Source organism: Ciconia boyciana, chromosome 9 (assembly GCF_034638445.1).
Source record: "Ciconia boyciana chromosome 9, ASM3463844v1, whole genome shotgun sequence".
Taxonomy (NCBI): domain Eukaryota; kingdom Metazoa; phylum Chordata; class Aves; order Ciconiiformes; family Ciconiidae; genus Ciconia; species Ciconia boyciana.
Genome location: NC_132942.1, coordinates 23997379 through 24994695, shown reverse-complemented (window position 1 = coordinate 24994695; position 997317 = coordinate 23997379). Strand labels below are relative to the sequence as shown.

General features: G+C 49.8%; 35 protein-coding genes and 12 non-coding genes across 124 annotated transcripts; 32 read left to right on the top strand and 15 right to left on the bottom strand.

Moving 5' to 3' along the window:
• Nucleotides 1-5501: 5501 nt before the first annotated feature.
• BCAR1 (BCAR1 scaffold protein, Cas family member) lies at nucleotides 5502-12803 on the top strand. Of its 3 annotated transcripts, none has more exons than XM_072872645.1 (7): nucleotides 5502-5656; nucleotides 6757-7443; nucleotides 8734-8895; nucleotides 9120-9224; nucleotides 9695-10843; nucleotides 11075-11164; nucleotides 11539-12803. In XM_072872645.1, the coding sequence occupies exons 1-7, from the start codon at nucleotides 5645-5647 to the stop codon at nucleotides 12052-12054; spliced, it is 2721 nt and encodes a 906-aa protein (XP_072728746.1). In that variant the 5' UTR covers nucleotides 5502-5644; the 3' UTR covers nucleotides 12055-12803. The 3 variants fall into 3 exon arrangements, with proteins under 3 accessions (XP_072728746.1, XP_072728744.1, XP_072728745.1); XM_072872643.1 differs by lacking the exon at nucleotides 5502-5656 and adding an exon at nucleotides 5842-6279; XM_072872644.1 differs by lacking the exon at nucleotides 5502-5656 and having other exon boundaries at nucleotides 6600-7443.
• Nucleotides 12804-17098: 4295 nt separating this feature from the next.
• On the bottom strand, nucleotides 17099-19696 carry LOC140656637 (chymotrypsinogen B-like). Of its 2 annotated transcripts, none has more exons than XM_072872588.1 (7): nucleotides 19627-19696; nucleotides 19404-19507; nucleotides 19196-19275; nucleotides 19004-19082; nucleotides 17940-18120; nucleotides 17337-17470; nucleotides 17099-17260 (listed from the first exon to the last, which is right to left on the bottom strand). In XM_072872588.1, exons 1-7 carry the CDS (start codon nucleotides 19694-19696, stop codon nucleotides 17099-17101), a joined length of 810 nt encoding a protein of 269 aa, XP_072728689.1. The 2 variants fall into 2 exon arrangements, with proteins under 2 accessions (XP_072728689.1, XP_072728691.1); XM_072872590.1 differs by having other exon boundaries at nucleotides 18995-19082; nucleotides 19648-19696.
• A 1013-nt stretch (nucleotides 19697-20709) lies between these two features.
• On the top strand, nucleotides 20710-23303 carry LOC140656647 (chymotrypsinogen 2-like). 2 transcript variants are annotated; one of them, XM_072872614.1, is made up of 7 exons: nucleotides 20710-20758; nucleotides 20899-21002; nucleotides 21131-21210; nucleotides 21324-21411; nucleotides 22283-22463; nucleotides 22933-23070; nucleotides 23143-23303. In XM_072872614.1, the coding sequence occupies exons 1-7, from the start codon at nucleotides 20710-20712 to the stop codon at nucleotides 23301-23303; spliced, it is 801 nt and encodes a 266-aa protein (XP_072728715.1). The 2 variants fall into 2 exon arrangements, with proteins under 2 accessions (XP_072728715.1, XP_072728714.1); XM_072872613.1 differs by having other exon boundaries at nucleotides 20710-20779; nucleotides 21324-21402.
• Nucleotides 23304-24532: 1229 nt separating this feature from the next.
• On the top strand, nucleotides 24533-28354 carry LDHD (lactate dehydrogenase D). Its single transcript, XM_072873821.1, has 10 exons — nucleotides 24533-24591; nucleotides 25026-25167; nucleotides 25268-25409; nucleotides 26167-26326; nucleotides 26391-26590; nucleotides 26669-26797; nucleotides 27579-27706; nucleotides 27792-27882; nucleotides 27963-28074; nucleotides 28149-28354. Exons 1-10 carry the CDS (start codon nucleotides 24548-24550, stop codon nucleotides 28312-28314), a joined length of 1314 nt encoding a protein of 437 aa, XP_072729922.1. The 5' UTR covers nucleotides 24533-24547; the 3' UTR covers nucleotides 28315-28354.
• A 1592-nt stretch (nucleotides 28355-29946) lies between these two features.
• On the bottom strand, nucleotides 29947-49226 carry ZNRF1 (zinc and ring finger 1). The gene is made up of 5 exons (XM_072873822.1): nucleotides 48302-49226; nucleotides 31209-31304; nucleotides 30396-30501; nucleotides 30201-30291; nucleotides 29947-30063 (listed from the first exon to the last, which is right to left on the bottom strand). Exons 1-4 carry the CDS (start codon nucleotides 48747-48749, stop codon nucleotides 30234-30236), a joined length of 708 nt encoding a protein of 235 aa, XP_072729923.1. The 5' UTR covers nucleotides 48750-49226; the 3' UTR covers nucleotides 29947-30063; nucleotides 30201-30233.
• A 347-nt stretch (nucleotides 49227-49573) lies between these two features.
• WDR59 (WD repeat domain 59) lies at nucleotides 49574-99628 on the top strand. 6 transcript variants are annotated; one of them, XM_072873818.1, is made up of 27 exons: nucleotides 49575-49749; nucleotides 53769-53818; nucleotides 55749-55884; nucleotides 59409-59494; nucleotides 60408-60488; nucleotides 60664-60825; nucleotides 62456-62493; nucleotides 64495-64583; nucleotides 65029-65145; nucleotides 66102-66179; nucleotides 67221-67377; nucleotides 69103-69182; nucleotides 71373-71505; nucleotides 74646-74770; nucleotides 75663-75827; nucleotides 76654-76749; nucleotides 78161-78317; nucleotides 79603-79672; nucleotides 79965-80118; nucleotides 89908-90041; nucleotides 91487-91568; nucleotides 92953-93065; nucleotides 94161-94308; nucleotides 94400-94472; nucleotides 96046-96172; nucleotides 96612-96754; nucleotides 97249-97873. In XM_072873818.1, the coding sequence occupies exons 1-27, from the start codon at nucleotides 49696-49698 to the stop codon at nucleotides 97293-97295; spliced, it is 2895 nt and encodes a 964-aa protein (XP_072729919.1). In that variant the 5' UTR covers nucleotides 49575-49695; the 3' UTR covers nucleotides 97296-97873. The 6 variants fall into 6 exon arrangements, 5 of the variants coding, with proteins under 5 accessions (XP_072729919.1, XP_072729916.1, XP_072729918.1 ...); XM_072873815.1 differs by lacking the exon at nucleotides 97249-97873 and adding an exon at nucleotides 97886-99628 and having other exon boundaries at nucleotides 49576-49749; XM_072873817.1 differs by lacking the exons at nucleotides 60664-60825; nucleotides 97249-97873 and adding an exon at nucleotides 97886-99626 and having other exon boundaries at nucleotides 49577-49749.
• Nucleotides 99629-104441: 4813 nt separating this feature from the next.
• On the top strand, nucleotides 104442-116177 carry FA2H (fatty acid 2-hydroxylase). Its single transcript, XM_072872942.1, has 7 exons — nucleotides 104442-104702; nucleotides 110697-110792; nucleotides 112527-112669; nucleotides 112784-112890; nucleotides 114188-114360; nucleotides 114839-115091; nucleotides 115907-116177. The coding sequence occupies exons 1-7, from the start codon at nucleotides 104442-104444 to the stop codon at nucleotides 115984-115986; spliced, it is 1113 nt and encodes a 370-aa protein (XP_072729043.1). The 3' UTR covers nucleotides 115987-116177.
• A 1503-nt stretch (nucleotides 116178-117680) lies between these two features.
• On the top strand, nucleotides 117681-123873 carry MLKL (mixed lineage kinase domain like pseudokinase). Its single transcript, XM_072872833.1, has 11 exons — nucleotides 117681-117704; nucleotides 118502-119071; nucleotides 119264-119377; nucleotides 119481-119655; nucleotides 119764-119861; nucleotides 119994-120129; nucleotides 120651-120735; nucleotides 121163-121311; nucleotides 121526-121575; nucleotides 122059-122199; nucleotides 123319-123873. The coding sequence occupies exons 2-11, from the start codon at nucleotides 118615-118617 to the stop codon at nucleotides 123369-123371; spliced, it is 1458 nt and encodes a 485-aa protein (XP_072728934.1). The 5' UTR covers nucleotides 117681-117704; nucleotides 118502-118614; the 3' UTR covers nucleotides 123372-123873.
• Nucleotides 123874-124131: 258 nt separating this feature from the next.
• Nucleotides 124132-148110, top strand: RFWD3 (ring finger and WD repeat domain 3). Of its 4 annotated transcripts, none has more exons than XM_072872990.1 (13): nucleotides 124132-124172; nucleotides 126525-126903; nucleotides 128321-128523; nucleotides 130286-130386; nucleotides 130495-130692; nucleotides 133032-133123; nucleotides 135307-135421; nucleotides 140479-140707; nucleotides 141924-142074; nucleotides 144318-144494; nucleotides 145097-145311; nucleotides 145575-145792; nucleotides 146445-148110. In XM_072872990.1, the coding sequence occupies exons 2-13, from the start codon at nucleotides 126527-126529 to the stop codon at nucleotides 146586-146588; spliced, it is 2220 nt and encodes a 739-aa protein (XP_072729091.1). In that variant the 5' UTR covers nucleotides 124132-124172; nucleotides 126525-126526; the 3' UTR covers nucleotides 146589-148110. The 4 variants fall into 4 exon arrangements, with proteins under 4 accessions (XP_072729091.1, XP_072729089.1, XP_072729087.1 ...); XM_072872988.1 differs by having other exon boundaries at nucleotides 128318-128523; XM_072872986.1 differs by having other exon boundaries at nucleotides 128288-128523; nucleotides 146445-148109.
• A 6643-nt stretch (nucleotides 148111-154753) lies between these two features.
• On the top strand, nucleotides 154754-242611 carry GLG1 (golgi glycoprotein 1). Of its 2 annotated transcripts, XM_072873784.1 has the most exons (26): nucleotides 154754-155111; nucleotides 194347-194379; nucleotides 197141-197227; nucleotides 201200-201415; nucleotides 208092-208295; nucleotides 208949-209020; nucleotides 211230-211413; nucleotides 213253-213467; nucleotides 219441-219562; nucleotides 221128-221229; nucleotides 223133-223286; nucleotides 224963-225100; nucleotides 225933-226019; nucleotides 226922-226984; nucleotides 227669-227782; nucleotides 228172-228260; nucleotides 229143-229260; nucleotides 230255-230347; nucleotides 230897-231034; nucleotides 232365-232488; nucleotides 232843-232985; nucleotides 233223-233324; nucleotides 233967-234074; nucleotides 234715-234835; nucleotides 236705-236811; nucleotides 237303-242611. In XM_072873784.1, the coding sequence occupies exons 1-26, from the start codon at nucleotides 154797-154799 to the stop codon at nucleotides 237468-237470; spliced, it is 3417 nt and encodes a 1138-aa protein (XP_072729885.1). In that variant the 5' UTR covers nucleotides 154754-154796; the 3' UTR covers nucleotides 237471-242611. The 2 variants fall into 2 exon arrangements, with proteins under 2 accessions (XP_072729885.1, XP_072729886.1); XM_072873785.1 differs by lacking the exons at nucleotides 236705-236811; nucleotides 237303-242611 and adding an exon at nucleotides 234945-235039.
• Nucleotides 242612-242763: 152 nt separating this feature from the next.
• On the top strand, nucleotides 242764-271337 carry PDPR (pyruvate dehydrogenase phosphatase regulatory subunit). 5 transcript variants are annotated; one of them, XM_072872226.1, is made up of 18 exons: nucleotides 242764-242824; nucleotides 243803-244102; nucleotides 246502-246635; nucleotides 247584-247665; nucleotides 247757-247920; nucleotides 248948-249069; nucleotides 249928-250045; nucleotides 251449-251598; nucleotides 254390-254582; nucleotides 256140-256264; nucleotides 257903-258058; nucleotides 258161-258294; nucleotides 258689-258837; nucleotides 260166-260278; nucleotides 260646-260740; nucleotides 261379-261468; nucleotides 261749-261931; nucleotides 262912-271337. In XM_072872226.1, the coding sequence occupies exons 2-18, from the start codon at nucleotides 243876-243878 to the stop codon at nucleotides 263314-263316; spliced, it is 2640 nt and encodes an 879-aa protein (XP_072728327.1). In that variant the 5' UTR covers nucleotides 242764-242824; nucleotides 243803-243875; the 3' UTR covers nucleotides 263317-271337. The 5 variants fall into 5 exon arrangements, with proteins under 5 accessions (XP_072728327.1, XP_072728328.1, XP_072728329.1 ...); XM_072872227.1 differs by having other exon boundaries at nucleotides 242776-242798; XM_072872228.1 differs by having other exon boundaries at nucleotides 242803-242824; nucleotides 243806-244102.
• A 651-nt stretch (nucleotides 271338-271988) lies between these two features.
• Nucleotides 271989-285571, bottom strand: ST3GAL2 (ST3 beta-galactoside alpha-2,3-sialyltransferase 2). 3 transcript variants are annotated; one of them, XR_012044093.1, is made up of 9 exons: nucleotides 284762-284873; nucleotides 277287-277559; nucleotides 276775-277200; nucleotides 276462-276655; nucleotides 275832-276011; nucleotides 275589-275634; nucleotides 275299-275418; nucleotides 273014-274923; nucleotides 271989-272908 (listed from the first exon to the last, which is right to left on the bottom strand). XR_012044093.1 is itself a non-coding variant. In XM_072872220.1 (8 exons), the coding sequence occupies exons 3-8, from the start codon at nucleotides 277105-277107 to the stop codon at nucleotides 274750-274752; spliced, it is 1047 nt and encodes a 348-aa protein (XP_072728321.1). In that variant the 5' UTR covers nucleotides 277108-277200; nucleotides 277287-277559; nucleotides 285553-285571; the 3' UTR covers nucleotides 271989-274749. The 3 variants fall into 3 exon arrangements, 2 of the variants coding, with proteins under 2 accessions (XP_072728321.1, XP_072728320.1); XM_072872220.1 differs by lacking the exon at nucleotides 284762-284873 and adding an exon at nucleotides 285553-285571 and having other exon boundaries at nucleotides 271989-274923; XM_072872219.1 differs by having other exon boundaries at nucleotides 271989-274923.
• Nucleotides 285572-285742: 171 nt separating this feature from the next.
• Nucleotides 285743-293544, top strand: FCSK (fucose kinase). 12 transcript variants are annotated; one of them, XM_072872213.1, is made up of 23 exons: nucleotides 285744-285858; nucleotides 285951-286108; nucleotides 286240-286290; nucleotides 286409-286534; nucleotides 286736-286808; nucleotides 287097-287194; nucleotides 287344-287424; nucleotides 287514-287633; nucleotides 287835-287976; nucleotides 288224-288351; nucleotides 288457-288555; nucleotides 288903-289073; nucleotides 289147-289214; nucleotides 289376-289746; nucleotides 289992-290202; nucleotides 290297-290463; nucleotides 290564-290791; nucleotides 290949-291092; nucleotides 291267-291386; nucleotides 291459-291646; nucleotides 291853-291952; nucleotides 292520-292743; nucleotides 292922-293544. In XM_072872213.1, the coding sequence occupies exons 1-23, from the start codon at nucleotides 285789-285791 to the stop codon at nucleotides 293036-293038; spliced, it is 3255 nt and encodes a 1084-aa protein (XP_072728314.1). In that variant the 5' UTR covers nucleotides 285744-285788; the 3' UTR covers nucleotides 293039-293544. The 12 variants fall into 12 exon arrangements, 10 of the variants coding, with proteins under 10 accessions (XP_072728310.1, XP_072728311.1, XP_072728316.1 ...); XM_072872211.1 differs by having other exon boundaries at nucleotides 288454-288555; XR_012044091.1 differs by having other exon boundaries at nucleotides 285743-285858; nucleotides 288224-288555; nucleotides 291853-291912.
• A 374-nt stretch (nucleotides 293545-293918) lies between these two features.
• On the bottom strand, nucleotides 293919-309705 carry COG4 (component of oligomeric golgi complex 4). The gene is made up of 19 exons (XM_072873764.1): nucleotides 309533-309705; nucleotides 308858-308940; nucleotides 308021-308135; nucleotides 307088-307262; nucleotides 306273-306466; nucleotides 305826-305931; nucleotides 304391-304548; nucleotides 303759-303817; nucleotides 302237-302370; nucleotides 301603-301721; nucleotides 301043-301209; nucleotides 300207-300372; nucleotides 298643-298705; nucleotides 298039-298155; nucleotides 296288-296380; nucleotides 295893-295976; nucleotides 295467-295568; nucleotides 294943-295071; nucleotides 293919-294687 (listed from the first exon to the last, which is right to left on the bottom strand). Exons 1-19 carry the CDS (start codon nucleotides 309677-309679, stop codon nucleotides 294553-294555), a joined length of 2346 nt encoding a protein of 781 aa, XP_072729865.1. The 5' UTR covers nucleotides 309680-309705; the 3' UTR covers nucleotides 293919-294552.
• A 209-nt stretch (nucleotides 309706-309914) lies between these two features.
• SF3B3 (splicing factor 3b subunit 3) lies at nucleotides 309915-340222 on the top strand. Its single transcript, XM_072873763.1, has 26 exons — nucleotides 309915-310072; nucleotides 310857-310969; nucleotides 311407-311733; nucleotides 312901-313073; nucleotides 313371-313512; nucleotides 314566-314678; nucleotides 315456-315593; nucleotides 316648-316751; nucleotides 317985-318150; nucleotides 318690-318785; nucleotides 319321-319393; nucleotides 324905-325056; nucleotides 325470-325625; nucleotides 326050-326205; nucleotides 326873-327016; nucleotides 327954-328076; nucleotides 329533-329687; nucleotides 330831-331005; nucleotides 331628-331833; nucleotides 332751-332907; nucleotides 334319-334444; nucleotides 335599-335811; nucleotides 336743-336841; nucleotides 337290-337433; nucleotides 338166-338270; nucleotides 339304-340222. The coding sequence occupies exons 2-26, from the start codon at nucleotides 310900-310902 to the stop codon at nucleotides 339442-339444; spliced, it is 3654 nt and encodes a 1217-aa protein (XP_072729864.1). The 5' UTR covers nucleotides 309915-310072; nucleotides 310857-310899; the 3' UTR covers nucleotides 339445-340222.
• On the top strand, nucleotides 312054-312135 carry LOC140657176 (small nucleolar RNA SNORD111). The gene has a single exon (XR_012044234.1). It is a non-coding gene; the product is annotated as a small nucleolar RNA SNORD111 (small nucleolar RNA).
• LOC140657177 (small nucleolar RNA SNORD111) lies at nucleotides 314869-314948 on the top strand. Its single transcript, XR_012044235.1, has one exon. It is a non-coding gene; the product is annotated as a small nucleolar RNA SNORD111 (small nucleolar RNA).
• Nucleotides 340223-343101: 2879 nt separating the features above from the next.
• On the top strand, nucleotides 343102-350524 carry IL34 (interleukin 34). Of its 4 annotated transcripts, none has more exons than XM_072872669.1 (7): nucleotides 343102-343196; nucleotides 344317-344499; nucleotides 344597-344700; nucleotides 345001-345078; nucleotides 345175-345348; nucleotides 349347-349482; nucleotides 349573-350524. In XM_072872669.1, the coding sequence occupies exons 2-7, from the start codon at nucleotides 344472-344474 to the stop codon at nucleotides 349590-349592; spliced, it is 540 nt and encodes a 179-aa protein (XP_072728770.1). In that variant the 5' UTR covers nucleotides 343102-343196; nucleotides 344317-344471; the 3' UTR covers nucleotides 349593-350524. The 4 variants fall into 4 exon arrangements, with proteins under 4 accessions (XP_072728770.1, XP_072728767.1, XP_072728769.1 ...); XM_072872666.1 differs by having other exon boundaries at nucleotides 343110-343196; nucleotides 344158-344499; XM_072872668.1 differs by having other exon boundaries at nucleotides 343113-343196; nucleotides 344172-344499.
• TRNAG-GCC (transfer RNA glycine (anticodon GCC)) lies at nucleotides 345707-345777 on the top strand. Its single transcript has one exon. It is a non-coding gene; the product is annotated as a tRNA-Gly (tRNA).
• TRNAG-GCC (transfer RNA glycine (anticodon GCC)) lies at nucleotides 346393-346463 on the top strand. Its single transcript has one exon. It is a non-coding gene; the product is annotated as a tRNA-Gly (tRNA).
• On the top strand, nucleotides 347146-347216 carry TRNAG-GCC (transfer RNA glycine (anticodon GCC)). The gene has a single exon. It is a non-coding gene; the product is annotated as a tRNA-Gly (tRNA).
• TRNAG-GCC (transfer RNA glycine (anticodon GCC)) lies at nucleotides 348218-348288 on the top strand. The gene has a single exon. It is a non-coding gene; the product is annotated as a tRNA-Gly (tRNA).
• TRNAG-GCC (transfer RNA glycine (anticodon GCC)) lies at nucleotides 349204-349274 on the top strand. The gene has a single exon. It is a non-coding gene; the product is annotated as a tRNA-Gly (tRNA).
• Nucleotides 350525-351603: 1079 nt separating the features above from the next.
• LOC140656754 (C-signal-like) lies at nucleotides 351604-354142 on the bottom strand. The gene is made up of 6 exons (XM_072872830.1): nucleotides 354005-354142; nucleotides 353476-353527; nucleotides 353056-353243; nucleotides 352820-352978; nucleotides 352598-352708; nucleotides 351604-351717 (listed from the first exon to the last, which is right to left on the bottom strand). The coding sequence occupies exons 1-6, from the start codon at nucleotides 354140-354142 to the stop codon at nucleotides 351604-351606; spliced, it is 762 nt and encodes a 253-aa protein (XP_072728931.1).
• A 1119-nt stretch (nucleotides 354143-355261) lies between these two features.
• MTSS2 (MTSS I-BAR domain containing 2) lies at nucleotides 355262-368077 on the bottom strand. 10 transcript variants are annotated; one of them, XM_072872615.1, is made up of 15 exons: nucleotides 367903-368077; nucleotides 364163-364224; nucleotides 363990-364063; nucleotides 361951-362035; nucleotides 361698-361789; nucleotides 361538-361612; nucleotides 361260-361328; nucleotides 360634-360791; nucleotides 360449-360556; nucleotides 360278-360375; nucleotides 359540-359750; nucleotides 358608-358682; nucleotides 358112-358288; nucleotides 357852-358017; nucleotides 355262-356850 (listed from the first exon to the last, which is right to left on the bottom strand). In XM_072872615.1, exons 1-15 carry the CDS (start codon nucleotides 367969-367971, stop codon nucleotides 356078-356080), a joined length of 2292 nt encoding a protein of 763 aa, XP_072728716.1. In that variant the 5' UTR covers nucleotides 367972-368077; the 3' UTR covers nucleotides 355262-356077. The 10 variants fall into 10 exon arrangements, with proteins under 10 accessions (XP_072728716.1, XP_072728717.1, XP_072728722.1 ...); XM_072872616.1 differs by having other exon boundaries at nucleotides 359540-359747; XM_072872621.1 differs by having other exon boundaries at nucleotides 359540-359666.
• Nucleotides 368078-370019: 1942 nt separating this feature from the next.
• On the bottom strand, nucleotides 370020-436547 carry VAC14 (VAC14 component of PIKFYVE complex). 3 transcript variants are annotated; one of them, XM_072872529.1, is made up of 20 exons: nucleotides 436395-436547; nucleotides 432751-432901; nucleotides 430147-430314; nucleotides 429431-429493; nucleotides 428275-428382; nucleotides 427372-427481; nucleotides 426271-426377; nucleotides 425053-425187; nucleotides 424619-424771; nucleotides 423702-423770; nucleotides 422543-422603; nucleotides 415375-415519; nucleotides 415004-415069; nucleotides 404319-404469; nucleotides 393404-393536; nucleotides 376166-376340; nucleotides 375302-375420; nucleotides 374350-374429; nucleotides 372520-372670; nucleotides 370020-370914 (listed from the first exon to the last, which is right to left on the bottom strand). In XM_072872529.1, the coding sequence occupies exons 1-20, from the start codon at nucleotides 436496-436498 to the stop codon at nucleotides 370752-370754; spliced, it is 2412 nt and encodes an 803-aa protein (XP_072728630.1). In that variant the 5' UTR covers nucleotides 436499-436547; the 3' UTR covers nucleotides 370020-370751. The 3 variants fall into 3 exon arrangements, with proteins under 3 accessions (XP_072728630.1, XP_072728631.1, XP_072728632.1); XM_072872530.1 differs by lacking the exon at nucleotides 423702-423770; XM_072872531.1 differs by lacking the exon at nucleotides 430147-430314.
• TRNAG-GCC (transfer RNA glycine (anticodon GCC)) lies at nucleotides 433736-433806 on the top strand. The gene has a single exon. It is a non-coding gene; the product is annotated as a tRNA-Gly (tRNA).
• A 280-nt stretch (nucleotides 436548-436827) lies between the features above and the next one.
• HYDIN (HYDIN axonemal central pair apparatus protein) lies at nucleotides 436828-599535 on the bottom strand. Its single transcript, XM_072872234.1, has 87 exons — nucleotides 599420-599535; nucleotides 598135-598213; nucleotides 584711-584842; nucleotides 583436-583561; nucleotides 581646-581765; nucleotides 578081-578215; nucleotides 570963-571162; nucleotides 563237-563361; nucleotides 550867-551068; nucleotides 548002-548185; nucleotides 538764-538863; nucleotides 534188-534306; nucleotides 531929-532152; nucleotides 527465-527532; nucleotides 525246-525481; nucleotides 524309-524409; nucleotides 522883-523018; nucleotides 522241-522405; nucleotides 518821-518973; nucleotides 510093-510331; nucleotides 507455-507710; nucleotides 505353-505496; nucleotides 503453-503596; nucleotides 502282-502595; nucleotides 488971-489163; nucleotides 487099-487116; nucleotides 486928-487044; nucleotides 486013-486222; nucleotides 484988-485125; nucleotides 483172-483349; nucleotides 482528-482658; nucleotides 481647-481780; nucleotides 480603-480739; nucleotides 479618-479745; nucleotides 479309-479500; nucleotides 478761-478910; nucleotides 477339-477578; nucleotides 476893-477061; nucleotides 476158-476349; nucleotides 475154-475324; nucleotides 474340-474513; nucleotides 472963-473171; nucleotides 472346-472498; nucleotides 471861-472044; nucleotides 471235-471376; nucleotides 469827-469992; nucleotides 468420-469064; nucleotides 467714-467926; nucleotides 467088-467290; nucleotides 466725-466907; nucleotides 466357-466476; nucleotides 464837-464996; nucleotides 464559-464731; nucleotides 463891-464089; nucleotides 462837-462936; nucleotides 462195-462294; nucleotides 461523-461691; nucleotides 461000-461238; nucleotides 460579-460693; nucleotides 459720-459924; nucleotides 459121-459356; nucleotides 458342-458493; nucleotides 457169-457361; nucleotides 456193-456301; nucleotides 455338-455598; nucleotides 454613-454755; nucleotides 454065-454283; nucleotides 452696-452856; nucleotides 451737-451849; nucleotides 449904-450150; nucleotides 449138-449350; nucleotides 448320-448458; nucleotides 447820-447985; nucleotides 447245-447392; nucleotides 445762-445969; nucleotides 445282-445503; nucleotides 444547-444716; nucleotides 444154-444352; nucleotides 443821-443979; nucleotides 442967-443247; nucleotides 442401-442620; nucleotides 441351-441563; nucleotides 439772-439935; nucleotides 439304-439454; nucleotides 438658-438888; nucleotides 437812-438036; nucleotides 436828-437307 (listed from the first exon to the last, which is right to left on the bottom strand). The coding sequence occupies exons 3-87, from the start codon at nucleotides 584828-584830 to the stop codon at nucleotides 436828-436830; spliced, it is 15384 nt and encodes a 5127-aa protein (XP_072728335.1). The 5' UTR covers nucleotides 584831-584842; nucleotides 598135-598213; nucleotides 599420-599535.
• Nucleotides 599536-622177: 22642 nt separating this feature from the next.
• Nucleotides 622178-631321, bottom strand: CMTR2 (cap methyltransferase 2). Of its 4 annotated transcripts, none has more exons than XR_012044183.1 (3): nucleotides 631204-631321; nucleotides 625019-629208; nucleotides 622178-624749 (listed from the first exon to the last, which is right to left on the bottom strand). XR_012044183.1 is itself a non-coding variant. In XM_072873325.1 (2 exons), exon 2 carries the CDS (start codon nucleotides 629187-629189, stop codon nucleotides 626895-626897), a length of 2295 nt encoding a protein of 764 aa, XP_072729426.1. In that variant the 5' UTR covers nucleotides 629190-629208; nucleotides 631204-631321; the 3' UTR covers nucleotides 622178-626894. The 4 variants fall into 4 exon arrangements, 2 of the variants coding, with proteins under 2 accessions (XP_072729426.1, XP_072729427.1); XR_012044184.1 differs by having other exon boundaries at nucleotides 626809-629208; XM_072873325.1 differs by having other exon boundaries at nucleotides 622178-629208.
• On the top strand, nucleotides 630912-650909 carry LOC140656972 (purine nucleoside phosphorylase-like). Of its 2 annotated transcripts, XM_072873329.1 has the most exons (8): nucleotides 630963-631012; nucleotides 631396-631443; nucleotides 631536-631648; nucleotides 643424-643593; nucleotides 643894-643997; nucleotides 645394-645569; nucleotides 649049-649239; nucleotides 650180-650909. In XM_072873329.1, exons 3-8 carry the CDS (start codon nucleotides 631584-631586, stop codon nucleotides 650395-650397), a joined length of 924 nt encoding a protein of 307 aa, XP_072729430.1. In that variant the 5' UTR covers nucleotides 630963-631012; nucleotides 631396-631443; nucleotides 631536-631583; the 3' UTR covers nucleotides 650398-650909. The 2 variants fall into 2 exon arrangements, with proteins under 2 accessions (XP_072729429.1, XP_072729430.1); XM_072873328.1 differs by having other exon boundaries at nucleotides 630912-631012; nucleotides 631396-631648.
• Nucleotides 650910-657048: 6139 nt separating this feature from the next.
• CALB2 (calbindin 2) lies at nucleotides 657049-663328 on the top strand. Of its 2 annotated transcripts, XM_072872767.1 has the most exons (11): nucleotides 657049-657147; nucleotides 660270-660346; nucleotides 660553-660642; nucleotides 660733-660813; nucleotides 661714-661770; nucleotides 661875-661952; nucleotides 662100-662155; nucleotides 662359-662398; nucleotides 662492-662545; nucleotides 662717-662788; nucleotides 663038-663328. In XM_072872767.1, exons 1-11 carry the CDS (start codon nucleotides 657057-657059, stop codon nucleotides 663152-663154), a joined length of 813 nt encoding a protein of 270 aa, XP_072728868.1. In that variant the 5' UTR covers nucleotides 657049-657056; the 3' UTR covers nucleotides 663155-663328. The 2 variants fall into 2 exon arrangements, with proteins under 2 accessions (XP_072728868.1, XP_072728869.1); XM_072872768.1 differs by lacking the exon at nucleotides 660553-660642.
• Nucleotides 663329-664800: 1472 nt separating this feature from the next.
• On the top strand, nucleotides 664801-676596 carry GOT2 (glutamic-oxaloacetic transaminase 2). The gene is made up of 10 exons (XM_072872766.1): nucleotides 664801-664940; nucleotides 670007-670163; nucleotides 671721-671849; nucleotides 672226-672285; nucleotides 672407-672568; nucleotides 673218-673322; nucleotides 674239-674389; nucleotides 674655-674820; nucleotides 675809-675959; nucleotides 676378-676596. The coding sequence occupies exons 1-10, from the start codon at nucleotides 664873-664875 to the stop codon at nucleotides 676498-676500; spliced, it is 1272 nt and encodes a 423-aa protein (XP_072728867.1). The 5' UTR covers nucleotides 664801-664872; the 3' UTR covers nucleotides 676501-676596.
• Nucleotides 676597-678410: 1814 nt separating this feature from the next.
• On the top strand, nucleotides 678411-686225 carry SLC38A7 (solute carrier family 38 member 7). 2 transcript variants are annotated; one of them, XM_072872958.1, is made up of 11 exons: nucleotides 678411-678498; nucleotides 679758-680199; nucleotides 680432-680630; nucleotides 680719-680863; nucleotides 681589-681687; nucleotides 682437-682494; nucleotides 682860-682974; nucleotides 683201-683348; nucleotides 683432-683631; nucleotides 683881-683935; nucleotides 684029-684272. In XM_072872958.1, exons 2-11 carry the CDS (start codon nucleotides 679930-679932, stop codon nucleotides 684129-684131), a joined length of 1392 nt encoding a protein of 463 aa, XP_072729059.1. In that variant the 5' UTR covers nucleotides 678411-678498; nucleotides 679758-679929; the 3' UTR covers nucleotides 684132-684272. The 2 variants fall into 2 exon arrangements, with proteins under 2 accessions (XP_072729059.1, XP_072729060.1); XM_072872959.1 differs by lacking the exon at nucleotides 683432-683631 and having other exon boundaries at nucleotides 684029-686225.
• A 1187-nt stretch (nucleotides 686226-687412) lies between these two features.
• On the top strand, nucleotides 687413-748548 carry CNOT1 (CCR4-NOT transcription complex subunit 1). Of its 12 annotated transcripts, none has more exons than XM_072871863.1 (49): nucleotides 687413-687568; nucleotides 693955-694230; nucleotides 698498-698605; nucleotides 699308-699406; nucleotides 699952-700020; nucleotides 700121-700175; nucleotides 700614-700817; nucleotides 702263-702431; nucleotides 704500-704626; nucleotides 704924-705034; nucleotides 706192-706362; nucleotides 706915-707042; nucleotides 708059-708299; nucleotides 709882-710001; nucleotides 711073-711195; nucleotides 711426-711577; nucleotides 716202-716352; nucleotides 717712-717913; nucleotides 718342-718470; nucleotides 719632-719756; nucleotides 720612-720898; nucleotides 722250-722328; nucleotides 723594-723824; nucleotides 725188-725328; nucleotides 726204-726383; nucleotides 727461-727577; nucleotides 727981-728091; nucleotides 728686-728763; nucleotides 729084-729261; nucleotides 729799-729929; nucleotides 730487-730783; nucleotides 733108-733248; nucleotides 733338-733442; nucleotides 734047-734166; nucleotides 734723-734917; nucleotides 736681-736823; nucleotides 737424-737532; nucleotides 737624-737793; nucleotides 738912-739143; nucleotides 741284-741532; nucleotides 742163-742326; nucleotides 742608-742725; nucleotides 743193-743294; nucleotides 743564-743737; nucleotides 745136-745285; nucleotides 746396-746576; nucleotides 746968-747100; nucleotides 747204-747338; nucleotides 747483-748548. In XM_072871863.1, exons 2-49 carry the CDS (start codon nucleotides 694129-694131, stop codon nucleotides 747559-747561), a joined length of 7116 nt encoding a protein of 2371 aa, XP_072727964.1. In that variant the 5' UTR covers nucleotides 687413-687568; nucleotides 693955-694128; the 3' UTR covers nucleotides 747562-748548. The 12 variants fall into 12 exon arrangements, with proteins under 12 accessions (XP_072727964.1, XP_072727958.1, XP_072727961.1 ...); XM_072871857.1 differs by having other exon boundaries at nucleotides 738912-739164; XM_072871860.1 differs by having other exon boundaries at nucleotides 718342-718485; nucleotides 734726-734917.
• On the top strand, nucleotides 716671-716806 carry LOC140657181 (small nucleolar RNA SNORA50). The gene has a single exon (XR_012044239.1). It is a non-coding gene; the product is annotated as a small nucleolar RNA SNORA50 (small nucleolar RNA).
• LOC140657180 (small nucleolar RNA SNORA46) lies at nucleotides 726905-727043 on the top strand. Its single transcript, XR_012044238.1, has one exon. It is a non-coding gene; the product is annotated as a small nucleolar RNA SNORA46 (small nucleolar RNA).
• Nucleotides 748549-750503: 1955 nt separating the features above from the next.
• SETD6 (SET domain containing 6, protein lysine methyltransferase) lies at nucleotides 750504-755691 on the bottom strand. 3 transcript variants are annotated; one of them, XM_072872431.1, is made up of 9 exons: nucleotides 754842-755687; nucleotides 754511-754609; nucleotides 754266-754434; nucleotides 753430-753571; nucleotides 752942-753136; nucleotides 752665-752788; nucleotides 752180-752360; nucleotides 751806-751948; nucleotides 750504-751268 (listed from the first exon to the last, which is right to left on the bottom strand). In XM_072872431.1, exons 1-9 carry the CDS (start codon nucleotides 755088-755090, stop codon nucleotides 750957-750959), a joined length of 1614 nt encoding a protein of 537 aa, XP_072728532.1. In that variant the 5' UTR covers nucleotides 755091-755687; the 3' UTR covers nucleotides 750504-750956. The 3 variants fall into 3 exon arrangements, with proteins under 3 accessions (XP_072728532.1, XP_072728534.1, XP_072728535.1); XM_072872433.1 differs by having other exon boundaries at nucleotides 750505-751268; nucleotides 754266-754410; nucleotides 754842-754982; XM_072872434.1 differs by having other exon boundaries at nucleotides 751130-751268; nucleotides 751806-751980; nucleotides 754842-755691.
• Nucleotides 755692-755835: 144 nt separating this feature from the next.
• Nucleotides 755836-755907, bottom strand: TRNAH-GUG (transfer RNA histidin (anticodon GUG)). The gene has a single exon. It is a non-coding gene; the product is annotated as a tRNA-His (tRNA).
• A 377-nt stretch (nucleotides 755908-756284) lies between these two features.
• Nucleotides 756285-756357, top strand: TRNAK-UUU (transfer RNA lysine (anticodon UUU)). The gene has a single exon. It is a non-coding gene; the product is annotated as a tRNA-Lys (tRNA).
• A 988-nt stretch (nucleotides 756358-757345) lies between these two features.
• LOC140657017 (SNF-related serine/threonine-protein kinase-like) lies at nucleotides 757346-762584 on the bottom strand. Of its 2 annotated transcripts, none has more exons than XM_072873428.1 (6): nucleotides 762537-762584; nucleotides 761384-762006; nucleotides 759742-759883; nucleotides 759355-759567; nucleotides 759106-759243; nucleotides 757346-758948 (listed from the first exon to the last, which is right to left on the bottom strand). In XM_072873428.1, exons 2-6 carry the CDS (start codon nucleotides 761970-761972, stop codon nucleotides 758120-758122), a joined length of 1911 nt encoding a protein of 636 aa, XP_072729529.1. In that variant the 5' UTR covers nucleotides 761973-762006; nucleotides 762537-762584; the 3' UTR covers nucleotides 757346-758119. The 2 variants fall into 2 exon arrangements, with proteins under 2 accessions (XP_072729529.1, XP_072729530.1); XM_072873429.1 differs by lacking the exon at nucleotides 762537-762584 and adding an exon at nucleotides 762243-762328.
• Nucleotides 762585-765794: 3210 nt separating this feature from the next.
• Nucleotides 765795-768361, top strand: AGRP (agouti related neuropeptide). 2 transcript variants are annotated; one of them, XM_072872951.1, is made up of 4 exons: nucleotides 765795-766041; nucleotides 766896-767086; nucleotides 767377-767471; nucleotides 768107-768361. In XM_072872951.1, exons 1-4 carry the CDS (start codon nucleotides 765950-765952, stop codon nucleotides 768296-768298), a joined length of 570 nt encoding a protein of 189 aa, XP_072729052.1. In that variant the 5' UTR covers nucleotides 765795-765949; the 3' UTR covers nucleotides 768299-768361. The 2 variants fall into 2 exon arrangements, with proteins under 2 accessions (XP_072729052.1, XP_072729051.1); XM_072872950.1 differs by having other exon boundaries at nucleotides 768104-768361.
• Nucleotides 768362-769095: 734 nt separating this feature from the next.
• ATP6V0D1 (ATPase H+ transporting V0 subunit d1) lies at nucleotides 769096-806493 on the top strand. The gene is made up of 8 exons (XM_072872363.1): nucleotides 769096-769282; nucleotides 779785-779956; nucleotides 794657-794835; nucleotides 797942-798021; nucleotides 801851-801928; nucleotides 802560-802736; nucleotides 803698-803775; nucleotides 804633-806493. Exons 1-8 carry the CDS (start codon nucleotides 769153-769155, stop codon nucleotides 804792-804794), a joined length of 1056 nt encoding a protein of 351 aa, XP_072728464.1. The 5' UTR covers nucleotides 769096-769152; the 3' UTR covers nucleotides 804795-806493.
• A 309-nt stretch (nucleotides 806494-806802) lies between these two features.
• HSD11B2 (hydroxysteroid 11-beta dehydrogenase 2) lies at nucleotides 806803-823970 on the bottom strand. The gene is made up of 5 exons (XM_072873123.1): nucleotides 823700-823970; nucleotides 808826-809038; nucleotides 808370-808555; nucleotides 807937-808074; nucleotides 806803-807575 (listed from the first exon to the last, which is right to left on the bottom strand). The coding sequence occupies exons 1-5, from the start codon at nucleotides 823968-823970 to the stop codon at nucleotides 807220-807222; spliced, it is 1164 nt and encodes a 387-aa protein (XP_072729224.1). The 3' UTR covers nucleotides 806803-807219.
• A 7835-nt stretch (nucleotides 823971-831805) lies between these two features.
• FHOD1 (formin homology 2 domain containing 1) lies at nucleotides 831806-847815 on the bottom strand. Of its 3 annotated transcripts, XM_072872954.1 has the most exons (23): nucleotides 847607-847815; nucleotides 841434-841540; nucleotides 841234-841298; nucleotides 839782-839849; nucleotides 839570-839675; nucleotides 839276-839370; nucleotides 838743-838854; nucleotides 838556-838650; nucleotides 838317-838460; nucleotides 837983-838197; nucleotides 837718-837828; nucleotides 837434-837457; nucleotides 836176-836420; nucleotides 835132-835976; nucleotides 834710-834862; nucleotides 834367-834549; nucleotides 833974-834093; nucleotides 833603-833764; nucleotides 833312-833502; nucleotides 833039-833231; nucleotides 832806-832959; nucleotides 832544-832720; nucleotides 831806-832231 (listed from the first exon to the last, which is right to left on the bottom strand). In XM_072872954.1, the coding sequence occupies exons 1-23, from the start codon at nucleotides 847775-847777 to the stop codon at nucleotides 832149-832151; spliced, it is 3819 nt and encodes a 1272-aa protein (XP_072729055.1). In that variant the 5' UTR covers nucleotides 847778-847815; the 3' UTR covers nucleotides 831806-832148. The 3 variants fall into 3 exon arrangements, with proteins under 3 accessions (XP_072729055.1, XP_072729056.1, XP_072729058.1); XM_072872955.1 differs by lacking the exon at nucleotides 837434-837457 and having other exon boundaries at nucleotides 836176-836396; nucleotides 838317-838481; XM_072872957.1 differs by lacking the exon at nucleotides 837434-837457 and having other exon boundaries at nucleotides 836230-836396.
• A 2442-nt stretch (nucleotides 847816-850257) lies between these two features.
• On the top strand, nucleotides 850258-863994 carry SLC9A5 (solute carrier family 9 member A5). Of its 8 annotated transcripts, none has more exons than XM_072873028.1 (16): nucleotides 850258-850426; nucleotides 855349-855651; nucleotides 856307-856470; nucleotides 856759-856837; nucleotides 857103-857280; nucleotides 857412-857632; nucleotides 857808-858010; nucleotides 858598-858687; nucleotides 858819-858889; nucleotides 859591-859720; nucleotides 859893-859981; nucleotides 860140-860266; nucleotides 860396-860566; nucleotides 861180-861249; nucleotides 861459-861590; nucleotides 861875-863994. In XM_072873028.1, the coding sequence occupies exons 1-16, from the start codon at nucleotides 850294-850296 to the stop codon at nucleotides 862339-862341; spliced, it is 2628 nt and encodes an 875-aa protein (XP_072729129.1). In that variant the 5' UTR covers nucleotides 850258-850293; the 3' UTR covers nucleotides 862342-863994. The 8 variants fall into 8 exon arrangements, with proteins under 8 accessions (XP_072729129.1, XP_072729127.1, XP_072729124.1 ...); XM_072873026.1 differs by having other exon boundaries at nucleotides 861417-861590; XM_072873023.1 differs by having other exon boundaries at nucleotides 858544-858687; nucleotides 861417-861590.
• A 12380-nt stretch (nucleotides 863995-876374) lies between these two features.
• Nucleotides 876375-966092, top strand: PLEKHG4 (pleckstrin homology and RhoGEF domain containing G4). 4 transcript variants are annotated; one of them, XM_072872499.1, is made up of 24 exons: nucleotides 876576-877026; nucleotides 892232-892429; nucleotides 899268-901434; nucleotides 906423-906638; nucleotides 910590-910713; nucleotides 911849-911942; nucleotides 917004-917090; nucleotides 918884-919000; nucleotides 921794-921892; nucleotides 922970-923118; nucleotides 936290-936428; nucleotides 938915-939037; nucleotides 939583-939774; nucleotides 955678-956627; nucleotides 958285-958534; nucleotides 959247-959336; nucleotides 959673-959897; nucleotides 960832-961002; nucleotides 961499-961676; nucleotides 962292-962408; nucleotides 962495-962758; nucleotides 963400-963596; nucleotides 964158-964241; nucleotides 965522-966092. In XM_072872499.1, exons 1-23 carry the CDS (start codon nucleotides 877024-877026, stop codon nucleotides 964197-964199), a joined length of 6192 nt encoding a protein of 2063 aa, XP_072728600.1. In that variant the 5' UTR covers nucleotides 876576-877023; the 3' UTR covers nucleotides 964200-964241; nucleotides 965522-966092. The 4 variants fall into 4 exon arrangements, with proteins under 4 accessions (XP_072728599.1, XP_072728601.1, XP_072728600.1 ...); XM_072872500.1 differs by lacking the exon at nucleotides 964158-964241 and having other exon boundaries at nucleotides 876568-877026; XM_072872498.1 differs by lacking the exons at nucleotides 964158-964241; nucleotides 965522-966092 and having other exon boundaries at nucleotides 876375-877026; nucleotides 963400-964113.
• Nucleotides 966093-968077: 1985 nt separating this feature from the next.
• On the bottom strand, nucleotides 968078-989418 carry KCTD19 (potassium channel tetramerization domain containing 19). The gene is made up of 17 exons (XM_072873122.1): nucleotides 989391-989418; nucleotides 988876-988892; nucleotides 985805-986101; nucleotides 983993-984143; nucleotides 983477-983668; nucleotides 982426-982548; nucleotides 981982-982204; nucleotides 980557-980717; nucleotides 977614-977717; nucleotides 977105-977247; nucleotides 975657-975740; nucleotides 971427-971884; nucleotides 971229-971291; nucleotides 970145-970336; nucleotides 969559-969713; nucleotides 968499-968600; nucleotides 968078-968176 (listed from the first exon to the last, which is right to left on the bottom strand). The coding sequence occupies exons 1-17, from the start codon at nucleotides 989416-989418 to the stop codon at nucleotides 968078-968080; spliced, it is 2592 nt and encodes an 863-aa protein (XP_072729223.1).
• Between the last annotated feature and the right edge of the window lie 7899 nt (nucleotides 989419-997317).

The following is a 997317-nucleotide window of genomic DNA, read 5'->3' as shown; positions in this document are numbered from 1 at the left end:
AGTTGAGAAAATCAGTGACCCCAGGGTAAGGGATCCTGCCTGCCAGCCCAGCACTGCTCTCCAGAAGCGCTCCAGCCTCTTTCTCTGGGGTTTTTTCCTTCCCTTCAGCTGAGCAAATGTGGAAAATTTTGAGATCTTGGAAGCAAGCTGACCTGCTGGAAAAGTGTGGTTTAACGGCAGTGGCCGAGAGCCTTGGCTCCCCTCTCTGCTGGGCTCCCCAGCTCACGTCAGCATGGCGTGCCGGCTCGGCTCGGAGGATGCCGGGCTGCGGTGCCCGGCAAGCTGGGACAGGCTCAGCAGGACGGCCGGGAGGCAGCCTCCAGCCTGGGGCTGATTCCTGGCTTCCTCCACATGTGCTCCCAAGCGTCCCGCGTTTTTGCTTGGTTGGATCATGTATTCCTCGCCTCTCTTTCCTGAAGACGAGGAGCGATTTACAGGTCTCCAGAAAACACAGCTTGGCTGCTTAGAAAGGAAAAAAAAAAAGCCAAAACCCCACTCCGCTTGCTATTTCCATCACCTGGCCGCTTTCCCACAAAGGGGGGTGGCCCCAGTACCCGCCAGCCCTCGGCATCCCTGCGAGCCCTGAGCTTTCTGGAGGGAGCAAAGCTCCCAGGAGATATGGATCCCTCTTTCAAGATGTCCCCATCTTGAGCTGTCTTCTCTGGGAAGCTCACGTCCTCTGTGGGCCAGGACCCACTCGGGGCATTTTCTCGGGCTAATTTTGGCCCTGCAAGGAGTCCCTCATGGCCCGAGCATCACCTCACCCCGAGGAGCTCCCCCTTCCCCAGCCGCCTGACGGGGCCCCTCATGCGGCTGGGCCCTGAACAAGGCAGCGATTGTGTCTGTGTGCCCCGACCGTCGGGGCTTCTGCTGCAGCAGCCGCGTTCCAGAGGCACAGCAAAACTGGCTGCGTCTAACCCGCGCCCGTGGGCTCGCCTTTATTGAGCTGTTCGGCGGGGTTTGGGGAGGCTGCCTGGGGGAGGCTGTTATGGGGTCGGGGGCATCGCAGATGGGGAGGTAACGTCATGCCTTTAAAGCTGCTTTGGTGACAGGGATGCTGGAATAAACGTCCGGCTCTCAGCGTGGGAGGAGGTTGAGAGCTGGCTGCCTGGGGCTTGCATCCCGTGGGCCCCACCAGGCCATCCCAAGGACCATGATGGGATTTGGGGCCAGCCGAGCCACCATAGGGCAAAGCGTGACAGTGTGCCATGCCACAGCTGGCAGGCGAGAGAAGGAGGGAGCAGAGTGCAGGGCTGGCCCCAGGAGGCATCTCCCCGCAGCCAGGGCAGCAGTTCCCCGCGGGGGCCAGGGCCAGGAAGAGCTGCTGCCTGGGAGGTGATGCTGGGGGCACCGCATCCTCTTCTCCAAGCTGCTGTTTTCAGCCTCTCCCACCTCTTTTCCTTGCAGCAGTGTCCCATCCGGCAGCACAGCGGGGTTTCTGGCTGCGGTGGGTTCAGGACTAATGGGGAGTAATGGGACAGCTTGCAGGTCTCCCACCCCATCCAAGTGAGGGTCCCCACCCTGGGGCATCCTCGCACTGGTGGTGGGTGCTGGTGCCAGCGTTTGAGGTTCAGCCGGCGGCAGCGGCACAGCCAGCCCTTCCCACTCCCAGTGGCGAGCCCCAGCCGGGGGCGAGGATCAGTGCCAGCCCTCACCGGGGGATGAATGGGGAGACGAACAGAGCCGCTACTGTTGGGGCAGCCCGAGGCCCGCACTCCGTCTTGGCTTTTCTGGAGATGAGGGCGTGCCTCGCCATCCTGCTCTCTAGAAAGGCAAGCGGTATCTCCCGCCGTCTCCTCTCCACAGCTTAAAACCAACCCAGCGCCACGAAAAGGCATGAGGATAAATCCTTGTTGTGATCCTGTTGGGTCCCGTGATATTACAAGCCAAGAGAAATGTCCTCATTATTTCCAGAATATTGAAGTCTAATAAATCCCATCCTGCCTTATAGGATTTATTTCTCCATTCATTGCTAGGCGACTCAGTCCCGGGTAATCCTATTGCTGCTCCAGGAGGCGGGAGGCAGCTTTCCGAAGCACGGACCTGGTGGGGCCGCAGGCAGGTGCTGCGGGCAGGAGCAGGCAGTCCTGTCCGGAGCCGCTGGTCCCCACTGGGGGTGGCTCCAGCCCCGCAAGTGTCCCAGTGCCATCCCCTTTCCCAGGATGTCCCGCTGTCCTGGAGCTGTGCCCCTCATGGGTTCACTGAAACGCATCCCATCCAACAGTTGGGGAGTGGCTGGGCCAATGGGGCATTAATTGGCAATTAGCCAATTAACACGGCATGGCAAGGCATGGCATGGCAAGGCATGGCATGGCATGGCACAGCCTGCTCCCCCAGTCCCATGCACGCCCACCGTGCTCCCCCGAACCCCCCATTTGGGGCCTTCTGAACCTTTCCATGCCAGGACCCAGCAGGAAAAGCCGGGCCCGGCACATAGTTTCCTGCAGATGTGGCAGCAGCCTACCCGGTGTGGACTCAGCCGTGCCTCGCTCACTGGACGTGGGGGGACTCTCCGGAAGACAATGACGGACACATGGATATGGCCGGAAATTTCACCAACACGGTGAAAAGCCACAGTGCGGGACCTGTGGGGCCCTCGCTGTACCCCACTGCCCTCGCCGTACCCCACTGCCGGTGGCATGGGGATGCTCCGGCTGCACCAACCTGGCTCTGAGCATCCTCAGCACCGCAGGGCCCCCGAAATGCTCCACTTTTGATCTTCTTTTTGGCATTTCATTTTCTTAGAGGTGGGAGAAGCCAAAGGGAGACCTGTTGGTGCCTGTCAACCCCCGGGGCACTTGGCTGTGGAAGCAGGGGGGCACGGGAGTCGTTGCCAGCTCAGGGCACTCAGCAGATGCAAGCAGTGATTTTGGCTCTGATGCACTGAAAATGGCTGGGATCGAGTATCGACAGGAGATGCTTTGATCTCAGCATCACCACGGGGAGGGGGAAAAATAAAATCCCTGCTGCTCTTAAGTACCGAACTGGGGAGCTCGCGGCCCCTTGGCGCCCACCCGAAGCTGTGCGGCGGCAGGTTCACCCTGGGGATGCCCTGGGGATCCCAGGAGAGACCCTCGCTGCCGGCCATGCGGGCCCTTTCCGGGCTCAGGGTCTCTGAAGCAAACACACCGTGGCCTTGTGGGCTCAGCTGCAGTGGCAGGAGAGGGCCCGGGGAGCTCGGAGCCCATCCTGGGAATGCCTGTGGGGCTCAGCCCCTGCGCTGTCACTGCTGCCACCGGCAAGAGGAAACCGCAGTCTTCCGGCTGTGCCTGCCAGGGTGGCTGTGGTTTGTGGGCGCGACCACAGTCCCTGCTGCAGGATAGCTGCTACCCTCGGCTGTGCCTCAGTTTCCCCATCCACCAGCAATGCACAGGGGAACCTGCCTCTGAGCAGGGGACAGTGCAGAGAGGTTGCTGGTGCCAGGGGATGGTGGTGGTGGTTCTCGGGGAGCCTAACGAACCCCACTTTTTGGGGAAGGGCATGTGTTTGCAATCTGGCCTTGACTCTGCCGCCGCACACTGGTGTGGCCCAAAGGTAATCCCCGAAGAAATGCCATGGCGGGGGAGTGCGGACCCCGCAGCCAGGAGGCATGTTCATGGGCAGAGGTACGTTCCTGGCCTGCCTCAGCAAGTGCCACTTGCTCACTGGCCCCATGGCTCTCACGCAGGCTCGCTCGCTGCCTGCTCGCGTGTGTGCCCACGTGGCCCTGGGCACCCTTCGCACGCTCCCTGCACGTGTGCGTGCTTTGCACGCTCACTGGGCACCACTGTCCATGCTCACACGCAGCCCTGTGCTCCCCGCTGTGCACATCCAGCTCTTGCACGCTGCTGTGCTGGGCCACACTCGCTTGGTGAGCAGCGTGTGTGTCCGTGTAGCTCACGCACGTCTATGCAGCTCACGCACGTCCCTGCAGCTTGTGCATATCCTGCAGGTCACGTGCTTCCATGCAGCTCACATGTCCTGCAGCTCATGCACGCCCATGCAGCTTGCATGTCTGGTAGATCACGCAGGCCCATGCAGCTTACCACGTCTTGCAGCTCATGCATGGCCATGCAGCTTGGAGTCCTGCAGCTCGCACATCTGTGCAACTCGCACACGTGCCTCCCACAAGCTCCCAGCTTGCAGGGAGCCCTGCAGCCGCCCTCCCAGCCTGCTCCCAGCTCTGTGCAGATGCCGGCAGCACCAGAGCTGTGGGCCGGGACTGCGGTTCAGCATGCAGCGGCATCAAGCCTGGGCTTGCCGGCCGTCAAGGTGCTTGCGAGCCACGTGGCCGGGCTGTTGGAACAGGCCAGGCGGGCAGCGTGCCGGCTGCCACGGCGTGCCGTGGTGTGCCATGGTGTGCCACGGTGTGCCGTGTGTGCCATGGTGTGCCGCCGCCCCCGAGCAGCATGCGAGCTGGTGCGGGATGTGCAGCCATGGGAAAACAAATGAGAGGGGAGAAGGGTTTAAACCCAGGGGTTCATTTCCGATGCCGCCCCCAGGTGGGACTGGGGTGACCCCCGACCCCCCCCAGCTGGGGAAGGCGAGGGGCTGTGGGGGAGCAACGCCGCTGCCCCTGCCTGCCTGTGCCCCCCCCCCGCTGTGTGGACACCCCGCCCTAGTGTGCGCTGCCCTTGCACACACGCCTCCCATTGCACACATCACCCCTCCCACCTTACACATCTGTCATACAACCCCTGCCATACACACCTGTTGCACACTCCCCCTACACACCCGTTACACGCCTCCTCTTACACACCTGCACCCACCCGTTACCTGCCCCTTATACACCCCCTTACACACCCCTGCCCATTACACACCCATTACCTGCCCAGAACACCCCCAGTTACACACCCGCTGCACACCTGTTGCACACGTGCCTGTTGCACACTTATCACACACACCTCCCCCTGCTACACACCCATTACACACACCCGTATGCGCCCAAAGCCCATTGCATGCCTGTAACGCACGCCCCTGCCCATTAAACCCCTGTAATGCGCCATTACACCCTTGTAACCCCCCCCATTACACTCCCCTGCCCGTTACACCCCTGTAACACTCCTGTTGCACCCCTTGCCCGTTACCCACCTAGGACACCCCCACTGCACCCCCGTTCCACACCCATCAGATGCCCACTTACCCCGCTACACCCCCGGTGCTCCCCCACCCCCCCGATATCCCTGTTAGACGCCAAACACATCCCAGTACTCCCCGTGCCTGTTGCACGCCCTTTGCACACTCGTTACCCTCCGCACCCCGTTGCACCCCGTTACCCTCCGCACCCCCGTTGCAGCCCCGGCACACACCCGTCGCGCCCCCGCTGCACCCCGTTGCACGCCCGCTGCACCCCGTTACACCCCGTTGCACCCCGGTCGCACCCCCGCAGCCCCCCGGCTGCCCCGCGCCGCTCCCCCCGGGCCGGGGCCGGGGCCCCCGGTGCCCGCCCCGGCCCGGCCCCGCCCCGCCCCGCGCAGCCCCGCCCCCCGCCGGGCGGGCGCAGCCAATGGGGGCGGGCGGGGCCGCCGGGCCCGGGCGGGCACGGCGCTGCAATGATCCCTACAGCGCCGCCGCCGCCGCCGCGCCGCCCGCCCGCCCCGCCGCCCCCGGCCCGGCCCCGGCCCCCGGCCGACCGGCGCTAGGGCCGGAGCAGCCCCGCGGGAAGATGAACTACCTGGTGAGCGGCCACCGCGGGCGGGCGCCGACCGGGGAGGGAGGCGGGGGCGGAGAACCTCCCCGCGGCGCCCGGGGACGCGCGCGGGGACGCGGGACACGCGCGGCCCCCCCCAGGCAGGACGCGGGGCCGCGGGGTGACGGTCGGGGGGGGGGGGTCTCCCGGCCTTCGCCCCGCCGTGGAGGAGGAGGAGGAGGAGGAGGATGAGGAAGGCCGCAGCCCGGCCCCCCGAGCGCGGACAGGGCCCCCCCCCCACCCCACCCCCGCCCTGGGGCGGCCGAGCCCCCTGGCGTGACCTTGGCCCAGCCCCGCCGTGCCGCGGGCGCCGAGGCCTTGCCCCGCAACCCTCCTGGCCTGGCGGGCGACGGCGCTCCGGGGCCGCCGGGGAGACCCCACCGGGGCCGCCGGCCTCCCCGGGCCGCGGTCTCCCTGCCGGGCGGGGCGGGCGCCGGCAGCAGGCAGGGAAACCCGGCAGCAGGCAGCAGCAGGCAGCAGCAGGCAGCCACCGCCTCCCTGCCCGGCCGCTGCGGGGAGGCGGGAGAGCCTGCGGGTCCGGTCCCGCCATCCCGGGCGGCGGCGGGAGCCCACGGCCGGCTGCGGCCTGTCCCGCCGCCGCCACGGCACCGGTAAGTCCCGGCGGAGGCCCGAGAGCTCCGGCAGGTGCCTCCGTGCCGTGGCCCGGGCGAGACGTCGTGGCACAGCCCGTGTCCGCCGTGGGGATGGCCGGCACCGCGGGCCGGAAGGGGCCTGGGCCCAGCGGCGGCTGGCGTGGGGATGGCTACGGTGACGGCTGACTCACCGCCCTGGCACTTCCTCCCCGGCGGCGGCGGGAAGGGGAGGGAAAGGCAGAGGAGGTCCCCCCGAAAGCGGGGAGGCGGAAGGGCCCGGCCCCTTCCTAGCACCACCTCCGGGAAGGATGGGTGGAACTCCAGCGGGGAAGGAAAAGGCGGCTGGAGCGGGGAGATCCAGCCGGCGGGACCCGCTCAGCAAAGCCCCCGGCCCGCGGGGCTCCGTCCCGGTGCTGGGCACCGTCGTCTGCCGGGATGACTCCCCACGGGCCGGCGGGGCCCGGCTCACCGCACCGGCGCGGGGCTCTCTTGCAGAACGTGCTGGCCAAGGCGCTGTACGACAACGTGGCCGAGTCCCCGGACGAGCTCTCCTTCCGCAAGGGCGACATCATGACGGTGCTGGAACGCAACACCCAGGGGCTGGACGGCTGGTGGCTCTGCTCGCTCCACGGCCGTCAGGGCATCGTCCCTGGGAACCGCCTCAAGATCCTGGTGGGGATGTACGACAAGAAGCAGCAGCAGCAAGCGCCTGGCCCGGCGCAGGGGCAGGCGCCGCCGCAGCCGCCGGTGCCCCAGCCGGCTCTGCCTTACCACCACCAAGGGGGTTACACCCCGCTGTCGCCCGCCTCGCAGTACACACCCATGCACCCTGCTTATGCCCCCCAAGGGGACAACGTCTACCTGATGCCGGTCCCCAGCAAGGGGCAGCCAGGTCTCTACCCGGGCTCGGCGCCCACCGGACAGTTTCCGCCTGCCCCGGCTAAGCAGCCACCCGCCTACCCGAAGCAGACACCTCCCCATGCCTTCCCCAGCCCCAGCCAGGAGATCTACCAGGTGCCAACCTCCCTGGGCCAAGCAGTGGAGGCGTACCCCGGGGGCTCTGCCAGCCCCCCCCAGGACGTCTACCAGGTTCCTCCCTCGGCCAGTCAGTCTCAAGACATCTACCAGGTGCCCCCATCGTTGGACATGAGAAGCTGGGAAGGGCACAAGCCCCAGGGAAAGGTAGGATGGGGGTCCTGGGGGGGTGGCGGCACAGTTGCGGGGTGCTCTGTGGTCCATGGTGCCAGGGCTCTGGGGCTCAGGCTTATCTGCCCGCCACTGTCTCTTGGAGCGGGAAGTCCCTGTGCCCATCGCGGGGGGTGTGTGGGCATCCTTCCCTGCGCCACTGGCAGGAGCAGGCACACCGGGGGTGTCCCGGCAGTGGTTGAGGTGCCCCAGTTGGTGTGGGCTACCCAGCTCAGGGCTGGCGCAGCGTTTGGTGCTCGGGTCCTCTTGGTCTCTCGCGTGGGCTCTGCTGGTGTCACAAAGGGCATGGCAGCCGTGCCTGGGGTGGGCACGGGGTGCTGGTAACCCAGGAGCTGCTTAGAGATGCCCCTTGGCTAGACCCTGCAACTATGGAGGTAGCTGTGGTACCTGGCGCAGTGCTGAGGTGTTTCCTCCCTCCTGGGAGTGCGGGCAGGGGCAGGCAGCCAGTGCCAGTGTGTCCCAGCCGTGCCAGGGAGTCTGCCAGTGCTTGCCAGTGAGGCAAGGGTGAGCCACCAATCTGTCCCCAGCATGGGGATCCCAGTGTGGTGGCCCTGTCTAGGGCAGCCTAATGGTTACATCCCAGACACTAGGCTCCTCCTGGCTCTGCCACTTCCCTGGCACGTCATCCTAGTGAAGCACCTCGCTGCTGCTTTCAGCATCGTGTTTTCCGGGAAGGCTACCCTGACTCACGCCCCTGGGAAGCAGCCACTGAGGGGGGGGCGGGGGTGCCAAATCACAGCCAGGGCACGGGGAGCATCCTAAAAGGGGGGACCAGCCCAGCACCTCTGCCGGTTGCTCAGCCCTTCTTGCCCCCTGGGCAGGGTGCCACAACGCTCTGGGTTTGGTTATTTGCCGCTCTTGTGTCCCCACGGTGTGGCAAGGTGGGCACTAAGCCGCAGGCAGGGATCTGCCAACGCCCGCAGGGTGCTGGCAGATCCCTGCCCTCGGCTCGGTGCCTGAATCGGCTGGTCCCTTCTGCACGCTGCGGCCGAGCAGGCTGGGCTTTGTCTCTCACCGAGGCTCGCTGCTATAAATAACCGGTGATATCATTCCCCGTCCGCGGCGTTGCCGTGAGGAGCGTGCACGCCCGGCCGGGGAGCGCCCTCCCGTGGGCACCGGTTTGCCCGGTGCCGGATGGTCTGGTACGGGATCCGGCACCCATCCACTCTCCAGCCCCATCGCTGGGTTTTGGGGGGGCTGATGTGGGGTGGGGGGCAGGCTGGGGATGCTCGGTGATGCCCACCTCATCCCTTTCCCTCGTGCCAGGTGCTGGTGCCCACCCGTGTGGGGCAAGTGTACATCTACGACTCCCCCAAGGGCGAGCAGGATGCGTACGATTTCCCTCGCCACCTCCACTCTGCTGGCTCCCAGGAGATCTACGATGTGCCACCTGTCCGAGGGGGTGTCCCGAGCCAGTTCAGCCAGGAGGTGAGGCTGGTCAGGGGGCAGGGAGGGGTCGCTGGCTCTATCCCCTGATGTGGGAGATGCTCTGGCACAGCCTGGGATCCCAGCCTGGGCAAATTACACCCAAAGTTGGGCATGTTACGGGCCTCGGGGCTTCTTCTGGTGCCTTCATCCTTCCCAGTCAGTCCCTGGGAGGAGGTGGGTGCTCTCACTGCTCCTGACACACCGTCCTGTGTCCCTGCCTCCAGGTCTATGACACCCCCCCCATGGCAGTGAAGGGTCCCAACGGGCAGGACCCAGGGCAGGAGATCTACGATGTGCCCCCCAGCGTGGAGAAGAACCTGCACCAAACTGTAAGCGCTGCTGGGAAGCTCCCAGCTTCTCCATATAAGAAAGACACATTTTACAGTGGGAACAATTGTTCACTGGGACAACCTCCCCATGCATGTGGTGGCATCCCTGGCACTGGAGGCTTTCAAGACGTGAGGGGACAGGGTGCTAGATGATCTCATCCAGGGGATGAGCTTGGACCAGATGATCTTTTGAGGTCCCTTCCAACCTGGACTGCTCTAGGATTCTGTGATTCCCACCCCAAAGGGGACACGGGAGACTGGGCGTGCTGTGACAGGGCTGTGCCAGCCTCCCCAGGAACAGGGGTGCCCATGGGGTGCACAGCTGTCCTGGTGCACACCCAGCACCATCTTGTGCACCCGGGGCTGGCATTTATGCTCACTGCAGCACGGCGCAGCCTGCCTGTGCATGCAGGTGTGATCCGGGCTGGCTCTCCCGGTGATGCTGACGGTGCCTGCTGTTGCCCTTGCAGGTGTACGACATCCCCCCCTCGGTAAGTAAGGATGTGCCGGATGGCCCGGCGCGGGAGGAGACCTACGATGTGCCCCCCTCCTTTGCCAAGCAGAAAGCCTTCGACCCCTCCCGCCACCCCCTCGCCCTGGCCCAGCAGGAGCCCTACTTGCCGGAGGATGTCTACGACGTGCCACCGACAGCTGGGAAAGGTGCCCCTGAGCCGCCACTCTCCCATGAGATCTACGACGTGCCCCCCAGCCTCAAGAAGCTGGGTGGGTCGGTCTTCCCCTCCCAGGAGGTGTACGACGTGCCCCGGGACCTGCACACCCTGGGCAAGGGCTCCGTGGACACAGAGGGCGAGTACATCTATGACGTCCCACCGCAAGTGGACCGCGAGGCCAAGGGCGCTGACGCCAAACGCCTCTCGGCCTCCAGCACGGGCAGCACCCGCAGCAACATCTCCACATCCTCGCTGGATGTGGTGCCCGTGAAGGAGCCGGCCAAGGGAGCCGGTAAGGAGTTCTCCCTGGACTTGGATGCTGCCATGGAGACACTGGCCAAGCTCCAGCACGGTGTCGGCGGTGCTGTCTCCTACCTCATGTCCTTCATCGGTGCCAACTGGCGCAGCCCCGAGCACATGGAGGCCAATGCCGCCAGCATCCGCGGGGCAGCCGAGGGTGTCCGGACGGCCCTCCGGGACCTGCTGGAGTTTGCCCGGGGGGCAGTGGGCAATGCCGCCCAGGCCTCCGACCGCTCCCTCTATGCCAAGCTCAGCAAACAGCTGCAGAAGATGGAGGAGGTCTACCAGGCCCTGGCACGGCATGGCCAAGCGCTGGACGCTTGCCACTGGGCCCCGAGCGCCCTGGCCGGTGGCAAGCTGGGCACGGATGACTTGGAGCACTTTGTCATGCACTCACGCGGCGTCCCCGATGACACCAAGCAGTTGGCCTCCTTCCTGCATGGCAACGCCTCCCTCCTCTTCAAACGGACAAAGCCGGCGGCGGAGAGTGGCGGCCACGGGCCCCCTCACCCCTCCGACAAGGCCAGCAGCATCCAGTCACGGCCCCTGCCCTCCCCGCCCAAGCTACTGGCCCAGGAGTCACCCGATGGGCCCTATGAGAACAGCGAGAGCGGCTGGATGGAGGATTATGACTACGTCCATCTCCAGGTGGGCGCGGGCCGGGGGGCTGCTCCCCATGGGTGGGTTTTGTGCTGGTGGCTCTCTGGCACAAGGGCATCAGGCAGCTCTGACTGCGGTGGTGCTTCTGCCACCCTCATCTTGCTTTTACCCTCCGGCTTGAGGACTGTGGGGACCAGGGATGTCCCAGGGCAGGCAGGGGCTCGCTCCCGAAAAGGCCGGGGTTGCTGACCCCATGTCATGCCCCTTCCTTCCCTGCAGGGCAAGGAGGAGTTTGAGAAGACCCAGAAGGAGCTGCTGGAGAAAGGCAACATCATCCGGCAGAGCAAGGACCAGCTGGAGCACCAGCAGGTAACAAAGCTGGGGTGGGCAAGTGCCACTGGGCATAGCTCTTGGAGTGGGCAGGGGGCTTTGGGTCCTGCTCTCCTTGTACCCCCCCACTGCCAGTCTGGACCACGGCCCCCTCTCGTGTGGCTGTCCCCATGGTGGGTTCTGGCTTGCCTCCCAATGCCAATGCTGTGCCAGCAGAGAGGGGCATCGGCACCTTGCTCCTGGAGGGGAGCCTGGCCTGACTGTCCTGGGGCTGACGCTGTCCCTTGCTGTTTTCCCTGGGGCATAGCTGTCACCCAGGGCTAGTGGCCATGGCCACCCGTGCTGGTGGCTCCAGGGAGGGGAGCGAGTGATGGCTCGATGGCTGTCCTGCCTCACACCCGTCCCTCCCACAGCTGAAGCAGTTCGAGCGCCTGGAGCAGGAGGTGACGCGCCCCATCGACAATGACCTGTCCAACTGGAGCCCCCCCCAGCACTACGGCCTGGCACGGGGTGGTGGGGTCCTGTGTCCTGCCGACCGCCAGCTCCTCCTCTTCTACCTGGAGCAGTGCGAGGCCAACCTCACCACGCTCACCAATGCCGTCGACGCCTTCTTCACCGCCGTCAGCACCAACCAACCCCCCAAGATCTTTGTGGCCCACAGCAAGTTCGTCATCCTCAGTGCCCACAAGCTCGTCTTCATCGGGGACACACTGTCCCGGCAGGCCAAGGCCCAGGATGTCCAGCACAAGGTGATGCACTACAGCAACCTCCTCTGCGAGATGCTCAAAGAGATCGTGGTGACCACCAAGGCAGCCGCCCTCCACTACCCTTCTCCCGCCGCCTCTAAGGACATGGTGGAGCGTGTCAAGGACCTTGCCAACAGCACGCAGCAGTTCAGGATGGTGCTGGGCCAGCTGGCGGCCATGTGATGGCCCCAGGCTGCTGTCCCCTTCCCATGGCCCCCACCCTGTCCCCAGACATGCATCCCCCTCCATGAGAGCCCTCTCTGCCTGGTGTAAGCGGACATGTACATAGAGACTCCCACGCTCACCAGGGGCCTAGGGTGGTGGAGGGGTGAGGGGGTAGAGAGCTGAGGGGCTGCAGCCATCATCCCCCTTCCTCTTCTTCCTCCTTCTGGCCAGAGGCCAGGATTGGTTTCGGAGCTGTGCCAGTGATGAAGCAAAGTGGGGAGGTGGATTCGTGCTTGCTCCCTCCCCACTGTCCTCTCTCCGTACAAAACTGGCATGTGTTCCTGGCCGGGAGGCAGGATCCCTGTTGAATTAAGACAGGGATGTGCCTGGCAATTTGGGGTGATGCTGTGGCTGCTCCCCTCCTAGGGGGGCTCCTGAGCAGTCTCCAGTGGATTTTAATGGTGTGGAAGCTGCTCCTCACAGTGGGACAGCCTGTATTGGGGAGCAGTGTGGGAGGGATGGGATGTGCTGTCCCCCTGTGTGCTGGGGGCTGTGGATAAGGGTCCGCAGGGGGGTAAGGGGTGATGGGGGGCTGGGGGCAGGAAGGGTCTGAACTGTACCAGCTGTAACTGAAACGTGAACCAAAAATGGTGCCTTTTGAACACAGGGGAAGCTTCCGCTGGTTCCCGGAGCTATGGAGTCACAGCCCCCCGAAACTCAGCCCCCTGCCTCCCAGCAGCATAAAGATTTGCCTAGAAACCCCCCCAGCTCCTGGGTGTCTGTGTGTGCCTACTCTGGGGAGCAACTCCATGGGAAGGGAGCTGGGGTGTCCTCTCCCCACAAAAGACATCACAGTGCAGGGAGGGTGTGGGTGCAGAGGGACCTATTGGGGGTCCCTGACCCACAGTTGTGGGGATGGGCATGTTTGGGGCAACAGAGAGGGTGGCAGCACAGGGCAGCTGGGCCACCCCAGCCCTGACGCCGGGGGGCTGCCGTCCCCCCACTGCCTAGGTGCCACGGGTCCCCTCAGAGCACCTTGCCGGGGTTCATGAGGTTGTGGGGGTCCAGCGCGGCCTTGATGCGGCGCAGGGTGTCCAACCCCTCCTGGCCCAGCTCCTCCAGCAGCAGCGCCCGCTTGCCCAGCCCCACGCCGTGCTCCCCGGTGCAGGTGCCCCCTGCAGCCAGTGCCCGCCTGTGGGACGGGGGGGTCAGGAGATGGCACGGGGCCATCTGTCCCCGTCCCCCCCGGGGGGTCCTCGTCCCCACCTGCCCAGGCGCTCGGTGAAGGCATGGACACGCTGGGCCTCAGCCGGGTCCTGGGGGTCGAAGACGAGGAGGCAGTGGAAGTTGCCATCGCCCACGTGTCCCACCATGGGGCTTGCAGGGCTGCGGGTCAAGCAGGGAGGACGGCGGCCCCCCAACCGACCCCCCTGCCCCAGGGGCAGCGGCCCCGCTGACTGGTGAGGCCGGAGTCCTGCAGGTCCCGCTTGGTCTCCACCACCACGTCGGGCAGGCGGGAGATGGGCACGCAGACGTCCATGGAGTCGCCCTGGGCCGGGCAGGGCAGAGCCGTGGCGCCTGCAGCTCCATGGGGCACTGCCGCCATCATCCCCGTGCCCATGCCTGTTCCTCACCTGTCAGCCGGGCTGCAGGGCCAGGATGGCATATGGCGTGTGGCCCAGAGCTGCAGCAGCCCCAGGCACCCAGCCCTCGCCTGGGACCCCCAGTCCCCATCCTGGGTATCCATCCCACACCCCAGGACAACCCTGATCCCCCTGTCTCCTGTCCCTGGGCACCTTTCCCTTGCTCTGGTCCCCTCAGCAGAGCCCCAGCCCAAACACATTGCTCACCCTGGTGACCCACCCCATGGTTCCCCAGTCCCCATCCTGGGCACCCATCCCTTGTCCCGGGGTGCTCATCATGGCCCCCAGCCCCAGGCACCTCATCCGCCTGTGGGCACTGTCCCTACCTGCCTGCCGCTGCTGCTCAGCCAGGCCGTGCTGGGAGCCATGGAGCTCCAGGAGGAGCGTGGCCACCGGTGGCAGCTCCAGCCTGCTGAAGCAGCCGCAGGCACCCGCCATCACCTCGTCCAGGAACTCTGGGTGGGAGGAGGTGGTGCTGAGCCCCGCCACCAGCCCCTGGCCCCACTGCTGGCCCCCAGCACCCTGCGTGAGGCCAGTGAGCCGGCAGCTGCGCAGCCCCTGCCCAGCTCAGCCCGGACCCCCGGTGCCCACCTGGCCTGGTGCCCGGGGCCTGCGGTGTGGAGCAGGCGCCCGTCGGGCAGCACCACACGCAAGTTGAGCACGTTGGGCCGCATGGTGCCATAGCGCACTGCGTTGGTGCCCGAGGCGCCTGTGGCCGCCATGCTCCACAGCAAGGCGTCCACACCGGGGTCTGCAGGCAGGGGACAGGCAGGGGACAGGGACAAGGATGGGGACGGGGACAGGATGGGCAGCTGGCATGGGGATGGGGCCCTGATGCACCCCTGAGGCCATGGCACCCCATGGGGACCCAAACACTCCCAGGTACCATGGCACAAGAGGAACCCTGGCATGCCTGCAACCACGGCACCCCAAGTCCCCTTGACACCCCTGATACACCCCTGGGACCATGGCACCCCAAGCACCTTTGGGACCACTGCACCCAGGGAGGACTTCCAGTACCTCCGGGATCACGGCACCCCATGGGGACCTCAGCACCCCTGGGACCCCAGCCCCATGGGCTCCCCACCATCCCCTGGGACCACAGCACACCCAGACCCATGTGGACCCCAGCAGCACTGGGGCCATGACACCCCCAGTCTCACAGGCATCCCTGCTACGCCCCTGGGACCATGGCACACTTGGCTGTATGGGCACTTGCAGCACCCCCAGTGCTCCCAGCACCCCCAGCTCCCAGGTGTCCCCAGCACCACCGCTTCTGCCACCCCCAGCCCCAGGGTCCCCCCAGCTTCTCCCCAGTGCCCCAGCGCCCACGGTACCGACGGGGAACCAGAGCCCCGTGCCACGCAGGTGGCTGTTGAGGGCCTTGCGGGTGACGCCAGGCTCCACCACCACCGAGAAGTCCTCGAGGCTCAGCTCCACGATGGCGTCCATGCGGCTCAGGTCGAAGCAGACACCACCCTGGCACAGGGGCACCGGAGGGGCTGGTCACGGCCAGGCACCAAGAGCCCCCACGCAGGGGCCGTGCAGGGAGTGCCGGGGGTGCCGGGGGGGCCTGTACCTGCACGGCGTTGACGCCGCCCTCGAGGCCGGTGCCGGTGCCGAAGGGCACCATGGGCACGCGACAGCGGTAGCAGAGCGCAGCCAGCTCCTGCACCTGCCCCACCGCCTGGGGCCACACCACGGCGTCCGGGGGGGCGCAGCTGGGGGACAGGGCGGCACCGCCGCCCCACGGACCTCCCCTCCCCGAGACCCTTCCCTCCCCAGCCTCTTCCCCTATCCCATGACCCTTCCCCTCTGCAGGCCCTTTTCCTGCCCAGACCCTTCCCTTCTCCATGCCCCTTCCTCTCCCATGCCCCCTCCCTTCACCATGGCCCCTCCCCTCCGCAGACCCTTTCCTTGCCCACACCCTTCCCCTCGCCATGGCCCTTCCCATCCCCAGGACCCTTCCCATCCCCAGGACCCTTTCCCTCCCCATGGCCCTTCCCCTCCCCACATCCTTCCTCTCCCCAGACCCTTCCTCTCCCATGCCCCTTCCCTTCCCCATGACCCTCCCCTCCCCAGACCCTTCCTCTCCCCAGGACTCTTCCCCCCAGGGGTCGCAGCCCCAGGTACCCACTCGTGCATGGACTCATCATGGCCGTGCTGCTCACGCACCGCCATGGCCGTGGAGACGTTGTTACCCCCAACCACGGCCCTCAGGGCCTCCACGAAGTCGGGGGAAGTGGGCACTGCGGGGGAGGCAGGGCGGGGGCGCCGTCAGGGCGGGGGCGGGAGGGTTCGGTCTGGGGGCCATGGCTCTGGGACCCTCACCCGCAGCCAAGGGCATGGGGCCACACCGGGAGCCCTGGCCCTCAGTGCCCCCCCCCGTCCCTCCGTGCCCCACAGGAGCCCTGTGCCCCCATCCAGCCCCACCTTGGAGCAGCAGCTCCGGCGCGCCAGGCCCCCCCCCAGCCCCAGCACCCGCCGCAGAGCCATGCTGGGGACAGCCAGCACCCGGCCAGGGCCACCACCAGGACGCTGCTCTCCCCCCCCCCCCGCCCCCGCTGGCCCTTCCCATCCCCTCCCGCTGCCACCGGCACCGTCACGTTAAGGTGGCTCCGGCTGACAGGGCCGCGGGGCTGGAACAAGCGTCCCCTCCCAGCCGGGGGGGCCCTGTACCGCCAGCCCTCCTGACGGGGGTCCCCATGCTCGGCCAGGTGTCCCCACAGCTCAGCAGATGTCTCCACGCCTGACCATGGCCCCACATGTCCAGCCAGGTGTCCCCACACCCCCCCACGTGTCCTCACGCCAGGCCCTGTGCTCCCATGTCTGGCCAGGTGTCCCACTCCCCAGCCACATGTCCCCGTGGGAGCTCACAGACTCCCACACCTGGCCTCGTGTCCCCACACCTGGTGTATGGCTGGGTGTCCCCGAGCCTGCTCAGGTGTCCCTGCACCTGGACGTGTGCCCCTGCCTGGCTCAAGTGTCCCCAGGGGAGGCCACATGTCCCCAGGCCTCCTGCCCTCCTTGGCCAGGGGTCCCTAAGCCCAGACAGGTGTCCCCGTGCATGGTCTCAGTCCCTGCGCTCGGCCATGTGTCCCCACACCTGGCCAGGGGTCCCTGACCCCATGGGAGGCCACACATCCCTGTGCCTCCAGCCTTCCTGGCCAGGTGTCTCTGTGCCCAGACGGGTGTCCGCATGCCCCCCCAAGCCTCATGTCCCCGTGACGAGGCAGGTGACCCCGTGCCTCCAGCCAGGCCAGCCAGCTGTGTCCCCATGCCTGGAGAAGTGTCCCCGCAACCACCGCGTGCCCGGCCATGTGTCCCCCAGCCGTCCGGCTGCCCCACGCCCCCCCTCCCGCCCATCCCGGTGCCAGGGAGGAGGCAGCGTGGTGGGGGGCAGCGCTTTATTGCCGGCCTCAGTTGGCCGCCAGGATGGAGTTGATCCAGTTGCGGAGCATGGTGACGCGAGCGTAGACGCCGGGCACGTTGGGGTCGCAGGTGCTGCTGCCCCAGGAGACGATGCCCACCAGGGTCCAGGCGCCGTCCTTCTGGCACACCAGCGGGCCCCCGGAGTCGCCCTGCGGGCAGCGGGTGAGCGCAGGGGCTGGGGGCCAGGGGGGAGCCGGGTGGTGGGGGGGGCCTGGGGGCACCTACCATACAGGAGGAGGCGCCGGCGGCGCCGGCGCACACCATCACGTTGGCGATGCGGTACCCCCAGTACTGCTTGCACTGCGCGTTGGTGAGCAGGGGCAGGGCCACCTGCTGCAGCACCGCTGGCGTCTCCGAGGCTGCGGGCAAGCGGGGCAGTGTCAGCGCCAGGGACGGGGACAGGAAGGGGAATGGGGACAGAGCTTGGGACGGGGATGGGGATTGGGATGTGGACAGGTATGAGGAGGGGGACAAGGCCGGGGATTGGGATGGGAGTGGAGATGAGGACAGGAATGGGCCAGGGTTGTGGACTGGGGATGTGGATGAGGAAAGGGATGGGGATGAGGATGGGGATGAGGAGGGAGACAGGGATAAGGATGGGGACAGGGATGAGCATGGGGATGAGAACAGGGATGGGGATGGGATGGCATGGGATAGTGATGGGGGATTGGGATGGGGATGAGGATGAGGACAGGGATGGGGATGAGGAAGGGGACAGGGATGAAGACAGGGATGGGAATGAGGATGAGGACGAGAATGAGGACGAGGATGAGGATGAGGACAAGGACGGGGTTGGGGACGGGGACGGGCACAAGGAAGGTGCAGTACCATTGGGGTCCGTGAGCCCCCAGCCGGTGGTGACGCAGGTCATGCTCCCCGGGAAGTCATCGGTGGCCTGGGGCAGGCAGACAGGGGACACGCGGGCCGACAGCCGCGCCGGGGTGGCCAGTTTGAGCAGCGTGATGTCGTTGCGGATGGTCAGCATGTTGAACTTGGGGTTCTTGAAGACCTGGAGCAGGCAGCACCGCTCCCAGCGCCCGCACCTCCAGCCAGGGCGCTGGGCACCAGGAGCTCCACAAGGAATGACAGCGACCCCAGGGACTGATGAGGACCCCGGGGAATGGCCCCGTGGGTCCCAGGCTGACAGGGTCCCTGGGGTGCAGATCCCAACCCCTGGGGCACAGGGTCGCAGAGTCGCAGCAGGGACTCATGGGGACCCAGGGAGCAGACTCCAAGTCCTGGGCTGATGGGGACCCAGGGAGCAAACCCCAACCCCGGGGACGGATGGGTGGCAGGGACACCCTAGGGACCAAGGACGCCAACAGGGACGAGGGACACCAACAGGGACCTAGGGGGACCCCGGGGGAAGCAAACCCCAACTCCCCAGCTGAGGCGTACCCACGGAGCAGGCGACAACCCCAGGTACTGATGGGTGCCAGGGACCAGGGAGCAGGGGCCAGGCCCCAATGCTCAGGGCAACGGGGCCACCAATGGGCCCATGTCCCACCCACGGTTGCTGCTGGCCGGGGACCTTGGGGCTGCTCGGGACCTCACAGGGCAGACCCCAGCCCAGGGGCACTGGGGAGCAGGGACACCCCAGGTCACATCACCCACAGGGACTAATAGGGAAACTGGGGACATAACCCCCATCCCTTGGGGGTCCTGGGGATGGGGTCCCGACTCCCAGGATGAGGGGGAACAGAGACTCCCTGGGGGACCCAAGCCCAGGGATGTGGGGCACCATGGACACCCCAGGGGACCTGCCTCTCAGGATAAGGGGACCAGGGACCTCCTGGGGCCCCAACCCCCAGGACAAGGGGGACCCGGACCAACAGGGCTCCCTGTGGTGGCCATGGGACCCCACAGGCACACGGACCCCGCACTGGCAGTACCTTCTCGATGGCCAGCTTCTGCTCATCAGCGGAGGGCAAGTCCTGGTCGTATGCACCCACCACCACAGTGTCAGTGGTCCTGGGCACAGGCAGGCGCTGAGCACCGGGCACTGGCACGGGGATAGAGTGTTCCTTGGACACCCCGTGCCCGTGCCCAGACCCGGGCCAGACGGCAGTAGAGCCGGTGCCTACCTGACACCGCAGTGGGCAGCGGTGACCACCCAGTTCTCGCTGATCAGCGACCCGCCACAGAAGTGGAAGCCGTTGTGGCGCTGGCAGGGAGAGCGGCCGTCAGCACCCGGCACTGCTGGCACCGCCGCCGGGGTGCTCTGTGCCTGGCCCCAGCACCCACCCTGGCACCCAGCACAGCACCCACCCTGGCCCAACCGTGGGCACTCACCTGGAGGGAGACCTGCCATGGCCAGGACCCCGGCACCGCCGGCTCCCCATTGACAATGCGGTTGTAGCCACGGATGACAGGCGTGATGGCGGGCACGCCACAGCCTGTGGGGCACAGGCAGCCGTGGGATGGGGGTTCTGGCTGCCCCGGCCCCATGCCCCCGCATCGCTGCCGCCCCCCCAAGTGCTGAGCCCACCCCGCCGAGCCCCGCAGCCCCACGCACTTGCCAGGGAGAGGGTGGCACGGGCAGAGCCCGCCAGCGCCAGGCAGCTCAGCAGCCACAGCAGAGCCATTGCCTTCGTGGGGACAGACCCTGCCTGGGGCTCGGCACCTCTTATACCTGCCCCTGGGCATGGCCCTGCCACTGGACTTGCCGCTGCAGCCTTGGCAGATAGCATGGCACCCAGCACAGCACCTGGACAGGGCCTGGGAGCATGGCACCTGGAGCTGGTGGCCTTGGCCAGGTCTGTGGGACAGCACTGGTGGTGTCTGAGTGCTGGCTTTAATGTGCTCCTTGGCCTGGTGCATGGGGCGGGCTATCACCAGGTCACGGGGTGGCTGAGGCTGAAAAGGACCTTGAAGCTCACCTGGTCCTGGTCCAGCACCCAGTGACCATGTCCAGGTGGCTTCTGAGTATCTCCATGGATGGAGACTCCACAGCCACCAGGAGCAACCTGTGCCAGTGCTCAGTCACCCCACAGTGAAAACGTGTCTCCTGATAATCAGAGGAACCCTGCTGCCTGTCAGGTTGTCCCCTCACCTCTGCTCCTGGCACTGGGCACCAGTGGAAAGAGCCTAGCTCTGTCCCATTGCACCCTCCCCCCATTTCCATCAGAGGTGCTCCTGTCTCTTCCATATCTCACTGGACTCTCTCCAGTATGTCCCTGTCCCTATTGTACCGGGCAGCCCAGCACTGGACCCTAGCGCTGAGCAGCGGGGGTAGGGTCCCTCCCTTCACCTGCCAGCAATGCTCTGCCTTCTGTGGCCACAGCTGCAATGAGGGGCCAAGGCTGATGCCTGGGCAACCTGGTGCCCACCAGCACCTGGGGTTTGGTCTGCAGAGCTCTTCCCAGCTGGTCCCCAGGCTGGGGCACGGAGTCCCTACCTCTTTCCTGCGGCCAGGCTCCCGGGGCACCCAGGGGTTGGGCGATGGCCATGGTGCCAGGGCTGGCATTGTGCCGGCAGAGCTGAGCTGAGTGCCATGCTATCTGCCAAGGCTGCAGCGGCAAGTCCAGTGGCAGGGCCATGCCCAGGGGCAGGTATAAGAGGTGCCGAGCCCCAGGCAGGGTCTGTCCCCACGAAGGCAATGGCTCTGCTGTGGCTGCTGAGCTGCCTGGCGCTGGCGGGCTCTGCCCGTGCCACCCTCTCCCTGGCAAGTGCGTGGGGCTGCGGGGCTCGGCGGGGTGGGCTCAGCACTTGGGGGGGCGGCAGCGATGCGGGGGCATGGGGCCGGGGCAGCCAGAACCCCCATCCCACGGCTGCCTGTGCCCCACAGGCTGTGGCGTGCCCGCCATCACGCCTGTCATCCGTGGCTACAACCGCATTGTCAATGGGGAGCCGGCGGTGCCGGGGTCCTGGCCATGGCAGGTCTCCCTCCAGGTGAGTGCCCACGGTTGGGCCAGGGTGGGTGCTGTGCTGGGTGCCAGGGTGGGTGCTGGGGCCAGGCACAGAGCACCCCGGCGGCGGTGCCAGCAGTGCCGGGTGCTGACGGCCGCTCTCCCTGCCAGCGCCACAACGGCTTCCACTTCTGTGGCGGGTCGCTGATCAGCGAGAACTGGGTGGTCACCGCTGCCCACTGCGGTGTCAGGTAGGCACCGGCTCTACTGCCGTCTGGCCCGGGTCTGGGCACGGGCACGGGGTGTCCAAGGAACACTCTATCCCCGTGCCAGTGCCCGGTGCTCAGCGCCTGCCTGTGCCCAGGACCACTGACACTGTGGTGGTGGGTGCATACGACCAGGACTTGCCCTCCGCTGATGAGCAGAAGCTGGCCATCGAGAAGGTACTGCCAGTGCGGGGTCCGTGTGCCTGTGGGGTCCCATGGCCACCACAGGGAGCCCTGTTGGTCCGGGTCCCCCTTGTCCTGGGGGTTGGGGCCCCAGGAGGTCCCTGGTCCCCTTATCCTGAGAGGCAGGTCCCCTGGGGTGTCCATGGTGCCCCACATCCCTGGGCTTGGGTCCCCCAGGGAGTCTCTGTTCCCCCTCATCCTGGGAGTCGGGACCCCATCCCCAGGACCCCCAAGGGATGGGGTTATGTCCCCAGTTTCCCTATTAGTCCCTGTGGGTGATGTGACCTGGGGTGTCCCTGCTCCCCAGTGCCCCTGGGCTGGGGTCTGCCCTGTGAGGTCCCGAGCAGCCCCAAGGTCCCCGGCCAGCAGCAACCGTGGGTGGGACATGGGCCCATTGGTGGCCCCGTTGCCCTGAGCATTGGGGCCTGGCCCCTGCTCCCTGGTCCCTGGCACCCATCAGTACCTGGGGTTGTCGCCTGCTCCGTGGGTACGCCTCAGCTGGGGAGTTGGGGTTTGCTTCCCCGGGGTCCCCTAGGTCCCTGTTGGTGTCCCTCGTCCCTGTTGGCGTCCTTGGTCCCTAGGGTGTCCCTGCCACCCATCCGTCCCCGGGGTTGGGGTTTGCTCCCTGGGTCCCCATCAGCCCAGGACTTGGAGTCTGCTCCCTGGGTCCCCATGAGTCCCTGCTGCGACTCTGCGACCCTGTGCCCCAGGGGTTGGGATCTGCACCCCAGGGACCCTGTCAGCCTGGGACCCACGGGGCCATTCCCCGGGGTCCTCATCAGTCCCTGGGGTCGCTGTCATTCCTTGTGGAGCTCCTGGTGCCCAGCGCCCTGGCTGGAGGTGCGGGCGCTGGGAGCGGTGCTGCCTGCTCCAGGTCTTCAAGAACCCCAAGTTCAACATGCTGACCATCCGCAACGACATCACGCTGCTCAAACTGGCCACCCCGGCGCGGCTGTCGGCCCGCGTGTCCCCTGTCTGCCTGCCCCAGGCCACCGATGACTTCCCGGGGAGCATGACCTGCGTCACCACCGGCTGGGGGCTCACGGACCCCAATGGTACTGCACCTTCCTTGTGCCCGTCCCCGTCCCCAACCCCGTCCTTGTCCTCATCCTCATCCTCGTCCTCATTCTCGTCCTCATCCTCATTCCCATCCCTGTCTTCATCCCTGTCCCCTTCCTCATCCCCATCCCTGTCCTCATCCTCATCCCCATCCCAATCCCCCATCACTATCCCATGCCATCCCATCCCCATCCCTGTTCTCATCCCCATGCTCATCCCTGTCCCCATCCTTATCCCTGTCTCCCTCCTCATCCCCATCCTCATCCCCATCCCTTTCCTCATCCACATCCCCAGTCCACAACCCTGGCCCATTCCTGTCCTCATCTCCACTCCCATCCCCATCCCCGGCCTTGTCCCCCTCCTCATACCTGTCCACATCCCAATCCCCATCCCCGTCCCAAGCTCTGTCCCCATTCCCCTTCCTGTCCCCGTCCCTGGCGCTGACACTGCCCCGCTTGCCCGCAGCCTCGGAGACGCCAGCGGTGCTGCAGCAGGTGGCCCTGCCCCTGCTCACCAACGCGCAGTGCAAGCAGTACTGGGGGTACCGCATCGCCAACGTGATGGTGTGCGCCGGCGCCGCCGGCGCCTCCTCCTGTATGGTAGGTGCCCCCAGGCCCCCCCCACCACCCCGCTCCCCCCCGGCCCCCAGCCCCTGCGCTCACCCGCTGCCCGCAGGGCGACTCCGGGGCCCGCTGGTGTGCCAGAAGGACGGCGCCTGGACCCTGGTGGGCATCGTCTCCTGGGGCAGCAGCACCTGCGACCCCAACGTGCCCGGCGTCTACGCTCGCGTCACCATGCTCCGCAACTGGATCAACTCCATCCTGGCGGCCAACTGAGGCCGGCAATAAAGCGCTGCCCCCCACCACGCTGCCTCCTCCCTGGCACCGGGATGGGCGGGAGGGGGGGCGTGGGGCAGCCGGACGGCTGGGGGACACATGGCCGGGCACGCGGTGGTTGCGGGGACACTTCTCCAGGCATGGGGACACAGCTGGCTGGCCTGGCTGGAGGCACGGGGTCACCTGCCTCGTCACGGGGACATGAGGCTTGGGGGGGCATGCGGACACCCGTCTGGGCACAGAGACACCTGGCCAGGAAGGCTGGAGGCACAGGGATGTGTGGCCTCCCATGGGGTCAGGGACCCCTGGCCAGGTGTGGGGACACATGGCCGAGCGCAGGGACTGAGACCATGCACGGGGACACCTGTCTGGGCTTAGGGACCCCTGGCCAAGGAGGGCAGGAGGCCTGGGGACATGTGGCCTCCCCTGGGGACACTTGAGCCAGGCAGGGGCACACGTCCAGGTGCAGGGACACCTGAGCAGGCTCGGGGACACCCAGCCATACACCAGGTGTGGGGACACGAGGCCAGGTGTGGGAGTCTGTGAGCTCCCACGGGGACATGTGGCTGGGGAGTGGGACACCTGGCCAGACATGGGAGCACAGGGCCTGGCGTGAGGACACGTGGGGGGGTGTGGGGACACCTGGCTGGACATGTGGGGCCATGGTCAGGCGTGGAGACATCTGCTGAGCTGTGGGGACACCTGGCCGAGCATGGGGACCCCCGTCAGGAGGGCTGGCGGTACAGGGCCCCCCCGGCTGGGAGGGGACGCTTGTTCCAGCCCCGCGGCCCTGTCAGCCGGAGCCACCTTAACGTGACGGTGCCGGTGGCAGCGGGAGGGGATGGGAAGGGCCAGCGGGGGCGGGGGGGGGGGGGGGGAGCAGCGTCCTGGTGGTGGCCCTGGCCGGGTGCTGGCTGTCCCCAGCATGGCTCTGCGGCGGGTGCTGGGGCTGGGGGGGGGCCTGGGGCGCCGGAGCTGCTGCTCCAAGGTGGGGCTGGATGGGGGCACAGGGCTCCTGTGGGGCACGGAGGGACGGGGGGGGGCACTGGGGGCCAGGGCTCCCGGTGTGGCCCCATGCCCTTGGCTGCGGGTGAGGGTCCCAGAGCCATGGCCCCCAGACCGAACCCTCCCGCCCCCGCCCTGACGGTGCCCTCGCCCTGCCTCCCCCCCCGCAGTGCCCACTTCCCCCCGACTTCGTGGAGGCCCTGAGGGCCGTGGTTGGGGGTAACAACGTCTCCACGGCCATGGCGGTGCGTGAGCAGCACGGCCATGATGAGTCCATGCACGAGTGGGTACCTGGGGCTGCGACCCCTGGGGGGAAGAGTCCTGGGGAGAGGAAGGGGCTGGGGAGGGGAGGGTCATGGGGAAGGGAAGGGGCATGGGAGAGGAAGGGTCTGGGGAGAGGAAGGATGTGGGGAGGGGAAGGGCCATGGGGAGGGAAAGGGTCCTGGGGAGGGAAAGGGTCCTGGGGATGGGAAGGGTCCTGGGGATGGGAAGGGCCATGGCGAGGGGAAGGGTGTGGGCAAGGAAAGGGTCTGCGGAGGGAGGGGCCATGGTGAAGGGAGGGGCATGGGAGAGGAAGGGGCATGGAGAAGGGAAGGGTCTGGGCAGGAAAAGGGCCTGCAGAGGGGAAGGGTCATGGGATAGGGGAAGAGGCTGGGGAGGGGAAGGGTCTCGGGGAGGGGGAGGTCCGTGGGGCAGCGGTGCCGCCCTGTCCCCCAGCTGCGCCCCCCCGGACGCCGTGGTGTGGCCCCAGGCGGTGGGGCAGGTGCAGGAGCTGGCTGCGCTCTGCTACCGCTGTCGCGTGCCCATGGTGCCCTTCGGCACCGGCACCGGCCTCGAGGGCGGCGTCAACGCCGTGCAGGTACAGGCCCCCCCGGCACCCCCGGCACTCCCTGCACGGCCCCTGCGTGGGGGCTCTTGGTGCCTGGCCGTGACCAGCCCCTCCGGTGCCCCTGTGCCAGGGTGGTGTCTGCTTCGACCTGAGCCGCATGGACGCCATCGTGGAGCTGAGCCTCGAGGACTTCTCGGTGGTGGTGGAGCCTGGCGTCACCCGCAAGGCCCTCAACAGCCACCTGCGTGGCACGGGGCTCTGGTTCCCCGTCGGTACCGTGGGCGCTGGGGCACTGGGGAGAAGCTGGGGGGACCCTGGGGCTGGGGGTGGCAGAAGCGGTGGTGCTGGGGACACCTGGGAGCTGGGGGTGCTGGGAGCACTGGGGGTGCTGCAAGTGCCCATACAGCCAAGTGTGCCGTGGTCCCAGGGGCGTAGCAGGGGTGCTCATGGGGCTGGGGGTGCTGTGGTCCCAATAGTGCTGGGGTCCCCTGGGGGATGGGGGTGTCATGGTCCCAGTGCTGCTGCGGATGCCCATGGGTTTGCCCAGGGGTTGCTGGGGAGCCTATGGGGCTGCGGTGCCGGGGTCCCAGGAGTGCCGCGGTCCCAGAGGTGCTGGGTGTGGGTGTGTGTGTGTGTGTGTGTGTGTGTCACCTTGGGTGTGCCATGGTCCCAGCAGTGTGAGAGGGGTCCCCATGGGGCTGGGGTTGCCATGGTCCCAGGGGTGCTGGGGTCCTCATGGGACTGGGAATGCTGTCGTCCCAGAAGTGCTGGGGGTGCCCATGTGTCCACTGTGGTCCCAAGGGTGCTGGCGTTCCCCACTGAGGTGCCGTGGTCCTAGGAGTGTCCATGGGGGAGTGGTTACCATGGTCCCAGGGGTACTGGGGTCGCCATAGTCCCCAGGTGTACTGGGGCTGCCGCAGGGCCTGGATCCCGGGGTGCCTGCCAGGCATGGCATGAGGTCCCATGGGGACATCCCCTGGCCCTGTCCCCACGCCAGCTGCCCATCCTGTCCCCATCCCCTGCCCGCAGACCCCGGTGCGGACGCCTCACTGTGTGGCATGGCGGCCACAGGTGCCTCGGGCACCAACGCAGTGCGCTATGGCACCATGCGGCCCAACGTGCTCAACTTGCGTGTGGTGCTGCCCGACGGGCGCCTGCTCCACACCGCAGGCCCCGGGCGCCAGGCCAGGTGGGCACCGGGGGTCCGGGATGGGCTGGGGCCATGCGGGCACCAGCTCACTGGCCCCACGCAGGAAGCGGGCAGCCGGCTACGACCTGACCTCGCTCTTCGTGGGCTCTGAGGGCACCCTGGGCTTCCTGACCCAGGCCACGCTGCGCCTGCACCCCCTGCCCGAAGCCACCGCTGCCACCACCGCCGCCTTCCCCAGCGTGCGGGCAGCCGTGGCCTGCACCGTCCAGGTGCTGCAGGCCGCTGTGCCCGTGGCCCGCATGGGTGAGTGCTGGGGGCCGGCAGTGGGGCCAGGGGGCCAGGGGCTGGTGGCGGGGCTCAGCACCGCCTCCTCCCACCCAGAGTTCCTGGACGAGGTGATGGCGGGTGCCTGCAGCCGCTTCAGTGGGCTGGAGCTGCCAGCGGCGGCCACGCTCCTCCTGGAGCTCCACGGCTCCCCGCATGGCCTGGCTGAGCAGCAGCGGCAGGCGGGTAGGGATGGTGCCAGCACGGGGACGGGCTGACTGGGGTTGGGGACAGTGTGCCTGGGCCTTGGGACCATGGTGGGCACCCAGGGGTGAGAGACAGGTGCCCAGGGACAGGCGACGGGGGACCAGAGGTGTCCTGGGGTGAAGGACAGGTGCCCAAGAACAGGATCTGGAGTACCTGGAGGGTCACCAGGGTGAGGGATGGGTGCCCAGAGCTGGGCGGTCAGGGTCTTACCAGGACAAGGGATGGCTGCCTATGGAAACGGGGGCCAGGGGTGTCCCGGGGTGAGGGATGGTGTTGGAGGGCCATGATGTGGCTCTGGGGTATGGGATGGGTGCCCAGGGACAGGGGACGGGGGGACCTGTGGTGTCTTTGGATGAGGGCTGGGTGCTCAGGGCCATTGACTGGGGGAACCTCGGGGTCACCAGGGCGAGGGACAGGTGCCCAGAGCTGGGGACCAGAGGGCTGAGGGTCTGGGGGTCTTGGGGATGGGTGCGCAGGACAAGGGAAAGGGGGACCAGGGATGGGGGCCCAGGATGGGGACTGGGGAACCGGGAGGGAGTGGGGGGTGTCACCAGGGTGGGGGATGGGTGCGTGGGCTTGAGTGTCTTCTGAGGGGCCCAGGGCAAGGGACAGGTGCCCAGGGACAGGAGGACCAGGGTTGTCCTGGGGTGTGGGATGGATACCCAGGATGGGGACTGGGGGTCCCAGGGCGAGGGCCGGGTGCCTGGGGCTGCTGCGGGTCCCGGCTCGGCCCCGTCCCAGGGCTCCTGGCCGCCGGCAGAGGAGATCGTGCGGCTGAACGGTGGCTCCGGCCTGGCCTGGGCGGAGGAGCCGGAGCAGCGTGGGCAGCTCTGGGCCATGCGCCACAGCGCCTGGTATGCTGCCCTGGCCCTGCGGCCCGGCTGCCAGGTGAGGGACAGGCATGGGCACGGGGATGATGGCGGCAGTGCCCCATGGAGCTGCAGGCGCCACGGCTCTGCCCTGCCCGGCCCAGGGCTACTCCACGGACGTCTGCGTGCCCATCTCCCGCCTGCCCGACGTGGTGGTGGAGACCAAGCGGGACCTGCAGGACTCCGGCCTCACCGGTCAGCGGGGCCGCTGCCCCTGGGGCAGGGGGGTCGGTTGGGGGGCCGCCGTCCTCCCCGCTTGACCCGCAGCCCTGCAGGCCCCATGGTGGGACACGTGGGCGATGGCAACTTCCACTGCCTCCTCGTCTTCGACCCCCAGGACCCGGCTGAGGCCCAGCGTGTCCATGCCTTCACCGAGCGCCTGGGCAGGTGGGGACGAGGACCCCCCGGGGGGGACGGGGACAGATGGCCCCGTGCCATCCCCTGACCCCCCCGTCCCACAGGCGGGCACTGGCTGCAGGGGGCACCTGCACCGGGGAGCACGGCGTGGGGCTGGGCAAGCGGGCGCTGCTGCTGGAGGAGCTGGGCCAGGAGGGGTTGGACACCCTGCGCCGCATCAAGGCCGCGCTGGACCCCCACAACCTCATGAACCCCGGCAAGGTGCTCTGAGGGGACCCGTGGCACCTAGGCAGTGGGGGGACGGCAGCCCCCTGGCGTCAGGGCTGGGGTGGCCCAGCTGCCCTGTGCTGCCACCCTCCCTGTTGCCCCAGACATGCCCATCCCCACACCTGTGGGTTGGGGATCTCCAACCCCCCCAATAAACCCCTTTGCACCCGCAGCCTCCATGCGCCTTGATGTCTTTTGTGGGGACAGGACACCCCAGCCCCTCCCCAGGGGTCCCTGTCCCAAGCAGTGCACACACAGACACCCACAGGGCAGGGGAACCGGAGGGACCCACTTTAGACACCTCCCCAGAGCTGCGGTGCTGGTGGTGCAGGGCTGGGAGCCCTCTGGGACGTGCCAAGCACCACCGTGGCCATCTCCACACCAAGGTGGACATGGCAAAAGGGCACCGGCATGGGTGGGGGGCTCCGGCACCCTGCAGGCATCGCCTGCTTCACCAAGAAAGCCAGTGAAATAAAATAACAGTGAATATTTTATTGAACATTGTTTTAATACCATATCAAAACACCTTGACTAATGAAGGAAGCTCCCCCCAAGCTCTGAACTCAGTTTTTTCCCCCCATTTTTTTTTTAATATATAAATACAGAAAGGTTTCCTGCAGGGGCACGGCCACCGGCAGGGGAGGTCTCACCAACAAAAACACACCCGCCGCACCAGGAGGGGATGGGGATGGGTTGGTGGGGGTCACTGCCATGAAACGACTCCGTCTTGGCACCTCCAGCAAAGGCACCCCCATGGCCAGGGGCATCCGAGGGGCCATTGGGGGCCTTCCCCCGTACCCTCCTCGAAAGGGTTCGACTCAAAGGCAATGGAAAGAAAGGGGGGGAGCGATTTTGGCAAGAAGAGCCTGGTGGGGGGAGCGGCGGGAGGGGGCGGCGGGGATGCTGCGGCTCTCCAGTCTCTGAGTGGTTATAGCTGAGTTAAAGAGTGACCAGTCTGTAAACATCACCGGGGCAGGGAAGCTCAAATCGAAGAACACGCCAGTCAACACGAAGCTTCAGTTGTGGTTTTGGTTTTTTTGGTTTTTTTTGTCGGTTTTCTCTTTTTTTTTCTTCTTTTTTTTCCTTTTTTTCTTTTTTTTTCTCGTTGTAAACACTTGAAAGACGAACCCCTGCAGCTTGGCAGGGGGGAGCAGTGGCCCCGCTCCCGGCGTGGGGCAGAGTCCCCGTCTCACGCTGCCGGGGCCAGGGTGGAGATCTCCAAAAGGGAGATGGGAGAGAGGAGAAAATTCCCATTTAGTCAGTGCAAAAAAACCGAGCAGAGCCCCCGGGCAAGTCCGGGTGGGAGGTGGGGGGGTTGCCGGTGAGAAATGGCACCTGCTCCGTTTGGCCGGCTGTCCCCTGGCAGCTTTCCCCTTTGTTTTGGGGAGAAAAGCCAAACATCATGGCAGGGTTTCGGCCGAGGGCGTCCCCGGGGCCTCCCTGGCAGGCACAGCTCTCCTGGTGACCAGCGGCTGTGGAGGGGAGAGCGGGTCGCTCCGCTTTTCTCACACTGTCTTCTCCTGGATGTTTCTTTTTTTTTTAAATCTTTTAAATTAAAAAACAAAAAAAACCCAAAAACAACAAAACAAATAAAAATAATAAAATAAAATTAAAAAAAATCGCCATTGTCCCAAGTGGATTCAAGTTTCTGGGTTTTATTTTTGTCTTCTCGAGGAATTTAAAGTCAGCCCAAAACTCCAGGCAGGGCGGGGGGGACAGGGAGAGGAGGTACAGCAGGTATAGCAAGGTGCCCTGCAAAGGCAGAGAGAAACAATCCCAGGTGAGGAGTGGGAGCCACGGCCACCCCATCCCACCCCATCCTCCCCTCCTGGCCCAGGATTCAAACCCAGCTGGGTAAATTCCATTTGGACAGCCCGCCACAGGCTCACCTTAGAGAGAAGTCAGCAAGCACGCCCGGCGGGTCAATCAGAAGGATGCTCCGGGCAAGATCTGTTCACTTCAAACCATGAGTCTATACAGCTGGAGAGAGGAGAGTGTGTCACCACCATGCTGCTGAGCCTCAGGATATACCTGCCTGTCCCCCTGCCACCCGCCTGGCTGTGTCCCCTCGCACACGGCGGTACCTTTTGTGATAAATGCAGAGGCAGGGCAGCCTGGCTATCGTGTCCCCCTGCAGCAGCTCCTCCAGGCAGATCACGCACTCGCCAGCATCCTTGGTCAGCACGTCATCTGGGAGAGGAGGAGAGGGCAGCGGTGAGACACAGTCCACCGCAGCGTCCCCCTTCCCAGAACGGAGGGGAACCCACGGCCACCTCTGCGGAAGCAGCTGGGATGGGGCAGCTGAGCAGCAGCAACGCCGGCAAATGCTGGCAGGAGGCTCAGGTGGAGGCATGGGTGGGGAGATGGGGCTGGGGCGGCTGCAGCGAACACACCCCCTACCCCTGGCTTCCAAAAAAGCACCACCGAGTAGGGGGTGAGCATCACTCCCCCGCAAGCGGTCCAGAGAGAGCATGGGAGATGCAGGAGCTTGCAGACTAGTGCTCAGACCAGTAAGCTTCACTGCCAGCAATGAGAGGAGGAAGGCAACGACCCTTCAGAGGGGCAGCCCAGGAGTACACGTCCCATTCCCTGGCCAGGCAGGAAGACCTGGCCAGGGCAGCTCCCTCTGGCACGGCACACGGTAGTGAGCAACACGAGGAGGGGGCTGTGTTACAAAGGGTCCCAAGGCAAAAGCAGCGCAGTTGAGCCATGCTGGGGGAGCAGAGCGTAGCAGGGACCGTGAGCTGCACTGGTCTGTTGGAGCACAGCCCTCTTGGCAAGCCCAGCTGAGCTGCCTGCCCGCACAGCCTGCGGCAAGCGTCCCTCCAGTCTGCCCGGAGCCACCCCAAGCCGGCAGGACGCTGTGTCCCCCGCACAGCCTGGCCGCCAGCCCTTACCATTGTAGGAGAGGCGAGGTTTGCTCAGACACATGATAAAGTGCATTTCCATCTCGTCAGAAGCCACAGATTTGGAGCAAATGGGGCACTTGAAACCTGGAGGGAGAGTGGAGAGACAAGCCCTTAGCAAGGGGAGAAGAGCCTATCCCGCATCCCGGGGAGCCCCCGAGGCCATGACGGGGCATGGCAGTGGGCAGCGCCTCACCTGCTGCCTGCATGGTGGCACACACACCACGCAGCGCCCGCTGGGCACCCGCTCATCCTGTGCCAGCCACCAGCAGCGCCGGCGCAGGGGACAGCCACCGGACAGGGGACAGTCGCCTGAGCGGGCGCGCTGGTCGTCCCCGTGCCTGCCGCGCAGAGGGCATGGAGAGCATGCCAAGGCAGCGCACACGTGGCCATCAGCTGCTGCCAGGCCTTAAAGGGCGAGGAGCAGCCTAGGGCACACAGCACCCCGTGGCTGGCAAGTGCAGGGGCACATCCCCATTCCAGGACAGTGCTGTCCCTGCTGCCATAGCTCAGCCCCACACGGCTGAGCCACAAAAGCTGCAAGGAAAGAGGTTTTTCTGTAGGGCCACAGCAGAGGTCAGGCAGGCCGGAGCCACGAGCCCCAGTTGCTGCTTTCTCCAGCTTTTTGCAGGAGTGAGGTGGGTGCTCGCCCCTCCAATGCCAGCCAGCAGCCCCAGGAGCAGGGGGACTCCGCAGGCTGACATCCCAGCTTGACCTTGCCCCTGCCTTGTCACCCGGACCTGTCTGGTGACCTGCACCCTTGGGTGAAGCTGGCCATGATGTCCAGATTTGCTCTGCCTCCTTGCTTGGGCATGAGGATGGGGCCCAGCTGGTGCCAGGGTATCACACTGGTGCCACCACCTGCTCGAGCCATGCAGGCTGCCATGGCATTTTCCCCAGCGCCACCGAGCAAGGCTGCCCCAAATCCAGGTTTCCAAGCCCCAAACTCCTGGGGAGCAAATCCCCAACCAGCCCTGCAGGTCACTCGCCTGGGACTCCCTGCCCTCCCACCGCAGCCAGCTCAAGGCTGTGCGGTTTGTCACTGCCCAGCGCAGTGGGGCTCAAGCCAATGCAGCCAAACATGCGCGTGCCACCACCGCCACCATGGTTTGCACCAGAATATCTAGCAATTCCCTGCCTGCAGAGAGGGAGAGGGTAATTTAAGGACCTGTCTTCTAAAAGCAGATCAGGTTTGACTGCAGTCAAAAGCTTAAGCACTCTTTGACTGCTTAAGAGCTTTCTTCATATATATGCAAAGGCTGCTCAGGAAAGAAAAGGAACGTACACAAATTATCTCAGGATGAATCAGGTTCTTGTTTGCCACCATGTGGACGTGGCGAGGGCATTTTTTTTTTCTTATTGGAAGGGAAAAAGTGTGGGTGGCTTTAATGGGAGGTAGCTCAGACCTTTGCCATGCAAACAGTCAGAATAACTGCTCAACACCCAAGCACCCTCTCATTAGCAGTGCTGATAAGTACAGATTACTTCCCAGCTCCCCGTATGAAAGCCTAGGACAGGGATGCCAACTCCTGCCCCTCTGGAGGGTGGTTATTTCCCAGGAGGACACAGCAAGGACGAGCATCATGGATTGTGGGGGACTGGCTCTAGAGGGACCTGCTAAAACAAGGAGCCCTCGAGCCCAGGGGCCCCTCCGGCAGCGTGCCAGGCTGGCCCACAGCATGCCACCGCAGGGACACATCACTGCCGCAGCCAGGCTGAGCCACAGGGTCTCCACTGCGAGTCCGGCCCCATTTGCACCAAGCCTCAGCCAAAAGGGCAGCACCAGCAGCCAGAGCCTCGCAGGCAGCAGCACCGATCTGCCTTCTCCTCTCCAGCCTAATTTTACTCCTGACCGATTTATACCTTGTGGCAGCAGTGCCCATTAGCTGAAATAGTTGGGTTTTTTCTCCTCCCAAGTGTTTACCCGCCTGGTGTATTTATAGAGCGGGCTCAGATAGCCTCACAGCCTGCCTTCTGCAAGACCCAACTAGCCTCCCCTTGCGAGACATCTTCCCCGTCCCCTGGCTCCCCTGGCAGCCCGCCTGCCCCTGTCCCCGGCTGAACCGATCCTGCTTGAACATAGACAGTCTGCCAGCACCACAGGCACCCGTCCCTACCAGGGAAGCTCCAGGGACCAGTTTCCAGTGGCAAGCCCCTGGCACGGGGCAGCTGCAAAAGGCTCCCTTTGGAAAAGGCGTTTCAGCTGCAAACTTGGTGTCAGGGCAAGGCATTTGCAGAGGTTGGGTACCATCCCCCATGCACTGCACAGGAAGACCTCGTTTCCTCTGGTCCCCCCTTTTTCTGTGCCAATGTGTTATTTTAAACAGCTGCCCCAGATCCGCTGGCTCCGGCAGCACCCAAAGGGATCACACGAGACATGCAACCGGGGCAAAGGGAGAGGGCCCCAGATGAGACCGCCTGGCCTGTGGCCACTGGGGCACAACCGCCGGCTGCCAGCAAAGCAGCAGGAGCTGGGGAAAGAGTAGGGCCCTTTGCAGGCTCCAGTGAGCGGCTGTTGCCATCTCTCCAGGCCTCTTTGCTAGCTTTATCACGTTTATAAATAGCCAGCACAAACACCCGTCGCGCTCCTTGGTGCTCCCTGGGCAGCTGGCTGGGGGACGGGGACCCCCAGTGCCGCCACAGCCCCGTAGCAAGGACGCAGGGACTTTGCACAGACAGAGGGGCCCGGGCTCAAACCCCAGCACGTGCGCGCTGTGCTCCAGCCACAGACACTGTCTGCCACACGGGCCTGGGGGCTGAGTCAAGCGCAGGAGCACACACACTTTTCCTGGCTCTGCATTTTGCAAGATGGAGGGGGAAAAAAAAGAAAAAAAATATGAAAATGCAATTGCAGAAATTCCTGGTTCTGAGCAGGAGTGAGGAGCTGGCGTGGAAAGGCCCCCAGGGTGGGGGGCCACCCTGCACCCCAGCTGTCGGCACAAATACTTGGTATTGCAAGAGCAACTGCTGGCATCCCCCTCCACAGCAGGCACCGGGAGTCGCAGGGAGTCCACCGCCAGCGGGAAAGAGAGGCAGAGAAGGGGGTTGGGCTCCCTTGCCCCTTCTCCGGGTGACCTTTGGGGGAAGGTGGTGGATGGAAAACCACTAAGGCCAGGGGACAGCCAGCATCCAACAGTGGCAGGTGTCAAGCCCAGCGTCTCAGAGCATCCCTCCGCAGTTCAGGCAGGCACTGGGGCCCGGAGCCGGTCCTGCAGGTGAAAGGGCTGCTCCCCACGTGGCTGGCCCCCTCCGGGCCATGGTATTTTCCATGCTCCCCGAAATCCCCGTTAATTTATCCTGCCTAAGCTGCCAGCCCAAGCGACGCAGGAGATTACATTTTGACAGCTGGTCATGGAAAATTCAGCTCGCCCCATCCTCCTCAAGCCCTTTCCGCCCTCCTCCCACATGCCTAAAAAAAATGAGAGAGGAAGGGCCCAGCCATTCCTCCTCGCCTGGGCCTCCCACACCCATGGGGAGGCTCAGGGGATGCTCCAGGGAAAGGCCATGGACCTTTCCTCGCTCCCAAGGCAGCCAGGGCAGCTGGCGATGCTCCTGCCTGTGGCATGTTAAACCTGAAGCTGGCACCAGCTCCACAAGCAGAGATGTGTAGGCAGGCACCAGCCCTTGCCAGGAGCAAGTGAGGAAGAGGAGGGTGCTGCAAGAAGTGGGCTGGCCCAGAAAGGCAGGTTCAGATCCAGACCTGGGCTCTTGTGTCCTGCAGGAGACTTTGAGAAAGCCGCAGGCTTTCCAGGGCTGCGAGACACACGTTGCCAGGTGATCTCATCTCTCCAATGGCTTGGTCTAGAAACCGGGAGCAAGCAGCACTGGTGCTCTCCAGGGGCTACTGCCCTCTGAGTATTTTTAGGAAGGTTACATGGTTAATTTTAGAGAGCTGGGAACCTTGGAAAACCTCCACCAGGTCCTACACAGGCTGAAAAAGCTGTTACAGTGCCAAAAGCACCACCACACAAGCTGCTGGGGCTTTGGTGGTGGCGGGAGGGTCAAGACACATTTCCAACCCATCTGCAAACATCTCAAACACAGCTGCCTCTGCAGCTGGGATAGGAAATTCCCATCACTTGTGTCTACAAGCGATATCCACAGCAAGCTGCGCAGCTTGGGGAAGCCATCGAGCACTACAGTGGGGTCAACCACACCATATGCTGCGAGTGGAAGCGGCTGCTCCCCTCGGGGACAGGTGAGACAGCGTCCATGGGACCTGCAACCTCGTCCCTGACCGCAGGGAAAGGCACATGCCATGTCCGCATTCACTCGCCAAACCCTCCGCTAGCTCGGTGTGCCTCCAGACAGACCACTTACAGGCTACGGTGCCACCAGGAGATGCGGCATCACCCCAGCAGTAGAAGACCCTGGCTCTATCGTTAGCAGATGGCCGAAACGCAGGGAGCAGCAGCTTCACCACTGTGCAGCACCTCCAGCAACAGGAGGAAGATGCTGGTGGGGGATGACGTGCCCTGAAGGCAGGGGGAAGCAGCAGCCCAGGTACAAGTGAGCGGGTGCAACCCCAGCAACCCACCCCATAGCGAGTAGCATTCACCCAAGGGATCCCCAGCTGCCCAGGACCCTGCTACTGCAGCAGGATAAACGAGGAGCCCTGTGTGAGGGAGTGGCTACACAAACTCCCCAAGACACACCTGCCCCAGGAGGGGTCCCTCCCCTGGTGCCCAGCCACCTTGCAGGACACCCTGAGCACCAGGGAGCCCAGGGGTAAGCCCCAGGCTGCCTAATGTCCATGGGAGATCTAGAAACCTCAGCTGCACAGCCCACCTCTGTGTCTCCAGAGAGCATCCTGGGCCTCCAGCCAACGGAGCTGGCTTACACCAGGTGAGGATGCGGCCAAGCGCAAGATAAATGCAGGGAATATTTGGTCCAAGCACGCAGCTGGAGCAGAGTCCTGGTGCCTCCTCCTTGCTGAGCAAACCCTGAGCATCCCACCTCCTCCCACAGCTTCCCTAACATCACCAGCTGAACCAGCAGCAGGTGGAAGCTGGAAGAGATGGATCATCTTTAAAAAAATCACAACACTAGTGATTGAAGCGGAGGGCAAGACCAAAAGACCAGGTATATAGGTCCAGTCCGGTCAGTCTGAAGCAGAAACACATGGGGTTGGGTAAGGAGAAAGGACACCACGCCCTCCACTTCCCTTACCCCTCATGGGCTCCAGCGCAGCCCCAGGAGGGAAGGGATCACAGAGGAGTTGTCCTCCTTGCCAGCCAAGCAAAGGAAACGTGCAGAGCCAAGATATTCAGACCTGACATATGGAAAATAAATTCCCTACTGGCTTAAAGCAGCCTTGTTGTTTGAAAGCGATGGTCGCAGGACAGCACATTGGAGATGGCCTATGGGGTGCATAGAGCACATCTCCAGCACTTGGGCACCACAGGGACCTGGTAGCTGAGGACCTCCACAGGTGTCCTCTTCTGAGAGGATCACCCACTGTGGAAGATGGCATCTACCAGCCTCTGAGCAATGTGGCTGGCAATGCCACCTTGCACCAGGGGCAGGAGGCAGCTTGCAGCTGCACCAAGGACCCGTCCCACCAAAGACCATGCTCCCTCTGCCAGCAAAGCATTTGCATTGAGTGCCTGGAGGCCAGGGCACCCAGCAGGATCAGGCCCGAACCCACTTCCCCTTGCAGAAGGAAACAGCATCAGCTGCATAGGCAGATGCAGGAGCTGGAGCCCAACACAGCCCCACTGCCTGCTGCCCTGGCAGGACACAAGGCGCCGGGTGAATGCCACAATGGTGCTCAGCTATTGTGCAGCACAAGGGTTGACAGGAGCGGGGACACGTAGGCAGGGAGGAGTAAAGCACTTAAGTGGCCTCATTTACTGGCTCCGAAAAAGGGCCATATGAGGGTCCTTCCTCCTGATTCAAGGCTGCAGGGAGGTGGGGAAAGCATAAAGAACGGGTCCAGGGTGGAAACAAGACATTCCACCTTCCTGGGGGCGGAAGGGAGGCAGGGCTGGGGAACACCAGCAGGCCAGCCTCAGAGGACGAGCCAGGCAGCAGGCATGTGGCTGGGCCAGGACGTCCCTGGATGGCAGCACTTGGAGAGAAACGCAACAGTGTGGGTTGCTGCCTCAGCAAAGGGACAGTCCTGCTCCATCCCCATCCCATCCCACCATTTCCTTGCTGATCAAGTCAGTTTGGCTGGCTGAGCAGGAGAAAACAAACTCTTGTAATGTGAAGCAGCACCCCAAAAAGAAGCCAATCCTGTGCAACATCTAAGAACAGCTGTCCCTGGTTCACAGTGGCTCCTGGCAAAGCCCCCACACTGCAGGTGTTTGCTGTCAGGTCGGCCACACACCAGCCAAGGGTAGCAGAGATGTGCCATGGACCACAAAGCTGGCCAAGGCCAGCACTGCTGTAACGCTCAAGGCAGTGGGTTTTGGAGACGCCTCTGCCCGCTCCCATGCAACTCAAGCCATGAAGAAGACACGCAGCAGCAAGGAAAAGGCATCAGTGCTCTGGATGTGACGTGGGGAAGCCACTAGGGCCAGAGGGATGCAGGAGAGGCTGCATGGCATGACATTGCAGCAGCCCAGGGCTGGCTTGCTGCAAGCTGGGAGGCAGAGATATTTTTTTTAGCCAGCTGGTTTCTTACAGGGGCAGTGGGGGAGGACAGGAAGAAGCAGAACAGATTGCAGTACCGGGTCTGAGGGAAGCTGGAGACTTGGGAAGGGGCAGGAGATGTGAAAGAGGGAGCCCCACAAGGACATTTTCTCCAGAGCGCCCAAAGCCATCAAGCCTCAGCAGATGGACACACCAAAGCCCTGCAAGACACCTCCAGCACAGCCTGCAGGCACCGAGAAGCAGGAGGGCGAAGAGGCCTAGCTATATGGTCACAGCACGTCCAGAGCCACCCTCCTTGCACACACACCCTCAGGGAAGATGTGCAAACAGCCTCTGCCCCCCAAGCATCCCCCCTGCCTGTTGCTGTTTGAGTATTGCCCCTTTCATGGCTGCAATTGCAATTTTTGAACAAAAGTACCTATGTTACAGGTAGAAAGCATCTCCCTCCTATAGCCCAGGCCATGCTGCAAGATCAGTTCCCCCAGACCTGGATGAGAAAGGCAACCTCCCGGGGTCACCCTGCCTTCCAGCTAGTCCTAGTTTACTGCAGAAACACTCCCCCAGCTGCTAGGAACAGGCTTCATAAGGAATAGCGTGTAGCCCAAAGCTAATTTTAGCATCCTGGAGAACAGCAAAGTTAAGCAGAGGGGTCCTGGGTGACAGCCCAGTGAAGGCATTAACACCTTAGACTCCTGCTGTTGGGCTGCAGGGCTTGAATTTACTGAGTTACAAGCTCATTCAGGGCTCCTGCTAGTCACAAAACCAGCCTGGGGCCATGTCATTGCACAGAAGAGCTGCAGGGATGTCCCAGAGTTGTCTACCCACCTCTCAAGGGATGCTCGGGGTTTCAAATTAATTGCCCAGAGAGGAGAGGGATCCTGCAGGCATGCCTGGGAATTTCCAAAGGGTTTGCCTGTGTGCCTGCTTTTTTCCTCACTAATATTTCTTGCGCAAAGGAGAAAGCCCAACCTCAAGCCCTGCTGCGGGCAGCAATCATCTGCAAGATGCATGGAGCCAACAGGGCAATGGGGGGGTCCCAGGTGCCAAAATGAATGAGCGCAGGGGATCCTCCGGCAGCACAGTGGGACACAGCAACTCGGAAATCGGAGCAGAAAGGCCGAGTCGGACGTTTCGGCTTGGCAGGGGCTGGGAGGGAGCAGTGAGGCAACGTCATGCGGGGACCGGCGGGGTGAGTCACTTCTGACTAAGCCATCCGTTGGGGAGGCACCCACGGAGTCCCCACTGCTGGGCTCCAGCCGCCGCCAAGCTGCCAGAAGAAATCCCACTTTCGGAAAGGCTTAAGGGCAAAAGCCTGACCTGAGTCACTCCAAACGCAACTAGATCTGACCCCGTGGGGTGAAGCGGCAGCTTCCTGGCTACCTCCCTCTTGACCCCTGGGTTTTTCCAAAGCAGAAAACTCATGCCTTGATGCTGCTGAGGCTCCGTCACACCTCAGCTGATCTCGCTGGGAGGATGAAGGGACATTCCAGAGACACACGATGACATGTCCCGGCTTTGCCATGCTAGCAGAGGCAGCAGAGCCCACCACTGATCTCACCCGAGTACCCGCTCCTGCCAGGAAGCAATCCCATCCAGCTCCTGGGACACCTCCTCCCCAGGCATCCCATGGCAGCACCGCACAGAGTGGTGGAGGGTCGCCCACAGCACTTCGTGCCCAGGCCATGGGACACACCGTGCAGGTGGCAGGAGTTACTGGGGGTATGAGCCCCCCAGCCCCCAGGGTTCATGGGAAGAACAGAACACTGCTTTTCAGGGTAGAGAAAGGGCAATGTTTATGTAGCAGGCAGCAAACAGAGCATGAAAGGCACATGGAGCTATGCCCACAGGAAGTGCATGGCTGTGAAATGCTTACGGCCAGTTAACACGGCCTGTTTGTTTCTGCAGGAAGAAAGACACTGTTGGAAAAAAATCCTAGGGAGGAGCACACTGCAGAGTAAGCCCTAACCTCACCTGCCCCCAGCTCCTCACATGGTAGAAAGAAATGCATGGCAGAGAGCATCTCCCTGCTCCCCAGGAGGGTCTACAACTGCCAAGGGATGCCTGGTGAATGCCCCAGGCTACCAGGACAGTAGGAAGGGAAAAAGTGGGGTGCAGACCTGCAGGATGATCACACACCTCTGCTGTGCATGGTGCAGGAGGGGAGGGATGCTCGACAGCACCAAGCTGCCTGGCAAGGCAGCATGAGCTCTCCCTCTCCAGCCAGAGGCTGGGGATTTGGGAGATACCTCTGTGCCAGGGATGGGGCCACACCGCATGACTCGCTCTTGCTCCGGAGCAGCCCTGCACTTCCTGGCTGCCTTTGCAGCACGGAGGTGGCTGGCAGACAGAGCGGGCTTTCTGCAGCTCTGGGAGCTAAACCTCCGAAACACAAAGCACGATGTCTCAGAGGAACAAACTCCTTGGCGAGCGGCAGGGTCTGCCCACGCTGGATCCTGCTAGCAGAGGCAGGAGGGGCTGCACACTGGGCCACAGGCAGGAACAACCCTGCCTGGCTGTCCCACCTTCTCTGCTCCTGCCTCCCCTTCACTTCAACACGTGCCACCCACGAACATGGGAAGGGCCGAGCTGTCTCGCGGCCAGTGGCCACTGGGAGCAAGAGGGGAATAGCGGAGCTGCAGGTGACAAAAAGCCTAGCTGTGGGATCTCAAGCTCTCTCTTCCCCAGAAGAAAGGAAAAACACCAAGGCAACACCCAGAGGAGCACAGTGTACCCCCACTTCCAGAGCTGGGCAGGGCCTTGGCAGAGCAGAGTCCCCCCATGAAACACTCACCCAGGACACCCCAGGACCGGCTGCAGGGTGCTGTCTGCTTCATACCCTTCTATGGGGAGCAAAAAGAAATCAAAGGCATCTACAACCGCCCTTGGAAGGGTAAGATCCAGGCAAACAGCAGACTTCAAGGGCTATGAAATCAACATGGCAATAAATAAGCGGATAGACAATAGCTTCAAAGCAGCAAGATCCGGGTGGGGATAACCTGAAATGCTGAGGCAGCTCAGGCAGGGTGCTCAGCCTCACCCTGTCCCGCTCAGCACCAGCTTAACAGAAGGCTGGCCCCAAAACCGACCTCAACCCATACTGACTCGACCTCCCTGCAGACAGTATTTTAAGCCATCTGGGTGGAGCTAAACCCCCCCATTCTCCCCAGCTACAGATGTACAGGCCTTGGATGGATGGATTGAAAAGTGGATCTAATTCCCCTGCAGCACTTCCGATGAAATGCAGCTCCATCACCTTGTAGGGAGAGCTCCCAAACAAATTACTGCAATTACCCCGGCTGCAGGAGAAACTGCGGGTTTTCCCTTGCTGGTGACAAAGACTTCTCCAAAAAACAATCCCCAAAATGCCCACCACACCAAGCTGTAATGCAATCATCTGGGATGCGCAGAGAGGAGTCCCCAACACCACCCTTGAGCTGCTGAGCCGTGATCAGAGAAACACACAGCTGTGGCAAAAGCCTAGGGGAGAACGAAGCCAGCCGCCTTTCAAGGGAGGAACAGGCAAAGAGGCAGGGAGGACATGGAAACTCCTTAATGCTAGCAGCCCCAGCCCGGGAGGAAACAAAATGCTGGGCAGGGATATGGGACAGGGGGAGCATCACTCAGTTCTCCTGCCTAACTGCTTCTTTCCTTCTCTTGCGTTGCAGGCAGCTGGCCTCTAAAAATACCCGCTGTTGTCACGCTGTCCTGCCTGCTAGGGCCAGGAAACAGCTCTGAGCGGCTTTTCAGTTCAATTCTTCATTCGTGCTGCTGTGCCTCCCTTGCCAGGGCCTATCCCAGCCCCATTTCTGTGCCTGGTAGGTGACAGTCTCTCAGGAACTGTGGCCATAACCCACCACAGCCTCAATGAGCTGAGGGTGCTTGCTGGAAATATACAGCCCTGGGAAATTTCTGCTAGCATTGCTAAAGCTAGCAAAAGGGTAAATATTTCCACTGCATCTCTCTGCTACTCTATAAAGCGCCACAAGACCATTGCACAAGGTGCGTGGTCTTGTTTCCGTGCCACTGATGGGAGGCCCACAGCTGCACAAGCGTGCACGAGCAGAGAGAGCCAGGAATTTCCCGAGCTAATTTGGCCCGCGCCCTCCCGAGTGGCACAACACCGCAGCTGTCCTGGGGGCCGACCTGCTGCTGACACCAGCCAATGCAGCTTGGCTCCATGGGGAAGGAGGGGAGAGAAGAGTCAGCTCCACCTCAGAGGTGAACTGCAGCCTCTCTAATGGCAAGGCACCACCCCTGCTGGCAAAATATGCCTTGTACCAAACACGTCCAGCTGCCCATAGACCTGCCATCAAGGCCTGGGGAAGGACAATGCCAGCACCAAGCAATGCATCTGCTCAAGCTCAGCTGGCTGCATGCAGCACAAACCCAGCTGCACACAGGCACGGGGACCACGCTGGGGAGCACTGATGGACTGAACCCTGTGCCAGCAGCACAGAGACCAGCCATAAGGACCTGCCTACCGGCTCCCCAGCTCTCCCTGCCACCCTCCTCAAAGCCCAGGCTGTGCGGGACCCACAGCGGGCTGGAAAGCTAAACCACACCAAGAAAAAAGCGGCCCCTGTTCCCTGCTGCAGGCACTCCCCTCTCCTGCCCATAGCCCGGCAGGGCAGGAAACCCGCCAGCAGCCAGGCTCTGCCCACGGGAAGCACTGTGCAGCAGCACGAGAAGAGGCCCCAGGCCAGCAGGGCTTCCTGCAGCTGCACCTCCCAACGGCCTCTCACCAGAAAGCGCTAAGCAAAAGTGTTCGGCCAAGCAGCGCCCACAAGGGACAGCAGGAGCATCCCCGGGGGGAGACCCAAGCCCCCAACGGGTTCACCTGCATTTGAAAGCTGCCTGGTGGGACCAGTGCTGGCGAGACCTCTAAGGCCCAACTTTAACTACTCCTGCTCTATCTGAAATAAAAAATGGGTCTGCCTCTACAGAGAGAGGCTTGTTGTACCACGATGCACAGCCACCCCAGAGCAGGTGGGTAAAATGCTCTGCATCGTACCAGCAGCAGAGGCAATGAGACGCGCCTCGTGGTTGCCCACTGGCCAGCCAGGGTGCCACGGGACCAGTTCCTGCAGAGGGAATTCATTCATTCAAAGATCTCTTTGCTGCCTGTCTGATTTGTCCCACAGGAGATTACATCAGAGGAAAAAAGCTTCCCTCACACCCCCCAAAGTGGGTTTTTCTCCCTCCCTGCATTTCTCTTGAAATTAATTTTCGGCATTTAGCAGCATTTTCCCATGACTCTCCGCAGTTCCCTTGGCTGGGTGCCAGCCCTGGTACTGCTCCTCCACCAAAGATGTCTGCGTCTGATTGATCCTCTGGCCAGCGAACGAGAGAGAGAAAGAGAGAGAGAGGAAAGGAGACCTAATAGCACATTAATAAGAGAAGCCTTTACAGTTATTCCAGTCACCGGAACAAACATCTCAGCAAAATAAACCAGCATGGGATAAACTTACGTCACGGGCCGGGAAGACAATCCTGGCTGGGAACTGGGTCAGCCCAGGGAGCACGAGAGCATTGTTCTCAGCATCTCTAGAGCGTACACGTGTGCAGAGGGAGAGAGGGCTCCCAGCTCCCCTGTGCTGATTTATGCACAGGTTTAGAGAGGAGTGAACCCAGACAAGCCAGTTAGCACACACAGCAATTAGTGCCTTGATCCTGGGTAAGGCAGCTGAGAGATTTCAGAGGGCACCAGAGTGGCAAGGCAGCACAGCGAAAGCCTGTGCTAGCCCTTGCTGTGGAGACTGAAGATAACTGCCGCCACTGACTTCTTGTGGTTACACACAATGCCAATGTTGACACACTTAAACTTCATCTCCAGGCTGTGGGTCTGGTATGCATTAAAGCTGCCTTCGAGTCCCCCACCTTCTGGTATTCGGTGTTTCATTCCTCCAAGGTAGCTGCTGCCTCTTCCCCTGGCCCCGGACGTATGCTGTCTTGTGGCCAGCTCAGAGAAGGCAGAAGTGGAAGAGCAACCCCTCCAGACTCAGACAGTCCAACAGCTGAGTATCTCCAGCCTAGGGAGTCATCAGGACTGTTCCTGCACCTCTTCCCAAAAATCTGCAGGCCTGGCAACACTGCAGGTGCCCAACCCAGCTGCCAGGCAGTCACCAGCACCAAACCCACAAAAAGATGGTTAGAGGACAGTCTCCTTTGGAAATTTCCACTTGCAAAAATAGATTCACAGTGGCAAGTTCCTGCAGACCTTGGGGCACCCTTCCCCTGGCCTAGCCCCTCTAGAAGGGGGAGGGAAGCATGTATGATGTCTGCATGTTGAAAAGTTGGTGGTGGGAAAGTCAGGGCTGAAAGCGGACTCCCTCCGGCAGCTCACTGACTAGCCAGCTAGAATTAAGCCTTCTGGTTTTGGTGTAGAGATTGAATGGCAGGACTAGCTCAGGAGTAGGGATCACCAAGCACCAGCGAGAAAAGGCTCAGGACTCGAAGCTGTTGGAGCACAGCAAGAGTACACCACAGACCTGCCTCTTCCCCTGCCAGGCAGAGATGACACAGGGGTTCACACACACCTCCAGCTCACTTTCCAACAAGTGATCCCTATTTCACATCCCTTACTCCAGAGCCAGATCAAAGAGCACTGCCAGCTTGTTTCACTCTCTAACCCTGCCTGGAGGACCACCCAGCTCAGCACCCTGGCTGCCGTCTCTGTGCCAGACACTCATCTGCTCCAGGCTGGGCCCTCCTGCTCCAGGCACGGCACTGCTGAGAACGAAGCAGCTCACTTGGCAAAGGAGACCTCCTAGCCTTGCTGCTGCCAGCATCCAGGACAAACAGCTTGTTTTGTCAGTGCATGGAAAGCCTGCAACATTCCTGATGGCTCCGCACAGAAGAATGAGCTAGGCATTTCCTTGGGCTAGCCAGCAGACAGGGAGATATGGATTTATTGGAGCTTCAAACACTCAAGGGCTTTGGGTGATGAGGGGGGTTTCCAGATAAACTTTAAGCTACTTACAGCCTCTGCAAACTCCCTGAGATCCTCTGATGAAGATGAATAACACGAGTGATACTAATGGAACCACACAAAGCTGGAGACATGCAGCATTAAACCACGTCTCCTTTTTGTCCCTTCTTCCCGCCAGCCTTGGCTTTGCTGAGAAGACCTAATGGTCATGAAGCTACAGGGACAAGGTCAAGTGCTACAAGCAAACTCCAAAGTTGCAAAAGATGTTTTGTCATCTTCTACCAGCATAGGCCAGGAAGCGAACCTCAGAAACCCTGGGCAGACAGGGAAATCCCAGAGCAGTTTCAGGTGGAGCTGGAGCAGTTATTTCACTCATGTGGATGGGAAAATCCTGGGAAAATACCTATCAGGAAACAGGATCCACTTACCCAGGGAGACACTGTCCCCTCAGAGGGAGGAACAAGCTCCACCACAAAGGTCAGAGCCCCCTCACCCACCCCATTTGAAAGATGCATTTAGGCTTTGCTATTTGTAAGAGCAGCAGCTCTCCTCCCCTGGCCCTGGAAGGGCTAGAGGCCATCAGTACGTAACTGCTCCTGCTGTCCCTGCACCCCAGCAGCCGTGGCAGGGGCCGGAGGGATTCGGCAGTGGGCTCTTCTCACCAGGCGTCATGACGCACGGCACCCCACAGTGATGCTGCAGCACATGCTGGCCCTGGGGACCACTTTGCAACCTCCCTCTGTGCAGGCTTCCCAGTGCAGCCCTCCTCTCTCCCTCCCCAGGCGTGCCTGGCTCTTCTGCAAGCCTTTGACTGCAAAGAGGAGAAGCGTGACACCAGCCAGGGAAAAGAGCTCAGCCCGCCCCAGCTCACTCCTCAGGGTCCGTGCTGATGGGCCAGACGAGCCATGAAGCAGCCAGAGAGGCACACAAAATCAGCATCGCAGATAAAGGGAGTAGCAAGGCGCCAAGCCTATCTGCGTGCTCCCATTATCGCGGACATGCTGCCGCAATGACAGCACCTTGTCACTAGCATTGAGCCAGGGCTCCTTGCTGTCCCACTGAGGTCCCTGCAGAGCACAGGTTGCACTTTGAGGCTCCTGGCTCTCCCTCCAAACCCAAGTACTCCTGGAAGAGCAAGCCCATGAACACAACCTTCCCCACGTGCCAAGATCGGCACCATCCAGGTCCCCAGCCTATGCAGAGGCAGGAGGAAAGGGGCAAGCAGGGCAAGGATCCACTCTCCAGACCTGTTAGCCACAGAATTTGGCTCCTCTCCTCGCAGCAGTACAGCAACTCAGGCGGATCCCCAAGACCCCCAGGCACACGTCCTCCTGAGAGGGTTCAGTGCGTCGGCGGGTCCCCTCATCCCCACGCTCAAGTCATCCTTCAAAAGGAGCAGGGACAGTCACATACAGCAATGTCAAAGCTCCTCTCCATTTACCGGAGCACAGCTGCTTCAGCACTTTCCAGTGGCTAATGGAGTGGCTCAGTGCCGCAAGAGGAGCGGGTCAATGGGGAGGCAGGGGGGAAGAAGCGAGTAGCTCCTGACTGCTCTGCTGTAGGTTAACCAGCTGCAACAGGAGATTAGCAGGAATTTTAGCAATCTTGAGGTGGCTCACTTCCCCTTCCCCTCGATCTCCAAATCCTCCATTAACCTCTTATGCTAAGAGGAAGAACGCAAAAGTTTAATGAGCTCTGACAAGTTTTCAGAATGGTTTTTAAGCATCCTCCACTCCTTTTACTATTAATTAGTGACAAGGAAGAACCACCACCGGGAGAGGCTTCGGCACGGACTCAACGGCTCTCGCTGCTGCCCACGCATGCTTCAGCACAGCTCAAATGCTCTCGGAGGGCCACAAAAGAGGCCAGAGAAACCCAGTTCTTGCAGCACTTCCCACAGCTCACACTGCAATCTTCCAAGGGCACCGGGTTTAACTTCACAGCGTCACACTAACTTGCATGAGCAGCCGGAAAAAGCTTAACTCCATTTTGCAGCTGGTTTATTTTTATGAACAGGTTTTTGCCTCTCAGCATTGCTGTTTGAGAACTATCATTTAATGTAACTGATACTCTCTGACTGACCGCCTCTACATACAGATTAACAGAGTGGTGTTTCTGTAACAAAATCCTCCTTGCTCTAGCGCCAGCCTCAGCAGAAGGCCCCGTGGCACTCATTTGCACAGAGGCTTGTGGAATACCTGGAAGGATGCTACACCTTTGTTTCCTTCTATGTTTAAAAACCAGAGCAGCAGCACAGTGTGCGCAAGGTCACAGAGCAAGAAAGTTTGCAGAAACGCTTGGTCTCAACTCCAGCGCCACATGCCAGCCAGCCCTCTCCATCTGCCAGGGACGACTGCAAACCCAGCTTATCCGGATCAATAGGAACTTGGCCTGGAGCGTTCTGCCACTGAGAATGCAATGCAAGACATACAGCTTCGATCTAACTGAGAAGAGCAGCCCCCGGAGACTGGGTAAAGGGGAAAACCCCAAGACAGAAGTAGGAAAATGGGCCCCATGAGCCTCATTTTGCACTTTGTTCTTGTCCACTGGTTCAGTTTCAAGCCTTCCTGAAAACGAGGCATTGTCCCAAGACGTATTACGAAATTCCCAGACCACGTCATGCAAGGAGAACGCTTACAGCGTTTGCAAGGGGGCTGGGTGGGAGAGAAATCCCAGACTATTCCAGGAAATGCGAGGAGACATCCCTGAAATGACTTCCCCTCTAGCCAGGAGGCGAAGGGAGGACCTCCCACCTCGCTCCCTGTACCCAGCCAAAACTAGGTCAGTGACACAGCCCTGCTCGCAGCCAGAGCTCCTCTCCAGACACCAGGACACATGGAACGGTCCAGCTGTAAGGGTTAAGATGGGGGCAACCTTGCACCCTCCCTTAGCCTGACAGGTTTCCTGCAAGAGAGCCCAGCCGGCTCCCCAGCCCTGTTAAAGAGGCAGGCAGTTCCTCCTCTGCTTCCTCCCCAGCACCGCAACAGTGCCAGCTGGCTTGAGTAAGAAAACCCTCTTCAGCCTCTCCCTGGCCCTTTATCAGACGAAACAAAGGAGAAAAATTCCCACACCTCGCTTTCAAAGGCTTCCTCAGCCCCTTTCCCAGTTTCTAAGGCATAGGGACCCCTATACCTGACTGAAACCCCCCAAACACCTTCAGAAGAGGAGCTCAGCCTGGTCTTCAAAACCAAGGGCTCAAGCTACAGCACCCTCAGACCGCTTTCCCCCAAGTCGAGGGAAAGGTGCCACATCCACTGCTTTGCATCCCAGAGCAAAACACCTCCCTTCTAGAAAGCCTCCTCCCTCCACAGCCCCTTCCTCCCTTGACCTTGACACAGACACCGGCCCTGGTGCTCACTCACCCACCCACCCGTCCATGCCGGGGAGGGGATGGGGGTCCTTCCTTCAGGCTTAGCATAACGGGTCTTGACCAGCCGGCCAAGGTGGGGACAGCCCCTGCTTCCCAGCCACCCCTTGCCGGGTGAAGCGTGCCCACCGCCGCCCCCGGGCACCCACCGACGGAGAAGCCGAGGGAAGGCTCCGGGGAGCCGGCACTCACCGCTGTGCGAGCTGAACCACCGCGGTGCGATGTGGAGGGGCAGCGCGTCGGCCAGCGAGGCCCTGGCGCCCAGGTACAGCATCCCGTCTCTATGGTGACCGCCTCCCGTCTCCTGGTAACCGTTGCCATGGGCGTACGTGGAGTCGGAGCCCGGGCCGCCGCCGCCGCCGCCGCCCGGGGCCCGCTCGGCCTCCCCCGCCGCCCGCGCCGCCGCCGCGTACAGCCCGAAGGGGACGGCGCCGGCCGCCGCGGGGTCCATGCCCATACCGGCCACCGAGCTGACGGAGCGGCTGCGCAGCCCCATGGCGCCGCCGCCGCCGCCCGCCCGGTAATGGCCGAAGGGGGGCGGCCCCCCCCCTCCTCCCGGCGGCGGCACGGCGCTGTCATCCGTCGACACCCCCGGGAAGGGGCCCCGCGAACGGGCCGCCGTGCTCTGCTTGCCCCCCATATGGGCGCCGCCGGGCCGGAGGGAGCCGAGCGACAGCCCCCCGCGGGGAACGGGGCCGCGCCGCCCCCGCCGCCGCTGGGAGGCGAGAGGGGGCGGAAGGAAACGGGGGGGCGCGGGGAGCTACGGGCGAAAACCCATCCCCGCCCCAGGCATCCTCCCCCCGCCGGGCCCGCAGGGGCGAGGGCGCCCCGAGTCCGTCGTCGTCACCCCCGGCGGGGGCCGCCGAGGGCTCCGGGGCCGCGGGGGGGGGGGGGGAGCGGGACGGCGGAGGAGGGGGGAGGTGGACGCCGGCCGGGTCGCTCCGCCCGCCTCGCTCCTGCCCGGGGCGCGGCCGGCAGCCGGGCGACGATCAGCTGCGGCCCATGGGGCGGCGGGGGGCGGCGGGGGCGGCGCGCCCCGCTCCGCTGCGCTGCGCTGCGCCGGGCACGGCCTCGCTGCCGGCCGCCGCCAGCCGCCTGGGTGCTCGGCGCCGCGCCGGAGACAATAGAGGCCGGCAGCACGCATGCTCCCGCCCCCGGCCCGCCGCCCTTAACCCCTGCGCTGCTGCCGGCCGCCGCGGCGAGCGCAGGCCCGGGCCGCGGCGGCCTGCGGGTCCCTGAGACGCCGCTCCCCGGGCGGGCGCTGCCCCGCGGAGCAGAGGCCTCGACCCCCCGTCCACACACACCCCCCGCTCCGCAAGGGCCTGCGGCGGAGCCGTAACCGCCTGGAGGCCGCCGCAGCGAGCCCCTCCGAGGACGCCGGGCCCCGCTGCGCCGCCCGAGCCGTGAGGCCCCGCGGGCTCCTCGGGACACTGCCCCCGGTGGGGTGCGGGGGGGGTGGGGGTGGGTGTGAGGGGAGGACTACATTTCCCAGACGCCCCTGCGCGGTGCCCCCGGTGTGCGCAGGCGCGCTGTCGCCGGCTCCTCCTCCGCCCCGCCGGCGTCGGGGGTTGCTGGGGCGGCCCAAGATGGCGGCGCGCTGGAGCAGCGAGAATGTGGTGGTGGAGTTCCGCGACGCCCAGGTCAGGGGGGCTGCCGCCGCTGCTGCCGTGAGGGCTGCTGCTCTGACCGGCCCTCGGGGGACCGCCCCGGACGGGCCCGGCCGTTCCTGTGGGGAGCGGGTGGGGGTCCCGGCCCGGGCGGGCGTCCCGGCCCGGGCGGGCTCGGCGGCCCCGCGGGGCCTTTCGCCGGCTGTGGATGGGGCTGAGCCGGTCTCGGGGCCGTTTGCGCGGAGATAATGCCTTAATTCATGAAGCACTTTACTTCTCATCTTAAATAGATCTTGTTTTTTTTTTTAACTATATTGACAGGCCTAACAGAAGATATTACTACTTCCCACACATCTTTCCTCGTTTTTTCCTCTAAGACCATTATAGCTACTTTCTCGGCTGTGATATAAATTGTTGAGTATTGCTCGATTAGCAGGAGAAGGGTTAGGTTTTTTTATAAATAGCAAAAAGGTCAGCTTTTGTTTTTGAAGTTGCTGGTTACAGTAGAATTCCCCTCAGAGTTTGCTTACTTGCTTTCTTAGAAGCTATTTTGAGAAATGTCATTTTTTAAGACTTGGGCAGTTGGTTAGCAAAGCTGGATGTGGTGGGTGAACTATGAACTACTTCATCAGGAAATGCAGAAAGGTTAAAAAAATAGATCTGGAAACTCTCATCTTCTAGCCTGTCCTCTTGTGCCGGAGCAAAGTCAGCTCAGCATTCACCATTGCAAATAGGGGCATTGAATCCTGTGTGCTACATCCAGCCTACCCTCTGTAAGCTAACAAGGCTTTTCACTGTTATATCTCAAAAGCTTTACACTGGTTGTGTTTTCCTCCTGGAAAAAACGTTAAAGCAGTCTTGTCTGCTATTGAAGATTTGCTCTCAGGAAACTGGTAATGAGATACGAAGGTATTCCTAGATCACAGATTCAAATTGCGTCTGGCTCAGGATATATGTGGCCTCCTGATTTGATTGCTTATTCATAATGACTGGTGTGTGGGAGCAGAGAGAGGAGAGAACAGGTATTTCCATCTTCTTCTCCAGCAGTTTGTTTCAGTCTCGCTGTTGTGCAGGCATATACCTTAATAGAGAGGTTAACCACTGGTATTTTGGTCACTTTGGTTTACTCTGGTGTGATCTTTCTAGAGCTGTTCTGACCTGTCTGCTTTCTCTTATGCAACCAGAGAGCTTCAGTAGCTGGGGCTGCTAGACTACTGCTTCAAGCTAAACTCATTTATATATTTGTGCTTGAGCTTTTTTTAGGAGTCTGCACGAACGTTTTTGCAGATGGGAAATCCGAGCTTGAGAAATTGAAACACCTTGGCTGTAATCATCCTGTACCAGGCTTGAGCTCTGCCTCTAGGCCATGATATCTCCAAAATTGCTACCCCAAAACCAACTTAAATGGAAACGAGTCAAAAGAGTGGGCAGCTGTTGCATTTCTGCAAGCACTGCCGTTGTCTTTGTTCACCATGCCAGAGTGTGTCATGTGAAAACTACAGCACCCAACCTATAACACTTCAGAAAATCTCTGGGTAGTTTGGGGCCAGTATTGCCTACACGTGTCATCTTTCTGTACAAGCTGACAGAGGTGGCAGTCTCTGTACTCTTCTGATTTAGATGTGACTCACAGGCTCTTGTCAGGCTGTCCGCGCTATCAAAAGGAGAGTAAAGCTCACCATGTCCAATGGTGAAATAATACCATTTGTAAAAACTCAGCGTGTAGATGGGAAGTTAGCTATGTAGGGAACTGGTCTTTCTTGCTGAGAGTTTGCAGCTCTTGAAAACCAGTATAGCCTCGGCAAATTGGGTTGGTCTGTTGCCTTTCAGGTGGAGAGAATGAAGCTAGATTCAAAACTAATGTAGGTTCAGACATGAAAAGGTGTTTTCCTTGGCTTGCCTAACAGAAATCAAGTTAAATGCCAAAGTAGACATTTGAAGTCTGAGAAGATGCTGCCTGGGCTGTGGGCTCAGAGCTGGTTTTCAAATGTGCGGTACTCCTACTGTGCTTATTCACGTAATTGTTACTCATAAACAGCGATTCTAGCTAACCTGATTGTTGTTTTAGGATAAAAACTGTTTTCAGGTTGGTTTATTCAGTTTCAACTCCCCCCTTCTGGAAGGTTGTGCTGTGAAGACTGACATATCAATATACCAAGCACATTAAATGACAGCTGTTTGGTTTTTTTCCTGTTGCCTAGATAAGACTGTAGTATTGTGGGGAACTGTTTATTGCCATAAAATGACTTTCTTTGTAACCCACCAGAGTAGCAGCCTCACATGTGAAGCTTTTTACTTCATTCTGATTACTCATTACATTTTATGATGTGCCTGGAAAAACAGTTTACCAATGTTCATTATTAAAAACAATTTGTGAGGATTTACAAGATCCTGGTGCCAACACTAGAAAAAATAAACTTGTATATCAAATTATCAATCACTTTAAATTGAGGTTTTTTCTGCCTTGAGGAAAGATGGCCACAGGTCTATGAAATAGTCAGCTGACTAGCTCTTCATCACATGTAAAAGTTCTGGTTCCAGTAATTGCTTTAGTGATCCTCATTTTAATTCCTCACAAGTGAAATGTGTATCATCTGGGAAAACTTCCTTCTCCTACTTGCCTTTTTTTTTTATAAATTTAGTAACCCACTTTGTTGTTTTGCAAGGTGCTGTGAAATCTAGGAAGCTGGAATTATTTCTTTACCATTTAGAGATTTTAAAACTGGCTTCTTATTTACAGCATTAGTTTTAGGAATAGGAAAACCTTGGCAGAAGACTGGATTTGCTACCGAGGAAAAAACAATGAAAGAGGGTTGTTCCTGGAACAGCAAAAGCAGTGAAACTCAGCTTGGTTAGGGTATAGATGTAGGCCTGAGGTTTACTGTGGACTCCTGCTGAAACTCTGCTCCTGTCTGTGGCATTTGTAGCTCTTTCCCATGTGGACTCTTGGTCTCTAGTGAAGAATGAGCCCGTGATGCTGTTTGTCCCTTAGTTGGGGTATGTGCAAGCAGGGGATGGGGCCCTGGCTGAAAAAAATAGGTTTCTGTGATGATTATTCTCCTGTCAAATCTGATTGAAATGGAGTGGGATTGCCATATTGTCTGTCTGGTTTTAGTGATGCTTATAAGTAGTAGCTGTGGGACATCCTGAAATCCTGTTACATCCATGCTGAGAGTACTTAGCAGAATCCTGAACAGCAGTAGAGAGATCCTGAGCCTTCAGAGAGGTAGCTTTGAAGATGACAGCCGTTAGTTTGAAGAATACGGGGCATATTCTGATTTTGTACTGTGAATGCTAAAAACTGCATTGAAGTCATATCTGTGTTTATGGGCCAAACAGTTCAGCTTTCCAAGTAAAACTTTCCTTTATTCTCTTGGCAATTAAATGAGATGATCGGCCAATTCCATTCTGAATGAAAAGAGGGGAAGACAATGTTCAAACAGTCTATTTTTTTTTTCTTCTTAGGGCATTTAAGTTATCTCTTAGCCTTCTTTACAAGCAATACCAAAGTAAATTCTGATGCCTCTTAGCCATCTCTCATTTTTGGAGACGAGCCATACACAAATGGTTGTACTTCTGTCTCCCAGTACATGTATAATTAAATCTGGCCCTGCAATGGAAGAGAGAGAGACTGAGAAAGCTCCTGAGCAGGAGCAGAGGCTGATTAATACGGATTATTAGAGACTGCTGATTGAAAGGCTGCAGCTGTGATTGCCATAGCAGGGAGAAGGGAGCAAGGTCTTGGTGCTTGTAATGGTGTCTGCCAAGTCTTGTCTTCAGTTTACTGTAACAAACTCTAACAAAGATGTTTTCTGTGTGCTATCCTGCACCCCAAAATCAACCGCTACACCCCATCACCCATCTGTGGTTCTTTAAGGGGATGTTACTTCTACCATCCCTGACAGATATCAGCCTTGACTCTTACCATAGCAGTTTATACCTTGAAGATGAGCTGGCAGGTTTTCCTGAACTCCTCCCCAAAGCTGTGTGTTTGGCTGAGAAGCTTACCTGACAGGTATAATTTAGTTTTGTTCTCTGTTTCTCTTTAACAGGCAACTGCGATGTCAGTGGATTGCCTGGGACAGCGCGCAGTCCTCTCAGGGTGAGTGTGACAGTCCCCATTAGAAATGTGTGACAGTCATTTCCACAAGCCAAATCAGCAACCTTCAGGCTGACCTCAGTTGAAGGGCTGATGTATTGTTTCAGAAAGGTGCAGCTGAATTCTGTTCAAGGCTTGATGAAAAGGATTCTGGGTCACATTTCCAATGGGATACAGAGTGGAAAGCAGCAACAACAGCACAATAAAATACTGGCTTTCCTGATGCACGCTTTCCCAAATCCACTTGTGGGAGGTGGAGCATCATGAAGTACTGTTTGGATTCTGCTTGAAATACAGATTAAATAATTTCCTTAGGACAAAATTTGCCCCAAATATTCCTGTGGTGTATTTGGGCAGAGGAGCCAAGGTCCTCTCCTGCTCCTCTGTTGGTTCAGTGCAGGATGATACTCAACGAGAGCAGTAGGTGCCATAGACTCCAAGCTGCCAGAGCTCCTAGGAGCGCTTGGCATTATGTAGCCATCTCCAGGGCAAGTCTTCAAACAGCTCAGCAGTTGCCTGCCCAGCTGCCGCCTTTCAGTACTAACAGCTATTCCTGTCCCACTGTCAGTGACACAAATACCACACCAATTAGGCTGTTCACTTCAAATTCAGGATCGCGTGGGTGCAGCTGACCTTTGGTCAGTCTTAGAGGAAACAGGTCCTTTGATACAACTTGGAGGCCCGCTTGCTTCCATGTAAACTCTTAGTCTGGCAGCCCTGCGCAGGAATAAGCAGCTTAGCAGCTGGTTTGGGTCTAACTTGATGCCTCTTCCTCCTTACATCTGCCCAGTTTCACAGCTTGCTTATTTGGGCCAACAGTAAGCTGGGGACAGCCTGTCTGCAATTCAGCATTGAGTCCATGGCCCTCTGCTTTTCAGGCTTCTCCTGCATGCTCAGCTGCCCTTCAAGGTTTGCCTCCTTTCTTTTAAAGCTGTGTGAGAGCCTCAGAGGGCTCAGCATCTTCACTCTTCAGAGCAGGAAGCCCTGAGGACTTTGATCTGGAAAGGTAGCAAAGATGTTTGTGTTCCTTCTCTTGGGAAAATTCACAGTGCTCAGAGCAGCTTATGCTTGCTACGCAGCTGACATATGTGATGCTGGTGTGGTTAATTATATATGGTTCAATATGTCTTGGTGCTGGCCTTCCATTAGAGTTCAGCTGGCTCACAATTATTTCTGGGCGGTTTATCTTGCTTGTAAGATGAATCACACTGTGGAGGGAATGATACCTTGCCTAGCTTTGTGGGGAGTTGGCCACATCCAGCAGGACGTATGAGCTCAGGTTTAGCATCATGCAAATATATCTCTGCAGCATATAGGGTTAGCTCAGGTAAGTAATATAACCAGACCAGTCCAGTGTTGTGTCCACCCACATTAATAAGCTGCTGCAGCTGAGCTAGCTCTGTGCAGGTGTACTTGTACTGTCTGCAGAACCAAGCCCCCCTGACAGTGTGGTGTGGAAACACGCAGCCACATAGAATCATCTTATGTTTGTCAAGGCTCATTAACTCTTGCTCAGAGCAACCTCTGCAGGCTGATGCTGGCTCCTGTGAAGCTATTGTGTTGCACTCCCAGCCCTGTGCCACCTTGGCGCTGCTGCTGCTGTGTTAGGCCAGCAAAGCGTATTTGGATGTGTTTGCACCATTTCCCAGCGTTTCCTTTTGTATCCTAGTTATCTGGGGTTTTCTGTGGTCTGAGCTACACATTGAATTTGCAAATCCTGTCTAATTTCAGTGTGTCTTTTCATACATTTTTTTTAAATGTAGCCCTTTTTGAAGTGTGTGGTCAAATGTAGTGTTCTCAGGAATAGTATTTTTATCTGTCTTGTCAAATGCTTCTCTTCTTTGGTCCTCTAGGCACAAGGCTGTGAGCTCCATGTGAGCTTGGGGTTTTGAGATCAGTCCTGTGCGATACAGCCTCTTTGTGTGTCTTGCAGCCGCCGTTTCCTCTACATAGTCAACCTGGATGCACCAAATGAGGGTCATCGAAAGATCTCCCGACAGAGCAAGTGGGACATCGGGGCAGTGCAGTGGAACCCACACGACAGCTACGCGTACTACTTTGCAGCTTCAGTAAGTTCACTCATTTAAAAGCTGTAGCTCATCATCTTCTCTGGTCTTTCATGGGTGGAATTCTACAGACTTGGGAAGGCTGTATGGAGCTGGCACAGGCATGCCCCTGCAAGTCACGTTGCAAGATCAAGGCCTAACTCTGATTTACTGCGAGGGAGGTAGTTGGCTTGATGGTTCTCAGTTATTGGTCGGTCAGTGTTGAATTTAGTTTTGCTTGCTTGTCTTTTATAAAACATCTTGGCAAATAAATTGGGCATCCAAATGGTCCTTTTCTGGAAGAAAGGGAGGATATGCTCTCTTTCGAACTTCCATTCTGTTATGAGATTTGCGCACTTATTGAATTTCTTGCTCTGTGCTGTTTTGTTTTCACGTCCCTGCCTTCCTGGTGGGATGTAGTGCACCAGGCAGTCTGTAAATAGCACTAGTCAATACTGGCTCCCCACTGTAACAATCTAGGTTTGCAGATGGGCAGGGACCGAGTCAGCAAGGAGTTCTTACTCAGTGTGTGGAGAAGTAAATAGGCTGGTCTGAAGAAGCAGTAGTGGCCATCTAAGACTTGAGTGCAGTTTTTAGCTCTGATCTTTACTCAGTCTATCATACTCCGTAGCTTGTTCATCCAGAGCCCTGAAGTTCTGCTAGCAGCAGTCTTGGCTATCAACCACAGCGCTGCAGCAACCGGCGCTAGGTGGGTGCAGACTATTCTCATGGCGAGGTGCCTTTGCTGCCATGTTGTATCTGCTTTTATAGCCTGAGAGTCCTGGAATAGCTGGGTTTTGAAAGTTTTCATCTATTTTTTTGAGAAAACACTTAGCTAAAGGTGGTTTCCTGGGATTTTTGTTCCTTTTGCTTCCTGGACTGGCTACGATTGAAATTAAAGGCAGTCTTAAAAGTGGACCAATGTTGCCAGTTAAGAGCCTTTGCTTGTTTGCTCTCTGACATTGCCCATCCTGTCTCCTCCCAGCTCTGGTACATGACTGACATCTTAAAGGTGCCTTCACCAGCTGTCTGCTTCTGAGTGGAGAGTTAGTAAAACTTGCAAAAACGTGTTCTTCAGTGCCGCTTCTGGATACAGTCTGTGAAAATCAAAACCAAATAAGGAAATGTGCTGTGCAGGCCACAAGTAGAACAGGAAAGCTTCTTTTCAAACACACTCTGAAGGCAATATCCAGTGATTGGTTAATGCTGATCTGAGCAGGACCCTGCTGCAAAGGGGAGCTGTGCCCATCTGAGCACTCCTGTTTCTTGCTGCCCTCAGTGGATGCAGGAACCCATCTTGTTCCAGACTGAAATGAGGTGTAGTTGGCATCAAACCTTGCTGCTCCCATTTATAAATGAAGATACTAAGATGCTCTGGTGATTTAGACATAGTTGCTAACACGCATCAGGTGAGGAATCCCCAAGATGAGATCAAGCAGCATTTCCAGTTTGGGTCAGAAATGCCTCCTTTCCAGCCATCTCATAGTTGGCTAGCATTTTGGTGCTGATGCAGTACATCCCTGTCCTAGGACTAGAATTTAGCCTGTCTTGTTTAGAAGTGGAGAGCAGATTTACAGCATGTGCTCATGTCTGTGTATCCCAGGTCAGGTCTGCAGGCAGTGTGGATGTGTTTGAGGGCCATACCTAAGGGGGAAAAGATGCACTGGGAAGCTAAATCAGCTTGGATTGAGCACTGTGAAAATGTGATTTGCTGCTTCTGGACTCAAGTTGGCCATCAGTCCCCCATGAATTTGCTGTTGAGGTTGTCATATGTTCAGGTATACCATGTAAGTGTTGTAGACAGCTCTGAGGGTGCTATCCCTCTGCATCCCTGTGGATGGAAAGGGAGTGTAAAAGGCTACCATCCTGTTTGCCAACAGCTTCACCTGGTTTGCAGTGCCAGTAATTGGAAGTGGTGCAGGCAGAGGGGAAGTCTGCCCTTGTGTTAAGGGCTTCTTATTTTTCTAGCTTCTTTCCAGAAGAGCTGAAACATGTCCTCTTGCTGTGCTTGGCTGTGTCTCCCCTCTGGCTCAAGCACATTTCTGGGGACTCCTAAGCTGTTGTTTCAGAAATGCCATTGTTTTCCATCCTAGATCCTTGTTATTTCTTTTGTGTGGTCGCAAATGCTTGAACAAGAGGGTGATTAAATTGTTGGAAGCATATGCTGATACTTATCACAAGAAGCACATTTTTTAGAAAATCATGCTGGGAGGAGCTGTCATTCTCCCACACCTGGTGCTACAGGCAACACTTTCCATGTGAGATGCCCCTCTAAGAGTCTGAGAAACTTCTGGTGATCCTTATCTTGTAGCATCAACTCTGGAGTCCTGGATAAATCCCATTGGGTAATTTCACTCTACCCCCTTAAATCCTTCTGTCAATGAGAAACATGCAAGGAGTTTTCCTTGCCCCGAGCTCTTGTGCAGCCCTGCTGTGAGCTATTAGAGAAATACCACATATTATTGCTGAGTTGGGAGGAGACCTTCCATTTCAGGGAAGGCTGGAGTGTTTTATCCATCTGCAAGTTGAAATTCATATCAAGCAGCTTTGGGGTAAAAAAATGAAAAATACCACCACAAAAACCTGTCACAAAAAATGTAAAATAAGTCTTTTCTCTATTATCTTTTCCCTCATCTACCTGTAAGTTTGAAAACAAGCGGCTAATGCAGATCAAATTTTGAAGTCATGTTATTTCTGTTTTTGCAAAATCAACACGGATTTCCAGTCATGGCCCAAAACCCACTGTGCTTGGTGCTGTATATGCACACAAAAAGGCAATTCCTGCCCCAGAAAGGTTAGAGTTGGCCTGGGCTGAAGTGAACCTTGATTGAGACAGAACATGAACTTAAAGCACAAGAACTAGTTTCAAGTAACTTTGTGTGTGGCTGCATTTGGGGGAGGATTTATTCCTGGAATGAGTGAGGAAGCCCTAAATAATGTTTTCATTGATTCATCTGGTTTGCTCCTGTGATTTACAATTAGTGATAAGCACTTAAGGCTTTTTTTCCTGGGCTGGCAAGGACAGAAGTACCCTTGAGGAGGTGACCTCGAAGCCATGAGACTATTGTTCATGTTTGGCAATGGCCCTGATTATCCCAGAAGGGAGTCGAGGGAGAGTTGAGGAGGACCAGTGGTGATCCATCATCCCCCTCACTGAAAACTCCAGTTGTGAATCTGAGCAGACTGGCAGGGTATTCCTGCAGAGAGAACTTGGCTGCCTGTTGCCTGCAGTTACAGCATGTTGTTAGGAAATAAAAGCTCTGAGAACATAATTTCGTGGAAACATTTTGCAATGTGATTTTTTTTTTTTCTCCCATTCTTGTTTATCTCCATTTTTAAGTGGATGTAATTGAAGTATAAGTTTTTGGGAGTCCTTGCAGCCTGTAGGTTCATCTTTGCTCTCCTGCTTTGGGCAAGGACTTTGCAAACTACAGTGTGACTCATTGGTAACTGAGGTTACCAAAGAGAAGGCAACCTCGTCCTGACACATGAATTCCTGTCCTACCTTGTTTGCCTGACACTGTCTCCTTTCTTCCATCTAATTTCAGAGCAATCAGCGAGTTGACCTATATAAGTGGAAGGAAGGTAATGGTGAAGTTTGCACATCACTGCAAGGGCACACACGTGTAATCAGGTGAGGAGCAAGCGATGCTGCAGACTGCTGGGTGGAAAACGATGGGTTGTTTCATAGAAGGTGAATGTTTCGGTCCTGGCCCCTCTCAGGCTCTGCTCTGAGCCTGTTCTTACTCACTTTTCTGGGCTGTACTGGCTGCCCCTCTGTCTTGCCTTCCCATTTGGAGACAACATCAGATGTGAAGCTGCTCACCCTCTCGTGGTTCCCCCCAGTATATCAACTTAGCCTTTGATGGCTCCAGTGTCATTGCCTTAGGCTGCTGTCCTTGTAATGAACAGCAACCATCATCTGGGAAACAGATAGCAGCATGTTTGTTAAATTGAATCCCAGCTGTGTTTCTGTGTGATAGCAACTTAATTAAAGCAGGTAATCCTAAAGATCAAGTTCAGTGTGTTACGGTGGTGCAGGGGAGATTTCTGCCTCTGGTTTTAGGGGTGTACTTTAGTGCTGGGCTGGAAATGCAGGTGAAGGACTGTTTTTACTCCAGCTCCTGACTGTGGAAAGTAATTGCAGCCCTTGAAATGGCTGGCTGGAGGCTGTTTGTGTCCCAGGTGCACCTGGTGAGCCCAACAGGAAGGCATCCCAGAGTGAGGGGTTGATTCCAAGAATGCATGGTAACTGGGAACTTGCTGAGACAGTGTCCCTTTTGCTGTGGAGAAAAGAGCACACCCATGATAGCTGTAAAGTTCAGGGTTAGGAGGATGCTTCACTGGAATTTACTTAGAAGGATTTCATTGCTTCTTGGAATTTACTTAGAGAAATGATTAAGATCTTGCTTTTTACTTAAAAAGTTTCAGTAGATGTCATGGAGTGGCCGTGAATTTCTCAGAGAAATGTAGTGGGGGCTTGTGAGAAGTTGTTGCAAACCATGTGCGCTTTTCTTTGCTGACCTACTATGATTTTCCATTTCCAGCGACTTGGACTGGGCAGTGTTTGAGCCAGACCTGCTGGTCACCAGTTCTGTTGACACATACATCTACATCTGGGACATCAAGTAAGAATCAGTATGTTTCTGCACTGCAGGGAAATCTTTGGATTCCTTTCCATAATTAGCAGCTTGCAGGGCAAAGCATGCACTGATGGGTGCTGCTCTTCAGCTGTGCTTGCAGGGGCTTCATCTACTTCCCATAATCTCAAAGATGGCGTCTGTTCCCCTATTTTCAAGCCAGTTCAGAGTCAATGAAGGGCAGTAGAGTTGGTACGGTTAAGCCACAATCATGCTCCTGTTTTGAAAAAATACCGATTGGCTTCACTCCCTGCCCACTTCACATCTTTCCTCGGGAGCTGTTCCTGGAGTCCAAGGGTGTTCCTCAACCTGTTGGGTTTTTTAGGTGAGTGAATGAGCACCATTTCATGATCCTGCAGCCATTTTCCATTAATTTCAGTGATTGTTGCTGGCTCTCCCTCAGTAGTGGGAAGACTGGCAGTGGTATTCAGGAACCTTTTCCTGTTCATGCCTTCCCTTGCTTCCTGGTGCTTTCTATCACGAGTAATTTCAGGGTAACAGATCTTTCCAAACCCACTAATATTATAACCCTGCATTTTACACCTGAGAAGCAAGGAGCTGGCACTGGGACTGCAGGGTTCTCTTGCTGGCTGTACAGCAACTCTTTATGACTCCCGGCAAGTCACTTTGTTCCTCTCTGCCTCCCTTGCTCAGTTATAATAGGAGGATAATTATATAACTCCACTGCACCAGGCTACCCTGAGGCTTGTTTAGCTCCTATGAAGCACTTAGATCCTTGGTTAAATGGTGCTTAAGAATGGCAATATATTATTAATGTGTAATTAAAAGACATAGAGAGACAATAACTGCTGGTTGTGTTTTCCTGTGATACTATCTTAGTGCCAAGCAAAAAACAGAGTTCTCTGAAGGGTGTTATCAGAAGCCCTGCTTTAACTCTATTGTGCCCTTCCATCATTTTGTGTCTGCCTGTATCACTTGTCCAGAAATGCTTGCTTAAGCAATCTCTGACTACAGCCTCTACATCCCACTTGGGCTAGTAAGATCTCTGCTGGGGTAGTGAGGTCCTGGGGCTGCTGGCCTCCAGCAAATGAACATCCTGATGAAGCAGCTGTCTCTAATGACATGCTAGGGAGGTAGCCCTGCAGTAGGGGTAGCTGGAAATTCCCCACTTAATTTTTCATACAAAATAACTTTCTGTTTAGGCAGAAATTCTTAGAGGAAGAGGTGCCGTCCATTCCAGAAAATGTTCTGCTTTTCAGCAAACACAAAAAGCTGTAGACAATATTCTTCATTTTCACTGGCATTTTTCGTGAAAGGGCAGGTGTCTTCCTGAGGAGCAAGGTCAAAGAGCAAATTATTGCCTTGATCCGTGTCCTGGCTGCTAGGAGTTGTCATGGTGCCGCACTGGCTTCTACCACTGCAGAATTTGGTCTGTAGAGTCTGCACACAGTTGGGCTTATTTCCTGCTAATTTTGTTGTTATATGCTAGACGTGAAGTCTTTGCTCTGAAGTCACTGCTCCATCTGCCTTGAATCAGGGTCTGCAAAGGCTTGACAAACACATCAATGGCTTTTGTCAAGTTTTTCCACAGCTCTGTTTGTTCCTTTTAATCCTCCTGGGAAAGGCTGTTTTGTTGCTTCCTGCAGCAACCCTTTGTGAGCCCAGTGTTTCCTTGCCTGTCCAGTTGCAACATGCCACACTTTGTATGTGTTTCTCCTCCCTGTTGGAGTTGAAGGGGGATGGAGCCCCTTCAACTCCATCCTGTGTCCTAAACTTGCTGCTGTATGTGGTGGCAAGCCAGAATGGCTGTTGTCCTCCAGCTGGTCACCTCTTTCTTTATTCTGTTTAACGTGGTGTATTTTGGTAAGCAGAAGGCACATTAGCTCTCAAGAGGCAGCAATAAAATTAGTCCTGGAATAGCAAGGAGCTCACTGGGGAGGCTGGACCTGCTGGGCTACGCTGTGGGTGCTCATATTAGCCATGTTGTGTTCCAGAGACACCAGGAAGCCTACAGTCTCCCTCTCGGCGGTCGGTAAGTATGACGTGTGTGTGTGACGTAGGCATTAAACGAGCCTATTGTTGTATGCCCCTGCTGTTATTCCTCCCTCCCTTTGTGCTTCAAGGCTGAACATGGCAGAGTACAGAAGTGCCACCACGTGTGATTGTCCCATGCAGTAGCAGCCTGAGAGGCTCCAGTTCACAGCTCCTTTTAGAGGAACAGAATGCATAAGGGATGTGAAGCCCTTGGAGGTTCCGAGGCATGGAGGGCAGTGGTGGTGCTTGGACTGTCTGTCCTAAAACTGGTGGACAGTCACGTGGCATTTGTGCCTTCTAGATATGAGTAGCTTCTTCCCTGCTAAACCACCCTCTTGCACTGCTTGTCCTGTGTTGTCTGTCTGCAATTTTTCCATGTCCTTTTACGTTTGATTGAATCAGCTGAGAAACTAAATTGCACCACAGGCAGTGCTGTTGAATGCTGCCGACTGCCAGCCTGCCCCCTTACTAACTGAGGGGCTGGGTACATTAACTGGCTTCCCTGGGGCACCTTGAACGTGCAGGCAGCTGCAGCGGTGGCACAAAGGTGCTCTCTTTGGGCTGTGCTTGCTCTGGAAAGACACTTGTCATGGCTGTTGGCACTGCGACTGTCCAGTCACCTGTAATACTGCCTGCTGGCAGGTGCTGTGTGTCATTCCTCACTGGCTGCATCTTGGGACTGGGTGAAGTACAGATGATGAGCAAAATGTCCTTTTCCTGAGTTACGTTCCCAGTACTATAGCAGTCCTCGTAACATGTATTTTTTATGCTCTGCTGCTTAGATCTCCTTAGGCTACACATCTGCAGTGGCTCCCCCTTCCCTCCCAGCCAGCAAACCTCTCTATCACAGCGATGCAAAAACCTTACTGAATCAGAAGCAGCTTCAGTTCTGGTGCATAGGGTGAGGTTTCATGGGTCAGCTGAGCCACCCTAGCAGCTAGCTCCCCAGAAAGCTTCCTTCCTTCCATGCCCAATTCTGTTTGGTGCTGGTGCAGACATTTGTGTACCCTTCAATGAGTGGATCAACTCAATCAACTGGCAGCCTGTTTGCAGCTTTTTTCCCCTCTGGACTAGCTTTTTGCCACGCTGTCAGGATGAATCTGCTCACGGTGCAGCAAGAGGTGGGTAGTGAGGGTGGGGCATAGCAGCAGGCTGAGATCTGTTTAGCTTTCTGATGGACCTCACCTTTCTGATAGCTTCAAGTGTTTTGACAATACTGGCAGAATAAGAATGAGCAGAATATGTATTTCTCTTACAATATCTGAAAAATCCACATAAACTGAAGCTGTATTTTGCTTCTTATTAGAAATAACCAACCAGCTTCTGATTTTAGGCCCTTGACTGAGTCCCTTGTGATGTCTTATAATCATATCTGGGCCATCATCCAGTTTCTTTACAATGCCATTGATGTCTTTGACTTCTGTGGTGTATTTTGACAGTTGGACCTTCTGATCCAGCCAGTGAGTCTAACTCCAGCTGGCTGGACACAAGGTCCACCTGCACTGCAGCCTTCTCCTACACCTCTGTGTTAATAATAGATCAATAACACTGATTCCCTGTATAGTATTAGATAGTATAGAAGGTGTTGGGGAGACAAATGGATTGATCCTTAAGGACCTGGAAGTAGCTTGAATGAAAACAGTAGGGATTTGGGAGGGGGGGTGATGAACGTGCACCACTTGTTTGGAGGAAGTTGCTCCATCTGAGTTAATGGACCTGAGTATTTCAATCAGGTACAACCCATGGCTAGAAATTACGATGAAGATCTCTAAGCATCTAACTGGAACACCCTTGCTTTGAGGTTTTCAGGACAGAAACACTAAGCTGAGGAATCAGGAGTTAGTGACTTTCATGCCATCCTTCATGCTGGCTTCTGAGATATCTTTCCTCTGAACTGCCTTTTCTGTGCTAAGAGGAGCAGCTCTAAGCCCAGGTCAAGGGTCTACTGTGCCATTTACTTTTTAATTGCTTGTTTTGACTGGCTTTGTTTGTGCTACAGCTGGAGCTTCCCAGGTCAAATGGAACAAGAAAAATGCCAACTGTTTAGCAACAAGCCATGATGGGGATGTCCGAATATGGGACAAAAGGGTGAGTTGAGGGTCCCTTGAGCAGCTGGTGCATATTCCCACCTACCCAATACAGACACCCCTCTGGTCACAGATAAATATGATAAAAATGTACTACTTTATCCCAAATCTCTCTTGTGAGTCGATTTAAACTAGAGAGAATTGGGAGCTCACGAGCCTGAAGAGAGCATGTAGATAGCCTCCTTCCCCAGAAATTGTGCCCATTAACATTTTGATTTCATAGTACTTAACTGTTTTACTGAGTATAAAGTATGGTTCAGGGCTGCACTTGGTTTGCCACACCTTCGCAGGACCTTTCCTTCAACTGCTTTTGCGGAGCTATTTGCCCTTCCCCAGCAGGAGGGTGTTCTACCTCTTGCCCTTGTTAAAGTGTCTCTTTTTATGACAAAGAACTAGACCAAATTTTGGGAGTCCTGTGCTGAGAAGGAAAATGTCTCTCCTTGCAGAAACCCAGCACTGCAGTAGAGTACTTGGCAGCTCATCTCTCTAAAATCCATGGTCTGGATTGGCATCCTGACAATGAGTATACATTGGCCACTTCCAGCCAGGACAACTCTGTCAGGGTAAGTGTTGCTTCTGGGACTCCTGCTTGGGAGACGTCAGGATGGTGGAGCAGATCCCCTTCTACTACTGCTGAGGTCTTGTGGAGTGCTTGCCATTGGCAAGATCTGGATCCTTATTTTTTGGTTTCTGGCAGCCTGTGTGTGTTGAGCCAGGGGTGTGCTTACAGAACCAGCAGAGAAATCATTGCGGGATGGGTGCACGTATGTTTGCCCATGTATCTGTGGTGGTTTGGGCAGTACTGAAGCTGAAAACAACCACCTCCACCTGTTGCTTGCCAGAAGGGAGCTGGCCACACATGCCAAAAGAGCCTTCTCCCCAAAATGCAGTGTTGCCAGCCTCAAGCTGATTACAGCAACTTGGGGGGAGGCATACTCCAGCCCCTGGGGTTCCCAAACTTGTGTTGAATTGGGTTATCAATGAGAGACTGCCTGCAAGCATTGCTATGCAGGGCCTTTTACTTGCGGGGGAAATAGTGTGCTTTATATGTCAGCCAAATGGAGTTCATTCACATTTAGCTAAGCTCTGAGGCAAATGCAATTGATGTGTATTCTTGCAAAGCAAAAGGTTAGATTCTTCATTACAAAATTACCAGTAACAGCAGGGTGGGCCTGCCTCCAGTCTGGACTGGCACATTGGCTGGGAGCCTGCAGGTTACCTTGTAGCTCTGAAAGCCCAAGCAGGCTGCCTGTCTCCCTGCTCTAATTACTCAAGCTATGATCACTGTGAATATGACCCCAAGTCACTTGTTGTCTAAGGGATGCTGCCAGATGCTGATAGCTTGATATTTGTCCTTTGGGGCCATCTCTGCTGTTAATGAATGGGATTACTAACGATGCTGTGGGCACCCTGGCATGTTTTTTGCTCTGTTATATCTGCAAGCCGCATGGAAAACTGCAGCCTGAAAGTATAGCCAGCTGACTCCTGCCTTTGCTTGTCTTTTTGTTTTTTTTTTAAGTTCTGGGATTACCGTCAGCCTCGGAAATACCTCAGTATCCTTCCCTGCCAGGTTCCTGTCTGGAAGGCAAGGTACACGGTGAGTGAGAAACTCCCACCAGCCCCACTTGTGCTGTGAGAGCAAATGCACAGAGACATTAAATAAAGAAGAACTGCTGAAGTGCTTCTCACCAGTTCTACTGCTGGATATGATTAAGTTGATTTTAAAAATCCCTCTTGGTGCTTAAAAGGCCTAGAAAAACAATGTCCTCAATGGGGGCACTTGGGAAAAGGAATGACTAGTAGTGTGAGATCCCAGGCTTTGGCATTGTCCTCCTGGGGGGGGGGGGGCGGAACCCAGGTGCAGGTGGTTGGCTTTGGGAGCAGGAGGCTCAGAAAGTGGCTGCTGCTCTTGCTGTCCTGTTTTTTCTGCTCGGCTCCAGTATCGGTACCTGTTGCACAGAGCAATGCGGCCGTCTTCTGCCATCTCTGAGTGCTTCCTCTACCCCTAAGGTTTCCAAGTGTGCCACAGTGGGCTCTTGCAGCATATCAAATCCAAGAACTGTTGCCTTTTATAGAGTAAGCACCCAGCCATGTGAAGCTAAGGCTCTTAACATCAGTGACATCCGTTCTCTTCCCCAGACATCTGAATGTGGCCTGAAGCCAGTGCTGTACCTTGAGCCTTTGATCCCCTTTCCCATCCCCCTGGTGGGGGGTGTAGGACTGGGTTCCAGTGTTCCTCTAAGCGTCGTGACCCTGAGCAGCTGCTGGGACTCAGTCCCCAGGCAGCAGTTCTTGCAGCTCCAGGCAAATTGCCATAAGGATCCCATGTGAAAAGTCAAGGGTGAAATCCCTCTAGCCTCACAGCTGAAAAGTGAGGAAGCAGCAGAAAGAAATTATTAATCTTAAGTGAGCTGCATTGAATATCTCTGTGTACTACATCTCATCCCTTGTAAGACACTGTTTTTGCACAGCAATTGCCTTGGACCCTCCCAGGACCCTCCCTGGTTCTGTTTTGTGTTGAGCTCTTTTAAAACCCATGCATTCTTGTTGGTGGGAAAAGGGGAAAATTAGAGTATGATAACAGCAGCATGGGAGCATAATTCCTCAAGGCTAACTGGAAGGGTGTTTCTCTCTCAAGCCTTTCAGCAATGGACTGGTGACAGTGATGGTCCCCCAGCTCCGGCGAGAGAACAGTCTCCTTCTCTGGAATGTCTTTGACTTGAACACACCTGTCCACACTTTCGTGGGACATGATGACGTGGTGCTGGAGTTTCAGTGGAGGAAGCAGAAAGAAGGTGAGTTCAGGGCTGGATGTGTTCTCTCCCTTGCGCTGTGGCCATCGGCAAACCAGGGGTGTGGAGGCCTGGCTCCTGGCTGCGATACTTATGCTATTGCCATTTGACTCTTGTCTTTCCTTGGAGTAGCTCCTACCCACTTTCCTGCCCCCCCCAAGTTACAGCTGTTTTTGTACTTGTTTTATGGCACTGCCCACAGAAGCATTGCCCTGTTGTTTCCATGCTAACAAAGCAACTCTACCGAATGCTGAATGGGTCAGTGGTGACTCTTAATTGCTTCCATTCTCCTGTGAATCTATTTTTAAATGGATCTTTCAGAATAAATTGTACAAACTATTAGATGGGTGCACGAGTGCAGGCACCCTCCCCCTGCTCAGTTAACAGGCTAACCAGTTAACCCCTCACATCACTGACTAGATCAGCAGCCTCCAGCATATCCCAGACCACAGACCCAGTGAATCCACCTTATCTGTGTGCTGGCAAAGGCAGGAGAGGAAGAGCGTGGGATAGAGAGGCTGCTGTTAGAGTTCAATCCTGACTAAATTTCCAGTGTAGGCAGCTAAATATAGGAGATTACATATTAGAGGTTGGATAACGACACAGAGCACAGCTTTGTTTCCAGCACCTTAGCTGCCATCAACAGAACAAGCATGTCTGGCTTTGTCATCACTTGTGGTACGGCTTTGCAGTGCCGTGTAAAAGCTCTGGTCCAACCCTCTGCCACCAGCTGCTGGGGCAATTCAGCTAAGTCACCTTCTTCTCTATACCTTGCTTTTCCTCTTTCAAAAAGAGTAGAGCGATATAGAACCATGTTAGGATCTGGAGGCGCAGTCTAAGACAGTTTGTGAATGAACATTCAAGCAGGCTTGGACCACAGTTGTGTTGTCTTAGCTGAGTTAATAGATATATATCCGAGGCTGGAAGTCATGCTAATCTCGAGCAACATAAATCAATCATACAAGCATTCCAAGTCCACTTCAATGTGGAGACAACTAAGATAGCACAAATCTCCTTCCACAGTGTCTGCTGTGCTGTATTTAGACAGCCCCTGTGCCTCAGCAGAGGGGTGTAGGAAGCAGCTGTGCAGCAGCAAATTCTTAAGCGTAGCAGCTGTTTGACAAGGGAAACTTAAACTGTATCACAAGGCCTAAACATGGGCATAAATAAGTCTGTGTACATTTATCTGTTCGTATATAGTATGTGGCTAGATGTATTTCATTACAACCTGAACTTGTCTTGGCATCATCCAAGTCTTTCAGAAGGAAAAAGAGGGAGGGTAGAACCAGCTTTCCTTAGCTTAGAAATGTTTTAAAACATCTGCATCTTGAAACAGATATGATGAACTAAAAGATATTTTGACTTTACAGTTATTGTAAATATATATCTGTGTCTCAACTATATTATTTCTTCTATTTAAATAAGTATTGCAGTAGATCTTGTTCATTCCTAGCTGGAAAACTTGCATCACATTCATTATACTTACTTTGTGCTTTTCGCCTGTAAATTATACCCCATTTAGAGGTGTGGTAACCATGGTACAGGGAGGCATAAAGGCTGATGCACCTAGGTCAATTCAAAGCAGAAAAGGACTCACTCTGGCTTTTGGTTTAGAGCCTTATCCATTGGATGTCCCTGCTGGCCTGCTTGAATCTGTTTACACTAAATGCAGGGCTGAGATAATCTCTGTCTTCAGCAGGGTCTATAAGTTGTTTCTGTCCTTTTTAGGTTCTAAAGACTACCAGCTGGTTACGTGGTCCCGTGATCAGACTCTGCGGATGTGGCGGATTGATTCTCAGCTGCAGAGGGTACGTAAACACTTTGAACTGTAGACAGTTTTCTTACAGGCTGGTTTCACCTCCCTTTCCTTGCATTCCCAGTCACTCCTCTGACATCCTAGAGCTGCAGATGCAGCAGCCAGCTGCCATTTCACTTTCCTCTTCGGCTCCAACCCAGAAACATCTCCAGGGAGACCTGTGATGGGCCCTCTCTGTGTCTGTGCCTCAAAAACTTCTGTGGAAGTGCAAGGCTTCTTTTGTTGTATAACAGTAAGCGTAGAAGTCATTTGGAAGGAGGTGGAGATCAGTTACTGCTTGCATTGCCTCTGAAGATGCCACCTCCATGGCTGCAAGACTGTATGACTCTTTCTTTCTTGGCATTTTAGATATCAGGTAAACGTAGGGATTGTGCCCTCCACTTCCTCCCCTTGTTTCCTTTGCCTTTTACCGTGGTGCAGGCAGTGTGAATCCTGTTGTTCTGCTGTCTGGCAGCAGTTACAAATCGCTGATGCAATTACTAGAACAGCTGTGCTGGGTCAGACCAGAGGTTCATATGGCCATGATGGCCCATATTGCCCTGTCTCCAGCTGTGGGTGTCTTGGAAGAGGATAAGAACAAGGCAAGTATGGAGTGATGTTTCTCTCAAATGCCCTCCCAGGCTCCTGCAGTTTGCAGCTTAGAGGCTCATTGAGTCTGGCGTCTTTGTATTTGACAGAGCTAGATGAGTTTCACTTCCATAGACTTGTTCTGTCTTTTCCTGGACCTGTGTAAATTTTTGTCATCTTAAACATCCTATGAACAAGGAGTTTCATGGCTTTTCTGCATGTTATGTGGAAAAGCAGCTCCTTTCATTTGTTTATTTTGCAACCTGCTAGTTTCATTACATTGAAGGTGAAATGAGCAGCCATCTTGTCTGTGCTACTCATGATTCTGTAGACCCCCATAATATCCCTCCTCAGCTGCCTCTTTTTTCAAGTCAAAAGGTCTTGATTTGCTTCATCCCTTGTACAAAAACTTTGATTGTCCTTTAGTCTATCATGACCCTTTTTCAGTTCTACTGTATAGTTTTTGGTTTGGGGATCTGGACTTTGTTTTTTCCAAAGAATTCCAAGTACTCATTTTGTTTTTAAAATTGTTGGGCATAATTCCATGAAAACATCAGCTTAGTCTGGCCTCTACATCTTGTTCCCTCAGTCAGCTTGAATTTGCCATTTTTCCCCTGTATGCATTGCTTTATATTTATCTGAACTGAAGTTCATCTTTCATTTTAGTATAGTTACTCCTGTAAGGTCCTTCTGTGACTGTTTGCAGTCTGCCACTCTTGTTACTAGCCTGAATAACTTGGTGGCATCAGCAAACCTGGTCATGTCACTATTCACCTCCTATTCCAGGTTTTTAATGAATATGTTGAGAAGCATGTGTTGCCAGCACAGATCCTGCAGGAGTCCTGCAGGTCTGTAACAAACCTTCTCTGTGAAAAATGACCCTTTACTCCTACCTGATATATTTGTGAATATTGTATTTCTTTCCTGTCTTTAAACCAATTGTTCATCCATGTCAGAGCCTTTACTCTTCCTTTGCTGGCTCCCACTCTTTTGTCTTTGTCTGGATCAAACTACACACGTGATGGCACGTTGCTGGTGACCAATGCTGTAATTTGCTACATTGCACCCTTATCCTTTCTCCTCCCTGTGTTTCTTCTCTTCATCTCCCCTGTTTTCTTGTGCTAAACTTAAAATACAAGTTTTCATGGTGTCTTTTTGATACAGGACCTAGAACACTAGGGCCCCTAGTATGTACCTGGGTCTCTAGATCCTACTGGAATGTAAATATCAAAAGCAGAAAGTGTGCTACTATTATATCTGATCTAAAAAATTAAACCAGTTTTGACAAATTAATTCAAGGAATTAAAGTCATATCAGCTTTAGTTTTGAATAAAGTAAAACCTCTGTTACTTAGACTGGCCCTGTCAATTAAGTGGCTTTGTAAGTGAGCAGGAGATTTGGCCAGGCTGTCTGAGGTGACAGAGCTGAGGATGCTGGAAAGTGGAAGATCATCTGTCTTTGTCACAGAAACAATGCTGAGGTCTTAGTTATGACTGTTGCGTGGACAGACTTACCTTGCAAATCCAGCTCCCGGGAGAAATGAGTTGTTCAGTGGTGGCTCTTTCCACGGTTTGAGTTCTGTTGTGCAGCATGGGGGTGTGTTTGTTCTTTTCAGCTGTGTGCTAATGATATCCTGGATGGAGTCGAGGACCTCATTGATGGGATTTCTCATCTGCCAGAGCCAGACAAGACCCTTCACCCCCAGGACTCTGAGCCCCAGCATAACTCTGGGCATGGAGATGAGGAAGGTGAGACAAGCAATGGCACTTCAAACACCATCTCTCTTTGTGTTGGGAAGGAGATTTATCTTGGCATAAGAAAATAACATTGTAGGCAAAGCACAAACTGGTGCTGTTTCAAAGGTTAATGGATTTCCCATCTGGGAGGAGGGAAAACACAGGCATTTCTCAGGATTTTTCTCCTCTAAAATCTCAAGTTTTTTCTCCTCTAACACAATGATGTCATTCTAGCTGTAAAACAGAGCTCTTCGTTGTCACTAATATCATTTAGTTGCATTCTCTTTAGGTCATGGTTGTGGCTTACTACCAAAAATAAGTCAATCGGAAAGTCAGATCTGGCTCTTAAGAAGGTAGTTCAGTTTAAGCTGAGAGATGAGCCCACAGAAGAGGGGAGTGCATGGGTAAGGCACTCTGACACAAGCTGCTTACATCATACCTGCTACCTAAATGCTTCTGCTGGGGTCACTATGTGAACTAACATGGAGATGCTTGCTGGTGTCTTCCCCCATCCACCAGAAGTAGTATGGAGAGAGCTCGTGAATTTTTGTTCAAGTATTGATGAGAGGTGGCTGAAGGCTGGCAGAGCAGAGAGGGAGGGATGATCTCTCTGACTTCTGCATACCAGATGGGAATGGGTCAGAGGCTTTAACAGAAAGCATTTTGCAAATCGTAGCTTCCAGAAAGCACAGATTTGGCTTTATGGAAGAGAAGGCATACAAGAAAGGAATGCAAAGGAGAGTTTGTGTGGTTAAGGCTCTGGCCAGGTTAAACATTCAGGGTGTTAGTGTTTGAAGAGTGCAAGTACCAGAATAGAAGAGATCGCAGCAGCTGAGACCCATGGTGATGATGTGCATGTGAAAAAGCTATCTAAAGAGATTTCTATGTCTAATACTGAGGGAGAAGAAATGGGTGCTCCCTTGCCTTTGTATCAGCTTGGGTTTAAATTCACAGGTCCTTTCTGTATTGTAGTAGGGTGCCATGATGGATCCCCATGTGAGAGGCTTACTGGGAAGCAATGTGATTCTCCCTTTGACTTGCCAAGAAACTGGAGAGAAGGGGAAGAAGTGGTCTAATATGTGTCCTCTGAATAAAGGAGCCAGCTGCGAGGTTCCTTAGGGAAGGCATCTCTTCCTAACTGGAAGTTTCCTGCCCAGCAAATCCCAGTGAAGTTCTTCTCTGCTGCCTGTCCTGTATGGCAGCAGAACAAGTTTCTAAAAATTGTCAGCACCTCTGTCTGCATGAGGGTTTTATAATATGATAGAAAAAGCCCCAGTTACCTGTGCTTACCATGTGCAGTACTGTGAACTGAAGCACAGCCTCCCTTGCTCCAGCTGGGAGCATTAAGTGTTTTCATTCTGGGTGCCTGACCTCTGTTTTTCCACAGGAGAGAGTTAACTCTTTCACTGTCCCTGATGAGGTCACATTCATATGTCCTATGTGGTTTCTGTGTGGGTCTGGCTTTGGTTCGGACTGTTAAAGTTTCCCTTGTGGCCAAAGGGAATGAAAATGGCTTTTCTGTAGCAGGGTAGATTTTGCTGCAAATCCTGTGACTGCAGGATCAATGCACAAGCAAGTCCCTAGGTAGGATTTTCAGTTCTTTCTAGGCTAAAAGCTATTGTGGACTGTTGATGTTTCACCCTGGAGGTGGCTGCATTTCAGCTGCAGACAAAGTCTCCATGTTATATTAGTAAAGCACTTTGGGGGATCTTTGAAGAGAACAGTGCTCTGCAGATAAATCAGAAAGCCCACCAGCTGTCTTCAGTCTACAGCTCTCCTCACTGGCTGCTGCCTATAAAGGATCTTTAGGAGTCTAAACAAATAATGTGGGCTTTTGGGGATTGGAAACTAATTGGAAGAGAAAGGGAGGAGAAGACAAAGGGAGGGTACTGCCCATATTTGGAACCTCAGAGATGGCTTTTCAGTAAGCTATGTGGTGTCTTGAGCTAGAAATAATGATCTTCCCTGAGAGCCACTGATCTTCTAATCCCTTTTTCAGCTCCCTTCTGTGAAGTATATCTAAGCACTACAATAAAATCACAAACACGAATGAGTAGCTAAGCATCCTACCTATCCAAATTCAGCAACCCACTGGGCAGCAGTAAAACCAGATACATTTGTCCCAGCAGCAAAGTCAGTAACTTTTAGGCAAACGCCTGTAAAAGGACAGCTTTTTGCATTTCTTGTCATTTATTTTTTTGGTAGGAATAGTCTGTGCAATATGATATTGCAAGCGTGAGAATGACAGCTGAATAATCAGGACTTCCCTTGTGTCCTTGGAACCATCATCAAAAAATACATTTGGTCATTCTAGGAAGTGGTGCCGCAGCGAACCCCCCTTCAGATGGAGCTGCCCCTGCCCTAATGGGGATCTATAGCGAGATAGGAGGCAAAAGCCAGGCATGACCACAGGCAGAGACCAATTCTTCTGAAACTCAGTCAGGTTTGCTATCTTAACCATAATTTCTTGTGTCCTGCAGTGCTTGCCTGGCTGTCTAAATGTCTTCTGGCCTTCAGGGGTTATTGTCTTCCTGAAAACGGTTGGAACTGGACAGCTAGACCCAGCATTTAGATGAGTCTTTAAAGACCATTAAAGCACTAGGGTGCTTTGCAACATTAAATGCAAACGGCTGCTACAAATGAATTAAGCCTCTACTAGGGCCAGAAATACCCTCTTCTCTCTCCCAAAGCCTTATTGTGCTTTGGAAGCATTCCCTGAAAGCCAAGAACGGTGGGGTGTGAGTCCCAAAGACCAGAGCTCCTCCTGGAGACTGCTTTGGCAGCAGTTCTTTCCTCCTGAACAGAGAGGCTCCAGTTCAGCTGTTTGTGACTCTGGCAGTACTGTGTAGGGAGGAGAAGGGGTCTCAGATGAGTAGAGACAGACCATTTAGGGCTGTACAGAGTACAGGCAGCTTCTGTAACTTTCCTGGGAAACCTGTGTGCAGACAGGTTTGGTTTTTTGCAGAGCAAGTCTCAGAAGCCTGCCTCTAAACAACAGCTGAGACCCTCCAGCTTGCAGGTCTTTGCCAGGTAAAACTCATACCTCCATGTGTCAGAAGTGCAGAGGAAAGTCTTGGCTGCCTCCTGGCATCAGGTGCCAAAAGTCTGTCTATTATAGCTTGTCTGAACCTGTTCTCCATCTTTCCTGTCAGCCTTAAAAGAAGATTTCCTGAATGACCCCCTGGTGGGAAAGAAAACGGACCAGCTGGGGCTGCCTCAGACACTGCAGCAGGAGTTTTCACTGATCAACGTGCAGATCCGAAATGTCAATGTGGAGGTAAAGAGTTTCCTTTTTCTGGCTTGTTAGGAGGGGATGTGGGCAGGTTGGCTCACTGGATCTTTTTGAGGGGAACCTTTTTTGCTGCAGTGACTGCTACCTGTAAACAAGGTCTATTTTGAGCTGTAGAGATCCTTGTGGCCAGGGTTAGTAGGAAAGAGGATAATCCCAGACACTGGGAGTGAGGGAAGTATTTCAGCACAGTAAGTACACTGGTGCTGGTCCTGAGAAGGCTGGACGGTGTTTTCCCCTCTTGCTAGATTGCAGAGTGGAAAGTGACTTGTTCCACTACGTGCAGCTGATCTCATTTCAACTGTTTCTGAACCTGATCTGCTGAGCCCTCCCTGTCCTGCACTCTCTCCCTCAGTTTTGGCATCTGCCTTGCACGCCAAACCCTCCTCTGTGCACAGAAGCTGGGTGGAGGCATAGTACTGTACTGGGATGAGAGGCTTGAGGCAGCTGTCTGTCTCCTTTCCCACCCCTGTGGTTTCACAGCTCATGGCATGATCCTGATGTAGTTTCCTGAGACAGTGCTGTATGATCTTAGATGGTGCCTATTACTGCAACACCTGGGCCTGGAGCTTTCCACAGCCAGGTGAAGTGGGATGAGGTGCAGTGGCTGTTGGGAGCAGAGCCTGATTCCTGGCACAGCCTGGGCTGGCTGTGGTCTCCAGATGTTGGGATGCTGGACTGGCAGTCTGCTGGTGCGAGCTGAGTCTGTCCCCATCTGCCTGGTGCTTTTTGCTGTCTCTGTGTTCACTGCCTTTGAGAACAGCATGACTTTGTCTTATGGGTGTGCAGAGGAATCAGCCCCTCAGCATGAATTTAAGCCACTATAAGTTTAAAGGTCCTTGGAGATTTAACTACAGAGCAATTGCTTTTCCTCACACAGATGGATGCGGTGAGTCGTAGCTGTACGGTGTCAGTGCACTGCGGCAACCACAGAGTCAGGATGCTGGTGATGTTCCCTGTACAGTATCCCAATAATGCTGCACCATCCTTCCAGTTCATCAACCCGACCTCAATCACTGCCTCCATGAAGGCAAAGCTGCTGAAGGTGTGTGAGGAGTGTACGCTGTCTTTATAAATATACAAATGCTGGACACTTGATGTCTAGTTTACTGACACAATAAAACATTTGACCTTGCTGAAGACATACCACAGGTCACTTTGAACTGATACATTGTGGAGCTCCTAGGATGAGGTTTTTGTTGGGCTTGGAGCCTAGTGTTTGCCTTTCTCCACTGGTGCTTTTGAACTTGCATCCTTCACTGTTACTGTAATCCTGTGTGATGTGTATTGCCTGAGGATCCCTAACATCCTTCTCCTCATGCAGTTGCCCCCAACCCCATAATAGACGAAATCACCAGCTAAGCATCCAGGTGCAGAAAGTTAATATTTTTGAGCTGAGATGTTGCTTCCTGCTCTCCTGCACAAACTGTTTTAAAAATGAGGAGACTTTTTACACAGGCCCCGCTAATTCCAGGCCAGGTGTTTGATCATCTGGTATAGGAAGTCTTATTGCTGATGAAATCCATTCCCCAGCAGCAAGTAGATGGATCAATTTGGCTTCCTTCCTGGAAAAAAAACTGATTCAATCTGCCACAAACTGGTATGGAGCGTATGGGCTACAGTAATATAGAAGCCCAAATCCTGGCTCAGAGCGTGCTCAATCTAGGTGAACCCTCAGTGCTCTGATGAAAGCTCACAGTCGTTCTTCAAAGCAGACAGCACACCAGTAGGTCAGTGTGGCTCCAGTGGATGTTATGGGATGTCTTTGGCCTCTCTGGATCCTGGCATCTTAGTTGTTCTGCAGACAAAAAAGGATGTGGGGAAGGTGTGGTTGTAACCATGATTCAAGCTGCATCTTGTATGTATTCCAGATATTGAAAGACACTTCTCTGCAGAAAGTGAAGCGGAACCAGAGCTGCCTGGAGCCCTGCCTGCGTCAGCTGGTCTCCTGGCTGGAGTCTGTTGTGGTATGGAGAACTGCGTGGGCTTTCTGCCCTAGTTTGTTGTCTTCTCCCACGTCCCACACTTCTGACTCTGCAGTGAGAGTCCAGCCTCATTAGATATGTAAATAGACCCCTGTGACTGACTGTTACATTTGTGTAAGCATTTCTGGTTAATGTTGAAGAAAACTGAGCAGATTATTAGATGTGTTTTGTTTCTGAAAATCAGGCCCTGAAGGTTTGCTGCTTTGGGGAACTCTGCATGCTCACTGAGTTTCAGGTTAGCAGGAATGACTGAGGGTTGGAGCACCTTAGTGGTGCATGGTAGCTTCCCAGCTCAGAGTATATCTCACTAAGTGCCAGGGCATGGTTATCATCTGTGAGAGAAGATGAGAGGCCTCAGGTAGCTGATGGATTCATTCTTGTCTGAAAGGCAGTGGCAGATGTCTTTACCTCCTCAGTTCTAGTCAAAGATCCTGCTAGTCCTATTCTAGGGTCTTTGTGTTCTTCCCTCATAAAAAGAAACTGTGAAAGTCTGTTTTTTCTGAAGCCTTGAGCTGAGGTTTTGTAGAGATGATACTGCAGATAAATCCAAGTCACACTCTGCCCTTAGCTGAGAGATCTGTGATACCTACTCAGCATCCCAGTGTCAAGTATTAGGTTTGTGTGTGGGTGAAGTGTACCGGAGTGGGTGTTTTTAGCATTCAGGAAAAGATTGGAGAGTCTCCTCGGGTTTCTTTTCTGAGAGGCTTTGTTTATTCATCACAAGTAAAGGGCTTTTTTTACATGGAAGGGCTTAATTCTGTTTGGTTTCAGCAGTAATGTTGGAACTTTCTCCATTGTATGGAAATCTGATGACTCAAGTCAGGCGCTGCTGCCTTTAAAGAATTCCTTTAAACCTAAGCCGTAGTACTCTTTGTCCAAATAAATGCAGATTTCTGCCAAAATTCCTATGGATAGGCCTGAGGTCCCCCAGTATTTCATATCACCTGCCTTCCTCACTTCAAGTCTCCCAACCTGCATTTGACCCCCCACAGTTGTGTGATATTCCTATTTAAGGAGACTTTGTCTCACTTGCATCATTGAGGTATCAGGTTTAGCTCAGTTCCCTGTGTTGAGAGTCATATCCAGAGTCTGAAGGTCAGATTTTCTGTATAGTTTCCCACTGTTTCACCCCAAGTTAAGCTCTGTATTTCAACATGGCTGTGGTGGGAGAGAAATCTCTGGACAAGCAGCCAGAGAAGCCCTTTCCTCAAAGGTAATAGTGCTTGCAAGTGCCTTTGCAGCCAGAGCAGTAACCATGCTCTGCGCTTGATCTGCTCTGGCTCAAAGGACAAGCACCTTCCGTGAGGCTGCTTGGCACTGTGGTGCCCAGTGCTCCTGCTGGGTTTCCTTCCTGTGGCAGCAGGAGTGTGACCTTGGGTAACTTCTGTTTCAGAACCAAGAGGACAGCACGTCCAGCAATCCCTACGCTTTGTCAAACTCCGTAACACCCCCTTTGCCCACGTTCGCCCGGGTCTCCAATGCCTATGGCTCCTACCAGGACTCTAACATCCCATTTCCACGGACCTCTGGAGCCAGGTTCTGTGGTGCAGGTTAGCCCCATCGCTGATATGTTACAACAGCTACCAGGGGAATGGTCCTTTTAATATCTTGGGGAACACTTGGCTCTGAACAAGACAAGGCTTTGGTCCCTGCCATGCAATGAGTAAGAAATGGTATTAAAGTAGCGATGTTGTGATAAATTTATAGATAATGAGTCTAGTTAGCAACTGTTTGCAGTTGGTGTTGCATGTGGGATTTTAGGATTTGGAAATGCAGGACTAGTTGAAGAGATGGCCTTTGGCTAGTGGTATGCCAGAAGGATTGACAGACCTTTTACAGAAGACTGGGAATAGCTATTTTCCTTGCCTAGTTCTCTCCATCAAACTGCTGGACATATTTTGGCTCTCAGTCTTCACAAAATTACTGTGATTTAGGATTGAACTTAGGCCTTGCTGAAGCCATACTCTTGTTACTAACCACTCTTTTCTCATTCTGCACCCTTTCTGTTGTTCAAAATAGCTTTCCCAAGGTCATTGGAAAACTTCTCCTAAATGGAAGATGGGGTATAATCACATCCAGGTTTCCAGGAGAGTATGTACAGTGCAAAGATCATCCTTAAAAAACAGGTTAAGGTCTGAGTAAGAGCTGTTAAGTTTCACTGAGCTGTTTCAGATGCAAGCATGCCTCCTCTAGACCTGACCGCATCCTGGTTCAAGCATGTTTTTAAAGCTGCTTTTCATACAGGCCTCACTGAATTCCCAGCAAAAGTACAACAGAGTAGTATTGCATTGAATAGGCTCAGTGAAACCTGCTAAGTCCTGAAACTCTTGCAAGAGTGGGTGGTCGAAGACACTTGAGATGCTAACTAATCGGGTAAGGCTTGTGAGAGAGTGCTTTGGAGTTGGCTTCAGATGGCTTGGGTTATCCTTTTGAAGAGGATAGTTGTACAAGCTGCAGTGGTTTCTCTGCATAGCCAAACATCACTCACTTGCCTCTGGAGTATGAGTGCTTGACAAGTTCTGGTGAAGAGTTAAAACATGAGTATGTATTCGCTCATTTTCTTTTACTGTCTTTTGTCTAACATCTGTGAGCCACTTGAGATGGTGCTTTTCAGACAATCATCTCAACAAAACACACTCTTTAATGGGTTTGCAGGGAGTGGATTTGGGTTGAGAAAATGTGGTTGCCTACTTGTAGTTCAGAAGCGCTCCAGGTAGTGGATAGGCACCCAGCCCCTTGACTCTGAGGCTCCTTGACCAGGTTTCCCTGCGTAAACCACCCCTGGGTTATCTGCTCCTCATTGCATCATCTTTATGCCATGTCCTGCCTCTTCAGGGTACCTGGTGTATTTCACAAGACCCATGACCATGCACCGTGCGGTGTCTCCGACGGAGCCCACACCCAGGTGAGTACCCTGCATCCCATTTGAGGTGTGCTGCTGTCATGGGCAGGAAAGAAGGAGAATATCAGATCCTACACTGGAGCTACTGACCCTCAGAAAGTACTGACCTCTAGTGTTAGCTGTGTCCTCAACACAAGAGAGGCTGGTCCCTTATGTCACTGGCACTCAGCAGAGACCCTTTCCTTCAACACACCTGAAACATTGCTAGCAGCTTGAGTGAGTGGAGATGTCAGTGTGAGCCTCCAGAGCAATTTGGTGGGTGAAGGCTCCTGAAAGTGTATTCTCTTGTTTCTAGGTCCCTGTCAGCTTTATCAGCATACCATAGTGGCCTCATTACTCCAATGAAGATCCGCACAGAGACTCCAGGCAATCTGCGTTTGTACAGTGGGAGTCCAACACGCAGTGAGAAGGAGCAGGTCTCCATTAGCTCCTTCTACTACAAAGAGAGGGTAAGTACCAGACCAAAAAGCCTTTCCTAACACTTCAGCTTTTATGACCTGTATTCCTTTCATATAGCTATGAGCATTGCTGGTAACAGAAGCTTCATATTCCTCTCCAGAAGGCATCCTTTTATGGGCAGCTCTGTAAAAATGTCGCATGGATTTATCTCCTATTATGACTTCTTTACTGATCCTCTCTAGCATTTGACCTGCTTATTTCGATATCTCTCTACACTGACCATCACAGTTTCCTGTCTTCCTTTGCATTACATAGGGTTAAAATCTCACACTTAAGAAGTTGTAGTCTCCAGATAAGTACATATAGTCAACTCTGCTTTTCTCTGCACTCCCTGATGTGTGTAACTGCAAAGGGTTGTGGCTCTCTGCAGGTTATTGACAACCTCTCCTGGGTTATGGGTTATATTTGGGTTATTTCTATTACAGATGTCTCTTTCAGGGTTATGTGCCCCTTTGGACTGTTTTAAATGAAAATCATTCCTACATGATTCTCCAAAGATCTTCCAATCCACATACTTCTGGTTTAGGTGTAGGTCTTGCTGTTGTTGCTGTTTACAAGCAAGGCTTTGGGGGAGAGTGGGATTGTTTCCTTCTAGGATGTAGCGGATGAGGAAGACCCGTTGGTAACTGTAAGGTGGCCATAGGGTAGTTCTGAAGCAGCTGAAGGCCTGGTGTGCCCAGAGCAGATGCTGTGGGAGTAAAAGGCTGTGCAGCTCGCTCAAAAACAAACTCTCTGTGCTTCTGCAGGGGGTGAAATGGCTTGCAAAATGCCTGAGAATTCAGGGCATTTGGGTAGTTTGCCCACTGTCCATGCTGAGAGCACTCATCTGCTGCAGCAATGAAGAGCTTCCAGGTACCCCAAGGAAAGCAAAGAGCTGTCTGCATTCTGCTGCAGTGGGGCTTGGGAACTCCTGTCCTGGGAGCAGAGGGAAAGTCAGAGCCTTAAGCTCTCATCTTTCCTGGGCACTGAAAGTGGTCTTGATTTTCCAGTACTGCTGGACATGACAGTTGACCCCTCTGGGACTGTGTCCTGCTTATGTGATGAGAGTTAGTCATTACATCTACCAGCTGTGGGGAGAGCCTCTCTTCCCCGTTGCAAGCTTTGCCTCCATACAGACCCCAGAAGACTCTTGGAGTCCCTGTTCTGGTTTGTCTACCCACACAAACTTCTTTTTGATGAGAAGAGAAAATGGTGCTGCCTGGTACAAGAATTACAGCCTGTTCTACTCTGTGCAGGAGAGTTTATTTGAAGAGCTACCTCTGTCCTCTGCAGCGTGCTTGTCTCCGACTTGCAGCTCTCTAAGATGACAGACAAGGCTAAAAATAACATATGGAAGCAGCTTGGTGCAATTTCATGTGACCTGTCTCCCCAGCCCTTTTATTGATGGCGACAAGATTTTTGTCGGGGAAAACAGTCAAGAGAACAAAGCATGTGTGTAGCCATGTCTGCCACAGAAAATTCCTGTGTTCCCCTTCCCCGTGCCAAGCTATCTCCTCGCACACTGGGTTGGAAGAAGTGTAAGGGCCCTAGCAGGGAGCTAGCTTAAATGTTCTTGCAGATGAAATAGTTTTAAAAAATCCAAAAAAGCTGTATCTCCCTTCAGCAAAGGTTTTCTGATTCTTCAGGAGTTGATGTCATGGCATCTATTAGATCAATGCTATGTGTTTTTATGTCATTTCATTGTGAGGATTTTAAAAAGCTCAGACTCTGAATCTAGTTAGCTCCTTGCTCTGAAGCTTGGATTTTATATTTGCATTAAATTAACACACAAAATTTCAGTTTTTAACTCATGTTATATAACTTCAGCCCCAAAACTGAATTTGTCAGCGATAACCAGGTATTTAAATCCCATGTAGCAACCACTGGCATCGCTACCATTAGCAAACAAATGGAATTTGCCCATTTCTAGACAGGAAATATGTCATGTTCCCATAAAGGCAGGGGATCTGCTGAACCCAACAGAGATCTCCTTAGGAAACCAAAATGAAACACAATCTGGCACTGAGCCTTTCTGTGCTCAGTTAAATGTGTGTATATATACACACACACACACACACACATATATATATATCTTTCTAACTTTTTATTCACACATGCACACTCCTCCTTTCTTCCTCCCTCTTTTTCACTCCTCAAAAAACCTCCACTAAAGAATAGTAATCAGCAGAAAGGAGAAGCTGTATCTATACTGTTGCAATGCCATCAGTGTTTCAAACCTGGATGTCTCTTAAAGAAGGTGCCATGGCTGTGTTTTTCTCCCCCCAGTTAGAGGGTTGTGCCATTGGGGACCTGGGGACAGGTCAGTCTTGCCTGAGGGACAGCTGTACACAGGAGTGGTGACAGCGGTGTCCTCATGCTTCCCATCAGGGAATTTGGCAGGGCTTGGAAACTGCTGCTTCTCAGGATGTCCCTCAGGCTTTGCCTAGTGCCCACCTGGTTGCAGACCTCTCAGACTCACAGCACATGGGAGTGTAGGCTGGCAGCAGTGACTGCCTACAGGAGAGAAGGACTTTGTGGGGGGACTGAGCTTAGTTTTGTTGCTTCTCTGCTATACTGAATTTCCTTCAACTAACCCTTTTCTCCTTCTCTTGTGAGGCCTGGTGGAGGAGCCTGTACCACAAGGCTTCAGTCTTCTCCTCTCTCTTTCTGTGAGGCCCCTGCAGCCAGCCTCACCCCTCGGCTCCCTGACTGCAGGGTTCTCCCAGCAGTGAGATGCAAGGGAAAGTAGAGGCTGAAGGCATGGCTGATGGTCCTGACTGCCTATCATCAACTGGAAATAAATGTAAAATACATTGCACATGACACAAATTTTTATTGCGTTGACTCTTACAGAACTATAACAAAACTTTTTTTTTCAAGTGAGTGCACAATAATGTGCTTTGAGAGATTCCATTTATTGTTGCTATAATACTGCACTGAGTATTTAATGAAATGTCTGCAAGTTCATAATGAAAGCCTACTTTGGAGGTATTCTGCATAGTCAATCAGTGAATTTGATTGCTCACTCAACCCGAATGAGTTCCTCAGCCCATAATGACAATTTCCACGTGGCCCTGCCAAGTAGCAGGGTCTCTGTATCCCTTCTAATATCCTGACATGTGGCTTTTATTGTTTAAAATGAAAGTGAACGGTTACAGCAGCTTCCAGTGAATGAAGTCCTGGAGGATGCTGGATGTTAAAGGGATATTTGAGTAAGCAGGAGTGTTTATTTAGCTTCCTGCAGATTTCTGTGCCATGGCACTGGACAGCTGTGTTAAAAATGATGCAGTTTGCACTTAGCTGCCTTCCTCTTCAGCCAAGAGGAGTAAAACTGGTTGGAGTAGGAGCCTGGCATGTGGGGCACCAGCGTGTTGTCCTCTGCTCTGCTGTCAATTCATGGTATGAACAAGGTCACGTGAAGCACGTAATACAACTCCATGTGGAAGACTTGTGGTGTTCAGATTTGTGGTGGCCAAAGTCTTCCACAGAGGCTGGTGTGGGGCACAGACACAGCAGCCCTTGCTTTGCCAGGGCCTTAGGTAATGCGTAGTACAATCATGTGTGGATGGAAGGGAGGGATCGTGGTTTGCAACTGTTCGTTGTGTAACAGAACCATTGGGAACAGTATCTTTTACTCTGCTGGTTCAGGGCACTTTTCATTTCAGTTTATTTACCTTTGTCTTTAATTTTCTTGGTGTCTTTCTTCCCTTTTCCTGGGTATAACGTTTTCACATGCAGATGTCTCCTCGCTCTGCCCGGCGACGTTGGTCCATACAAGCAATTAACGACTTCCCGGTACTGTGCGCTGTGCTAATACTGTCCTTGATATAACCCTGTCTTCTGCCCAAGGGCCCAAGAATAAAATGCCACCTGCCTGCCTTTGAGTAACCTGCACAGAGGTGGGGGACTTGCACTCCACACAGGACCTAGGGATTTAGTAAGAGTGAATGCACGTGTAAGTGGACAGAAGCAGACACTGGTTTGCAGGGTACAAACATTGACATGCAACATGCCTATTTTACCTGGCCTAGCAGTCAGGAAAGGATGCCAAGGTGTAGTTTGAAGTGTAAGAAAAGATCAACCTCTAAGAAACAGAGTGCACTGCAGAGGAGCTGAATGATTATTATGCATCATCAACCAACTGATGAGACTGACATTAGAGCACCTCGTTTCTGAAAAAGATAAAACCTTGCTGGAGAGGGAGGATCACTTAAGAGCTGTGGAAGAAACAAACTGGTTGAGCTGCTGACAACAGTCTGTCATCTCATTAAAATGAGCTGCCTATTCTCAGTGCAATGCACCATAAAGTCTTATTTCCTGGAGCAATAAATAGAATTTCTCCTTAATTTGTGATCTTCTCCCAGCCCTTGGAATTGCACCACCCTGCATTCAGTTCAAGTGGTTGCACTTCCAGCCATCCTGGCAGGTACTCCCTCCTCCTGGCACATGCCCTTCTGAGACTGCTTTGACAGTCATTTTCCATTAGTCAGGTCCACGTGTCCCTCAAGCTTGAACATCATTCATGTGAACATCTTGATGATATCAGCGTTGCTCAAGCTGTGCTGTAAATTTGGGCAATTACTATCTCATCACTCATCTGCCAAGCATGGGCAAAGCTTAGAAAACTCCATTTCAATTTAAAGATGATCTCTTCAAGTTCGTTTTTCTTAATGTCTGTGTGAACAACTGGTTTTTCGCAGCTGCTGTCCTTCATGCTATCTCTTCATAAGACAGCAGGGAATAAAATAGAATCCTGTAACACCTAATTTAACTTGGTATAATAGGATCAAGCCTTCCTAATTACAACAGCTCTAAGACTATACTAGCAAATAATAGGTGAAAGACACCAGAAGTAATTTACTTGACTCCATCAAGGCTTTTTGCAAAGAGCTAATAAAGAAATGTGAGCAGTGGAGGCAAGAAATTAAGTTCTGTCTTGGATCAGGAATAGACTGAAAGAAAGAAAACCAAGCAAGGAACTTTCCAGCTTGTGGTGTGGTAAATTGTGGTGCACAAAGGGCCACAGTTTAGTTCCCTTACCACTGGCTTGGAAGGAAGAGGAAGTAGTGATGTGATAAAGTTACAATTTTGTGTAATGCATATTTAAAAATGATACATGAATTAGTCTAAGCCTTGAAGGATTGATTGTATTTGTGGATAACCTTTGGAAGAGGGCTAATTCTGTTCTCTAAGGTGGGCAGTAGTGCCCAAGGCAAAGATGCAGGCATGCACAAAGAGAGGTGTGGATTATTTGTGCAGACCAGGTACCTTCCTTCTGGAAGAAGAGCTCAGCATTGCTCAAGGTGCTCAGGGAAGCAAGAGCTTAGCAAGTCTAGAAGAAGGAATAATTCCTCCTTCTTTCTAGGTAATGACTAGTCTCCACTTCTGAAATGCCTGTGCTTCAGGGCAGGTGCCAGCTATTAATTGGTGGATGTTATAAAGAAATATTCCTGCTGTGGGGCACTTGATTCAAAAGTGCCTCAGACTTTTTAGCCCTTTTGTGGAAGGTGCCTGGTACTGTGGGAGATGCTGGAAATAGTAAATGTTGATTATTTTGAAGACAAAATCCAAGCAATGCTGCATGACCTGCATGGGAGAGTTAATGTAGGCAGTTGTTCAGAATAAAGGAGCATAGCTTTCTGCAGGGAGCCAGCAATTTTTAAATTTTATTTAAAAAAATAATATTAGAAGCAGCTTGAACCTGACTTTGAGCAGGTTTAACTCTTTATTTTGTACACACCTTATTGCAGCTTAATCTTTGGCATCAAGTCTGTTCCCTTCTATCCGCAACCTTTCCCTTTGCCCTACTAACACCAGTTTATACCACGAACCCTGAAATTTTGCATATGTTTATGCGAAACAGGTGCTTTACTTTTCACGATGCTACTTACAGCACTGCCTGCCTCAGCAGGATCCAAAGACACACACCCCCAAATGTTGAGCATCCTTTCCAAGCAGGCATGCAGCATTTTGTAACTACTTCTGCTGAGTATGCAGTGATGATGGTGGTTGCTACGAAGCAGTTGGTGGCTTATTCTTGGGCTATCTGTTTCTACATGTAACCCATTTACTGCCATCGTTATCACCTCAGATTGCAGCAAATTACAGCCTTGGGTACAGTAGTGCAGGTGCAGGCTGGCTTTTTTAGTCATTATTCAGTGCTGTTCCCCGCTGTCACCTTCAACCCCATGATTGTCATAAATGCTCTGGTTTCTTTCTTTCTTGTACTCTGAGGAACTGATGAGTCTTAATTTACTATCACTGTAGCTATTTTCTTTCTTTTCTTCCTCCTTAAACTCTCAGGAGCAGCTGGGTAGATGCAGTTCTCCTTGGCAGGGATTCTAGGCTGCAGAAAAGGCTAGAAATGTCAGGGGCAGTGCAGAAGACCTGTGTCTCTTACCTTCAGCTGTCAATAGTTAGCTTGGTGCACGCATGTTCATTTCTGCTTCAGCTCCAACCTTTATGTTCCCTGCTCCTCCTCGTGACCTGTGTTCCAGCCCCTAGGAAGAGACTTAATTTCTGTTCTACCCTAATGCCCCTGAGCCTTGATGACACCTTTTGATAACACCATAGTGGGAGCTTCTCCTGGGAGAAAAGGTGAAGCAAAAGGGAGAGAGGAACCTTGTGGTAGACCTTGCCCAGACAGACCCAAGCTAGAGCTCTCCTTGCCTCTGGTAATCCCTATTAATTTGCTCAAATACTGCCTGGTGGAGAGCTACTCCTGTAATTAATGGTAGCAATTATTTGATTCAAAGTAGAGCTGCTGCTGTCAGTGGTGATGAGCTTTACTTCATCCATGATGGTTCCCATACTTCTGATCATAGTTTTTTCTAACACTTTGTTGCTGTAGCTGAGGCAAACCTGAATTGCAAAAAACCAGATATTTTTAATGGTGACTTTACATGTAGCTTTGTGATTTTCTTCTGCCACAGCTCGAGGGGCAGGATGTAATGGTCATGGAAGTGTAGTACTGGCAGGGCATATGGCCATTGACTGACTCTACTCCAGGAGCTGCACCAATAAAGAATTAGGGCTTCCCTTTCTGCCAGTAAATAGGCAGTGCTAAGAGGAAGAAAAAAGGGCAATTTTGTTGTGAGTCCAAGTTTTCAGGGGGTTCTGATACATTTAGTGTCTTCATTTGTCTGGTGATATGCTAACAGCAAGCAGTGGAAACCATTCATGGGATCTCTTTTCCATTCTCATCCTCATTTGTTGTCATTCTCCTCCAAAAAAAGTGACTGAATTAACTGTGGAAAGTGATATGTGTTGTCCATGTTTCTAGTCTTTGAAATGCCTGTTGGGAGGCTTCTTCAGTCCGCTCTTGCAGAGGGCAGGAGCAGGTTGAATCTGTTCCTGATGACAGGGCAGAGAACCTGCCTCAGTCAGAGGGAACTCTCCATCGGCTGCAAGTCCTGGGAGCAGCTGGCTTACAGATGGTCAGGAGGTGGCAATGTGGTTCTGCGTCTGCAAGCCTGGGTTCAAATACCTGCTCGACACAGCACAAATAACAGGTTTTGTTGTGAGAAGCCTAGTAGCCCTTCCAGAACAGTGCCTGAGCTCCTGCCCTGATGGCATGTCGTTGTGCTGGGGCTCCCAAGCTTTGCTCAAGTATTGTTTTTGGCAGCATCAGCAGCTCCTCGCTGCACCTAGGAGACAGCATTTGGCTGCCCTGACAAGGAATGAGGTACAGGTGCCACTGTTATTTGGGAACCTTGTTGTAATACAGCCCACATCCTTCAGCACAGGAAGGGTAGCTATGTTTTTAGGTGTTATCAAAAGAGGTATAGTCTGCCCGACAGCACGAGAGCCAGAGCTGATCCAGACAGTGCCTTGATTAGGAACTGATGGACTGAAGAGAGTTTGGTCTCTCACCTGACCACGTTCTAGCCACCTTCCACTGCATAGTGCTTCTCAGCTTCAGAGTGATGTAGCAGATAAACACTGCAGGCAAATTCTGCTTGGACGAATTAGGACTTGAGGGGATGTGGCAGAGAACAGAATCATGCCCTCGTCAGCCAGCTTTTCCATAGAACTGAATGCTGACAGCCCTGTTTCCACCAGCATTTGGCACTTCTGAATGTTGGGCAGCATGCACACTCTGCTCCTCTTTACTCTGGGAAGTGGTGGAGGATCAGGGGAACTGGTGATGCTCTGTCACATGGGCATCTCTGGAAAAATCCACCTTCACCTCCTTGAAGTCTGAAATGCCTTCTTCACTTACTGTCAAGCCTGTGCTTGAGCCTCTGAGCCTTGGTCACCCAGTGTCCAGAGTGACTTCAGGAGCACATCCTTTTTGCTTCTTGTGGCATGTGCTAGTAGTATGCTTAGCATGGCAAGACCTACTCAGCACATTGGCCTAAGCTTGGGCCAGAGAGGCAGTGAAGGAGGAATTAATTTCTTAAGGTTATTAGTGTGTGGAGGTTTTTTTAAGGGCATTTTGTGTCTGTGATAAGCCTGCCCAGGCTCTCACAGGACTGTATGATCATGGTCAAAGGCAGTTTGGCACCCAGCCAGCCCAGAGCTGGCCTGACATCCACAGTAGAGGTGACCTTGCTTGCAGGCCAAAGACTTGCCCTTCCTGTAGGCCAGCCTGCTCTTCAGGAGCACTGATCTGTTGCTTGTGTGAGCTCTGCCTGCCTTGCAGAGCTATCAGCACAGGGATCTTTTGCTGTCTCCTTCAAAGGGGCTGTTCTGCTTCAGATAGGGGTGTAGGAAGCCCCACCACAAGTGCCTCAGGACACCCACCGTAGCAGTATGACCAGGAGACACTTCTGCATAGGAGCACGGACTCCGTGTGTCAGTGAGAGAACCTGCCACAGGGGAGCAGCATTGCAAAGCATCCTTCGCTGCACTTGGGAGCCCTGTGTAGCAGCCAGTGCTTCCCTCGGTAGAGCTCCAGTGCCTTCTGCCTGTCGTGCTGCCACACGTCCTCTCATCCCTCTTCTTCACTATCCTAAGAGCGAGGAGCTGGAAGAGGCCAGGATACTAGCCAAATACTCTACGGTGTTTCATACAGTCAAGGTAGCTTTATGCAGCTTGGCATTAAGATGGCCTCTGTGTCTATTACAGGGAGTATTTGGGAATCTTGGCTTCTTGTTTTTGTTCCCTTGTGTTGATTCCTCTCCTTTCTTCTCCCCCCCACCTTATGTCCTGAGCCAGCCATAAGCAGCTGTGAGCATGGTAGTTAAGGATCCTTGCTAGGAAAACTTGGGCCCTGCTTTATCATCTGCCAATTATTGGTTTGAGGCTGTTGATAAAGCAGGAGGTGGGAGCCCCGTCCTGGCGCTAAACAAGGGTGTACTCAAACACTGAAAGAAGGGACCAAAAGAGACAGTCTGGAGCTGTCAGCTTGCCCTGAAGCTAAGGGCAAGCAGAAGTTGCCTCCCACATGTCTCTGTGCTGATTTTGGCTGAAGTCAGCGGTGGTCTGTGTGCAGAGGATTCCCAGACCAGACCTGTAATGAGAATGATAATTGAACAGTCCTCCTGCCAAACCTGCCCAGGTTTGATTGGCATCCCGATGCTGATTTGTTCTCCTATTGGCTTTCACGGGGGAACTCACAAAATACTTTTTGAGTGAGTTTGACCTTGAGCTCGCTGCCTTGACCTGCTTTTCACTTCCTACAGATGGAGATGCTTGTTCTCCTGGGCATGTCATGGATGTTTTCCAGGGTAACACAGAGCCTTCTGAAAGGCAGGTTTGGGTGCTGCTTGCATTATTCCTGACCCTAGTGCTTTGTTCCCTGGCCCAAGAAGCCTGCTGTCCTCCTGCCCAGTAACACATTGCCATTTGTTCTGCAGAAATCAAGGAGGTGGAAAAGCAAACGAGAAGGGACAGATGCCAACAACCGACCCATCAAAGCCGCCGGGAAAGTTATTATCCAAGATATTTCCTGCTTGCTGCCTGTCCACAAGCTGCTGGGAGAGCTCTACATGTGAGTACGGGCTGGCATCCTTTCCCAAATGAAAGCAGCCATCTCTGGCATTGCTGTGCTTTAATCCTGAAATCAGTCAGCACTGATCTTTGAATGTTTCTGTACCTTCTTCCTCTGTTCTTGCCTTGCTGCTTTTTTACGGTATCCCTCTCTGCCCGTGAGAGGGGACTTGTCTCCTATAAATCTGAAAAGTGTGATGGAAGAAATTTGTGATGGGGTGTTGTACACAGAGTTTGAACCGGTGATCCAGCATCATCACTGCAGGTTCAGGTTTTCATCAGCTAAAGAGAGAAATTATCAGTACAAAATCTTTTTCAAATCACATGCTAAACTCCACGCTTAAATGCACAGGCTTAAAAATCCCAATAAATGCACATTCTCATACTATAAAACTGTTATTAGCTCATAAGGCTTTTTAATTTCAGAAGTGTTTGGAGTACCCCATTTACCTGGAGACTTGGTTGTACATGACAGTGTCTGTACAGCAAGTTCTTCTGCTTTAATGGAAAGGATGGAGAAGTTATGTTTGTTTTGTTTGTTTTTGGGTTTTTTGGTTTTTGTTTTTTTTAAACAAGGAGCTTCTTTTTCCAAACTGTCTAATTCAGATAGTTACAAAATCTCTGAATTTTTGCTTCCTTAGCTTTGGTAATACTATCTGATCCTTCACAGAATTTCCAGTCTATAGACATTCAGGGAAGAAGCAGGCTTCCCTTCTTAAAGGAGGGGGAGGAAAAAAGAGAGAAGAAATCTTCCTTGTCTCTTTTCTATATTATTAAAAAGAATGTTCTTCAAAAAGACCTGTTGGACCTTTTTCTCTGGGTATCTCATGTGTAAACAGCCTGACCCTTTTCCATTTGCTCTAAGATCTTAAGCAGTAAAAGTGTCAAGTGTCTCAGGAAGATTTCTGACGATAAGCAGGAAAGCCCACGTGAGTTTCCTCAGCCCACTTTGCCAGCCCCTCAGAGACTCCCCAGTGGGTGTGTTGTCCTACTCGGGAACAGGCTGAAGACCAGCCTCCTTCTCCACAGCGTACCACCGTCTCCTTCCAGGTCAGTCAGAGCAGACCATCAGGCTGAATGAGAACAGGACCATGTAACTGATGGCATCAGCTTCTAGGGACAAGAATGAATCTTGGCTTGGTGGTATCCTGGCACAAGTTTGGTCCAATATCTCCTTGGAAGCAGTGCATCTTAGGATCAGTCCCAGCTAGTTTGGAGCTGGACTTGATGTGCAGTGTGTTAGGGAAGATGAATAGTGGGAGTTGCCAGAAGGATGGCAGTGATCCCTGAATAACAGGGGAGGAAGGGATGGGATCCTGGCCATGCTCACAGGCTCATACTGATCTGGAAGTTCTGGGCTACTCACTGCTGCCAGTACCACTTTCCCCCCATGTACCCTTGTAGGCAATGTGCTAACCAGAGCTGAGCTATCTCCTTTCTTTTTAGACTAAACGTGAATAATATCCAGGAGACTTGCCAGAAGAATGCTGCGTCAGCCTTGGCTGTGGGTCGGAGGGATCTTGTACAGGTACTGCGTTGAATCAGACCTCTTCCTCAGCATGCTGTGCTACCCTCAAATGGCTTGTGCTGTCACCTTCATACCCCAGCAGCCACCTGTGTTCAGCAGTTGTTCCAGGGAGTCTCTCGTTGGTGAACCAAGGCCTGTGGAACAGCCACAGAGGTGGTCTCTGCCTCATTGACTCTTGGCATCGAGAGATTCCTTGCCAGGGCTGCAAGCAGATTGTGTTATGCCCTTTGCCAAACTGAGTGAAGCACATTTTTCAGGGAATTCCCACAGGCAAAGCGAGGAATGCAGCTTACTTTTGAGTCAGCAAATTGAGTAAATGTGCACACAGTTGCCTAGCTGCTGTCAGCATTTTGATCAGTGATTTTGTCTTACTTATGTAATTGTTCCCGTTTTTTGGTATTCGTCTGCACTGGCACTGGGTGCTAACTGCAGCTAGCTTCTCCCCAAGAGAGTATGAGCCCAGGGACTCAGCCCCAGAACAGGGCTGGCTGCTTACCTTCAGCTAGCAATAGGACAAAAATGGGTATTTTGGCCCATCCTTTTCCATGTGACTAGTCCATCGCAACAGGCAGAACATTTGACAGGACTCAGGAGTGCCTGAAAGAGATGGGAGCAAGCTGGCACTGCCAGAGGAGCCTGTGCACCTCTCCTGAGCATTTGGCTCTTCCTAGACCTGGGCAGGGAACATGCATAGGCTTACCTGATTTAAGCAGAAGCAGGCTCGAGCTGTTGTCTTGTTTCTTGGTGGGTTCTGCTAGACCAGGAGAGAGAAGGTAGGTCTACTTCCTCTTTGTCTGTGCTTCATCTTGCTGTCTGGTTTGCCCATGTTGGACCAGAGCTCAGGTGGAATAACTTCAGTAAGATTTCTCTGAGATACCTCTGTTTCTTCCTTGTTTTTCCTTGTCCCATGTAACTCTAGCCTGTAATGCAGCTTGCCTTGTTCCTAGCAGACATGGAGGCTTGAGTTGCAGGTTACATGTAAGGTGTGCTCTATAGCAGTGTAGGAAGTGGCATCTTTTCATTTCCTTTCTGTGCTCTCTTGTACTCAGCCCTGTCCTTGTTTCTGTTTCTCTCCTGTTCCTTTCTCTCTGGTTTCACAGTGAGCAGCTGTGGGACTACTAACGGGTCTGTTAAACTATAGACTATGCTTCTTCAAAGTTTAACCCAAGCTCAAAGCCAGTGGGACAAGGAAAGCTTCAGTTTTGTGTTACTCTATATATTATTTGTGGCACAGAGGCTGAAACTGTTCCCCACTCCTGGGGAGTGTGAGGGGGAAAGCAAGCTCCATTATTATCTCTCTGTGAGTGAATTTGTGCACACCTATGCCCTAGGAGTGTGGTTATTTGTAATTGTAGCTTTGATGCTTTTCCTTCCTGTCTGCCAGGTTTGGTCACTGGCCATGGTAGCCACTGATCTCTGTCTTGGACCGAAGTCTGACCCAGATTTGGAGATACCTTGGGCACAACATCCATTTGGACGTCAATTACTGGAATCCTTGTAGGTGTCTGAATGCTGAGGAGGGGTTGGGGAACAGTTGCTGAAGCAGAGCCCTCCATAACTACGTACGTTGTATGGCATCATTTCAGACTTGGAATAGTGCCACAGCTTCTGTTTTCTTCCTCTCTCAAGCCTGAGATGCATCAAGAAGGGAAGCTGCAAGTGTGTTTATGACATGCAGGAGGCAGCATTTGGCCTCCCATCTAGCACCCAGGTCTTCTTTGGCTGACATTGAGCAATAGGCCAGGTGCAGTTGGAACTCTGCTTTCCACTGTGCCCACAATGCCTGACTTGGAGATTTTGGTTTTCTGCTCCCCACCTCCTAAATGAGTGTGTTAGTGCAGCTGATTTGTTCACCTTCAAATTCACTGTCGCCATATAGCATTACTGGGAGATCATTCCAACTGGCCTGAAAGCCAAGTGTTAGCTGCAAACATCCTCCTGCTGGTAAATCTGTTCAGGAGGGGACATAATTAGTAATTGATATTATCTGTTGATATACCCTATTTGGAGGCACAGGATTTGTGTGGTGGACTTTGCATACTGTTGCTTGACCTAGCTCTTCCTGCTGTGTGGCAGCAGTGGGAGGGGAGCACAGGTTGTTCTTTGTCACTCTCAGTCTTCAGAGCAATCCAGGAACTTTATAGCCACCCAGAAAACCTGTGGTGGGCTTTTGCCTTGAGATCTAGATGCAGGATGCTTGCGTGTAGAGGGTTTTGTCAAAAAGACATTGCGGCTGGGGGGGTGTCTAATGGCTCCAGCTTTATATCAAGTTAAAATCAGTTCTGTTGGACATTGTTCCTGAAGCTGCACAAACTTGGGATAATCAGGCCACGAGTACTGCTGGATTCCCAGAGCTCCCATCTTTCTCCCACCTGTTAGGCCACAAGTGTTTTCAGGAGAGGGGGACTTGGCTCCTCAAAGGTGTGACAGAAAAGACAACCCAGTCCTGCAGAGCGCACATGCCTCCTGTGGGCAGTAATGTGACCCAAATTGATTTATGCAACAGGCTCGAAATCAGTTGCCCTGGAGTCTCGATGCTTTTGCCACTGAACTCTGCCCAGTCTCATACTGTCTGTCTTTTTCATTTGCCAGGCTGGCTCATTACTCGCAGCTCCATGATGTGCAGACCCTGGCCATGCTATGCAGTGTGTTCGAAGCCCAATCCAGGCTACAGGGGTGCCCAAACTCCTATGGCCCCTTTCCTCAGCGTGCCTCCAACCTGGCCTCCCACAGCCGATATGTATGACCACTATTTCTTTCCCGCTTTCTTGGATATCTTTGAACATCTCTCACGTAGATGACATGATTTCCTCTCCTTTCCCCCTCAACAGCCAAGCTTTACTTCCTCTGGCTCCTGTTCCAGCATGTCAGATCCTGGACTTGGCACCGGAGGCTGGAGCATAGGTACCAAGACCCGGCTAGTAAATAGAAGAATCTGCCTCCCTTCTGGCCTAGGTTTTAGGTGGCTCCTGTGGTGGGGAAAGAAGGGAGTTAGTACTGGCTGTGATTGCAGATGTGCTCTGCCAGAGCAGCTTTCCGGAGTTTGGCCAACGTGATGTGACTCCATGGCTGGAAGTGAGCAGGGCTTGCTGTAACTGTGTCAATGCTCCGGCAGTCCTGCCCCTTCTGACTTCTGTAGCGTGTTGTCCAACTGGGAGAAACTGTTACAAATGCCCTAGACATACCGAGCTAGGCCCCTGGATCGCAGGTTAACCCAGAGCCAAGAGCTCCCACTGCTGCCTTTTCCTGTTGGAGACAAGTAAAGAGAGAGACCAGTTTGTACCATGTTGTTTCCAGCCTGGCTATAGCAAGCACTCGGGGTGACTGCCTCAATGCTGCCTGGTGCCATAAGCTTTCCACAGCCCTAGCGCTTTGCACAGTTTGAGGCTGTTATCCATGCCGACTACTCCTGATAATTTCCTTGTCCTTCATGTGCCTGGAAATGGCTCCCAGGATTAGCTGCTCCGTCACCTGCCCAGGGATTGAGGTGAGGCTGACTGGCCTGCTGTTCCCTGGGTCCTCCTTCTTGTCCTTTTTGAAGACAGGAGTGACATTTGCTTTCCTCCAGTCCTCAGGCACCTCTCCCAATCACCGTGATCGTTGAACTGTTATTGAGAGTGGCCTTGCAGTGTCATCAGCCAGCTAATTCCACAGGGTTCAGGGGAAAAAGCAATGTTGTGCTTTCTCCTGCCACTGGAAAAACAGCAGCAGTTGGGAAGGCTGGGTTCTTGGCGGCATGAATACCCATGGGCCTGAGGACATTTTCTGATGAGCTGTGAAAGTGTCAAAGACAAGTCACTCTTAAGGGCTCCAGTGTCAGAGTTGAAGCTGTTGGCTGATTCCTAGCGATATATATAGCCTCAGGGCAGCATCAGTTCTGTTAGCATCAATGCTGTAACTTTTCAGTGCGATATCAAGGCATCTGTGACATGGGGAAGAGTGGAGAATGGGGGTTAATGGAGCTGATGTTGTCTTGTAGCAGTTATTAGCAGTCTTCTCCCTGCCCCCAGGGCAATACCTTACATACAGAGGCCCCTTTACGTAACAGCAGCCCTGGTGATGAGAGTCCTCCCTGTCTAGGAAAGAGGAGCCCAGGCCTGCCAGGGGTAATGTTCCCAAGCAAACTCCATGGGATTGATTCCCTAGACACTTTTTGTCTGAAGTGGAAAGCAGAAGGGATTCCTCCATGCTAGATTTCTCTGCCTGATGATCCTCATTCCCATCCTGTCACCAGAAGCGCAGTAGGAGCACTGGCAAGTAGAGGTTGGCTCTTAGTTTTCTGAGGCAGGGCAGTGTTTGTACAAATGCAGAAGGTGATACGACCATGCCTTAGAGAGAAAAGCAGGGTGTGCGAATGTGTGGTCTTCCATGTCTCCTTCCCCACCCCAGTTTTGATGAGGTTGGGCTCAAAATGGGCTTTTGATGAGGTTGGTGCTGTGCTTTCTGCGGTATGCTCACAACCTTTTGATGCTTGCAGCAAACAAAGACACGGAGCAGACCTCCACTCCCTGGTGTGAGTCTTCTCCAGATGACTTCCGCTACGGAAACCTAATGTATCCCGATCATCGGGAGCGTGAGAAAGACCAGCATGAGAAAAACAAAAGGTAGGTTATAGGGTGCCTCAGGGATGTTCAGGGATGCATCACTCTGTGCCAAAGTCAGATGGAGCTCTATAGCCAGGTCTCTGTTGATACTGTGAAAACTAGAAGGGAAGTAACATGCCTGCTCCTAGACCTATTCCTTCAGATAGTTATTTGGAGAAGCTTCATACTGTAGATCAACTCTGCTGGGATTGCACATGCATCTATAAGTGGCCGTTGTGGGGGCCCCAGAGGGTGGTCCACCCATTCATCACACCCTTGAGTGTAGAACAAGTGAAGGCCAGATGAATTAGTGTTCAGCAGTGTTTCAGCAACACGTGGGAGGTAATCTGCTGCTCTTCTAGCAATGTGAGCTGGTTTCATAGCTGTCACTGGGAAGAGGATTGCAACCAGAGTCTCAGAGAGTGAATCAGGTGGATGACAATGCTGTTTGTTCCTCTAGGCTCCTGGATCCTGCCAACACTCAGCAATTTGATGACTTTAAGAAGTGCTATGGAGAAATCCTTTACCGCTGGGGCCTGCGAGAGAAGCGGGCTGAGGTTCTGAAGTTTGTCTCTTGTCCTCCTGATCCCCACAAAGGAATTGGTGAGTCCCTGCTTCGGTCTGCTCCAGCTGCTCAGGCAGAGTCATGGCTCTGCCTCAGGGGCTTAGGAACATGCAGTCAACAGGTGGGATGAAAAACATCCATTTATCTGCCCAGAGGTTAGCTCTGCCAGCGAATGGTTTTAGCTTCTTCACCCTGGGTGGAGATGAGGCTTGCAGATGTCGATTCAAGGGCTTTGTAGTAGCTGTAACAGCTCTCCAGCAAAGCTAGAAACGCACGTACTGCCATGCGAGCAATGTTCAGCTATTTATGCTGATGGCTGTTCTATTCCCTCTGAATAAGAGCCCAGACATGCACTGTCCTAATCTCTGATCCTGGGCTGAAGTGTCCTTATAGTGCATGCATAAAATTGCAAGATCTCTAACTGTGGGTAGCTAGCCAAGAAATAGGCAAATAGAACGTTTCTCCCAAAATATTTTCAGCAGTGTAGCTGCCAAGAACTGCCACTTAAGGACAGCTTCTATCTTCTTCCTAGGCCTCTGGGAAAAGATGCACTTAACCTGGGAGGAGAGAGGTGGGTGAGAGATGCCAGAGAAGCAGCAGTTGCTTTCTTAGCTCTTGTTACAGTCTCATCTTGTCACCAGGGACGACTCGTGGGGAGTAACTGGACTGAAAATTGGTGACTTCGACCACTGCCATTGCCCCTCCATGGCTAATAGTCACGGCTGACATAGCACGCATTGAGTGAGCTCTCTGCTCTCTCCATGATGAGAAACAAAGGCCGTTCTCGTTTGCTCTTAATTACACTTCATAGTGATGTGAGGCAGACGAGACCAGCAGGAAGCCTTCATCTCCGCAGCATGTGTCATCGTGTCCCGAGCTAGAAATCTGACACACATTTCCAGCCAACAGCAGTTTAGCCATCAGGGGAATCAGTGGGCCACTCTCTGCACCAGAACGCCGATTGCCCGTGTCTTTGCTCCCATATGGAGACCAAACTAAGGCCTCTATAAGATACCATTCTCCCACCTTGAAGGAGATTTGAGGCAGATCTCTTGGGCATTGGGTTCGGGGAACTCATCTGTTGAATGGGGGGGCTGTATGCAGGGCTTCTTCATCCACAATTCTGCCAGCACTAACTGTCTTGCTCTCCATTTCTTTCCTCTGGCCAGAGTTCGGCGTGTACTGCAGCCACTGCCGCAGCGAGGTGCGCGGCACCCAGTGTGCCATCTGCAAGGGCTTCACCTTCCAGTGCGCTATCTGTCACGTGGCAGTGCGAGGCTCCTCTAATTTCTGCCTGACCTGCGGACATGGAGGCCACACCAGCCATATGATGGAGTGGTTTCGCACCCAGGAGGTGTGTCCCACGGGTTGTGGATGCCACTGCCTGCTCGAGAGCACCTTCTGAGCAGTGGTGACAGCAGGGTGCCTGTGAACTGGATTTATTATTTAATTCCCAAGCCATGTTGAATCAGCTCTGCTCCACAGTGTCTGGAGGAGATGCCACAGGGAGCTGAAGCAGAATGTCCTGGTGGTGCGCTGCAGTGACGTTTACAAGTGCTTCCAGTATTCCTACACTTCCCAGGTTGCTTTGAGACTGATTTGACCAAACTCCCTGTGTCCATTGCTGGCGATGGATGCCAGACCAGAAAAATTGCTCTCTCCTGCAGAAGGGTGTGTCAGTACTGGCCAGTCTCCATTGGGATGAGGAGGTGTTAAAAAGCTCCATCGGAAAGGGCTCGCCTGGCAGAGCCAAACTCGCTCCAGCTACGTAGTGTCTTTCCAGGCGCCTCCTTACAGGGGCTCAAACTGAGCAAAATAGTCATCTTTGCACAGTTAAGGCAGAAATAATTTGCAGACAACAGTTAGCTCTAAAGGCGAACTGTAATCTGCGCTCGAAGAGCAAATAGTCCATGGGACTGTGCTCAGAGTTACTTTTGGAAGCAACAGGGTCCTTATTTTGAATGGCTGTTTATGTTGTTTAGATTACCCCATAAAGCAAGAGAATGAAACTACGTTTTTCAGGATTACTTCCTAAATAGCTTCTTACTCACTGGTCAGTATCTGCAGCTGGTTTGAAAAGCCCAGCCATGCACCCAAGGTCACTAGGATTAGTTGCTTTCTTCCAGCATTTTTAGTACCATTACTTTTAAGGTGTCTCCATCTCCTGCTCTGACTGGGTGATATAATGCACTTTAACTTGCCTGTCCCTGCCTTGTCAGTGACATCTCCTGGTGACTGGGAAAGGCATCTGCCTTTTCAGTTTAGGATCCACACAGTGTTTCCATGGATGGTGGCATCTGAGGGTGTTTCAGAAGGCCTTTGCTTCCTTACTGAGAAAACACAAGGAGGACGCTTGCTCCCTGCAACTCCTTTTGGCTGTTTTCTCCAGGCTCTACAGGGGGAAATCAATGAATAATTTGAGATTTGCTGCCAGTGTGCTTGAGTGATGAGCCAGGGAGGCAGCAATTTCTAGGGGAAAAGGGGTTTTGGAAGGGTGGTGGGATTCACGGAGGCAAAAGGTTTGTGCCTTTTCTCCATGTGGAGCTTCAGTTGCAGAATGTACCGGATTGATCTGTCTGTTTGGGGCTGCGCCTGCTGGGCGCTCCCATCCCAGTGACACTGCTGTGCCACTGCCTGCGTGGTTGTGTGCACACCCTGAGCACGCAGCCTGTGCCTCTCCTGAGCAGGCTTCAGCCTCAGCTTTAGTTTTGGGCAAATGTGTGGTCAGGGATGAGCCTGCTGGAGTTACCCCTCACCCTGCGCCAGCGCTGATCCCTTCCTCCCGCGCTTGCCTGCTGGGCAGGGCTGCGTGCCATGCCTGCTCCCAACCTTTGTGCTAACTCAGGCTGTGGGATCCTTCTGTGGAATAAACAGATGGTGTATCTTAAACATTAAAACATTAAAATTATTTTTTTAAGTGCTGTACTGATAGAACTTGGTGTCGCTGTGCTAGTTCTCCCTCTGTGGGGAGCCCCCAGCAGCTCTCCTTCCCAGCACAGCAGTCAGTGTTGCACCCCACGGCTGGGCACCCCACGGCCCTCTCCCTGCACCCCAAAGTGGGGCTCCTGCTCTGGATACCTGTGCCCAGTGGCAGCAGAGACCTGCAGTAGCTGTGGGGCTCACCAGCTGCTGCCGGGACTCCCAACCCTCGCTCTCACAGTGGCTGCGTTCGTGCAGGGACGATGTGACTGCACGCGGCACTGCAATGCCATGCCAGCCTGGCAACCGCCCGTGGGTCATGATGCACCTCTTGAGAAAACGAAGCTGGGTGGTGTCTGAGCTGCCGGCGAACCAAACCCCGCGTCCTGCAGTTCGGGGAGGCCGCGGGCAGTGTCTGTGCCCCCAGCAAGCAGGCAGGTGCGCTTGGGTCCTGCCCGGCGCTGCGGCGGGTGCTCCGGCAGATGCCACACTGGCCCTCGGGCGAGGGTGCTGTCAGCCAGGAGCCACAGGGAGAGGGCTCCCGCCCTCTGCCTTCCTACGTGACAGCCATTCAGCTCGGAAGTATTTTGATTTCCATTCTTGAGTCCGTGTGTAGGTTGGAAGGGAAAGGAGACTTGTTATTTAAAGGTGACGGACCAACAGATTGTGGCCTTTATGTGTGTTATTACCGTTCATGACAGGCTATCTCCATAGTATCTGAATACCTCTGAGGTGGAGGGTGGCTGGTGCTTCAGAGGAAGGCAGAAAAGCACTTGCTGTGGCTGTTTGTGCAACCCTGCACAGGTAGGTGGAATTTCTTCCTGGACGCTGCAGGCGTTTGTCTCACACCCTGCAGCATGTGTGGTGGCTGCTTTGGGAGTGGTATTGCTCAATGCAGAAGTGACTATTGCAAGGAAACAGGAATGGCTTACTCTCACCTGCCTGGAGCCCAGCGAGAAGAGAAATGCATTGCCTTTGCTGTGCTCGGCAGCCCCTGTCTGGAATAAATGATCAGAAATGGGGTGTGCTGCTGCACTGGTGACCCATGCCAGCACCTTCATCTGCTCTGCCCCCCAGCTGCTTCTCCTCTTACCCACCTGCTCTTTGGAATAACTTCGTAAAGTGCAAAAAGTTCCTAAATCTGGCTGAACCTTGCTCTGAATTTCAGGCTTTAGAGGAGGGAGCGGGACGGGGAGAGGAGGCAGGCACTGCTCAGGAAGCGGCTCTCAGCGCAGAGTGTGCCAGCGTGGACTGAACCAGCTCTGGGGAGACTACTGTGGTCAAACCAGGCAAATCAAATAGAGCATCCAGCCAAAGGACAATGCCATAGACCATGGTCGGTCTTGCGTGCTGGGGAGGGGGGTGACCCCTTCATGGTTTCTGCTGGTGCAGGAACGAGGGGGCCTCGAATTAAACTGGCTGCTCAGTGCGAGGCAGGAGCAAGCTCTTTGCATGCCACGTGGGAAGGGTGTGAAACAGCTTCCGTCAGGGCATCGCACTCTGCGGAGATGCCACCGCACCTCCTGCCTGCTCTTGCACCCTTCCCTGGCCATGGCTGCTGGCCGTTGCAGAGGATGATGCCAAGCGCAGGGGGCCTTTGGGCCAACCCTGAGTAGCTGCTTTGGCAAGGCTTGCTTCAGCTGCCTGCTGAGCGTGTCCCCGGGGCTGTTAGCAGTGCATCTGCACTGGCTTTCACAAGGACAGCTGGAAGAGAAAGCTCCTACGACAGCCCATGCTGTGCCCTCAAGGCCACTGTCAGCTTTTTAAACCCTTTTTGTGCTCTGCAGAGCTAGCAGGGGTGTAACCAGCGTTGGGTGCCTTCCCTGTCCCCGCCGTACACAGAGAAGGAAGTTTAATCCCTGATGATTGGAGTTTGGCAGAGAAACAAGGAATGATGATATCGGAGAAGGTGGCAAGGAAAATGTTTCCTCATGGATGCTGCTCCTCTCAGTGTCTGTAGCAGCCCCCTCCTCCTCTGTGACCACAGCCCCATTAACCCAGCATCAGCCTGTGCCAGTGCTGCAGGGCCTGATCCTGCCCAAAGCCCAGCAGCGCATTCCTGCCGTCTCCCTCGCGCCGGCCCCAGCGTCTGTCTGTCTGGTGGGTAAACCAGTTTAGGAACTGATGAGCCAAAACCATTTGGCTGCTCTCGTTTCGGCCAGGCTGATCATCAGCCGGCTCCACTCCCTGATGCTGCTTGCCCTGGCGGCCAGCACGAGGACAGGGATGGGGCCAGTGCCGTACGGGGACGGGTGGCCATCCGGCAAAGCCCTGTGCAGCCAATTTGGTGCTGTTACGGCAGTGTCTGTAGTGCTGTCGGCTCAGTCCCAGCACCATCCCTCTCCCACTGCCACCAGTGCTCGGTGCATCCCTGCTCCTGGGGGTGACAGAGTCCCCCTGATCCCCCATCTCCATCCTTGCTGCAGAGCTGGGGTTGGCTCATCCGCTCTGGGGCCACCCCTGTCCCTTGCGTGGGGGACAGGGCCCCCATCACGGAACCTGGGAGCTGTCAGCACCCTGTAATGAGGGCAAGTGGGGTGTCAGCTCACAACAGGCTTGCTGACGTCCCCAAGCCCTGCTGCAGTGGAGCTGGGGACAGCAAGTCCCGTGTTCTTGGGAGAGGATGGTAGCAGGGACCCACCAGTGCACCCGGCAGCTTTGCACCCTGTGCCGTGCCGGGGAACCCGGGGCTGGCAAAGGTTGGACCCCTCCCTGCCCCGAGCTGGGACCACGAGCGAGCCCCTGGTGTGGCCCTTTGCAGCACGCGGCGCCCAAGGGACGTGCACACCCCAAAACCTGGGCGTGTGGCGCATCCCCACTGCTCCTGGGCCATCGTCGTGGCGCCCGGCCTGCCCTCCCTCACCCTCCTTGCCCGCAAGCGCTGGTCGGGGCGTGGGTGGGAAGGGAAGGGAAGGAAATGCCTTTCCCTGGTTTGGCCAGCCCCTGCGGCTGTGGGGAGAGGCCGGGACAGACCGGGAAGTGCTGGGGGCCGCTGCTCCCAGCACCACCGCGGCCATGGGATGCCATGGCAGGGCTGGGCTGCACAGGACGTCCTGGACCCACACCGCTGGCAGGACCGGCCAAGGCAGCAGGGAGGCGGCACAGCTGGTGGGGACGGCGTGGGGGGTCACGGCCAGAGGTTCCCCCTGCCTCCTCTAGCACCCCACAATGGGGTGGCGGCCATTGCACCTGCCCCGGGCACACTTGGGGGCTGGGGTGCCCACCGGTTTGGGATGTGGGTGCAGCAGCCTCCAGCTGAGCACCTCAGCTTGCCCGGATCTGCCTCTGTCCCCACCTCGCCCCCAAGCTCACCCAAAAAACCTTAATCCCCACTCGGGAGCCGCCCTGCCATGCCGGAGGGCTGCGCTGGGGCTGAGCTCACCCAGCAGGACCTGAGCCAACCCCAGCCATGGAGGGCATCAGGAAAGCCCCCCAGGAGAGCGGGGCGTTCCACCCCTTGGCACCTCCTTTGGGGTCTCCTGACAGCCTCTTGGGGCTCCTCCATCCTCCAGCCTTCCCACCTGGCCTCCAAAGGATGTTTTTGACCACCATGCCACAAACCCCTTCATGGGACCCCTCTGCACCCGTCTGGTGATGCACCAAGGATGCACCACAGCAGCCCTGGCCGGTGACGTGCCCCCACAAGCCCTGCTGCTCCCATCGGGGTGGAAAATTAACCCATCCTCCCCAAAAAAAGGAACTTTTTCCCCTGGGCTGGTGGCAGAGCGATGCTGGGAGCCGGGTGGGGAGGTGGAGCCGACACCAGCTGCCACAGCGGGTTTGGCATCTGTCTTGATTAAAGGCCTCGCTTAACGCCCGGCCGGCTGTGCCTGCCGGCACCCTGCAGCACCCCAAAGCTGGGGGGCCGGGGCAGGGCCGGGGGGGGTCCCCATTCCTAAGCCAGCCAACCTTAATCACTGGCTGCAGCCCGGTGTGGCCGGCAACACCAGAATTTGCCTGCACGTGGCTGGCCCCTGTGCTCGAGGGTGTCACCCCAAAGTACCCCTCCCCAATCCCAGCGGCTGTGTGCAGGGAAGGCTTTCAAAAAAGTGGGGAGAAAAGCTCCTTTCTTGTCATTCTTTGTGATTTATTTGTCCGTGATTCTCTGGGGGGTTTGGGGCTGCTTGGCCCGGCCCGGCCAGCCGCAGTGCCACCCGCCTGGGCTAACTGCATGCGTGAAATTTAATTAAATATTGAAATAAATCAGCAAACAGCCAGGGGCGATATAGTGCCTCACGGCAAGTAGCGCCGGGGTGGGGCTGCCCCGGGAGGAACCCCAGAGGGACCCCCACTCTCCTGGGGGTTTCTGAGCAGGGACTGGGGTTCCCTCTGCCTTGGCCACTGCAGAGCTTGGGGGGAAGGGTGATAGCCCCGGGGGTGCCCTACACCCCCCCGATTACACCCCCGGGATGCCCCCACGCCCCCCATCCCTCCCCCGGCGATGTCCATGCTCCCCCTTCCCCCCCCCCCCGGGCCCCAGTGCCCCCCATAACCCACGCGGGGTTGCCCAGCTCCCCGTTGCCCCCCAGAACGTGCCCATGTGCCCCCGCTTCCTCCCGGGGGTGCCCAGTCCCCTGCCCGGGCATGGCCCCCCGGCTGCCCCGTACCCCCCTTCCCCCGCGGAGCAGGGCACCTGCCGCGGGGCGGAGCCTCCCCAACCCAGGCCCCGCCCCCCCTCGGCACGGTCCAACGGGCGGCGAGGGGGCGTGGCGCTGGGGGCGTGGCCGGGCGGCATATGCATGTATGCAGATGAGCAGGTGTCGGCACAGCGCGGCGGCCCGGGCAGCGGGGCGGGCAGCGCGGGCCATGGCGGCGCCGCGCTCCTTCAGCGCCGCCGAGGTGCGGGCGCGCTGCGCGCAGGGCGCCTGCCTGGTCCGCTGCCGCCGCCGGCTCTACGACCTGAGCGGCTTCGTGCGGCTGCACCCGGGCGGCGAGCAGCTGCTGCGGCGGCGGGCCGGCACCGACGTGAGCGCCGCGCTGGACGGGCCGCCCCACCGGCACTCCGCCAACGCCCGCCGCTGGCTGGAGCAGTACTACGTGGGAGAGATGGAGCCCGGCGAGGAGCAGGTACCGCCGGCCGCTCCGGGCTGCCCCGCGTTCGGGCTGGACGGGGTCTGTGGGGCTGCCCCGGGCCCGGGCTGTGCGGGGTCCGGGATATGTAGACTCTGTAGGGTGCCCCGGGTCCGGGATGTACAGAGTCTGTAGGGTGCCCCAGGTCCGGGCTGCGTGGGATCTGAGCAGTGCGGGATCTATAGAGCACCCCGAGTCCAGGGCGCATGGGGTCCGAGCCGTACAAGGTCTATAGGGCACCCCGGCTCTGGGCTGTGCAGGGTCTGAGCCATACAGAGTCTATAGGGCACCCTGCGTCCGGGCTGTGCAGGGTCCAAGCCGTACAGGGCATGCAGAGGCTGTACAGGGTCTGGGGTGTACAGGGCATGGAGTCTTTGGGGTGCATGTAGCGTATAGGGTGTGTAAGGCACCCAGGTCCCGGTCTGAGCTGCATGAGATGTGGTGTGTGTTGGGTCTGAGCTGCACGGGACGCTTGGCATCCAGGCTGTGGAGGGTCTGGGGCGTCCAGTGCATGAGAGGTGTATGGGGCAGGGGGTGTCTGAGGCTCCCGGGGTCCTGCATGGATGGTGCCTGAGGTGTACGGGGTGCAAAGGTCCTGGGTGTATGGGACATGCTGGCTCCGGGGCAGTCTGTGGGGCTGTCAGCGTCTATGGGGCTGGAGTCTGTGGGGCCTGAGGTGCAGAGGATCCTGAGGTGCATAGGGTCCAGCCTCCTCAGGACCTGAGATGGACTGTGTCCCAGGTGCACAGAGCCTGGTATCTATGGGGTCCCACCCCACGGTCACGTCCCACCCTGGCCATGATGGGAGGCAGGGCTCATGGGTGACCCCGGCATGTCAGCGTGTCATGGAGGTGTTGGGGTCTCCGAAGGGGTGTGAACGATGGGGACGTGCAGCTCGGTGTTGGTTTTAGCAGGGCCATGTGGCATGGGGTGGGTGATGGGACAGGACACCCTTCCTGGCACCGCCGGCACTCGACCAGGGACTGGGGTGCTGAGCACCAGAGCTTGCCGGTGATGAGTGGCTGCTGCTGGGGAGAGAAGCCCAGCCACCTCCCTAACCGTCTGGGCACGGGGCAAGGGTGGCCGTGACTCAGTGCCGTCCCCGCAGCACCAGCCCCACACTCAGCCACTGCCCAGGTGGAAGGGAAAACACCCCAGCGAGGCACCGCCACCACCACCGGCTGAACTTCCAGGAGGCAGCATGGCACCGGGCGCTGCTGCCCCGATTACCAGCCCTCACCAGCGCAGGATGCTGGAGCAGCAGCCCCAGTCCAGCTCCCTTTGCCAGCCCAGCGGCCACTTTCCCCTCGGCACTTCCCAGCAGGGTTGGTGACCGGTCAGTCCCTCTGAGCTGGTTGTTTGTACTCACTGGTTCTCCTCCCTGAAGCACAGCCTTGGCCCTGGTCGGTGGCAGCACCACAGACGGGGCTTTGTTCGGCCTCGGTGTGATGCCTGCTCTTCCCCCAGATCCCAGCGATGGCACCTCCTCTGTTGGGACACTCGTTGCTGCCGCCTCCTTGCAGGTGTGACGAGCCCGACGGGTTGGGGCGAAGGAAGGTACCGGACAAACGAGTTCTCGCGCCGCAGCCTGTGCCGAGGGGAATTGCCACCGTCCCAATGCAAATACATGGCGTGATAACGCCAGGAGATCAGACGCTACCTGGCACTAGATAAACTGTCCCGGGTTGTAACATGGGGGGGAGGGGAAAAAAGCTGCCTGCTGTACGGTGAGGCTGGCCATGCTGCATCCTGCATGCACCTTATGTGTGAGCTGCTCTTCCAGGCTTGCTACCCGCCAGAAATCCCCTTTGGAGGGAGACGGGGGGAGTCAATGACCTCGGTGGCACTTGGGTTCTTGCTTTGTCTTCTTATGGGCAGGTGTACCCCAAGCAGCTCTTCGAAGGAGGCATTGCATGGCCCCGGTCTGGCTCCAGACCCCCGCAGCTTTGCTGCTGACTCTTCTTGCCCATTGGAGGTCTCAGGGCGGCACCATCCCCGTGCCGAGGCATCCAGCATCCCCCCTGCTTAGGCCCAGGGACTTGGAGGGCTTTGGAAAAGGGGAAAAAAAATGTCTTAAAGCGGGAGGGGTGAAGAGAAAGATGAGAGCCAGTGTTCATCCCACCAGCACGCCTCTCCGCAGGGGAGGCTCTCAGGAGCTGTGGCTCTCAGGAGCTCAGCTCTGTCCTTCGGCCACAGGTCCCTCTTCTGCGTCACCCAGCCCCGTTTGGCTAAGGACAAATTAACCCCCAAACTTTTTATCTATGCAAACAGAATGTATAGGGGAGATCAAAGTGAGAAGCAATAATTACTCAAACTAGACAGTGGATTTTGACAGCCTTGCTGGAGGGAAACTGGATCATCTAATTACCCCTCCAATTTAAGCAATGAGAGACTTTCATCACAGCCTCTTTGGGGTGCGTGATGTGGCCGTGAGTCACGGTAAATCCCCCATCCTTCTCGGGGTTGGTGTCCTCCCCTTCCTCTCGCCTGCATCTCCGTGTGTTGGGCTTGCCCTGGCTCTCTGTCCCAGGCTGAGCTTCCTTGGATGTAGGCGCTCGCGTGTTATTCAGAGGTGTTGTAACAAGAAGAGGCTATTTTTTATTATTATCATTAGAACACGTTAAATTCAACCTCCTTTTAATAGTCCTGCTGCACCCAGTGTTTAATGGGCTGAGACACAGCCTTGTGGGGCTCTGCCAGCCACTGCCTGGGGTCTGCGATGCTGGTGGGGTGGTGATACTGGGAGCGTGCCACTGTGGGTGGGGACCTCGCTCGGGCTCCCTGTGCCTCGTGGGGTGTCCTTGTCCTACATGCCTGAGCCTGCATTGCCAACACAGCTTGTCCCATGTGGACATCAGCAATTTGAGCCGTTTAGGAGCTCGGTGAAGGTGCTGGAGGCTCCGGGGCGATGCAGAGGCACGGCAGGGCTCTTGCGGCATTTAACTCACTGGGCAAATGGGCACAGGTGGAAAAACTGGGTCCAGGCTGCTGGTGGAGTGGCTGTCTGCAGGCAGTATCGCCCTGCTTGGGCCAGGAGGAGGTTTCCAGCTCTTCCTCCTGCCTGCATCCCAGCACATGAGACCCTGAGCCGGACCATCCATCCTGTCTGTACCTGCTCCTATTGCAGCTGGATTTTGTTTTTCTTTTAACACGCTGAGCACTGATGCGGGGCAGCACCAGGGCGGCATAGCTGCAGGACTGGTGCTGAGCTCCCCATGGTCCTGCCTGACCTGTGCAGGGCAGCGGGATGCTCGGAGGCGGATGCCAGGTCACCCAGTCACCGCATCGTGCCATGCCCTGCGTGTCTGGCCCCGTTGCCTCCCAGCAGGAGAGCCGGCACCTCGCCGGTGCTGCCACTTGCTGGGGTGGCATTTCGTAGGCATTAACTTTCCCTTTGTTACATCAGGCCTCTTGCGCATCTTGCCTGGCAGGACCTGTTTGCCTGGGGACGACTTGGATGCATCAGCATCACCCGCAGGCAACAGGTAGAGCCCGGTGCTTGCAAAGACCCCTTCAGCCTCCTTCGAACCCACCTTTTATTTTTGAGGAGGAGGAGGACAGGCAGAAACCCCAGCGCTGGTCTGGATGCTGGTGGGGCTCGGTCCCCGTGGGGCCCCTGCGTGCTCGGGGCAGGCAGGAGCATGCCGCCGCTCTGGGGAGCGAGTCGGGGCATGCAGGCATGGTTCGCACCCTGGTTGCATCACGGCTGCCAGTCCTTTCGGTGCCAGTCCCGGGGTGAAGAAGAGGAGAGCTGTCCTCCTGCTCCCCAGCCGAGGAAGGGGAGGAGGTGACTCAGGTGAGGCTGGGCGCTGAAAAGGAGCTGCCGTAGCACGCAGGGCAAAGGCATCTCACTGGTGGCACCCATCCTCCTCAGCCTAGGTGCTGCCAGTGAGGTGGGGTCCGAGCCCCCCATCCGCCTCCCTGACCTGGGAGGACAGGGAAGCCTCTGGCCATGACGTGGTGCTCGGGCATCCGTGGGCAGGAGAGTTGGAGGTGTGTGGACATTTCGGAAAAGGGAGGAGAGGTGCTGGGGTGTTGCATCAGCCTGGCTTTCCTAAGCATCCTTCCTGCTGCCAGCAAGGCTGCGGTGCAAGCGTTGAGGTGGAGAGCACAGGCTCATTTCTTGGGGGATGGAGAAGCTGTCTCTCTCTTAAAGCCAAATTTTCTTCCAAAGCACCCACAGGGAGGAGGCAAAACCATATCTTCACCATCCCTGGCTGGATTTCAAGGCATCCCACCTCCCCTGGGGCTTCAGGATGTCCGTCTGAAGGACGGAGTGTGCAAAGCTGAAAATAGCGGTGGAGACCCTTGCAGAGGGAGGTGTAACGGTCCACAGCATCAACTTGCGCTGGTGCTCTGCCTGCAGTAAAATTGATGCCTGCTCAAGTCCAGCCTGGCTGGAAATATCCTCTGCCCTGCCTGCTCCCCCAGGGCGAGGGGCTGCCTTGGGGCTGGGTAGCACAGCTCCCGTACCAGTGGGATGAGGCTTGAAATCTGGCTAGTTCAGGAAAGGGGGGGGGAGCCCGGCCAGCAACGAGTGCCCACTATCGGCAAACAGCACCCAGGCCCTGCCTCGGCATCACCAGTGCGGCACAGAGTAAAGTCCTGTCCGCCCCCGGTGAGGTGACACCAGTCCTCCTGCAATCCCAGCTCCTCCTGTGGCTGCCAGGGGGGGAATTTATTCCCATCAGGGATGCGATGCCCTTGTGTCCCTCAAGGGAACCTCATCCCTCTTGGAGCAGCACGGAGAGCATCCATCGAGGAGCCCCGCTTGTGCCATGGCTTCTGGGAGAAAACCCTTCCTCACTGCAAGCAGCACAGCTGGAAACCCCGGGGGGCATTGCTGTGCCGGGGCTGCTGGGCCACGCCGTACCCTGCTGCTGGGTTAATGGGTAACTCAAGGTGACAAAGCGGGAGAAAAGGCATGTTTGGCACGTCCTGCCCAGGGAGCCGGTGGGCTGCTGGCGCTGCTGCCGGGGGGCATGGCTGGCTTGGGGCTTGCACGGGCACGCTGCGGCCTCACCAAGCCCCCGACCCGCAGCAGGGCCAGTGCCGGAGCTGGCAGGGCCACGGGAAGGAGGCCGGTGCTGGCAGCTGGCAATGCGTTTGCTTCCAAGCATCAGACAAGGCAGGTTTCTCCTGTTTCTCAGCCAGCCCTGGCAGCGGGACCGCAGCCTGGGCTTCATCCTGCCGCCACCATACCAGCACATTCCCTGGGCCTTGGCGTGCCCTCTCTAGCCAAAACCAAACCCCCACCCCATCTTGCATAGCCTGTGGCGACGGTGCCTGGCCCAGTGCCGCCCTGCAAAGGGCCCTTTGCCTTTTTCCCCGGGGTGAGCTCCCTCCCGCTGCATTTTTTCCCCTGTGCCTGGAGCCAGGGTGGTGGCACTGGCCATGCCACGTTCCCCAGCTCTGGCAGCCCAGCTTCCTCTGGGACCGAAGCGCCGAGCTGGGCTTTTGCTGGAGAGAGCAGGGTGGGGAGGAGGGAGCTCAGCGCTGGCATTGTGAGCACTAACCTGGCAATGCCCCTCACTCTGCTGGCAGTGGTGCTGGCTCAGGCTGGTGCTCGCTGGGCTGCTGGCCTGCGGGAAGGTGAGCTGCGCTACGGCACTGCCCGTTTGCAAGGGGAAACGCTGGCCGAGGGCCTGGGAGCCTCCGCTTTGCAACACCCAAGCACCAGCACCCAGTGCCCTCCCGGCAGCACAGTGGGGTGGTCTGAAAAGCAGGCTCGGGGGGAGGTTTCCAAAAAGACCCGTGCACGCAATGCTCGGTGCGTGGTTCAAAGGGCAGCACAGCTTGCCAGCAGCCGCATCCCTCAGGAACCTGCTCTGCAGGAACTGACTGACTTAAATTCATCAGATTTTTTCCCTTATTTATTTAGCAGGCAGGCACGAGCAAGCTCTGCCCGTGCCCCTGGGTGGCATGGCCACCACCGTCCCCAACCACATCTGCTGCTGGTGTTTCACCACAGGGTTTTCCTTCTCTTTTCAGAGCCACCCCGAGCTGGCGGATGAGAAGGCGGTGGATGCTGCAGCCCAGACCCCAACACGGATGGATCCCCGCTGTAAAACTGTGGATGTGGAGAAGGTAAGAGCCAGGGGTTTCTCCAGCACGGTGTTTGCCAGAGGGCTCCTGGGGAAGACCAGGTCTCCTCTTCCCCGCAGGAGGGGGCTTTCTGCTGACCCCTGGGATGGCAGGGATGCTGGGAGGGAGCCGATCCGGCTGCTCCTGCCCTTTCTCCTGGTACAGACGACATTGCTCGCACTTTATTGCCCAGGTGTGGCCACGCTGGGAGGCTCCTGCTGTGGTGGCTTGGGTGGAGATGGCTTTCTCTGACAGCAGCTGTGCCCTTCGAGCGGGACATGCTGCCAAGCTGCACCTTGCTTGCTTGATTGATTTTTTTTCTTGCTTTATTTTTTTCACTTTTTCCTCTTGACTGAGCATCCATAATGAGCACTAAGGGATCCCCCGGCCCGGGCAGGGCAATCCCCGTGCACACTGGGTGCTCCCTGCCCTACCAGCTCCTCTCTGAGTATGCCACAGGAGTGGGGGTTTGTCCCCAAGGTGCCTTTGGATGTCCCCGCTGTTCATGGGACCTTGTGGCCACTGTGCCTTGCACAGTTCTGGCTCGTTGGTAAGCGTGCTTTTATCTTGCAAAAGGATTTTTTTTTTTTTTTTTTTGAGCAGGAGAACACCTTTCACCCACATCTCTTAATATTTTGCTGCTGACCACCTTTAAAAGCAAATCTGCCATCCCAAAGTGATCTTTTTGCTCTAACTTTTCCCCTGCCTCCCCGATGGAGGGTGTCTCCATCTCCATCCACGCACCCGCTGCTGGCTGGGGTTGTTTCCCCTCCTGGGCGATCATGTCTGTCCCTGCCTGGAGCAGAGCCCCAGAAATGCCCGTGGCCACCTCGGCTCCTTGCCCTGAAATGCCCCAAGCTGAGCTGTTCCCCCACCACCACTGCCAAATGACCGCCGGCACAGCCTCGGGCACTGGGTTGCCATGCTGGCACTGCATGGCACAGGACAGCCGATGCAGAGCTGCCAGGCCTGGAGCTTGGGTTTCTGTCCTGGGGCAGGGGTGGGACCAAGCAACCGCCTTATCTGGCCAGGCCAGCAGAAGATGCATCTGGGGATGCTGAGCGGCGGCAGAGGTGGTGCTGCCGGTTGGGCGTCTCTTTTCGTCCCATGCAGACACGCGCGCCTGTGCAGGTCCCTTCTTGCTCTTGCAGCCATCTGAATGCAGCCATGCACTGGAGCAGTGACTGGTGTTTGTGTTCCCATCCTGTATCCCTGCTCTCCATCCCTTTCTGCTTTGCTCCTTGCTGCCAGAGCGCTCGAACGGCTCCAGCCGCTCCGCGAGTCCTCTCTGCAAGGAGAAAAGCCCTTGGCTGGGACAAAGCCATTGTGTCCTACTGGCGGCTCGCTGGCACGGCTAGTGAGTAGGGAGTATCGCTGCTCACTATCTAATCTTGGCAGCTCCCGGGGGGTAAAAGAGCCTCAGTTATCAGGGTCTGATGCTGACCCAGGTCTGGGTACAGCAGCCTTCACCTTGAATTGCCGGCAGGTACCCGGTGGCACAGGGGCAAGCTCAGCCCTGCGTTCATGGGTAGATGGGGCTGATGTGTGTCTGGCTCTGCTTGTCTGCCCTGCACCAGTGCTTAAGGGGAGCTCAGGGCTGCTTGGAGCAAGAAGCTGCTTGTGGGTCATGGGAAGGGGCTTGCAGCCCAAAATCCCACAGCTGCGGCACAGCTTTGTGCCCAGTACCAGCGTGGTGTGTGGGTCCCATGGGGGTACAACCACTGTCTGCTCCCTCAGGACCTGGTGGACTGGCAGAAGCCCTTGCTGTGGCAGGTGGGCTACTTGGGGGAGAAGTACGACGAGTGGGTGCACCAGCCCGTGGATCGGCCCATCCGCCTCTTCCACTCGGATTTCCTCGAGTCCCTCTCCAAGACGGCATGGTGAGCCCCTGGGGGTCTGCACCGTGCCCTGGCCAGTGCCTCCATGGGGAGGGAGGGACAGATGGCTTGCCAACCTGTGGGATGCTCCCTCTGACATCTCCCTCTACCCTGTAGGTACGTGGTGTTCATGGTGTGGGCCCCCGTGGTGCTCTATCTCAGCTGGGTCAGCTACACCTCCCTCGCCCAGGGCAACACCAGGCTCTTCTCCTCCTTCACCACAGGTACGAGCAGTGGCAAAGCCTTTCGGCTTGGCTCGCTGCCCTGCCTCTGGGTCCAAGGGCAGGACAGCCATGGGCCGCGGGAGACCTCTGCATCCCTTCCGCATCCCTCCCTCCATGCATGCTCACCACAATCCACATGCAAGAGCAGTGGGTGAGCCCCTGTCCCTGTGGCCACCGGCATGTCCCCTGCACGAAGCCGCCTGTGCTGCTTTAAAGCCTGAGCTTGCCCGCCTCCATCCCCTCCTCTCACCCACACAATTTGGTCCCCCAGGGGGATCAATGGAGGCAGGGAGCCTGCTGGCCCGGGCTGCAGCCTGCTCCCTCTTGCCTCCCTTCCCTCCATCTCCAAAACCGAGCCCCACCGGCGCTGCGGTGTGTGCCACCCCCCGCTGACGCCCACCCCGGGTCACGGCTGGATGCCGGCGCAGCAGCAAACAAACCCGGCTCTCAGTGCCGCTGGCCTCGCACAGTGTGGGGCTTGTTTGCCCGAAGCGCCTGCCCTTGAATCTCCCACTGTCTGCTCCCCCGGGAATAACAAGCGTGGCCGGGGCAGGCTGTCTTCTTTGTTGTGCTTTTTTTTTTTTTTTTTTTTTTTTTTTTTTGCTGGGCTCCCTATTTTTTTTGCAAGGTGCCACCCAGTGCCAGCTGTGCCCAGCCGTGGGGTGGAGCACCCACTGCACCGGCACCCCCCTCCACTCCTTGCAGCATGGGGCACCTTGCTGCCAAGGGGTTGTTTTTGTTTTGTTTTGTTTTTTTCCAAAAACGAACAGGTTTAGGGGGGGTCCAGCTTCTGCTAGTGAGGACGCTAGGCTGGCAGCCAGCCCTGAAAGGAGGAGGTGGCTGAAAAATGCTCTGCGGGGGAAAGTGCCCAACAAACCTATTATTTTTCCTAAAAAATAATAAAAAAAAACAATGCCAGCAATACTGTTTAAGTGTCGCGAGTGCTGCCTGCACAGATAAGGTCCCTCCTGCCTTGTTCTGGTGGGTGAAGCAGCTTTGGAAGGATGGGGCTGTCCCCAGGGTGCGCGTCCAAGCCCTGACTGGCATCTGGGATGCAGGGGCAGTGAGAAGCTGACGGTTTCCATAAAGAGTGTAAATTAACGGGAATCAAAGGAAAATGTGGTTTGGAGCGGTGCTTGGGAAGGTAGCTCCCTGGGGAAGCTCAGGGCAGGAGGCGGATGAGAGATGAGAGGGAGGGAGAGCCGAGCTTCACCCAGATGCCGATGGGAGGATGGTGATGGATAAGAGCATCCGTGTGTCACCTGCCCTGCTGACCACTGCACATCTCGTTGTGTAGAGTACTCCATCCCTGTCCACAAATACTACTTCCCCTTCATCTTCCTCCTGGGGATGTTCCTGTGGTCCCTGCTAGAGTACCTCATCCATCGCTTTGTCTTCCACATGAAGCCACCCGCTAGTAACTACTATCTCATCACCCTGCATTTCTTGCTGCATGGGCAGCATCACAAGGTGAGTCGCAGCTTACGCCTCCGCTGGCACCCGCCAGGCCATGGGAACAGTGGCCTTTGCTCAGGCAGAGCCTGTTTCTGCGTGTTCAGCATGACTCGTGGCATCATTGCCCCAAGCGGGGCCCTTACCTAATACCGTTGAGGGCTGCAAGACGGGCTTGGAGGAGCTGGAGTTAAACCTGGGAGCTCCAGTTGGGCAAGAGGAACACCAAAAAAGCCATGGGCTCCCTCTAGCTTTGCTGGAGGAAACGTCCCCATGGAGCTCAGGGACCTGTCAGCCAAAGCCACCAGCTACCCGGCCACCTTGGTGTGGGTGCGGGGCTGCTCTCACCACTGTGTGCATCTTTTGGGGAGGGTTTCTGGGGGCCACTTTGGTGTTGGCTTTTCCCAAATGGGCGTCCCCAGTGCTTGTCAGGGATGCGCTGGGGACGTGGGGTGATCTAGGAGCTGCCCATCCCACCATCCGTCTCTGCTTCCAGTCTCCCTTTGACAGCTCCCGCCTGGTCTTCCCTCCCGTGCCGGCCTCACTGGTGATCGGCTTCTTCTACGGCGTCCTGCGGCTCCTTCTGCCTGAGGTGCTGGGGCTCTCGGTGTTCGTCGGGGGACTCTGCGGCTACGTCGTCTACGATATGATGCACTATTACCTCCACTACGGCTCGCCGAAAAAAGGCACCTACCTGTACGGGCTGAAGGCTTATCACGTCAAGCACCACTTTGAACACCAAAAAGCAGGTAGCGCCGCCTTTCCCGCGCATGCTGGCGGGGATGAGAGCTGTCGAAGCCCAGCCTGCCTGCACGTGTGCAGCCGATGCCCTGAAACATTTGGCGTTTGGGATTTGGAATGGGGAAACCCAAGCGCTGCGTGGCTGGGGAAGCGGCGTACGAGGTGCTGCAGCCCCATGGGGCCCGTTTCTCGGCCCCCAGGCTGAGGATGGGGGCCGGCGCGGCGCGGGGCCGAAGGCAGCAGTCCCTCTCGCCGCCGGGGTACGCCGGGGGGGAGGCGGAGCCCCCGCGGCGCCGGGGTGCGGGTGCCCGTCCCGGGGCAGCATCTCCCTCTGCCGGCAGGCGCTGGCGGGTGCAGGATGAGGCCCCCGGCTTCCCCGGGCCCGCCCCACACCTTCCCCAGCCCGGCGCTTGCTCAACCTGCCCTTTGCCCGGTTTCCTGGGAGAAAACGCCCCGTCCTGATAAGCTATCATCCATGGGGCTGGTGGCATGGCCCAGCCAGCTCCTTCTGCTCCCTCTGCTCTTCCTCCTCGCCCTCCCCTTGCCTTCCTCCCTCCCCGAAACGCAGGCGCTCCTCCCTCGCCAGCCTCTCCGGAGGGACCGCCTGGGCCCGGCATCGCTGTCAGCCGTCGTCACCTTTGCACCCGGCCGGGTGACATGTCCCATCTCGGCCATGTGCCCCTCGTGCCGGCTGCTCCCAGCCCTGCTAGTCTCTGCGACGGTGGCACCGGCTCTGTTAACGTCGAGCGAGCTGTGCCCTGTCCCTGGCGGCATCCTGGTGACGGCGGCGCCGTAGGCTGAGTGCTCTCTCCCCTGCCTGCAGGCTTCGGCATCAGCACCCGCTTCTGGGATCACCCCTTCCGGACGCTCATCCCTGAGGAGACCTTCGAGAAAGAGGACTGACGGCCCCAGCGCGGTGCCCGGCTGCCGGCTCCATCCCTCCTGGGCTGGGGCTGGCATCCCTCCCCAGCCCTCAGCAAAGCCGGCTGGCCCCTGTCCCCTTCCCAGGGGCTGTGCTGCAGCGGTGGCCCCACACCAGAGCATCCCCATGGTGCACTGTGGTCCAGCTGCAGCACTACCAAGGGGGATGGGGGGCGAGGATGCGAAGAAAGGGGAGGAGGAGGTTGTGGGGCTCCCTGGGGGGCTCATGCCCCTTCCTTGCCACCCTCCCACTCCAGGCCACGGATGCGCGGGCAGGTCTGCTGCCTGAGAGATGAAGTGCCCAATGCTGCCCTCCCTCCTCCACCCTGGCACCTCACCGGAGCTCCCCCGAGCCCCTGGCCCTCCCAGGGTGCCCAGTCCCCGGGGTGCCCAACATGCTGCAGTTAACCCCATCACCTAACTCGTGCTGAGGAGCTTCCATATCCCGGGTCCTTTTCCCGGCCTGATCCCAGCACAGGGTTTTCTTGGCCTGTGGCCCTTGGGATGGGGATCCTGCAGGTCTCGATTTTGCCTTTTTCTAACCAGTGCACCCATGTCTCTCTGCCAGATTTATCAAGTTCAAAAGTTTTTGTAGACATTGGCTGCTTGAAACTCAAACTCCAATGAACAGAATTGCTATGAGATGCCTTTTTGCTGATCCTGTGATTTTTTTTTTTTCCCTAATGTTTACTGCAGATATTTAAAGTTTTGGAATAAAGTTATATGTAAAACTGTAGACACTACAATTGTAAATAAACTGTATATTTTGAAAAATAAAGCCTTTTAAAAAGGGTCTGGCAAACATATCCCTCGGGGCTGCTGCCACATTATCCCACCCTTGGTGCATCCCTTCCCAGGTGCCAATGGCCCTCGGTGCCATGGTACCTTGCGGTCACCTTTCTCAGTGCCCCACACTGATGAAAGCCATGCCGTCAACCACAGTGGTGGCGTGGGAGATGCTCTTTGCAGGGGGGAACTACAGCAAACCTGTGTGACCCCAGGCTCTCGGTAAGCGGAAGCTGGTTGGAGCCACAGCTCACTTCTCCGAAGTTGGGCAACAGCATCATGTGTTGCCCCACGCTTCTCAAAATCAGCCTGGCCCCCTGACGAAGCCAGCCACAAAGCTTCCTGTGCTCCTGGCAGAGGTCAAGCACTGTTTCCAGCACTTCCTTTGATGCTGGGGGGTCCTGGGGCTGCAGGGATGTGGAGGGGAGTGGAAGGTCCCAAAGGACCAGCATCCCTCATGCGGACAGGTGTACCCGCTGCCTGGCACAGGAAGCTCAGTGGGGCACAGAGCTGATGTCGAGGGTGTTACTGTGTCCTGGGCAAGCCTTGCTGGAGCTGATGGCACAGCAGAAGGAACTGGGGTGCTCAAAATAGCAGCAAGTGTCAATATGGGAGCACAGCCTCCCCCCATCCCCTTCTTCCTGAGGCACTTCCTGCAGGCAATTCCTTCTTCCAGCTGGCAAAACCCAGGACGGGGATACAGCCCACCTGGCCCCTTCCTCTGCCACCCCAAGCAGCTTTCTGGGAACGGGGAGCCAGGGCAGTGTGGGAAGCTGCAGCAGGTTGTGCAATGCCCCTTCCGCTGCCTGCAGGAGCAGCAGCTGGGGAAAGCACCCTATAAATGCACGCTCATCCTGTCGTGCCTCTCCAGTCTGCACGGGCAGCCGAGGCGGAGGCAAGCGAAGCGGGGCCAGGTAAGCCCAGATGATTTCTCTTAGCAAGCGGACGAGCTTCTTTGTTGAGGGCCATGCTGGAGAGAGCCTGAAGAGGAAGGGAGAGTGGCTGCAGCTTGTTTCTGGGTGCATTTCTGTCTTGTTTCCAGCTGGTAGAGCCTTGTACCCCTCTCTCGGTGCTGGCTGCATCAATGGCATGGGTGGCTGCTGCTAACTTCCCCACAACCAGGGCAGTTTTCTGTCCCTGCTGCCTGGGTGCAGGCTGGGGAGCAGGGATTGTCCCTGTGGGGATGCTGAGCACATAGAAAGAGCTTGATTTAAAATCTTAAGTGGGCGATACAGGGCTACAGGGAGAAAATATGGAGAAATCAGGTATGCCAGGGCTGTGAAGGTGTGAAAGCTTTTATTAGATGGGTGATAACAGAGAGAGATGTTGGCTAGAAATGAAAATAGATCTTTATGGTAAAAAATGTAGGCTCTGTGGGCAGGACCCCAGGGTGGCGTGGGGCCAGTGCCAGGGAGCGCTGCGTGGGGGATGCTCCTTGGATCATTGTTGACCCTGCTCGTCTGTGTCTAAGCTCTCTGGGTATGGCTAACACTAAATTAATTTACCTAAATCAAGCCAAAACATCTCTTGCTAATGCGGAGCGAGATGTGCCAATACTGCTGCTACCGATGTCTCTGTTTGCAAGTGCCTGCTCCTGTCTGCATAAGGGGCCACGGTGCCAGGCAAAGCAGAGAAAGCAAAGCAGCTAGAGGAGATATAAGGGGCTATAGGAGACCTGGAGGGTGGTGTGCCATGTTAAGGCTGTCCTTAGGGTGGAAGTCGTGGAAGAGCTGCATCCGACTGATCTCTGAGTGGTGCTCGAGGCTCACCTCCCCAAGACGCTGCCAGACCCTGTCCCCAGTGGCCAAGCCCTTTGCTGCAACCATGGACATCGTGGACAGGGTCCTCTCTGTGGCCCAGGCCATCCACGCCCAATTCGAGCAGGTGAAGTGCTGTAAGCACCAGTGCCAGCGCCTTGTGGAGCGCATCCAGATCCTGCTGGAGCCTGTGAGGATCCTCAAGGCTCAGCCACCGAAGCATATCTCTCACCACGAAGAGGAACTGTTGAAGAAGCTGCTCTGGGCACTGGGGCAAGCCCAGAAACTGGTGACGAAATACAGCCAGACCAGCTGGATCCAGAAGTTCCTGAGAGCCCACAGTGCCGGCGAGGAGTTCGTCTGGGTGAATGAGAGCCTGGAGGACATCGCCCAGGGGCTCTCGCTCCTGCTGCAGGCAGAGCAGAAGCAGGCTTTCCTGGAGGCTTTCCAGGCCAAGACCTGTCGCAGGCAGGACGCCGAGGACCTGAGGGATGACAGGGCTTTCTTGGACCAGGTGATTGCAAGTAAGTGTGCATTTAGCAAACCCTCTTTCCCTGAGACCGGCAGTTGGCATCTCTCCCCAGCTGCTGCCCAGCTTTGACTTGATGGCCATGGCCAAGGAGAGCCAAAGGGACATTTAAACCGCAAGAAAAACTAACTGCATCAGTCCTGCACATTCATCCAGCGGCCCCACCTCTGCACATTTCTCTCCCCAGGTACCGAGGAGCCTGAAGACATGGCCAGGGAGATCTACATCGACAGACAATGTATGGAGAGCAAGGTAGACTGGATGCAAAGCGAGCTGAACAAAATGGTGCGCGTGATGGAGTGTAAGTCATTGTCGCACCTCTAGGCACCCTGTGCGCTGTGTCCTTTCACCCCAAGCCCTACCTAACGTGTTCCTCGTTCCCTCCTGGTGCATGGCGGAAGCAGGCTTGAAGAAGGTCAATGTTGGTAAAAGAGAAGACATCACTGAGATCGAGCGGGACCACCTCACCTTCTACAGACATCTGCAGGACACTGAGAGCTATGACCTCTACGAGGGCGAGTACCTCAAGTACCCTGTCGCCATCAAAACCTTCAAGAGGCCGCTGACCACCAACCCGGCGTGAGTTGTCCTGGGTGGGAGCGACACGGGGCAGCCCGGAGGGGAGGGTGGCACAGTGCCATGTCATGCCTTGTTCCAGGGATCTCACCGTGCTGTCCCTTTCTGCAGGAAGGTGAGAGACATCTTTGAGAAGGAGATTCAGACCCTGAAGAAGTTTGAGTCTCCAAACATCCTGCGCATGTACGGGATCTGCATTGAGGAGAAAGGTAGGAAGTGTCACATTAATGTCATCCTTTCCCTCCCCTGCCTGTCCCCGACACTAGTGGTGGCAGATGGTTTGTCGTGGTCCCCTCCCAAGAGGTGGCACAAGGTGGGATGCTCAAGGTTTTGCCTTGCAGATGGGAGCCCCTGCTTCTCCATCGTCATGGAGTACTGTAAGCACGGGACGCTGCGGGATGTGCTGACCAAGCAACGGCATCTCTCCTGGGAGGTCCGCATTCGGATGGCCCTGGGAGCTGCCAGAGGCCTTTACAGGTGAGCTTCTGCCTAAATCGGTGAGTAAGTTCACCTGACGATCCACGAGCCATGCTCAGCTTCCTGGTATATCTCAGTAAGCAGTGGTATCCTGATACTGTTTCTGTCACCTTGGGACACTGGGATGGGATGCTGGTGAAGAGGTAGGCAGTGGGTTTGGATGTAGTAGCGCCCATCTCTCCTGGTCACTGGCCCCTACATCTGGCTTCAAGCCTGCAAAGGGCTAGAAGGGAGAAACTCCCTTCCCCACACCCATAGGACAGCTTCAGGAGCACCCTACAGCACAGCCAGTTCTCCTTGCAGGTCCTGCTCATCCGCAAGCCTCGTTATTTTGCCCACAGCGGCTCTTTCAGCAGCTGCTGGAAAGGTTGGCTTGGCAGGGCTGGTCCACCAAGACAGGCAGAGAGCTACTGGCTTCTCTGGATGCATGTCAGTCCATCCCCTACACAGCAGGAGGGAGCCCCGAGGTGAGGATGGGTCCATCACCAGCATGTGTTGCCCTTGGTTCTGTCTGGCTGCAGGTTGCACCAGACGGAGGAGAAGTCCCGACTCCATGGCTGCATCTGCAGTAGCAAGTTCCTGGTGGCCGGGGATTACTGTGTAAAGGTAAGGACCATGCTTGGAGAAGCTTTTGGAAGTTTTGCATGTTTTTGTGGATGTCTTCCCCCACCAACACCAAAGGGAATTATGATGGTCCAGAAAAACACCTGGGGTAGAGTCATCTCCCTGTCACCTTAGAGACTTAACATCTTAGTTCATCATTATCTCTGTTTTATCATCAGCAAAGTGAGCGTTTCTGAGCCATCCACCCTGGGATGAGCTGAAGCTAGGGAAATTCACCTGCCTCCTATGGTTTCACTTGCAGAAAGAGCCATGTACTGGGCAGTACATGTGGCTGTATGCCAGCCTTTGCTGCCCAGAGCACCTCACTTCATTTTCTCCAGCTCAGGGCAGTCCCCAGCTGTGCCACAGGTTTCTGCAGACTGCTTTTCAACCACTTCTCCCTCTCTCTCTCTCTCATTCTCTCAATCAGCTGTCGGGATTTGAGCTGTGTGAAACTGAGTCATCCATCAAGAGGAAAGCCAAGAAGAACTGGAAACAAGTCTCTATGTTGGCTTACGTCGCCCCTGAGAACCTGAGAGACATCAACTACCCCTACAAAAGGCCCTGTGAAATATACAGGTGTGCCTGTCCCTCCCGGGGGAGATGCCCATAAGCAGGCAGATGTCTGGCAGAGTAGCTGTTGAGCTATGGAAGAAGGCCAGGTTTAATTGGACACATAAGCAGCCATTTCTGGCATAGCCCCCATGTTTGGCATAGCCCAACATTCCCCTCCGTTAGGAAGAAATAGAAGGTGGTAAGATCAATGCTGAGACTCTTGCTTGTCTCCTTCCAGCTTTGGGATCGTGCTGTGGGAGATTGCGACCTCCAAAATCCCATTTGAAGGTGAGAACAGAAGTATCTCATCCCCTGCGTAAAAGCCACATGTCCTGGTGAAGCTGCTGGCGGGCGTTGGATGCTTCCTGCTCCTTCCTGGAGCATCCCATGTTGTGTGGGTCCCAGTGGCAGTGCCTGGTGTGCCTGGCTCTGCACGACAGCTTCATGGCTTCTCCTGGGACTCTAATACAGTAAAGCATTTCAGTTACATGCTTAAACCACAAACATGCAAGTAATTTTTGTTTCTATTTGATGTTCCTGTACATTGAAGCATAAACACATCTCCTTGCTCCACTGGAGCCCAACAGTGTCATGCCAAATACCAGGGGGGTTCACTGCAGACACAGTTTGGGTGGCTTCTCTGCTGGCTTCTCCATGTCATAGGCTGCAGGAAGGCTCTTGGCATGGCTTTGCATTGGGTTTCCTCCCCAGCACCCTTCTGTGGCAGCAGAGCTCTGTCCTGACACTCCTGTTTGCACGCGTGTTGTCTAGGCTGCACTCCCCAGGAGATCATGGAGGAAATCTGCAACCACCATTACCAGGACCCTGTTGGGGAAGATTGTCCTGCAGACCTGCGGAAAGCCATTGACCAGTGCCGGGCCTTTGACCCTTCCCAACGCCCTTCCGCTGAGGGTAAGTGTCCTGGACACCTGCTCCCACTCCACAGGCCTTTTGTATTCCTCAATCAGCCACTTCAGGGGTCCGTTTGCCCCTTATTTTCCATATGAATTTGTCTGGCTTTGTGTTTTGGGATCAATCCTTGACCTTCTTATGCTAAGGAGTCCCCTAATACTAGACCTCTCTTTCTCCCATGGTGTGATGATTCATGCAGTTAACGTTTATCCATGCCTTGACAATAATCACCAGGCTGTTCATTTGGCATCACATAACACTAAGCTTTTTCTCTCAGACAAGTGCTGAAGTGGGAGCAGGGGTGTGTGGGTTAATCCCCACCCAGGTCCTGCAGATCCTGTAAGCTGGAGGAGCAGACACAACACAATGCAGGAACATTTCCTGCCTTGGGCTTTGAGCAATAAATTGCAATCTTGGGAATTGCTCCACAGCAGGGAAGATTTCACTATCTTTGAAGTTGGTCTGGGTCTGATCAGATAAATAATTGGTTTCCATTGGAAGTCTTAACAGAAACAGCAGGAAAAGATAGAGGAACCTTTCCAGTGTGCTTGAAGGCACAGAGATTGTACCCTTCCCTCAGCTCATCTCTCCAAGGGGAGAAAGCTTCCTTCAAATTCGTCCGCCCCGTCCTATGGAGATGGTTTCCATACAAGAGATACAGAGACTGTGCTTAAGAAACTGTGCTGTGCTCTCTGTGCCTCTGTGTCCCAACAGCAGCTCCCCCAGCAGACCCTGCTGCAGGGAATCACCCCGGCTGAAGTGAAAATACCAAAAAATCATCAGAGACAATGGCAAAGCCACACTGAGGATACAGCATGTCTTTATTACTCTAATCCAACGGCCAGCCATGCCTGTGTGGCGCTGCACTGGCAGAATGTCTTCTCACAGCTGTTTCCAGGCATCTCTCCATATACATGGCTGCTTCTCTTTGGGCTGTACTCACCTGTGTCTGCTCGGGGCTGTCACCCGCTAATAGCTGCCCAGTCATGCTGGCCTGAGGAGAGAGGGACTTCATGTCTCGGTTGTTATCAGTGAGGGAAAGCTATCTTCTCATCAGAGGCGGGGGGAAGCCTACAACAAATATTCTGTTTTGATCAATGCCATCCTTGTGTTTTGCAGAGATTGTGGACTTGCTGGCAGACCTGGAGAAAAGCAGAAACCAAGGAAGTTAACTGTGGAAAGCAGGGTTGGGTGACCAAAAGCAGCCACATGTCTCAGAAAGCAAGCCAAGGGAAAGCAGTGGGCCTTCCTCCTCCAGGCTGGAGCATGCTGCTTGCCCATCTTCCCCACCTTCGCAGAGACTGATCGTTCAATACACGTGTATTTGTTTCTGTAGGCCGAGACTGTCATGTCACCTCTCCAAGGGGCCATGCCTGGGTTTGCCTCAGAGGCAGCTGGTGGGTGAGGGCACCCAGCCACAGGCTCTGCCCCCGAGAGGCCCTCCCCGGGAACAGAATGGGAGGTCGGCAGAAACCCCGGCGGCTGGGGGACCAAGGGGAGGCGACACCGCTAGCTTCTCCTCAGCCCCGCCGCTGCCCGCGGGGCGCTGGGGCCTGGCTCCCTCAGGGCTCCCTCAAGGCGCGGCGGGCCCCACCGCCATGGCAACGCCCCGCCCACCTCGACCCCAGTTTGAAGCCGCTCGAGTTCCCGCTCATTTCACCGCAGCGGCGGCTCCCCAATGGAAACACGCTCCCCGGCGCTTGCCCCGCCCCCTATAGCCGTCACGGGTTTCGCCGTCCAATCAGCCGGGCGCTCCCTACAGCTGTCTGACCAATCAGAATAGGAGGGGAGGAGCTCCCCTCCCCTTCACCCAGCGTTCCCTCGGACAGACAGACGGAGAGGCTGGCCAATGAGAAGGCGGGCCTGGCCCCGGCTCGCCCAATAGAAGCGGGAGCAGTGATCGTGGCCAGCCAGTAGGGCGGTGGGGGTGGGGCGGCGCGGAGCTCGAGCGGGGCGGTTGGGCCTGCTGGCAGGTGAGCGAGGGGCGGCGGGGACAGTTCCCCCCGCCCGGCGTCCCCTGAGCACCGCGGGTGCGGCTGGGCCTCCGCGGCCGGCCGCTGGGGAGGGGTGCGGGGTCCTGCGTCCTGCCGCGGCCTGGCCTCTCGGGGGCCGGGCGGCGGGAGGCCTGGGTGATGGCGGGCCCCGGCCTGAGGGGCTGCGAGGCGCCCGCGGGGAGATCGGGTATGGCGTCCCGAGTGCTTGGGGTGCCTGTGGCTGTCAGAGGAGAAATCTCTCCCTCCCGCACCGTTTATGTGCCTGGTTCTTAGTTAAAATAAGCGAGCCCTGTAAAAAGCCAGAAATAAACCCATGCTTGTGGAGCTTAATTTTGGGTGGTGTTTGGGTTTTCTTGGTTAACTTTATGTTAAAGCAGGTGCAGCATAATAACTCCTGGAGATGTAGAGCAGGGCCTGGGTTTGCCTGAGCAGTGCCGAGTGCTGTGGGGTGAGGAGGCCCTCTGCAAGGGGAAGCTTGTGCTTCAGTGTTCAGCTTTCTGGTTAGTATTGCAGAGGCTTCTGTGAAGCTGCCTGCTGCGCTGCTTCTCGACCTCTGCCCTGTGACAGCACTCTGGTTTTTCTCATCTGGGCCCAAGAAGCTTGTTTCTGCTGTGGAGACCTTCCATCTGCAGGCTCCTCCAGTAACTGCCGGGTGGGCAGCTGGCTGTCTCGAGGAAGCACTGGCCTTTGCCCCTTTCAGGAAGACTCCCAAGATTTAGTGGTGAAAATGCCAGTATTAACATTTTTTATTTTTTATTAGGAGTTACGCAGGGTTATTTAACCCACAGTGGTAAATGCGTGCAATATTTTTAAGTCTCACAGTTATTTTATGGGGAAAATAAAGAGTCTGTTATGCTTATAGGTGACAATTTTATCATAAACATGAGTTTAGTGCTAGAGAAGCAGTACTTGATCATTGAATATTATTATATCTTGACTGTATGACTGTTCTGATGGGAGGTGGCACTTAACATCTATTTTTGGCCTAACTTAGGCTGAATTGGTAATTAGGATAAGAATTATAAAATGATTCACAAGTTAGAACCTCTTAAAAGCTCTATAAAAATATGTGAGCATTAGTACATCCCCCTCTGGTAATTCTTTTATACATTTTCTAGTTAGTCTTTGTACTAAAAGCAGCCTTTGCTCTGTTTCCACAGCGCCTAGCCTAATAAGTTTTGGTGTGTGCTTTGGCCTCTTAAGTTATGCTAAAGGTCTACAATTCCCAAGGCCGTTCAGGTTTGTGATTGCCTAAGTATTTTTTGAGAATGTGAGTGACCTTCAGCAGCTTGCAGAATTTAATCCACACACCTCCTCCAAAAAAGGACTATTTTTTTTTGGCACACCTATTTATTCAACTAATAAAATAATCTTGAACTTTTTTGTGTTGTAAGACTGCCTGTAGAACAGGGTGACTAAAGTGCTCTAATTTGGTGGCTGACAGCAGCACGATGATTAGCAATGCACAGACTGTTGTCTCCTCTGTTTTTCTTCAAAATCTAAGGTAGTACTTCTATTTAGGAGGTAACCTGAAATCTTTGTCCCGAAGATGTTTGCAGGGCAACCATCCTTAAATAATATATGTGAGGTTTTACTGCAAATTTCATGTTTATTTAGTCTCAGGCTGAATATGGATCCACAAATGCTGATGCTGTAGGTAACTTGCTACCCATAATGTCTCAGTCGTGGGTTCTGCTGTGATACCCTTTCTGGGTTGGCATGGTGTTGGTGAATATAAAGTAACTGAAAGGCCTGTTAAACGAGTTGTGGGAAGGGGTTGCGGTGATCTGTTACAGTAATGGAATTTTATTCTAAGAAACTTGAAAATAAACCCACCTCCTGAGAGCAATGTGATGGACAAAGGACTGCATTGTAGAGCTTGTTTCTGGCTGTATATGTGGGTGTTAGTGCATTGCTGCTCACCATGGGAATCTCTAGAATATTTCCAAATTCCTTTCTCCAAGATCCACGTGAATTTACAGGCAAGTAAATGATGTCAGCAAGAAATCCTTAACCTTCCATATTCATCCAAAGGCTTAGTTAAGTTGATCATGCAATGTGCCTTTGGTGCTAGCTGCTGTTGAGCCGAAGACTTTTAGTCCAGGACTCTGGGAGGGTGCTGCCTGGTATGCTAACCAGCTCACACACCTGTATTGACTTGAGACAGTTTAGCTCTGCTGCATGTCTAAGGCAAAAGGACAAATTGTCTCTCCAGTCTGAATTCTAAAGGCTTTTGTAGTCACTGATCACTGCACCTGATTCTTGCCACCGTCAGGCTAGAAGCAGGGCGCAGACTTGCAAATACTAGTTGTTTACTTCAACTCTTTGCAGAAATGGCTCAAGAAGAGATGGAAGTTGATCTCCAGCCAGTGGCTAGTTACTCTGTAGAGAACTTCAGGACGCTTCTCACGGAGCCCTCTGGTCATGCAGCGCTGTCGTCCCATGCTCGAGTACCCAGTGAAGGAGGAGGCAGTGTTACGGTTCTTCCTGATGATGACGCTGTTGTCATACCAAATGCTGGTACAACAAGGACAGCAGCTGCTGAGCCTGACCCGCAGTTGAATCCTGCCTCGGCTCTCGACAGACTGCAAAGGCTACAAGGGGTGTTTGATCCATATCAGCCAGTACCACAGGTCACGCAGCGTCTGGGAGTGAGGAGAGCTCGCAGGCAACGGAGAATTGGCGGTTCCCAGAGGACCGTCAGCGCCAGGTAAAGCAGAAATGAAATTGGGTCTGAACTGCACTCTTATCAAGTCTGGCATCAGTTTAAAACTGCCTTGCTTCCTGGCTTATAGAGCCCAGCTCAGTCCAGGTGTGTGGTTGTGGCCAAATTCTGGGCAGCTTGCATGCTGTTTAAGCTCAATAATGGCACAGCGCTTTCTGATCCCTTCTGGCAGGATCTTTGCTCTTGTTCAGTGAATCCCCCTGTTTCTTATGTTGGCAGCAGTGTTGTTGACTTATGAGCCCTTCTATGCTTTCCATCTTGCCTGCAGAGCTTCTGCTTGCACTGTTCCCTCTGCTCTGCCAGATTCCTGTTGGTGCTCCCTGCAGCAGTGCTGACTCTCGGTAGTTCCAGCCAGCATTTAGCTCAGTGGAGCTTGTGCTCTGTTTTGCATTTCACCTTTGATTTGGAGACTGCCTGATTAAGTTTTCTGGTGATAATTGCTGCAGAAACTTTCACAAACATGCAAACTAATATTTTTTTCTGTAGGGGTTTTTTTTCGTTACCTCAAGGCAAAGAAAAAAATATTCTGTGTTTAATACCATTTCTGATGGGTTTAAAGGGTGATGAGTGGGGATGCTCTCCAGCCAGAAAGAAATCCCCATTTCTGGTTTGTTTGGTTTTTGTCTCATCTTTGTAGCTTTTGTAAATGTCAAGGGTGAAATTATAATGAACTGGAGCATTGCCTTTAAATTCAGTGAGACCAAGAACTCCTCCCAGATGATTAAACATAACTGTACTGTTTGCCCTTGGATTGTGTGTGAAGGTCACTGTAGTTCTCGGGGCTAGAAGGCAACCTGACAAACGTCTGCTTTGAATCTGAAGGATAATTGAGATGATAGCTGAACTGATGGTGGCAGAGGGGAGGATGTTTCTATCCAGGGATGAAGTTCCAGTAGAAAAGAAGAGGGAAAGTAGAAAGTCTAGGCACAAAGTAGTCAATGGAATGAGACTGATACAAGCCTCGTGCATCTAATATTACCAGTGGCTATGGGAACCAGGTCTGAGTTAGGGTTGGAAGTACCAATTAGGAGCTTCTTAGGCTATTAGTGAACAATACTTCTCTGCTTTTCTTCTCTCCAACCCCACCACCACCCCACCCCAAAAGAAAACAATATCATCATTGTAAGGAGGAGATTTTCTTTGAGCTGAGCAAAATGAATGGTTGCTCTATGATACTGCTGATTGTTCATGAAGTGGGCAACTGTATGGGATTGCCCATCTTACCAGAGGTCTGTCTTGATAATTTTGATACCTTCCTATTGCAGCCAGAGTCTAGGAATTTTAGCACAAACAAGCGTGGAGAAACATGCTGAGTCTTTAGTTTACCTGAAATAACTGTGGTTTTTATTTCTTGCTTTTCTGGACTCAGGGCAGCATTGAACACTTACTTTCAACTCAGCAGGATCCAAGAGCCAGCTACAGGACCAGTTCCACATCTGGAGCCCTTGCATATTGCGAGAGACAACCAGGAACACAGCTCAGGTGAAACAATAGAAGTGAGCGACTCTGACAGCAGCACTTCTGCTGAGGAGGAGGAAGCAGTGGAGGCTGCAGCACCGCTGTTACCATCAGCCCAGGAGACACCTCCAGCAGATAGCTCAGGAGGTTTGTGCTATATTTGAGCTGTGTAGAGACTTATTTCGGAAACTCATGTTGCTGCTTCAAAACTCAGTGTGGAAATCCTTTCAAGCTTCACAACAGACAGTGCTAAGAGATCATTATGCCCCCAGCTGATGGGAGCAGGTTGCTACCACAAGGCTTTCTGTCAAGCAGTTCCTAAGAGCAGTAGTAGCAATGGGTCATTGCTACTGTAACATTAAATACAATCTTCTTGCTATATGCAGGCTGCTGCTTGTAAATAATCCTGGAGATGTTCAGAATAACCTCAAGTTTAGAGATTATTACTTAGCACACTTGCGCTGTTATATATTATCAAGGAGTATTATTGAAGACATCAAGTCATATCTCTGGAGATCAGCAGTACTTTCAGTTTTCAGAGAAGGATCTGATTCAGTATTTTTTAATTATTTGTGATTTCAGTCTGCTTCGGTTTAGAGTTTTCTTTTCATTCCTGTAACTTCTTGTGACACTTAGCTGAGGAAGTAGAGATACTTAGGGCAGTGGGCTTTTTGTTTGTCTTTTTCTTTCCTTGGCTTTTTCTGGCTCACAATCCATTATCCAAACTCACGTTCACAGGCTGCCACACACTTCCGTGACATTGTTTGTGATTAACATATGCAGTTTATGTAAGAGTGACAAATAGTTAAGTTGCTATTCAAGGTTATTGATGCCCAGAGAATATGAGAACAAGCTTTTTTTTTTAATTCAGTCTCTAAGGAATGTCCTTATGTTTCACCCTCTGCCCTTAGGTTTGGTTTTGATTAGCCAGCCCACCCTGACATCTTTTTTTGAGGGTACATCTATGAGGTGTCTTTTGAACAGATTCATTCCGCTTGCTCTGAGCTAGTCTTACACGTGACAGGAGCTCAAGCTGTTAAGTGCTGTCTAATATTGTGTGAACATATGCTCTCTGTTGGGTTTTCTGGAATCCCCTTGTCTTTTTTGCTTATATAAGGCACTGGTTCCTGTTCAGCCCTGAACCATAGAGGCTGAAAACTTTATTGACGTTAGGTGATACCTCTCCACTGGATTGAGAATGTCTGCCTCGAATACTAACCATGACTAATAACTCTTCTGTTTTGTCACGAGATGGGAGGAGACAGTGATTTCTGTTCCTTTTTTAGTATTCTAGTGGTGGTAATCCAAACATAGCATTTCTGTGTGCCCATGCTTCAACAGAAGGGCTAACAGAGGCCTGCCACAAAAACATATGGCCCAGCAGAATTGATAGTTCAGATAACTACCAGCTGGAAAACTGCTTAAGTCGGGGTGAATGGACAGATACCATACGGTAAATGCTTTCTTGGCACATGAAATATGCATGCTTAGATCCCTTGGCAAAATAACTTGCGTATTGGTGTTTGTCTGTCTTTGGGCGTAATGATGCGGGGGTGTAACCTTACATCAGCCTAACTATAGACCTGTATGCAGATATGCTTGTTTCTAGCAAGTCAGAAAATCCTGATAACAATGGCTGTCTTTAAAAGACCTCTCCTTTTTCACTGAAATTCTGCTGCTTTCTATAAAAGAAAACATGAAGTTCTTTAGCACTACTGTTGATGAACAGAAGGGCTTACACATAGACTGCCTGACCTTCAGTATCCAGGACACTGATCTGAAGCTTTGTATGTAACCTGTGCTGTTGTTGCACTGCTTACCTTACGCCCTGATGATTTCAGATCAAGTCAAGGAGAACTCCTTTTTCCCCTTGTTATGTATCAGTTCATTTAAGCAATGCTTGCTTTAGTTTCCAGTCAGGTCCAAGCAGAGCCACCTCAAGCTTTGTCTCAAGCTTCTGCAGAACATGGAAGTCATGAAGATGAAGAGGCTGAAGTCCAGCAAAAGCAGGTAAGGTGACCTAAATGCTTTAGGAGACAGATTAAATATGGTCAATGCTGCATTTGTCTAAAAAAAGTTGTGTGGGTTTTTTTAATTTTTTTTAATTTTTAATCCTAGAGAACTCCACTAAAGAAACTGGAACCATCAGTTCCTGTTGCACTGCTGGATGAGGAGGAAGGGGATGCCTGTGCAATCTGCTTTGAGCAGTGGACCAATGCTGGGGACCACCGTCTCTCAGCATTGCGGTGTGGGCACCTATTTGGTTACACCTGCATTGAAAGGTGGCTCAAGGGACAGGCAGGGAAGTGCCCCCAGGTAAAATGGACACTTGTGTACACTGGAAAGGACTTGCTATCGGGTAACTTCTGCTGCAGGCATGAGCACCATAACTGTTACAACTGCTTGCTTCATGAAGAATCCACCTTTGCCTGCTGTCAGAAATAACAAAACTCACCATTATTTTGATGTAACTAGGCCAGGAACAACTAGCACTATTTTAAAGGGAGGATTCTGACTTGAATTTTTCTCCTGAAGTAGAGCATTTGTGAGTAGCAACTCGGAAGTTTGAAAGTTCAAGTGCTAAAGTGGTTTCAGAACACTGCACTGTAGTCCTGGAGTGTGGGAATGGCAGACAGGTTCCTAGAAGCAATTAACTAAGCATAAAGAATATGTTATTGGAGAAGAAATCTGTATGAGAACTGTTTTCAGACAGTTAATCTTCTGTTTTGAACTGCATCTGCTTTTGCAGCCTTTAAGCAGATCAGGTTGTTAAGGTAGCTTGCAGAGAGTGAACTGAGAGACAAGTTGCATCCTTTAATGTCCATTTGCAAGGGGTAGATCTGCTTTTTAAGGTGCTCTTTTTGGTTTTGTTTCCATGGGTAATATTTATCTCTTTTGATTAGGTCTACATTTCTTAGTGATGTGCTTCCATTCCTTATTCCTTTTTTCCAGAAGGAATGTTGACAAAAAATAGGTCAATGAGTACCTTGTAAATAGGATTCAGTTCTGCTGCTTTCTGCATCAGTGGCTGGAAGCCCAGGATTTCTTTGGCTTCGTCATTTTGAGAGCTTCCATGGTCTTGCTTGACTTTGTGCAGGATTCACTTCTCTCAACAAGAAACTTCCTGTTGATGTGCACTGTCATTAAACCTAAAGAATCACTGTTGCCATAGCAAAGACCCAAACCTTATTTTTCTTATCCCTGTCAATCCTGCGTAGGCTTTTCTTTACCCACTCCAGGCCCAGACAGAATTCTCAGAGACCTTCCTGGCATCTTTGCTCTTCAGAATTTTGTGACTGCTTTCTTCTTGAACTGTAACAACTTCTAAGGGGAGCTTGCTCCCTCTTTTTCTTCCAGTGATGTAATTACTGAAAATTTCCTGGGAAAATTTCTACTTGCTCTGGAGAGAACCTTGCAGCTAAATCATCCTCCCTTCATTTTCAGTCGCTGTCCTTTGCAACTGGGCGTTCTCTAATTGAATAGCAAAGAGTTGCTGTGTGTGGTGCTCTGTTTACTAAGTGGCTTGAGTGCACGTTGCTGTGAAATTGCAGCGTTCCTGTTCCTGCCAGTGACAGCTGCTGGCTGCCAGGAAAGCTGTCTTAGCCACTTACTGCTCTGCAAGGCAGTTCTTTACAAAGGGAGGGGGGTTGTCTGATCTGAAACTGTTGCCCATGATATCTTCGTGCTACTAAATAATAGAGAAGTCTGCATTTTAAGTGCACATAGTAATTTAATGTTCAGCGGAGGTTACTTGATCTGAGTATTCATTGCCTCTTTTCTGATCAACAAAGTATATTTGCAAAACAGTAAGCTTGCAGATTTCTAATTTTATTCTGATTTCTAATTTTATTCTGATTTCTAATTTTATTCTGATTTCTAATTTTATTCTGATTTCTAATTTTATTCTGATTTCTAATTTTATTCTGATTTCTAATTTTATTCTGATTTTCTTCTAATTTCTTCCACGTCTCAACTCAGGGAGGTATTAGCTCTTCTTTTTAAGGCGAATCTAAAGTACTAAATGGTCACAGCCAGACGCACAAAGTTACTGAAATATCTGACTCCCTGTTTATCACTGAAATAAGTGGGATTCAGTGTTTCATACTGACATTGGAATGCTTTTATGGGTTTGGGCCTGTAGGATTTGATCAAAGGAATATAGTACATAACAGAGTTGGGAGTATACTCAGGGGTTCCCAAATCCTTGTCTGTTGGCCAAGCAGCCAGTCTTGATGTTTTCAAAATAGAAGTTGGGCTGGTGTTTTGTTTTAGATCTCTTTTCTCCCCCTTTATCTGATTTTTTTTGTTTGTTTGTTTGGGGTTTTTTTTCCTGTCCTTGGAACTTACCTGACCATTTTGCATCGCTGGTGCTTTAGCAGAACAAATTTAGTGGGAAACAAGGAGATGCCTTATTAAAGGTGGAATAGGATACATGACCTAAACTGTTGTTGTAGCCCCAATTACAGCTCTAGTGTCTGTATGAGGGAGTGTCTTGCCAACATGCTGTTTGTGTTTTTGTGGTCTTGTTTTCAAGTAGACGTCTCCTCCCTTCAAAGCTATAAGGATTTTTCAAAATAATGCCTAGCAACTTGTAGGGATGCATAGTTTGGATAGTTAAATTCTTGTAGATGAACTGATCTTGTCTTTTATTTCAGTGCAATAAGAAAGCAAAACGTTCTGACATTGTGATCCTGTATGCTCGTACTTTGAAAGCGCTGGATACCAGTGAGCAGGAACGCATGAAAAGGTATGGAGTCTCCATGTAAAGATACAACCTCACTGACTGCGTGCCATTGAAAGCTGCAGTCTGGCTTCTACTTCTTGCTTTAATTTCCTGTATTGTCTGAAGCAATTTGTGCGTTCCCTTGGGGATTACCATGAGTATGGCTGGCTTAACAAACCAAGGCCTTGCTGGGTTGCACGTGTCTTACCTGGAAGGACGATTTTCTTTTGGAACAGAATTCTTGAGTTTGCGCTTTGTGGCACTGAAATAGCAAAAGCTATCTTGTGCTGTATCCTGAAATGTCATCACGGGAGAACATGCAGAGTTGTTGCCAAAAGGCCATATATTGCTAATTCATCATTAGATGAGAAAAGTGAGGCATAGTTAGAAATGCAAGGGGGTGTGAATAGCTGACCTTTTCTGCCATCTTTTCTGCATGCATTAAACAGAGTAATCTCTCATATGAATCACTTTCCATCTTGCTTTGTCAAATTCTTCATGTAGCTTTACTTACAAAAGGTCACCAAACATTACTATGACTCTACTTCCCCCTCCAACTTAAATGTAGACTTCTTATTGAAGAAAAGAAAAAGCAGGTATGAAAATGGGGACTAATTTATTTTCAGTAAGATGCTGTCACAGATACTATTCTGAAATTAAAAGGCTGCAGATATCTCAGTTCTCCTGAATCTTGTAGTGAATAGAATTTAATTGGGGTCGTCTTCACATGTCTCTAACTATACTGCTGTTCCTTCAATGCAGTCTTTCAACAGAAACCTCGCTATCCTGGTAATTATTAATCAGAAGTGATTGAGGAGTAACTGTCATGAAGGGAAAATATCTCTTCTGTCCATATTGCTACTGCCTGATGGTGTTTGAACTGTACCTTTAGAAGGATCACGCTTCTTTGACTGGATCGACACTGCAAAACAAATGATAAATAAGATTTTTTTTTTTTTTTCAGAAGTGCAGAAGGCACTTGGGTGTTTAAATCTTGTTATCTCCCATGGAGAGGTAGTTGTCTAACTGCTGCTTGTGTCTCAGAATCTCACTGCAGCCCCTCCCCACTTGCCCTACACCTCTGCCTCCTGTTTTTGTTGGGAGGCAGACAGCAATGACTGCCTGTCAGTCCCCTTAAGTTGCTGGCAGGCAGTGGCTGCTTTGTGGCACACAGCTGCGAGTGGAGGACAAATGTGAACACTGATGCATGCATCAATATTGCTTGCACATAGCCTTGAATTAGGTTTAAGATCATGAGTTTTGTTCCTCACATTGCCAAAAGCTAGCCTTGAAGCTCTGGGTACTTGTGTAAAGAATGTGTTCATGATGGTTAAATAAAGCATTTCACCTGTTTCTTCTGCAGCAAAAAAAATTGTGTGAAGACACTATAGGGAAATGGCAGAATTCTGTGCTTGGTAAACGTGCAAGGCTGGGTCTGTATATTTAGAAGGTACTTAGGCAAGATAGATCTCCCTGCACCTGAACTACTGAAATAACTGCAATATTGCAGCTTTTGAAGTGCAGAATGCAGTGGTCAACATTACAGACCAAACATGCGGATAATTTTAAGGAATACTGGTGTTTCTTTCCCCTCTTGAACTATTCCTTCGTATGTATAGCATATATGAAAGAGAAATTGAAGTATGTTATCAAAACTGCTGCTAAATTGTGTGTATGCACTTTTAGGCTCAAGGCAAGGTAGTAAGTATGGCTTCTATATGGGCATTCACAGAGAATTTATCTGTGTCTGTCTATTTCTGATACAGCTATATTTCCTGAAATACAAAATTAGTTACTGGTAGTAGAAACAAGCTTGAAGATCTTACTGTGTTATGACTTGCTGTATTACTGACATTGTATATTACACGGACATTAATGGTATAGAATTTGCTAAACTGTTTCTGTAGGAAAAAAACCTGATTTCTCTTTCACTCCCCTGTCCTAAATTGGCACATTTGGAGAGGTGAGGAGAAAGGCTGTTGTTTCTATGGAACAATACTTGAGTGAGTCATTCAGTACAATTGCATAACTGAGAACGTTTCGAGGTGAATGTACTGGATGAGTGTGGTACAAGATTTTCTGTTACTCTTGAATTTACCTGAACAGGACTTGTGTTGGGATGAAGTCTGGGGATAGGAGTAGACAGTCCAGAGAAGCATCCTTAGTAATACCTAGTTGTAAGGATTGCTTTTCTCTCATTCTTCCAGCTCTTTAGAAAAGGAGCAGATGTTGCGTAGACAGGCGGAGCTGGAATCTGCACAGAGCCGTCTCCAGTTGCAGGTTTTGACAGACGAATGCAGCAAACTCCGCAAGCAAGTTCAGGTGAGTCTCATGCTACTAATACACAGAGGATTCCCTTTCTTCTTCAACCTGTCTTTTGCATGTTCCCTTAGAGGACAGAAGACAAGCTTCCAGTTTTAATAAGCAGCAAGATTTAGTAAACTCAATTAGTGAATCATCAGGAGTATCCTAAACATCTCAGGCTGGCGTATTCACGTATACTACGTAACACTGACTTTTTTTTTTGTGGTTATAAGACTTAATCAAAGTTGCAAGTACAGCTTAGCAGTAGAGGCTTTTTGGCTGCTGATGTTGCAGGTTCCTCCTCTGGTTTTGTGGTGCTTGGAAAGGCCTGGTAATATATCACCAAACTTACTCTCCTCATCTTTCTCTTAGCTGCATCAAATGTTTCCTTTGAAAATCTCTATAGTAAACCTGTAATGGGACCTGTTATCACTAGTTGGTCAAGAGCCTTTGAGAAGTAGTTTGTGAAGAGGCATGGCTATTTGCAAAAAACAAAAGAAAACAAAAAAACACCCTTACTTTTTTGTGAAGGTCAGTCAACATTCTACTTAAGCACCTTCTGGTACCATGAGACCTGGCTTGTCAATAGCTAGGCTGCATGCATGGGCTGAACAGCTGCTAAGAGACACCTCTGTCCCCTTAGAATACAAATTACTGAAAATAAATGACTGGTTGCTAAACGACTGCTTCCTTTCTGGCTCATGCAATACTGTGATATTTTGTAACCCATTACAGCTGCTTTTGCAGGATTCCTATAAATTGTGGACTTCCAACTATGAATTAACTGGCATGTTCCACCAGTGCTAGGTTTTCCAATAGCCTGTTTCACAGCCAGTTTGCTACTTTTTTTGTTGTGTGAAGTAGATGATATCTAATCTCTTACTGTCTAGTAACTCACTTAATTTTATGCTTTTTTTTCTACTTCTGGATTTTTTTTATAGCCTTGGCTATATGTGTCTGTACATTAAGCAACATCCTCTTTGCTGAAGTCTTCCTGTGTGATGTAAGATAAGGCTTTATAAATTGCTTGCCTAAATTCTTGCATGAAGCTGCATGCTAATCAGAGGTAGTAAGAAAATTGGTCCACTTTAAACTTTGGCTTAAGAAAAATGTGAGTAAGATAAAACTGCAGGTCCATAATGTCTTCCTGCAATTCTTTTGGTGTTAAATGATAGAGTATCCAGTCTAACTGAATTGAAGTCACGTGTTATAAAGATTAAGTACCCTGTGTTCTTTAAGCTCTGTTTCAGTATTTATACTGCATTCATCACTGTCCTGTAGTGGTTTAAAATTGCTTCCAGCATTCATGTTAAGGCGCTTGTTTATACTATGAATAAAATCAAAGTAAAACAACTTGCTGGGGAGCAGAAAATCAGCAGGAAGTCTGGAATAAGCCTCTAAGATGTTTGATTATATTTTGAACATATGCCTAATGAGCTCCTTGTCTTATGAGAGGTCATCTGGTGAAACAAGTACTTGCATAGAATCATTTAGGTTGGAAGGGACCCTAGTTGGGTAACTTCAGCATTGGGTGGCTCAGGGCACTGTCATGCCAGGTGTTGAGTGTATCCAAGCAGATCACACAGCCTCTCTGGATACCTCATTGTTTGACCATCCTCATTGAGAAATTTTTTTTCCTAACATGTAATCTGAATTTGCCTTGTTACATCTTGAGTCTGTTGCCCTGGTCCTTTCAGCAAGCAATGTTACTGATGGCACAAGAAAACATGTTTAATTGGCATACAAAGCTGTAAGTCAATATAGAAAGCAAAGTGCTGTGGAATTACAAAAAATGTGTGAAAAGTCCATACCCTCAGGGGGACATTCAATATGGCAAAATTCAGTTGTATAGAACTTTATTGGAATAGTCATGATGTTCATTGGTTGCATACAAACCTTGGTGTCTAAAGTCTTATGGAAAGCAAATGCCATTGGTTTCCCCCCAAAAGTCATTGTGTGAACCCTTTATTTGTTGCTGATGCACTTGAGAGCTGTGCCTCATCAGCTATCATGTCACTAGTTATGACCTTTTTTAGATTTGTATGCATTTTTCCCTGCTCTTGTCCATTAACAATCTTGTCCATTGTACTTTGTTATTGAAGTATTTAAGATGATTGAGGCTAGAAAAGGGATGGTTTTGAAGTCTTTAGCTATATGAAAATATGAGGAAAGGAACTTGAGGGGAGAAAGGGTAGATGGCTAACTAAAACTCTGGAAGAAAGCTCTCAACAGTGTTGTTTCTGTATGTAAACCTGCAGTGTGTGCTGTGCTGAGCTATATGCTGCACACTGCATGGCAGGTCCAGACTTGCATTTTGGAAGCAGTGCTACTGAAGCCTTACTTTTGCCTAAAGTTTTTCCTTTGTGAGCACGAAGAACTTAGGAATCAGATGTGAGCTACTGCAGTACTTCTCCTGAATCTGCCAAAATTTTCAATAAAAGTTAGCTAATGATAAGCAAACCATCTCTGGCTTCTGACATTAATACCACTGATCAACTGGGGTAAGAGATTAATTTTTGCAAGTGGGAAATAGTAGCTCTGTTTGCATATGGAGCAGTAAAGGGAGGACTGGCAGGGAAATGACAGGAGATTGCATGCTGCTGTGGAGAAGAAAGCGAGTGTAATTGTGAGCCTTGCAGAGGTCAGTTTATATTGCTCAATGTATTGGAAAAGCTTTTTTTTAAATAGGATTTTCAGAGCATCCAAAAAGAATTGGATGGCAAAATATCAATAAAAATTTGAACATAACACCTTTAGAAAAATTTTAGGCTAATGGTTTTATTGCACAAAAAATTTTCATCTTTGCAATCTTCGTGTTCATCTCCAGTTGCTGTCTGGGGAAGATCTAGAAGAAGTAAGTAAAACCCGATATTTCATTCAGCTGTTACTTATAGTGAAGCCAATTAAAAATGCTCTGTGTCCCTTTGACTGAATTTGAACCTGAACCAAAGAAAGGTGGAATACCTGTAGTGCTGCACCGTAGCTTGAGGTTGTACAGTCATGTGTCTGTTAAATGCAAGGCTGGGGCCACGTAGTGCAAGACAGCAGGCATGACTCCTGTAAGAGATCTGTGGGAGCACAGCCAGAGAGTGACAGTCATTTGATAACTGCCTTTGCCTTTAAAGCTTCATATCAGCTATTAAGACCATAACCTAATACTCAAAAGAAAACTGTTCTGAATTTGTTGTAGCTGGTGGTTTTCCTTTCCTATTCATTGTGCTCTCCTGCTTCTACTTCTCATGCATACTCCTCAGGAAGGCTCCTGCTGTATATCCTCTTCTTTCCCCAACCTGTGTGACTGTTCATTTCATCACTGCAATGGCAAGCTGAAATCTAGGAGGCAGTCATAGCATGTGCAGAGAGACGTGTGCCCTTGAGGGCCTTAGTCAACGCCAGGCATCAGTAAAACTCTGCAGGCATCTTTTAAGGAAGGTGCAAGCTTACACTACCAGAAGAGTGTTCTTTGTGCATAATTAGTGGAATTTGTTCTGCAGTACAACACTTTTAATCACCTTGGTAATGTGTCTCCAGTAAGACTTCCTGATTCTGCTGGGTTTGTCCATTGTGTTTAAATGTAAACATTATACTAATAGTCCTTGTGGTTTTAATTGCCTGGTTTCCTTTTTAATAACTTGTGTAAAAGTTGAATGTTGAGTGCAGGTGACAAGGAGAGTTTTGTAAACTCCTCAGAGGAACAAATAATTTTAATATCTTCTGACCCTTGGTGGTGGTGGTATCCTCCTGCCTTTCAGAAATAATGAGTTTAGTAAATGTTTGATTAAAAGTCACTTTCTTCTAAGTTACTTGTGTTTTCACTGACTGCTTACTCTAAGCCCGAATCATAAGCATCCTGGCACCCCCCACACCTGTTCTTTCTCCCCAGGTGGTTTTGTATTTCCTTGCTCTAATGGGGTTATCTTGAGTCTTTGCAATGAGCTTGATGCAAAACAGACCAGACCTCTGTAAAATGTCAGAATTGTTCTCCTCCTGAGTGGTTTCCAAAAGTTATAGGTCTTGATGATAACTATTAATGTAGAGCTTGATCTTTGACCTTGCCTCTTTGAGAACTGCTGCCTTTGCTTAGACGTGAGTTAAGTGGTAGTGGCTGGTTCAATATTGAAGCTATCTTGCAATCTACTAATATATTCATAGTATTACTCTTGTAGCCCTTAATTGTTTAAAAATGACATAGTATTTGAAGCATAATCTATGTTGCTCAGACAACAGAAAGCAAGTAGCAATTTCCTTAATATTTACACTCCCTCTAATATCCCTGGTACTGTCTGGGTTTGCCCTTGGATTACAAGTTGGTCAACATGCTGGGGGGGGGGGGGGGCATTTTTAGTTAACTCACAATATGCCAGTGCCACTACTTGCATACCCACCTCACCCCGTTGATCTCTGTGGAAAGAGGAATTCTAGGAATACCTTGTTGCTGATGGAAGCTGTCTTTGGCCATGTCTCTGCTGAGCATCCTTGAGCATTCATCAGTTGAAGTTGAGGAAGAGGGGGGAGGAGGTGGCAGAAAACAGGGCTGGAGTTCTTGAGAGTTGTGTAGTTCCTGGAATTTGCTGCCCAGGATTTACAAGAACAGGGTCATCTTCATTAAATAGACTGACTTGTTTCCTGCAACGCCCTTTATGTTGAAACTTGGGCTTTTATTTTTTTATGGGGTATTCTGGAAATTCTGGAAGATGGTTCTAATTGACGTTCCCTTGTGGTTTAGCTGCATGTAATATTTGGCAGTTCATTCTTTTCTAAACAGCACTGATCTGGTAATAACTGTTGCTGGCTTTTATGTGTTGCCCAAGAGCCCTCTCTTTCACAGGGTCTAATACATACAATAACAGACTTTGAGTACATTCTGCCAGAACTTGCATAGCATTTTCAATGCTTTTGTTGCTCACTGTCATAGTCAGTGGATTTGGGAATCCAGCACTTCAGGAACAGCGTGGAAATTGGACCATATTCTCCCTCTTTATCTGAGAAGTACAGTTGGGACATCTGGAATAGATAGCACAGTAGGATACATGGCCAGTTATGCATTAAAGCTCTTTGGGTCTTTTTCTTTGCAGGAGCTGAAGGCTCTAGTGGCCCAGCACAATATGAGTGCTTCTCAGCAACCTGGCAGCTCCCGCACCTGCCTCCCAGGCAGCCTTCCCTCCAGCCAAAGCCAGCGCACGTACCACTTGGAAAAGGTTTTTGTGGTGTCTCAGACTGGGAACTGCAGAGTAATGGCATACTGTGACTCGCTGAGTTGTCTTGTGGTATCACAGCCTTCTCCACAGTCCACTTTTATTCCAGGTAATTAAGCAAATCAAGATTTGCGGGTTCATAGGTGAAAGTTGGATGTGTGTTTTACTTGCTCCCTGCTCCCCCCCTTCTCTTGCTTGACCTTTCCACATGCCTTGTAAACTGGGAATACTCATAAGACTCCCTATGGTTCATCTGGCCCCTGCATTGGTAACCTCTGCCTAGTGAGGTAGCTTGTTTCCCCCGTCACTTCTATGGCAGAATCCTAGCAGAGGGTCTGTGGCTCTTCTGCTGAAGTGCCACATCCACAAGAAGGTAAAAGGTGTGTCTGGTACTCCCTGTAAAAGTGAGTCTTCTGAAAGAACAAAGGGCCAGCACACGAGGGCATGCAGAGAACCTTCCAATGCTTGAGTGAGAAATATTGCTCCCCAAATGGTAGGTGGATTGATCCACATGCAGCTGATTTGTCAATACTCTTTAAAAAAAAAAAAAAAAAAAAACAACCGAAAAGAAAAACCAAAAGCAAAAAACTTTTAATATGAATGATAGGAGCACTGTTTCCCAGTGAGGAAATGGGAAGCCAAGAAGTCACGGGCAGCCCTGTTTCTGTTGTACTGTTATGGCCAGGGGCAAGTGACCTGACATCTGGACCAGTGCCATCTTGCCTTTTCAATGAAACAGATGTAGCAGTAGGAGTCTGAGAGTTTATTTGCAAAGTACTTCGATGCTTTCTGAATGATTAAACTTACTTTATTTATTTAATGGTTTGGAGATTAATATGCCTTATCTAGGCATAACAAAACTGTTTTCTGCATTCAACTGACCTTATTTTTCTGGCTTTTGGAGCCAGGGAGTGAATCTCTGAATGGAAGCTTTGTGGTGATTCTTGTAGCACACAGGTTAAGTTCACCTGTAAGCATTCTTTGCAGTGACACTTCTTCTTTTAAATAGCCATGTAATCCTACTCTGTGTGTTTTTTATCTAGGCAAGAATGTCTTTGAAGAAACTGGCTAAAGAGCAGCAGGCTCTTGTAACAAGAATTGTAACACTGAGTTTGCTTGTGCCGGGTGGGATCCTTAGGGATTTAGCCCTGTTGCCATTTGAACTAAAGAATGATTTGTGGCAGTTCTTAACCAGAACAGCAAATAACTTTTACGTGTTCATCCCACCACAGGCTTCAGTACAGACACTGTAGCTCTGGCATAGAATTGCTAGTTCTACACGTATGCCACTTCACAATAACCTGCTTTATCCTTCTCTGTAACAGGTTGTGGTGTCAAGATGATGAGCGTGGCCAACCTGAAGAGTAGTCAGTACATCCCCATCCATAGTAAACAGATTCGGGGACTGGCTTTCGGCAGTCGAGCAGATGGCTTGCTGCTCTCTGCTGCTCTGGACAACACTCTCAAACTTACCAGGTGAGCCCTGCTGGGGGGAGCAACCTGTCCCAGCGAGTTTTGCTATGTGCAAGAGACTGGATTGGATTTTGTTCTGTCTTTGCTAGAAATGTCTTGCAGCACTTGCTATTCTGCTTTTCAAAAGATGCTACTAAGATGAGATCAGGTCTGTATATTCTTCCTGCATGTGGGAACTAACAGAGGGGAAGACTTGTTCATGCTTTTGGATATTTTAGGTTGAGGTGTTATGGAGCTACCTGTCTGTGATACTCTTCCTGTGCAGAACAAGTAATTCAGCACAGATTGGCCAAGTTGTGTTGAGAACAAATGTAGCAAAATGGATAGATGTGAAACTTACTGTCCACTTGGTTTTCTGTTGCTGGAGGGAAATGTGAAGCATGGGAACTTGCATGGCATAAAACAGAAACGAGGACCGTTTAGGTTGAGCACTTTCTTCCCTGCACTAATGTTGGCTTCTCTGACTTTAAACTTCTTGCAGAGCATGGAATTCATCTGGGATATGAAATGTATAGACAGCATTGTTGAGTACGTGCTAGAGGAACACAGGTTCTCTAGAGCTAGCAGAGACTTACAGCAGCAGGTTGGAGACTAATTATGCAGAGGCTGAGAGAAAAATGTCTCCAATTCTGGTAGAATTTACAGCCTATGAGTGTATTTTTCTTGCTACTCCGTGCTGCTCTTCAATCTTAAGCTTAAGCTGCTTCAAAACTTTGTTGGCTGATGGATTCTTATTGAGTTCTATTAACATCTTTATGCACATCTGTGTCAGTTAGTATAGGGTTAGGCAGGATATGTGTCTGATATATAACGTCATATGTGCTGTTATATATTATGACTGATTAGTCCCAATTCTTTCCCATGAGTGAAGCAATGAAGAGAACTTAATCCTGCAACAAAAATGTAAAGAATGTTGCTTTCCTGTTACTGTATTGAAATGTTTGCTAGACTAGTTAAAAGTAAACAAAACTGTCTGTCTCTGATGCTAAAGTCAGCATGTCAGACTTCTAACTGATGAGGTTGATATTCTTTTCATGGTTTTATCTGGAGAGCGACTTTTTGTCGCAGTATCTGCTCAGACACTTGACTCTCATATCTGCCTGGTTGGCTGCATTGGAACTTGTGACCTTGTGCTTGATCCCAGAATGTCTGGAGTTAAGTGTTTGCTTCAGCAGCATCCTCGTACTTCTTTCAGTCTCCCTCTGAAAGAAAAATCCTCCTTTAGTCATCTTTCTTCTCTAGTTGCCAATTTCATAGTCATCCTACCAAAAGGAATTATCCAAGATGTCCTTAAGTCTCGTGTTCTGGCTTGCAAGTGTTTAAAATAGCACCATGACTTTGAGGTTTTTTTTTTTTCATTGTTGCTTTGAACCAGTCACTGTTCTGATATCAAACTCCCTGTTTCCCCAGCCAGGTTTGTCTTTGTGGTTGTCCCCCTTATACTTGCCTGGGAGCAATTACTTGCTTCTCTGGAGTTCTGAGCATAATTACCTTCCCCAGGGATAAACCCATGTGTTGTAAAGGATATCCAGAGTTACTTGATATGTGCTGTCTTGTGTCTCACACTGTTCTTAATGTGCTGAGCCTATGTTGACAACGCTGCCCTCTGCAAATACGTTCTAATCTGACACTAACTTCATCTGCTATTCTGGGTTGTGCCCCTCTGTGTACTCCCCTCTGCTTCCTTCGTCAAATTGAGTTTCTAAAGAATTAACACTATAAATGTGCTTTTAACTGTCTTTACCCCACTTACTGTCTCACTCTTGCTTAAATTGGATTCTTTTGAGGCATAAGCACCGTTCCTCTCATGTAAAAAGAGGGAAATAATTAGTGAGAGATGTAATCTGAAGAGATGAGCCCTGTGATCTCAGGAATATGCAATATTACGGGATTACACTAGAGTCACTTCTCCTAATTGTTTCCAGAAAAGTAACTTAGCTTTCCCTTTCCAGTAAGGCAGCTGAGACCCTGCTCTGAGACTTCCTTTCCAGTCTCCAAAGATCAATCTGGAAAAAGAAGCATTGGCCTGGAAGAATTATAAGTCACTTGGCAATATCCAAGTGATTATTCTGTCTAGATTTTCCAGATTCATGTCTGGAGTAAAGGAGGAGTTAATTCAGAATTCAGTTTAGAGAGATGCTTCTGTCTAAAAACTTAAAAAAGCTAGATTTGCTTACCTTAATTATGCTATTTTCTCATCAGTAGATGCTTGTGCAACAGGCCAACACTTTGCTTTTCTTCTGCAGCTTGGCAACAAACACCGTGGTGCAGACATACAATGCTGGCCGTCCTGTCTGGAGCTGCTGCTGGTGTCTTGATGACACAAACTACATCTACGCTGGATTGGTCAATGGCTCTATCATGATATATGACTTGAGAGACACGAACTCTCATGTCCAGGAACTAGTCCCTCAGAAGTCCAGGTATGGCATAAGGATTTTTCATTCCTCTCAACTTCACTAATATACATTACACTAAACATAGCTTCTTCCATAAATCACACAGCAATTGTAACAGTTTAAATTGTTTTATGTGAATCTCTTGTTCAAAAATTCAAATTTCGCACAGATGTGAGAAGTGTCTCATAAGGTTGCATGGTATATGTATAACTTAGTACGAGTGCTTGGCACCAGCATCTCTTTAAGGTGTGCAGTGGTCAGCGGTGGATCCACTGGTGCAGCCTAAGCAGAACTGAATTTGTTTTAGAGCTGGGTTTAGTATTTAATTTGGAAAGGACAAATTACAAAGATGTGAGATGCTGGTACTTCCATCTTTTTTACTCAGAGAATTGGACGCTGATTTTACACGCATCTGATGTGTGCTGTCTGATGCTTCTTTAAAACATAAGGCTCAGTAGTTAAGTTGAATTTAATTGATTCTTGACAAACCCATTGGGGTTCCTTGTAGCCTGCTTAGGCCCTTTCTTTGCAATGTGGTTGGAAAGACTGGAGCTCTTGAAGCAGTGAGGCAGAATGCCAGCATGGCTGCAGCTGGTAGCACTGAGTCTTGCCAATCACACTTTCAGGTGCCCCATGGTATCGCTGTCCTATCTGCCCCGGATGGCCTCAGCGTCACTGCCTTACGGTGGAATATTAGCTGGGACCTTGGAAGGAGCCTGCTTTTGGGAACAGAAGGCTGGCAACTCCTACCAGCCTCATCACCTGCCACTGGAACCTGGAGGATGCATCGATATTCAAACAGAGATCAGCACACGGCACTGCCTTGCGACATACAGGCCTAGTACGTGATGGCGGGCATCTGCAATGCGCTTTTCATTGCCGCTCTGGCCTGCTGTTTGTTGAGTTCAACAGTGGCTTTGGTGCTGAGGGCACAGCAGAAATGTAGTACCTGCCCTAGTCAGAGCAATGAGCATCTGCACATAGATGAGAATTGGGTGAGGGCAAAAGGGGGCAGCTGCAGAGTGGTGTTGCTTGTATTCCTACAGTTAAAACTCGTCTGCAATTAAATTTTCCAAAGGTTACCTTTTTATTTCTGCCACACAGGTAAAAATAACCCATGTGTACGTTGTGTGATGATGGAACTGACTTGCAGTCCACTGACAGAGGCCTCTGAAGATGTGGTGTGGTGTTCTAACCCGGTTCAGACTTTCAGTGCTGGGCCCACCTGCAAGTTGCTGACCAAGAATGCCATTTTTCAGAGCCCAGAGGAGGATGGCAGCATCTTTGTGTGTGCTGGTGATGAGGCATCTAATTCTGCCCTGGTATCTCTCATTCCTTTTAGTGTGGTGGAGGGTTTTATTGCAGTTCTTAGGAGAGAAGCCTTATCAGTCATAGCATCAGTGTGTTTTGGTGGGAACTGTCTTGTCACGCACGTTACCCTGCGCAGGTTGATCTGCTGTACTTGCTATAGCAGGTGTAACTTTCCAATAGCATGGGGGACACTCAATGTTAGCCAAGGCCTGTGGTCCACATCCATCAAAAGGAATGCAGGCAGCGAGCCCCTGTTGTCCACCAGAGGAATGCAGTTGGGCACACTGGCACAACTGGCCACTGTAAGTGGTGTAACAGACTTGGTGGGATAGCTAATGTGGTAAGTGTTGTGTGGGATGGATGCAGGCTCTTTAGGTATGATAGGGAAGATGACAAAGGTTGCCCTTTATATGAAAAAGCAGCTTAGATGCAGAGGATGGACAACAGGCTGCATGACAGCTCATGAGTTGGGGTCAGAGGAGAGGGCAGTCAAGGTGACATCATGCTGCAAGTCTGTTAAAGACCATCCAAGCAGGGTGTGAAAGTAGAGAAAGGGTCCTGTAAGTAACTTGAGGAAAGTCTTTTCTCTAGAGAGAGGAAGCTCTGCTTTGGATGGGATGGGAGGGGAGGATCCTGCAGTCTTTGACCTTGTCTGTCCCACAGCTATGGGATGCTGGAAGTGGCTCCTTGCTGCAGAAGCTGCAGGCTGACCTGCCTGTGCTGGATATCTGCCCCTTGGAAGTGAACCAAACCCACCTCCTGGCTACTCTGACTGAGAAGATGGTGAAGATCTACAAGTGGCAGTGAGTGGTCCCTACGCCTGCCACAGAGGCTTTCCAAATATGCTGCTGATTAACCCTACACAACTGCTCAGTCCCAGACTCTGCTGTTCTGCACGTGCTGCTTACGGGAGACGGGAACCACTACAGCACCGTTCTGGCAGTAGGCAGGAACTGGGATGTGCTGGTGCCTGGAGCAATTCCCTTCTTTCTCCATCTTCCTTTTTAGCTCTGCCCTTATTTCTTCCTTGGTCAGTTTTCTTCAGCCAAACTCCACAAGCTGCCTCAGCACATCAATAATTCTTGGACTGTCTTCAGCATGTGTTGCTGCACTTTTTTCCAGTGTGAATACAGCACAGGGACTTGCAAACCTCTTCTACGAATCAACAAAATAAGAGGAACTTGAAGACCCAAGACTCCCACTGCACTTTCTCATGGAGTCCTGCTGTGATTACTGGGTGATGAAAAGGTGGCAATATTGGCATCTTGCGAGCATTGCTGATAGTCAGCGTAAAAGCAAGTTCACTGCTTTAGGGAACATACTCCATGTTCTTTGGAAGCTCTAGGGTCAGTTGGCAGTTATTCCCTGGTGAGGACAGACTCCGTTTTGTGGCCATGGAGAGAACAGGCTTGGAAAATCTACAGAGAACCTTTTTCTTTTGTGTTTTTTTTTTCCATGAGCGTATAATTTGCACTGTATTTCCTTAATTCTCTGCCCCCATTTCCTTCCCCTTCTCTCTTCCCTGCTTCACCCACAAGCAAACTTGGACAGTTTGGTTGTGGAAAATGAAACTAGAGAAGTACAGGTAAAGAGGAGGAGATGATTCTTGTACTGTTGGCTGCTGAAGTCCATGGTGTCCTTCCTTAGAGACAGCAATGTACTGAAACGAAGTACCTTGGAAAAGAATGCTGGCTGCCTTTTTTCTTTAGTTGTTTTTTTTTTTCCCTTTGAGGAACCTGTGGAAACTTGGGTATTTCATCAGCTTGCTTTCACTGACCTTTTGCCTTCCTTAAATCATAGTTGCCAGCTCACTGGCTGGTCACAGACAGCTTGCAGTTGTATTTGTGTGCAAGTGTGCTGCAGACTCGCTGGTTTATGTAAATCTGAGCCCATGGGGTGGGATCACAGGTCAGATTACAAATGTGTGCTGGCCAGGTGGGCTCTTAGCACCCTTGCCATAAATACGCCGAGGGGTGCGAGAACATTTATCTCCAGGTCAGATCATGAAAGAGGACTTAGGTTTCATTTTATGTTTAACAAAAGCAAACTTGCAAGGATGTTGGAAGCTGCAAGACAAGTTCCCTGTGCTGGAAACGTATCCCTCAGCACACCTCTGCCTCTGGCTGTGGTAAGCAGCATCTGTCCTGTTCGCATTGAGTGTGCGACCACTTAAACTGCCAGAACAATTTTATTTTCTGAAGTCTGGGGTTTGCACAGTATGATCCTGTTTGTCTTCCCTCTTAAAAATGAGATTGAGAAGATCTCTGCTTAACTTTATATTTTTCTGTATAGTATTTTGTTCCTATATTTTTATACACTGTAAAAATAAAGTGTTTATAGTTATCAAACATAACTGGTGCTGCTGTACTTTAAAAATATGTCTCAGCAATATATACTGCATATCTTGTGAACATAAACAAGCATCCCTGTATGGCAGGTAAGGTTTCTCATGCTTTGTGTTACTTCCAAGTCACGCTCAGCTTCAGACTGAAATAAATGGAGGCTTTTAGTGAATGAAGAGTCCTCAGTGAACCACACTGTGGTGACCAGGTGAGGGAAAAGGAAAGGGTTGAGCTAAGTCAGGCTGTGCACCTGGGACATCCTTTTAACTGGAAATAAACTCATTGATGTGAGACTTTTTGGCATTTTAACAATGATCAGGAACAAAGGGCTAGTAGAAAAAATAACATTGTGAGAAGGGCTCTAGTAAGGTAATGCCAGCTAAAACCAGAAGGAGCAGGCTGCTTTCTGCCAACTTAGTGCAATGAGCTGCTTGCTCTCAGTCATTTTGAGGCATCATTTATGCTCAATCAACTCCAACCCCTTCTTCCCACAAGAAATTTGGAAAATTTTAAACATACATGGGAAAAGGAATTGAAAAGGCCTCTCAGCTTTTGATTTTCTAGGTAGCACTTGTTTTCTATTTTATACAGCCCTACAGTAATAAGAGGTACAAACTTAAATGCTATTAAAATAATAATGGAAGATGACACTTCTATGTTTTCTCAGTTTTCAAATCCAGAGTTTAAGAAAATTTTCAAAGACTTGAGATGTGAAGAACCTTGTAACACTGTCCTAGTCACAGGTTTGCAGCAGGCTCCAGGAAAGAGCACCTAAATTGTGGGCAGAAAGCCATCAGCATTGAGGGCTGATAAAAGGTCAAATGTGTTAATTAAATATTTGCTCATCTCTGTCTGGAGTGAAAGGGACAGATTCTGGGATGGAAGGAAGAAAAAAATCTGTGTCTCTGCACAATGCAGGGCAGCCGTCATTATAGGCTGAGCTGTTTCACTGGTGTTTTGGGCAAGAAGCCACTATGTGGCTATTTCTGCTTCTGTCTCTGGGAGGATTTTGTTATTGTGGAGCAGGGCAGCCCCTTGGCAATTCCTGTAGTAAATCTAATGTGAGGTGATAGGTAAAGCTGGGCAGCACTGTGGCTCCTGCAGACGGGGTCTTGCTCTTAGCTGTGCACAGGCATTTTAAAATATTTTTTTTCCAGGCTGTTGCAGGGGAGCACCTTTCCTAATTTTAATTCTTGTAAAACGAGGCCTGAGGGACAGCACAGCGTTGGCCACAGCTGGCTCTGGTGGCAGCTCGGCAGAAAACCCAGGGGCCGCATGGGCACTGAGCGCAGTCCAGCCTGTGCAGCTGCCGCTGCTCCCTGCGGAGGTGCGGTGTCAGGGGGCGGCAGGCTGGGAAGGGGAAGCTGGAGTCGGAGGGAGCCCTACTTTCCGGAGGAGGGCTGTCCTCCACGTGTCCCTCTACCAGGAGTGATCCAGCCCTAGGCTGCGGTGATCTGTGGAGTGAGGAAAAGCCTGAGCAGGGGAGGGTCAGGAGGCAGCCAGCTCCCTGCCTGCCCCTGGCCTCTGCACCATGGGGACTTAGCTGCTGTACCATCTACCCTTGTGCTTTAGCCGTTCGGTTTGTAGTGACTCGAGTGAGATTCCCATCATCAAAAACGTTGCAGATGACAAAAGGTAGTGCTAAAAAAGTGTGAGAAAAGAAGTGAGCCCAGCTTGTGAGTGCGCACAAGGCAGGACTTGCCAGCGCTTTGCCTGGCTCTTGCTGTGCCTGCAGCTTCCTGGAGGGCAGAAAAGCAGCTATTTTATGTGTCCCGAACCAAACTGAATTAAAACCAGGCAATGCAGCAAATGAAACAAGCAGCTTAATCTGAACCTTGTTACAGTGAGGTAGCCAGAGCATCCCAGTGGGATTTCATTTAGTTCTCCTTTTCAGTTTGCAAGAAGATGTGGCAAGATTTTCTGCTAATGTAGATTAACAGATTTTCTACTAAGGCAGTAAATTCCTTAACAGACCTGGCTTTCTGCTGGTTTATGAAGGAGAGAAAATATGAGGAAAAGGAGTTCAGGGAGAAGGAAGAGAGGGGGGAAACAAAGGAACGAGCAAGCAAAAACTAGTTTTCTGTTGGGTTTGATTTGCATCAAATACCAGAACTAGTAAATGTGAAAGAACAGATTTCACTGCTGAGAGAGGTAGGGAGAAAGGGGCAAGGTCTCCCCTGCTGGGATGCACTTTCAACTTTCTATTAGCAAATCTGCAGTAAAGACTTTTCCCAGCTAAAATGTGAATTAGCTGAGTGCTCAGACACCCTTTGAGTCTAGCTGCATTCCTAAATGTTGCAGTTGCCTGCAAAATTGAGCACAGGGGGTCGCAGCACCTTGGCAGAAGGACTGCCCCTCTGCCTCGCTACTGTTGTCCCCTGCGAGCACTCTCAGGCTGCAAAGTCAAGCATGTTGGTGTAAACAGCCTCCATCACTTAAGTTAACAATATTTATCATTGTTTATTTGTATTTGAGATAGTTAAAGATATTTATAGATGCTGCTGAGAAGGCAGAAATGCCTTGTGCTTGCATCACTTCTGTTTGCTAAAGATGACGGGCTGTGCTCGGATGGCAGAGCTGCGGGTGCCCTGGTGTTATGGAGCACTGGGTGCTGCAGGGTGGGTGCCCATAGGAAACTCATGCTCTGGTACAGGGGAGTTTGTTGATAAAGTCTTGGAACCGTAGCAGTATCTCAAGAACACCAAGGGGATGTGGGATGTTGCTCCTATCCCATCTCTTGCAAAACAGTGCCTCTAAGTAGCAAAAAATTAGCGGAGTTTGGGGAACTATGCCCTAAAACGCTTATCTAATCCTTGGGACAAACTTAGCAGGTAACAGGCCCTGTTCAGCCTATGCTGGTCAAGATAAAAAATGCCTCAAACTAATTTCACTGATTATCCCACCCTTTGAAGCATAATTAATTTGAGGGTCCATGGGGTTTAGTCTTGCATCAAGTCCAATTTGGTGCTTCTGCTAATGGCAGAGGTTGCAGAAGGTGGAGCAAATCCCCTGTGCTTCAGATGGTGTCAAGCTGGGAGCAGCACCGAGTGCTTGGGAAGGCAGAAGCGGGATTGGGAAAGAATTGTGGCAGGTTGGAGGAAGGGTTGGAAAATTGCCTGGGTTTTTGGTTTTTTTTTGTTGTTTTTTTTTTAATGGTAGGTGCTAACTGCAACACAGAGCTGCATAAATACAAGGGGAGCAACAGGCTCAGCAGTAATGACCTGGGGCTTCCGATGCTTCATGAAGCAAAGATGTGTCAACATCATCGCTCTTTCGTGAAAAACACAAATGTCACGTTGGGCTGGATGAAGAGTTGTGCGTAAGAGGCACAAAGCTCCCCTTGCGCCTGACACTCACAAGGTTATAGCTGGAATATTGTCTTCTGTTTGTCCACAGCTTCCTCGGAAGCTAAATACTGCCCTGGCCATCTGGTTGTTTCCTAACATGGATGAGCAAGGGTGCTGCAGGACTCTGACCTACAAGAAAAGCTGAAACAAGTGGGGCTGGACCTGTGCATGTTGTGCAGATAAAACATGAAATACCAGGCTAGTGTTGCTGCCTTAGCCATCAAGAAAAAGCACTGAATGGTAGTGGTAATGAAGCACCTGACTAGGTTCTCTGCAACAGCATTTGTTGGTGGAGATGATCACCAGTTGGGAAAGGCAGTGCTGAAGTTTTGGGGGACCCATAGCGTTGGAGGGAAGCAGCTGACAGTCTGCATGCAAGGGAGAGGGCCTCAGTGCGCTGTGTGGAGGCTGAGCTGAGATTCGGAGCGGTGCCCATGGCCACATGGGAGCGAGCAGTCTGCATCCAATTAAAAATTGGAGCAGCTCCTCTGCATGGATGAAGGAAGAGCTTTTCTTCTCCCCAAGCGGTAAGCTGGAGGGCGAGGATGCTGCTGGGAAGGAGCGAGAGGCATCCCAGCAGCTCAGCTCACCCCTGCTTCGGTCTGCAAAGCTGGGGACTGTCTATAAATGCATTTTATTGTTTTAAGTGGTGAGACTTAAATGTGCTGCCCGCTACAAAAGCAGATGACTGCAAGCACTTAATGCAGCACCCAGAGTCTGAGAGCCTTGCTGGTAAAATGCTTAAAATGTGGCAATAAGGGAATTTCTACTGAGCCTGTGCCGAGGGAGGGGGGCTGCAGTTGTGATGAGCCACTGGGGTTATTGCACGGGCAGAGATGTCGCTATGTACAAAGAAATACCTCTTCCTTGTTTAACTTGCTGCATGGACACAGTGAGCGTAGGGGTCTTTTTATGAAATGCTTATTTAACGGCAGATTATGCAGGATAGTAAAATCCAAGGTTGGGGGGAGGATTCCTGTGAGCACGGGTTGCTCGGCAGGAGCTCATAAAAAAGTTCTGCTGCTCATCAAAGTGAGTCTTTCGAGAGCTCCCAAGGGTGTGGGAAGGAGAAGGGAGCCGTAACCCAGCTCCGCTGCTCACCTCCGTCCTCGTCCTGCGATGGATGGAGGAGCAGAGCCAGCTCTCGTGCTGGGTGAGCTCTTCAAATAACTTCTACTAAGCCAAATGGGCTGCTAAGCATGGGATGGATTTTGCTGGCTTTTGTTTTTAAGTGTTCCCAGCTGCGCAGCCCCTGGGTGCCAGCACAAAGCCACTTTCCTGAGCCCGTGTCCCAGCACGACACTTGAACACAAGAAGTGTGGGGACTTTGCCAGCTGACCCCCCTCCCTCTCCTGCCCTCATCTCCACCTGGACGAGGCAGCTGCAGGTTGGTGGCCGAGGTGGGCTCCAGTTTTGTCATGGTGCTCTGGTAGCTGCTTGTGTGGGTAAGATGGCTGGTGGCATCCTCAAAAGAAAGGCTTGGCCCAGGCTGGACAAGGCAGCCTGGAGCAGGAAGGGAGCAGCCCTGCAGCTCTGCTTCACCCCGGCTCACCGAGCCAGGGCAGATCCCTGGAGTGCCCTGGCATCCAGGCAAAAGCTTCCCACTTTGGACCGATGCTGGCTTGTGCTGGGAAAACTGCTCCTGGAATCAACCAGGCAGAGGAATTGAGATGGGATTCTCCCTGTCCCCCATTTCCATTGGAAGCAAAGCTGAGATTCTGGGGCAAACCCATCCCGGGAGGGTGCTGTGAGCTGGCTGGCCTGGTGAGATCCTGCTGCTGGGAGGCTCTGAGGGCACCCAAAAAGATGTGGTTGCTGAGCTGGTGGCAGACCTGTGTCCCACTGCTGCTGCCGACCCAACACCTGGACAGATATTTTTTTACTATAAAATTCAGAGGTCTGGCTGCTGGGGTGGAGGGGGCTGCAGCATTACCAAAACGCTGCTCCAATGGAGGCTGCGTGGTTGGAGACACTGCTTTTGGATGATCCATCACCAAATTCAGCATCTAACTCCTGTTATTGCCCTAGGAGGAACTTCTGGATCCCATGGGATCAGCCATTGTAGATCCTGCTTTGGGGACAAGGTCACTTTTACAGGAGCGCCCGTTTCTTTCCATCCCCATGAAGAAAGCCCATATGGAGCTACAATCGAGTGTGACATGCCAAATCCCAGCCCCAAAACACTGGGCCCTGCACTGAAAGGGCAGGAGGTGCAGCCAACCCACCAAACCCTAAAACAAGCAGCCTCGTGGCACCCCCAAAATGTGATTTTTCTGCCCTTGTACAGCTGCCTGCTCCCTGGGGGGTACCCCAGGGCTGGGCTACCCTGGCACAGTGGGATAAATCCCGTCCCCTCCTGCCAGCCTGGGCGTCCTGCCCCACAAGGGGCCGTGGGTGCATCCATGCACGGGCAGATCACCCCAGCTGATAACTCAGCACCTGGCGTGGGGAAACACCAGCATGAAGGTCGTCTGTGTCAGTGGGGTTTGCTGCCCATCTCCAGGATGATGCAACCTTTAATTGCATGATCCCGTGCTGTTTTGTTAATGTGAGCCCTTGCCCATGAGCATCCTGGCTGGCTGGCAGTCACTATTCCACATTTTGTGTTTTTTTTCCAATATTTTAGTCAAGTTTTTGTTTTTTTTGAGCAGCTATTCAATATTTTTTCTTCATTGTTCCATATGTGGCCCCACGTTTTCTTTACTGCATGCTAGTCCAACCCTGCTCTGAGCACTGTTTTCTCATGGCCTTTCCTATGTCCTCCATCACTGGAGCACCCAAGAGCTTCTCAGGCTTTTAACAACTCTCCCCAATGTCCCTCTGAGGAGGACGGCACTGCAAGCTCCGTTTCACGGGTGGGAACTGAGACATTTAGGGGAAAAACTGGCTACAGCTTCCGGATACCTGCTGTGGGAGGCACGGGGCCAGCCTGCCTTCCCAGAGGTGTGAGCGTGCCTGGGGCATGGCTCCTTACGTCCCCTGCCACCAATGCCGGCTCAGCAGTTTGGCAAGCACCATCCTGCATGGCTGACAGGCAGTGGGGGCCACCGTGGGGCCGTGATGGCGGCCGGGGGCTGTAATGGCGACTGGGGGCCGTGATGGCGCCGGGGGTCGTGATGGCGCCTCGCCCTCCTGAAGCGACGGCGGACGGGGCGGAGCCACGGGACGCGCTGAGGGCGGGACCAAGGAAAACCTCACCCCCTCGCTTGAAAGGGGCGGGGCCGGGGAGGGGGCGGGGCGCGAGACGTCAACCGGCGCGCTGATTTGCATACGGCGTGCGTGCCGCTGGGTGGGCGGGCGGCCGCGCCGGAGGTGGCGGATCCAAGATGGCGCCGTGCGGACGTGTCCGGAGCCGCTGGCCGGGCCCGGCGCTCCTCCTGCTCCTGGCGTTGGCGGCGCGGCCGGCGGCGGGCGGCCCTCCTCCCGCCGGCCCCGTCGCTGGCGGCGGCCTGGTCTTAGCGGGGCAGGCGGCGGGGCCGGGCGCGGCGGGCCCGCGGGGTCCCCGCGGCGGCGGCGGCTCGGGCAGCGGGTGGAAGCTGTCGGAGGAGGCGGTGTGCCGAGAGGACGTGGTGCGGCTGTGCTCGAAGCACAGCTGGGCCAACAACCTCGCTGTCCTCGAGTGCCTACAGGACGTCCGCGAGGTGAGGGCCGGGCGCGGCGCCGGGCCGGGCCTACCCGCGGCGGCGAACAAAGAGCGGGGCTCCGCGCCGCCCGCGCCCCTCGGCCCCGTCGCCGCTCCTCAATGGAGCCAGCGCGGCCCGCGCCGTCGTTCCTTGCTTACCTCATGATTTTTGTTTTTAAAAGCGGGGTTTGCGTGCAGGCCGGCGCTGGCCGCGCTTCCCGCGCTGCGCCCCCGCCGTTGTGGAGCTTCGTGTGAGGGGGCCGGGCCGGCTGGGGGAGCCGCCTGCGGGGGTGACGGTGAGGGCAGGGGGCCCCGGGAGAGGAGCCTCCCTCCTGCCGGCACCCCTCTTTGTTTGCACCTCCGGGCTCGGTGCTGCCGCCCTAGCAGCACCCTCCTGGGAGGGAGGGGTCTCGGTGGGATGGCTTTGTTTTGGCTGTGGTGCCTTACAGGGTTATTCGCTTTCAGATGTCTGGGGAGAGTCCTGCCCGCGTTGTGCTGAGGAAAGGTGCCTTGCTGGTAGCAGCAGTGACCTGAGAAGGTTTTTTTTCAGGTTCAGATTCCCGCCTTCGTATAAAGCTCAGCTGTAGAGGTGGTTGGTTTCCAGTGCTTGCTTGTGCGTGTATGAAACTAGATACACAATCTTTAGATCCGGCTTAGTTTATGCGGGAGGTTGGCTGGGCAACCTGTGTTGTTCCCAAACATCTGTTGTGAGTGGTTTAAGTCTAACTCGAGAAAAAACTGAGTTGCTACCTCAGAGTCTTTTCTAGACCTATCTTTTCATTCATTCCGTGGTGGTTCTTGCTTAGTTTGAAGAAGCCTTTGGGAGAAGTGTCTTTGGTGAGCTGATTTGGTGTTGAGGTCTGTTTAGTTCTTGGCTTCTCTGCTGTGAAGTCCAGGAGTGTCAGGCTGGGTCAGTTTTAACGGTGTTTTATCAAGTGGAAATGCAGTCAGGAAAAAACCTGTGCCTATTTCTCATCTGTTATTGCAGAGACAGCAGATGGCAGTGACTTAATGGTTACTCTCATCAAGGGGAGTCTTCGACCAATAACCATCAGTGGCTTCCTGGCTTAAAATCCAAAAATAATTTAGATTTTTTAATTGAACTTCATGTTTTCATTTTGGACAGGTAGTTTGGTAAGACACTCATGGCACACTTTTTAAATGAGTCCTGATGCAATGTCTGTCACAGTTATAAAATGCTCTGATATTTGCTTTATGAATAACTTGTCCCTTACTGTTTTTTCCACCTGTCTGGGACCTTTTGGACACCCTGTTAGGGAGGCACCATCTCTGAGATGATCTCAGAAGCTGCGCTTACAGGCCGTGGCTCACAAGCTACCAGCCTGCCAAAAAGGCAAGCTCTTATTGTTCCTTTCTTTACAGTTGGGTGGCCCCTCCCTTCTCTTTTCATAGTTCCAGTGCTTATTGGTTTTCTGCCATTTTAGTGGGGTGGACCTTTTTATCATCTAGTTTATCAGCTTTCTGCTGGAATAGTTTTGTCATTTTACTGAGTTAAACACAGATGGGGGTGAGTGCAGGGCTAGGATACAGGGGTGTGCAGGGAGAAGCAAAAGATGAAGGAATGCTTTGCAGCACCCTTTATTTTCAGCAAGTACAAGCCCTTATGTTGGTTCTGCATATCTCATGAGAACTCCACTGTCTTTTGAATGTTATGTCTTGCTTGTGGCTTTCCTTTTCCCCTTTCAAAGCCTGCCTTGATGTCAGTAGTTTGCTGGCTGTTGGTCTTGCCTAGCTGTAATACTGTCTGATATCCAGTGCTGAAGGTGAATCTTTTCCTGGGGTGACATCCCAGGCACTGATAGAACATCTTGGGATCATTTTGGGTTGAGTTTTCTCTATGAAGGTGTCCGTCTGCAGCCTTGTCCTTATTTGTCTGTCAGCCTGTAAAAAGCACTGTCAGCTGGTCTTAGACTCAACAGTTCGTCTGCTGTAACCCAGATGTGGTGGGCTGTATCCTGATATAAAAATTAATTCCCAGAGTGCTGCTCTGAGAAATTAATTAAAATAACTGACTTCTGTGTATCCCTACTGCGTAACTCTTGATATTTAGACAGAGTAGAAGTCATGAGTTGTGAACATTGGGTGGCACATTGGGTGATAGGGAATGGGGTCAGATGTTGTCTCAGACATTTCCTCTGCATTGGAGGTGACAGCAGAGGAAATAAGTGACATATTAGCTGTTACTGTTGTCAATACAACTTTTAATTTTGACCCTAGAGCATCTGACAGCTTGTTTGGACAATACCAGAAAAGAGACAATTAAATTTTAAAATGGGTGGGGAATTAGTCTAAGTCATACAAGTCCATTTAAAAAAAGTTGGGCTATAGTAATGGAAGATTTGGGGGAGTTGCTGTGTGTGATAGCATCAGTGAGGACAGTATTTGGACACTGCTTCACTACAAGTAGCAGGTAAGATTTTTGGATGCAATTAGGCTGCAGAAGCAGCCTTTTTTCCACAGGTGTTTAAGATGATCGTACTTTTCTCATAACAAATGTTCCTCTACAGTGGAGAAACTTTCAGTTTGAAACTAGGAACATTACTGTTAAGATTATCCATTGATTTTTCTTCTTAGTGTGATACAGAAAGGCTAGGACACTTTTTAAAATTTTGAATAAGCAGAGGAGACAACTGCTTGAAACCTTCCTTTTGAGTCCATAAAGTATAGAGAAAAGAAAAGATGTACTTGTTTTGTTAGCCAGTGTGAATGTGATCACATTATTTCAGTATGTGCTGGTTTGTTAGTGTGGATGTCTTTAAAGTAAGTCCTCCCTTGCTTTTGCTGGTTAGTTCTTCTGAATCTAAAGAAACAGGAGTGTTGTGTCTGTGGCTGACTAGTACAGGAGCCTAGCTTGTAGGGTGAATGTTGAGAGAAGCTGTTTAACACAAATATTCAGTAAAGAGTAGTTTGAAACAAAAGAAAACAGTAAAAAAAAAAACCAACCCCACAAAACCAAAATCGTAAATTTTAAAGTTTTGCTTTTGAGATGTTACTTGTAGACTGTCAATTTAAAGTATTATCAACACAGGTATTTAAGCACTGTGTGTGTTTTAGAATTCTTAAAAAAAAAAAAACAAAACAAAACAAAAACAGACCCCCAGACTGAGATCAAATACTTTACCACTGATTTTCCACCAAGTCAATAAAATGCTTAATTGATGTAGTGCAGAGTCCACTTCTGCAGGTGCAGAACTCTTCTCTATTTCATGTTGTTCAACTGTTTGAAAGATAGAAATCAAGGGACAATCATGCTTTTCTGCTTCCCTTTCAAAGTATAAGAATGGGAAGGATGCTCCTTAACTGGAGGAGGTAGTGGTCAGAGCTAGTCAGCTTAAACATCTTTGACTGTAATCAGAAAATAGAATCAAATGCATGTTTTGGTACATTTTCCAGATGAATTAATTTCCTTCTCGTTAAAATTATTTGTGCACTGGATATGTTACTGGTTTGAGTCACTTAAGTTTTGTCACCAATGTTTTGATTGTTATCCAAATAATTTTATGCCAAGATATAAAAAGAGTAGAATGGGGTGGTGTATACTTCTGTTTTTCAAAAATGTGTTTTAAAGTGCTTTTTTTCTGAAACTATTGTGGTTGCTAGCCTGTTTCTAGAGAGACTTCAGAGCTTGCATTTCATTTAACATAGACTACAGCCTTTAAGCCCTTTTTTATGGCCTGCCTATTAAACTAATTTTCATGGTGGTTATAGTATAAACAAACCCATGAAATATTAATATATTTGCTAGGAAGAAGATTTTGCATGATTAATGATGATTTGCATTTAAAGCCTGACTGAGTTGTTGAACTGGAGGTAGGAAACATTAGCAGGTATGAAAATATCTTAACCAGTGTAGCTCTCTTATCTGGCTTATTAGTGGAGCGTAATTTTACTGTTAAAACATACCTTAGATCTGATTAATCAGTGAATTAACTTGCAATCATAATTGTTGAGCTTTACTTGCATTGCACTCGTAAAGATTATGTAATATTTGTAGGATATCCATCTATATAATGCTAATGCATTATAGGCTAAATAATTTTTCTAAGATCAAGTGGTCATGGTTAAGTCGGGATTAGAGATCAAAGTTTTGGCCTCCTGCTGCTCTCTTCATCCTGAATGGTTCAGTTTCTTTGGTAGCACCTTTATGGCAGGGACGGTATAATTGAGCCCCAATGCTCTGCTTTCTGGAAAAAATAAGGCTTTCTTAATGTTGAGGATTGGGTTAAGAACAAAACGAATTAATGTCAAAGCTGTGTATTTTAAGAATAGTATTTTTCCTATTATTTCAGATGCATAGTCAGTGTAAAAGGACAGAAAATTCATTTGATATGATTTACAGACTAGGAAGCATGTAACATTTGGCAGGTTGGGAACTGGCACGTTTCTTACATATAAATGTTTTATTCCTCACTCGGTATGTACCTGAGCTACTTAAGTGGTCTGATAAAATAGTGCCAGTGAAATTACCTAAGTTTTAAAATTATACATGGAAAAGAGAAACCAGACAGTAATGCATGCTTGGAGTCTTCATCTCTTTTGGTAATACTGTAGTTGTAGGAAAAGTCATGTGTGCTCAGTCCCTGTGCTTGTTCTCTAGTTTTTCTACTTTCTTGGTAAGGGGATTGGAAATGTGAAAGCTTCCCTGAAGCTTTTTGGTTGCGTTGAGATGGTTAAGTGTGATCTGTCACGGTAGCTCGATTCCACTCCATCCCTTCCCCCCCCCATCTCTGTAATTTATGGAGTTGAAGGATGAAGATTTTGCTTTGACTCAACATGCTACATTATCTCGTATTTGAGCATGTACTCATGTTATTTCCATCTCTCACAGCTTTCCCATGCACAAGTGGAGGCTGGCTTTTAAAGTACCTTTTTTGAGATGTCTGGACTGGGGCAACAAATGACTGTTTACCTGTCCAGAGCTGTAAATAATTGAGGGCTGTGGATTAAACATAGCACAGGGGTGGGCTAGTTTTTAGGAAATGCAAATAGTGAAGACACTGTTTACTGAGTTGGCCATCTCCTTCAGTGCTTATAGTTTGTTTTCGTCCCACAAAACCTCCAGGCATTCTCCCTGGCTTTCAGGTGGGCTGTTTTGATTGGGAACTGCCTGTTTCTCAGGGTGGTATGTACATAGCTGTGGGATGAAGGCTGTTCTGGTTCTCTAATCATTACTATTGCAAAGGAGTAGGCAGTTAGTATTCCAGGGATGCTCTTACAGTGCCTACAGCCTTATCTGGTTCAAATATCAACACGCAAAGGGATTTTTTTTTTTAAGGCAATGATCAGAAACCTGGAAAATGTACCTTAAGCATTGCCAAGGGCTTTGCTTACATTCTCCTTTATTTCTAAGGGATATTGACCTGGTAATGATTGAGCCACCTGTACACGGCACAGGAGTTTAAGAACTCTTACATCCTTAAGGAAAAAAAAAAGGAGGATTCTTACCTGTAGTTGAAGTTGAGCTAAGTTAAAGTAAAAATGTGTTGCAATTTTAAGAGATTGAGTTAATTATTGGACTGTAACTGAATGGTGGGCTCTGTATGAGTTGAAGCCTGTGCATCTGTATTAGAAATTTCCATTACCATTCTGTCTCAAACTGAATTTAATGAAGAATTTACAGTGGTTTGTGGCAGATGCAGATTAATTTGAATAGTCAAGACTGGTCTCTTCTGCTTCTAAAATTCATAAAATGGAAGATGGATCTATCAAAGTCCATGGAAGGGAATGCTTGGACCTAGGAGGAAGGTATTGAGATAATTAAGTTTTTTGTTTTTTTTTAAAAAGAGCAACAACAAAAAATGATGGAGACAAGGCTGGAACACTCTCTGAAGCTTTTTCTCCTGAGGGTTGGCTTCTTAACCAGATTAGCCACATTTTTGTTCTGAAGTTTTTGTTTTTCCTTGTGTTCAGATAGTGTAAGCCCAATTTCCTCCTGGCTTTTGTAGTTAAGTCTTAAAGTAAAATTCTGAATACACTTTAGAAGTCTAATTTGTGCTTGGGTTGGTCTCTGTCCTGCTAGGTCCTGGACTTACTGTCTTGTGAACAGAGCATTAAGCACAGGTTCTTAGTTCTCCATATCCTTAGCCATCTTAATAGTCGCTGCACTTCTGCTTATCTGAGAGAGTTATTTGTGTGGTTTGGAGGGCGTGGGGTGGTGTTCTTTTGTTTTCCCCAGTTTTGTGCTGTTCCTGGCAGGCTGATACTTGTGATAGCTGGTTATGCATCAGTTTGGCCTGGGATATTTGGCTTAATAAAAGGGATTATTTTACAATTCTGCTTCCTCTAGTGAGTTGGCACTGCTGGCCTGCTGCAGCTCTGAATACCGAGGAGAAAAGGAACAGAAATAAAAGGGGAGAAGTAAAGTTTGATGCAGGCTGCGCAGTCTGAGCTTGGCTGAGGATGAACTGAGAAAGCTACGTTATGCAGAGGTCCGGTTATGGGGAGGTGATTTACTGAGCCAAATAGCTGAATATATTGAAAAGCAAAGACTCGGTCAGTTGTGATAGTAGACAGGTACAACTAGATTGTATTTTCCGTGCTTGCATCCTCTCCTCCCTCATACTGGAGGAAAGGAGATCTCTCTAGCTCTGGTGCTGCTTTGGGTTGTCATGGTTGGAACGGAATTCTTTGAGGAAAGATTATTCTAGGCAAATTATGTGCTTTTTTTTCTAGTGTAGAGATAATGTCTAGAAGTTCTTTATAGTGTAGCTTTCTGGCATGCGAGCACCACTTTCTTGGGGGACTCTGGTTGTTTGGTCTTTGGAAAATGTACGCTTACTTTTGGAAAAGTTTTGCAGTTATTCTGCCTAATAATAAACCTCAAAGAATTGGATGAGTAAAAGGTCTAGGTAATTGTCTTTTTATTTGAAATCTTGCCTCAAAATATTTTTTTTTTGATCTTCTGCCTAATTTAGTTTTAAGGTCTGTGAAGTTGGTTGCTATGCCACTAAAAAATTTCAGTTCTGTTGATAATTTTTTTGTCATCATGGGATACTTTGATTTTCTGGATGTTCACTTTGTCAGTATCCATAGCAGTGTGTTAAGTGAGGAGCAGAGATCCTCCCTTCCCCAGGTACCAGCTTGTAGCATAATTGCTCTCTTGCATAAATCTCTCTTCATCAAGGCAGTAGATGAAAACCCATACTGTTCTACTCCTGAGCGGAGGTGGCATTCATACCGGCGTGCCAGGACGCAGCTTTTATCTGAATGTCTGCAGCTCCGAGCTGAGGCATTTCCTTCAGCAGTTAGAGGGGTGTCCGTTTTCTCCACACTGTCTTTTTGGGGGTGTAGTGCCTGAGTTTGTTTTACTTTTTTCTTTGGATAAGTGTATCTAGTAGCTCTTACAGCTTTGTGAGCTTAGATTTCATGTGATTTCATGTTTCATTAGAGTGCATTACTTGGTTGTAATGTCTAAAATTTTACCTTAACTCAAACTGTACATTTGATGTCTTTATTATTGTCAGTGCTGTGGCTTAAGACTAATGGTTGCATCTAAGATCTCTTGCTAGATAACAACATAGGGATAGATGAACATTAATCATGCAGGACAGGAAATGATTATTTGCTGCGTTTGTTACTATTTGCATCTTTGCCTGAAACAATGCATAAGAACTGCAGAGGTGACAAAAAGGTAGTATTTAATGTAATAAGTATTCATGGTTTCTCTACATGCCTGAAGGATTTTGGTCTCTTGCAGTTAGTGGTAGAACTGTGTGCTCTTCTATGAAAAACTTATTGTAGTTTCCTTATTTGATTCTCAGGAGTTTTGAGTGTCTTCTAGAGAACGCAGGTGGTTATATTGATATAATTAAGTACTTGTATGTAACAGGGTAGGTTAATAACAAGTAAGCTATTCCAGCCCTGCTATGCAAAATCATTCAGGCAAATGTGCTGTCTTTTGTTTAAAAAGTAATGCCTATCTTAATCTGGTGGCAAGTTTGCTGTCTAGATCTCTTGAATCTTAATAGGAGGCTCACCAGCCTTCATCATGCTTAGTAGTTTGCTAATTGAGACTTTCTTTTCTAGAGTGACCTGTTAGTGCAGGGTAAAATACTTTCCACTAAGTGAACTGCAAAACAAACTCAGCAGAGCATGTGTTCTTTTAAGTGTTGAAGTAATTGCCCTACAAAAAGTTTTGATAGAATTAAACAAACAAACAAACCTGCTTGGTGTGTAGACTTTCTGTAATGGTCCAGGCTTGATTTGAGCTGAGTCAACTTTTGTTACACTGTTCTCAGCTGAGTTCATATAAGATCTGGAAGAAGCTTACAGTAAGCTCTTTCATTATCAAATTGATTTTTTTGGTTTTGTCAGTGTCTGTGGAGCCTATCTACATATGTCATAAAATCAGAAAAACTAACCACCTTCAAGTAAAATCACTGCAACACCACAGCTGTCATAATTTACAACCTGAATTGTTCATGAGACTGCAGTTCTTTAACCATGTTCATGGTGATTTAAACAAATCGATATTAATATGATCCTCTTATTGTTGAATTCAGACAGGCTAGTCAAAATCTGGTCTCTATAGATACAAGGTTCTGAGTAAATGCAGGTGGAGGGAACTGTTGACCATTTTATTTGTGAAGCACTTTATATTGCTATTCACCTATGACATTGTGTTGACCCTGCTGCTTTTTTTGATTGTTACTTTTGAACTGATGCTATGAGCACTATATTTTTGGTGTTTCAATATTTGAGACACGTGAGGGGTGAGATGCTGGGTCTCTCACCGTAACACAGCTATTCAAATTAATGATGACATCTATCTTACCTTATTGAAGTCTGTAGAGTCAACTCTGTGTAAGCAACAAGTATGCTGATGCAGTCTTTCTTGCTGCCAGTCTTCAGACCAAAGGTTCAGTCTCCTTTTCAGTAATGTACATACATTGCAGTTGGCATCATTAAAGAAGTGTGGAAAAGTCTGTGTGTTATAGTTGGCAACCGGAACTGTGTTCTTAATGAGTAGTGTAGAACAACATACAGGAAAATCTTTTTAGTCAGCATGGAACTAGAGAAACTCAGTGTGCTGTAAAGTGTAGTTTGAATGGGAGATTTCTTACAGCAACCTTAATGATCCATTTTTTCTGCTTAAAACAGTGAGATGAAGTTTCTGCCACTCCTGCTGAATCACTGCCTGAAAAGCAGACATACCAGGTCAATGCTTACTGGAGGGAAGTACAGGTTAGAAAATACTTCACGGTGGTCGCTGCTGGAAAACATGGAGCTGTTTGAGTCACTGTCTGCAGCAGAAGTCAAAGATCTCGCAAATGTAGTAACATTGCTTACTTTTTTAACTGAAGGCTTCCAGGCAGTGATCAGCACCCATCTTCGCTTATTTGTTTCTGAATAGTCGTATGAAGCAATGTTATATTTTAAAGCCAAAAAAGAAAAAGCTGAAACACTAGTTTATGGTGTAAGTCTTCCCTGCATTTTTATTAAACTGAGTACTGGAATGGGACTCCCATGGCAAATGCTTGTCCTGTCTCTAGGAATCTCAATGGTAACAGATAACAGCATCATCTGGGAAGGTGTGGTACTAGGGAACATACTTTTCCCTCAACTGAATCACAGCTCTAAAGGTGTATGCTCATTCTAGTGTTATTGTTAATAGCCTTAATTAGAAGTATATGTGCAAAATAGTAGTTGTAGGAGGGATGTGATTCTGCGCTTTCCTCACAGAACACAAGCAAAGCCTTGCTGTGTTTCATATTTTTGCTTCATGACCCGTGCTTTAGCAGGCACCGAACATATGGTCAACCATCACTGGTAATACCCTCATCTCTGACTGCAGACATAGCAGCAGTGTATAGGGCAGACTTCCCTGGTATAATGCAGAGTTTGTTCTAGCTCAGGTACTCGTCAGCGTGGCTTGAGCTTGTCCACATCAAACCCCTTTCATGTGCTCTGAGGCTACATTGACTTCCTTTCTACGAGCAGCTCACTAATAAGGCCTACAGAAAGGGGAAAAGCATACAGCAAGCCACAAACTATAGGGTTTTTTGTTTCCCTCCTCTCCTAGAGGCATTTGTGAACTCTTCCAGCCTCCTCTTGTATAAAACCATAGTCTAAGCTTTTTCTGCTAGAGGAAGTGCTGATGGAATTTAAATTCTTATCTTTGTATGTCAACTCTTCCAAAAGTAATTTCCCCAAATACTTTCTTCCCTTGAGACATTCCAGTGAAATCCATCACGACTTTGTGATGCCATCAAAGATGATTTAATAAATGTTGTCTTCTAATGTCTATTTTACTCACTAGGGTTCACAGTATCTTAAACTTAGAATACTTGCAAAAGGCATTTTCTGAAAGCTTTCTAAAAATACTGGAGATTTCAGGTAGGCTGTGTGGTGCTGGGATACAGTTGGGAAGAGTATTGAACCTAGATTTCTCTGTTGTGTAGTTAAAAGAGAAGGTGAGAATCAGTGCTCCAGTCACTTTACCTGAGGATTGTTGGCTCACCACAGGTGTATTATCCAGTGTGTTGTCTGAAGTGGCTTAGGACCAATGGAAATAGGCAAAAACCTTCCTATGGCTTAGAGTTGTACATCATGAATAACTTTAGTATGGTAGCATGTTGTTGCCATCTTCAAGTGATCTTTGGTCTGTTGGGAGATGGAGTTCGATCTCTGACTGTAATCACTTCTGCATTACCTAGTGGGACCACTAATTTGGAATTGGGATTCTGTTTTGGAGATCAAAGTTTTGGCTGGGGGAAAAAAAAGCGCCCCTTTGTGAACCTAATATTGAGCCATTCAAGCAGAATGGGTAAAAAAGGAAGATGTTAAGAGCAAGGTAGTAGAGTAGCTTATAGCCTGTTAGATATTAAAATGTTTGAAAACCTCTGTGTATCTTAAACTTTATTGCCTCAAGTTTAAGGCAGAGTATTATTTAATATACCGTGTTTGTTCTGATCTTAAATTGGACCAGAAGACTCTTTCCCAGCTGAACTTTTGTTCTCAGGAACCATTTAAAATAAACTTGTGGTGGCCGGCTGATATTACAATTCACTACCTTGGGAACCATGTTGCTGAAAGTACTTCTGAACAGCCCTTTTGGGGTTTGGCAAGGATTTTCTGTAAGTTGTTTGTTTGTATGTTGTGCGCTTTTCATAACATTAAAAGCCATAAAATAAAGTTAATCAAGAGGTCATCTATGGAAGATATCTAAAATAATGCCTCAGAGCTGTCAAAACATTGCACATGAGTAAAATTTGGGCAGTGCGAGTATGGTGCTGTTTGCTTCCGTATTTACAGAGCTCATTGTTTTGTTTTGCCCTCTGTAAGTTCGTTAATTTGGGTCCTATCCCTTGGTAGCACTATTTTGGGTATGTTTTACTGCACGATAGACGTGAATCCAGGACTTCAGTAGTGAGATTCCTTCTATGTATGCTGGTGAATCTGAAACCATATGGACAGGTGAGCCACATGGGTTGTCAGTAGATCAGCATCTTTATAGGAAAAGGTTGGAGTAGATGGAGAATTGAACAGCACAGGTACTTTCCCAGTCATGAAGCCACCTGGAAACAAAGAGAAGGATGACAATGTCAGGGTTATTCTCCTCTCTGCTTCTAGAAGCTGATGTGCAGAAGCTGAGAGGATCCAGTCTCAGGCAGGCAGTGCTCTTTGCCACTGTTTCCCAGCTGGGACTCTTAACTTCTCATGGGATACTAGAGCAGTAGGCTTGTATTGAGCATCTGGGCATGTAGCCATACTTAATAGTCAAGGTGGACACTCTTCTTGGTGTTTTTGTTTGTTTGTTTTGGGGGTTTTGTTGTTTATTTTAACATGGAATTTTTCATATCCCTTATTATTCGTATGTCAAACCAAAGCTATGCTAGCCAAATCATCTTAATTAAGTCTTTCCAGGTCAGGGTACAGGAACTATTATTCTAGCTTGCTCTTGTGTGAAAAGTATTTATTTTCCTATAAAAAGACTGTAATATTCCATAATACTGATAAAATCACAGAATTGGCCTGATGACAGTGAATACAGTAGCTGGGAAGAATGATTGATTTCATAGAGAAGCAAATAAGAGGTTTCTATTAGAATCTCTTCTTGGATTGTGTGGCATATTGCTGGGATTTTGACCATGGAAGTATTTATCTTGAAGTTCTGATGTTTTTGGATGGATGTGATAACAGTAGAAAGATGCTGCCTTTCCCTGGAAGAGGTACATGATCAGGTGAATCTTCCAGAAAAACACTGACTTAGAAAGGATTTCTATCCTTTCCATCCTGGTGTTCCAGGTGGTGGTAGCTGTTAGCGGCCACCTTAGTAAAGCACATCTCTGCTCTTGTTCTGAGCACTGCTACAGCCCTGGTGCAAGGGGAAGAAGAACTTCTTCCTCATCAGTTGCCATTCCTGTAGAGTTACCCCCATGGATACGCTCTTAATCTGCAGCCTTGTCTGTTTTTTGTCTTAGTGGGTTGCTCACATTTGCTCATACAGACCTTTTCCAGGTCTGGCTGTCCAAGCTGAAAAAGGTACTGTAAGTCTGACAGGTATCCTGTAAATCTAACAGGTATCTGAGGTTGATGATATCTTGGGCTTGGCCTGGGTGAGAACCTGTGTTATGATCCTGCATCACTTTGGGAGCTGCTGATTAAAATAACTCTGCTTTGGTTTCCTCAGCTACAGTACTTGGCAACAGTAGAATAGTATACAGGCTGAAAGCGTGGGCAAAGCAGTGAGTCTGTCTCGGTGCCGTGAACAGAGGTGAGGGGTGTTTGTGTTTGGTCCCGTCCCCCCCCAGCATTACATGTTCCATAACAGTTGAGCTTTGTCTGTATAATCTTGGGAATGAGTAACATCTCTTAATGGTGAGCAAACGGCATATTTTTTTTAAATTAGTCTCTCACCTGAATGAGACATAGCTATGTTTGTTCTTCCTTACAAAAAAAAAAGAACACATTTAACATTTACTGGCAAGACTTGCTGTATCAAAAGATAACAGTGTACTGGGCGTAGATCTGAGTTACTTGGTGTTTCACATCCTTTCTTACTCTCTGTTGCTAGCTCTAATCCATGGAAAGTGCTTTGTGAAAAATATGGAAGAGTTTCTTTTGCCTGTAGCATCTCAGAGTCTTAAAAACATTGTGTGGGATTGAAATGTTGCTTCATCCTTCTTCTGGAGCAAATCTGCAACTTGTTTTAGTCCAAAAGGAATTCTAGGACTATAAGAACAGCAATATGCTGTTTCTGTACCAAAATGCCCGAGGGTCTTGTCAAAGAGAAGTGTAATCTGGAAGTGGGATATTACTGCCCTGAAGAGCTTATTTGTTCTTAGATTGGATATTCATGTGCCTGGTAAATACTCAGGATTTTATTGCCCTAGACATTCATCCTTCATGAAAACTGGAACTCCTCCTTTTAATGCAACAGAGACTGGGAGCAGCTGTGGAGGAGGGAAGGGGCACAGCCGGCTTGTCCTCAGATTCTCTAGATGATGTGTCCTGCAAAGTTTCTTGCATGTGTGATGAATACAGCTTGTGACTTTGGGAATATTGCAGTGCTCTGTCTTACCCTTGGCTGTAAGACTGTGGAGACAGTTGGGCAGTTTTATCAATGAAACTCACTGCTTGCTATTGAGAAGGAAGTGTTTATTGAGGAAAACAACAGATAAAAGTTATCAAAATAACCCTTGCTCCCTGGAGACCTGCTGATGGAGAGGGAGGCCTATTGGTCACACTTGCATTTGAATAACATAATATGAAACAGTTTAGGATGAAGGAAGCAGGGGGACTACACTTCTAGCCCATCAGACTTGCTTTGTGTTCAGAGCTTGTTTGCTTGGGTAGGGTGTATGGGATCTAAATGTAAAATTAAGCTTAATAGCTTTAAATCTTGGCATGTGTCAGGCTTGTCCAAGCTTAACTAAATTGACTGCAGAACTAAAATGATCCACATCTCTTACATGGATGTGTTATAGTTGACTACTTGTTACCTATGTGATTGGGGCCTATTTTTTATAAGGTGTTTGAATTTTTACAAAATGTCCTAGTGAACCTAAGCTGTAATTTTCTCTCTTAAATGTTTAACAAATTGTGAGTAATCTGTTTTGGTTTTTTTTTTTTTTTTTTAAAAAGGCTCCACAGTTGACTTCATTTAGACTGTTTGACCATTTACTTAATGTTGAGGTACCCATGTCCCAAATAGTGATTTTAATGGGTATTTCAAATAGTTTATGCTGTAAATTTGGGGCAGTGCTATAGCAGATAAGAGAGGCAGTGGCTCTGTCTGTGGAATGGCGTGAAGGGGCATGTTAGCCCATCCAACTGTGTAGCAGAGGTCTACAGCAGGTGGGGAATATATGCTAGAGGTATGTCAACAGATACAGCTGAATTGCTGTGTGAGGATTTGGGATTTCCCTTTTCCCATAAGGGGAAACAGCTTTAGCTTGGATTTCTTTATTAACAGTCTCTTCTGTTTATGGAATAAGCTGGCCTGTCTGGTCACTCATTCAGAAATGTTCCAACATAACAGTTTCTGGACGAGGTGGTCAGCTCTTCTTCTGGGAGGGAATTCTCTGGATAAAACAGTGTGTGTTCAGTATAGCTTTCAAGTACTAGATGCAACTCTTGCACCCTAAGATCTTACTGCAGTTAATTTGCCTCATTGGTTTCCAAGCTGTTTGGTTACAGAGCTTTTCTCTGTTTAAATGCTCATTTTTGAAGGGGTCATCTCAGGAATGTATTTGGCTGGCTTGGGGGAGGAGTGGATACGTGTGTTTCTACTGATAGAAAATTTAGTTTGTCCTCTAACTACTGCACACTGTGGCATTCAGTAATGACAGTAATAGTATGGACTAATTATATGTACATTTACGCTTTTCCTCTCTGAACCAAGCATTTTGCTTATTGGGTGTCAGGGGAAGGTGATTAAAAGGTTCTAATGAACCTTTCCTGGAGGTTTTTTGTGCTTTTACAGCTGCCTTGTGTGTAAGGCCAGTATTCCCTGGAGGCTTGCATGCCTCCACTAACCCTTGATGCCTAGCTATTGCCCCAGTGTTTATGCTGTCTTTGTGATGTGTTAAAACCTCAGCAGAGTACTTCAAGGGATAGCATTCTCTGAGAAGTCATGTCTCACTTTATTCTGTCATGCTTTATGATACTCCTAGGAAGAGTGTTTTCAGGAGAGGCTGAAGTGTGATGGCTTGCTGGCCAGGTAAGGCTGCTTCAGGTGCTCAGCGCTCTGGTTAAGAGTCTCGGAACTGATGGGATAAAGATACTCTAAAAGAGCATGTTAGCATGAGCATCCGTACATAGGGAGGTAGAACTGAGGCATGATCTCATGATTATGCACTGCATGTTATTAACATAAATCGCGGTGATGGGTAATAGTTGGAGGTCTAGGCAATTGATGAAGTGAGCACTGATTTGACTCACAGAAGCAAATTAAATCTGGGAGTAGTAAGTTTCTAACAGTCGTCTGCTTCACTGCTAAAGGCTGCTGCTCCTGTGGCCAGGGTGGCTGAACAAAACATGGAGAAGTTCTTGTACAGGGAAAACAGGAGCTGGTTTCAGCATGTTTGGCTGTGAATGGCGGTGCTTAGGAGTAGCTTTGTGTGTTTCAGTGGTACCTGCTCCAGATACCTGCTCATCCTTGGAGAGATTTGGACAGTGTCAACTCATCCAGGTAAAACCTTGGTGGCTGAAGTTGCAAGTCAAGACCCCTTGGAGGACCTTGATACTAAAGTCAGGAGGAGAAAATATTTTGGTTCCATGTAACAGGAATAGGGCGAAGACTTGGTGAAGCCTTGATGGGAGATGATGTCCATGTTATGGGAAACTGGGCTTAAGGGGGTTAAAATTTTGCACCTGTAGCACATGGCTGTGTAAATGAATTCAGATTAGATATCTAGGAAGGCTAATGGAAGCATGTTTTAATGAACCCTGGCTAATTACTCTAAGTTCTTGATCAATACCCAGGAGACCTCAAACTGCTTGCAGATTGTTTTTTAAAAAACACTGCTATATATATATGTTTTAAATCTTCTGCATATAATCAAAACAACTGGAGGCACTTGGTTTGCAGAGTTCTGGTTCACCAGGGCTTTATATATTTGGAGGCTGTCTGTAAATTAAAGCTGAAGACTTAAACACTTCCAAAAAGTATTAATTGTGAATTTTGATGGGAAGTGCAGATGAATAAGTGGGCTTGAGAGAGCAGATAGTAGGGAGAGAACATGAGTTTTTGGAATAATTTTTTCTATAAGTGTATTGAAATGTATGGGACAATTAGTTGCGTTACTTTAATGTGGTCTGTTTTTTGCTTTAAGGTTGGAACCTGTTTCACATGCTGGTGTAGACCAGACAAGGCAGATTTATGTGGTTTTCTAAAAGAGGAAAAAGTTCTCGTACATACTTGCTGGCGTATGTATGTTCTTAAAGTGACCTATATAAGGACCACCTCTTATGGCATCTCAGAAACTTGGTTTTCTCCAGAACATTGTGTATGAATTTCAGTGGACTCAACATTAATATTAAAAATGTCAGGCAGGCAGCCTTACCCTTAAGGGATAACATACTGTTTTTGAGTTGGTTCATATTAAGGAAGCTGGAATATATTTAGTCTTTTCTGATTGAGCTAATTAGCAAAACTGTATTGTGTGTTGATAGTTAATACATCGCTGCGTGTGTGCAAATGGATAATGAATGCATAACTGAGATTAGGAAAGACAACCCTTCAGCAAACAGCCTGTGACACCACCTCCTTGAGTTTTGTCTCATGAATTCTTTGCGGTATTCAGTGAGAAATGCCAAGTCTGTCAGATGGATGGCTTTTATTCTTGTGTATATTCAACCCACTGCAGCTTCTGGTCTCCGTTGGTAGCAGCACTGATTGTATCAATGGAACAGTATCTGTGCAGCCTACTTTGACTTGCATAGGGAGGGCGTGACTACGCACACAAAAGACTTTAGGCAGCCTGTCAGATGCATTAATGCTGTGCCACTTGAAGGCTTTTCCTCTTCCTATACTTTGGTGGCAAAGGGGTATGAGAAGAAGGATGTGCCTTGTAAAAAGAAAGTTAGGAGCCTAGTGATCTCATTGAGGGAATCCCAAGTAGAGCATTCTCTGTATAAATTAACATCAGGTGGTACTAACTTAAAAACACCCACAAACCCCAAGTTGTAGGTCTTGCTGAAGATGGTAGACCCTCACTGATTCCCACTGAAATTATTTAGTGGTTAATGGGCTAACTGAACAGATCCTGTGCCCAGGAGCTTTTCAGACTTGAAACTGGCAGGCAGTTTGAGGAGCCTGTTCCTGAAGTATGAGCAGTCTGCTTAAAAGCTTTTTTTATTAGACCCCAAAAATATGTTAACTTGGTAGAAGCCTTGAGAGGGATGTTGTCACTTGCTGCCAGAGAAACCAGAGCCCAGTTGGGTCTTGAACTTTGTAAGAGAGAAGTCCCTGGAGCAGGCAGTTAGCAAACAGGGTTAAGAGATAATGTGGAAATCATGGGACTTCTGGAGGCAGAATGCAGCTCTTCCCCCTCTTACAGAAAACCAAACATACCCTTTTCATAAATTTGAAGTCTTCCATCCTGTGCTATCTGAAAGCAGCAGTTGTGTAATGTTGTGTTAGCATATTGTTTCCTTGAAGTTTTCAGAAAGATCACAAGATTGAAAAATAGCCAACAAACTTTGTTCTCCATATTCCTTCAGAAATGAGCAGGAAAGTTGGAATTTTATGCTTCAGTGTAATTGTAGAGTTTGCTTTCCATGTTCTCTTAGCTTCCATTTAATGCTGTTGTTTTTGTGCGTGACGCTTGTCTGCTTTGTTTCATTGTTGATACAGCTCTTGTTTAAAAAAGGAAAAAATCCCTGTTACGTTATCAAGAGATTGTTCAAGCATGATTAAAGATAAAATTAATTAGCAAGTCAGTGCTGTGTGCTCTGAGGAGTGGCTTCACATGATGGCTCACATTCCTGTACTAAAAATGACCTTAGGCAGTGATATAAAAAGACAGGGGTGGGCAAGGGATATCAACTGGAGTGAAACTTTTCATCCAGTGGTGCGTATAAAAGGATAAGATCTAACCTTAACGGCGGGTCAGTGGAAGATGGCTTATTTTTGTATGCAGAAGTCTAACAAATAATTATTTTACAATTATCACTCTTCAGTGCTTTCCGTGTTCATATAAGGCATAGCTGATCTGGCTCATGGCCTTTACAGAGCCTTTACTGAACAGCTTCAGTAAATGATTGTAATTACAGTGATTCTTTCCTGCAATCTTGTAGTTAGTCTCTGGCAAGAAGGTGGGGATCAAATATGGATGAGGTTTCTAACTGCTGGGCTTACTGATTTTTTTTTTTTTTGTTAATACCCTTTTCACCTAGGTTCTCCTGGCTGTGCTAAAGGAAAAGAAACTGCTATACAGCTGTGGATTGTATCAAAGACTTCAAATATACTAGCAAATCTTTTGAGAATAGGCAAACATGTTCTGTAGTTTTACTGCAGATCCCATGCACTGGCTGAAGGATTTTCTCCATGTGTCTGCTTGGTGTCTGCTTGGATTTCCAGTGGCACAGCTGTGCTGGTGAAAGATCATGTGTCTGGCTGATGTCATCCTAAGAAACATGTAGAAAAGGCCATAACCATTCAGACTTCCTAGGAGCCAGAGTGATGAGTTAACACAGTAATAGTACTGGGTTTTCATAATTTACTGCTTAATTTTCTGTAGTTCCCTGGCTAATAACATAATTGAATTCTAAGTTTTCCTCAACCTCTTAAACACAGTTTTTTTTAATGGGTCAGCTACTGGCAATTATATTCATTGATGTAAGTATTATTAAAGAGGCAACACAGCTGGTGGTCCACAGCTTGGTATATTGATGGTTGTGTTCGGAAGTCTGCTTAATTCTGTGTTAAAATCGTATGTCTGGCTGTGTTGCTGTACGCAGACTTCTTTGCAGGCTGTCTGCAAGTAGTTCAAAAGCTGTTGCTTCTTAAAAATCAAAGAGAACCTTGCAGCCAGCTGAGCTGATATAAAATCCTTTTCTTGATTTTACAGAAGCTTTACATTCTCTTGCAAGGATATCCTGGACCACATCTTTGGAGCTTTAGTTATTCAATTAGAATGTGTTTACATTAAATGCTTTCTTTGCTGTTGCTGGTTTATGAGGAGCCTCCTGTGCCCCAGCTTGTTACTGTATGCTTAGTTATGCCAGCTGAGTTGCGTGCAGGAGTGAGCAGTGAACTGAATTACTGATTGAGCTGGAAGGTTATGGGGTAGACCCAAACCTTTGATCAACCATTAACTTGTGCAGCTCCTCAAACAGTTGTGTTTGCGATGGCCTTCAGGGTGCCAGCGCGAACGAAGGGCTGGAAATTGATAGGGGATGTGTAAAGAGTGGAGCAGGGTGGATCCTTAAGCCCAGTTTGAACTGCCATGCTTCAGTGTGTTTGGTCTCCAGAGTGGCAGGAAAGATCTAGCAAGTCCTGCGGGCAAAATGGTAACCATGGTCAAGGAGCTGGGCAAGACCTCTTAAACAAGTCTCTCTCACTTAAGAGCGCCTGTTAAAGCATGAAAGATATACATGAAACTTAACATCTGGAAGTCTTAAATCAAGTTCATTGCCTATGACTTTGCAGTAACAACAGAAAATTGAAAATATAATGTAGTGTTAAACTGAGGTATAGCCTTGTAACAGTATTGTTCTCTGTTTTCAAACCATGCAGTTATCTTCTAATAACTTCAGTTGATCAGTCTTGGAGGCTCTGGAGAAAATGCAATGAAGTCTCAAAAATTGAGGTGTCCGTGAGTCTCATGTATGAGGAACAGCAGCAATAATTCAGTTTTATTACACTTGGCAACATAAGACCCCTAAAACTAAGCTGAAGGGGTATTTGATTTAAGCATAATACTTATAAGTATTAGTATATAAAAGAAGGTTCAAAGAGAAAGGATGCTACAGAGTGCATTTCCAGGTAGTTAAAACGTCCATAACACCTTCTTTCCTCGCCACCTCCTCTTTTCTTAATCCTGCCATTGCCAGTGAATGTGACCAGTGAGTGGAACTGGATGAACATGCAGACTTGGGAGCTGCACAAATTTAACCAGTCGCTAAGCTTTCTCTCTGGCATAGTTCACCTATGCTTTCCTTTCAGACTTAATTCTGTTTAATTTTGTAGTGTGGTAAAAGGAGATTTTCTGGTTAGACTCATTTGCCATTGTTTTCTCTAGCATTGCTCAGATTTGCTTATTTGTTTTGCAAGTCTCAAAAGATGTCTGATCTTAAACCAGTTTTAGTGATCTGAGATACGCATGTATTGAAATGGATCCTCTCGGTCAACAAAAGGAGCACCTTGATTTACAGTGAACTTTTAGGTGGCTCACAGACAGATGGAAATGTGCTTAAAAGGGATATAGACTTTATGGAAATGCTTCGTTGTCCTTTCTAGTCAATACAAAAAGGTTGTCTGGTGCAGTTTTCTGGTGACCTGTTTCTAATTAACATGCAAATTAGCTGGAGATCAGGATTGCAAATACTAAGTGCTAATATGTATTAGGCTGGGAAATCCCCGGCATCTGTTAAAGCTCCAGCACTGTCTATCTTGTGTTTGCTGCTGCCTGCAGAGTGGTTCCCTCTGGAGGGAGAGAGCTGCTGCAGCCTTCTATCAAATGGCTCCTTTGTTTCACTTTAAAGAGAACAGGTTTTAATTTTGTGATGTTGATGCTTGTTGCCCCTCGTAGGGAGTCATTTGAGTGCATTTACACCCTGGTTCACCAAAACTGGCTGTTATGAAAATGGGCAAGATGAGTTACTTCAGATATTTCCCTGGAGGAACTGCAGTGTTTTGTGAAGTAACTTATTTCTTCATACTAGTGTTACAAATGCCAACTAAATGAAGAAATTAACATATTTATTAATGCTTGTCATCACTTAAGATTTAGTTTTTCATTAAATGCTGCTGTACAATTTATATTTAGAAAGCGGCTTTGATCAACAGGTAGAGATGATTAATTTAGTAAAGGTCTGGTCAAAAAGTGAGGTTGTACCTTTGTCCTTGAGGCATCTGCTTATTTTGATGTCACAAAACATCTTCTCTTTCCTCTTCAGCATTTTTGTGCCAACATTCCCTATTACCAATTATTTTAACAGCTGATTTAGTAACACATTTTGGCACAAGCTGTATAAGGTACAATAAAACGCTACTTGATTTTCGGATCGCAGCTTATTTCTGGTGCTGGCAGTTAAGAAGATCTTTTGTGCAAACTGAGCAAATCTGAAATGGAAAAAATGAAGCAAATAAGTACTCAAAAGCCCTTCTCCAAAATGCAACTAAGGCTTAAACTTTGTAAGAGAATTACATTGAAACATCGAACTGTCAACAAAATTGGGTCTATTTTAAAGTGGAGGAAAAATGACTTTTAGTTGTATAAGTCAGTTCAAAGAGTTAATGAAACCAAATGGTTTTATTGCAGATGGAGTCAGCTCCCTGCTCGCTTGGCTTCCTGAAGCACATTGTCACCCAGTCTCCTGTGAGCTAGCCCCAGTAAAGATGGTGGGAGCGTGTGTGGTCAGTCCTAAACCACTCTGTCCTAAACAGCACTAAACTGCACCAGCAAAGGAGGCTGGAAGTGAATCTGCCTGAAATTTTGTGCTAACTAGGTTAGGGCAGTGTAGTAACAAAATTAGTTTTGTAAAAGAATTGTAGCTTACTTTAGCATGGAGGCTGTTAAGGAGCCTAACTAAAAGGAAAGACTTCTGAAAAACCAGCATGAATGACTTTAAATTCAGCGGTGTTCTTGCATAGGCTGTACTTCATTTTTTTCCAGAAGATACTGTAAATCTGCCTTACAGGAATTAAGCATTTCAGCAAACTGCCTATCGGCACCTTACATTTTGGTGCTGCTGTGTAAAGCCTGAATGCCTTGCACCCTTCCTGGCTCATGCTGTAAAGACAGGAAAAGCCTCACTCTGCTAATCCTACTTCCACCAAAACTTTAAATAGAAGATGAGGAAGAAGGATCAAGTCTTCAGTTTGAGTAATTGATGGATTAACTCAGATTTGCTTATCTCAAAGGGCAGTAAGAACTGGCTTCTAGCAGTGAGCCCACCTGTGCTAGTAAGATCTCGCTTGTTCTGACAAGGTTTCCCGCTGCATAGCAGAGTCATTGAAGGAGGCAGTCTTCCAGAAATGTGTGGGAAACTACTTGGGTGGTGTAGAGGGTGTCTTACTGCAAAAAGTCAGCAAACTTAGTGCCAAGTCTGTGCAATTGTCTGCTCTGTTTTTGAAGTGACATGTAGGGAAATTTGCTATTCCAGATGTTTTGTACCTCCATGCAGAATCTCTTCCTCCAGTTCCGAAGATGAACTGAGCACTTGTGATAACTTGCTGAGCTGAAAATAGTGGAGTTAGTGTTTGTCCCCTTAGACCAGACAAATCGTGTTGCACCCACCTCCCCCTTCCCTAAAACCAAACCATAATTAGCTTCTGTTTGCAGAAGCAGTTTTTATTTATGTAGCCATGGAGCTCTCAGCCGCCTACTGCTGTGGATGCTGTGTTCAGCAGGTTATCCTTGTTTAGGAATGGGGAGGCTGGGATCAATCAAGGACAGTTCACTGGAAAGCACGAGAGAAGAATATATGCTTTAATAATACATTTTCTTCCCAGTTTTGCAAGAACAAATGGAACAACTTATTTTTCTGAAGGCCATTGTCTTCTTGTGCAGTAACAATTGGTTACTTGGGTATGTCGGACAGCCATTGCTGAAATGGGGTAGCATCACTTGTACTCTGAGAAGCAGCTTTGCAAGTTCAAATGGGCAGAAGCCTGATAGTTCTTAAATTACTTGCAAATGTGTGAATCTGTGGGAAACTACAGTGCTAGTGCTTGTGGTAACAAGCCTGGGAAGCTTAGTCAGAGCAAAACAGCCTTTCTCACAGTGGTTTGAGTTGGGTTTGGTGTAGGGGCTCCCTTGTGGTTGGTTGTTGTGTGTCTCGAACAACTTGGTGGTTGCGTGCAAAATGCTAGGTTTGCAAGTCTTGTGCTCTAAAATGTAATCACAAATGTAAGTGATAAGGAACAAATTAGCTTTTTTGCCTGTGTTGGTTTTTTTAAGAGAAACACAGTATATCTACCACAGGAAGGTGTGTGCAGTACAGTGAAGACTTCAGAATAAGTCCTGAGATTTCCTGATATTAATCTGTAATTCACTCTCATTTCTCATCCAATTTGCCTGAAGAATTGGCGGCCACTCTGGCACAGTGGGAGGAATTTTTTTATTTATAAAAAATTACTCTTTTGAGAGTCAGCCAAGCTGTTCTGTCAGCCCGCAAGCGTAACGTCCTCGCAGGTTTGTGTCCTTCTTTGGTTTCTTATGGTAAGAGCTGCCCCCAGGACTTCAGATTGATAATCTCACTGGTCCTGGGGAGAAGAGAATATAGAGATGTTTTGCTAGCTCCTGGCCTGCTCTCAGGTTGAGCTGGGGCTGAGGATTGGTTTTCAGGGAGCAGGTCCATGATAGCCCAGGTTGACCTAAGTTAATCTTGCACTTATCTTGTGTCATCCTTCGCCCCAGCAGCACTGCCCCTTGAGGCTGTTGTGAGGGCTTCAGCTCAGTGGAAAGCAAGAAACCGGCAGAAAACTCCTTACAGAAGTTCTTAAGGAGAAGCAGGGAAGGTGGTTTGGGTTCGTTTTGTTTTTTTTTTTTCTCACATGGTCAACTGATGCATGTTATAATTCACCAGCTGTTCATCTGCTTTCTCAGCTGTGATAGACTTCACCTGAATGACTTTGCTTAAGTATACCTAAAAAGTACCAAAAAGCTTTTGCTTTGTAATACAGATGCATGCAAAGCTCTTTATCACTGTGAAGGGTTAGATGGACGCTTAATTGTATTGCCCCTCTGTGCATTGTGGTAGTGATCCTTCTGTTGTTCTCTGCTAAATGCAGGTGATAGTGAAATGTCTTCAGTGAAGTGCTTCAGCAGCTCGAGAGGTGTGAAGATGATAGGCTTGCCTAAGTGGGGATTCTTTGAAGTACAGTTACACCACTGTAGTTATGTATAATACTTCATGAGTGTTTTATTTTGGAGTTAATTGTTTTAGCTCATCCTTTTTCCAAGACAAACCCTAAACCAGGAGAAGTTTTCTTGTGCAGTAACAGGTTAAAATTAAAGTTATTCTGCAGTATCTTCCCTTCTTGACCTCAGTGTTAAGGCTGGTTTGGTAATTTGCTAGATTATCCATTATAATAATATCCTTGTTCATCTGGTTGCCTCAGGTCATCTGGTAGATGCTATGTTATAGCTAGAAATTTAAAACTGAGTTTACTAAATTCAATTTTATGGGCTTCAGGAAGCCTGAAAATGTTGCTTTTGGAATGCCTGGCCTGTGATTAAATGAAGATTGTCTGAACATGGCAGTTCTTAATTTGCTCTAAGGCTTTTCTGTCCTTGCTTCTTGTTTCCAAGGGCAATGAGGATGGAGGTGATATATTGCTCTGCCCTCTAGATTGTCTGGGCAAAGAGCAGTGAACCACTCATGTGGTGCCAAGCCTGGCACTCACCATGAGCTACGTATTTTCAAAATACAGCTGATGACAGTGCACATACACAAAAAATATCTTTCTCTTGCTGTGTGAAGTCATGTCTCTTCCTTACTGTGCAATCTGAGTTCAAATGTAGTTTATAGAAAACTGTACAATAATGTCCCATTTATTGAGGGGTTGGAAAACCCCTAAGGATTGCATCTGAATGCTGAATAGTTGCTGGAGAAGATTTTGCTCTTGAGTTCCTTCTCCATCTGCCCTCGTTTTTCAGATACCTCAAACTCTTGCTATGTCACATTTGGGCTCTTGCCCAAATGATACCACTGGAGCTTTGAATGCTCATTTTCAGTGTATATTTTGCTAAAGTTTAATTTTCACAAAAAAAAAAGGTGCCTCATAAGAGGTCGTATCAGTTGCTACTGTGCCAGGTATTTGCCTACACCTACGAGGGATGGTCCTACCTCTCAGGGCATTGCTTGGAAATATCTGATTTGTTTCTGGAGATCTGTTTGATGCATCTAATACCTCTGATATTCTGGGTTTTATCTTCCATTGAAAATTGTCATGGGCCAATCATATCTCCAGCCTCTTCTCTACTCTGTATTCTATGGTAATCCTAAAATGCACAGATAATTTACCCACCAGGTTACCAAATAATGTAAGTTTTCTTTTCCTTTTGTATGGAGACTGACAAGTTTTTTCACTCAGCAGAGTTAATTCTCACCCTGAGCAAGAACTGTTCAAGGCTAGTCAAAGACATCGTGGGAGACCAAAATAGGTGGTTTTGGTTGCAATGTTGACCTGTGCTTAAAGCATTCAGATCTCACCTTGTTGTTGCAAAAGTTGCACTACCCCAACATTTTTTTCCTATCACTCAGATAGAAATCTGCATGCAAAGGATTTAAACGCTAGCACTGGGTGGAAAACTGCTTACGTGAGGGTACTGCTGTCAGCTTTTCCCCTGAATGTCCCCAGAAGTATGCCACTGCCTTTTTGTGGACATGCAAACCACTTCGTGTACCTGTGCCACTTGGATAAGAACAGATCAGACTCTTAAAGTCCTATTCTCAAGTGTTATCTGCTGGGGAAAATGTTTATTCTGCTTAGGGGTCAGGACAAAACAATCTCCCTGTGTTACCAGGTTCTGCAGCGAGGACTGTTTGGGCTTTGCCATCAACATACTAGAAGTAATCCTGAGAACTAGGTATTGTCTGTTGTGCATTTCTGTGCCTGCACAGACTAGAGATTTATAACTTCATGTTTATTTCTTCAGCTGCAACTGGGCTTCAGATGGTAGAAAAACCTTGTAGCTTCAAATAGGTTAATAGTGCATAACTGTATACAGACCACCACCATTGACCAGAGACTAGAATCAAGTATTTTCTATCAAGTGGCAATTGTTGCCTACTAAATACTTGAACTCTGAAGTTCTCTTTAGATATAATTGAAAATTCAAGTTATAGCAAGAAGAAGGTGTAGTGCTGCCTGTGTACTTGCCTGCAGCCCTTCCCCCCTGCCCTGGCTGGTGCAGGTGGCTGGCTTTTAGGTCTGTATTCCTGAGCCTTGTAATACATTTTGCTGTTTGTCAGAAATAATCAGGAGGAAGAATAACAAGCTGTTACTAGAGCAGTTGAATTGTTGATTAAATTCCTGTATTTTGACAGGTGAAAATTGTTCAGCAGTGATATTGGTGGTGGTACTGCACGGAGCGATGTGTTGTGTGTTGGTACAGAGCTGTCTGTGGTGGCGGTGTAGTGTGGCTTATTGCTTTTCTCTCCTCTCCCTCCTTCCCCCGTTATTTTCTCTCTGTCGTTATTAGCAGAGAAGCTGTAGGTGTGCTCAGTCTTTTTAATTGCAGCTTGTCTTTATTCATAGCTTTTTAAGTAGGAGTTATGGAAACAGTAATTGGAAAGATTTGCGGGCAGGTGTCTGGCTTTCCTGCATACCGCTAAGACATCTTTCTACTAATGTTGCTTTCCAGAAAGCTCTTCAAGCTCACTTTAAAAAATAAAAATAAAAAGACATGTTTGATGCTGGATTTTAAAAGTTGCTCATCTGTGCAAAACTAGTCAGCTATAATTTCTTCGTTTGGCTTAAGGGAAACTGTTACTGATCTGGCTGCTTACTGTGGTATCATTTTAAATCCTCTGAATTACCATCACAGTCAGAATTTTCAAGCAAAATGCTTGGCTTAACAACTCTATATAGCTATTGAGCTGAGCAGTTCAAGCTGAAAAACCCTAGTGCTTTTTTGAAAGGAGCTCTCAAAAATAAAAAATGCATTAAAAGCCAAGCTTCTATGGCAGAGAAGACCAGTACCTATGGAGAAGTGTGCTGCAGCTCAGTGCCCCAGGCTTCTCCTGGGAACAAGGTTAATTTAAACCCGTATCTAACCTCGTGAGGAAGTGTAGAGCTTAAATAAGGTGTGTGCACAGTTTGTCTTGTTTTAATCCTTTAATCACTGTGGTGAACTGAAAAAAGGTACTTGGTTTGGTCCTGTAACAGGGCTTTTGTTTGCATGTTCTGAAGGCAAGCAGAATTTTTATTTGGTAGTTTGTTACTAATCCCATGGAAACCTTGCCTTAGCAGTGACTGTAAAGACTTATTCATGTTGATTTTTCTGTTGAACAAAATCCAAGTGGTTTTATCCAGGGTTAAAATAAACATTAGATTTTGCTTTTCTTCCAGTTATATAAAGAAAACATTATGATTCATCCAGGTGAGAAGTTCTGCAGCTGTGTACAATACTGTGCTGGTCCTGTGCTTTTGAAGAAATTATGCCCAAGCAAAGGAGGAAAAAAAGCATTTAAATTAGCTGATGTTTTATATCTAGTGTCTTAAAATGACTTGTGGCTTGCATATGCCTTTCCCCTGTATTCTGTACACAGATTCTTAAATAGCCTGAGCGCGCAGTGTGCTGTGAATCAGGCCTGCCAGTGGGTTGATGACTCATTTCCTTATTGGTGCAGATGTGTATAGTAAATGTTTCTGGATAACTCTTTTCATATGAAATACAGCTCCCCTGTGAGAAATGAACAGACAGCAATCACTTTCATTTGGTGTGCAGAAAAACTTGGTCCTGAAGAAAAGCTCAAATGGCTTTTCTTGCTGAAGACCGCATGGTTAGCTTGTAGCAAAGGGTAAGTCTTGGAAACTGCTGTGTGATGCTGCTTAGGGTTTTTGGTTTTGGTTTTGGTTTTTTTTCTTTTCTTGTTTCTCTGTCAAGCTTAAAAACAAGCTGCCATTTATACCAGCACAATTCTTTGGGTAAGTGCTCTAAGCATTTATTTAATCAAGTATGTCATGGTTTTCAATAAGACTTCTTTTGAATGGCATGCTCTACCTTTTGGCCAAGCAGGAATGAAGCACTACTATATTTTTCACATGAGTAAAGGCGTTAACACTGTAGGTTTGCTGAAAATCTGTTTCATACACTTGCACATATAAAATCTAGGTGTACATTGCTGAAGTATAGCAGAGATGAGGTAGTAAAGTAAAATAAAGTGCATTAGTCATGCTGCATTGCATGAATCTCCAAGAAGAAAAATGGCATTTCTGATTTTGATGCTGGTGCTGAGGTCTGTGACTGAGCGCTGCGCCTAGCAGCTCCGGTGTGAGTCACTGTGCCTGGCTGCCTTTACTTGCCAAGACTTTTATAACTTGGTTTAATGTTGTGATGTATAATCTGTCTGAATGCAGAATGCCTAACGATGTTGTGAATCAGCTGGTTTCATCTTGTCTTTCTGGTCGTCTACTTTTTCTTGTCGTGGCTCTTGCGAAAGGAGAACCAGACGCTAGGGAAATCAATTTACCACAACAATTTGTGTGGCTCCCAGGTAGATTGATTTAAATAAGCAGGAAGCTTAGATTTGAATAATTTCAGTCTCGCTTGAACACTCTAGTAGTCTTTCTAGAGCTTTCTATTCTGGTGATACTGTTTTGCAGCTAATTTTAGCTTTTATTGCTAAGCTTGGTATGTTTCCTGACGAAATTGATATGATCTGTAATTATTTAAATGGTTGCATCTTAATGTTTCTGTCTTTTTTTTAATAATGTTTAAAAATGGCAAGACATTATCTACTGAATTACTTTTAAATGTGCCAAGCTGCTTTTGGATAGAAATGGAAGCTTAATTAAAATGCAGAAGATGAGTATTGTTAAAGTAGAATTGAAGTACTCAAATACTGGATCAGAACAGTTGTTTTACACAGAAAAATTGTTAATGCATCAGTCTAGCTTTCCTGGTCATTATGACCTTTGAGACTTGAGAGTAAGTGATTTTTTTTTTCTAATGATTAGAAAAAATTATTCTTGTTTTTCAGTTCCTATTCAGTGCCTCAGCTTCAAGGTGTTGAAGTGAATGCAGTTGTAATTGGGAACCTATTTTGTCCTCACATGCAGAAAAGGCTCGTTTCTCAGAAGTGGGTGATGAGTTCCCACAGGAGGAAAGGAAAAGTTTGCTGTGGCAGTGTGTTACCAGGTTCCTGAGCTGTGTATTGATGGCTTCAAGAGCAGAAGCACCCACCGCAGGTCCCCTGTCACACAGCAATCTTGTGACATGATTTCACCAACATCCTTGTGAATTTTGAATTTGGTGCATCTTGCCCAGTCTTGTTGCTTGATGGTACCATCCATGAGATGGACTCTGTGGTTGTTTTGGTTCTCCAGTGTGTGAGGAGAGAGGACTCAACTTCTGGCTGCTTGCGCTCTCTTGAATTTCTTCAGTTTCTTGGTCAGAGAGGCTGGTGGTGAGAACCTCTTAATGACTAAGGCTTTGGTTGGCTTATCCTGACTGGTGTTTTTTGGCTGACCCAGATTGCATTTAACCATAATTCATGTTTCTGAGGAGAACTGCAAAACAGGTAACTATAGCTGTTTAATTGCGAGTGTAACAGGATGGATGCCCTACCCAGCCACCTTAAAGAAAGTTTTGAAACTTATTGCTGAGTGCCTTCTAATTGTTTTTTATAAAGGACATAAAATTGGTGGTAGATTGCTGTTAGCTGTTATTTGGGAAGCACAGCTCAATACTGCCTTCTGAAACACGGGGTAGCGTAGGGAGCAGGGGCTATTTTGGACATGCATCTCATGGGCAGCCCTTCCTGTACTGGAGGGACTCAAAACAGCAGGGCACCATGCTGTTTCTAGGACTCCCTAAAAATAGCCTGTAGGCTTTTCCTGCTGAGTTCAGCAGGTGATGGTGAGAATCCAGCAAAACAGATCTCACAGGGGAAACTCATACAGGGCTGGAGAAGTCCCCTGGCCTGCCGAGGCAGTGTCCTAATTCTCTGTCAGAGTGATGCTGCTTGCAAGCTGCTGTTGTGGGCTGTGCTGTAGACCTCAATATGCATTAACACTTTGTGCTTACTTGCATGTATTCCCACTGCATACAAAGGCAGTGCTGTTCCTTAAGTAAATTTATAATAGCCTCTCTCTGTGACTTTTGCCTCTCTAGTGTAATGGGACGTGCTATTTTGAATAACCAGAAAGTTTTCAACAGAGAATTTTCTTTGGGAGAACTGGAGAATGAATAACATAGCAAGTCCAGCTTTTTTTCTGACATAGGCTGATCTCTTAAAGTATTTTAAAATCCAGACTTCTGGCCCTTGTAAGTCGTGTCAACTCAAGAGCTTGTGTGCAGCATGGCTCTTCTCAGCTCCCAGCTTTGACATAACAAACTTACGTTGGAACCTGTCCTAACAGTGTTTTAATTCCTGTCACCCTAGCATCAGGAAGGCTCAGGTCGCCATCGGGTTTTCCCGGCAGTTGTGGTGTACCTACAGCTTTTTCAGTGAGCTTGTGAGTGTTGTAACGAAGAAAGAGAGGATGGACGTAGCTGAGGAGAGGGTGGTGGCTGGGCATGGTAGCTGAGCTTTTGTCATTTTTTTTTTTTCATGTTCTGAATAGTACTGTGATAAAGTTGACACATACAGGGGATGATAAAGGTGGTGAGTGTGGTTAATGCTGAAGCGTGAGAAGAACTGAAATGGTTTATTTTAACAGCAGGGAGTTGCCTGGCTCAGGGCTCTCATTCTTCACCTGCCTCTTACTGCAGAGAAGAAGCGAATGATGTGTTGGGGCCCAGCAGATCTTCTGAAGAAAATTCCAGTGTTTTATTTCAAATCCAGCTGTTAGAAGTGGCTGAATGCTGTCTGTGCTGAGGCTGCTCTTGCGATGGGGAAGTCTCCCTCAAAATCACTTCATCTCTCAGGAAGGCAGCTGGACTGACAGCCGAGGTCCAGGAGACTTTGTGCTTTCAGGAAATCTCTTGCAGGGTAATAGCACCGCAAAGCTGGTGTGTCGGGTCCCTTGGTACATCCTGCACTCCCTTTGGGCATTTTAAGGTAACAAAAGAGATGCTGAATATCGTGTGGGAATTCAGGAGGACATAAGCCATGCGGAAGGCTAAAATAGTCCTTTTGTTGTAACAGCAAGGGACTAGTCCTGGGTGTTGTGCAAGAACTTTTGCAGGCCAGTTTATCCATGTGTAACATCCAGCACTTCTTAGAAGTACTGATGTTGAATGTAATTGTGCCTCTGTTGCTCTGATCTGAGATACTGACAGCTGTGATAGAGGTAACTCCAGGCTTATTTTGTCTCTATCCTTAAAAAATTGGGGGGCGGGTGAGGCGGAAGAGTAGGGCTCTCGCCACTGTCCTGAAGGAAGGAGGGAAGACTTCAAAATAAAACTGTTGTTCTTGTGATTTGTGGTTAAAAGGCTGAAGAGACTTCTTTGAGGTATTTGATTTTTATTGCCTCTAAATAGAACAGCTGGCAGGAGTTAAAAATAGGTGAGTCTGCTTCCCACCTGTTGGATGCTCATCTTACTTTGATTCAGAGGTGGAATGTGTGAATGTAAACCATCAGGATTAAAGCAGTGCTGCTTGTGCCCCTGAACGATGGGCATGAGATGCTTATTGCGCCTTGGTGAGGATAGGCACCGTGATTGATGTGACACGTGCATTGTTGAAAGAGTGGGAGGAAAATGCTCCTGGGGAAGAATCTTTGGGAGCACTGTATGGCTTTTGGTGTGGAAAATTGGAGTCATGAGTCCGCACGCTGAATAACAGACAAATACAAATATTGGCTGGTTGAGTCTTTAGAGCATTGTTCTCTCTTCATGCTGAATGAAGCAAGAGCCCTTGGTGGGGGAGCCTGGTAATGATTAGAGCTACTACCCAGCACATGAGCAATGGTAGTGTAATGAAGCTGCCTGCAAGTGGGGAATGTCAGTGCTCGATTGCTTTGCTTTGCAGCATAACACTTCATTAACTTGTGGGAGTGGGGAGATGAGTAAGCAGTGTTTGCTCTGAAAACTGTGCTTGAGTGCTGTGCTTCTCATGTGCCTTGGGATGCAGAGCTTTTGGTACGAATTTTTTTCCTAGCTTCTGTACAGAGCTAATTTAGAAAGGATTTCTCTAGTTCCAGGCCATGTGCATCCAAAACATTATTCTCTGAGGAGCAAAGCATGGTTAGGACAACGTGCTCCTCTTGGAAGACGGGGGCTCTACCACGCCGTGTACAACAACCTTTTATTTTGTGTAAAACTGAATCTTGCTTGTGAACTCTTCATGGCTTTTTGGAAGTTTTCTGTAAAGTTAAGCTCAACCAGGGGTATGATAGAGTATGTATGGTCAAAAGATGTGAAGTCTCTGTATTGAGAATAAGTGATGAAATTTCACTTACTAAGAGGTGATGAACATGTTTGATAAAGCTTTTTCATTAGCTGTTGCACTGGAATTATTTGTTGGGGCCTCCATTCCTTTCTTCACTCATTTCTCCTCTGCATCCTGCAGCAGATGCTGTGCAGTACTGCTGAAACCCATGCTGTTGATTTTGCCTCTCTACTGGAATACTCTGCAGTTATTCTGGGATGTTTCTGGCTGGGGTTAAGGCAGAGAGTTGTCCAGGAAGGGAGTTTGAGAGTTAGGTTGTCTCAGTATAGCTTAAATAGATGTATGGGCTGGCTGATGCTGCAGGTGGAGATGCCACTGTGCTTTCCCAGTAATCTGACTGGTGCTGGTGTGACTCCTTCGTAAGCCCATTTGTAATAGCCTGGCAGAAAATTCTAAACCGGCTAACAACTTTTCTGTTGATTTGCTGAGTTTTGGACTCTGCCATGAGCTGGAGCCAGTGGCAGGGGTGAGGAAGACAGCAGACTCCCCTTCACCTCGATCGGTGGGATATCAGGTCGGTTAAGCAGTCTGCTGTGGTTTCACCTGGCTCTTTCTAACAGCTCTCCTCCTTTCCTCCTCTGTTGTGACACTACCAGCATCCCTGCATGCCTTTCGGTCTCTTAAGTTTTTTGCCAAGGTTTGTGAGAGAGCTTTCCAGGAGCAAATCCTGAAACCTGGCTGGATCTGCAGCTCGGTGTCAGTGCTATGCCTAGTAGCAGAGCTCTGTTGTGGAGGAGTGCTATGGGAAACATTGTATCTGGCAGCAGTGCTGCTAAACTTATGTGGCAAACACATAATTTCAGGGTTTGTCTTGCTCCACAATGCATTGGGACTGGCTGGAAAAAGCCTCCAAGAGGAGGAAGAGAGGGGACTAAGGGAAGAACAAACAAACATCTGGGGCAAATTTGCTTTGATTGTGCTGACTGTTAGAATGTGCTCTGATGTGTGGATCAGCATTGAAATAAGAAAGGTCCCTGCTAAGAGGGCTTAAGGGCTTGAGAGTCCCCCATGCAGGGTGACAGAAACAGCAGGGACAAGAATAGCTTGTGTAAGCAGGCTGTTCACACAGGCATGGCACTTCCAGCATGGAGCAGCTGTGCAGCCTCCAAGCACCTGCCTTGCAGCTTTGCACGGGAACAGCCAGCTAGGAGAAAGTGATCTGCTGGTAAGAAATAACCAGCAAAGATATTTCACTTGTTAGGTGAATGGAATCGGTGTGTTTCCTTTTAAGTGTACCATGATCTGTGGTCACTTTTGATGCATCAGAAATAAAACTTGAGCGTTTTGTGTTTTACTGCCTATGGTATTTGCACAGGAGATCTCTGCTATGGAGAAAAGGCACGCAGCCTGCTAAAGACTTTGTTTCGTGTCAAGCAAATGTGAAACAAGCAAAACATGACAATTACTAAAATTCTGTTGACTTCTTGTCAAAGCTACATAGGAAAAGGTAAGACTTGCTGAACTTTCTTGGTGTTTGAAGCAGATACTGAACAGTGGATCCTCAAAGTGTGAGTGGACAAGGCCTGCTTCATCCTTGGCTGCTTTTTCCCTGGCTGCTGGGCCAGAAGGACACACAACATGTTGTGCTGGGTTTTTTTCATCTTGCTTTGTAATGTCTTTTCTGAATGAACACACTTGTCTTAATGGTGTCATAGCGATGGAAGATGTAAAATGTTAGCATAGGTGGAAAAGTTTGTGGAATCTAGAACTTGGTTAAAACAGTGAAAAACACAGTTGCAGAACTTGGTGTTTGGGGTGATTTGCTCCTTGTGCTTTATGTGTGCAGGGTGGCTAAGGAAATTGCTGCTGGTCTTGATAATTTGACTTTCATACACAAAGTTCTGTGTATGTTTTGGAGGCAGTTGTTAAGTGTTTGTGTATAACTTGTATTGTTAAGTTTGCATAAACTAGGAGTGCCTAACCAATGTGGGAACAATTTTTTGATCAAATGATTCTCAGCATTGCAGACTTTGGTGCTCTGTTTGTAAGTGGGGGAAAAAATTATTTATGTGAAATAAGCAAAGTATATGGAAGCTAGGAGCTTGAAAACTTTGGTGCATGATATGTGCACAGTACCATGCTTCACACTGGCTTTTTTCAAAGCATGAATGGTAAGTGTAGAGTTTTTTTGCTGACATGACAACACTGGGTTTGTTTTTAGTACTAACAGTTCACTGGCATTAGAGAATATTTCAAGCTCAGCTTAACAAGTTTAACTGTTAATGCTTGCTAAATGTGTAATTAAATTACGAAGTCTTCTCATCTGTTTTGAACTTAAATTATCACTGGTTTTAACTTTTTTATCACACATGACACTTTCAGGATTGCAGGATGTGTGAAAACGGTTTACTGTAGCCATATGCTTGTTGGCAAAGAACTGCAGGATGTTTCAGTAGGTTTGAAGCATGGGTGGTTGTGTGATGTGTGGTTTTTCTTCTTTTACAAAAGCTGTGTTGATTCTTGCCTAGACTACTGTATCTGCTCTTGTTTCCACAGACTGTTTCGCAGAATCATTTCTAGTGGCTGCCTTGGGAAGGGATCAGGTTTGCAGAAGGGTAGCTTCCCCAGATCTCTCCTTGATCCCTGCTTTGCTTCTAGCCTGTGCTGTTTTCTGGCATCCTTAAGTCTAGCTAGCTTGATACCTGGGAATTGAATCGCCTTATTGTGAGTTTCCTGTCCCGGCTGGGTATGTTCAGTATGAAGGGGATTGCTGTTATCTGTGGGAAGGACACAGCTAAGAAGTAATTTTCCTTTTATCAGCCTGATAGCCTCCTTGTTAGAAGCTCCTGGGTCAGCAGGCCTGCTCTACTATATCTCTACAGATATTAGTGATAAATGTGTTTAGGTCAGAGTGGAAAACTTCCAACACTGTGGCTAGGAACCATGAGCTGCCTGTACTGTGTATACATATGCACCTTGCTCTGTAGTGTATCATACACATGACCATGCAATAAACTGGGGAACACCTGCAGTCTGGCTGGACTTCTGCCTACCTTCTCTTTCATGGGAAGGTAGCCGCTTTAATTAACATCCTTTCCTAATTGACTTGTTTGATCTTTTCGCAGTCTGTTCCTGAATTTAGGGAGAGAATATCTTCTGGGTTCCTCCCATCCACAAGCCAATTGCCTTTTTATTTTGCTGGTTTGCTCCATGCTGGTTCTTGGTGGTTTTTGCTTGAGTAGGTCCAAAGTCTGTTGTCTTCAATGCCTGAAGATTATCCATAGTTAGTATTTGAGATATGCCTGGTCCTTACTTTTCAGCAAGCGTGCTGCTACTCCTGTCTTAAAAGAATAGTGGAAACATCTACTGTTATCCCCTGTTCTGGTCTAAGGAGGGATTAAAATCTGGGAATAAAGGCATTTGTGCAGTTGACTTCAGACTCTTCTATTTGCATGACATTTGCAAGGGAGCAAAGGAAAGGAAGGTCAAGCAGCTGCTGGTGATTAAAATAATCCCTGCAGAGAGTTCTCCCAAGACCTTGAGTTTCATCCACAGTAGTTGATTAGGATTCTTACCTTGCTTTTCAAAATCCAATGGCGTGAATTATTTTTTTAGGGTGTGATGAAATAAGACCAAATCAAGTCTGTCTTGTATACTCAGCTGAAAGGGGCTCTGACTCAAGCTGTTGGGGCGACAGTAGTTGCGCCCCAGGCAGTGTGCTCTTCACTAGATGGTGGTGCATAACACTGGTTCGTGATACAGTTACGACTGAATAAGTATTGCTGGGAACCAGCATGATGGTGGTCTGTTTCTGAAGCTAAAACATCAATGCCTTGTGCCTTCTTGAGCCTCAGTAGTGGTGGTGGGTTGCTCATTTGCTGTATAGTTTTGACCTAGTTTTATACTACTGCTGAAGCAGAGAAACTTAGAAAGGGATGGCTGTCGTGGCTTGTTTCAGTGAATTGAGATCTGGTGGATGAGAAAAGGCACTTTTAAACATAATGGTGTTGATGACCTCATAGTCTGGTGGTGATATGACTTCATACAAACCTTTGAATTTCTCTGTAGAGTTCACAATACTAATGCAGTATGATTTGTGTCTGTTGTATGTAGTTGAATGGAAGGAAATGCTTTTTCTGCTTAGGTTTTCTTATAGCTGGTACTTGTTCTAAACTCCGCTTTTCCTAGGAGGTAGGAAGTGGTGTTCATACTCTGGAATGTGAGTGTTAGTGTGCGAAGGAGTTTGGCGAGCTTTTTAGAGAACTGCAAAGGGAGGCAATATATTCCCACCGAAGCTGCTAAACAGCAAGAGCTTCTGTGAGCCCAGAGGCAAACGTACTTTCTGTAAAATCTGTTTTTAATCCTTCAATTAGGAGATGTAAGATGAGTCCTTCTCCCTCACTAATCCATGGAATGTCCTCCTTGCTTTCAGCTTCCTTTCCTAAAATGCTTCAACTAGCATGCGGTGCCGGTCTGGGCTGCTCTCCTCCTTCCCCCTGCCCCAGGGGTCTCTGAGCATCCGTGTTCCTCAAGCTCACCATGTGGGAATGACACAATGCAGCTTTTCTTGCTCCTCAGCTTCTCTTAGTGGTAATTTGAAACTTACCTTTTTTTCCCATGACACTTACTACACAAGCATATTTTTCTGAAACTGCTCTTGTTTGAAAGGTTTCTTGGGTGGGTGTAGTGGATAGAGGGCCACAGGCTGCCTCCTTAGAAAGGCAGAACTGGTGTGGGTTGCGCTGGGGAGATTTTTCTTCCCCTTCCTCAAACTCAGCCCTTCAGTTTATCAGACACAAGATAAAAAGGATTATTTTTCTCCTTTTGCTTCACTTAAATTGAGAGAAGCAGGTCAGCATTGCCACTGAACCCTCCTCTCCTACACTTGTGATGGTAAGAGGGAAGAAGGATCATAGCTTTTAGGTAGCAGGTGGTCATCTTGTTCCACATTTAAGGGATTATTGGCTAGATCTCAATGCTTTTGCATATTTAAGTACTGAACTGTGAATGTATGCAGTACTAAAGCTTAGTTAAGTTCCCATTTAACTTCCATTACTCTTCTCAGAAGAATGAGGCTTGATTTCTCAGAGCTGAGGTTTGCTGCAGAGTGCAGGGAAGCCTGGTATTTCAATGTGCAGTGTTTTAATGTTGTGTATTTCAAGAAAAGCTTGTTTAAGCTTCCCAAGTCACTGGTTCTCATGAACCAGGCTGTTATCTTCTTGGGCTCATCTTTCCAGAAAAACTGAGCTTTAATCTTTGGATCTGAAGCAAAGTTTACTAGGTTGGAGGATGCAAAAATAAGTGAAGCAACCAAGGAGGGTTTTGGGAGAGGGCTTTCTGGCCCTTACAAATTCTTCTGCTTGCAGAAGTGTTAGCAAGTCCTGTCCTCTAGAGGAGAATTACAGTGCCAGCATATATATTTTTATAAAGAAACTATTCCTGACTAAAAGACTGAGACAGCAACTTCAGTGGAGGGCATTCTGACTCTCAGCTTTTGAAATTAGCTTAGTCTAAAACCTCTGTCTGTTGCTGAATGATTAGGATGGGTGCAGAAAATTAAGGACAAACCACCTTGTAAGTCATGATAGTGTTGGTCTTAGAGGCTGCTTTAAAATAGTGTAATTTGGATGTCATCTTAGTTTTCGGTTGTGAGAATCAGTTCTGCAGTCAAGGAGATAACAAGCAGGCATCTGCTAGCCTTTTAAAAAAGTTGATGTACTAATTTTCAAATTTATGATTACTTTGGGAGATATGGTTTTAGATGGTGGCAGTCTGACCAAATGGCAATTAATTACTGTGATCCTTCAGGTACCACTTTGTTTTTTATGTTCAAAGTGAAGAGGCAATTTCTGCCACTTCCTGCTATACAAAATAAAAGTGCTTTAGTTAATAATGGCTGTAATTAAGGACTTGGAAACATTTCCCATGCTGTCTTTTTCCCATAAACTTGTGTTCGTGCTCTCTGAAGCAGTAATGGTGCAAGTGTTGGCATAACATGTTGTGCAGTGGCAAACACTTGCACTGAAAAACTCTTTGGGATTAGGCTGCTTGCTTGCAAAACTGGTGAAATGCTAGTTCTTGTATGTCAAATATCTGAGGTCTAATGCATTAGTGTCAGTGATGTGTTTAAGCTTTGAGTAGTTTTGAGTGTCTGTGGCTCTTAGAGCATGTCTGGCATCCTAACTATCAGCAGAAGCAGAGACTTTGTGAGTCAGGGTTGTTTTTTCTGTGGGTGTGACAGGCAGGTGATTTTGTCCTGCATTTGTGCTGTTTTGCTATAGAGATGAGATACAGATTTGTATGATTAACTTGTTTCAAGGCATTCTCCATTGTGAGAGCTACTCAGGCTGGAAGGAGAACAGGATGGTTTGCAGCCAGAGCACTTTCCAAAGCGGCTCCCTGTGGAGTGTGGGTGTTTCTCTCGAACACATTAACTGGTCTGGTGGAGGCTATGCGTTAGGATTTGTCAGTTGGATTGTCATGAGGACATAGCAGTACCTTAATTACTATAAAATAAAGAATATAGAGAATATTTTGAAACTGTGTATGAATATTGGATGTTAGCAGTTTCTCATGGTTGAAGGCATAAATCTCAGGGCTGCTTTGAACCAGCCCCATTACGTACGGCTGAAAGAAAAGACATTGCTTCCCAAATGGGGAATGCAAACGCTTCAGTTTGGGGGAGGGAAACGAGTCCCACCTTTCTCCTTCAGTTGTATGCATGAAACTTATTTTTCTTTAAAACTCTACTACCACATCTTTGTTTTCCCACAGATGCTTTTTTGCCTTCTTAGTTTGGGAAATTGGGCCAAACACAAGTGCATTCATTATGTTTTTGCAGCTTGCATATAAATGCTGCTACTCTTGTGCCATTTATGTTCTGTAGAGTTAAGACAGCATTGTGTCTAAAGTACCTGTTATTTTGATCTTTTTGGTACTTAGATATCTATCACCACTCTTTTTATGCAGCTTTTAGAATTTCCTATTGCTATGTCAAATTTTTTCTTACAATGAAAACAAGTTGACAGTATGTTAGTTTCTATAAGTTTATACTCTTCTGTGTGTTAAATGCGTCACATCGGTAGTGAACTGACGCTCCTTTTTTCTCTTTTCAGCCAGATAATGAAATCTCTTCAGACTGCAATCACGTAAGTATTGCTTTGTTTTATTCAGTCTCTAGCTATGGCATTTGCACCTCATATCCCTTATCAACTTTAGGGATTTTGCATAGTTTGCTAGTTTGCAAAAGGCATTAATCAGGACACATCTGGGTTTCTGTACTGGCCTGTGGACGAAGAACACAAGGCAACTTCTTTAACTCAGTATAGCCACTGTGATCTTACTGGAGACTTCAGAGTGGAATATATCTAAGAGCTTTATAAACTGTACTTCTTTATCAGAGGAGGATAGCAGACATCTTTCCTATTTTATAGTTGGGGGATGGTTCCCGTGAGTTACTGGGAGTGATGTGATATGTGCTCCTTTTGGGAAAGATGTGAGCAGTACTGAATTTAAACTCTTAATTTCAGCTATTGAAGCCTTCTGTATTACTTTCGCAGCTGCTGAATTCTTAGACTCGATTGGAAAATGCTGTGGGGGTGTGATATTTAGAGGCAGTTTGAACCACTTGGCTGGTTTTAGAACAGATTTCCTCTCAGCACTGTGTTTAACAGTGAGCAAACTGTTAGCCAGTTTTCAGGCTGTCAAGCGGATTCTTCAAATCCCGAGACTCTTTAAATAAAAAAAATCAGAGCTAAGGTTGGTATTAGGTTTCCTTTGGTTTATCTCATTTGCGTTCTGTTAGAATACACCATATCAAGAGCCTTAATTGTTTGGTTAGCCCTGGACACAGACAAGTGCATGCCTCAATGATGGTCTTGGTTTCAGATGCTTGAGAAGCTGTGTTTTGGTTTATTATTGGAAGATATATTCCAGAAATGAAACCTGGCCATGCTGTACAACTAGTAATTTCCAACTGTGTTTATAAATTAACCTTTAGCACTGCACTGCCTGACTTCATGGCAGCTGTAATTCTCTGTTGTGCATGGTTGGATCAGATGAAGGGCACACCATGTTTCTGTTTAAGTCTTTTCTTTTTTCGAAAAAGAGAAAAATTCAGTAATTAACAGGTATCTACCTGACATTTAAATGTGCCAACAGAAATTACCTGAATGAAGACGAAATTGAGAATTGTAGAAATCAAAGTTGGACCTTTCCTCTGCTAGATTAAATGACAGCGTCTCTGCCACAAGGCAGATGTCAGGCTGCTGTGGATTATAGAAGCCATTCAGGAATAGGAAGTGCAGGCAAAGTCTTATTTTCCCAGGCAGAAATTGAAGTGCAATGATCGAAAGCTAGACCACAGAGAGGCATCTCATGTCGAAATGTTTCTCTTGCCTCTCTCTGCAGTCTTTTGTAGTACAACTGCTGATCATCGTTGCCTAGTGCTAAAATCTGGATTTTTAAGCTGCAAGTTTAACCTTCCTTCTGTCTGTGGGAAGGTTCCTTTGGAGAGCATCTCATTTCGAGACTCTCCAAAGTTCGAGATGACAAATGCAGAGGTGTATTCTTATGGTGTTGGACCTCATTCTCATCGTTCTGATCCTGGCTGGGAGAGGTCTACAGCACTCTTTGCGAGGACAGGTTCCCTGTTTATTCACTTTTATCTATTAAACCTGTATATTTACAACTTCTTACTTCCTCTGAAATACCCTAGGATCTAGGATCCCATCATCTCCTCTTTTTAACTTTTCAGAACTCCATGATATGAGGTGTGGAAGACAGTGCAGCTGTGCCGATTCCGTTTTTAGTTCTCTGTGCGTGCTTCCACCCTCTTGGAGATGATGTAAAACTGCTTTCTTTGTGTACAAGCATGTTTTTGTGTTTTCCTAGTGTTTTGTGTACAATTGAAACTTCAAAATAAAGTTTGACCAAACTGTTTATCTCTTTGATATTAATTTGATTTTGTCATAAAGGCAGAGTATTTGGAATAAATTTTTAAAACAGTTTAATCTTTGTTAATGAAAAATGGTTAAATGCAACTTAAGTTCCTAGAGAAAAACAGATGAGCTAATAGAGCTTTTCTTGGGCAACATCTCAGCTATTAATTTGCTGAGGTTTTGCTATGTTACCCTGCATTTTTACTTTATGGTGCCTCAGGAGGACATCCAGGATGTGTATATATCTGCAGAGTGTGACTTGCCCAAGATTGATTCTTCCACAATGATGAAATGCATCTAGGCTCCTATGTGAGCTAATCTTTGGCTCCTAGAAGAACAGTTATCCTTACCAAGGCGTTTTGCAGTCTAACCTCTAATGCATCATTGTGCTTAGCAAGAGAGAGAACCTCCTATAGGTTTGAAATATATCTGCATCCAAAAAGTTGTCTGGTTGTAGCCCCTCACAGAAGGAAGTGCATAAAGGATCAGCTGCATTGTCCTCCTTCCTTTTTTGCTAGGCTTTTATTAGGTTTTCAGTATGAAATCTGCTCATACTGAGGATTTCATTTTTGTTAGATCATTTGCATCAGGCAGACAAGCCATGGCGCAGAAAGGTGTGGTGGGCTAAAGATGTTGCTAAATATGCAGCAGGGTAGCAAGTTACAGCTTTCATTGTTTTATCCTTCCAGTTATGAAATTGTCTTCATTGGATATATTTCCTTTTAATGAGTCAGCTCATGACCTTATGGAGAGATTTTTAACAGTCTGAATTTGTTCAAGATGAGAAAATTATTGTAGAAATGAAGGAACAAAGTTGTTGTCAAGGAGACTTTGCATTGGTTGTTGTACTGTAGAAGGATGATGATACAGAGTGGGAATAAATAATGTTTCATTCTTTTCTGAAGCAAAGTATTTGTCATTCTCCATGGGAAACTCTTAAACCACCTTTCTACAAATGCTCTTTCTATAGCTCTTGTGGAACTACAAGCTGAACCTGACTACAGATCCGAAGTTTGAATCCGTGGCCAGAGAAGTCTGCAAGTCCACTATTGCAGAGGTAAGCCAGAAGAAAAGCATGGCTGCTATTGTGGCACTAAGGATTTTTTTTTTTTTCATTGTGATAGTGAATTAGTGTTCGAATAATGTTTTGGGTTTGGGGAAGCTCTAATCTTATATGCCAAATTACTAGGCGTAATTAATGTGATCTCCTTGCAGAGAAAGCCACTTACCTTGGTGATGCCAGGCAAAGGGGCGAGGGAAAGAAATGATAAACTAACAACCCATCAGCTCTTACCTGACCTTTTGTCAGAAATCTGCTGTGGATTGGATTTGTCCCCTCTCTATCAAGTGTTGGACAATTGTAGCAGTGTTGGTGTAGCAGGGGTTCCACTGAATTTAGCATAAGGCTGGTTTTGAATTGTCTTGTTAGCAGACAGGATAAGCACATAGACATCAAATGATGAATCAACTGTTTTTTTTTCTTTGAGGCTCAAAGTTTAATTACTCCAAGGACTCTGTTAGGAACTTCCTCTTTTTAGGTTGCACTAGGAGTTAGTCCTCTGTATCTCAAGTGTCAGCACACCTCAGTCCAGCTTCAAAGATGACTTGATTAATCATTTCTTTCCTTGTGCTCGTGCTAGAGCTCTTGAGGCTGTGTGCTCAGCCATGCAGGAGCTGACTGAGCTGAGGTTTTTTCCCTTTGTTTGGGGTAGTTTTCAGCTAGACTTCAGGGGAAGCAGTGGAACCAAGGCTCTTTGCAGCAGTACAGGCTTCAGCTGACTTAATTCAGTCATTAAACCATGCTCTGAAAAACATAATTTATATATCCATCAGAATAACTTCACCTACCCATAAGCTTGCTCTTCAGAAAAATTCAGTTTGCTCTAGATGATGGTCCCTTTGTGGCTTTTAAAGTAGGTTTTCTTGAAAGACAATCAGTCACATGAATAGCAGATTGTCTCTCCAACTCCAGTTTGTGTTGGCAGTTTATTTTCCATAGGTCTAGCTTTCAGTGGTGCAGACTTGCTTATTAGGCAAGAGGAATATGTTAGTGCTCAGAGCAGGTTTAAGATGAGTTGTTCCCCAAGTCCTCATGTTTTGATGGAACCATCTACGTGGTTCCCCATTCTTTACAAAGTTTTCATTTGAGAGGAACACACAAAGATCTGAGAAATTGAGGATGTCAACAGCAGCCTGGCTCCCAAAAGTTTGGGAATTAGTAGTGTTGTTCAGGGGTACTCGATTGCTTTTTCTTCATGGCCTGCTAGGGTTCTGCTTCCTCTTCTCAGCACCAGCTGAGATGCGGTAAGAATAGCATTAGTGGGAAACCATTATTTAGTATAAGGAGAGATCAGTTAATACAGGAAGGCTAGGATATTAAACAGTGGAAGGAAAACAGTTTGCATCGAAGGGTTACGTTGTGTTTGGAGTTCAGTAACTCCCAAAAGCAAATATTGTGAACTCCGTCAAATCTCACTTTTTGCAGTCATAGGGAAGATTATATTTTTATGCTTTATGTCACACAGCTTCTGTAGAATTTTTACAACCAAGGCGTTCTTGAAAATGCTCTTTTAACAGTCTGTTTAATTACCATTTTTGTACAGTGACAGTCTGGCATTGTTGTAAAAGATGCCCTCTAGATCTGGGATGTGATGTCTAAAAGCAGTGGGAAGAGCATAGCATTTTACCTGTACGTTAACCACCAGTGTTCCTCTTAGAATTGTCGTGAATGATAACATGAACTGCTGGTATTTTGCCATTTGGTGAGTGGTTTTTATTTAAAGAAAAAGAAGTTGTATAAGTAACAATAATCTCATGTGTTTGATCTTCTGATACTTAATACTGAGGCAGGTGCATAAACTATTCCACTAATTTTCAGAAGTATTTCTAAAACACTCTTTAAAACTAACATACGTAGTGGGAATATACTGCTAACATACCGTATTACCTTTTAATATTTTTCTTTAATTCACACTAACAGGTAGGTGTTTTCTTGCTGGTGACTGAGCTCTGATTTTAAGTATTGCTTTGTGTTAAGAACAAAATACAACTAGAAGAGTAATTTCTAGAAAAAGTCATTTGGGAATTGGTGACTGTCCCAACCAAGTGCATTCTGAAAAGCCCACCTTTAATTTTATTGGCTAAATATAGATTTAAATATCAACTTTTTTCTCAACTGTTGCGATTTTGTAAGTTCTGGCAATAATTTTAATCTGGAATTATAGTTGGCTACCAGATAATGGTGGTTGTTTCAGAAGTGGCCAGGCAATAACATGATTGCTTGGTCTTTTACACAGTTCACTGGCTCAGGCCATGGAGCTCTGGGGCTGTTTCCAAAGCCAGGCTCTTCCAAAAACAGCATGTTGCTGTTGTGTGCTGGTTTGGCTTGTGGTACTTGAGCTGAAGCACGGCCAAACTGAAGATGCAGCTTTCTCAGAATACTTGCTCAACTCTCTCCCTTTCACCCTGCAATGAATCATACGTGTTTTCACTTCAAAATGTATTTTATGCCTTATATATAACAGTTATGGTGACCCTAGTAACTATGTTTTTCTAATAGCTATATAGATTAAATACAAAATGTTCTACCAGCCTACATCTGCCTTCAAATAATGGTGTTTAAAATGTTGCATGTTTTATTTGCTATATAGAAATTAATGGCCTCATAAGCTGAGGCAGAGAGAAATCTGTTTTTTTTCATCTAGTCTGACCTGTGTGAGTCTGTCACAGGATGCCCTGAGTTAATTCTTGTTTGAATTAGAATATCTCTTTCTAGAGATGGCTCTCCATTTTTTAAAATTTCCAGTATAAAGATTCCAACTTGGTATTTGAGAACTGATAAAATGGTTCCCTGCCTGTTCCCTTAGTGCTGCCCTTGCTTAGTATCTGAACCTGCCTGGATTATTGATTGCCGTGGTTGTCCCTTTAGATTGATGAGCCCTTCAGTATTTGTACAGGAACAAATCTTTGATGTAATCAAGTCAACCCATGTATCTATTGCTTGAAAAACTGTCACCACTGAACTTTAGTGTCTGGCTGTGAAGCATGCTTTCTGCGTCATTATGGCTGCAGTTTTCAGCATACTCCTGAATGGGGGACACCAGAACTGGGCAAGTATTTCAACATGGACTTCTTAGGGTTAAAAAGAGTCTGTGTAATCTCGGTACTCCTTGGAGCAAGGCATTGCACAGCTCCTATTGCAAGATTCCTCGGGAAGCATCCTTAACTGATAAGTAACCATGTTTTCCACTTCCTTTGGAAAGACTCTGTCAAAACTGCCTGCACCTTTTACTTCCAAAGGTGATGTTTTTTGGCCTTACTGTCTGCTTCCCTGAGCAGTGCAGACTGTGATTTATATTGGGGACCTGTTTGTTCATGTACTCTGCTTTTCCAATCCCTGCACAGCTTTCAGCTTTTGTTAGCTATGATTTTTATTTTTTTAGACCACTGAGTAAAATGGTTTAGTACCAACAATCAGTTCCTATAAGAGCCTGATAAAAATGAATTTGTTGAGGATTTTGCTTTATAGTAATTTTCAGCTTCCAGCAAGTTATAAACAGTTTAATAAATAATGTGCTGACTTTTGAATCAGTCTCACTTCTAGCCAAAATGTTATATTATACGAGGTCAGGTGGCTAATGGGGGATGTATGATTTAGTGATGTTGTAGTATGCTCAGTTTTCTAAATAAAGGTTTGTCAAACTAGCATTTTTCCTACAAATCCACTTGATTGCTAGCGTTCAATGTGATTATTATGAAAGATGATTATTGAGCAAGAGGGTTTATAATCCTCAAGGTCGCTGCGTTTGCTTTCTTCAGATACTGGCACACAAGAGGTATTTCTCATTTCTGAAATATTTTCAAGTATTCTGACTTACTGAAAATCATACTAAAGCCTAGAGCGTTTCTTTGCCAGCAGATTTTGAAGCTACAGATGCAAGTTTCTTTGAGGATGTTTTTTTTTTTTTAAAAAAAAAGGTTCAATTCAGTAGCTGCAGCCACTGTATTTTTCTTTTTTTTTTTTTAACAGATCAAGGAGTGTGCAGATGAGCCAGTTGGTAAAGGCTTCTTGGTGTCATGTTTGGTGGATCACAGAGGTAACATCACTGAATACCAGTGCCATCAGTACATCACTAAAATGACAGCCATTATCTTCAGTGATTATCGGTTGATCTGTGGCTTCATGGATGACTGCAAGGCTGACATCAATCTCCTGAAATGTGGCAGCATTCGACCTGGAGAAAAGGTATCCAGAGAACATGTAGATTGTTAATAGGCTTGTAAAAGTCATTCACTTAAGGAAACTTACATGGAGGCTCTGCAATAGTATTATTGTCTTACTTGCAACTGAGAAAATACATGGTGTATGTCATCTGTCTGAAAAGGGTGGTGTCCTGATTCTGTATAGTTCCTTTTCAATAAATAAGCATTCATTCCTCTATGAGGGACTGCTGTTCAGAGATGACTTTAATTTGTCTTTCCTTACCACACTACAGGTGATCTGGTAGGTAGTTGTCTTTATGATCACGCTCTGTCAGGCTTGACTTGATAGGATGAATCCAAACAATAGATGTAAGCAGACCTATTGCTAGGCTTATTTCACAGTCTGGTCAGGTGTGGCGCAGGAAGGTTATCAAGGTGATGTGGCCTGTGCTATAACCCTTTCTGCTTTCTCAGGCTGTAGTTGGTAGACTGGATCAAGAGCTTTTATCTGTTTGCTTCCCCTTTCCCCTGCCCACCTGAAAATGGTTGAAGGGTATTTAGTACCTAGTGTCACATTTTAGTACAGACTTACTAATACTGTACTGGGTCTAGTAAACCAATGTTCTTTTGCCATATGAGACTTAAGCAGAGGTTGATGCAAAGCACAGTTTGTGGTGACTAGATGTGGGGGTATTTTCAAGGCACTGTCTTTCCCTGTCTGCTTTAGCATAGCTAATGCAGGCAGCAATTATGTAGTGCTGCAGGAATGAGTGGCTTCTTTTATGGTAAGTTTTTACGTTTAGGGATAAAGTTAAAATCAGCCTATCAACTTTTTACAGTGCTCTTTAAATTATAGCTCTTATGCTTTTAAGATTTAGTCTCTTAAATCAGCTATTAATGAGGAGGTATATAACAAAAATATACACCTCTTGGTTTTTAAAAAAAGTTTTCCTAGTTTGAGATGTTTGCTGCTGTAAGCAGCTTCCACATCCATAGTGTGTTAAATTGAAGTGCCTAGTGTATTCCAGAAGACTTAGCTGAACAAGAGAAAGCACAAAAGGACTCACTTTCAAGAAAAAAAGCAACCATAGAAGTGGGAGGAACTTGCAGGCACCATGGGTTCAGACTAGTAACAGCTTAGTAACTTGCTTTCTCCATAAAGTAAAGGCTCTCTTTTAATACTGGGCTGAAGGACCTCATGAAATGAGAAACTGCTTTTAACAATAAGTATAGAATTGGAAGTATAGAATTGGAAGTCCTGGGTGTCAGGTCTGCATATCACCTGTGGCTTGACCAAATTAAAATACATTAAAATACTTAGGGTAAATACACTGAAGGGTACAGTAGAGTCGATTTTGTGAGCGTAAGCCAAATCTCATATAGTAGAAGTGAAACCAACGCTGGCAGGCTTGTGTGCATAACTGTGCATAACCTGCCGTGTTGGTCGCAGAAGTTAAGATGGGTGAAGGGTGAGGATGGCAGGGGTGGCTAAGGTCACAAGGCATCTGGGAGAGGGAAACGAATGCAAACTTTGGGTCCCCAAGTTTCTGTGGGATAGCAAAGCAAGTCACTACCCAAACTTTTATGGGGGTTAGTGCGGTTTATGCATATTCCTCACTTTCTTGTTACCCAATCCAGAATATTTTGCCTTGGTTTGTGAAAGTGTCACAGCCTGTCATATGATGTCTTTTGTTATGCTGTCATCCTTGGCACTTAGAGCAGTTGAAGAATTTTATACTGCTATGGAAACAGCTATAAATGGCTATGCAAGCATTTATTTTGTTGGTGTTCTGTTCTATCCCTTTTCTGCTTTGGAGAAATCTCATCTGATATACTTCTGTCATGCTGGTTCAGGTTTTATTTCCATGTTGTAGCTTCTGAGAGTTCCATATAGAGATGCAACTCTACATGCAACTCTCAGAGTTTTTGGGGTTTTTTTTAAATGGAAATAAGCACTGCTATGACCACTAACTCCATCCACATCAGGTGGCTAGTAGATTGCAGTATGACAGCTTCATCATAGTAACGGGGATAAACTGGCATTTTTAACTGTAAAAGGCACTTTAGTAGGTATTCTGGAATTACACTGCCTCTTGAAGCCCCTCTGCTAGCTAACCGTTTTCCTTTTCTATGCTTCCTTTTTTTTTTAGCTTGCTTTCTACTTCCTAATTGAATTCTGTTCCTGCTGGGTTTGTTGCTTCTGATGTGGTGGTTTCTGTGCTTGCCTTTTCCACGTTTCTTGTTGGTTTTCTGCTCTGTAAGAGCAATAAAATTCAGCTTAGAAGTCTCGATCTGACTGTAGACTTCATTTTGCTGTGAAGTCTATAGCAGAAAGGCTGTAGATGCGTCATTTGAAACCATTAAGTTTTGTAATATGCCTGTGTTGTGGAGTTATTTTTCTTTGTTTTCTTCTTCCAGTTAATGGAGAAATATTTAATAGTAGTTTCAGTCACCTTTCCAGTTGGCTGTTGTGCTTTATAGCAAATTTGTCTCCTGGTATTTAAAGCTTTCTTTGTCTTCGTGCAATAGGGTTCTAATTTGAAATTGAAATTGGTAATTGCAACGGAGCTTTTCTTCTTGGGCTGCCTATCACAATGAGCTGCTTTCCCGATCCTGGTTATGTCCAGGATTGTATCAAACTAGTGGGTAGTGTATAGTTGCCCAGGTGCTGGATTTAGCCATGATGTCCAAACTGGAGTTGATTATTTGCAATGATGAAGGCTACATAAGTGTCAATTGCACATTTGTTGTAGTACTTTACCAGATAATAGTATAGTATTTTTCACATTCCTGAAAAAAGGCACATTAGGAGACTATTGTTTTCTTGCCTTTTTTCACCCGAGTGCTTTGAGTACAGTTGCTCTCACTCTTTCCCTAGTTTCATAGAAGTACTGGACACAGAGGGCAAAGGAGTCTAAATGGGAAGAGGTGATAACATTCATCTCCGTCTTTGTTTACTTAGTGTAGTATTATAGCAGTGTACTGTCAGCTGAAGTACTGGGAATTAGCTAATCTAAGAGCCATCCCTGTAACTCTGGTGTCTGGGTTAGGTGGAGTGCTGAACTGGAACTCATGGTTGATGTGCTGGGTGGTTTTCCACAGCCTGACTGCTCTGTGTCCAGCAAGTCAGCACGGCCGTTTACTGCAAGGTGCTGTGCTGATAAGACAGGTTATGTTTTACTCTCATGCCTGCTGCTCCTTTCTACTCCTGACTCTTTTCTGGCCACTTTTCTAGCTTCTCTCTGCAAGTCTGCAGCTAGAACAGTCATGAACTGGAGGCATGTCAGGTTTCAGACAGAATAAGGTCTTTTCTGGGGGAGCTTCTGGAAATGACAAAAAAACCCCCCTAAGAATTGCAAAGCCTAAACTATACTGAGGTGGGGGTGGGAATCTCTGGACAATGAATAGTAAGAACAAGGTTTTTAAAATTCTATCCTGGCCTAGCGCCATGTGCCTGGAGTTTGAATTTTGGTCATAGGAATTAAAATCTCCCAAAGCGTTGTGCGGAAGGGGGTTTGCTTGGGCACATTTAGAACTTAGTTCCATTTCTCTGTGGCTCAAAGTGCTGTAGGACAGTATTGGAAAGCTGCTTGTGTCCTTTGTGGATCTAAATGTGTCCTTTCATAAAACTACGCAGAGTTTCAAGGCACTCCAGACTAGATAATTATCTAATATCTTTAACAGATCTTTGCAACTTTCAGTTAAAATTCTCCATTTAAGATTGATAGTGCTGGTGAGGCAACAGTTCCAAGAAATGTGTGTGGTTTTTAGATTTAGCCTCTTGTATTTCAATGTGTTTCACTGGAGAAATGAGACCTATACTCTGTCAGCCCCTGCAGCAATTTTGGGGAGTCCTGACTTGTGGAGTGAACTTAGAGGTCTTCCGCTCTAAGGTGGAGGTTTTCTGACAACAGGGGGCTGGATAGAGGAAAAGTTTTGTTGGGATTCATTCATTCAGCAGGGCCGCAGCAGGTGTTTATACCCATGTACATACCAGGCAGCCAGCGCTGGAGCAGGACTGGGAGAGCTCACTCCGTGGGATGCCAACCCTCGGCTTTGGTGCCTCCAAAGCTGAGCTGGCCCCACAGGACTGGTGGTGTGTGGAGTGCAGGTGGGAACAGGCAGCTCTGCATGACGTAGAGCTGCAAAGTGATGCAGGTACCGCAAATGTGTGTCAAAGCTGTCCTGCTATCCTTAGGATGCGCCTGTCAAACTTTTGTTTGCCAGCTGTTTTAGAAAAAGATGGTTGAGTGCAGCTGTACAGACATTTGTTTTCCCCTCCAGTCTGCAATAAGAGATTGTACAATCTTAAATACAGTAGGTGTTAGCCTATAATTAAAGCTTGAAGTGATATTTCTCTAAACCACATTTGTAAAGTCCCATCTATACTCTGTTTGGCCCGTAGCGTGGCTGCCTTCATGACCTTTTGAAGAAATGAAGAGTTAGGACCTCCTTAAGCTGGCTTAACTAGTCAGCACTAGCACTCAGGGACCTGATTTGCCTGAAAACAAACCCCCAGATTAGGTCAGTAAATCTCCCAAACAGTGTCAGGTGGGTACAGGAACACTAATGGCAGCACAAGAAGGCATGTAAATGCTTGGAGGTGGGAGGAAAGGGCAGGACTGCATCTTTCAGGAGCCGGCTGTGTTGACTTTTGCGTGTTTCTATTTCTGTTAAGTCTGACATGTTTTAAAATTACTGTAATACAGGGCAGCAGAGTAGCCAGCACTGCAGGGTGATCTACCCAAATGTAAAAATTGTATTTGCAAAGTAATGCAATAAATGAGTCATTTCATGTTGTGTCCCTGAAATGCAACAGTAAACATTCAGCATCCAGCATGTGGAAATCCGCTTTCACTAGACTATTAAAAATAGGTTTATTTTATATATAGTATGACTCTGACCAGGAATCTAGACCCATGCTGCAAGAAACCAGGAAACTTCTGATTTTCCTAGTAGGAAAAGCTTGCCTTGTGCCCTCCTTGCTGGCTTGCAAGGGGAGGCTGCAGGTGAATAAGAGTAGTCTTGGTCTGCCTTGCCTCCCAGCTGTAACCTCACGTAGGCTGGAGCAAAAAAACTGCCGGAGGGGCTTAAAATGGTTGTTTTCAATCATTTACACTTGCCAGCTCCTCGGTTGTAATTACAACCTCTATGACTGACCACAAGGATTTGCAGAACAGTGTTTGTGTTTGGCGTGGTTATGGATAAATGGCAATTTTAAGTAATGTGGCAAACGTACTGCTAACTAGTATTCCTCAGATCCCTTTTGGGTTCAGTCCTAAAGGGACTGTTGATACATAATTCTGTTTCTTCAAAGATGCTGATATCTGGCCAGCATGTGGAGTTGGCCAGTTCCCACTCAAAGAAAAGAGCAAACCAAAATAAGGAGTTTTGGGGTGTGTGGGTTTTGGGTTTTTTGCCTTTTTTAAGGGGAAAACTACTTCTAGCCCTTTTAAACTGATTATACCTCTGGGTTGTGTTTACAACATTGTAATTGGCCAATTCTGCTTGTGCTCCAAGTGTAGCAGAGTTAAAACAGGAATCAAAGGCTTCTTGCCCGAGGAAACATGTCAGAACAAAAAGATTTGGAAGAGTTGCATGGCTTTGAATAGTCATGGTCATGTTTTACAGAGACTGCTCTCTTACTCATGCTGCTGCAACAGCAATGGATGAATCTACTTAACAGAGCGAGCTGGAGGGATAGCTCCTAAATGGTTACTGCAAACGCCAGGTTGAGTAATTCAGATGTATGCAAATATGCATGCCTTATTGTATACTCCAGATAGTCTGATAGAAGTTTAGCAGCAATATCCTATCACAGCAGAGCAGCATAAATTAAGGTGGTCTTCACAGGAAAAACTTGCAGAAGCCTTGAGAGATCTGTTCCAGAAAAGTTCTTGTTTATTAGAGGAATCAGACCCTCTACAGAGGTATAGAGGGAGTATAGTTCCCTTTCTAAACATGTAAAAAGGATGTAGGAAACTAAATGGAGCTTTGATCAGCTTTGCCCTGCCTCTTCTGGGCTTTCATACAAAGCACAGGCTCTCTACATTTATTGGCAGTTGCTGGTCATAGTCCAAAGCTGTCTTCAGGCTTGTAGGACAGTGAATGTGGCATACAGTATTGGGCCAGAACTGCTTTGTCTTAGACTTCATCTACTCTTGAATGCTATGAAATTTTTTTTATTCTCTTAATGGAGGAATTAGTATTGAGAAGCCTACATTGGTCAAAGCTCCTTTGTGGCCTCTTTAGCATCACTAACTATCACCACCCAAACTGAAGGCTTGTCTCAGCATGGAGGAACTATGATTTTTCTCTCCCCCAAGTATGTTCTTAATGTGATGCTGTTGCTTGCTGTTGCCATGGTGCGAAGAGAGCTATGTCAGATTAAAGATAATTTGGCCGTTTTGGTAAACTGCTCTGAGCAGTGTGACTAAGTAGTGATAATCTCGTTAAGTCACATTAAAACAAACCCAGAGCATTGGAGGGGAGGATTTCATGGTGACCGTCAGCAGGATGGTGATGTATAAAGTGTGTGGGTAGTACAGATATTAACTGTTGCCTCGTCTGAATGTAAATGCAGTTTAGGCTGAACTTTTGGAAGTCTATACGTAGATTGTTTGTTTGTTGCTTAATTTATGTGGTGCTTATCCAGAATCACAGATCACTTGATTGTGTGAGTGCTTGGTTACAGGTGTTGTCTTGTTCTTCTCATATAGGATGCCCACTCACAAGGAGAGGTGGTGGCATGCCTGGAAAAAGGCCTGGTAAAAGAGGCGGAGGAGACTGATCCTCGAATTCAGGTTTCTGATCAGTGTAAGAAAGCAATTCTTCGTGTAGCTGAACTCTCTTCAGATGACTTCCACTTGGACCGGCATCTCTACTTTGCATGCCGAGATGATAGAGAACGATTTTGTGAAAATGTGAGTAGTTTCCTCTTGCCTTCTCGTCTACAGTAATGCATTAAAAAACCCAAAACCCCATTGGAAGAAGGAATAGAACAGTAGAGTGGAGCCTGAGTGAGATTGTGTAATACTGAAAACAGACACCTTGTAGCTGTCGTTTTGCAATAAATCTTGTATTAAATTCACTCACCCAACAAACAAACATTATTTCCAGTGGGTTAATGAACTGAATTGGCATAAATGGTTTAATGGGCATCAGAGCTGGTGTGATGGGGAGTGGAATTACTCGAATGGGGAGGAGGCAGCAAAGGTAAGTGACTGCTCCCTTCTGCAGCAGTCAGCTGTTGCACAAGGTAAGCCTGATCTGACTCTACTCACAGCACTCCTTATCCCTGGAGTGATGAGCTGGAAAGCTGCATTGTTCAGTCTGAATTAGCTTGTATCAGCTGAGTGTCTTCTCACTAAAAGGGTGATGAACATGACCAGATTTTTTTTTAATGCAATGAAATTTAAAAGATTTTTATAGTATAGAAGCTGTCACTGTCACTTGAAATATTAACTTTAATATATTTCTACTTTAAAAAAAAAATCTCTTTAGGTGTAGTTTAGCCTGCTCGTTAAGCATTACAAGTCTTATCTTTAATGGTAAATGTGACTCTTCTGTTTCACAGACTCAGGCTGGGGAAGGCCGAGTCTACAAGTGCCTCTTTAATCACAAGTTTGAAGAATCAATGAGTGAAAAGGTAGGTATCTGTCTTAGTGAGACAAATCCTTAATGTGGAGATCATCAGATCATTCATCAGTTCAGGCTACATTATTCTTTTCTAGTGTTGAGGAAAATCCATCATCTACATGGTCAGATAACCGACTGCTTTAACAGATGCTTTTACTTTGATATGTTTGTGTTTCCAGCTACGTGCTGATGGCTTGAATTAATTATACTCAAGTTACAGCCTTTAAAGTTAAGGATTTAAATAAATCAAAGCTTTTGGGTAGGTAATTTGGGAAGGTAGATGTGGAGCTCAAGTGGTAGCACTGTGATTGAGTGTTTAAAGTAGAAGTCGCACCATGCTGGGGTAAGCCTTGGATAAATGCTGTCATAACATACAGATTAGAAACAAAGTGCCCAAATGCCTCAGCACAGGAAGCTGTGTGTGTTTCACTTTAGTTTTCAACGCTATGAGCGTGACTATGAAGCAGCAAATTCTGTGGGAAGGATGCACAGTTCAGTTACTGAAGTTTTCCTTAGGTTTTTCCTGAAGATGTGGTTTTCAACAACAACAAAAAAGTTGTTCTGGAAAACCAGTCCTGAAAAGAGTTTGTATTGGTGTATGTGTTTTGGGAAAGCAGCAATGCCTTCAGTGATTTCAGAAGCAGCATAATAGTGTTTGGGATTATATGGAATTATATCATCTGTCTGAAAGGATACGAAGATGGATATCTGTAAAGCCCTCCTTGGAGAAGCTCCGCTGAAGGAGCCCGATTCAGAGGCCTGGAGGGATCAGACTCATTTCCTTTTCTTTAAATGCATTAGCTATCTGAAAGCTTGGTTCCAATTAACAAATTCAAAACTGAGAGAGTGATCCCTGAGGGCTTGAAACAAAGCTTCATTTTGTACAAGCACGTTACTGAAATGGACTGCTATTTTTGCGTAACCTGTTTTTGGTTGTACAGGGACAGTGGTGGTTTTAGAGGGGTCTTTTCCATGATCAGCTGTCTAAGATATGAGTGTAAGATGTTGAGAGGTTAGACAAAGCTGTAGCAGATGACTTGGTAGGGAGAGAGGGGTGGATGCTCTGAGGGCACAGTCTGCAGAACAGGAAGAACACAATCTAGTTCTCACTCTTGTAGCTGCCAAGGTTAGACCATCTGCAAATCACTAGTTTTGTAGAAGCTGTTACCCAGTAAAAAGTCCCTCCTTGCTGATGGCATTGGCTGCTGGATACACATGTAGCCAACAATAGCTGCCTAGCGCGTGGCTTGCTTTGTGTAATCCAAAACTGGTTGCTGGGCTCCCTGGCTGTACCTGACCTTCCCCTGCTTTGGGGGAGGAGGTATCTGTGAGCCTCTATCTCCTTGTGTCCAGAGCTTTAAGTCTGTCCAGTCCCAAGGTCCCAGTTATGGCACAAAGATGGGAGCATGAAGGAGGGGGTGGGAATATCTTGGAGTAGGGATTTCCAGGTCCTGGAGTAGGTATGGGAAGGAGGGGGAGAAAAGTCAAAATCCTCATGTAAGGAAGGGGAGATGGCTATAGGGCTTCTCTGTTCCTTGTTTCGAGGTTGCTCCCTGTTCTTTCCACTGGACACATGCAAAGTTTTCCTTCCTTTCAAATAGGCCAAGAATGGACAAATTTGCCTGCGCTATTCTGAATTATCTGCCCCCCTCAGATTTAATTTTCATATAACTTAAACCAAAAGCTACGAAGCATAGCAGTGTTTTTACAGGCCCTTTTTTGGATTAAATTTAGAGTGGTGTTCTTGCAGCTGCTGGGTTTGGGTTTGACCACAGTGCATCCTCATGAGCCTCACCAGTTGTGGAAAATGGCTAGAAATTCCCATGGTTAGACTACTTTATCTGCTGTCATCTGTTCAGCACACTGCAGAGCAAATCCAAAGAACACACTATTTTGTAATTGCAACTGGAAAAAGTTACCAAGAATGAGTCATGCTCTCAGCCATGGCTCTTCACAAAAAGCTGGATGAATGTGCAGTTTTAAGTGCTCTGCAGAGAGCTGCTGCCTTTAAAACCCTTGATCTGTTGACCTCAGTGTGCATTAACTGTGTAGTTTCTATGAGACAAATGAAATTTAACTGCAGTCCAGCTTAAACGCGTGAAATTCTAAAGCATCAGTCGTCTTTTGAAACAGAACTTGAAAACTTAACAGCAGCAGGTCTAGCTCTCTGCCACTGGCGCACGGAAGCTCATTCAGCCATCCCAATGTGTCTCCTGCAGTGTCGTGATGCGCTGACAACCCGCCAGAAGTTGATTGCCCAAGACTACAAAGTCAGTTACTCGCTGGCAAAGTCCTGTAAAAGTGATCTGAAGAAGTACCGCTGTAATGTGGAGAACCTTCCCCGGTCTCGGGAAGCCAGGCTTTCCTATCTGTTGATGTGCTTAGAGTCTGCTGTGCACAGAGGTAAGTGGAGTTGGATCAAGAGATGGGACCTTGATTTGAAGTTTCTCTTGGACCTTCAGGTTCAACATGTATTTACAGTCCCCTTCTCCAAGTAACCTTTTCCAAACTTTGGTTCAGAGGCAAGTTTCCTCATCATAATGCTTTCATCGCTGTTGTTTTCAAGATCAGAATAGCTGAGTAAACCTCTGATGCTGACTCCTATTGTGTAGGCAAGAAGTTTAAAATGCAAAATAGCAAATCCCACTTGGACTGATGATGTGTAATTGCAAATCCTTCTATTCACTGTGAATTCAAGCAGCTTTTTCCCTCTTTATGTAGTAAGCATTAAATATGCTACTAGGTTAAAACACAGAATAGAGAACCTATTTATCATCCCTCAGGGAAAGCCAGGGATACTCAGTCCTCTGCCTCTTGTAAGTAACATTCTTTTCTTGCAGTTTAGTAGCTTGGGTAAATACCCTAATTTCTCTAACTCTAGTTTTTCATATATAGAAGGAAGGTAACTGTGAGAATATTCTTTTTGTTCCTTTAAGTTAGTGTAAGCTGGAGATGTCCTAACACCAGTGGCTGTCCCAAAGGCATTAGAAGGCCCTATACAGCAGGACCATGCTAAAGGTTCTCTGTGAAATTGCTATAACGTGTAAAATGACATGTTATATCCTCCAGTTCTGCACTGGAGAATTGTTTGGTTTCCCCCTTGGCATGTAGCTGGGTGGTTTCTGATTCAGCAGCAGGGCTGCATGCTGCAGTGCCCCTGGCACGTGAGGGAAGGGCTGCCGTAACATTGTAAGCAATCTGTGCATTTGTGAGTTTGAATAACTCATTGCTCCTGATTGATGTGGAAATGATATGTGCTGTTTGTGGAAAAGCTGTGTGTTTTTTTTCCTCTCCCTGCAGTAGGGTGGGTGCTTTCCTGAATTACATGCAGAAAACTGCTGTTCAGTTATTAACTTCCGCGGTGGAACAGGTTCTGCAGTGTGTAGCTCATGCACCAAGCATAGCCCAGGAGGAACACTACTTATTCCATGCACTTCCACGTGTCTGTATTATAATACCTGGGAGCCCCTGTTGGGGTATAGGGCCTCTGTTGCATGGGGCATTGTATACATATGAATAGGTTGTGATGGGGGCTAGGGGGAGGGCATAGCAAAAAAGATGTGTTCCTTTTGATTAAAAAAAACCCAACAAACTGTCTACATGGGGACTGTAGGAAAGCTTATAGCAGATCTAAGCATTGATTAAAGTTAGATTTCTGTGCAACTACAGTGGTTTGTTAGACACTCCATGTATACTCTTGGTAACATACTCTATTCTGTGTTTTGGCTTCCTGAGCAAGTAAGTGCTATTGCTCTAGAAAACCTTTTCCTCAGAAAATGTTTAACCTGCTGTCCAGACAAGTTCCTTCCCCAATTACATATCAATCTGGTAAATTACCAGAGGTTACTTCTGTTTCTACAGTGGAAAAATGAGCCCTTGAGTGTACAGGGAAGAGCTGACCTGTACCATAGAACAGCAGATCCACTAGGCATTTTCAGCTGTTCTTCAAAAGCACCTCCTGTAATGTGAAATCCAAAATAAAATTCTAATCCTGCAGGAATCCTTTTTTCAAATCCATGCATTGAATCCATAGACTGACTATTTTACAGGTTCAGTTAAATGCTGGGAGCTACCATAACAATTAGTTTAATCCCCAGCATGTCTGCTCTAGCACATTTGTGGCATCCTAGTGTTGTCCAGAGCATGGACATTGTCCCTATTCTTCCAGCATGATGGTAGCACAGGTCAAGAAGGGCTCTGCTAAGCATTAATACTAAATCAAGTCATCTTCTCTTGGCTCAGGTCGACAAGTGAGCAGTGAGTGCCAGGGTGAAATGTTGGATTATCGGCGCATGCTAATGGAAGACTTCTCACTGAGCCCAGAAATCATCCTGAGCTGCCGAGGGGAGATCGAACACCACTGCTCAGGCCTGCATCGGAAAGGTCGCACCCTACATTGCCTCATGAAAGTAGTACGGGGCGAAAAGGGAAACGTCGGGCCGAATTGTCAGCAGGCAGTAAGATGCTTTTCTATCGCTTCGCTTCTAGGTTGCTTAGTTGGTAGAAGCACTGATTTGTCTGTTAATGTTTTGCCTTGCGGTGGAGATTCCTCCGAAGGTAGTCTGTCTCTGCCAGGTACCAGTGAATGCTGGAGGCAGTTGTGTAACTGTCATGGTATGGAGTGTAACTTGGTATCTAGCAGCACTTCAGTAATGTTTGTTTTTTCTCAACAAATACACTTTTGGATTGTTTTGCTCTGGATTTTGTACTGGATCTCCAGTAGTTCTTCTCCAGGAGCTCTCAAGTCATGGAATTCTCTCCTGGGTGCAAGATGTAGGGAAACTTGCTTTTTTAGAAGTGTTAAAACATTCCCCCTCCTTCCCTTTTCTCCCTATGCCCTGTCCTTGGAAATGCACTAAATCTTCTCGAAGCACCTTTCCACTCAGTTTTATTTTTGCTGTTTCATTCAGCTTAAACGATGGAAATGGAACTTCAGGGACAGGTAGGTACAACATACTGCTGCACGTCGTTGTAGTTGCAGCCACTGAAGGAAATGTCGTTCTTCTCCAAAATACCTCTTTAAAGTGGGATGATTCTTTTCCCTTTTTTAAACTTCATTTTGGCCCAGAGGCATCCTGTTTGTAGTCTCTTTAAATTGAGAACAATAGTTTAATATTTGCTCAAACTTATTAGTGCTTTTAAATGTAATATTACATTTTTGTGCTTAATATCTGCTTTTAATGACCCATGAGCTTGGAAAAGTGACATCAGCACTAAAAATGGCTAGGGGGTGTTAGTGCTGATGTAGGAATTTGGGGAGGTGTATGCTCTTGACCTCCTGCAATATACGGAACCACTGTAGTCCATTTTCTGTGTAAATCTAGCTTAAAGCCTGAGCCCAAAATGTTGCCAGATTGTGTATGTTATCAAAGATAAATGACTATATGTTAAATTTTTGTAAGGAATATGATGCTTTTGTGATGGAGCTTATTTCTGCATAAATACCAGGTGTATTGGTGCAGCAGCTGTACAGTTTGAGTAATTTCTGCGGTAAGCTGTAGTGCATGACTTATGCTTTGCATCATTAGTGTGAAAAACCAAATACTTCTTTCTGTTTAAATATGAAATTGAACTTGCTGCCTCAGAACTTGGTTATTTGCAAATTGTTGGAAGATCAGTTCGTCCTGGGAATAACTTCCAGATCATGAAGTGCATGTTCAGAACAAGTCATAAGTCAAGGCAGGGGACTCCCAAAAGTGATACGAGATTTCAGATTTTGGGGGAAAAAGAATGTCTGTAGAAATCTATAGGGTTTTTTTTCAGTTCTTATATTTAAGCTTCTGCTTTATTTTTGTACAATAAGTTGATGCAACAGCAGGGCTTGTCTGCAACTCCCCTTCAAGTTAAATGTCCTGTGTTCTGTTTTCTGTGCAAAAGACAGCAGGAGCAAATTAAGTGTTGATTTTATAAAATATGATTAGTTTGTCCATGTTTTTATGGGCAAGAGGAAATAGATGATTGCAAGAAAATAGGATAAACATTCCAATGCTTTGGGTTCCTGACGACTGGCATTGTGCTATTATATAGCTGCCTACAACTTCTGAGGTACTAAATAATTTATTGTTGATATTTTTGTATGTGAATGGTAATGGTTGTCTCAGCTGTCACTGGCTCTGTTCCATTTTGATTTATTGTGTTAGAATGAGCTTCTTGCTTTTATCTTCTATGGTAGGTAGATTATCTTTGTAAGGAAGAGAATATGGTCTGAAACCCTTCCAGATACTATGCGGCTTGTGCAAGAAACTCAAACTCATCTGTCATATGAGATTGGCCCATATGACAGGTTGTGAAGAAGGCAAGTTAGAGGTCTGTCCCTTCATAGTAGCTGGAGCTACTTCATTTCCTTTTGGACACCTAGAGAGCACCTTTGATGTATGCTTCTGCTGAGCCACTGATGCTCTTCTGATGCTGATTTCTCAGCTGCTTCATTGCCATGTGTCAGTATAGTTCAGTCTTTGAGACATGGGGATGGTCTCAGAAGTGCTGCTTCAGTAAATTCATTCATGGGGGAAAGATTGACCTGTGTTGTGGTTTCCAAAAACTAGTAAGCAGACTGCATCAAAACACATGGACTGTTTTGTTTGAGTTCTTCTTTTTTTTTTTTGTCTAAAATGCAATGTTTGTGAGATGCCCTATCACTTTGTATCTCCAGTGACTCCACATCTGCAGATAGGATGGCTGCTTCAGCCATCTCCTGCGTGCTTGCTTCCTGGCTACTGCTTGGTCCACATGGCTTCAGCCCAAGTCCAGCTAGACCAAAGCTGACTGATGTTGGTCCTTGCTTTCTGATGTTCTTGGGCAATTCTTATTTCAGGAACATGGTGCTGATGCTCTCAGATTGAACTTTGATGTGGCTGTTGATAGTGGAACTACTGATCTGTGGCATCTCTACCTTATCGCCTGTGGAAACAGAGGAAAACAACACTGTTGCTCTGGAAAACAACACTGTTGTCCAAGCAGAGCTGGCTGCAGAGCTTTGGGCCCATATCCAGACATTGTCTTTTCTGTGTGGAGTCAAAAACTTGTGTCCCTGTGCTTTTAGTAGCATCAACGCTAATACAGCACTTAAATTTCTTGGCTAGCTCAAAGCAGTAGGACTAGTCCTGAAATTCTTCAGATGCGCTTGCTTAGACAGTTTGCCTGAGGAAATTGGAATGGGAAACATCTAATTTGGATCTGTTTTTACTTACTGTCCTGTCTATCAAGGTTTGCTCTGATTCTGCTTGCTTTATGAAAGGAAGATGTTTGCCCGTCTGCCAAAAACAACACAAAGAATCCCAAAACAACAAAACATAACCAAAGAACCCCCATGATTTTATTTTCCTGCAGGAGCAGCTGCTTGTACCCTTTCCTGCAGGAGGAATACGAGTGATTCTTTGTATTTAAAACTGTCAATTAACTGTGTTCTCAAACCTTCTCAAACCCCAATTTCTTCATCCGAGGGGTTTCATTTCTTGTGAGCCACCTCAACCAGAATGGTCTTGCATATGAGACTCTGCACTCACGATTAACCATGCTGTTGTGCAAGAGGCATGCCTAGACCCAAATGTCTACGAGCTGTGTGGTTTTTTGTCTTGGTTTTGATCAGTGAACTTGCCAAAATGCCCAAGTTCTGTAAATGGTAGAGGATCAATGGCTTTCTGTGTAACATAAATTGTTCAGCCTAAGTTCAAAACAAACTCCTGGGTGTTTGGTCAGCCTTACCTTGTCTAACTGTAGGCTTAGGTACCTTCTTCACCCTAGCATATCACAGGTATGCTCTAGCAATGTGCCCTCTTAAGGGCTGTTTGCAGTTTGGCTTTGCTGTCTCGGAGAGCGCTCTGCCTGTTCTGAAGCAAAGGATAGGGCTCCTATTATTTATACTATTAATGTACTTCTGTAGGGGCATGCATTTTATTAAGGAAAAAAAAAAATCATTGGAACGAGATGCTACTTCAGGAGCATGTCTTCCCATGTAAAACAAACTCTTTGCTTTGGGGAATCATACACAGTTTGGATATGTTCCAGTCATTAAATGGTCTTCTGCAAATATCATTGTTGTGGTGTTCTTCAAAGATGGAGATCGTGCACGTAGGGAGAGGGGGTCTGTGATGCTCTAGGTCATCAGACGGCAGATATGTGTCCCTTAATTGTGAGCATCAGCTCTTAAAAGACCTACAGCTGTACTGGCAGTGTCTAGCACCTGTGGCGTTGCTCAGTGGAAGCAATATTTCGTACTAGAGCTGCTGGGAAACTGTTTCTCAAATACATGACTTTTATGTTGCCCTGATCTCATCTTTGTTTTTTCTGTTCAGTCCCTTCAGAGCAGGTAAAACTATAATCCTTGCTAAAAGGGCAGATATTTCTGCTTTCAATTTCTAGTACAGATAATAAATCAATAGTTCATTGTTAATTTAGTTCCACATCAGGATAAAAGTTCAGAGAATTATAAAGGTTATCCAGCTGCTTTTCAGCTGCAAGGGTTTGTTGTAGGAGGGAGGAAAATGCTATAAACCCTTCACTTTTATTACTGGTGCCAAATTATTCCCTCACCCCTGCAGTCAGGGCAGCTGGCTCGCTGCTGCACATCTTGCACTTGGTTGAGAATCAGGACTGGTAATCCTGCAGTAGTGCCCAAAACAGGACAGAGAGACTAGGAGGTGATCTGGTTCTTCTGAGCTGTTGTACCCAGTGCACTTTAGCCTCTTCCACTTGATAGCAACACAAATATCACTTAAACTGAGACCTGAGGAAGAATCCTGCCTATATAATATTCTGGCCAGTTTATTTAATCTGTATGTGTAAGAAAGTGTCAAGTTTGAGGTTTTATTCACCCATTTGTCCTTGAGGGAGTAATTCCAGTAATCATACTTGATCCCTTTTTATATGAAGTGACATGAAGTGAGCCCAGCACTTTGTGTACAGTATTGTCTGTCTGTGCAGGCTGTGTGTGTGTGTGCACGCCAGCAGAATGACCATATTCTTCTTCTTGCATTGACTCTTATGAAGGTTGTAAAGGACTTACCACTTCTCGCTTCTCCTGCTGTTTAAGGTGCAGCTCCCTGTTGTGAACTGGATCCTGTATTGGCTTCTGTTTGACAACTGTCAGAGTCATATAAAGTGTTTCTTTTTTATTATTAATTTTTTTGGTGAAAATACCCAAGGAATTTTTGAATCAACAGCTTGTGCCAGCACTCTTCCGAGCTGCCTGCATCCCTTAGAAACTGAGGCTGGGCCTAATTAACTTTGGCCAAGAGTGAGTTGCAGGAAATCCTGTGTTCCTCCCAGGCAGTCTGTGGTCTGTCCTCTTGATTACAAGTTTCCTATTGGATAAATAGTGCTAGCTTGTATTTTCTCCAGTTCTCTGATCCTTTTTTCTTCTCTGCGTTTTGTGATGTTAGAGCTTTGCCCCTGAAAGTTTCCTGGGTGGTGTTTAGGTGCAGACTTTGAAAGATAGAGGATAAAATTGTAATTGTGCTTTTGATTTAGTTGGGCTGGGGGCCAGTAACAAAAATCATTAAGTGTCAAGATGTTAACAGCATAGACCATTTGATGTCAGTGTGCAGTTGCCTTCTAAGCAAGCTCTCTTTTTTTTGCTCCAAATTTGTCAGCTAAAAATGTTTGCCTGTTGAATGATGATACCAGTCTGCCCTGTGTCAGTCTTTGGGAATTTGCAGCTTAGTGGGAAATGAAGTGGAGCGTGGGGATCCTGGGGCTGAGCCCAGAAAGCTACCCTTCTCTCCAAAACTGTAGATTAAATGAGACTGAGATTTACCCAAATTCCCTTCATCTATATATATATGAAGGGAAAAAAATACAATATAATACAAATAATAAATTGTGTGCTGTAGACCAAATTGTGATTACCCTGGTTTCCAAAAGCTTGAGCAGGCATACTTGAGGAAATTATATTTCATGGGCCAGCAGAACAGGACATTTTATCCTGTATTTCAGTGAAACTTTTGTGTCCTCTCCAGGCAGTTCAAAAACGTTTTTAAGCTTTGTTTGTAGTTAGGCAACTGGTCTTTAAACATTGATTTGGTTTTCAGTTTAGAACAGTAGATAGTCTTCATGGAAATGTGATAAATTTGCATGTTTGGTATCATCAGCCTTGTGGGATGAGGATGGATCAAAAAATACAATATTCAAATTTTACTGTTTCTGTTTTGTAAATCAGTATATAACCAGTCCAGGTTTACAGTTGACCTTCAGTGTGTGACTGGTCTTCTCCAATGTTGTTGGGCTGCTTCATAAGGATAATTAGGGTTCAGCAGTGCTGGACTCCCATTTCTGGTAATTGAGTTGGCAGCACAAGCACTTAAGCAACTGTAGAGCAGAGGTCATACCTGGTAGTGTTGTTATTGGCATAGAATTGTCATGCTGAGAGGTTGCAAGCGCTCTCATTTTGATCATTATAATTTGTTTTCCTAGCCACAATTTCTTTCTTCCAGCTTCAAACACTGATTCAAGAAACTGACCCCGGTGCAGATTACCGCATTGACCGAGCATTGAACGAGGCCTGTGAATCAGTGATACAGACTGCCTGCAAGCACATACGGTCTGGAGACCCAATGTAGGTGGCTCTCAGTTACAACTGATTTTTGTTTCTGTTGGGCATCCATGAAGGTTGTGTGGCTGACCAATATAAATACCAAAACCTGTCCAGAGATGACGGGACTCCAAACTAGCAATTCATACAGGGTTGGAGGTGTCAACAGAGCTCTGTCTTCATTCCTGCTGTGTAAGTAGGTGTCATGAATGAGTGATTTAGATTGCTTAAAAAAAATCACTGTCAAAGGTATTAACAAAAGTGGGTTTAATATGATTTATAAAAGTGTGACAACAAAGTTCGATGGCAAGGTTCACTCTATTAATTACTGCATTGAAGAAACATACACGGGAAAATTGGGTTACACTTGAGTTAAAATGATTCACAGAGAGACCGAGGATACAAAAGGGAACCTCCCGTTGAGTTGCGGGGTTCAGAATAGACCCCCTTGCTTTCTAAACTCCTGATGGAGCTTAGGTGCGGCTAGGTCCAATCTTAGTCTCAGACTTGGACAATGGTTTATGTCTTAGGGATTATATACGCAAACTTTATCAATTCAGCATGCAATCAAAGTTACGAAGACAAAATCAAAGTTACCATACTACAAGCTTATGCACAATATTGGTTGCTTACCAAAGATCTGTCATTGGTAAAAGGTCTCTCTGCCTCAAGGAGCAACCTTGAGAGGTGTCCCAGCTCAAGGGGAGATCACTGCCATGCAGCCACGCTGCCTAGCAGGGAGAGCTCAAAGAAGGCTCACTTTAGCTGTCATATTTATAGATAAAGTAGTTGGCTCGTAGTCAAATTACATGCGATAGGAAAGATATGCATGAGGCTCCTTGTACCCACAACTTTCTTTGTTCCTTGATAAATGACTCTTGGAAAAGCCATCAGCTATTCATGTGTCAATCACATGATCGGTGTTCCAAGCTCATATGCGTCAATGCTCACTGTGCCACTCAGCTTCTTTGTGGGTTCTCAGAGAACAGATCGGGACCAAAGGAGTTCTTGGCCTAGCCACGGCTCAGGCCTTTACCTCCTTTGGAGCCTGCATCAAACTACTGCTAGTTTGGTTAAAAGGTAGAGTGCATCCATCACAGCAGGCTAGTACTTTTGTAACAGGGCTGGTTTAGCACTAGTGAAGGACATAGCTATCTCAGGTGCTTAGATTAAATTGGGACACTTGATGTGCTAATTTCTCTTACTACATAAGTCTTTAGTAATATCACAGAGAAAAGTAACAAGCCTTAAAAGGCCAGTTAAGCAATCCCACACTGCAGAGACAAATGTCTCCTTTATCTTTAGGATATATATAGTCTCCTGAGCCAGATTTTATATAAAATATTCTTTATGGTTTTGTCGTATATAGAACTTGCTGAGATAACTAAAATAATGGAATTTAAGAGGGTACAAATGAAGCATACAGTTGTTTTAGATGTAAACTTTTTGAAGGAAGAGAAAGATCTTCACTGTGTTTGAACGTCTTACTACAGTTCATTGGAAAGACTGATTTGGCAACACCAACTGTTACAAGGAAGCTCAGCATGATTATAAGGGTCTGTTACCTAACTTTTTTCTTCTGTTTGCAGGATTCTGTCTTGCCTGATGGAGCACTTGTATACTGAGAAGATGGTAGAGGACTGTGAGCATAGGCTCCTGGAGCTCCAGTATTTTATATCTCGTGATTGGAAGTGAGTACTGTAAAACAAGATTTATCATCACTTGATGATTGTATTTAGTGTTTGTATGCATTAGCAGCTCCTTGTAAAACAGTATAGCTTATGCTTGTTCAAAAGAGGACTTTTAAGCATGCCAGGTCTGTAGGGCATTGATGCCTGTCTAGAACAGTAGGAGGAAGAGCTGCTTAGAAGTAAGTGTGACACCCACTTAAATCAGGTACTCACTTAGAAATGATGCAGCCCTAAAAAGCATCTCAAGTTTGAGCTCTGAAATTCAATGCATCTTTAATTAAAAGAAGTCTCTGTGGCCATATTGAAGTTGAAGGTTACTTTCTGTGGAGGTGGCAGCCAGTTTTATCTGCTCTGAGTGCTATAATACGGGAGTTAAGAAAACCAAGCTACTAAGTATAACAAAGAACCACTGTGTGAGAGGCTCCCTGCTTCCATTTCTGCCTTTTTTCAAATTCTGTAGGTGTGATTACAGCCTGTAGAGCAGATGTAATTCCCTTTGGAGCACTGCTTTTCCAACTTTTTCATCCAAAGATGGCAGTGCTTTATTTTAAATATGTACAGAGCCCCTGTTTTTGTGTGGGTTAAGATGAGGAGTGTATAAATTTGATAAACATGACCAGTGAGGAAAGAACAAGTGTTTTGGCTTTTCTTCTGAAGAAGATTGAGAGGTGAGGAAGTAGAGTACATCAAATGGGGTTGCTGCAAGAAATGGAATAATTGTTCTCGGTGACCACAAGGAGTGTAAGGCAAGAAGTCATGGGCTTAGATTGCTGCAAAGGGTATTCAAATCAAACATTAAGAAAATCTGACTCATAGCTGTATCTGTGGGCAGCTTTGCCAGTAGTTAAGAGCTGACATGCTCTGTGAACTTTCTGCTTCTAAAATACATGGGGCTTTATGGACCAGAGAGTTTAGGGCTTTGTGGCTGTTTATTGAGTCATCTCAATAACTGTCTCCATAGGTAGACAAGAATACTTAAATTTTTTTCTCCTCCCCTTCCTGTTTCCCTTCATTGCTGTTTCTCCTGCCTGTGCCATGTTTCCAGCAGGTAATTCATTGCTTGAGCCAAACTTAAGTGATTGGAAGAAGGAAGACTGAGTATTTGCATTTTGCTGGAAGTAAAGATAATTCTAATTCATACTGCAGGCTTAGTTCATCTTTCTTGTTTCACCACTGTTTCCTAAAACTAGCGCTTAAAAACTGTTGTACTGTGCGCATAGCACAGATGCACAGAGTAGAAATGATTTTCTTACTACTTTTATAATTATCTATGTAATTGTGTCCACTGATACCACTTGATGTTTGCCTTCTAAAGTGTTGTAGAAATGAAATTTCCGTTTTGGAAAGTTGGCGATATCTCACTTAGCTTTAATTAGACGTCATCTTAAGAGATCTACACTTGCAGATTTCTTGTATGCAAAAGCAAGGGATGCTGAGTCTTCAGTTAGCTCAAATGCAGAGCAGACAATAATTAATCTAACTCAGATTTTTATGAAACTGGCATTTCAAAATGGCAGCAGTACAAAGTACATGTAAGATGATATACAAGCAAAACATGGTATGTACCTGCCTTTCTGCTGCTTTAGGACATCAGGGAAATGATTTCTCAGGTGTCAGCATTTGGCTGGCATGCTGTGGAAGGGAATGGGAGGCACTTCAAGAAGTGTTGAAGATTTAATCTGTAATTAAAGATCTTAGTGTATTTTTGCAACATTAGGGAGTTGATGCCAAATTGAGTGACAGGCATTTTGCCACCTGTTGGTTCAGTTGGTTAGACACCGCTGCTAAATGATGTGGTGGTGTATGAAACTTGAAGTAGATTTTGCTGCCTTAAAAGCATTTCAGAATATGAAAAATGTAAAAAGTTTGAATAAAGTGCTAGCAATAACTTTTCTGTTTGCAGATTGGATACAGTCCTTTACCGCAAGTGTCAGGGAGATGCCTCCCGTCTCTGCCATACCCATGGCTGGAATGAGACTAGTGAGCTGATGCCTCCAGGGGCTGTTTTCTCCTGCTTGTACAGGCATGCGTACCGCACAGAGGAGCAAGGAAGGAGGGTAAGTGCTAGAGTGCAACTACTGTTCTTTAATCTGTGATAGAAGGGTTGTACATAAGTTTGGAAGTTGGACACGCTGTGCTAAAACTGCAAGAACTCACAAAAGCTACTTAAAAGCATTTACCGTAGGTGGTACTTGCACTGCTTCAGATGCCCAGCTCTTCCTCAAGTGTGACTTGAAGGTCTATGTCCTTGTTCTGGTAAGGCAAAATAGCCACATCGAGATGTGACGATTGCCCGCAGGGGGAACTGTGTGCTGACAGCAACTTATGTATATCGGTTTAGACACAATGCAAGTCCTCCTCCTTGCCTTTCCGAAGAGGAATGTGATTCCTTATAGATAGCTAGCATAGCTGCAAAATTGGTTTTATGCAAAAAGAAGTTCCAAGCCCAGCTTTCCTAGGCTGTTTCTAATTAAGTTTTGATTTGAGTACAACTTCAGATTATACCCCATTAAATTCTTCCTATTGATATAAAGCATCCTTTCAGTTCTTTGGAGCATACTGTACTGGTAAATGTGCTTATGCTGTCTTTAAAGAAGACAGCAGGGATCTGACTTGCTGCCCTGGAATCTGGAAATCCACCATAATCACATCCATTTGGTTCAGAGCTACTCTTTTCAAGCTTGCTGCCCTCTCGTGCCTTTATTCAGGCACTCCCTTGAAAGCATCTGGGTATTCAGTTCCATTTCTTTTGGCACTGTAGTGTACACAGCCCCTAGGAGTTAGTGGGTTTACACAACGGCCTGGCTTAAAAATTAATTTCTACAGGTTGATTTAAAAGGCCTTTTGTGGCAGAGGTCAAGTATTGATTGAAAGCATCTCTCTTTTAGGAATAATTTTTTTTAATGCAGCTTCTTAGTCTGCTGAGTTGAGACTTTTTAATTCCATTTTATATTAGTGCTGACCAAAGAAATCAATAGCCAGCCTGCAAATAATCTATCAGGGAAAGAAGAGGCTTTTAAATGTATTTTTCTTGTGGAAAGTAGGCTAAGGGAGCAGCTGTCACTTTGAAATTTAGTGTTTGAAAGCAAACTCATCAGAGGTTAGATCAGTACTTTTTTCAGTGCTGTCCACAAAATGTTAGGTAACTTCCAGCGGTTTGGATTTTTAAATGTATGAAGTTTTAAGCTTTGACCAGTGCATTTTAGGTCTGCAGTATCCCTGGATTTCCTACAATTTGTCTCTTCCTCAGTCTGGACAAATGCTGGCTCTGATGTGCTGCAGTGGGGATTGCTGGGAAGAAATTACAGCTGGACTATATTGCCTCATTCTGGGCTTCCCCTTTTGGTATTTTGGGCATGAGCTCTTTTGACTTTCTTCTCCAGAAGCAGTCTGTAGCTTTGAATGAAGGGGGCAGTGCAGCAGATGATCTAGGGCCTGCTTTGAGATCTCATTTCAAAAGCAAAGTGAAGGTTTAAGAATGTAAAATTTATTTTAGTGGAATGAAAGGAGCCTTCCTCCAAACTAAATGACTAAGCTCCAAACTCTTCTGGAACCTGGATCATTTGTGGGGGTCTCAGCAGGCTCGTGCTGAGCAGTACAGGACTTGTTCTGTATTTTCTGGGATTGCTGATGGCATTTGTGGTCATACTCAGTGCTTCACCTGACAACATTTTGTTTGCATTGTATGGATTTAGAGACCTGATATGCTAAACGCTCTTTGCCCTTTTTGCAGCTATCACGAGAGTGTAGAGCAGAGGTCCAGAGAATCCTCCATCAGCGTGCCATGGATGTGAAGCTGGACCCAGCCCTCCAGGACAAGTGCATGATTGACTTAGGGAAGTGGTGCAGTGAAAAAACAGAGACAGGGCAGGTACTGTACACAGTGACACTACTACTTCGTTTGCAAAGCTGGAAGGGTAGGAAGGGCAGAAAGGGGATAAAGGGACATCTTGTTGTTAGCTGTCTCTGTATAGCTGAGAATATATTAAAAATGCATGCAGTTTGAAACATAATCTACACTAGACTGAGAGATGGAGGTGATACGAAGAAGCTTTGCACCTAGTGCATGGCTTCAGTAGGTTCAAATGTGTAGTGGAATGAGAAGGGGGAAAGGGATAGTTAATAAGAACGACTTTATTGAAGGAACCACACCCCACCCTGACCCTTATTTGTAATATTCTATTACAAGCTTGACATTTCCCACATAAACTTTACCCCATTTCCATTTGGCAAATACTGACATGTTTCCTGTGTTTATACAGAACTGAACTAACATCTGCTGCTACTTAAAGTTTCAACAAATACTTCGATGGTAAATTGCTGTGCCCTAGCATAGCTGTAGGGGAGGAGCCATTTTACAGCAGATGCAGTAGAGCATACACCACTGTCTTTTTGAAGTGTCTGTCATAGGTTGTAGTTTGGGTAATTAGCTTCTCGTGAAGGTAATGCAAAAGGCAAATTAAATGTGATATTCCAGAAGTGAAAGTACATCATGCAGCTTTGAGAACAAGCGGTAACATCCTAGACCAACATTCTCAACTGCTACTACATATATGTGTTCTGGGAGTGCCAGCAGAAGTGTGGGATTAAATGAGACTTAAGACTTTACAAGGAGGAGGGCAGTTTTACATGTGTGGCAATATTTCAGGCACAAATTTCTACTTGGTTTCTTGGATCACACACTAAAATGTCTGTTTTTATAGGAGCTAGAATGCCTTCAGGACCATCTTGATGACTTGGTGTCTGATTGCAGAGACATAGTGGGAAACCTCACTGAGCTGGAGTCAGAGGTGAGCAGTTTTCAGCCTGGGATAAAGGGAAGAGTTGAGCATGTCTAGTTAAGCATGTCATTTTGACCGTGATGAAAAAAGTGAGTTTAGAGTAGCTGCAGAAATGCAGCGCTCTCTGGGATCAAGCAGAGACCATCCGTTTTACCCTGTACAATATAAGTTTTAATGTGGAGTTTTTGAGGAAGAGAATTGAACAATGGTTCAGGATTTTAGGCTGGTGACGACATTTCTCCTGCTTAAAATCGGTTATGGTACTGAAGCTAAGATTTCTTGCACAGTTAACCGAGTTACCTTTAGTACAAGTCAAGATATGTCATGGGACTTCATTTTTTTTGGTCTTCCTTGCAAGTAGTTTTGAGTACCATATTGCAACTTCCCTCCCACTGTCCTAAAAATTTTGCAAGAAATAACTGCCAGGTGCATCCTTAGAAGTTTTCAGTGAGGTCAGCAGCTTTACTTATTTTATGAAGCTGCATATTTGACTGTCTTGCCCCAAACTGTTCCCTGTGTCTCAAAACTTACATTGTGCCCTAGGGAAACCTTCCTTCCAGTGGTTACCAAATGTTTTTTTCAGAACTATCATTAATCTTTAACTCCTGCCTAGGTGTGAGGTGATTTCTAGTGCTGTAGCATCCAGTTCGGAGAAGATAGGCTGAAATATCCAAGCAATGAGTTTCTGTGGAGACTAGGCTCTTCCCTTAAACTGGAAGGCTTGTCTTACATTTGCCACATTGACAAGAGTGAACCCTAGGATTTCTAGAACTGAAGGGAAAGCTGTCTGGATTGCATCTTTCAAAACCCTGTAAACTGGGTTGAGTTTAACTTTTTATCACAGGTTTTTTTTCAGAGCCTTTTTTCTTGTCCATTCACTGTGAAAATGAAATATTGCAATTTTTTTGCAGGACATTCAAATTGAAGCCTTGCTGATGAGAGCATGTGAGCCCATTATCCAGACATTCTGTCATGTGAGTACTCCGTAATAGCATGAGTATCTTTGGGGAAAAAACACTGTGTGGGAAAGGTTAGAGGTTTTTAGTATTAGTTCTTTGTGTACTTGCTACACTTCGGAAGTAAAATCAGGCATAAGCAGTTACAAAAGTCTTTAATTAAAAAAAACACCCTAAACCAGAAATTCTTAGGTCCATCTAGCACTTCTGCTGTTGTCAGACCCCTAGCATAAAAGCTGGAGTTTTAAGATGAAAATTGCCCTGTAATTGGAAAAATCACTCTTTACGGTGGATTGAAAATGAAACTTTTTCCTTCCCCCTTGCCTGCAAGCAGTGTGTCTAGCCACTCTACTCTGTGCAGCTGCTCAGTGTTGCTGAAATAACTTCTTACATTGCTCTAGGATTGAGTAGTTAAATAGCAATGAAGGCACCTAGCTGTAATACTTCATGTAAGCATCGAGTCTCTGCAGTATGTTCTCCTGAGTGTAAAGTGTGCGTGTGCCCGAGGTGATTTTTTTCTGAACTACATCTATAAATACTTGTGTGGTACAACTCTCAGGTGGTCAGTTAATGGTGAGCGTAAGCTCACAATAGAGTGGCACTGCAAATTCCATTATTTCCTGGTCACAGTGGGTTAAAGGAGCATAAAAATCATGACTTGTAAGAGTTAGCTCATTTTTAAGCCTTTCATCTCTTCTTCAGGAGGTTGCAGATAACCAGATTGATTCTGGGGACCTGATGGAGTGTCTAATACAGAACAAACACCAGAAGGAAATGAATGAAAAATGTGCAATCGGAGTTACTCATTTCCAGCTGGTAAGTGGCGTGCTTTTCCACTGTCAATGGAAGCTTGTTCTGTTTGAGGGTGTTGACAGGAATTAGCTAATTATGAAATCCCTCCTTCTTTGAGATTGATTCCTACTGTATTTAAAGTGCTTTTGTGAATTCAGACAGTTGTACTTGCATGCCTGGTCATAAATGATCACTTCTGGAGATGATTTATTTTCAGGCCCTCCTTGCTTCCTGGTGTATGATAGATAGGGTCCCAGCTTCTTCAGCAGTGCAGCATCCCCCTCGCTTCCACGTTAATAAGTTGTGGACAAAAGCATTTGCTGATTGTATGATTCAACAAGTGTTCTTTTGGGCAGCGCTTTTTTTTTTCCTCCAGGTGACTAAAGTTGTGTTTTCTCATTTTTCTCTTGCAGGTTCAAATGAAAGATTTTAGGTTCTCATACAAGTTTAAAATGGCTTGCAAGGAGGATGTGCTGAAACTTTGCCCCAACATCAAAAAAAAGTATGTAGCACCTGACCAAACAGCAATCTGATTGTATAAATATGTAATAAAGTTACAGGGTATTTCATGATAGGACAGACAACGCTGGACATTAAAGGCTGATTGTTTTGTGTGTTTTCCTTTAGTGACTGTGTTCTGCACATGCTTAAGGTAGAGGCATTGTCTGCCTCTTTAAAATTACTTCTGCTTTACACTTGCATACAGGCCTGTCCTCTTTATTTTTCTTGCTCTGAAAATAGCTAATGATTACAATTAGTAGACTGCATGTCCCAGGATGTTTTATATCCTTGCTAGATTCATAATCTTCTAAGATGCAGGCTACCGTTGTTCCAGTTGCTGATCTGGGAAAGGAAAATATCCCACTTGTTTTAGCTGGTTTTTTCATTTCAGTATAAGGGTTTTTTAATGGCCTACTGCAATGACATAAGGCTAAATTACACACAGGGTCAATCCTGTTTGTGGATAGCAAGACTATTTGCATTTTGTGATGTAAATGCCCTTGCCATAATGCTAAAAGAATTGTTTGCAATGCCATATAGGTATTCACCTTCATCTATTTCTGAGATATGAAGTAAGGCTTTTATAAAGTGCTCACATGACTGAAAAGCAGAGGTCTTGCTGGGCAGGGGTGTGGTGGGATTTTGAGTATCTTCCTGTCTGCTGATCTAGACTCCAGTTAGATAGCATCAGAGTTAGGTTTTAATTGTGATCCAGTTACTCTACATAGAGCTGTACCCAGGCTACAAGTAAGCATAAATGCACAAGGACTTCATGTTGTGTTTGGATTCTTGGGGTCAATTTCTCTGATGTGGTGATCCAACACCAATCTTGGCTGGTCTAAGTGAAGGGTATATGAGTAAAAAGCTGTTTTCTTTTCTGCAGGGTGGATGTAGTGATCTGTCTGAGCACAACTGTGCGTAATGATACTTTGCAGGATGCCAAAGAGCACAGGGTCTCTCTGAAGTGCCGCAAACAGCTGCGTGTTGAGGAGCTAGAGATGGTAAACATGCATGAAACTCTAGATCTGCCTACTCTTCTAGCGAGGTCATTGAGTTAAAGCTTCCTGGTTTGTCCACCCTGGAAAAAAAGGGAGCTCATTTGTAAGATTATCCAATTTATTTTTTCCACTCCTACAATGCGAGGCTCAATTGCCCTTCATGGCGAAAGTAATGATTGTCTACTTTAATGCCTTAAATATAGTGTCATGAAGGCTAAGTCAAGCTAAGTGGTCATTAGAATTTCAGCTAGAAGTGATTACTTTTAGTGTTAGATAGCAATGTGCTACACATGCTGATGTCCTTAAAGTCCTCTAGGAGAGAATAAAAGCTTCATTTTACAGACTGAGGAAACAAGCGCAGATGAAGCAACTCGACTCCAGCTGCTCTAAGTTGCTCAGTGGATAAATAAGAGTAGTATTTGTTCTGGTAGGCAAGGGTGCCTCTCAACTTCCTGCTGCAGTGCTTGCAGCAATAAACTCATGAGGTCTTTGTCCAGTAGATACTGTTTGAGTGTTAAAGCTTCACCTTAAGTAGGCCCATATCAGAAGACGTCGCACTCTTGCCTTTGTATGGAAGAATTCAAATGCTGGGCATCACTAGAAGCAGGAAACTTCATTCACATCCTCCAGATCACCCAATAGATGAGTGGTTATGAATATGTCCTTTAGCTTCCACATGAAAATATTTTGGCTGTCTTGGACATTTGTGTCGATGCCCTTTTAGGAGGAGCAGTGGAAACAACTTGCCAGCTCTGAAATTTGGTTTAAACCCTTTCTTCAGTGTAAAAAGCCAACTGATCCGCTGCATGGATTTGCAAAGTTGATTTCCCACTAACACCACTTCTCACACCCAAGACCCTTAAATTCAAAGAAACTGACCTGCCTGTTGTGAGAGTTGCTTGCTTTTTGTGAGTAGAGAGCTCTAGTTAATAGATTAACAAAGTAAAATAGTCTTTAGAGTCCTACTTAAAAGTTCATATTGTAATTTATCCTGCAGACTGAGGATATCAGACTTGAACCAGAACTGTATGAAGCCTGTAAAAGTGACATCAAGAATTACTGCCAAAACGTGCCCTATGGCAATGCTCAGGTAATGGATTTTATTAATAATTTACAATTTAATTTGTACTTTCATTTCAGAAAACTTTTGAAGAACACTTTTGCCCCTGTGAGTGCAGTGTTAGATTGTCATCTTGATACCACTGAAATCTTTCATTAGTATTTTGGAGCATAATTCTGCTTCCCCCCCCCCGGTTCACAGGCATTAATATTGGGTGAATGCAATGCTGTGAGCAGTTCATTCCTCAGTTAATGCTAGTTTTAAGCTTAGCAGCTGGTTACTGCAAATGTTGCTAAAGATTTTTTTTAGGCATAATGTTTGCAAGATGAGGTTTGGGATTTTGGAGTAAGTCTAGGTGGCCCTCCATCTCATTAAATCTTTGTGACAAAAGATGAGCTTAAAGCAAGTCCTGGAAAATAAGCATTGGTAATGACTTGATAAAATCTAGGCATTGGGAACTTAACTGCATAAATCAGGTGAAGATAGCCATTAGGGGAACACATAGCTGTGCATTTTGAGCAGCATATGACAGAACCATATCAACAATGTGTCTGTTATGGTTGTAATACTGTGTTATAGATTATTGAATGCCTGAAAGAAATCAAGAAGCAGTTGAGTAACCGGTGCCACCAGAAGGTGTTTAAACTGCAGGAGACAGAGATGATGGATCCAGAACTGGACTACACGCTCATGAGAGTCTGCAAGCAGATGATCAAGGTAATGGCAGTGTGCTGCTTTAAGACGGTGAGGTTGGGATATAAGAGCTCTGTTGGTTTTGAGCTTCCCATAAAGGCTTGTTTACAAGACTGCTGTGTTGTTTCAGAAGTATGATTACTTTTTTGCAAAGTAATCAGTTTAACTCTGAATCAGGCTGAGGTTTCTTCAGGGCTCTTCTTTTCAAATTTACTTCCTCCACATATCTGATCAAAGCCTGTGCACTAATAAATTTCTTCCCAACTGCCAACAGAATTGAGGAGGAAGTCTGTGCTGAGGCTTCTAATACAGTTTTCATCCAGTCAGTTTGGGTTTGGATTGGCTTTTAGCAAAGGTGAAAAAGTTATGATTACAGAGAGTAGTAACATTGTCAGTTTACTGCTGACCTGGTGCACAGAGACTTTCATCAAACTGATAAAGCAGGCAAAATCATGCAAAAATTACAACTAGAAATGCTGGCTTAAAGTGGTACCACGTGGAAACCAGCAGTGAATGTTAATACAAGACACTCTTGCACAGTAGCCAGAACTGCAAGCCCTGAAACACTAGTATGTGTGGTCTGGATGCAGTACCCTGACTCCATATTGTGGCTGAAGCAGAACATCTTGACAATTTACTGCTCTCCAGTACAGACTCATGCTTTTAAAAAAAGACCTGTAATCTCACCAAAATGGTGAGGATTAGAAGATGCAACAGCCTTACCTTACACCCACAGAATTAGTTTTAACAAAATAAATTAGTACCTTCGTCTCAATTTTGGGTAAACTGGTTCACTTTTGACTATCTAATTCAGGGCAGGAATGGACAAATTAGTATTAATGAGCTGTTCTGTGCTTTCTTGTTCTTTATGGTCTTACTTTGTCCTGAGCGTTACTAATGAAGTCTTTACCTGTTGTTTTGCCCAGCCAGTATTTATGCAGAACAGCAGTATGTGTATAGACTTAAAAGATTCCCTTTTTAGTTTCTAAAATAAAGGGGAGCAAAAGTAATTGGGTATGAGACCTAATTTGGTGTGTACTTCTTGCAAAGTTTGCTGTAACTTAAGAATAGAAAATAAAGGCAAATTGCTTTTGATACTGCCAACACAAGCTGGTGTCTAGAAGCCAGTCAAGACTGTACGGCGTAGTGCTCACTCCATAAGCAGAGATATTCATGCCCATAGTCAATTTGGAGAGTAGCACTGTTCTTTTTAATAGGTGTTTGGGCTAGGGAGTGTGTCTGTATACCTCTGGGTTGGGCAGGTGGTTATTCTCTTCCATGAATATAGTTGGTGTCCCCCCTGTCCCGTCCCCCCCAATTGCTTAGTGATGAAACTTGGGTTTTTTTTTTGTAGCGGTTTTGTCCAGAGGCAGACTCAAAAAATATGTTGCAGTGTTTGAAACAAAACAAGAACAGTGAAGTGATGGATCCTAAATGCAAGCAAATGATTACCAAGCGCCAGATTACACAGAACACAGGTATCCTCTTCTGAAAAAAACTTAACTTTCCTGCCTGAGCTGTTGAGTGGTCTGCATGGCCAAAAGAATATTCATCTTGTTTTATTCTCCTTCATGGTTGTCAGTGCACACACTAACTTTATTCAGTCAAGTTCTTGAGAATCAGCATGCGTTATTACATCCACTTTATTCCTGAAGCTCTTACCTCACAAGGTAAAATTCTGTTGTGGAAAAATAGTATTTTTTCCCAAAATTAAATTTCTTGGCAGTACAGTGTCATCCAGGAAATTTCTGTCAAATTTCTTTTGGAGTGTTATGCTCTGTAATCTGAAGAGATGTGTACTCTAATGAAGTTCTGTCATCTTTCCCGGTTAGATTACCGCTTAAATCCAGTGCTCAGGAAGGCGTGCAAAGCAGACATACCGAAATTCTGCCAAAATATCCTGAATAGGGCCAAAGATGATACAGAGTTGGAAGGACAAGTCATCTCATGCCTGAAGTTGAAATATGCAGACCAGGTGAGTAGAGCTGATACATGCAAATGAGAAACTGTGCAGGACTGTGCTGAGCAACAGTTACTGAATAACAAATCAAACTTGGACTTGCGGTGTGTTCAATGTATGTAACAGGCTGTATGTAAATGAGTTTTTACGCTCCTCTACAAGTATTACAGAATACACAGGTTAAAATGCAAGGTGATTGATGTATGAAAATAAAGGTCATTGAGTGGGTTAATGACTTTCTCTGCTTAATAGCGTCTCTCTCCAGACTGCGAGGACCAAATTCGAGTGATAATCCAGGAATCGGCTCTTGATTATCGGCTGGATCCCCAACTTCAGATGCACTGTTCTGAAGAGGTAGGAGAAGTGTCTCAGCAGCAACTTTTTCAAGATGAAAACTCCCTTCATGAAACAGATTTTGTTTCTTAAAATGTGAACTATCCTGATAATTGAAACAAACAAAAACCCCCTTTGAACTGCTTCTAGCTAGTCAGGCTCTCTGCTTGTAATTTTTGTCCAGTGTGCAAGAATTGCAATTTGCTGGGCAGTGCTAATAAGTTAATTTTTTCATCTGGGATCTCATCAGTACTCGTGACTGTGGAAGAATACTGCTTTCCTGTTGTAAAAAAAAAGTGTGCTAGTTCTCTGGTCTTGTCAACCTTAACTGGAATACAGTCAGATTTTGAGCTTTCACTTTTGATAGCTGAATCAGCCATGTCTCAATTATTGGTTATTTCATATCTCAACATCATTTCTATGCTGTTTCCCTCCCTGCTTTCCTCTCAGTACAGTAATATTGACTTGCTGTTGAGTTTTAAAGGGTATGCATATTGCATGAGCCAGGCTGCATTTGGCTCTGGGAATTTGGGAGGGGAAAGTATCTCATCGTGTGTTCTCTAGCTGCACCCTGTGATGAACTAATGTATTGAGATATAAATGTGCTAAAAGGCAGAACAATTGTTTTGAACTACTTATGTTAAAATACCTTTTTCAAAATAGATTGCCAACTTGTGTGCGGAAGAAGCAGCAGCTCAGGAGCAGACTGGGCAGGTGGAAGAATGTCTGAAAGTGAATCTACTGAAAATAAAAAATGAAATGTGCAAGAAGGTAAAGGAAATAAATTGAATGTACTCTAAAAGACATCCCGTCCCTGCAGAAGTTGGTCATTTTTCCAGATCGCAGCCCAGGCCATGTTCTAGCTAGGATGAAGCCAAAGCTGTGCAAATTTCCTTGTGCATCTCAGTTCTGGCCTGCAGTGATTCAATTCAATTTCAGTTTGCCAGTGAAAATTGAGCCGACAGTGCCTCCTCTGCAATTCCAGGCTTCGATCCTTTCTTGATTATGGTTGCCAAAGTTTCTTGTTACTAATCTGTTTTCTGTTGCTGTCTCTGTTGCAGGCTTCCTGAGTGCTGGATATGGCCTAGGCACTGGCTACGATCAAGGGCTGTACAAGTTGCCCCCGTGGCTATGGCACATTATTTCAGTTCTAACTGAAGTAACCCTGGCATATTGACTTTGTATTTTAAATTAATATGGGTATTTTAATGACCATAACTATGGTAACCTTTATAAACCAGGACATTTAATCCAGCCTAAACCAGCATTCATAGCCTCATCCAGGGACAGTGGTGTCTTTTCTTATGATCCTGGATTTAAAAGGATGGTGCACCTTTCAGAAACATTAAGCAGTCTAAGTTTTGTTCTCTCTCCTTTTTTTGATATGTGCTTGTAATTTCCCCCTCCATAGGAAGTACTCAACATGCTGAAAGAAAGCAAAGCAGATATATTTGTTGACCCAGTACTCCACACAGCCTGTGCCCTAGACATCAAACACCACTGTGCTGCCATTCCACCAGGGAGAGGACGCCGTAAGTACTCGTGCTTTACTCACGCAACCTCTCAGTTCTGAGGGCCTTGATGCTGGTAAGAGAATGCAGCTTACCTTAAGTACCAGATCTTCCCACCAGTCCTTTACAGGTAATGAAGTGGAATGGCTGCAGAGGTGGTAGATGCCACTAGAAGATGGCTGTCAAGAAGTCCTTCCTTGTGTCCAAGGTGGGACCAGTTCTTCAATCCTGATATAATATCCTTGCAGCCTTATCTGCTTACTGACAATAGTGTGTGATACCAGATTTGTAACCCTTCTGTAAAATCCCTCCTCAGTTAAATCCTGTTGAAAACGAGCTCTTAATACACATGGACTGAAGTACATGGATTCATTTTTCAGTGAGGTTTATCTCCTACCCTGTATCAGCTTCACACAGGATACAGCTCCCAAGCTTACTTATGACAGTGTTGTATCAGACTGCATCAAAAGCTTCCCTGGAACCAAGCTGCTTCTCTTACAGAAGCAAATCAATTTGGTTTCACAAGATTCATTCTTAGCTAATCCCCTTGGTCCTTCTTTCTTTATGTCAGTCTTTGTCCATGGTTGGCTTCTTTGTTTCAGTATTTTTGACAGATAAAATTAAACTGAAGTCCTTTGATCCTCTTTTTTCTTCTCTGCTTAAATACACCAGTTTTTCTTTTCCAATATTACAGAGGGTAGGTAATCTTTACTACATTTTCTAAGTTCACATAGCAACTAAAGGCTTTGAGACTTCATCAGCTGTTCCAAGTCCCCTAAGACTAAGTTCATCAGGTTCAGACCACTTGAAACATCATTTATTTAAGTATTTCCTAGCCCGTTCTTTTCCTGTTTGAGGTCAAGTTCTTGCACTTTGTTACTGCTGTTGCGTTAGCTAGCTGGATAGTATGTATGGCAGTTTAAGGAGAGCTAGTGGGGAAAAAAGTTCTGAACTTTCCCATCTTTTTGAGTTGATCTGGCATTAAAAATAGCAGCCAAGTATTTTCCTGATCATTATCTTTCGTGCTGGTTACTGAATGCCTTTCTGAAATTCTGGATATCCTTTATTTATTCCTGTTTCGTTGTAATTCTTTTGATGTGTGTTCTGACATGTTTGCACTGAAGGTATGCAGAAGTCTAGCTTAGAGAGGGATCTGCCTCTGAGTGTTTGAACTGACAATTGTGTTTAAAAAGTCTGGAGTTAGTTTAAAGTTTGCAGCCTGTTTTCTATGAACAAAATAACTCTTCACTGTGAAGCAGAAAGCATCTAATTAGGGATTATTCAAGTAAGGCAGTAGAAGTATAAAATACAAAATTTTATGTCAGTGTCTCATATGAGCATATAAAAGAGCTTATGAATTAGCCAAGGCGCTCCGTAGGCACCCAGAACACTGTGATCCCATTTCCTTTGCACAGGACTGTGCAAAAACTCAGGAAGTTAAACCTTTCCAAAACATTTTGTTGATCAAAAGAAAGATCTAACAAGCCTAAGGAGATACACGCTGTTTTTTCCTGAGCTGAATTTGGTCTTGGCTCTCTCTAAAGAGTAGTGGCATGGAATGTAGAGTACAGCTCATTGAAGGTGCAAATTTATAAGGCTGTAAAATCTCATGTAAATCACATGAATTACATCTTGGGTACATACTATAATCTCTTTTTGGAATTCCTTGCGCCTCAAAATGCAATATTTATCATGAATCTTGGCAAAATTGCTAGCTTCAAGGGTACAATAGGGCTTTGTATACAGTCTATCAGGCTGGCTGGTCTGGTTAGAAAGCTATGTAACCATCAGCCTTTAGTAGAATTGAAGTGTCCCTTTCCAGCAGCCTTTCCACAGCATATTGTTGAAGACACTGTTTCTATTTTGTAACACCATCTTCTCTGCATACAGAAATGTCATGCTTAATGGAAGCTCTGGAAGATAAGCGTGTGAGGTTGCAGCCTGAATGCAAGAAGCGCCTTAATGATCGTATTGAAATGTGGAGCTATGCTGCAAAGGTGAATATGTAAAGGATTTCAGTAAACTACTTCCTTTTTTTGCATTGGATCTTTCTGTTGCAAGCTATTTATGAAAAACTTCAACTGTAATGAAATTCTTGTCTCTGAAGTTTAGCATTTTGACTTTGGTCCAGAAAAATTGAAAGTGGGTCTCCTTGTTTGAACTTGTATATCTTATTCTCTCAGTGTCTGGGATGCATCCTAAATGGTGCAGAATTAAACTGTCTTTTGTGCACACAGGGCATGGTCTCCTGTAGAGAAGGTCTAGGGCAATGAAAATAGGGTCAGCAGAATTTCCTGTTACAAAGCTGTCCCCTCAGCAGCAGTTCCTTCAGATGGATCATTGCAGGCCCCCTTGTTTGTGGTTCACGCCATGTCTGATGATGACAGGAGGCGCAATAGCAGTACTAGAGACTAAACCTGACAAATACCGAGGCTGAGGGTCGCATGGAAAGCGCAGCTTGGCTCATTTATTCCCTTCTCACCTCCAGGTTGCCCCAGCGGAAGGCTTTTCTGACCTTGCCATGCAAGTTATGACCTCTCCGTCCAAGAATTACATACTGTCTGTGATCACAGTCGGCATCTGTGTACTCTTCCTGATCGGCCTGATGTGTGGACGCATCACCAAGCGGGTGACAAGAGAGCTCAAGGACAGGTAGAGCCTGGATTGCCTGCTGAAGAAATGCCTGCCCAGTGCCCAGTTTTGTACAGCCCTCCTCTGTATAGTCTACCCACCCCCTCTTGTGAGAGGAGAATTAAAAAAAAAAAAAAAAAAATTAGAACAGCAGCAGGTGTTGGCTCAGTTTTCCCATCCTGGATCTCATCCACAGCATCTTCATCCTATGAAAGTTTGTGTGCAACATTGGCAGCCCAGCCAGCAGCTTTTGTTACCCCTTTGTTAGCAGACTCTCGTTTACCTGCCTGTAGACAAGTCTCTATTGTACTGTTGGAACTGCCTTCACTCTCCAAATCAGACTGATATGACCTGCAGCTCAAGCAGTTTTTAAGTAAATTTTTAAAGAAAGACATACCGACTATATGATTTAGGTAATGGTTCATACTGAAATCTAGTCATCCTCTGTGGCTGGGTGAAATTGAGGCAGGAAATTAAAGGGTAAATTGCATCTTACACCACAGTTGGCCTTGTTTTGGACATCTTGCTCATCTTATGTAAAGCATCTTCAGAGCATAGTCTTGGACAACCTAAGGACACCAGTCATTGGTGTCATCTTCTAGTGAATATTCTGCTTTTGTTACTGTGGATTTTTTTGGCTGAAAAGATGTCCTCCCTTTCTTCCTCTGCCACTCGCAAGATAGAATAAAGTACTGACCAGGATCAAATACTCATGTGAGCTGTACAACTTGTATTTCAGTAGATTAAAGACACGGTGTAGATGCAAGGCATGTAGAGCCTGTCCGTAGTGTACAGTGCTGCTGTCAGCAGGCATTAAGTGCCCTGATCAGTTACTTGGCAACTTCTTTATTAGCAACAATGCAGTAAAATTCTAACACTCCTTTTATTTTACCTTGCTGCTGCTAAGCCATTACCCTTCCAAATTAACTATCTAGAGATGGTGTTGACACGCTGGCAATACGGTGCTTTGTCAGTGATGCAGAAAGCGACTGAACACTCAACATGCTCTATCTGTAAAACTGTTATTTGTGGGCTAGTGCAGTGGTTTGTAACTGGCCTGTCTGGGTCTTAATGGTTTGAATGGTAGCACTGAAGAGTGGTTTTCATTTCCACAACTACAACAGACAAGGGATAGCAACTGGTATTTTCTGGGATGTAGGACACAGGTGCCGGTCCAGAAGGCCAAGCAGGAGTGGATCAGAGGATGATAGTGTTGTATGAAAGGCAGAAACATCTGGATCTTTAAGGGGAGTAGCTTTCACATTGTTACCATCAGTGTGTGCACTCACGCTGTGTATAGTTACACTCCCAGAACGTGATACTCACACCCGAGAGCCCGAAGAAGGCGATTTAGAAAAGCTGCACCAGTAGTTGTGGCCTCTTCTTCCCATCAGCTTTGTTCCTCAAGTACTAGGAGGCATGGAGGTCATAAGCCACGTGCTTTGGCTGAAATGTTGAGTGTGTTGGTGAAATCTAGAAGTGACTGCACAAGAGTCCATGTGTACAGTAGGATTATTCACCTTTTAGATGTCCTCACCTGCGTGTGCTGCAGTAAAAATCATGTGCCTGAAACTGTCCAACTTAGGCTGATGCTTGAACCATAACTTTATTTTCCCACTTAGTGCACTGCTAGGTAAGACCTGACACTTCCAGTTCTCCACGTTCTTCTCTAGAAGAACAGTGGAGGTAGTTTTGTGACACTTTGGAGTGTGGACCAGCTGATTCTGATGATACTGTCTGTACAGAATGGCATATACAAAATACTGTGAGCTTTTGCTGCAACTGAAGCTTTTTGCAAGTGTACCTTCATCCCACTCTGAGGTTGAACAGCAAACTATTAGTGATATGGTTTTAGACTTACTATGCTAGTGAGTCTTTCACAAACACTTCTGGTTTTATATCAAAGTCTTATGAACACAAGGCAAGCAGTAGAGAATGTCTGAGCAATGAAGGTTCAGTGGAGAATTAGTGCATGGTAGGATTCCAGTTAAGTGGTTAGGTAGAACAGAAATTAAGCCTGAAATCTTTCTCACCCCTCTTCCCTGGTGCTAACGGAGCTTAACTGGCCCTCTGTCAATGTGGAGCAGAAGAGGAATGTTTGATCTTGTCTCTTGAGGTAGCACAGGTGTATAACACCACAAGTGTTAGTTTGGCAATTATAAGTGTGTATTGTTTCACTTGACAGAGTGCTGAAATTACTGCTGTAGAGATAGGTGTGTTCGCAGAGCTACTGGCAAGGGAAGTGGGATCTTTGTGCAGCCTTGCTTGCTTGGCACACATCCTGCTTCTCAAAATGTCTATCAGGCATAATTGCTATTGGAGGGCTTTTTTAAACTGTTGTGACTTTTTGAAAAGGCATTTTGTAACCTGATTAGCTTGAAAAGCCTAATTAGATGGTTTATTGTCTAGAAATAGCATCTTCCACTAAATTACAAAAGACATTGCAGTGAAAATTGTAGGTTTGTAGCCATAGTTCTGAATGTAAACCCTGTTCAGCTCTGAAGGTGACTTTCTTTACTTTCAGATATAAGGCTTTCTGGTTTTTTTTGCTTTTTAATTTAGAGAAGGTTATGGGAAGGGTGCCTGGAGTGCTGTGTTAGGAGTCTATGGTGGTGTTAGTCTATGGTCAGTGGTGTTTCTGACTGTGTCAGCAGGCTCACCTGGGAACTTGGTTGCAGTGCAAGTGCTCTGGGATGGTGTTACAGGTATGTGTCTGGAGGCCCTCTGAAGCAAAGGTAGGATACTAAATAAATTTCTGCATGATTCCCTCAGATACCCTTTGTCACTGTAAGGGCACAGACCCACCTTTTAAAGGTATGACACTGGCAAAGGGTCCAGGCCATTTTATCATTGAGCATCATTATCTCTTCGTGTTCTAAAATGGGGCCTCCTGCCACTGACAATGACGAAATTTGCTTTTTTCGTGACTAGAAGTCTACCAGTCCCAGTCTGGAAACATCTTCCTCCTTTTCACATATACCTAAAAATCTAGAGTTCTCAAAAGCACAGAAGCCCACACAAGTACTCTTCCAAAAATAACCTGCTTGTGCTGTTGCCAACACAACCTCTTGCCTGCAGGTAACCATTTTCCATTGCGGGGAAAGAAAGAAATAGTTGTAAGAAACACTGCTGTTGCCTTGAACTTGAGGAAGCCTTTTTAACTTGTCTGATCTAATCGAGAGTGCTAGAAATAGCTGCGATCAGCCAAGAGAAGAGTGTTGGTGTGGCAAAACCTGGAGTACCCCTTCCTCTTCATGATCCTCGCCCCTCAGTGGAGGAGGCTGCCTTCCACAGAGTGGTTTGGGAGGTTTTGGTTTTTTTTTTCTCCTTGTCATCACAAAACCTTCTGTTGGAGAGCTTGTTCTAGACATAGCGATGCTGATGCTCCTGGGGGTGTATGGAAGGGCTAGATGACTGGCATGCAGCTCTCCGTTTCCCTCCTGCTGCTGCGAGGGTTAACAAGTTATGTTTCCTAAATGATGGCATGTGTTTAGATGAGACAGGTAAGGGGGCTGCGCATGATGTGCACCTCATTACTTCACTCCTGCTAGCCTGTTAGTGTTCATTCTTGTTGACCTTACTAAGCTTATTTATTGTTTATCTAGTGGGTCTAATCAAGTCCTTTTGCTGCGTTTCAGCTTGGGATTCTCCTGCCTCACCTCTGTCATTCAGGCTGCTGGAGAAACTAATCTGGGTAGGAACAAAATTCCTGGCACCTCAAGTACTGTCCAGCGGGCTGAGTACCCATATGTCTGTCTCACTGCAAAAGGCTGGAAAAGCCCTAATGAAGTTCAAATAACTCTGTAACAAAATTTAGGCATTTCACCTAGAATCTGACACTTTAAAATCCATGCAAATAGAATCAGTCTTGTTCCGAAAGAATCCACAGTAAGTGCATTATATGAAAAATAATGGAGAGAAATGAATGTCTCTAAGTACAGAAACTAACTGCGGGTGGGTACAGAGGGAAGAAATGTGACAAGCCAGAGGGATCGCTCGAGTCCCGTAATGTTGTAGAGGAATTGTGTTCAAGTTGAATGGTGACTTATGTTAAAACACAACTTTATTTAGTTGAAAGAAGGTTGTAGTACTTTTTTACTTTATCAGTTTTGTTTAAAAGAAAGTAGTTCTGAGGTATGTGTGAGTGCATGAGTGTGGTATGAAACCGGAACATTTCATCTAGCACTTCCGTCCCTATTTAAAATATAACTCTGTGGACTCAAACAGCTGTAGTGTCGGTTTGTATAAAAGTACATTCTTAACCATGGGGTTTAAAATCTTCAAGGCAGCTCCCAGGTACTGATCTTTGTGCAGTCTCCCTGCTTGCAGGCCAAACCTGCTGGCTCACTTCCACTGATAGATCATGGTTAGAGGGGACCCAAATCACACGTGGATGGGAAAGAATTCAGCTGGTGCAGCTGTTTGTCCCATGCTGGTGGAATTCTGCATCATACCCGCTCTATCGAGTTCCTGAATGTTGCCTGTATGGGACAGGGAGGAGTAATAACATGTTGCCACTCACTGGCCAAAGGCAGATTGCTGTTTTCTCCTTCCACAACACCCGAATTTCATTCTGTAGCTGACCAAAAGCAAGAGATCCTTTCCTGGGTGGATTGCTGCACCCTGAAATCCCATCCCACTGCCCCCCTGTATTTACTTGAGTAGAAATGCTTGCGTAGCTCTCGCCTTGGGAAATACTGAACATGGGGAAAAGGGAAAGGTGTGACTATCGCCCGTAGACACTCGTGCCGAACGGAGGTGATGAGAAGCTGTGACTGATGTTTGTGTGGGACTGGACAGCGTACCAGAGAAACCAGAGCCGTGTTTTTTTGGGAGGTAAGGGGGTACCCCAGCACACCTGGCTGTCCCCCTCGGGATGGCACTGCAGGCCTCCCCCCACAGTGTACAAAACAGACCCAGCAGATTCCTATTGTACAGCAGAAGCTGTTTGAACTTAGTCTCTTTTTTTTATTTTTAAATGTGACATTAAGGAGACTTTTTTGTAAATTGTTTTCCCTTTCTGTGTATAAATCCTGGCCGGTCCTTGTTTTGGTTTTTTTTTACATGTTCATGCTGTGTAATTTTGAGATGTTACTGAGATTCTGAACATAATAATGTGCATTTTTTTCTGTACAGATGAAATGGGAGAATTTAATAAAAAGAGTCTGCAGGTTTTTACTTGTTGTAGTTTATTTTTTAGGGCTGGTCGCGGCCGCCTCCTGGGGCGGGGCGAGGGGCGGGGCATCGCTCGGCCACGCCCCCAAGCGCCGTGCTGGAGATTGGCCGGCGGGCGGGTGACGCAGCGCGCAGGGGCGGCTGTCGCGCCGCGGCTGGCGGCCGTAAAGCGCGGAAGGTCAGTCAGGCCTCCCTCTGCCCCAGGTGAGCCGGCGCGGCCCCGCCGTCCCCGCGGCCCCGGCCCGCTCCCCCGGCAGTCGCCGGGGCTCGGCCTGCGCGGGGCTGCCCGCCGGCACCGCTCCTTGCCCTGACCTCCTCTCCCGGCGTCCCCGCAGCGCTCGGCCGCGGGCCTGCCCTCCTCCCCGGGGTCGGGGGCTCCGGCGGAGGCAAGCAGGCCAAGGCGGCTGCTCCCCCGCCTCTGGGGTTGCCAGCGGGGCTCCACAGCTGCTGGCCCGCTTCCCGCCCTGACACCCTTCCCGTCAGGTTCGGAGTGGGAAGCGTGGTGGCCCGTCAGGCGCCGTGCCGCCTTCTCGATACGGATCTGTGGTGTGTGTCAGGCTGCGGCTAAGAGAAACTACAAGCCTACAGCAACAACCTGCTTAGAGCAGGCATAGTGTTAAATTCCAGCTTTGGTCACTGGGCTGAGCTGCTGTGTGGTGTTACCGCAGTCAGAGAGGTCCTGGGTAACGTCTTGCAGTAAAACTAACGTTATCAGAGAGCGCGTCTCTAGTTCCTTGTTCTAGTTACTCTCATCACAGACTTTGTTTCCTTCCGCGGGTAAAGGCCCGACAACATTAATAATCAAGCTTATTTGCGCACTGTTAACCTTAGCCTTTATGAAAGATTTCAGAGCATGTTCTGTGCGGGCTGGCTTTGTCTAATCTACCTGTTGGTGTGAGAGCATTTTCGCCGTTCTTTCCCAGCTTTCCTCTGGTTTCTTGCTCATTGTCAAGTTATGCTGCCATCAAAAACGAAGGTGTAATGCTCTGTACCCATTGTATGATCTAAGTTTAAATCTTAATAGCAAGACTTGTTTCGGGACAGAGTAACTGCGCTTCTATTTGTTTACTCACCAGCTTTCCCATGTCCACTTATACCCGACGCACCATGTGATCTTTGCCGCTGCCAACCTTGTATATAATAAGATGAGTGGTAACGTGATTCTCGTCTTTTCCTTCCTAGAAGCCGTGGTACTGAGTTAACGTCTGAACACATCTAGGTGGGGCTTTAAGAAAATTGATAAATAGCTGCCAGGATGTTTCTCCGATTACTGTCAGATGTCCGGTGGCAGGTGGCTAACCCAAAATGGAGAAGAATGACCTGCTCCTGGCGAAGTACCTCAAGTACAGCAGAACCTCACCCGGTTTCCTTGCCGGCACAGGCACAGGTTGTCATCTGTGGTGGTGGAATCATGGGCACCTCCGTGGCATATCACCTTTCCAAGATGGGTTGGACAGATATAGTCTTACTTGAGCAGGGCAGGTAAGGTTTTCTGGTAGCAAAACCAAAGAAACAGGACTTCCGTGCGTAGCAGCATTTGCTGTCATGTGTTATTTCTTCCTCTTCACCTGGACTTGGACCTATGGAATAAGCTTATACTGAACATTGGTAATGACACTTACTACTTCTTCCCAAGCACAGGACAGACCTGCAAGGTGAAGGGTATCCCTTGTGTGACTTTGGTGGGTTAGCCTTGGTTAAGGGCCAAACTCCCACACAGCCACTCACTTTCCCTCCTCAGCAAGATGGGGAGAAAGTAGGCTGAGAAAGCTTGTGGATCAAGATAAAGACATGGAGATTGCTTACCAGTTACTGCTGTGGGCAAACCAGACTTGCCTTAGGGAGAATTAATTTAAAATAATTAAAGAATTACTTTATTTCATGCCAGTTAGAGTAGATTCAGGGAGCAAGAAACAAAAGTTAAAGATTAAAACACCACCTTTACTTTCCTGTGGTCAACTTCACTCCTGCATTCCAGGGTCTTCTGCCCCCCTCCCCGCCCCAAGAAGCGCAGGGGCTAAATGATGGGGGTATGGTCAGTACTGGACTCCAGCGTGGGTCCTCCATGGGCTGCAGTTCCCATCAGGAGAACTCTGCCCTGGTGTGGGTTTTCCATGGACCACAGTTCCTTTGGGAAATATCCATCTGCTCTGGCATAATCGCAAGTAAACATGTAAAAAGCAATGCAGCTGGCAAAGATGGACAATTTTAAGAGAATTAAAAATATGTGTAAATCATCCAGCCCCTCATGACCATCTGTAAAAGTAGGATGTGATACGTATATAAAGTATTACACCACTAGCAAAGGTCAAAAGAGATTGCAGGAGATGTGGAGGTTATAAGCAGACTTCACTAAAACATCACCCTGTAAGCTGGTTAAAGGTTCGGATTATCTAGTTTGTCTGTTGTAGGATTTAGTGCCTATCTGTAAAAAGGCTAAGGCCATTACAGTTTGGCTGAATGCAAGCTTTTGTGTGCTCCTTGGTGAGTTGGATCTGCAGTCTGTGGCAGAGTACGTAGATCCCGTTGAAAGTTGACTGTGTGGCCCTTACCTGTTTGGATTTCTGTTTTGGAGGTGGATTCATGGTGTTTTTGTTAAGCAATTTGGGGACCTTGGGCATGAGACAGTGCTAAGACTTTGGGGCTTTGAAGAGGTGTTTATCGCAGCAGCTTCTAACACTCTAAATAGGTACTGGACTGAGAATATTTACTGTCTAGCTTAGAGCTTCCCACCTGATGCTGCCTTCAAGAATAGTTAGCTGTGACTCCTTGACTTTGCATGGCTGGGAGGCAGGTAGTATCAAGTTCTTTATAGTTGCAAAGAGAGGAAATTGGGTAGTCTCATCTGAGACCTTGGGAGTAGTGTCCTGAGTGAAATTATCTGCTAGGCTTCGTTTGTCAGGAAACATAATCATTACTAGCCTGGAGTGGGGTATGGATACCCCGTTACAGATCTTCATTGAGCTAGATGCTGTACAAGCTCAGTCCGCATGTGTGCTCAAGCAAAAAGAAGAACATTGCATTAGCAGAAATGTCTTCTGTGAAGCACAGCATGGTGAGACCACGCTTCAGCTGTTGCGCTTGTGATTGAGTAGGGATGTAGCAAAAACAATACGTTACTCAACTGATTCTTAGGTTGAATTTCTGAGAGAATATGGACACACTAGGCCAAAAGCAGTCTTGTCAAAGGCTTGCATAGGCAGGTGGAAAAATGCAGGCCTGCTTTAGCAGCAGGAAAGATGACTTAGAAATATTGTGGAAGCAGGTTGTGAGAGAGATGCTTAAATGTAACTGTCTTGTCTTGTCTTCACCCATCTATGTTGCAGGGAGTTTTTAATAGGTTTCTATCTCTACAGCAGCCCTTCACCAAATAGGTAGATGGACAGTAGTTTAAGGGCAGTTTAAAAAGGGACAAAGAAATATGTGTACAGACCTATGGCAGTTGCTGCACAGTAAGAGGGACTTGTTCTTACTGTAAACTGCAAAGATGCAAGACTCAAATCCAAGTTAATTTTCATTTGAGGGAAAGCCTGCTTTGGAGAAAAAAGAAAGAATCAGGTAGGCATGTCGACTTAAGCATAAGGTAATTTTTTTTTTAAAGTGCTTTCTTTGAAAAATTTCAGTGTTTAGGACTAGTTAAAGGGAAATGGTTTTGGAATACAGTGCATTTTCAAAAGTGAGCTAAAGGAAAAGCATTCTAGAGGTTGCATTATCCCTGCATCATCCAACTTACAGCTTTTGGTCTGATATGTTTGGCAGAGAGGTTGCTGTCTGGTTTGTGCTGTCAGCAGAACTGCTGGAGCAGCCTGACTGGGGGTGGGGGGGTGCTTGCCTCTCCACCTGTCAGCCAGATAGGGCCTTCCTTGCGACTTCTCCTGCAGGTTGGCTGCTGGTACCACTCGCTTCTGTGCTGGCATCGTGAGCACAGCCAGGCATGTGTCCGTAGAGCTGAAGATGGCAGACTATTCAAACAAGCTCTATCAGCAGCTGGAACAAGAGACGGGAGTAAAAACAGGTACTAAAAGTGTAATCATTGAGTAATCTGTGGGAAACTGAATCAAAGTATTGACACTGAAACATGAATGTAATTTTACAGTGTCTTAAGTGTAGGTGTTTCCTGTTCAAAAATGATACATTTGGACTGAATCAAATGTAAAGGGACATTACTAATGTAACCAGAAGAGTGGGAAGAAAGGTATCAGATGGGCAAACTGAAGGCAGACTACCTGCAAACTGTGATCGTTTTTTATGTTGTCTGTAACTTGGGCAAACGTAGGTGAATTTTCACAAGGACACTAAAAAGTATATTGCAGTGACTGGAGCAAATGGCCCATATCCTGCACCAATTCACTTCTCAAAGAGAGATGATGATTAACAGAAGCACTAAAGCATAGGCAAAGAAGGATATCTTACTCTAGTCTCACCCTGGAAATAACAAGAAAATATTGTGTTGAAATTGTGCCTCCTTCCAAAATGCTCAGGCATATACCTGATAGGAAGAACTTGGTCACTGAAAGTTTTCTGCTGACAAGGACTTGTGATATATGTCAGACTCAAAGGTTAATAACTGTGCCTGTAATTAAGATTAGTATTACTCTATTGCAGGTGGTGGAGTCACAAAATGTCTGCATTTAGTTGTTGAGGTTTTATTCTTCTGAATAGTTATTATATCACTACTTAATAGGTACCATGTGTGAAGTTTAATTTTTTTTAATAAACATGAGTAAATGTAGTAGAAAGAGTTAGAACACAAGTCATAATTAAATTGCTTTTTTGAAAAGTTGACTAATGCAGTTTTTAATTACTAGCTGATAAGTGTTTAAAGTTACTGGGGGATCTGGGATTTCCAGGGTCCTGAGTAGTGGAAGCAACAGGTCTGCAATTATATTAAAGCAATGGGTCTGAGATTAAAAGGAATTCAAGATCCTGTCCAAATCTGACTTGACTTTGGTCATTGCCATAGGGTACATGAAGACAGGCTCTATTTCACTGGCTCAGACTCAGGATCGACTAATCTCTCTGAAACGCATTGCTTCATCGCTGAAGTACGTATAAGCAGGAAATATAACTGATCTTAAGTTTGCACCAACTCTCTTGCAAGACTAATGATGTCATTTTTCTTATGTTCTGTGGCAGTGTAATGGGGATTCCTTGTGAAATTATCACCCCAAAGCAAGTGGCACAGCTCCACCCACTGATCAACATCCATGACCTTGTGGGGGCCATGTATGTGCCAGAAGATGCACTCGTGTCATCTGCCAATGTGAGTCTGGCTCTGGCAACTGCTGCCTCACGGAATGGTATGAGGTTTTTTTTTTATCTATAGAGTGCTCTCCTGCATGATAGTTATCTTCTTTTGGTAAAAGAAAATTATGTTCTGCATCTCTTGGAATTCTAACTGAGCACTGAAGACCAAAACCTGGTTATTTCTGTAAGGTTCAGATTCTTTAAAGTCTATTTTTTCTCAAAAAACAGGCTGATTTTTTTTTTAACATACTGAATCTTTACAGATCTGCCATGATAGATCAAGCACCAGTTTGTTGTCCTTACTGGTTATGTATTTCTCTGAATAAGCACACACTCTTTTATCAGAAAAACAATCCTTTGTAGGACCTGACTCAAAATTACACATCAAAAGAGTTTTAATTACCTACAAATGAAAAGGTGTGACTGAGTCCTTGTGGAATATTTCATTGGGCACATACACTTTGGAAATGGGTTTGGAAGTGTAGTAATAAATGCTCTTTGCCCAGCATTTTGGCAAATTTGGAGTGGTCTAAAAGTGGGAGAAAGGTTAGATATAACAGAGATGAAGCTCACTAAGGATGAAAGTCCATCAGATTGGAAGAAGCTACTTAGGAAGATACCTCTCTTAGTATCTTTTAGTCCAACTTTTTTTGCATACTGTTAATTGATTTTTTCCACAAAATGACTGATTTCCCATAAAACCAACTGATTTCCCATAAAACCAGTCTTGCCACCTGAAACAAAAGATTTCATTGCATAAAGGAATTGTAATGGAAAGAAATCCATAATTGTCACTCTTTTTTTCATGTTGTTGATACTAGGGTGTATTTATCACCCAGATTGTCACATGGCAAAAAGTACTGTAACTCTTCACAGTCTCAGCCTTTAAACTATGTACAAATTGTATGCATGATGTTTTACAAATAACAGGGTTTTGCTTAATAATTACTGGGTCAAGAACAGAAATTTTGTCTTAAAGAGAAAATAAGCATTTAGGTTGAGTTTAAGGGTTTGGTGTTAGCAGCCTGACACATTAGAAAGAAGGCTTGTGGTATACTGACTTTCTTATGTCCTCTTCAGGTGTCCAGATTCATGAACGGACAAGTGTTAGTCATGTCTCAGTCCAGAAGGGTTGTGTGACTGGAGTTGAGACCGACAGAGGACAGATTCAATGCCAGTACTTCGTCAACTGTGCTGGCCAGGTTGAATTATTAAAATTTTTCTTTTCTTTCTTTTTTTTCTTTGGTTAAGAACATGTGCACTTTCCTCAGAGTGTTTTTTGGGGTTTTTTTTTTAATGATTTGTGCTTTGGCTTGGTTTACTGGAGTAGATCAAAGTCATGTTATTCAGCTTCTTAGACCAGCAGGGGTGTGAAGGAGGAAAGCAGTGCTTGCTGTTTGCTTGGCACCGAAGACTGGATGTTAACCTGCTGAGGAGTGCCCTGCAGCTTGTTGGTACAGCTCTGCCCATGGTCTCTGTCTTGGGGTTGCACCCTTCTGACAGGAAGAATTTTGCTTTGGCTCTTAGTGAGACAGTTAAGTCTCTCTCTACCCTTCTCTCCCTCTCACACACATATTGAAAATTCCTTTTTTTGTTGTTTTTCTTAGTGTCATGTCTTCTCTAGTCTGAAAATACATCTGACAATTGCTATTTCTCAGCTTGCAACTGGCTGTCTTGTTAGTTAGTATGGAGTCTTAGCAGTACAGGCACCTAAATCCTGACTATTCTGCTTCTAAAAGCTAAGCCTACTGTTGACTTTGGTGTACAAAAGCAAAATAAGCTTTTGTATTGTAAGCTGATAATTCTTAGTCTCGAATCAGGGCCCCACTTTTCTAGATCTTATGTGAGGAACAGAAAAACAATCTTTGTCCTAAACAGTTCAAATTCTAAGCAAAGAGAAAAAATGTATGTCTGTTTAAGATTTAGGGGACTAGACCAAATCTTATATGGCCTTCTATGAAAGCAAACTCACAGAGAGGACCTGTGCTTTTGTCCTACCTTTTTTTAATTGGAGTTAGTTTTCTTCTTTTGCATTCTAACATGCATTTTTTTTATTTCAGTGGGCCTATGAGTTGGGCCACTCTGGGGAGGAAACAGTCAATATCCCACTCCATGCCTGTGAACACTTCTACCTGCTGACCCATCCTTTGAAGGAACCTCTGGCAAGCAACTTACCGAGTAAGGATTTTTCAGCTCTACCTCACTTTTCTTGGTGAATTGTATCTGCCTTTTCAAGGTGATGCATAGTTTATGACATAAAGGCCAACTAAGGGCTATCAGTTCTCAGCTCATTTGGGATTGTGAAGTACATTCTAGCTGAATTGCTCTGAATATCCTCTTTCAGTGGCAGAATCTCTTTCCTTTCTCTTGGGAAAGCTTTTGCTGCAGAAATTGATTTTCAGAGTTGGTCATCTTAGCAGAAGAATGACCTTGACTCTAGCTTGACTCGTAGGTGTGTCTGAGACTTGGATTGTTGCATTTGTGGGCTGGAGAGGGTGCTAGCCTTGGCACTATGTTTTCCTTGCAGGCTGCTGTCCCCAAATGGCCCATCTATTCCTTTCCTCCAGCTGAAGCTAAGGCTTTACAATGGCATTTACATGTCTATGAGCTGTAGGGGCAACCAAAGCACTTGAGGTAATTGCTCCTCCCCCATGTTCTGGCTTTTGAATCTCTTAAAGAAAAGCCCTTGTGTTTGAGAACTGTGATTGGGAAGTAGAAAGCTTTGATTATTTGCTCTCTGTCTTTAGCAAAAGTTTCTGTTTCTGGTGAATAATGTATATACTCTCGAGGGAATTCAGCTCTGACCAAAGTCCCCAGAGTCCCTGAGTGCTTCACTTTACTTGACTGAGGTTTTTTTTTTAAATATATATATATATATATATGTAAATATATGTAAATATATAAATATATATATTCACAGATTTTCTGTACATGGGAAAAACTGCTATGGAACATGTCAGGTGGAGTATCATAAATGCTTCAAGTTGACACTACCACTGGAAGAAGCAATCCAGACCTGACTGCTTGTCCTCACCCCAGTGCTGCCCGCCACCTTTGTGCTGGTGGCCTGCAGCAAACTGGATCAGTGATGCATCCCCATTAAAATTAACTGTTCTTAATATAGGAAGAGAAAGAGGGGGAGGGCAGGACATCTCTTGGTGGAAAGTCTGGTCTTAGATGCAGTTCCAGTGGAACTAAGCCAGTATAATAGCTTATCGGTGCCACAAGGGATCTGACTCACTCTTGTGTCCTCCCACTCCTGGTAACACTGTCCTGCTGGCTTGGGTGCTCTTCAGGTTCAATTCAGTTTACTGTGCCACCCAAAAGTTGACATGCATGGTTGTGGTGGGAGTTAATGCTGGTTTAGTAATCTAAACTGGCTCACCAAGGTGTCACGTGAGAACCAGAATGGTGTGAAAAGTGTGGGGCTGGGGGACTGAGACTGTCCCTTCTCATGTCAGGGGGCCGCTAGCTTGGCCCAGCCTGTCACCAGACCCCATCGTTGGTGTTTGTGGAACAACAGCCTGAGACAGCTATCCCTTCTCTCAATTCCCTTCCCACCTCTTTTCTTTCTTCTGCAGCTATTGTAGACCCAGATGGCAGGATCTACATACGCAACTGGCAAGGTGGCATCCTCTCGGGAGGCTTTGAGAAAAACCCCAAACCTCTCTTCACGGAGGGACGGAACCAGCTGGAGATTCAGAACCTTCAAGAAGACTGGGATCATTTTGGTATGTTAGGGAGGAAAGATTCCCACAGCAGTGAAACACGTGGCTTCAGCAGAAGGCAGAGTTAGCAGCAATGCAAGCTGTTGTTGACCAGCTAGCATGTGTTTGCCTTTACCTGAAAAGTGTGAGAAAGATGAACGTTCTCTCAAATTCATTCATCTCTTCATTTGTCAATAATTTGTGTAAAACCCCTTTACCCAGGATACATTGATACCTGTGTAGTGTTTAAAAACACCCGCTAACCCTCAGCATACATTAATGTCCTCTAGTGCAGCGAGGTACTACATAAACTTTCCAACGCTATTCTTTCATTTCATTTGATTTTTGACTCAGTGCCACATGCTGCTCCTCTTGTGACGCTGTAGATCAACACTGTTGACCTGCCATATAGACATGGTATTTTGTTTCTGCAGCTCTCTCCCGCAGTGACTGCCAAGTGCATTTCCAATGGTGGTGGTTGCTTTGTGGACAGAACTTGATATTGTTGCTTCCCAGACTTCATCCCACCACTGACAGCAGTGGTTTATTATATTCCAAATGTTCTGTCTTTCTCTTCCCATTTTTTTTAAATTCTATTTTTATATTCTGTATGTACTTTTACATGGAGGGCTCTTTCTGTAGGAAAGAACATAGCATGATCTATGAGCCCCTTTCTTCCCCCCCCCTCCCCCCCCCCTTTTACACCTGGTAAGTTTGTGTGTGCCCTCTCATGGTCAAATTTGCCTTTTTTTCAGGGATTCAGTTTTCCCTTGTGTCAGAGCTCTTTGCATCCCTTGTGAATGCGCATGCCTCTGTATATGACTCTAGGCACAGATGGATTTTCACTGATTTCTTTCTGCAGTGGTAGTATGTTCTTCCAGCTAATCCCCAGGTTAAATTGATTAATTTTACTTTCATTTCTGTGAGATACCATATCAATACCATGAAAGTTTAAACTCCAGGGGGTGGAGCCAGGATGGGGTGCAGGTTTGTGCTGGCATATGCTAAAGGTTTTTAGATCTATAGATGCCTACAGACTTGCTTGAAGATATTAGCTTCACTAATGAGTTGCTTGAGCTCTGCACCCACTTCCTTTTTGGTTTTCTAGGTACTACTGAAATGAAAAGGCACTGCTTGCTGGCACCCACAAATTGCCCAGTTTCAGAAGCAACTGCATGCTATGTTCCAGCATTACCGTTTTATCAGTTCAAACATACCGAATAGTTGAGCAGAGTCAGAGCTTACTCAGCCAATATTTGATCCTTTTCTAGGGCTGCAGTTCCTGTGGTTTGAGCTCTTGCATTACTGCTTTGATCTCTTTTGTTGGAACACTTTTTGATTTTAAAATAGCCTGCACAGTTGCTTAAATGTTGGGCTGGATATGAGAGCAAATCTAACACTGATCCCTCTTTTTATCAGTAAGAAAAAAAATTTCTTTAACTACAAGCTCTCACTCTGGAATTCTAATGCATGAGAGAGGGAAGAAAAAGAGCAGGTCAGAAAGACTGTTTCTCTTTGTAACTTCTTAGGCAATGTGAAATCTGATTATTTTAATGCTTGTGTGTAAAGCTGAGGAGTGTTACTAGTACTGAATCTTGAGGGCTTTTATCTGGAGTATTATGCAGAGGTAACTCCTGGACAGGGAAAACAAAGTAGATAGCTTATCCCTTTATTAACGCTCTCAAATGTCAGACTGTGAAGAATTGCTGAAGGACCTTTCCAGCGTGATTGGGCAATGAAGTGGCAAGGAAATTTAGTGAGGATAAACATGAAGTGACGCAAGCGCCTGGGGGTGTGTAGGAATGGTCTTATTTTCACCATACAAAATGATGGGCTTTGAACTGACCTTGGGGTTGTATTAGTTCTGTGAAGAAATCAGCTCAGTAGCAGTCAAAGCAAAAGACAGGTTAGGAATTAGTAGGAAAGGAGCAGAAGACACAGTCATGCAACACTAAATCCTTGGTTTGCCAGATAGTAGCTGCTGTTCTAGGCTCCCTATCTCCAGAGGGTATCGTATGACTGGAGAAGTCCTGGTGAAAGAGCAGCAAGAGGCTGATCAAAGCTTGGAAGAGGTTCTGAGCAAGGAATGACTGAGTAAGCTGGGAAAAAGAGATGACAGAAGGGAAATAAACAGAGGTCTATGAAATCTTGAATGAGATGGCAGGATAGATGGGGATCTCCTGTTCACTGTGTCTTCTATTATGCCAACTGGGAGGCATCAAAAAAAGTTAATTGAGTGTGAATTTCAAAACAAAAGGAGGTGATTCCCATAAAACAAATACTAAACGTGGAACTCCTTGTCAGTGTCTGTAGGATGTTTTCATGAGTTTGGGGAAGACTGGTCAAGTACTTAGAAGAGAGTTTGATTTAGGGGTTACTAAATAGGAAAAACATACCAGGTTTTTAGGAAATCCTCTGAGCTGATGGTAAGTGGAGGCTGGCAGAGTGTGTGGAACAAGCGTCTTATACATTTGCCTGTTCTTATTCCTTGCTAGGTATCTATTTGATGTGTGTTCCTATTGTTTTCCCTAACAAAACTGAACATGCTCTTGTGCTGTTGAGAACAATACTGGGCTCTTGGTCTAGATCAGTATGGCTGCTTTTATGGTATGCTGCGTGATCCATTTCAAGTAGTTTGATTCCAGAAGGTAAGTGGTTTATCCTGCGACTGTATCGAAACATGGAACCAGTTTTTGTCTGTTCAGATAACAGCATGCCTCTGTCGTGCTGTCCAGTTTGAAGGTTGAAGTAGCTGAAATGTGTAGAGACTGAAGGCTGTGACTTTTTGTCTTTTTCTGTTTGTCTTGGGTCCTAGAGCCGCTTCTGAGTGCCCTTCTGCGCAGGATGCCGGATTTGGAGGCTCTGCAGATCATGCAGTTAGTGAATTGCCCAGAGTCCTTCACACCAGATATGCGGTGCATCATGGGAGAGTCTCCCACTGTGCGGGGCTACTTTGTTCTGGCTGGCATGAACTCAGCTGGTATCTCATATGGTGGGGGAGCAGGCAAGTAAGTAGTTTATCACTGTTATATGTGTAAGTAAGGTTTTAACCAAGAAAAGAGACTGCTCAGGTGATCTTTCTGTGTAGAATGTTCTGGTCAGTATTTGTCGCCTCCACTCTGACAAAGACTCCTCTTTCATTTCCAACTTGAGTGAAGGTGAGGAGCAGTTGCCAGGTTCTGATTATGTTCTCCTGTGTGCATTCCAAATCTGTGTTGGACTCTCCTCCCATCCTGCACACCTCTCCTCAGGCATCACATCTCGGTGATCAGCAGCCTGCTGGGGATCAAGTAAGCTTCCTTAGAGTTAACTGGTCCGATTTTTTTTTTTAATCTACCAGGAAGAGATAAAAGCTTAGCGAAGCGTAGATTCATTCTGTACTCCATGTTACCCTTTAATTTATTATTTGACTGAAGTCCTTAGATCATTCCAGTTGACACAACAGTTAATTTCTCTGAAAGCAGAGTGAATCTGATGCAGATGAAGCACCGTGTATGTGATGCCAGTGCTGCCAATACTGTTAAAAACTCCTCTGTCAGTGAGCTAGGGATGTAATTGTTTCTCAGTAAAATCCAGTTCCTGTGTTAATGCAAATACTTTGACAGGCATATAAGTATGATCCCAGTAGCAAAGTTGCTTGCAGAATGATCATCACTCCCTCTGATTGCCATTTGGTTTTGGCAACCCAACATCCCTTCTGCCATACAGCCTTCTTAACAAGCTGCTAATTTTTCATGGCAGGTGTTAGTATCTGCATTTGTCTCTACTAGTTTCCGTCCGTTGTCTAATAATTTAACTCAGCAGGGAAACAACTCATGATTTTTTTCTTTGTCATATAAATTATAGAGAATCTTTGCAGTGAGGTTCTCTAAGAATCAAAATCATTTCTGAAGGTAAAAGCACTATTTGTCCATTTGTTGCTACAGCCTCAAGATAAGCAGCTTAGCTTGCTAATGTAACTTTTAATGATCAGTCTCAAACCCCTTTGTTTTTCTGTTTACTGACTGTGAACAGATCCTTCTGCTCTGCTTTGGTCTGAGCTGCCTTTGTCCTTTAGCTCTGGAGCATGCCTTCCTCCTTCACTGCTAGAAGTGTAGCTAAACATAACTTGGCTGGCACCTCGTGCTGAAATGAATGCTGTCACTGATGGTTTGTGGCTGAGCCTACACCAGGTACTGAAAAATGACAAAGCAGTCAGCCTCCTAACTCCAACCTAAACATACTAGGCACCTCCTTTTGTAGCATAGCCCAAGGACTTGACACAGTGTCAGCCAGGCTACCTGTCCAGGCTCTGGCTTAATTTATCACCTGTCCTTAACTTCCTGCTGCCCTGTATGTTTCATCCTAATGGGAAATTAGTAATTTGGAAATCTGGTGGATGGGTTTTTTTATAAAGGGAAACCTTCCAGATTCTGCTAGTATTTAGAATACCATGTTAGTTGTCGTCTCTCTCCCTACTGCAAGAAATTGTCATGTCCAAATTGCCTTTCTTCTGACTTCAAAGCTAGACTGTTTCCCTTAAGACATTGGCTGATATCTCAGTCTTTCTTTGCTTCTTCCATCAGGTACCTGGCAGAGTGGATGGTAAATGGATATCCATCAGAAAATGTCTGGCCTCTGGATTTGAAACGTTTTGGTACCCTTCAGAGCAGTCGCACTTTCCTCCGTCACCGTGTGATGGAAGTAATGCGTAAGTGAGGTCTCTGCATTCAGTGCTGGCCAGGATGTCCAAGATTTTCCTCTTTGCTACACTGTATCTCCTCTGTCATCTCTCTGAGAACCATTTTACTTCTTCCTGGCCTCCTTTGTGGCAATGCAGCCTCTTCCCAGGAGAAAGGAAAGGATGGGATTTTTTTGTATTAGCGGTATTCTTACTAACTTTTCTTAAAGAAATGCTGTCGGTACCGTGGCTCTCCTATTTCTGTGCTTCACCTCTGGTATGGGGAAATTTGTGCCTATCTTTGTAGAACTCCAGCCTGATAAAACAATACCGAGGTCTTAACTGGGAATATTACGCTGTCTCAAACATTGTTGTTATTTGCACATCGTTACAGTGTGGAAATACCGTCACTTCCAACTTACGAGTATGTGATCCAGTTATCTTATATCATTCAGGAAGACTTCATAGACATATTCTGCTTTCTGCTGTCAAAGTTTGTGATAAATACCTTGCAGAATAGATATGAGATGCCATTGTTCCTGTCTAAAGCCATACTTGGTTTCCTCCTATTGTTTGATTATCTGTCCTGAGATATTGTGGACAACTTCTTTTCAAGTTTCAAATAGAAGTATGAAGTGCTCCACAAGTTGCAAAACAGGAATGATTATTTGAATACCAAGTCTAAACTAAAAACGTGTTCAGGTGAAAGCAGAGAAGTTGGGTAAACCTCTTAGCCCTGCTATATCCAGAAAATAAAAACTTTATGCTTTCGCCTTCCTCCCAGAAAAATCACTTTATACTCTTGGCATTATTTGGCAGTTGCTTTCCAATACAAATCTTGAATCTGATAGCTACAGAATCACTCTAGTTTTTACAAGATAAGTACTGTATTCAATTTCTGTGGCGTTATGTTCCCATTCTAATCTATTCTTCCCTCTACCCACTCTTTCAGGAGTACCAATACCAGATAATGCCAATAAAATCATTAAATCATTGGGTATGAGGCAAAAATGATAAAAGCATTCAGTAAGAAATATTCAGCTTATCTTCAGTTTTAAGCAGTTTATGACCTACATAGAAACTTAACATTTATAAAGAAGTATTCAAGCATCCTTGAGTTATTACTCCCCCCTGGTAGCCAGGGAGGATGCTAAATATTTATTAGGGTAACTTGTTTTCTAAATAAAAATATTCTATATTGGCTGAAAAGGTACAGGAGCCATTTGAAAAAGCTTCAATAATTAGAAAAGGCTGAGCGGCCAATATTTAAGAAGCTGAATTACATGATCCTTGGTAGCTGTGGGCTGCCTACCCCAGCATTAGTATTGTCAAAATGATAAGTGTCTGATATAGTGCACTGTCAGGGAAGAATCAGGCATAATTAATGCTAGTCAACATGACTTCATGAAAAATAGAGAGTTTTTGTTATCTTGACAGTGTTGTCATGAGACCATAAGTATCTATAAATATAGGCGTTCTGTGCAAATATTGTTACTCAGATTTTGAATAGCTATAAATGGATGAAAACAGATTTGCCAATTTCCAAAAATGGAAAAAGAAAGTCAGAACTGTTTTGAGGTTCAGATATTACTAAGTGTGTAATCTGGAAGAAAATTTCAGATAAAAATAATCACTTTGCCTAATAATCGATCTTTGTGACTACTGCAGCCCTCATGTGTGATCTGAAAGTTCCCCGTTGGGACTTCCAGACGGGCAGGCAGCTGCGTACTTCACCATTGTACGACCGTCTGGATGCTCAGGGAGCTAGATGGATGGAGAAGCATGGATTTGAGAGAGTCAAGTATTTTGTCCCACCTGGGAAAGGTGAGATCGTATTTTCTTCTGCCTACTGCATCCCTATTGGTCTATGTAAGATCTTAGTTCATCCAGTTTATGAATTATCCCTTTGATTCTTCTTTACATTAGATCTGCTGGATTTGGATCAGAGCAAAACCTTTTACAAACCAGACTGGTTTGATATTGTGGGTTCCGAAGTCAAGTGCTGTAAGGAAGCGGTTTGTGTCATTGACATGTCGTCTTTTACTAAGTTTGAAATAAGCGTAAGTATCTAGGAATTGACAAAGCATCAGCCTGGTAAAGGTGGCCTTTAGTTTATTATTGGCTGCTTTTGCAAAATTCTGTGTGTCCTATTGAGGATAGATAGAGGAAGTGAAGCTGTATGATCAAATTCAGGTTGTGCCACAATATTTAGCATACATTACTTTTTGTCTGTGGACGGCCCAGTTTATAGAAATACCAGCTTAGTCTATAAATAGAATTTCACTTCTGGCACTGTGTCACCATTGTATCCTATTATGCTCGAGACATCAGTGTCACTATCATTACGAATTGAAAGAATTTGGGCCAGGACGTCGATGTGATCTTAAACTGCCCCAGTGGATTTGTATGGCTCAGACAGCTTGTCTGACTTTCTCTCCCTTTCAATTCATGTAGTCCACAGGAGACCAGGCCCTGGAGAGTTTGCAGTACCTCTTCTCAAATGACCTGGATGTGCCGGTTGGGCATGTTGTGCATACAGGCATGCTTAATGAGAAAGGAGGTTATGAGAATGACTGCAGCATAGCACGATTGAGCAAACGCAGGTAGGTATGCAGACAGCATCTTTATCCATCACCCTTTGGGTGTTAGAGTCTTTAAAAACCTCTTAATGGAGATCATAAACTTTTTTCCCCTCTGTAAAGAAAAAAGTCTTGATTCTCCACTTATGTTCCTAATTCAGTAACCCAAATGAGAGGGAGCTCCTGAATTTACCAATATTGGGGGAAATATGCCTTTTTCTGGGACTACAGATTAACATAGATTTCTACAAAATGTTAGGCCTTCAGATGTTTAATTTCTCAATTGAAAGACAAATTGTTTTCAGCAGTCATTAGAGTTTATTGATTTAGGTAATCATTTAAAGCACAAACCAAACAGTTTCTCATTGGCTCCTGGCCAATCTCCTCATTGGAATTGCATGCTGAAAATACTACTTTTCAATTATTTCAACTTTCATTGCAGTATGGGTACTCTAATTCCCAGCTCTGCAGTCTCTTATAGTTCTTTGTGCTCTCTGGCGCAAACTGACATGATCGCAGGATCTCATCCTTAGACTCAGCAGTTTGGGCTCTCTTTGGCATTTAATAAAAAAACCTTCTCATTTTTGAAAAGTTCTTCATGGGCATGTGCCAGCTGAATGTTGGTTTTATTTCTCTGGACCATTTTCTATGTGTGCTTTCACTGTATTGGTGTGAAAGCATTCTTTGCTGCTCTTTCAATTAGAAACAGCTTGTCTTTCTCTTCCTGTTCTGTCTGCATTAATGTATTGCTTAAAAGTATTGTTCTTCTCTGTGTGAAACCAGTAGCTTTCCTCCTTGCCTAGTCATTTCTGCAGATGTTATCTCTGTCAATAATGTACTTTAACTCATAGTTTATATGAAAGAGACTTACACAACAAGTAGCTCATTTTCACATATCAAGTGGAGTTCTGTTTCTGGAAACTGTTAATAATAACCACCATTGTGTGTGAAAAGACTTTTGCTGAAACAAGAAATCGCTGTGTGAACCAAGCACTCTTCTGACTGTCAGAGTAGACAGAATCGCTGGTGGTGAAGAGCTGTGAATACTTTCTGCAAAATGATTGTGACTTTTGGGATATGCTTTGAACTTTCTGTAGAACTGCCTGTGTTCTCCTTCTAGTCACTTGTCACCAGACTACTGCTAATGCTGGAAGGCTAGGGTTTCTTGTCGTGACAGATGTGATGGCATTGATCCAGAGACTTTAGCTGTGGTTTTCACAAACCAGCTTGTTTTGGTCTCCTGTTAGCTTGGAAGCTGCTGAATGGCTCCAGGAGTTCGTGGACAAAGAATGAACTGAATCATGTTGTGGCTGCCCATTCATTGTTTCTTCGTTTCAATTTGTCTGTTCCAGCTTCTTCATGATTTCCCCTACTGACCAACAAGTCCATTGCTGGGCCTGGCTGAAGAACCGCTTGCCCGATGACAGCAACCTGACCATGGAAGACGTGACCTGGAAGTACACAGGTAAGAAATCACTGAAAGCAGACCTCCTTATATGGCCTGAAATCACAAATGGTGTCTTGTGCTGCATGCCAATTAATTGTTTAAGGTGTCTAGAGTGGTGGCTGGGTCTCCTTTCCACACAGTTGGATGAAAACAGCAATTCAGAGACTTCCTTCTAAGCAAGCCATGAGCTGGGAGAAGCTTTCTTTTCCTGTGGACTGTCAGGAGAGAGAGTTTGATGACTCTTTCCTCCATTCTTAAATGTAAATGTACCTATTAGTTCAATAAACACTAAGACTTTAGAAATTGGGGCATGCATATATGCAAGTTAGACTCCGGGCAAGATCTATTCAGTCTCATCCTAACACTGCTATCTTTCCCTCTTTAGCTCTTAATCTGATCGGCCCTCGTGCTGTGGATGTCTTGTCAGAGTTGTCATATGCCCCGATAACTCCAGAACACTTTCCGTCTCTCTTTTGCAAGGTATGTGACTGTGCTTCCTTCCTCCTCACCCTGCTAGGTTTTTCGAAGCAGGTGTGGAAGGAGGGGAAGAATTACGTTTTGGGTAATTAGAAGGGAATTTAGATTTACATATAGATTTAGTGCAGTTACTGAGCTGGGTTGGTAATGTACTCACTAGGCTCACTTTAACTATTTCTCTTTGGGTTCTGCTTGCTAAATATATAGGTTAATATGCATTTGTTTTCAATATTCCACTCACTGTAGACTTAGTGCCATTTGATATCTTGGCATATTTAATATAATCAATTATGAAGCTGTTAGAGGGGCAGCTGGGATCGGTGGTTCAGGAGTCATTGTCTCCTGTCACATTAAAAGGCTAGGCAGATAACTGCCATTCAACTTCTGTCTTGTATCTAGAATATAAGCCTTTCCTGACCTAGTTCCAAGGCTTATTGCCAAGTGTCATGAAGTGATTAAGAAGTCTGGATAACGTGGTATCACTATTTAAATTTAAATTCTTCACAAGCATGTGCCGGTGGTGAACTGCAGTGAGGAAGGGGAGAGGGCTGGCCAGTGTGGTTTGCGTTATGCATTGTGCTTCTTCTGGATCTCTGTGCGGTGTTCCAGTTTGGATTATTTCATCCCCTCTGATTCTGCAGGAGATGAGCGTGGGCTATGCTAATGGCATCCGTGTGATGAGTATCACTCACACAGGAGAACCTGGATTCATGCTTTATATCCCCATAGAGGTAAGAGTGCACTGTAGCCTTAGCTAATTAAAAGAATTGCTTGCATGCATAATCAGAAACACTTTCCAGGTTGACTCAGAGTAATGAATGTCTGGTCTGTACCATGGAAAAGCTGCCTGCAGGCACCGGGGTGGTTTTCCCTGCTTTGTATAGCATTTGAGTCAGGCAGACCTCTTGTGCTCTGGAGGCAGGGCACAGTAACATCTATGGTGGTATGTCAGATGCTGTTGCTTTCTCCTGGTGTTTGTCTGCAGCTCTGTGTTTCACCCTTCCTTTGCAGTATGCCCTTCACGTGTACAACGAGGTGATGAACATGGGACAGAAGTATGGGATTCGGAATGCCGGTTATTATGCGCTCCGCAGCCTGCGCATTGAGAAGTTCTTTGCATTCTGGGGCCAGGATCTGGATGCCTTTACTACTCCTATGGAGTGTGGACGCGAATTCCAGGTCAAGCTGGAAAAGGTACAGTGGAAAACTGAAATCACCTCCTGCAGTGGGGTCTGCTATTGCAGCAGGGGTGGGTGAGAGACCAGTACTGAACTGAAAAGACTTCCACCCAAGTGGGTAGATATATCAGTTTTTTGATGGGGCTGTGTGCAGTGTGTAACTATAACCTATATTCTTGCATTTCATAAAGGTGCTAGAAATACCAAAAATATTCTGCCTTCTTCCTTCCTGGGCAGCATTTCCAGTGATCTGTGTAGCGCCCTGTGTTGCTCATGTGTGCAATGCTCAGTATAGTGAGGGTGCTGAGTACCTTACAGATGGCCAGAGTTCCTATTTCTCCCAGCTGTTTTCCCAATCTGATGAAGCAAAAGCCAGCCTGTGCACCAAGTGGCATTTAATGAAGTTAAATATGAGGATAGGTGCCAAGACCAGGTGTTCTCTATTTTTATTAAAACAGGGGAGTTCTCTATTTTTATTAAAACATAGAACAGCATAGAGTTGTATCCTGCTTGTTGTGGTGGCGTGGCAGGTGCCATCTCTGTCACTTCCTTGTTGCCTTCTTTCTCACATCTTTGCATGAGCCAAAACAAATGCTTGTATCAAATAATTCAGAGAAGGGAATGTAGTGATTAGGGACACAAATTTCATATGTTGTTACAGTTTCCCTCTGGTTTATAAAACATGGTAGACTTCGGGAACCAGAAAAATGGCAAAAACTAGAATGGTGACATGTTTTCACTACAGTGAAAATTAGAATGAATTTTTTAAAGGCCCGCTTCACAAATATTTTTGTGTCTTTTTAACATCTGGAACAACAAACATGACAGGAAAGCTTCTGTCTGAGCTGGGCTTCTTGCCTATAGAAGCAGCCTGTCTTGATAGGGCATGAGTTCCAAGCACAAATTCACCTTGTGTCAGTAAGCTCGTCTGCTGAAACTCAGCAGCTGTTACAGTTCATGTTCCTTTCATCAGCTGATGCTTCCTTTTCTCCACAGGGAATGCAGTTTGTTGGCCAGGAAGCACTGTTGGAACAGAAGCAGAACGGTGTGTACAAGCGCTTTACCATGTTCATTCTTGAGGACCATGACACAGATATGGACCTCTGGCCCTGGTGGGGGGAGCCCATTTTCCGCAATGGCCGCTACGTGGGCAAGACCACCAGCAGTGCCTACAGCTACACTCTGGAGCGCCACGTCTGCCTCGGCTTCGTGCAGCACTTTGACGAAAAGACAGGAGAAGAGCTGGTGGTAACAACTGACTTCATCAACCAGGGCGAGTATGAGATCGACATTGCTGGGCAGCGCTTCCAGGCCAAAGCCAAGCTCTACCCCTTCAGCTCCCTCTTCACGCACCGTCGCCGCAAGGATGAGGTGGAACTGAGTGGCTACCAGAGGGAGTAGTGCTGACTAGACCTGACCTGCTCCTTTTCCCAAGCTGGAGTCTTCTCCCACCATCTTCCAGTCCTTTCTCCTCACCCCATATATTTCTTTCTTTTCCTTTCTTGTCTTGCAACTTTTAAACTTTTCCCAGTGTGTTACATTTTGTATATTTTAAAACTTTAATTTTCAAGCTTTCTCAACCCTGTCTGTCTCCGTCCTTCAACCCTTTGCTTGCCAGGCTCCCCCATGTCCCAATGGATGAAGCACAGTGCTGAGCATGCATCCAGAAGTCCATGGGAAGCCTGTATAGGAATGAACCCCACCAGAGGCCCTAGCCTTATGGTGATGGGAAGGGTTCAGGTGAACCCCTGAGGACTACAGCCTTCCTCTCTCCTCTCCAGCATAAGGCATGGGACAGCAGGTATTTGCTGCCTGTAGTTCAGATGAATGCTGTGACTTCACCCTGCTCTCCACATACCACATTGTAGAGGGGTCAGTGTGTCAATGCACACAGCAATAGAATGATCAGCTACCTCACTAGCATGAGACATAGCGTTGTGTGAGCAGCAGCCAAGAGGCAGGTTTTGGTATAGTCCAGCCTGTCACTGCCCCCCTTTGTCCACCATTTTTTTCCCCTAACAGAGAGTCAAGTAGATTTAATCATCATATCATTGAGATGACAGTAGCACTGGTAAGTTTGTTGTTGGGATTGGATTTTTTGTGTGGGGTCACAGAAACTAAATGGCTTTCTGTAAATATAATTGAAGATCAACATGGGTGTTTCACTTCTATAAAGGAATGGGATCTGGGGTTTTTTTAATTAGCAAAAATACTGATTTCTAACAAGGATGGACAGGTGTTAGTGTTTAATGTTTATAGCAGTGTTGAAATGCTGCTTCTGTTTCAGCTGCACAGTATACAGTCTCTTTGGGCATTTTCTTTCACTTTGTTTATGTGACTCAGTCAAGCTCATCTGGCAAGGTTTATGCAGCGAACAAAAGTTTCATGTAAAACTTGTGTTGGTTTGGGGAACTTGAGCAGCAGAAGGGGACAACATCTTGTATTTTTAGCTGCCCGTGGTTATTTTGAAATTAGAGGAAAAGACCCAGCATTTGTCTCACCTGTGGTGCTGGAAGTATTGCAAGAAACACTGGTTTTTCTTCTGGTGGTGAGAAAGCATCTCAACAGCTCCTGCTGGACTCAAATTGTCGTCTTCTGTTTTTCTCCTCAAATCTGTAGCACTTCTTTCTTCTCTCTCTTGGTAGTACCTCATCTGAAGAGGGATTGAATAGAGGGAGTGAAGGGAGTGTGGCAGTGGGATTATAAATTGCTTTCCTTCAGCAAAGCTCTTTGCATCATGCTCCTCATACAGATGCCTCAGACAGTGCAGCTGGGATTCACCCCTTCAAGTGTCAAAATGTGCTGATTCAAACACTGATGGTAAATGGTAAAGTGGAGGGATGCTGAATTGTATTGCACACATTTACATCATCATCTTTTTCTTCTTCCCATTGTGAGCACAATCAAAAGCAAAAATTCTCTTTATTTACTTGAAAAGATCTGTTAAACGTTTTCCCTGCCTCTGCCACCTGCATACTCGTCGTGGTCTTTCTGCTCCAGCATCTTTCTGTCCGGAGTTCAAACACAACCTTGCACTGATGTCTGCCCTATCAGCCATGATGAACACTTTCTCTGTGGTCTAGAACCTTTTTTGGGCACTTTCTTTTCCAGTTAAATGGTGAGCATCGGTAGTGTAAATATGAGCTCAAAACTTTGCCTGGCTCTTGTTTTAAGTTTGCTTTCGGCTGCTTAAGTTGCTTCAGGTCATGCCTTCAGTTGAGTCTGTGGTCTGCCAGTTCATGATCCAGGTGTTCTCAGCATGCAAAAGGAGTTGGGTGGCCCTAAGGCAGCAAAGGTGAAAGTCCAAAACCTTTATACCTTAAAGCAGGTTATCAGAGCAACCTCCCCCATTCAGGGTGAAACCTAGGAGTCAGGAAAGGGTGTAAGAGAATTAAGGATTTGAGCATGTGGTGTAGTAGGCTGAACATGGATGTCACTTCTTCGAGCATGCTCTTCTTTGTGAATGGTGAATTTCTTTGTAGCATGTGACCTCTTCAAAGATTTCAAACTTACTTTCAAATTGACATGCAAAAATTCCCCAGTCTCTGAAATGTAGTGACCATAGTAGGACAGCTATTTGGGATCTTGCAGCTGAGATTACCCTGCATGGCTGTTGAAGGCGGAGATTGTAATTTATTCCAAATTCCACTATTATTGATCTTTGAATTAAAATTTTGTCTGATTGTCAGGATTAATTGCTTAAATGAAAGGTTCGTAAGGCAACTAATAGTTTAAAATCCAATCGCTTCTTGCATGTCTTTCCTGCATAGAGGGATACTGCGATTCCATTATTCTTGTGCTGGATGTGCATACGAAGGAGGACCTCTGGTCTACGAGCCTGTCACCTGGGAGTAGTGCACCAGGTCACTCAAAAATACTTGTCCATCCTGTTGTCCCTCCACTGGTTTTATGGGATGTTGCTGTGCCTTCGTTGTCCAGGGAAACAGGCGTTCGACCAAACAAAGGGTTTATATGTGATACTTAGGTTGTATCTTAGAGCAGCCCTTCTCATTAGAGTTCAGTGACCATTTGTCATCACTGGTGAGGCATGATACTTCTTCAGGGGAAGACAAAGTATAGAGCTGAGGTGAGCTAAAGTACTTAATGCAACTCCTGAAGAGAGATTTTAGCTCGAACCATTCAGTTTGTACTCTGCAGAGTTAGAACTAGTTAAGACCAAACTGGAAAGTTAGCAGCATGCCGTCCTTTACCAACTGCTCATTCCTGAAGTATCATTTAAGTTGCAGCCTTGTGATTATGTTTTCTTTTCCCTAATTTATAGGTGCCTGTTAGTTCCTCAGACAACTTTTGATACGGGTGTCTCTTCCCACAGCAGTTCTAACAATAAAATTGTGTGTTATGAGCTACTTTTGTCATTATGTCTGCTTAGGTTGATTTTATGTCTAGATCTATTGACTTTGCAATACCAAAAATAGAGAGTGAAAATAATTTTCCATCATGCCAATAGATATAGCAACACTGTCTGTAATGTTATGTTTGCTCTTTGAGACTTAGAGATAGGTGGTTTGATAATTGTCAGTCTTGCAGCTCATTAATGCCTACTCTGGCTTTCCCTGCTATGAATTCTAATTCTTGTTTCTTATCCAAATCTGTAGTCTTTGGCTGCTGTTCAGGCTTAGTCGATTTATTTTTTGGGAGCTATTTTTAACCTTATAATGTTAAAGAATAGTTTGCCTTCACCAACTTGAATACCCATCCAGGGGACAATTGGATAGCATGTTTTAAAATAGTGCTAGGTACCGAGACCGAGGGAGGTCCTTCTAGTGTCATGTTTTCTTCCAGAGGTATTAAATGGTGATGCAAGAGACTAATCCCTTTATCTGATGACTAAAAGTAGAGTGCCTAAAAAAAGAACAACAAAACCAGTTCAAGAGTTACCACCTTTAGTACAACTTCAAATTAGAAAATTAGAAATCAGATCTTGGAAGCTGCTATGACACAGTCTTAGCATCTAAGATGGTAAATAATGTGGACTATAAAATTATACATCATGATTCTCATCCTTAAAACTGCCTTAAAATGCTTTCTGCTGAGAATGGCAGTTTGTTCTCATTCTGCATGGTAAGACTATGAACCTTGGATGGGAAATACTAAAATAGCATCCCCCTCCTCTGCAGCGAAAGGGCTAACAGCCTCATTCTGTGCTGAAGCAGCATCAGCAGGTCCGCCCTGTGCACCTTGTGCGTAGCAGTTGCAAGGGTGTTATCAGTTCTCTGAGTCTTGCTGTCCAGAATGGGAACATTCCTGTAGATTTTGTTCATGCAGGCAACTTTGCAAGAGAAACACTTGAAGGGAAGTTAACTGGAGTTTAGTATGATAAATTATTTTCTCTTTTTGGCTAAAATACTGTAGGTTGAGCATAACCCATTTTAGAGTAAACTTATTACCCACCAGTGACAAATGGTAAGGAAAGCATGGCGTGTGGGGAGATACACCACTGTGGGTGGCATGCACTTGGCCACTTGTAGGCTTGTTTTTTTCTTACCCCAGAAGTCAACATCTGAGTGGGTTTGCTGGCGTGGCAGTGGTGAATCCATCTAAATGTACAGCATTCCTATGTGCTGGAAGGACTTGCTTGCCCAAGTGTCGTCTGTACTGTGGGGAACCTGTGTGGCAGCCTCTTCCATTAAATGATTTCTCCAGAGGCATTTCTGTTGTCTTACCTTTTTGTGTCCTTTCCTAAGTTCTTATGTTTTGTTAGTCCTTGAGTGAGTACTGAAAGGCTTGAGTAAAAATGGTATTAGAGAAGAGGGACTTCATTGTTCATATTTAACGATCTGAGGATAAAATTAAAGCAGTCTATTTAGGAATGATGTTTTCTGTTTCAGGAGGGTGTGTTATAGTGATTTTCACATCTGTCTTTGCCAGACCTAGTTTCTTCTTGTTTTCTCTGTGCTGATGCCAGTGTCTGGATTTGATGTGCCTTGCTGGAGAGTTTCTTCTTATTATTTTGTGGCAAGGAGGGGAGGCTATGTGAAACTTGCACTGCATCTCCAAGTCTTGGTGTAAGCCTGGATTCCTCCTTTCTGCTGTTGCATTCAAGCTGCCACCAATCTTACTGCTTTTCCTGCAACACCTCCAGCCTGTGCTGCTGTAGGACCTCTCGTGCGCAAGGTTCCTCTCTTGGTGCCACCAAGTGCTTCATCATCTGGGCCGGGTTCGCTCTAGATCTGTCTCTCTGCATTGATTTAAGCTTTTCAGCTCTTAGTTGGTGCAGATACCAACATCCAAAGCCTCAGGCAGGTTTGTGGCCGCTGTATATTACATCGTTTAACCCTCCCTCTCCCTGCGCCAGGATTTTCCCACTGTCCTTAACGCTTCCCAATCTCCTTCCTCAGACAACTGAGCACATTAGTTCCTTTTGCACATCAGAGAGTGAGGCGTGCAAAATGAAAACAGGCAAGGGGATGGCAGAGCAGCTGAGCTGAGGTGGAAGGAGAGGTGTGATAGTGATTTGGTCCTTTGCCCATTACTCAACCACTTAAGCCCAGCCTTGAAGAGTTGATCAGCCCTGATTCCCAGCTCAGGGAGCATCTTCCTCTGCAGCCTTAGTGCTGGACACGTGCTGAGTGATAGCAATGGCTCTGGACAGAATCAGGACAGCACTATCGAGGAAGCAAGAGCAGTGGTGGCACTCGTTTTGCAACATACGTTTCCCTTTATCGTTTCTTGTTCCGATGAAGGAAACCATGCCGCACGGAAGAGGTGGGGAGTGTGCACACCAGATTGCTCAAAACACTTGTCTGTCTCTGGCACATTCTTGCAAGTGGTGTCTAACTGTACAGCACCGACATCAGCGTGCTGGGGCTAACTTTGTCCTTCCAGCACATTTTAACCAAAGTGTTCTGGCTACGTTTTGGGAAGAAATCTATAAAAACAAGGTAGTTTCCATGTTTGGGGCGGGGGGAGGAAGTTGCTTGCAAGGGCAGAAGTCGTTCTTATTTCAAACAGAACACTTAGCTGCTGATAACATCCAACAAAACGTTCACAACCTTCAGATTTGTCTTCCCAAATGATTTTATAATACTTGGTCAGGTTGATTTCCGCCCATTTCAGGATACTTTTCTGTTTAAAACTACCTTTTCCTTAACTGATTGTTTGTATTTTTGTTAAAAAAAAAATCAGTCAGGGACCAGGACTTGGGGAAGGAGGGGTTAATGTCATCAGGTGACTTCAAGCTTTCTCTAAAAAGTGTTTGAAAATTTTCTTTGCACTTTAAACTTTCCTTAAGCATTATGATTGTAGCGTGCTTATAGCCCTCAGCAAGAGCAGTCTTTGCATTTGAGGGAGGAAAAACTTTAAATAGTTGTAAATGCCTTAAAGCTTTAGGTGAGGTGTTTGGGCACTGATTGTGCCTGCCATCTGATTTTCTTCCTGGAGAGCTGTGTGCTGAGTGTACAGAGCAGACACAAATGTTGGCAGATATTTTTGAGCAAGCACTGGGGATGGTGGAAGCTGCTATTGCAGTATGCTGCTTGGTCTGAGGCTGGAATTTGTATCAAACTAAACTAAATGATCTGGGAGCCCCCATGCCTGTAGAGCTGTCTGTGCTGACACCTTCCCTTCCTCCCCCCCCCCCGCCCCCAGAAATGGATTTATTCACTGTATCACTCATGCTATAATGGGTTTTCTTCTTTCTTTAAAGAAAGAAGCCTGGGCTGGTGTAGAGTACTCTGAGTGTCCTGTTGCATTAAAGGAAACAAAATTCTCTGCTTGAACGCTTCCCTGCTGTACCAGCTGACATTTGCAGGCAGGAGTCAGGAGAAGCAGGAGCAGAGGGGATCTTCTGCTGCCCATAATGTTTGTTGAGGTGGCTCTGAGACTTCTCATCTCCCATTTGTCTCAAAGCTCTGCTGGATTCTCGATGTCAGGCTGGCTTCTGAATTATAGCAAACATCAAAGCGCTGCTTTGCAGGTATGACATGCGACGCTGATTTACTTTGTTCAGAGATATTGCCTGTTTGGAATAAGGTATCTCCATGAAGAGGAGTGGTAAATTATAATGAAAGAGGCACCGAAGAAAGGTGTTCACATTAATATTTATTGATTTGTCAATGCTGGTAACAGTTGATCTTCCCACATGGATGCTTGACACCTGCTACAAGCAGAGCAGATACTTGGGAGTCATCAGCCATCCCAACTAGGGCATGATCCATTTTGTAGGTACGGAGAAAAGTCCTACGCTGTTGCCTTTCACCGTGGCACCGCTCAGATTTCTTCCACACTACAAATAATTTTTCCCTGCTTTTCCCATAGTGGGACAGATTTCACTTACACCTTTCTTCCAGTATAACTGGAGGCAGATTAATGTCCTTGAAGTTGTTGATGGGTTCTCCTGCACTTTGTGGTCGGGCTTGCAGCCGGGCACGTCCCTGCTCAATACATGCTTCTGCCAGAGAAGCGGCCTAAGCCATGCCTGGGGGAAAGGAGCATGCCTGTGCTGTGGGTGCAGTTGTTTCCAGACCACCTGGCAGGCAGCTGACTGATGGTAACGTTTCCTGCATCTTTGGGAGAAGTTGAGGAAAACCCTTTTTGGCCCAGATTAGCTTGCTGCTGCTCCTGAGACAATGTGCTTTCTTTCTGCCACTTTCTGCTCTGTTCCCAGCTGTGCACACATGACGGCTCCCGGCATCACCAGTTTTACAGGAGACCTGAGCTCTGTGGGAGAAGGGCTCCCCGCTTCTTGGACAGGTACCTGGTGGAGGTCTCCCGAGCAGAGACTGCCATCTTGTGAACTACACCAGTATGTCCCTTCTCCACCATTGCTTCTGGTTATCAGGTGCACCAATTCACTTGTCCACAGCCCCTTCATGCTTTTATCAATCTCCTGAGACCAGATTTTAAAGGCCTGGGAGGCTTCTGAATTGTGCTACTGCCCAAACTTTAAGAACAACTGAAGTTTGAACCTGTGAAAACGTTTTTTTTAGTGCCTTACGCTTGTGAATGCTGTGCAGTGGATGTAGCTGAGGTGGGACAGAGCAAGGAGCAACTTCAGTAGCGTGGTTCCCTGTCCACTACAGCCATCTCCCTCTCCCCTCACGGGGTCTCGGCAAGCAGGTGCCAACGGATCATCTCTAGCAGCACGGGGATGCTTTTTAATCCCTTTGAGATCTGGAGTTGTAGAAATGTTAAACTGTAAAACCTTGCGCCAGGTGGTCTGCCTTTGAGAGGTCTCACTTCTGCCGGTTTTGGATTCAAAGGGGTTTAGCAGAGACAATGCTGCTCTGATGGCTAGACCCTGTGGTGGAGGACATGGACGGTTGTTCCCAAGCGCACAAGTCAGGGTGAGTTTGCTGCTCTCCACTGAGGCCATGTTGTTATATATGCTGTATTTATATCATGCTTTAGTTTGTTTAATATTTTGGTTGGCTTAAGTGTTGCTAGATTTGTATATTAATAAAGAGGCGTTTTAACTACTCCTGAATTTGGCAGTTTGTTATGCAAGAGCCTTGTGTGTCTTTCAGGATCCAAACCCCCCGGTCATCTGGATGGATCCTGCAGGGACACCGGGCCTGTTGCAGGGTTCAGCCTTTGGTGGTGGGAGCTGGAAGCTGGAGCAAGCCCTGGCCCTTCTGGGAAAGTCGCTTCCCCTGCCTGTGCCTGCACCCCCTTTCAAAATTACATACTCCAAGAGTTTGTCCATGTCCTTCCCTGCACCCGTGCAGGGGCTCAGGGGCATGGGCTGTGTGGGACCTCCAGAGACTCTTTTTTGGGCTCCAAGGATGGTCAGGAGGGCTGTATCGGACACGGATGCAGGGTCTAGGTGAGCAGTGCCATCACCTAAGGGCAGGCTCTGGCCGGAGGGGTTGTGTCGGGGCTCTGCCGCTGGGCACCCAGGCCAGCATGGGGTCAGGCTCAGCTCCTGCTCCAGTGGACGGTGTTAATTGCTGCCGGTGGCCAATGTTCAGCCCAGCTGTAGCCCGAGGGGAGGAGAGGAGAGGATCGTCCCTGGCCCCACAAACCCTCCCGCTCCCTTTCCCTCCTCTCCCGACCCCACCGACGCCCGGGCTAGGGTGCAGGCGAAGGCATAGCAGGCAGGGCTACCAGAAGGAAAAAACAGAGCAGTTCCGATGCATGGTTTTTATTGACTTTAAAAAAAAAAAAAAAGTTGTTTTAAGACAGTTGTGTGCAGAAGTACCCATGTACACAGAGGCTATGGGCAAAGCCACCCGCCTGCTCCTAGCCCTAGGTCAGAGCACTGGTCTCTCCCTCTCCCAGCGGGGCGGGAGGCGATGGGTGCTCCATCAGGCACGGTGTGATGAAGACCACCTCTGCCAGGTGGGCAAGCCTGGGCACCTCCTCCCTGTCTGCCCCCCTGCCTGTAGCCTCTGCCTACATCTCCTCTATGTACAGTACAGTGGTGCTTGTCGGTGCCGCGCCTGCGGCCCCCTCCCTGCCGGGCGTGCAGTATGCTCCTCGTGCATGTGGCTGGCAGCCGCTCTGCCAGAGAAACAGAAGTGGTTGTGAGTCCCAGTGGGACAGCTTAAATTAAAAAAAAAATAATAATAATATTTTTTTTTAAAAAAAAAGGGGAAGGGAAAGGAAGTGAGCCAAAAAAATACTGTCAGGGCAGCAAGGAGACGCGAGCGTGCCCTTTGCTGGATGCCAGCACTGTGCTGGCGGTGCGTTTGGTACCCGGGTTTGGTACCCGACGTCTCTGCTCACCCCGTGATTGTCTGGCCTGGCCCTGCTCAGCCAGGACAGGAGCTGGTCCAGCCTCGTCATGCTGGATTTGGCCTCCCCAGCCACTGGCGTGGTGGCTTGGATGCATCCCTGTCTCCCCCAGCAGCACTTCCCAGCTAAGAGGCAGCCCGGTGCAAGGAAGGAGGTGGGTACGACTGCCAAGATAAATCAGCCAAGCCCCTACCAGTGGCACGGGAGCAGGCACAGCCCAGTGTAGCCGACAGGAGATGGTCAAGGCACTCGTTGTTGCTCGTGGTTTTGTGTTGGTTTTCTTTTTAGTTTTCTTCCCCTAAAAAAAAAAACCCACCCAGGAAGGTGGAGACCAGGGCTCGCTATAACCTGCCTCCGCATCCTGGGGAGAGGAGCGGGGTTCGGGGCTGGCCCTGGCACTCACAGGTTGCAGGCGGGCTGTTCTCGCTGGGGCAGCACTGCTTCTACCAAAACCTGCCACAAAACTTAGTTTTAAAGCCCTGTGGATAGAAAAGACAAAGGTCCCCAGCCCAGGGGGATGCTCAGTGCCTGCTCCAGGCGACCCAAACCCTCATGTTTCACGATTGCAGAGAGAAACCTCCAAAAAAAAAAAGAGAACAAAACCCTGAAAAACAAGAAAACCAAAGCAGAGAAACAGGTAAGAGGCTGCTACAGAAAAGCCAGATACAAAAGGGTAAAAAAAAAACCTCCAAGCCCAAAAAAACCTATGGTGATTGTTCTTCAAATAACTTTTGCAACCAGTGGTGTGGGCAGGGCTTCCACCGGTCGGGCTCTGGCCCTGCAGCTCCTGCCCCAGTCTCAGCACCACGGGGCTTTGCTGTCACACCGGGCACCCACCACTGTCACCGGCTGCACAGGTGGAGGGTCCCTCTCTGGGGGACCTTTTCTGTGATTGCCTTTTTCTTGAGCTTTCCAGCATCTCCTAAAAAAACCCCACCTGCCTGATTGACCCAAAGAAAGTGGTTTTAATTACACCTCTGGGGAGACAGTTTCCTTCTGCATCTCCCCGTCCTGTGCCCTGGGGCAGCCTGTCCAGCCTGAAAAGCCCTGGGTACCCCGAGGGTACCGGCTGTACCAGACTGATGTAAACCAAGCCCCCCTCTCACAAACAGAGCAAAACTTTGGGATTTCAGCTTCTCACCAGAGCTGTCTGATTATAGCAACACAAAAGCCAAAGCACGGTTCATTCACCCACTACAGCTATCTCTAATCTGGTTTTTCCCAGCCCGAAAGTGAAGGGAAATCTCATCTCCTTCCCTCTGGCAGGGCCAGACCTGCTGCCACATCCCTCGAGCATCCTGCAAGGAAGCCCAGCCAGAGGGACTAGGCTACCGCTCCTGTGGGTTTCTTAGCTGCCTTTTGCCCGGTCGCCCCTGAAATCTGTCCTACCCTTCCTCAGTCCTTGGGAAGAGGAGTGGGGATGCCTGGCCCCAAAGCCAAGGTTCCTCTCCATCTCCCAGCCCGGCTGCGCCAGCAGCCGCCAGCCTGCAGCGGAGCATCGGCGATGGTCAGCTTCCCCCGGGCTGCTGGCTTCCTGCGACGGGTCTATGTGCTTGCAGCTGTGCTGGGACCTGCCTGTGTGCTGGGAGCCTTCCCTGGGGAAGTGACGGCGGCGGCTGCCCCAAGTGCGTAAAGAAAAATATATCAAAATAAAGGAAGAAAGAAGCAGCTGGTTCCACTGGTGAGGCTGCTCAGCCACCACGTCTCCCTCAGCCTGGATGCGATGCTCGGGCATTCCCCAAAGTCACCCAGCTTCGGGGGAGGGGGGTTGTCTTGTTTTAAAAAGAGCAGCATTTGGTTTGACTGTAAAGAGATGGGAGGTGGATGCCCCCGCTGCCCGGTCAGTCGCTGATTGTGTTTACAAATCCTTTCTCAGCCGGGTTTCTTAATAATAATAATAATAATAATAATAATAACAACAACAATAATAATAATAAAAAAGCAAGAAGTCTCCTTTAGGTCTGAACCTGATTGGCTGCTGGAGGCACCAAATATTGCCGGGGTGGCTCCGTCAGTGGCATGGGGCCGCGCTGCCCACTTGGCGCTCATCGCCCAAGGCTGCCGGGGAGACCCTTGCCCTCTGCCCCCACGGGCAGCCGGGACCTGGCCAGCGCAGGGGAGCCAAAGGAGGTGCAGCCCTCAGTTCCCCCGGTAAACCTCAATCTTGCTGGTTTTGGCCAGCATGTCGATGATGTGCGCCTCAAAGTCGGCGTCGTGCACCCCCGTCTTCCTGAACTCCCCAGCGTAGCGGTTGTTCTCCCAGTAGTGGTGCCAGTTGCCCCGGCTGTCAGCACCGAAGCCAAAGACGTTCACCTGCGGTGGGGAGGAGGGGGGTAAGCCAGCCCTGACTCCCCTGCCGGGCTGGGGACCCCCTCGGCTGAGCACCCACCACACTGCCGGGGGGATTTGGCACCGTACCGAGGGCATACATCCCCCTGCACAGCCTTTCCACCATTCAAGGATGCCCATCACCATGGTGTTAGGCAATGGGAGCAAGTGAAACTGCTGTGGTTGGACCCAAAGAAGCCACCTCCCTCCTTAACCCCGCAAGGTTCAGGATCCCAGCAAACCCATCCCATGCTAGCTGGGACCCTGCAGCCCATCTGCGACCCTGCAGCTCATCCAGGACCCCATAGCCCATCTGGGACCCCACAGCCCATAGGAGGACCCTGAGGAGCCATCACCCACCTCATCGCAGATGTGGAGGGCAAAGAAGAGCACCAGCATGCCGGTGGAGGGGTAGCGCCCGTGGTGCTCTGTCCAGCGGTCGTGGATGTATTTGAAGAAGGCAGGGTTGTAGATCTGCACCTGGGAGTATGGGCTGGGGTTAGTGCCGGAGCCCCAGCCATGCTCCCTTCAGCATCGGCACCCCAGGAAGGAGTGCCAAGACATGCAGGGGGACCCCTGGGAAAGATGGGGTGACAGGGGTCATGGCCAAACGGGTGCTCATTGCAGCAGCTGGGACAAGCTCCCCTTACCTTTTCTTTGTCCACCCGCAGAAAAGGCTTCACGGGCGCGTACGTGCTGGGGAAAAAAGCGGAGAGGCAGATGAGCTCCCGGGGGTCCTGCACCCCCCAACCCCAGCCTGAGCTGCCAAAGGACCAGCACTGGGGGATGCTCCGGGAGGGAGGAACTGATGAATCCCCATTGCTCCCCTGGGAGCTGCCCCTGCAGCAGGACAGTGGCCAGCCCTGTGCTGCTGGTGCCCACTGAGTACTTACAACCTGATCTGGCCGGTGGAGAGGGCACTGGCGATCCAGAGCAGGTCCAAGGTTTTGAAGGGCACCAGCACGAAGCTGACATTGGCTGGCAGGTTCTTGGCACTCTCGGGGTACATGAAGTGGTGTGTGGTCCGACTGCCCACGTCGCCCTCAAAACCCACCGTGGGGGCCTGGTTCATCCTGAGGAGAGAGCGGGGAAGGTGGTACCCCTCCCTCCCAGCCACCCTCTTCCTTGCAGACAACACGGGTGTCCCCCACCAGCTGTTGAATGGCACCGAGGAGCAGTTTCCCAGCTTGCTGGTTGTTCAGGGTGCTGGGATAAGCTGAGGGTTCCTCCAGCCAGCCCAGGGAAGGCAGCAGGGCTGGACCCGCTCCCATCCATCCCAGCACCTGACGGGACCCATGATGGGCTCCTTGACCAAGCAACTGGACCCAGGCTGTGGCTGTGGTGTATGGCACAGGGATGACCCCTCCGGCATCTCCCGACCCACAGCAGACCCAGAAATGCTGCTGCGGTGCACAGTGGGAGCTCAGCACCCACTGGCGTTGCCAGCATCACCCCATGCCTCTGCGCTGCCCATGGGGCTGAGTGAGCAGGCAGTGCACCCAGCAGTGGTCCCCTGCCCTCACCGCATGATGAAGTCATGCCCGTCGATCTCCAGCCCATAACCGGAGCCACGCAGGTTGCCCGAGTTGCCAACCACAGCGCAGCGGCGGCAGTGGTGCGGGTCGCGGGACCGGTAGGGATCCTCGCCCGGCACGATCTGGAAGAGCTTGCTCAGGACCTCGTGGGTGTTGTGGGACTTGAACTGGGGCTGCAGCATCTGTGGGGGCAGAAGGAGGGTGGGGGACATCAGCCAGTGGCCCCCTCCTTGCCAGTGGAGAAGAAAGCTATGCCCCCCGTGCCAGAGCATGCCGCTGGGGGACCCATCCCCTCGCTCACCATCCACCACCTCTGGACGTCAGGTGGCAGGTCCATGTTGTCCTTGGTCCACACTGGGGAGACGGTGCCATCGTAGCGCCCGTCAAACCAGTCGGCAGCCCCAGCCTCCTCGGCTGGGCAGCGGTGGCAGGCACAGCCCCGGGGGTACGGCCCCCCCTTGCTGAGCCGCTGCATGCCAGCATAGCCGGGTACCAGCTTCACCCGGTGGATGCCGCCCAGCCCGCCGGGGTCCAGGTAGGTGATGCTGTGGTGGGAGTAGGTGAAGAGGAGGGACATGACGAAGACAAGCAGGAAGGCGGTCGAGAGGAAGCAGAAGCGCAATGAGCACTTCATGGTCGGCGGGCGGCTGAGCCGGGGAGGGCGCCCACTCCGGCATAGGGCTCGGGCATGGGGCACGGGATGGCGTCAGCCGGCCAGCGAGGCTCCCTGCAGGACCAAGAGCTTTAAATCACTGCTGCCACAGCGGGGGGGGATGCAGAGCCTCCCCATGAGCCGCCGCATTGGGCTCCTACCTGCCGGGCTGCAGCTTTCCATCCGCGTGGTCCGGCCGCGGTGAGGGCCCCCGGCGGCTCCACGTGCCGGGCAGAGAGCATCTACTGCCAACCACGGTGGCGCGGGGGTCCGGCACAGCTCGGCAGACCAGCCTCAGCCGTGGCACTGCTCCTTGGTGGCTCCTCCAGGTCCTGGCCCTGGCTGGCTCTTGGTTGTGACAGTGCTCATCGTCCCTGGGCTTTAGCTGATCCGCTGGCACGCTGGCTCAGGAACACGGCCACGACGATACTGGCCTGGAGTGAGAAGGAGGGGATGGCTAGTTAAGGGACAGCGGATGCACACAGCAGAGCTGGGGGGGCTGTACCGAGCAGGAGGAGGGTGCTGGGGGGCCAAGGAGCTTGTTTATTCCCCATTGAGCTCTGCAAAACGCCACCCGGCCCATCCCTGGGGCAGTGCTGTGGGGGATGAGCCATCCCCAAAGGGGACAAGCAGGTGAGGGGTGCAAAGAGAGCCGAGATGCCGGCATCGCCTGTCCGTGCTGGCTCCTCACCGGTGGCGCTGGGGAGTTCCTGGCAGCTCCCAGGCTGTGCCCTCCCTATCTCTGCCAGACAAAGGCTCAGCCATGAACTTGCCTCTGGAGCCAAACAAGCAGCTCCTTTCTGTAGGTGCAATCCTCTTTCTCTATCAAGCCACAAGCAGCCCTCCAAAACCCTCATCACTGGCTGCCACCGCCGCCGAGACAGCCGGGAAACAGCCGTTTCACAGCCTGACGGCCACCCCGGGTATCGACGCTGGTGGCTGTCCCCCCCCCGCGTGGCAGCGTCCCTCGGGGAAGGTCACCTGCTCGCTCGTGATCCCGGTGGGTAAAAATAGCCGGGGCAGAGGTGCCGGCGCCTGCGCCCGCGGAGGGACAGTAGGAGCGGCCGAGCCCCCCATGCCGGGGTGGGGGGCAAAGCCAGACCCCACTCCTCAGCCAAAAAAAAAAAAAAAAAAAAAAAGGCTGAAAATCCCCTTTTAACACAGCCACTGAGCTGGGGCAGGATCCATCACCCCGGGGGGACGGAGACATGGCCCCCCTGGGGCTTTTCAGGGAGGGGGATGCCAGGGTATGACCCCCCCCAAGGCCAAACCCTGCAGCGGCATTGCCTCTGCAGCTCAGCCCTGGCCCCAATTAGGCCAGCGCCAAGGCCAGCAGTGCTAATTAGGAGCTGGCAGGCACCGGGATGCCTCTTCCCTACAAAAAAACATCCTCCGGAAGACGCTGGCTTTCTTACTGGGGACGGAGGCTGCCAAGCCCCCAAAAAGCTCCTTGCCGGGATAGGGGAGACCTAAGCATGAACCAAAAAAATCCCCCCCCCCCAGCCCATCACACCACCCGGCACGGACGGCTCCTGCCGAAATCATTAACCACTGTCAAATATTTGTCCAAGTGATGACAGCCTTTAAAGGAAAGAGCCAGAAAATGGGTGCACATCCCAGGCACGATCGTTGTCCAAGTCTTTTCCCCGGCTCAGGGGGGTTTTAACACGCCTACGCAGCACATGCATGGCCGGCGAGCGACTGCATCGAGTTTCTTGCGTTGCTGCCAGCGGAAAAAGCAGGGGTGGCTGTTAAAGGGAGGTTTTGCATCTAGAGGAGTTTGAGATAAAGCCAGTAAAAAGCGATAAACACCCCCCCCGGATGCACAACGCTGGAAGGTTTTGGAGGTAAAAGGCGACTCCGGGCCCTTTTAGCAGTGACGTGGCAGGGACGCCAGCAGGATGGGCTGAGCCCCTTCCCCTGCTCCGCCGCTCTCCGTCCCACGGGGCTTTTTAAAGGCTGAAGGAAATCGGCTGTCACGTGCTCATGGTATTTTTGTTCCCGGTGAAAGGGGGAAAATCCCTTTCGGGTTCCCCAGCCCGGGCCGGGTGCTGCCTGGCACACCCCGGCCTGCTGGCATCTGGAGTGCGTTCTGTACGACCCCATCCCGGGGCCTCCCAGAGCTGCCCCTGACTGCAGGCGGGGAAAAAAACATCCTCCAGCCCAGCTCATGCGCGTTACAGCATCCTTAAATACCAGCGGCTTATTTGAGTCATCACTTTCCTAGCAGGGGCTGGCGGCTACTTCCATCTGCACTGGTCCTTACAGACCCCAGCATCCATAATATAAAAGCATCAACCATTCCCCCGCTGCCAGCTCCCAACCTCAAACCCAACCTGCCTCTGCCAAATACAGCCCCCCCGGCCGGGGGCATTGTGGGGGCTCTTTGCACCAGGTTTTGATGTCTCCTTCTTAAAATAACAGGGGATTTCGGGATTTATTCTGTGGTTAGCAAGTCTGGCTACTCAGTGATACCGTTAAATACCCTCCGGTTCCCAAATTCATCCCCTGCGCTCCTTAATCGCCTCCTGAAGACCATGTGCTCATCAAACATGAGATTCTCTTTGATTGCAAGAGGTAACAAAGGGAGGCTATTAAAGGGTCCTGGCAAATAGCTCCACTGCATTTGCAGCTGGATGATTTTGCCAATCATATAATCTCTAATTTCAGGTTGTATAATCTTTCGGGATGAACACTGGAGTGATGTGACAGCCCTGGGGTCTGGAGGATACCTTCCCCTTCCCCATCGGCCATAACACCGCCGGGCACATCCCCACCCGGCTTTTTTAGGTCTTGTCGGTTTTGTTTGCTCATTTCTAAGATATCCTGAGGTTGTTGGCACCAATTTCCTTGCCAGTAAATGACGGGGTGGGTGCAGGAAGGAGCCATCACCAGGAGATGGGATGTCACCCTGCTCGGGGCAGGGAGAGAAGGGGAGCAGAGGAGCAGAGGCGGTGCTGCCTGCACTGGCTGCTGCTCCCCCTGGGGATGCTGGGGCTGAAAATTCCCCCGGGAGTCCCCAGGAAATGCGCCTCTGGGTGTCCAGGTGCCACCCATCCCATGGCCCCTGTGCAGGGACATCACTTCTGCCACTGCTGAACCACTGACTGGGTGCTGGAGCAGCGCCCAGCTTGTGCAGGTGGAGGAGAGGGAAGCGCGCAGGGACCCCCCCCCCCTGGACCAGCATCCCTCCTACTGTCATGGGTGGAAAAAATGAGATTTAGGGTTGGTTTTTTTTTCAACAGGGAATGGAGTGGATGCGAGTTGAATCTTCTCCAACCTCCTTTAGCCCCAGGCAGAAAGAAACGCCACATGGTGGTGTGCCTTACCCGGTGGTTTCAGGCCAGGTTTCAGCAAGTGAGATTACTACAAAAATTCATAAAACCGCTCAAATTTGCTTTTTTCCGTGGCCCAAGTGGCTGCCTGAGGTTGCAGCCCCCCCAGGAGCTGATTTAGCCAGGGAGCGTGCCGAAGAGCGTGCCCGCTCACCTCTGCTGGGGCCGTCAGCTCACGTTAGCTCGCTGCTCCGCAGGGAACGGCGAGCAGGAATCTGCCAGGGGCAGCGCGGGAGGGGACAATACTCCTGTCCTTCTGCATTACTTGGCTTCCAAAGCCAAACCGAGACCCAGCAAGAAAAGCGCAGTTAATTAAGAAGGTCCTTTCCTGCGTCACCCATCCAGAGGGATCATATTTTTCCCCTTGATTTTTTTTTTCCCCTCCCTGGAATCTTGATGGGAGAGGGAGCAGGGAGCGAACCCAGTGTTGGCATATATATGTTGATGTTTCTCCACGCTGTTAACTGATACCATGAAGGATTGACGGCCAGCGGTAGCCGGGCACCAGGTATTAACAGGAGAAGTCAATTTCATGGGTTAAGCCATCACCACACCTGGACGGCAGCAAGGACCCAGTAACTTATTCTTCATCCTTTTAATTAATCATACTCTTATCAGCCAGCTCAATCAGCTAATGGAGTTAATTGGGTTTCCCATGCTTTAAACCCTTCTCCACCCCTGGCTGGCAACAGCAGCAATTTCGGTGTTTCCTCATGCCCAGCATCCGGAGGGGTTATTTTGGGCTCATCCCTTGGCACTGGGACGGGGTCAGGAAAGAGCACGGGAGGCCAAATCCCCAGCGTGGAGCTGGATGGAGCCAGCCATTGCCGAGGTCGTTTCCTATGGGATCTGGGGGCGCAGGGGAGGTCCCAGCAGTGGGAAAGCTCAAAAAGGGATGCTCCCACCCTTGCTGGTGGATGGGGCTTGCAGGGACCAGTCCAGCAGCATCCCAAGCCCCTCGGCTCGACTGCAGCACAGCGGGAACCCTGTAGGTACCCACTCCATCCTGAACACCCTGCACTGTCCGACGGGGCAATGCTGGGTGTGGAGGCTTTGGCTGCGGAGCCCATCTGGCCATCCTCCCCCCCCAAACACACACTGGCAGAAGCAGCTGAGGTAGCTGACTGCCCCCGCAGCTCACATGCATGGACTCATCGGGACAGGCAAGCCACGTGTGCCAGCCCACACGGCTGATGCCCCCATCCCCAAGAAGGGACACGGCTTGGCCATCTGCCAGCCTCACTTCCCCCTCATCTCCACCAGCCCCCCCACAGCCCCCTGGCTCTCCCCAGGCTGCCACGGGGAAAAGGGGACCCCCAGCTCCTGCGCCTGCGCTCCAGGGGGGCTGATAAGTCCAAGGCCACGCTCACTGCGTGGCCTCCTTACGCCCAACTCCCTGTGCCAGGAGCAGCAGCCTCCTCCCCAAAGCAGGACAGGCGGGGAGGGGGACTCGCTGCTCACCTGATACTGCGGGGAGACTCTGTCCCCCCGGCCCCGAATGCCTGCAGAGCTGGCCAGAGCCAAGGGGCAGACCCAGCCGTGCTGCCCTGCACCCCCAGGGAACACGACTTCTCCTCTCTGCTAGCTGGGGCTCTGCTCGGACACTAAGGGAGAAGGGGGAGCATTTGCATTTTCCTAATTAGCCCAATTACTGCTGCAGATCAAAAGTCCCTTGCTGGGGACATGGTGGCACCTGGAGCAAAGTGACTGAAGCTTGCTCTGTTTTCCCAAGAGCAACTGTTGGAGGAGTTATTTTAGAGCCCCAGCACTGAACCATTCCTCCAGTTAAAAAAAAAAAAAAAAAAAAGAAAAGACTCATATATCACGTGCATATATATATATACATATACACAAACTCATTACATATATTCACCATTCATTCATGTGTGTTCTTGGGGGTATCTTTGGGGACTTTGCCACAGAGCTGGGGCCCAAATCTCTTGCAGTCTCCGAAAAAGCTTTTGGGAGATGCCAATGGCAAAGAGCAATGCAGAGGCGAGAGATCCCCCGGAGCCCGACGTGGAGCGCAGCAGGGCAGGAGAGGAGGTTCCCAGCCTCTCCCGCCGCATCCCAAACCCCCAGGGACTGATGGGCTCTGATAAATCACAGCTCATTGAGAAGTGCCGAAGCCAGCCGAGCCGCTGGAGAGCAATTAGCAGTCTGCACTCTTGCAAGAATTAAATGCAACGGGAGGAGATGAAAGCCATTAAGCTGCCGGGTCCTCGGCATGGGCCAAGCTGGGCAGCATCCGGCGTGCCAAGAGCCGGTGGGGAAACCATCATGCCCTTGGTGCCACCGGAGCCTTTTGCCGAAAAGTGGCAGTTTGGAGCTTGTTTGGGCATGAAAATTCAAGCCCGAGTCGGTTCCCCCAGCATGCAGCTGCTGGGGCTCTCCCTGCCTGCTCTCCCTGCCTGCCTGCCTCCGGCGCCAGTGAGGCGTGGGCAGGCGAGTGGAGCGCATCTTGCCGATCCTGAAAACCGCCATGAGCTCCTTGGAGGAGAGGGAAATGCTTTTGACAGGCAGCTGCCACACACAACCGGCAGCAGGGCTGCTGCTCGTTGCCAGATGGGGACAGACAGACAGAAAGGCACGCGCACGGCAGGGGGGGATGGCAGCCAAGGCAGCCCCCCCCCCCAAGCTTCACTGCTGCGGACGCGACATCTGGCTCCGATAAAAGGAGAAGAAAAAAGAAAACCAAGCCCAAAGCGCTGAGCAACTTCCCGTCCCCACTCACTGCCCTGGCCAGGATGCAGCCAGTGCTGCCACTTGGGGCGGTACTGGATATGGGGGAGCCCCTGGCCCCGGTGAGGGACCCCCAGATTGCAGGGGGCACAAGCTCCTCCACCAGCTCAGAGCCCAGCCATCTTCCCAGAGGGGAGCTCAGCAAGTTTTGTGGGGTTGATGTTATTTGGTTTCACCGAGCCATGATTTTCGCTCACTCGCAGGAGGAGGGGACATGGCCCTTCCTCTGGTCCGAGCTCTCCTGCTGCCCAAGCACCGTCCTCCCCCCAAAAAAGTCTACCTGCTGGAATGGGGAGCCTTCGCTCCAGGGAAATATTTGGGAGCTTTGCAATAAGTGCTCCAGCTCTGCAGCTGGAGCCTGAGCAAAACCTCGCCTTCCCCCTGTGCCAGCAGTACCCGAGCCACAGCGTGTGTCGGGACCCTGCGCATGGCCAGGCCCTAAAAGCCGGGCTCCGGGACCAACCCCGCTCTGGCAGCTGTGCCTCATCTGGGGAAACATGCCACAATGCTGGGACAGGCACACACCCTGGCGGGTTGGACGCTGATCGGATCCCACGCCAACACCCGTGCTGGCACCCCGCACACACAGACACAGGCATGGGACGTTTCCCTGCTCGGTGACACAGTTTCCTACCCTTTCCCCAGGGATGCTCGTGCTGTGTTTGTGAAATCCTGGCTGCCACTACACAGGCAAGGGACGCCATGTGTCACACGGCCATGTGTCACACCACTGCTGAGGGACCTTATACACACACTGGCACCAGTGGGGACTGGGGGCTCCTGCTGGCTCCCACACCCCTGGGCACCTGCAGCCAGCCCTCCCACCCCCGTCCCCTCTGCAGCCACGCCAGCCCTGCCCCCAGCATCCCCCCGGGGTCTGGGCCCCGCAGCAGCACCCCGGGGCACATGGCTGGAGAGGGCAGCAGCACCAGCCCCAGCCCTGGCAACCCTGCCAGGGCAAGCATCCTCCCCGAGGCAAGTGCATCCTCCCCGGGCAGCACCCTGGGGCTGCACCCCAGGGCTGTGGCCGGTGCATCCTGCCGGGCCCAACACCCCAGGACCGGGGCCACCACCCAGGGCCAGCACATCCTCCCGGGGCCAGCACATCCTCCCGGGGCCAGCACATCCTCCCGGGGGCCAGAACCCCAGGACCGGTGCCAGCGCCCGGGGCCAGCGCATCCTCCCAGGGGCCAGAACCCCAGGACCGGCGCCAGCGCCCGGGGCCAGCGCATCCTCCCAGGGGCTAGAACCCCAGGGCCGGGACTAGCACCCGGGGCCAGCGCATCCTCCCAGGGGCTAGAACCCCAGGGCCGGGACTAGCACCCGGGGCCAGCGCATCCTCGCGGGGCCAGCACCCCGGGGCTGAATCCAATGCGTGCCGGGTGCACGCTCCCCGAGGCCAGCACCCAGCACCGGAACCAGCACCGGGACCAGCACCCAGCACCGCGGCAGCTCCCGGCCAGCCTCGCCCGGCCGCAGCCCGCGATCCGCCCCCCGGGACCGGCCCCCCGAGCCGGGCCGTGCCCGCATCCCCCCGGGCCCGCTCCCCGCTGCGGTACCTGACTCGGCTCCGGCACGGCCCCGCCGCCGGGCGCACCCGGGCCCCGCCGCCGCCGTCCCCCGCGCCGCGCCACGCCACGCCGCGCCCTCCGCGCCGTGCGGGGCCGGGCCGTGCCGCGCCGTGCGGGGCGGGGGGCCGGGCCCGGCAGCCCGGGAGATGTAGTCCTCGGCCGCCCGCAGCGGCTTGTGGGACTTGTAGGAGGCCAGCGGGGCCGCGCCGCGCCCACCCGGAGCACCGGCAACCCCGGTATCGACCCCGGTACCCAGCCCTGTACTCACACCGGCACATCGGCATCCCCGGTACCCGCCTCGCTACCCACCCCGGCGCATCGGCATTCCCCGGTATCCACCCCGGTGCCCCGCCGGTCCTCACCGCAGCACATCGGCATCCCCGGTACTCACACCGGCACCCACCCCGGCGCACCGGCGTCCGCCGGCACGCACCTCGGTACCTCACCCCAGTGCCCATCCCGGTGCATCGGCATCCCCGGTACCCAGCCTAGCGCTCACACCGGCGCATCGGCACCCCCCGGTGCCCACCCCGGTGCCCACCCCGGTACCTACCGGGCACCCACGAGCCGCCTACCGCGGCACCCACCCCCGCACCCACCGGGCACCCACCGCGCACCGACACCAGCACCCACTGCTCGCACCCGGGCACCCCCACCCTGCTGCGAGGAGCCGGGCTGAGTCCGGGCGGGCTCGTGACAGGGATGACCCAGGGCACTCAGGGGTGCGCGCCGCCGCCGGGTCCCGTTTTGGGGCAGAAAAACGTCAAAACCCCCATTACCCCTTTGCAAGCCTCCCGGGGGGAGAACAGCGCCGGGGCAGGCGTGCACTGTGCCTTTAAGCGGCCCGGGCCTGCCCGGCCGCGCAGTGCACGCTGGGAGATGTAGTCCCTCACCCACGGGCCTCCCGCAGCGGGTGCGGGGACGCTGGCGGGGGCTGGACTACATCTCCCAGCAGGCACCGCGGCCGCCGTGCAGGGGGCGGGAGGGAGCGTGTCCTGGACGGTCCGGCGGGGCGATGGCGGCGCAGTGGAGCGTCCTCCTCCTCACCTGCCAGCGCGGCGGCTGCGTCTCCGCCTTCCAGCGAGGCAAGCGGCGGGGCTGGCGCTCGCCCTCTCCCTCTCCCCTGGGCGGGGCGGGGGGTGCCAGCCCTCAGCGCCGCCGGCCTCTCGCTTGGCAGAGCTGGAGGCCCGCCGGCTGAGGGGCGGCCTGGGCCCGCGCCCCCCCCCGCTCCTCCTGGCCGTGGAGGACCCCTGGGCTCGCCTGGGCAGCGGCGGGGCCACCCTCAACGCTTTGCTGGTGGCGGCCGAGCACCTCAGCGCCCGGGCGGGCTGCACGGTGAGGGGCCTGCCCCGGTCTGGGGAGAGGGGAGCAGGGTGGCAGCCTCTGGTGGGCCCGGGGAGGCTGGAGGCTGGAGAGGGCGGCGGCTGTCCCGTCCCCGCTGAGTGTCCCCTGCTCTGCTCTCCCAGGTGGTGAGCTCCGACGTCCTGAGGGAAGCCCGGATCCTCATTCTGCACATGGTGAGAGCTGACCTGCAGCCCAGCTTGGGACCCCTCCGTCACACGGCTAGGAGCCGGAGCCACCTCGCACCCTCTCCCTCCCTGTGACACACCCCCCCTGCTTTCCCTGTCCTGCCAGGGCCGTGACTTCTCCTTCGACGACTGCGGCCGGGCCTTCACCTGCCTGCCCGTGGAGGAGCCTGGCGCCCTGGCCGAAGCTCTGGTCTGCAACCTGGACAGCCTGCTGGCGACCATGACGCACCGGGTCTGTGTGGCCTGTGGGATGGGGCCCTGGGCTCGTGCCATGCAATGCTGGCCACCCTGGCATGGGGGTGGGTTTGGCTCCCCCTGAAGCCTTTGGGGTGCCTTTAGCAGGCTCCCAGAAGGGTGGGATGGGTGCTGGGTGCCCCACAAGGGCCGGCCCCCTTCTGTGCCATCCCTGGGCACATGGCCCTTCTCTCAGCAGCTCTGCGTGGGCTCCCCGCCTGGCGTGTGGGTCTGCAGCACCGACATGCTCCTCACCATGCCCTCAGCACCAGGTGAGTGGGTGCCAGCCTTGCCTCCAGCACCCGCTTCAGCTCGGGACGGGGGTCAGAGCTTGCAGTGGCACAGCCAGTTCAGCCCGTGCCATGCCCACATGAGGGCGTGGATGCACAGGTGTTGCTGACCCTTGTGCAGTTGGGAGCATTCGTTGTGCCCGCAGAAAGGTGGCTGAGGCTGGATGCTGCTGTCACCGCCTCTGCCATGGGCCCAGTTTTCAGGTAGTTGGGCCCAGTGCAGGTACTTTCTCTGCCCCAGCGGGCACTGGTCTCTGTCCCTCTTCCCAGGGATTGACTGGGATGGCTTCCAGGGCGTCAGAGTGATTGCAGTGCCTGGGAGCCAGGTGTATGCCAGGAACCATGGGGTCTACCTTGCCGATGAGCAGGTCAGGAGCAGCTCCCCCTTCAAGGGACATCCCTTGGAGGCACAGGAGTCCCCACCCCTTCAGTCCCCTGGGTGCCAAGGTCCCAGCCCTGACACAGCTGCTTGGCTTGAGGCGCCCTGAAGAGCTCATCAGGGTGGTCTTGGTCCCAGGGGCTGGTGCACGACATCATCTACAAAGGCACGGAGGCCCAGATCCAGCAGTGCGCGGGGCCCAACGGCACTGTCCCACTGGTACGACACAACTTGGGCGTCGGTGGCCCTGCCAGCCCTGTCCCTCATGTCACCATGGCTGTGGTCTCAACCCTGCTGTGCCCTGGCAGGTCTGCGGGGTGGTTTTCTTCTCCTCGGATGCCGCTGAGCAGCTTCTGGCCACCCATGTCATCCCTCCTCTGGATGCTTGCACCTACATGGGGCTGGACTCAGGGGCACCACCCATCCAGGTGACAGTCCCTCCATGGGGGACGGGACCCCTTTCCCCATGGGTGCTGCTGCTGGGCATCTCTGTAGGGCCTGTTTGCCCCTGTGCTGCTGGATTTGGGCAGGAGAGGTGGTAGGAGGGGAGCAACCCAGCAGCAGGGTGAGGGTCAGGGTGGCTGCACTGGCTGGCCCGGCTGCACACAACAGGTCCCTTCTCTCCCCAGCTCTCCCTCTTCTTCGACATCGTGCTGTGCATGGCAGGGGGGATGATGGAGGAAGATTTCGTGAAGGGTGGTGGTGACACCCGCGTGAGGAGCGCCCGCTCTGTGCTGTGGACAGCTCTCCGCGCCTTCCCTCTTAGCATGGGTGAGTGATGCTGCGGTGGGTGCGCGCGACGTGACCCATCCCTGAACCCTCTTCCCCTGCATGGGGAGAGATGGGGTGGTCAGGGCCTGGCACCTGGCTGTTTCTCCCCACAGCTGCAGGTCCCCAGGTGTTCTCTCCTCACCCCTTCGACTGGGGATGTTCAGCCTGGCTGCCCTTGGATCATGTGGGTGTCAGGCACACCCACATTTGCCATCGGTGTGCTGACAGCTCTCCTGCCCCCCTGCAGCCTGCATCCCTGACGCATCCTACGACTACATGACCACCTCTGCAAGCAACCATATCCACAGCCTGACGCTCCTGCCCCGCTCTGCCAGCCACCTCCGCTTCTGCAAAACAGCCCATTCCCATGTGGACGTACGTCCTTCCATCCCCAGCCTTGCTCACACACGTTTTTTGGGCGTCGCTCCAGGCTGCGTGGCCGGACCCCGGTCCCACGTGCCTCTGTACCCCCGGCAGCAGCCCTCTCTCCTGGAGGATGGCTCTTCGGTCACCAACTGCCTGCTGGAAGGAGCCGTGCGGCTGGCGGCTGGCAGTGTCATCCAGCACTGTCACCTCCAGGTATGTGGCCAGGGGGGACCCCCGAGTCCTCAGTGCACTGAACGGGCAGGTGGGGTGGGATGGCCCTGGCTGGGATGGGGTACCCATGGCTGTGAGATTTGGGGTGCCCTTCCTCTTCTTGGCTGCCTTTTGGCTGGTGCTGGGGACCCTGGTGGTTGTCACCCTCCCCGGGCAAGGGGAGGAGGCTGTCACCGCTGGGCTGTCCCTCCCTGGGGACCAGGGCAGACCCTCTCCCTGGGGGCAAAGCCCGGGGTGGTTGTCCACTTCTGAGGTCAGGGTCTGGCTCTGGTTTGGGGGCTGCTCTGGGGCTGGCTGTGCCACTCCATGCACTGCTGCCTCTTCCACAGGGTCCCCTGGAGATCGGTCCCGGCTGCCTCCTCTCAGGCCTCGCTGCAGGCTCCTCACCAGCCCTGCAGGGCTGTCCCCTGCGCGACATTGTCCTGCAGGGCCACCACGTCCGGCTGGACAACCTGCCCTGCCGTGTGTTCACGCTCACAGGCCGCCTCGACGACTGGCAGGTATGGGGGCAGCGAGGTGGCACGAGGCCCCCCGTGAAGCCGGGGTGTAACTGTCCCCTCTGTCCACCTGCAGAGCCCTGCCGATGCAGCCACTTACCTGAACGTGCCCTGGGCTGAGTTTTTCCATCGGACAGGCATACAGTAAGTGCCATGTGCCAGGATGGGACAGGAGACCTGGCTCCCCTGGGGATGGCTGCAGTGCGAGGTGTTGTGGCCACCGCAACCCATCCCGTGTCCTGGCTCCCCTCCTGGAAGGTGTCCTTGAGTCCTGGGGCGGGGCTGATGGGTTCTCCCTCCATCAGGGAAGGGGACCTTTGGGATGCCGAAATGCCGAGGAGGAGCCGCTGCCTGCTCAGCGCCCGGCTCTTTCCAGTGCTGCACGCCTGTGAAGCGCTGGGACTGGAGGACGTGCTGTGGCTGCTGGCCCCAGCAGCAGTGGCTGGCGAGCGGCTAGCACGCTGGCGGGCAGCCTGGCGCATGTCCTGGCAGGAGCTGCTGCCCTGCCTGGACAAGGCAGCCGAGCTGGGTGCCCGCCGGGCCCTCTTCTTCCTGCAGGGCCAACGCAAGGTACGGCGGGTGCTGCTGGGGCGCCAGGACAGCAGCCTCCTGCCGCTCATCCGCAGCGCTGTCCATGAGGGCTACCACGAGGCTGTGCTGGGCACGCTGGACGACGGTGAGCTGGACTTGCACAAGCTGTGTCTTACGTCTCTGGGTATCGGCACTGTTTGGTGCTTCCCAGCCCCTCCAATAACCTGCCATTGCAGGAACCCATGGGGAGCACCGCGGCATCTGACTAGCCGGGGTGGGCGCAAGCCATGCGAGTCCCTCTCCCCTGGAGCTGGCTTATTGCAGAAGCGGGCTGGTTTGGGGCAACCCACAGGCCTGGCTATGGCTTTGCAGCCTCCTTTTGATTTCTAGTTGCCTCCACGGCTGGTGACACTGGCATTGCAGCCCGGGCACTCGCCTGCATCGCCGACGTCCTGGGCTGCATGGCACGAGGGGAAGGGGGCTTGCGGAGCGGGCCTGCTGCCAACAGGGAGTGGGCCTCAGCTTTCAGGCACCTGGAGAGTGGGGACATTGCCAGTGGTGTCCAGGAGCTGGCTGCTGAGCGGCAGAAGTGGATGAGCAGGTGAAGCTGTGGCTGATGAGCAGCTGCTGCCCCATCCCAGGCCTTGGCAGTCAGGGAGCTGCGGCAGTGGACTCAGCATCTCCTGTTTTCCCAGGCCAGCTCTGCTGGTGAGGGCAGCTCGGCATTATGAGGGGGCCGAGCAGATCCTCATCCGGCAGGCAGTGATGTCCTCGTGCCAGTTTGTCACCGTGAGGCAGGTGGAGCTGCCACCCTTGGGGCACTGGGTGCAGGTGACGTGTCCGGCTCGCCTGGACCTCTCTGGTGAGTGCATCCCCCCAGCCAGATGATCCATGTCTCTCCCCTGTGGTGTTGGGGATGAGAAGTCGGGGTGCCATGGGGAGCTGACAGTAAGCCTCGGCAGGTGGCTGGAGCGACACCCCCCCCATCACGTACGAGCATGGGGGGGCTGTGGTGGATGTTGCGGTGCTGGTGGACGGGTGCCGGCCCATTGGTGCCCGGGTGCGGCGCATCAGTGAGCTGGAGCTGCGCCTCGTCAGCCTCGGTGGGACACCACAGAGCGAGGCAGCGGTGGAACTGGTGTGCCGGGAGCTGGAGCACTTGCAGGATTACTGCCAGCCGCACGCGCCAGGTGGGGTGTCACCAGCTGCACAGCCTGTCTCCGTACCCCCGATGTCCCCTTGGGTGTCCTGACCCCATGGTGCCAGGGTGGCCCTTTTTGGGGATGATGGGGTGAGGGAGCAGGTAGCGCAGCAGGCATCAGCTTTGCTTTCTCCTCTTGTTTCCAGGAGCCTTGCTCAAAGCTGCCTTCATCTGCACCCAGGTCGTGCAGTTCCCCTCGCAGAAACCCTTGCGGGTCCAGCTGATGGAGAGCTTTGGGGGTGGGTTTGAGGTGCACACCTGGTCCAAGCTGCCCCACGGGTCTGGCCTCGGTAAGTCGGCGGGGAAAGGGCTGGGGAGTCCCTCACTGGTGCCGGAGAGTCCTTCCTGCTGCCAGCACCAGGATGGGGCATCCCCCTCGCTGCCCTGCAGCCGGGAGCCCGGCCGTGGCTCTCACGGGCATGTGTAGTGTCTCGCTGCCCTGGCCCTGCCTGTGCTCCCTGCAGGCACCAGCAGCATCCTGGCGGGAGCGGTGATGGCATCACTGTACCAGGCGGCCGGGAAGGCTGCCAGCACCGAGTCCCTCATCCACGCCGTGCTGCACCTGGAGCAGAGGCTCACAACAGGTAGCGGCTGTGGGGAGCAGTCAGCCTGTGGGGTGGGGTCCTGGCAGTGGCTGAGGACCCTCTGCCCTGCAGGCGGTGGTTGGCAGGACCAGGTGGGCGGGCTTGTGCCCAGCATCAAAATCGGGAGGTCGAAGGCCCAGCTGCCGCTCAGGGTGGAGGTGCAGAAGATCTCGGTGCCCACCGGTTTTACCCAGACCCTCAACAATCACTTGCTGCTGGTGTACACGGGGAAGACTCGCCTGGCCCGCAACCTGCTCCAGGTAACGCCTGGGTGCCCCTGGGTGCCACAGGCTCTGGCTTCTGCTCCCCCCACGGTCTTTGGTGCCTGTCCCCTTCGTTGGTGTAGAACTTTACCACCCCCATGGGAGCTGGCACCAAAGGCTGCAGGTGCAGCACTACCTCCCCAGGTGCTGCTGGAGTGCTGGAGCCAGCCAGATGGTGACAGGGACGTTGTGGCCTTTTGCAGGATGTGGTGAGGAACTGGTATGCCAGGCTGCCCTCCGCAGTGCAAAACGCCGACGCGCTGGTGAGCAATGCCGAGGAGTGTGCGCAGGCCTTGAGGCAAGGTGTGAGCCCCCTTCCCTGGAACAGGCTGGCCCTTTTAACGACTGAAGAAACACAGACTTCCCTGGGGAGACTCTGTGCATTCCTGGGGGGCAAAGGCTGGGGCAGCTGCAGAAGCCTCAAATCCTTCCCCCAGGCCTGGCATATTACTGGCAAAGCCCGAAACCCAGCACATTACAGGCAATGCCCCAAAATTCAGGCTTGAATGAAGTCTTTGAGGAAGGGGGGATTAGACATGCCAAGTCTGGTTGATTTTCTATGAGCCATCCATGATGGGGCTGGGGGCTGTGCCTAGCCTGTCCGGTGGATTCATTTGGCCTTTGGCTGCTGGGATGCTGGGGAGGGTAAGCCGAAGCATTAAAGCAAGCAAATTCTCCGTCTGTGGAGGATTAAAAATAAACAGCAATGTAACAGGGCTAGGTTTGCTTGCTCAGCAGGCAGAGCTGGGAAGAATTGGGTAGATGAGAAGGTGGAATTTAGCATGGGCTGAGCAGGAGAGACAGGGACAGGTTTCTGCCCCTTGGGCAAGAAATAGAGGCAAATTGTTTGCAGTATCCTCTCCCCTGTAGGTAACCTGCTGCTCATCGGCAAGTGTCTGGACCGCTACTGGCAGCAGAAAAAATGCATGGCCCCTGGGTGTGAGCCGCTGGCCGTTGGGCGCATGATGGATGCTCTCCGGCCCTATGTCTACGGGCAGTGCTTGGCTGGGGCTGGTGGCGGTGGCTTCCTTTATGTCTTAACCAAAGGCCCACAGCAGAAAGAGGCTTTGCACCAAATTCTAGCGAAGACTGAGGTGAGACTTGAGTTCCCAGGAGGTTCACTGTCGCAGGTGGCTTGCAGAAGCTTGCTTTATATAGTGCAAACACTAGGAGTATCTCATCCCACCATAAGTGGGATGAGATTGCTTGTTGTCCCCTTAGCCCTCCCCAGGACCTTGGAGTCCTGCCCCAACCTGTAACTTTTTTTTCTAGGGACTGGGCAACTTCAGCATCCACAGCATTGAAGTGGACACAGGTGGTTTCTCTGTGGAGGTCGTGGGATGTGATCCAAAGGACAGTGCTCACCCCAGAGAGGATGTGGCTATGTGAAGGCCTTCACCCCTGACCCATTCATGGCAGATATTGCAGGACAGGGGAGGGAGCAGCCAGCTGCCTTCCAAAGCAGGGAAATCCCCGCTGCTTTAGAGGCGGCTCCTTCAGCTGGCTCCAGCAAGTGCCTTAAGTCTTGATGTGGTCTCTTTGTGCTGCTACTTGCCCCAAAAGCCACACAGGCTGGAGAAGCTGTGATGAGCTGGGCAGGCAAAACCATCCCTGGAGGGTGGCCTTGCTGAAAGGACAGTTTGCTAGGGCCTCCAGTCTGATTTTGGGGTTTCACTCTGGTTTTCATGGTTCTCCAAAGGGAAAAGAATAGCATTTGTGATGCTGCCTCTAGCAGGAACCTTCCTGCTCTTCCAGCAGCAGGGGCCTGCGCTGCCTGTTTGGTATGGTGCACCAAGGATGCACCTGGATGTGGAATGAAGACCCTCTCCTGTGCTGAGAGACTACTTCTGCAGTGAGTTACTAGTCCCTGCACTCTCTTTGAATAAAAAAAGCTTGTTCCCAGCATGTGTTTATGCCCTTCTGTCCCTAGCAGGGCTCCTCCCTTCCCACGGGATAGCAAGGGCCCAGCAATGCAGAGGCAAAGCCCTTCCAGGGGTGGGTGTGGCAGAACCCACATGCAGGGGCTTGACATCACCCTCCACAGCCCCGGCTGCCAGGGGAGTGCTGCCGCAGGAGGCAGCCAAGCAGCGGGCTGGCACCATCTCAGGGGTGTTTGTACTTGTGGTGTGCCAATGCCAGCTGGGGGAAGGAAGATCATCTTGATGCCGTGGCACAGGGTAGAAAAGGAGAAATGGCAAATGGCTCTCATCCCTCATCTCTCCCACCTCCCTCCTGGCCCACAGGCACACACACCACCCAAGGTTGCTGCTCTGCCAGGCGAGGTTTATTTACGGAGTAGCTGTACAGGGCACAGCGAGCCAGCAGGGACACAGCCCTGCTTCCTACAGCAGCTTTCTAGAGACTTCTGAAGCACCCTCCCCACAAGGAAATTGTTCCTTTTCCATTCTACAGAATGGTCCCCATCACCACCAGGAGAGAACCAGGGCTCAGGATTTGTAGGACTGCAGTAGCTGCCCCTTAAGCTGGTGGCACAGAAGGAACACAACTGCGGCCAGCAGCGCAGGCAGAGCGCTCTCTACAGACGCGTATATGAACCACACCACAAAAGCCCACAACTTTCCTGACCTGTGGCCTCCCACAGGGCAGCAGAATGAAGCATAAGCTTGTCCCTCAGACTAGCACGTTTGCAGAAATAGTGTCATGCTGTTCTCAACGTGAGAGATTCCTCTGCTGCCTTGTTTCTGCTCCCACAAAAGGATGGCGGCTCTTCTTCCCAGGCCCCGGAAAGCCCTTTGCTCCAAGGAACATGAGCAGAAGGGCATACATCACCCCATCCCCAACACTGTGTAACAGCCAGCCCCAGAGCAGGACCTGGGCAGGCTCCAGGGCTGCAGCCATCCCGCCATTACCTCCAGCATGTTGCTGACCCAAGCACTGACCAACTACAAGCGCAGCCGCTTAATATCCTCGCTGCGGAAGTCGATTCGGAGAGCCAGCACCTGCCGGACCTCGGCGGGAGTAAGGCGCCAGGTGAGTGGGCCAGAGTTCGGGCCCCAGTAATCCAGGATCTCTGTCACCTGGAGAAAGAGGAGAGCTGCAGGAGACAACTTGGCACCAACTGCCCTTGCAGGCGCATTCAAACTCCAGCTACAATCACAGTATTTCCCGCCACTAATCCCTGCAGGCAAACACCCATCAGGCATGGGGCAACTTTTCCAGCTTCTCCATACCCCATAGGTGTGACAACAACTGGATGAGCCCAGTTAAATCCAAGTGGAGTCCAGCTGCAGCTCCCGCAATCCCCCAATAAAAGCAGACAAAGTGCAGCTCACCCTTTCCAGATTGAGGATGGTGGCCATCTGGGAAAGACGGGCAAACTTGTCGCGGATAGTCCAGGTGGTGACTGTGGTGAGATAGGCTATGAGAGACCTCAGCTCCTTGTCAAACTGCAGACCGCCAAGCTGTGGGGGCCAAGGGAGCTCTGTTAACTCTCCAAGCAGGCCCAGGGGTTGTGCCAAACACACAATTAACAAAAGTTACAGGGGAGCAAGGGGAGGTCTCTGAGCAGGAGGGTTCCAGTTAGACCATTTATTGCAGGTTAAACTGGCTTATGTTTAGACACACCTTAAAAGCCAGCACCCTTATTGATGCAAGCTCTTCCCAGCCCCATCACAAAATACACTTTCTCCCTGCATGTGCTAATGCAAGGTCACCCTGAGCCCACCACCAGTGGTGGCAGAGCTTATTTGCCGGTAACATTTGCCTCTGCCCTGCCCCCATCCCTTTACTGAGGGTTTCCTGGTGGAGGGTTTGCAGTCGAGCCAGATGACAGGGTAGAGGACAGTGTTTTGCTTACCCTGCTGAAGGTGGATTTGAGCAGCACTTTCTCCAGTTCGATGGCTATGAGACTGGTCATAAGACCAGTGAGGGTATCGTAAATCACTGGAGACAGTCCAGCCTGGAAGCAGAAACCTGTGTCATTCTTGTCAGGAACAACTGGGCAGAAGTCCACAAAATCCAAGCCTACGAGAGCTTTCAAATAAAGACCCATCACTTGCAGGCGCAGCGAGTGGAGAGTGCCACAGAAGCGATCCAGGTATGTGGGGCTTGCAAGCAGGCTTTGAGAATTGCAGGAGAAGGGGGTGACTGGGTCTTTAAGAGCCCTGCAAGGCACCAGAGGACATCTCTGTCCGCTGTTTCCTTGAGCAGGGGAAGAGTTGGGAGAAGCCACATGAAGGTCTGGCCAAAGCCTGGCAGGCTGCCACATCCCTCTCTCTCTCACCTTGAACTCTGTCATCTGCTGTTCCAGATTGACGATGAACTGCTGGACCCAGGGGTCATTAGCTTCATAGTCACTGAACTCCTCCTGACGTTGAAATACAAAAAGGGTTGTTTATGTGGCCTGCTGTGAACAGCAGCAAACGGCCCAGAGGTCAGGAAGGGAGGTCCCTCCTGGAGCAGCACTGCACCACTTCCGTTTTCTCAAGCTCCTCTCTAGCGAAATGCCCCTTTCCAGGCTGGGATGCAGAGCAAGTTCTGGGTATTTTACTGTTGCTCTGTGCTGAGGAAACAGCGGAGAACCGAGGGGAATAAGACAGGAGTTGCTCTGACTGTGCTGCTGAGCAGAGGACGGAGAGTGCAGAAGTACAGCTGGAAGCAGAGAACGCTGAGCCTTACCTCCTCGATGTTGTGTGAGACGGAGAGGAATAGGTTGATCCAGGGCTTCACCTGGGGTTTGATGGCTGTGCTGTTCAGCTCATTGAGACCTTCCTGAAGGGGACAGGAAGAAGAGAGGAGAGTGACTGAGCACAGCTAACATCCAACAGCACACAACCTTTACAGCCAGGCTGTCTTGATGCTGCCTCCCATCCTCACTGCAAGCTGGGGAAACCGACCCACAAACTTGCACAGGGAACCGAACCCAGAAGTCCCAGATCCCACACTCTTCTAGTGCTGGAGGGCTCCGAGGACACCACAATGACAAGAAGAGGAAGGATGTTGGTCTGGAAGCTGCCACTGTGCCGACTTGCAGCCTGGTCTGAAGGGTTCATGCTTCCCCCACCGCTGCCCACATAGCTACAGAGGTTTCCTGGCAGGAGAGAGGCGTTCAGTTCACATCCCGACCAGGGTACGAAAGGACACAAACACCAGCCTTTCCACTAGCACCAACCAGGACGATGCTGTGATTGGACTCAACTGATGCCTCCCACCTCCAGTGCAGCTTAACTCAGTAGGAGAAGCTAAAAAGGAGGATAAAAGCTGTAACCACAGTTAGTTCCCTGAATTAATCATAACCCCAGCACACACCATTCCCCCTGAGCAGCAGGTTGTCAACAAAGGCTGTTCTGCCTGCTTCAATGCTAGAGAGCTCTCTAAAAGCCCTCTCCTGCCAGCCACCCCCATTTGGCTCAGCAAGATGTCAAGAAAGCTCACCCAGCATGAAATTATTCAGGTACCGATACTGCCTGGCATTTGATTGAAGTTTTTAACTAGAATTGGCATTTCTGAGCAGGCCCTGCTGTCAATTGTCCTTTTCCAAGGCAAATTCAGTGCGTGTGATTCAGGCAGCGCAGGAGCTTGCTGCTCAACCTCTTGATTGCTTTGCAGCCAGTTTTAATACTGCACTAGACCTAGACTGGAGAGTTTTACTTCTTACTGATGAGCTCTTTTGTTTTGATACTGACCACAAGCCTCAAGAGGGTTCGCTGGCAACACTGGTCTGAAGGCATCTGGCTGCAGTGAACTGCAGAGCAAAACGAAAAATAGCCTGGCCCCCCTGTGAAGTACAAAGCTGATGGCAAACCTGGTTCAAAATATTCTCTTTTGCTTGGTTTCTTTCCACAGGAGGTATTAGGTCTTCCTGCTCCTCTCCCTGCCAGAGACCACTGTGAAATTTTAGGGCAACAGGCCCCAGCATGCCACACGAGACAGTGGATTTAGCCAGAGAGCCTTCTGCCCCATGCCAGGGAGTATTTCCATTTGGGAAAGGAGGAGAAACCTGAGAGAAGAGCAGCTCTTCTCTACCAACAGCCTGTCTTCAGCGTTACCTAGTGAGGCTCTGGACAACTTGACAACGTGCTGTGCCACAAGGGAGAATGGACAAGATGGAAATGTTATTAATATTTATTCTGAAAATGCTAAACCAACTACAACTCTGTGCTGAGTGAAGACAAATGGAGCAACATTCCTTCTGGCTCTACAGCTGCTTCCAGTGCTTTTTATGCAGCCGCCAGCTGGTGCGGCTGTGCAAACGAGCTGGATCTGTTTCCATGCCTCAAAGCTGACTGATTTACTCTCTTCTGCACCCCTACCAGCACTTGGAGTCAGATGTGGCCCAGGCCTTGGGCTGAAATGATTCCTGCCCGAGCTCTCCCTGAAGACACTGGCCCGCCAGTGTTGGAGGCCAGCAGTAACTCAGCAAGACTCACCTGCAGCAGGTCACGAAATTTGTTGGAGACAGCAGCCATGTCAGAGAGGCAGCTGTCAATCTTGGCCTGTGCTTGCTCACCCCCGAAGCCTTGACTAAGCAGTTTGCTGCAGTCACTCTGCAGGGAAAAGATCCGTGAGCAAGTTGCAAATTAATAACCCGGACAGTTTCTATCCCTTCATGTTGCTGAGCTCTGGCTGCCCACCAGCACGCTTGCAGGCTAGGACAGGTGCCAAACTCTTGCCCCTGTGAAGGCAGGGGCTGCTGGCTCCACCTGAGGAGAGGACAGCAAGAATGGGAGCCAGGGGCTATCTAGCCCAGCACCAGAGAACCACAACCTCTCAATGATGCACATTTTATTCCACTGGCTCCTGGCCTGTGCCAGGTTGGTTCAAGGTGGAGGAACTGGTATTTCCAGCTGATGATGATGTATCAGCTGGACATTGCTCTGGCAGCTCAAAATTGCTTTCCTAAGGCTGGAGGGCAAAGACCTCAGGAATTTGGGCATAGCGAAGTCCAAATGGTTTATCTGACCCACCCTGCACCCACGGGAGGATATTACAAATTTGATTACGGAAAAAACCAGTAAAGAATCCAGACCGCACCTCTAAAGTCTTCTTTAGGGTCATGATGTTTTCACTGCAGACTTCCACATTGTTTAAGGTCACCTGGAAAAAAAACAACAAAACATACCCAAGTAGAATTCATTGGAATTTCCCAGCACCTCAGCTCCAAGTCCTTACATTTTCTCCATGTAGATCACACTACAGGCTGAAATGCAAATATTTAAGGGGACAGAGATGCTACTGTGTGATCAAAGCACTGCAGATTCACAGAGCTGCATGAAGCTGAACTACAGTAACAGAGCACGTGTGCTGCACCTGCAGCTAGTACAAAGCCTGAGTTAGTTTACTCCACTTCTTTTCCTCATCATTCTGTCCACAATGTTGCAGCAAAGCCCCAGTTGTGGGTCACTGGTGGAAAAGAGGATATACCCCCAACTTTCTGTGACTGTGTCATGAAGAACAGACCAGGAGTGGCTGGAGGTCATGGTTTATACACTATGTCCAGAGAAGCAGGGGAGGCAGAAAGGCATTCATATCTAGGCAGGAGAAATCAGCACCCCTCCTGCCAGATGAGTATCTGTTCTTCATCGAACAGACTGTTCTCTACCTGCTGAAGCTGAACCAAATGTCAGTATAAGGCTGGGGTTTGTGCAGACAGGGAAATGAGGCAAGCTGGCAGGTGAATGAGGAATTCTAGTGGGAGAATTGACATTTTAAGCACTTTGCTTCAAGAAATGCAGAAACCTGTAACCAAGAATTTAATGAAATGGAAGAGTTGTCCCTCCTGCTCCCTTTGTTGCCTTCTCTCCTTGTAACACTGAAAAGTCCAAAGGAGCCTGTTCAGTACTGGGTGTTCACAGCCAGCCCCTCTCCAGTGCTCTCAGGGTCTCTGCCCACAGGTCTGCTCAAACAGCAGGGCTGGCTGAGAGGAGAGCAGATCCAGAGTTGCTCTCCCAGTGAGATCTTTTCCACAATGCAAGGTTTATACAGCATCCCACCATGGGGAAGGATGTGTTATGCTGCAGAAGACAGGAGTGACGGCCCTTCAAATGCTCTCCAAGGGGTCTCTAATGCTCACTGCCATGTTCTGGCCTGCTCAAGCATGCAAGGAGTTGCAGTGCTGCTGTTAGGAGAAGGCAACAGGAGGATCTTGCAGGCCAAGCAGAGCAGACAACCCTGCTCTAATGGAAACTCTCCGATCTGTTAAGGGAGAATGAAGGAGCCCTGAGCTTGGGACAGGAAAGTTTCTCATGTAGAGGAAGGTGTGGATGAGACACTCTCCCACCACCTTTGTGCAGAGCCTGTGAAGAATAGGATTGGGGGATACCTCAGAAGAGCACAGACTCTTCCCCAGCCTGGAGGGAATCATCATCACAGCAGTCTAAGAGACAGTCACAGGATCATACTTGGACAGGCCTGATGTGGAAGCCCTACAAACATGAGGTGAGGTAGAAGCATCTACCAGACATCCAAAGTCAGGCCACCCACCACGCCTGAATGGTTTTCCAGTTCTCTGAACATGTGATAGCCTCACCAATCCTGTTCCCAACAGCTCCCCATTGTCTTTCCCCTCACCCCATACCAGAACAGCCACCAAACCCACCAGAAAGGACTGCTTGGCCTCATCGGTGCTTTCAATGCCTTTGGTATCAAACTTGCCCTGCTGCAGGCTGCTATGCATGATGTTCACGGCACTGGTCACCCCTCTCTGGAAGTCCTGGAAGGTCGTGGCTGGAAAGCCCTGCTTCAGCTTGTTGTAAAGAACCTCCCTATGGGGCAAGGAGAACATACCAGGGCTTAGAGCAAATACTGCAAGCCACAGCAGAGTTGTGCTCTGTGACAGGGGACAGCACTCTGGCTGAGCTGTGACCTGAACAAAGTGGAACTTCACAGGGACAAAAGAGGGCTGGCAAATATCTCCTGACAGCATCTAAAGGACACAAGGCTGAAAGAAAAACACAACCACCCAGTTTCTGAGCTTTCCCAAAAATCCTGCCTGCAGCTGTCTGCTGTCTTCACAGTTCCCCACTCCCAGGTTGGGATGAAAAACAGGAGCAGGACAATTTCTGCAGGCTCACCCCAAGTTCAAGTTACTAAGCAATCTCACAGGCAACCCAGAGAACAATTAGGGGTGACCGTGCACCATCAAGCAGGATAGCACTCCAATGCTACGTGGTGACTCAGGCTTATAGGGATTTTGGGCCACGAGGTTCCTTTCTCTGTTTGTCCTACAGGTGACCACCACTACTGTGAGAAAAGTATGCCCAGCTCCAGCTTCCCATGCCACACCTGACGCTGTTTCCTACGAGCATCTTCCATGGAGATCACAAACCAGAGGTTCAAAGGCGAAGAATACAAGGAAGACCATCTGACAGCAAACACTGTTTGCAGAACGTGAGGTGGAGAAAAGTTACAATGAACCTCATGTATTTTCATTACCTGAAGTCAGACTCCAGCTCAGTGGTGGAGTGGTTGATCATGGCACAGAGACAATCTATGCTGGAGCTGGACAGAGCACGCCCAATGCACTTCTTCACTATATAAAACACATCATCCACCATGCTGGAGGTGAGCTGGCCCTTCTCGTAGCTGTCCATGGCAACAGCCTGCAAGGAAAGTGGTCTCAGTGCCCTGAGCTCAGCAAGCGAAGGTGCCCTCAGAGCAGTGCTGTGAGACCAAACTGCCAGCCTGCTCATTTCAATGTGAGCTGAACTGTACCATGTGTGGGCTGGCACCACTCATCCTAGTTTTCAGTAGCCCATAGACCTGGAAGATCTGGCTCTGGAAGATACTCAGGGGTATGTTTGGAGCCAAAGTTCAGAAACAAGCACTTGCTTTTCAAAGCCAAGGGAAACAAAAGACCTTCCCAACAGCTGCAAACCTGCCACATACTCATCTCCCTCCCTAGGGATGCTCAGCAGAGGACTGTGGAGCACCTGCAGAGGTCTCAGCCACTGGCAGAGAGTGCAGGGTATTGCAAGCAGCAGTCTGAGCCCTACCTTGTTGACAGTCTCCCTCATGAAGTATTCCTCCATGGTGATGTAGTAGCCAATGAGCTCTTGCATGGTGCGGCTCAGCAGACAGTTGTTGAGAAGCATGTCCAGGTATTTTTGATGTTCTACAGAACACAAGAGAACCATCAGCAGGGACCAAGTGCCAGAAAGCAGTTCCACCTAATCCCCTTGCTGCCTGTCTCATGGGCACCCAACGGACACAAACCTGCAAAGCCCAACGTGGAATAAATCACAGGCCTCAACTGTGGAACTGAAATTGCTGAGCTGACTTTTGCAGGTGACAAAAGTGATTTCCAGAGCTCCATGGAGTACCAAAACCCTGAGCCTGTTTTCCCTGTGGCCTCCACCTTTAGGATCTGTGCCTGCAGTGACCAAAGGGCCCTCCCTCTCTTTGGGAACCTTGTTTATTATGCTCTGCAGTAATTCCTAATGTTAATTTCCCTGTTAGAGGGAACAACCAGTGCTGAAAACAGGTTTGGGGAGGCCAGGCTACACAATCCACAGAGTGCTCCCAAAGCATCTTTGCTCTGGTCACTCTGCTCTGCCACTAACTGAGATATATCTCCACTTCTGGCTGCAAGGAACAGAGAGCCTGCAAGTATTGATATTAAGGTGTTACCTTGCTTTACCTCCTCTGAGGCCATGGAGTCTCCCACCTCAAAATCAGATATTATTCGTCTCTTGATGAACCTCAAGTAGAGCTCACTGCGGGCATTCATCAGAGTGACTTCTGTTAAAATAGGGTCAAGTTCCCTGGAAGGAACATAGCAAGAATCAAGGTAGCAAGACTACAAAAGGAGAGGCACTAATTTAACTCAGTTAAGTAGTGTGTTCTCTGTTCTCTTACTATGAGATCAATACTGCCCCTTTCCATCTGTGCCATCGAGTGGCAAAGCTCAGCAGAATAACTGGTATGTGCAAAGAATGCACATACAATCAAAATGTCCTGAAAAAATCATTAAGAGAAGCTTCTTTTTTCCTCATGGATGTGAGAACAACCACATTAAAATCATAGCAGTAAGGACTGCAAGACTCTAAGCAACCTGATATAACTTCAAAATTAGCCCTGTTTTGAGTGGGAGGTTGGACTAGAGACCTTCAGCAGTCCTTTCCTACCTCAGTTTTGCTATGATTCTGTGAGCCCTACATGGCCAGCGTTAGAAATGCCTGGTCCCTGCCATCTCCATATATGTGCTTTTGTGCAAAGATTCATGTGTTTCTCTGAAAATGATGAAGAATCTGTTTAAGCTCAACAGCTCAGGAAACGTGAGACCAAAAAAGCATGTGACAATGCAGAACACAGTGTTCAGATCAGAGATGACTATGAAAAAAAAGACTGTCACATCAGCAGCTTTTTCATCAGTGTGCACAAAAAAGAACTTTACAAATCCTGCTCAAAGCCTCACAACACACGAGTAGGACAAGGAACTGTTATTTTTATTTTACAGATGAAAAAGCAAAAGCTCAGAAAACCTGGGATGCATGCACAGTTACTCAGAGCAAACAGTAAGTGGATCTCTATATTACCACTCAAATAATTAGTCATGCAGGCTCACAGACAGATCTTGCTTGAGAAGCATAAGTTTTCTTTCAAGGCATGTTTAGAAGTCATGCAATGCCAGAAGGGCTGGGTGCACTTTCAAACGGCCTTACTTAAAGGCTATGCAAATATTTAAGAAGAAAAGGAGGGAGATTGAACCGAAGCGCTTTCATTAGCAAGAAACTGATGTTACAGAGTTGCTGCAGCAGCAGTACAGATTAAATAAGACTCAAAGATTTATTCCTGATTCTGTCACGAATTATCTGCCCAGGGAGCTGATCCATTTCGTGGGGTCCGAGGACCATATTCTGACCATCAAAAGGTGGTAGGCACAGGCAATTAAAGTCTCAGTCCTTTGTATGCAGTGATATTGCCAGCCCTCCAGCAATGTTTAGGGCCAAGGCTTAAAAGTAACAAGTAAGCAAAATAAAGCACACCACTGCCTTTATAAAAGGGCAGTGAAGGGCACCTAACAATTCGATTTTATGCTTTAGTAGCCACAAAGCCTCTGGAAGACCGGGGGAGTTATCTAAATGCTAAGTAGTGTTAATAGCAGCTCAAGAGTGGAAGGTTAGAGAGCAAAAAGAGGTTTTGTTTGTACCTTGGTTCAATCTTCTCTGCAGAAGAACTTCTCATCATGCTATTCTGAACTTGCTGGAACTGCAATCACAAAAAGAGGGAGAGTCCTCAAAGTCTTTGTTGATGACTTGGAGTTAACAGCTGCTTCTCATGCTGTAGCCTAAGGAGGTGCTTACTCGGGGGGGGGGGGGGGGGGGGGGGATAGGAATGCTTTGCAGGAAGCACTGCCAGAGAAGGGAACCGCATCAGTTCACCTCCTCCTCCAAGACAGAGCTCAGCCTGCCAGGAAGGGTGGTGGGATGGGAACTCCAACAGAGGCACCAAGGTATGTGACCATGAGACAGTTACAGCAGCCCTGCATCTAACAGACAGAAGCAGGAACAAGACAGTGGGGAAGGTGTACTGAAAGCGCCCTACAAACCTGCAGAGCAAAGAATCCTGTGCCCAGGGTCCATTTACCATGCTCCCAATGAATCCTCTGCAACAGAAGGGATAGCTACAGGCTGGACCCCTTCAGCCATCAGCACGAATATACACAAGGTCAAACTTTCAATACACAAGGTCAAACTTTGCCACCTCTATGGCAGTTGGAGCCCCATGGAGCTGGATGGAAGTCACAGTTGGCTGCGTCAGCCGGCATCACACCCCTCTCACCTGCCTATGATAGTCCCTCTCTTTGATGAACTTGTCCACCACTTTCTCCACCTGCCGGTCGCACTCCACTTGCAGGTGCTTGATGAGGGTGTACAGCCTCCCTGGCCCGTAGTAGGTCTCCACAATGGGCTGGTGGGTCTCCACAATGCGAGCAATCCCTGCAGGGAGAGGGAAAGCACAAGAGAGACTCAAGCAGGAGTTTGCATCCAGTCCAGACCCAGAGCAGAGCTACACAGGTCCACAGACAGGACCTAACAGGGGATCATTCACTCCCCAGATAAACAGTTTAGACTGTCCAGCCACTCCCTAGTGCTGCACTGAAGGCCTGTCATTACCACCCCTCGTTCCATGCCATCTTATCTCTGCATATGACACCTTCCATCCTCTCTGCTGTTTATTGCAAGGCTGCAGTGCAAATCTCCTGGAGTAGAAGCCATCTCTCTTCCTAAAGAGAGCTCCTGCCATGTCATGTGTCAGCTGCCCTCCTAGATACAAGGTATGAAGGTATGAAGCTTCCACAGGAGAAAGCTGCATGAGCTAAACCTGGCACGGGGCATAACTGCCATCCAAACAGAGTCTCAGCTTTCAGCACCTGCCAGGTTACAGGAGAAGAGCAGTGCTCAGCCTAGGAAAAGTTCTGCTCTTATCTGTCACACAGATGCCCAAGAGAGCAAGCATTAGTGAAGGCAAGACCTCCTTGGAGAAAAAGCTCATCTCCAATGAGGTATCTCTACAATATTGCTTTCTTCTCACAAACTCTCTACTCCAAGAGTTAGCAACGCTCCCCCTCTATTGACGCTACTGCCAAGAAAGCCTTGGCGGCTCTAAGGACCTTCAATAGCAGCAAGGGTGCCAGGCTAGGAGAGCGATTTGGCAGTGGTGCAACCTGGAATTATAGCAGACTTAATCGAGAAGATGGTTAATCACCATGGGATCTCAATTACTGTCTTTGGCAACATTCCCACAGAGCATTCATATTCCCTTCTCTCCCTTCCCTCTCTGCTTTCAAGCTCCCGTGGTCCTCCTTGAAGAGCCAGGCCTGGCGGCATCAACAGCTGCTCAGTCTTAAGGGATGTGATTTATTTGTCTGGAGAGCTGCATGTCTGAAGAAACCTTCAGGGAATACCCATTTGTTTTGAGGAGGCAGAGAACAGGAAGAGCCTGATTCCTGGAGGAAGCCAACAAATCCTTTGCAAATCCACTTTATGCCTGCACAAGCTGTATGTAGGAAAGCTTGCTTATTGTAATGCCCTCTTCTGGCTGGGAAAAAGTCTATTAGTTGTGTCCTTGTCCCTCTACTGTGACACTCCCATAGCTCAAAGGGCAAGGAGGCATTTTGTGATCTCCTGGAGATAAAATTAAAAGCATTTAAACTGATGGACAATCTCATCGCAGACTATTTTCAATCCATCGTCAAAGAGGAAAGGAAGATTACCTTCAAAGAGGAGTGTCAGGGTGTCTGCAAAGATGACAGCAGCCCGACGGTCACTCATGTCTGTCCCCATCACCAGCTGCAGGTTCTCTTCTGCTTTGTTGGCCACCTGCATGACAACAGGACCAGTCAGCTGGTAACACTCAAAGATATTCTTCGTCCCATTGGGGGGTCCACTGTCCCTTGCCCTATAGAGCTTTTGCTGGCCTTCCCATTGCAAGAGCTATTGCTGCTGTTCCTCCTTTGAATAGGAATCCTTTCCTCTCTCGTGGAAAAATCAAGGATCAAGGAGAGGCAGAAACTTGTTCTTCTCTTTCCAGGCTCCCTTGCATGAGCTTTAAGCAAGCACAAAGAGCAAGACACAGAAGGAAAAGCCAGTTGACAGGCACTGGGCTTTGCTTTCCCCTAGGAGACCAGACAGGTCACAGTATGTTTCACAGAACCTGTTACCTGCTTGCAGAGGTACTCCGAGAACTTGCTCAGCCCCTCTTCATGTAAGCCTAGCAGAGGAAAGATCTTGAAGAATCGTTCCACCTGGGGCAGGTCTCCCTGCTTCATAGCTGTGTCAAATTTCTCTGTGACAATTGTCTTCAGGCGCTGCTCTGCTTCCTGCAGGAGCTTCAGGTTGGCATCAATTATGCCCCCTGGTCAAAAGGACAGAAAAGAAAGGGAAAAGTGACAGCACAATGTTAGTACTGTATCAAGGGCTATTTTTTTTCCCAGGCGAGAGACCAGGACTGTGCAGCCCTAGAGTGAGAAGTCAGAAGACATCCTGGAATTCCCCTACAGGCAAAGAAAGATAGGTACACGTGTGATGTACACACAGCTAATGTCATGGTCTTGCATGGAGGATGCAAACACATCCACTAGGACGTTTCTTTTAGGTGTCAGGCAATTTACTCCTTAATTTCCTGTTGCTCTGCTTGGTAACATACCGTAACACTGCAACTATTCTCCCTGACAGAGTCTTGTCCCTCACTTCTTTTGTCCTGCACATTTTGTCCTTCACCTAGTTAGCACCTATTTAGCATACTATTAAAGCTGTGTGCCAGGAGCTCTCCTTTCAATTAATGATAATTCAAACCTAATAACACTTCAAAAACGTTAATCTCTATGTTACCGTATAACATACTAACACCTTTGGCTAGCATTAGGTCTTCTGCTTTGTCTACTGAGCCAAGGCTATCTGCCATGGGAAATCATGCAGCTTCTAGTTATCTACTGGAAAGGTGACTTATCAGCTTCTCCTCATGAACAGTACTTACCTTCCTTGCCCTGACGACTGAGCTCAATCACCGATTTGTCTAGAGACAGATAGCGATGGATATGAGCTGCTGCTTGTTCATAATCTTCATTTCGCAGGGCTGTTTGAACTCCATCCGTGCAGAACTTCAGGTCAAGGATGTCATCAGCTCTCTGAATGGCCTGATAGAGTCGATTCTGCAAGAAAGGCAACCAGTAAGGCTTCCTGCAGCAGGCTGGACCAGGGAAAGAGAATTATGAGGAAAAGACAGCATGGAGTGAAAAAGGAAGGAAGAAACAGACCGAAGCGATACTTCTCTACACGATAAACAACTATGTAAGCAGAAACCCCAAACGACTTAAAAAGTCATAAGACCAATGACTCCAAAAGATGAACAGCATTTACCTGTCAAAACTCAGATTGAACTCAGAGGCCATACTCCACTTGAACAAACAGGCAGAGACCAGAGACACAACCACGCATCATCTGTTTTGATTTAAGCAGTTGTGCTGAGCGCTGGGACTTGACGCCTCTTAGCCTATCTCTGTACAAAGAATATAACAGCCCAGATTCCTGAGCGGTCTTGGGTGACAACTACCATCTCCACTGTCCTCAGCGCTGCAACAGTTGACAAAAGAGTGCTAACGAGGACTAATCTCAGCTTATTCACCATATTCTACCAGGAGCTGCATGGACAAAGGGGGATGCTGGAGAACCAGCCACTATATGGAATAGCATATGCATTATTTTCTCTTGTACCCTCCAATATCCAGGAGCCCAGCAAGATACCGTTACCTAACAACACTAGAAAATGCTAAAACAAAGAATGAAGCAGTTTCCAGTGCACCTTCCCACTGAAGAAAAGAGCACATTTCTCTACTGTGCTGTGAGCATGTGAGCAGACAGAATATGGCTTGGTGGTGACAAGTTCCAAACACCCCCACAGTTCAGTTACCTTGGCAAGGTCAAGCTGGCGGACTTTACTGCTGACATTCTCAGCCAGGTTACAGGTGAAGGTGATCATCCCCGCCAACTGCTGGGCATCCCCCTCAATGAGCTGTAAATTAGGGCTGGGAACACAAGCAAATTGAGCATGACATGCAAATATTAAGTAGTCGGATGGTCTGCAACAGCAGGATGGCTCTTCCTCCAAACTCAAATGCTCCTGTCAGCAACAGTATCTCTCATTTCATGCCCCTCCTACAGGAGCAAAGAATCAAAATCAGACTGCTTTGGAAGAGGCTGCATAGACAGACTAACAACTGTCTTGCTACCAGACAGGGCATGAGCGAGCCACTGAGGCTTTAGGATACTCTCCACTTCTGAAGTGGAAGATGAAGTCTGTAAACCTGTGCTAAGCATCTACTAAGAAATGAGACCACTTAGGATGACTTTCCAGATTGCATGCACAAGCTCACCATGAAGAGGCAGTAATATTTGTCCACACCTGTAAGCAGCCTGACACAAGACATCTGATCCAAGCATTGATGCTGAAACCTGACAATCTCTAGAGTGAGACCTTCAAAGAACTGCTCAGCCTATGCCAAAATGGGTCAGTCAGTATGAGGGCACAGCAGTTCCCTCTGTTAGTGCTGCTGAGAAGAACCAGGCGCCTGGGGATGAAATCCAACTACTGTTCTCTACCACAAACTGATTTTAAGTCTGACATTTTCTGAGAATGAATGTGCTTCCCTCACAATACTGAAACGAATTTTCACGTCATGCAGTAAGCAGGGAGGTATTGAACAGTGCACAGAAGCAGAAATAAGGGGAGAAGGTGGGGACCACTAACCCCATGCGATGAAGTGCAACCATCTTGTTCTCTATAGTGCTTTGCTGTTCCAGGAGGGCATCCAGCTCTTCCTGCATGACTTTCTGAAAGAAAAGGATGAAGGAAGTTTTGTGTGACTTCAGCTCTCCTCCGGGTGAGCAACTTATCACAGACCCTACATCCAAGTCAAAGACATGCAGCTTGCAAGGCGTTAGCACTTCCAAGAGCTCATATGACAATTAAATCCTTCCTAATCTCTCATTTTAATCCTGTAAATATTTATATCCATGCCATTTTGAAGCATCAGTTATGCAAACCTCATCACACAACTTTTAACTCATGAACTCCTCCCCTGGCCGTGGTTTCAACGCACGAGGCCCCTTGAAGGGGTCTGAGCAGGCTGCTCACGATTTAGGGACACCAGCTCCGCGGAGGCGGCACCGTCGCCCCACCGAGCCCCAGGGATGGTTGAGCCCGTATTTAATATCTCTGAAAGAGATCCGGACGACTAAGGGAGCCGTTACAGCGAGGCACCCGTTCTCATTGTCACCACAGCAGCGGGCCGGAGGGGGCTGGAGCAACGAACACCTCCGGGGTGCCGCGTCCCGCACCCCCCGGACTGCCCCAGCCCGCCCCACCGCAGCCGATCAGCCACCGGGGGCCCCGCCGCCCTACGGGGGGGCGCCCCCCACACACCTCCTCCTCACACAGCCGGCTGTAGGCGGCCTCCAGGTCCGCCAGGTCGGTGAGCGACTGAATCCGCTCCATGGAGAGGGCGCAGGCGGCTGAGCCACCGCCCTCCCCCCCCGGCGCCCTCGGGCCCGGCGCCGTGGCCGCCGCCATCTTAGGGTGCAGCTGACGCGGTCGATACCGCCCTGAGGCCCGTCGGGGCTGTCGAATGCGGTGCCTGAACGTTTGCGGCCGCTCAGCTCCGCCTGGCAGCGGGGGATACTCACGCTCCCGCGGCGCTCTACGCTAAAAGGCATCTGGGTTTTTTTTTTTGGAGGTTCTCGGTACGTGGAGGGGCTGCCATCGCCCCGTGATCATTCAGGCGCTGCTCTGGCCAGCCTCTCTCGCCACACAGCCCGCGCCGGGCCTCACAGAAAGTCCCTGCGAGGAGGCGCGGGAGGGCCAGGGCGCAGGCGCGGGGCTTATGGCGGAGCGGGCCGCCGGCGCGCCCGCCTAGGCAAGAGTAGCATCTGCTGCCATCCGCCTCCATCCAGCTCCATCTGCACAGTAAGGGCTGCCCTGCCGCCCCGCGCCCGCCCAGTGGCGGCCCATCGGCTGGAGGGAGGCGGTATAGGCTGCCATTTTGGTGGGGGGAGCGGCCACAAGCCCGAGTGCCCGGGCCCCTTGGGGCCGGGCCTGTGCGGGGCGGCCGGGTCGGGCGTTGATCCGTGGTCGGTTCCCGGAGCTTGCGGCCCCGCTCCCCGCAAGGCGTGGGGAGCCCGCCCGGGATGCGGGGCGGTGCTGGGCTGCGGGCTCTGGGAGGTCCTCGGCGAGGCTCGGAGCGGCTGAGGGCCGGTTCCCCTGGCCTGCGGCCTGCAGCACCTGGCGGAAGGAGCGTGACGGCCTGTGTGCAGCTGGGGTTCCCTCCCGCGTTAGCCCTGGGGAAAAGAATCGACTCAGGCCCTCGCTCCAAGCTGTTGTGGGTAGCTTGGCTCGTGTTAAATGAAACGGCGAGACCAGTGAGGTGTAACGGCGTAGGGCACCTCTAGAGGGATTTGCTAACTTTCTTTGGTTTCTGAACAGCTAAAACCGTAAGAGGAGTAATTAGCTGGAAGTTCTGATCAGGCATGCGGCAGCAAGGAGCTCAGCTGACGCTCGGTAGCCTGGTTATCTTTGGGAGAGCCTTTTGCCTTGTAGCGTTAATAAATACCAGTAATTTTAGCTGAGTGGCAGTCAGTCTTCTAATATAAAGCGATACATGCAGACAAACAACAGGGCAGCAGTTCTCTCTCTGTGCTGTATGGAAGGCTTTGGTTTTGCAAAGTATATATTTTTGTTCTACTTGTTGCAGACTCAGTGGAGCTACGATAAGGTGAAGTGAACCTATTGCCAACATGTTTCTCTACAACCTGACATTGCAGCGTGCCACCGGCATTAGCTATGCTATCCATGGCAATTTCTCAGGTAATTTTCTCCTTCCTTCACACATCTTGACTTGAGCTCTTTTGGGTAGTAGAGGAAAAAAGGTGTTTGTTTTTTATTTCGTTTGGTTGCTTAAGCTAGTCTGCTTCAGTGTAGCATTTTTTTCACTAGTATGTTATCATTTGTTCTTGAGCGTGTTACTTGAGCTATTGTAACTTGTGGAAAGATGAAGAGAAGTTTGGCTTGATTATCTATAGATTTAATTTAGTATTTTGTCCACTTTCCTGGTTTGTTAAAAGATGCTCAAACAATAGTGGCACCTAATGTGGTGAATAAGTTGCTTTGAATTCTTCCATAGTAATCATAAAACTCTTTGGCATTTAGTAGTCATGAAGTTTTATCTTCTTTCTTGTAGTGCTTCTTGAAATTATGTTCTGCTGTTTTGTTGCTAACTCTTCTTCATGTTTTGGGTTCTTTAGGAACCAAACAACAAGAAATCGTTGTTTCCCGGGGCAAGATCCTGGAATTACTCCGCCCTGATCCCAACACAGGGAAGGTTCACACCCTGCTGACCGTGGAAGTGTTTGGAGTCATTCGCTCCCTCATGGCCTTTAGGCTGACAGGTGGGACCAAAGACTATATTGTTGTGGGCAGCGATTCGGGACGCATTGTTATTCTGGAGTACCAGCCCTCAAAGAACGTGTTTGAGAAGATTCATCAGGAAACCTTTGGCAAGAGTGGATGTCGCAGAATCGTTCCAGGCCAGTACTTGGCTGTAGACCCAAAGGGCCGTGCCGTCATGATCAGTAAGTCAGTTTGTTGGCTTGGTTTTTTTGCTTATTTTTTTTCTCCTGTCTCGGGGATATTTGTTTTGGAGCGAGTTTCTGCCAGGTATAATTGGAAGTGTTCCTTCTCGGGCAGTTTGTTAGGCTATGAGATGTGTCAAGGAGAATGCAGGCATTCAGAATAGTTCCTTGACGCTGATGGAATTGCACAAATTAATTGTAACACTGGGCCAAAACAATTTGGAAAGAGGCCAGCTTGCTTAGTGGTGTGCAGAGCCCTGAAGTGTGATGTCTGGGAGAGAAGGTGGCATCTGTGCTACAGCATAGTCAGTCAGCTCCCATAGCCTGAAATGATGTTATGAATTCATGTCTCTTCTCTGAGATGTATCGTGGAGACAGCTAGATGCATTTCTGATCAGGCTTCACAGGTAGAAGGACACGTGGGTGGTGATTTTTATAAGATTTACCATGAGATGTCTTAGTTACTTGGTACATTTTCAGAACTTTCTCAGTTTGCCATAGTGAGCTTTGTGTGATGCTGCTTTCCTGCATGCTGAGAGCAGGGACTTGCAATGATAGGTGGTTTAACAGTGCCCCTTTATATTGGGAGTAACAATAAATAATATTGTTTTCTTTCTAACAAGTCTTGTTTTCATGGGTGAGAAGGTAGCACAGTCACAATTGTGCCATTCACATTGATAGTTAAAGGTGATAAGTGTTTGTTGTGTTGTGGATGCTGTGTATCAGGCAAGAATACTTTTTTTTTTTAGTTAAAATATTTCTGAGGAAAGGTCTCTTTGCCAAATTGCTTTAAATGGTGGAACATCTAGCTGGTTTTTTGAATTTGTTTTTGTTTCCCTGCAGTTTGTCATCTCTTGTGTGGTGGAATGAGTGAGTAGATCTGCCTGTAGCCATTGTAGATTGAATATTGGGCTAGATGGGCGTAGCCTGAAGGGTCAGTCTTCGGCTTTAAAGAGCTGGAGTTGTCATTTATGCTTGTGGTCTGAAACATTAAAAATGAGACATTCGAAGTTAATTGGTGGCACAGAGATAAATACCAGTGGTGAACTTCAGCAGAAGTAATGCTGATGTTATCTTGCAAAGTCTTAGATTGATATTGGACTGCAGGTGTGATCAGATTTGATCATCAGGTGATGTGCTTCATGTGCTGTTGTCCTTTTCTTGCAGGTGCAATTGAAAAGCAGAAGCTGGTGTATATTTTGAACAGAGATGCTGCTGCTCGTCTCACCATTTCCTCCCCACTGGAAGCCCATAAGGCCAATACCTTGGTCTACCACGTGGTGGGAGTCGATGTGGGATTTGAAAACCCAATGTTTGCTTGCCTGGAAATGGATTATGAGGTGAGAAGAACTTGATCTCCCTTTGCTGTCTTTTGAGCTTTGTCGTTCCTTTTCTATTCTTACTCTGTCTGTGGAGGCAGGGAACATTGGCTGCTTCTGTCTTGGTGGTTCTTAGATTCTTGCTGTTCAACTGCAGAAGTGCATATTTTCTTGCTCTGAAACTTCTTATGCGCATCTTCCAGCAAGTCATCTTTTGGACTTTCATTCTAATGTTATTCGAAACTGTTTCCTGATGCATCAACATTGCCTCTCCTTTAATACCTTTCTTGAAAGACATCTTCATGTGTTCTGCTTTAGGAAGCAGACAATGATCCAACAGGAGAAGCTGCAGCCAACACACAACAGACGTTGACATTTTATGAACTGGACTTGGGTTTGAACCACGTTGTTAGGAAGTACAGTGAGCCCTTGGAAGAGCACGGCAACTTCCTTATAACAGGTACTGGCCACTAAGTAATTTTCCCATGGACCTACTTGGTTCCCATTCCCCAGGGAAACAGAATCAGTACACTTTACATCTTAGAAGTTGTTTCGATGGTAGTCTGAGACATTAATATAAATTAGTTGACCTTGGAGTCAGTGGTGGTTCACACATGGAAATATGCAAGAATTCATAGACATAGCTGCAGTTTGAAAGTGCTCCTCATCTCTTCTTTTTAGATGTATTCTGGATATTCTCTGGATTCTGAAGCTCAGAGAGATTAACTTAAATTAGCTGGTAGCAGATGCAAAAGCATGTATTTTTAGGTAATGCATAGGTGCTGTTGTACTCTCTTGCATGGGATTCCAGCAGCTAATATGCGTTTAAAAGGTAGTAGATGAATCTGTAGACTAAAAGCCCACTTACAGGGATTGGATGCAAAGCTAACCTAACACCTCTGACTTGGAAAACCGCTGAACCACTGCAGATTCCTCTCCAAGCACAAAGGAAGCGAAGCTAGGAGAGCATCCTTGTATGCTTGCCCTGTTGTTGCATCTTCCGTAGGCAGCTGACAGACACCAAATATTGGGCTGGATCTGACCACTACTACTGTTTTGATATCTTTTGTTATGTTGGGATTTCAATAGAAGCCTTTTAAATAAACATACTCTAAAAATGAAAGATATGTCGGAAAACCATCTGGCAGATTTTTGTGACAGCAGGCAAACATGCCAGTAACCCAAGGGTTGTGTTTAACTGACAAGTTGCTAATGTCGTGGCTTTCTAGATAAGAATAAGCCATGAAGTATAAAACATAATCAATGTCTCAGGTTGCATCCTTCCTTTTTCCCCTTCCTGGTCCCCCAGTTCTATCTGCTCTGTTGTTACACCGACCCGGGAAGCTGTACTCAGTGTTTTGTCTTCCCCTTCAAAAAGAGTAGATTTGTATATGCAGGGTGATACAGAGCAGTGGAAACTGTTGCTTTAAAGAAAACCAAAATAAATGTTCTGCAGTCAGTCAGATCTGTGGTAAGGGCTTTCTCATAATAATGTTTCTTTTTTGTGTTTCAGTTCCTGGTGGTTCTGATGGACCTAGCGGGGTGCTGATCTGTTCTGAAAACTATATTACTTATAAAAACTTTGGTGACCAGCCTGATATCAGATGCCCCATTCCCAGGAGACGGGTGAGAATTTTGGGATTCCTACCCTTATTTTAAGGTTATCTTTGGTGCTAAATGATTGCTTGGTATTTGCCTTTCAAGGTTAAAGGTGTCAGGGAGGTTTTAAAGTAAGGAAAAAGGAGTTAAAAGTCTGTTGGCCTATCATCTACCTTCCTGGCTGCACGTTACTTGTGAGGGAAGATGGGGGTGGGCATAGCCTGAAGTGATGAGCTTGGTTCATGTCTCTTCTCTGAGATTTATGCTGGAGATACTCCAAAGACTCTGATCAGGCACCAGAGTGGCAGCGCTGTTGGTGTAAGATAGGCTTACCTGAGATGGTGAGTCATGGTTGCCATCATGTATGCAGGTGAATTTGACAGCTGCTCTGTGGCATCTAAGGCTGCTTCCTCCTCCTTAGGTATTGCAAATCATTGTGTGCTTTCACAGTGCTTTGAACACCTGCCCCAAGGGTCAGGTGCTCAAAACCAGCTGTATGTGGATTGCAGCCCATGCCTCTGTGTTTGCTTTGATAGGTGAGAGAGTTGTCTGGGGAGGAGGGCAAAAGAGATAAGAGGGGGGGATGTTTAGGCACAGTGTCTTAAAAATGTATTTCCTTCTGGGGCAGAGATGTACCAAGGGTAACTATGGGTGTAATGGAGGGGGATGTGCTTTGTGTTAAAAGCCTCCTTGCATGCTGTCAGCTCCTGAGGCACCTGTGAAATGGAAATACTTCAGTCAGTGAAGTTACATCTGCACTTGCTGGGTAATTCCACCAATGACCTCTGCTTTTTTTCTTGACAGAATGACTTGGATGACCCAGAGAGAGGTATGATTTTTGTCTGCTCTGCTACACATAAGACCAAGTCCATGTTCTTTTTCCTGGCCCAGACAGAGCAGGGAGACATCTTCAAAATTACTCTGGAGACTGATGAAGACATGGTAAGCATCACGTGAAGAACAACAAAAGCATTCATTGAGAAGAGTCCTTAGTCAATTATTTTGATTCTCTAAAGTGATAAATATTTAATGTTGTGGTTTTAGCTGTGTAATGGCATGCGTTTTGTGTGATTTGTAATACAGTTATACCTGCAATTGTAACTGCTGTTTACTCATATGGAGACATAGCGCAAGGTTTGCAAAATCCTATGAGAATTATGGTGCAGAGTCACTTGGGCATATTTTAGATGTTCTGCAGGTGGTCCTTTCTTCAAATGATGTATTGTAAAATGTGGTCCGTGAACCTGCTGGAGGGTATTCCAGAAACTAATTCTCAGGAACTTAGTTTCTCTTGATCACAGTAGGTGCTCTCTGTTTCATCTCTTCATTGAATATTTACATGCTACAATGAATCTTCTTGCAAATTGAGGTAGGTAGCTTGGTACAGCTGATCCATGAGTTGAAATAACAAGCTTGAAGTGGCTTGCTGCTGCTTGTCCTAGTCTGTTGCAATGAAAAGATTTCTGCAGCAGTGAATCAGTTGGGTTTTTTGAGTAAATGTTGAATGCTAGTTCCTCTTTAATCTACATATGTCAAATTTGGTACAAGGGATGACTAGCTGCTTTAAGTGTCTTAAGATTGTTCTTGGATGTTTCACCAGGAGCTATTGCAACCATATCAAATGTAGAAATTTGCTTGGCAGAGTTAATTTATCATGTGTTGGGAAATAGCTGGTGTTCAGTGAAGCAAATTTCTTCTTTCTTTTAGACAGCTTGCTATTTTTGCAGCTGTGTTTTTCCAAACTGACTCAGTGTTACCGAAGCCAGAAAGTCTTAGAATAAAACAGGCAGCCTGACTTGCGTGTTCAAAATAGTCTGCTGGACTTTGTGATTTATAACCTGCTGCCCCAGACTACTGATGTGGTTATGCCTGGCCCACTCGTGCTTCCTCTCTTTGGAGACGGTATCTAGGCAGCTTATTTTTTTCTTTTGTATTAAATTGTGCATGTACAGCTCTAGTACTTTGCTAGTACAGTCACGTCTTCCTCTGCTTTCAGGTAACAGAGATTCGACTAAAGTACTTTGACACTGTTCCTGTCGCTGCTGCCATGTGTGTGCTGAAGACGGGGTTTCTCTTTGTGGCATCTGAATTTGGAAACCAGTGAGTAAACGATTTTGTCGTCACTTTTCCCCTGAAACAGACTGTTTCTGTTCAGGAGTGCAAACTGACTCTTGAACTTACTGAACATATAAAGACACCTCCTCTGTTTTAATGGGTAAATTAAGGCTTTGTTCACATGGCTTGAGCAGAACAATTGGTTTAGACTATGACCGAATGGGGGAATTTTCTTGTTGTTTGAACCCAGATTAGATGTTATAGTGTAGAGAACAAAGGATTACATGCTGTTGCAGTAGGTTTTGGAAGAATTGAGCACTTGTAGGTCATATAGGGTCCATCATGTATCCAGATGAATTCTCTTTTGTGTGTTTCATTGAACTTTTGTGTGTTATGGCCCACTCAGAAGTAGAGTTTATCATTAACTGTGGTCCTTTCCTTAATAGATATATACTTGAGGGCTTTCTCAATTCATATTTGGGGTTCTAAAATATTCTAAAGACTCAAAGAAGACTGCACACCTTTGAAGATGGCTTAACAGTGTCTAAGCAGGGCATTCACAGGAATGGAGAGTAATACTTTTTTCTGACTACATCTGCAGTCAGCCACCTGGGGGAGCTCCAGCCAGTTTACTGGAGTGAATCTGAACTGGCTTGTATAAACCAAGCTCTTGAGGAAGCCATATTCGTTTGAGCTTTATTAAAACCGAGAAGTATATATTTCTGGGGTTTTTGTGTTTGTGGTGGTGTTGTTTTGTTTTGTTTTTCTCTGAAGTTTAACTTGATTGTTGTGCTATTTAGGCTCATAAAATGGAATAGGGAATGCGGTTAAAAATAGTGAGGTGAGAGTATTCCAATAAAATAGATAACTGCGGAGTTAGTCTTAGCCATTGTCCTTGTTCTTGGCCTCACCTGTCAGTTGGTGCCTTTGGCTCTACCACAAGAATATCTGAATGGCTCAAGGGTAAACAGAAGACACTGAAACTCTGGGGTACCTTGCCAGTGACAGCTACATATGAGAAGGTTTGGAGGGGGGAGGTTGTGGAGGGTTTTTTTATTTGTGGGTTTTGTTTTGGTTTTTTTTCTTTATGGGCCTCTGATTCCCTTTAAACATTTTGTCACCAAGTCGACAATCCTTAAGGCTAAATTTTAGTAGCTGTATAATGTAGGGAAGGGTTTCTCTCCTCCTTGCTGCCTGAATATCTGGCTAAGCCTCATTTAGAGAAGGCTACATGATCTTTGTGCTGAACATGCTGTTGCTCTTGCTTTCTGTCTCAAGTTACCTGTACCAGATAGCTCACCTGGGTGACGATGATGAGGAGCCAGAGTTCTCTTCTGCCATGCCTCTTGAGGAAGGAGATACGTTCTTTTTTCAGCCACGACCTCTCAAGAACCTGGTGCTGGTAGATGAGTTGGACAGTTTGTCTCCTATTCTGTGTTGTCAGGTATGTTGCCATCAGCAAGCTCCCATTCACTACATAAGTAAGCCTTTCTCATTTACAGAGGAATTGATCGTAGATGCATGATTTTTTTCTTTCCTTTTCTATGGAGTATTTGTGTGTAAGCACAGTCACAAAAGCTACATCATCCTAAGTTTCCAGAAATACTGCGCTATACTAAATGCTGATAGAAAAGCAAGTCTGCTAAGTTCTCAGACAGCTGCCTAAGACTGGAACCTGGCCTGGCAGCCTTTGATTCCTGTGGTGATAAACATATATCTGGACACAGGGTGTCAGACAGCAGGCCTGTGCTGCTCCTCTGACCATCAGACCAGTTCTCCATTCTGCAGAGAGTTTGGTTAAAACTTGGCATTATTTCAGGGCAGCAGATGGTACAACCTATGGCATCTTCACTGTTTTCAGTGTTTGGAGGAAAAAACAAAACAAAAACCCCCAAAACATTCTTAAAGCAGTAGTGTGGCATATATAGTTTAGTTTTATTTTCTCTTCCTGTAGATATTGTTTGACACTATTTCTCCACGCAGATAGCAGATTTGGCCAATGAAGACACACCCCAATTGTATGTGGCTTGTGGTCGTGGGCCCCGGTCATCTCTGAGGGTTCTAAGACATGGACTTGAGGTAAGACTTCCAGCACTTTAGAAGAACAGTTTGAGAGGTGAGGACAGTGGGAGAAAATCTTTGAAATAAGGGTACTGAAATGAAGGGATTCTCCTTTTGCCATAGTCTGGAGAGCAACTTTCTCTAGGCTTGCTTCTTGGAAACAGAAGGGTTGGGATGTTTACTCTTACAGTATCAAAGGCTTTTTGTTCAGTTGACTCCAGCCACCTGCATTTTGTCTCTTCTAATACGTGAGTGTATTGAGCTGGAACATTCCTGGTGTCTCTGCCAGCTGCTGCTGCTGATCTCTTTGCTGGGGGTGGGTGAGTGACCTTGCTTTAAAGCTGATCATCCAGAGCTCTAATGTTGCCGTATCATTGCTGAGTGTATTCTACCCTGTAGCACATCTGGCACGGGGACAGAACATCAGAATTGTGAATTAATAGCTTTCCTGCCCGGTTGTGGGAAAGCTTAAAAACTGCTGGTGGTTTGGTGACTTACTGTAGTAAGTCTAAACATCTGTTTGCAAAACATCCTTGTTCCTGTTTACTCTTAGGTATCTGAAATGGCTGTCTCGGAGCTGCCTGGTAACCCCAATGCTGTATGGACAGTTAGGAGACATGTTGAAGGTATGCAGTATTTTCCGAAAGCACAGCGAGGTGATAATGTTTTTTGGTGTGTTTTGTTTGGTGGGGATTTTTTTGTTTTTCTGTCCAAGGAGATAGGAAAGGTGCTGCATGAGGTTGTGTGCCATCCCCAGAAGTTATGTTTTGAATCAGCAACCACGTGTTTGTACTTGGAAGGCACTGTCTGGTCCCTTAGAATTGTCATGTTTCCCTTTGACAAAGAAGCACCTGCCTGCAGCTGCATCCATCACTCAATATGCTGCATCAGCTGTACGTTTGCAGCCTGAAGCTGCTGAACTTCTCATCCTTTCCCACTTCCCATAAGTTCTTGCTCTGACATCAGCAGGCAATCGTTATGCTTTTTGTTGGAGCATACTCGCTATTGTTTATGTGTGTTGACAACTACAGTAATCAGCTCTTTGTGAGAGAGTGGGATACAAATTATGGAACAAAGAAGATAAATTGGCAACAGCGTCTGTATTTTATTACTTCCCTCTATGCATATCTGCAAAGAAAACAGTCTATTTGGGCTGGGACACACTCCCTATTCAAAAACCCAGCAGTGTATAGAATGCTGCTGATTCCAGGAAGGTCAAGATTTGAAACTGGCAGAATATACTGGATTGTGGGTTTGGTTTTGTTGTTGTTTTTTTTTTTCCCTGATCTGAAATAATGGGTTTTGCCTTACTTTAAGTATAGGAGGAGATGCAATCCCTTGTGCTGCCTTTCTCTTGAGGGCAAGAACAGAGTTCCTCAGAAACAGTTAAAAAGCCTGAAATGAAACTATTCTGGGTACTGACAGTATCAGTGATTATTTCCGAGGCAGTGCTTTGTATAAATCTCGCAGTTCCTGGAGGTTTTATGCGCTGGAGGTTTTATGCACTGGACTTCCTGTAGGTTTATGCACTAGATGTGGAAATGCCAGATTGTTGCAGTGGAGACCTTAGCCTGCTGAGGTGACATAATATCTTGTTTTTAAGCAATCAGAGTAGTGTGTCTTCCAGGGAGCCAGTAACCCTGTGGGAATTTCAAATGTTGTTGGATTTGCCTTGCCATCTGAGACCTGCCACCAATTCCTGTGCTCATGTTCTGAGACTCATGTACTGCCTAAGCAACATGGAAGGAGCTTTGAGCACAAACTGCCTTCATGTTCCCCAGAAATAAAAGGGTCAGAAGAGAAGTATTTCCACAGTTCATATCAAAAACACGGGCTTTTCTAAAAAGAGGCATACCAGTTTGTTAGAGACGAACCCATGCTCCTGCCTTCTGGACAGGGAGTTGGTAACATTTGCTCCCTCTGAGAGATGGAGGCTTCTGACATCACCTTACAGTTTTAAAACCTTTTCTCTTGGGGTTCCAGAGGACGACTTTGACTTTTCAGGAGATGGAGGACCATTGCTAACCTACATGAAACAGACCAGTCTTGCTGCTTCTTTTTAACTCCTTCCAAATTCTCCAGGTTCCAGCATGAAGATCTTCTCAATGATTTCAGAAAGGCTAGAATCTGTAGCTGTTGTGAACCATGCTACTTTTTGAATATAGTTAAAAGTCATGTGAAACCGATCCCCAAGTTACAATTCTCTGAATTCAGAAACGGTTCTAGTGGGTTTTAATCAGAAAGACTGCAGAACCTTTTCAGACATGTTTCTAATCTTGAAACTGCCCAAGTGCTGTTTTCTGAGTGTTCAGTTTGCAGTGTCGGGCTGCCTGGCTCTGCCTCGATGTCACAGTGTGCACGTGCTGTGCAAGGCCTCCGTAAGACACATACGGGTTTGCAGCCTTCAAAGCAAATACTAACCTTGGCTGGTACGTAGTGATACACACTACCAATACCAAGCCTCTTTTTTTCTTCCACAGGTGGCTGGTGGTGGAGGTGCTGATCACCACAGGTGTGTACCTACTGCTAGGGGCTACTGCACTGTCCCACAGGTTAACCACAGAGAATCCCAAAATCATGGGGCTGCTTTTATGCTAAGCTTTTCAGTAAATGAATTCTAGAAGCTGTTGTGTAGTTGGAGATTGTTGCCTTTGTAGTTTGGTAGCTGAGGAGTAGAAGGCAACTCCCATTCCATCTTACAGTCTTTGGGGAACAAAATGTGTCAACTGTGTCTCTGCAGAATGGTCAGTTCTTGCTGAAACAGGAGGTGCGTGTTTCAGAGGTGTTTTCAGCTCCCTTCTAGTCTGAGGATTGGCTCACAGCTGCTTTGTACAGACCTTCAAGAGGAAATGATTGTGTGCTTGAAGCACTTGTAGGTATTGCTGGCATGGGAATGCCTTGTGGTTATGGGATGCGTCTGCCCATCGGACAGAAGCAGATGGGATTTGGACCAAACCCTCTCTTGCAGTTAAATATCAAGGTCTGGGGAGCTAGATGGTTGTGTGCTTTGCTGTGGAGATAGTCATGAGCTGAGACCTAACAGTCTGCATTTCCTACCTGGCACTCTTGCATGAAAAGCAATGTGCCATGAGTCACAGCTGCAGACTCTCTGTGCAGGAGTAAACAGAAGCCCAGGAAAATGTGCTGTCATCCCATCAGTATCATTTAAGTGAGAAGAATCCTGAATTTTGTCACTGGTCATCTGTTTTTTTCACCGAACTCTTCTGAGCTAGTGGTGACTACATTTGTATTGGTGCGAATGCAGATGCTGTGGAGCGTGAAAAAACTCTTACCAGGCATGGACTGGTGTATAGGCATGGAATTCTCATGGACTAACTCAAACTGAATTCATGACAAATGACTAAAAGGACAGTAGTATAGAGTGCATGAACTGAAATGTGATGTTTTCATAGCTGGTCTTGATGTGTGCGTGAAGCTGCAGAAAACTTGTAATGAAGGCACAGGAGAGTGAGTCCAGCTGTGGTTCTTCAGAGTCATTAAAATGTCTCTATTACTCGCTGAAAGGAGCTAACTGGAGCAATTGGAACGGTAATAAGCATCTCTAAAGTCTTTTGTCTGCAGACAAAATAATATCTATCTGTTCAAAACTCTGGGCAGCCTGATGTTATGCTTGGGATTGTGCAGAGCTAAGTAGATACCTTTTCATATTAAAATCTGTAGATCTCTTCTTTTTTTAACCGAGAATACTTCTCAGTGTGCCCTAGGGATTTAGTCCTCTTAATTTCAACTAGGCTGCTATATTTTCTAAAGCAAAATTGTATTGTTTGAATCTAGATGAATGTGTCTTATTCACTGACTTCATTCTGGTAAATCAAACCCTTTATTTCAAAAGTTCCAGCAGAGGCATTAAGCAGCACTACTGGACTTCAAGCAAAAATGCACTTGTCACTATTATTGACACAGACTTAAAGGCATGCTCTAATATAACTGTAAGCCAGTGAAAAGAAAGAGCTAAAAAAGTATTAAGAGGTAGGAATGAGTTTCGTTTAGAGTAGGACTAAGGGAATCTGTTTCGCTTTCAAATGGGTGTTCTTTGTCCTGCTCCAAATCACATGCTTAAGCCTCCAGCTGGGACATGGTGGTTTATCATGAGAATGACAGCCCCTAGGGAGGAAGGCAGCAGCTCTCAAGAAGTTTGGAAAGCAATGATGGTCTTTGAAATGGAATTTTTAGAACATCCTGTCTACAGGATATTTATGAATTAAATGCTTAGCCTGTGAACTGCTAGAATCTCTGTTTAAAGCAATCGAGGAACTCTTGTAGACTTCTGGTGTTAAAAAAATTCATGCAAGTTTGTAGGAGAAGCTGCCAAAGCTGCCATGTAGTGTAGAAAATAACCAGTGTGTAACAGTGTATGTCTTACTGAACTCTTACCAGCTGCTGTTAACGTTAGAGAAATTGTCCTGTTAAGCCAAGTATTTAAATAGTTGGCCTTACTAATCAGTTTCTGTGTGCAGGTTCAGTTCTTGTTTTCTCATTTCCCCAAGTGGACCCACTCCTGTTAGTGGGGTTTGGGAGCATGCTGGAGGTTATAGGCTGTGACCACATAATAGAGTAGTAACAGAGTTTATGCCACAGACTAGTGTTGGAATTGCTTTAATTGTACAAAGCTCTTCAGTTTGATCAGAGCTGTGGTCTGTATACCAGATGTTGCAGAGAAGAATGATGTTTTTTTTCACTTGCATATTTTCAGCTGTATGTAAGAACTTTGTTATAAACGTGACACAGCAGGTTTGGCAATGCCTCCCTCTAAACAGGGTGGATAAGAAAAGGATCCCTTCCTGAAGTGTTTGTTTCGGTTAACCCAGTTCAGTTTCTTTAAGCTGCTGCATGGTATTTGCTGGCATCCTGTATTCATGCCAGTGAGTTCTTTATTTTCTTTCTCTACTTGGAAAGTCATTAGCTACTTCTCTGTGTCTCCCACATTTGTGAATTATGGAGAAACTCAGCTCAAGGGCCAAAACTGTGACAGCTCTCTTACACCCTCACCTCTGCTAATTGTCTTGTGCTTTGGTGCATAAGTCTGAGCTTTGGGTTGAGTTGGGTTAAAATGGGGAATTTTTTCTTTTTAAGAAATAGCACTTGCATGACAACAGCAGCAGAAGTGGAGTTGCTTCTCTGAGTCAATCTTATTTCTCCACCGAGGCTCCTGGCTCCGTTTCCCAACAGACTTCATTGTTTCTGTTGCTTTTATTACTCTCTTTTAATGAGACTCTCCTCTCCCCCTCTTTAATGCCTGTCACTTTCTGCAGAATGAAAATGGACAGCAGTAAACCGGGGCATTCCCTTTACCCAGTCTTACTACCCTTGTTTCCCACAAAGTTACCCTACTTCCAAATGAGCTCTTAAGACTATTTTGATCAGCATAGCTCTCCACATCCAAGCTCCTGGACTCTCCCCTTTGGGAGAGGCCAGTACTGGAGATAATAGTTGCAATACTGTCACTTATTCCATAGAAGTAAAGGTCAGTGTTCTGTCTTACAAATGTAATTGTTTCTCATCCCAGGAGACTGTACGGGTGGCTGTGTGAATGTCAGCTAGCTGAGCTTCTAGCTGAGGGTAGAGCAGACTAACCCCGAGCTCCTCTGCTGCAATGCACCCTAATTGTTCTCTGCAGCCTTTTATTATGTGGATACTAGATAGAGATGTGGTCCTTGAACCTCCTGTTTGCAGCATCCATGGTGCAGTTTCTGCAGATGGGTTCCATGTGTTCAGATTATTGGAGCAGAACATCTCATTTGACTTCATTGGGTGTTAAATCTGCATTCAGCTCCTCGTGTGAGGTGGGGCAAGTGTCTTAAAGGCTTCTAGACCTTGTGCTGTCTTTGAAAAAAGTAGGCAGGAGTCTTGCTTGCCAGAATCCAGAGTATCATGAATTGACTCTGTATCTGGATCATTTGATCTCTGGCTCAGTCTTGCATTGTTTGGAGTCTAGCAGTGGCTGGCTTTTGGACAATGTGTCCTAGAATGAACTTGCACAATACTGCCAGCAGATGTAATTATCAGAGGAATTCTGCTGAAGAGTAACTGCCAGACACCTGTCAGACTGCTAATTTTGTTGGGAAGGCTTGCATTTATTTCATCAGCACCCTTTTTTCCCTGTCTCCCTTGACCAGATGAATTTGATGCCTATATCATTGTGTCCTTCGTAAATGCCACACTGGTGCTGTCTATCGGAGAGACTGTAGAAGAAGTGACTGACTCTGGATTCCTGGGTACTACACCCACCTTGTCCTGCTCTCTTCTTGGTGATGATGCTTTGGTACAGGTAATGGAAAGCTGCTTCTGACATGTCTGCTTATGTCTGCCACTTTCTGCTTGCTCCGTGGCCATGATTTCTACAGTAGTGCAACATATGTCATGTCTAAAGGTGTGGATTGGCAGAGAATGACACTTATTCAGCCTTCCCCTTTTTATATCCTGCTGAGTGAAACTGGACCAGCTGAAGATGGTCCTAATCTCCTTCAGTGCGTGCTCAGTAGTTCCTTGCTGTAGTTCAAAGATGCAGTGCTTCCAGCTGGTGAGTGGCTTCGTGCTAGTTCAGCCTCTTGCATAGCTAGTGGATCACTGCTGCCAGGAGCGGTGCTTGCCTTTGGCTTTTTCTGTGTCAGAATCACCAGTGAGATGGGAGTTGTGAAAGGATGGTAAATACAGAATTAATGTGATCTTTTTTTCCTTTAGGTTTATCCAGATGGGATCCGGCACATCCGAGCAGATAAGAGGGTAAATGAATGGAAGACACCAGGGAAGAAAACCATTGTAAAATGTGCTGTGAACCAGAGACAAGTAGTGATAGCACTGACTGGAGGAGAACTGGTTTACTTTGAGATGGACCCGGTATGTGTGTTAATGTTGTGAATGAGTTCGGAAGAGCAAGGCAGAGTATGGGGCATGCCAGAGATTGATCCTTGATCAGACCTGCAGAAAAGGATTCTGTAGTGAAGTGTCCCTCTAGAACAGAGAGATCAAAGCCCTGCACATCTGGACTGTGTCTGTCTGAGATTATTTAATGGCTAATTAAAGTCTCTGAAGTTCATAACTGAGGCTGGAAATTGTGTACTTATCTTATTGCTATTCTGGTTCTTGCAATTGTAGCTGAAATAAGGCTGTAAAGAAATTATTTTTAAAAAAATACAAAAAATCCAAAGCACTATCTTAAAAAAAAAAAAGAGAGAGAGAGGTGGGGGGGAAGGTGTGGAGAGACATTTTGGTGCTAGTTTGCCCCATTGGCTGGTTAATAAGTTTCTTGTGTTTTTCTTAGTCAGGACAGCTGAATGAGTATACAGAGAGAAAGGAGATGTCGGCCGACGTAGTTTGCATGAGCCTGGCTAATGTTCCCCCTGGGGAGCAGCGCTCCCGGTTCCTTGCTGTTGGGCTGGTGGACAACACTGTCAGAATTATTTCCCTTGACCCTTCGGTGAGTAGCTGTTCTGTTTCTACCTCTTCCATTGGCTTGAAATGTTCAGAAGGGTACTCGAGAGGTGGGCTGTGTCCATCCAAGCTGTCTTTCTGTATTCAGGTGGATGACCACGAATGAAGAGCTTGCATGGCTTCTGTCTGCTGGTTGGGAGGAAGCATGGCCCTTGATCCTAACCTCTAACAGATTCCCTTGTTTTATCTAGTCTCACGCATGCCTGGAGGTTCAGCTGATGAGATACGAAAGCACTTTCTTCTTCCCCCCCTCCCCTTTCACTGTTTATACCTGTACTAAAAGCAGACTCATTCTGCAAGCAGGTCAGCAGCAAACCAGCATTACCATTCCTGCAACAGCTGAGTGTTCAAAGGATAACTGAAGTAACATAAACTTTGCTCAGGTCTCTCCATGCTAAATAGCTGCAAACTGTGCTAGAACAGTTTGGAAGCATCCAGTTTATCTTTTCCAAACCCCAGGGCTGCTACCACTCCTGCTTGCCAAAATCCCTAGAGCCAGCATCTATTGTGATTTTTTTTTTTTTTTCTGTGCTGAATACTTCTTTATGGAGATGTAAAAGGACATCTTTAAGCTCCTTAGATGGAGCTTGAATCCCCTTTTTCCATGCCAAGCCTTGCTGACTGGCCTAGTACCTCTTTTCTGTCTCCCACAGGATTGCTTACAGCCGCTGAGTATGCAGGCCCTTCCTGCACAGCCTGAGTCGCTGTGCATTGTGGAGATGGGTGGCACAGAGAAGCAGGATGAGCTGGGGGAGAGGGGCTCCATTGGCTTTCTGTACCTGAACATTGGACTGCAGGTGAGAGGTGCCTGCCTGGTTCTGACAGGCATTTCTTGGTAAGCCTTCCCTTGAAGGATGGATTGCTAAAATAGCCTTGTCATCATGCAGTGCAACAACACAGAGCCTGACTCTTCCCCCTTCGTTACAGCATGCTTAACAACTGTGACTGGGGAATTCACTGTGTGATGTAGTAGAGGTGCAAGTTTCTCTATGCATTCCTAGACTTGAGACTAGTCAAAAGACAGCATATTGTCCCAGACTTCATGTAGGACAAATTGTGCTTTTTCCCCTTCCAGAAAGAAGGCATGTTCTAAAAAAAATTTCTGGGTGAAATGTTCGGCAGTTCTTTAGAAAGTGCCTGTAGGGCAGAGTATCAAAGAAGTAACTGCCCACAACCACAAGCTCTGCTCTAATAACTCTGCTGTTGCACAGCTTTTTGTTGCATCCAGTACTGACTCTGTGATCTCTGACCAAAAAATGTTGTTTTGACAATTCAACATGTGGTAAAAATAATCAGAGCAGTCTAGGTTCTTTCACATGCCTTGAGTTTGATGTCAGAATGCAAGCTCTCTTTAAGCAGCAGGAGTTTTTGGGTAAATGCTTTGTACCAAGAGGGATTAGGATCTGGAATCAGCCCTCAGGTTTTTCATGGCTTATGTGATGTACCAAGCTTCTTGGTCTGTTTCTTGGCTTTTTTTTGCTGGGGGTGTGTGTGTGAGGGGGTGTGGTTTATTTGTTTTACAGTAATTTCTGCCCCACAGGAGCATGCAGGAGCTATGCTTTTTAATATTAAGAGCCAATTTAGATACAGCATGGTTGTAGAAGGGAGTTGTGCCGGAAGCTAAGAAAACAAACCCCTAATTCTTCAGAAATTGCCTCTGTTTTGAATAATGACTGTAGCTAGTTATTTCTTATCTGTAATCTTGATCTAACTTTTTGGTTTGCTAATGTCAAGAATGGTGTGCTGCTGCGAACTGTCCTGGATCCTGTTACTGGCGACCTTTCCGACACCAGGACCAGATACCTTGGCTCACGGCCTGTGAAACTCTTCCGAGTCCGAATGCAAGGCCAAGAGGCGGTAAGCGAGGCGAGCTCTCAGAGGGGTGCAGATCCAGTCCTCAGGCGCAGCATCCCAGTTTTCCTTATTGATGGGCAGGGTGGGGAAGCATCCTCTCAGCACAGCAGGACCCTCTGGGTAAGGGTGGGAAGTAGAATGCATTCATTATGGAGCTGCTTGGCTCGCAGCTTGCTCTTTCACAAACAGCCTTGTTCTTGTTGGTATTCCTCTTGCTTCTTAGGAAGTAATGTGTAGTGCTGCCCTGCCTTCTTTGAACTAGGACTCATCTGACCCATAGGTTGCATTTGCAGCGTGCCTGGAAAGCTCTGAGCGGATTCTTGGGCTTAGAGACTCTGAAAAACCTCGTCTTGCCTGCCTCATCTGCCTCTACCTCAGAGACAGAAATCTTACCCCTTGACTGCTTGATGCAGTGGATGGTCGTCTCCTGTGCATGTTGAGAATGGCTCAGCCGGGAGCTGGACAGCTTCCATGAATGGTTCAAGGAAAATATTTGCAGGATTTGGCATAGAGGGAAGAATGTGTTTCATCAGAAGTGCCATTTTCAGCCCTTCTGATGTGGCACTGGGGAGATCAGCCACCCCCTGCTTGACTCATTTTTGGATGACACCTTCAGAGTTGAGAAATATTGCCGGTCAGTGTAGGGAGCTGGATCTGGGAATCTGAGCTCTGCTTTAATGTTAAGGTACACTTGGTGAATCTCTTAAACTTCCTCCTGCCAGTCTGCCAGCTGTAACTTGGAGAAGAGGTGCTTTGCAGCTTTAGCAGAGAATGCTTATAGAATAGCTGAGTGCTTTTCTACTTTGAGACCAGTCTTAGTTCCTTGTTTTACAATACGGGGAGAAAAAACATACTGCTTATGGCCAGTCAGTGATGGGCTTGGAGTAGCCTGTGAGTGTTTCAATGTAATTCCAGCTTTTGTTGCTCAGGCAGAAAGTAAGGTTGCACTGAAATTGATTTAGCCAGATGTATAAAGCTGAAGGGTTTAGAAGTCCATCTGTTTCCTTTGTTTCCCTTAACTTGATTGAAAATAGGTTACTGATTATTTTAAGTAAATTTCACTTAGAGTGCTACAGCATTTGGATTGTGACAAAGCAGTAAATACTTATTTTAAAATAAGACCTCTTCCCATTAGAACAGGTTATTGTTTTAAAAAAAAAAAAGCGTTTGTGATCTTGGCTTTTACAGAAAACAGTTTTTATTGCACCTCAGTTTGAGCATTCATTGTCTTGATAGTGCTTTAAAGTTCCTCTTCATGCCATACACAATTTCCAGATAAAACTGTCTCTAGAAAGCAAGCAGTATCTCTGAAGGTATGCTCTGAGCTGGGTGGAGTCCACCCGCAAGAATTCACTTGTTCTAGTGAGTAAGAGTCTGGCACTGTACAGCCATTCATATTGCAAGGAGTGAGCTTGCCTCCATCCCCAGACCTAATAAGTTTGTTGTCTGTCTTTCTCAGGTGCTGGCTATGTCAAGCCGTTCCTGGCTCAGTTATTCCTATCAGTCACGCTTCCACCTGACTCCGCTGTCTTATGAGACACTGGAGTTTGCGTCTGGTTTTGCTTCTGAGCAGTGCCCAGAGGGCATTGTGGCCATCTCCACAAACACATTGAGGTAAGAACTGATGGGGGAAAATGAATACTTCTGGGCCAGGATGCCAGGCAGAGGGAGGGGTGGTAGATTCTCACTAGACATTCAAAAGGAAAGAGGTAAAGTGACTTACCTTTAGAATTAAGGGGTTTTTGAGGTTATTTGATTATGGATAATGATTTAATAGAACCACTTGGATGGATTTCAGAAAACAAATGGAATACAAGGATATTCCTGTCAAAAAGAAATAGGGTGCACTTCTCTGATTTGTGTTTTTCAGCTTTTTAAAATAACAAATGTAATTCAAGTTGTCCTTAAATTCTCTGATGCTTAGAGAGGAGGGAAGCTTTTAATAAATGTGAACCTGTTGTGTATTAGGATCTTGTGGTTTGTGATCTGAATTGGCTACTTTGCAGAAAATAAGCCACGTGATTTAAGAAATCAGAGGCATGACGGGTGTATTTGTTGCCTTTCTAAAGTTCAGCTTAGATTTTTAAAAGATACATGAAAATAATAGGGGAACACAAATTCAGGAGCTCTGCTTTATGGACTTGAACAGGCGCTTTTTTCATATCTGTCCTCATTGAAATATTACAGCATTCACTGCTTTTAAAGGAGTCATTCTTTCTGGAGAGACTTGTGGTTTTTAGTCACCAAATGCTAGAAGAACTGGCATTTCAGCTGGCAAGTCACAAGGAAGAAAGACTTGGCATTGCGTTCTTCATACTCTTTGTAACTAAAGTGCCTCTGAGGAGCATTTGATTACGTGTCAAAGTCTGTGTCACGTTTAGATTCAGAGTCCCAGTCCAAATGTGCACTTTCCGTCTTCTGTGTGCTCTTTGTTCCTCTCGGGATAGACCTGCTTCAGCACCACAGAAGCCCATCCAAAAGGGACAGGCACTCTGAACGCACCCTGGGCCAGTGAGAGTGCTCAAGTCAAGGACCCCGCACTGCAGAGCACACCTGTGCCACAGCATAAGCTCCCATTTAGGATGCTAGTTTTGCCCTCCTCTCTGGAGCTGTTTACTGGTTGCTGTCTGGCCCGAGAAAGGTGCTACTTGTCTCCAGCACTAGCCGGTTTCACAGACATAGAGCTCAACTACAGTTGTGTTCTCTCGGGCAGTTGCTTTCAGACCTTATTTAACACATCACATCTTTGTCACCCAGGATTTTGGCACTGGAGAAGCTGGGGGCAGTGTTCAACCAGGTTGCCTTCCCATTGCAGTACACACCCCGAAAATTTGTCATTCACCCAGAGAGCAACAACCTGATCATCATTGAGACAGACCACAATGCTTACACTGAGGCCACCAAGGCACAGAGGAAGCAGCAAATGGCTGAGGTAATTGGGGTGGGGGACAGGTACACACATCCATTCCCCAGAGGTGACTTCTGCAGCTGGAAATCCTCCCTGCTCACTAGTTCCCAGCTGCCATTGCCTGCAAGTTTTTGTGCCCTGTGTGAATGCAGGGACTGAAGGGAGCAAAGGTCTGCCTTGAAACAAAAATTTCAGCAGAATACACTACTTCCCAGTCCTCCTTTCTTTCCATGTTATTATGGCAGGCTTCAAGAACCACATATTGGAGGACAATCCTGCTTGTGTAAGACCATTCTCTGGGTTTTCTGTGACTGTTTGAGGATGTTTGGATTTCAGTGGGTTATTTTCTTCTCAATGTTGTTTCCAGACTTGCTGATTTGGAGAAATAGCTCCCAGACAACTGCCACTTGGGCAGGGCAGAGCTGATGCTGCTGTTCTCTGAGCTGCAGAGGCTGCCTTGGGAATAAGCTCAGGACAGGTGGAAGCTTTAGGATTTGGTGGCTTTTATGTCTTCACAGGCAGTACCTTGCCCTGGAATACTGGGACTTAAGGGAAGGGGGGGACTATATTTTATGCAGAGCATCAGCATGTCTGGAAAGGAAATCCACTGAGCTGTTCTTTTCTCCTGTCCTTTAATGTGCCATAGGAAATGGTGGAGGCTGCAGGTGAAGATGAGAGGGAGTTGGCTGCAGAGATGGCTGCAGCCTTTCTGAACGAGAATCTTCCCGAGTCCATCTTTGGTGCTCCCAAGGCAGGGAATGGACAGTGGGCCTCTGTTATCAGGGTGATGAACCCCATCCAGGGAAATACGTTGGATCTGGTCCAGCTAGAGCAGAATGAAGCTGCCTTCAGGTAAGAAGCGTTGCCAGATGCAGCAAGAATCTCTGCTTGTGATGAGTATTGTGTGTGTTTTTCTTTCTTTTGCTCAGCTGTTACTGAGTTGAAATCCAGATGCAGCATGTTATCGAGAGACTGGCTTGAGATTCCAGAAGTGATTGCCACATGCTTAAAGCTTTTTTTTCTTGCCTTTCCTTTCCTTCCCTTCCCACCCTGATCTGTCTGCATGTGACACTAAGAGCTGGTGCTCCAGAGCTGTTTGCTGGACCCCAGTGCTTAAAGAACAACACGGGGATGTAAATGACAGATAAGATAAGAGAGGAACAAGAGAATGTGCTGCTATCTCTCACTTCCCCTTCTCATCCAGATAAAATGAGCATAGATTAAATGGAAATAAAGTATTAGAGGGACTGGAGGGGAAGACCAACACAATAACCACAAAGAATAGTGAGTGCTTCAGCAAGTGAAGCGGAAGTAGGTCATTCTAGTCCAAAAGGCTGACTCTGTCCTGTTTTGTCCGGGATTCCCAACCTGGCTGAGCTAGGTACTGGGCAGGAAATAACACTGGAAGGTGAGGAGAGTTATGTGTATGTGTCCAAATTGGAATAGCCTTTGAAAAACAGCTTCTGGTGGAGCTTTGCACGTTGCTCAGCAGTGTCCAGCCTGTGAAAGCATAAAACTAATGCTTTGGGCATATGTGACAGCTGGAGCACATCTTTATATGGGGAGCATGGAAGAATGAAGGAATATGCATTAAACATTTCTGCAGGGAGGAAAATGACCACTGAAAATGAAATGTCAGTGTTGGAAGGGTGGGTTCCCAAATCTCTGCCTGGCTAGGTGCAAGTTGTGCTGTCAGGGAATCCAGTTCGTATTTGCAGTGTCGGTTTGTGTTGTGATCATGCTGATCTGGCATGTCTTGTGATCCCCAGTGTGGCTGTGTGCCGGTTCTCCAATACTGGTGATGAGTGGTACGTGCTAGTGGGAGTCGCCAAGGACCTCATTCTGAACCCACGCTCGGTTGCTGGGGGATTTGTGTACACATACAAGCTGGTGAATAGTGGTGAGAAGCTGGAGTTTCTGCACAAGGTGAGAGGGATGAAAAGGCCTGTTTGGGTGACTGGGTCATTTACAGGCAGTATTGGAATAGCTGTTACTTCACCCTGAATGCTATAATGATACTGCAGTACTCAATGGATCCTGAGCAAGATCATTATGCTGATGTTACACACTGGAAGCAGCCTCAGAGAAAATAAGCTGCCTTCTCCAAAATCACTTGGGACATCTTTTGCAGAGCTGAGAATTGAACACAGATCTCCTGAGAGTCCCAGTCCTTTGCCTTAGCTATACTCTTATCCGTCTAATTGGGTAAATAGGAAAGGAGCAGTTTTTCATGCCCCTGTTAGGGAGGGGAGAGAAACAGCTCTGTTTCCTTTTTGGAATATGAGCTCAGAGAGTTGCTCTGAGCACTTGTTTACAAAGTGAATTCATACTTGGGTCACTTGAACCCTGGTGCTAAGGCTCTCAGTCCACATGAAGCTGGTGTGAGCTGTCATCTTTCCTCTGATGCTGTTTTTGTTGCATGTAGAAATGATTAGTCACCTAGTGACCAGCTTGCTTGACAGGTCTCTGGGGCTTTAGCGAGGGTTTCGGCAGAACTCCGTTAAAACAAAATTCTGTTGTTCTTCCCTCGTGCATGGCTGACTTGAGCAGATGAGCACGTGGACAGGAACGTTGTGGCTTATTCACTTCCTGCGGTCCTGATGTAATGAGTGGGTTCTGTTCTGGACCAGGGCCTCTTCTGGTGCCACTGAACACCCACTTGGAAGTTGACAGAGCTGATGATATGAAATAATTTCTCTTAGCCAGTGCAACCAATCTGGGAACGCTGTAACTGGAAGCTCTCTACATGTTCCTGTTCTCTGCTGTGGCTGATCCTTCTGGATTGATAAGTGGTGGGAGATTTTTCAGCCCTGTCTGAGTTACTGGAATTGTGGGCACACTAATTATTCAGATGTAGCACTTCTTCAGTGGCAGCTTCAGAGTGTCTGTGGCAGATGGTTGAAGTAGGTTCATGCCTTTGTTTTAAAAACAGACAATCTGGTTGGATTTAGGCAAAGCATAAAATCTTTCTGTTGGGGATAAAGGAAAACTAAGAAGCAAGGCAACAAGATCCTTGCCGTCCTCTGCTGCCTGCCCAGCATGGGGTTCTTCTAGCAGTCCTACGCTTCAGTTAAGGTGCACTGCCAGCAGTGTGTTGTCTGTGTAGTACCCAGAGCTCTGTTAGCACCACATGTGGTATATGCTGCTGTTGAAAGGCCTATGGAGGACTGACCTTTTGCCCCTGCTGTAGAAAAAGATTGTGATTAGCCTTTTGCATTGAAAGCGTTGGCACAGGCCAACGAGCTTCAGCCGCATCATTAGCTGATTCCATTCTGAAATTTGGTGTAAGGTTAGCTCTGTTAATGGGGGTCTCACAGTCATCGTCTTCCCTCTCTAGACCCCTGTGGAGGAGGTTCCTGCAGCCATTGCTCCGTTCCAAGGTAGAGTCTTAATTGGAGTTGGAAAGCTCTTGCGCGTTTATGACCTGGGCAAGAAGAAACTGCTTCGGAAGTGTGAGAATAAGGTACTGACTTTTGTTCTTGACCACGGCTGTTAACTTGGAGCAAGTGATGCTTTGCAGCAGGAGTGAAACAAGGGTTAGCTGCTACTCCAGCCTCCAGTGTGTCTGTGCAGTTGGACCTCAGAACTGTGTCTGTGCCTTGCTGGCGTGCGCTGGGTGCATGCACCTAGAGCAGTGTTGGCAGCTCTGGCTGGATTGAGCTGTTGTGCTGCACCTCTGCACCCTGAGCACACATCGCTTTTCCATCACCATTCAGATAGTAGTGTTGCAGGTTCCCTTTTTTTACCAGCTCAATGCAGGCTGGTAATGAACGTGTGCAGGAGTTTCACAAGCCTGTACAGACCATGCCTTTGGCTGTCTGCTGCAAATGTGAGAGGTCTTATCCAGATAGGAAATGACATCTGCTGGAAATGTTTCCTTAGGTTAGGTGATCAGCAGGTGGGGGACAGAGTTGGAGGATGCATATGAGCACCTCTTCAGATCCCCAGAATTTTGAAAAGGGTATTTTCTCCTTGAAGTAGATGACCCTTCTTGCTCAGCATCTCTGGTACTTTAGGAAAAGAAATTGCAGAGCATGGTTTTCTAAATCTTAACTGCCTGCTCCTCCCTCTCTCATGCAAGCTGCAGAACCTGTGCCAGTTGCTCATTACTGCACAAACAAACTCCAGCAAGCTCACAGGCAGACTAGGCACTCGTAGGGGAACATTTTTGTGTGTGTGTTGGGTGTTTTTTGGGTTTTGTTTTGCTTTGTTCCTAAAATATGACTTGCATAAAAAATTGAAGCTTTGCTTCTTGGGTCTTTCATGACCACAGCAGTGAGGGGACACTGAAGCAGCAATGCCTGCTTACAGGAGTGTCCCTGTCATCTCACTTCATAGGCTTACCAGCAGTGCTTGTTCTCTGGACATTACTCTCATTCAGCAGGCTGAGAATGATGCGTGCTGGGTGTTAGGTTGCAAGGCCCTGTATTGACAGTGTATTTAGATTGGGGCTGTACCGTGCCAGAAATGAGATGTAGTTTTGGAGGGAATGATGGGAAATGAGGAGTGAGCCATAGCTCACAGGGGGAAATAGTGTTTCAGTTGGAATAGGGTGGAGTTAATGGGTTATGCTTCCCTGTTTAAAGCACTCAGGTTTTGTCCTTTCTCTTTCAAAAGCACATTGCCAACTACATCTGTGGGATCCAAACCATTGGGCACAGAGTAATTGTTTCAGATGTTCAGGAGAGTTTCATCTGGGTGCGCTACAAAAGGAATGAGAACCAGCTTATCATCTTTGCTGATGACACTTATCCCCGGTGGGTTACTACAGCAACTCTCCTGGATTATGACACTGTGGCTGGAGCAGACAAGTTTGGCAACATCTGCGTGGTGAGTGTGCCTCGGAGAAGTCGGGGCTTTTTGGACACGATGTATTTTTCCTTAAAACATCCATGATTTGTCTTAAAAGAATGAGAATCTGTGCTTAATGGAGACAACGCCCTGTACCATTCACTTGGTTTTACGGTGTGACTAGCTGTCATCATAGTGGATGGCTGCAGTTTATCAGTTTGTTAATTAAAGCAAACAAGTTAAAGCATCAGCAGGTCAAAAAACATATTTCTGAAGCATTCAATAACTTGTGTTGAAGTTGCCCAAAACTTGCTGTGAATAAGCCTTGAAATGAAGCTTGTGACTGTGAAAGGGCCCATGAGAACTTGCCATCAGGGTTATCACTCTTACTTTCCCTGGCTAAACCTCATCGCTGGCATTTAACTTTCTCTGTCACTTCCTCTCGAAAGTTGGCTTTCAGTGCTGACACTTCCCCTGTTGGCTGGATTTCAGCAGGGGAGGAGGAAAGAATAGATGGTCTTTCTGCCAGAGCTTTGATCTCTTTCTGAAGCGTGCTCGGGTGCTTTGGAGTGCAGAGTTCAGCAAGTGTCAGACGCTGTGCCTGCAGGATTTGGCCAACACACACAAATCAATCCTCCTTTGGTTTTCCTGCCTCACATCAATCAAACTGTTTCCTTAGTGGGAACCACCTTCAAAACATTTTGACCATACCTTCCAGGGTGACCTGCAAGTGCCAGGCAGAGGCCAGTCATGAGGTTGTGCCCATGTTTTTGAGCGATAGGCCGTTGGTCTTGACAACACGGTTGTCGTCTAAAGGCCTTGTTGGAGGGGAAAATGGATGATTTTGCTGTAAGCGTGAAGTGATTCTTGTAGAGTCCACAAAAGTAGCCTTTCAAAGACCACAAGGATTCTCCAGAGATAATGTGCCGCTTCTGCAGCTTGTTGACTCTTTCTTCCTCTTTCAATGCAGGTGAGATTGCCTCCAAACACCAATGATGAGGTAGATGAGGATCCCACAGGCAACAAAGCTCTCTGGGACAGGGGGCTTCTTAATGGAGCATCACAGAAGGTAATGCTTCGTGGGAAGCACATGGTTATTGTGGGAAAATAATATGCTGCTTTTCTGTAAAGTCCTCTGCAGTGTTGTCCAGGAGATGTATTGGCAGTTCTGCTCCTACACATCTACTGTGCTGTGGGTGATCGGTTTTCACTGTCACTGGGAGCCAAATTCAGTTTCTGAAATCACGGCTGATGCCTATTCAGTGATGTTTGATTGAAGCAGCACGCTCATTTTCTTTTCCTGCTTTCCCTCATTACTTGCATCCGTTTGTCCAGCTCAAGAGTGATTTGGTGGCATGCTGAGTTTTGCCATCTGGTCCCAGGTGGAAGGCACTTCCTCTTCAGAAAAGTATTTCAGAACTAGCAGGTGGCCAAATTTATTCTGCTTTCCTCTCTCAAGCCTTTTGATGCTTTGATATAACCTAAAGAAAAAACATGCTTCTGTGGTTGACTTTCAGGCTGAAGTGATTATGAATTATCACGTGGGAGAGACAGTGCTGTCCTTACAGAAGACCACACTGATCCCAGGAGGCTCTGAATCTCTTGTCTATACCACCTTATCGGGGGGGATAGGAATCTTGGTCCCTTTTACTTCCCACGAGGTAAGCAAGCCCCATCATTATGCTGCAGAGCTGCTGCTTTTCTGTACACTCATCTGCAGCCAGTATATTACTGTGCTGCATCTCTTGAGGGTAACTCTAATGCTCTGCAGTATGTGAAATCCTGGGCTGAAGGAAGGCCTGTGGCTGTGGGACAGGCTCCAATGCAAAGGGGAAGAGAAGGAGCTTATTAGCTCCTCCTTCTGCATTGGTTCTATGAAGAGTTGAGAGCTTTTCTTGTTGCACTGCTGTTCTAAATCTGTGGATCCCAGAGAAGCTCTTTGGTGATTTGGTGTCTATGAGGAGGGATCCTTGGGCATGCTTTGTGTAGCCTGTAAACCGTATTGATCAGGCACTGATGCTTCAAGTCCTGAAGATGGTATTCTCCTCTCTGTTTGCTGTGGTCTTCTGGAGCAGCAGATGTCAAGCTTTCACTCTTTGAGCTGCACCTCCGTGCTGCACAGCTGCTATGTGCTCCAGTTCCTGAGAGGCAGATCCTGGCCAAGGCGGCACAGTTGGCTGCTTAGCTCTGCTGTGGGTGTTCCCAGGGTGGAAGTGGTGAGGGGGTAACTGTGACCAGACCTTAGCGGCCATGTGCAGGGCTGCTCTAGCAGAACCTGGTAATGGCAGTGTTTCAGCCAGTGCAGGAGCACCTGGCTAATGGGTGTCATCTTGCCCCACCAGTGGCACTGATGTGCAGCAAACCATTCTTTTACCACTTCTTAATCTCCCCAGGATCATGACTTCTTCCAGCATGTGGAAATGCACTTAAGGTCTGAGCACCCTCCTCTCTGTGGACGAGACCATCTCAGTTTCCGCTCCTACTACTTCCCAGTGAAGGTAGGTCTGAGTATTTAGGATCAGCTGGTCATGGGGGTGCAGAGACTTGCTCTGGGACACAGAAATGCTTTGAGGCCTGGTAGAAGCAAGTCAAGGTTGCTGTTGAGTGGGGAAGGCTGGGGCAACGTAAACCATAGCTGGTGTAGTGACTGTGGCAGGAGCTGAAGCTAGCTCTTGAATAGCACTCTAAGGAGAGCAGTATTTGTCACTTAATACCGGGTCTATTTTGGTTTCTTGTAATGAGAAGGCTCATTACAACCCTTGTAATGAGCCTTCTGAGGGTTGGTCTTGAGACCCAAGCCCAGAGGTGCTGTTGCTGCGCTTCTTTACTTGCCACAGCATCTCCTTTTTCCATCAGGAGAAGCATTATTACGTAGCTGCATGGCTAGGTCAAACTGGGTGTTGCCTGGGGGATATATTTTTTCCACCACCATTGAAAAGGGAAATCTCATAAGACTTCCTGTTCCTGCCTATTTCTGCTTTTGGGGAATTGTGAAGCTGTCAACTGCTAAATGCTGTGACCAGAAGGGTACGGAGTACTGGACTATAATAACTATGTGGTAACCCCTATCAGAGTCACGTATCTGTCAGAAAAGTGTTCCAGCAGCTGAAGCTGTCCAAGTGCAGAGGGTGTTCTTGCTCTTGATGATCTTGGGGCTGACTTGTAGGAATCAAAAAGATGTTTCACATCTGACTGAAGATGCTCTTCAGTCATCTTTTGCAGCCTCCCCCAGCCTTCCCAGCACAGAGCTTGGACCCAGGTCGGATCTGTGTTCCCTTCCTTTCCCTTGTGTGATTCTTCAGCTGCACCCAGGCTTTTTGGGTTTCTCCTTTGTTAATAAAGCTGGCCAGTAATTAATTTGATGCTAACTGCTGCTATTCAGCAGATGAGGTCACCAAGCATGGTCTTGTTTCCAGGATAGGATTAAGAAGCTCCTGGGAACAAACTCTTTGTTGCCATTTTTCCCCATTTAGGCAGGGTTCAGTGCCTCTGTGTTGTGTCGATTCAATGCTCTCCTCCTTGCCCCTCCAGAATGTGATCGATGGGGACCTGTGTGAGCAGTTCAACTCCATGGAGCCTAACAAACAGAAGAATGTGGCCGAAGAGCTGGACCGGACCCCACCCGAGGTGTCCAAGAAGCTGGAAGACATCCGCACACGCTATGCTTTCTGAGCAGCAGCTGGCGGGAGCAGAGCTTCTCACTGGGCTCCTATGGATGCTCTTCCAAGCACAGCTGGGAGGAGGAATGTGTGCTTTTTTTCTCTTTTTAAATATTGGTTTGCTCATCTTGGTTTATGTTTCAAAGTAATGCGACTCCAGTAAATGCAGTATCAGGTATTAGGGCTCCCAACACATCCTGCTGCTTATGTGAAGGCTCCTGACATTCCAGCTGGAGAGATTCCCTCTTGGCGAAGTGCCCAAGGAAGGGCACAGACTGACCCCCAGCCCCATCTCCTTGGCCCCCTGTTAGGATGGGGGAGCCCAAGGGTGTCTTATGCTGGCCTTGCAAAAAGCCCTGTAGGGCAGATCCAGCTGAGCCTTTGTAGGATCAAATGGGTTTTGCAATTTCCTAGCTTTTTGGTAAAGAAAACAGCTGTGGCGTAACTCAGGATTACCAGGCTCCTTTAGTAGTCAGTGGCGAGAAGCTCTGGGCTTTCACCAGCCCTGGGAGCAGCCAGTGGGCAGCCTGGCTGTATGGAGGGCGTAACTGTCACACTTGTCTTGAACATTTTCTTCTGAATTGCAGGGGGGTTTTGGACTCACCATTTCTGACTGTTTTCCCTGTAAATAGAGTTTTGTACACTGTTGACTCTCTTGGGGGTGGGGAAGAGCGAGGCCTGAGTCTGGGACTTGATTTGTTTCATAATAACTTTGGCAAGAGCAGTGTCTCCAAGCTGTGACTGTGAGCAGCACATGAAGAATAAAAGCCTGTTTTTTTTAACTAGCCTGATTCTGGGCCTCCTGTCCTTCGCAGCAGCTGTTGCTGACCTGGTGGGAGCAGGAGGAGTGGAGGAGGAGTACAGAAATGTGCGCACCCTCAACCCTGCGGCCCGTGTGGATGCTGGAGCCGTGCTGTGGCCCTGCAGGTGTTGGCCTGCAAGCCCCTCTCCACCTCCCTTCCCTGCCTGCTCTGCCTGGAGCTGGCCCCAAGCCCAGCAGTGTGTCCTGCAGCCAGAGCTGCTGCTCTCCAGCACCCGTCTGCCCCGGGGGACACACAAAGCAGGGTATTTGGAGAAAGGGTGGGAGGGAAGGGTCCTTCCCCCAGCTACTGTTTCTCCAGCCCTTCCAGGGCATGGCTGCAGCTCAAGACTCCTGTTGCCTTGTGAAGCAGCTGCAGCTCTGGGAGGTGTTTCTGCCCTTTAGCTGGCTGTGAAGGCTCGCTGCAGGTGCTTTCTGGTCTTGCCTCCTGGCTTACTGCTGTGAGTAGGTCTGTGTCTATGCAGCTGAAGACCTCCCTTGGTGCATGGGATCCCACGAAGGGCCCTTGCCCTCCTCACTAGCCAGCGCTGCTCCCCACCCAGGGCTCGGAAAGGCAGGTGGCCCCCGGCCCAGTGCCACGCTCCCATCAAACAGCCTCTGCATTCCTCCTCTAGCGCGTGTGCTGTGCAGGGTGAAGGTGAACACGTGCCCTCCTGCCCTGTCCTTTGCACCCTCCTCTCTGCTCTCCGGCTTGTTGCTAGCGGGCTGTGTTGGCAGAGGCTTAACCCAGGGCTGCACCCTTTGGCTCTGATGTGGCACCCAGCCACTGCTGCTTGCCTCACCCATCCTCTGCCTGGGAGTGAAGGGCTTTGTGCTCCCTTCCTGCACTTACCTGGGATGGCTGCATCTGGGCAGTGGTAAGTCCGTGCGGTCCAGCCTGTGGATTGTCAGGGACGAGGGGTGCCCACCCTGTGGTCCCTGCATTCCCTATTCCCTCGTCCTCCCCCACGGTGTGATGCCTGCTCTGGATCCAGGAGAGCTCCAGCAGAACTTGGCATTTGGCATGTTGTTAGTCCTAAGGCAAGGGTGAGATTGCACCCAGGGAGGCTCGGGGTGTTCCCGGACTGGTTCCAAGCGCAAGGTTTTGCTTCCTTGGCCCAGCCTGTGTAAATAACCTGTCTCCAGTGCAAGGCAAAGCCTGGGAGGGGCTGAGCCCCAGCCTGGAGGAGCAGGTGTGCCGCTCGGGGGCTGGCTGAGCCTCCAGCCCCCCTTTGTCTGGGGGGGCTCCAAGCTGGACCCCCACCAGCCTCCCAGTGAGGGCAGTCCCTGGGCCCCTGCAGCTGCAGGTTGCTGGGCTCCTGCTGACACATGGGAGCAAAGCTCCTGGGGTCAGTGCCATGTGCTGGGAGCTATTTGCCTTGGGCTTGCACCAGTGGTGATTTCCAGCCTGGCACAGCTAAGGGAGGGCAAACAGCCTCCAGCTGCTGTGCGGCTCTGTGCTTTCCCTTCTCCTCACCCCATCCTGGCTGCCAAGCTGATGACTACGTGGGCAGGAAATGCTATTAAATGGCTTCCTCTAACGCCTGCAGCAGATGTGGGCAAAACCCTGTAGACACTTAAGTGCGGAGCTGGACCAGCTCCTTCCCCTGCTCGGAGCTGGGCACCTTGCCCCCAGCCTGGAGCTGGGAGGGAGGCGAGGGCTGTGCCCAGGAGCTGGCTGGGGCTGGGGGGAAGCTTGGCAGGAGAGTGGCCGTGGCCCTGACTCTGTGCCAGGGGAATCCCAGCGCACTTTCCTCGCATGCAGAATTGCATTCCTTCCCACGCGTTTCCCTGGGAGCGCTGACCTGCTCTTTGATAGCTGGTTTCTCTCGCTGACCCCTTGGATGCCCAGCAGCCCTGAGCACAGAGGCTGCCAGCTCTCCCAAGGGGCTTTTCGGGGTGGCGGAGGGGAGGACAGTGTCCCGTCCCCTGCCGCTGGCAGGGTTTCAGGCCCGAAGCATCCTGAGAAACCAGCGTGGGCTTGGGCCAGAGGGAGCAGGAGTGCCCTGGGGGACAGCCAGGGATCCACGGGCCCCTCTGAGAGGGCTCTGCACAGCCTCCCCTGCCCACCGTGCGGGCCTCGCCCAGGCGCGTGCCAGGAAACGCTGGGCTGACACCCCCTTCAAGTGCCCTGGAACACACCTGCGGGTGCCCAGCCTGGAGGGCACCCTGGGACATCCGGCCCGGGGAGCCCAGCGCCCTGGGGTGCCGGTGCTGGCAAAGGAGAGCACGCTGGGGAGCCTGTGGCTGTGCAGTGTGGTTAGCTGAGCACCCCGGGGTGCGTGTGGGCACCCAGCTGGGCTGGGTGAGTGCCCTGGGGTCATGCTGCAGGGCTGGCCCAGCACCCTGAGGAGCATGGGGGCGTGCAGCGTGGTTAGCTGAGCACCCCAAGGGGCACCCAGCTGGGGCAGCCAAGCACCTGTGGGGCACCCACCTGGGGTAGCCAAGCACCCCAAGGAGCAGGGAGGGACAACTGAGCACTCTGGGGACACCCAGCTGGGTGAGCTGGGCACCCCAGGGACATCCGGCTGGGCTACCTGTGTACCCTGTGGACACCCATCTGGGCTAGCTGAGCACCCCGGGGACACCCAGCCAGGGCAGCCTGGCGCCCTGGGGACACCCGACAGCGTGAGCTGGGCACCCCGGGGACATCCGGCTGGGCTAGCTCCCCACCCCGGGGACAGCCGGCCGGCGCAGCCGAGCACCCGCGGCAGGGCAGGGCAGGGCAGGACCGGGCCGGGCCGGGGCGGGCGGGTCCCCGCAGGGCCGGACCGGGCCGGGCCGGGCCGGGCCGGGCGGGGCGGTCGCTCGGTCCCCGCTCCCTGCCCGGCCCCCGGCAGCCGCCCCGCCCGCTCCCCGCGCCGCCGCCCCCCGCCCGCCTCCCGGGAAGCGCGGGCACGGCCCGGCCGCCGCCGCCGCCCGCGGGGAGACGCGTCCCGCGCCGGCGGCCCCGCGCGCCGCGCCAGGTGGGTCCGCGGGCGCCTCGCGCGTGGGGGCGCGAGGGGGCGGGTCCGCGCGGGGGTGGCCGCGCTGCGGGGGCCGCCGCGGGGTGTGCGGCGGGGGGCTGCGGCTGGTCACGCTTGGCCCCGCGTGGGGACACGGCGCGGCGCCCCCCGCGCGTGGGGACACGGTGTGGGGACGCGGCCCGGCCGCGTTTGCGTGGGGACATGTCGCAGGGACATGGCATGCGGGTCCGTTCACGTGGGGACGTGGGCTGGGAACATGGCGTGGGGACACAGCATGGCCCCCGCGTGGGGACGCGGTGTGGGGACACGGCACGGCTGCTTACCCTGGGACATGGCGTGGGGACACAGCGTGGCCCCCTTTGCACGGGGTCGTGGTGTGGGGACGTGGGAGGGGCCCCTTTTGTGCTGGGACATGGCATGGCCCCTTCTGTGTGTGCCACGCTGTGCGGGGATGCAACACTCCCCCCTTTGCGTGGGGGCACGCTGTGGAGGACACAGCACAGGGACACGCTATGGTCCCCTTCCTGTGGGGTGACAGCGTGGGCACATGGCACAGCCCCCTTTGCATGGGCGTGGGGATACAACACGTCCCCGTCTGCATGGGGACCCAGCGTGGAGTGGCCTGGCCACTTCACCAGCCCCATGCCCCCAGCACTCCTTGGCTGTGCTCCTGCTGAGGCCGGACAAACTCATTGCTGGGATAACAGTGCTGGGCTGGGCCCACCCCACCCTGGAAATCCCCTGGGAGTGGCGCCGGGGGAACCCCCGGCAGGCCTGCCCCAAGCAGGGCACAGGCACCCACGGCTCCACGGGGACCCACAGCCCTCTGGGGCCACCCGGGGCTCATGTGGTGCCGTCCCTGTCCCACAGCCCCCGGGGCACGGAGCAGGTGCCCTCCCTGGGGGCTGCAGTCCGGGTGCCCGCCTGCCCTGGGGCTGCAGCCGGGGCTCTCTCCCCCCAGATCCCTTTTTGCAGTGCAGGGGGGTCCCGCAACCCCTGGAGCGCATCCCTGCCTGCATCCTGTGATGGCCCCGGGACCTGCTGCCTCCCTGCAGCCAGCTGGAGAGGAGAAGCCAGCGGGGATGGCCAGGGAGGGGGACTGACCCCCCATCCATGGCAGGGGGCAACCGCCCGGGACTACTGGAGAGCAGCCCAGCGCCCAGGGCCCGCACCTGTCCCTTGTCCCCCTGCCGCGTGCACCGCTGCCCAGGAGGCTCCGGGTGAGCTCTGGCCATGTAGGTGCAGCCCGGGGCTCCGCCGACAGCTGCCATCAACATGCAGCAGGGCTACGCGGCCGTCCTGTGTGAGTACAGCTTGGGGACCCGGGGGGGATGGCCTCGGGGGTCACCCCAGTGGGTGTCCCTGGGGGGGGCTGACACCGCTCACTTTTGGCTGCCCAGGTATCCTGGCTGCGCTGGGGCTGGAGGCTGCTGCGCTGGGCGAATGCGAGCTCACCCGCCTGCTCCAGGACAAGCTGCAGTACAAGATGCGCCTGCAGTACATGGTAACCCCCAGTTTTGGGGGGGGTGAGGGGACACGTGGCATTGCAGGGCCTGGGTTTGCGGCAGGGGGGACATGGGAGGGCAGCACTCACTGCCTCTACAGTGGCCGGGTGCTGGGGGATGTTTTTTTTACCGGGGGCAACTTGTGCCAAAAGGTGCCCAGAGCTGCTTCTGCTGGTGCATCTTTGGGGGTTGACCATGTCAAAGGGCTTTCCCACCGGTTCCCCAGTGTCACGCTGAGACTGGCAGGGATGTCCCCGTCACTTTGCTGCCATCCCCTGTGCTCTTCCCTGCCTTTCCAGAAACACTACTTCCCCACTGACTACACGGTCCAGGTCCAGTACGAAGAGGTGCTACGGCCATCCAACATCACCCGCCTGGTAAGATGGCAGCAGGGTACTGCTCCGTGATGGGGATGCTCTGGGGACCCGCAGGGGCTGCCTTGGGTCTCACCCGGGGCACCCTCTCGCCTGCAGCGCAACAGGACAGTGTCGGAGGTGGCACTGCGGTACCTCTGGTTCCACGTCAGCTCCCAGGCGGTGCTGCGGATCCGTGAGGTGCTGCCGGAGAAGCACCCGTCCTGGAAGTACACCCAGGAGCTGTTCCAGCTCTTTGATGCCCTGGGCAAGGAGTACAGCAAGTACCGGCAGGTGGGGAGACCCTGGGGCTCCCCTGGCACTCCCAGCCCGGCCGCACGCTCGCACGCAGCCTTGCACACCCCTTGCAGAGGTGCTGCATACACATGTAGTGTGCAAGCACCCGATGCCTGTGCATGCAGACACGCGTGTTGCATGCTCACATGGCACACGCACAGATGTGGGGGGCACAAGCGGTACACGCAACCACATGGCACACAGATGTGCTGTGAGGACATGCACCCACGGGCGTGCGCAGCCCCCCTGCATGTGGGTCTTGTGGGAGGGCCAGCACGGGCAGGATGCTGCGGAGCGGAGGTTGGCACCCGGGGTGCGGGGCCGTGGGGCAGCGCCGGGGGATACTCCACATCTGGCATTGGTGGTTCAGTGGTAGAATTCTCGCCTGCCACGCGGGAGGCCCGGGTTCGATTCCCGGCCAATGCAGCATGGCTTTTTCTTGCCTGCAACCCCCCTTGGGGGGCCGGCGGGGCTGGGGGCGGGGGGAACGCGACCGTCACCAATACCGCCATGGGGTGGCAGTGCCACGGACAGAAGGGGGATCCTGCAGAAGGTGACCCACAAATTCATCCCCGTTTTGCCGGTGGTGGCACCTTGATGCAGCAGTAGTAGAGGTCCTGCCTCTCCTCCCAAGCCTCTGCAGCCTCAATGGAGCTGCTGCAGCCCAGAGGCAGCTGCGTTTGGGTGCTGGGTGGGGATGCCCTGTCACAGCTGGGTCTCCAGGGTGAACCCAAAGTGGAACTGGGGTGTCTTGTGCCATAGGGCAGGTTCTGCAGCCTCTCCAAGGAGAGCGTGAGCTTTGCTTGGTCTTCTCATCAGAGTGTTAACTCTGAAGGCTAATGACAACCCCTCCTTGCTGGAGGTGATGTCTGAGGCAGCAGGAAGAGGTGCTCTTGTGGCCTGATCCCTGTCACGAGAGCTGTCTGTTGGGGTCCCCTCTCTGGGGGGGATTCACAGCCGGCAGTGCCTGTTGCTGCTGCTCCCACCTGCCCACGCTGGGTGTGGGGCCGTGGGGCAGGGCTGTGGGGTACCCCACATCTGGCATTGGTGGTTCAGTGGTAGAATTCTCGCCTGCCACGCGGGAGGCCCGGGTTCGATTCCCGGCCAATGCAGCAGCTGCAGTTTTTGCAACCTGGTGTCCTGGGGGGTGTCTCGGGGGCTGCCGAAAGGAGCCCAAAGGTTCTCCCTTGGGCACCCCCCAGCACCTCCATCACTGGCTGGGCAGAGCAGAGCCAGCACCCCTTGGTGACTTCTGAGGGGCTAGGGGGCTTGGTGGCCGTGAGGGTCCCTGGCTTGGTGGCAGTAAGTCACCCTGGCTTTCAGTGGCAGTGAGTGTCTGCATCTCGGAGGCAGCGAAGCGAGGGTCCCTGGCCCAAGGCAGTGGGGGGTGCTCGGGGCTGGGAGGTGCAGCTGCACCCCGGAGGCAGCTGCATTTAGCTGCTGGGTGGGGGTGGCCTGTCACAGCTGGGTCTCCAGGGTGAACTCAAAGTGTATCTGGGTTGTTCTTTTGCCGTGGGGCAGGTTCTGCAGCCCCTCTGAGGAGAGAGCGAACTTTGCTTGGTCTTTTCATCAGAGTGTTAACTCTGAAGGCTAATGACAACCCCCCTTGCTGGAGGTGATGTCTGAGGCAGCAGGAAGAGGTGCTCTTGTGGCCTGATCCCTGTCATGAGAGCTGTCTGTTGGGGTCCCCTCTCTGGGGGGGATTCACAGCCGGCAGTGCCTGTTGCTGCTGCTCCCACCTGCCTGCGCTGGGTGTGGGGCCGTGGGGCAGGGCTGTGGGGTGCCCCACATCTGGCATTGGTGGTTCAGTGGTAGAATTCTCGCCTGCCACGCGGGAGGCCCGGGTTCGATTCCCGGCCAATGCAGCAGCTGCAGTTTTTGCACCCTGGTGTCACCAGGGGGATCTTGGGGGCTGCTGGGGTGCCCGTGGTGGGGGCTCAGAGCTGCTCCCTTGGGCACACTGTCCCTTTGGCCGTGTCCCTGTGGCCCCTGTGCGGGTGCTCAGGCTGCAAGGGTGGCAGCACCAGCTCTGCAGTGAGTGTCCCTGGCTTGGTGGCATTGTGGGGGCAGTGGGAGGAGCTGGTTTGGTGACAGGGAGCATCTCTGCTGGGTGCCAGGGAGGGACACTGTCTTTTTGGCAGTGAGGGTCCATGGCTTGGTGGAGGTGAGGGTCCCTTGCTTGGTGGCAATGAGGGTCCCTTGCTCTGTAGCAGTGAGGGGCACTGGCTCAGGAGCAGTGGGGGGTGCTGGCCCGTCAGGGATGCCCAGGCCACAGAGCCATGGGGTAGCTGTGGGCAGCCCCAGATCTGGCATTGGTGGCTCAGTGGGACAACTTTCTCCACGGCCCCCCCCCTCCCCCCCCGAGAGCCCAGGTTTGGTTCCCAGCCAATGCAGCCCTGATGTCCTGCCCTTCACCTCCACAGCCCCCTCCACTCCTCCACTCAACTTGGGCTCCATGCGGCCGCAGGCTGCTCGGGGCTGGGAGGTGCCACTGCACCCTGGAGGCAGCTACATTTAGGTGCTGGGTGAGGATGCTGGGTCTCCAGGGTGAACCCAAAGTGACTGGGGTGGGGTGTCCTGTGCCATGGGGCAGGTTCTGCAGCCCCTCCAAGGAGAGCGTGAGCTTTGCTTGGTCTTCTCATCAGAGTGTTAACTCTGAAGGCTAATGACAACCCCCCTTGCTGGAGGTGATGTCTGAGGCAGCAGGAAGAGGTGCTCTTGTGGCCTGATCCCTGTCATGAGAGCTGTCTGTTGGGGTCCCCTCTCTGGGGGGGATTCACAGCCGGCAGTGCCTGTTGCTGCTGCTCCCCCCTGCCCGCGCTGGGTGTGGGGCCGTGGGGCAGGGCTGTGGGGTACTCCACATCTGGCATTGGTGGTTCAGTGGTAGAATTCTCGCCTGCCACGCGGGAGGCCCGGGTTCGATTCCCGGCCAATGCAGCAGCTGCAGTTTTTGCACCCTGGTGTCTGGGGGGGGGGGCTCGGGGGCTGCTGGGGTACCCTTGGCGGGGGGGGGGTGGGGGGCAGAGTTACTCCCTTGGGCACCCCTGGCACCGCCGTCCGCTGTGGCCCCTGTGTGGGTGCACAGCCCCCCAGGGGTGGCATTACTTGCAGGCAGAGCCAGGACCCCTTGGTGACTCGCAAGGGTCTGTGGCAGGGAGCTGCCTGGGAGCTTGGTGGCAGTGAGGGGCACTGGGTCAGTGGCAGTGAGTGCCCCTGGCTCAGGGATAGTGGAGGACACTGGTTTGGTAGCAGTGAGGGTCCCTGGCTTGGTGGCAGTGAGGGGCACTGGTTCAGGGCCAGTGATTGTCCATGGCTTTGTGGCCATGAGAGTCCCTGGCTCAGTGGCAGTAAGTCACCCTGGCTTTCAGTGGCAGTGTCTGTGGCTTGGTGGCAATGAGGGTCCTTGGCATGGTGGCAATGAGGGTTCCTGCCCCAGGGCAATGGGGGGTGCTTGGGACTGGAGGGTGCTGCTGCAGCCCACAGGGAACTTCATTTGGGTGCTGGGTGGAGGTGGCCTGTCACAGCTGGGTCTCCAGGGTGAACCCAAAGTGTGGCTGGGGTGTCTTGTGCCATAGGGCAGGTTCTGCAGCCCCTCCAAGGAGAGCGTGAGCTTTGCTTGGTCTTCTCATCAGTGTTAACTCTGAAGGCTAATGACAAGCCCTCCTTGCTGGAGGTGATGTCTGAGGCAGCAGGAAGAGGTGCTCTTGTGGTCTGATCCCTGTCATGAGAGCTGTCTGTTGGGGTCCCCTCTCTGGGGGGGATTCACAGCCGGCAGTGCCTGTTGCTGCTGCTCCCACCTGCCTGCGCTGGGTGTGGGGCCGTGGGGCAGGGCTGTGGGGTGCCCCACATCTGGCATTGGTGGTTCAGTGGTAGAATTCTCGCCTGCCACGCGGGAGGCCCGGGTTCGATTCCCGGCCAATGCAGCAGCTGCAGTTTTTGCACCCTGGTGTCCTGAAGGGACATCTTGGTGACGCCCAGGTGACCTGTCCCTGCAGACGGACGTGGAGGTGGTGGTGGCCGACCTGGTGAAGCTGGTCCACAGCGTGGGCGCGGAGAGCCGGAGGAAGGCCGTGCGCCCCAAGGCGCTGCTGGACAACTGCCTCAAGGTCATGCGGATGCTCTACGCGCCCTGTGAGTGGGGACTGGGCGGGGACTTGGGGGACGGAGGTGCCCCGCAGGGGGGTCCTGCCCCACCTGGTGACACCTGTCCCCTCTGCCCAGGTCGGTGGGAGTCCACCTAATGCCGCGGAAGACCCCTTGCTCGACGCCTTCTCCTTGCCCTGGGGCCCAGGATGCTGCCTCTGCTCTGCCGCTCCCAGCAGAGCCCCTTGGGGGTCCCCAAGGAAGGTGCAAAGGGGGACCAATGCCACCCCCTCCCGGACCAAATGCCACCCCCTCCGGGACCCTGGGACTGTGCACGGCCACGGGGTCGGCCCCATCTGAAATGGCAGGCACCTTCTGCACGGGTGTGGGCTGGGGGGGCTCGGTTCAGCCCCCTGCAGGCAGGCAGCTGCCGGCTGCCTGGGGCTGGGACGCTGCCCTGCCCTGCCTGCAGCGAGGGCAAGGGCATCACCGGGTTCCTCTCGGTTTGTATTTTTTCCTCAGCTTTCATTAAACACCAGGTAATTCTCTAGCGCTCAGCACTGCAGCTCAGCTTCCATCCGGGTCCCAGGAGCGTCCAACCTTACCCGAAATAAAGGACCAGCAGAGAGAACCCCAGCTGCCTCCGCTGCCTCCTCATTTGGGGTGTCAGTCCCCTCCTTTGGCTGTGCAGGGGAGATATTCGCCCTGATATAGGGACCCCCAGAGCCGCTGCCTGCCAAGCCGCTGCCGTCAGCCCCAGCCACTTCCCCAGCAAGAAAACATCTGGATTTGTTTGTTGTGCTTGGCAGCATGGTGTGGGCGGCTTGCCGGAGGGGCTGGGGGCTGGCCAGCTGCCTTCCCCCATTCCCAGCTTAGTTAATTACCTTAATCAGCTATTGTGGCCCTTAACTGGTGTGTTCTTTGCTGCAGGCTACTTAGGGTTACAAGTCTACAAGAGCGTGCAGATGAGGCTGTGGGCACTGCAGCATGAGCGGATGCAATGTCTTCCTCCTCCTCCTCTTCCTCCTCCTCCCCACTTCATGCCTAGCCATGGTTCATGTATATATAAAGCCCATGCAGAGCTCATATAAAGCCCACCAACTATGATCTGCTGCTTGATAAAGGGCTTTAATTCGAGGAACCCCCTTGCCCATCCCTGCTGCTTTAACAAACAGCCCACGGGTGGTCCAGAGCCCCACCTGGGGCTGCCCAATATCCCGGGGCTGAGCTCCCACCTCCCATTCCCTCACGTCAAGCGTGGGAATGGTCCCCTGTGCTCCTCCATCGTGGGAAAACTGAAGCTGCCCCAGCAAAACGACCCTGGCCGTGCTTTCTGGAGCATGCCTGCAGCAAACAGCTGGGCTCAAGGCATGCCAAAGCCCTGCATTTCCAGCCCAAGTGCCCACTTGAGATGTTTTTTTTTCTGGTCCCTCTTTCAATGGATGGCTTCAAAAATGTCAACTGAGAGCGGCCACGGAAACGCACTCACGTGATGGGGAATTGGAGCCTGTTTGCAATATCTTGTGATATACCGTGAGATGGGATGGATGCAGGGAGGGTCAACCCAGGGCGAGGTGCTGAGGTCCCAAAAGACATCCCTAGGGACACACTGGGGCTTGGGACATGCTCCTGCTGTGAAACCCCCAGCTGCTGGAAAAGGAAGAGCCTTTGCTGGCCTTGAGCCAGCAGAAAAAAGCCCGTTGGCATCCTTGGGGCGAGCACAGAAAGGCCGACTGCTTTCAGACAGCTGTGTTCAGCAGGGTGAGAGCTGGGCGCCGGTAAGGATGCCCCATGCCCACGGTTTTGGGGCTGTCTGGGATGCCCCCAGGCCACCAACCAGCATGGCTTATAGCCACAGAGTGGGGCCGTATCCAGACCTGCCCCTTGGGCAGTGTGAGGATGCCCGGGCAATCCCTCAGCCCCAGGGGATGCCCCGGCAGAGCCTGGCACTGGGATGCAGGACCATGCTTGGAGCACCCTTCCCTCTGCTGCCCTGCCCTGGCCCAACTCAGCATCCTGGGGGGGGGGGGAGGGGGGAAGTGACACCAGCTGGGGGGTTCCTGTTCAGCAGGGGGTTCCTGTTCTCATCCCACAGAACCAGAGTGAGCCTGGAAATGACAATTAATTAACTTTACTCAGCTCAGCAGCCACCATGTCCAGGTGCTGCTCTCACCAGGGCAGGCTCTGCCCTCTCCAGTCCCAGAAAGTGCCATTGCTGGTGTCTGAGAGCTGGGCTAGCAGCCGCAGAATGCCCCGCACGCTCTCCTCCACTGTCACCGGGCCCTGCCAGACTCAAGGGCACAGGGAAAAAAAAATCAGCCAAAAACCTCTTCCCGGCACCACCAGCTCTGGGAGCAGTGGGATGCCAGCTGCAGCTGGGGCAGGTTGGGAGAGGCTGGAGATGCTCTAGCAGGCAAGGGATGCAGCTTTGCACAGATTAATCATCCCTAATTTGGGTGCTATAAGGATGGAGGTTAATTTTACAGTTCCTAATTAAAAAAGTGATTCATTTGTTCACTCTGCAAGCCAGTGTGGGGGTAAGCCCTGCCTGGCTACACTGCAAGAGGCTGCTCATCTCCAACCTCGCCTGCCTCCCCTTGACACGGTCAGAGGCGAAGACCAATTTGGAATGATGATGGCCCCGGGGTGCGTGGGGTGCTGGGGAGGCAGTACCCGGGATGCAGCTCCTGCCGGAGCCGAGCGTGGGGCCGGGGTGCCCTCTGCTGACACGCGATTGGGATGGGAGGTGAAATAACAAAAAGGGAGGAAACGGGATGGTTTAGGGGAGAGGCTGGAGTTGGCCCTTTGCTGCAGTGGCACAGCTCCCCTGGGACAGAGGGGCTGCATAAGGGCCTGTGGGTGCATCCAGGAGGGGATGCACCCAGGAAGGGATCCCAGTGGGAAGGGATGTCCATGGGATGGGATGCCTGGGATGCCCACAGGAAGGGATATCCACAGGAGAGGATGCCCCTGGGAAGGGATGCCCGTGGGAAGGGATACCCCCGAGGAAGGGATGTCCATGGGAAGGGATGCCCCCAGGGAAGGGATGCCAGTGGGAAGGGATGCCCCCAGGGAAGGGATGTCCATGGGAAGGGATGCCCCAGGAAGGGTTGCCTGTGGAACTTTGTTGAGCCAGGGTGGCCATGCATCTCCTGTCACTCACCGTCCCCCGTCCCAAGGGAGGTGTCACACAGCCGGGGTCCACAGACACACAGAGGATCCCGCTGCCCCCGTACTCCAGGGCCAGGCACTTGGTGAGCATGTTCAGAGCAGCCTGGGGGCACAACCACCACTGTCATGGGGTGGCACTGCCATGGCCAGAGGCGGGGGATCCCACAGAAGGAGACCCCACCCAAATTCCTCCCTCTTGTCCTGGCGGTGGTACCTTGCTGCAGCGGTAGCAGACGTCCTGCCGCTCCTCCCAAGCCTCCACCACCTCGATGGAACCCAGGATGCTGGAGATGTTGACGATGGCAGCTCTCCTGCAGCTCATCCCATGCTGCCCTTCGGCCTCTGATGCCTCCTTCAGCAGGGGTAGGAACGCCTGCGGGGGACAGGCGCTCAGGCATCACTACTCCCCCCCCCCCAAGTATTTGGGACAGGGGGTGTGAGTGGCCTCACCTGGCTTGTCTGCAGGGGTCCGATGGTGTTGGTGGTGTAGACAAGGGTCATGTTCTCCGCCGTCTCGGTGGCCAGTGTGCTGTGGCGCATGGTGCTGGCGTTGTTGATCAGGAGGTTGAGACCGGCACTTCCCACCTCCTCCTGCACCTTCCTGACCGCTGCCTTGATGCTGTTGGGGTCTGTCACATCTGCAAGGGGACAGGAGGGCTTGGGGACAGGCTGGGGGCCATGTCCCAGGCAAGATGCCGTAGGACATGGTGGGAGACAGCTCCTGGCCGCCAAGCACCCTGGTCCCAGCAGTGGCCTGGTTGGGCTGAGCCAAACCGAGGGATGTGCCTGCTTGGGTGGCATTTCCTGGAGCCACCCACGGGTACCATTAAATCCCGAGAGGCTATATCCCCTTCCCGCCCCAGCACCTACCTAGAGGCAGGACCACAACGTTGGGGCACCCCAAAGCCACCTCGTTGATAGCCTACACAGAGAAGGGGAGGGGGAGGTGTGTGTCAGGTGGAGGGGCTCGGCAGGGGTGGCCCTATGCCATGCCGGGGTGGGAACCGGGCAGCCCCGCGTGCCATGGCTGACAGGTCTTGACAAGCCCCAGTGGGAGAGTTTCAGGGCGAGTCGCTGCTTCTCTGCACCCGGCTGAGCCCTCGGCGGTTTCAAAGCCCCCGGCGGCTTCAAAGCCCCCGGCAGCGATGCCCCTGGTGCGGGGGCTGCCGGCAACTCCCCTCCCCGCCCCCCCGGCACCCCCCGCCATGCACTTATCTATGCCAAGAGTAGCAAAAAATTTAAATATGTATAAACATACGTATTCTTCCATGCCCAGTCGCAGTGCGGGGTGCGGACGCTCAGCCCCCCAAAGGCAGGTGGGGATGCTGGCACCCCCAGGCCCTGCGTTTCCCAGCCCGTCCCGGGGCTGACCCCCGTCCGCCCCCCGCGCCCTCCCTACCTTCCCCTGGGGGTCCAGGCAAGCGGCGAAGAGGTGCCGGGGGGGGCTGGGCTGCTCCAGCAAGCCCTTCAGCAGCGCCAGGCCGAGCCCCCCGTCGCAGCCGGTCAGCAGGACGCTGCCCGCGCCCGGTCCCTCCATCCCCGCCAGCCGCCGCAGCCGGTTGTGCCGCCCCGGCGGGTCTGGCAGCCCGTCCTGCTGGCCGTGCGGGAGGCGGTGCTGCGGGTGCAGCCGGGAGGGGTGGAGGGGGCACCGCCTGCACCCCCTTTCCCAGAGGGGAAGGGCAGAGGGATGGTCTTCTGCATCGCGGGAGTCACCCATCACCTCCCCTGCACCCCCCAGCACCCGCCCCCCCAGCCATGGGCACCCCAAAGGGGCGATGGGACCTTGCCGCTTGTCCCCCACTACTGGGGTGACCCCAGGGTACCAGCACATCCACAGGACCGCAGGCGAGGTTATTAATTACAGTACAACCTTTATTAATACTGGAATCTTCACAGTGCATTCGTTACTTGTAGCAGTGACTATGAAAATCAGGGGGGCGGGTAGGAAAGAGGGGAATTACCACCAAAAAAAAAAAATTTAAAAGAAAAAAGGGAATGAAAGAAAGAGAAAGAAACCTGGTGGAGAGATGGGAGGGGGGAAGCGGCGGCAGAGGCGGGAGCACGGAGGGGAAATAAATTAAAAAAAAAAAGGACCAAGTTAACAACAGCACCTGAAACGTTACTTCAGTTGAAAGACAGGTTGGTTTTTTTTTTTCTTTTCCAAGGAATTTTTGTTTTCTGTACAAAATAAGAGACCCGTCCCCTCCCCCAAACCCAAACATTTGTCACTTGGCATCAGCGGTTCTGGGCAGAAGGGGTGTGGGGGGGAACTAAATCGTTATTCCTAAGGGGGAGGGAAAGGGGGGCTGCGATGTGACAGACAGCGGGGCGGCGGGGGGCTATGTACAGTGGGGGGTCCTGGGGGGTTGTGCTTTCCTCCAGCCACAGGCAGAAATCAGCTGCTTTGCTTTGGGGGGGGGGGGGGGTCTGGGTGAAAACCCCTGGACCCCTCCCCCAGCAGGACCCTGCACAGGGTCTGCGGGTGCTGAGGGAGAGGGTTTAGGGGGACTGAGGGGGTCCCCAGCGATCGCTGGGAGGGCAAAGAGGAGGTTCGGCATCCTCAGCCACTGCATCCCTGTGTCCCCCCAAATTGGAGGGGGCTGTACTGTCCCCCTCTGCCCGCCCGCCCTCTCACACATGCCCCCCTACCCTCTCTCCCCCCCGCCCCCTCCCTGCTGCTCCTGACCCCCAAAATGGGGCTGAGCTGTGCTCAACCAGGCAGCTGGTGGGGGGACGGGGACGGGGACCCCCCCACTCCTGGTGCTGCTCCTGCCATGGCCCCGCTGGCACCGTCCCCTCCTGCTGGGGCTGGGGACACCCGCCTGCACCTTGGGAGGGAGAGGGGGAGAGAAAAGAGAGAGAAAAGAGAAACAGAGAGAGAAGAGGAAAAGAGAGAGGGGAAAAAGGAAAAGAGAAAAAGGAAAAGAGAGGGAAAAAGGAAAAAAGGAAAGAGAGAAAAAAGGAAAGGAGAAAAAGAGGAAAAAAGGAGGAAAAAGAAGAGAAGAAAAAGGGAAGAAAAAGGGAAGAAAAAAGAGGAAAAGTAGAGAAGAAAAAGAAGAAAAAGAAGAAGGAAAGCAGAGAAGGAAAAGAAGGAAAAGAAGAAGGAAAAGAAGAAGGAAAAGAAGAAGGAAAAGAAGAAGGAAAAGAAGAAGGAAAAGAAGAAGGAAAAGAAGAAGGAAAAGAAGAAGGAAAAGAAGAAGGAAAAGAAGAAGGAAAAGAGAAAAGGAGAAAAAAAGGAAAAGAAAAATAGAAAAAGAGGAGAAAAAGAGCCAAAGTGAGAACAAGTGAAGGAAAGATGTAAGGAAAGGGCCGGGAGGGGAGGGAAGGAGGAGACAGAGGAGCAGAAAGCGGGGCAGCGAGGGATGGGGGGCAGCGGGTGCTGGCGGGTGGGGGGGCTCCTGGGGAGGTGCAGCGGGTGCCCCTGGGGGGTCTGTCCACCGCAGTGGGCGCATCCCTGCTGGCCAGGGCGTCATCACGATATCCGCGGGGCCGACCTGTCGTTGGTGACGGTCCTGCGCAGGCGCACCCCACGCCGGATGGCCACCAGCATGTCTTCGGCTGGGGGGTCCATGGAGGCCGCTGGGGGGGGCACGGGGGTCTCCTCGCTGGGGCCGGACCCTGTGAGGGTGGTGGGGAAGGGGAACTGGCCTTCCCCCAGGGCATGAGCGCCAGCCACCAGCTCGCCGATCTTCTCCACCAAGCTGTGCCGGTTGGCAGCCAACTGTTGGTCCTCCTCTTCCTCAGTGGAGAGGTGCTGGCCGGCCCCAGGGTAGACGGAGATCTCCATGGCACCGCCACCCCAGGCGGTGTTGGGAAGGCTCAGCCGCTTGGGCGAAGCTTTGGCAAAATCCAGGGGGTTCGGCGAGGTGTCGTCGGAATAGAAGACACACTCTTCACTGCCCACCCGTGTGGGGCCAGCGTAGCCGGGGGAGTCGGGCACAGTGGGGGTCTTCACAGGGACGATGGGGGGTCGGATGGGGATGGGGCCAGCGTTGGAGAGGGTACGGCGGACTGAAGGCTTGGTGGAGGGTGTGCGGCGGATGGTGGCCACCCCTGGGGTGGTGCTGGCCGGTAGGTTGGTGCCGGTGGGCAGCCCGGCAGTGGAGGCAGGACGCTTGGTCTGGATCATCCGCCGGTAGTTCTGGGCGATGTTGCTGTTGCGTGGGATGGTGGAGGACTTGTCGAAGTCACTCTGCGGGTCGCACTCCACGTCACCATTCACCGAGTAGCAGTCGTAGTCAGAGCCTGGGGAGGGGGCAGCACAGTCAGCGCAGCTGGGTGGGCGGCACAGCTGGCACTGCCAAGCCTAACCACCACCTTCACAATGCAGTCACAGCCAGCCTCAACCACTGCTGTCGCAGTGCAACCGCAACCAAACTCAACCACCACCATTGCAACGCAATCCCAACTGGCCCCAACCATTGCTGGCACAACATGCTCACCATCAAGCCCAACCATCACCATCAGAAAACAACCACAAGCAAACCCAACCATCACCATCAGAAGGCAACCACAATCAATCAAGCCCAACCATCACATTGAGATCACAACCAAACCCAACTGTCACCATTGCAATGTGATCACAACCAGCTCCCGCCACTGCCAGCACAACATGGTCACAACCAAACTCAGCCATGACCATCACAACTGGCCTCAACCATCACCACCACACAGTCGTAGTCAAACCCAACCATCACTATCACAACCACCCCAACCACTGCCATCACAGCGTGATCACAGCCAACATCCACTGTCACCATCATGTGCTCACAACCGGCTCAGCCATCACCATGCCAACACAATCACAGCACAACACAGGGTGGTTACTCAATCTCTAACCACCACCTCCGCTGCCATGAGCCACCATCTGCCACCGTCTCCACCTGTACCCAACCACTGTGCACAAACATGTCATCGCAAGCCACCACCAACCACACCCCACGTGATGCTACATGTTATTGCACTGCCCGGAACAACTGTAGCCATCAAGACCCAACTAACACCCAAATAACCAGGAAGCCCCGTGGTTACTGCGTGGCACGATGCCTGTGCCGCATACCAAACCCCCAACACACATTAAATCTTCACCCCACTAGCCCCTATATGACGGACCACAGCCTGATGCTACGACACCCAGCACACACAGATGTGCCCCAGGACCACCAAAGCCTCTGCTGTCCTCTTTCCCCACTCTGGGTGCCATTTCAGGTGGCCCCAGGTGCCCCTTGCTGCCGCGGAGCGGGTACCTTGGGAAGGGATGGTGTCCTCAGAGCAGGAGGGGGTGGTGGTCTGCGTGCTGTAGCCGCTGGAGTACTGCAGCGAGTCCCGGCTGCTCTTCTGGTGCTCCAGGCTCAGCCCCCGGGTCAAGACCATGGCCAGGTCGCTGGCGGCAGGGGACACCTCCTCCCCATGCTGTGGCAAGGGGGCACCATCAGCACCCTGGCTCCTCTCCTAGGAGCCCCTCAAAAGCCCACCACCTCTATGTTCGCCCCACTGGAGCCAGTACCTTGGCGGCAATCGTAGCTGGTGACATCCGGGGCCTGGGAGCATCCTCTCCGCCGATGCCTGGGTACCCGCCAGCAGGCGAGCCCATCTCAGCTTCCCGCAGGTGCTCCACACGGTCCTTGCGCCGCTGCAGGGTGGGGACCACCGGCTGGTCATAGGGGCTGGCCTTGGACCAGTCCTGCAATGGGTAAGGCATGGGATGACACCAGGGACACCGGGGCCACGAGCCGACAGTGGGTCAGGGTGGGAGGGGACATGCACCAATGTCCCCTGAGCCACGGGTGCTGCCTGGGATGCTCTGCCCCATGGGGAGGCAGGATGGGGGGATCTGGGGGCTGAACCCCATGAGGTGTGGGGGGGACCCACGTGTGAAACGCAACCCTGGTGGGATGGGAGACAGCAGCAGGGAGGGGACGAGAGGAAGAGGAGGGTGCTGGTGATGAAGGCTTCACCTTTCCGCCACCTGCCCGTGCCCCGGCGGCGGAGCAAGAACTAACCGAGGTGGGGGAGCTGCACTCGCTAACCGACTGGCAGGTTTCAGAGGCCTCCGAGGATGCCGAGCTGGAGGACTTCTGCCGTGCCGTGAGGCCAAGCCGTGAGCCGGAGGGGGAGAGAAGAGGTGGTTAGCAAGCACAGCCAGAGCCACGGCCCTGGGTTAGAGCAGCACCCACGGCTTCCCCAGCCAACCAAGGTCCCCAGCCCACCCCCGCCATGGCAGCAGATGCAGGAAGGAGAGCAGGATCCGACCCAGTGGTGGGGGCTGCAGAGCCGGGGAGGTGCTGGCTTGGTGAAGCTGGGGTGCTCAGCCCCAACCCTTCCCCCTGCTCACCCCAAGCCCTGCAGAGCCAACAGTCATTCTGGGGAGTGGGGACGGTCCCTGCAGCCATGGCCTTGGGATCCCCAGGGGCTCTTGCCAGGTTGGTGATGCTGAGTTAGCATGGGCAGGCAGTGCTGGCAGTGCCGGGCAGCCCAGCAGCACAGACAGCACGAGGGATCGGCAGCTCCCGGGGGGTGCCGGGCGGTCCCAAGGGGTCCTGGAGCATCCTCGGCACTGGGGAGGATGCAGGGCAAAGGGGAAGCTTTGCTCCATGCTGCCTGGTGGGGAACTGGCACAAACTGGGTATTACGGGGCTGAGGTGACTGGGAAATACTCCGTTCGCCTAGCACGGGGCAGGGATACCTGTGCCCCATCCCTGGAGGTCACAGATGGGGTTTCTCTGCAGTGTGGCCCATGGCTCCCCCGAGCAGGGCAGGCATCGCCCAATATTCCCAGTATTTATCTCCCATGATGCCAACGCAGCTGGAAACATGCCTGGAGCGCCCCATCACCTCCATACCGGACCCTTGTGTTGCACCCAGCAGCACCCACCCATTCTACAGAAGGGGAAACTGAGGCACAGGGGTGGGTGGCGCTGACCCCTCCCTGTACCTGGCTGGTGATGTCCGAAGGCATGGGGGAAGGCGGTTTGGAGTAAGCGGCATCCTGGGAGATGAAGCCAGAGTCATGGGAGGAGACGCTGGAGAGGCGGGTGGCGGCGGCGGGGGGCTGTGCCAGGCTGCGGTAGCGATAGGTGGAACTGGGTGAGCAGGTCTGAGCCCCGCCGGGCCATGCCATGCCACCCTTGGCACTGCTAACGCTGCTGGGGGGGCACCGGGGGACGGGGACATGCCAGCGGGGAGGACAAAAGAAGGAAAAGAGAGTTTAAGACGGAGGATCAGAGGTGGTGGGGTCCCTGGGCAGCAAGCCCAGCACCCTGCCCCACACCCCAACCTGTGGAAACTGAGGCACGTGGTCCTTTTGGGGCATCCCTTTCCCTTCTGGTGTCCCCCAGTGGCAGGGGATAGGCTGGGGCACATGGCAAAGGTGACGTTTGCCTCCAGACCCCTCTGCACAGCTCACATCGTCCCCAAAACCTGGAGGACGGGGCATGTGCTAGGCACCCATCCTGCCCCATAGGTCCACCAGCCCCAACCCCGCAGTCATCCCAGTGCGCCAAGACCAGTTCCTCCACATTACTGGGAACCAGTTGGCCGTATGGACATGTGGAGGTCGACATGCACCTCATGAGCATCCCCAAAAGCCGTAACCATCATTAGCATCCCCGGTGTTAACGAAGGGGGCTGGATTTCCCAGCAGTGGTTAGGCGTGGAGCCCACCCCACCATACCTGCACATGCTGGACTTGCGGGAGCTGGAGCTGCTGGGCGAGGACGGGGGGGTCTGGTAGGACCAGCTGTAGTCAGAGCCCTTCAGGTCCTTGATCACCTGCAGGAAGGATGGGGTTTAAGCCCCCCAAAGGTCCCCCTTTTCCCTGTCTCCCCCTGGTTCCCTCGCTGACCTGCTCACTGGCGGGGGGCAGCTTGTGGGGCTCAGCGGTGAGCACCACCAGGTCCTCGATGATGCCCTGCAGGTGGGTGATCTCTCCCAGCATGGTGAGCTCCCCGTTCTGCAGCCAGACAAGGGGAAGCATCAGCACCCATCGGGCAGCAGCTACCTCCCAAACGCCCCGCCCCCGGCACTCACCACCACAGGCTGCAGGAAGGTGATGAAGGTGCAGAAGCGGCCCCGCTCCTCGATGAGGGCTTTGCGGACTGCCTGCTTCTCCGTCTCCTCCAGCAGCAGGTACATATCGTTGACGTCCTGCAGTGCATTGTCCAGCTGGGGCTGCAAGTCCCCCTTCCCTGCAAGATGGGGTACCATCAGCACCGGGCTCCCCCGACACCCCCCTCCCAATCTGCTGGGGGTCCCATGGCGAAGCCAATGCCACCCCCAGACTCCAGCTGGGAGACATTACCCCATCCTCATGTCCCAGCAGGTTCCACAGGGTCCTCCCCGTGCCCATACCCCAGGAGGGTCCGGGAGCACCCTCACCCCATGGCAGCCCCAGGGGGGAGCTCCTTCACCACCCTGTCCCCATCCCTGCTGCTTGGGACCAGGGGACCCACAGGGGTGCCACCGCGATGGGGCTGGCATCGCCCCGGGATGTGGGGTGCAAGCTAAGCTAAGCTAAAAGCAGGGCGGGTGGCGCAGGGAGCAGATGGACGGATGGACGGACAGACGGAGGCAGCCCCGGCCCAGGGGAGACTGGGGGAGGGCGAGCAGATGAGGAGGCAGAGAGGGGGCTGGGGGGGGGCCAGCAGTTCACTTACCAAGTAGCTCTACAGGAAGGATGTGGAGGGGATGGAAGAGAGGAGACAGAGAAAACGTGTGAAAAGAGGCTGAGGGACGGGGTGCGCACCCCCGCCTCCCCACCACCCCCTCCGGGCCGTGCTGGCACCCCCCTTTCTGCAGGGGGGGCAGCGGGACCCCCTGGTGCCTACCATCCCCGAGGCAGCCAGGGTGCCCCACCTGGGATGCCTGCCCCGGCCAGGGGTGCCACGGAGGGGCTGGCAGGGGCACCCCCCACCCCCATAAGACCCTCCCTCACCTTTGCGAGCCTTTTTCTGGAGCTTGAGGGTGTCAGAGGATTTTTTCTTGATCTCGTGGCGGGCTCGCTTGTACTCTGGGGGCACAGAAGTGCTGTCAGAGGAGACCCCCCGCCGACCGGCGCAGCCCCCTGGCACAGACCCTGCCCTTCCCACCCGTACCTTTCGCGTGGTCCTTGTCGAGCTGGTTGGCAGTTTTCTTCCAGTCCTCAATCCTGTCCTGCAAAGGGTTTATCAGGCTCTCCATGAGGGCGCTGGAGCAGGGAGAGAGAGGTAAAAAGCGTGGGAGAGCGCCGGAGCCGGGGGGCAGCCATGCCCCCTACCCTGGGCCTAGCTGACATCCAGCATCTCCTTCTTCAGACAGGGAGGGCTGAGCCCGGCCAGCTCATGTCACTGATGCCCTAGGCGTGCTTACTTGGTGAACTGCCGGAGCTTGGCCTCAATGCTGCGGTGCCGCATGCACATCCGGGTCAGCGCGGAGCCAATGTCCCTGGTGGCACCTGGCGGGAGCGAAACGCCGCTGACGAGGGGCAGGGGACACCCCCACACCAGTCTCAGCCCAGTTTGTATACTGGGATCAGGCTGGCTCGTGGCAGGGGCGACTAGTGCTGGGATGCTCTGGGCTTTGGGGACACTTTGGGTTGGGGGTGGCTTGCTTTTTCCCCCGATAAACCCACTAAATAAATAAATCAACATCCACTAAGTAATAAATAAAGCACTAAATAATCCTTCCCTTCAAATGAAAACCTTCTCCTGTTCTGCTCCCATTTTTTCCTGGTTTGTCACAAATCCAGCGCTGGGGGTGGGCAGGGAAGGGTGGGGGTGAGATACCGTGCAGACAGCCAGGCACGGACTGAGACACTGGCTGGCCAGAAGCAAAAGACTGCGGGACCGGCTTCCCTCCCTGGCTTCAGGCCAGGCAGCCGGATGTGTCCCTCACCTCCAGGCACTATCCCAAGCATATAAAAAGGGAGTCAGAGCTCCCTGGGGGCATATTGACCAGCAATGGAAAGCAGGAGCATCCCTTTTTGGAGAAACTGCTGTTGACTCTGAAGCCTAAGGATGGCCACATGGTGGCAGTGCTGCTGGCAAACCCCGGGAAAAGCAGCAATCCAAAATCCTTGGGTGCAAGCTAGTGAGTGATATTCTGCCTTTCTCTCCCCAAAAAAAGCCTCCAGAGCCACCTCCCACCCTTTGCAGGAGTTTTGGGCATCCCCCAGTGCTGCGGAAACAGGGGAGCCCGTGGGCCAAGGGCCGTCTCCTGCGCCGGGGTATTCTAATCCTGCTCCTAATGCTCTTATCCCGGCTCCTGCTGCTCATAATCCGATTCCCCCCGTGCGCTCATGCACTGCATGCAAGGCCGCCAGCCGGCCCCCACCCAGTGCCCTGCCTCAGTTTCCCCACACCGCCACTCTGTCTCCCAGCCCCCCAAGAAAAAAGCAGGGAAGTCTAGGGGCGTCCCCAAGATGCCACTGCCTGGTGCAGGACTACAGGGTGGCCCCTGTCATGCTGATTCCCGTGGTGGTGGTCATCAGCTGTCTCCAGCATCCTGCCCATGTCCCCTCCCTTGCTTTCAGTGCCTGGGCTGGAAGGGAGCTAGGGGAACCCTAATCCCCCTGGCACAGTGGGCTAGTGGGTTTGGAGGCAAAGCTGATCCCGGCTCAAGCTGCTGCCTCCTCCTCCTCCTCCTCGTCCTCCTCCTCCTCCTCCTCCTTCCCGTGCAGCTCCAGATGGCCTGGATGCCGCCAGTCTGCAAACCAGCCCAGGACCATCTGCTTGTCAGAAGCCAAGCGGTGGGAAGCAGCTCCTTGCCGCCAGCGAGCACTCAGAGAGGGTCCGGGAGTCTGGCCCCCCACCTCATAGCAGCATGGGGATGCCCCACCTGCAGCCTCAGCTCTTCATGTCACATCCCTGGCAGATTGGGGTTTGTCCCTGAAGCAGCCGAGCATGGGCTCCTGCATCTCCCTCCATCTAATTCTTCTCCGGAGCCCCCCAGAGCAGCCAGGACCCCTGGGCAACTCCCAGGTGGGCGCAGGGGACAAGGGGCACTGGGAGGACGGCTCAGCCCCATACCTGGGTGCATCCCGGGGAGCAGAGATGGGTGCAGGGGACCACGGCATGGGGCTGCATCACCCCAAATCTCCCTACAAGAAAAGTAGCCCTACCAGAAGATGGGGCTGGCATGCATGGGTGGTGAGGAGCAGCACCCACATGGGTGCCCACCCCAGCCATTCCCCAGCCTCAGCTGCACCCCATCTTTCCAACCCTGCTTCCCAGGGGATGCTCCACCTTGGCGTGGGGACAGGTTGGACACATCTCCATGGATGGTGGAGTTTCTGCTTGAAGTCCACCCCAGCCACGTGGGCAGGGGACACCCCACAGGGGACATTCGCCAGCCATCCCCTGGCCCGGCCAAACCCCAGGACACCCACCCCTGGGCGGGGAGGACCCTACCTCGGGTGTTGGTGGCCATGTCGGCCACTTTCTGGAAGGCATCCAGGAAGGCAACTGCGGCCAGCACCGTGGTCCTGGGGCAGAGAGAGCGAGGGGACAGCTCAGCGGGCACTGGGCACCCCACGATGTGCCTGTGGGGAGGGGGTCCCCCCCATTCCCCCCTGGCCACTCACCTGAGCTGGGAGTGCAGCTTGGTGGCCTTCGAGTTGAAATCTTCCCAGATGGGGTAGGAGCTCTGCAAGGAGGGAAGGTGACACTGAGAGCCCAAGCCCCGAGCCCCCTTGCGTCCCCTCCCCGGGCAGGGCAAATCTCCCCTTCACTGTTCCAGAGAGATGGGGCAGCTCGGTGGCCGTGCCTGGCTAGGTGTGGCTTCTCTGAGGGCTAATAAAGGCTGAGCACAACCCCTTTCCCCTCCTGGGTTTTTCCCCTTCCAGTCTGGCCATGCAATATTGTGGACCGTGGAGACCTCAGGATTTTGGGTGATCTCTTCCTCTTCCTCAAAGGGGTGAAGGCAGCTTATGGGTTTGGAAATTTGAGGGGAGGAAAGAAGCTGGTGCACAAGCAAGCTTTGAGACCCTGGCCAGCAGCAGAGCAGAGCCCTCCAGAGCCCACGGCCTCCCCCAAAGCAGCGATGGCCAAAACCACCATCATAGAGAGCTCCAGCCCCGCAGTGGGTAGCCCTAGTCCCCAGCTCCCCTGAGCCCACGAGGACCAATGGGGCAGGAGGGGAGGTCTGGGGTCTCCCCAGCCCTGAACAGGATGGTCATGTGGGGACACGGACAGGTCACAGGTGCTGGGGAGGTCACCCTGGTGCTGTCCCAGTGAGGCTACCCTGGGGCCATCCTGGCCAGGCGATCCTGATGCCATCCTGGTGAGGCCATCCCAGCAAGACCAGTCCCAGTGCTCTTGTGGCGAGGCCATCCCAGGGCTGTACCGGTGCCACTGTCCCAACGAGGCCATCCCAGCGCTGTCCCACTGAGGCCAGTTCCGGCAAGACCAGTCCCAGCAGTGTCTCGGAGAGGCCAGTCCCAGTAAGACCATCCTGGTGCAGTCCCAGCGTGGCCAGTCCCAGTAATGGCAGCTCCAGTGCCATCCCAGTAAGGCCAGTCCTGGTGCCATCCCAGCAAGGCTAATCCTGGTGCCACCATACGGCGAGGCCATCCCAGTGAGATCAGTCACAGTGCTGTCCTGGTGAGGTTAATCCTGGTGCCGTCTCGGTGAGGCCATCCCAGTGCCAGCCTTGGCACAGCCAGTCCCAGTGCCACCATCCCGGTGAGGCTATCCAGGTGCCACCATCCCCGCGAGGCCATCCTGATGCCATCCCAGCGAGGCTGGTCCCGGTGCCACCGTCCCAGCAAAGCCATCCCAGCAAGGCCAGTCCTGGTGCTACCATCCCGGCGAGGCCATGCTGGTGCTGCTATCCTAGTGAGGCCAGTCCCGGTGCTGTCATCCCAGTGATGCCATCCCGGTGCCACCATCTGATGGCAGTACCAGCAGCTTGCAAACCCTCCTGGGGTGGCCACCAGGCTGGGATACAGGCACCGGAGCTGGCTTTGCAGGACATGGGTCACTGCACATCCCCATGAGCCCAGCTTGGTGGCACCTCTGTTGACAGGGTTTGCACCAAGGGGGCACGTGACCAGCCCGGCGTTGATTTTGGGGACCATGAAAACCCCCATTTCCTCACGAGTCTGTAAAGAAGGGGTTTGAGGATGCCACTTCATGTGCCACTTGTGGCAGTGCCCTGGCTTAGGGCCGTGAGTCCCTGGGGACTGCCGGAGGCCAGGGCCACTGTCCCAGGGCCACCTTCCCCCAGCCACCCCAGCAAGGGCGAGCAGAGGATCCCTGCAAATGAGGGGGCAAGTCATGATGCCCCCAACCCTCCGCGATGCTGGGCAGGAGGAGGATGGGGACAAAGACAACAGGGACAAGGACATGCCAAGGTCACCCAGGGACACCAAGTATGCTGGAAGAGAGGCAACAGGAATGAAGACAGCTTGGGGACGCTGCCGGCTCGGGGACTGCCACCAGGCTTCACTGCCTGAGTCCTCCCCAACGGAGGCCAATGGGTGCCGAAAAGCCACCCGCCACCAAAATAAGGTCCCTTTGTGCCTGTGTCCAGCGCAGGGTCCCAGAAATGGGATCCTAAGCACATCGCTGCCGTTGAATGCTGTCAGCTCTTTGGGCAGGGGATTATTTTTCCCCGTCCCCCAGCACCTGTGCCAGGACACGCACGTGTCTGGGAGATGGGGACAGGGACAGGCACAGAAATGATGTGCCCTTAGGGGCCACCGGGGCTGGGCCAGGGCTGCACAGGGTATGAGCTGAGCGCAGTGGGGCTTTTTTCTTCTTTTTTCTTATTTTTTCTCATCTTTCCCACCTACAAATGGCATGAAAATGAATCCAGCCTGGTCTCCTAAGGCACGCTGGCGTGCGACACCATGGTGAGGGGCTGCTGGCCCGACCATGTCCCAGTGGGGCTGGGCATGCCACTGCATGGCGGTGCTGGCACCAGCCAGGGAGGTGATGACTCCGGGCTGGCTCATCCCCCCCTGCAGCCTCAGCGGGGAAATGGGGAAACTGAGGCATGGGCTACCCCCACCTCTACCCTGGGGACGTGGGGCTCAGCCGGGCTGCCAGGAAGGGGTGGCTGGGTTGAAGGTGTCTGGGGGGGCTGATCACCCCAGCACCCTTCCCCACCAGCCCTGACCACCACCGCTGTGGGGCTGGCGCCTGGGGATAGCCGGGATTTTCTCCCTTGAGGGCGTTTCTCCCAGCCCCGAGCCAGAGTCTGGCCCCGCAGAGCCACCACCACCCCTCGAAGGGGTTAATCTCCTTCTCAGCAAGGCTTTTATTTTTTTTTTTTATCCCCCCCTCCCCTGCTTTGGCAATGACAGCATTGTCTGGACTGGGCTGCAGCAAGAAGAGAGGAAGAGGAGGAGGAGGAGGAGGAGGAAGAGAGCTTTTGCCTCCCAAAAACGACTGGGGCTAAACCCCAATGCTGGGGCCGACAGCGGGAATTTCAGCCCCCCGAGATGAAGAAACCCAGCTGGTCCCCTCCTCCCTGCTCAGCCCCCAGGCAAAAATGACCCCCAGCATTTTTTAGTTATTCTTTTAAAATGAAAACAAACAAAAAAAAGGCTTTTTTTTAAACATGGCCCCATCCTGCTCCCAGGGAGGGTGGAGGCGATGTCCCCTCCCTGGGTTGGGAAATGGGATCGAGGAGCCGAGGGACCTTTTTGTTCCATTGGTGTAAACCCAAGTGGGTCCGGCAGAAATCCAAGCGGGGGAGCGGAGGGTGGCGGGGGCAACGCGATGCCCCAAGCAGGCGGCAATGCCCAATGCAGGGCCAGTGGTACCCGACGTGGGGCAGCGATGCCTGGTCTGTGATACCCGACATGGGGCTCCAGTACCCAGTGATGGATATGGGGCCGATATGGGGCTGCGATCCCCAGCATGGGGTCTGATGCCCAATGCGGGGCCCCAATGCCCAATATAGGGCTGATATGGGGCTCTGACTCCCAGTGCCGGGCTCCAATGCCCGATGTGGGGCTCCGACAGCCAACGCCAGGCTCCGATGCCCGATGTGGGGCTCCGACACCCGACGTGGGGCTGATGTGGGGCTCCGACACCCAGTGCCGGGCTCTGATGCCCGACGCGGGGCTCCGACACCCGACGTGGGGCTGATGCAGGGCTCCAACACCCGACACGGGGCCGCGATACCCAGCTCGGGGCTGGACAGCGGAGCCCCGGTACCCGCCGCGGGGCTGATGCAGAGCCCCGGTACCCGCCGCGGGGCCCGATGCCGGCCGGTGCGTGCCCGCAGCACCGGCAGCGGCGGAGCGGAGACTGCCCGGCGGGGGGGTGCGGGGGGAGCGCTGTCACGGCAGCGGAACGGGGTGGGGGTCCCTACCTTCATGTCGTTGATGATGGCTTGGAAGAGGCCGCCGAGGGCTCCGCACTCCTTCTCCGCCGTCTCCATCGCGGGGCTGCGGCAGCCCGGGGCGGGCGGCGCCGCCGGGGGAGGCCGCGGCGGCGGGCCAGGCTCAGCGGCGGCAGGGGGCGGGCGGCGCCCGGGCGGCGGCGGCGGCGGCGGCGGGGCGGCGGAGCGGCGGGGGGGCCGGGCGGGGCGCGGCGCGGCGCATCGCCCCCCTCCCCGGGGGCTGAGCGGACCCGCCGCCCCCCTGGGCCGCCCCCCTGGCGGCGGCGCGGCGCGGAGCGGAGCGGAGCGGGGCGCGGAGCGGGGCGCGGAGCGGGCGCGGAGTGGGGCGCGGAGAGCGGCGCCCCGCGGCGGCGGCGGGGGCGGAGCGGGGCGGGATCTTGCGCGGCACATGCGCCGCCCGCCGCGGGGCCGAGGGGGGAGGCGGAGGCGGGGAGCCGGGGGGATGCTCGGGGGGCAGCAGCGGGCACCCGGAGGATGCGCTGGGATGCCGGGGCGGGGGGCAGGCCCGGTGGTGCTCGGGGACGCTCCGGCAGCTGCTGGGGAGTGTCGGGGAGCAGCTCCGGGAGCCCCAGGGCTGCAGTGGAGGGAGCCCCGAGGGATGCTTGGGGATGCTGGGACTGGGGTGCAGCCCCGCTGGTGGGGTTTGGCCACAGGGCAGCGGAGGAACCCCCAGGGATGCTCTTGGGGTGTCGGGTGGGGAGCCCTGTTTGTGCGCTCAGGGATGCTGGGCATGGGGTCAGCAGTGGATACTCAGGGGCAGCCCCCAGATCCCTGGAGGTGCTGGGGGGATGCTGCCTCCAGGCCAGGGCTCTGTTTAGCCTCTCTCCAAGGGCTGTTTGACCCCCACTGCCTTCCTTACCCGGGGAAGGCACATGCCTAGGCCTGCTGCGGGCAGCCGCCCTGGTGCAGGTTTACTGCCCTCCAAGGTGATTATACAGCAGCTCTGAGAGGCCTTACGGCACTCGATTACCGGAGAGCCGTGGGAAATGCATGGCCTGCCAGCAGACGAGCCCTTCCCTGTAGCCATCCCAAGGCCCCATCCCCAGCCTCCTGGGATCTGTGGGGCCGGGCTGAGCCCCCATGCACTGAGCTGCACCAGGCAGTGAAATGATGCTCAGTTGGGGCGAGGCGCTCCGCCTGAACTGCCTATTCCCCCTCCTGCCAGAAAAGTAGCCTCGATCCCCCGCCGGCGCTGCCCTGGCAGCACTGTGCTGCTCTGGCTGGTGCTGGTCAAGAGCCACCCATAAGGAAATGATTACGGCTCGGCGCTCCAGCAGCCGGCTGGAATTTCTCCCCATAAACCCCGTCCCTCGGTGTGGAAAGAGGCCGCTCAGCAGCATTGAACCCAGCAGGAGTGATGGGCAGAGCCCTGGGACTGGCAGCAGCCCTGGCCCATGCCAGCCATGTCCTGGCAGGGGTTGGGGACAGGCAACAGGGACCCCCCAGCACCCCAATCAGTCGGCAGGCTGGGGAAGCCACCACTCATCCATCCTAAAGGGTTGGCTGTTAAAATTAACCTGCCGTGACCGGGTTTGGAAAGCCCTTTCCCGGGAATGACAGGAATGTCTTTATCCCAGCCAAAGCAGCGCCGGTGCGGGGCTGTTTGGAGAACCTGCTGCCAGAGCCCGGCTCCACTGTAAACAGGCCAGGAGCCATAAAAACTCCACGAATTCCTCCAACCCCCCTTTCCCTGGGATCAGGTGAGGGCCTGAAACACACTGGGGATGCAACGGCAACCCCCCGAACTGCAGCAGCCCAGCACGTGCCGGCAGTGACAGTCTCTCGGTGCTGTGGGACAGGGCGAAGGCAGTGCCGGCAGCTGCTCGGGCCAGGAAAATGCCTGTCACCGCACTGCGGTTTCATGACCGTGGCCTGGAAGAATTTCGGCGGTGGTTTTTTTTTTCCTGCTGGGAAGAGGAGCAGGCGGAGAAGCCCTGCTTGCCCGTGAGCCAACGTGGCAGGACTGGGCCAGCCCAGGGGTCGGGGTCGAGCAAGATGCTCCATGCCATCCCCTGCCCTTGCTGGGTTTTTGGCTTCCCTTGGAGCTGGATCCATGAGGATGGGGAGCCCAGCTACCAGGAACAGCCTACTCTGCATCGCTCGTTTATTTTATTGTGGGGAGCTTAATGTAGGAACAAAGAATTGAGTCTGGGGCTGGGCACGATGGGGGTCTCCGCCACCCCTCATGCCCCCGGTGCCGGCTGGAAGTTAAGGCTGTGCTGCCATCCATGCCAAGAGCTGGGGGCTCGGGGAGGGTGCATGGACGCAGGGAGGGGACCGAGTGCCACGCACAGGAGGGTGACTCCCTGGGCGAGATGCCACTGGCAGCCTCCAGCGCGGCCTTGGAGCTGGCGGGTGGAAGCCGGGGTGGCGAGAGGCGGCCGGCAGCCCCATGTGCTTGTTTTCCAGGGCGGGAGGCCAGGGGTTGCTCCCGTCTTCCCTTCCCCTCCGGTCTCGCTGGCAGGAGGCTGGGTGCTCAGCTGACAGTCACGGGGAAAGCATTAGCAAAGCAAAGGGAAGTTTCCTCGCCCTATTGCAAGAGAAGACGAGGTGCTTTCCCCTGGCTCTCTCCTCCTGCAACCCTTCCCCACGTCCCTGCATCGCCATTGGAGAAGTCGGGCACAGCTTCAGGGTCCCCCACCACCCACACACACAGCAGGGAGGAAAACCAGCCCCACGCCGAGTGCTCACCCATCTCCCTCTGCCATTAAACCCGCTGCATCCTCTGGCGGCCAGCAACCAGTGTCCCAGTCCCCTGGTCCGCGTCCCCTGGTCCCTGCCCCAGCAACTGTGCACACCCGCGGCTGCTGCGGGGATGCTCAGAGGACCACCCGCCGGTCCAGCTGCTCTGCCCGCCCTGCTCGCTGGTGCCGGGCTTCCAGGTGCTTGTTTTGCACCTTCTCGAAGTGCTGCAGCAGCTCCGTGTAGTCGATGTTGGAGGCTGATGCCCTCTTGAAGCTGGTGCTTGGTTTGGTGCCGTCCCTGCAGGGAGGGAGCGGAGCATGAGGGCAGGAAGGGGCAGGAGATGCCCATACCCCGGGCATCCATCACAGGCAGCACCAAGGGCTTGTCCTGAAGAAGCCGAGCCCAGCAAACCCTAGTGATGCTGGTGCCTCATTAAACACCCCCAAAGCCCTGTTTCCCTCCCCCAAAGGCATGAGATGGAGCCCAAGAAGTCCTAGGACAGGAGAGAGGGGACAAGCGACATCTGCCTCAGCACCCTGGCCCCACAGGGGAGGTTTAACCCCCACAACATGGATGCTCCCCCCTGTCCCAACCCATTCCAGCCAAAAGCAGTGAGACTGGCCGGAAAGGATGCCAGCGCCACGTGCCTCAGTTTCCCTGCTTGGTTTTAGGAACAAGCAAAAAATATCTGTGTGCTTTGGCATGGAGGAGGACTGGTGGCAGCCAGGACAGCCCTGGGGGATGAGCACCCATAGCTGGAGCCCCGGGGAGCCCACATTTGTGGGCTCTCTGGGGCTCCAGCCATGGATGCTCATCCCTCAGAGCTGTCCCCACGGAAGGGAGGGGGGGGACACCAGCCACGGGAAGCCCGTCAGGGGACATGGAGGAGCCCACGGGAGGATGGCAGGTGGCTCTCGAGGCCCTGGAGTCCCCCCGGGGAGGGGGCAGCTGGGGCTGGCCTGTTATGAAAGCCAGCTTCGGTGTTTGAAGGAATGTAGGTCAGAGTTAATCAGATGTTCAGGCCGTCTGACAGCTCCGGTTGCTTGAAAACCCTGCTGCCACAGCCAAGGGGGGGGGGGAAAGGCAGGGGAGGAAGCACATGCAGCCCCCCATCCGCCCCCCCAATTAAAATCAGTGCCGGGCTGTGGGTACGAGCTCAGCGCCGGAGGCCACGAGGGATAAAAGCCAGCCCAGGGGAGCTGTTAAAAGCCAAGGAGTGGTGGCGGTGGGGGCTTAATTCAGAAACCTGCCCATCTTGGGAGCTCTTCTTTTTGTTCCCAGAGCTTTGCAAAGGCAGACCCAGCTTTAACAGCGACCCTCCCTGCTCATTAGCCAAGGGTTGGAGAGCAAATCCCACCACAGGCGTCTAACAAGCCGGGCGGGCAGCACCCTTGGGCAGGGAGCATGAGGATTTCGGCTGGTCCCCAGGGAGATGCCACCTTTGCACATCGCTGCTCATGGCTCTCTGAAGGCCAGGGGTGGGGATGGAGAAGCAAGCCCCAGGCGTGTATGGGTGATGGGGTCCTTTTGGGTGCCGTGAAGGCTGTCTGGGCTGGGGGGGGACGCTTTGGGAGCACCCCCTGGCTGCCGGAGTCTTTCTCCGTAAACCTCCTTCCTGGCTCTGCTCGTTTCCATAGCGACCCCACAAGTGAAATTTTCCATCCCAGATGCCAAATGCCTGTGGATGAGGCACAGCCCTCCCAGGGTTACCAAATATAGACACAAAAAACCCCCCGAGCCAACGCTTCCAGCCACGGGGCAAGGAGCAGCCGCGGCCGCAAAGGAGCTGGGGCTGAAAGAAGAGCATGGGGCTGAGCCCGGCATCACAGGGATGCTCGGCTGTGGGGGACGGCTGGTCCAGCCCCGATGTCGATACCGGGGGTCTGTCCCCACAGCACTTACGTGGTCTGCATGAGCTCGGGGTTGGGCACGCACTGCAGGCGGTGGGAGAGGAGCTGGAAGGCGCTGCTCTGGGGCAGCAGCATCAGCAGGCCATAGAGAGCCTTGATCAGGTAGGGGTTGTTCTTCACATCCAGCAGCTGCAGGCGGAGATCTGGAAGAGGGGAGAAAGAGGATGGGGAGGCAGCTAAAATGCATTTTGCCTCCAGCCCCAATAGCAGGTTCCTCCCAACCCACCTGATGGTCCTGGGGAGGCTGTTAAGCCTCTGCCAGCCAACCTGAGGGGCACCTGCATGGCACCAGCAGCCTCTCCCATTGCATTAACCCATCCATCTTTGTGTCCTACACATGCCAGAAGCCCCTCTCCTCACCACAGCCTCCAGCTGCCAGCTAGGGAAGGGGGCAGAGGCTCCCCAGTCTCCCATCCCTGCTGCCGCTCATCCTCAAGCCTGTCCATGCTGTCTGCCTGAGGACATATGTGCAACATGAGATTGCTCCTCAGCTTCTGCAGAATTAGCAGAAATACTCCCCTGGGGCATCACACGTCAGGAGGGCTGGGTGACACCCTCCCGGGGACTCTCTGGAGCAGAAGGGATCCTGTCCGCTCAGCCTTGATGGTTACGTGTGCTGGGCCATGGCGTTGCTCAGCAGAGGGGAAACCACCTTCCTGCTCCATCCCTTGTGGTGCTCAGGGGTAGAAGGGTCTTCTGGAGCCCTATAAACAACCAAGGTCCCACCTGGGGCAGTCCAGGGGATGGGGCAAGAGGTCCCTGCCCCTGCATCTCACCTCCTGGTTGGCACTAGCACCTCTGGTGTCTCCCTGCAAAGGGACCCATGCCCAGGGATGCTGCCCTATGGGGGGCATGTCTGTGCCCCCACACCAAGACTTGGAGATTAAGGTGAGTGGGATGGGGAACCCTCAAGGAATCGTTTGGGGCTGTGGAAAATCACCTCGCATGGTGGGAAGGAAAGTCATCCTCCAGATGAAGCACAGAGCACCACGGGAGGAAGCGTGACCAAGGGCCAGCCCACATCTCCATTGCCTCACTGCTCTAACCTTCTTCCCTCAAATATTCCCCCAAATATTCCTCCAAATATTCCCCCAAATAGCCCTGGACCTATCAGTCCCCTCCCAAAGTCCTTTCCAGGACATTTCCCAATGCCCCACCCAGCTCCACCTCCAGGCAGAATGAGGCCAGGGGCAGCCGAACACCATCACAAGAAATCCCCCAGCAGCCACAGGTCACCCTGCCACGTCGCCACCTCCCTATCCTGTCTCCTACCGCCATGTCCCCGAGCCCCTGGCCAGGCCCTGGCTGTGTTACTTGATGGGGGGGACACATTCCTGGGGCTGGGGGGCCAGATCTGGAGAGAGAAGCAGCTCTGTTTTTTTAGGGCTTATTCTCCTTTTCCAGAAGAAAACCACCTTTTTTCTTGCTAAGGGCCCTAGCAGTGCCTGCGACGCCACCCCACATCTCCAAGGGTGGCACATGTGGCTCCCTGCAGCCAACACCCTACCCACGCCTCCCCAGAGATGCTTGGTGTGGTCCAGGCCCCCACCATCCTTCCGCCATCCCTTTGTTTGGTGCCAGCTCCGCTCGCTCCCTTAACCTATATCTGGGGGGCAAGTGGCCCCCCCGGTGCTGCCAGCACGCCCGTCCCCGGCAGGCAGCTCCAGTGCTGGGCAAACCTCCCAGCAAGAAGTCTCATAACTTCTGCTCTATTTATTCGTGCGGCGGCTGCTGCTTGTGATGAAGAAACAGGGAGGGGGATGCGCCTGGGGTGGGAGAGCACCGCACGCTGCCCCTTCCCCATGCAGGGTTTCCTCCTTACATGTGAATATGGGGCACTCGATGAGCTGCACCAGCTTGTCCACCTCGGTGAGGAAATCCACAGTGACCTCCAGATCCCCGCTGGATGTGGCCGTTAAGGATATTACCTTGGAAAAGGGTGGCCCGGCAGCAGCAGATGGCTTGCCTGGGTGATGCCCGGCGTAGACCGTGGCTCTGCCAAACCCTCCCTGAACCGGCAGCTCCCGCGGGAAGCGAGCAAGCAGGGAACAGGCAGGGCTTACATGCAGGCAGGGCTGAAAGGTCTGCAGGGTGACCAAGGGACGATGGAAGGAAACAGGACAAGCAGGCAGGGATGGGGAAAAGGCAGGCTGCCCAAAAAGCCAGCAGCTTGCCTAGCCAGAGAGCAGGCAGGAATATGATGCAAGGGAGGACGCTTGCTTTTACCCCCCTGGCCCGTGGGGATGGCACGGAAGCGATGCTGAGCGCTCCCATCCCCCAGGAGAAACGCTGGCATGCCCCGGGAAGGGAACCCGAGCGCGTTATTAAGCTTCTTCGTATGGAAAGCTACTCAGGGAGGCTCGGGGTTTGCCAGCACATGAAAATAATCATTCTGCTCCAGGCAGACAGTGAGCTCACCAGGAACCGCACCACACCGGGTGCTGACTGCTCATCGGGCCAGGAGGCCAAAGCCTTTGTCTTCCTGGGAGGAAGAGGATGCTGAGGAGCCTCTCCTCCCGGGCAGGGGAAGGTCAGCACTCAGCCAGCGCACGCCTTCCTCTTTTTACACCACAAAAAGTAAGGATGACACAAGGGGAAGGGAGCTGGCGTGCACCCAGCACAGGCTGCCCTGCCCTCTCACTGCGGGTACGCCGCCCCGGTAATGATGGGCTGCAGGCAGGAGGCTGGGCTGGCCCACAGGGTGACCTCGGTGGCCACAGAGGGACCAGGGTCCAGCCCAGGCACTGGCCTCGCAGAAAACCCTCAAAGGATACAATTTCTGGATGAGGTCATAGGCATGCTTGTAGTTCTGGGTAAGGAAGCAGAGGGACACGGTTGTCACAGGGTTGTGACACCAGGACCGGTACAGGCAGCAGAAGAGGTTACGGCTTTCCTGGGGAAAGAGCGAGCCATCGGGGTCAGGTCACCAGCAGGAGCACGGATGTGGCATGGAGAGTCCCGGGTCCCTGACACCAACCCGCAGGGCTAGCAAGTGCCACCGAGACACGAAGGGACGTTTCTGGACCCACCAAGTCCACCTGGCACTGTCATGAGCCCACCAGCCTCAGGAGATGGAGACCAGGCGGGTTTTGGGGTGGCAGCATGACGGGGTGGCCCTCAAGGGTGCTGTGTCTACCGCAGGATGAGGGGCTGGAGGACGGTGGCTGTCCCACCCAAGGAGACACCAGTGCATTGCTGGCGTTCAGCATGAGGAGCAGGAGAAGTCTTCCTCCCTCTCCCCGCCTTGCTTGGATGTCGCTGGTGCTGGTGGCAGCTGCTCGGCAAACGCTGTGGGCGTGTTCCCGGCAGGGACAGCTGAGGGACCGGGGGCTCTGCTCCTGCTGTCACCTGTCCCCTGGTCCATGTTGGGCAGAGGGAGGGAGGCAGCAGCTGCTTTAGGACTTGTGGAGCCCGTTCCCATCCCGGGGGAGAAAAGCAAGAGTGGGGCACATCCCCCAAGCCCCCCTCAACTCCCGAAGAGAGGAGGAATGAAGGGGCTGCCCTGGGTGCCCAAGCTCCAGCCCTGGGACCTGCCAGACAGGGACCGAGCAGCAAGACATGTCCCCAGGTGGCTGCCAGGTCCCCACCACCCCCATTATGTCCCCCCCAGCAGCTGAGCCTGCTCCTGCTGCCCATACCGGGGTCTTCAGGTCCTTCAGTTGGTTCCTCAGCTGGAAGAGCTCGGAGGATGTCAGCAGGATGGTGTTCAGGGTGTGGACCATGGTAGAGGCGAACTTGAGGTCCTCTTCGCGAAGCAGTATGTCTGCCATGGAGTGGAAGATGTTTTCTGCGTTCAGAAGTAGACAAAGCTGCCTGCGTACCACAGAGGAGAGAAACCACGGGGGAAGGATAGTTGATGAGCGCAGCCGAGACCCTGACCTGAGCCTGCACATCACCCCCTTCCTGCAGAGAGGACCAGGGATGACAGATATGGGCACACTAGAGGCTGGGCGAGTGTGGTGGCACCAGAGCGGAGCTGGTGTGGGGTAATACCAGGCTCTGCATTTGGAGGGTGCAGCTATTCACACCAAAGCAAGGCCAAAAAAAATAGCTGGGCTAAGACACATCCCTGGTTGTGCTGCTCTGGGACCTCGCCGGCACCCACCACTGCGGCTTGCTGCCACCCAAGCCTCCTGGTGACCTCCCCTCGAGAAGTTTCAGCATCGCTTTCCACCCTGACAACTGCAAGAAGTGTGCAGCAGTGTGGTTACAGATGGCATGTGATGGCCCAGTCAGACCAGTATCACCCCGACACCAGGCAACTGGTAGGGAGTGAGCGTGGCCACTGGGACAAACTGCTCCCTCCCGGCGCTGTGCAACCGGGGAGCCCTGGAGCCAGAGGCTGCCTTTCCCTCTACAGCCTCCCTTTCTTCCAGTAACCTGCCCCATTGCTCTTTGAACCCCTCCATGCTCCAGCTCCCACAAGATCCCACAGGCCCAGCGGGTCACAGCAGGAATGTTCTGCTTAACAGACCTTGAGGCATTCCCAAGGTTTTCAACATTTTAGACAAGAAAGCAAAAACCAGACTTTTTTTTTTTTCTTCTGCATTTGTTTGGATTTGGGGATTTCCTGTTTTTCTCCAGGCTCCTGCCTTCTTGGGCATTTGTCTGAGGACACCTGAACTGCTGTGCAGCATCAGCTCAGCTCTTCAGTGCCCACATCAGGGAGACCCTGGGGAGCCCACCCAGCTCGCCAGCATCCCCAGCTTCTCCTGAAACTCGGATACTCCCTGGGTCCCCACATCTCCCCCATGAGCTGATGGGGAACCTCGGCATGGGGGGAGATGCCGGCATCCCCCAGAGCATCTCTCCTTTCCCCCAACTCCTATCAAGCACTGTTGCCCACCAGATAATCTCAGCTGACAAGCAAATGCCTCTCAGAAGGGTTTAGGAGGCAAAACAAGAAGCACCTGCTTCAGTGGCCAGGTGGGAGGCATTCGCGAGCTGCTCGGCGGGTCTCAATTTGGCTGGGAGGTGGGAGGCACACCTGAACCCCCCAGGGTCACGTTTTCATCTCCTGGGGTGAGGAAGAGGAAGGACGCAAGTTTCCAGCTCTTGTCCCCGTGGGGAAGGACCAGTGGAAGACTATATGGCCACAGGAAGACACCAAAGACCACACGCTAAAGCCTGGTGTTTTAGGGACGCAGGAGGTGGACAGGGAATGAAGAAATAGATTTTCCCTCCCAACACATGGAGGAAGAAACCCCCCATCTTCCGCCCAGTTCTGCCAAGCAACCCGTCCCCTCCTCACCCAGCCCCAGCTCCTCTCCATCGGCAGCTCCCGCATCCTGCGTGGCCGCCGGCGGACAATGAGATGCTCTGTGTGGGCTTTTACGTAACCCAACCCGGCGATCGCCCTGGACCCCGTTAAAATGGAACAGGCCATGATAAATAAGCTCATTTATCCCAATTATTCTTACGTAACTGGCTGCATTCATGGGGATGAAAACGCTTCCCCGATTTCTCGCCGCTTGGACGCGGGCTGGCTGGAGGAGGGAGAGCGATGGGAAAGTGAAGCATCGAGGGAGGGAAGGGGAAGGCAGAGGCTTTTCGTCTAGCCTGATGGAGCCAAAAGCAAATCAATAGCTCAGCATTGCAGGCAGGATCCGGTCATCGCCAGCTGCGGCAAAGCAAGCCCAGCCTGGGCAGGTCCAAGCCCAGCCCAGGAGTGAGCTGGCTCTATCCTACCCTTCTCCAGTAAGAGGGGATAACTGGATGCCCCATCCTTGCTGAGCTTCCTCCAGCAGTCAGGCCAGAGCAGGCGCTGGGCACTTGGACTGTGAAGAGGGATGATCTACCGAGCCCAAAGAGGGGACGGGTCCTCCGGGGACAAACACCAGGATAGTTTTACCCCCAACTGCAAAGTGCCTGGCATGCCAGTACAGCCAGGGCCCGGCACTTCTGCGCCGCTGCCGGCTGTTCAGGGCCAACGAGGAGCCAGTGTTTTATACCTTCCAGGCAGAAAGGCTACAAAAAGAGCTCAAACAAGCTCAGCCAAACCAAAAACGGTGCCGGCGAGTGTCAAGGGCAATTCAGTGACCTCCGGAGCTGCCCTCATCCGCCCATGGCAAGGACATCGGTCGGGTCCCCCCGCTTGGATGCTCCTCTGTGGAAAAGGAGGGGTCTTGCTTTCCATAAATAGGAGCTCTGACATTTGGCTGGCTAACGCTGTGCTCCCAGTGAGCGGGGGACTGAACGCGAGCCGCTTTCTAATTTCAGGCCTGGTTTTGATTAGCGGGGAAGGGTTGGGTTTGTTCCCCCTCCTTTCGGTGGCACTGGGAAACTGGAAACCGTTGGGGTGTTAAAGGAGCAGCCGTACAGAGTCCGTCCCCCCGCTCCGAAGCTGTGCCACCCCCTGGGGATGCTGCCCCATCAGGGTGCCCACCCCTCCAGCTGCCCCTGGGTAGGGACCCTCTGGGAACCACCAGCAGAATGAGTTTGCCAGTGCTTAGCAGCTCGTCCCAATGCATCCAGAGATCCCAAACGCCCTGTCCGAAGCCCAAAAGCAGTCCCCAAATGAGGGGACAACTGGCTGACCACGCAGCTGCCGGCCTCCGTGACAGCAGCCAGCAGCTGAGCCTGACTGCTCAGTGCCAGGCGGCTGCCAGTGAGACGGGAGGGGTCCGCTGGAGCTGATCCCCCGGGAGTCTTCGATGGCATGAGGGGAACGCGAGGCTGGGAAGAGGCAGGACACGGGGCTGTACAGGGGACAGGTGGCTCCAAACTAACTAGGCAGCAGTCAAGATGCCAGAGGGGTGGCTGCGGAAGGGGACGGGGCAGAGGGGACAGTGAGCGGGAGCCATACCCCAGATATGTACACCCCAGACATATACACCCCATAAATATATATATACAGCCCAGCTGTAAGACCTAAAACCCCAGTTACTAATGGGGCTGGCTGCGGCTCACCCATCCATCCACCTGCCCGTGCTTTGATGTGATGATGGAAGGAGCCAGCTCATCGCCCCCGAAGCACCATCCGAGTGAGATGCCTATCCCCAGGGCTCTCCCTGCATCCCCATGGGTGACACGTGCCTCCCCTTGCCCGCCTCCTTGCCCAAGGGGACCCAGCGAATCCCTGAGGACCTCCTGGCATGGGAGAGGAGGGGAAGAAGAAGTGTCCCTGGGGAGGCAGCAGCCGCAGACCATCACTGCACCACATCGCCGAGACGTTAGGCAGCCATCGGCGCAGGCACATGGCGCCGATAATGAAGTGCGGTATTTAGGCCATTAAAATTTAACTCCTTAAATTAAAAGGGTTATTCAAGCCTTTCCAACAGAGCCAAGGAACGTGGCTGCGGGCAGATGGGAGGCAGCGCCTGCCTGCAGCATGGCAATGGGGTCACACCCCTGCCCATTGCCTCGGATGGGGCCGAGCTGCTGTGGGGCTCCCAAGGGACCCAGCGGGTCACCTCCAGTCCCCTCTAGCCTCAAGAACCCCTTGGCAAGCCGATGCTGACCAAGGGAAGAGCCAAGGAGGTCACCACCAGCTTTGCATTGCCATGCCACCCTGGGGACCCCCTGCATCCGCGAGCTGCACCCCAGCTGCACCCCATTAAGCACCAGAGCTGCCCCTCAATCTGGCAGCCACCGAGTCGCCAGTGCAGCAACGTCAATCGCAACGAATTCCCATCATGCTAACGATTGGTGGGGCAGGACAGGGTGGCCTCGTACGGGGACAAGCCGAAAGCCCCGGGGCAGGGAGCTGCTGCGGGGCCGCGCGCTGGAGCCCAGGGGACGTCAGAGCAATGGGGCGGCTTCAGAGCCACATCTCCAATTAAGGGCAAGCCCCGGCATCCCTCCCAGCCCTCTTGCTTTGACAGCACGATGCCTGGAAACCCAGCTAATCTAAACATCATAGTTACATGGAGCTGTTGGAGCTCCCATCCTGCCTGCTTGCCCCTTTAACCGCTTCAGCCCCGTCCCCTGCCCAGAGCCACCATGCAGGAATGGGGCAGTGAAGGGTCGGGGCAGCCTGATGCTAGCTCAAAGGGGGTGAAAGTCTGGTTTTCCATAAAATTAAAAAAAAAAAGATGAAATCCAGCCCTGCTGTGGATGGATACACTGTCTTCTCCACTGGGACCTGCAGGGAGACCTGGGAGGGGAGCACTGCTGGCCCCCTCTTGTCACCTGGCCATGCTGAGCACCATCCCGCCGCATTCAATTAAGCAGGTGTTTCTTCATTAAGCACCAGTGATTTGCTTTATTAGCTCTGGGCAGACACGGGGCCCCAGCAGGGAGAGGATCGTTCCTTGTCCCACTTCCAGCAACTGGGACAGAGCCGAAGGCGGGGAAGGAGCTGGCTGAGGTTGTGGGGAGCGATGCTCCGAGGGGCTCTGCCCTGCTTTTTGGCTTGTGGGGCCGGACCAGTGCCTCTCCCATGGCTGTGAGGAGGGCAGAGCCCCTCAGTCCTTCCTCCCCACCCTCCTCTTCCTCCGCTCCCTTCCGTTCTCCTCCCCAAGGCTTTCCACCACCCTTCCTCCCCGTTCTGGGCTCCCCATGAGATGCCCCGGCTCGACCTGCCTGCCCAGGGGACCTGCAGCCCCCACAATGCCCATCCCTGTCCCCCTGAAATCTTCCTGCCAGGAAAAGCAGCATCCCCAGCCTGGCCCAGCAGCTGGGATCCTTTAGGAATCTGCAGAGGAAGCAGTCTCACAGATAAAATTAGGACGGAGGGGAGAGGGAGGAGAGAGCGGGGAAGGCAGGAGGGTGCTGTTCCCGCGTCCTTCCCCACGACAGCAGTGAAGAAAATCCCAGTTCTCCATTTTTCTCCCTGCCTCTGCCGAATCAGGGCTCTAGAGCATGCTCCTCCGGGCAAGGGAAACCATGGCAACCCCGGCAGCTCCCGCTTTCAAAATTCATAGCGTTTAATGTAAGGGATTGCAAAGGGTTTGGGAAGTTTAGGAGCAGCGGGGCTCCGTCTGCAGGAGGCAGGTCTGGGGAGGAGAGGGACCCTCGGCCTGCTCCATCTCCTCTCTCCCAGCCACCTGTTCCCATCTCAAAGCAAGCCTCTGCTGGCACATTTCCCTAACGAGCTTGAGTCCTTGTCAAGAGACAGAGAGGACCTGGTGGGGTCTGTCTCCTGGGGATGGGCTTGCAGGCACCGAGACGGAGTGAGATACACAGCGGAGCATCAGCATCTGCTGGGTGTCGGAAGCCGTAAAGTACAGCACGGCCAAGGAAAGCCCTGGAGAGCATGGACAAGTCCTTGGCAAGGGCAGCTCTGGAGGCAGGAGCTGTTACAGCTCGCCCCAGGTGAGCAAAGAGCCTGCTCGAGCCAGGAAGACAATGTGAGCAAAAGCTGGACTCGCGCCTCCTTCTCCATGTGGCTTTTGGACTCTTCTTGATGTCCTGATGTTCTGGTCCTGCTCTTTGAGACGTGAGGTCAACCAGGAATGGGAGCATCGGATCAAAGGGTGTCCATCAGCGAGAAGGGCGAGGGCGTTTGAGGGAGACCTAGTTTCATGTGCAAAAAAGCCTGAACTTTCTTTTCAACCTCGTCAGCCCCCGTTTCTTGTGATGGTTATCAAGTTCCCCCGGGAAACTTGGTGAAAGCCACGGACCAGAGATGTGCAGATCCCGGGAGGAGAGGTGTGGATCCTGGGAGGAGACGTGCAGACCTTGGGAAGCTGGAGACAAGCCCTGCGATGCCTTTGCTTGAAAAGGGAAAGGTGCGGAGTGTTTCACTGCAAACAAGAAAACCCTCCCACGAAGCATCTGCTCGGCAGAAGCCGTCAGCGTGACAACTGCTGAAGGAGCCATGGTGCCAGCTTGGCACTGGGCCGGGGCTGTCTCCTCCATAATGTGCTCCCCAGGGACTCCCAGTGGCCCCAGAGCAACCGAGGGGGATCCCCGAGAGGAGCACAGCGCTGCTGTAAGGGCTAATCTCTGCTCCCGTCTGGAAACCAGAGTCCCTTTCTGTTTCCGAAGCAACATCAAGCCAGGAGAAAGCCAGCAGCTCCCCAGACCAAACACTGCCGGGCTTTGAGAGACAGCAGCCAGGGCAAAAAGCCAGCTGGGGGACATCGTGGGCCACTCATGCATGGGGACTTCCCAAGAGGTTCTTCTCACTGGATGGAAAATTTAGGACTGCCAAGTTGAAACCGAGGGGTCTCTATACTAAAGTCTGGTGAGCTCACAGAAACCAAACCTATTGCATACTTATACTGCCAGGCTTGATTCTAACAGTCAGGAGATATCCACAGGATGGGGAAAGATCAAGAATCCCAGGGTGCAATTGCACAATCCCAATTTCCTGGGGAAAGCAGCCCAAACTCAGCCGCCCTGAAAACTCTCTGTACTGAGAGCCACTTGCTGCCCCAGGGATGGCTTGGTGATGCTGGGCTGGGCACAGACGATGGGCCGGTGGTTTGAGAACTGACATGGACACAGGCAGAGTCAAGCTCAAACCTTCTTCCCTTCAGCTGGTGAAACAGCATCTCGGTCCTGGAGAGCCTCAGCCCTCGGCTTCTGCTCCTCGTGATGTTCCCCTCGGACACTGACACTGCCAGGAGGTCCCCGTCCCGGCTGGCAGGATGGCTTCCCCACTGCCCACCCACCTACCAAAGCGGTGAGTCACCTCCTGGGCATGTCCACCTTGACTCGTGATGAACCCAGCCTTGTCCCCATGCCGGACATTGGCTGCCTGGAAAACAGTGCCCTTTGAAGAGGTCACCTTCAGTTTATAAAGTAGATATCCAACACCTCCGAGCACTTACATGATCAGTGAAATACCCACAGCTCCATACTGAAGAGGAGGGGGAAACAGGACTGTACCAAGGAGAAGGAAGAGTTTCTTCAGAAGAAGTTTCTTCAAACTTCTTCAGTGTCTTCCTCTGATCACCTTCAGCACAGAAGATGATCAACCGCTACTATCCTCTGGGATGGGCCAGAAGCTAAAAGATAACTAAATTTGGAAACATAATGGTCCACTCAGCCCCAGGCATTGCCCAACTCTTAACGCATAATACAGATGAATGTGACAACTCCTCCAAGGGGAAGCCCACATCCAGCACAAGCCTCCAGCTGCCCAAGTTAGTGTGTCCCAGGAGTTTCCTCGAGGAAACCTTATGGTCACCCATGGATAAAGCTATCCTGCCCGCAGGCATGCAGTCAACGAGGACCTGCAAAGCTTACAACATGCTGTAGGAACACCTGAGCATCTACAGGGGGCTCACCTGGAAAACAGGCAGCTTTTACCCTCTGAATCCTCCAGGAAAGCAAAAAAATATAACCCCCAAGGCATCTCTTCTCCTACTTTTAAACCTGCTGATGACTCGACAGCAAAATGGACGGCAAATGCAAGTCTTGCCCTGGATTCTTGGGGCTTCAAGCACCAGGCAGGAGGCACAGGCAGCAGTGTTACAGCATGTGCCCGGCAGCACTGAAACTCTAGCTCCACCACCACCTGCCTGCAAGAGCAGAAGCCCTGGCTCCAGCCCACCTCCTCAGCTGAGGGGAACGACGCACATTCAGCCGAGCCCTCCAGAGCCTGACCCCAGAGGGGGACTTACACCGGGCAGTGACGTTTTCAGGCAAGCATCCTCTATTTTGAAGGGGAGGAAGGGTAAGGGCTGGCTGGGGAGGGGGGTAGATGCATAAAGCAGCAGCAGATCCTTCCTTTGAGACGTACGCTTCCCTTTCAGGCTGACAGCTGTGGCCTAATTTTCAAGAAAACTGACAAGCGCCTTATTTCTCCCCCTATAATTTCTCTTTGCTGCAAATAAAATAGGTTAAAGGAGTGGGCCCAAAGCTGTGACAACAGGAGCTGGGAGAGGCTGATCCGGTTCAGGGTGTGCACAGCTTGCAGAGAGACAGGAGCCATGTCCCTGTGCTCACCCTTCCTCTTCCCTCCCCATCGCTTTGCTTTAACATGAAGAAATAAAAGTCCTTTTGCTCCTAAAAGTGCGGCCAAGGACCACGCTGCTGTCCTAGAGGTGGATGAGCTTTTGCATTCCCCCATAGGGACAAATTGTATTTCTCCCCCATAGGGAACGCAAATTTGAGGCAAGACAGTCCCGCTGGGCATCCCTAGACCTCTAAAAGCAGAAGGACCAGCTGGGGGCTGGAGGACGGCAGGAATACACTGCATGTTTGAGGGTGAAGCTTTCCAGAAGAAAAGAAAAAAGGGACTGGAAGGGGGTGGCAGCATCCCACGGGTGGCAACAGGTGGGGACCCGCCAGCTCGGCTTGGGGACGAGCATGCCCTGGGGTGGGAGGTGAAGCTGCCTCGTCTCTTCTGCCAACATCTTGACTCAGACCCGCCGCTGACTTTTCCCTCGCATTGCTTGAGCAAACTGGCTGTATTTTGCTCACCCGGCTCAAATCCAGGTGCAGATGCACCCAAGGCAGGGCTAATCCTTGTGTGACTTTGGGGAGAAGGGACAGAAGGAGCAGGAGGAGCGGGGACACTCGAGCACATCCTAGAGCTCAGGAAAGGAGGTGCCTGTGAGTAACTCAGTGAGCCCGGCTGCACTCTGGAATCAAGAGTGTCAGCTAAAAAAAATACCATTTATGCTGTGGTTTAGATGTCCCAGATGTTATTTTGGCTTTACTGCTGGGCTTGCCTCCATGCCTGCCGCCTCTCGCTGCCTTTCAGCATCGTGGGGTGGATCCTGATGCCCGTCCTGCCTTTGGAGCTGGGATCCCTGGGATCCCTGGAGGGATCCCAAGGGGGGATGCAGCCTGAGGAGCCTCGCTCCCTCTAACCCTCCAAGGCCTGCAGACATGCCAGAAGAGAGCAGCTGGACGCTCCCTGCAGTGCCAGCACCCTAAAAGCAGCCAAAGCTACAAGGGGACCTGTTCCAGGCACCGCTGAGCACCGAGAGCAGCTCATGCACCGAAGGGAAGGAGCTTCAACCAGGGTGGCTTTTGCACAGCTCCATGCTTTCAGCGGGGAGTTGAAAATGTCCCATCCTGGGACATCCCATCCTGGGAGCAGAGCGCCTGGCTGCACCCAGGGAGCTACAGAGCCTGCAGCTGGGGTGAGCGCTTCCCGGGGCAGCATCCAGCCTTGAGCATCTGTCTTTGATGAAAACCTGCAGCAAAGCGTGACTGTGGGAAGTGCCGGAGCATCCTCGCCTGCCTGCCGCTTGTGCCTGCAATTGGTGGGCGGCGCGTGAGGAGGGAGGGCTGCGTGCCCACCACCGGTGGAGAGCGATGGGCTGCGAGAAGCTTGAAAGCAGCCAGGAATGGAAAAACCCCTTGATGAGAGCAGTAGGAGGCAAAACACTCAGCCCTGCCTTGAGGTTTTAACTGAGCATGCCCTGCGCCTTGGGGATAATCCCGGGCAAGATTCCCTGTAAGAGAGACGGGGGAAAAATGCTGTTATTCAGCCTCTCCCAGACTCCCTGTCCTGGCTTTTCCCTTCACAGAGATGAATAAACTGAGATGTCACATTTGCAGAGCAAGAGAAGGAAACACCACCAGAACCCCCAAGCCCCGACTCATGGGATCAGATGGGTTAATTTAGCAGCTAATGGCCAAAACCACCCCCCTCGCCTGCACCGACCGTCACGTCCCCACGACGAGGGTCCTCATCCCATCGGACGGGGAAGGAAAATTTGGGAGACACCTTGGCAGCTGCTCGTGCTGAAGCCCTGCTCCGGGGAACGCGATGGTTAGCAAGCACGGGAGCTGCGGGCTCCTCTCCCCGCCGCCCAGCCCACCTTTTCCCGGCTCCCCCCTTCCCTAGCCTGCCTTTCCGGCCCCAGTGCTGCACTCCTGCTGGGATCCCAGGGAAAGTGCTGGGACGGAGCAAACATCCTCCCCGGGGACCTGCCCTTTGAAGGAACTGGGCCATTTTGGGAGGATTTTCCTCCCCTACGCACACTTCCCCTTCCTCCCCTCCACCCTCTCACTGACCCGAATTAGTCCCAGCCCACTCCGGCGCTACCGCTCACATGTGGTTCCCATTTTTCTACAGGAAAACCCATCAAACCCTTCCAGGCAGCTCCGAGTACAGCCGGTCCTGGAGCAGCTTCGGTGGGTAGGACAGTGAGCTCATTCCCAGGGGCTAGTCCCCCCTGGCTTCTCCAGCTCCCATGGCTCAGTGGAGGCATCTCCCGTCCTTCCCTGGGGGGTCCAGACCCAGGAGGGGCTGGCAGGGGCTGGCCCAGCTCCTGCTATCCCTGCAGGCACATCCTTAGGCAGAGCAACCAGGCTCCTCCATCGCAAAGGTCATGCTGCTGACGGCTCCCAGTGTGTTGCAACCCTAGATCCAACCTCTAGCCTGGGAGAAATTGGGTTCCCCCCCACCTCCAACCTCCAGCTCCCACTCCATGGGGCTGAGGAGGGTATTGGAGAGCCCAGCATGATGCCCCTTAGCCTCGGTAAATTAAAACCTCATTAAGCACATGCTCCCTTGGGCTTGTGGAGCCTATTGCATGATGTAAAATAGGCAATTTGAGAGCTGGGGCTTTTCAGAGGTACAGCGGGGTTGCCGGCTCCCACCCCAAATTCACATCAAAGCCTGAGAGGAGCCCGTGCCTGGCTGGGGCAGTGGGAGACACGTAAAAGCAGAGCCTGGTTGTCCCCACGCCACTAAAACACCACTCTGGATCTCCGGCCACGGTGTTTCCCATGGCTGGGTGGAGGCAGAGCTGGGGAGAGGAGATTTTGGGGAGTGGGCAGGAGGTTAAAGGGAGGTGCAGAGGAATGATCCGGAGATGAGCGAGGAGAAGCCTGCAGACCTTGGTGCACAGCCAGGGATGCTTGCCGCCCTGCTCCATCGCCCTGTTCCCGGAGGGGGGCTTGGGTGGGAGGAAGCCCCACTTTCTGCTTTGCAAACGGGCAGAAAAAAAAAAAAAAAGCTTTCTCCAGTTCCTCCTTTCTGCAAGGCACGAGGGAGGGATGGAGAGCGCGCAGTTCATTAAAGCAGAAGGGCAGGCGGCCAGCGAGCATCCTGGCAGGCAGAGCAGTGTATTTTCGCAGGCTCGCTGCCTCCTGACACAGAAGCTTCCCTTGTAGTGCTCACAGCTGTTTGGATTTTACCCGAGTTCATATCACAGTTTATCAAAGGGGCTGCATTTTTTTTTTCCTTTTTTTTTTTCACTTTGCTGTGTACGAGCTGAACGGTTCCCGTGAAAACAAACACAGGTTTTGTTCTGCAATGCAGCGGCATGGAGGGTGGGAGAGAGGAAGAGGCGACACGCACTCCCCCCCCAGCCCTGAATGACTTGCTGGTGGAGGGATTTTTGGGGCACAGGTTTGGTGCTGGGCGCTGGAGGGGGCACGGTGGCACCAGCGCACCTGAAGGAAGGAGGAGCAGGATGGGATCCCGCATCTCAGCCCTGGGAGCATCCAGCTCATCGGGAGGTATCAAGATGTCTGGCCAAGCAAATCTCATGTCCAGGGGAGCCCAAGAGCATCCAGGCCTGGGAGAAGAGGGGGATTGTGGTTAGTCCCAGCTCCTGAGCATCACCCAGCAAGAGAGGGGAGAGCATCGCCCGGGACAGTGAGGCAGGAGGAAAGGATGAGCTTAAGGATGGGGTGGGGGGGCCAGGATGGGGCCTGGGGACAGTGAATCACTGCAGGATGGTGGCACCCTGGGACTTCGGCATCCCTTCACCACCAAAGCCGGCACCAACCAGCTCCCTATAGGATCCCCAGCGTATCCCTCATTATCTGAGCCTGTGGCTAAACCCCCCATCCCACTCCCTCCCCAGAGCCCTCCCCACTGGGATGCTGGCAGGCCGCCCTTCCCTTCCCAGCCCCCCCACCCCCCCAGACAGAGAGCACAGCCCTGGGAATGCTAGGCAGGCCAAGCAAAAAGCAATTTAACATGCTCCTCACTGCCTGCCTGCCAAGAACATCGGATGTCTGTGCTCTGCAGGACATGCCGGCCCTCCGCTCCCCCCGCCCTGATTTCCCATTCTGGTTAGCAGGTTCAAACCCACTTTGCTTTTTCCCCCCCTACTTTTTGGGGAGAAAAGGGTGTCGCACAGTCAGCCCCAGCCTCTCTCAGATGCAGGAAAGTCCCTTCTCTGTCCAAAAAGAGGGGACCGGCCACCCCAGCCCCATGCCAAGGGCATCACTGTACAGCCCTTCATGCACCCAAAGTGACGTGCCAGTGTTTGTCCCCAGCTCTGCCCTCTTTGCTATGCAGCTCTCGCTGGCCTCATCCCAGCAGGACTTTGAGACTTCAAGGAAAAGGCAGGATTTCCAGCCAGGTGAACTTTTTCTGTCTGCAGGAGCCATAAACCCGCGGCCCCATCACGAGACTTGGGATTTTCCAGCTCCCCAGCTAATGCCATAAATGGGCCGAATAACCTTATCTGCTCCAGCCTACATCTTGGAGAATGAGCCCACCCTCCTGGCTGCTCCCCACGGGGTTCAAACATCCCCCAAAAAGCCAAGGACCATCCCCAGTCAAACGGCCAAGCCCTGCCGTGTGCATCGCATGGGATGTGGCTGAAAAGTTGCCCCAGGGCCCCTTCCACGCAGCTTAACCTCATAAAATGCCCCGTGAGTAGGTGCTAGGCAGCGGGGAGTTTTATTTAATGCCTCTATAAAACAAGCTGAGGCAACCCCTCCGCACGGGCCCCTGCCTGGGGAGCAAAGCGCTGACTCAGGCGTCCTCTCACACCTCAGGGTGCCACTGCTCAGCAAATGGTCCCTCTGGGCTTAAAAGTCAAGCCTTGCACTTCAAAGCAGCCGCACAATGCGCATGGGGATGTCTCCAGCCACTCGAGCACATCCTGTAGCCCAGAGGGTTCATTTGCCATCCTGGCAAGGCACATCAGCCATGAATGCCTGAGCTGCTCCATCTCAGAGAGCAGCAAAAAGCCAGCTGCTTTGATGCTAGGCTCGGCTTAGTGAGCTAAACCGGCTCCTGGAGCTCAGACAGATCCTGGGGACAGCACAGGGGCAGCACAACCGGCCCTGGGGAGAGACAAGGAGGGAGAAGATGGCTCCTTCCAAGGGCAGCAAGATGCTAAGGCAGCTAGCCCTATCCTCAAACCGTGCTCTGAGCAGCAACACTGATGTCCATGGGGTAGGGCTTGGCCTTTCGCTTAATCCCCCCATCCCATAGCGCTGGTACCAACAAGCAAGCATTAAATCCAGCCTGTAAACCTTGGTGGGGGCTGAAAAGCTTGGTGCCGCTCTGCTGCTTGCCTCCTGACCGGCTGAGCAGCTTTCCCTCCACAGGGTCCTTGCCCAGAGGACGGCCGTGCTGCTCCAAGGAGCCATGTGATGCTTTGGAAGCTCCTCTGCATTCTTCTGCTGCTCCAAGCCATCGTCAGGAGGCCAGCAGCTGAATGTGAATATTTGCTTCTTGCTTAAGGGCTCCGTTGAGTCCAGGACGGCCACGTGCCAGCTAGGGCAGATAGCTCTCAATTAGCGAGAAAGCTGGAAGGTCTTGGGTCTGCTCATCAAGGTGAGAGGTAACACTGAGCAACGGCTGATGCTCCTGCCTCTGACAGACTTTTGGGAGTTACCTTTGACTGCAAACATGCCTGGCTCGAAAGGAGAAGGCAGTGCTTTGAATCCTGAGTTTCAAAGGTGGAATAACTTTACTGGCTTCCAGCCTAAAAAAAGTCACAAGTGACAGTGAGAGAGACTGCGCCGCCAAAGGAAACCCTTGTCTGCTGCGATGCAGGAAACTAACACCAAGCCAAAAGAATCCTTGGAAGAGACCATGGGAGCAGGTTTGCCACCTCTCCGGTTCCTCAAGTGGAGAGGAGTAGAAAGTGTCAGATGGCTTTTTCCCCCAAGAGATGGTGATGGGCAGGCGAATATCCCAGTTTGCTCCGGAGGACTCTGGGTGATTTGTAGCCCTGGAGCTTCCTCAGCACACTGCTTCACAAGGAGGGTCCCTCTCCCAGGCATTCATGAGGCATCTAAGCAGCTTTGAAGAGCCTTTTCCTAGATGCTTCCCTTCCCTTCTCCTCCTGCCGGGGCTCAGTGCAGTGTGTGAGCTCCGCCGTGGCCATAAGCTCTCCCCCTGTGAGGTCCCCTTGGGTGGTGGCATGGACGAGGCATCACACCATGGTTTGATCTGGTGATGGCATGCTGGATCCCACCGGGGAAGGGCACCTCTTGGATGTACCAGCAGCACTGGCAGATGGACCATGTGCCAGTGCTGGGTTATCCCCCAGCCCAGTGGCCTCAGGCAAGGGAGAAGAAATGATCTGGGTTCTTCCTTATGAACAACAGAAGCTTTTGGAGCTCTTTGCCTGTTATTTTAAAGGCAGACTGTGTTTTTATTTAGCTCCACCCTGTCTTCTCTGGCAAACCATCTTGAGATACCCAGCTTGGGACAGGGGTCACTGATGGTGAGACCACTCATCACAGCCCCCACCTCTGCCCAGGAGGGCTGTGGGTGCTTCTCCCACCCATTTCCCCACAGTGGGCAGGCACCGGAGCAGCTCTGCATGTCTCGGGGACCACACGTCCCTACAGAGCAAGAGGCAGTCCCACCTCCACAGGCTCCTGCAGAGATCACTGCTCAAACCACACTCCCGTCCTCAAGCACATGACATACCATAACCTCTGCCTCCGGGACTCCGAGGACATATCAGGAGAGAGACTAAAGTCCTTTCAGAGTCAGCAACCAGGCATAAACAAGCCTGAGCTGGGTTAGAAAATAAACTACCTTTAACTGCAGACCCTCCACCTGACCTCACAGTCTTCGAACTTGCCCACTGGCAACGTGATGGGGAAAACTGCTGCGCTGTGCTTTAATAAAAACCCTGTCCCCTGTTTCCCTTTTCCCTGAGCACTCATCCTTCAGCTGGAAATCATTGCCTAAACTTAACAGGTCTATTTTCCTTCCCTGCTTTGCTGTTCCCGAGCTGGCCGGGAGCAGAAAGGGCAGTGGTGGTGCCGGAGGGGAGGGGAAGATGATGGGTACAAAGGGAGCAAAGGGCTTGTGCCAGTGGTGGGGGAGGACCATGCTTTAGCACATGCTGTCTAGGTCTCTCAAGCATCCCCCCTCATGCTCTCCAGCCCAGGATGAAACATCACCAGCATCTCCCAAGTCAAACATGAGGCCCAGCTTCTCACCCCGCTGTGCAAAACAGCTGAGCTGGCTTGTGGACAGCGGAGGGATGTAACGTGGGAACGTGCATACGGCTTCAATTTGAAAAGTGGCTAAAAATAACACCACGGGGCTCCCACGTTCACTGGGTCTCTCCAGCAAGAGACCAAGTTTTTCCAGAGAGTTCTGTAAAAGTTTTCCTCCTCTATTCTTATCTTGCTTTTTCTGGAGGCAGCAGAGATGTAGTTAACACCAGCACTTCAGCTGCCATCAGTAGGTTTCAGAGTTAATCACTAGTACCTGAGGGCATGGCTCCAGATCTCCACCCCTCCCAGAACCACCGCCTTGGCTCCAGACCTGCATCTCCCCCAGGTGAGCTACAACATGACTTGACAAAGGACAGTCTTTTTTTTTTTGCTTTACTGAATTTTTTGGGGCATGACTCACCATAAAAAGCCCCGGCTTGCTGAGCTGCTGCAAGCCAGTCCCACCACACCGCTGGCTGGCTGCTGGGAAAGCCGGCTCCGCCAGCCAAGGTTCATCCTGCCAGAGCCGGAGGGAAAAATCTGAGTCTCCGCAATACAAGAGAGCTTTTAAATGGGACCCTGCCCAGGCTCACTACTGCTCTAATTGCCCTGCTCCCTTAATGAGAATAGGGCTGCTTCCCCTGCCAAGGGCTGCTCAAACCAGGGGCTGTGCAGACCGGGGAGAAGAGAGGGGACACTACAAGTGGGATATTTTCTCTGTCTTATTCTTAGATCCCCATATGATTAAATCCAACATTTTCAGACTCCTATCGGAAGCAAGAAAACATATGCTCAGCTAGATTTTTTTTGAGGAGAAATGTAATGTATTACATTAAAATTTAATGCAAGTGGGGGGAAACCTCTGAAATCCTTGCACTGCAGCCCCAACAGCGGCTGCAACCATGCTCTGCCCATGTTTCATCTCATTTTTAAAACCTGCCATGCTTTGCCTCGACATTTGCCTCGCTCACGGGATGAATCCAGCGGCAACTTTTCGGTGCGCTTGTGGGCTGCCTGAACACTTGGGCACAAATTGCTGCCCAAGTGGGTAAAACTCAACACTTGGCTTGGCTTAGCAGATTTTGAGAGTTCTGCATGCTTTATTTTCCAATTGCAGTGATGGGACTCCCCATCAGTACCTTGTGAACCCCTCTGCCTTCGGAGAGGCAGCTCTTTTCTCCCACAGGAGCATGGCTTGGGTTTCTTGCTCTCCCCATGTTCATTTTGATGCCATGTCCCTGAAAGCAAGGGAGGAAAACCCAGGGTCCTGCCCTCTCCTCCCAACAACCTCCTCACTGATTTTTCCACCTTGCCTTGACCGTTAAGCTCATTATTTCCTAGTGAGCCGAGGAATTGGTGTCCCTTGCCCCAGATTTCATTGCATTAAAGATGATGCCCTGCTAGCTGCCAAGACGCTTGGCTTTCCAACCTCCACTGCAGCTCCTTAAAAAGCCGAAGCAAAACCTACCAACTCTGAGCATCGAAACACGCAGCTTTGGAGGACGAGGCTTTTGCTGGGCAAGCATCACGCCGAGCCGGGTGGAGGGATTCACTCAACTTGGCACCTCGAGCCCAAGCCTGTCTTCATGCTCCGGCTGGTCTAGTTGTTTCTTAACGAAACGGGCTCTGACAATGCTATTTAATAAGGAGCTACTTTGCCTCCAGGGATGGGAGCAAGAAATATGGTGCCTCGACATGTGAAAGGCAAGTCCTGTTTGCTCTAAAACCATCTGCTGGTGAGTGAGAGGGGCTTGTAGAAACAGTTTTGGCTCCGAGGGAGCTTGGTGCTTGGGCTGATCAACCCCGTCATCCCCAGCCCACCCTGCCTAGGGTGCTCGGGGGCTTCAGCGAGGCTCGTGGGGTGCTCTGACCTGATGATGAAGGCTCCTCTGGTCTCCAAGAGTTTCCGTTCGCTGCTGAAGCGCTTGAGCAGGTTGATCATGAACTTGTAGAAGTAGGAGTTCATGGTGGGGGTGGAAGGTGAGCACTCCAAGCCTTTCGTACCTGGGGAGGCAGGGGAAGGGGAGAGCAAATTAGAGCAGCTGGGGCCCTCTTGCAGTCTCAGTCAGAGAGCAGACACCCAAAATACGGTCACAGCACTCAGAAGAGGATGGTTGGGGCATGAAAAGATTTCCAAGCCTCATATAACTGCATTTGCTTGGTCCAAGCAGAGCCAGCCCTGCTGCAGCTCTCTCCATCCCAGGGGAAAGCATCTTGCGGTGGTCCCAGCCCCTGAAGCAGCACATGGGATGAAATGGGCTTTTTGGGAGATCCTCCCAGAGCCATTCAGCTTCAGTAGCTGGTAGTAGAAGGATGCCCGAGGCTCTAGATCAATAGGCAATCCTGTCTCCTCAGATACAGCATATACACTCATCCCAAAAACCAGATTGCTGGTGAGTTGAGGAGCCTTTAATCCAGTCCCACATGCCACAGATGCCCCGAGCCCAGCGCGCGTGTAGCGGCAGACACACATGCTCAGCCCTGGGTCACGGCACAGCCACTGGTTTACGCTTGGTGACGTGATTTCCCCCCAGCAGGAACCACTTGCTGCAACAGTGTCACATACAACATGCCCTGGGGCTAGCATAAAAAACTGGTCAAACCACAGCAGAGCTCCAAGCTTAGAGATTGTACCAAAAAATTTTTTTTTCTTTATTCTCTGCTTGCAAAAACCCTTTATAGCAAAAGCAGCTGAAGGTTGGGGAACAGGGACTGGCACGAAGGAGCAGCTGTCCCTCCAGCCTGCAGCATTCCTGATCCTGGGGTGCCTGCTGGGTCAGGGCACAAACCCGCTCGCTGCTTCTGCAGCAGCCGTGGTTTCTGCCCAGAAGGCAAACAAGGTGTCATTTTGAGGCAGCAGCTATCACTGATCACATTTATAAGTCTCAAAGGCAGAAAATGACAGGTGATGAGAGTGGCCAGACTCTCCGAGCAAGGAAGGTGTGGGAAGTGCCCCGGCTGGAGGGAAGGGTGAGGGACACACCCAGACCCCATGCACTTCCAGGATGCAAGGCTTTTTTGTGTTTTCTCCTTAGGCACTTCACTTGGGGCCAGAGGATTTCTAGCAGTACACTGAAGGGATGCTCTGCACCCTCCCGTTGTGCAGGGCACCCAGAGCTGGCAAGTCTCTGCTCACAGCCTCTGCGCCAAGCGGCCAGCATCCCCCTCTGCACCTCTCACGGACATAAATTCACTCTTGATGGGCTCCTATTCCTCGTTTAACAGCAAATGGTGCTCCAGGTTGTAAGGTGCATGGGCTGCTGCTGCAGGCACCTGCTTGGTAAGGTATCCTAACTCGGTCTGAGACTATTTGCAGGTAGGCAGGGAAGGCTGGCAAAGGGGCATCTCCCAGCTCAGGGTACGCAGAGAGCATTAGAGAAAATATCTCTTCACACCCACAAGTACAGGGAGCTGGCAGGTAAAGATTGCTTTTCCCACAGTGAAACTACAGGGGACATGGTTTATTTAGCACGCTCAATGCAAATGTTTGGAGAGAGAGTTTTAAATGCGACTTTGCAACAAGGGGAGCCCTCTCCCTTAATTTCTCCTATGGAAAGACCATGTCTAACTGTGGTAAGGAGGGAAGCTGGCACACACAAGCCCCCCAGAGGTTATTCCCCCCATCCCGAGAACAGCCAGTATTTCCATCAGATTGCCGAAGGAAACCTGAAGAGTTTGATTTATGTATGTTGTCTGCTTCTACCGAGACTCAGCAGAGCATGGAGCAGCCAATTAAAGATGTAATCAAGCTGCCAAAGCCCAGGAAAGCTGATGGAAAAGCCACTGGGTTGATTTCCACCCTGCCTGTCCTGGTGACACGCAGAGAGGCAGACACGGGCTCAGCCAGAGCAGCTTCCCTGGGCTTGGATTTAGCATCCAAGACAACATACACAGCCAAAGAAAAGGAAAATAAAATATGAGGTCCTCTGGACCAGAACATGGTGTCTCCTCCCGTTGAAGCCATGTGTTCACCCTGCCTTGGTGCTCCGAAACCCCAAACCAGGCTTTGAAGCAGGCATCTCCCAGAGCACAAGTGTTCACCATAGCATCGCTTTTCCCCTCAGCTGTGGGGAAGATGATCTGGGCAAAAAAAATAGGACCTAGCTGAGCCAATGCGCTCCAAAACAAAGATGCGTTTGTTCGAAGGCAGGGAGTACCCTGCGTGAAAATACAGCCGTGCCCCACGTGTCATCACTACAGCTGCTCAGCACTGCTCAAAGCAGGTTGAGAAGAGATGCGGTCCAGACAAGGCGACATGGAGCAGCTCTGCTTGCCCATCGTGCCTGCCTGCAGCTCAGCCTTGCATCTCCCAGCCTGTACCATGGGCAGAGCCTCAAAAGCAAGCACTGGTTCTCTTTCTGGTGCCGAGGGTGGGGAGGGGAGGTAAAGAGCAGATGGAAACCGTCTTTCAAAGCTGCAAAAGTAGTATTTTTTTGTCCATTTTGTCAGCAGTGCCGAGGCATCCAAACCAGAGCTGCGCTGCAACCCAAGAGCTAGGAGCAGGCAGGACATCACACTTTCACCCCCCACCAGCCTCAACATTGTAGCTTGTCCAGGGGAAGGTCTGATCTTGGAGTTTCTCCCTTCTCAAGATCCCCAAAATTGTCTCTCTGACCCCCACAGCGTCAAGGACAGCACTGCTGCCGGGGCTGGTCTCTCTCAGCAGGAGCACGGGCAGCAGCTCTTGCCCAGTGCCTGCAGCGGCTCTGCCATTTCTCCCTCCGCATGGCAAAGCCAGCTTTGTACACTGCCTCGCATGCCTTCCAGTGACAGCCCAAACCATTACACATCCTAAAACACATCCCAAGAGAAAAATAGGATGAGGCAGCAACTTTTCTGCTCCCTGAAAAGTCCAGTGCTCCTGTTGCTGGGGTGCCAGCAGCGATGTGCACAGGACAAAGCCCAGGAGCCATGTGGCTGGGAATGCTGGTGCAAGACAGACCAGCCAGAAGCACCCTCAGATCCGCGCTCCCGAAGTGGTGCAGCATCTCCCACATCTCAGACCGGAGACTCGGAAGGACCTGCTGGGTCAGCTGGGTGTCCAAAAGCCAGAATTGCCTCAGAGATCAGATCCCAGCTGCAATCTGCAGGACGATCAGCCTCCAGCCTCCCATCCTGCTGTCTTCTTCCTTTGACTTGCTCCTGAACCTCTGATCCTCCTGCCCAGCCTGGAGGAAGACAGGCAGTGGGTCAGGGAGCTGGGAGCAAGGAGGGACCAGGACACAGAGAGCAAAACCAAGTCTTAGCCCTGTTTTTTTAGGAGAGGAAAGTGTGATGTGACAGTCTGCACACCCCAGGGAACTTCATCATCCTTTGATTCTGGGAGCATCAAGACCAAACTCAAAAGGGATCACTTCTCCATCCCTTGCCCACCCGGTGCCCAGCAGCTACGCCTGCGTGTCCCTAAGGAAGGTTTCCACCATGGCACACTGTGCCGGAGCAGCCTTGCCAGTGCTCTCCAGGGGTAACGCCGGGGGTGAGAAATCAGCATGTAGGAGCCTCCCAGGCTGCAAAAGGCTCAACCAAATTTCAGCTGGAGTTTAAAAGGGCAATACTTCTTCCAAGCAGGCAAAACATTTCTCTTGCAAAACCTCCCAATCCTCCACACTTCCCATTTGCTCTGCATTTACAGGATGTCTAGGAAGCGGCTGGCACCTCATTTGCCATTGTGTAACCCTTCCCGGCATAGCCCAGAGCTCAGCTCGTCGCCCCGTGGGTTATGGCTCAGCGCAGCGGCATCCCCAGCTTGATAGAACCATAGGAGCAGCTTGTCAAGTGTTTCTACGAAGCACGAGAGACAAGCAGAGAGAAGTGTGATAAAAACTGTGGCTTAACTAATTGAAGCTTGCACCTCTCCCTCTTCCCCCAAAGCGAGACTTTGCAGATCCGTAACCTGCCAGATCGGCTGTTAACGTACCCCAAGCGGGGCTGGTGGCATGTCACGGCTCTGCTGCTTTTTTACTGCCATGGGGGAAGGAGCTGGAAGAAAAATCCTTGCTCAGAGGAATGACAAAATGCAGCCCAGATATCAGCTATAATAGGAACAAATGGGAATTTTGGGCCCATGGGAGCATCAGAGCAGTGAAACAAGAGTTGGTAGAAACAGCCTGCGAAAGGCAGGTGGAAATTGCAGGTCCGTGGCTGAAATGAGTCTGCACCATCCAGCCAGCCTGGACCCTTCTCGATGACTACAGTATCCTCCTGCATCCCTGGGATGCTGGGCTAACAAATCCTTTCCTGAGGCAAGCTTCGCAGCCTGGAGTAAAGCCAGGGTCAGGAGTGGGCTTCTCGCACCACCTAAGCCAGTGCCAGCATCCGTCCCACCCACCCATGGGTGCTAGCTCAAGTGGAGCATGGCAAATGCCTGCCGAAACACCCAGTACATCCCCAAGCGCTCACCAGCAGTTCATGTCGTTCCCGTTGCGTGGCCACGCTATAAATCAACCAAGACAGGCAATTAGGGATCTGTATTAAGGTTCTTATAAATATATATTGTATAGCAGCCTGGAGCATTCAGGCTGTCTGGCTGCTTGATGGCCTGAGCCATCTCAAGACCTGCAGTGGCCAAGGTGTCCCCAAATTGCTCCAGAGGGGCTTGGCAGACTCCGACACAAACTTGCCTTTTCCTACCTTGTCTGCAAAGTGCCGAACTTCACCCTGGCATAAAACGCAACTTCCACTAATTTACCATAATTGGTTTCAAACTGGTCTTAATTAAAACTGGTGTGGACTTGCTTAACTCCATTTAAACCAAATTAAAATAAGATTGGACCAGAATTGATTCCTTTCCGAAGCAAGCTAAAGCTGGGTAAGCTGTTTAAAGAGTATCCACAAGGGCATTTGCAGCGGTTTAGCTAAAATGATTTACCACAATCCCTAATTGAAGCAATTTCAGCTCGGATATAGGGAGGGCAAGCTAAGAGCTGGAGGGGCTGAGCATCCTTCCCACCCGAGCGCCTTCCCTGGGGCATCACATTTCGAGCTCAGCCTGGAGAAGGATTTTCCTCGGCTCCTCTGGGAGTAGCTGGGATAAACCTGGCGGCAGCTGGAGCTGGTCCGTGAGCCTTCCACCCGTGCAGGGCTCAGCTCGAGCTGGTGGCGTGGGAGTCGGCGCTGCCAGATGGTGCTCGGCGAAACCCCGGGCGGCAACGTGGGAATCTGCACGGCGTCTCCCTGCGGCAGCCTTCCCCAGGATGTTTTGAATTTTAGCTTTTGCAAACACAGGGCAGTGAAGCCTCGTGGAACGGGATAAAAATAGAGCCATAAAAAAGGCAAATCGCCCCCCCCCAACCCAGTGCAGGGCGTAGCTGGAAACAGATGCGAATGTGTTGGCAGCTCAGCTGGGCTCTGCAAAACCTCTGCTCTCCCCTCTCCAGAGCACAGGATGCTGCTGAGGAAATAAAACCATCGAAATTATGGATTGCACGGCCACAGGTTGTGCCTAGCCTGCTTTTGCAGGGCTGCTCAGGCACACGGATGCTTCTCCCCTTCCTACCTGGCTAAAGAGCCGTGGGTTTGCAGTTCCCGAGACTTCAGCATTTTGCCAGAAAGGGGGTTCCCAGATGGGCTGGGGTATGTATTTTGATGCCAAATTAGGCTTCTGCTGCACTGATCCTCTGGATCCCCCCACTCCCACACAGGGTCTGTGCTTGTGCCTGCCTTGGAGGAAGGCAGCAGGCAACAATAGTGCTGATAGGTTTCCTGGGAAGGATGGGAGTCCATCACTACCTCGTTTTTCTTTGTTAAGGTAAATCAATAAGCAAAAATGCAGCAGGGGCATAGCTCAGCCAACGTACAGGAGAAGAAAATACCCAGCAGAGCTGCAAAACCGGGAGCAGTTAAGCTTGGTGGTGAGTTTAGAGCAGGCTGAGGCTACTGCAAGGGAAGGTGAAGCATATCAAAGGTAACCTGCAAGCAGGGATGAGCAGCAACGGGCTTTGCCAGGCCATTTCTGCACCAATATTCCTTGCAACATCTTGGGGAAACCGAGGCAGCCCAGCAAAGTAACTACACAGGAGGTGTTTGGCTTATCTACACCATTGACTTGTCCTGTGTCAGCCCCTACAGACCAATAATTCCAGCTTTTATTTGGGAATCCCCAACCTTTCTGGCCAGCCATGTGCTGTTAACTGTCTCAGGAGGGATCTAACCCTGAAGGGACGGCCGGTGAATTACGGCTACGGTCTGGATGGTCTCTCCTGGGGTTTTCCACGGCATCCCAGCACCACCGTTGCAGAGCATCCAGGAAAAAATCCAAATCATCCTCTTCTTCTAATTGTCCGCCTCTCCAAGAGGTGGTAGAGCATTTTTGAAAGTCAACCCTCTTGCACAGCTCCATGCCTGTACAGAAGGAGATGGCAGAGCCACCAACCATCAGGAACCAGAGCGCTGAGCTCAGAGCACTCAGGAGCAACAGGTCTCTCCTCTGCTCCCTGCTGTCGTACTCCTGATCCTGTGAAAGCTGTTGGAAACTGGCTCCCTTGTGCAACATCAGCTGTCTCCTTACCTTCTGTGGAGAGGATGAGTATGGAGGGGTTTCCCTTTTATCTTTGCCAGTTTCGCAAATCTGAGCCATCTGACAACAGCTCAGCTTTTCTTTCCTACCTTTCACAGACCCCCTGCATCCTACAGACTCTCACCTGGTGTTTTCAGAGGCTGCTCTAATGTTTTCCAGACCATTTGGAGGTGGGACCTTGTCCTACACTGCCATCTCTGCAGATCTATGATTACACAAATGAAGTGATAGACAATGTAAAGGGCGCAGTTTGGCTCACTGAGAACAAAATCCCTCAAAAAGATGTTGACAGGAAGCCCCTATCACAGCACATCTCAAGTTCGGTCCAGGCTCTGGAGCGCTGCACGTTCTCCACTGGGGACACAGCAAGTCTGAACTCAACAGACTATGTTTCTCAGGGACTTTTAGCAGCCTCCTCCGGAGTAATCCACCGACTCCTGGGATATCCATGGACTGCCGGTGGAAACCAATGACCTCGGGTGTGTTAGCACACCCACATATGGATTCAGCCTCCCGGAAAATACCCTATAGCGTGAGGTGCTCAGAGGGTATGATACTATCCCCATGACCTCTGGCAGGAAGCCAGGCAGGAGAGACCAGATCAAGTCAGAGAGGAAAGTGCCTCCTGTGAAACAAAGGGTCATAACTGCTTCTCCTTACAAAGCTGCAGAGAAAGGAAGAAAGAGATGTGTGCAAGAGCTACCCTGTACAAGGTGGCAGATTCTATCCAGCATCCTTTTGGAGGGGGCTTTCTCCTCCCATGCAGAGCAGAGCTGGAGACTAGGCTGGAGGGCCTGCAACTATGCTATCACAGAATCATAGAATATTTTGATTGGGAAGGGACCTTTAAAGATCATCTAGTCCAACCCCCCTGCAATGAGCAGGGACATCTTCACCTAGATCAGGTTGCTCAGAGCCCCGTCCAACCTGACCTTGAACGTTTCCAGGGATGGGGCATCTACCACCTCTCTGGGCAACCTGTGCCAGTGCCTCACCACCCTCATTGTAAAAAATTTCTTCCTTATATCTAGTCTGAATCTACCCTCTTTTAGTTTAAAACCATTACCCCTTGCCCTATCACAAGAGGCCCTACTAAAAAGTCTGTCCCTGTCTTTCTTATAAGCCCCCTTTAAGTATTGAAAGGCCACAATAAGGTCTCCCTGGAGCCTTTTCTTCCCCAGGCTGAACAACCCCAGCCTTCTCTCAGCCTTTCCTCATAGGAGAGGTGTTCCATCCCTCTGATCATTTTTGTGGCCCTCCTCTGACCTGCTCCAACAGGTCCATGTCTTTCCTGTGCTGAGGGCTCCAGAGCTGGACGCAGTACTCCGGGGGGGGGCTCACCAGAGCGGAGTAGAGGGGGAGAATCGCCTCCCTCGACCTGCTGGCCTTGGTGACAACCACTCTTGGGTCATCTGCTACTTGTCCCAACCTCTACACAGTTGGCAAAACACTCCCAAAATAAAGCAGGCAGCTGGATTCCCATCGTACAAACCACATAGGCATTTGCACCATCACCCCAAGATCTTGGGCACAGCCCTGCAGACCTCGTCCCTGAAAAGTGGCCAGAAGATAACCAAGGACAGACTCATGGACCACATTAAGCTCAGCTGGCCGAGGTCAGCACCCAGCCACCCTCTCCCAGGGCAGCCGGAGCAGGTCGGGAGGAGAGATGTCAGGTCTCCCAGGCAGCGCTGGGCTGGCCCCGACTCATTGTGTTTGGAGAAGGCGTCGAGGGCAGCTGACCTTATGTAACTGGAGAACAAAGCAGCTAAATAAAAACTGGAGCTGGGAACGGGCTGCGGAAGTGGGACATGGCTTTCCTGACTAATCAACCAGCATCTGAAGGAAACCAAACTCAATGGCAGGGAAACAACTGCATAAACACATTCTGAGGGAAGAAAGGGAGAGAGGAAGCGGGGGGAAGACCACAGGGGCACTGGCCCCTTCCGCCTCCCCTCCTGCCCTTGCTGCTCGGGTGGCAAAGCCTGGAGCACCAGGATGGAGTGTGCAGCATGGAAACCTGCTGCAAGCTCAAGGGTTTTAAGGGTGCCCACGCTTGTTAACCTGCAAAGTCACCAACTGTATGCTCAGACGGGCCTCAGAGGTAGGAGGGGAGCGGACCTGAGATGGCTCAGCCAGCGCAGCTGTCCTCCCACTGCCAGCTCCAATGGCATCTCAGTCTAAAGTGTGATGAAGGGAATGGAGCGATTCAACCCTGGGGAGAAGCGCTGGTACCCTGCAGCCTCTCCTCCAATGGTGCAACAGCATCCTACCACCTAGAAAGTGCTGTCCGAGCCAGGGTGCGCTAGCTGGGAAGGTGTGCTTGGGGAACACTCCCATACATCCCAGTACAAAACCAGTGACCCCAGAAGGGGTACACCCTCTCTTTGGTGCCAGCACCTCATGATTTTTGCCTGGGAAGGGCTGCACTCACAAATGCATCAGCCTGCAGGGCAGAGCTTGGGTTCACTCGCTCTCACTGTACATCACTACCCTGGGACCACACAGACGTAGGGATTTCTAGTAGCCACCCTCTCACTCAAAAAAAAGCCCCCCCCAAAGCAACCCTCCAACAAAAAGAGTCTTTTCCAAGAGCCTCCGCTTTTCCAGGTGCAATCCAGGAGCGTCCTGGCCCAGCTGTGACCCTTCATTCCCCCAGGAGTCAGAGCCCAGCAGCCGATCCACTCTCAGCCCTGGGTGGTCAGCGCCAGATGGGACCGGGGCCACGTCCCTCCACGCTAAATGTCCAAGGCCAACGAACCATCTCCTTTTCCCCTCCCCCAAAACATTTGCCTTTGGGTGAAAGCCAATGACCCCGCAAAGCTCATCCCCAAATAAATTTCCAAAGAAACAATTTTCTGGTGCATTACAAGGAAGAGGAAAGTAGGTGAGGAAGCCAGAGCCTGGTAGGACCTGCTTGAGGGCAGGTTGCTCCACGCTGGGGTAACGGGAGCTCCGGCTCCAGCAGATCTGCTCAATGTGGGGAGAGCCAGACTCTTTTCAAACGTTACACTTGAATAAGCGAAGCCAAGTTACTCTTCCAGATAGCTAACAGGGGCCACGGCAGCCGTTAGGATCCATGCCATCCAGCCTGCTATTTTTAGATCATCCACAAGGAAGGAAACCATCAGTGTGAGCTGAACTGCAGCTCCTCAGCTGCTTGGCCAGCGCCACAGGAGCTACTCCACCCAGGCGGTCTCACTTCTGACACTGGGAGGATGGATGAGATTTGCAGAGGGCCTGGGGAGGTTGCCAGCATTGCAGCCCCCACCCCTCCACTGCAGAGCCTGGCGGCTGCCAGCGTGAAACAGGTAGATCTGCAAAAAAACCCCACCCAAACAATCTAAAACCCAAGCTGGTTGCTGGTGTGGACCTTTTGTAAGCCCAAGGAGGGGTAAGTGAACTGGGATCTTCAGAGAAAACAAAGCCCAGGGAGCGGAAAGCAAAGCTTCCCTCTCTGGTGGTGATTTTGCAACGCCCCGTGGCTGCATCCTGCACGGGGAGAGGCAGCCTTGGCTCTGTGCTCGGGTTGCAATCCAAAGCTGCCATGAAACATGCTTTTGGCCGAGATGACCTGGCCTGGGGAGTACAACTGGGAGGCCCTTAAACAGCACCAGTGGAGGAGAAGGGGTAGCCAAACAATTGCAAAGGATGAGCCACAGACAAGGGAAGGTGGAAAAAACTTCCTCATGTGCCAGGATGATTAATGAAAGGCTTTTTTCTATCCCCCGAGTCCCCAGAAAATAGGACTGTCCCTCTTCATCTCTCTTCTGAAGTCCTACCTGACACTCAGAGCTCCGTAGCAGTTCATAGTCAATGTGGGCAGCCTTGAACAGGTAACAAGGGCACAGACTGAATCCTCTGCAGATCCATCTATGTTTTGGACACCTGGGCTTGTAGCCAGCATCCTGTCCTGAGCTGCTTTTAGAGGCTCTGAGAACTTTTACGAGGTGAGAAGAGGCTGGCACGCAAGGTCCCGTAAAAAATAGCACAATAATGACCTCCCTCCACACCAGCCTCTGCAGCATCCTGCTGCTAAACAGAGTCCTAAATCCCCGAAACAGGAGCTAGACGAAAGAGCAATAGAAATAAAAGCAGTGCCCTGGTCTGTGCCACGGCAGACTCGATCCCCAAGCGATGCCAGGTGGGGATGGATACATTGATTCATTACTGCAACAGAGGCTTCTCCTTCTGCTCAAGCAAATCTGACCAGTGCCACCAAGCATCAAGTGAGACCAGGGAGAGGGGAGGCACGGAGCTGTGGCACTCACCAGAGGAGCTCAGCTGGCCAGCCCTGGCCGGGACGTGAAGCTCCACCGGGCCAGGTCGCACATCAGAGCCGTCGGAGGGACCGTGACCCTCTGTCTGTCCCGCCGGGGAAGAAGCGATCTCGGCCAGCACTTCCAGGTCCTTCAGGATAACCTGCAGAGAGAGGGACAGCACGGGGTGAGCACGCACAGGGGAGAGGCAGCTGGCAGGGTGAGCTTTCCTTTCCAAACCCACGGCTGGAGAGGGTGAGATGGGAAGCAAACACCAAATCCCAGCACATCAAGGAAGGCGTAGGGAAAAGAGGGCTAGCTGTGAAGTTCAAAGTGGAAATTTCAAATGAATACAGAGGGGATGAGGCAGGAAAGAGAAAAGGGGAGAAAAAAAAGTTTCTGCTCTGCGAGTCCCAAAGGAGCATGTGAAATTAAACCAAATTTATGCAATCAGGAGCAGGGCTTGCTTCTCCCTCTTCCCACTTCGGGGAGGTCTGGATTTTGCTTCCTGACTCCCCCTCATAACCGCAGATTTGGGACAACCCCAGCAAGAGCGCGGGGTTGCTCTTGGGGGCAAACATCGGTCTGCCTGCCTGCCCCCCTGAGCCCCCAGCTTGCCCTGTTCAGGGCAGCATCTGAAAGCAGGCTCGGCTGCCTGTGCTCAGGACAGCGAGGCAGAGCTGCCATTCGGATTTCATAGCTCTCTCCTTCCAGAAGTTGCTGAATTAGTCTATATATAGCATTTCTGGAGAAGTTATTACAGGGTGGCTTTTTTTTTCCTTCCTCAACCCTTCTCCTGTCTCAGGCTATTTTGGGTCCCCCTTCATTCAAATGTCCTTGGGTCTACATGTTTCATCAGCCACCCCTGATGCTCTGAGCATAGCAGGGCTGTGCAGAGCAGAAAGGCTGCCAAAAAGGGCTGATTGCCACGTCTAACCCATCAGCATCCAGCATAGCACATCCCCAACCACCCGTTGCCCACCAGCACAGCATCCCAGGCTTTCCACGTGTTCTCACAAGGCATCTTTTTGAGGAGCTGCAGTTATATGGGAGTTCTAGCTTCTCAGCTACCAAAACAACCCCTTACCCCTGAAAAAAAAGCCAATTACATCTTTTTTTCATCATGCAGAACTTGAAAATACGACCCCTGAAAATCAGAAAAATGAGCCCCTGGGTTTCTCTGTGGCAGACTTCTTAAGCTGTTTTGGTTTTTTTTTTTTTTTGTAATTAGGGCTGATTTTTAAGCTCCCACCAGCCTTTGACCAGGCAGCGAGGTGTCCAGGCTTTGGTACAGAGCTGGCTGTGGGGAAGCAGCCTGCTGCGGGCACCACGAGGCTCCAGCACACTTGGGAAGACCTTGTGCCTACAAACATGATTAAGTCCCAGCCCATGGCTCCCCCGGGGATGAAAAAACATAAGATAACAACAACTTGTGCAATGAGGAGCTATGATGCTGCTGTCCCTGAAGAATATGGCACCTCTGTGATGCTGTCAAGGATGGGACCTCGTTGCCATCATGTGACATCACTGCCATCGCCAGCCTTCACCCTCTTCCAGGGAAGCAATGCTATGGTCCTCAGCAGAAGAAAGACCTTGTTCCTCCCTCTCTGCCTGGCTTTGCAGGGCTTTCAAGCATTGGTGGCTCAGATAAAGCAATGTTGATGGTGTTTCGTTTCAAGCAGAGGATACCCCTGAGCAGAGCTCACGACACCTGGTCTCCTGAAGCCCTGTGCAGATTCTCTGGTGGCTAATCACATGGCTCAGCTGAACTTGCAGCCTTCAAGCAGGGGAAGGCACTAATTTGGGTCTTAAGCTCTCACAGCTGGGGAAATAACACCCGTAGAGGTTTCCAAGTCTCATTGACTTTGGCTAAAACTGCAAAGAGACTCAGGGCTTGGCTACTGGGGCTGGCAGGCAGGTGAGAGCCAGGACTCTTGTTCATGCTACTGATTTTGCCGAACCCAGCATGTGTGCCAACACAACCAGGATGATGTATCCTACCATGCCAAGGCCGTATCAACACATGGCTGACGTACCGCACAAACCAGCCACCCGTGATTGCCACCCTGCTGCATTTGCTGCTGCCATGATCCCCCCCTAGACCCACCCATCCAGCTGAATGCTTGGACTATCATCCAGCACAGACTTCACCAGCAGCTCCTGAAGCATCAGAAAACAGGACCAAGACCCTGGGCTGGGCAAAAATCACCCCTGCTGCCTCCCAAAGCATTTAGAGCCACGTCTTTGTCATGGTTTAACCCTAGTTGGCAACTAAGCACCACGCAGCTGCTCACTTACCCTCCCCCCTCCTGGTGGGACGGGGGAGAGAATCAGAAAAACACAAGTAAGAAAACTCATGGGCTGAGATAAGAACAGTTTAATAATTGAAATATAATAATAATAATAAATAATAACAATAATAATATAATATAATAATAATAGTAATGAAAAGGAATAATGAGAGAGATAACATAATCTATATATAAAATATATAAAAATAACGAGAGAGAGGGGAACAAAACCCAGGGAAAAACAAAAAAAAACCCCAAGTGATGCACCCGCTCACCACCTGCCGACCGATGCCCATCCCATCCCCGAGCAGCGATCGCTGCCCCCTGGCCAACTCCCCCCAACTGAGCATGGTATCATATGGTATGGAATAGCCCTTTGGCCAGTTGGGATCAACTGTCTTGGCTGTGCCCCCTCCCAGCTTCTTGTGCAGCTGGCAGAGCATGGGAAGCTGAAAAGTCCTTGACTAGTGTGAACAACATAGCAACAACTAAAATGTCAGTGTGTTCTCAACATTATTCTCATACTAAATCCAAAACACAGCACTATACCAGCTACTAGGAAGAAAATTAACTCTATCCCAGCTGAAACCAGGACAGTCTTATCCCATGAGGTCGGATCCTTGAGCCAACCTTCCAGAGCCATGTGCTGAGCCCCATCTCTGAGATGCTGCTTGGGCTCAGGATGCTCCGGCCAGGCTGCCTGGGCAGCAGTGATCGGCACCACTGAGGGCATGGCTGGACCACTCAAGCTTTGGAGAGGTTAAGAAGTGTCCCCCAAGCCAGCCATGTAGGTCACAGGCAGGAGGTGGAAAAAGCAGCATAGGCCAGATTTTGCAATTGAAAAACATGGAGGAAATAAGAAGCAGGAGGGATGGGTGCACGAGCACCTGGAGGAAGAGGAGGAGCAGGCAGCCGCAAAGACCCAGGGTTTTCCAGCCGTGGGAAAGAGGCAGGGAGCTCCTGCTGCTTCTTCCCCGCATGCTGTGGAGTGGGTTCCCAGCCGGGGACCGAGGAAAGACAGGAGCACTTGGTATGCGCTGCACATCCCTGTGCTAAGTAAAGCTGGAGCTGGCGGCTGGCTTTGTGCTAGCGAGGAGGCTGTAAGAAAGCAATATCCTGCCATTGCCATGGCAACGGGCCGGCTGCGCCAGGAGCAAGCCGGTCCCATCCATCAGGAGTGGAGTGGCCATCGGACCTGACAGTGCTGGAGCACAAGGGCTGGAGCCATTCCTGGCTGCTGGGCAGGGGCGCAATCCTGACGGCTAGCCCGGAGGAGCAGCCACCAAGGATGTTTTCCCACCCCGGAAGGGATTTCTGTGAAGGCTTCCCAGCAGTGATGAGATGTAGGGTGGTGTGCCCCTGCTCTGGGTGAGCACCGGGCTGGTTAGCGTGAACTGGAAGGAGCAGGGAAAGCAGCATCATGACGGATGGGGAGACCCGGCTGACATCGCAAGCCCTTCCCAGCACAGGGACGAAGAGCAGCATAGAGAAGGGCAAGCTCTTTGCACGGCCAGGGGACAAGGAGCAGGTTGTCAGACAGTTATAAATAAGCGTTTACAAATAAGCAGCTATTTCTCCTCCCTGGGAATAGGCAGGATTTCTCCCTGTATTGCCTCCAGAGCATGGATTTTGAGGGCACACAGAACTATCAGTCTCTCTGGCTTCTCCAGATCTAGGTCAGGTTAATTTGCCGCTTGTTCTTGTTGAACAGAGCTGAGACCAGCTCTGCCATCAGTAGTGCAGGGGAAAAGCAGGGGAAAAGCAGCCCCTGAATGGCACATGGTGGATGGACGCACCTCCCGTGTAAAATGCATCACCTTGATGCTCCTGGGGAGGACTTTGCCTCTGGCCAAAATGCTGGGCTGGCCCTGGCCTGTTGCAGAGGAAGGGGAAGTGACCTCAGATCTGATGTAGACCCCTGGGGAGCGAGACTTAGCACCCTGCAGCACATGCTGACTACCAGGACACCAGGGCAGGCTGCAGCAGCAGCTCCTGGGGTACACACGATGGCAAAGATAGGGACTGAGCTTCTGAAGATGCTGTCCTTGCTGGTATTTATGGAAAAGTTAATTAAAAAAAAAAAAAGTGAAAATATTAAAATGCCTGCATGCAGCAGGGAGGTGCTCGTGGGTGGCCTCAGATGTGCCAGCGCAATGAAACAGGGCACGCAACACTAGGGACAAGTGGTTGTCCCTCACCAAAAAGATGGGAATCCAGCTGAAGCATGCCACCAAGATGGAGAACAGGAAGGTTAAGGGCTGCAAAGCACTTGTTCAAAGGGGACCAAGATCAGAGTGGCTGTGAAAAACCCTACAGCACTACCAGGATCAGCAAGGCAGTGGGGTGGAGGAGCGACCCAGTGGGGACCAGGAAAGCCAAAGATGCTGCTGGGTGCTTCCTCCTGCTCCACCACTCCAGTGCAGCCCCTCGCTGCTGCCGCTTGCATGAAGGCTTCCCCAGAGCACTTCATTTATTTTGTTTTATTTTTTTTTCTCCCTCCAAACCTTTTAGCCAGGGGAGGGGAGGCAAGCATGGGCAGACAGTCCCAGAGCCAAGAGTGGCCAGCAGCCAGGCTGGCTGAGGCCCAGACACACACGGTGTGAAAAGCAAACTTGCATCCCCCCCACCTCCACCAGCTTTAAAGACAGAAAAAGAAAAGAAAAACCACCATTAATCTTCCCACACCAATTTAACTGGACCTCTTTTCAGGTCCCCGGCACAGCAACTTTTATCCTCTGATCTTGCCAAGACCTTTTTTCTCCCCTTTACAGCCGCTGGATTTCAGCCTGCGGCCGGGAGGGTATGGGGAGCGGAGGGAAGGCAGCAGGGCTGGGGGCTTCTCCTCTCCTCCCCAGGGCAAACCCTGACAGGTTGTGCTAACACATGCTCACAGCATCAGCAAATACAGCAGGCAGTGGGCGGTCACTTGGTAATATGGCCATAACCACCCGAAACCAAGCTGCAACCTCAAAACTCCCTGTCCTCCCTCCTGCATTTGCAAATTCCCCATTTGTCCCTGCTGCAGGCATGTGAGGGCCAGGCCTGCAGCACCCCAAGCAGCAGGAGCACAAGCACTGTCACAGCTCAGAGCACCTCTTTAAATGTGTTTAATTAGCATACAGGGAGCTTAACACGCACGCCACCTGATGCCAGTTGCAGGGCAGGATGCCAGTGAGGTATTTCTTCATGCATTAGAGGGAAGGGAAAGAGGCAGGACAGGTCCAGCCAGTGGGATGGGGCTGGAGGAAGCCAGAGCTGCCCCAGAGCATCCCCACAGGCCACGCTGCAGCAGGCTGAATACCTTGCAACCCCTTCAAATTCAGCACCCAGAGTCCCAGCGCTTATGACAGGCAAAGGGTTTGCTTTCATTTGCTACCCTGTCTCCCATCCAGTAGCTCCCTCCACACCCCAGAGAGCCAGGCACCCAAAGCCAAGCTCACCAAATCCTGCATCCTACACCTTCAGCCCACCCTGGACCCACCCCGAGCCAGCTCCCCGGGACAGGGATTGCCTGCACCTCCACAGCAGGCAAGTTTTCTATGGTTTTAGTCTGCTCTGTGATTTCATACATGGTTTAACCTGGGAATGCTGCAAGCGCTTTCTGGAAATCGCCTTGAGCCCAGACTGCCAGTTTACCACTGGCAGTATACATTCAGTATACGTATAAACTGTATATGTATACAGCAGCCATGCAATTATGGTCCAGAACTGGTGGTGAGCCAAGAAGCTCCCTGCAGATCGTGCTCCCCCCAAGAAACTTCCTATTCCTGCATGATGCAGTGCATAGATTATCTTTCAACCCAGTGCCCCTGCAATGCCTCGAGTCCTTGGAGAAAGTATCACCCCACCCTGCTTTAAGACTTCTGCTTACGGGCTGCTTCCACGTATGGCAAGCTGGGCTGACCACATTTTCCACCATCCAACTGAAATTACATACCTCGCTCTATACCCTACCATTTCAGTCCTAAGCTCATCCTCAGTGTAACTCCCCTCTTGAAAACAAGTAGCCTCCCTGCTTCGGTACCTTGTAGCTTTGAGTCCCTCTCCAGAGAAGCTTTACCACCAAAAAATAGAATAAAAGCCAGGCATAAGTACATTAGAGTTCTCCTCTTTGCAGTCTTTAGTTTACACCCTCTGCTTTGCATGGGGTCACAATATTTCGGCTGTGGTGAATTAAAGGCTGGGAGCTGGAGCACAATGGCTCTAAAACCAACAGAGCAAAGCTCCAAACCAAACCACACTAAGACAGCTATTTGCTTTGGCACAACCTTTTGTTCAGCTTCATTGTACTGGGAATTGGGCACGATGGGAGAAGTTTGCCAGGATTTAGCACGACAGCACAGCTCAGAGAGCAGGGCAGAGACCTGGGCTTCAAAACCCTGCAGTACTGCAGCAGGACATGCAGGAGGGGTGCAGGACTTAACAATAAAGCAGAGAGATGAATATCAGTATACCACCATTCCTGGGGTTCCTCCTCTCATAGTTCGGTACTGGAAACCCAAGAGAGGGGCAAAATGTTTCATCTTGTCATGGAGAAGTTGGCTTGAAGGTCATGCAGACATTCAAGTCCATCACTATCTCCACAGGCAGTGGTAGCCCAGGCTCAGCTAACCCTCTCTAGGGAAGGGTACCAACTCTTGTCCAGTGCCAGGAGGAGACTTCTAACGATGCTCTAGGAGATACAGTTGCAAACAACAAGCTAAGAAACCATTTGGATCTTCTTGCTGTATTCAAAGCCTTGCCTGGCCACTGCATAAACGCAGGTAGGTTTCCACATTAGCAGAGTTGAGAGGAAGCTAGAGTCTATCCTGCTTCACATCAGACACCAGCTCCATCTCATGCGTCATTCCTGCATGAGTCAGACAAAAGTCCCAGCACAACTTCCAACCCCCAGCAAGATTGAGAGGAGCAGATAAGGAAACAGGAACATGTTCATTCAGCCATAAAGAAATAACTCCATTCTGGAGCTGGAGGAAGGAAAACAAAGCAAAGAAAGAAATCCAGCAGCGTCACTGCTTCATGGTTTTCTCACAGATGCCCTCACCGCCTGTTGTGTCCACCTGAACTCAGCACCTGGGTCCAGCCGGGAAGGACCTAGGGAACTGAACAGCTAGATCAGAAGCTGCCTTTGCACCAGGAACTTGCAGAGGGAGATGACCTGAAAAGCAGCTCTTCCTTTCAGCAGTGCCTTCCAGCAGCAGTGCTTTTAACCTGTGTGTGGAAAGGTCCAACCCACTGCTCCCAAAGGGCACTTGGGCTTTGACTTTTCACCTTTTCTAACATCAATTCTTCAACCAGGTGTCAGGGCTGCGAGACTTGCACCAACAAAAGGAGCAGCTTGTGCAGAAAAACCCATTCGCAGCAGGATCCTGTTAAGTCTTGGAGCTGTAAGGAAGTTTTTAAGCACATCAAATTTTAACCAGGGCTTTTAAAGATTGCCTTCAAAACCAGGTCTCAAATGCGGGACAGAGCATCTCCCTACCAGGGAAGCACAGGAACCTGCACGAGGTGACGCAGTGCAGCAGTACAGCATCTGACAGCCAGGGATCCTTGTATCCCAACTTGTCTACATATCAAAGGGAACTGCTTGCTTCAGCTTCGCTCCAACTTCTCCGGCTGCCTTTGTGAATCTTAACTAGGTCTCTTGACCATTTGTTTACTGGCGCAGGAGAACTGGGTAGGAAGGGGAACAGGAGAGAAGGCAGAGATGACTCAGGACGCCACAGATGCATCATAAGATACTGGCCTCTGTTCAGCACGGTGGAGGTGGTGCAACACCTTGTGCTACTTGAAGGATAAAAACAGGCGTGACAACTTAAAGGGCATGGATCCAGCTCCATCCAGCAAGGAGTCTCTCCTTGCTTTGGGCTTGATTATTTATGGCAAGTGCACAGAGAGACTACTCTGAGCAGTTCAGCAAGACCAGACCTTAAAAATAAGGTGCCCGAGCACAGTCTTTCAGTTTGACGCAAAGCCCTGACTAGCACTGACCCTCCAAAACCATATTCTCCTTGGGTGACAAGCTAGTGAGAAACAACTGCTCCAGGACAGCTTCAGGGTGCATCAGGAGAGTGACAGCTAGCCTCCAAACCATGCACGGGGACCAGGGGCTCTGCAGGCACTGCAAAAGGACGTTCAGCCTTGCTGGGAAGAAAGATGGTACTGGCACTGCTGCCCTGCCAGGTTCCCTGGGAGGGCAGCATCACAGGATGAAGACAGCAAAAAAACTCTGAAAATGTGTGTACACCTTGTGCTGCACCACACAATGCATGGAGCGCTACCTGGAAAGGGGAGAGAGATGCAGAGAACTGATGGGGAAGCTCACACAGGACCCCACACTAACCCAGCGATCCCCAGCCTGTTAGCCAAGAGCTTCTGGGGATCCCGATCTACTCTAGGACAAACATGCTAGTATTTGTGTGCAAACGTGCACACAAATACTGTACCGAGCAGGGAGTAATGGCTAAGAGAGCACCTCGTGTCCCCTGTTCTAACAGGCATTGACACTGCAAGTTAGCTAGCTCAATCTGTCCTCAACGTTCCCAGAAATGCCCAGCTCAAAAACCCCCTACTATTTCGGTCATTTCTATTTCCTCTGCAGAGAGCAGCAAATCTGGTTGGGAGCCAGCTGAGCAGTGGTGTTTAATGGATTGACTCGTCTATGGATTTCCTTAAAAAAAAAAAAAAAACAACCTCCAAACATTTAAATAAATAGAGGACAGGATTGAATAAATCAGCTTAAAATTACTGTTGAGCCATTCCCAGTTATGTCACATGGAGGAAATGCATCACCAGGGTCCTTTCTTCACTGCTTTTTTCAAATATTAATAAGCAGTGTAATTGCAACATGACTCACTGCGATCTGCTGCCAAGCTGGAGAGACTATCTGCAAGATGCAGGCTTTCTAGAGCGTTGCAAAGGCAGATGTGTGCTTGGGGACTCTTTTGGAAAGGTTCGCATCGTAAGCAGCAGGGTATGGAAAATGGCCAGGCAGTTGCTTGCCTTTGCAAGCGCAAGTCATTCCCTCGCTTGCTTATTCCCTTCCCTTCTCTCTTAACAACCCTCTCGCACATGGGAGTTATTGTGAGGTTGGGGTTTGATGCCCTGAGCGTATAAAGCAAAGCAGATAGCACGTGATTTTTATTCCATGAGGAAGGTCTGGCTCAAAAAACCAGCCAGGATCATTCGTAGCTCCGGGCAAGAGATATCCAGCTGATGGTAGAAGCACTACCACTGCCTGGGCCAGCTGTGTGCCAAAGCTGCCAGCCTCCCACCCAAGCACTAGAAATGCTCCAGGGTGCAACAGAGAGGGGGAGAAGATGACAAAGACACCAAAATTGAGATCACTGGAACCAGAGAAGAGGGGTGAAGAAAAAGACAAGGAAACGGGAAAATGGTGCAGCACCTTGGGAGGGGAGCAGCCTGGGAGATGAAGAGCACTGCACTGGGAGGGCAAGGCGCAGGCAGGAGAGTGAAGGCAGAGCAAGCTGGCTCACTCATCGTTGCTTGATTTTCTTTGCTCACTTCCAAGCTGAGCGGTTCCCAGCCAACCTGATGCCACTGGGCATCTACTGCAGCCCCACCAGGCAATGCTGACACTGCCCTGCTAGCGGTGGGTGCTGCTTAACCGTCTCATGACGTGGATTTTGCAGGGCCGGCTGGACACAATCCCCCTCAGCATCCCTACAGAGCTGTTGCAAGGCACCCAAATTCCCACTCCCCAAGGATCTGACCATGACCCAGCTGCAGGGGAAAGACATCAGCTCTGGGACCTGAAGCCCCAGCTGTCTTCCCAGGCAGGCAAAAAGGATTTTTAGGAGTTGGCTTTGAAGGATCAACTCTCAGAGATGGAGAAGAAGGTTTATACAGACAGAAGGTCCCAAACACGCCAGCCTAACTGAGACAGCAGGGCTTTCAGCTGGGCAGCTACCTGCAGGCTCTGCATTGGGCCTTCTTCAGTTTAGCCAACAGGGTTAAACTCCTCAGTGCCAACACTGGCCAAGCCTCACAAAATCATACAATCATAGAATCGTTTAGGTTGGAAAAGACCTTTAAGATCATCAAGTGCAACCGTTAACCTAACACTGCCAAGTCCACCACTAAGCCATGTCCCTAAGCACCACATCTACATGTCTTTTAAATACCTCCAGGGATGGTGACTCAACCACTTCCCTGGGCAGCCTGTTCCAATGCTTGACAACTCTTTCGGTGAAGAAATTTTTCCTGATATCCAATCTAAACCTCCCCTGTTGCAACTTGAGGCCATTTCCTCTTGTTCTATGGCTTCTTACTTGGGAGAAGAGACCGACACCTACAAATCCCTCAGTTCAACCCAAAAAATCCAAAGCCCAGCTAGATGTGGAAACAGTAAGCTTTCAGAACTTCTGCAGCAGCTGCAGCACTTACCTCATCCGACTCGTCTGAGAGGGTCCGCAGCAAGATGGGGAAGAGGCTGTCGGTGTGTCGGAACATCTAGAACCGGAAGACAGATGGCATCAGTCCTACAGGGCCTGGTCACCCCCTGCCACAGGACCCCTCGCCGTGGGGGAGGCTGCCGAAAGCTTCACCAGCATTTTCCATCTGAGCTGGAGAGCTCTTCTTCCTTAAGCTACTGGGTATCCAGCAGCCAAAGCCTTCTCAGAAAAGGTCTATGGACACTTGGTTGCAATGCTACCAAGATAATTACAGCCAATTTAAAGGCAAGGAGCACCCTGGGAGCGGACAAGCTCAGTTCCACAGAGGAAGCAGTAGGCTCACCTGCCGAGTCCCTGACCTACCTTACGAGGAGTCTTGATGTACAAGTGGTAGAGCCATTTCAGGACTGCAATTCTGGTCATCATCCCAATGGATGTGTCATGAAGGTGGCAGTCCAGCACCTGAACTATTCCATCCAGGTTCAGGGTCACCTGGATCCTCTCGGAGCTGCATGGAAAAGACAGAGGCTGGTTCAGTGCTGTAATGTCCAACTCACTCCTCCCACAGTGGGGAGGTCTACAACACACCAGAGGCTGCATGAAACATCTCAGCTCAAACCCTAAGAAACCTCAACTGTCTCCTTGGCCTGCTCCTGCCCCACTCAGCCTGGCCACCCACATTTCTTACTCTGCGCATCCAAATCTGCTCATGGCAAACACAAGAACTGTGCTCAAGTCTTTAAGAGTTATGACAGCCAGGAAGCAAGCTCCAGGCTTGCAAGCCTGCAGGGTCATGGCTGGGCATGGCCAGGTTTGCCCATGTGGCATAGGTAGCTTCTGAGTGGTGTTACGAGATGGGGAAGCACAATGAGAGACACAGTAGTGCACCAAAAGCTTGCTTTGGAAACGACAGAAATCTTCCAGCCTTCAAGGTTTACCACTTTCCCAAAACAGCTGGTGCCTATGCATGACAAGACACCACGCTAGATGAATCCAGTACCATGGCTGTGTTGATAAACTGGTCCGTACTGCAGTCACCAGGTTTGGGGTTCAAAGAGCCATAAAACGCATTCAGACTCCAATTCAAGTTTTACTAGTTCAAACATCTCCAGAGAACATCAACCCACATGTCCTCAAACTCCACTAGTTGGGGCCACCCAACCAGGTGAGGATATCTAGTTTCCACTAATCCTAGCAGACTCGTGCTGAGGACTGCAGATGGTGCCCTGGCTGGCAGTGTTTCTGGGATGCAGCTCTCTGCTACAAGGCTGCCTTAAGAACATCATCTTGTTTCTCAAAAGACATCCCAAAAGATGAGGATAACTCTTGGTCATCAACCAGGGATGAAAGCAAACAACTCCCTTAGTTCACCAGGACAGTGCCTTTTTTGTAACACTGACAGCCTGCTGACCCTTAGCTCTTACTATGGTGAAAAACTTCCCAGTTTTTCCCCAAATAGTTGTGACCTGCACTGGGACAGGAGACCTCAATGCAGAAGAGCTCATGTTATGGCATTTTTTGTCCTGTGTGTGATCCTGAAGTTTACCTGATGGCTTCCCACCTCCTCAACAGCAAGGATGTGGGAAGTACCTGTTGCAGGAGACTAGGCTAAGGAGAGATGGTTGTACCCGAGACAGTTGGAGCCGAGATGGTTGAAGCAGACCTCCAAGAGGTAGCTGCATTGAAGAGCTACCTCACTCCTGTTCTACCCAAGCTACTGAATTATTCAAGGCTGGACCAGACTCTCGCCGATTTTTCTAGCATGCGCAGAGCTGCTCTGCATCTCATTTGATAAGAAATCCTAAGGGGCAGATTTCTCATGGTTTAATTTGAAAGTAGAGCTGCGGCTTAATAGGATTTGATCTTCCCCAGGACACACAACGTAAGGGCGAGACGAGGAGGCTGAGGCCCCTCACAGCCCTGCAGATATCCAACTGATTGATCTGCCTCATGTAACAGATGCTGGGGTCTGCAAACTGCATTTCGAGTTGGACTAAGTTTCACTTCGATGTTGCAAACAACCACCAAGGGCCAAATGCTCAGACATGCAGAACCAAGGGGAAGGAGGGATCCAGAGCACGGCGAGTTTGGGAGAGGCGATGTCCAAGGGAGCAGCATCCCAGGCAATGTAAGCCAGCCTGAACCAGCCCCATATCTGGTTTTCCTGCAAAACCAGCTCCCGCTGCAGCAGTGCAGCAAGCTAGAAGAGGAGCACGAATCCTTGACCCGATTACATCTCCACGCCGAAATATGCATCGCCTGTGCAGGATGGGGAAAAAACCTCAGGGTATTGTGTGTTTTCAGAGGGAAGCATCTGAAAGGATGGTGCAGAGAAGCGGCGCGCGAAGCTGGCCGGTTCAGAGGTGGCCTCGACACTGCCACATCCACCAGCTCTGCACTGCCACAAGGCAGGCAGGGAAGACACGGGGTGGTATCGTTAGAGGAGAACACTGGACTGCTGCCAGCACAGCAACAAGCCATTTCCAGCCCGGTTTGTGCCAAAGTTGCTCATGAAAACCACTTCCCCGGTGATGCAGCACCTGCACGGGAGTGGGCAGAGCCTGGGTGGCTCAAGTCAAAATCCACCCAAGCTGACCTCAGGAGGTAGCTGGCAGCGCCGGGCTCACCTCGAGTCAGCCAGACCTCAGCCACGCCATGTCCCACCACTCTGCGGCTCTGCCAGGCTCGGCTCCTGCTAAAAGGGATGGTGGCCGGGCAAAGCTCCTCGTCAGCTATCCTCTCCCCGCATCTGCTGAGATAAACCTTTTAGGGGGGTTACCGGTGGCAAAGCAGCTAGTTTACTCAGCACAAAACCAGGGCACCATCCTGAAAGGCAAGAATTTTTATGAACATGTGAAATTGGGCTAAAAATCTTCCACCGACCATGCTCCTCTGCCTCCGAGATGGAGTGGCACCAGATTCCCGTGGGCTGCCGCCTTTCCGGGGCAGCAGCTGAGCATGGCGAGAGCTGCCACGGCTCTAGCTCCAAAGCGGGCTCGCAGCTCGTCCCAGCCCTCCTTAATCCCCAGGCAGTGCAAAGCAGGAGCAGTGGTAATGGCATTGCGTTAACGCGATTCTCTGGGCCTGCCACGCCGGCTCCCAGCGCTTGGCATCTGCGGCAGGACAGATGTCAGATGCAATCGTTTCCATCTAACCCACTACCCCAGATTCTCCTCTGGAGGATGAACGCTGCCCTGGCACCGCCTCCATGGTCCGCCTGTGAGGGTGAGAACACATTTTTAAGGCGAATTGAGCAATGATGGGGGCTGTACCAGGCTCTCACCTCTGGATACTGGTATCCTTTGCTCAAACTGAGTGGTGGGGCAGGAGACCCACCCCCCAGCACAAACCCCCCATCTCAGAAAGCATCCTCCATCATGAGAACAGAACTTACTTTCCCACTGCGTTCAACCCACAGTGATGCTTTTCACCCCATGTCCCTTATCAACTCATTTTCTCATTTCTCCGCTTTCTTCAACGGCTTCTGCCATCTCTCTCCTCAGCAGTCACCTTTTCTCTGCCAATGCTTGAGCTGTCATCTCCCTCCTGGCCTCCTGCCCGGCCCAGCTGCTTTCCTGACCCCATTTTCAGACAAGGTTAAGGTCTAGGCCAGGCTCTAGCCTTTAAGCAGCCTTGCCAAGGGTGGAAATATCCAGGTTCTTTCATTGTTGTCCAAGTCACAAGGGCAGCTCCCATACGGGCTGGCAGCTGTGCTGCTCAATGGGCTCAAGCCAGCGGCCAGGAGGTAAATAGCTCCTCTCTGCTATTGGTCCCACAAGCTGTTGCTTTCTTGTCCTCCATCGGTCTCATTTCGGCGCTCTTGGCTTCCTTCTGCTTACTGCGGTTTCCAAGTACTGGAAGTGCCCACAGCACCAGCGCAAGCTGATCTCCCAGGGAAGCGATGAGGCTAAGGTCTAAGCAGAGGCATCCAGTCCAACAAGCTGTAGATCACCGCGACAAGGGCTGGGGCAGCGTTCCTGACGTCCCCCTCCAGCTCACCCACCCAACGACGCTGTGGGAGCAGTGAAGGGACTCAGTCTCCTCGCTTCAGGCTGGAGAGGAGGGCCAGGAGGAGCCTCCCCAGGAGGACACCCTGGACCCGAAAGCTGCAGCAAGGCAGACTCCACCAGACAAGCTGCTGGAGAACAGGACTCCAAGGCAGGCTTGGTACGTGAGCTGAAAACAAGCCATCACGCTGCCTTCAGCCAACCATCCCCTGGGTGCTGCAGGGCACCCAGCACCATCCCTACCCTCCACCCAAGCGTTCACCACCTCAATGAGCTCCCCAGCTCACTGGCTGCACCCCCAAGGTGTGTTGGGCTCTCCGCTACGGTGACTTCCAGCACGAGACAAGCAGCAGCAATTTTAGCTTTGTACTAAGCCCTAACTACCACCTTTAAAAGTCCTATTTAAAAGCAGCCTCGGGCAGTTTAGCCACGTGGCAGCAAACTGCCCTTTCTGCAGAGCAACAGGCAGCTTTAGGTGTCCATGTATTGCTGAAAATCACCCAAAACAAGAAGCCTTCTTTGCATCAGGAAGGACCACAAAGGCTCTTCTGAGCCCCCATGTCCCTTATCTAGTTTGGTGAGGGACTGTGGTCCCGTCACTCTTGTCCAACTGCCATGCACCTAATGCAGGCAGCCCTGCTGACTACTTGCCAGCTGTGCCTGACCATCCACCTGGCAGGAGAGTTGGGAAATGGTCTCAAACAGTCCAGGTCTTGTATTGAAACACCGATGCAGTTACAAGGGCCTAAAAGGCACTTCACAGCTGTTTTGGTCCAGCAACACAGGACAGACATCTGCATCTTCTCCTGCAGCAGCTCAGACTGACAGAAGCCCGGGCTCCGCTCCAGCAGCTACGCTTCTACCTCCCCTTCCTGAGCTGGGCTCGCACCAGCAATCGCAGCATCGGCGGGGTCAGCTAGGCCACGGGAAGGCTCCAGTGCCTCTGAAACACAGTTCTGGTCCACTTCCAATGACGGTTTTTGCAGAAGCTGGAAGTGGGGACCCCAACCTGTACGGGGAGCCCTGCAGCCCCTCCAGCCCTGTGCAGCCAGGCTCTGCCGGGAGGCAGTTTCTGTCCTGGCACAGACACAGTCCCCATTTCCTAGTGAACACCACCAGGAAGCTGGCAATTACCCTGGAAGCATTTTGGATGGCCAACAGCACGTTTTAGGAGTGGGGGTGTGTGCATGTCAGTTTGTGGCCGTAAGAACGTGCCCAGCATCCATCTATCAAGCATGCAGACCTTGTCATCTTGGATGGCATCTTCATGGAAGACATCCCTCTGCAGACGCCGGGCCGTGAGCTCCTCCGCCCCTGCTGACCAAGGTCCTCCTCCTTTCACCACTGCTGCAGTGCTATCCCTCTGCAGACGTCCGCGCAGGGAGGGCAGGAGAAGGGGGCGTGAGAGCTGGATGCCTGGCGCTGGGCCATGCTCCATCACTCGCTCGCCGGGGGAGACTGGGGGAAGCAGGCGGGGGAACGAACAAAAACACAAGCAAAGAGTGACTTCATCTTAAAAGGCAGCTGCAACTTCCTCCGTTTGCAGGCTTTCCAGCTTTTCAAAGCAATGCAATGGTTTCCTGTGGTCTTGCCTTGACACCCAGTGGGCGTTCAGCATGCAGGCAGCTGCCCACTCCCAGGTGTGAATTACGGCTGCCAGCTCTAGCCTTCCTCTGGCTCCAGGGCTGAGCCAGACAGCCTGAGCAATAGCTGGAGCACTGGGCAGATGTCCAGGGCTCCTGTCGGCCACATACAGCCCTCCAACCCCATGCCAGTCCCCCACAATGGGTGCCATGGCAAAAATCTTCCAGGTGCTGATGCTGGGCCAGCAGAGAGGTCACACACGATGGGGAAAGAGGCTTCAGGGCAGGCAAACCCCAGGATAAAACCTGGAGTCTCCTGTTTAAAAGGGCTTAGGAGAGCTCAAGAACAAGTCCCTCTGCAAAACCAGGTCTCTTAGAGGCACAAAGGGTCTCGCCTGCTGTCCCGAATGGTCTTCCCCGGCACTTGGGGAGCTGGCAGACCGCTTCAGCTTGGGCAGCTGTTCTCCTGGCTCTCGGTGACACTGTGACCAAGTCACTCCAGCTCTCCCTGCTCTGTCCCCCTTTGGTCTTCATTCCCTCTCTCCCTCAGGTGCAAGCTCTTCAGCACAGAGCCACAGTTATTACTTGTCCTCCTGAACTTAGCACCTCTCTTTTTCCTTCCCCTTCCCAATTTCAGCCCTATGCACTTCTGCACCTGCTGAACTTTAAGGGCTGAGCAGGGCCAGGATGCAGCAATCACAGGAAAACCAGGGAAAACCATTTAACAGTCATAAAATGAAATCTAGGCGCAAACGAAAAGATCTGTACTTTCAAGAGAGGAAAATATTAAGGGCATCATTAAGACAAGGGAGTTGCTGGTCTTTGCAGAAACGCAAAAAAGGAATGGAGGGGTGCAGACCATCAACCTGAAAAGCTGACACTTGCATCGATCGCTCTGGGATGCGTTACAATGGGCATCATGTGTCAGCCTTGCTGGTAGGATGCACCTAGAGTAATGCATCCTATTTTGGGACCACAACAACAAATAAATATATGCATCAGCACAATAAGTGTGTTGGAAATCATGACCTCTGAGGAAAGGGACTGCAGGCAGCAGGAGGAAAGGAAAGATGTGTTGTAAGAGCAGATAGATTTGTCCCCAGATTCACCAACAGCTGGATGGAAAGAAAGGTATTTGCAGGAGGGATGATTTAGACGAGATATTGGGAGAGACCGTGCTGGGCATGGAGCTGCTCTCTGCTGGCGCGGGCCTGACTAATGTCACAGAAGGCTGGCAGGGGGACAGGCTGGCAGCAGGCGCTGCCAAGACCCCTCGCCTCTCCGGCTGCTGGAACTGGACAGTGCAGCCCAGACACAGCCCCACAGCACCGTTCCGTGGTGGGCTGCCAGGACTGCAGCACGGAGGGCTGCAGTGCCCAGAAGCAGGGTCAGCGCTCTCCAAGCTCTTCTGCCAGCCCCAGACAGTTCACGTACACCTCCTCGTGAGGTCTCTGCACCTCTGGCAGACCAGCACACCGCTGTTGCTCTACCACCATCCCTCTGCAAAGGCAGGAGGGAACCATATGCCTCCTATTTTGGCCAAGCTAGAAGAGCCATAACCAAGACAACCATCCACCTTCTCCCCACCTTCACCCTATCTTTTAGCTGGACTGCCCAGCCACGGGGGCTTGAAGACAGGTGAGGTGCAGAACTCCAAGTGCACAGACACTCACTGCCTCACCAGACCTCCAGGGGGGCTTTGCCAGGTCTCCTGGGGGGCAAACACCTCTGTTTACCATAAAATCAAGACATTTTGGGTGCAAAAGCATCAGAAAGAAGCAGTCAACTCCTAGGACGTCCCCAGTGTGACCCAGGAGACCCCAAATGCTTTCCAGCCCAGACCACCCTTCCCTGCAGCTTTGTCAGCATCTGTCAGTTGTCTGTACCCTGAGGAGCCCTCCCTTCTTCTCAAGCCCTTCTGAAGCAACGAACAGACCCTACCTGGTTACCATGAAGACACTGCTGCTGCTGAAGTTGGAGTCACTGGATGCATCCAGAGACCCTGGGGGCAGATAAAAAGGAGCCACAGTTAGTGGGATGGCAGGGAAGGCAGAGAGCAGGACTGGGAGGCTGGAGAGCTGCATGACCTTCTGCAAAGACATCACCAGCCATCGTTTGAGGCTCTGGGAACCCCCAGGATCCCTTGTGCCTGCAGTGACCTTTTTACATTCCTTGTCAAGCTCTTCTCCACTGCCAGAGGTACTGGATGAAGCTGCTATAGGACTGCACTTACCTGGCAAAATGCAGGCTGCACAGCTTCAGAACTCTGCTCCAAAGTGGGTCTCCTCCTCTGTAAAGGAGACCCTGACCCACCCTTCTAATGGTTTCAACCATTCTTGAAGAAGGAGCTCAGAACTGCAGAGCTGCCTTCCATTGTCCAGATTTCAACACCCAGAGACAGCACACAAGCACAGGAAAGGCTGAATCCAACCCAGGACATCTCCACCTGGCCAGCTCTCCCACAGCATGACTCCATGTGGAAGCCAAGCAACCTAAACAGCTTTCCAACCTCAGCTCCATGCTAAAACTGGGTCTTACACGCACGGTGACAAAGCATGACAGGACGAACTTGACTCTTCATGCCCCCTTGTGCTAACTGCCTCTACTCACACACAGATCAGCACAACTAGGGAGCAGAGCTGAGTTTGTGATGCAAAAGCATCACAGGTTTATCTGATCCTGCCTGCTTCAAGGTGCAGTCTGACCCCAAAGGGGAAGAGATTAAAGCAATTAAATTTTCTGTTGATGTTTTAAAGCTCTTCTGCAATAGATTTTAATAAAAGGAGGTATTCTTAGGACAAACAAGGAATAAAAATTAAAACGTTTCACTGCTGTGCTACAGCACTACATTTTTCCCTTCCATCCCTTCCAAAAAGGCTACTGCATTGGCCAGGAATCAAACTCGGGCCTCACGCGTGGCAGGCAAGAATTCTACCACTGAACCACCAATGCTGCCCTGAGCACTGCCTGCACGCCCCGGCTGCCTGCTGCTGCCAGTCTCACGCTGCTGCCCACCTGCTGCCCCATGCAGCTCCCTGCCTCCTTGTCTTTGACCCGGCTGCTGTTGCACAATAAAACCCTTCAGCCGTTTAATTCTCACCTTCTTGCTCCCTCTCACGGCAGGATTTTCCAAAAGCCGCTTGCTGATGTGTTGCAGAAAAGCACTGGTCTGAACGTGCAGCCCCAGAAGAATAAAATGGATTAGCTCATGTAATTTAAACATTATATATATTTCACATGCCCGGACAACAAGGATGTGCCAGAAGTAGCATCTAGTCATCCCACAACAATAGCATCAAAGGGATGCTGGAAGGCTAAAGCCGCTGCTGTTTTCAGGCATCAGTCCACCAGGACCCTCTCCATTTAGTTTCTTCTCACTTGAACACTCTTCCAGGTCTCCCATCACATTTGCAACCTTTTGCCTTTTCTGTTCTGGAAATTTTAGGACTGGGACAATACCTGCATGATGGTCTCAAGATCACCATGCATTTGGAAAGGACTCAAAATTCTTCTCATTTCTATTCTCTACCCTTCCCCAAAATAAGCATCCTCCATGCATGTGTTGATGCTCTCCCAGGACTAACACAGCTCTCTGAGCTCTCCTTTGGGTGATGGTAGCTCCTCCCAAACCAGCCACTGCAGGACAGGTGAGCTATTCTCTTCTCGTGTTATGGACAGACACTAACTTTAACTATAAATGATCTTTTTCAGGTCAACTTAATGACTAAGTTTAAGTGAAGCCTGGTGAGGGGATGGGGATGCTCACCAGGGAATGCAGCACTGCAGCACTGCTTGCGCTCCAGGCTGGATCAGTGACCCTGCTATGCAGACAGCACCCAACATGTCTGTCTCATCAGAGGATCATCTGTGAAACAGGACTCCAAGGCTCAAAGAAAACACAGGGGTCCCATGTGCCCTGAGCTGTCCCAGGACACCAAACCAACTCAAGAACTTCTCTTGAGGACCTTCCCTTGACCTTCCTCACTTCTCTAATGGCTCAGACCATCAGGGACTCACCACTGGACACTGCCTCTGGCTTGGAGAGGGACTCCTCCGAGGTGGGCTCTGCTGGTAGAGTCATCGACTGCTTGGCCTCATCCATTTCATCGTCCTCTGGTATGACCAGCTTCATCAGGCTCTGGTTGCACACGTTCGCCACCTCCTTGATGTCTGAGTGAAGGCAGTGTAAGGAACATGCAGTCCCACAGGTGGCTAGGTGCCACGTCTGGCCAGCCATGGAGGAGCCACCGCAGCCCCACCAGAGCTGCCCCAGCCCAGCTACTGCAACCCCCCTCACATCCAAAGGGCTGGTGTGGGTTTTAGCACTTGGTGGGAGGACTTCTGGCCCTCTCCAGTTGTATAGCTGGCCCTGCACCCCAGGGGCAGGAAAGAGGTGCTTCCCTGAGGGTTGCTGTAGCAGGAATGGGAGCAGCTCCGAGTTACAAGGATACTCTTCTTGCGATCATCATAGGAGAGGCACGGCAGGACGGCAGTCAGGATCCCTGAGGAGTAAGGCAGCATCACCCGGCCAGCCAGCTGGATGAACTCCCTCATCCAGCACATGGCTGTCAGCTGGATCAGGTCATCTGGAAGACATGGGACAAGCAAAGGTAAGGGAAGGGACAGCACTGGCAGCTGAGCAAACTCCACAGGCCAATGACCACCTGCAAGTAGAGAGCTGCCTCTGCTCCATCCAGAGTCACTAGTCCAGAGAGACCCTAGTCTGGGACAGTTTAGTCCCAGAGGAGATAGATAAGACCTGATCTGCAGTGAGGTTGAGATTAACCAAAATAATTAGGTTTCAGAGTTAACCCAGTTCAATCCATAATTCAGGTTTCCTCATTTACAAGTATTCTGTCAAGCTTCCCAATGCATAATTCCCAAAGCATTCCCAAGCTTCCCAATGTGCTCTGTCACACCTTATAGCACTTGTGTGTCTGGATCAAGCATCACTTCTAGAGCTGGGGTTTTATTAACCTCCCCAAGTTCTGAAAAAGGGAGCACTGCTGGGGCAGTCAGCTGATGCAAGGCCAGATTTTAGGTTTAAACAGTGCAAATTAATTGGGCATCAGTTTAATCAAGACCAAGCAGTCTCGGTCTATTTCTATTTTTATATCTCATAAGAAACTCGCTCCCATTCAGCAACATTTAAAGAGCAGTTTAAGCTCGATGAGCACAGCTCAGGGACAAGATCCTTCTCAGGAAACACATCCAACTGCAGCTGTAACCCTCTGCCACTGCCTACATGGCAGACCCACAGGAGCTACAGTGCAGCACTAACACAAAGCGCCAGGCACATCATGTTTAACTGTCCAGCTAATGCACCTAGTGCCATCAGAGGTTAAAATAAGCTCCAAAGGAGATTCTTCTAGATGTGCTAGATATCCAGAGGTGCCCTTCACAGCCAGATATTTTACTTTCAGGCACCTCCGCTTCGACAGGTTGCCAGACCTGTATTTGAGTCTGGGGGATCAGCAGTACAAGAGCAGTAGTGTCAACCGTGGGACAGCTGCCTGTCCTCCCCTTTCAGCAGGGTTTGCATGCATGATAGCAAAGAAACTGCAAGTGGGCAAGCTGGTGATCAGCCCACAGGAAAACTCCTGGCCTGAACCTATGGCTGGCACCGCAGACCCAGAGGTGGATGCTACAGCTCGGTCCTGCACACTCACCTGCTGCTTGGCAGTGGATCACCAGGATATTGGCCATTTCTGCAAACTTGACGGTGGAGGGGTTCTTCTTGATCTCCTTGAGGAACTCCCCGAGAGCCACCTCACACCTGCAGAGAGGCAGAGCAGCTGGTTAGCGCTCACTCGCCTTGGATGGAGAAGTTACAGAGAAGTTACGGAGACCAGCCTCCTACATGCATGCATAGAAAGGATGCTCGTGGCATGGCATGCATGCCTCTGCACAGGGGCAGAGCCAGGAAGGACAAGGCTGACAAGCTCGTCCCGCTCCAAGGCAGAGACTGCACACAGCTGCAAGGATGGAGGCAATGACTGCCTGGAGCCCCCCGCACCTTCCCACTACTCCCCTAACAGCCACACAGACTCTGTTGAGATTGACATGAGCCTGGGACGGGGAGCACAGAGGGGAGCAGGGGCCAGATGATACCCAAAGGTTTCAGCGCTTGTTCCTCAACATGTGGACACTGGGAAACAAAGAAGCAGGGAAGATCCATTAGGGCTTGGTAGCGGGATAGACCCAGGCCAGTCTCACCACTTGCTTGTGCCCTACAAAACAGGTCCAGTTACTCTCTCCCAGTGCAAGGAGCCAAGACCCTCTGACCTCCCTGAGAACACCCAGCCACTCTGCTTCAAAATGCCTCTCGGTCTTGAGACCAGCAATAGGTCTGAAGAGCAAGCTCACAATGCTTGCTCCTCTTCTGCATCCAGGAGATGCTGGGATGGTGCTGTACCTTGCTGAGAGAGGCTTGCAAGCTGCAAAGCCTGTACACAGAGCTTATACCCCATCCCAGAAGCACACGTGAGCCTCTACAGCTCTGATATGGGGCACAAGGGCTGAACCGAGCCAAAACAGTTTGTGCCACAGCACAAACAGACCACAGTGTCCTCCACAGCCACTGCAGCCACAACAAGCCGGGGAAGGGAGGCCCTTGCCAAGGACACTTTGATCCACTGACCAAGCTGGCCAGATTGCTCCATAACCCACCACGCACATGGGGTTTCACTGCAGTTATACAGAATATTTGCAAACAAATGAAGACAGTGAGCAAGACACAGCCCTCGTGCCTGGCCAGCCTCCATACTCACATTTTCCGTATCTCTTTGCTGTTGTCTCCCAGGATCTGGAAGAGCCCGTCCAGGATTTCTGGCAAGTAATCCAAGAGGTTGATGTCAGGCACAGACTCTAAGACCAGGATCTAGCTCAGGGGAGGAATAAGAACGAAGAGAGGTGAGTTTTGGAGAAGCTAACTAACATCACCAGCACAAATCTGGTGCAATACTGAGGAATTCAGAGCTGAGCTGTGTGGGATGGGGGGGAAGGACAAGAAGACAGCATGGAGTTGCCCATCTCGGAAAGAAGATGGGCTAGCACAGGAGGCAAGTGATCAGTCTGCAGCATTGCTACATTTCCAATCACAGCTCTGTAAAACAGAGCAGGGATCAGGAACGACTGTCAAGATGCATGCAGGCAGACCTGGGATGGCAAACAGCATAGCTGAAAGAGTGCAGAGGCACGCATCTCTCCCCAGACTGCAGCGAGGCACTGAGAGCTCCTGCCTTGCACAGAAAGGAGAAAGCAAGTAGAGATACCTTGCCTCCTGGAGAGCAACATCCCTCCATCACCGCTGGGCAATGGAAAGCAGTCTAGCGCTGTCCCTTGGGAGACTGTAACGTCTAGACCACAGTGTATCTATTTATATAAGTAACGCTTTGACCGTATTTTCTAACTTGGTGTGCAAAGTCCTAAACCAGGTTGGCAGAAGCGCAGTATGATGCCCCTGTGACTGCAACAGCGAGGCGATAGGGAGCTGGCATTTTAAAGAAGCAGGTGAAAAACTCTGCTGGTTTAAAAAATCTGCCCAAGTAAATTCAGGTGCCTGAGTTCACACATTGCTGCGCACATCTACTGTTTGCAGACACAGGATGCTGACAGATCACGGTATTTTGGAGTTCGGATAGGCAGGCACATGTGGGGCCGTGCATACCTACCCAGGATATGATGAACTGGCGGGCATACTGGTTGTTGGAGTAAATCCTCTCGCGCAGCAGTGGGATGAAGCCTACCAAGTCAAACTGGTTGCTCTCTGTCACAATGTCCTGCAGAGCCCAAGCAGAGGGAGTTAGGAGGGATGGTCACTACCCCACACCCATGCAGCCACCCCCACCCGTCCTTTTTTAAGGCACATGACAGGAAAAAGATGACAAGCAGCTGATGCATGAGTCTGCAGGTCAGGTGACCTGGGGAGAAGGAATCACGAGGTTTGTTCAGGCGATCAGTCAGTAATCCCCCTTGGGCAGGGACTAATGCTGAGTGGGACCCAGAGAGGGAGGCTCCTGCCTGCTGTGTGCCAGCCTGGCTGAACAGGAGGAGGGTGGGAGCATCTCTGATTCATGCCTCAGTGGTGTGTTGCACACATGAGCAAGCACTTTTGATGTAACCACACGTGTCAGGGGTGGGAGAGTCCCCTGGCTTTCCTTTAAAGCTCTTCCTACACGCTTGATGGATTTTGCTGCACGGCTAAGTCTCTTGCACCAGCGCAGTGGGGCATATCTCCCAGCAGGAAGGTTTGCAGCAGGCAATGCAGAGACTGCATTAACCGCTGTGCTAACGAGGAGGAGCAGGGGGGCAGGACATAGCAGGGAGCCACTTACCTCCGAGCAGCAGAAAAGGAACTGGGAGGTCTGTGCAAGCAAAAGCCCTTCGGCAGGCAGAACAGGAACAGGAACCAAGCCCCCCACCCTGAAGCAGCAGCTCTGCTCCTTGCAGAGCAGCTCTGCTCACTTCTCTTCACTACTCACTTAGGCAAGAGAGGAAAAGCAGAGGAATAGCCCTTCTGCTGCCTGGGATGGGGCTGCAACCCTGCTTGGACTAAAACCTTGCTTCCTCAGACACCTGGCTCCCAAGAGCTGAACATGCACATGGCACTGCAATAACCTACCAGCCCCTCAACCCAGCTGCCTGAGATCGCCACCAGATCCTCAATCTAAGAGGCTACGGTCAGTGAGAGAAATAAATGTTTTGACAGTAGCCACAGGACTGAGCTGGGATGGTTTTAGCAGCTGCAGCCTTGGGGACTGACACATCCCCAGACATGACATGCCTGCAGCCTGCACCAACGATTCTCAGCTGGAGGGGGAAAAATACCTTGAGAAGCCGATCGAGGAGCTCAGAGCCACTTTTGACGTTCGGGTCAGGATCAGCAGCCAGCTGTGAACAACAGAAACAAGAGCCATTGCAGCATCGGGTCCCAGGTCTGTTCCCTGCTCTGCAGTGGACTGCGGTCCCAGCAGGCTCACGGGACTGTTGCTCTCCTTTAGCTTTACAGGGGCGGACACAGAGAAGTCCCTTTATCTCCAACTCCTTATTAAGCTCCAACAAATTCACCTGAGAGACTTCCTAAGGGGGATATCAAGCACCCATCACTTCCCCCAGCTACGCAGGTTTTCATGGGCCAGCAGCCACATCCTCAAGTGGCAGAGAAATACAAGTTTCCAGTGATAAGCTGCAAAGACAGGCATACATAGACATGGTTCTGATGGTACAGACCCCACAAAGCCACAGTGCTGCTGAGCCACCTCACCTACAGCAGTTCTGTCAGTCTCATTTCCTAATACTACTCAACAAGGAGCAGGAAAATACATCCTGGAGGTAAGGACAGAGAACAAGGTATCTTACAGCGATCTCCAGCATCCACAACATCAGTGGCCACTGTGCTGCTGCAGAAACTGCTCATTAGGTCCCTCAGACCTGCCTGGGTCAAAGCAAACCAGTTTACTTGGAAACAAGAGAACCAGAAAACAAGGCTTACTTCTCCAGTGTGGGAAATAAAGACACACGAGATTTCAGAGGAAGCTTCGTACCTTGCTAAGGCCATCGAAGAGCACGTTGAAGTGTGGGAGGACAGAGCCCCTGGCCACCTTGACAATGTTATAGAGGGCCTCGCAAGCGTAGTACCGCAGCCGACTATCGGCATCGTTGAAACACGTCAGTACTGGCTCAATCAGCTCTTTCAAGTAGAGCCCAGAGTCCTGGTGGACAGGAAGAGACTGGTTAGTTGAGGACCATGCCACAGGGAGAGGGAAGAGATGGCACTGTCCTGGAACATACTGCAAAAATTCAGGCCCATGATAGCTTAGGGCACCTATACTGGACAGGATTTATTAATGAATTTTGAATTTTATTATTGAAATTATTGAATTTTATTATTCAGGTACAGTGACAGTCACCCGAGCAGGCTGAGAAATTGTTTCAAGGGAGTCTACACCAGCAACTGAAGGGATTACTGCACCTGTACTCATCTGGTTTTGGTTCCCAGAGATGTGGAAGACGCTTGGGCAGTTATTCACCACCCGCTCCAAGCACCTTTCAAAGCAAAAGGGGCTGCCTCCTGCTGCATGCCACTCATCTCTGCTGGAGACTGGCCCACAGAGAAATCCATCCCTGCCTCCCTCTGCCCTGCAGGCAGGAGATGAGGCAGATCCCCAGCAAAGCCAGTGGTCACCAGCCCTCACAGCAGTCAGCTGTCGGCCAGTATTTATCCTGCTCCACCAGCTGGTTTCTGCACAAACCTACCGAGGTTTCCAGAACCAGGGAGAACATCCCAAACAGTGACAGGCTGAGCCTACCTGCACCTTCAGTTAAGCAAAGAAGCCCTTGGTCTGTTGGGCTATTCTTTCTAACGTCAGGAGCTGGGGACCACGGAGGAGATGATGATACAAGCTTCACAAAAAGAAAGACATTCAGCAGTCCCCAAAGCACCTTCCTGCCCTGCTATCTCCAGAAACACCAACTCAACCATGGTCCCAACTACCAGAAGAGGAGCGGCTTCAGCATGTGCAGCTGCTTATGGACTAGGAGCTACCACAGCTGGTGGAGTTAAGCTGGACACACCTGTTAGATGAAGTGATTGCAGGGCGCTGATTTGCAGGCAAGATTCATTTTACTTGCTGAAGTTTCTCCTCCTGCACCATGGAAGAGCCACACTAGGCTGACCTTGACTCTGCCCACTAGCAAATATAGTCATTAATGAGGCCACTCCCCAGCCCAAAAGACTTTTGCTTAAGGATTCATTGGCACAGCAGGAGTTTCAGACAAACTCAGAGGTGGAGGCAGGAGGCTGGCTTGTTTTGAACTTAAAACCCCATACTTTGGGGAAACAGGCTGGCATTTCCCGAGCGTCTAGCAAAGACGATGGTGAGAAAATCAACAGCACGCGAATTAGCAGATTAGAAGAGTTGAACTCTAAGTTTTATCAGTGGCCCTCAAGGCCACCTAAAGGAACTCCTCCATCCCCCAGAGCCAGCTGCACCAGCAGCTCTGGCAGCACGGAGTGCCTGTCCCTGTGCTGTGCAGGAGGAGAAGGTGGGTTATGTGCCCGGGCCAAGGGCAGAGCAGAGCATTGCTCATCCTGGGGAGGAGGGTTTTGCAAAGAGATTCTGCATTTTAACAAGAGGACAAAGACAGAAACACTGCTCAGAAGCCCCTGGCCACCAGCATAAAGGCAGTTAATGTAAAAGCCATCAGGCTTCAAAGCATCCGCTCAGACCGATCATGACTCTCATTAGAAGGAGAATAAATGAATTAAAATCTACCTCATAGCTCTTCCAACAAGCACAGCCTGCTCTTCCTGAGCCCTCTGCTTTCTTTGACGTACACCTTACTACGGACCAAAATGACTCCTTCCGTTGCAGGCACTTTCAAAAACCAGCCACGTGGTTTGACTCAAAAACCATGGAGATGGAGCCATGAGCCTGCAGAGTCCATGCTCCCCTCCGCAGGGACATGGATGTTCTGGCATAACCCTGGAGGCAACTTACTGAGCTTGTTCTTGTTAACAAGAGGAAAGTTATAGAAAAAGACCTTAATTGGGACTGAAATCAGCCAACTTCCCGTGCAAGGGGCATCAACATAACACCTCCAGAACTGGACTGACTGATCCATGCGTTCAGCAAGTAAAACTTCTGCCAAGCCCAACAGACAGCTGCTAGCTCAGGCTAATGCAGCTTGACACCTTATGCCACTTGTTTACTTTGATTACGATTCTGCCACTGTTTAGCCTGTACCTTGGCCCCGCTTCCCAAAGGCTCTGCCCAGGCTGCCAGAGCCAGTTGATCGGGAGATGGGAGATGGAATGGCTGCGCCTCTTCTCAGCTCCATTAACACAAATTAGTACTTGACTGAGTCTAGTCCAGCTACTGGAGACAGAAGATGGACAGATGCACTTAAACCATACCTAGGGTGCTGCCAAGATGGGACCCAGACCAGGAAGCACTCCTGTGCCCAAGGGATGTGGCTGGGTGCGATGGGGAGACTCAAACACAACCCAGCCATATGCTGCAATGCAGGGGAGGGAGCCAGGGAGCTGCGGGACCACCAGCCCAAGTCTCCCTATCACGCTGACCCAGGAGGAGTCGCCGTTCTCCCACTGCAACCCGCACAAGCCAAAAAAACTCACCCAAACCTACCTTGCCCAGGGCAATGGAGCAAGCAGCCAGGCCAATGAGTCCCCCTTTCCGGCTGTGGGGGTGCTGGGAGAGCGCAAACTCCTGTGACAGGATCTGGATCACGTGTTTGATTTGAGATGTGTTGTTCTGAGCCACAAACTCTCGCACCAGCCTGCGGAGAGAAGAGGAAAGCACCCAAGGGGCTTTAGGTTCTGCCTGATACAAATGCTCAGGAGCTCGGCTCCCCATGGCTGTCAGAAACAGGGATTTTTGGCCACGACAAATGCCAGAGAAAGTGGTACTGAAATGGGGAACACCCAAGGAACCCACAAGTGAAACCACAGCTCTCCCCTCCTCCCCACTCACATACAACAATGGCTCACTGCCCTCGTCCTGCTGCTCCCAGCCTGCAGCCTCCTACACCATTCATGAACTCCCAGCCCAGGATGGACTCTCAAGGGCTACCTCACCAGGGCTGCATGCTGGCAGAGAAGAAGTCACCAGGTCTTCAGACAAACACCCTCTACAACAAGGCAGGTTACAAGGATCATTTACCCCTGACACAGCACAAGACGGCAGCAGAGAACCGCTCAGCACACACCAGTAGCATTGGTGGCTCGGTAGGGAATTGTTGCCCACCAGACCCATGCCCAGCGCCAAGATTTTGGACCTTTCCAGCCACCCACGCATCGCTCCAGCTTATATTCCATATATCATATGTACTCTTATACAGCACAAACCTTAACAAAAAGCAGACAAGGTTTCCGCATGCAATACTTGCTCCTCCTCAGAAACTTGCAGCTCATTACCCAGAGATGTTTAACACATCAGCTGCACTTAAATGAAGAGACCTGTAGCCCTGCTCCAGCCTATGCAACCGCTTCAAGGTCCCGGGTCACCCGACCAGGCCTTCAGCACCGGCTCTCCCTGCAGCAGAGCCGCCGGCCAGCTGGGGAGGCTCAGGCAGCTATGCAGGCAGCTGTGCAGGCAGCAGCACACAGCTGGAGCATTGGTGGTTCAGTGGTAGAATTCTCGCCTGCCACGCGGGAGGCCCGGGTTCGATTCCCGGCCAATGCAGTAACCTTTTTTCTTTGACTTCTATCCGTAACATGGACCCATGCATCTCAAAATCTCAGCCTAAATAAGGAACTTTACCTTAATCTTTGATAAAGGTGCAAAAGCTTTCACTGCCTAACTCCATACAGTTACTTTTTTGGCACTATACTGATCTTGCACTGCCCTCCCTAGACTGGTGCCACCAGCCAGTCACCCACTTCATAATCCAGGAAAATCATTATGGAAGATGTTTATGAACTTCTTCCCCCAAAATGATTAATGCCAGCTCTGTTCTCACCCTGCTGTGAGCAAAGCAGCTGCACCCCTGTCTCCCTGGAGGCGTCACACAGGCCCCCCTCGCTCTCCCCACTCAGGAGACGAGTTCTCCAACAGCTACAGCCCAACCTACTCTCACAAACGGCTGATTTAGGGCAAACAGCTCCGATCTCCAGTCCCACCGCAGCAGCAGGCTCCAGCAGGAGGAACACACCGAGCTCAAGCAGCACGGACCGACAGGGCGACCCTTTTACTGCCTGGATTTAACAAACAGAGCTTTGTTTGAACAGGAATAACTTTACAGACTTCCTTCAAGAGTTTAAAGAGCTCAAGATTTAACTAATGAGGCAAAAGGCACCCAACAGCAACATGCAGCATCAGAAAGTCTGCAGGCAGCAGGAGCTGCTCCCACGTTACTGGCCAGAGGACAAGGAGGCACCTGAACTGAGAGGCAGCAAGTCCCTCCTCGCTCGATGCCATAGATGTGGGAAAGATGGTGCTGGTGCCGTTCTGCAATGGGTTTAAGCTGATCTAAAGGCGCGTCTCTGTAGAAAGGGTTGGCCCTTACCTTTCTCCTCCTTATACCATTCCTGAACTGAGTTTCCAGCTCGATCAGCTGAATTGGCTGATCCCAAAATCAGACTTTGGTTGGCATAACCCAAGCACGAAACCCTAATTCTGGGGCAGAATAAGTCAGAGCAGAGCTGCTTAGCTAAGGAGCATCATCCCGCACAGCAGTGAAGGGGCAGTTACTGAAGCATCGCCATGACTAGAGCTGTGAGGACAGTGCAGCACATCTGCCGCAGCCCACCCTTAAGAAACTATTCCCGTGAAGAAGACAGAAAATGAGCAAAAGATAAACACTCTGAAGAGAAGAAGGGGCTGGATACGTTGGCTTTGTACGTGAGCAAACACTCACCTTATCCCAAGAATCATTTTTCTCTGCTGCCCAGGTACATCCTCCACATTTGAGGCACGTGGCTCCCACCCCACATCTGTCCTGCACCTCCCACCAAAGCCTGAGCAGAGCAGCTCCATCCCTGCGTGGGGGCTGCCATGGGCGGCTGGCTGCTCCCCTTGCAGGGTCACCACAGCTGCATCTCCCACCTGAAATTCACACTCTGGCTTGCGTCATGGATCCCAGCCCTGCCCTGCGCTGGGCTGGGCTATCCCCTGAGGGGATGCTTCAGATCATCTTCACTAGCTGAGCTCTCAGGTAGTGCCTGGGGAGGACACAGCACTTCCCAGGCAAAGCTGTGGACCACAGCAGCACAAAGCACCCAGACCAATGCAGCCAGAGTGAGAAGACACAGAGGGAACGTGTACAGGCAACACTAGAGGGGACGCAGCCATGCCAGCAGACGCCCACAGACCTTCGCCTGGGATGCTCTGAAAGGAAGGCCTGAGCTCTGCCGAAACAGCAGCGATACAGGAAGAAACAAAGGCAACGCCCTAAGGCTGGGGTGACAGCAGGTGCTTCCCACCTCTGCAGACGGGATTGAGTGTCGGACGAGCTCCGGCGAGCCTTTGAAAGAGAGGTGGAATGGCACCACAAGGCAGATGAACCCAGACTGATGCGAGACAGGCCCTGGACAACAGGCACAGCCACCCCAGCACCAGCCCGCTGCCCAGTGAGACCCTCGTGTCCCCCAGCCATGGTCAGGGCTGGGCACAGAGCCGGCCACCTCCATGAGCATTGCAGAAGAGCAAGTGCTGCGTTTCCAACGAGTTTCTAAAGTTACGCTATTCCGGCGTTTATTTCACGCAGTGCTGCACAACAACACTGGGGACCCACCGTCAGAGCGGGCTTTCTGTGAGGGGCTCGCCGGCATGATTGCTGCCCTGGGATACACGCCCTGAACCGGCAGGTCCCCACTTATGCCCAGAAGCTGACAGGCTCAGAGATAAACCTCAGTGACCGGCAGTACCGGGGACACGGAGCAGCTCTGGGGGAGAGCCCCTCCTGCCCACCACTGCGCAGGCTGCTGTCCCCTGACAGGGTCACCATGCCACCTGAGTCCCCTCCCTAGGTTCCCGGGCCAACAGACCCCCAGGCCTGCAGCTCCCTGGTGCCCCGGACCCCCCGGGGTGACCCCCTCCCCCGGACCCTCGGGGTGCCCTCGGGTGTGACCCCTTCCCCCAAGTCCCCCAGTTCCCCCTGGAGTGGCCCCTTCCCCCGGACCCCCCGGGGTGATCCCGTTCCCCGAAGCCCCCAGCCCTCCCCGGGGCGCCGGGCCGGCCTCCCCCTCCCGCCCCCCGGCCCCGGTGCGCTGGGGTAGCCCGGAGCGGCACCACCCCCGTTCCCGGCAACCCCCGCCTCTCCCGCCGCTCACTTCTCGATCTCGAGGGCCGCCACCTTCCTCTTCTCGTAGAGCTTGTCGTTCAGCGCTCGCACCACGCTGGGCGCCAGCGGCGCCAGGTCCCGCTCGGCGTTCATGGCCCCACCGCCCCCCGGACCCGCCGCCGCCACCGGCGGCCACGTGACCCCCTCGCCCGGCGCGGCCACGTGACCCCTCCGCCACGCTCCGTAGCGCCCCCGCGCGGCGCGGAGGCCGCCTGCTGCGTCCCGCCCCGCCGCCAGGGGCGCCCTTCCCCGGATCGGGCCCTTCCCCGGATCGGGCCCCTCCCGTCCGGGGTGCGCTGTGTTTATTCCGAACAGAGGCTCAGACCCCCACCACCTTTAATTACCCCCTCAGGTAATTAACAAACGCCCACTGTGAGAAGCAGCTTCGCCCGGGGGGGGGGGGGGGGGGGGGAGCGCACAGGTCACTTGTGAGGGGGCAGACCCCTGAGGTAGTACACCCAGGAGACACCCGCGCCCCCCCCACCGGCAGCCCGGGGACAGGAGACCACCATCTTGCTGGTGACAGGGGCCGGGCCGCCCTCGAAGGAGACAGTGATGAAGGTGGTCTTCTTGGAGCGCAAGCTCTCAGGGCCCCTGACGGCAAAGGCCGGGTGCTCCACCGTGTACTGGAAGGTCATAGGCTGCAGGAAGACGTTTTTGAAAGGGATGGAGGTGGTGCTGCCGGCCTTGATGGTGAAGGGGCCCTGGGGCTTGGGCGGGAGGGCGAGGCCGAAGAGGGGGATGCTGTACTCCCCCCCAAGCGGGGAGGAGAGCTGCAGTGTGGCCCTGGCTTCGCCGAGCTGGCAGGGCTCGTAGGTCACCTCCACGCTCACCTCCGAGCCCCCTGGGCTGGCAGAGGTCACGCTGATGTTTTTCTCTGTCTGGAAGTCGGCGCAGTTGGTCTGCACAGAGGAGAGAAGAGACCATGGGGGGAGCGGGTCACAAAAGCAGAGCCAGCACCTTGGGAAGAAACCGATGGGCCCCTGCCATCACATGCTGGCTGGGGTCCCTTTCCCTTGCCTGTCACTGCACCTGTCCCACCCACACCATACCCCTGGTGAGTGCCCATGATGAATGGCCATAAGGACTGCCCAAACGTGCTGAGCAGGGACAACCCTGTACCCAAACCCCAAGAGACCTTACTGCCAGAGCTGGGGTTTAAGGTGGAAGTCCAGGCACCATGGAACCTGCAAAAGCAGCTCCAACAAAGGCAGCAGAGACAGATTGCAAGTGAGGACAGTCCAGCTCGGGACAAGCCCAGCATTGGTGGGAAGACCCCCGGGCTCACATGGCCACCCTGGCTATGCCAGGCTAAGCTAGAGGGGCAGGATCCCTCGACAGAGACGGCTGATGCTGGCCAGAGGCTGCCTCCCTGCCTCCAAGAGCTCAGGGCAGGCTGGGGTCACCTGGAGGAGGTAGTCTGTCTTCTGCCGGGCATAATTCATGATTGTGGTAGTGATGGTCTGACTAGAGCCCAGAGTGCTGCAGAAGTAGAGGGGCTTCTCTGGCCGGCTCACGGTGGCTTTCAGGTGCAGGTTGTAGTAGAAAGAGCCCAAGTCGCTGCTGTGGAGCACCAGGCGCCCAGTGCTCTCACCCATTTTCAGGGGCTGGTACTCAAGGACAAGATCGGCCTGGGAGGAACAAAGGGAAAAGCCACTGGGTCAGGCAGAGACAGGGAAGGCAGGGCCCAGGACAGGGGAAGTCAGTCCCTGGTGTGCTCACACAGTGCTGGAAGGCAGCCCAGCACACGCCCTCGCTTCAACTCCTTCTTTCTGGGTCAGAGCCCTGCTGCATGTGGGGGACAGTTCACTTGGGGGACTGTCCCCAACAGCTGAGAGCCCTCCAGCACTATCGCAGAAGCTTCCCACCCTACAATGCCCCTATACCCCCCAGGGCCACACAACACCTCCTATCAATCCAGGCTGCAAACACCCTGCCAGTGGGGTGAGGCATGCCCTGCAGCCCCTCTCAACTGAAAATACCCACACCAAATAAGGAGCATGTGGCACAAGGACCTGCCATGTGAGGTCTGACGGGAGCGTATCACAAGGGGTAGCATGGCAGACTCTAACGGCGCAGGGCAATTCCCACTGGGGATATTCTCACACACTGCTTTCCCTCCAGATTATTAGCAGATGGGAGCTGTTACCCTTGTAAAGCAGCCCCAGATGGTTCATGTAGGGCACCACCCTCACCTCTTCCCAGAAAGACTGCAGGGAGAGGAGAGCGTACTGGATGAGCTTTGCTCCTACCTCCGACTGTGCAGGAACAGTGAAATGTGGGGGAACATTGACGCTGGGCACTTTGCAATCTATGGCAAACGTCACCGGGACAGGCAGGGGGTTGTCCACCTTGACGGTGGAAGACACTCTCTGCCGAACAGCAGCAGTCATTTCAACAGTGCTGATGGGTCCTGAAGCAGTGGCCTTGAAAGTCACCATGTAGAACAAGTACTCCTCGGTCACCTCGTTGAGGAAGGTCACCTGAATCAGAGAAAAAGAGAAGCACTGCTCATTCTGCACATAAAAATATACCAGCTGTGCTAAGCTAGCCCAAAGAGCCCCCCAAGCTCAGCACCCTACTTCCAAGAATGGCTGTAAGCAGCCACCTAGCAAGACTGAGGAAAGCATGTGTGGTATTTCCACTTAGTCTCCTGATTGCCTGTTGCTTCCAGCTTACCAATGTCCTGACCCACCTGTGCTTAGCAGCCCCCAGTGCGATGCTCACAGAGAGACGGACACGTGAGTGGGGCGTGTGGAGACATGCCTGCTGTTCAGTACCCACCTAGGACACCTAGGATCCCACCAGTGGGCACGTGGAGGTATGAAAACAGGTGTGTAGCTTCTCTGTGAGCAAACAGCTCCTGGAAAGGCCCTGCAGCCTCATGTCCACACTTACCATTGTGTTAAAGACTCCCTCCTTGTAGGAGAGGAACGTGAGCTTGTAGTCCTTCTTGGCAGAGCCTGGCACATCAATGTATTCCAGTCCCTGCAGCACAGAACTGCTTTCCAGGTTTTCTGGTTTGAGTATGTCCACTACCACGAGGAACCTGTGCGTGAGAAGGGTGCAGTGAAGGTCAACAGGAAGGACTGCCATAGGATACCCATCGTGTGGGGGTACAACACAGCCCCTCTCATCCTCAATGCCTCAGGCAGAGAGAGCCAGCTCTCATTGACCTTGGAGGAAAGCCCTCCAGGATGGGTCTGCATAAGCAGAACGTGGGTAGCGTGATCTCAGACACCTATGGCCAGAAATGGCAAAGGAGAGTGAAAAGCTTGCAGGAAGGAGCTTCCAGGCAGTGGGAAGCTCTTCCTTGTGCTGCTGCAGGGACTGCTGATGGAAGGAGACTTCCTGGGCTGGACTCACCTCTGTGGTCTGTTCAGCCAGTTGGAGACAGGAATGAGCTCAGTGTAGGAAGTCCTACACGGTACCTGCCGGAAAATGGTCCCTGAACACTTTGGGGCCTCAGCAGTCCCTTGCAGAAGGTAGTACAAGCCTGTCCCATCTGGCAATGGGAAGAAGATGGAGCCCTAGAAGACAAGTAATAGGATAAGTGAGCTCTCCTGCTCTCTGTCTGGACGAGTTACTGGCTCTCGAGCACACCTAGACAGTCCCGTGTTTCAGGCTGTCAGTTGAGGAGCTTTGAGCAGTTCCAGCTGGCAGAGCTGTGACTGCAGCCCTGTGTCCTGCGCAGATGGAGATGGCAATGTTGTACCTGCTCGGGCTGGCACAGCCACAGGACACAGAGGCAGCATGTCTGGGCAAAGCAAGGAAACACCAGCCCTACAGCAGAGCTGATCTGGCCATCCTAACAACCTTTTACGTGCCTTACTATCTGGGGCACATCAGCTGCCAGACCTGTGCTCATGCAGGGGCAGCCATGGTAAGGGGGTAGCAGTCCCTGCTAAGCCTGACTGCCCTGGCAGTGCCTCAGCATTGTTGCCAAGAGAGCAGCCTGTAAGCTAACGTGGCAGGGTCCCACCAGCCAGGGTGGGCCATGAAAAGCTCATATCCAGTACTCATTTCGGGTGCCAGTGGGTCACAGCCACCCGCCTGTGGCATCTCCTCTGCCTCCAGAGCAGCTGAAAACTGCAGGACTGTTCATGCAAGGCTGTACATTAAAGAGATACTGAGCATATGCAATCCTACAGGGCACAGATCTGCTCCGCACCCTGGAGACTGAGCCCAGAAGTCTCTGGCCTCCACTCTTGCTCTGGCCTAAATTCTGGCGTGGTGTAAGATCAGCTGGAGGGGGACAATGGGCAGGTGTCCGACACCCACCTCCAGCATCCCAGAGCTGTTCTGAACTGACCCCCATGATTTAAGAGCTTGTCCCTGGTGTGTCTCAGAAATAGTGCCCATGGAAACAGAGGGGCCAGTCACCCCACCTGCCCAGCCTGAGACCTGCAGGAAGGGCTCTTTCCAAAGCTCCTGCATTACTGAAGGTGATGTCAAGAGAGATCTCTGTGTCATTTCCCACCTGACTGCTCATGGTCAGGGAGGCACTGAGAAATGGTGGGGCAGCTTCGCCCCTCTTGTTCCCTGCACACTGCAAAAGGACACCAGCAGGGCAGTGCTGGCAGAATGGGTCGCGCCCAGGGCTTGGGGAGCCTGTGTGAGCACGGGGGTCTCTGAGCCCCTCTGGGCTGCACAGGCAGGGACAAGGAGCTGCACAGAACACTTTTCATTTCCTGGACCTTCAGACAACCTGGCTTTTTAGGTTAGCTGCTCCAATACGTTTAGTGGTCAGTCCAGACTTCCCTCGTGAACTCTCCTTACACCTGGCCTCCAGCCACCAAGAAATTCAGCTTCCAACATAGGATCGCAGGATAATTTCAGTTCATAGGGGACCTCTGAAGGTCATCTTGTCCAACCTCCTGCTCAAAGATGGGTGAGCTATGAGGGTCATGCTATGAGGGTCAGCATGCTGGCACAGCTCACATACCTGATGTTTCTTGTTCTCAGAGCTCATGGTTAGGGGTTTGTAAGTGATCTTGTAGGGCTTGTTTTGTTGATTGGCCTCTAGATGGAAAAATTCAGGCCCCTTCCAGTGTTCCCCCTCAATGACAGGTTGCATGGTCCAGGCCTCATTGCTTGGGTTGGACAGGAGGATGGTCTGGCTGTGCTTCTCACGCACGTCGCATGTGAAAGTCAGCGCCTGCAACAGAGGAGCACAGAGGCTGCTTGGTCATACTGAGGAATCCTTGCCACTCAGACTCTGACTAGCTCTACGCACAGGGAGCAGCTTTTCCTTATCATATGCAAAATTTCCATCTGAGCCATAGCTTTTTGTGTAAATCAAGTTGTCGGTTCTTAGAGAAGGGAGAGGAATGAGTCTTCTGCATGCTGGGTGAAGGGTGCTGCCGCTTCCCAAGGATGGGAGAAAGAAAATGGGAAGTCCTGGAAGGATATCTCTCCTGTGCAAGGATAAGACCTGCAGCCACACAGCCCCTTCATGGGCAGGCTGAAGAGCAGCTCTGGGCTCTCTTTTGGGAGCAGGAGCCAACACCCCACTGCACCCTCCTGCAATGCCCGTGAGGGCCAGGAGTCCTCCACACTGCATCCCTGTGCCCCAGGAGCTGAATGCAGATGCCTTACCCACTCCTAGTGCTGAATGCCATCCCCTGCCCCGACAGGGAGGAAAATCATGGCTGCTGGTGCAATACTGTGGGTATAGCTGGGTGGCTCTGTGGGGAGAGTCTCACAAAAGCCCTGCAGGGTGTCCCCACAGCAAGGGTGCTGCAGTGCAGAGCCAAGACAACTGAGGTGCTTCGCTGGAGGAGCATCACCTTTAACAGGGGAGGAAAGCAATTACAGGGCTCAGAAATTTTGGGAATCCTGCCCAGCGGTTTTCTCAGCTCTCTGGGATACCCAGGCAGGATGATAGGCAGGAGTGAGTCTATGCACATAAATATCCTCCAGTCCCTGCCCTGGGAGAGATGTGCTGCAAATGGTGAGGTAAGGGGGGGACCCATCCTATCTCTGCTCCAGTTACCTCTTTGGTCACAGAGGTCTCCATGCAGCATCCTGCCAGCGTAAGCCGGAGTGGCTCACTGCCCTGGATGAGACACTGCAGGCCCTCGTACTGGATAGCATGGCTCAGCTTAGAGGGGTGGAAGGTCACAACGAAGGGGACATCCATTCCTGGGGAGATGTAACCCTTTGTGGGGCTGATGGAGAAATCTGGCTTGAAGCTCTCGATGTCCCACTTAAACCTTGCCAAGGAAAGCACAAGGACAGGAAGGAAGGATTAGCAACTGGGAGGCTGCAAATACAGTGTGCTGTTTCTATGCCTCTTGTGGGCTTTTCCACCAGATCTCAGGCATGACACTGAGCCACCTGGCAATAAGGCTTCAGGTTGGGCAGGACTCAGCTGCACCCATCTGTAAACAAGCTTTTGGTTGTATCCCTTGCTAACTTCCAGGGCCTGACTGCACAGCGTTGGCTGCACGACTCTCCACTGGGATGGAAAAGCAGAGGGGAACTATCTGGGCAAGCTACAGCTCCATCCAACCCTCATCCAAGCTCTCAGCCCTCAGAGAGGACAGGGTTCTGCATTACTTGACTCCTATGTCGCCCGTGTTCTGCATGATGATGCGCTGTGATGTGTAGCTCTGCTGCACCACCGCTCCAAAGCTGAGGTGTTCCTGGTCCAAGCTCACATGGATGCCATGGCAGGAGCCCCGCACCATGAAGAGGGAGCGCACCAGGCCGTTGCACTCCAACACCACTTCTTCGGTGAACTGCTGGATGCGGCACTTTGGGGAGAAGGTCACTTCTACTTTACAGGTATCTCCTTTGGGCTTCAGACTTAGTCTGCTGGTAGGGTTCAAGCAGAGAACCTGCCCAAAGAAATGAGTGGAAACTACTTCATCTGGCAACTGAGCTGTAAATCCTCCATTGCTAGAGTCAGAGAAGAGTCTTCCAATTCCTATTCTGTCCCCACCAACATTGCCCCAATCCCACTCATTCCCTGATATGCATTCCTAGGTACCAAAGGTGTTTTCCTGCAATGTGTCCATCTGGCCATGGCAAGTTGAACTACGTCTTCTAAAGTAATTTCATGTAAGCTCCAAGACAGCTGTAACTCCTGGTCTTTAAAGATTCATTTATCTCCCTTACCTTTCCATATCTAAAATACATGGCCACATCCTAACGTATCTGTCTAAAACAGGTTAGAGGAATTGTGCCTACTTCTCACTTCTGGCTATTAGGGGAGTCCTGACACCTAGCTCAGATGAGGCATTCACATTGCAAGTATCTGCTGGTAGAGCAGTCCCACTAGGGAGGACAGCACAGCATACAGGCAGCCAGGACAGCATACAATTGTAATTAGCTACTAGCTCCCACCCAGAGCAGCTCATAGCTACCTGCAGGCACACCAAAGTGCTCTCCAGTGAAGGAAGGGGCCTTACCCCAGCTTCTTGCAGCTCTGGTGTGGTGGACATGAGACTGAGCTTAAAAGTGAGAGGGGCAGCACTGTTGTTTGCTATGGTGACAACCTTCTTCACTGTCTGTCCAATGGAGAGGGCTCCCAGCTTCACCACCTTTCCTTGTGGTTCCAGAACATCAACCTGAGAGAGGAGGGTTTAATATAAAGTGAAAGAAAAGAAGGAGAAAAGGTTTTCTGCCACCCTTGTGGCAGAAAAACCAAAACATGGTAGGCTGGGGAAGAGATGAAGAAAATGAGAGAGAAAGCCATGCTGGCTGCCTGCCACCTGGAGTTTTAGGATTTGATTTCATCTCACCTTCATTTCTGTGCCCCTTCCTCGGACCTCAATAGCCTGCTGGCAAAGACCATTGATTTCAAAAGGGATGAGCTCATGGTAAGACACAGGCTCTCTGGGACAGAAAGTGATGGGCACCTCCACTGTCCCTCCTGGGTGTAGGACGTACCCTGGGAAGTCCACCTCCAGGTGCGCGGTGCTAGTGAACAAGCAGTTCAAACTGGCAGAAAGCACAGAAAAGAGGAGCAGAGGTGTCACAAGTCTGTGTGCTCAGACAACAACTTCAGGGCTATTTGGGGCTCTCCTGTCTCCTCTCCCTGCATCTATCTTCAGGATTTCACCCACAGTGGTCATGAGGACATGGAGCAGGCATGTGCTAAGCAAGGGCCGAAGGAGTGTGCGGAGAAGGCCTACCTCACATCCTTGTCTGCCTTATTCTGGATGACGAGGGTCTGACGGGCAGGCAGCATCCCAGCGTGATAGATGAAGCAGGCTCCAAAGTCAACTCTGGTGGTGGAGAAGCGGACAGTGGGCACTACCACGGTGGCTAGGAATACGCAAGTAAACGTGGGACCCTTGCTGATCTGGTGGGGTGAAAGACAGCGTGAGCCAGCTGAAGAGATGGGAATTACAACTGCAAACACCAGAGACCGCTAAGGAAGAGGATGGGGGACAGCTGGCTGCAGTAACAATAACAGAAAATAAGTGCCAAAGGACCCCAGAATGGAAATAGAAGGTGGAAGGCTTGGGCTGAGAGGGAAAGGTTTTTGGAGAGTCACATCCCTGCTTTGTGCAGCCATGTGGCTGGCAAGACCATTCTGAGCTGTGGGACCCAACTCAGGAGGGGCCTGGCAAGGAGAAACAGCTCCATTCCTGTGCACATCTAGACACCCCCACCCCCTCCAAATTAGGGGTAGAGAGAGCCTGGGGGATATGTCCTGCCACAAAAGCGCTTCCCAAAGTGGTCCTGGATAAGCACTTATTAAAATATTCCATTTAGAAGCTGTCAGGCTCTTTATTTCAGCAGCAGGAGCCTCTTTGCCTCATTCAGGCTCTTTAGTGATGGAGCTCACCTGTAGCTCCGGGCTCCTGCTGCCAAGCTGCTGTGTAGGGAAGGCAAAGGTCCTGTATTGAGTACTGGTGCCTCACCTGCAGTGTCAGCTCTACATCCTTTAAAGAGCACATCTTCTGTGGGTGAAAAGCCAGCTGGGTCTTTGCTTTCCCCTCCACCCGCACGGCGCCTGTCCGAGGGGTGACGGTAAGGACCTGCTTATGGGCTGCAGGGCCACTCAGTTCCCATGAGAAGGTGAAATTGAGCTTGCCGTTATTGTGGATGCTGAAGATGCGCTTGATGTTCTCATTTAGCTGTACCTGTGGGGAGAAGGTGACGAGGACTAGGGGTTGGAGCACATGCAAAGTGTCAGCTGGCCCAGCAGGTGCTCCTTCCTAATGTGCTCCTGCATCTTTCACATTTAGCTAATGACCTGTGTGAAAAATCAACCTCCCTCCCTCTAGAGACCCATAAATGAAGAAAAATATTCCCTCTTGTTCAAGTGTATCTGCAGAGCTCCTGGTTAAGGCCCAATCTTGCATGGCTTCATGGGGCAAATGTTTCAGGGAACTGCTCACCTCCTTGAAATCAATGACATTGATCTCCTGTGCGCTTAGCTCAGTGACATGGCCATCACTGTCCTCACACCTGACAGACACGTTCATGCTATAGCCAGTGGCCTTGATATTCAAGGAGAGGGGCTGGGTCTTGCTCTTGACATCGCACTTGAGGTTGAAGACCACCTCTCCTTCTAGTGTTGGTGTGAAGAAGACTGTAATGGGAAACCTGGGGAGAGAAGACTCCGTTTACTCCATTCACTGTCTCTTAGCTTTCTTGGCCCCACATTGCCTGCTCTACGGGAGAGCAGCTGTGCAATGGCTGTGGCAAGATCCCAGGCCTGGGAGAAACCAGGAGCAGCACTCTGCCCTTCCAGGACCTTCCACTATGGAGCAAGCCTTGGTGAGAACTGTTTAGGGTATGATGATCCTATGCAATGAAATGGCAGAGGATACAACAAGGCAGCAAACCCTGAGCTAATGCTGACCTTACTACCCTGCCCATGTGCTACAGGGCAGCATTGGGTTGAGACCCCACTTCTGTCCCAAACACAGAGGAGGGCACTCAGAGACCCCCAATCTCTCCGATCTATATGACAAGGGTAACATCCTCTTTGCAAACAGGAATCATCCAGTTCCCGTGACAGCAGTAGAACACGGGCGCCACCAAACTACCTCTTTGTAATTTTTGTGGGTAATTTCTGGGTACGTTATCAAACACAACCAAACTACAGAGATTTAAGGAACTACCACTTCTCAGGTGAGCCACAGTAACTGATATAGGATGCTCTCTTATCTTGCACCCCATGGCAAGCCAAAATTCAGCATCTTTTTAGCCACAGCAAAGCTGCCTGGAGCTAATGCGTTCTTAAACCCAGGCAGGCTATGAGTGGGCACAGGGACATCCACGGTGGATCAGCAGATGAGCTAGTGACCTGTTATACTGCTTGAACTCATGATCATGTCTGACAGCAAGTCATGGCTGCAGTTTACAAGAGAAGAACATCCATTTTCTGACAGGTCATCCTGCAAAACACAGCTAGTTGTGTAAGTCCGTTGCTGTCCTCCATGATGGGCTTAAATGCTGCCTGCAGCATGCTTGTGTGCTTTGCTGCTCTTGGTGGCTTGGCACAGACCATGCATGGTGGGCTCTGTCACTAAAGGAACACAGGAAAGAGAGAAGACCTTGCACACTTAAGGCTGCTGGCTCAGGGGATCACAAGGTTAAAACCCCCAACATGCTTTTGTCATCAAAACTAGAAGATCCAAAGCCTGAATTTCTCCAGGAACGAGGCCTAGAAGACTGGGGTAACCCGGACACAGCCACTTTATGGAGAAATTTGCAGTTTCATGGTGTCCTCACTGGGAAAGAACGAAACAAGGCAGATGTATGCTGTTGCTGAGAGTCACCTGGTGACTGCAGAGGGGAGAAAGTCTCAAAAGCAAAATGACAGTGCAACGTCTGGCATGCAGGAGAGGGAACCTGGCCTGTAAGACCTGTTACCTTGAAAGAGGAGCGATGGAGCCTTCCAGGGGCTCTATTTTCACAGAGGCGTTGCATCCCTCTGAGAAGAGAGAGCTTTGTCTGAAAGCAAAGCTGAAGGCTTCCTTCTCACTGTTGATCATATAGATAGTCTGGTGTACCTCATGCCCTGGGGAGAGGACAAAGCAGCTGCTGAAAACTTTTTTTCCTCTGGCCACTGGGCCACACCACTGCCCACTGCACTCCTGCCTGTTGGCTGAGCCCCACAGGCAATCTGTAGCGAGGATCACTGCCTGCAGCACGGCACGCTCAAAATGCCAACATGGAAACATGCTTCTGACCCCCCGGACTCCCCTGCATCACCCTCAAATCCCCTCTTGGAAACAGCCTCAACCACATGCCATGTCCCTGACACATGCCTTCCTCCCTTCCCCCTCCTCTCCCTCATACGCTTGGGTGCCAGGAGCTGGATAATCTGCTCACAAGAGCCCATTTCCATTTCCAGCTTCCTCGTTGGAGCCTGCTGGAACAACAGGACTGCTGGACGCCTGGAGCTGTCCATATCTGAGTGTGTAAGGAATATCCAAGGTGCTCACCGATTAACAGCAAGTGGAAGTTCAGGTGGGATCTGTCCAGAGTCACTAGTGGGTCAGTGGCATTGCCCACCAACAGGAACGGGACTGAAATGCTCTGCTCAGGGATTGTAAAAACCCAGAATGATTCTGTGATGTCCAGGTGCTGGGGGATGAATTCAAACTTGATCTGGGGGAGAAAGAGGTGAATGAAGGAAAGTTGCTGCCCTTGGCAGGGGAAGGGGAGGGGAATGCAGGCTGTACCACTGAGAAACCCCAGGAAGCTCCATCTTATGTTGCTGCCAGCTCAGAGAGAGGCTGCTGTGCCACTTACAGCCCAAAAGCATGGCAGACATGGGTACAGCGTGAGAACAGGGTCATCTGCCAGTTCATTTACGCTGTAGTCAAATGTTTTCATGGTCTTGGCTAAAGCTCAGAGTGAGATGGGACACCCAGTAAGCGCAGGCATAGCCGGTGTCAAACTGGCATACACGTGACCCACCTTCTTCATTTTCTGCACCCACCTCTGCTTTCTTCCCTGGCTGGATCTGACCTCTCTCTGTGAGGCAGAAGAAAGCCACCTGTTCTGGTGGTGCTTCAGGGTCTTGGCAAGTCCACTGGAAGGAATACGCGGAACGGGTTGGGTTCATAACCATGAAGGTCCTGGGCACACAAAGCGGAAAGGACTACTAAGGTGACATTGGGATGTTAATGACTCTGTCCTGTAGCAGACATCAGGCACTGCCAGTCCTGGACACCATCTGGAACGAGTTATTTGGTATAGGGGAACAACGCTTGGAGCACAAACATTTCACCTGCTTTCCAAGGGCCCTGTTTGTTTCCCAGGTGGCTACAGATTAAAGGCTATCAGCAAAGAAATTAGCAAGGATATAGCCAAACTCTTGTATGCTAAAATGGTAAGATTGAGTGAAAATGGTAAAATCAAGTCCATTAAGACTCCTTTGGAAGATGGTACACTCTGTTGTGGTTGCAGCCTTCACCAACCATGTCTGACTGGTATCTCAAAGGAGCTAGCATGTGCCGAGGATGCTCTTCAAAGGGACAAAGGTTGTACTGGCCCTATTGCACAGGCTGGGGACACGTGGTCCTCCCAGACTCACCCATACCTTATTGAAGAAAGGGACAAAGAGAACAAAAAATTGGCCAGTTGGTTTTCCGTGACCAGCTTATTCCAGCCCCAAAATAGACTGGTGACCAAGTGTCAGCAGATCACAGACAAGGTACAGCTGTGCCTTGGGGTTTGGAAGAGTAGCTGGAGAGGTCTCCGGTTAAGGGGGATGACTAGGAGACCATCAACAGGAGAAGCCATGCCCGCACCTACCTGCTGTTCCTGCTGCACACTCCAATTGCTGCAAACTCAATCACTCTTGTGTTGAGATTGAACGTTGCCCCCTTTGGACCCTGCAACTCTGGGTTGCGCTTTTTTGCAGTGATGTAGTCAGAGTCTTCCAGTTCAAAGTGGCAGGTTGGCATCAGGCTTCTCCCCTTCACAACCACTTCTGGGCCCTTCTGATTTGGTTTCAGGTTAGGAATACTAGGAAGAAAGGGACTGGTGTTAGCCAGACTAATGTTTCCAGACAGCTAGATGCTTGCCTGTCTCCTTGTACAGCACAGAGTGTTGCATCTTCTCTCCGTGCAAGCACTGATCAGCAAATTAAACAGGATTGCACTCCCTGCCACGGAGGCAGCGGAGGTGAAATGGCAGAAACATGAACAGTTACGTGTCTAGAGACCAACTGGAGCACACAGGTTTCTATGTAGATAAGGAGGCTGTGCTTGTCTGATAAGGAAGCATAGCTAGGGACTGGCTGGCCCCTTGACAGCTTTTCTGGACCTCTCATTCCAGATTTTGCAACCCTCCAGGAGCTTAGTATTTTATACAATGTCTTTTCCCAGTGTCTCCATACCTGCTTCTACCAAAGCCAGATGATCATCTTTCTTTGCTCCTGTATGTTCATTGTTTCTGCTGCCTCTCTGGGGCTGGCTGTCCCCAGGTCCGCACTCCCACCCACCCCAGTGAGAGGCATTACCACGACTATCCATCAGTAGCATGAGTTGAAAAGTGAGCAAGCCTGGACGTTTCCTACCTGCAGAGCATACGGCTCTCAAAGTCCCCCAGGTACACCGGAGAGAACTTCATCTGGAAGAGCTGCTCCTGGCCAGCAGGGATGGTGCCGCTGCAGGGCTCGACAGAGAACAGTGGGGTGGCACTGACAGCGTTCAGAGACGAGGTCAGGGAGGAAGACACATGCTCCAGAGCACGTCCCAGCTGGCTTGAACAGCAGCTAGACTGGAGCTTCACAGAGGCACCAGAAGTGGAAGAGAGGAAATCCCCTGCGGTAAGGAAGAGATTAGCAGGACATCTTATTTCAAGGAGAAAATCCTCTGTTCCCAGCAACTCTGCTTCCTGCTGCAGGTGGACAGAAGGAAGCTGGGATGCACTTGGAGCATCCCAGGCCAAGCACTTTCAGGAGGACTCCCCCCAGTGAAGAACAAAGAGAGCGGTCAGGTTGCTTTTTGCTTTTTTGTGTTACTGCTTGCTAAATTGTAATCCCAGAAAGTCCTGGGGACAGGTGTGAAAATGAGAACAGACAGGAGGGAGAACTGAGGGTGGGAGACAGCAAATACAGTGAAAAGGCCCAGCAGAGACCAGGGAACTGCTTAAATCAAAACACACCACTGAACATCAATCCACACTAGATGCTCAGATGAGAGCCAGGAAGGCTATGTCTATTAGCAAATTAAATGGGCCCAGGAGCTGCTTCACTCCATGCTGTTAAACTCTCTCCATCTCCACGACTGAGTAGCTTGATGCAAACTTCTCCTGCAGAACGGTTTCTGGCCAGTGTTCATTCCCAAACCATATCCAAGAACTAACAATAGAAATGTCTGTGTTACAGCATCTGGGAAAATTTCTGGGTGCTGTTTCACATCCCAGTACAGCCAGCCTCAGAGCTTAGCATTAAGGACAGCGTTAAGTCCTGCTCCCCTGTTGCCTACAGAACTGAATTTTGCTTGCTATGCATGGCTTTGGGGAACAGCGCTGCTCCGTCCTTCACACCCTTTCCTTCCTTCCTCTTTGTCAGGCTTTCACAACCGACGACCAGACAGCTAATGGCACAGCCCAGCAGACCGGCTTCAGCACAAGTGTGCCCTATGCCAGGGAAGAGCCAACACCAGGACCCACGAGGGAGGGAGTTAAACACATTCAGAGTGTCAGGGACTTGGTTGAGGTCTCCTGTCTTGACCATCAGGCAAGCTGCCTATGCTAAGAAACAAGGCCTGACAGCTCTCCCCACTCCTGTTCCTGCTGAGACCTCTTGGACACACAGCCCTGTTTCCCTGCAGAACCACGCTGCTCCCAAGGAGACCATGCACTCAGGCACCAACACATTACTGCAGGTTAATGAGTCACTGCCCTGCCCTCCGATGGCTGCTGTGAGCAGGGTCTCCATCTGCAGCAAACACTCCTGTGTCTGAGTTACGAGGGTTAATTTTAGACAGTGACTTTTCATTTGCCCTGGACTGGGGAATTGCACACAGACAGTGACTGCAGGTCAGCTAAATCATGGTTACAGCATCAATTTTCCCAGTCTCAGAGACTTCCCAAAAAGGTGCCCTGATGTTCCCGTTCCCCTTCCCAGTCCTGACCCACCAGGTGGCTCTCCCCTGATCCAGGCTCAGCTCCTGCACAGAGCACAAGTGTCAGAGCAAGCATAGGAGGGTCTGAAAGGCAGAGAGGGTGCAAGGAGAAAGTCTCCAGGTGCAGCTGGGAAGATGCTGATGAAAGAGGAATACTGGACAGTGATGAAAAAGCAATTCACATTTTGGGGTGAAGTGGCATGGTCTTCTCCCCAAGCCCTCTGCTACCAACCAAAACACCCCGGGCACCTCCAGCTGCCAGAGAGCTAGTGTCTTACCATCCAGACTGGGCGGGAGCAGCTCCCCAGTATGGCTCACTGCCCTTTTATCCTCCACAGCCGCCATCCAGGTGTACTCCAGGGCCACATTCCCTGTATTGGACAGCTGGAAACTGAAAAGCAAGGAGGAGGAATAAGAAGTCCAATAAATACAAAGCAAGTAGAGAAGTACCACTGTATGGTGGGCTCCTGGCACCCCCTTCTGTATGCTGAGTAGCATCTTCTTCCCCAGACAACTCTGCCATGCCTAGATCACTGCCCTGGGCTGCCCCAAGACAAAGTGTTTCAAAATTTGGAAGTCAGAGGAAAGGGCAGACATGGTGCCCAGGAGACTTAATCCAAGGGTCTTATTCTGGTCTTTATGTCTCGGTTTGACATTATTTTGACTGCAAACTCGTCCTCAAGCAGATGAGGACAGGCAATATGCAATGAGAGCAAAACCATGGCTGTTCTCAGCAGAAAGCACTGCAGAATTGAACCTCTCCTGGCATGTCTTGGCAGGATGGCAGCCACCATCTCCTGCTTGGCTTTGTGTGTAGATATATGGGCCCCAGCACCCAGCCAGGACTCAGAAAGGATGAAACAATAAATTATTTGTTTAAAGGGATGAACAGCAGGTGAGACTGAATGTAAAGCCCTAGAAGGGACTCAAGTCCACATGTGGGAGATCTCCAGGCCCTGGGATGTGCCAGATTATGTGTGGAAGTTGAAACCTCAGACCCAGCAGGCAGCAGCACCCCCCTCCAAGGCTGATCGGCCTGTTAGAAATTAGAAGAGGTTTATTAAGTGGCCAAGCAATGAGCATGTCAGTGTAACCTCTGCCGGCACAGGACCATGAGTAGAAGGAAAAGCAGAGGCCACTGGAGAGCACAGTTTGTCTCTGGGGAAGCAGACACTGGGTCAGCCCTGGGCAAAGTCAGCTCCGACTTGCAGGTCCCTGCCTGGCCTCCAGCACTCACGTGAATGTCCTCGTCTGGAAGAGCAAGGTCTCCTTGAACTGAATCATGTCCGTATCCAGCTTGAACTCGGCATAGTCAACGACAGCACTGAGGTGAAGCTCCACCTCACGGCTGCTCTTCTCCAGGACAGTGTGAGCTGGTTCTGGGTCTGTCTCGATCACCTCCAAACAGGAGAGGGAAGAATTACTGAGCAGAGCCCAGAAAGCCAGACCGAGCAGGGAGTCTTTCAGCCTCCAAAATCAGCCACATTATAAGGGCTAGGAAGGAGCATTCCCATTTATTTCCCTGGAAAGATGACAAAATTTGACCCTTCCGCTACAGTATTTGTTTCTACCTACTGATCAGAGCAATAATCACCATGACTGCGAATACACCCATGGGGACTATGGCTGGCTATCAGTCCCTGTGTTTCAACCCTGTAGAGCGTCTGACCTTTTTCCTGGCTCCCTATAAATCCAGCAAGCCTCTAAATTAGGATTAAGTTCCTCTGCTGGAGCTCTGTGGATGAAGAACCCCAAGAATGAACAAACCTAGAAAGCACCTTTTCCTTCTTGTCTTAGGAGAAAGTGCTTTCCAGATGTCTCGTGTGGGGCAACAGCCATGCTGGTGGGGGCTGGGGCTGGGCATTTTGGGATGGGAATGAACTCACTAGGAAAGTGTCCGACTGCTGATGCTCTGATGGGGAAGAAGTTTGGTTTACAGGTCTTACAATGGTTCAGAAACTAGGGAAGAACCATCACCCAAGATAAGCGTGTTTGGCAATAACGATAGTAAAAGCAAGAGTTTCTGGAGATGGTACTTCTCCAGACTCCTGCATGACTGCTACACAGTGCCTGGACTGCCCATAATGAGATATCCCACACGATATAGAGACCACAACCAAAATCTCCGGTATCAGTGTAGACAGAGCTCAGAGCTCACCCACAATGTGCTGGTGGGCTAGTCAGCATACATAGAAGAACATTAGCATTGCTCTCCACTTCAAAACAAGAGACAGAGTGCAGTGGATTTAACTCCTTGTTAGTGAAAAGGTACTGAATCAGATGAAGAGATTTTAACACTATAAAATGTGTCATCTTAAAATGTGACCTCCCATTCAACACAGGCTGCAACACTTCAGCTTTTGGCAGAGATCAATAGTTTGCATGTGGCTAAACGTCTCTTGTCAAAAAGACTTTCCCATATTGTGTGAGTGTATCAGGTTACCGTGCATCCACCCCTCCCCTAAAACATGCTGCTCATTAATGTCACAGATGGATTAAATGTCAGGAAGAAGCAGGAGCTGCTTGGCCAGCAGAGATGGCTATCTGCTGCCATCGGCAGCTCTTTTTGTAGAAGCTAGGTTAGCTTTTGCTACTACGCTTCTTACCTTCTTCTTGACAGGCCACGTGGCTGCTGGGCCCCTCGTGGCATCCACCCACTTGACAGTGCGCAGACGGTCATCCCAGTCGGTAACGTGCTCTGGTGGCACCTGGAAGGCAATCCTAGCCACCTTACACTTCACAGGGTGCATTTTGAAGGCGACCGTGACATCTGATTTCAAGGTCACTGTGATGTCCTTAGCACAGCCAGCATGGAGGTGTCCCACCTACGGAGAACCAGAGAGCCGAGACCAAACTGGAATCACTGGCAAGGGCAGGATTGACAGCAAATGGACTGATGTGGTGAGCAGCCGTGCCAGGAATCTGCATCTTACTGTGCATTTATCCGAGGTTTGATAGAGAAAAGTACAAACAAAAGATGCCACCTCCTATAACACAAAGCCTTTTCTGCGGGGCTGACAGCCCTGCCCCAGAAAAGCCAGGGATTGCATCTCCTACGTAGCACTGGAATGGGTTCTCACCAGTACGTGGTGACTCCCTGCTAGCTCCTGGCAGGGCTTGAGCAGCAGGGAAAGGAAAAGCCATCCAAGCTCACCTTGGGGGAGAAGTGAAATGGGGCGCCTGCCAGCCACTCAAACCGCATCGCCTCCACCCTGCTGCGATTGGTGATCGTGAAGGTCACGGGGTAGGGTGTCCCAATGTGACAGTCCCCAAACTGGATGTGATCCACTCTGGCAGCTGTTAAGAATGAGAGCAAGGGATCTCAGTGTGCAGTGAGGTCCATCCGCCCCCCTCACATGCAGACACATGTATGTCCAACTCCCTTCCTCACTTCAAGCCTTCCTCCCTCTGGGATATGCAGTTACCCATCCTACTGCTTTCAGAGATACACCCTGACACATCCCTAAACACATGGCTGTGTCTGTGCAGAGGGACATGCAGTGCAGCATGCATTGCCTCTATGCACATGGCAGGCATGCTCACAGACCACCAGGTGTCTGGTGGGTGATAGCACAGGCCTGGTTATATAGAGGACAAAAATCATCATACATGGTTTTCACGTCCACAGTATACTGTGGGCTGGCAGACCTCCTTTTAGAGATACTCAGCTGAATGCTGGTATCTCTGACCCTTCCTTGCTAGCCTGCAAGCTTCTCCCTTGACAGAGGATGTTCCCTTGTGTTCTCAAGTGTGGCTGCTCTTCAGGCTACAAAAGGCAACTGTCCACTAAGCCTGGATCACACCTGCACTGGCACAGAGTGAGCAGAAATGTGTATTTCCCTGTTCCTTGCTCCATCTTGGCAGCCTCTCCTCTCTTACCCTCAATTATGTCTTCCTCCAAATTGCCCTCAGTGTTCTCCTCCTTGCTGTCTGCCACTAGTCCATGGATGTTATCCAGCGTGAAGTCATCCTCATAGCCTTCACCCACCAGCTGAATGTTGGTCTCTTCATAGGGGTTGTCCACCACTGACAGGTGGATCTTCCCTTCCACACGTTGGGCCAGGGTGGGTTTGAAAAGCACGTCAAACTCTGCTAATTCCCCATGATGCAGGACCAGGGAAGCGGTGTGGGGCTTCCTCTCTGCACAGCAATGGAAATCAGAGACAAGTCATACAGCTGTACAGAGGAAGTATTTCTATGGGGTATAAGAGGAATAAGAAGTTGAAACCCATCTATCTCTAAGCACAGGTTCTCCCACCACTGGTTCCAGACCCTCCTCCTATATTCACAAGACCATGACACTACCATGCATATCACTGCTTAAGTGTCTTAACCTCAGGTTAACACCCAGCTTTCACTTAAACTGCATCCAGCCAGCTCCCGCCACATGTAAAGTGGAGTCAAAGAGTGGTTTTGGTTTTTGTTGGCTGGCTATGGGCTCAAGGGCTGCCTCTGTTCAGGCTGGTAACTCCCCACAAGCATCAGAGACTTCAGATGGTCCATTCAAGTGCTGACAGTTCCCCACAACTCAACCCACCGTGTCCAGAAGAACAGAAAAACTTCCTACAACTTGCTAGGAGGAATCCCTGCAAAGAGTCCACATGAAAAACTAGGGGTACAGAGAGCCCCAGGAAAGAAACTACGTTTAACATCTGGCTGCTGCTTGGCCAAGCCAAGAGCAAGGCACACATTTTCTCTGTGTGGATGACCACACTTCGTGGTTAATGAATTTACCTTCTCCAGGGGAGTCCTCCTTCATGCCCGCAGCTTGGTAGATGCAGTGTGTGGTGGCCCTGGCTTTCAAGAAGAAAACTCCCCCTTCATCCAACAGGTCTATCATCAACTGAGAAAAGGGAACACAGAGCACGACCACACTGGTGTGGGTACAGGGAGGCATGTGGATCGACACCGTACTGTGGCTGGTTCAGCATGCTTCCCCACTTCAAACACAGCTCTTCGCACAAAGTTTAAGTGAAATCAGACGGAAAAAAAAAAGTGTTCAGAGGCATTGGGATATAATTAAAATATAACCAAACAGGACAGAAAGTACTAAAAGTAATGAACAGAATGTAATTAAACTACAACTGAGTTTAATTAAAATGTAGTAGAATGTGATCAAATACAATCTAATGTAACTAGGACCTCACACATTCCCACATGAGAACCAAAGCATGAGAAGAGAGATGGGGAAAAATACCCCATCGACTTTCTTGTGTTGTGTTGAACTGAAAAGGATAGACTGCTCAGAAATTCACATTTCCAAGAACACCACCATTCCTGGAAAGTAGAAGTCAGTCATTTGCTTAAAAAGAGTCTCTGAGACCCATTCCCATGCAGTTCACTGAGGCACAGAGTGGAAAGGGTAACTGGCATAAAACCCAAGGGTAGGTCAAGACTAGCAAAGACAGCAGCAGTGGTTGCAAAGGAGACGGAGACAAAGGTGAAGGGCTGATGGAACTTTCCTAGAGGGATCTGTCTGAGAAATGAGACTCCTCCCACTGGTTTGCCAAAGCATCTTCCAGAAAGTCAGAGAGGGTTATTCTCCTGCGACGGAGTGGCTCTGAGCACAAGGAAAGGGTTTCGTTTGGTGTTCAATTGCGTGCATAGAGTAGCAGTGCGTCTGTGCATCTCTACCATGTTTTCTGGCACCTTTCCTCCATGACACAAGGAATTGTTCCCAGACCAGAGCATTCCCTGAGCGGGTCCTCACCTGGACAGGTACGATGCCACCATTATGAAGGACCAGAGGGAGTTTTTCTGAATCACCCAGCAACAGCTTCTTGAAGAGGAGCAGAGGGTTTCCTCTCTTATTCTGAAGGACTGGGTGCAGGACTGTCACCTGAGGCAGATTCCCATCTCCACTGATATCGAAGGTCAGGCTTTGTGCTTTAATTGCTGCAGGGCTGCAGGAGAGGCAGAGGAGAAATCATTACAGCTGGTACTAACCCATTTCCCACTTGCCAAGCAATGAAGTGAGTGCCACCTGCTGCATTTTTCCCTGGCTGGTGTTCCTGTACCCCACGATACAGCTCGCCCTCACCCCTTCTCTTCCCAGACCAATCAGGGCCATTCACAAGAGGAATCTGCTCTGAAGAGCCAGAGCCTTCCAGAATAACAATTAAAACTCATTTCACTTAATCAAATCATGCAGTACAGCAGGTAAATAATGAGGCAACAGATGAGACATGGCAAATTCACTGGCTGCAGTGATGTGAGACATATGCAAAAAGCACAAGCACAGCATGAAAATAAAAACAAGAAGGGAAAAGTAAATAAATAACACTGTCAGTAAAGATTATTTCCAAGGACACTAAACCAGGAGTTGCTTATTAGGGCAGAAAGCTGACTTATCTTGTCCCAGTTCAGCAACTAAAGGGTTGGGGAAGAGCAGGTCATAGCCCCTGTACAAACACAGGTCCCAGGACAGAGGCACGGGGCTCCTCTTTCATAAGAGGTCCAATCACTCCTTAACATAAAATATCTTAATATACCCCAGGTAATCATATAGGATCATCTCATTTTAACATAAACAAGGAGGAAATAATGCATGCTGACTTGCTAGCACAGAAACCTCTTCATCTAACCCTCTGTCCTTGGAAAGCCCCAGCTCAGCTGTTGCACATCTCCATTTCGTTCTGACTCAGTAAATTCCATTTGGCTACCTAATGTTGCACTGTCTTCATAGTCACTCATATAGGCTAAACTATGACCCTTATTTTTCTGCTCTGCTATATCTAGTAGTTACTGCCTCCTGTATTATCTAATGCTAAGTACTCTACCTAAGGCTACTGAAAGCATTAGGGTTAACAAGACGTCTAAGTCCTCCCAGAGCTATCAGCTATCAGAAAGGTCCCCCCTGCCAAGATTTCACAGGGTGAGTTACCTTCCCTGGACATCAAGGGAAGCCTCAAAAGTGCACTGGTAGTTCTGCATTGTTTGTGGAGTGAAGGTCACTGTAGCAAAGGCGTGGGAGTGGCTGGGCACGCACATCCGAACGGGATCCACCTCGAAAATGTCGCTAACGCGGCTGTTAAGCTTGGAGGAACCCAGAAAGCAGTGTTAGGAAGAAACATCCTTCAACGTGATGCAGTCTTATTCATATTTGCATCATGGGGAACAGCCCCAGGCAGCATGTCTTTCTTCCTGCTTCCCTGGACAGGCTCTTTCCATCTCAGGGGTGACTCCAAAGTGGTGCTGACCTTGCACAGGGAGCTGCCATAAAGCCCAGGAGTGCAAAAGCTTGCTTTGAGCACTGGGCAGCCACCCCAGCATACATGGGAGGCGAGGACTCCAGGGAAAATTCTGCAAGTAACCTAGAACTGGCCTTTGAAGAGAAGGAAAAGACCAGGGAGCCTGAGGAAATGGTCTGCTTTGAGCCCTGGCACATCAGTCCAGTAAAAGTCCCCCCTCTGAGTGTGCTTCCAAGAGACGTTCAGAAAAGTTCAGGTCTCCCACCAAAGACCTAGAGGGGTGAGCCAAAATCTTGCCTAAGACATGCTGAATTCAACCCAGCTGTCAGCCCAGCATTGCTGCTCTCCCGTGTAGTTTGACCTGCACTGACCTGGAATAGTCTGGGCAAGAGGAAGCAATGAATCTGGAGAACAAGGCAGGCTATCACACAGCCTTTAAAAGGCAACAGTCACCTTGGCCTCTTGTTCTTACCTTACCAGGGATGGGTTTGATGGAGAGGACCACGTCACAGGGGACTTTGTCCACATTGCGGATCTTGAAGCGAGCTGTGGCCTGATGCCCAACCAGAACATTGGTGAAGATAAACTTGTTCTCATCTGTGATGAACACGCCCCTGTCTTGCACTGTCTGTAGGATCTGGCAGAGGTTGATGTTGCTGCAGATTCGATGCTCCTCAAAGATGGACTCTATGTCGTCAACCACAAATGCTGTGAGCAGACCAGAGGAAGGGCTGAGGATGGAGAAGCCTTCCTGCTGAATTTATTTGGACCCTGTTGGCCTCTCAGAAGGCTTGATAAGCCCTTTCTGCCCAGGCCACTGCAAAACCCAACCTTGGGTGGGAGAGTTGGCTGTGAGGATGGAGCTCAGTCACCCTCAGTCCTCAATACCCAAAGGGTATTGCTTTACTTTTATCCTTCCATGCATCCCTCCCAGCCTCTCGCCACTAGCAGACTTCAAAAAGGACTGGAACCTCTCTATCTAAGGTGTAAGGGTGCCTCTCTATCTAAGCAGTAAGTTTAGGTGCTGATCAGCAGCAGATCTGGCCATGGGAACCTCTGGCTGGGGCATACCTGGGAGGCAGGACTCAGCAAACAGGGTATAGGGGATGCCAAGGGGATTGTCCTTGGGGTCTCTGTCACTGATATCAATGGACAGGTGCTCCTTGCACGTCCCCAGTGGCTCTGCGTAGCAATCCACCATGATCATCTGCTGGCCCCCAGGAGGGATGGAGCCGAAGCCAGGGTACACCGTGAACATGCCTACAGTGAAGCGAGCCTGCAGAAAGAGTCCCAGGAGAGGCTGATGTCTAACAGCCTTACCTTGAGCATCCCCAGCAAGGAGTATGCCACTCCTTGTCCTCCAGCTGGGCCCAAGCCCCCAGTCCCAGGGCAGGGAGGGATGACTCCATGGCCCAAAGGCAGCCCCAGGATGAAATGAACAAGCCAGGAGGAGCTGCAATACTGTCCTGAGTGGCACAGAGAAAGGAGTTTGGGTGTAAAGGGTGAAGGTGGTAGCTGGGATCCTTCAACCTCCAGGGGTAAAACAGGAGAGCAGAAACAACTGTGAGAAATGATGGGAGAGAAGAGAGGGGACTGGGAAGAAGAAAAAGCAAGGTCATCTGATATCTATTGACTGGGAGTTCAAACAGGGACATTCTGCATCTGTGGTATTCACAGACCTATTTTGGCTAGCAGCTACCAAACACAGGACGTGCTCCCCTCTCTTGACCCCACAACCCCAGGTCTGAGCCAGAGCATGGGACTGTCAGTGGGACTGAGCAGCTCCTGCCTCTGCTTGTGGCTGGGAGATGATGGACTTCCATCATGCAGACCATATCCCATCCTGTGGTGATGAGCCCCCAGCCTGGGCACAGCGGCATCCTCCCACACCACCTGCAGCGGCACGTGTTGGGGAGCAGGAGCCACCCACCTGCATGAAGGGGTTTGCATCCTTTTGCAGCGAGTGCTTGCTTTGCTTGACTGAGGGAGTCATTTTGCTTAAGTTTTCACTCTCATGGGAGTGGGCAGATTTCATTTGATGTGCACTGAGAGGAGAAAGCAGAAAACATCCATCATGCTGAGCTCCCCCTGCCTTTCTCTGAGGCCAAAGCTGGCCTTCCTCTCCATGGAGGAAAGCCTTCCTGCTCCTGGATGGCTGCCTGCAGCACCTATTGCTGCGGCTTATGGATAGATTAGCTATATCACCAGCTTCGTCCTACGCATGGGGATACTGAGGCATTTTTCTGCTCCCTGTTCACAAGCCAGTGACGCAAACAGACAATAACCTGTCACACACCAGCCATGCTGAGGTGCCTCCTCAGGCAGAAAGGGTGGTGCTGGTCTTCTCTCACCTTTTCCCTCGCAATACAGGTGCATCCTGGTCTGCTCGGTAGATGAGGAATTTAAAGTCAAGGATGCCTTCATTCTCTAGCATGAAGGTGCAGGTTTTCCTAGTGCCGTTCATCATGGCACCAAAGTTGATGAGCGAGGCAGGGTAAATGCTGTACTTGCTGAACACAGCTTTTGCTGACACCCTCACTGGGATGATGGCGATGGTCTCGCCTCCTTCACAGATGCTGGGCTCAATCACCTGCAATTGGAGGAGGGGTTGGTAAATATAGCAAAGAGGCCAGCCTCTATCTCTATCCCCTGACCCCATCCCAGGTCCCCATCAGCTCACCCTCCCTGTTTAAACGCCTCCTGCAGAGCCAGATTTTCAGCTCCACTTAGGAAGCAACACAAATGGTTTCTGAAAGACTTTGTTGTATATGTATAACAGAGGATTCCCCAGCTAAAGCCTTCCTTCCAGAAGACATGACCTGCTCATGCTCCCGAGACATAGTGTGCTAACAATGCCTGGCCCAGGCAGCACACCTGGCAGTGCAGGATGGGTTTGTACTCAATATTCATTTCCATCTTGGGGTGGAAGAGCAGCTGGACCTGCACAGGGCGCTCGGAGACAGTCAGCACGCCCTTCTGCGGCTGGATAGTGAAGTGGGATGCCAAGTCGGGTATGTTGGTATCTGCGCTTTCCAGCTTGAAACTGGGGAGGAAGGGAAGGAATGAAGACGTCTGCAGTTAAAAGTACAGGTGCCACCAGCACAGCCAGGACTTTGCATAGGACCATAAAAAAAAAAATAAAAGGGAAAGAGTCCAGCTCTGCTTGGGGAATCCCAGATCTTGACACAGAGTGCAGACAATCACAAGTGTTGCAAGCTAACCTTGACACCGAATTTTTTCATTCCCTCCTTTAAAGAGTCTCATAAAGAGAAATGAGCTGACCCTCAAAGAAAGAAAATGAATCTCAGCAGTGAGCGGCTTAAATTTCAGGGTCCCTCCTTCTGGTTCCTGCTGAGCTGTGAAGAACTGCTAGTGTGTGGCTGGATTCTCTATTAAAATATTTGAGATTAGAGAGCCCAGGTTTTGTATTTATCCAGACCATGAGGTAGCCAGCATGGGAACAGGTTCTAGCCATGGACAGAAGGAGAATGCAGGCCTGGGCAAATGGTGGCACCATGCATTCACAGACCAGGCAGCTGGACCCACCTGTACATAGTCTCGTACTTCCCTTTGTTCTTCAGAGTCAGCACTTGCTTCGCGTCATCCAGGACCTTAAGGATTCCAAAATCCACACTGCCATCTGTACCTGCAGAAAACCCGCAGAGCGAGGTAAGAAATGGTGAATATTTGTGAGCTGCTGCAGACTACGCCAAGTGACAAGATACATATTTGGAGTTCTCAGGAGGCACAAAACCCTTCTCAGCAAGTTTCCGTTCTTGGAAGTTTTCTCTAGCTACTTTGCTGACCTTTCTCTTCTTACTCAGACAATATCTGCAGGGTTTAGCAGTTAAGGAGCTCGGTTTCCATCTCCTTGCTTCCAAGCACAGATCCAACAACTTTATGTACCGTACCGAGCCTTCAGGAGTTGCCAACTGCTCGTTCACCTCACTGTTGTTTCAAAGCCCCCAAATCAATCTGCACATGAAGTTGCACACTTCAAAGTTCAGAGGTGAGAGACTCAAGGCTGTCTGTGCCCTGACAGTGCTTCACGCAGTTTGCAGAATACATGCTTTATGTATCCGTGCCATGCTTGCATGCTATCCTGTCCCCTCCCAAGTGCTTTGGTTGCACACCTGCCAAGGCAATGCAATGCACCTGGACTACTTTGTTTTGGGGGCATCCACTGACCTTTAGAAATGCTGATGCTCAGAGCAACATCATAGGCCTCTGCAAGGATTTGGATATTTTCAATCTGAACAATCCCCAGGACGTTTTCTGCGTCTGAAACCTGAGGCAGCAAGAAACAAACACTGCTTAGACCATTCTTCTAAATTCTTCTGGTAGACAGCATGAGTCCTTGTCTCTGCCAGCTGCCTCCACTATGGCCTCCCCTGCTTGACAAGCATTTGTGGACTCCCAAGCTTTCCTAACCTGTTCATCTCATGGGCTGACCCAGCGGGATTCTGCTGCAGTGAGAAACCCTGTCAGCCCAACTCTGCACTCCTACAGGAGGGAACACTGCTGCTAAAGTACCCTGGGAGGCACAGTCATGTAAAAACAACCACAAGAAGTGTGAGGTGTCCCAGACCAGGTGGCATGGACAATCAACCCTCACCTCTTCAGTCACCCAGCATCCTCACTGAAATACAGCCTCTAAACCACGGGGAACAAAATCCCAGGGCGAGAGTTTGTTGCTTGACGTTAAGAGCCCCAGACAGACTCTAGGATGGGTGCAGGGAACACGCTGAAGTCTGGACAACCAAACAACGGCATTCAACCATGCACAGCAGCAAGGTGGTTGTAATATGGGCTCAGGATGCAGCCTCATAACCCAGGTGTAAGCCTCGCAGAAGCAGCAGCTGGTTATCTGAGGTGACGTGGATGCTCAGGGATGTACCATGTATTCTGTCGAACCCAGTCTGAGGAAGCAGAAGTTGGGGTCATAGCACCCTTATGTCCGTCAGGCACATCTCTTCCTGACTCCACAATGTACTTGCCTGATGAAGCTCAGCTACAAGAGCACCCTAGCAGTCACTAAGTTTCCAAACCATTATCCTTCAGTGAGAGTCCCTTGCTGCTAAGGGCCTGCCCCCCACCAGCAATGCGGATAGAAAGTAATCTCATGAAGGCTCATCCTTTTGCCCTCTTTGCAGGGTATCCTTTCAAGCACAGACTTCATCCCTAGGAGCACAGGGCTGATGACTCTGCCCTGCTCTGCCAGGGATGGGACAGTCCCCCTCACCTCTAGTCGGATCATCTTCTTAATGCTTAGAGCCTTTGTGGCCTTGAAATATAGATGCACACCAAACTCCGTGCGGGGACCAACGATGCCCTCAACTTGTGACACGGAGAAGTCCTCGCCAAGGTTTTCCAGCCCACTGAGCCGCCAGGCCATGGGCAGTGGGGTGCTGTTTCGCAGGACCAGGGTCTTGCTGTCCCTCCTGTAGAGACAGGAAGACACTCAGCACTGGTTGCTCGACAGTCATGCTAGCCTTGCAACTGAATGCAACTTGGAGCAGCCCTATCCATGCATATGAAACCATAGTTAAATGTTTTCTCTATGTCACAAGTCTAAGAGGTGAGGTCCTTGGGGGAGAGCTTGGTGTTAGAAGTGTATCCAACAGAAGGGAGATAAAGAGGAGCAACTGGACTGCTTTCTGAACCAGCAGATAAGATACAAATGTGTCGAGATGCTCATCGCACAGCATTGCTGGGGGGCTATGGAGCTCATGGCTGTTACAAGATATTTAAGCCAGTGAGGAATGGTGAGCAAGAGACCGGGAATTGCTGGGAGAAAGAGGGATGCTAGCCCAGCCTTCAATCTGAGTGGTCACACAGCTAGCAAGAGAAGCTGAAGGGGAACTTGCTGAGAGCTCTTGTCCCTGGCAGAGTGGCTGTGGGATGACTGACCTGTGCAGAAGCAGCTTGTCGAAATGCACCTGTTTGGGGCTGACCCCCAGCTCCACCTGCACCCCCTGGCAGCACAGGTGGAACACCACTGGCTCTGGGTTCTCCTGAATGCAGCAGATGAGGTTGTCTTCCACGAGACCAGCTGAAGTGGGGTACGCCCAAATGCTCAGCTCCTAGTGCCGTCCCCGCAAAAAGAAATACAGAAGAGCATTCAGTGAGCAGGAGGAACAGCTTCTGGGCACTTCTACCGGTGCCTGCCCTACCTGCCTGTCCCCTACCTGCTTCTCGTTAGGTTTCAGGCTCATGCTGGGAGGGTCTAAAAGGAACGTGTCCGCTTTGAGATCGTGCTCAAAGAAGAAATGCACCTCTGCTTCCAAGGGGGTGACATTGAGGATGGTTATCTTCTCGCAGTTGCTGGGATAGTGCAGTGCCTTGTACCTGCCCACAAAAGGGGAAAAGGCTGCAGAGGAGACCCGGGGACCATCATCTTTACCACATATCGAGGAAAGCACTGTGCCCTGGCAGCAGGAGGCTGCACTGGAACACCATGGTCTAACAAGCAGGCTAAGAAAAAGGATCACTTTCAGGGGCATGCTGCATGGGATGTGTATTCATCCTTGCATTACTTTGATGTCTGCCCCTATACCTGGTGCCTCCATCCCAGAAGCGTGACGATGCACAGACCACTTAAATAAAGACCGTTTTACAAAATATAAATTCAAAGGCACCTGGAAAAATAAAAGTATGCCAGGCACATGGGTTCTTTTCCCTTCTTTGATGGGTTTCCTTCCCTGCAGGGTATATAAAGAAATGCTTCTGAAAAGAGTTTTAAAAATAGTTTAGCTTATCTCTTTCAAAAAAGTCATGAGATTGCCTTGTATTTCATGGGTTAGCTCCAAGTCTCAGGGAAGGAAATAGAAAGGATTAATTCCCAAGAGGAATGCTAAATTTAACAAATGTCCCTTCTCTCAGGTGTGGAACAGAATTTGGAGTTAAAGGGTTAAAAAGGCAAACAGAAACCTGAGACCATTCATCAGCCTGGCTAAAGTTCCTCTTTTGTTTTTTAAACTGTTTTGATTTAATTTTCTTGGGTTGTCAAAATACCACTAGCTCTCCAGAGCTCCCACTAAGACAAGAACTTAATTTCTAATATTAAAAAAAAAAAAAAAGGCAATGTTAAAAATAGAAATATGCCAGCAGCTACAATGACAACTTTTTCAGGCAGACTTTACCCAGCAGTGAGGATCAGAAAAATGTAAATCCCATTTTTATTCCTCTGCAGGTTCCCCCCCAACACACACACTGGCAGATCAAATCATAAAGTCTTACTAATATTACAGATTAATGAATGGTTTACAAAACCATCAGGACAATAATTGCGCGTTCAGTCTACCCATAGAACTCAAAGCACTTTAAAAAAGCACCATAAAGTTCATTTTATAGGTGGTGAAGCTCAGATGTGGAAGGGGGACACAAGTTGCCCCAAGTCACCTTCAAGCTGGAAGCAGCAATGTGGCTCTGGCCACCAAGGCACCCATCGGGTAGGAAGATTATCTCTATCTCTCCCCAGCTCCTCCAAGACTCACGTGCCTGTTATCTGCTCAAGTTCACAGATCCATGGCCCTTCAACCCCGTCTATCTCCAAGGTCTCTGCCTAAGCCTGCCCTGAATTGTGCCACTGGGACAGCATGTCTCCAAGCATATCCATGAAAGCACAAGGCCCTGGAGATCCCATCCCAACATCTCACTCTGAGCAGGGAGCACATGAGGATGCTCACTCGGGCTGGGGAGCACGTACCAGTCTCTTGACTTCCCGCACAGCAGTGGTCCAAAGTGGAATACACCCGTGTTCATGACATACTGCTTGAAGATGATGTCATCATCCGCCTTGCTCTTCCTCCAGTGACGAAACACCAGCCTGGGGAGAAAAAACAGGGAATGAGGAGCTGTGAGATGGTCTAAGTAGAAAACCTGGTCAGAAAGCCATAATCCTTACTGGTGGATGAAGTACCAGTACTGGTTCCCAGCTCCAAGCATGGGAAAAGATGCTGGGCTGCTCAGGCAGCACACTCTGCCCAAGCCAGAAGGTCACAGGGGTACAAGGGGCAGCCCTGGCTCTGAGTTTAGGGGAAGGCAGTGTGGGAGGCTCCCATGGGCCAGCCTTACCGTGGGTCCTGGCTGATGGTGGGATACAGGCAGGTGCCCCTGCAGTGCAGCTGGTACAGACGGTTTGTCCCCAGGACCTCAAAATGCAGTGTCTGATCAAACTGGCCCAACACTGTGGAGCTAAAGTGAACCTTCAGTTCCACCTCGCCACGGGCACGCACTATCCACCGGCAGCTGCTCAGCCTGGCAATTAAAGAGGAGGCTTCAGACATCGCTAACGAGCAAACGTGACAAGGAGGAGGCCCATGGACTCGCCATCCCATGGAGGCACCAGCAGAAAGGCCCTGCAGAGCTGGGGATGATGGACCTCGTTTGGCAAGATGGCCATGAAGCAGAGGGATCATGTCCTCCCTCACAGCTCACCTGACGGATCTCCCTGGGGACGGGACCATGTCCGCACCACTTTGGTCCACCTTGGGGGAACGTGTGGGTCCTCCTGTGCCCAGCACCTGGAGACCTCTCCTGCCCCGGCTAGAGCTCCGCTTCTCCCTCGCAGCCTCCCGGCTGCCTGCGGCTTTCTCCTTCCTCGACTGGCCCCTGGTTGGGGTGACCTGCTGCTCTGACATCTTCGCACCAAGGGGAGAGAGAAAAGGGAGAGAGAGGTGAGCCCTGCCCTGAGACATCCCCATCCTGGAAAGGAAGCTGCGCATCTGTTAACAAACAGGAGAGAGAATAAATAAGTAACCAGCACCTACTGGTTTCATGTCTGCCCAGGGACTTGGTCTTCCTTACTGGACTTTGTTTTGCCTATGACACCTCTCCTCACCCAGGACCCTCTCTTCAAGGGAAGTTAAGGGTTTAGGTGATTTTTTTTTCTCTTGCCTTACAGAACTGCCCTATGTCTCAAGCAGAGCTGTCTCTTTTGGACAGACAAAAGAGATGCCTGCAGACACAGGACCCCATCATGTCTTCACTGCCCTTCCCAGTGACTCTTCTCCATCCCCCCCCTCCCATCATGCCTCCATCCAGCCTGGCCCCTGCCCTGGCACCTTCACTGTGGGCATGATGGGGGCATCCACGAGACTTTCGGTATTCTTCTTTTCATCTTCCACAGTGGCACCTTCTGGCACAACAAAGACGAAGTGCTTGAGGGCTTCTCCTGCTGCAGGGGCCATTCGCTTCTCTGGGTAGCGGATCACAGAGTAAAAAGCAGTAGGGGGAATGGGAGGCCCTGAGGGACCCAGTCCCAGGTCATCCAGGATCTAAAGCATAAGAGAAAACCTTGTTTATACTCCCGTCACCTTCATCCTCATACTCCTTCCTTAAAGGCACTGAGCTTTTGGCAATGTTTTTTTGTTTTTATATGGAATACAATGCTTTTTTATGCCCAGTGGGGTGGGCAGGCTCCAGAGCAGTGTCAGGACCTACAACTGGGACCTAGAGAGAAACCTCTCTCTTGAGTGACTCAGCTGAAGGAAACAATGACCATGAGCTGCCCTGCCCTGGGACCATCTTTAATGATTTCCAGACTGGGAAACTCTCTGAACAGACAGGATGCTTGAACAGAGAGCACTCCCTCTTTCCACCCATCTGAGGGATACTGAGAACTTCCCCAGCCATGTGGCTGCTGCAGAGCCATTGTGGAACATCATCAGTGGCCTGGACAAGGCTCTGTGCCGTTGTCACCTGGCGGGACACAATGCACCCCGGCCCAGACCATGGCAGGCTCAGCATCTGAGCCCCACAGGGCTTTACCTGCTCCACTGCTGGCAGCTTGCTGCTTTCCAGGATCTTCCTAGTCACATCTTCTGAGCTCAGTACCTGGATGTCCAAGCAGGGCACCCCGACATCCTGGCCTCTGACTGACCCTTCTGCACCTTCCCCTTCCAGCTGAGATAACTTGGAGTCTTCAAGAGCCTTCAGTTTTTCCAGCCACTCCTTCTCCAGGCGCTCCTTCTCCAGCCTCTCCTGACGCTCCTTCTCTTTGTCCTTCCGGCTCCTGCGGCTCGATAAATGCTGGCACTGGTCCTCTGCTTGGTGCCGAACCTCCTCTTGGTTCAGAGGGGACAGCAGGATACCCTGAACCCTGTCCCAGGATGACAAAATATGCATGACATCCTTCTGCAATGACTCATAGATCTTAAACCTCAAGGCCAAGTTCTTCTCACTGTCACTCTGGGTCTCGTTTTTCGTTTCCCCGTTTTCTGGGTCTGCGGGTTGCACAACCACTGCCGGGCTGGCATTCGTCAGGGGAACCTTGCTCTGCTTTTTCTTATCTTCCTTGTCGCCTGCAACAGAGTCTGGGTGCTCCTTTACAGATCCTTTCTTGTCTACCCCCTCGGTGACATCCAACCGGTTGCTGGTGGATGCATTGGTGTTGCTGGTGGATGTGTTCATGTTCTGGGCAGGAGGAGCAGGAAAAAGCAGTGAGCATTTCAAAGCACTGACTCAGATGCTGTAGGACAGTGATGATCTTTGCAATAGCACCACAAGCCTCATCTGAGACCTGTGCTAGGTGCTGTACAAATCCCAATTCAGAATGCAGCTGGTACCCAGTTTAGCTCAACTGAAACCAAACTCCCTGGTGCCACACTGACAAGGAATCATGCAAACCAGCTGAGAAACAGAACAGCTTCCCAAACCAAACAGGGAACTTAAGACACCTCCTTACTCCTGTGCAGTCCTCTGGGCTTGTTTCTGGTGTGCTGAGCATCCCTGTGGCTGGCTGACTCTTTGGGAAGTCTGGATGCTAATGAATACCTAAGACCTGGTGGTATCCTCTGCCAGACATGTAGGAAAAGACACCACAGCCCAGACAGATCATGGCTCAGAGGTGTAAGTCACATGCAGAGTGGGGAGAAATGCTGGATTAAAACTATCTAGGGCTTCACAGTGAATGCATGGAGTTACATGAAGCCATGACCCAAAGGCAGTATGATCCTAGAAGAGCAGCACTCCTACAAACCCATGGGAAAACACCCCTGGTGAAGCAGCAGCATGATCCAACACCAGCTGTTGTTTCCCAGCACAGCCCCATGTGTTACTCATGGCCAAGTACTCATCCCCAGCACAGTGTGTGGCTGCTGGCTTCTTGGGGAACAGCACAACTCAGCGGGAAGGTCCCCAGGGCTTTTACTCATCTCTGTAAACACAACCACCCACCTGCCTGACTCCAGGCTGGCTTTTCTTCCCCGAAGCATAATCTTTGTCTTTTCCAAGCTCTCTCTTCCCCCGCTTAGACTTCTTCTTCAGCTCTTCTTCCTCCTTCAAGCGTTCTAGCTCCCGCCGGTGCTTTTCCTCAAGCTCTTGAGCCAGCTGCTCCATTTCCCTTCAGCAAGCCAAACAGAAAACATCCCTGAGAGTCACCACCACAAATCTGGGCTCACTGCAATCCCAGCTGGTCCTGCACTTCAGTCATTGATGCTGAAAGCCAGGTAGAACCATTAGACCATCTCCATGGACTTCCCTCAACCTGAGGAGGCTAAGAACATCCAAACTGAGGAAAGGTGGGAGGGGACCTCCAGGACCAGGCATACCTAGGCTTTGCTGTCATAAGGTCTAAATTGTACTGCTTCTCCAATAAGGTCCACCTGGACACCTCCAGCACACTGCCAAAGACTGATCCACCATCTCTCCGCACTGATGCCTGAAGCCCTCTCTTGATTTCCCAGTGTAACTCAGCTCACAAATCCCTGCACCAGTACTTGGCTTATCCAAGCCCCCCTCCTCCCTGGGCACAGCCTGCTCCTTAGTGAGAATAACCATATCAATCAGAAAGCAAAGGCTGCAGTAACTCCCCTCCTGCAAAACAGGCTCTGAACAACCAGGTTTCCTGCTGGAACCCAGTTGTGAACCATGGGAAATTTGTCTTGGAAATCATGATTTGAAGCAGCCCTAGTGATCTCCTCCCAGGGAAACAAACTTCAGCTGGGGCCGAAAGAAGTGCTGAAACACACGCTCACTTTAAGCAGGTCCATCCCCCCCCGTTTCAGGCAGGGATTAATACAGACTTACAATTATCCTATGCATCTTTCTGAACACAGCTGCTTTGCTGGATCAGAGCTTCTCCGAGGCTCACCTGCTGCTGCAGCTGAAGGTGAGCCTAAGAGACACCAGCTTTTATGGCTGGGGTCACTCAGTAAGGACAACTCTGGGAGATCAGCATTGCAAGGACTTCACGTACAGCAAGACTGGTATCTAAACCAAGCCAGCATAGCTGCACCTCACACCAACCCACACCGCAACCCCTCTGGTTTGGTGAAGAAGGGAGATGAAGCAAATGAGAAACAAAATAATTAAGTTACAGACACTGATGTGCCACTGCCACTTATGTGTGGCACATAAGTGCAGTGGCAAGGCAAGCACAGAGTCCAGCTCCCTGCACCTCACCAGAGGAAGGTTCTTCCTCTGTTGGGAACCAGGGAGGTGGAACTGGCCATCCTTGTGCTGCTTGTAATAGACACTTTTGGCCTGTGCTCTGTAACCCCTCTGAGCTCAACCAAGGTCTCCGGAGCAGGCAAACCCTTCAGGGACACTGTCCTGGGGAACTACCCATGGAAGGCTTACAGACCTCTTCTTCCTCTCACGCTGGACTTGTCGTATATCGTTATTAAACTGAGCTTTCTGCTCCTCAGTGAGGGCATCATACTCTTCCTCATCCATCTCCCAGAGACGTGCTTTCTCCCTTCTGGCAGCTTCTTCCTGCTCCCGTCCTTCAGCACAGACCAGAGGAGAAACCATTAGTGACTGCAAACAGGGCTTGCTGTTCTGGGTGAGTTGTGAGGCTTCACAACTCTGCCCTGACTCAGCTTGTCATCCTGCCAGGAGATACTGGGGAGCCCATATCCCTGCTCCAAAATTCAGATAATCCCCTGAACTCAGCGGTCAGCGAGTTCCCGTGCTTTGCCTGGCTCATGTGCACCAGCCTTGTCGACAGCTGGCTGGTGGCTAGTTATTGAGCCACAACAGCTTGCACTTGTGCCCAAGCTTTAATGTTGGAGACAAAGGTAAGTCTTACAGCCTCAGCTCTGCTGTATTTTAAGCAACCGTGAGCTGAGTGCTGGCTACACTGAGGCAGAAGGTGGAAGGATTAATAAAATCACTTCTTACAAGCTCTGCTGGTAACCCAGATACACACAGATAAGGTTGAGGGCTTGGGAGAGAAGATTTGAGAGGTATGGAGATGAAGAGTCTTACCTTCCTGCTCTTTCGCAGCTGTCTCCCTGGCTTTCAAAGAAGCATAATCCTGGAACAGGTTCACAAAATAGATGTAAGGCCGATTTCTGACAGCTTTGAGCAGGCAGAGGAGAGCAGATGCCATGTTGTGTGCGAAGAGGGTCTCCAGGCCATCAAACACCACTCCCTGGTAGCAGTCACTCAACTGCGAATAAAGTTGAAAAGGAAGATGAAGTCAGCTGTTGCACACATTGGACTCTCAGCTAGTCAGTAAACCCAAGTGTTAAAGGACACCAGGCATCGTTGTTCCAAGTGCAGCAACTCAGACAAGGTCTGATCTTTCCCTGCACTCTGCCAACTTATGGCATGTGCAGCTTCACCCAGGGATCCCTGCACGCAGCCCAGGACTCCTCCAACAGCAGATACAGACCTCCTTCTCTCCAAATTGTACCTTGCTGCCTGTCTCTCTGTAGCAGGAACATATCATTTGCCCCCACCACACGTACCTGCAGCCTTTCAGAGAGGATGGCCACCAGCAAGTCCTCAGGCAGCACGCAGCTCATAAAGCCCAGCTCTCCCACTGTGCTGCCACTGATGCTCAGCCATTGCTGCACAGGAACACAGGGAAGCGGAGAGATGAGATGAGAACTGGATGAGCCCTGCAACATTGAGCACCACAAGAAAAATAAAACACTTTGGAAACCCCCAAAGAATTCCAACTGCTGGATTTGGAGCTGGGATCTCTCACTAGGGGGAGACTAGAACAAAACTGCAGGCCAGCAGCTCCAGAGGACAACCCTGGAGGGCACATCCCTTGGCCAGCAGAAACTCAAGCTTGCAAGCCCCCGGCGCAGCATCCTGCAGCTTTGCCCTCTGCCTGCAGCCACGTTAGCCAGGACTGCACTTTGCCAACAAACCCTTAAGACCCAGTACAGTTTTTCTGCCAGAGCACAGGGTTTTGTTCCCACCCTGAGCCATGCCCAGCCTGCCCAGCTAGCTCTCTGCACTATATACCCCCGCACCAGGCTCTGAGTGACACGGAGCCTCCACTGTAAGCAGCCCCTTCACTTCTCAAAGGCAACAGAAAGGTCCCAGGCATTAACCAGTGCAGATCATGCTTCACCTGGGAGCCTGTCAGATCCATTAGATGCTGTTTCTGGGATTGGGATGTGTGGCCATCTGTCTTCCTCTTGCCCGCTGCAGTGCTTGCTCGGCCCCGGGAACTGACGGACTGCAGGCTGACTTTGTCCCCAGAGCTGGTCTGGCTCACGTCTGGGCTGTGCTTGGCCTCGGCACTGAACTGCAGGCTGAGGGAGACATCTGCATTTTGACCTGTGGAGGGGGCAGATGGCTCAGCGGGCTGGTGACAGGCACTGCATGGAGCAAGCAGGCACCTTCCAACCCAATGGGCACAGCCCTGTGCCCTGGTAGGGACACAGCACTCATCCCCCAGCCTGCCAGGCACTAGCAGCACTGCTCTCCAGAAGCAGCTCCTTCCCCGCTTCTCTTATTAGCATGATAAAGCACACCATCTGATACTGGATTTTAAAGCCAGAGAGTTTTTAATGCACAGCCCTGTGCCCCTTGTAACAAATGTGCACACAGGTGACACTGTTGCACAGCAGCTCCCCTATGGATCAAGCCAAGGATTCATTCTCCAGGACCATCATTTCCATGCCTTGCACCCATCCTGCATTCTCACATAGAGACTGTAACATGCAGCCCTGCCCCAGCTGCATCACCCATTTCCACTGGAGCTAAATCCTCTGTGTGGGATAATTCCACCTGGGACCCAGGCCTCTCTTCCCTCCACCAGCTCCCAACCCAATCAGGTTCAAAGCTGAGCAATGCAAAGCTTCCCCCACCAGAGCCAGGGTCTGGCCTCACCCTGCAGAGCTCAGGGCACCAGCTGCCCAATAAAGTTTCCTAAAAGTCGCCAGTCTCGGATGGAGAACAGCACAACATGCATGAGCTGTGTGACCTGACAGCGTGTATAGGAAAATCTCTGGAGAAAAGAGCTCATCTGCAGTGTGTCTCTCATCTGAAACTCCCTGGGGAGGTTATTCTTCCCTTCCTCTCATGCTTGTGAAGCCACACTCAAAGTCAGTCGTCTAGTGCTTAATGAGCCACTTCAGAGGGCTTTTTCCTTGTTAAAGTGGGCAGCAGTTCCACCTGACAGCCATGAGGAGCAAGCTGGATTCAGCTTTGAGGAAATACAAAAAACTCTGAGAAAGATAGAGGTGTGCTACACCGCTCCTAGGAAAGGGAAAATGTGCCGAGAAGCCCAGGGGCAGTAAAAGTGCCCCTTTCTGAGGCCTTAAAATAGAGATTTTTTTTTTTAATAACCAGAGATGCTTTATGAAATGGCTTTGCATTTCTGCACACCGCACCCATGTTCCCTAAGAGACCAAAGGGCTGTCAAACTTCTCTGGAGCAAGCAGAAGTGGATGGTCATGGTGGGTTTCTGAAGTGCTGCTCTGGGTTCAGCATTTCTCCTTACCAGCATCCTCTGTCTCCTTGTGGCTCTGCTCAATGGCAGCCCTGATGCACAGCTCCCGGGCGCGGAGCCCTGCCAAGCTGCTCCTGTCTGAGATGGCTTCTGTCACCACGGTGTCGATGGACAAGCAGGCAGCGCCATAGTATTTGGACAGAGCAACTGCTGCCGATGTCTTGCCTTGAGAGAGAGGAAGACTGCTTGGTGACACTTGCATGTGAGGCAATTTCAGGGAAAGGCTCTGGAAAGCCCCCAGGGGGCTTTCAAAGTCTCAGGGACAGTCAGAAAGCAAAGTGCCACTTTAGAGGAAACCATGAGGGAGGCAGCCTGAGCATGGTTAGAAGCATTGTCCTCTAGAGCCACGTGGATCATCTCCACCTCATGTTCAGCTGAGGACTTCGTCCCTTGTGGTGACCTCAACCCTGGGCCAGGGTTTCAAGCCCTGTCCCACCACCATTCAGACCGTTTGCTAGCCTGTGCTGGTCAGTGCTGCCTCAGGCAACATCTGGGCATGGTCTGGGGGTCAGTATAGGCTAGGGACTGCTCCCACAAGGCAACACGGACACTAGGCAGCGTGGTCTCATGAGACAATGGGGACATAGCCACTCTGTCTGGGGGAATGAGAGCCTAGCTGTATGGACACAAGATGAGCCACACCACTTGCACCAGCTAGGTGAAGGCCTGGGACTGTTTCACCTACCAGCAGAGCTGTGGCTTACCTCACTTTGCTTCAAGTGATCAACCAAGCACCATGGTCCACCAGGATATGTCTCTCCTGCTTTCCCCACCTCCTTGCAGCCAAGGGCTGCAGCTTACATACCTGTCAGGGGTGCCCCGTGGACAATGACGACAATCCCTCTGCGGTTTTGGGCTGCACGTCCTTCTGCAGAGATATCGATGCCAAGGTGGCGGGCAATGGCCTTATAGACAGGGCTGTCGTCCAGTTCTCCTGTGGCCTCTTTGCTGCTGGCGGTGCTTTGCCAATGCTCTGCTGTGCAGAACCAGGTATAAAAGTCAGCCTCCTGCCTACCTATGATCCTGATCATCCTCCCCATCCCCTCAGATCCTGGGAGAGAAGACTCTGCTGAAACCAATGCCATGCCCGGGGTCTCCCCATGCCCTTCTTTTAGTCTTGTGCAGATCAGGGTCTGTCCTAGATGCTGGTAAAGGTTCCTGTTCAGATTATAGTAAGTAGGGTGGCAGAAAGGAAAGAATGAGCATCCCATAATACCTAAAAAGACTGGGCCAAGTCTCCTTCCGTTAACTGTCAAGATGGTCCTCGTGGGAGTTTGGCCCTGGGTCCTGCTGAGTAAGTCAGAGACACACAGAACTGGGCATTTTACACAGTCCCAAGGGAGAGGCTCCATCTGGGGCCAAGCGATTATCCAAAAGCTGGATGCTTTAGGAACATTACACCAGGAGATCTGGCTGGGCTCTGAATTCACCATAACAGCATTTACAAAGAGCTCCCACCTTTGCCCTTAGAATATCACCAAAAGCCATCTGGCTTGCAATGTTGCATAGGACAGAGTGCGCACTGCCCTGCCTAGGAAAGGGAACAACACTATCCTGATCCCAGCAGCTCCTGGGAGCAAAGGTGCTAATTTGGCAAAGCTGGGGAAAACCTCTCTGGCCTCTCGCTTGCCCCTGCCCCAGACTCTTCTCAGGATCCTACAGACTTCATACGCAAGAGTGGATTCAGGGCCTACAGAAGTGAAGATGGCACCAGGCTGCAGTGAAGTGATGGAGGTGACACTGAAGTCCTCCACTGAGGCCCTTTTGCCACAACAGACATAAAACAGGTGAAGAGCTTAGGGTTATTACCCGTCCTGTGTCTTTTCTCAGCACCTTCCTCCTCCTCTTCTCCACATTCAGATTTAGAATCCACCTTGTTGGGCTGGCTTTCATCAAAAATGGAGGAGGGAATGGCTGAGCTATGGGATGAGATGGTCTGAACAATCCCAGCAGAGTGCTTTCCTCCTTGATCTGACAGAGACTGGACATCTTCAAAGTTTGCTGAGGAGGAAGGACATGGAGAGGGAAGAAGGGGGTGAACATGGCCAGGGAATCTGCTCTTTGCCATTCACCACTTTGCGCGGCCACATGCAAAAGATGGAAAATTTCCCAAGGAGGGAAACTCCCAAGGCACTGAGAAGCCTGTCCAGGCTGTCTCTGTCTTCAGGGAAATTTTGAGCTTGTGCTTTTGTTGCTGGGAAGGAGCAAATATAAAATAGCTAGTGATATTAGACCTGGTTCTACTGGCTGAAGAACTCATCCAGTCCTATTCTTCATGGTTGAGGGACACAAGGGGATATCCTGATTATTTCCCCAGTCCATGGTAGACAGATATGAGCTTGCTTTGGCTGCACTCAGGGCTGGTAAAGGATGCGTGTTACAAGCCACAGACCTTCACCCTGGAATTCCTCCACCAAGCTGGGGAATGGGTGGCTGCTAAAAGCATGGGCTTTCCATGGAGAATGAGGTCATGGAGAGCTCAGGGTAGGTGGGCTGGACTCCCTACTGTGTCCACACTCAGGACAACCAATGCCAAACCCTCACCATTGTCCTGGCCTGCCGGCTCCCCAGTCTTGGACTTTGCCTGCTCATCCTGCAGCCTTTTCTGGTCCTGATAATACTCCAGCACCTCTGGGGGAAGCTTCTCACCCGGGGCCCGTGGAGGCAGCAATAAGGTGTTGTGGCAATCGTAGTCTTTCAGCATCCGCAGGATCTGTGCACATAGGGAAGAGAAGCCATATACAGGATGTGTTTCATCTCCATCCCATGAACAGACTTCCCAGCCAACCTATCTTCTCCCTCATTTCTTCCTCCCAACAACATGGACTATCCAAGCCCCTCCACAGCCTGCCAGCAGAGCTGGCTAACCCTGAAATGCCACCTGACTTTGCCCTGGGGACTGTCTCCATCTCTCCAGCACAAGCCTGGCAATGCTGGAGCACTGTGAAGCTATGGGAGCATGCACGTGGGGACCAGACCTTCCTTCTCACCTGCTCCTCAGCAAGGTACTGCTGGTCGAACTCCAGTGAGTAGAATTCGATGGGGAACTCGCATGGGTTCTTCACCACCACTGTCCCCTCTGCCCCAAGGCTGTACGGCAACAGCGGTCCCAGTTCAAGCACTGGGGGGCTGAACTCCAGCTGTGGCTCCAGCCCGTGCCCCGAGACCTGCAGCTGGAGGTGCTGGGTGCTCTGGCAAATGTTAATCTTCAGCTTACTTCTGTAAGACTTCTGAAAAGAGAGAAGTGCAGAAAGCTCCTCCACAAAGTCCCAGGTGACAGGGCCGCAAATTCAACCCTTTCCCCAAGGTCACAGGTTGTTATCAGGATGTCAACATCCTATGTTAACACCAAGGATGTTATCAGTACCTCTAAGGTGAATGGAAAACAGATTATTAACTTATAGCAGGGGCTACAGCACCTGCATGCTGGCTCTGAGTAACTGAGATGAATCCTGGTGTGAAGTGTAACTGGATATTTGGGTATCAGATGGATCTAAAATGGACTATCAGATGTTTTCACCTAGTCATGAGGGAGTGCAATGCTTGTAAGAAAGGTCCTCATGGGTGGACTCAGCTCCCACAGGACTCAGGAGCTGCTTCACCTCCTTCTTCAGGGTTATGTTGCCCAGACACAGTCCTGGCACTGCTGCATCAGGCAAACATCAGCTATATGAAAGAGGCAGATGAGCTCTCACTGGCTAGAAATAAGGATCTTCCTCCTCTGCTCAGTGCTTGGCCCTGGTCAAAGCCAGAGACAAGACGGTTACATCTCTGCTAGCAATTAAAACATCTCTGGGACAGTTCCTAGGCATGGAAGCACTTGTGTCCATACTGTTACACACCGCCAGTTTCCAAGTCACAAGGGCCACATGCAAACTGCCTTTGGGAATGCTCTGTCGTTTATGCTGACTCCCAGACTGCCTGGGAACATGCAGGAAGGCTGGGCCAGAGCCACAGGGACCACTGGCAGCACACCACTACAGGTGACTGTCCTGTCATGCTCAGGAAGGTGCCTGGTGGCTGTTTTTCTGCTGGTAACAGCAGCAAGATTAGCCTAAATTGGCCCTTCCAGGGTTATCCCCTGCGAGCATGCCAGCTGCTCTGCACAAGAGCGTTGTAGCCTGCAAAAACACCCACGCAAGGCGGAAGACGAGGGGAAACAGGCAGATTTCCCCCAATGCACCGAGAGGGAGCCACACCGCAGTGCCCTGATGCTCTCTGTGCAAGCTCCCCATAGGGATTTCAAAGTACCTCTCAGAAGAGTGTGCTGCTGGGGAAACTGAGGCACAGTGGGTACAGGGCTTGCAGAAAGCTCCTTGTGGAGGTAGACCTCATCTCCTGCTCCCTGAGCTGGGCTCTCATTACCATACTGCCCTGCCAGACCTCCTGGGGGTGACACCCACCAATCTTACCTCTTCCATGGGCGAAAACCTGACTCGCACATTGCATCGCTGTCCTGGAGTGAGGGCTCCAGCTGAGGGCAGCGCCTCAAAGACACAGGGCTTGGCCTTCAATTCCTGGAGCAGCTTCCGACGCATGCTCGCTGGCAAATGTTTGTCCACCTGAGCACAGAAACCAATCATGTGAGGTCTCCTTGGTCTGCGAGGACAGACCCTTGGTTCCTGCAGTGCTCTGAGATACTGTCATGGTGTTGAGAGCACCCACATCCAAACCAACTGTGGCCACCGCTGGCCTAGAACTGGAGGGAAGACATATAAAAGCAAGGCAGGCAGACGGGGAGGCACTGTCCTCAGAGGAGGAGGAATGGGTGAAGATGGCAGAGAAGTGAAGCATCAGCTAGTGAACAGGTTCAGGTGAACCAGCCTTGCTCTGTACCCTCAAAAGCTTCCTCACACGAGCTGTAGCCCAAGTGCTCGGGCAGCCATAGGTGCAGAAAAGGCAAGAGAAGCAAAGAAAACCCAACCAAGAAGTTCCATGTTACACGTTGTCTGTGCTTTACCTTCTTAATAGGCTCATTCATGGTGATGAACCATTTACAGGGGACCTGGAGTTGATTGTAGAGCTGGACAGTTTCTTCCTGGCACTGCCCACACTGAACAGCGGAGAACTCCAGTCTGTCCCTGGAGAGGCAGAGGGACGGCACAGTCACATTGGCACGGAGGCGGATGTGAAACATGGGGCCTCCTGCTACCTAGTGAAGGACAAGAGCATCCAGCTGAGAGCCCAAGTGACATCTGCTGCTGTCTCCGACCTGCTGCCTGCCCCGAAAGGTGGTGCGGGCACAGGGAGGTGAGGCACTATGTGGTACCTTGATGGGCAGGAGCACATCCACCTCTCCCAGTGGCAGGTTGGCACTTTGTGGGTCGAAGCGCACTTCGAACATCTCTGTCTCGCAGTAGGGCAGGTGCTTCACGCGGTCCAGCTCCACGCTGAAACCTTGAACAGATAAAAATAAAGCAGTTGAGACACTCAAGCAACATGAAATGTGTCACAAGCACATTAAGGCCATACGTTAAGCCAGGTGCCCTGGCTGGCAGCTCTGTGAAAGACCCCTTTGCATCTCTGGAGAAGCCTGCCACTCTTTCTCCTTTGTCACGGCACAAGGAGAAAGGGTTTTCACAGCCAGAATTCAAGACCCACATGGTAAAAAGAAAACATGTCAGTTGAGGACCTCCAGCAATTCCTTCACCAGGCATCCCAGGGAAGGACATCTCCAAAGGAGAATTTCCAACTATGATTCCCCCATGCCATGGTGTTCCCTGGAAAACAACTTGGAGGAGACACCTGACCACTCCTCAGACACAGCAAGTGACCGTTTGATGGCACTGCAGCCTTACCTCAAGGCCTGTTTTGGAAGCCTATTTCGATACAACAGAGGACCTCACAGGCTGTTTTCTCAATAAAGGCTGAACAGAAGTGCTATGACATTATGAATGCTAAACAAAGCACTTCCAAACCACAAAGAGTCCATCTGTTTGCAACACAAGCCCACAGAGTGCACAAAGAAGCTCTGATAATGCTCATGGTAGCCAAGAGCAGAAGATGCTGAGAGGTGACCAAGGTGATCAGCCCATCTAGCTCCTACAATGAAGTGTTAGGACAGTCATAGGCAGGCCAGGCCTCTGGGCACTGCTGGCCAGAACTCAGGCTCTAAAGCAACGAGCAGGGGGTACTAAGGAGGAAAAAGCTATACAAACAGGCACTCAAAAAACCTCTCCATGTCCAGTGGCTTAAGCTAATCTGTCAGAGACAGCTCCTTCAAGCCCACGTGAAGTCTCTCCAGCACCGGTTACCTGTGTCACACAGGACCCGTCCATCGGCATGGAAGGACACAGGGAACTGCCCGGTGTTGGTGATCTTCACGATGTGTGTGTGGATGTTACCGAGAATGACATAGCCAAAGTCCAGGACATACTCGGGCAGCTCAGCTCTGAAAGGAGGAGTAAAGAGAGCCCTTAAACCACAGCCTGGCTACGTTTCCAAGTGGACGGAAGATGCAAATAAAGGGGATATTTCTGTATTCGCTGCTCTAAAAACTCAATTCTAGCCAGTGAAACCCAAGGCCTGACCACCTGGTAATGAATCTTGGTAAGTCATGGGGAGTGTAGGTCCTAGGTTTTATTAACTACCAATGGGACCTTAACATAAAATTGGTTAAAATCTGGTTGCACTGCTCTGCAATCAGATCCGTCCCCAAAGGAGCACTGGTAATGCAGCAATCAACACCTACAAGATTCACGGGAAGGTCCTTTTCCAGAGCAATCCCACTCGGGAAAACACATAAACAATCTGTTTTGGAGAGCATCTTCTTCCTGAATTGGAGCCTACAGTGCCTGTGCCTCATCAAGAAGGAGCAAAAGGGAGGACCAAGTTACCTAGGTAATCCCTGCAGTCCCAGCAGCATCCAAGCCACCTGATTTAGGGTTTGTCAAGCTAATACCTATGCAACTCCCTGCTCTTTTTGCTTAGCATGATTTGTTTGTTGGAAAAAAGATGCCAGCTTTGAGTTGCCTCTTTGAGAGCTGGTAAAAATAGGGATGGTGTCCGTGCTGTCTGGATGGGCTTGATGGTCTGCACTGGACCCCCTCAGTTCTAAGAACAGAACCCATCATCTGTGGGGAGTTGAGCACTTCCAAAGCTCAGGGTGGCACTGTGGAGGTGAGGAGACATGCCTGCTCACCAGGGAGCATGTCAAAGCTATCAGGATCAGACCCTTTCTGAAGTCCCCAGTTATTCCCAGCTCTGCAGACACAAGGAGCTCTCAGGAGCAGGGGTGCACTGCTGCTGAGTGTTACCCTTGGGGTGCCTGGAGATAGGGTATGGGAGTCCCCACTAACTTGAGAAGCCTCCAGCGAGCACACTGGTCAAAGGCAGTGTCCTCTGGGGGACTGGAGGCGAGAGCTTTCTGCTGCTCCAGGGCGTGTTCCTCTATCAGCATCTGCTCCATCTGCATCTGCAGCCGAGTATCGAACTGAGGAAAGCAAAGACAGTGGCTGGTTAGCAAAAGTCTTTCCCAAAGGACAGGCTTGTCTGTGAAAGAGGATCCCATCCTGCTCTTGTTGAGAGGGGTGATGGGGTCCCCCTGTCTCACTGCTCAGTGTCTGTGACACCTCTTGCTCTCTTATCTAGGACCTTATCTGAAGGGAAACGAACTCCAGCATCTTTGCCTGCCCAGTCACTGTTATAAGAGCTGATTTGGCCAGACAAACAGACAGACAAGCCAGGAACCCTCCAGTGCTCCAAGTATTTGCCTGCCCCCAGCCACTGCCAAAGCAGCTTAGACAAAAGCTCTCTTGAAAAGGGAACCATGATAAAGCTCGTGCCTCTTGGAGATGAACACTGACAGCATGGTCCCAGGGCACAGTCAGGCTACTGCTATTAAGCTCTGTAAACCTGACAGGACTTGGGTTGTGAGCAACAAACACCCCAGTGATGACCTGCATCTCCATCAAAGTACCATAAATCCAATCACTTGAGCATGGTATTCAGGATCTCTCCATGGGGTAGTCAGGAAGCTGGTGCATCTATGGGAGTGACAACTACCAGAGTTGGGCAGCCCCCTGGGGCAGTGCTGAATTGATGCATGATCATGGCCAGGTGTGGGCAGGGAGGTCCCAAGTGCCAGCAGGGCACCGGGAAGCCTGCTGCAGGGTGCAAGGGGCCCAAGTGACACAGTGGGAGGGTGGCACGTGCCAAACGGGGCATCAGCTGTTCTCACCACGGTGCCCAAGTCGTCTGTGGGCGGCTCTGCGGCCGCAGCCTCCCCCAGAACAACTGCTTTGTCTCTCTGGCTGTCTTTTTCCATCTTTTCTTTCGCCTCTTTGAGGACCTTCTCATATTTTTCATTTCCTGCAAGAAGAAAACATCCACAAATAGAAGTATGGGCACAGCGCCATTCCCATTTAAGCTGGGAAGCCCCACTCCCTCGATGCTGGCCTCTCCCAGAAACATACTCCTCAAGCAATGTATGGAAAGTGGATGCTGCTTTTCCTCTATGAATCCTGGTGTTCACTCCCACCGATCTTCCTCCCACATAGGAGCATCTCACCCCCTGCAATGTGATGCAAATCCAACCCTGCCAAAATCCTTGCCAGCCTGCATTACAGCTTTCCCAAGCACTTCTGTCTAGCCATCACGTTTCCAGGCCACAAACAGATACAATGGCAAGCTCTGCAGGATGGTTCCTGGGGCAAAGCCCACATGGACTTCTAGAGACTCAGGAAGCAAACAGAGGGCTGAGTGTTGGTCTGACAGCCCTGAACCCTCCAGGCTTGGTGGAGGTGGGTGTGAGCTGCCCTATGGGAATATAATATGGGGGAAAAACCAGGGGACCTTCTTGGGGAGCAGATAGGCAGTGCTCACCTTTGATGTTCCTGGGAAGGTCCAAGTAGATCCTGGGAAAGCTCCCCTCTCCTTTCAGGGAGATCTCTTCTGGTTCCAGGTGACCCACTTGGATCTGGAAAGTCCTGCAGAAGACTCCAGGCACTCCCGGCAGGTAATAGACTTTCAGCACTTGCTCCTTGCCAGGTCCAATGTAACCCTGCAGGGTGCGGGAGAGGAGGGAGGGAATGCAACCAAAGAGGGTTTGGTGGAAGGATGGGTCAGATGACAGACATGCTGAGAAGGCAGATTCTCAAAGATAAGAAAGTATCAGACAACATTGCCTTCTAGCTTTCTTTTATCTAAAAGCTCAAGTCTCCTACACCAGGATACAATATGTCCTTCAGAGGGCTTGTAGGGATGCATTCCCACAGCACAGACTGCCCTTTGCTCAGCATGAGCACAGGTCATCTGCTAATGGTGTTTAACCTCTGCTAGCAAGAGCTAGACTGAATAAATAAAAGCTCTTTTACCAGCCGCTATGGAAGATAAGTGAAATGCCCGCGCTCTCAGCAGAGCCGGCAGCTCCTGTCACAGCACGTCACTGGTTCCCAGGCTAGTGTCAAGGGGCCTGACCTCTTATTAATGACCCCAACCAAACATCTCCTGCCTGTGCAGTTACACCAAGGGCACGTGAGCCTATCTGTACTCACGCTGACCTGCAAACATACATCTCTGGAAAAGCAGGAGCAGAGACTAAGACAAGATCCAGGGAAGAAGGTGTTGCCAGGAAGGTCACCTCCTCTCTGGGCTTCCAGAAGGGCTGTCCAAGCCCTGGGCTGGGCTCACACCAGCCAGGTTGAGAGCAAATGCAAGCAGACAGCAACACAGCTCTGGGTGACAGGACACAGCTGCAGCTTTCCTTGGCTCGCCCTCTGCATGCTGGGCTGGACCCTCAGCTCCCCGCTCCCCTCCACGCTGCTGAGAGAAGCTGCTGAGCAGGACAGATCCTGCCACTTGGTCCCCTGAACCCTTACTCCAGCACACAACACAGCTGTAGTGAAAGCAAGCCCTGCCAAGCTGCCAGGGCCGATGACACTGTTACAGCAACAACTGCGCGGGTCCAAGAAGAGCTGTGTCTTTGGAAGCTCACAGGAAGAGGGCATCAGTGTGTCATCCCTTGTAGGAGACAGGCATGAGGAAATGTGAAAGACATTTGGCTTCCTCTTCCCATTGCAAAAAGGGACAAAGATAGGAACACTGCTTCAGCTCAAAGACATCCATTTAGGACTAAGAAGATGGGATGCTGCAAACTCCTCTCCTTGCTATTCCAGCCCCCTTCCTCCCTAGCCCCCTCACTGCCCCACAAAGCTGCTGCAGAGCAGCAAAGCTGGAAGAGTGAGGGGCCAGTACAGCGGCTGTTACAATTTCTGGCAAAGAAGCTTCATGCCCATGCAAGAGAGTATTTAAGTCCTGCTTAGTGCTGGCAGGGGACAGGCAGAGTTTGTTACAGGTAGGGACAAGGAGCAAGTCCTGTCCGATCACGCAGCCTGGGTAAGGTGACCCTCAGGAGAGCCTGCACCGTCCAGCTCCAGTATCCGCATAACCAGAGAGCTCAGCAGCTGGGCTCCAGAGAGCTACCGAAGCACTCGTGCCTCCCGCTGGTGGTTGCTGTACGATAGCACAGCCGTCCGCCGGCAAAGACTGTTAAGGCCTTGCTTGACCTTCTCTGTCCCCCAGCAGCAATTCCTTACAGCCCTGTCTCTCCTGGCTGTTTTTGTGGTTTTTTTCTTGGGCTTTTTTTTTTTCCTTCTTTCCCCATAACAGGGTTAATCACTTGTGCTACCTCCATACTCACCGTGCTGGGCATGACCAGGGGCACGCCGGGCAGAGGGTTGTCTGCAGTGGCCACGCTGGGGCTTAGCACCACATAGGTGAATCCCACCTTCCCGCTGTTCTGCAAGGTGACCTCTGCTTTGGTGACTTCGTTAAACAGCTGAAGAGAGGACAGAGGAGTGGGAAGTTACAGACACAGGTCTGCTGCTGGGAATCTCCTTCCTCTTTAATTGGGTTGAAAGCAAATGAACACAACACAGAAGCAGGGACCGCAGAGGAGATACAAGCACTTGACTCTCCCAGGTTAACCTGGGGAACCCACAGCCACAGGGTACCTCTTAGCCCTACATAGGAACAGATATTTGTGGCAGCACACAGAGGTGCAATAACAACCACGTAAAGATCAGTAATAAAAAAACAGGGGATACAAGCCCTCTGCACTTTAAGGTGTCATCTAACAGCTAGCCAAAACAAAGAAGGAAGCATCAAGGCATTTCAGAAGAAAAGGCACCCACATACAAGTATTTGCAAGCAAAATATAAGCAAAAAGGGAGACAGAGAGTGCAATACATACGGGGCCAATATATGGAAATATCTGTGAGGTTTTTAACTGAAAAGAAGTAAAGCAGGGATTATTCTGGGACATTCTCTCCAGCTACAGTGACTGGAAGCCCAAGTTAGCTTCCTCCTTGGTTTATTTTGTTGATTAATCAAGAGCATTGAAAAAAAGCATCTCCTTGGACCTCAGGCTTTAGGAGTGGATCAGTGGATGGATGTCTCAGGGCATGTCCCTCTGGAGATCACCACTGGGATCCTGCCTGCCCCAGGAAGCAGCATTAGTATCCTTGAAGAGGAGGAATTCCCAGCTTTAGTGGGGGGTGGAGATGGTCATTAAAAACCAGCTTGGATGCAGGATGTATCACTCAACGGTTGTACTTCCAAGCCATACAGCTGACAAAGTAGCTGGGGAGAGAGCCCTAGACCTAGGTGGGCAGCAACCCACCAGTGATGGTTTCAGGGACCTCTGCCAAGAGAAGTGCGCGGTACCTGTAGCCCGCAGTCGATCTCCGTGATGTCTAGGAGGTAGCTGATGAGTGAAGCCTCCCCACTCAGCACTATCTCGTAGGTTGGGCCTCCCTCCACCCTGCACAGCGCCATGATGCGGGCAACGATGTTTGCATGGCCAAAGAAGGTGAATGTGACCTGCTGGCTCTCGCCCGGCTGCAGCACACCATACAGTGGCAGGATGTCGAAAACCTGGAGGTAGGGGAGGAGAGATCAAGATGTCGAGCATCAAAACTGATGCAGAAGAGCCGTGGCTTGGAGCAAAGGACAGACACGGCTGGAGGGGCCTCTTCTGCAAGCACAGGCAAAATCATCCTAATCTTGTCCTACATCCATTCCACCTACCAGTGGAGGGACCACGGGAAAAATCTTCTCCCATGCTCACTAATTAATGCATTAACTAATACACTACATTAAAATAATATGGGAGGTCTCCTGGCAGCAACAAATTCTCTCTGCTGCGGAACTTGCTTTTAAAAATGCTTTTTGCTGCCTTCAGAAAAACACGAGACTCAGAGATAAGAGCCCTTGGAGCCGGGGGGAGGACTCCAGCCCAGCTCATCTGACTTCTGATGCTCTTGACTCTCTCTGATTTGCATACTGCTCTCTCTCAAGATCCTACAGCAAAAGCTACTGCAGAAATTTCCTATCGACCACTTGATTAGTAACAAGATGAATAATGCCCTCCATAGGTGCTGCACAGGTAGTGTCTCTGGTCAGCCCTATGACATGTCCCACATGGCCTCTCCAATGACCAGTTGTTTCAGCAGTACTGTGCGATGTGCTTGGAGGGGTGAGGCCACTCTGTGAGCAGTGCCGAGGGCCGCCAGTGGGAGAGAGGGCTACAAAACTGCTTGCCACAGTGGAAATGCAGAAGCAAGACAGATTCCCACTTACCTCCTCCACTCCCAAGGAGAGGGGCTCTGCCTCCACGAACTGCATCAATTCCTTGATCCTCACCGGGCTTTGAGTCTCTGCAGCACCTTCCAGCTCCACAGCAGTAGATGGTAGCGGCTGGAAAACAAGCACCATGGGCTGCAGTAAGCAGCTGGCTGGTCTGGGTGAGACCACTGCAGGCTCCACCACCTCCTCAAGCCAGGAGCAGCTGAGATGGGACCTAGGCGCAAATCAAGTAGGGGTATGTCCATGCCATCAGTTGAGTGTGTGTCCAAGCACACCCACAGATGAGACACGGGCTCCATCTGCACTTCCTACAGGCAAGTTTGCACGAGGAAGCTGGGTGCACCCAGCGCTTGCTCCTGGCAGAAACTTCAAAGGCATTTTGCACCCTCGTGCCAGCCCAGCTTCGCTCACTCCTGCCCAAGGAACACACTGAGAATCCCACACCTGGACAGGTTAGGTTTTCTGTGAGAAAAATAGAACACAGCTGCAAGTAAGATGTACCAAAACCAGGAAAATAAGGACTTAGAAAGTGCTTGGCACAACCATCCCATTTCAGATGGTGCTTAGGTTTCATCTCATGCACTTGTCAGTGCTGGAGAGCTGAGGATCTCTGCTGGGTTGTTCTTCTCCAACAGCACCTTCCTGAAGAAGGCAGCTGAGATGTTTTTCTGTCTTGCAGCAGCTGAGAGCTGGTATTTAACCTCAAAGGTGCCATCTTTCAAAAGGAACCTCATCCCTGGGTTTCTGATCCCTATTTATAAGTGAGGGCTTTGTGATTACTCTTCAAGTTTAAGAATACCCGCTTCTTTACTAATGTGAAGAAATGCTTTGTGTTGTGGCCTTGATTTCAGCAGAATCTGCAATAATATTTATGGGACATCCTTAGACCTAATCAGAGGCTACATCTGCCCAGTAGATAAAGACTGGGAAGGGCAGTGTCTTCTCACATTTCGATGTCCTTTCTGTCATCCCCACGTTTTCAAACCCAGCAAAGCTTTGCCAACCATATATTCCCAAAGATGCTATCCATACCTTTCCTAGGCCTGTGGTCTCCTACCTCCCCAGGGAGGTTATACAGCTATCACCTTGGTACAGAGACACAAGCAGAAGATGAAACTGCAATCCAGATGTATTCTCCGAAGCAATTTTGGATCCTACTTAGCCGTGTCCACTTGAATTTCCCTGGTTTATTTGTGCATACATGGTAACAAAGCAGGAAATAAAGATGATTTCATGCTTCTACCCGTAAACGTTCAGCCACGCTATTCTTTATGTCTACAAGGTATCATTTCTTCCGATTCAGAAAAAATTTGCAGAGTTATAACATTAAAACTGTCAATATTTCCATGTGAGCAGGTGCAACCCCTCTCCTTGAACTTAATGCCAATGCTGGCACTTCCTGAACTTCTCCTGCTTTCTTACATCCTTTTTTATTGCCCTAGGAGCAGCCTCTGTCCCACATGATGCAGAACAAGGCGCCAGTTCCCACTAGCACCAAGGTCAAGCTCCAAAGCACCGAGGTTCACCAGGAAGGTCAGCAGACCAAAGGCTCTTTTCCATGCTAGGAGGAAGAGACAGCGACTTTGCAAAGTCTTGTTTTATAAAAGACAGCTCCGTGGCTGTCACTGCAATACCGGGTCTTGGATGAAGGCAGAGACGTGAAAACGGGTGGCTCTAGCTGGGGCTGAGAAGGAGGTACGTGGAGATCAGTACTTGGCACGGCTTGATACAGGAAGGGAACTGGAAGCCTTCACATCACGATGCAGATAAAAGCCTCATTTTACATTATAAAAAAAAAACAAGCCAAAAAAATCCCAAACTCAACATAGGTCAGTAGGATCTGAGTGGGCTTCTCCAAGCAAAACTATGCCATTCTCCCTCCTCAGAAGCCCTGTGTCCAGCCACTGGCCCTGCTGCCCAGCCCACTATCAGGGCACGTGACAGCAGGGCAGCAAAAAGGGAGGTTGGCACGAGCACAGCTTTTTGGTGGCAAGCTGGGGAAGGCAACACAAGTGGTAGGTGTGCAAGAAAATCTACCTTTGCTTCCAGGGAGTCATCTGCATCTGCTGGCTCTTGGGCAGGATCCCCCGCTGCTCCCAGGGCTTCTGCTGGCTCCTCCACACCTCCATCCCTGGAGCTGCTCTCTGCAGACACCGAGCGCTCCGACCAGGCTCCCTCCTCCTTTGGTGGCTGGGGTTTGATGAAAAATTTAGGTGCTGGAGGGCTGAACCTGGAAAATAACATAACTTTGGTCACGGACCTGCAGTGGGAGGGAGGGAAGCCTGCATGAGCAGTTCCTCAGCAGGATGCAGCCTCTGGGTGGGCACTGGTGGTGTGAGCTCAGTGATGGGTCTGACCCAGCAGCTCTGAAACCAGGATGGAGCAAGTCAATGCTTGGGGCTGCCCAGGGACAACATGCCTCGCTGCTGGTAAAGCAGTGGTGCAGGCAGCTGGCAACTGGTTGCAACAAGGAATGGAAGAAGACAGAGGCGAACGCCTTGTGGGGAGGCAAAAAGGAAAAGGAGGAAAGGAAAAGACAGACAAACTGTGCAAAAAGGTGAGACAGAACACAAAGGGGCAAATCCGAACAGTGATGAGCCAGTACAGACCCACCAGTGTCCTCTTGGAAGCACCCACCGCTGCGGACTGTGCCTTCCCCATCCAGAGGGCCAAAGCGAGAAACTGTGCAGCTCTACTAGATACTTAACCTGAATATTTTCCCTGACAATTACCTGCAGCCATAGGTCAGTACAAGCAAGCGGCAACACTGGTGGCTTTCTCGAAGTGCGATCAGGCAGGAGCAGGGATGGAGCCTGCAGCCTGCTGTGCCCTGACCAGACAGAGCCCAGCACAGCCTCAGGGACACCCATGAAGTCCATCATGGGACACCCTTGCACACACAAGGCCACCAGCAACACGGAAAGACATGTCAATTCCAGGCAGAGACTCACAATTAAACAGCCCATTGATCCCTGATGAGCACCAAAGCAGCAGCAATTAGTACTTTGGGGAAGGAAGTTTTGGTCCTTTTTAATCAATATGCAGCAAATGTCGATGACAAGATTCAGCTCCCTGTTGTGCCGCAGGTATTCCCCGGTTGCAAAACAACAGCTCTAACTGCACCTCATGCTAAAAGGCAGCAGCTCTGCTAAAACAAGGTTATAACCTATGTAGCACTTACCAACGGTGTGATTACCTCCCCAGCAGTTTCTAAATGCAAACCGTTTGAGGACCAATTTGGCAAATGATTCAGCAAAGCAGTTCAACGGCTTGTTTTACGAACAGAGACGAGTTTATAGTTTGACCAACATTCGTCAGTAAAAAGTATATGGTTTAATATTTTCAAACATTCCCAGGTGACTCAGATCACGTTCCCTGTTTTAAATCACAGCAGGCGCTCACAGTAACTCTGCTCATATTTCTATTGCCACATGGAGGGACACACTCAAACCATGCCTGCCTGTCACCATGCCTGTTTGCGAGTGTTCCCCATAGGCAAACAAGGCAGATTTTTACAGCAACCTAGGTGCTTCATTCCCAGCTGGAAATTCAGTGCCTTTAACAATATGCTCCCAGGTGAATATCTGTCTTCAGCTTTGTAGCTTATTATCTAAGGCTGGTTTTCATTTCTGGATTAGAGGCTCTGCTCTTCATAACCTGAGAGGTCCCACCTGACTTGTCCTTCCTGCGACCACACACAAGAACAACGCTTGGCCCAGGTGAGCTCCTCCACAGTCCTCCCTCTGCCTGCTGCTGGGACCCTACGGGGGACCCTGAGCAAGACCTCGGCACTGTCCATGTGGAAGAGCAAAGCAGGACGGGAGGGGACAAAGGTGTTTGCTTGCCCCTGCAGAACTTCACCCATCTCCAGTCCTATCTGTGCAACCTTCGCTCCTCTCAGCTGAGGCACCTTAATATGGGTTGGGGTGCACTGATGGGTGACCAAACTGCTCAACACCTCCAGCAGCTGCTAACTTGGGCATCTGTGTAAGGATGAAATAAATTCAGCTCAGCTGTGACAATGATGCCTCTGGGCAGCCCGCAGCTGAACACTACTTCTGGGTGATAAGGAACATGCCTGCAGCTATAGGGGTACAAATATCCAGGGCCAGGGGCATCTTGAAGCCCTCCAGCTACGCATCGGTCCACACACCAGTTCAGCACATGAGTCTGGCCACCATCACGGTGGCTGTCCTGAAACTGCTAGCTGCAATCCATCCTAGTGAGGAAATGAAAGCATGGCTCTTAGAGCTGCTTGTGATAAATACCGCGGGTTACTAACAACTCCTGAGGAGAGGTAAACCCCCGAGATGGAAAATCCATAACCATTTATTAGATTACCTTTAGTTTTATAGAATGGTTTGAGGCAACTTCACAGGACCGCGGTGCCTAGACCACAACAATATTTTTCACTCTAAAGTAGAAGCCCTGTGGGACCCAGTGCTGGGAGATGACGTGATTAGCGAGTCCTGCTGCAGAGAAGCACAAAGCACTCTGGGGGACACACAAAACACGAGGGACTTTTTCCAGTGGGGTAAAGTCAAAATGAATAACAAGAAGTGTAATGTGAAAAGGAAGGCAGGGAGGAACCCAAGGTGTCAATAGAAAGCTGACCCCTGGGACAAGAAATCTTCCTGCCACTGAAGGAAAAGGGGTTCTTAGAAAATGAGAAGGAAGGGGAAGATAACAAGATGTTCAGCATCAGCCCAGGCTTCAGGCAGCTCTTTCTCTGATGTGAATCAGGACTTTCTGGGCATCCTCCAGCACCTTCAGGTTAAGGCTGTGAATGCAGGGAGGAAGACAAAGAGCAGAAAGCACTGTCCACCTGCAGAGAGGACCCAACCCAAACCAGAGGGGCCAAAGGGCTGTGGAAGTGCTTCCACCAGCACCGTGGAGCTGAGACAAGGAGCCTCCTGACATAAGCAGGTCAGCCGGGAGCTGGAGGGGCTGAAAGCAAGGTGTCAACCCCTCTGGGTCTGTCTCACCCAACCTGGCCACCTCTCAGATGAGACAAAATGCATCCAGGAATTAACAGTGGGGATTTAATGGTAACATGGGCAGATTGACATCAGGGAGAAAGGAGTCCTTCCTGCTAGGGCCAGGACAACCTTCTGCCACCCACCGTCCCCAGCCTCTGAGACATTAGAAAAAAAATATCTCAGCCTATATCCTGTTTTCCGAGCCTGCTAGGGACACAGCTTCACATCACTTCCCACACCCGCCTCCCAAAATAGAGGAGCTAGAAATCACACCACTTCTGCAAACTACCTGTGAAGATTCATGCGGGATGACATGACTCTGCCAGCTCAGGCTGTGCGAGAGTCACTCCAAAATTGTAACGGGAATGCCCAAGGTCCCTGCAGCCTCTGCCAGCACCAAGGACATGTGCCAGAAACCACCACCCCTTCACATCAAATACAAGAGTTTTAACAGTGCTGAGACTGCTTCCTTAGTGCATGGTACCCACATGCAGAGCATCCTTGCCCAGGCCCCCAGGGACCACCCACTGGTGCACACATTAGGCACAGCCACAGTATCGGGTGAAAACAAGCCTCCCAACAAAGCCTGAGCTCTTTTCAGGTTATCACAGGGTAAAGCACCAGAGACTGCATGCCCATGAGGCATCTAAACAGGCTTACAGGCCCCCACGATGCACTTTCATTTCTCCTTCAGGCCATCAGATGTATACTAAAAAGGCACTTTGGAGCAAGCTACAGACAGCTCAAGGGTGTTTGCAACTGAAAGCAAAATAAAATAATACAGGAGTAAACTGAAAACCTTCCCAGTGCACTGTGTGGGAACACTGGACTTGAGCTGGGCCACCTGGTCAGCAGCTGAGGAAGGTGGTGGTGATGGTCTGCCCTCATCAATAGTGAATATTAAACTGCATTTTGTCCAAATGGCCCTGAAGCCTATTTCTTTGCTAGGATAAATTCCTCTGCTAATCTAAGGTTTGTGTATTTACTGAACCTCCCATTGAAATTCAGACCAGGCAGTAGAGAGACAGAGAAGAGAAGCAGTATCACTGCAGTGAGATCCGACACCTCCAACTTCTGTTTTGCACATGCTGGAAATGATTAATCTGGATTCGGCATTCATCTGAATGCAGCGAGTGGTCCTGGGGACATCCCACTGTGACCAAGTATTAATTAGCTTGCAGTTAATATGCAGTTTTAATGGCCACTTACTTATTTGAGTCAAAAAAATGTCAGTTTTGAGACATGAGGGAGAATTTTGATTTCTTGTTTGAAAGTAGAAATTGTGCAGGGATGCTACTATGGAAAAGAAGTGAAGTATCCCATGTTCCTGGGGCAGCAATCAAAACTCTCCAGCACCTTTCAAGCAGGAGCCACAGGATCTGATCTTGGGGAGCACCGAAAGTCCTTGGCTCCTGCTGAAGCCCACAGACCTCAACTGTACCATCACTTTTGACAAAGAGTCAGAGGAGGGTCTGAGGCCCCTCAAGCTCCTTCTGACATAGTTCATGCCTCTCACAGAGTATTTCCATGGGATGTGGCTGGTCTGGTTTTGCAGGGTGCAGGTGCTAAAGCTCCTCAGCCACTTTGGTCCAACTTAAGCTGGATCAGGGCCAGCCAGCACCGCAGGCACAGCGGTTCTTCATGGAGATCACTCTTAGGCAGCAGTACTTGCCTCTCTTGACAAGTTATAGCCCTGGAAGAAGTCTGCACTGACTTTACTGGAGTTATTCTGACTTGCACTGATTTTACAGACAGCAAAACATTACCCATTAAGTCCTCTCCTTCCTCATGCTTTGCATATCAGCCAGGTGATTTATAAGCATCAGGTGAGGCAGTAGGAAGCTCCTGATTCTCTATCAGACAGAAAAATACTTCTCAATCAGACTCTGGCCAAAGGTTCCTCTGGAAGGAGCTCTAACAATCAAGGAGCTCTAACAATCAGTAGCTCTAACAATAAATACAATTCATAGTCTTTGTTCAAAATTAAACAAGCCCCAACAGCTGTAATTTGGAGATACTATTTAAAGTAATCAGCATCAATTACAATCTTACCAGCTACTTAAAAAATGAGCTCTGCAAGCAGACAACTGTATTGATTCCCATAACTGATAGCAAAGGAGAGATGTGCTCCAGCCATCTTTGTGGCAGGGATTTGGACATTCACCATTTTAAGATGTCTTCATGGGGGCAAGCCTGAGGGCTTAGCAAACCACAAAGGGTATGGCTGCATGGGTTAAAAATATTAGGAAGCAGTAGGGAGCTAAAGAACTGGTTGAGCATAACCAGCTGAGAGCAGCAGGCTGGTCCTGCATGCATTAGACAGGCAATCAGAAGGCTCCCAGCCATGGGAAGAGAGATATTCTTGATCTATGTTCTCCTTAGGGTAAAGGTTGCAGGAGACCAAAGCTGGATGTCAACAAGTTTGTGAAAGGAATGACCAGGACACAGCCTGAGACGGTAGGGAGCAGACTGGGTGGGCTTGGCAGGCCAGCTTCACCCTACAAGAAGCCAAAAAGCAGCTCAAGCCTGAGCTGAGGCACCCTGGGGGTCGAGGACATCCGGGGGCTCTGCCCAGGCACCCCTGTGCTCCAGGTGCCTTGCTGCACCCCATGGCAGCACGCAAAGAGCTCGCAACCCCTGGCCAAGCAACCTCCAGAGCACAGGGGCTTGCAGCTGCACCACAGGAAAACCAAATCACGAGGACAAGCTCACAGCACAGCTGCTGGCCTCTCTGCCCACCAGCTAGCATCACTGTCCCTCCGTGGTGCCAAGAGCAGAGGGAGGAAAAGGAGGGAGATGAAATGACAGAGCACGACCTGAAGTCCTCACCTAGAAGGAAATGTCCCTGCTAGTCTCGACCGCTTCTGCTGAACCCCAGAAGGTGTCTCCACCAGCCCATGCTGATGCAGGCTGCCCAGCACTTCCTGGGCAGGCAGCAATGCCACAGCCCAGCAAGCCCTCCCAGCAGGACTCTGCAGTGGGTCACCACGGGGAAGGGCAGGAGAAGGTAAAGCAGCAACGATAACTAACACAGAAGAAAAAACAAACCAAAAAAAGCTTCAGTTTAATATATTTCCTAGGGTTGCATCCCAAAATAAATCAGACAGATGCTGAAGGTCCACTCCGCTGAGTACGTCGGCATCGCCATCCATCCCCTGTCTAGAAAGAGCAGGGCTCCTCACACCAGCAGAAACCACACATTTGAGGCTGTGCATGGCTTTTACCCCGTGTAAAAGGCTAGTTAACATCACTGCTGAGTTATTATTAAAGGTCACTCACATGGTACAACATAATTACCCCCTGCTTTACTGAGAGCAAGGCAGACGTACTTCCAGGAACATGCCCACAGTCCAATGGACCCACTGAGCTCCTGCTGACAGGGCGAGGGATGACCAGATAGAATTGGCCTGGTCCAGGCGACACTGGGGACAGCTGAGGACAAGTGTGGGGTGACAGCTGTAGAGAGCTAAAGGCTTCCCCTTCTTTGCCCCTGGCTGCCTCCCTCCAAGTCAGGAAATATAGATTTATGGTGATACATCCTCAACATCCCAAAGACCTCACCTGGGCTGTTTGAACACAGGGTCCATACTTCTTAACCCAATTGCTACTTGTTCTCTGAGATGGGAAAGACAATCCACCTGCTTCTGTGAGCAGCATGACCATCAATGCTCCTGCACAGCTACAAGGGCAGTAGTAACAGCAGTTCTTCATACTGTGGCTATTTTCAGGGTTGAAGAGTTGGACCAGCTGGATGAGAGAGCATTTTTCTTTTTTAAAACGGGGTCTTTTAACAGAGTCTATCACAGTACAGGGCAGCTCCTCACCTAGAGCACGTGGAGCTGGTGGCCATGGCAGTGCTCCCCTCCCAGCACAGGGCAGATTTCAGCACAGGTAGGCAGAGCTCTTGCATGAGGTGCTCTGTAAGCATCACTGGCAAAGAAACCATTGGGGGACCAAAATGTTGGCTTTGGCCATTGCTTCTGCTCCACTCTGGGACAATCTCCTGCATCCTCTGAGATACAACAGGAAAACAGAGCACCAGCACGTGCTGGGCAGATCCCACCCTTTCTGAAAAAGAAGTATGTTATGATGTCTTGGGAAACTATCTCCCCGACTGGTACTCTCCTTGTCTGCCTTAAACCAGCCAGTAAGCAGCAAGGGACCTGAAACCCACCCAAAACCATGCTGTCTGTCCATCATCCCAATATCAGCCTCTCGAGTGGACAGAGTGGCTGTACAGAAGGATGAGCACCAGTTTCACTGTCTTGTGAGAGTCCAGCCTCACACAGGACAAAATCCCCATTCTCTGGAAGGGTTTTTGTTGTAAATCCCTATCTTGGCAGCAGCCAGCTCAGGGCTGAAGACGGGATCCAGCAGGAGCGCTGGGCACTCCATCACCTCTGCACTAGGAAGCACCTTGGACTAGAAGGAATCAGCACAAAAATCCACAGATTTATACCCGAAAACATGTGAAGATCTGACACATGGATTGAAATGTGGCTTGAGCCCCTAATCGTAAGAGTTTAAAGATTTCTCAGCTACCCTGTGAAGACAGGGATGCACCAGGAAAGAGCACAGTGATACTAAAACGACACTCTTGGGCACAGCGATGCCAGTGGGTTCAGAGGGATTTTCCCTTAAGGAAAGCTGTTTGATGCATAGCTTGCAGGAAGCAGGAAAACACTGAAGGGTGAGAAACAGCTGGAGAAATTAAGAGAAACAAGGTCTGGAAAATTATGTCACCTTACTTATCATTGCCACATGCAGTGACAGCAGGTCAGCAAATAAACAGGAGTAAATAGCCTATCCTGCCACCCAGATTTCATCTGACAGCTTCCCTACTCAGTGCTCTGCCAGAGAGACGAAGTGGAAGTGACAGCAGTGGTGCCCGAATTGACACTCTCGCTCTGCCCCAGCCAGGCTACGACAGTGAGCTGTTCCCACAAACCAAAAAAAAAAAAAAAAATCAACACTTTTGTTTCATAAACAGTAAAGCTCTGCAGAGATGGGCCTTGAGCAGCAGCCCAAAGGGAATTAAAGCACAAGCCACCCAGGCAGCACAGGCATAATGTAATTTATAGGGTGAAAGATGCTGTTTGCAATGCAAACATACCTCAGGTTCCCACTGTGTGCCTTAGGTAATGAAGATGTTCAGAAAGAAAAGAGAAGTCAGCTGCTCCCCAGGTTTGCTAGCTGAACATCACTGGCAGAGCAAGAAGTCACCTTCCATCCAGCGTTTGCTGACCAGCTATAAAACCAGAAGGCAACCCCCTTCCAACCGCAGCCTGGTCGGGGCCTGGATGACACATGGACATCTCCCATGCTTTGTCCTGATGGTACAGGACAAAGCCAGGGAGACAGTCAGCTGCCTGACAGCACCTTGGGTGGGACATGCAGTGCTTTTCACCCAAGCAATGCTCTCTCCTTCGCTTCCTCTGCCCTCAATCCACTCCTCCAACACCCTGGGGCTGCTCCGCAGTCTACCAAGGCAAAAGAAAGCTCTCGGGGTCTGTCACCCTTGTGCAAAGGAGGAGGCTGAGTCTCTGAAAACCCAAATGTAACAGTTAAAGTGATTCCCATTCAGCCATTCTAGGCTCCAACCTCCATTGCGATGGCCCAGGTAAAAGTCCTCCAGGTGTTCAATAGTGTAAGCACTGGTCAGAAGCCCTGGGGCAGCAGAAGCTGTCTCAAACCTGCAGCTTCCCAGCAAATGAGCTGGGAAAAAGCAGTGTCATGCTGGAAGGCACAGAGGTGGAGGGTGCATGGTGAGGGTCACCATGCTGAAGGTGAAGGTAGAGAAGAGAAGCTTACAGACATGCTGCAAATGGGAAATCATCACCCCACGGCCTTCGTCCTGATAAAGCATCACCGACCCCCACACAATATCCAGGTTTATGTCTCTAATATAGACTTGGTAACAACATATGCTCACTTACTCCTGGCTCCAAACCCCTCCTTGGCACTCACTGTATTCACTTTTCATCCTTTCTGCGGGGGGGAACAAGTTGCAAATTTCCCAAAGTCTCCCTTGCTTCAGCTCCCCAGTGTCTCTGTCCACAAGTACAGAGCCTCTCCATAAGCTGTTCACGGCAGCCAGACTGCCACCCCAGAGGTGAAGCCTGCCCGGCACCCAGCCCTTGCTCCAAGAGACTCCATCTCCAAGAAATGAGGCCACTTCTCTGTTACACTGACCAAACCGCTTCTCTGCTGCTGTCAAACCACACACAGCTGAAGGATGCATTCAGCAGCACATTTCCATCACGATTCAGCCCTCCTTTTCTAAGTCACCCACGGGATTTAAGCAGTTAGCACCCATGGGGCTACCAAAGCCCAAAACGTACTGCCCCAAGGAGCTGATAGCACTGGGAGGTAAGAAGGGGGTATGCTCTACTGTCACTCATCTGAGACTCCCCAGCATCAGGGGCATGGTGGATGTATGTATTTCCAATGTATATTCTCACTGCTGATGTTGCTACTTCCCCTCCGGTGGCTGACAGAGCACTGCTGTCAGATTTTTGCCTTTCACTGTTTTTCACTGTCTGCATTTTCCATTTCTTCCTTGTTATAAAAACAACAAAGCAAAAACCCCATCAAATATAACAAAGAAATGGGGTTTTTTGTCAGTAACAAGGCTGGGATCTGGCTCGCAGGGTCCCTGCAGTGCAGCCTGCCAGGGGACATGGAAGGAGAGTAGGCAGAGGCATGAGAAATTACTAATGCTATAGGAAGACCCACGTGGGAGGAGAAAGGCTCCTGGTTTGTTCAAAACAAATTGGCCAAGAAAATCCTGGATGGAAAGGAAAGACTAATTTTCTACATGTTTAGATTTCTCCTTTTCCCAAAGAATCTACTGGCAATTCATTACACTGGATTTGTAGCCAAGAAGTTCCAACTCTCCAGAGATGTCAGATCAACACATGAAGGGGGTTTGACATGTGCCACGGAGGTGCAGAGCTCCCTGCATCCTGGCACATGGACCACTCAGGATGCGTTAGCTCTGTCCCAGGGAGGGAATATGTCTGGCATGAAGGGGACAAAGAGGTCATGCAGGAACAGCAATGCTCAAAGTAAATGACAAGGCGTGGATCCTTAATAAAGGATGAAAACTCTAGAGAACATCTAAGTTTGGGGATAAGCCTTTGGCAGCCTTTGTCACAGATCTCTAAGAAAATCCTTGTATATCCTTTGGATTTAATGTCTTCCTTTTGATGGGAATCCCAAAGCTGAGGAGGTGGATACTGCCCTTAGAAAGTACAAACCAATCCTTGCAGAAGAAACCTTTAAGGTAAGAAACATGATGAAATGTTTGAATTTGGCTCCATATCTACTATCTCCTGATACATGATTCTGGAGATCCATTCCAACACTGCAGAAAACATCTTGGTGCAAAGGCTTAACTCAGCTTTGAGCTACCAAAGGTCCAAGGGGTGAGGAGAGACTATTCTCAGTCTGTCTTCAACCACACAGGTCTAGAAGAAGAGTAACCGCAAGAGATTTATGGCTCAGTAGTGTCAGAGAAGGGGGATGGATTGGCTTGAGTTGGGCATGTCCAATCACACAGCAACAGTTGGACTGTGTTGCCTATATGATTGCTCTGCTCAAAGTAGCAGCAGTGACTAAAGAGTAAGGAGGAAAAAATGGGTTGAACAATTAGAAGAAAAAAGATTTATCACACCAAGTCTTGACCAGGCAAAGAAACAACATTTTTCTCTCCTGGCCAAAATAAATGTATGTGTCTGATTGATGCTGGGAGTCTCTGATGATGGGCTCCAGCAAGGGTAGGTGTATGGATAGTTAAATTCTATTGATCTCACCTTCATGAGACCTGGTGTTTGATTACCTCGATGTCAGACTGAGTTAGTTTGATCTGATAATTTAGAATACCAACAGTGCTTAATGTGGACCAGAAATAATATCTGACATGCTGCCCTTCTGTTGGGCTCTTAATGAGCAATTTGAGGGGTTAATAGCTTGGAGACCATATTCATTTCCAGCTCTGCCACGGAAGATCACATGGTGTCTGCTGAGGGGCCCAGAGAGAGTACATTACCGTTTAATTAACATGCAGAGCAGAAAAGGGAGCTGTCGTAACGTCCACAGTGCTAACGAGCCAGCAAAGGGGCTATGCCAAACCCTTTGGAGCAGAGGCTGCTATCTCCTCCCAGATGCTCAGGACCCTCAACTGCTACTGACTCAAGCTGAGTCAGGTGACTCAGCATCCACTGGAAGAATGAGCACCTGCAGGCTCAGGTCCAGCAAAGCCAATTTAGGTGGTGTCCTGGTTTCGGCTGGGATGGAGTTAATTTTCTTCCTAGTAGCTGGTATAGTGCTGTGTTTTGGATTTGGTAGGAGAATAATGTTGATAGCACACTGATGTTTTAGTTGTTGCTAAGTAATGTTCACACTAGTCAAGGACTTTTCAGCTTCCCATGCTCTGCCAGGTGCACAAGAAGCTGGGAGGGGGCACAGCCAAGACAGTTGATCCCAACTGGCCAAAGGGCTGTTCCATACCATATGATACCATGCTCAGTATATAAACTGCGGGGAGTTGGCCAGGGGGCAGCGATTGCTGCTTGGGGACTGGCTGGGCATCGGTTGTCAGGTGGTGAGAGGTTGCATCACTTGGTTTTTTGTTTTGGTTTGGGTTTTTTTTGTTGGTCCTGTCCGCATCCCCCCACCCCGTGTTTTGTTCCTCTCTCTCCCTCCTGTTATTTTCCTTTTCAATACAATTCATTATTATTATTATTTTATTTCAATTATTAAACTGTTCTTATCTCAGCCCACAAGTTTTCTAACATGCTTTTCCGATTCTCTTCCCCATCCCACCAGGAGTGGGGAGGGTGAGTGAGCAGCTGTGTGGTGCTTAGTTGTTGACTGGGGTTAAACCACAACAGGTGGAGACAGGGTAATTAAAAGCTGAAAACTGATTCAGCATTCACATTTCAAAAACCCTAAATTGGTTCTAAAAAAAATAAGAGTAAAGATAAACAGGCAACCGGCCAACAAGTGGGGCCAGAGGAAATTAATTCCACACAGGCTTCGCTGTAATGTGCTTGTTTCTCTGTTATTATAAAATATATGCATTGTTCTATCATCAAAATCAGATTTTCCCTTTAGCTTGTAATTAAACCCTAATCCAATTTACCAGGAGATGACAGGGGCCTCCAAGCAGAGCTTACTGCCCTGCTCCCCTTTCCCTGCCCACCTCCCTTCACCTGCTTTTGCAGACTTTCCTCTGCATTTTAGGGTCTGTTCTGAAGGTGCCGTGCATCAAGAGTCCCCACTAAAGACTTTTTACTTGGTGAGATCCAGCTGAGAATGGGCTACCCCAGTGCCCAGGTCTTCTCCCCCAAGCCCTCCTCATAGCCATAGCTGACTTCCAGTTCCCAATAGGTTGTCTCCTCTGAGCCAGACCCCAATCCTCTAAACAAAACTGTTTATTGATGATCTCTATTATTTGTAATAGCAGCACTTCAATGTACAATGGTTAACTTTGCTCATTTTCCTAGGGCATTACGGAAAAAGCACTTGCTACTGTAATTAAAACTGCCCAGACTAGACTTTTGTACTATGCAGAGAGGCCACAGAGGAAGGAACTGCTAGAAATGTGTTTATAGATGTGCTCCAGCATGACTGCAAGATTGCTCTTGGGCTTGGAAACCACAGATCAGCACTGGATGGCCCTGCTCCCCGCCAATGTTCAGACAAGTCCTCCCACCAACGTCTACAGCTGTATCCGAAGCCACAGCAGAACCTGCCGTTTTGCTGTAAAACCCTAAATAGCTGTTTTGTGAATGTGACGTGCAGTTTAACAGATGAAAACTCACTTCACCAAGGTAGTGTTTGCCTCAGTCCACAAAGGACTGAGAAAGCAGCTTTCCACACCAGCTTTCCTTCCCAGGGGAACCAGTCTGGGGGCTACAGCAAAGCAGCAGCAAGAGACTGGGACAGCAGCACATCATTCTGGTGGCAGTGCCTGTGTAGGTTCTTAGTATGAGATGACAACAAATAGGGTTGGCAAGGAAGGAAAAGAGGTCACATTATATATCTGCTTGTCCAAGTGCCTAAGCATGGCTTTGTAGCTCCAGAGACAAAGCAGGATTCTAGGTTACGGGCTATGCAAAAAGTGTTGGTAGTGCCTTACAGTCCCAGCTTGGCTGGAGAACGTTGCTCCCTCCCCAGCATCAAACTGGTAGAGATCACCTGTTCCCTGAGCATCTAGCCTGACCATGGCTGTAGGTGTTATTTCCACAAGGGAAAGTTGAAAGCAATTTGTCAGATCCCAGGCAAACAGCCTTGGTCTTTGCAAAGTATAAACAGGACACCAGGAAGGAGAAGAACTTTAAGGAGAGGGCAAAGGTGCACGTACCTCATCTGGTGCATGTGGCTGTCTGTCAGGAATGACCAGTGGTACTGTACAAGAAGTGGGCTGCAGTTGGTCATCTCAACATAACGCACATGTTCAGTGTCATTCAAGATGCAGCCAAAGTCCAGGGCCATGGTCTGGATACGGAGATTCGGAAAGTAGACTTCTCCCCGAATGGTGACCTGCTCCTCATGAGGGTGCTCGAGAAACTGTATTTTCAGAGCCTTCTCTGCTACCCGGATATTCAAATCCTTTTCATAAGCAGGGTTAAATCTGATGGACAGATGAAGTTCCTCCCCTATTTCCAGCTTCAGGGGCTGTAAGGAGATGAAGAGTATTAATCACCAGTGTGATGAAGTCCCAAGGTCTGATGGCATGAAATGTGTAAATATTCAAAGTGTGACCCCAGTATGGCCTTCTCAGTTTGTCCTTCATTTTCTTTACAGTGTGCACCTAACCACAAGCACCACAACATTCTTGTCTGAGACTATCTCAGCTCACGTCTCTGTGCTCTGCATCAATACAAGAGGGAAATAAGCATTGTTCTACTGAATTCTGGACCCACAAAACCTATATGCTAAATACATAACCAAATCAGCACTCTGGCAAGCCAGGGCCTTTCGCCCTGACTCTAGAGGAACTCCTTTATCCTCACAGCACAAGTGCAACAGCATTGCAGCCTCACCCTTGCAGGTGCTAGTCACAGGCACGGCACAGAAATGGTGGCTGTGCCTACATCAATATGTTTAGCAGAGCCCATATCTGACACCTTCCACCGACAACGGGGCAGGTGCCAAGCAGCGGCTGGAGGTGCATCCTTGGCCTTCCTGAAAGCATGGCTGCCCTTGAAGGGAGCAAGCTGCTCTTGAGGTTATCCGAGGATGGCTGCTGGAGAGCTGGGATGGTTTCCAGGAGACACCTTTACTACATGGCTTGCCCAGACCTAGGTTTCCTGCTCCCCTCTCCTCATGTCTTAGACGCAGGACATATTTCCCCAATTCAGATGATATTTTGTTTCCTTCAGCAACTCGTTTTGAATCTGATATAGTTCAGGCCAGCGTACTGCTGACTCATAAAGAATAAACTTCTCTACTAGAAGACCTCCCAACAGAAATGCACCATCAAACTCCTCCCTCTTCAAACCCCACCAGCAGGAAGGTCCACGGCTGCTCACCTGAACATCTGCGGGGAGGGGCTGCTGGTCCACATCACAGATTAAGAAGGGTTGCTCTAAGGCCAGGACAACGCTGAGTGGCAGGGAGGAGATGTTTTTTAAAGAAAGAGGCTTGTATTGAAGAGTTAGGACATCACTGGGTTGCTACAGAAACAGGAGACAAGGAAAAAAGCCAGCCTGAAATGGCCATGGACCCCCTTCCCCTTCTGATGCATTTCAAAATTTTCAACCCCAAAAGTGCATACATCTCTATTTACTGTTTTTATTAGTTACGACCCTTTTAGAAGGTTTTTCTCTAAGTAATATCAGATGCTTTTCATGTTTAGAAACCACAGCATCCCCCAGGGGCAGGGAAACAGTCTCGCTTACAGATGAGGGAATAGGACCCTGAGAGGAGGCAGCCGCTTGAACAAGATCAAAATCAGAAAGTGAACCCAGGCCGTTTGTGTCCAGTTTTGTGGGACATTCTCTTGGGAAGAATGGCACAAGATGATTTTCATTCACATACAGTAATTTCTTACAACCTTATCGGCTCTAGTAGCCTCATAAAAGCAGTGATGCTAGTCAGAGGAGAAAAGTAAGCAGGATTCAGCCCATAGTGGAGAGCCTGCAGTAGCCTAAGGTTAGCTTTGAACATTTACATGCATGTACAGCCAGCTACAAACCTCAACAGTCCGGTTGCAATGTGTCTCCTGCTGCCCCTGCTACAGTGACAAAGTGTCTGTAGCCTCAAAGCTAAGCTCAGCCTAAACTATTTCTTCCTGTTTATGCATTGCTCTGGGCTTCCTGCATGGCTTATATAAACTAGACAGTGTTTGGGAAACTAGTTCTGGGTGTATTGATATCAAAGAGCTGCAGTGTCATAGCACTCAATAAATCGGAGTGCGTGGCATCCAGCAGACCACAGGCAGACATCAGGGATAGCTGAAAAAGCTTTTAATTAAATCTGAACTGCCTGTTCACAGGATTTTGCACTTCTCTGGATGCCTGGGAACTGGAGGAGAGACCTGAAAACACAGAAACTAAATAATGAAATATCTTCTCTTTTTCAGACACCTCACAGGAGAGGGAAAGATGATGCAAGAGTCAGGATCCAGAGACTAAAGGGCACCTGCTTTGCATTGGTGCTATCATCACTGCAGCTGAAGGACATCTGTGGGTCCTTTGAAGGAAGCGAGGCTTGAGGAAATACAAAGAGCTAGCATCCATACCAACAGCAGAGAAGGCAAAGAGAGACAAGAGATGAGAGTTCTTCCTCATCAGCCTGAGGACTTGACAGGAATCTCAGTTTTTCTCAGCTTCCCTATAGGATCAGTGTTCAGACATCACTGTGCCTTGGAGGATCCTCAAAAACCTCCCTTTATACTGAGTACAGAAACTGGTGTCTCTCTAGAAGTGGCCATGATCCCCCTCTGCAGAGCAGCAGTAATCTCAGTTTTACTTTGGTGAAGTTAAAAAACAGTCCCATCTCTAAAAACATCCTCACTTACTTTACAAAGCACCTCAGGAAGGGTGAGGAGGGGGTTTAGCATTGCTCAGCTGCAGTGATCTGCTCTCCCACCTGCAGCCGTAGCACACAAGGTGGCTGTGCAAAGCCCACACTGTTCTCATGGGTCCCACACATCTCACCTTGTGCCCTTGGCTCAGCACCTCAATTCTGTCTCCACATCAAGAAAGGCAGAATAGAGCTGGTGAGACTGTCCCCAACTTCAGAGGAGCGAAATAATTATCTCAGTGTTAATGGCAAAAGCTTGGTCCTGCTAAAATCAGTAGCCAAAGCCCCATGGACTTGGAGAAGCTGTTTAACTTCCTCCGTTGAACACAAGCGCACACACGCACCCCATGGGCTTTCAGTCATCAGCCACACTATTAAATGCCAGGATGCAATCCACAGACTTACCTTCTCCACCCGGAAAGTGATTTCTCTGGAGGACATTTGCAGAACGGGGGCAACAAACTCGCATGTGACATCCACTTGCATTATCTGTGCCTTCCCTGCCTTGCTCCCCACAATGGCATGACACAGCAGCCGCTCCTTCACTACCTGCATGCAAGAATCGCACGTCACCCAGCAGGTGCTAGCAGGGCATCCAGAAAACACATTGCATTTGCTAGCCACCCAACCGTCGACATAAAGGATTTTGGTAGCCTGGGTAAAAATCATGCCATGGGATCTTGGTCATCAACCATCAGCAGGTATTACTGCCATAAAGTTACAGTCACTGGTCTCCTCAGTAGCCCCCTTTCTTTTTATGCTGCACCCTATTTATTCTGCATTCAAATGTCCATACCACTACACCCTAACATCCACAAAAGGCACTTGTGAGTCATGTGCTGTCTACAATTATTATAATTACTGCCCCAAATGACTAATGTTTTAATGTGCCCCATTGCTAAGCATAATGCTTACAGAAAGCTGTAGGAACTGATTTAAAACATAGATAACTATATTAAGGGAAACAGGTGATAGAAGGGCCAATGCCAGCAAACCCTCCCTTGGAAGCTTAGTGGAAAGGATACATGGGAAAAACCCAAACAGCCAGCCTGCCTTCAGGTAAAGAGGGGACCACTTATTCCTAGGATGTACTGTGCCCTCCTAGAGGTGGTTTTAAAAGAAACCTCCCCAGGAAAGACGTCTTGCACTTCACTTGAAAACCCCCTGCTTAAGCTGGGTGTTCTTACATTCAGGACTTTTTCCTGATTTCTCATGGTTTCACTTCCTCTGATACAACACCACAACCCAACTCCTCCTCAGAGCCTACAGACTCCAAAATCATCTGTGTTGCACTTGCAATACAGGGAGCTGGACTTCTGACCAACCTGAAGAGTATGAAGTTCTCAAGACCCAAGGAAGGTGGAAAGCCTGCTCCCAGGGTCTTGGCTTTGACTCCAGGAGCCAAGTAGCCACAGCTGAGCTCACAGATCCCCTTTCGGCCTTCCAGGCCAGACACCCTCACCAGTGCCCTGATCACTTTCTGGTACACTTTCTGGTACCTTTTTCCCTCTTCAGCAAAACCTTTGGGCTCAGAACTGCACGGGGACAGTCCTATCGCAGCCAGCTACGTAAGTAATCAAGTCTTCCTCAAGCTACCACTGAGGCAACCCTTTAAAACACTTTTCAAAACACTAGTATCAGCAGGAGCTTAATGTAGATTTATTCCACATTCGCTTAAACATCTGTGCCCAGTGGTCCTGGAGCCAGGGAACACGTGCCAGGGTTAGCTGGCAGCTTCTCTGCAGAGTTGGATTTCCCCTGGAAAGAAGGGTCCAGGGAGGAGAACACCCAGTGACCCTGCTGAAATCTCTCCCTCTGAGCTGCCATCCAGAGGTGCTGCAAGACCTGGCTGCCCTTGGGATACTGGGGCTGGCTGAGAGCCTGAGGCAAGCTGTTATGGAAATATCGACAAAAGTCAAGCTGTCAATTGTAATGATCCCTGGGAACAGTTTCCCATGTGGAGAACATCATTCTGGTCATTAGAGCTGACACACTGTTCATTTTTCTCCTTGAGGACTCAGTGCTAGACAAGCCCTCTGCCCATGTTTGTCTACAGAGGAAAAATTATGCTGCTCCCAGAAACTCCCTCCCTTCACAGGTGTTTTGTTTTACTCACCGCTTCCCCCAGATATATTACTTTGCATTTTATTAATTAACTTTCTGCCTGTACTCCTAGTCTAAGTGTAACTTATTTTCTCTGCCCTTCATTTCTGCCTCAGCTCGCAACACCTTGTAACCTGCCGTTTGCCCCTGAATTAGCAGTACTTCCTGCAGCCCGTATTTTGGTAACAGCAAGTTGGGTTTATGGTAGCTATGGAAACACGAAAAAGCCTTAGCAACTGATGGTGGCCAGCAAGGAAAGCACCGGTGCTGCCATGGTAACTTGTGGCGTTAAAGTTTCTTGAAAGCACTTGCTTCTTTTCTCAGGCAAATGTCAAGGGGCTGCAGAAGAAGTCCCAGTGGAGGTAATCTCATGGGGAAGGCTCAGCATTCGTGGGGGACCTCACCTGGGGAGTGCTGGAGGAGCCTTCCAGCATCATCTCCACAGTCTTGCCCGGCATCAGCTCTGCCCTCAGTGGTCTTAGCTTAAACACGGGGCAGGCAGGTTTGGGGCTCTGGGAGGAATCTTTGCCCTTGGTGTTACCAATGGCAGGGAGACGATCACGCTGGCGAAACGGGGTGAAACCTTCTGTTGTCCAGTAGAGCTGATGGGTGTGTCGTCCTTTGTTTGTTATCTTGAAGTGGTAACAGCAGGGATCCAGGCTAGAAGAGAAGCAGAGATGGAAAGTGTCATGGGAGCTGCTACTTCCCAGCGGTCACTCAGCTTCAGCACCTTGATGGTGTTATCTTACTGCACCCTCAGCAATAAAACCACCTCCAAAAAGGCTGACCTAGCTCAAAGCTTCAGCAAAAGCCAGACCTTGGTTGCCCCTAAGTTTATCACCATCCAGCAGCTGGTCTGTTTGTGTACAGCAAGGAAAAGCTTCATGAAGATCATCATCTCAGTTGCTGCAGACAGAGCATCACCAGCCTTTGGTGCTTAATACTCAGGGTGTTTTTCCAAGGTGCTTCCTGCAGGTCTCGCTGCATCAGATGCTAAGCTGGCCTGTCCTGGCTGCAAGTGGATGGAGGAACAGCTTCGCTGCCATTTCACCTTGCCCTTGGGAGCTGCTGCCTCAGATGGCCTCCTCTGAAGATGCTATTGTGGAGCTGCAGGGTATATAGACTCATCTGGTGATCTGGGCACCACCTGTCTTGCTGGTGGGGCCCCTGCCCTGGCACCCATGTTAGCCTCCTCATCCCCCCATCCCTTAGGGAGCATCCAACCCTCATTGTCCCCAACATATCACCCTTTGCCTGAACAATGCAGCTGGCTTTGTGTTTTAGGAAGATAAATGCACTCTGAGAACATAGGATTAACAGAGGCTTCCCTGATACAAACACGGCAGCAAGACCAGGTCTAGCTGCTGAGGGAATGGAGCGACAACAAGAGATGAATAACTAGAGCCAGATATAAAACAAAATGAATATTCAGTGGAAATTGATTCCTTCATGTAAAGAAACACTAACTGCAGGCTAGTCTGGAGTAATTATTTTACCCTCTATAAATCTGAGCATGACCAGGAAATGAATTGTTCCTGGAACTGTTATTGCCTTTTTGAAAGGTATGGAATACGTGGCTTACAAAATGCATGTCTACTGTAAGCAGCTAAATACAAACACAGAAGTGACAGTATAGAACAAACTAGTCTTTGAAACACACTGTTAAAAAACGATGTATACAAGTTTAGTATGAAATGGTTTATGTTGTGGACAGCAACAGATGAGAGCATGGAGCAGCTCTGGGTAGATGCAGAATTTCTGGTTCTGGGAAAGCCCAACTCATCCGAGATGTTACCTGGGTCCCACCTCAACTCACTCCGTGGCAGCTCTGCAGGAGACAGCAATGGCAACAACTCCAAACAGAGCCTGCAGGCGAAGACGTGAAGGGGGGCAGAGGACGATGACATGAACCACTCCGATATTGTCCCCTGCATTGTGTAGCCAACTTGTAGCTGCACAGAGCACAGGAAATGCTGGACAAGCACCAACCTCCGTGCAATGTCCCTCCTTACGTGGATGGCTTGTGGGTACATATTTAAACCCCCAAAATCTAACCTAAATGCTTAAGATAAGAGTAATCTGCTCTTTCTACCCCAAAATTTAGGTATCGGAGCACTGTGGACCCTCTTTGCAGCCAGGGAAAGGAACAGGCACCTCGAGAAGATGGTTCTTCTCGTCCCAAGAGGTCTCCAACACAAGGCAAACAGCACTTTGAAAAGGCTTATTTTTCTCCCATTTATAAGGAAGTGCCTGGTTTCAGACACACGCATTAGGATCAGTGAATCCCCTCCTCCAAGCTAAGCTCTTTCAATTAACACTCTCAATTTATCCTGCCCAACCTCAGTGGACTTCTCTTCTCCCTTTCAGAGCTGGTCCTGCAGCCACCTTTGCTTGCCCATGCCTCGGGCTGCCGCTGCAGTGTTGATGGAGGAGACAGCAAGGAAAGCAGGCAGAAGAAACGAGGAAAGAGTGAGTAAGTCTAGTAAAGAGCAGCCCAGCAGGGAAGCCAGGGAAGACAAGTGAACTGAGGGATGATACAGGGCAAAGACAAATTCTGCTGCTCCTCCAGGACTCCCAGGCAGAGGGGAAATAAAACAGCACCATTAATTTAGTTGAGGACTTGCTAACAAGCTACCGCCAAGGTTTTTTTCTGTTGTAAGATGGTATTCCATAGTGAGTGGAAAAGCAAGCAATGTTATTGCAGAGGGAAATATGTTTATACTTGTAACGTAGTGTTTTCCAGCTGGAGGCTTCTGGGACCTGCTGTTTTCCTCCAAATCTTTATTTGATAAACTGAGGAAATAAATGTATTACAACTAAGGGCAATTCAGTGACAATTTAGCAAATAGTTTCCATTTTGGTGGCTTTTGAGGGTATCTAACGACTTTCAAATGGCCATAAAATGTTTCTAAAGGAATTCCTGTGGCTTCAGTGCAACGGAGCCAGGACCTTCAGCACTGAAGGAGAACTAGCCTGAAGGACTACAGCAAAACTCCTCCTTGCTGAGCCCACGGGAGAAGAGGGAGCTGAGAGATATCCTACCTGAAGTGGGGTCCCAAGTTGAGCTCCGGAGCAAAGGGTTTGTCGGTAACAATGGTAGTGCCAATGCCAACAGCCCGGACAGGGATGACATAGGCATTGCTGTTCTCTATGAACAGGTTCACCTCGTCCTTGAATTTCTCAGTGTCATCCAAGTTTGCTATGACAGTCACAGACACCTCGGTCTCGGGGGGGATCACTCCTTTACTGGGTTCAATCCTCCAGTGAGAGCATTTGCCAGCCTGTAAAACAAGACAAACACTAACTTAGGATGGAAACCATGGACCCTGGTCTCTTGTGGGGTGCAGGAAAAAGAAGGACTAAAGACATGAGGGTAAAAAACATAAAGGCTTAATTTCCCTAAATCTAAGCTACAGTGTCTGGAAACAGCAACTATACGGGAGCTTATACAACCTGTATTTTACCCTCCTTTAACAGACTCACTTCATTAATCCAGTTTTGCCCAACCCAAGGGAAGTTCATCCTCAGGAGAAGGCTATTCCCCCTCCAGTCTCTCTTTTGGAGTGCGTGCCAAGGGAAGCTACTTTATCTCTCCTGGCTTCCCGACAATGGTGGCCAGGTTTGCATAAAGGCTCAAGGCCAGAGGAAGCCAGGACTGCCCAAATCCCACCGTGGCAGCCACCCGGCTGGGGGCTACTGCTGAAAGCCTGAAGAACAACCCTGCACAACCAGTTGATCAAAACCCCAACACCACAGTCTTCTTTCCCAAGAGTTAGGCAGTGCTTCTCAACAGCCTCTGAAGGACTGAAGCACTCGGTTCCCACTGATCATCAGCTGCAGCAAGGTGCCCCGCTGTCTTTGGCTTTGGAAAATTCAGCTATAAATGTTTACAGCAGGGGATTAAGGAAATAAGCAGAAAAAAAACTGCAAGACATCTGCCCTATGGCCATGGCCCAGGCTTCCCAAGCACTCTCTTCCTCTGATTTCTCATGGACCTCCCTCTACGGATGGGGCAATAAGGGCGCTGGACCCCCGGTCCATCTAAAACCATATTCACAGGGATCAAGCTTGCAACAGACAGAGAGAAATGCATGCAATGCTCCCTGGCCAGCACAAAATGCACTGGGATGTGCATTAGAAGTGTCCATCACAGTGTTGGTGGTACCCGCACCCCACAGTTCAGTGCTGTGTTTGGGACGACAGGCACTACTCACCCAAAACACTGCAATATTGTAAGAGAAGGGTGTTTTTTTTCCTTTTTCTAATAGAAAGCAACGATGTGCTTGGAGGCCTGAGAGGATCCAAGCAAGTGCCTGATCCAGGTGAAGTTAGCTTGAGTTTCCATCCATCAGGCTGAAGGCACTGAGCTCTAACAGGACACCAGACAGCCCAAGGGAGAAGAGCATCAGAAAACCAAGCAGCACTTCAAAGTCGTGGAAAGCATTTTAAATACCCCCCCAAAATGACCTCTGCTAATGAGGGTAAGACTAGCTGGAGGCCAGGGAAGCAATAACTTGCTGAGCATTCAGGGTCCCAGCAGCATGTGTAGGTGCCCCAGCTACAATAACTCCTTAGGCTGACTGCGCCCCGCATGGAGAACAGGTCAGGTCTGCATGCCTGCATCCCAGGATGGAGCATGCCAAAGGCATCAAAATTATTCCAGGCACTGACAACATTAATAAACTCAGCTCCACTTAATTTGTCCTCTAGAGCTGCAAGAGAACATCTTAAAAAAAGCAAGATGATAATGGGATGGAGTAAGGTAGTCGGCACAGGCTAAACACTGGGGCTCTGCTTCTCCACAAGGACCAGGCTAGGCTTTTTTCACTCCCACATCTTCCACATTCATTATTACCTGTAACCTACTCTCCACTCTTCTTGTTTAGGACTTCATACTCTGTTAGGGAATATTCTTACATTCCCTTTGAGGTCTGGCTAATTATCATTTTGTTTTCTGCACCCCGGACACTCCTTGGTTGCAGAGGAGAAGCAGTGCTCAAAAACTAGGCTGAACCCAGGGTGTCTAGCTAGACTGGAAGATGGCACAGCAAAAGCTGTCAGCAGAGCTCTGCTTGCTTACCCAGAGAGACTACAGTCATTGAGTCTCCTGAAACCATCAAAAAATCAGCACCAAATTCATTTTCATCTCAAAGGCCAGTGATGCACACAACCCCAGGCAGGTAGACAAGAGAAGACTGACCTCACTGACCCCATAGGATCCCACCAACCCTCTTCTGCTGTCCCTGCATCCCATGCAGAGCTGATCGCTAGCCTCAGAGGCATCCACTGCGCTGCCATCAGCCAAGGGCTACCCAGCCAACATGTTCATGCCAAGCTGGTGGGTGTTAGGTTTTCATTGACATTAACGTACAACTTTTCCTCTGATTCATGCTGACACAGGGTAGCTCACTTGAAAAGGAGACCTGATAGCTCTGCTCCAGAGGTGAATCTACAAGTCTGCTATCTGACAAAGCTCATTTATCAAAGCTTGGCAACAAGCCAGGCAGTAAATTATACCCAAGAAACTATTACTGAGGAATAATTATAGGCTGTCTTGATGGAGCCAGACTTTGAATTTCCCAGGGTGACCCAGTGCAGACCCACCATGCCCTGCGAGGCCAACAGCCCACTCCGGAGGAGCATGATTTTCATTGTGTCCTCATTCCTTCAGCTAGCATTTGGTGTGGGTCCAAAGGGCAGCACAGTGCATCACTGAACAGGAGACCTGCCAGGACCAAAAGGCTCTGCCAGGCCAGATTCACTCAGGTTTCTAGGTCAGCTTCTGCCTACACCTATCCAGGCTGTGTACCAGACACAAGAAATCTCATGGAGCCATGCTAAAAAACTCAGTCGCTTTAGAGACCAAGATCTAACTTCTGATAACATCCCTGCTACTTGCTTATCCCTGAATGCTCTGAAAAATGATGCAATAGCTGTATGTACTGGATAGACAAAGACGGTCGCTATTTTTGTCCCTGTAGGAGCTTGCACTGCTGGACATCAGAGTCCCTGAGTGCCTAGGGATCAATCATTTAATCAAGAAGTTCAATGCTGAGATCATTAGCTTCTCCCAGGACAGAATTCCACTGTGAATAAGAGCTGCCAAAATTTGGTTATAATGGACACCAGTGTGCATCTGAGAGATGGATGGATGGCTGCCCTAAAGGATGACTGAGGAGCCACCACACTCGCTTCTCTCAAAGCTACTTAAAGCTAGTTAATTAAAGTGATGTGGTCATTCTGGCCTTGCACGAGTGAAAGAGGAAGCAGAACTCTAATATTAAAAATGCAGCTGTACTTTACCAAGCCATAGCTCTAGTGAGAGAGCATTCACACCTTGTCAGGCTGACCCATCACTCCTCACAGAGGTTGCATATGAAGGGGAAATAAAACCCCATCCTACATCAGCTGTGCACAGAGCCTTGTCCTAGTTGTTTTAGCAGTCCCAAGGTGGGGGACTCTGCATTCTTCATTTCAAAGCTACTCTTTATCCACACAAACTGCCAGTGGCAGAAAACAGCCCAAAAGCACCCGGAGCCCCAGGAGGAGGTGGAGATAAGCGTGTGAGGCTGGCTAGGTGCTCCCACCAACAACCAGCCTCCTCCTGGCACCTCAGCACCAGCATCTCCTTGGAAAAAGCATGGGGACCATTTTGGTTTAGCCTCTGCCCCAGAGCACCCTCAAGGGGATGTTTTATGAAATCAAGAGGCAGAGCCTCTAAAGCTAGTTAAAAAAAAATAATAATAATTTAAGTGTGGCACTCTCTGCCACTGACAATGGAGCCTAATTTGTCACACTTGCTTCAGCTAATAGCAGACTGCTGAGTGAGCTAACAAAGCTTGTCTCCATCTGTGTCCCCTGTCCACAGCTCACCCCTCCAGATCCCATCTGCCCTCCCTGCTGTGCCGGGGAGACCAGTGCCACCATTCCGCCACCGCTCTGTGCATCAGGATTTGCCAGCCAGGACATGGGCATGGCTTGGCTGGCTGCTGCCAGGCACAACATTTAATAACCAAACTCCTCCTGCTTTTCCTTTGGGAAAAGCACTCCACTGAATCACTCTTGCTCGTAGGAACACAATTGCCTTGAAGACTTCTACCCTTCCTTAATTCAGCTGGCCAGCTGGTGCAGCACAATACGACGAGCTTAGTTTCCCTAAATCAGCAGAATAACAATTTGATTACTGAAATACAGCAATTTTGAAAGGCCATGAACTCATATAAGATACCTGACGTCATAAAAAAAAACCAAACAAACTCTTCCCTGTGGCCAGGTTTCAGGCACCTTTTCCAAGGTCTCCTCCAAACCTCTGCTCCCCTTTTTAAGAGCTACATGCCCTGGACCTAAGCCTTTGCAACACTGGGAAGGACACAGCCTTCCATCTTCCTCAGGTTTTCATACAACCGGTTGCCAGCACAAGACTGGATGCTCCTGGCCCTGCCCCCTGTTCGTGACCGATGCCGTGAGTGTCCAGGCATGGTCCAGCTCTGGCAAGACCAAACTGGGTGGAAATCAGCAAACTGGTACTGCTGTATTAGCAAAAAACAGCCTTTTAAAACCAAACCAATGGTTTAAGTCTAAAGGTGAGCTTTCAGAGCACCATGAGGCTCTGGTAGGACAGCTCTGGAAAGAGTTAAACCTATGCATCTTATCTTCAAAAGCTCTGCTCACCTTGGAAGAGACCACATATTCAGGGCCAATGCTGCCCATACCCTGGAAAGTTAATTTAAGACTCATTTCTAAATAGCATTGCAGATATCACTTGAAGGGCACAGCACTTTCTGCCTGTGTCTTGCTATGAGCAAACAGTGATGGGCTGGCTAATTATTCAGATGCTTGGGGGTGGGGGGGGCGGGGGGGGAAGTAATTTACAGTAGATTTAAAAACCACCCTCTTGCCAATTCAAGTCTGCTCTGACTTAAGTGAGAGCAGTTGGAGAGAGCTACGAACAATGCTGACACGTTCTTCAAAGCCTTCCCTCCCCAAAGCCTGCACAATTCGCTCAGATAACAAAATCGCCCATCAGCCAGAACAAGAAACAGAATCACTAAAGCAGCATCCCTTTATCAGCACTGTTTTTAAGTTTATCTCCATGTTTTGCTGTCTCTCCATATGGCCATTTCTTTAATAAAGGGAATGTCATCAAAAGCTTGAGACAATAAGCAATGAAATTAGTCAATGCAACAAATCATGCACTAATGAGGAGAGAAGCAAGTATGGGAACGGGAACTGCGTGTTCTCTCCTTGCTTACACCAAGTTTGACCAAGAGCCTTTATCCGCTGCCTGAAAATCAGTTGATTTTCTCCAGTGAATCCCAGTGAAAAGATAAACAGTTACAGCTTTTTTTTTTAAATAAATAAAACTTGGTCTCTTCTGCAATGTCAGCTCCAGTTGAATCTGATGGCAGCTCATCCCTGGGATCATGGAAGGGGATCTGCTCGCCAGGCACTCTCCTGAAGACACCACCACATCTGGCTGTACAACCGCTGCTGGAAACCAGGCGGCAGCGAGCTCCATCAGGGGCACAGGGCTCTGGATTAGGGAGGTCAAGGATCAGGTCAAAGGAGACAGGACCTCAAATTAGGAAATAGAGCACCTTCACTAGAAGAGGAAGTCCCAAGAAAGGTTTTTCTCTCTCCTCCCTCATTACAGGGCACCAGGAAACCACCATCTGCTTCCCTGCGGTAGCACATAACAGACCCAGCATGGTGGTTATCCAGGCAGAAGAAAGCTGCCACTGATTAACAAAAATTACACCCTAGGCCTGTCTTTTCCTTCCTGATCACACAGGCATGATATGCAGCTGCCTTCCATGACACTGAGAGATGTCATTCTCAGTAGCCAAATAAAAGATCCCTGAGAAGAGAGCGTAACAAAGAACAAGTAAAAAAATGATCAAAGAAAGATGCTTTTTCCTCTCTGCAGGGAGAGCAAACACTTCCATTAATCAATACAACTCGTTTGCGTTTGTCAATATGGCAAAAATCAGACACTTAAGGAAACAGGAAAAGAAGATGACAGCAGCAGCAAGGAGGAGAAACAGCTATTTTTTTCATTAGGCCACGTCGGCCCTCAGCTAAGCTGCAGCAGTTCCTCCATGTTGACCTATTCCTCCAGTCTTTTCCACCCACGAAAAAGGCAAACCCTCCCCTTGCTGGATCCAGAGGATGCTCTAACAGGGCTGCCTGGCAGCTGGGAAAGTGATCTGACAAAGAAAAGTACATCAGACAGGCACAGGATTCAGTGGATGAGCATGGGATGACACACTGGTCCCAAGGGTCACAGACCTGCAGATACCCTGGCAAGCAGGGGTAAGCCAACAGAGGACTAGGGTATGAAGTCCCTACACTCCTCTTTGAACCCAAAAAGCCCCATGTCAATGTACAGCTTTGGAGGCTTTTTATTTATTTCCCCTGGCAGCAGAAATGCTCAGTGCTGCTCCCCGCAACTCATCCAACGGAGAGAAGAGAAGAGGGGTACGGGGAAGACTGTGCACGAGGGGTACTCCAGGTAATTCCTTAAGTCACTATCCCAAAGTGAAGTTATCCACAAAAAAGCATCTTGGCTTGCTCAGATAATGCTCTTTTCTCCCACAAAGCTAGAAGAAAAGCTTGACTTGACAGGAACAGCCATTTGCATGTGATGGTTAAGAACACCACCAAGGTGGCAGCATGGCCATCTGCATTACAGCATTTTCCTTTTCTGTTTCAAACAAGACACCAGCCTTTTACTTGCCCTGTTGCTGCCCCTTAATTTAATCTCATTCAGTTCGTTGAGCTGCCAGTCAGCGTGCTGTAACATTGCTGATCTAACACTGCTGTGAAAATTTCAATCAATAGCTCTTTCTTTCAAGTGGGGACCATGATCCATAAGCCTAACTGCAAACAGTCATGGTCTTGAGACTAGCCATCAAATAGGAGACAGGGAAATCATGGCTCGCCGTCCTGCAGCAATATCCAAGCAGAAAATCAAAGCAGCAGCTTTGGCATCTTAGAGACACAAGACTTGGGTTCAGGGGCACAAGTGAATGAAGGATGCCCAAGTCACCCACCAGCTAGGCTAAGGGACAGCCAGAGCCAGTTCTGCTCTCAGATGTACACGTGCAGTTCACCCTGACACCCAAATGCATCTCAAATTTTACCTCCAAAACTATTCAGTCCTCTCTTCTTCCCATCAAAAAACTGCCAGGCAGCCTAAGGCAGCAGCAAAGGGCAAAACTTCAACTGAAGCAGCAAAACAGCACCAAAGTAGGCAGCTGCTGAGGGCAAGGGAGTAGCTCAAGCACATCTCGCCTGCCACAGTGCTGCTCCCATCAGACAGGATCAGCATCATGGTGTTGAAGAGTCTGAAGAACCCTTGTTGAAACAGCTGATCAAGCAGATTCCCGGGACCTGCCTCCTTGAACATCTCCATGATATCAGCAGCTATCCTGAGAAGCCGAGATGCTCACCATGGGGTAATTCAACCCTGTGAAGTCGGCAGGCAGGTGGGACTATGGAGCAGCAGAGTCCATCTTTACCACAGGAAAAGAAACCATGCTTGAACCATATCATATTATTGCTCTATCTATTGATTAGCCACAATATTTGCAGAGATTGCAGTGAAGCACGATAGGATTTATTGCCCAATCCCATAAATTAGGGCACTGAGGCAATGGAGAGGCAGATATACCCCTGCAAGCCCCCTGGGTACACTGCAAGCAGCCCAGGGGAGGGAGGGAAGTCGTTACACCTGGACAGCAGTATCTAAACAGAACTCTGCAGGTCCGTCTTGGGTACAAGCATGCAAACCCCATCATTTATACACCAGTACCACCCATCTGAGGTGGCCTGCTCTCTGCAGAGATGGAAAGCAGATTTTCATTGTGGAGTCAAAGAAAGCTGCCCTGGGAATCCCCCACTCTGAGGTTACGTTTATCCTCCTGGGCACAGAAACTGGAGTTAAACAGCTGGAAAAGCACCAAGAGGGAAATTCAGCCTGGGTTAACCAGCCCCAGAAGTTCAACCCACCTAACACAAAGAAGCACAAACCTCCTCCAAACCCTGTTTTCCTGCCGTGATCTCCCCTCCAGTGGGGAGCACGTCCCACCCAGCCTCAGCACACGAGTCCTTCCCAGCCGCATGATCCCTGCTCCCCCTGCCAGGGAAGCAGCCAAGCTCTCCTGCTATGCAGCTTGTCACACTATGCAGCCTCCATGAATTAAATAGCCTTTTTCTGCAGCTACTGTCCAGAGATGCTCTGCAGACTCCATAGGTACACAATCCTTACAAGTATATTTTTGTGCAACAACCCACTTGGTTTGACTCCCAGTAGATATGAAACTCACCTCACCATGAGCAGTTTGAGGACAGACCTCACACCCTAGTCTCTAGTGTTAACAGGAGTTTGAGGCAAAGCAGATGCAGACGTAACAGGGAAAAGGCAGGGAAACCCATGCCCTTTCAGGAGCAAAGGGCCACAGACTTCTCTTGATCTCAGAGCTCCAAAAACATGACTCTCAGAGCTAAATACCTTCCACAAAATAAAGGGGGAACTTGTAAAACATGATCCAGACTAATTTCTGCTCAAACTTCTATGCAAATTCTCTGTTTTACTGAGGGGTCCCCCAGCTAAAACTGCCCCCAGAGCCAGGCTCCTCTTGCTGCATTGTGATGGAATACCTTGCTTTCTCTCTCAGATAGCGATATGGAAATGCTGCATATAAAAATCAAGTCACAGGCTGCTATGGACCAGTCATTTTTGTTGGAAAATAGCCCCACAGATACTTACCATCTCTGCCCAGAATGATGCAGGGATGACAGTCTGATTGGAGAGGTGGAGGGTTTGGGAAGCATCTTGTAGAACTTGGATACTGCCGAAATTTATCTTACTCGGATGCACGTAGACAACTGGTCCTTCTCCAATGCTCACTAAATGGATTTTCTGCTCCAGGAAGCAGGTAGGAAAGAAAAAATAAAAAACACAAAACAGGGAAAGTTTGAAAAGATTAGAGAGCTCTAAGGGTGCTCCTAGACTGGGGGATAATTATGGCTGTTTGAAGTTTTCAGTGTTGTAACACTGATGCAGAAGGCCTGGAGCAAGTGTGGGATCTAGAGTGATCCCATCTGAAAGCCACAAGCTCCCGTTATCAAGGGATAAAGAATCCCAGTTTCCCATGCTTGCTTTTTCACACCTCCTCCATGCTGTTAGCTCTCCTTCCTCTACCCTGTGCCTGCTCCCACTCCTTTCCCTGCTCAATCTTGCCCCAGACTACCCTCCCTGGCTTCTGCTGCTGCACCACCACACTTGGACAGTAACTTCTTTAACATTCCCAAAGCTACACATGTGAAAACCAGCACAAATCAGCAACAAAGCAGGCTCTTCAGAGTAGGGATCATGTAAGTTAGTTGCCTCCAATTTGTGCTTATATGTATTCCTGGTATTATATGAATAACAGACATTAATTCTTAATTATGTCATTCAAGAAGTATTTTTTTTCTTTTGACAGTCTGAGACACAAAAGTTTTGTTCTTGCAGAACTGGCACAGACTACTGGAGGAGGAATGCAGATCTCTTTGCTAAACCACCTTCTCACATCATTAAAAACAATGAGAATTTATCCAGTCTGGCTGGATTTCACTAGTTCTAAACACCCCAACTCTTAAACAGGATCTGAATGCATAAAATTCCCAACACTGACAAGCTGCTGTATGATTCACTGGAGGGCATGGAGTATGATTTAACCACAAAAGAAACTAGCCTCCATGACGTAAAACCTTTAATGATGTCTGACTCAAGGAAATGGCATTGACAGCTGTCAGAATCACTAGTTCAACTCAGCCAGAAGGAACAGCATCCAGAAATGCTCATCCCTTGACAGGACACTACTGCATGCAAGTATAGCCAAAACTCATGTACCAAGGCTGGTACCTCAAAAATAAGGAACTGAAGCCATACATGATGATGGATCTTTTATTCCTCCGGGAGAAGAGAGGCATGGAAAGCTGCAGTCTGGGTGATGCTGCCCAAAGCTCCTGGAAAGAAGGAGCTGGAGGGAAGAGCTGTGCCTCGCCAGCTGGCTTTGCCTCCAGGTGACAGCGGTGCGGAAGCAGCAAAGGCAGGGCAGAACCCTTTGGAGGTGGGCAGAATAACATCTGGAGGATGCCCAGGCTAGGTGGTTTCAATTAGAGTGTGTACTAACACGATATATCCTAGCCAAGGAAAGGGCTTATAAAAAAACCCCTTCATCTACAGTCTTCTTAAAAGGGACAAGAAAAACCCCGTTCAACAGGGTTACAGGCAATGTGACACACAGGGAAAGGCAGTAAAAGGAGATGGCAACTTTGCCATCAATAATATTGCCACACATACACACACACCCCCAGCAGCACTGCTGGCTTTGTCGATGGGTATGTAATGTCACATTTGATCATTTAGGAATGAAGAGCATCTGTCCCTGGCAGACAGCCGTGGTTTGAGTGACCGCTTATTCTGATAGCAGCCAGCTGCCAAATCCCCTGCCTGTGGCACATGAGACTGCCTTGCCCAGCAAGGGTTGGGTTTTACCAGCTCCTTAATGCAGGACATCACATACACCAAATTAAAGCTGGCATGCAGTCACTGGCAAACAAAATACCAGGCAACAGACCCATGGAGGGACTCTACACAACCTGGATGAAAGATCTGTATGATATTTCACCTAACTCTGTAAAGACCTGGTATCAATTCCAGACAGCATAACCTACGGCAACAAGAGTAAGCTAATATTTGGCTTTATTGAATACATTGCAATGATTCCCCTGAGGTCAGATTTACATCATATGATCCATATGGGCAGGATTTGCCACCAGTGCAGGATGTATTACAAGATGGATAGCTGTTCTGCTAGCCCAGAAAGCTCTGGACCAGGGAACAACTGAAACAATACCCAAACTATAGGGCAGTCCTATAGAAATAGCAAAGAATCTCACCTGACAGCCAGAAACTCACATCTGTACTGCCAGTATACCCAGTGAGGTTTCTAACAGCACTCGCTGGGTGCTAGGAGCAACTGAACATAAACACGGCATGTTAAAGATCAACTTAATGGGTGCACACACTCGCTCAATCTCAGGCTGGTCGTTTCTTTAGGGACAGCTAGGATTCTCCAGCTGAAATGCTCACCTTTTGGGCAAAAAATTGTCAGTTTTCGTCAAACTTCAGACCTCCCTGCACAGCCTGCATTGCCTGGCCTTCCTGTTGACTGGTTTACATGCACATCCACAAAGGCCTGGGTTGAGATGTTCAGTGGCATCCAGGGGATTTAGCAGCATCATTTCCATTCTTTTTAATGAAAGTTTAAATCCCTTAGACTGCTTTCAAAATGTCAGCCTTCCTTTCTGTTACAGAAAGCTTAAGGTTCCCAGCAATCCTCTGACATCCTCTTTCATGCTCAGAGAGATGACAAGACATTTTAAAACAGCTGCTTCAAAAGTTAATATCACTTTAATTTAAAGTTTAATTAACTAAATTTGTTCTAGATTTCAGCTAGATGAAGCCAGGACACTAAATACAACGTTCTCTTGCCTACATTTTGTTGTTGCTGCTGTTGTGTATGCCTGAATGCAAACAACATCTTTTAGGAGGCTTTAGTCCAGGAATGCTTTGCCTCTTCCATTTCCAGGCTTAGTAGAAAAAAAGTCTCTGTGCTCCAGATGCAAGCAGTGCGGAGACTCATGTATCTTTGTCTGGGACTTCTGGCAAAGATATTTGATGGATATTTCTCAGACATAATGGGCCTGACTTTCAGAAAAGCTTAAATCCAGCTTTGCACAAAACATCACTTCAGCATGGTTTCTTACATAGCGCTTGCTTTAGCAAGATTCAGGGAGGTCCTTGAACAAAAGTCCTAACAAAGCAGCAGTTGCTGTTCATCTAAGAACACGGCAGAGTGTGACACCCAGGGATTGTGCTGGGTTTCAGACTGGGCTTGTTATCCCGTCTCACATATCCATAATTAAATGCTGTATCAGACACTTACATTGTCACTTAAGAGGATACCATCCTTCCTCTTCTCTAGGCATTAGCTGTTGCTCATGCCATGAATCCCTTCTTTCCTTGTCCACACCAGCCGTATATTACAAGTTCTTGTTTTCCCAGGAAGAATCCCTGTACACTTTACGCCCCACCAAGATGGGTTGTACAAAGGCACACATCTCCCCTAGCACTCACCAGTGGGGATCCTTCACTCCCAAACACCGCGACACAAGCAACAGTGTCCTGCTCTCCTGTCACCTGGACTTCCAGTGTAAATGGGACCTCCACCAAGCCGTGAGGCTGGATGATCCCACACGGCACGGGGCTGGAGTACCACACAGCAGCATCCTCCTTGTGTTCCTATAAGGGACAGAATCAAGCCCAACTTCAGAGTGACCTTTGAGGAAACTTCAAAATCCTTGACATCTACCACAATGACAATTCACACACATTTTTAAAAATCCCTAGGAGAAAGCAGAAAGGCACAAAAACAGATGCCAGACTAGTATGGGCTTAGCATCCTGAGGGCGTCTGAAAGCTGCTGCATCCACCAACACCCACTCCTGTACTGGCAGCCTCCTTGCAGCAGCTTTTCATGACCCTCTAAGTTCTCCTGCATGAAAGAACCCCAAAGACTAGAATATAAACTGCTTCCTAAAGTTTATATTCAGGTAGGTTCCTATTAACTGCTTCCTAAAGTTTATATTCAGGCAGGTTCCTGTTCTCAGTAAACCTTTAGGTTTGAATATAAACCAGCAAGGTCTTATCCAAAACCCTTTTTTTCCTAATAAACCCCTCGATAACATTTGAGGGCAAGAGGCGGATGCGATGCCAAACCTGAGGAAGAACCCCGTAGCAGCCTGGAAGATCGCTGTCGTTCACAAGGGTCAGCATCTGCCGATAAGGGAATTTTAGAAAGCACCGTCCAAACGCCACAATGGGGTTGAGCACTCGCAGCGGAGGAACTACACATCTAGGCAAAGAGATGACCAAAAGGGAATTTAGAGATACCAAGAGAAGGTAGAATTTGTTTACTCCTCAAATAGCATGAAATGGAGCATAATACATTTGTCACTGTCAAATAGACATTCAATAACCCTACAGTGATAAATCACCTTTAACTTCTTTTTATTCACTTTTATTCAACAACCTCTTGTAAAGGAGGGGCAAACCCCAAGTCTCAGCACCACAGAGGCTGCCAAGTGCCCTGGCAGAGCACAGTGCCCTGTCCCAGAGCTGTCTGATGGGCACCTTTGCCCCAGGAGGCTTGCAAGGACCCTCCCAATGGCCCCAGCAAGGGGTGAGCTCTGGTGGAGCCTTCCCACCAAGGACCAGTGCTCAACAAGGCTCAGGGAACACAAGACTCCAGTATCTCAGTAAAAATGACTCCCTCCTCTCCCATACTGCTGTTGCCCTGCCTGAAAACTCAGCCACTTGTCCCAGCAATGGAGGGCACAAGCCACCACCTGCCTTACACAGTGAGTGATCACCCTTTCCCCATTTCCGTAGCTACCTTGGTCCTTCACCTCCACGGGTCCATACACTGTCTGTTCCCATTTGCACTTATTTTACAAAATTGCAGCCCAGGAACTGACTGGACAACTCTGCCTGGGAGAGGGAAACTGCATCCCTCTTGTAATTAAACTGACACCCACTGCAGCACAACAGGATTGAATCTGGCCGCAGCAAGAACAACTTTTGGCTTAAGTTTGAGAACTTTAATGCTCAAAAAAACCAGAGGAAAGCAGAGAAACCTGAGCTCACCTTCCACATCAAGGACTATTTTTCCCTTCGTAAGATCTTGCCTGTATTTTTCCCTCACCAGTCCCACCATAAGCCCCTTCCCCATTTGCACATGCCTTCATTAACTGAACCAGACACCAACTTTCAGGAGGTTGCTCGCTGCATCCCAAACAAATGTTGCATTTTGGTCGCAACCCAGCACAAGTCCACCACTTGCAGGAAGGAGAGGCAGCCTTTTGGAAATTTGTTACACCTCAAGCACCAAAAAACAGGCCAACAATGAATATAATTACCATTCCCTTTAGAAAAAGGCTCAGAGCCATCCCTGTCCATTGAGCACAGGTGCTTCTCAACGTGGGCTGCTTTCAAAGCACTGCTGTTCTCATATCTAGATGGGCAGAACTAGCTTATTAAGCAGTGCTTCTTGTTTGGAGCTGGAGCCAGCAAACAGCATGCAAGGAAGCATGATGGTGGTGGATGCACGAGGAGAGACAATGAGCTGCAAGGAAAGTACTGATACCTGGCTGTGAGAAGCAATGCCAAGACCTCCTTGCCAACACCATCCACGTCCACCACTAGTGCCAGCTCGTATCTCTTCACAGTGTTGGAACATAGGGTGACCTAGCAGAAGAGAAAAGCATCAAATATTTCATCACTCCCAAAAGCCATCATCCATGTGTGGTGTCCTCCAGTTCTTGTTCCACGGTAAGGAAAGGGAGGATTTTGCCCTAATTCTTCTGCTGGTCCATGTGTAGAGCAGAGTCTCTGGGAGTAATAAAAGTCTTCTGACAATATCTGCTTTGTTAAATACACCACGCAGTTATCAGGGCACATGTAAGATAAATTAAAGCACAATTAGACTAATGCTCTACTCACCACTGTATTAAAATTATGGGACCAATTTTTAATCTCAACTACAATAGCATAAATCCAGAGGAAATCTGTTGACTTGAACAGAATGAGTTCAGCTTTACAGTGGGAAGCTGAGGGCAAAACGTGGCCCAGCAGATGCTGTGCAGTTCACGGCTGCCAGAGCTTTTTCAGTCCCCATTGGAGATTGCTGCAGTGAATACAGCTCCTTCTGCTCAACAGGAGAGGAGAAATAAGACCAGGAAGAAAAGCAAACAGCTTTATACAATGACATCTCTTTCTAACAGCCACCTTCTGTCCTCATCCTTCCTCTGCCTGCTTTAAATCAAAGAAATCGCTCTAAGCAGCTCTCGAAAACACATGAATGGCTTTTGTATTTGACTATGCAGTACAAGACCTTCAGCTTATGACTTTGGAAACAAAACGTTGCTCCTTCAGAAATGTCCCAGAGTAACCCAGCCAACAAAAGCCTAACACTAATGCATATATCTTACTCGCGTTATGCTAGCAGCACTAAAGCCCTCTCATACATCAGTGAAGCTTCAGCTCCACCTGCTGAAGCATGCATGGCTGGACTCTTCCCATACCTGAATATCCAGGAGTCCCTGGGAGCGGATGGTCCCTCTGCAGGGCGTTATGGTAAATTCGGTTGCCTTGACATGACCTTGAGCTCCCTTTCTCCAGGACAGGCGAGTGTTGTCTGACATCTGAACAAAACTGGTAACACTGGGCTCTCCCGAGCCATCCCCAGGAATGCGAAGGTTGAAAGTCATGGGCACCAAGGAGGTGTTAGTGAGGCGACATGACAAGGTGCAAGGAAAGCCTAGGAAAATGACACAAACAGGAATTTATGCACCAATTATCCCATGATTCCTGGTATGAATATCTTGTTATGGACTTGGAGTTTAGCTCTTTTCAATCTGAATTATAGATAATTGAGAAGCTAAGCAAGGAACTAATCGTCACTTAAGTTCCCTTTTATGCTGATCACAGAGACTGCTTCCTTGGCAATGCCTACTCTTAGCGATGCTGAACACCAGAATTTTTTCTCTCTTTAACTGAGGAGCTCTCTCACATGCCCCAAACCAGCACCAATTATTTCTCACTTATGAGTGTGCATCCAGACAGATCATTTATTCTGAAAATTCAACCCATAAAATTCCCTGTTAACTCCGTGAACACTCCCACAGTTTTCAATATATACAAGTAGTGTATTGTCATCAAAGAGAAGCTACAGTAAAAGAAAGGATGAATGAAATTGGCAACTATAGCATGATGCAAAGCACTCTAATGCAGTTTCTCTAGGCAGGATCCTTAAAGCATCTCCTGGGGCAACCAGACTGAGCACATGACCATTTGCAGCCCGCTTCACAGGAGGCAAGCCTGATGCTTGTTTCGAAATCAGCAGGAAACCCGTCTCACCTTACCTAACAAATGGGGACATCACATCCACACTGCACATTGGCTTTGATTACTGCCCACAAAGGTTTACATCACTTTAGCTTTGATACTAGCTTTCCATTATGCACCAGTGATACAACCACACCTGGTGGGGATGTTCTGCAGAGACAGGACATCAGCCCACAACCTGCTCTGGAGTGGACATCTGGCTTGTCTCCTTCTCACAGAGCTGGCCAGCCATCTCCCATGCTTACCAAGTATTATTTGAATACAGATGGGGAGGAAAACCAATGCAGACACAACAGGTAGTTTCTCCATGCCCATCAACAGTGACCACTGCCCACCTCCAGCAATTACTCCAGCAGGGAGGCAGGAGGTACACAAAAAGAACAAACACAGACTTCACAATCCCAAATGAGACAGAAGTCTCCAGATGCAGACAACAATTAGCAGCATAGCTAAAAGAAGCAAAAATACAATAGGTGTGCCTTCAGCTGAAAAGGCCTTACTAATGAAATCAGATTAAGTAGGATGAATCTCCTATTACATAACCATATTCCTGCCTGGTGGGTTTCTTGTTGTTTTATTTATTCAAAAGAAAACAAAGAAGTGGCAGAATGGTGATGCAGGGAGGGGAGGAAGCAGCTCAGGAAAGGTAATGAGTTTTCTTTAAAAGTCCATGAACAGCATGAAAACACAGAGGCATCCTGGGCACAGAATGATAATGGCCCTTCAATCAATCCACAATTGATTTCACATTTAAACTTTAGATCATCTCAGTAAAAAGCCTTTTGTGAGACTGAGATGGAGAACCAGAATCTGCATTTCAATGGAGATGCTCTGGATGCTGAGCCACCAGCTCTGTCAGCAGAGCTGGGCTTTTGGTGGGGAAGGAGAAGGAGCCCACGTCTCTGAGGACATAGGTGCCTGATGCAGAACTATTGCTTGGGCACATCACCTGGTAGGTGATAATGAGGTGCCCTCACAGCACTAATTAACATCTCACACTAAAGGTCAGGTGGGTAAATGGTGTCCTTGCCTTCCAACAGTAACATTTACCCAGAACCGCTATAGGCTAGTAACGTGGCTTAAATTCCTTTCTCCTGTAGTCCCATCCCCTGGGCCCTTCTGGGACAAGGACTTTCACAGTCATTCTGCTGCCAAAGATTAGGAGGTTGGGGCTGAACAGACTATAAGGGACACCAGAAAATACTGACTTTCTATTCCTTTGGTCTATTTGATCTCATCATGGCAAAATACTGCCTAAGCAACCAACAGCCCTGGTTTTAACACCCTGAAGGCTGCTATGGAGGAACAGAAGTGACAGATGCTCTTATATTCAAGTGCTCCATTTTAGTAATGCACAGAACTCTCAAGCTGTGGTCCAAGCCCAGGGCACACTCACCAAACGAGACGTCACCAAAGCGGAGGGAAGGTACATTGAAATGAAAAGTCGGTCCGATGACACAGCCCCTGTGAGGACAAAGACAGGCAGAGGAGGCATTGGCGTGGTTAAAGAGAATTGCAAAGCGTTCAGCTTTCATTACCGCTCGGATGCATATAAGCTGGTCTCAGAATCACAGTGGATTTCAAATCAACCTGTCACCCTCATGCTCAGCATGGCATCCATGTGGACAGGAGGCAGCCAAAGCAAAGTGGTCAGCAGCTGATAGCTGCTGATGTGGCCATGTCAGGCAGGGTATGCCCCCAAGTTGCTGCTGGCCCAATGAATGACCCTGAACAAGTGATGGCTCTGTGCCTCAGTTTCCCCATCTGCAATGTGATGGACACAGAGGTGTCCACACAGAAGTGGACTCATTGTAACTAGCCTTCCCAGCCACAGGTCTCCTGCTTTGGCATTTCATAGCTGGAACTGGTGTTTCCATGGAGTATATGAACATCTTTCTCAGAAGATCTTGGTCCACACAATCATTATGCTTGCAGGATTCTGAGGCATGAATCCAGGGGAGCCCCAAATATCCATTGAGAAGAGCAGCAACAGTTCTACACAATGGACAGCTGAATCTTGGAGGAAAGTATCAGCTTGTCACCAGTGCACCAGCTGACACATCCAAGAGTGACACACGTCTTAAACCACTGAACGTGCGTGTCCTTGAACCCACTACACCACCTCGGCCGTCCTTAAATTCAGCAGACAGGCTCCAAACTCCAAAACTCACCAACATCCACTGAAATCAGCACTTGAAGCTGCACAACATTCATTAATTTATTTCATGGTTCATGCCAATCAATGCCAGCTCTGTCTGTTAAACATCAAGGACCACAGTGAACTGTGCCATCTAGTTTTATCCACAGGACTGCCATTGGCTCTGTTCTGCCCATGAACAGACCCCAGCATCCCGCAGGAGGGACTGTGGTTCATCTGTGGTGTCCCTTTTCCAGCATCCCTTTCTAAACACCAAAGAAACAAGCATTCAGGACCTTGTAAGATTGTTTTCCAAGTAAAGAATAATCACCTATGGTTTGGGCATCTTCTGATTCCATAGTCAAAAAGCACTCAAAACCTGACTTTCAGGGGTTTCAATCCAACGCTAATTCTTGATTCTTGGAGCTGAATCAGTTCCTGAGAATAAGACAGGTAGCAAATCCCTGCTGATGATGAAGTTCCATCTCCAAGTACCTCACATAATCAGACCTAACCTCCCAAGCCCTAACAGCTTACTTTGGATGGAGCAAAGGGAGCAGGCACGCTTTCCGTCACAGCACTTGCCAGGAGACGATGGAAAACTACCTCCAAACTAACCACAACTGGGGATCACACTGGGAAACTGCCAAGGATGAGCCTTGCCAGGCAAGTGGGGAAATGACTGCCATTTCTGCTGAGTGCACTGTATCTGTGCTCAAGTAAGTTAAACCTGAATGACTGCCCAGAAGGCTCAGGCAAGGAGCCAACCCAGAGCTCTGTGCACCACAGATGATAACAGTACAGCTTGCAAGAAAATGGGGGGAAAGGCAGTGTTTTTGGCAACAACTGTGTTTTACAGTAGCATTAAGTAATGCATTTGTGAAGGGAGATCAGGGTCCTTGCAGAGCAGGAAGGACAACACAAGGTGGGAGAGGAACCACTTGAACACTCATCCCCGTTCCTTCCTTTGCAGCCCAGTGTCCCACCAGCCAGCTTGCTTCCATTCAAAAGAACTGGGAGTTTTTCTCCATGGAGGACTAAATCCAGTGCTCAAAACCTCCCGAACAGGGAGGCTCAGCTTGACGGGGTGGGTGGACATCTTGAAGGACATACTGAAGGACATCTTTGAAAACAAACAGCTTGAGTTGTGGGGCTGGAGAATGAGAGATAAGGGCTAGATAGGGATCCTTGAAAAAGGCAAGACAGAAATCAAGGAGGCAGATGCCATCTCAGGGAGGAGTGGTCTGCAATGGGAATTACTGCTGAGGGACAGCTGTATGGGAGCAGGTGGGAATGCTGGGGTACCATCAGATGGGCTGCATAGGAGCCACCATCCAGGAAGGAGGAATACAAGGATAGGGAAGAAATAAATAAAAAAGGACAAGCAATCCTCCTTCTCTGAGATGTAAGGTCTGCACTGAGCCCAGGGTGGTGCTGGCAGAACAGGGCAGAGAGTAGCCACAGAGAAGCGGAGGACATGCTGGGCACTGTGAGCCAGGGCATCAGTGGGGATAAAGGACCACTTCATTTGGTTGTGGGGAAGCCAAAAGACAGCCATCCTGCTGACAGCTGTTTCTTTCCCCAGAAGCAAGGCCATTGCAGGGCAGAGGCAGTGGGTACTATCCAAGCAATACTGTATTCTACCTGTGATAAGCACATCTTCACAAGCAAAACCTGCCCTTGCTCAAGGAGAAAGCCGCTTATGCAATAACATCCCGTGACCGATCTGGGGGACGGACAGAGGAGAATAAATTATTTGATTGTGAAACGTTCCCTCTTGATTTCCAAAAAAAGCAGCACTTTCCCTCCAAACACAAAGACAACATAATTGTTTCTCTACTGAGGTCAACAGACCTACTCACCACTCTTCTCTTGCAAAGGAATAACCTTATTGTTCTTTTTTGTCCATTTCCCTTACCTCATTGGTAAAATCAATCGCAGATTCCTTTCATTTCTCTACGACTTTGATCTAGCACTTCCCAACAGCAGCAGCCCAGGAGGCTGGCTGCCGAGAAGGCACAGCCAGCCCCAAAGCTCCAGAGCACCCAGCATCAGCTTTCCTGCCTACACCACATTATCCCACCAGCCCATGGTTAAGACCAGGTGGGGACAAGTTCACATGCTGCTGTGGTCCTGAGAAGTGAGCTTTGCCTCTCCTATCATCAGCTTTTTTTTTTTCCCCTTCTCCCCTTTGCTTGGTGAGGATTATCTTTTGCAATGGCACCAGCCCATGGGATGATGCCCAAGTCCTTGTGACAGTACTTACTGCAGAGCTCCCTGTCTCCCGCATCACCACTTTTCTGGCTTCAGAAAGGAGGTACCGTAGCACTCCCTGCACAAGAGCCGGGAAGACAGCTTGTCCCAACGCATTAGCATGAGAGATGATGCTGAGGCTGCTGCTACCCATTTTGTATGGATTAACAACAGAGGATTTTAAAAACACAGCTTCTGGCCACAGAATCACCCAGGCTGGGCCATCTCCAAAGCCCTGTTGGCTTTGCTGCATGTTCAGGTAGGACATCCCAGACCATCTACTGCCCAAAGCTGATACCATCACGCTGTCTGTCATGGCCCAAGGGGGAATGAGCTACCTGTAGGAAGGAGTCACTCCAGCTCCTGGGTACCCAGACGGGGCAGCAGGCATCTCCACACCCTTCCTGTACAGCCTCCAGTCAACATTTTTCCAGCATGGGCAGTCACTTAAAGCCCCAGGGTCCTCACACAGAGATGTCAAAGGGTCACAAAAGGAACCTGCTACTGCCAAATTCTGTACAGTGTCCTGGAAAGTCACAGAGCTCAACCATGAGCTCAACCTGGCTCAACCATGAAGGCAAAGCTGCTTCCCAGAGGAACCCACGACTTTGAAAGTTAAACTGGGTATTGAGAGCATAGGACGCATGGTCTTACGTGGCCAGCAGGTCAAGGGAGGCGATTCTCCCCCTCTACTCCGCTCTGGTGAGCCCCCCCCCCGGAGTACTGCATCCAGCTCTGGAGCCCTCAGCACAGGAAAGACATGGACCTGTTGGAGCAGGTCAGAGGAGGGACACAAAAATGATCAGAGGGATGGAACACCTCTCCTATGAGGAAAGGCTGAGAGAAGGTTGGGGTTGTTCAGCCTGGAGAAGTGAAGGCTCCAGGGACACCTTATTGCGGCCTTCCAATACTTAAAGGGGGCTTACAGATGATGATGATGACAGACTAGATGATGACAGACTTTTTAGTAGGGCCTCTTGCGACAGGGCAAGGGGTAATGGTTTTAAACTAAAAGAGGGCAGATTCAGACTAGATATAAGGAGGAAATTTTTTACGATGAGTGTGGTGAAACACTGGCACAGGTTGCCCAGAGGGGTGGTAGATGCCCCATCCCTGGAAACATTCATAGCCAGGTTGGACAGGGCTCTGAGGTGAAAATGTCCCTGCTTATTGCAGGGGGGTTGGACTAGATGACCTTTAAAGGTCCCTTCCAACCCAAACCATTCTATAATTCTATGATTTCTTCTCGCAGACAGTTACACTTCATTTGCTGCTGCAATTGCAAGGTTCAAAGTGGAGTAAAGGTTAAAAAGCCTGGGCTCTTACTGTGGGGATGCTAGGATCAGAGCCAAGACTAAGACCTTAGACAACACCTTTTTTCTCTGCTCCATCATAAAATGAGGTAGGTGGGAGATGATTATGCAGAGATAGCTACAGATGTGCCCACCAAGCTCCTATAACCCTCCTCACCTGACAGTCAAGGTCACAGGCTCAGGCGATCCATTCACACTGAACCTGAATTCTTCCGTGAACTGCCCCAGGATGGTGGAACTGAAGGAGATCTGGATGACTTGGAGCCCGTCCGGCAAAATGATGCCCTGCCAGGGGAGAAAGGTGAAGCAGGAGCCCAGAGCTGTAGCTGGAGGGACCAAACTGAAGAGAGCATCAATGGCTCCTTTGTTAAACAGGATCGCCTGCAGCAGCAAGAAAGCAAAATAGAAATACATAAGGAATCTTCCTTTCTTTACAGAAGGCTGATTTGTTTTCTGATTAAACAATTAACATCTGTAAAAGGCAGAAAATTCTGTGTGCTGCTGCTTGGCAGAAGCCAAAGAAAATACAACAGGACAAGTTGTGCCTTTGAGTTTTTTCATGCAAAGCGGTGATAACTTCATATAAACAGAGTCACCCTGGGTTTATTCCACTGACACAGACCAGTCCACTTCAACTTGCAGTGCAGAGGACCTGCTCTGCATCACCAAGTTGATTCAGACCTGTCTCTAAGAGCAATGAAGGGCGGTTGCAGCATTACTAGTGAATCATCACACAACTGATTCTGCTCCAGATGAATCCAATCCTGCGAAGGGCAGAACACATTCAGCTTCCATTGCAGCCAAGTTTACTGCATGTAGAAGACACCTCAGGACAGCACTATAACCAATTTCAGAAGCAATCCCCAACTCTGCTACAGTATATAATTTAGGTTTCTTTTATTTTTTCTTTAATATGATAGTTTCTTAGTCTTTGCTCAAATAGACATGTCAGGAAAGGATGAGTGTGAGCGCACAGCAGCTCCATCTATTCCAAATAATTTATCTTTCCTAAATATTCACAGCTACCATCTAAGATTTTACCATTACTAGAATAAACGGGATATTTAGAATCAAGCCATATTTTGTTGAACACTCGAGAGATCTACTGCCTCGAACAAGTGACACAATTCCACAGCATTTGTTGAGATTCAGCTCTTTCCATGCTGGGCAAGAAATGCCCACATCTGCCTGTGAGTACCAGCATGCTGTCAGTCATGAACAAACCTACCCAGAGCAACGCTGTAAAGTTTCTGATCGCTGCAGGGTGAAACCCTGCTATTTCCATGGACTGGACTATCTGCTTTGGATTTCTTTTCCCTAATTTTGGCCTTGCAAAACCTGTAAGAAAAATTGAGACAGCAGCAGAGAGATGTGCCTTATTTTTAAATTTTGCAGCTGCTGTTGAAAATATTCACTTATTCAAACTCTGCAATGGCAACTTGAAAACTACTCTCTCCTCTCATGCATTTTACACCTTAGTTACAAATTGCACTTAGGGATCCTACGCTGAGCTGAGGTTTACCTCCAGTCTAGCTGCTTAGGACAGCACTAACAGCATCATCTACTTATTCACATTTTCTCAAGTAATGAAAACAATAAATTGATACAGAGAGCATCAATAAAGTATCAGCATTAAAAATGCATAGAGAGCACAATATTTTGGTAAGAAAACACCTTAATGTGTCCTTCCCTGCCAAAGTCAAGCTTTTGAAAGTGTCTGGCATGATGTATTGCCTCATTTTCTACCTCTTTTGCTTGCTCTCTCATTTTTTTTGCAGAAGACTTGACACCATTGGGGGGAAACAAATATATAGAAAGTTCCTTTACTTCATTTCAAGAAATGCTTTGCTCCTCATAGAGCCAGAGATGCACCAAGTCTGAAGTGTCGGCAAGGGAAGCACTCCCAATTTCTTTGCTAGGGACAGGTCTGAGCCAGGAGGCTGGACAGCTTTCCTCTGACTCCCAGGAATTGGTAGGATGCGCTTAACTGAAAACTGCAATGGACTTGAGTTCAAACACAGTAAATTTGTTACAGCTGCTTTTTAACAGCCAGAGTACAAAGATGCATTGCATCTAGGGCTGAAACAAAAGCCTCTGAATATTTACCTTTTTGACCCAGTGTTGCTTTCATGTGTTTTGTTTTTTTTTGGGTTTTTTTTGCATGAAGCCTCCCAGCTGATCTCAAAGGGAGGTTGCCAAAAAGCAGGGATTAGGGCTTCATGAACAACATAGACACCTTTCAGACCCCATCAAAAGTATCCAGGTTCTGTGAAACCCCCCAAATTTGACTATTATGTCAAATACTCCCTGCTCACAACTGCCCGAGTTGCCAGAAATCCTGCAGGTCCACAAGGCTCACTGCTGCCCCAGGAACCATCAGGATCCACCCCAGCCCCTGAGAACCCCTACTTCTCACCTCATAGCTGTGGGCTGATCCAACAAAAACCTTCCCGATGTCCAGCTGGTCAAAGCTGAAGCAGAGCCGGGGCCCTATGCCTTCCCCTTTGACACGCAGGGGCAGCCTGGTCTCTCGGCCTGGGGAGAGATTTCCATTTCAGTACAACAATTCCCTCTGTTGCCCTGGATTTTCCAGCTGCCTCAGTGCTAGTCCGGGCTGGATGGGACCTGCTCTAGATGCTCCAGGAGAAGATACAGGACCGTTCTCTTCCCTCAGGAGATATGCCCTTGGGCTGGTTTCTAATTTAGCAATCAGTCTGCACCCTGAAAAAGTGACACTGAGTTTAAAACTTGATCTCTGAATTTCTTCCCATGCAGTTCGATGAGCTTTGAAATCCATTCAAGTGAAGGCACAAAGCTCAGGAAACAGAAGTGAAGATAAAAATCTGCTCTCTATACTGATGCAGTCAGAGATGACAGCACAGGAGCTGAGAAGTACTAGCCCAAGCAAGGCAAAGCTCCCTGCTAACGGCGATACACACATCCAAGGGCTCCCTAGAGCAGGCAGAGCATCTCAGCCACCGCCTGTGCCTAACATACAGCTCCGTACCTGCGTGCTCCAGGGCTCACCTCCTGCAGCAGCGCCTAAATAACACAGGGCTTTATGATCTCCAGGGAGGAGAAGCACTCATTCCCACCATGATACCAAGAGCTCAGCTTTGTAAAGACTCCTTACCTGAAGTGTGTTGAGCAGTTATGGAAAGCCAGCCTCCTCACTACTGAGATCAGATAAGCTGTAAATATACTGATAATACACACATCCCTTGCTGCAAAGGTAACTGAGACCGCAAGACTTATAGCTAAACTCTAAGATGCTAATTTTCTTCCATAAGTCTGCTAAGTGCTAAGTCCTGCTAAGTGCAGGACCTTTCAGTCTGAAGGCTGTTCTGAACCACTGGAGCAGGCCACAGTACCTGAATCCTAGCTCAAATTTCAGCTTAGGTCTCCCTGCCATCCCATTCTACTCTGCATGGAAAGCAAGTAGCGCAAGGAGGAAAACAGAGCCCCAAAAGCTGTACATAACCTTTGCTGTAGCTTTTGTGCAAAAATACTCCTCTTGCCTTCAAGCTCCTTTTGTGCAATGCTCACCATTTATTAAAGATTAGGGATTGAAAATTGCTTTTAAAAAAAGTCTTTTGCATAGTTATTCCAAAATGACTTCTTATTGCAAAGAGCAGCCTAGGTGTGACAAGACAGTGACTAGATCACAACTTGAAAAAACTGTCCTGGAACAGCTTTTTCAACGATTACTGACTTTTTGATTTTGCAACCATGGGATGAGGATGTTTGATAATGTCCAAAGCCAGAAAGAGCGAGCTAGGGAGCTTTTGTTGAATTCAACATTTTTTAAGTGAATCCAGCCAAAGCCTAGCTGATAGCAGAGATGAGAGTTATGTTTCACAGCTCAGGTATTAATTGGAGGGCTGTGTATTTCTATTCCACAGATATTATAAAAGAGGCAGTATTGGGTGCTCACTGTCAAAAGATTTCTCCATCTTGCACCATGTGTGGCTTAATTTTCATTAAAATCTCTAGGTCTAAGCCAAAGCTCTTAGGAAATGGCAAAGATTTCCAAAGGACAAGTTTTTGTCCATGATCATGCTGAGACATGTCCCATGGCCATCGTGATCAAAAAATCAGTGGCAGTTCTTCCCCTTCTGCAGTAGGTCCTCATCCTCTCCTGAAGGTCCATGGCAACCATCCTTTCTTCTATCCCTACACTGCACTTGAAACTTTAGGAAATGCCAGAAATTTTGCTCTTCCTCCTTCCAGGTGAACCTCAGAGTGGGTTCTTCCCAAAGGAGAAGGAGCAGACTAAACTACGCGCAGCATTCAGGAGAGCTGAGAGGAAAAAAAGAGAGAGTATGTCCTCCTCTTTGCTAGGGGCTGGGGCTTTCAGGAGCATCCAGCCTTTGCCCAAGGCCTGGGTATAGCTGGGCTGTAGCCCTGAGATGCTCCCACCATAACATGTCCTGGAGCACACAGACCAAGGGCATGGAGGGGCTACAGCCTCCTTGTCCTCAATCCCAAATCCATACCTGGTACTGTGGAGCGAGAATTTGGATCTCAGTAGGAATAATACCTTGGCACGTCATGCAGGGTGTACAACTGGCATTGCTGCCTTGCTTTCAAAAAAACAGGGGTGTAGGTGGCCCAACAGCCCAGGACTTTGTTGCCAAAGTCCTTAACTTCTGCTGCTTTCTGACATTCAGTTTCTTGTTCACAGAATGTCCCCGTGTTTTGCGACTGTTTTTGAATGTGATTCTCATCTGACCACATCAATAAACAGTTGTACATGATGCAGAACAGTTCTGTCACAAGGTAAGGGAGTGATTATCATTTGGGGTTTTGCTTCTCCCTGCAAGAGTGGCTTAGAAAGGGATTTTGCAAGGTGTGATCCAATACAGTTCTGTGTGCAGACAAACCTAAAAATGAATTTTAGGTGTCTGAGTCCCCCACTGCGTGCTCCCTTCCAGCACTCAAGAGCCACGGCTCTATTTGCATGAATAACTAAGAAAGTTCATTTTAAGCTTAAATATTTGCCAAGAGCAAATTTCAAACTACTTCTTAACTGCCAGCTTTGCAAGTTGCCCAGTGCTGATTAGTTCTGTAAATCACCTGATCCAGAAGCATCTGCTAAGCAGTTTATGGAGGCACCTGCAAAAAAAGTGGAGGCCAGCAAAGCCACTTTCCAGTGGGGCATGAGATCCAGCTGCACAATTCACAGTGCTGCACTGGGGCAAAGCTTCCAAATATTCCCAGCAAGGGGCAGGCATGCCATCTGCACATCACACTCCAAAGGGATTTGTGACTGGCATGCAAATGCATGAGGAAGGCAGTCACACTTCTTAGAGGAACCAAGAAGCAAAATTGACTCCCTAGTTAAAGATCGTTGTTTTCTTTAAACTCTTTTTGCACCCAGGGACCTTGACTGTGGGACAGTTTCCATCCTGACAATGCAGTGGATCAGCTCTATTTTGTAAGGGATGAGGGGTAGGTGCATCATTTAAATGACCTCCTAGAGGTCCTCTTCCAAGGAGCCAGTGGAAGAGTTAAGCTCTCCTGAGGGCCCATCAGGGCCTTTCAAGAGCAGGATCCTCTTTCTAAACACAGATCATTTGCCCAGCTCTGTTTCCTGTAACTCCCAGACCTGCTCAAGAGTTGCATGCAAGTAGTTTCCCTATTTCTCTGCAACAAAAAAGCTTTCCTGGCACAACCCTGGAGATCCCTGCAGCAAAGTGATGGACGCCCCCATCACCAAAGCAAGAATCCCACAGCCAGGAGCACAGCACTGAGACAGGAGTCCCTTGGGAGCAACTTTTTAAATCAATCCTTCCACAGCTCTAACAACTGCAGCTGGTGGGCAGGAAGACAGTTTGTTAACACAAACCTTGTGTAATTACTGTAGGTGGCATTTGCCAAGTAAACCCTACGCAATTACTGTATAAATAAAAAGCTGTTTCATGACATTTGTATCTGTCAGCTTGGAGCCGTGAGGAAAGCAACAAAGCAACTGGGTTAGTGATTTCAGCACCCTCCAGAACAGGAGCCTGGCTGCTGGAGGACCACGGGTCTTGCACCTCTTCCTCTTAGATGGGGAAAACCATAATGTTCCCTGGATGGAAATCTGACAGCTATCTCCCACTCTTGAAAAACACCTTAAGCAGCACCTTGCAGAGATGCAGAGGAAGGACAAGGTAATCCGAACCACGCAGCTTGCTGAAAGCATTCCCAGCCCCATGCTAGCACAGCAAAGCGATCACCTCTGTAAGGGCAAAGATGGTATGACTTGGGTGGGTCAACGATAACTGCTCCCAGAAAAAGATTTGACAGCACTTCTGTAAGACAGGATGAGCATAAAGCTTATCTAGCAGACTGCTCAGACTCTGATCTCCAGGGAGGGTATTCACCCTGCTGAGTACAGCAAGCCCTGTGCAGCACTACCCATATGCACCATAGACTAGGAGCGCCAGGGTGACAATTTCCACACAGGGAGAGAAGCACACGCTGGCCAGAGGTGGTCTTTTTGCAGACACCCCATACTCAGGAGGGCTCAGCCACCTAAGCTCTGGCAGCATCTGGGTAGCGAGAGGTGATCCAGGGTCTGGGAGCATATTTGGAACTCGGCTCGTACCGCCTCAGGAGTCTGATGATGCAACCACATAATAAAGACTCATCTTGGAGGTAAATGGTCTATAGGGGCTTAGTGCTGACCCACTAAAGCTATTCTGCTGTGCAGCTCTTTGGTCTTCACAGACACCTCACAGCAGAGCAAATATTGGCAAACCCATGGCATGAAAACTTATCCCTTCACTGCCTTGGTTGTTTTGGGATCAGTGATCCAAGCTTGTAGCCAGGCATCCTGAGGGCTGACCTTGGACAGGAGACCACCTGGAAACCACAGAGACAGTAGGCATGTGCCAGCACTGCCCTGCTGACCACTGACCCTTCCTAGCAATTACACAAGAGTGGGCTGGTTCTATTTGTGCCTCGCCTTCACTGTGGGTAACGGAAGCAGAAGAAAGGAGCTGTACCTGAGATGTCACAGTAGACCGTTTGTTGATAGACTCTGGCTTCTCGGGGTTTAAAGATCACATTAATTTCAGCAGAAGAATTTGGCCAGACATCTCCCTCCTAAAACAGAAGCAGACAGCAAACCATTTATCTCTAAATGTTACATTTCTTGTTTTCAGCCACAGCCCTGTAGCCTATATTTAGAGCATCAATTAAGAACTAGGAGCAAGTAACACTTAACAAAATTTGTAAGAGTTTGGAAGCAGCTGCAAAAAATCTTTCTAAGTCCCTTACCTTTACTGGCACCTGATAGAGGCATTTTGTTAAATTAGGACTATAACGAAGCAACCAAACTGGCTCACACTCCAGCAAATCAAGCAGGATTTCTTCAGAGGTACCAGTCGGTCTAAGGAAAAGTTACCTCTCTCCTGCAAACCTTCCTGTATATCCCTGTACCACTATGGCTATGTGAACACTTCTGCTCAGATCAGAAGAGATTTAGAAAAATCAAATGGATTTTTTCATTCTTAGTTACGAAGATGCTGCCTCTTATACCCTTCACCTGTACATGTATTTAAGTATATAATGTACTCCGGTGAGTTGGGGCACTCAGCACCTAGCAGAACAAGCCCTCCTGCCTGGGGATCAATGAAGAACAAACTCCTTGTTGATGGCTGCTTCTGCCCTGTGCCGCGAGCAGTCAGCCAGCACGTAGGTTACAAAAGATCTGAGAATGAAGTTGAGAGTTGGATGTGTCCTGTTTATCTCTGCAAGGTGCATACACTCCTGTTTCCTGAACACAGGCTCAAACAAGAAGAGATGGGATTTGTTTACAGCTCCACACCTCTTTCAACCAAAAATCAAGTAAAATAGTTATTTTCCTTGTCATGCTCAGAGATTTAAGTCTGGGCCACGCTACCAGTGCTTCTGCAACTGTCTGCTGCTTCCTTGGGGTCCTTCTCTCTCTGCTTCTCTCCCAAAGAGTCCTGGCACTGGCACTCAGTTCCAGGGGGCCCTATCGCTCATTTTTGGAGGCATCCCTGGTTTGTAAAGGCTCTTACTCACTTCTTGCAACTGGTTTAAACAAAGGTACCACTTACATCCCCTCAACCCCTACCATTACAAATGTGTCTCTGTGCATTTGTTGACATAAATATATGCATGTCTGACAACTGTAATAGTACTCTACAAGGAATGAAAAATTTAGCTTATAGAAGGAGACAAAAAGAACAGTTATTTTTCTGTCAGCAAAGCGAGGCTTTGATTCTGCTTGCGGCTGGGTATCCTCAGTACTTTGTCCAGAAGAGTCTTGAACTGACTGGAGCCTCCGGCACTCCTGCAGCATAAATATTAAATAACTCTAATACTTCCCATCGACTTAGCGCTTATAGCTCACAGGACAGTCCCCACAAAAATTAAAGAGCTATGACATGGTGACTTATTAGACTGCAGCTACAAATAATTCCCTAATGCACAGGCTGCTCAGAGTCAACAGAACAGAGGGAAGAACAGGCGGAGAAAACTGTTTAGAATACCAACAAACCATCACCATGACAATATTAAGAAAAGGGAAGTCTGAAAGCATAAAATCACTTGGATTCTTCTCAAAACCTAGAGCAAACACATTTGCCAGATCAAATGTACTTTGTGTTTCTATCCAGCAAGCAACTGGATGAAGATGAAACCTTATTATATGACAACAGACTTGCTTGAGGAAGCAAACTGGGGACATCAGCCTGCAACCCACAATCAGCATGCCAGATATCAGAGCCTTTGGGTCCCATAAGGATGCTGCATGGACTGAACATCCACAGAGTTATCTTGGATCTGCAGGAATAAAAGCATTCAGGGTGCTCCAAACAACATAAGCTCTGCTACGATGCCTGGAGCTTGCCTAAGCCAAGCCAGTGAGAAAAAAAAACACAAAAAAAACACTCGGATGATAGATTTCCCTGGCTTGGCTAATTAGAGTCTAATAACTCACCAGTGCTCATCACCCAGCTGCTCGCTGTGTGTTTAACAGACTGAATTCAGTGGTCTCACCCTGGGCAGACCATCCCTGGGGAGGGGGGGAATGCACTAGGCAGCTGCTTGCATTTGCTTCAAGCCCAACGGCTGTAGCTGAACACACATCTTGGCTCAGCAGCATTCTGCGCTTCTCCTTAAAGGGCGCTGCATAGGATGAGCTGCCCAGCAGTACCGTTTGATCCTCCAGCTGCTGTGATCCTCTGCCCAGAGAGCTGCAGAGACCCCTCGTTCAGTTCCTGCACAGCCAACGGTGCCTTGCCAGCCTTACCAGCACCATCAGCTATGCAAACACTCACTTCTGCTATGCTGAGAGCAGTGGTGATGCCTGAGGTCTTCATCTTAAAGAGGGGCATAAACCAGGGGAGAATAGCGCATCCTGAGCCTCAAAACCAAAACACAGGGGTGCAGTAAAAGGGAGGGGAGTTCAGCAACAAGTGGGAGTGAGAAGACCCCAATTTCAGAACAGCCACCCAGATCACTCCAAGGAAAAGTCTCCATTTGCTCTGTAGAGTCCCACGTGCCAGAGAGCAAACCGGGGAGAAGGTATTTGAATGAGACAGGGCAGGGCCAACGAGGCTGAGGGTGAAAACTGATGCCAGGATTTGACAGTAGTACTGCAATCAGGCTTATGAGGGCTGTGCACAGACGGATTACCAGGGGCACACAGCTTAGAGTTTGTGCTGGCTGTAAGACAGACAATACCTACCACAAACTGAGCATTCTATTTGCTGGGACTGTGTTATTTCTTATAAAACTTTGGGATCTATCTAAAAAAGCAGAGTGAGATTTTTTTATCATGTCATCATTCAATGCAACACTGGCTGCTCTAAAGCAGAGTTCATACAAACAAGAATGAGGTCTCATAGAGCCAAATAATTCCTGGGAAACTCAGAGAGTACCCCTCCTTCCACTGAGACCAGAAAACAAACTTCTTTGAGCCCAATGCAGCAGTATTAGTCTTTCAGGTCAATTATCTAACAAAGTATTGTTTTGCTGCTTGCTTCTGCTGGATTGCAGGCTGATGGTACTCACTGGTCTATTTTATGTGCCGCAATAAGATATGTTGGCCGTGTGGACACTTTGGGGTAGTTTGGTTATTACTCAGAGGTTGACAGAGGCAATACATCTCCCGCTAATGGACGCAAGTGTTACACAACTCATAAGCAAAAATGAAGCTAAGCAGGAAAGGAAGAAAGTTAAAAAGAACCATTGGCCTGATGAGTATGTATCTGCTAACAACAGTGAGCTTTTGTAGCTGAGTGAGTTTAGCTGACTTTGGGATTTGATGAACTCCAAGGCCAGCACATCTGTGACAGAAATATAACCAACACTGTGACCTTACCCCACTATTTTGGAGCACAGTAACAGCAATATATCATGGAGGCAGGGATAGGAACAGACCTGACAGGGCAGGGAACCTAGGAAGGTGGTGCAGAGCCAGAAGGCTGGGACAAGAGTGGGAGATGGTTCAGAAACAGCACGTGCTTGATGCTCACGACAGCTCTGTCTCGCTACGAGCTGCACCTACATCGACTGTTCTGATCTGGTCACTGCCAATTGAGCTTTGGGTGAACAGGACTAGGGTGGCAAACTTACCTGTTCCCCCACTAAGCTCTGGCAGTCAGACAGACTGATACTCTGCATGCCTGAGTCCCTAACGTGACTTGCACAGCAATGATCCCAACTGCAGTGGTGAATACCCACAGGGAGACATTGTGACTACAACAAGGAGGAGATAACAGAAAAAGAACTTCATAAAAAGATATTTCAGTAAATTCCACTTTCCCATTTTACAGCATACAGAAACGGAGGCACAGCAAGGCTTTCAGCCACCGCAGAGTCCATCCAGGCTACTGTGGTACTTCCAAAGCTCCTCTCAGGGCAGCGAAAACCTTCCAGGAGCTCCTCTGGCAGAGCAGCACCATCAGCCTCAGTTTCTCCAAGGAGGTCCCAACATACAGAAGGAATAAGGGCTGAATCTTCAAGGCCTGAATGCCCTCAAGTGTTCAGGAGATATGTGGGAGTATTCACACTATATAAACTTTAGATATCTAACTTGTATCATCTACAGGGAGCCTTGGGCTACAAAGCCTACATCCCCTTGAATACAGAACCTGAACTGCCCAGGTTCTTCCACCAACCTATGACACCTGACTTTTGTGTCAAAGGCAGGCAGTGAGGATACCCCTCCTCCCCAGAGTAATGTAAAAACCTTTGATAGTCCTCACACCACACCAGTGGTGTACTAGCCCTAGGACTGCATGGCTACATGCTATCTCATAGTCCAGAGAGCAGTCTCTGTACATGCCCTGGGCTCTCTGCAGACACTGAGCTCAATACCAAGAGCTGCCCCTTGGAGGAATCCCTTCTGGTCTTTGCAGCTTTGGATTAACCTTGTTTGGGATAACAATGCCCACACTTATCCTGTTCTCAGGGGACACTGCCTCTTACCACAAAACTGCCTTGTGCAATATCAAGTCCACTTCAATATCCTTTCTCTCTCTCCACCATGGGACCTGTTCCTATTCAACTGTTGTCCCCACCTAACCACTGCCCCCAGTAGCCCATACACATCTGTAATAGGCACCAGGTAGCTGGACCCTGGCAGAGCCTGCAGTGATACCCTGCCTCCCACTGGGTTCCAGGGTTTGCACCCAGAAGAACATCTCACATCAGCTCCTGGAGAGAAAACTGTGCCTGCCTTCGTCTTTGCAGGTAAAATTTGGAAACCAGCTCACAAATGAAGGCAAGGCCCTGTCAGAGAGCTGGCTACCCCAGCCGGGACTCACTGTCCAAGGCTCCGTCTGCTTACGGACAAGTGGGCATAGAAGGCAGGAGAGCAATATCAGGGCTTTGCAATCTGCTCTGGCTGCCTGCTGGTCTCCATGTGGGATATGAGATATGGCTCACAACACAGAAAGCCCTAGTTGTCCTGGCCTCCTCCCATTCCTGCATCTCTGTTGCTATCAGAAGGGGAACTGGAGCCGGGTCAGTGCCTGCATGGCATTTGTCTGACACTAGAATTTGATCCTGACCCAAGATAACCCAAACTGAACATCAAAACAGTGAACTTCCACTGCACCAAAAGAATACAGCTTCAGCAAGAACCTGGGAGAACACTGCAAGTGTACATCTCCCAACAGCGAGGGAGTGGAAAGGAGTCCCTGCAGGCATTATTCAGAGTGGCTGAGCTCCTGGTGGGATGATTTGCTCAATACCGCCGAGATCACAGTGATTGCTGCAATGTTGCTGGGATCTCTCTGTACACTGTGTAATTAACCAGTGCGGGAGGGAGCCTAGAGCTTTGGGCAGATGTCATTTCTTCTTTTACAACCTAAACAGATGAGGGTGCAGCACACAAAGCCCCCTTGCCAGGAATGATGTCCTGCCATGCTCCAGGAAACCACTCAGTGATGCACCAAGATCCTGACAAGGGATGTATCTCCCTACCTCTGAGGAGCTGCTGGATCCCAAGGCACAGTCAGATGAGACTCCTCTAAGGCACCAGAGGAAACAAGCCTACAGACTAGCAATAAAACCCATCATTTTATATGCATCAGCACAGCTCTCTGGAACAATCCTAATGCAGCATTATTACTAGAGCCTTGTACTCATATCCTCACTCCCAAGAAAACCTGCACCAGCAGTTGATAGACTCAAGTCTCTTGAGCTCCTGATATGAAATCACTATTCTGCAGGATTCAATGTATTTGCACACAAACTTTTGGCAGTACGTCCACAGATAGCTTCTCTGTATTGTCAGTGAAGCTATAAGCCAGACCGTTTGACTCCAAAGGTGGAGGGCAAGAAGAAATAATCAGTTACACTTTATTCTACTACTCCATGACTAAAACAAATTATTTAAAGAAATAACTATTCTGGGAAATTTCTGTCATTTCTCCCTTCATTACTGCTGTACATCAGACTATAAAACTAGAAAATATTGTGAGTTATTTCTCCTGGGAAATTAAAATAAGCTGTTGAAGAGGTTCCTCACATTCCTGCCACCCTACAGGGAAAAAAGAACTGCTGGTTAAAAGGATATGCTTCATTACCCACCCTTGCAGGCTACTGCTACATGCGTATGAGCCACAGGACACCTCAGGAGCAGCGGTCTGCCTGGGCTAGCATGTTCTCTATAGGATAGCAGTTGAGTCAGAGCATGGAAAATTACCATGGATGCTAACCAGGACAGAAATAAAACTATGCAGTGCTGTGAACATAATATTGCAACACTTCTGGCTTAATGTCCGCCTCAGACAGGCTGCAACTGGCAGGTGGCATAAAATACTGATGATGGATGTATGATGATACAGCACAAAAACTCCAGCTGCTGTGCCCTGGCTTTGCTACAGCGTAAAGCAACATGATACAGGAGGGGATGGCACACCATGACTCACAGCTACAGAAGTGATCTCTATGCAAGAGCCCAACTGTAAACACATGCAGATACTATTTTCCCTCCCTCTGCCCCTAAATAGTAAGAATCTACTAGATATCCACCAGCCTGAATAAGAAAAAGCCAGTCTTGAAAAGTTGGGCACCACCAACTGTTGGCCAAATCCCCTACTTTGCTTTGCAGAGGGGTAAGGTGATCCACGGAAAGGAAATCACTGCTCAAAGTAGACATAAAGCCAAAGACAGAGCTGGCAACAGAAGTACTGAAATGACACCCAAAGTGCATCCTGCTAGTTCGGGGCACTTTGGAGAAAGGCAGTGCCAAAGCTAACACCTGCCTCTCTCCTTAAATAACTGAACCTACAGTGAGCTGTGGGACAGACCATAGCTCCCACTGGAGATGGTGCCTTCTGCCAAAAACTGAAGTGCTCTGTAGTAACCTCTCATTTGGATGGGGACCAGCTTGGTTCCCCAGCTGAGGTGGAGATTTGCAGGAACAAACAATGCTGTTACCTCCTAGCCCAACCTCTGGATCAACAACAGTAGCAGTTTCATAACATGGACATCTTGAAGACCACCTCCATCGGCTCAGAGTTAACACATGGCACTGAGGAGTCACTAACAGGCAATGACAGGACAGGGATGACTTGTCAAGGTCAGTGCAATGGTAACAAATCCTTGTCCTCCCTTTCCTCTGGTTTCCATTTCCAAGGAGTCAGCTCCCACGTGTCTGCAATGTGACTTACAGCTAAGCTGTGGTGGGGAGGATGCCGCAAAAAGCAAGGACTTTGTCCTTTGGTAGCCACCTGGGCTTCTATCACAGCTGCTTCTGCTGACATATCATGTGTATTTGCAAAAATAAATTAAACCAAATTTGAGATGCGCTTAGAAAGTCAGAGTTGCATAACAGCTTGTTTCCCACAGGCTTGGACGGCTGCTCAAAATGTTCATGGTCACATGGTAATTCCAAAATCACTGCCACCTCTTTTTTGTTATTATTTTCATCAGAGAGTTAACACTATACAGACTGAAGTGACCTGCTGCAGCTTCTATGGATAGCAACACCCGAAAAAACCGGCAGCTAATGGTCCACTTACACAGCAAGGCTTCTGCACAAACCCTGCAAAGCCACTCTGCCCAGAAAGCGTTTCCAAGACTACTATCCCTCCATCAGCTTCCTAACCTCTGGAAGCAATTGCTTCCTCCGGTCACTTGTTACAAGGGTTTGATTATTTCTATAAGGTGCCCTCGGACAACACAGGTGATAGGTAGGAAGAGAGCAGCTGCTTTTGGCCAGAAGGTCTGTGAGGCAGCAGGGTCCCAGCTTTGGGGGGCCTCTTCAGCAGATTTACATGGCAGTGCAAGAAGGGTCTCTATCACAGCTAAAGGTTATGGGGCCATCACCGGAGAGAAGGATATGGAAGTCAGTGGCAGTAGATTTTTAGATTATACATTTGATAAAGAGGAAAAAATACTTGCTATCATTTGATCCATATGTCAGGGGGAGAAGAAAGACATGAGCACAAGTCTGAATGTGAAACTGATTATTCCATAAATAATGGAATTAATGGAAATCAAAAGATTGATAATGCTGGCCAAGACAGAAGGGGAGAGACTCACGTAGTAGCACACTTATATTCAGTCCTGGAGCAAACTGTGTAACATTAACATAGCCGTTCAGGAAAGGTTTCCACTCAAGACTTGAGGCCAGGCTACACTTCATGTTCATACATCATTACATGGAGTACCAGGACTCAATACTGTGGGCAGTTAGACTTCTGGACCTCACTTTAATGGAATTCAGGAGCTCAAGGGCAGGTTAAGCTAATTGTGGAGAAATAGTCTGACTGTAACGAAGCAGGAGCCCTGGGACACACTCCAAAATCAGCTCTAATGCACCGCAGGATGCTCTTAATGCTCAGCTGATCAGCTCCCGCTCTCTACAATATTCCTACTGCTCTGACACAATCTCTTGGTCACACCATGCTGCTGTCAGCTACAGTGGTGTGAAACTGCAGTTGGGCTGACATTGGTGGCTCTCAGCCTTATATGGGCTATAGGAATAACCAAGAAGAGAACATGATCGCTTTCCTTATTTTAAAAAAAAAAAAAGTTTCACCTATTTAAAAAAAAAGAGCAGGTTGGGCTTATTCTAGGGTTTACTCCAAGATGAGAAGGGATTTTGCACTGCTCAGACAGCAGGCATTCTTCATCTCAGACCATCCAAATATTCAGAATCAGAGCACTGGCTGATTGAAGGACATGGGGTTTTGCTTGCATAAATAGAAAAGCAAAAAAAATTCTGTACCTATGTGCAATACAACTCAAAAAGCCCATTTACACCTTCCAGTCTTGTGTCCAGGCTCACAGATTATACTGGAAGGGAGATTCAGATGTGGTATAAGTCCAGGTTATATGAAGGGACTGGTATTTCCAAGATTAAACTTAGGCTGAATTTGGCCTGCTTTCCACAGAGGACCATTTCATTCTTCAGGTCAATATGTGAACTGACAGTGCTCTAATATCCTTTGTTAATCCCCATACAGTATGTGTAAGGTGTGCCCTTACATATAATAATCAACACTTCTGAACACTGTAAGGACACTTGCTTATAGCCCTTGTAGTAGCTCAGCTTTGGGCAGGCTCTTGCTGCTTGTCAGGAGCCCGCAGTTCAGAAATGCTTTTTGCAACAAGCTCTCCCATCCTCACTAGAAATGTGATGTTTTCTCTCCTTACACTTCAAGCTAGCTGATGCAGGGATCTGCCAAGTGACCTCAAATCAGGGAGGAGAAGAAGGAAGAGGAGGAAAGGAGGTTCTCAGCTATTGCTTACCGCCGGCTCAATGGTGAAGATATCATCGGAGAAAAGCATGGAATCTCCTTGCACCTTTGCCCTATGATTCTGGAAGGTGCGGGAGAGAAGGGAAAGGCGTTCTCGGAGAGTAGGGTCCACCATGCACTCCTTGAGAAAATAATCCGTCTTGTCCTCTTCCTGCCTCTGCAGCCTGCGACACAGCCTGCAGCCACGGGGAGAGACAAACCAAGCAGAAAATTTAATAAGCAACATATTTGCAGAGACTGTTGTCTAAGTGCAGGGGCAGCAGCGCACTTGGGGAGGAACAGCAGCAGCAGCTCAGCAAGGGGCTGACCCCGAGCCATGGGGTCCCAAATGGATCAGATTATCACTTCTTGTTTGCTGGCATGGCACGTAGTTTTACTCCACGCTTATAAGCTAAGAAGAGGTTTTTTGAAAGCTAGCAGCCCTCAGGAGAGCGACCTGGCTCAAAGCCACTGCTACAACTGATGGAAAATCCACCAACAACCTCATCTGGTTTTTCCTACCATAGAGCTAATAACAGATAACAACAGCTAATGGCAGATAACAAAGATCAAGGAGACCCACTGCAGTGCTTCACTGGGAAGGGGAGAAGCAGCTGGGTTTCAGCTGCAGGTTACTAGCATCACTCTCTTTTCTTCCCTTTTGGACCTGCAGGGATAAGCAAACAGTATCTGTTCTCTGTTCCCTTTACTGCCTTCCACCAGAGGATCCCAGAGCACTTCAAAAGCAAACTAATGAATTCAGGCATCACATCACCTCAGTGAAATTAATGGTTTTATATGCATGAAAACAGAGGCCCTGAGAAAGGAAGGGACTTTGCCTAGCATCACTCAATAAAGGACCAGCACCTCTGAATCCAAACCCTGAAGTCTAACCTTGAACCACCTTATCTTTTTCCTTTTTGGCCTTCTCTGCAGAGCTTTGACACAGTTAATCTCTCCCTTACTTGGAAGTTGTAGCAGAAATCATTCTAGTGTTTAAAGATCACAACCAAGAGATGAGAAGGGAGCACTGCTACAGAGCAGTTGCTTCCTAGCTGGTATATTGCTGTCCCCCCTTCATGCTCCAGTCCCCCGGCCATGAAGAACCAGCAGGTGACAACTCTAGGGGGATGAGTGGAAGGCTCCATATGCAGCAAATCGAGGCAATGTAGTATAAACAGGATAGCGATCATGACCCAGCTAAATTCAAATACAATTAGAAAGGAAATACAGTCATGGACGTTACTAGATGCACACAGACAGAGCCTCGGGCAAATGCTGTCACCAGCGCCAAAAATACTTGCTTTGGCTAGCTCCCCACAGAGTGCAATAGGAAATGTTTCTCCATGTCTGACCTACAATGCTGTGCATTAGGGGGGCTTCCAGCCACTGAGATGAGCAACCCTCAATTCAACCTCCATCAACAGACAATAATTCCACCATTACATCCCAGAAAGTCCTGCAAGAGGGAGACAGAGCAAACCCCTGGACAGACCTTCTAACAATCCAGGTCTTTTTGGGTCACATCCCAGTGCACTGTCTTCTCGCATGAAAAAGTCCTCCCTGCTCCAAGACCTCAAAAGCTTCTCTGACAGCAGGACACTGGCCTTGGAGCTATGATCACCCTTAAGATTGCAAGTAAGGAAGAACAAAACGTCCTGGTCAGTGTCTAGGACACAAACTGGCACAAGATCAAATTAATTGGAAAAAAATCAGGTTGAAGTCTACTGTGGGGAAACCCTGTTGCTTCTGAGGGGAAAGAGGATCACTCAGGGTCCAGTCTGAGACAGGCAGGTGGGAAGAGATGGTAAAGGAATGGTCCAGGGAAGTACCAAGAGACGGTCATGAGATTTTCTTTTAACACACTGAGCTTGCACAGAAGTCACATGCTGTGTAATTAAAAATACAGAACAGTGGAAAACTAGTTTTGGCCTTCAAGGCATTTCTGACCTAATTACGCTGAACTTTATTTGCTCATAAGCCCTTAAAAACTGCTCCAGTTTAAGGCAGTTTCCTGATCAGCTATGGGTTCAGACTAACTCCTATATACCTACATCCATCCAAGTCTGAAAAGTCACACAAGGATTCCCTAAACCACTCAAGCTTTTAAGTGTAATTTCCAATTCACCCTCCGTGGGCTGTAAGCGTTTCTCTGCTGTCTGAAATGGGAATTTCAAAGCTTCACCAAAGACATCCTTTGAAGATCCTGCCCCATCTCTCACCACCATGAAGACACGGGTTGCTGAAGCCCAAATGCACTTCCAGATCCTGTGCTGCCCTGCCTTCCCTGCAGAACTCTCCACCTCCAAACTCTCCACAGTCTCTAAGAAAGGGCAGAAATACTGCATTGTGCCGGTAACCAGGACAGTGCAAGGCAGTTCAACACCCTACAGCAGGGTTGGCCTCAACTTTCTGGGCCAATGAAGCACTCTATCCTGCATATTGCTGGAAAAGGAGCCTGCCATCTTATCAAAGCTGGAGTGGAAGAAACTGCAGTGACGATCATAATAGTGATGTTATCTGCAGCTACATTAAGTCCCAGGTAACGAGTGCTGATGTTTTCCTCAGCCTCATGGACCCTCTGTAGCCCAGGGACCTCTGGACCTCAGTGGTTTGTGCTCCTACAAAACACAAACTTGCTATCCAGTCGTTGCAATGATCCTTTCCTCCCCAAAACATCATTCTCAGCTGGAGTATGGGTGGAACTGGAATGGGAAGTGTTGAGCTCCATTATCCTAAAGCTCAGTGACACATACCCTGACACTGTGGATTATTTACTTGTCCTAAGCCATTCAAAAGCACCAACACCCCTCTGAGGCCATATGTTAGTTTTACCCTTGGGCAGTGTATCCTACTGAAATGAATCTTTCAAACGAACCTCAGCTTCTGCTGATCCTCCTCTTCCTGAGTAACAAAAGCCTTCCACTGGAAGTGGGCTATGATTTCACTCCGATTGTGGATGACCACAGATCTGTGGTTTGACAGCGTGAGGTAAGTCTTCTCAACTGTCAAGGAGTTCCTGTCTAGCCTGATGTTGACATCTACAGCTGCTCCATAAAGGCTTGTGTGAATATCTTCACCTGGAACAAAGCAAAGGGAAGTCTTTGCTCATCTCATTTGCTGACGGAAGTACAAGGAACAGAGCAAACCACAGGTAACCGAAGAAAGTGTTACAGCTTTTAGCTGTATTAGCAGTTCCACAGATCAGTACATTTATCACATCCTGATAGCTGCGTGCGTACAGCATGAGGATGTCCTGGACACCACCTTAAGCACCTTATTTCTGCGTGCGTTTGTAGAGATTTATCCCCAAGGTGACAAGTATTTACAGCGAGATTTTTCAGATGTGCTCAGGTGGCCTTTGGGTTGCCATCCCACTCAGGTCACAGGAAATTCTGCATCGAAGTCATTAAGGTGACTCTGAGGAGTCCCACCTCAGTCACGGCTTGCTCAGGGTCTCCGGCAGGTACACCACCAGTGCTGTGTCATTCCTGATCCCTTGTTGCTGACAAGCAAAGATGCCTGCAGGCATGTGGACAGAAAAGGGAGGTTCAGAGGAACAAGTGAAGTGACAGCCCACGACAGGATGGGATGCAGAAGATAACTTCACTATGCTGTAGAAGCAGTGCCCTCACTTGCTATGGGTTTGTGAAGATACTGTCAAAACGAGACTGGTGGGGCATGGCCCCACGCCAACCTGGCCATCACAGTCCTGCAAGGCCATTTCTTTAGCCTGGATCCTGTTGCCTATGCCTGAGTGTGCAAGTCCACACTGAGCATTCCCAAGCCATTCAATGACAAGAGTGAGGACATCTTTGCTTTCCACCTCAGACTGAGCTGAAGAGGAGAATGCCCCTGGCTGTGCACACCAACTGCTTAATGACTGGAGTCTTGCTGGAATACCTGCCAGCATTTCACCCTCCAGAACAGGCTCCCACCAAAGGCTCCCTCATTTCCAGAGCTTTTAGACCTTCATTCTTCCCAACCAAATAAGTCCTGGGAGTCAACTGAGCTCAAACTTCAGTACCAAGCCCACTCTTCCTGTTGTGAGTGAGTGTTTCCCAGGTGAGATGCAAACAGCGAACATCAGACATGCTCTCAGAACTGGCATTTCTTAAAGCCTCAGGGCCAGCCCCAACTGACAAGTGTAGCAACCCAGCCATATCCTGGACAGCATCCCTCTGCAAAGGCAGAGCCTTCTTCTCGCTGCACAGGTTACAGCAAGGCAGCCAGTGCATGGACCTGCCTTTAAAAGACTACCATGCAACAACACAAGGAGAGAGCTGGATGTGTGCTGGATGGACTCCTTAAATCCTAAGCCAGACAACACAGCAGAATCACATTTGTTCTGGGACTGAGGCTGGGGAATGAAGCAAGACTCACCTTTGAGTAGAACTCTACAGTCATTCATTCATCTCCATACATGGAGAATTCAGCCTTCATGCCTGTATAACCCTCAATTTCTTTGCTCTTAAGGGATTCTGGAGTGGTAGGGATTTGTGGCCAGAGGTGAGTTATGTTGTGAGAAAAACAGCAATGTTTCCAATGACTGGACAATCTGCTTCATATAATGGACAACTTAGCATATGAATATAACTGAAGTTCAGAAGAGTTACAGAGGCAGGTATGCTTTGTAAGCATTACCTTTCCCCTCCACTGAATCCTCGGCATACATTGGCAAGCAGAGGAGTCAGGACCCAAGAAATGGGAGACACGCACAGTGCTTCGAGCATGCACAACTCAGGTTCACGGAAATGCGAGCTAATGCTCTACAACGATCAAGACTACAAACTACTACAAAATAAACACCACAAAAACTATCATCATCTCACTGTCTAAAATATTGGGTATAGTTCTGATCTCAAAAAACAAGCATTTGAAATTAAATAGAGAAGGGCAGAAAGTACAATTAAAAGTATGGCGCAGCTTCTATATTAGGACTGAATAGGATCCCTCAACCTAGAAATCATATGGGAGATAGATGGGAGAGGTTTGTAAAACCATGAATGGCCTGGGAAATGTGAATAAGGAAAAATTTGTCATGCTTTGTCATAAAACAGGAACCCAAGGGCCTGAAATAATGTTATTAGTCAGAAATTACACAAAAGTAGTAGTACTTTTCCAGGGAATATTCCTTCCTTTGGAACATACTGCCATAGGAGTCCATAGAGGCTAACAGCTATAACTCCAGAGAGCAACTGGACAAATTCTTGGAAGATAAAACCATCAGAAGCTATTAAACAAAGATGAGAATAAAGCCTCCAGCACAGAAAAATGCTAACTCCAGAGCCCACAGGGGACAAAAAGCATATGCACTGCCTGTTTCTACACGCTTTGGTAAACATCCCCTATTGCTGCTCTCCTGAACAGGAGCTGGGGACACAGCCACCCTTATGCTCCTGGCTGCAAGCACTGAGGACTCTTTTGAATGCTGGAGGCTTTGCCAGAGCACCTTCTACCACAGAGAGAAGTATTTGGCATCGTGCTGAATACATAAACCTAGAAATCGCTCAGTACAGTAAAGCATGCACAGATGCCAGTGAGTCAGGAGGAAGCCGCAGATCTGTCTGCCAGGCAGATGAACTGACACAGAGAGTGGAGCTGTCAGGGTTGGCCAAGAGCAGCTGCAGACTTCATGTCTTGGGTGCCAAAAATTAGATGTGACATTTCATTTAAGACTCTTGGTTGTTTAATATATAAGTTTAAAAAAAAAAAAACCTCTGTACTGTAACAGTGATGTAGCACTAGGCATTGCACTTGACAGGGTAATGTCTATGGTGCGTAGTTTGGGATGCTTTGCTGCCATGAAAGCACGTTTACTGAATCTCGATGTATCTGCCCTATCATTACTTACACAACACGATCTTATTACAGGCTGTCAATTCTCTCATTCTTACATGCTACATTTCCTACAGATGGCAGGACACAGGTCTCACTCTGCAACCCAAACAAAGCAATGCCTGAACTTGAAATTAAAAGCTAGACTTTTTATAAAGCAGTAGAGCAGATGCTTTGGGTTGTGCACTCCTGAAGGATGCTCTTTGACACAGCAGAAACACCACTGTGTTTTATTCCAGCATCCATCTGCACTACTATGGACACAGGTATCTTGGCACATCATAACTTTTCACTATCTTTAAGTAAGAAATCTAGCATTGGGTCATCCTCTGTGGGACCTATTGTGCACGGAAAAAAGAAAATGAGGGAATTTACAGAAGAGCTAAAACATCTTTCTGAATTCTTCTACTACTACATGATCATCCTGGTGCAAGAGGGAATAGTTTTCAGAGCAGGACAAATTGTTCTTAAATAGAATGACAAATTTTGTTTAGCCTGAATGGATAGCTCAATGAACAGATGGGCAAACCCTTGAACAAGATTTCAAAACAAATTTCAGGTTTTATGAAGAACGCTGTCCTAGTATTCGCCAGCTAGTACCTTCCTTCATTGATTACTGCTCTAAATATTAGGAAGCTCGTAGTCAGATTGATTAGACTGAATAGAAACAAAACAGCACCCTGCCGCATCTCGTCTTCACTGAAACATATTCTTCCTTTATCCCTGTCACTCCCTCTTTACTGAATTTGGATTTTAAACCTTTTTAGGAGTGCATGACAGTCAAATTTGGAATATCTGGGTAGCATGGAAAGCAAGTTTCATTTCATTTGCACAGTTTGGCAGAAGACTGGGCCTTGCTCTCATCTATTCTATGAATGCAGCTGAAGAGAGACAGGTCCTGCTGTTTTTTCACTGAAAATACAAGCAAGCGATGAAAGCAGAGCTCTTCATTCAAAAGGGTATTACTATACCTCCATATCAATCTGCGATAAGTAATTCTTTTGCTCCTGCTACTATCATACCCAACTGCCTCACCACTGCTGGCATATTCTTTTTTCAACCAGCACGCAAAGGACTGCTATTACCACTTCACCACCGGAGAAGCAACTCACTTCACCAGGCAAAGTGATCTCTGGAAAGCTAGAGAAGTCACCTACGCCTGGATCCAGCCCTCCCCACCATATGCTTTTTGCTGCGTCTCCCACAGAGCTACCACTAGATCAGAGTCAGGAGCATTGCTCTGAGCTGTTTGGCTGTCAGGAAGCTAATGTCACCACCTACGAGGTGCGCTGGTCTCTGCCGGCCTGAGAAAGGCCATCTGTCAGCCCCACGCTTGTATTTCCAGCACTAGAGCAAAACGCAAAGCAGCGACAGTCATTTTTAAGTGTTTCTCTGAGGCGGTGTTCATAAGCTACTTTCAGACACTGTTAAATCATCATGTTATTTACTCCAGCCCTAAGAGCAGCTTCTTTATAAACCTCAACACTAAATAACTGCTGCTGCTAACATGGGTGTTTCTAAAAAAATCATTCCCAGGCTACAACAAAGCTCAGAGCATCCTAATCATTACTGTCGCCACAGTTATTGCTGTTAATGGCCAGAAGTCCCCAGTATGGCTCAGGCCTCAGCAAAGCACCCTCTGAGCCCCCATGCAGCACATCGCAAGAAGAGGGTCTCTACCCCAAAGACATTGCAAGGAACCATAAGACAACAGATGGGCATGAACAGGGAGATGGAAAGCAATGACCAGCCAGCAGTGGTCTATGGGACAGGTTGCAGGCTCTTCAGACAGCTCTCTTGCACATTAAAAGTCATCTCACTGTCAATCAAATAGGCTCCTCATTGTGCATCCATCTGTAATGGAGCACCCAAAGTACTCCCCATTACCTTCTCTGCACCATGCTTAGGCAGATCCGTTTGCCGCCTTCTAAGATGAAATACGCCGGCACAGGAGTATCTGGGAGCCAGCACAGAGGCTTTGTTCTGCCCAGCATGAAGGAGCCTTGCAGAATGTATTGAAAAGGACAATGAAACCATCGGATGATGAAAGAGAGCGCTGCCACATATCCAGGATGCCGCAGGCTATTTTTAATCATTACTGCTACTACAGTAATGATATGCTGGGGTACCTGATCGGCTGAAACACTGCTTTTGGCCCACGGGGAAAACAGTGCAGAAACTTTCATTCTGATTGCCTGGCAAAGACATGCCCAATATATCACTTAATAAATCAATCCCCCTTCAAGCTGCTCTTCTGCTTCTCAGCAGATGCTGATTGATCCACAAGGAAAGGAGGCTAATGAATGGTCAGTTCTGCCCTGAAATGCATCCAGAGTTAATGACACTTAAGAACATATTAGTGATTTCCACTGATGATAGAGTAGACAACTTGTGGTCAAGGATGACCCGCAAAGAGATGAAACCATATTCTTCCAGAAATCTTTCATGTGCTAAAAATGGGATACATGGCGTCACATGGAAGTCTCTTTCTGTGCATACTTGGGGATGAACAAAACAGCCAAAAGGAGATTTTTAACTTCCAAATTACCCTCCTAGTACACACACCCCAGTCTGTGCTCATGCAGTCAACTCTGTGGGTTGCTTTAGCAGGGTTTTTGTCAGGAGGGGTGTTACGTAGTTGTGGAGCTGTATAGCTGTGCAAATAAACCTCAAGCACAAATGAAGCACAAACTTAATTCCCCTTCATCTACGCTCAAAGTGGGTAGATAGACCATCATGGACCATCTGTCTTGAAACACAAGGCCCTGGATAGGGGGCAAAGGCCATACTCTGTTTGCAAGAAGTAGAACAACCTTATCTAAAACAGTATGAAAAAAATCATTATTGCAAGCAGTTCTAGAAAATGGAAATAAAGACAGGAAACAGTTGTTACCTATTATCTGTTTTGACATAAATGAATGCTTTGGAGACCAATTAGACTCACTCATCAATCTAATTGATTTGGACTATAAAAGCCTATAACCAATCAGTTGTATAAAGTATTAGTTACCAATCCTCGGTCTGTTGCAGTGCTGCTACTGTTAAGATGCAAAGTCAACACATAACTGCACGAACTCCTATTTACACCTTTTTTTGCCTACAATATATGCCTCCCTCCACTCACCTAGTTCCCAGTGACTTTGAAGCAGACATACAAGAACATAAAAGTCAGTCAGAAACCAGCCACACTGCTGGGAATTCTCACAAGCAAAGGAAGAAAAGCACAATCTGCACTCACCACCTGCAACAAGCAGAAAGACAAATCCCTTTGCAAAGTTTTTAAATGCCTGATAGTCCAAGAAAAAGCTAGAGAAGCCTCTTGTAATAGCTACAGCATCAGTCTGGCTTACACCTTAGGATAACATGGGAAACAAGATCTTTATAAACTCACTGAATAGAATAAGTTTCTAAACATCTGCCAGCACTAAACACAAACTAAAAAAGCTGTGTCAGTGCACTACAGCAAAGCTTCAGAGTAAAAGAGGCTGCTGCTTAAGAAGCAGAAGATTTCCCCAACTCTTAGCACTTGTAAAAAGCTACTATAAATCTGGCTGGTGTTGAAGGAACAGAGAATTGCATGAAGATGAACAACTACAGAGGTGAACAGCAATGGCACGCAGCGGTGGCAATCAGAAGCTCGGTCTGTTCCGATGAATTTAGCTCAATAGTAACTTACTGCTATTCACAGCAACATCAGAGCCCCTGTAAACACTCACACAAGACTAAGATTAAAACCAGAAAATGGTTTTGGTATTCCCCCCCTGGTATCTTGCACAACACAGGGACGACTCAGATAAATATCTAACGAGGTAGTGAGTTTGCTCAGGCAAGTATTGAGCCTCCTCCATTCTGTCTGAAGTCAGTACAAATTGAGAGCACTCAGCAACTTGTTTGAGTGATCTCAGGAAAGTAAAACGCAACACAACAAGGGCTAAACCTCAGTTAAACCCTGCTGCCTATGCACATCCATCAGTGGATTTACAAAGAAAAAAGAGAAAGGAAAAGGCTTGATCTAGAGACTAAATCAATAGGATTTTCATTTCAATTTCAAACAAGTTCCTGGAAGCCATTGATTGCAATGCCAGCCTTGCAAGACAGATGACAAGACCCTTGGTAGAAAGGGGGTTCTTAAAGGAAAGAGAACAGAGCTATGCAAAAGTGGTTGTGTTCTCCAAAGTCTACACAAAAACACAGATGAATATCACAGTAAGGCAGTGCTTTTCTCAAGATGCTTTATCCTTGTGGGTAGCTGAGATGTTGTTCAGAGGTGCTGGCACATCCATGCTACAGTCACTTGTTCAGCCTCGAACAGCAATAAACAACCAGGGCTGGGATTTAATGAGTTTCCTGCATGGACACAGTGATCGCTAACACACTGCCAAGCCCTTGCATGGGTGGCCTCATTTACTGAAGTAAGCTGATTCAGCTAAACCCAGCATCAATTTTACCTGAAGAAAGGGGTTCAGCACCCCGACATGTTTACACTCCCAGCTGGCAACCCTGTGCTGATCCACACAGGAGCTGAACAGTCACTAACATGGTTGACAATTGCCCCTGGCCCGTTTGCAATACTGTGGCCAAGATGCACAGGCTTTGCTCCTCTTGCTGCCAGTCAAGCACACCCAATCCTGTAGTTACCCATCATCTTCAGCAAACCCAAATGGCTCTAATACATCACGTCAAACTCGCTGTCATTCTATGGGTGACTAAAGAGCTCCACGTCAGCTCCCTAATTAGTCGTTTTTAAATATGCCTTAATTTTTCCAGTGATCTCATGCCTCATTTTCCCCATTTGAGATTAAATGTCAGTGTTTTCTCAAGCTGGCAGTTACCACTCACTGCTCCAGAGGCTTCTGCTGCTGCAGACCAAGAAGGACAGAGGCACCTCAGGGCAGTGGGTCAGGGCATCCTATGTAGGGTACAAGACCTAGATCCACCTCTGATACCCCCCTGTAACCCTGAGCATTGCTGCCACACTAAGAGCAATTCCCATTCAGTACTTTGAGACCTACCCAGGAAATTTTTTATTGTTGTTTTTGCTTCTTACATTGCCCTAAGGAAATCACATCTATCCTACAGGTGTTCATGCTGGCTCAAAGGAAGGGGAAGATCACAGATCTTCTAATCCTGCTTGCTCCAGACACCAATATGGTTAGCAACCATAGAGGTAGTTCACACAGGCACATACTGGTCAACTGAAACCACATGTCATGGTAGCTCTCCAGTGCTCCTAGCGTGCTGCACTGGAGAAACATATTCAGCTGTTCTCTTCTCTTGTACAGGAATAACCTGAATTTGGCAGAGAGCAAGTCTTCCTCCCTAGGGGTCAGGAGGGGAGACACTACTTCACCCACCTGCTATAGGGACAGTAACTAACCTAGTGCAGGAAAGCTCAATCTGATTGACAACTACAGAGCTGGAGGCAGACGCTGCCTGCATCTTCTACCTGCCCTTGACGTAATTAATCAAGGAGCTGAGGCTGAGCTCTCCCTTCCTTGCCCTGGGTGTGCAGAGCCACAAAGGATGCTCTGAGCCTGGGTGTGTGATCCACAGCAAACAAGCTGATACTTGCTTTAGGAGAGCTCCTGCTCAGGAACTGTCAGCCCTCCTGTAAGCTGTGTAGGAAGTCGAGGGAAAACAGGAAAATTAATCTGCCAAATACCCAGATGGTTCCTCAGCAGGCTTTTAGCATGAGGCTGGAGGCTTCCAGCGGGACTAAAACCACTGAGAACTATTCCTGAGCCACTTCTGGGGAAGCTGCTTTTGGGGGCTCTGCACCAAGGGGAGACAGGACAGTAATGGAGTAGACATTCCTCTTTGAGGGCTGGCTCTTCTTGGATATGCTGTCTCCTAAAATTCACATATGAGTATTGGCTCTGATCTCTCCCCTCAAAGAGGGTGAGATCCTGCCCCTAGGCTTTTGCTTCCGCTTTACAGTCTCACAGAGCCACTGAAGGAAAACGATCTGCATAATCACTCTTTATTACTGACAGCAATAAAAACATCTCAATATATAGTGTCTGTCAGACACGCACAAGCTCAGTGAGGCTTTGCTAATTACTGAAGTTTCCTGTGCTGACAAAGGGATCCCAAGGGATGTAGCAACTGATTGGAAAAAAACCTGTACAGAGGACTTTCAGCACTGCACAACAGATCTCCTAGACTAGAAGCATGTTGTAGCACCTTGCCACAGGGTCCCGTGGGCACTGCAGGCACCCACATACAAGCACAGAATGTGATCTTACACCTTGAAGACCACCCATCATACCATAGTAGGTACTTCCTGAAGACAGGAGTCTTATGTGAGTCAGGATTTAGGGAGCTCTGAGCAGAGAGGTGATTTTCCTTCCACAATTCCCAGCATCTCTCCAGCACCTCCTGTCTCTGGTAGCCTCCTTTACTTGCACGGAGAATCTGCCGTAGATGCTATTGTTTCTGGGTGCTATAGGACTGGTGAGTTTATTTTGCACCTCTGGCACAGCTCTGGGAAGCTGTCACACATCTCCTTAACCACGTGTCCCTGAGCAAAGCTCACCCTCCCGCACCAAACTTGTGCTATACTGTCAGGCTGCAATGAACGTTATGACTGCAGCAAACTGGGTTTGATGTACAAACAGCAGCACTCAGGGCAATCAGGCTGGGCATCTCACTTGAGAACTGCTTGAGAGCTAAAAGAATATCTAAGCTTTATGAATTCTGACTTGGTTGAAACTAGACTTAACTCCATAAGCTTATTTTCCCACATCCACATGGGGTGGGCTAAAAGTCACCTGGGAAGGGCCAAGCCACCAATCAGACCTTCAAGTGGTCCTGAGTGCAGAACTCGTTCCACGCCAGTATGTGCGCTCGGCATGCAGGCTTCAGAAACCCCTTCTGATACCATCATCTGATGTTAAGGTGATGAATTGGGATGATGAGTAGCCCAGAACATCCCAAGTCACCTTCATTTCAGGATGGGCTGGGATTTTTCACACCCAGACACATGTGCATGGGGCGAAATGGAGGAGTTTGGACATGTAAAGCGCTGAAGGTCAAATTTTCATTGTAAATCATTATTCTTTAGGTAGCAAAGACATTTTCTTCACACTCATCTGTAAAGTTTGTAGCAACAGGACTACCAATATATGTACTGTCTATCCAGGGGACAGTACCTACATTCCTAGCCAGGACAGTCTAAAGTATGCACAATTTAAATCAACCAATTAATAGGCAAAGGGAAAATTGTGACTTACTTCACATCAAAGAGCTCCATGTTTGCTTAAGCAATGCTAGGGACAGATTTGACCGAACTTGAGCAAAAATTAAACCAATGCAACATGCACCTGATCCTGCGTAAGTCACACTAACATCAGCGTGATTTATTGAGAACTACTGCCACTTGTGAGCTGAGCAAGTCAATACAGATACACAGTAAAGCAAGGAAAATGCCTCCCAACATCCTAAACTGCTATTTTGCTCTTAGCACTTCTGTTTTGTAACAAACAGTCTGTTGGTGGCTCTGAAAGAGCAATGCAGCTGCTTTTTGTATGTGAGTCACAGGGAGTCTGACTTAGTGCAGGACAAATTAGACAGGGCTTGCCATGTGAGGTTGCGTAATATTGTCTGCTGCTCTGCACTACACCTGCAATAAGCAGCTTTTAAGACTGATTAAATGTTTTGGTTTCACTTTAGCAATTAATCTCAGCAGCCTTTTACTTATTTGTATGCTTCAAAGCTAGAGAGATAAGCCCTTAATTATTCCCCTGCTCTCCTTCTCAATCCATGGTTTATTTAAAAATAACTGCAGTGTTGTACTGACAGGCAGGAATGAATCCTGGGTTCATCTCCCAGGTAGCTGCACACGTTCTTGGGAGGTCGCCCGTCTCAGAGCCAGCAAATAGCTTGATCCCCGTGGCCTATCCATGCAAATCACTTTTGCAAAGATTAACCATGGAGGAACCAGGTGTTTCAGTCCAGTAAGAACAAGACTCAGGTTTTCAAAGCAAGCCATGAAGATCCTGGCCCTGATTCTTCTCTTGGTCTTTTCCTTCACATAGTATAAACTCCACAGCCCTAACCTCTAGTGTAGTTAGCCCTGATTTACCCCAGAGAAAGATCTAGCCCTCTGAATTTTATCCTATAGATTCTCTATATGCATACAAATAGGGCACTTTTTGTGCTCTCTACCTGGAATTTCACTGTTTCTTTTAAGAAACAGTGTGCTCCAAACCCATGAGCTTCTCTGAGTAAGCATGAACCATTCTCTGTGAATATGTCATTCACTGTCAAATACTAAACAAAGCTGTGATAACTCAGAAGGCTACAAAGAGCATTTGGAAGATACAGGAGCATTTTCACAACTTTTGCAAACTCAAGAGAACTAAAATGTTCATTGCTGGGCTAAAGCATCACAGTAGCACCTAAATTAGGACATCATGCTTCCCAGGACTGAAGTTCAGGAATAGGGACAAAACAAACCTCTCTTTCAGGCAACAGAAAATGCACACAAAATGCATTCATTCAACTGAGAAAGTGTCTCGTTCAGCATCACAAGGTACCTCTGCTGAACCAAGGCTGACAGAAGCATTTTAATGTCGCAGCTTTTTCTTTAGTTTTCCCCACTTACTCTTAAAGTGACTTATAAAGCTGACAGTATTTCTGTGGCCTAACCTTGGTTTCTCATACCTTGCTATAAATTTTACACCTATCTCGGGAAGCAGTGAGCACTTCCTCCCAAATCCCAAGAGCCCTCAAGCCCTGGCTACTTGAGTCCTGATGTTGTGAATTGTGGGATGTAGATGGGTAAAGGGCAAATAGAAAAAAGAGTCTGTGGCAAGACAGCGCATATGGGACAGAGGTGTGTAAGAGACAGGGGGCATTGGAGAGAGTCTGATAGGGGTTACACTTTAAACATAGCATTGTCTAGGAATAAAACTTCACACATGCGTACGCATACTGCAACGGAGAATCAATGTTTCTCCTTCTTTACTCAGCAACTCCCAGCAAAACAGGATTCCAAAATCTCATTCCTCTTTGATGGGATCTACTTTAAATATCCCCTCATCACCAACTATTTTTCACTTTTATTTGGGGTAAAGCTGGGACAGGGGAGGTACACCTGGAGAGGGAATTAAGGTGGCTGGGACAACAGGGAATGATGGTAGATTACCGTCATGGGGGAGGTTCTGGGTGGAGAACACCTTGCTGACACCAGGGTCCCCCAGGGATGGACCAGCACACAGGACATACAGAACAAGGACAGACTCAGCCTTTGCCCCTTATCTGCTCATTTCTAAGCACTGAAACATGCAGAGGTTTTGAAAGAAAAGGTTTTAGAAGTCGTTTGCAAAGCAAGCTTAACATTATTCTGCTTAGAAAGGCCTCCGTTTTGAAGGATGCAGAGAGCGTGCACCATGCAGTGCCCAGCTTACCTGTGTCATAGTGAACTCTCAGGGACCTGGAATGATCCCCAGTCTTCAGTGGGTGAAACTCCACTGTTACTTGCATGGTGTCACCAATCCCAAGAGTCCCGATGGAGAGATCGACAGAGAAAGGGCTGCAACACAAAGAGATATCAGGACTATTGTGGGACATTTGGGGACTATATTCCTTTGGCAGTCTAGTTCACGTCAGCTCACCTGTGCAAGCAAGGAGCAAACAAGCCACAGTCAGTAGAAGAAAAACACAATGTACAGGATCAGAAACAGAGCTACTGACTCTCACTTCTGAAGAGATCCAGTCCTCAGAAGACCCTATGGTATAAAATGACCTCGTCTCCCCTATATGCTGCATGCAATTCTCTGCAGCAAGGCTCAAGAGTCTGACTGCTAGCAATACAACCAGAGAATGGTTTTTGAAGAGCACAGAGATGGTAAGAGCTATTTGCATGCACAACTTGACACTGACTTTCTCAGGAATCTGTCTTTTCCTGCCACCTATAAACCTCACCTCAAGAGATGCAAATGTCAAGGCAATACCTGTTCCCATGAGATTACAGCCTAGAAATCAGACAGGGAGAATAAAAGTCTTTCCTGAAGACCAGAGAATTATTATGGTTTAATTTGGAGAATTCATTTTTTACCTTGAAAACATGCTGTTTTAGTTTAAGAATAGGCACATTTTATCAGCATTTCAATGAAAGCTGCTCTAAGAGGAAAAGGAACACTCAGAAAAATCTGAATAAGTGCAAATGCAGATTAGAGTGATACAATGACATGGAAGCAAGACAAAAGGAATATCCTATCCCATTTACAGCCTGAATGATTAAATCCCTAACTAAATGAAGCGCCGTTAACAGGAGCATATCAAGGCAAGTTTAACAGTAGGTTTTCTGTGTATTCACAAGCAATGCAATCTGGGACTCTGGGTTGTAATCCAAACTTGGTAACTGTTTGCTTGGCCCACCAAAGTCTGTGCAATGTGTTGGGAATAATTACAAAAATGTGTTGGTGTACTTTGGATTTAATATGAGCAATTATGATTTGTCGCCAGGTAAACAGCTCATGGCTGATACACACAAAACTCAGTGCTTTAATGCTTAGGGACAAGTCAGATGAAACATGCTTCTGCACAATGGTGGCTAGGCTTCATGGCTCTTGTACAGCCCCACTTGGAAAACAAAAGTTATTGGTTTTAGTGCTTTCCTGGTGGTCAATTTGTCACCTTAAAAACATGTTCTGGAGAGTTTTACCATGATTAGAGAATGCAATGTGCACACGAAAATAATGAGAACAACTGGAGCCATGCACAAGCTCAACTTCATTCACATAAGTAGTGACAGCTGGTGAAATTGCTGGAGTTTCTGCTCATTAAGGAGATATTGCTGCAATTAGGGGCCTGACCTGTTCCCATTACAACTAGTGAGAACATTCCTGCTGACTCTAATGGAGAAGCATTGGGACTGCAATGTTTACATGCTGGACCTGAGATTTTTGAGAGAGAGGAGGAAAGACAAGGCACCACCAGCCTCAGAACTGGATTGCTCTACGTGGTCCTGCATCTGCACTGATGGTTATGCCAGGACTGCTGCAAGTCTCTGCTGGTGCTTGGGTGGGATCATGGCCTGCTGTGGGAAAGGCACAGATTTCCACCACCCCCCCACCCCCCCTTTTTTTTTTTTCCTCAGAAATGTTGCCAGAATAGAAAAGGTGCTAATTAAGGAAGGGGATTTCTGGTAACACTTCAGCACTACCTCCCATCCCATCATCTTCCTACTCCTTCCCCATGTCTATATACTCCTGCCCTTGGATGGCTGGGATGGGAATGACACTCCTGGGGGTGACTTCAGGGGATGCCTGAGAAAGAAGATATCTTCATATCTTCAAATTATAAGAAGAAGAGGATCCAAGTTCAGGACTCAGTTCTCAGGACTGAGAGACCGAGCACAAATCAGACACTGCATCTCCTACATCCCACACCATGCTGTACCCCCAAGACAACTTCTGTTACTGCTGTAGCAGGAGCTCATTATCCCTCACATAGACCTGGTTCTCCAAGACCCAAAGATGCAAGCTCCATGGTTAAACTTAACTCCTCTGAATTTCAGCCAACGTCACTAAGCTGTTCCCTGCAGCCTACAGATAAGAAGAGATGCTAAGGAGACATCCCTGACACATTGTAATAGCCAAATGAAAAGCACTGCCAAAAGATGAAGCTGACAGGCTAAACTTTGGCATTTTATCCATTAATTGTGAGCTGTTCTTTACAATAAATCTGGTTCTGTTAGATCTATCCTTTTAATGAATCACCACTGCTCCTGAAAGACAAAAAAGATAAGGTTTGGAGTTTTTTAATAGCTTGTTTTCTTCTGACATGCTTTTTAACTATGTCCATTTGGATGTTTGCTTTGTTGTACAACATCTGAACTTTCACAAGTCCAGATCTCCCAGTGGTATCTTGCAATCCCCAGCTTATATAAACTCATCTAGCCACACAAATTTAGGAGAGGCCTTCCCACTAGTACCTGCTGAGCTCTTGACTATTATTGCCCTTTAGAAAGAGAGCAACACTAGATTTGTAAGCAATTTAATAATGATAGATTTTGGCATTTCCATCTTGCTTGCTTTCACCAGGCATCAGCTCCCCATCCTGACAGAGCTGGGCAAAAGTTCTGTCCCATGAGGATACCAAGGGCCAAATACTCCTGACATAATTTAAAAACACAACTGACAAGTGAACAAAGCTGACAATTCTGACTCAGGCTCTCAAACCACCATGCCACCTTTTCTCCTGCAACCATACATTTAGCAAATGTAGTGTGCAAGGAGGCTACAATACCCTTCCTCAAGTCCCATAGTACATTTAGCTTCTATGACTAAACTTTCTTTGGTCTACTGGTGCCTTAACTTGCATTATAAAATCATTTGAATTTGGGAGAATCAATTTCATTAAAAGCTACCTCCAAGGAAGGCAGTAAAATCTACTGGTGATTGAATTGCCTCATCTGTCCACTAAAACCTACTGCAGGAAAAACCCAAAGATCATTTCATCTCAGCATATATTACTTTTTAGTAATGGTATAGCAGCCAAAGTCAAGCAGTGTAACTATTCTAGTAAATCCAGTCTGTTGGGTCAAAGCATCTAAGACTCCATCTCTGTGCTGAAAAATCTTGTTTAGAGTCAGCATCTCACAGCTTTATCTCTCTCTCTTTCACTGCGCCTAGGCTCTATTTTCATATTCTTGGATGGTCTTTGTACCCTATAATGTCTCCAATCCCATGCCTCCATATAGTATATGGGTACTACAGAGAGGGATGCAAGGGGGCTCCAAGCACTGTGCCTTGTAGGATAATTTCCTGAGCTTTCAGAGCTTAGTTGGGACATTCCAGAACAGAGGTGCTTGTCTCGGACTGGTCCTCTCTAGCCCCATAGCATGGCATCACGCAATGTCTGTAATGTCAGGAAAAGGCAGTGCTGCACTGAGATCTCCTTCCAGACACCGTTTTCAACTCAAATGTACTGGAATGACATTTATCTCCCTGAATGTCACGGAGAAGAAACTCATTATCCCGCCTTAACAATGAGAACGACAGGAAGAGACTTTCTATATTTATACTATTATTATTCTTTATTACCAAGCTATGCAGTTAAGAGCTGGGTATGGACATGCAGAGGCAGGACAGGCACAAAGCCAGACTGTGTAATGGGGAGTACTTTGGTGGTTTTTTCCTTTATGAAAACATGGTCAAAATGTGGCCATGTTTTCTGGCAGATACCATGGCAAGGGAGAGCTCTGAACAGGGAACAGCAGAAAGATGCTGAATTGGCCCCATGGATTCACTTAAGAGCTCTTCCCTGGAGTGAAACGCACAACAGAAAACATCTAACTCCTTAGATAAATGAGTAACAGGCAGGGAATGTCATCATGAACTGACCAGATGTAAGAGCTGAGCTCTCAGTACTGAAACGTTAGGATTGGAGATGGGCTGAAAAATGCACTGAAAGTGAAAGCAGATAGGTTACGCTTGATGCCACAGAGAAGGGAATCCAGAGAAAAGAGGCAAAGAGAAGTGACATAAGCAGCATATTGGACTAGGAAATGGTGGCGTCTGCAGCTGACTTGTGAATGGGCAAGAGCCTGAATTTGCTGAGGTCAGAAAACAAAAGTTGCAGCAGCTAAGACAGAAATTTCAATTGTGCAGATAGAGAATGAAGGACATAGAGGGCAGCTGATGGGTCTATAAACTTAGACAGATCTCTCATTCCCCTCTACTCCATTAATCCTCCTCCCTCTCTCATATGCATGCATGTGTGCTTGTACATAACACAAAAAGCTATTATATGATATTAAGATTGGCTTTAACACAACACCACATCCTTACTCAGCAAAAGTTAAGCACACATTCAACTTAAGCTACTTAAATTCTCCACTAAATAAGAATAGACTGAAACAGTCCTGAATTTCAGTCTGTAAGGCTGGCACTCCTTTCCCCTAGCACCGATGCCATAACTCTTGATTACTGCATCTCATATTTACACTTTAAGCTCTCCAGGACAGGGAATATAACTCATTCATTTCCAAAGCACAGTTTTAAGCATTCTGTGATAATAATTAATCATCAAGTTATTAGGGAAGTCATTCAAAAGAATTAGTGACATTAAACTAAATCTTCACTACCTCTGTTGTTAATAATGATGCAGCCTTTGTTATAGCCTCTACAACAGGGAAATTAATCCCCTAACATTAGGAGGAAAATGGCCTCTCTCGTGAAAGCCTCTGTAAATACATCTGTTCAAAGACAATTACCAGCTAATGATCTACTAGCCTGTGGAGCAGTGTATTGGTCTGATTCTCAAGCCAACTCAGCATGCCAGCTGGGAGGCAAATTCTTTTCTGCTGGGGTTGCTAGAACCACAGGGCTCACCTGGGAGCTCAGTGGTAGGTGTCTGAGCAACTTCTCATAGCACAACAAGCACAGAACCAACCATTGGTCACTGCTATGAAGAGACTCGGTCATTAATGTGAAAGTTGGCAGATACGGTAGAGGGTCCCTGAGGCACTCAGACAGTAAGAAAAGAGTTGGTGCAATGCAGTGATGATATGTCACACAGTATGGTCCCCAGCACTGGCTGGAATAACCACTCCCTGCACACCATGGCCTCATCACATAGGGAGAACATGGTTGTTCAGGTCTTGGGATAGGTCTTCAGGGATGGAAAACGCAAACTCCTGTATTTGGGATGGAATAACCCCTGGCAGTACAGGCTGGGCATTGATGGGATAGAAAGCATTTCTACAGAAGAGGACCTCAGGGGCTGGAGCACAGGATGTGCAGGGAGATGCTGAGATAAATGGGTTTGTACAGCCTTGACAAGGAAACATGAAGAGTGATCTTAGTGCTGTCTACAACCATGTAAAGGGAAGGTGTAGAGAAGATGGGGCCAGGCTCTTCTTTGATATGTGCAGTGACAGGATAAGGGAAAATGAACACAGGTTGCAGTAATGGAAAATCTCAGTACATATTAAGAAAAAAATTGTTATCATGAGGGTGGTTGAACACTAGAACAGGGACCCAGAGAAGCAAGGGAAACTTGAAGACATTCAAAGCTCAACACAAAAAGGCCCAGAGTAGCAAGTTGTGTTACTTGCAAACCTGATCAAACATTGACACTGGTCTTGATTTGATCAGGGTGTTTGCTCAGATCATCTCCAGAGGTCCCTTCCAAAGTTATTCTATGATTTTATGTTCTAAATCAGCCCAACTCCATTTCACATATTCCACAAATTTCTCCTATTTCCTATACATCTGTGCCTATATGTATAGGCAGATGGTAGACAGGCATTAGAGGAACTCAACCTTTAAGAAAGTTCCCAATGAAGAACTCATGATGACATTTTGCTGAACACTTGAAGGAAAAAAAAAAAAAAAAAAAGAGAGCAGAAACACAGGAACTTCAGAGTATTTAAAAAGAAATCTGAATGAATGTGGGGGCAACCTAATTAGAATAAAATGCTGCTTATATTCAAAGATTTAAATCATCTGTTTGAAATTTCAAACTGGCTTTCAAAAGTTCGTAATGAAATAGAAGAGATGACTGATGCCCTCAGCTGACAAGGGAAATCATATCAGCTTTTGATCTCCGTACACATGAATCTACTTATTCAGAATTCTACTTTTTTTGTGTAGTTTAAAATAAAACTTTTGTAATGGTTCCCATTTCTTTACTGCAAATCAGGACTGAAATATTTAATTGCCGAAGTTCAGAAACTCTTAAAATCCACATCAAGCGGGATTCAACATACACTGTATCACCCAATAGAATATTTGGCAAATACATTGCAAAAAGATGCTAGACTTTACTAGGTATTTATTTTGGTGGTGACAACCAGATCTGGAAATCCCAGAGGAAAACTGTAGGGTGATTTACAAGTTCCTGCCTACATGTTTTCCACAGTGAAAAGCAGCAGCCTGCTTAAATAGCATCCTAGAAGCCTGCTTAAATAGCTTTGCCAGGCTTTGGTGGAAGCTCCTCTTGGACCCTCACGTTTCACAGGAAAAAAGTAAAAAGTCTTCTTTTGAGCCCTGTGTTCCTGGGGAAGAAATTGAGGCAACTCAGGTGCACCAAGTCAGACAGTGGGTCTTTGCTGCATTCTTGACCTTAGCTCCTACACTGAGACCTCTGGGACCAAGCAACTCTCAACTAATTACCAGCCAACTGAACTGGTTTCCTGGCAGATGCGGTGTCAAAAAGGCATTACCCTCTCCAATTCAGCAAACTGGAAAACCAGTGACTGTCTTCTGACACTAAAAGGAGCAGCACAGGCTGTCCGCAACACAATTCACATCAGGCATTTGATTAGGGTACCACTGGAATACCACATGCTTGTGGGCCCCCAGAGAATGGGTATATTTGGCTGATAGTGGTATGTAACCATTTCAGAAGGTACTTACCATCAGGAGGTTGCAAGGTAGCTACTAACATTCTAGCACTCTTCAGGAAATCTGGGAGAGATAAAGCTCTAAAAGAAAATGCCCCCAACTCATGCACCAGATATTTGCTGCATCTTTTGCCTGTGCCCTAGTTAGCATTCTGATTTGGGGCTGTAGTGCGGTTTTGAAGCCAGTGTCTGCTCATCTCCACTTAAGAGCTCATTCTACTTACTTAAGAATATTTGGCCCCAGGGACCAGACCAAACCTACTGCAAAACAGTTCCTGGACCACACAGTGTTATTCTCAGGGCCTCAATACCAATTGCTTTGATCTACAATCCGACTGCACTTGCTAGTATAGACACAGCTGCTGATAAATTCTTAAACATCTCTTTCACCAGCTCATAGCTGGCCATTTCCTAATACTACATTTCATCTACATGAACTGAGCTCCTACAGCTCTCATCTGCCATGCAGTATCCTATACAGCCTAAGGGCAGTCAAGTTGCCTTCCTATATTTGTTCTTTCAAACTAACAGAATTGGTCTTGCAAGATGTTGTGTTGGAGACATCATTGCAGTACAAAACTTTGCTGCAGCTTGCAGAGTTTTATCAAAGGTTGCATCATGCTTAAAACACTAAGCAATTGCAAAACCCACATGTCTTACCCATTTCCAGCTATGGCTGCAATACAGCAGCTTAGATGCTCTGGTTCCTTTTTGTTTACTGTTTACCAACTATATTGTCACTCAACAGTGTTTTGCACAAAAAAGATGAGCTCCTTTACCTCTGAGTGCTGATGCAGTAGCGGGCCTCCCGATTACCAATGTTGCGAACCAGCAGAGTTTTCTGGGTGCTGTACTTGACTGGACAGACAGAGAAGTTCAGCTGGTCAGGGAAGTCCAGGATAGCTCGGGCACCTATAGCTCGGATTGGCACAATAAACTTTTCCCTTTCTGTGATGCAGGTGAGCTGGTGGAAGTAATCCTGAGAGGAAAGAAACAACCTCAGCATAGTGCATTTAGTACCATTCCCATGGCAGAAGAAAAAGTGCTGTTTTCTATGACTCTAACAGTAGCATTCAATAATGTAATAGTACTTTTTACCTTAATGACCTTTCATTCCAGCAGCATGACTTGGACAGGGCTGTTAACTTGCAAAGAAGAAACAACCTCATTGATTCACCTGCTTTCGCAGCAAGCTGGCACAACCAGACAAAATTATCTGATACTTTGATTCTGAGGCACCAAAATAGAGTAATTTCACGTAAGGGATTACAGCAGTAATAAGAACCTGCTTTGATCACCACTGCAGACTATTAAAGGCACCACTAAGAACTCAGTTGTGCCACAGTGCTAACTCCAATCCCAGCAATGCAGCAACATTGTTGAAGCTTGGCACGGGATGCTCAGGTACATTTTCAAAAGGACTTTGCCACAGGCACGATCAGCAGTCAGTCTTTGCTGAAATACTTAACAAGCTGGACACAATAATTGTTTTACAGTCAGGTGAGCGTAGGGTACATCTGTATTTCCCACCCCTTCCCGCAGCATTATAGGGACAAGACTGGGGACACACACACCCTTAAAATCTATCTGATCTATCTGCCCACCCCAGAACTGGCTCAGCTCTGTACCCAAACTATTCTTAAGAGATGTTTCACAAGTACTTAAAAGCACTAACAATTCCATCCCTGCCCTCAGCAGCCTATTCCAGCTCTACCCTAGACTTAAAGAGAGCTCTTCCTGTGTCTAATCTCAAATTCCCTTTACATCTCATCCTAGCCTCAGAGGATGCAGGCAATAGCTTTGCTTTCTCTCTGCTGCATATTCTGGCATGGTTGATGCCTTAATCACGTCTCTCTTGCAAGGTCTCTAGAATAAGTGACTTGATGCCTTGTTAGCATGCCTACCTGAGGCAGGTGGTATCAGGAGCTGCAAATGGGAGACACTCAGACATCCCTACCAGAGCAAACTCAAGTGTGCTACTCCCAATCATTAGCTTGTTCAGAAAAGAGCCAGACAGTCCCCCACAGCAGTAGCAAGGTGAATCAAGCCACCAAAATCATTTTACTGGATTAGGATGGAGCAGATCGATCTCCAGATGCACGGTGTGGCATTGCTGGGCTGGAAGTATTGCCTTGTCCCCGCTGAAATCAGTGGTAAAACTGTTGCAGTAGGGCCAGGAGCCATTACCTCCAGCAGCTCTCTTATTGACAGGTTGATAAAAGCTCTGCCTCTTATCACTCACTTGCTGTCCTGATCTTTTTTCTCTGTGCTTTCAACTCATTTGATATTTTTATAATTGTTGAAGCAGCAAGCAGACAATTTGATTTAGGAATTGCACACAGCAGTAAACTCCCTTAACCAGAACAGATTCAGATTCCTCTGCACTTGGGATTTCCTGCTCCCACACCCATCCTCTCCAAGCCTGGAAGGGGCCTAAGGCAGCCAGACGAGGCACAGACACATAGCTATTGCTTTAACACAACAACTAACACCCAGTGCCTACCAACCACCCGCTCAGCTGGGGTTTAAGGTTGCAGTAACAGATGCTGTCACATCCAAGCTGTAAAAAGAATAAAGAAGGATCTTTTCTTCTAGACATCTCAAATATTCACACTGGAAATTGCAGAAGGGGTTTTGCTTCTTATACTTGGAAGGTAAAATACCAGGAAGGGAACTGCAGCAAACGACCTACAGAATTGAATATCACGTTTCAGGAGAGCATTTCATTTTCAGCAAGTCTTTCTGAATTAGCAATTTTGTACTCAATCGTGCAGCCTAAGCCCTCTAAAATAAAAGCTATGGGCAGCCCATGTGAATAAAGCACCTATTATCTGGGTACTTCACATCCTGGACTGTTTAGAACCTCAGAAACTGCACTAGCACATGAAGAATGCTATTTACTTTTGTTATTTTGGCCACACTACTGTAACAAAGCCATTGTAAATCCCACTGAAAGCTGCATGCCTTATTAAGTCTTGGCATGCCATATTTACTTATCTCTCCCTTCCAGATGCCAGGTAGACAGAGGAGGATGCAAGGAGTTCAGATCAGCAGGGGGATAAAGAAAAAAGAAACTTCAACAATTTGAGGTATTTTAGGGAAGTAAAAGGAAATAATTTTCAAGTCATTGTCATTGCTAAGGAGTGAGTGGATCAACAGCAATGTAAATAAGAGCCCAAGGAATAAATCCCCCCAAAAGCAACCACAGGCAGCCTTCCCAGCTCTGTTGCCGGTGAGGGGCACTGGGACTGCCTGCACAGCAATGCATGGGGAAAGGGACTTCTCCAGGTATGCAAAGGCAAGGCTAAAGCAACAAGGATTTGGCCTCAGAGAGACAACCATGACGTTTGAGAGAGAAAGCTGCCTCTTGCCATTCATGCAAACGCATGTTGTGTGCTGAGCACCTTCTCCAGGGATGCCCTGGGACACTGCATCCTGTACAAGGCTTGACTCAAAGCACTTCAGCATGGGCTGAACCTTCAACCACACTCTAGGACCCCAAAGTTGGACCTTGCATCAAAGCTGAATGCTCTGTCAGGCCAAACAGGGGGAAACCCAAGGAAAGAGGGGTGCTAGGCAGAAGCTGGCTGCTCATGCTGCTGTGAACCCACGGCTCCTTAAGCTTTTGAAAGCTGAATCTCCCTGCCCTTGGAGAAGATAAAGGCTAAAATTCTCCACTGCAGCACTGTCCTGTGTTACCAACTCTGCCATGTACTTACTCACAGTCTAGGGCTACAGTTGAAACCAGTTTAAGATCTTGTTTTACTTTGCAACTGCAAACCCTCAGCAGACTGTTTAAAACCAGGTTTCTAAATAAACATGCCTGGGTGAGAGAGGGGTTGCCTCACCGCTATGCTTTAAAGATTGTTGCGTTTAGACACAGCTTCAGCCTATAGATTTTCATGAAAATATGACTTCATCCTTCATACAACTCCACTCTCAATTTCAGGGAAAATACAGTTCATTGTACAATGGTTCCTCTTCTCTTATCCCCTTTTGATAAGCAGTAAGTTACAAGCTCTGGCCTGCAAAGCATCACCACTGGCATTTGAACTAGCACCCACTGAAATTAAAGCAACTGCTTGTATCAAAGGTGTCATTTCAGACTCTTTGCAAACTCAGGCTAACATTAATTACTGTCACAGTGATATCAACCTTAACTGCCCAGTATGCCAGCAAACTCGGATGTCAGTTTTACTGTATAACTGATCCTAAATACTTCACTGAATTCCTTGCAGCAGGCAACTGCAAAGAAAAAAGACCCTTGTAGCATGAGGTAACATAGTAAGTCAAACAGGGAAAGCTCCCTGCTGAAACCATGATACCATAAAGGCTGGAAAATAAGGGCCATTAAAAGAGAGGGGGGAGGCTGGAGGATGAAGATAGCTTCACATGAGAAGGGGTACCCCTTCTCCTGCCTCCCTCAGCTACCAGTTCACAGGATGCTTTGAAATCAGTCCCTTTGCTCCAGGTTCATTTTGCACAGGGCCAATTGCCTTGATCTTCCGCCCCTTTTCTCCTCCCAGGAGTCTTAAAAATATATTGGAATAGCTTCTATGTGCTACAAAACATCTAACAGGGCTGCACTGAATTTTAAAGGAGTTAATTTCAGTAATGCAGTAACTCATCGTCCTGTCATATTTCATATTAAACAATGAGCATTAATTTAGTCTCCACTGAGCATCAGTAATGAATTTTGCAAACCTTACAGACTGAACTTGTATTGCCTGAAAATATTGTATTGCTACAGTGAAAAGAGCAGAAGGACAAAACAGAATAAGCTGTACTATGTTTTCATAGGCTTCTTGCTTCCTTCTTCCTTTAAGATAATCTATTAATAAGCCCGAAGGACACACAAAAAAGTATTTCTGTCTGTTGTTTATTTGTCAGTCAGTTCCACAATGGTTTCCCATTAGGCAGAGACTGTCAGACTATAATGCACGGACACCCGGGAACAGAGGGTGGCATGAGAACACCCACACTGTACAATCGGAGCCATAAAACAGAAATGTGTAAATCAGAAACAGCAAGAGTAACTAACTGGAAATGTTGCCCAGCAGAAAAATTAGCATTTCATATTTATAACGCAAGTGCCAATAAATAAAGAGACGTCAGCTATTTATTTATTTTCTGACAGACCGATCATGTGGCATATTCCCAAATGACTGCAAGACAATAGGGAACTGCTCATTTTTCAAGAAAGGGCTACGTGGCACATGGCATTTCAGCCACTAACAACTCACATGATCCTTTTATTTAAGGCTTAGACACAATTTTACTCCTTTGAATCAGGAGTGACTTTGCTGAAGTCAGACTTACCCCAGGGAAGACAGATTCAAAGCAAGAGAATTACATAAACCAACTCCACATCAGGAGGACTCTCCAACCCTGACAGAGGGATTTGTACCTGCATCCCAGTTCACTGGGTTACCCACAATCCTTGTGGATCATGGAGCAGCAGAGGCAGAGCTTGTTCAAAGGTAGCACTCATAAGGCTTCCACAACTAAAAGGCAAGTATTCTGCATGCAACCCACTGCAAGCCCAACACAGGTGGCTTTAAAGAACTATTTCCCAAAGCCTGCCTCTTTGCTAAGGGGTTTTCAAGGTGCTATGCACCTCCTGACCACGCTATTGATGCATTTCTAGCTGAGCTACAGCACTCTGGTACTTCACTGACTCACACTCCATCAAGTACAAGACAAAGTGTTCGATTTGTACAAAATTCTGATTGTGCTGTATAAATTCCTATATGCTCCTCATGGAGTGGCATATCTCCTCTCCTGATGCCCTGCGCAACCCCTGCAAGGAGCACAAAACCCAGTTCAGCAGAAACCACTGGGGTGTCGCTGAAGCTGTGCAGAGGGCCTCTTGCTGGTCGAACTCGCTATGCCATACACTCACCAGTTCAAGGGCAAGACAAGGGACAAAGTATTGGACATTAGAGCTCTTGGGGGTTATCTCACCCTACTTCTATTTGTGGTGATGTTCATGTGTAGCTCTGCTGCCTCTCTAAATTTGAAGAGCAGCACTTTGCCTTTCATGGGCACCAATTTACCTCTTCCACCCCAAAAATGGACACTAATTAATACTAATAAATCACATTTTAAAGGCACCAGTGTACTTTGCAAAGCCTACCTCAGTGAGATTAAGCTCTTGTGTCACTTGGGTAGTTTGGAGAACTGCCCTAGGCCAACATAATTTTTACCCTAAATATTAATGATGTTAAATAATTTCTCAGTCCCTCCAGAGGAACAGATTATTCCACAAGCATGGGGAGCTAGGGACCACAGGGCATTTCCTCTTTAGTTTTCTATATCCGTATTGTCTGAGGATAGGACAAAGTGTTAAACTAAACCTAAGAAGTGAATGAAAGATAGAAAACAGCTATAGCCAAAGACATCTTGCACCTCTGGCCTGGTGCAGAAACATCTGCTGGCTCAAAGCTATCCCCTAACCTTGCCTCTCCAACAAAGTCATGCTAAGAGGTAGCAGGATGCTTGTGGAAAGAGTCAGCCTGCCTGTTTTCAGTTCCCTGCAGTGCTTCCTCCATTCCATGCCACATACTAAATCCTTCTATATTAACAAGCCTCCAGGTAACAGCATCGATCCTTCACATCACAGCACTGAGAATCAGACTTGCCAGGGCCACAGCACTGATGTTCTAAGCAAAAGCATTGCATGCTTGGCATGGAATAGGTGACAGCTGACAGAGCAACCACAATAACATGCACAAAGACACAACCACACCAGTATTACTGCCCACAGGCTCTGGGGTAATGTGTCTGCCTGCAGATTGTACCTGCCTGCTTATTCCTATACATGCTCTTTCAGGCAGGTGTCTCAGCACACCGACCTCCTGCTGAGTTAAGGACATCTAGAACGCAGTGCATCTGTGCCAGGCTGGCTCCCTGACACATGCACAGCACTCCCTCTCCCCTAGACTCACGGCTGGATCACAGGCAGACAAGTATCCCCAGGGACAGCACAGCTGCAAGGTTTGAAAACAGAGGGTATGAAAAAGCATCATCTTTGCTCCAGTCCAGGGTGTGGCAGGGAAGTGGCTGCCAGATGGGAAAGAGTGCTCTCTGGATCTATTTGTTCCTCTAGTATTTTCCATAATAATTAAACCCCTACCATTGAGTAGAGAGATGGCTAAACATCTTATCAACACCCCTCCCTGCCATTTTCCTACTGTTCCATGTGCATCTTCCCTCATGAACACTCAAGGAAGTGCAGGGAGGGAAAGCGTAGCCTGTCAGTCCCTGCTGCAGCAGCTAACAGCACCATGCAATGCCAAGATGTGACTAGCTGCAGACTGCCTGATCACAGGCTGAAGCAGACCTCACAGCAGGGTGTGGGCTATAACCAGTGTGCAAAAAAAGTGACAACTTTAGAGATAATGTTCCGCTGTCTCACTACTGTGTACAACATGATATACATTAAGGTGACTCCAGTTTTCAAAGGTGGTAGTCCTCACCCTGATCAGGCTCACTTCAGATCCTCCAAATAACAGGTCACTTTTAAACAGACTTTTGTATTTATAATTAGTGGAGCAAACCCATAATTATGCAGCAATGGCCAGATACTAGAAACCAACATGTTCAGAGGCCACCCCAGCACAGATACTAGACTCTCTTATCCCTGAAGCCAACAGACATTACATTAAATTTTCAAGCACTGAAGGATAAAAGCAGTCTGAAATGTGTAAGAGCCTCCAGCCTAAGAGAGCATAATCTTCACCATGGGGAAAGAGTTTCCCCCAGTTCTAGATCCAGTGCAACCTCACTGAAACCAGGACAGTTCCTCAAAATCCACACCAGATGCCCTGTTCTGAATCCAGCCTTGCACGTTCACCTTCCACTGAAGGTGCCGACCTCTTGGGGCCTCCAGTCTCACCTTGTTCTCCTCAGGGGTGAAAAGGATGCGGAAAGTTGAAGACATGCCAGGTGCTACCTTACGGCACACAGCATTGGGGCTGATCAACTTGAAATAAGGTGAGCTCTCCAAGATGACCTTCACCAGCCGAGGAACCTGCAGGAAAGACATGAAACTATGATTTTGCCACTCGTGGAAACATGAGGAGAAGAGACTTGGCCATGCCTTGGTCACATCCTTCCTTAACCACCTTTCCAAAGCACTTTTAGCTGCGGAGGTACATGCACATAATACACAAGGGTGGATTTGAATCCATTCTGCCTAGGCCAAATAGCTCTAGGCCAGAGGCAGCTGGGCAATGCCCTGCTGTGAAGGAATCACCAAGCAGGTAAGACACCAGCAGTATGCAAATATAATACCTGAATCAAGTCATCCCCATATTCAACAAACTCAAAGAACCTGACTACACCCATGTAGTCATGCCTCTAGAAGGGGAATGTATTATCTGAAGGCAAAACAGTATGTTATACTGGGAGAAGGAAGAAATTCACTTCTAACATACTCTGTTTGAGTGGGCCAGTCAAGCTGCGGTGCTACAGAGTCACGTGGGCAGACCAGCAAGAGAAGGAGACCACAGACATTGTGGCCTTACTGGGAATAAAAGCAAACCTGAAGAGCAAAAGGAGGAACATAGAAAGACAAAGAGAAAACCCCAGACACAAGGAGGAGATGGCTAGGAGGATTCAAAGGGGGCTGTAAAGAAGCAAGGGAGAAGCCCGACACTCCACAAGGAAAGGCTGATGCAGAAGATGAGAGCAGTCAACTTGCCAAAATGATGGAAAGCCAGACTACCCCTCAGACTGTGCCTATCAACTATTGGCTTCAAAGGCATTTTCTGCCTTGAGATGCATGACCAGCACTGACTCAGTGTGGTTTCATTATTAAAAGCCAATCTCAGCTCTCCAGAGGCTCTTGCTGCCTGGTGATTGTAGCCAGGCAGCTGCCAGTGCAGGCACAGCAGATTTCTGGGTATTCCTCCCCACAATCAGGAATCCCTGCAGGCACCTTGCTGCAAGTTTCTGCCCTCTGGGATACCACAAGCACAGAGACAGCAAACAGGCATTTTCTAGCACACAGACATCAGCCCCTGAGCACCAAATCTCATCTCAGAAAGTCTAATACAGGTGATTTTGACTGACAGGCAGCTTCACTGATAAACAACGAACCCACACGAGGCTTGGGAAAAACGGAGATTCATTCTGCACCATCCACCCGAGCCTGATAACCCATGGCCAAGGCAGTCCTGAACTCTCCAAATGCCCTTTGCTCCATTGCTCCCAGCAATGCCCTGGGGCAGCAAGTTCTAGGAGCCAATATCACACTGCAGACAAACGTTTTGGCCACCAAGTCCCTTGGGAGATGAGCATAGGTGGCTAAGACCTTCAGCAAAAGCCACCCAGAACATCTCTGAAGATGATGAGGAGCAGCCTGAAGACAGACAAGCAATTTTACAACACACAGGTAAGAGCAGTAAGTATATAGCTAAGCACTTCTGTATTTGAATGATTACAGAGCCTCTATTTGGAATATACTTTGCTGTTAGCTGGATTTTTATGGAGCAGACAACCTCAGGCTACCGTGCAATATAAGTCAGCATGATTCAGAGGAAGCGGGGAAACTGGTGAGAAAACTTTGAGACAGACCACCATGTTGCTTTTCTCCAGGACATGATCAAAAGCCAACAAAATTAGAATATAATAACCTCTATTGGGATTATCATCTCTATCTTTGTGTACTTAAATATGCCAAGGATTTTCCTTAGAGCTGATCTTACTTTTACACCAGTGGTGTCCAATGGTTGAGATCTTACTAGCTTCAAAACTAATTCATCGGGGGGGGATCAACAGTTCACACATTGCCTCTCCCTTGTAGGGCATACAAATCCCAAGATGCAGCTGTACAAGTTTATTAATTTTTACTGGGAAGGGCAGAAATGTTGATGCAGATGTTCCTTTCCACTTGAGGAAGCATGAATAGATCAAATTAACTGTTTGCCTGTTGGCTGGTACTTGGCAAAGACAAACATTTTGAAGTGCCGCATGGATAGTGGAGTAGCTGAAGCCAAAAGACTTACTGGGAACAAAGCAGAGCAGTAGGAAAAGAGAAACTGAGGCACATTTTAGTCAGCAAAGAGGATACCTACAGCAAAGAGTGTCCAAAATCAGTGACACACGAATGGTATCCCTTGGGCATGGGCACCCACACTGCATCTTCCCAATATTCCCAAGCTAAATCCAGACCAGGAATGGCACAGTACTCTTCCAGGAATAACTGAGGGACCATACCTGCATCTTTCCTTGCCAAAGGGTCTTCCATTTTCAACCATGTCCCTGTCAAAACCTGTTCTATCTCAGAATATACTTCGACTTCTCTTGCTGTTCCTCCACCTGCAATATGCCGACAGGTTCTTTTGTCCACTTCTTTGTTTCCCCCAACAGGTAGATTTGGAGACGGGGTTAATTCACCTGCTCTCATGCACACTTCCATCTTCCCATCCTGCCCTCCTCTCATGTATACATTTTACTCTTCATTACAGAACAGTATCTTTAATTACACCTTCTTTTTTCTGACCTTTCTCTGCTTCCAGTACACTTACTGTTACGCGTCAAGAGAAACCCTTGAGTGCACAATGTTCTCTCCCAAAGCACTTTCTAACTCAGCTCCTTTCCTCCCTTCTGTCTTTTCCCACCAGCTTGCTCTTGGCACATGCCTCATTTGAGCAAATGTTTCCCCTGCTGAAATTCAAAAGGTCTCAATTTTCCTCTTTACAGTGGAACAAAATTGCTGACATTTTTCAACTTTTCCCTTCTCAACTTTCTTGGGAAATCTCAAAATTATCACAATTTTTTCAAGTAAAAGTGGAGACCTTCAAGAGTACATTACTCTGGATGTGCTGTGGTTCTCCAAAGGGAAAGCAGAGAGCCATGTTGCCTTAGAAAAACATGAAAAGAACTGAATTCAGCTTAGCAGGACCCTAAAGTGGCACCTAAAGGCCTCCCGCTGCCTCTGCTAAATCAGTCTGTTTCCACTACTGTTTCAAAACACCTTTCCTGGAGTGCTAATGCCACTAATTATAACTTATTCCAGCATAAAGTAGAGAAGACTCAACCCCTGTGCTTTGACAGTGAGCTGCACAGAGGCAGCTAAACAGGCTGTGAGAAGCAGAGATGCCCTGCCAGAAACCAAGATTAACCAAGGAGCCATCAGGACGTGGTGCACACTCAAGGTAAAGCATGAGAGCAGATAAGAACTGCACAACCCTCAACATTCCCATCAATCCAGGGCTTTCAAGGGGAAGGATGCTGACTAAAAAAGCTCCTTTGGGTTAGATACCACCAATGTGGCCAAAATCGGGGAGAATCCCCAGCATGGGAAGATGTCCAGCATCTTGCAAAATAAAGGTGGCAAGACATTTTATTCTGGATGTGCTGAGCTGCAGTAGATTACTTGCTATGCTGTATACCATGTGAATTACACTGCTCTCCTCTTCCAGCACAGTGTTAAACCTCTGCATCCCAGCACTTACCTTGTCATTGTTCCTTAGAACCAGTGGCACTTCGTAGACCTCACAGGGGACGTAGCTCTGAAATACCACCTCTGATGGGAAAGGCTGAAACAAGCTCTGTTCCAGGTCAACTGCTGAGAACTGGAGATGCAAGACAGAGCAGTGAGAGGTTCAGCTGCTGGAAGAAAGATTCATCAGTGAGAATCCTACACTGATCTCCAGTGAAGTACAGTCTCTTGGTGAGTACGTCTGCCCAGCTCACACTAGGGAAACAGTAGCTCACCCACCTCTGTTCTGAGCTGATCAAAAGTTTCTGGACCACGCTGAGCAGGCTCAAGCTAAGAAGCTCTTTTGGTAGGTGTTTCTCCAGGTTTCCTTCTCCAAAATGCAAGGCAGCACTTACCTCCAGCAGAGCCCTGTGCTAATGTGGTCACACAGCTCCAGAGCACTTACTGAAAGAGCCATGAGCATTCATGGAGCAAGTGAAACCCAAGAAATTACATGAAATTCTATGGGAAACAATTTTGGGATGATCTTTACTCTGAGACAGAGAGATCGAGTCCGACACATCCCCAAATATATTTTTTTATATAGAGCCTAGAAACCAGTAAGAATAAAATAGTACCAGAGGAGGTAAGGCCAAAAAGAAAGTAACACAGTAGTTAGGAAAAAGACAAATCAGGTGAATGCTGCATGGTGATAAGGTTCAGCTCTTTTCTCAGCATTACTGTGAAACTTGAGTAAGACTGGACTTGGTATCTCCTTTTTCCATGAGCTTTAAATGGATGCTTTATTGTATTCTATTATTGCTGTTTTATTTAATATCACTGCAGAAGTATGTCTGAAAATATACACAAACAGCAAATGCTTACAGAGCAGAGAAGTTACTTTGAGAAAATTCCTCCCTGCTTTGTCTCCCCTCTTCCAGCTGCACTGTTCCCACTTGAAAGACACAGGCAGGTCTCCTGTTTCTCCACAGAAGTCATGGTCACACTGAAGCTAGTAGCTGCAGCACACTGCCAGTTATTTGTGCACTCATCTGATATGTTCCCCACCTCCTGTGCTGCATAGGGCAATCCTTAACCAATTTGTTACAGGTCTCTTGCTGGCAATTTTCCACTCAACAGCCTACCTCAGTAATTTACCCATTTGGACTGTGTGTTATACTGAGCTGTCCTGTAAGAAAAGCAGCTTTAAACATACATCTGAGTAAACATTGATCCAGATAAAGCACATCCACTCGCCTCTGCCCAGGGCAATTCCCCTGTATATCTGGAAGCCTGCAAAATCTAACACCCTGTAAGGGTCCCACACTTTGTTCCAATCCAAAGCATTAATGCAATTGGTTTTGTTAAATCTTGAGTAATTACCATAGGCCCTCAGCCTTCAAAGGACAATGCTGCCACAGTTGAGGGAGTCCTATGATCCCAACCATTTGACAGTGACTACACAAAGCAAGAGATGGCTATTTCAGCAGAAGGGTAGAAAACAGCAAGCTCATGCCCTTGTGTCCTGCCCCAGCCTTCCCCCAGTATCGTGCTTTAGCGATGGTAGCTAAACTCCAGCAAAACCCACCAACTTCAGCAGAGGTTATTTATATTGGCTTAGCGCAGATCAGGACTTCAACATCTCACTGGGGAAAAATGTTTTACCTCTCCCCCAACAGAATGAACTCCACGACCACCAGCAGTTTGAAAGGACAACAGGACATAGTCACCAAGGTATTTAGGTAAGCTGAAGGCATGCCTGTCACAAGCACTCACCCTCTTCAAATGTCACAAACAGCAAGGAAAAGGGCAGGAAAAGGCTACCTTTTGATGGGAGGTTTCACTCATGTCTAGAAGCTGGATAATTTGTGGCCGCCTCACCTCCCGAGTGCTGGCCAGCCTCTGCTCAGTGGTAAGAGACATCTCCTTCAGGAAGGCAGAGGGAGTCAGCTGAAATGCAAAAAAACAGCAAGAGCCACAGAAATGCCTTTGTTCAGAAAGGCTTTTCTTGTTCAAGTGTGACTGATGAATAATTTGTGATCACAGCCACTAGGATAGTCCTGGAAGTCCCGTAAGTTACCTGCTGAAATATTTAACATCAGTAAATTAATGATATAGAGCGGAATACACATGCTCTAACCAAGTGGCTCTGTCCCATTTGCTCCTCCATCATGATTTGATGTGACATGTTTGGGGATTTCTGCTCTTCGGGCATTTGTTTCCTCTTTAGTTTTGCTGGATTGAGCCAGTGACCTTTGAAGAGAGTGGGGAGGGGTTATAGAAATCCCCTAACTCCATCCTTGCACAACGCTCACAACCAACACACGTGTTGAGATGTCACTGCTGAATGAATCAGAGGAAAGCAGAAAAGTAGTGTTGTGCCAAGACTGAGGTGGAGAGGAATGGGTCCAAGTTTTTGTTATCTCTTTCTAATTAGCACTTGTTTTCTCTCTGTTCTGGCCTCACAGACCCCTCCACAGAAGTATACAGAGATATCTCCTTGACTGAGCCTCAGCACTAGGTCATCTCCAGTCAAGTGAGCTCCAGTCGGCAAAGGGGACGTTTATGGATGGGAACAAGGAATTGCCCTGACTGCATTGCTGTTTGCAGGGCTGGATCTGTGTTCCACACAGGATATAAGATATAACAACTGTTTTGGAACCTGTTCTATATGGGACCAGCCATGTCTCTCAAGTCTTCAGGCAAAGTTTGAGCAGCCCACCACATGCCCAGCTGCCTGGAGGGCAGGTATGGTGAGAGCAGCACTGGCAAGTATGCCTACATGTCAGAAGATATTACTGCCCACACAATGGAAAAAAGCACACACTTATTCTTCAGCTATTCCAGTGCAATGCCCAGTACATTTGTTTAACTTGGCTCCAGTGGCACATCCAGGAAAGACTCTGGACTTTCCCTGAAGCAGCTCACAGTCCATCCCCCACTGCACCACCTCCAACAGAAGCATGGCCGCAAAGAGATGGGGAGGTGGTGTCTAGCTTCACAGTGCTGCTAGACAACAGGAGGGGAAGACAGAGGAGGGACACAGGGGGAGTTTTCCAGCCTTAACACAGGTCCTACCTGGCCACAGCAGATACTTACAGTTACAGACTCCTCTGCCTCTCTGACTAGCTTCGGATTATGAGGTGCTACCACTTTGCTCTGGAATCCATCAGCCATTTTGGAGGACCCCATGGACCGATGGATCTTGCCAGTGGCCATGTCTCAGCTCACCTGGAAGGAGCAACAATGGAACTTCGAAAATCCAGAATCCCATTCACAGCAGACCCAAAGGATACACCTGTGTCTCCAGGCTATGGCATCCTTCACAAGTGGAAAACATAAGGCCTCCCCACCCTGTTTCATGATTAGACCATATTTAAGTGGCAGAGTTAAGATTCACAGAAGTAAAACCCCAGAACAAACAGTTCCTGAAACAAAACAGCCTTTTGCTGTGGGTGCAGTCCCACGAGCCACAAACACACACCAGGGCCTGCTGGCATTTCTCACCTTCCCTCCGCTTCCATTACTTTTCGAACCCCATTTACTTGAATTATTAACCCAATCTCTATTAATATCCAAACTGTCCTGTATTATTCTTTAAAGGTTTTTTGGTGGGAACAGAAGGAAGGTAGATGTCACTTAGCTGCTTTATTTTGCAAGAGCAGCTGACCTGATGTGACTTTATGCCTGACCCTACTAAATGCTCAGAGTATTATGAACAACTTTAAACCCAGGGATTGCTGCTGCCCTGAGCATTAACAAAATCAGACCACTTTCCTACTTCACAAACCAAATGTCCACCCTTTGTGCAAGGAGCCTGGTGATGTTTCTAACGGAGCATAAGAGTTCAATACTCTGATTAAGAACTATAGTTTCTCAAGGCTAATTTGGTTGGTTTAAGTTACAAAAATTATCCAGCAAATATGACTCCTTCCAGGCATGAAATTACCACAGTGCCCAAGAGCATTTCTCCATGGAGAATGAGGACCCTAATTTTCACTTATTAAGACCCAAACTCAAGGCTCCCTACAGGCATTAGAGGCTCTAACAGCAGATATAAAAGCATGAAACCATTAAAGGAACATGAGCAATTAGCTCAAATATAAATGCAACATGTGAAAGCAGGGCCACTTAAGACTTTATCCTAATGGCAGTTCTTCTCCAGCACCCATATCCTACAAGTAGCATGGGTTAACAGGTCCATGGGCCATTCTTCTTCCAATCACCAGCCTGCCGACCACCTCTCTTCATCTGTGTCACACACATGGGTGTGCAAGAAAGGGCGAGAAGAGAAGAGAATCCCAGAAAGTGGGTCTCAAGCACCGACAAAACTCAAAGATAAACATGTACAGTATTTGCTAAGCATTACTTTGGACTAGAAATAATTTCCCCTCCCTTTCCGGCTAACTGGATTAAGGAACAGATGGATTTGCTCAGTTCTTATTTTCTGGGACTTGAAAGACCAGTGCTCTCAAACCCAGCTTTACCCTAATTTTTTTTTCATCCTGACAATAAGTAAAATCACAGCTCGTATTCCCTCCTGCTTCCTTCTGTTCCACGTTATCTTTTTTGTGTGGACTTGCTGTATACAGCAAGACATCATCTATACAAAGATGACCATTCCCTTCCCCTCAAGTTTTACCCACATCCTGCAAGCAAGGCAATAACTTCATTCCTTTACTCCCCAAACAGCTACAGTATTGTACATGTTCGTGGTACTGGACCCTTTACAGTGTTAGGAAACAACAAGGTTGCTGTTACCTTTTGTTCTTGCAAGAAACACAAGAGCACAGCACTGTCCTATGGACACGAGGACATGCTAAAGCAAGAGCTAGGATTTAAAGCTAGAAATAACTATTTTTCAAGAGAAATCTAATTGGGATGATACAACATTAATCTGGATTTCAACGTTTTATTATTGGGTCTTGAGAATAACCAGATTATTTGTTCCAATTTTCTACCTGTAATTTCACTTCACTTGAAATTAATCCTGTTCATCATGCCCACAATGCTTATTTCCAGAGGGCTTCCAACCCCCACACCCCCATCCCAGTCTTACAGCTTCCCCCACCCTCCAGCCCTGCAGTGAGGCACTTTCACAGTCCCGTGGCTCCACTTCCCTAGAGCTTGCAGGGATCAGCCTCCCAGATTAGGAGGAAAGGTGCAGAACTAAGAAATTGGCCACATCTTCCTGTAGAGGCAGGAAAAAATAGCAACCACAACACAGTACTTCTTCCAGCCCACCACCCCTGTCTGGTGGAGGGAGATCTCATGTCCTCCCCACCTCAGACAGCCCTCTACCCACCCCAGAAAGGTAAGGAAGGATTGCAATTCCCCCTCTGCTCCAGGCTGAGGGCACAGACAGCTCTGGCACCTCAGCTTTAGGTTCAGAGCACAAATGCCCTGAGCCTGGGCAGAGGAACCAGCTGTGCCAGGATACAACACCTAAGACGACCGAGACAAGCAGTGAAGAAATATGCCCAGGGCTGGGGTAGAAGTTCCTGACTTGTCTGAGGAAACCAAGATGTATCAGAACAGAGTGCCAAGCTGAAGATCACCAAGGACATCCAAGCTTCAGCCTCTTCCCCAAGGCTCCCTTTACTCCAATATCTACAGCTAAGCTAGAAGTCTCTACCATCACTGCAAGTTGCAGAGCAATTTTAGAACCCATTAAAACCCCTTCTACCTCCCCAGACTTACTCTGAGACCAGGTATATAGTTAAATTCTGCTGAGTATCACATGGCTGCTGCATCCCTGCTGTTGGCCCTCCTGCCAACAAAACTGCCTCCTTCCTGCCCAGTGGCCAGACACTACCTTAGGACAGGTAATTCATGCTTCTCTGGGAGGATTCACTTTGTGTAGTGCCCAGTCTTGCTTCCTGAATCACCATGGGCTATTTGGTGGCTGTGGACAGCCTGGAGGGACAGGAGCCAGCCAGGGAACCGTTGGTGTGACTGTGCTCCCACCAGTGCAGCAATAACTGTCACTGGGCTGGTGGCTTCTGAGAGCCCGGTGGAACCTGGAAGGCAACTGACAGGACTTGGAAATTGGGCTGCCCAGCATCTCCTCTCCTCAACTGTTACAGCCTTGCCAGGCAGAGCAGGAGGATTTTACCAGGACCTCAAGGAAGGAGAGAGTTCAGAGCTTGACGTTAGCTAAAGTCTGCTTGTTTCTCTGCTGCTGAGCTCCTCCTGCTCTAACGTGGGGAGAAACTGCACTGCGCAGGCTCAGGGTGCTGTGCGGAGAAGCTTCTCAAAACAACAGCATATCATCCTGTAAGTAGCATGATAGGAAAGCTCCACTAACCCAGTGAAGAGTGGGGGTTTACCACCTTAACCTGTTCCACACCAAGGGAACAGATGCATGTTCAAGCATTTGTGGCTTTGGGATTTCTTCAGCTCTAGGCCGGAGTGGAGACTTATGCTTTCTGCTTTGAACTTTCTCAGTATCATAACTGATCGACTTGGTCTCTACTCTGGTGGTTACAATGCCACTGAAATGCCTTGATAAAGTTATAGCCTTGCAAATCACTGCAGCCCATCTATTTCTTAAACATCTCACTCCGCAGTGAATGACTGCGGCAGTATTAGAAAGTACACCTTAGAGTAGCATTTGTTAATGTTCCACGAGCTTCAGATAAATTAACTTAGATACTGCAGACAAGCTAATCATTTCTTTGTTTAAGGAGTAAAGAAAAAGTTTCCAAGCTGACTTACAAAGCAAGAATTTCTATTTTGCTCACCCAGGGAGGACCCCAATTACAGTGCAGAAGAGAGCAGGCAAATCACCAAGTTGCCACAGCTCTGACAATGCCTTTGGGGGTGTCCTCTGTTGTTGCACCTGATGAACACCTATCTGATGAGCTTGTTCCAATTAACTGTGCATACATATACACACACACCAGCCAAGGACACCCAACTTACAACAGCATCTCAGCTGCCAGGGAGCTTCACGCATTTTCAGGACAGCATATGCTATAAACAAAAGCTTCTCGTGAGACTCTTGGCTACAGGCGAACCAAATCATTCCATCTGCTTGGCAGGGAGCAAGGAACCCTCAGTTTGAAAACCAACATTCGTTATGTGGGGGTTTACAATACAGTCAGGGAGGATCCGAGCCCTGAAAACAAACTGGCTCTCCAGCCAGCTAGCCTGTGGAAACTCGCTCCAAAATGTATTCCACATGGTGTCCAGCCACAAATCTGAGTGGAAACTGGAGAGCTCAGGCAAAAAAACCTCAGATATTACATCCTTGGGCGCTCAAGGCACCAAGACAGAAGTGCTATAAGGAAAGGAAACTGGATGGTGGGTGATGCTTCCTGCCTCAGAAGGCACAACTTGGAGACGGATGTCAAGGTGAGACCCATCAAGTCTCTCTTGCTTGGTCTGAGATGCACTCACAGGGCTGCCACCTTGTGCTCCTTCCCACAGCTCCAGCACCTTAGAAGCAATGTTAGAGCCTCACCTGCTCAGCACAGAAGCAACTCCTGGCTGCTGCAGGTAAATTGCATAGCTGGAGCCAGGTTTCATGCTCAGAAGACTTGTCAGAGAAGCTTCAGGTGCTTAGCGAGGGAAACTGCTAGCCACAAAGTATCTTCATGGAGCTGCATGGTAGAAGTGACATGAAACCCATACAAGGCTTGCAAGCACCTCAGCACCCCAATGCCAAACCCAGTGCTGGTACCTCGATCTGCTCTCAACAACCTTGCTCCCATGGCTTGGCTGGGGGGGCTCTGCTCCCTGGATTACAAAGTCTTTTAGCTAACAACTATTTAACATGCAACATAAGCAGTCTCCAGGGGAAAAAAAAAAATCAGAGACCACGATCATCTTCAAAGTGAAGCAAAAAGATTTGTTTCATGATGTGGGCTCACAGCTACTACAGACTCCTTGCTTCACACTAGGCAGAAAAGAAGGGTCTGAACAGGATTGCTCTGCTCCCAGGTGAGTATTTTTAGCCAGGAGCTACATTAGGAGTAATGAGAAGCACCTTCACCTCTTCTCTTTAGGGCAGCAACATTAATCTCTGAACACTACCTGGCTCATAATATGGGGTAGGGTCATACAGCCAAAGTATCTGTAGGCACAAGGCAGGGCTTCACACAAGCTCTGTCGTGCCAGGACCTGGAAAATTCAGAAGGCTCAACAGCACAAATACAGGCACAGGAGGGGCCCTCCAGGGCCTGTGAGCTTGGCAAGCGCTGCACTGAGGAAAAAGTTGATGTGAGCACTTGGATATGGCCCTAAAGCATCCAAATCCCTTTGTGCATAAGTCCAACAGCTTCCCTCTGTAAAATAAAACTGAACAGCTCTCTGATGATACTGTGCTGAAAAAGACAGGAAATTAAGAAAAAACAGCAAATTTCTTAATGGACATTAAGAAAAAAAGGGAAGTTTCATATAAAGGCATAGATTCATGTCTATACAGATCCTGTGGCTGTCACTATGCCACGTGCCAGTGCTCTTATTTCAAGGGACCCCATGTCACTTGTGCTGAAGCAGCAGCACCAACTTCTGAGCTGGTCTGATACCAACCGATCACCCTCCAAACTTAAAGGCTGGAGATATATTGGCACCCTCTGCACTACAATACACTATACCCAGCTTTTCTTGTAGGAGCACAGACTAGTGGCTGAATCTTGCTTCAGTATACACAATAAATCCTCTTTCTTCTTCCTTTCGCAAAGATAAACCATCTCTCCTTGGAGTCATTGGTTAATTTGCCTTTCTATTACACTTTGCTGGAAGAGTAAGACAGGAGATCTGTTAAAAGTGAGAATCAGGATGCTATTGAACAATTTTGTTCAGCTAAATCATCTCGTCCTGTTCAGGCTTAAGTAGCAAGATCACATTTCTGGCCTAGAAATCACCTGCTTAGCTATAATTACCATATAAACAGCATCTCAAGGAAGCCAGGAAAGGAGAAGCAGAATTTCCAGGACTAATCTCTTGTCCCTCCAGCCCACTGCTAAGTGGCCAAGTGCCTTCTAAATCAAGTCTTGCTACCCAGGAAGCCTCACCTGTCACCTTTATATTCCAGTCCCTCTGTATTTTATCACTTCAGTGCTGTCATCCTGCAATTTATTACAAAAGCTCTACCATAGCTGAGATAATTAATAGGAGCCTAGTGTTATACCTTCCTGTTATTTCTTTTAATAAACTTCAACTCTCAGCTGACAGTGAGGTGGACCAAGCTCTCTTCCAAGGGTCTGTTGGAGATTCCACATCTCTACATGCTATAATTTACAACCGTGGCTCCTGCCTTAAGTATTTACAGTACTATTTTCCCTTTCCCAACTGCCTCACCCAGGATCTGATCTCTGCTATCCTAGCTTTGCAACTTGCATCAACTCTCCCCTTTTATTTACTCTTTTTCTGGCACCTGAACCACATTTCATTTTGGTTCGCAATGCATCAGAGCTTCCATGCAGCTAGCAACTTTGGAGTGGAAAAGCAGAAACCAAAGGACTATTAATGGAACCCCGGTCAGGAGAAAGCAGCCATACATGGGGTCAGAGCTGACTCTGTAATGGTGAATCCAGAGTAGCAGGTTAGAGAAGCAGTACCACTCTTTAGCAGCTACTGTCAAGACCTCACCCAAAGTTCATGGAAATCATAGGAAGACTCCTATGGATATCAGATTGTTTCCACATGTGATATCTTACTCCACAGAAAATGCTTGGACATGCCACTTACACTACCCATCAAGCCCTTACAGACCCATCAAGCCACTTCCTGCAAAGGAGAGCTAAAATGAAATGAAAAATTCCGTAGTCCCTGGGGGCTTAAAGCATATGAACCTCTGCTCTGCTGACATGCAATGATTTGTTAATCTACCATTTAAATGCACACCCATGCTGGAACAAGGGGCACTGCCAGCATCCCTAAAAATCATCCTCTCTCCCTTTCTGAACCATCTCTTAGCTTCTGCAGCATCAATTCACAGTGCACAGCACAGGCTGCACGGTGTTCACATCCTGACCAGCTGCCTTCACCAGCCAGGACCCTGAGAGGTCAGGCATCAGCCAAGTTGTCTGAAATGCTCCTGTGAATCTCAATCCAAGCCAAGCTGTTTTAATCTCAATCTTCAAAACCTTCTCAGTGAAACAGTTATGTCTATTCATGCCCAGTTCTCACAAAGGAGTTTCAGTCTCTGTAAGAACATAAACATTAGTTGAATTTAAAAGATGCCAAACTAGAGACAGGTAAACGACCAAAAGCAGGGGCAGGAATACCACCCCCAACCTCACCTTGGCTGGCTCCAGCCTCGTATCCAATTATCCAGCACACACACACACACTACTGGCTGCCAGAATAGTAAATATTCCATATTTACTGGATTACTACTGTAATACTACAGCACTGGCTGTAACCCTGAGGTGTTATAGAGCAGGCTGTGGCTTCACCAAGTTATTTCCCACCCTTCAGCCAAGGTGCAAGGCTTGACAACCTGTTAGGAGCAATCTGCACAAGCCTGGAGTAGTCTAGCCTTTGTATTTTCCCTAGATATATACAGGAATTGCTTCTTCTCAGAAAATCACCTATGGCTTTAAAATGCAAGGAAAGAATAGTTAGGGTGAGTTAGCTTTGCAGTCATTTCTAGCTAGGCCATCTGTTGCATTTTTCATCATAAACCTTCACAGCATTTTATAGACAGAGCAAGAATAAATAATCTCATCCCTCATTTACAGACTGGGCAACACAAAGATTTAAGGCCAAAACATCCAAAAGCCCATGTGCAAGACGAGGACGACAAGACCAGCAGCAGCAAGGCAGGCAGCCTCCATCCCCTCCACGTTTAATCCCCAGCCTGGATGCAGTCACATCTGCATCCCATGGGAAGAAAGGAAGAAATTTAGGAAGTTTCTCTTTCAGGGAGCAAAGCTTGCTCCCTGTCCAGCTCCGGGGGGCAGGGAGAAGGGGCTCCAACTCCCAATACCCAACATGGAAAGTGCTGCAGCCTCCAGGTGCCTCTCAGCCAGCACGAGAGCCCCCACTTTGCTCCACAGGCAACCTCATCCCTAAACTCCTCCCTAAAAAAGCTTCCTTACGAGGAAATGGGTCCCGCAGGCGGGCGACCACAACCTACTGCCACAAGATGTTTGGCAGGACCGAGGTTGTCCTGCCGCACACGCACCCCTGCCTCCCTCCCTCCCTCGCACAAAGGATGCCCCCAACACCGCTGTGTGGGGCAGCGGGTGTCACCCCCCTCCGAGCTCCCCCGCAGCCCCGGGTCTCTGCTCAGCCCCGCTCCCAAGCTCCGCCTCCTGAGGCTGAGCAGCCTGGGCGCACCGGCACCGAAAGCCGGCCTCCGTACTTCAGCCGGGAAGGGGACACAGCCACCGTCACCCCAGCGTGGGGGTGGTCACCAGCACTCCTCCCCTTTCCCACTCCTCGGGGGACGCGAGGGCACACTCACACGCCAGGTCCCCGCTGCCAGCCGGGCTGTTGCCCTCGTTCCCGAAGCAACAGGGCCTCCCGGCCGGCCCCAACACCACCATGGCAACAGCCGGGACACCAAGAGGGAGGCGCGGCTTCGGGACGCCACGGCGGGCACGGAGGCAGAGGGGACGGGGCTGCTCAGCGCCCCGCCAGCCCCCGCAGAGCAGCGGCGGCCGCCGGCGGCCCCCATGCTCCAGCGCAGCGCCCGCCGGCTCAGCGGAGGGGAGACCCAGAAAGCATCACAAGAGCCCAGGCCCGCCAAACTGCTTCCAAAGCTCACACAGCTTCGGCAGGGAGCTCCTACCCACCTACCCCTGCCCCAGGATAACAGAAACCAGCTGCACTTCCCTCATTTGTCGGGGCATGGACACCAGAGACGACTGGCTAGCAGTGCCTCATCTCAAAGCAATAACAGCAGCTCAGGGAAAGCATACAACGGCCACAGCAAGCATGGAGTGAAATGGCCTCCAACGCACCCTCCCAGCTTCATCACAGCCACATCCCCATGTGTGTTACCCTGAAATAGAGCAGTGATTAGGGAAATTCAAGGCAGAATCCAAAGTGTTTCTCCCAGGTCTATCACCTGTGCCAGGTCTAAGATAAAGCAAGCTAGCATGCAGGACTGATCATAAAAAGAGCCACACACCACCTGGAAACACCCAGTATGTCAAAATGTCCTAAAAATCAAGGTGAGGTGCCAGCACTGCCCTCAAAAGGGACTATATGCTCTTCTCGCCTACACACGTTGTGATAACTTGCACCAGCTCACCAGCTTTGCTGGCATCTCACACCTTCCAGCCTGCCCATAGCAGGGCTCTCAGTACAGGCTGACACCAATGCACAAACCAGCACAGCCAACCTTGTAATTTCTCAGTGTAATAAAATGTCAGAAAGAAATGTCATTTCTCTGCTGTAATAAATAAACCCCAATAACCACAGCCTAACAGACACAGCTCTAAACTCTTTACTGAACCCAGGCTTCTCCCTCACTGAGGAGCTCCAGATGGACTCTGAGCTCCATCCACCTGTGGTCCACTCAAACCTGAGTGCCTCTGCCCAGTGCTCTTGTGCAGGGTCTGACACAGGGCCAAAGGGACATCAGCGCTTTCTGAGCTTTGCTCAGATCCCTCATGTTCATTTCAAGGCCAGAGATGCTTCTGCAACTAGGAAAACTGAACTGGTTGTTTCCACCACAGTGGAAAACTGAAGCTGCATAAGATGTCAAACAAGAGCACTTCCAAATCAGGTATCTGGAGATTAATTCGTGCTTCACAGTGAGCATCACCGGTATTTCATTAAGAATCAGTCCAGGACACCTCAAACTCTGAGCCTTGGGCAAATGCCATGGGACTGCAAAGTGTAAAATAATTATCTAAAAGAATATGACATCAATTCATCTTCCCCACACTTCCTCACAAACAAAAAGGCTCCTGCCTAAATAACTAGACCTGAGAAGACCCACCGTCATTAATGCACTTCACCTGGGAGCATGTGCATTGTGTTCCTGGGTAACAGCAAGCCTTCGGGCAAGGCTCACCCTGTGCCACAGGAGAAAGGTACATCGCAGAATGTCTGATTCTCATTGTACAGTCTCTTCCAAGGACTGAGCAATAAAATACAAATTCATGCAATAAAGAGTCACCCCGGTATGCAGTACATCACCTTCTGGTGCCTTCAGCACGAGCACAACTTGGGCTCATCCTCCTCCCACCATACTTTGACCTTGGAGTTACATGCTATGGGCAGGTTCATTTTTTCCTTATGTTCCCTATGCTGCTACAGAGATGAGCCAGTCATTAACTGACAGAGGGAAACGCAGGGCTCCGAGGTCAGGCGAGCAAGGGAAGATGTGACCTGCAGTTCTTCCCAGCCACTGCTTTCTTTCCATCAGCTTCAGATCAGCAGACAAAGGTCAGCTTATTCACCCCCATTTTACCAGGTGGACATTGTGGTATGGATACCATAGCCTAGCTATTTCAATGTATTTTCTCACATAGATTAAGACCCATCAAGATCTTCTAGATGTTGCACAAAGTTTAGGCAGGTTTTTTGCCTCGACAGGTTCAATCCAAAGTAAAGCAGAGTTCACAGTACAAGAGAAGCCTGGGACAGAGGAGCTCAAGCACGCTGGACAGGGAGAAACATACGCCCAATTTTTTTTTATGAACATGCCTTGACTCCAAAGCCTTTTTCTCCTTGGCTCCTCGTCCCACACCCCAACTCCCATACATAACTCCCTTATTTCAACTCCAGGCAAATCTCCATCTGCTACTGCCAGACGCTGGCCTGGACATACCCAAGCCCATCAACTGGAGAGCAACTACACCAGCACACACAGCAATGTGGTTTATCACTGTGGAAATTCCAAATTACAGCACTGAAGAGGTCACTGCTTGGTAAGAGCACACCAAGACAGTCTGCAGGAGCTAATTTCAGCCACCTAGGCTAGAGAAGCACAGCACTCAGAGGGCCCCAGCTCTATCCCTGGCTCAGACAGGCTCTTCAGCCTTCCTGCAGTGCCCGTCGCTAGAGGGAGAGCCTGGGTAACCCTTGAAAAACTGCTCCCAGGCTGGAGAGAGGTAAACTCCCTTTGCAGGGCCTTAAACACCCAAAATCCTGGCAGGCAGCAGGGAACAGCTGATGCAGCCCCGTGAAAGGGGAGCCACAGAGACCCTGGTGATGAAGCAGAAGGGGACCAGTGCTCTCTGCAAAAATCAGCTTTATTAGATTCTCCCAGCTTTTGCACACAAAGCCCTTGGGGGTGTCCTCATTTTGGCTGGGATAGAGTTAATTTTCTTCCTAGTAGCTAATATAGTGCTGTGTTTTAGATTTAGTATGAGAATAATGTTGATAGCACACTGATGTTTCAGTTGTTGCTAAGTAGTGCTTATACTAGTCAAGGACTTTTCAGCTTCCCATGCTCTGCCAGGTGCACAAGAAGCTGGGAGGGGGCACAGCCAAGACAGTTGATCCCAACTGGCCAAAGGACTACTCCATACCATATGTCATGCTCAGTATATAAACTGGGGGGAGTGGGCTGGGGGTAAGTGATTGCTGCTCGGGGACTGGCTGGATGTCGGTCGGCGGGTGGTGAGCGGTTGTATCACTTGGGTTTTTTTTGGTCTTCCCTGGGTTTCGTTCCTCTCTCTCATTATTTTACTTTTCATTGCAAACCATTATTTTATTTTATTTCAATTATTAAACTGTTCTTATCTCAGCCCATGAGTTTTCTTACTTGTGCTCTTCAGATTCTCTCCCCCATCCCACCAGGAGGGGGAGGGTAAGTGAGCAGCTGGGTGGTGCTTAGTTGCTGACTGGGGTTAAATGATGAGAGTGGGCTCCAGCGTTTTGCAAAACAGGTTCTGCCAAAGCTGCTTAATTTCTGATGGTAGAGAAGGTGAACGCTGCAGATTATTACTTCTTCTAGCTAACAGGGACTTTGAGGGATAGGAATACATCGCACTCCCATAAAGTACACTGGGGAGATGTCACTGCAGGTGTACACTATCAGCCAGACTGCTGGCAGCTGAGCAGGGGGAGGCCATAGCCAGCTTGTCCTGTAGCTTCTTCACCATAACCATGGCTCTTCATGGCTACAGACACCAGGCAGCCCTGCCAAGGTGTCATTTTTGAACAGCAACGGAGCTGAAATTAAAATCAATATGGGTGTACATACTTTGCAAGCCTACACACACGGTTCAGGACGCCCTGCAGGATGTAGAAGACTGCAGCCACTGCTTTCTGACCCAGTCCTGGGCTTCAATGTACTTGAAGCTGGAAAAGTCATAAGACAAACCATCCCTCACAGAGCTTGCTGCCTAGATACACAGGTGTAGCTGAGACAGGGAAGTGGAGGGAAGACCAAGACTCTTCCAGGCTTCTTCCTCAGGACAGGGCTTATCAGTTCAAAGAAGGCTTGCAAGCTAGCCATAAAATGAAGCATCAGCCATCTCTCCCAGGGGAGACCCACACTTTCAAAAAGAGAGCCCAGAAGCTGAAATTCACACCACCATGGATGCTCAGGACCATGGACTCAGAGGAGGTACAGGGTTTACATCACTGCCCCCTCTCCATTCCTGGGGTTGTACATACCCATCCCTGCTCCCACAGGGACCAACAAGCCCCTCTTCCCTTGCCAACACCTTCTCTGCCCCATGAGCTCACCTGTGTTTTCCTTCACAATATCCAACTGTCACCATTAAGTTCAGCTTGGAGCCATCATTCCCAATTCACACTTGGCCGCCTGCATTTCTGACTCAAAGCAGCACACATCTGAAGCAGCACAGACTGCAGCTAGTCCCAAGGAAGCGGAGAGGGGATCACACATGCACACAGCCCAGCACAGAAGCAAGCCAGGTACCTCAGCACTTCAGACAAGCCACCCTTCTCCATCCTAGCAGGGCCTGACCAAACCAGGCTGTTGGCCCTGGTCTCTTTAGAGGCACAGGTAACTGTTAGTCCATGCAGAGAGCTGCTCTACAGGGCTGAAAATCCTTCCATCCCTTGGGAAATGCTGTTTACATAGCTCTTATCCTCCTGCAGAAACAAATGAGCACACAGCCAAGGGCAACAGGCAGGCATGTTGCATTATTAACCTCTCCTTTGCTGTAGTGCTAGAAGGACACAGAGCACTATCAGCCAGCATTCCCCAAAAGCCCTGCTGCAGGCTCTGAGACAAGACCTGACAGCACAGGCACACTGCCTAGCTTCTGAACACCAAAACCAGAGCCCCTTGGGGGGGGGCATTGGAACAGGTACATCAGAAACACATCTTTCCCGTCATCATTGCTGCACTCACCAGATCAAACCCACAGAAAAACTGGACACGTATGGTGTCCTGCAGAGGACACACAGCCATAGCAAAGACAAGGGCTGCAATGAGTATCCAGGGAGAGGAGGGAAATGCTGGCACAAACAGCTTACACTGTAAGGGATGCAGATGGGAGCATTCACTACCCCCATTTTAACCCATGAAGGAAGAACTCCAGTGCTCAGTTAAAGAAAGGACTGACTGCAACACTCAATCATTTTAGATACCATCAAAATATTTCCTACTGAATAACTGCAGTGAGATCACTTACCTAACTGCAACCTCATGAAGTCCCAAACAGGTGGCACATGATCCTCTTTAGTCCAAGCAGGGTTCATATTTGTTTTCTTCTGAGAAAGAAGGAAAATAAAGTTGGCTCCTTTCAGCCATGTTTCCCTGCCTTCCTCTGAGTAATGCAATCCCAAATTGCAGGGGAGAACATGGATTTTTTTTTTTTTTTGGTAGCACAGACCTCAACACACAGCCCTGGGTTTGCTTTCTCCCTTTTTATTCCCATGCTGGGAATCAATTTTGTTTCCTCACTTTTTGCTTATTTTACATCTCACTTGCAAACCCTGAACTGCTTTTCCACTCCTTTTCTAAATCAAGACAATATTTCAAATGCCTACATTTTGGAGACCCTGACATTAGCTGTGCAGCCATGAAATCTGAAAAGAGTAAATTGTTTTTTCCCCGCTGCTTTTTAAAACAAAGCAAAGTCCTTGGCCCCAACAAGTGGAATGCCTCCTAGGTTTTATTTTTCCTTAAATACTACGAAACCATTTAATCCTCTCTTTGTGTAAATGCAGAAGAAAATTTACAAGCCTCAAGAAGTTAATCACAGTTCAAGGGGAATCTCTGACATGGAGGTTAGCAAGGCAGTAACTGAGGCTGTGATTCCCAGGAGACAATGCCACAGGAAGACGGGTAGATTTTGGATGGAGGTTCAGACCTGACTCAGCAAGGTATGGCACAGCATCTCAGCCTAAACAAGAAAGTGGACAGACGTCAAGGGCACTGATCACCTCCACAGTTATAGGATGGTTCGACAGTTATTCCTGGGGCTGACACTACCTTAACTGTCTTGGTGGTGTGTTTTCTCTGGCAGCTAAAGACCATCTGAAGTCCCTGTGATACTGAGGACAGAAGCATGCTGCAATACCACCACACTGTAGGACCAGGGCTTTGTAGTCTTTCACGGTCACAGAGGCAGAGCAGGGGTCAGTGTCTCCTCCCTCACACCCAGCTTTTCTCCTCAGCTGGCAGGGTCCTGCCAGGGCATTCTCCATCCCACCGTGTGCCATGGGGCACCACAGAATGGGGAGTAACAGGCCCTCCTCTCCTCCACCCAAGATACAGAACTTCCTTCAGAGCCTAAGCACATAGCACCTCTCTACTACTTGGCATCACACACATTTAAAGTCACAGCAATACCTGAGCACCCATAGCCCAGCAAGATCCTCCCATGGTCAGCTCCAAGGACCACACTAAATGCTACAAGCAGTCCTTCCCTCCAACTTCTCCAGGCCAAGAAAAAAAACCCTCATGTGCTTAACCTGGTCCACAACAGCTTGGTTGGGATTTGCAGCTTCTGGCATCACTTGGCAGCTCCATTTGCATTAGGCCTGGTCTCCTTGGCTCCTGGCTTCGCGGCAAGTCAGTCATCCACAACCCCAGCAGGTCCAGTATCTCTCTTGCAGGGCACTTTCAAATACCAATATCTGCTTCTGTGATTTGAAGCAAGGGAGAGAAACATTAGAACACACAACAGTTGTAAGTGGGACACAGAGAAGGGACAAACCCAGCCCATGACATGCGTTTCAACCTGAGCCCACAAGAGCACCTGGCATAATCACAGCAGCTACAAAGCACCATAGGGTGTTCAGAAGCAGTGCTGTGAAAAGAGTAGCTTGTTTTATTTATCACTTGTGAAGCACTGAAGGCACAAACTGGTCTCCTTGCTGCTGCCAGGCCAGCTGGTGGAGCTCCCTGCAGCACACAGGGCTGCACTAAGAGGCGCTGGGGCAGTCTGCAGGCAGCAGCTCTGCTGTGCAACGAAATTACAAACTGAAGCAGGCACCAAGAAAAAAAAGCAAAGCTGAATGTGGCTTTACCTGCTCTGGGCAGTTGCCTTCACAGGCCCAATACAACCACGCAACAGTCACAATTGCTGAGTTTGAAGTCAAGCAAAATCCCGAAGCAATTGCTGGTTTGCTTAAGAAGGGACTGCTGGATTACCTTTTGCTCAGTCAAATATTTGACTGCTTTTGTATCCAAAAGTCTTTTGCCAAAAAGACTGGGAGTTTTTGTTAAAGAACAGCCATGGAGAGGCCATCCTAGGCTAGAATCTGAGCCAGGGCTTTCTGATTCTTATACAAGGCACATAGTGCATCCCTAAAAAGAGCCTCTACTCTCTGCCATGGAGGTATTGTCAGACTCTACAGCTTTTATGTGATTGAGGTCTCCATGCTGACTCCAAGCACATCACATTTTGGCAGTGGGAGCAGAGGGGCAGATTTTCATTTTCCACATAGAGATTGTCCAAGCTGAACTGTTAAATGAGCTCCTCAGGTTCTTCCTTTGAACCTCTTCCCATCCTTCACACGTCCCAAGAACCACCATGAAAGCAAAGAGCCAACAACAGAAACAGCTCCAAACATCTCCTGCAAATTCTCCTTGAGAGAAACCTTCCTGCCCATGAAAGACCAGCTTTGCAATAAACATATGGCCTGAAAAGCAGAGGGGAAAACCCTTCAAAACACAAAGCAGGCATGGAGCCACTCATGAAAGTAGAGTGGTTGATCAGAAAAGATGATAGGTCTGTGTAGGGAGCACCAAAGACCTGAAAGAATGAACCTGTCAAGCCACTGATATCATTCAAAACAGTTCGGATTTTAGAAGACAAGACAGTAGCCACATTAAAAAAACAAAAATGAGGATAACAAATTAAAAGATAGGCACCCCAGTGGGTCCAGGAACAGACAGGTTTGCATCTCTGCGACCATCAGCACAAGCATCTGTGAGTTGCAAGGCTCAGAGCTGCAGGACAGACCCACCCAATGCAGGGCTGTCAGCCTCACTGCAGAGTTTTGGTCTCCCATTACTGGGTCTGTTACAGGAGCAGCTCAAGAGGGTGCAGCTTTGATTTGAGCAGCCTCTCTCTGCCAAAGATGAAAGCAAGGACCCGAGTACCCCATTTGTGACTTCCTCTCACATTGAAAAGTCTCCCCAGTGCACTCTGGCACCTGATCTCATTAAAAGGGGAGAGAGGGAACAGATGGAAACATAAAAAGAAACTGTCAGCTGCCAACCACTGACTCCATCCTGACTCCATCCCTCTCCCCACTGTGGCAGGAGCACAACTGGCTGTTCTTGGAAGGACAAGGCCAGCAGAAGACGAGGAGGATTTCAGGTGGGCAATAAACAGCAGGAGCAGATGAAATCTTGGTAAATAAGAGCTTCTTTTGTCAGGAAGAAATTAATCTGCAATCAGGAAAGAAAACACATGGGGACTGTGCATGTCTGGGAGCCCTCCTGTCCCTGCAAATAGTGAGGAGTGGTGTGCTGGCTGAAACAGCCACGATGTCCAAAGCCTTTCCAGCATGCCTCTGCCTCCAGGCACCAGCAAACCCAGGACCAAAGTCCAGTACACAAGCTTTGATCCTAGCAGGGCCTGCAGGAATCTTACACTCCTTCTCACAGCCTGTAGTTCAGGTATTCAAGAATTCTAGGAAGCCTTGGCAGACCCAGGTGATGTCCTATAAACCAACTGTGTAAGAGAAGGTACATACATCCACCACCCTTCCTTTCAAGGTGTTTGCTTCATTCCTGTCCCCAGACCACCCCCCTTGGGCTCCACCACAGAGACAGCCCTGCAAATTTCCCTTACAAAGCATCGCAGGGACTCCCAGGGCAACCAGGCCACAGAGGAGAAACCTCCCCCATTTCCTTAACCAACCCAAAACCTTTTCCTCTTTCCCTACAGATAGAAAAAATTCCTTCCAAGCCAGAGGCAGCACATAAGATGGACCAAGGATGACATCGGTCACAAATTTGCACTCACCTAATTACAGCTCTGCCAGGGACCAGGCAAGGTGTTTGATCTCACAGGGACTCAACTTTCCTACCTGCGAGGCAAGTCCAGCAATACTTATTTGGGAAAAGGCAAAGTCACAAGGGCTAGCAAGCAACTTACATTCAACACAGTGCTGTGAATACTGTGGAGAGGCTTACCTAGCCTCTCTGTGTAATTAGCCCTTCTTTCTAATGTCTGAGCAGCCCAGTGTTTTTAGCAATATAGAATAAGCTTGCTTAGTAGAAAATGGTATCTTTTACCAGTCTAACTTGATGGAAACAAAAAGTATTACTGACAAACCTTGTCTTAACCATATCCTTACAGCATGCTGGCTAGATCAACATATCTTTCAAACACGCACCTGCAGCAGTCCTGAAAGGCAGAGAAAAAAAAGCATCTCAGCTTTGTGGATAGAACTGTGATGCAGATGATACTGCACAGGAAAAATTAAGGTATAAGTTTATCATACATCAGCTGTCCTCCAGCAACTGCCTACAAGCAGAGTCTTGTCCTATAGAAGATGCAAGGTGTCATACTCCACATTTGATGCCCAGCACATCTGCAGTCAGGCTACAGCTGCCTGCCGCCTGCCTCCTGCCTTGGTCACTGTGCTGGTTTTGTCTGGGATAGAGTTTTCTTTATAGTAGCTAGTATGGGGCTATGTTTTGGATTTGTGCTGAAAACAGTGTTGATAATACAGAGATGTTTTAGTTGTTGCTAAGTAGTGCTTATACTAAATCAAGGACTTTTCAGCGTCCCATGCTCCGCCAGGTGCACAAGAAGCTGGGAGGGGACACAGCCGGGACAGCTGACCCCAACTGGCCAGAGGGATATTCCACACCATATGATGTCATGCTCAGCACACAAAGCTGGGGGAAGAAGCAGGAAAGGGGAGGATGTTCAGAGTGATGGCGTTTGTCTTCCCAAGTAACCGTTATGCATGATGGAGCCCTGCTTTCCTGGAGATGGCTGAACACCTGCCTGCCGATGGGACGTAGTGAATGAATTCCTTGCTTTGCTTTACCTGAGTGCACAGCTTTTGCTTTACCTATTAAATTGTCTTTATCTCAACCCATGAGTTTTCTCACTTTTACTCTTCGGATTCTCTCCCCCATCCCAACGGGAGCAAGTGAGTGAGTGGCTGCATGGTGCTTAGTTACCAGCTGGGGTTAAACCACAACAGTCACCCACCTAAAAACCTTGAAGAGGGAAATGGAAGGGCACTGGGCATCCAGCTGGTGCCTTCAGCCCTCAGCATCCTCTATCTCTAAAGAAAAACAGAACAGGGCAAGTAAAATTATGCCCAAGCACCATGACCTTCTAGAGGCATCCATCAGCTGAACTTCTGAGAAACAAATATCTACAGTTTATCTTTACCTCATTTCTCCGAGCCAGGTTCACAATAACTTGCCAGGCTGAACACAGAAAGATGGCTTCAGTTTAATTTTCCTATGACTAGAAGACAGAGGTTTCCAAACCTGCTTGGAAACTCATTTTTTTTCCTGGCTGGTCTCACCAGCGCTGAGAACTCCATTTACAAATGATATCTCATTAAAGATACATCTGGGATTAACCAAGCTAGCTACATCAAACCTTCACAAGGAATAGCTGGGCTGCAATGGGGAACTGATGAATCTCCTTATGGAGCGGATCTGGGCAATTAGCCCAGCAATGAGACTGGTCAGGAAGCCAGCCTGTGAATAACACTTCTTCTCCATGAGCAAAAGCAGCGACAGCTTTGCAGGCTGACTCTGGAAGTCTCCAGCTGCTAACAGAGCACAGCTCCCTCCTTCACTGGTTTGCAAGCCCTCCGTCCCCAGACAGAGGCAGCAGATTCGACAGCAAACCTCCCCTCAGACAGGATATTTGAGTCTATAATAGCAGCTTCGGTCCCTGGTCTTAGCTTTGCTCCTCTCCACAGCTCAGAAAGCTTTTCTGCATCATTGGACACACTGGTCCCTCCCTGCCCTGAACTTGAGAGGGGACCCTGGAGAGGTCAGACCAGCCCCTCCACGCTTTCAAGCTTGCTGGGCTGTATCTCTGTGCAATCCACACTCCCTGCACGTAAGGGCTGCCCTTTTTTTAGTCTCGCTGGCACAGTGAGCTGAAAAGCAGTCAGAGAGGAGCATTCACTTGGGAGGACAGGATTTCTCCTTCCTAGCAAGCAGCATTTGCAGGGCAGCAGACAAACTGGCTGACATTTGCAGAGAGCTCTGAAGGCACATAACCCTCTAGAAATGCCCATCATTAGGGCATGAGGAGTATCAAGAAGGATTACAGAGCCTTGGGAGCAGCAGTAAGGGACTCTGGAGTACAGGTAGTTTTTTCATCAATCCTCCTGGCCAAAGGGAGGGGTTTTGAAAGGGCCAGTCGAATCTGGCAAATCAACAAATGGTTACAGGACTGGTGCCACAGCCAGGGGTTTGGCTACTTAGACCATGGGACTCGCTTTGAGAAACCTGGTCTACTGGGGGCTGATGGGGTCCAGCTGTCAGAGAAGGGGAAGAGCATCTTCAGTCATAGGCTTGCCAGGCCGGTGAAGAGGGCTTTAAACTAAAGTTGCCAGGGGAGGGGCAATCCATCCCACTCCTACCAGTTTGATGCCAGTGCCAGCAATAGATGCCCAGAGCCTGGAGAAGGACCACAGGTCAGCAGGAGAGCACCTGAAGAGCAGCACAAAGGAATTCCAGCTACTCCAGCCTGTTAAGTCAGCTTCATCAGGCGCCCAACTTAAATGCCTCTATGCAAACACACGTAGCATGGGTAATAAACAAGAGGAGGTAGAGACATGCGCACGCCTGCAGGGCTGTGATCTTATTGGCATCACAGAGACATGGTGGGATGGCTCCTATGACTGGAGTGCTGGAATTGAAGGATACAGGCTTTTTAGGAAGGACAGGCAGGGGAGATGAGGAGGGGATGTCACCTTCCCTGTCAATGACCAGCTGGAGTGCATGGAGGTCCACCTGGGGATGGATGAGGAGCCGACCGAGAGCTTATGGGTCAGGATCAAAGGGAGGGCAGGGACAGATGACATTATAGTGGGGGTCTGCTACAGGCCACCCGATCAGAAAGACCAAGCAGATGAGGCCCTCCACAGACAGATAAAAGCAGCCTCATATTCACAAGCACTGGTCCTCATGGGGGACATCAACCACCCCAATATCTGTTGGAGCGACAACACAGCAGGGCATAAGCAATCCAGGAGGTTCCTGGAATGCGTTGATGATAACTTCCTTCTCCAACTGATAGAGGACCCAACGAGGAGAGGACCTTGTTCTCACCAACAAGGAGGGGCTGGTGGGGAATGCAAAGCTCAAGGGCAGCCTTGGCTGCAGTGACCATGAAATGGTGGACTTCAAGATCCTTAGGGCACCAAGGAGGGCACACAACAAGCTCAATACCCTGGACTTCAAGAGAGCAGACTTTGGCCTCTTCAGGGATCTGCTTGGTAGATTCCCATGGGATAAAGCCCTAGAGGGAAGAGGGGCCCAAGAAAATCAGTTAATATTCAAGGATCACCTCCTCCAAGCTCAGGAACAATGCATCCCAACAAAGTGGAAGTCAGGCAAAAATGCCAGGAGGCCTGCATGGATGAACAAGGAGCTCCTGGATAAACTCAAACACAAAAAGGAAGCCTACAGTGGTGGAAGCAAGGACAGGTAGCCTGGGAGGAATACAGAGAAATTGTCCAAGTAGTCAGGGATCAGGTTAGGAAAGCTAAAGCCTTGATAGAATTAAACCTGGCCAGGGACACCAAGGGCAACAAGAAAAGCTTCTATAGGTATGCCAGTGATAAAGGAAGACTAGGGAAAATGTGCACCCTCTCCGAAAGGAAACAGGAGATCCGGTTACCCAGGATATGGAGAAGGCTGAGGTACTCAATGACTTTTTTACCTCAGTCCTCACCAGCAAGTGCTCAAGTCACACCACCCAAGTCGCAGAAGGCAAAGGCAGGGACTGGGAGAATGAAGAATCACTCACTGTAGGAGAAGATCAGGTCTGAGACTATCTAAGGAACCTGAAGGTGCATAAGTCCATGGGACCTGATGAGATGCATCTGTGGGTCCTGATGGAACTGGCAGATGAAGTTGCTAAGCCACTATCCATCATATTTGAGAAGTCATGGCAGCGTGGTGAGTTTTCCACTGACTGGACAAGGGGAAACATAACCCCCATTTTTAAAAAGGGAAAAAAGGAAGACCCAGGGAACTACAGGCCAGTCAGTCTCACCTCTGTGCCCAGCAAGATCATGGAGCAGATCCTCCTGGAAATTATGCTAAGGCACATGGAAAACAAGGAGGTGATTGGTGACAGCCAACATGGCTTCACTAAGGGCAAATAGTGCCTGACAAATTTGCTGGCCTTCTATGACAGGGTTACAGCACTGGTGGATAAGGGAAGAGCAACTGATGTCATCTACCTGGACTTGTGCAAAGCATTTGACACTGTCCTGCACAACATCCTTGTCTCTAAATTGGAGACATGGATTTGATGGATGGACCACCCTGTGGATAAGGAATTGGCTGGATGGTCACACTCAAAGAGTGTGATGTTCAAAGAGGCTTGGTTTTCAAGTGGAGACCAGTGATGAGTGGCATTCCTCAGGCGTTGGTATTGGGACTGGTACTGTTTAACATCTTTGTCAGCAACATGGACAGTGGGATTGAGTGCACCCTCACCGAAGTTTGCTGACGACACCAAGCTGTGTGGTGCAGTCAACACACCGGAGGGAAGGGATGCCATCCAGAGGGGCCTTGACAGGCAGGCCCATGCAAATCTCATGAAGTTCAACAAGGCCAAGTGCAAGGTCCTGCACATGGGTCAGGGCAATCCCAAGCATAAATACAGTCTGGGCGGAGAATGGATTGAGAGCAGCCCTGAGGAGAAGGACATGGGGGTGCTGGTGGACGAGAAGCTCAACATGACCCAGCAGTGTGCACTTGCAGCCCAGAAAGCGAACCGTATCCTGGGCTGCATCACAAGAAGTGTGGCCAGCAGGTCAAGGAAGGTGATTCTGCCCCTCTACTTCGCTCTCGTGAGACCCCACCTGGAGTATGGCATTCAGCTCTGGGGCCCCCAACATAAGAAGGACACGGACCTGTTGGAGCGAGTCCAGAGGAGGGCCATGAAGATGACTGGAGGGCTGGAGCACCTCTCCTGTGAGGACAGGCTGAGAAAGTTGGGGTTGTTCAGCCTGGAGAAGAGAAGGCTACGGGGAGACCTTACAGCAGCCTTCCAGTACCTGAAGGGTGCCTGCAAGAAAGCTGGAGAGGGACTTTTTACAAGGACATGTAGTGACAGGACAAGGGACAACGGTTTTCAACTAAAAGAAGGTAGGTTTAGATTAGATATAAGGAAGAAATTCTTCACTATGAGGGTGGTGAGGCACTGCAACAGGTTGCCCAGAGAAGCTGTGGATGCCCCATCCCTGGAAGTGTTCAAGGCCAGGTTGGATGGGGCTTTGAGCAACCTGGTCTAGTGCAAGATGTCCCTGCCCATGGCAGGGAAGTTGGAACTAGATGATCTTTAAGGTCCTTCCAACCCAAACCATTCTATGATTCTATGATTAGTCCTGCTATTCTTGACCCACAAAGCTTGTTTGTCTCCCACAAAAGCTACAAGAGAGCACAGTTCTTGCACACATGCCATCTCCCTGGGAACTAATCCAATCTTGTCCTCCTTGACTTAACTGCCCATTTGAGCCCATAGCAAAATTTCAAGGCCTAGAAACACCTGGCATGAAATGAAAACAAAGGTCAGATATAAAGTGCAACCTGTCCTGGGGATGTATGCCCACAAGAAACCCTCTCTCATTATGGTCATAATCTAGGTAAGTCTGAAACAGCTGCTCTTGAAGAGATAAGCAATACAAGGAACTCCCCAGCACATGCCTCCCAAAGCCCTGCTCAGTACCCTGGCAGGGCAGGGGCTGCTGCCAGCATGGGCTCCCTGCCTTCTGAAATTTCCCCCTTGACATTCCCACTTGCCTCAAGTCTATGTACATGTCCATCTGGCAACTTCACAGCAACAGCAGTTGTCTTTCCAGTAAAATAAATTCATCTAGGAGACAAGAAGCAGCTAGCATCTGCTCCCCGGCAGAGCTTGCAGCAGACAGGAATATTGCTACATTTCTACATGTTTTATAACGCTTTTTTCTCTTCCTTTCACTCCTCAAAGCAGACCGCATGGGTCATCAGCAGGATCAGGCACAGAACCATGGAAAAATTTAGGTGGAAGGGACTTTTGGATGTCTCTGGTCCAACCCCCACGCACAAAACAGACACTTTCAAAGTTAAATCAGATTGTGCAGGGATGTGTCCAGCAGTGTTAAATATCTCCCCGGATGGAGATTCCCCACCTCTCTGGGTCACATAAGCCTTTATCTGCCTTTGAAGTTACCAGACACACACATTTGTCCTCAACTACAGCACAGGCTCCAAGAGATTTTGTGTTGTGATCCTGCAGCCCATGTTCTGGAAGTTAACCTCAGCACACGCCATCAAAGTCCTTGGCTCCTTGAAAAGGAGAAAAAGTCTCCTGTTTTGGGTGTTTCTTGTTTTTAAGCAGCCATCTGTTGAACTATGGTCCGAGACCAAAATGCCAGCTGCTTCATACCAAAGAGGAAAGCCAGTGTACAGCAGAAAGGCACTGAGGTTATCTGCCTTGTGCATATGAGTGCCAGAAGATGTGCAACAGACCAATAATCCCATGGACATAAAAGCAACCTTTTTTAGCAGCCTTTATCTTTGGTCCTGCAAATGTAATCAGATACCTACCTCTTCTTCACAGTCTCTTGCAATCCAACAGCACCAAGAAGGCCAGTCATCAAGGCCATGGCATAAACACTAGCATATTCCTCTGTACATGGGGTGCTGCCAGGGAATGGTGGGCAGAGAAGCCCCTGATTACAGACCTGTCAGACAAGCTGAGTGTTAAGATGGAAGAGCCACCAAGGCTCTCAAAACTAAGAACAATGTATAGTTGGTAAAGTAATAGTAAGTGCCACTGTTTTAAGGAACTGCTAGATCTTTAACTAGCAGCAGGAGACATAGTATGGGCTGGATTATCCAACATATTCCCATGACAAGCCTTTGCACCTTGCTCTGAAAAAGCTGGATGCATCCAGCACATGGGTTAAGCAGACCTTTAGCACCACCCAGACTGGCAACTCTGTGCTCCTTGGGGTGGGGAGACAGATGATGGTGGTACAACGGTCATCCCTGTGGCCAATGCTACACATAGGGAGTGAGCATGTATACCATACCCTAAAGCCTGAGAGCAACAATAATTTTTGAAAGGGCACTTAATTCAGCCCTGTTGCTACTACAAGGTGAATAGGTACCACTCGCCTTTAAATATGGGCGACTGCAACAAACTGGTACAGACTTATCTGCTCCAAGTAGATAAGTTCTAATGTCTGCCTTGGCATCTTTTCAGTAAGAAGTACATGAAGACATAGGCTTCCAGACTTGTGCCAGTGAGAAGAGGAAGGGTCAGCATATCAGTGATTCTTGCTGAACTGGCTCTTGGAACAAAGTCAGAAGGAAGAGTTTGATTTTTTTGGCATGTTGTGCTACATCTCTTTGTGCTTCTCCTCTTTCGTGGAAAAACTAAAGGTGATTGTTGGAGCAGTAACACAGAAAGGGCACATCCCAGACTCAGTCATGGTTACTTATGCTATAGGAATGGTAAGTTCTGGTCTCCCAAAGCCACCCAGAGCTCCCTGCAGTGGTAGGAGGGGGTTAACTGTGAAGCACTGATGTCTGTCCCTCTTCCTGGTCTATCAGCCAAATACAAACATAGCAAGTCAGAGATGGACATCCAGACAGTTGCTTATACAAACCAAAGGGTTTCAGCCAGAAAATAGTACAGAGAGGCCAGAGTCCCAAACACCCTGATAAAGCATGTGGTAAATGGGCTGATCAAATGGGAAGAAGGGAAAGGGTTCCCAAAGCACCCAAGCCCCACAAGCAAGGAAAAGTCAGAAAGCAGGTAACATTCCTCAGAGTCAGGCCAGCTGTAAGTGAGCTCATGGGCTCAGAAAAGCAGAGCCGTAACATGTACTGAGCACCAAGATTTGCTCAGCTAATATATTCCAAACACTCTATAAAACAGCACCTCTTCTTTTTTTTTCCACTGAATGAATAATCTTTTCTATCAGGATGCAATCAGGAGCCCAGCTTCAATGTGGCTGGGATAGCCTTTCCTCCAATTACTAAACTAGAAACCTCAGCTCAGTCACTCACAAGTTTCTTGCTTGCAAGGCAGATTGCTTGTAACAGCCCAGCAGACTAAATACAAGCATTCACTGCAAAAATCAAGGCAAAACCAGAGCTGCTGCTTGCCTATTCATATAGTTGCAGAGCATTTTAGTTGATGGAACAGATCAAAGGATCATTCTTTCACTGGTCCCTTAAAATTAAAAGTAAGCAACTGCTTTCCATCACTCGTTTCCATCCAAATTTAAAAGACTGAAGGTGTTCATTTCTTTCTGGAGCCAGGGTAAAATAATGGGGACTTGTCACCTCCACACATCTGCACTTTAGGACTTGTCCACACATGACTTACACAACCACTGCAATAAGATAGTGCAAAAACAAAAGTCTATCCTAACACTTGATAACCAAGCCTAGGAGGGTACAGCTCATGAAACAGCAGGGCCAAAACCTGAAACAAAGATCTGCCCAGGACATGGGGAAGAACAGGGAGGAAGATGCAATGCTGGAAGCACTGGGTTCCTGAAGCTAATAGCAGCACGGATGCAATCTAGACAAAAAGCTCTACATGTTGCATTCCCATCAAGTAATTAGTGGGAGGTTTAACTTGCTTTATTTTTAAGGTTGTCCTCTACCTTGCTAGAATATGGCTTGCTAGAGGGGTACGTCTCCTACAGATCTGCAGTAGAGGATGTCTTAATTCACTCAGCCTTGGCAAAACAAAGCTGTATCCTAATGACAAAAAGCAAACCTGAGCTGAAAGATGGGACCACTGTGAAAGCCACTGTCTGAAGTCCAGGACAGAAAAGCAGAGGTCTCAGGTCTTCATCAAAAGGGGCTACTTCCAAAGTGCCTCCTATCTTCTGGTCAGTAAAGCAGTAACTTGCAGACCAATCACGTCTTTGAGAAAGTCTGAAACCTCCACTATGAACCCCAGACAAGCCCCAGATGTCTTCATCACAGGGTTGGCTGAATTATTCACAGCCAGGGAATCAGCTAAATGCAGTTTAACTCATTTGCCTGCTTAATCTAGAGCACTTTTAAATCCCCATACATTGATCCAAGTTGCCAGAGGTATTTTAAACCCTCAAGACCCCAAGATGCTAACCACTGGTTAAGAAAGCAATTTTAAATACACAAATCTAATTTCCTTCAGTGTTTAAGTGACTGTGAATGAACTGCTTATCCATCCTTACTGCCAGCTCTTTCTAGAAGGAGGACTCATTCAGCTCCACCTTGCATGCGACGCCTGCTTAAAATAGTGAGCTGAATCAGCAGATCCTGTCCTGGAGGAACAGGTAACTGTGCCCTGAACCTCTGTGTATCAGCAGCCTTAATTTGTCTCTGCAAATTAAGGGCCAGAAGCGGGCCAGAAGCAGGCCAGAAACAGAACAATTAATAAGCTGGCATAAACTGCTGGATTTTGAGACCTGGTATCCCCCTCCCCAAAGACAGGTCCAAAGACACCTGGGATAAAGGACTGTTCCTTCAAGTACAAGTAGTAATAAAGTAGACCCTCTGTTTTTCTCCTGGATTTGGTCACCAGAGAGCTGTCCATCATTCCCTGGACAAAAAAGCACACATCCTAATTAAAGGCAACATGTAAAAGCCCAAAGCAACAAAAGTAGAGATTCATTGGTGGCATTTGGCAAGTGACAAAAATACAGAAGCTTTTGCTAAGAATTCTTTGAAGGGAGGAGTCCTCTCAGACCAGTCAGGTTAGTGCTCCCAGGCTTCCAAAGCCTGGCTTGCTGGGAGCTGCACTCAGCCCATTTCGGGGGGGGGGGCGGAGGGAATTAAGACATTCCTTAACTCCATCAGGAGACTTCCAGGAATTCTCCCACCTCCAGGTCTCATTCAGCCCTAGGTTGGTTTTCTGAAATGGTAACAAAAGCAGCTTCAGCAAGATCAGAGTTAGACCACAAAACCTTCCTTCCTTTATAGATCAACCGCTGCTGTCTGTCTGACCAGCTTGAGTCCCACAACAACCACTTGGCCTGCAGTAAGTGAACAGCTCCAGAGCCCAACCAGGGGCTGAGGCAAAGCCTGGGGAAGAAGGCCAGCTGTGAAGAAGTTTGACAAAGAAGAAGGAAGACAGACAACGTGGGGCAATATACCTTCCAGAGGAGATTAAAAGAATCAAGGCTTCATGAAACCAATCCATGATCTAGACATTTTTGTATCTGTACAGATGTTGCTGTACTTGGAATGGCAGAACACTAAAATCCATTGCACAGGGAGAACGGAAAAGCTTTGGAGATGAGCACTAAGTACAGCGCTGCAAACTTTTTAAAAGCCAGCGGAGCACACCTCCTCCTGGGGGTGGCCAGCTCTAATTGCCACATTGCTTCCCAGTAATGATAGGGGGAAGAGAGTCAGGACAGCTGCAAAAAGTAAATGAGACTTCTCAAAGGGGAAAAAAGGAAAGAGAAAATAACCAAGATCTGTTTACCACGCTATTTGTGACAAGAGCCACCAAAACATGACAGTTGGTGATGGACAGTTGGGGAGAACAGTCGGGATTCGACAAAACAGTTCAGATGGCATGAAATCAGAATGAAAATTAACATTTGTCAAAAAATTACTTAGTATTTTGTTTTGCCCTAAAGGTACCTCTGTGTCACACGGTAAATATTCCATTCTGCTGCCCAGATGCAGACCAAGACCACTCCTTTCCTGAAGGCAACTGCCATAGCTCCAAGGCAGGGTGAGGAAGGGACACCATCTCTTTTCCAGCTGGTGAACCTGGGGAAGAGGAGCTCCCTCCCAATCCGACATGCTGACTTTGACAGGTGTTAGAGTGGGCTGTGCTGCTCATGGTCATGTTTGGTAGCATGGGCAATTGCTCATGGGCTTGTCAGAGCCACAGCAGAAGCTAAATCCAAAGCTCAGTCACTCTAACCTTCCTCTTCTGCTCTGGTTTCATAGAGGTAATCCAAGTTTTGAAAATAACTCCACACGACTCACCTTTTGTGCCAGTGGTCCTGTCTTCATTAGGGTTTGCTCTCTTTCCTTAAGAAAAAAGGAGAGGACAGGGGGGAGACTGAGCAAATGGTTTCCTTTCCATGGGGAGCATTTGCTCAGCCCTCCAGCACTGGGAGGCAAATTATCTTTTGGTGCAAGGGCACAGAGTTCACCAGAGTTCTGTGAGCAAAGAGCTTGGCCCAGGTCTCCCTTCTTGATTCCTGCTTTCTAACAAGCATCCCATTGCTGAGCGAGGATAAAAAAAAGGGGGGGGGGGGGGGGCACCTGCACAGCTGAGGAGACCCAGGCTCCCACTCCCTCCTCCTGCCTTCCACAGCAGACCTAACACCCAGGAAAAATAAGATCTGGGAGTCATCAGACATAACATCTCATTTATTCCTCACAGCTGCCCCTGTTCTTTCCCCCATATCATTATGGTCAAAATACATGGCAATTACAGTCCCCCCTGCAGACTGTAAGTGTCCCGTCCCCCCGCCGCAGACATGGCAATTACAGTCCCCCCCTATTCTCCACAAGGTTTTGAAGTGCAGCTCTGAAGCAGAGCTCCATCTAAATAGGGCCAGCTTTGAGATCTGCATCCCAAAACTCAGTGGGAAGCAGGCAAGTCAAGTCCTTGACAAAACGTCAGTCTTCCCTGACAAGCCACCCAGGACACAGATATCCGTGCCCTCTGCCCTATGCTCTAGCAATTCCCTTTGTCATATCAAAGGTCTGCAATGTCTGACAGTGTAATTCGACAAATTGCTCCCACTTGTTGCTTTACAGCGCTCCTGTTGTCACAATATTGCCTCCAAAGCTTCCCATTTCCCCTACAGAACAAGGTTACCCCAGCATTTAAACATCAGACAACAAGTTTACCTGATGCTTTACAGTCAGCTAAGGTACAGCTAAGCCCTGCACAGTTTATGGTGCTACTGGAAGCTTGTGGCTACAGTTCAGGTAGTTGTGCATTTAGACAGATCCCCTCTCCAGGCACAGCCTCGTCCCACCTGCCATAGCCCCTCCCACTCAGTTCCCTGATCCTGAGGGCACATTTTTCACTGCTCCTCTGAGTCCCAAACTCCAGAAGTTCCCAATCTCCCCTTTCTCCAGACCTCCATGTGCCTAGGCACTTTGCAGCTCCAAGCATTTGAAACTATCGTTACCCACTCAAATCCCTACTTTACTGCCTGGACTGTGCTCCATCCCCCTGATTCAAGGGGACACACCTCTCCCCTTCTTTTACTGCTCAGGCATCCCCAAGTAACCAACGAGCACTGGGCTCACATCTGTTTTAGAGAGCCCTCTCCTTCCCCCCAGCTTGCTATAGACACTTTTCTAGCTCCCCTAGAGAACAGAGTTCAGCCAAAAGCATGCAGCTTTGCTCATTTTCTTTTCAAAAGAAGTTGCATCCCAGATCCAGGGGTGATCCCGCACCTTTCACAAGACCAGCTGTGATGTGACAGTCCAGAACTAGATGTCTGTACCACACTAACACAGTGGATATCTAGTCCCCAACTAGTAGCCCTGGCACACAGTAGTAACAGACAATTCTTAAATAAGTAGAGATTTCCCATTTCTTCTTAGCAAGAAGGGGTGTGTTTTTATACAACAGCTTTCCAGCCAGCTCACTACAGCAGATCAGTGGTTTACACTTAATGCACTTCCCAGTACTTGCTGCCAGATCACACTGGGAACAGATTTCCTGGGTCAGAAAAATCAGAGCCAGGTAAGATTCATTTGCTTTTAACGTCCTGCCTCAATAACTCCTTGTGCAAGGACTGCGTGGTTAGAACTGATCCCAGGTTCATGGTACGGGGTGTCCCACTTGGGGTCACAGATGGGTAAGCAGCAGAGGACATCACCGATTTCCAGAGCTGTGGTTGCCCTGACCAGGTACCAGATTCTGCAACAAGCACTGTAATAGCATAAGAGACAATCCCTGCCCCAGAATAATCATGAACTATGTTATCAGCATGAACTCAGATGAAGAGACATCTAGTTTTCACCATGAACTACCTTATCATTAAGGAGCACAAAAATTTAGCAGATGAACTTCAGACAAAAGGCCAACAATAGAAAGGAACACCCTAAGGACAGAGTCAGAGTGACCCTGGCTGTAGTGAGGGAATAAAGAAGTCAGACAGAAGCATAACACCTCTTCCATTTAGTTTCCAGAAATCCTCAACAAGAGAGAATTATTCCACTAACGAAGTGCTTTCCTACACACTAATTTCTGCCGCTTGGGACAATGCAGCTGTGCATTTGAGTATATGCACACTCGGTGTGTACAGGCTTGTAGTTGAAAGTTTTGCATCCTTCATTGCTGTTGAAACATTTTGACTTCCCAACCCTAAACTCTGGTTCTGCAATAATTCCCTATACAGTCAAACTACAGATTCAGGCATATCCCCTTTACCTGCTGAGGATGTGATCCTGAAAGTGCGACTGTTCACAATTCAATTTTTTCCCGTAAGAAACAATGGGATAGAGAGGAATGTGTGCAGACACTTCAGAAATCCGCCCAACCTAAATACACAACAATAGCATGTGTGACATGGAAGATGGAGGGACAGAAGCAAGACCGCTGGGGTTGTCAGCTGCCAATTCAACACGTGGTAATGGCAAGAGTAGTAAAGGAGATTCTAACTGCTTTTAAAATACCAAGAAATAACTGCTTACTTGCCTGAAGTTTAGAGTGGAAAATCCCTTTATAATGCAATATTAAACTTCGTGATGTCCTGGTGACCCTCTCTGACCCATCTTCAAACAGATCACCATGTGAAAGATCTCAGCTGCTTCACCTGCGAGACTGAACATCTGACAAATCTCTCACTGCCAGTGGTCCTGCTGCCTCTTCTGATCCATTACATTTTCATCATCACCTTCAGATGCCTGCTGCTCACCAAGGTCAATTAAGGATGAAGGATGAAGGAAAACAGGACAATGACAACAACCACCAGAGTAGGGTATTAAATAACTGACAGCAGAGGTCTGAAACAGAAGCAACAGATAGCAAGGCATTACTGTACACGAGCTTTCACAATGCAAACGCAGTATGGACAGGGCAATGATCTGCTCCCCAGGTCTGGAAAACCCAATCCCCTCAGCAGCACTACTCTCACCTGCACTCTCACCTGCATCACCAAGCTTCCTTCCATAATTTTTAAGGACAGAGGAGCTTCACCTTGACCCAGATCCAGCCCACCTCTGAGTTGTACTGCCATTTTGAGGTGTTCCCTCTGCTATGGAGCATTCTCAGTACCAAGGCACAAAAACTGAGACCATCATATATGCATGGTTGGGTGCAAGGCATCCAGAGATACTATTCCAAACAAAACTGCAGAGCAACAAAGTCTGTCTTATCCTCAGAGAGACTGCAATAAGCATTAACAATACTTGCACTACCATTTTTCCTACTTATAGGAATCCTTCCCATCCCCATGGTCTGGTTCCCTAAGTAGAAATACCTGCTCTGGATCAATCCCTCCTTATCGTCTTCCTTCTCCAGCACTGCAGTTCCAGGTTGGACATCATTGTTCTCCAGTCATGACTTGTTTTAAAAGTATTTTTGTCTTGTTTTTTACATTCTTTTTTTGCTGTCATATTTTATGCTTTTAGGTTTGCATTTTCAAATTCTTCTTAGCAGTTACAGGCACTAACCAAAAAAAACAACCAAAACAGAACAAAAAGCTCTCCTAATTGTGACACGAATAGCCAGGGATTTCATGAAAAGTCTGATACTGAAAGAAAGCGAAGAAGATTCGAAAGACTGTTCTTCTGCAGTTCAAGCAGAGCCCTCAAAAATAACACAGCAGAACTGTGGAGGGTCCCATCAAAACATGCAAAGCCCTAATTCATGCCTTGCTGGTTTTTTAACCCTCAGCTTCACATAAAGATCAGAGTCCCTATCCATGCCTGCCACATCTCCTCAACAGCAGCTTTCAGATACATGTACCTCTTCCACTTGCTTTGCCAGTGAGGCCCATCACGGCACCCTGCCCCGCTTTAGGGGGCGAAAAATGAGCATATTAATTTGTCCATGCTTATCACCCAAGGTTGTATTGCAGAGGCCCAGGAAAGCTTCTTGGTATAAAGACAGCTCCTCTGAAATTAATGCGTCTTGTACCAACAGAGGCTAGGCCTTAATATTTCAGTAGGAACCAAGATTTCATGTGTTGGCCCTATTCCAAAAACTTATGCTTGTTACATCACATGCGCTAGAATTAAACAAAGCATTATGGTTTAATTAATTTTTTCTGCTCCATATACCTCCACAGGCAAAAGAAATAGGCTTCTGAATTTGAAAAGGAGTCTCTGAAGTTTCTGCAAAGCTTCACTTCACAAAAAGCAAATATTTACATCCACTAGCAGCAGCTGTCTCTTTTCTTTTCTCCTCCATTTCATTTCCAGATGCATTGTTGGTGCATCTGCTCTATTAATTAAAACTGATTTACACAAGACAAAATTGAATCCTTAATACAACCGTTCAGTGGAAACAAGTGACATCTAAAATTGCACTTACATCTTCCAAAATTCCCATGTCCCATTTCCTCACCTTTGCTGCTTGAAAAGCATTTTGCTCTCTTCAAGCCCATAGGGCATTCCTATAGCTGAAAACAAAAAAATAATTCAGCCTAACCTGACTCTCCCGACCTGCTGCTATCTCCTGCCATCAATGATTAACATGGCAGGGGCTGAGGGGAAGGCAGGTGTTGTTTGGCTATTTGTTTTCATGATCTGACCATTTTTCAGGCTCATCTTTAGGAGAGCAAGGACTGGTGATGTAGTTTGGATTCTGACCTGAGCGGACCTTCCAGTGCTCAGCAAGGCATAAAACAGCACGACTGGTAAAGCAAAGCAATACAACAGTTCTGAGGAGCAAGCAGCTTTGCCACTGTGCATCACCACCGCTACAGGTGTCCTTCTTCCTCAGGAGAGAATTATTGGCCTCTGACTCTGGGGTTTGCCTGTTGTTAGTAATCCAGTGGTAACTTCAGGTCAGGAGGGTTACTTAGCAATCCTTGCCTTTCATTATCATAGCATCTATAAGAACTTGACATCTTCCAGACATTGCTCAGAAGGACTTGAGGCGGGAAGGGGAAGAGAAGAACGTAACAGACAGCACAGTCTCAATTTGTACTCCCTCTGGAAACAAGACTAAACCCTCTGCAAGCTACAGAGGAAGTTCTATCCACGTTTTTCCCAGTTCCTCTTATATCTGAACACCTTTCTGAGACCCTGCTGGCTATTTTAACAGAACTTTGCCCTCTCCATGATACAACAGCCACAAAGGCCATCTCAGCCACCATACCTTAATCCTGGCTTCAATTTAATCTCTGCTGTGAAAAGCCACAGAAGTGGAGTCCTTAAAACCTCATCTACCTTCAGGGGGAAAAAATAAATATACAAGTTGGCTCTAAGAGCAGATGGTGTCTAAAGGAAATTATGATAATTAAGCTTCAGAGTTGTAGATTTCCAAGGGACTACTTCACTCCAGCACCAGACCTCTAGGCCAGTGCAGCAGTTATTAAAATTATAAGTTTCACCACATTTTATTAATTGCTAATTACTGCTTCATTACTTCCACTTATGCTTCTGAGACCCCTGCTGTCACCGTTTCCTTCAGGAAGCGGTTCAGGTCACTTTAAAACTGCAAAGAGTGATGTGATGAGCAAAGTCAGCTATTGACACCTAAGTAGGTAGGTTCTGAGCCACTACATGTGCTTAGACCCAAACCTGTTCTGAGGTCTGTTACACACGCTAAACACACTTTTTATCAGGATCACACTAGAGGACTTGGAACAGGCCTGTAACTTCTGTGCCAGCTCCACTTCAGCAAACCCCACTGCCCCAGCCTCCAGCCTAAGGGGCAATGGCTGTCCTGTACCCTCTGTAACCCACTGAGAAACTAGTCAGACAATTTCACACTTGAGCCTAATCCTCTTCCTACTCAAATTCCCCTCAGATGTTTGATCAAGTACAGTTAGGATCTGGTCTCCATTTTCTCACACAGAGCAGTGATACTCAATCTACATGGAAGGTGCAGGAACTGAAAGCTGGACAATATCCAGAGCTTTGAACAGGTTTCCAAGCCTGAAAAACATATTTAAATACAGAACTTTCACAAAACTAGTCACATCATTAAGAGCCAAACCACTTACATGAATATAAATTTATGGGCTTATACTACCCTGTTTCATAATGGAAACAAAGCCAATTTAGGTTTCATTCAGGGCCAGTGCTCTTAACTGTGCATCTTAGGCATAACTGTACTTCTCCATAAATCTAAATTTCATTAACACCCAGAAATCAATTACTTTGTGATTCATAGTTAAGGCCATAGTACTGACAGTTACTAAACACCCAGCCTACTCTGGTATTCCACACAAAGTGCAAACTCACCCTAGTTGAGGACTAGCCTCTCCAGCATTCCCACAGAGCAGAGGTAGGTTTTTGAACTAGCTCTCAATACATTAGCTGGATCCAGGTCCCTCTCAGTTCATGCTAACACTCAATGCCAGTTCCAAGAGATGCACGGCTGCAATGTTATTTTCAGGTATGACCGCAAGCCTTCACTGCTGAACGTCACCATTTCTACGAGCCAGGAATCCTATAGCCATGCCAGTACTAGGCGCACTAATACCAAAACACATCATGTGCTACTGATCTATTCCATGCAGAGCTCTATATACTGTCTACGTGGCTTGCAGCATGGTTTACTCAAGCTACATAGCTGGGTACCTTCTATCAGCATTGCTGCAGCAATGAAGGCAGAGAGCCACAGCTGCTCAGACAGCTCCCGTGATTCGGATGTCCCCAGCAGCAGCAGTCCTGCCCGAGACCCGCACTCCTCTGCTGAACACTCATTTGTCAGAGAGCATCATTATTTGAGGGAACATGTAGCTATTCAGCAGCCACCTTGGAGTTGAGTTTAATTGTGACCCCAAGAGACATTTCATTACATTTAAACTCAACGGCACTGAGTTGTGCTCTGTCATCAACCTGGGGCAGTCAACCAATTATAAAGCAAGTATTTAATCACCTTAACTCTCTAGAGACTTAAATTAAGGGACTTCACCACCACAGTCCCTTCATTCCTTAGTCTAATTGAGGTTTCATTACCAACTGGCTACTGGGTCATCGTTTTGAGGCACAGGTACCTGACAGCTTAGGACCCAGGGGTACCTCAGCATGAGCTTTCATTTATATCAGGCAGCATTCATCCATTCATCTCTTAGCTATACAGATAATCGTCTCTGGCTTCAGCAACAAATAAGATTTTAATATTGATCCACTTCTCTCTGCTATCCCCCAATTTAGACAAATCTATTTGCCAACAAGTGACAGTCACTTTTCCTTGCTATCCTCCAATTTAGATAAATCAATTCTTTAACAAGCAACAGTCATCCTCATTTAGTAAAGCACTATGAAGATGCACTTTAACAGATATGTTCAAGTTTCCTATGGAGGAAAAATATTGTTTTAATAAAAGGAGCTGCTAACTGTGGTGCACTAGTTCAAGTATGAGTTGTATTACAGGTAAAATTTCATCTCCCCAGTCTTCCTGGGGGACACCGAGGACCTGACACAACCCAGTAAAAGAGAATTTGCTAAATATCTGTTCAGCCAGGGAGAGAGCTAATTTGCTTTATGCTCAGTGATCTGGCTTAGCTTTCAACACCAACTATGTAAACTTAAAAACTGGCAGGCATGCTAAAATATTAAGATCTATGAAAATTCAAATAAAATTTATAATCAACAATAAGTGTATAAATTGACTTTAAGGACTGAAGAAGTCACATACACAGTTTTTAAGGTCTGTAGCAGCAAAATGAAGACATCCACATTTTCCCTTTACTTTCTAATCTGCCATTTCATATGATTTTAGGCACTGTTTTTATACTGTTATATTGGGAATACAAGTATTTCATAGAACTGTTTGTGTTTGAATACAATTCTGAGCATTGACATTTCCCTATAATTCAGTAAAACCACCTTAAACAACATTTCCACCAAAATCAACCTGACAATCTTTCTAATGGGCTCTTCCAAGCCAGCCCCCATTTCAAAGACCACTCACTTCCAAATTCCTCATGTCCCCTGAAGTACATTTTGACATTAACAGCCAATGCTTACAGTCTAGAGCTTCACTAAAATCAAGTAAGACAACACTGTCCTGCATTTCAGCATACATTCAACACCACTTCTAGTTTAAAGATTTCCCCAACAAATGCCTACTAGCTGCAAGGAAATTAAGGTATCGGAACAGTATCCATTTCTTGTGTCACCTCATACCTCTAGGACACAGAACGGTTTTCCCCAGCTCCCTAATCTGGAGTTCACTTCCAAAGCAGAAAGGCAATAAAAAAAACCCATTAGCATTAATAACTGCAATCAAAATTAGTTAGCAAGCAGTCTCAAGACAAATCAAATAGCCAAGCCAAAGACAATCAGCTGGAACCCCTGCCAGTACAGCAGAGCCAACCCTGAGGAATAAGGCACACAGCTCTTCCTTAATAATACCATTCAGTGAAGGCAAGCACTTAGAATTAAAACATTTGGATAAGGATTAATAATAGACTTTGCAGACAAAAGTAGAGTGTGTAACAGCCTTGTCCTACCAGAGTGGCTGCCATAGCCAGGAGAAACTGAAGATCCTTAAGACAAAGTCCTTGCTGTTAAAGTAGGTTACAGCAACCACACAAGGGGACATAGATTGTAAAGCTCAGTGACAAGGGCAAGGGAACTGTGTGCAGGCCTCCTACACGCTGCTTTGACCACGTTTGCAACTGAAGTCTCTCTTTAAACTGGTAAACAGCAAAGGTAAAGATAGTTAAAGGAAACGAGAACCAAACACCACCCCCACTGAACAGGCTGCTCCAATGCCCCTGTATCCTTCACTCATTAAGGACGGATCCAAACGGCAAGATGAGGGAACTGTGGCTCAAAAAAATGAAATATTAAACCTCCCCAGACTTCTCCCTACTGTGCTTCATTGTTTTGTTCCACGTTTGGTAAAGAAACATGTAAACAGAAACATTTAAAACCTACAATAAAATACTTTATTTTCTCCAAATAACATTTATTTTCCTTTCCTTTTAAAAAAAAGGTCTTTTAACACTTATTTGCAGACCAAATGAAAATATGCAATAGCCATTTAAACCAACATCCCTTCATCTACTTAGAAAAATATATACATCCTTCAAAACAAAAGCACACATGGATTAGTTACAAAGCAAAAGCTCCACAGCTGTACAATCCTGGGGGTTTCCACACATGCAAACATGAACATATCTGAGTGTACAAGAAAGGCAGCACACAACTGGTGAACTGTTTGTTCAGGTGGTTATGCCTCAAAGCCTTTTTTTAAGAATTTTTAGCAAGGAAAGGCTAGCAAATCCTGTCAGCCACATGTTATATTACCCTCCCCTGGCTGGTGGAAAAGTTTCCTGCATTTAAATGTCTCCTAAAGTTTCTGCTTGTTATGAGCATAAATGTCTACAGCCACCAGCTAATTCTTTTAGCAAATTTCATTCTTAAGACTTGAAATCAGCTCTGGACCCATAAGGAGTCACAAGAGAGGGCTCGATGGAAATCCAAATTATTGCCTAAAGAGCAAGCAATGAACAGCCACAGGCTGAGCGCTTTTCTGGCATAAACAGCTCCATTCGATCTTTCTGTCAAGTGACTGAAGTGCACAAAGAACTGGAACTAAGGATATCAGCATGGCATTCATGAAAGTAGTTGCACAAATAAGACGGAAAAATCATTACCAGAATTTGGAAATTTTAATCTTAGTCTCCACTCACTAAAGTGCTAAAAAAAAAATAAGAGACTGATATTCAAAGGCTACAAGGTGAAATTTTAGAGGCTCTTGTTTAAAAGTGGGAAACGGAGGCAAGTACTGATAAACAAATCCATTTCATACTACCCAAAATGGTAAGACAAGCTACAGGATTTCCCCCACTTTACCATTAGGAACTAACATGCTGAAAATCAACCATAAATTAAAGAGATGTCAAAAGACAGTTTTTAGGGATGGTAACAGGAAGCTACAAGGCTCTGACGCTTCAGCTTACTGGTCAACCCTTGCTTCCAGTGAATCAAAGACTTGATGTTATTCTGCATCCTAAAGCACCCAGCCCAGTGGCCAGAAATCAAGGTGCATTTTTCTTTTCTCCTACTTTCTACATAGGCAATATTAAACCCTTCCCATTAAGTCCCAAGTTGTTTTTCTAATAGAATACAATTCTGCTACATATTCTACTTTTAGAACCAGTAATTTGATAGATCCAGCTTAAGATGAATAGACAGCAATTAGTATCGGTTTAACAGACTACCAGATTTCATACTATAAATCTCATTATGTTTTGTAGAAATTAAATTGGAAAGACAGTGGCAAGAACACATACAATCTGTGCACATCCAAATGAATCTAAATACAATACAAAATTAGTAAAAATAAGTAGCAAGTCTCTTAACTTTAATGGAACTCAACTTAAAAAAAAAAAAAATCAGCATTTTCATTTAGTGGAGTACCCAATTCATTCAACCCTTATGCAACTGATTTCAAAATGTTATGCTGGCTTAAAACAAAAGATCCAAAAAGTTTCAGAATAATAATGCAGCTCATAGCTAATCACTGGGCCTAGGTATCGGTCCTTCATTGGAAACCTGAAACAGCAGGGCTGCAAAACTAAATTTACCTCAAGTTTGCATGAATCTCAATCACATCATAACCAACTTATTCTCTCCACCCCCTCTATTTTCCCCTGTGTGAAACCTTAAGCTCCTAATTATGAAAACCAACACCCAGTTCATCTTCAAACAAGTAAAAAACCAACTTAAAAGCAGCCAGGATACTGAGACACTTCATCAGGTGTCACCCAAAATCAAATTGGCCAAAAACTGACAGCCTCAATGAAGGCAGGAGCCATCAGACCCTCTCCACAAAGGTTAATACATTTTTCCACTGCATTCTTACATATTCCAAAAGTCACAACATAAATTAAGTGTCACTTCTCTCAAATAAATCTTTGGTCTAAAGACAGCTAGGACAATGCAGGATTCTCACAATTAAAAGGACAAGTGTCATTCCTAACTTCGAAACTCCTGCCCTTAAAATAACAATAATAGAAAAAAAAACCCTCTCCAAACCACAGCCTTTCTTTTTAACAGACATAGCTGCTGTCAAAGCATTTCTCCTGTCATCTCCCCATGTCTACCAACAAACAAAAAAGCTCCAGAGCAAATCGAGCATCAGGATCCACAGGATATTGGATTTCCTTCAGTTTAGAGATCTGGCTTTCCACAGGAGAGCTTGCACACCTTTTTTTTTGGGTGGTACTTCCAAACAGATGGATTGTGTTTCCCCACCACCTCAGTCTAGTGTACCTTGAAGTACACAGTCCTAACTCCCCCCAAAGTTCTGTGACCATCTAAAATGTTTTCTCCTAAAAATAAATGAAAAAGGGGAGACTGATGATATGGGGATCGATGGTGTAGGAGGAATCTCATGTCAGTCTGCATAGTTCATCAGATGTACAGAACAGACCAAGGAAATCTTGAAAAAATAAATGCATTTTCCTCTCACAGTCTGTCAGTCACCTCAGGATTTTACTTTACCTATAAAATAATAATTTAAAAATATTAGACTAATGTTTGTAAGAAAAAACCCAAGTTATTTAAGGACCTACTAGATGAGATGCTGCTGGCTACTCATCTCTTCATGGCAGAATATCACAGTGTAAGCACACACATGCACTTGAAATATCTCATTTACCCCCACTTCAAGAGATGTCTTTTCAAATGCTTTGGCTCAGTGGGAGTTTCAGAAGCATTAATCACCTCTGAAACACTGTCAGAGACATAGGGGTGTCTTTGGTGGACAATACCTTTATCCTGCTTTTTGTTTCAGATAAAGATGACTTTTACAGGTGATCTTCGATACTGTCTCATCATCCGTTCTTCTACAATATTTCTTCCCCCCTTATTTATTCTGGTTTTCAGTATTTCTTTTTTATTTCTCAGTGAAATTAATCTGTGGCCCTGCTTGCACTCTTGAGTTTACAGGTTCAAAAATTATTTACAGGAGAAGCTATTACTACATATATCTCCCAATCTGTAGCCTTTGTTCCCTTCCTTCCTGGTCTGAGAGAGGAAGCATGACTCAGCTCACAGTATAAAGAGCAAGTTCATTTAAATAAATTTAAATGGACAATGACCAATCCCAGAAGCTTTTGTTAGGCTTCTATTTACATGCAACTGTAAAAAGCAAGATTTTTAGAAAATGTTATGAATTAGTCAGACCCGAGCCACCAACTCATTCACCTATGAAGTTCTTAAATAAAAAATGAACTGTTAAATGCATTAAACTCTGCCCGATCAACGTGGCAAGAAAGCCTATTAAATGTGCAGCACCTCCAGACAAAACAGTTTTTCAGCAGTGCTTTTAATCCCTTACCAGTAATCAATTATCCTTCAAGCTCCCACATTATATAACTAGAAGTGCTTCCAGAAGGTGACTGGTAATTCATCAGGAGACTATATTTTCCTTCTAACTCCACTCTTTCGACCTTTTCTACGAGATCTTGCACATATCAACAGCAAAGCCATTTTTCCTTTAAACATAATTTCTCCCTCTGAGCAGGTTTTTCCATGTACACTACAAACTTAAAACTAAATGTTAATATACACAAATTAGGCCTCAAAATTTAGCTCTCAAAGGAGCAATATGGAAAATAAAATTTTACTCCCTTAAAGGAACAGTCAGTTACCAATTTCATCATTTTTATCCTTAACGGGAACCAACTGAAATCTTAATCATACTTTCCCAAAGAAAGTTATCACATATTTCTTCAGCTTAATGCTCCTCCAGTGGTACCCAAAGCATTTCTTGATACACGAATCTGCACACGATAATGTTTTTAGCCTGAAAAACTTTTGCAGTTCCTCATTAATAGCTGCTGCCATAGACAGATGCAAGTCTTCACTTTCACTCAGGAGTCTGAAATTATTTTAAGGAGGACCCATAAGCCACATAAAAATAACATTATAACAGCACATTCCTTGATGGGGAGACAAAGCCACACAATAACCTGTCAAAAACCATACACAGCCTGCTGCTCTTCTCACAAACAAAATTAAAACCAAAGAGCATCTTTCCCTGAACATCTCTGCTACTGCTTAGAGGCAGTCAGTTTTAACCCAGTCTTTGTGAGACAGCTACCTGCTCACAAGACACTCATCCCTCAAGTCTTGTATCAGGCTTGCACACCGCTGAGCATTCTGGCCCAAACCTCACGTTTCCACTTCTACAAACCCTGGAAAAGTACACAGGTGTGTCAAAACTCCCACATTTTGTTCCGCAGAAGAGGGCTAATGTCACACAACAGGGTCCCTCATCATCTGGCCTGATCCAACAGGTATAAATCACCATACCACCTCTCATCATAAAGACCACAGTTCTGACCTAGGTGGCACACAAATAAGTTTGCTCAGGGAGAGCTGTGACAGAGGTGAAACAGTTTCTCTACTTCAATCGCTGTCCCTCCGAAGTTCCCCAAACCTGAGATTAAGCCTCAGGTTTCTGTACAACAGGCCAATATGGTGCAAGTGGAATTGATAGCTCAAAACATCCTCCCAACACCAACAATGTCACACCAGGGTTTTACAGTAACATTACCTTCACATTAACAATGTTTTTAACACCTTCTACCTGCCTGTGAAACAAGGTCTAGCAGCAGCAACTTGCTCAATTCTAGAATTATTCTAAAGTGAAATATTGCTAGTGGTTTGCAGCTGCTTAGCTTGCACAATTAAGTGGAGTTGTCTCTTTGCAATGGCTGTGTTCAAATCCCATAAGAACTCCAACAGTTTGCCCTGGAGGAGAACCTCCATAGGCACAAACTGCAAAACTTGCTGGGGAGAGTCCGTGTCTAGTAAAGAGCTCATTAGTTTACTCAGATGCTGCAGATATTCAACAACTGGATTTGGGAGGCCTCGGTAACCAACGCATAGCAAAGCAGCACTAGTCCTCAGAGGCTCATGGGAGGTCGGACAAGCGAATGTGATGCATCTGAAACAGCAATGCAGTATAAAGACCAGGCCAGCTGTGAAGCGTGTAAAACAAGAGAGAATAGGCAAAATCAACGCATCTCCCATTGTAAGCTGATTCAACGAATGCAGAATGCACTCCAAAAGCTGCTGCTGGTACTTTGGTTCTCCATCATAAAGCAAAGAGAAGCTAAAAGTCAGCAGTGTGGCCGAGTCCAGGAGCTTTATTTCCATACCGGGTTGACTTTCAGTATCACAGAGGGATGGAAAGTCCACCACAAGGCACTTGAATTGGTCACTACATTTTTCATTTAGGACTTCCTGATGACACCTGGAAAGATCAGACACTTCTGCCAGTAACAGTTTCCCAGGAAGAACTTCACATGAGTGACAAGGCTGCAGCATTTGTCTCCTTTTCAACATCCCCCCCAGCAATTCTTTCAAAGCTTCATTAAGATTTTCCAAGACCTGACCATCACAAAATGGAGAACATTTTACTATGGGGAGTCTTTTTCCTTCCAAAATGTACCACAAGCTACACTCAAGGTTAGAAGACAATCCTTCCAAGATGCACATTTTACCAGCATTATTTAAACTATGTTCTTCAGCCCAGTGATTAAAATAGCCCTTTGCCACTTTATCATTCCATGTAAGGGTTTCCAGAATCTTCCTTTCATTGTACGTACTAAAATACTTGTTTCTTTGCCCAAACCATTTTGCATTCATGCTGCAACCAGTCTGAGATTTCTTGACAAGCCAGTTATTTCTGGCAATGGGTTTCATATGAAGTCTTTGCATGAAGAACTCTACTGCACAATCTCTTAACTTGTTCAGTTTCATCTGCTCTGCTTCTTCCATGTGCTCAAAGAGATGGATGTTTTCAGAGATAGTCTCTACCTGGCACTTGTGGAAGAACATACAACATTCTTCATGTGTTTTAAGAAAAGATTCTGGTAGCATATGCTGGGGAAAAAGTGCTTTGTTGACCATTTCTGTTCCAAAGTTCTGCATCATCTTAGAAAGCAACAGATGAATGCTTTCTCTGCCCATATAACGAAGACAAATCACATAGGTCTCTGAGTTTCCAGCTTTACTAGTGGCTGGCTTAAAGACATGGACCTCCTCAAAAGAGCAGTTCAGCAGAAAAAGCAGGTTGGTAGAACAGTGTTCAAACAACGTGAACATCTTCAAAACAAAGGATCCCCCAGTGCCCAGGATCATTAAAGCAGTGACTGTTTCACAGTAATGAAGGGGTGAGACAAGAGCCTCCTGTTCACCCGGATTTCCCTGGCAATCAAAGCTGCCATCAGCAGTTACCAAGTGAACTGTGGCCATATTACTTACAAAGTTCTGAAGTCCTGTTAGATGTTTCAGTGTCATCACATCACCGGTGTTATCTGGGCCAAAGTACCACCAAGGCAACGTATTTGCTATAAGACGGTCATCCATGATCATCATAAGGGTGTCATTTGCTTCATGATAAGGGTTTAGAGTATTAGCTACCCAATTCCAGTCGCAAGGGATATGGTGGGATTTCAAGTAGTGATTGAGGCTGGCTATAAAAGCTCCAGGTGCTTCACAGAGGTGGACAGAATTCAGTTCTCCATCCTGAAGAGCTTCTTCAGGGAGAAGAGGAAAACTGCACAGAATCTCATGAAACTTGCACCAGGCCTGGGTGCACAGCTCAGCATTTACAGATTTCTTCACATGAGGAATTATTTTCCCCGCTCTATTGGTAAACGAGGTGTGCTGATGCCATTCATTCAGGTTCTTATCACTCAGTTGATTCTTCACTTCATTCATCGAGTCCTTCAGAGCCAGGAGTGAGTTGAATTCCCTGTGATCACACGTAAAAGCATCACTAGGATCTGGTAGATGCCATTCATTATTCATTGGCTTAGTGTAAGTAAACTTCTTTGCAAAGAGCTTCTCAATTTCAGAAAGAATTTCAGGACTGAACTTTTCAAGGTTTGTAGTCTGGTCAACATAAGGCTTCTTACATTTGTTCATTCTTGGATTGATTCACAACCTAGAGAACAGTGGGGGAGAAGAAACAACGTCACTCCAATCCCAAATGTATATAAATAAGCAAAGCTTTTTTTAAAAAATAAAAGTTTCTCCTGCTTAACCTCTGTATTCTAGATTGAGAGAGAGAAACGCTTCACAGAATCATATACCAATGAGGAAAATAAATGAGGGCTATCCTGAATAAAGCAATTTGGAAATCAGGAGGTTCACAGGTTCAATCACCCCTCATGCTATTTACATAGAAAGTGAAGAAGAGTTGGCTGCTGCTTTAGCTCTTCACCGACCTCTGAATACTCTGCTCGCTATATGGGTCCTAAACACTTAAATACAAATATCTCTCTCAGTCATAAAAGAGAACATTCCGCAGCTATACAAATCAAACAAGTGGCCCAGAAATCTTTTCATCTGATTATGGCAGGATTTCTCCATCTCCCTCAAAGTACAGAGGGTAGGAAGCCACAAGCAAAGGCAGCTTTGAGAGGGAGCACAGCTGTTCCTCCTATTTCCTCCTAACTCACAACAGCTAACCCTCACACCTCTTGCACCAAACCCTGTGTGATGCTGGGAGACTCCCCTCAATAGCAGCCCTTTATCTGAAGAGACCATTGTGAGAGGTTTAACACCAGCCTGCAAGCAAAACCTCTTTTCTGTACTCAGCATTACAGCTCTCTGCCAGGCCACTGCAAATCGTTATGCCTAGCTTTCCCTACTGGAAAAACAGTGATAAACCTGAAGTGGGAAGAGACCTTCTTGCATCTGTGGTCAACGCTAACTCATGCTTTATGTTGAAGAAGAAAGTAGTGCAAAGTGTTGTGCTTTGAGTGGATAAAGGCAGACTAACACAAGCATACTCAGCACAAAGCTAACAAACATGTCTGCTGCCATCTGCTCCAGTGCACAGCACAAAGCACACAAGGCAGAAGTTAGGTTCACTAACCAGAAATCAGTCAGCAATCTATTCAAAACTAAGATGTTCATTTAAGCAAAATAATTTAAGCAAAATTACCACAAGACAGGAAATCCCTCAGCATATCATTTTAACCATCCCCCAAACCATCCCATTACCTCAGAAGCAAAATGCAATGATCTTAAGTGTTACTAAACAGTTTAGTGTGAAAAAATAACGGATTAAAATAGAAAGAGTTGAGAAACTTTGGAAGCAAACGGGACAAAATATGGCCAACCTAAACACTTTACTCTTCCCCTTGAATACATGTAGCATCTCAGGCCACAGCTCCACAACTGTCTCCTCTCATAACCATCAGCCCTCTGAGGAGAAGCACATGGTTAAGTATACACAAGTGAAATTTCATTTCTCATTTCCCCAATTCGGTTGCCTTTCAATAAGCATATTTAGTTTCACTTTCCTTTATGCTAGATGTATTTTTGCTTTAATCTAGTCCTTTCTCACTACGGGTGCTGGGGAGAAGGGGAAAGCTGAAGGAAACACAGGAGAGCACTGTACCCTAAACTAGTTTTACTTCATTTTTAAATACCAACTATAAGCATGGCCTTTTAATTACAGCTCACACCAGCAAATCCCTGAACAATCTACCATCCAAGGCATGACAAGGAAACAGGCAGGCAGTCACTTGCTTTTTCTTTTTTTATAATTATTTCCAGCTCCCATTGGCCTGGACTCAAACCTGCTTAAGGACTCTGGGCTCCTCCCCACCCCGCAGCTCTTCACACAGCCCAGCGCCGGGGGAAGGCCCGCGCCCCGCACGCCAGCTCCCTCTCGGATCAGCCCTACCCAGCAGCCAGCCCCGGCACACGCTAGGGCCTCATAGGGCCGCGGCGCCCGGGTAAACCCGCTCTCCCCTTCCCGCCCGCCACCGCGGTACAGCCCGCCCCCCTTCGCCACAGCGCGGCCCGGCCACCTCCCTCCGCCCCGGCCCCTCGTAGTGGCGCGCCCAGCCGAGGCGTCGCCCCGCGCCGCCCGCTCGCTACGCGAGGCCGCGGCTCCTGCGGGGCCTAGAGGAGCCCCCGCTCTTACCCGGCGGGCGGAGGCGGTACGGCGGGAAGCGAGGCAGGCCCGGCCCCTTCGCTCCACGGCCCGGCCCCGCAGCCTCGCCCCGGCCGCTCCCCGCCGCCCTGCCTTCTCCTCAGCGGGGCGCCGCAGGCACCTCCCCCCGTGCCAGTCGGGCTTTTATTTATTTTTATAAGTAAACATGGAGGGGTTTTTCAGCAGGGGAAAGCCTGGAGTGCCACCCATCGCTGTTACTACTGAGAGAGGGTGAGGAGCAACAAGGGCCCGTATTCCCCAAGCGAAGGCTGCTCGGGCAGGAGGCAGGTTGCCCACTTGAAGCCACACCGTTTCATTCACAGGAGCTAAAAAGCAGGCTGCTTTTCACTAGAAAACCCCACTGATTTGAGATGGCTGGCTTCTGCAGGAGGGGAGCAGAGGAGCTGCCTCCCAGCAGTAGCGCACCCCAAAAGAAGTAAGAAACGTTTATAGAAGTTATTCAACTAGCATTTACCACACAATAATACTTACAGGTTTTTTGGAGAAAAACAGGGAGAAAAGCTTTGTGGCAAACTGCTAGCATCCCATTGGAGAGGAAGGGCTGGGGCTCAGTGCCCTGCATCTTTCTGCATGAAGACTTGAGATGCTTGCCCTGCAGAACCAGACATAGCTGACCAAGGAACCAGAGCAAAGCACCATCACCTCCCAACCCTGCAGATGCCACGTCTCAGCACGTGCTCTCCAGGCCAGCATCCAACTCTGGAGTCAGCAGCAATGCTCCTCAGGAGTTCGTTTGCTTTGGCCTCTGTAACCCATAAGCAGATACTTGAGAAGACTTGTGCACGTGATAACCTGCTTTGCTGCCCTTTTTAAATCCCCAGGAGACTCATTACACCCAACTTGGGTTAGCAGGAGGCAAGAGCCTTGAAATATTAACAGAGAAATAATGAGCAGAATCGAGCACCCATTGCAGCATCCTGGAAACACACATACACTTTCTAGACAGCATCTAATCTGCAAGTAGAGGCAGGAAGGTCAAAGCAGATTAATTACTATAGCAGACAGAGGGTGCAAGCTGCTCTTGAGGTTTTAAGCATGGTGGGGATTTTCCTATACGCAGGTTAGGGAATGAGGCACTTGCCAGCCCATTTGGGAGCAAACATCTGACAACATAGCATGAGTTAGCAGAAATCCTTTTGCTTTAATACCAGGTTTGCTGTTATTGACTTTTGTGCTCTCACATACTTCTCCTTGACAAAACATGATCCAGCCCTAAGCCAGAATTAGTTCTAGCACAGAAATTCAGTGCTATGAGTACAAGGGACTCCAGAACTAATATAACTAGGGAAAATTTTGCTAGAAGGTAAATAGTTGGTAAAAAAACTTGGCATATCTATTTTAAAGATGTAATAATGATGCATAGGTAAATCATCTTTTCTCCTGCTCTGGATATGTTAGAGAACTTACATATCAAAGTTATAACTAAATACATAAACCTATAAACAGTCAACCTTCCTCCCCTCCTCTTAAGCTATTTATTTGTTTTCTAAATTGAAGGAACATTGTCACAAAATAGAAGGAACTTTAAGTATAGAGAAAACCCTATGCTACCTGCAAACATGAATACAGGACTAAAACTTACTCTTTAAATCCCCTGGAAAAAAGAAAATGTATTTTTAAAGCTAAAACTACCGTGTTCATCTCTGATAAACACTATAACAAAAAGTTACTTACTGGCTGCTTCGTCAGAAAGAAGTTTTACCTAACAAGAAAGAGCTTAGGTAAGGATGGAAGATTTGTATGTATGTCTGCAGTGCCTCTTCAGCCTTTGGTTGGCCTGTTTGAAAATCACTTTCCAATCAGTCAACATCTTTGGCTACTTAAAGGTGAGGGGGAAAGCTGGGGTAAAGCAGTTGTGCAGCTAGTAAGGTAGGTAGCTGAGGGTATTGTGTGTTCCCCAGTATCTCTTATGGTCTCTATTTAAATTTGATTGTATAGAGCATATAGTAACATCATTGTTAAATTTTTTTCTTATTCTTAGCTTAGACAGACTTAAAGCCCCTGTGAATGTAAAAGGTATGTTATAGTCTGAAATGTTTTCTTCTTGTGTTTGTAGTAAAAAACTAAGTGCATTATTCATTTAGTTTGGGCTTTCCTTCTGATATCTCCAGTAATGCTGTGATATTTGTGTTACTTTCCTTTTGTTGTTCCTGCATGCTCACATACCAGCCACAAAACTTGCACTGACTACATTCTGTAGACAATAGGTTATTTAAATCATTGAGTTCAACAGCTGATTCTTTTTAATCTCTTCTTAAATACTTAAATTACCTTTTGCACATGCTCTTGGGTTCTTAAGTGTTTGGATAATATCAGCAAGAGGACAACTACAATTTAGCATGTGGGGGAAAGCAGTATGTGAGTATGACTCTTACCTTTTCAGTCCTACCCTGCAAGGCTTTTACTATAGCTTGTAGCTTTGCAGTTTCACAATCTCCTGGACTGGTGAAGATAAGGCTCTCCCAAAATACAGGGGAGAACAATTCATCACTGAGCATGCAACATCACAAGATTACTAGCTTAAAAAAAATGCAACTGAATAGCATGCTTAAGAAAAATATGATGCTTTTTCTGTTTCCTCCTGTGTTTTCCTGAATCTCTTCAAGTTAAAGCAGAAGTTCAAGTAGATACTTCTATCTTATGCTAAATAATCTCTTTTCTGTCCATGCGAGACACTCAAAATGGGAACATAGCACTTGCTTCCTGGATTAGTCCTGCTTTTGTGGAACTAATATTCTAGCAGCTGATAGATAGCTGATCTTCTCCCTATCAGATTGTGAGATGTGTGCACAGCTGTGGCACCAAAAGCCCCAGGCAGAAGCATCTGTCTTTAAAGGAACATTGTACAGTTAAACACCACAAGTTAAACATCTAATTAAGAGCAAAGTAGTCTTGTTTATTCCTTTCACTTTTTTTTGTAGTTAAAATAGCAAAATGCACATATAGTATAAGCATGCTATGTGATGGAGCTGAGGAGTGTTGCTGGAGTGTTTGGGAGCTCTTTTAATCAGACCAAATATGCAGGAAGGCTGCTGGGAGGACTATGCTGAGCCCTAGAAGATGCTTCATAGATTTTACAGGACACCCAGTACTTCTCACCCTGCTTCTAAAGATCAGCCCCAAAAATGTGTGATTTTGCATCAAGTCTCACCATGTTTTTAGCTATCACTGTGCAGGATGCAAGATGTTTGAAAGTTGGGGAGATAGCACTGGTCTCTTAAAGGCAGGCAGGTAACAGCTTTTTTTTAATTTTTTTTAAAAGTTCAGATTGAATACCAAAGGTGAAGAGAAGACTTATAGGGATACTTTTAGCTAACAGTTTCCCCACAAGGATTTGCAATGGCCCATCAGTCGCACAAACCCCACCTAGCTTCAGGTTTCCTGAGATCTCTAGAGGATCTTGTGTGTTTACCTGTAGGTCTGGCTACATCAGTGTGTTTTTTAAAGCTCACTGTAGGCAATTCTAGAGGAATACTTTGGATTAAAACTGAAAGGACACCATGGGGCTTCTGAAGGGCTCAGCTGCGACTTCCATGCTGGGGTTATGTTATGATCTGGGTAACCTGAGTCCATGCCAGGAGGAGGCAGCCATCCAAATGTGTCTGTGAGGTTAATGCTGCTGATTTGCCTAGAACTGGTTGCACATATAGCTGAGCCCTCTCCTGCAGTGGAGAAATGAGACTACTAAGGAGCTGTTGCTATCTTGTACCCTTTGAGCCCCATCTGGGGCTGTCTCTCTCACATTTTACATGTCTTGTGGCTCTCAGCTGTATCAAGAAATGGGTATGTGGTGTATGAGGCTGGGAAGGTTGGTTGCCCTTAATGTAGTGGCTTGGCATGACCTTGGGGACCAGTCTATAAGGACTCTTGTTCGTCTCCTGGCTTGCAGTCCAAAGTCAGGCAGGTTTGCCTTTAACTTTCCTTGCTGGAGGAATTGCAACCACAGTCTGCTATAGTGAAAGTGAGTTGTGAGACTTCGGTAAACAATGTCTAATGTAGACAATCAGTAAAATGATCTACAGTTGTCTAACCTTTGCTTTATTTACACAAAATCACTGAAATGGAAATTAAAAGGAAAAACCTATAGACTATTCAATATTGTGGCATTATTGCATCACAAATGAGATAATGAGAAAGCATTGATCCTGTTGGGACAGCATAAATACATCCTGATGGACCATGGCTACAAGGAATAGTATGTTTGCCTGCTGACCTCCAGAAAGCAGTATTTTCCAAAGAGGGGTTTTGGGGAAACAGGAACATGGTCCTAGAGACTCGTGAAAGGTCTGGCTTCATGCTCCACTGTGTGAAAGTATTATCGATTATTGAGAGAAAACCACATCACAGAACAGAATAAACTGATCCTGTGTGCTCTCAATATGGGCAAGTGTCCTTATTCTCATGGAGAAGTCTTATTCTTCCTGCAGAAAAGCATACTCGGAGCTCCAGGCCAGCAGTTGGCTGTGATGCCAGGATACGAACTGTATTTACCTGTGTCAAATAAGGGAATATATCTCTTTTCAAGAGTCGTTCATGATGTATATAGCTGTGTAGTACTATTTGAGAATTGTTTTCTTCTGTGACAGGGCTGAAAGCATTTCTTTCTTCTTCCTTATTTTTAGTTCTTTTTTTATTTGTATTTATTGTAGGCCAGGGGTGTATCTGGCCTTTTGTAGTCTCTAGTTCACCAGGATCCATAGGATCCATGTCTTTTCCACTTATCCTCACTAAAGTGTTGTTGCAGTTCTCCACTACATTTTCCTCTGAGATCTGTGATTTTTCTGCCTACCTCAAAGCACTTTCACAGCACATAGCCCATCCATTCATCCCAAGCCTGCCGTACTGCTGATCGCCGGTTGTGCTGTTTCTACCACTTCAGAAAGTACAACTCCCTTCCCTCAAATCCCCAAATTATCCTTTTCCTTATACCCTTTCTCTACTGAGTTCCTTGACACAAACTTCGTTTACACAAGCTCCCATAGCCACAACCCCAGTCTTATCCTTTAGCCTTTGACACTTCTCCTAGAGCTGGAAGATGGAGATGTTGGCTGGTCTTAGGACATCTCTGCTCTTTTCCTGGTTTCTATGGTATCATTTGTTCACAGATTTGGTCAAGTTCCTTCCTCATTCTGCCTGAGTCTTACAAAGCTGGTGAGTCTTTTACAGAGCTTGCACACAATTTATGAATGCTGTGTCTGCTTCCCTGCCAGTGAACATCATGCAACCCTTCATGTTAACTGATCTCTACCCTAAAAGCCTTTTCCCCACTGCCCTTACAGGAGGACTATTCAGGACTGCATATTTTGGGTAGCTAGAAGCTTTTTTCTGACATCTAGCCTAACTGAACACGCATTTCCCCAGCTCCCTGGTGCCTGTCTTAAGTTTCTCTATCTTTCCTGCCTCCATGGCAACATTTTCAGGCTGTCATTGGAGATTGCTTAGTTTTCATTTTGCTCAGCTAACTATGACAAGCTTTTTGAATGTCTGGTTTTCTGTTCCCCTGGTCATCCCTCTTCTGTGTTCACTATGGTCAGAGGTCTCTTTCCTGAAGATGTACAATGAGCAGCACACACATCACTTCAGACAGAGCCTCCTAGAGATTTCTATTAAAATGTTCTGTAGGGGAAAAAATATATCTGGTATATAATTGATTTTATTTACCTTCCTTGTAGCTTGTAACACTGCACCCATGAGGACATGGTAATGCCTGTAGGACTTTGGGGGGATGCTTTCTTCTGGACTAGGCTGACATAAGTTGTCTCCACTGTGTAGACACCCTGCTAATCTTTCTTCAGCTCAGTTCTCTTTCCCAAAAGGGTGATGTGCAGTACATGTGAGAAGACTACAAGATAATTTGATGCTGTGATAATGTGAGCACACAGGGAAGTGGGAGACTTACCCTAAAGCATTAATTAAATGTTTTGATTAAATGCTTGCAAAATACTTCACAACACTTCTTTAGATAGAAATTGCTGTAGGAATGTAAAGCATTGTTATAAAATTATTTCAGGTGATTGTATCTGCATCCTGTAGCAGTTGAAGTTCTAGCTACAGAAACTGGACTTGAATGACACCCAAGTCAATATGAACTGGATTATAGATATAATTTGCTGCAGACACATGCATACAGAAAGACATGACTGAGATTCTTTCAGGATGGACAACTGCCAATACTCTTTCTTAAGGATTATGCAATCTGTTCAATAACTTATTTTTTTAGATAGATCTGCTTCAGAGTACTTGTACAGGAGCTGAAGCTTAATTAGTTTTTTCTCTTCCTCTCTACAGTGTTATTGGCATGAATGCCCTCAATGCTCAAATTTTTTCTAGTAGGGCGAACCTTTATCTAGTACTTATCCAGCCAGTACAGCATTACAGGTTAAAACTCAAGTAATTTTTGTTGCTGTTAAATAACAGACACTGCAGAAAGATAGATAAAATGGTCCCTTTTTGATAATCCTGTTTTCCATGTAAATCCAAACTAGGGAGGAGATGAGAATAAATTGGGAAGAACTCTCGGGCTGTCTGATCTCTCTTGTCTGCTTTGCAAGAAAGAATCAGATTAATGAATGTAATCAGATTAAGGCTAAACAAGGGAACATATCTGGGGGGCATCAGAACTCCACTGATACCAAAGAACTGTATGGAAAATCAACATTAAGGGCCTAACATTGCTCTATCATTTAATTTAATGGGAGCAAATAATGGCTTTTAAAGAACTTCTGAGTGCTGGCAAGAGGGGTGTGGGTTTCCAGAGGGCAAAAAGGCTTGATGGAGCTGGGAAGTGGCTCTAAGACCCTGGCTTTAGGCAGATGTTGCTTGGGTGTCAGTGACTTGCTTGTGTCCTTTGGCACATTGGCTTGTGTAGGAAGGCAAGCAGCGTGGGACCTTTTTAGATACAGGGTTTGATGCAGTTAAATCTACCTAAACCATCTCTGCTATCAGCCTACTGTGTTTTGTATAGAAAAACAATGCTGAATGGAAAGAAGAATATACACCAAAGAGGCACAGGGAGATGGCTAAGGTTCAGAAAGACAAGAGTGAGAGAATTACAAAAAGATATATCTGAAAAAGGAGGGGGAACATGGTAAAAACAGAATGAGAAAGAGGGCATAAAAGGGAAAATGATAGAGCAATATTAGACCCTTAATGTTGATTTTCCATTGCCCCCAACAAACTGAGAGCAGGGTGCACCATGCCAGTGCAGCAATGTACCACTGATTCCTGAAGTGGCAGCATGCATAGCTGCTAATCTTTGTAGAAGAGGCATTTTAAGTTTTCTGAGAGAAAGTAAGTAAGTGGAAGTGTGACCATGAGAAAGAAAGGGAGAAGGTCAAGAACTTAAGGGGAAAGGGCACTTATGGTTTCTGTTCAGATCCATTTTCTGTTTCTTCAGTGCCAATTGTATCTCAACGAATACCTTTTGTCAACAGAACTTGCTGCTACACATGATGCCTAAATCACGTTGGTTGTTACAGACTCACAGCCTGTGCTGGAATCAAGGGGGACATTGTGGGTTTCTGCTTTCCAACATGAAGTATCTCTCTCTAAAAATGCCCAGGTTTTTCTGGCTGCATTTATTACCTTGTTTGACTTTGAAGTTCTTTGAGAGAGTTTCCTGGGGCAACCAAGGGGATGTTTGATGTGGGGTCTTCAAGACTAAAAAGCAAACATGAATAATAAGTAATAAGAAATATTATGAGACCTGAAACTGGTGTAGCCCAATTTTCTAAGTTGTTTTTTTGTCTGGCTGATTTGTCTAGGAATTGACAAGTTCTGATTAAGGTTTTCTCCCTTCTTGGGATATTTATGAATTCTATTCTCATGTGGCCTCTCTGGATCTAGTAAGCTATGAGTACCTATTGTAGCTGTAGCCTTCCACCTGAGGCACGTAAAGTCTTTACTCATCACCAATTTTCATAAATCTTTTTTGGCATTCAATTGTCTTGGAAACATCTATGGCTCTGTAAAATGAGGTTCACATCAGTTGTTGGGATCAGACACTTGCATGGACACACACATAAGACAAGGTTCTTTTAAGCTTTATTTCTGTATAAAACAAAGCTAAAATTAGAGGGGCAGATGGTGTAACCCCTGATTTTTTTTCCTGTATCTTCCATAATGTAATCAGCTGAACAGAGGTTTAGCATATCTGAAGTCAGTATTTCCTTTTGAGATGGGTGAGGCAATTAAATGTGAACAAAAAAACTGAGGGGAGCTAATGGGACATCACCCCTGGTTGCCATGAAAGAATGGGAAGAGAATGATGTGAGATACAGGAAAGTCTTGTTGCAGGCAAAAATAGGTGGTACAGGTCATCTTGCAGAGTCTGCACACTCCCAGTGAGCTCATGCCATGCTCCCAGGGGTTTGAATTGCAAAGGAGCAGGTGACTCCAGCTGGTTCCCAGTTGATGCAAGAGTGTGCAAATCTATGCAGATCTATTGTCAGCTGCTCCTCTCTGGGGGGCTGCTGAAAAGTTGTGCGTGTGCGTATGAACTTTCTAGGCTTAATCTGCATTATAAAGTGTGTGTGAGTGCATGTAAGCTTTCTGTAGAGCTCTAGAGCATATGTGTCATGGGGGGTGAGACCAGAAAAGCAGATGTCCTGAACATGCCCCTCCTACTCGGGGATTAGAGATGCTCTGGGGAAAGCAGAGAGAAGCTGGGACACACCTCCCTGACTCACTGCCAGAGGCAGCAGCAGCTTCTGCAGGTTCAATGGGCCTCTGCTCTTTGATCAAATAAAACCCTGCAGCTCCATTTCCAGCAACCATCCCCTTCTTTCAGTTGAGCAGAGAGGAGGAGGATGGCCTATGCTGAGGAAGACAGGTAAGGTGCTGTGAAATAGGGGATGCACAGACATCCAAGCTGGAAGGGGCTAGTGAAATTGCATTGCTTTTCCTTGATTCATTTTCCTCTTCTTCCTACTGGGCACTCAATGTCAGGCAAGTGCTGCTCAGAAGTAAACATCTTATTATTGAAGAGGAGTCTGGCCATCTGCCTGTGTCAGGTGCTGGTATTATGAAATATGGCAATTACCATGGCAGGTGACCTTGGGAAAGGTTATGGGCCAGAAGAGGCAAATATCATGGTGTGGAGCGGCATACACTGTGAATATGTAGGGCGGTATGCCCCTCTGAAATGTAATACTTTATCTGTTTATTGGGATGTGTCTGCTTTTTACGTGGATTTGCTTTCAACCAACCTAGAAGCACAATGAAGGTGGTTTTTTTTCATGCCATAAGAGATCTGTCATCAGTGACAGTCCTGTGTTTTGCAGCAGATGCATTTCTCCAGTGGATGACAGCAAGCACAATGAAGGGGATTGTGTTTTCAACTGATCCTGTGATTTAATCCAAAGCGATGCTACTGAGCACTATTATTAGGTGTGCATTGCTGGAGACGGAGTAGCTATAGGGGGCTTTGTGCTACATGTATTAATTCAGGCTGTCAAAAAGCTTGCACAGACCTCGGGCTCATGCAGTTCCTGGCTAAAGGTTGCAATTGGTGACCCAGAGGTCAAACTCCCCCTCCACTCCTGCTGAGCAGGTATCTCCTTCGTATTCAGAAATTACCCATGCCTGCTAGTCCCGTTTTGATGCTGTGCATCCAGAAGATTTCTGAAAACTAAATATTGGCACTGCAGATTAATTTTGGCATTGCTGTGCTCTCAGCACTGGGGACAGCTCTGGCGTGTCCAAAGCCTTTGGGATGGAGAGGGCTCTGCAAGGCCCCTGTGCCCTGCTGAAGCTCCTCTCAGGCAAGGAGAGTTATGCAGCACTGCAGTTTTACTTCTTTGGATAAGAAATATTTTAATGTTTTCTGTTTAGAAGGAAAAAAATTCCCTCAAACTCAACACAGCTCGGTCTATCCCAATGTCTTCAGCAGACATGGAAGCAGATTCATCCCACACTCCTAAAATTTCGGAGGATATAGGAATAATATCAATTTTTAATGTTATTTTGCAAGAGTGTTTGCATGTTTGTAAAAAAAAAAAAAAAACCCTGAAAAAAGGGGATTAGTGGTCAAGTGGAAGAGCAGGTCCTGGTGACCTTGTTCTGTTCTCCTGTCTGCTACAGGTACATCAAAAGCTTGGGTATTACATTTAAATTCTCTTGGTTCCCTCTAATTTCTAAACAAGGATTACAGTTATTCAACAGAGAAATTGGGGGGAATCATTCATTAATGTATGTAAAGCACTTTTAAAGCTTTTGTCTGGGAGCAAGGGATAATATAGTCAGTCAAGTGTAGGCCTCATTAATGTCGCTTTCATAGCTTTTGCTTATTTCAAGAGCTCTTGGTACACTTGGAAAATTCAACAATATGTTATGGTAAATAAACTTTCTCATTTCCAGACTTTTCCTTTGAAAAGTATTTCAGCTACGTATGACTCTTCATTTTAATTCATGCATATGGAAGTTATTTCTTCCCATTGGATTGCAGGTTTATGACATACTTGGGTATTTTTGACATCAGTTTGTAACTAGGAACATGTTTGAGGTATCAGATATTGGACAGGACTTATAGCAGGAGCTGGACAGCTGGGAGATGAAAAAGCTCAAAAGATATCCATGCAAAAACTACCTACCTTGTCAGTATAAAGGAGGAAAAAGCATTATAGAATTGAGATCCTGCATTTGAATATCTGATACTCTAGTTTACATGAACCAGTTGTACACTGACAGTCAAATCCTCTTCATCAATGGTCTGAGACCTCTTGGAGTGTGGAGCACCACTTTGAAAGCTTTTCTGTATGTCCTCTAAGGCTGCAGACAGCAGAATCACAACATGACTAAGGTTTGCACCTCTGGAAACCAGTGACTTGATTTAAAAAAACCAAAACAACAACATTCATGAAGTAGACAGTGGCTGCTTATCAGCATCTCCAGTCAATTTTACATCACCTTCAATCTTGCAGTATCTGATTCTCTCATCCCTTAATAAGCAGATCAGCTTTTCATTTAGAGAACCTCCTGCCCCTACCTGTGTTGGTTCACTCTGTGACCCAGTCCTCTATCATATACAGTCATTAATTCTACTCATCAATGGTAACGATTGAGTTGCTATCAAGAAATGCTATCAGTACCCTTGCTTTTGAAGAGAATTTCCAATCAATCTTAATCTGATTTTCAGGAGATCTGCATTGTCCTATTGGAAACAGGATTATGGGATTATTCTGCTATTGATTGTGTTTCAAAACTGATTCATGCATCTGATGAATACTGGACTGACAGGCCTAAAAATTGAAGTCCTCTCTCTTCCCATGAGACAGATATACAACAGGCAGTGTAATGCCAGCTTCTATCCCACCTTCTAGCAATGTGCCTCAGTGCTGAATAAGACACATTTTTTTGCCAAGCTGTTTGAGCAGTCCCCCTCTTAAATCAGACAACATAAGCCCAGGAGCCCAAATTCCTGGTTTTAATTTCTGTTTTGATGTAGACTGATGTCATTGGGCCTCTTGCATAGGACTAGACTGTAGGTGTGACCCACTGCCCACCCTGTGGGAGAGGAGAGGATGAATGAGATCTCCATGTTTAGCCTCCTGTACTGAAACCACAAGGTGTCAGGAAGGTGGATGTTAGAGATGTGTTACCAGCCCCAGAAGGAAGCACTGGAAGCTGATGGCACTCAACCCAATCTTCGTTAAGTGTTCTCCATCTCTGTAGATGATGCTTGCCCCATGTCCCATTAGTCTTATTGCAGGGGACAGTGTCTACTCCTTCATCAGCACAGCATCCCAGCTGTGCTGTACAGGTGCCCTTGGACTTCCATTTGTATTTCCACTTGTATTTCCCCATCACAGGTTGGACATCCCCGTACATGCATATAAGCGCTGCAATTTCTCAGTCGAACTGTGCTTTTGCATTCCTTCAGTAACTCGGGAGAGACCAGAGCCCATCAGAAGCAGGAGTGGTTATGCCTTGTGACATTTCTGTGTTCTAGGTATCATTAGCCATTCTTCCACTATAGAATGAAACCGGCAAAGAAGATTCAAATTATTTGTCTCTGGCCAGAAGTAAAATATGAGAGATTGAAAGTGAAACATCTTCAGTAATAGCAGTGAAGCTCCTATTATTTTAGTCTTAATGATTTTTTTTTTCCTTTGCACCTTTTCAGGACTTTTATCCTTTGCAGCTTGTTCTTTGGATGGGTTGATAGCCTCACTGACCTGTTCTCCTTTTGCAGAAATAGCTACGAGGTGTATAAGGAAACCGTGGACTGGCTATGCACCCATACCATCCAGCGCCCAAAGACCGCGATCATCTGTGGATCTGGACTGGGAGGTCTGGCGGATGTGTTGGATAACAAGACAGTCTTTCTGTATGAGGACATCCCTCATTTCCCACGGAGCACAGGTTAGTCCAACCCAGGGCAACAGCAACCCATCCATCCCAGCCTGCAACAGCCTTACAGTGAGACAACTCAAGTCAATGTGCACCACTTGGCATTGGTCTGCAAACCAGTCCCTCAGTGGTGAAATGTGTGTTCACAGATAAAAAAACCCTACCCGTTTCTGCACTATGGCATTTATTTAACTTTCAGCTCCTGGTTTTGCAGTGCTTGGCCCTGCTATAATGCATAATCATCGATTGACAAAGCCCTCTGAAGTCAAAGACCTCAAGACCTGTAACTAAAATGGCACTGTTAATTTCCAGTTGCAGGGCATGTTGGCAGATTGGTGTTTGGGGAGCTGAATGGACAGCCCTGTGTGTGTATGCAGGGACGTTTTCACTATTATGAAGGATACTCTGTCAGCACGGTGAGTTCTCCTTAAGAAAATCATTTACATAGGGGGAGATATGTTGTAAAAGATGCAAAAGTGACTGCTTGCTTTGATATCTAGCTGCAGGAGGTTAGCTCTTGCAATGAACTTACATTGCTCTTGCAATGAATCTTGCTTAGATTTTAAATTTCTCCCAAAAAAATAAAATTGGGAGTTCAAACCAAGAGGTAGTCAGCTTCTGCTAGGTGAAGCTGATGCTGCACAGCCACACAAAGTGGTTAGCCCCGCTATACTCGCAGGACAAAATAATATATCATACAAGGCAGATTAATTTATGTGCTTTAACTCAGTCATTTTAATCATGATTTAAATCAGCAACCAGGAAACTTTGAATGATAAGAATAATCTATTTTAATCTTCTTTTGCATTTGTATAGTTTACAGCTTTTTTTCCTAGGAAAAACTAGTGTAACTTGGTATACTCTCCCTGTTAACATAGAGAAGTATGTGAATATTTGTGTATATATTACCTAACATGCATGTATGTACATTTCTGTTAGAAAACACCAATAATATTTACTTACTGGCTGATAGTTTTGTGTGTTCTTTATCTGGATAGCTTTGATATTTTATTTGTGGCTGAGGTCAGTTTGCTTTTGGATACAAACTGCAGTACTTGGTACCACTCAACTTTTTATAGAACAAAACTATTTTAAATGCACTTGATAAACAAACACGTTTTGATAAACCTAGTTTTGTATTAAAATTAACTAATTTCTTAAAGACGTGATGTCCATAGTTCGAAAATTCTCTGCTCACAGCCTCTTTAGCATTTTAGAGGTAGTAGATATCATCCCAATTCCTTCCTGACTCCTCAAAATCAAACTTTTAAAAAAATTTTTTTCTGGTTCTCAATTGTTCATTAACTTTGGATAAGCAGGACACTGAAGTGAACTAATGTGAATAAAATGAAATTAATAAAATAATCTCTCTGCTTCTGTGAAATGCATCGTTGCTGTAAAAAGCTGGTTTATCAATTACACTCCAAGTCCATGTGCATAAGTAGTTACTTCAATCAGCACAGTGGTTTGATCTCTGCAAGACCTTGGCAGCGAGGAAAAATTAGCTGCATGTTCTTTTGTACTGCATTTATTTGACCTTAGTGCAGCTGTAGGAAATGTGGGCTTGAATTTTAATGGTATTCATTTCAAGATTAGTTTTTAATATGCTTAAAAAAATTAAAGTTCTTCCTATTTAAATTAGAGGAAAACTTAAAATTGGAGAAAAATGTTTTGTCTCCTTGTAGCCTCATATAGACCCTTCTCTGCCATCATGTAAGCTATTTTACAAATTGCGATACTACAAATGTAGTAGGAGTAGTAGCTGTCTACGAATTGTGATACTCATTGCATATATGACTTTGGTTCTTGCAGGTCACCTTTCCTATCAGGGTCTTCTTTCTCCTGGGGGTGGAGATCTTGATTGTCACCAATGCTGCTGGGGGACTGAACCCCCACTTCCAAGTGGGGGACATCATGTTCATAAGAGATCACATCAGCATGTTTGGCTTAGGAGGGCAGAATCCACTGCGTGGACCAAACGATGAGAGGTAAGAAGGCATCAGCCCCATGTTACTAATTAATCCTTTCTTCCTCCAGCTACAGGCTAAGACTGCCGGTTGACCCTGCTGGCAAATATTTACTGAGGTAGAGTTTGGCTTCAGGTACCCACAAGGGAAAAAGTCGAAGCAATAGCTGTTTGTGCTGTGCCACCTGCCCTGCCTTCCCCAGACACCTTTCCTTGGTTGTTCTTACTTTTATAAGCCTATGAGGAGTTTATACGCAAACCTCCAGAAGGTTTTGTTTTTTAAAAGTAGGCTTCTCATCCTTCTCCTGACATGGCCAGCCATAAAGAGACCTGATGCTGTCTCTTCTTGTTAGCTCCTCTCTCTGCTAATTTCTCTTAACTGAGCAATCTGGTGAACTGCAGTGTCTCCAGCCTGCATTTATCAACAGCCATTCTGGTGTGATGGAACTGATATGACAGAGGCCAGGCAGTAAGTTGATAGCAGAGCAAAGGTAAAACCTCAAAATCTCCTGATAACCACCCTTGTATCCAGGTCATTAAACTGGGGTGTCTTCATTAACATCATGTATTCACTGAAGGCATCAGTCTGAGAGTTGGTTGTCTTGGCAGCCTCTTGGGAGACCTCTAGATCTACGAGTGATGTGCTGCTGGTTGAGCTGGGAAATCAGGTTTCCTATACTAGCTGTGTAGCAGGATACTTAACCTGTGGATGGTGTGCAGAGGGGCTTGTAACACATCTTCACCCCTGGACTGCAGTTGCCACCAGATATAGAGTTGCTTTGAGCAGGAGGTTGGACTAGATGACCTCTGAGGTCTCTTCCAACCTGAATTAATCTATGATCCTAAAACCCTTCCAAGGCACCATCAGACCAGTAGGGTGGAAGGCAACCAGCACCAGCAAGGTCATAGCACTGAGAGGAGACATGCCAGATGGGCCAGTATTTACAAAAGGAAGCCCTTTGGCTCTCAGATGGGGCTAAAAAGAGTGTGAGGATGCATCCACTGGAGACTCAGGCTGAGCAAAAGAGAGCACATCAGGTATCGGGAAAGTCAACATAGAAGCAGTAAAGATCCAGGGCTGTCAAGAGTCTTATGGCAGGAAAGAAAGAGGCTGGATTGTGATAAAGGAGATAACAGTAGCAAGAATTATTTCCTAACCAAGCTGGCAGGAGAGAAGCCAAGATGAAAGCCAGGTGTGTGAAGCCAGAGGACAAGCAACAGAGGTGGTGAAGGAGGTGAGGTGGTAGTTTACAAGCAAAGAGTGAGTTTAGGTAATGAGATAGTTAAAATTCATTGTCAGGTTGGTACCTTCATCTTGAAAAAAGGACATGTTTGCAGGGCAGGCACCTGGACTGTCCTGGGATCTTTCCAAAAAGAAAGTTCTGGCTGACAATGAGGTGGTCTGCCTGGCTTCCAGTTAGTTCCTTCCTGATGTAATGCCAGACCTGGCTTCTGCTTCTCAAGAAATCTGAAAGGTGCTAGCAACTATGTCAGGAGAAATAAACACTGTTGCAATTCAAATGGCAAGAGGACAGTACCCCTCTGAAGTGGAACATCTTTGTCTTCATAGGTATTGGTGTGGGTTGGAGGAAAGAATGATCAAAAGCACAGAACCACATGGAGGAGTGTTTAAAGCTCTCTGGACTTGCATAATCACTCAGGAACAGGAGGAGAAATGCCAACCAAACAATAACTGCATCTGGACAACATTCAAAGGCAGCATAGCTGTCTCATTGCCTTCCAAGAGCAGCTTCCCGGTGAAGAGTGCAGTGCTCTGGGAGGTGACTTTTGTACTGCTGACCAAGGCATCAAAATGGGCAAAAGGTCTTTATGAATCAGCTTTCAAAGTATTGCTGAGCTTTAGCTGAGTAAACTCCTCCTAAAATCCAGTCCAGCTCAGCCACCAGGAAGGATTTATCTAAGCACAACAGAGTAAAACTAGAGGCAATGAAGTGATATGGAAAGGGAATATACTGCAAGAATCTGAGGGCTGAATTTTATAAATCCGAGATTGTCTTCTGCATTGCTGGCCATCCTTCAGGAAAGAGAAGCACTTTTCATGGTGATGAATACTTATTACCTTAGACCAGATGGGAAAGTTAGGGGTTTGTTTATGTAAATTTCAGTGTTGTTTATAAACATAAAATAAGCCACCTATTACCCTAAACATTCAGCTGGAAGAACATGTAAACAAGCATGAGCTTTAATAACCAGATAAGGGACCTGGTACACTTCTACTGAACTGAGTTGATGAACGTGGCTGGGAGTTTATTTTCCAGATTTCCTCAGCAGCAGCACACCAGTCTGCCATCTGCTTCTGCTCTCCTTGAGTCAGTAGTAGGATTTGCTCAGTCAGGAGCAGGACTGAGCTGTTATCTTAAGACCCAAAGCAAGCAAGAGACCCAGCCTTGAAGCACAGGATGAAGGCTGCCTAAAATATGGCCCTGGACCTCCAACATGTGCTACTCTCTCCATTTCCCTGCAAGGGAAGACACCTAGAATGAGATGCCCTTGCCTAAATGTAGACGTGTAATACCATCTGACACTCTGCTCAGTATCCAATACTCATTCTCTGGGGCTGGCAGGTGCAATATAAGACCTGCAGGATGTGTGCATGCTGTGGAGAGGTAGCTGAGGGGCAGGCAGAACCTACTGGGGCATCTCAAATCAGTGAATGGATTGCAGTTCTGTCCTAGAAGAATCTCCAAGCTTGTACTTAGTGTGATCTTGCTGTGCCAGGAACCAAATGCAGAACTGGATGTTCTTTCCAAGGAAGTATTTTCTGACTAGCAAGCTTTGTTCATCTGCCTTCCAAAGAAAGTCACTCCTTGAGGCCCTTCAAACTAGACAGTAAAGGGGAAAGACTCAAATCTCATGTGATTTGTCCAGTGCATCCAACTTTGTTTCAAGCATGTTTTCAATAATGTAGTGACAGGACAGCCCTTGCTGTTGTGGTACAGGGCATCCCTCTTTGTGAGCCTGGTTTAGTAGCTGCCTGCTGTGATGAGCCTTCAATACAGTGACCGATGCTCCATCAGGCCCTGCTCAAACCCCCTCACTGGGATGACCCTGGGGACTCAGTGCCACAGGGAGCCTGTCTGCAAGCTGTCGTGCAGGAGAAGCAAAGGGCAGCAGCTGTCTGATGGACAATGTTTAAAAGTCACCATGGACAGTTATTGGAGGGGAGAGATAATTGGCCATCAGTGCTCTCTGGAGACAGGAGTCTTTGGAAAGACCATTCCCAAAGGGTTTGTGTGGTAGGAATGTGGTGCCAGGCCTTCCAGCAGCCATGACCTCTACATGCTGAGGGTTTCGGGCAATTAGATCTAGCAGGAATGTCATGATGGCAGAAGTATCTGATGATGAGGCTGGGATGAGAGAGATTGCATCTGTGGCAGGCCTGCCTTAACATTTCCCTTTTCTCCGAAGGGTGAACTGAATAGATGGAGGGAAGGTGGCACTACCAATATCAGCATGGCTCTGCCCTTTGCTGCCTTGCAGGTTTGGAGTGAGGTTTCCCTGTATGTCAGATGCTTATGAGCAAGATCTGCTCAGCCTGGCAATGGAGAGCGCACAGGAGCTGGGCTTTCTGAGCTTCATCCGAGAAGGAGTGTACTGTCTGTTGGCTGGTCCCTGCTATGAAACCATTGCTGAGTGCCGCATGCTGCAGGCACTGGGAGCGGATGCTGTAGGTAAGCTGCCTGTGCTGGGCTGGTAGGGTTGGTTGGGCACACGGATTAAACCATTAATTCTGCTCCAGGCTGACTTTCTTCAGTCTTTGACTAAGTCTCCTGGACCTAGAGAAATGAGCTCTGTGTATTTCTGCTTAGTTCTGCAGTGGCTTAGTGCAGCTACTAGGATGGATCTGCAGAGAGTCTGTGTGCTTATGGCTGCCCAGGACAGGGATCCCAGCACAATGTTGTGTTTATTTCCCAAACACACATCTCTCACACTCAGATGGCTCAACTGCAGGAGGACTGAGTGGGGCCAAATCAGAAATAAAGTCCTTTTTCCTGTTATTTGTTTAAATTCTGTCACTGAGGATTATCACTGTGCCTCTTCCCTACAAAGCAGCCCTCCATAAGAGTCTTGGTTGTGTAAGGATGGTAATTATGGAAATCTTCCTAACTGCATACAAGGAAGGTAAGCATTATCATCCATATCACTCCTCCAGCTTGAACCCTGCATTGTTGAAGCAGCTCATGGAAGTCTGTTCATTAATATCTGCAGATTCATTGTGTGAGGAAAGGAGCTCAGCTTCCCTCAAAGCCATTTTTCTTTGCAATAGCTTTTTTAGCCGAGGAAGAGAAGAGCTAAATGACACAGCACATCAGTACTTCTCTTAGCAAGGCTGCAAGCAGTCTGACACGTCTTGGGGAGAGAGACGTAGTATGCAGGAATCAAATGTGTGTGGTTTATTGTGCTGAGGAGGGTTGTAACTGTAGTGCTACAACTATTACAGCCTTAAAAGTATCACAGCCTTTAACTATTGCATAGCTCAGAAACTGAGAGCTGTGGGGGAATGAGACAAGGGTGTGTGCTGTGAAGGTAGGATTGTGGTTTGCAGCCTTGGAGACATCTTGTTTTGGTGTAAATCCTGACTCATCCTGGTCCTTTCCTCTCCTACTGCAGGCATGAGCACTGTCCCAGAAGTAATTGTAGCCAGGCATTGTGGCCTCCGAGTCCTTGGGATCTCCCTCATCACCAACAAGGTAGTGATGAGCTATAACAGTCAAGAGAGAGCCAACCATGAGGAAGTGCTGCGTGTCTCAGTGGTCCGGGCTGAAGCCCTGCAGAAATTGGTCACACATCTCCTTGGCAAGCTGGGGGAAAGTACAAACTCTCTGTGACCTCCAGCCATTTATCATTTGTATCGTAATGCATGAACGCTAACAAGTGCTGGGGGAGAGCTGTCAGTGAGACTGTCCCCTTCTGCTGTCCTGGCTTTGAATAGACCTTTTGATATTTGTCCCTGTGCTTTAGCTGGTCAGGTGCAGAGGTTTGCTTTGAATTTTGCCAGAATGATCCCCTTGTTAGTAGCCAGTGACAAAAACAGCTTTCTGGCACTTAAACAGGATCTGACCTCTGGCAGATTCCCAAACCCATATGTCAGCAATGAGCCCCTTAGTACCATGAGCTCCAGATCCCCCTCATTCTGCTGTAGAGCATTTGGTGTTTCTCGCCTGTGGTGCTGCCTCTCTCAGCGCAGCACCCTCCTGCCCTGAGTCTCCACTCTCCTGCTGCACCGAGCCCCTACACTGTGGGCCAGGTCAGGAGCTGGTTGCAGGGCTTGGTGCCCGCTGGGCATGCTTTGGTAGGGCCTGATCTGAAGCCAGTGGAAGTCCACAAAAAGACTGTTTTGGATGAGGACCTGGATGTGTAAAATGCGCTAAGCTAAAGATGATATCTGTCTGGAACAAGCAGTGCTGCAGAGCAGGCAGATTGCAATTGATTTTACAGCTTTGAAAAGCACTGCATCCCCACGCATGGGGTTGTGTTCCCTTACCACCTCTGAAGGTCTCACCAGAAAGCCCTCTCTTAGCTCACTTCTTAGCTCTTCATGACCAGCCACAGGGCTCAGTAGCCGTTTGCTACAATGCAGCATGCCCCCAACAGCCCCTTGTACCTCTCCGCTCTGTTTCCAGCCCTGAATCGCTATTGCCCTGTTTTACAGGGTGCAAAAGTACAGCTCAGGTACAAGGCATGACTTGTCCATGCATGGCGTAAAAGTGGCCAAGCTGGAAACAGGATCTAGGTCCAGCTCTGCCTGGTTTTGTTCCTTCTGTTTCTGGATGTTTCAGAGATCAGAAGCTTGAGCCACTTGCACTGGAGACTGGTTACCTTTTGGTGTCCCAAGACAGAGAGACCAGTTTGACCCCAGCTTTGTTCTGCTGCAGTCCCTGCAGCAGATGTTGGAGCACCAATTGTTTTGTGGAGTTTAGTGATGTGAAATTACAGTGGAAATTATTTTGGAACAGGTATGATACTTTTCTGACTTTCCTGGTCCTCTTAGATGAAGAAATTGAGCCTAGCAGTGAGTAAAGGACAAACAGTAGAGGTCACCATGCTCTTTTACCAGCATGCCAATGGTCTATCAAGGAAGGGTGACTATTCACCAGAACAGTGTGTTATTCATTGTTCCCCAAAGGTCAAGCTGAGCCATGGATGCAGCTGGATGTGAAAATTATTAGGTAACCTTTTTCCCTTAATTTATCTTGGAGTTCTCTATAAAGCTCATCACTGTCATAGCTAAATATTTTCAGTTAACAAAGTGGTCTGAACTGAAGACACCCAGCTGGTCATGGAGAGTTCCCAATCTGTCTTCCTAAATTTAGCTGATCAATTGTTTACCATTGACACTTGCTCTCTGTTGCAGCCTTCAGCCTTCCATGACATTTCTTCAGCTCTAGGCGCAAAAGGACATTGTGGCCTGGTGAGCTTTTTCTGGATGGGTATTTGCTTGAAGCCCTTGGTGCTGCAATTACTGGTGTCAACTGCTGTATTACTAATGGTGTAGATGTTGGGTGGGTAATGGTGCATTTGGTGGGTCTGCCTGTCAAGACAGTCTCTGAGACCAGCTTTGGTGGTAATATGCAAAGGGAGAGTCTCCAGCTCCTCCTTCCACAAGGCTGTTGCCTTTTCAGGTCTAGCAGGAGTGAATTGCTCATCAACAGTGGCAGCAAAAGCAGTGAAATAAAAAAAATGGCAGATGTGCAGAGCAAGAAGGAACCACTTTTACCTGCTCCCTTTTCAGACTTGTCCCAATATGAGCTTGTTACGCAGCAGAGAGAGAGCAGATAATTTCCCCTGCCTAGAAAATGGTGCTTCACATTCATCTAATTAATACTTTGTAAATACAAAGTCTCTCAAGTGTGAGTGGAAGACAGCTGTGCAGCTAGCTGTAGCTAGAGAGCAGCCAGAGTAGCTGAGGCTGGGATTTCAGCAGACTCCATTAATTAATCAGTCAGGCTGGACAGCAGTGTGAAGGGAAGCATCCAAAAAACCTGTTGTTGTGCTGGTACTTCTCAAGCCAGGCTTGACATGATGAGGAGCTTGGCAGCAGCACCTGCTTTTAGTAGGCTAGGCATGTTCCTCTCTCCAACTGTACCGGAGGCAGAGCGTGAGACCCAGACCATGTACTTGTGTCTGAATACGGCTTAAATACAAGTTAAAAGTTAATCTGAAAATCACCATGCAACTAAATATTTGGTAAACTAGCCTGTTTTTAAAGAAATATTTTCTAAATAGCATTTGAGCCCTCTAACAGTTAGGGGCTCTTTCTGCTGTCCAAGGTTGGCTTGGATGGCTCAAACTCTGCATGAACATCCTGATTTTTGTCCCTGCAAATGACAAGAGGGGAAAATGCCTTGGGAACTTTGGAAGGGATCTTGCTCATGCTTTGGGAGAGAGGGGGAATACAATTAATGAGTGGATTTGTCTGGTTTTGGAGGTACTCTTAATCTGATTTTTTTTTTGCTGATTATGAGCATCAAAAGGCTGAAATACAACTATGTAAGTAGGGGAAGATGCGTGGGGAAGGAACTGGGAGGAAATAAAACCTGCTGTGATCCTGAAAACAGTGTTCTTGTTTGCTGCGCCAGTACCACTGGTTAGAAAGGAAGGAGTTGTTTAGCTGTACCCCCTGCATCCAACCCCTGGGGACCAGAGCACTGAGGCTCAAAGCTCAAGATAATCAGGACCAACATTTGACCAGCACTTTGCACAAGTATTTCTTACTGATCCCACTGGGCTGAGGAACTCCAAGATGAAAAAATACCAAGAACCAAAGGACCTCAACTAACTTTTGAGCAGCTGAAAGCTATGATGGGCTGCAGTACTATCAGTGCAGCAAGTTGTCTGCACCAGAAGCAGGACAGGGTTTCCTTGATGCTGCTCACCAGACATCCTGTGGGACATGGCACTTTGGCATGCTTCTGTTGCTGAATCCTGTGCTTTTTATTTCATGCTCTTAGTGCTTTCTGGCAATGTCCATGGCTGAAAGGAGTAGATTATAACACACTTATCTATGCCACTTATCTACTTCTGAAATTTACGCTATTATGGTCATAAGGATAAGCTGGAAGATGTATGAAAAGTTAAAAAAAAAAAACCTAGCAAGTGGAAAAAGAGAACCCCAAATTACATGACTGATCCTGGCTTTTTCAGTGCTATGGCTAGCAATGAGCTCAGGTGCTGCCTGGGAAGTGAATGCCACCAGCACAGGCAGTCCCATGCAGTAGTGCCTGTGGCAGGGGGACCCATGGAAGACCTGTGTTAGTGTAGGGCAGAGCTAGCACAGCTCCTCCTTTACTCTTACAGCTGTAGTTTCATGAGCCAGTCTGGCCCATCCTTTGTGCCAGCCCTTTCCTTTTCCTTGCTCATCAGTCCAGAGAAAACTTTTTCAGCTCATGGGGTCCTGCTGCTTCCAGTCCCCTGGAGAAGATGGAAATGTTATATTGATGCCCTCATGTGTGATTCACATAAGTGCAATGTCAAGAGGAGAAATCTCTGATACAACCCTTGGCTGGACCCTATCATGAGTTTTTAAGTAGAGATCTCTGCTGTTATCTGAGAAACAACCCTGCAACCTCCCCAAAAAAATCTGATTGCGTGATCCATCCTGTTTCCTTTGCAAGGCTCTGTTTCCCCGGCTCTTTCTTTTACGTGAGATTTGCTGTTTGTGCTCTTTTCTACATAAAAGTAAACCAAAAAACTTTTTAAAAAATGTGCTGTCTGTCTCAGCTCAGCAGATGAACATATGCTTTGCCTTCAAGTTATCAAAATTCCCTTAGATGTTTCTCTTTACTGAAAACCTGCAGTTAAGGGGTTTCTGCTATGGTGGGGTTATTTTTTCCCAAAAGCTTTAGGTCTTCACTGCAAGGATTTCATACGCTAGAAAGAATTAAACTCTTCCCTGCAAGACTGAATATGCAGAGCAAGCAGGAGCCATGCAGTGCGGGTCATGGCAGTCGCTGAATTAAAGCCTGACTCTGTAAGCAGCATGATAGTCTGTTATTTCCAAAATCTCACGGCACTTTCAGAGAGGGGTTGGTTTAAGAGCCAGAACATTGGTGAAGGCTGGGGGAGACCATCTAGTCTTTTTGCCTGGAGAGGGGACGTCTTCTCCTGCTATGCCCAGACCCTGGATACCCATGCTGGGAGATGTCTTTAAACAGAAGAACAACCACCAGTTGCTTTCCTTGCCTGAAGCTTCACAGCCTGCTCTCTTGAAACTTTTTCTCCATCTTAGCAAACCCCTTCCTGGAGTAATGAGCCCTTCTTGTCCTGCCAGGTGCTTTGCAGAGGTAGCTCAAGGAAGCGGTTCCCCAGGGATGACAGGGAGCGGGTTCAGGGCACTGCTAGAGCCCAAATTTTGCTCCCAGGTGCCAACTTGGAGCAACCTTGGGTCTTCAGCAGCAGAGAGGTGGGTGTCCTAGAGCAGCGTGATAGTGCTGGGCTGTTGACCCAGAGCCATCCCCTCTGTGGGCTGGGGCTCTGCTCCCCACGGAGCGAATAATGGACCAGTGCAGGGGACAGATGTTCCCCTGTGCCCCTTCTCCCCCAGCTCAGGCACACCTGGGGACACTAAACCCAACCCTGGGAGGCAGCGAGTGTCCACTCTCAGTCCCCAAGAAAATTTTGCTTTGGAGGGAGCGGGACAGAAAAGCAATGGGCTCTGCTGGGGAATATTGTGCTCCAATACTGGGAAAAGGAAGCTTTTTTGGGACTCATCTCCATGCCAGACCCCAGGAAATGTGAACTGAATACCTAGGACACCCTTCAGTGTCTCCATGTGTGCTTGAAGACTGTGTTGCACAGCAGGGAGGAGGAGAAGCCCATGCCACTACTCTGTGTCCCAGCATGGCTCTCCTCATGGAATGCTGGCACAGCATCTCCCTTCCTATGCCCGGAGTCCGGCGTCCTGCCCTGCCCCAGCTTCCCACAGCGTTAAAGCCAGGCTTGGGGCCATCTCTGTTGCACTGAGCTCCTCCGGTCCCCAAGTCTGCTCCCCCTGTGATTTGGGGGGAGCACCTCACACCCCCTTTTCTCCCAGCAGAGAGACAAAAACAAGAGGGACCAGCACCCAGCAGGATGGGCAGCCCCCCTGATAACTGCCTGCAGCTGCCTGCCACCAATTACATCCCTGCTCTGCACACATGTGAACTTTCCTGCCTTCTTCTCATCTTTAATTAAGCACTTCTATCGGCCGAGCCTTCTCACTGGATCTGAATTATATTTTTTTTCCCCTGTAGCCATGGCAATGCTTCCCCTGGGCAGGCTGCTCTGGAGCCGGTGACAAACCCCATGTGTGGCTGTTTGTTTGGGCCTGGAAATTTCCCTGCCATTTGGGAAAACTTGGGAAAATAAAATCCCCCAACGAGCCAGTAGGCAGCAAGGGGAGCCTCAGTAAGAAATGTCACTGTTTGGGATGAGCATCACTCCCATCCCTCCAAGGAGACCTCCTCCAGCAAGCAGGGCAAAGCCTTGATCCAAGGGTTCCTTGTTTTTTTCTCTGGAAGACAGGCACAGTGTCTGGGTTTTGTGTCCTCGCCCCAGCCACAGGGTCACGTGTGACGGCCACCGCGTTGTCCCTCGGTGGCGGTGACATTGGGGCTGCCTCAGTCCTGCTCCTCCTGCCGGGACCCACAAATGATGAGCCATGAAGCTGCCATTGGGAGGCAAGTGAGGCGGGGGGAGCGACAAGGTGCACAGATGCAGTGACACAGGGCAGGGATGTGGTGACAGGGGTAGGGCTGGGTGATGTGGATGAGGGCTGGGTGACATGGGCAGGGCTGGGTGGCACAGGAAGGGATGCAGGGACTTGGGGAAGGGATGGAGTGACAGGCAGGAGGAGGTGGCAGGCCAGGGCAGGATGACAAGGCAGGGCTAGGCGTCAGGACAGGGGTAGGTGACATTAGGCAGGGCAGGTGACATAGGGCAGGGATAGGTGATGGGGCAGACATAGGTGGCATGGGGCAGGAATAGGTGTCACAGGGCAGGGGTAGGTGTCACAGAGCAGAAGTAGGTGACATGGGGCAGGGCCAGGTGATGGGGCAGGGGTAGGTGACGTCAGGCAGGGCAGGTGACATAGGGCAGGGGGTAAGTGATGGGGCAGGGGCAGGTGACGTCAGGCAGGGGCAAGTGGCAGGGCGGGGGCTGTCCCCCAGGGTGCCGGTGCTGCCCCCGCCGGTCCCCGTGTGCCGGTGCTGCCTCCGCGGGTCCCGGTGTACCGATGTGCCGGCGTCCGGGCGTCCCGGTCTCCCGGTGCCCGCCCCCATGGCGGCGCCGGTGTCCCGGTGCTCTGCCCCCCTCCCCCAGCGGTGCCGGTGTCCCGGTTCCCCCCCGCCCCGCGGCGCCGGTGTCCCGCTGCCCGCCCCTCGTGCCCGGCCGGTGTCCCGGGACAGCGGCGCCCCCTGGCGGCGACGGGCGGCGCCGGCGCCGGCGGGTATAAAAGGCGGCGGCGGGCGGGCGGCGGCGGCGGCGGCGGCAGCGGCGGCGGCAGCGGGAGATGGCCGGCCCGCAGCAGGCCCCGCACCTCCACCTGGCCGAGCTCACCGCCTCCCAGTTCCTCGACGTCTGGCGGCACTTCGATGCGGACGGTCAGTCCCGGGGCGCGGGGGACCCGCCGTCACACCCCCCCCAAAACCGGCGGGGAGGGCACTGGGCTGAGCATCCCCGGGAGCGTGGGGCGGGGGGGACGATGGAGAGTCCCCGGGCATCCCGTCGGGGGGAGCCTGGAAGAGGAGGTAGAGCTTCTGCCACGGCAGCCAGGGGAAAATGGAGAGCCCCCGGGGCGATGGAGAACCTCCGGGACGATGGAGAGCCCCATCGGGGGGAGCTCTGGGATCGGGGAGACGATCGGCCTCCCAGGAGCTCCCCGTCGGGAAAGGATGGGGAGCCCCAGCGCCGGACCCCACCAGGAGCCCCCAGCCCATGGGATGTTGAGCCCCGGGGTGCCCCGGGTCTCCTTTGCACTTCCCTTGAGAGCTGGGCTTTGCTCAGGGCTGGTGTCACCTCTGGGTGCTGGCCGGGGGGTCCTGCCCTTCCAGGGCTGCCCCCTCCCAGGAAACCCTTGCCTACCTTCTGCCCCCTCCACCCCCCCTGCCTCCACAGTGCCCCATCCTTGGCACCTGGGTCGCCTGGAGGTGTGCGGGTCAGCGCAGCCACCAGCCTGGCCCCAGGGCCACCTCCTTGCCCTGGAGGTGGGGGGTGACAGAAGGGGTGTCCCTTGCCCAGAGTGGGGTGAGAAATGGCCCCTCCATGGCTGGAGCACTCAGTCCCTCCCTGCCTGCTCCCCAGCCCTGCAAAACCTCTCCTCGGGGATGCTGTGGCAGCGGCTGCATCCCCAACAGGGATGTCACCTCCTCATGGAGTCACAGCTGGGCATGCCACCCCCAATCCCCATCACTGCCAACCCCCAAAAGGGAAGGGAAATGCAAAAACCAGCATCGTTTTGGTGGGAAAAGGGTTTATTTCAGCACCGTGGTGCAGTGAAGGAGGCTCAGCCTGCTGGGGAGGGCAGCCCAGGGGAAAGCGCTCTTGCCCTTCCCTGGGTCTCCTGTCCCTGGGGAGAGGTTTGGGGACCAAAACCCTCCTGGAAACTGCGTCACGCAGTGTCCCAGGCTGTGCTGCTGAAGCTGGAGCTCAGCCTGTGCTAGATGCCCTCCTGGCCATGCTGGCGGAGCCCCTCCTGCAGCCCCCGCAGTGCTGGGGACACAGGCACGGCTGTCCCTGTCACTGTTGGAGCTGGCACTGGAGCAGCCGGGGGTTGGTGAAGGTGGAACAGTCACACCCCAGTGGGAGTGGGCAGCTCCTGGTGTGGATGTCCAGCTGCCTTCTTGCAGCACAGCCCGCTGCGCCCTTGGATGTGCTCCATCATCTCCAAAACACAGGGGCAGGCACGGATCCAGCATGGCCTGTGGCCCCCAGGCAGGGCAAGGCTGTCGGGCTGTGGCACAGTGGGTGCCCAGGAGAGGAGGGAGTCGGGCATCGGGGGAGATGGTGGCCTTGACGAGGATGATGCTTGGCCGCACTGGGTGGGAGCTCCAACAGCCCCAGCCACTTCCCTCTGCCAATGGGCACGGGGTGATGGAGGACCCGGGTTTCATCTCCCTGCGGACAGGCCTGTCTCGCCCAAGCTCTGCCCTGCACTTAAACCCCTCTGATGGGGCTTTTACCTGTTTCCTCATGCCCTGGAGATGTCCCCTTGAGTGTCTTAGACATCCTCGCTTTGCAAGCCACGGCCGTCCTGTGGCTCCACAGCACAGGGAGGCTCTGGGGATGCTGGTGCAGCTGCACAGACCGGTTGTGGCTCTCCAGAGGGGATTTTCCACACTGCTCTGCAGACACAGATCAGACCTGTCCAAGCTGCTGTTTGGGGTAAACCAAGCTACCGACCATGGCTTTCCTTGGTGTTATTCTTTTTCCTGGCTCAAAACTCTTGCTGGTTTTTTTTTCCAACTGAATTCAAAGGAGCTTGGGGCTCTCCCACATCCACAAAAACAAAGCCCCTGGGAAGGGCAGGGGAAAGCCAAGCCCCTCTGCGGCTCACACCAGCACCCCAACACTGCCCAAGCCCTTCGTCCCCTCCTGGGAGGGATGCTGCTCATCCGTTGGGATGTGGCTGTCAGCAAGGAAGGTGCCCTGGGACTTCCCCAGACGCTTCCAGCCGCGATGTGGATGGGTTATTCCCAGCCTGTGCGTTGCAGTGGGGAGGAGATGCTGCTGGGGAGTCCATGGGTGACGATGCTGGAGGTGGCACAGAGTAGGACACTGCGGTCCATGCCTCCAGATGCTGAAATGGGGAGGGGTTTTTTTTGGGGGGATGCCCAGGAGGAAAAGCCCTGGCTATCCCTCAGTCAGGCACTTCGGAGGAAAGAGCAGTATCCCCCAGCTGTGCCCAGATGTTGGTGGGAGGGAAGATTTCTAGCAGCACCACAGAGCCAGTGTCCTTGCTGTGGTCCCCCAGCCATGGCATGACCCCGCTGCTTCGGGGTGCACTGGTCACCCCCTTGAAGTCACCAAGGGCCACTGCCGAGTCAGTGACACACGGTTGGGTCCTGACTGAGTTGTCCTGCTGCCGAGCATCCCATGGGCAGGGAAGGGCTGCAGATGCACCAGGTTCCATAGGACCCACATCTCAACACAGATATCGGCGGGGGGGGGGGGGAATGTACATGGGACAGGGACCTTTCTGAGCCCCTGGCCACCTTGGAGACTGGCACTGGGCTCCCTGCCCTGGGGGCTGACGCCATCACTGGGGCTGATCCTGCACCCAGGGGGTGATGCTGTGCCAGGTGCTTTGTCTCTGCTCCCTGTTTGCCCTTGCTGGCCCCTGCAGTAGGTCAAGAGGAGACAGTCCTGGTTGGGGGTTGCTCAGGAAGGAGAGGTTTACTTAAACCACCCGGTTAAAGCATCAGATGCAGAAAATGCAGCAAACACTGGGATGGGGACAAAGCCCCCTGTGCCCTACAAGCGGGTGCACGGGACAAGCCCAGGGCTGTGTCCCCCCGCCCCAGGCTACAACACGGGCTGCAAATTCGGGCATCGCCAGATTTGTATAACGCTCGGCATCGGCCGGTGTTTCTTTGCTGCTGCAGTCACCTGAGAGCTGTGTCCCCGTGTGGAGGGGGACAAGCACTGCATCCCCCGGGAGCATCCCTCCCTCGTCTCCTGCCCTTTGACACTGGGGGGGTCTTATTGCATTTTTTTCCTTCCCTAGGAAATGGCTACATCGAAGGCAAAGAGCTGGAAAACTTCTTCCAGGAGCTAGAAAGCGCGAGAAAGGGGGCGGGTGTGGTAAGGGCCTCTCCTGGTTTTGCTCCCCACTTCCCCCTTTCCCTCCTGCCTGAGGGTTCAGGCTCACATCAGCCCTATTTGGGAACGGCACGGATGAGCGGGACCCAGGCAGCTCAGGTTTTCCCGGCTCCCAGTGGTAAGGGAAGGGGGGGACACTGGCACGGGGTGGGGGGTTAAACACTGCCATCCCCTCTCCTTGCTGGCAGGACTCCAAGAATGACAACTTGGGCGACAAGATGAAGGAGTTCATGCACAAGTACGACAAAAATGCGGATGGCAAAATTGAGATGGCGGAGGTGAGTGGTGCTGATCCAGCGGACCCCTGGGATGCTTATGGTCCTCCCCTGATGCTTGCGATCCTCCCCTGATGCTCTTGTTCCCCACAGCTGGCCCAGATCCTGCCCACAGAGGAGAATTTCCTGCTGTGTTTCCGCCAGCACGTGGGCTCCAGCTCGGAGTTCATGGAGGTGAGCAGGGCAGGCTGTGCCAGAGCTCCCCACAGGATTCGGTCCCCGGTGCCTGGTTCCACCACGGAGAAACAGTCAGGAGCTGGCATTGCCCGAACTCCCCTGGTCTCCCCCAAACTGTTGGCTTTAACTCAGCATTGGGAGGTGGGATAGGGCATCCCAGTGTGGATGGTGCTTGTTTTGGGTGGGGAGAGCAGGACTGTGATGAGTTTTTCCAGTCCTCAGCGCTCCTCAGACACCTCTCAGGGCAGCTGGAAACCTTGTCCCAGTCTCCAGGTGAGGTGAGCTGCAGGGATTTGGAGCTGTTTCTGTAAATTCCCTTCTGGGGTGGTCAGTCCTTAGTGCCTGGGGGATGTGCTGAAGCAGACAACACTGCTGGACGTGGCTCTGGGCCACCCCAAAACTTCGCCATGCCTGGGCACGGAGTGAAACCCATCTGCAGGGCGGGAGACAAATTGCCGATGGGGACCAAAACATGGCTGGGGGTGGAGGGGGATCCTGAGCGGGAGGGAGTGCTGGTGCTTGGAAAACAAAGCCAAGGTGGAGGCGATGGCTGAAAGAGGAGCGCCCTGTTGCACAAGGAGGGGTAAGCGGATGCTATTGTTTAACTGGGGTATGCAATCAAATATTGGAGCCTTGCCTCTCATGCTGGGGTGAGGATAATAGCGCTTGAACTCTTGGCATGGGGCAGAACAAAAGGAGGGCTTGGAGAGCATCCAGCCCCAGGGAAGAACATGTGGCACCAGTGAGGCCACCACGAGCTGAGATCGGAGCTGTGAGATGACCCCTTCTCTGCTAGGGTGGCAGGGGATGCTGCGGGCAGCGGGATATGGAGGTATACACATGTCGGTGGGGGGAGGGTGCAAGCCCACGCTAATGTTCACGGTGGTTGCTTTGCAGGCTTGGCGCAGGTATGACACAGACCGCAGCGGCTACATCGAAGCCAATGAGCTCAAGGTGGGCTGCGGGCATGGGGCGGGCTGGGATGGGTCCCTGCTGGTGGGGCATCCCCGCCAGGACAGCCGGGGACAGGGACAGCCAGCAAAGCCCTCTCCTTCCAGGGCTTCTTGTCAGACCTGCTGAAGAAGGCAAACCGGCCCTACGACGAGCCCAAGCTGCAGGAGTACACGCAGACCATCGTAAGTGGGACCTCCAGGCTGGTCCCGGGGCCACGGCTCTCCTGGGGCAGGGCAGTCCCCACCCCGGAGGTCTCGCCACCTCACAGCAGGTGGGAGGGAGAGGAGGAGGAGGCAATGCGTGACCGGGTGCTGCTTGTGTCCTGGCAGCTGCGGATGTTCGACATGAACGGCGATGGGAAGCTGGGCCTCTCGGAGATGTCCCGGTAAGGTCATGGGTGGCAAGAAAGAAGCAGTGGGGAGGGAAAGACACCCCGAAACACGTGCGTCTAGAAATAGTCTGCTCCAGCTTCCAAGGAAAACAGTTTTCCTCTTTAATTTGCTCATGTTTCTGAGCAAAAAGTTGTTTTAGGTTAAAGTGTCTTTTCCTGGCTGCTTCCTGCTCATCCCTGCCCTTCTTCTTTTGCAGACTTTTGCCTGTGCAAGAAAACTTCCTTCTGAAGTTTCAGGTAAAATAAAAATAAAAAATAAAAAACATTCCTGTTCCCTGCTTGTGCCTCCATCCCCTCCCTCACGCCCTGGTGTCCCTTGCCACTGCCCAGGGGATGAAGCTGTCCTCAGAGGAGTTCAATGCCATCTTCACCTTCTACGACAAGGTAGGGAAACTGCCCCGAATAAATATAACTCAGAAAAAAAAAACCCCAAAACCCAAACCCACGTGTTTTCAGTTGGGTCAACTCCCCACTCTGATTTGGGGTGTGATGCCCCGGCTGGGCTTGCGGGGCTCATGTACTTCCCCCTGCTGACATCCCTCCCTCGTTATCCAGGATGGGAGCGGCTTCATTGACGAGAATGAGCTGGATGCACTTTTGAAAGACCTGTATGAGAAGAATAAGAAAGTAAGTTGGGGACAGAGCCTGGGTGCCCCCCCAGGTCCCCCTGTGCCTCCTTCCCTCTCCAGCAGCATCCTGCACCCCTGTGTCCCTGCTCCCTGGGCACCAGGAGAGATGCTGGTCCAGATGCCAACCCTGCCTCCCCATGGGAGGCTGTGCCGGAGCTGGGGGAGGTGGGGTGTCCTGCCCTGGGGATGCCCCCTAGGGAGAAACGGGGTACCCAGCCGCCGGCCCCCCCCACCCCATTCCTTGCAGGAGATGAACATCCAGCAGCTCACCAACTACAGGAAGAGCATCATGAACCTCTCCGACGGGGGCAAACTCTACCGCAAGGAACTGGAGATCGTGCTCTGCAACGAGCCCCCCATGTAGGACCCCCACCCCGCACTCCTCCTCCTCCTCCCCGAAAACGAGCACAACGGGGGAGCACCCACTACCGTGGCGCTGGCGGGGGGCACTCCCCCAGCAGCTCTTGGGTTTGCTGTAGGTCATTAAAATCCCACTTTGGGGGGGGGGAAACTTTTTTTTTTTTTTTTTTACCCCATCCGCCTGGTTGGTTTAATTATTTTTTGGGGCGGGGGGGGTGTCATTTTCGTTCATTTGGTCTCTTCTTGAGTTTTTATTGTTTACCAAATAACAGTTTACAAATAAATTCAAGTACTGCTAGACCGGAGCCCCTCTTTCCCCATCCCACAGCGGGTGGGGGGTGGCAGGGAGAGGGGGGACACCCCCCCTACCCCTGGCCCCACTGAGGACGCGGCTGCCAGGTGGGAGAGTCAGCCGGAGCTTTTTGGAAAGCCCCTATAGAACGGAGGGCGGGTTGGAAAATCCCTGGGGAGCAGAGTGCAGGCAGGCTGGGAACACTTTGGTGACTTCCAGGAGAGCACACTTCCCAGTAACTCCCAGTTACCTCTCCCAGACCCAGGCAAAGCCTCAGGGACATCCCAAGGGTTGTGCCCCCACCCCCCCCCACCCCAAGTTTAGGAAACCAGTCCCGGGATGGTGATGCTGGTGGAGTCACGGTGCCACCTTTCCCACCAGTGGTGGGGGACACCCCAGTCCCCTCCACCCAGTGGCCTGGCACCAGGGTGGGTGCTGGGGATGGCCGCACGCAAGGGGACAGCTGCCAGGCTGAGCCCCCCCACAGGTGTCAGCGGCGTCAGTGGGAGCAGGGTGCAAGTGTGCGTGGGTGGGTGGGGGCCATGGCAGTGGGGTGAGTGCGGTGCTGGGAGGGAGTGTAGGGGGGAGCAGCCCCTGTAATGCCCAGTATGGCCCAGTTCAGCCCTGTATAGCCCAGTATGGTGCAGTATAATCCTGTATGGCCAAGTACAGCCTAGTATGGCCCAGTACAACCCTATACAGCCCAGTGTGGTGCAGTGCAGTCCTATATGGCCCAGTACAGCCCTGTGCAGCCCAGTACGGTGCAGTACAGTCCTGTATGGCTCAGTGCAGCTCAGTGTGGCCCAATACTGCCCTGTACAGTATTGCCTGTATGGCCCCATATGGTGCTGTACAGTCCTATACAGCTAAGCAAAGCCCTGTATGGCTCAGTACATCCCAGTATGGCACAGTGCAGTCCTATATGGCCAAGTACAGCCCAGTATGGCCCAATACAGTCCTGCACAGCCCTGTACAGCTCCCTATGGCCAAGCACAGCCCAGTATGGTGCATTAAAGTCCTGTATAGCCCAGTACAGCCCAGTGTGGCCCAATACCGCCCTGTACAGACCTGTATGGCCCCGTATGGTGCTGTACAGTCCTATACAGCTAAGCACAGCCCAGTACAGCGCTGTACAGCCTAGTGTGGTGCACTACAGTCCTCTGTGTCCCAGTACGGCCCAGTACAGCCTGGTACAAGGTGGCCCAGTACAGCCCAGTGCGGCCCACCGCGTCCCAGTCGAGCCCTGCATATCCCAGTACAGCCCAGTACAGCGCAGGACCGGGCGGGCGGCGCGGTCCAGAGACCTCCCGACCGCCAGGGGGCGGTCGTCGGCGCGGTCCAGTGCGGGGCGGCGCATGCGCGGGGCGGGGCGCGTGGCCGGCGGCCACGGTGTGCGGTGTCCGGTCGCCAGCCCGCTCGCCGTCGCCGCCATGGCTCTGCTGCACACCCGCCGGCTCCTCGCCGCCCCGCGCCTCGCCGCCGCCGCCGCCCGCGCCAGGTGAGGGCTGAGGGGCGGCTCAGCCCCCGGGGCCGCCCTCCGGTGCCGGCGGAGGGGCTTTCCCGCCGCCAAGCGCCCCTGTGAGGCGAGGCGGGGGGGCTCGGGGGTTGCGGGGAGCGGGCCCTTCGCGGGGAGGAAGCGTGTCCCTCCGTGGAGCCTGTAGGCGCCGCCGGTGACGTCGCGGTGGGGAAGGGGGTTGCCGGGGGGACGGCGCGCGGATTGGCTGGGGAACGCGGCGAGTCGAGGGGCGCGCGGCGCCTCCTCGCGCCCTGATAGGCTGCGGCCGGGCCCGGCGCCCCCAGACTGTCCTTGAGGAACCGCCGTGGAGGGCGCGTGGGCACGCGGCGGGGTGGCGCGCGCACGTGCGCCGTGCAGCGGGGCCGGGTGCTGCTGGTGGTGTGCACCGGGGCCGGGGAGACCCTGTGCACCGTGAAACGGGCCTGGGGTGCTGCTGGTGGTGTGCATTGTGCAATGCGGCCAGGAGAACCCCATGCACTATGGAACGGGGCTGGGGTCCTGCTGCTTGGCAGGCACCATGTAAGGGGACCAAAGGGACCCCATGCACCGTGCAAGGGGTCTACGACGACCCCATGCACCATTAAATGGGGCTGAGGTAGTCCTGGCAGTGCGCAGTGCTGCCTGTGCTAGAGCCATGCCTTCAGGTGTGCAAAACCTGGGGTGAGAAGGATGGGAGCGAGGGTGTTTCTGTCAGGACCAGTTCTGCACTGGCAGCTCTGGACTCTGCTGTCTCTGGAGCCAGCAGGGGGATGGATAGAAGGATACAGGATGCAGCTGGAGCCCTGTGAAGAGCCCAGAACAGCTCCACAAAGTACAGCTGACCTGAGAGACACAGGGTGCTGGCTGGGAACACCACTGTGACCAGGTGGTTGAGAAGCAGAGTGTGCAGCCGGATCTGGGCGAGGCCTTGCTGCTCTCCAGAGTCCTTTGACTCCTGGCCCATGCTGGCTTGGGAAGCTTTGAGGAACAGTTCCCAGCCCTTGTCAGTGCAGGAAAGCAGTGGGGTTTTTTGTTTCCCCATTCCAGTAGATAAAGAAAGCTATTAGATATTGATTAACGCTGTTCTGTCCAGCACGGCCCCTTGCTGCCTTGTGAGATGAATGCTCCCAGCCCCTGCTTCTTCTGAGGCAACCTTCTGGCTCTTCTCAGCAGGTACGGAGGAGCAGGTATCTAGAACTTGTGTTTTCTGCCCTTGGACTGTAGCGGGCTTGTGAAAGATATGCAAGCTCGCTGGCAATAGCTTTGTTTTTCTCAGTGTTTTTACAGTTTGTTGTTATACAGCAAACTGTAAAGTACCAGATTGAATCTAGATCACATAAAAGGGATGCAGACCATCTCTTTTGTAAGTAAAGAGCCTTTGTGCACAGTCCCCAGTTGTTCCCATGCAGCGTGCCCAAAGAGTGGCTTGTTATCCCGCGATAGGGGGTGCCAAGCAGTGATTAGCAGTTTTCTGTTTCCTTATCTTCAGCAACTTCATGTGGTGCTCAGGGCTGGTACAGTTGCTCTGTGCTGGGAATGGTCTTGCTGAAATCAGGACAAGAGGTGAAGAGACACGAAATGGTTAAAATGGCTCCCTTGACACACAAATGCTAATTAAAGTGATAACTCAGTCTGCTGTGCTGATGTATCACCAGACAGCTATTTTAAATGCTTTTCTTGGTGGGAAGCTTACCGCAGCTGACTGGGGTAATGAATTTTTAGGCTTGAAAGGACTGCAGTAGTAGTGGGAGCAGCCTGTTGGCATTGTTCCTGTGTAAATATTTGCTTTAGCTGTGGTATCCGGCCAGTGTCGCCTTTGGCCCCTCTGCTCTGCTCCAGCTTGCAGAACTGCTGTAGGGGCTTTGGCAGAGGTTTTGAAATCCAGTATCTTTCGTGGCGTGGCTGTACCTCAGGGAACATGGATTGGCCTCTTCACAATGGAAACCTTCACTGGACTTGTGAATGCTTGCTTACCTACAGGAAAACTTGCTTTCTGGGCTTGGCTTGAGTCCATGAACATGCTCTTAGGTCTCTGCAGCTTGGGCCATGAGTTCTACATCCATTTTTAAAGGGTGTTGCTGGTTTACGCAGTTCCTGGTGCATTTTCCTACCCTTTCTCTCTGTCCCATCTGTCACACTGTGCTTGCATTAAACTGGCTTGGAAGACCAGCCTGGCCGAAGAGTACGGACATGACTTGAATCTGGTCTGCTCAGCATCTAAACTCTAAGTGAGGCTGCCTATGTTCAAGTCCTGTAGCTGGAGAACGTGCTTTCTTTGGCTTACATCAGGTATCCCTCAGGTAGTTCAACCCCAGCTTAAACTTACCTTCCTTGAGTTTTCCACACTGAAATACCTCCAGCCTGGCAGAGAAGATGTGCAGTTTATAACTTTGACCTTTATTCAAGACCAATACTCTTTTAATTGCTCAAAATAAAATATAACACAGTGCGGAGACGACAACGTTTCGGTAACATAGGGGTAGCGGTGTGTTAGGACTTGTGGCCTCTGATTCCTAATAGATCTCTTTTCCCAAACCCCTGTCCAGAAAGCTTTGCCTCTGTGATCTCTTGGGTATCCTGATGTGTTTGGACAACTCAGCCTGGACTTTTTTCTTCTGTCTCCCTGCAAGCTCACCTCCCTAGAAACAGCAGAGGAGTCATTCTTTGGCCTTCACCCGAAAATGTTCAGGCTGAGAACGGGAAAATCAGTCCTAAACCTACCCTTCGCTGCCTTAAGCCGATGGAAAGACTGGCTCAGAACGAAAGTACTTAACTTTCCGGAGTGCTGCAGCTTAGGTAAATGCCTGCAGGATCAGCATTAATTGCAGCAGTAGTATATTAGAGCCCAGTGACCTGCTTAAGTGTTTGCAGGGTTGGGACCTAAATACCCCAAACACTGTAAAGCCGCTTGGTGAAATGCCCAGCAGAAAGAAGGTGCCATCACCATTTCCAGAGCAGCAGCTCTTTAAAATAGATGGCCAGGCTTCTGCAGCCCTAGATACCAAAATAACCTTAGACCAGGTAAACTGCAGAGGGACACACTTCTGTGCAGTGTGTTTCTCTCTTCCCCTGCCCCTCCATTGCCAGGAAGGCGTCGGGAGACATTTTCCAAAGCAGCATTGCGTGCTGCCTGAACCTACAGTGGGCTTTTGCCCCAGCAGCCCCCTTGGCATGTACTGCTCAGGTTGGCTCCCTAGGTTGCATCCTCCCCGCTGGCTGCAGCCTGTGTCCCTCTCTGGAGGGTGTGTTGCTGGCATGACTGACTCATCCTCCTTTCTAAGTTGATCCTGTACTTAACTGGAGAGGTAATTAACACTTGTTAGTGGTCTAGAAAATGCTAAGCACATCTTCCATTTTTAAACTACCCAAGGTGTCTCTGCCTCGTACGTGTTTGCTGCCCTTTTTTCCACAGAGCCTGTCAAGAGGAGAAATGGAGGCTTTTTATTTGGAAATACTGTACTGATGGGACAAGCAGTTAAGTCTGAAGAGGGCAAATGATGTTTGGGGCTCCATGAGATGCAATCTACGTCCACATGCTGGTGCAAATTATGTTTATGTAGTGAGTAAACTGGGTCTAAATGGACCCAAAACAGGGACAGAGTGGAGGGGGAAGATGATTTTGTGAGTTCTGCTGATCACTAGTGTTAGAGTTGCCTTAACCCACCTGGCCCTGCAGCCTTCAGATGTGCTGTATCTGTCACCACACCGAGCACTCAGCAGGGGGTCTGGCTGGCCTGGGGGTGGCTCCAGGGTGCCTGCATTGCATGGGGCAAAACCCAGCCGCGGGACAGCATTCCTGTGTTGGGAAAGCTTGTTATCTTCGTGTGAGGCAGCCTTCCCCAGGCTGCAAAGCTTTGTAAAGCTAATATGTGGCACCATTAGCATTGGGAGCTATCTCACAGTGTGTTTTGCCTTTAGCAATCAACAGTGAATCCTGCCCCAGAGGAGATAAACCCAATCTACCTTGTGGTACATGCTTTTTCCCCCACCAAGCTCGGGACGGGGAAGGGCGGGCGGGCGTGTCTGGGTAGATGCCTGCATGATGCTGTGAGTCATGATGCTCAGAGCTGCGTGGAGTCCTCTTTAGTTCTCCTGTCTTCAGGAGGAGGCTGTTACAGCTGCAGCCCTCTGTCAGGCAGGTTAAAAACCACCACACCTCTTCTCTTGCACTGTCTACGAGCCTGCAAAGCCTGCACATGGGACTGGGCAAAGGCTGTGGCCAAAGGGAGAATAACTGGTTTCTTTTTATAGCGTGGTCTGGTCTGCCCTTGACATTAAGAGAGCCTCTCCATCTTCAGGATGTCCTGCCAGCAAGGCAGAGGCAGGTGGTTTGTAGAGCAGCTGCTGGGGAGTGGTGGGCAAAGCTCCTCCTGACACAGGGAGGTTTTGTGCTTGATAGCAACGGAAGGGACCTTCACATTGGAGCTTGTCACTTGTCACACTGGGAAGAAAGTGTCCTGTGCGATTTCCAGGAAAACAGCATTTGGCTACGACATCCCTCTTCAAGTGAGGCAGAGTTTGTAGGGCAGGGAAGGGAAATATCTTCATTAGGTCAGCCAATGTTGCGGGAAAAGCAGATTAGTCTTCATGCACAAGAGCCCTTCCAGGAGTTTGTAAGAGGCTCTGTATTCGTGCTTCATGCAGTTGCCTGGGTCTGGCCAAAGTTCCCTGGAGGGGACTAACCTTCGCGATCCCACCTGTAGGCTGTGAAGAGATGGCACTTGGCCAGAGCATAAGAGTTTAAGGCTTGTTTCCTGGGGCCTTTCTGGTGTCAGCACATAATGCAAGCAGGGCCATTTCTATGCATTAATGACTTGGAGGGGGTCAGTTACCTTCATTCACAGTGAACTGAGGCTCTTTGCCCATTCTGCAAGGTAAAATGCAATGCCAGATCATGGAGCATAACGGAGTTGGGTTTTTTTTCCCCTGGATAATTCTCTTAGCACTGCTTGTACCTTTTCTAGTGGTGTAAAGACAAGATTTCCCTTAGGGTTTTCTCTGTAACCATGTTGGTGCACGTCCCTGCCCAGTTCTCGAGCCTAATTCTTAGCTGCTTTTTTTCCTTTCAGCTCATGGTGGTCCCATGTGGAGATGGGTCCCCCCGACCCCATCCTGGGGGTGACAGAAGCTTTCAAGCGCGACACCAACTCCAAGAAGATGAACCTGGGTGTGGGGGCATACCGGGATGACAACGGGAAGCCATACGTCCTGAACTGTGTTCGCAAGGTGAGCCTGGTGCAGGCTGCTAGGTAGGGCCAGATCCAGGTGTCGGGCACCCTGGGGGGGATCAGGAGGGGGGAAGGCCTCTAGGCAAGGTTTGCCTGTTGGTCCTTAGAATAAGCTTTGTCTCTAACAGAGCAGAACACTGTTCCTGGATGTCTTCCTTAGCAACACTAATGCTTTTGAGACACAACAGAGCCGGTTGTTAAGTAGTAGGGGATAAAACAGGGAATAGGTGTCCTCTTCCCATCCGGGTAAATCTAATTCATTGTTGACTTCCACAAGCCCTCCAATCCAGCTGTCCTCTGAACTTCAAGGTGTTTCTTGAATAGGCTGATGTTCCCTGGGCCAGCCCACATGGGAGGAAAGAGCTGACATTGTCCCCTTAATGGATTAGTCTTAGAAATTCTGCTGAGCCTTTGTTACCAGTTTCTCCATAAGCCAGTCTAAAACTCCAGCCCAGGGAGCTGGATGTGGGCACTGCCCTTGAGGGGATTACGGAGCGTTTCAGGGCTGTAAGTGTAGAAATAGGCCATTAAACAGCTGGCAGCTGACACACATACTGACTGGCTGGTCTCCTTGGCATAGGGAGGATGCATTGTCCATGTTTCTCATCAGTGTGGGGTTTAAAGCCATCCCTTGCCCTCACTCTCCCTGTGTTAGCACATATTGCAGCTGGGTCACAACCGAAGAGCCTGGGTGGTGTCACAGGAACAGTTTCCTAGTGGTATATGAATGCTGCTAGGGTCTGTCCCACTGCTTTGGGAGCACAGATAGGGTTCCTAGAGAGCTCCAGATATCTCTGTCACTGCATTTTTCCTGAGCGTGGCTCCTTGTCTGCTGTTCTTGCTGCCACTTTCTGATCCTGTGTTATGTAAGGACTTGGACTGGTTTCTGATGCAGGATCTGCTTGAAAGAAGTAGAGATTAGGAAAGCTGGGGGGAGCCATGTTTAAGGGTTGGGTGAGCTAGCTTTCAAACAGGCTGCTTTTCCAAATTGGCTGGGGTTTCTGCATTATTATTTTCTAACCTACTCCTAAATGAACTAGTTAACACTCCATAACGGCATAACTAGTTAACACAGCATAACTCCCAGTTAACACTCCCAGCATAATAAGGCCCTACAAAGAGCTTGCTACCCTACCTGGTTTTGGGATGTCTCCCTATGTAGAGACGCTCTCTGCCTTTCAGTAACAGCCAAGTCTTGCCTTCCTGCCTGACAATTCCTGGTTGGGCAAAGAAATGTGTGTCCTTGTGCAGCAGCGTTGACTTGTAACGGGCTGGAAGTGGTGCTCTCCTCCGGCACCGGGTTTCCTGGCTCTGCTATACCCACTGAGGGCTCTGGTGGCCCTTGGGCACCTTGCCCCACAGTAAAAGCGGTGTGTCACCTGAAAAGCTTACTGCTGCCCTACCTTTGAATGAGCCTTGATCTCTGAAGGGAAACTTCTGTAAACCAACCTTTGCCCCTCTTGAGCAAGTGAATGTGAAGAGAAGTGACCTTGAGCTGTCCACCATCCTCTCCATGGTGATGCTTTCCTTGCTGAATGTGTGTTCTCCTTCCCAGGCGGAGGCCATGATAGCATCCAAGAAGATGGACAAGGAGTACTTGCCCATCGGGGGGCTAGCAGATTTCACCCGGGCATCTGCAGAACTGGCTCTGGGCGAAAACAGTGAGGCTTTCAAGAGCGGCCGGGTAAGGAGCAAGCTGGGAAGCAGGAATTGGGCAGTGCTGTCTCAAGCACGATTGGTACATGGGTGCCCAGCAAAAGTGGAAGGACTGGCAGGTACTCATGCCTCTTGAGTTGCAAGCTGGCCAGACCCAAGGATAACTGCTTCCTCTGAAGGCTAGCATGAAATAGCCCTTCCTGAGGAGGGGATTTGACCTTGCTAAGGGTCCCAACTCCCTGTCCTGCAACTGGAGTTGCTGACCCACGTGCTTTCCTCCAGCCCCATGTCCCTGTTAGAGCTGTCACAGAGGTGTGCTTCTGCCAGTGCTGACGTAGTGACTGGGCTTTCCCTGTATCATACCGTGGCTGCTCAGACTCATGTATTTGTGTCTTCCCTTGCAGTATGTCACTGTGCAGGGTATTTCTGGGACTGGATCTCTGCGAATTGGAGCCAATTTTTTGGTGAGTCCCTGGCTGGTGGGGGAAGGAAAGGACATCTTCTGACCAGAGCTGAATCTTTGGGGTTTTCTAACTGCTTGAATCTGTTCAACCTGTTTGAACACTCTGTCTTTCTCTTGATCAGCAACGGTTCTTCAAGTCTAGCCGTGATGTGTACCTACCCAAACCGTCCTGGGGCAATCACACACCCATTTTCCGTGATGCTGGCCTGCAACTTCAGGCTTACCGCTACTATGACCCCAAGACATGCAGCCTTGACTTCTCTGGAGCCATGGATGACATTTCTGTGAGTTGCCTTTCATGCCTGGAAGCAGGGAGGTGATATGGGGAGATAGGCGATCATCTTGCTTTAGCCTAAATATCATAGAATAGTTTGGGTTGGAAGGGACCCTGAAAGGTCATCTAGTCCAAGCCCCCTGCAATGAGCAGGGACATCTTCACCTAGATCAGGTTGCTCAGAGCCCCGTCCAACCTGACCTTGAATGTTTCCAGGGATGGGGCATCTACCACCTCTCTGGGCAACCTGTGCCAGTGTTTCACCACACTCTGTAAAAAATTTCTTCCTTATATCTAGTCTGAATCTACCCTCTTTTAGTTCAAAGCCATTGCCCCTTGTCCTATTGCAAGAGGCCCTACTAAAAAGTTTGTCCCTGTCTTTCTTATAAGCCCCCTTTAAGTACTGAAAGGCCACAATAAGGTCTCCCTGGAGCCTTTTCTTCCCCAGGCTGAACAACCCCAACTCTCTCACCTTGTCTTCATAGGAGAGGTGTTCCATCCCTCTGATCATTTTTTAATGTGATGCCTGAAGGCACTAAATGAGGGCTAGAAGCCTTGCAGAACTTGTCTAAGCTGTCTAGGGCAAGAGTCCCATCTCAGCTGCTGAGGAGAGTGCTCAGATGTCATTAATAATTCATTCTCTGTAACATCTTCCTTAGAAAATTCCAGAGAAGAGCATCATCCTCTTGCATGCTTGTGCTCACAACCCCACCGGGGTGGATCCCCGGCAGGAGCAATGGAAGGAGTTGGCAGCTATTGTGAAGGTGAGTGGTAGAGTGTCCCAGGGGTACTGTGCTGTTTCTGGGAAAACCACATCTCTGGGCTTTCATGAGTGGTATCTGGTCTTCACTGTGCTAAAGGTTACTCTCTTCCATGAAGCCAGGATGGGTGTCATCTTCCTGTACTGAAGACAGGAGCCAGACAAGTGCACCCATAAAGCTTCTGACCATCAGACTTTCTGCTGGCACTTTCCCAGCGAGCTGGGGTAGGGAGACCTGAAAGGAGAGCAGCAGGGTTGAAAGAGTGAGCTGTGGTAGCTGGAGAGGATCTCCCAGTGCTGGTGTATTAAAAATGCTGGAAGATCTTTCACATGCCTGGTGTCTCCTTGCAAGTTTCATCTGGAAACAGATGGGGCAGCTTCATCCTTCTCTTCTTCCTCTCTGCCACTCCCCCAAGCTGTAGCCAGTGAAATTTGGCTTGGGGATGCCTGGCCTTAGTAGTGTTCTGAGAATTGATAGATACCAAAGTGGCCTCTGGGGCCTACAGATGGCTATGGGTCTCCTGACCGAGGGGCAGTGCAGCTGGGTTATCTGCCTGGAGGCATTGGCAGGGCTGGCACCTGCCCAGAGGGTTCCCAGGTGGTTTTCTTGGAAACTGATAATACAGGAGACACTGAAATGAAATAATTTATTACTGCTGAATCCACTTCTGCCTTCTGGGCCAGACTACACATCCCATAAATGCACTGTGAGGGTCTTGACCTGCTGTTTTGATGTGTGGTGGGTGGCTGTGTTTTTGGGGCTGCCTTCCCTGTTGCAAACAAAGGAGAATGGCTCTACTTCTGGGGAGCACAGCTGCAGTTGAGTAGCTTGCTGCCTGCATGGCTCTTTTCAGCCTTCTGCCCTGCTCCCTGGAGGGGTGTTCAGCTCCTGTGACACACTTTCCCTTATTTGCTGGCAGAAACGGAACCTCCTTGTGTACTTTGACATGGCCTACCAGGGCTTTGCCAGTGGGGACATCAACCGGGATGCCTGGGCTGTGCGGTATTTCATCGAGCAGGGCATCAACGTCATCTTGTCACAGTCCTACGCCAAGAACATGGGGCTGTACGGTGAGTAGGGCAGGTGGTGTGGAGACTGTTTCATCCAGGCTGCTGGAGGGACCCTGCTGCCTCCGGGGTTTAGCAGACAGTGTCTTTCTGCTGCCTGTTTTCATCCTGCAGTACTGATCGGGGTGCAGGAGATAACCCGCTGGGAGCTGGTGGAGACCCTTCTAGAGAACAGGGCTCTGCTAAAGCTATGTGGCATTTCGATAAGTCCTGGCCCGGCCCTGGGTATCCGAGGGCAGAGGCTGTGACCTGATCACTCCTCTTTCAGGAGAGCGTGCAGGTGCCTTCACAGTGATCTGCAGTGACGCAGAGGAATCCAAGAGGGTTGAATCACAGCTGAAGATCCTCATCCGTCCCATGTACTCCAACCCACCCCTGAACGGAGCCCGCATTGCCTCTATCATCCTGAACAGCCCTGACCTTCGGAAGGAGTGGTAAGAGGGAACCCCTAATGCTCATGACAGCTCATGACATGTGAGGTCTCTCTGTGGCAGCCCTGTGCTGTGCTTACTGCCTCCTGCTGTCATGAGCAGCTCATAGCTTCAGGGGTACAGTCAGAACCACATGCCATCCCTTTCCTGTGGAGAAATCCCTGCTCATGCCCTGGCATCAGCTGGTATCGGACCAGCCTGACACAAACAGGTTTCCCTTGTGTTACCAAGGCAGAATACACTGTAAAGGAGGAGATAAAGCTCCCCTAGGATTGAGGGCTGCAGGAGTTGCCTGTCCAAGGAGTGGAAAAGACTGACTGAGGCTTTGTAGCCATGTAGTAGCCATGTAGTATGTCTTACACGGGGGAAGTGGAAGCATAAATAGACCCAGGAATGTAACCCTCACACCCTAAACCTGCTTCCTGGCGTCAGCCTGTGCTGGTCTCCTAGCCCCTCAGTGTTGAGTCTCTGCTGGCAGCTGGCCTGGCGGAACAAAGGCTGGCTGTGTGTTGTGGCCTCGCTGGGAGCTGTGTTCCTTTGGCAGACTGACGCTTGTGCCTGATCCAGGGCCCAGCAGAGACGTCTCCTAGCTGTGCTGCCTTGGAGCAGGGATGTCTGCCTGCACTGGGAAGTACCCCTGCACTCTTCATTTATCTGCAGATATTATTTTATCTGGATTTGGGCAGTGCTGGCATGAGGCCTCTGACTCACCCATGGCTTTCAGAAGTGAGAGATGCCAATACTGTGGTAGTAGTGTCCAACAGCTATGGAATAAATAAATAGCAGTCACCTTCAGGTATCAGGAGAAAGAAGCAGCTCCCCAGCTGGAGCTGCAGGTTCATGCTCTCTGGTCTTTGCTCATCTGCATCCCCCATGTTTTGGGGGTATGAGGCCCTTCCAGGCGGAGAGGGTTGATTCCCAGTATTTGGGGGGGGAGCAGTGTTGGTGCATCCCAGCCCTGCTCTGAGCAGTTCCTGGGTTGGCTTCTCAGGCTTGTAGAGGTGAAGGGCATGGCTGACCGGATCATCAGCATGCGGACTCAGCTGGTGTCCAACCTCAAGAAAGAGGGATCCTCCCACAACTGGCAGCACATCACTGACCAGATCGGCATGTTCTGCTTCACGGGGCTGAAGCCTGAGCAGGTAAACACAGTTCCTGTGGTCTCAAGGTGTTGTTTGTGGTCCCTGTCAGTAAGATCTTGACTGCAGGTGCCAAAATGAGCCCTCGTGTGCAGTTTTTCCTCCAGGAGGAACATCCTCCAAGCCTGCAGCATGAGCATCGTGGCGACCTGTCTTGCTTTGCTCCCTGCTGTGCTTGTGGAGGTTGAAAGCAGACGTAGCGTGCTTATGTGTCAAAGGAAGCAGTCACTTGGTGCTGCTCTGAGGTGACCTGAAAGGTCAGCTCAAGTGAGGTGACTCTCCTGGATGAACATCTGCAGGTAGTGGGATGCTGTGTCTGCTGGCTCCCAATTTGCTTTCAGTTCTGGCAAGCTGGTAAATTTGCACTCTGCTGAAAGAGTAGAGGTTGGCCTGCAGTTTGAACTCTGCTCTTTCACCCCAGGTGGAGCGGCTGATCAAGGAGTTCTCCATCTATATGACAAAGGACGGACGAATCTCTGTGGCAGGAGTTACGTCGGGCAATGTAGGTTACCTGGCTCATGCCATCCATCAAGTCACAAAGTAAAGACAAAGGTGTGCCCTGGAGCTGGTGGCCTTCCCTTCCCCACCGGTTGAAGATGGGGAGGGAAAGGAAACAAGCAGAATACTTCCAACCACAGCACTTGACGCCGCTGCTGAATGTATCTTGTAGATGAGTTGTTGTAGAAGCCTAGTCAAAACTACCCTGCATTGTGGAGCAGGGACATTGCTGGCTCCTGCTCATCACAGCTGTTCTCCCCTGTTGTCCATCCTTTGTCCATCAGCCCCAGCACCCATCTGCACTGGAGGAAGCAAATGCTTAGCGCTGCCATCATACCAGCGTAGGCACGGAAGGCTTCCCCACGCTCGTCTCTCCATGAGAAGGCTTTGTGAGGCTGTTGGCCGCTGACCTAAGCGGCAGTGGGCAGGGAGCTGGGTGGGCTGAGTGGGAGGGCTGCTCAGGTGCACCCCTGCCACCTCCTCAGCTGGCCCCTGCAGCCAGCAGGCTCCAGCCTCCTTCATCCTCCTAGCCCAGGGCTGGGCAGTGCCAAAGCTGCCCTCTTGACAACCAGCTCTGAGGACTTCTCACTACTAAAATCTGCTCCGTCGTTGGCTTTGCTCTTTCCATCTGGGAATCTCTTTTCAGGTGTAATTCACAGTGGTGCAGGTTGTGGGGCAGACCTGTGTCCCTTCTCTAAGCCTGCCTGGTTCTCCTGACTTCACTCCCATGCCCTGCGGTGAAACAATTTCTCACCTCTCCAATAAGAACCTCTGAAAACTGCTCTCTGTTGGTCTCTGCCTCTCCCCGTTCCTGTACCAACCCCAGCAGCCCTCCCTGCAAAGCAGAGTCTGTGTGTGTGTCCCAAAGCCACGAGCCAAGAGGTGGGCCCTGCCATGTCCACCCTCATGTGGCGGTGCAGGGTGTCCCTCTCATCTGCTCTGTTTAGCCGAATTTCTGGCAACACCAGAAAATGGGAGGGAAAGAGCCTGAGGGAAGTCTGGGAGCTGATGACTCAAAAAAACATCCTGTCCTTTTAAACTGAGTATCCCTGAGACTCTGTGACTCCCTGGACTCTGATTTTTAATCCAAATAAACTGGCGCACAGCTGTGTCAAGCTGGGGTCTTCCTCCTGTCATCGCACAGCTGAATCTCGTCCCTTCCATACACCAAATATTCCTTGTCGGGTATGCGCCAGCACAGGGGTCCTTGTATGGCCAGTGAAACCCTAATCTCCTGAGAATCCCAGGTAGAGCGAGGGCAGTTCCCACCCGTGTGCCCCAAGAGCACCGGGGGGTGTGGGCTGAGGCTGCCCCAGGTGGGAGTCGGTGTCAGGGAGCTGAAATTGAAGCCGCTTGAAACCTACGGGGCTGAACGTAGGTGTCGCCTGTCTGGTTGTACGCTGTCACCGCGCTTGCCGGCAGAGGAGGAGGTGCTTGCGCAGGCCGAGGAGGGCTGGAGCCTCCCGCTGCTCCCTGACAGACGGTTTGCACTTGAACGGCGACGATTGTTTACGTGGCCCGGTGCCCGCAGCTGTTGCTTGCTCCGATTTGTGCAATAACTCGCTTTCCGTGCTGCTGCCGCCGCCGGGTGCTGCCCCGTGGCACTGTGGGCTCTTGTGCTGTGGTCCCCGGTTCTGCGTGGCCCTGGAGCTGCCTCCTCCTGCCTCTCCTGGTTGCAGAGAGCCCTTTTACCTCGCGTTAGGCCTTTCTGCTGCCCGTTCTCTGTTACAATAAAAGTAGAGCTGGAGCACAGCCCTGCCTTCTCTCCCTATCCTTGCCTGCGGGTCCCTCCGGGTTTCAGCTGCAGAGCGCTGGGGATGGGCAGGGATGGGCTTCCCGAAGGGGGAGCCCCTCGCCGCTGGTCCCCGGGCATGGGCATCGCTTCCCGGCCGAGATGCGGGCGCCCTGGGCGGGCAGGGGCGGCGGGGCGGGCCGGGGGCGGACTACAACCCCCGGCGTGCAGCGGGAAGGGCGGTGCCGGCGCTGCGCCGCCGCTGAGCCCGGTCGGGGTCGGGGCCGGAGCGGAGCGGGCTCCCACCGCCCGGTGAGTGGGGCCGGGGCGCGGGGGTACCGGGGGGGCGCGGGGCGCCCAACGACCCGCTGGGGCCGCGTCGCATCCCCGAGGGCTTCCCCTGCAAACGCGGGGTCACCGCCACCAGCTCCGGGCCTTGCTTGCCCTGGAGTGGGGCGGGCGTGGGGCGCCGCCGGGGCCCACGCGGGTCCGTGGGTCTGTCGAGTCACTGCCGGAGAAGCGCCTGCTTTCAGGGTCTCTGGTTGTCACCGGCATGGTGGCTTTGCCTGGAGTGAAAGGACAGCCGGCCACCCACCCTGCAGCATCCTCCTCCAGCCGTGGGAGAAGCATCCACCCCTTCCTCGTCCGGGCGGGGGCTTCAGCCAAAGCGGACCCAGGCATGCCAGCAGATCCACCAGCGTGGGGATCTGGGACCTGTCCCCTCTCCCTCCTACCCCCGGGGGAGAGGGTTGCCTTTCTTCTTCCCCTGCACAGACCTGTGGGGTTTTTCCCTTCCCCAGAAACCTTTGAAGAGGATTTGTAGCACGAGTGTGAGGTTTAAATAGCCTAGAACCAAAGGGTGGGCTGGTCAGGAAGAGTCCCTGGAGATGTCGTCTAGGAAAAAAAGAGACTTCCCTTGAAAAGAGATTTCCCTTGGCTGTGGAGGTCCCTGCGAAGCCCTGCCAGGTTGTGAGGGTTGATCTCCTTTAGCTCAGCGAGGCACTGGGATGAGATCTGGGCTGTCCAACCCCCGAGGGCTGTGGTGCTGGAAACACCAGGTCTTCAGGTCCAAAACGCTCTGAGACATCTTGTGCTGTTGGTCACCCTGGGGGTGCATTGGGAGTGGCTGGTCCTGCTGGTCCTGGTGACACGGTGTTCCTGGTGCGTGTGTGGGTCGTTCCTGTTGAGCCCAGCCTTGACCTTTACCCAGGAGCACGTGCACGGTGGCTCTTGCAGAGCTTGCAGGAATTGGGGTTGGAAATCAGGAAGTGAGCCGTGACGCTGGGTCTCGTGCCCGCAGAAAGGCAAGTCCTGCCGTGAAGCTGCGGCTCCCCAGCCCCGTGGCTGGGGCTCAGTCCCCTGTCCGAGGGCAGCAGTGTCCTCGCCCTGGATTTGGGGGACGAGAGGTGAGTTATCCTGCCGTATCTCTGCTGGTGTGAGGACAGCTGCATGCTGCGACCCCCAAGCTGAGACCCAGGGAACTAATTTCCTCTGTGCCCCTGTCTGATGCCCAGGTTGTCCCTTGTTAACATACCTTAACACTTACAGTGTTCTTCTTCATCCCCTTCTAGGAGCAGTGAAATGCCTGACCCACACGCTGCCGTGGTCCCAGTCTGCCTGTTCGCTGCCCTCCCTGCCTGATGGAGCCAGTGCTGGCAGAGGACCCTCCTCGAGGCGGCTGGCTGAGCCTGGTGCGGGAGCGCTAGTGGGACGTGGACAGTGGCATATGCCACCCTAGGAGGGATGATGGCTCAGGGCACTGGGAGCATCAACAGCGACTACAAGGATTGGGAGTGGAGCGCCAATGCTGGGGAACGGGCCAGGCTCCTGCAGAGCCCCAGTGTGGAGACAGTGCCGAAGTGCGGAGAGAGCCAAGGAAATAGTCTGGGGGCCACGTCAGCTCTGGGAGCCGTCTTCATCGTGGTCAACGCTGCCCTCGGGGCTGGGCTGCTCAACTTCCCCGCTGCCTTCAGCATGGCTGGCGGTGTGGCTGCGGGCATCGTGCTGCAGATGGTGAGAGGGTGGGGAAGGGACAGTCCCTTATCCCACCCTGGGAGGGGACATGGCAGGGATGTGTGGAGCCCCAGAAAGGGCTCAGGGAGGACATGGTCCTGGGAGGAGGCTCTGTTGGGTGAGGGACCTCAGAGATGCTCTGTGTGTACAAGGGTGGCTGCCTGAGGTGGCTTTGGGGACCTCGTCATGCTGTTGCCTCAGTGTCCCCTCCCTGCCTCTTTCCCCACCCCAGTGCATGCTGATCTTCATCATCGGAGGCTTGGTCATCCTGGCGTACTGCTCGCAGGCCAGCAATGAGCGGACCTACCAGGAGGTTGTGTGGGCCGTCTGTGGGAAGGTGCCTGGCGTGCTGTGTGAGGTGGCCATCGCCGTCTACACCTTTGGCACCTGCATCGCTTTCCTCATCATCATCGGAGACCAGGAGGACAAAAGTAAGTGTGTCCCCTGGGGGAAAAAATAAGCAGTTGCTGTCTCTTTGTCTGGAAGGGGACAACCTGACTGCCCCACTTGCCTCCACAGTCATTGCTGCTCTGGTGACGGAGCCCGAGGAAACTGGGAGCAGCCGCTGGTACACGGACCGCAAGTTCACCATCAGCATCACCGCCTTCCTCCTCATCCTGCCCCTCTCCATCCCCAAGGAGATCGGCTTCCAAAAATATGCCAGGTGGGTGGGGAGAGTCCTCTGGGGCTGGGAACCAGTGTGGGCCAGCCAGCACCCACCTAAGCATGGTCCCAGGGGATGGGGAGTGGAAGTGCTGTGGTTCTAACACCGTATCTGCCTGCTCTCCCCTGAGGGGTTGGACATCTCCTCCTCCGCCTTCCCATGCCTCAGTTTCCCTGTCTGGGAAGCAGAGGAGCTGCTGAGCACCAGGTGCCCACAGTGTCATACTCCGGGGCTTGTCCCCCTCCCTTCTGCTCACTGGAGGAAGCAGGGAGAGCTGCTTTCAGCTGCGTTGTCCCCTGTCTTTGGAGTTGGCCATCAGCAGAAAGGAGAGCCAGTAAGGGTCCCTGGGCCGGGTGGTTCCGGCCTGCCAAGCATCTTGATGTAACCTGGCTGCTGGAGCTGGTCGAGGGCTATCAAGGAGTGTCACTTTAACATGCCTCTCTCCTGCCCAAAACCCAGCTCATCCCCTTGCTGGCAGGTCTGCCACTCACAGCAGCACGAGACAGCCCCCGAGCACAGCGGGATTGCCTTGACATCTGCTCTGGGGACAGTGGGTGACAGTGCCTGCATATTCCTATGAGAAGGGAGAGCAGGGGTGGTCCTGATGGGAAGGATTGGGATGGCCTGGGCTGCACAGGGAGGAAGATGGGGTTGGAGAGGCTGGAAGGAGACCCTCCGCAGAGCGGGGAGGCAGCACACTGATGGTCTGCTGTTCCCTCTTGCAGCTCCCTAAGTGTGATTGGCACGTGGTACGTCACAGCAGTCATTATCATCAAGTACATCTGGCCCGACAAGGAGCTCATGCCTGTGGAGATCCCGACCAGGTGAGTGCAAGAGACCTGATGCTGATAGTGGCCATGGCAGCACTGCAGAGCCAGGCAGTGGTGTGGGAACGAGGGCTGCAAAGGGTGGGGACAAATCCTTCACGAGCCACATCCCTGGGCCTAGGGATGCTGCACGTTGCTGCCAGAAGCTCCCAAGTGGCTGCATCTCTGCATATTTCAGAGGAGCAGGTGGTGAAGGAGAGGAAAAACACCTCTTGGAGGTCCCCACGGCTCCATTGCAGGTTTTGAGGAGGGCTGATTGACTTTTAGCTCCAACACAGCCAGGCTCAGAGTTCCTCATGCAGTGCTTGTGCTCACCCAGCAACCAGGGCTGTGTCTATTTTAGGATGATTTTGGTTATTTCCTTGGCCAGCACAGCCCCTGTGGCTTGTCCCCTCCCTCACGGTTTGGGGACATTTATGGACCCAGTGCGGGCAGTGGGAATTTTAGGGCAGAGCAAAGTTTCGACCAGTTTTCGGCACTGCCCAAGTAGATTCTTTTTTTTTTACTGATACTTTTATTTTTGTAAGTCCTCAATTTTGGCTGGTTCTGTCTCAGTGAAAGGCCCTGGTCTTCAGGGAGTGCCAGGTCCCAGGAAAACCTCGCCCTGTGCAAAGGCATCATCCTGGGTGGGGGGACACAGTAACAGCAGAGGAGCGAGCCCATCACTGAGCACCCCCAGCTCATCCTCCCCCGGGGCACTGGGTGGGGGGCCCTGGTCTGACCAGTGGGTGTTTCTCTCCTGCCAGCCCCTCCACCTGGACAGCCGTCTTTAATGCCATGCCCACCATCTGCTTTGGGTTCCAGGTAAGGCCACGAGCCCAGCACTCCCCTTCTCACCCTGCAGCTGCCTGTGTGGGGGACCAACATGGTCTGGGGATGCTCCCCTGGGCGATCGGCCAAAACCCTCCTCATGTGCTCACCACACGCTTTGCGAGGGGGCTGAAGCCAGTTTAACATCTCACTGCCCCTGGATGGAGATGGATCAATTTTACCCCAGCTGGGAAGGTCAGGGTAGCCTGTCCCCCCCTTTTCTTCTCCACCAACAAACCTGGGGGGATCACGATATCACAACAAACCTGGGGATATCACGCGTGGGATCCCACACGGCTCCCCCTGCGCTCAGGCTCAGCCCATCGCGTGTCCCCACTCTCTCTCCGTGTCCCCGGCAGTGCCACGTGAGCAGCGTGCCCGTCTTTAACAGCATGAAGCAGCCAGAGGTGAAGACCTGGGGGGCAGTAGTGACAGTGGCCATGGTGATCGCTCTCTTCGTCTACACAGGCACTGGTGAGCGAGGGGATGCCGTGTGAGTGTGGCATGGTCCTTGGAGGGGCTGTGAGCTTCTGGAGGGCAGGGACTCTCTGGTCAGCAGTGGGACAGAGCAGGAAGAGAGGGGAGTCCATCTAACGCCCCCTGCAATGTGTCCTGTCCCATATCCATCCAAGTCTAGTCCCTCAAAGACACGTGCAGGATGCTTGTCCCCATCCCCCTCTGACTGCTCCCTTCCTGGCAGGCGTCTGCGGCTTCCTGACCTTTGGAGCCAGCGTGGAGCAGGACGTCTTGCTGTCCTATCCCTCCAACGACATCCCCGTTGCCCTCGCCCGGGCCTTCATCATCCTCTGTGTGCTGACGTCCTACCCCATCCTACACTTCTGCGGCCGGTGAGCACTGGGAGGAGGCAGGGGCTGGTGTGGGCAGGAGGGGCAGTGTGGGGAAACACCCCTGCCCTGGTCTTTGCCCTCAGGGCTGTCTTGGAGGGTCTCTGGCTCCGCTACACTGGGGTGACAGTGGAGGAGGACGTGGTTCGGGAGCGGAGGAGGCGCCTGCTTCAGACCATCAGCTGGTTCCTCCTGACCCTCCTCCTGGCTCTCTTCATCCCTGACATTGGCAAAGTCATCTCTGTCATCGGGGGCTTGGCCGCCTGCTTCATCTTCGTCTTCCCAGGTAGGGCATCCCGGGATGCTCAGGGGCCAGCGGAGTTCTCTTAGCCTTGTGTCTCGAAGAGGGAGGGAGCAGTATGGAGATGCAGGAACCAGGAGGTCTTTAGAGAAGGATGGAAGTGAGGCATGAGGTTGGTCAGGAGCCCAACTATTTTGACTGAACTCTGCTCCGTAATGGGAAGTGCAGCTCCATGGCTTGTGGGGTGTCTGCTCAGTCCTTCTCTGGGTTTAATTTGCCTCCTATCCCTTTTAGGGCTCTGCCTGATTCAAGCCAAGCTCTCCGAGATCCAAGAAACCAGGGCAATCAGGTAACCAAAACACACTTCCCCTCTCCCCGCTTCCCCTGCAGATGTTGGTATGAAGGTCTCCTCTAAACATGCCCTGTCCTCCTTTATCTACAGCTGGTGGGCCCAGGTCAGCTACGGGGTGTTCATGGTCACCCTCGGAGCCTTCATCTTTGGACAGACCACTGCCAATGCCATTTTCGTGGATCTCACAGCCTGACTCCTCCTTCAGGCTGGACCGCGCTGCTGCTGTGGGGACGCAGATTTCCCCTAGGACCAAAGGGAAGTGGGGAGAAAACATGTTGGCGTGTTGGGAAGATCCAAGAGGAGCGTTGTAATCTGGGGCTTGGCTGAAAGAGCCCTGCGGTGGTTTGTATCTTGTTGTCTTAACGCACCAGGCAGTCAGGCTTGTCCTCTCAACCCTGACTCCCTGGTGAAGCCAGAGCATCACTACAGGGGGACCTGTAGTCCAGGTCAAGCCCTTTCTGCCCCTCTGTGGTAGACATCACTACCTTAGACATCACTAAGGGGTCACGGCTGGGGTTTGTGAAGGCATGCTGCTCTCACCCGTGTACCCCTGTGCTGGTGGAGCTACTCTCCACAGCTTAAACTCCTTCTTCTCCCAACGTTGGAGGGAGACAGCGTGTCTTGCATAAAGGGAACTAGTAATCATGTTTATCAGACAGGGCGACATCCCCATAGTCCTCTTCTGTGTCAGTGTTTGGTTTGGTTTAAACTCTGCTCTCCTGTGGCTTGTCTCGCTGGTCTCCTGCCCTTACTCTTACATCTCCCTCTGCCTGGGCTGCGCTTTCTGTTACAAAGCGGGACCATCGCCTTCAGCCTGATTTTTTTTTTGGAGGATCAGGATGAGCCCGGGGTAGGGACACATGGGTGCAATGTTTCCCCTGCCAGGGGTTGCTCACTCGCTAGAGAAGGTGCTGTGGCTGCATCAACCTACTGGAGACACAATGCTAGAGCAAAGCTCTTATCCAAATTTCCAATCCTGTTCTTCCAGGAGGTGTCCAGGGACTGGTGCCCTTGGGACTGGGCCAAGTGTGGGTTTTAAGGGATACTTTGGGGATAAAGCAGTCAGTATTAATCCGTTCTATATTGTTCCCTTGGTCATTTACACTCTTTGTGGCTGGTGTTGCTCTGGGCTGTCCTTCCGTTGCCTATCTGGATGATAGTTTCATTTCTGCTTTTGCTGGGTTGAGCAGTTCCCCCAGCTGCAGATTCAGTAGGGAGAGTTAAACCTCAAAAGCAAACTGCTCTGGTTCAGTCTTTGAGTTTCCTTGTTTGGCTTCTAAAACCCTGGGGGAGGGAGGAATTCATGTGTATCTATTGCTGCTTCTGTGATGAGGGTCCAGGCCAGCTTTCTGCAGCACCTGGCTTTGCTCCTGCATCTTCTGGAAGCAGCCCAGGCTGTCGTGGTGGGAAGGTGAACCATGCATGGCATGCTTCTGTACTTCTCACTGTGGCTCTCTCCCTCTGCGACCAGTGGCGGTGGGTGGGAGGACAGCACATGGGCGCTTCCCCACGTGGAAACATTTGGTCTTTCCCTACCAACGCTTGCTGCGTGTAAATGTGGACCTCCCTGCTGCTCCTCAGGACAAGACAGGGAGACCCAGGTGGAGGAGGAGGAAGAAGCCTCAAGCACAGTGTGAATGTTTGAGGGACCCTGTGAAGGCACGTGTCCCTCCTGCCTCCCCCAAGGTACCTCCAACCTCTGTGCCCTCAACTTTTGGCAAAACCAGGCTCTAGCAGACCCCCCATTCGTATGGCACTGGCTGCCTCCTGAGCCCCTTTGCCCGGCTCCTGCCTGAGAGCCGGCACTGGGGCTTGGAGGACCCCTTGGCATAAAGAAGAGGGTGCCCACCCTGACACCACCCAGCCCTGCAGACCACTCCTCCTGGATCCAGGGAGCACAGAGCCACTTCCTGTGGAGCCCAGCAGGGACTGAGATGCTCAAGGCTCAGCAGATGCCAACGCTGAGATGCCCTTCAGTGCCTGTCCCCCATCAAGACGGAGAGGGGTTTGGTACCCGGTAGCTTTTGTGGCTCTGGCTTTCCTGAAGGTGAGGTCCCACGGCCAAAGCGGAGGCAGACATGGTGTCCCGTGTCTTTGGTTGTCACCTAGGGAGCTGCTTGGCTCCCTTGATACCCCCGGGGGGGTTGAGAGCAGGGGGGTACGGAGGTGCTGTGGTTGTTTCTCTGTTTGCCTTACCACTCCCAACTGTTTACAAACACCGGCCTTTTTAAATGTATTTTCTACATGCAGAAAGCGGAGGGACCTCGACTCAATAAAAGTGACATTGTGGTGCATGTGCTGGGCAGGCACAAGGTGGTTTCTGTGGGGCCGGCGGTGCGCACACCGTGCTGGGAGAGGGAGATGCTCCTGGGTGGGATGTGGGATTGAAGCCGTGTCCTGAAATGCCAGCCCAGCTCTCCGAGTTTTGGGGTGGACGGTGTGGGGCCGGGGAGGGGGGCTTCGGTGCTGACCCCATGGTGGCTGGCCGGGAGGGTCCCCAGCCAGAGGTGAGGCCACATCGCCTTTCCCAGGCCCTCATACCCCGGGGTACCTTCCCAGGGCAGGTCCTGGGGGTCCTGATCCCAGTGTTGGCATCCCGGGGTCGCCCCCAGGGCTGGAAGGCGGGTGTAGGGTGGCTGAGGCGGGCGGGAAGGGGCCGTTCTGGGCTTTCGGGGCGCGGGGTGGCGGCCTCGGGGCGCTGAGGGGGTTCAAGTGTTTCCTCTCCGGGACCGAGGCCGGCGAGCTGGCAGTGTGCAAGTGCAGAGGGGATTTCGGGGCAAAACGGCCCATGGCCCCTGCGCTGGCCTGGGGAGGAGGTTGCGGCCCTGCAGTGCAGAGGCCGCGGTGCCTGGCCCCGCGCCGCCATGTTGTAGGGATGCAGGGCCTGGGGCCGTACCACCGCACTGCGAAGGGGGGCGAAGTGCCCGGGCCACAGGCAGTGGTCCGGGCCGTACCAAGGCAGCGCGGGGGGAGGCGCTTCAGTGCCTGGGCCCGTACCACCGCGCGGCGCGGGGGGGGCGCGGTGCCTGGGGCCGAACCACGGCCCGGGGGGGGGGAGGGCGGGGCGGACCTCATCACTCGGGGAGGGGCGCCCCCGGCCCCCCCATGACTCCGAGCGCCCTTTGGCGCTCCCCGCCACTTCCCCTTCCTGCCCCGCCTCAGCGCAGCGCCCCGCGCTCATTGGTCGGCCTTGCCAGCGCTGGTGCGCATGCGTGGACCAAGAGGTCTGGCAGCGCTGATTGGCCAAAACGGTAGGAAGGACTCCGTCCGCTCTCGGCCAATGGGCGCGCGGCGCTGGCTCCGCGCGGAGGGCCGGGGAAGGGCGGGGGGAGGACGGCAGAACGTCCCCCAGAGGTCGCGCCGCGCTGATTGGGCAGGTCGCGCGCGGCCCTGCGTTCTGATTGGGGGAGCACGCCGGGGGGCGGGATGCTCGGCGGGCGCCCCGCCCACCCGCGCCCCCGCTGCCCCCTCCCGCTGGCGTGCCGCGAGGGGACGGGGGAGGGGAAAGGCCGCGACGTGAGCGCGCGACCCCGTCCGCCATTTTGTAGCGAAACGGCGGAGGCGAGAGGATAAAAGCGCGAGCGGCCCCAGCCCGGCGCCCTGCTCCGGCTCCCCCCTACGCCCCCTGAGGTGAGCGTCGCCCGCTGCGCCGAGCGCAGCCTCGGCCCGCACCTTGGTCGCCCCGCGGGTGGGCTGCGTGGGGGGTGTGCGGGAGCACCGGCGCCTCCGTGGTGGTGGGGGTCGCGGCCACGATCGTGATCTGGCCGCGGGGGTGGCGGGGGGTGGTGTAGGCCGCGGCGGGGCCGGGCGCCGGGGGGGGGGGGGGGGCAGCAGGAGCTGGGCGGGAGGTGGCGGGGCCGGTAGAGGGAGCCCGCCCGGCCCGCCGTTTCCGGGGTGCGTGTGGGGCAGCCTGCGGGGCCCCCGCGGCCTGGCCTGGCATGCGCCGCTCCCCGCCCCGGCCCTCGCCTCTTCGCCGCCGCCCGTTTCTTCAGCCGCCGTCCGGTCGACAGGAGGAGCAGCCGAGCAAACTTTGAAGGGCTTTGCCTCGGCTCGGGCCGGGCGGTGCGGGCCGGTCGTGGCTCGGGGCGGGAGGCGCGAGTGTTTTCAGGTCCGTGGGTCGCCGCCTGCGGCTCTCGGTGCAGGAGGAAGGCTCCGGCGGCGGCAAGCTGCGCGGTGATCGTTTCGAGGTGGGACGGAAGTCTTCGGCTTTGGAGCTGTTTTTATTTCTCTTTCCCGTCCGCTTTTGTAGCGTTGATCGTGACAGTTGGAGCTTAGGTAAACTCGGAAAGCGGACAGTGTTGGGCCTACCCCGAGCTTGGCTCGGTGGCCTCGTTAGAAGATCGGCATTGTTGCGACTTACCCAAGGAAAACAAGTAACCTGTAAACAGTGAGCTATAGTAAATAATCCGGTGACATAACCTTCCTGCAGACCACGTGGAAGAAATGCTTCCCAACGCTGTCCTCCAGTTAAGAGCACCCTGCCCAGTAAAATGGACTTGCTTGTTTAGAAACTAGAAGTAGCAGCAGTTGGCTGTTTTGACAGATGCTGTATTGTTACAAATGGCTGCTTTGCAATAGTTCTCTATTTTGGAGTAGCACCGTGTTCTCTTTATACAATAAGGTTAGTGAGCAGTCATAGCTTAATTTCAAAAACCACAAACAAATTGGACTGTGTTTACAACAGAAGTGAGATAATACTAAAAAATACAAAACTAGACACTTAGTCTGTTGATATATCATGAGCTTAGAGTCTCTGTTTCTGAATCCCACTTGTTAGAAGGAAGCGTGACATCTGCTCTCAGTGGAACATGTTTTTTAAGTGGGTAACAAAACAGGTATGACACCTGACAAGTCATTCTTAGTGCATACAACTTAAGTGTTTCCTGTTTCTAAGGTAACTACATTGGCATTGACTAAGATTGTAGACAGGATGAGTCCAGGTGAGGTGACCGTCTTACAAACAGGAAACAAAGCTAGTTCGTAGTAAACTTGTTTGTCCTTTCTAGACTTGTTATTGTCTTGTTTTTTCTGCCCTTATGTTTTTAAGTTTGCTGTTAACTGTTGATCCTTTTGGCCTGGTGTCTCCAAACTAAACTCATAGCAAGCTTGCTATCTACCTCTCTCTCCTCTTTAGAGAAATACCTGATCCTATTTATCCTTCTGGCATAGTGCTCCTAGATATTTAGTTCATTTTTAACTGATGCATTTCAGCTACTGTTGGTGTTCAACTGAATAAGTGGAAGAGAAACTGTGAAACAGTTTTGACGTTTTGTGACTCTGTGATGGGTCATCACTAAATAGTGTCAGAAATTCTTATTACTGAGAATCATGGCTGAGGACATAACTATTTTAGCCAGATTTCTTTTTTGTTCTATAACCATCCCTACTATTACAAATACTGCAGTTCTCCTTTGCATTTTGAAACACCATTTAACTGTTCTAAAACACTTTTTGGATGGGAAAACAGCACAAAGCCTTTGAGAACAAGTCCCTAAATTTCCTTCTCTTCCCTCTGACAGAAACTTTATCTGGCAGTGTTTGACTGAAGGGAAAGTGGGAAGTGAGAGTTTCTTGGGTTTTTTTGTAAACAATCCTAGTTGAGATGTGAAAATGCCTGAAGCGGCCATGTCATGATTGATGCATGCCTGGTATGTTTGAGGTAGGTTCCAAACCTGAAACTTAACTGGCCTTAGTGTATGGGAACAAACATATGTGCTTAGTTCAGCCACTCTCTGTAAACTAAAGTTACTGCGTCTAATCAGCATTGTGGCTTCCAGTTGACCGGAATTGTGCAGTTCTCCAGTACACAGAATGTTCAGGTGGCTATGTGTGAACACCTAAATTTGAACCGGTCAAATTAATCAGTAGTTTATTTTACTGTTAATGTGACTTACACTGTAACATTTTTCTCTCTGTAGATTGTGAAATGATAGACATCCTGAAATCTAACTTAACTATGATATGCTTCAAAACCCTGTCCCCTTGGAGCACTTCTCATGTGGGGCTTCTGAGAGGTGTGCTGCTCTTCCATATGTTCTGTTTGTGCATGGGTTTAGGAAGTGGGTGAGAGACCGTGTTCTGAAGAACAGGTTTAGCAGTGGCGCTTTTAGCATGTTTTATATGATGATTTTTGACAAGAGTTTGCTAATCGGTGAACATGTTGCTGTTTTTGTCACTTGAGTTTTTTATCTTCCAAATGCAGTACACATGGCCTAAAATCTTTACAGCTCTTGAAACCCAGTGGGAGTACTTACTTACCTCTGCAAAATAATAAAAAAATCCAAAGTTCAGCTTAAAGTAATTTTGAAATTACTTTATTTGTAAGGCTCTTCCCGAATTTGTGGAGGACTTCAGGTTTATCATCTTCAGCAGCAAGGCTTAGTTACTCCTAGTGATCTGCTTCAGGTTAGTAGAGAGTGTTTTTGTCAAACCTGACTGTTGGTTACGTATTGGCACTCTCTATTTTGTGATTTTTGGATTCTTGCCTAAAATTTTATTGTATTTATGTTTTAATAACCCAACAGAACTCTGCTGTTGAAAAGAATCTACTGAAATAGATGCCAAATGTTTTGCTGATGGCCCATTGATTTCCTTAGAAAGGGTTGAGGCTATCCAATACTGCAGATTTCAGTAAATATTTTCTACCTTTTAAAAATCAGCTGTGTTGCACAATATAAAATGGTAATCTTTTAAGAGCTCCTGGGTTCTGTGTCTGATAGCTTAATCCATTACTGTATCATAGGAACTGTAATTGAAAGTAGCTAATTTTGTCGGCAGACTTAAGGTTTTTTGGTAAAGTCTTTCTGTCTGAGGCCTGAATTTTATGAACCTGTAAAGATGGTGGGTTTGCACCATGGACTGAAAGCTTCTTGAATTGTTGAGGCCAGTGTAGGGAGATCCATTCCCACTAAGAATATATGCATCTAAAAATAAAGTCTGCTTTGCATAGCAGTCATAGCTTTCTTAATCAGTGCTGTAGAAATTGAATTTTAGCCTTGCATTGAATGACCAGAGAGGTACCTGTGCACTTCTGCTTTCCAGGCAGGGCTTCCTTAGTTACTCTGATTTTTATATATGACTGTAAGTTAGATTGCACCATCTGAAACTCTGAAATGCTGTTAGTCTGGTGCTTGTGAGAGCTGTCAGGTTTTTTCCATGTATCAGGATACAAACTGTGCAAACCACATATTTATGACATTAGGAAGCTGCTTCCTTCAGCTATTGTGTCTGTCCTTGAGTTGTGGTGTCTGCTCAGGCTCTTGTTCTGCTTCCTTGAAAGGGAAAACCCCATTTTGACTCCAGTTTGGGTTCTTTGGTGGCACTGCCAGATTTTACAGTTAGAAAGTGGCAAAGCTTGTTGTGCTTCCATGCAATGAAAGCATGTTGAGATGGTAGTCCCTGCTTCTCTTGGGAGAAAACAGTGATGCTAATAGGGCGGTGGGATGGTTGGTGTCAGTGCTCTGCAGGGTGTTATGTGGCAGCAGGGAGGATCAGATTTATGACTGAGTCCAACTCAAGAGTTCCAGTACCTAAAAGCTTGATTTTTGGGTGGAGTAGGCATGATTGCTGTGCTGTTAGTATTGGTCTGAGGAACAATACCCAGAGAAATGTGGTTTTTCTTCCTAGGGGCCTGAAAGGCAAATTCTGAAACTTCTGTTACTGCCTTAAAAATGACTGAGTTGGAGTTCTGGTTTGTGTCCTGTTCTTGAGTCCGGAGTTCAACCAGCCCTTGAGTTCTTCAGGCTGGTTGCTGAAATCTGGTGTTCTGATAGGGACTGAATTCCCCTTGCTAGCTGCTTGCGGTGGCTTTTGTAGGTGTAAGTACTGTGGCATGGAGGTCTGCTTGATTTTTAACAAACGTTTTTCAGAAGATTTGTGTTGGTCTTGGATATTACACCTTGCCAGTAAGAACGTCTTGGACAGCGTGTACTTGCCATGCCCAGTGACACTTTCTGGATTATTCCAAAAGAGGAACAGAGTTATTAAAAAATAAATAGAGTACTGTGCTACTGAGAAATCTTGGTAACTTTTGTGCTATCCCCCTTCCTACAAAGCTGTTTCACAGTCAGTGGGCTTGTAAACCTGTAAATAAAGGTAATGAATTATAGCTTGATATGTACAAAAAAAAAAATTGGAAGTTTTCTGTAATTCTTGCTGCAGTTTTAAACATGCTCTGAAATTCTTTCATAGCACAACAGCATTGTCACTGAAGAATATTTTCATTATTACTGCTTGAAAATTTCTTTTTCATGAGGTGTAAGGTGTTTTTTTGTGTGAGTAAGATCTTACGTAGCTTCTAAGAATACGCAGGGCTTTCTGTAGTGTAATGAAAGTCTGGAAGTCTGTTGATGATTTGACTTTAAATGGTTACCCACATTTTTATTTAATGTAATAAACTTTTCCCAAAGAGCAGAATGACCTTCATCCCCTGTGACAGGATTTGTTGCTCCTGATGCTTTTGGTGTCTGTGGAGGATGGAGATGAGAGTAAGTTTCCCCCAGACGTTGCATGTAAACTTGCTAGTCCTTCCAAGAGGTGTCTTGCTGCCTCTACTGCTGAGGTTATCACCTGTGTGGATTCTTTCCTGTATGGCGGGAGATATTTTTAAAGTGTAGGCAGATGTTAAATAAGCTGTAGTTCTAAGTGTAAGTGAGTGAAAACCTTTGTATAAAGGGAGAGGGGGAAAGATTTTTCTGGTTCTACCCAGGACAGCCTTTTCAGCTTGCCTCCATACTGTTCCTGTTTAATTCTTCCAGAAGGATGGCCAGCATGTCGAGCCATGCTGCCACAGGGGTTGCTTTCTGAACTGATTTGCCCTAAGCCTTATGCATGCCAAGTTAACACATCACCTGTGTGATCCATCTCAATGATGAGGCAGAAATCCTGTACTGGTGGTTTTGGCCATATAGCTGAGACAGTAAAGCAATAGTTTTTATTCTGAAAAAGGCATCTTCAGGCTCTTGGCACGAAGCCTAGCGACCTTTGTATTTTGATCAAGTAGAGCGTCAAAACAGTTACTCTCCAGCTTGATTCCACCTCTGATAAATTACAGTGCTGCTTCACGGAGCAGCTTACCGCTTCCTTTGAGACTCCTCAGACTGTTGGTTATGCAGGACTTGCTTTGGGATGCAATTTTATCACATTGGCAATCTGGAATTTAACAGACGAGATGTCAAGTGCCAAGTTTTGTGTTGTCATAGAAATTTATTAAGCTGGCAAGCTCTGCTGTTGTAGCTCACTGGAAAGCTGTTTCAGTATAAGCCAAATGTTAGGGTTAGTTTATTGCAGTTCTCTGTGTTGCTCATTCACAATTGCTTGTTTTGGTGTGTATGGTTGAGTGCAATGCTACTTTGGTGGTTAGGCAAAATATTGTGGAGATGGTTAAAAAGCACATTTTTTTGTATAAACTTGTGATTGATGCTTTGAATGATTCTGACCTCTGCTTGTTGCTGTGTGGTATCTAATTCATTATGCATCTCATTTTCTTCTTTCTCACAGTGCTGAAAGGATAGTCATTCTTCTGACTGAGCTGTTTGCTAGCTCTTTCAGACTGGCAAAATGCAGAAATGAATAAGTGTGGTTGGGTAGCGTGAAAACAGCTAAGCTTGTGTTGTGAAAACTTAATAGTAGTTCTTTTTCCTTGTGGACGTAGTTATGTCACATGGTTTATGTAAGTTAAACTATCAAACATGTCTGTATTATCAGTTTCTTTGTTAAACTTTATTTGCCAAGCTAGCTTATAAGCAAAAATACAAAAGAAAAAGCTCTGAGGCATAATGCTGAATTCTTCTAGGATTTAACTTTCTACCCTGTAGTGTTCTGGTAGAAGGAGAAAATACAGAGAAACCACTAACTGATTTTAACACCATATAAACAGCTTAAAGATTTTTTTAAAATAAAAAAAACCTAAAGCTTGTTTTTAAATTGACTGGTTCTGTGACAAGATAACAGCACTGCCTAGAACATAGCTGTGAAGTTGCTACAGAACTTAAATCTAATGCACTATTGTCTTTCAGGTGCCATGTTTCAGAACAGAGGAAGACAACTGAGAAAGAAGAGCTGAAGAAAGTAACACAGAACCAGATACAGGCTAATTGGGGGAAAAAAATTAACCTGTCTCTGAGGTGACTAAAGGGGAATAATGGTGATTTTGCGCCGGGCTCGGCCGCCTGCTTCCGCCCCAACCAGCAATGAATCTTGACTCGCTCTCGCTGGCCTTGTCTCAAATCAGCTACCTGGTGGACAATTTAACCAAGAAAAACTACCGAGCCAGCCAGCAGGAAATACAGCATGTAAGTAAACTAATGATGCTACAGAAGAAATTTTGGAAAGAAAAAATGGGAGTGTCGAATGGAGTTTCTCTTCCTCTTTGAATTGTACTCCACAGTGCTCTCGTGTGCATTACTGTGTACTGTTTTCTGCGATGTCAAGAATCGCAGCTCTCATCTGTGATATTCCTATTGGTTTCATCTGTCAGGTCATGGAATATGGTACCTCAGAGCTGAGACCAGTATTAACTTTGTAGTTGAATATTACGATTAACTGCTGCTCTTGGAGTGTGGTATGCAAAGCTTTCCTAACTCCTTCAGGTTAAATCTTTCAACTTTTGGATGTTCCGTAGGACATTGTTGGTTAGGAGAGGGAGGAGAAATACACATTTACTGTTCAGAGTTGTTGCACTGAAAGCATGAGTACATGGTGACTTACATCTGAATGCTTTCACTTACCTTGGATGGAAGCTTTTGCTTGTCTTTTGATGAAGTATGGCTTGGTGGTGAAGCCAAGCTGACTTTCTTGGCCCTGGGTTCTCAGAAGGCAGGCAGAGTAACTGTAGATTGAAAGCCAAGTATCTGAGATCTGGGCAAGAATTGCAGTTCAACTGACCCTTTTAAAAATAGCTCTGACTAGCAGGATGGACTGAAAAGCATTATTTGCAGAGGAGTGCTTAGGAGGAAGTGAACGTTACTAAGCCAGTTTTAGAAACTGGTTTAGTTCAGTTCCCAGCAGACAGCTGGGCCAGTTAATTTTTTTGTCTTACACTAGTGCAGTCCTGCAGTGGTTTGAATCCAATTAGGAGGCCAGAGGGCTTAAGCACGGTGAGTTTCTGGTAACAGCTGACTTCTTTAAAAGTGCATTCATTACTTATCTTGAGGTGAGAGAGGGTGATTTCAACAGTATTCACTGCTTAAAATGATCTTGTAGGCCATGGAGATGGAATACATCTCTTGTAATTCTTGTAAAGTTTCCGTGTTTTTGCAAGTTCAGTACTTGCAGGGGGCTCATCTGAGATCATGCTGTCCCTTCGCTTAGTATTGCTTTCAACAGATGACTTTTGCAGCAAGGTGTGACTGAGGCATGACTTGTAGATCTGTCATGAACACTTGTGTAAATTATAATAAACATTTCTTTGATTTGGGAGAAGATATGGTTGATCTGCCATTGAGTTGGAATATAGATCTCTGAAATGGGTCCCCATTCTGTTAGCATCTGTCCAGATTGTTCTTTATCCTTCACAGCAGGCCTCTTAGACTCACTGTGTTGAGAGACTGGAAACCGGTCTGTGAAAATGACTGTTTTGTGTATGTTTGGTAATAAGACAGATCTAGGATTTCAAGACTAAATTCCTAAAATATCCATGATCCCTTGTCTTTTTTTTAAACTTCCTGGTATTACTTTACTTTTGTGGTTGCTAGTACAATTTTTCCTTAGTTAGTTGAAGAGATTATATGTGCATGCTCCAACTCTCTTTGTCTCAGTACACTGCTTGGTGTAAATTTTTGGCATAATTCACTCAATTTTACAACGCCTATATCTAAGCATACAGAGTATGTGGAAAACAATATTTGGAGTTGTTCTTGTCACAACTGACCAAAAATGACACTTGCATTTAAATGTCACTCACAAGCATAACAGCGGTAAAGCTTGAGGAACTAATTTCTGCTTAAACATGCTTTCAGTAGTCATTTAACATAGGTGATGCTTTAAGACTGCTTTAAAAAATAGAATGTATGTTAAAAAACTTTTATGCATTTGTCAGAGAGACAAATTCTAAAGAATGGCTTTCTCTGAAATGAGTTTTTGTGGTCTCCTTTTCCTGAATTAGTGGAAAAGAGAGCCTGGTTGGAGAGGAGGGAAGGGTTTTGCGGACAGATTCATCTATGAAAGCAAAACTTTCTGGATCTAGAAAAGCAGAGTTATTTTTTATCTAACCCTGTGTTTGCTTAAACAAAATCCAACTTATCTCTGTACGATAAATCCAAATATGGGTGGGTCAAACTTCATCCTGAATCACAGACTGGTTGAGGTTGGAAGGGACCTGTGGAGGTCATCTGGTCCAACCTCCTGGTCAAACAGGGTCACCTAGAGTTGGTTACCCAGGAATATGTCCAGACAGCTTTTGAATACCTCCATGTATGGTGACCCCACAACCTCTCTGGGAAGCCTGTGCCAGTGCTTGGTCACCCTCATGGTAAAAAAAAGTCAGTCTTTACAGATTATTTTATGTTTGGATATACTGTCTTGTAAATGTGTATGAAGGCTGCCAATACGAAAGTTTCCTTCAGCTCTTTCTACAGGAAAACTAGCAATTCTCATTCCCTGCTTCCTGGAAAAGCTTTTATGTGAATGTAGTTAGAGTTGAAAAATGCTGCACTGAACTTCTAGCCTTCTCTTCCCCTCCTCCCCATATGTTATATTTTCAAATTATTACTCTAGTGAAGTTAATTTTATGCAAGGAAGCAATCTAATTCTGATGCAGAGAGGTGGTGTTGATGGCTTTAGTATGTACAGTTTTCTTCTGTATCCATCTGCTTTGATGAATTCATCTTGGTCATGGCACCAGATAGCTCCCTAGGAGTTTAATCCAGCTTTGTGCCAGTCTTGTTACTACATCTAAATCTACGTATTTAATTGGGTTTGGCTAAACAAATTGCCTGGTTTTTGAAGCCTGAGCTAACTAGTAGAACTTGCTGTCAGTTCAATTTTGCTGCCTTTTGCACCAATCTGAGCATCTTGCTGCCTAATCATGGGGAATGGCTGCCTTCAAAGACAGTGCTGCCAACATAACTGAGGTGGCCTATTTACTCTGGACTGACACCTCATGAGAACATATATTCTAGCCTCTGGTCAAGAAGCAGAGCTGTATCTGACTTGGATGTTTTTTTCCAGCAGAACAAAACTTGGCAGTCACTGGAATAAGCAGGCTGTGAGGGAAAGGGAAGGATAGTGTCAGATAATGGTGGAAGAACTGAGAAGGGAACAATCAGAAACAGCACAGCCAGAGCGGACACAGCCTAAAGCAATGCTGTTTGTCTTTTTGCACAACGAAGCTACCGGCAAACAAGGATATTTATGATGGGGTGAAGCAGTGGGCTTGGTGGAGGCAGTCGGAGCATAGGTAGAGCTGCTGGTTTGTATTGGCAGATGTTGTGTCTGTCCTGTAGCTAGAAAGGGCGAAACAATGGCAAAAATTTTGCCAATAGATGAAGATTGGATTTGATGTTAGCTGCTACTATTTGGACAAAAGAAGCAAGCTACTGGTGATTAAGTGACTTCACATTTCTGCCAGTATGAATTTTACTAAAAACAAGTAATGCTGTCCAGTTAGATGAGTTTTGAGGAAATTAATAAACAGTGAAACAACCTGAAGGTACTTCAAACAACAAGCTGATGAGCTGGTCTATAGGCAGGAGTTAAACTTAAGGCAAATGATGGGGGATGCTACCAAAAATGTACTAATGTTGTTAAGATTTAATAATGAGTGATAGGTGTTGCAAATTAACAAGCGCAGATCACCTATTTATGACTGAGGTATAGAATTCAGTTGAATGAGCTCTAATGACAGGGGAAAGACTTGGTAAAAGATCTCAGCTGCAGGTGTTCAGCATGTGGTATTTGATTTTAAAGTTCCTAATGAGCAAGTTTGAGATGAACTTTTTTCTTTAGATGGCAGGAAACACTTCCTGTATAGTATTCCCTTATGTTTTAAAAGACTGGAGTAATGGCAGATAAGTCAGTCACGGCCAGGAGACAACATAGAAGTTGCCTGCAAGATCAGTGAAGATGCTGTATGGTGGCTTATCTCTGGGATAAATTCCTGCTACATAGGCATAGCACAGAGGTGCATGCTGTCCCAAGGCTGTACTCTTGCAGAGTTAGGCACTGTAGCTGTGGGAATAAATGGGGAAAAGTGAGGCCATGACACTGTGTGGATTCTGGGCTGCTTTGGTGGCAGACAAGCTTGAAATCATCCTCTAGGTGACTTGAAAAACCCTTTTTACTTCGCTTTTTGAGAATACTATCCATGAAATACATGACTTCTGTGTCAATGACTTGTGTCTAGATTCTTTCTTTATCTCTTAGTTTATACTCTTCATTTGCAAATAGGGTTAATGGCTTGGTTTCTAGGTTACTGATTAAAAAGGAACATTCTTAGCAGTTTTGTTAAAACTGTAGATGACTTAACCACTAGAAGTACTGCTGTACCCACAGTACTAGACCCAGATCTTGCTCTGTAATGACTGCTTGCTACCAAGTTGTTCTTTTTGATTTTTTTTTCAGATTGTGAATAGGCACGGTCCCGAGGCAGACAGGCATTTACTACGCTGTCTATTCTCGCACGTGGATTTCAGTGGCGATGGTAAAAGCAGTGGCAAAGATTTCCATCAGGTAAAGTTTGCACTGAGGCATCTGCTTATTAGTTTTGGTTGTTACAAATCTGCAATAGGATTTGATCCATTTTAAGCACAAAGGCAGGTTAGAGGTAGTAGCTTCAAGCAAAATTCTGGTATATGGCCTTTCAATTGTAAGCACCTTTTGCCAATCCTCAAGTCAGAAGACAACAAATTGTTGATATCTGACTGTTACAATCCCTTGATCTGGAAAAATAGATGCTTCAGTACAGTTGCTTTTTCTGCCACATGCAGTGCTCTATTTTGGAAGCCTTTCTTTGTCTTTTAAGACTTTGTCCAAATCCACTAACTGGCACTTCTGGTGCTGGCTATGTCTGTTCTCAGGAGTGTTGTCATCCTTAAGCAAGGCATCTTTTGCCACAGACTTTTTAGCTTATAAACAGGAGTCAAATATTCTTAGATTGTCTATTGCAATGTGTGAGGATGCTTACAGAAATGAAACATTGCACACATGATGGAGAATGTTTGATCACTTTCTCAGTCTTAAAAGAAAAACCAAACTAAACCTGAAGAAAACTTGAATGAAAAGAAACTAGTTAATGTTGATAATTTGGGCTCTTACAAGACTTAAGCACCTTATCTTTGTTTAGTTTCACTCTACACAGTGAACAGTAGAAGTTTTGTTTTATTGTCCTGTTACAAAACAGTACGAGTGTTCAAGTTATCTTGTTCTTTTCAGACTCAATTTCTGATCCAGGAGTGTGCGTCGCTGATTACAAAACCAAACTTTATCTCGACGCTGTCCTACGCCATTGACAATCCGTTGCACTATCAGAAGGTTTGTATGCTTCTTGGAGGGGATCCCCATGTCAGAAACTGCAGTGAATTGGTCTGTAGGAAACCAGCTGGTTTTCCCTTGTGTTTTTCCTGGATTTTTTTAATGGCTGCTATTGGTTGTACTACAGTCTTCAAAAAATGAGCTTGCCCAGAAGTTGGGGTTTTATTGTTAAACTGAGCAAGTTATTCACTCACTCAGAATGACTGTAAAATAATTTTAAAGCTTAATCTAATGTTAGTACTTTATGGCTCGTTTGTGGCAGTCAGAACCAAAATAAATCATCAGTGCTCCTGTTTCTTTCAGTATGAAAGCCATGATGAAGATTTAACAGTGAAAGAGTGGGATATGTGGAAGAAACTTTTAGTCTAGATGTATCCAAAAATAGTTCCAAAGATGCTTTGTTTAGCTATATAAGCTTTGTGTTAACTTACAGCAGAATAATTACTAATATTCCAGACCTGGAAATGGACTCTAGATAGGCTGCCACATTAGGAATGAGACTAATCATATGACAGCTTTCATTTAACTCTTTTTACCTGTTTCAGAGTCTAAAGCCTTCACCCCATCTATTTGCCCAATTGAGTAAAGTCATCAAATTAAGTAAAGTTCAAGAGGTAGGTGAACATTTATTTCAAAATTATTTTAATTTTGTTTTGACTAAGCTTGTTAGAAAGGATGATGTCCCCTTACTATGATGTTTGTTCTTGTTTGTAGGTGATTTTTGGTCTCGCTTTACTGAACTCTTTCAGCTCAGATCTACGAGGTTTTGGTAAGTGAAGCTTCCAAAGTACTGCAGCAGGGACACCTTTTTCTCTTTAAGCAATGGGCTTTCTAGGTGGATAGATGCGTGCCTGCATGACCTGAGTAATGCAAGACCTTGCTATCAGTAGTGCTATTGAAGTCTAACACCATTTTGAGAGGGGCGGTAGATGGCACAGTCATCTTGTCTTATATGAAGTTGGAGGTCCCTTCCATGAATGACTTGCTAGATAATGAATCAAATTGAGGTACTGTGATATCTTACCTTTTAACTTGTTCATTAATGTTTGAGTTCTGAGTTATGGATTATGAGACTTCTATTTAAATCTGAACTGTTGTGGCTTGTAGTAAACAAATTCAGATTAAGAGGATGGTACCTAGCTAAAAAGAGTTCATATTAAAAAGAAATTTCAGGTTTTGACTCTAGACTCTTTTTTGTTTTCAAAAGCTGCCCAGTTTATTAAACAGAAACTCCCGGATCTTTTGCGCTCTTACATTGACGCAGACGTCAGTGGAAATCAAGAAGGTGGCTTCCAAGATATTGCAATAGAGGTCCTGCACCTTCTCCTCTCCCATCTCCTTTTTGGGCAGAAGGGAGCCTTTGGGGTAGGACAGGAACAGATTGACGCTTTCCTCAAAACATTACGTAGAGGTAAGTGTGGTGGTGTTCCAGAAGCCTGACTAAATGCAAACTTTGAAATGGATTTTTGTAACTTACTGTCAGTAGAGACTGCTGCTGAAACAGTGGGGAGCTTGGTGAGGTAGAGTTCAGTACATTTTCATAACTCTAAACTGACAGAAAAATACCACTGTGCTGGTATCAGGCCATAATGTACTGTTTTTCTTTCAAAGAGCAGTAATGTGGTCTCATGTTTGTTTTTTTAAAAGTTGTGATAAATAAGCATTAAGTAGGGGGTAGTCAAGCCTGTGTTTGCTTGCTTGTGTGGGATGGTATTTGTGGATTTAACTAAAGCAACTCAATGCACTGTAGTTGAAAAACTTGTAACTCCTTACAGTTTAAGGGACATACATTACCATTTCAAACAGGTGGCTTTTAAGCACTGGGTGGTTTATATTGGGTGTAGATCTGTGAGGAAACACTAGCATGGTGAGGGAAATGGCTTTGAATAAGACACTAGTTCATTTCCTGGAAGCTACCATGGTCCTTGTGTGATAGCAGGGGATGTTACTGATAGGCTGTGAACTGGTAGTCTCTTCCTTTCTGAAACAAGAGTGTTTGCTGTAAACCCATCAGAATAGGGAGGATTTGGACTCAAAGCTAACTGAATTTAAATCAGCCCACTCCTTGGTTCCACACAGACCTAGAGGAAGTCACCGTTTATACAAGAGCAAAATACTTGTTCTATTTAAGTGTAACTTCTTAGTTCATACTTGCTTTAATGAAGATAAGTGTATTAGCTTCTGCAATTCCCCTCACTTTGCTTTGAGAAATTGGGAAGTCTTCTCTGAATGGCCCCAAAGGGTATGGAGGCATTATGCATCATCTTAAAGATAATGCTGTCTCAGGAGGGCCCACCCATAAGGTGTCTTTGCTGCTTTCCACTGTGAGCAAAACTCCCACCCATGCATCTGATCCTCTTATTACTGTGTCTCTCTTAAACTTTGCTTCCCTGGAAGGAAGACGGGAGTATTCTCTCTTTCCATGCCCAAGTGCTTGGTTTAGAATTGCTATACTTAGACTCAATAGCAGCTCCTTTGTTTCCTAATACTTCCTGATTTGGAGGAGAGGCTTTTGCTCTACTGCTGTATTGTTTCCTGCTCTGTGCTTTTTTTGGATGACTGCTGTTAGTGACAATCTAGTTCTAAACTTACCACCCAGCACAGCTGCTAGCCCTTTGGGCAGCTGCAGTGAACCTGTGTGAACCTAGTCTATTCTACGTTCTTGTTCTCTAGGAATATCCAAGTGCCATAGAGACCTGGGAGGAGGGATGGAGGAATGCTGCATGAGTGCCCTCTTGATTTCTGCAGCAGCAGGGAACACTCTAGCACAGCAGTCAAGTTATTTTGAATAGTCACTTGCATGCAACTGGTGTTCTGGGTTTTTTGATGCTTTTTTTTTATTACTCTTGCCTTTAGATTTTCCCCAGGAGCGTTGTCCTGTGGTGCTTGCACCACTTCTATACCCTGAAAAACGGGACATTCTAATGGACAGGATCCTGCCTGATTCTGGAGGGATAGCCAAAACCATGATGGAGAGTTCTCTGGCAGATTTCATGCAAGAAGTTGGCTATGGCTTTTGTACCAGGTTTGTAGGAAAATGTAATTTTCAAGCATCTTGGGTGGTGGTGGTTTTTTTGTTTCTTGAGGCAAAAGGTAAAAAACACTTAAGTGCTAAAATAACTAGAACCTTATTAAGTATTGTGAAGTCATTTGTTTTGATTCCTGTTTTATAGTTTGCTGTCTTCTAATGTGTATGGCGTGTCTATTGAGATTTGTGATGGTAAGAAGTGCTAGGTAAAGGTATTCAAATTCCTTGTGAAGGCTTTATAAGAATTTGACCATCATCCTTTAAGTAAAAACAGAGTGGCTAGGTAGGCATAAATTCCAACTAAATCCTACTAGATCCTTGGAAGAACTTTGCTCTTGTGACAGACTCCTGTTAGCTCACTGTCCACATGAAATAGATCACAGAAGAACTGAAGGTAATAGTCTCGCTTCAAGAGAGTTGACGAGCAGCAGCTTTCTGTTTGTATTGGGTTTTGATCAGTGTGGTACACAGTATGATTGAGATTATTTGTATCTGTAAAATCTGATTATGATAGTGAATTTCTAGAGTGTCTTGACAGCTGCATCAGTCTTTGCCTGCTTAGGCTTATTTTGGTAAAAATACAGCTGTCTTAAATTCACTCTGAGTTTGTGTGTATATTCATAGACATACATTACCCGCATATTCAGTAGTGTTCCATATTCTTGCTCTCTGCCCCTAGTCTGAAATGTTAGATGGGCAGCTCTGTTGACCTGCTGGAGCTGTGTGAAAGGGGCTATCACCCATAGATCTGTGTGGGTTTGCAGGAGTGATGTGAGCAGGACTAAAGATCTTTGCTTATAGCACCTAGCACAAGCATCATGCTACGTGGACTATTTGTTTATATCCATGTGTGAATTGGAATAGTTACTAGAAAAGTGGAAGGAGAAGCTAGACTTTAGTCAAAGCTGTCTATCAAAGAGTTAATTTGAATATATTAAAGACTTATTTCCTGCTGTATATCTGCTATCTGCACAAATCCAGCTCAATTTTTGAATGCAGTTTTTAAGGATTTAGGATAGTGCTCTAATACTGGTAGTGGTAACAGGAGCCTGCAAATGTGTGTCTGGTTTTGAAGGGGGCCTTGACTAGTCTTAGCCCTCAGTATGAGCCTAATGTTTTTTTTAAAGGAAGATTCACTTAAGAAGCATAAGCTAAGAGAAGTAAAGGATTCTGTATTTTGAAAGAAAGACTATCGACTACTTTGGGGAGGTGATCAAATCTCAAAGATATTAACATAAGTTTCTGTTTAAACAGTGAAGTAAGGAAACATAATGTAAATGTATTGGAAGATAGTGAAAATTATTTCCTTGTGCAATTATTAACATGTGCCTGTTAATAAAACATTTTTTTGCTCTATAGTGGTGCTGTATAAATCTTGTTGGCCTAACTATGAGGTGTTCACAAAGTGAAACAAAAATTGAAAAAAAGGCCTCCAGTTCTAAAATTTGGACTTAGGCATCTGCTCATTGTTTGCTCTTTTGGCTCCTTGAAGGTTTTTGCTAGTGACCTCTGATCAGAAATGCCATGGCTTGCATCAAGGCTAAAAGGCATACCTTCATAGCTTACCTTTTGAACAGTGCATGTCACTTTGAAACGTGCATTCTCAGAGTCTTTGTTTCACTTTTAGCTAGCAGAAAATTTCAGTCCTTGAAGCTCTGTATCATAGGTCAATATATGGAAGTGCTTTTAACAGAAAACAGCGCTAAACCTACCCTGTGCTTTTACTTTGACAGAGCATAGCCTGTGAAACATCTCTCGCTCACTTAAGTAGACATAGCTTTGAACTGAATACATGGCACAGTATGTTTCACAGAAATAATTGCACGGACTTTCTACTGAATTTCTCTTCTTGCTTGTCCTGGAATTTTGTTATGGTGGATCATTTGACTAACATAACCGAAGTTGAGTGAATAGTCATATTTTGCACTCTGGAATTAGTTTCTCCCAACAATCTGTGTGCTGTCCCAGCCGTACTCACAGGTCTTGTTTTGGTCTGTCTGCCTTACGTTGTGCCACAGTGAAACCTGCTTTTGTATTAAGATTTCTCTGTTTTGTTGCATTGTAGTGTCGAAGAATGTCGCAACATAATCATGCAGTTTGGTGTTCGGGAAGTCACGGCTGCCCAGGTTGCCAGGGTTTTGGGGATGATGGCTCGAACTCATTCAGGGTTGACGGATGGTATTCCATTACAAGTGAGTGGCCTACTGGGGTGGCAATTTCATGTATTTTAATCAACAGAAAATGAGGAGTTAAAATGCTAGCCTCTATAATTTAAGAATTGCTTTTATTATTCAACACTGATACTTCTAACTGTTCTGCTGTAAATGTCTAATACATTCTTGAATGAAAGATTCTCAGAAGTGTGCAACTGGTGTCGCTACTGGTCTGAACTTCTGCTTACGCTTATAGTGCAGGGAGTTCTGTAGCTAGTGGCTTTTGAGACTGCTTTATTTTTAACTAGTATTTGATTGAGTGTATTTAACTTGCAGTCTATTTCGGCTCCTGGCAGTGGGATTTGGAGTGACGGGAAAGATAAAAGTGATGGAGCACAAGCCCATACCTGGAATGTGGAGGTCTTAATTGATGTTCTTAAAGAGCTGGTAAGTTTTGTGAGGATCTTGGTCTTTTATGTGGAATATCTGAAAGAAGGTCATGTCTTGGTGTGAATGTAAAGCATTTTAAGCTCCTAGCAGCCTGAATGGCTTTGAATCTCATTAATGTAATTGTGCTGCTATACGTAAATGATTGGTGGTTTTTTTTCCTCATGAGCAAGAATATTTTGAGGAACTGTGGGAAATAAAAGCTGCCTGAATGACTAATTTGGGTGCAGCTTGAGATCTATTCCACACTGCTCCCACATACTCCAGCATGTGTTCTCTGAGGGTTTTTGTGTTTGAGCTTATTTCTGACAGTGGAAAGTTTTGTGCATCAGGCACCTTGTTTTGAAAAGCTTCTCACTGTAGGCATTAATGAGGAAAATGAAACAAAATATTTTTGTAGCTACTCATTCCAAAACTCTAAATGCTTCTTGCGTACGATGACGCTTCAGAAATAGGAGAGTTTTTCCACCACTTTATAAGCAACAATTTTTGTAATTAACTCAGTGAAACATGAGTACCATTTCCTTTGCCTACCTTACATTGGCTGATTTTTTTTCTTTATGTTCCCTCAAATCTATGGAGGAGTCGCTGTTTTGTTTTTCTAAACCTTGGAACGTAAAACTAGCTTTGTCTTTAGTGCTCACCTATCTCTGAAATGAGTGGTCTGCGTTCCACAATGGCCATAGTTCCCTCCAAGCTCCCTCATCCTTATGGTTTCACACTATTGCTGAAAATCTAATAGGTGCTTTGCAAGTGCTTGCAGTGTACATTGTTCAAAAGGAAAAGTAAGTTCTGCTTGCCAACGGGTCAGACCCTTCTGCCTTTTATTGGAGGACATATGGAAGCCTACAAAAGGAATGAGTTAGCATGCTAAGAAAGGAGCTATGTGTTTGGGTGTTTTGGGGGGTTTTTTTGAAGACTTGTTAATGAAATGTTTGGAAGGATAGACATCTACTGCCTGTAGTGCTGGTGGAAGTGCAGTCTCACAGGCTAGTTTCAAACATTAACTTTTTCTTTTTAAAACAAAAACCATGCTTTCAACTAAAAGTAGGGTGGATGTTAAGCTGGATAAAATACTGATAAGAGGGGTTCTTACAAGACAGTACTGAAGATTGTGATGTTCAAGGCTGACTACTCTCTTGTTTTTCTGGTTGCAGAATCCTAGCCTGGACTTCAAAGTAGTAACCTATGAATTGGACCATCCGGGATTTCAGATTCGTGACAGCAAGGGCCTGCATATTGTAGTGTTTGGCATCCAGAGAGGGCTGGGCATGGAAGTTTTTCCAGTGAATGCCATATACAGGCCTTGGAAACACGCAGAGGGCCAGGTAGGTTTACCAACATTTCTGCTGTATCTGTACAACACTTGCGAAGTTCCTGAATTTCTTGAATGGCAAATGTGGATTGGTAATGTGAATTTTTTAGACAAGCCACATTTGAGAACTTTGCCTGTAAGGCCTCAGGTATGTTATAGAAGTACAGTCTGTTAACTGAACAGCATCTGCATTGTTTGGGAGGAGATGGTCACTTGGTATACACGTGTGACACCACCTTTGGTTTTAGCAGAGTTCTGATGTGTAATGCAGCTGAGTGGAACTGTTGCTGCATGGCTGTGCTCTGAGGTTTTTACCTGGTTACACAGAAAAGCTACAGCTTTGTGCAGACAAGTACCCTCAGCACACCTGTATCTGTCAACTTCAGAAATCCTGGGAGGAGAAGTGTGAGGTTCAGTCTTATGTAAAACACGTTGATAGTAAATCTTGGCTCATCTCTACTGCTTTGTTGATTTGCATCATTCTCAGAAATGTGGCAGTTGATATCAAGTGGAAGAAATCTGAAACTCTAAATATCTAAACTATTTTTGATGTCTTTTATTCTAGCTCTCCTTCATTCAACATTCCCTCATAAACCCTGACATCTTCTGTTTTGCTGACTACCCTTGTCATACTGTTGCCACAGACATCCTGAAAGCACCACCAGAGGATGATAATCGAGAAATTGCTACATGGTAAACCTGCTCTCAACTGCTTTTCATATGTGGAGTTAGTGTAAGATTACTTGGCTGGTCAAATGTGCCTTTATCTTCATGCAACTAGATTTATTTGCAGCTGTGTGTACATCCCAATAGACCAGTCATTAGTATTTGTTCCATATTTGATTGGTGAAAGTCCTCATATTATCAGACCTTCCTATGTACTTCCATAATACCTGAAAATATACTGCCAGTTCTTGCTTTTATTGGAGTCTTCTGGTTGTCTGGAGAGTTTCTGCTGATGTATTTTGGCAGATACTGTGAGCTGAGAGGAGGAGATAGAGGAGGTATGAATTTATATCTGTCTTTTCCAGGATGACATTAGAGAAAATTGCTCTACTTGTCTGAAAGAAGTCCTAGGATTTAAATAGTTAATTTATATAGCTATTGCTGAGTTATTGCATAAAGCTGACTAGTGTGACTTTCTGAGCTGACCTTTACACCCCTTTGTTTGATATAGCTATGTGGCTGATTTCAGTGAAGATACTTGCTTCTATTTACATTGTATGGCCCAAAATAGGGAATTGGAGGATGGGGAATACGGGTAAATTGGGGAAGGTGGTAATGATTACTTGCCTGTAAAGCAAACAAAAGAAGTAGAATATCTTCACTAAGTTTCACAGGGGGGCACTTGGAGGTGTTAGTGTGTTCCATTTCTGGAAGTATGTTTCAAGCTAAATTATCCAAGTGACCCACCTCAAGCTGAATTTTGTCAACATCAGCTTTCAGTTCTCCCTCTTCCCTAACAGAATCAGAAGCTCTTAAGCTCTTAAATTGGTTGGTTAAAAAAACAGAGGGAATTCTTTTTAGTGGTTAAGAATGGTCTTGTAGGCTTAATTGTACGTGATAAGAGCTGCAATATCAGGTTGTTTGCAGTGGACACTGCTTTATATTGTCTTACAGTTGTTGCTACAAAATGCTTGAGTCCAGGATCCTGTAAGCTAACTACTTTGTAACTTGGGGGGGGTGTCCGTGTTTTTTTCTTTTGTTAGGAAGAGCCTGGATTTGATTGAATCTCTGTTACGATTGGCGGAAGTGGGACAGTATGAGCAGGTTAAGCAGCTCTTCAGTTTTCCTATCAAGCATTGCCCAGATATGTTGGTATTGGCCTTGTTGCAGATCAACACGTCCTGGCATACCTTGCGCCATGAACTCATCTCCACACTCATGCCGATATTCCTTGGCAACCATCCCAACTCTGCCATCATTTTGCACTATGCATGGCATGGACAGGTAAGTGTTTCCACTGGAGTGTGCCTGTAGCTTGTTCATGTAACTGAAAGCTTATTAAATGTGTTCAATGGTTAGAACAACCATGCCTGTATTGATTTGTGAACTGGCTAATGTAAAACCCAAGAGATAAATTAACTTGTATTACTTAGCATAAATCACTGATATCTCCTCCCTGTCTTGAAGCAAACTGTGATTTGATTTTGTTTGGGGAAATATATTCAGAACAAAGAAATAATGTTCACTGAGAAAATATTACTGGAAAAGTAGAGATACTGAAGTCAAACTTGACTTTTTTTTAACCTTTCAGTTTTAACTGAAGTTGACCAAAGTTTGATTTAAAAAAAAAAACAAACAACAAAAAAACCCAAAAAAAAGAACACCAGCAACACAACAGCAGCAACAGCCCCCCCCCCAACTCTCAATCTCACACATTTTAAAGCATAGAAACTTGAAGCAGTAAGAGGTGAGGAGGTTTAAACCAAAATAATCTCCACTGCACTTGCTAAAAGATGGAGGCTGTTCTAGGTATTAAAAAAAACTACTTATACCATAAATTTTAAGAGTCTAGGGTGTCTTCTGAAAACTTGGGACTGGCTGCTGACCTTTTTCAAGGAGAGCTTCCATGTAGAGACAGGGTAACTGTATGCAAATCCCATTATTTTAATGGGCAAACAAGTAGGCTTTAATGGATTTGCCTTTTGGTACGGCCTTCATCATTGTGTTCACTGGTAGTTAAGCAAATAGGAGTCATAAGAAGAAAGTTAACGCAGAGGAAACCTCTGGGGTGGGAGGGAATCTGCGTTAGGAAACATCTTGCCCTGTTCAAGTAAAGTAGAGTTAATAAGAAGCTTTACCTTTGAGATCTTGGTCCACATTCACTGCAAAATTATGGCTATTTGCTAGCTGAAGTGATGAACTTTTTATATTTTTCCTGATAAAAGTCTTTAAATTGAAGAATGGGGGGGGTAGGATAGAAGTGATGTGCTTTTTGCATAAGGCCTTGAAATGGCAGAATATGCGGTTTATCTGCAGGGTAGGCTTCAGAATAAAGTACGAAATGATGGCTGTCATGTGACATGGTGCCATTCTGCAACTTGAGGATGTTTCACTTCCCCAGATGAGGGAACCTTTAAGCAAAACCCTTGCTGCCATCAAAATATTAGTTGTGTTATAATTTAAAATTGCCCCTATGTGAGCAAAGAACTAGATACTGTTTTCCATGTTATGGTGTGATGTTGCAATTCTCACTTCAGGACATCATGTCAGGCATAACATTTTGTAAATTATTTGCATATTCCAAAAGCAATTTCTCTACAATTGAGAGGAATTAGACCTGTACAGTGGTAGGAAAGAGATGGGGATGTACATACTTACCATTCATAGTCATTCTACATCCTTCAGTTGTAGCTCCTGGATAGTTTGTTATTGCACAAAAAGAGCCCAACTCAGAAGCTAAGTTCTGAAGTTAAAGAGTAAATATGTTTGCATGTTAAGCTTTAGAGGTAAAATGTCCCATTAATGTTCAAATAGTTCATCCTTTTCCTAGAGGCATGAAGTACAATCCTAATTTAATTCTCCTTAGGGTCAGTCTCCTTCGATTCGTCAGCTTATCATGCATGCAATGGCAGAATGGTACATGAGAGGGGAACAGTATGACCAGGCGAAATTGTCGCGTATTCTTGATGTGGCGCAAGACTTGAAGGTGAGTTTTGCAAAACACTGCCATTATTTTCTGTCTGGTGTCTTATGCAGACTTGCTCATCCTTTAACAAAGGCTAACCTTAACTTAGATGTGACTAATTTAGTGAGGATTACTTTGTTTAAGCATGTCTGAATTCAGTTGTTGCTGTACCTCATCTTAAAAAAAGAAAAAGCCTATGTTCATGTGACTTGAAGTGCTCTTCAGCTGAGTTGTGGTATCTGACTACATACAGATACTTTCTAGCCTGTCTGGTTGTGAGCCCAAGACATTTTACTTGGTGTTTGCAGTAGAGTTGGTTATCGTGGCTTAGCTGACAAGTAACTTGGGAAGCAGTGTAATAGAACTGCTTGCTATGTGAACGTACTGTAAATCCAGGAAGAGCTTTGACTGTTTTAACCTTGAATACCATTGAAATGGGAATGTAGGAAATACCCTTCAGATACTTGTGTGAAGGTGGCACTGCTAAGCTTAATGGAATGGAGATTTCTTAAGAGTACTACTACTTTTCAGTTGTTTACACATTCACAAAAGAGACTGGAAGTTGTGACTGACTTCTTTAAGGCCTATATTGCTTCCTAATGTTAGATGCAAAATAATTGGGTGTCTCAAAATGCAAGAGCACCAACTGCTGCTTGAAGTCAGTTTTGTTGTAGCAGTTACTGTGTTCAAAGATGAACACTTTGAGCAGATACATTCAAAGTGGCTCTGAAGGGGTTGAGGTCTGTTTGCAGGGAAATGCTAGGCTCTTCTGATTAATTTTGTTGCAATACAAACTTGGTAGTAGCTCTAATCCACCAGCAAGTGGCTGTTCATATAGAGGAATTTAAAACTCAGCACAAGGTCGCTTCAAAGGAGGTAGGGTCATGATTTCAAATGAGAGCTCTTGCTTATTTGTCTCATGAGTGAGCTATATGTAATTGAAGCTGATACTACGAATCTTTGTTGAGAAAGCATAGCAGCATGTGATAGCAAGACTTCTTTACTAAAAGGTATATGGGGATTAGAAAGAAAAGAAAGGAGAAAGGGTATCCTTGTGTCTTCACTAGTAGTCTTCTGATTTTTTTTCTTTAGGCCTTGTCAATGCTGCTAAATGGTACTCCATTTGCCTTTGTTATTGACCTTGCTGCACTTGCCTCTCGACGGGAATACCTCAAACTTGACAAATGGCTCACAGATAAAATTCGGGAGCATGGGGTAAAGCAGGATTTTTCTTTTTATTTCTGCACTCTATCAGTGACTAACTTAAGTCACTTTAACAATTTTATAAGTAGCTTTAAAGTTGTGGAAAGTGTCCATGGTCTGATAGTTCAATGTTTTCACTGAACTATAATAGCTTAGTGCAATTCTTTCCACGGTGCAATTGCCAAGTTTGAAATAGTGACTTGGATGCAGTTTGGGAGATTAACATAACGTTTTTTCCTCAGGAGCCCTTCATCCAGGCCTGTATGACTTTCTTGAAGAGAAGATGTCCATCTATCCTGGGTGGCCTTGCTCCAGAAAAAGATCAGCCCAAAAGTGCTCAGCTTCCTCCAGAAACCTTGGCGACTATGTTGGCGTGTCTGCAAGCTTGTGCTGGGTAAGGATGATATTGCTTATGCTGAATGTGTCATCTGTTTGCAACTTGTTTGCTGGCACATGGTCATAGCTGGTTTGGAATTTCAAATGGAGAATGGGGTTAATGAAGAGTATATAAGCTTTCAGGGATAGATTCAGTAGTACATTTAATTTTGCACTGAAACTTCTGTTGCAGGCTAGGTCACAAGAGCTTGAGAGAGTGTTCTTGTCTTTATAATCAAACAGATGAGGGGATCTTGGTAACTGGAGGGTGGCTGGTTAGTCAGATCCTGGGTTGGTAATGACTAGATGCAGGGCTGTAGTTTGGACAAAAAGGAATACAGGCCATAACTACAGAATGGGACAGCATCTTGGAAAACAGTGATTGTACAAAGGACTTGTGATTGCGTTAAGCAAATGCCTCTGTGTGTGGTTACTACCCTAGCAGAAAGGGCTAAAGCAATCCTTATGTGTAGAAGAAAAGTGCTAAGTGGTGACTGTAATGTAATTGAGACTGAAATTAGGCATGTATAACTTCTGTTGTCTTCATTTGAGACAGTCTCAAAGTAGTCAAAGCATGGAAAACATCTAAGATCTTTTACAGAACAGATTGTTTAGCTAAAGTCTAGAAGAAAAAGGTGTGGGTCCTAGAGAGCTGTTTTATCTGCTAGAGGGAGAGGTAGACTGCAGAAATGCTAATGGAAACTGAAATTGGACAAATCAGTTCTTAAATACTGTGTTCACATTTAGTAAAAATGGCTGAATGTTGTAAAATATTTGTGGTGTCGCTTCTCAATGCTGTCAGATCAAGATGGTATTTAACTGCAGCAGTATTTCAAAGTAATGAGGCATAGCATAGTGCAGTATATGAGCCAGAGAGACTGAAGGCTGGAGATGGTGCTAGTTTTGGTGTTGAATTTGACATCAAAAGAGGCTGGCATGTCCAAGTCCATGTTACCTGATCTAAGGCTTATATTGTGTCCCTTGGCTTAGCCAGTGTTGTCTTAAAAGACACAAGAAACATCTTTAAAGGTATCCAGGATGATTCATGGCTCTCATGTAGATGCTAGGAAATGAGTATCAACATAGAATTGTCACGATGGGTATTTGAACTGGAAGGGAATTTGAGGTACCTGTAAGATTTTAGGAGAAGGGATTCTCCTGATTTCTGCTGGGACCTGTGCAATTAAACTTCAAAATGCCATTGCAATACTGTTTCTGAACTATAATGGTCTAGCACACCTCTTGGACTGAAAAGATGGCTGTTATTTTTCAACTCAAAGTGCATCTTCTGAGACTATAGTTCACAAATTAACTTACATTCATTATTTTGCATTCTACCGTGTCCAGATTTTAGAGGTTTAATAGTTAACTGTAGACTTGACTTGCATCTAATGTCACTGTGTTCTGAATCTTAATGTTACCAAGTTTTATTTGTTCAGTTAATTCCAAAAGCCACCAGTTCTCTACTGGCACAATTCTCTCAGCTTTTGGTTTCTTTTTATAGATACTTGTACTTCCTTTTATGCAAGAATGTGACCTACTTGCAGTCATTTTCCATTAGCTATTCTCTTTGAGCTTTAAAAAGAAAATGCTTGGATTTCTTTCATGAAGCAATTGCTTTGATTAGCTTAGGTTTCAGTCACAAATGGAAGCAGGCTTTGTAAAGACTAGAAGATTAAAATCACAGTAAATATTAAATACGTCTGGGAGGGTAGTTCCACTTTACTAGCTGAAGTTTGCCATCTCCTAAATCTGTTGATTTAGGAGCCTGCTCTTTAATTATGCTGTAGTTAGTTCTTGTCCTGTTTTGTGTCCAGGGACACACTTTTCTTAGCCACCAGGACCTGCATGTTCTGAGACTCTATTTTTGGTGCAACTTTTTCACTGGTGAGCACTGCAGTTGTGACATCATGTAGCAGTGAGGCTTCAAAAAGAAATAAGTGTTCTTTTTATTACTGAGTGTTTTTAAAATGAAGTCAGGGTGGTTGCAGGCTCCACAGGCTGACCAAGCATGTGATTTGGTAACAAACTGCTTATGAGAAGTCCTCCCCTCAAGGAGCTGCAGCGATTTGAGAGGGGCAGCAGTGCTCTTCCATGCAGTTGTGTCCATCACAGTTCAAGTGTGTCAGCATGGGGGAATGGTCATTCCTTCTCAGTCCCTGCCTCAAGAAGGGAAGAGGCTTCTGGCTACCTGTGCCTAGGGAAATGAAAAGGCCTTTCCTTTCTTTGTAAAAATGGGTTAAAAATAAACAAACAAACAAAACACCAAAAAAAACCCCCAAAAAAACAAGAGATGTGAACTTCTTATTCCAGCAAGCTGGAGCTTCCCTTGAGCTGAGTTTTCTTCCTCTAGAGCTGTCTGACTGTTCCCTGGCTCTCCTCCTTACTTGCGTTTCAAAGTTCCCCTTCCTGCAGTTTTCCCCTAGTTCTCTTCTGGGAATGGCACTGAGTAGGTTAGATGCCTGAATATATTTTTACGTAGAACTTGAAAATATGAACATTTTCTTTAAGATCTAGTTATGAAATCATGCCCACCTACTTGTTCATATCGTTTGCCTGCAATGCAGGGGTTTTTGTGAAAACCTGCAGTTTTGTACTGTCTAAAAATATTGTGATGTTTGCATCTTGATACAGCAGTGTGTCTTTTGACATGATAAAAGTTAACCTTCAGTCTGTCTAGATGGCAGGACATAATGTTACTTGTTTGCTCCAAAGCACGAATGGCCTACCTCAGCACCATAAGTATCAAACTCTAGGATTGTAAGTCTTTCTTAGTCTTCATTGTGGGCTGCCATATTATCTATCTACAGCAGATTGGAATTTATTTTACTAAAGTGTGCTATAGTACTTGAGCGTAAAAACTGCAAATTTAACTGCTACCAAAAAAAGGGGAGGGCAAAAGATTGAGAGTGGTAACCATGTGTGAACTCACCTCTTCAGTCCCCAGTCCTGTTCCCTGGTTAGCTGCAGTGCTGTGTGATTTTGGAATGACTCCTGCATCAGAAAAACCTGCACTGTCTGTTAATTGGTCAGACATACATTTAAATATTGAGATTTCTGAGACTGTGGCATTGGGGTGTAAGCAAATACATATTGTAGATGCTGAGCCTACCATGTGCCATGGTCAGAGCTCTGTCTTCAGGTCTGGTTGCACTTTCTCAAAACAGAAATCCCTTTAGGTTTTTTGAAGGTAGGTTTCTGATTGCTTTTTGATACACACCCCCCAAGCCCCTTGCTTTTGAAGTCTTTGACAGTAGGCCCCGGTGAGAGGATGTTAAAGCATGTAAAGGAATCAGCTTGTGAAACAGTTGAGAAAATCTTTGCCCTGTATGGAAACCTGCTCACGCATGGTATCTCCCCAGATTCCTGTCTGTCTTGAGCAAGCTTTTACCCACACTACATAGTGGATCACTGGCTTTGGAGAACAACTGGAAGCAGTTAACTCTGTGTAGCCTGTAATGGGATACTTGCCAAAGCTGAAGGCTGATCTGCACTTTGTTTTCCTGCCTTAATCATCAGGATGGTTGCTCTTCCTTTCTTTTTCCCCTCATCCCAACAGCTATGCAGTAAAAGCTTGTGAAAATTGAGTTAAAATGAGGACTCTCCAGACAAGGTTAACAAAGTAACAAAGCTGTGTTGGTATAGTTGCACCATTACAGGAAGGAATCTGCTGCTTTAGCTGTCCTTACCAAAAAGGTAGAACTAAAGTTCAGGAAAGCTGTAAATAAGTGGCTGTATTTTCCAAAAGGAATGTGTTAGTGTTGTGTTAGTATGTTTGCGGTTAGGTATGTCAGCAGCAGAGCTGGCTTTCCTCCCAGTTTGGGAACCTGGCAGTCAGATGTGGAATACTTTGGAAAGAGGTACTGACTGCTCCCGATTGCGCAATGACTTCATGCCTAGGTTTGAGTTTTCTGTTGGCTTTTGATTATTTCCTTGAATAGTTAGGTTTCCTATCTCTGTTTGGGTTTAATGTTAGTGCATGAATAAACAGGTTACAGACAAATGAATTTTAGTGAAGCAGATGGTGGTATTTACCTGTCATCCTTTTTTGTCTTTGTGTAGCCCAAGCTTTTAGTCATGTTGTATCTCCTCTTTTGGAGAGACCTTGTGTGTAACGAGATACAGAGCGGGAATAATCATGAATGGTGAGGTCTGGCAACAGGAAGGAGCCTTGAAGAGTGGATTTGAACAAGGGATCATAGCATCAGTTGTTACATGTTTTAATTCATGAGGCTGAGCTGTATATAGCCCATCATGTGGACAACAGCAGACAAAGACTGTTGTAGATAGTCTGCTCTTCCAAGGATTGTTGGAGCCATGTAGGTACATATCCCAGCTTTCTGTAAGTCATTACTTGCTGGGGTAACTGTAAAGCAGTATTTGAATTATTGAAAACAAAGAATATTCTATTTGAGATTAATTTTTAGAACTACAGTTTAAAATTTTCTATTTAAATATAGCCATTTCTCTTGGGGCATGCTCTAATGCAAGTTTTGTAAATAACAAAATGTAGCTTCTGCTGGGGTTGTTTTGCAACTTCTGTTTGTGAAATGTGGTCCCAATTTCTGTAGGAAAACCAAATAAGTTAGAGGCCTTAGTTTCATGAATGTTATATGGCTCACTATCCTACTTCTCTGTTCTAGGAGTGTTTCTCAGGAGCTGTCAGAGACGATACTCACCATGGTAGCTAACTGCAGTAATGTCATGAACAAGGCTAGACAGCCACCACCTGGAGTCATGCCAAAAGGACGCCCACCCAGTGCTAGCAGCTTGGATGCCATCTCTCCTGTACAGGTAGACAAATAATGTGCTGCATTTTTAGAAGGTGATGTTAGCATGAGTTTTGCTGCGCTATTTGAGCTCTTTCAACAGGACTAAGTAAAACATCATCTGGCTCCCTTAGTTTTTGTTTGCATGTCTAGATAACTTATAACTACAGAATAATGCCTGAGGGTTGTAGTTCAGAACTGTCTTTCACTTCACAAATGTCTGTAAGAAGTAACTGAGGTATAGCAGAATGGGAGCACTGAAGAGGGATAGAGTTTTGGTTTATTTAAAAATAACTGAGGGTTTCTTTTAAAGTGCTAAAATTTACTAAGACTTTTGAGAATTAAGCACTGCCTTTGAACCTGATGTGTCTTGTTTGTAGCTTCACGGGCCAAGCAACAGTGCTAGAGCATAAGGACTTGTTATAACTGGGGCTCTTCAGCTCTCAACTGAACTGCTCTTTTAAAAACAAGGTACATTTAAGTTACTCCCTGCCACTCATCATCCCTTCCTCCTCTGGGAGCAACACATTACAGACAGGTTTTGCTTCTAGCAATTACATTCAATGGCAGATTTTAAAATGATAAAAACTTTTTCACATGAAATAGTGGCAATTCAGCATTTAAGAATCTCTGAAGCATCAGTAGATTGCGTAAACTAAAGACAGGAAGCAGTTTCCTTGTAAATTGTTACTGTATTGAAGTTGCTTGTCAGATGTACCAAATATCTTGGCAACCTGCTGCAGATAAGTGATATGAACAAATAGAGCAGCAGATGTTAGTCTGTAGCCATGCTATCTTTTGGGTAGATAACAGTTTTCTGCTGTTCCTAGTCAGGAGCTCTTAATTTATTGCTTTGTCAGCTGGTATTGTGCCTTCCCTCCTACTCATCATCCAGGTCTTAATGCTTTTTGTTGCAGACTGAATTAAGGTATTTAGCTGTGGAAAGTGGGCTTAATGGGATCCTTCAGACAGTCAAAAATACTCTGCAAGCTTGATACGAAATAGCTTTTAAGTCTTGTGGTGAAGTCCGAGGTCGCAAACAGCAGAGCGTAAACAGCTCTAGTATAAAAATCTACGCACCGCTGCTTATAAGTGTTTACTGTCGTGTTGCACTTAACTAGAGACTATGGAACAATGAACCTTTCTGTAAAACCTCTGATAGAATAAGATTTTATGGGATTATAGAAGAAAAAGTGAAATCGCAATTTGTAGACAAACTGATCTTTTGGGGTGATCTGGATGACTTCAGAATTTAAAGTAACCATGCAGAAAAACTAATTTTAGGAATGTTTTTATATGTAGCTGCCTTTACACAAAACCTGCCAAAAGTCAGTTTGGTTGCCGTTTATGGATGTCTGTGTATAATCTTCCTTTCTTCATTCAGATCGACTCGCTTGCAGGAATGGCATCTCTTAGTTTAGGTGGCTCAGCTGCTCCTCATACCCAGAGCATGCAAGGCTTCCCTCCAAACTTGGGCTCTGCATTCAGTACTCCTCAGTCACCAGCAAAAGCGTTCCCCCCTCTTTCCACCCAAAACCAGACAACAGGTTTCAGCGGCATTGGAGGACTCTCTTCACAGCTTCCAGGTACTGCTGTCTGGGTGGAGTGGTTTGTATTTTTAACATGTCAGAGCTAAGGCACTGTTATTGCCATGGTTGGAAATACTGGACAAACAGTTGTGTGTTGTGTGGGAGGGAATTATACAGTCCTTGCTCCTAAGTCACTGCTGAAACAGCACTCAGAATATTACAGCTACAGTAGGTAAAAAGTCTGAGAGTCAAGAGGGTGAGTATTTTCACAGATTTCTAGCAGCATTATTTTAGGTTGGAATAGAGGTGAAGAACTGCTTGAGATGAAACTGCTTGATATTGGATAGTTATGAGGCTGTATAGCTCTGAGTTCTTGGAAATGGCAAGTACTGGGAGTGATAAGTGCATACTGTGAAGGGTGCAACTGAGATGGCCAGTTCTTGCTTTTCAGTAGGTGGTCTTACTACAGGCTTGCTTTTCAGTAGGTGGTCTTACTACGGGTAGCCTAACTGGCATAGGAACCGGAGCCCTGGGCCTTCCTGCGGTGAACAATGACCCATTCGTGCAAAGGAAGCTGAGCACATCTGGACTGAACCAGCCTACATTCCAGCAGAGTAAGATGAAACCTTGTAAGTGGTAGTGTTGTCTGTGGCTGTGAAGTGTGACTGTGGTCTGCAGTTAATCTGCATTTCCTTGAGGGGAGGCTTGGGTTTATAGGTGGTAAATGTTAGAAATGTGGCTCTTGTATTATGCCATTAGTCTGAAAAAGGTATTTCTAAACTTCTATACTAAAAGCTTGCCAAGTGGCCTGGGGTGGGGGTAAAAAAAAGCTGTTAGTGTAAAAATATAACATGTTATTGATTTGCATGAACAGTGTGTTTCTGTGTCCTTTTCTGTTGTGCTGTGTTTTGAACAAAAGTGTTGTCCTGCTCTTTACAGATAATTGTATGTATCTGGTAAGAGGGTGGCTTTTGTTTTGCTTGTAACAAGGTTAAACAAAGCTACCTGGGTAAGGTCCTATTGCAGCAGAGAACTTGACAGGAGAAGCAGTGAATTGGACTGCAACATTGGAAAGAAATAAGACTAACCTAAGTTGGTAGGAGTGTGGTTTTTGGAAGGAATAACTTGGTCCCTAACACTGAGCCATTATCCTTAACTCATTTATGCCTCTGAAGTATGCTCACAATGAAAAGTTTACACAATCAAATGTTGGCTTTAGGAAGAATAGCCATATGCTAAACCTTCAGCATTGCTGCTATTGCATATTTCACTCTCCTTTGATAGCTCCTCCATAAAAGCAAAGTTACTGATTTCTACAGATGTACAGTAGAGGTGGCTGTAGTGACCATTGGTTTATATTTTTGGGCTTTTGAGCATTCAGTATAATCTTGGTTGAAGCTCACTGTCTGGCCTGAAAGTTTGTGTGAAAGTTTGTCTGCATGTTAGTGTTGTGTAGCATGCTTTATTCTACTCTGTTTTGCATTCATTTAGTTTGCATTGCATTCAGTTGAGGTTAGCTTGGGATGCAGTGGGTTTTAGGAATACGACGGTATGAGGTTAATTCTATCTTAGGATTCTGTTCTCTTGCATAAATATAACATACTGAAAACAGATTTTTAAATAACAATTCCTGTCTACTAGACAGGTTAAATATCCTGCTTTTCAGGAGAACTAGCAGGTTTTGTATGGGTTGGTGGAAGAGTTGAAAAGGACTAGATGAAATCCTGACTGCCTGAAGTTGTTCTGAGCATGATACCTCTTCCCTTTTTTAACAGCTGACTTATCTCAGGTGTGGCCAGAGGCTAATCAGCACTTTAGCAAAGAAATAGATGATGAGGCAAACAGCTACTTCCAGCGTATTTACAACCATCCACCACATCCGACCATGTCTGTAGATGAGGTGAGTTCCCTTCTGTAGCAGTTGCATCACCTGTCCAGAGACTTGCTGTAAAGTTGATAGTAATTATTCCTTCATGCATTAGTTTTAGTGGAAGATAATAAAGGGCTAGTGATAGATGCTTACAGCATTGCTTTTTTGCTTGGTTGAAATTCTATATTGCTAAGGTGGCATGCTCTCAGAGTAAACTTGCAGCTGATCATTACATTCAGCTTTGACTTCTGTGGACTGAAGACTTTAGGTGTCTAATTAACACTCCTAAAATGATGCTAAGTGGGAAGAGTTCAATGTGGAGTGGAAGCTTGTGTATTCAAAATAAGTCCTAAAGTGTGCCTTTAAACAGTCTGTATAAATTATACTTACCTTGAATATATTTGTTTTTAAAGTATCTAAAAATTACTACAACTTCTAAATATATAAAGGTGACCTAAGTTCTACCTTCTGAGCTTCGATAATTATATTTGGTTAGGCTCTATGAGAGTAATTATCAGTCTGATGTACTTGCTCTTTGAAGTACTTCAAATTTTCTTTAATATATTTGTGTAGTTATAAATTATGGAAGACACTGAGCATTAATTTTCATTTTTCTAGTCTTGAAGCAATGGAGTAGGCGGTCACAAAGTTTTATGTGAAGACAGTTACTTAGAGGGGAGAAAACTAAAGTCTGAAGAGGAAGCTCATTGTAGTGATGTAGTGTCTACTGGCTAAAATGAGATTTTCTTGATCTGCAGTTATTTTGCAGTCTACCTTGTGGTAGTGCAATTTACCTTAGTAGGTGCAAGTGCTCTTGAAACCTGAAGGTGCAGAAAGTCTGAAATAAAGCAAATCTGTTGGTAATGATTTCCAATTTCTTTGCAGGTCTTGGAAATGCTGCAGAGGTTTAAGGACTCCAACATTAAACGGGAACGAGAAGTCTTTAACTGTATGCTGAGGAACTTGTTTGAGGAATACCGTTTCTTTCCCCAGTACCCAGATAAAGAGCTGCACATAACAGCCTGCCTCTTTGGTGGGATAATAGAGAAAGGACTGGTCACTTATATGGCATTGGGCCTGGCCCTGCGCTATGTTCTTGAAGCCTTACGAAAGCCTTTTGCATCCAAAATGTACTATTTTGGTATTGCTGCACTAGATAGATTTAAAAATAGGTGAGTGTAGTTTTTTGTAATACTTGTAACAGTACATGTAATGTCTTGTTAACCTTGAACCTGCTGTAATAATTATGCAGTACAACAGTGCTTATATGTGTTAGAAATTTACACATGTCAACTTCAGGGTTACTTTAGAGATATGCTGAGCTGAAACAAAATGTGCTAGGTTAAAGGGTGACTTTTTTTAAAATCAAAATGTTCAGTGCAGTACCTGTATAAATGTGGGACAAACTGAGATGCTGAAACTACTTAGTGGACTTTGTTTATAAAAATAACTCAGTGAAGTGTTGACTTAGATTAAGTTGTCAGCCTGTTAGAAATGGGATGAATGTCATTACTCTTTACAGGTGCATTCTAATGGAGTGCTATTTGCACTATTCATTACTGAAAGACTGGCTAGGAACTAAGGTCTAGGACTTTGGTTTTACACAGAAATCTCAAGTATGGCAAAAAATATCTCAAAAAAAAAAGTTTCTCAAAGCTTTTAATGGATTGCAGATAGAGGAAACTCTCAAGGCAGGCTGCAATAGTAGGCAGGATTGTACACCCATGAGAAAGATCTCAATTTTGGAAGAAGATACTAGAACTTGAAAAGTATTAGAAAGCAAAAGTAATTTCCAAAAGTAATTGGAATTATTCAGTTACTAGGAGTGTTTGGGCTTGAAGTGTGGACTCATAAGCAAGGAGCACATGATCTTCTGTGGAGCACGTTACCTTCTGTCACTCTCCTTTTATAGTTCATCTGCCCTGCAGTATTTCATCTGTAATAAAAGCTGTTGTTTGCAGCATTCATAGTTGGATATTGTGTTATGGAGTTAGCTGAACAGAATGAATAAAAATACTTAATGCTGACATACTTGAGACTTAGCCACCATCTTAGTCCTTCTCTTAAGAACCATTTTAAGTGGGACCTAAAGATTTTACTCTCAATGAGTAGTAACAGCATCTGGCATTCATAAGTAGAACTAAAACAATTGGTGTGTGTAGATGAAGCTTCTGTCTTGTGTGTTAGGGGCAGTCTGTGCTGTTTAAAATACACCGAGCCAGACTACAAATTACCTATCCAATAATCTTACTGGGAACACTGAATATAAATGTAATTGTGTGCTCAGTCAGAAGTATTGAGATGTAGGATAAGACGAGTTGCTGTGAAATGAATTCATTTCAAATGGGCTTTGCAACAAAGTGCTTTGTAGAAAATGCTTTGTTTAGCACAGCTGCTGTAAGCAGTCCAGAAGTAATTCTGCGATGCAGTATGGGAATGACATACCAGTGTTTTATTTGTATTTCTCTGTAATACTGTTTTTGATCTGGGCTTATGCTTCTGACTGCGTATTTTGTCTGACAGATTGAAGGACTATCCCCAGTATTGTCAGCACTTGGCTTCTATTAGTCACTTTATACAGTTCCCGCATCACTTACAGGAGGTGAGTGTGTTCATATTGGCACACTAGCTTTCTATGATTTTAAATTATTTTGAGCAAATTCCTGTTTTCCTTTGGAAAAATAGTCTCACCTGTTACAATTTTGGACAGTGTACATACACAGAATCAAATGCCTTTTCTAAAAGGTTTTGCTGTGGGATGAGGTGGGCAGATGAAGGTGGTTATCTGGTACCTCTTCTGTTTCCATAAATCTGTTTGGGTTGCTTATGTTGAAGTAACTGCCTGAATATAACTGCATGATCAAGCAGTGCATGTGGCCATGCACAAAGGTTTTAAAGTGCTTCAGTGGATTCATATTGCAGTCCCTTAAGGATTTGGGGTTTTCTTCTAAAATAGAGGGCATTCAGCTAGGTTTATACAATTTCATACTCAGACCTGCTAAATTAATCCAGATAAAGTTGAGAAGTTTCATTCCTGAAGGTCAGATCAGTCAGGGAAATACCCTGTAGTCCAAGGAGTAAAAGTAGTGTTGATCATACTGTGTCTGCCTCGAAAGTGCTTTCATTGATAGAAATACAGAAAAGCTAATCCCGGTGGTAGAGCTTGAGAGCATAATCTAAATAAGGAAAAATGTTAAGCTCTGACATTAAGGCAGAGAGGCCATCTACCCAAAGTTGCCAAGTCCAATAGCAGTCTCTTTAACAGGTTTCAGACCGTACACCTTAAATGACAATGTGTTGTCTGATGTTACCAATTTCTGGGTAAATGTATTGTAGTGGGGAAGAAACTCATTTTGTACTGTGGAGCTACTTTAGAGGATGTAAAATCTTAAAGCTGGACATTTCAGAACTGTGTTTTTGCTTATTAATTGTGAACTTCAGACCATTTCTATGTAGCTGTAAGAGTCCTTGGGGAAGATTTCTTATATGCTTTGTAGCCAGTTTCTGGATACTCACGCATTTATCTTAGGCTCTTCCCCTCTTTTGCTCTGCTATACCAGGCCTCCAGGGATGGGGATTTCTGGGTAGTGCTCTAAAATTTTAAGGATGTCGAGTCTTTTGATGCTTGGCATCAGTCTGTTGAGGTTAGAGGTAGAGCTTGAGGCTCCTCTCCAGTAAGAAAGTAAGTAGTGACAAGATGTGCTTTATAAGGGTATTCAACTGTAGCTTGCAGATTTCCCTTAATGGCATTATTGTCAAGTATTTTAAAGACTGTTGGCAAACCTTTATACTGCTCATGCTAAAACTCAGCCCATAGTTCTGTTGCAGTGTGTGAACTTTTGTACGTGCTTGTTTACCCTGTTTTAGTACATAGAATATGGACAGCAATCCAGAGATCCTCCTGTGAAGATGCAGGGTTCAATCACCACCCCTGGAAGTATTGCACTTGCCCAGGCTCAGGCCCAGGCCCAAGTTCCAGCAAAAGCTCCTCTTGCTGGCCAAGTCAGCACTATAGTAACCACCTCAACCACCACTACTGTTGCAAAAACCATTACAATCACCCGACCAACTGGAGTCAGCTTCAAGAAAGACGTGCCGGTAAGCATTCTGTGAGTCCAGTGACCTTACTGGAGAAGCAAAGGAGTTGAGTTGCTGATCTGTGTTGAGTACATGGAGACAAAATCCAATTTAATTTCTTTACTACAAGTTTTCAAACTGTGACCCATATTTGATATCTAAAGCATATAACCTTTTCAAATGACCAACATTTTTGTAGAGAAGGCATTTTTTATCATGAAACTATAGAATTTCTATGGTGTCAAGTAGAAATGTGTTTATTGAGGCTTTAATTATCAAGACAAAGAATCATCACTTCTGCTAATGACTTGCAGTAGGACTTTTGAAATTGTTGGCAGCTGCTATTCTGCTTGGGGCTTGAGAACACTTACTGCACACTGAATCACATTTGTCCTAGCAGTTTTAACTGCATTAAGTTTTTCAAATCTTTAGTCACTTATGTAAACACAACTCTGAACTGCTAGCCAGAGTTATTGCAGGGTTGGCAGATTGATAGTACTGGCTATTCCACAGAAAGTGTTGGGGCCCAGTTGGTCCCATGTGTACACTGAGGATGCATAGAGCTGTTACTGTATGATAACTGTAAAGTTATCATACAGTAACTGATGCACTGTAAAGTCAAGCCTGTCTTGCTTCCTGTTACTGTCTCTGTATAATTCTCTTAAAAGAAGCTCCTCAAACTAAAGGAGGTGAAAGCCAAAGGTAGCTGAAAGTTGTGAACAACTTTTGGGGACAGTTCATAGTGTAGCTATCAATGTCTTTCATGCCTGATTATGTCATGTAGGTAGTTGTTATTTTGAGGCATTTATATTGCCCAATTTTAAATTCAAGTCATGATTGATGTTTAAAATGGTATCTCCTTTCCCCTTAATTGCAATGTACTAGGTGCTAAAGCCCTTGGGTTTAGACCTGCAGCTGTAGGGACATGGGTCACATTCTGTTGACTTACAGTTGGCATGCTTTCTCAGAAATGAAGCTATGTAATTTCTCCTTCCCAATTCAGCACTGAAGTGCTCCTGGAGACTCACTACTGTACTAAGTACTGCTCTCTGTTGTACTGTGATTTTTCTCAAGGCTAACAGTGTATGCAGGCTGTTAGCCTGATGGGTGCCATTGCAGTGGCACCTATTACATATGAATGTAAATGCTAGAGGTTTTTTGTACAGCAGCATTCTTCTGCTGCATATTGATCATCGTTTGTAGAGTGTGTAAAAAAAAAAAAAAAAATCACTTGGCTTCATTAGAGTGCTGCTGAAAATTAATCTGAGACAGTAGATATCACCTGACAAAGCTCAATTCTTTTTTTGCTTGACAGAACAGAGCAAAAGTTTCTTTTGATGTTGCCTCTAGGTATTGTCTTGTTAACTTCTTGTTCTCCCTCCAGCCTTCCATTAATACTACCAACATTGATACATTGTTAGTAGCAACAGATCAAACTGAGAGAATTGTGGAACCTCCAGAGAATGTCCAGGAAAAAATTGCTTTCATCTTCAATAATCTTTCTCAGTCAAATATGACACAGAAGGCAAGTATGGAAGAACACTAGTAAAATTCATTTTTTAATATACTTCTGGAAATCCATTCTAAAGTGATGGGTGATGATGTTTCTGCAGAAATTCCAACTTCCAAAAAAATTAGGGGGGAACGCACTTTGAAGAAATAGTAGTTTTCAACATGTTCTACTTGAACCACTTTGAAGGTATAATTTTTCAGGGGAAGGAGAGGCAGGTGAAAGAAAGCTATTCTTAATCTTACTTTCTTCTCCTAGTTTCCTTGTTTCCATGTAGCCAAATCCTTTGTACTAAAGTATTATAGGTCTGTAATGCTTTGTTTTCAGGAAAGCACTTCTAGTAGATGCCTGGAATAACTGCTGCATAGTCCTTTCTGATGTTTTTGTCATTTGAAAGGACTGAAAAATACTAATGCAAGTTTCTGAAAAAATGCTAATACAAGTTTGTTCAAACGTTCACATCATAAATGGGCTGGGTACCATTTGATATTGCAAGGTTAAGCTGATGGACTCTTGTATTTCAAGCTGAAATTCAGGGAATTTTTTATGAACTAGCAGAAATCTGCAGTACTGTTGCCACCTGTGCTGTCTTGTGGACAGACAGCTGTAACATAAGATGCCAACATTTATTTTGCAATTATCTGGTAAAAAGCTGAGAAGTGGGTGAGACGTAAACTGTTGTGCCTTGCTTGCTTTGATTAAGTCCTTACTGGTTGACCAGATCTTTGGATAATGAGACACTGACTTCAAAGCTATTTAAAAAACAAATTAACCTTAGTGTAAAAAGCAATTGACTGAATGTGGCTGTGTTGGTCAGAGTTGACCCCAGAAGTCTGTGGTCATCCTCTCATATCTTCTGTGGTGTGCTTTTTCCTCTGATATGGAGACAGGTTGAAGAATTGAAAGAAACAGTGAAAGAAGAGTTCATGCCTTGGGTATCACAGTATCTTGTGATGAAGAGAGTCAGTATTGAGCCTAATTTTCACAGCTTATATTCAAACTTCCTTGACACACTTAAGAATCCAGAGTTTAATAAAATGGTTCTGAATGAAACCTACAGAAATATCAAGGTGAGTAGTGCAAGTTTTCTAATACTTAGGTAGATTTAAAGATTTAAGTGTGCTGTTCTCAGGCTGTTTGCTTCCTGTGTTGCTGATCTTCAAATATGGAATATCATACAAAAATCTGCTTGCTAGCTTACAATTGAACTAGCAGGTTATCTCTATGAATATTAGGATTCTTCTGTTTTCAGTCAGGAATGTACCAAAGACTTAATTTGAATTGAATAATGAGAGGGCACATCTGCATTTTAATTCATTTATGTAGGTGGACTCTAAATTTGTGAGGCTTGCAGATTATAACCTAGGGGAAAATTGCATATGGTCTAGTTCTTTTGTGCAGGGAAAGTATAAAGATAAGAAAACCTCACTCTGCTGTTTTGGTCAAAGAAGAATAAAGGGGAAGGGGAGGATTTAGAAAGTGGAGTGTAACAACCAAAAATTCACTAGAGGGCTAAAATAATGTGAAGGGGAGGAGGAGGGAGAAGCTGTAGGCCAGAAGAGATGAGCAGGTGAAACAAGTTTGTTAAGCAAGCACTATTTTTAAACCTGTTGGTGGAATTTCCTGACCACCATGGGTTACGCTGTAGTGCAAAAGAATCTCCTGGCTCTTTAGAGCATAGCTGATCTTGCTCTGTTCAGCTGATGCTCCTCTGAAGCTAAGGAACAGAACTAACAGCAGAAAGCTGTGACATGATTTAAGTCTTGAAACAAGAATTAAATGGTTTCCCAAGAAGTGCAAATTGTAGCCTTCAGGTCTGCGAAGAAGTGTTAAGTGGAAGCACTGCCTTCACAAATTGTACTTTACTAAGTGAGTAGTCATAACAGTCTTGACAGAGTAACTGGTAAGGTCTGGAGAAGTGTAATCCTCTCTTTGATCCTCTTGAAAGAAAGGAATTTTGAAATCGTTACAGGGCAGATTTACGGGGTGCCGCCTTGAAGTGAAGGCTGCTCTTGAGTATCTCTGTGACTGAAGCTCAGAATCAAATGTTCTAAAATTTTATGTCTTAAGTCAGATCAGCTGTTGGATTTGGTTTTGAGTCTGTAATTATCTTCCAGTTGTTGCTCGAGTTGCCTTTTTTTCATTAGGTGCTACTGACATCAGATAAAGCTGCAGCCAACTTCTCAGACCGTTCCTTGTTAAAGAACCTTGGTCACTGGCTGGGAATGATTACGCTGGCTAAAAATAAGCCCATCTTGCACACGGTGAGCTTCTGTCTTTACAGATTTGCTTGGCATGAATTGTTATGCTGTTATGCAGTAGCATAGGCTATTTGGGAAATTTTATCACTTTGCTGGTGCCTCTCTTGTGTGCCAAGTACAAAGTATCATTCCAGATTTGGTCATTTAAGACTTCTAAATATTTTTTTAACCAGAAAAGTTAGTAGTTAAATTCTTGGCAAAATAAATTAATCCCACGTAAAATGTATATCTGTAAGTCTTTGTTCAAAAAGTAACTGCTGCTTAGCAGTCTGTAAATTCAAGGACAGTCTTGACTCAATTTTCAGGTATGTCCTATAAGGTAATAGCATGTAAGTGGAATTTTTGCATTGTGCTTGCTGTTTTCTCCACCCTCTTCCCCTTTTCAATCGTTGATGGTATTTTTCAGGATTTGGATGTGAAATCGTTACTACTGGAAGCATATGTTAAGGGACAGCAGGAATTGCTTTATGTAGTGCCATTTGTTGCCAAAGTTCTAGAATCCAGTGTCAGGAGTGTGGTAAGTGACTTTGTGCTGACAGAATTATTGCTCAAGTGGCAAAATGAATCTTGCAGAAAGTAATTAGCTTTTTTCACAAAGTGAAAACTGATTGAATTTCATGGAGAGACAGAAAAGGCATGTAAGGGCTTAAAGTGAAGGAGTTCTGTTTTGAGGGAAAGTACATGGCCCATGCATTTTTACAGTCTAAATAGGTGGTGGTAGCTGACTGTACTGTGGTATCCCTGAACAGAACTCTATTGAGAAATGGAAGGATGCCATTGAAGAGGTTCTGGGATCTATTTATTCTTTGATTATTTTTTTTTTTAATTCCCCCACCCACCTTTGACCCTGATCAGCTCTTGTCAGTTCTGCTTGACATAGAACTGATCTCTCAGGAGTACCAAGTCGTCGTGTTTCCAGCTTAATGTTCAACTAGCATCCTAATCTAATTCCAGTCAAGCAGAATACTAAATTCTACCCTAATTGCAGCTGTACAAACTCTTCCACAGCTGTATGCACACATAGCTGTTCATGTTTCAAAAATTTCCAGTCATAAGTTATCCAAATGATTCAAGAAGTTTGTGTAATACTGCTCTTCTCTTTCTCTTGTAGGTCTTCAGGCCTCCAAACCCGTGGACAATGGCCATTATGAATGTTTTAGCTGAGCTACATCAAGAACACGATCTAAAAGTAAACGTCTGTTTTTCTTTTCTATACCTACTAAGTGTGAGGTTTTCTTAACATACCAGTCAAGAAGGATGTTGTGAAGGACCAAATTTCACTTCTAGCTTCTTTAGCATGGGGAGAATTGGGCATTGCTTAATTTGGTAGAACTTGGATTAAATTATTCTTCTAGGAGGTCAGCATGCAAGATATTTGTCTAATCCTCAGTCACTATCAAAGTCTCTAAAAGGCATGGGGTTAGAATGGGAAGCTTGGAAGTTGAGTGGCCCAGTAAATGTTTTGGGTATTTTCCTTGTGACATAACCTAAACTAGAATTGTTGTGCAGTTGAATCTGAAGTTTGAGATTGAGGTGCTCTGCAAGAATCTTGCACTAGACATCAATGAGCTGAAACCTGGAAGTCTCCTGAAAGATAAGGATCGTCTGAAAAATTTGGATGAGCAGCTGTCTGCTCCAAAGAAGGATGTGAAGCAGCCAGAAGAGCTACCACCCATCACAACAACTAGTAAGTACATTTCAAACAGAACCATACTATACAAGTTTTAATAAGACAGGTTATGCTACCAGAACCATACTATACAAATTTTAATAAGACAGGTTATGCTATTGCAAAGAAGAATGTGAAGCTACATACCCTACTTTAACATTGCTGAATGTTTGGGAGCACTTAGATAGTTTTGTAATAGAAGTAAGTGTACAGAGTTTGGAGACAGGAAGGGAATGGAAGCCATCCTGAGGACTAATTCTACATGTGCTATGCGTAGCTACTCCTTTGTGAAGTAGGATGATCTATTAACAAGACATCAGGGTTTAAACTGTATCATAACAAACAGGTCTGCTAAAATGTGATGAAGCTAGTTTGGTACTAATCATTGGGAAAATGGAGAATAAAAATTGCTTGATAAGTTTAGGAGGCTTCATGATCAAACTGCAAAACCTTAGTTTCTTGGTCACTTGCTGGTTTAAATGAGAAGTATATCCTTCCATTATAAGCACTTGCTTTCCAATAACAGTTCAATAACAACATTCTTGTATTTTATAGCTGCTTCTACAACTCCAGCTACCAGCACCACTTGCACAGCCACGGTTCCTCCGCAGCCCCAGTACAGTTATCACGACATCAACGTCTATTCTTTAGGAGGGCTGGCTCCGCATATTACTTTAAATCCAACGGTAAGTTTTAGAGCTGATTTGATTTGCTAAAAGAATTCTTGCCACCAGTGTTGCCACAGATCTCAGCTGGTGGGAGCAGCATTTTGTAAGTTGAAGTTATTGGAGAGTCACTCAAAAGTAATGGGGACAGTGAGTCCTAAAAAGTAATCAAATGGAGAACTTTAGGGGTGGTTAGTTGTATTAGCAATCTTGGGTGGTCAAGAGATCTTTCACTGTGACATTAGTATCCAAGTTATTTCTGGTAATGAGTGTCAGTTGGGATAGTTGCTATCAGGACTTAAGCTTAAAAGGAGCTTCTGTGCTCTTGTTGACCAGTCAGTGACTTAGCTCTTAAGTTAGTCTTTGCATTGTGCTCAGCTGCGACTTTGGAGGAAAAAGTCATATGTCCCGGTTTCAGAATTATCAAACATTGTAATAGCTGCATATGGAACACGGGAGTGCTACACTGTAGGCAAGCTGTGACAGTAAACTTAAGTTGTTTAGAAAATGTGAATGTCTAGGGTAGATGGGATTCTAATTTACTTTATTCTCACTTAACTTTCCAAATCCTCCTCCAGATTCCGCTGTTTCAAGCCCACCCGCAGTTGAAGCAGTGTGTGCGGCAGGCAATAGAGCGAGCAGTGCAAGAACTTGTCCATCCGGTGGTCGATCGGTCCATTAAGATTGCCATGACTACTTGTGAGCAGATAGTCAGGAAGGACTTTGCACTGGATTCAGAGGAGTCACGAATGCGTGTGGCTGCACACCATATGATGCGGAACCTGACTGCTGGGATGGCCATGATAACCTGCAGGGAACCTTTGCTGATGAGCATAGCTACCAACTTGAAAAATAGTTTTGCTACTGCACTGAGGGTAAGAGTTGCATCATCTGAAGCTTATTTCCAACTTACAGGTCTTTAGACATCCACCATTAGCAAATCAGTTTTCCACGCTGTAAACTTGTTGATTAATTACATGGCTTAACTAGTGTGGAGATTAATTTAGTGGACAAGTGTCTCATGACTCTTTGTTGAATTACAGTGGAAAAAACTGTGCTGAGGTTACAGCTCATGTAAAACACTCTTCAGCCTGTCAGGTGGATCTTTCTATGTTGCACACAAACTTCCTGAGTACCTTTTTATTTTGCCCCAATGTTCTCTTCAATTTGATCACATTATGGAAGCCTTGGAGTGCTTATCTTTCTGTGGGATTTGAGGTAGAAAAGCTAGAGTGAGGAGGACTGAATTGATTCTGGGACTTTCTGGTGATGTCTTGGATTGTTTCAGCATGCATGCTTCAGGCAGATTTTATTTGCTTGTGCTGTTAGGAGATATGTAGTTAAGACTGTTCTGCACAGCTTGTGAATTTGTTGGATTTTCTAGAGGCTGTTTTCAGGTCTCTTAATGAACAAAGTTTGAGCTGAAGTGGTAGCTTTCCCTTCTTGACTAAATGGAACAGTTCACGAACTGCTGGCCGGAACCGCAGCTGCTACCCAGAATACTTGCTGTGCTTACCATCCGTGTCAGCAACAGACATGAGAGCATAAGGGTCTTGGAAAGATCAAGACATAGCTATCCTTTCAGGGATTAAAAAAAGCTGCCTACCCCTTGCTTAAGGGCATGTTACTATTTCCCATCTGTTGGGGAGTGACAGTGCAAAGGCCCTTTTGCAGTGGGGTTACTCTCTTGCATGGTAGCTGGCTCAAGAGGGCAGGACTTAATGGTCTGAAAGGAGCACAAAATGTTAGTAAGAATTGCATCAGCAGGTATGGGATGGATAGTCCATGGTTTAAATCCAGGCCTCAAACGCTGTTGACCCTTTATATACAGAACTTCAAGTAACTTGATTGCTGAGATGAAGAGCAGAAAAAGCATACAAATGAATCCTGTTCCATCCATCTTAAACACAAGGAAGGGAGTAAGCAGTTTTAGTATTGCTTTGTTAATGTGTGAGCTGAGCTGATGACTGCTGTTAGCAGCTGTGGTAACAGAGTTTGGGTGTCAAGCTAGTAACCATAAGAGAAAGTGCCGTTGTTCTCTGGATAGGAGGGGCACAAATATTTCTCTGGTGTGCAGTCTTGCTGTGTTTCATCAGATGTGACTACAGTTCAGATAGGGAGGCAACTGGAGAAGTGCTTGTTATCTTTTGGGTAGTATGAGAAGGTAGAGATGTGATACTCAAGTTTGGGAGGCAGGGTGAACACAGACCGGTGTTACAGCTGTGCATATCTAGCAAGCATAATGTGCCACAGAAGAATGTGTATAGGCAGAAGTAATTCAAGTTTTGTGGAAGACTTAGTGCTAGTGTATCATGGTGTTTGTAAAAATGTCATGAATGGTATGAAAACATAGCAACATGTCAAGTTTTTTTTATCCCTGAAGATATATGAAATTGATACAGGGCCAGTTGTAATCAAGGAGGTTTTCTTAAGGGGTACATTATACAAAACATTGTATTGCAGAAGAAAGTGCCGTACAAGACATCAAAAAATTCACATCTGGCTTATCATATGAAGTGGGTTAACAAGCAAGAATTTCTTTTATTTGAAAGAAGCAGTGTAGTTTTTGGGAATTAATGACATAGCGATAGATCTTAATGGACAAGGATATCCCAGTAGATTGGACTGTTTGCGTTTATATGTGTATTCAGTTTCCAGTGGGAGTTGCTGCTTTGCACCCTGGAAAATAACTCCATCTGTTCAGGGTTCTCTTTAAAGCAGACTCCAAGAAGGAAAGAAGAAAATCTGTATCAGAAGGGGAACCCACTGAAAAAGGCTTAGGACTACTCTTTGCATTGTTAGTGATGCACTTTTATATCTTCTGATTACAACCTAGGAAGTGGAAAAACTTTTAGGCTGTGATGCAAGGCTTGCTTTTCCTGCATTAGCATCTGTTCTATGTGCATCAGTCTAAAGCAGGGGTTATTTCTGTGCCCTGGAGATAGGTTGGTGGAAAAGATGGAGAACCTCCTGCTGTTTTGTTCCTTGTTGAAAGTCTTTACTGTCATCTTGCCTACATTTTTTATTCAAAGCTGTGCAAAATTAAATTTATTGTTGTATATTCCATGCAAAGAGGGTGCATTCCTAAGAGGATTCCTTTTTATTGCTGGTGTTCTGTATAGGCAGTGGTGCAGATTTTAAGGCTAGTAATATACAGGGAAAATTTACAGCCTTCACTGATTATTGTGGTTTTCAATAGGCAGCCTCCCCACAACAGCGGGAAATGATGGAGCAAGCAGCTGCCCAGTTAGCACAGGATAACTGTGAACTAGCATGCTGCTTTATCCAGAAGACAGCTGTGGAAAAGGCAGGCCCTGAGATGGACAAGAGGCTTGCAACTGTAAGTATGGGACTGCTGTCTTATAAAAGTTCATATACATCCAGGCTCATTGTCTAAAATTCATTGTGCTGTTTGGGTTTTTTTCCCAGGAATTTGAGCTCAGAAAACATGCTAGACAAGAGGGTCGTCGGTACTGTGATCCTGTTGTATTAACTTACCAGGCTGAGCGGATGCCAGAACAGATCAGGTTAAAGGTGAGGATGTTAACTGAGCTATGTTCTGATGCTGCTCTTCTTCCCCTCCTGATAATGAAAAGTGGATGGTGCAGCTTCAGCTGAGCAATCCTGTGTATTGTTAGTCTTGTCTAACAGTGCAACTGCTATTAGCTTGATTAGTAATGGAAGCACATTAATATGTTGTTCCAAAATGAGTGTTCTTGTTTTCCTCAGTTTCTTGAGGACATTAAGAGTCCTGTCTCTTGTCTGTGCTGTTCCTTTCACTGAAAGATGACTTGTCTGTTTCATTGTCTTGTCTCCTTTAGATTTTCTTCCCTTAAAGGACATACCATGTGCTTTGCTCAGAGCACTTCTCTTGTGCATCAGACATGCATGAAGCCAGTATTCAGTTCTTCCTGTTTCTGGGAATGTGAGTTGCAGTTGTAGAGCAAAATCCTCCTGTTAGGAGGTGTGTCAGGAGAGACAGGACCTCAGCGCAGAGCAGCTGAATCCTAATTCTTGATGTCTAGGCCACTCTGCTTAAGAATGTGACTGAGCAGCTACCTGTTACACAAACTGCCCTCACTTCTTACTGCCATAGGGCTTAACAATGAGGTTAATGCCTGTTCTTTTCATTGCAAAGGTTGGAGGTGTGGACCCAAAACAGCTGGCTGTTTATGAAGAGTTTGCACGCAATGTCCCTGGCTTCTTGCCTACCAATGACTTAACTCAGCCTACAGGATTCTTGGCTCAGCCTATGAAGGTAGAGATTTCTGAATTAATCAGCTTGAGAGTACTGTAGCCCTTTTGGTGAATGTTGCAGAACTTGCGTCCTTGGCTAGAAGACTAGTAAGAATCAGGCATTTGTATTGCTTGGGAATAGTGGTTGAAAGATGCATTAGTTTTAATGTCAAACTAATAGCAACATAAAATGTATATCCAGTCTTAGGGGTTTGTAACCCAAATTGGGACAAGTTCTGCAAGTTATGATTACTACATGTAGTTTTAGTAGGAGTGAAACATTTTATTCAAATCTCAGGTTACTTTTGGAGAAGGTCATGGATGGCAAGCATGGATTTTGAGATAATGAACAGGTTTTTGTATGCATACTTGGTCTTAAGGTCTGCTAGAATTGTTTGCTAGTTATTTCCACAGCTTAATTTGCTCATATTTATTTAAAATGCCAGCATACCTAGCCACAGTACTGTAGAGGTCTAAATTTTGGATGCTATAATTTCCGAAGCGGAAGAGCCAATCAGTATTAGAGTTTTGCAAACATAGTCCTTGAAAAAAATCACTCACTCCCACTTTCTCTTAAGCAGCAAGCTTGGGCTACAGATGATGTAGCACAAATCTATGACAAATGTATGACAGAACTGGAGCAGCACTTGCAGTCCATTCCACACACCCTGGCCATGAATCCTCAAGCTCAAGCATTGCGCAGCCTCTTGGAGGCTGTGGTAGTGGCTCGGAACTCCCGTGATGCTATTGCTGCACTTGGACTACTGCAGAAGGTGAGTGTTAACAACTCTTCTGCTGTAACAACTCACGTAGAGTTTATTATTCATCTGGCTTGTGGATTGTCTTGCTGATGACTGTATCTTCACGCATCCTGTGGAACTTGCTTGCTGAACAATACTGAACAACTGCTGTCTTTGGAAATTCAGTAAATAAAATTGGAAGAGGGCCATGGTGTTCACTTGGTGCATTGTACACACAGTGGCCAGGCTGCTGTGGGAAGCAGGTACAGAGTCCTGGGACTTCGGGGAGTTTTGTTCAGATGTGGCAAGTAGAGAGCTGTTGCACTCCAGAATAGTCTTTGATTTCAGGATGATTTGGAGGCCAAGACGTTTGAACTGCTCGTGTACGTGGATAGTATTGAGCCTAGTACTGGATTTATAGCGGCACGCTTGTGCATTGTATTTTGTAGTAACTGATAAATGAGTATGCATGGTGTGTTGACCCTGGCCAACAGCCAAGCATCCATCCAGCTGCTCGCTCATTCCCCTCCCCTGCAGGATAGGGAGAAAATAGAGGGCAGGCAAGATGACTTGTTCATTGAGATTATGACAGTTTAGTAAGGAAAGCAAAAGCTGTGTGCACAAACAAAGCAAAAAAAAAAAAAAAATCACTACTTCCCATCAGCAGGCAGATGTCTAGCCACTCCTTGGAAAGCAGGGCTTCAGTGTGTGTAATATTTGCTTGGGAAGGCAAACATAACCATGAATGCCCCCCTTCATCCTCCTTTCTCTGAGCTCTTATTGCTGAGTATGATGTCATATGGTATGGAATATCCCTTTATTCATTTTGGGTCAGCTGTCCTGACTGTGTTGCTTCCCAGCCTCTTGCCCATCCCTAGCCTACCTGCTGATGGGGGAGGCAGAGTGGGAGAGAGAAAGCCTTGATGCTGTGCAAGCGCTGTTCAGTAATTGGCAAAACACTGGTGTGTTGTCAACACTGTTTCAGCACAAATCTGAAGCACAGCACCATATGGGCTGCTATGAAGAAAAGTAACTCCATCCCAGCCAGAAGCAGTAGACTATACCAGGTGGGGAGTGTTGCAGTGAGCTCTGCGAGCTCAGCTGGCATCAGTGCCTGTGTTGTAGTGCAGAGCATAGTGACAGATGTGGAGAAGAATCCATTTTGAGTACAGTGGAAGGATACTGAGCTGTTTGCCCAAGGATCCAAGAACAGTGGCAAAACAAAACTGGAAGCTGGAGGTAGGTTCTTTGTTCTTGACTGATAGCGCTCATACCTACTAAAAAATCTAGTCCTGACTAGGACTTAAGCAGGTAAATTGTGCTGCCACTGTAAAAGACTCATCTTCCATTTGCTATAGAATAGCAGATACATCTGAGTGCTGCAGCTGTTTGTCTAAAGAACCTGATAGCTGACCTCTGGCAGGTTTTGTAAATTTTCTTTCATGTAGCTTTTCATGAGTCATAAGCAGAATTGCTCGTGAGGAGGCATTGACTTTCAGAAGCTGCAGCACAGACTAATGTGGTCTTTCATACCACTTGGTGCATATATAAAGCCAGGGGGGCATAGTGAGACCATAGGCTTGTTTGTGGTGTTCACTGTACACAGCTGGACTGTGTAGATGCCATAGTAGCTGGTAAAATCTCACATAGCCTTATTATAAGGGGTCAGTACAATAACTAAATTGTTTTTTGCATGTCTGACGAGTCTTCTGGTGATAAGTCTCACTGATCTAATTTGCAGAAGATTTGGAAGAGGACTTGTTTTTTCCTCTGCTAACAGGTTGCATCTATTCTAGGCTGTAGAGGGCTTACTGGATGCCACCAGCGGGGCAGATGCTGACCTCCTGCTTCGCTATCGTGAGTGTCATCTTCTTGTGCTGAAAGCTCTGCAGGATGGCCGCGCATATGGATCTCCGTGGTGTAATAAACAAATTACTAGGTCAGTTATGAGACAACAGGAACACCGATGTAGCTTTCATCATCTTTTGGGAGTTACTGTGTTATTTTGAATCACTTCGCTGTTCATATTTTGCATTGCTGCAGTTTGGGCAGACAGAAAATAACTAGCTTCTTCATGAAAAGTAACTAGATCTTAATGCTGGTTCATCCTAGAACATGATAGGAATCTTTAACAGAATTAAGCATTAGAGATGCTCTGGGGCTTTTTCTCCTCATTTTGTAGATATTGTCTCTATATGCTGTCACAAACTATGTGATACGGCATATGCCTGCAGCAGAAGCACTGGTGCTTCAGCTAGGCCTATGTGCCACTTTGTCCTCAGAAGAGAGGCTTCTTATGCTGAATAAACGGAAGCTCTTGAAGGGCTGTTGTGACTAGTTGTGCAGGGCAACAAATGCTTGAGGCTGATGACTGTTCAGAACTGAAACATCACCTTAGAGAATGCTCTAGAAGAGGCTTCTTTTGTAGCTGAGTAATGAATCACAGTGAATGGCACAGTTTCTGAAGTATTAAATTTGAGTTGCTTTGCTTAAACTGTGTTGTTTAAGTACACTTTTAAAAAGTAGTCCAATTCTTCAGGTGCCTGATTGAATGCAGAGATGAGTACAAGTACAATGTGGAAGCTGTGGAGCTGCTAATCCGCAATCACCTTGTTAACATGCAGCAGTATGACCTTCACTTGGCTCAGGTAAAGGCAACCTGCTCTTTTGGAGAAGAGTTATGGTCAGTCTACTGTAAGGTTCGTGATTGAACTTTAATTGCCTTTTTCATGTTGACAGTCAATGGAGAATGGCTTGAACTACATGGCTGTGGCATTTGCCATGCAGTTGGTAAAGATCCTGTTGGTAGATGAGAGAAGTGTCGCCCACGTAACAGAGGCAGATCTGTTTCACACAATTGAGACACTCATGAGGATTAATGCTCATTCCAGAGGAAATGCCCCAGAAGGGTGAGATTGAAATACTGTGCAATGTATTACTTGTGCTCATTTATTATTTGAATGTTATATAGGCAATGTCTCATATCATTCAATCATACAGCTTTAAACTTTCTCTAGGGCTGCAGTCCTATGTTAGTTTAAACTGTCACTCTAATGTAATTGTGCTGATTTTATGTCAAAATAGAGGCAGCTGCAGCATCATGTCAAACTGAATGCTTAAGCAGGAAAATCTTTCTATGCACTGTGCTCCAAAACACTATGGTACTGTGAGAAACTTGCTTGAATTCCTGCTTTATCTCAAATTTAGGCAATATTCTTACCTGTTTAAATCTTAAATATCTAGGTGTTAATATGTTAATTTGTTAATCACAAGGAATTCATCAAATTAGACAATCCTTTCTGTTTCTTTAGACAATTTTGTTTAGGGTCTGTGGAGCAATCGTCCACCAATCTCACATGGCTTTTGTATCCACCAGCAGATAACTGGGCAGCAAATGGTGCCATAGGATCTGGAAATACCTGTGGAACTTGCAGGCCTCCTATTACTAAGGTGGAAGCAATCACTGCTGGGTTTGATAGACATATGGATTGGAGCTTGGAGTACTCCAGTTTCCTGTGAAAGCAACCAGCAGCTAGCTGGTGCTGGTAGCAGTGGCTGCCACTAGCAACCCAGCTGCTAGTAGGAGGTCCCAAAATACAGGTCCTTTCCTCTGCAGTTCGTGTGGGTACACTGTCTTCGCTGTATGACTTGACTTTCACTGCAGCCAAATTTAGTGCCCTAGTCAGGCTGTTTGGCACTGGCAGCTCACTGTTTTGGAGCATTTTAGGGCTTCCAAAGTCTGCAAAAGTGAATCTATTTCTGGTACTTGTGGTGCTTTGCAGCACACTGCTGTATGACTTGGAGTGGAACTTCAAAGCTTGTATGACTGCAGTGTTCCTTCTTTCATCATAAATATATCTGCTTTCATGACTTATTTCTGCTATTCCAGTGAGGACTGGAAGATACAAAGATTTAGTTTAAGAAATAATTTGCTTTCTTTCAACTATATTTGACTGAGCTTCCAGTTCCCGTACCTTCTGGGGAGGAGAAATTCTAACCCAGCTCTTGCTCTGGTCTGTTGTATTAGATTACCCCAGCTGATGGAAGTGGTCCGATCAAACTATGAAGCAATGATTGACCGTGCTCATGGAGGTCCCAATTTCATGATGCATTCGGGAATTTCCCAAGCCTCTGAGTATGATGATCCACCAGGTCTGAGGGAAAAGGCAGAATACCTGCTGAGGGAGTGGGTGAACCTCTACCATTCAGCTGCAGCGGGCCGTGACAGTACCAAAGCATTCTCTGCGTTTGTTGGACAGGTAGAGCTTTTGGAAAGAAAGGTGCTTTTTATTCAACATAAGTAGGGTGTGATGCCCTCCATTTTAAAGCAGTGTTATAACCCATGTTAGGCATCCTTTTGAAACTTTCAGGTGTATGGCAGTTGACTATCAAAATTTTGTCTGTTTTTGATGGTAAAGTTCTGTAGAAACCCCTACACTTCACCGAATCATGTTCTTCAAATACTGTAGCAGCAAGCTGTCAGTTCAGTCCATGAGGTTTGGGATAAGTCTGGTGGGAAAAGAACTTCAGCTGAGATAGCTGTTGGGAACAGTTCTGACATGCTCTGTGTAATGAAGCTTGACTAGTGTTGCTCCTTATGGGTAACAGTAAAAGCTCTGACATCCTGCAGAACGAAATTGCTGATAGATAGAGATGCAGGTGAATTGTTTCAGACAATGTGAACAAGAGAATCCTTTTTCTAACTGGAATCATTAGAGTGAGGAAAACTTGAAACTTCTGTAGCTAAAGTGGTGCCTAAACTTAAACAGCCTCCAACATTTCACTCCAGGGCACCTTAACAGGTATGATGAACAGCACACATCTGCCTTCCAGGTGTGATTGAGGAGGGACATGCCCTCAGTAGCCCAACATGTGTGGTAACAAACTCCCTATATATCTGCAGTCATCTTCCTAAAACTGTGTTCCTGGCAGCTCCTTGACTGCAGCTGCAAGGAAGCCCCTGACTTAGTCTGTTTGCATTGTGTTCTCTTTAAATTTCTGTGTTAATACCACAGAAATGCTACAGGTTCTGCAGCTACTAACAAAAAGAAATTCAAGCTATGAAGTATGCATAAAGATCTTAACTGATGCAGTGATTTTTTTATGTGACTTTAGTGTCCTCGTACTGGCTTGTAGCCAGCTTTCTGTTGGTCTGACTTCTACTGCATAGCATATTTTTTGAATGTTTTTAATGGGTCTTTGTTAAACCTACCTTTTAAAAAAAAAAATTTACCTCTTCATGTGACCTCACTCTTTTCATACCTTAAAGTATACTTATAAAGCATACTTCAGTATAGTATACTCATACTCAATGCACTTTTGTCCTGCTTCAGTCTTACCACACTTGTTTGCTTACCTGTTGTACGTACGTGATCAGATTTGAAATAGCAATTGAAATATATCAAAGTGCAGTGTTTATATATAATTTTTTCCTTACAGGCTTTAGCTATGGGTTTTAAAGGAGTATGTTGTAATAACTGCATTAAACAAGGTTTTATTACTGAATTTCAATGACCATAATTTTGGCTGCTTAAATTAAGTGTTACTTCCTTTCCACTAGTCTTTAGGACAAGAAGGGGCATAGAACTTTGAAGGCAGACGCATGAATTCCTTTTAAAAAAAAAAGTTTATCCAGAAATACTAGAAGTTCTCCAAGAGTTAGCAATTGCACTGCTTATATAGCTTAATGTCTGTGCAGTAGGAGTTCAGAAGTAAGATGCTTTATTCAAAACCCAGAGGTTTCCTGCAGTGTAATTTGTTTCATTTTGATGGCTTTAATACTGTGGGTAACAAATAAAAGGAGGTGTCTCTTTTTTTTAATATGTATGTTATTAAAAACAACCCCCCAATGCAAAACAAAAAAGCCCACCCAGTCTTTCTCTGCATGTAACTTTCCTGTAAGGAAAACTTGCTCTCTAAATGCAGTTTGCTTCTACAGAATGTTGTTGTAAAGTAGTGATGGTTCCTGAGCTAGTAGCTGAAGTCTGCCCTTCCTAGGGCTTGTATACCCTGTGTGGGCTCCTAAAGGCCTGACAGACTGAACTGCTGCTGTCTTTTGCTGTCGTTCATGCAAGGCTGAGTGCTGGTGGCAGAACTGGTACTGAAACAGGCTCCTCAGCTGTGCTGATGGTTGAAAAGAATTGGGATCAAAAAGACTCTATTTGGGAGCAAATAGCTTCGCTAAAATTATGTTGCCACCCTCGAGTTGCCTTGAAAATACTAATCTTGGGGAAAAGTAGCGGAGATAGCTTGCTACCCATCTCTCTTGCAAGTGTGGTAAAAATTAATTATGTCAGGCAAGGTGGGTGCTTTGTAAAGTGTGTGTTGTTTGAAATAAGTTGTAAAATGAACTTTCTGTGGTTACAGTTCTGAGTTGGTTTTTTTTCCTTTCCCAAATAGATGCACCAGCAAGGAATCCTGAAAACAGATGACCTGATCACCCGCTTTTTCCGTCTTTGCACTGAAATGTGTGTTGAAATCAGCTATCGTGCTCAGGCTGAGCAACAGCATAATCCTGCTGCCAACCCCACTATGATTCGAGCCAAGTGCTACCACAATCTGGATGCCTTTGTGCGACTTATTGCACTGCTAGTGAAGCACTCTGGGGAGGCAACCAACACAGTTACAAAGATCAACCTCCTGAATAAGGTTGGGAACCCTTTTTGTACTCACTGCATTTGAAGTGCATAATTGGGTGTATCTTTGCTGATAAATGTGAAATGTAGACCTTAATGCAGGCTGCTGCTGAAGTATCAGATGAGGACTTTAATGGGTTGGTCACTGAAATGATAAACAGTTGAGTGGAGCATCAGGGTGCCAAGTGGCTTTCTTGTTCACAAAGATTTTGGACCAAACAAACCTGAAACTCACCTTTGTGCCTTGAAAAGAAAAAGTCAACTGCTGTTGTTTTGAGGCATTAGAAAGCGTGGTTTAAGGTTGGTGATTCCTGGGTGTCTGCTTTGATTTTGTGAGGTCCTTGCCTATACCCTTACACTACTCCATTTATGGCTAGAGGGTCTTAGGTAGTTAAGACCTTCCAATACTGCCCAGTCAGTCATTGCGACTGTGATCCATGGGACAGGGAGAGAAAAGCATAGTGGTTGGGAGTTGCTGATACAGATTATAATATTAATTTATGTAATGCTTCCAATAACCAGAATTTTTTGTTCTTGTTAGAATCTACTGATTTTTTTTTTTCCTGATGGCTAAAGTATTATCTATAGGCTGACTTGCAAAGTAATTCTTGCTGTCACCACTGAAATGTCTTGATCTATTTAGGTTCTTGGTATTGTGGTGGGAGTTCTTCTGCAAGACCACGATGTTCGGCAGAGTGAGTTTCAGCAACTTCCTTACCATCGCATTTTCATCATGTTGCTGTTGGAATTAAATGCTCCTGAACATGTGCTGGAGACCATCAACTTCCAGACACTCACAGCTTTCTGGTATGTATTTGAGATTGGCCACAACGTTCATCCTTTCCTGGTAGGATCAAGATTTTTCATCTAAAGGCTATCTGACTGTTCCTTTGTGGTGGCTTAATCACATTCGGAATAACTGGTTCTCTACTATAGACTGTCCACTTGCTTGTTTTAAGGAAGATGATTGGTATAAAACCCAAGATGCTAAAATGCCTTGCTTTTAGGGCTGTGTATGTTTTCCCTCAATATTATGAAAAGCAATCTTATTGCTGTGCACTTCTAACCTGCTCTAACTTTTCTTTCAGTAACACATTTCACATCCTGAGGCCTACAAAAGCTCCAGGTTTTGTTTATGCCTGGCTGGAACTCATCTCCCATCGGATATTTATTGCAAGAATGCTGGCACATACACCACAGCAGAAGGTGTGGCTGCAGTTTATCTCTTCTGAATTAAAAAGCTCACATGGATGCTTATCTGTTGTGGTGCTGTTTCACATCTCGAAGTGCACTAGTAGCATGGCTGTTCTGTTTTTGTTGTCTTCCATATTCACAGTAACCTAACTGCATGGAGGAGAGTCTTTGTGTCAATAAACTATGGAATATGGGGTGAACTGAATTTATTAAATGCCTTTGTCTAAGTGTGGAAGAGCTGTAGTCTAGACCAAATACTGTCAACTCAGTATGGCATGTTGAGTGTTCTGGAAACACCCACAGTATATGATGTGCAGCTAAAGCCGTTGAAGTGAGCTGTCCTGCACTCACTGCTAGAGCTAGCAGTAGGACATAACTTCGATCCAGGTTTAGATGAAGAACAGTCTAATTATAGTCTTGAACTTAAGATAACTGCTCTTCATTGCATGTTTTCCACCTGCTGGTTTTTTTCTTGACAGGGTTGGCCTATGTATGCCCAGTTACTGATCGATCTTTTCAAGTACTTGGCTCCTTTCCTTAGAAATGTGGAACTCACCAAACCTATGCAAATTCTTTACAAGGTAAAAAAAAGTCACCTAATAGATGCTACTTCCAACCAAAGTTGTCTGAAAGTAGAGGTGTTCTGGTAGCAAAGTAGGATTTACTGTTCTTCTATAATTCATTTCTTAGAGTTAAACGCAAATGTGGTGTGGGACACAAACAGGCTACCTTCCCAGATTAATTTCTTCTTGTTAATGTTAACCACATGACATAGAAGGATGGCTCTGTAAGCCCTTGGGCAGTTTCAACAGTTAACACACTTCTTTTGTATTATGTTTTGTTTTCACAGGGCACTCTGCGTGTGTTGCTGGTCTTGTTGCACGATTTCCCAGAATTTCTTTGTGACTACCACTATGGGTTCTGTGATGTGATCCCACCTAACTGTATTCAGCTAAGGAATCTGATCCTGAGTGCCTTCCCACGGAACATGAGGCTTCCAGACCCTTTCACCCCCAATCTAAAGGTAGGACTTACTTTCATGAGATTGATAATGGGAAACTTTTATGCTCCAAATACTTTTTTGTCCAGTTGTTTTGGCACAGAGGCTGTGAAATTTTGGGAACAATTTAACTGATACTTGAATTAATGCAACCATTCAAAAGTTAACAGGTAAGTTGAAACTTAAGTGACATTATTGGCAGCTAGCAGAACAGCATTTTTTTAAAGCATGTAGGTTTCAATTGTGTTTGTCATGCTCAATGTTTGACAGTTTCCATACAGAGTGGGATGCAATACTGGTCCTGTATGAAATTTGTTGCAGCTGGAAGTGTAATGCTTGACTCAGGTCTGCGTGGCTTCATTGGTACCTGTAGATACTTAGCTTGCTTGCAGGGTCTGTGCAGGTTCAACCTGAAAGGACAGGCTGTTGAGACTTGTGTTACATGAGAACTGCATTGAGAACCTAGCATTTGCATGGAAAGCCAGAGGGCTTTTCTGTCTCCAAAGGGAGACTGACTTGGTGTTCCTAGATCTGACTGGCATGCAATGTTGGGGCAAGGGTGTCTTTATCATTTTACTGTGTCACTTGTCACTGAAAAACAGACTACTTATGCAGTCTTTGTGGCTTTGCTAAAGCAAACCTGTTTGAAAGGTCAGCCAACAGTTCTTGTCTCAGTTTTGTGCAGCTCATGCTGGATGATACAGTTTGCGCTCTGCAGGATGCATGGGGACTGGAGTTCAGTTAACTAACTAATTGTTGAAGAGCTGGTGTCCGAGCACTATGTAATTGCAAATACTTTTTGATGAGAAACACAGACACCATCTTATCGTGAAAATAATGAGATAAACCACCATTTGAAGCAAGCCTCTTGCATAATGAGGAGAGACTTTGAGAAGTGTTAATGTTACCTAATTAAATCTTTGGGCATGTACCAGTCTCCTTATCATGGAACGATTAGGAGCAAACTTTCTCATGCTGCTAAAGCATTGTCCCATTATTCTTCATTGCCTAAGCTATGCAGAGTGATGGGAGTGAAGCTGCAACACTCACTCAGTTAGCACTTCTTGAGATTGAAGAAGGCTGTTCTTGACTTATGTGATGTTTGTACTTTTTTAAACTACCAAACTGTCTTGAGTGTAGATAGGGAGACTTCAAAGGCAGTGACTGAATTCCCCTACGTCCTTCGCCCTTGAATTCTTTTATCCTCTACTCTCAATTCTTTGAGACAGTCATCTAATAAGTTTGGACATTAGAGACCAAATTTCTTCTGAAATCTGCAAAAGCCTAGTGTTTCCTTTTCATTGCTGGTAGGAAAAAGCAATCAACAGCAGTAGTTGATGTAATATCACTTCAGATCTGCTTTTGCAATTTGTTCCTTTAGAGATTGCTTACGGTTTAGCTGACTGGGATTTCTCTCAACAGGTAGACATGCTAAGTGAGATTAATATTGCTCCACGAATACTCACGAATTTCACTGGAGTGATGCCACCTCAGTTCAAGAAAGACTTGGATTCCTATCTCAAAACCCGTTCTCCAGTCACTTTTTTGTCTGACTTGCGCAGCAACCTACAAGTGAGTGGCTGGTTTCTGAGGATGCTGAATTTAAATAGTGTGGGACAAACGATCTCATTCACTGAGTCACCCTCCTTTCTTGCAGGAATTTTGTTGGTGTGTAGCAAGCATGTGTTCCAAGCAGTAGAAAAGCTTCTGAAAACACACACTTCTCTGAATATTTCCCCTAGCGCTCCCTAGCAGGATGTTTAAGTCTGTGTTAAGTAGTTTCAGTCAGGTGGAATGTAAGGAAAGAGGAATGTTGGCTTTAACAACCCTAAAATGATCTAATTTAAAAGCAGTTGGTTTTATCTACACAAGCTGCCAAATGCTTGTGTAAGTGAAAATGTAAGGTTATCTAAAACTTTGACTCTTCTGCTTGCACGTCTCTAGTGCACAACCTTGCAAATCTTTAGTGAAGAATGTAGTCAGAGCTGATTGCATCAAGCTTGCTTTTTTTGTCCTCAACCATTGGGTGATGAAGTCTTGTGGCTTCCATCACATGACTCCAGCACTGTTTAGCCAGGCATTGTCTGAGATTCAATGGGTTTTATTGAACCCGATTGTGGTTTTTTAGAATTTGATTAAATTTTGACTCCAAATGTTGCTAGCTATTGAAATCTATGAATCTGCATGCTAATGCTTTAGGGGGGAAAAAATGCAAATTAGCCAAAGCCCAGTTCAGAGTTGTTAGCTCAGTGTATGCATTTAACACACCACATGGTTTGGCTTGCAACAGACTTCAAGACTGAAGTTGGATGTTCTCAGAAAATTACTCAGACTGAAGCATTCACACAGGTGGTGTGCATTTCAGCCAGCCTCTGGCACTGCTGGTGAATTCAGATTGCCTTTACCTGTTGTTTTTTTTTTCTTTTAGACAGGGAGTACAATAATTGTCTGTTGGGTCTGTCAACACTTTGCTGATGCTTTTGAAAATATATATATATATATATATATATACACACACAACTGCTACATTACAAAAGGGTAAATGCCAAATTGAATTTGTGGATGTTTGAGTGTGTTGTCTTCCGTATAATCAAGATACCTGGATGCTGCTGTTGTACATGCTGTACCTTCAACTGCTGAAGGAATAGAGAAGGTTAATGCTTTTTGTATCTTTGCTATTAGGTATCAAATGAACCTGGCAACCGCTACAACATCCAGTTGATTAATGCACTGGTGCTCTACGTAGGTACTCAAGCTATTGCGCACATTCACAACAAGGGCAGCACTCCCTCTATGAGCACTATTACCCACTCAGCTCACATGGACATCTTCCAGAATTTGGCAGTAGACCTGGACACTGAAGGTGAGCTGGAAACACTTCTGGTTCACACGATGTTGAATTTAACAGCAGATTGTCTGTGAGAAATACAGAAGATCATTTCATGTAGTCGATAGTGAATTCACAGTAAGTAATGCTACATTAGAATATTAAACTCTGAATACAGGAGCAATATTAAAACCAAATGTTCAAGGTATTCAAGGGAATGAGAAATAAGTTTAATGAAGAGGAATTGAATTCTTACTGCCCCATCAGTGTGGGTTGATAAGGCTTTTTCATATCTTCAGGGTTGGTTTTTTTTGTACCTTCATAAGGCAGGCTCATAAATCTTAATCTTAAGCAGTACTAGTTGCTGCTTTATTCCTTTGTGTGTGCGTAAGGAAAACAGTATTTATTCACTGTTCCTCTTCTGCAGGCCGGTACCTTTTCTTGAACGCAATTGCCAATCAGCTGCGATATCCCAACAGTCACACCCACTACTTCAGTTGCACCATGCTGTACCTGTTTGCAGAGGCCAACACTGAGGCTATCCAGGAGCAGATCACTAGGTGAGAGGGAAGGCATTCAACTTGCCAGTATTCAGCTTTTCACTTTCCTTCTGTGTGTATTTCAGATCTTTGAGCTCTAACTATTTTTACTTTTGGATTTCAGGGTTCTCTTGGAACGACTGATTGTGAATAGGCCTCATCCCTGGGGTCTCCTTATTACTTTCATTGAGCTGATAAAAAATCCAGCATTTAAGTTCTGGAACCATGAGTTTGTTCACTGTGCTCCAGAAATTGAGAAGTGAGTATAACTTACCTATAAATCCCCTAAAACAATATATCTGAAGCAGGGGCTGAGATGCATCTTGATTTTTTTGGTGCTTCATAGTGGAAGCTCAATTTGCTGCCATAAATGCACCTAACACTGCGTTGCTTCTATGTTCAGGTTGTTCCAGTCAGTTGCGCAGTGCTGCATGGGACAGAAGCAGGCCCAGCAAGTAATGGAAGGGACTGGTGCCAGTTAGATGAGCTGCATCTTGTGTTGTAAGCGTGCCAGCCTGGAGGTCCCTGTCCCATCGACTGACAGAAGACTCTGTAAGGCTCCTCCTGACCTTCCCAGCCCCCTTGATTGGGTAGACGCAACAGACCCTGGGTGAAAGTCTATGTGGGCACGTTCCAAAGTTTGAAACAAATTTTTGACTTTTGGCCAAAATTCAGAAGATGCTGTGAATATCATTTTGAACTAGTGTAAATATAAGGAACAGAAACGTTTGTCTGGACTTTTGGGTTTGTGCAAATTGTGTAAAAGGCAGGTGGGTAGCTGGTGCCTGTCCAGCTTGTAATAAAGGGGCAGCTGCTGATGCCAAGCACTTGTCTGGGGCAGACCTCCTTGTCCTGACATTCCCAGACTCCCAAAGAATATTGAAAAGCCAGTTATATTATGTAACTTATTTTTCTTTATGTGGATGGGGGACCTTTAAATCACTAAGTTTTACAAAAAAAAAGTGGATGTGTTTGGAATATGGGAGTACTATGGAGTAGGGGAGGGCTGAGGGAGGGGTTAAGGTTCAGTGTTGCTTTCCCCCCACCCTCATCAAATGCTGACAGACAGCAAGTGGAGTGGCAGTCAGAGAATGCCTCCTTTCTGTTGGAGAAGACACACCTCAGGCCCTTTGGGAGAGGGTCAGCTGTTTTTAGTAAAGAAACCAGAGACCAGGCCTATAGCTTTTTTTTTTGACACTTGTAAATTTTGGAAGGGGGGTTAAATCTAGACCTTTTCCCACCTCCCACCCTGTGACCACACAGTATAAGTTTGTAAAAAAAAAAAAAAAAACAACAACAAAACAAAAAACCCAAAGGACCAATACAGCCCATTTTGTAAGGATTTTGAATGTTTTGTAAAGTATTGGTCCATGTGTTGTATTTTGTAGCCTTTCTAGTTCTTGGGCTTTAGTTCTCCCACTTCTTGTATGTATGCATACTGTAGTTACACATTAAAGTCATGACATGCAGCACGTGCCACTGTGCTTATTCTCTCCATTTCCATCCTACCTGGCCAGTTCATGTCTTTCCAAGTCTGTTCCACCCATCCAAAATGTGCAGTTTCCACTGTTTTGGCCACTGCCTATTGAGAGCAACTGAGCTTGTTTTCTAGTTTGAGGTCAGAGGGGAGAGTTGTTATGGGCCTTGCTTTGAAGTGCAAAAGGAAAGGATACAGTTGTGTGGAGATAGAAATACCTTAGTTGCAAGTTCATGAGCAGAATTTGTCTCTGACAAAGTTGTGCTGGAAAGGAGGCTGCTTGCAGTGGAGGGGTACAGAGCATAGACAGCAGACCAGCTACATTTCTCATGACTTGTGCCCTGCTATGATAGTTCCCTTTAGCAAGGATCTGTGCAAGGTTGCTAGTTAGCTGTCATAAGGATAGGTGGCTTCAGTGTTGCTAATACTGTAAACTCCTTTAGCCTGTGCCTTGCAACGTAGCAGATACTAAGAAATAGAGCTTCACTGCTTTCCATTTTAGATAACATCACTAGCTTGTTAAAGCTAGTTGACTGCTATTGTATGGGTGGAGAGGTCAGGATTTCCTGCTCAGGTTTAAGGGATTGCGTACCTGGCTGTAGTTTTCCTGCACAGAGCAAAAACTAGATCCAGGGGACCACTGAGCCAACTGTGCCAGTGGACTGCAGCTCAAGGGGAATTCTCTATCTGTGACCTGTTTCTAGGCATTGTTTTTTCTGTTGCCTGTGTGTAAAGGAGTAGTTTCTTGCTAGATCCTACAATTCCCTGGCATTTGTTTGGCTGGTCAGCAGTTGTGCTGAAATTGAGCCTTTTGAAGTTGGAATTTTTTTGGTTCTGGTGTTGCAGCTCCAGTTTACTCTTTCTCCTGTATTGGGTTAGGATATGGAGAATTATCAGCAACTGGTTTTTCTTTATCTAGTCCAAATGCCATGGGTTTTTTCTGCCATTTAACTCTAGCAAACCATATGCAGAGCTTATTGACTTGTCCTAATGGCTCAAAGGTCTCTCTGGTTGTGTACTAATGCTGCTGTACATGGCTGGTTCCCTTTAGGCTTTAAGAACTGTTAGGCTGGTGTAAAGAGGGGTTGGAAGGTGGACAGGACTCAGCCAAGATCCCAGTAACACAAGTTGGGGTGGTAGGATGGAGGCCACTGCACTTCATATACTCTCTTAGCAGGTAAGGAACTTGCAGCTGGTACTGTCAAGTAAATAGTGGTGGTGTCAGCTCCCCAGGGATTACCAGTGTCCTTGTCAGCAGAGGCCCTGGGTATAATGCAATTCATGTTTAAGCAATGAAGACTAACCTCTCGATCCACTGTGTGCCTAGTTTGAAATCTAGTCTGTTGTAGGAGGAGCCAAGATGGCAGACTGGACTCTATTACAGCATTACACCACTGTAAAAGGAGAGAAAAGCATCCTAGGTAATGTTAAACCACCCTGGCCCTCAGCAGTGAAGTTAGGGTCATAGCTGACCTTTATCTACATGAGTACATGGGGTTTGCTTATTTGTAATACTTCTAACTGCAGCAGCAAAGATTCCGCCCCCCACTTTTAGATGGTGCTTTGCACCCTGTTGATTGGTGTTGGCTGGGTAAGGAACATAGTCTTTATGAAATACTGCTTGTCCTGCAAACCTCCAGTGTTTTGTCATGCAAAAACTGCTGAGGGGAAAAATATGAATATAGCTAAATGTGATGCAGGGCAATACCTGAGTTCAGGGAAGAATGGTATCAACTGGAGGGGTGTATATCAAATGCTTAGCCTGCAGCAGCTGCAGAACTGTGCAGTGCTCCTTTTGTAGAGTAGTCTCAAGCCCATACAGAAACGCCTTTTATAGAGGTGAAAGGAAGTATCTTGCTGTAGTGAGCCTACATGAAAACCAGACGGATGGGCTTGTACTCTTTAAAATGCTCAGTATTAACAAAATATAGATGAAGAGTTTAGTTTGTCAGCATCTCCACCTGCCAGATATTTACTCTGAATCTCTGTAAGGTAAAAGCTACCAGCTAGACTTTGGCCCTCTTCATCTGGACAAGGAGCAGTTCTTGCCTTAAATTTCTGATGCTAAATGAGGGAACCCACTTGCTATTCTGAAGAGTATGTCTGTCTTCCTAAAGCAGCCATTAGGATATCTGGGGGTTCTTAAGTCCTCTAGAAGAAGGTGGTAGTTGTGCTCCAGAGCTCTCATTGTAAGATAAGGCCACCCAAAACCACTTCTGTTCTGTGGAAGATTTTTTTTGTTTATGTAGAGGTAGCTAAAAAGCCACATGCCATTTGAGTGACAAGTGGACCCGTATTTAATCTTGCCATCTGTTCTTGCTGCGTAGAAGAGATGGCCAAAGGCTGACCTTCCCTTCCTGAGCAGTTTCAAGCAGTTCATTTCCAGAGGCAGTGAGGTTTCTAGTGTACCAGCTCTAGCAGCTGATGCAAGATCCTTTTCTGTCCATAGCGCACATGCAAAGCTTGCTGCTCCCTTCGACTCAGTTTCTCATAAGCCTCCTTGTTATTTAGCAAGTCCTGGTCTGCTTTCAAGTCTGACCCATAGGACTCCAGGGTCAGCAGCACACTGTCATAAAGGAGCTTCTTGCACGGGGTTTTAAGTCTGGAGAGAGCCTCGTTAGAAAGGGTAGAGATCTCCTCTTCCTCACTGTTGTCTTCCCAGCCATCTTGTTCCTTATATTCCTTGAATTCTTCTTCTGACATGCACAGCACCTGTAATGACACAGGCAAAGAGAAAAGTCACTGGCAGTATGAGTACATCGGGCTTTCTTCTCTACAAAAGTGTGGTCTTAGAGCCACATGGAGCAGGTGAGTTATTCCTCAACTGCACAAAAGGTGAGAGAGTAAAACTGGCTTAGATATCTCATCACAAGTAACTTGTGCATTAGAAGAACATTCAAACAGCAAACCTGGGTGCTGGGAACAGTCTTAAAGAACATCTCAGCTGCTACGTACAAGGGTGCAAAGCTCTCTCTAACAGCAGTAGCCCCAGAGCCACTCAAGACCAGTTCATAAGTACATGTGGGGGGTTAGTTCAGGAGAGCAAGAAGACAGTTAGTGGTACCTGAAGCCTGGGGAGATGGGCAACCACATCCCCTACCACTATTCATGCAGGAGTGTTAGTACCAAAATGCCTTTACAGGCTTGCCCCCCTTCGTTGAACCATTTTGCATGCTGGTTTGCACAGCTGCAGTCTGCTTAGTCTGTGCTCTTCCTTGTGTAGCTCTTCTATCACTTGGCAGTGCTTACCTTCAGGGTAATGGACAGCTCTTCTTCTGTCAGCACCTCATCCCAGCCAAGCACAAAGGCACCTTCCTCCCCCACCATCTCCAGCTGGCACAAGAAGTCCCACTGCTCTGAGACCAGCTGCTGCTGTGCTTCGCTTTTGGCACCTGTTTTGAAGACAGCAGAGCTGCAAACCAAACTTGGGTTGCAGTGGAAGGGGTGGTAGTGAATGGAGAAGGGGAAACAGGAGGCAGAAAACCAAGGCATAGCCCCAGCACCTGAAATGCTGTGGAACAGGCTTATTTTTCATGTCACCCTTGATCCCTGTTTCATTACATCACTATTTAACAGAGATCCCTGCCCCATCCTTTCCCAAAGTGGCTGCGGGTACCACTCACGCTGCAGTGCTGCCTTGCGTACTGTCACCATCTGGATGTCGGCCGTGTCATTAGTGTTGCCAGGGTATGGCTCTGCAAAGCCATACATGTGTAGGAGCTGCCAGTTGGCCATCTGTCCATACGTGTTGAAGATCTCTTGTCCTTTGCTGACAGGCTGTGTTGTAACCATTCGTAAACATTGCTGCAAGAAGGGAGAGAAGAGGCTCTCAGAGCTGCAGTGATCCTACCACTTGGAAACAAGGTTTCAGAGAGGCTCAGATGACCCTAAGCTTCTCCTAGCTAAAGCGAGGCATGCAGCAGAGACGTATGTTGAGCAAAATAGCTTCATATTAATGAGATCCAGGCCAGACTTGCTTGCTGCCCTGGCAGGTGAGCAGTGCTGCTCTGGGTTCAGAGCACCAGCCTTGCTGTGCCACCGCTCCCAAAGGCCTTGCAGTGAAGAGGAACCAGACTGATGATGCCTGGCAGAGTGGCTTTGCACTCACAGGAGAGTATTCCAGGTTGGCGTTGTGGTTGGCCACGTGATTCAAAATATCTGCTACAGGCACCATCATCGGAGGATTGGGCCCCTTCTCATCTTCATCTTCTTCCTCCAAAGGCTCCTGAAAGCTAAGACAAGGGAGATAAATACAAGCCAGTTTTACACCTTGCAGCACAGGGCAAGCTTCACCTTTATACTTATGTTCTTGTGCAACTGCAACCTTTCCTGTGATACTACTCCTTGCCCTTGCTCCTTGTCAGAGCAAAGCCCTCACTTCTCACCTGTAGGCCATGACAAATGCCACCAGCTGCTTGTACAACTCCAGTGTGTGCAGTTTGGGGTCAAAGATGTTGGGGTGGGACTCCATGAAAGGCAGGATGATGGAGCTGTACTCTAGGTGGATGTTAGCCAGGTCCTTGTCCACTGCTTCTGGGATGCCTGTGCCTTGCAGGAGCCTTGTTCGCTCTTCTTCAGGCCTGTTGCAAGAAAAACAGCAGGTTTATCCCCATCTGCCCTAGGGAGAAGGGTCTATAAACTCCTTTCTCTTTCAAAATCTCAGCTTCCTGGTGCTTTCCAGATTGTGCCTGTAGTCAGCTCCAACCCCAGGTATGGGGGTCCCTCAGGCTACTGCCATTGACAGCACAGGGCTGGAACAGAAGGATGAAGTCATGTAGTAGTACCACATCCAACCCCAAGACTGCTGGTCAGTAGCCCCTGAATTCAGCTGTCAAATTGGGCCACCCTACAGCTGCACTTGGTTTCACCTTACCAGAACATGGGGTGATCTAGGCTCCTGAAGTCCTGCCAGAGGGAGAAATAAGGCTGCCACGGGGAGTTGCTGGCTGTGTACTCATGTAGCAGGGCCAGCAGGAGAGGCACCCAACCGGACTGGCTCTGCAGGGACTCCTGGGCTAAGGAACCAGAGATGATGGAGAAAATGTAAGTTGATGTGCGGTTTGGTCCTTTCTTCTGAGAACAAGTCTTCCATGAACCAAAGCTTGATCCTGCAAGCTTCCTTGTCTTGAGGGGAGTTCTGCTTTTACTTTTTAAGATTTCTCCAGGCTTGGGTTTGTCCAAGCAGAAGCAGAGACCTAGAAGCTGCTGCTCTGGAGCTATTGATGAGCCAGAACCCCCACCACTACCTTGCTCTCCTCACTCTGAGGCTCTGGGTGCCTACATAAGAAAGGAATTGTTCTTTTTCCTAGCAGCATCTGTCCTAGGCCTCAGGAAAAGCACCACTGTAGGGGTGGTTGTCACTTAAAGATCAGAGATACAGCTCAGCCCATTCTCACTGCCCAGCATGGCTCCACGCTCCCTTGGGAAGGTGAGGGGGTGCTCAACCGCTCCCTTGGGAAGGTGAGGGGGTGCTCAACCGCTCCCTTGGGAAGGTGAGGGGGTGCCCAACCACCCCCTTTCCCACCTGGGGCTACCAGCCCTGCAACTCCCTATTCCAGCATCCTGTGCAAAGCAGGTATGTTCCCTAGGCTTTGTCCCAGGCCCCTTTTACTCCTTTAAAAGGAGAAGGGGGAAAACACAGGTATGTTGCTGAGGCCTGCATAGCAGCCCTCCCGCCTGACCCGAGGAGGACCCTCTGCTTATGCTCACCTTCCTGCAAGAGGGCCTGGATGGAGCTGGTGTGCTGGGACAGCAGCACAGTGCGAGGGATGGTGAAGAGGACCTCTCCCACCTCCAGCTCCTCAGCAGCCAACATGCCGTATCCTGCCACTGCCCCCTCCCTGCTCAGGCGGACCTTGGGCGAGAGGAGAGCAGTGACCTGTGAGGGAAGCAGGGGCGGGGAGCGCGGGGTGGCCCCGGGGAGCCCCGGCCCGCCCTGCCCTGCCCTGCCTCACCTTCGGGCTGAGCTCCACCCCGGCCCGCCCGCACCACGCCAGAAAGCCGGAGAGGGGATCGGCGCAGCGCTTCCCTCGGGCGCTGCTCCCCGCAGCCGCCTGTGGATGAAAACACGGGGTGAAGCGCGGGGAGACTCGAGCGAGGAGGGAAGAGGGGAGCGGGAGGGAGCCGTGGGGCCTCTCCCGGAGCACCCCCCCCAGAGCCCCGCCCCCCCCCCCCCCAAGGGCCGGGGTCCGCTCTCCCCGGCCGCACTAGAGCACCTCGACCGCGGGCGGGGGGGGCGCGCTGCCGCCGGAGCCCCCGGAGTCGGCCCATGTTCCCCCCCCGTACCTTGGGCCTCTTGGGCGCCGACGCCATGGCGCTGCGAACACGTGGTCCTCCACCACGTGGTCCCCGTCGGGCACTTCCGGGTAGGCGGGGAGCACCGCCCCTTTCCCCCCGGCCGGGCTGACGACGGCCGCGAGGGGAGCGGCGGCGGAAGCGCGCGGCGCGGCCCCGCCCTGCAGCCGCCCCTCTGGGGGCTTCTCCGAGGGGCCTGGGGGTCTCCGCGGGCCTCGCTGGCAGGTCCGAGGGCCTCATAGGGCCTTCCCGAGGGATTCGGGGGCCTGTGAGCGCCTCTCTGAGGGGACGGGGGGACTGGTAGGGCCTCTCTGAGGGCTCTGGGTGCACCTCGGGGGTCTCGGCCGCCTCTGCGGCTGCCGCGGGGCCGTGTCCTGGTGCTGTGCTCCACGCCTGGGCACCGGCGGGCTCACACCGCCGGACCTGGGTTAAGAGCAGCGGGCTCTAATTAAGCTCCCGGCCTTCCTCAGTCAGCATCCCCCCACCCCGCTGACGGCGCGTGCCGAGCGCTGGTCTCCCTTCTACGGCTCGCCTGAGGCACGCGGTCGCCCCTCCTGTCCGCCGGCTGATTCCTGCCGTCCCCAGTCCCAGCAGGGGGGAGCACAGATGCCCTCACTGGTTGCTCGTAATGAAGCCAATTAGTGCACGCGAGGCATTTGAAGAGGCCCCACGCGGCTCTCTGCGGGACCGGGCTGTCCCTGTGGCTCTCCCCCACCCCGTGGGCCTTCGGGGTTGGCTTTAATCTTCCGCAGCCCCTCCCGAGCTGGGCTGGGCTGGCAGGGTGGGTTCCCCGTGGAGCAGAGGGGCCCCTTCCTGCAGAACTGGGAGGAAGGGCAAGAGAAAAGGAGGAGTGGGCTTCAGGAGCCTATCCGAGCTGGTGGCCCCCTCCCAGGGCACGGCGTCTCTGCAAACCAGCCTCCTTGCAGCCGCCTCCCTCGCGTCTTCAGCCTGGCCTTTCCGAGCACCAGGCTGTTGGCAAAAGCGTTGCTGTGACTCGGATTCGAACCGAGGTTGCTGCGGCCACAACGCAGAGTACTGACCACTATACGATCACAGCCGCCGAGCGGGGGGCCCCGCGCTGCCGCTCCTCTCCTCCGGCCGGATCCCCCCTGCCTCCCGCGGGGAGCGGTGGGGGGGCAGCGGGGGCTTTACAGCCGCCCCCACAGCACCCTGCTCGCCCTCCCGGCGGGCGCATCCCTGCGGCCCTGGCGCCTTCCCGGGGCGCATCCCTGTGTCAGGATCTCCGTGGTGGGAGGCCGGTCCAGCCCCCGCCCAGGAGCCGGGCGCTGAGCCCGGTGTGTGCCGGTAGCCTCGCCGGGGCGCTGCGGGGCTGGAATAGGTCAATGCAAGCCCCCACGTTATCCCTCTGGTGATGCGGTGAAGTGGGGGCCTCATTGTCTGTCTTGAACATCCCCCCCCAAATCCCAAGCAGGAGCCTGGATAGCTCAGCTGGGAGAGCATCAGACTTTTAATCTGAGGGTCCAGGGTTCAAGCCCCTGTTCAGGCAAAGGCTTTATCCTTTAGGAGCGAGGAAGGGGAGCCCATGGGCAAAAGCAGCCCCTCTTCCTGCTGCCGGGGGCTGTAGGCTCCCCACGGCCCGCTCCCCTGCTTCTTTTCCCACCATCACCTTCCCCAGGGATCTTTCCAGGGCTGGCTCCATCCCATCTGCTCTCTTCTTCCAGCCACCCAGTACCACAGAGAGAGGGATCCCATGTCAGGTGATGGGGACAGGCAAGGGTCAAGGGTGTTGTTTGGGGGTATGCATGGAGGGAGATGGGAAAGGCGGGAGAAATAGGATGGATTGAAGAGGCAGAGACACAGCAGAGCTAGAGGAAAGGAAGAGAGGGCTGGAGAAGAGAACTGCGTGGGAATTGAGCGCTCAGTGGTGGCCTGCTGACCCCACCCCAGCGTTAGAGGCTGGAGAGCTATTGGGGCACCCCTGGGGCTGAGTGCAGTTGAACCTGGAGCCTCCCTGGAGGCATGTAGTGCCCTCTGCCTGCCCTTTGGCATGCCCCACGCCCTCCTTGTACCTGTGGGTGTTCCCCATCCTTGTCCTTATTCCCCTCTGTGCCCCCGCCCCCCCCCCCCAGGAGCCCCCTTTCAGGACCCATCCAGGTGCAGGCTGAAGCCCCGCTTTGCCTTGAGGGACAGCAGCAGACATACCACGCTCCTCCAAACCTCACTCCCCCAGAAGGGGCTGCAGCAGTGGCTGCTTCCCCTCCTCCTCTGCAGGGAAAGGGATGCAGTGGCTAGGCACGCCAGCCAGGCAGTGCCAAAACAGCCCTGAGCAGGGAAAGCCAGTACCCACTGCACCATGTGCCCATTGCACAGCCCCCAAACCAGCCCCCCTGCTGCCCGCCTTGGCGCAGAGGGACCCAGCTGAGGCAGATGCTCCTGGGCAGCTATCCCCGGGGCCCTGGAGGATGGCAGGGGGTTTTTTGGGTTTGGTTTTTTGTTTTTTTTTTTTCAACAAGATGTGTCAACCGCAGTGACCCACGAGCTTATTTTATTGGCCCGATGAACTTTGCTTCCCAGCGGCTCCGATCCCTTCCACGCGCACGCCGCACAGCTTAGGCCGAGCTCTGGCCCATGCCTCAGTCGTCATTCATTTCTTGCCAGCAAGAAAACAAAGAGATAATAAATAGGAAGCTTATTTGCGGGGGAGGCCCAGGGAACAGCCCCGGGTCATGTGCAGCTGCGGGCAGGGCTGCGCCTGGCCCTGGCTGGGGTGGGGGGGACGACAGGGGGGCTGCAGGCAGACAAGCAATTGCCCCACGGCCGCTGCAGGCAGGACAGCCTGGCCCTGGGGCCATGCATGCTGCGGGGCTCAGGGGAGCCACTGTCCTGGGGAGGGGTTAGGGGGATATAGCAATCTCTATTTAATTACATTAAAATAGACTATTTAAAAAAATTATTTCTAGTAGTTAAAAAAATGTGTCATGGTCCATCGAACCCTGGTGGGGCCATGGACCTGCCCCGGCAGCCCTGGGGACCTGGGGACATGCTGGCTGGTGCGGGGACAGACCCCAGCCTGCCTCACCCCGCCCAGGCAGTCCAGTCCTGGGGGTCTGTCCCAGCCCAGCCCCAGGCACCACAGCAGGTGCTCAGGGTGGGTGCTAGCGGGGTGGCCACCATGGGTGACAAAGCAGGGGCACCGTGCTCCCCACCTGCCCCATGGCCACTGCTCCAGGGGGCACAGGCAGGCCCCAAGGCAGGGGAATGGGCACCTCCCAGACCCCGCAGAGGGGTCAGACCCTTGCCCCAGGGGCTTAAATGACATGGCAGCAGTTGAACTGCCCCAGTGAGAGGAGGCTCTCCTTGGAGCCCGGCCGGATTTTGAAGGCCAGGGCTTTCTCGCAGAGCGGGAACTGCAGGAGCCTGTCCCGCAGGCTGCCCCCCTTGCTTTTGCCTGGGTCCAGCTTGATCACGCTTTCCGCGCCCCCCAGGGCTGGGCTGGCGGGTGACCCAGGCCCTGGGGACTTGTCTGTGGGGCCCAGGAGGGCAGTGGGTGTCATGTCTGCCCCCAGCACCTGGGGAACCCCAGCAGAGCTGCTCCAAGGCAATGGGATGGCTCCCTTTTCCCCAGGGGGCTCTGCTGAGGAGCCCCGGAGATCCACGTCCTCCTTCCTCCTCAGGGGCTTAGCTCCATCCCCCTGCATCACTAGGGGACCCTGGCCTCCACTCACCCCCTTCTCAGCCTGGGCCGCCCCCGGGCGCCCACCCCGTCCCCCCAGCTCTGCCCCTGGCCCCCACGCCTCCCCACAGCCAGGCGGGCGGTGGGCACGCAGGAAGGCTTGCATCTGCTCCTGATTCAGCGAACTGCTCTTCCTCTCCATGGCACTGGGCCTCCCCTCCTCTTCCTCCTCCTCCTCCTCTTCCTCCTCGCAAATCTGCTGCAGGGCCGGGGCGCTCTTGGTGATGGCAGTGTCAATGGCGGGGACCTTCAGCAGTGTCCCGGGGGGCTGCCGGCTGCTGATGTCCCCTCCAGTGGGCAAGGGGGGCAGCCGGGAGCCCACGGTGAGGCCGCCTGGCACCTCCGTGAAGGGGAAGAGGCCACCAGCGCTGCCCACAGGGCCAAACATGTCTGATAAGTTGGTCCTGAGAAAGGGGAGGGAGGGAGGGAGGTGTCGGTACGCAGCTGGGCATCGCAAGGGCTGTTGCGAGAAAGGGGACAGGAGACCAGCTGGGGCCCTGTGCTAGGGACCTGGGGTGGTGTGGGGGGGGACATGGGACAGGGGGCAGCAGAGGGGCTCACCTGCTCTGCACCTCCTTGGCCAAGTTGTAGACAAGGCTGATGCGGTGTCCCTGCTTCTCCTGCTTCTCCCGCAGCATCCTCTCCGCCAGCAGGAAATACGTGGCCGTGATGTGGTTGTAGCGGTCAGCCTCCAGCGCCCTGCATGGGACCGAGGGACCCACGTCAGCATGCAAGCGATGCGCTCAGAGGGACCCCCCCCAGAATCCTTCACAGGGGCTCCCCACCTCGGCATCCCGCCCTATCACTCACTCCTGGATGGTGTCCCGATCGGCTATGTTCCCGCACGTCATGGCCTGGAGGATGATTTTGTGCTCCTCCTCAGACACGCGCTTGTGGGAGGTGAGGGGCAGTAGGCAGCGACTGGCGGGGGATGGATCCACCCCCTGCAGCCATGCATGGCCCTCGATCTGCTCCAGGGAGGCTCGCTGCTTCGGGTCCCGCTGCAGCATCCTGGAGATGAGACTGTGGGGGCAAGGGATGATGCTGCAATCCCGCAGCAGCATGCAAGCCCCAGACACGGCAGCTTTATCCCCCTTTCCCACCCCAGCTCCCAGGCATCCCCCAGGGACAGGGTACTCAGCCCCTGGGGGAGCAAGTCGGGGTCCAGGGGTATCTGGGGTGGGGAGAGGTGCTTACTCAGCACACTGTGCCGAGACGTGCGGTGGAACAGTGTAGCGGCAGTCCATGATCATGGTGAGGGTCTCGCTGTCGTTGGCCTCCTGGAAGGGGGGGTGGCCACACACCAGCATGTAGAGGATGACCCCCAGGCTCCAGATGTCTGCAAGAAGCATCAGCAGTTCAGGTTGCACCCACCATGGCCCAGGGGAGGCCATCCTGACCCCAAGGACCCTGGTGAGGCCACCCCACCAGCCCCCAGCGCTAATCCAACAGAGACCAGTGCTCACTGGGATGCTCCTTGGAGGTAATGGCTCCCAGGTCCTGCCCCACAGATGGGGGGACCACAGCCCCACCAAGGCGGGGAAGGACCTTCCCCATCCCCACACCCAAGCAGGTCTCAAGGGGCTTCACCAAAGCAGTTGAGGTCTTATCCCCTTTCCCAGGTGGGGACACAGAGGCCAGCCCTGAGCTCTGTCCCCCCCGCCAGTTACCCAGCCGCGGCACCATTTCATGTCATTACTCAGCTTCCCAGTTCCCAAACAGACCCTGCCATCAGCATCCCAGCACTGGGCTGTGCCGGAGGGGACACCACGGTGATGGGACAGGGCACGCAGCACCAATCCAGGCTCTCCAGCTGCCTACAGCTGCGTGGGCACCTGCTGGAGCAGGATCGCTGCCCTGCCCTGGGGACAGGGACACAGCCAGCAGCATCTTCACCTGCTCCTCCTGACATAAACTCTCTGCAAAAGCACTTTTTTAGGATGCTGATCACGCCCCAGGGCTCTCCATTAATACATTCAGCTTCTTAAGTCAAGTGCCTGCGTTTGAAAATTTCTCATCTGCGCCGCTTTTCTCCCTTCATTTCCCTTTGCAGAGCCATCAGCGTATTTTTCTACTGTCTCAACAAGCCATCCCCGTTTTCAACTCCAGAGCCACCTTTTCTCCAAGCCAACACTGGGCTTTTTCCTTTAAGGGCTCATGTTTTGTTTTGCTAAATCCTCCTGCCCCAAATTCCAGCGGAGCTGTCTCAGGGCCCACTTCCCTCCTACGTCCCTCTGTCCCAGCAGAGCCTCTGGGTGCCCCCAGCCTGGCTCCCCACGCCCTGGGACAGTCTCTCCAGCCCCCCTGCACCCTGGCCAGGGGAGGAAGGGCACTGGGAGCCATGGAGAGGAAGCAGTTTTCAGGGCGGCGATGGAGCAAAGGAAACTTTCAGAGGTACTCCACCCAAACGTCAGCATCCCAAGCAGGTTTCCTTCCGGTATCACCCCCTGCAAATAACCACTAGCACTGGCTTGCTCATGGCTGCACCCTCGTGCTGCTCCTCCTGAGCCCTGGTGGATGTCATGCCAGGCTCACGGCCTGCTTGGGCTTCTTCCCCTCCCTGACATGAACCATCACACTGTGGGATCTTGGTGGCTGCGGGGACGGTCTCTGCAGGGAGGAACACCCTGTGCCAGAGCAGGGCTGAGCAGCTGAGCACCCAAGGGATGGGATTCCTCCCTGCAAGGACAGCAGTGCCACCGGGGCATGGGTGCTCCCAGCGTAAGGTGCCAAAAGCAAGGTGGTACCTGGCCAGCAGGACCACGCCCCGGGCAAGGGACACAAGGGAGGCATGTCCCTAGGGCAAGCACCAGCCGTGGCCACACCCCACCACCCTTACCGACAGCCGGGGCATCATACTCATCCCCGAGCAGGATCTCGGGCGCTGAGTAGGCCAGCGAGCCGCAGCTGGTCGTGAGCATCTTGCCGGGTTGGAAGTGGTTGCTGAAGCCGAAGTCAGTGAGCTTGACCACCCCCTGCTCCTGGAAGAAGACCACGTTCTCGGGCTTGAGGTCACGGTGCACCACATGCAGCTTGTGGCAGTAGGAGATGGCATGGACGATCTGGGCAAAGTAGTGCTTGGCCCGCGCCTCAGCCAGCCCGCCCTCGTGCCGCATGATGTGGTCAAACATGTCCCCGCCGTCGCCCAGCTCCAGGATAAGGTAGAGCTTGGTGTGGGTGTCAATGACCTCGTAGAGGCGCACCACATTGGGGTGCTGGACCAGCTTCATGCAGCGCACCTCTTGCAGGAGCTGCCCTGCGGCCTCCCCCGCCAGCTTGCTCTTGTCGATCACCTTGACGGCCACCTGCTGCCCGGTGAAGACGTGACGCGCCAGCTTCACCACTGCAAAGTGGCCCTTGCCCAGCGTGCGCTCCAGGTCGTACAGCCCCGCGATCTTCCCCTCGCCGCAGCCCTGTGCCCCGGCCATGGTGGCAGCGTCATGCGGGGACGGGCATCAGGCACTGTTGGAGGGGGAGCTTCTGAGCAATGGGAGTCAGGGGACAGGGCACCAGCATCCTGGGTACCCCCACACCCCTACCTCCAGGTCTCCAGCACCCTCATCACTCCCATACTCCCACCTCCAGTCCCCAGCACCCTGGGCACCCCCATAGTGCCAACCTCCAGGCCTCCAGCACCCTGGGTACCCCAATACCCTCACCTCCACTCCCCAGCACCCTGGTCACCCCCATACCCCTACCTCCAGGTCTCCAGCACATCGGGCACCCCCATGTCACCAACCTTCAGGTCTCCAGCACCCTGAGCATCCCCATACCACCAACCTCCAGGTCTCCAGCACCCTGGGTACCCCAATACCCTCACCTCCACTCCCCAGCACCCTGGTCACCCCCATACCCCACCTCCAGTCCCCATCACCCCAGGCCCCCGGGCACCCCGATACCCACCCCCAGCACCCCCGACCCCGGCCACCCCCGGCCCCCCGGGGTGCGCCCCAGCGGCGCGGGCGGCCGCGTCCCAGCGGAACCGCGCTCACCGGGCGGCGGAGCTGTGGCCGCCGGGGCTGCGGCTGCCCGGGCGCGCCCGCCCCGCTGACGTCAGGGCGGCTCCGGGCTCGCGCCTTAAAGGGCCCCGTCCGCCGCCCGCCGGGGCTGAGGCCGGGGCCATGCTCATCACACCTCTCCGAGTAGAGGCCCCGGGCAGCGCTGCCCCCGGCTGACGGCAGCCCCCGAGCGGGGCCCTCAGCCCGGCTCATTAGTGCCCGTTTGGGGCGGCAGGGTCTGGGTTGGCATTAGCGGTAACGAGGGCCAGTAACGAGCTAAATGAGCTGCCGGCTTGCTTCCAGGAAGAGAGGAAGAGTCCCCGGCCCAGGCTTGGCATCCCCCTTGTCTCTCGAGGGTCCCATCATGGGACGGGCTCCTGCCCTGTGCATCCCCCCGGGCCCCAGCAGCTCTGGCTGCTGCCCTCCTGCCTGCTCACGGGCATCTCTGCCGTGCCACCGACCCGCTTCATCACCTACTCCCAGCCTCGCTCGGGGCCAGGAGCACCGAGACAGGGCTGGGGGCGCAGCCCTAGCCCCCTCTTCCCCCCCGCTGTGAGCCCTCTTTTCCTGGAAGCGTCCCAGCGAGCAGCCGGCCACCTCATTTAGCTCGTTACTGGCCGTAGGGATGCGCACAAAGCAGACGTTTCTCCTGCAGATTAAAAAGCTCTCAGCGCGGCTGCCCTCGTTACCGCTAATGCCTTCCCAGAAGTCCTCCGCCGGCAGTCCCGCAGGCTGCAAACAGGCCCTAATGAGCTAGGCTGAGGGCCTCGCACAGGGGCTGGCGTCAGCCAGGGGCTGGGGGCAGCACGGACTGGGGAACTGATCCCTCCAGGGCTGGGGATGGAGGAGCCGGGAGGAACAAGCTGCCCAGCAGCTCCTGCTACAGGAATGGGGCTGGATGGGGCACTCAGCACCCGCCTGGGCTTTGGGACTGGGACTGGGAAGAGGGGGGCTGCCAAACCTGCTTCTAACCCAAGATGAGTCTTCATCCAGGCATGCAGGGTACAAGTGGCAGCTGGGTGCTGTGCACAGTCATCCCAGCCGGGTGCTAAGTGTTTCCAGCAGCCCCCTGCCGCCAGAGGAGAAGGGGCACAGCAGATGAGCCCTTCGCTGGTCCCATGCCCTGTCCCCTCTGAGCCAGCCCAGCCCTCGGGTGCAGTGGGAATCAGGTCGTGCTGGGCCAGGGTGCACGGGGGGCAAAGGAAGGCTTGCAAAGAGCCCCAGGGCTGGCACTGCCACCAGGAGCGGTGGCTCATCCTCCGCTGGGGATGTACTGGGAGGCCTGGGGGGTCCTCCCTAGTCATGCAGGGTCTGGGAGCAGCCTGGCAAGGGCAGAGCGTGGGTCATCAGCCTCCCTTGCTGGGTATGTCACAGCCCACCAAGCCCCTTTCACGTCTTATCCCCTCATTTCCTTGCAGGGCTGAAGCCACCCAAGGACACAGGTGTTTCCAAAAGGAGCCTGGCCAAGCTGCTAACCTGGGAGTGCACAGTCTGTATGGTGGTGGAGGGAGATGCTGCTGGGGAAGCAAAGGAGTTGGCAGCACCTGGGACTCTGGGTGCCTGGGCAATTAGCCACCTTGTGTGTGCAGCCGGGGATTTGAATAGAAAGGTGATTCCTTTCTGGCTTCTGGCACTGGGGTTTCTAGCAAACAGCTCTCAGATCTGCTGCTGTCAGGACAGGAGGGGACTGTGGAGGCTCCATGAGTGGCATCTCCCACCACCTCTTTTGGCTAACCCTCCATACCTGGTTCCTCTCCACTAGTGAAAGGCCTGTGCGTGTTGGGGTCGGGTCCTTCTCCTGACAGGGTGCTGGGTGCTGCACTTGAGCTGCAGGTCCGCATCCTTTTGCACAATTGCCTGTTGTACACATGCTAATGCTGCTTTGAAGCCTTCAGTTGAAAAAGCAAGAACAAGCACGTGGTGTGCTGGGATGCTGCATCCATAACGCATGTCCCCTGCAGTCCTGGCTGGTGAGAGACTGCAGAGATGCCACCTCCATCAGTGCATAGCCCCGTGCCTGAGGCTGCACGGGGCTGGTTGCAGCTCCCTCTGGGTTTTGGAGTGGCCCTCAAAGGTCTCTGCACCGAGAAGCTCAAGGAGCAACATCTGATGGCTGTGAAAGCCAGCGCTGGGGCTGGGGAGAACCAAGCAGCCGGTTCCTTCATTCCCACAGTTGGAGTCAAGGCCGGGATGGTCAAGGGAGCTCCTCTGAGAGCGCCTGGCTCTGGGGAGCTGCAGGTTTTCCAAAGGATATGTGAATGAGAGATGCAGTTAGCACAGGTGGGAGCCTGAAGAATCTGCAGACAGAGAGTGGTCAGGAGTTGGAGGACTTCTGGAGGCTCTGGACTATGGCTGGGTGCCTGCCAGCAGCTATGGGTGGGCAATATTCCCTTTGAAAATTGGCAGAGAGTTCAGTGTGTCTTTGGTCCTGGTATTTCTCTAGCTGGGAACTAGGAGATGTCCTCAGGCTGCAGCCTCAGTGCTACTCAGGCACAGCTGGAAAGGGAAGCGGCCTGGAAGGGCAGTGGGGATTGCTCCCAAGAAACTTGGGAGTTTGGGGCCAGTGGGGATCTGTTCCTCCCGGCAGCCGTGCAGGGCACAGAGGAGTCCTCCCTCCCGCACATTGCCCCGCCAGCTGCCTCTTCGTCCAGACAAAGCCCAGTTTCCAGAGAAGCCCACGTACCTGGTAGTTAGCAGAGTCATGTGGCTGCAGCACTTAATTAATAAAAAGCTGATATAAATTCCAGTAAGCATGTGGGGAGGAGGACATTGAGGCAGAGAGCAGTAGCGGTGCTCCCAGCGAGCTCTGTGGAGCAGCGAGCGGCAAGCCCCCTCTTTTGCTTGGAGAGGTCAGTGCTTACAATGGGAAGGGTCTGGGGGTGTTTGGGGCACAATACCCACAGCTGTGGGGCTCCCCACGGCGCCGAGGGGTCTCTCTAGGCAAAGAGCTGGGCGGTTTTGCGGGGATGGGGAGGTGAGGAGTGGCCGGCACAGCTCTGGGCTGCCAGAGCCAGGGCTGAAGCCCCAAGGCTGCCAAAGCAGCAGGTGCTGAGTTTTGCGGGACTTGGCTGCTGGCAGCGACTTGGGTCCCCCTCCCAGCCCCTCTTCTTTCGCTCCCTAAGAGCACCCCTGCCTTTTACAGCTTTCAGGCCCCCAAAGCCCACAGCCTGACCCTGCAGCATCTGCTCTCCCCCTGCTGAGGTTGCCCAGTCCTTCCCCCAGCTGTGCCTGGTGTGCTCCTCCTCCCCGCTGAGCCACTTCCAGCCCAGCCTCGCCCTCTTCTCAGCATTATAGCTTCACCTTCCTCCCTTCTGCTGGATCCCGCCACGAGCAGGGAGGGTGAAGCAAACCCTGCACTGTGGGCAGGTGAAAACCCTGGGCTGGGCCAACCGGGGGGACATCTCCCGATGATGGTGTCTGTGTCCCAGACAGTGGGGGCTTTGCATCCAAATGCTTCCCGCACAGAAGCCGTGCAGCTGAGTGTCAGTGGGTTTTTCAGGTAACTGGGTAGCACAGAGGGGCTGAAGCCCCCTGCGAGGGTCTTGGCCGTGACATCCAGCCCATCACTACATAGAAACACAGCCTAAGGGCTGGCAGCTGGAGAGCAGGGGAGAAAGTGGGACTGGGAGAAAGAGGCATTTACAGAGGAACTGGGCAAGAAGCAGGGAGGTGCTGGGCCATGAGTCGTGCTGCCCTCAGCACTGCTGTGGAAAAGGGCACGGGATGGAGCTGCTGGTGGGTACATGGCTGCCTCTGTGGTGGTACTTGGGGACCTCGTGAGATCCCAGTGCTGAGTGTTGTTGGCAAGGTCCTGGTCACATGCCCAAGCCCAGATGCATACCAGGAGGTAAATATTAGCATTTGGTCTTTAAAACTAGCGGCATTTCTGCACTCTGTGAGCACAAATGCCTGGCAGGAGCCGCATTGGATGTTTTGGCCCCATCCCGTGCACGTGCAGGCGGTGAATGCACGGCACCGCGATGGTCTGGTGGCTGCTGAAGGCTGTGCGTGGGGCAGGGAGATCCTGAACCACTGTGAAAAAGATCAGGTCTCAGTCCATCCTCTGCTGCTTACGCCCCTCCGCAGTGAGATTATGAATGTGCCCGCATGTGGGGTGCCCTATGGCACATGCATTAGCTCTGGAGGGTCCACGGGAAGCTACCAGGCATGTGGTGGCCTGAGAAAGGCTCTCAAGTCCAAGAGAGCAAACAGCCTGGTGCGGTGGCTGTGCTGGCAGAGGCTGCCCCTCATCGACACGGTGCTGCTCGGGGGATGATGGTGGCGGGGTGGAGGCAGGGGCCAGGCCAGGCTGCCAGCGGGCGGGCTGACGCTGGCCAGGACCCCTCTGTGCAGGTTGTCCCCCAGGACCATGCTGAACGTGCTGCTGCTGTGCTGTGGGCTGCTGCAGGGGATCCAGGCCATGCTCACCACTGACCTCAGCCATGGCCACCTGCAGAAAGTCAGTGGCGGGCTGGAGGGGGCGGACAGAGCCCGCTACTCCAGCCTGCTGCGGAAAGTCAAGGAGGTGTCTGCGGAGCCAGCGGGTGAGTCCTGTGGCCCCCCGCCCACCCGCTGCCCCTCACCAGCCTCTCGCTGGCATGCCCAGAGCCCCAAAAATAGAAGTGGGGACCCCACACCTGGGGTCAGGTGCAGGGGATCCCCTTAAAGCAGCACAGCTTCTCCCATCACTGTGAGAGCAGCCTCCTCCATCCTGCTGCCCTGGCATCCCACAGGCAGTGGGGGGCTTTTTTGGGGGACACACATGACCATGGGGAGCAGAATCAGAACAGACCCCCCCAGCAGCCTCTTTGTCCAGCCTCTCTGTATCTCGCAGGAGCTCTCCCCAGGCTGGGGTTTGAGCAGATGGCCCTGGAGGTCCAAGAAGCCAACGGTGACCTCATGCAGAGAGGTGGCATGCTGGAACCGCAGGTAATGCTCCCTGAGCTTTCTTACAGACACCCCAAAGAGCAGGGCAGCCTCGGGCTGCAGCAGCCTTATCTGTGCGCCTGGGGCCAGGGGTGGTTTGGAGCCCAACATGGCGCTGCCTGGGAAGGGAGTATCTGTTCGTCGCCTGCTGGGGAGCAGCCAGGGCTGGGACGAGCTGAGGCTGCACAGACCTGCAAGGCACTCTGGCACTCAAAGGAGGGTGGTCCAAGCCCGCACTCCTGCAATCCATTTAATTAACCTCAAGCGCAGCCCAGGAAGCTTCTGCAGAGCAGGAGCCCACCGGGCAGTGCCGCGTCTTGCCTACCTCGGACCCCAGTGCCTCTGTTCAGGCAGAAGTCATGGCACCTTTCACTAAAGTCGAGGCTGCGCTTCAAAATAAATGTGTGCATAAAGGCCTCGAGACATGGTAGACGAGGCAGTGAGACGCGCAGAGCCCATGGGGCTCAGTGGTGATTTCCAACAGACTGAACCCAGAGTTGAGCATGACAGAGCTCTCTGCTGCTGGCAGTGGCAGGTTTCAGCAGCCACCCTTGGCTCTCTCCCACGCAGTTCTTTATTGCTGGCGCAGTGGTCCAGCACCAACTCTTTCCCTCCTCTTCTTCCTCTCTCTCCAGCAGGCATCGTCCACAGAACTGCAAGCTGCGGGCCGCGAAGAGCGCTCTCCCCGGCGCTGTGTCCGCCTCCTGGAGTCCTGCCTCGGGCATCAGGTCCCCTGCTGCGACCCCTGTGCCACCTGCTACTGCCGCTTCTTCAACGCTTTTTGCTACTGCAGGAAAATCAGCACCAGTTTCCCCTGTGGCAAGAACTAGTGCCCGTGCCGCAGGGCTGCCTGCTCCTTGCCCACGCGTGCCACCTCCTCCTCTACAGCTGTAATAAACCAGCCATTAGCAAAACCCATCGCTGAGTGGGAACAGTTCAATGTGTCTGCTTGGGATCTCATGGGAGATGGGTAGCGGCAAGGTGCCAGTACCTGCACCCAGGTGGGCACCATGTCCACACAGCCAAAATTCCAGGGCACCTCAACCTAAAACAAAATGAGATTTTTTTTTTCCAGAGCAGCTCCTGCAGGGCCCTTCCTGGCTAGATGAGTGGTCTCTCAGCAGGAGTGGTGCCCCAGGAGGTGACATTTTGGCTGCACTGGGAGCTTTACTTGTGTTCTTCTCCTGCCAGTATCACTCATGGTGGCCCAGGGTGCTTTACACGCAGGGCCCCTGCAAGCTGTCAACCCCAAGGAACGAGTGACCAAGAGGGTACCAGCAGTATGGACACAGCCAGCACAAAGCATCACCTCCTCCACCACTAACCCATATACCACAAGGCATGCTCAGGGAGCAAAACACATCCGTGGAGGCTGTGAAAAGCTCTAAAAACCCACAGCCGAGCCCTTCGGGGTGCCGGAAGTGAACCTCAGGCCTAGGATCGGGTGAGGACTTGGTTGAGGGGGGTTTCAACCTGCTCCCTGGGGATGGAGGAGGCCTCGCAGGGGAGCACAGCTCCCGGCCGCCGCCATCCCGCTCCCAACCGCCATCTCCTCAGGCGCTTCCCGCCCTCGCACTGCCTGCCGGGAAGGGGGCGGGGACACGCGCGTGCGTAGCGTCACATGAGCGCCGGGCGGGTCACGTGAGGCGCCGGGGGTAGGGCGCTCATCTGGTCGCTTGCCGCCATGTCGTCTTTCCCCGAGCTGTATTTTAACGTGGATAACGGCTACCTGGAAGGGTTGGTGCGCGGTTTTAAGGCCGGGGTGCTCCGGCAGGGTGACTACGTAAACCTGGTGCAGTGTGAGAGCCTGGAGGGTGAGTGGTTGCGGGGCTCCGAGGCGGGTGGCGACCGCCCACCCCCTATACTGAGGGGAAGGCCCGGCTGGCGGGCTGAGGGGAAAGCTCAGCTGGTGTGAGGGTGGAGGGCCGGTGGGGAGGCGAGGGGCTGCGTGGCAGTGGGGAAAAGAGCTGACAGAAGCATTTTAGAAGCGCTGTCCCCTCTTCACCCCTTGGCTGAGCACGCACTTGGTCCTTCCTCCCGGCTGCTCCCTCCGAGCTCAGCTGACTCAGTTTCCCGGCCAGCCCGGCCGTGTGATTGCAACAGATGATACGGCGGTTTAAGGAAGCTTGAGCCTCCAGTGCTTTCTTGAGGTGGCTGTATACCTGTGCTCCGTGTCCTGTGGTTGATGGGAGCCTGGCAGGTTTGTCAGGCTTTGCTGGCAAGTCTTGTTTTGTGCTTCGCTTCCTAAATGGCAGGCAGCGCAGGAAGTCTTTTTAAGGCCAGAAGTGATATTATTGGGGTAATCTAACTTAATCCCTGATACCCATGATCAGTTTTTGAGGAGATAGGGTCGTCTAGGAAAGTACCTGCTGTTATTGAAGGATTGCTAGTGGAAAAATTCCAGTGCAGATCTAAGTAAATTCACTGGTGAATTATCCTTCACCTGTAATCTTGAATTCTCTTTTGAGGCTAATTCTGACTTCCAGCTGTTGTCTCTTTTCTAGATCAGTGTGTACGAACTTGGAGAGCTGTGAAGGTTTTTCTCTGTGATACTTGTTACTTGTGGTCAGCTCATCATCTTAATTAGTCAGTGCTAAACTGTTCTGTACCAGTGATGTGCTTAACAGTTTTCACTCATTGGCATCCAGAACCTGGATCACAAATCACGAAGATCAAAACTAGGTCTCTATTGAAATAGGTTAGAAACATATGTATCCAGAGATCTCGGTTGTTTTGGTCAATGTGGCTATAATTATTCAATTGTTCTTTTTTCTAAAAATACTAGTTAAGCATCAGCTTTATCTTGATGATCATCACTGAGTGACTGAAATTAGTATTGACTATCTAGAGGGATCCTTGGCCAGCTGAACCCTGGATGCAAGTTATCTGGAGCTGCTCACACAAACGGTAAACAACAGAAGGGGAACAGAGTGCCACGATGTGCCTCAGTGTCTACGTTAAAAATACCCAGGATGTTTTTACTTGGGACAGAAGCCTCCTTTCAGGCAGACTTTTATTGCAGCTCCTTTCTTGCAGCAGTCTCTGTTGTTCTTGCTATGGAGCCCAGGGCCTGAAAGAGGGCAGTGGGAGGTATTCCTGCTTTCTTGCTTGTCAGAAGTCTCAGCATGCCCTAAATGATCACTTTATCACCTTCCCTGCAGATAACTTCCTCTTTGTAGTCTTTCTGTATTTATAGCTTCTTTTTTTTCTCCCTTCCTTGCCTTCTGAACCAAGTTGTGTAAACTTAGCTCTCCCTTGGAGTGGTGTTTTCTGCATTTGGAATGAGTCAGTTTGGAGTTCCCATATGTTTGTCTTGGTATTGTCACTGTCCCATCCCTGAAAGCTCTCTGGTGGTGGCTGCTGCTGCTGTGCTCCTTGTCAAGCTTCATTCAGAGCTTGAAGGCTGTTCCAAGTTCACTGCCAATCTTATTCCTCTTCCACTTGGCTTTCTGTGCCCCTGCCTAGTGTGCTCTTGTAGAAGGATTTTCCTTCAAAGTAGCGTTGCTCTTGATCACTTATGTAGGTCTGTGATCAGACCATTTCTTTCCTCTGTCCCTTTGGTTCTGATTTTCCCACTTCAGTACCTGTTTTCTGTGGTCCACAGACTTTTAATGTGCGTTCTTTTTCTCCTAGGTGCTTGTCTGCACTAAATCCAGGCAGTGGCTAGCTTATTAGCAGCCAAAATAAGTACTTAGGCATAAAATACTCATACATTCTTCTCTACTGTTTCTATTTTGTCTTTGCTGTTGCCTCTTGTGCGTGAGTCTGGCTCTGCAGTTAGTCCCAGTCCTGGAGCAAATGATCACCTTGGCTGTGGAGAAATCCTGAAGGACCAAGGCTGTTCTGGGGCTGGTTCTGGGAATCGGGTGTCTGGCTGGTCACTGGTATTGACATTGCTTGGAGGATTGTGTGCTTCCAGGTCTGAAATGCTGCTCCCTCTTATGTGCTTGGATTGGTCTGGAAGCACAAAGGAATTGAATTCTCTGCTTCAGGACTTGGGCTGACAGCTTAGTGCTGCTGGAAGGAGGAGATCATGCTTTTCTGCATGATCCTCTGTCATCTCTGCTTGTCCAATCACAAAGTAAGCCAATTTGAGCTCTTGCTTCTTGATGAGTCAGAAATAGAGAGCTAAATAGGCTCTCTGTGATCAAGCAGGCTCCTGAGCTGACTTTAAGAAGGGGCAGGAAAACATGACCGGGATTGAGGGGAGGGTGAGAGCTGTTTTGTCTTAGGCTTTCTCTTGAAACCCTCGGCAATAATATGTTTAATCCCTTCTTTCAGCTCCAAAAGTCCTGGTGCTTTGGTTGTTTCTCAGACAGAGGTCCTTGTCTGCTGTACACCTGTGCTGGATATCGCTTGGAACCTGCTTGGCCCTCTCTATTGTAGCCAATTCCTGCTTCTGACACAAGGTGTCAGTGAAGGACTTGGAGCTGCTTTCCTCTGCTTCAGTGGTGTGAGCATGCATCTGTTCTTGAGTGGAATCTGTCTTGGATAACCAAACTTTAGAGTAACCCAGATTTCTACTGTCTCCAGTAGGATGGTGAGCTGTCTCCAGCTCCTAAAAGCCATGGTAGCCTGTTAGAGGTCTGGTATCATCTCTGGAGAATACAAAGATTTGTATTTTGTATTCTCAGAGTTCAGTCTGGGACTGGAATGTAGGTTGTCGGCAGGCTTTACTGTTGGTCTGCAATGCTCCGTACTGCAAAAAGTATATTGAGCTTGGGAAGTGTACAAAAGCATCTTCTAAAGAAACAGGAATTTCTTTACCTTCAAGTCAGTGTTCACGAGCCTCCTATTGTTAATATTCCTCTTGCTTCCATGGGAATGGTGTAGGAAACTGATTTCTTTCTGACCTGCTGGTGTGATAAAGGTGACTGGTATGGTGAAATCCAGCAGCAGGACGTGTCATCTTCCAGCTGGGTAATGAGGCTGTGAAATAGCCAGCTGAGAAGTGGCAGGTAGTTGGCTCAAGCTTGTTATTGTGGGCCTTTGTTGTCAGAGGCTTTCCAGAGGCTGTGTGTTTCCACTGCCTGTGGACTGTGTGTTTCTGTGGGTCCCAGTGCTTCTGTCCATGCAATTGGCTCAGCTGGAGACTTGCATGCCTTATGGAAACAGTGGTGTGCATGTAGAGGGATGAGATCTGTCCTGTTGTCCACTTAAGCTGTATGTGGAACTAGCCTCATCCCCTCGCAGGGGTCTGTCATGTTTTATTTGTGCATCTCAGCCTGCCGTTTATCAGTCTGCTGTGGACTTGACCCATGAAAACTCTTGGGTTTTCAGTCCTTGTAACCCCAAGGTAGTGGTGTCATGTCACATCAGCTTGGGGAAGAGCAGAGTAACCATCTGAGCCCCAAAGATGTATTTGGGAGGTGAATGGTAGCTAGGAGAAGCAAATACATGTGATTCTTTTAGAAAGAAAGGATTTCCAAGACTGTGGTCTCTCTCTTCTCAGTTTGGTCCACAGACTTCCATTTCTAGGACACATGCAAATCAACAGTGAAATTGGAGACAAGCTTGAAACAAGTAGGTCACACTTGTCCTAGATGCTGGCTCCATGCTAGCTGGAGGGCACGGTGGTCTGCCTGAATAGTACCCTCGCACATGCCGGAGCCTTGTTTTCTGTCAAATTAATCTGTAGCAATACATAGTGAGCACCAAACTCTTGATACAGGGCTGGATGGTGTGGAATAAACTACGACTGGCTGGTTGGATGGTGTTGAGTCTTGAGGAGTATTTCCAGGGTTGCTCTGCATAGCCCTTGCTGCCCAGAAAGGGAGTGCTGCTTTCAGTCAACTCGGGAGTGGATTGCTAAAGGCTTGCTGTCCTAAATGCCTCTTCAGTGTAAAGACATCCACTTCTCTCCCACCCTTTCCTCTTCCCTCTTTCTCCATGTAGAGGAGAGGTGATGAAATATATTGAAGTGCACTGAGCATGCAATTGAACCACTGTGGGGTAAAGTGTGTCTGTCTTCCTGTTGTCTAACCACAGGATGGCTAGATGCACTGAAGCAAAAGCCTGCCTGAGCAGAGCTGTGGGCTCTTGCCTCCAACAAATGGATGTTGGGGAGTGTGTCCTCTGTGCACTAGGCTTCTACTGAGTGCAGTGTGTGCTTTTGTTTTCATAGTCCCAAGGATCTTTTTTTCTCCACTGGAGGCTGCCTTTGCTTGCTTTATGGTGTTACATACTGAGTGTTCCCCATATCTCCTTTTGCTGAGAGAAGAGCAGGAGAGGCTGTGCTACCCTTCTCTCTTCCATTTTATCACTGTGGTCCTGCAATTTGGGCCCCAAAAAGCTGGAGCTAGGCTTCTCTTTCAGCTTAACTGCGTGGGCAGTGTGTCCTCTCTTGTGTAGAGAAGTTGCAGTGCTACCAGAGTTACAGACTACCTCCAAGAGTGCTTTTGGCACTGCAGTCCATGGTGGAGCTCATGGTGTTCTCCTGGGTGTGGGGGGAGTGGGATGGGTCCTTTCCTATGCAGCTCCTTTGCTGTACAACCAAGCAAGGAGAGGCCACTTGATGGTCCTGAAGTGTGGCCATGCTTAGATCCATCTTGAACTCTGAGAATGGTTCAGTCTGAACCCTGAACTTGGTGGGTGTAGGAGCCAAGCCATAATGTGGTAGGGACCTTTTGGAAGCACGATGATGATGCTCTCTGTCTTCTGACGTCTAGGAGTCCTCTGTGAAAAGCTGACCCTTGCTTGCTGGGACTGTGCAGGAGGACCGGCCCTGTTCCCAAGAGCTTTCATCTGCCAGATGAGGTAGAGCATATGGGAATGGTGAGACCTGTGGAGGGTATAGATCATTCCTGTCCTGTGAATGCTGGGTACTCTTGCAGCAACAGAGCAGTAGCCAAAAGGCTGTCCTCCTAATCTTGATGCTTTGTCCTGCGTCCTCCAGTGTAACAACTCACGGTGGCTGGTTTATCAGCTGTCCTGTTAAAATAAGCTCAAGGAAAACATTATTTATTGGAAGAAAGATGGCACTTCCACGGCCTGCTAAATCATGGTGGCAAACAAACACTGTGGTCTCTGGCTTCCTGCAGGGTTCAGCAGAGGCTCTTTGCTGTTTGTTCTGGCCTCCTCTACTGGGCAGAGACCTGCTTCATAGCTTCTCCTAGCTAAACTCCAAGCAGCAGCTGAGGTCAGTTTCTCAGCACTGGTACAGCTTCAGCCCTTGTTTGGGTCCTGCCCCTTGTTAGAAGGTGATGGTGTCTGGGTTTCCTGGCAAGTATTACCACTCAGCAGCCTGTCGGTGCTTTTGTCTTGTTTTTCCTCTGCTGTCAGCTCCTGCAGTGTGAGACTGCTTTCTGCCCTGTTTCTCTTAGCTTCTGAATGATTTGTTGCCCCTCCCTTAAACAGCTGCACTAGGTGCCGGGACGATGTCCTGTTAGTATACTGGACCTCTGAGGTTACAGCTGTGACTTAGTGCGGTCTGCTTTTAGAGATGGGGAGAAAAGGGTACGTAGGGGTGAAGCTTACTGGAGATGCAGGCAGACTAGGAGGGGTTACCTCGCCTTTTGGAAGGATCAGGAGAGGGCTACCTGGTTGAGGGGCTCCAAAGGAGACAAGACCTAGCTGTGCTGGGTTTGAAGCTCTGAGGGGAGTGAGTTCAACCCCAGGAAGGGCTGGGCTAGAAACACAGGCTGCTGTTTGGTGCTGAGGAATTCTCAGAGAGAGGGGAAGAGCTAGATGTGAGACACTGATGAGGAAAAGGCCCAAAGAAGACACTTCTCTGTGTCCAGCTGTGGCCCAGAGGAATTTGATGCCTGACAGCAGAGGAGAGGTGGCACATCACTGCTGGTGGTGGTGTGCAACCACAGAAAAGGTCTTAAATTCTGTGGGGAACGAAGAGTCTCTGGGTGCTTCTTGGGTGAGATTTCAGAGTAGCAGCTTCAGGAGTGTCTGAGGTGGCTATAAACAGACCAAATGGACAGCAACAAGCCAAATGGGCTGCAGTCTTCTGAAGGGAGACGTGGGCAGTGTAACTGATCTGTGGACTGCTGTGTAATCCCTCAGCTACTTTACTGCCTCAGGCCTGGGAGATGGCAAACGATATTTTAATTTTTATATATGCAGTGATGGCCCTGGGTGCTTTGGAGTGAGATGTCAGAGTTACAGCGGATAATTGTGTGAAAACATCAGTTCAGCTCAGAAGTTGCAAAAGCTAATTCCATGCCTGTGTGCAAGAAGACAAATGAGTCCTTGCCTGGAAGCACTTGAGCCCTTACCTTGATTTGGAGCTCAGCAATGCAGTTACAGGAGGATGCTGAAGAAGGAAGGGGTGGAAGTATGAGCAGGTAGGGCCATGCGTCACTCTGAGTAGGCCTTACAGGACAGGCTTTGATGACTGACAGATGTCTGAAAGACTGAGCAATGGCTTAATTCCTTGTTATGGCAAAGCATACTTGCAGGAGAGGATAGTAGTATTACTGTGGATCTGAAGTCTCTCAAGCAAATGTCATGTGAAATGTCGAGGTGTGGTGTTGGCACAGCGGTGTGTTGAATTAAGCTTCAGTTGTGTTTATGCCTCATGTACAGCCAGCTGCATTGAAACCAGAGGGCCTGATCCGAGAGCTGAAAAGAGGTTGCTGTAAGTACATGTCATGGTAATCTCAAACACTACCCTGCTTGAATACTCAGCAGAAAAAGGCTGTCTTTCTGACAAGCTGTTGTGTTCTTGCAGCAGGCAGCTTTCTGGGAACTGTGATCTGGCTATAATTTACCAGCTTTTGCAGGGGAGGAGAGAGAACAAAAGCGTTGTGGTAATTCAAGCGCTCCCTTGCCAAATGCTGGCTCAGTCTGTTTCTTAAAGTGCATGAACTGCTTGGAAAAATGCCAAAACAGGCAAACGTACCTTTCAAAAGCAATTGCTGGGTTGAGGCCGTGTGCTGCTGTTAGTCAGCATCTGGAGGAGCTCAGCAGGAGCGGCTGGGGTCTAGGTGCAGGTCTCTCTCCCTTTCGGAAGGCAGCTGGGGAAAAGGCATGGCAGAAGACTCACAGCCAGCATCTCATTGACATGCAGTGTGTGGGATCTCTGGCCCCTGCCCCTGCTGAGGTGCTGCTGTTGCTGCCAGAGGCTGACTCCAGCTTGGTCTGAACTTGCATTAGGAAATAGGAACTTGAGCTTTTGGAGAGCGTGGGGCTTGCTCAGCAGTGGGTCCACTTATTAGTCACCATGCTACTGGGACAGCTCTTCTGGCAGGGGATTTGTGAAACCACGGGATTAGTTCGTTCTTAACTGAGAAGGCTGACGTGAATAGTCCTATTAAAAACTCCCAAACCCCCTTGGCTGAGACTCGGTGACTGGCCCGGTGGCTAGAGGAGGACAGGCTCGCGTAAGGCACTGGTATGCTGTGGGATGCATTGAGTCAGGGTTTATAAATCTGGTCCAATTTTTGGAAAATATGTTCTGTTCTGTCTGCTTGGATGCTAAGAGATTCAGAAAAGTTTAGTTCCTGCAGTTTGTGGCTGGCCTTCCTCGTAAAAATTAATTCCAAGTGTTATATAAACATGGCCCTTATTCCAGTTGCAACATAATGTTGTGCTGGCTCCTGTGCTGTGGAGTTGGGGATGCAACCCCCTCATTGAGCAGGACAAAATGCTCTGGTCAAGCAGCTCATGGGAGCTTGCTCAGAGCTGTAGAGCGAGAGGCTGCAAGGCACAGCGTGCAGCTTGTGTGGCTATGGTCTAAATGCAATGCAGCTCCGACCTCCTGGAAGTGGATGGTACAGCAAACTCTACTTTTTGTGTCACTGGGTCTCTAGCGTCAAGTGACCCGACAGCAAGGTGGCTTCTTGCAGCCTCAAAAGTAAAAGCAGAGTTGCAGGTCATAGTGACACCAAAAGGAACCAATGGTTTTGCTGTAGCAGAGTTAGATTTGAGAAAACAAGCTGAAAGCTTTGGAAGCTCCCCTACTGAAGTAAAATGTGGTAGGATATGCAATAGCTGCTTCCTCTCCAAGGTCCTGCATAGCTGCAAAACAACATCACATGCCTTTTTGGGCAGGCTTAGTTTTCATTAGAGCTCTGCACAGTTACAGAGAACTGAAAGTAGGAGGTATATGAATGTAGTAGGTACTGCAGTTCCCTGTGCCTTCCCTTGCAGTCTGATTTTATGGGTGCAATACTCTTACCAGGACGCTTTCTCTCATATTCATTGAGCAACTGCTGAATTTTGCTCCATGCTTTCTCCAGCCTCTGCTAAAAGCAAACTAGTAAAGCACTGATCTGACAGTGGAACTTAGTTTCCACTCAGACTCCAAAGCTCATCATCCCAAGAGCTCTCAGAAGAGGGACTGAAACTCTTTAAGACATAATTCTGGTAGTTTTCCCCTCTGTAACTATATCTTAGCTTTCAAAAATCAAGTAATTGCAAAACAGATGGGTGAGAACTCTTTGTATGCAGGGTGCTGCCTGTGAGCTGGGCTTTTTAGAGGGTTTAGGAAGTTGTTATCTTCAATAACAATCCTATGCAGGCTGCATGGTGGTGAGGGGCATTCTGAGTTTTAGCATCATCTGGTGTTTGACATTGACAAGGGTCATGTTGAAAACTCCACTGTCTTGAGTTATCTGGACCAGGTTTTCCCACCTTGAAAGTGTGAACATAAGTTGATAATGTTTTGGTAGAATAAAACACAGCTTTTTAGCAGCAGCATAGTCTGGGGAGCAGAGATCTAGGTTAAGTTTCTGCTTTGCTTCAGCCATGATGCGTGTTGTTGGGCAAGTAGCTCTCTTTGCTGCGTCTGGGATTCCTTACTATACAAGTAAGAGTACCACCAAACTCTCCTGTAAAACACTGAAAAACATGACAGCACCTGAGCGCTATTTAAGTCTCTGGCCTTCCCGGCCCCCCCCCCCCCCATCTGTTTCCTGTGACACTTAGCAGTGGTAACTTTTTTGTAACTAAAAAGTGCTGGATCAAAACCATCTTTCTAGACCCCCTTGGAAATACCCGGAAGAGTTAGTCAGCTTGAAAGCCATCTGACCCTTCCACCGCTTGGGCTGAGGACAGTATTGCACTGTACAGTACAAGCTCAGTTTGGAGCCTGGTGTGGAGGAAGCTCTCCAGTTCGTGCCCGTAGCTGGGTGTAATGTCAAAAGATCAAACTCCTCAGGCTAGGCTGAGTCCTTGCTCTGACCTTGGTGCCATGGATGCTCGTGCCATAATGCTGTGGACTCGTACGGTTCAGTGGAAGGGTCTCAGTGCTCCTGCTTCAAAGAAACCAGGGAGAAATGTCTTTTTTGTTTTGGTTTGGTTTTTTTTTGTTTTCTCTGGATGGTATGTTCACATCTGGTTTGACTAAACTCTTCCAGCTATTCTCCTTTCCCCATAAAGGTCTTGAATCCCTAGGAGGGTGCTTGCCGAACTGGCCCTCTGAGGTGAAGCTGAAGGGAGATGAACATTATGTACCAGTGCAACTAGTAGAGCTTTGAGGAGTAGGATTATATGACGTTCCTCAGTTCTGGATTCAGTTTTTCCACAGAGACACTTAAATGCTTTTGGCTCAAATAGGGCTTTTATCTTGACAGAGCTCAGCATGTTGTGGTTGCTTGTTGGCCAGGACTGCAGCTTGGTTGGGCACCTGACCTGCAGCAAGGGTAACAGAGGAAACAAAGGTTTCCTCTACTTGAAACTGGAGGAGGGAAAGGCTTCTGAGCATGTTCCTTCATCCTGGGCAGGGGTTGCCTACCATACGAGACAGATTTAAATGGCCTTCCTCTTCACCAGCCCCTCTTCTTTAACAGTGCGATTAATTGGACTGACTTGATGTAATACCTAGCTGCTTTATAATTTCAGGGTTGCTGTTTGTGTCTTTTTGGCTTTGAAAGCTTTCCAGATGCTTCCGTATCACTAGTATCTGAGGAAACTTTTTTTGTGGGGGCAGATAGGTTCTTTGTCGTGATTGCTTCAGAGAAGCCTGCAACCAGAGCCCTTTTGGCTAGAGGAAGTGCTTAAGTTGTTTCTTTTTTTTTTCTAGATTTCTAGCAAATGCTTCTTAGAATACTTCCACCTTGATCAAGCACAGCGGACAGCTGGAACAGCTGTGTGCTCAGTTACACAGAGAGTGTCACAGTTTCCTCTTTAAGATGGGGCAAGGCTGATATGGTGAAACACTGATCTTTTACTGCATTTGGATTGTCCATAATAAAACTGAGCACAAATACAAGCATATGAGTTAAGACATGGGTTTTGTCTAGGTGATCTTTCAGAGAAGAGAATGCCTAGAGAAGTGCTGAGCAACAGCTTTCTTGGATATGCTCAAAAAAACCCCCAAACCGAACACAAACCCTGTAGAGTGGAATTATTCTTTCTTTTTCAGACTTGAAACTGCACCTCCAGAGCACAGACTATGGGAACTTCCTGGCCAATGAAGCCTCCCCGCTCACAGTCTCCGTCATAGACGACAAGCTGAAGGAGAAGATGGTGGTAGAGTTTCGTCATATGAGGAACCATGCATATGAACCCCTAGCAAGTTTTCTGGACTTTATCACGTGAGTACCAGGTGTTCATGAACAGCATTTGAACCACTGGTGTTCTTCCAGACTTGAGGGCACTCAGACTGGCTTTCTGCACTTGGCCCTGTAGGTGCTATGTTTTCTGCAGCTTCTTGAATTAAAGTGTTTTGGTTGTATCTGGAGGTCTCAAACCAGCTGCACAGTGTCACTACATTGTTAACGGCTTCTGCTCCCAGGGTGTGCATGCTTCATTGGCACAGCTTCTTAGCTGCCTTCCATTGCAGAATTGGTTCAGTCTCTATTAGAGCTGTCATTTACCCTTGTCCCTTGTGTTAAATGTTCCTGGGTTTTTTAAAATAGGATCCTGCTGCAAAACATATGCATGCCATGCACGTGCATGACAGCAGATGCCTGCTAGTTCTGACCCATGAAGGTCGATCAGCCTTCGTCAGGGCTGCTGTGATCCTGTTATCCCACCCCAGGGGCTGTAGGCCTTCCTCTGACCCCATTGCAAACTGGTTCAGGGAGTTGAGCTGGCCAAAAATTGAACAACTCTTCCCTTTTGGGGTTAATCTTTGACTGATTTATTTTTCTCAGCCAGCTCAGTGGGATCCAACAAACGCCAGCACTAGGGGAAGGGAGGGCCTAGAATATGCAGCGGGGAAAGATGGGGCTGCAGGAGCCTCAGCATGTCTCTGTCAGTGCATGAAAAGACAGAGGGTGTGCGCGATTCCACAGCAGGTTCGGCTGATGTGAAAAGCTTGAAATAGCATGGTGTTCTTGCAGGTATCTTCTCCTCGTGGTTTTGCACAGCCTTCTGCTTCCCTGTGTGCTGCTCTTTTAATCGGTAATAAAATGAAATTGCTAGCCTCTGTGAGATACCAGTTGTGCTAGTTTGCATCTGAAACATGGAAGTAAAATTGCCCTTTTTCCTTTCCTTAGTCTATGTTCCTGTAAGCTGTAGTTTGTCTTGAAAACTGCATAGCCGGTGGCCTTCTCTAACCAGTAAGGAGACGTGTCATGGACAAAAGTGAATTTCTGGTTCAGTAGAACGTGACTTTAACTTGCATCTCTGAGAAGATGGTACTCTGTTCTTGAGTCAGATAGCTGATACATCAGCATTCATTCATTAGATATAGTGAGATAGGGCTCATCACAGGCACTCTGGCAAGTGGTATTTAATCTTGCGTTTCTGGTAGTTGCGTGTGCGTTATCTTGCTTGCCACCTAGAGATTTTTGAATGGTGCAGGCTGATGTGGAAAGGCCTTTGTGGTCAATTCAAAGATTTTAAATTCTGGCCTATCTGTGGCATCTCCTGCATGTGCAAATATTGATTAAAGACCTGTCTCTCTGCTGTTTTTCCTTCCTGTTCTGTCCTGTCTATATCTGGACAGTAACACTATCTCATTTTTCTAACCCAATGGCTCATATCTGTTATTTTCTGGGTCACTGTGCTAAAGCTGCCTGTTTTTAAGCCTTTCCTATTTTCTAAGAAATAGTTTTTTCTTATATGTCTGTCACTAAAAATCATTGAATTTTGGTATCTGGCTACAGATACGGAGCAAGACATTAGCAAGACATTACCAAGCCCTCATTTTGCAGCAGTGTTTGCAATGGATGAAGCAGTTTCTAGCTCATCATCTTAGTTGTATGGAACAATCTCTTCTATTCTCTCAAACTTAAAATAATTAAGTTAACTTTCTAAACACCTCTTTGCCCGTCTTTAATTTGCTGTAAAGACATCAGTACTGTTTGAGCCTGGCAATATTAGGTAGTTTATCATCCACTGATGCTTTTCCTTTGCTGCCCTTACAGGTTCATGGAAATGTCTAGTCTCTATGGAAAGATCATAGTAATCACTAATGGTCAAGAGACTGTTAAAATATCTGTTTAAAGGCATCCAGCAGCATCTGTTTAAAGGCAATAGTTTGGGCAGGACACGTGAGTGTCTTGCAGACTTTAAACCTTTGCTGTTCCCTAACAGTCTCACTTTGAAAACCGGTGTGTGGAAAAGATGAACTGAAAGGTCTCAGACCATGCCTGCCCTGATTACATGCTGCATGACTTGGTAGGAAGGCTGCCAGTGGTTGTGGAAATCCAGTTTCCTGTTACACCAGTCCTGTTGACCTTTATCCAGTGTCTGCATCCAGCTCGAGTTGTGCAGAAGACCTGAAACATCTCATGTAATCTGATAGGCTGGTTCTTGCCAGCTGTTTGAATGACTTAACTTTAAAACCGGTGTTTTGTCCTCAACTTGATTTAACTTTGATCATGTTCTGCTTTTGTCTCTCTGAGTTCTCTATAGCAAAACACAATTCTGTGCAGATATCCGTATCTCTTGCCTACTGCGTAATCTCTTCTTGAATATATTGGTCCCATTCAGTGCAGGATGTTTCTTCCTTGAGTTGTCTTCACTCTTATCTCTCCTTTTCCTTTTTACTCACAAGATTTGTTTTAATGCAACTGTCTGCAGTGCTGCCTAGAGGAAGGCAGAAGATGAAGCAGGAGGAAAGCTGTTTTCCTACATGAAGCGTCTCCACTCTCTTGTGGAGCCTTTTGTGCATGGAGTCCAAGTGTTCAATTGTGTTTTGGTGTGGTTCTGCTGCACTGTTGATGGAGGGGTCTCCTCTGGGTCTGTACTCATCACACCAATGGAGTATTGATGAAATAGAGAACATGTTATCAGCTTCAGCTAGTCCAAGGTGGGAGTCACTATCAGCATATTAGAAGCTCTAATAACTTCTAATGACACTTTAGACAGGTTAAAATAGGAGAATGCGGGCAGTGAAACACAAGGAGTTTGGAGAGGGTGCTGGTTTTGCCCAGTGGGTCTTAATATCTTCTTTTGATAATCCTAATATATTTGGTGACAGGGCTAGTAGAAAAGAGGGTAGATTAGATATGATTTCTTAGGCTGCCTTTCAGGGTGTGTTTTGTTCCCTGAAACTGTCCCGTGGGTTGTAGTAGGTCTTGGTTTGCAGCAGGGGGCAGAAGTTTCAGGGATTATTGTCCTGCTGGCAGTGTGAAGCTTCCCAAATAGTTGGAGCGGAGAACAGCTCTGTTTGGAGGCTGGCAGCGTGTACTTATGCCAGTAGCCTTCATCTAACCCAGGCTTGTGTGTGGGCAGAGTCATAGAGATGTTCGGCCAAAGGATGTTGGTAGTGCTGGGGATGTTGTGCCTGTGCAAGCGGCACAGGTAGTGTCATCCTGCCTACCCTGGGTGACACTGGGACAAGCCTGTGCTACTTGATCTTCCACTCTGGCTGAGCACACAGATAGGCGTGATGGGGTGATTTATCTTTGCCTTTTAAACATGACTACTTCCCACTCCTTTCTTTTAGGGTAGTTAATGAAACTTGAGCAGGAAATGGTAAAGACCACTCCTGGTAGACAGCTCAGGGCCAGCAAGGCACCAGGTGGTCAGAAGAAGAAATTGGACTCAACTGAATGTGTCCATGTGCTAAAACTGTACAGGCTGAATTGAAATAGAAAATGGTAGAAAGATACAGAAAATTTGTGCAGGGCTGGCTTCTGCAGGAGGAAAGCTTGAGTTCACTGGGGCTCTCTTGAGAGAGACACATTGGGTTGTAAACAGATTTTTAATAATCGAGTGGGGTTTAATAATTGAGGAGGTGTGTCTGGCTTAAAATGGAAGGAAATGTTTTGTAGCATGTCCAGTTCAGCTCTGAAACTCACTGCTGCTGGATGCCTTTATATGTACTTACATTTTTTTGCCTTCTTAGAAATGTTGGATAACCTTGCACAAGACAGGCCCATCGAGGCCCGTTAAACACTTGGGTACCATCTCACTGAGAGTGGCCAGGGTGTAGATGGCTGGTGCCAGAAGATAGATCAAGCATTTAAAAACCAGTCAGGCTTTCTCCTTCATGAATTTCCTGCTAGACCTCTGGGGTGGTTTTGAGTTGATCAGCAGGTGACTGTTGTGCTTATTTTTGGAGGGTGCTCAGATCTTGACCCAGGGCACGTTGCTGAGAAGATCTGGGGAGCTATCTGATCTCAGGAGCAGCTGTAGTCCTTGTCCCCTCTGCTTCAGAGCCAACCTGCCGAAAGCCACGCCATTTGTCCCCACGTAGGATTATGCTGTGTCACTTCTCTTGCCTCTTCTAAAGTGGCCCATGAACTCGGTGAGGACACAGGAAGGAGAAGCAGCAATGGGGACGGCGTGGCGGCTCTGGGGCACCAGGAGGCTCTGTGTTCCTCGTGTGCTCTCCTTGCCCAGCTCCAAGGAGATGAAGCAGCGCTGCCTGCTGCCTGCCGGAAGGTGGCACTCCAGCCCCATGGCTGCCTGTCCCCAGGTGCGCCCGTGCCGTGGGTAAGGATGGGCACCTATGGAGGTGGGCAGGAGTTAACTTATCTTCTGAGCTTAGAGGAAAGGATGGTGTTTAAAAGCACATGAAGGAAACTGACCCAAGAATGCAGCAAGCCTAAAGCGAGGTCTTTGTTCCCCAAGTCACTTGCTGCCACTGATTTTTTTTTTTTTTTGTCCTGTTGTGCTCCTCTCCTGGCACCGTGCTGACTCTTTCCTGGCTCCAGTCCTCTCCAGGAACTCTTCTGTGGCAAGTGTTGCGTTGTTAGTACCAAAATATTGAGGAAGTTGGCTGATTTCCCTTTTGTTTTTTCAAGTGGTGGCTGTAGCTTGCCTCCTCTGCCACTGCACATTGTGGCAAGGAAGAACTCAACTTGCTGAGCCTGCCACGGTCTTTATAAAACACCTGCTATCTCTGTGTCTTGCCATGCAGCTCCTCACTGGAAGACTGCTGGTGTTTTCCTGTGTTTTTTCAGCCAACCATAGAAGGTTCTGAGTGATAGGCACACGTTGGCTGTTAACATCTCTGCTCCAACACAAACAATTGACTGTTTGGCTGAGGGAATGCAGTGATGTTCTGTAGGGCAGCAACAAACAGGTATTAAGTGTACTTGAAACAGCAAAACCCACTTCCTGAATTCAACAAGCACATATTGACTTGTGGGATGGAAGTGGGTTTTAGGTTCTTCGTGGTGATGTGCTGCCCTGCCTTTCTGAAAAGGCTTTGTTCTTTGTGTTAGCCTGACACAGTGCCATGTCCTGTCTCCTTCCTTCCAATGTTTCTGTGTACGGTTTAGATAGAATTCTTTATCTGTGGTTCATGCTGTTGCTTCTGACTCTAGCCTGCTGTAGCATGATCGGATTGTCAGCTTTAGTGGTCTTCTGGGGGTGGGGGCAGGGTTTTTTTTGCCCTTGCTTCAGCACAGTCTTTTCCCTGCTCTGGAAAGTCTGGCTTCACAGCAGCCTGACACGAGGACTCTAGCATCTGTTGGGCCCCTTGTGCCCTTGCAGCAAGCTGGTGGGCAGAGAAGGGTTCAATTTTGCGTTCAGGTGGGGGAGCTGCTGGTAATTGTGCAGAAACTGAGTCTGCTGTGGGAGTGAGTTTGGGGGGGGGGGGGGGGGCAGGCTGGGTCTAAATGCATTTTCCAAATCTGTGATCAAGCCTGTCATCAGAGGACAGACTAGGTCATCTTTTGTCTTTACCTTACCAGTCTGCTAGGGCTGGGAACCAGGTTCTTTGTTGCCCTGAGGATGCAGCTGGGAACTTGGCTTTCAGTATGTTTTTGTGGTCACAAGATGTGTTTTTGATGAGGCTGCATGTACCTTTTCCCCTTGCGCATGCCTTTTCTTAGCTGACACTTCCCTCTGTTACCTTCTCCCTGACCCAGTCCTGCTCTGCCTCTCCCCTGCGCTGGATAGATCTAGTTTCTGCTGCACAACTTTGAGTTCAAACTTAATCTTGCAGCAGTGGTTTTTCTGGAGCCAAATTGTTTCAATTGCTACTTGAGTTGAAGAGCAATAATCCTCTTCTCTGGAGTAGGAAGTTGCCTGTCTTTATTCTAAATATACTGGAGTGTGCATCCTGGCATAACTGCGGAGGTTACAAAATATGACTACATGCTTTTGAAGTCTCTTCTTGCAGAAGAAAAAAACTCCAAATGCTTTACATTAGACACTTGCAGTTTATTTGGGCAAATGCAACACTGAAGGATCTTTCCTAATGCTGCTGTGGTTAAAACTGCAGTATACTATTTTCAATTAGTTGTTGACTCCTTGATGGTGGTGGGGTTGGGAAGCAGAAATTACCGTAGTGGCTGGGGATCCTGCAATAAAAGGTTTGTGAGCCTTTTCTGGCAGAGATGGTTTTGGCAGAGAAGCACAGGTTTCTGACAAACAGCTTCCCTGTTTGCAGGGAGTGCAAAGTTGAACTGATAAGCCAAGTTCTTGGAGGGATTATGCAATATTCAAAATAAGAGGGCATGTAACTAATGGTCTGGAAATGATCACAGGCTTACGTCCTCTGGATGGTAGCATCAGAACTGTATCTGTTCTCCTGCATACCCAAAGGATACAGATCTCATACCAGTTTCCCAGAACCAATGTCTGTGGAAATGGACTGAGTTGCATGCCTAACTGGTGGCTGTGGAAGTCATCTTTCAAAATGGTGTGACTGTGGGTGTCCTCTTTGGAAAGGGACTCTCTGAAAGGTGGATTTCACTGTGTGTTATGTTGAGGGGATGCTTTTTTTCCCAGACCTCTAATGCCTGGAGAAGACTTCATTTGGCCAGTGGATTTGAACTGGAACAGCATGACCCTCCTCTTACTGACCAGTGCCATTATTTGCTTGGAAGGTGTTAGCATGGTGCCTAGCAAACACAGTGAACCATGGTAACGATCAGAAGAGTTAGCAAAATGTTATCGGTGGCGGTAAAGATGCAGCAAAATGCTTCTGGTGAGCGCCAGATGTAGGCCTGTGTTTCACTAAGATAGAGAAATCTTTACTGAAACTCTGCAGCCCTGAGAAGGGGCTCTAGCATGCAAGCTGTGGGTGATTAGGTGAGAACACATCGTCCCTGGATAACATCTCCATCCAAGCTGATGCTGTTTCATCCAGAGGCAGTGTGTGGACTTAACTATCTTCTTGACCTTTGTTTAAAGCTGAATCCCTCTGGTGATTCTCAGAGGTGATTCTCAGCTCACAGGAACAGTCCTTCCACTTCACTCATGTTCCTTCTCGCAATCTTTCCCTCTACAGGCTGAACAGCATGTCTGTTCAAGTTGTAAAACAGGGTGGGAAGGAGTATGTTAGGAGGTTATTGGTGCTCCTCTGATCAATTTATGTGTGGTTGCAACTTTTCCAGAGGACAACCTGCGTGCAGTGTCTTCAGTTGGATGAATGTTCACTGAGCACTTCTGTCCCCATGCTTCGCTCCTTGATTGAAACTGTTCTCAAGGTCTTCTGGTGCTGGACCTTAGCAGCCTTCATGTTTCTCTTACCTTTCCATCAGTTTGCCTTACCCAGTGCTCTAGGCTGGCAAATTTAGCCCAGAGAAGGCCTGGAGGCCAAGGGCAGTGCTTCTGAAGACTTCTTGAGGGCAACTTGGGTTCTAGGCCCCTTTTCCAGGTCCATTCTGTATGCTAGTTTGAAGTCTAGCAAATATTTACATAGAGCTTTGCATAAACACTGCAAAGTACTGCAATATTTAGAGGCCAAGCAAAATCTTATGTCTGCCCCACATGGTTTACTGCATGTCAAGTGGGATGATGAATTTTCTTGTCTTCTGCTGGCAGGAGGTCTGTATGCACAGTAATGTTCTGCATGTTACCTAAGCCCAGACTACACATTCACTGAGAATCAGGTAAGGGCATTTAGGCCATTAAGCTCACCCAGCTTTCTTAGCTACTTCAGGCAGTTTTGGGGGCAATGTGAGTTTGCACAGTGCAGCCTTTAATCTTCTTTTATATCCTTGGAACGTTTGTTTTATTTCTTTTTTTTTTTTGTGCTTTACACGTAAGGAAGGTAAGAAACTGTTTATGCAAGTGCAAGTTTGGCTTTTGCAGCTGGTCTGTATAAAAGCCGCATGATTAGATGTTTCTGGTCAATATTTAAAATGTAATTAGTGCTGAAGTCTGCTCAGCAGAGTGCCAGGACTCAGCCTTGCTTACCAGCCTAGTATTTCTCAAGCTCTGAGGTCAATCTTTAAGGCATCAGGATTAAGCAACCAGAGACTCTTGCACGAGGCTGCAAGGTGTTCAAAACATTCCCTGGTGTTTCAAGGGGTTTGTACACATCTAGAACATGTCATATTCCTAAAGCCTCAAAATTAAAAGTACTTAATCTAGCTTTTTTTCTCATTAGCCTTTAACACAGCTAATACTGTATGACTGCTTATAAGTTGCAGGATGATACCACTGGAAAACTGAGGTCAGTATCCCAAGAGACTGAGACTCACTAGAAGATGGTAAAAATCATGTGGAGATGCAGCTAAATATAGATTAATGCTGAGAACATTCCTGGATACTTGGATTTGAAAGGCTGCCACAGCCTCTGTAGTACCGTGAAGTTACAACTCTTTGCTGTGAAATGGTCTTGTTGATCTAAGTTTAGCAGGGCACCCACTTATTGGCCGAGTGCCCTTGGTTTGTGGTGGCAACCATGAAATTCTCAGCTTTCTCTTTGGCAGGTTCGTGAACCTACTACTTAGGTGTGGTTTTTATTGGTGTGACTCTAGGAGAGACAGTGTGCAAAGATAGGAAGAGATCAGCGCACTTTGAGTGGAGACCATCATATGCTGCATCTACTCTTGCTGTTCCCTGGACTGCCTGAGCTTCAGCTGAAGATGAGGGGTAAAACTGCTCCTGGCCAGGAGCTGCTGGTCTGACTTATTCTAGTCTGAGCTGAAAAACTGATTTAAGGATTTGACTCATTTCATCTACTATTTACTCAGTGAGGCACTGGGGTCTTCCTGATGTGCAACATCCCTCTCCTTTCCAGTTCAGGACAGCTGTACAGTTATTTACTAATGGTCTTAAAACAACACTCCAGATACAAGCATCTCAGCTGTTGACACTATTCTTAGTGTCAGCTACTGCTCTTTTGTGCTTTGAAGTCTGTGCGTTGCTTTCCCCTGTGACTGCTTACATTTGGAGCTTGAGAGAGGTGTGACAAGTGGCTCTGCATACCAGCACCTTTGCTCAGGTCTCTAACCCAGTGGGATAAAGAGATGGGTCTGTGTACTTATGCACAGACCCAAGGAAGCAGCGGAACAACCAACCTGAAACTTTTTCCTTAGATTACTTCCCCCCAGCCCCTGAGTACATGAACTGGATGAGCTGCAAGAGGGAAGCACTAGATGCTAAAGTGACTATAATCAAAACAACTTCATCATTTAAAGCTGTCTCTAGAATTCATGCTGAGTTCAGAGCACTGCTCTGATCCTGCTGGAGATTTCCCTTTTTCATCCCAAAATAAACACATGCTTCTACAGTAATCTGAGTAACTGACCAATGCAATCACATAGTGACTTTTGCCTTGCTAGCATTAGTCTTCATTAAGGTCTAATGCTGTGTTTGGAAAGCACTAAAGTTGCCTAAGCAATGCAATACCTTAACCCATCCTGGCAAAACCCCCGAGCTGCAGCCCGGTTCTTCCCTGCTATGCACTTCTGCATCAGCCTGCTGCTCTCTGCATTCACTGTTGATGCGGAGGGCTGTCCTTATGACCCCTTGCAGAGCAGCTGTTAAGCTACAGTTTGGCAAGGCTTTCAGAGGATCCCTGAGAAACGCAGGTCATGCAATGTTCCATCATTAGTCATGCTTTGTGACCACTTGCAGTATTGTTTATGGTTTCTTTAGTATCCTGGAGCAGTAAGCAATAAAAACCCAACCTATCTGCTGTAGGACAATGACTCTTTATGATTAGATTAGATTAGTGAGTGGGGGAGGGAGAAGCCCTAACTGTCTTGGGGTCGCTGCTTTGTAGGGCTATGCCCACGTGCCTTCAGGCCAAGTCATAAATGCCCTATGTGATGAGCTTTCATGCATTTTATGTGCTCCCCTGCTAAAAAGCTTTTCCCAATATTCAGCAGGCCATTGCAATCTTTCTTGTATGTCTCGTTTATCTGCGGCTATACTTGAGTAACGCCAAAAGGAGGAAGACGTACATTGTCAAAGTACCTGTACATGGCTTTTGCATGTGCCCTCCTTGATTCTGCTTGATGGCTATCCATGGATGACTATCCCCAGTTAGCTTTTGGGGCCTGGCTCTCCTCTGTTTTCTCAGAGAGGTCTCTGCTGTGCCTGTCTGAGACCGTACCTCCCAAAACCAGCAGTGAGAATGATCTCTCTGACCTGCTGCTGCTAGAAGGAACATTTCCACACACACCCCTCCCCACGCCCCCTCTCCCCCCCTTTTGGCTTCTCTAGGCATATCCTAGCCTGGCTTTGTTCTCTTCATGTGAGCATTGCCTGGTGCATGTTGTGCTGAACTGGGTGTTGCTGGAGGAGTGAAGATACTGGCCCTGGTTGTCTTGGACTTCAGCAAGCTGTAAGCCAACATTTTGCTCCTGCTGTAGATGATATTTCTATGCTTGCTGACTCTTTCCTGTCTTTTAATAAGAAATTCTACTCTTCTGTGAGATGTTACTGACGCTTCTCAGTATCAACTAAAATTGTATTTCTGTGAATGTGAATTTCTGGAATATACCACACCTCAATTCAGTGGGTGACAGGAAGAGTGAGGCAGGGTGTAACTGAGCATGTGAAACTTTGACTGAACATCCACTCTTTTTGTGTCCATCTCCCTGTGTGGGCAGAAAGCAGCTTAAAGCAGGAGTGTAAAACACATTCTTGCCCAAGAGTTTTGCTACGGTCTTTGTGGAGGCAAGGTTGGGGGCTTGAGATAAGGTGCCATTTTACCACTTAATTAAAGCCCTGCCACTCTGTGTCACTGGCTGTAGCTTATGTAGAGTCTCTGTGTAGTGCTTTTTCCTCTGAACTCCTACTGAGTGCTCCCAGTGAGCTAGTGCAGAGAAGTGTCCTCACCAAGGAGCTTGTTGGTCCTTCTACCTGTCTCCAGTCTTCCACCAGACCATCCTATGTCCTAATCTCTTTTCTGTGCTGAGCAGGTTGCAGTAAGACTTCATGGTGTTGCAAGTGACCAACTACTCCTGTTTTCTGATGTGTCCCATAGTCTGGTCCTCTTATTAGCTGCACTGAGAGCTAATGAAGGATAAAATGCTCTTGGAGGGGTCTGAGCATGCATTAACCATGAAAGCTGAAACATTTGAAGCTGGTCAGAACCTAATAGGAGACAGGGAGGATGATGACAAAAGCCACTTTATTAAACAAGTAGTTGGAGGTCCCTAGGAAAACTGTTGCCACCATAATAAATCTAATCCTTTGGGCCTGGGAGGAAATGCCAGCATAGCCAGGACCTCTGCTGTGGTCTTAGTACAGCTGTGCTAATGGAGGCGGATGGGTTCTTGTTGGGACCTGGCACAGGAAAACAAGCGTTGCCCCTTCCACAGATGAGAAGAGGCTTTTCCAGCTTCCCCTGGCACTAGAAGACTTGCCTTCTTGTCATGTTTGACTAAGCCGTGACTGTGTTTACTGGGATGAAGCAAGGACTGAATGTGAATAAGTGTGGTCTGGGCTTTCTTGAAGGAAACAAGAACCATCAGGAAGGATTATGTAGTGGGGCTGGTGTCTGCCTGGCCTCAGCAGGCATGAGAAGACCTTTGTCCTGCTGCAGCTCTCTTGTTATTGTAAAGGTTTGAAATGCTGTCGCAGTGAAAATCTGAATGAGAAATTTCCCCTCTATATTGCGCGTGGTAGCTCCTCTTCCTGCAGGGGTGAATCCTTCTCTGGCAGCAAGATTTAAGTAGCTTCGATAGGTAAAGTAATCTTTCAAAAAGATGCTGCTGGGCCTCCTTAGAGGCCTTGGCATTTGGTCTATAGACTGTGCATTTTCCCAGACTTCCCTGAAGGATGAGGAAACAAGCAAGTTAAGGGGTATAAATGAAATGGGGAGAGCCATGCTTTGCACTCTGGCAGTGGAAACCAGTTGGGTTGTCTTTCCTGGGACCATCAGTCTGAAAGCAGGAGCTTCTCATATGTGAAGAGGATCAGACTTTGGCTGCTCTCCCCAAACCTGGCTGTGGCTTTCACGTTGAGCTGGACTGGGAGGGCATGGATGAGCTTGATGTGACTCCATTAAGCCAGGAGCTAAGCTGCTCTGAAAACCTGTGAACAGAAAGGGCTCCAGGCACTTTCCCCTCAGTTCCTCGTGTATAGTTGACTTTGGCCAGGCTCCTTGTGACTTGCAAATATCTTTCAGAGAGAAAGATCCATGGTAAGCTGGGAATAGGAAAGAGGTGTGCTAGCATACCATGCGGTAACCATAGATCCTAGCCTGTTCTTTCATTGCAGGCTGAGTTGAAGAAATGAATTTGGTTTGGTCCTACGTTGTCTTGCTTTGGTGAGAATAATCCTATGTATGGTCTTTCCTAAAAGCTACTGTGCTGCACTAAGCAAACTTGCACGTGTTTGAGGGCAGATGGTGGAGCTGGGAAATGATCTGCTGTATCCTTGGCCTGGCACATCTCATTGAGATGCATCTGTGTGAGGGTGCAGATGCTTGTATTTACTAGGAACCAGCTGTTTACTGCAAGGGACTTACCCACAGTTCTCATAAACAGGCCCCTCTTGCTGTCTTGGAGATTGCAATCATCTCCATGGTGAGAGTTGCACACACAGAAGGGAGTATAATGACCCTGCAGATTAAAGGGCAAAAGGAGGTTTGCTAGTACGTGAAGCTTGTGCTGATTGCCCTGGTTCTAGATTCAAGGTCCCTGGAAAGGTAGGCTGCAAACACAGAAAGGCTCTCTGCAAAAATAGTGGGGCCAGGAGGTGCGTTACCCAGCCCTGCAGCGTGGAGAAAAAAGCAGCACCTGTTTGAGGAACTAAGGTGGATTTGTTCATGGATGTGCCCTTTGAGCATATTTGAGAGGCAGTAAGCCCATCTAATAAAAACTACCGAAATCTGCCTTTAACTGGCTCTGCTTACCTGCCTTTGATGTGGTTCAAAGGGAAACAGGGCTGCACTATGTCTTCCTTGTTAGCTTGAAACAGAAAGCCCAGCAGCATCGTAATGCCTGACAAACATGTGCAGAGCCTTGCTGTCCCTGCCCTTGCCCCAGTCCTGGTGTGCTGGCCTTAAGCTGCCTTTCTTCAGTACCCAAGTACATGTGGGAAGCTGGAACCTCAACAGAGCTCCAACTACAGATGTGCACAGCTCCTTCTGCTGTTCTAGTTCAGGCCTGATCCTGTTTGTTTTGGAGCAGCTCCTGCCAAGGAGCTTCTTCAGGTCTTTTTCATCATCTAACTTTTTAGAGTCAGAGCTCTAGCAGTGAGAGCAAGGGAGTGTAAAATCCCAAATATCCTGCTCTTCCAGCATCTGTACCCCTTCCCTGTGCTGCTGAGGGACATTTGCAAAGGCATCTTCCTCTGACTGAAAAAAAACCACTTCATCTCACTTGATGTTTTGCAGGTTCTCAGCTTGGTTGGCTTATGGCTCATGGCTCAGCTGGTGGTGAAGGTGCCTAGAGCACCACTCCTGTTCTTGCTGGGGACACTTTTCCTCTCAGCTCCTTGTATTTACATGATGCCTTGATCCCTTGCTTGGACCTTCTACTTGGAGAAGGCCACCAGCCTTTCTTGTATTCCCAGTCTTCAGGCCAGCTATGTCTCCCTTCTCTGGCTGGACTGGGAGAACTGGGAGGTGGTGTTTCCCCTCTACTCAGCGCTGGTGGAGGCCTCACCTGGAGTGCTGTGCCCAGTTCTGAGCCCAGAGTGCAAAAGAAACATGGACATACTGGAGAGGAGAGCCACAAAGGGCTTGTGTTGGTGGAACTTGTGTGGAGTGCCGTGGTTCCAGGTTGAATGTCCCATTACTGCAGTGCCAAAGACTGAATCTGCTAATCCTGTATCACGTAAGTGGAGAATTTGGTTAGGGATGTCATAATATGGGCTAATGCAAAAGAGCATGTAGCTTTTGATGGCAGAGGTGTGAAAAAGCTTGTGTGTAGTTTCTTGAGGGTGTGAATGACAGTTGTGCCAAAGCTGCTAACCCTGTTGTTTTTGGAAGGGAGTGGGGCTGCAGAAATGTGACCCTTTCTCCATAGTCTTGGCAAGGTGGAGCAGTGCTGCTGGCAATGAAGCTGAGCTTGAGTCAGGCTATCTGCGGATTCCCCTTTCCTGGTGTCCTACCATGCATGCTTTTGCACGTGCCCTCTACAGAGCATGGCAATGTGAGGAGAGCAGTGGGAATGCTGGAAAGACAACTGTTCCCAGCTACCTTGTGGGAAGGTGTGGGGAAGCTGGAGCCAGGCTCCTCTTGTGGAGGTGTGTGGGGTTAGGATGAGAGACAGTAGACAAATGGCCACAAGGGAAATTCTGAGTAGCTGTTAGGAAAATACTTTGTTGTGAGTCTGGTCAGACACTGGAGCAGAACCCCAAGGAGGTTTTGAGATATACATCCTTGCAAATAATTCCAAGTTCAGCTGGACAAAGCCCTGAGCCAGCTGGACCTGGCCGTGCTTGGAGCAGGACATTGGGCCAGAGACCTCCAGAAGTCCCTTCCAATCTAATAATCTTCAGTGGTAGGTAGGAGATGCCCAGGTGGTGTGGTTCAGCTGTAGCATAAATCACAGCCTAGGACTATGCTTGACTCCCTTTTCCTAGGCTGGCATGATAAGGAGACATTAAGGAGGCACCTTACTAGTTCTTTGTCGGAAGGGTGCATCTTTTTGGAGATGTTCACAGGGACTGAAGATGTGTGCCCATCCGGTGCCAGGTGCTGTTTTTTCTAGTATTTGTATTGTGACAGGCTTCCTCTTGTGTTCCTCCAGGTACAGCTACATGATTGACAACGTCATTCTGCTGATCACTGGCACCCTGCACCAGCGTTCAATCTCCGAACTGGTGCCCAAGTGCCATCCTCTGGGAAGTTTTGAGCAGATGGAAGCTGTGAACATTGCTCAGACGCCTGCAGAGCTCTACAATGCAATCCTGGTGGACACTCCCCTGGGTGAGCAGAGCCTTTCAAAATACCTCTCAGCTGTGTGCGGAGCAGATGTCGTCCATTTTTTTTCCCCCAGTCTAACTAGGTTCAACTAAGTCTAAGTTGTGCTCCAGGAAGACAAAGCAGTGGGTAATGCACAGATGTGGCTGTACTGCCTGTGGTGGCTGGGCTTGAGTTCAGGTTTATGCCTGTCCTATGTCAGTTTTTCCTCTGGAGGACCAGCTAGCTCTCTGTATGCTTCAACAAATGTCCAAACCAGCACACTGGGAGTGCAGATTGCTGGGGAATTTGTTTTGTGTGAGACAGGCCTTGAGCTGTCATGGCAGTGTAGGTGTAGCTAGATCTGATCTGCTAGATATGTCCATTTACCAGGTCTTTTGGAAATCGTCACCTGAAATTAGGGAGGAAGGAGAAAGTTTGAGAGGTCTTAGACAATGCTATCTTTTTAATAATTGTCATGGGACCCATGGTATACGTGCTTCCTTAGTGAAGGGCTATTGGGTCCTCTGCTGGAATGAGTCACTTAATTTCCAGCACTTTTAGTTGGACCATTGGGCAATTTCTTGTAGGCAGTTTTTGTAGATAATTATAGAGATCTGCACATGCCCGGTCTTATTCCAAAACTGATAAAATTAGCTCTATATCAAGGAAAGCTCTTTACATACAAAAACCCCTAACCAGCAACAGAAAAAAAAAAAAAGAAAAGAAAAAGAAATCTCCAAAAGCCTTCTTAAGCTCATTGTATAGCAAGATCCCGCACTGAGGTTTACTGTCTCAGGGCTACAAGCCTTGACCAGGAGGTGCATGACACTAAAGCCAAGTGTCTTATGAAACCAGTCAGACAGATATATTATTTAAAGATAAAAGGTGTAGCAAGTAGTTCTGGAGGAAAATATGGAAGTCTTTTTTCACTAGTAGGAGAGGTAGTCCCAGGAGACTTTCTGGCTTAGCATCTGTGAGCAAAAAAGTAATGAGGTACACCTAAGTCAGTGATTAATCATTCTTTTGGAGTTGCTAGAGAGAACAAAACTCTTTAAATCATCATATCGTCTTTGATAGAAATAGTTGTTTTTAGAACTGAAAGTGCTTTTGCAAGTGCTCTGTGTAATAACAGGGCAAGTGAAGTAGTTGTCATGGAAAAATGATTTGCCAGATAGAGCCCAGCAAAGGAGGGAAAACATGTCTTAAGAGATCTGGGTTGCAAGGTAGGGCAACAATGCAGCAGGAGAGCAGAGGCTCTGCATGTCGCTGAGTTGAGCCTGCTGTAGGGATGATGTGTGGGAAGAAAATCCTCCTCATGAGTAAGTGGGAACCTTCCCATTTTGGGAATAAGATGGGACCAAATATTTCAAATATAGTAGTTCTCGGAGACCTTAAAACTTCCAGCTGTGCATGGAGTGAAAATGCTCCGTTACACTGGCAAGGTGGTTCTGGAGAACGTGGCTGGCAGTTGAGGGTCTTTGCCTCTTGCATTCATGCACTTGTATGTGAGTGAGCTTTGCCTGCTTCTGCCCTAGCTATGCTGAGATCTTCAGACCTTTGCCCTGGCCATGCCCTTGAGGCTGCGTACCATCTAGTGTGGCATTTCTTCAGGGGGAGAACATGGGGAGTAGCTTTGTTGCCTAAACAAGCAGGCATGCAGACTCCAGTTGTTTAACTTGCACTCTTTCCAGTGACCACACGCAAAGCAACAGCAGCTCTACCTCCTAAAAGTACTTGAGTAGCTACGTGGCTTGGTAGGAATGCCTAACCCCAAATGGCTCTCATAGGTTAGCAGGGCAAAATAAGACTTGCTGTTAGCCTAATTTGGGATATTGGAGGGCCAAGAACTGAAATAGATGTGTTCTCATTCCTCTGCTACTCTGAAGTAGCCACTGCTTAGCTATCTAGGCTAGCCAGCGAGTCCTGCAGTGAAAACCAGTCCTGGCACACTCTGTTTTCGTTTTTGCCAGCCATAGGGAGCAGTGCTCCTCCAGCTACGTGGCATTGGTCTCTGATGCTGTTGCAAAGAAACGTTGGGGGGGTTAACCCCTGTTCAGGACTCTCTAGACCCACAGTGCGGCTGCTGTCCACACCAGGGAGCTCGTGCTATAAAAGCAGTGCATGCCGGAGGTGTGAGCCTGCGTCATACCTGGTTTGTCACACAAAGCAGAGCACCAGTCAGTTCTTGGTGTGAGTGCAGTGTTCTTTACCCACAGCTGGACTGCGTAAACTGAAAAAGATCATATTTCTCTTTGTAGCAAATTCAGCAACACTGGTTGCTGAGTGAGAGTTGAAGAAGTCATAAAAGTCCTGTCAATGGTTTTTATTGTGTTCTTGCTAACGAGTGGTACAATAGCCTTATATTATGCTAGATGTACAAGACTCATCTTTATCTGCAGCTTGCAGTACCGTGTGTTGCGTCTGAAATCTGTGTTCTTTCGGTGGCAGCAACTTCTCAAACTCCCTCCCAGAGATACTCTGGCAAAGTACGTAAGGCCAACCTTCCTACCCAAATATGCTAGTTCATCCTGTCTGCTGTTGCTTACCTCCCAGCTGGAGAAATAAAAGGCCTCAAAGAAGTGGAAATAGGACTGATAGACCTGACCAGGGGAAATGGCTCCTGACTCCAACCATGGAGTGTCATGGGCTGTAGGAGCTGTGGCATCCCCATGCCTCCTTAATCCAACTAAGATATTGGAGGATGAGGGAGAAGCACAGCGCCAGCTTCCTCGGGGCTCACTAGCTGCTGTCTCGCAGATGCTTAAGTGCTACTGCCATGCTGTAGCAGGCAATTGGGAAGCTGTCTTGTCACCTCTCAGTGCCTGCATCTGGGAACAGTTTGGGTTTTGCTTATTTTTAAATACAGGGTGCTCTGGCACTGATGCTGGGGGCTAGAGCTGAGAATAGGCTGGTGTGGGAGCCCCAAAAATGATTGTGGCCTGGGGAACCATGGAGGAGTCTGAGGTTTTGAGTCCTGGCAATTTGGTGGCTGATGAAGATAAGGGCCAGGCCTAGGAGGGACAAGCTCAACATAGGGTGTGCTTCTGCCTGGTATTGTTGACAGCTCTGGAAAGTGCTAGGCATGGGTCTGGTTAGGGCAATGGTAACTCTGTCTGTGGCTCTCTTTCAGCTGCTTTCTTCCAAGACTGCATATCTGAACAGGATCTGGATGAAATGAACATCGAAATAATTCGAAACACACTGTATAAGGTAAATGAGTCTCTGGGAAGGGAAAAAGATATTAACTTCCCTATTTATTCCTAGCATGACTACAGCTCTGTCTTGGGTCAGGAGCTCCAACTTAGGCTGGCTTTCTTCAACCAAAGGGAAGGGGGTATTTTCCTCTTAGAGTAGATTTAAAAATAAATTTGCTTTCTCTGTTTTCTTCCCCAGAGTGGTGATAGAATGAACGTGACCAAGAACTAGTTGCATCTTCTGGAAAGTAAAGATAGTGCTCTTGGAGGGGCCTGACATCCAATCGCTCAGCTCTGCAGAGCCAGGGCACCAGAGCTAGGCAGAGTGACTTTTTTTTTGGAGCTGTCAGGCTGTCAAGAGTCTGTACAAGAGACTTTTTTAGAAGTTCTGCCTTTGAATAAATTTCCTCAGGGCCCAGGCAGGCAGGAGAAGGCTGCTCCTTAACCACATGAGTTTAGATGTGTAGTTAAATGCATTCAGAGGACTAAAGTGGCTTGATCTTAAACTTGGCTGAAGGACTTTCATGGGCTTGGCTCTCTGTCTTGAGCTCTTTCAGAAGAGCCTCCAACAGTCTGCTCAAGCCTTCAGTGGCTGTGGTTGGGGTTAGATGCTCTTGGTAGAGCAGTGTAAAAGGTGCAGCCAGGGTGGAGGAGTCCTGCAGGCACAGGGATGTGGAGGGGCTAAGGATCTCCTTGTCCTGAGCCTGCACAGGTAGCTGTTGTCTCCTCTGCAGGCCGTGTCTGGTTTTAGCTGGCAGTATCAAAGCATGTGTTTATGTGCAGGCTGTGGCTATCGCTCCATCTCGACTCTCTGGATTAAGGGTGGGATGCAGATTGTATCTGCCAACCTTGTTTTGGCTGGTCACAGCCAGCCTGCAGTCAGTGTGACCTCTGCTTCCCAAGGAAGCTGTGGCCTGTTTGGAGAGGCAGAGAACAGATCAGGCGTGAAGGGAAGAAGGCAAAGAGAGGGGATAAGGAGCTGTGTGTCGGCAGTCATGTCCAGCTGCGCGTGGCCTCTGGCATGTACTGGTCTTTTGCTGTAACGTGAGGAGGTATGCCTGTACGCATAAGTACCTGCACCCTTGCAGGGTGCAGACCTCTGTGTTGAGATGAGGCAGGTGGGGGAAGGCAGGGAGCAGAGTGAGCACAGGGCAAACAGGGTGGGGGGTGGGGGTGTCTTCTTGGGTCCCAGCTGCCACATCCTTTCCCCTCTCCTTTTTGAGGCCTGATACCTCATTGCATTATGCTCTTCCTACCCCCAAATTGAAACGTAGATGCCTGGTATCCCTTGGCATATGCTGGGACTGGGTCTTGCTAAAGAGCAGCACCTGGGGAACATAGGGGCTCTGTCAGTAACAAATCATGGTGACACAAGGGTGAAAGAGGTAACTGCTGCTTACACACTCTCCCTTGAAGCCACGTTTCTCCCCAGGGACTGGAAAATTTATAATACAATGCAAATGGTCTTCATAGGCAAATGAGAGAAATAAAATCAGGTCTGAAATCTACTCAGAGCTGCTCTGAAGAACAGAGCAGGTGGGTGCCTGGGATGGATGCCTGCGTCCAGGAGGAGTTGGCATAGGAAGGGGAAGTGCTACCTTCCAGACCTACTGGAGGTTTTTTGAAGGAATCTGTGACCATGTAGACAGAAGGTTTGAGCAGGATTCATAGGAGGAAAGCAATTACAAAGGTTCCTCATCACCAATGACAAGTGAGAAGGTTCTTGAATGGAAATATGGTTAAGATGGGGAGCAGAGGTTAAAAGTAAGCAGTCAGCTCTTAGTGTAGAGGGTGGTCAGCAGTGGAGTCCTGCAGCAGATGCATGTTGGCATTGTTTTCTTCAGTGCTTACTCCCATTTTTCCACATCTTTAATGGATATGTTGAAATTAAGCTGGCTGACTGTTGGCCTTTGCTGGTGACCTTCTTGTAGGAACCAGCTGAAGGAGCTTTGTGACTGGACAATAAAATATAGCAAGCAAATCAATATGGATAAATGTGGAGTGATGTATGGGAGAGGCAAGGAGGTAATCTTAGACTACACAGTGAGGGTCCCCTTGTTCCTTTCTACTACTAAAGGAAAACTCGGGTTATGATCGACCTAAGCAATTGTCTCTCTACAAGGCAATCTCTTCCTTACAGTAGAAGAGAACTGCACAAATATCACTGTGCTGCTGTGTTCATCTAGTGCGTTTGTCCTGAACACTGTCTCATTCCTCTCCTCTCTCATCTCTGAATGTGAACAGCAGAACAGGAGAAGTTGCTAAGGAGGACACGTTTAAAGGTTTGGGTACAATGACTTCTGTATGGGAAACTACAAAAATGATTGGGATAGTCACTCCTCTTCAGGTGAGGTAAGAACTGTAGTGGTAACCGTGGATAGTGTTGGAAAAGTCAATGTGGATGGACAGGCCACAGATTTCCCTTCAGGCTGGAGGTGACAGACAGATGAGGCTAGCAGGAGGCAGGGGGTAAATTAGTGGTTTCATGGAAGTCAAAGTCCATGAAGGATTATTAAATGCAAAGAGACTACCATTTCTGGGGTAAGGGTTTCAGGACACTGGAGACTTTCTGTAAATTGTTGTCATCTGCCGGGGGGTCCATAGGGGAGGGTACCCACTGCAGCTGTTTTACAGTCTGTGTTTCCATGGTGTCTGTGATACTGGATCCTCATTCAGTGTTGTATATTTGAGTTCACCTATTTTTGCTTCTAAAGCCTTAAGTTTGTGCATGAACTCTGAGAAGGGCAGAGGTAGTGACTGAAACCCTTACCCAGGTTCCCTCTTCTGTCAGCCTCAAAAGCAAAGTCCATTGTCCGTGTCCTTATTCCTCTGTAACTCTGCAGACTGATGCTCTTTGCTGTTCTGCACTTGAGCAGTGGCAAGTGCTGGAGACAATGTTTCTTTGATGTGTGATGCTCACCCAGCAGTGTCCTCTTGCACTGTGTGGTAAGAAATATTTACAGAACACAGTAATCCAGGTGCTTTTCTAGTGCAGAGGCTGAGGGTGTTCAACGTCTGCATTCTTGGTCCATCTTCAGTGCTGGAGTTGTTGTGACAAAGCAGATTTGTGATGTCTCAGCATTGCGTTATTCCATCCCTTTTAAGTGATTCTGGTTGTAGCTCTCTGTCCTGGGAGGTATTTTATCACATGATGGCTTCTCCTGAGAAAGTTTTTGCTGAACAGCACTTTTATCCATGCACTGCCTTCATGGGCTCCCCCTGGGAGATACAGTCATCTTCCAGCTGGATTACGGTACATCTCCACAAAGGATTACATTTCCTGGAGGCAGCGTAGCTGTGCCTAGCCTTATATGTTTTCTGCAGTGCTCCAGCTGGGATGGAGACCAGGCGGCTGCAGTGTGGAAAGAGAATTACAGAGAATGGCTGGTTTCCTTCACAGATGTCCCATCTCATCTCTTGACTCTGCTCTCACAGCGATACTTCCTGAGTGTAGGTCTTGTAGCTATAGTTGTGTGGCTTGGCATGTTTGTGGAGGCCAGAGCAGGGTCAGGAAACCATGTGAGGCTTCAGTAAATGCTTTTGAGTTAGATGACTCAAAGGAGCAAAATAGGCTTTAACCTTGTTGCCTGGGGATCTTGCCTGCAGTAAGCTCATACAGTCACTTGAACAAACGCAACCACAACCCTTCATGTCTCCAGCTCCTGGGGGAAGCACTGACCCTCGTGTGGGCTTGGCATCCAAGTTCACATGGGGTGAGAATGCCTGTGCTGTTTTATAAAGCATCCGGGAGCATCCCTGCTTGCTGTTTGTCCCCTACTGAATGGCCCTATGGGGCAGTAGATGAAGCTGTGTAGAAGAGTGTTCATCTGTCCTCTCTCTTCCAGGCTTACCTGGAGTCCTTCTACAAGTTCTGCAAGGTGCTGGGAGGTACTACGGCAGATGCCATGTGCCCCATCCTGGAGGTAGGTCTGTAAACCCCTGTAGCTGGACGATATTGCTGTGATATTCATTGCTCTGTGCTCAGGCCCAGCTTGCCTGCCAGCATTAAGGATGCTAAAGATACTCTTCAGCATCCCCATGCACACTCTGCCTGCTCACTGGGAGACCTAGGAAAACACTGCCTGCACATGACTTTGGACAGGTTTGGTTCCCCAGTCCTGATCTTGCCAGGTGCTGACACATCTGTTGCCTTTGTGGCAACATCTTCATCCTCTCACATGGATAACGAGCTGGACAACAAGCAGAGCTGTTCAGTGCACAGCCTGTCTCTGTGCCAAGGCTAGCTGTGGGATGTGCAGGGCTCGGGGACAGTAGGTGAGAGAGACTCCTTGACCTGGCAGGGTTCTGCTCAGTGATTTGGCTTGTGCCTTGGGGTGAGAATTCCCTCACCTGACTGCTCCCCAGGCATTATCTACTGGGCATACTGGGAGCCTGTGCATGTAGCCTGCCCTGGCTGAGCACCGGATAGCTGTATGTGTCCCAGGCAGCTTGTTCATGCTGCCCTCTGATGTGGCTCTGTTCAGAGCAGCATTGGTATCTGCTGGCCTCTGGCAAAGATGCTGCATCCCAAGGTGAACCACTCTTTTCCCGCAGTTTGAAGCTGACCGGAGGGCCTTCATTATCACCATTAACTCGTTTGGTACTGAGCTGTCCAAGGAGGACCGAGCAAAGCTGTTCCCGCACTGTGGCAAGCTCTACCCTGAGGGCCTGGCTCAGCTGGCCAGAGCAGATGACTACGAACAAGTCAAAAATGTTGCTGACTACTACCCTGTGAGTGCTTTGGGCTGAAGGCTGTGAGGATCGGTGCAAGGACCTGCTCTGGATCAGAGCTTCTCAGGGATCAGGGGGAACTTGTGGATTGACAGCCTGGGGTGGGGGACCCTCTTTTCTGTTGTTACTGTTGGCCCTGTGCTCTGCTTGGCCAAGGTGGAGTTGGCTTGCTGGAACTCTTGTGCCAGGGATGCTGTTGGCTTGTTAGTTGTGGCTGTCATTGCAGTGGTGATAGGGAGACCAGGCGTGCCCTGTGTGCCCTGTCCCAGGGTGTGGGGACTGCCCTCACCACCAAAACCTTGAGGTATCAGTGTGGCAGCAATGACAGTCTCTCTTTGGCTGGTTGGGGGTGGAAACCTGTCTTCGGCGAGAAGTGGTGTGCCACATCTCCAGCCCTAGAGGGTTGCTCTGAGCTCTGGTTCAGTTGCAGAGGAGACACTGACTTGGGAGGACATGTCTGGATGTGTCTGGGTTCCTTAAGCTGCTCTTGTGCATGGCTGGGGGCCTGTTTGGAGTCAGAGAGCTCAGTGTCCCCTTGCTGAAGCAGCCAGGGCATGTGCCAGTGTTTGTGGGCATAGGCCTGGCCCAAACACTCAGGTCTGTACATGGAGGGGTCTGTACTTGGTGCATCCTCCCTGCAGACTCAAAGTGATGACACGGCTTTAAGCACTGCACATTTCGGAGAAGGAGTAGGATCTCTGGCTGGACAAGCTCACAGATGAAATAAAGGCTTTTTCTGCCTTATGGGGGACTGCCTTCAGCTGGTGTGCGTGCAGCGCAGCCTTGGCAGCATCCCCTCGCCAATGCTCATGTGTGCACAGGGCAGACTCTTGGCATCTGTGTCGTCTGCTGACCTGGCATGGTAGCTGGGGTGTCTGTTTGACATACAGGGCCCAGGAACGCTGCTGAGCTTGGAGGGCTTTGGGGTTTGGGTATATCTCCTTGTAATGTCTTCCTATAGGAGTACAAGCTGCTATTTGAAGGGGCTGGCAGCAACCCTGGAGACAAGACCCTTGAAGACAGGTTCTTTGAGCATGAGGTGAGTGAGCCCTGAGACGCTTCTCAGCCTGCAGGTCTATAATCCAATACCAGAGGGCTATTTCAGATCAGCTATTCATCTTGCTAAAGCATAGCAGCTGAAGTGACATTCTTTAACAGAGAAATCAAGCATGATTGAGGTCTTAAAATATGCAGCACAGAACACTGGGCAAAGTAGATGTATTTTTGAATGTTCTTAGTGACTACTGAGTGCTAAACTCCCTGCTCTTCTTGAATTCCTTAGGTGTGGTGTTATTAAAGTCCTTGTCATGTATGGGATGTTAAATATGTTCATAGGGACATGGTTTAGCGGTGGACTTGGCAGCGTTAGGTTTACGGTTGGACTCGATGATCTTAAAGGTCTTTTCCTAAATGATTCTATGATTCTGTGTGCCTACCTGTGCCACTTGCAAAACTCAGGGTAGCAGCAAGCTTGTCTGCTGCCCTGTCAGCAGTGCTGTGGATTAACAGAGTTTGGGGGAAGGAAAAGGTTGCTATCCCTCTGCTCCAGTGAGGGAATGGGGGCCCAGCATGGTGCTCAGTCCATGTTCTCACCCAGACAGATTAGAGCAGTGTGGGAGGCAAGTTTGGGGCTGCTGGTGGATATTTGGTCCATCGATAGTAAAACCAGAGTGTAATTATGTGGGAAAGGATGACTTTCAGAGCCTGTCCTGAGCCATGTGCTGTAGGTTAGAGCTGCCCTGAGGACCTAGAGAGGTGCAGAGCAGGATACCTGTGCTGAGCCTTCCAGCCTGCTGGGGAAGTCATGGGACCTCCCAAGCTGCTCCACACTTGCCTTGACCAGCTCCTCCTATCTAAAGTGGACAAGTGACATGTCCTCCTCTGGGCTTTCCTCAGGTGAAGCTGAACAAGCTGGCTTTCCTCAACCAGTTCCACTTTGGAGTCTTCTACGCCTTTGTGAAGCTGAAGGAGCAGGAGTGCCGCAACATTGTGTGGATTGCAGAGTGCATCGCCCAGCGGCACAGGACCAAGATTGACAACTACATTCCCATCTTCTAACCCTGCTCTGCTCCTGTCTGACCCTCCCACATCTGGAGTCCGGAGGGACCTCTGTCTAACTCCCTGAGTTATCCCTTGCCCAGACTCCAGGGATGTCCCATCTGTGGAACTGGCTCAGATGAGGAAACTGTACAGTTGCTAGTTAAATTATTTACAAGCTGAAGTTTGAGTTGTGTGTGCTGTGAGGGGTCTGGAGGGACCAGTGGCACAGGCTTGGCCCTGTGCGGCAGGGGGGACACCTCCTGTTGTGTATCTAATAGTCCCCGTGTTACTGTACTAATCTGTATGTGCTTATGCTCGTAGAGCAAGTACCAGCCAGGGGGTTGCTGCCTCCAAGGGGTCCCCACCACCACAGAGGAATGCATAAGGTCTGCCATGGCCGGGGATCCTCTCTGTCAGTGCTCTGCACGCCTCCTAGTCAGTGTTCCTGTGAGATTTAGTTCAAGTGTGATTTGTAGTGTTGCTGATGCTGCTGTGCGATCCCTGCATCCCCCTGTAGTTAATCCTGACCTGGAGAGACTGAGCAACCCTGGCCAGGACTGGGACGGAACCTTTGTGGAGCATGCTCCTCCCCATTCTGGCAGCATTTGCACTAGTGCAGCCTCACCCTGTCTTCAGAAGCAGCTCTCATCAGTCTCCCTCCTGCCCTGCAGCTTAAAAGAGCTCCATAAGCTGGCTGAGCTTCTTCCTCCCCTGAAGACCCACAGCTTGGAGCTTACTGTCACAACCATGCAGCAGGGCTCCTTTTGGCTCTGTGGATGGTGCTGGACCCCTGCACCACCCTGGGGCAGATGTCCAGTGTGGCACAGCCTCCTCCCCTGCACAGGGTGTCCAGGCTGGCACTGCCATGGAGCTGTGAGGGCACAGCTGGCTGGGGGGCAGAGCAGCCCTAGGGTCTGATGAGGGCAGCTGTTGGCAGAGATGTCCCACGCCCTATCCAGGCCCTGCCTGTTTGTGGTTAGGGGGTGGGAGCCAAGCCCTGGGCATGGTGTGGCAGCTCCGCTCCTTGCTGCTTGAGGTCTGGGAGATGCCCCATTGTGATATGGCAGTGGAGAAGCCTCACTGGTGGGAAACACATGCTTGGTGCTGCTGCTGGGGGTGATTGATGGATAGTGACTCTGTCCCAGCTTGTGCTGTGGTCACCTCTGCAGTTTTTGTTATCCTGTGCTCCCCTCCTCTCTACACCAATAAATATCTACCTACTGCAGTGTACTTTCCCTGCTTACTTGGGTGCCTTCTCCCACATCCCCAAGAGCAGCCTGTGTCAGCCACGGGGCCTCTTACCCAGGCAATTTGATATTTGTAGTAGTGGAGCCTGGTGCGGCTGCTTGGGGTACTTGCTTCTACCACGGGCAGGGGGGTTGTGCCACCTGTTGGGGCTCCGGGCATTCACACTCCAGCCCAAGCTGTGTATGATGCCTGGTCTGTGGGTACAGCTGTGTGCTGAGCTGGTGGGTGCCCAGGAGATGTAGTTCTCATGGCTTGTGCAGCCATGCGTTTAGGGAGCTGTGTGGCACATCCCATGACTTTGCTAAGCTTGTCCTGCTGTGCCTGGGCTTCCTGTGTGGGGCTGTCTGTGTGTGGCACTGTCACCCCTCCCATCCTTGCCCCAGCAGGGCCATGGAGTCAGAGCAAAGCAAAAGGAAGCCTTGGGGCTAGCGGTGGGGAGTAAGGGGGAGCGGGTGCAAGCTCTTCCTGGCAGGCTGACCCCTTTTCTGGGGCTATCTCCGGCACTTGCTTCCCCACGCAAGACTCTTGCCATGGTGCTCAGTGCAGTGCCAGCTGTGACCCAGCTCAGCTCTGCCCGCAGACAGGGCATCCCTGATGCAGCATGGTGCAGCATTGCAGCGCTGCACCGTGGAAGGAGACTGCCATAGCCCAGTGGCATATCAAGAACAGATTTATTTAAAAAGTGACAATCATGTAGTTCATCTTGTGAAGAGCTCTGCAGCCTAGCCTCAGCCCCTGTGCTTGCTGGGAGCACGTGGAGTGTGTAATGAATGGCAGGGAGGCAGGGGCTGGCACGGCAGTGGCCACGGGGTCCAGGGCCTGACCCAGCCAAGAGGTGACAGAGACAAATGCTTGCAGCTCTGACAGCAGTGAGGAAGATGTCAGGTAGCTGAGAAATGCCCGAGGTATATCCCAGCCTGTGGTGCAGAACCACAGAGTCAGGTCGCCCCCTTGGAGGATGCACGGTTAGAAAAAATACAAAAACAAGGTCTCTAGAAAATGTTGATTCTCGCACAATAAAAAATAGATCTGCCTGATTTTGGAAAGCAATTTGGTTTTTAACATCTACTGCTGAGTATTCCCCCATGGTGCAGGAGGGTGATGCCGGCGGCTGCGCACGCGCTCGGGGGCTGGTGTAGCCTGGAAGTCCCAGGAGAAGGCTTGCTCCTGCCCTGCAACCGCATGCAGGCTGAGGTCAGGCCTTCTTTGCGTTGTGCTCTTGCTGCAGCGCTCGGGGCAGCTTGGGGTTGATGAAGAATCCTTTCAAGAACAAGTCTCGGACAAAATAGGGCAGGTAGCGGTGTATGAAATACATGAGCCCAAGGCCCTGCCCTGGGTAGTAGCGCACGGCTGGGTTGGCAGCCAGGAGCCCGTCCGTGATGCTGTTCACCACTGCACTGAGGTCCTCCACTGCCACCTTCATGAACTGGATGAACTGGCGGTTGATTTCGTCCACGTAGTCCTCACCATAGGCCTGCAGCAGTTCCCGGGGCAGGCTGGCCACCAGCTGCTGCTTCTGCAGGTTCCAGAAGGCAGGGTCGCATGTTGTCCCTGTAAGGATGCAGCCCCCACCATAAGCTGCATGGCCCCCCTCATCCAGCCCCCGGGCATGGGTGCCAGCAGCCCACAATCCCCTTCCAGCCTCCCAGGAAGGTCCTGCTGAAACTGGGGGGGTTTCAGCCACGGGGGAAGCACGGTGAGAGAACCATGGTGGCTCTTCATAGCCTGGGACTGGGCCATAGGTCTCAGACCCTGCCTGCAATGGATACGGTGCTACCATAAATGTGGCTGAGCTGGTTTGGCCAGCCCCTGTGGCAGAGGGTCTGCTGGCAGGCACCATCTCTTCTGCCTCCCCAGGGTACCTGCCCTTTGCCTGCGGGTGCAGGCAGCAAGCGGGTGCCGACCCTCTTACCTGTTTTGTAGTAGCCAGGCAGAATGAGGCTGACTTTGATGCCCCAGGGCTGGAGCTCGCTGCGGAAGGTGTCCATGAGCAGGCTGAGGGCTGCCTTTGAGGCCCCATAGGCTGCCAGGCAGGGGAAGGGCAGGTCACCTTGCAGGAGAGAAAGGATGAGCGAGCAGGCTCTCAGGCAGCTGCCCGCATGGCCAGGGGCAGGCAGGGACTGGGAGGGCTTGCGTAGGGCTGTGCTGCTGGCCACTGCACAAGGAAAGAGCTTAGGTTGCCAGCCTGATGCGGCTGGCTGGGGAAGCAGAGGTGCCCAGGGTGGTGGGGGGGGAAGGTGAGGGCGGTGGGGTGGGAGCCACGCCACACCATGGGGATGCTCGATCCGCACCCAAGCTTGGGGTGCCAGGGGTCTGGTGGGCCATGCTGAAGGCAGGCTGCTCACCCGCAGGGCTGCTCACAGTGACGATGCGGCCGCCGGTGGAGCGGAGCAGGGGCAGCAGCCCCTTGGTGAGCTCCAGCGAACCGAAGAAGTTCACCTCCATGCAGGTGCGAAACTTGCCCAGCGGCAAGAGCTCAGCGTCGGCGATGGTGTCGTTGAAGCCGGCATTGTTCACCAGGCCCCAGAGCCCTGCAGGGATGGGATGCTTGAAGAGGTGACACAAATGGGGGATCCCCATCCCGGGGATCCCAGCTGCTCCCCGGCTCATGGGGGTCCTTCCTGCAGGGGAATTGCAGGGTGCCCCAGGACAAGCCTCATTAGCAGAGGCTGTCAGCACGGGTGCCCACAGGGATGCAGCTCACAGTGGGGTGCAAATGGAGGCTTGGCACTGCCACACTAGCTGCAAGCTGAGGCCCTGGGGAGCTGTGTGGGGTCCTGGGGGGTGCCAAGGGCTCCTACCTGTGCTGTTGGTGTGGGCCTGGACATGCTGCAGGACACGCTGGATGTCCTCTGGCTTAGTCAGGTCCATCTGCAGCAGCGTCAGCCTCGACGAGCAGCTCCTGCGCAGCTCCTGAGCGCCAGGACCCTGTGGGTCCAGCACACTGGCGAACACCCGAAAGCCCATGGTGTCCAAGTGCTGTGCCGTCGCCTGCCCAAAGCCTGAGTCACAGCCTGCAAAAGAGCCGAGAGGAGTCCTGCAGTGGCCCGTGACAGCCACTGGCTGGCTGTCCCCAGCCCCCAGGTACATCCCCAGCTCTGCCTCTCCATCCCCAGGGACCAAACCCCGAGCACCGGTCCCCTGCTTGGGGCTTGCTGCACACTCTGGACCTGCCAGGGACATGACCTTTGCAGGTTGTGGAGCTGCTGTTTTCTCTCATATCACACACAGGAGGAAGAAGACACTCCCTTATCTGCAACCCCATCGCCCCAAGTGCCTCTCTGATGCAAGGTGCAGGTAAAAGTGCGGGCATGGCAAGCTCCATCAGGCACCACTGGGAGCTGGCACAAGGCTCCGTGGGAGATGCTACATTTCCCCAACTACTTTTCACCTCTGAGAAATGGTGGCCAAGAGGCACAGCACCCCCTTGCCTGGCTGGGGTGCCTAGAGGGTTAAAAAGGGGGAGCAAAAAAAAAGGATCCTGGTCTGCTTCTGCCATCCCGCATCCTTCAAGGGAGCATCCGATGGGGATGTCCCACGTGGGGGGGGGGCACTGGGTGCTGCCATGCCTGGTCCCAGCCTCATCTCCTCCGTCTCAGCTCAAGCAAGGGCACTGCAGGTGACACCATCACCTGCAAAGCCACCGTCAGGGTGGCTGGGGGACAGCCTGGGCAGGAGCTGGGTGTCGCAGGGCAGCGGTGGGGCCTGCGAGGCCGGTGGCTGGGGTGGAGAGGCCAGGATGCAAACAAAACAGCGGCAGCAAGGTACATCGGCCCCTGTTCCCAGGGCCGATGGCAGCGCTGATAGCTGGAAGGGGAGCCTGCACCGCTGCCGCTGCCTGGCCACATTAACCATTAACAGGGGAGCACTGCAGGGGTGGCCCCTGCACCCCTCCGCACCCTTGGGTGCTCCTTAGGCTATCCCTGAGAAAGGGCCCTATCCAGTGCCTGGAGCCACCCTGGGATGGACGCAATGGTGGCCCCGGGCACTGCCACTCACTCCACGGGCCCCCACAAGACCCCAGACCTCTCCCAGCACCCTTCCTGCAAGCCCCGGGGTGGGCGCGGGGACCAGCTAATCCCTCGGCTCTCCACTCCCACACCCCCAGGCTGGGATTGGGGCACTGCCGGCTCCAGCTCTCAGGGTGCTAGCTAAGCCGTCCTCTGCTCAGTGTCTTTGGGCTGGTCCCCAGCTTGGCTTTACTTCATTGCTGCGTCAGAAACCCATAATAAAGCCCCTGGCTAGAGGCCAGAGCGATAACACACCCTGGAGGTGCTCAGCTGGCAGAAAGGGGCTGCAGGGACATCCCCTTTCCTGGCAGAGCCACCCAGCACCCACCATGGGTGTATGCCAGGCTGGCTCAGCATCTCCCTGGCATCACTGCTGGCATTGCCCCCAGTGCCATCCCCAGTGCCACAGGGGATGCTGAAGGTGCTGCGGGCTGCCAGCACAGCACATCCGCCTCTCCCCTCCCTGGGAACAGATCGTGCTGCCAGCAGCCGGCCAGATAAGGTGCATTATGTCGTTCCCAACAAGGCAGGAGAAAACTGCAATAAAGATAAGGTTTAAAAATAAAAGTGCTCGCAGCCACAGCCTCATCGTGCTGCAGTCAGCACCCTGCCTGCCACTGCTGCCGGGACACAGTTACCTGCACTGCTCCCACCCCAGCCGGCAAGAAAAGCTTCCAGGCCAAACACAAAGCTCCCCATCACCTCCTGAGCCTCAAAACACCAGGAAACATCCCAAAAACCTGAGAGAGCCAGGCTTGCCAGCTTGTTTCGGGCAAGCCTGGCAAGGAGGGAGCAAACACAGCCGCATGCTGTCCAAGCCAGGCAGGGTTTGTTTTGCCTTAGAGGAGCAGGCCAGTCGGAGGACTTCTTTCGGAAGTTTTAATTTATTCACACACACACAAAAAAAACCCAACCCCACACAACCCTCCTGGGAGGCTGGCAGGAGGCCCGGGGCGAGGATGCTCTGGTGTTATTTAAGGTCTCTCGAGCTGCTCAGCTTCCCAGCTGCCACGCTCAGGCATGGCCAACAGTACAGGGAGGGAGAATTAAACCACCTGGGACCATAACATGTGACCCCAAAGCACGGCAGCTCGCCCAGCACCATGCTTGCTCCCCGTGGCTACCAGCGCACAAGCCACTGGTCATGCTGGGGCTGGCACGGGAGCTGCCACCACTGGCTCGGCCCTGCTGGGAGCACCGGAGCCGGCCAGTCTGTGCAGCCCTGGCAAGGCTGGCGATGGGCACGCCACCCCCCCGAGGATGCTGCATCACAAGGAGATGCCGGCGCCAGCCTGCCCCCCCATCCCGGCTCCCAGCTTGCCAACTGGTTTTGCATTTGTGCCGGTGGGAGGGACTGCAGTCGGATTGAGCACAGGAGAAGCGCAGCATAGGGAGTGCAGCAGAGGAGGGTAGGCTGCTCGAAGCCCCCGTTGCAATCCCCCATGGGTCCCGGGCCAGCAGCCAGGGGCTTTTGCTGCAGCAGGAGCAGAGCCTGGGTTGCAAAATCCAGCAGAGCTCCGCAGGCTCGGCAAGTGGGGGCAAACGCCCGCCCCAGGGGCCAGCTGGCCTTCTGCCAGAGCAGCGGGTCAGCAGCAATTCCCCAGGGACTTTGCAGAAGCTCCAGCCACTGCAGTGGCTCCCCCAGGAACAGGGCATGCCTGCCTCTGCTGGGATTTTTGGCACGAGGAGCCCCGGCTTTACCCATCTCGACCAAGCAAAAAGGGTTGCCCTCCTGCCCACTCGGGGAGGGCGAAGAGGACCAACCATGCAGCATGGCATGTCCACTGCCCAGAGATGCCCCTCACCAATGAAACCAGAGACACTGGAGGGGCTGAGCTGTGCTGGCGTGAGATGAAGCAGTCCAGCAGCTCCCGGCCAGCCTGCCTGCAGCCTCTGCTGCCCAGCCGTGGCAGGGTGGGCACCACTCACGCTTCCTCGCCACCAGGCCAGGCTGCGGCACAGGCTCACAGGTTGCCGGCTGAAGCCACAGTCCCAGTTTGGTGCAGGCACATTTCCTTCAGGTGAGTCAGGCGTGGTGTGGCACTGGCTTTTTGCTGTCTCAGGCATTTGTGCTGCTCCTGCAGCCAGCACCGAGGTCACCGTACATGGACACGTGCTCAAAATCAACGCTGTAGTTTGCTGAGCGGAGCTGAGATGGGCGATAACACGGCTACCACCTGGGAGCTGCCAAACCACAACTGTCCCACCACCCCTGTGCCCACACCAGCATGGTACATGATGGAGGGCTGGTGGCATGGGTCTGTGGCGCTCACCCTGATGCGATGCAGGGCTTCCCCACCTGAGCTGTGAGCTGTGTGTCCTCACCCCTGAGCCACACACAATGGGAGAGGACCAGCAGGGACGTGCAAAACCTCAGCAGTCAGAAGTGCAGCTCAGCTGAAGAAGCCCCATGTGGCTGTGAAGCTGCCCAGAGCCCGGTGGGTGCCTGGGCACAGTGGCAGCTCCCCAGGAGCTGCTCCCTCCATGGCCACCCCAGCCTGAGACACCGGCATGGAAGCTGGAGAGGGGTTGTCCCAGGACTGAGCATCCCTCTGATGGACCAGCTCCCCCAGGTTAGCCCTGGCAGCGTGGGCAGCTGGCAGCCCCAGGGGTACCCAGCTACCTGGCAAGGATGGGCAGCGGGGCAGCTGTGGGGCATCCTGGTTGTGGGGCATCCTTTGGGGACACTCCATCTCTCGCCAAGCCCGGAGGCAGGCAGGTGCCTGTCAGCTGGGTCAGACACCCAGAGCAGCAGCATCCCGTTCCCAGCTCTGCAAGCCATTGCCTGGGTGCCCCATTTGCCCCCCTGCAGCCCTGCCACCGCTTCCCAAATCCCAGGATATCAATCCCACCTCCTGCACAGACATTTTGGGCTGCATGTCCCACCTCCCTGCCCAAGATGCCTCACCAAGAAGGGGCCGTCACCACTGTCACCAGCCTCGCAGCCCTGGGCTCCAGGGCACAATCAGCCAGAAGGGAGCCAGGGCACTGAGGCCGAGCGGATTAACACACTGAGCTGCTTGTTTCCATAGGCTCAAGCTCAAATCCTGCCTGGGATGCCAAGGTAAACATGGCTGACATTTTGCTCGGAGGTGTTGCTTTCTGGCCCTGGCAGGATTCACCGCCGCCACCTCAGATCCAGCTCCTCCAGGCACAGGATGGGGTCGAGCCTGGCCACATCGTGGGGAGGCTCAGCTAGGCACCCAAGCAGGCGCAGCAGAGACTGATCCTGGCTTGGCTGCTTGGGGACGGTCATCCTGGCTCCATCCTGGGAGCACCATGGGGACCCTGATGAGGAAGCCCAGGGCGAGGTGGCACTGAGTAGGGTGGCCGGAGCAGGATGCAGCAGGAACGATACCACCTGGAAGGGATGGGACACCCCAAAAGGGGCTCGGGGAGGGGGTCCCTGCATGGGGCAGGATGAAGCGCCCAACAAAAGCCCTCATGAGCAGGGCAGGGCCCTGCAGCCAACACCTCCTGGGTGCCACACACATTTGGAGTGAGGAGTGATAAAGGAGTGATGTCAGCCCTGGGCAAGAGGGAACAAATTCTTGGCAGGGTGCTGGACAGGGAGGGGTCAGCAGGAGCACCTGTGCCTGCAGCAGCTGAGCTGCCTTGGACACCCACCAGCTCCCTCCTCCCCGGCCAGCCATTGCCCACTGCCTGCCTGCACCCGAGGTCCTGCTCGGGGAGTGGGGCTGGGCAGGGGCACCGGCAGCCCCCACCCCACAGCAGCCAGTGGCATCACCGTCAACAGGAAACCGCACCCCAGCTGGTGGCTCATGCAGCAGTGTGCTGTGCCAGCAGCAGAGCATCCCTGCTCCCCACAGAGCCCCCCAGGAGCAGCCCCTGTGCCCAGGCGCTGGTGGATGGGGCCAGGGTGGCAGGAGGTGGCAGCAGCCCCAGTGATGCTGCTGCTGCTGCTGGTCCTCAGTGCCCAGTTTTGGGAAGCCACAAGCCTAATTAAATTAAATGAAACCCAGGGAGATGCCTTCAGGGATGACCCAAATCCCATCCCCAAATCCCCAGCAAGGGGACAACACGAGCCCCCCACCCAAGCAGCCTGGGTGGGCGCCCCTGCAAAGCCTCCTTCAGCCTCCTTCCCTGGGCAGGACCTGAGCCTAGGGGGGCATACACCACCCCCCCAGGGACCCCCCATGCAGCACAGCCAGCACAGGCAGCTGGAGGGAGATTACTGGCCAGGGTGCTGACAGCTCCCACAGCTGAGGGTGAAGTGCCACATCCATGTCCCTCCAGTGGGTCCTATGGGGTGGGGGCCAGGCAGCCCCTTAGCGAGGCCTGTGGACTACAGCAGAAGGCAGAGCTGGGGATGCCCATCACTGCAGGGGGTTTGCAGGTGACCTGACCCCCTCCCTGTGCCAGGGACAATGGCCAGATGGTATGAATTACAATGGATTAGCTGAGTGTTTCTGAAGCCTCACACGCTGTCACCTCCACCCAGGAGGATATGTTTCACTTAACAAACCAAAGAGAAGGGGGAAAATCTGATTTTCTGCCTAGACAGCTCAAAGCAGCCAGGCAGAGATGACGAGGAGGAGCGCCGAGGCTGGCCTGGATAGGCCCACAGCTCCTGAATTAAAGCCCATTTCTCAGGAGCAGGTGCCAGCTCCAGTACATCAGTATTGGGGACCAATGGCACAAGAGGACCCATGAGATAAAACCGTGCCAGGAGCCACAGCCCTCCCCATCACTAAAAGCCACCCAGAGGCCTTATCCCCCCCCACAAAGCTGTGGGCAGCAAATACTGCTTGCAACTGGTGGGGCTAACAAAGCCAGGAGCTCACTACATTGCACATGGCCCTGGTGTAGCCAGGGCAGAAATGAGCCCAGCTACCTTCCCCTGCACAAGGCCAGTGCCTGATGAGATGCTTGAGGTCAGGATCCACTCACAAACTTGCAGTCAGCCTTGGCACAGGCTTTAAGCTCTTGGGAGGGTGGCTTGGCACCCAGACCTGCTAAGCTCAGCCTAAGGGCTCACACCAGCATGGTCAGCAGATGCAAAAGCACCAAAGCCTTCCTCAGATGCAGGAAGAAAGGGCACAGGACAGCCCAGGAGATAGACCAGCCCCAGCACAGCAGTGATGCTGCTGCCAGCAAGGACCAACCCAGGGCTCACAAACAGGCGGGGCAGAGGAAGTGCCTCTCCTCCCAGCAACACTGCAATGCTTTGGGGTTTCGCAGAAAAAGGGTGCAGGGAATTTCCTAGAAGCAGCCACTTGCCGCATCCCAGGGCCGGACAGGATCTTCCAGCAGATGCTGTCTCCGCCAAGGGGAGACAGACTCCCCAAAAGGAGCAGCCGGACTCTTGCAGTCAAGGATTTGAGCTTTCCACAGGCAAGGATGAGCGGGAGAAGATGGCAGCGTGGACATCACCTAGGAAAGGGCACAGCCTGTACATCAGAGCTACTCTGGGATGGATGGATGTCTCCCCCCAAGAAGAGGAAGTTGTGAAGAGCTGCAGCAATAACCAGGTTAATAATTACCTTCAGAGGGAACACAGCGAACTGGGAACATGGGGCTGACAAGCCACAAAAGCCATCCATCAGCAAGAGCTGTCACTGGGAAGGACACCCATGACCCAGGGACAGCTTGACTGGATCAGTGCTGATGCCAAGCTGGTGCTGGTAACACATCTGCCTGGGCTCTTGGAGAAGGAGAGGCCAGGTGGGAGCCAGGCTGGGAAGCCAGAAAGCTCCACCAGCCACGGCTGGGATGCAACACTGAAGATGCTCTTGGGGAACAAGGTGGTGGCAGCAAAGCCATGGCTGGGGCACCTGCTGGGGAGCATCCCTAGGCTGCAAAAGGGCTCCCCAGGGACTCCCAGGAGCTGGAGAAACACCAACCAAGCCCCATATCCATCTCTCATGTGATAACACATCAGGCCGCAGGAGCCAGCAAGGAGAAGCAGAAGGTCATGCCTAAGGTCTGCTACGGGCAGGGCTAAGCCATCCATGAGCAGAAGGGAAGACAAGCTCTTCTATATGGACCACTATGAGCCATCACCACCTTGGGACATCTCAGGGAAGGCATTTCTAGCCAGGACAGCAAAGCACCACAGCCACCACAGGACCAGGAGAACCTCTGGCCACATGGTGGGTCAGGTCAGCCATGGAAGAACCCTGAACTGCCATGCAGGACAGAGTGCCACTCTACCCACCACACCATGGAGGCAGAGAAGTTACAGGGGGCTGGGACACATGGTGCCAGAAGGGACAAAGCCAACCAAAGCAGTCGCTCCAGAGCAAGCCCATGGGATCATGATATTAAGCAGCTCAAAGTTTGCAGCATCACAATAAAGCTACAGCAGTTTCAATGAAGCTGTACCCGTTCAGGGGTATTTTGGTCATTAAATTCTACTTTGTTTGTAAGGTACCATCTCATCACTCCCCTTGTCACAAGAATAAACTCCCCCTACATGCCACAAGCACAGGCAAGCAGAAAAATAAGTGCAAGCCCTGCCCATCCCCACATCACCATGGGCTCTGCAGTTGCACCAACTGTATTTTCTCTTGCAGCTTGCAGATCCATGTGGAGCTCAGGCTTTTTTTTATTTTAAGAAACTGAGCAAAACACTTGAGTACCAGTTGAGCTTCAGCCAAGACAGCTTTTGACATACATTGAGATGTTTAGACCTCCAGGCTAAGAGCCATACCCCCTTGGCCACCTCAAACCACACCAGCCCCTTCTGTACCTGATTTAAGTTGTCCCCTCCTCACCTTCCACCTGCAGCTCCCACCAGCTCTTCAGAGCCAGAGTTTGAGTATCACAAGACTATTTTGGTACATCTTCCCAAAATACATGAAGGGGGCCCTCCAGGCTGATGTGCTTGGACATAGTTGTCCTGAACCAGGCTGAAGGGCAATGCACAGGGTAGCACCCACACATGCCCTTCAGCTTGGGACAGCACAGGCAGAACCCAGCACACCAGCTGAAGGGAGGAAAGAAGTCACCACAGGATGGCTGCACACCCTGCATTGTAGAGCTTGTCCCCACCTGGTACTAGGACCCTGCAGAAGAGCAAGTGTTGGTCATGGTGTCTTTGGACAGGGTCATGAGAAGCAGACATGCATGGCATAATGTTTATGCCAAATTGGAGTATGACCACCAGAGTAGAGAAACAGGGTAGGGAGGGATCAACAAATCTGCTCAAGGGTATGTCTGGTGGAAGCAGAGAGACCCAGTACAAGATCACCATCACCAAAATAAACAGAAAGGCTTAAAAGAGGCCAGACATTCAAAGCCTCTGCAGAAGACATCAGGGCAGGTACCTCCTCCGGGACCTCAGCTCACCAGCCCATCCCTCCTCTCCATCCCCAGCCTGCCTGGGGAGCACCCACCATCTGGCTTCCCAGGGTCAGCTGCCCAACAAGAGGCTGCACCACCACAAAGTCTGTAGAGCCAAAAACTGCTTTTCAAGATTACAGCCTTAGAGCCAGCAAATCCCAAGACAGCACCATGTGCAACAGGGAAGCTGATAAAGCTCAGGGGCTGGCAGCTCTCCAGGGAAGAAGGAAGCAGAAGTGCTATTTGCATGTGGAAGCACACACAGGCTGGGACAGAAGAACAGGGATTGCAGATGGGGGATATACCCTAGCAGCCAGGGGTAACCAGAGAAGGAGGTAACAGGCATATGCTGGGGAAGGTTAAAAAAAAAGTCCTAAACTATACCTATAGCAACACACTGACAGCATGATAGCAACAGTCTTGGGCATTTACCACCTTGCAGGCTCCACAGCAGTATCTCAGATCTGAGATCACAGGAGGGACATTGGGAGGTGAAGAGGTATGAAAGTCCTGCAGCCCTTCCTCCTGCACAGGTCAGCTGGGCAAGCAGAAGTCCCCCAGCTGGGGTTTTGGACCAGCACTCAAAGAAAACTATGGGGAAAAGGCAAACACTTGCCCAGGCTTGGTGGAGGCACCTTGAAGACCCCCCCCACCCCATCCCCACTCAAGCCAAATCCTGGCTGGCCAAGTCCACCACCCCTGCGCTACCAGTAGTAAAGCAGCACAGTGCTTCCGTAAGCAGATCCTGGCTTGAGGGGAGCTAGACTCAACAGTGGGTAACACAATCCCAGACCTCATTAAAGATGTGCTGCTCATTGGACTAGAGGGCAGCAACGGCCTACACTTCTTCTGAAGCATCCGTTCCCATCTGACAATCTCATTTCTGCAGGGAAGTCTCTGCTTTGTTGCTCTCATGTCCCCACATAACCCTGAGCACAAATCAAAGCAGCTTGGGTTTCTCTACCAACTCTGTTCTCTGACAGTGTGTGACTTCTATGCGCTTTTCCTCCTAATTAGCTGTGCTCATCATTTTTGGTTAACGGTGCTAAAAAACCACCCCAACAGGTCTGTGTTGTTAGCAGGCTTTGAAAATGCTTATTTAATACATAAGTGAGAAAAAGCTGAGTGTATATATCTAAACATCTGTAGTGATACCTACCCCTGGGTAGGTATCTATTTCTGAAGAAACCTAGCGAGGGGAAAGAATCCTACAACCATGGAGGGCTGCTGACAAAGTGAGGGGAGAGCTTCAGCCCTGCAAAGAGAGGCAGAGAAGGCAGGTTTTCTGCTTTGTTCCCAGAAACCAGCAGTAAACCCCATAACTAGAGTGTTAAGTGTTGCATTTATTTTTTTTCTTTAAACATGCACAGGATTGCTTGGATACCAGGGTTGGAGTTTGGGTGTTTGGTTTTGGTCCTGTCCCCACCTCAGCTTGGAGGAACAGTTGTCTCTGCTGTTAATTTTTAATAGATCCTGGAAAACCAGAGCAGTTCCAGGGAACGAGCTGATTTTCAGCCTGCAATTAGCCTGGGGAAGACCCCAGGTATCTCTGTGCTGTCTTACTGGCTCCAGAAGCAGAGTAGAAGTTGCCTATGGAGAGCTATATGTCACTGGATGAAGCTTTACTCATCGCAAGGCTGCTGACCGGCTCAGCACCAAATACAGGCTGCGAGCATGCCATGCCAGTGCTCCAGCCATGCCCTGGAGCAGAGGTGCCCATCTCTGAGCCAGCATACATTACTCAACAGCCCCAAAGTCTGGACCCCTGACATCTCCCAATCACCCAGTTTAGCTGGGTGACAAGCAGCAAAGACAGCATCAAAGTCCAGACAGGAGCAATGCTACTCTCTTACCAGGGAAAGTGATTTACCTTCACAGCAGAACAGCAAGAATACCAACATCTGGATTGAATCACTCCATCCTGCTGCAGTCACCAGATGCTTCAACATCTGTTGAGTCCATGGGAAATGTTGAAGCTCCGCTTGACTACGATAAAGTTGCAAAACCTCTGTTAACCTTGAACACAATCTGAAGCTCTGACCCATTTCAGATTGTTAATGGGGCATGCAGTTGTAACAAGAGAGCCTCACCAGGAAAACTGAGTTCCCCCTGCAGTGAGGAAGGAGAAGAGAGAACATGGCAGGTTTGGGTCTGGAGCAGCCTGACCTGACAACTGGTTTTGTTCACAAATATTTGTAGGGGACAGATCGGTCTGCAGCTGCCTCATGGCTTTGTAAGCAACACCGAGGAGCAAGGATGCAAGGGACCCAAATCACCTCCCCCAGGCAGCAGTCCTTTGGCTCCGAGTTATTTCAGAGCTGTGTAATTCAGGTGCAACCTTTACAGACAGAGCAATGATTCACTGTTTTCAGCTTATCATCCAAGCTGAAGTGTAAGAATCAATACCTTGCTATACAACTTGTGTCTTCCCTCTGCTCTGGCAAAATCCTGCAGGCAGGCAGGGTCTACAGACTGGTTTGCATTCGGTCCTTTTCAAGAATCTGCAGTAAATTGGGCAATTGGCTACTGTCCAAAAAATCACCCCAAGCAGTCGCACACAGCAGAGCTACACGACAGCAAGGGGCTTGCAACTGCTCCAGCTGCACAGCAGAGCCCCAGGATGCTCACAGCCGTCCCTCCACCACCTCCAAACCCTAAATCCAGTTGCGTTGGGTGATTTATGTGGAATCGCCAAATCTCACAGGCATCCACTAAGACCAGAGGGACCGAAGGATAATCTAGGCTCACATCTAAACTGACCCAGGTCAAAACCAAACCCTGCATGAAGTGCTGTCAGCCTGAATCTGGAGAGCCCAAGCAATGCAAGCTCATCACCTCCCTCCAAGGCTGCTCTTGCAGACCGTCACCCTTGCACTGGCTACAGAGGCTGGAGCGCTTTCTATATTGATTCCCAATAGAAAGGAGATAGGGGATACAAGCAACATCCCAATAGAAAGGAGATAGGGGATACAAGCAACACCCCTCCTCTTTGCTCCCACAGCTCAGAGGACTCCAATGCACCCAAGGACACCCAATAGTGCCATTTTCAGATTCAGGAAGGGGCATGCACACACAGAAACAAGCCCTTTGATGCTCAGAGCAAGGCTACTCCCAGAAAGCCACCGGCACACACCTGCACTACTGGCTCATGGGTGCCCCACCAGCATCAGCACCGCAGGGTGCTGACCACACACTGACTGCAAGGGATGCCAGGTATCAGCTACCCCGCAGCTTTCCAGTGCTGGATCAGCCTTGAGCCAGGCAGTTGCCTGTACCTAGCCTGCCCACACCATGGGTGTGCTGGGGTCCCTGCAGCTTCCATGCTTGGCCAAAGCCTCTGCCAGACTGTGGGCTCATCTTCAAGGCAGGTTTGGACTCACGGGCAGGCTCAGGACAACACATCAAGGGCAGCATGGAGATGGCTGCTGTCTCCCTCCCAGCCCTGGGCCAGAGCAGCTGATCTACACTCCACTCCTCATACCACCCAGGGCTGACCGCTCCCAGCCCACACTGCACAGTAGGGCTTTCTCCTATTCTCCTCCTCACTGCAAACAGCTGTCACCTCCCATAGGAAGGCAGGATTAACACTTTCCTCACCCCCTTCCTCCAGCCAGGCTGCATATGCCAGAGCTGAGCTCCTGGAGAAGCCGGACCATCAGGATGCAGAGCAAGAGCCCCAAGGCTACAGCCACAGATAAAACACAGCACCACAGGGACTAGTGGCCACCTACTTTTCTAGCCCAGGGGATGCACCATGGGACACCACAGCATTCCTCACTCCCCTCTGGCAGCACACAGCTGCCCATCCCTGCTCCAGCCAAAACCCAGCCCCATGTGCAACACCTGAAATGCAAACCTGCAACAGATGGGAAACACAACTTTCTAGTCCCTGCTGCTACCACAGGGTCAGCAGCTTTGCTCTGCAGCAGCTCCATATCTGCTCTGCTACTTTCTCACTGAGCTGCACAGTTAATTTTTCTTCAGCCCCTTCCATAAACTAAATTTTGATTAGCCAATGATGTCCAGACTAGCACATGGGGCTGGAGCATCACATGCAGAGCTCAACTTGGGGCTGCTCCCAGGGGGTCTGGGAGAGCAGGCAGCTGGAAGAGCTGAGACACCTTGACCAGGAGATAAAACACTGCAGCCACATTCCCTTGCTCCAGGTGAGCATCTCTGAACCTGTGCAGCTCCCTGCTGCAGGATTAAGCCAGCAGCCAAGAAGCATATATAAAAGGAAAAAATACCCAAAGTTTTTGGGCTGGGACCTGTGCTGCTCCATGGCAGGCATCAGGAGGGGACTTCGTTGCATTTCTCAGTTGACCTGCAGGGTCCAGCACGACATCCAGCCCTGTCCCTTACCTCACACACCTTCACTGATGTCCAGCATCCCCAGGCACCCAGCTTCATGCTTCTCCCTCTGCCATGTTTTGTTTCCCATGGGCAAGAGGAGGAAGGACAGGCTGCCTTTCTCCAAGAGAAAGTTGCTCCTGCACTGATCCTCCCTGGCTGCTCCCACATGAGACACTGGAGACTCAATACCCAGTTGCCAGGAGGTGTCCAGAATTAATCCGCAAAAGAATCAGGCTAATTACTATACAAATACTCAAGCAAGGGATGCTGTCCCAGGCAGAGTAGCCCTTGCATCTGCCCATTGGCAGGCACCTGCTAGAGCAGCAGTAAGGAAACACCAATCCTGTACCACAGGCAGTGCCTCGAACCTGTAAAACCACAAAGTATTTACAGCCGAGAGCAAACACGCCAGAGCTGCAGAGGTGTCACCTCAATGCACCAGGGCAAGAACACCTTGTTCCAGACACTGACTCACTAATTATCCAGGCAATGCCACACAACCAGGGCTGGCTTGACCTGGTGTGCCACAAGGCACCTGCAAGTGTGTGGCTGTCAGACATGTCCTCCCCAGGCAGCCCTGCCCCGCTGCAGCTTTAACCTTCACTCAGTTGAAACATTCATTCATCCACTGCCTTGCTCCTCCAAGCTTCCTCCTCCAGAGAGGCCTCCCTCTGCTTCCCACCGGCACCACAGAGCTCTTCAAGCTGGACGGGGACCTAGCTCTCACTTCTCCTTGTCAAAGCAACTCCCCATCACAAGACCAAATTTTCTAGGAAACAAACTCCCTCCGCCAACTTGGGGGTCCCCAAGCCCAGCCCAGACATTCCCATGAGGATGCAGGTTCCCATCCTCAGGAGCACCGCCAAGGTCGTGCCCACAGGTTTCCCTCCCCTCTGCATCCATGCAGAGCCAGCAGCACCCTCCGGACACACCTGCGGCAACAACCACCCTGGCTCCAGCGCTTCCTCCTTGCCCCATGTCTGCTGCCATAATCTTGCAGCAAAGCACCTGCTGACTCCAGATACCTTCATCATCCTCCTGTCCCACTGCCAGGAGGAAGGAGAAGGGAAAGCACTTGTATACCAAGATATCCTAAAGAAATTCAGCCACCAAGCCAGAGCTGTGCAAAGCCTGGGCTGGGAGCACAGAATCATATAGGTTGGAAAAGACCTTTAAGATCATCAAGTGCAACCGTTAACCTAACACTACCAAGACCACCACTATACCATGTCCCTAAGCACCTCATCCAAACATCTTTTAAATACCTCCAGGGATGGTGACTCAACCACTTCCCTGGGCAGCCTGTTCCAATGCTTGAGGATAGCACATCCCCTGCAGATTGACCTTCCCCATGGAGGAGCTCTGTGCCAGGCAGCCCGAAAAGGAGCTGGGCAGCAGCTAGGCAGCACTTCCCAAGGATGCCCCTGCAAAGGGGGGGCAGGAACAGCCTCATTTGCCCCCAGCAGCTCCTGGGACGCAGCTCTGGATGAAGCAGTAGTGCTCAGCCCTGGGTAGCCAGCTCTGTTGTAGCCTCTAGAGATGCCACGAGAAGCTTTCTCAGAACAAGCATGGCTCCAGAGGGGAGGGGAGGAGAGCCCTCGGGCCAGCCAAGGTGCTCCCAAACCAGTAGTCCGGCTCTGCACCAGCCCCACCACGTGTCCCATCCAGTCTCCCAGCTTTCAGGGGAAGCAGCTCCCAGCATCACACTGCAACTGGTGGCCGATGCTCAAGCCACTTGCAGGGGCCAACACAACTCCCTAAAGCCTCCTGGCTTCGGGGCAAGGGCAACAGCAGGTACAGCCCAGCCAGTTCTGCTTGGACATGGAGGAGGAGGGATGAGCAGGTAAGCTGGTGGCCGGGCCACTGCTCTGCCCCAGGCACCGGACGGCACCCAGGCAGGACCCTGCTTGCAGCACCGGACCGGTGGCCGTGGGACGCCCCGCTCCCCGCCGACCCTGACCCCACGCCGGGGCCGTCGGGGCGTCGAGGCCGTGTCCCCGCACTCACCTGTGACGAGGACGGCTCTGCCCGCCACCGGCAGCAGCCTGCGGGGCGATGCCCGCCACAGCAGCAGGCAGGCGGCGGCGGCGGCCAGGGCGAGCCCCAGGGGCAGCGGCAGGCAGGCGCGGCACAGGCTCTGCAGCCCGGCCAGCAGCGCCAGGGGCAGCACCAGCCCCCGGCCCGGCCCCAGGGCCCGCCGAGCCGCCCGCAGCGCCAGGCTGCCGGCCAGCGCCGCCCACAGCGCGCCGTACGCCCAGCGCTCCAGCCCCGGCTCCATCCTCGGCCCCGGCCCCGCCGCTGCCGCCGCGCCTGGCCCCGCCGCGCCCGTTTATAACCGCCCAGGCGGTGGGAACGGGGCGGGGCCGCTCCCTCCCCCGCCAATGGGAGACGACGGGACCCGCGCCGGGGCACCGGGCACCGCCGGGACCGGCCCGGCACCCCACCGGCACCCCACCGCGGGAGCGGGGCTAGGGCCGGCGGCGCGGAGCCCGGCGGGACACTGTGACGCCTACGGCCCGGCTCGGCACGGGTCGGCTCAGCTCAGCAGAGCTCAGCGCGGCTCGGGACATCGTGCCGCCTAGGTAGGCACAGCTCAGCTCGGCTCAGCTCAGCTCGGCTCGGCTCAGCTCGGTCCAGCACGGCTCGGGACATCATGCCACCTACAGCACGGCTCAGCTCAGCACAGCTCGGTTCAGGATGGCTCAGGACATGATGCCACCTAGGTGGGCACAGTTCAGCTTGGCATGGCTCGGCTTGACTCGGCTCAGGACGGCTCCGGACATCATGCCACCTAGGTAGGCATGGCTCAGCTCGGCTCGGCACGGCTCAGCTCAGCAGGGCTCGGCATGGCTCAGCTCGACTCAGTTCAGCATGGCTCAGGACACCATGCCACCTACAGCCTGGCTCAGCTCGGCATGGCTTGGGACATCATGCCACCTGGGTAGGCATTGCTCAGCTTGGTTCAGCACGGCTCGACACAGCATGACTCGGCACAGCTCAGCTCAGCTTGGTTTGGCCCGGCACGGCTTGGCTCGGTGCATGTGCCGGGCAGAGCTTCCTGGCAGGAAGCGGCAGTGTGTCAGCCCCGCTTGGCAGGAGGGTGGGTCCCCTGCCTGCTGCCAGACCCAGAACCAGTGCCACCAGCACCCACGTCCCGCTGGGACAGGGGGAGCACAGGCCACAGCCTCCCCCCAGGGCCACCCCTCCATTGGTGTCTCCCCTCGCAGGGTGGTGCCCCCAGGACCTGCTCGTTTGCTGGGGGAGCACCATACGGGTGTTGGGCCACGTGCCACCTGGGTCCTGGTGCCTTGGCCAGCCACACTCGGGTTTTTCCCAATGCCCGGAGCAGGCAGGTAAGGTGTGAATCCATGCCCAGCTGCTCCCTACCATGTGGTGCTAATGACTCCTGGGTGATCCCAAACCATTTCTCAGCACCCCACTGTTTGTTCGCCACCCGGAGCAGGCAGCACCCTGCCACCTGGCTACCCCCATTCTGGGGCTGCAGCACAGTGAGCCGTGCTGGAAGGTCAGCTCCTGGCTTGCCCCGGCTGGTGCCACGAGGCTCAAGAGAAGCCCTGCTGTGCAGTGCCGGGTGCCAGGTCCGTGCCACCTCCAGCAAGTGCTGGCAGGAGCTCCCTGCACCGCCCCAGCCAGGGGGACAAAGTCCTCTCCTTTCCAGGTTTATTACACAGGGTAATTGCTGCCGCTGGGCTTGCTTTATTAAGCACCTGCTTTAATATTTCACCAAGTCTCCGTACTTGGTGATCCTTTGTGCGTCCCTGCTATGGGCCTGACCCTCGGTGCCCTCCATGTGGAGGGCGAGAGGCTGTCGCATGCCAGCATCAACACTGGTCTCCAATCCTGGAGGAGCTGGGCTCTACCAGCCAGGCTGCCATCAGTGTCGGCTGCCCTTACCAGACCCTGCAAGCCCTGGCATGGTGGTGGCTATGGCAGCAGATGCCTATACCATCCTTCTTGGAAACAACCCCCCTGCTATCAGTGGAAAAACACATTTCATCAGCGGCAACTGCAGCAGCAGTGCTGCAGAAGTGCAGTGTCAAACAGGCTGGGGTGGTTTTGCTGGGGTGTGGTGGTGGGACCCAGCTGGGTTCACGGCCTTGCTCTTCCAGGCGGGGGAATGTTGGGAATGCCAGTGAGGTAGAGGAGGAGGAGGGATGTTCCCAACAGCACGGCCACAGGCTCTCCCACAGGAATCCGCTCATTTGTGGCACTGGACTACTGAACTTGGTGAAAACGATGGAGGTGGCCACAAGGCAGAGCCTTGGAGAACTTGGGCTCTGAAGAGAACCCTGTTAAACATCCCCACCCATCACTTCACCAGGGCTTGAAAAATCCTGTTGCAGAAAGGTTGTTTTCCAAAGACATGGTCTCCAGAGAGAGCATCCCTCGTCGCACCGGCCAAGCGAGAGCTGCTGGGGCATGCAAGGGAGTGGGGGTCAGGGATACGGTGCTTTACAGAGACAGCCAGAATATAGAGTCTGTACTGATGATGGTGTTTCAGCAAGGGCAGATGTGGCCATTCTCAAATTGCAACATGAATTCACGTATCTCCTTCAGAGCTGGGTTGGGTGTCCATTCATCCATCCCTTCCAGAGCTCCTCATGCATGGTCTTGGGATGCCCTTCTTGTGGGACACCTCAAGATGGGTTGTAGATAGCCATGGTGTGCTCTCCTGGCCACAGTCAGGGCTTTCCATGGATGCTCTCACCAAGAGGTCTGGTGGGGTGGGGCTGGACCACCAACACACATTGCCAGCCTTGGCCGGTCCCCAGCTTGCCCCAAAAAGGCCGGCATGCAGTTAGGGTGACCTTGGTGGCTATTCCCTTGAAAACAGTGCCTGGCCTTGTTCGTCTTCCCATTGCTCAACACCGGAGGGTGCCTCCCAGCCGCGCTGCACTGTTAGGAAACGCTGGCGATAGCCCCATTACCTTTTGACCTACTTGAGCTCTTCCGTACCTGTTCTGCTAATCACAGCTCACCTTTTTCAGGGGAAGCGGGGCTAGTTTGACCGCAGCCACCTCCCACACCCTTTCTGGGGCTGCTCACAAAGGTCCCCGGTGGGGACACACACACCACATCTTCCTAGTGCTCCCCTTGCCCTAGGCTGTTTTTCCAGCTCAGTGGAGCCTCCCATGACTAACAGGTTTTGAGATAATTGTTCCACTCCCTAATCTCATCTGCAGAAGATTCATGACATTGTTTTCGAAGTGCCATGAGCCATTTCCAGGGGCTCTAAGCCCATGAGGGATGTGATTCATCCACACTGGTTCCATAGGTACTTAATCTCCTCCAAAACAGCAAGTCCTTCTTCCACGGCTATTACCTCCTTAGGAAACACCACCCAGGTGAGCACCTAACAGGGCACTTTTGTCTGTTCAGCGCTGATGGAGACTTGTGCCAGCGCTTGCTTCCTTGCACAGGCCACAGAGTATAGTCTTTCCCCAGGAGCGGTTGTCTCAGGATAGGGGACCATGGGGCTGGGACCCCCTTATCCAAGGGGGTCACTTGTGGACAAGGTACCTACCATGGACCATCAAGCCCACAGGAAAGGGGATGCTGGAAATGTCCCTTGCTAACTAAAGCAGATGGAGCTCCTTGTCTCCCACACCATGTCCTCAAAGAGCCCTTTGGGTGGACATGGGTCAATCCTTCGTGGTGAAGATGTGGGACACTGGAGCCCATTGGCATCTGGGGCCAGAGACAGTTCAGGGATGACAAAGGCCATTGCACTGCCTGGAATTAACTCTCATTTTTACCCAAAGCATCTTGCAGAGGACAGTGATTAATTACTCCCAGCATCAAATATTTGTGTCCTACCACTGAACTTGCGCTGTTCTACTGGTTCTGGTTAGACTTCGCTGCTGGAGCAGGAGCTCTCTGTTATTGTGGCTTTCTTCTCCAGGCAGGGCAGATCCTCAGGTGGCTGTGATTCAGCTAAGCCAGGCTCAGCTCCAGGAAGCCTTTCCTGCACCCAACACTTTAATGTCCCCGTGATCCTCTCCTAAGCCCAGGGCATGGAAATCGGGTCTGCCAAAGCCCAGCCTGGAGGCACTTCCCACGGCATGACCAACCTGAGCCACAGCCACCCAAGGAGGCACCTTAACGCCTTGTGCTGGGATCTTCTCCCCTTCTTCCCCCAGGACTTTCCATCCCTTGTTTCCAACTTACTTCAGTCCATGACCGAGGACTTTTTTGTGGGCTTTCCCTATGTTTTGCTGCTGTAAAACACAGGCAACCGTTTGTGCCCATTGTCCCATGCATCTGATGCCACATTGGTGGGATCAGCCTGAGTCCCAGGCTTTGATCCTCCATCTGCAGGGGGTTTCCACATACCTTGGCTGGATGGTGGGCACAGCCCAAACCTCTCCCCAGCTCCTGGCAGGACCTCTCTGCTCCTAGGGTGCTGCGGCTGGAGCAGCTCCTTCGGGGAGTACCAGGGCTGCTCCCCAGGACAGCGTTGCTGGCAGCATGGAGCATCCAGCCCAGCACTGACCCCAGATCTGGCTCTTTGCAAATCCCTTTGTCTTTGGAAAATTCCTGCCTCTGACTTGTTTTTTTCAGGTTGCACAGGATCCCCAGGTATTTACAGAACACAGCTCCGCTTCCAGCCGCATTCATATCTTTGGGAGAGATTTCACCTTCTGGGAAGCCGCTCCCCAGCCTGACCTCGAGCTTTTCTGCCCTGGTGAGGACCCTGTGTTGCCATGCCCGCTCACCCACATGGCCTTATCAGCCCCTTCACCAGCCCAGCTTTCTTCACCATGATTCTCCAAATAAGAGCTGCTTTTGGGCTGCAGGGACCTTGCACCTTCAGTGTGGCTGGGAAGCGTCGGTGACACTGCAAAGTGCTCCCAGCTCTGCTAATGCCTGGTACTCTGCATCCCCCATCTCCTCAGGCACGCATGGTACCCATGCCAGGCTTGCTTTGCCAGCCCAGCATCACCCTCCCATCTCCTGTCTCTCCTGTACTCACCACTGGGCATCTACCTCAATATTAGGGTGATGGGCACAGGGCAAATGTGGCTCCCCCTTGGCCATGAGACAGATCCCAGGGGAATCTGGCTGGGCCACGCTCCAGGTGACATCCTGCCGCCTCTGCCCCCAGGGGAGAGGGCAGTAGGTCACGGCAGCTGTGACCTGGTTCCCATCCCACACCTCCGTCCTGCTGGGGAGGGTAGTTGCAGAACAGAGCGTACTGCTAGCCTAGAGTTGCTTAAGAGGGTTGGGGCCAAGAGGTAGAGCAGGAGTCCTCCAGCTGAGACAGTAGGAGGAATATGGGGGGGGGGGGGAAGATGATCATGATGCTCCTGGAAGGTGGCTAGGGTGCACTGGCGCTTGCAAGAAACGCTCTGGATGGCTCCAACCCAGGAACAAAGGTGAGGTTGTGCTGTCCCTGGTGGGAATGGTGCTTCTTGTGCGAGGTGGTGGGGCTTCATGGCAGCCACAAGCCCAGGACTGCGGGTTGTCCCTCCCTGAGCTCGAGGAAGACAACGGGGATGTGCCTGTGTGGCACGAGGCTGGAGCCGACCTTGGAGTGTGGCAGCAAAGAACACCCTGCACTGGGACAGTCCCATGGAAAGGGCTGGCAGAGTGGGATGGAGGAGGCAGGGGACATCTTCCAGCATAGGCTGGAAGGGGTGGGAGCAGGTGTCTGCCGACAAACTGCTACAGAACAGGGTACACGTGATAGCAAGTGGAGCTGTGCTCGTCCCCGCTGTCCCCTGCTCCTCCCCACTGCCTGGAAGGGAGCCAGGGTGAGATGGGGGCCAGGGACGAGTGCTGAAGAGAAGGCCGAGCACTGGGGAACAGGAGCCTGTCCCCACCAGCCAGACGAACGGCCGGGACCAAGGACATGGCTGTCACTCCACCGGGGACATGGAAGCGGCAGGACGTCTCACTGGGGAGGAGGGGAGCAGAGTGCAGCCCTCCTGGGTGCCAGGGAGGGGAGAACAGCAAACTGAAGGCCAGTGGGCGAATGCCCGAAGAGTGGCGGGACACGAAGTGTCGTTTCAGGTGGCCTCGCCGTGTGCGTGGCCGCCATGCCCCCTCGTGGCAGCAGGACACAGCTGGTGGCCCTGGGCTGGCGTGGGCAGGAGCCATGCAGGGGCTGAGCTCCGGTGCAGGCAGGGATGGAGGCAGGCATGGGGGTACCAGGTGCTGCGAGGTGCCCTGCCAGGGTCACCTCATCCCACCCGGAGCATCCTCCTGGGGTGCAGCACCCCAGCCCCAGCTCTGCTGATGCTGCCCGAGGCCACACATGCCCCAGGTCCCCACCAAGCCTCATATGACAGCCTATGAACCTGCCTCCTCTCACAAACGAGTCTCCAGCATCCTGCCACCCCCCTCTCCTTCCTGGGGGGGTGTGCCTGCCTGGTGTTTTTTTGGCATAAGCCACTTGCGCCACAGCCAAGCCAAGCACCTCAGGCACTGCTCAAGGGTAGTGTGTGCCCGGGGCCGGGCTGGGTATCCTGGAAATATCACCAAGGCTGCAAAAAAAACCCAGCTGGAAAAAAATAAACAGGTTCGCTGAGGCCTTCGCTGAGGACATGGCCACCCCAAGTGCTGCCAAACTGCTCAGGGAGGGGGCATTCACTGGCATCCTGCCTCAGTTTCCCCCCCGTGAGCCCTTGGGAGTGACAGTCTCTGGGGTTGTCACATGTATAATGTCACTTTGGGTACCTGGGGCAGGTGCAGGGGGTCAGGCAGATGCTTTTCTACCCCTTTCTCCTTCCCACTGTGCATCTGAGCGGCTCAATGTCACCTTCTGTGACCTCTTCATCCTCTCTTTGGGGACCCAAGTCAAGCACCGGAGAGTGGGGGGGAAGAGAGCCAGAGCATGTCTTGGGACACCTCTGGGACACCTGCAGCTCTTGGCATGGCATCCCACTGTCCCAAAAGCCACCCAGAACCATCGCAGGCACCTCACAAACTGGGGTGGGCTGGCACTGCCCAGCTTCTCCGAGGCCACCGGCACGTCCCACCTCGCAGAAGAGGGACAGCCCTGGGCAGAGGTTAGCTGGGAAGAAGCAGCTGCCCTGCCTGGTAGAGTTTTTCTTCATTCCTTGAAATCCACAGAGACCTGCTGCACAGGATTCAGGGCTGGAGGCAGCGCCGAGGTGGAGCTGCTGTGATGGATGATGTGACATCATTCCCAAATACCTCTTCCATGGGTGACGGTGCCCAAAGTACTGCAGCCTGGCAGAGATGCTCAGAAATGGTATCCACCCACCATCTAGCACCTGTGGGGAGCATCGCAGCTAGCATCCAGCCTGGGTTTTGATCCATGCCCGGGATGGCTCTGAGCAGCGCTGGACCAGGAGATGGATGTGCCTGCCTGGAGATCTCCCAGGCCCCACAGGGACAGGCAGATGCTGCCCTGCCTGCATTTACATCATGAAGCAGCCCGTCTCTGCCAAGCACAGGGAGATGTTTCTGAGGCTTGCAGCTTGGCCAGGGCCAGGTTTGCAGGGGGCATGGTGGCTGCTGTGCCCTGGACCCGCTCCAGGAGGGAAACAACCCTGCCCAGGTCCTGGTCTGGCTAAAATCCCCCAGGAGAGGTTTGTAAGGGAGAGGAGAATTTGAGATGGGGCATATACTCTTGATTTTACCGTGCCATGGCCTTGCACTTGAGCTGCCGCTCCTGCCCTTGAGCGTGCAGCCTTGAGCCTGGCAGCAGGGTCCCCCAGTACAGAGGGGATGACGCTGTCCCTGGGAGGGATGATGGTGCCTGCAAGCCACAAGGCTGGCTGCTGCGGGCCGAGTGGTTGGCCCTTGCAGCAGGGCTGGGGATGCAGCAGGAGGGATGCTGGCTTGGCCCAGCGGGGAGTACCACATCACCCCGGCCTCTCAAGCCTCCCAGGGGATGGGGACACGGGGCTCTCCTGGCAGGGTCAACCCTCGGACAGCTCCAGCAGCACCCCAGTCCTGCTCAGGACCATGGTGACAGCTTCCCTAGGAATGCTGGAGGGAGCATCACCCCTTCCCCTCCTGCCACTGCCCTCAGCACTGCCTGCTCCAGCCCACAGCATCAAGAGCCTCCAGCCTCCCAGCCCAGCAGCAGGATGACCCAGGCACAGGGACAAGAGACACCAGCAGTGTGTCAGATCACTTTATTGCCACAGCGGCCACGGGCCAGACCCAGTTCCCAGAGGGGGTCTGGGTCCAGCCCCTTGACTCCTCTAATACTGTTAAGAAGATGAACCCTGAGCCTCCACGCACAGGCACTGAGCATCCTCCACCCCAGCCACCATGGAGCAGCTTCAGGGCATCACTCCTATCCTGCTGCCTGCACCTCCAGGAGCTGGAGGCCAGCAGGGAAAAGCAAGGCGAGACCAAGGGTACAGAGCGTGCCAGTCCTGGAGCAGCAGGGACTGCCACCACATCCTGCCCTGGGGGCTGCCAGGAGCAGGGAGCAGCATGAGCCCCCTTGGCCCCCTCAAACCTCCACGCTGGGCGCCCGCCCCAGGCCCAGCGCCTGCACCAGGTCATCACTGAGCCCACTCTTCAGTGTCCGTCTCACTATGGGAAGAGGAGAGCATGGCAGTAGCAGCACAAGCAGTGCTGGCTGCCAGGGTCCCCATGCACTGACTGCCTGCCTGGACATGGTGGTCCTGGCATGCTGGGCAGGGAAGGGGTGGCAATAGGGTGCTGTGGCATGGTCGGGTCTCAGGGTACCTCCAGCTGTGGCCTAGTGGGCTCAATATGGGAGGTCAGGGGTGGCCAGTGGGGAAGGAGCCAGGCAGGGCATGGGGACAAGGACACAGAGATGGGACAAGGCATGGGGACAGGGACAGAGATGGGACAGGACATGGGGACAGGGATGGGACTTACAGGACTTCCTATTGCTGCGGGACCTCCTGCGCTCCTTGTTGGTGCAAGGCCGGGGGTTGGCATTGTGAGTCACCGATTTCACCAGCTGGTCCATGATTTCATCCGAAGCATCATCTGGGGAGCTGGGAACATCCTCCTGGGCTGCAAAGCCCTGGGCCGGGGTGGCCTGCCCTGTCCCTGCATGGGGACAACAGGGATGCTGGCATCAGCCATGCCCAGGCAGCCAGGCATGCTTTGAGTACCTCTGCCACCCTGCTCCTACCCCGGCTGGCCCGACTGCGGCGGGCAGGGGCATCCGCAGGGGAGGTCAGCAGGCTCTTCATGCTCTCGTGACCTGCTTCCATCTGCTCCTCAGGGCCGCTGGACACCACAGCAGGCGGTGAAGCAGCCTCGGCAATGCCAGAGAACTTCTCGGTCTGCAGCAGGAGGAGAGGCAGGCATCTGGGACCTGGGGGTCATCACCTGGTGGTGGCAGCTGGCCAAGCGCCCCTGTACCTCGGTGATGAGCCGTCCCCGGGTCTTGTTGCGCTCGCGGTGGGCAGCCCGTTTCTTCTGCTGCTGCAGGACACGCTCCCGGCAGGTGCGGTACTCCAGGGCGAACTCCCGCAGCAGCTTGCAGATGGGTGTCACCTTCACGTCCCGGGCCACGCTCGCTGGGTACCCCAGGTACAGCAGGAAGGAGTGAAACCTGCAGGGACATCAGTCATAGCGGGCCACCAACAGGACCACGGGGTTCCCAGCGTGTGCCCAGGACCTCAAGCCACCAACCTGTTGAGGACACGCCTGTGCACCACCTTCAAGACGACAATGCGCTGGGTGCTGTCCTTGAGGAAGTCCGTCAGCTTGCTCTTCAGCACTGGCTTGGTCTCGTGCTTGGCAATCACCTTCAGGTTGTCCCAGGAGGCCCTGCACCTCCGCTCCAGCTGCACGAGGCTGTTGGCCAGCTCGTCAAAGTCAACCTGGAAGAGTGAGATGTCAACTCTTGGCCATGCTGGTGGAGCTGAGCAGCCATGGGACCCACACCCTTGCCTTGCCTTGGTGTCATCTGCCTTGCCTCACCTTGGCGGAGCGGGTGATGGAGGCAATCTCTGAGTAGAGGTCAGTGGTTTCTGGGAACTTCTCTACCACCATCTGGCAGAGATGGTGGAGCAGGGACTGCCGGTGCACCGTGTCCTTCACTTCTGAAACCTTCTCCAGGTAGCCCAGCTCAAAGCCTCTGCTCTGAAACCCCAATGAACTCAGCAGGGCCTCTCCATCCCTCCCCCAGCAGACCTCCCATCTGCAGACCCACTGGGCCTCCACCAGCACCACCCAGCCTCAGGTGCTGTCCCAGGCTTCCCATCGTCCCTCCTGGGTACCCATGCACCATGGTTGGTCCTGCCCTTGCCGCACTCAAGACAGGCCACATCCCTCTGCACCCTGCTCCTCACCTGGGAGCCGTTCAAGAAGTTGCCCATGGCCAGCAGCGTGGCCAGGATGCACTTGAAAGTGTGATTTCTGGCCAGCTGCTCCATGCCCACCTTCAGATCAAAGAGTGGCTCTGCAATCTCCTGAGTTGAGAGAGAGGCAGGTGAGACCCCTTGGCCACCCTCTCCCTTGGGAGCTTCAGCATTCGCCCTTGCCCATGAGGACAACCACCCCATGGTCAACCCAAATGCATGCTTTTGCCTGGGGGACCTGCAGCCTGTCCCCAGCCAGGACAGCACCTCCCATACTTGGACATGGCTGGTCCCTACCAGGAACATGCTTGGCTCAGTGCTCAGCAGTGCTGGGGGTGGCAGCGGTGGGAAGGTGGAGGGCAGATGGGGTACATGGCTCTGTACCTGCTCCAGGCTCTCGTAGTCCAGCTTGAAGGCCCAGAGCTGGAGCCTGGCCGTGAGGTCGCTGATGGAAGACAGGGCGAGCAGGAACTGCTCTGCAGAGCCCAAGGGTACATCAGGGTTGGCCAACTGGGCCTCCTGGATCTTCTGCTTCTCCTCCTCGGTCGGGACCATAGTCAGGATTTTCTAGAGCAGGCAAAGAGGGATGTGTCAGACTCCAGACATGTCACCACGGGACATGTCACCCCAGGGCTGGCAGCGCAGGCATCATGGCATAGAGGCGTCCTGACCAGGGGAAACGACCTGCATGAGGACCTCAGAGGGGCTGAGCTTCTCTCGTGCTCACCTCAATCCCTTCCTTATTGACTGCAAACTCGTCGAAGTTGAGTACAGCCGTCTTGATGATGTGCACAGGTGGCAGCACTGTGAGGCCAATGTTGATGGCGTTGCTCCTCTTGGGGTCCAGCACCACCACCACCTTCTTCCCATCAATGGCCTTCTGCAAAGAGGACAGGATGGATGGGGACAGCCAGGCAAAGTGCTTGCTTTCATGAAAACACCATGGACACGGGGAGGCAATCAGGGACCCAGTGGTGAGCAAAGCCTGTGCGCTGCCCATCACCATCCCCACCAAACCTCTGGGCTGTGGGTACCCATCCTCAGCATAGGGTAGTGGGGACCCTAGGCATGCACTGTCACCACAGGAACTAACAGCCTTCCTCCCACCCCTCAAGTCCCCTTGGCTGATGGGTGCCAGACCACTGGTACCTTTGAAGTTGGCACTTCCTTTGACCGTGACTCAAAGAGATGCTCCAGTTTGGCAGCATTGACCTCGACGTTCTGCAGGGATGCCCACAGTGTCACCTGGCCGAACCTGCCCGGCCCCACAGTGCCATCCAGCTGCTTCAGCTCCTTCCAGAAGAGTTTCACTGTCCTCTTCTTCTTGGCCTGGGAGGGGCCATCCGTTGCTGAGGGGCCTGGCAGCCCTGGGCAGCCGAGGACGGCAGGAGGTGGAGGTGGAGGTGGTGGGCAGCCAGGGACGGCAGGAGGTGGAGGTGGAGGTGGTGGGCAGCCAGGGACGGCAGGAGGTGGAGGGGGAACCATGAGAGCTCCAGCGCTCGTTGCTTCAATGCTGGGAGGGAGAAAGGAACTGTTGGCCATGGGCCCTGTGTCCAGGACGTCAAAGTCTTCTTCTTCCCCCAAATCAGTGAAGTCCAGGTCCTTGATCTTCAGCTGCACAGGGCTGGCCTCCAGGCGCTCCCACGTCAGCTCCGCATCCTTCTTGATGGGCATCATCCCAGTGTTGTCCAGCTTCTGTGTGTGTGTCTCGGCATCTACACTGGACATGGCACGCACCAGCTTGGTGTGAGCACTGGCCACTGGCCCGTCTGGAGCCCTGCCACAGAGCCAGGCACCCTCCTGCTCCTGGCTGCCACCTCCCTCAGCATCCATCTCCACCTCACCCTGGACCATGGGGGACGACAGGACCTTGGGGAAGACCTTCTCCTTCTCTGGCTCTGAGGAGCCCTTGGCGTAGAGCATGTCCAGCATAAACTTGGTGTCGGAGGAGATGGTGCTGCAGGAGTCGGTGTCCAGCCGAGCCAGGCGAGACCCTGCAGGGAGAGGGGGAGAGGCTGGAACAGCCCACTTGGAGGGGGCAGGTGCTGCTGGGCTGCACGTAGAGTTGGGGTCCTGCTCCCTGGCAGGGTGTGCTCAGATGCCGGCATTCGGAGCAGGATGGGGAGGGGTATCCCTCCATGGCGCTGGGTATCACGGGTGTGAGCTGGGGGCAGAGGGGCCACTAATACCTACCCCAGAGACCCCAATGAGCCCAGAGCCAGGAACACACACCCTGGAAGCACCTACTTATGCTGAGTGGCTCCATCCTGGGCTCAGGGGTGCTGCTGTCTCTGTCCCATGTGAGAGTGGTGGGATGCTCTGGCACAGCTTCGCTGAGGACATCGAGCCGTCCCTTGGCCATGGAAGAGATCTTCTCCTTCTGGGCTGCAGCCAGGTTCTCCAAGAAGCGAGCTCTGCAAGACAGGGGTGGACACTGGCTGGGAGCAAGGCAGAGATGGGGATGATGGGGACGATGGGCAAACCATGTCATGCCACACTGCACAGCCAGCCCTGCAGCACAGAAACCCCCTGCACTGGCCACACCGCATCGGGGACCCAGTAGATTCAACCTCCTCTGAGCCCTGCAGAGAGGCAGGTGATGCCACCACAGCTCAGGGACAAGAATGCCACAGCCCCATGTGAGCCGAAGGCTTGTGCCATCAGGGTGCCACCGTCACCTGTTGGTCCCAACCTGGTGCTCACTGTGACCCTTGTCCAAAAGCTGCAAGACCCAGCAAGGGACCCGCGCAGAGACGCGTGGGGACCCTCCTGCTCCTCATGCCCTGTGTGGCTGGAGCCCAGACACTTCCAGCCAGGCACCAGCCTGAGGAAGCGCATGCCTGGAGACACATGCATGCCTCTACTTACTCAAACTTCCTCAAAATAGGCTTGTCCCCATGCAAGGGGGGGGCATCCTCCCGCCTGAGGGAAAACAGGGGTTAGCCCCCACTGCTGGCAGCCCCTCAGGGCTCGTGCCTCCTGCACACACCTGCCTGGCAGCCCTCCAGCATGGGACTCTTGCCCTGCGATCACTCCATGGTCCTGGGGTTCATGGGGAGCCGGGAGAGCCCCAGAGAGTCCCCTCCTGCCTGGGCACTGCATGGCATTGGGTGCTGGCAAGAAGGGGCACCATCCCCCCCCACCAGAGCCACCCAGTTTGCCACCAGGATGGCAATCCCAGCCCCCTGTCGGCCCCAGGGCAGGCTGTGCCACCCCCAGCAGGGACACTTCACCCCAGAATGCAGGGATCAGAGGGTGCCATCACCCCATGGGGGATGCTGACAACAGGGGGAGCAGGCTGGGGTCCCACAGGCAGGGCTCGGAGGGGAGAGGTGAGGGATGGGGGCAGCGAGGTGGGTGCAAGGGGCAGCGAGTGGGGCAGGGCAGTGCCTGCTCCCGCCAGAGCATCACACTGGGAGGGAGTGCACGCGTGCAGAGCCTGGGCACTTACCAGATAGGGGCAGTTTGGCGCAGCCTGCAAAGGGAAAGATAGAAAGAGTGGGCAGAGGAGAGGGCAAGCATGGACAGACAGGAGCAATGAGGAGGAGCTGGAGCAGAGCTGTGTACACCCAAAGGATGCCCTGGAGCCCCTGGCTGGACCATCTCAGATGCCCACTCCCCCCTCACGCTTCTCTCCAGCCCCAGTGCCTGCGCAGACCCTGTTTCCCCCTGGGAGCCCCCCTGCAGCCCCAGGGGGACCCCCCTCCATGCACTCAGCCCCTCCCGGCTGCTTACTTGTAGATGCTGCGCTCGCCCAGGCCTGGGGGCTGCTCCTTCTCGGCTGGGGGGGAGGCCAGGGCCAGCCGCACGCTGGACGCGCTGTTGTAGACGCTGCCGGGACAGGGTCTGGAAGAAGAGGTGGCAGGGACTGAGAGCAGGTCCCACAGGGCTGCCCTCCACCCTAGCACCAGGAATGGACCCGAGCACTACTTGCACTGTATCCCAGAATCTTTGCCATCCCAGGAGCATCCCCCCATGGGCCACCTCCAGCTGTACTTACTCTGCAGGGCTGCTCGGCACGGGGACAGCTGGGGTGTCCCCGGTGGGGGACTCCTTCGGGGTGCCAGGGGACCCCAGCAATGGCTGGGTATCGGTGCTGGGTTCCGAGCAGCTGCCCTGGGATCGCCACCCGCGCCGGGCCTCGTCCGTCCTCCTCCGCTCCTTGCGTCCCCCTGAGGGCAGCTCTTCCACGCCATCCTCCAGCTTGAGAGCGTTCTGTGGAGGGGCCAGGGGGGCATGGCACCAGGCACGGCACCCCTGCCACCCCACACGCCCGCCCTCCCTGCTGCCGTGGGACATGGCGTGTGGCCAGATCCCATGGGAGCCCCGCTCACTTCATAGAGTGCGAACTGCTGCTTCAAGTCAAGGTCAGTGCCCTTGCTGCCCAGGTACTGCTGCACCACCCGCTCCATGCCCTGCTGCTCCAGGCAGTCTGTCACGTCGTAGAAGGTGTCCTGGTCTGGGAGGGCTGCCAGCGTCTGAGCAGGACCAGAGGGACACTGCTGGGACTGGTGTGACCCATGCCGAGCCCCACCAGCATGGCATCATGAGGACGCCCTGCCACCCCCTGGACCTTGTTGATCAGTGTCATGGCAAACACCAGCAGCTCTGTGTCAGCCCCATTGCGTTGCTCCAGGATGGCCATCAGGTTGGACCACGGACACGTGCCTGGGAAAAGCGGCATGCACAGGTGACACACGGGCCAGGGGGGGACACCGTCCCCCAGGGGGGACCTTGTGGGTGGCTGGGACTGCACTCACCTCTTGCCTGGTCCACGGTGTTGATGGCGTGGATGAGGAGCAGGGCGTTGGGCTCCGTAAACTCCACAAACACCAGCAGCAGCTTCAGCGCCATCTTCACCACCAGGCGAAACTGGCACAAGGGATGGCAGCTGGGACGGCGGCAGGGGGCTGCCAGTGCGATGCCAGGGCACTGCAGAGTGGCTGTGCCCATGCCCCAGGTCTGGGGCTTTGCTGTGGGGCCAGGGACCAGCCTGCAGCTGTGATGCTGATGGCCACCAAGGGGCACCGGGAAGGGACCCAGAGCAGGACCCTCTTACTCAAGCTCTGCGCCCAGGAGCACGGTCACATCAGGATGGAGAGCTCTGGGGACCCTGGGTGACTTTCAGATGGGTGGGAGAAGGACCCAACATACCCAAAGGTACCAGGGCACCAAGCCTGAAGGCAGTGTGGGGTAAATCCCCTGAAGGGACAGTGCAAGGGAACAGCCACAGGCAGGGAAGCGGGGTGCAGGAGGGGGCACAGGCAGCCCCCCAAGGGAAGCAGGGGCTTACTGGGCTTCCTGACAGCATGTACAGCCACTGGACGGTCTCGTTGTGGTTGATGACACCCTGCATCCCGTCCACGAAGAGCATGATCTGGCTCAAGGCTGCAAGGCAGAGAGCGGGCAGGGTCACGGGCACAGCGGGCAGGCGTAGGGCTTTCCCAGCCCCGCACAGCATCACCATGACAAGGGCAAGGTCTGGCAGCTGCCTGCAGGGTAGCCCAGGCAAACTTGCTTGCTTGTCTCCCTCAAGTGCCAGCCTTCCTCCCCAGGGATGAGAGGTGCCCAGTACCCAAATACCAACCCCGGAGGATGTAATTCTGGTAGTTCTGGTCAGCCTCTGCCCCCACTTTGATCAGGCATGTCAACCCATCCAGGTTCACAAACTCTGGCACCAGGTCCTTGTCCTCCTGCAGGGTGAAGGCCAGGCATTACCACAGCGTGGGGAGGCAGGGGCAGGCAGCCAGCCCTGGGGGAGCCCGCCCTGAGCACCCCACCGCACCAGCATCACCATACCTGAAAGAGCTGCTTGAGGGAGAAGAGGGATCGCCGCAGCTCTGGCCCCTGCGAGTTGTACAGCTTCTCTGGAAGGAAAGGAGAGACATGGCATGACAGCCTGACCCACAGGGGCTCGCTGCTGAACCGGGGCTCCAAAATGCTCCCAGCTGCCTGGGAAAGCCCCACATCCCAGCTCAACCCCTGTGCCATCACGCCAGGATGCTGGCACTGCCTGGCTGTTGGACATGTGGGGTGGAAGCAGCTGCAGCTCCACAACTACTTATTTCAGTCCTGCTGCCTCCCTGTTTCCTTTTTTTTTTTTTCTGCCCAGCAGTGACATAAATATCCCCTCTGGTTTCCTGTGCAGAACTGAAACAGGAACATGGGCAGAAGGCAGAGCTACTTTTAGCTGTCCCTTCCCAGGCACAGCCCTGGCATGGTCCCGGAGCCCCCAGCAGCCCCATGGCTTGGGAAGAGCCACAGGATGGGGACGGAAAGGACAGCAGCATGACACCAGCTGCTTGGGGACAAAAGGACAATCACCAGGCTGGAGGCTGGATGGAGACTACATGCTCATGGGGATGGTGCCTGTGGGCCGGAGCCAGAATGGAGCAGCCAGGGCAATGGGAAGCTGGAAAGCCCCACTTAAACTAGCAGAGACCAAAGGCATCAGGAGCCAGTGCTTCCCACATGCAAAAATTGAGTTATCCGAGCATCCCAAGTTATTTGGGTCAGCTTTAGAGCTGTAACAAGCCAAAACCAAGCTGTCCAAGGAGCCCTCCAGACATGCTGATGAGGGTTCTGTAAAACATGAGGTCCCAGCAGCTTCCTCTGCTCACTTATCAGCTTGTCAGAGCAGCCGAGAGGGAAAGCAGAGCAGCCTGGGGCTCAGCCGGAGCCTGGGAACCACCGGCTAAGAGCACGACCCCGACCCCGGCCTTCCTGCAGGGAGAAGGCTCCATGCTGTGCCCCTTCCCACGATGCTTGGGAAGCTGATGCCCAGCCGGCATTTCTCTGCTCAGCGCTTGTTTTCCCCCTGCTAAGGGGAAAAAAAGGCTTGAGACTCCCGAATATTTTACAGCACCTCTGAGCAGGCTACCCAAAGCCACGGCAGTGCTTTCTGCTGTGCTCGAGCTATTTGTTTGTATCCTGCAAAGCTATATTTAGAGCTTGCCTGAATGACCCAGAATATCTGCAGCAGGCGGTGGGCTCCAAGCCGAAGAGGCGAAAGTCCCGATCTCTGAGGATGGAGGGGATTAACCCAGCAGGTCCCCACGAGCCTCATGGGGACCACAAGCCCTGCACCACTGCAGGGGTTATGGGGTGGGAGCAGCCCTGGGCTGTATTGCTCCGTCTCTCCATCACAAAAAGCCCAGCCAAAACTCACTGCGGAGACCAAACACCCACCGCCCAGGGATGCCGAGCTGCTGGACCCACGCCAGCCCGGAGGAAGGAGCGTCCCCGACTCACCGATGATGGCGTGGACTCGGACGGAGAGCTGCGTGCGCAGGATCAGAGTTGGCCGTCTCCCCTTCCTGGGATGGCAGGAAACACCACGTAAGCACCTGCAGTGGGACCACTGCAGCCCCCAGCCCGTGGTCCCCAGCACTCACACACACGTGGGGTCCCCATGTCCCATCTGGAGGGCTCGGGCACCCCATGTGTCTCACCTGACCTCCTCGTAGAAACCCTCCAGATCATCCTTCTGCTCCAGCAGGGACAAGTCAAGGTCCAGGTAGGGTCCGGAGGGCGAGACCTGCAGCGTGCAGTCCTCCAGCTGGGGATGCAGACAGCCCGGCTGAGCCCCCGTGCCCACCACGGCCCTCCTGGCTCCCAGAGGATGCAGCATCCCTGGGTCATCCCTCCTGCCTGCACCGAACCCACCAGGCAGCTGCATCCTGGAGCAGGGTGACAAGTCCCACCCTGTCCCTGAGCGTTGGCCCTGCGGGGAGATGCCCCAGCACTCTCCACCCCATCCCGGTGGCAGACTAGGAAAGAAACATGGAGCCCCAGGCTGGGAAAAGACAGAGCGAGGGCGGCCCCACTGCCGCTGGGCTCCTTGGCAATCCCTTGGGCAGGAGCCATGGCAAGAGGCTGATTCGCTCCCTGGGGCTCCCCTTAGTCAGCTGGGGTGCAACCGGGGCAGGATCCATCTCCTCCCTGGGCTGGTGCCTTTGCCTAGGCAGATGAATCACCTCCGGGGACTGGCTTTGTGGGAACTGCCAAGGCACCTGGCCCGACCAGGGACACCCCAAACCAGGGCAAATCCCACAGGGATGTCCCCCAGCTGACGCAGCCTCTGGCTGAGCCCGCAGCCACGTGGCATCTTCCAGTGGTATGGGGAAAAGCACAGTCCGAGGCAAGGCTGGGGCGAGGGCATCTCCCCCAGAAGTCCACATACAGCACCCATGGTGCACCCCAGCCAGTGGGCACTGCACTCAGAGGTGCTCCAGTCACGGCACCCACAAAGTCCCTGAGCCACCTGGGACCCTGCAGCACCCAAGCAGGTCTCCTGGGTGAGCTCCCGATGGGACAGGGCAATTTGCCCTCAAGGTGTAAGTAGAGGCAGAGGGAGGGCAGTGCCTGCCTGGTCTTGCCAGCACCCCTGCCACCCCAGCGCATGTGGTCCTGTTCCTAAAGTGTTTGCAGTCCCCCCTCTCCTAGCTCACCCCACCTCCGAGGAACTGATGCTCCTTTCCAAATCTGAACAGCAGTGCTGTGTAACCACCTGGGGAGCTGAGGACTGGGGATAAAACCCTACCCTGGCCACCCTTGGGCAGGCTGGCGACCCACAGCAACACTGGGTACAGCTCCTGCATCTCACTGGGGTTGCTTTCCATGAAAGCCCTATCTCCTCGAGTCGCAAGATTGTGCAAGAGCGACGTTAAAACCAGAGGGCAAAGAAAAAATGCCATGTGCATTAAAATAGTTAATGACCCTGACTAAGCCTCAGGATCACGGGCAATTTGGCAGGGCACTGCCATTGGGTTGGATGCAGTTGTTATGTTGTTAGTGTCCCGCTCCACCTCCCGCGGTTGCTGGCCACGCCAGCCAGCCATGGCAACGTACACCAAACACAGGCTGCTGGCACCGGGCAAGTGCTCCTGGCCAGCAGCTCTGCCTCCACAGCAGGTATTGCTAACACTGACCCCACGCAGGGTTTGCTTGCTGGGGAAAGCTTCAATTCCTGCATGGGGAAAGGGCTCTCCTGGGCACCCCTGCATCCCCTTAGGCATCCCTACATCATCCTGGGCATCCCCACATCCTCCCGGGCATCCTCTCAGGCATCCCTGCAACCTCCTGAGCACTCAAACACAGTGAAGACCAACTCACAGATCCAGGACAAAAGCTTTGCCTTCTCTGGGCTGCCAGAGTCCTGTCAAGCCGGAGTTAACATCCTCAGCTCCTACCAGGGCCGGTGACATGTCCCAGCTGGCGGGGAAGGCCAAGCCCCTGGGACACGACCCCACGCGTTTCCCATGTGAGCTTGGCAGCGCTCCCCACAAGGGATGCTCCAAGCGCTGGGCCTGGGCTTGGCTGCGACCCTCCTGGCGAGCACCAGCCCCCAGGGATGGAGATGGGCTGTTCCAGGCTCACGCTGGCCTGCCAAAAATCCCGGGGCAGCACTTCCGTGCCATGGACCACTGACTGCCCCAGGGCCAGGGTTACTCCTGCGCCATTGGATGAGGTTTTGAACCATGCAGGATCTGAGCCAGGACCTCAGGGCTGTGCTGCTGGGGACGGCACGTTGGGGCCATGGGGTACTGACAGCTCCCGGCGCAGGGCCACTGTGATCCATCTGTCTCCTGCCTGTAAAACCATCTTAAAATGAACTAGGCTTTGAGGGTCAATGGAGACTTGCAGGCAAAGCAGAGCTGGGGTAGGAGGAGAGCATCCCACGCTCACACCTCCAGCCCACAGCTCCTGGGAGCCCCAGCCACCCCGCAACAGCACTGATGTCCTCCATCTCAAATCTGAGACACAGGGAAGGTGGAAACACCTTGGTAATGCTACCAACACCCAGCAGCTATGGCCAGTTTTGAAACTCAGCAAGGACACACGTGCCAGGCAAGTGAGTCCCCAGGGAAAACCATCTCTACCTGGAGCGGGACTGTCCCGTCCCCCCCAAACCACGGGGATGTGATGGAGACATCTCCACCTCTGAGATGGAGACATCCCACCCACAGCTGCACTCATGCCACCCACCACAGCATCACATCTTCCTGCTCACCCCTATCACAGCATCCCCACATGGGAGGATGCTCCAAGGCTGGGCAGCAAATATCCTCTTTATCTGCCAGCAGAAGAAACACTTTTCCCCCCTCTCTAACATTTTCTTTTTGCAGTAACCACAATTTCTCAACATCACTGCGGCTCTTCTAGGAAAGCTATGGGGGAAATTACAGAAATATGCATTATTTGCTCCAGATGAGGCAGCACTTGAGCTCAAGGCAGCAGTTAAACACAAGGCACTGGCAGGTCAGAAACGCCCAGCATCGCAAGCCTCTGCCCACACTCCCAAAATACATGGGGATTGATGGTTTCTAGAGCTATGCTGCAGGAGCAACCCCAGCCGGCAACCAAAGGCAGTCACCACGATTCGGTTTCAGGGCTAAGAGGGGTGTTTATTGCCAGGGCACTCGGTCACTGCCTCCTGCCTGACAGATGGCAGCAAATGGACAGGAGCACTGCCATTGCCTTATCATGGGCAGGGGGAAATACCCAGGCCAGGAGGGATCTCTGGAGGTCACCCAGGGGTAGCCCAGAACTGCACAGTCACTCGCGTGCGTCCCTCTCAAAGCTCCTCCAGCCAGCCTTGTTGCTCATTAACAGATCCCTCATTTCTCATCAACAGCGGGAAGACCTCAGTCCTGACAAGCAGCCGGTGTCCTGGTAAAGCCATGGCATGACTGTGGCTCCTGTCCCTGGATTCACGCGAGGACTGTGCCAGGAGCTGGGGAATGCCAGAGGCTGCTGAGCACTGACACTCGGCTCTAAGCATTCGGCAAGAAGCAGACGGCAGAGTTTCAAAGCCTGCCAATAACCCGATCTTACCACTTTTGTGCCTGCTAGAGGTTAAGAGGAGCAAAGACGCTCGGTGAAGCCCCGCTCGAGCCGGTTAGGAAACAGAGTACAAGCACAGCTGGTGGGACAGGGCTTGCATGCTGCATGCATCAAGGTTGCCTCAGAGGCTCTCCTCTATCGAGCGCGAGAGCTTGCAGCAAGTGGAAGGGTGAACTTATGGCTCCAAGGCTGGCGAGCTCTTTGCTCTTCCCCAGGTTTCCGGGGGAGGAAGGGGAAAGCAAAGCTCCAGCCCATTGGGTTTTGCAATTGTTTGGAAAAATCCCTAGATTCAGAGGTGAGATAGTGCTGGGGGCAAGGGAGCACAGTGGCCTTTGGGGACAGAAGGGACAGCCAAAAAAAAATCTGCCCTGCCAAAACCTGCCTGCGGAGGTTCAGAAAACCCCCACACCCAGCGTGAGCATCACCCAAGGGTACTAGAAAAATGCTGGAAAGCAGGAGAAGATAGTATCGGCCTGCAGCCGAACAATGAATCGGCAGCAAACAAGCAGGAAGGTATTTTCAAGCACAAACATGCTTTCCGGAGAGCATGAAAAAGTCATCAGCAGCGGGTCGCACTCAGGGAGAGGAAGCACCAAGGGTGTCACAGGGCAGGACAGGCTGTTCAAGACAGCAATGCCAGCATGAGAAGCCTCCTGTTCATCATCTCTAGGCTGTTCCCAGCTCAGGGAGCAGCTTTGCTGTGCCCAGGGAGGGCAGGACCTGGCTGGTCCCCCATGGCAGCTCATCCCCTGGGTGCTTGTGGTTCGGTCCTCCTCCAACGATGCGGGGACCCCCAGCCCAGCTCCCTCCCAGCCATTGCATCCTCCTCCCGGTGTTTTGCAGCTCTGGGCACGCTGCCCAGCAGGACAAGCCTGGCACCACACATCCCCATCTGAATTTTTTTACAGCCAGGTCCTTGGGAAAAATCTGACTGTTCATTTACTAATTTTAGGGTGGCAAGTAATGGAGCTGTGCACTACCTGGCACAAAAGGCACCAAGGGAGGTTTTGGCCGGTCATGCCAGGGTAACGACGTCTGCATGGCTCCAGGGTGCCAGCTCTGAACTTGGACTGAACCAGGTGGTTCGGGAGACCAACCTCGCTCTGCAGGGTGTAAATCCCACTGCAGGAGGCTCCCGATGAAGACACCAGCTCACGCAAACACAGTCAGCATCCCAGCTTGTCAGGCCAGGATGTACTACAGCCCTCACTGGCTCAGAAAGCTCCATGTAATAAAGGCACCACGGTTCATAACCTATATAACCTATATAAACCAGGAATCTGGCTTATACGCCTAGAGCAGGGTCCTAGCCACTCGCCTGCGATTTTACCAAGGGTCATGGGGTGATGCAGGAAAACTACAGAAAAAAACATCCAGAGCTTGGCTTAGGCAGAGAACAGAGCCTGAAATCCCAGGATCAACACGCCTCTGACAGGCACAGGACTTCCTTGCCACGCTCCTGCTGCCGGGAATGCCGTGTCCAGCCCCCCCATGTCCAGCCCCCCCCCCCCCGTGCCACCACAGCAGCACCCCGGGCTGGTGATCCCATTACAGCCAGCTCCTGCCTGGGGAAGAGAGCACATGCCTGAAATTTGAGTTTGCTCCATTCGTCATGTCTCGGGGCTGTTTGTTCCCAAACAAACCCCATTTAGTCACCACCTAAAAATCCCATGACGGCGACAACATGAGACACTGCTGCTTTGCTCCAAGAAAAATGAAAAGGGGGATAAAAGGGAGTTTTTTAGCGCAGGCAAAGGTCTCGCAGCAATCCCCTCTCCCCTGGCAGGCCAGCAAGCTCAGTGCCAGGCACATTGAGCCGATTTCCCCCTCCTGCTGCCCCTGCCTCTCCTGTCCGGCTGCAGGCAGGGCACACTCCCCCTGCCTGCCTGGGTTCCTGCCTCCCTTGCCTGCACTCCTGCGGTGCTGCAAGACAGAGATGCTCAGCCATTGCCAAAGCTCTGCTGGGTCCCGCGTTCATAAGGAGGAAAACAAGCCCGTCCCCATCCTGTAAAGGAGGCTCTGAAAACATCACGCCAAGAGAAGATACCCAGGAGGGAGGGTCCCCCGTCTCCTCCACTCCCCAGCCCCTCTCTCCCAGCCTGGATCAGCCCTGAGGGCACGCAAGCAAGACACGGCGCCCCACTTCAGCCTCCCGCCTTCCTCCCGGACAGCCCCTGCTCCTTTCCACAGCACAGTGAGGGGTGCATGCGGGGCGCAGGCCCTCCACTCGCCCGCCCCAGATGGAGGAAATTGCTCAGCACGAATTTCCGCGCCTCTCTCTGCGGGCAAAGCTGCCGCAGAACCAGAGGGGCGAGGGGCTGGTGGCCCTCCGGCTCCACCGTCACCTCCCCAAGCCCCCGTGCTGCAGCGAGCGGGGACGCTGGCCGGGTCCCCGGCGGCAGGGAGCCGGGGTGCTCCTGTCGAGGCTCAGCTCTGCTCCCAGTAGCCGGCGTGGAAGGCGGATGCTGGGGTGGGAGGACGCTGCCTGGCTCAGCCCCGACGACACGGGGATGGACGCCTGCCCTCATCCTGCTTCCCCCGTCTGGGTTCCTGCCTGCTCTGAGAGAGTACATCCTCTTCCTCCCCGCCGACTCATCCGGGACCGGCCGAGAACTGGCATCTCCCGCAGGGGCTCACGGACTCCGTCGTGCTCAGACCGGGAGCGCTGCCCGGGCTCCGGCGGGGGTACACCGCCCCGTCCCTCGCCTCCCTGCTCCTTCCAGCCGACAATCGCCCCGCCGCCCGGTGCCTTCCCCGCCCGCCCCCGGCTCCCCCTCACCGGCAGCGGGGCCCCGAGCAGGCAGTGCAGGGCGGGCAACTGCGCCCCCAGGGCCAGCGCCTCCACCACGGCGTAAACCGGGGCTCGCCGCGGCTCCGGGAAGCTGCCGCAGCCGAAGGGGTCCGCGTCCTGCAGGTACTGCAGCCGGCACGGTACCACCGCCTCCGCCATAGCAGCGCCGCCGCTCCGCTCCGCTCCGCTCCGCTCCGCCGGGGGTGGGGGCGGGGAGGCCACGCCCCCGGCCCCGCCCCGCCCCGGTAGCGGCCGCTCGGAGCTCGGCGCGCCCTCCCGCGGGCGTCCCGGCGGCGCGGCGGGGGCTGCCCGCAGCTGCCTCTCGCCCCGGAGGGATGCTCCGCCGGAGTGCTCCGGCGTCAGGGATGCTCCAGGCCGCGGGGGGCTCTGGGTGCGCGGGGATTGCTCCGGGCTGCCCCAGGGTGCCGGGTCGGGCTGCTCGCCCCGGGTGAACTGGAGCACGGGTGGGCAGCTGGGCTGAACCTCCCCATTCTGGGGCAGGAGGGAAAGCGGCCGGGGGGGTGAGCCGCCCTGCCCCGGGCAGCCCGGAGCCAGGGGTGCAGCGGTATCACCCCGGCAGCGGGGCAGCCTCTGAGGCCGGTGTTGATGCTAACGAGGGCGTCCAGGATGGATCATGTAGCGTTCATCACCGCGGCTAAGGCGGGCTTGGAAAGGAGCGTGCAAAGGAGAGCCGGGACCCCCGGGAGGACCCCCGGGGGACTGCGGCTGCACCGGGGATGGGACTGGGGACACGGGAAGGTCTCATCACTCTTGAACTCGGCACGAAGTGTCGCTGGGCACACTGAGCACAACCCAGCAAGGCAAAGGCAATTTTACTTTCTTTTTGACTGATTACCTGGGCGGTGACGATGGCCCGACGCAATGGACCAGTGGGCAGGGAGCCTTCCCCTCACTCCTGGCTCCAGCCCAGGCTCCCAGTAGGAGTGAGGCGTGAGCAGTCTGGGGGGAGCTCAGCAGAGATGCCCAGACAGTGGCACAGGCCAGGTCCACGAGGCCGGGATGGCAGGGCACAACCAGCCTGGGGGAGACAAAGCAAAGGGGGTATTTAATTACACCTTTGACAGCTTAAAAGGGGAGCGGGAGGCTGCCTCTTCTCAGTGGCAGCCCTTGCGAGGCCATTCCTGCACTGCTTTTCCTGGCAGGAGCGGGCTGGCAGGGGGTGGCAGCAGCAGGCTGCCCTCTCCAGCTGTTTTCTTCTGCTGGCAAACGTTTGCAGCACATTTGTGCCAGGTCGTTTGTGCAAATGTGCTCAGAGAGATGGGAAGAGGCAACAGGGCCGAGGCTGCCGGGGAGGTGTCCTGCAGCCCATTCCCCTCTGGCCAGTGGGCTCTGCCTGGCACTCGGTGACCGAGGGTGCCTGTGCCATAGGCAGTACCAGCCAGAGGGCTCGGCCCGGCCAAGGTGTCCTTCTGTCCTGGCTTCGGGGACACACGGACACAGGTCAGAGCTGGTTCTCCATGAAGCACTCTGCCAGTGTCCCTTCTTGCCCCCTGCCAGGCAGCATCCCCACTCCCTGGGCTGCCTGGGCATCCCTCACTGCCTGCCCAGGACACAGGGCCCTGGATCTGGGAGCCCCAGGGATGGGATGTGGGAGATGGGGCACTTCCCGGAGCAGGGGGGATGGCCCAGGGTCAGTGAGCAAGTGGGAGATTTTAGGGGTGTCTGAGAGGGGCTGGGGAAGCGAGGGTGACCCAGGAACCATGGGGGCCCCCCTGGGGTGCTCCCAGGCTGGTGCTCGGGCAGTGGCTGAGGCAGGGATGGGTGGTCTCGGCTGGCAGCAGAAAGGGCTGGGCTGGGAGGGGGATTGGGTGGGGTGGGGAGATAGGGAATCTGGTGGGTGTGGGAGGACTGAGCCAGGGTGAGGGGACTCAGGCAGAGCAAGTGCACCAGGGGAGGGCACGGGGGACCAGGGTGATGTAGGGGGCACTGGGCACGAGCCAGGGGACTGTCATGGGGTAAGGGGCAGCAGGGTAGAGGCAGGGGGTGCTGTGGGGCAAGGAGCACTGGAGCAGGTGCGAGGGGCACCAGGGTAGGAGCAGGGGGACTGCCCTGGGGCAGGGTGCACCGGTGTGATGAAGGTGGCACCGAGCAGATGCAGGGAGGACCAGGGCAAGTGCAGGGGTCTGGCGCGGGGCAGGGGGCACCAGGGTAGAGGCAGGGGGGCGTCGTGGGGCAGAGGGCGCTGGGGCAGGTGCAGGGGAACTAGCATGGGTCAAGGGGCACTGGGGCAGATGCAGGGGCACCAGGGTGATGCAGGGGCCCGGAGCAAGTGCGGGGGTACTGGCATGGGGCAGGAGGCACTGGGGCAGGTGCAGGGGCACCAGGGTGATGCAGGGGGACCGGGACAGGCACAGGGGGACCGAGGTGGAGCAGGGGGCACCGGGGCGACGCAGTTGCGCTGGGGTGGAGGGTGATGCATGAGGTGAGCAGGGCGGTGCCGGCCACCGGGGCAGGTGCAGGGCGGCCGGGGGCAGTACCGGAGGGCCGGGGCAGTGCCGGGAGGACGGGGCGGGGGGGGCGGCCAGGGCGGGGCGGGGAGCGGCGGGCGGAGCCCGTGGCGTGGGGCGGGGGAGGGCGGCCCGGCGCGGCCCCACGTGGCATGACGCGGGCGGGGGCCGGGACCGCGGCGGAGCGGCGGGGAGCGGCGCGGGGCCATGCAGCCCCCGGCGGCCTCCCCCGGCCCCGCCGCCCCGGCGGGCGCCGAGCTGCTGCGGTGGCAGTGGCGGGAGGTGCAGGCGCCCTGCCTGGTGGCCGCCTGGATCCTGGTGGCCAGCCTGGCCAAGATCGGTGAGTGTCGTCCCCCCCGCGCCTTCCCCGGTCCCCCCGGGCTCCGGGAGCAGGTGCGCCCACTCCCGGGGCAGGCAGGGTGGGATGCGGCATCCGGGGCGGGCGCGGGGGCATCCGGGGCGAGGGGTGCCACCGCAAACCAGGACACGGGTCATGGGGACAAATGGCCAGAGCCCGGCTGATCGCCGTCCTCAGCTGGGCTGCGGTGGCCTGTCACGACCCTGCGCCGCGTCCTCCATCCCCTTCCCTGGGATGGCAAGCGGTGACGAGGTGAAGGTACAGCCCAAGGGACAACGCGGGGGGGCCTGGTCCCCTTTTCCCCGCGAGGGACGGAAGGGTGAGCACAGAGGAGGGAAGGTGCAGGAGGAGAAGGGGAGCTGAGCAGAGATGTCCAGCAAGGATGTCCCATGCCCTGGAGGCCGGCACAGCACGTGCCGATGGCAGGGCTGGAAGCTGTTGGATCCCCCCTGCCCCGGGAAGGGCTCACTGGTGCCGGTGTTGGGCAAGACGTGTCCCCGGCAGCCTGGGGATGGGTCCTTGCCTGTGGTCCCCTCCAGTGGGTCACTCCAGATCTGCATCGCCTCAGGCTCTCGTGCTCCCCAGCATAGGACCAGGCAGCTGGGAGGAGGCTCTGCCGCAAGAGGCTGCGTGGGAAGGTGCAAGGAGGATGTGTGTGAGCTGCCGCAGGGCTGTGCCCCCCCGGAGCACCCTGGGTGCTGGGGAGGGGATGCCCGCGTGTGGGTGCTGAGCAGGGTCCCCAGGGGCTGGTCCCCTGCGGTGTCCCTGCTTGCTGTGCTGGGCCCAGATAGTGAGCCCGTGACCTTGAGGCAGTTTTCCTCCTCGGGGGTCCCGCTGTGGGCACAGCCCCCGTGGCGGCGGCATGGGCACCCTCTTAGTTTGGAGCTGGCTCAAGAAATGCGGGTTCAGAGTTAGGCAGGGGAGTCTCTGAGCAGCTGGGGACCAGCAGCAGCTCCCAGTACCCAGGGGACAGCTGGCCTCTGCTGGTCCTAAGCGTCATCGAAACCACTGCTGTGGACCTCGTGCTCTTCTCCTTCCTTGGCCTTCTCACAAGGGAGACCTAAAGCATCGCGAGCAATGAATTAAAGGGTGTCATGAACTTAAAAATACAACCCTCTGTCTGCAGCTGTGCCACCTCCAGCTGCTGAGTGCGTCCTTCCTACCTGCAGAAGATCAGAGAGACAATTCCTTTCCCTGGCTCTTATTTTCTTTTCTCAAACATCTCCCTGGAGCTGCTCCCAGTGTGGGTTTCCCTTGATGCACTCCCCTTTGCTCTGGCAGTGCTGGCGGGTGCAGGGGGGCCTGAGCTGGGGTCATTCCCAAGCCCCCAGCCCTGCCATGTTCTTCCAGGCCTGAGACAAGCTGATGACCAGCTGATGACAAGCTCTCTATCTGGGAGGCACAACCCAGATGGTGGGTAGCTCTGGGCTGCTAGCTCAGTGCATCCGATGGGTCTGATGGATACTCACAGCCCGTCACAAGGAGTGACACCCTGGAGGCAGGGCTGCGGGCAGCACCCTGGCAGGGGTGTCCCCGGAGGTGGTATGCGACCCCATGCACGCGCAGTTCCCAGGGCGCATGGGAGCTCACGGAGGAGATGGAGCCGGGGGCAGAGGATGTCAGGGAGTGGAGGGGGCAGCACTGGCTGTGGTGGCCATGGATGCCGGGCGTAGGCTGGCGCAGAGGAGCTGTTGCGGTTGCAGCGCTGGGCTGCCAGCTCACAGCCCTGTGACTGCAGGGGAGGAAGTGGCCCCACGCCTGGGTGATGGGGAAATGACACTGTGGGCTCTGTTCTCGGAGACGATCACGATGCTGGGGTGCCCCGAGCCAGCAAACACCCGGGGCGGGGAAAAAGTGGCTTGGGTGTTGCCTTCCTGCACAGCGAGGCATCATCTGGGCTTTGCTGCCTTTTCTGTACTTGGTCAGAGCACAGATCTCCTTGAATGGGATGTGGGGAAGAGGGAAATTAAGGACCAGTAAGGAGCATTGCCCCAAACCTGCTCCTCACCTATAGCTGCCCTGTGGGCAGGGGTTTGCCAGCAGACGGATGTTTTTCTACCCAGCAGCACCCCCATGGGTTGCAACCCTCTCTCCTTGCACCATCACCTCTGTCCCTGGCTGCTTGTGTCTTGGTTTAGGTGTTTCGCCATTTCCCAAGCACCGGAGGATTGGAGCAGGTTTTGGCCCCAGGTCCTCCCAATGGCAAATCCTGTATTATGGATGCCTGAGCGTGGATTATGGCTCTGAATTTAATTCACATGTGGCTAAGTTACCGTTGCTGTGGGAACCTTTAATGCTGAAATTCTTGACTAGCGCGTGTAAAATTAGAGCTTGTTCTACCCATCCCCGCTGGCTGCTCCCCGTAGCACAGAGGAGTTCGTGTGCTGTCATTTGCTTGGGAGGGTGGCAGCATCCCCCCTCAGCCAGGGGATTTTTGGACAAGCAGGGTCTTTCCCGTCAATGCTGCTCCCTTCTTTGCCCAAGTTTTTGGCTTGGGGGAAAGAATGATGGATGACAGCCAGAAGCCATGTCCCCATGTCCCCATAGCATCTCTGTGGGCTCTCCTGGGTCTCTCCAGCCAGCCAGGGCATATCTCCGCAGCACGGGGAGTGCAGATGGGTTGCTGGAGCGGGGAATGGGAATCTTGGCAATGCTCCTGAGCGTGCAGAAAGGGGCTGGATGCCTTGTTCCCTTCCTAAAAACTTCAGAGCTTTGTTCCCGTGGGCGGGAAGTGGTTTCGCAGCCTGCCGCAGGCGCTGAGCAAGTGCTGTTCGCCCACCGGCGCTGCTTTCGCTGGGCTTGCGTGGGGTGAACAGGGCTCTGCCACGGCTTGTGCGGTCATTTAGCAGGAATTTGGCTGGACTGGAGCTCAGCCAGCCCTTCTCTGGGCTGTGTGTTTGCTTGGAGTCTGTATTGCCACTGCCTCCGTGGCTGAATCGCAGCCCCTGGTAGCAAGCGGACGTGGCTGGGGGTGAGGGTGGATGCCCCGGGCTCTGCAGCTAGGGTGCTTGGCTGCAGAGCTATGGCAGAGGCTTGTCCCTGGGTGCTCTGCGGCTCTTTCCCCTTGAGGTGGTTGGTGATGGAGCTGCAGATCACGCTGTCCCAGTGCTCGCTGCTCTGCCCTTGCCGGCTGTGGCAGTGTTCCTGGGGTGTTATGGCAGGGGAGCAGTGCCAGGGCTTGCCAGGATGGCACAGACAGGGCTTAACGTGCCAAGGAGCAGTGCAGGTCACTGTGAAGGTCTCAACGAGAGGAAAGGTGGCCCTTAGCCTGCACGTTTGGTGGTGGGCTCACAGATGTTGTCTCTGCTTAGGAATCAGATCTTTGACATTGAGTTATCTCCTGTAATTCAGTGCTCAGCTGCAGTGAAGGAAAGAAAATCGACTAAGAGGTGTTAGGAAAAGAGAAAGGAGGAACATCAGGAGGCCATGACCTCAGTGCCCAGGGTGTCCACGTCTCAGGGACACTGGGACCCATCCCAGAAAGGATAGAGCAAGACTGGGACAGGTTCAGAGGAGAATGACAAGGGCATAGAGACATGGAAACCTACTGATGAAGCACGGCCTGTTCCTGGGCTCCTCTCCAGGTCTATGCCACTGGAGACAGGACTCTGGGCTAGGCAGACCTTATGGTCTGTCCGTGGGGGCTCCCAAGGAGGGAAGAAGCCTAGAGTCTGCGTGTGACCACAGCAGAGCTTTCCTTCTGGTGGGATGACTTAGCACAAGCATTGGGCACCTTTAATTCAGCTAAAGGGCTTTAGGGACTGGGTTTTGGGTTGGCAGCAGGGCTGGGCTTGCAGCTAAGTGACGGCTCAGAAGCTGCTCTGATGTCCCTTTTACCTGCTGGGTGCTCAAGGACAGAGGTGGCTCTGGAAGTGCCTGGAGGAACCTACTCCCCAGGAGAAGGTTTCTTCATCTAATGGCCAAGTCATGCTACAGAGCTGGGCTGTATGTCACAAGTGATGGCAGAATGATGAAGGGGCAAAACTGCTGTGACCCTCAAAAGCCTTGCCCCAAGGACTGCCCTTTGGGGGTAGCAAAAATACAGCACCCTGTGCTAGGAAGGAGAAATCCACAGGGACGGGGGGTTGCCCACCTGGAAGCTGGAATGATTTGGGATTACACAGGATGCTCTCACCCTGGGGACAAGGCTGCCTGGAGGAGTGAGTCCCCGTGGTGTGACATCCCCCTGGCTTGTGCCTGAGCTGCAGGCTCATTGCCACATTGCTGATGGATGAATACCAGGGCATACTCTACTTGCTTTAAAAAATATATGCTGTTCCATGGCAGTTTAAGATTTGCTCCAAACCTCGCATGGAATAAACTGATTATTCAAAGCATCTCTAAATCTGCAGCTCCCATGCGCCTGTTTTTTGCATGCAGGTAGGTTAGCCAGTGCTGAGGAAGGTTGTGCTCTGGCACGGAGACTGGCCGACTGGCTTGTACTGCAGTGGTTTGCATGCTGCTCCATCTGCTTGCTCAGATGGCTGCAAACAAGGTCACCCTGTCACCAGGGCTGAGCATCCTTGTCTCTGAGTGGGGTAACGTGTCCTGTTGAACGGATGCCTTCAGTGGAACAGCAGCTGGCATTGCTTGTGACACTGTGAACGTGATATCCTTTAAGTGCAGATACCAGAGGCCAAGAAAAGCAAAATACCCAGCTGCTTGGCTTATTAGAGAGTGGCTGAGGAGGAGAAGGAGATCCCAAAGAGTCAGGGACCTGAAATCCTGACCTGGGAGCTAGCTGGAAGGTCTTCTGCACACACATGGCCACAAAGCAGCCTTAGGTGCTCCCTTGTCCTCCCCAGGGTCCATCAGCAGCCAATCCTTCTATGGAGCTTGTGGATCTGGGATGCTCTGTCCATGTGCCTGTTTGGCTGATGCTCTCATTCTTCCTCTCCTTCTAGTTTTCCACCTGTCAAGGAAGGTGACGTCCATCGTCCCGGAGAGCTGCCTCCTCATCCTGCTGGGGCTGGGCCTAGGGGGCATCGTGTTGGCTGTGGCGAAGAAAGCCGAGTACCAGCTGGAGCCCAACATGTTCTTCCTCTTCCTTCTGCCCCCCATTGTCCTAGACTCAGGCTACTTCATGCCCAGCCGGCTGTTCTTTGACAACATCGGCGCCATCCTCACCTACGCGGTGGTGGGCACGCTCTGGAACTCCTTCACCACCGGCGCTGCGCTCTGGGGGCTGCACCAGGCTGGGCTCATGGGTGGGTGCACAGGGCTCCCCAGCTTGGACCGCATCCCCAAAAGATGGGTCGGAGGGTGCAAAGCACCCCCAAGTTCAGAGCCCACTGCCCAGCCCTGCCATGGATTCCCAGGAAGTATTGCAGGAGCAGGGTCCTGGCATCCTGGGAACAGTGCTCTGGCAGGACCGTCAAGCGTGCAGGACAAACAAGCCCTGCTTGGCACTAAGCTGACTCATGTCTTTGCTATTTTTGTCACCGACCTTGGCTAACTTTGCTGGCTTGTTGCCGTGTTCCCTGTCCTTGGCTGTAGCCCCTGGCCCTGGCTGGCCTGGGCTGTGTTTTGAGCCTCCCAAGCCCCAAGGAACTGTTTAGTGTCTGGATCTGAGGTGGGGCTGCTGAGCCTCCTTCCATGCATATCTGTGGGAGGGGCAGTGATGCACCTGGGTGCCACGGGAGATGTCCAAGCCCTGCTCCCTTCATGCTACAGCAAGGATGTGCTGAACCCTGCTTTGCCTGGGGGACCCTGGAGGTCTGGGAGCACTCAGCCCCCTGCACTCCAAGTTGGGATGCTGCGGCCAAGTCACCGGGAGCAGATGAGGGACAGGCTTGTTTCAGCCTAGTGAAAGGGGCTCTGGGACAGATGGTCTACCTGAGCTTGGTCATTCTGTCCTAGCAGATCCGGGCGTCGAAGCTGGGCTGATGGATTTCCTGCTCTTCGGCAGCCTCATCTCAGCTGTGGACCCCGTGGCAGTGCTGGCTGTTTTCGAAGAGGTCCATGTAAACGAGACTCTCTTCATCATTGTGTTTGGCGAGTCTCTCCTGAACGATGCTGTCACCGTGGTGAGTTGGAGCTTGGGGGACCCAACGTAGGCCAGGGCACTGGAGTCCCCCAGGATGTGCAGTGGATGCAGGTGACATCCCCAAGCTGGGGGCAGACCCATGCCATGCTCTCTGGGTCCCTCCTCTCTCCTGGCCCTGGGGGACTTTGCCTGCTGAGATGAGCTGTGTTGCCTGGCAGATTTGGGTCAGGCAATGCCTCTTCCGCAGGGTCCATCCTGCCCACAAGTGCTGCCCCTCTCAAGGCAGGGCAATACCCTGCCATCCCCAAGGGATTTGCCTTGCCTGCAGGTGCTGTACAAGGTCTTCAACTCTTTTGTGGAGCTGGGCCCAGCACACATCCATGCCACGGACTACGTGAAGGGGGTAGGTGAGTATATGCCCCACCAGTCCCTCTGACTCTTCCTCCGGGGTGGAAGCGTGGCGGGCAAGCACAGGTGCTGTCATACCGTGGGGTGGCCACTGAGCACCATAGCTCTGTCATCTCCATCCCAGTGGTCACATGCCAGCTGTCATCACGGGATGCTTTGGTGGGGAACCGGGTGAGAACGTGGGGCTTGGAGCTGGCATGGCTGTGGGGCACAGAAGCTGGGTTCACTTGCTTATGGTGCAAATGAGTCTTCTCCCTCCACCAGCCTCCTTCTTCCTGGTGAGCCTGGGGGGCACGGCTGTGGGGCTGCTCTTCGCTTTCCTCCTGGCCCTGATCACGCGGTTCACCAAGCGCGTGCGCATCATTGAGCCACTCTTTGTCTTTCTCCTGGCCTATGTCGCATACCTTGCTGCTGAGATGGTCTCGCTGTCCTCCATCCTGGCGTGAGTATGAGGGTGCCCCCCAGGGGGGTTCCAGGAAATCAGGGGTGCAGCGCTGAGCAGCAAGAGGCGGCAAGCAGACCCATTCCTCATCCCACCATAGGGTCATACTGGCTCCTTCTGCCCCTCTGCAGAGTCACCTTCTGTGGGATCTGCTGCAAGAAGTACGTGGAAGCCAACATCTCCCAGAAATCCCGCACCACAGTCAAGTACACCATGAAGACACTGGCCAGCAGCTCAGAGACCATTATCTTCATGTTTCTGGGCATCTCGGCTGTGGATACCTCCAAGTGGGCATGGGACACAGCGCTGGTGCTGGGCACCCTGATCTTTATCCTGCTCTTCAGAGCTGTGGGTCAGTCTGCCCCACTGTGCTTCTGACCCAGCCCTTTTCATGCCAAAAAGTGGTATCCCCCAAGAAGCTCTGGGGCATGGGACCAACCACAGCTCCTGGCCTGGGCTTTGCCCCATCTCCAGGAGCAGGCAGGGCTCCACTGGCATCCCAGGCTCTCCTTCTCCATCTTCCCTAGGCGTTGTCCTCCAGACCTGTGTGCTCAACCACTTCCGCCTCATCCCCCTGGACAGAATCGACCAGGTGGTCATGTCATACGGTGGCCTCCGTGGAGCTGTGGCCTTTGCCCTGGTCATTCTGCTGGACAGGGCAAAGGTGAAAGCCAAGGACTACTTTGTGGCAACGACCATCGTGGTGGTGTTCTTCACTGTCATTGTGCAGGTGAGGATGGGCACTGTGCCCTTCTTCAGTGCTGCCTTCTTGCCCCAGAGCTGGCCTGGGGGCCAGGCGGGTTCTTGGGGACATGCGTTTGGGGCAAGTACCTCTTTTCAAGTGACCTTTGGTCCTTGGTGCCTTCTGGCACCCCATCCATCACCAGACTGGCGTGCAGGACCACCGTGGCGACTGTTGCGATGGTGGGGCCATGGCCCACATTGTTTCCCCGTTGGCTTCTTGTTCTGCGACTGGCTCCAAGAGCAGCAATGGCATGTACCTGGCCAGGCTGTTCTCTTTACAAAGCTGCTGATGGCCCTGGCTCTGGGGTTCCTGCGCCCCGGGAAGGGGAGCTGCATGGCAGATGGATGTGAGCCTAGGGGAAGGGGGAGTGGGGAGCATACGACATGGTCACTGCCTGCCGGGACACAGGACCATTGCCCAGGTCCTGGGAGCAGGGTGTTGGGTTGGTAGGGGCACGCGTGGCTGGCACAGCTGCTGTCCCCGGTCACTTCGTGCTGTTTCTGCTCCCCACGCCCCAGCCACGCACCCTCTCGCCCTCCCAGTCTTTCCCTTGCCTTCTCCTGCCGTTCCAGGGCCTCACCATCAAACCCTTGGTGACGTGGCTGAAGGTGAAGCGCAGCGACCACCACAAGCCCACACTGAATGAGGAGCTGCATGAGCATGTAGGTGCTGGTGCCAGAGGGCTGCCCAGCACCCTGCACCACTGGGGCTGGGTGAGGGTGATGCATAGCCTCAGCACCCCTGGGGCACCCGCAGCCTTGCCACTGCTCTCACCCTTTTCTCCTTGCTCAAGGCCTTTGACCACATCCTGGCAGCGGTGGAGGACATTGTGGGGCACCACGGCTACCATTACTGGCGGGACAAGTGAGTGTCTTAGCTAGGATCCTCTGCTGGCCATCAGGTGGATGGGGGACGCGTGCCAGCCACGGGGACATTGCAGGGTCCCCGCTGCAGCAGGGCAGCAGGACCAGGAAGGCTGTATGTCTGTCCATCAGTCCATCTGGAAGGGGACTGTCTGGCTGCTGTTATGCAGCAGACCAAGCTCCCAAAAGCATCCCAGAGAGAGGCTGGGCAGGTGCAGCTGGGGATGCTGTGAGACCTGGCATTGCTTGCCCGTGCCAGAGCTGCTGGGGGGCTGTGGGGTGTGTCTGTGGTGATGACGGTGGCCCTGTGCCTGGATGGAGCTGTGCTGGGCACTGAGGAGGGAACAGCCCTGTTAAAGCTCGGGCAGTGTTTATCTGCAGCATGGGACAGGAAAAGGATGCGAAAAGCCTGTTTCCTGGAGGGGAAGTGCTCCAGCGGGGCAGCTGTGCCGTCTCCAGTCCCGCTCCCATTGCCTCCTGCAGACCCACTGGTCTCCAGCTTTCTCTTAGGCAGGGATGAAGGGTCAGCGTGTCCCCTCCCCTTCTGCCCTCCCTGGCAGCGTGTCCCTGGGCACAGCTGGGTCCTGCATGCCCAGCCTGCTTTCGCCATGCTTTGGACACTCTCAGCCTTGCGTGGGCAGGGGCTCCATGGCCATGGTACCCCATGGGAGCTAAACCGCCCATGTCTTCATCTTGTGGCAGGTGGGAACAGTTCGACAAGAAGTACCTGAGCCAGCTCCTGATGCGGAAATCTGCCTACAGGCTGCGGGACGAGATCTGGGATGTTTACTACAAGCTGAACATCCGTGATGCTATCAGCTTTGTTGACCAGGTAGGGGCAAACGGTGGGGGCCGGGCAGTGGGATGGCCCCGACAAGAGCTGGCTGGCCTGGGGTGGTGGTCCACCCCACGCATGGCCATGTGGGTCCACTCTGGCCAGGCAGTGCAGACCCCCCCCAGCCTGGCTGGGTCCCCGATGCCAGCTTTTCCCTCCCACTTCCCAGGGTGGCCACGTGCTCTCAGCCGCCAAGCTGGCGCTGCCCTCCATGCCCAGCCGCACGTCCATGTCGGAGTCATCGGTCACAAACCTCCTGTGAGTACGAGCATCTCTCCGAGCCCCTGGGTACACCTTGCTGGACCCCTGCAGCTGCCCCCTTCCCAGGGGGTGGGTTGTGCCAGGGCTGGCAGGGGGCTGGCAGGATGCAAGCATGGAGCCCAGCATCTCCATCTCCATCTCCTTTTTGCCCGCAGGAGGGAGAGCGGGAGTGGCGCATGCCTGGACCTGCAGGTGATTGACACAGTGCGGAGCCGCCGGGACAAGGAGGACGCTGCCATGCACCACGTGCTGCGAGGGAGCCTCTACAAGCCCCGCCGGCGGGTGAGTGCTCTCCAGCCATGGCATGCGGCTCACCCTGAGGGTAGCAGCACCCACAAGAGGAGCAGGGATGGAGGATGCTCCATGGGGCCAGCTGCTCACCCTCTGTCTCTTTGCCTCTCCTTCGGCCAGTACAAGGCCAGCTACAGCCGTCACTTCATCTCTCCAGATAAACAAGAGCGCCAAGATAAAGAAATCTTCCGGCAGAACATGAAGAGGCGGCTGGAGACCTTCAAGTCCACAAAGCACAACGTCTGCTCCTCCAAGAGCAAGGCCAGGCTGAAGGAAAAGGGCAGGAAGAAGGCAAGCGGTCCCCAACCTCCTGTTCCATTACTATCTCGGAGATTTGGCCTCCCTGAGGCTGCAGACAGAGGTCCTTTGGGGGCTAATTGAGGTGCTGCGCTGAGGTGCTGGGGATCGACGATGATCCAGGCAGCTCCAGGGCTAGTGTAGAGAGCGGTTCACCTCATCTCAGTCCTGCATATGCTGTGTGTGAGCACATGGGTCTTGCATGTCCACGTGTCCCCACCATGCCAGCACTGCCACAGGGTGGCTCTTCCCTGGGCAAAGTGGTCCCGAGCCCTGGAGGAGCCCCGTGTTTGTTCTCCAAGAGCACTCAGCATAAAGTAGCCTGAACGTCAGTGCAGACCCAGGCTCAGAAGTGTGGCACTGCGCCTCAAACTGGGCCTTAGGTGTCTTCTCTCATTTGGAGACTCTTGAAGCCATTGCAGCTGAGCTGTTTACTGTAGGGCCATGACGATGCAATGCCTAAGGACTAGGAACCACTGACTGCCAGCTGCCATCTAGCCAGGGTGGGAATCTGTGTCCCTGGGGTTACCCTGGCTTGCAGGGCTGCCTGGGTCAAGGTTAGGGGTTTGCACAGGGTAGGTCCCAGCCAGTCCATCTTCCTTCACAGAAGGACATCTCTCTGACCAGTGATGCACCCAATGGGAAGATGCACAGAAATGTCCCCTGGCAGGAGGCAGGTAAGGCTGGTGGCAGGTGAGGTTTGCAGGTCCTGGCAAGGGGACCTGTTGGGGTGGGATGGGAGCAGCCTGCTGTGCCTGCCCACTGCCAGCTCGGTGGCATGACAGCACCCAGGGTTGCGCTAGCACCAACTCCTTCTCTCATGCGTGCAGTCCTTCCCCCACAGGGTACCCCATCCTCCAAACTAACTCCCTCCATCTGGCTGCAGCTCCTGTCCTGGTGATGGTCAGCTCAGAGGAGGAGGAGAGCGATAGCTCGGAGACAGAGAGAGAGGATGATGAAGGGATTGTATTCATTGCTCGAGCCACCGATGAGGTCCTGCAGGGAAAGACAACTCCTGGTAGGCACCGATGCTCCTATGCCAGGGCAGCTGCTGTTGGCTAGCTTGTCCTTCCTCCACCTGAGGAGCAAAAATGCCTTGTTCTGGGAAAAACCAAAGTCAGCAGAGCATGAATCGGAGAATCACTCTTCTCTGTGGCTCTGGAGGCACGGCAGAGGTGGCTCCTGCATCCCTGGGCCAGCTGGCCATTCGGTAGTGGTTGGTTCTGCAATGTTTGCAGGTCCCAGGGAGAGAGCAAGAGCTGTGCAAGATTCCTCTCACTGTCCCTCCTTCTGCATCCCCAGGCAGCCTGGATGTCTGCCCCAGCCCTTGCATCATCCCGCCATCGCCAACCTTGGCAGAGAAGGAGCTGCCTTGGAAAGGAGACCAGGCTGATCTGGCTGTTTACGTCTCCTTGGAGACCACCAAAATTGTGCCAGTGGATATGCAGAAGGCATGGAACCAAAGCATCTCCTCCCTGGAGAGCATCGCTTCCCCCCCAGGCATCGAGAGCGGACCTCAGCATAGGAGATTTGCCTGCCCTGTGCTGGAGGAGCAACCCCAGTCTGCAAGCCAGGCAATGCTAGAGCAGAGCTCCTGCTTCCAGTTCCCAAGCCACATTTCTAAGAGTGGCCGGTTGCAGAGTGACAGCAGCCCAGATGGCGCTGAGCAGCAGGAGCTGCAGCCTTTGATGGCCACGGAGGAGCAGGGCAGGATGCTGCCTGCCCCGGAGCCCAGATGGCTGATCTTCAACAGAGCGAGCCACCTCTGAGGCAGACTGCAGATGGGGAAGGGGCTGGGGCTGTGGACGGGCTGCAACCCACTGACTGCTCCGCTGTCTTGCATTGTAAAGCTTGTGTATGTCTCCATAAACTCCAGGAGTGGCAGGAGAGCCCAATACTCCTCCTGGAGCTGCATTCCAAGGTGGGCTTTGCCCATGCACCTACTGATGCGAAACTGGTCAATAATTGGGCTTCATGCTGCAATAGCAGGTACTAGCCCCTCTCCACCCAGGGAGGCACAGATCCCAAACCTCTTTCTTCCTCTCTGGTCCCTACACATCTTCGCAGCACTGGGAGGCAGAGAAGTTCCTCCGAGGGCTGGGATCCCAGCCAGACTCAATCCCATCATGGCTGTGCTGCCCTGAGGTGTAGGGGTGCTGGCTTATGGGCCGTGGCTGCTCGCAGGTGTGGGAGCACAAGCTGATCTCCAGCCTGGCTGTGAGTAGGAGACCTCCAGGGAGAGGGCTGGGAGCGGCGGCCGGTGCACAAGAGCCCATCCACACCCAGTGACTGAGCCGTTGATTTCAAGGGCGGCTGCAACGCTGGTTCCTCACAGCATCCGTGGAGCTCAGCCAGGAGGCCAGAGCCAGGCCATGGCAGCTCTGCACTCCCTGGGTTATGGAGGTACCACAGAGGCAAGGCCATGACCTTCTCAGGATTGGGAGCAGTGCTCCTGGGGTTTGGCTCCACCAGGAGCTGGACTAGTGAACATGTATGCACAAGGACTCCTCCAGCACCCAACCTGCTGTGCCAGCCTCATGCCTGTTGTCTGGATGTGTTCCCAACAGCTGTGGTGTTCAGCTTTCTGGCTTTGCTAGGAGGCAACTGCCCTGCACAGCATCCTTGGCATTCATCCTGCCCATGTCCTAGTCCTTCCAGTTGCCTGGGGCCCATCAGCTGGGAGGGCTGGTCATGGTGTGAGGAGTTGAGCGAGCAGCAGGTATGAATGTACATCAGGAACAGGGTAGATGGGTGAGAGCTGAGTGCATCTTCAGAGGTCTGTCCCCACCACCTGCCTCCCAGCCACCCCTGGTCCCTCCTGAGAGGGTGGTGGGACCCAGTGGCAGTGGCCCACACAGTGAATTATTGCTGGTGTGACCCCAAGGGCCAAGAATTGCTCCCCAAGAACTGCTCAGCATGCAAAAGCTCAGTTCAGCAGCTGGGCACCGGCAACACGGGAGGGTTGGGGATGTTCCTCTTAGGGAAGAATGAGGACTTGGGCTGCTAATGCTCCCAAGCAGGTAAATAACTGCCTGTTCTAGCTATGTGGGCATGCTGAGACAGCAGGTGTCAAGGGGACATGTAGATGCACTGGGTGAGTGAGCCCAGCATGGGGCAAGCGAGCTGGCGGTACCCACTGGTACTGTTAGCAAGGCTCAGCAAAGGCTGTTCTGCTCTGTACCTGTCCCACCAGATGAGCATGAGGTTTTTAAAAGGTTTTTATATAGTTTTACATTTCTGGTATGCCTTATTCTGGTTTTGATTTCTGATATTGGGCCATACTAAATCTCTAGCTGGGTCAGTGTTTTCTGTAGCCGTGGGCACCACAAATGACTCAAGACTTAATATCTTATTTGCAAGAATATTGTTTTAATGTGAAAATATATGCAGAGTATTTTGTAATGTTCAATAAATCGGAGTTGGAGCAGGCATCGTGGTCTGGTCTCTCTGCTGTTTGGGAACCTCTGCATATCCTGGTTCCTGCAGCTCCTGGTTCAGTTCTCCCTTGCAGGCACTGTGTACTTGTGCCTCTTTGCTCTTCTCCACCCAAGGCCACAGCCCCCTTCTCAGACTTGATGTGCCTAACTGGATTGCCTAGTTTTGATAATGTTTGTGGAAAATGTGAAATTCTTTCCGAACAGAAGCTTGCCTGCAGCTGTCATGAGGCCATGCCTCGGGGAGCAGCCAGCAAGAGGCTAGCAGGCAGCTAGGCCCTTGCTGCCCAGTGTCGTGGCTGCCTGCATAGCAGCAGAGTGCTGGGAGCCCGGATCTTCCCATGTCCATGCTTCCTTTCTCTTCACCAAAAATACGGTTCAAATGGGTCTGTTTCAGGGTATTCTGGATCACAGGAACCTCCCTGCATCGGTGTGCTGGCTTTGCTCTTCCCTCGATCTGCTGGCTCCAGTTCTAAAGGAGGGTAGATGTGGTTTACTTGATTCACAAGACTGATGTTTGGCTTATATTCAACCTGGCATCTACTGTCACCCCCAGGTCCTTGTTGGCAGGGTCCCTATACAGCTCCTAGCCCCAAGAGCTTTGTACTGGTCCCTCTGGAAGCTCTTGCTCCTCCTGACATCTCCCATCTGCCTCGCATCCCACTGACCAGAGATGCTGGCTGAGCTGTGCCCTGTGTGCCGGACCTCCACGCCAGTGTTTCCTGCAGATACAATTGCCTTGGCAGTGCACCAGGTTGTGCGGGCCAGGTTGTTTTCCTGGAAGTGGTGGGTTTGTGGCATTCAGGTCCTCAGAGGAGGAAAAGCAGATGTCTCAGCTTTGGGAAACACTGGGGCTGGTTGCTGCTGTCTCACACAGTTATCTGAGCCTAGCAGCTAATGTGTGTACAGGCTTTCCATGCCACCAGCCAGCAGCTGGTGAGCTTGGAGCCCCCTCTTCCCACCCTTGACCCCAGCCATGTTGTGACCAGGGATGGTGGCTCCTACTACACCCTTCCCCACAGGGTTTTATCAGTTTTTATTCTCATACTCCACTCTCTGTATTTCACTTTACAGGGAGAGATAGCAGGCAGCATCCTTCCTGCATAGGACTGCTCTGATCCTTCCAGCATAGCACAGAGCTGTCTCTTTCAGCCTAAAAATACTGAAGTGCTTCAGTGGAAAAACATAAGAACCGGGCCAAACCATGAACACATGTGCCCAAACCTCTGCTTCTCCAGGAGAGAGTAAGGCATAACCAAAGGAGCTGCTTGTCAGACTGTAACCCAGAACGTACAACCCTCTGACTGTTACTATAAGCAACACCATCGTGGAGCTGCCTGACTATCGCAGACCAGTCATTTTGCACGCAGGCTTCTCCTTAGAGCCTGCCATTAGATCTGCACATTTTTTCCACAGTGATTTACTTTGTCCAATGCTCAGCTCCTCCAGTTTCTCTGTGGTACCAGAACTTGTGAAGTCAGCAGAGGATGTAAGGCAGCTCTGGTAACAGGGGCATCAGCCGGATGGAAAAGCCAAGCTGTGGGTGATGGATTGGTGTTGGCCATCTCTCAAGTCAGCTAAGCAGCAGCATTGTGCAGCTGTCTTAAAATCACCACATTGCCATTGCACAATGCATGTTGGAGCATCAAGTAAATTTTAGGCTGGAAGGGGCTCGGGAGGTCTGTGGTCCAACCCTGGCTCCATGCAGGGCTGGTGGAAAAGCTATAGCAAGTAGCTCAGATCCTTGTCTAGTTGGGCTTGGAAAGACCCCGAGGATGGAGATGTCACCCTGTCCCAAAGCCACACCATGTCTGCACCACTCTTGCGCAGAATGATTTTCTCCTTATGCCCAGCAAGAATTTCCCCTGGTGCAGCTTGTCCCCGTTGCCTCTTGTCCTTCCAGGTGTGCCTCTGAGAAGAGCTGGGCTGTGGTTTCTCTGTTCCCCCTGTAGGCAGCTCCCCTCTTTGCCTTGTCTTCCTACAGCTTGTTCTCTCTGATATGTATATATATAGTGTTCTGGGGAGCCCCAAATTGGAGCTAATACCCAGTTGTGTCTCAAAGGTACCAAGTCAAGAGAAATAATCATTTCCTTAAACCTGCCAGCTTCATGTTCTCCATTGCAGCAAGGGCACTGTTGACTCACAGGTAACCTTGCATGATTTTTCATTCTGCTCTATTTCTGGAGCACTTCTGACGCCCTCATGTGATGTTTTCACGATGACCTATACAGGCACAAGCAGTGGGAAGCTAGTGAATGGGAGCCCAGCTTCTCACCTCCCACTTGGCCCCAGCAAGCACAAAGCGTGGCATAGGCTTTGGCCACGCTCATGTTTTCATGGAGAACAGTAGGAAGGCAAATGCAAGAGAATTCAGGAGTTCAGTCTGACCATATCTGGGTACACACATTTTGGAGGCACATCAGTCTGTTCTTTGCTCCTTCCTGCTCCTGTCTGTCTGTCCAGGCATTCATGTCACCTGGATACGATCAGACTGAATCCCTCTCCTGAATTCTCCTGCGTTTGCCTTCCTGCTCTTCACACGTGAAGCAGCCACCCCTGCTCCTTGCTTTCACTGGAAGCCTCCTCTGCCTGTTGGTGGAGGGAACGATTCATTTTCACTCCAGAATTACCTCCAGAGGGGTGGATGCCAGTCCTGGTCCGGGTCTGCCCTGTTGCGCTGGCTGGTGAAATCGTGCAGAAGTTGCTCGGCTGATGGGATGCATGCTGGCTGGGGCCGTGCAGCGAGTGGCTGGTGACGGAGCCTGGATCAGTCGGCAGCTGGGGGTGGATAATGAGGAACAGATTTGAGCTGGGCAGCGGTTCCCATGCTGCGTTCCAGGGCACAGTGGCCAGGATGGGAGAGCCTTTGTGCTTCGTGCTGCACTTCTCCGGCGTGTGTTGAGCCAGCCCCTCGGCTCACCCGTGTGTCCTTGCCATCTGCTGGCAGTGAACATCCCCGGACTCTCTGCAGAGCTGGGGACCCTCTCCAGTGGCCGTGCCACCCACCAGGCTGCAGGGCTGGCCAGGAGGCTTTCCCCGCACCCCAGCTGCGTGGGGGAACAAGCTGCAGCGTGTTCAGACAAGATCAGTGGGAACTTTAGGTCTGCAGGAGCTGGGTGGGGTGATCCACATCCCCCTTCGTGGTTCAGATTTCCCTGCTTTTGCCTGGAGAAGCAAACACAGCTGTGGGACTCCCTGCTCCGGAGGACTGTGTGGCCAGGCTGCTGCTCCCGGGGATGCTTGCAGAACAGCCAGGATGGATGTTGACATGGCGGGGGCTTTGATTTTACAAGTACCCCAGATCCTAGAGTTGTGATCCTCCTTGCAGCTGGACAGAGCTGCTCCATGCAGCTGTGGGGAAGGCAAAGATCCCTGAAGAAGCCACCTGGACTCCTCTTGCCTCGCCTTCTCCTGGCATCCAGTGCTGTGCAGCCAGGCTGCCCCAAAGGTAAATTAAACCTGTGGCGGGTTAGTTGGAGACGGAGGGTGTTGAGGACACTCTGGGTAGGTGGCCACCAGCCCAGTTGGTCTGCTCTACATCAGACCACAGGTTGTCCTGAGCCTGCAGGCAGCCCATGAAGAAGGGCTTGGAAAGGCCATGGGGTAGTGGTAGAGACCAGACTCCGCGGAAAGTCTGCTGTATTGGGGCTTTCCTCTCTTGCAGTGATGCGGGGCAATCCCTGCCCGTGCACAAACTTTGTCTCCTAGAGCCCAGCTAAGCCCACAGTGTTAAAGTCAGAGAGCCAGTTAAAGCTTCGCTTTTTCTCCTTGGCTGGCTGGGGGGAGGCTGGCTTCTGGGCTGTGCACGCACCTGGGGCCTCACTGTGTGTGGGTCCTCGGTGGTTTCGGGGCTCTGAGGCTCTTGCAGGCAGCTGGATGAAGTGTGGTCTCAGAGCTGCCCCGAGAGCCCTCCTCTAGGCATGGCTGGTGCTGGGACCATGCAAGCATCACTCATGCAGGGGTCACCCCCTCCAGATTTCTCCTGGACACTTAGGGTCCTGCCTGCTTTCTCAGAAAGCCTCACCTCCCAGGGCCAGGATATTCTCTTGTCTACCACATACGTGCATGTAGGTGCACATATTTTCAGTAGGCATCCCTACCCTCGCCTGTTTATGGAGAAAGCTGGCAAAAGCTTTGCAAAGGTATCCCAGAAACATGGAAAAAAAAAAGAAAACAACTACGAAGGCCAAGAACTATTATATTTTCACATGTCATGGTGCAGGGCTAGCTGATGGGAGCTGGCTGGTGAAGGACCACGAGCTTGTGTTTGCCAGGACTGAAGGACTGTTGAGCGAGCACGATAGCCAGGCTGCTGCCGGATAGTTAACTGGTCACCCCTGCTAGGCTCACTCTGGTCTTTGTTTTCTCCTGCTAGGGAACAGGCAGAATTGTTATAAATGTTTGATTTTTTTTTTCCCCTTAGCAAAAATAGCTTTTGAAGCAAACAGGAAATTACAGACTAAAGAGTGCAATAAAGAGTGAAGAAAGTCTGGCAGCTACCTCACGGTGCTTGGATTTGTCTATAACTCCAGCTCCACGAGGAGTGTCTCTTCACCAAAGGCAACCAGACTGCCCCGAAATGTAGAAATCGGGGGACCCGTGCCCTGGGGAGCCAAAGACCTGTTGCCTTGGAGGCAGGGGTGTGAGGCGAACATCTCCCCTCCGATGAGGGTGACACACCAAGGGTTTATGAGGTGGAAGAGGGGCCGGCGCTGGCTGTGCCCCCTGTGGAGCTGGAGCCCGGCTGTGCCGGAGGAGTCTCCCCGCAGGGAGCTCGTTACCTCCGGCCGGGGCGGGCCGGGCCCCCGGGCGCCTGAGGGAGCGGGGGAAGCGGGGAGACCGCACCCGCGCCGGCCAGCGCGGCCGGCAGGTGTCGCCCCGCGCCGAGGCCTAGCCTCGTCCCGGCCCGCCCTCCGCCAAGATGGCGGCTGCGCTGCCCACAGGCGCCTCCCGCGCCGCTCCCGGCCCCTCCGTGGGGGCTGGTACGGCTGAACTCAGCGAGGAGTGCCAAAGGCCCCGCGTTGCAACGAAGGGGTAGTCTTAGGGGGGAAAAAATATATATGTGATAGTTCCAGGTTTCTTTTGGCGTGCCTGGGGATCAGCCGTGTGTGGGGCGAGCTGCTCCCTTTAGCATCCCGCTGCCCTCCTGACACTTGCTTGTGAGGTGCGGGCAGCTGCCTGCCCCTGCCTGTTGGAAGACCCCCCCCCGCTCTGTGCTGAGCCTGCTGCGCAGTTGCGGGTGGCCGGTGCTGTCCGTGAGCTTGCACTCTTTCTTGGACACTTCAGCTCACCCAGCAGCAAACGCAGGCAGGAGCTGACTTGTCATGGGCAAAGTGCAGCCCCAAACCAAAGGAATACTCCAGGAATATCTGGAGTAGAGTACCTGGAGAGGATATTCCAGGGATTGCTGGACTATCAATCCCACCTGCTCATCCCCCTTACTGCCGGGCTCTTCCAGAGGCACATCGCTCCGGTGTAACAACTGGGCCAGCACAGATCCTTTATGAATGCTAGAGAGGTCTAAGCCTCCTGGTCCCTTCCCATGCTTGCTAAATAGCTGGCCTCACCCCATCTTGATCTGGCAGTAGTGATGGAAGAAGGCCAAGTGAGAAGAAAGTAGGAGAGACTGATGGCAGGAGGCACGAGCCCTCTGCCTTCACCTGTCTGAAGAGGAAGCTGCTCATCTCCTTTAAGGAGACACATTGTTATTGCTGCTGATGGGGTTAAATCCCACTATTTTCTGCTGGTGCTCTCCAGCCCTGGTGCCATGGAGAGGAGGTGCCTACCATGGCTGGCACCACACTCACAGTGTGCTTGTCACATACTCCTGCCCAGCACAGGGTCTTCTCCCTCAGACCCACACTGTGAACGAAGGGTCCCTGGTACAGGACCCACAATCTCTGTCACACCACCTCCTCCAGGAACCCGCTGTGCCCCACATCCCACCTGCTCTGCCTTCCTGCCCAATATCCCTGCTGTAGGCATTTCCTGAGGTTCACTCCTCTAATTGCCAGCTATGGATGTCCCATGGCAGACTGCTCCTCTCCCCGTCAAACCAGCCCTTCCCAGTGGCATCTGAGGAGCCTTCCCATCGCCTCGTGTCCTCTGGATCTGCAGTCAGCAGAGTTGGCTCCAGACTCCCCTGGGAAGAAGACCCTGACCCCAAACTGCTGTTTGCCCACTGCAGAGTGACTCGAACCTCAGCCTTGAGCTTTGCGCAGCTGCTCTGTTGAGACTAAGATGAAGGAACCAGACCTTTCCCCTTTACTACCAGCTGGGCAAGGCTGGACAGGAACAAAGCCTATGCCTGCACCAGGGGAGACCATCGCTCAGCTCTGAGCAGGTTGCCATTCCCCTGCTGGAAGTACCAGCAGGATTAAGGGTACCTTGAGAAGCACCTGGAGAACCCACAGTGGGACTGCCCGAGTTCAGTGGGCAACACAGCCCAGCTGCTACAGGCAACATAAGAGCTGGTCCCAGGGAACGCCCATACGGCTGTATAAAGCACTGATTGCATGCCCACAGCTGGAGCTGCACCTTGGGGCTATTGCTCTGCCTCAGTGAGTGCTGAGCTAACCCAGCTGCTTCTCTGCCTGCCTGATTGGGAGGAGCAAACTGCAGGCAGGTGAGAGCTTTCCTTCCCTCTGGAGAGACTCTGCCATGGGAGAATGGTTTGCAGGATCTACTGGGATCTGCTGGGTGCAGGCTCTGCAAGTGTTGGCTGTAAGTGTGGGGTTTGTGAGGGGCTGGATGGGGGCTTGGCAGAGTGTGCACCCAGGGGGAATAGCAATCCCAGGGGTCAGAGCTCCTGCAGCAGAGTGAAGGAGGTGTTGCAGTCCTTGGCTGCCACCCCAGATAGGACCTGGGTGCTGGTCCTGGCTCTGCAAACTGGGGGGCAGAGACTGCAGCCAGTGGTCAGAGGTGGGGTCCCTGCTCCCCTGGAGTGGAGTGGTTAGAGCTGGCAGCCCTCACTCCTAGCAGGGCATAGTTGGATTTAGGTTGCTTTTGGGAAGAGAAGGGATGGGTCTCCAGCTTAGAAGTGTGACCCAGCCCTTGCCTGGTAACGGTTGGTGATTAGTACCTACTTGAGGCATCCACTGAGGGCTGAGTCCGCTTCTCTTGGTGCGGGCTGGGCAGGTATCTCGTAGGTGCTGGTTGCTCAGGTGTGAGCAGAGCAGGGACACAAGAGGGGGGCTCCTGGTGATGCAGAGGCATGAAGGGGGGGGGGTGTGTGTGTCTGTCTGTCCTCATAACCCTTGCTCTGTCAAGCAGACCTGGAAAGAGGAGCAGGCCCTGGCAGCTGTGACTGAGGATGGCAGTTGCACTAGCTGTGAGACCCTGTGCTCCATGTCTCCTGTGTCTGTCAGAGAGGGGCTGGGGAGGTGCCTGCTGGGCTGGGGCAGGAAGGGCGTAGGTGCCTGCCGGCATGTCTAGCTCGGGGGTGAGAGTGCTGTCTCGGAGAGTACAGTAAACATGTGCTGTGGGGACTAAATAGCATGCAACATCACTGCCAGCAGGGAAGGTAAACAGATGAGTGTCTTATGCCATTAAATACATGGGATCTGGAGAGAGATGGGTCAGTCTTAGGCTGCTCTTCAGAGAAAGCCAATCTGTCCTTCTCTAACCAGAGATGGTGGTGAGTTTTGAAGCAGCAGTCCTGAAACCACAGGTGGATTTCTAAGCCAAGAGCACTTTGTCCTCAGGAAAGGGAGGCAGTGCCTGAACTCCAGGGAGACAAACAAGCAGCTCCTCTTAAAGGATTTAAGCTCTTCTAACTGGGTCTGCATCCACAGAGGTGTGCCCTTGTCAGGCTATGCATCCTACAGGTTTCTGTTCCAGGCTCTTGGGGAGGGCTTTGGGGTCTTCTCTCCAGGGTGGTCATGTCCTGCCAACCAGCGCACCCGCCTAGTGGTCAGAGGACCGGGATGCTGAGACCCAGCACCCAAGCAAGGGAGCCCACCACACTGGGGAAACATCTTGGTGTGTGTGCGCTGTAGAGAAAACGTGCTTATTGGGAAGGTGCCTGATTAGGGCAGGAGGCCTGGTTTCCATCCCAGCCTTGCTCCTACCCACACTGGGTGCATTCATAACTTTCACATAAGGAGAAGTCTCCGGAGGACACTGTTTTAGAGGCGTTAACCCAAGAGCGGTATGCAGCATGGCCACTTCACAAGGCCTGGGGGGCACCTGTGTCCCCCCCACAAGAACAGCTCAAAGTTAAAGGAGCCTAAAGCTGCTCAGCTTGAGACAGGTGTCTTGGGTGTATGCTGAAGCAGGACTTTGTCCTGTGGGCTCTGGCAGTGGTCGATGCTAGTGCTGGGCTGTTGCTGAGCTGAGACCCTGGGCACTTGGGAATGCCTGGAGCAGGCATTAGACTAGCAAGTGTTCTGCATGTATTGAGTCCAACTGGCTTGTCTGGGAAGACACTGTGTGTCATCAAGGTGTGCCTTCCTATCTGTGTGGAGAGGTTTTAAGGCTGGCATTCCCCTGCTTGGATTGCTTCCCTGTGGGACTGCACACTATGAGCTTGCACGTGTGCTGCAGTAGGCCTGATGTGCGAGTTTTCTTTTTTTTAATTTTATTTTTTATTTCCACTCACCCTGTGGCACACATGGGTATTTGAGAGCCCTAAGTGGGACCTTCCTGACTTGTGTACCTATAAAACATCTCCTGTAAAGCCTCCTGATGGTTAACTGCACACCAGGTTTGCACGTGGCACTGAACAACATCTTGAAGTGTAGCTGGAGACCTAATAATTGAGTTGCTCCTGTTCCTTCAAATGGTGAGTATGACCAGCTGTTGTTATGTAGTCCCTCCTCCAGTCCTTCTGGGAAATCACACCACAATTATATTTCTGGCTTAAGAAATTTTTTCCCTAATCAGACTGAGCCTCACAAAGAGGTTGCCACTTAATGGTAATTACTTGCTTTAGAAGCTGAATGTCTCCTGAGGATTGCAAATAGGGGATTATCAAATTAATTAGTTAAACCAAGATGTGCTTTTGTGAAGCCAAGGCCTGCCTCACTTGTGATTTGAAATAAAGATTTAAATATTATTAAACTGCATACAACCCGCTCTTGTCTCCCTAATGGGGAGAGAACTAGTTCTTTCCTGAAATGTTGTTGGTACAAAGGGCTGCTTGCAGCTCTACTTGCTGCAGCACTTGTTGCTTTTATTTGACAACCTGTTTCAAGCAAACCTCTATCACTGGTCTTAAGGCGCCTGCTTGTGCTGAGTGGGGTCTAAACCTGCTTCTTGGTGGCTTCCCATGTTTTTATAGGCTGCCAAGTGGAAGGGGAATGGGGTTCACAGTGGGTAGCTTGGTGGGATTGTAATGTACCTTTCTCGAACCTGTACTTTCAGGGCACAGATTAATCCATGGGATGTTTGCATAGCCATGTGCATGCACATGGGAGCTGGCAGAGAGCCCCAGTCCAGTGATGAGGAGATGCCTGGAAGTAGATTCAGAGGCATCCACTGGTCAGTGGGATAGCAGTGGCCATAGGTCCTGCTCTGCCCAGCCTGCTCCCAGGCTCTCCTTTCCATTGGAAGCCACTATGGACATAGGAAACTCCCTATGCTGTGCTGAAGACTACACCAGTGATCATGCTAAACTAATGTGGAGTGTGTGGGGGTGTTTTCCTAAGAGCTGTTGGCCACTGTAGTGCAATCGTCTAGTTAGCATGCACATTGCACAACTTCCCCTAGGTCAGAAGATGTCCTTATCTGGCATCTAAAACATCTGTCCTGTGTTTCTTCCAGCCCAGCTGAGTCCTATTCATAAAAGTATTGAGCTTTCCCTGATTTGCACAACTGAAAATAAGCAGTCTGCTAGCAGTCACTCAAAGGCAGAGGTCCCTTGCCTGCCTTCTACCTCTGCCTGTGCTCCCTCCTAGCTCTTATGGCACTCTAGGTTGTGGTACTGCTTCAGCAGGCACTTGAGAAACACTGCAGCTCCAGAAACCAGATCCAACAAAGGGGAAACGAGTGGGGGGGGAAAGAGATGTGAGTCTGAAGTTATGACCCCTGAAGTTTCAGAACAGTTGGTATACTGACCCCTCTCCCACCCCATCCTCTTTCAACTCTGGGTGGGGGGCCCACAGCCTTCAAAGCTTGGCTCCCCATTCTTCCTGATGTCAGTGTTTGCTGCCTTTTGCCATATTTCACCTCTGGGACAGGTTGTGCTTAGCAGTACTCAGCTGCTGCTGCAGGTGAGTACCAAAGTGGTTCCCTGAGGGTAAAATTGCCCATTGGTCCATGCAAAGGACCTGGGTCTGCTGATCTCTGCCAGCAGAGCTGGATGACAGTAGCCTTTTGCACTAGCGTCAGCAGTTAAACTAACCCCAAGGAAAGTGCAGGCCTCATGCAAGAGTGAGGAGCTGCTCCTGCAAGGAGACAGTGTGAGACTGTGTCAGGAAACAAGCGCAGCATTGTCAGCCTCAGTCAAGAGGGGCTTTTTAACACCCACTGAAGTGGTGGCTACAGCTGTCTCCCATGTGCTTGTGTGGGAAATGGATCTACAATGCAGGAGAGGACGGAAAGGTCACTTTGTGATTTAAAAAAAAAAAAGCTATATTAGGATCCAGCCATGAGTAAACAGCAGTGCGATGCTCCCCTTAGCGCAGTGCCACAGCACAGGAAATCACATCAGTGCCTCCGACTGGGATGGGGGAAAGCTGAACTTGGGCTCTTCAGCCTGGAAGTCCTCGATGGGGGAAGGTGCTCCTGAGCTTTGAGCGCAGTGTAGGAAAGGGAAGAGGCACAAGGTTGGGCTCTAAGCTGCTTTTGTGTTAGACAACCCATTCCCCCTCTGCTTCTATAAATGTATACCTACAGCTGTTGACTTTCCTGCATTGTCCTGTGTGGTGTTGGCTTGGGAACTTGCGGAGAGCTTTCAGTTGTCATCTCCACAACTGAGCTGGCTGCTGCACTGCAAAAAGCATTTGCTAATGGTTATATAGTTTGAGTAGGACCTGGATAGCAAGTGTTGGCTGAATGGTCTGGGGAGCACCTGGCTCTGTCCCTGGTCACAGAGGTGAAAAATGGGATAGGAACCAGATATGGGCTCTGTGTGCTTACATGGTGCCCTCCTCATCTGTTTATGGGGATGCTGCAAACTCCTACACCACCCCCTGAAAGTGCTGCTTTTCTCTTTCTGGCCCTCAAAGATCTGGAATTAGGTGACTTGGCAGTGTCTTACCTGCTAACTCAGAACTAAAGAAGACAACCTTGTGTTACCACGCCTGTGCAAGCCACCTGAAGGGGTAAGGAAAGCTGAAAGCTGCTCTCATCCTGGAGCTGCTGCCAGAGGTCTGAGTGCAGGAGACCTGACCAGTTCAGTAACAGCATGGGAACAGGTTCTCTGCTCCATCCCCTTCATACCCATGGGCTCTCAGGGTGCCCCAGCCCCACCTGGGTCTGCATTGCCCTTCATGCCTGGGGACCACACGTTTCTGTCTCAAAAGGTGAGGTAGCTCCTGGCTCGTGCAGGAGTCCATCATGTTCAATGGGTTTTAGGGCCAACTGTTGGCAGTCCTCCCTGAGAGAGGAGTATCTGAAGGTGTCCTTGAGCTGGACCAGCCCACATGGGCTCTGCTGCTGGCCCTCTGGAGCAGGGCTTGGGAAGGCTGTGGGGGCCTGCCCCTTAAGCCAAGGCAGAAGAAGTGTTTCGTAGCAGTTGCTCCAGCTTCAGCAGGCAAGTACCCTGTGCTCCTCTACTGAGCTTGTCCATGTGGGGGACGTCTTCCCTCCTGCTGTAGGTCCTCATGTCCTGCCTGAGTCACCCTTCCTCTTGGGATGGGTTGGTTTGTGTGACCTCTCCCAGAAGCAGGGACAGCCAGGTACCAGCACCATGGCCTCCTTGATAGAGGGTCAGTCTCCACCAAGGCTGCTGAGACCATGTGCTGCTTGGCCAAGGCTGGGGAGGCAGCTCCTGGTCCAAAGTCCTTCTGCCAGGCCCTGCACCTCATGTCCAGCGCTCTGGGGCTTCACTTGTGTGTCACTTCCTGCCCCGCTTCCCGTTACACAAGGTCTTTGTGTGTCAGCAGATCCTGGGATGCCCTGTGGCACTTGCCTCTCCCGTTCCTCTCAGCCTCTGTGGCTCTGCCCTTTCCCGTTGTCACTTCTGTAGGCTGCTGCCTGCCTATTTGGTGACCTTCCCCACTGCTCGGGCAGTATTTTGGCCCCTAGCCATCTTAAACAATTAATGGAGGGGTGGAGAAACTTGCCATGTTAAATTACTTCCTCCTTTGGGAGGGGGTGAGGTCTCCACATCTCTTGCCTGATACCAATGCAGTTTGTCACTGTTGCCTGAAGCGGTCACTGCCTCTCTGTTTTCCTTCTAGACGTTAGAAAAACAATATTTCAGAGCACTCTTTTTGTATTTCTCGGCATTTTGCTTAACCTGCAGTGCTGCCTCAGGATTTTGCGGAGCGGAGAAACTTCTCTGGACTTAAAAAAAACCAAGCCAAGAAGAGGCGGGGGGAGGATTTTGGTGGAAACCTCTTTGGGAAGCTGGAGACCTTCTTGGGATGCCTGCTGTGGGCTTGTTCTCCTCTAGCAGCTCTTCGGATCTTCATGGGCGAAGGCAGCTCCCTGCCACAGAGCATCTGCATTAAGCAGGTCTGTGTGGAGGGCCAGGCACACTCTGAGGGACGCAGCTAGCAGTGATGCCGTAACAAGCAGCCTGTGAGAGCTGCTGGCTCTGCCTGTGGTCTGTAAGGTCTCTGCAGGGCTGGGGAACGCGGCACCCTGCGCTTGCTATGCCCCTCCGCCGTCTAGCGCTGGAGTTGGCTGTCAGAGAAACCTTCGAGGTCCCCTGCTCAGCCCCGGTAGTGTCATGAGTTAGATTAGTTGGAGCTGCGCTGGGGGCGGTGAGGGCTTGGATTACAGTCCAGAACTCAAAGTGCTTTGGTGGTTCACGTCGGAGGAGAGAGGAGACGCCCCGTTGCACACATGGAGGAAAAAGAGAAAAAACGCTGCCTTTGGAAGTGAGGGGGAATAAAGGAGGCCAGGAACATGGTAAGGAAATCTCTGTGAAGGGCTCTCGCCCTGGGTGTGAGCAGGGGTGCACAGGATGGAGCTGCTATCAGGGCAGCCTGCCTGGAGCCAGTGCATGGCGCTAATGCCAGGAGTGGGAAACTGCTCTTCTGGCACTTCTTGTTACTCAGATGGCATGCTGTACCCTGGGGTACCAGCCCTGGATGGTGGCTGCAGGGACACAGGGCTCTTGTTGGCACTGGTCCCCTGCGGGGTCCCTGTTAGGGGCGCAGTCCTGAGCAAGGGGCTGGGACGGGTCAGGTCAGGCAGGGCCCTGTCTTTCAGGCTGCACGGATGCTGGGCTCTCCTCCTGCCCTCACTCTTTGCCAGTCCTGCTCCGGGGCTGTGGGCACTGCCCCCTTGCAGAGCCCAGGGAAGGGGAGAGCATCATCGTCTTTTCTCCTGCCCAGGGTGGGCATCGAGCTGGGTTGAGATCTCTCCCTTTCAGTGTCAAGTTCTGCACGTGGAGATCCTTGTTTGGGGAGGAGAGAGACTGGCGAGCCCAGCTGGGCAGCAGAGCACCCTCTCTCCCTGGGAGTGGCTGCAGGGCAGTCCCCTGCCCAGCCCCACTGGCACTGCCCTACAAATCAGAGGTGCCCAGCCCTGGGGTGGCAGAGGCTAGAGGCATCACTAGCCCTATGGCGAGATCCTGCTGAGCACCAGTCTGTCTTCTGATGGTTTGCTCCTGGGCTCAGGCTGGGATCTGTGTGCCCAGCAGCCCTAAATCTCCTGGACGTGTCCTGCTGTGTCACGGGCTGCTTCTCCACAGCAGAGAGAACAAAGTCCATGAGGGGGACAAACAGCTTGCATTTCTGCTGTGCTTGGCATTGACTTGCTCTTTCTTAGAAGTTCAGCTTCTGGGCTTGGAGAAGCTCAGCTTTCATTGAAGGAAGAGTTGCCCAACTTTTGGCTTCTGCAACCTGAGCTAAGCTCATGGACCCATGTCTCTTCCCTTTGCCACCCTCCAGCTCCTCTGCTGAGGACCCCATAGCTCTCTTTACCTTTACGTGCCTAAGTCAGAGCTGTGGTGTGCTCTACTCTCCCATCCTGCTGTGGAGGCCTGCAGGCATCTCACTTCCACTTCCCCACCTCAGTCAGGAGAGCTCTTTCCCTCACCCCATGCCTAGTGCATTCCTGGCAATTTTTGGTCTATGCTGGTTATTGTATGAAGTTGAAATCAAAGGATAGTGCTGTCTGGGGCTGTGCAGGGTGGGTGCCATCCCTTGCAGTCCTATGGGCTGCATTTTGCCATGGGGGCTGGAGCAGTGCTCATGAAGCTCTGCTCTGGGAGACCTGGGGCAGAGACTGCTGCTACTCTGCTCCCGCAAGGTGGAGGTGACTTTCTGATTCCAAAGTGCTCATCCCCAGTTCGGGTCCTTTACCTTGTTCTAATGGGTGATGCCAAAGCTGTCTGAAGCAGGGGTCTTTGTGTGGTGCAGTGTCATGGCAAGCCACGGTTGTGCTGTGAGCATGCAAGGACCATGTGTCACTGCTGAGGAGGGATTGTGTGCCTCTCAGGTGCTGAGTTCAGGCTAGGCAGCTGCAAGGAGCGGGAACCAGAGGCCATGCTGCCACAGACCCAGTGATGGGTGCTGGCCATACTGCGGTTACCTGCAGTCCATGGCAGGTGTCTGTTCTCAACGTCGTGGTAGACCAGTCTGCATTTTGGGAGGTGTGGTCTGTGAGCAGCCAAGGTGTGACCGTAGCTCGAAGCTGTTCTGTTTGACTTGAGTTTTTGGTGTCTTGGTGAATCAAACAAACCCTGCAGGCAAAAGATTTAGATCTAAGTAAATATGGGTCAGTCTGTTGGCCTGCATGAGACTTCCCCATGGCCTCTGGCAGTCCGCAGGACTCTTAGAGGCTTGGCTCTTGACAGGAGTCTGGCATGGTGCAACTGCTGGCTGCGCTGTTCTGTGTGAAGCAGGTGATTCCTCTTCATGGGGTGTCTGTCATGCTTCAGTGTTACGGATGATGTGGTGTGTGTATGGGTACATAGAGGATGGGTACATAGCTGGAGGATGCCTAAAGCACCAAATGTGTAAGGTACCTTAGGCTAAAGTAGCCCACTTCCACTAGAACTGACTTTTGCAGCTGTGAAAACCCCATGGTGCGAGCAAGGCAAGAGCCTGGCTGGGCTCTGTCTACCCTTCTCATCCCATTGTGGCTTTTGTGGCTGGGGATCTGCCCTTCTTCCCTGGTAGGGATTTCTCCTCTGTGAGAGAGGGCGTGGGCTTCACCTTGCCTGGTGCCTGCTGCTGGATGGGGCACAGGAGATGGTCAAGGCGTACAGCCAGACCACACTCGGCCCACCTGAGGAATAGTTTTCATCCAAGCAGGTGCAAAACCCTGTGCTCTTGGGTGGGCTGGCTGGAGGCACAGTGAGCAATATCCCTGCTCCTCTACTGCACTGTGCAGTGGTCTGTTTCCCAGCCTCTGTCCCCAGGTTGTGAGGGATAGCTTCCTCTCCAGGAAGTTGCTCAAGCTGCAGCAGCTGGCCAGGGAGCCCAGGGCTGCTTTTCCACCCTTGCTAGGGTGGTTGCTTCTGCTCTTCAATGGTAGCTGCGGCACTGTGGACCCAGCACATGAATTCAGCAAGGCTCCTGCAACTGTGTGTCTTAGACTTGCCTGGGCTGCTCCTCTCACATGGTGGCATGCTCCAAGTCTCTAGTCATCACACAGACATGTAGAACAGGGCCTGTGTGTATCACAAGATGTGCAAACGCTGGTGTCTTCCTGCAGAGAAGTTCAGGTGGCACCTCTATGTTGGCAGGAGAGAGGATGGGTTTCAGCAGAAAATATAGTCTTTCTTTTATCCTCTGGTTATGTCTTCTCCTGGGGCGGAAAGGAAATTAGTCTGGGAATCACAAAGAGCTTTAAGGATTGGGGATCTTCTTTCTTTATTTCTGTGCCAAAGCTATGAGCAAGATGTGGGAACACAGACAAAGCCCAGAGACGTAATCCTGAGCACATGGAAGTGGTGAAAGCATCTTCTCTGGGGTAACAAGGATGACAACTTGTGCTTAATGCCCAGCTTCTTTCCAAAAATGCTGGGCAGGTGAACATGCTGTTCATCGTAGCAATGAAAATAATGGCTAAATGCAGGTGACAGGCCAGCTGCATCCATGCATCTCTGCCCAGCATTCACCAAATGTGTTCTAGTACCAGCTGGGAATGCAAACAGCAAGTGTTTATGGTGAGATGCCACAGGTGTCCAAGGGAGACTGTATGCTGAGTGTCGGCACTTAATTTCTGGAAGTTGGCATCCCACAGCGTAACCACCTCTGGCCATCCCACTGGCCATCCACCCCCATGTGCAGTCAGCCCTGAGGGCACACCTTGCTCAGTGCACCCTGCTCCTTGGTGGGTAGTTAGCAGAAGAGATCACAATGTGAGAGCCTTGTGAGCATCTTGCTGCTGGTTGCTTCAGAAAAGATAGCCAGCCAGCATGTCTGCCTCTAAATACTAGAGCAGAGTCATGGCCTCTCAGCTCCCAGAGCCTAATTTTCTAGCTCCACCCCAAACATAACCCTGTCTGTGACTGAGCTGTGCAAAACTGAACCATCCTATGGACTGTGAGCACAGCCTAAAACTGAGCATCAGTGCTGAGTGTGGGAGGAAGTCACAGACATAGGGGCTACAGGCCCCTTTTAGTAACAAAGAGCTGGAAAATCTCTGTTGAAACAGTCACAGTGTCTTCTGCAGAAGCTATAACTCAACCCACCTGTGAGCACTCAATATCAGAGCACCTTTTGTTCCTCTTCCTGACTCTCTACCCATGTGGGACCCCTCTGTTCCTGTCCTGCAGAGCTCAGTGTAGCCAAGATCTGAAAAAGCAACTAGTAGCATCAGGATTGGACGTGTTGCTGACTGAAGAGCAATAAAAAGCAAGGATAGCCTGCTAGGGTGAGCTGCCCACTTCTAGTGGTGGGATGCTCTGTGCCATGCTTTCTACACCACTTGTGATACCTGTCTTGCAACTTGGAGAAGTGAATGGATGTGCCCCTGTTGACTCTGGAGGTTTGACCATGCTAATACCTCTCTGCTGCACAGAGTGCCTCATCTCTGTTGGCTGGCCTAGTCTTTCATTAAAAAATGAACAAAAAAAAGGGGCCTTTCTTGTGGTAAGCGCTCCTGGCTGGTTTCATACATATCCCATTTTTGCATTGCTGGACACCAAGTTGAAACTTCCAAGATCAAAGCAGCACAGAATGAATCTGAAAGTCTTCCTGTCTGCTCAAATTTACCATCCTGCCATCAGTCTGGGATGCCCAGGATGAACCCTTGCTCCAGCTGGTGCAACCAGCCATTGATTTGAGTGGAATCAAATCTCTCATCTGAAGACCAATGGGGACAAGCCAAAGACTTGCATACGCTCCTCCTGGACATCAGTGGTTGTGGTAGAGGGGAGGCTCCATGGGTCCTTATGGTCACCCCCAGTGGGATGCGATGCTGTGGCTGGATGGTGGTTTGCATGGTGCAGGGAAGAAAAGCTGCAGGAGTTCTGATGATCTGAGCTAGGTGTCCACCTTGAGCTTTGCAGCCTGTGTTAGGTGTGGCAGTGTTCACAGGAGACTGAGTTGTGAAGCTTCCTGAGCAGGTTCCATCAGGAGGATACCTTCCCTGAGGCTGCCTATAAAATCTCAGTGACTCCCAACAAAAACCTAGCACTGCTGAGTCTCCAACATGGTTAAAGGATGTGGATTATTTGCTGTCTGTTGTAATGTCTCTGAATACATTTACCTTTTGAACAAGGTCCTTCTCATACGCTCAGGAGGCTGGTATGCAGACCCGTTAATGGATCAAGGGGGAAAATGCCTGTGGATGTATTCTCCTTTGTGTTTGGGCTTATAACCACCCACATTTTGGCATACATCCCTTCTGTGCACAAAGATGTCTTTTAGAAATCACTAGTTAAATCTCCACCCTCCTTTGATATGTATGGAAATAATGGGACATGTGAGACTGTTTTCTGTTTGGGGAAAAAAGCTATAAAGGGAGTATCTTTAAAAGCCTGTGTTTACTCCTTTCTAACTCAGGAGTTTAGTAAAAGCAATGCCCTGAATTTATGACAGATTTACTTAGCTTTCTGGGAGGCATGCATTTAGCACTGTATCTGAATATAGGGGAAATGTTTTCATCCGACTGCAAGTCCCAGGCTTGGCTGCTCAGGGGTGGGAGAGCTTGAGCACACACGTGTCTGTTCCCCAGCGAGCTCAGAGAGTCTTGGAGCAAATCTGGGTCCCTCTGACCATGAGCACTTCTCCCTGTGGGGCAGACTGATGCTTCTTGCGGTGGCCCAGGGTTGAGCTGGCATAGCCATGGCCGTCTCTGGGCTGCCTCCTTTGTCCTTTTGGCTCATCCTTCCTCACAGCATCTTCCTCAGAGGTGGCATCTGATTGCTGCTGCCAGCTTAGTATTTTCTCATGCAATCAGCCAGCCCCTCTTGGAATTGCTGCTTGGCTTCAGAGTGGTTTCTGTTCCCTGTTGACATAGCAGGACTTGTATTTCATGAGCACATGGTAATACAGAGTGTTTAAGGCCAAAAGGAACTATGGCTCATCTGTTACAGGATACTGGGACCAGAGAGCGTTACCTAGCTCCCACATTGAGTCTGGGAGCTCTCTTAACTAAAATATGATCTTTTCTTAGTGGCGTCCACGCTCGGTTATGGAGGTTGCAACAGATGGAGAATCCACCGGTCCCCGTGGGAGTCTGTCCAGCAGCTCGTGCACCTTGCAGAGGAAGGGGTGGAATCTGAATGTGATCCAGCTGCAGCCTCGAGCTCAGAATGTGTGCAAAGCTGGGCCCATAAGTAATAATCTAAATGCTGACCCTGTGAAGATTGCTTCTGGCACTTGTCAGCTGTCCTGCTGAAGGATTATAATTTTCTCTTTGAGCACAGGAGGCTGCCCATCTGTTGTAAGATGTCCCCAGATGGGTGTCTGAACACAAGGTGTTGGCTATGGCCTAATGTCTCTGACTAAAAGGTGTTAAAATGAGCTGACCTCTTTGGCTAAGAACTTACCCAGGGTATTTTATAGCTGGCTGGTATAAACAAATCTTTCATCTGCCTAGAGCATCCTCTTATTTGGTAGGTGTTAGGCACAAATGGTAAGGGGTACAAGATGCTACTGCTCAGGTTTGGCTTGCGAGATGGATGCCAATGCCTGAAGTGGAGAGTGGAGCAAATACTGTAACTAATAATAATATGAATGAGCACAGGCAATTTCTTCTCTTGGGTAGCAAAGAGAAGGATTTTTAGTGCATTTGCAAGAAGAGCACTGTAAAGAAAGGGAGTCTGCTGTAATGTCCCAGGACTTGTCTTGTGTAAAAGTGGGCTGGGAAATTCTTGGCTCTGCCTGTCCTATCTAACAGGATTTAGCAAGCCTTGTCCGAGCCTGTTGTAGGAACATGACACTGTGAACGTGGAGATCCCTGGCTGGACCATGGCATATGGTGCCATGGCCAGACTGTTGGTGCCCAAGCCAGGGCAGCCCGTGCAGTCTGGTGGTGGGAGTGAAGAGGGGTGCAGCTCTGCTTTGCGGGGTCTCAAGGAGGTGGGAAGGCGTATGTGGTAACTCTGGGCAATGAAACCACAGCTGTCACATGCTTACAGTCTTCCAGCATGAGTCTGTTGCTGCGAAGGGTGTTTTAAATGTACCCAAAGCTTTGCATCATGCTGAGTACAGCTTTGTTAATTAATTGCATGGTTAGATCTATGCCAATGATATTTTAAAAAATCTGTGCTTAGACAGTTATTTCAGATTAAGGACTTAATCCCTTGATTAAACTAAACAAAAATAAGCTGGTCTCCAGCTGTAGGATGGTGTCTTATACATGGCTCTTCTCATCTACTTGCAGGTCCTCATTTCAGCTGGAAGATGTCTGTTTAAGGACAGGGCTTTGAGTTTGTTCTCTCACATGCCCTTTAAACACCTATATCATCTCCCTGATCTATTGCTAATAGAAAGTAACTGGCCTTTGGGAGCAGGGGCTCATTTCTTGCTCTGGATTAGACCTACCTTCTGCTCAGTTCATTGAGAGCTCAGTTATAAGTGGGACACATCCCTGTGAGGAAAGGCTTATCTCAATTTCCCAGTTCCGCTCCTCTCTGGCTATAAGAGGACTTCCTTGGATTGTGGGTCAGTGTTTCATCCCCAGTTTGGCCCCTCTAATCTGTTCAGCAGTTGTCAGCAGCTTTTCTGATGTGCTGGGTGCTGCATAGGCAAAGGAGAAAGCCACAGGCCCTGCTCCAGAGAACCTGAAGTATGAAAACCTAAAAGAAAGGGTAGAGAGGAGTAATGTGAATATAGAGCTCTGGTGGGAAGAGATGCCAGTCTGCTGTGTCCAAATGCAAGTGATACCATTTCCTTTGGGGAGCAGTGTTTGGTCAGGCAATGGTTGAACAGCAGAGAGCTTGCTGTGCAAGCTGCCACGTGTGTCCAACTTCCCTTGGGGGTGCGGATAAGCGAAGGGCTGGGGAAGGCCGTGCTTCTCCAGGTGCACAGGCTTTCCTCTCCAAAGGACTGCACCAGGATATGTCTTTGGCAAGGATGAATATTGGGGTTTGGGTATGTTAAGAGCAGATTGCTTCTTGTGTTGCTGTATCAGACAGACGTAAACATCCTGCTGGGCTGCAGGGCTTTCAGGCAGGGGAGTAGGCCCAGGTGACTGTTGCTGGTTGTGTTGCCATATGCCAACATCTATGTTTGGCCACCTGAAGTGTGGTACAGAGCCACTGACGTGGCTGCGTGTACCAGGTTGCCTCTGCCCTCTACTACTGCCTGCATTTTGCCCTGGCATGAGGACAGTACAAGGCTAGCTGTGTACTAGCTCCAAAGCTCGGGGCTTGCAGGAGGTCACGCTTCACTTTCAAAGCAATTTGGGATGTCCCCCTTGAGTGAAAACAAACCAGCCCTGGGCTGGTGGGGGGATTGCCCAGCTTTAGGCCTGCCTTTCACTGGCTGAGCACGCCCAGACAGTACGGCATGCGCAGAAGCAGGACCTCAGAGCTGAAAAGCAAATACATCATTTTTCCCTTTGTTTAATTAAATGAGAGATCATGAGTTAATCGCTTCCAAGTGCTTATTTTCCTGCAGTGCCTGGAATGATAATCCCGCGCACTGCCCAGTAGGAGCTGCTTTGGCCGCCGCAGCCGCGTCAACCCGGAGAAGGGCCAGGGGAACAGAGGGAGGCATCTGGAAATGATTCTTCGAGCTCTGTCTGTGGAGTACTGCTCCCTGCAAGGCTGTAGGAGCTGGTTTATCCATGGGCTGTGGAGCCGTCCCACCTGCCCCAGCAGCAGGGGAGCTGAGCTGGGCTACAGCCATGCCTTGTGCAAGGGATCCCACGGTGGCATGCAGAAGGCAGCTTGCCTTTGGAGGTGAGCAAAGCTGGCCTGGGTGAGACTGCAAACACCTTCCTCCCAAGTGGAACTGGGTGCTGTGCTTTTCTCCCTGAAAAGACTGAAACAATAGCCCAAAGAACAGGTAGAGTGGTTCCTGGTTATCTCACAGGAAGGTGGTGTAATTACAGCAGTGTGAATGCCTACCTCTATAGCTGCACCACTTAATAATCCATTATTTTAGCGAAAACATCCAGAGACAGGCAGGGTGCTGAAGGCAGGCGCCGTCCTCCCAGCCTCCCCCTGCGCCTCAGAGTGAGCAGCAGAGGGGGGAGCTGGCACTTTCTCTGGGAAGATTTTTCTCTCTTGAACTCATTGCCGCTGTGATTAGAGCGGCTCAGGAAATGGGGCTGGGAGGGTTCTCCTCCCTGTAGAAATGGAGTGGGAAATATCAAATTTTGTCAGAAAAACAAGCCTTGTTTTTAGCCAAGGACCTTTTTGAACGGAGAAATGTCTCGTTTTTAAAGGCAAAGCGGCCTGGCTTTCACCTTTGTGTCAAAAAGTGGAAAGGCTTTGTGGAAAGCCCAGAGGCCTGTTTTTACTGGAAATGAGGTTTCTCATGTCAGCTGAGAGCTGAGCAGCCCCAGCCAAGTGCCGCAGCACGGCAGCCTTTGCTGGCGGAGGGACCAGCTAACCCGGCCCTGCTCAGCGCCTGCTGTGTGTTCCTTTTCCCCCAGTCCCAAAGCTGGCTGGGGGCCACAGGCAGGCGCTGCGCTGTGATCCTTGGAGCTCTGCCTCTTCACAGTGTCTCTGCTTTCCAGTTCTGGGGTGTGGGAGGGTTGGGTCATCTTTTCCCCCCACCTTTGCAGACTCTGGTCTCCTCTGTCCTGCCTTCGCGCTGCCCGTCGGTACCTGGGCAAGAGGGGAGGAAATGGGTGCATGCAGGATGTGGCCGGGCTCCGGGCAGCTGGCAGAAGGAGGAGAAAGTTGTGGGAGCTCCTGACAAGGCCTCCCTGCTGAGAGGGAGCTGAGACGCTCGGTGACTCAGAGCTGGGCGTACCCTGGGGCACCTCTTGCTGTGCTTGCAGCCTCTCTGGGCTCTGCTCCGCTGCCCAGCTATGCTCCTAGCTCTGCCAAGCCACAGCAAGCACTGGATTTAACTGGGGCACATTGGGATATGTAGTTTCGTACTTTGGAGGTCTAGGTTTCTCAGAGCAGAGCTGCAGATCCTTTAGCTAAATTCCTGCTGCAAGATGGATAACATCCTCAGCATGTTATGTGGGCCAGTCCAGCCCACTAGAAAGGAGTGTTGTCTGCCATAAGTCATGGGTTAGTCAGTTAGTCTGGCCTCACCATGCTGATGGTCTTTAGGAGTCTTCAGACAGCATCTGGGATGTTAGCAGGGAAGATCTGTGCCTCTTCTTCATGTTCTCCTTGACCAAGACTCAACTTTTTGTAGACAAAATTCTTTTAAGCAAGACACTGACTTCTGAGTAAGGTGCTTGGGTGAATTGTAGGGAAAATGCTGCCAAGGCTTTGTGGGCCCAGGTGGGTCCAGCAGCATTGCAGCCCTTCCCTGCACCTACTTGTGTTGTCCTGAGCCACTTGAGTTGCCGTCCCAGGCGCTTACTGGGAGAGCGCAGGTATTCTGACACTGTGCAAGGTGTGTAGCCCTGGGAATCTTCTCTCTGCTCCCTAGGCAGGCTGACTTCTTGTTCTCCAGACTCGTAGGAGGCTCTCCAGGGTTTAGCCTTGACTGGCGACCAGCAGGTCCCAAAGAGGAAGAAGCTGAGTCCTGAGTCAGAAAGAAATGTAGCGTGGCAGGAGTTCCCAGTAGCTGGAGCTGCTACGTAGCTCTCTCTGTGCCCACAAAGGTAGGCAGAAAATCCAATCAGTGCACCTAGAAAAGCCCAAGAAGCTCCTGGTTACTCCATGTGCCTCTTGGCAGGCTCCTCTCCCATCCTGCAGCGGCTGCTTGCACCAGGAGAGGTAAACATGTCCCCTGAGCAGGGTTGTAACTGATCCCGGGCTCCTCTTCCTGCTGCCTCCTTGTTAGTCCAGGCTTGGGGCTTCTGCCCAGGTACTCATAACCTCATCTCTCCCTGACTCCTGGTTCTTGCTGCACTTTGTGATGGGGAGAAGGGCTCTTAGGGCTGAGCAGCAGAGCTTTGCCACAGCAGTCTTATCCCTCTATTCATTTCACATCTGTGGCTCCCATTATATTGGTGGGGGGGCACCCTGCTCCTTTCTGCCCCCACTCAGCCCCAAGCCCTCTGCCAGTTGTGAAGCCCTCCTGGGCTCTCCCTGCTTCCCTGCCCTCCTGGGTGGGACCACGCTGGGTTGTTTCAGTTGCACAGCTCTGCCCACGGAGCCCATCCCGTCCCCACGTGCTGCTTTCCTCTTCTCTCACTGTGCTCCAGCCCCTGCACCAGCAGCTGGCTCCCAGCTGAGGAGCAGTGAAAGCCGGTATGGCCGGATGTGACCTTAACCTGGGCTTTATTTAGTGCCTTGATTTATACAGGAGTTATTTTAAAAGCGTGTTTTTCTTTTGGGAGGTGTGGTGAGTGTGTGGCGGAGTGGTGGCAGTGAGCTGGAGTTCATAGGTCCTCCTGTGCTGTTGACAAAGAAACATTTGAGTTCCAAGACACATTTTTCTTGGGGAGATGCTCTCTGGCTTCGTTGGAAAGCGCTCCTGTTTGCCTTTGTGCTGGGTGGCTGAAAAGGAGCAAGTGTCCAGAACCTTTCCCGTGAGGGGGATGTGGCAATACTGTTGGAGGCAGGGAAGCCTGAAATTTGCAGTCCCTGGAGGAGGCTGCTTTCTCCAGGAGGCTCCTGTGCTGGGCTCTGCCAGCTCTCAGGGGCTGCTGTGGGCTGGCTGAAGTGGAAGTGTGCTGGGGCAGGAGTGCCCTCTCCTTGGATACTTGTTGGTTTAGCTTGTTCTCTCTGGACACTGTCCCCTCATCCTGGGTCACAGAGGTTTCTCCTTGTGCCTGCTGGGGGTTGCATCACCTGCTTGAGATAAGGGATGTGGTTTGTAGGTAGGATGGGGTCCAGACTTCAGGTTTATCAGCCTCTGGAGTGTAGGATGCTATCCCCTTCTCTTGCTGCCTTGAGCTGGTTCGTATGAGTTCCCTGTCCCTCCAAACCACGGCTGCTCCGTGTGTGTGGCAGCAGGCACTGCCCGCAGGCTAGATGTGTGAGGCTAGCTGTCCGTGCTCCGGCATTAAACAGCAGGGCCATGCGGCTTCTTGCAGCCCTTGCTGAGGCCCTTTCCTCAGGCCACTGTGCAATCTGAGGAGTTAATTAGTACAAATAAGCAGCCCCATCCCTAGGATTGTAGTTTAATGAGTCTATGATCAGAGGCGAATCTGCTGCTGTTGCAGGCTCCAAGCTCTGCCATGTTTCAACCCCTGTGTTTCAAGGTGACTTCTGAGGCTCTGCCATGTTTCACTCTCCACCTGGGCAGGACCTATCCCTATCCCTGGAAGACCACCCTGGGTGAGTGGGAGCACTGAAAATCAGTGTTTCCTCCATGTTCATCTGTGGCACACAGAGGCTGCATCCATCCTTGTTCTGTAGTTGCCCAAGGATGCTGGCGCTACAATCATGTGCGGCATGATGGAATGTGTGCGTTTGCTCCCCTGTTTGGGGCTTTTCACGTGGAATTAGCAGAGACTGGTGAAAACATCTCCTCTTTCTACCAAATAGTAGGGGTTGAAAGCTTTTCTCTGTCCCTTCAAAGCCTGCACAGCTATCATGGCTCTGTGGTATAGTCTAGCCAGAGAGAGATAAAGCCTCTGTGCTAAGGAGTGCACTGAACTCTGCAATGGCTACAGGCTATGGTTATTCTGTATTTTACTACAGGAAGGATAATATAGACTTGGTTTATTTTAACCATATAAAGGATTTTTGATTCAGTGCCGATGTTAATAATTGTATTGTGAAGGCTTTGCTAAGGCAGCAGGAATAGTGTGAGAACCTTAGAGCAACGCACTGACTTGTGCAAATATTTTGACTTCTTTGTTTTATATGCAATAGTAAATGTAACAAATTTTGTTGGGGGGGATTGATATCTGAAAGAATTTTGCTTAAGCAGGGGAAGAGGCATGGGGGAAGAAGACAGCACAGAACCCCCACCAGCTGGTTTTGACTGAGATTTTGAACCTGTGGACTGTGGAGGGTCAGAGGGAAATTGTTCTCAAATGCTACTGGCAGTAATGCTACTGTGATAGTGTGCCCAAGCACTTGGCTGGGCTCTCTGTGGTGGCTGGTGCTGGGTGGGAGAGCACCTGTGTGAAGGCCAGTTTTATCTGTCAAGGGCACAGATGCTTGCTGGGACAGGTTGGTGTCAACAGAGGTTACTGGAACTGCGCTTGCCTTCAGCTGGCTGTGCTTGGCCTCTCTGTCATTTCACAAGGGTATGGGAGAGGAACGATGTGTAATGCTCAGTGTTATATCAATATTTATCAATATCATTAATATGTCCAATTGTGAGAGGCTTCATGTTGGGCTTGGTACCCATTTCCCTACCCTACAGCCCCCTCGATGCCTTTTTTTTTTTTTTTTTTAGCAGGTCCAGGATATCATGTAAAGGGAAGACTTCTTATTTAGGCTGTCCTTTTGGGTCTGTACAACTCATCCCACAGTTCCTATCGGTCTGCTTTCTCCTCTTATATTTCCTGAACTCTGCTGAGTCCTCCCCTCGCACCCTGCGTGGGGGGTGGTCTTGACCAGAACTGTGCAGAGAGCTGCAGGCTGTCAGCTCTTGGCAGTTTTCTCTTGACCTCCACAATCTGGAAGTTTTTCTCTGAAGACCTGCTCCTGCAGAGGAGGAAGTGCCTGGGAATTTCCAGGCTTTCCATTTCAATTAATGGAATAAAAGTTGGGGTTTTATATTGTTCTTTTCTGGGTGGAAAGATGCTTGTTTAAAACAGCCCATTTAGGATTAGGGTTAAATGCTTGGTCCTGGCATTCAACACTTGGAAGTGTGCACATAGGCATCCTGCTTTTTGAGTCCTTGGGTGAAGAATATGAAAAATAGCTCCTTAAACTCTGTTTATCTGGTTGCATTGACCTTGAGGGGTATTGCAGGAGGCAGCTGTGTCTCAGAAGAGTTGCAAACACTTTAGGAGCCTGCTGCCATTTAGCCTTGCTTGTTGCTGACATCAGGAGAAACAGCAGAAAAGGTATTGAAGCAGTGCCATGCCATGGGCGGTGTGTGGTTTGCCTGTCATCCGTGTTCTCCCAGCTCAGTGCAGGCAGGGATTGTGGAGGCGTTGCCTGGGCATCCTCATCTCTCCTGTGCAATTCCACAGGCTGTCCTACAGGAAAGCCTTGCAACAGAGCAGGGAGTTTATATTGTGCTTGAAACACCCAACCCTCTAAAGGAGGAATCTGAAGATCGTTGAGCTGGGTAGTTGCAAGAGATGGGATGGCTTGTGTGAGGAGCATCATCTCTGCTCTGGCTGAAGGTTGATTTAGGCTTCCTCTGAGACTGTTGCATTTTCTCAAGCCAGTGGAGGTATCTGGAGCAATGAACATGGGCTCCCTCGGAGTGGAAGCAGTGAAACTGTTTGCTTCTGCCTGATCCCTTCATCCTACTGTGCCCTGGTGGCAGTGTAAGCTGTTGTGGCACTGCTTTGTTTAACTTTCTCTCCCAATCTTGCTATGGGACAGAGGTATGTTTTCAGGCATGTCCATGCAGCTGCTCCTGTTCTGCAGGAGGCTGTAGGGCTTCTGGGCCAGCAGCTGAAATGTTTTCCTTGTCTCTAGTGAAGGGAGGTGGCTTTAGATCAGATGAGGATCTGGCCAGACACCCAAGTAAACTTTCATTTGGTTTTGTAGCAAAACTCACTCCCACTGGCTGTAAGTTAGCCAGAGGGGTCCCCACTAAAATAGAAAGGAAAGGAAGGATCCTGATTCTCTCTCCAGATGTGTACAGGGGTTTTTTTAATTATTATTTTTTGGCAAGCTCTCTTGATTTACACCCATGCAATAGATCAGAATTTGGCCTCTAGCACTGGAATTGCCCCTGACACCGTGGGCAGGTTCTGGCTGGCAGGCTCTCCCGAATGAAGGTGGAAGTAGGGGAACCATCGCCTCTAATCCCCAGGCAGGAAACGGGCATCCTACATATCAGTGCGTGTGCTCAGGCACCAAAGGCAACCTTGTTCACACGCAGTCTGTGGATCCTGTTTGTGAGGCATCTCTCACTGCAGAAAATTCCTGGCTCCTGGAGTGGGCCTTTCATGAGAGGCAAACAGCTTTGAATAATGAGGAATTGCACTGGTGAGTGGCTTTCTCTGGTATCAAACAGCTCTGTCAGCTTACCCCGTGTGGGGACTTCAGAGCACAGCAGGCAGAGGAGCTTCAGTACAACTGTTGCCCCTGCAATTCCCCTTAGCCCCCTGAGGAGCGTAATGCTGGGCTTTAACGTATCCAAGTGCTGGCCGGCATCTCCAGCCCCGGGTGTCCGAAACACAGGGCCTGCCGATCCATCCACCCCATGATACTCTCGCTCACACATGCTCATGTGCTGCGGTAATGGTTTAATAGCAGCCCCACCCAGCGCAGTCAGGAGAAGGACTTGCTGCGTAAGCAAAAGCTGGGGAATCTCGCCGCTGTGCACAGCACTCTGTGAGCACTCCACTTGCGTTTTGGGAGAGCTTTTTTTTTGTTTACCTGGAATCACCAGTGCCAAAAGAAACTAGAAAGGGCAGCAGTTTGCTCCTTTGATCCTCTCTCCTCCTGCATTCAGAGATGGCTGCGCTCCTGGGTGTAGGGCTCATCAGGGCACTGGGGCATATCGTGCTGTCGTACCGCTAACACTTTCTCTCTTGGCAGGACTCGGAGTCGCTGGACAGTTGCATTCAGAGTACGTTATCAGCACTCTACCCTCCGTTTGAGGCTACTGCAGCCACTGTTCTGTGCCAAGTTTTTGATGTGGTGGAGAAGACGTACCGTGGGGATGGACTGCGCTACCTCATAGACTTCCTGATTCCAGCCAAGCACATCCTACAGTGCATTCAGCAGGATGCCTGTGTGAGTACATCATGCTCTCTAAGGCCTGTGAAGGCCTCCTTGGAGAGCTTTCTTTCTACTCTCATATGTAAAACGGCTGGCAAAAAGTGCCATGTGTATGGCAGCCTAGGTGGGAGGGCAGGCAGACAGTTAGGAAACAGTTGAGAAATTGTTATTGAAGCTTAACTGTGCAGAGATCAGATGTGGAGCGGAGCTCTCGCCTTCCATAACCAGGAACACTGAACAGAAGGCTTAAGGGATTCAAAGGAAGAGGTTTAGTGAAGTGTTTGCTGGATATGGCTGGCTCGGGTGGCTTCTAATCCCAGCTGTTCCCTGGCTCTGCGGATGAAGCTGTCGGGCTTCTGCTGCTGGCAGGAGGACGTGCAGGGCAAAATGCTACCAGTCGGTGTTTTTTCCCAGAACTCTGGCTCCCCTTTGATGGTTGCTGGAATGGTTGCAAGGCTCAGTAGCCCCAAGGAGTCACATTACATTTATTGCCAGAATGAGTCCAAGATTAACGTGCTTTACTGTTGGGAGTCTAATGTTAGAAATGATGAGTCAAATGGCTCCATCGTAAACTTGGCTCAAAGTTTGCAAAATGGGGGGGAAAAAAAAAACCCACAAAAAACACCACCAACCACAACAACCTAAAACTAGGGTTCATTCTAGCCTTTTTGTTTCTAAACCTAGAGGGTGTGCGCAGCCAGGCTTTCAATAGAATTCCTCATGGTGGAGGGCAAGGGACTTCTGGGAGGAGGAAAAATATTAAATAGAAGCTGAAAGAGTCAGTTACTCGTTTGTCTCAAGGAGGTAAAATGCTGGGGGGAAACACCCATCTCACATGATGGATCCATGTAACAACCCCTGGGAGCTGGTCACCTTGAAAGTGTTTTGGTGCAGTGTTTATCTCACTGTGTTGTCACCAGCCTCCAGCTAGGTGCCAGCCATGTCTTTGTGAGCCTGTACAGGAAGATCCAACGTTGTGCATAACGATTTTGAGGAGCTGCTCTCTCTCCCCCTGAACACTCGAATAGGAATTATTCCATTGGTTTATCTAGCTGTAGTTTCTAATGTGATGGTGCATAGTGTGGTTGTCCCCTTTAAAGAAACAAAAGGCTTTTAGTTTGTACAAACTGGTAATTACTGCAAGATGTTTCATGGCTTTCCCCAAACCGCCTCCCTCGCCAAAGGAGGCGAGGTAGCAATTTCCCCACTCCCTGGGATCTCAGCAGCTTCTGAGCATCTGGCAGTGCCCTGGGCAGGTGAGGTGTTGGAATGGAGGGAAGAAAAGCAGCCTGGCTCGTGAGCGGAGCCCGCTGCTTGGCGTGGCCCTCTGCCCCCGTGGCTTGTGGGGAGCTGGGCCTGCAGTGCTGCTCTCCCAAAGGGGAGGTGTTCAGGGCAGTGACGGGGCGACCCGCAGGAAGGGTGCCACCGAAGGGGTCTGCTGGGCTGGGGGGAGGGGTGGGGGGGGCTGTTGCTCCGTGGGCGGTCGGGCAGGTCCTGGTGAGGCCACACACGCACCACAGGCTGTGGCTGCCCTCGGGCTAAGGCCCCTGTGAGACAGGGGCGTGGCGTCAGGGAGGGCCTTGCGCTGCCTAGCAGCCAATGGGAGGACAGCTGAGGCTGCAGCAGCCAATAGGAGCATGGGTCTGCCTTGATGGGCATAGAGGTCTTGGCTGAGCCAGGGGCTGTCGGAGCTGGAGGTGCTGAGGCGGAGGGCCCTGAGGCAGGAGAGGTGAAGGTAGTGGGCCCTGGAGGGGCTCAGGGTGCTGGCGGCCCCGCAGGCTGGGCTGGAGCATGGGGTCAGGGGACATGGAGGCAAGGGGGCTGGTGGTGGCTGAGGTGTCCTGTTGGAGGGGGAAAACCAGTATGGTGGTGCTGTCCTACATATGCAGCACTGTTTGGGGAGGTGGTGCAGGGGCAGGAGCTGTGCTTGGAGCCACCCTCCTGTCACAGGCTCAGAAATGGGGGAGGGCTTGGGGCCTGCCTGGCACTTCCTGGCCTGCCCAGGAGCCACAAGGTGCAAGGCTGGTGGCGGCGGTGGGGCAGACACTTCCGGTGAGTGGCTGCCCAGGGCTCAGCATTAGGTATCAGGGGCTTTTGCTGAGGTGTGACATGTCTGGGAGAGTGGGCAGCAAGAGGCAGAGTGCAGGCACAGGCCCCTCAAAGAGCACAGCTGTATGCGTTGAGCCTTTCCTCCTTGCTTGTGACCCCTTCTAGCCCTGACTCATGATTTTGTACTTTCAGAGTGACAATACAGGGAGATCAAGGGAAGCTCTAGGTACCTTTTACTGTCTTTAGAGGTGGGCCCAGGCTATTCCATATTTCATTTAGAAGGCTGCTTGTTTGAATTTTTATTGCAGAAAGCTATTTCTTTCATTTTTGTGGACGACGACTCCTTCTGCAAACCTCCACTATGTGCCCCTTCTTTTGTCTTCACTGTCTGAAATCACAGGACTATTTCTTGTTACTTGTTCTTTAAAAGTTTTGTCTGCTTCTTAGAGAGTCTAAACGAAAGCAATGTTTCCTCCTTACTTTGTAGTTCAGTTCAGCTGGTCCATGTGAGCTTTTCTTAAGGCGGGGGGGGGAGTAACTCCTGTCTGAATGGCTACTGTAGGAAATCTTGAGAGTGCTAAATCTTTTTCTCAGCCTCTGCAGCAACAGAAGTGTAAGTGGCTTTATGAAATATTATACAGAGTCATAGGCTTCAGCTTGGCGTATTAAAATCAGTAGCCTGTATGTGATCCTCAAGGACTGGAGAGGGGGGTGTGGAGGGGTGTGCCAAGGGGTCTGTCTTTGCTCAGCACAGAGTAAGAAACCAGATTTTGCCTCTGGCCTTCAGATGACATCCTGAGCTAAATGGACTGTTTGTCTGTTCCAACCCAGCCATCCTATAGCTCTAGGAGCTACCACCTTTGTGCCATCTTTGTCGTTGGTTCCCAGCTCTTTCCTCAGAGGCAGCTTTATTTCTGGCTGCAGCCACTTTAATTCCTGCTTGGACAGGACTCTAGCTCTTGCTGCAATTTAGGCTGTGGCTTTGTAGGTTTTTTGAAGAACTTCAATGTGTTCTGCAGTTTGGTTTTGGTGATTTTTATTGCTGAGTTTTCTTCCACTTGTCAGTCAGTAGGCAGACAGGTCATCTGAGTGGTGAGGTTGGGTTTTGTATTTCTTAATGTATGAATGGCCCCCAAATAGGTTACTCTGCATCCAGGTTTGAACAGCAACTCTGTGTCAGGTAGATGCAGATGGAATTCAGCTTTATGTTTATGCTACTGCTGATTGTCTCTCTCACTTTTCAGTCATATAAACTATTTATAATAGTTTGGGAACGGATCTGTTTTTTGTCTGGCTCTTCTTCCCCCAAAAGGCCCTTGGTACAGATGACCTCAATATACCTACTAGGAGATATTCTAATGGTAGAAGAGGGGTTGGTGTGGTGTGCTGTAGGGTGCAATTGTATGGTCTGTTCTGGAAAACTGCAAATTGTTTTTGTTTAAAACCTTATATACAAAATACTTGGCTTGGGCACTTCTTGGGCACAGGAGATATAAGCTCTATTGACTGAGGTGCTGTGTGAGTCTTGAGCTTGATGGAAAAGTCCATGAAGTATGTACAGCCTGAGACTTGCTGAAGCCAGTAGCAACTTCTGCAAACTGTGTGCTGTAAGAGGAGGTCTTGGTTTGCTGAATTCAACTGTGCTGTGTCTTGGAGATCGGAAAGCATGAAAACATAAGACTGCAAAGTTTAGCTCCCTGTGCCTTTGAGGGAAGTACAAGCAACTGTGTGTTAGGCTATAGGGCTTTTTAACTTAATAGAAAGAGAGGTGGGTCTGCTCTGAGTTCAAGGTTAGAATATAAAGGTAATATTAATATGATCATTCAAACAAATGAAAAGTCAAGTAAGATTCAGTTTAGTAGTGATATAGCATGTACGTACAACAATAAGGCAGTTGCACTGAGTGAACAGAAATAAAACTGCCGTGACTGAAATGGATATGTAATTGACTACGTCGAAGAAAAGGGACTGGCTGGTCTCCATCCTCGAATATGGAAGAAGTTACCGTGTAATGCCAAATGTCTGATAACAGGGATTTTTATTGAATCTGTTAAGTCAGGGCTACTAAAAAAATACAGAGAACAAGCTGAGTGTACAACACCATGCACTGAGCAAGGACTGAATTAACTGACCTGTTAAAAATTGGATAACGTTTTTTCATGTGGTTTGCTCCATGGCAGGTAGTGTAAGACTAGACAATGAAACTTTTATCTCTAGAGAGAGCTGATTTATGAAAAAGGCTAATCTCTTCCATAAAGGATTTATTATGGAGTCATATGGAAAACTAATTACTGTGTCAAAGGGACGGAGGTTTATGCAAGTATTGCAAGATGGGTAACAAAATGGTTAAAGGGAGGATGTTTGTACTGCAGTGAAAACTGAGTTGGAGGCAGGAGTCATGAGACACGCTACTTCTCATCCATGACCTTGGTATAAAAAGTAAGAGTATGCATGTGACAAATATTTGTGATGAAACTAGTCTGGGAGACATAAGCAGTAACATATAGGAGGAGGAGGAGGGTGATAAATGTATTAAACAAGATGAGCTCTAAAAGTTTGTACTTAAGTTTTTATAACAGTAGACTCAGATGCGTGTGCCTCCACAAAGTAATAGGCAGAATTTCTGTTGTGAACTGGGGTCATCAGTTTGGGAAGAAGAACTAGCAGGTGACTGGGTTACCATAGGGGCACGACTGGAAGAGAAGTGGGAAGACTGGAAGAAGCATTTAAAAGATGCTTCTAGCACAGTTGGGAAGTGTTGATGCCATTATACACAGTGTTTTGTAATGCTTTGCACAATGAGAAAGTGAAACAAAGAAATGTGTGGGTGTTCGGTTTGTTTTTTGTTTTTTAAAAAAAGGCATCACCAAGGAGGGTCTCCAGGCAGGCCTAAGAGATGATCAAGGGAGATATGTTAAGGTGATGTGACATGGCTTAACAATTTTAAGCCATGGGGACACATCCAGAGAATTAAGCTCAAGGGTTGAGGAGGAGGAATTATTGAATCTGAAGGATGGTTTGGGCTTTCAAGCCTGTGAGCAACTTTGCATCAGGTGCAGTAAGGATAAAGAATCTGGCTGGGCTGAAGGTAAAGCTTGATGAATGTAGGAAAGAAATTGGTTAATGCCATTACCTGTTGTTTCAAGGTGTGTGAGGATCCTGGAGGTTCCTTCCAGTTCTGTGGTTTCTCTGCTATGTGGCAAAATATTTGAATTAAATAATTTTTTTCTTTCATCTGTCTGGCCTGCAGAATACAACATTTTTATAAATTGCTTTCTCTGTTAAGACTTCCATGTGACCAAGTAAGAGAAACAAGATAAAATGTCTGAAGTCTAATACTGCCAGTACTAAAGTCTTTGGGCTTCCAGATGACAGCTTTTTAATTTAACTATTGGATCCGATACAGGTGAATCCTATCTAAACCCTTGTCATGACAGAGAAAGATGAAATTAATCATGAAACTGATAGCTGATGTCATGGCTCAATTGAAATCTTACTTTACCCAAACAGAATCAAGTTCAAAGCAGTGATTTTACTTTTTGAAGCTGTGATAAAGCTGTAAATAATTAAGTCAAGTCAGTTCAGCCATGAAACTTCAGTTCTTTTACTTGATTGGGATTCATCTGAGACTTGTCCTGAATGCTGCTACGTTTTGGGAACAAGGAGGTCCCTGTTATGCTAAGTGTAGTTCCTAGCAGCTTGCTGATGGGACTTGCTGCCTTCTTTTTCTGTGGTCCTGCTATGCTTTTCTCATTTGCTGCCTCCTTTCTCCTGCTTTGTCTTAGCAGTATCTCCTTCCATTCACTGGTAGGTTGCAGCCAGCCCTTACTGCTGCATCCCATGTAACATGTCTTCACCTGTCTTGTATAGGCTCTTGATAGCACCAGATGAGTGATGCTTTTTACCTGGTTCCATGCTCTTCAATTTGGCTTAACCAAAATTAGATGGGACATGCTGGATACTCCAGCAGAGCACATTAGGGAATAAAACCAAGTCCTCAGACAGACCTTGGCATTTTATTTTGCCTCCCCTCATCAGCAAAGCTCTTTGTTACCTCCCTTCCAGCAGACCTCAGTCTAAAGACCCAACACTGCTTCACCAGACAAAAGACATTTTGTGGTGCCAGGCTGACTAGCGGCATCCTGTGCAATGAGGTTTCTGCATCTACAATCTCCTTCTGGCAGGTTGGTATCAAGTATACCTGGTATAACCTAGAGCTCTCTGTGGATGCTCTGGAAATTATGCATAGTATTTGGCCACCTTCTCTGTTAAGGCTGTGGATGGTCTTTAGTTGAGGACAGTGGATTTTGTCTGTGCATTGTAAGCAGACTGCTGTCTGCCTGCGTTTAATGGCACTCACTTAGGGATGCTGTATGGTCTGATTTTTCACTTTCTTAGTCAGTCCAGTTGGTAATAATGAGTCAGAAATGAGGTAGAGACAGCGTCTCCCAGCTTGAGCGCTGGGAGGTGAGAACTCCTGATTTCTCTGCCCTGGGGTTCTGGGGCTTGGACCTCTGCCTGTTTGTGCTGACCCAGCTTTAAAACAGGGCTGACACTTCTGGCAGCCAGTTGGTTCATATTCAGATCCTGAGATGCTGGTGATTTGTGTTGGTAGCTTTTCTCGTTTCTGCTTTTTAAAGAGAAGACTGCAGTATGGAAAACTTCCCTACAGTAATAACCAAAGACCCTAAATTCAACTATTCTATTGCTATAGCTGTGAAAGAGAAGCATTGATCTCTTCTGTCCAAAAGCTTGAGCTGAGGTCTGTTCCTGATGCTGAAAACACTTTCTCTTTTCTCCACAGGTTCAGTACTGTGGATTGCTGTTTCGCCATGAGGGCTGGCCACTGTGTATTCATGAGAAGATTGTAGTCCAGCTGGCTTCCATTGACTGGCGAATCTTGAAGCCTGGTGACTTCTACCTGCAGGTGGTCCCCTATCTCAAGAAGTCTCCACGAATTGTACTGAAATGTTTGGCAAAAGACAAGTATAATGTAGAGGAAGTTGTGATTCCAGAAGTTTCCTATACCTCTATCTTTACTCTGGAATGGTTGAGTACTATCAATGGAGAGCGGATGGGTATAGCACTGGAATATTGTTTACTAACCACTGATGATAAAATATTTCGTGTCCCCTGGGATAAAGTGGTTAATCCTGAATTTATAAATAAACGAAAAATAATTGAAAACAATATCATCTCTCCAGAAATAACAGAGGAACCTTCAATTTTGTGCATCCCCATGGACCATGCTGAGTGCAGTTCACCAAACCCAGGATCTCAGTATCTACAGGAACAAAGTCCAAATCCAGACAACCTGGTCATTAGCAGCACAGCTCAGCAGTTGAATGAAGCTCTTGTCAATGGTGTGTGTACAAGTCCTGTGCCTCAGGAGAACTTGAAAAGTGACCTTGAAGGGGAGTACGTTGAGCTGACAGAAGTTTCACTGCCCAGGTTTGGGCCACAAACAGGCTCTTTAACCCAATCACTAGCTTTAAATTATCTAACTCAGCCCAGAACACGAGTGAATGTGTCTAAAGGCAAGCACAGGTTTATTGTCATTCAAGACAGTACCTACTCCAAGAACTTAATTCAGTCAGCACTTACGCAGAAGGAGCACCGTCAAATGGACACTCTGAGGACTTCTACAGAAGTTCTCAAAAATGTAATTCTGTTGGAAAGCAGCAAAATGATGGCACATGGAGAACTGTCTCCAGAAGGTCAGCTGGTATCAGGTGGTCCTGGAAACACGGGGAATAGTTTTCCTGTGGCTGAGTCTCCTGCCTGCAGTGCAGAAGACTCATCTGCAGAGCAGGAGACCCGCAGCAAACACTCAATTGATTGGCGATATGCACTGTGCAGCTACAGCGACGTGTGTGCTGGTGATGGTGTCAACTGCAAAGCACAAATGCCTGGTGCTCCTGGAAATGTGGAAGGAGAAAGTGATGGTCCTAGCAGAAATCCTGGTGTTGAAACATCAGAGCAGAGCCCAGAAACAATTCTAGATGCTGCTGCTGCTCCTGCTAAAGAGGAGGTGATACTGGGAGGACATGGAGAACCACTGACTGAGGGTCAAAATGAGGTGACACAGATGGATCCCTGTCCTGTATCTGTCCTGCGACCTTTGGGACCACATGGCACACTGAAGGAAGGTTCTGACGTTCCTTGCCAGAGTGTCAGTGAAAGTGTTGTGCCAGTCCAGGCCACTATTATGCTTACCATGCCTGAGAGTTCAGCTATAGCTGTGGAGAGAGGCTCTCCTTCAGGGAACATGACAGAGGTAGGAGCAGTCAGTGCTTGCTGCAGTGATCAGGAAGAAAATCTTAGTTCTCCATTAAATCCTCAAGAACAGAACCAAGGAGAAGTAGATGAATTCGAGCTGGGAAGAAGGGACAGCCCTGAGGAAGTCAAAGAGATTGAACAAATACTGACTGTAAGTGAGAATCAGACTAGTTGTAGTCACTGTTCTGTCAAAGCTCCTACAGGTGGACTCCTGTCACATGGTGAAGAGCAAGTGGTCTCTTCATGTCAGCGTGAGAAAGCTGAAGAAGCCATACTACTCCAAACTGCTCTGTCAGCAGAGGGTGATCAGACGGCAGAACAATTAAATAACAGTGACTCTTTCATGGGCCCTGATGCACAAGCAGAAGGCTCAAGTCAATTCAGAACCCAGAGGTCTGGAGAGAGGTGTGAAGAACCACAAAGACAGGCAGAAAACCAGGGCTGTAAAAGTGAAGAGAACTCTGTGCTGAACCCAGAGCGTGTTGCAGTACAGGACTTGCAGGGAGGGGAGGAGAACCAGGGAAGTTTTTCTTATGAGGAAAAGTTGAAGACTATAGCCTTAAAAACACTGGAATCCATTGAAGAGGAACTGGAGGTTGGACCACTGTCCTCGGGACCCGCTGAGGGGCATACAGAGCCCACCACTCAGCACTCCCACCAAGAGGCAGCTTCTGGGGCATCATGTCCTAAAGGTACAGCAATTGGATATTTGTGTGTTTATCTGTTTGATAAAATGGATCAAAAGCAAAGTCCTCAAGAGGTACCACTGACAAGTACGTCTGCTGGGAGGTGTTGGGGTAATAGCACCAACTACAGGAAAGTGATTAAGTTGTCATTTTTGTGGCTTGAAATTAGCTTTCTCTTCACAGGTGGGTTTATTGTAGGTATTTTGTTTAACAGTTCTTTGCAAATTTACATCAGTACAGAACAAGAGGCTTTTAATTTCAGTTAATCTGATTGCTGGTGACCTCCACCTGTTACATTCATTGCGTGCGCATTACAGATGCATGCAATAGAAATGCGTGAGAAGAGAATGTCTAACTGTACAAGTCTTTCATAGTTGAAAATTGGCTTTAGGAAGATAGTTGTGGCAAGAGGAACCAGCAGTACTGGATGCCACAGTAGAATACTAGCTGTGTAACATGACCTGAAGATCAACAAATGTGTGTGCTGGTAACTGATTTAAGAAGCAAACTGCAGAGTTGAGGGATTTGCCCCCTCTTCCCTCCTTTCCCCTCCAGCATGCTTTCTTTGGCTTGGTTGTATTTCAAGTAGGAGCTCTTTAACTTGAGTGGGAGAGCACAGAGAAATTAAGCATCTAACTTCAACTCAAACGATATGTTCAAGCAGGTATTGCCCAGACTTCTTGATGCCTGGGTTCCTGTGCTGGAGCTGTGTTCCTTCAGAAGGAATTGAACAGTCAATCCAGGTCTCTCTGCCTTTTGCACCAGATTGTAGGCAGGCAGTGTGTAACCGCATGGACATGATGTTGGCTTTGCCTAGCTCTGCTGAGTCTGGAAAGCTGTAGCTAGATATGCAGATCACATCGAGATGCATGTGTGTGGCGGGGGAGGGTGAAACATGCCATTCCAGTTCAACAGCTCTCATTCCCTGAGACCCCTGGCTAGGAAAATTAGCTGGCTTGAAATAGTAGAGTGAGGACTCTTGAAAGGGTTGGAGGTACAGACCCACATTGCTAGAGCATGTCTGACCCTGTGGAGGAACAGGTCGAGAGCTGGCCGTCTTTAGACGGGCTGCCAGTATAATGCTTGCACTGGTCCCAAATTGCGTGGATAAGAGATTCTCTGCTGTGAAATGGAGGAGTCAGCTCAAAAGTTTCTATTTCTGAAGTGTGTGTGTCTCTGAGCATCTACCACCATGAGCAGAAAAAAGGTCACCTTCTGCCTGTCTGTAGCTCTTGGGGGATGCATGCCACTAAATAACCATGTGGTGGGTATTCATTCCCCCAACCAAGCTGAACCTGGCTTGACTTCATGTTTGCACAGGACCGGACCTCAGAAAACCTAGGCTGTGTTGAGTGCTGGGTGTATGCTTTCCTCATTACTCTAGTGGCTGCTTGTTCGGTGTTCCCATCTCTTCTGTCTAAAATTAGCCAGGTCCAGCTCGTGTATAAGAAGTGTGATGTTCTCACTACTCCACAGGATGTCTTGGCTGCTGCTGCAGATTTTGGCAATGACAGACCCCTCTGGGGTATGTGTGGAGTTTGGTTTTAAGGAAAGACAATTTAAATGTTTCTGGGGATTTGGCTGAAATAAGTGACACATTCATGGACCTATTCTGATGATGTTAAACTTTGGCATTGCAGTTAAAAAAACCAAAACTATTATCTCAGTTTGTAAAGGTAAAGAAACAACGTAAATCACCAGAAAACCCCCTAAACCAATGAACTAAACTCTTTAAGGCATAGGACAGCTCAAATATCTGTTAATGCTGGGAGTATAACACTATAGCTGGAACTGTAATAAGCTTAATCTATTCAATTACACTTGATTGCTTTGAGAGCCAAACAAGCTATCCCCTTATCTAGCCCCATTAAACCCTCAGAGATATAAGAATAAGATAATTCAGAGCTAAAATTACAAAGTCAAGCAAATGTCCTACTCTTAGTCCTACAAATGGACTTTTCTCTTCCAGCCAGTCAGTCTGTAGGCAAGTTAAATTCTCTGTAACTGTCTCGTGTTGGGGTCATTTCAGTACTATGATTGGAAACTGTGGGTATCTTGCCTAAACTATAAATAACAACAAAGCTTAAGCTTTACTGGGCCAATTCAGATCTACAGTTCACACCTCGATAGTAGTGGGCAGACGCGCAGTTTGCTCTGTGAGATGGAGGAGCTTTCCTGTTACGGCAGACATTGTAGATTATATCAAAAAATACATACAGAACTGGGGCATCCGAGTTTGCTGTGTCTGCAGATTTTTCCTTGTGCCTTAACTCTCTCCCTTTCCTCCCACTCCCAGTCACAAACTGAGCTTATTTTCTGCATAATATGATCTAACTTTACAAAGACTTTGAGTCAAATGTGAGCTGTTTTGAGTTGGTGGTTTAAAATTTACACTGGTTCCATTCACAGAAAATCTGACTGCTGTTTTTTCCCTAATGACTAACTTGAAGTGAAAGTGAATTTTGAAACTTTGCAGCTCTGGAAAGAATTCGTATGTTTTGGGGGTGGAAAATATCTTGATATTCAAGAAATCGGCTGAAAAGTCACACTGGGGCATATTCAGCAGCACCTGCTAGGGCGTTGCATTCCTGCTCCCTGTTACTACATGATGTTAGCATAGATGATACTGGTGCCGGGGCAGTTTGCAGGAAAAATGCTAATGTCTCTTTGAAATGCATACAAGCAAATCCTCCTCTACCACTTCCTTAACCTCGGGGAAAGGTGGAACCTGCAAACATGGCAAATTCAGATGCCCTAGTTCTCAATTTGCTTTTTGATATAATCCTCCGCATTCTACAATTTCCGCTTCAGTAAGTACCTCCACCCCAGATTGCAAATAACAAGCAGTGTGCTTGGGCCTGTTTGGAGGGAGGTGGGGTCTGCAGATCTGAACTGAGCCCGAGAAGCTTAGGGAAGAGGTTTGTTTGGGCAAGATGTGCATAGTCTGGAGGCTGCATAACTCCAGTGAGGTTTCCCTGGGGCTGAAAGGCCCTAGTACCAGGACCACGTCTGGTGGTCTGAGCAAAATGCTTCTCTCTCTTAGCTTTTGGGAGCTGCTAAGATATTCCTAGGATATCCAAAGCAGAGCTGCCATGTACATTTGTGTCTTTCTCTTGCCCTGGTATGGTACCTTCAATATAGCTATGTTCCCTTTCTTGTCTTCAAATGCCACCTTTTGATCTTCTTTAGAGGCTTTCTTCATTTAATGCAGATTCCTTTACTACAAACTGTGTGGTTCTGCTTATTGCCAGGCCTTACAGCTTCTTGAGAAGATGATTCTATGTTCTCCTAGAAAGTCTGTCAGCCCTTAATATGAAACCTTTGGGGCATGACTTACATGACGCTGATCTTGAAGATACGCCATCTATGGGAGATCAGTGCCCCTCTAAAATGCTGCTTCAGGAAGATCTAGCAGTGTTGTCCAAAGTGAATGACCTCTTGCATCACTGGAAAGTGGAGGCTGAGGTAGTACTAGGAACAGAACTGAGCTCTGCATCCCAGAACTGTGCAGAGCCCTGAAGCCATTGCAGCAGCTTATGGGGTCAAATGCAGCAGATGCCAAGCTGGGTCCCAGGGATGCTCCCTCAAGAGGGGTATTACTGAAGAGTAATGAGCAGCTACTCCATCATGGCCTCAATGGTGCAGAGCTCTGGAGCCCCTCCTAGTTTCCCCCTACTGTCGGATAATTTTCCGCAGTGAGCCATGCTGCTCAGGGCACTTCTTTCACCCACTTTAGCAATTTTGAAAGCAGTTTGGGCTGAGCCTCAACCTGTAAATATCCTTCACTGCTAAAACTTGTATTGAAAGCCACTTCAAGGACTGCTTTGTTCCTGGTCCTGCTCTTTAATGAAGTATTGGAACCTGTTAGTAAATAAACTGAGTCAAGTGTCAGCATTGTTGATGCAGCAGGAAGGTAAGATGGTTGAAGTCAATTTTAAATAGCAATTAAAATGTCTGACTTCATAGCAAGCAAATAAATACTCCGCTCTTTTATTTTCCTAAAGAGATTGATTTTTTTTCTTGGTAGATATTGAAGTATCAGGATTTGCAGCGAAGTATAGCCTTTTCTTTAGTTTATCTTTCTGCCAAACAGCAGAAGCCTAGCTGTGTACTTAGGACAGCCTAGCTGTGTACTTAGGATGCTTAAAGATGTATTGTTGAAGATATATTGTTGGCTTCTAATTCTTATAATGTTGGGAAATGGGGAATAATACTTCTTACACAGTAGGTATATTTTTTTTCTTCTCTCCAGCTACTTTTACATGAAAATTGAAACTTGACAAAACTAGCATTAGTTTCCATGTAGCAGCTAAGATATTTAATTTTAGAATTAACTGATTCTGATTACTTGTACTTCAGAGCTGAGGTGTCAGGCAAAGGAATTATTTTCTCCAGTTCTCAGAGCTGACTGGTGTAATCGTCCTGTTCTTCAGGGTTTTAAAATAGGTTTCTGGTCTTTCACATTAACTGTTAATTTAAAAAGTCTGGACGAGCAGAACAAGGTCTCTTTGGCTAATTTCCAGCTGATTTGTCAGCCTCGAGTTGACTTCATATTTTCAGGAACTAATCTGAAAGTGGTGTTGGGGGAGTAATTCTGCTCTGATGGAGCAGCTCTCCCTGTCAGAAGTTGGTTTATCACTTCAGCATGCTCAAGCTGCTGGAGCTTAGCCAGGGACTTGCACCGCGCCAGAGTTTCAGGCTGTGAGCAGACATGTACTGCTTGATATGTTACCTTTAAAAATGAGTTTGACTACAGTAATCCTGATCTGAATTGAGTTTTTGTAACTTGCAAACTTTATAATAAATTGGTTTATTTTTTTGGAATTACAGTAGTAATGTTATAACCAGTTTTGGAACATGCACGCTACTGGCATGAGGACTGGAGGAGCTGCAGAGTGCTGGGGTGGGGGGCACATCCCTCCCTAGTCTGGGACTTACTGGGGACCTTTTGGGTGGAGCTCTGCTCTAGCTTCTGACTGCTGCTTGTCTTACAGGGATGGTGTCAGAAGGGGCAGAGACAAAAAAACAAGCAACTGGCACAGATGTGTTGAAACCAGGGAGTAAAGTCAGCGCCCTGGAGGAAACCTCAACAGCTGTTACTCCCCCGACATCCCCAGCTTCTGGGACTGCCTGGGGTGGTCGGTCTGCACCTACCATAGTCAAGGATGTGAACCCGGAAGTGCTCAGGAGCGGAGTTGCCTGCCTGCCTGGTGAGTAGCTGAGCCGGAATGTGTCTGGGAAGCATGGTTTGTAGGAGGGCAAGGGAGACGAGCCTCTGTTTGCAGTGCTGCAGACTGGTGCCAGTTCCATTTCTTTCACCCCAAACCTCTCCAGAAGCAACACTTCTTGAATCCTCTAAAGTTTCTGGATGGAAAGGACAGGAAGTAGAACTTCCCTCTCATGAAAGTAATGTTAACTTGCTCCCAGGAGTCTCAAAATGTTAGCAAAGCGTGTATGAGTCAGAAATGCCAAATCTGTGGGCTCATACCAGTAGTTCAAAAAGAGAAGAGTGAGGGTGCAGCTAATGATGGGCTGGTGGGCCTGACATCAGACCTGGTCGAAACAATAGGAACTTGATTCACTTGGTAGATAATTAAAGGATAGGAGCATAGAAGATGTTATTTGACAGTGCTCTTGTAAAACCAGTTCTGTTCTTGGTAATTAGAAGTTTGGCTGATTTAAATGTAGCTGCCTAGATATAATAGATTTTTAGAAAACATTTGATTTCATGACACATAGTGTTGAAAGGCATATCCTAATGAAATGTGGATGAGCAGCGTGTGGGATGAATGATAGCGTAGCTAAATAGCAGATGACAAAACTAGCCATCAATGAAGGACTTCCCGGAATTGTTCTGCCAAGATCAGTTGTAGGTCAAATGTTATTCAGTGTTTGCATCTGATGTGGCAGCAAGTATCAGATTGCTGCAGATAAAACTTTTGCATGGGACAAATATTAGCAGAGTGGTAAACAAAGCTGAGGCTGTTGGACAGAGCAGCCAGGATTGCTTGGTGTGCAGGGCCCACACAAGAGGTCTTTGTGTTTAACCAAATATGAAGTAAAGCAGAGGAAGTGAGATCTACCTCTCCAGTGTGAAACAGTCATTTGGCAGCATCTGCATAAGCAGCCCCTGTGGGCTGCTTCTTTCCACAGCCAGTGAGAGGGTTGTCCAGTGCGGGGCAGGAAGATAGCTATGTTTGATCAGCTCAGGAGCCACGTATGAGTTGAAAATTGGCCAGAGAGCAGGGAAGGGGTCCGGCAGACTTGTGCAGTGTGGAGAAATTGGGAAGGAGAGCAGAAGGGCAGCACAGTAATTTCCCACTCAGTGCTGGGGCTGCAAGACCAATTTTGACCTCAGATGCGCAAAGGAGAGGGGATGACTAGCCAGTTTAAAGTGATTTTTACCTCTGTATACTTGTTGGTGATGCCTCTCAAATAATTTGGGCTGTTCTGATGCCTTTGTTCTAAAAGGAAGTGGTGAATATTGGAGGTGGTGCAGAAAAGGGTGACAGCCCTTTCTTGTAACTGAATTGGATGTCTTTATGGCAAGAGACTGGAAGGTTGTCATAAGATGATTGAGGTGAAAACACCTTTGTGCAGCTAAGGAGGAGAGGGAAATAAGACTTTTTCCAGTCTTCTGGAAAAAGGTGAAATGAGAAACCCAGTGCAGGGCAGAGTTGTGGTACATTCAAACATGTAACTTTGCATTGGTAGGTAAAGTGTTAAGAACAAATTCCAAAGGAGGATTTCTAATCTTCTGATCTGCTGATCAGGTTGGAAGTTTTAGGGTGTGTACAGCAGTCAAAATTACAGGTTCGAGAGAGGGGTCTTTAAGAGAAGCTCATAGTCCATGCTATTGTAGAAGCCTCGCTATGTGATCTAATGCTCTAGTTGTTTCCTTTGTCACAGGTTCCTATCGTCACGTACAACTGTTAAATGAGGTAAATGCATTTGAATATGGGATGAAGGGATGTGCCCTTGAAATATATTGAAGAAACAAGGTTTGGGTTTGATACCACTTCCAAGGGAGTTTTCATCTGAGGGAGGAATCATGTTTTCTGTAGAAGCAGTATCGGATTTGACTGACATCTCTTCTCTCCCATGTCTCCTTTTGGATTTCAGTGGGCAATCCTCACACATGAGGGAATGCACTCACCACTCAGTTAAATGCTTTATGTTAGACATTGGTAATGATATAATAATTACATTAGAAATGATAAATTTTATAATGAATAGTGAATAAGAGCTAATTAATAAACTAATAGCTGATGGAGTTGGGAAGAAATTTTCCTTTCAGGAGAGTTTCGATTCTGCATTCTGCTCTTGAATCGTCTGGTTATGCCACTGTTGGAGACCTAGCCCTGGTGGCTGTGATTGCTTTTTTGACCTGGTCAGGCAATTCCCAGGCTCCTATATTGAAGTTCAAGGTTTAATCAAGTTCTGGTGATGCCCAGCCTCTCTGATGGACAAAAGATGTTGCTTCAGAGTTAGAAAGTTTTTGCTGAGCCTGGTTATCAAGCCATTTTTCCAGTAATTGAGTGCTTTGCTTTTTTTTTATTTTCTGGTGATCCCCTTAGCTTATGAAACAGGTATATTAATAAGCTTTTTCTAATTTCTCTCCAGCTCTTTGATTATACAGTGTCCAGAATACAGTATTTCAGGAGTAATAAAACTCCTCCTGAATCGCACAGGCGATGAAAGATTTTGTCCCTGCTGTTAGCAGGAGAAAGCCTGTGTCACAGTTCTGGTCCCTGGCAGGGAGAAAGCCCTCCTTCTAAATGATGCCCATCTGTGTCTGTGGCCCTCACTCAAGTCATGTCCTAGTGACAGATTGAGATCACACCAGGGCAGTTTTCTGTGCTTGGGCCTGTCCATCTGTATCTGTTTTACCTGACAACTCAGATGCTTGTCCCTGGGATGGGGAGAGAGGTGGTCCAGGACAGTATCTCCTGTGGTAGCGATAAAGTTCAGAAGAGACAGATATAGCTTTCTCTAAGCCTCTGGTTTTGTCTTGTGCTTGGGATATTTTTTTTCCCCTCTCATACAATTTGTATGACAGGAAATGGGTCCTGTTCTTGTGAATTACTTTTCATACAATAGAGGTGTAGTCCCTACTGTTCTCCAGATCACTTACCTTCCTGGTGACGTGCATGAGTGCAGAGCGCTGGTCACTTGAGCAGCTCTCACTCCACAGGCGCTGCCTACTTTTGAATGGCAGCTGTGGGTCTCTGAAGTGGTGTGTCTACCTGTTCTTTACCTCTCCTTTGCATCTGGAGAAGAGGCTGGACATAATTCCAGAAATGGCACTCTTCATAGTTCTTGGTGCACGTTGTGGCTAAAGCCCAAAGCCAGACTATCATTTAGTTTTGGGAGCTCATAGAGCTGGCTCAGTTCCTGTGATAAGCGCTCTATCTTTGGGCTTTTAGAAAGTGGGGGGCAGAGAGCTGTTCTCATGGCTCACTGAAGCAGAGGGGTTTCTCCTTCCTCAAGGTATCACAGCTCAGCCGGGTTGCCCATACTGTGCCTTATCTATTCCCTAGGCACTGAGCCAGCCCTGAAACTAATGAAAGCCTGGCTGACTCTGCCCTTGTCAGAGCTGCAGGCAGGTGAGAGTGTGCTCCTGGGCTGTCTGCTCTGCAGCCTCTAAGGAGGAGCTCCAAGCTCCTGCTCCAGGTCTTTGCTTGCAGAAGGAGATGTCTGGTTAAGTGCTAGGCTCAGCCTGCAGTGCATGTGCCCAGTCTCATTAGGTAGCGCATTTTGTTCTGCAAACCCGCCTGTGTTGTCTCGTCTGACAGCAATGTGAATATTGTAACATAAGTGGAGGTGAGATGATTTATCTTGAGTTTGAGATTGTTATCATTAGCCAACTTCAGCCATATTTTATGAAGAATGTGTGTTTGCGTAGAAGAGAGCAGTCCAAATTTAACACTACCATGAGAGAAAGACAAACCGAGCTCAGCTACTTCACTATGGGACAGCATTTGGGTACTTTGGAAGTGTGTTTATAGCCTACCGCAGTCTGCAACGTACACTATATCGAGTTCTGTGGAGTATTTCCAGGAAGGTGATGGGGCGGTAGCAGGGGACTATGAGGCATACACACCTGGAACCAAGCTCTGTTGAACTTTCTTGTGTGACTTTTTTTCACCCTTTTTTTACAGGTACCAGAGATAAATCGGGACGTGCAGTGGCCATAATAACAACAAGGAACACAGCCTGGTTAAACCCCCACTGCAATACCACTGAGCTTGTACGCCTTCTTCTGTACTTGCATAGCATCCCAAGGTTTGTGATGCTGTTGGGCTGACGGGGTGGATGGCTGCTGCTGTGTCTGCTTTGCCTTTGGGGGGGGAAGGGGATAGAAGCTGAGGCAGTGGGGGGAACGTGTTGACTTTATTGGCCTAGGAACCTGGCCCAGACAGTCCTGAAACTGTACAGATGGGGATCTCCTGCTAGGGTGAACTGGCCGGTGCTCAGTAAGCACTTTGGCTATTCTATATGTACCTTGTGCACATGGTGTGATAGAATTAGGTATGTACTGAATGTTTTCATGCAATGCCATGAGTCCAGGCCATTCTTGCTAGCCTTCATTAGGCCAGAAAGGGGGATTTGGGAGCTATGATGGGGCAGTCATGCAGCAGCTCCATGATACAGTGTTGCGACTTGCTATTTTAGGGCCAGGCCTCCAAGCTGAGAGGGAGGGAGGATCTGCAAGGGTTGAGAAAACCTGCCTTGATGTCTGGCTGACAGTTGTTTTTGGAGTCTCCAGGCTGGAGTTTGCTGCAGCTACTCTTCTTCTCACTATGACAGACTCTTCCCCCCCCAGCTCATCTCAGGCTCTGCTGAGACTTTGTTTTACTTTTACCTCTTATTAGTGTAATCATCTAGAGCTAACTCTCTGTTAGTGATGATTTTTTTTTTTAAGCCTTTGAACCGTTGATAAAGGGAGCAGGCTTAACCCATGAGAAAGCTTCTGCTACTCATGCTTTGTTTCTTATGCTTCTCCCTTCACATCTGATTCTGGGCAAGGCAGATGTTGGGTCTGATCCATAATGGCTGTTCTTGTGAAGCAGTGTGGCTAAGGTCAAGCTTGTCCCTGAACGCAATTAGGAAGGACTGCTTTTCCTGTGTGGATTACCCAGAGCAGGTATCAGCACCTTTGCCATCAGTGAGATGTATCCTAGGAACGGGAGAAATGGGAAGTTCAGGTGGAAATAGCAAAGGTAAAAACTGAGTAATCCAGGTGGTGGCTTCGATGTATATATTTTAGTTAGGAGAAGGTGGCTAGTTAGTTTCCTGTCCTTACAGAGCCATAATGTACTGCTTTTTTTCACTCTGTCATGACTATGGGTTCTGTTTCCATAGTCTTGTTGATTTTTCATTGGTGACAAACATGGCCTCTTTTTCTCTGTCTTTGCAGACCAGAATGTCAGGCTTTGGGTCTAACTGTTCTTGTGGATGCTCGTCGCTGTTCACCGGTTCCTGCTCTCTTCAAGGCGTTCAGCATATTGCAGGTGAGCCTTGAGCTTGGGCAAAGGAACCCTAGTTGGCTTGCCATCTTTGTTGGATGTTACATCTCCATCTGCTGCTTATGTCTCCATCTGCCACCTGGCTTTCAGTTAGCTTTGGGAGGCGGAGTTATGCACCTAGCCCTGTTTTGAGAGGATGACCTGGACTTGCCAGACTGCGAACAAAGCAAAAAACCTAAGCAAGTCTGAGTTACAGGAGAACACCCCTCCCCACCCCTCCAAATTTGCTTCTATCTCTGTGCTGAGAACAGCCTGAAAGCTGTTCTCTACCCAAGTCTGAAAGCTGTCATGAATTATCATGCTTGGAGATGTCCCATGCACAGATGGGCTGTGTGAAATATGCCCACCATGGAGAAGGGAGGAAGAGAGGCCTCTGCCTGCTGTGGAGGGAAGGGAAGGATATTGCTTGTCATGCCAGGTGGAAGAACATGTGCAGCTGTTGATGCGGCTGTCAGTGTATGATTGGAATCGGACATGCTGTAACTCTATGTTGCTTCAGGTCAAAAGCTTTCATATCAGTCACTTGGAAAGCAAGTGGGTTGTGTTGCCCCTACTCCCAGATAGAAAGCCAAGGAGGTGCTGGGTTGTAGTTATGACTAATCTTGTTTAAGCAGGTGTTCCTTTTAAATCAGACCTTAAGTCTCTTTAGGACTCAAACTCTGCAAACTGGAACCGGGAAATGTTTTAATGAGGTTGGTGTCTCTGTGATTTATGTGCTTCAGTGCCACATCTGAGAGTTGGGGCTGAGTCAGAGGTCTGTCCTCCTGCTTCCTGGGGTGGGTGGAGCTGTGAGCTCTATCAGTGAGCTCATTCTCTGTGGTGAAGGAGTAATCTGGTGCCCTGCTCAGTTCTGCAGAGGTAACAAGCAAGTTATCTTCTGTCTTATGCTGTGCCCATATGGCAGTGGGCTTGCTAAAGCTTTTGAGCATTTTGTTGCCTATGGTTGCATGGTCATGTCATAGTGGGATGATTTGGAAATCAGAACACTTTGAGACACAATATGCTTTTCGGGTCCCCAGTCTCATACAAGCATGGCAAGAATAAAGCCACTCTAACCTTAAGTTTCCTACCCTCTGGAAAGAGGAGGGAGGGGGAAGCTTTTTGCAGTGCCTCTAATATCCTGCTGTGATGGCTGTTTGGCTCTGGGCACCTCATTATCAGGGTGGTGCAACAGTTAGTTAACAGGGATTAATGTGCTGCAAAACAGATTGCTGGAGCTGAGTGTGTGTTCCAGGTAACAGTGACTGACAGAGGCTGATTACTCTGCTTGTGGTTTTTCAGTCCTTACCCTGACTCTTCTGCAGGCTCTGTAAACAAGACCTGTTCAGCTAGCTCGTCATCTGGTTATGGTACAGGAATAATCCCCTGGCTCCTCTGAGCCTTTTGGAGATCCTTAGCATTTACTTCTGTGATCCCATGGCAGTACTCTCATCTGTTCTGAAACAAGGATAGAGAAATACAGAAAACTGACTGTAACTGCAGTGAGGCAAGCTAGGCTTTCTAGACCACAGCAAGGTTTGCTGGCTGGTGGATCCAGAAGCACGGATGGTATGTTGTGCCTGTAAGGTCGCAAAACAAATAATCTCCTTGGGGTCCTTTCTGAAATCTGATGCATCTCCAGGTGTCTCTTATCTCTGGCAGACTTGTCTCTGGAGCTCATTTCTCTGCTGTTCTGCTCTCCACTTCACAGGATTTTATTTACATGGCTTTTGTGAAGCCTATTATGATAGTGTGGGTGGAATCTGTTAAATACTGAGATCCAGTGTTGCTTGTTGAATTTGGAAGGGATGTTTTCCTCTTGAGCAGTAAGGAGCACTGCTTCGCAGTGGGTAAGCACAGATTGGATGACCTAATGCAGAGTCCCTTCCTGCTGCAGTGCTCAGATCTGTTAACCCTAGAGAATGTCCCTGGGGAGGGAAGACCTTGATCCTGTAGGTTTCTGGGTCAAGATCTGTCAATCTGAGGAAATACTTCCTCCATTCTTCCATCTTTCTGGAATAAATGCATGAAGGGACTTTGGACTTTTTAAGTGCTAAGAGACAACTTTTGGTGCTTGCAGGTAGCTTTCCCTACAGCACTGGGAGACTGTCAGTTGCTCTGTCTAGAGTCACCTAGTAAACTGGTGAAAGCTTCTCATCCTCTCTGCCTTCAGGGTGGGGGGAGTTGTGTTCTGCAAGACTTTCTTCCCCCTTCCTTTATAGAATATGGGTGGCTGAGAAATCCTTCCGTCCCAGACAGCACTGGGCCAGGGGCAGAATGAAGTGCTGCAGCAGAGCTAACTCAGGGAGGAGAAAGGAGGAACTCTTAGCAGCTCTGTATGGAGGTGAAGGGAAATGTGCAGCGTGTACATGCTGCAAGAACAGATCATGCTTGTTCCTGTGGGAAGCTGCGTAATGATGCTTTGGAGCAAGGATTTTTGCAGAGGCAAATGCTGCTGTGATGTTTGCTTACAGGTCGTCACCAGTAAGCTCTGTGTTGTGGGGCCTGTCCAGAGGAATTTTGCTGCTCAGTAGTGCTGGGATGATCCCTTGGTCAGTGAGCAGGCAGGGCATGGACAGTGGAATGTGTGTGCTGGCCTTCAGTGAACAGATATCTGTGGGATTTCCCTGTGCCTGAGTCTTTATAAAGTGAGATTCTTTTAAATTTTGCATATCAGTGCAAAAGCTTAATCCTGTAATCTGCTGCATCTGTGTGTTGGATTGGGAAGGGAAGAGTCTTTTTATGAAGACAAAGAGATACAGTAGCAGGTGAAAGCAGAAAACGTCTGTGCAAACCTTTCTGTTCAAGGGGTATGTTTACATGCCCTGTTACCTCAGAAGTACAGAGGACCTTGGCCTGATGTTAAAGACCAGGGACCTCCTCCTACTCCATTAGAAGTGGTCACTTTTGAGATTGAACATGGTATTTGGGGACTGTCCCATCTGCACAGGCATTCCTGGCAGCCTGTGCTTCAAACTGTGCCAGTGTGGCCATGGGCTTCCATTTGGATCAGGAAGCCAGAAGACTGTTTGAAACTTCAGTCTGAGAAAGACGGAAGAAAGTACCTAATTCTCTTTTTAAAGAATAATAACAAAGGGATAGGTATTTACCCTGGTGTTTTCTGAGCTCCTGTTGATGCCCCTCTATTCTGTGCTGTCCACACTGTGCCTGTTTTGGGAGGTGAGAGAGTTCACTTACATGTGTGGGACTCTGTTTCTTTGCTTCCTGATAGCTGGTTTTGTTAGCAAAGGTGGTAAGAGGTTGTGCAGAAAGCTGCAGGAAAGCTTCCTCAAGTAGCATCCTGTTGCTTCCAGCTCTGCCTGTCTCCTGAGGCGCTCCTGTAAACTGTTCTAGTCCATTTGGATTGCTCCATCAGTGCTGGATGAGACTGACTTCTCTTCAGCTGTTTAAGGAAAAAAAATATGATGAAAAATACTTGATGTGTTTGGAAATATGACTACTTCTTAGATTGGAAAACCCTGAACTTCTCTCCTGACAACTTTATTTGTGAATGGTTTTTCAGTCTCTATTTTCAGCAGTAACAAACAAGTGAGTGTTTTGGCTGTTGTTGTAACCTCGTGTTACACCGTCACTACCTTTATCCGTCACTCAGATTGCACATCTCATGACTGTTGGAATAGAAGAGGGGTTGTGAAAGAATAAATTTATTTAGTGCCATGAACTGTCTTGAAACTGTGGCTAGTTTTCATCCTTCAGTACTTTCTGGCAGACAAATTCAGAGCTGCTGATACAGCTGTAATACCCCCCTATCCTCTCTTCAGATGAGCTTTAGTATTTACCTAATACAGCGTAATTATGCAATAAATTATTTTTGGCCTTTTGATCAGTGTTCAAATAACAGTGAAAGTGTGAATAATTTGCTTTGGAGAAAGGGATTTGAGAAGACTGAGAAACCTCTCACTGTTTTGGGAGGTGTTTCAGTTGGGATTTTTTCCTGCCAGTTCAAAAGGATCCTGTTTTAGGACTAGATGAGAGAAAGGTCTTTTTCTCTGCTCTGGAATCTCTGCTGCTGCTTTCACTTGCAGAATTGTGTCTGCTTGTGTTGGCATTGTTTCTTAATTGCTGCAGTGGGCCCAGTGGCAGGCTAGGCAGCTCTGTCTCTGCTTGTGCACTTGTCTCTGTACTCTGGCTCTACTGCTCATGTTCGATATTTAACCTTAAACATTGCCAGAACCATTTATTTAAACAGGGTTCCCTTGCTGTCGTGGCCTGCTGTGTGGCAGGTTCATTGCAGCTTGAGCAGTACCGGAAAGGATTTGTTGCTTGATAGTTTCCAAGATACTTGCAGAGGCAAAGACCATCTAGGAGACATCTAGATGGGATGGCTCTTACTTAGCCATGTGGAATGACAGCTCAAATGGGTGTTCTCCCTGCTATCCAGATCCAGGCATCATGCATATAGTGGGCCCTGTCTCCATGGTGTGGATCTTTCTGCTACGTTTCCCTCTTCCTGCTGTTGCTCTCTGTGCCTGTTTCTCACTTCCCTGTAGAATGCTTCTATAATTGGAGAGCTGCTCCTGGATCACAGAGTTTGAACTACAGCTGCCAGACGTCCCTTGTATTTGGAATTTCTGTCGGTTTAACAGTAGCAACAGGATGCAAGTCCTTGATTGCGAGTTGGCAGTAAGTAAAGACAAGACGACGTTTTTGGCACTGTGGGGAAAAAACTTCCTTTCAGTTAGAAGTGACCAGGAAAGTTATCGAGAAAAAACTTGGACATTGAATATTATGGTTCTTCCCCCCCCCCCCGCCCCCCAACACATTTCCCTGTGTAGAAGGCAGAGGTTTTTTAGTACACCAAGGCCTGACCTCTTTCATTGTTTCCTTAAATACTGCAGGACTAGTTGATCTGAAGCAAACCATCTTAAAGGACATAGCCTTGGTGCTCTGTAGAATGGCCTTCCCTATACCTGGTGACTTCCTTCCAGGCTTCGTAAATGCCTTTGGAGGATAAATTGCAATCTCTTGTGCAAACCTGGTATGGTATACATTCTCCTTAGCATCCCAGGCAGATAGGCAATGGATTTGCACTCTGTTCTGTTGCAGGACATGGATCCTCATTGTATTCATGGAGTACTGCTTCTGGTTGAAAGAGATCTGACTTTTCGGATGGAGAAGCCACCAGCAGGACAGGTAATGGAATCATTCAGCCAGGGGTTGCTGGGGAGCTCTTGACATCTTCTATTTAACTCTCTGAACAGCAGGGTCTCTGTCCGCTGATGTATGTTTATTCTCGCATGAAATCTCTGTAGATCTTCTCTGTATTTTATGGTTGTGGTCTCTTAGGGGTGTATATATAGGGTTGTGAAGTTTATGCGAGCTGAACATATCTCTGTGATGCTGTGTTTATTGCCAAGTCCATCGGTGACATTTGTGCCATAATTATGTCGTCTGCTGGGGCTCTCAAGACACAGGGGGTTTGCTGGGAACATGGATAGCTGTGTGGAGGAGCCCTGCACAATTAACAGTAATAGAGATGCTTTTCACATTGGCCTGTTAAAAAGAGGGGCTAAATACTGAACTCCACGCTTTGAAGGTACTTGTTGCCTTCCTGGATTTTGCCCGTCTCATGTTTCCTGTCCTCATAGCTGCTGCTGTCAGTGGCTAAGACTTCTGCAAGAGGGGCAAGAGGAGATGTGTATGTGTGAGGTTCCCTTTGCAGTTGAAATGTCTGGGAAGACTAACAGGAGGTGCTAATGGAGGAGGGAAAATCATCACAACATCACTGAACACCCCCACTAGAAGTAAATCTGCCTTGGTATTCCATAGCTGTGTAAGAAATGTAGGCTCAGCCAGTCTTTGTCTGTGGTGAGTGAACAGAGCATCAAACTGCATCTTAGTCATCTCTCTCCACTCTAAGACTGTTACAAGCTACAAGAGCGGACTGAAATTCTGTGCCTGCCGAAACCCCGTAGACTTCAGAGTAGGACAGGACCTCCCTTTTGGCTCCTATGGATGAAGATACTGTGAATAGCATCAGTTTTGCTGTGCGTGTGGTGTGCTGCCCTGAAAGGCTAAAGAATAACAAATGCTATTAGTCCATTTCCTCATTGCCCCCATGTGGAAGAATTTGAAGTGAGAAAGGGGGCTGCAGGTGTGTGCATGCAGGGAGAGCTATAGAAGACATTAAACACACTGAACAAATCCAAAGTGTGTAGGAGGGAACAGAGCAAAGGCTAATAAAGACACGGGCATGCAGGAGGAATTGAAAGCATCATCACTATTTTGTAAGGAGGTGGAAACTTCAGTGTGTGTGGGGGGGTTAAATGTCTGCACCTGAGTTCCTGGTGTCTGGGCTGGCTTCCATGTACCTGCGGGAGCACTTCTCTTTCTCTGGTGAGTATAAAAATGTTCTGAGGTCCTACAGACTCACAGAAGGCAAGTTATCTGTGTCAAGATCCAGGAAACACTTGGAGCAAATAGCTGCTGTGATGAGTAGAGAGTTGAGGGTAGGGCAGAGGCTGCTCTGTTAACACTGTTTTTCCAGGAAGTGAGATGGGGAAGCTGGGGGCTGGATTTAACCTCTCAGACTCTCCAAGCAAATGCAAATTGCAGCACAACATATATAGTACAGCAATATGTGGGAATATATGAGGGAGTTGCTCTGCTTATACTAGGAGGGTACTGGCTCTGGAGAAGGCTGGCTGCTGCCAGACTTCCGTCACAGATGTTCTGCTTGGTGAAACAGCATGTTGTGGCCTGCATTCCCTCAAGGTTCGCCCACTAAGCTGTACAGCAAGCTGCTCTAAGATTGAATTGATGCTTTTTTCCTTCATACTATAATTACATTGCAGATATACGCTGTCTTGTTTCTATGCAAGATAGATAAAGAAATAAAGGATGCTGTCTTTCATTAACCTCCCCCTCCTCCTCCAATACTCACACCTTAATGCAAATGTGCTTTTATTTCTTCTATTCCTGTGCAGTTTGAACTTCTCACCTCCATGAAATCCCTCCATAAGCACATAGACAGCTCACAGCTGCCTCTAGAACTGGATGGGACCTTCCCTTATTGCCACCGGGACTGGTTAAGCTTCCGCATGGTGAGTAGGATGTCTTGTGTTCTTTGGTATCTGAGAGAAGAAATGGCATGGTAATGGAGTTGAAGGAAGAGGAGCTTGTCAGCAGCTGAACCTACAAGCATTAAAAGACAATGGTTCCTGTAATAGCTATTTATGCAAATGAATCTCTGTTATCAAAAGAATACTAATACTGTCTTCATAAAATGGATACACACTGTGACCTATTGGCATGACTGCAGGAACTAAAATTTTAGTTTTTAACTCATCTGCTTGAACTGCATTAATTCACATTTGACCATATTTTGAAGAGAACGAAGAAATAGAATCCTATTTTGTCATGATAGGCAGTGGTACTTTGGTTATACTCTGAGTCTTAAGGGCATACACTTCTGTGCTAATCTCAGGAGAAGGTATTAGTATCAAGTTGCCTTTGAATTTACAATCAAGAACTCGAGCATAATAAAAATAGTTAGATCCTGTTGGTTTGGGAGCAGGTTCCCCAGACCAGGCTAAGAGCTCCTTAATAAAAACTGCAGTCCTGGCAGGAGTGAAACTTGGAAGTTCCTGATAATCAGTTCAGATCCTTCTAGGAATATCTCTTTCCTCCTTTAGATCTAATTCACTTACTTAGCAAAGTTGTCATCAAATTTGAACTCTTTAGAAAGCATCTAAACTAAAAATACAGTGAAGTTTCAGTCCAGGGGAGTGTTGTATTCCTCTTTGAGAGCTGACCATGTGAGGCAAGGAAACAAAAAAACCATGCAGATTCCATTTTTCAGTCTTAGGACCAAGATAACAGTAGGAGGCAGTACCAGCAATCTGTTCCTTCTCCCTGTTTGGCTGCTTTGAGTATGCCTTGGTACTGTGATCCTGTTTGACCTTTGAGCTCTTCTCCAGAAGAGTAGTGGAGCAGGAGATCTACAGTGAACTGTACCCAGGTGTGGATTAGAGCCAGCCCAAGTTGTAGGGAGGCTGACCAGCCTGTGGAAATGTTTGAGCTGACTCAGGTTAAGCCTCAGAGGTAGAAGGGCTGAAACTGCAGCACCCAGACACAGTTTACAAAGAAGGTAGCCCTGGCAAAGGGTGCTGCAGAGACCGATAAGGGTGTCTGATGATCTGTGGCAGGACTGTGGGTGTTGCTGGCCATGCAGCAGGGTATATGCAGACTGCCAGAAGTCTGCAAAAGTAGCATCTCTGGCACCAATACCCAGCTCTGTGTACACTCATGCTGTGGAGGGAGCATAAGTCCTGTGGATCATGTGCTTGTTGAATCTTTAAAAGCTGTATTGAGAGATACTTGGCATGCTGAGACTACACAGGATTAAATCTCTGTAAATCTGCACACAAATTGGCTGTCTTCATGTTGAGTTTGACTTGCTCACCCCGGTGGATGACAGAACCATCACCTCTGCTTCCAAAAGATTCAGTGGTCTTTTGGCTCTGACCTCGCTGCCCAGAGTGCTGTGTGGCACACTACAGCATTTGAAGCAGGTTAAGATATAATTGATAATACCATTGTGTTGCTGGTGGCAAGCTTCAGCGGTTAGGTTTAGCACATGCCAAATGTTAACTTATCTTTTCCAACTTACTTTAGAACCCATTTTTCAAACTTGCATCTAAAAGTACTAGTATGAATGCATGCTGATGCAGTAGAGGTACAGAAGCCTAATCTTGGTGCCTAGGATTGAATTTGAGAATTTGAGGTTTATTTGGCAGTGAGGAAGCAGAGAAGCTTTGCAAGAGGTTATGGATTAGTTTTCTGGACAGTGTTGAGAAAAGCTTGAGAGTTGAGGTGCTCTGTCTGTGCAGAAGGATAATTCTTGAAGGAAGGAGCATGATATCAGACGACTACTTGTTTGTGTCTTGCATCTTAACATGCAAAATGTTACCAAAGGGTGTTAGTGTAGGAATGAATCTGTATGGGTTGCCTATTTATATGATGTACCGTGTGCGGTAATGACCCATATGCTCAACCCCTTTAGATCTGCCGCGATGTGGCAAACAGTGTTTATTTCCTGTCTTGGTGATCTCACCTGCATCCTGCCTGCTAATCTGTCACTGCTGGGGCTGTTCCAGCACTCCAGGGAGGAGGGAGTTCAATTCAGTAAAGATTCAAACAGCTGCTTTTTTGTTTTGTTTTGAGTGTGGTTGTTTTGGAATAGCTGTTTCTCCCTTCTCTGATTTCAGTGGCTAGAGGGTGGCATCTGACAGCATTTAGGCTTTATATCTTTGACTTTTTAGAAAAGTACTGTCTCATGAACCCCTGTGAAATGTCTGGGGTTTTTTTTTGTCCCCCCACCCCCCTCAAGAAAGGAGGGATTTCGGATTTGTCCGTAGTTTAAGGTGCTTAATTGTGGAAGCTTTCCAGTTTCCTGATTTTTAATTTACACTACTTTTAATATGAAGAGAAGTTATTTAAAGTAGAGAAATTCCAAGTACTCATTCCACGCTTTGTTCCTCCAAAATTCATGCACAGTGATTCATGTTAGTGGGAAGTTACAAGAAATGCTAATAGTAGAAGAATGTGGGATATAAGTGGACTGATTTTCTTTTCTGTAAAGCATGACCCATATAAGCCATGACTATGCAAGTTTATAAGGTTTGCATAGAGGCCTTGGTATAGCGTGAAGCATCTGAAGCCTCTGATGGGCTTCTCTTTGCTGATACAGCCTCACCGAATGATATAACTGAACCTTTGGGTGAATGTGTTTGATCCTCTCGATTTCTGTACTTTTAACCTTCTGCAAGCTGAAAAGACAGCTTTCCTGTCAGCCGTGAGATAATAATCTCTGCCTTGGTCCTTTCTTCTTGTAGAAGCTGGAACATTTGCTACAACGATGCCAAGGTGCTTGTGCCTTCCTCCAGGGAGCTATTCATAAAGTGGAACCTGGAAAATTACCAGAAAGAGCTGAGGTAAGCACGTCCCTCGCCTTCTGTCAGAGGTGGGCCTGAGACAGAAGAGAGCAGGAGGCTGGATAGCTGCAGAAAAGCCGTAGCTTTGAATTTGCAAGCTGTAGTAGCAGGGTATTCTGAGTGGTGTGTGTCACTGCAGAGCTGTCAGGACAGTGGAACTAGTAGAAGCTAATCCAAATTAAGTGGTAGAGGCTCTACTGGGTGTAGAAGTTGGTTCTCTGATCCCTCAGTGTCACCCAGGAGACCTCCTCTTCAGCTGTGCTTGTTGCTGATTGGTGCTTGCTCTAGCATTGGAATGCATTCTTAGCAGCTCCACAGCTCTGTAGCTGGTACTAGCTTTGGTGTCTCTAGTACTGAGCAGCTGCCTCAGGCTGTGCCACACCAGGTTGGCTTGAATGGCCTGGAATAAAGTTAGGTGACAACGCAGACAGTGTTTACCAGGCCAAGGCTGTCCTGTGATTCCAGCTTTGCTGCCTCCACAACAGAAGTTTGGAAGTGGGCAAGAAGAGGAGGGTACAAAAATGGAGCCTGTGTTGTTGCAAACATTATATTCCCCCACTCTTGAGAAGCTGCTGTACCCCTGACATGGTAGGAAGTTGCTGCTAGCTCTATGCTGAGGGTCCCAACAGTAAAGCAATGGAAGATACTGTAGTGGCCTCTCTGGGCCTTCCTGCATGCATGTGTATATCCACAAACACTTCATGTGCATCTTGTCCCACAGCTTGGAGCCATGCAGGTCCAGGCTCTAAGAACAGTAGGAGCTAGCTGTGAGTGGAAAATGAGGCTGGAAAGCTTATTCTTTCTATGCCCAGCAAATGGAATATGGACAATGATAGGAACTGGATTTCAATTTTAGCCTGGTGGAGAAAGTATCGACAGTGTATGGAGTGCTGTTTATCACTTTGGACTTGGCAGGCTTGAGAGAAACAGCTGTGGGAACCAACCTCCCTCTTTCCTAGGGTGGGCCAAGATGAGATGTGGTTTGTGTGTGTTTTGGGTTGGGTGCTGGTTTTTGCCTGTTCCCTCATTGCCTGTAGGTTGCAGTAACTGCTCATCTCACTCTTGCGATCCCTCCAGGAGGCAGCTGTGCTGCTAAAGAATTACAGGCAGTTGATGAAGAATGTTCTTGAAGATGAACGGCTGGTCAGGCTGCAGCTGGAGGGTGGAGCGCTCCTGGCCAGACTGCGGAAGGAGGAGTCTTGTGTCACCCTCACCCACGACTACAGGTGAGCCCCAAGGGTGGGAGAAGAGGAGATGGAGATGAGCAAAAAGGAGGCACTGGGAGTCTCTGTGAGATGACCCACCATTGGTGCAGGCTAGAGCAGCTTCGTGTAGCGAGGACTTTTGTTGAAAACAGCAAAGGTGAAAAGCATGATGAATTTTACTCTTATCCTGGCTGCTTCTTCCCCAGTCCAAAAACTTGTCTGGGTGGATTCACTTAGATGGTTAAAGTCCTTTTCCAAGCCAAATCAGACTTAATCTTCTGTAGGGGAGAGTGGGCTGGATATTTTGTGCACCTCAAACACAAGTCTTAATTGATGATGCCAGTGATGAATGTTTAGGTCCAAAGCATTATCGCTGTGTGATTTACCAAGGCACTCCTTATGCAAGGGGATTTCCGAGGCCCTTAACTGCGAGGAATGCTTTCTGGCTGAAGCAGGCTCTGATCTCCTCACACATTGGTACAGTTTGTACAAACAAATATTCACTGCCCATTTGCAGAATTGGTATGAGAAGTGGGGACTGAGAGAGGCCAGCTGTTTGAAATCCCCAGGGCATTGCACAACTCCTGTTTGTACTGTTAAAACACCTGAAGCCTATCAGCGTGTGAAGGCCTCTGTGCTATGTGCTGTGCAAACAGCAAGGTACAAAGACAGCCCTTGCACCCAGGAGCTTCCAGCCTGAGTGTGAGAGAAATGCTGGTGTGTGGGTACAGGTGGGGATGTAGCGGATGACAGGGTGGTGTGGAATGGCTCTGTGCATCTGCAGCCTTGCTCTGGTTAAACTCTCTTTTGCTGTCGCAAGCTAGGAGGTTTTAACGGAGGGAACAGAGAGAAGATAACAAAATAGCTTGCAGGGTATCTCACCCAAACACTGGGAAAAGAACAACATTTATCTTTGAAAATTTAGCAAGTGGATGACAGTACAAGTTGCTACCTGTCACTGGAGGTGGGGGTCGGCATTTTGGTGCTGAGTGAGAGGGGAGCATGGGGACAGGTGTAACCATTTCTTTTCCCTGCTTGCTGTGACTCCTGTCAGCAGCTCTGGCAGGCCCTGCAGGCACAATTTTCTTGCTGAACTGGTGAAGTACTCTTGATGCAATTTTGGGTAGAATTAGTACAGTATAGCCTTTTCATTCTGACATGATGTGAGAAACACAGATAATGTGGGTTGATGTGTTTTGGTTTTTGTCTTGTTTATTTTAAGCAACACAGAGCAACTTTAGAGTCTTAGGAGAATGGAGAGAATGTGCATGCTTTTTATGTTTTGGTTTGGTTTTAAGCTAAGCCTGTGTTCTTGTGCAGGGAAATGATCAACTTTGAAACCTGATCTGACAGAGCTGCTAAGGATAATTTACTGCTTTGATTACCTTAGAGAGGGCAGGGACAGGGGATATGCACATAATTCTTTGATTGCACAGTGTTTGAGAGCATGCTGAGACTGTGTAGCATGTTCTCCGTTTAATTCAGATTATATTTGTTGCCTGCCAGTATGAATGGAGAGTGTATGCTACGGGTCAAATATATGTGGCGCTCTCCAGCCTGAGGAGCTTAAATGAATATAGTGGGAGAATGTTAGTCCTCTTCTAGTTTGTGGAGCAGTTGCAGAAACTGAAATCCATATAGTATTTTGAGGAAATGCCTGCTTGTCATGTGACTTGGGATAGAGGACTAAAGAAGTCCACTCTTCCCTGTTCCAGAATCCTTTTAAATGGGGAAAAACCTCTATCATTTGGCCAGAGAACTCTGTATAAGGCACTGTTGGTTTTCGATCCTCCATGGCTCTGCACTTGCTCCTTCTCTCCAAACTGGTGTGCAGATAGTAAAGGTTCTGAGCTCTGCTAACCCTGTAAAGGCTCCTATGGTTATGATTTTCAAAGGCTTCTTTAACAGATAGGATCAAAGCAGGGTAGGGACAAAATATTGTAGTTGGCCTACTAAGCTCACGTGGAGTGGCTATGGATGTATGTGGGTCCAATATTAGATTTTTTTGACTGGTGACATGTGAAAATGGAACAGGACTGGTTGTGTCTGTGCACTCAGCAGGGCCTGTTGTACTGCTTTTCTGAACTTCAGATTGTAAAATCTTGATCAATGCTTAACAGTCTTTAATTCCACACCTGTTCCCCCAATACTCGAAATCAAATTATTTACAAAGGAAGTCAAATGGCTTTACCCTTCTGAGCCACCTTTTGGCTCTTGTGTTAATCCCATGTTCTGTTGTTTTAGTTTTTTCTTGTGGTGTAAAAGCCTGATCAAGCAGAGAGTCATGACTGCCAAGACTTCTTAGTGAGAAGTTGAGGCCAGCTGTGAACAGGTAACTGTCAAAAATGTGTAAGAATTGCATATAAATAGAAGAAAAAAATTTAAGAGCAGTTTTCTGGACTCTTAGGTCCACTTAATTAAAATATGCCAATCAAAAGTGCAGAACTAAAGGTAAAAAGCCATGATTTTTCTTAAGAGGCATAAAGAAGACAAGCCCAGCTGCACTGTCACCTTGGGATTAAATAAGCAAGAGATTGACTTGCTTTTTTTGCAGGGGATAGTTTTGCCAGCTCTCACAGCTGACTTTCTTGCTAGTTTGTGGCTTCACGTGGCAAAAAATACTAGGAGGTGGTAAGAATAGAGATGGACAAACCCATCTGAAAATGCTTGACTGCAGGTTAGAGATAGTATGCTAAAATAGGCAAGGAAGCAGACTTGTGCTCTGTGCAGTCAGATGTTATCTGCCAAATACCTTTCGGGAGCACACAGCAAACAAGACTTGCTTTAGTCTTTCTTTAGTAATGAAACTCTTCCCTTGGTTGGTTTTGGCATGTTTCCCTGCTCTGCCCTCCTGGAGAGCTGAGATGCCCTTTGGAGTGTTTCATGACACAGAGCAGTGGGATCTCATTGCCACTAAGGTCTGACCCAGACTTTGAGAGGATTTGCTAAGCCAGTGACACAGCTCCTTTCCTGCAGGAATTGAACTCATCCCATCAGAGATGTGGTCATGCAGGAGATGCATTGTGGTACTTCCATTTGTTTCTCTAACAGATGCTTTAAGAGCCTTCGGGAGTCCCTCCTGGATGGTCCCATCCTGAGATGCTGTAGCACCACAGCAGTGGCTTTGACTGGTAACTCTACTCACTCTCTCTTCCCAATGTGAGCTGATCAAGAGTCCCCATACTCATTTCTCCACCAAGTACCACTGTAAAAGATAGCCTTGCCTATCCAGCCGATTACCCACAAAGGGAAAGAAAGACTTCTCCAGGCAGTCTTTCTGGATCTCAGCCTTTTCCCGGCTTAGAAAGGAGGAGCTCTGTTACCAGAATACGAATCCTGCAGGCAGCCGATCACAGGGAGTTGGGTAAGGGGATGCAGTGTGCTCAGCTGGTCCCACACCGCTCCCCCACCTCCAGGAAGACCAGGCAGAATTTGGCCTAGAGTTGGCGTGGGTGTGGTACTGACGAGCTAGTATCTTTGTGGTACCTCTTTAAGTGCTGTAATGATAGCTTCAGCACAGGCTGGCCATCCAAAGGTGCAAGTGGACCACTGAAGCTGGCATTGCTACTTATTCATTGCTGGTGGAGCTGGCTGGCTTTAAAGCCAGCACATTTCCCTTCACACCATCTGCTGTGCTGAAGGCTCAGTGCTTCTCTAGGTCTGTTAGCTGAAAGCTTCCAGGTTTTGCTGTCCCAGTCTTTCTGGGGATTGAAATGCAGAGCTATTAGCCTAGCTGAAGTTCCTGTCGGTAAGTGTGGACAAATGCCATAGAGACATCCATCACTTTAACATTACTAATACTTTCCTTTTTTGCACTTTTGGACAGGAAATCTTTAATAAACATGGTCTTTTTAATAAGTTACATAGAGTTGGTTGGCATCTGTATCTTTGGCTTCTGGATATCTAGTGTATTGATCAACCAGCCTGTGGCTTGCAGGCAACTCACTAAGCCAGTCGTGGAAGGTGAACTAATGCATTGCTTATTTTGTGGTGGATTTCAAAGACTTCTCTGACACATCTATCATAAGCCTGGAGAAGCTGCCAGGAGCCAGGCAGCAGCAGCGAGGGCTCTTACTAAAGTGAGGCAGTTGCGCGGCGCTGGGCAGCAAGACAGGGAGACTTAACCCGGTCTTTAGCCTTACATTTTCCACTGGTGTTCTCATTATTGCTGCTCTTGCAGCATAGCCAAGAGCTGGGAACACTTGCCTAGACAAGGTGTCGAGTGATGCCTTTTGTCCTCTAGATATGCTATGAGTCAGAAGTGGAGTAAAGATTTATAAACATTTTATATTAATATAAAGATGCCTTGTACTAGTTGAATCAGAATACACCTGGCGCATGCCTGGCTCTACCAGCGAACCTGCGTTCTCAGGGTGGCACAGGAGTGGGATTGCATCATGTTCTGCATGTTGGCAGGCAAGATAGCCACAAGACTAGTTGTGAGAGCTGAAAGAAAGAGAAAAACCTCAGATGGTGAAGGAATGACCAGGTTGGGTGCTGGGCTCTGTGCAACATGGAACCAGAAAAAGCATAATCTCTTCCCCCAAGCACCTCATCTGAAAATAATTTGTGCTTGCAAGCTGTGAATAAGCAGCTTATAAATAGATGGAGGAGTGAATTCTCCTTTTGTTTGCAGAAGGCAGTATAGTTAGTCTCTGTACTTTGAGGGTGGAGTGGCTAGAGCCAAGAGCTCATTTTGTGAGCTGGCTATTTTTAGTGTGGTTTGGTGATCTGGTTGGAAGCCCTGGGTGGGGACCTGAGCTGAGCAGAGGTAATGGGCAGTGCAGAGCAGACTTCCTGAGCAGCAGCTGCCAGGTTCCTGATGCTGGACCTGACTCAATTACAGCAACAACAGCCTTTGCAGCTCTTGAGCCTGGCTTCCACATGCAGTATTGAGGCACTAGGTCAGCTTGAAGCTGTGGCCAGTTAATGTAGGGGTCTCTGCTGCTAATGAAGCACAAGGTTATAGCTCTGTGGTGCTGTAGGAGCTTATGTTTGTGGATCTTTAGCAAGACTCCTGTTGGAGCATCCCAGGAGCTGCTTCTAAGGCAGGCACATGCCACTCTGCAAAGTGGTGTACGAGCTTCTTTTGGCAGGAGTAAACTTGGATAATGTACAAGCTCTCAGGGGCTCCAGGAGGGCCTGCCAAGGGACTGCACAAGCACCATCTGGACCTCTGTGTCTGGGGTCTAGGCAGAGAGACTAAGCTGGTTTTCCAAAACATGGGACAAGTTGGGGGCAAGGGTAGAGGGGAGACAGGTGTCTGGTGTGTAAGTCCCCGTCTGGGGAGACTGGGATGGCTGGCATTCTTGGCTTGGAAGATAAAAGGTGTGTGCCTGCAAGCTGACAGCTGCTGCCATATGCTGGTGGTCATGGCCAGGCAACCTACATTGGGAAATCCTTCCTGGAGGTGGTGGTGTCTTCTGCATCCCCTTTCTGCTTGAGAGATGTGTGTTGTTTTTGTCTGTGCTTTGGCCAGTTTGATGGTCACTACACTGTGCGTTTGTCTGTGCTTCAAAAGACAGCAATGCTTGTGTCCCTTTCATTGATGTCATTTTCCTGGTGTGCTTAACTAGTGCTTGCTCATCTTCCTGCCTCTGTGGGAGCTTTGGGAACCTATCATGCTACTGCTTTTCCTAGTTGCACGCTCCTGACTTGGTCTGCGAGATGCATCTTTCAGTGATAGGTGTCCTCTGCATATTTCTCCTGTGGACCTAATGCTAAAACCTTCACCTCTTAGTTAGGACAAGCTCTCAGTATACCTTGAAATGAGATTAAAAACTGTGCTTAAATCTTGGCCTCAAAGACTGGCAGCTTTCTACTGAGAGATGCCTCTATGCTGTTGCTGGTGACACAGAAGATGCTGACGAACACTAAACCTTTGGCCTTTAGCAGTGCATGGGTTGCAGTGCTCTTCCATGGTCTTATTTGTTTGTCAGGTGGAGGGAGGAGCACACGGCGACATTTCTATCCAAACACATACTGTGCTGCTTGGTATTCATTTTTGTTACAGTCTAACCTGTTCCCTCTGTTTGCGTGGTGGTTTTAACCTGGTAGAAAGCACTTACACTTGCATTAAACAAACCTCGTTGCTCTGCATGTAAAGGAGCGTGGAGCCGTTGTCGTTCTGAGCGTATGAAGTGCTGTGTGAAGCCAGTTGTGGCATTTGCAGAGAGGTGAAAGATTGCAGAGCTCTGTCTAGGTAAGTTTTCATTGTTCTTTCAGGCTTTTCATGAGATGGTCCCACTCAGCTCCCTTTCTGCTGTTTATTTTCTACTGTCTTATGTCTTAAATCTTCCTGGATTCAGTGGGAATTTACCCAGAAGACTCTGGTTTTGCTTGTTCTTGTTTGCAATGTTTTTCATGCCAACAGGGCATTAGGTAATTAATGACACACTGTGTGTTTTATCGGTTTAAAAATATTACGGAAAAAATTGCAAAAAGTTTCCAGTATAGGATGTTAGCTGAACCGGCTGAAGTTCCTGGCTCAGCCCAGACCTTCCCACAAGCACCATTTTTTATATGGCTGAGTTGGGGTAGATGTTTCTGTTGCTGGGGTAGTTAATAGCACAGCCACTGCTATCATATGTATCATAAACACTGGGAATGTGCAAAAGGAGGATGTATTAGGGAAATGGGTATTTGGCTTTAAATGACAGTGGGTATATATTTGAGCAGGGCCTCTTGAAACCTTGGTGGTCCTAACTCCAACACTAGTGCAGTTGACCTAGATAACAAGTATAAACCTAAATAGGTTAATGTACATGGGACGAGGTTGGGAGGTAGGAGCTTTTTACAGCTGGTAGAAAACCACAGCTTGATGCTTGGTGTTCCCAGAACAATGTTTCCACATCCTATCTCGGGCTCCACTGCAGAGTGAGCTTTCCCTGTAAGTAGGTTACTTTTTGGTTTGGGATTTCTTATAATTTTTTTTTTCTAGTCAGTTTTATGGATCTTACTGGGATTTAAAATCAGCTGGAGTCTGAACACAGTTTTATTGTAACTGAATGCAAGCCAGGCTGGGCAAAAAAATCAAAGGTCACAGCTTGGGACCACACTTGGACACTTGTTTAACTGTATGAATCAATCCCCTTGCTTTTAAAGGGACTTCAAAGTATATTTCTGCTAAAAACATGTTTAAATGAACCAGAAGAGAATTCTCTTGGATTATTAATTGAATGGGTTGCTCCCAGTGCGTGTGCTTGTCAGGTAACCTAGTGAGGAGGGATTCAGTCAGGTCTGTGGCTTCCGCTAGATGCACTGTTCCCATCATGAATGGCAGGAATCCCACAGGCAGCCCCAAACTCGGTGTTTGACCTCTGTGCCTTTCTAAGGACACTTCAGGGTTCTAAAAACTACCCAGTTCCTCAAATACTTTTACTAGGTAATTAAAACCACCATGGCTATTTGTGTGCTGCAGAAAATAATTACAGTTTATTTAGCAATAGCTGCATTAGCTTCACCATGGCCAGTTTGAATTTTAACCTCAGCTGCATGTGAAGTTTTCAGCTTGAAGGGCAGGAGTGTGCATTTGAGGTTGACCTCCTTTTATGGGATCGTTACAAATATGGCAGCCGGGTAGGTTGCTACCAAAATGCATTAATGACCAAGAAAGGTTCTAATGCATTTCTCTTCCTGCAAAACAGCCCTGAGGCACACAGGACTTCCCTGCAGAGCTGGAAGGATTTCTTCTGAAGCATTGCTCAGGATGTGTAAATGATTTGTAGCCAAGGTATCAGCACAGATGATCTGGGCGATGTCCTTGGACCAAGCCATCCTTTAAATCTCTTAGTTGCCAGATCCTATTCCTTTTCTGCCAAAACCTGTAGAGACATCCACAAGGGAAGTTCAGCACCAGGAGTGGAAGACTAGATGAGGCTAACGTTCTACCATCTGGCTATGTTTCTTCTAAATTACAGAATTATCATAGATATCTGATTTTCCAGGGCAAGTTAGCTGGAATATACTTGCCTAAAACCCATCAAATACACTAGCAAAAGGCAGTGTGTCTGGTGTTCCTTCCATACATTAATTTCTGCCATTTTAAAATTGACCCAGGTTAGTCAGAGGATGAGCTCTGGTTTTAGCCTTCACTTTAGCTGTTCTTGCTGTTGGCTAGAGCAGTTTTTCAAGGGGCAGGCAGTAAGTTGCAGAATAGTAATGGTTCTGCTGCTTCTCTCCCCGCACTCTTCTATTTGCATCTCGCTGGCCTTGGCAGGCATGCCTTGTGCAGCACCTGCTTTTGCAGGCTTGCTGGATGCCTCTTCCGTGGCCATCTATTTTTGAAAATAAATCAGGTATTTTGCTTTGAAAACTAAAGTGTAACTCTCCAAGGCTAGCTTTTTTTGAAGGATGGATTCAGACAGAAATGGTCTTTCTAAATTATAGGTTTAAAATTACCCTGCCGTTATACAACTGCTTGGCACTTCTCCAGAAAACTGAAGATGTTTGGAACCTTTTCCACTGAAACGATAATTGCCTGATGAAAACAGGATCTGGGGAAACATAAACTGACATCAAGCTACTCCTTTTTGCTATAAATTATATTGACTCTGCACTATTGCAAAATTACTTTGGATGATTTGACCATGGAAGAATGTAGTGAAAGACTCTTATTGCCACACTCTCATGTGTAGGGAAATTGCAATGCATCTAAACAAATCTAAGCTTAGACAAGACTTTCCACTGACTTCAAACAACTCTCTGCTTTTCTTCCTCAGAGTTGCTTGGGCCTCTATTAAAATATCTTTAAGGTGCTTAACAACCAGGTGTTTCCCTTTATGTGGCAGGGTGGAAGTCACTTCTTCAACCAAATTTTCAATATTTGGTTTGTTTACTCCAAGCTGCCTTGAAAGCAGTGAAGGACAGGAATGAAAAACTCCGAAGTCTGACTGAAATGGTTGTTTATGCAAGGTATAATTTTCCCATGACACTCCCTGTTGCAGGATATGGTTGAGTTTACTAGTATACTAGAAATTATTTGGGAAGAAGTTAAGATGTGTATCAGCAAATGGATGGACGTGCATAGATGTGTAAACAAATGTACAGAGATTTGGGAGAACACACTTCATGCCCAGTGGATACTTTCTGTGAGCACTGGAAGTGCCAAAGTGAATCAAAAAAACAAACTTTCCCATGGACTGCGAGTGATTACTTTGTTTGGCTCAGTTTGCCTACCTACTTTATACTACAGGGAGGAAAGGGTTATGCTTTCCTCTGTGTAAGAGTAAAAGATGGATGTTAGTCGGAGAGCCTGTCAGGCTGGTAAAAGTGAACTGTCAAGAGCTGACAACATATGAATGGAGTTACCTTGGAGATGCAATGGAAGACCAACAACTAGATGTTGAGGTTTTAATGAATGCCTGCCAAGTGAGGCAGAACGTGTGAAAACAGCATGGCTGGACCTTGAAACAAAGGACTGAGGTGCTGGGATGCTGGAGGAACTTGGCTGAGGAAGAGGAGGAGGGATGTTGCAAGGCCACACCTGAAGTCCCTCTGGGGCTCAGAGCCCAGAGGAGCCATTTGGAAATTTATTTTTTTTTTTCTCCTGAGTGGCTTGCGTGCAGTTATTCAGCAAACCACTGGGAGGGCCAAGAGAAGGGGTAGCCTTAGGGTGTTGGGTCATGCCCTGATAAGTATATCAATAGCCTGCTGCAAGCATTCACAGAAAACAATGACTTAAATGACAAGAGTAAGGGATCTTAGATAATGATATATGCTCTAAACAGCCCAACTTAAAATGAAAACAAGAGCTAATTTCCAGCCCTCTTACCTGAAATGAATTCTCTGTCCAATCCCTGCTTATCGTATAAACTCCCAAATGCATCCTAGACTGACTCTAGGTAAGTTTGAGATGCCTGTGGATCAGTAACACAAAGGTTTACCATGTATGCATTCAGTAACAGGATGTCACTTTTAGTACCATCGAATCAACTGAGATAGAGGGAAGGTGACTGAGTATCTGTAGACGTGTAGCTGCCGCATTATTTGCTGGGACATGGATCGCATCCAGTGGTGCAGAGGGCTGAGTGGTTGCTTCTAAACTGGGGGCTCTAGCTTGGTTATTCCCTACCACTTTCTGCAAATGCAATGAAGGCTTGGTCTTATTGAGATCTTCAGAGTCTGGCTCTTTATTTTTCTAGTATTGCCAATAATCTGGGGTAATTTATTCTGTGGAAGGAACATGTGTGTGGGGCCACAAGAGCACTGTTTGGGGTGGATTTTTTTCAGTTCTTCAGCTCAGCAGCAAGCAGTTCACCCAAGCCCCTTCTCTTCTCCTGAAGTGGGCTCCTCGGGCCTTGGTGGGTGGGCCAGCAGGAATATTTTATTACTGCATTTTTGAACCTTACTTTCTCTGGAACAGTTTGCTGGTCATAAGGCCAATACTGGTCTCAAGTGTGCTCCAAGAGACTGATCTTGTCCATGATGGCATGGTGAATTCACGTCTTTACATGGTGAGCTTGTGATAGGCCTATTTCTGTTTATTAAAAAATTCTTAAAACATGTTTGTTTTGTAATCGCTTCCTATCCCTCTACCTTAAGGGTGATTTTTCCCATAGTTGCAGTGTTGTCTTCAGGAGAGCCTATCTTTTGTGACTTTGGGAAATGTGCTGTCTGCCATGTGGGAATTTCAGTATTTAGAGCCTTGCAGCCCAGGTTGTGACTGACTCCTGTCAAGGAAAACTACTCAAATTTGAGACAACTGGAGTCCTGTTCCCTCCATCAGGTGTGGAAAGGAGTGGAGTGGGACTCCCTGTCTCCCTTTCCCTGTATCACATCACACTCTGTGCTAGGTAAGCCAACGCAAGAGTTGGAACTCGTTTCAAGTTGCTACGCCATAAGATTACTATCCTGCGATATCTTGTTAAGTGTTGAAACCACGCATGCTTGCTTTATCATGGGCTTGGGTGGACATAAGGACTCCCATTACAGAAAGGTCTATCAGGTCAATCTAGCTTGTTGATGAGTGCCATCAAAGAAGTAGCATCAACACCAAAGTGATTTCCATGGAAGCTCAGAGAAAGGTTGGAAAAATATTTTGCCTCGTGAGAGGATAATTGGAAATGTTTGCATATAACAGCCTGTAACATCTAAAGTTATAGCTGCTTGCTTGTCTGTGCCGGTGGGAGGAACAGCATTTGCTGTATCGGTGTGCTTTCCTGAGTGGATGAGAGCATTCATGCCAGCAGGGACTTCAGACCAGTGAGGGGTGAGACTGAAGGGTGTCTGCCTGTCTGGCCATCAGTATGCTGGAGCCTTCTTCAGTAACTAGGACCTGACAGATATGCTCTGCTGCACAAAACCCAACAGCATTAATGTTGTTGCCAAATATAACTTCCAGTGATCTTCTGAACTGTTTCTCATTAGCTGTCCTAGCAGTGTCACTGCTGCTGACGGGAACTGGCCTTCACAACCTGCTCAGTAAACATGCTTTCCAGAGCTCAGCTTGGACAGTGGTTATGGCTCTGCTGTTGCAAGCCTCCTGGGTTGGATCTGGGTCTGTCCCTGGGAAAGGATTATAAAACAGAAGGCTCATATCATCACTGTTTGTTTATGGTGGTTTTGGGAAACGCAGGAGCAGCGTTACAGCTTGGATCTTTCCATTGAAGCTTGCAGATTCTCTGTAGAGAACCTGTTTCCCCTGCACTGCAGTAGCACTGATCTTAGTCCAGAAACAATTTGGGGTTTTTTGGCTGCACTTTGGAGAAATTCATTCAGTCTAATGGCATTTTGAAGAGGAAAAACAAAAGTATCTAAGAGCCTGAGGTTTGAGAAGTTGGCTGTTGCACACTGGGTGGAATACTGAATGGAAAAATACTGTAGATTTCTGCTATGCAGAGCTAGTTGTCCAGACATATTGTACTACCTCATGTCAATAAGTGCTATCTAAAAACTACAGGATAGTTGCCACTAAATGCTCGTATTCAGTTGCATTTCATAGGTTCAAGATGCCCATAGCCTAAGACAGAAATAAATGTGAATGCTGAATTGCTTCTACAAATTTCCATTAGCAAAGCTTTCAGAGTTTTAGCTACCTATTTCACAAATGCTTTGGATAACTTTAATAATATGATAAAAAAAGCCATGCTCTCATAAGCCAGAAGGTTGTAAGACAATTGCAAAATGAAAGCTGGTTTAGGGTGAGTACAGGAGATGCTCAGGCAGCTGAACGTGCCAGTGTAGAGCACAGCTGAAGAAGGCTGTAGTATTTTTGTTGAAGGTGTCTGAGTCCATACTTGTAAAAGGAGGGGAAATCTAGAAGCAGAAGAAATATGAGAAGTTCAGGGACACAAAGAAAGAATAAGCTTGAATGCTATTCTGGATCCTGGCTGTGATTTGGTCAGACCTGTGCTGGAGAGGTGCTGCACACATCTGAAAGGAACCTGCTAATATTCATCATTGTGCCAGGATTAAATGGTGTGCTCAGTCCCTGGCTCCAGCATCCAAGGGCACTGGGCTCCAGCCTGAACCCCCCTCATCCCTGCCTGTCCAAGGAGGAGGTTGACTTCTGCCAGCCTGGCCACAGCAGAGGGAGTGCTGCCTGGTGTTGCCTGTTGGGCTTTGGTCAGCATAGCTGCCTGTGGAAGATGGGGAGCTCTGTCTTTGAATCTTTCCAGCACAACATTGTAAAATTCAGTTTTTCTTGGTGCTGGGGTGCTGTACACTTTGCATATTTGTTTGGTTGGTGGAAATTCCTGAAAGCGAGTGGGGCATCAAGTGCTTTATATTGTTGTTGTTGTTTAGGAGAGATTTGCTTCCTAGTGATTGCTTATTTACTTATTTAAATTAAATTCAAATGGTGGTTTTAGATACTGAGACTGCCTGAGCCTGTGTTTTGTGAAAGCCCTGTGAAAGCTTTGTGAAAGTCTGATGCGGTAATCTGCGTTTATGAAAAGCTGAGTATCCTATCTGAAAGTGTGACAAGTACACTAAGTTTTGCAAGGAACCTGGCTAGGAGGAGATGCTCTTGTCCTTCCTGCCAGGTTGTCTGCATTGGGATCAGAGAGCAGTAAATCACGGGAACGTGCAGGGAGCAGCATTATTCTCCTTCTGTTCTCCATATGGAGATGTCCATTACGGGTCCCACGAGGAGGACGAATGAAGCGCTGCTGTTAGCCAGGTCATGTTTGCATGAAGTGCTGGGGGAAGGAGCTAATGCAAAACCCCTGACCAGACTTGTGTCCCCTTCCAGAGATGCACTTGGTGCTGCCAGCGTGCTTTATAATCGAGTTGATGAGGGCGTTCACCGACTGGTGATGCTGTCGAACAAACGCATCCAGGAACTGGAGCTGGTGATGGAGTTCGAGAAAGTGGAAGAATGTTTTAAGGAGGTAAGGCCTGTTTGTCAGTTGCAGTGACTGCCTGCTGCCACCCTCTGACTGTACATCCTACAGCAGGTACTGGGCCTGTTGATCTCTCACATGAAGGTGTAGAATGATGCCTGTAGACCCTTAAAAAGAACACCTGAACAACTGAACATTAGAATTTGGGATACGTTTTCAGATGTGCTGAGAACCAAGCCACTGTTTGCCTGGTGTCTCTTGATGTCAATTAAAAGTCTCTTGGCTGCTCTCTAGGTGTGGATCAGTCAAACCCCATAAACATCTGTGATGTTTTTCCATAATTAAAGACCACAGTGTAGTAGCTTGTTGGCTGGCAGTACACTTGGAGGTGGGGCATCTTTTCACATTGGTCAGCAAAAGTACCCTCCCAGCAAGACTGTTGAGGAGCCATTCTTCATGTTCCACCTTGAGAAGCAGCAGAGTGATGGCAACAAGCTGATGATGAGTCCACGTGTCCCCTCTGGGCTGTAGATCCTTCAGGGTTTGCTTATATCCTGCTGCTGAATGAGCCACACATAGCATACCCCATGCTAGCTGCCCATCCCTGCTGTGCACTCTGTTTAGATTCCTGTGCAGTGCTCAGGTCCCTGCTATCTGATAAGCCCCAGGCACGCTTCTCTTGCCTCTGTCTGCAGCCCTATATACAGTCTCCAGGTAGGGGAACAACCTCTTGTCCTTAGCCCAAGAGCCACACTCAACACCCCCATCCCCCTGCACTTCTGTGGGAGCTTAAAATTCCCCTTCATGTGGTGCTCATTGAAACTCTTTACAGCCATGGGATAACTGAAGCAAACAGGCACTGGTTTTCAGAAAGACCTTTGAAACTTGTAGCTGTGTAGATAGAGAACCTTAAAAAGTCATAAAGTAGCTCAGGCTGTCTGAGCATCCTACAGGATCTGATCAGTTCTCTCAGTGTTGCAGGTCCCAGATGTGCTCCTTAAGCCTGAAGTCTACTTCGAGATTATGGAGTCGCTTAGTCTCCTTTGCTGTAGCTCGTCAACAATGAGAAGGTTTTTTTATATCACTTATTACCCTGTGTGTGTGAAAGGTTGTGTGGTGTTTGGAGCTCACCTTAGGAACCTGCATCCTTAAAGATCAGTACTAGGACCAGTTTCACCATTGCTTTTCTAGGATTCTGGGCTCTTCTCCTCTGGAGAGAACTGAATTTGCAGAGGAGGCTTTAGCCTACCTGTTGTTTTCACAGACCAAGGTAGATCCAAGAGTTTTAATGACTTCCCATTTGGAGGTAGACACTTAGGCGCTGTGCACTATGTGTTCAGGATGAGGTGTGATGCAGGAACCTAGTAAAGACTCCTTATACACACAGGTTGTTAATACTGTACAGAAATGAAAAAAGGCACAAAGGCACACTCTGCAACCTGCCCCTCCTTTAAGCTGAACTTTTTTTTGATTGAATTGAGCAAAACTGACTGCTCCCAGCTTACTTTGCTTGCAGATCACTAATGATGGCAGCATTGCTGGCAGCAGCTGCTCCTGCTTTTAAGGCTGCCTAGGAGCTCTAAGCAGCAGCAGTGTGCCTCTTTGCAGTATGGGTCACAACAGGGGAACCCACCCCCATCTCCTCCTCTTGCCGGTTGGCTTGGTCCATGGGCACAGACCCTGTCTTGGTCCAGAAGATGAGGAGTTTGTCTGTGGGGTTGAGTTGGGATATGGATTGAGAGGATACAGCAAAACAGGATGCATGGGCATTAGGAAACATTTAGTCTGTCCCTTCCCCCAGGTGCAACTATGTCTGAAGCATTGCAGACAAGTTTACTAGCCTGTTTTTAAAACCCACTGTTGATGGAGATGCTGTGTTATCCTGCCTGGCCTCCTGTGTCTGCTGTGCTTTTAGGACACTCTTGTTAGTTCTCTGCTCGTGTTTGAGGATATAGGCTTATAACTGTGGCAGTGGCTGGGCTTTGTTGAGGAACCTGCAGTTATGCACAGCTTTGTGGCGAGCTGCCTTTAGAAAATCAGTAACTGAGAGTCCCAGAGAACTGTGAAACATTTACAGATGGGGAGAATCCATGAGTACATTCACACTGATGTAGTTCATGTCCTGCCAGTCAGAAAAGGAAAGTGGTGTAGATTTCCATCTGGCAGCAGGGAGATTTTATCCCACTCGGGGGTAACAATAATAGGAATATCAGGCCAGCCTGCAGGTTGCAGGGCTTGCATTAGACCATGGCTCACCCGAAACAGAGCTCAAGCAGCTACTTGCCCTGTTTATGCCTAAGGCTGGTGAGCAATAGCAGAGCTTTGCAATTACTTGGTAACCTGAAGTGGAAGAACTCCTAGCAGGAGGCTCAGGCTGAAATGCCAGGATGGGGGGGAGAAGTGTACATGCACATTCTTTCCACTAATGAAGTGACCAGTGTTACGAGAGCAATTCCTTGCTCTTTCCACATAAAGGCCTACCTTGGTGAGTAGCACAGAGTGGCTAATAGTGGAGCTTTTCCCCTTTCTCCTAGGTCAGCAGTTGGATCGAGAATGTTGGCAGAAAACGGCTAAAGGAAACGACCAACCTGGATGATTCTTTGGAGATGCTGCTTCAAGCACAAAAGCAGTTCAGGGAGTTTGATCTTATTGCCAGTGTAAGTGTTATCTGATTGGAAAAACACATTCTCTGGAGTCTGAGCTGGCAGCGTATGTGCCTTGCATGTGCTCAGCCAAACCCATGACACTAAGATGGCATTGGTAGAGGGTTCATCACCATGGTGTGTGTCATTCCTTTACAGTACTTGGCTTCCCTGCTCTCCTCATGTAGACAAAGCCACCAGCTCAGCCCCTCAGTAGATGGTATTTGCCAGTCTTGAGGAAAATAACTACTGTGATGGAAGATGGATTTTTTTTTTGTTAATCCCTTGATAGGCTTGTAAGACTGTCTTTCTTTTTTTTTTTTTGATCCTAATTGATCTGTGAGCTTACTGTGTAGGCCTTTACAAGCTGCTGTGTGGCTCATGTAAATCATAACAGAGGTCAGGACTCTCCAGATTCTGCTGTAAACAAGTACACCCCTGCCCATGTGATTTGAACCTTAAAAACCAGTCTAATTAGTCCTAGCTGTTAATGACCTTGAAGACTATTTACTGTCCATGTCAGATCTCTATCCTCATATGCAATTGCATTTTGCTTTCAGGAATATTGCAGAAGGGGGCAGGAAGCACTAAAGAAGATGGATCGATGGGAAGACTTTTCCTCTGTGGATGTACATTCTTACAGGGTAAAGCTGCAGATCTACAAAGATCAACTGGAAGAGTTCTGCACTCAACTGGATGAAAACAGGCATCGAATCTGTGAGACAGTAAGGCTGTATGAATTCTTTGACAAGGTAAGACAAGGCATCTGCTGCATGGAGGAGGGTGTAAAAAGTCTGCTCGGACTCAGTCCAGAGCTTGGTTGTTTATGAAGGATGTGAAACGTAGTGTGTGCACCAACAAGGAGCTGGATCTATGACCTGCAAAAGTCCCTTCACGCTCATGTGTCTGCAGTAATTTTTTTCAAGTCAGTATGTGGAAGAAGGGGTGGGTTCAAGAAAATGTCCGCATCTGTTAAGAATAGAGGTCTTCTGCTGTCCGAGCTGTAGCTTGTAGGCGCCTCTCGTGGCCGCAGTGGACAGAAGAATCATGGCAGTGCTGGCACAGATACCAAGGGCCAAAATATTGGCTGCTTGTGTCCAGTCTTGGCCACCAGGCCAAGGGTAGACTGCTTGCATTTTATTCGCATGGTATCCTTACACACTGGTAAATTCAGCCTGTTGATGCATCAGGAGTAGCACTTTGCTATTCAGAGCTATATATAGCCCAGCCCCTCTCTTGTGGAGGCCTGTGTGAGGAAATGGAGCACCAGAACAGGGTGCTGGGCAGTATGGCTGAGGGACCCAAGGGGCCCAGACATCTGGGAAGCAGGAGGAGAGGATGCGTGTCACGACTGTGCTGAGTGCCTGGCCTTCTCACCTGTTGGGTTTAATGCAAATGCACTCATTCAGCAGACCTGCAGTTGGATTTGGTGTCCTTTAATTTCTAAAGTTGCAGATGAATAAACAGTAGGATTTTCTAAGTGCATTTTAAAATACGGGTTTGGCAAGCACAGAAGGCCGGAGAGCCTATGCTCCATTTATTCCACACTTGTACAAACATTGGATATTGAAATTCTCAAATTCCAGAAAGAATAGACACTAGAAGTTAAGCTGTACCAGATGTAGGTGCCACTTAGTTGCTGTTTCTGAGCTGCCTTGGCAGCCAGAAGTGCTCGGGGAGGGGGGAGGAAATTCAGCTAAACATGAAAACGTCGAGAAGCATCCTGTGCGAGGGAGGAAAGTGGAGAAGGCAGCCGAGAACAGTGCTGTGAGGATTGAGTGAGTTTGGTGGTGCTCTACAGGTCCACTCTAGCTCACCTATGCAGTTTGCTGTGCAGGTTGGGGACCTTCTTGCTGTGGGAATGTGTACATTTTTTTTTTTTCCTCTCTGCCCCCAGTGAAGAGAAAAGTGCCTTCTGTGCCATAGGAGAAAGGCAAGAACCTGTGCTCTGCTCACTCATTGAGCACAGATATTCAGGGGCTGCTCTGGTCCCTGAACACCCGTTGCCATCATGGGGGATCCTCGTAATGGTGGTTGTTGTCATATTTCTTCTGATAAACTGAGGCACATAAAGGTGCCAAATCTTGCTCAGCAACTTGGCAAGTCTGTGGCCAAGCCAAACACTGGTCCTGTATGAACCTACTCAGCTAAAGTTGGAGATCTCTGGAGCACAGATGTGGTCTGTGGCACATGATGGCTTCTCCATTCAGGCATGGAAACTACATTGCAGTAGTAGCTCTTGGGCTGCCAGAGTACTCAGACATGACTCAGTAGTAATGGGTGTTCTTCCACAGCTTCAAAGCCTTTCAAAGCCCAGGCCTAGGGGCACAAATGTTACACAGACCCCAACAGTGGTCCATTTCTTTTCTTAGGGCATCATAGCACTGCTCATCCACATTGTTTTTGGTGGATGACAACTGGGGGATGCAGTCCTTAGTGGCAGCAGCAGCATCCCTCTTGGTTGTGCCTTTCATGCTGCACAGCCCCAGTGAAAACTGAATGACAGTGGCACAGTGTGTTTGCGCCCTGCTTTGGTGTGAAGGAGAGGTATCTCACTTAGTGAGGGAGGAGGATTTTGATCTTGCTGGTTTCAGTAGAACTATAAACAATGCTAGTGGTGTAAATACAACACGTGTGTATTGTGAAACGGTGGAAAATTGGAGGTGTTGGGTTGACGGTTGGGCTAGATGATCTTAGAGGTCTTTTCCAACCTTAGTGACTCTATGACAACCAAAACCAGGCGTGTGGAGGGGATTCATGCTGCACAGCAATTTCTGCACTCATCCTACAGCTGCAGGATGTAAGTTCTTTCAGTGCCGGTTATTTTGATCTTGATCTCCAGAATGCTTTCTGCCTTCCCAAAGCAAAGTCAGTGGTGTGGTCTGGGTTGGGGGGAAAGCAGATTTTATGTAAACTGATTTCACTGTCTTCTGATGCTAAGCTGCTTTGACCTTAACTGCAGTGATTGTGTCAGTGCCTGCCTAACCCCCTTCTCTCTTCCCTAATATTTGACGGGATATCAACAGCAGGAGTCTAAACTAAGCAATGTCCTTGACTTTCCTTCTTGTAAAGAGCCTGCAGCATGCCAGACCCCAGGATTTGGGGAAGGAGCCTGAGGATGCGTGAGCAATGTATGCTATGGTAATGAGCTGGCAAGCTCAAATCTCTCCAAACATCTCAGCATGTGCCAAGGGAGTGGAGCACCCACCACAGGGATCATGGTATTCATCCCTCATGTACCTTGCTGCCTACTAGGAATGGTAGGCCCCGTTCTGCTGGCCTTTCTTCTGCATGTGGTGGACAAGTGTGTTGTAGGGCGCTGACTGTGGCTGCTGGACGGGCCATGGGACAGGACAGCATGACCCTATATGGTCCATCAAGATGCTGTACTGTGTTTTTTCACTGCTTTGCAGTTCCTGATGATCTGTCAGAGCTCCCTGCGATGAGGCAGGCTGAGCTGGGCCAGACCGCATGGAGCTTGCACATGGGCTGGCAGGGTTCCCTCCCCAAAGCCACAACCAGTGCCAAGCTGGATGTTTCCATTTGTCCCCGCTTCCTTTGTGGCAGGAGCTCTCTGTGCCTGACGGGCTGGATGATGGCTGGGCTGAGGCAGGAGGAGCGGTGAAGGAAGCTGCCTTCCCCATATCTGACTGCAGGCAGAGGATTGTTTTTCAGTACCACAGACTCAGTACGGGTATACTCGGGGACCTGCCATCTTCCTGTGGCTTCAAGCCTGGTCTGGCTGCTGTCCCTTGTTTACTCAATTCCAAGAATGTGTTGGGATCTGGCACCACACAGTGCTTTGGGGGAGAACTGGGAGCTGAGCAAGCAAGGGTGTGTATGTTGTACCAAAAGCACTGATGTCTGCTTTGTTCTGCAGTGCCTGCAAGGGCGGTCCCCAGTACCCTTTGCTCTCACTGTCTATCCTGGCTTCACAGTAACACTGCCATAGGCACATTACCAGGAGGAGCTAGAGCAAGTCTCCCTCTCCTTTTTTACCTTGTTAGCCTTCACAATTTTTCCTTTCTCAAGCTTTCTATGGGTGAAATTATTTCCCAGATCACTCTTATATCACTAGGTCTCTGCATACTCTTGACTTTACCATGAGCAAAGTGCCCAGCTGACTCTGTCCACAGGCTTGAAATGGACCACGTGAGGGCTGTGTGCCCTGTCAGGATCACAGCTACCTAACTTGCAGCGGCATGTCTAATGAGCCAGAGCATACAGCATAGTCTCTGCCAGCCCTGGGATGACAACCAGTCCCGCAGAAGGTCGGTAGTGAAGGTGCATGATGCTTGCTGGCGAAAGTCACTGTGTTGGGAGAAAGCACTGACCCAGCTGGAAAGGCCAGAGTCCCATCACACTGGCTCAGCACTTGTGTACCCTGCAGCTGTGTGGTGGTGTGGTGGCCAGAGCCTCACAGCTGAACTGCCTGTGTAACATTACAGGAGGGCCTGAAGCAGCCCTAGTGGCTCTTTCTTGCTTGTCAGGATGTTGTGCAAGATGCTGCATCTTTTGGTGCTGGGGGAGAGTATGGGCACGGCTTTGCTATTGCCTGGGAGCCTGTTGCAGCTTGGGCCCTTGCCTTACATTTGCATTCTGAGGGAAGCCATTTGGAGGCCCAGTGCTCGGGATTGTTGGGGTGAGGATGGTTGAGAAATGGTAGCATTTCCCTTGTTGGGATTCCTTTGGGTTTTGCTCTGTGAGCCGTTCCTTCAGTGGTGTTCTCTGGCTGCCACCCTTGGATCTCTTCTCTCAAAGGACCCCTGGCCGTCAGCCTGTGCTGATTCTGATTCAGTGGCAATCTCCAGCCATCCCCAGCTTCTTTCTGCTGTGTGCAAGGAGCTGCCGCTTCTGAGCTGTGCTTGGGGCAGGCAGAGTGTTGCCCAACCCCTCTCCATCTGTGTTGACATCTCTCACAGAGTGAGTTACCTGCGCTCACGTGTGGATCTGCCCCCACAGTGAGTTCTCCCCCACTCTCCTCCTCCTTTCCCTCTCATCCTCAGCCACTTTGTTCTTTGTGGCTTAGAAAACAAAGCCTTTGGCAAGTGAAGGAGGTGCCTGCCCTTCCTGGGGGAGGGCCAGCTGGCCTGCATTTGATTATGGCAGTACCTCCTCATCCCTCCCCATTGTCCTTGCTGCTGTAGGAATGCCAGCCTTTTTGCGCTCCATCCCCTGAACAAGTGTTGCTGCCTCTGGGGCCCAAAGAGGGGCTGGGGCACTTCTTCCCATCCGTCCAGGCCCCGCTGGCAGGAGAGCCTCTCTGCACATCTCCATGCACCTTCCCTCTGAATCGAATACACCCTGTCCTGACTGCGGCAGCAGACAGACACAGCAAACCCTCTTGTAAGTACCAAGTGTCCGGCGCCCCGGCTGACATGTGAGTTTTATTGAGATTGTTTGGAAACAATGTAGAGAAGGCTTTTCACTGCGTTGCTTGTGCGCGTCTGTATGCATCCAGCATGAATCAGAGTGCTTTGTGTGAGTCTTTTGTGTGCTCAGACAGAGCCCTGTGGGCTGTGTGCATCTTTGCACGATCCCTGCGAATCCCAGGGTTGCACTGTCTGTAATACAGCAGTGCCTGTCTCTCTTTCTCTTTATTAGAGGTTATTGCATGATCACTTCAGTGGGCATAATTTAACTGCAGCTAGAAGTTGTTGCAGGGATTGCATGCCTCTAGACTAGCTGGATGTACACACAGGGCAGGTGGTACCTTTTGATCTGCCTGGACTTCTGTTAAAGGTTGTGGACAGCACAAGAGGGGGCTGCTCTCCTTGGCTGCTCCAAGGTTCGCTGGGCTCCCATCCCGTGAGTGACTGAGACCTGCTGGCACAGTGTTCCCAGCTCTGAGAGACAGATCTGATCTTAGATGTGACAGCAGAAATCCAGAGCATGATAAATTAGCTGACTTCTGCAGATGTCATTACCTCCCACTTCTCCCCAAAAGATTCAGAACAGTGACCTGCTGATATCTTGTTTTCTGCTGTACTTGTTTGCTGATGATGTACCAGATATAATGTTACAGATTATGATTTTGAGGAAATAAAATCAAGTCCCCTTCAGGCAACAAATTATTGATGTTTCTTTTTGCTTAGCCTTTGATGAGGAAAGAAAGGTTTGTGAATGCTGGTCTGTGGGAAGCTGGGAAGAATCCTGGTAGCTGGGACCTAAAAGTGTGATTTTTCTATCTCGGGCTGTTTGTCCCAGGTTGAGAGTTAATTTTATTGGAAGGCTGTTACGATTTCCTGCTCTGGGAATGTGCTTGGAGGAGATTTGGAGAGTAGAACTTAGCACCAAAGTGGAAAACGAGGCATTTGATGTGTCCTTACTGTAGCATACCTATTATGAACAGAGACACAGGTCGCCATGCCACGATGCTTGTCTCTTGCTAGCAGTCCTGCGCAAGTCAGAACATGGCTTTGCACCCCAGCACCTCTGAGCAAATGAGGTTTTTGCTGTGGCCTATAATAAAGTCTCTGGGAAAACCTTAACACGCACTGTTCTCTCTCTACCTCTGCGCAGAGATTTGGCTTTACTTTTCTGGGGACGGGCTGCATGAAATTCCCAAATAACAGCTTTTGTCTGGTTACTGGTGCAAGTACTGAAGATGATGAAGGAAGATCTGAGTAGCACAACAGAGGAGTAAATACCATGCTTTCCTGATGCTGTGAAACTGTTTTAGGGGAAGCCACTGTTGTCTGGCTTCAGCACTGTCTGACAGCAGCTGTCTCATCTCTCTTTCTCTCTCCTCTCTCTTCTTCCTTAGTTACGCTTGCAAAGTCCTGCCCCCAGACAGACATCTAGTCTGATTTGTTGTCCTGTTTCAGGGGTGTCCTTTCATGCGCATCCTGAAGCAGCTGGGGGAATGAGCCTAGAGGCTGGAAAATCGATCCTCTGACAGAGTTCGTGTAAGGTTAATGTATGAAATCTCTCCCTTCTCCTTCCTGCCAGGGTTTTGCTGGAGAAGTCATCTTGCAAGGTTAATAAGCCTCTAATGTTTACTTTACCATAAAAGGGTATTCATATATCAGAAAGTTTCTGCTTTGCCTTGGAGTTTGAGATAGCCTTGAACAAACAAGTTCTTGAACAAAATAGTTCCTGAACAAACAAGAAGTCTTGACTGTTTAAATCTGATCTGCTACAGCTCCCCCATATTTTTCTGTCTTGCAAAATTAGTTATTTGGAAACTGTTCTGTTTTATGACTTCTCCAGTAATTCACTGCTAGATCTACTCGTGCTATTTCAGGCTATTTTTTCTTGGGTTTCATCAATAACTTTATTGCCAAATTGGCATCACAGCAGTGCCCCTAGCTCCCAGCAACCTCAGTGATAGTAGGTGAATGCTAAATGGTACCTTTCTGGTTGCGCAACACGGATGTGAGACTGGTGCATAAGTTTGTCCCTCAGTGTTACAGGGCAGCAGTGAATTAATAAGGTTTTTTATGTGCTAAATTCAAGCACAATTCTCAGTTGAAGGTGGGGGGTTCTTGGGTTGAGATGCTTTTGAGCACCTCCCCCACCACCTCAGGCTCTGCCTTAGTGCAGTACGAGGTCTGTGTGATGTGTTTGTGGCATGTGCAGGGGGACAAAGCCTTGATCTGTCTGTCTGGGGTCCTTTTCCCTCCTACTGTGCTGGCTGAATCCTCCCCCTCACTGGAGGGCATGGCAGGAAGAAGAGGCTGGGGGATGCTGTACCAGCACGTGGCATCTTTTTGGGATGTAGGCTGCTCGCTCCTCAGCTGCCTTCCCTGATCCTGGGAGTGCCAACATGTTCTGCCACTGCTGTTTTTGCAGGGGGGGAAATGCTTGATGTGTTGAAAGCATCTGCTGCCTTTCATCCTTGATCACCAGGGCACCTCTGAGTAAATATTCCTCTGTGGCCTTGGCTGCCCATGAGGATGAACTGACAGTTGTCTGAAAGTCTGGGGCTCCCCTTCTCTGAGTCACGTGGGATCAAATCTGCAGGGTCACAACACTGGTAGCCAGTCACTAATGGCAGGGAAGCAGCATTTCCTCCCAGCACGTTTAGGGATTTCCCAGCTTGTGTTGCAGCTGAGCTGCAAGGGGAGTGCATTGCACTTGAGGTGTAAGATCTGATGCTAGCAGAGGTTTTTCCTCACCTGACCCTAGCCTTATGCATGTATGCATTGGGTTTGGGTGCTTTTTTTCCACTCTGATCTTGGGACAGGAGATGCGCAGGGTGACAGATCTTCTGAATGTTTGTGTGCTGGCATCCATCTGGATGCTCAGATCCTCCTGGAGGCTGGAATTTCCTTTAGTCATGGGAGTTAAATAGATCTGTTCAAGCAGTCTGGACATGAAGCTCCCCTTGGCGTACAGATGGGGCTGAAGCTCACAATGGCTCCCATCTGCATATCAAAGCCCTGGACGTATGGACAGGGTTCTCCCAAGCACCCGCTGCCTCTGACCAGGCTCCTGTGGCTGCTCTGCAGGGACTCTCATCCTATGAGTACATCTTAGTGTGCTCTTAAACCAGGGACCTATTTCTAGCCTTGTCAGCTACTCTGAAGAATGGAGGCCCAACAAATGCGCTGGGTGTCTGGGTTCAGTTTCAGCCCCACATCTTCCAAGGCACAAGCGCCCGCAGTGCAGGCAGATCCCAGCACATCATTGAGTAATTAAGCAGAGTTTTGCTCAGCTTGTCACAGGGGAAAGGATATGAATTGAAGACTACAGAGAAAGCATCCACGCTTCCCCATCCAGGCCCAAGGGCATACTGGAAGTTTTGCAATCCCCAGCTGGGCACAGGGGACCTCATTAGAAGGGAGCCAGTGCAGAGCAGACAGGGAGACACCTACCACAGTCCAGTCTGTCCTCACTGGCCTGTGGTGTACTATTACAGTGGGGTATTTGTACAGCATAATGATGTGGCTGTCGGGACAGTTGTAAAAGCAAAGCATGCAAAAAAACCTCTGAAGGTGCCATCAGTCTCTGAACAGAGTGATTTGTTGCTGTTGTGCAAGTTGCCTGCTTTGGTGACTCATGCATCTCACTGTGGCTTGATCTTGAATCTGGCTGGTAACGTGAGGCTCTCAGCACTCTCCAAAGAGGGGAGTTCTCCCCTTCACTAAAAGAAACTTGAAAACATGCTGCCCTTTTCCTCCTCCTAGGCAGTGGTTGTACATCCACAAATACTCAGGCTCACTCCTTCATGCCTTCTGCTTTCTCAGCCATCAGTGAGTTGCACTCAACATGTGTAACTTCTTTCAAATCAAGCTTTAGATGGTTTCATGACTCTCTAGTGACTGGTGTAGGCTGTAGCCAAATGAAGGACCAGCCACCAGATCCCAGTTGTTAGGGGCAGCCAGAGGGAAGGACAGTGGCCAAAGTAGATTTCAGCATGCAGTTTTGGTTTGTAACTGGTGAGGCATCAGAAAGGACGGAGGATAATATTCACCGAAGCAGGGAAACGGCATCTGCTCTTATTCTGGTAAGAAGGGGTTGCAAGCAGAATTTAATTGACAAACAAAGCTTTGCAATGAGTGCACAAAGCTGATGAAATGATGAGCAGTACCTCAAACGTGAAAAGACTGATTTGCAGCAAAGGCAAACATTAAAGGTTCTGATTTTACTGGGAGGAAACTCAGCCCCTGGTCTTCTGGACTCAGGAGCTTTTAAATGTTGAGAAAACCCCCTTGGTGGGACAGAAAAATAGGGGGAGAAAAATCAGTGCAGAATCTACCCAAGGATGCAAAGTCATAGGCAACTGTGGAGCAAAAAGGAAAAACTGAGGGAAAGCTGCGCATTGTTGGCTGTTGGGAGGTTTTCTGCAGCTGCAGAGCTGCGGAAGCTGTGGGGAGGGCAGGTCTCAGATGCTTGCTGCCCAGCTTCCTAGGGAGTCATTTTATACATACGTACACATATAAATATATACATATGTGTGTTATATGTACATATGTGTGTGTCTGTATACAGATATATAGTGAAACTGGCACAGGCTGCTCTTTGGAAGCTCTGAATTGTACCAAAGCAGGGATTGTTGTAGCTTGTTGTGATTCATCAGTTGAGTCAGCCTGTTCCTAATGGAGCTACCCTAGGTGTTGCTTGGCAGTTGCAGCAGTTAGAGAGAAGGGCAAGCACGCGTCCTGCACGCTGGCTCCAGCATAATGAGCCACATTTGCCCTTTGGGTCCTTGTGCTGTCGTCAAGGGAGCAGAAATCATGTGCAATGCTATTTTATCCGATTATATTCTCCCATAATTAGACTCTCCTGGACTTGTCAAGCCTGGCTGCCCAGAGGGGAAATGAAGGGATTTTTGAGCTCTGTTCTTGTTCACCCAGAGTGCTGCTGCAAAAGTATTTCCAAGCAAGTTTCTCTAACAAGCACCCTTTGGTGCTTGGGCTGTGGCATGCCGAGACCAACCCTGACTAGTGTTGCTTCCCAGACCCCTTTTTCTTCTTTCTTGCCCAGCTGTGGGTATCTACCTGTTTTCCTGTCCTGTGCTTAAATCCAAGGAGTTTGTAGTCTGCGCTTGTCTTTGTCTTTCATCCTTTGCCCTCCTGCAGTGTTTGTACAGCATCTAGCACTTGGTAACAGGCAGAAATGTAAATACAGGATTTAAAGTTTTTCCTTAGCAGCTAGTTTTAGGTGAACTGGTGATTTTAGTGGTCCCTCCTCCGTTGGAGAGAGGAGGGGGGAGGCACTGTGAGCTACACAGCAACTCAGAAATCCTTTCCTTGCTGTTTAAAGCTGAGCTTTTACCAGCTACATCCCATGTAGGACATGGTTTTGATTAGTTTGGTTTCTGCTGCTAATGAATCCCAGGCAGGTCTTCAAATGCAGTTTGGAAACAGCCAGTGCTACAGGGTGGGGAAGAGAGTAACAGCGAACCTCTGCATAAAGATGAGATTACTTCTAACTTAGTGGCTTTGCTGAAATGCTTATGTTCTGAAATTACATTGTTTCTTGTACCTCCAAGTGCAGCTGCCTGCTTGCAGAGCTGCAAATCTTGCTAGAAGTGAGCAGGGGCTTTGGCTTTTAGAGGTGTGGAAAGAGCATTGCAATGTCTAGGAGGGATCACTGTTTTCTCCAAAGCTCTTGTGTTGGGTGGCAGCTTGCTTTGAATTTTGCTTGAATTTGGGGTCGGTTGGGATGGTTTATCTCCCTATTTTTTGCACTGTGAAAGAAAGGGGATCTGGACCGTGCCCAGTCAGGGTGTTCTCCGCACAGTTCAGTAGTTCTCATGTGAAGCACGGCCCCTTCCCCCTCCACCTTGTCTCTGGTTACCAGGCTCCTCAATCTGGTATTTAGGCTAGCAGTATTTGCTTGTGAATAGCTGGAGCTGAGATGATGCACTGACACAGTGGCCCTGCCTCAGTCCAGCCATAGGGTATGGTAATGTACAGCACAGAGCTGGGCGCAGCCAGGATATGGACCCCCTCTGTACAGATGGGAAGGTAGGATGAGGTCTATTTTTAACTAATTAATCAACTTGCCAGGGAGACATCTGCAGGTCCTGAAGTCTTGCTCCTTCCCTGCTCCTTCCTTCATGGGTGCTGTTAGCATCGGTGGGTGGGAGCCTGAGGAAAGCCCAAAGCAGATCCAAATGAGTGGTGAGGTGACCACTTTCTGCTATGGCTACTTGGTCTCTGAGTTAGAGAAACAGGCTTGTCACTGTTTGCCAGCTGACAGCTTTTGTGACAATAAAGTTTTAGCCTGGATAATTTTGTTTTCAATATATTTTGATGTAAAATGGCTTTTTAATTGTGGTCCTTCTGAACTGTCAGCATACAAGGCAGTCTCCAGCCACAGGCACCTGCTAATAGTGTGCATGCAGCAGCCTGTGACAAGGGGCACATCAGTGTTGTGTGCAGGAGTCAGTTCTCAAAGCAGCCTAAAGTCATGTTGGACTTTAGAGAGAATAAGCCCAAATGAGCATCTGTAATGAGGAGCACACCTGGGAGCAGGCACTTTTGTGCAAGAGAGCAGCATTTACTTTGGACTTGTGTTCTAGTAAGTGCCCTGTCACTCTTTACTCTTGTGCCGCAAGTGCTGCGACTGGCATCTCGGCTCTGCAGGGTTCAGTGCCAAGACCTCGGGCTGCCGGCAGAGCAGGGCAGCTGCAGGAGTCAGTGCCTATGTGGCACCATGTATAGCTGTTGGGAAGTGCTTGGCTCAGTTCACAACGGTAGCTGTGATGCTTTGACCTTTTCTAGCTGCACCAGTTCTGTCTCCTTTGCTGTAAGCCAACCTCCTCTTGCTCTCCAGACTCATGACTGTAGTTAAGGGCACTTAGAGTGAACTTAGTGGTGGTGAGAGGAGGTCTTGTTAAATGGGGAGTCGTGCAGTTGTTTCTTGCCACAAAGACATGTGATTAGTTGTGTCTGACTAACAAACAGCAGAGTGGAGCACAGCTTGCGTACAGGAGCTGCACACAAGTAGGGATCAGGGCTTGTTTGATGTTGGTTTCTTTTTTGCTGTCCTTGGCAATGTTCCCAGCTGTTGTGGTGCTTCCCTCTCTGTGTTGTAGAATGTGAGGGAGTTGGGGGGGGCTTGCAGTTCTGGGACATCGCCGCAGAAGGATGGGGGAGTTGGTCTGTCTTGTTCTGTGCTTCAGTCATCATACCCACAGCTGTATTGCATCCCTGCCTGTATTGTTGCTCCCATCAGGATCAGTCTTGGCTTTTCATCACCCCTATCTCAGCTCCCCTGTGTGGTCACTTCAGATTCAGAAGGAAACTTTTTCACAGCAGGGTTAGTCACCCACTTAGGTGCATTTTTCTTCTGCAGAAAGTTGGAGGGTTTGTCGGCAGATCTGCCAACTCCACCTACCTCTGCCTATTCAGACACCCAGTTTCCTATGTGACAAGAAAAATAGTTATAATCATTGTCTCCCCACAGGAAGAGGTGAAAGAGAAGGCGTGGACAAAGGCAGGCCCCCTTGAAACTGCCCCTTCTGGCATATGTCTGCATATGTCTGGCATATACACAGTGTCTGTCTCCTGTCTTGGCTACCTAGAAGGTCTCTTAGAGGTCACTGGACCTTGAGTATGAGAGGAATCTGGTGGGTTTGTGGTAGGTTTGGGTTGGGGAGGTGTAATATCTGAGTGGTGGTTCAGGTGAGGATCCGGGATCCCTGGAAGGCTTTCTATGCAGTGCTGGCAATGTGCCCTGAGCCAGGGCTGAGCAGCTTCTCTTGGCCTGTATTTGCAGATGGCACTTCAGTGGTGCCAAAGACAACAGACTCCAAGAGCTTCTGTCCTCGATGCCACTGCAAGCCTTGCCCATGGTGAAATGAGCAGGGACCAATACAGGGTGATGGGCTTGAGAGTTGCACTGTGGGAGCACAGTGAAGTCCCTGGTTCTTCCTTAAGGCATGGCAGGTCCCCAAGAGCCCCTGCCTCCCCCGGGCAGCCTGGCAGGACCAACCTGTTGCTGATTCCTCACACAGCTGCTGGATAGGTCAGCCCTGTGTATGTAGGAAGCACGTTGGTCTTTAATCCTGTAATTGAGAGTTTCACTAAAGACATGTCTGTAAAGATCAAAAGCTGAGGTAGAGGCTCCTCCCTGCCTGGTTCCAGACATGGTTGGGAAGATTCAGCTTCCCTGCACACAGGTGTCTCCTCTTGTATATGAGCAGCTCTTGCAGAGAAGCTGTATGGCTGCCTGCTCCCCAAAAGCCCCATGGCTGGAGGGCAGTATTCTGGCTTGGCTGAGGGTGGTTTGTAACCTTACCCGGACACAGATGATGGCAATACACCTGCCTGCATGAGGGTGTTCCCTCCTGGGTGCTGGGGCACACTTGGTCCCTGGAGAGGGCTGCCATTTAATGTGCTAAAAGGGGCAGTTGAAGTGGCTGATGTGACTGGAGAAAGCCTTGGTGGCCACTTAGCATGTTACCAAGCAAGCTGCAGGGCATGGATGACTGCTCTCATTGTGCAGGGAACAAAGCTGAGCTATTCACAGGCCTGAGACAGGCACTGGGGATGGAAGAAATGCCATCGAGATTTAGAGTCATTTCTGCACAGCCCTTGGAGTCCTTGCCGAGAACAGACAGATACCATATGAAGATGAGAGGGGGCGGGGCTGCCTCCCTGTGTGGTTTGCAGCCCTGATTCCTCTTCACTGTGGCCCCATGCAGACCTGTGGAGTTTCCTAGAAATAAAAGAAGGCTCTTTTCTCTCTCTCTCTCCCATCTGTGCATGGAAGCGAGGTCCCCAGCCTCTGAGAAGGCCTTCACAGGGCGGCTGCCTTCCTGACTGGCTGCTGTAAAGGCCAGGCTGGCCTGCTGGCTGTGCCTCTCCTGCACATTGCTTTCAGCACCCTCTTTGAGCCCTGTGTGCCTTTTGAGATCAGCTTTTCCCATCAGTTGAGTGAAAGGCAGCCAGCATGCAGCCTTTGGTCAGGATGACCCATTGACCTCCACCGCCAGAAAGGTGAGATGTGCCCTTAGCCCATGCTGATGGCCAGCCCTTGCTCAGGGCAGAGCTGGAAGGGGCTGGTGTTGGTTTGCATACAGCTGGGAGGGAGCAGCTGAAAAAAACCACAGCAACATAGGCCATCTGTCGCTGCTGCATGGATCTGCTGGGCTCTGCTGCACTCAGCGTTTCACCTCACCTTGATGTGCTTCTGCCTCCAGGGAATAAAGGACACTCTGCATCACGAATAAATGCAGATTCTCACCTGGGTCTGGCATGTCCTCTGCCTTTGCACACCCCTCCTGGCCCCCAGCAGTGGGCAAGTTTAGAGCATAAAGCTTGGATCAAGAGAGAGGCAGGTCAGGGGTCTGTTGCTGTGCTAGACAGGGTGATGGGAGGAGAGGGGACTGCTGCTCTTTTGATTGTCCTGTGCTGAAGTTGTGTGAGGCTGTTCAAGAAGCATTTTCCCTGAGCAGCTGCTGGTGTTTCTGAAGCAGCTCCTTGCTCTGCATGAGTAATGGGGCTGGCTGCACGCACACCATGCAGCTGCAGCTCAAAAGAGCAATGTGGAGGGCTGTTGGAGCTCCTGTGGCATCTGTCCCTGGAGAGAGACTGCTCAATCTGCAGGCTACCCCTCATGTGCTGGCATTCATCTCTTGTACAAACAGCAGTGCTTGGCTCTCATAGCTGTCCCCATTCCCTACCCCATGCCAGGGGGTAGGCACCATGTGAATGAAGCACCTCCTGCCCTGCCTACCTCTGTGACCAACAGAGAGTGAGCCTGGCACCTGATCTGTTTGACCACTATGTCCCTGATGGGGATGCAGCATCTGCTCCATGTCTGCATAAAGCTTGGGTGGATTTTCTTGGTGTCTAAGGCTCTATTCTGCATAAAAATAAGTGCTTTAAGCTCTCTGAGTGAAGGCTGTCATAGTAAGGTTGTTCAGCAGGTGGAAAATGGTCTAAGGCTGGTCACTTTGTTCCTGGCACTAAGCATGAGTGTTGCTTCTCTGCAGAAGTATAGCAGGTACGCAGGGCCTGACAGGTCAAGTGTTAGTGATGGTCTGGCTCACTTCAAGGGCAGCCTGTGGTGTTTCCGCACATCCACTGGTCTTGGGCAGTTGGTGGAAGGTGCCAGGCAGGCCTGTCCTGGATGTTGTCTCTGCCTTGTGTATCTGATTTTAACAAATAACTCTGTTTTCATTGATGAGCAGTAAAGTTCCCTGGCCAGGCCTATGCCAGCTAGTCACATCTTATTCACTCTACAGTTAAACCTTGTAATCATCCCTGCTTTATAAAGTAGTGGCTTATGAGCCTAATTGAGATGTTTGCCTTTCCTCTCATTTTTATTGATGACAGACAGGTCTTAGTGTGCGGTGTTTCATTAGCCCCTTTCCTGCCATGGAGGCACAGCACTCTTACCTTGTGTCTTGGGCCATGGTTTTTCCTACTCCTCTTGTTCGACCAATGCAGCAAAGCTGTTCTAGCAAGGCCAGGGTATGCACCGCTATTAGTTAAGCCCCATGAAACTGCTTCCAGCATTCCTGGAGCATTAGAAATAAACTGCTGAGCTCTGTATTCAACTAACCAGCACAAACATGCAGTGCAGTAGCAAGCAGGGCACAGCACACCATGTGGGTGCCAGCAGACATGGAAAATGCACAAGCTGCAGCTGGGCTTGCACGGTCTCAGATTCCTACTTGCTGCAAGGATGGGTCAGAGCACTCAGGGTGATCCACAGAGCTGCGCTCTGCAGCCTCCAGGCCTCTGTGTGCCATCGGCTCTGGGGAAATGGCATGGGCAGCAGCAATCCCGTTTCCTGCAGCTTACCAATGCCCCCTTGACCTAGTCCTACATGGTAGTGGTGAGGAATGGCTGGGCAAAGGAGGAGGGTGAGTTCCAGATTTTATACCAAGCAGGGCCACACTGAGGTGTGAATTCCTGCAGTCTTGGCAACAGCTTCCCCTGGGCTGCCCTGCCCAGAGAGGACAAACGTGCCCAGCAGCGTGGGTGCCCAGCGTCACAGGGACCTGATGGGGAGGTGGAGCTGTGGCAGAGCAGCCAGCACAGCTGAAGCCCTCTGCATAAGGAGCTGTTTGTTTTGCTGAATTGTTAAACCCCATTGACAATAGCAGCCCCCCCTCTTCTCACGCTCGAGGAACTGTGGTGGCCACACACTGATCCTTTCTCTTGTCTTGCGCTTTAGGCACCAAATTAGGGTTATTCTTACCCGGAACTCTCTGACTGGCTGTTGCCTTTTGTTCTCACTCACTGCAGGCGTATGAGTGGGCCTTGGAAGGGATGCGACACCTTGCCTGCATCAGCATGGAGGACTGCAGCTCCACCGAACACTGTGCAGGTGTCATCAAGTGTCTGGAGAGTTACAAGGGGCAGCACCCGGACATCAGCAATGCCCGGTTCCAGGAGATGAAGGAGCTGGCCTGTGAGCTGAAGAGTGACAAGGGACTCAAGCAGTGGAAATTTGCATGGTCTAAATGCCAGGAGACCAAGCTCGTTTTTGAAAAGAAACTCGAAGCAGCCTTGAGAACAAGGAGGTCTCTGCTGTCAGACCACAAACCAGCTGTGGGGGAGCAGCCCTGGGCCGGCAGCGAGGCTGGCAGTCTGTCCCACCGGCGGTACTCTGAGGGGGCCACCGCTGGGTCCCACTGGGACAGGACTTGCAACGCATCCCACTGTTGCAACAGGCCCAACCGCTCTTCAGGGTGGACTAAGGAGAAAGCTCCCTTGCCCTCCCTGAGCTGCCCTGGTGATGTCAGTGCTGGGGAAGAATTTGCCTGCGAAGCTGCTCTGGGCCCTGGTCCTCACTTGAGCAGAGTTTCTTTTGCCAGTGGGGCCTCCAAGTCTCCAAAGCTGCCTGAAGAAAAGCCAAACCTGGAGAGCATATTAGAAACCCTGGAGGTGAAGCCATCCTGCACCTCCACTCCAGCCTCTGGGAAGCTGCCTCCCAGGAGGATGCTCCGGAAGGCCCAAAGCTTTGACCTCCCCTGTGGTGAGAGCCTCTGGTCAGGCTGCCAGAGGACACTGAGCGAGCCGGCCAGATATGGCAACACCGGTGTCTTTATTAAGGGGCTGGAGGTGAGCAGCACTGAGCTGGTGGACAGGACTTTCATGCTGCGGCAGCAAGCTGCTCACAGCTGGGCTGCGGATTGCCTGCTGGAAGGACAGAGGGGCTGCCTCTCTGTGTCAGAAGCCAAGAGCTGGGGCAGGTGAGTGACTGTGATACTGTGTACTCTGGTCCTCAGGGTAGTGAGACAGCAGCCAGCAAAGATGTGAAGAGCTCTGCAGTGACAGTTGCTTTGGCAATGGGTACAGGGCAGATAGATGGAGATGTAGCTCCAGCTTCCCTGCACACGTGTGTGTGGTGCAGAGCGGGCCCACGGGGATGTCCCTACATAGCCTGGCACCTGCCTCTGTGGGGAGGCAGGGAAATGGGATCTGTTCCTCTTCCCGCGTAGCATGGTTCCTCTGTAGGAGGGGAAAGAGCAATTTCTAGGCAGGAGAGGGAGTCTCTGAACACTGCTGGCATTGGAGGATGAGGGTTTGCAGAAACATAGTATTCAGGGACCTAGCAAACCAGTGGTACGGGTGCAGTGGGAGAGCAGAAGCATAGTGCTTTTGGGGAGTGCTGTACCCGGACTAGTAGGGAGGCACTTCCAGTACCCTGTGACAGCAGCTTCAGAGGTAAGAGGGTGTTTGTATTTGCCCTTTGGGGCTGAGATCTCTGTTTGGGTGACCAACAGTTGGTTTTTGTTCTCTTCTTTTTCTTCTCTGTCCTTGAGGATCTCAACTTAACTTTGTTGTCATGCTGCAATGTGCCTAGGCTATGGAGGGCCCAGGGATGTGAGCTGTTCTTGAAAGGGGGTCACTAGGCAGGTCTTTCATCTGCTTTTACTGAAAAACATAAAAAAATAATAAAAAACTGGTGGCAGAGATGAGAAACAAGTGCTGGATGCAGGGGGACCACAGAGCTCCTCCACTGCTTCTGCTCTGGATGGGATAGCTGTGGACAGTAAAATCTTCTGGAAGGGGGCCTCTGATATCCTAGCACTTGTCAAGAAAGCTCATGGCAGGGCACAAACACCAGCAGACAGGCTAACTGCTTTGCTTGTCAAGGGAGTGATGCAGCAGCCCTCCTGTCCGTGGGTGCTGAGGCAGTCCTGCTGTTTGGTCTTCTGAACAGACAGGTGAGTTGGCTTGGGGGAAAGCTGAGAGGTAGGGAAGGCAGGCACACGTTGGAGTAGTTATGTTTGGTGCTGCACTGCCTCGTAGTGGAAACCTTGAGTACCTAAGAGTGATGTGCAGAGCAACCCGTGCTAGGAACTGCTGTTTGCTAATGAAATGATGCGAGGTTTGTTTCCCACTCATTTTTACTGGGACAAGCCCAACAGCACCTGGGTCCAGAGCTTGCGTTCTCCCAGGATTAACATTGCGTCCCACAGCATCCAGTCATCAGCTGACTCCTCCTTACAGAAGTTATCGTGACTTCTGCTGTCCCTCTTGTTCCCGGAGCACAGCCATTTGTAGAGCGGACTGTTGTGTCCAGAGCAGGGACTGAGTGGGCCCAGGGGTGTGTGTCTTGCTGAGGTTGGGTCAGGACCACAGCCGACCTGGGGCTCGCCCTTCCTGAACAGAAAAGCCGGCAGAGTTCCTTGGATCGGCCACAAGCTTTGTCAATGCTTGGGGTCAGAGCTATCAGGCAGCTCTGAATCTGTGCCTGGATGGTGCTAAGGGATCATCTCATCTCTGTGTTGGGTCTTAGGGAGACCTTCTCTAGAGATAGTCCAGTGCTTTGCAGGCACTCTTAGACTGCTGCAGCCCCACTGCAGTCTGGGTCCCTTCAAGGCTGAGTGTTTCCTATTGCAGCAAGCTGCGGCACATCATTGATGAGATGGTAACCACGGAGCGGGAATACGTGAGGTCGCTTTGCTACATCATCGATAGCTACTTCCCTGAGATGGAGCGCCTTGACCTCCCCCAAGACCTGCGTGGGAAGCGCAGCGTCATTTTTGGGAACCTGGAGAAACTCTATGACTTCCACAGCCAGTACTTCCTGCGAGAGCTTGAGAGCTGCTGCAACCACCCACTGCGGGTCAGCCACTGCTTCCTCCGACATGTAAGGCATCAGCACCTTCCCCCTGGGGTCGGGCTCCTCTGGACACGTGTTTGGCTCCTATGCTCAGCAGTGCCTATATGTTTGGCTGCTCACCTGCGTGTTAGTGGGCTGTGGCTCTTTGGGAGCGTGAGGACTACCCTGTGCTGGGTTGGTTTGTCCCCGGCCAGCTGGGGGTTGAACTGGGATGGCTCTGCGAGGCTGAGCCCAGGCAGCAGTAGGTGCTCTTTGCCTTTCCTGCTCTTTGCTACCAAGAGACACTGCCAGGGAAGCAAAATGTCTGCTCCTTAAAACCCACCTGCTTCTGCAGGGGCATCCTTTACCCTGTCTTCTGTCTGTAGTGTCAGTATGGAAGGACTTTAACGAGTGGAAGGGTACAGACCTGCTGCTCTTGTTGAAAAGGGCTGCTAGGGAGAAACGTGAAGCATTGGTCTTAAGCTCAGCTGCCCCATGCATTTTTGCTACTTCAGGTGAATGGTTTCTGTTGGGGTATGTAAGGGGCAAGGGGTAACAGGACAATGGATTAAAAAGTCCTAGCTACTGTAGGAGCAGGAAGACAAGAACATTCCCTGGCTCTTAATGAACTTGAAGCAAAGTCATTCCTGATGCCATAGGAGGCATGGGAGAGGCAGAAGTACTAGAGTAACCAACCCAGGGCATGGCTGTCACTGTGTCCTGGGTGCGCGTTGGTCTCACGCAGGGATCTCTTTTGCAGAAAGACCAGTTTGGGATGTATGCGTTGTATAGCAAGAACAAGCCAAAGTCGGACTTGCTGTTGGCCAGCCACGGGAATACCTTCTTCAAGGTAAATTCCACTGCCTACATCATGATTGCTCTTGGTGTTTGGGTCACTGATCTTTTTAAACAAGCCCGACTTCCCTGCTTGAGGCATGCTCAGCACTACCTCTACTTTCCTGGCACAACTCTCTGCACAATTGTATGTGGGAGGACAGGGGCAGAGATGTGGTGAGTGCTTTGGAAAGGAGTCCAGCACACAGCAGCATTGGTCCTATGGCCTTGCATTTTCCTGCAGAGTGAACAGAGTACCCCAGTCAGGAAAGCTGTGGGTGTCAGTGCCTGCCTGGGGGCACAGGGCTCTCCACGGGAAGCTGCTGCCTTCATTCTGTGCTGCATTTCTCAGTTCAAGCAGGCACAGCTTGGGGATAAGATGGACCTGGCCTCCTACCTGCTGAAACCCATCCAGCGGATGAGCAAATATGCCTTGCTCCTGAAGGACCTGATCAAGGAGTGCAGCGAGGCACAAGAGCAGGAGCTGGGCTACCTCCGTGCAGCTGAGGAGATGGTGAAGTTTCAGCTCCGGCATGGAAATGACCTGCTGGCCATGGATGCCATCCGTGACTGTGATGTACGTTCAGGTGTCCTCCCCTGCCCCAGGGGGGCAGAGCCACACTTCCTCCCCTTCTGTAGACTTGGGGTCTGTGGATTGTATGGTGAGCCCCCCCTCAAATTCCCACAGTGATAAAGGTGCCATCTGCCAGTACAGCATAGCAGGACTACTGAGGCACAGGGCAAGGGGAACAGCAGGGCTTGGAGGTTTCCTTGATCTGCTAGGACAGACAGCCTGGATGCTGTTACTTGAGCTGGGTGAGCAGCTTGTCATAAACACACTGCCAGGTGCTTACTGGTGACGTGAGGCAGCCTGGCAGCCCTTGCACATGGCGTCCTGCAGGCTGCCTTGGGCCCTTCCACCTCTTTTGAGCTGGGGGTCAGTCAGTTTGCAAGAAGGAATTCAAACTGATACTGATGCCAGGGGTAGGCAAAAATCAGCTAGATGGGACTTGAAGGAGAGGCATGCAAAGTGTAGCACTGGAGGAGGAGAAACCACAGGGCTCAGGGTAGAGGAAGATGGATCTGGGACAGGAAGAACTGAGGAACTGGCTTTCAGACCCGGATGTGCTCCTGGAAGTTTGATGGGACTCCTTTCCTCTTCAGCTCTCCTCTTCCCCCTAAGATAATGCTCTCGCTGCTGCCTCCAATTGCCACCCCAAAGGTTTGTCACATATCTGCACAGGGTGACAGTAGAGGGTCATCTGTGTGCCATGCCTAGGAGAGAGGTGCAGCTCTCCCCTGAGCTCTGGGCCAGTTGTTTCAGCCTGATGTGGCCTCTAGCAGTGCCGTGCAGCCCTACCTCTTTAAGAGCCCTCCTAACATGACAGGCAGCTGCCACTTCTTTACCACCTGGGCCACAGCCATATTGGGACCCTGTTCTCCATGTCCAGGCCTGGGGCTGCCTGGAGCTTATCCTGCTGGGGTCTTACCAGGATGTTCCCTGTGTCCAGGTGAACCTGAAGGAGCAGGGGCAGTTGGTCCGGCAGGATGAGTTCACCATCTGGCTGGGCCGTAGGAAGTGCCAGCGACATGTCTTCCTCTTTGAGGACCTGATCCTGTTCAGCAAGCCCAAGAGGATCGAGGGTGGCTTTGATGTGTATATCTACAAGCGCTCCTTCAAGGTAAGGGCAGCCCTGGAGCTCCCTCTTGTGCAGGAGGTGTCCATGGCTGGTTTCCCCATGGACATGTGGCTCTGAAATGGGGAGCGGGAGCAGGAGCACCTTCAGCAGAAGAGCTGCTCCCACCACTGCTAAGCCTTCTCCAAGCCATGCAGTGAAGCCAGGAGGGAATGCTTCACACATTAATGCCTCAGCCCCCTCCGTGCTCTGGGATGTGGGGCCAAGGTCTTCTCAGGGATGCAGTGTGAGGGAAAGGCTCTGTGTGCATGTGTTGTATGGCAGGGAGGTGGTGCTGACTCTGGGTGAAGCACTGGGAATTGCCTGGGCTGCCTCTGCTCAGCTGTGTCTGTGTCATACCTGCTCCTGTCCGGACACTCAGGGTCTTTCCCATTGGGTCTGCCGAGCTGAGGGTAGCTCTGGAACAGGGTGCAGGCAGAGTTTACCCTTTCTGCTCCTAGCGGAGCCCCAGTTGATGCTTTGCTCTTCCTTTTTCTGGCAGACTGCAGACATCGGTCTGACAGAGAACTCTGGAGACAGTGGCCTGCGCTTTGAGATCTGGTTCCGAAGGCGAAAGTCCAGTGACACCTACATCCTCCAGGCCAGCTCAGCCGAGACTAAGCAGGCCTGGACCAGTGACATTGCCAAGATCCTGTGGCAGCAGGCAGCCCGCAATAAAGGTGTGATTCCTTCCCAGGGCGTCTGTGCCGCAAAAGGTGCGGGAGCCCTGTTCAGCTCATGCTGTCCTGAGTAGGTTTGGAGCCTGTTGCCAGGCAGCTCTCTGCAGCAAGCAGCTGTGTGCCAGCATGCAGCCTCAGGAGCATGTGCTGGGCTTGGCCGGGCATGTCCCTTCCCTGCCCCTCATCCCCAGGGAACTTGACCAGTCCAAGCTCTCTGTGACTGTAGACACCCACCTGGACTCCAGGAGAGAAACGAGAGGGTTCCCTGCCCTGTGAGTGGGGGCTGTGCTCCTGAAAGGCTCACTGCTGGAGTGGCAGCTGATCTAGGCCACTGCTGGAGTGGCAGCTGTCTGGCTGAGTCCCTCCTCTCTGCCCCAGGCTTCCCGCTTGGCAGGACTCTTGTAGGTGGCATGGCACTGAGCTGCTTGGCCAGAGCAGGGCATGATTGCTTGTCTGTGGAGACTCCTGAGGACTGGGGAGCAAGGGGAGAACAGATCTAATCTCGGTAGTTCAGGAGCAGCCTGGCCCAGGGGTGCTCTGGCCTGGGGCTGCATAGCACCCATGGGGTGGGTTGGAGCAACCTCACAATGTGGCTGTGGGTCTCTTCCCCTCCAGAAATCCGTATGCAGGAGATGGTCTCCATGGGCGTGGGCAACAAGCCATTCCTGGATATCAAACCCAGCGAGGCAGCTATCAATGACCGTGCTATCGATTACATCATGAAAGGCAGAGGTGAGTGCCAGCCATGCCTCCCCCCTTGCTCCCTGTGAGCTAGGCAGGACTGGTGTTCAGGGCTTTTTTGGTATGTTTTCTGGCAGGCGCCAGGACCAGAGCATCCATCGCGGTGTCTCTGTTTGACCATTCCAACCCATACAAGAGGACACAGGTGCAGGTCTCCGCTGGCAGCACCCCCACTGCATACAGCCCTTCCTCCTCCTCCCTGCTTGGGCCCCTCAACCTTCACATGTACCTGGACCAGGCTCTGCTGCCAGGCGTCCTGGCCTCCAGCCACCCCTTTGACGTCAGCACCTGCATCGAGGAAGATGAGCTGGAGCACGAGACGAGCAGCCAGCCATCACTGAGTACGTACGAGCCCACTGGTCTGCAGTGCACCCTGGGATGTGCGGGCTCATCCCCACACCTTGCTCTGCGTTATGCAGTCAGACCAAGCTCACTGGGGTCATGGCAGTCCCTGTCCCAGAGCGAAACTGGGGCAAGGAGGGCCCTGCCCTTCCATGCCAGCTCTGTCTTAGCTTTCATGGGGGGAGTTATCTCAGATGCAGGGATTAATAAAGTGCTCACTGATCTGCAGCCATCCCAGTGGCAGGCTTGATGCCACATTTTGGGACTGCAGTGGTCTTGGAGACCAATGCTCATGTGTCTGCCTACCTGCCTCTCTGGTACGAGGCACTCTTCCCCTTGCTCTTGCCAGCCTGGTCCAGTGACCCCTTGGCTTCCCCTGTGTGAACTTCCCTGGCCAGTCTATACTAATCTCCAGCATAATTTGCTACACTTCCTTGGGTTATTTTGTTGCCTATGGCTTTACAGAGGCACAGACAGGAGCATGGCTTATCTGTGGGCTTGTGTGGCCAGTGCTTCTGCAAACAGATACCTTATCAAGTCTATGTGGCACAGGTCATGTAGGCCAGATTTGTGGTCATCCTTGACCATTTTGCACAAATTTGTGCCATCACAAATTTGTGGTGTTCTTCTCTTCCCCCAGCAACAGAGAGCTCAGAGTCATCACACTGCATGTCAGGGAGCGGCTCCAGTGGTTCTGACAGTGGCTGTGTCTCCAGCATCCCACAAGAAAGCTTCTGTGAAGACATGGGCTCACCCCCCTACATGCCCCTAGGCTCACAAGACAGCTCTGCGATGGAGGAGAAACCTAGGTTCGCAAACAGCCAGTACATTTCAGCAGTAAGTGCAAGCAGCCAAAATACTCTCTTCACTTTGCCTGTTCCTGCCACTGCCTCCCCGGTTCAAGCCACTGCCTCTCATGGGGGGACTGAAGCTGATGCTGCTTTTGGGCTAGGAGTCACTGTGAGGAAGTGACCTTTCCTCTTGCAGAGACTCGCCTCCTCTGGGGCAGGCGAAAGCCCCTTTATTGTGAGAGCCTCCCCTGCAGTGGCCAAGAATCCCTGAGGAGATACACTGGAAAGGACCTGCAGTGCTGGAGGCTACACCAGGAGGGGATACTGCACACACAGGAGCTTTAATGCTGTCATGGGCTGGGGTACATACATAACCTCCTGGCATGGATGGAGGTCTGCTGCAGATGCTGCTAAGCTCTTTTCCTGGGAGGTTTGGGCCTTTTTTGGGGAGCAATGAGATGGAGGAGCGAGAGCCTGTTGCTCTGAGATGTCAGTGTCTCTCCTCTTACGTTCTTGAGAGTTCTCAGCTGCTTCCCTTGCCACTAGATCATGTCCTGATGCTGTTGTCCTCTAACCCTGTACTAATGCTGGCTTCTCTCCTCTGCAGAAAGCAGGCCAGGTCACCATAAGTCCCTCGACAGTAGTGTGAGCCCCTCTGCACACGTATACCGCCTAAGGAAGTGGAGTTGTTGTAAGTACCCCCTGAAGGGGATTTTCCAGCAGCTCTGAGTGCTGGTCAGGTTTGTCAGTAGCTCCGAATCAGGAGAACCTCACCCTCCAATGAGAAGTTTTCCACACGCATTCCTGACCGGTCTCTGAGGCTCTGATTCATCTGGTTAGAGAAGACCAGCTCCCACAGAGATGGCTCCCATAGAGCTGTCACCTTAAACAGCCAGTCTGATGCTTCCTTGGTTTGAAGGAGCAGAAGGAAAACAACCAAAATCACTTTCAGGTAGTAGAGGCTTGAGCACCACCTAGTCATCAGTGTTCAGATGAGCTTCTTTCCTCTGAATGCTGCCCAGCTGTCTAACCACTAATCTGTTTCTTGTGGCTGTTTGACAAAATCCTGTTCTTCGTTAGTCCTTCTGAACTGCCTTGGGGAATCCATTATATTCTCCCCAAGCTGGATTTATCCCACAGTTTCCTTTGAACCTCTGAAGGAAACTGCACATCACCAGGCAGAGGAACCTGCTAGGTTATGGTCAGGATGTCCTGAGGGAGCTGCCAGATGTTGCTCCTGTACTTACTGATTTCTGGAGGATGCCTTGTCTGTGAGGAAATTGCTGTTGATCTGAGGAGGGGTGAGCCCTGGCAAGACATGCAGCTAAGCAGGGCTTCCTCCGTGTGGATGGCAGCCCTTGGAAAGGCATGTCATGCCCCACTCAAACTAGCTTGCTTCTGGCTCAGCTTTTTCCTCTATGTCCTTAGGACTGAGCCTCCCTTTTCACAGGGAGCAGAGGGGTATGAACATGAGAGAGGCAGGATTAGGGCTTCAGTGGTCAAGGCACAGGGTGGTAGATGGCTTGTAGGTTTGGCACTGTGGGGGTGTTTATAAGCATGCAGGCCCATAGCTTGTGATCTGCAGGTGCAGGAGTTCATAACCAGGTAAAGAGAACCAGCTAAGGTTAAAATTTAAGATCCAGAGCTCCTTCTGGGGGGGTCACAGACAAGACCTTTGAAGTGGCCACAGAAGCAGTGGGGTTTGCTGGCCCACTGCTGCTGGGACAGCAGCACATAGCCTTTGGGTCAATCCTGAGGTGCAGAGGCAGCCCTCTGCATGGGGGAAGAGCTGCACTTCTGCAAGGCTCTTCCCAGTAAAATGTTCTTTCCCCACCAAAATGCAGCTCTGACAAACGGTGGTTTTCAAGCATTTTGCAAAATCACTGCTGGCCAGGACAGAGGGACCTGTGGGATCCTGCCATGTCATGGAAATGCAGCCAGTCTAACCCATTGCACGGTGCTGTGTTCCAGGTTTGATTGCCATTTCAAACTCACTGAAGATCCCAGGCCTCTGACCAGCAGAAGGAGACAGTCTTCACCTATGAAGATGTTTGGTGTTTTGTTTTGTTTGGTTTTTTTTTTTACACATAATCAGGCTCTTTCAAACAGTCCAAAACCTGACCTCTGGCTGGGGGGAAGTCCTGAGCTGGTTTCTGTCAACTACACGTAATAGCTTTGGTGTTGGATGGGACCTTGGGCATTCAAAACTTGTTAGCCCTATATTTATAAGTAATAAGTAACATAGCAGTTTGGAAAAAAAAACAACTGTATTTTTAAAGCTATGAGCTGTACAGATTTTTTTTACAAGTGACTCTGTTACTATTTGTTCTGTAAGCTGCACATTTTATAAAGTTTTTGGAAGGGCATGAAGAGAAACTGAGGTATTTAAGAAAAGTAGTGTAACTTTCTGTTTCAGGGTTATATTGACCTGGACGTCAAGATTTAATGTCCTTCCTTATGTTCTAAATATGTCTACCATAGCAATAATTTATTTTCTTGGCTTTAACACTTCTGTTTTAATAAAAGCAATTTCATTGTTACAGCGAATTGTTTCTTCAGATGATTCTTCCCATGCTTCAGTGCTGAGCTTATCTCTGTCTTAATGTCTGTCAGCTCTTCTGGTCTCCCTGTGCAATTTCTGCACTAACCAACTGCCAGCTGAACCATGTAAAACCTGAGTGTGTTCCCCAGGGAGAGGGGGAAGATCCCAAGGTGCAGCATGTAGAGACTTCCCTGATGCCCCTGGGAAGGCTGAGTCAGAGCATGGAGTTCCAAGCAGCCAGCAGTTGTCACTAGGAGTGACGATGAGGGAGCTGTCTGGCAGAGGTCAGCCCCTTACCCTGCGTGGCTGCTGTCCCAGCTGCAAGTCTCTCTCTCTCTCTGTCAGGTTCCCATTGCACAGTGTGTGAGTGGCAGGCTCCAGTGTGCCTTGTCCTGGCAGCCAGGCTGTGCCCTGGGTTTGGGGTGACAGGCACCGGCTGCTTGCTTTGCCTCTGACTCAGCCCCTCTCTGAGTACTTCAGTCCCACTGTTGTGGCTTGTTTGAGGAGCTTTGGATGGTGGTGATACCTGAGACCAACAGGTTTTGAGTATAATGGGTTGATTATAATACTGAACCTTAAATGCATGTTGTCTGGAGTAGCACAGTGTAACTGGAGGACAAATGTGCCCTGTGTTCCAAGGTTGCCTGTTTGTGAGTAATATAAAAAAAATCACTGTGTGGCTGTGACACACTCTTCATTTCCTCTAAGAACATGGAAATTAGCATTTTTGGAAACCATAGCTACTTGCTGCCAAGCTCCTCTTTACTCCTGGTTTATGAAGTGCTATAAATCAGGCTCCCCCAGATGGGAGAGCAGTGGTGTCACACTTAGCCTAAGGAAGAAGATGGAGCAGTAATTTATTTAACTGCAGTTTTCTCCCTGTAGCTGCTAGGATGGGGGAGCTGCCTGGCCCTTGACAGTGCAGTGCTGTAGTCTCAGATGTTAAACTGCAGGCACCTGAGTTACGCTCTGCATACAGACCATGTTCCTTCAAGTTTGGAAATTCCTGTGCTGTACATAAAACACTTGTATGTTTTTAATAAGCTGGATGTTTTTTAAACCTTGTTCTTTTTTTAAACAGCAAAGAGAACACAGTTTGACACCTTTGTACAAAATTGTGTGGGAAACAGTTGCACAGGGAAGATTTTAGAAGTTACTATTTTAAAATAATTGCTAAGTTAATGCGAGATTTTTGGGCTGTCAAGACAGCAATAGCTCATGTCACAAGAGGGAGAGAATTTACTAATGCAACAAGAGGAACTTGAAACTCCCTGAATTTCTCCGTTTCAAAGGTTTCTCCATTGCTGGAAAAACCTTTAGTAATGTTTACCTGACACTGTTTTTTTCAGGGTTTGATTGATTTGTCTAATAAAGGTTATTTTCTTTATATGACTCTTGTTGCATTGTCTGTTGATTTCAGCATGGGAACCTGGGCTGCAGAAGAGGAAACAAACAGGCGTGCATTGAGAAGATCTGTTTTCCCTGGGGCATCTAAATACTCTCTCAAAATAGTGGTGGGAGACTGAAATGATGGGTTTTTTAATTGGGTTGTTAGACAGGATGACAGTGAGGGTGACTCACTTTAGTTCACGTGATGGGAAGTGTCAGCTCCCCTCCCCAGAGCTGCAGAGGTTTTAAAACAGGAATAGCAAAGTGCCATTTCTGCACAACGTGCTTAAAATAAAACATGAAGTAACTGTTCTAGGCCTCTGATTATTATTCTAATTTTATTGGGCAAATAATGTTAACAAGTATGTTAGCAGAAAGGGGATTCTTTTGTTCATTTTGGATAAATAAGGCCCCAGGGCCAGGCTGCTACAAACATTCCTGACTAAACAAAGTCACTGTTCAAAGTTAAAAGAAGGCTGAGCAAAAAGTCTTTTTCTTAATTGGCAGATGAGGTATGTACCATCCTCGCCTGCCACAAGAAAATAAAAACATTTGAAAAAGTAGCTGGGTCAAATTTTTATTAATGTTTTGTGAACTTACATTTCAAAGGCAAAGTATGAGACTGATCTAGCAAACCCTCTCTGGATCAGTAAGTTGAGGCAGTGGCTGTACTTCCATGCAAATGGTAGGGTAAACTGAAAAGGCACAAAACCGAGGCTACCATTACCCAACTGCAGACCAGCAGCATCACCAGACTCCTTTCATTTCTGAACACCCCTAGAATTCCTCTGCCCACTTCTTTTGTGGGCAATCTAAACCAGCAGCACAATTTTAAACTTACATTAAGACTACATGACATTAGTTAATTTGTGCTGTAAAACACTGTTGTTCCCCCCCCCTTAACTCGCTATGCAAACAACACTAGGAACAGTGAACTGTTTTAAACAGAAAGCCAACAGCGTTTGGAGGAAAAAAGGCTCAGCCGTACAGCATCACTTGGTGGCAAACGCTACTTACTTCCACCCAGTGAAGTAGCTCTTCATGAACATTTCTGTCCCCTTTAAAATACTCTGTGTTCAGTAAATCAGTAACAAACTCCCTGGGTGTGATCTGCTGAGTCTAAAATACAGAACATGACATGGTCATATCAACAGGCAGGTGTGCTCGCAAGTGCCCAGCTTCTGCCAGCAAGCAACACTCCCTGTGTTAGTGAAATCACCCATTGGAGGCAGAAGTTCCCAGTCCGGCCTTGGCCAGGGTTAATTACTAGTAAGATTAAAAAGGATTGGGGTGAGGTAGCAGGGTTGGAAGCAGTTGCACACACGCATGCATACTAGCAGAGGAAAATGCAATGGCAAGCTCTCCCAAGTCCCTCGCCTTACACCTTTCTCCCCCTCTCCCAGGGGAGAAGAAAAATGCTTCTGGTTGGAGCTTTTAAAGCAGGAGTGCTGGGGAGGGGGTATGGGGTGTGGGTGAGATCAGTTACTTCCAATGCAAATTAAAAAAACCCCAGAAATTCCTGGCCCCTTGAGGGTGGGCCCTTATTTCTGCCGCAACCCCACAGCAAAGCACCCTGCAGCGCGCAGGCAGCAGGAGTCTGCTGGGAGGGGGGGGCCAGGCAGGACACACTGCTATTTATTTCTTAATTAGAAATTTATTTCTTAATTAGAAATTAGTCGCTGCAGAAGCGACTGGAGGCCAAACCTCTTCACCACTCTAAGGGTGCCTTAGTTGCTAGACTGCCCGAGGCTGGCTCTCCCTCCAGTCCTCTGCTTCAGGGAGGTTTGGAAGGTTTTAAAGGAAGGTTTTAAAGGTTTTCAGGGAGGTTACCCTTGGTTTTAAAAATACGACCTGGAAAGGCTCCCAGCACCCCACTACTGCCTTGCACCCAGCAGCCCCATGCTCCCCTTCTGGCCTTCGTGATTCTGACTGAAGCTGCCCCCCTGCTCAGTGCAGTGACAACTGTGGCTCCTGCAGCAGCCAGGCAGTTGGTGCTGAACGCGAAGAGCCAAGTTTCTAACTCCTGGGGAAGCTGAGCAAGCATGGCTCCTCCAGGCTGTTAGGAACTTGTACCTACCCAAAGCCTGTTCACAAGGGTCCCAACTTTGGCTGTGATTTCTTTGGGATCCTTCTGCCTTACTGAATCCAGGATGACATCGGTCAGGAAAAAGTGGCACTTCCTGGCATAGAATATCTCCTCGTGTGAGAGAGCAAAGCTAACAAAAACTATATCTGCAAGGAACAGTTGAAAGAACACAAATGCATTAGGAAAAAAAAGGCCGTGGGTTCAGCATTCATGATTTTAGTTATCGAGCTTCTTTAAATTCCTTTCCTGTCCTAAGTTTTACTGCAACTGAGTCCTAACAGCCAGTTCAAAGCTGAGCTCAATGTAAGAGTTTGCCTGAATAAAAACTGAGTATACATTTCGGACCATTGCATCTTTCCTGATGCATTAAAGACCTTCACTGGTAAATATTCAAGGCACCTGATAGTTTAGGCAGCTGCTGCCCAGCTGTTTTGAAGAATTCAATGTAAGCAGCAGTTCGGCTGCAATAACCTTAGCTACTCACCTAGTCAGAACTGACAACAAACCATGACAGAGAGAATGGTTTTCATACTAAAAACTCTGCAGCAAGATCTTAGAGCTATTTATAGTTCCTTACTTTTGGACAGTGCTTGAGTGTCTGGAGTATCCACCTGGCTGCCATCCAGCAGAGCGCTGTAAACAACACTGTCTTCATTGCTTGTACAAAAGCCATCACTGCCTAAAACTGGAGGATGTTCAACTTTAAGAATCAGTCCTACATTTCTGTGGTCTGCCAGGACAACGTCAGTTTGTTTGCTGTCCCTTGTTTCTGTGAAGGAATACAGGTTGAGTTTTACAGCAAAGGCTGGATACGTAGTAATGGGATAAACACATTTGTAAGTATGACCACAATATTGCCATCTTCTCTTTAAAGTTATGCCTTGTTCTGTCTTTATTCTGTCATGATGTTTTGCCAGGTAAGGTGATACATCACTAAACAGTAAATGACAACCTTTACACCAAATAATTTGCAGTCTTAGGTATAACATTACAGGTCTTCTCTACTTCCCTCTTTCACATGGAAAATTCAGACAGAGCAACCATTACATACTGCTTAATGGAACCCAAGCATAATTCAGTCTGGAATTCTTTCATGGAATATGAAAGAGGTTTGTTTGTTTGTTTGTTCTATGAAAATAATAATCTGGCTTGCACTGCTATAGTAACAAAAACATCCACAATCATTATTAATATATTTTGCTTTGCCAACAATTCTGTGAAAGCCTGCCGTGTTACCCACGATGGAAGCAGTACAGGGTAAATCACATCCTTCTCAGGGTGTCAGAACTAATCCTGGACTGAGACTTTCCACTGAGGTTTCTTGAGTTTGCATTTAGTACCTTGGCTACTCATGTAAATCTTTTTAACTCCTACACATGCCTTCTGGAAACTTCTGGGTTTAGCATAAAAATCTTTCAGTCTTTATGCTAAATTACAGATTTCTGTAACTAACTGGATAACTTAAGCACATCAAACCAGCTTCACTGTTCCTTGCACAGCTCTAAAGGCAGAGGAACAAGGAGCCAATTAAAGAACAATTCATTAATGCCAGTGAATCTAAAAGCAGCTCCACCTTTCTGGCAAACACACTTTTAGTTTTAAACTCTGCATAGACAAGCAATAAAATCCAGCCCTTGCTTAGCAGCTGGCGATCAACTCACTGTCTTTTAGAGGGATGAGTTTCATTTGCAAGGTCTTGTCTCTTCCTTCACTGGGTAAACTTTCTATGAGCAGAACAAGAAAAAGGTTGAGACTGTCACTGAAATGTATGAGCATGATCAAAGTATCTTATTTATACAAGTCATTTAGTTAATTACTCCATCACTTTTGAAAACAACAATCACAAAGCAGTCATTTACCTTCTGGTTGCTCCCTGTTTATATTCTCTGCATCGTTTCCTACTGTGGAAGTAGTTTTTATGGTGTTGAATTGATACATTCCAGCACTTGGAGCAGGTGGCAAACTCTGTGCGAACACATATTGCTCTGGCTGCTTTGCTTCAGCTCCAGCTTCATATTGGCTAATGTGATTGTTTCCTTGAATTGTAAAGCTTATTTTCTCAGGAGAAGAGGCAATAGGAGCTTTGACACCCCTGTCCTTTTCAGGAGTGTCACACTGAGATACACTCTCTGTGATACAACCATCAGACATTCTCACGTGCTCAAAATCACACCTCTTGGAGCTCACTGCATCCCATTCCTTTACCAGGGAAATTAATTTCTGGATGTGACTGGCTGAGTCTTTACTTTCTACTTTCTTTGTTAAACTGCCTCTCATTCCTCTCTTCCTTGGAGGGCTTACCAAATGTTTGTAATAGCTGGAGTTTAACAGGCTGTCTGAAGATGCATCGTATCCTCCAAGTGTATTCCTCCGCTTTGTCCCTCTCACCTGTGAAATCATTCTGGAGTACTTTGTCTTCTCCCCACTGGTATCTTGCTTTCCCTTCAGAGCTTTTATGTTACTCCATTTATTAATATAGCATTTACTGGAATCCACAGCTGTACATGAGTACACCTAAAAATACAATTAAGTGTTGTTATTTCTAATTGGTATGGAACAAAGTGTAAGTTTTGCCTTTCCTAATAACTGATGTATTTTACTAATTATAGTATAAGCATTTAAGGATTGAGTTCTTAATCCTGGAAAATGCATTCTCACTTCTCGGGGGATACAGTGCCTTAAGGCTCTCCAAACCCTGCCCTGATAACTCAGCACTGATGTAATGCTGTCCTGAATCACCTCCGTTCCTGTCACTGAATTTTGCTAAACCTGAAGATAGACACTGGAGCGGCCAAGGCACACAAGCAGCACCTCAACATCCCTGCTACTGCTACAACTAAGATAATTTTGATTATCTGAACTGACTGCAGCACATTCTGTACAAGAAAGATTGCTTGGCAAGTCAAAGCAAGCTGTGCAACCACTCTACCACGTTAACACCAGTGTTACGCTACAGGGTGGAGCAGTTTGATATTAGCATGTAAATGCTACAGAGGCAGCACCTACATTTTGCCTTTCTCTAGTAGACTGAAGGCAACTTTCAGCTGCTCGTGTCCAACCAAGGACTAAAAGTATTCAAAGACTTGAACAGAAAGTCCTTTTTCCCCTTCCACTGACTTCAAAGACTATAAAGTTTCTGCAGGACACTATCTTGCCCAAGTGCACTTCTTAAGCTTGCTGCTCCTGTCTTTACCCCCTAGGAACCAGGAGATCTGGCTTCTAGGTCCTCCTTGCCCACAGGGGTCAGAACCCATATCTCCTGTGACCCGGTAAAGTGCCCCAGTTTCCAAGCCACACTGAAGTCTCCATGAAAACACTTCCCACCCTTGGGGACAGGGACTCCCTAAGTAATGAGTAATGTGAATCACAAGACTGAAAGGAGAATCTAAAGAGTGTAGGCTTGTGGGGTTTAGACCAAGCTAACACAGACCAGAGGATCTTGACCTTATGCTTTGGACTGTATGACTTTACAGCATATGGTCATTGGATAAAAACAGAAATAAAAGCCCAGCACTCAGGCAGTGCTAAAGCACCCTGCCTTGAAATCTACTGGGGAATTAAGTGTGGGTCTCTGCCTAAATTATCTCTTTCTAGAAGGAGCTCTCTCATGTTTTTGTGATATGCAAACAGAATATCTATTGCTGTTCTCCATTCTCTCTTGATGCTCAAAGCCTGGCTTTTTAAAATGAAGATGTTATTTTTTTAGAGAGAGAGATTTCCAAGACTCATTTTGTAGCTGATTTTGGAGAGGAAAAAAAAAAGCAAAATGGTACTGGAGAATTTAAATTTGGCACTTTTCTAGTTCAAATTGCTTTTAGAAGTGCTTGATGGCAACATATTCTGAAAACCAAATCTTACTTCTTTTGGGTCTTTGCTGAACTCATGCTCTTCATTCCAAGATACAATACTTAATCTTCTACATGGAAAATAAACTTCATTGTGCAATTCATTGTTTTGGATCCATAATCTAGGAAATTAATATTTACAATTATTATATAACTTTTTCCAGGGGCAATCATCAGTCAGTCTGTAAAAGGAGTTGCCAGGAATTCCAGTCACCAGTGGATCTGTGTATGTCACATTCATTGTTATAAATTAGTTTTAAACTATTGGGGAATGGAAGGAGTTCACAATTATCACTAGTACACAATACAGAGGTAGCAAAGGACCAGGAGTTCTCATCGCCCACCTGTGATGAGAATTTCTGAAATGTGATGCTGCAGATACACAAGAGACAAAAATGATTTCTTGTCTCTCTTCCAGCATCCACAAAACCTTGACCAATGCATTTATGTAAGCCATGTCTACCTGACATCAGATTTGGAGTTTTTTTCTCTTTTTTTGTGAAGAGGTTCTAGACGCTTTGGGGAGCAAGCTAGTCAGATTCAGGTCAACCATCTACATTCATGGTTTTAAAATTGAATTTTGAGACCACTTAAGAAACTCAGCTCCTGACAGTGACTGCCTGAGCTGCACAGCAGTTTCTGAAAAGGTGAGACAACTCTGGAAGCACAGAGCAGCTGCTGCTCTCTGTCTCCTGTAGACAGAGATTTGCTAAGATTGCCTGTGGAGCTGACCGATGATCTAGCAAAGAACTCTAGGGACCAATCCCCAATTGTTTTACTTTGTTAGAGGCCTTTGGCATATATGATAGAGATGCTGACACCTTCCATGATGGGAAAGCACCAAAAAGCAGTGGAAGAGTCTACGTTAGAGTAGCACTAGTCCTTAGCTAAAACTTCCTAGGGAATGTAAAATTTTGTCTTTCACATGTAGAGTGTTTCAGAGTTCCTCTCACATCCTCCTCTTGCTCTACAGGTATAGGAACATGAGGTTAGGCTCCTGTACTGGGATGGGGAAGTGAGGAAACAACATTTAGGATTTCTTCTTCATAGAGATCTACAATAAAATCTAGGAACTGCTGTCACCACTAGTGGGATACTGGTAGCTACCACTTGTGTGTCCTACTGCTGCTCCTGGCAGTAAAATGAGGTTGGCAATCCTGATGCAAACAGAACATAGCATTGGTATTTCAGAACCTGCTGCAGTGACTCATGATCTTCTGGGAAGATTTTAATGGATATATTTTGACTTTAAAATGTCTAAATAGCCTGTGAGCAGCCTAAGTAAGAATCCACTAACTTCTAGAGCTCTCTTAGAAAAATACTGAAGAGAAGGGCCATGCTAAGTCATCTTCTAAAGTATTCTGCATTCAGGAGTTGAAATGTCTCTGTTTCGTGGACTTTCTAAAAGGCCTACATTTTAACATTTTGTCCGTCCCTCTAACGAGCACAGTAGAGAAGAAAACACTAGTGTTTGCAGATTCACAGATTTTATAAGGCCAGAGAAGACCACTGCGAATATGAGGCCTGGTGTTCAGTAACACTGAACACTAATTCCTGTTTTAATAGCAAAATATCTTTTAGAAAAACACCCAATCTTATTTTTAAAGTTGTCAGCAACAGAGAAATGTTGCTGAAAATGTTCATGATGTTCAAATGTTGTTCAAATGATGTTCAAATGAAAATGTTCAAATGTCTCAGAAAATGTTCAATGATGAATTCATATATAAAAAGTTATGGCTTATTTTTGACATTAATTTGTCTAGATTTAAGTTCCAACTGGTGGCAACCCTTTTCTGTGATGCTGCATCAAAGATATGCCATTCTATATCCTGCAGTGCTGGTGAATCCTCCAGTGGGTGTGCAGAAGCCAGCAGGGGCTTGGCAAAGTCAGGGTTGAGCCAAAGCTAATAAATCAGACTGTCTCTGCTCAGTCTGGTGTCTCTGTACAATGGTTTCCAGCATGCATTGCAATATTCTCAATATCTGGACTTAGGGAGGTATCTCAGTTGCCTTTTTCCTTGGTTACTGGAGAGCTGACTGAGGACTATTCTGTTACTGTTCCAGTACCCAAATAACTGATGGGAAAAAATGTGGCCCAAAAGATAGTGGAATTGCTCATCCTCCAGTGGCTGTGTTTCAGAATGAAATGAGAAAATTGTGCTCCTTTCAAAGGACAAACACTGCTAGGTCAGATGAAAGAACATTATATGAGAGAAAAGAAAAAGAATGAGAATTTTTATCTACCTGTATGCATCAGAGTGATAAAGTGCCTCTAAAAGAGAAGGGATCTGGTACTCCTCGGCTTCTTGACAAAAGAGAGGCCATTCTCTGTAAGTTGTAAATAAACTGAACTGTAAAATCACTATGAAAATCTTAACACTTTATCTTTTCCAAATATATATTAATTTTGGAAGCTCAGGCAGTCACTACACAAAATGAAAGATGCATCCACACAAGTGATTTTTCTTTTAACAGATGGACAAATAGCCTATCATTTAAAATACTTTAAATACCATTCAGATGTTCCTGGAACTGTTTGCAGTGGACAGGAGGAGTGAAGCCACCATGTCCGGGAGGTTAAAGCAGATCAGTAGCAGAAAGGCAGCTGGCCTCAGTGACCAGAAACATTCCCAGACATACTTAGTTTGCTTGTATAGATATAACTGTAGTGTCTGACATCTGGCTGCCTATGCCTTTCATGTCAGCCATGAAAGCAACCAGTGGCTATTATATCAAAGAAGCCACTGGTGTAACATTTCCATTGACTTTGGGGAAAATAAGGAAAATACATACTCCTCTTGGAAACAGCTAAATGTGCTAAAAATGACCACATCAGCTGGTGATCTCTAGTGGATATTCTGCCTACTAGAAACGATCCAACAAACAAGGGCTTTGAGAACTGAAGAGATCAAAAGATCTTCTGATGTCAGGCAGACCTTCATTGCTGAATGCAAGAAATTGTAACATGTAGTGGTGGCAGAAGCAGGAAAACTGCTACAAGAAGCCATAGCACCAAAGGGTCAGTTCTGAGCAATCTCAGGGGCAAGTGAAACACATTGAAGGAATATCCTTAGGAGACTGGTGTTTTAAACCATCTCAATTTCTGATGATTGATAAAATTTAGAGATCTAATAGATTAATATGCATATGGAGGGAGAGTGCCCTCTCCTCTTTAGGTACCCCGTGTTCCTCTATTCCTGTACCACTGCAGTTTTGCAGAAGATACATTTTTCAGCATTAGAACAGAGATACCAGTAGAGGGGGCCGATGGAGTATTTTTCAACTGGACTAGCCAGACTGCTGTCCCTGCCGTATAAAAAGACAAAAATCTGAAGAGGGATGCAATGATCTCATCCATAAAAACATTTTCCTTTTTGCTAAAGGCATGCACACAATGCACCGATCTGTGATACACCCTGCAGTACAAGTGTCTGGCATAGCGATCATTAAAATAAAGGCATATACACTGAAACAAAAACATATCTCACAGTCTCTAAATCCCAATAATTTATGTTTAGATAGAATAGTTCAGGACTAAAAAGAAAAGTCTTAATTCTTTTGGGTATTATCTATGTATCTATGATATCTAACACTATCATATTTCTATGAAAATCAGAAGACAAATCCCCATGCTTGCTTCCCCTACAGCCATCTAATAATATAAAAGAAGCACATGAATTCACTCTGCTTACTTAAATTCAGCTGGCAAAAACAATTTCCCAAGTCTTAGAAAGTTGAGAATGTGCCGAAACATTTGCCCATCTCCATGGATTAGAAGACTTTGACCGTATGTGATCCAAGAGACTTTCTTGTCATTAGACAGCAGCTCTGGGTACTACAGAAATAAAAATACATTAAGACCAGATTTCTGGTGTTAGTTATAGAGGGAAAAAAATACAAACGGGATTTTTCCTTTCTTGGTGAAAGGATCAAACCAGTTCCATCAAGCCTACTTATATTATTAGCCCAGAAAGTACTTTCTTCAGAAATCCAAGATTTATTTCCCTCAGGTACTTGAACATACCTCCCTTAGTATAAAATGCCCTGTCTACATGTGAAGTTCTGATAATTCCAAATTTTCAGGTCAAAACTATTCTAATAATTCTTATTACTAGGAATATAGATTCTAGTCTGTAGAATTATAAATTCTGTCTAGGAAGGTTCATGTGAAGGCAATGCATAGACAAATAATTACCCATACCTTCAGTAAAGTCTGTAAGTAAGTTTCATACCAGTTACTTCCTACATAAACTTTCACAATCTGATGGAGTGAGCATACGGATACTTCTGCTGTCCAGTCTGTTTCTAGAGATGGAGTGACAAATGGAAAGGTGACAACTAAAATAACTGCAAGTAGTAATTATTTTGTTATAGATACCAAGTTAATATGATATGGGATTTTACATCAAAATATTGCAAATAGTATTTATTTGGAATAATGAAGTAATAGAGCGTGCTCTATGCACACAGAGCTGGAACTCTCCTGTTTTGTTTAGTGGTCATATGTGATGGCAAGCAAAAGGTAAGTCACAATGTAAGGTCACAATAGCAGGCAACTTGATGCATCCATGCTACAGCCAAACCACCTCTCCTCAATAAGTTAAAAAAATAATAATAGCAAGAAAGCTATACACATTAGCATAGTGATGTTTGCTCTACTGAGCAGGCCCATTTACGTCACCTAAGGTAGGTGAATCTAAGTATAATGTTACATTGCCACAGAAAGAATTAACTTACTTCTAAAGTATTGGAAATAAGGGAGAAATCTGAAAGGTCTTTGAAACTGAAGACTCAGCTTGTCAGGAAGCGTAAAGCTAGTGGAATTCCAGGGCATGGAATAGAGCTACTGCATCATTTTCCACCCTCACAAAGAGCCCCACTTCGTTACTTCCTTTGAAGATGGCAGTATCAGGGCAGGTACAAGGCTCAAAGAGCAATTAGGCACAGAGAGCAGATACAATGTAACAGCTTTGGATATATTTTAGTCTGGGTTCAGCCTACATCTTGCCTTAGTATGGCAACAAAAATCTGGGAAAGTTTCTGTTGAAATAATTAACAATATAGTTCACATTACTATTTATATTACATCAGTCCTGGGACACTGTTTTAGGAAAATCAAAATACATTTGCATTCAAAAGAAATTGTTAAAAAAAAAAACCCAAACAAAACATTAACTTTGAAAAGGGCTCCAACATGAAGAATTTTGTTTCTTACAATAGCCCAGGCCTTTACAGAAGATACAGGCAAGTCATATCCTGAAATAAATTATTTATAGGGCTATGGATAATTATATAAATAGATTCTACTATCTCTAACCAATGAACAAACTAGCCTATGCTTGTCTGATGTAGCTACTATAATGGGACTATCCATCTTCCATAACATATGTACAATCGAAGCATCATTTACTGCTAAGACATTTGTGTCACAGAGTTATTTTTTTCTAGCATGTGTTATCCAACAGGCTACACAACAATGACACAGAGTTCCGTAATTGCTGTTTCAGTTTAAGATCAAACCCTCTTTCTCAAGGATTATAATTCCATCTAAGAATTGATAAGATTCACTCCTTTCTACATACACACCTATTGCATGGTGTGGCAGGGAAGAATACTTCAAACATAAGCCACTTCACCTTATTCTGGTGAAAGATGCTGATGGCTAAAAACTGGAAGGATAAGCATCCCCTAGAGAAAGACTCAGAGGACCTTGAGGGTGGAGTAAACTGGAATTAAGGTCACAACTACAAAATAAGAAGTCAGATTTGCAAATAAACAATAAGAAATACAGTTAGGATCCTACAAGCTGAAGTTTGAACCAGGAAGCTTGTGCTTGGATGGGGCAAAGGGATGTCTGCCCTCATTGATCACAAAGAGATTGTTTGCCACCAATGGAACAGGGGACTGCAAATGAGACTGCAGGATGTACTAAGGAAGCTAACTCCAGCAGAATTAGTAGTAGCATAGTCTAAAATACTGGGGAGGTTTCAACTGGATTACCTTGTACAGAGTGTGATTAAATTTATCTTTCCTGGAGCACATGGCATAACAGAAAAGGTGGAAAGAATTGGCTGTGTTCAGCCTTAGGAAGAACAGGTTAGAGGAGGATCTTATCACTGTCTACATCTAATGGGAGGGTGTAGGGAAGACAGAGCCAGATTCTTCCTGGAGGTACAAAGTGCTAGGCCAAGAGGCAATGGAAAAAAGTTGGAACATGGGAAATTACATGTATGACTATATTTAGCACAAGGGTAGTCAACTATTGGAATAGGAGTCCAGAAAGGCTGCAGGAACTCCATCCTTGGGGATACTCAAAGCTTTTCCTGGCAAGATCCTGAGCAACCCAACCTACTTGACCCTGCTCTGAGAGAGAGTTGGACTAAATGACCTCCAGAGATCTCTTCTGACCTAAATTCTATGAATATGGGGAAACTAGGATAAGTGAAAAGAAAAATCCTTTGGTTAATCAGGGAATCATATTAATTCTTGTTAAACAGCCACAATAAGGGCTGATAGAAAAATGTCATGATTTTTCTGTAAATGCATTAGAGGAGAAGAGGGGATAAACCAACGTGGAAACAGCAGTTAAGTTAAAGATCAGTTTTAGCAAGAGCAAAATGTGGCTATGAATGCACTTAGGCTGGAAGTTAGAAATAGATTCCTTGGTTTACTAGCAAGAGTTGTAAGAACATTCCCACATCAGAAAAGCAGGAGCAAAAGAAACCTCGCTATCTTTAAGGCAGAACAAGTTCAGATGAAAGTAATTTGGACTGTCTAAGCTTGAAGGAACTGGATTCAGCAAATTAGTTCAGTCATGAATAAAACTGGCAAATTTAGCAAGTGAAATTATCCAAAAACATAAATAGTACTACCTAAATCCAGTGTAGATTTGCTCTATATTTCACCTAGAACCTAATGTTACTACTCTAGTGTTCACTGATCAGCAACAGCCAGTTAATAAAGCAACGGGGTAGCAGTAGATCCTTGGAAAACAAACACTGTCAGTCAGTGAGACCTTCAGGTTATTTTTGTACTGTAACAATCCCTCAAAAGTAGATGTAAATCATTGACTGATTAATTGCATTCAGGCAACACTGCTCATTCTACTTTAAAATGAAAGAGTTCTTGAGAAATCTTGACTTACTATAATCTCTGCTCTCTGCTGGCATCTGTTGTTTCAGATAGCATTTTAAAGCATCTTTCATTGGCTCGTATGTGGTGTCCCTTTTGTCCAAATAAGCACAGAGCTCTTGGATTTCAGAAATATTTTCAGTGAGAGGAAGTTGGCAAGTTCCCAGCCAATTCCTATCCAAAAGAAAAGAAAATCACTAAACTTTTTGTCTTTGCTTTATATTTTTACTGCTTATTTTTAATGAGTACAAGTCAGGAAATATGAATTTTCCTAAAAATGTTTTTTGCACCTACTGAGCTTTACTCGTAACTTTCCACATCATTTTTATATTGAGAACAATCCAACATTGACAAATAAAGCTGTTGCAATGGAGCCATCAAATAATGATCTGCAATGGTTTTGAACAAAGCTTTTAATATGGTATTTCTCCTACACTGGATCATTCACTAGTGCCAACAGCAAGTGCAGACAAGATGTGAGGGGCAGAGATGAGATGACTGTGTGTTTGACCTTCCTGTTGTCTTTCTATCACCCTTTACAGACTAGGTATTATCTGTTTGTGCTAAATTTAAAGTTGCTTAAAGGTACGGGAAGTTTTTCAATCTGTGGTTGATGGAAATATGCACGGCTGAGCATCCAATTTTGTGGCAGGCTTGAATCACATCCAACTGATTTATTGTGATTTCTTTTGGTTTTCTTTTCCTAATTCAAATCACAACAAGCAGGTGAAAGAAAATGGTAGACGGTTTTTAACAGAGAGTATTAAAAAGTGTGGTTTAATGGCTAGCTTTATGACTCACCGAGTGAGTGTCCCCATTTAAAAAAAAAAATCCCTCTGTCATAGCAAAGATGTCTGACCTCCACATTTACATTTTCACTGATTTCAGGAAAGAGGTGCTTTCCTGAAGAGGGAGATGATTCACTAAGGAGCCATTTTCCTATACGGTAGGGATTTTATTAAACCAGTACACTGGTATGGGTAAGTCTGAGCAATAATGCTAACAATATGGAGAAGTATGCCTCAAAGGACAAAGTTCAAACACAGTATTCAGAAGTCTGCTTTCTTTGATGGACTAGACATAGCAGTACAACTTTTCTGTGGCTTCAGAAAAGCCTGTACCCATAGGCATTTAGATGCTTTTGAAAATGCTATACAAAGTTTTACGAATGAATGGTAAATCTTAAGAACATGTGATCATTAAAAAGTTTACATGTACTACTTTGGAATTTTAGGCTTACCAGCCTACAATATAATAGAAGAATATAAACTCCTGTAATTATAGTTATCTGCAAGTTTAGCTGAAAATGAATACTACAAATACTAAAGGACAGGCTGCTGAGAACAGGACTCCTTTTCAACTACAAAACCTATTAGACAGCCTTTTGAAAGAACCTTCTGTTGTGTTGATATTGCCTATATGAAGACAGGGTGGGTACCTGGCGTGTTGGAAGAGGATGCCATTGCCAGAGACGTGCAGGCGGCTCCTGCCCAGGTTGCTGCCCACGCGGAGCTGTCCCAGAGCCGAATCCGGGTAGTTGGCCAGCAGCCCCAGTGCCATGGCATAGAGCGGGGATCGCGGCGGGGAGTCCCCCGCTGCTGCTGCTGCCCCCTGCCACCCCCCAGCCCCCGCCACGGTGGAGGACACTGCGGAGCAGCTGCCTGCAAGGAAAGGAGGTCGAGACTGAGCCCCAGAAGGTCAGCAGTTAAAAATCACCACCGTATTTTCCACTGTTTTCAACATTTTATGGAAATGAGTTGCTAACTCAGCTCAGTGTTGATCATATTAATATAATTTCCATTTCAAACATGAAATTTCACAAGATAACATTAAAGCCAATGCATATAAGGAAGAAAATATATAGCTATGTACATTATATTACCTCTATAGATCTTCACAGCATCTATAAGCTCAGGAATTCCCAGAATTAAAACTTCTTCCTCCAAGGCATCTATGTTGGAGAAGTCATCAGGCAACAACATCTTCTCTGAGCGAAGAAAATTAACTTGAAAATAAAAATAAAGCATAGGAAGTGTGTCTTGACATCTTCTGTCCACTGCTCAGATCTAGCAAAAATAGGTTCCTATCATTTCCTTCAGTATTACTATTCACATACACACATATACACAGCAGATAAATGGACAGCAGGGAACACTTTGTCTTTGAAAACACAATCCTAATTGGTTTATGGCAGAGGAGACTAGACACAGTATAAACGATAGGGGAAGCACAGAATTAGGTTAGCTTTGTTTATCACAACAGCCTGAGGGATTCATGTGAGAGGTTTCCTGTTTGTTTGGCTGCTTTTTTCCCCCCTAGGCACAGTCCCATCCCATTGTGCATTTAAACATGTTTTCCCCTATGCTAACATCAGAGGACTGGCAGAGCAAAACTGCAGCAATTTCTTATCTATCTCATCTTAACTGAGTTCACAGAGGATGAAATACTATGTTGATGGAGGAGATATGTGATCCTGCCATACTTTTGAGAAGTACTTGTCTTTTTTTGAAGCTGGAAGATTATTTAATGAATGAAACATGATTTTTTACTAGTGGAAAGATACAAGATCAAGTAGAGATTTAGAGTTACCATGTAAGTTTTGTCTACCTTAATTACCAACTGTTAACAGCATTTCTGGTACCTGATGCCATTAACGCATTTTAGTTCAGAAAACTGCTGAATTAATAAAACCCAAATAAGTAGAGCCATAAGTGGGTACATTTAGGTACATGTACTCTGAGAGGCACCCAGTAGAGGCTTTGTTTCTTGACTGATAAACAGGCCAGTAAAACTGGCAGACAGCAAAACCAAACCAAAACTGAAAGATTACAAGATTCTGATCTCTCAAGAAGTATTACTGAAGACAGACAGAAACAGTTTAATATAAAAAAGTATTTAGGCATGTCAGAATAATAATAAAAAAGAACAGTTACCTATGAAGCGGAACTCACTGCACTCACACTCGATCAGGGCTGCATTCTCAAGCAGCCACAGCAAATTTTCATCCTTAACTAGTACAGGATATTTTGCCACCAAATCTAGTGGCAAAAAACAGTAATTCACTTCATCTTCCGTATCTAGTAAAGGTGTATCCACTAGCCCTAGGGGAGCTCTTTCATGTAACCCTAGGCAAAGAAAATCAGAGAAAAATCAAGACATAAGAAAAATGGAACTCAGATATACATTTTGGAGATCTGACTAGTACAGCAAAGCCAATAAGAGTGCATTAATCTTGTGTAACATTTAACGTACACCAAAGGATGAAGTCTTACAGACCAGCACAAATGAATAAACATTTGCATGGGGTTTCCTATTTTTTTAAATAAAGATGACTAATCACAAAAAATAAACTTTGCAAGACTCTGAAACACTCCTGGCATGCAACAAATGACAACAGTCTATGGACATTCCTAAGGATGCAAAATAATTTGTCAATCTGGGACACTTACCTGTGAATGCTGGACTGTTAGGAGGAATCTCTGATGGCTTCCTGGTACATTTTCGTGTTCTCCAGTAATTCAGAGATGTTCTTTCAGCTACTGGTGTATCTGCAGGCTGGACATGTAAATTATATTTCTCCTCCTTCAGATTATCTAAAATCTGTCAAGATACATAAAGTTTTTCTATTTACTATTTCAATTCAAATAATTAATCAAAAAATCAAAAGCAGCCACGGGAAAGTGTCTAATGCATGCCATGCTGTACTTCACATCGACTAAAATATGCCATGGAATATTGTATACAGACAAGAACAAACACATTCCTACATTTTAGGTACCTAAAGGTAAATGGAATGAACTTGTAGAGAACATTTCTAAGAACTTGTAATATAATTTGAGCCATTCATATATTCCAAAAAAGCCGACTATTTTTCAACATTTGAGTTTTAATGGCACTTCATTTTATTCTAGCGCTGCAATACAAGACAGCACACTGGCATGCGTAAAAGTATACAACAAAAGAAATAGCCAAGAACCCAACACAAAACCTGAAAGACCTTTTGGGCTCTTTTTAATAACATCTTTATGATAAGCTGTAGGAATTCAATTATTAGAAAGGGGAGTCAATGTTTGGCTCAGTGATAGGAATGTTTAACAGTCTATATTTCCTAATCTTTTACTGAATGATAAACAAATCACTTTAAACTTGGAACAAATGGTTATGTGCTGTTGTAGGATATTAAGTATAAAGTAGCTTTAGAGCCACGGTGATGACCTCTAAAGTACATGTGTAAAATACCTTCATGAATTAATAAGGTTAAACTGACAAGCACTTAAAAGCCAGAAAATGCAAGAATTCTAGTTCAGTGGAATGTGTTCCTGGCCATACCACAACAGGTCCATGTTAAACATGTGATCATGTACGGTTTGTTAATACAATAGACTACTGAGGTTTGGTGGTCTTCCTCTCCCAACCTATTTGGAGGTGTTACATCTTTAAACACAGCTCTAAAAGAAAGTCCAAAAGTGTTCACGTTAAACCCAAAATGTTAATATTTTGGGCTAAAAATATCAAGCATAGTAGCATCTTTGAAACAATTCCACAAAAAAAGTATTAGAAACTAAAAGAAATGCAGAGTTTAGACTAAACTAAGAGGAAATGCAAATATTAATGTATGAAAATACACATTTCATCCAGCCAGGAAGTATGGACTCAGCCTTCACTGGCACAATACAAAACTACACTGCAATTACAATAAAAAATACTTGTAGCTAAATAGTAAATTAAATATTCTTTACAGACATCCATTTAACATTTCTGTTTATGCAGCTGCAGAATAGGAGGAGAGGAAGAATCATCATTTTCCCATTTGACAGGATTGTGAATTCAGTGGTGTCCCACTGGGACAAATTTGTTTTTGGGCAGACTCACCTTCTTCACATTCAAAGGTTCATATTTAGCAAGATCAATCAGTATAATTGTCATAAAGCACAACAGCTGGCAGATAAAAGTCTCCGCTTCCTTTAAATTTAGTAAAAAAAGCAAGTAATGACTGTTGAACAGAAAGGCAAAATGACTGTTGCTCTTGCAAAAACAATAAAATGACTGTTGCTCTTACAGAAAGGTCAAGCATCAAATTTGAAAGATTTTCTGTACTCACCAACTGAGGCAGATGAACAGAATGTGGCAATTATTTGTTTAGATACCTATCACAAGCATTGATAAAGTGATATACACAAACCCCTTGACATCCTTCTACAGACAATATTATCTAAGAATTAAAAAATTATGGAAAAGCCACATAGAATATCCCAGTTTACCTGTAATAAAGGTGTCAGCTGCAAAATTAATGCTTGCTCATACAATAAGTTCAATTCAGCACAGCTAAAAAAAGATAATTTTGAAGTCTGCATGTAATAATGAAGGTGCCTAAATATAAAACCATCTTGGTCAATAAATAATCTTAGATTTTCAGACTGATCTTGTACAGAAGCTTCTTTCCACAACAGAGATTCAGGAAACTGAGCAACTTTACTTTTGGGAATTGAGAAATACCAGCCACCGACATTAAAATTAATTAACTCTTCTTCTGCAGATTCCATAATGCTCTCCGGTTCCTTCAAACAGAAGAGGAAAACATATCAACAGGCAAGAATGAACCAGTAAACTCTGAAACAATGTGATGTTTTATTTTAAAACTCCATTGGACTTTGCATTTTATTTTCCATTCCATGGTAGCTTGACAAAAAATAAAGCATGAGGCAAATGACCTAGAGCATTACTTTCCCATTCACTTGTGCAGGCACGTTCCTTGGTTAATATATGTTTATGGTCATGGGTCATGACAAGTCAGCAAATTGCGAAGTTTTACATAATGTAATACTTATGGTTAAACCTTGGAACAACCTGGTCTACATGTATACTGAGTTTGTTACATGGAACAGCAAGTGAAATATGACGAACGTCTCCCTTAAATATTCAAATAAAAGTAATAAAATGCAAATAAAGATTGTATACCCTCCCACACAACCTGTGTGCCTATGGACACACCATTCTATACAGTTAGTTACTATTTTAAGGTGCAGATATTTATTACTATGTAGTCACAGTCCTCTTGACAATACAGGAAAGAAAATAATTGTCCACGGTGAAAGGATGCTTGGTAAGCACATAGGTGGTTCTCAGCTAAGCAGAGAGAAATTTCACCTAAAGCGGGACAAGAACACACAGTTAAGGCCTGTAGCCAATTTTTTCATCTTGTTGTATCACACTGAGATGTGGATTAGTCTGTGGCCTACTAAAATGGATGGAAAAGTCAATTCAAGGCTGAAAACAACAAAAAAAAGCCTGCCTGCCTTTGCCACAGCAGCTAGCCTCCAGAGCCAAGGAGACAGAATTTGTATTGACAATGGAGAATATCATTCTTGCAGCAGAAAAAAACATGCTAGAAGACAATACCTGATGTCTGGAATGTTTTTAGGCTATTCCTCATACAAGTGGCTACAGAAAAGGGAGTGAAAAGGAAATCTGGAAAAGGATGGGAAAAAAACCCCACTCAATGCAAGAATTGAACTTTGTAGCTTCTAGAGAGAGCTCATAATCAAAACTAACATGATGAAGGTGCTGCTGGTCGTTCTTGACAATGATGGAGAACCACAATTATGTTGCCCTCAAAGTATGCTTAGCTGAGACTTTTTCACAGATATTCTCATCATCAGCTTCTTCTGATACTGATACTACCCAGCAATTTCAAAACAAATTAAATATTTGAATAAAATACATTAAAAAACCCAACCCTGTTCAAGCAAGAAAGATGAAAATTTTTAAAAGAGAAACACCAGGATACTAAAATCTTGATATTTCTAAGGCTCATTTCCAATTTTGGGGGACAAGGGAAAAGAGCCAGCACCACCAAAACCCACTCATCAGTACCATTGCTCCAAGAAAACTACTTCCAGACATGCTTAAGGCAATTCACTCAGCTCAGGCTGCCATTTTATGGGCATTAGCGCCAAAATAGCAGCCCACCACTGTGCAAAAGGGGTCTTATCCCCTTCTCCCATCCCCCACTCCCAGCCATGTCTCATGCCTCTCCATCACATCAGGCCTTGTGCTGATCTAACTCACTTAAAATAGCAAGAAATGGTCTGTTTTGCAGGGGAGCTGCTATAGCTTTTTTTGCAATTTTCATGAGGAGGGTTGTGAAAAACAGGCTGCAGACTTTTCTTGGGGAGAGAGGGCTGCTTCTTCCAGGCAGCCCACAGTGGACGCCTGGGCCCAGGGGAGCGGGCCTGCCCCCCCTGCCGGGACTGTGCACTCCCCCGGGCCGGGGAGGGTCTGTGAGGGGAGGCCTGTTCCCTCCTGCCTCCCCTCAGCAGGCCGCAGGCCCCCACGCCGGTCCTAACATGGCGGCATCGCTAGGCAACAGGTGAGAGGCCCAGGGGGGACCCACGGGTGTGATGAGGGTGACGCAGCTGGAGGATAAAGCAGGGTGGCAGGTGACAGGAGCCTGGTAACTGGGGTAGGGAGGTCGTGGGCAGCTGAGGGGCTTGGGGTGACGGGGGGACACAAGCAGGCCAAGGTTATCTGTCCCCACAGAGCCAGGTTTCAAGCCAGAGCTGAGGCTGCTTATGCACCCCGAGGATGCTGCGATAGTGTAATTAATGAATTATAATTACAACCTTTTCCCAGCAGCACCTACCTGCTGTAGGAAGGCCTCTCTCTCCCCACAGGGGGATCATTAGCTGCGTTCGTTTGCAGGATCGAGATGCCCACCTTGGCAGTTGAGGCCAGAGAAGGCAAATTCCTCCCAGTTCCAGTACTCACAGTTTAAGCTTTGTAAACTTCCCATCATTAGGACATAGGTTAATTGAACCAGCAAGTCAACAAAAAAATGGTCGTAATCCTGTAGTTACCGCTACTGAACAACTCACCGTAAAATAAAAGCATGCACCATGGCTAAGTGTATTTACTCAAAGAACTCAAGTACCACTTGTACTACAACCACAATAAAACACACACACAAAAAAAACCACCCCAAAACCACCAAAGGGATTCTTTTTTTACAGTCTCAGTGGCTTCTGATCAAACACAAGTTACAGCTATGAAGATTAGTTAAAATATGTGCCAGGATCGGTTGCTGCTGCATCTCTCTGAGCTGCTGCAGTTCTGCAGAAGCAGCAGCAGCAAAAGGGATAACGTGTTATTTGACCCAGTGAGACAACAGAACACAAAATTCAACAGGACAACTGTGTGAAATGTAAAGAAGGGATCTTAAGGGAGCTGCACCCCGGTTTGGCTTTTCATTTCTTCTGTTATTGCTGAAATTAGTGATTTGAACATCAGTGTTTTTTCTGGTGGCTTTATAACTAACCCTTCCTCCTGAACTTACTGCTTTGCAGTCTGGTCCTGTGGGCATGACAGAAGGTAAAAGGGGGTTACGATTTCTCATCGTGCTTGACTTTGCAAGTTGATGCCATGAACTGGGTGTATGGTCAAGCATGGCCAGTTTTGGCTTGCCTTCCCATCCTGGGTGCTGGGTTGGGTGAGCACCCACAGGCAGGAGGACAAGCAGATGCCTGGACCTGCAGTGACCAAGGTAAACTTCAGGGCTCTTTAAAAGAAACAAACAAACAAAAAAACAAAAAAAAAAAAACCCAAGCAAAAAAAAACTCAAAACCCAAGCAAATTCCAGTTTCAGAAGTGATTCAGGAACAATGATGCTCAATTTTATTCCAGTCAGTGAAAGTGTAGCACCCAAAGTTGTTTGTACACCTGGTGATCAGACTCCATTTAAATTCAGTTATAAGCAGTGTACTGATGCCCTTTTAATATAAAGCTGACAGTGCTGTGGAGAGGCTCGGTTTTAAAATCCTTCACCGTGAGGTATTTCATCGTCTGTTTTACCTGCACTTGAGGGTTTTGAGACCTCCATGATGGCCCCAGGACCGGGGAGCTCCCAAATGAAGATTCCCTACAAGGGAAGAGGCTCCAGCCTCTCAAATCCCCAGTGGAAGGGGCAGAGCCACAATTTATTTTTAAAGCCAATTAACACAATGGTAACAGGACAGAGTTTGTTAATTAGATACTGTTTGCATCGTTTCTCTTAGATAAAATAGGAAACAGGTGAGAAGCAAAACCCAAGTAATAAAAAAAGCCAAGGAAATTTGGACTATGACAGCTCATTACTTGACTAATCATTGTTAGCTTGCAGGATTTTTAGGTTTTTTAAAAAATAATTTAATAAATATTAGATAAAGATATAGGAGTGCTCATCAATATTTTAAGTGTTCTCTGGGGACAAGGTCAGCATTAAAAAAAAATCATCAATATGAATGCAGGCTAACGCCACACAGAATCACAGAATCGTATAGGTTGGAAAAGACCTTTAAGATCATCGAGTCCAACCGTAAACCTAACACTACCAAGACCACCACTATACCATGTCCCTAAGCACCTCATCCAACCGTCTTTTAAATACCTCCAGGGATAGCGACTCAACCACTTCCCTGGGCAGCCTGTTCCAATGCTTGATAACCCTTTCAGTGAAGTAAAATTTCCTAATATCCAGTCTAAACCTCCCCTGGCGCAACTGGAGGCCATTTCCTCTTGTCCTATCACTTGTTACCTGGGAGAAGAGACCGACCCCCACCTCTCTACAACCTCCTTTCAGGTAGTTGTAGAGAGCGATAAGGTCTCCCCTCAGCCTCCACTTCTCCAGGCTAAACAACCCCAGTTCCCTCAGCCGCTCCTCATAAGACTTCTGCTCTAGACCCTTCACCAGCTTCATCGCCCTTCTCTGGACACGCTCCAGCACCTCAATGTCTCTCTTGTAGTGGGGGGCCCAAAACTGAACACAGTATTCGAGGTGCGGCCTCACCAGTGCCGAGTACAGGGGCACGATCACTTCCCTACTCCTGCTGGCCACACTATTTTTGATACAAGCCAGGATGCCATTGGCCTTCTTGGCCACCTGGGCGCACTGCTGGCTCATATTCAGGCGGCTGTCAACCAACACCCCCAGGTCCTTTTCTGCCTGGCAGCTTTCCAGCCACTCTTCCCCAAGCCTGTAGTGTTGCATGGGGTTGCTGTGGCCCAAGTGCAGGACCTTGCACTTGGCCTTGTTAAACCTCATACAATTGACCTCGGCCCGTCGATCCAGCCTGTCCAGGTCCCTCTGCAGAGCCTTCCTCCCCTCAAGCAGATCAACACTCCTGCACAACTTGGTGTCATCTGCAAACTTACTGAGGGTGCACTCAATCCTTTCATCCAGATCATTGATAAAGATATTAAACAGAACTGGCCCCAGCACAGAGCCCTGGGGAACACCGCTTGTGACCGCCCGCCAACTGGAGTAAACTCCATTCACCACCACTCTTTGGGCCCGGCCATCCAGCCAGTTCTTTACCCAGCGAAGAGGACACCCATCCAAGCCATGAGCAGCCAGTTTCTCCAGGAGAATGCTGTGGGAAACCATGTCAAAGGCTTTACTGAAGTCTTGATAGACAATATCCACAGCCTTTCCCTCATCTACTAGGCAGGTCACCTTGTCATAGAAGGAGATCAGGTTGGTCAAGCAGGACCTGCCTTTCCTGAACCCATGCTGGCTGGGCTTGATCCCTTGGTTATCCTCTACATGCCATGTGATGGCACTCAGGATGATCTGCTCTATCAGCTTCCCCGGTACCGAGGTCAGGCTGAGAGGCCTGTAGTTCCCTGGGTCCTCCTTCCGGCCCTTCTTGAAGATGGGCGTCACATTAGCTAATCTCCAGTCAGCAGGGACCTCCCCAGTTAGCCAGGACTGCTGGTAAATGATGGAAAGGGGCCTGGTGAGCACATCTGCCAGTTCCTTCAGTACTCGGGTGGATCTCATCAGGCCCCATTGACTTGTGAGTGTCTAAGTGGTACAGCAGGTCACTAACCATTTCCCCCTGGATTATGGAGGCTCCATTCTGGTCCCCGTCCCTATCTTCCAACTCTGGGGGCTGGGTACCCAGAGAACTATTGGCCCTACTATTAAAGACTGAGGCAAAGAAGGCATTAAGTACCTCAGCCTTTTCCTCATCCTTGGTCACTGTGTTCCCTCCCCCGTCTACTAGGGGCTGGAGATTCTCCTTAGCTCTCCTTTTGCTGCTGATGTATTTGAAGAAGTATTTTTTGTTGTCTTTTACAGCAGCAGCCAGATTGAGCTCTAGCTCAGCTTTGGCCCTTCTAATTTTCTCCCTGCACAGCCTCGCTACACCTTTGTAGTCCTCCTGAGTTGCCTGCCCCTTCTTCCAGAGGTCATAGACTCTCCTCTTTTTCCTGAGTTCGAGCCAGAGCTCTCTAGTCAGCCAGGTCGGTCTTCTTCCCCGCCGGCTCGTCTTTCGGCACCTGGGGACAGCCCGCTCTTGTGCCTTTAGGACTTCCTCCTTAAAGAATGTCCAGCCTTCCTGGACTCCTTTGCCCCTCAGAACTGCCTCCCAGGGGACTCTCTCGACCAGTCTCCTAAACAGGCCAAAGTCTGCCCTCGGGAAGTCTAAGGTGCCAGTTCTGCTGACCCCCCTCGCCGCTTCTCCACGTATCCAAAACTCTATCATTTCGTGATCACTCTGCCCAAGGTGGCCTCCCACCATCACATGGCTCACAAGTCCTTCTCTGTTCGTGAACAAGAGGTCCAGCGGGGCACCTTCCCTAGTTGGCTCACTCACCAGCTGTGTCAGGAAGTTATCTGCCACACGCTCCAGGAACCTCCTAGACTGTTTCCTCTCTGCTGTATTGTATTTCCAGCAGACTTCTGGCAGGTTGAAGTCCCCCACAAGAACAAGGGCTAGTGATCGTGAGGCTTCTCCCAGCTGCTTATAGAATAGTTCGTCAGTCTCCTCATCCTGGTTGGGTGGTCTGTAACAGACTCCCACCACAACATCTGCCTTGTTGGCCTTCCCCCTGATTCTTACCCATAGACACTCCACCCTATCATCACCATCATCAAGCTCTAAACTATCCAGACACTCCCTGATGTATAGGGCTACCCCACCAGCTCTCCTGCCTTGCCTATCCCTCCTGAAGAGTTTATAGCCATCCATCACCGCACTCCAGTTGTGCGAGTCATCCCACTACGTTTCCGTGATGGCAACCATATCATAGTTTTCCTGATGTACAATGGCTTCCAACTCCTCCTGCTTGTTGCCCATGCTGCGTGCATTGGTGTAGAGGCACTTCAGCTGGGCTGTCGTCCGTGTCTCCTTCATAGAAGAACACCCCTTGTGTGCTTTGAGGCATTTCACTGGCATTTCCCTCTTGGCTCCTATTGCCTCAGTATCCCCTAGCTCAATTCTGTTCGACTTCGGCTGTGCCCCAGCGTACCCCGCACATCTCAGAGACACAGGCCGAGTGCCCTTGCTGGCACCCGCTCCCTCTAACCATGGCATGTCGTCCCTCAGCTTCTCTTGGGCAAGCCTGATATTATCCCCCTCCCCCTTCAAGCCTAGTTTAAAGCTCTGTCGATGAGTCCTGCAAGTTCCTGAGCAAAGATTCTCTTTCCCCTTTGAGAAAGATTAATCCCATCAGATGCCAGCAAACCCGGTGCTGTGTAGGCCATCCTGTTGTCAAAAAAATCAAATCCGTGTCGATGACACCAGCCACAGAGCCATGAGTTGATAGATTGGGTGCTTCTGTTCCTTCTAGTGTCACTGCCCACAACTGGAAGGAGAGAGGAGAAAATAATCTGTGCTCCAGAGTCCCTTACTAGCCGTCCCAAGGCCCTGAAGTCTCTTTTGATTGCCCTAGGACTTCGTGTTGCAGCTTCATTGCCCCCCACATGGAAGAGCAGTAGGGGGTAATAGTCTGAGGGCCGTACCAGGCTAGGGAGTATCCTCGTGACATCCTTCACCCGGGCCTCAGGGAGGCAGCAGACTTCCCTAAGAGGAGGGTCCGTCCAGCATGTCGGACCCTCGGTTCCCCTCAGAAGGGAGTCACCCACAACTATAACCCGTCTGCTCTTCCTTGTGGAGGTGGTGTTAATACGAGAGGTACGTTCTTCTGACCTGGATGACACCTCTGGTGTAGATAGACTGTCGTCCCCATCCTCCATTGACTGGCCTTCCACCTCCAGGGCCTCATACCTGTTGTACAGAGGCACCTGGGGAGGCGAGGTGGGCAGGGAGGGCCTTCGCCTGCCGCCACGAGTATGGACTCGCCTCCATTCACTCTCCTCCTTTGAGCTGCTGCCTTCAGCCCGGTGCGGGGGGGGGATAGAGGATCCCCTCGATCGTGGGTTCTTACTGGTGGCTGCTGCTGCTCCTGTTCCTGTCTCAGGGGGGGCAGAGCATGGCACCACCAGTCGATCTCTTTCTCAGCCTCCCTGATGCTCCTTAACCTTTCTACCTCCTCCCGTAGCTCTGCCACCATGCAGAGCAAATCATCCACCTGGTCGCACCTCACACAGCTGTCCTCACGGCTGCCATGCGTGAACAGCGAGAGGCCCAGGCACTCCCTGCAGCCCGAGACCTGGGTGGCTGCATGTTTTCATGGGAGCTCTGTCTGGGTAGCCACATCCACTCTGGCGAGCACAGAGGGCATCGCTTTCTGATGAGTGAAGACCGTAGCTGAGTTTCTTCTGAAAGGATGGAGACTACCGAATGAACGCACTTCTCACAGTACCTCTTGAGCTGCTAGGGTGCCTTCGCCTTCCCTACACGCCCTGCTTGCGCGAGCTGCCGTGCAAACTGCCGCGCCACGCCCTGTTTGCCCATACTGTTCGTCGCGCTCCTGGTCACCCGCGCTCCCTGGGAGATGCGCTTGTACGGGAAGGGAACTGCCGCCGTCACTCCTGTCCCCGTCCACGCTGAGTCAGAGCCGGGCCCTCGTCAGGAGCTCCCTCCTTCCTGCTCAGGGGCCGGGGCATGCTTGCGGTAGCACTCTCTCTCCGTGCCCCCCCCCCCCCCTTTTTTTTTTCCTTTTCCTCCCTTCTGTGCGCAGTTTTGACGCGGTTTATCCGATCCAGCAGCCGTCCCCCACACATTAATATATAAATTATATATCTATTAATAATTTATATATTAAATGTTAATATATAAATAAATGTGTAAAATAATAACTGTGTCCTGGGACTCTGTCACACCTCACCAATGGGATTATATGTCTTTAGCATGTTCTTAGGTTCACCCATTATCAGCTCTGCGTATTATTACTGGAAGTCTCAGCTGGCATGAAGACAACTTTATTTAATTGCTTTATTAATAATCTCCCCAGACAGCGATTTGGAGGCTGATACTGAGGCAGGTTTTTGTGTCAGGTTTTTGATTTCAGAGTTGCCCGTTTCTCTGCTGTCCTCTCCTGGTAGACTTGTCTGCAAAAAAGTTACAACAATACTGAAGCGTTGTTGGATACTTTTAGATGACAGATCTATTGCGGAGGGTGAAGGAAGGGCTGCCAGACTATATTTTGGCATAAGGGGGAAAAGCAGATAGTTTGTTTTCTGAAAAATAAAATATAAAATAAGGATAATTTTATCATACCATCGATAAATAAATACTGTATAAACAAATGGCTGGTCACCATTGTCCTCTCCAGCCTGTGCAGCGTAAACCCATTGACAGTTCAAAAGCTTTGCTGTCAGACAGGTCCCGTCTTTAGACCGTGCCTATGGAGTTTTATCTATATTCAGCTAAGCGTTTCACATTGAAATCCCCCACCACTCATCCGTGCTGGCCAGGCAGCTGCCGCGCAGAGGAGCTGTTCAGCTGTCAACTGGCGTCTCCTGGTTCCTGAGAAAACAAGCAAACAGCAAACACTCATCTGCCGGCCTCCACCGTCCTGTTCATACCAATTTTGTCTCACATTCAACTCTGGAAAGATCTGGGTCCGTCCACTACATCGCAAGACTTCTAGCAACACTTGTCATCCTCTGGATGATCTTCAGGGCCAAATACCATAGTTGTTCAGATTTCTGCATTTCCCAGATGTTGCACATGCATTTTGGCTGCGGTTTTGTGTTTTACTTGATAAGATCACATTGCAGCCTGTCACAGGTCCTGGTCCCCTCTGCTGCCTCCAGCTGTGTTCCCGCTCCCTTCCTCAGGCTGGATTTAACAAACACATGGCTGTGGAGTGCTTCACATCAAATCAGACTCTTGATCCAGTGGAAAACTGGTCATCTCAGTGGATCTTACTCACTCTAACACACTGAGTCAGGAAATGAGATGTCTGGGCTGAATGAGGTACCCATCCTGACAGGAGTTCAAAATCTACATGGTCCACCTAGAGTTGTGATGTTAACCTACCCTCAGCTCCTCACTATTCTCAAAGCTCTGTCTCAGTGGAGCAAGGAATGCTGGATTTATGAGGGCAGAAAGGTGGAGATCAATGGATAGGGGTCTCTTGATTTTGTAATTTATCTTGAAGTCTACCGGGTAAAAACCTCAGGAGATTCAGGTTGCATGACTTTCCCAAGACCACCGGCTAAACCTGTGGCAATAACATGAGCAGGAGGATGCTGGCTTTTTCCCTCCTCTGCTCAACAGCCTCATACTCATGCTGCTTGAGACTAAAATGCATAATGTAGGGATAGCATTGCAAATGCTGCAGGGAAATGTTTAAATCCAAAGCTAAAATCTGTTTCCAATTAGGTCTCAAAAAAAAAAAAAATCCATAGAAACTTTTCTGTTTAGATTTGTTTTCTGACATCGCCTAAGCTCCCTGCCAAAATGCCTGAATATCTTTTTGTGTTTCAGATTTTACTGTTTGTTTAGGTTATTTTTTGCACACCTATGCAGGAATGCTTTGAAAATGTCTTTTCTCTTTGGAAGTGTGTTTCAAACAAATACTTCAAAGCAGTGACATAAGGGTTCACTTAAACTCACACCATGTTACACTCATTGTCATTTATCACTCTTCAGGCAGCTCAGCAGCATCGTTGGAAAGGCTCCTAGGGACTTAGCAGGCACTGGCAAAACTGTAGAAAAGTGATTCATTTCTCTTAACATTTGTGACCCTTTGTGATTTTGGGGATTTTTGTTTTCTTTTGTCTTGTCTCATCACAAACGGATTGTCTGATGCAGCAGCTGAGTGAAGGGCTGAAGGAGAGCCATGTATCAGCTTCCACATTCTATATATGACCAGCTGTGCCATATATGCCTTTTCTAGGGGCTTTGGTTCACTGTACAGCAAGAACAAGATTACTGCAAGGAAATAAGGAACCTGTAACATCACAGGATGAATACCTGGACTGCTGAAGGACCAAAACAAGCTTTCCTACAAACTGAATGCGATTATCAGATATTTTCAGTCTGTCATTGCCCTCAGACAGGCAAACTGACAGCAGTCCAAACCTTCATCCCCATTTGTCCAGCACTCTTCCGGTATAAAAGGTAACAGGAGCTATGTAATCTGAGATAGCCTCACAGGTTGGATGGCTAAGGAGGTTCGAGCATCTCCTCTGACCTGCCCCACAGCAGAGGCCACACGGTTCTGTGCCCTGGATGCTGCAGGGTCAGGAAGGTAGCACTGAACTGCGGGACGGGCTTTAGCCACTCCTACAGCCCTGAGTTTTAAAGACTTTGGGTAACAAAGAATGTTCCGCAACCCCTCACAGGCTGCTCTGGAGACTTTTTGTTGAGCGTATCCTCCAGCCTCTGGATCCCACAGTCCCCTTTTGTCTCTCAGAACAGCCCTACCTGTTAGAAAGATGCTCGGTAAGACAGTACTTGTAAGCTTAACCTTGTCCCTGTGTTTCCTTTAGATTAGTTGCTTTGGAAAAGTGACCAGCTGAGTTCCCAGGTGGAATTTTTAAGACTGGAAGTGAAACAACTTACCAGACTTCAGGAGACCAGGGCTCTTCTACAGGACAGCCAGA

Excerpts from the sequence above, each read along its gene's own strand:
- HSD11B2 (XM_072873123.1), bottom strand. The coding sequence starts at position 823,970 with ATGGAGCCGGGGCTGGAGCGCTGGGCGTACGGCGCGCTGTGGGCGGCG. Across the intron at positions 808,075-808,369 it reads CACTGTGAGCAGCCCTGCGG|GTGACCTGCCCTTCCCCTGC; the intron begins GTGAGCAGCCTG and ends CTCTCCTGCAAG. Across the intron at positions 807,576-807,936 it reads GCCTGGCTACTACAAAACAG|GGACAACATGCGACCCTGCC; the intron begins GTAAGAGGGTCG and ends GCATCCTTACAG.
- AGRP (XM_072872950.1), top strand. The coding sequence starts at position 765,950 with ATGATGGTGTCTGTGTCCCAGACAGTGGGGGCTTTGCATCCAAATGCT. Across the intron at positions 767,087-767,376 it reads GGTGTCTGCGGAGCCAGCGG|GAGCTCTCCCCAGGCTGGGG; the intron begins GTGAGTCCTGTG and ends TGTATCTCGCAG. Across the intron at positions 767,472-768,103 it reads GTGGCATGCTGGAACCGCAG|CAGGCATCGTCCACAGAACT; the intron begins GTAATGCTCCCT and ends CTCTCTCTCCAG.
- LOC140657017 (XM_072873428.1), bottom strand. The coding sequence starts at position 761,972 with ATGGCCGGGGCACAGGGCTGCGGCGAGGGGAAGATCGCGGGGCTGTAC. Across the intron at positions 759,244-759,354 it reads GATCGGGACACCATCCAGGA|GGCGCTGGAGGCTGACCGCT; the intron begins GTGAGTGATAGG and ends GGTCCCATGCAG. Across the intron at positions 758,949-759,105 it reads GCCAAGGAGGTGCAGAGCAG|GACCAACTTATCAGACATGT; the intron begins GTGAGCCCCTCT and ends CCCCTTTCTCAG.
- GOT2 (XM_072872766.1), top strand. The coding sequence starts at position 664,873 with ATGGCTCTGCTGCACACCCGCCGGCTCCTCGCCGCCCCGCGCCTCGCC. Across the intron at positions 674,821-675,808 it reads CCTGACCTTCGGAAGGAGTG|GCTTGTAGAGGTGAAGGGCA; the intron begins GTAAGAGGGAAC and ends TTGGCTTCTCAG. Across the intron at positions 675,960-676,377 it reads CGGGGCTGAAGCCTGAGCAG|GTGGAGCGGCTGATCAAGGA; the intron begins GTAAACACAGTT and ends CTTTCACCCCAG.
- COG4 (XM_072873764.1), bottom strand. The coding sequence starts at position 309,679 with ATGGCGGCGGCCACGGCGCCGGGCCCGAGGGCGCCGGGGGGGGAGGGC. Across the intron at positions 300,373-301,042 it reads GAGCTGGAGTCTGACTTCAG|GGAGGTTCTTTACAACAAGC; the intron begins GTAATGAAAATA and ends CTTGCCCCATAG. Across the intron at positions 296,381-298,038 it reads AATTTCGTGACCTGCTGCAG|GAAGGTCTCAATGAGCTGAA; the intron begins GTGAGTCTTGCT and ends TGTCCCCTTCAG.
- SF3B3 (XM_072873763.1), top strand. The coding sequence starts at position 310,900 with ATGTTTCTCTACAACCTGACATTGCAGCGTGCCACCGGCATTAGCTAT. Across the intron at positions 326,206-326,872 it reads TTATTTCCCTTGACCCTTCG|GATTGCTTACAGCCGCTGAG; the intron begins GTGAGTAGCTGT and ends TGTCTCCCACAG. Across the intron at positions 332,908-334,318 it reads AGCTGGAGTTTCTGCACAAG|ACCCCTGTGGAGGAGGTTCC; the intron begins GTGAGAGGGATG and ends TTCCCTCTCTAG.
- CNOT1 (XM_072871851.1), top strand. The coding sequence starts at position 694,129 with ATGAATCTTGACTCGCTCTCGCTGGCCTTGTCTCAAATCAGCTACCTG. Across the intron at positions 730,784-733,107 it reads GTTTTGCTACTGCACTGAGG|GCAGCCTCCCCACAACAGCG; the intron begins GTAAGAGTTGCA and ends GGTTTTCAATAG. Across the intron at positions 742,327-742,607 it reads CAGACACTCACAGCTTTCTG|TAACACATTTCACATCCTGA; the intron begins GTATGTATTTGA and ends CTTTTCTTTCAG.
- MTSS2 (XM_072872615.1), bottom strand. The coding sequence starts at position 367,971 with ATGGAGACGGCGGAGAAGGAGTGCGGAGCCCTCGGCGGCCTCTTCCAA. Across the intron at positions 361,329-361,537 it reads CCAGAAAAAGGCTCGCAAAG|CCTCTTTTCACACGTTTTCT; the intron begins GTGAGGGAGGGT and ends CCCGTCCCTCAG. Across the intron at positions 356,851-357,851 it reads GGACACCATCCCTTCCCAAG|GCTCTGACTACGACTGCTAC; the intron begins GTACCCGCTCCG and ends CCCCCTCCCCAG.
- ZNRF1 (XM_072873822.1), bottom strand. The coding sequence starts at position 48,749 with ATGGGGGGCAAGCAGAGCACGGCGGCCCGTTCGCGGGGCCCCTTCCCG. Across the intron at positions 31,305-48,301 it reads GTGGTTCAGCTCGCACAGCG|GTTTCAAGTGCCCCATTTGC; the intron begins GTGAGTGCCGGC and ends CTCTCCCTCCAG. Across the intron at positions 30,292-30,395 it reads CTCTGCATTTATCACAAAAG|CTGTATAGACTCATGGTTTG; the intron begins GTACCGCCGTGT and ends TCCTCTCTCCAG.
- ATP6V0D1 (XM_072872363.1), top strand. The coding sequence starts at position 769,153 with ATGTCGTCTTTCCCCGAGCTGTATTTTAACGTGGATAACGGCTACCTG. Across the intron at positions 769,283-779,784 it reads GCAGTGTGAGAGCCTGGAGG|ACTTGAAACTGCACCTCCAG; the intron begins GTGAGTGGTTGC and ends TTTCTTTTTCAG. Across the intron at positions 794,836-797,941 it reads CCTGGTGGACACTCCCCTGG|CTGCTTTCTTCCAAGACTGC; the intron begins GTGAGCAGAGCC and ends GCTCTCTTTCAG.
- PLEKHG4 (XM_072872498.1), top strand. Across the intron at positions 958,535-959,246 it reads GCCACTGCTTCCTCCGACAT|AAAGACCAGTTTGGGATGTA; the intron begins GTAAGGCATCAG and ends TCTCTTTTGCAG. Across the intron at positions 959,898-960,831 it reads ATGCCATCCGTGACTGTGAT|GTGAACCTGAAGGAGCAGGG; the intron begins GTACGTTCAGGT and ends CCCTGTGTCCAG.
- ST3GAL2 (XM_072872220.1), bottom strand. The coding sequence starts at position 277,107 with ATGAAGTGCTCATTGCGCTTCTGCTTCCTCTCGACCGCCTTCCTGCTT. Across the intron at positions 275,635-275,831 it reads TCCACCGGCCAGATCAGGTT|CACGTACGCGCCCGTGAAGC; the intron begins GTAAGTACTCAG and ends TTTTTTCCCCAG. Across the intron at positions 274,924-275,298 it reads CCCTCCACATCTGCGATGAG|GTGAACGTCTTTGGCTTCGG; the intron begins GTGGGTGATGGC and ends TCCCCACCGCAG.
- PDPR (XM_072872226.1), top strand. The coding sequence starts at position 243,876 with ATGTTTCTCCGATTACTGTCAGATGTCCGGTGGCAGGTGGCTAACCCA. Across the intron at positions 244,103-246,501 it reads GTCTTACTTGAGCAGGGCAG|GTTGGCTGCTGGTACCACTC; the intron begins GTAAGGTTTTCT and ends CTTCTCCTGCAG. Across the intron at positions 258,295-258,688 it reads TTACTAAGTTTGAAATAAGC|TCCACAGGAGACCAGGCCCT; the intron begins GTAAGTATCTAG and ends CAATTCATGTAG.
- IL34 (XM_072872669.1), top strand. The coding sequence starts at position 344,472 with ATGCAGCAGGGCTACGCGGCCGTCCTGT. Across the intron at positions 344,500-344,596 it reads GGGCTACGCGGCCGTCCTGT|GTATCCTGGCTGCGCTGGGG; the intron begins GTGAGTACAGCT and ends TTGGCTGCCCAG. Across the intron at positions 345,349-349,346 it reads AGTACAGCAAGTACCGGCAG|ACGGACGTGGAGGTGGTGGT; the intron begins GTGGGGAGACCC and ends CTGTCCCTGCAG.
- KCTD19 (XM_072873122.1), bottom strand. The coding sequence starts at position 989,418 with ATGGAGGTCTCAAAACCCTCAAGTGCAG. Across the intron at positions 982,549-983,476 it reads CAGTGAGTTCCGCTTCATAG|TTAATTTTCTTCGCTCAGAG; the intron begins GTAACTGTTCTT and ends TTTATTTTCAAG. Across the intron at positions 982,205-982,425 it reads TGCTGTGAAGATCTATAGAG|GCAGCTGCTCCGCAGTGTCC; the intron begins GTAATATAATGT and ends CTTTCCTTGCAG.
- VAC14 (XM_072872529.1), bottom strand. The coding sequence starts at position 436,498 with ATGAACGCCGAGCGGGACCTGGCGCCGCTGGCGCCCAGCGTGGTGCGA. Across the intron at positions 428,383-429,430 it reads TCCTCGATCGGCTTCTCAAG|GACATTGTGACAGAGAGCAA; the intron begins GTATTTTTCCCC and ends TGGGCTCTGCAG. Across the intron at positions 423,771-424,618 it reads GCCAGAGGCAGTGTCCAGTG|ACCAGTGCTTTTCTGCAACA; the intron begins GTGAGTCCCTGA and ends CTGCACGTTCAG.
- CMTR2 (XM_072873325.1), bottom strand. The coding sequence starts at position 629,189 with ATGAACAAATGTAAGAAGCCTTATGTTGACCAGACTACAAACCTTGAA.
- SLC9A5 (XM_072873022.1), top strand. The coding sequence starts at position 850,294 with ATGCAGCCCCCGGCGGCCTCCCCCGGCCCCGCCGCCCCGGCGGGCGCC. Across the intron at positions 856,838-857,102 it reads GGACTACGTGAAGGGGGTAG|CCTCCTTCTTCCTGGTGAGC; the intron begins GTGAGTATATGC and ends TCCCTCCACCAG. Across the intron at positions 857,281-857,411 it reads TCGCTGTCCTCCATCCTGGC|AGTCACCTTCTGTGGGATCT; the intron begins GTGAGTATGAGG and ends GCCCCTCTGCAG.
- LOC140656972 (XM_072873328.1), top strand. The coding sequence starts at position 631,584 with ATGGCTGGCTTCTGCAGGAGGGGAGCAGAGGAGCTGCCTCCCAGCAGT. Across the intron at positions 643,998-645,393 it reads AAGGATACTCTGTCAGCACG|GTCACCTTTCCTATCAGGGT; the intron begins GTGAGTTCTCCT and ends TGGTTCTTGCAG. Across the intron at positions 649,240-650,179 it reads ACTGGGAGCGGATGCTGTAG|GCATGAGCACTGTCCCAGAA; the intron begins GTAAGCTGCCTG and ends CTCCTACTGCAG.
- LDHD (XM_072873821.1), top strand. The coding sequence starts at position 24,548 with ATGGCGGTGCGTGAGCAGCACGGCCATGATGAGTCCATGCACGA. Across the intron at positions 25,168-25,267 it reads GCGGCGTCAACGCCGTGCAG|GGTGGTGTCTGCTTCGACCT; the intron begins GTACAGGCCCCC and ends CCCCTGTGCCAG. Across the intron at positions 26,591-26,668 it reads TGTGCCCGTGGCCCGCATGG|AGTTCCTGGACGAGGTGATG; the intron begins GTGAGTGCTGGG and ends CCTCCCACCCAG.
- GLG1 (XM_072873784.1), top strand. The coding sequence starts at position 154,797 with ATGGCGCCGTGCGGACGTGTCCGGAGCCGCTGGCCGGGCCCGGCGCTC. Across the intron at positions 226,020-226,921 it reads TCACTGAGCTGGAGTCAGAG|GACATTCAAATTGAAGCCTT; the intron begins GTGAGCAGTTTT and ends ATTTTTTTGCAG. Across the intron at positions 231,035-232,364 it reads TCTGCAAGCAGATGATCAAG|CGGTTTTGTCCAGAGGCAGA; the intron begins GTAATGGCAGTG and ends TTTTTTTTGTAG.
- BCAR1 (XM_072872643.1), top strand. The coding sequence starts at position 5,857 with ATGAGGAAGGCCGCAGCCCGGCCCCCCGAGCGCGGACAGGGCCCCCCC. Across the intron at positions 6,280-6,756 it reads CCGCCGCCGCCACGGCACCG|AACGTGCTGGCCAAGGCGCT; the intron begins GTAAGTCCCGGC and ends GCTCTCTTGCAG. Across the intron at positions 9,225-9,694 it reads AGAAGAACCTGCACCAAACT|GTGTACGACATCCCCCCCTC; the intron begins GTAAGCGCTGCT and ends TTGCCCTTGCAG.
- SETD6 (XM_072872431.1), bottom strand. The coding sequence starts at position 755,090 with ATGAGGCCCTCGGACCTGCCAGCGAGGCCCGCGGAGACCCCCAGGCCC. Across the intron at positions 754,610-754,841 it reads CGGCGCCCAAGAGGCCCAAG|GCGGCTGCGGGGAGCAGCGC; the intron begins GTACGGGGGGGG and ends TTTCATCCACAG. Across the intron at positions 753,572-754,265 it reads CCAGGCCCTCTTGCAGGAAG|CCCAGGAGTCCCTGCAGAGC; the intron begins GTGAGCATAAGC and ends CTGGTTCCTTAG.
- WDR59 (XM_072873815.1), top strand. The coding sequence starts at position 49,696 with ATGGCGGCGCGCTGGAGCAGCGAGAATGTGGTGGTGGAGTTCCGCGAC. Across the intron at positions 78,318-79,602 it reads AGCCAGGTTCTGTGGTGCAG|GGTACCTGGTGTATTTCACA; the intron begins GTTAGCCCCATC and ends CTGCCTCTTCAG. Across the intron at positions 91,569-92,952 it reads GTCGGAGGGATCTTGTACAG|GTTTGGTCACTGGCCATGGT; the intron begins GTACTGCGTTGA and ends CCTGTCTGCCAG.
- LOC140656637 (XM_072872588.1), bottom strand. The coding sequence starts at position 19,696 with ATGGCTCTGCTGTGGCTGCTGAGCTGCCTGGCGCTGGCGGGCTCTGCC. Across the intron at positions 19,508-19,626 it reads TGCCACCCTCTCCCTGGCAA|GCTGTGGCGTGCCCGCCATC; the intron begins GTGCGTGGGGCT and ends TGTGCCCCACAG. Across the intron at positions 18,121-19,003 it reads AGAAGCTGGCCATCGAGAAG|GTCTTCAAGAACCCCAAGTT; the intron begins GTACTGCCAGTG and ends TGCCTGCTCCAG.
- LOC140656754 (XM_072872830.1), bottom strand. The coding sequence starts at position 354,142 with ATGGAGGGACCGGGCGCGGGCAGCGTCCTGCTGACCGGCTGCGACGGG. Across the intron at positions 353,528-354,004 it reads GCCTGGACCCCCAGGGGAAG|GCTATCAACGAGGTGGCTTT; the intron begins GTAGGGAGGGCG and ends TTCTCTGTGTAG. Across the intron at positions 352,979-353,055 it reads GACCCCTGCAGACAAGCCAG|GCGTTCCTACCCCTGCTGAA; the intron begins GTGAGGCCACTC and ends TGTCCCCCGCAG.
- MLKL (XM_072872833.1), top strand. The coding sequence starts at position 118,615 with ATGGACATCGTGGACAGGGTCCTCTCTGTGGCCCAGGCCATCCACGCC. Across the intron at positions 121,312-121,525 it reads AGGCCCTGTGAAATATACAG|CTTTGGGATCGTGCTGTGGG; the intron begins GTGTGCCTGTCC and ends GTCTCCTTCCAG. Across the intron at positions 122,200-123,318 it reads CCAACGCCCTTCCGCTGAGG|AGATTGTGGACTTGCTGGCA; the intron begins GTAAGTGTCCTG and ends TGTGTTTTGCAG.
- SLC38A7 (XM_072872958.1), top strand. The coding sequence starts at position 679,930 with ATGATGGCTCAGGGCACTGGGAGCATCAACAGCGACTACAAGGATTGG. Across the intron at positions 682,495-682,859 it reads CCATCTGCTTTGGGTTCCAG|TGCCACGTGAGCAGCGTGCC; the intron begins GTAAGGCCACGA and ends TGTCCCCGGCAG. Across the intron at positions 683,349-683,431 it reads ATCCTACACTTCTGCGGCCG|GGCTGTCTTGGAGGGTCTCT; the intron begins GTGAGCACTGGG and ends CTTTGCCCTCAG.
- HYDIN (XM_072872234.1), bottom strand. The coding sequence starts at position 584,830 with ATGGCCACTGGCAAGATCCATCGGTCCATGGGGTCCTCCAAAATGGCT. Across the intron at positions 461,239-461,522 it reads AACCCATCCTGCACTGCCAG|GTGATTGAGCCCAGCATCTG; the intron begins GTGTGCTGCCTG and ends CTCCAATTGCAG. Across the intron at positions 438,037-438,657 it reads CTGTTCCTGCACAGTCGGAG|GCCGATCTTGTCCTTGAGTA; the intron begins GTAGGAGCAAAG and ends TGTTCCTCCCAG.
- RFWD3 (XM_072872986.1), top strand. The coding sequence starts at position 126,527 with ATGGCTCAAGAAGAGATGGAAGTTGATCTCCAGCCAGTGGCTAGTTAC. Across the intron at positions 130,693-133,031 it reads AGGCAGGGAAGTGCCCCCAG|TGCAATAAGAAAGCAAAACG; the intron begins GTAAAATGGACA and ends CTTTTATTTCAG. Across the intron at positions 140,708-141,923 it reads ACAGTCCACTTTTATTCCAG|GTTGTGGTGTCAAGATGATG; the intron begins GTAATTAAGCAA and ends TCTCTGTAACAG.
- LOC140656647 (XM_072872613.1), top strand. The coding sequence starts at position 20,710 with ATGGCTCTGCTGTGGCTGCTGAGCTGCCTGGCGCTGGCGGGCTCTGCC. Across the intron at positions 21,403-22,282 it reads AGAAGCTGGCCATCGAGAAG|GTCTTCAAGAACCCCAAGTT; the intron begins GTACTGCCAGTG and ends TGCCTGCTCCAG. Across the intron at positions 22,464-22,932 it reads GGGGCTCACGGACCCCAATG|CCTCGGAGACGCCAGCGGTG; the intron begins GTACTGCACCTT and ends GCTTGCCCGCAG.
- FHOD1 (XM_072872954.1), bottom strand. The coding sequence starts at position 847,777 with ATGGCGGAGGCGGTGGTACCGTGCCGGCTGCAGTACCTGCAGGACGCG. Across the intron at positions 838,651-838,742 it reads CACCGTGGACCAGGCAAGAG|GCACGTGTCCGTGGTCCAAC; the intron begins GTGAGTGCAGTC and ends CGCTTTTCCCAG. Across the intron at positions 834,550-834,709 it reads TCAATAAGGAAGGGATTGAG|AAAATCCTGACTATGGTCCC; the intron begins GTGAGCACGAGA and ends TGCCTGCTCTAG.
- FCSK (XM_072872208.1), top strand. The coding sequence starts at position 285,789 with ATGGCGGCGCAGTGGAGCGTCCTCCTCCTCACCTGCCAGCGCGGCGGC. Across the intron at positions 286,535-286,735 it reads TGGCGACCATGACGCACCGG|CTCTGCGTGGGCTCCCCGCC; the intron begins GTCTGTGTGGCC and ends TTCTCTCAGCAG. Across the intron at positions 286,809-287,096 it reads CACCATGCCCTCAGCACCAG|GGATTGACTGGGATGGCTTC; the intron begins GTGAGTGGGTGC and ends CCCTCTTCCCAG.
- FA2H (XM_072872942.1), top strand. The coding sequence starts at position 104,442 with ATGGCGGCGCCGCGCTCCTTCAGCGCCGCCGAGGTGCGGGCGCGCTGC. Across the intron at positions 114,361-114,838 it reads TGCATGGGCAGCATCACAAG|TCTCCCTTTGACAGCTCCCG; the intron begins GTGAGTCGCAGC and ends CTCTGCTTCCAG. Across the intron at positions 115,092-115,906 it reads CTTTGAACACCAAAAAGCAG|GCTTCGGCATCAGCACCCGC; the intron begins GTAGCGCCGCCT and ends CCCTGCCTGCAG.
- CALB2 (XM_072872767.1), top strand. The coding sequence starts at position 657,057 with ATGGCCGGCCCGCAGCAGGCCCCGCACCTCCACCTGGCCGAGCTCACC. Across the intron at positions 662,399-662,491 it reads ACTTCCTTCTGAAGTTTCAG|GGGATGAAGCTGTCCTCAGA; the intron begins GTAAAATAAAAA and ends GCCACTGCCCAG. Across the intron at positions 662,546-662,716 it reads TCTTCACCTTCTACGACAAG|GATGGGAGCGGCTTCATTGA; the intron begins GTAGGGAAACTG and ends CTCGTTATCCAG.